Source organism: Bos javanicus, chromosome 22 (genome assembly GCF_032452875.1).
Source record: "Bos javanicus breed banteng chromosome 22, ARS-OSU_banteng_1.0, whole genome shotgun sequence".
NCBI lineage: Eukaryota > Metazoa > Chordata > Mammalia > Artiodactyla > Bovidae > Bos > Bos javanicus.
Window position 1 is genome coordinate 10,602,109 of NC_083889.1, and position 1,051,365 is coordinate 11,653,473.

At 45.6% G+C, this 1,051,365-nt stretch overlaps 10 protein-coding genes, 1 long non-coding RNA gene, 1 other non-coding gene and 2 pseudogenes across 57 annotated transcripts; 10 read left to right on the top strand and 4 right to left on the bottom strand.

Moving 5' to 3' along the window:
* The first annotated feature begins 10,256 nt into the window (after nucleotides 1–10,256).
* On the top strand, nucleotides 10,257–107,418 carry TRANK1 (tetratricopeptide repeat and ankyrin repeat containing 1). 6 transcript variants are annotated; one of them, XM_061395881.1, is made up of 25 exons: nucleotides 10,257–10,547; nucleotides 32,250–32,381; nucleotides 34,681–34,731; nucleotides 36,745–36,871; nucleotides 38,939–39,089; nucleotides 42,084–42,202; nucleotides 46,340–46,423; nucleotides 47,283–47,421; nucleotides 49,587–49,718; nucleotides 54,876–55,046; nucleotides 63,318–63,479; nucleotides 64,340–64,594; nucleotides 66,255–66,431; nucleotides 67,052–69,955; nucleotides 75,825–76,024; nucleotides 76,330–76,467; nucleotides 82,128–82,274; nucleotides 83,737–83,893; nucleotides 87,751–87,839; nucleotides 89,879–89,982; nucleotides 91,120–91,252; nucleotides 97,454–97,599; nucleotides 100,533–103,582; nucleotides 104,838–104,933; nucleotides 105,957–107,418. In XM_061395881.1, the coding sequence occupies exons 2-25, from the start codon at nucleotides 32,251–32,253 to the stop codon at nucleotides 106,052–106,054; spliced, it is 8,961 nt and encodes a 2,986-aa protein (XP_061251865.1). In that variant the 5' UTR covers nucleotides 10,257–10,547; nucleotide 32,250; the 3' UTR covers nucleotides 106,055–107,418. The 6 variants fall into 6 exon arrangements, with proteins under 6 accessions (XP_061251865.1, XP_061251864.1, XP_061251867.1 ...); XM_061395880.1 differs by lacking the exon at nucleotides 10,257–10,547 and adding an exon at nucleotides 10,703–11,151; XM_061395882.1 differs by lacking the exon at nucleotides 10,257–10,547 and adding an exon at nucleotides 11,344–13,838.
* LOC133235049 (uncharacterized) lies at nucleotides 31,357–72,612 on the bottom strand. Its single transcript, XR_009732427.1, has 4 exons — nucleotides 72,392–72,612; nucleotides 48,794–48,937; nucleotides 35,915–35,999; nucleotides 31,357–34,782 (listed from the first exon to the last, which is right to left on the bottom strand). It is a non-coding gene; the product is annotated as an uncharacterized LOC133235049 (long non-coding RNA).
* A 21,985-nt stretch (nucleotides 107,419–129,403) lies between the features above and the next one.
* DCLK3 (doublecortin like kinase 3) lies at nucleotides 129,404–171,779 on the top strand. 2 transcript variants are annotated; one of them, XM_061395886.1, is made up of 5 exons: nucleotides 129,411–129,999; nucleotides 156,200–158,055; nucleotides 168,494–168,626; nucleotides 170,040–170,207; nucleotides 171,157–171,779. In XM_061395886.1, exons 1-5 carry the CDS (start codon nucleotides 129,918–129,920, stop codon nucleotides 171,318–171,320), a joined length of 2,403 nt encoding a protein of 800 aa, XP_061251870.1. In that variant the 5' UTR covers nucleotides 129,411–129,917; the 3' UTR covers nucleotides 171,321–171,779. The 2 variants fall into 2 exon arrangements, with proteins under 2 accessions (XP_061251872.1, XP_061251870.1); XM_061395888.1 differs by lacking the exons at nucleotides 168,494–168,626; nucleotides 170,040–170,207; nucleotides 171,157–171,779 and adding an exon at nucleotides 165,159–165,677 and having other exon boundaries at nucleotides 129,404–129,999.
* A 23,683-nt stretch (nucleotides 171,780–195,462) lies between these two features.
* GOLGA4 (golgin A4) lies at nucleotides 195,463–319,805 on the top strand. Of its 14 annotated transcripts, XM_061395889.1 has the most exons (28): nucleotides 195,531–195,855; nucleotides 199,352–199,435; nucleotides 212,030–212,119; nucleotides 222,521–222,619; nucleotides 226,894–226,959; nucleotides 237,245–237,559; nucleotides 238,314–238,361; nucleotides 239,730–239,786; nucleotides 246,953–247,051; nucleotides 247,395–247,524; nucleotides 249,024–249,211; nucleotides 249,498–249,581; nucleotides 251,768–251,915; nucleotides 262,123–262,301; nucleotides 264,280–264,408; nucleotides 267,082–267,237; nucleotides 268,779–273,019; nucleotides 273,850–273,971; nucleotides 274,382–274,512; nucleotides 280,335–280,448; nucleotides 282,630–282,650; nucleotides 282,830–282,898; nucleotides 285,787–285,862; nucleotides 288,821–288,924; nucleotides 293,767–293,853; nucleotides 304,656–304,801; nucleotides 305,540–305,614; nucleotides 318,100–319,805. In XM_061395889.1, the coding sequence occupies exons 1-28, from the start codon at nucleotides 195,784–195,786 to the stop codon at nucleotides 318,146–318,148; spliced, it is 7,179 nt and encodes a 2,392-aa protein (XP_061251873.1). In that variant the 5' UTR covers nucleotides 195,531–195,783; the 3' UTR covers nucleotides 318,149–319,805. The 14 variants fall into 14 exon arrangements, with proteins under 14 accessions (XP_061251879.1, XP_061251884.1, XP_061251873.1 ...); XM_061395892.1 differs by lacking the exon at nucleotides 249,498–249,581; XM_061395890.1 differs by lacking the exon at nucleotides 239,730–239,786.
* A 6,505-nt stretch (nucleotides 319,806–326,310) lies between these two features.
* Nucleotides 326,311–690,539, top strand: ITGA9 (integrin subunit alpha 9). The gene is made up of 28 exons (XM_061395904.1): nucleotides 326,311–326,786; nucleotides 346,420–346,547; nucleotides 348,671–348,777; nucleotides 358,188–358,311; nucleotides 374,285–374,352; nucleotides 379,889–380,018; nucleotides 383,051–383,136; nucleotides 385,785–385,853; nucleotides 390,785–390,922; nucleotides 393,675–393,780; nucleotides 394,900–394,994; nucleotides 399,113–399,203; nucleotides 402,019–402,064; nucleotides 410,448–410,602; nucleotides 420,341–420,501; nucleotides 500,097–500,246; nucleotides 515,643–515,719; nucleotides 551,244–551,394; nucleotides 601,543–601,629; nucleotides 605,182–605,261; nucleotides 612,471–612,560; nucleotides 614,846–614,954; nucleotides 621,610–621,717; nucleotides 649,023–649,148; nucleotides 651,833–651,952; nucleotides 655,411–655,512; nucleotides 671,777–671,896; nucleotides 685,970–690,539. The coding sequence occupies exons 1-28, from the start codon at nucleotides 326,602–326,604 to the stop codon at nucleotides 686,066–686,068; spliced, it is 3,108 nt and encodes a 1,035-aa protein (XP_061251888.1). The 5' UTR covers nucleotides 326,311–326,601; the 3' UTR covers nucleotides 686,069–690,539.
* LOC133235053 (ATP synthase subunit d, mitochondrial-like) lies at nucleotides 501,305–504,041 on the top strand (annotated as a pseudogene).
* A 34,774-nt stretch (nucleotides 690,540–725,313) lies between the features above and the next one.
* On the top strand, nucleotides 725,314–850,321 carry CTDSPL (CTD small phosphatase like). The gene is made up of 8 exons (XM_061395927.1): nucleotides 725,314–725,441; nucleotides 819,260–819,414; nucleotides 824,216–824,248; nucleotides 831,866–831,967; nucleotides 835,375–835,431; nucleotides 838,796–838,888; nucleotides 842,787–842,972; nucleotides 846,659–850,321. The coding sequence occupies exons 1-8, from the start codon at nucleotides 725,363–725,365 to the stop codon at nucleotides 846,782–846,784; spliced, it is 831 nt and encodes a 276-aa protein (XP_061251911.1). The 5' UTR covers nucleotides 725,314–725,362; the 3' UTR covers nucleotides 846,785–850,321.
* On the top strand, nucleotides 819,423–824,206 carry LOC133235058 (diphthamide biosynthesis protein 3-like; annotated as a pseudogene).
* Nucleotides 850,322–855,442: 5,121 nt separating the features above from the next.
* On the top strand, nucleotides 855,443–876,059 carry VILL (villin like). 19 transcript variants are annotated; one of them, XM_061395907.1, is made up of 23 exons: nucleotides 855,572–855,675; nucleotides 855,992–856,057; nucleotides 856,931–857,209; nucleotides 857,972–858,081; nucleotides 860,285–860,351; nucleotides 860,474–860,548; nucleotides 860,866–861,071; nucleotides 862,297–862,405; nucleotides 863,606–863,716; nucleotides 864,020–864,219; nucleotides 864,578–864,656; nucleotides 864,749–864,847; nucleotides 865,443–865,581; nucleotides 865,732–865,832; nucleotides 867,712–867,849; nucleotides 867,954–868,112; nucleotides 868,649–868,828; nucleotides 869,367–869,512; nucleotides 870,451–870,595; nucleotides 874,424–874,609; nucleotides 874,777–874,848; nucleotides 875,249–875,524; nucleotides 875,768–876,059. In XM_061395907.1, exons 4-23 carry the CDS (start codon nucleotides 858,014–858,016, stop codon nucleotides 875,879–875,881), a joined length of 2,670 nt encoding a protein of 889 aa, XP_061251891.1. In that variant the 5' UTR covers nucleotides 855,572–855,675; nucleotides 855,992–856,057; nucleotides 856,931–857,209; nucleotides 857,972–858,013; the 3' UTR covers nucleotides 875,882–876,059. The 19 variants fall into 19 exon arrangements, 16 of the variants coding, with proteins under 16 accessions (XP_061251894.1, XP_061251891.1, XP_061251896.1 ...); XM_061395909.1 differs by having other exon boundaries at nucleotides 855,651–855,675; nucleotides 855,995–856,057; XM_061395905.1 differs by lacking the exon at nucleotides 855,572–855,675 and adding an exon at nucleotides 855,687–855,814.
* Nucleotides 876,060–876,665: 606 nt separating this feature from the next.
* Nucleotides 876,666–897,742, bottom strand: PLCD1 (phospholipase C delta 1). 3 transcript variants are annotated; one of them, XM_061395924.1, is made up of 15 exons: nucleotides 897,558–897,742; nucleotides 890,498–890,662; nucleotides 887,047–887,275; nucleotides 880,316–880,445; nucleotides 879,986–880,217; nucleotides 879,371–879,572; nucleotides 879,120–879,264; nucleotides 878,893–879,042; nucleotides 878,642–878,800; nucleotides 878,265–878,424; nucleotides 877,960–878,076; nucleotides 877,377–877,555; nucleotides 877,152–877,284; nucleotides 876,926–877,075; nucleotides 876,666–876,777 (listed from the first exon to the last, which is right to left on the bottom strand). In XM_061395924.1, exons 1-15 carry the CDS (start codon nucleotides 897,589–897,591, stop codon nucleotides 876,692–876,694), a joined length of 2,271 nt encoding a protein of 756 aa, XP_061251908.1. In that variant the 5' UTR covers nucleotides 897,592–897,742; the 3' UTR covers nucleotides 876,666–876,691. The 3 variants fall into 3 exon arrangements, with proteins under 3 accessions (XP_061251908.1, XP_061251907.1, XP_061251909.1); XM_061395923.1 differs by lacking the exon at nucleotides 897,558–897,742 and adding an exon at nucleotides 893,796–894,146; XM_061395925.1 differs by lacking the exon at nucleotides 897,558–897,742 and adding an exon at nucleotides 892,033–892,236.
* A 10,281-nt stretch (nucleotides 897,743–908,023) lies between these two features.
* Nucleotides 908,024–999,717, top strand: DLEC1 (DLEC1 cilia and flagella associated protein). 4 transcript variants are annotated; one of them, XM_061395928.1, is made up of 37 exons: nucleotides 908,027–908,663; nucleotides 909,670–909,820; nucleotides 924,085–924,195; nucleotides 925,974–926,167; nucleotides 926,378–926,598; nucleotides 928,297–928,375; nucleotides 957,646–957,733; nucleotides 958,241–958,414; nucleotides 958,869–959,005; nucleotides 960,691–960,783; nucleotides 962,761–962,851; nucleotides 963,480–963,642; nucleotides 964,539–964,731; nucleotides 965,509–965,567; nucleotides 966,141–966,309; nucleotides 966,543–966,636; nucleotides 966,846–966,976; nucleotides 967,087–967,245; nucleotides 970,352–970,491; nucleotides 988,571–988,724; nucleotides 989,174–989,284; nucleotides 990,201–990,331; nucleotides 990,772–990,963; nucleotides 991,882–991,952; nucleotides 992,405–992,556; nucleotides 994,252–994,370; nucleotides 994,905–994,975; nucleotides 995,672–995,874; nucleotides 995,954–996,064; nucleotides 996,160–996,285; nucleotides 996,369–996,463; nucleotides 996,632–996,716; nucleotides 996,822–997,031; nucleotides 998,131–998,292; nucleotides 998,954–999,107; nucleotides 999,336–999,459; nucleotides 999,546–999,717. In XM_061395928.1, exons 1-37 carry the CDS (start codon nucleotides 908,268–908,270, stop codon nucleotides 999,670–999,672), a joined length of 5,241 nt encoding a protein of 1,746 aa, XP_061251912.1. In that variant the 5' UTR covers nucleotides 908,027–908,267; the 3' UTR covers nucleotides 999,673–999,717. The 4 variants fall into 4 exon arrangements, with proteins under 4 accessions (XP_061251914.1, XP_061251913.1, XP_061251915.1 ...); XM_061395929.1 differs by lacking the exons at nucleotides 998,954–999,107; nucleotides 999,336–999,459; nucleotides 999,546–999,717 and having other exon boundaries at nucleotides 908,025–908,663; nucleotides 996,822–996,972; nucleotides 998,131–998,286; XM_061395931.1 differs by lacking the exons at nucleotides 996,632–996,716; nucleotides 996,822–997,031; nucleotides 998,131–998,292; ... (1 more) ...; nucleotides 999,336–999,459; nucleotides 999,546–999,717 and having other exon boundaries at nucleotides 908,025–908,663; nucleotides 996,339–996,451.
* TRNAE-UUC (transfer RNA glutamic acid (anticodon UUC)) lies at nucleotides 986,080–986,152 on the bottom strand. Its single transcript has one exon. It is a non-coding gene; the product is annotated as a tRNA-Glu (tRNA).
* Nucleotides 999,718–999,925: 208 nt separating the features above from the next.
* Nucleotides 999,926–1,024,137, bottom strand: ACAA1 (acetyl-CoA acyltransferase 1). 2 transcript variants are annotated; one of them, XM_061395932.1, is made up of 12 exons: nucleotides 1,023,842–1,024,137; nucleotides 1,023,548–1,023,641; nucleotides 1,022,515–1,022,572; nucleotides 1,005,773–1,005,852; nucleotides 1,005,429–1,005,471; nucleotides 1,003,667–1,003,765; nucleotides 1,002,774–1,002,854; nucleotides 1,001,380–1,001,570; nucleotides 1,001,073–1,001,252; nucleotides 1,000,727–1,000,782; nucleotides 1,000,473–1,000,618; nucleotides 999,926–1,000,227 (listed from the first exon to the last, which is right to left on the bottom strand). In XM_061395932.1, exons 1-12 carry the CDS (start codon nucleotides 1,024,010–1,024,012, stop codon nucleotides 1,000,152–1,000,154), a joined length of 1,275 nt encoding a protein of 424 aa, XP_061251916.1. In that variant the 5' UTR covers nucleotides 1,024,013–1,024,137; the 3' UTR covers nucleotides 999,926–1,000,151. The 2 variants fall into 2 exon arrangements, with proteins under 2 accessions (XP_061251916.1, XP_061251917.1); XM_061395933.1 differs by lacking the exon at nucleotides 1,000,473–1,000,618 and having other exon boundaries at nucleotides 1,023,842–1,024,122.
* Nucleotides 1,024,138–1,026,787: 2,650 nt separating this feature from the next.
* On the top strand, nucleotides 1,026,788–1,031,190 carry MYD88 (MYD88 innate immune signal transduction adaptor). Of its 3 annotated transcripts, none has more exons than XM_061395936.1 (5): nucleotides 1,026,788–1,027,340; nucleotides 1,028,219–1,028,353; nucleotides 1,028,689–1,028,850; nucleotides 1,029,040–1,029,131; nucleotides 1,029,401–1,031,190. In XM_061395936.1, exons 1-5 carry the CDS (start codon nucleotides 1,027,013–1,027,015, stop codon nucleotides 1,029,419–1,029,421), a joined length of 738 nt encoding a protein of 245 aa, XP_061251920.1. In that variant the 5' UTR covers nucleotides 1,026,788–1,027,012; the 3' UTR covers nucleotides 1,029,422–1,031,190. The 3 variants fall into 3 exon arrangements, with proteins under 3 accessions (XP_061251920.1, XP_061251921.1, XP_061251919.1); XM_061395937.1 differs by having other exon boundaries at nucleotides 1,026,791–1,027,340; nucleotides 1,028,689–1,028,878; nucleotides 1,029,089–1,029,131; XM_061395935.1 differs by having other exon boundaries at nucleotides 1,026,945–1,027,340; nucleotides 1,028,689–1,028,869.
* Nucleotides 1,031,191–1,051,365: the final 20,175 nt, after the last annotated feature.

Here is a 1,051,365-nt window from a genome sequence, read left to right on the forward strand (position 1 = left end):
GTTCAGAGTGTCGCTCTGGTCCGTGTCGTGACCACTTTCGCACCAGTTGGGCTCACTGGGAACTGGCCAGTCGGCCATGGCTGCCGTTGCGACAGATGTCTGCCAATCGAGTCCTAGTAGTTGTGTTAGGGGAAGCACACTGATTGAAACCGCCCACCCTGGCCAGGCACCATAGTAACCATTTGCATGAGTTGTTTTATGACAGGAGATCCTGATAAGGAATATGGAACTAATAAGCCACCACCAACCGGAAGAGTTTGGGAAAGGTCAAAAGGAGACACCACGTGTCCATCCACTTCCCAGAATCCTTCTCACTAGCATCCATCTTGGCTGAGCGATGCGTGCGCCCCCAGGAAAGACTCTGAATTAGAGTGGTTGGCCAAAGACCACCCGGAAACTAATCCCATCACCATGAAACCCGACATTGCGAGCCAAGAGGCAGAGCAGTTCTCCTGGGTTTCCTTACCCTACTGCTCTCCACCCGGGTGCCCTTTCCCAATAAAATCTCTTGCTTTGTCAGCACATGTGTCTCCTCGGACAATTCATTTCCGAGTGTTAGACAAGAGCCCACTCTTGGGGCCCTGTAGGGGGGCCTCTCCCTTCCTACAACAGTTGTGTCCAAGGGTGGGATCCTGTGGTACAAACTGTGGCCAGCTGTCACAGAGGAATCAGCCCCAAGTTGCTGAGGCCAGGACAGTTGTCCCCTGATTCTGCAAGGCAAGGTTTCCCAGTCTTGCCCCATGAGGGGCTGACTTGTGCACTGTAGAATGTTTAGCAGGATCCCAGGCTCTACACAGTAGATGCCAGCAGGACCCTTCCCCCCCTCCCTGCCCCCCACTGAGTAATGATAAGCACAACGTCTCTTGGGAGAAAACTCATGCCTGGTTGAGAACCACGGTTCTAAGGGGACGGGAGGCTCCAGGATTGACCCTTCAAGGTCGATGTCATCAGTGGTCAGGAATGTGAGCATGAAGGCTCCAGATTAGATACCGGCCTCTGCAGGGCTGGCTCAGAGGCTGAGAGGGTGGCTCCTGCTGGTCAGGGATTTCAGTGGAGCATTGGTGGGCTCATGTGTGAATGTGTGTATGTGCTCAGTTGTGTCTGACTCTGTGACTCCACAGAGGGAGGCCTGCCAGGCTCCTCTGTCCATGGGATTTTCCAGGCAAGAACACTGGAATGGGTTGCCATTCCCTTCTCCATCAGATGTGACTAGCTGTGCTCAGGATGGGGAAATGAAAACAGAGCGTGTGTGTGTGTGTGGGTGTGTGTAGCTGCATGGACTTAATCGAGCATGTTCTTTGGTTTACTCATTCGTACACATTTCTGAGAATGTGCAATTCTCAGTGTGGGTGTAGGTATCTGTGTGTGGCTATAGATATCTGTGTGTTTCAAGGTTGGACTGTACATAGTCCACACTGCCCCTCCTCCTATGTCAGCAAGATAAATTAGTAACATATATGACACTTAATTGGTACTTTCAGAACACTAAGACTCAGCTCTAGTAAAGCTGAAATGAAAAACAGTTTTAGGAATTTCCTGGTGGTCGAGTGGTTAGGACTCTGCACTTTCACTGCAGAAAACACTGGTTCGATCCCTGGTCAGGGAACTAAGATCTGTAAGCTGTACTGCATGGCCAAAAAAAGACATTACACAGTATGTGTAATGAATGGGTGATAACCCCAATGGTCTTCAATGACATCGTGCTTCAGCACCAGATTCCAGGGTGGACAGAAGTCAGGGTCCAAGAAGCATAGTTAAGTCCATTCTGAGTTCATCTGTGTTCTCTAGTCTTAGCCCTTTGACAAACTGGTTGTCTAATAAACCATTTAACCTCTTATTTCTTTGAAGTGAAGTGAAGTGAAAGTCACTCAGTCATGTCTGACTCTTTGCGACCCCATGGATTCCATGGAATTCTCCAGACCAGAATACTGGAGTGGTTAGCCATTCCCTTCTCCAGGGGATCTTCCCAATCCAAGGATCGAACCAGTGTCTCCCTCATTGCAGGCGGATTCTTTACCAGCTGAGCCACAAGGGAAGCCCAAGAATACTGGAGTGGGTAGCTTATCCCTTCTTCAGAGGATCTTCCTGAGGAATCAAACCAGGTCTCCTGCATTGCAGGCAGATTCTTTACCTACTGAGCCATCAGGAAAGCCCTTTTATTTCTTTGGTTTCTCCTTTGGTAAAATGGAGCTAATAATATCAGACTTAATTAGTGGACTCTCTTGACAACAACTTAATTATCATAAACACTTAAAAAACATAAATGCTGGTAAATGTTGAGTGAAAATAAATTGTACTTCCTCATTAGGTAAGCTCTTCTCTTAAAAGAAAAAAATCAGCTGACATTTATTTGTGTACTCTATGTTCCTGATAATTTATCTAAATATTTGTCTTTCTTGCTTGGTTAGTTATTTGTGTTGGGTCTGTGTCTTCGTTTGGTATAGTGGCCACTGTGGCTCCTAGTCACTCAGTTGTCATTTGTGTTCATATTTTTGACAGTGATGATTCTGGCCTAATCCCCCAGTTTGCCCATCAGTTTTCAGTTTTTCAAGGTCACTGAAGTGAGCTGTTGGACACTTTCAAGAGAAAAGAGCTTATATTCTTTCAATCAACCAACCAATCAAAAAACCAACCAACCACATGGGAAAAGCAGAAAGCTATGTGGCTCAAGGCTCTGGCCCTGAAAACACTGTAATAAAGAACAAACTACAGACTCGGGCAAGAGAGATACACGGATGCTCTTGCCAGGTGACTTTTCTGCGCCTTCAAATTAATATTCTTTTTTTTTTCTCTTCCAACTCTGTTGGGGTACAGTTGGTAGATAAAATTGTTCGTATTTAAAGTGTACATATCATAATGTACATGATATATGTATACTTTGTGACGTGATTACCAGAATGAACACATTCATTACCTTACGTAGCTCCTATGTATATGGGAGTGTGTAGGTGTGTGGTGAAAATGTGTAAGATCTATTCGCTTAGCAAATTTCAAGTGTTTATTGTGGGTTTCTTTTCTGGGTTTTTTTTGGCCATCCTGAACAACTAACAGAATATTAGTTTCTCAACTAAGGATTGAATCTGAGCCCTTGGCAGTGAAAGCTCAGAGTCCTAACCACAGGACCACCACGGAATTCCCTCAAGCATTCGATACAGTATTGTTAGCTCTAGTCACCTTGGTGTGCATTATATCACCAGAACTTATAACTGAAAGATTTGACCAGTATGTCCCCATTTCCTCCTACTAACCACCATTCTACTCTCTATTTCTATGGGTTTGGCTTTTTTTTTTTTCTTTTGATTCCACATATAACTAAGATCATACGGTATCTGCTTTTTTCTGTGCAATTTATTTCACCTAGCATAATGTCGTCTAGGTTCATCTGTGTTTTTTGCAAATGGTAAGATTTCCTTCTTTCTTATGTTGTTGTTGTTCAATTGCTCAGTCATGTCCAACTCTGCGACCCATGGACTGCAGCACGCCAGGCCTCCCTATCCTTCACCATCTCCCAGAGCTTGCTCAAACTCATGTCCATCGAGTCAATGATGCCATCCAACCATCTCATCCTCTGTTGTCCCCTTTTCCTCCTGACTTCAATCTTTCCCAGCATCAGGGTCTTTTCCAATGAGTAGGCTCTTCGCATCAAGTGGCTAAAGTATTGCAGCTTCAGCATCAGTCGTTCCTAAGAATATTCAGGATTGATTTCTCTTAGGATTGACTGGTTTGATCTCCTTGCAGTCCAAAGGACTCTCAAGAGTCTTCTCCAACACCACAGTTTGAAAGCATTGATTTCTCGGCGCTCAGCCTTCTTTATGGACCAACTCTCACATCTATACGTGACTACTGGAAAAACCATAGCTTTGACTATACGGACCTTTGTCAGCAAAGTAATGTCACTGCTTTTTAATATGCTAGACAGGTTTGTCATAGTTTTTCCTCCAAGAAGCAAGTTTCTTTTAATTTCATGGCTGCAGTCACCATCTGCAGTGACCTTTCTTATGGCTGAATAATATTTCATTATACATTATCTATCTATCCGTCACATTTTCTTTATCCATATCCTATGTTGGCTATTGTGAATAATGCTGCAGTGAATATGAGCATACGGATATCTCTACAATGTACTGATTTCATTCCCTTTGGATAAATATCAAGAAGTGGGATTGCTGGATCATACAGTTCTCCTTTTATGTTTTTTGAGGAAGCTACATACTATTTATATTCCCACCAACAGTCCAGAAGTGTTCCCTTTTCTCCACCTCACCAATACTTGTCTCTTGTCTTTCTGATGACAGCTATTCTAACAGAAACCAGTGAGGGGTGATATCTCACTGTAACTTTGATTTGCATTTCCTTCATGATTAGTGATGTTGAGCACATTTTCATGTACCTGCTGCCCAACTGTACATGGCTTTTTTCAATAGTAAGTACTACTACACAATTTGCAGTTGGTTGAATATGTGGAGGCATAATTTCAGATAAAGAGGAACCTTAGATATGAGAGCCAACTTAACTTATATGTGGATTTTTGACTATGTGCTAGGTTGGTGCCCCTAATACCTTCACTGTTCAAGGGTCAACTGTCAGTCAGTCAGTCAGTTCAGTCGCTCAGTTGTGTCCGACTCTGTGACCCCGTGAACCGCAGCACACCAGGCTTCCCTGTCCATCACCAACTCACGGAGTTCACCCAAACCCATGTCCATTGAGTCGGTGATGCCATCCAACCATCTCATCCTCTGTCGTTCCCTTCTCCTCGGGCCCTCAATCTTTCCGTTATTTTTAATACTTTTGTTCTTTAAGCTTTATGAAAATGAAAGTGAAGTCACTCAGTCATGTCCGATTCTTTGTGACACCATGGACTGTAGCCTACCAGGCTTCTCCGTCCATGGGATTTTCCAGGCAAGAGTACTGGTGTGGGTTGCCATTTCCTTCTCCAGGGTATCTTCCCAGCCCAGGGATCAAACCCGGGTCTCCCACATTGCAGGCAGACACTTTACCCTTGGAGCCACAAGGGAAGCCCTTAACCTTTACACTAGAATTAAGTTATTAACACCATCGTGTTACAGTACTAAAGTATTCCGGATTTGATTATATACTTACCTTTATTTTATATTTTCATATTCCTATTTAGCATCATTTCATTTCAGCTTGAGAAACACCATTTGGCATTTCTTGTAAGGCAGCTCTATTGGTAAAGAACTCCCTTGACTTTTGTGTGCCTGGTAAAGGGTTTATCTCTCCTTTGTTGCTGAAGAATAGACAGCTTTGTAGGGTAAAGTGTTCTTGGTTGGCAGTTTCTCTTTCAGCACTTTTAATATATCATCCCACTCTTTCCTGGACTGCAAAGTTTCACTGATAGCCTGTTGAGGGTTCCTTTGTATGTGAGAATTTTTTTTTTATGTTGCTACTCTAAATAATCTCTTTGTCTTTGAGTTTAGATAGTTTTATTTTAATATCTTGGAGAAGATCTCTTTGGACTGAATCTGTTTAGGGACCAATGAGTTTCATAAGCTTGGATATCTAAATCTCTCCCTAGATTTGGGAAGTTCTCAGTCATTATTTAAATAAGCTTTCTGCTCCTTTCTCCATTGATTCTCCTTCAAGGACTCCAATAATGTGTTGTTTTGTTCTTATAATTCGGGTTTCCCTGGTGGCTTGGTGGTAAAAAAATCCACCTGCCAATGCAGGAGACTCATGTTCAACCTCTTTCTGGGAAGATTCCCTGGAGAAGGAATGACAACCCACTCCAGTATTCTTGCCTGGGAAGTCCCATAACAGAGGCACATGGCAGGCTACAGTCCATCGGGTAGCAAAGAGTCAAACAGAATTTAGCAACTAAGCAACAATGATCCTATAATTCACATAGGCTTTCTTCATTTTCATTCTCTTTGATAGCTTCTTTGGTTTGTGGAACAACCAAACATACCAGGTTCAACTTGTACATTTCCTTCCCCGTCCTGGAATCAGTGATTTTCTTTAAAGAGTCCTGGTTCCTTGTAGAAAGAAATGGTGTTTAGAGAGTGCCTCCTGGGTACCAGTTGTTGTTCAGTTGCTAAGTCATCTTTGATTCTTTGTGACCCCATGGGCTGCAGCACACCAGGCTTCCCTGTCCTTCACTGTCTCCCAGAGTTTGCTCAAATTTATGTCCATTGAGTCAGTGATGCTATTTAATCATCTAATTCACTGTTGATCCCTTCTTCTCCTGCCTTCAATCATTTCCAGCATCACAGTCTTTTCCAATAAATCAGCTCTTTGCATCAGGTGATCAAAGTACTGGAACTGCAGTTTCAGCAACAGTCCTCCCAATGAATATTCAGGGTTGATTTCCTTTAGGATTGACTGGTTTGATATCCTTGCAATCTAAGGGAGTAGTCTTCTCCAGCACCACAGTTCAGAAGCATCAGTTCTTTGGTGCTCAGCCTTCTTTACGGTCCAACTCTCACATCCATACATGACTATTGGAAAAACCATAGCTTTGACTATCCCTGTGTGTCAGGGATGCCTGCTATTATTAAACCCAGCAATAATGCATCACATCAAAGATGAAGAGAATCTACAGAGTCAGACAATAAACTGCCAATTCATTCTGATATTTCCATTTTAGTTTTCCGTTTATACAATTTTCCCTAACTTTGATTTTTTTTTTTTACTTCTTTGATTTTGTATTTGTATTTCTTTTCTCTTACACTGAAAATCTTGATTCTGAATGAAATTGATTGTAATTGACTATTTGCTTATCCTAATTTATACACACTACTGGGTAATAAAGATATTTCCAAGTAATGTCTCTAAATAAATGCTTTTAAGAATTTTTGTAAAACATACCAATATTACTTAATAAGGATGTAAGATTACGAAATTCAAGATTTCTCTGCTGGTTCTTTTTTCCCTTAGGGAAAACAAATCTGTTTTAAAGTCCCTTGAAATAATTTTTGTTTGGTGGTGCTACCCACTTGATATACATTTATTTGTTACAGTATGGTTTCAATTTTAGAAACTACTTTTCAGAAATTAGGTTTAAGTTTTCAATGATATTTAAGGTTCCCTTGGTTTCTAAGTCAAAACTATAAAACAAAGTATATTTAAAGAAGCCTAGGTTCCCTATCTTTCCCCTCTACTCTGTTTCCCCTTATAGGTAATCTTTTGTCTTAGTTTTTTATTTTCCTTCCATTGTTTTGAAAATATAAGCACATGCACTAAAATATTGACCTCTCCATATTACTCTTCCCCACTTAGTATTTTCTGCCCACTATCCCATAGTGTTAAATAGTGATCCTCCTGATGACTCAAAAGCATACATAGTTCTCTATGGTGTGAGTATATCATGGTTTATTCAGTTGTTCTCTGTTGATGCACATCTAGTTCCCTCATTCTTAATCCTGAACTGATAACCATCTGAGGAAAATCCATAACAAGGAGAACAAAACAAAAAACAGAAACAGAAAAAGGAACTCAAGCAACAGAGCCTATGTAGAGAAAACAAAAGCTACTATATCTGCAGGGAAATTAGAAAAGGTATGTAATCGTGGAAAAGAGAATGGGGACCACTAAAGGAATGCTTACAGAATAAGAAAGAGCTCTCGGAAAAATCAAAATGTGGTATCAGAAATTAAAAAAACAAAAACCTCATTTAGAAAGATCAGAAGAACTCTCTCAAAGGTCAGAGAAAAAAAAAAAAAAAGAAACCCCAGAAAGATGGAAAATAGAGGAGAAGTGGCTTGAAAATTAGGGGACTTTATGATACAGATCAACTCTGGAAGTCCAATATTTTAATAATAGGGTTCCCAAAAAGAGAGAATAGGGAAAATGAAGGAGAAGAAATAATAAAATTATTTAAGATAATTTCCAAGAATCAAAGAGCCTGAAATACTGAAAGAACTTACTCAGTATTCAGTGGATGGATGAATAGGCCCACATCACAGAATATCAGTGTGCAATTTCAAAGCACTGGGGATAAAAGATTTTGAGTGTTTCTTAAAATTAAAAAAAAGAGGTCACATAAATTGGATAATTGTATGCTTTCAGAATTCCCAACAGCAATAGTGAAAGTTAGTGGTCATTGGAATAATAGCTTCAAAGTCCTGAAGGAAAATGATTTCCAACCTAGAATTCTATACCCAGCCGAACTATATTGAGAGTGAAAGTTTTCAGACAAGTACAATCAGAAAAAAAAATTATTTGATGATGAACAAAATTGGAAAAAAAAGAAAAAACAGACACAAAACAAGAAATAGAGCATTTTTCAGGACATGAATACAGCCATCAAAATGACTGACAGAGGTAAAAGTGGTTTGTGGCCCCTGGGGGGATAGATCAGGTGGAAGGGGGGACTGCTCTTTTAACTGTGAGAATGAATAGTTTTGATAAAGACATAAAAGTAGTAGGGAGAGAATAAACAATTTTTAAAAGGAAGGCAACTCTTGAGAACTAAGTTGATGTGGCTGTTTTGAAGACTATGATAAAAGATACAGAAGAAGAAGTATGATAAAAAGATTCTAAACAAAACAAAACAAAAAAAAGATTCTGAGATGCTATAGAAACTGGTCAAAGCATCAAAATTTAGAGGCATCTTTTAAACTTTCTGCATTCACCAATCTCCTGGCTTGCCTTCCTTGTAAGAACTTGACTAGGCCTTCTGGGAAAAAGTGATTCCTTGCAGTTGGCAAAAAAAAAAAACACACCATAGACAGAGAGACATGCTGGAAGAAGTTGCAAGGGCCTTTTCTAAATGCAGAACTGGGAGATGTTGGGGAAACGAAGAAAGGATATGTCAAGTTTCTTAAAAGTGAAAAGACCAATGATGTCTGGGAAATGGCAAACAGCTTCAATGATTTGGAGACTAACACTGTTTCCCAAATTTGCCCCATGTTGTACTCACCAGGGGGCTTCCCTGGTGGCTCAGGAGTAAAGAATCTACTTGCAATGCAGGAGACTCAAGTTCAATCCCTGGGTCAGGAAGATCCTCTGGATGGAGAAGAAAATGGCAACCCATTCCAGTATTCTTGCCTGGGAAATCCCATGGATAGAGGAGTCTGGCAGGCTACAGTCCACGTGGTCGCAAAAGAGTTGGACAGGACTTGGCGACTAAACCACCACCACCATAGTCACCAGGGGAGCTTTTAAAAATCCTGGGCTCATATCGTACCCTATACCAATTAAAACAGATTAAGTAGGAGAAGGGGCTAGACATCAAACATTTCTTTTATTTTGCCCTCCGTTCACCCCTCCCACTACAGGCCTGAAGGATCATAGCTCTTCAACCCAGGCCCTCTGTAGTGAACGTTCAGAGTCCTATCCACTGGACTGCCAGGGAATTCCCTGATATCAGTATTTTTGAAAGACCCTCAGATGATTCCAGTGTGCAGTCAAGTCATGGAACCACTGGGGTAGAGTGTGTATGAGGAGGCTAAGCCTGGAAGGGTAGGGTAAAATTGTGAAGGTCTCAAGTGCCCAGCTGCTAAAGGGCAATAGAGGTGCCATCAACAGTTTTTGAACTGTATGTGATGCAGTGCGGTATCTGGAGAGATTAATGCACAGAAGAAATGGGAGGAGGTGAGACTGCAGAAGCACAGAGAACACTGGCTAGACTGATAGGCTACTTCTTGACTCAGAAGAAGTACCATAGGCTGTGTGCGTTAGGTGTGGCCAGTTCAGTTCAGTGGCTCAGTTGTGTCCCGCACTTTGTGACCCCGTGACTTCAGCACACCAGGCTTCCCTGTCCATCACCAAATCCCGGAGCCCACTCAAACTCATGTCCATCACGTCGGTGATGCCATCCAGCCATCTCATCCTTTGTCTTCCTCTTCTCCTCCCGCCTTCAATCTTTCCCAGCATCAGGGCCTTTTCCAGTGAGTCAGTTCTTCGCATCAGGTAGCCAAAGCACTGGAGTTTCAGCTTCAGCATCAGTCCTTCCAATGAATATTCAGGACTGATTTCCTTCAGGATTGACAGGTTGGATTTCCATGCAGTCTAAGAGACTTTCAAGAGTCTTCTCCAACACCACAGTTCAAAAGCATCAATTCTTCCGGGCTCTGCTTTCTTTACAGTCGAACTCTCACATCCATAGGTGTGTCCATGGGTCACCAAATCTTCCTTGCCTCATTGAAAACTCTACTATTCCTCTGGTTCAAGCCCCGCGAGATCCCTCGGTTGTAGTGCTCCCCTAGACGGGTGTAAGAACCACCAGGAGGCAGTGTAGGCCCCAGTCGGCCCAAGGGAGAGCTGCAGGCTCCGCTCTCTGATTGGGCCAAATCCCCAGCGTGGAGGAAAGGGATCCCAGTTCCGGAGAAGTTGAGGACCAAGCAGAGGTGGTGGGTAGGAGGCTGTGCAGATTGTTGCGCCAGGGAAATGCAGTCTGAGGTCGTCCTAACCGCCCCCCAACTCCTTCGGGGACCACTGCCCTTCCAGGAGGTTCCTTTCTATTCCCTCCTGCAGTGAGAGGGTCACTCCTCCACCGGCGCCATGAGCATGCCGGTGAGCGTCAAGATGTCGGGGGCCTTGCCGGCTTCTTTCCACCAGCACCCCTAGAATGGAAGGCCGAGCACCCAGTAAGTACTCCATGTCCAAGATAAGACTCAACCGGGGCAGATGGGCACGAGGCGCATCTACCCCGGGCTTGCCCCCCTAGTTTCTTTGTTGGAGGGGACGAGAGGTCCGGGGGCGGGGCTCAAGGCCATTGGCTGACCATTTCCTGTCTCCCGGACAATCGCGGCGGCCTAGCTAGGGTGAGAAGTCATCGTGACCAAAACCTGTCGGAGGGGGCTGTGCGCGCGCCCGGTCCCTCGAGGTGCACGGCTCGAAGCACTCGTTTTTCCAAAGGTGGCCGAGAGCAACCCCATTGGAGCGCTCGCCCGCGAGATGGGAGACATCGAAGCGCCTCTTTAAAACACACGATGACAAACACCCCCTCCCACCCAGCGGCGACGTGCACGTGACAATTTTCGGGCCCTCGCAACTACGTGGAAACTTGGAATAGGTCTGCGGCTGCATACAGCCGGGCGCCGGGGTCTCTGCGCCCCCGCCCCGCTCGTCGCAGCGGAGGGGGCCGAGCTACCGCGAGCAGGCGACCCCGCCCGCTGAGTCCGTCCCCGGGGAAGCGGCTCCCGAGGCGGCAGCGGCGGCGCGGGCCATGTGGGACGCGCGGGTAACTAGGTGCGTAGAGGCGCAGGACGCGCGGGGGGCGCCTCCGGCCTTCAGCCGTGCCTCTTTCCGGCGGGAGGGAGGCGGCCGCGCGCTGGGGCCGGCGTCCCCCGAGGCCGCAGCGGGGCAGGCGGTCCCTGCGCTCATCTAGGTGCAGACGCGGGCCTGTTGCGCGGGGTCCGGCGCGGGGTGGGGGTGGGGGGCTGCTCCGGGATTCCTGGCGCCTGGGGAAGGGGCGCGCGTTGCGACAGGACTGCGGCGGCGCGCGGCCTGCCACGTCCCCAACCCGGCACCAAATCTGCGGCTCCGGGGCCCGCCTCCCGCCTCCTCCGGTAGATCCCAGGGCAGCGAATGTTAAGACCAGCGGACGCGCCCGCGGGGCACGCGTCGGACTGGCCGGCGCCCGGGCGCGGGCCGGGATTTGCCGGGACCTTAGGGGAGTGCTGGCCGCTTCCTAGCTGGAGGAGGTTGGCGAATCCAGCCCCGAGCAGGCCTCTTCCCCAGCCCGCCCGATCGTGAGCTGGGCTTTCCTCAGGCCCACCGTCCTCGGCCAGAAGAGTTGGGAGGAGGGGATAGCACTAAGGGCCCGGGGTTCAGAGGCGGAGTCCCAAAAACCCAGGCTTCTGCTTCCGAGCGTTTGCATATGCGGGCTCGGAGCCTGGAGCCTGGAGCCTGGGAGATGCACTCCGCCCCCTCGCCGCACACCTACTGGGAGCCTGGAGCATTAGCCACCTGGTTGAAACTGCCTTTCTGCAGCCCGATTCCCGGCTAGGGGCGTTTCTAGGAGTCTGCAAGCTTTGATTCATACTAGGCAAAATTTTGTAGAAGGCAATGGCACCCCACTCTAGTACTCTTGCCTGGAAAATCCCATGGACGGCGAAGCCTGGTGGGCTGCAGTACATGGGGTCGCAAAGAGTCGGGCACTACTGAGCGACTTCACTTTCACTTTTCACTTTCATGCATTGGAGAAGGAAATGGCAACCCACTCCAGTATCCCAGGGACAGAGGAGCCTAGTGGGCTGCTGTCTATGGGATCGCACAGAGTCGGACACGACTGAAGTGACTTAGCAGCAGGCAAAATTTATCGGGAGATGTACAATTTGCCAAAAAAAAAATTTTTTTTTAAGAGGACCGAGAAAGGGGTGGGCTCTGAGGTTTCTAGTCCCCAGTCCAGTTGTTGACCTAATCAGTCCTTTACGTGGGAGGAAAGCAGGGAGCCCAGGGCCTTCAGCACCGAGGTTCAGCCCCTGCCTGGCGCTGAGCTTCCCAAGTGCCAGGCACCTTTCTGAGGCAAGACTGTTACCCGGATGGCTTGGTCTTTTGTGGATTATCCTGTTTTGTGCTTTATAGAAAGTACTACCCTGGAGGAGAGTCAGAAATTTCAATTGTTTTGCAGCCATCTCTGTTTTGTACAGTTGCAGGATGGATGCATGAGCTCTGAGTACCCTCTGCCGGCCTTTGTATCCTCCACAGGAGATGGAGGGGGAATGGGTGTATGGGGGCATCTGTCCCCAGGGTCAGATCCCACTGCTTCCAGCCTATAAGCTTCTGTCTTTTCCTGACCGAGATCCACAATAGAGATCCGCACCCAGGCACATGCATATATCAGTGTAAAACTCCAAGAAGAGCGCCGTGAGTGCTAAGTCGATTCACTCATGTGGGAGTTGCTGTGAACCCATGGACTGTAGCCTGCCAGGGTCCTCTGACCATGGGATTTTCCAGGCAAGAACACTGGCTGGAGTAGGTTGCCATGCCCTTCTCCAGAGGAGTTCCCCCACTCAGGGATCCAACGGTGTCTCTTATTTTCTTTACCACTAGTGCCATCTGGGAAGCCCCCAAGAAGAGCCTCACAGGATATTTACACTCTACGGAGTGAGGACAGTGATATTTTCTATTCTATTCCATATTCTGTTTTGTTTTTTTTTTTAACCTAGTCATAATCCGTTAACTTGGTTTGATCACTGACTAATCAGTCCGCAGTGGCAAGTGTAAGCTTCTTTGAGGCACCCCCAGAGAGGTGGAGGAGAGTATCCATATTTCCCTGGGAACTAAGTCTGGAAGGGATGAATTGGTTTAGGAGACATGAAGGAAGCTGAGATTCAAACTTGAGTAAGGAGAGTACTAGAGGTTGTGGCTGCAAAGGCAGGCTGAAGGATGCTTCTGGTTCCTCTGGTTCCATCTGTCTGGCCCCACCAGGCTTTCTGCCTGCCAGGAGCCCAGTGAATGGGTGGGGCCTCCTGTGAGTGCTGGGGAGGTAGCAGAGGAACGGCTTCTTGCCATTGTCTTTTTTTTTTTTTTTTGAGTAAGCAGGAAGGAGAATGCTGAAAGGCTGCCAGGAGCCCTGGATTCATACATTCCAAAAGGGACTCTTTTAAGTCTCTGCACACAATTTCACAGCGGGGTCAGCAGCAGGGCAGTGAACATTTTATAGATGAAGAAGCTGAGGCTCATCACCTGGTAGTCGTTACAGCTAATTAGTAGTAGATCTGGCCTTAGACACCCACTCTCTCAGGGACCGAAAAGAGACTTGATGGAATTCTTCAACGTCTCTTTGTTGATCGGTTCTTTTTTCCTGCACTTGCTACCAAAGGCCCGTTGCTATGCTGTGTACCTTCTTAGTATTTTATTTTTGCTTCTTGGGATGAAGATTCTGTTAGCGGGCAAAATAGAGCGCGTGAGCCTCTGTCTAGGTGGGAAAGGTAAGTGACCTTGAGGATGCTCTTAAAAACTGAAGTGGGGCTGGGTTGTGGGCCTCTGGTCATTGTCCTGGGTGTGGCAGTGCTTTCCTTGGCCTCCAAGAACAATTCCATTGCCTTTCCAGACAGAAAAGTGGAGCTGACCGATTGGCGCCCTGCCTCTGGGTTTCCAGGCACTGACACAGCTGACCGTGTCTCATGACTTTTGTAACAAGTTTCCTTGAAGTGTAGCCTGAGTTTCTTAAGGCCCAGAAATCTTTGTTTGGACACATCTTTATAAGAAGGAAGAACTAGGGGGAAATGGACAGTCTCTTTAGCAAAGATGACTCTTTATGTTACCACTGAGATCTATGGTGGGACAGTGGCAAGGGTGGAGAGAACATTTGGTTTTAAACTTTATTTTTTTTTAATTTTTGGCTTCACTGTGCGACTTGCAGGGTCTTAGTTCCCTGACCAGGGAATGAACCCACACCCTCAGCAGTGAAAGCATGTAGAGTCCTAACCACTGGACCACTGGGGAACTACACACTGCTATATTTAAAATTGGTAACCAACAAGGACCTACCGCATAGCACAAAGAACTCTGCTCAATGTTATGTGGCAGCCTGGATGGGAGGGGAGTTTGGGGGAGAATGGATGTATATCACTGAGTCCCTTTGCTGTTCACCTGAAATACCTCAATACAAAATTTAAAAAAGGCAAAATAAGAAACTTTAAAAAAAGGTATTGAAGCAGGTAAACAGACATCTTTCGAACCCCAAAATGTCGCAATGCCCAAACCAAGATCAGTATTCTTCCCTTCGGTCACTAAGGTTGTCCATTTTGCCTGATCAGACATTTTTCTTTGTCTCAGATTTCCTAAGTAAGCATTGCTTTGTTTCCTTGATTTTATGGAACATCTGAAAGTGTGACTGAGCCTTACCTGTAACCCCCGACCCAGTTTACCTGAATCAACTCCATCTTTTGCCTGGGCGTTCAACATCAGCATCAGTGCCCACCTGCATCCCCATAGCACATTTGTCTTAGCTTCTTTGAACCTGGTGAGCTGGTGGGACCTCCTGTGTGTTTGTCGGAGACAAGCTGAGTCTGGATTTAGCTATTTCTGTTTGAAGTTCTGATGACATCTAGATTGAGATGTTTTTATCTTGTAAGTGCTGAGTCCTCCTGTCAATGAAAAGAAAGATTGCTGACCTTAGAAAACGGTGATGACCTTTTGAAGGTGCAGGGGTAGAAAAGTGTTCCCTTCTTTCCTTTTATGTTCTTTGGCTGGTTCTAATAATTAAAATTGACACAAGGGATTAACAGGAGAAAAGCAAATTTAATTTCCTGCATATGGGTGTGCAATAAAAATATGAGACTCAAAGAAGTCTAACTGATTCAGGAAGCTTTTATGCCTTTTAGGCAAAGAAACAAGGAGCTTTGACAAAGGGGCTTGGGCTTGGGGTAATAAACTGGTGAAAAAATAACAAGGTTTGTTTACACAGCTCTCTCACCCTAAATTCTCTATCTCTGCTGATAAGGATGCCTCCTACCCTTCTGGTACAGAGAGGGTGCCTTTCCCATGGGAAATTTATTTTTCGCTTTCAGAGGGGGAAGGAGGGTCAGAGTGTCCTTTTCGCACCAGCTGTTTCTCAACTACGTTTGATACAAAATAATAATCACTATGCCAGAGTGGCACATTATAGGGTAGCATGTTCAGAGGAAACCAGGCCATTTGGGGGGAAGCTGCACAACAGAAAATATAGAGAATTACCGCACTCTACTGAGTAGTTTGAGTTACTGTGAAAAGTACTTGGATCACAAGTGTCAACTGGGATGAGCTTCGTGTCCAGCCGCGGTCCCTGGGGATCTCGCCTGTGGTCACCCTTGGATCACCTCATCCATTGTCCATCAGGGTCCACTCTACCTCGAGCCTCAAAAATTGGTAACTTCGAAGGCTCACTGGCGTCTGGAGTCTGAACCCACTGTCCAGTTACTAAGGGTCTCTGTAATGTGGACTCAGATTTTGTCTCTAATATACCCTTTGTTCTCCCGTCAGCGTCTTACCTGGTCTTGCCACTTTTTGCTTTCTCGCTTTCCAAGGCAGTTGTGCTCCTCACATACCAGAGGGCCAGTATACCTCATATCCTGGCCGATGGAGGATTTAAGCACGTGAGACCTAGGCACTGCTAACGGGGGCAGAACAGAGTCAGTGCCGGGCAGCCCAGGGAGAAAGGGTGAGTGGACATGCAGACAAGCCTTCCAGAAGGGTTCCCAGCTCCTGAATCCTCCATCCCTGGACGAAGTCTGGGAGGTAAGCTTTGTGCTACGCCCAGACGGATGGAGGGCACTTCCAGCAGGCCGGATTGAGGGGCGCCGGAGAAGAGAGGGTCATTCCAGGTAAAGGGGGCAGCTTATTATGAAGAATAATGACGAGCACCATTTCCTTATATACAAACACGTCACGAGGACGTGTGTAGAGGTTCTACTAGGTGAGCGTAGCCGCTGGTTCACCCCACCTGGAATGGTCCTCTTGGACTGGGCATGCGCAGGAGGCCATGAGGAAGGAGGTGGGCAAATGTCTTTTAACAACTCCCAGATAAATAGGTTTTAGAGATCTAGTTAACTCACAGCATAATGATAATAGCCAACAACATTGTATTATAAACCGCAAAGTTGCCAAGAGACCAGATCTTCATTTTTCCCATTACAAAAAAGAAATGATACTTGTCTGTCATCATAGAGGTATTAGCTAATGCTATGGTGGCAAGCATATTGAAACAGATAAATATAAAATCAACACCTTGGGGACTTCCCTGGTGGTCTGGTGGTTGGGACTCCGGCTTCCAATGCAGGGGATGTGGGTTTGATCCTTGGTTGGGGAGGTAAGAGTCCCACATGCAGCGAGGCTAGGCCAAAAGAGTAAAAAAACTGTAAAAAAAAATCAACTCACTGCACACCTTAAACTTACAAAAGGTTATATATCAATTATATTTAAACAATATTGTTTTATGAAAGAGGAAAAAAGAAAAATGGTGAGCAAAAAGTCTTGTATGCCAAACCAATATAATATGCTACCTTGTATGCTTCCAATATGGGCTTCCCAGGGGGCTCAGTGAGTAAAGAATCTACCTGCAGTGCTGGAGACGCAGGAGACGCGAGTTCAATCCTTGTGTTGGGAAGATCCCTTGGAGGAGGGCATGGTAACCCACTCCAGTATTCTTGCCTGGGGAATCCCAAGGACAGAGGAGCCTGGCGAGCTACAGTCCGTTAGGGTCGCAAAGAGCTGGACACGACTGAAGCGGCTTAGCCCTCGTGCATGCTACCGATAGTTGACTTTGTGCCTGGCTCTGTGTTAAATGCCTTTCATGTATTATTTATTCCTCGGAGAAATACTGTAAGCAATGCCCGTTTTACAGGTCTCTCTGCCCCTGAGTGTGAGCTTCATGAGGGCAGCAGAGACGTGGGTCTCTGCACATGTCCTGGCATCTAGCAGAGGGCCTGGCACACAGAAGGTGCTCAATGCTTGCTGACTGGCTGAGGAAAGAGGAAGTCCAGTCATAGAGGTGACTCCGGCCGTGTTTAGCATTAAAGAAACTGAAGGTGAGGGTTAGGGAATTGGCTGTCTGACCCCAGGCCTGGCATAGCCCCAGTGGGACTGGATCCCAGGGTTGTGGACTTGGTCTTTTGTGAGGAGGAGGCACGCTTGTCCTCCCTGTGGGGCTGGCCCCAGCCTTGTGACTGCAAAGCTGTGTGACTGGGAAGGGGCCAGATGAATTTGGGATCATGTGGTTACAACAGGGAGAAGGCTGGAAAGGTAAGTTGAAGGATGTGTGTGTGTTTAAACAGCTTTGTATTTTATTTAGAAGGCTGGGAAAACGGATGGCTGTCTTTTCAGCCTGGCCAAAGTTCACACTTTTTTCAAGACCAAGGGCAAAACCCTGTGTTTCAGGAACCTGTCAGCTGGTGCTAGAACTTCGGAGGGACTCAGATCTCCCCAGCGTTGCTAAGGTACCTCCCTTTGAGGAGGTGCCTTTCAGGGACCCTGTCTGGGGGAGACTCTTATTTAGGGGAGCTCCTGGGCACCTCTGGACCCTTCCCAGGCCCCAGTGGATGGTGTTTCAGGCTCTCCACTGGTTTGTCTTGCCTTTCAGAGGGGTGGGAAGAGGAACAGAGGCCATTAATCTGCATCTGAAATGTTACAGGGTCTTAGGTAGCTCAGCGGTAAAGAATCCACCTACCACGCAGGAGACGTGGGTTTGATCCTTGGGTCGGGAAATTCCACAGAGAGTAGCATGGAGGGCTACAGTTCAGGGGGTTGCAAAAATTGGACACAACTTAGCAAATGAAGAGCAGCAGCAGCAAAATATTACAGAGGGGCCTGGGAAGGGATGTGGAGCGGAGCCCGCCTGGGCTGACCTTTGTTCTAGGGCTGTCGTGGGGTGGGGGTGGGGCTGTGCCCTCCTTGGGGCTGCTCCCACTTCACAACCATCCGTAGCTCCCAGGTGCTCTGAGGGAGAGTGGGAAGCCCAAATACCGGGACTGTGGCAGTAGCTGGGCCGCCTGGATTTAGCACAGATCCTGAGTCAAGACTTCTGAGCAGCCTGTGCGTGCCCCTGTGGAACACCCTCTTTGGTCTTCAGGCAGAGTCCGGAATGCCAACTTTTCAGGGTCACTGTTTTGGGCATTCGATTTTCATTTTCAAAGCCACCCTTTCTGTTTTCCCCAGTCCCCTGACCCTTTCTTCACTTAACCTCTCAGGGTGTTGTGAACACAGATTTTGGTATCAGACTTAGGTTTGTGCCTTGTTTAGAGACGTCCCTTTTCTTCGATTAAACCCGTTTCCGGACCTGTAAAACTGGGATCATAATTATACCTCCCTCACTGGCACTGTTAGGAACAATTTGATGATAGAATGTCTGAGAAGGGCTTAGCACAGGGCCTGGCGTGGAATAAGTGCTTGGTGAATTTTACCTGTTATCATGCAGCTACCCAGGACTGCCCTCATCCAGATAGTACAGTGCAAACAGGCCAGTCTGTGGCACACACAGGAGAAACTGCCCACCCCTGGCCACCACAGGGAGGGGGGTCTCCTTATGGCCTTCCTCTTTGGGGGTCAAGTGATTAAGACTCCACTTCTGAGCCAGGAGTTGAGATGTATCCTTCTCGGCCCTTCAGCAATATTTCCAGTGCCCTGGTGGTTTTAGAGACTTGGAACATTTGCCTTTCATTTCACCTGCACACTATCCAATACTAAAATGTGCCCAAAAGCTCTTAGCTTGTCCTTCCTTAGAGAATGAACTTCTTTAATCTGAGTTTACATTCTTTCTTGTCTTTTTTTTTTTTTTTGGAGTTAAAAGATTCCATCTCTTGTGAAATTATGCAGACAGCAGATGGCACACATTTATTTATTTTTTAAGATGGTACACTTAAAAAAAAATTCTGATTTGGCAAATCAAGGAGTTGGCAACCTTATTTAGGCTCCCTTTGATTTCTTTCCTGTGTGTGCAAATGTTACTGTTTGTCAAAAAAAAAAAAAAATCTAGGAGTCACTGATTTATAGGATTATTCTTTGCTGTTAGCATTTTTCAGTGCCTGGCACTGTCATATCACAGGTGACATGTGGCCCTGTTTGCTGACTTTTGGATTTTCAACAGGTGCTTATAAATTTGGGTCATCTTTCTCCTTGGTTTTCCCCCAATAACCAACAGCTTTGGCAGTATGATCTTGGTTGTTTTTGATTTGTACTTTGTGTGGTTGGCTTTTCTTAACATTTGTGTCTTGTTGTAAAATTTAGTTTGTGCCTTAAGAGTTCAGTGTATGGGGGAGAGCAGAAAAACAGTGGCTAGCATGGAGCTTTTGAGACCTAGCACAGGGCCTGAAATACTGAGACTGTGGGGGAAATATATTTAATATGTTGAAAACTGGTTAGGTCCTAACTCAGGGCCCTAAGCAGTTTTAAAAGCTACACACACAGGGCCTGGGCAGAAATGTTCACAGCAGCAGGGCTGACTTTAGCTGGGGTGAGCGCGGCAGGTGACAGGTTTGCTGGGGTTCAGAGTGTCAGTGGTGGAGGAGGACCACAGGTCTGAAAGTCCTTTGGAACTTTTATGGAAATTGTGCTTGAGAGGAGGTGGGGGTGGGGCCTCAAGACCCTGGAGGGCTTTTGTAACCAGGGGGCAGCCTGTGATCTGATGGATCCAGGGATGTCTCACTGATGGTGATAAAGAAGTTGAGCAGGAGCTGGGTGACTCTGAGGTGTGCGTGTGTGTGCCTAGTCACTCAGTCGTGTCCAGCTCTTTTGCGACCCCATGGGGTGTAGCCCCCTAGGCTCCTCCGTCCATGGGATTTCCCAGGCAAGAATACTGGAGTGGGTTGCCATTTCCTTCTCTAGGGGATCTTTCTGACCCAGGGATTGAACCTCAGTCTCCTGTGTCTCCTGCATTGGCAAGTGGGTTCTTTACCACTGCTCCACCTGGGAAGCCCCTTAGTCTGGGGCAAGGAGAGCTAATAACAAAGATGGGGAGGATGTGTCCAGAGGGTGTGTGTGAACCCAGCTTGGGGATGGCTGTTCTGGGACCTGCATGCCTCTTAGGGGAGACAGAGCTGAGGGTGAGGTGGGGAACAGGTGACTTGCACTGGGCTGCTATAGGGCACTTTGAGTGTTCATGCTTGGATGCACAGATTCATTCTGGCTCAAGTCTTTGTTATGCAAACAGAATGGCACACAGGACTCATCTGGGGTGTGAATGTGTGGCCACCTAGAAAGAATGATGCCGAAATCATTCTGAAGCCTCATCAGGCCCTGCAGGAAGGAATACTGTGATCAGAGGGCTGGGTGGGTGGGTGGGGGGAGGCAGAACCCCTGATAGGGAGCTGTGTCTAATGTGAAGTTGTAGAGAGGGGGGGAATAGGCACTAGTCAATGAAAGAAAAATTGCCAAGGACTTGGGCAAAAGGTAGAAGGTTCTGGAAGGCTGCTACTGTCTTTGGCAACCAGGGAAGGGGCAAGGAGCTTGTGGGCCTCAGAGGCAGGGAAATGTGGGGTTGTAGGGCCCCAGAAGGCCCTCCTTCTGCCCCTCCTTTCTCTGGGTAAAGGTACCGTTATTTCTCACCGAGAGGGTTTTCTTTTCAGAGTTGGGGTGGGGGATAAGGCTGCGCCCCTCTGGAGCTGCCTACTTGAGTGGGGAACTTTTCCCAAAGTTCCAGTCCAAAACCCCAGGGAAGGGGACTCTCGGGCCTGCAGGTCTGGCACCCAGAGCCCACGTGAGATCCTGGACCCCGCTGCACGCACCTTGGCCTTCCATTCAAAGGAACAATTGCAGGAGAGAAGGATTTGGGTCCATTTTCATACTTGACAGCACTGACCCCTTCCACTCTTCGTTCAAGGCCTTGAATCACAGATTTTTCTCAGCTGCTTAACTGACTGGCAATTTCAGAGAACCCCTGTGAAAACAGATCTGAGGGCTATGGTCTTTTCTTCCCTCCCCTCAGAGCTATGTTTTTTTTTTTTTTTTAATTCTTATTGGCGTATAGTTGATGCACAATATTGTTAGCTTTCGGTGTACAGCATAGTGAATCAGTTATACACATACGTGTATCCACTCTTTTTTTTAGTCTTTTCCCATATCGGTCATTACAGTGTGTTGAGTCGAGTTCCCTGTGCTATACAGAAGGTCATTATTAGTTATCTGTTTTATGTGTGTGCGCGTGCTCAGTCACTTCAGTCGTGTCCAGCTCTTTGTAGACCCTGTGGACTGTAGCCCACCAGGCTCCTCTGTCCATGGGATTCTCCAGGCAAGAATACTGGAGTGTGTTGCCATGCCCTCCTCCAGGAGATCTTCCCAACCCAGGGATCAAACCCAGGTCTCCTGCATCTCCTGCATAGCAGGTGGATTCTTTATCGATAAGCCCCTGGGGAAGCCCCATTTTGTGTATAGTAGTCTGTATATGTTAATCCCTATCTCCCAATTTATCCCTCTCCCTCCTTTCCCCTCTGGTGACCATAAGATTATTCTACATCTGTAACTCTGTTTCTGTTTTGTAAATAAATTCATTTGTACCATTTTTAAAAATTCCACACATAAGCGACACCATACAATATTTGTGCTTCTGTGTCTGACTTACTTCACTCTGTATAACCTCAGGGCTGTGTTTTTTAACAAAATATTTTCTCTTTGCTGGGTAAACAAAACAAAGGTTCTGTAAATGTTACAAGGATCACACAGAAATAATGGAGATCTCCATGGCCTGTACCACTAACCTGAACCTTCCTGGATTTTGGGCAACAGTGGGTTCTAGTCCTGGCTTCCCTGCCCACCCACAGGTGCTATAGACCAGGATGCTGGGTGGAGACAGGTATCAGCCTGGATCTCAGCTCTGATACTCACCCCGGTGTGACTGTGGTCGGGCCCCCCCAATCTCTGAGCCTGGGGAGATTTGGCTTAGAGCATTTCCCTTGCTCTGAAAATTTTAGCCCAACCATCTCACTTTCTGAAATCCTTTCTATTTTAGTAATTCTGAGAACATATTCAGAGAGGTATTACCTTCCTAGGTCTGCAGTAAGAAATTGTATGACCACAAACTGGGTGATTTAACAGAAAGCTATTTTCCCATGGTTGAGGAGCATCCTCTCCATTTTTTCCAGATCTCCCCAGAGATCTCCACTTATTCCTCTCTTAAGTGTCTCTCTAGTGTCTTCTCCCAATAGATCAAATCAAATATATACAAGTACACTAAGCTGTCCTCAGACTCTCCAAGTTGTTCTACAAATTGTTCTCCAAATGGCTTTATTCACCTTCGTTGCGTATTTTGACATCTCTTCATTTGGATCTGCCCTATTTATTCTTCACAATGATAGTGTTCTATTCTGAGTGGTACATTCTTTGTATAAATGTCTCCACTTGTTGGGCTCTTGGATTTGTATCCTTTTTGCTTTGACAGACAATGAGGCAATTAATATCCTCATGTGCTTGAATGAAATATGTCTGTAGAATAAATTCCTAGCAGCTGTGTGAAAAGCTTGTGTATTTCTGTAGAGAGAAGCTGTACTACTTAAGTCTTGTCATCAGCTGTGTGTGAGACTGATTCTCCATCCATAATCTTGCTGCTTAGGGTGTTATTAAACTACTTTCTGAGGTTTCTGATGTACAGAAGTTTTAAACGTTTAATGAATTCATGGCTATCACTGTGTGGTTTCTGCTTTTGGTATCATTAGAATGGCCTTCTTAAATGTGAAGATACTTACAATTTTTTATCGCATTAAAGCCTCTCCAAATTTATGTAATTTGAGAATCAAAAATACAGAAAGGTTACAATGAAAAGGTGGGATTAGGTCTCCCTCCTCCACCCTGTACCCCAATAAAGGTAATTTTATTTCTCATGCATCCTTCCAGAATTTCTTTATTCATATATAAGCAAATGCAGATCTATATATTCTTATTTAGCTCTCCCCTCTGTCTTTTAAAATTTTGCACAAAATGGAGTGTAATGTATACACTATCCTGCATTTGCTTTGTGCAAAAATATTTTGCAAATTATCCCAGATCAGGAAATACAAAGCATCTTCACCTTTTTTTTCATCTTCACCCATTTTTTTTTTCTTTGTTTTTAAAGAAAGTGCATACTTCATTGTGGGGGCAGCTGCACTCTAATTTATTAAACCAGTCCTCTGTTGATGGCCATTCAAGCTCGTCCCAGTCTTTTATTATTATAAACAATTAGACAGTGAATAATGTCATACCATTTCCTGTGTGTGCAGTCGGTTTGCAACATTGATTCCCAGAAGTAGAACTACTGGGGCAAAGGCCCTGTGTGTGTGGCACTTGATTAGATCTGACCAGGTTTCCTCCTAGAGCAGTTGAAGATAATCTGAAACCTGTAGCTGTATTTTCTCTTAGGGCTTTTTTTTTTTTTCCTCAACGCTTTTTAAAAAATGAGAGATTTGCATCTAAGCAAAGGCACAGATTTTAAGGATCCTGTTCAGTGAGCTTTGATGAGTGTACATACCTGTGTGACCCCACCCCAACCACCGAAGAGAACATTCCATCTCGCAGAACGTGCTCTTATCCCCCTTTCCAGTCAGTAACCCTGTCTCCTTCCCTGGGTAACCGCTCTTCTGCTTTCTTAGATTTGCCAGTTCTAGAGCATCAGCCAAATAGAATCCCACAGCCTACAGTCTTCTGAGTCGGGCTTAGCATAATATTCTTGAGGTTCTTCACATTGCTGAGTGTGCCAACCATTGCTTTTCACTGCCCTGGTGTCTTTTTGACACTAGCATTTTTTTTTTCCATCGACTTAGAAGGAATTTTGGTGTATGATGTGTATTCGTTTTCTTTAGCTGCCGTGACAAATGCCCACAAACAGTGGCTTAAAACCATGCAGACGGATAATCTCACAGTCTGTCGGTGAGAAGTCTGGTTCCTGTGGCAGGTTTCACGAGGCTGAAATCAAGATGTTGGCGGCTAGGAGGGTCTGCCCAGAATCCTTTTCTAAGCTCATTCGTGTTGTTGGCAAGATCCAGTTGCTTGCAGCTGTGGGACTGAGGTTCCTGTTACCCGACTATCACCCAGGAGCCTCTCTCTCTTTCCAAGGCCACCTACATCCCTTCCCGTTGCTTCCCCTCCATCTTCGAGGCACAAAGCGATGGGGTTAGTCTTTTTCAGGTTTCACGTCTGCTTCTGCATCTCTCTTGCCTTCCGCTTCTCCAGCATCTTTCTGACTCTAGCCAGATAAGTTTTTCTGCTTTAGAGGGTTAATATAATTAGATTGGGCTCACCTAGATAAGGGCTTCTCTGGAGAAGGAAGTGACAACCCACTCCAGTGTTCTTGCCTGGAAAATCCCATGGACAGAGGAGCCTGATGGGCTACAGTCCATGGGGTCACAAAGAGTCAGACATGACTTAGTGAATGAACACGCACCAGTGTTGTTAGTAGTAAGGAATCTGCCTGCCAATGCAGAAGATGTTAAGAGACGCAGGTTTGATCCCTGCATGGGGAGGATCCCTTGGAGGAGGAAAATACAACCCATAACAGTATTCTTGCCTGGGAAATCCCAATCCATGGAGTCCCAAAAGAGTCAAACACGACTGGGCGACTAAACAATGAGGACAACAAAACAGCCTGGATTCTGTCTATTTACAAAGGCCCTTTAGCCACGTCACGTAATGCATTCACAGGTTCTGGTGGTTGGGGCATGGGCATCTTTGGAGTGTGTGTATGTGTGTCTGTTGTTTGGCCTACCAAATACTATGAATTAGAAATTTAACTTCCAGGACTTCCCTGGCAGTCCAGTGGTTAAGACTCCTCACTGCCATTGCAGAGGGCGCAGGTTCAATTCCTGGCCAGGGAACTAAGATCCTGCATGCCAGGCATTGCAGCCAAAAAGAAAAATTAACATCCTTTCCAGATATTGTGCCAGTTTTACCAACGATTCATTCTTTCCCTGTCTATTTTAAGAGCTACCTTTTTCATACATGGAATTCTTTTATATGTCTACTACTGGATATTTTGTTTTGTTCCACTGATCTGCTTGTTTTCATGTTAATATCATACTTTTAAAACTTAGTTGAGTTTTATAAATACATTTAAAAATGTCAGAAAAGATTTTCTCTTTATACTTCTTTTATTAAGAATATTTTGGCTAGTCTGTCCTGTTTATTCTAAGATGAACTTGAGAATTCTTGCATTAATTTCTTTAAATATCATGTTTTTTAATTGGAATTTTTTTGGAAAGTACATTAATTAATTTAGAGAGGATTTGATATTTTGTAATAGTGAATTTTCCCAAACAGAAACATGTTATGGGGAGAGAGGTGGATTGGGAGTTTGGGATTGACATGCACACACTGCTGTGTTTAAAATAGATAACCAACAAGGACCTACTATATATAGCACAGGGAACTCTGCTCAATATTCTGTAATAACCTAAATGGGAAAAGAATTTGAAAAGGAATAGATACATGTATATGTATAAATGAATCGCTTTGCTATATACCTGAAAGTAACATAACATTGTTAATTAACTACCTGTGCTTAGTCATGTCCGACTTTTTGCAGCCTCATGGACTGTAGCCCACCAGGCTCCTTTGTCCATGGGGATTCTCTAGGCAAGAACAGTGGAGTGGGTTGCCATGCCCTATGCGTCAATATAAAATAAAACTAAAAAAAGAAACATGTTGTGTATTAAAGTTTAAAATTCAAGACTATCTTTTGAGTAAAGTTTTGTTTGTTTTTTCCACATCAGTCTTGCAATTTTACAAGTGCCAGTGGCTGTTTTTAAAGAGATTAAAAAAAAAAAATCCCCCCTGCCCAACCAGGAATTGAAACCTGGCCCTAGCAATAAAAACACCAAATTCTAACCACTGAACTGTCAGAGAATCCCCAAATAAAAGTTTCCATGAGAATTATGTATAGACTTGCATATTTGCTTAATTAAAATTTTTCTTATTACTCTGGTTTTTCTTTGAAAGTCTATGTCTCGTCTCTCAGGTTGGACAGATACAAGGTTGTTGTTTTTAACTGAAGCATAGTTGATTTACATTGTGTTAATTTCTGCTATACAGCAAAGTGACTAAGTTATATATATATGTATATTCTTTTTCTATTCTTTTCCATTATGGTTTATCACAGGGTATTGAATACAATTCCCTGTGCTATACAGTAGGACCCTGTTGTTTAGGGTTTTCTGTCCTGTGTTAATTTTTAGCCCATAAACATCAAATTGTAAAGCAATATGAACATAACTCGGAGAAGGCGATGGCACCCCACTCCAGTACTCTTGCCTGGAAAATCCCATGGATGGAGGAGCCTGGTAGGCTGCAGTCCATGGGATCGTAAAGAGTCAGACACAGCTGAGAGACTTCACTTTCACTTTTCACTTTCATGCATTGGAGAAGGAAATGGCAACCCACTCCAGTGTTCTTGCCTGGAGAATCCCAGGGACAGGGGAGCCTGGTGGGCTGCCGTCTATGGGGTCGCACAGTCAGACACAACTGAAGCGACTTAGCAGCAGCAGCATGAACTTATGACCTTCCCAGGAGTCCTATTTCTGCTTTTCTCCTCACAGAGAAACGTTCCATTAAGAATTTAACAAAAAGCATACTTTGAAGTACTGGTTAGTTGCAGGACAAGAGCGAGTCAATCTGAGATGAGTCCAGTCTTAATATGAGCATCAGGGGAAACAGGACTTTCAGTTGGCTGTATCAGCAATTCTGAACAGCAGGGATCAATTGTGGACTGAAACTTCCCTGTCCCCCTCAGACAGAAACCAAGCTGCTTCATAAAATCACGTCAGAACATTTTCTTCATGCTTGCTTTGCAAGGTCAGGAGCAGTTTTGTACACTTGGGTCTTGCTTTTGTGCGTCTTTGCTCTATTTGTTAAGGGAGTGAGTAGGGTGGAAACTTAAGGTTCTGTATTTATGGGAAGTTATGGAGCCATGAGATCATTTTTTAGTCGTACTCCTGTGGGCACTGAACGGAGGATTTGTGGCAACCTGTAAGCCCATGTTCTATGTCAAGATATTGTGTGGAAGTAATTACATGAGGATTGAGCTCCTGATGGCAGCTACTGCTCATCTGTGTATAGTAGATGTTGGATGGGATAGAAAGACAACACAGTGCTCAGAGGTGGGAATAAGACAGCGCAGGAAGTGTGGAAATTGCACCCTTTCCCCCAAGACAAAAAGAAGGAACAGCAAAGAAAGCAAATCGTAGTCCTCAGAATGAGTCCTGACTTTGCATTCTTATCTCGTGCTGTCTGTGCCCACCTTTCTGTGGGAGCAGGAAGGAGTCGGTTTTAAGAATTGCTGTCTCTGCCCTCTGTTTTTGCAGTTGTCTGTACCCCCAGCTTTCCAGAGTTGATCTTGGATTGTTCACTACTTTGAGGATGTTTTGAAAGGGTTTCAATTAAAAAACAAAAACAAAAAAACCCCACCACCAAGAAACAAAAAAAGTAAACAAATTTGCTGTTAAGTTGTTATGTCGTACCCAGATAAGGGACAGAGGAAAAGCCTCTCTCTCTGCCCCTTTCAGCTGCCTGGAGCCCATCTTGTTTGCAGTCTGGCGCCTGTAAGTCAGTTATAGAACTCTTCATGTGTATACACACAATGCAACTATAATGGAGAAGAATTTTTTTTTTAAAGAATATAGATATGTGCATGTATAACCGAATCACTCTGCAGTATACCCGAAACTAATGCAGCACTGTAACAATCAAATATCCTTCAATAAAAGACAAAACAGAATAAAGACACACACACAAAGTGACAGCAGCCCACGCCTGCTTTGTTTTCAACTTGCTAGTTTCAGAACCTCGCCAGTGCATTTGCATTTTTCTTACTTCTGCTTCCTCTGCCAAGCAGCCCTGGCCACCTCCCAACAACTGGACCTTGAATCCTCCTGGGGATATAGTGAAACTGAGCAAAAGCAGACTCTGCCCCTGTGAAACTGTCTTTACCTTCTGATCGTTTAGCTTCAGCCCCGCTGACAAAGCTGAAAGTGCAGGAGCCTTTCCTGGCAGTCCAGTGGTCAACTTCACCTTCCAGGGTAGGGGTGCTGGTTTGATCCCTGGTCAGGGAGCTAGGGGGTACTAGTGGTAAAGAATCTGCCTGCCAGTGCAGGAGAAATAAGAGGTGCAGGTTCGATCCCTGGTCCGGGAAGATCCCCTGGAGGAGGGAATGGCAACCCACTCCAGTAGTCTCGCTTGGGAAGTCCCATAGACAGAGGAACCTGGAGGTTTATGGTCCATAGGGTAGCAAAGGGTTGGACAGGACTTAGCATGCTTCGCAGCCAAAAACAAAACATAAACCAAAAGCAATATTGTCACAAATTGAATAAAAACTTAAAAAAAACAGTCCACATCAAAACAAACAGAAAAACTGAAAGTGCGGACTGTGATGGATCCAGGTGTGGCCCGCCAGTGCCGCACATGGTGGGGTCTGACTGCCGCTCACTGTTTAGCCTCCGCCTGGTTTCTTCAGAGTGGAGTCTCGCCCCCGAAGCCAGTCCACCTAGGCTTGGATTCCAGCACCACCCCTATCCCTGGGACTATGGCAAGGCCCTGAGTGCTCCTTGCCTCAGTTTGCCTATTTGTCAAATGGGGACACAATCCAGCCTACCTCCTGGGGCTTCTGGTAAGAATGAAATGACGTGATGAGATTCGTTCTCAGGAGTACTGTCATTATGGTAGGTAATTACCACTGTGTTTAACAGTTTCATCCTATAAATAGACTGCTCACTTGTTAAAAAAAAGACTCGACAGCAGAGCTCTAAGCATTCTAAGGCAGCCATGTAAAGCATTCTTCCCTGTAATGAAGGTGTAACTGTCAATAAATCCTGTTGAGAAGCAAAAAACTTTCATTGTGGTTGGCAATCCCCCTTTCCCTTGTCGTGTGACCGTACCAAGAAAAAGCCAAGATGTAAGGGGATGAAAACATTGGATGTCTACTCATAACATTTAGAGCTCACTTAATTTCTAGAGAAAAATCAGATGTGAATCGTTTTTATTGTAAGTACAGTGGAAACATTTTGTGTTTGAATTCTTTAATTAAGCCCTTAAAGAGTCTCATTTTAATAACATTTATGGTCTGATTATGAAGGTGGCACATTTTCTGGCAATTGGAAATTCAGAAGAGCTCAAGGAGGAAAATTAAAACCCTACCTAATTCCAGTGGTGAGGCTGTTAACATTCTGGCATGTCTTCAGTACATTAGATGTGTTTAAAATTTAATTTGGGATTATGTGCCTTTTTATGTAGCCTCTATGTTTCATTTACTAACGTAGCCTATCATTAAATGTTCTTTTACAACATGATTTTAAAAATAACTGTGTGGTATTCTACCATATGGGTGCTTTATAACTGATTCAAATCCGTTACACATTATGGAATATTTACGGTTATTTCTGGTTTTTCACTGTGGTGAACGTCTATGAGGCTAAGTATATCAGTGATCTAGTATATTTCTCCTGTAAGCCGGATGTGACAGCTCCCACCATTGGGGGTCACTCTTTTAAGTATTTCCTAGTGACCCTTTGCTGTTTTAATTTTTCATTCTTTTGCCTACTAGTGATGGTGATCCTGGATATCCACTCACTGTCCATGTATTTAGCAACTACTTGTATCCCTTTGTGAATTTTCTGACTGTGGCCTTACACATTTTGATCAAGTTGATCCTTTCTTGCAGTGAAAAGGTTTTTATAAAAGAGGGGTACCAGAAATTCTCTAGTGGTCCAGTGGCTTAAACCCCTGTGCTTTCACGGCCGTGGGCCTGGGTTCGATCCGTGGTTGAGGAACTAAGATCCCACAAGCTACGTAGTGCAGCCAAAAGGAAAAAAAAAAGGGGGAGGGATATTAACCCTTTGTCAGTTGTTACAGACATTTCCTATTTCTAGCTGTCCAAAAATGGCCACTTTAAAATTATTTATTTGACGCCTGGCTGGCAATATTTGAAGGAGAAACATATGTTTTCATTCTCTAATCAATTGTATAAACTTTTTCTCATGGTCTCCTCTGTCATCTCTGTATAAATGTGAGTCATAGAATCTAGAGATTATTTAATGCAAAGTCTAGGTGGAATTTTTAATTTTGACTTATTTAGCAATAACATGCCTCATTCTGGAATAGCTCTGCGTGGTGAATGCAGGAATGCAGTTCAAAAGTCCAGTTAACTCATGGGCTTAAAATAAGCCACCGGGACTTCCCCTTCCCTGTTGGCCCAGTGGCTAAGACTCGGTGCTCCCAATGCAGCAGGCCCGGTTTCGATCCCTGGTTGGAGATACTAGATCCCACACGACAGAACCAAGACCTAGCACAGACAAATAAATATTTTAAAAGGAAAATAAGCCACCACTTCTGTCTGCTTGGCTTGGCTTCCCTGCCTCCCAAACCCCTTGCCAAGGTTTGAAATGATACAAACAACAGGGATTATCTTTGTACAATGATTGTGCTGGTCAAGAAGGCTTTCGATAGACTGTACTGCCCCCACAGGTGCAGGGCCTATGCAGCCACCTGAAGTGTCCTCATTTTTAAGACTTTCCCCACTGCCTTACCTCTTCTTCTGCTATCTTGAGAGGAGAAAATTCTATGGGACATCTCTTCTGATCCCCACTTTTCTTTTGGCAATAGCGTGTGGCATGCAGGATCGTAGTTCCCTGAACAGGGATCAAACCCATGCCTCCTGCAGTGGAAGCAGTCTTAACCACCAGACCACCAAGGAAGTCCCTGACCCCCACCTTTTCCCTGCCTGCTTGGCAGCTGCTTCTCGAGGCTCTGCGAGGCCTCTTCTGTCCACTACCTTGGTGTAGCAAACACTTCCTGAAGCCCCATCAGGTGGGCAGGGCTCCAGGCCACACCAGAGAGAATCGGTAACAAGCAGCCTCTCTGGGTCTGGCATTCTAATTCATTACACAGCAAATATTTAAGTACCCATTCTGTGCTAGGGCTACCAAATGAATGAAATAGGAGTCATGAAAGAGGTAAGGGCTTCCCAGGGGATGCAGACAGGTAAATGGACAATAGCAATCTCAGGGACAAATACTTCGAGGCTTTTAGGACCTTTGGAGACAGTGGAAGGACTCTAAACTCCTTGAGTGAGTAGGCGATGCAGTACAGGGTCAAGGGCAGAAACTTGGAACTGGGGTCAGAACTGGGGACACCCATTAGCCCATCCTTAAGCAAGTGACTTGAATTTCTTGAGCCTGAGTTTCCTCATCTGAACAGTGAAAATGGTGCCTCCTTCTGAGATGCTGCAATGGGTAAATGAGAGAGAAATGCTTGTGGCGGTTGTGGGAAGAGCTGCCACTTATCTAGTGCACACCACCTGCCAGCTTCATGTCATCTTTTTAAAAAAATTTTTGTTTATTCTTTATTTTGGCTGCCTTTGGTCTTCGTTGCTGCACTGGTCTTCACTGCTGCGCATGCGGGGTAGGGGTGGGGGCGCTACTCTAGTTGCGGTGCACGGGTTCCCCATCGCAAGGGCTTTTTTCGTTGCACAGCACGTGGGCTCTAGGTACTTGGGCTTCAGTAGTTGTGGTGCATAGGCTTAGTTGCCCCACAGCTTGTGGAATCTTCCTGGCCCAGGGATCGAACCCACGTCCCCTGCATTGGCAGGCGGATTCTTAACCACTGGACCACCAGGGAGGTCCTTCAGATCCTCTTGGGCATGGAAGCTGCCTCCTTCCTTACAGCCTACCTGGTCATTAACACAGAATAAATGGAATCGTTCTGGCCGCTGCTCCAGAGGTCAGAAAAGAACTGAGAAAGAAACCGTCTGCGATCAGACACTCAGTCTGGTCCCTGGGTGGGGAGGGGTGTGGGCAGGGTGTGCCTTCAGCTGGTGGGAGGGGCCAGGATGAACAACCTGCCCCTTAAGACTCCGAGCGATGCAGATGGGGAGAGGACGGAAGCCCGTGCGCCAGCCTTCCCTCGTCTCCTCACAGGATGGACCCCACAGCTTACGCCGAGCTGCTGAAAGAATCTGGCAACCAGGGTTTTAAGAGTGGGAACTTCTCTTTGGCCATCAGAAAGTACGATGAAGCCATCCAGATTCTCCTGCAGTTGTACCAGTGGGGGTAAGTGTTTGGATTTTCTCCCTGCCTCACTCTCTTTTGTTTTTTTCTCACTTTTTATCACACCAGCTAGTTTCAGTTTCTTTTCTCCTCCCACTTTCTGTTTATCTTCTCTGCAGAGTCAGTCTCAGTGAAGCTAGAGGAATTCAGGAAACAGAAACTGAAACCCAGGGGGCTGTTGATCAACCTTGCAAAACTTTCCCTTTTGTCTGGTTCCAGCAGAGTTCCTGGAATGACCGACTCTGTCTCCAAGCCTCTGCACTTGCCATTCATTCCATCTTGTTTATCTGTGCTGTTAAGCCACTGGCCTGGCCACAGGGCAAGCCACCAGGAACTAAGGCTCACCTCTTCCCCTGCCTCTTCCGCTTCTAGCAGACCTGTTCCCAAACATTTCAGGATCACAGCCTGCTTACAAATTATGGAGGATCCCAGAGAGCTTTTGTTGGTGTAGTTATCAATAAAGCCTGTATTAGAACTCAAAACTGAGAAACATTTAAAATATGTATTTATTCGTTATTTTAAAATATCAGTAATAAACCCGTGACATGCTGACACAAGTAGTGTTTTTATGAGGAATTACTTTTCAAAACCAAAAATGTAGTGAGAAGAGTTTCACATTTTACATATTTGCAAGTCTCTTTAATGTCTGTCTCAGTGGAAGACATCTGGCTTCTCACATCTGTTTCTGCATTGAGTCTGTTGTGACATCACACTCCAGGTAGCCTTTGGAAAATTCCCCATCCACATTTGAGAGAAGGATTGTGAAAAAGGCACCTAAGTCTCAGTATTATTGTATTAGTTTCCTGTTGCTGCTGTAAGAAATGACCACCAACTTTGTGGATGAAAACAATACACATTTATGATCTTGTGTTTCTGGAGGTCAGGGGTCCAAAATGAGTCTTGTGAGGCTAAAAAGCAAGGTGTTGGCAGGGCTGGTTCCTTGGGGAAAGTGAAAGTGAAGTCGCTCAGTTGTGTCCGACTCTTTGCGACCCCATGGACTGTAGCCTACCAGGCTTCATCCATGGGATTTTCCAGCAAGAATACTCAAGTGGGTTGCCATTTCCTTCTCCAGGAGACCTTCCCGACCCAGGGATTGAACCCCAGTCTCCTGCATTGTAGGCAGACACTTTACCATCTGAGCCACCAGGAAAGCCCGGTTCCTTGGGGAGGAGCCTCTATTTCCTTGTCTCTTTCACCCTTGAGTGGCTGCCTGTGTCCTTGGCTTGTGGTCCCTTCCTGCATCCTCCTTAAAGCACGTCATTCCAGTCGCTGCTTCTGTCATCACATCTCCTCCTCTGCCTGTGGCCGATTCTCTCAGTCTCCCACTTACAAGGACACTTTTGATCGTATCCTCTTCCAGATCCTAATCTCAAGATCCTAAATTAATCCCATCTCCCAAGTTACTTTTGCCATAAAAGAAAACATTATTTGGAACCCATTATTCAGCTAACTGCAATTGTGAAGATAGTTTGACCTTGGGGACTACCTGAAGTGGTCTTGGGGGTCCCCAGAGGTTACCACATCATTCTTTGGGCACAGCTGTAATAGAGGAAGCAGAGGTTGACATTTGTAGGGAGTATACAGCGTAAACTTGTACCTAGAAGTGGCACTGAGTTGAGTTCCTGACACACGGCTCCCACCTCCTCCCTCCTATTTCCTGTGTCTACGCTGGATTGGAATTGACTGTAACTGACCTGGGCTTGTAGTTCTGTCATTCTGCCCCCTCTTAGTTCAGATCAGAGCTGGTAGAGTGCCTCATTCATCGGGAGAAATTTGACTTCCCCTTCTGTCTTGCAAAGAAAAAGGTAGTGTCGGATTGTGGTGGTAGACTGACCACATGGTGAGTACTCACATCTCAACGCCACCACATAGCAGATGCATGACAGCTAAAGGGACACGTGCCTGCACCCTCGTGTCCTGCCTTTCATGGGACCTTCCTGATACAGATCCCAGAGCCCATCACCTGTCACCTGCCTTCCTGCTGCTGCCAGCTGACACAGGGCTTGTGGTCCACGAGCAGGTGTCCTGGGGAGAAGGGGACGGAGGGAAGCAGGATCGGGTAGGGATGGTGTCTCCACTGGAGTCAGCTCTGGACCCTGAGTTGTACTGCAGAACTGTCTCTTTAAGACAAGGAGTCTGACCTTTCTGATACCTGATACCTGTTGCTTCTTCACTCACTAGCTGGTAGGCTGTCTGGCCCCTAGGAATTGTCCAAGAGAGTGGGGTGATTAGTCAGCTCAGGCTGCAATAACTAACTGCCATTGACTGGGTGGAGTAAACAACAGGAATTTGTTCCTCACAGTTCTGGAGACTGGGAAGTCCAAGGTCCGGGTGGCGGCCAGTTCAGTTCCTGGTAAGTGCTCCCTTCCTGGTTTGCAGATGGCCACATTCTCACTGTGTCCTCCTATGGTGGAGAGAACAGGAACACTCTGATGTCTCTGCTTATAAAGGCACTAATTCTATCATGAGGGCCCCGATCTCCTGGCTTCATTTAAACCTAATCACCTTCCTGAAGGCCCCTGCTCCAAATACCATCACTCTAGGGGTTGGGGATTCAACAAATGTATTTGGTGGGAACACAATCCATAACAGGGGTATAACTTCCTGGAGAGAAGGCAGCTCCCATAAGGCTGAGGATAAATGGGGCTCAAGGAGATCCTAGCTGCAGCCCGCACTCATTCCTGCTAGGATTGGCTGCACTGGCCATGGTGTCTGGGCTGGACACTTGGTGTCTACTACACTGTGGTCACAGCTCCCTTGTCAGTTACCCTCTGACAGACTCAGCACCTCTTCTGAGCTTCTGGGCCCTCATACTTCACGGAGAAAAACTAGATACAGAAAGCCCTGCGGGTGGGGACATAGTAGAGGAGATTTTTACTTTGCTTTATTTTTTTGTGGGTATCTGTATTACCTAACTTTCCTGTATTATTTTTACATGAAAGTAGTTCAAAAAAAGGAAGTATAAGCCTTGCTTTTCCATTTTGTGTGTCTTGAATTAAACAGCACTTGGACTTCTGTTGACTTTTTATGGTATATTTTGTGTTTTGCTTCTTCCAACTTGGTTTCAGCAATAACCTTGCAGCAGTATGACCCCTAGACCCAGGCCAGTACTTTGACCCCCTGATGTGAAAAGCTGACTTATTGGGAAAGACCCTGATGTTGGAAAAGATTGAGGGCAAGAGGAGAAGGTGGCAGCAGGGATGAGATGGTTAGATAGCATCACTGCCTCAATGGGCATGAATCTGAGCAAACTCTGAGAGATAGATAGTAAAGGACAAGGGAGTCTGTCATGCTGCAGTTCATGGGGTCACAAAGAGTCAGACATGACTTAGCAACTGAACAACAAAGAACCAGGCAGGAGGGGCCCTGACCTGCTGTGCTTTTGAGGCCCGATTTTGCCTTTCTCCAGCTGTACCCTCCCTTTGGAGGGAGTCTGGGGCAGGGGCTTTACCCACTCAGAGCCTTGCTTCCTTCCACCAGGACCCCAGAACTCCTGTCCACGGTCCCTGTTCCTAGCATCTGCATGGGCCTCTTACCTGCAGGCAGTTTTCAGAGTGCCTTCCAAGGTTAGGGGTGAGGACTGAGCTTGGACATCACATCTCCTGCAATGCAGGATGAAGGCTGAGATGGAAAGAGAAGAGAGAGTGGTGAGGGGCACCGGCCTGGCTCACTGGCCCTGAAAGAGTGCCTGTAGTTCTAAATTTGAAGCTTGCCTTTCTGATTTAATTAAATTTACATGGCTGTATGTGGTCTGTGGCCACTGTATCGGACAGGGAAGATTGGCCACATGGTATGGGTGCCTCTTTTGCACTCTGGCCCTGGGTGCCCTCCCATTTGGGTGGCCCTGCCTATGTTCTAGAACAGTGCTCACCCAGCATCTTTCACAGGCTCCGTGGGGACAGTGTGGTCATGTGTTCTGAGGAGCTCTGGCTCCATTCAGCATGCACGTGTATGTGTGGTGGCTCCCGCGGTGTCTGGACTTTGTGAAGGCTCAGTGAGAACTCCCAACCTCTCCACCCTGAGGACCAGTTGTCCTTTTTACAGCATCTTCACCAGTGGACTCTAAGGGGTAAAAGTCCTGTGGAGGTCAAGAGGAGGTGGACTCGAGGTGCTGAGAACATTTGTCATGAAAAGGTGGGAGGAGAGGATTTGGGAGTGAGGAAGGGCGCCTGGGACATTGCAGATGACCTCACCTTTGTAGGCTGTGAGGGTCAGATGTCATAGGTATAATTAGGACATTTCCTGCTGAAACCCCATCACCATGGCAAAAATAATCAGTATCAGAACTGTGGCCTTCAAGGACTGGGTTCTGTATTTGCAGGACAATACAACTATTTACCGACTACCGGTTGGTCCTTTCCCACAGGGTTCCCCCCAGGGACTTGGCTGTGCTGCTGTGCAACAAATCCAATGCATTTTACAGCCTTGGGAAATGGAACGAGGCCTACGTGGCTGCCAAGGAGTGTCTCCAGTGGGATCCGACCTACGTAAAGGTAGGCTGACTGGACGCCGAAGCTGCTGCCTCCTTCCCTTCCTTGTTGTTTGTTTTGTCTTTACTCTTCCATCTCTCATGTTTATTTTTGTTGTTGTTGGCTGCAAGGTCCATGGGGGACCTTGGTTCCCCGACAAGGGATCAAACCCACACTCCTTGCATTGAGAGCTGGGAGCCCTAAGGTGGATTGCCAGGGAAGTCCCTGTGTCTTTAGGAGTGCTTCTTATTCAGCTCTCTTTGCACTGTAGTCAGATGTGCACAGCATCTGGAGGCGAGTAGGAAGGATGGTGGCCAAGTGTTGAAAGACGTTTGCAGGGGAGAGTGGAGCCAGGCTTATTGGTGGATTCAGTCCAGAGGTGGTCTCGATGGAGCTCATTTTGTTTTGATGTATTTACACCAAAATTCATAGTCTCTGCATGTTCTTTGCTGTTTGCAAGTTTCAGTTTGTCTCCTTCCTGGTCATAAGAATTCCCCGCGAGAGGGGTTTTATGGCGATCCTTCTTGGAGTTTCTGCTTCTAATCAAAGAAGGGAGGCTCCGGGAAGGCTTCTTTCTGCGTCTGTTGAATCTCAGATGCCTTCATCTCAAAAGAATCCTTGTACCAAAGTGTCACATTTTGGGGTGATGTATTCTGATCCCCTTCACCTCCCTCCAAAATAAAAGGCGAAACTTAGACCTGAGAAAGGCAAAGAAATGGGAAATTCTGTACTAGCTTACTTGGCTGCTTGCTTCCTTTTTCTGATTGTCATCTAAGGTTTTAGACTTGTTAAAGTGCAAACAAATCAGTAAATAATGTGAGGTTTGGTGAAGTTGAATTTCACCAAAATTTAAGTTGAATTTCAGGTGCTTGCTTTTTTAAGTGTTTATTTATTTGACTGCCTTGGGTCTTCGTTGTGGCAATTGGGATCATCCTTGCGTCATACAGGATCTTTTGTTGCCGCACACGGACTTCCTAGCTGCAGAGCAAGGGCTTAGTTGCCCTGTGGCATGTGGGATCTTAGTTCCCTGACCAGGGATCGAACCTGCTTCCCCTGCACTGCAAGGCAGGTTCTTAACCAGTGGACCATCAGGGACGTCACAGGCACTTGCTTTTTTTTTTTAATGAACCCAGTTGGTGAACACCTTGTATTATTTTAGACAGAAAATTGTTTTGGTAGCCCCTGATACTGATTCATTTCAGTGGTCAAAGTTGGGGAAGGCAATATGGATCATTTTGTTCCTTCTCAAGAGCTTAACAGTTTGCATACAGGCAAAACTAGACCATTTCCCTCTATTAATCATTGCGATTTTCCTCTCCCTACAGAAACCAAAAGAAATTTTGGCCTCTGGTGTATACTGCTTGTAATATGAGCTGAGTGACCCTCAGTGCTTGCCATTTCCATGGGAAATCGTGTTTACTTCGATTGAAAGGAGCAGGGAACAGCTCCTGTGTTGACATGACAATCTCATTCTTTTCCAGAACACTGTTGTTGTAGGACTACATGGTTTCATTTCTGCCTTCTTGCTCAGGCTGTGTTTTAAGGCACAAATACATAAACCACATACACCATTGGAACCAGGCCCGCTCCTTTCTCTCTGGTTCTTATGTTGTGTGCTCAGCCAGTTAGTCATGTCTGACTGCAACACCATGGACCATAGCCCACCAGGCTCCTCCGTCCATGGGATTTCTCAGGCAAGAATGCTGGAGTGGGTTGCCATTTTCTCCTCCAGAGGATCTTCCCGACCCAGGGATCAAACCTGCGTCTCTTCTGTATCTCCTGCATTGGCAGGCGATTCTTCATCACTGAGTCACCTGGGAACAGAGGACACCAGCTGGCTCCAATGTTAGATGCTGTATGTGTCATGGACTTGAAAGGGATTCTTTTCTTGCCAGTTACCACTTGATAGGAGCATTGTGACATAGAATCCAATATGGAAAGTCTATATCCAGAGCTTGTTAGAAATCTGTGTTTACTTGGAAATCAGTGTTTACTTGTAGTCTGTTGCCTCTGATCCTCAATCTTGCCTTGACTTCAGCAGCAGTTTGGAAGAGATGGGCACGTTAACAATTCTGTTTTTTCTCGTTGCAGGGGTACTACCGAGCTGGTTATTCCTTGCTGGGGTTGTGCCAGCCTTATGAAGCCGCTCGCATGTTTTTTGAGGGTCTGCGGCTCGTGAGGAGCAGCCAGGACAAGACCCAGATTGCTGATTTCTTGGTGGCAGTCTTCACCACGATGGGCAGTAAGTCGGCACTGGGGGAGGCCTGCCCTCTCTTTCTTTTAAAGGCCTTGTGATTGTCTTTGAATGGCTCCTTGGGGACTCAGGTTTCTGGGGAGATAATTACAGGGTGTTTTTCTTTGTGGCTTCTTCATGCAGTTTGAATGAAACTTTACAGTGGAAAACACATGGGAAGCTTTGATGGCCCAGGCCTTTGCGAAAACAACTTCATCTTTTTGCATAAATCACTTAAAGCTGTCCCAGTTTTCCAGTTTTGTTGCAGACCTACGCTTTCTGTGTTGCTATCCATAGGGCTGTCCCTACTTATACTAATGTTTTACGTGATTTTTGCATGTATTTCTCCAGTATGTCAAGAAGTGTTCCTGTTTGCCATGAAAACAATTTGAAGGGACTGAGGGAGGGTCCTATGGAAGCTGACAGTCTGCTAGGAACACACCCGGGTGGGGGTGGGCATGTGGGGGGAGGTGGTGATTTGCATTGGTCATTAGGTTATTAGTCTGACGACCTGGCCTATGATACGGCTTTGTCCGTGTCCTTGAGTTGCCAAAAACAGACAAGTATGAAACATAATATGAAAAATTCCCTGCCAGGGACAAAGGAGTTCTTTCCCTGGGTATCAGCACGGTCTAAAGTTCTACCAACGACCAGGCTGTTGTTTTCCAATACTGTTTTTGATCAAATTTAAGATTGCATTAATTTAAGATGTGCCACTATTTTAAAATTTTATTATTATGATTTTATCTTTTGGCCACACCACACAGCAGGTGGTATCTTAGTTCCCCGACCAGGGATTGAACCTGTGCCCCTTGCAGTGGAGGGGGCGGTTGTGGGGGTTCTTAATCCCTGGATTGCCAGGGACGTCCCTGTGCCACTAATTTATGTTCTGCTGTTGAGACAGCATCAAGAGCAACACACGTCCCGATTCTAGAGATGGTAGAATGTGAGCAATGGCATATGTTAGAATTGCTGGAAAATGGTCCTGGCTTTCAGAAACAGGTGAATTACTGCTGATGATACATCTGACTGACACGGATCCAACCGTTCCTGATTTGATTGTGGAAAAGCAAGTTCTGTGATCTGTGGAGGGGATCCTACAGACTTTTGGCAAGCTTGGCACAGAGAGGGGTTGAGAGCAGTGTCAGGTGGTAGGTGGGAAGTAGTTAGAGGTGGGCTTAGCCGTGTCTCCCAGCAGAGACGTCAGTGTCCAGACAGGTGCTAATGAATCACAGCTCTCCCATCTGCCTTTTGCTGACAGTGACTAAAGCCTGCTTCCCTTTCCTCTGAGCCTGTTGGTTTGTCCCATTCTCTACATGTCCTCATTATTCTCTATGTCTTTATTTAAAACTTAATTTAATTATTTGTTTATTGTGGTTGCGCTGAGTCTTCGATGCTGCATGCGGGCTTTTTCTCGTTTCGCCGAGTTGGGGCTGCTTTTTGTTGCGGGGCTGGGCTTCTCACTGTGGTGGCTTCTCTTGTTGCGGAGCACAGGTTCTAGGTGTGCGGGCTTCAGTAGTTGAAGCACAGGGGCACAGTAATTACGGCATTCGGGCTTAGTTGCTCTGCAGCATTGGAATCTTTCCGGACCAAGAATCAAACCCATGTCCCCTGCATTGGCAGCCAGATTCCCATCCACTGTACCACCAGGGAAGTCCTCCCTTTGTGTCTTTTAAAGGCCACTGTTCTGGGGCTTCTGTGGCAGTCCACTAGTTAAGACTCTGCACTTCCAGCACAGGGGGTGCAGGCTGAATCCCTGGTTGGGGAACTAAGATCCTACATGCCATGTGGCACGGCCAGAAAATAAAAAAGTGTACAATCCAACGGTTAAGAAAAACTAACAGCACTGCTCTGTCAGAAGCCAGACCAGAGTTTGGGAATTCCAGACAACTGACTCTTCGGTGTGGCTGCCCCTCTAAGAAATCTGGATCCTCAGGGGGCAGTTAACAGGACTTCTTAAAACAGTGCAATCCTGACTTTTCTACCTGTTTGGAGGATGACTGTTTGCCCATGGCCCAGTTTCTGAATTTTGAAAAATATATTTATGAAAATTGTGTATCCTGTTTGTACACTGTATGTTTGTTTTGCTATTTGGCTACTCATTTGTGGAAATTGATAACCTTGGAAGAGGGACCCTGTTATACTGGCCCCTAACCTGTCCCACTTGGATAATGTCATCCACAAGTTTGCAGGGTCATGAGACGCAAAATGTTGATGGGCCTCTAGGCTGAAAGAATGCAAACTGACTAAAAGAACTGCTCAATCTGGGTTCCGTCTTGGTTTTGTCATGACCTAGCTGCATGATAAGCCACAATGCTTGACCTCATTTATCACAGCTTCTCACTGTTGGATGAAAATAATATTTGTCACATTTTTCTTAAAGGAAGTGAGTTTAATAACTTCCCTTAAGTGCCCACTTCCTCCTCCATAAATGGAACTAATAGGCACTGCCTTATTGGTTGGTTTGAGGGATTAATACAGCATATATCACTGGGCTCAGCAAATAGAGAAGCTATTATGTAATAGCTCACAATAAACTGCCTTAAGGGACTGACTTTCGCCTGAACTTAAAATGATTGCCACTTCAATTATACAGGACTTTATGCTTTGAAAAGGCCCTTCTTTGTTATTTTAATTTTAAAATTTTTATGCCCTTCTTGGAGGTTACTTTCCATTTAGAGTCATTACCAAATGACTGTATTCCCCATGTTGTACAAAACATCCTTGAGTCTGTCTTATACCCAGTTGTTCATGCCGCCCACTCCCATAATCCTCTATGGCCCCTCTTTTTTTTTTTTTTGGCTGCTTGGGATGGAACCCTTGCCTCCTGCATTGAATGCTCAGAATCTTAACCACTGAACTACCAAGGAAGTTGCTCTCTTTTCTTTTTGATATTTTTAAATTTATCATTTGTCTATGTGTGCTCTTAATTGGAGGACCTTTTCCTAGATGTTCTAGACTTGCCCCAAGTTAAAATTTCTAAACTCTGGAACTTTCTTTCAGGTGACTCCATTGTTTTGCAGAGTTTCTTGCCCTGCTTTGATCGTATTTTCACTACTGGATTCTCCAATGAAGTGTGGCAATCTGTAATAGAAAAGTTGGCAAAGAAAGGATTATGGCATGTAAGTAAAAGGAGATAGCTCTCTTGTGAGGAAAGGCAAATTGAATTTCTTTAATTTGATTAAATTTCTTTCCCTCTGCTAGCACTGGGGAATTATAATTCAGTACTTGTTTATCTTGATGCGAAAGTAACGTTTTCACTGTCATGCCATTAATGAAAAGCCACTGAGATAATATTAGTTCACCAGTTTCCGTTTTTTAAGCTTGGAAAACAGTTTGTGGCAACTCTGTGCTCCCTGTCTCCATTGCCATCAAAGAAGTGTAAAGTCCAGATGCTAATGGTGACATGGAATGAGGAAAATAAGTGATTGTCTATTCATCTTTGTAATTGTCTTTATACGGCAGCATGTGCTAGCTTGGGCCTGATGACCTGCTTGTGCTTCTTGATGTATGACATCAAGAGACTGTACCCTCGGGTAGCAGCGAGACTGCAGGACCTGAACCCACAGCCAGGAATCCACAGGATGAAGGAGCCCAGTGGCTTCCATGCCACACAGGTGCCTCCCTGAATCCGAGTCCTTCACTGTTCTGAGCTAATTCTTTCCTCTCTGGGCCTCACTTCCTCACTTGTAGGTTGCAGGATATAAACCTATTCCCTCCTGGTTGTGGGGGAGGATTAGAAATCAGGGACCAATAGCACCTGATAATAATATCATTATATTATTTTATCCTCATTATCACGGTAAGCCCTTGGTGATAATAATGTTCACTGAGGGCTTGCAGTGTGCCAGACACTGAGCCCCAGGGGTTTTGTAACACCTGGCACCAGTGTGCTCAGTACCCAATGAGCAGTGGCTGTCACTGACCATAATGACAATTATAGGTGGCCTATAATCGCTCCTGAGACTGGGCTGGCCCAGAGAGGGAGTTTGGTTAGAAAAGGCCGGCAGGCTTTTTAAAGCTGTGCAGACCAGAAAAATCTATGTGCAGCCTGAAGGGACTCTGGACCCAGGAAGGCAGGGTGACTTTAGGATACAGGATTCTTCAGTTTTTTAGAAGGTCATGGATGCTTCTGGGAATCTAATGAGATCACTGGGACTCTCTTCTCATGCGTACTCGTGCACACATGCACACACACATACACAATTATGTGTGTAGCTTCAGGGAGTTCATAGGGACTCCCTAAAGTCCAGCCACAGGCTCCCGGAAGCTCACCCCCATATTATAGTCTTGAGGATGAGACAGTGATGGGGAGGAAAGCAAGCTAGACTCTTGGGAAATCAGCAATCAGAAATCCAGGGCCCCGGTAACAAGAGATCTAGGATCTTTTTTCTGATAAGATGGGTAAACTAAGAGCTCTTTCTAGTTTTATTTTTATAAGTTCTGAAATTCAGTAATTTAGGGTAGATCTGTGAGTGGGAAGCTCTTGGCATCATTAGCAGGAAAGTAGTTCTGTCTACTACTCCCCTCTTCCCCATGTGGGATGAACGTGGATAGAGCCCCGGAGCCTGGGTGAGAAAGGAGGGAGTGGGAGCCCAGCAGCTCCTGGCAGGCTGTCACCCAGCCAGCCAAGGAGGCCCAGGAGTCCAGCCCAAGTGGTGGCCCCATATCCTACCAGCAGTGGGGCCCAGGCCACTTCCAAACACTGTAGGGAAAAACATCTTATAAAAACCAAGCCAGCCATCAGGATTGTCAGAGCTCTGAACCGATCATCTGGGTGAGTCTGGGCTGTGGGGCCTGCTTATGGTGAGTAGTTAGGAGTGGGCATCACCCACTGGTGGTCTAGGGGCTAAGACTTGAGCTCCCAATGCAGGGGGCTGGGTTGGATCCCTGGTCAGGGACTAGACCCCACATGCCACAACTAAGGATTTGCATGCCATAACTAAAGATCCTGCATGCGGCAACAAAGATGGAAAACCCCGCACGCCACAGCTAAGACCTGGTGCAGCCAAATAAATAAACTTAAAAAATTAAAAAGAAAATAATAATGTGGGTATCAAACCGAAAGAAGTTGGAAGCAAGATGTAGCCACAGGCTGAGTTCCAGTGGTCCCATGCCCACTTGCAAGAGCATACATGAGGGAAGTGGATCCTGAGTCTGGATCACCAGTCAAGGTCATGCCAAGCCTAGAATTCCTGGACCAGCCAGCGTACCTGGATGATCCCAGTAGGGACCTCTCAGGATGTGCTAACTGTCTGAAAAGGAAAATTTGCTTAACTTCTCTCAGCTTTAGTTTAGGGTCAGTGACTTAACAATAGGGTTTTCGAGGGAAAAAAAAAAATCCTAATTTGTGGCATTTGCCACTTCAAGAAAGGCAATGCCAAAGAATGCTCAAACTACCACACAATTGCACTCATCTCACACGCTAGTAAAGTAATGCTCCAAATTCTCCAAGCCAGGCTTCAGCAATACATGAACCGTGAATTTCCAGATGTTCAAGCTGGTTTTAGAAAAGGCAGAGGAACCAGAGATCAAATTGCCAACATCCGCTGGATCATGGAAAAAGCAAGAGAGTTCCAGAAAAACATCTATTTCTGCTTTATTGATTATGCCAAAGCCTTTGACTGTGTGGATCACAATAAACTGTGGAAAATTCTGAAAGAGATGGGAATACCAGACCACCTGACCTTTCTCTTGAGAAACCTATATGCAGGTCAGGAAGAAACAGTGAGAACTGGACATGGAACAACAGACTGGTTCCAAATAGGAAAAGGAGTACATCAAGGCTGTCTATTGTCACCCTGCTTATTTAACTTATATGTAGTGTACATCATGAGAAATGCTGGGCTGGAAGAAGCACAAGCTGGAATCAAGATTGCCAGGAGAAATATCAATAACCTCAGATATGCAGATGACACCACCCTTATGGTAGAAAGTGAAGAAGAACTAAAGAGCCTCTTGATGAAAGTGAAAGAGGAGAGTGAAAAAGTTGGCTTAAAGCTCAACATTCAGAAAACGAAGATCATGGCATCCGGTCCCATCATTTCATGGGAAATAGATGGGGAAACAGTGGAAACAGTGGCTGACTTTATTTTTCTGGGCTTCAAAATCACTGCAGATGGTGATTGTAGCCATGAAATTAAAAGACACTTACTCCTTGGAAGGAACGTTATGACCAACCTAGACAGCATATTAAAAAGCAGAGACATTACTTTGTCAACAAAGGTCTGTCTAGTTAAGGCTATGGTTTTTCCAGTTGTCATGTATGGATGTGAGAGTTGGACTATAAAGAAAGCTGAGCGCCGAAGAATTGATGCTTTTGAACTGTGGTGTTGGAGAAGACTCTTGAGAGTCCCTTGGACTGCAAGGAGATCCAACCAGTCCATCCTAAAGGAAATCAGTCCTGGGTGTTCATTGCAAGGACTAATGTTGAAGCTGAACCTCCAATATTTTGGCCACCTGATGCGAAGAGCTGACTCATTTGAAAAGACTCTGACGTTGGGAAAGATTGAAGGCGGGAGGAGAAGGGGACGACAGAGGATGAGATGGTTAGATGGCATCACCAACTTAATGGACACAAGTTTGGGTAAACTCCGAGAGTTGGTGATGGACAGGGAGGCCTGACGTGCTGCGGTTCATGGGGTCGCAGAGTCGGACACGACTGAGCCACTGAACTGACTGACTGGTAGTGTAAATGCTCTCGATTTCCATGGCCAGTCTCAAGCTGCTAAGTCAACCGTAGGGCTTGGATTTGGAAGTGACATACGTGCACAGTCAGCTCCCACTCTGATAGGAGCCGCTCCAACACAGCCCCCAATAGGGTCTCATGGACCCCAAATAGCACTAAGGTGCTGAAGAATAAATTGGGATGGGTTATTTCAAAAGGATGTGTTTCTTCTGCTCGCTGAGCTTTAAGAACGTTGCAGGAGATTACTTCTTTACCTCCCTGCCCCTGTGCTCTCCCAGTGCTGCCCGCTGTCAGCTACTCCCGTCTTCAGCAGGCTTTGAGGAAAGGTGGAGAAAACCCATATCTCAGCACAAATAGGAATTTCACCGGACAGAGACACTTGGATTATCCTGGTTAAGGCCAAAGAGTTTGGCTGGTGGCTTAAAAAAAAGAACCAGGGCTGAAAGCTGTCCGGTTTTGTCTTTTGTTTCTGAGTTCCTAAAGTTCCTAAAGCTTAATATTACTTTTGTTTTAATAACCCATGTGGAGAACATAATTGTTCCCGCTTTTTCTGTTTCTCCCCTTTCATCAGTCATTTCTGCTTCTGTCAGTGAAGAAAGACCGGCTTCCGAGAAATCTCCACGTCCCAGATTTATCACTGAAAAGTCTCTTTGAGGTAAGGTAGCTTCTTGTCATGGAGAAGGCAATGGCAACCCACTCCAGTACTCTTGCCTGGAAAATCCCATGGACGGAGGAGCCTCATAGGCTACAGTCCATGGGGTCCTAAGATTCGGACATGACTGAGCGACTTCACTTTCACTTTTCACTTTCATACCTTGGAGAAGGAAATGGCAACCCACTCCAGTGTTCTTGCCTGGAGAATCCCAGGGACAGGGGAGCCTGGTGGGCACAGAGTCGGACACGACTGAAGCGACTTAGCAGCAGCAGCAGCAGCTTCTTCACATGCATGGTTTCAAGTCAGACCTCTCCCCACTTATGGTGACTGGGACTCTCCCCTTCAGCTGCCTCACTGCAGATTTGTTGTTTATGGTGATTGTAGGCTGTGGCCACAGCGAATCAGGGGTTTACTGATTCTGAACTCTTTGGGTGGGGGCTGGGATGAGGGGGAATTGGACGAAGGCAATCAAAAGGCACCAGCTTCCAGTTATATGATAAATAAGTATTAGGGATGATAAATAAGTACAACATGATAAATATAATTTACACTGTGATGTGTTATGTATGAAAGTTGTTAAGAGAGTAAATCCTAAGAGTTATCATCACAAAATTTTTTTTAATTTAATTTTGTGTCTCTATGAGATGAAGGATATTCACTAAACTTGTAATAATCATTTCACAATGTACCTAAGTCAAATTATTATGCTGTACACCTTAAATGTGTACAGCTCTGTATGTCTATTATATCTCAATAAAACTTGAAGGAAAAAACCCCAAACTTTATGGGGAAGGAGAGTCTGAAGTTTCATATTGATGTGGCAGCTGCCATAATTCTTCCTGTGTGTTTTTTCCCCTAGAAATACGTCTGCGCCAGACGTTATGAGAAAGTGGAACAGTTGCCCAGGCTAGTGCAGTGGCTCGTCTGCATGGGTGCAAATGTGGAGAGCATAGGACCGTACCCTCTGCACACCCTCATGCGCCTCTGTATCCAAGCCGGTGAGTTCTTTCCTGGTGGTACGCCCTCCACGCTGCCCTCCAGCTCAGACCTCGGGGTCTGCGAAACCAGAATGTGGCCGTGTAGATGTGGACTATTCAGATGATCTGAATAGTCAATGATTGGATTATTCAAATATATGAAGGCAGCAAGGAAATAGTACCACTTTTCCTTTCTCCTGGGACCTCACAGCTACAGGAGGCCCACACTGAAAGGATTCTGTGTTCTCAGACAGATGCTGGCAGCAGGCTGGGGCCCTGGGATTCAAAAACGGGCCTTGCGACAGACAGCCTTTGCTGGACAGAGCTCTCAGGGGAGCTGTGGAATTTCTTCCTGCTGGCCAAGTCAGCCGTGGTCTTTTTCCGGGTTCATTTTTCCCTCTCAACCAGAGGACCAACTAATGTGTATGTGGGGGGAATCCCAAGGTAAACACTGGCTATTGCTGATGCAGTTGGCTTGTGTGTGTGTGTTTTTTAAGTAATCCTGTTTTCATATATATATATACTTTTTTTGCATTTTTAGCCTTTACCACCTGGCTATAGGATATCAATTTAAAAATATTTTTATCACTAAAACACACACATATACAATATCCACATTTATACCTTAGATAGAAACCTGTTTGTTTTCTTTTTCCAAGCATATGTAGCATCAGTGTTGGATACTGACCCAATCTTAGAGCCAGAAGGAACCAAGAGGGCTTGTCTACACTGTCTTCCCTTTCTAGGCTGTAGCATCTTCTCAGGATAGGAGTGGCATGCCCAGGGGCTTAAAGACCTGAGCCACCATCTTTGCTTCAGCCAGATTTACCCTTTAATTATGCATTTCATGTATTGGAGAATTCATATGAGCATTTACGTATATACATTTTGGTGACTAAATTATTTAAAAGTATAAAGTCTGAATAAAAGCAATCTAATCCAATGCTCCCAGTTTCAAATTAGGAGCATCTCTGGGTATGAAAGTCACAGTCCCTCTCTGTGTCTACTTTTTAAGTTTGTTCCTGTGGTTACAGGCAGGTGTGGATAAGATCAAGTCTTCGCATTTAGGCCTGATTCTCTTCTCAGAGGAAAACTCTGACATGGTGACAAATGGTGTCCACAGAGTTGGCAGAACTGTGCGGCTTTTCAGAACCCACTGGAAGGAGTCTAAGAGAGGAATTTGAAATCTCTGTCCTATCTATAGACATGCAGTGGGGTGCTGTTGGTGCCCTGCGCTGGTCCTCTATGACCAGTGCCCCCGTCTCCTGCTACACCACAGCCGCCTTGTTTGCCAGTGAGCTGCTCTTTGCCAATAGGCACACCCCTCCCTCCCTGGGGGTGGGTCTATAGCTCTGGATTGACTGCCACTGGGGTACAGAAGGAGAGCACCTACCTCAAGGTGGGTCAGTGCTGTGGTGCAGTCCCTGATCCACAAGCTCCCTGTGGGTGGAGGCTGAAGGCCGCTCAGCTGAGGCCACATCTCTGCTTGCTTCCATCCCCTGCCCTGCTTCCGTCCTCTCTTTCTCCCCGGCTCCCTCTGCCAATAAATCACACATACAAGAATCCTTGTCACAGGCTGTGCTTCTAGGAAGTGGGGCTTCCCCAGTAGCTCAGTGGGTAAAAACTTTGCCTGCAGTGTAGGAGACACAGGAGACATGGGTTTGACCCCTGGGTCAGGAAGATTCCCCTGGAGGAGGAATTGGCAACCCACTCCAGTATTCTTGCCTGAGAAGTCCCATGGACATAGGAGCCTGGTGGGCTACAGTCCAAAGGGTCGCAAAGAGTTGGACATGACTGAGCAACTAAGCACAGCTCTGCTTCTAGGGAATTGAACTTAAGTTTTCTATGAATAACTTCCTATGACTTGTGCTTTCAACACACACATTTTGGGACTTCCATGGCAGTCCAGTGATTAAGACTCAGTACTTCCAATGCAGGGGGGCACAGATTTGATCCCTGGTCGGGGAACTAAGATCCCACGTGCTGTGTGGTGTGGCCAAAGGTTTTTAAAAAAATAAAAACAAAAAACACCGACACACAAACTCCGTCTCCACACCTGTGTGTGGCAAGGGACAGTGTATGTTGGATGCCCCATTGGGCTCCCTTGGGCTCCCTTGGTGTGCACAGTGGTTTGCTTTGCTGCTTTCTGGTCTGTTGGAAATAACACCACTCATTGATTCCTTCAGGGGAAAGCCATCTTTTCAGGTGGTTAATGGACTACAAGCCCGAGTTGAAAGGTCGCATCAACCAGAAGGATGAGGATGGCTGCACTGTCCTCCACGTGGTTGCCGCCCACTCGCCAGGGTACCTCACCAAGCGTAAGTGGCAGCACCATTCAGACTCGGGTGTAGGGAACCCAAGCAACTGACCACTTTACCTATTCCATCCCGTGACGGCCTTTAATAATCAAAAATACCAAATTATGCGCCCCCCCTTTTTTTTTTTGTTTTCAGTTTGCTTTTCAGAAAAAAGTTTTTTCTGATACATTTTATGCTTGAAAATCTCACCTAGTTGATAACTCTTCTCGAGAAAAAGAACTTACATAGATTTAAATTAAAAAAAATTCTGTGACTCAAGATTAAGTATTTTTTTCTGGATTTAATTATTACAAAATTATTATTACTACAGAGAACACTAAAACAACCTAAGTATATTAAATTTTCTGTAAGTAGTTATGAAAGATAAAAAAAAAATTGGGGGAAGGAGGTAGGAGGATCATGGGTCGTGGTGCCTTCTCAAAGGGGCTTGCCAGCTACTTAATTTTCCCTTAGGTTGATACTCTGGAAATCAGGCGTTTTTACCACCTTTGGGGCAACTTTGGTAATTGCGTTTGTTCTCTCTACTGTGTAACAAATCATCATAAACTTAGTGACTTAAAATGACACTCATTTATTAGCTCACTATTTTATACGTCACTAGTCCGGTGTGATCTGACTGAGTTTTTTGCTCAGAATCTCTCCCGGCTGAAATCAAGGTATTGACTGGGGCTGCATTCTCATCTGGAGTTCTGGGCCTTCCTGCAGGCTCCCATGATTGTGGCAGAATCAGGTTCCTTGTGTTTGTAGGACTGTTGTTGTTCAGTCACTAAGTCATGTGTGACCCTTTGTGACCCCCTGGACTGCAGCGCGCCAGGCTTCCCTGTCCTTCACTATCTCCCGGAGCTTGCTCAAACTCATGTCCATTGAGTCAGTGATGCCATCCAACCATATCATCCTCTGTCACCCCCTTCTCCTCCTGCCCTCAATCTTTCCAAACATCAGGGTCTTTTCCAATGAGTCAGCTCTTCACATCAGGTGGCCAAAGCATTGGAGCTTTAGCTTCAGCATCAGTCCTTCCAACGAATATTCAGGGTTGTTTCCTTTAGGGTTGACTGGTTGGATCTCCTTGCTGTACTAGGGACTCTCAAGAGTCTTCTCCAACACCACAGATCAAAAGCATGAATCTTTGCTGCTCAGCCTTCTTTATGGTCCAACTCTCACATCCATACATGACCACTGGAAAAACCATAGCTTTGACTAGACAGGCTTTTGTTGGCTAAGTGATGTCTCTGCTTTTTAATATGATGTCTAGGTTTGTCATAGCTTTGCTTCCAAGGAGCAAGCATCTTTTGATTTCATGGCTATAGTCACTGTCCTCAAGTGATTTTGGAGCCCAAGAAAATAAAATCTGTCACTATTTCCACTTTTTCCCCATCAATTTCCCTTGAAGTGATGGGACCAGATGCCATGATCTTTGTTTTTTGATTGTTGAGTTTTAAGCCAACTTTTTCACTCTCCTTCAGCCTCCTCAAGAGGCTCTTTAGTTTCTCTTGTCTCTCTGCAGTTAGAGTTGTATCATCTGCGTATCAGAGATTGTTGATATTTCTCCTGGCCATCTTGATTTCAGCTTGTGATTCATCCAACCCAGCATTTTGTATGATGTACTCTCAGTATAAGTTAAATAAGCAGAGTGACAACATCAGCCTTGTACTCATTTCCCAATTTTGAATCTGTCTGTTGTTTCATGTCTGGTTCTAACTGTTGCTTCTTGACCTACATACAGGTTTCTCAGGAGGCAGGTCAGGTGGTCTCGTATTACGATCTCTTTAAAGATTTTCCAGTTTGTTGTGATCCACACAGTCAAAGGCTTTAGAGTATTCAGTGAAGCGGAAGTAGATGTTTTTTCTGGAATTCCCTTGCTTTTTCTATGATCCAACGAATGTTGGCAATTTGATCTCTGGTTCTTGTGCCTTTTCTAAACCCAGCTTGAACATCTGGAATTTCTTGGTTCACATACTGCTAGAGCCTAACTTGAAGGATTTTGAGCATTACCTTGCTAGCATGTAAAATGAGTGCAGTTGTACAGTAGTTTGAACATTCTTTGGCATTACCCTTCTTTGGGATTGGAATGAAAACTGACGTTTTCCAGTCCTGTGGCCACTGCAGAGTTTTCCAAATTTGCTGGCATATTGAGTGTAGCACTTTCACAGCATCATCTTTTAGGATTTGAAATAGCTCAGCTGGAATTCCATCACTTCTACTAGCTTTGTTCGTAGTAATGCTTCCTAAGGCCCGCTTGACTTAATACTCCAGGATGTCTGGCTCTAGGTGAGTGATCACACCATCATGATTATCTGGGTCATTAAGATCTTTTTTGTATAGTTCTTCAGTGTATTCTTGCCACCTCTTCTTAATCTCTTCTGCTTCAGTTAGGTCCTTACCATTTCTGTCCTTTATCATATCCATCCTTGTATGAAATGTTCTCTTGATATCGCGAGTTTTCTTGAAGAAATCTCTAGTCTTTCCAATTCTGTTGTTTTCCTCTATTTCTTTGCATTCTTTACTTAATAAGGCTTTCTTATCTCTCTGTTCTCTTGAACTCTGTATTCAGTTGGGTGTATCTTTCCCTTTCTCAACTGCCTTTCGCTTCTCTTCTTTTCTCAGCTACTTGTAAAGTCTCCTCAGACAACCACTTTGCCTTCTTGCATTTCTTTTGCTTTGGGATGGTTTTGGTCACTGCCTCCTGTACAATGTTATGAACCTCTGTCCATAGTTCTTCAGGTACTCTGTCTACCAAATCTAACACCTTGAATCTATTCATCAGCTCCACTGTATAATCATAAGAGATTTGACTTAGGTCATACCTGAATGGTCTAGTGGTTTTCCCTACTTTCTTCAATTTAAGCCTGATTTTGCAATAAGGAACTCATGATCTGAGCCACAGTCTTGTTTCTGCTGACCGTATAGGGCTTCTCCATCTTTTGTTGCAAAGAATATAATCAGTCTGATTTTGGTATTGACCATCTAGTGATGTCCATGTGTAGAGTCATCTCTTGTGTTATTGGAAGAGGGTGTTTGCTATGACCAGTGCGTTCTCTTGGCAAAATTCTGTCAGCCTTTGCCCTGTTTCATTTTGTATTCCAGGGCCAAACTTGCCTGTTACTCCAGGTATCTCTTGACTTCCTACTTTGGCATTCCAATTCTCTGTGATGAAAAGGACATCATTTTTTGGTGTTAGTTCTAGAAGGTCTTGTAGGTCTTTATAGAACTGTTCAACTTCAGCTTCTTTGGCATTATTGGTTGGGACCTAGACGTGGATTACTGTGATGTTGAATGGTTTGCCTTGGAAACGGACAGAGATCATTCTGTCATTTTTGAGATTGCACCTAAGTACTGCATTTCGGACTCTTTTGTTGAATATGAGAGTTACTCCATATCTTCAAAGAGATTCATGTCCACAGTAGTAGATACAATGGTCCTCTGAATTAAATTCGCCCATTCCTGTCCATTTTAGTTCACTGATTCCTAAGATAACTGATGTTCACTCTTGCCTTCTCCTGCTTGACCCCTTCCAATTTACCTTGATTCATGGACCTAACATTCCAGGTTCCTATGCAACATTGTTCTTTATAGCATTGGACTTTATTTTCACCACCACGTTTGGGGTGGTGATCTCATCCACAGCTGGGCATCATTTCTGCATTGGTCCAGCCTCTTCATTCTTTCTGGAGCTATTAGTAATTGCCTACCCCACTTCCCTAGTAGCATACTGGACACCTTCTGACCTGGAGGGGCTCATCTTCTGGTATCATATCTTTTTGCCTTTTCACACTGCTCACGAGTTTCTTGTGGCGAAAATAGTGGAGTGGTTTGCCATTCCCTCCTCCCGAGAACCACGTTTTGTCAGAACTCTCCACTGTGACCCATACGTCCTGGGCAGCCCTGCACAGAATGGCTCATAGCTTCACTGAGTTATGCAAGACCATTCGCCATGACAGGGCTGTGATCCATGAAGGGGTTGTAGGACCGAGGTCCCCGATTTCTTTCTGGCTGTTGGCCAGAGGCTGCTGTCAGTTTCCACAGACCACACGTATTCTTTGTCTAATGGCCTCCTCTGTCTTCAAAGCCAGCAGGAGAGAACTTCTTGTGCATCAGATCCCTCATAGTCTGAATCTCTGTGCTCTTCCATCTCTGACCTCTAGACCTTTGACCTTTAGGGCTCATGTGATCAGACCAGGTTAATCTCCCCATCTTAAGGTCAACTGCTTTGGGAAGTTAAATACATTTCCAGAGTCTCATCACAGCAGAGTTTAGATTAGTATTAAATGGATAACTGGGAGAAGGTGTGTGTATACCAGGGGTTGAGAGTCTCAGGGTCTGAGAATTTTGCCTTTCACAGTGCGATACTTGATAGGTGAGAAGTATGACTTTAAATTTTGCCTTATTTTTGTAAGATGAGAGGCGAGCAGTTGTGACTGGGGAGATGGGAAAGGACAGCATCACAAGCAGGATGTTGTCTGGTGTAGAGGTACTCTGTCAACGTGGTGAATTGTCAGAAAGCATGTGTTTGGAAGCTGGGAATTAGGCACTGATTCTTGTAACTCTCGGTGCTCACATAAGTCTTCGTACCTCCAGGAATATACCTGTTACATTCTGAAAACAGTTGCATCTGATCACAGAGACCCCTTGATGCTTGGCAAATAAATGTTAAAGCAGCAGATGGAGCCAGCAGCCAGAGGTGGGGTTAACGAAGGTTCAAACAGGGAAGAAAACCCTGATGCAAAAACAATTGCCACTTTCTTCTCCTGTCCCCAGACTGTTTTTTTTTTTTTTTTTTGGAAGTATGTTCTGTTTCCTCCTAAGGAATAAAGAAATCTGAAGTCACAGCTTGCTGTCATCCTTACAGCTGTAATTGTTGCCTAGTAACAAGAATCCCCCTCTCCTTGCTTGTTGCCAAGGAGATGGGAGAAAGGTAGAGAGGAGTGCACTTCCGAACCTCTTAAAAGCTATTGTCCTTCCCACTCCACATAGGACTCTGGCTCCGGGGACTCGGCTGGATTGCCCAAGGCCAGCAGTTCAGCTTCTGTAAACAGAGGGACTCTGGTCCCTTTGCCCCAGGCCGCTCAGGCTGGGAACCGGGCAGATGTGTGCTCATGGGGACCTCTCCTTATGGAAGAAACCGTGACAACCCCTCCTTCTCACTTTGGCCTGCTCTAGGGCAAACAGAGGATGTACAGATGCTCCTGCGCTTTGGGGCTGACCCCACCCTGGTGGATCGACAGTCCCGGTCTGCTGTGGATGTGCTGAAGAGGAACAAGAACTTCAGAGCCATTGACAAAATCAACAGCCACTTGGAAAAGCTGGCAGCGTGTTCTAAGGACCTCTCAGGTACAGCTTCCAGGGAATTAACTTTTTCGAGGGGGCAAAACTGGTTCTGTGAAATTAGGTACAAATCAGTATATCTTGTCTTAGCACATGAAGATGAAAGTGAGACCTCCCAGTCTTTGGAAAGCTTGCGTGCTTTTTTTGAAAGACAGAATGAGACAACTGTTATTTAAAAAGTGTCTACTACATTCTAGGAACTTGGCCAAGTCTACCCTTGGGCAGTAAGCGTGATTTTTTTTTTTTTTCCACGCATGCACATAGTAAAAAAGAAAAAAATCAGACAGAACAGGAGATAACAAAAATCAAGCCCACTTCTGAGAAACAACCACAGCCAACAATTAAAAGTACATTTGTAACTCTATTTCTTAATCTGTCCGTTTGGATAGCATCTATGGACTGACTGCTATAAAGATAAAACGCAGCAAGTCAGCCCTTGTTGAATTTTGCCTAGTAAAGTGATTTGTGCCATTTACATCTGTTCCTTAATTCACCTATAGACTGAATTTTCTGTGCTTCACCTATAGACTGATTCTAAAAATTGAAAAAACATTAATTGCCTTTATATGGAAGTATGATTTCTACAACTAGTAGCATATTGCACCCAATGAGAAGAATCATCAAATGCCCTCAAAACTTTGCTCTTGAAATATTATACTCTCTAAGCATCCTAGTTTGATGAAGCATACAAACACATCATTGTCCATGTGTGTGTGTACAGGTGTGTAAGTACACACAAATGATTTTAGGTTTGTTTAGACTTTTATTTAGACTGTAGCCCCAGCACACGTATGCTTTTTTCAGTTCTTGCACTCACATGCAGCACTTGTGACTCATGCTGTCTGTCTAGATTTCTTTCTTGCTCTGCTAAGTACCAACTCCAGTAAGTTTTTCAGTGAGGAGATGTGCATAGTAGACTTATAGGGTTTTTGAAATGTCTTTATTCTGTCCTTAGATTGAGAATTGGTCTGCATTTAGGCCTTGTATTTCATCGATCCTCAGTTGCACTTTCCCCCCACATTTTGCCATCTTTGAATTGGATTGCGTTTCATGATCAGTGATGTGTCACAGTTTAACAGCAGCCTTTTCTGGTGTGTGACAGTCTGTGATCTCTTGGGTTTGTGAAATATGCTGTAAAACCTCGTTCCTCACAACTTTGTATTCTCGCCTCCATTACTGATTGGAAGAAATGTCAGTCTTATTTATTGTCCCTTCTAGAATTTCCTGTCCTTAGAGTTCTGGAATTTCCCTGGACTGTATCTTATTCATTCTTCTTGCTTAGCACCTTATGATCCCTTTTAGTCTTAACTTTTTTTAGCTCAGGGAAATGATCTTCTATCACTTCTGTTTCCTTCCACTGTCTCTTTGCCAGCACTTTCACATAGATGAGCTTCTCCTCTGCTTTCCTTAACGCTTTCTATCTCTTTTTCTTTTTTCTTTCCAGATCTTTAACTAGGACTTTAGCTTTTCCTTTTATAATTTAGCTTGTCTATTGCATTTTTAAATTTGAAACTCAGTTTTAATTTCTAAGAACTCTATCTGGTTCTGTTTCTTTTCATTTTTTACTTAAAAAACTTGTGTGCGTATATACGTATCCCAGCCCCCTTCCTTTAAGAAGCAGGAAAATGCGCCTGCTGCTATCTTTGTTGTTGCTGTTGTTATGCTAGAGTCTGTGGTCATAGAGTGGATAGGATTTCTTGGCTGTTTTATGTTCAGGAGGATCATTTCTTTTTCTGCCATTGATTGAAAACTCCGTGGATCCTGTTAGCAGTTATGGATTCAAGGAGTTCAGTACTTCCTAGGCCTCGTCAGGTATTCAGAAGGGGAATCATCATCAAGTGGATAAAATGAGGACTGAGCATCTTTCAGACGTTGAGACAGAAACCAGTGGGGCTCTGCCGGGTGTGGGCTAACAGGCATCCAGGATTCCTTCACCCAGCCCTCCCTCCCTTTGTTATCCTCCTTTGGATTTTTAAGTGGATCTTCCCTATGTTAGATTCACAAGGAAGGAGAAAAGCACAGGCATGTATTTTTTCGAAGTTTGACATGGCACGGCAGGCAAGCCCTCCTAAGAAAACAAAGAAATGGTCAGAGAAGTGGCGAAACCTAGTCTTTTCCTGTTGCTTTGAGCACATAGAGGCCGTCTAGAAGAGCACCTGAACTATTGGGAAGGGGCCCTGAAAGAGGATGTGACTGTTGGCAGTTCTTAGACACAGAAACATAACTTGAATGGGGGACTGTTTCTATCGTTTTCCCCTGGGTCTGGAAGACTATTTTCCTCTTATCTCCTGGGATTTAATTTCCCCGGGAATGATCAGGCACGCTTTCAGGTGCGGGGAAAAAAATCTTTCAGGTGAAAGGAGGGAGAGCAAAGGTCAGAGGAACTTGGATAAGATGAGTGCTAGAGGCCCAGTTCCTCTCTGGGGGCACGAACATCCATGGTGTCTGGACTGTGTCTCAGTCATTTTGGGTGCTTAGGTCATTTTGAATAGGCTGTCTTCCACCTGGCCACACTGGGGTTTGTTTTCCTCACCACCTCCTGAGGGGGAAAATTGACCCCTCCACCCCCAACACATACACACAGACACACACACTCACTCACTCGACATTCAAAAAACTAAGATCATGGCATCCGGTCCCATCACTTCATGGTAAATAGATGGGGAAACAGTGGAAACAGTGACAGACTTTATTTTCTTGGGCTCCAAAGTCACTGCAGATGGTGACTGCAGCCATGAAATTACAAGATGCTTGCTTCTTGGAAGAAAAGCTTTGACAAACCTAGGCAGCATATTAAAAAGCACATTATTTGCCAACAAAGGTCTATCTAGTCAAAGCTATGGTTTTTCCAGTGGTCATGTATGGATGTGAGAGTTGGACCATAAAGAAGGCTGAGCAGCAAAGATTGATGCTTTTGATCTGTGGTGTTGGAGAAGACTCATGAGAGTCCCTAGTACAGCAAAGAAATCAAACCAGTCAATCCTAAAGGAAATCAGTCCTGAATATTCTTTGGAAGGACTGATGCTGAAACTGAAACTCTAATAGTTTGGCCACCTGATGTGAAAGAGCCAGCTCATTGGAAAAGACCATGATGCTGGGAAAGATTGAAGGCAGGAGGAGAAGGGGGCGCGACAGAGGATGAGATGGTTGGATGGCATCACTGACTCAGTGGACATGAGTTTGAGCAAATTCTGGGAGACAGTGAAACACAGGGAAGCCTGGCGTGCTGCAGTCCATGGGGCTGCAAAGAGTCGGACATGGCTGAGCGACTGAGCAACAACAACAAGAAGCAACTGAAGAACTGAAATTTTATTAACTTTATTTTTATGTAATTAAGTTAGTGGGCCTCTGTATTGGACAGTGTCATTTTAGACTTTAACCCAGAATGGTTTTCTGTGCAGAGTAGTAGTTGAGAAGACAGTGGGAGGGAAGGGCAGAAGGAGGGCCTGGGGCCATGGGAATGAAGGTAGATCTTCATAAAAATGAAGATTATATGGATTTTAATCTCTCCCCATTCACACATTAGTGGGCACAATGGAAGCATTATTTTTAGGAAGAGATGCTACCTAGGGGGTTGGTACCCTTGCTCCTGACCTGAGTTTTAACTTGATGGGTTTTTTAAAAACTTCATTTATTTATTTTTAGGGCTTCCCCTGTGGTTCAGTGGTAAAGAACCCACTTGCCAATGCAGGAGATGTGGGTTTGATCCCTGGGTTGGCAAGATCGCCTGGCAACCCACTCCAGTATTCTTGCTTGGGAAATCCCATGGACAGAGGAACCTGGTGGGCTACAGTCCATGGGGTCACAAATGAGTCCGACACAACTTTGCAACTAAACCACAACAACAGTTTGTTTATTTTTGGCTGTGCTGGGGCTTCGTTGCTGTGCACAAGCCTATCGTGCACTTCTCATTATGGTGACTTCTCTTGCTGCAGAGCACAGGCTCTAGGTGAACGGGCTTCAGGAGGTGGTGAGACCTACGGGCTCGCGGGCTCTAGAGCACAGGCTCAGCAGTTGGGGTGCAGGGGCTTTAGTTGCTCTGAGGAATGTGGAATCTTTCTGGACCAGAGATCGAACCCATGTCCGCTGCATTGGCAGGCAGATTCTTGTCCCCTGTACCACCAGGAAGTCCACTTGATGGTTTCGTTTTTCACATCTGTGGTCCTGAGTAAAGCATCATTAGGACACTAGCTTGTGTGCCCAGATGAACAGCTAGGATATAGGCTAGGATAAAAGATGTTCTCACCTTTGGCTCTTTCTGGCGGTTACTGTGCCCCATTCTGATGAAAATGGAGATGGTTATCTTTGGGTGGCTTTTGCATGTAGGTGAGAAAGCCTGAGAAATATAGGGTCTTGGTGAAGATTTCTGCTGTTCTCTAAATAAGAACTTCCATTAACATGCACGTGAATTCTTTGGGAGCCTTTTAAATGCAGATTTTGATTCAGCAGATTCAGGGCAGGGCCTTTCTCACTAGCTGCCGGGGGAAGGCAAGGCCCACAGGGCAGTAGGGAGGTTGGGGGTGGGGTGAACCTGAGAGGTCAGGGTTACCTGTCTTTCCCTGCCTCTCGTGACAACCACTAGATGGCAGCATGTCCACCTTCTCTAGCAGCTGGACTGCCGTCAGGACCAAGGAGACTGGAGCCTCTATTGTTATTGTTCTTGGTCGGTGGTGATTTTTCCTTTGATTCACTGGTGCAGGGCTTTTCAGAGAATAAATCCAGGCATCTGAAGCCTTTCTCTCTGGTCCTCCCCGAGGCACCAGCTGCTTTCTGCTCTGTGAAGGTGCCGCTTGCCCAGGACTAAGAGGACTCTGACCTTCTCTGTGTGTTTCCCCCATAGATGGAGCCCGTGATTCAGAGGCCATGGTGTATCAACCTTGAGTCCCTCAGCACCACAAAATGCCCTCTTTTTCAGTAAATGAAGGCATGCGATATTGATGATACTTTTTCTTTATTATAAAATCAATAGATTCTTTTTTAAAAAAAGAAAATATCCTTCATAAACCCACCTACCTGGAAACATTAATATAGTTGTGATTTGGTCATTTACTCTTATTCCATGCATTTACAGTTATATATTTTAATTTTCTTTTATAAAAATGGGATGGCTACATAAATTTCACTTGATAAAGTGTTTGTAATAAAGCTTGTCAGTTTCATCTTTTTTTACCTCGAAAGGAAGATTTCATACAAAAGCAAAATCTCCTTTTGAAATGATATATTTCTGTTTTTTAACAAGAAGAATCTGCCTATAATGCAGGAGACATAGAAGATGTGGGTTTGATCCCGGAGTCAGGAAGATCCTCTGGAGGAGGAAATGGCACCCACTCCAGTGTTCTTCCCTGGAAAATCCCATGGACAGAAGAGCCTAATGGGCTACAATCTATATGGTCACAAAGAGTCAGACACACCCGAGCAACTAACACACACAACAAGAACTATTACAGCTGAGCACTACTGCAGCTTTAAACGATCTCTTTTAATTTTAATTTTTAATTTTGAATCTGCTTGTATATATTTATTAAATATGACCATTGTAGAAAATTTGTAAAAATATCATTTTGTATAAACACAGAGGGACTTCCCTTCGGCCAGTGGTTAGGATTCCACACTTACATTGCAGGGGCACAGGTTCGATCCCTAGTCGGGGAACTAAGATCCCACATGTCTTGGGAAGCAGCCAAAAAAGAGAAAAATAAATACATTTTTTAAATAAATAAAAATAAAAACAAAACTTTATTGTAATTACACTTTGGCATATTTTTTATCTAGTCTTTGGGTTGTTCATTACTTACATAGTCATCTTTCTAAAAAACCTGTGATTATAATGTATGAATAACCTTATAACCCAAAGTTTCTTCTCTCTCTTAAGCTTATAGAAAATTTAGGAAAAAGCAGACAGGTTCAGAGTAATAAATCACGTGTACCTACCCAGAGATGCCGACCCACAGCTACTACTGTCTGTTTCAGCACATTTCCTTTGATGCTTTTCTGTGTTGCTGATATCACTCTCTAGTTTCTTGCCTGATTTCTGTTCCTTTCTCTGGTCTATAACCACCTTCTTAATTATTCTGAACCACACAGCCACCCATTATTATACAACTGCATCTAACTGTCTCTACTGTCAAGCTTGGTAATCTTTCTGTTCAGTTTCAAATGATTTTATACTAAACTAACTGCCCCGGTGGAAGAATGATGCCGTGAGGCAGGAGGCAGGGGACACGTGGCCAGGTTTCCACCTGCTTGGTGGAGAAGGAAGTTCCTCCTTTAGCAAGGGTTCTATTCCTGTATTGTGCATTATCACTGTTTTTGTGTCTTCAGAGGCGTTCTAGGATGAAGGTGGGATGCCAGGCCCAGGGGTATTGTTCAGTCACTCTTACACTACACAGTTCATGTTCTCTGCCTCAGAGCCGGCTGCTAGCTTAGGTGATGTGGGTCTTCCTGTGCCAAGGGTTTCCACCCTTTTCTCTAGAGGTTAGTGCTAGAGTGGTCTTGCTTCTGTCTGGCACCGGAAAGTCTCTTGATTAGAAGGCAGTGGGGGCTTGCCCGGGAAGTTGGTGTGTGTGTGTGTGTTTCTGGTTCTCTGACCCAGTCTTTTGAAAGGCGAGCCAGGTGTGTATCAGAAGGCACAGCAGGTGACGTCGGAGCTCTGCTTGGGTCCCCTGGGTCCCTTCCCACTGTTGTGTGCTCCCTGATGTGCCTTCACTTTGCAGAGCCCACACCTAAGGCTCGTTCTCAAAGAGAACAACCTAAGGGCTTATGGAGCCTGCTTTGCTCAGGCTCCTTCAAACCAGAAGTGCATGGGAATTTATAGCCTCTAGGGCTTTCCTGATAGCTCAGTTGGTAAAGAATCCACCTGCAATGCAGGAGACCCCGATTCGATTCCTAGGTCGGGAAGATCCGCTGGAGAAGGGATAGGCTACCGACTCCAGTATTCTTGGGCTTCCTTTGTGGCTCAGCTGGTAAAGAATCCGCCTGCGATGCGGGAGACCTGGGTTCGATCTCTGGGTTGGGAAGATCCCCTGGAGAAGGGAAAGGCACTCCAGTATTCTGGCCTGGAGAATTCCATGGACTGTATAGTCTATGGGTTCACAAATAGTCGGACACAACCGAGCGACTTTCACTCACTCACTCAAGGCAGGCTGTGGACAGTGGCAGACAGAGGTGAGAATCTGAAAGCCCATTCCCCTTGCCTTGCCAGCGCAGCTCTGAGTGAGTCACTCCAGATCCCCCAGGGGACCGTGGGGCTGACAGCCTGCCTGCTTCCTCCCCAGCCCTTACCTGTTCCCCCGACCCTCACTGGTCTCTTCTTTCTTGAACTATTTGCACACACATCTTTGGCTTGGGGTCTGCTGTGGGAGACCTGACTGCTGATGGGATGCTTTTATTTTTCCATCTCCTTTAAAGTGTCCCTGCTTCTGTTAGAACATGACATTGAACATGCATTCACCTCTTCACCACATGATAGTACTTAAGCCAGGTGTGAAAAGCCCACATCCGGTTGATCTGTTTAGTAAGATTCCATGTTAACCAGAAGGGCTTTTTGAGTGTATAATCTGATACCAAATAAAGCATTTGCCCCTTTTCAGACTTCCTTTATTGGATGATTTCTAATCATAACTACTTTCTCAGTAAATTGAACCGAGCGGTTAGTGTCTTCCCTCTTGGCTAGAGAGCTGGCTCCTTACTCTTGGCTTTTTCCACTTGCCAATTAGATATGTGGGTGGCTGGTGTGTAGTTAGATGTTGCTGCTGCGGTAAGCTACCCTCCTACTGTTATATCCTTGAACTGTTGTATCACTTATCCATTGCTACTTAACAAACAGCCCTCAAACCTAGTGATTTAAAGCAACAAACACTTTAGTTCATGATCCTGCAGCTCAGCCACTGAGGCTTGGCTATTCTCATAGCTGTAACAGAACTTCTTCAAGTGTCTGCTTCTTGCTGATCTTGACTGGGCTCTTTCATATCTGTGGGGCCTCAGTTTGGACCACTGGGTTGATTCATCTTTGTTTTATGATGAGTCTTATCTAGCCTGGACCTGAATAGAACTAAACAAGGCTTCTTGAGGCTCAGGCTCAGAACTGGCACAAAACTCACAATCACTACATTCTCCTTGTCATAGCAGGTCATGAAGCTAGGCTAGAGTGGTGGAAGGGGAGAACAGGTGCTCTGCAGTTGCCTGGCTACATGGAGGGGTGGAGAGGTGTGATTGTCTTTGCAATCTATGCCTGTGTGATCTCTGCAGTCACAAGAAGCATCTGGGGGTGTTTTGCAGAACTGAGCACTGGTGAGGGACCAGCTAACGAGGGGGACATTTTCCAGAAAGTCTGCGAGCAACTGGCGACATATATGAACTCAGGAAGTCACTTGTTGCAGAAAAACTTTATGAAGCAAGAAGTGGTTCAGAAGTTCTTGCGCATCCTTTCTTCTTTGCAAGGTAAGGTTTCTGACAACCTTCAATTGTGTTCACAGATGCTCTAGGCACCTTAATACTCTTTTTTACTATCCTGTTTAAGAAGTGATTAAAAAATAAATGTCATGATCTACACGGAGAACATTCAAACAACACAGAACATTCTCCAGTGAAAAGTGGATCATCCACCCCTTGAACTTATGTCTTTAAATCTCATCCCTAGGGCAACCTCTGTTATTGGTTTCTCATGCATCCTCCTGGAATTTGCATATATGATCCATTTACATTTTTTATTTCTTCATTTTTTTTAAACTTTAAAATTATTTAAATGAGTGTTAAACAATTAAACATTTATTTGTTTGTGCTGAATTTTCTTTGCTGAACTCAGGCTTTCTCTAGGTGGGGTAAGCAGGGGCTACTCTCTAGTTGGGGTGCACAGCCTTTTTCTTGTGGAGGCTTCTCTTGTGGAACACAATTCTTGGTGCGAGGGCTCAGTAGTTGTAGCAGATGGGCTTAGTTGCCCCATGGCAACATGTGGGTCTTCCTGAACCAGGGATCGAACCCATGTCTCCTGCATTGGCAGATGGACTCTCAACCACCAGACCACCAGGGAAGTCCCTATCCTTTTTAAAATACCACAGATGTTTCTCTTTTCTGTTGGCTAAGACTGTATATTCCTTGGGTATTTCCAACCTTCTCAAGCTCACTGGCGAGTGCTGTCACTGAGGCTCACCTGTGATTGAGTAGCATGGCCGAAATAACTAAGTACTGTTTATGGTCTCCTGTAACTTGGGGCAGTGATGTCCCTCTGTTTAGGGTTGTGGCTGGGGACAGAAATCACAGGAACCTGTTTTTGGAGTGTGATGTGTTCTTGTTTTTGAAAGAAATCCCTCCTGATCTGGTCTATGACATTGACCGCAACTGTGCCAACACCTTCCTCAAGATTTTACTGGAAAAACAGAAATGGCCCGAAGTGCTTTTGCTGCTGACCCGAAAGGTGAGCGGGCAGCCGCCGCTCGGGGACTGTCTCATCAAAGACTGCGACCTCTCGACCCTCGACCTCTGTGCCATCCTCCCCCACCTCAAGGCCTGGGACCAGAGGAGGAGCCTGCTCCTGGACCGACTGATAGACCATGGAGGTGAGTCCCAGATGCTGAGTCAGCATCGGGGTCAAGCCCGGGGAGTCCAGGTGCCGCAGGTTATGGCGCTTTCACTTGATTTCAGAGACTCCTTTTTAATTTTGAAAAAGTGTATTTATTTTTTGGCCTTGCCGTGGGACATTCCCTGACCAGGGATCAAACCCACAGCCCTTGCATTGGGCGCATGGAGTCTTAACTCCTGGACCACTGGGGTAGTCCCTTGGATTCTCCTTCCGCCTCATTCTCTTTCTCCTCCATATCTTCTCACTGGAAGCAGTGATCAGGTCAAGGCACTTTTGTGAATTCTTCCCTTCCCTTTGTGTTTTGTGTGAGAAATGTCAGAATTGTGGAGGGGCGTCAGCCCTGGTGCAGCCACAGTAGTCGTTTCCTCCTGACCTTCGGCTGGACCAGTCCTTGCACTTGATACACTGTGTGGGTCCCAGTCAAACTCTGCGGTGTTCTTTTCTGATCCATGATTGGGATCTGTGATGCTTGTTTTTAAAGAAACGGCCAGATAATGGGTGGGTGGGAACATCTGCCGCTTTCATCAGCACAGTCACACTTGGCTGGGTGTGTGTCTGGAGCGTGCAGACGGCTTGCTGGATCCGGTTTTATTTAAAGCTAATCTGGAAACACCAGCCTCCTCTCCCTACACCCCCACCCCTCCAAAACCCCTTCCTAAGGCCACTACGAACTGGCCTCCATCTCCTCATTTGTAAAACGGGAGTGACAGTAGTCCCTCTTTCTCAGGGCTGTTTTGAATATTCAGTGTGTTCATGGATGCAGGATCTGGGCAGAGTGCCTTGGCTGCATGGTTCTCCACCCGCCTTGCAGGTTAAGGGAAATCACCTTCAGAGGGAGTGATGCCACACTGGTCCCAGCTCCCAGCCTTACAAAGCTTTCCAGTGTTGGCCTTACCCACGGGTCTCAGGAGATAGATGGAAGGTTGCCTATTAATGTCTTCAAACCCATTCCTGACATGGACTCTTACTATCTTTGACCAAAAACCGTGGCAGTTGTGGAATTCCTGTTTTGTTCCTGATGAAGCAAGCTCTTATTGAAGGCCTCCCTGGGGTCAGGTGCCAGGGCCCAAGGATGCAGAGTGAATTCATGGCTGCCAGCAAGCAGCAGTGCAAGAAGGCTGCAGGTCCAAAGAGGGTGGAGGTTGGAGAGCCTGCAGTGCAGAGGGGAAATGTAGACTGAGCTAAAAAGAAAGTGGTGTGCACGTGGGGACATGTCAGGGAATATGATAAATGAGGGCCGACGGGCATTCTCGGGGAAAAGCTTCATAGAAGCAGAGGAAGTGGGAAGCTTGCTCACGTCCTGGCCACTGAGTGTGTGTCATGGAGAGGGTTGGACAGACACTGGGAGTTCAGTCGCTCACACCGTCCCTACTCCAGGGCAGTGCTGATGATGGTCCTGCTGCAGTGTGGGAGAGGGAGCTGGAGAGATGGGAAAGGAGACGAGGCCCAGGGACAGGACACATGGAGGGGGCAAGCTTTCCCCCAAGGGCACTGGGAAGCCCTTGCCTCCCAGAAAGGGCGGTGGCAGGAGGGCCTTGGAAGTGGGGTCAGCACCCTTTCTTGCTTTAGGCTAAAGGGCAGAAATGGTCCCACCCCTGGGACGTGGCTCACTGTATCCTTCTCTCTGCCTCCCCCAGCCTTGCTGGAGGGTCTCCAGAGCAGCCAGGAGACGCCGCTTGCTGTGTGCATGAAGCATGAGGACTTCGACATGGCCTTCGTCCTCTTGACCAAGGGTGCAGACCCCCGAAGTATTTCTCTCACGGAAGGTGACACTCCCTTGCATGCTGCGCTCCACATCTTTCTAGATATCAAAGGTAGGCTTCATTCTGTCAGCAGTCTTTTTCTTGAGGACGAAACTGGATATTAGAAAGGATGCTGTGGTCTTTGGTCTTTCCTACTGGGAAAGCCAGCGGTCTGGAAAAGGCCTATTTCTTGGCCAAGCCCCTATCTCTTGGCCCCTCACCCATAGCTCAATGGGAAGGAGTGACCATCACTGTGAGTGGTCAGAGTGGGCTGATGAAGAAAATTCTTATGTTCCAAAGTCGGCCATCCATAGCTGCACATACTTTTCATTTATTTACATCATTTCAAGGGTCCTGACATAAAAGATCTTATTGGAATATTAAGATGATTTCTGGGTTTTTCTGCCTTGGCACTACCGACAGTTGGGCAGGATAATTCATTGTTTTGGGGCTGTGCCGTGCATTTGTGAGATGTCCACCCACTAGATGCCAGAAGCACCTCCTAAACTGTGACAATCAAAAGTGTCTCCAGACATAGCCACATGTCCATTGGGGAGCAAATTGCCCCCAGTTGAGAACCACTGGGTTATGAAATGCTTGGGGAAGCTCTGTGTTCTAAGGCCCTTCCCCGGCTGGCATCTCTGCTCCCCAGAATAGCTGTCTAGTGCTCACAGGGTTTTTGTGTCTTTCAGCTGACATCGGTTTTAACTTCCTCAGCCACCTGCTGGATCTGTTCTGGTCCAAGCCAGAGGAGTTTTCCTACCTCAACCCCAACATGCAGGATGGCAGCGGGAACACATTGATGCATATCCTTTTCCAGAAAGGCATGCTCAAACGCACGGGAAAGCTGGTAGGTCTGCTGGCGAAGTTTGACATCAACCTCAACCTGAAGAACAAGGAAGGCAAAGACGCGCGGCACCGCGTGAAGAAGAACGACCCACTGCTCTTGGCCTGGAACAAAGCCCTGACGGAGACCAGACGCCGGGGCCGGCAGGACACCACCGCCCACCCTGGGAAGCCCCCACGCCCGGCGGCCCCTGCTCACACTGCTCAGGTCAAGGGCTCCTCCAAGCTGCTGCCGGGTGCTGTGCGAGCCCCACCCAAAGAAGCCAGGGTCCCTGACAGCTGGGAGACCCTCCCTGATGCCCAGGCCCCGAGGCCGGAGCCTGAGGCTGCCAGGCCCTGCTCCCGGAGAGACTGCCTCGTGCAGGACATCACGGCTTTGATTCAGCAGCTGGAATTGAATTCATCCCTCCCGGAGGACTGTCCTCAGGGCCCCGAGACTCTGGAGACAGGAGCTGGCACCGAAGGAGAGAAAGAAGAGCTGCAGGGTGCCCCGGGGGCGGGGGGCTCTGACTGCAGCGGGAACAACCCCGGGGCCCTGGAGGCTGCAGAGGGACATGTGCAGGCAGGCCTCTCGGCCGCACAGCTCCTTCCTGAGGGTAGCAGGGGGACAGAGGGCAGCGACGACCAGGATGACTGGAGCGTGTCAGAGATGGACATCTGCCTCCTGGACTTTGAGAACATGACGTGGGAGATCGAGTGCACTTCAGAAATGCTGAAGAAGCTGTCCAGCAAGGTCATGTCCAAGGTCATGAAGAAGAAAATCATCCTGGCCATCCAGAAGCTGGGCAATGGTGAGTGGACCCCGGGCCTGCGGAAGCGGCTGAGGAACCTGAAAGGAAGCATCCAGCTCTTCGAGGCCAAGCTGGACAAGGCGGCCCGGATGCTGTGGGAGCTGGCGATTGACTTCTCCCCGCGGTGCAGCGAGAACCCCGAGAAGATCATAGCCGCAGAGCGCAGCATGCACCCCACCGAGAAGTCCGGGCGGGTCTACACGGAAATCATACGGATCTGGGACATCGTCTTAGATCACAACAAACTGTCCTACTCCATCCAGGCCATCTGCAGCGCCTACAACCGGGGCTTGTCCTGCATCCTGCGCAAGAAGCTTAAGGGCATCAACAAGGGCCCAGTGTCCGCCAACATGAAAATCCAAAAGCGGATCCCCCGCTGCTACGTGGAGGACACGGAGGCCGAGAAGGGCGGGGCCCGCGCCGAGCCCGAGTACTTCCCCCCAGCCAGCGCGGTGGAGACAGAATATAACATCATGAAGTTCCACAGCTTCAGCACCAACATGGCCTCCAACATCCTCAATGACACCACGGCCACGGTGGAGTACCCGTTTCGGGTGGGCGAGCTCGAGTACGCGGTGATCGGCCTCAACCCCAGGCCGCTGGAACCCATTATCCTCATTGGGCGCAGCGGCACGGGCAAGACCACCTGCTGCCTGTACAGGCTGTGGAAGAAATTCCACGGCTACTGGGAGAAAGCCCAGCAGGCGGGGAGCCCGCTGCTGGCAAAGCAGATCTGGCTGAAGCGAAGGTTGGAACTGGAACCCAGAAAGGAGGGTCAGGGTGGGGAGGAAGAAGAGGAGGAGGAGGAAGAAGGGGAGGAGGAGGAGGAGGAAGGATCCGTGGAGGTGGGAACAGTGGGCTGCCTAGAGGAGGAGCAGGAGAGTGAAGCTTGTGCAGAGGGAGCCGGTGGGGAGCCAGGAGGGCCCGGCCAAGGGGAGGAAGAACCCTCCCCACAAGAGCCCCCTCAGTTGGAGCACTTACATCAGATCTTCGTGACCAAGAACCACGTCCTGTGCCAGGAGGTGCAGAGGAATTTCGTGGAGCTTTCCAAGTCTACCAAGGCCACCAGTCACTACAAACCGCTGGAACCCAATGTCCACAAGCTCCAGGACCTCAGGGATGAGAACTTCCCTCTGTTTGTCACCTCCAAGCAGCTGCTCCTCCTGCTCGATGCTTCTCTGCCCAAACCGTTTTTTCTGAGAAACGAAGATGGCAGCTTGAAAAGATCCATCGTAGGATGGTCCACTCAGGAAGAGTTGACAATCACCAACTGGCAGGAGGAGGACGAGGAGGCTGAGGCTGATGGGGACTACAGTGAGGAGGAAAAAACTGTGGAAACGCGCCCGAGCGACAGCGACCCCCGGGTGTATGTGACATTTGAGGTGTTTGTCAATGAGATATGGCCCAAAATGATCAAAGGGAAAACCTCCTACAACCCTGCCCTGATCTGGAAAGAAATAAAATCTTTTCTGAAGGGGTCTTTTGAGGCCCTCAGCTGCCCCGGGGGGAGACTCACGGAAGAGGCATACAAGCAATTAGGGCGGAAGCGGTGCCCCAATTTCAAGGAAGACCGGAGCGAGATCTATGGGCTGTTCTGCCTGTATCAGCAGATTAGGTCTCAGAAAGGGTACTTTGACGATGAGGATGTTCTGTACAACCTGTCCCGGAGGCTGTCGAAGCTCAAGGTGCTCCCGTGGTCCATCCACGAGCTCTATGGTGATGAGATCCAGGACTTCACCCAAGCCGAGCTGGCGCTGCTGATGAAATGCATCAACGACCCCAACGCCATGTTCCTCACGGGGGACACGGCCCAGAGCATCATGAAGGGCGTGGCCTTCCGCTTCAGCGATCTGCGCTCCCTGTTCCACTACGCCAGCAGGAACGCTGTGGACAAGCAGTGCGCAGTGCGCAAGCCCAAGAAGATCCACCAGCTGTACCAGAACTACAGGTCCCACTCCGGTATGTCCAGGCCTTGGGCTTGCCTTATGGGGGAAGTGCTTGGCACTGACCTTGGGCTGGTTTTAAAGCTGTGACTTAGTTTTGTTGGGCTCTTGTAGCTGAGCCAAGTACAGTATTTTGGCATTTGTTAGTAACTACCCTCATGAACAAGAGATCTTAGGATTTTTGCCACTGCTCATTTTTTTTTTCTGTCTCTTTTATGGGGTGGGGTGGCATGTGGCTTGTGGGATCTTAGTTCCCAGACCAGGAATTGAACTGAGCCCTCCACCCTGAGAGCAGGGAGTCCTAACCACTGGACCGCCAGGGAATCCCCCCTTCTTTCTTTTTTTTTAATGATATAGATGTTAGTTTCAGGTATCTAGCAAAGTGATTCAGTTATATAAAATTTTTCAGATTCTTTTCCCTTACAGATTATTACAAGATATTGAGCAGAGTTCCCTGTGCCTATACAGTATGTCCTTGTTGGTTATCTATTTTATGTATAGTAGTGTGTATATGTTAATCCCAATCTCCTAATTTATTTTCCCTGCTTTCCCCCTTTAGTAACCATAAATTAAATAAATACCACTACTCATTCTTAGGTTGATGATTTAAGCTGTGGTTGAATGGAAATAAACCTCTAAGTAATAACAGTTTAAAGTGTTGGCCATGATGTGGAAACATTTCAGGGGAACATGTAAACAACTGCTTGAGAACTTTGTTAAAGCACTTTGGAAGCACACACTTCTGTACTGTAAAATGATACACGAATTACAAGTCATTAATCCTGAAAGTAGCTTTTCTTTCAGAAGAAGCAAGAAAAGTAGGGTGGTAGGAGGTGGTGGGAGATAATGCTAACTCAGGTGATTTTAATTTGTGCTTCACATGTTCCTCTTCACTGTGCCAGGCATGATGCCAAGCAGTTTGCATAGAGTATCTGCTTTTTTTTTCTTTTGCTGTGCTATGTGGCTTGTGGAATCTCAGTTCTCTGACAAGGGATTGAGCCTGGGCCATGGTGATGTAAGTCCAGAATCCTAACCACTAGACCACCAGGGGAACTCCCATGGGTATCTGTTGTTAATCCTCACAACAACCTTATAAAGAAGGCATGTTTTCCATTTTACAAAGGAGGTAACTGAGGCACAGAGAATACTTCCTATGTGGTTTTTAGACTCCTCACCAACTCACCATCTATGTTCTCCATCTGACCATGGACAACATAGAGTATTATTTTACATGTTTGAACATTTTGTTTAATGGACTCATGTCAGACATACCTTTCTACAACTTTGTTTTTTTTGCTTATAACAATGTTTTGGGATTTCTGCATGTTAATACCATGGAGCTGCAGTTCATGCATTTCTCAGTGCTGTTAGTACCTAGTTTATGACTGTTCCACATCTTGTTTTCCACGTTCCAGACAAAATTATTCTTCTTTTATCCTTCAGCAAAAGTATTTTCATTTTTTATACCTTATTGACAACACATCTCCTACTTGCTTTACATCCTGAAATGCTTCCCTTATCATTTTTATATATTAGAGTTTTTAACTTTTAAAAGATGATAGCAAAACCAAGAAACAAGTAAATGAACTATTATATCAGCATTTTCTGATTTGCAAACTTAACATATTCCATAATCTCTAAAAACATACATTTTTCTCACAGCACATTTTCTCTTTACTGTGGCACAGGATAAGTGTTTAATGAACCCAAATATCTTTTGAAGTTCTACTAATTAATCCAGGGCTGAAATCTCAGGGAATGAGCTCTTATTTCAAGGACTTGATAAGAGTTAACTTCAAGCTTTCTTCTAGGTATATTTTTATTCTCTTGGGGTCAGAATTCTGAAAACAGCATTTTATGAAGCCACCTTTCTCTAACTGAATATTGCAAAAAGAACCAGTTTTAGATTTTCAAAAGGGTTTCATCTTAACCAATTTTCTCTGGAGTGTGAAGAATGCCATTGGCCCCACAGTGTTTAAAAAAAAAAAAAAACTTTCTTTTTTTTTCTTAGAGGTTCATAGCTAAATTTTTCTTAATGAATTGAACCTGAATTTCCCATTTTACAAAAGGCGTCAAGAATACCAATCACACAAATGGAATATAAATGTGTGTGTGTGTATATATATATATATATATACACTCACACATCAGAAGACAGAACGGTCACAGATCCACTGAGAAGATGACCCATATGGAGTCCCAAACAAACACCTCCCCAACATGAATGGTCCTCAGTGGTTGACACATATCAGAACCAAATGACACTCACTGCTCACAAAGGGTCCTCAATATTAGACACAGGTCAGAACCAAGTGGCAAAAATGCCCAAATGACACTCTTGCTTCCAAACAGTCCCCAGTGGCAGACAGACATCAGAACCAACTGACAAAATGCCCAAATAGCGCTTCATGCTCAAAAGAGGAGTTAGCCGGGTGCACACCAAGGGACTTACTGGGTCTTGGAGCGCCTCATCTCGTCCAGATTCACGTTTCCACTCCTCCAAGGGGAAGTATGTTGGCAGCCAGTGCCAAGCAGGGGAGAAACAGGGAGGATCCTCAAAACAAATGGTTTCAGCAGCTGCTAGGATGTCTCCCCAAGCCCTCTTCTCAGGGCCAGCAAGCCACGAGCAGCAGGTTCCTCAAAGCCTTCCGTGCACGGTGTCAGCACTCCAGAAAACCATGGGAGCCAGATATCGCGAGAGTGCGGCCTCCTGTTGTGTGCCTAGACCTTATAGCAAGGGGTCCAGATGCTCTCTGCTCAAAAGCTAGTAAAGAAGCAGGGTTGGTGGAAAGGAAAGTTTGCTTTATTTCTGAGACAGGCAAATGGTTCAAAGGTCGACTTCCCTGCCTCCACTGCCCTATCAGTGGACAAGAGCTTTTATAGACGGGGGGAGGGGGGAAGGGGGCACGTGCAAAAACAGTATAGTCAGCTCTCACCATTATCTTGAAATTCGTTGTGTGGTGGTCTGACAAGTGTCATTCTGATTGTTTTAAGTACAGTCATTCTTCAGCTCCAGGGTCAGTTTGTTCCCGTATTGCTTGAGGCCAGTTCTCAGAATTGTGGCAGCGTGTCATGGCTATAGTCTTTTCATCGTGTAGTTAACGTCTTCCAGCTGGTGGGGGTTTCATTATCTCTTAGACTGCTCAGAGGATATGGTTCAGAATATCTCTGATCCTTGAGGAGGAACTAAAGGTCCTTGACTTTGCTTAATGACTAAACGTTGATTATTTAGTCTTGTTGGATTGCTTTTTTTTGCTTCCACATTTTCTCACTTCTCTGATTAAACTTTTTCTTTGGCTAAAGTTTCTCCACAGAGGGAACTGTTCCTGTGAACAATGTTTGTTTTTTTTTTTAATATACTCAGCAACCCACCCAGATGATCACTGCTTATGCCCCATCTTCCACCTCCTCTCAGGATGGAGGGAAGACTGTGTGTAAATGTTTCTGTGTATAGAACCAGAAAAAGCCCCAATAATATGTATTAGAGTTGAGAGACTTTAGAAAACACATAAAGTATTAAAAAAAATTTTAAGCCGCCTGTAAAGCTGCTCACTACTCATGTTTTATTTCATTTCCTTCTGATCTTTTTTCCATATGCATGTATGCATATATCATATACATTTATTGATTAGGTAGTGAATATATGTTTAGTGAATATTTCTCCCCATCTTTTATTCTTTTTTAAAATTGAGGTCCTTGTTTACATAGCATAACATTCACCTGTTTAAAATGTGCAATTTAGTCATCTTTTAATATATTCATAAGGTTGTGCAATTATTACCACTAATTCCAGGACATTTTAATCACCCCCAAAAGGGTGATTAAAAAACCCCATGAACACTAGCAGATACTCCTCATCCCCCTCCCCGACCCCTGGCCCCCACCACCCCTGTGAACTACCAGTCTACTTTGTGTGTCTGTACGTTTGCCTATTCTGGACATTTCATATTAATGGAATCACATAATATGTGACCTTTTGTGTCTGATATCTTTCATTTAGCACAGTGTTTTCAAGTTTCTTCCATATTGTAGCATGTTTCAGTACCTCACTGCTCTTTATGGTTGAACCGTTGTCTATTCTTTGATTTTTTTGTTTAGTTGCTAGGTTGTGTCTGACTCTTTTGTGACCCCATGGACTGTAGGCCACCAGGTTGCTCTGTCCATGAGATTATCCCGGCAAGAATACTGGAGTGGTTTGCCATTTCCTTTTCCAGGGGATCTTCCCAGCCCAGGGTTTAAACCTCTGTCTCCTGCATCTCCTGCTTTGGCAGGTGGATTCTTTTTTTTTTTTTTTTTGGCAGGTGGATTCTTTACCACTGAGCCATGTGGGAAGCCCATTCTTTGATTATGTTCATATAAAATAGTTTCATCTAAAAAAATGTTCATCTAGTTCCCTAGAAAGGCATTTAAGTGGATTCCAGTTTTTCACTGCAATGAACACTTCCATGCCTTTTTCTGATCCTCTCGTTAATGTACATCTCTGAACCACCATGGCAGCTGATGTGCTTAGATTCAACAGTTTCCACTTGTGTTCTTGATTTCTTTATATTGCATACTTTTAATAATAGAGGCATTGAATAGTAGAATTTACCTTCACTGTTTGGTAATAGTAATGGGGACACCTATGCCCACTTCACAGAATTCTATCTGGTGTCGGGCAAAGAGCGCACAGCCCCTAAGATCAGTAGGAGACCTGGGATGATCTGTATTCAGTCCAGCTCATGACTCTTGAAGCTCTCGGACCTCCGAGTCCCTGGTTGTAAAAGTAGGGTAGTCTGGTCTGTCTTACCAGGCTGCTATGAGGATTAAACAGGATAATTGTTATGAAGGACCCTGTTGTATAGTAAGCCTCACTGTCATTGTTACTTCAGCACTTAGAAATGGGACCCAGGGAGAAAGCTCTTTGGAAAATCCTTTATCTAGCACTGACAATTTTTCTTAGTATAGTGTTCTCTCCCCTGGGTATAAACGTAGTGGAAAAGGGAGATGCAAGCCAAGGTTGCTGTCCCAGCTAACATCCAGCTCTTAGGACTTCCCTGGGGGTACAGTGGTTAAGAATCTGTCTGCCAACGTAGGAGACGCGCGTTCGATCCCTAGTCTGGGAAGATTCCACATGCCGTGGGCCAACTAAGCTCATGCACCACAGCCACTGAAGCTCGCTCGCTTAGAGCATGTGCTCCATAACAAGAGAAGCCCACCCGTGACAACTAGAGAGTAGCCCCCACCCCTGCAACAGGAGGAAGCCCGTGCACAGCAATGAAGACCCGGTACAGTTAAAAAAAAAGAAAAAATCCAGCTCTTAGCCTGTAACCTTGTCTCCAGTGCTCTAAGTGCCAATGACAGAGGACATGATAATTCTTGGGTTTTTTTGCACTATATTAGCCCTTTGTGTTAGCATTCTAACAGCTCTAAGTGTTTAGATTACATTTCTGCCTTGATTCTTCTTCATGAGGTCATTTTCTCTAACATGAACGTAGTCCAGGAATGAGATTCTACAAAACCTTCTTAGGACAGTGAACACATCCCTGCCTTTGTCTGCTGTACCCAGAGTAATACAGCCCAGAGCCAAAGTGACAAAATCTAACTGGACCTGAAAACTGTCCACAATTAGATGTACTCTCAGGACCAATACTGCTTCTCGGGGGAAGAAAGCAACTAAAATAAGAAAACAGAATACTCCACCAGGAGTTCCTTGGTGGCTACTGGTTAGGATTCTGGGCTTTAACTGCCAAGGGCCCGGGTTCAACCCCTGGCTGGGGAACTGAGATCCCACAACCTGCTCAGTGTGACCAAAAAAAATTAAATTAAAAAAAAACCCCAAAAGTCCAGCCATGTTGGTGTATTGTGTAACATCTGACTTTTTTTTTTTTCTTGTCTTATCCCAGGAATCCTCAATCTGGCATCTGGAGTGGTAGATTTACTTCAGTTCTATTTCCCTGAGTCTTTCGACCGCCTTCCAAGGGATTCTGGCCTTTTCGACGGTCCCCGGCCAATTGTCCTGGAATCCTGTAGTGTGAGTGACCTGGCAATATTGCTTCGAGGCAACAAAAGAAAAACCCAGCCCATTGAATTTGGAGCTCACCAGGTGAGTTTCATGAGATTGTATGTTTTAAAACAAAAGGCAGTTTGCAATTGAAAAACGGTTTGAGAAGCTGAGTTCTTCCACAAGGTAGAATTCAGTAGTTCCTGTCCTAGGATGAGGAGGCTTCAAAGATGAGTGAGTGACTATTATTAATATTCCCACCAGCCTGGCTGACCTAGTCCATGCCAGCCACTCCTCTTTGGAGATGTTACCTGCCTCCCAGAAAAATAGACTCAGCTTCATTAGATTTCTGTTTGTACAATTTGAAGTTTTTTTCTCTCCAATCCTTTTTTTTTTTCTCCCCCAAGGTAATTCTTGTAGCTAATGAAATGGCAAAGGAGAAAATTCCAGAAGAGCTGGGATTAGCACTTGTGTTAACAGTTTACGAAGCCAAAGGCTTAGAATTCGATGATGTCCTCCTTTACAACTTTTTTACTGACTCTGAGGTATGCCATACTGAATTCTTTTTTCGCACAGCCTGTGTATGTCTGAACTCCACTTCCAGTCCAGGAAAAAGCATTTGGAGCTGCATAGAAGAGTTTGTCGCAGGTGACCATTTCTGTTTTGGAGCATCATCCACGTGGTGTGAGGTTTTCTGTGTTTGGATGTGTGTTTTGACAGTGGCTGTGGATTGGTTCATAGTGTGTCCTGGGCTGGCTCTCCCCGTGCCCTGCCCTTCCCTGCTCTCTTGGATTCATCTTTTCTGAATGCCTGGTACCCAAGTACCAGCTTCTGTGTTTCACTAGCTGCTGTTATCCTTGACTGCCAAGGATGCTCAAGTTGGAGCAAGGTCTAAGGAGAGCCTGACAAATGAAGGCAAGTTTAGCAGTGTCCACTCTCTGAGGACAGAACTGGGCAAGGTCATTCATAGAGAGACGACTCCGGGAAGACATAGGAGCTTTGGTTCCTGCCACGGGATCAGGTGATGCAGGGGACGAGAACAGCCGCCCTGCCTGAGCGCCCTTCTGGCATGGCTTTGCCACCACTGCTTGCTGCCCTTGCCCACGATGGCAGTGCAAGAGTCCGTGGACTGACCCCCAGTAACCTCTGTGCCGGCCCATTGTTTTGACTTGGCTCCTGAGTCCTTGTGATGGTTTTTCTTCCCGAGCTCAGTACATTATGGATAGAGCCACCGACTCAATGGTTCTCACTTTTGCAGCCACTGCATGCTCTTCACCACCGTCTCTGGTGGGAGCTCAGGCTGGCTGCTGACCATGCTGCTGGGTCTCCTGTGGGGACTTAGCTGGCTGCACCCTGGTCCCCGTGGCAGATTTCCCATCGCACATGGCGCATGCTTTCCGAGGCTGTTTTCATACTCAAATCAAGAGCACTGTTAGCTTCGACTCCTTAAAATCTGCCCCAGAAACAACCCTTTAAAGGGGGTCCTTTGGGTTTTGTTCCTCGTCTTTTTTTTTAAATGTCACATTTGCCTTGACGATAATTATGACTAATATTGCTATGGATGCTTTACGGTTTATAAAGTGCTTTTTGAATACATCATCTCACTTTATCCTCCACCAACCCTCTGAGGGTGTGTGTATTTCTATGACCTTCATTCTACATGTAAGACCAAGGGTCATGGAAGTTAAGTTGCCTGAATTCCTAATATAGGTGGCAGAGCTCGGAGATGAACTCAGATGCTTTGAGTTCCAAATCTCATGATATTTCCATTGTACTCCTTTCCTTTTAATGCCCCGCATGCAAAGCAAGTCAGCTTCCAGAATCTTCCACAATGAACATATCATTACGGTAGCTCAAGTGCATTCCTTTTCTATTGACTTTTGCTAATTAAATCAGATGCACTCTCATTAACCCTAGAACCACTTTTAATCTCTGAGGACTAACTTTTTTCTCTCATAATACATCCATTGGTCATGGTTGGACCGAGGCTCTTCTAAAAGAGGAAGGGGTAAGACTTTGTTGTTCCTGTCCTTTATTAAGTGCCAGTTGTATGCTTGTGCTGGTAAGAAGCTCCACGAGATCTGGACTTATGGCTCATAACTTGTGGTCCACTCTGTGTCTCTCACCTTGATCCTGGAATGACAAAATCCTGGATACCTTAACCCCAAACTCCCATCAGTGGCTCAGTGAGTTGCATGAAATTGAAACAATCACAAATTAAGTCCTATGGTAACACCACTTCATCCCACAATGGAATGAGAATTCTAGAAAGATTTCTGGTATGTGGCTTCCCAAATACCAGAGAATGGAATCATGCACTCCCAGCACAGAGGTTACCTTTAGTTTATCATTTACAACCACGAGACCAAAAGGTGCCGGTCAGCAAACGAGAGGAGATGCTTCAGGCAAAAGGGAGGAAAGACAGAAGTCACCTAAGTCCCCACATGTCCATGGTCTGGCTGCTCACGTGGGGTTTCTTTCAAAGAAAGAAGGCTGCTAAAGGGTATTTGTTGTTTGATACAGGGGAGAACTCCCCTCTCCATCCCTGAAGTGTGTGTCTGGCAGACACCCTGTGTGTGTGTGTGTGTGTGTGTGTGTGTGTGTGTGTGTGTGTATGTGTGAGTGTGTGTGTAGGGGGCTTCTTGTTGCCCTTGCTTGTGATTCTTCTCTTCAGAGAATTCACTGTTACCTGTTCAACCACGTGGACATTAGGGCTGTCTTCTGAGATGAGAAAGGAACCGAGGAATGGTTAGGTCAAGGCCTTCTCTTGTAAGATTGCTGCCTCACTTGGGGGAGGGGCAGTCATCCTCCCAGCCACCCCCGAATTCTCCTCCCGTGGGGACTTTGAGGGGTGCTTGGCATTGACACTCTGCCCCAGCGGGAAGCCCTTTTCCCCCCACTCACGTGTGACGAAGACAGGAGGGACTTTCAAAACCACAACTTTGAAGGGTTGCTGCACCAGCTTAGAGAAAAAGCCCCACAAAGGAAGCCTTGCTGGCAGATTCTAAGCCTTCTTCCTTCACAATTATTAATCCCCAGAGAAGAAGCTGGAAGATTTCTAAATGCTTCTTGTTATTACCAAAATTGCTGCTAGCCTGCATTCTTGCCATCCATACATGTACTCCTTCCTCGGAGGCTCTGTCTTGAGAGTGAGACGTGTTTTATTCATGACAGCAGCTTAGTCGTGTGCTGTATGAGCAGCTTCTGCACCTCCTTCGAGCAGTTTTGAAATACAGGTGCTCCTCTGGCCTTCCCAAGTTCAGCCAGCCTGCACCTCTGCCGGCTGCCAGACCCCCTCAGATGTCAGCACGTGGGTCTTGGCCTGCTTCCTCTGGCAAACAGGTTGGGTAAACAGCTTTACAAAGATGAAAAGATTTCACAGATGTGTCTTGAAGAATTTTTTTCAGCTTCCATTTACTTAAATGATTACATGATTCCCATCTCTTAGAACGTGGTGATTAATTCCCTAGTTGGTGAGTAGCATAACCACTCTTATGTAATAGTGTTTAAAACATTTAACTTAGTATTTATAGAGTTCATTACAGAGGAACTGAAGGGAGGGGATGCACTGTACGCCTCTACCTCCATCATCCTTGAAAAGATGCATAGGTGGCAGGTATCACCATTTTATAAAAAAACTGAAGGATAGGAGAGTTGAGTACCGACTCCCTACAGACACAGTAAAGCAGGAAATCCGAAATTGCATGGGGATTCCTGGCTGTAAATACTGCGAGTAACCCAGTCAGGTTTGCCTCCCGAGGGTCTGCAAACCACGGCCTGGGGGGCCAAACCCAGCTCAGTGAGCTAAAAAAGATTTTTACATTTTTAAATGGTTAAGAAAAAAATGAAAATAATATTCCGTGGCACGTGAAAATTGTGTTAAATTCAATTTTAGTGTCAAGGATAGCATTTTATTGTGTTACATCATGCCTATTCATTTACTATTGAATAGGGCTCCTTTGGGGCTTCCCTGGAAGCTCAGCTGGTAAAGAATCCACCTGCAGTGTAGGAGACCAAGGTTCAATTCCTGGGTTGGGAAGATCCCCTGGAAAAGGGATAGGCTACCCACTCCAGTATTCTTGGGCTTCCCTGGTGGCTCAGATGGTAAAGAATCTGCCTGCAATGTGGGAGACCTGAGTTCAATCCCTGAGTTGGGAAGATCCCCTGGAGGAGGGCACGGCAACCCACTCAAGTATTCTTGCCTGGAGAATCCCCTTGGATAGAGGAGCCTGGCGGGCTACAGTCCATGGTGTCACAAAGAGTCAACACGACTGAGGGACTAAGCACAGCACAGCAGAGTTGAACAGTTGCAAGAGAAGCCATATAGCCCACAAAGCCAAAAATATTTGCAAACTCTAGTCTACAAGTCACCTTGGTTTTGTGCTTTGATTTGGCTAAAATGTGACTCTTTATCACCCACTGTGTAGACACTTGACATTGATTATCTCCTTTTATTTTTCCAACAAAGGTGGGTAGTTCTCTCATCCCCATTTTACAGAACAGGGAAATGAAACCTAGAAGAGCCATTTTTTTCAGGGTCACATAATAAATGGACAAATTGGGATATAAGTTGTTCAGTCTGATTTCAGAGTCCACCTTGCACAGTGTACCCCATGGCTCCTGAATTTTGCTTCATCCTTTTTTTTTGGGTCCCACCGCTTGGCATGTGGGATCTTAGTTCACCAATCAGTGATCGAACCTGGGCCCCCTGCAGTGGAAGCACGGTGTCCTAACCACTGGACTGCCAGGGAATTCCTTTGTTCCATCCTTGATTGAATCACTTGGTTAGGGAATCTTGTCGCATGTGTCTTTTTTTCTCTAAATCATAAGAAAATAATTTTAATTTTTTATTCCTACATTTCCTATCATTCATATTTTTCAGTGAAAATATTTCAAATTATTTACACTTTGGATGCAATTACGTCTCTTAATCCTGGTCATTTACTGAAAAACAATTATGTGAAAAGTCCATTATAACACATGCTAAGTCACTTTAGTCATGTCTGACTCTTTGCGACCCTATGGACTGTAGCCTGCCAGGCTCCTCGGTTCATGAGCTTCTCCAGGCAAGAATACTGGAGTGGGTTGCCGTGCCCTCTTCCAGGAGATCTTCCCAACCCAGGGACCAAACCTGTATCCCTTATGTCTTCTGCACTGGCAGGTGGGTTCTTTACCGCTATTGCCACGTGGGAAGCCATCCCCCCCACCCCAGTTATAACACAACTGGTAATTTTGCTGACATAAAGGCAAGACTATATATTTTATAGAATAGATATAAAAATAATTTATGAATTAATACATTTTTGTTCTGTTACTCGTCTAAACATTGGTAACTATTCACATGTAACAGCAGTAATTAAATTTTTATTAATTTGTTATTTGTGATTAATCTTTGTTATTTGTGATTCTTAGTCATATGAAACCCAGAGCTTAACACAAATTAGTTTGTGTTTATATTTTTAGACATTTTTTATTGAGGCAACATTGGCTTATAAGTTGATTATATGCAAAGTTGTATTTCTACTTCTATTAATACATACTGTACAGCATACTGACCACCAAAAATTTAGTTTCTGGGACTTTCTGGGCACAACTAGTGATTAAAACTCTGTGCCTCCAATGCAGGGGGTGTGGGTTCCATTCCTGGTAGGGGAACTAAGAGCCCACATGCCTTGAGGGCATGGCCAAAAAATGAAAAATAAAATGAACCTTAAAAAAATTAGTTTCCATTTGTCACTATGCAGTTGATAGCTTGCCATTTTTGACAATATGGATGGACCCTGAGGGTACCACGCTAAGCAACACATGTGTCTTAACAACTGAATCTAAGTGGAATTTCTTAAACACATTGTGAATAGAGGTGAGGACGCTGGTTTCCTCTCTCCATTCTGTGTGTGGGCACACTTTCAACAATAGGAAGCTCCGGGCCCTAACATTTCTCCTGGAAGTGAGCACTTGTGTTTGTTTCTTGGCTGTCCGGGCCAAGCATCTTGGGGTCTTTGCGGTAACTGCCCTGGTCCCTGGCTGGGCTACCTGGGCTCGGACCCCAACTGAGGCCATACAATAGTCCTGTCCTCCCAGATGGTACTGAAGGCCTGGCCCCTATGCCAGGCAAAGGGGCTGAGTTCTCCGAGAGGCCCAGGGAGGATGGGTGTATATTACGGAAGCGTTTTCTGCTGGTCTTGCATTTGTCTTCGTTGTTCAGGCTTACAAGGAATGGAAGATCATTTCTTCATTTACTCCTTCATCCTCCGGGTGCAGAGAGGAAAGCCAGCCGATGATTGAGGTGCCCTTGGAAAATTGCAGCTCCTCCCAGGGCCGGGCTGTCACCATGAATCCAGAAATGTACAAGGTGAGTATCAGCCAGGGGTCCACACACTGGTTTGATGGGGAGCCAGTAAGCAGGGCTCGGCTGAGAAGATGGGGTTAGAGGTGGAGTCTGTGCTGCAAATCTTCCTGACTGTCAGCACCAGGGCGTGGAGGACAGGATAGGAATGGAGGCCATCTCAGTGCTGGTGAGCCCTGCTTCTCAACAGACAGCCAGGCTTGATGGGAGGGACCACAGAAGAGTAGTACCTTCTGTTCACCTCTGGAACTCGTCTCTGTTCAGAAATGGGGAACTCAGAAGTGAAGTCCACGACTGTAGTCAGTGGAGACTGCTGTCTTCCAGCCTTGTTGTGAAGGGACCCTGCTTCCCTGAGCATCCCAGTTCCATCACTCAGAAGGAGGCCAGAGATGAGAAGCTCTGCGGAGATCTCGAGAGGCGTCAAGAGTGAGGGCGACACGACAGAAAACCGAACCAGCCAGACTGAAAGCTTTGGGAGAAACTATTGATACTAGCTCAGTTTTATGTCTTCTACAAAGTAGAAAACAAACAGAAGAACAGTTATCCAGCTGTTCCTGTAAATACCTGGAAGGCTCTGCACATGTTGTTAAGTCACCGCCAAGCTTTACAAGCCTCTGGGTGGGCACAAAGCCACTGTTGTTTTAGCAGGACCTTAGTCCTCCAATGAGGGATTGAACACATGGCCCTTGGCACTGAGAGTTCAGAGTCTTAACCCCTAGTTGTTCCATCGCTCAGTTGTGTCCAACTCTGTAGCCGGCCAGGCTCCTCTGTCCATGGGATTTCCCAGGCAAGAATTCTGGAGTAGGTTGCCATTTCCTTCTCCAGGGGATCTTCCTGACCAAGTGATCAAATCCGAGTCTCCTGCATTGGCAGGCAGGTTCTTTACCCCTGAACCACGAGAGAAGCCTCCTAACCACTGGACTACCAGGGAATTCTCACTGCTCCGATTTTTAAGGTAAGTTCCGATAGGAGCTTCCCTGGTGGTCCAATGGCTAAGATTGTGCTCCCAATGCAGGGGGCCCGGGTTTGATCCCTAGTCAGGAACTAGATCTCACATGCTGCCACTAAAGGCACCACGTGCTACAACAAACACCCAGCACAGTCAAATAAAGAAAGAAAAGACATTTTAAAAAGTAAGTTACAGTCATTGGGTGGGATGTGAGCATTCGGGTAAACAGAGTGAAAAATGCATGGGACGTCTCTATAGTATCTTTGTAACTTCTTATGCGTCTGTAATTATTTCAAAATGGACAAGCACAGCAGGCGCAAGGGTGTACTATGGGTACCCCTTGCTAGAGCTTCCCTGTACTGTGGCCTCGGAGAGTTCCCCACATGTGCTCAAGTCTGAGCTGTACTTTGTGAAACTTACTATTTGAATATTTCTCCAAAATGGGAGTAAGCCCGTTGAAGGGAGACACCTGGTACTGTAGCCTGAAGACTCAAGTCTTTGCATCGGTCTTGTCTTTAGCTCCTCAACGGGGAGCTGAAGCAGCTGTACACGGCCATCACCCGGGCTCGGGTCAACCTCTGGATCTTTGATGAAAACCCAGAGAAGCGGGCTCCTGCGTTCAAATATTTCATGAAGAGGAAATTTGTTGAAGTTGTGAAAACGGATGAAAACAAAGGTGAGCGCTCAAAATATTCTGGCTGTTGGCGAGAAAGCATGTTACTGTTCACCTGCTCTATGGCCAGGTGTAAAGGCTATAGTTTTTGGAAAGCACTTTTTTTCCATATTCTTCTGAGAAATGTGTTCCTCTTTATTTTTAAAGTGCATGGGAGAGTGGGGTTGTAATGAGATTGGGAGCGTTGACTCCTTCAGGAAGAACTTTTATTTGTCCTTTAAAGGTGAGAGTCATGGGCAAAGGTTAGAGAAAATAGGCTTTATTGGAAGAAAACAAATTTCTGTGGGCTTTTGGGCAGCTGATTGGCAATATCTATTAAGATAAAGAAAGCATGTACTTTTAAACCTAGTAACTCCACTTCTAGGGATCCATCCAGAGAGACTCTTATATAAAAGCTCCAAGTTAACAATACATGCACCAGAGTGCTCATTACAGCCCCACTGGTAATTGTAAGAAACTAGAAACGACTTAAGTGTCCTTGAAGGTGAAACTGTTCCGAGTGGTTCCTCTGGTGTTGGACTGGTGGGGGTGAGGTTGTTAACTAGATATGGACCTCTTTAACTTTCCACCATTATACCCTTCTGTGCTGTTTGCAGTGTTCGGGTTTTTTTTTTAGACCAACATTATCATGTATTGTTTTCATAATTTACAAAAGCTAGCTAATTAAAAAATGGAATGAAGTTCTCCTGATGGGATAACTAGGAGAGAAATAATCAACTCTCATGAAGAAGAAAACTGTTCTCTTTCTTGGGGGGAGGCTGGCTCCTCCAAGCCAGGGTGAATTCCTCTAAAGATGGGAGGAAAGTCCCAGGCTCCACAACAAACCAGTAAGCCAGTTTTATGGAGACTGTTTCCCGTTCCAGCCAAAGGCTCAGTTGGGAACTGGGGTTAGACACTCTGTTTCTGGGACCTGACTGTGGTGCTGTAAAGGGAAAAGTCGAAGATTTGAGGGTAAGCTGCCTTCTCGTTAGAACTCTCCACCTGAACAGCCACAGGGATTAATTCAGCTCCCACTTTCTCTCCTTGGCCTCCACTTCCTCAACTATTACTAAAAGCAAAATGAGTGGGTTGGCCTACCATGGTGGTTTTTATTCTTTCCGGCAGCTCATATTCACTTTTATTCTCACAATCTGGTGCCCATTATAAGAGATCATCAAGATAGGCCATTTTTAAAATTCTTTTTATTTTATATTGGAGTAGAGGTGTTAAACCGTGTTATGTTTGTTTCAGCTGTACAGCAAAGTGATTCTGTTACACATGTGTCTATTCTTTTTCAACTTCTTTTTTCCATTTAGGTCATTGTGTAATAATACAGTTCCTTGTGATTTACAACAGGTCCTTACTGGTTATCTATCTCAAAGATAGCAATTTTTTATTTTTTAATTTAAAAAATTCAAAATGAAAAAGGATTGCTATTTATCTCTTGGCTGCATGAAGAATACAAGAAATCCAGCCTTCATTGTGAGTTGTGAGCTGCACGTGGTAAAGTCTTTGAGGACATCTGTTTCCACCATGCGGGGAACTGGGGATGAGTGTGGTGACCTTGCAGTTGGGGGGCTTCTTCACTGCGCACCGGCAGAGGTCACCGCCCAGATGCAGAGATACTGCAGGGCTTTGCTGCGGGAATAAGGTGTCACCTGGGCACTCAGTACACGTGGTGTCACAGCTGGATGCTGCACAGTCAGCTTTGCACACGGCGCACGGCACCAGGGAGGGTCAGGCTGCAAGGTTAGCATGTGCTTGTGTACCTTCTGGACAAAGCGGACCTGTCTGCCTGGCTCCTTCAGTTGACAGCCATTGCCCTGGAAGTCTCAGATTTGGCTCCGGCGTTTGCCGGATAGTCAGCCTTTCATGTGTTTCATGAAGCTGTGGCTCGGAAGCCCCAGGGAGTGTCGATCCCTAGCTGACGATGCTCGGAGGTCCTCCAAAGGGGAGGGCCAGTGCAGTCACCACCAGCTGCTGAGGCTCATAGACGGAACCAACATGAGGTGGTTGCAGTCGTCTGTATCCACCAACAAGAATGTGTCAGACTGTGGGAATCCCTGGGTGGTCCGGTGGTTAGGACTCTGCGCTTTCACTGCTGAGGGTCCAGGTTCGGTCCCTGGTCAGGGAATTAAGATCCCACAAGGTACATGGCCAGGAAAAAGAAAAAAACAGTGTGTCAGATTGCTTCCTGTGATGAGGACAAAGTGCACATTTGGAAATCCTGTCACATCCCGTCACCTTATCCCTTACTAAAGCCCAGCATGGGAGTTTGCCAAGAGCAATGTGGCTTTGGGTTTTCAAGGAGGAATTATAAATTACTGTCTGTCTTCTGATTCATGGCCATAGGAAAGGAAGGTAACACAGTTCAAAAAACAAAGAGTATCCTTTCTCACCCCCACCTCCTTCTCCCCAAACCCTCCATGACCTGGCTTGGTAAGCTAAACTCCATGTTACATGACCACTAGACAGACAGCACAGGTGTTCATCTGTTCCAGCTGTCCCAACAAAGTACCGCAGGCTGGGCGGCTTACACAACAGAAATTATTGTCTCGGTTCTGGAGGCTAGAAGTCTAAGATCAATCAAGCTGCTAGTGGTTTGGCTTCTTCTGAGGCCTCTCTTCTTGGCTGTCTACTGTCTTTCCTCTGTGTCAGCTCCTGGTGTCTCTTTGTATGTGTTAATCTCTCTTTTCTTTCCTATTTTTTTGGCCATGCCACGCGGCATGCAGGATCTTAGTTCCCTGACCAGGGATCAGACCCGTGCCCACTGCAGTGGAAGCTGAGAGTCTTCAGCACTAGATTGCCAGGGAAGTTCCTATAAGGATGCCCTTCTTATGCTTAGTCACTTCTGTGATTTCCATGTCACACTTGAGTTTGCGACCCTGTGGACCGTAGCCCTTATTTTCTTGGGCTGCAGCTTGACTGCAGCCATGAAATTAAAAGATGCTTGCTCCTTGGAAGAAAAACTATGACCAACCTAGACAGCATATTCAAAAGCAGAGACATTACTTTGCTGACAAAGGTCCATCTAGTCCAAGCTATGGTTTTTCCAGTAGTCAAGTATGGATGTGAGATTTGGACCATAAAGAAAGCCGAGAACTGAAGAATTGATGCTTTTGACATGTGGTGTTGGAGAAGACTCTTGAGAGTCCCTTGGACTGCAAGGAGATCAAACCAGGCAATACTAAAGGAAATCAGTCCTGAATATCCATGGGAAGGACTAATGCTGGAACTCCAATCCTTTGGCCACCTGATGCGAAGAACTGACTCATTGGAAAAGACCCTGATGCTGGGAAAGATTGAAGGCAGGAGGAGAAGGGGACGACAGAGGATGAGATTGTTGGATGGTATCACCGACTGGATGGACATGAGTTTGAGCAACTTCAGGAGTTGGTGATGGACAGGGAAACCTGGTGTGCTGCAGTCCATGGGGTTGCAAAGAGTCAGACATGACAAAGTGACTGAACTGAGCTGATTGGACCGTAGCATGCCGGGCTCCTCTGTCCATGAGATTCTCCAGGCAAGAATACTGGAGTGGGTTGCCATGTGCTTCTCCAGGGGATCTTTCTGACCCAGGGATGGAACCTGTGCCTCTTACGTCTCCTGCATTGCAGGCAGATTCTTTACCACTGTGCCACCTGGGAAGCCCGCCCTTTTTCTTTTAAGGATGCCCATCAGATTGGATCAGGGCCCGCCCACATGACCTTTTACCTTAACCACCTCTTTAAAGACTCTGTCTCCAAATATAGTCAAACTCCAAGCGACAAAGTTTAGGGCATCAACGCTTGAAATTTGTCACAACAAAATTGAGCCCTTAACAACAGGTTTCAGTGAAGGAATCTGCAGAGAGGCAAACCCACGTTTCTCTTTCCTTTTAGACCTTGATGATAGCATGTTTGTTAAGACCTCGACCCCTGGGGAGTGGATCGCACAAGGAGATTACTACGCTAAACACCAGTGCTGGAAGGTAAGTGGTGAGTCTGCGTGTCCCGGGGCCTCATCGGGCCTCACCAGCCGGTCTCTCATCACTGCATTTGTCACCAGGACAGGGGGATCACAGGTCATGTTTCTGGTGCTGCTCTCGCTTCTGTAACATCAGGTCACCTACCATGCAGAAAGCTCCCTGTCCTCCTCTCCCCCTGTACAGTCAGAACAGCTTTTCATTTTGACCAAGTGCCAGCAGGTGATTATAGGAAGAGGGAGGGTCCCCATCTCTGCCTGCTGAGGATTCCTTCTATCGGGAGGAACGGGGAACAGGCTGCACTCCCCAGGGGAGAAGCTGTAGAGCTGCTCCGTAAGGGGGATGGGAAGGGTGCAAGCCTGTGGCCACCCCTGCCGTCAGGCGTGAGGGAGGAGAAGGCAGGTTGCACTGTTGTGTGTTTGGCTGTGTCAGGATAGGATTTCCATAAACCTGCAGCTGCAGAAGTTGACTGAGCCCCGAACTGTATTCTTTGCCCATCCTTCTTGTAATTGGCAAGGAACATTAAGCACCTGGCTGTTGTTATAAAACCAAGATTATTTTTTTTCAGATAGGGGATATGGAGGGACTGTGTGAGCAGTGGGTAGTGGGTATGAAATAGGAAAACTATATTCACTCTTTCCCTTCCTCCCTGCAGAACACGGCTGGTGTTATACATGTTGCCCATGGATTTCCAATAATTCTTTATCCCTTTGAAAATACCTTCTGAATGTTTGCCTCTAAAATCCTTCAAGGGGAGCGGCACGGATGAGACTGTTATAAAAAGCCTCCTGCTCACCTGAGTTTATTTTGGCTCTGCACAAGGGCTTTGGGACTCAGGAGGCATACTGATTTTGGCTGCATGTCAGCAAGTGTCCCAGAACCACCATACAAATGGAAACCCCTTGCGATTCATTCACTGATCATATTCCTGTTGAGCAGTGAGCCCTGCATTGTGTTTGGGTCGGGGGGATGTGACGGTAGGCATGACAGATGTACAGAAGAGGGCATTGTGCTGGCTGTCCCCTGTGTCATAGATGAATGACCAGCTGCCTTCAGAACCACCTGTTCTGCATGGAGAAGCCAGGGAAGGCTGCTTTGAGGGGAGCCTTGAGCTGGGACCTGTAGGATACATGAAGTTAACCAGGCAGAGGAGGGATGGAAGAGCATTTCGATCAGAGGGAAGAATGTGTGCAAAGGCCCTGTAGCAGAAAGGAGCATAGCACGGGTCAGGAATAAGAGCAGGCCCACAGGACTGGGGAGTCTGGGACAGACTGGGGGACAGTCTGGGGGAGGGTAGCAGGAGAGATGATGTCCTCTCTAGGACATCAGTAAGTTCCACTTAATCCTTCCCTCACCCATCCTGAGACCTAATCTCTACATGCTGGGCAGAATGTGACCTTCTGCCTTGGAGGCACGGTGTCAGCAGCTTTCTGCCGGCAGGACACAGGCCAACTCCCCTGGGACAGAGATCTGCCACTTTCCGTTTGCTCCACCCAGGTCTGCATGTGACAAAGCTCTGGTCAGTCATTTTCTGGGATGTGTGTTGGGACACCAGCTCTGTCCCCATTTCTACCCCCGCTCCTCCCACCCTGCCCACTAGCCCTGGTTGTTACCAACTAGAGGGGACCTGTGTTGAACCCAGAAAAGCTGCTGGGTGATCTTGGGCCAGTTTGTTCATGTCCTTGACCTGAGGATGCTATCAAATACAGTGAGAAGGATGAAACGTCTCCTGCGTGGCTGTTGAAGATTAGATGAGAGTGTTGTTATGGTGACCTGTAAAAACATGTCTGAAGTGCCTTTTCCATGGCTTCTGGGTGTTTCCAAAAAGAAGCTTTGAGTCCGAAGTGTTAACTGCGAACTCTGTTGGGCTTTATCCTCTGTGGCTGTTTTCTTCAACATGTCAGCATCTTCCTGCCCCTCCTCTTGAATTCAGCTGCAGTGAGACCCAGGGCTTTGTGCCAACATGGAACAACTCAGGCTTTAACTGTTATTCCTGTGTCCTCTCCATGACCTTGCTGGGAATAGAAACCTTTGGTCTATTCCAGGTTGCTGCCAAATGTTACCAAAAGGGAGGGGCGCTTGAGAAGGAGAAGCTGGCTCTGGCCCACAACACTGCCCTGAACATGAAATCCAAGAAAGTCAGCCTCAAGTAAGAGTCCTGGGGGGAAGGGGGGACTTCTCTGGCGGTCCAGTGGTTAAGACTCTGCCTTCCAATGCAGGTTGTACAGGTCTGATCCCACATGCCTTGAAGCCAAAAGCCAAAATATAAAACAGAAGCAATACTGTAACAAATTCAATAAAGACTTTAACAATGGTCCCTAGATGTTCATTAACAGGTGAATAGCTAAAGAAGCTGTGGTACGTATATGCTGGATACTACTCAGCCATAAAAAGGAACGCATTTGAGTCAGTTCTAATGAGGTGGATGAAAAGTGAAAGTCACTCAGTCATGTCCAACTCACTGCAACCCCATGGGTATACAGTTCATGGGATTCTCCAGGCCAGAATACTGGAGTGGGTAGCCTTTCCCTTCTCCAGGGAATCTTCCCAACCCAGAGATTGAACCCAGGTATCCCGCATTACAGGCAGATTCTTTGTTGGCTGAGCCATAAGGGAAGCCCAAGAATATTGGAGTGGGTAGCCTATCTCTTCTCCAGGGGATCTTCCCAACCCAGGAATCCAACAGGGGTCTCCTGCACTGCAGGCAGATTTTTTAACCAACTGAGCTGTGAGGGAAGCCCTAATGAGGTGGATGAACCTAGAGCCTGTTATACAGAGTGAAGTAAGTCAGAAAGAGAAAAGCAAATACCATATATTAACACCTATATACAGAATCTAGAAAGATGGTCCTGATGAACCTATTTGCAGGGCAGGAATAGACACGCAGACATAGAGAACAGACTTATGGACAAGGGCAGGGGGAGGAAGGAGAGGGTGAGATGGAGAGAGCAGCATGGAAACATATACACCGCCATATGTAAAACATAGCCAGTGGAAATTTGCTGTATGACTCAGGGAACTCAAACTGGGGGTCTATAACCCAAAGTGATGGGGAAAGGTGGGACGTGGCAGAGAAGCACAAGAGGGAGGAGACATATGCTCATCTATGGCTAATTCATGTTGATGAATTTACCAATATTATAAAGCAATTATCTTTCAGTTAAAAATAAATAAAATTTTAAAACAAAGAGTCTCGGTGTCATTTCAGGTTTGCCCTGATGGGAGCTGCCAGTTCAGTTTATTGGTGTCATAGCCCATGAAACTCTGTTTTGTTTCCCCCTCCCAGGGAAAAGCAGGTGGAGTATTTGGAGCTGGCTAAGACCTATTTGGAGTGCAAGGAGCCAAAGCTGTGCCTTAAGTGTCTGAGTTACGCCAAGGAGTTCCAGCTGTGTGCCCAGCTCTGCGAGCGGCTGGGAAAGGTACGCCCGGCCCGCAGCTGTTCCTGGGAGAACTGGGCTCCACTGGGCAAGTGGAGGGGGGGCCCCAGCCTCCCTCCTCCTGTATCAGGGAGGGCTCCTGTCCTCCCAAGAGAGAGAGGTTGGCTGTGTTGACTCTGTGGGTGGCCCTTCTTTCTCCATTTGCTCAAAGATTAGATGGTTCCAAGGACTGTGTATGTGTGTGTTTGTGTGTCCATGTCTCTACGAGCGTTTGTGACCCGTTATTAACCACAGGGAGGCCACATGTTCACATAAGGGAAAACGGGTTTCAAAGAGTCCTGCCTTCTCTTTCTCTGTGTTCAGTCTGGAGTCAGCCTGGGTGGACAGTCTGGCTCATACATGGTGGTTTCTCTGTGTCCCACAGCCCTTACTCTAGGTCTGCAGGGACCAGTCTGGCAGCTGCTAGCCACAAGTGGCTACCTAATGAAACATTTAAGTTAATTAAAGTGTAATAAAGTCAAAAATTCAGTTCTGAGGTCTCGCAAGCCACATCTCATTGCATGCTGTGATGGAACATGTCCGTCATTCTAGAAGCGCCAGTGGAGAGACCTGGAGGTCCAGGACACAGGACTGTCAGCATGGTCAGCCATGCACAGCACAGACTGCTGTTGTCTGCAATGAGATGAACTCCCAGGGCGAGAGTAGGCACTTAGAGATTTTTATGGCCATTTGGCATTGCTCTGACATCCGAGTGGTGATGATTTTCTTAGAGATTCATCTGTCCTCCTTGTTATTGAGATATAATTGATGTATATCATTATATTGGTTTTAATTGTACAAATGTAACGATTCGACACAAAGATACATTACACATGATCATGGCCGTAAGTTTAGTGAATGTCCGTCACCACACATAGTGACAGTCTGGTTTTCTTACGACGAGAAAACCTAAGATCACCTTCATTTGTATGTGGGAGCTGAAAAATAAACAAACAAATAGAACGAAACAGGAACAGAATCGCAGGTGTGGAGAACAAACCAGTGGTTACCAGAGAGGAGTGGGAAAATAGGTGAAGAGGATTGAGAGGCACAGACTGCTACTGCTGCTGCTAAGTCGCTTCAGTCGTGTCTGACTCTGTGTGACCCCAGAGACGGCAGCCCACCAGGCTCCTCCGTCCATGGGATTTTCCAGGCAAGAGTACTAGAGTAGGGTGCCATTGCCTTCTCCGAAGAGGCACAGACTACCAGGTATAAAATAAGTAAGTTATAATATATAATGTACAGCACAGGGAGTGTAGCCAATACTTTACAGTAGCTCTGTGTGGTGTGTAATCTGTAAAAATATCAAATTCAAGAGTTTACACCTGAAGCTAATATAATATTATAAATAAACTATATTACAATAAAAAAAATTTTTAAAGATCTACTCTGTCATCAACTTTCACATATACAGTACAATATTATTAACTAGTCAAATCCTGTACATGAAGCAGTTCATTTAAAATTAAGAAGTTTTTTATTGACGTATAGCTGAAGTGCAGTAATATTAATGTTAACAATGCACAGTGTAGTGATTCCCAATTTTTAAAGGTTATACTCTATTTATAGTCATTATAAAGTACTAGCTCTATTCCCCATATTGTACAAAATATCCTGTGGCTCATTTTATACCTAATACTTTATACCTCTTAACGCTATTAACACTCTCTTCTCTCTTGCCCCTCCCCCCAGACTGGTAACCACTCTTTTGTTCACCATATCCGTAAGTCGTCTTTTATGTTTTATTCACTGGTTTGTTGTATTTTTTAGATTTCACATGTAAGTGATATCATACAGTATTTTTCTGACTTTTTTTTCACTTACCATAATGTCCCCAAGTCCATCCATGTTTCTGCCAGTGGCAGAGTTTCTTTCTTTTTTGTGGTTGAACAGTATTCCATTGTGTGTAGGGACCATATCTTTGTTCAGTCATCTGTGGATGGACACTTAGGTCGTTCCCGTGTCTTGGCTACTGTGAATAATACGAAGCAGTTCTTTTTACTGTACCTGTTGTGGCGGGTTGGACGTGCGGCCGTCTGGTCCTTACCACGGGTGCTGTGTTTCTGCCTGCATTGAGCATTATTGACCCTCCAGTAGGGAGCGGAGTGTCCGTGTCTGTATGTGAACTGCAGGAACTCCTGAACCAAGGCTTTGGGCGGGGTGGGGATGGTACCTACTGGGAAGTTTGAAGTGTGGCCCCCAGTCAGTGTCAGAAAAGGTAAGACCCTCCCCCCTCCCACGGCTGCCTGCCTCGCCCCATGTGTACTATGGGGTGTGACTCATTAGGATGTGGGAGAAGCGGGGTGCAACGGGGATTTCAGTGTGGGTAGGAAGTTTGGATAGTAAGATTTCAGAGCTAGATGGTTTCCAAACTCTCCATCTTCGTCTCCCAGCCTCCAGCCTCCAAGGCACCAGCGCCTGGGGCCCTAAGCGGTGGCAGCTGCAAGGGAAAGACCTGAACCGGCCGCTTTTCCCTGTTTGCCTGGCAGCGCCCGTGCTGGCTGAGCCAGAGACCCCGTCCTTGTCTGCTCATCTTGCCTTCCCGAGGCTAACGAGCTCCGCCTCTGAAAATGAGATGGGGTCCAGGAGGGCAGATGTCCAGCCTGTGTCCCTTTCTACGACCCCAGTCCCTTCAAGATGTGGAGGCCACCCTGGTCCTGGAAGCACACCTGCCAGCCTTCCTCACGTCCCCAGGGTTGACCACTGGGGCCACCTCCTCCTGCCTTCTCTCCCTAGCACATTCCAGCATCTCTGAGCCCCATCCGGGGAAGAGTCTGGTCCCTTTCTTTGCACAAGCCCCTCCCCGGAAGAATGTTTGTTCAACCCTCAGCCAGCATCAGACCTCTTGTGGTCATCCAGCAAACTAGCCAGCACAATACAAATGGACCACCTTTTGCAAAATCCCTAGGCCAAACGGCCTCTCTGTTCCCTGCCCCCAAACGTGCTGATCCTGGGGAGAGGGTGTGTGAGGAGGGCCATGGGAGCAGAAGGTTTCCTTTTAGGGATTCCTCTGCCTTGCCTGCTTGCTGCATCTCTAAAGAGCAACGCAGTTTCCCTGGCAACTGCTCAGGGCCCTTGCTCTGGGTGGTGGAGCCCAGAGACCCACTTGGGGGCCTGCTTAAAACAGTCAGCCCTCCTCTCTCTCGATCCAGTTGGGTGCACGCTTGCACCTAAGGGGGCCTGTGTTCACCCCAGGGGTTTCCTTCTGAGTAGTCAGCCTTGTTGAGGAGAGGAAAAAGGTGGCTAGAGGTTATGAATATGGAGATTATGAAGATGGGTCTGGGAGTTCCCTGGTCTGTGAGATCTCTGGATGTAGCAAAAATGCACACCTGAATCTTGTTCATATTTTGGCATTTTGTGTCGCTTCTCTTGTTAAATAAAACCCAGTGAGGTTTATTAGAGGGCCTAGCATATTGCATTTTTTGGTCCCATTTTGATTCTGTTTTCTCTTTGGAATTCAAATGCAGCCAGTCAAGTTAGGAAATGAAATATTCAACAAATAAGTAGACCCCCTGTTCCCACCCAGTACTGTGGGTGCTTGGCGACCAGCAGGCAGCAGAGCAGGGGCGTCTGCCTTTGTTGTTTCCCTTTCTGGCGTGGGAGGGAGATGACAGAGCCAGTAGTGCAGAAGATGTCTGCAGGGATGAGGGCTGGCAGAGGGGACAGAGGATGTCAAGTGTTGGTTGGTTTTTTTTTTTTTTAAATGTGGACTGCTTTTAAAATCTTTATTGAATTTGTTACAACATCGTTTCTGTTTTATGTTTGGGTTTTTTGGCTTTGAGGCATGTGGGGTCTTAGCTCCCCAACCAGGGATAGAACCCGCCCTCCCCCCACCACTTGCATTGGAAGGCAAAGTCTTAACCATTGGACCCCCAGAGAAGTCTCATGGTGTTGCTATTTGAGATGGAGGCAGGGTCAGGGAGCTGACTTTTGCACAGAGATCACGATAGCTGGAGGGCGTCGCAGACAAAAGCCCCCAAGGTGGGAGAGTGTGATCGAGTTTGAAAAACAGCAAGGAAGCCAGTTTGACCAGAGCAGAGGGAGTGGGGTCAAAATGGTAAAATGAGCCAGAGACGATGGCTAGAATGAATCAGGTAGGATCCCGTGGTTCATGGTGTGCTGAGTCGCGTCCGGTAACTGTAGCCCTTGAGGCTTCTCTGTGCATGGAATTTCCGAGGCAAGGTTACTGGAGTGGGTTGCCACTTCCTACACCAGGGGGACCTCTCCAACCCAGGGAGCTGCGTCTCTTTCGTGTCCTGCATTGGCATCACATGGGAATCCCCAGTCCATGATATGAATGCTTGCTAAGTCACTTCAATCGTGTCAGTCGTGTCTGACTCCATGCGACCCTATGGACTGTAGCCCACCAGGCTCCTCTGTCCATGGGATCCTCCAGGCAAGAATACTGGAGTAGATTGCAGGTCCATGATAGGGGCTGGATTTGTTCGGGCATGAGGGGAGCCAGTGAAAGTACTGATTGGAGGAATGATGTGAAACAACTTATTGGAATAAGAGAGCTCAGTAGGCAGTGAGAGTAGAAACAGAAAGACCAGTTAGGAGGGTCGAGTAGTGGCTTAGGTTCAGATGTTGCGGCTTCTATTGCCCTCCCGGTGGTGCAGGTGCTAAGAGCTCCTGTCCAGTCCAAGAAATGTTGGGAGAGCCAAGTCAGTGGGATTCAAGGTTCCCCCACTGCAAATTGCCAGTTCACGACCTTTGTCTAGTTTTCCTGAACGTCTTTTTCTTATATTTGCAGGAATCCATCTTATGTTCTAGACCTGCCTACTCTTGTATAGTAACCAGCGGCCACATGTGGCAATTTGTATTAAAATTAACTAAGTGAAACTTAGAAATCCAGCCCCTTGTTTGCACTGTCCACACATTCCCGTGCCCACTGTTCACATGTGTGTGTGTGCTTAGTCGCTCAGTCGTGTCTGACTCTTTGCAACCCCATGGACTGTAGCCTCCTCTGTCTGTGGAATTCTCCAGGCAAGAATACTGGCGTGAGTAACCTTCTCCAGGGGATCTTCCCAACCCAGGAATCGAACCCAGGTCTCCCCCATTGCAGGCGGATTCTTTACCGTCTGAGCCACCAGGGAAGCCTCCACATGTGTCTAGTGGATACAGAATTGGACAGATAGATGGATAAACCGATATAGAACATTTCCACCTTCACAAAAGGCTCCCTGTGACAGTGCTGGTCTAGATATAATGCTTCCATTCTCTCTGTTAACTGCGTTTCACACGCCCTCAGCTGAACAGTTTAGATGTACAGTTGACCCTTAAACAGTGTCGGTGTTGCTCTGACCCTCCACACAGCTGAAAATCCATGTGTGGTTTATACTTGTCCCTCTGTATCTGAGGTTCCTCTGTGTCCTCAGTTCCACAGCAGGAATTCAACCAACTGCAGACCATGTAGGACTGTAGTATTTATTACTGAAAAAAAGAATCTGTGTATAAGTCGACCCATGTAGGTCAAATCTGTATTGTCAACTGTAATCAGATCCATCAATATCTCCCCCGAAGTTTGTGTGGTTTGAGTTTTGTTGAAGACTTTCTTGACCTCAAAGTCAGAGATATTCTCATACATTCTCCTCCAATGTAGCTTTCCTGGTGGGTGAGACAGTTAAGAATCTGACTGCAATGCAGGAGACTTGGGTTCGATCCCTGGGTCAGGAAGATCCCCTGGAGGAGGAACCAGCAACCCACTCCAGTATTCTTGCCTAGAGAATTCCATGGACAGAGAGCCTGGAGGGCTACAGTCTATGGGATAATAAAGAGTTAGATAGGACTTAAATGGCAACCCACTCCAGTGTTCTTGCCTGGAGAATCCCAGGGACGGGGGAGCCTGGTGGGCTGCCGTCTATGGGGTTGCACAGAGTCAGACACGACTGAAGTAACTTGGTAGTAGTAGTATCGACTGAGACACACACACACACACACACACACACTCCTTCAATAGCTTTCTCACTTACACCTTTAACCACCTGGGGCTTCTATTTGTGTATGGTGTGAGGTTGGTATTTCACTTTATTTTTCTTCATGAAAAGAATTAGTTTTCCTAAATTACCTAGGTTTTAGTGTTTTTCACTGGATTCTAACAGATTCCAGACTTACAAACATCCTCTTTATTATTCATGGTTTTGGTTTACTTTTAAGATGAAAAATTGTTATAAATATACTGAATAAAATTTTACTCTGTCCTAGGTAAGAGATGCCGCCTATTTCTATAAGCGAAGTCAGTGTTACAAAGATGCTTCCCGATGCTTTGAGCAGATTCAGGAATTTGATCTAGCCCTCAAAATGTACTGCCAAGAGGAGCTGTTTGAAGAAGCTGCTATGGCAGTAGAAAAGTAGGTGGTTTTATTCTCTTCCTTCCTTTTCCCCATCCCCAAGCCCTACCTTTCCGTTGCTCCTTGGGGAGGTGTTATCTTGCTCTTCTTTTTGTTTTTATCCCTGACCATGAAATTTGTGGGATCTTACTTCCCCGACCAGGGATCAAACCTGTGCCCCCTGTAGTGGAAGCACCAAGTCGTATCCACTGGTCCACCAGGGAAGCCCCTATCTTGCTCTTCTGAAGTGGCTTGACCAGTCACCCTCCTTACACTTGAGTGGTGGCCTTGGTGCTGAGTCAAGAGTTCCTTGAACACAGTGTCATGAGGAGAAGGGGCAGAAGAAGATGAAGGATGTATTATTGCAAGTATGTATATCACATGCCCAGCAATGTCCTGGTTGATGGTTCTGACCTCTCCACCTTTACCAGCTGAGTTGACAGTTTCACTGACGTGGACAGATAGAGGTCAGAGCACTAGTGGGCAGTCAGGGTTGTGGGCACTGATATATGTGTATATGATATGTATGCCCACATGCCCGTAGTCGTATGACACACAAGTTTCATACATGACCTAGAGGAGCCTCCTTGAGCCTTCAGCCTAACTGATGTTCCAAAGATGAAGTGGAAACAGATGGGGTTAACAGCTGATAAGGACTCTAGAAACATCAGACCTCCTGATGCCTCCTGGTAGGAGGTCTTCCAGGTGGAAGGAGACAGCTAGAATTGCAGAGGCTGCTGTTCTGCATTTCTGCTCAGCAGCTCCTGGAAAAGTAGGCTGTGGCTTGGTTCTGTATTTTCTTTGCTTTCTACTAAATTATACATGTGACAAAATGAACAGGATTGACCAGGTGTTCAAGCTTTATATTTTTAAGTTAGCATTTATTAAAGTATATCATATAGTTTTTAAAAGTGCATAATTTTCACAAGATAATACACTTGTATAAAGAAAAGAAAGAAAGTGAAGTCACTCAGTCGTGTCTGACTCTTTGCAACCCCATGGACTGTAGCCTACCAAACTCCTCCATCTATGGGGTTTTCCAGGCAAGAGTACTAGAGTGGGTTGTTGTTTCCTTCTCCAGGGGATCTTCCCGACCCAGGGATCGAACCCGGGTCTCCTGTGTTGTAGGCAGACGCTTTACGGTCTGAGCCACCAGGGAAGCCCACACTTGTATAACCAGCACCTGGATAAAGAAATTGAGTTTTATGTTGAGAAATGGAACAGTAACTGTCTAGTGTCACAGTAAACGAGCATATTTCTTTATCCAGGTCTTTGGTGCTATTATGCATAAGATACACACAGCATGTATATATTAGTCAGCTCAGGCTGCCATAATGAAATGCCATAGATTGGGTGGCTTAAAGAACAGAAATTTATTTTCTCATAGTTTTGGAGGCGAGAAGTTCACCATCAGGGCTCCAGTCAATTGGGCTACTGGTGAAGCTCTCTTCCTTCCCTATCTGCTGTCAGTTCTTATAAGGAATCCTATTAGATCAGGACTCCACCCTTATAACCTCAGATAACCCTAATTACTCCCTTAGAGGCCTCATCTCCAAATACAGTCACACTAGGGGTTAGGATTTCAACATATGAATTGTAGGGGTCACAAACCGTCAGTCTGTAGCAGGATGCCAGCTGTGGCATTGATTGTGTACCCAGTTGTCAGGGTGCTATGTAATTGACCAGGACAGTTTCCTTGTGATGCCATATGATGAAAGCAATTGAGAGGGTTTTGGGGGTTTTTTTGTACTTTCAATTATTTTAATCTTCTGTTCTCACTTTGTCAGGATAGCATTGAATGTTTCCCAGAAACATTTTTTGGGGTCTCTCATTATTTTGTTTATCAGCTTTCCTGAGATATTCAACCAACTCTTTATTGATATGTTGAGTTGAGATCTAAGTGTCGTCAGTACTAATTGGAGCCTAGCACTTGATTTGTCTGAGAGTCTTTTGAATGTTCTACATACTGGATGTAGAATTCAATTGCTAGCTGGCCTGACTTAACATGTAATTAGAACATTTTAGATTTGAAAACCAAATACCTGGTTAGTTCCTTAAACGTGCTATAAATGCCTTCTATTCTATCAGCCAAAGCTTATGAGAGGAACTCATCCTCAGTCACACCTGTTCAGAGAGGTCCTGTTATAAGAGGGGATCTGATGTTTGTAAGATGACCCCAGGGCAGCAGGAGGTTCCTGGGCATCTCTGGTTGTGAGGAAATATGTTTTGTCCCCTGCAAGAGTTCAAAAGTAGGCATGTTTCACTGGATTGGCCCAGTGCCTTAAAAATTGGTATGTGGGATATACTCACTTGGATCAACAGTGTCAAAGGGAACTTGACTTCAAGGCTTCATTCATCTCACACTAAATCAATCACATGCATTCTTGGTAAAAAGAGAAGAGCCGCAAGTTGGATAATAAGAGGAAGACTGATGTAATGGCTGGTGTGTCTGCAGCCCCCATCGCCACACTTTCTCCTTTATCAGGTATCAGCCTCCATAGGCTATATACCCAAAATGATTAGCAAGCTCTTATGCAAATTTAAGGGATTTTTTTCCCCCAAGAATAATTTTGACTATGCATACTTTATGCCCTACAGGTTGACTTCTAACGTAAATGTCACTTGCCTAGGATGAAACTCCATTGTATTCTTTTTTGCAAATTTTTTTTAATATTTATTCTTTTTTGGTTTTGTTTGGGTTTGTTTCTTTTTTCTTTTTGTGAAACTCCACTATATTTCATTAATTAAACATACTAGTGCTGGGTTCCTTTGGGGAATAAAGAATTAATTTTATAGCATAAAATGAAGTCTTGATAAACCTGCTGGCTAACTTCAGGTCCAGTTTGGCAGGTCCTGTCTACAAGTGCCATTTTATACAAGTTGCTCTGTTCTGCACTTTATAAATTTTATATGGGGTGATGCCCAGTTGACATCAGTGTTGTCTGTCTTTGCAGGTATGAAGAAATGCTAAGAGCCAAGGCCCTTCCTGTCTCCAAGCTCACCTATTCTGCCAGCCAGTTTTACTTGGAAGCTGCAGCCAAGTACCTGAGCATGAATAAAACGAAGGAGATGATGGCTGTGCTCTCGAAGCTCGATATTGAAGACCAGCTGGTGTTCCTGAAGTCTTGGAAGCGGCTGACGGAGGCCGCCGACCTGCTCAACAGGGAAGGTCGGAGGGAAGAGGCTGCGCTGCTGATGAAGCAGCACGGTTGCCTCTTGGAGGCTGCCAGGCTCACTGCCGACAAGGACTTCCAGGCCTCGTGTCTGCTAGCGGCCGCCCGTCTCAACGTGGCCAGGGATTCCGACGTTGACCTTACCAAGGCCATCCTCAGAGAAGCCCTGGACCTCTGCCATCAGACCAACCAGGTGTCTGGCATCGCCCAGGCCCACTTCCTGCAGGGGGTGATCATGAGAGATTTCCTGAAGCTCAAGGATGCTTTCCTGAAGTTTGACACCCTCAACCACTCGGCAGGGGCAGTGGAGGCGCTCTACGAAGCCACCAGCCACTGTGAGGTCCAGCCTGAGGATGTCCTAGCTCTGGCTCCAGGGGGTCTCGGGGTCCTCCTCGATCTGGTCAGGGCCCTCAGAAGGGTGACCACCAACGCTGAGAAGGAGATGGTCAAGTCTTGCTTCGAGTTTTTTGGGATCTTACAGGTGGATGCCAAGTACTGTCAGATAGCTCAGAACGACCCCGGACCCATATTACGCATCATTTCTGACCTGGATTTGAACTTGAAAGAGAAGAAAACAAAAGACCATTTCTTGATAATGATGGATCAGGTAAAATTAGCCCTAAACAAACACCTTCTGAGCAGGCTATGTCAGATCACAGAGAGCCTGCTTACAAAGACCTACCCGGGTGTCTGCATGAAGTTTCTCGTGGGCTTAAAATGCGAGGATGGACGCTGTGAAGACTTCCACAGGCCTTTGCGGCGTCACGAGGCCAAGTGTTTGGTCCAGTCAAAAATACACCTGGTGGCCATCAAGGGGTTACTGTTGGAAGCCAAAAGAGTATTCTCGAAAGTCTTAGCTGAAGGACTTGAGGAGATTGATTACATTTTGTCTCTGGACAAGCACGGCCTTTGCAAATCTTTGCTGAATGTCGTCTTCCCTAAGCATTTCCACCAGCGAGTGTTGTCAGAAAACCCCATGGCGTGCAAAGAAGTCCTCAAGCCACATTACAAATCCTTCCGATCCTACAGGTCTGCCCTGAAAGAATACATCCACGTCCTGTTTCAAAACGAACGGGCCCGAAGCCGCCGGGAGTCCACGGACCTGTGGCTGAGCGCCATGCAGGCTTTTCTTCTCTCTTCCAGCTACCCCGATGAGCTCGACAAGCTGCTGTACCAGGAGGAAGACCAGTACAACCGGGAACTCAAAGCCCTGCAGTCTGAACAAGAGAAAAGGGGCAGGGACAGAGGCAGCAGGATGAAAGGAATAGAAGGGAAATTCGGCATGCTGGCGCCCAACAAGGATGACGAGAGTGCGGAGAAGCCCCACCTGTGCTTCATCCGACTGCTGCAGGACTCCATCCACCAGTTCTACGTGTGCAGGAACCCAGAAGACTACAAGAGGCGCTTTTTCCGTTTCATGAATGTCCTGGTCAAGAGGTGCAAAGAGCCACTGATCCCCAGCATCGGGAACACGGTGGCCCTGCTGGAGTTGCAGTTCATCCACTGCGGGGTGGTCCTGGCCCGCCTCTCCAAGAATGCCGTCTTGTGCCTCCCGAAGAGCTACATCGCTCTCTTGCATTACTGGGAGTTCCTGTTTAGCAAGAAGGACCAGGAGCCCGGGGACGTGTTCGCCATCATTCAGGAGTACAGACCCAAGGACCTGACCAGGGCCATTCAGGAGTTCCGGTTCCACCTGTCTTACCTCGTCAAGGTGCTCTGCGGCTGCGAGAACGCCAACTTCAACGTCCTGCTGGACGCTTTCAGCGACATCGACTACGTGGTTTCTGGGGAGGCCGAGCGGACCCTGGTGCTGTGCTTGGTGATGCTGGTGAACACCAAGGGTGTGCTGCAGCCATCCTGCAAGCCTCTCCTGTCCAGCCAGTTCCAGGAGCTCGAAGCCAGGCTGCAGCTGCTGAGCATGGAATGCCCGGGCCGGGTCCCCGAGCGCCTGCTCAGAGTGGTGAAGCAAGTGCAGCTGGCAGTCAACGTGAAGTCCGTGGCGGAGGCGCTGCAGGACCTGCTCTTTGAGCGGGATGAAGAGTTCCTGATGGACTGCCACTGGCAGTGGGACAGTGGGCACGCCAAAGGGACCGCTGTGCGGGGTCTCTACCATGAGGAGGTCAGGCTGAACCGCCTGTTCTCCATGGATCCTGTGGGCTACTTGGCTGAACCCGAATACGAGGTCGGCCAGGACGAGCCGGAGGAGCTGGCCTTGGAGGGGGACCACCTCCTAGACGCTGTCCTCTCGCAGAAGCTGCGGAGGGCTTCCATCCGCCAGAAGATGCGGAGGGTATGCCTGGTGGTGTCTTTGTGCATCAGATGGAGGAGAGGAAGGGCGGGAGGCCAGGCCGAGCACTTCAGGGAGGAGGGCAGGGAGCCCGCGGCTGGGAATTTCAAAAAGGCTGACGTGGACCGGACCCAGTGCGACCTGTGCGGGGTCAAGTTCGCCCGCAGGCCCGAGAACTATTTCACCCCAGATCAGGCATTTGAGGGTGCAGCTCCCGAGGCTGTAGCCCTTTCTGGGACGGAGCTGGAAGATGAGCAAGGTTGGGAGAGGAGCAGTGAGTCCTACGAGCAGCACATCCTCCTGGAAAGCCACCAGAGTCAGCAAGTGGCTTACCAGAGGTACTTGGAGTTTTTCCGCGAGAAGGTGGACCCAGCTATGGAGGAAGGCAAGCTGGTGGTGCAGGACATGGAGCAGAGCGCTTGGGGCCCCAAACACCTGGGCTCCAAAGAGCACAGCCACATACTACAGAGGAAGGTCCAAGAGAACATCAAGAAGGTCTCCGACTCGGTGGAGGACCTCTACAGGCGGAAGGCCTGGGCTGATGGTAAGGGTCCTCGAAAGGCGGGCCCAGATGGTGGCGGAACCCGGGCTTTGAGGACTTGTGTCCAAGTCGAGCCCCTTTGTAGTGAGGTCTGACCTGGGGATGCTGGAATCTTGGCAGCAGCAGAGACACAAGTGAGGACCACGTGTTCTCCAGTCCCAGCAAAGCCCCGTTCTTTGGATCCCCCCTCCCCCAGTTAACCAGTGTGTCATAATCTTAGGGCAGGGTGGTTTCCCCTGGTATGACAGATAAGAAAAGGGTTTGCTAACCAATTCTATGGAGAAGATAGAAGGAGAATGCTTCCAGTCTTGAGAAAATTCTTTAAACCTTCCTTGGCTCATTCATTCAGGGATTTCTTGAGCACCTGCTATGGGCTGAACCCGATCTAGTGGCTCAGATGGTAAAGAATCTGCCTGCAATGCAGGAGACCTGGGTTTGATCCCTGGGTGGGGAATATCCCCTAGAGAAGGGAATACCTACCCACTCCAGTATTCTTGCCTGGAGAATTCCATGGACAGAGGAGTCTGGTGGGCTGCAGTCCATAGTGTCGCAAAGAGTCGGAAACGACTGAGCAACTAACACTTGACTTGACTAAGATCTAGCCTGCATATCTGGTCCTTCCCTTTTAGGAGGGTCCTCACACCACACCCAGTGTGAGCCTCTAAAAAGAATTCTTACATGATCTGTGAATCAGATTTCCTCTGACATCCTTATTAGCTACATCTTAGCAACACTGAGTAGAAATTATGTATGTTGTTGTTTAGTCACTAAGTTATGTCTGACTCTTTTTTACAACGCCATGGACTGTGGCCTGCAGGCTCCTCTGTCCATGGGGTTTCCCAGGCAAGGATACTGGAGTGGGTCCTCATTCCCTTCTCCAGAGGATCTTCCCAACACAGGGATCAAACCGCATCTCCTGCATTGGAAGGTGGATTCTTTACCACTGAGCCACGAGGGAAGAGGGAAATTATGTATAAAATTAGTGAAATTGTGTATGTTTAAATCATTCTAGAATTCAGACAGTCCAGTTGAAGGTAAGAACAGTTTGCAAAGCTTCCTCGAAAGGCTTGCTATTGGCAGTCTCTCCAGACAGGAACATGTAGTTTCTGCTCCTGGGAGCAGACAGCGGCCTTTCACTGCCCTTCTCAGAGGAAGTGGAGACAAGGGCCTGGGAGGTGGGGGCTTTGACGCTAGCACTGAGTGTCCTAATCCCTACAGCCGCCCCTTCACTCAAAGCCCTGGTTCTTTGGTTCTCTAGCGGAGGAGGTCATGGCTCGGCTGGTCAACATCCTGATCCCGTCCATCAGGGATGCACAGGAGTGGCTGAGGAAAACAGAGCTGCACCAGGAGGAAGGTGAGGAATCCTTCATCCCAGGGTGATGCTCTGGGTCTCGTGGCCCTTGGTTCTGCTGACTCCCCGGTCAGTCTGCAGTGGGGCCGCCTGTGTTGTGAGCAGTGGTCACTCACTGTCTAGGAACACCGCCCCCAGCGACTCTGATCAGTAGCAGCAGAGAGACTGGGCTCCCCCATCTGACTGTGAGGACTGTTACTCGGCTTATTGCTTTTCCAAAAATCTTTGCCACTCATGAGCTGCTACCAGTGATGCTCTATTACTACTCGTACTCTGTACAGTGACTCCCAGGATGGGCGGAGTGTGTCCCTTGATAAATGTTTGCCTGTGCAAGCCCTTCATGTGATTCCATGAGTGTATTTATATATTGAATGTCTGGAATGTATTAGCACTGTTGTGGGCTTGGGGATATTAAACAACTTTGTGAACTAAACAAACAAAATCTTTGGGGAACCTTGGCATACGTCTTCCTTCAGAGAATTTAAAGCTGGTATAGAGTGAGCCGGGGTTTCTTTCCTGACAGAATCTTCTTGCCGAATTCTGTATGGTCTGGAGCGCCTCCCCCTCTTGGCAGTATCTTCCTTCTCCAGCCTTTAGTATTTCACTTGTCCCAGATTGCCCGTCAGTGAGTCCTCGTGACCCAGATGCTACTGGAAAACCCAAACCCTGGAGCTGGGGAAAACTGGGAAGGACTTGACACAAAGGTCTCTGCCGATAATCTTTAGATTTTAGTCTCTGATGACACTGATTTTTTGTGGTTGCTTCAAACAGAAGAACATAACTGGGATACCACCTCAAGGTGCGGTTGAATTTGGTTTTTGTTGGACTTATTTTTCATTTAAAGGGCCTCTAAAAGAAGGGCAGAGCAGCTAGTCTGTAAAAGAACGTTCTGGAGAAGGATGTTTACTCTAGCTCTGGCTTTTTTTTCCTTTTTTTCAACATTAGGTGTTACTAGGATGTTATCATATATTACAGTAGAATGAAAAAAATCACCATTCTGCTTTTTCTTTTCTGCTTTTTAAATAGGTGTCGTTCAAGAAGATGTTTATGAAAATGAAGTGGAAGATTTTGGTGAGCTCCGTCCCAGAAGGCGTCCTCGGAAATGTGCAAAGAAGAAGCACTAACATCCACATGGCTGCTGCTTCTTAAACCTTCAGAATGTTCCTTCCTGACTTAGAATCCCAAGTGCTGGGGCAGAAGAGGAAAAGAATATATATTAGCATCGAAAGCGGGATGAGGGGGTCTGACATCACTTTTGCTTTTCATCCTTATCGTTTCTCTCTCTGTGGTGGCTTAGGGTACACTGCTTCCTCAGAGAAGGGGCCTCTTAAGTGCTTTTCCAAGTTCAAGTCCAGCAGGACTGGTTCTCCCTAAAACAAGCTCAGATGACCAGAGTCATAGCCTTGGGACCCACCTTGGGACCCACCCCCTGCCCCCCGAGGCCCCCAGGTTCTCTGGCTCATCATCAGCATGACCCCAGTCAGGGGCAGGTACACCCCTCACCTCAGTGTTACCACTGCCCTGGCCTGAGAACCATGCCTTCCCCAGATCTGCTTATCTCCATTCACACTGCCAGCCACCCCCGACCCCAGGCTGCACTGTGGTCGTCTCCAAGCCCACCTGTGACAGTTCTTCTGTTATATACTTTAGCCTTTTCTCTCCGTGGAAACTTTTCTGCCTGCCTTGCCCCCATTTGTTGAGGTCATTCTCAGCCACCTGTGCAAGTGGCGATTAGACTACCTCAGAATGTAGTCAAGAATTCCCCATCTCCTTGGGGAGCAGCCAGCCTCAGGACCAGCTCCCTAGAAGGAGAGGCTGGGGGATGTTGCCGCGGTGGGTTCCCGGCCTGTCTCTTCAGGGTTGTCTCTACCCTGTCTTGGCTGGTGCAGACATTCCAAACAGTGTTTTGTGTGTAGCCCTGTCTGTCTAGTTTCCTTGGGTCTCTGTGGCAAGTCGCCCTGGCTGACCTTGACATTCCGATGAGTTTCCCCACACTGAGCTCCCCACTGGGGCAAATTCATAGGGATTTGGCCGTGAGTCACTGCCCCATGGCTTGCAGGTCCGGGAAGAGGAGGGGACCGTGGGCCTGTTTGCAGGAGGCCACTGCTGCCCACTGAGCCATTGGTCTGTCCCTTTCTGGAAGCCCACCTGCCTCTCTCATGATCACTGCCCTCCCTGCCCCCAGTCCTGAGCCCACCCTGGTGCCAAAGGTCAGGCTCACGTTAGTCAGTCGCTGTTTCCTTATCCCCCCTGAACCTGCCTTCTTCCCTCTCCCTGTGCCGCTGCCGCTCTGGCTGCTCTTTGTTTTCTCTTCATTGTCTTTCTGAAATAACTCTGTTTCCTTGAAATGTAAGGTTTTTAATTTTTATTAGGTTATGATTCTACTTTTTATTCCAGGTGTTTTTATAAACTTCATTTGCCAGAAGAAAAAGAAAAAAAAAATCTTGCTGTATGATCACATTTTTATAAAGTTAAATCATTTCTCTTACATACATCTGTCCACTTGTTTATTTCTCATCTCTTTACTTAGAGACTCAAGGGGTAAATCTTAAAACTTGGTACATCTTAGGTGGGGGAGGGTTGGGTCAGCTGGTGGCTACTGATGCAGACAGAAGCTTGCTGTGTTTTCTGAAACTGAGAAATCCAGGAGCCCAAAGACCCACAGCTGGTTGCACCATCTCTTGAGGGCCTGCCTGTGTAAATTCTTTCCCTTTGGGTGTTTCCACACAGGCAGGGTTCTGAATAGGTAACAAGAACATTGCCCTGGGAGACAGGAGAGCCAGCCTTGAATCCTGGTCCTGTCCAAGGAGCCATTTAGTCTGGGACTAGTCAGACAGTCCACACGCCCCTAGGGCTGGAATGTGACCTCCTAGAGACTAGGGATCTGGTATGGTAGGTTTTGGGCCCAGTATTTAATAACAACGTAACCTTGTGTTAGGAGAAGGCAATGGCACCCCACTCCAGTACTCTTGCCTGGAAGATTCCATGGATGGAGGAGCCTGGTGGGTTACAGTCCATGGGGTTGCGAAGAGTCGGACACGAATGACACGACTTAGCAGCAGCAGCAGCAGCAGCAACCTTGTGTCAGTAGCTTCCCAGGTGGCGCCATGGTAAAGAATCCACCTGCCAATGCAGTTCAATCCCTGGGTCGGGAAGATCCCTGGAGGAGGAAATGGCAACCCACTCCAGTATTCCTGTTGGGACATCCCATAGACAGAGGAGCCTGGTGGGCTACAGTCCATGGGGCTGCAGAGTCAGACACGACTGACCATGCACGCTGCATTGTGCCGTGTGTACTGGTCATTTCTTGTCATGCATCTGCCTCCTTTGGGGTCTGTGCAGGACGGGAATCTGGGATTCACGGGTTCTCCAGGCATGACACCAGCTTCATCTCGGTGCCTAACCTCCTCCTCTCTCTCTCCCACACACACATACACACGCCCTATCTCCAGCTGACTCAGAGTCTGAGATCCCTTCAACATGTTCCCAGATTGATTCTATGTGATTGTCAGAAATCTGCACTCCTGGATGGTCCTTAAGTTCCTGACTCAAAGGACAGGTAACCCCTCTCCCTCACCCCTTAAGTCTCTTTCCTCGGCACTGAGACTGTCTTTACCCGATTGAGCCTGTCCCTCTAAACATGCTTTAGAGATTGTGCCTGTAGAGTGCAAGGCAGGTGGGGGCCACCAGGAGCCATCCCCCATCCAGCAGCCCCCACAACACCATAGAGGTTTAGAGTTGAACTTGACAGACCCGCATACCTTACAATGGCAGAGACAGCAGGCCTGCCAATGACTACGGAGCTGAGCCACACTCCCACTTGCCACCCAGAAAAATGTGTCTCCTCACTCACTAAGAGGGAGGGAAAGCCATCAGCAAGGTACCAGGCGTTCTTTAGGTGGGTTGTTGTTGAGAAACCTGCCTCCCAGTTCTGCAGGATCCTACCCTACTCAGAGCCTGTGTTCTCTGCTTAAAACACAGCATCTCACCCTCCTCAGTGGGGATGTGACCTGAGTGCCTGATAGAGTCCTTTGGGGTGATGGGCTGCTCAGAAAGGAGTACTGTCACCACAGGATCTTGGAAGCAAGCCCTAAGTTTGAAATCTGGCTACTTATTCTGGCCGTGGGCATTCAGACACGTTATTTAAAATCTGAGCCCGTGCAGGCACTTATAACATGGAAATAATGATACAAGCTTGGAGCTTGGGTGTAACTGCATTATCTTCCCTCCTACCCTGCCTCCCTCCCCTCGAGGGACCAAGAAGGCAAAAAGATGCCAGGCATCTATTTCCAGGGCAGGGAGAGGTGGTCACGGAGGATGATGAGCACCAGGGACAGAGCTGGGTCAGCTTTGTGTGGCCTGGATGGAAGTGGAGATATTTTTCTATGAGGGCTTTGTTCCCTGGGGCCCAACCTTTTTAGAGACTGAGGCTATTTTTAGCCCACGTTTTTGTGATTCTGCAGGACAGCTGTTTCAGGCAAGTATGTAGGCCACTCTGTGATATTTGGAGTCATCATTTTAAGGTTAGGGAGTGGGTTGGGGGAAGACAACGAGAATAACTCCTGAGTTTCCAGATGCATCGTTGGGAGATTTACCCCTACCCTGCAGAATGCTGCAGCCCGCATTTTCTTTGTGGCTACTCTGGAGCTTCTGGAGGGACCAAGCTGATAAACATCCTTTTCTGCGGGGTAGGGGAGGCCTTGCCACTTGGCGTGGGAGATCTTAGTTCCTGGACCAGGGATGGAACCTGCGCCCCCTGCAGTGGAAGTGTGGAGCCCTAACCACTGGACCATCAGTGAAGCCTCCAGATGAACACTTGTTACACTTAAAGTTGAGAGTGTTTGTCCTCTTCCAATTTTTTTTTTTTTTTTTGCCATTCTGCTTGCCAAAACCAAATCACGGTGGAGAAAAGTTTGGTGACACTCCTGCCAATGAGGCTGTGGAAGGTGGGCTTACCCACAGCCGTGGGAACAAAACCAGGACAGCCTTCCTGGAGGGCACGCTGACAGTATTAAGTTTAAAAAAGGACTCACCTTTGGACTCAGCATTTCTACTTTTTGTTTCTTAATTGTCATCATTTTTAATTGTAAAATACACACAACATGCAATTCACCATCTTTATTACTTTTCAGTGTTAAAACACATTCACACTATTGTGCAACCATCTCCAGAACTTTCTTACCTTGCAAAACTGAAACTGTACCTATTGCACAACTCCCCATTTCCCCTCCGCCCAGCCCTTGGAACCCCCCATTCCACTCTGCATCTTTGATTTTGACCACTCTAGGGACCTCGATTAAGTGGACTCCTGCGGCTTTTTTCCTTCTGCGACTGGCTTATTTCACTCAGCATAAGGCTCTCAAGGTTCACCCGTGTAGCATACTGCAGAACTTCGTTCCCTTTTAAGGCGGAAGAATATTTCATTGTATGTATATTATCTGCGTTTCTACTTTCGGGGCTTTCCATTAGAGAAGCATTCCTGTGAAAAAGAAAGTGAAGTCACTCAATCGTGTCCGACTCTTTGCGACCCCATGGACTGTAGCCTATCAGGCTCCTTAGTCCATGGAATTTTCCAGGCAAGAATACTTGAGTGGGCTGCCATTTCCTTTTGCAGAGGATCTTCCCAACCCAGGGATTGAACCCGGGTCTCTGGAGTTGCAGGAAGTCTAGAAACATTCCTAGAAGTACCCAAATAAATGTCCACTTCCAGAGTCTCCAGGAAAGTGCAGAGTTGGAGACAACTCAAATTTCAGATGGATACCTTGAATATAGGTCAGGTTTTAGAAAGATGTAAATACGCTGGCACAGAAATGCAGACATCAATCGTTCCCTGAAAACTCATGCTGAAGAGGAGGCTCTATGGTTCAATCCACATTAGTAAAAACAAACAAAAATAAAATTTAATTCCAAGTTGCTGCTGGTGGTAATCTTGAGTACTCTGTAAAACTTGGGATTTTAAAAATAGTTTGGAGTCTATGTGTGGTCACAAAGAACAGTAAAGATATTTTTGGAGATGAAAACAGGAACAGGAGGGCACACACTTGTTGCTCAAAGAGGTGGTCAGAGAGGAGCATGCTCGGTCCACTCATGTGCTTACAAAGTGATATTAAGAGGTGATGATAGGGATCTCCCTGGCGTTCCAGTGGTTAAGACCTCACCTTCCAGTGCAGGGGGTGTGGGTTCCATCCCTGGTGGAGGAGCTAAGATCCCACATGTCTTGGGGCCAAAACATAAAACGGAAGCAACATTGTAAGAAATTCAATGAAGGTTTTTAAAAAATGGTTCATGTCAAAAAATCTAAAAAAAAAAAGAGGCTATGATAATCCGGTAGGAAAGGATCCTCTTGGAGACACCCCTTGAGGTCCCATAGGTCTAGCTCTGTCCTGGGCTGTTTATCCAGCTAACCCCCATCCAACTGGTGTGCATCTCCAGCCAGAGGGCACCTCAGCTTCTAAGGTCATCCATCAGTTACACCTTGAACTTTATCACCTGACCCTGCTACGGCCTCTTAGTAATCTTGGCGCAGGTATACTTCCCGAGAGCATCCTTACCCTTGAGTCTCCCAACCGATGACATCTTCCTGCTACCTTCCCTGGCTTCTTTCCTGAGCTTCGAAGATGCGCTCATCTAGCTATGAAGCTTGAAAAGTGAAAGTGAAAGTCGCTCAGTCGTGTCCGACTCTTTGCGACCCCAAGGACTATGCAGTACATGGAATTTTCCAGGCCAGAATACTGGAGTGGATAGCCTTTCCCTTCTCCAGGGGATCTTCCCAACCCAAGGGTCGAACCCAGGTCTCCCTCATTGCAGTGGATTCTTTACTAACTGAGCCACAAGGGAAGCCCCACTGGAGCTTGACACGATGCAAACAACCACTGTAACAGCTGTTGTGCAGTGAGTACCTCCCTGCTGTTCATAGGGGCGAGTGAGTACCCACAGCGACCCCGTGAGGCAGGTGTCGGGATCACACCCATTATACAGGTGAAAACTGAGGCTGTGAGAGCTCCATGTAGCCCCGCCCCTCAGGACTCACCTCTCCAGCACTAGCCTGTGGGGATCACAGGTAAGTTTGCTTCAATTGTACAAAGATAGACAGGGTGGTAGTTCTCTTGGGATAAAAAACACTTTTCTTCCATTTTCTATTCCACCAATTTCCTCCCCGTTTCAGTTTTCCTTCACATAGATGTCAGCGTGTTTCCAGTTTTCTGGAATCCTTTGACTATTTTGACTGCTCACTTTGCAGGTGGTTATTTGGCAGTGGGGAGTTGGGGAGCACCTGTTTGTTTTTTTAAATCACTGCTCACAAAGACCCTTTTCCTAGCTGATAGCTTCAGGGCTTCTTTCCCACCATGTCTCTGGTCGCGTTGGCCCAGGAGCGGAACTCCCGGGGACAATACAGGGTCAGTCACAACCGCGGGAGGGAAAGAGCCTCGCACCTGGAATGTTCCTGACTGCACAGAGGAGGAATCTGAACAGACAAGGTTGGTGAGTTTTTCTCTTTTATTCAAAGCTTCTGGGTCAGAGTTTATCTCCACCCCCCCACCCCCTCACCCCCAGCTTCCCTGAGGAGGCTGTGAGATGGCTGAACAGCTGGACCAAAGTGAGAAGATGCCATCTGTCTTCCTGGAGATAGGAAGTCCAAACATCGGAGTCCTCAGACCTAACTGAGAGATGGCTGACCTTGATCGTCAATTCTCTCAGCTCATCAAAAGGAAGAGTTTTCAAGGAGGTTAGAGTTTTCAAGGAGGTCTGGGTTTGTAACAGAAACACTTTCCGGAAGAACTCTAATCTTCCTCCTATCAAGGATTTTCAAATAAATTTTTTAAAGAAGTAGAAATCCTATTTAGAACAAAAGTAGACTCTGGAGATGTTAGTCTGTCAGGCTGACTGCTGGAGGAGGAAACATGGCCTATCCCCAGGCCCAGCTGTGAATAGGCAGGATACACGTGTGTGTGTGTGTGTGTGTGTATGTGTGTGCGTGTGTGTGTGTGCATATGTGTGTGTGTGTGTAGAGGAGTCAGGACATGAAAGAAGGTGCATGTGGCTGAATTTCTTGTTCCTTCTGTTCCTTCTTTGTGTTTAACTCAAAGGAAAAAAAATGCACAGGCTGCTTGGGGGTGTCCAGGTGGAACGAAGCCACCGCAGTTCAGTTCAAGTGAACTGCAATCCGCAAATATATCTGAGAAGCAGTCTTTGCCAAGGGACAAACACTGTTTTGCCTACCCTTTTTATAGGAGATATTTTAAAAAGTCAAGTGAGAGCCTGCAATCTGAAGGGTCCACACCTCCTTTTTTTTCAGCCTGCAGTGATGGGAGTAGGTGAGTGGGATGGGGTCGTCAGGGAGAGGTAGAGGGAGTTCTATGTAGCGGGGAGGGGACAGTATGTTTGGCTTAAGGAGAGGAGAATTAGAGGCCTTCGTGACTAGGGCTGTCTCCCCACTAATGATAACCAGGTCTGCTGAGGGGTGCTTACACAACAGAAGTATATTTTCTTGGTTCTGGTGGCTCTACCGCTGAGATGAAGCTGTTAGCAGTTTGGTCTTTCCTGAGGCCTCGCTTCTTGGCTTGCAGATGGCCGTCTTTTCCCAGTGTCTACACACGATCTTCCCTCTGTGGAACTCTGTGTCCAAATTTCCACTTCCTATAAGGAAACCGATTCTACTGAATTAGGGTCCAACCTAATGACCTCATTTAACCTGATCACCACTTTAAAGACCCTATCTCCAAACACAGTCACATTTTGAGATACTAGGAATTAGGATTTTAACCTATGAATTTAGCAGTGGGGTGATACAATTTAGCCCACAGGACTGGATTGAGGCATTAGCTTTGTGAGAAACTCTTGAAGAAGAGGTAACCCAGGTGGTGCTACTGGTAAAGAATCCACCTGCCAGTTCAAGAAACATGGGTTTGATTCCTGGGCTGAGAAGATCCCCTGGAGGAGGAAATGGCAATCCACCCCAGTATTCTTGCCTGGAAAATCCCGTGGACGGAGGAGCCAGGTGGGCTACAGTCAAAAGGGTTGCAAAGAATCAGATGCAGCTGAGCACACAGCACAAAGGCATCAATATCTTAAGGAAGAAGAAGTTTGGTTGGACCATTTGCCTCAGTTGTCAAGTCACAGAGAGCACAGCCTGGGATAAAAGTTTTGACTGAGCAAAGGGGACCAAAGTCTTTAGTCATCTGGTCAACTAGGATGCTGCTGGTGCTGGAGGAGCTTGGACAACTGGCTGGCGGGGGCAGGGGGTGGATAATAAATGCTGTCCTTTGAGCTCTGCCTTCTGCCTCTCTTTCGTCTTTTCTGCTGTTTCTCACAGAACATCTCCTTCACGCCTGCGGCCTCAGTTTCCCTGGTGTGCTCATCATTTCTCCATCACATCCTCTTGTCTCAACACCTCTTCCAAAGACCTGCTGATCCCCTCTTAAAGTTCAAGGTGTAGGAGGTGCCACCTTTCTGGGAGTCAAGTCTTCTGTCTCTGATTATATGTCATTTGCTTTCATTTTTCAGAGACAGCATTCTTTCAACCATATCTTGACTTTTTCATTACCAGTAATTTCCATTTGTACTTTTCAACTTTTGTTTTCCCAAAGACGAAGATAAATAGTGTCTGTTCCTGCAAGACCTTTGACTGATGTTAACCTTGTTTTGCACCAGAGATCTCTAGCAGTCTGAAGCACCAAGCTCTGCAGACATGAAGGCATCCAATGAATCCCACCCGTTCCTTGAAACAAAAGCCATCCTGCTGCCAAATGCTGTGGAATTATATAATTATCAGTTTTGCTTTGTTAGATAATTGTGCTTTTTAAATGCTTTCCTGAAAATAGCTTTACCAAAATCTACATTTTCTACCTTCTCTGAAACTGAGGGATGATTGGAGGGTTTTGTTTTTTTTTTCTTTCTGATTTTATTGTTGCTAAAATGTTTCACAAATGACATTATTAAAAATGAACCAGAACAAAGTTAAGGACATTTTTTTTTCATCCTTATTCTCGTCTCTGACACAGAAGAGGCTCTTTCACTTCCCTGGGTCTCCTGTTCTCCACCCACTTGCAGTGTAAGTGGGATGGTCTAAAGATTCATGGAACACTTGCAAAATTCTTGAGATTTCAAACTGAGAAGGTTCTGTGTGAGTGTGAAAAACAAAGACCAGAACTCCTCACAGAACAATGGCTCTTCAGACTCGGCCATGACTGCCCTGCCCTGCTTTTGTACTGCAAAAAGAGCTATGTTTCCATCGCTTTTTGTTTGTTTTTAATATGCTTATTTGATAATTTATTCTGTTTTTAAATTTAAACAACCCATGGGAATTTAGATCACACCATTTACCAACTTTAGTTCAAAAAAAATCATCACAACTTTCAAATGTTACAAAGCATGACATTAAAAAGTCAAGATTAATAACAATAGTTTTAGATCACCTAGGAGAAGAGTGTTTTTTTCCACCACCAGGGTATCTGTCAGCTTCAATAATTGGCCATCATAACTCCCTCGTTGTTTTCTTCTCTAACTCTTTGCTTCTACTAAATCATAATTTTAGGAGCAGAGGACACCAGCAGGTGTCTGATAGCTTCATTAGTTGGTTTGGATATTGGAGCAATTTCTTACTGAAGGCTATCTTTCGAGGCTGCTAGGTCAACAGTTTCACTGCCCGGGGAGCCCAGAAGGGTGAATGTTTGAACCTGGAGTGGAACACTGCCTACAGCCCTGTCCTGCCCTTGACTGACTTGGCCTCTGAGACAGTTTCTTCATGGTCTGGTGCAGTGTTTGAATGTGACTTGTCAACCTGACTGATAATATAATGACTTCTTTCTCTGATGAATGAAGAAAACATTGAGAAAAAAATTCCTACTTGATGATTAGAAGCTTTTATACCAGAGTTCAACCTCCTTGTGAAATTCTGATATCTTTTTTTTTTTTGGCCACACCATGTGGCATGTGGGATCTTAGTTCCCCAACCAAGGATAAAACCTGCGCTCCCTGCAGTAGAAGTGCAGAGTGCTAACCACCTGGACCTCCAGGGAATTCCCCTGATATCTTATTTTGGGTATTTATGATTGTGATACATTAGCTTTGAGGCTAGAAGCTCAACCATCTCTAAAATACTGAAAATGTCACTGCCATTTGCCACTTGGAATCATGTGCTAAGTTGCTTCAGTTGTGTCCGACTCTGTGCAACCCTATGGACTGTAGCCTGCCAGGGTCCTCTGTCCGTGGGATTCTCTAGGCAAGAATACTGGAGTGGGTTGCCATGCCCTTCTCCAGGGAATTTTCCTGATACAGGGATCAAATCCAAGTCTCATGCCTCCTACATTAACAGTTTCTTTACCACAAATGCCACTTGGGAAGCCCACTTGGAATGACAGGAGAGGTCTTTCCTTACATATTAGTTACAAGAAAAAAATACATTTTTATAACCTCATCCTCCTCTCCATAATTTAATGGAAACGGACTTCTTGACTGTGATCTTACTTGAATGTGATTCATACAAACCATGCTAAGCAGAGTCTTGTTGCCCATTTCTTCCCACTGCATGCCCAGAGAGTGGAGGTTAAGTCACCGTGAATTGATCATGTTAGTCATTTTCACTGGCTCCCTCCAGATACAGCGACCAGAGGGCATGCTGATGGTCAGTCACTGCCTGTCTTCTACCAATAAAGTTGTGTATGGATTGGCCTGCAGGAACAGGCCCTGAACTATACAGATATACTCTTTTTTTGCTTCATGTGTGGCTGATGTTCCATCAACCCTGGTTCAACACTTGTTTTCCAGTTTATAACAAAGCTGCCCAAACAATCTCTCATCCTGGTACATGAAAGTCATTGAGATCTTTTCTCTTGTGAATGTGCCATGCTTGGGTCAAGAGTGAGATTGTATTTTGCAGTGTTTTGTCCCAATCTAAGTTGAAGAAACTTTTATTATGTGCACACACACATCATATAGACTACTCTTTCCTCTTGTGTGTCTCACTGATTTTACAAGACTTCCTGTACTGTCATTTGGTAATGGCTTTTGGCAATATCCCTCTCTGCTTTGCCTCTAGGCATAATTTTGTCCTGACTACTGTGATTGATATTACAAGATATTTACTTTTGTTTTTGCTGTCAGTTCAGTTAGTTTAGTCGCTGAGTCACATCCAACTCTTTGCAACCCCATGGGCTGCAGCACACCAGGCTTCCCTGTCCATCACCAACTCTGGTTCCTCTGTGTATTCTTACCATCTCTTCTTAATATCTTCTGATTCTGTTAGGTCCATACCACTTCTGTCCTTGGTATAAGGAGTTCAAAATTGAGTCACGCACCAGTGTAAAGTGAAATTTAAGTGTTAGTTGCTTCAGTTGTGTCCGACTCTTTGTGACCCCATGGACTACAGCCCTCCAGGCTCCTCTGTCCATGGGATTCCTAGGCAAGAGGATATTAGAATACTGTATCCAGAATACTGGAGTGGGTTGCCATTTCCCCTCCAGGGGATCTTCCCAATGCAGAGACTGAACCTGAGTCTCCTGCACTGCAGGCAGATTCTTTACAGTCTGAGGCACCAGGGAAGCCCTAGAGCCTTAGTCCTTTTCTTCAACCATTAATTAATAATCAGTTATTTTCACACTGGAACATATGACTTATTCTGGGGCAAGTGGGGAAAATTTGGTTTACCTGTAACTGTGATTCTGTCACTGCTTAGTTTGAGAATCATAAAGGTATAGATGACTTCCTGCCATCTGTTTGAAAATTTCAAAACAGACAATTCTTGAGCATCAGGGGTCAGTAGATTGCTTATGCAGTGATGATCAGATTTCACATCTTCACTGTCAAACCTCCTACCTGTTTTTTTTATTTATTTTTAAAATTTATTTTGCTTATTCATTCTGTTTTTGTTTTTGTTTTGTGGTGGGGGGTGGGGAGCCACGTGTGCAGCTTTCAGGAACTTAGTTCCCCAGCTAGGGATCGAAACTGGTCACTCAGCAGTGAAAGTGCCGAGTACTAAACACTGGACGTCTGGAGAGTTTCCATCCTACTTGCTTTTTGAAAACAAATAAGCAAACGATCTTTCTGACTGTGTGAAATGATACCCTAGTCACTTGTTCCAGCACAGACAGATTCACATTTACTGCTTTTACTAGAATCTTCACTATTTACATTTAAAACATTTAGAGTTGCAATGTATATAATACTGCTTTCTTTACCACTTTTAGGATTCTATGAAAGACTTCATATAGCCATGAAGATTCAAGGGAAAGAAATAATATAATCATCCCTTAAGTAACTAGAACTGCTGTTGGAAACTAAAGATGTTCTATCAAGGTTATAGAATGAACTTTCAACTTTTAAGCATTAAAAAAAAAAAAGTTCAAGACTACATTGAAAGAATAATGACACCGAAGTTAGAGACTAGGAAATAGTGACTTTATATATCATCACAGTCTGGTGAGTTCTACACTAACAGGACTCTAGAATTAGGTCTCATATGGTGGTTAATAGAAAGTCAAAGGTAATCTAGATTTTTAAAGAACTAAATTGGTTTGAGAAATTACTTAAATTCATGAGTCAGATGACTTCTCTGACATGATGTCAACAGTCTGTGTACGCTTATACTTCAGGGTTACGATCTAATTAGTCAATGCTACATCTTTTAGGAAGATACAACCATGGGACTGTCTTTCAGAAGGATATGGTTACTCTTAATTTTTAAACTTAAATTATGAATTGGCGGGATTCTGACCTGGAGGAGGTCACATCAATCTTATCGGAAATGTATTGTACCCTGGTGGCAGTCCCTCTTCATTGTTTTTCATGATCTTTGTGTCCTCAGGCTCTGGTGCAGACTGAACATAGCAAATACCCCCAAAGTGCTCAGTGGTTATTCATTGGATGAATAAATGGATACATTGATCAGGCCAGCAAGGTATGGTGGATGTGTGCTGCAATCAGACAGACCCGGGTTCCAATTCTGCCTCTGCAATTTATTAGGCTATTGTGTGACCTTGGGTCGGAGAAGGCAATGGCACCCCACTCCAGTACTTTTGCCTGGAAAATCCCATGGACGGAGGAGCCTGGTGGGCTGCAGTCCATGGGGTTGCTGAGGGTTGGACACGACTGAGCGACTTCACTTTCACTTTTCACTTTCATGCATTGGAGAAGGAAATGGCAACCCACTCCAGTGTTCTTGCCTGGAGAATCCCAGGGACGGGGAAGCCTGGTGGGCTGCCATCTATGGGGTCGCACAGAGTCGAACACAACTGAAGCGACTTAGCAGCAGCAGCAGCAGTGACCTTGGGTGAGTTTCTTAAGCTCTCCGACTCTCAGCTTGCTCAAGTGTTTAAGAACAGGAGACATCCTCAGAAAAATGGCAAGAATGACCCTACCTCACAGAGTTCTGGGCTTAAAAGCGGTGTCCCTCTACAAAAGCTCCTGACTGATGGTTCAAAAATGTTTGTCTCTCCTCTTGCATTGGGCTTCTCCTCTTTGGTAGAGATTGTTGAGAATATTCAGAGAAGGAGCTAAATCTCCCAAGTGGGTTGGACACCAAAAAAGTATTAGTCACTCAGTCGTGTCTGACTTTTTGTGACCCCATGGATTGTTGCCTGTCTATGGACTCCTCTGTCTATGGGATTCTCCAAGCAAGAATACTAGGATGGGTAGCTATTCCCTTCTCCAGGGCATCTTCCTGAGCCAGAGATTGAACCTGGGTCTCCTGCATTGCAGGCAGATTCTTTACTGTCTGAGCCACTGCTGCTGCTGCTAAGTCACTTCAGTTGTGTCCAACTCTGTGTGATCCCATAGACGGCAGCCCACCAGGCTCCGCCGTCCCTGGGATTCTCCAGGCAAGAACACTGGAGTGGGTTGCCATTTGCTTCTCCAATGCATGAAAGTAAAAAGTGAAAATGAAGTCACTCAGTCGTGTCCGACTCTGAGCGACCACATGGACTGCAGCCCACCAGGCTCCTCCGTCCATGGGATTTTCCAGGCAAGAGTACTGGAGTGGGTTGCCATTGCCTTCTCTAGGGAAACCCAAAGGGTTAAAGTAAAATGTCTATTTCAAACCTGAGAATGAGAAATTTGAATTTTTTTCTAGAAAAGTTCTTTATATATTATTTAACATGTAAAGGAACTAGATCTGAGAAATAGAGTGCCTGATGAACTGTGGAATGAGGTTCGTGACATTGTACAGGAGACAGGGATCAAGACCATCCCCATGGAAAAGAAATGCAAAAAAGCAAAATGTCTGTCTGGGAGGCTTTACAAATAGCTGTGAAAAGAAGAGAAGCGAAAAGCAAAGGAGAAAAGGAAAGATGTAAGCATCTGAATGCAGAGTTCCAAAGAATAGCAAGGAAAGATAAGAAGGCCTTCCTCAGTGATCAATGCAAAAAAATAGAGGAAAACAACAGAATGGGAAAGACTAGAGATCTCTTCAAGAAAATTAGAGATAACAAGGGAACATTTCGTGCAAAGATGGGCTTGATAAAAGACAGAAATGGTATGGACCTAACAGAAGCAGAAGATATTAAGAAGAGGTGGCAAGAATACACAGAAGAACTGTACAAAAAACATCTTCACGACCCAGATAATCACGATGGTGTGATCACTCACTTAGAGCCAGACATCCTGGAATGTGAAGTCAAGTGGGCCTTAGGAAGCATCACTACAAACAAAGCTAATGGAGGTGATGGAATTCCAGTTGAGCTATTTCAAATCCTGAAAGATGATGCTGTGAAAGTGCTGCACTCAATATGCCAGCAAATTTGGAAAACTCAGCACTGGCCACAGGACTGGAAAAGGTCAGTTTTCATTCCAATCCCAAAGAAAGGCAATGCCAAAGAATGCTCAAACTACCGCACAATTGCACTCATCTCACATGCTAGTAAAGTAATGCTCAAAATTCTCCAAGCCAGGCTTCAGCAATACGTGAACCATGAACTTCCAGATGTTCAAGCTGATTTTAGAAAAGGCAGAGGAACCAGAGATCAAATTGTCAACATCCACTGGATCATGGAAAAATGAAGAGAGTTCCAGGAAGACATCTATTTCTGCTTTATTGACTATACCAAAGCCTTTTGACAATGTGGATCACAATAAACTGTGGAAAATTCTGAAAAGAGATGGGAATACCAGACCACCTGACCTGCCTCTTGAGAAACCTATATGCAGGTCAGGAAGAAACAGTTAGAACTGGACATGGAACAACAGACCGGTTCCACATAGGAAAAGGAGTATGTCAAGGCTGTATATTGTCACCCTGCTTATTTAACTTCTATGCAGAGTACATCATGAGAAACGCTGGGCTGGAAGAAGCACAAGCTGGAATCAAGATTGCTGGGAGAAATATCAATAACTTCAGATATGCAGATGACACCACCTTTATGGCAGAAAGTGAAGAGGAACTAAAAAGCCTCTTGATGAGGGTGAAAGAGGAGAGTGCAAAAGTTGGCTTAAAGCTCAACATTCAGAAAACTAACATCATGGCATCTGGTCCCATCACTTCACAGGAAATAGATGAGGAAACAGTGGAAACAGTGTCAGACTTTATTTTTCTGGGCTCCAAAATCACTGCAGATGGTGATTGCAGCCATGAAATTAAAAGACGCTTACTCTTTTGAAGGAAAGTTATGACCAACCTAGATAGTATGTTGAAAAGCAGAGACATTACTTTGCCAACAAAGGTCTGTCTAGTCAAGGCTATGGTTTTTCCCATGGTCATGTATGGATGTGAGAGTTGGACTGTGAAGAAGGCTGAGCGCCGAAGAATTGATGCTTTTGAACTGTGGTGCTGGAGAAGACTCTTGAGAGTCCCTTGGACTGCAAGGAGATCCAACCAGTCCATTCTAAAGATCATTCCTGGGTGTTCATTGGAAGGACTGATGCTAAAGCTGGTGGTACTTTGGCCACCTCATGCGAAGAGTTGACTCGTTGGAAAAGACTCTCATGCTGGGAGGGATTGGGGGCAGGAGGAGAAGGGGACGACAGAGGATGAGATGGCTGGAGGGCATCACTAACTCGATGGATGTGAGTTTGAGTGAACTCCGGGAGTTGGTGATGGACAGGGAGGCCTGGCGTGCTGCGATTCATGGGGTCGTAAAGAGTCGGACACGACTGAGCGACTGAACTGAACTGAACTAGAGAAGGGCAGGGCAACCCACTCCAATATTCTTGAGTGGAGAATCCCATGGACAGAAGGGCCAGGCAGGCTACAGTCCATAGGGCTGCAAAGAGTCGGACAAGATGAAAGTAACTTATTGCACGCACGCGTGCGTGTGTGCGCGCGCACACACACACACACACACACACACATATACTAGTGGTTAGGACTCAGTGCTTTCACTGCTTTCAGCTGCTGGGGCCCAGGGTTCAATCCCTGGTTGGGGAACTAAGATCCCACAAGCCATGCAGTGTGGTATATAAAGTCCAGGAAAAAAAAAAAAAACAACGAAGAATTCAAAACTCTTGCCTAGGATAAAGTGCAGGATTTCCCGTGGAAGATGTTGATGCATATAATCTCTCCACTGTTTCAGCTAACTGTGTCAGCTGTGTGTAGACATGATTTCAGGAATACATCTAAAATGCAACACCCCTTTTCCTGGATACAAGCTCCTGCTTTTTTAAACAAATCCGTTTATTTCCAATGTCTGCTAAACTTGCCATCTGGGCCTTCCCGATGCCCGAGAATATGGCACTTGGTGCAGTGAAAACAAGATGCAGATAACTGTTTCTCTATTGTAGCAATAAAAACAAACTCATTTGCAAAACTACTAAATGATTTTCAAATGTGGAATGGTAATAAAGGGCAAGTCCGAAACATTCCCCTGCCCATACGGTATAGTAGTAGATTCAGGGCAAGATTTCAAGCATCACAGGACATGACATTCTCAAAACACTGCCTATAATTAGGTATAAAAGCTAGAAAACAGAACTGGGCTTAAGTCTGAGAAAGACAGACTGAAACACAAAAATATGTGTAATCTCTCTTGAATTACCAAGCTTGTCCTCAAAAAAAAACAAAAAAAGAAGAGATAATAAGTAAATAGTAGCCAGTGCTAAGATTCCAGGATAAAACACACTGGGTCACAGGGGACTTCCCTGGCAGTCTAGTTCCAGTACAGGGGTTATGGGTTTGATCCCTGGTGGGAGAGATAAGATCCCACATGCCTGGCAGCCAAAACACCAAAACATAAAACAGAAGCAATATTGTAACAAATTCAATAAAAACTTAAAAAAAAAAAAAAAAACACGGAGGCACACAAAGTTAAAGCCATACATATGTACAAGCATATTTGCAAAATGCGATGCATGGTTCATGCCTATGTATGGACCCCGCCAGAACTGAGAATGTGATAAGGAAATTCTGAAGTTAGGGGCTCAGATTCTCTTATATAAAACTTTAAAATAAGCTTATCAGTGATTCAGTTGGCCTCAAATAAATTCTTTCTGTTCATCTTAATATAAAGGACAGAAACTCATCCAAGATATGAACGCTGTCCTCAAAGATAAACAGAGAGAAAGTGGACAGACCTTGCCTGACTCTTGTATTTAACTGAAAGTTGCTGCTCTAAGGCAAGATCTGCAGACTCTATGAATGGCACAGTCAAATCTGGCTCATTGTCAATCTGTATAAATAAAGGTTTGTTGGCATACAACCATGCCTATTAATTTACATATTGCCTATGCTATTTTTGAATAGTTGTAACAGAGACCATAGGGCCTCCCAGGTAGCCCAGCGGTAAAGAATCTGCCTGCCAATGCAGGAGATGTGAGTTTGATTCCTGAATTGGTAAGATGCCGTGGAGAAGAAAATGGTAACCCACTCCAGTATTCTTGCCTGGAGAATTCCATGAACAGAGGAGCCTGGCGGACTACAGTCCATGGGGTCACAAAGAACTGGACACATCTTAGCGACTAAACAACATACCCACAAAGTCAAAAATATTTATTACCTGGTTCTTTACAAAAAAAGTTTACAGATCCCTGCCATAGTGTCAGCACCTTTCTGTGTTCCGTCTTTGGAGGAAATGGAGAAGGTGCGGCAAGGCACCAAATTTTACTTCTTCATATGTTCAGTTCAGTTCAGTTCAGTTCAGTTGCTCAGTCATGTCCGACTCTTTGCGACCCCATGAATCGCAGCACGCCAGCCCTCCCTGTCCATCACCAACTCCCGGAGTTCATTCAAACTCATGTCCATCGAGTCAGTGATGCCATCCAGCCATCTCATCCTCTGTCGTCCCCTTCTCCTCCTGCCCCCAATCCCTTCCAGCATCAGGGTCTTTTCCAACGAGTCAACTCTTCGCATGAGGTGGCCAAAGTACTGCAGTTTCAGCTTTAGCATCAGTCCTTCCAATGAACACCCAGGACTGATCTCCTTTAGAATGGACTGGTTGGATCTCCTTGCAGTCCAAGGGACTCTCAAGAGTCTTCTCCAACACCACAGTTCAAAAGCATCAATTCTTCGGCACTCAGCTTTCTTCACAGTCCAACTTTTACATCCATACATGACCACTGGAAAAACCATAGCCTTGACTAGATGGACCTTTGTTGGCAAAGTAATGTCTCTGCTTTAGGTTGATCATAACTTTCCTTCCAAGGAGTAAGCGTCTTTTAATTTCATGACTGCAATCACCATCTGAAGTGATTTTGGAGCTCAAAAAAATAAAGTCTGACACTGTTTCCACTGTTTCCCCATCTATTTGCCATGAAGTGATGGGTCCAGATGCCATGATGTTAGTTTTCTGAATGTTGAGCTTTAAGCCAACTTTTTCACTCTCCTCTTTCACTTTCATCAAGAGGTTTTTTAGTTCCTCTTCACTTTCTGCCATAAAGGTGGTATCATCTGCATATCTAAAGTTATTGATATTTCTCCCAGCAATCTTGATTCCAGCTTGTGCTTCTTCCAGCCCAGTGTTTCTCATGATGTACTCTGCACAGAAGTTAAATAAGCAGGGTGACAATATACAGCCTTGATGTACACCTTTTCCTATGTGGAACCTGTCTGTTGTTCCATGTCCAGTTCTAACTGTTGCTTCCTGACCTGCATATAGGTTTCTCAAGAGGCAGGTCAGGTGGTCTGGTATTCCCATCTCTTTCAGAAGTTTCCACAGTTTATTGTGATCCACACAGTCAAAGGCTTTGGTATAGTCAATAAAGCAGAAATAGATGTTTTTCTGGAACTCTCTTCATTTTCCCATGATCCAGCGGATGTTGGCAATTTGATCTCTGGTTCCTCTACCTTTTCTAAAACCAGCTGGAACATCTGGAAGTTCATGGTTCACATATTGCTGACGCCTGGCTTGGAGAATTTTGAGCATTACTTTAGTAGCATGTGAGATGAATACAATTGTGCGGTAGTTTGAGCATTCTTTGGCATTGCCTTTCTTTGGGATTGGAATGCAAACTGACCTTTTCCAGTCCTGTGGCCACTGCTGAGTTTTCCAAATTTGCTGGCATATTGAGTGCAGCATTTTCACAGCATCATCTTTCAGGATTTGAAATAGCTCAACTGGAATTCCATCACCTCCACTAGCGGATCTTCCTAACCCAGGGATTGAACCCACTCCTCTTAAGTCTCCTGCATTGGCAGGAAGATTCTTTACCACTAGTGCCACCTGGGAAGCCCCCAACCACTAGACTGCCTGGGAATTCCCTGACTTCTTCCTTGTTGAAAGAAGTCTACCAGAGTGGACTTGAGTCGTACGTGATGAGTCTGCCCAAGCCGACCAAGGCATTTTGGCTGACTTTAAGGTTGATAGGAATCACCAGCTGGATGGAATGTGTCACTAACTGTGCCAGTTGTTATTACTGAAGGGGATCCAGATTGATCACGATGCAGCCATTTTAACACCTTACTTTCCTATCTTCCGCTGGTAGGGAGGACAGAATAGTTAGGACTTGTTAGGTGCATTGCAGTTTACTTAGGGTGAGGAGATGATGCTTGAGTAAGGGCTGCATGGGGCAGATGGAACAGTGGATGGAAAGAGACGGTGGCCAAGACAAAGCAAGGAATTTGCACTAGCGGGAGCCTGTAGCCTCCCTGGGGAACTGGCAGGAGGTGAGGGTTGAGAGGCAGACAGTGAAGCTGTCTGAACTCCCCACTAAGATGGAGTTCACCTGCCAAGTTCCTTTCTGAAGTTTTATTCCCTTTCTTATCCTGCCCCTAGACCTCTCAGGCTGGAGGAGTCTGAAAGAAAAGGTAGGAGAAGGTAATATTGAGCAGGTGCCTGCAGGGCCTTTTGGGGTACAAAAGCCCCTCTGTGCCCCCTGTTCCTTGAAAAAGGCATTAGTCTCCTAGGAGTTTCCTGAGTTCCAAAGAGCAGACTCAAGCAATTACTAATGAGGGAAGTGAGGGCATGCAGAAGCCAAGGCAGTCAAGCAACAACACTAAGGATAGGTTAAGCAGTAGTTCACTACAAAACAGTCCTCATTCCTCCTCAAGGAATATACATAACAATCTGCTGCATATCTTTGCATTGCTCTGCAGAAACCAAGGCCCCCCCCCGCACCCAAATGGAGAATGGTGACCATATGTTGACCACAAGCACACAGATCTCAGATTGGTTGGAACCAGAATGCTGATGATTAAGATTCCTGAAATTTCCTGTTACCTCACCACCAACCAATCAGAAGAAGGGCGATGAGCTGCAACCCTCACCCCAAATGTTGCCTTTAAAAACACTTTGTCTGAAAGACATCAGCAAGTTCAGCCATTGGATAATGAGCAGCCCATTCTCCTTGCTGGTGTCCTGCAATAAACACTGTACTTTCCTTTATCACAACCTGGTATCAGTAGACCGGCTTTGCTGCATAGTAGGCAAGCCGACCACAGTTTGGTACAGTAACAAAGGGAGGCTAGGAAATCTAGTTTTTATTCCAGGCTGCAGTGTGTTCAGCTAAAAATTGGGGTCTGTTACTAAGTCAGAAAGAGAATATGTGTTCAGTGAGCAGGTAACTGTTTCTTCCAGTATTCAATGAGATGTATCATGTTTATCCCTCACTATTGGGAGGTAATCTGATAACTTGAGCTAAGCTGTTCTTTGTATGTGTTTAATGTGTTTATCTAATGAATTTATAAATGATTATGTAGACAGTAATTAAACCTTGCTGGGCTGTTTCTTTTACAAGAAAGAAAAAACAAGTCATCCGAATCCTCTTTCACAAAAGTTAAACCTTTTTCTAAACTCAGTTTTTGTGGGTTTTTTTTTTTTTTGCCTGAGGCTTATGAGGTTTTATTTCCCTGAACAGAGATTGAACCTGGGACCTTGGCAACGAGAGCATGAATCCTAACCACTGGACCTCCAGGGAATTCCCTAAAACTTTGGTTTTGAAACTTTTGTCTACTCCTAAATCATAGAGTCAAGAACAGTGGCTGCAGTGGCTTCTAAAAAGAAAATATTTAAGTAGCCAAGGGGCTACCTACCACCAAGAGAAATTTCAAGATAGTTTCTTCCTTCAGGCTTTTGCTCAAATATCTTGTCAGTGAGGCCCTTCCTGTTTGCCCAACCTAAAACAACACAGTCCCAACCTCCATTCCCTTCTCCTTGTTTGTTTTCTCCTTGCCATTTATCACCATACTTGCTATCTCATTATTTGCTCCTCCCTACTAGAGAGGAGTGACTGGGAGGCAGGTCATTTGTCATTTTGTTCACTATTGTTGCAAATGGTCCCTGATGACCACTTTGTGGCCATCAAACGAGCTGGAAGCCAAATCTCTTTTGTACAGTGGCTTCCAGAGGCTGTTGCAGCCGTTCAGTGACCCTGAGGCAACCATCTGAGTCTGAGGAGAGAAGGTAATATGTTAAAGGATGCTACGGAAAGAGATTTAGTCCTAAGATCACCTCTGAGCTGCTGAACCAATGTAGTAGAGCCTTCTCCTAGAGTGTTTATTATGTGTGAGGAAGAGGAAGACAGACCCTGACATCTGGGAACAGGCTTGGTCCTCAGCCTAGGTGTTGTCAACATGAACAAGTTCACAGAACACCAACACCAGACAAGGCCATTCGGTGACCTGATGGATCAAGGAAAATCGAGACCACTGCTGTAATCATGTCAGTGACCATGTGGAGAGGTAGGTGGTGGTAAGGAAGAAATTTTCCTCTACCTTCTAGGGTCTTCTGGCTGGTCTCAGAATTGACATGAGACAGACTAATTGGAGAAAAATCAAGTCAAGTTTAACAACAGGTATACATGAGAAAGAGCTTCCCAGGTGGCGCAATGGTGGAGAATCCACCTGCCAATGCATTAGCCACAGGAGACGGCGATTTGATCCCTGGGTCCGGAAGGTCCCCTGGAGTAGGAAATGTCAACCCACTCCAGTATTCTTGCCTGGAAATTCCATGGACAGAGGAGCCTAGCAGGCTACAGTGCATGGGATCACAGAGAGTTGGATGCGACTGAGCAAACACACACACATACATGGGAGAGCCCCAGAAAAACTGAGTAACTTTCCAAATGGCTAAAGCCCTCGCCTTACATACCATCCTCAACTGAAGACAAAAGAGGATCTTGAGGGTGTAGAGGTTACCAGGAAAAGCACATTATAAAGGGGGAAGGTTGTGATGCAGATTTGTCATTGCTTTCTCCAATGATTAGAATTTTTAGGGAATTCCCTGGTGACCTAGTGGTTAGGACTCTGTACACTCACGTCAAGTTCCTAGGTTCAACTAAAATCCCACAAACCTCATGAAATAGACAAAAAAAAAAAAAAGAAAAGAAAGAAAGAGAAAATCATCTCTCTTTAAATACCTTTCTCTAGGTCTTGCACATGAGCTGTCATTTATTCTTCATATAGAACCATTTGTTTGTGATATATTAATATAACTATGTGCTCAAATAAGTTTGGAAAATAATATGCTTGCTCTATGTTAGTTCCATTTAAAAATGTGGAGAATAACGATATATGTTTCATATAATAATAAAAAAAGAAAAACTCAGAAATGATGTGACAAGACTCAGTAAAGAATTAGAAATGAAAGGAGGGGAAAAAGGAATTTTTAGAGATTTGGTCCTTCTCTTCCAGGTAAAGGAGACATCTAATAAACGGAGATTTCCTTTACAAATATAAATGTTACACAAGGGTAACTCCTACTTGGTTTTCAGAGTTTTTCCCCTCTCTGCTGTTTGTCAAAAAATAACCAGCTTAAAATAATATTTCTAAGAGAGACCGTTTGGAGTGGCAAATCCTGTTCCCCAACACCGGCATGGTCTTCCCTGCCTTAATCATCTCTCCCGGGAGGGGCCTGGGAGCCGTCTTTGAGGAGACGGGATTGTGACTGCAGACATGGGGGATCTCTGCAAGTGGGGGGGATTATGAGCGTGGTGGGCTTGGAAGGGGTAGAAAAATGCAGGGGGCACTGAGCAGCCGTTGGATGGTACCGGGAAGACATGGGGCTGGAGGGCAGTTTGCAAGCTATATCTTAGAGGTCACTGGTGTGAACAGAGGGGGAGCAGGTCTCTGAGTCTGGGGGGCACGCAGGGGGCGGCTGCGGGGTCCGTATATGACCATAGTGGGGATGGGGTAGGGGAAAGGGATCGATGAGGGAAGCCTGGTCTCTGAACCGCTAGGAGGGATGAGGATTGCCGGGGTCCTGGGAACGCCTTTGGTCCGCCACCCACAGAGGACGTGGGCGAGGCTCAGGTTCAAAGCCCGACCGCTCCTAGCTCAGGGCGCGCCCGGCCAGCGGGGAGAGGCGGGGCTCCAGAGGGGTCCCCGAGGGCCACCTCGGGCGCTCTCTGGAGAAGAAAGGGGTGCGCGAGCAAGTTCAAAGCGGGCCCCACCTGCCTGCAGGGCCGGGCGAGGAGCGGGGCGGGGCGGGGCGAGGCGGGCGCGGGGAGGGAGGCGGGGCGGGCGCGCGGTTGCTAAGCCGGCGCCCCCGGAGACGTTCCCCGTGGCTGTCGCCCGGCGCAGCACAAGGCGGGCGGCGGGAGGGAACGAGCAGAGGAGGCGGCGCGGGTTCCTCGCCGCTAGCGCCGCGCCCGCCCTGCCGTCGAGCCGCTGCCCCGTGTCCGGGCCTCCGAGCCATGCCCGCCGCCACGCCTGCCCCGCGCCCGCCGCCGCCCCCCGCCCGGCCCGCCCCCGGCTGCCCCACTCGGCCCACCCCGGGTAAGTGCTGTGCGCTCGGGCGCCCACCGGGTCGGGGCCGCCGCCGGAATAGGGGGAGCCCTTCTGTCTCCGGGACTGGAGACCCCGCTCCGTGCGCGGCGGGGCCTCAGTGCGGGTCCCGCGGGGGTGCCCGGAGCAACCGCGCAGTGCTTGTACGCGCGTGTATATGCGCGCGCGCGCGTGTGCTTGTGTGTGTGTCCACACCAGCTGCAACTCGCCTCCTCGGGGTTAACGCTATCCCGAGCTGGGTTCCTGTCCCTCGCTGTCCAGAGGGGCCGGCCTGGGAAACGCGGGGACATCCTGCAAGGTGCGGTGGGGCTGCAGGAGAAGGGAGCCGCGAGGGAGCAATCCGGCCTGTATCTGTATTGAGCATCTCGACGTCGCAGGTGCTTTACCTAGAGTTGACCTCATTTCATCCTCTCCACAGACCTATAAGGAAGGTGGATTTATTCCCATTTGTCGGATGAGCAAACGGAGGTTCCCAAGGTCACATGGCTTGATAGCAGCCAAGCTGGGATTTGAACCCAGGTTTCCTGCAGCTCTGTGACCCGTCTAAAGGAAAGGCAGTTCTCCTTAGAAGTAAAGAAACACAGAGAAGAACTAAAGACCGCAGGAGAAAAGGCTCCAGGCAGAGCATTTGGGGCACGAACAGAAAAAAAAAGGAAAGAAAATGAATTCGTGAAATATCCCATCAATGATTTCAAATATAGGACCTCATTTCCACAGCCTTCCCTTGTCTGACTCTGGGGTGAGGTGTTGTGAGACGGGAGAAGGCCGTACAGGGCTGGGCAGAGGTGTCTGGAGACACCTTTTCGGGGTATCTGCCTGCTGGGAGAGGGGAGGGTGAGGAGAAGTTGTGGAGAGAACTCAGTTGTTACTCATTGTCAACAGTTAGTCATCTTTCCATCCCCCTGCACCGCCCCCCACTATGGATTCCATCTCCTTTACTTTCTGTCTTGTCCAAGATGACAGCTGTCAAGTTGAAGCTGGGTCCTTCCATGTCGATTGTCTTGACATGAGGTGATCCTGTGCCTTGATGGCTGGATTAGGAGCCGTGAACTTAGTCCATTTACTGCTTATAGTGGTGATCTGCAAGCTAGTGTTGAGCTAACACAACGAATGGGGCATTTAGAATAGTAGCCAAGCATTGTGCTTATCTTTAAGGGGCAAGGTGGCAAGAAGCAGGGGCCCTAGCAAGCAAAAAACAAAAAAAAAAAAAAAAAAAGGAAAAGGCTATTGGGTTTCCCTGGCAGCCCAACTTCAGGAAAACATTTCAGCTTAATATTTGAATTGCTTTGGGCAATGACAGAAAATGCTTCATGGGAGAAAGAAGAGAGTCAGGAAACAATTCTGAAAGAGGCTCTGTAACTCATTCCATGAAGGTTTGAAAGGTCTTTGAGCCAGGTCCTTTTTGGGTGAGCCAAAAGAAATATGAGAACCCCATGAGGCTGCAGAATAACTGAGTCAGCAGTATCGTGGCCATGCTTTGGGTGAACCTTGGAGAAAGGAATACTGAACCCTGGGCTGTCAGGGACTCTCCACTGTCGCTCAGTGTCCCCTCAGAGCCCTTTCTGCACACTGGGACCCCGGGTGCTTTCATTTCCAGCTGCCAGCCTCTCCTCTTTGTTGGAGGAAGACCCTCTTTGCTGGGGCTTCTGGTATCTGTAGAAATCCACTGTAGAGTGGCATCGCGTTGACCTCCAGGCATCATTGCTGCTCTGGCTTCTCTTTCTGGCTTCACATCTTCACTCCCCTACCAATATTTTTCGTAGGGGTACTTGCTAATGAAACACTTTCCTAGGAAATTCCTATCTCAGGATTTGATGCTAGGGAACCGAGCCAAACATTTCTTGAGTAGGACTATATCATGAGCTCTGGGCAGCCTGTGCTAGCCTGCAGAGTGCCTTGGTAAGAATTTTTCACAAAGTGCCTCCTGATGGATGGAGCTCTGTGCCTAGGCACTAGTTTAACCAACAGGGAGTCAGAGCCCATTAATCACCTCATCTGGGTGCCTTCGGTGAGTGCCCAAAGGGTGGCATGGTGCTCTGGCATAATGCAAAACAAAATGGAGCATTGCTTCATTGTCCACAGGATCTCACTCTTGCCTTCCCTCAACCCTCTTTTAACCAGTTCGAGGGAAATGTCCCTCCCATGTTTTCCTAAATATTTGAATATTTCAGGCAGGTGTCCTGCTTTTCTCTGGTTACATGTGGAGCTGGGTAAATGTCTTAGCTTCTTTCTTTTTAAAAAAATTTTGTGATGTGCACGCTTTTTAATGTTTTTATTGAATTTATTGTAATATCGCTTCTGTTTTATGTTTTGGTTTTTGGGCCGTGAGGCTTATAGGCTCTTAGCTTCCCGAACAGGGATTGAACCCACACTCCCTGCATTGGAAGGCAAAAATCTCAACCACTGGACCACCAGGGAAGTCCCTTTAGCTTCATTCTGAAGACAATAAAGGGAAAGGAAGAGCTGTCTTGACCAGTGGAATCACAGTACCACAGACTCCAGGGACCGGCTGGTGCCTGACCATGGAGGGTGATGGGTCTCCACCAGCCTGGCTTTCCAGGGGCCTCTGCCTGGATTTGGGTTCCTTGTGAGGGGCTTGGATAGGCTTCACTAGTTGAAGGCTCTTGCCTGATAATGTTTTCTTTCCTTGCATCCAGGGGGCTGTTGTGTCTGGTATCCAGAGTTTCCCAGGTTTTTCTGTGGTGGCCTCCTATGAATGTCTAAATCTGGCCCATCTGTCAGTAACACAGAGCCCCTTTTGAAGATGCATATGTTGGGGAGTTCTTTGGGAAGGATGTTTTTAACTTCCTGGTAATGTAGGTCAGAAGAGGGAAATACAGGGAGAGTGGAAGTATGGGGAAGCAGACATCTGTCCTGGGAGTCAGGGAGTTCAGGTCCATTCCCAGAGGTCTGAGGCTTCCTGGTGACCTGGTGCAAGGCATTGGACTTCTCTGGGAACCTCGGAGTCTTCACCTTCTTAGCTTAATAGTCATTGTCCAGCCATCCTCAAAGGGTTGTCTGATGATCAAGGAGAAAATATTTTTATTAATTCATCAACAATTATTGACCAAGCCCATAAAATCATTGCCCAGGGAGAGCTGGCAGTGTCTTGGGGAGAGTGGTATATGTAGAGGCGTAGTGGTGTCAGAGGTGATGGGTACGGCTGGGTGAAGGGAAATGGAGATCTCTGGAAGGCTGGAAGATCTGGAAGGCTGTTCCTGAATGGCAGGGTGTCATGCAGTGTGTGGTGATGGGGATTACAATTCTTGAGTCCAAGAGAGTTGCCTTCAAACCCTGACTCTGACTCTTCAGAGCTGTGTGATGATGGGCAAAGTACTCAACCACTCAGAACCTCAGTTTCCTCATCAGTAAAATGGACGTGAGTGAATTGTTCTGAGAATTCAGTGATATAAAACACTTCACAGATATCATTATGATGAGAAAGTGTTGTGTTTTTTAGTGAATTCTTTTTCATCTTTCAGTCTTATTGTGATATAATTGCATACATCAGTATATAAAAGTATGGTTATTAAAGTTACCTGTCAGGATGGAGAGATTCTGTTTGGGTACCTTGGGTCAGTGCCTCTCAAATGTTGAAAGTATATGAATCAGCTGGGATCTTGCTAAAATGTGGGTTTTGACCCAGGTGTCTGGGGTCTGGTTCCACTTTTCTCACTAGCTACTCAGTTCTTCTTATTTAAAAAAAATTATTTATTTATTTATTTGGCTTCCCTGGGTTATGGCACACAGGATCTTCGATCTTCACTGTGGCATGTGGGATCTAGTTCCCTGAACCCAGGCCCCTGCACTGGGAGCTCAGAGTCTTAGCCACTGGACCACCAGGGAAATCCCATCCCTTAGTTCTTAAGTGTGGACCACACTTTGAGTAACAAAGCCTAGGCTAAGGCCTGCCAGGTAAAGTCTGAGTCCTTAGTGGGGGCTGAAGAGCACTGAGTTTGCAGAGATGATGAGGATGGCTCAGGCTTCTCAGAACCCCGCGTGTCTGGTCTGGAACTGGGGCAGAGACGCCTGGGACTTCCTGGAGCTTTTGCTGTTCGGTAAAGTGTTTTCTCTGGGGGGTGATGGATCTCAACTCAGCTTCCTTGCAGTACCTTAGGACAAGTCCTCTGGAGGAAGCTTTTCCTGGCCAAATTGCCGAATGCTGCCTACTTCTCCTGCGTGGTGGTCTTGACAGTGTGGAGATGAATAAGCCGCTGATCTTGCAACAGTATGTTTGGGGGTAGGGTGGGGACAGGCATGTAAACTTGTAATTATCACATGGCAAGAAAGCATTCTGTAGAGTTCATGGGTAATGCGGGACAGAAGGTTGGAGAAGGGAGGAAAATGTCCTGGTGGTAATTATATCTGAACTAGCTTTTGAAGGATGAATCGAATGGCAGGATGAGGAGGAGGACAGAAGAGTGTGGGGAATGGCATTCTAGGATTAAGTAACAGGATGAGCAAAGGTAAGATGCCAAGAAGCAGTTTGGTGTGTTCAGGTCATTGAACTAAAAGTTCTTTGCAGCCTGGACCATGATGGGAAGGGCTTGTTCAGGGAGGTGGATGGCCATTCGTGAGGTCAGGATAAGCTAAGCTCTGCTGCAGTAACAGATCAAATTCATCCCCTCATAGCTTCACCCAACACCGGTTACTTCTCACTCGCACTGTGTGTTCTTCGTAGGTCAGTGGAAGGCCAAGTTGACAGAGTTCCCCTCTTGCTGCCACACCATTGGGAAAAATTGTCCGCTGTGTGGTCGCCAGTGCTGGATGAGATCACAGGAGGGTTGCTCTCTGGCTCTTCCGTGCTTCAGCCTGGAGCTGATGCATCGCTGCTTGTGTTGCAGCCCATTGGCCAGAACCAATGGTGAGAGGGGTGGGAAATGATGAGGGGTGTGTGGATGGGAAGGTCAGAGAATGTCACTGTCTCTCCCACATATGCTGTGTTTTGTAACTTAAAGCCTCATTCTGAGGGCCTGAGTTTCTCAAATGCGAGTAATATGTGAATTTATTTAAAGGAGGAAAAATGCTAGAGAGTCTAGTGGTGGCTAAAATTATTTTTATTACAGTGCAATTCAAATATGTGATAGCCTTAAATATGTCTAAACTTTTCATATTTAGAGCTTCCTTGTGACCGTAAAACCAAAACAAATGTATGAATAAAATATCAACACAGCTGCAAATTGAATAAATTCAGATTAAGTCCATGAATTTAATGTGATGGATTAAAACTAAAACTAAAACTAAATCACTGTTTCTGGGTGATTTTTCAGGTTCTTATGAGTTTGGGATGCTGTGTGCTGTGCCACACACGTCATGTGATGGCTCACTTCTCAGTTTCCTTTGTCTGATTTAAGTCTGATTTGTTGTTTTCTCACTAGCCTGTGACAATTAAAATAATATTAAAATAATAATTCTATTTCTTGTGACCAGCTACATCATAAATGCCAGAATACACAGAGTGGAATTATGTGGTAGCACTTGGTCATAACATCCTCATTCAGATGACCCAGAATATGTTTCTGTTGATTTTCTAGTAATAATCTTTAAAAAGAGGATCATTCAAGTGAAAGCACAAAGTTAAATAAAAAATACTTTTGGAAAATTGTGAACCCCCTAGAGTATATCTGAGGATTCCCCAGAATTCGAGAAACAGGTGGAAACCCACTGGAGTTGTTCAGCTGAAGCAGGAGAGAGATGACCCACTTTATGATTCAGAGACATCACTTTGTCCATGGGTGTGGGAGGGGACAGGTAGGAAGAAAGGTCAGAGACAGATGGTTCAGGTCCCATGTTATGGGTGGGGGAGAAGGTGCATGTAGGTAGCAAGTAGTTAAGGGAGTGGAGAGGAGGCATCAGATTTGAGAGACATTTAGGAAGTGGAGTTCCTAGGACTTGGATATTGACCAAATGTGGACGGTGAAGGAAAAGATTGGGAGGAGCTGACTCTTGGTTGTGGGGGTTAGAGAATGGGGGAAGTTGAGGGTGCCTCTGTCCCAGGAGAGGACCATATGCATCCACGGGAGGAGCAGAAGAGCTTTAGGGCAGACTGTGTCCAGCCACATCCATCACCCCACTTTTTCTAATTAACCAAAGCCCTCCTGAACCAGTTTCTGAGAAGCTCTCGCATCTTGCAGTGTCCTTTTCTCCCTCTCCAGGACGTTTCATTAGTGTTCATTTGGAGGTTCCGAGTTAACCCATCTCTTGTGCCTGCCACTTCTGACCCGTTGGAGACGGTCAGAATCTGCCAGGATCTGGTAACATTTTGCCTAACTAAACACACGTTTTTTTGTCTTCTGTATGTTGGAGGAAAGTGATAATCGTTTGAGAAAACTGGGGATGGTTTTGAGATTGAAGCTGTCATCCCATATCACGTGAGCTTGGTGATCTGCCTTCAGTTTTGAAGAGCACCAACGATTCACTTTCTGCTCTGTGTTTTTGGACTGCTGCTGCTGCTGCTGCTGCTGCTAAGTCGTGTCTGACTCTGTGCGACCCCATAGATGGCAGCCCACCAGGCTCCCCCATCCCTGGGATTCTCCAGGCAAGAACACTGGAATGGGTTGCCATTTCCTTCTGTTTTTGGACAGAGAAGCTCAAAAAATTCTCTGAGGAGGGAGCAAGCATGGTGCTGGTTAAATGGTCTCTAGGTAATTATGCAATGAGAAGGATGGAAACTGCATTTTGCAGCAGAGGAGGGCAGAGAACATGAGGCCACCCAAACACACATGTGAAAAAGGTCACAAAAAAAATCTCTGGTGGCTAGAGTGAAATCTTGTATTAATGAAAGTTTTTGGCATTAATGAATTAATTTATTTTAAAAGTTGGCTTTATATGTTTTTAAATTTATTATGTTGGCTGCGCTGGGTCTTCACTGAGCAGGAACCTGCTCTAGTTGCAGTGAGCTGGGGCTACTCTGGTTGTGGAGCAAGGGCTTCTCACTGTGGTGGCTTCTCTCGTGCAGGGCACGGGCTCTTGGACTCGTGGACTCAGTAGCTGCGGCTCGAGGGCTCTAGAGATCGGGCTCAGTCGCTGTGGCACGTGGGCTCATTTGTCCCATGGCATGTGGGATCTTCCCAGACCCGGGATCGGACCCCTGTCTCCTGCATTGGCAGGCAGATTCTTAATCACTAGACCACCAGGAAAGTCTCACATTAAGTCATTTGAAAGGTAACTTGGTATTTCCCTTTGGTATCAATTATTAACCTAACCATCAACAAGAGCAAAAAGCTGCCGAAAGTGGCATCCACCCTGTCTGTCCTCACGCCTGACAAATTTCCACTTGTCTCTTGGTCTCTACATAGGCGTCACCTTCATGGCAGCACCTCCCAGGGCCTCCAGGGAGACATGCAGGCTTCCCTTGCTGGTTTTCTTTGGAATCTGTGGTCAGTGGTTTGTAAGCTAGTCCTTACTGGTCAGCCTCAGAGACCACATACTACACGCAAACAGGCTTGGAATCCTCCGGAACTGGTGGGGTATTTTTCCTAACAGCCATCTCCACACCCACAAGCTAGTCCAGGGCATCTTCAGGAAGCATCTTTGCACCTCAGGGATGATTTAGGGAGCAGATCTCCCAGCAATAATAGCCTTGGTTTTAGAAGTGTCTTTCCAGGAGTGAACTGGATGAAGCTGGTCGTTCAGTTTCGTTCAGATGCTCTGTAGGTGTCAGATTGGCTGAAGAATCCTCTGGAGCTTGGGTCTTTACATCTGTGGCAGAGACAGTTGGTGCTCTCCAGATATCTACATCTTCCCTTCTTTAGCAGATGCTGTGAGTCCCCCACAGTGGATGAGATGGTTGCATGGCACCGCCTCAGCCCCTGTCCTGACGCTTTGCCTGCAATGCACTGTAGCCCCGTTGGAAGGCTTTCCCTGGCTGCAAGGGGCATGGTTGGCCCGGAAGTGCTGGGAGGTTAGTGCTCCTGGGAGCAGCCCTGAACCACTGATGGGGGCGACGGGTAGACACATACCACAGTTCCCTGTCCCCCTGGTGGGCAAACCCTTGGACGTCCTCTGCCTCTTCTCCCCAGAGGTTTCCAGCAGGGCTGAGGCCAGGTTGCCCACAGCAGTGACCTGCTCATTCATGTTTGTCTACTGCCTCGTTTCTCCTGCCTCCTCCAGTATGTCCCAGGCTCACCTCCCCTGGTCAACCCAAAGCCTTCCCCCAGGCTCTGCTTTAGGTAGAGTCCCACCCAAGTCGAAGTCTGCTTTGAGGACAGTCCACCCCAACACCCTTTGGGTTGCTTGGGTGGGTGGAAGTGCTGTGTGTCACTTCTCATGAGAGTGACTAAGAGTCAGGGTACTAGCACAGTGTCTCTCCCACCACGGCAGCAACCTGGGAGGATCTGAGATGGAGGAACGTGCTCAGTCCAGTGGGATTTCACAGGGGCAAGAAGCTTGTATTATGGTAGTCACTGAGCTTCTTGGCATTGACCGGTTGAGGCACCTCGCTACCGGATACCCAGCATTGGCCCTGTCCCTGTGGGTAGGGTGGCATCACTAAAGTTCTTTACATAAGAACTCTTGGGATCTTTTACCTGTGATCATCTTTAATGTTTCTGTTTTCCAAACTTGTTCTCTCTTCAGTGGCTTGAAGAGATGGTACTTAATGTTTAAGTACTTAAATACTAAGATGGTACTTAATATTAAAGTACCATTTATTTGTTTTTCTATGACTTGTAATTAATTCACCTTGAATTTATTTTGGTACATGCTTGTCAAATAAAAATCCAAGTGCATTGCATTTCCAGATTATTATCCAGTTGTTCCAGTATTGAATAAAAATCCTTCCCTTCTCAATTACTTTGTAATGATCCTTTATTATACATTAAATTCTCATGTGAGGTAGTATCTATTTTGGGGCTACAGTTTTCTTTTTTGTGAAATTCAGCTCTTTTTGTGTAAGTACCAAGGCATTGTAATTATAGCTCTATAATATATTTTACTATCCTCATTACTCATTTCCCTCTTGTCTGTCTTTAAAAATTGCATTAGTGCTTAAATGGCATCAAACCTACAAATCCCAATTGAAAAGAACTGATATGTTTAACCTATTAGGACTTCACGTTCTGGAACCATTATTTAAACGGATATCCTATTTCCTCTCTCCGTTTTGTGATTTTTCTTATGGGCTTCCCTGATGGCTCAGTTGGTAAAGAATCTGCCTGCAATGCAGGAGACAACTCTGGTTTGATTCCTGGGTTGGGAAGATCCCCTGGAGAAGGGATAGGCTACCCATTCCAGTATTTTTGGGCTTCTCTGGTGACTCAGATGGTAAAGCATCTGCCTACAATGCAGGAGACCTGGGTTTGATCCCTGGGTTGGGAAGATCCCCTGGAGAAAGAAATGGCAACCCACTCCAGTATGCTTGCCTGGAAAATCCCATGGACCAAGGAGCCTGGTAGGCTACAGTCCATGGAGTCACAACGAGTCCGACTGCCTAACACTTATGTTGATCATATGTATTTTTCATTCCTAGGAATTATATGTATGTTAACATTATGTATGTTCTTAGTTTAAAATTGTATTTTCCAACTGATTGTTGTTGTTATATAGGAAAACAATATAATATATGTAATTTTAAAATGTTGGCCTTATAGTTGACCACTAGCTAATTGTATTTTGAAGTGAAAAACACAAAGCTTTCATTAGATTCCCTGTGCCCTAATTGCCTTTCCAAGTGGCTCTGAATAAACAAATGGATATATGCTAGCGTTGAAATGAACTCAAGGAACTTCCCTTGAGCAGTCCAGTGGTTAGGACTCCACGGGTTGGATCCCTGGTTGGGGGACTAAGATCCCACATACTGCAAGGTGTGGTCAAAAAAAAAAAAATAAAGGGAGCGAAGGAGGGATAGAGAGAAAAGGTATACAAAGGAACCGGGCATTTGGTAGGAATCATTGGAGCCTACCCACAGTCTAAGCGCAGAGTTACAGATGCTGTGAGACAAACAGCGTGGGGTCACTGTGTTTTCTCTTTGAGACAGCATCTCTCCAGAATTTGAAACTCGCTTGTAGGTGTTCTCTGACTGGTCCTAGACATCAGTAGCTCCAACATCACAGTCTTCCCTTTGACGACTGCCCCTTGTTGGTAATGACATGTTTGTATTTTGAGTCTGGATAATACAAGACGCCATCAGAGGCCACTGGCAGTGGCAAACAAGACAGAACTGACAGGTCAGACTGGTTAAAGTAAAACAAAATAGAAGGAGTCCTTTTATTTTATGTACTGTGTTTGAGTTAAGAAAACCAAAATCATGGAAATGTTAATTTTAAAAGGAAAAAGGAACTAGATGGAAGCTCCTTTTTCTTTGTAGAACTTGGAGTCAAGCGATGCCCAGGGCTGGCAGACCTCCCCAGTAAACTCATTATGAGGAAGTGCCCAAGTGCAAAGCTATGTGTGCTGTGCTGCGGCTTTTAGAACCTCTACTGCTTTCTCTTTAATGCCACTAATATTAAATTTAGAATTCCCAGGTGTTGCTCATTTTCTACAAGAACAGTATAACTGAGGAGGTTTGCTGGGGTTTTTGTTTGTGTTTTTTTTATTATGGTTTGCTGGTTTCAAAGACTGTCTTTGCCAAAGCAGTCCTGTAGCGTGAAAAGAAAAACAGGAATCCACACTTGGATTAAGGAGAAACGGGGGATAAGTAAAAAGTCGGAGACCCAGTGGAAAGACCCCTGCGGGTTCCGTGTTCTCGGGAAGGTTTGTCAGTTATTGGCTTTTTTTCCAGTTGCTTTGTCTATAGGACGGAGCAAAGACACTGGCGGCTGCCTGGTGCTGTAAGTTGCCTGTGCTTTTTTCATCAGAGGACAAAGTGGGTGTCCTTGCTAAGGGGTTTTTCTAGAAAGGCAAGTGGAGTGTTTGTGTCGAGGTGGGGAAGGGTGGGTTCGGAGGCAGACGGGGCCTCTTTTGTCTCAGCTTGTTCCCTGTGGTCATACACACAATGTGTGGGTGTCAAGTGCTCTTAAGTGAGGATGTTAACGGAGGAAAAAAACATGCATGGTGGATTTTTATCCTCATTGCCTTTTGTTTTTAATGAAACGCACGAGAAGGAATGCCTTCTACTTAGGAATTTGGAAAAATGCCACCAAACGCAAAGCGCTGAGTGCTCATTCTTACTCTCGGGATTGCCCTGGTGGTCCAGTGGTGAGGACTCCACACTTCCACTGCACAGGCTGAGGGTTCAATCCAGGTCGGGGAGCTAAGATCCCACATGCCTTGCAGTGTGGTTCTATCCTCTAAAATAACCAAATGTAAAGAGCTCTCATAATTTGGGGCAGTGGTGGGGGTCTGTGTTCCCTGGATGCGGACCCTGAGGTAGGGATTCCTGTGCGGGTGACTTTGGCGGGAGGGCTGACAGGAGAAGGAGGTGGGGGAATAAGGTGAGCAAGGGATGCAGCTAAGCAAGGATGTGGTCTCAGCTGGGAGTGATGGGGCTTGCACGGCCTCAAGGAACTGGTCTCCCTGTGGGGTAAGGGCCCTGTCTTTGTACCCTTCCCGTCCCCATCAATCAGAAGAGCTGGCAGGTGGCAGCTGCAGCCTGGTAAGGGCGTCTGAGTGGGCACTTGCAGCATCCATGACTGAGGAGCTGTCAGTAGGTTTGGGGGCAGAAACAGATAAAAAAAATTCTGAGTACAGGATTGCCTTGATCACCCGGGCCATTCTGAGAATTGTGAACTTGACTGCAAGGCTGTTTTCCTAAAAATGACTATGGAGTTGTTAGGTTCATTCCTGCAATACCTGTTTATGGACAGTCTGCCACAAGCTTGCCACCAGGGCTGGGTGTTTGGAATCTTGCCAGGCAAGGCCCTTTTACTTAATAGGCTTCATCCCTGCAAATCACGTATTTTTGGGCAAGTGTCAAGAGACGGCATTACAAGGGATCCTGAAGAAGCTTAACCCCAAATGGAGAAGCCAGAGCCGCCAAGGTTTACCCCTATTAAGGCTTGGAAGGAAGCAGCCTTTGTGAAAAGTATTTGTACATGATGCTCTCAAAAGGCCTGGATGTAGCAGTGGGGCTGTTTGAGGGAACCATGTAAGTTTCTACTCACTGAGATTGGCATTTTTACATATATATTTATCTGGCTGCATCGGATCTTAGTTGTGACCTGCAGAATCTTCGTCTTGGTCGTGGCACGCAGGATCTTTAGTTGCGACATGCCAGCTCTTGGTTGCAGTCTGCGGGCTCTCGTTCCCCAATCAGGGCGCAGGGCAAACACGGGCCCCCTGCATTGGGAGCCCAGAGTCTTAGCCACTGGACCAGCACGGAAGTCCCGAGATGGTCTTCTTAATAGGAGAGCTGTTGCCTTGGTGCCGCCGTTGTCAATCTGATCTAACTACAAGGTACTGAGTGCTTCCTCTGTGTAGGTGACCTCCTGCCTGTCCTCTTGTTACCATCTTTACCTCCCGTCTCCTGGGAGGCGGGGCTGGTGCTGGCCGTGCAGACTCCCCTGGCAGTGAGGAACACCTCTGCCAGCAGAGGTGCAGTTGAGGACCCTGTGGCTCTGATACTCAGGTTGGGTATTGGGCTGGAGCTTTATAGTATTAAATACTTATTGGATGCAGTCAGAGTCCCTGCACTGTGACTTCCCTACTTTCCAATGAGAGGAAAACCAAGTCCAGTTTTAATTTCCTAAAGGAAGAAAAGGTTACACCTTAAACTGCTTTCCCCCAGCATCACTCTTCTTTGTTTAGAATCTTAATTCACTTTGGGGAGTTGTTGTTGTTGTTGTTGTTGTTGTTTTAGCTCATCCTGTCTACAGGGATCAAGGACGAGCTCACTTGTTTATTGCCAGCTGCAGGAACACTGGGTGACCTTATTTTGCCCAGTTGGGATGTTGGCTGGCTTAATAATTGGAGCAGAGTTAAACTGAGGCTGCTCTGCTTAGGCATTGTTGCCTGTTGATGAGTCTGAGTCCGGCTTTGTTTCCTCTGGCTAATCCCATGAGTTTTGCTTTATTCCATGGTTACAAATGACTCCCCCAAACCTGTCTGAACTGTTGCTCAGAAAGATTCAGGGTCTGTTTCAGTTCTTAGTAGCTGGCTGTGTGGCTTGGGCTAATTGCTTAACCTCTCTGGTCTACAGTCATATCTAAAAATTGAGGGTGTTGGACTATTGGCCCTTTTAATTCTGATACCCACAGATTTTTCACTGACATGGCCTTTGCCTTCAACACATGGTCCTTCTTAAGATCCTTCTTTGTATCTTTCTTAGATTGATCCATGACATTGCTTTTGTTTACAAAAGATGAATATTTCCATATAAGCAATTTCTGAGAATTTTTTACCAGTAAATCCAACCCATCATGTAATGACCATACCTTAAATATTTATATAAAGTTCTTCCTCAGTCTGGTGTATCTAAACCTCAGGTAGGGACTTCCCTGGCAGTCCAGTGGTTAAGACTCCAAGAATCCAATGCAGGGGACGTGGATTTGATCTTTACTCAAGGAACTAAGATCCCCAATGCAGTGCAGCACAGCCAAGAAAAATAAAATAAACCTCAGGTAAATAGCACAGTGGAACTACTTAGGGTATTTATTTCTTCTTGAGTTAACTTTGGTAACATGTCTCTTTCAGGGAATCCACCCATTTAGTTAAGTTGTCTTATTTATTGGCTCAAAATTATTCATCATATTCCTTTATTATTATTTTACATAAGCAGCCCCAGTGTTTTTCAAATGTCTCATTTCTCCTATACATGAATGAAAACTATATATATTTTTGGAACATTTTCTCTTGAATTGTTTTACTTGCTTGCTATTTAATTATACGTTGCACATGGAGGTTGTCTTACAGAGAAATCAAAATCATTTAAAAACCACTTTCTAAGAATCCACAAGCTCTTTGCTTCCTCTGTGCTTAAAGCAATGGCAGGTCTTTTGTTTTTGTGTTTTGGGCTGTGCCATGCAGCTTGTGGGGCCTTAGTTCCCCTACCTGGGATTGAACCATCGCCCTTGGCAGTGAAAGCACAGAGTTCTAACCATTGGACCACCAGAGCATTCCCAATAACGGATAGTGGAGGTCTGTGCCTGCCCCTCAGATATGCGTCTGATAATGAGGGATGAGAGTCTACAGGGAGGTGCTGGTGGATGGTACAGATATACCAAGTGTCTTTACATCACTCTGAGATCCGTCCAACCAGAGCACAGAGATACAGAAATGAGTAAGCTAGGCTCATCTCTCTAGAAAAAAGACAGTGGAGGAATTGCTTTTAGAATGATTGCCACAGGGACTTCCCTGATGGTCTAGTAGTTAAGACTCTGTGCTTCCAATGCAGGGGGTGCAGGTTCTATCCCCAGTCAGGAACTAAGATCCTACACGCCATGGAGTGTGGCAAAAATAAAGAATGGTTGCTGCGCCTCACCTATAGGGATAGAGCGTGGTAAAGCTCTGTCTAGCCCAGTGTTTGAATGTTGTTCTGACACAGGTGGGTAGAGACCAGTGGGCCGGTGAAGGCTCTGTGGTGTGATAACCAGACAGAAGAAGGAAAATACAAAGTCTGGCAGGATCAAGTCAGCTGGAGACGGGTCCCAAAGTGGGATGTAGTTTAGTGCTCCCTTTCCAAATAAACACACCCCCTTGAACCGCCTTGAACAGTCCTGAGAGAAGCAAAACATCAGCCCCAGTCAAGGTTATTGTGAATCTCTGAGCTCCAACAAGTCAGGATTAAAAATCTAGGTCATAGGAAACCACAGCCCGGCCTGGGAGCTGTGCCCTCTTGTAATTTTACTGAGTGAGCAGTGATACCCCAGACGTGGGTGAGCTGGGGAGTGTTGGAAGAAACATTAAACCCAGGGGTCAGCCTGAAAGAGAAGCTATCCTCAGCGGAAGCGTCGGTCAAAGCCAACTGGCATTGGATATCAGAGAAGGACCGATGTGAGGGACAATGGTGGGACACAGAGCAGTGGGCAAAAAGAGGAGCCTGAAGGCTTCGTGCGATGGAACGAGCAGAGGCGGGAGAAGCGTTCATCTGGACAAACCGCGGGTGGAGAGAAGGTTATCTGTCGTGGTTACTGAGATATCTGAAGCTCACCAGCCTGGGAGCAAACGAGGTCGTGTTAATATTAATGCCCAGCATGGGGTCCCAGCGGCCCCGCCTGTTCTCACAGGACCTCAGTGGGTATCCTCAGGGTCCCCCCTGGGGAGGATGTCGCCTCATCCTCAGGGGCACCAGGATGAGCATCCTCAGGATGCTCAGATGCATCAGGGCTCCCGTTCTTCCTCCATTTGTGATTCACTCCTCACTACCCTCTGCTTTGCTGTCCCCTGGCTGCCAGGGTGTTCCCAGGGCCCTAGGTTGCCCCCTTCTACTGCGCCCCCTACCTGCAGCTTCTCTCTATAGCTTAGGCCTGTAGCTGTGCTTCTCAAAGTGTGGTCCAGGGGCCAGCAGCATTGCATCACCCGGGGACCTTGTTAGAGCTGCAGAATCTCAGCCCCACCCTCCACCCGGACTGACTGTATTAGGATCTGCATTTTAACATGGTCCCTGGGGGTGTCACAGTTAGCATTTGAGAAGCCCTGCCAAGTGGGAGCCGCTGGTTTTCCCACTTTAGCAGGGTGCTCAAAGGAAGCAGGTCAGTGACAACAGGGAAAAGTTCATATGTCAGTCCTGGATCTTTTTTGTCTTGGGATGACCTGGGATGTCTGAGGAGAGAGGAGAATACCTTCTGGCTTGCATAAGCAGGAGGATTCATCAGACAAAATAAAGCTAGCAGAGAAGAAAGTGGGAACCGTGACGTGCTGATGAAATGGGACCAGATCAGGGTGAGCCAGAAAACTGAGCGGGGGAGAATGAGAGATATTGAGGGGGTCAGAGATGAGCTTTAAAATGAGGAAAGACACATACTTTAGAATCCCCTTGTAAACAACAGTGGAGAAGGAAAGGGCAACCCACTCCAGTATTCATGCCTGGAAAATCCCATGGACCGAAGAGCCTGGTGGGCTACAATCCATGGGGTCACAAAGAGTCGGACACAACTGAGCGACTTCTGTGTGTGTGTGTGTGTGTGTGTGTGTGTGTAAACAACAGAGGCACTGCATAAAATGCATCACAATTTCAAGGTAGCTGGGACAGTAAATGTCATCATTAAATCAGCGAGTACCTTGGGAAAAATGTATCAGGCATCTGTTCTAACAAGTACTGGCAAACATCCCTCACCCAGAGACCCTAGAGAGCTTTTGTGTCAACATGCTGGGAGGCACTTGGAACTGGCACAAGAAGGTTAGCAGGTAAGAGAGAACCCCAAACCTGGGACTTTTCTGAGATGAGAGCAGGAGAAAGCCTTTCTAATTACTCTGTTCCTGATGTCCTGTCGGTAATAAAGATTAATTAGTGATGACATTAGAGTGTCATCGGTGATGACAGACAGTAAATAGCAACATTTTATTTTATTACCTTACTCTTGTTAATTTTCCCGGCTTTGATCAATACAGATATTACCCAGTCTTCCTAGTTACGAAACAGTAACTAGGCTTAGTAAAAGGCTGCGTTCCAATTTTTTATTCGTTTAGGAAAACCCTCCTTGGGATGTTTGCATAATCAAATGTAAGTTCGCAAATGTTTCTCCTGCCTCAGATTTGCATATGAGCAAAATGAGTTTGTTCCCAAACAGCCCCTGGAAAACTCCCAGGACAAATGATTACTCAGTGAAAAGGAAAATGATTTCAGCCAATTCCTCTCCCTCTCCCATAGACAAATGGAAGTGAATCGTCTCTTAGCACTGCCTACTGAGGCCACCAGTAATCAGTCTGTTGACACCATCAAGGAATAAGAGGTTGATAAAGGGAAAGAATTTCAAGTGGAGCTTCCCTGTTAGGAAGGAAGATTCCATGTCATTTGATGCATTGCATGGACTTTTTTTTGTTGCATTGCTTATTAACCAGATGTTTTAAAACACCAATTTCCATTTCTTTTAATACTCAGAATTTGTAAATAGTTAAAGAGTGATCATATATTATTTATGTCCTATAGCAACTTGGGTATGATTCTCCTATTTCTTTTTCTAGTGTGTTATTGTAGGAGCCAAGGCGAGAATTCCAAAGTGGATGCTGAGCTTAGGCATAGTTTTTCTTTGTGGTAATTTAGACCTATGGGTATGGTTAAAAATGACTAGGAAGAGACTTCCCTGGTGATCCAGTAGTTAAGACTTGGTGCTTCCAAGGCAGGGGGCTTGGGTTCGATCCTTGGTTGGGGAACTAAGATCCCACGTACCTCAGAAGCAGAGCCAAAAATTAATAAATAAATGCGGTACAGATGTACCGCATTTTTTTTAATGACTAGGAAATGACAACCCACTCCAGTACTCTTGCCTGGAAAATCTCATGGACAGAGGAGGCTGGTAGGCTGCAGTCCATGGGGTCTTGAAGAGTCGGACATGACTGAACGACTTCACTTTCACTTTTCACTTTCATGCATTGGAGAAGGCAATGGCAACCCACTCTAGTACTCTTGCCTGGAGAATCCCAGGGACGGCGGAGCCTGGTGGGCTGCTGTCTATGGGGTCGCACAGAGTTGAACACAACTGACGCGACTTAGCAGCAGCAGGAAATGGTATACACCTTTTGTTTTCATGAAAGAATATAAGTAAAAGATTCATGTTAGCAGTATATTTTCCTTGTGTGTGTGTGTGTGTGTGTTTTCCCCCTTGACCCTAAACTTGATGATTAGCAGCCTGGACAAAATAATGATAAATCATTGGATAGGAAATTGGGTTCATGTGACTTCCAGTCATTTTGGTAGCCTTTTCAGTGTAAAAAGGTGTAGAGCTGACCCTTGTGGAACGAGGTTACATTAATTCATCTGAGTTGTGACAGCAGTGAGGAGGCCACAGTTGATTGGAGCCAAACCCATCAGAGGTAATAACAGAAAATGCTCTTGCAGTTACTGAGTTTATTGGCTCAGACCAGCCAGAGAGTCCTAGGATCAGTGAGCAGGAAGTTTATCTACCCACAGGAGCCGGATGCTTAGATCTGCCTGGGTGTTTCTCTTAATATCCTGTCCCTACTGGTTTTCTGTTTCAGTCGCTACTTAAATGACAATTTCACCCTGCCGAGTCACATTTAGCATCATGTCCTCTTCGCCCTTGACATGTATGTGGATTGGGAGAAAACCGAAGGTTATGAGACCTGTTCTGTTGGAGAGGGAAGAAAACAGACACAGTTGAGTGCCCACTCTATGCCAAACAGCATGCAGAGGCGAGGTGCCAGAGTTAGCCCACGTGGAAGAGGGCTCAGAGAGGTCACATAGTGCTCCCAAGGTCACACAGCTACTCAGCCTGGTAGGACCAGGATTTAAATGAGCGCTTCTGACCCTGTGTTCACATTCTTTGTGCAACTCGGAAAGGAAGCTTCACAAAACTCTGAAGAAATACACTCCCTCCCTGTATCATCTGTCCTTGGCAAATGCTACCTTGTCTCATTTCCTGGTAGTCAGTGGATGTCTGTGACCATATTTTCTTTTATCTCATTTGTTTCATTTAGTTAAGGTCTGTTGTGGGATGTCTAACCAGTGAGGAAACTAGAAACGCTCAATTATTTTGCAAGGAGAACCGGAAGCCTGAGACCTGATATGCATGCTGAAGTTAGTACTGGAAACGGGTTTCCCCAGTCTCACATGCTTATTATATATCCTGGGACAGAGGAAGGGAGTTTGCGTAATCCATGGCCTCTGCTTTTGGTGAGGCTGAGTTTAGTTGAGAGGGGGAATATTTATAAACCTTGGAAGATGAAGTAACAGTGAGCTGAGGTGTACAGAAGGAAGGGTCTCAAGCATTCATGTGAAACGTTGTTTTAATGAATGAACAGAGATTCAGAAGAGGGAGCTGTGACTGTGAACTTGTGAGGTCAGGGAGGGTTTGGTGGTGGATGCGGGTCTTAGGTCTTACGTGATGGTGAGGCTTGGATGGGTGGGAGGAGTGAGGATGCCATCTCAGAGAGACAGCAGTGAACCGTCTGGAAGAGAGATCTTAGTTCCCTGCCCAAGACCTGAACCTGGGTAGCCTGGATGAACAGCCGGAGTCCCAGCCGCTAGTCCATCAGGGGCAAAAGGCTAGAAACAAAATTCCCCTCGCTCTTGCCATGTTTGAAATAGGAATTTCTCAAAGAGGCAAAAACTGTAAAAACAGGTACAAAGCTTATTATCAGAGATACAGTATAACATGTGGGAGAGCACCCAGAGAAACATTGTGTTTGCTTAAGACTGAAGCAAGGCAGAAATACCACCCAGAGAGAAGGGGTATGGGCGCCCTCCCCAGTGAGGAAGAATGCAGTAAAGAGGCAGTTAAATCATATATATCAGGCAGTTCTTCTGGATCTTTGTTTACCTTTGGCTAGTAATTTCATTTCTTTTCCTATACCTGACCTGTTCTAGGACCCACCCTTCCAGCGCGCCCCACCCAATATGTATGAGCAGCTTTTTTGCCAAGATGGATTCCAGCGCAGAGGCCAGTGGGAGGTTTGACGACACTTATTACGGGATGGCACGCCCTCGTTTTTGACCCCTGAGGAGGCTTCCTCAACTGCGTGTGCAGTTGGGGAATTTTCTCTGACCTCATGAGCAGACCTCTTATCTCTTTACTCCAGCAGAGCTCAGCTCCTGCCATTAACTTAGTCCTTGGAGCATCTGCGGAAAACAAAGCTTCAATTCTACTCCATTTGACAAACTCCAGCTGCTCTGCCCAGGGGCCCATCTATCTCCTACCCCAGGTAGAGTGGGGTTGGGATGGGTGAGGTGCTGCTCCATGTCAAGCTGAAGAGTTTGGGTTTGACCCTCAGAGATGATAATAAGGAGCTCCTGTAGGCTCTTAAGGAAACAAGTGGCTCTGTGAACGTTCTGCTGCATGCATGGGCTTGATGGGTGCTGGGAAAACCCTGTAAACATTCATCTGAGGCAAAAGCAGCGGTATTGTCAAGCTGAGGTCAGTTTATGCCGCTGTAGGAAATTAACAGAAAAACGATGCCACAAGGGCATCCTTTCCCGTGCCTTTCCTGGAAACTGCCAACTGGTGGCTGAGGACTGGGAATGAGGACACTTAATTTTTACTATGCCTACTTTGATTAACTATTGTTAGTGTAGAGACAGAGTAGGGGTTATTATCCAAGATAGTGCTAGGTTGAGCCATATGAAATTTCCCTTTTAAGGTAATTGGCAGTTGCTGTTCAGTCGCTAAGTCGTGTCTGACTCTTTGTGGCCTCATGGACTGCAGCGTGCCAGGCTTCCCTGTCCTTCACGATCTCCTGGAGCTTGCTTGAACTCATGTCCATTGAGTCAGTGATGTCATCCAACCATCCTCTGAGATGTAATTGGTAGAACTGCTAGCAATTTTATATGGTTCTACTTAATTGATTTTGTCAGTTGTTGGAGATGCGTGGACATGGTCAGGTTATCTGGGTAGGTCCTGGATAGTGCTGCTTATAGTCAGCCCCAAAGTCCTCAGGGCACTATTTTCCTTGGGTGATGGAGCTGATCCTGGAGATTGAACCCAGGGTCCCAGGGATGTTCTAGGCTCTTCCTCTCCAGGCTGTTTGCTCTTCTTGCCGATGGACCAGACATTCAGAATCTCCTGATTTTTTCTCTTCCCTTTAAAGAAGAAAAATCTGCCCGGGACCAGGAAATTTAAAGGAGGAAGAAGGGCTTATGGAAGAGAAGATAAAAATAATTGCTCTTGAGATTGTGTTTCCCAGGACTACCTCGTAGCATGATACAGACAAAACCAGAAGTGCTACCTTTGTAGATCCTAGTTATGTTGGGGAGGAGGGGTACCAAGTTCTTACTCTGGCTCTAGATCACAGAGGTTTTAAGGGAGTTTGAGAACAACAGACTGGTTCCAAATAGGAAAAGGAGTACGTCAAGGCTGTATATTGTCATCTTGCTTATTTAACTTCTGTGCAGAGTACATCATGAGAAATGCTGGGCTGGAAGAAGCAAAAGCTGGAATCAAGATTGCCAGGAGAAATATCAATAACCTCAGATGTGCAGATGACATCACCCTTATGGCAGAAAGTGAAGCAGAACTAAAAAGCCTCTTGATGAAAGTGAAAGAGGAGAGTGAAAAGTTGGCTTAAAGCTCAACATTCAGAAAACTGAAGATCATGGCATCTGGACCCATTACTTCATGGCAAATAGATGAGGAAACAGTGGAAACAGTGTCAGACTTTATTTTTTGGGCTCCAAAATCACTGCAGATGGTGACTGCAGCCATGAAATTAAAAGACGCTTATTCCTTGAAAGAAATGTTATGACCAACCTAGATAGCATATTCAAAAGCAGAGACATTACTTTGCCAACAAAGGTCCATCTAGTCAAGGCTATGGTTTTTCCAGTGGTCATGTATGGATGTGAAAGTTGGACTGTGAAGAAGGCTGAGCACTGAAGAATTGATGCTTTTGAACTGTGGTGTTGGAGAAGACTCCTGAGAGTCCCTTGGACTGCAAGGAGATCCAACCAGTCCATTCTAAAGGAGATTAGCCCTGGGTGTTCTTTGGAGGGAATGATGCTAAAGCTGAAACTCCAGTACTTTGGCCACCTCATGCGAAGAGTTGACTTGTTGGAAAAGACTCTGATGCTGGGAGGGACTGGGGGCAGGAGGACAAGGGGACGACAAAGGATGAAATGGCTGGATGGCATCACCGACTCAATGGATGTGGATTTGAGTGAACTCTGGGAGTTGGTGATGGACAGGGAGGCCTGGCGTACTGTGATTCATGGGGTCGCAAAGAGTCAGACACGACTGAGCGACTGAACTGAACTGAACTGAGAACACCTGGGCAGTGGGCTGTGCATGAGTGATGGTGGTGTGGCAGAGACTGAGCTATGCTGTCTCCATATCTTTTGTGCCTGTGCCCTGGGATGGGGGCCACCCCCGTGGAGCCTCTCCTGGATTCAGGGATGGAGTAAGCCCAGAGTGCTCTCCTAACCACCAAGAATGAGGATGTGTTCTGAGTTAGGGTCTGCTGGAACCAGCTGGGGCACAGCCATCCCAGGGCATGGCCACCTCTCCCTCATCCCGACTCTGGATACCGCAGGCCAAGTCATCTACCACTACACCTGGACTCTGAAATCTCACTATCTCGGATCTTGAGTTCTCATCCTGACTTGCCTCTGTCATCCTCAGTCACCATTGAATGTGTGACCCACAGTGATTGTCTTGCTCCAAGAGTACTATTGTATGTCTCCTGGGATGGGATCTTCCTGGACTTCCACTGGGCCCCTCCTGAACCCCCTTCCATGCTAAACTCTCCTGCATCCCTCATGTATTCACGGAATGCTCCCTGTCCTCCTGGTTCTGCCCTGAACCTTTCCTAGAATTGTTTAGTAACTCAGTCCCATCCAGCTCTTTTGGATCTCATGGACTCTAGCCTGCCAGGCTCCTCCATCCAGGATTCTCCAGGCAAGAATACTGGAGTGGGTAGCCATTTCCTTCTCCAGGGATCTTCCTGACCCAGGGATCAAATCCGTATCTCCTGCTTGGCAGGCGGATTCTTTAACCACCTGAGCCACAGGCATGTTTTCCCTTTCCTTAGCCTGACAAATGTATTGAGGGTCCCACTCTGTTAGAAGCACCCTGAGGAAAACAAATGAAAAGACTTAGTCCCTCTGTGTCAGAGAAGGCAATGGCACCCCACTCCAGTACTCCTGCCTGGAAAATCCCATGGACAGAGGACCCTGGTAGGCTGCAGTCCATGGGGTCGCTGAGGGTCGGACACGACTGAGTGACTTCACCTTCACTTTTCACTTTCATGCATTGGAGAAGGAAATGGCGGCCCACTCCAGTGTTCTTGCCTGGAGAATCCCAGGGACAGGGGAGCCTGGTGGGCTGCCGTCTATGGGGTCGCACAGGGTCGGACACGACTGAAGTGACTTAGCCGCGGCAGCAGCAGCAGTCCCTCTGTGTACAGGCGTTTGAGGGTCACCTTTCTTAGCATTCTTCCTGTTTCCTGAGGAAACGGGAACTAGTGCAACTCCTGGAGGCCTCTGCTTTTGCTCTCTCAGCTCAACCTTCTCAGCCGAAAATGGAGGCAAATCAGGGAGATTATGAGAAGAAAGGAATGACAGACCTCTGTAAATAAATAGTTTAACTGCAAACGTGACTGGTAAGCTTATAAATTCATGGCATGTGGGAAGAATCAGTGGGGCCACACTTGTCATCTAATCAGACACCTGTGTCTAGATGGAAATCATCTCAGAACAGATTGTATGTTATAATTAAAAACCAAAAAAAAAAAAAAAAAGAAGAACCACAACATTCTGTCAATATGCTGGGCCAAATTGCCCATCCTGGCAAAACTGGAGTGTCTGCTACAATTCATAGGCGCTTAAAAATAATCATTTAAAACTTCTTAAAGGAAGCCTAAACGGCAGGTTCCTGCATGTAGGATATGACATAGGGGTCCTGCGGGGCAACTTTAATAATTTGCAGCCCATCCTTGGGTTTTAACTGAGTTCCATATTCTATCATTTTTATGTTTCCTTTTCTACCCTGGGCGGAAATGAAAATTAAACCACTTTTGTCTCAAGTACAGTTGTACCCTGGAGCTGTCTTGAGTTCAGTTCCCAAGCACTGCAATAAAGTGACTATCCCAATGAAGTGGGTTACACAATGTTTTTGATTTTGCAGTGCATATAAAAGTTATGTTTATGCTCCACTGTAGTCTATTAAGTGTGCCGTAGCATTATGTCTTAATAAATACAGTGTACAGGGACTTCCCTGGTGGCCAGTGGTTAAGACTGTGTTTCCAATGCAGGGGCCCAGGTTTGATCCCTGGTCAGGGAACTAGATCCCACATGTTACAACTAACACCTGGAGCAGGAGCCTATTATACAGAGCGAAGTAAGTCAGAAAGAGAAACACCAGTACAGTATATTAACACATATATATGGAATTTAGAAAGACGGTAACAACGATCCTATATGTAAGATAGCAGAAGAGACACAGATGTAAAGAACAGACTTTTGGACTATGTGGGAGAAGGGGAGGGTGGGATGATATAAGAGAATAGCATTGAAACATGTATATTACCATATGTAAGATAGATGACCAGTGCAAGTTTGATGCGTGAAGCAGGGCACTCAAAGCCAGTGCTCTAGGACAACCCAGAAGGATGGGGTGGGGAGGGAGTGGGGAGAGGGGGTCAGGATGGGGAGACACGTGTGCACCCGTGGTTGATTCATGTTAATGTATGGCAAAAACCACCACGATATTGTAAAGTAATTATCCTACAATTAAATTGATTAATTTAAAAATAAATGCGTTCAGTTCAAGGAAAGAAAAAAAGAGATCTGGAGCAGCCAAAAAAAAGGTACATACCCTAATTTAAAAATACCTTACTGGTGAAAAAAAAAAAAGCTAACTATCATCTGAGCCTTCAGTGAGCCATAGGAGTAACATCTAAGATCCCTGGTCATGGATCACCATCACAAATGTAACAATAATGACCAAATTTGAAATATTGTGCGAGTTACCAAAATATGACACAGAGACATAAAGTGAGCAAATGCCATTTGGTAAAATGGTGTCCATAGACTTGCTTGACCTAGGGTTGCCACAAACCTTCAATTGATAAAAAATGTAATATCTTCAAAGCATAAGAAAATGGAGCACAATAAAATGAGGTAGAGCTGGGTATATCTGACCAGGAAATACAGAGTCTTGTTTTATTCATTTATTCAGTTTATCAGGAAACATCATGAGAATGAGCACATTCTCATTATTAAAGCTCTGAAGAATAAAATGACTCTGATTTCCTTCTTTCCTTTTCTTGATAATGGAGAAGACTACTGTGTCATTTCAGCCCATGAGGTCCTTTGCTACCAGAATGAAATGATCATACGAGAGAGATATTAAGATCACAAGGACAGTATTAATAACTGACCATCACTGTGCACTTACCATGTGTCAAGCTCAAGTGAATCATAATCATTTCCTCATTCACTCTCCCCCAAAATCCTGGAAGGTGTTATCATTCTCACTTAATACATGAAAAAAAAACACAAAAAAAACACAAAAAAACAGATTGTGAGTAATTTGTCCAAGTTCACAAATAGGGTCAGTGGCCACTCTAGGATTCAAATCCAGATCTGTGCTTATAACCTCTTCACATCTTGCCTCACCCTGAAAGTCAAGCTAAGAAAACTGTTCTTGGCAAAGAGGTGGGTAAGATTTGAATTCTTTAGAGGTAAGAGGAAATCTAGACAGGACTAGATACATATATATGTGTGTGTGGCTGGGTCACTCTGCTGTACACCTGAAATTAACACAACATTGTGGATTAACTGTACTTCAATTATTTTTGAATTGAAAAAAAAAATCTTTTGTGACTTAGCAGGAAAAAAAAAAAAAAAGATTTGGGTTTTTTAAGGTTCCAGAAAGTTCTGACCTTTTGTTGGTATTTCCTGGGCAGCAAATTTTGGACCTTTTATCTCAGTTGTAGATTTTTGAAAGTCAGGTCACTTTAGGATAGTGGGAGCTGCCTTCAGGGTCAGGCCTTGCCTAGAAGGGGCTCCCCAGGTGTGGTGCATCCTGGTACCCAGGGGACTTGGAGGAGGCACCTCAGGCCCAGTGCAGACTCCATACTGCATTCCTGGCCGCTCTTGGAGGAGACTGGGCAGGAGATCTCACATGTAACGGCTCCATTGTTTCAAGCAGATCCTCAACAAGCACACGTCTAACCTGTGACAGTATCAGTCATCTTTAGTAATGACTTTGTTTGTTTGTTTGATCACTGAGTTGTGGCTGGCCCTTTTGCAACCACATTGGACTGTAGTCCTCCCAGCTCCTCTGTCCATGTGATTTCCTAGGCAGGAATACTGGAGTGGGTTGCCATTTTCTCCTCCAGGGGATCTTCCCCACCCAGGGATCAAACTCGCGTCTCCTGCATGTGTCTCCTGCTATTGCAGGCAGATTGTTTACACCCGAGCCACTGGGAAAACAAGCTTAGTAAAGGTTTGGTGGTGGTTTAGTTGCTAAGTTGTGTTCAACTCTTGCAGCCCCATGGACTGTAGCCTGTCAGACTCCTCTGTCCATGGGATTCTCCAGGCAAGAATACTGGAGTGGGTTGCCATCTCCTTCTCCAAGGGATCTTCCTGACCCAGGAATCAAACCCAGGTCTCCTGTATTGCAGGCAGATTCTTTACCAACTGAGCTGGTCAAAGGACTCTTTGAACCAACCAGACTAATACTGTATTGTCCTTTTCCCCCCATAGGACATCGAGGTCTCTGTGAACATTCTCTAAAATGTTTAAGCTCGAGAATCACGGAGCGGAAGCTGCAGGGCACCTGGCTGCCTGCTGGCCGAGGGAGCCTGGAGAAACCATTCCTGGGATCACGCAGCTCTGTGGTGCCTGGGTTCAGCCCCCAGGGTGGCCTTCACCCCGTCAACACTGAGAACAGCCCGCTGAAGCCCAGGGTCGTGACCGTGGTCAAGGTGGGCAGCCACCCCCTCCGCAAGATCACCCTGCTCCTCAATAGGCGATCGGTGCAAACCTTTGAGCAGCTCTTGGCCGACGTCTCAGAGGCCCTGGGCTTTCCCAGGTGGAAGAGTGACCGTGTGAGGAAGCTGTTCAACCTCAAAGGCCGGGAAATCAGGAGTGTGTCTGATTTCTTCAGGGAAGGAGATGCCTTCATAGCGGTGGGCAAAGAGCCACTGACGCTGAAGAACATCCAGGTGGCTATAGAGGAACTGTACCCCAGCAAAGCCCGGGCTCTGACTTTGACCCAGCAGCACAGCCAGATCCCCTCTCCAAGGCTGAGAAGCAGACTTTACAGCAAAGCTGGGAAGGGGGGTCACCCCTGCGGGGAGACCGAGACCACCAAGAGCAGCGGTGAGGCTGCTAGGTCCCCGGCGGCCATCAGACCCCAGGGGCAGACCCCCGGGGAGGACAGGGTGAGGACCCCGAAGAAGTGGGGGAAGGGGAAGTGGGAGCCCGAATCTGGCAGTAAGGTGCCCAAGGATGCCGCCCTGGAGAGGCGTGCCAGTGGAGAGAAGCACCTGGCCGTGGAGATCGAAAAGACGTCGGGGGAATTGATCAGGTGTGAAAAGTGTAAGCGGGAGCGAGAGCTCCAGCAGGGCTTGCAGAGGGAGCGACTGTCCCTGGGCACCAGCGAGCTGGACCTGGGCAGGTGCCCCCGCTACGACGTGGAGAGGCTGGTGAGGACCAGGAGCTGCCGGAGGTCCCCGGAGGAGAAGCCCCAGGGTGGGGAGGAAGGCTGGAAGGAGGGTCCCCGGAGCAGTCCTGGGCACCCCCCACAGGAACCGAGGAGACCCAGCAAAAGCGTCGACAAGAAAGAGGACAGAGACCCCGGAGGCCAGGAGGGTCATCCCCCTGCTGCAGCCAAGGCCAAGAGGGACGTTTTTGTTGGGGAAGCACAGCCCCGCCGAGAGGAGAAAGACGGCAGGAACACAGGCAGGAGCAAGCCGGGAGGCTGGCTCCGGAGGGAGCATCACGCTGACCTGGATCCGGAGAAGCTCCCCAGGACCGGAGGGGACGAGCAGGAGGCGGAGAAGGAGAAGAAGCCCGGGGTGTCCGGAGCGAGGAGGATGATGGTTCCCCGCGATGAGCCGCCAGCCAGAATCGAAAAGGAGCCCCAGACGAGGCCGGAGGAGAGCAAGGCGGAGCGGCCCGGCAGGAGGCGGCGGCCTGCGGGCATCCTGGCGGCCGACGTGCGAAAGCAGTACGAGCCGGGCCGGGTGATCGGCGATGGGAACTTTGCGGTGGTGAAGGAGTGCAGGCATCGCGGCACCCGGCAGGCCTACGCCATGAAGATCATCGACAAGTCCAAGCTCAAGGGGAAGGAGGACATGGTGGACAGCGAGATCCTCATCATTCAGAGCCTCTCTCACCCCAACATCGTGAAACTGCACGAAGTGTACGAAACGGACGCCGAGATCTACCTGATCATGGAGTACGTGCAGGGAGGGGACCTGTTCGACGCCATCATCGAAAGTGTGAAGTTCCCCGAGCGCGAGGCCGCCCTCATGCTCATGGACTTGTGCAAGGCGCTGGTGCACTTGCACGACAAGAGGATCGTCCACCGGGACCTCAAGCCGGAGAATCTGCTGGTGAGCCCTGCCCTGGTGGGAGAGGGCAGTTAGGAAAGATGAACAGGGGGACAGGGGCTGTCCACGTGGTCCAGGGGTTAAGATTCCACGCTTCCAATGCAGGGGGTGCCAGGTGCTATCCCTGGTCTGGGCACTAAGATCCCACATTTCCCAAGGTGCAGACAAAAATGATTTTTTAATTAAAAAAAAAAAAAAGAGATACAAAACATAGGAATGGTCACCAATTTTGTTACCCTTGGACTATAGAGCATCCCTGTGCTTGCCCAACGTAAGTCATTCAGTCGTGTCTGACTCTTCACTGACCCCATGGACTGTAGCCCACCAGGCTCCTCTGTCCATGGGGATTCTCCAGGCAAGACTACTGGAGTGGGCTGCCATGCCCTCCTCCAGGGGATCTTTCCAACCCGGGAATCAAACCCAGGTCTCCCGCATTGCAGGCAGATTCTTTACCATCTGAGCCATCTGGGAAGCCTGTAGAACATAACATATATATAATATAATATATATATATGTATGTATATAATTTTTTATGTTGATATGTTATATTTTCATTTTTGTTCAGACTAAGAAATTTTCTCTCCTTTTTTTGGCCATAGAATGTGGCATGCATGATCTTAGTTCCCCAATCAAGGATTGAATCTGTACCTCTTGCAGTAAAAACAGGATGTCTTAACCACTGGACAGCCATGGAAATCCCTGGAACATTACCTTTATGGTCTTTTTTTTTTTTTTAACATACTTGTTCCACTATGTAAAACTTGCTTATAGTTCAAAAATTGTGGAAATAAATGGGTTTTGATTAAGTTATTGAGAAAGTAGCCTTTCAATTTAAACAGAAAGGAAAATGTTTCTTCATCCCTGGGAGAAGAGTATTTTCACTTGGACAGTGATCACATGGACTTCATTTCTTGGTCATTTGCACATCTTCTGGCCTAGGTGTTAAGGGTGTCTGCTGGCAACAGCTTCCCCTGTAGGCTTTGAGCCCATGCTCCCATTGAAAGCCCCCTGGCCCTTTTGAAGAAAAGGTCTTGCCACAGAAATTAAAAAGACTTGGTCCTAAGAATTTTCTGGTGGTCCAGTGGTTAGGACTCAGTGTTGTCACTGCCGAGGGTCAGGGTTCCTCCCTGGTCAGGAAACTATGATTCCATGAGCCTCTAGCATCATGAGCCTCATGATGCCTCTAGAGCCCTTTTGTCTCTCTGGGGCTTTGTCTCTTCATTTATGAAAAAGAAATAGTAATGGTACCTATCTTGTACGGTTGAGGGTGGATTGTTCGCGGGAAAGGGGCAATTAGCCTGAGACCACCAGGAGGTGGCCTTCCACTCACAGCTCAGCTGTTCAGGTTTTGGATTCAAACCATCTCCCCAAACACCCACGTGAAATAAGGTCACTCTGGGACCATGATGTGTGCTCAGTCGTGTCCAGCTCTTTGCGACCCCATGAACTAACTGTAGCCCACCAGACTCCTCTGCCTATGGGATTTCCCAGACAAGAATACTGGAGTGGGTAGCCATTTGATGGATCCAGACAAAAGCAAGACCTCTTCATCATGATGTCCAAATCCAGATAAGAACAGGATAGTCCAGACCACAAGTGTGGCTACATATTCCCTTCCTGGGGACTGACTCACTGCCCCATCTTCTTCTCACCTTCTAGATAAGAATTACCAAGATGCCCAGTCACAGAATTACCCTCACATCCTGACAGTATCCAATTCACTGCAAAATCCTACTTTCTTGAACCCTCTTCCAAATTAGCTGGCACAGCCCAGATCTTACTAGTTCATTGAACACCCTCTTGCTTAGATGCCTGGATCCCCAAGGTGCACCTCCTCGCTTGTTGTGATGAGGCAATCAACTGAACATGTTTCTGAGCTTCAGCTGTGTTCCTAGTGGGCTTCGTTAGGACAGCACGCTTCACATAGTCACTCTCTGGCCCTTTATTCCACCTTCTTATTTGTAACCTCAATCACCACCTGATCTGTTTCATATTTATTTGTCTCTTCTCTCTTTGCTCTTCCTGAAAAGTCCTAGGACAGCAGGAACATTGTTTTATTCAGACTGTACCGTGAAACCTAGACCAGTTCTGTCACATAGTGGATATTCAATAAATATCAGTTGGATGAGTGGATGAATATAGACCCCAGTGTGCTGCCTGGTAAATAGCAAGCCTTCCATCAGCGGCAGCTGGTGTCATTATTAAGATGTTAAGAACAAGTCTGATACTACGGTGCACATCATGAGGAAGACTCCAAAGCCAGATTGCTGCATATGAAGCTGGAGAAGATGGAGACAATGGTCTCTGTAAACCGTACTTTATTTTGCTGGGGCAGGGAATTAGCCTGTTTCCTTTCATTTCATGGTTGTAGAGCCAGCTTGGAAACATCATCCCAGTACATTCATCTGCCTAAATTGCTCCCACAAGCAGAATGAAACTCTGAGTGAGTCAAGCAAATTATCTGGTGAAGTGAGGTCTTGTTGACCCTTCAATCAAACAACTTTGTTTTTGCCTAAATTCATAGAATTGCAGAACACTGACTAACTGCCTGAGTGATCTGAATTACCATTGAGTAAATCTCCCTTTGAAAAATTTCATTTTTGCTTTTTTTTTTTCTGACCACACTGAGAGGCTTGCAGGATCCTAGTTCCCCGACCAGGGATCGAACCTGGGCCCAGAGCAGTGAAAGCGCCAAGTCCTAACCAGTGAACCACCAAGGAAATCTTGAAGAATTCCATGTTTGCATGAGTTGAGTGTCCTCAACCTTTTTTTAGTTTCTTTCTGTTTCTTTGGGGTCTGAGCCCAAGTATTCCCTGTGTGTGAAGTGTGGCACTCTGTTTACAGTGGCCACTTTAAAATCATGATAGAGCAGTGTTCTTTATAGATCCTCTGTTGTTTTCACTGAGTTGTGTAAGCAGGAATGATTCAGATTAGAGGCCTGGGTGTGGGACACTTTGGGCCTGTGCTTAAAAAATCATTAGAACACTGATACATGTTCTTGAGGATGTGGAGTAAGATTGTTTACCCTGTAGGATCGTTTTCTTTAGGGGACAGTCATCTGAGCTTGAGTTTTCTCTGCGAGGTCCCAGAACCAGGTTGTCAAGCTGGCTCATCTCTTGGGCGGGAGAGACTCTCATTTGTGTTAAGCGACTGACTTGTCAATAGTTTTTTAAATGAAGAAAGTCAGCACTTGCAGATAGCATGAAGAGGTTTGCTTCAGGAAATAAAAAAACTTCAAGGAGTGTATTTAGTGTGGACAAGCTAACTGCCTGAGAGAAGTCATTCAGCAACTCTTCAGGGATTTATATCTCAGTTCATATATGTTTTAGTGCCCTTGAAGGCAGTGAAGTGTGTGTGTGTGCGTGTATCTTGAGAGAGAGATGAAAACTGCAGCATAGCTATGTTTTCAAACTAGTACAAGAGTTGTTAACTGGTGTTAATTGTAACATATTTAGACCCTATTTTCTGTTTTTTAAGAAAGCCCACTTTTTTTGTTTTTAAATAAAAAGCTTTTTTTCATGGTGGTGTGGCCCCTTCATAAGCTGTACAAAGCCACAGATCTGAGCCAAATTTAGTGGCATAGGGGAATATCTCTTATATCCTGTGGATAATCTGTCAGCTGGCATTTTTCTGAATGAATGGGCCTATCACATTTCTAAACTGTGTTTGTCCTTTTCTGGGTGAGTAAAGTTCAACATGAGCTTCCCGGGTGGCTCAGTGGTAAAGAAACTGCTTGCCAATGTGGGAGATGCAGGAGACATGGGTTCGATCTCTGAGTCGGGAAGGAGGAGGGCATGGCAACCAACTCCAGTATTTTTGCCTGGAGAATCCCATGGACAGAGGAGCCTGGTGGGCTACAGTCCATGGGGTTGCAAACAGTCAGACATGACTAAGCATACATTCACTCAAAGTTCAACATACTATGTCAGAATTTCAATGCTACTTAGCATCGGTGCATTGTGGTTTTTCAGAAAGAGATCTGGGGAGTGTTGGATTTGACAATAAGCTCATTATCTGGGTTTAGAAAGGTGTCATCTCTAAATTTCCTGATATAATTATGTTGCTAATTTGGCTGGTCTTTTGAGAGTTAATATTAGCAAATATCACCATGGTGACTGCTGTCCATCAATTAATGCTCTTGGGTCGTCTTTAATTTTGTATTCTGCTTTGTATTATCAAAGTGATTGTTTCTTCCTTTAATGGATGGCTACTGTCTGTATCAATACGTGTCTCTGCCAAATGGGAGAGTGATGATGTCAGAACTAACCTTTGATTACATGGCTGATTGTGGCTGCCTTTAGAGACTTCCAGAATGTGCCAAGAACTCTTAATGGATCCAACAAGCTTATCATGTTGTTTTCACCAGCAGAAATATTTATATCTGGTAATTGGGCCCTAGAGTAAAATTTTAGGGCTGTGTTACTGAGCTTACTTTATTTCTAGTGATCATATTTCTTGATAAGATGCTAGTTTCCTTCTTCCTTTAGGGCTATGTAGACTCCTGAGAGCTTGCAAAAGAAGTTTTAATTATGAGAATTTCCAGCTTGCAGAAATATCAGTGTTAATTGCTTCTCTGTCAGCCTGTGTTCCCTTGGCGGGGTTGGAATGCGCTGTGTGGTGTTGACTAGGCCCTGGGAGAAGCAAACAGGAGCCGGAGAAGTGATGATGTGTAGACACCAGAGGCGTGTCATAGGCTGGTCATGTGACAGGTCCCAGGGACAATTTCATCCCCATTGATTGTTTCAGTCATGCTTTTTTTTTGCTGTTTTTTTGCTGTTGACATGTAAGTTGATTTTAGACATTGGCGTTTCCATGTGAATTGGTTTTTAAGGTCATTCCAGTCCTCATGGACAGTTAGAAGTGGAAACTTGGAGGGAGAAGGCCAGAGGAAGCATGAAGGATCAAGTAAGAAGTTGAAGATAAAGAAGCTTTTTATCCCTTTTCTTAGGGCAGCCGCTTGCTGTTTGGTCTGTACTGTGCTGCCACCTGCTGTTCAGAGATGATCCTTGCAAGATCTCATTTAAATTGTGCCTTCATAGCCAAAAATTAATTAAAAAAAACCAGACTGCTGTGCCTTGAAGGAGAGGAAGTTGTTAATGGCTCAGAAAAAGAATGATTCCTCTTGAATCTTTGAGACAGTCTGGATGTGACTGGGCTGCTAATGTAAATAATATAGATTGCCTGGATTCAAAGAAGGGGAGTTTGGTGTGGCTGGGAAAAGGGACTTTGGACCTAGATGGATCAACCGTCCTTGAAGTAACATATAAAGTAATCTCTAACACTCTGTCTTGGAGGGCAATTGAAAACAAGCCCCAGAAGGAATGTGACCTAGAGAAGTGAGTTTAGATAGTCCTGTAGGCAGAGAAATGGAGATTTGGGCTGAGGGCAAGGTCAGATGTGGGCACAGGGGCTGTGGGCGGGCCCTCAGCCAAGCATGGGCCAGGAAGGTACCACCTGGGAGCCTGTTAGAGAAGCCAGAGGTGACCTGGGGGGAGGGTCCTGGTACTTGTTTCCCATCTTTGGAAGTGGTGTGTCCTTCCCAGAGGGCAGATTTTAGAAAACAGGGGTGAGGATGAAATTCTGAATCAGCATGGGGTGAACCTCCTCACATGTTAAGCTGATTATAATCAGTATGGTCTGCCACGTGAAGCTGTGGGATCTTTTCATCATGAGATTTCAGCCAAAGTGAATGATAGCCCGGTGGGAGGATGTTTTAGATGAGTTGCCCATTTGGGTGGAGAATTTGATGGTTTCAGAAGTTCTGCACAATGTACATTGTCTGTGGCCACCATGGAGAATTGTATAAAGGTTCCTTAAAAATTAAGAATAGAGTTACCTATGATCCAGCAATCCCATTCATGCACAAAGGATCTGGGAAAGGCGAAAGCTCTAATTTGAAAAGATCCATGCACCCCAATGTTCATAGTGACACTGTTTACAATAGACAAGAAGCTGCCTAAATGTCCATAGACAGATGAATGGATAAAGAAGATGTGGTACATATATACAATGGAATATTATTCAGCCATAGAAAGGAATGAAATTGGGGCATTTGTAGAGATGTGGATGAACCTAGAGTCTGTCATGCAGAATGAAGTGAGTCAAAAAGGGGAAAATAAATATGGAATATTAACCCATATATATGGATCTAGAAAAATGGTACTAATGAACCTCTTCGCAGGGCAGGAAGAGAGAGTCAGACATAGAGAATGAACTTGTGGACACAGAAAAAGGGAGAAGGAAAGAGTGGGATGAGCGAGAGAGCAGCATGGACATAGATACTCTATCATGTGTGATATAGACAGCTAGAAGAAAGTTGCTGTAAGGCACAGGAAGCTTGGCAGGGCGCTCTGTGATGACCTAGAGGGGTGCGATGGGGGAGATGACAGGGAGGTTCGAGGAGGGGATATATGTATACATACAGCTGATTCATGTTGGACAGCAGAGACTAACACAACATTATAAAGCAATTATACTCTAATTAAAAAGTTAAAAATATTTTTAAAAAAGATGAATCTAGAGATTATCATACTAAATGAAGTAAGTCAGAGAAAGACAAATACGATATCACTTATATGTGGACTTGGAAATATGATGCAAATGGATTTAGTTACAAAAGAGAAACAGACTCAGAAAACAAACATGGTCACCAAAGGGGAAAGGGTAGAGAGGGATAAATTAGGAGTTTGAGATTAGCAGGTACACACTACTATGTATAAAATAGCTAACCAAGAAGGTCCTACTGTATAGCACAAGGGACTATAGTCAGTATCTTATAAGTAACTATATTGGAAAAGAATATGAAAAAATATATATATATGTAACTGAATCACTTTGCTGGATACCAGAATCTAACACAACATTGTCAATCAACTTTGTGTGTGTGCTCAGGCATGTCCAACTCTGCGACCCTTTGGACTCTGTCCATGGGATTTTCTTTTTAGGCAAAAGTACTGGAGTGGGTTGCCATTTCCTCCTCTAGGGGATCTGCCCAACTCAAGGATCGAATCTCTGTCTCCTGCATGGGCAGGCAGACTCTTCTGCTGAGCCAGTCGGGGCAGTCAATCTATACTTCAATTAAAAAAATTTTTTTCCACAAATTCTAGGAGGAAGAGTTATTCCAGAAGGATGTCACTCATATGAATTTAAGGATTAAGATAAGAACGGTTCCAAAGCCAAGACTGTGAAGTGCCTGTTGGAAAACAAAAAGCCCAAAACAAAATTCACACTGTCAGGGTGTGAGCTTAAATGTAGTTAGGCTGGTCTTGTAGGTGAAGTAAACAAGAAGTCTCAAGCCACCCTGACAGCTCTGAGAAATGTTACATAACTTATGACAGCAGAGGCTGGAGACAGAAGAATTAGAAACACGATGCATCTCACTTTCTGGAAGGAACAAACAGCCCTGCAGATCTTACCCACCCCTCAGCTTCTGCTGTGGGTCTCATCATTTGGAGGCTTGAAGAGAAAAGCAAGGGAGATAAGAAGCAATATATTATTTTAGAAAAGCCATAAAATATTTTCTTTAAGAAAACAGATTTGGTATTTGAAAAATATGTCTATCAGCACATGGACATTTTAACATAATGCATTTTCAGAATAAATCTCATGAAAATTTTAAAAATGAACGACTGAGTCTCCTTCATGTTTCATCTGCTTCTTCTGTTATGCAGCCAGGTTTTAGAATCAGGGGGTTTCTTTGAGGAAGGGGAGGGTGTCTTTGTTATTTTGCAAAGGTGTACATGGTTTATTTTGGTGTATTCAATCAGCCACATGCTTTTACTGCTGATCATTTGGTTGGGAATATTTACATATGTTTGCAAGGCACAGATTTTTTTCATTAGTCACCCAGCAAATGGGATTCATGAAGATGGCCCATCTGGAAACTTAAGTCAGCATGTGGTTTTTTGTCCCTCCCTTCCAAACTAGATTTTCTATTGTAAATTATTCTCATAATTACCTCCCCAGTCCTCTTCAGGGCTGTTGTCTGTCTCCACACACAGACCAAAGCAGAAGAGTGTTTTAGCTCTGCATCTATGATTTCCATTCAGTTCAGTTCAGTCGCTCAGTGGTGTCTGACTCTTTGCAACCCCATGAATCGCAGCACACCAGGCCTCCCTGTCCATCACCAACTCCCGGAGCTCACTCAAACTCACGTCCATTGAGTCGGTGATGCCATCCAGCTATCTCATCCTCTGTCGTCCCCTTCTCCTCCTGCCCCCAATCCCTCTCAGCATCAGAGTCTGTTCCAATGAGTCAACTCTTCACATGAGGTGGCCAAAGTACTGGAGTTTCAGCTTCAGCATCATTCGTTCCAAAGAACACTCAGGAGCCATCTCCTTTAGAATGAACTGGTTGGATCTCCTTGCGGTCCAAGGGACTCTCAAGAGTCTTCTCCAACACCACAGTTCAAAAGCATCAATTCTTCGGCACTCAGCTTTCTTCACAGTCCAACTCTCACATCCATACATGACCACTGGAAAAACCACAGCCTTGACTAGATGGACCTTTGTTGGCAAAGTAATGTCTCTGCTTTTGAATATGCTATCTAGGTTGGACATAACTTTCCTTCCAAGGAGTAAGCGTCTTTTAATTTCATGGCTGCAATCACCATCTGCAGTGATTTTGGAGCCCAGAAAAATAGTCTGACACTGTTTCCACTGTTTCCCCATCTATTTGCCATAAAGTGATGGGACCAGATGCCATGATCTTCAGTTTTCTGAATGTTGAGCTTTAAGCCAACCTCTTCACTCTCCTCTTTCACTTTCATCAAGAGGCTTTTTAGTTCCTCTTCACTTTCTGCCATAAGGGTGGTGTCATCTGCATATCTGAGGTTATTGATATTTCTCTGGGCAATCTTGATACCATTAGGTCAGGTTAATTATGGAGACATTGATTAGCCTGCGCAATAGTGACTCGGGCTCAGTGATTAAGACATATTCTGCTTACAGAGATGTAAGCTCTCTGGCAGGAACCAAAGCATATTTGGAGCACTTACCCTTGTCTGGGGAGATCGGGGGTGGGGGTGGGGGGGCAGGGCTGCCCGCCCTGCATTCTTGGTGTCACTGTGCCGTGGGACTGATGGGGCCCAGGGAGAACCAGAGCCCTGCCTAATGCCCTCCAGCCCCAATAAGTGCTGCTTCCTGCAACAGAAATAACCCTTTGCTGGAAGATCTGGGGTCATACACAAGTTATAAGCACAGACTGTAAAGCCCAAGTGTTTGGGGTTCAAACTGCAGCTCACCATTTACTGTGTCACCGTGCCTCCATATCCTCATCTGTAAAATGGGGATGTGAGCGCCTCACAAGACTGCAATGAGGATTATGTGACAATGGCACCCCACTCCAGTACTCTTGCCTGGAAAATCCCATGGATGGAGGAGCCTGGTAGGCTGCAGTCCATGGGGTCGCTAAGAGTCAGACATGACTGAGCGACTTCACTCTCATTTTTCACTTTCATGCGTTGGAGAAGCAAATGGCAACCCACTCCAGTGTTCTTGCCTGGAGAATCCCAGGGACGGGGGAGCCTAGTGGGCTGCCGTCTATGGGGTCACACAGAGTCGGACACGACTGAAGTGACTTAGCAGCAGCAATATGTTATAAACAACGCCTGGCCCTGAAGAAACGTGACAGAGGTGTTTGTTAGGTAAACCATATAATTTTAGCCTCCACTGCTTATTTGTCTACTTTTTCATTCCATTTCCTACTTCTCTTCCTTTCCTTTTTTTCCCTCTGCTCAGATTTTGCCTTACCCACAGCACTTTTTCTAGCTCTCGTTAAAGCTAGTCTGTGTTCAGAAAATGGGGTTCCCAGGTGGTTCAGTTGATAAAGAATCCACCTGCAGTTTTTGGGTTCGATCCCTCAGTTGGGAAGACCCCCTGGAGGAGGTCATGGCAACCCTCTCCAGTATTCTTGCCTGGAGAATCCCATGGACAGAGGAGCCTGTCTGGCTACAGTCCATGGGGTCACAGAGTTGGACATGACTGAAGCAACTGAGCAGGCATGCACACACTTGCTCAAAACATCACTGATCCTTGTTCTAACTCAGTGCTGCCCAATGGAGCTTTCTGTCATGATGGTAATGTAGATTTTCGTGGTCCTATGGTAGCCCTTAGCCACAGACGGCATTTGAACACTTGAAACGTGGCTAGTGCGTCTGAGAAACTGAATTTTTAATTTAATTCGATTTAAATTGATTTAATTTTAAATAAATAGCCATCTGTGACAGTATGGTACTACCACATTGGACAGCAGAGAAAATCTAACTCATTGGTTCTTTAGTAAGCAAGTGTCACTGAGATCAAGTTGAATTTGTCAGTGTCAGGTTAATCTATAAGCACCTGTGTTTTCTTGTTTGCTTGTCCTGAATTTTTATGTTCGTTGTTCTATTCCTTCTTTGTTCTCATCACAATTTTGGTGGTTTGGGGATTTTGGTTTCTTACAGGTTCAGCGAAATGAGGACAAATCTACCACCTTGAAACTGGCTGACTTTGGTCTTGCAAAGCATGTGGTGAGGCCTATATTTACTGTGTGTGGGACTCCAACTTATGTAGCTCCTGAAATCCTCTCTGAGAAAGGTAAAAGTTACACGTGGCTCGAGTTACACTCGCTTACTAACCAGTGTTTACTTTTTCATATTTAAATTTCACATTTTTCAACATGAAGCAGTTAAAAATCTCAGAGATTGGCTCTGCATTTGCACTTGTATATTAAATATTTGAAGTAGGTCTCCTTGACCAAAGCATGAGAACTTTTTCCTCATCAGGGCTGCTCTTATTACAGAGAAGAGATTGCATGTGTGTGTGTGTGTGTGTATGTGTGTTGGTGGGACAGTGAGATGAGAGATGGTGGAGAATTGAATGGGAAACTCAAGCAAGCAAGGTCATTTAGCCACTCACCCAAAGCTACCTCTAAGGGAGAGATATGGAGCAGTTCTTATGGTAATTGGCTTTAAAACTCCTTTTCTAACCTCGCAATTAAACGAAAAGGAGGTCCCAATTCAAACCCCATGAATAATATATGTATATTGCATATTGTTTACAGATCCAATGGACTATTTAAGTGATAGACTCTGTAAAGGATATATGAGGAAATCATCTTCATCATTATTATATGGCTCCAAGTATGTGAATAATTATAATTAGCCATCCTTGTACTCCAGGAGAAATCAGTTAAACCACCTATGATGGCTAAAGATGGGAAAGCTCTAGATGGGTTATAAGCTTGGGGGTGGGGAGAAGAGAGAGTTTTATCCCAGCAGCAAATACATCAGGGAAGCCAAGATACAGAGATTAGCCTATGCATGGAAGTTGGGTGGTAGAGACTTTGAAAACCCAGCCTCAGTAGAGCAGAGGGAAGTGCAATTGGATGGGGAGGGTTAGCCTGGGTTCCCCACAAACGAGTGTGAACTCAGTGTGGCCAGCAGAGTTGCTGTGGTAATGTGGTGGCAGTGTGACAGGAGAGTAGTGAGTGACTGTGGACATTTTAATGGAGGCATTACTCTCTTGGGTCAGAGAGGAAAGAAAGCAAATAAGCTAGGGACTTCCCTAGTGGTCCAGTGACTGAGACTCTGCACTCTCAATGCAGGGGACTTAGGTTCGATCCCTGGTCAGGGAACTAGATTCCTGCATGCTGCAACAAAAGGTTCCCGTGCCACAGTGAAGACTGAAGATCCACGCCGGAGCTAAGACCTGGCACAGCCAAATAAATATATAAGTAAATAAATATTTGAAAAAAGAAAACAAGTAAGGCTACATGAATTCTGGGAAGCCAGGGCAGTAGGGCTCACGCCAGCTAACACAGGGTGTTGGAAAAGAAAGCTCTTTGGGAGATGGGAACGGGGTGAGTTAAATTTTGAACTCACTGACTCAGTAGAGACATCAGGATGGATACACACAGAGTTGTCTGGTTGGCTGAATGTGTGGTTTTGAGACCCGCTCCATACCAAGATGGCAGCTAAGAGATGATGTGTGTCTGCCTCCACTGCACAGGTTACGGGCTGGAGGTGGACATGTGGGCCGCAGGCGTGATCCTCTACATCCTCTTGTGTGGCTTCCCCCCATTCCGCAGCCCAGAGAGGGACCAGGAGGAGCTCTTTAACATCATCCAGCTCGGCCGCTTTGAGTTCCTGGCTCCTTACTGGAACAATATCTCTGATGGTGAGACTTTGGGCTTCCCAGGCAGGAGCGGGGTGGGGGTGGGGAGCTGGAGCCCCTTCTGGGATCTGAATGCAGAGCCTGTTTTCAGGTCAGACGTGTGAAACGATACCCAGAGAACTGGCTACGGTACCCGGGCTGTCCACATCCTCTGCTTTCCTTTATTTCCTGCTAGCTTTGTGTAGATCTCCATAGCATCCCAAACACACGACTTGCTTTGAGATGTAAGTCTCACCACCAGTTGGAGTGACCAGATACTTTTCTCAAAGCCAGTTGAAGAACCTGAGAACTGGAAAAATATCAGAAACGTGGAATCCTCATTTGGAAAGATCAAAGCCATCTCACATACAGAAGTGTCTATGAGTCAGACAGACTAGAGATGCTTATTTTACCTGTGAATAGTCAGGTCTCTAGGGCGTCCTCGGGGCACAGGAGCTCTGGAAGGTCAGAGGGTGAAGGTCAGAGGTACTTTTAGTGGAGCAGAAGCTTGTGTGGTTCTCCTCCCTTTTGGCCCTTTCAGGTGAAATCTTTCCCTTGATTTACACATTTAAAATATGCTTAAGTGTGGTTCATGGCCTCTGTGTGTCCTGTTGGGCTGGACGGCGCCGTGGGTGGTAGTGGTGGGCCTGACCTCACGATTCCACGTCTAACATGGTAGCCGTGTAGCTGCATGGGGCTATTTGAATTTAAGTGTCAGTGAATTAAAAGGAAATGCAAGAAGAATTCAGTGCGTCAGTTGCACCAGATGAATTTCAAATGCTCAGCAGTCCTAGGAGGGTAGTGCAGATGTGGAAAGTTTCCATCATGACAGATAGTTCTGAGGGCCAGTGGTGCTCTGGTCCAGCGCTTGTTGCTAACACAGATGTTTGTGTCCTTATTTCCTGTACGGAAAAGGAAAACTCCGAACCATCTGCATCCATCTCATTTTTCCATCCTTCTATCATTCCAACAGCTGCCAAAGATCTGGTGAGCCGGTTGCTGGTGGTAAACCCCAAAAAGCGCTACACGGCCCACCAGGTCCTTCAGCATCCCTGGCTTGAAGCTGCCGGAAAGACCAGCAGGGCAAACCTACAAAAGGAGGTGCCCCCCAGCAGCGAGGACCACTTCCGGAGCTAGCACACGCGGGCTGCAGAGCAGATGTCACAGTCACAACCTCAGCATCTACTCAGTCCTCCTTGGTCCTGTTCGGAGACAGAGAAGATGATAGACATGGAGGAGAAAAACAATGAAAAAGGCTTCTTCACATAAGTGGAGAATCAAGGGAAGGAGAGAAGACACTCAGTGTATTTTAAAGCATATTTAAAAAGATCAACTTCAGTCTTAATGTTAAATGTTGTAACATATGTTTAGGTTTTTAGATTTGAAGTCTTTACTACGTCGTGGGAGGTGGGGAGACTTATTCTCAGTGAGGGATTTTTTGGGTATTAATGATTTGTGTTTTGCTTCTTCCTTGTAATCAAGTTCATAGTACATATTACACGAGTGGTGCTTACCAGGGTTTAAACTCCCCCTGTGAAATTAATCATCTGAATCATAGTCCTTCCTCATTAATAAACTGTGCTCTGGATAACTGAAGCGAACTGTATTCTGACTGCTTCTTAATGCTGGTGATGAAAACCAGCGAATTATAGTTCAGATGTGTCTCCTGAAACCCCTGTGTCTACACGTAAATGTGCTGATGGATCCTTGATGAACTGACCAGAGCTGTTGGTTTAGGATATGCTGGTCTGGGTCTCTTGCATTTTAGTTCTACTGAAAACCAGATTTGGTGCAGCCTGAAATGGAGAGAAGAAACCATCGATTCATTCCTATTCCTTTCAGATCAGATCAGATCAGTTGCTCAGTCGTGTCCAACTCTTTGCGACCCCATGAATCACAGCACGCCAGGCCTCCCCGTCCATCACCAACTCCCGGAGTTCACTCAGACTCACATCCATCGAGTCAGTGATGCCATCCAGCCATCTCATCCCCTGTCGTCCCCTTCTCCTCCTGCCCCCAATCCCTCCCAGCATCAGGGTCTTTTCCAATGAATCAACTCTTCACCTACCCCTTTAGGACCCATTTAGACCATGTTTCAGTCACTGAGCCTCAGGCCCGAGTCCTTTCTACGTGAAGTTAGGCTTCTGCTCAGGTTGTGACTGTGTTAATGTTTTCAGATCAGGAGGGAGCCATTTAGTGCACTAGTAGGTCAGAAATGCAGTTACTGGGTTACACTGGAAGGGGCTCCGAGGGTTCAGATGTGTTCCTACCTGCGGGGCATACGCTCAGAGGGCACAGGATGTGGGGTCACTGGTTATTTCACTCCAGATTGCTGTACCAGTAGGTGACTCTGGGAGTACCAATGAGCTGAAAGTAAAACATCATCCTGATGTTTCCCAACCTGACCTTTCAGGGTTATATGCAACCTGGTCGAAAGGGCACATAATCAGTCCAAAAGTGGGGGTTTCTCACCCTGCCTGTTCCTTCCTGACAGCATAGGCGTCACTTTGGTGGAAGAAGTGCATCCGTCAGCAACAGGAACAGGAGGAGAGGCTCTAGTATGAGGAATTGCTGAGACAGGTGTTGGAGAATGCAGAAAGCAGACAGGAGGTAATCCAGAGATGTTAACACCTAGGTGAGAAGCCAAGGGAAGAGGTTGGGGTGATTGAATGTAGAGGCTTGGAAGAGAAACCCTTGCAGTGAATTCTGATTGTGCCACCTAGATCCCCACTCAAGACTGAAGGGAATAACCTGCAGGGTGGTGCTGGCTGACAGCCCTCAGCTATGAATGGGAATTGCCGTTATCTGGGAGGAGTCCCCTCACCCGGGATCACACCCCTCTCCTAAGAATGCCCTGCCTCTATTTAGGGCTCGAGCAGACGACAATGAAGGGCCATGCCCTTTCACAGCTGTCCGTGGGGGTGGCTGAGCCTTGGTGGAGCCTGCATCACAGCCCAATTCTCCCTCATCTGGTCCTGATGCTTTCCCTTCTCTTCCAGAGGTCGATGGTCCTGAGATCACTCCCTGATGAAGCTTCAGCACTCTAATCTCCGTCTCGGGGTTGGCTTCCCAGGGAACAGAGCCTGGGACATGCCCTAGGGACTTAGAATGACTGCAAATAGGTACCAGCTGGTGCTTTGACTTCAGGAGCTCTGAGGAGGGCCGCCCTGGAGCTGGGACCCAGACACCTAGCGAAAGGGCACTGCCAAGCAGGCAGTACAGTGGGACTCACTCTCGAAATGTGGAAAGAGACTGGAAGCTGGAACCAATTTCTACTCGAGGATCTTTTGGTAAAGTCACCCCCAGGCACTAAATCCAAAGGAGGATGTTCAGACCTCATACAGCATCATTTGATCCTGTTGGCCACTCTCTGAGTCACTTCTCCACTTGGCTTCCATAAGTGATGCATGTTCCTGGTTTTCTTCCTATTTCTGTATTTACTTCTTTGAGTCTCCAAGCAGGTTTAGTCTTCTATGTGCTGTCGTAGCTCCATTACTAAGTCACTCAGTCAGTGAGTTCAGTTGCTCAGTTGTATACAACTCTTTGCAACCCCATGAATCGCAGCACGCCGGGCCTCCCTGTCCATCACCAACTCCCGGAGCTCACTCAAACTCATGTCCATTGAGTCGGTGATGCCATCCAGCCATCTCATCCTCTGGCGTCCCCTTCTCCTCCTGCCCCCAATCCCTCCCAGCATCAGAGTCTTTTCCAATGAGTCAACTCTTTGCATGAGGTGGCCAAAGTACTGGAGTTTCAGCTTTAGCATCATTCCTTCCAAAGAAATCCCAGGGCTGATCTCCTTCAGGATGGACTGGTTGGATCTCCTTGCAGTCCAAGGGACTCTCAAGAGTCTTCTCCAACACCACAGTTCAAAAGCATCAATTCTTCGGCGCTCAGCCTTCTTTATAGTCCAACCCTCACATCCATATATGACTACTGGAAAAACCATAGCTTTGACTAGACGGACCTTTGTTGGCAAAGTAATGTCTCTGCTTTTGAATAAGCTATCTATGTTGGTCATAACTATTCTTCCAAGGAGCAAGCGTCTTTTAATTTCATGGCTGCAGTTACCATCCACAGTGATTTTGGAGCCCAGAAAAATAAAGTATGACACTGTTTCCACTGTTTCCCCATCTATTTGCCCTGAAGTGATGGGTCCAGATGCCATGATCTTAGTTTTCTGAATGTTGAGTTTTAACCCAACTTTTTCACTCTCCTCTTGCACTTTCATCAAGAGGCTCTTTAGTTCTTCTTCGCTTTCTGCCATAAGGGTGATGTCATCTGCATATTTGAGGTTATTGATATTTCTCATGGCAATCTTGATTCCATCTTGTGCTTCCTCCAGCCCAGCATTTCTCATGATGTACTCTGTATATAAGTTAAATAAGCAGGGTGACAATATATAGCCCTGATGTACTCCTTTCCCAATTTGGAACCAGTCTGTTGGTCCATGTCCAGTTCTAACTGCTGCTTCCTGACTTCATACAGATTTCTCAAGAGGTAGGTCAGGTGGTCTGGTATTCCCATCACTTTAAGAATTTTCTACAGTCTGTTGTGATCCACACAATCAAAGGCTTTGGCATAGTCACTAAAGCAGAAATAGATGTTTTTCTGGAACTCTCTTGCTTTTTCAATTATCCAGTGGATGTTGGCAATTTGATCTCTGGTTCCTCTGGCTTTGAACAACTGGAATTTCATGGTTCACATACTGTTGAAGCCTGGTTTGGAGAATTTTGAGCATTACTTTACTAGCATGTGAGATGAGTGCAATTGTGGGGTAGTTTGAGCATTCTTTGGCATTGCCTTTCTTTGGGATTGGAATGAAAACTGATCTTTTCCTGTGGCCACTGCTGAGTTTTCCAAATTTGTTGGCATATTGAGTGCAGCACTTTCACAGCATCATCTTTCAGGATTTGAAATAGCTCAACTGGAATTCCATCACCTCCACTAGCTTTGTTTGTAGTGATGCTTTCTAAGGCCCACTTGATTTCACACTCCAGGATATCTTGCTCTAGGTGAGTGATCACATCATCATGATTATCTGGGTCATGAAGATCTTTTTGATATAGTTCTTCTGTGTATTCTTGCCACCTCTTCTTAATATCTTCTGCTTCTGTTAGGTCCATACCATTTCTGTCCTTTATTATGCCCATCTTTGCATGATATAGTTCTTCTGTGTATTCTTGCCACCTCTTCTTAATATCTTCTGCTTCTGTTAGGTCCATACCATTTCTGTCCTTTATTATGCCCATCTTTGCATGAAATGTTCTGTTGGTATCTCTAATTTTCTTGAAGAGATCTCTAGTCTTTCCCATTCTGTTGTTTTCCTCTATTCTTTGCATTGATAGTTGAGGGAGGCTTTCTTATCTCTCCTTGCTCTTCTTTGGAACTCTGCATTCAGATGTTTACATCTTTCCTTTTCCCCTTTGCCTTTCATGTCTCTTCTTTTCTCAGCTATTTCTAAGGCCTCCTCAGACAACAATTTTGCCCCTTTGCATTGCTTTTTCTTGGGGATGGTCTTGATCCCTGCCTCCTGTACAATGTCACAAACCTCTGTCCATAGTTCTTCAGGCACTCTGTCTATCAGATTTAATCCCTTGAATCTATTTGTCACTTCCATTGTATAATCATAAGGGATTTGATTTAGATCACACTTGAATGGTCTAGTGGTTTTCCCTACTTTCTTCAATTTAAGTCTGAATTTGGCAATAAGGAGTTCATGATCTGAGCCACAGTCAGTTCCCTGTCTTGTTTTTGCTGCCTGTATAGAGTTTCTCCATCTTTGGCTGCAAAGAATATAATCAGTCTGATTTTGGTGTTGATCATCTGGTGATGTCCATGTGTAGAGTCTTCTCTTGTGTTGTTGGAAGAAGGTGTTTGCTATGACCAGTGCGTTCTCTTGGTAAAACTCTATTAGCCTTTTCCCTGCTTCATTTTGTACTCCAAGGCCAAATTTGCCTGTTACTCCAGGTGTTTCTTGACTTCCTACTTTTGCATTCCATTCCCCTATAATGAAAAAGACATCTTTTTTGGGTGTTAGTTCTAGAAGGTCTTTTAGGTCTTCATAGAGCCATTCAACTTCACCTTTTTCAGCATTACTGCTCAAGGCATAGACTTGGATTACTATGATACTGAATGGTTTGGTTTGCCTTGGAAACAAACAGAGATCATTCTGTCGTTTTTGAGATTGCATCCAAGTACTGTATTTTGGACTCTTTTGTTGATTATGATGGCTACTCCATTTTTTTCTAAGGGATTCTTGCCTATAGTAGATATAATGGTCATCTGAGTTAAATCACCCATTCCAGTCCATTTTAATTCACTGATTCCTAAAATGTCGATGTTCATTCACTCTTGCCATCTCCTATTTGACCACTCCCAATTTGCCTTGATTCATGGACCTAGCATTCCAGGTTTCTATGCAATATTGTTCTTTACAGCATCGGACTTGACTTCCATTGCCAGTCACATCCACAACTGAGTGTTGTTTTTGCTTTGGCTCCATCTCTTCATTGTTTCTGGAGTTATTTCTCCACTGATCTCCAGTAGCATATTGGACACCTACCGACCTGGGGAGTTCATCTTTCAGTGTACAATCTTTTTGCCTTTTCATACTGTTCATGGGGTTCTCAAGGCAAGGATACTGAAGTGGTTTGCCATTCCCTTCTGCAGTAGACCACGTTTTGTCAGAATTCTCCACCATGACCCGTCTGTCTTGCGTGGCCCTACACGACATGGCTCATAGTTTCTTTGAGTTAGACAAGGCTGTGGTCCATTGATCAGATTGTTTAGTTTTCTGTGATTGTGATTTCCACTCTATCTGCCCTCTGCTGGAGAAGGATAAGAGGCTTATGGAAGCTTCCTGATGGGAGAGACTGAGGGGGAAACTGGGTCTTGTTCTGATGGGCAAGGCCATGCTCAGTAAATCTTTAATCCAATTTTCTGTTGATGGGTGTTCCTTCCCTGTTTATTTACCTGGGGCCAGACTATCGTGGAGGTAGTGAAGATAGTGGCGACCTCATTCAAAAGGTCCCATGCACACACTGCTACACTCAGTGTCCGCAACCCTGCAGCAGGCCACTGCCGACCCACGCCTCCACCTGAGACTCCTGGACACTCACAGGCAAGTCTGGGTCAGTCTTTTGTGGGATCACTGCTCCTTTCTCCTGGGTCCTGGTGCACACAGGGTTCTGTTTGTGCCCTCCAACAGTCTGTTTCCCAGTCCATTAAGTCACTGCTAAGTCACTTCAGTCGTGTCCAACTCTGTGCGACTCCATAGATGGCAGCCCACGGGCTCCCCCATCCCTGGGATTCTCCAGGCAAGAACACTGGAGTGGGTTGCCATTTCCTTCTCCAATGCATGAAAGTGAAAAGTGAAAGGGAAGTCACTCAGTCGTGTCTGACTCTTTTCGACCCCATGGACTGCAGCCCACCAGGCTCCTCCGTGCATGGGATTTTCCAGGCAAGAGTACTGGAGTGGGGTGCCATTGCCTTTTCCCATTAAGTCACGGCTGCTGCTAAGTTGCTTCAGTCCAACTCTGTGTGACCCCAGAGACGGCAGCCCACCAGGCTCCCCTGTCCCTGGGATTCTCCAGGCAAGAACACTGGAGTGGGTTGCCATTTCGTTCTCCACATTAAGTCACTAGGGAAGTGTAAATCAAACCCATGATGAAATAGTATACAGCTATTAGAGTGGCTAAAATTAATTGGCCAAATAAGTGAAAAGACCGACACGTCCCTGTATTTTTCGAGAATGTGTAGACTTGAGGTTGGTCCCCTAGCAATGTGGAGAATGTTTTCTGTGAACACCACAAGCAAGCATAGACTTAAGCCCAACATATAGGCCCTTGGTTAAGTCTGTTTCAAACAGAGTCCCCTTTTGGAAGGTACACAATGGCTGGAAGTAGAAATCTGCAGGTCAAGATCATCAGTATCAGATTCAACAAAATGTGTTTACCCTGATTCAGTGTAATCTTTGTGATCGGGTTTACCCGTTTCTACCATTTTTTCCAGTAGTAAAGTATATGATTTAGGAGAAATGCTTTGACTTTGCAAGTTTGTGTGTCATGAGTGTACAAGGGCTTATAATGGTGTACACAATGCCTCCTAGAATATCTGAAGATCCGAATCAAATCTGTGAAAAGAACCAGAATTTTCTATTCCATCGCCTTTGGAGTGAGTTCTCTGCTGCCATCTTGTGGCCCTTAGAATAATAACATCTAGAGCCTTGCCTTCGGTCCAGTGACTCACCCACCCAGGTCCAGGGTTCCTCCTCCTTTGTCCCACTCAGTGGTCCCCTGGATTCTGGGTGAATACTTTCCACGCAGGATGCCAAACTGCAAAGCAGTCTATGCCTATGCTGGGAAGCTTTGAGTATGAGAAAGTTCTTTCTAATGCTCATCCAAATTCTGCCTTGGCCCAATTTCTATCCGAACTGTCCTTGTTTTACTATTTAAATTTTAAATATTTGAAGGTATCTGCTATTCCCATTTCCACACATTTCCCCAGAGACTGAGTGTTTCAGCTCCTTCATCATCTTCTCATGTGATAAATTTTCTAGAGCCCTCATCATCCTGTACTCCTCTCTCAGGTCAGGTTCCCCGGTAGCAGAGCCTGACACAGAGCTTCGACTCCAAGGGTTTACCGAGGGGAGTGTCCTCAGTGTGCACTTGTAGGGGCTGGAAGCAGGATGGGGGAAGGATGGAGCTGAGCAGGGATGGACTTTATAATTTGCGGAGGATTATTCTTGATAGTTGTCCTGACCCATCCTCTGGGATAATGTTTTGCATGAAAAAAAGAAAGGGAAGATATTACCAGCTCACTCCCAGTTATCAGTGTCTCATGAGTCTTTAATCATGGCTGCCCTTCCAAGTATATGTCAATTGTACTTTCTGCACAATATTCATAATTTCTTTGAAATAATGATCTAGTAATATCTTAAGAACTCTTTGTTCCTTTTATGTCACCTGCCTTAGTTTGGGTTTCCTCAAAAAGCAAGGACTGAGGAGCAAACAGTCTTTTAGGGAGGTGATCAGGGAGCAGAAGTGAAGGAGTGGAGACAAGGAGAAAAACTTAAGTCAAGAAGAACACAATGGACTACTACTCAGCCATAAAAAAGAAGGAAATTTTACCATTTGCCACAACATGGATGGACTTGGAAGGCTTATGCCAAGAGAAATAAGTCAGAAAGACAAACACTGTATAATATTACCTGTACGTGGAATGTAAAAACTGAAACTGATGAATATAACAAAAAAACAAGACTCACAGACATGGAGAACAAACTAGTGGTTACCAGTGGGAAGTGGAGAGGGGCACACAGGGATAGGAGATTAACAGGTGCAAACTATTAGGTATAAAATAGGGACTTCTCTGGTGGTCCAGCAGTTAAGACTCCAAGCTTCTGCTGAGGGGACGAGGGTTTAATTCCCGACTAGGGAACTAAGATCCCACATGCCATGAGGTGTGGCAAAAAAAAAAAAAAAAAGTATAAAATAAGCTACAAGGATATATTGTACAACATAGGGCATGTATTGATTTATTTTATTTTTGGTTGCACTGTGTCTTCATTGGTGTGCTCTGGCTCTCTCTAGTTGGTACTCTTCTGGTGGTGTGCCAGCTTCTCATTGCAATGGCTTCTTTTGTTGCTGAGCACTGGCTCTAGGCGCGCCGGAATTGTGACTCGTGGGCTCTGAAGCACTGGCTCAGTAGTTGTGGGCCACGGGGTTAGCTGCCTCAGGACATGTGGGATCTTCCTAGAGCAGGGATTGAACCCTTGACCCCTGCATTGGCAGGTGAATTCTTAACCACTGGACCACCGAGAAACCCTAGCCAGTATTTTATAATAACTATAAATTGAGTATAACCTTTAGAAGTTGTGAATCACTCCGTTATACACTTGTTGCTTATAAAATACTGTACATCAACTATACTTTAAAATTCTAAAAACTAAGAAGGTACATCAGCAGTGAAGGTATAATCAAGAATTTTATTTTGGTTACACTAAATTGGAAATAATTATTTAGACATCCAATGAAGAAATTAAGTGGGCACTTGACAAAAAAGAAAAAAAAAATCAGGTTATTCACAACCAATAAAATGGAGCTGATCACTGCTTAGTTTCTCCAGCAACAAGTCCCTTCTCTGACATAATGTCTGTCACCTCCCAGGTTTTCTTTTCTTTGGCGATCGATGTTAGTTAACTGGAGACTGAGCATTATGTCAGCCTCTAATTAGAGTTATTCTAAAGATAAATAGCTAGCCTTTACTGTTGGTGGCAGCTGCTTTCCAGATGCCAGAAATCACCCCTGAGATCTTTTCTTACATTAAAAAATGGTCCCAGATGCTGCTTTTCACAAGCTCCATACTTAGGTCTTTTTGGATATTTTCAATGTGTTAGTTCACAGGGTTGAAGCCATTACCATGCTCATTTATTTTTCATGGAGTGTTGTAATAGGAATCCTGGATTCAGCAAGTGAAGCGGGGAGCTGTATTAATAATGTATGTTAAGTGCAGCTGGTTGGCACTCCTGTCATCTTAACATCACTGAGAGTGTCAGAGAGGGTGAGCTTTTCAAAGAGATACTCATCGAGCCCGGGGGTGGCCATCCTGCAGAGGTTAGTTGGGGGTCACCCATCTCCCTGACAGCTTCACCTCCTCATCTAGAACATGGCTCTCCAGCAAGTCACAGAGATGGGGTTTGCACAGGCAGAAGCCGGGGCATGCAGATCCAAAAAGGCCTGATTTTCCAGGACCATGGTGGCTTCCATGGTTTCACTCAACTCATCTTGGGATGGCTTCTCACATTCTGGAAGAAGATGCTGCCGCTGCACTAATTTTGTATCTTCCAGGATGCTGGGCACCCTCAAGCTTCTCCTCGACCAACCTGAGAAGGAAATGGTCCATGCCCCCCCAAGAGCTGCATCATTGCGGTTGAACTGGAAAGCCAAGGAGAGGTAGGTGTAACACGTCTGAAGATGCAGATTCCACCCTCCACCTGGGTGGAATAATTCTAAGGAACCTGAGAGTTTCTGATTGGTCAGTAAGAACCTAAGCACACACACACACACACACACACACACACACACAAAAGGCGTTGGCTATTCCCCGGGTGCAGAGGACAGCTGAGAAGACAGTCCCAGAGGTTGTGGGTGGAAAAGAGGTTGATGGATGGCCAGAGGCCAGAAGGAGGGGCGTCCCTGGGTCTCTTCTGTCCAAACTCTGGAAGCAAGAGACAAATCCTTGGGACTAGCAGGCGCACTGCCTCTTCTATCGTCTTTATCTCTTTCGGGATCAAAACTTTCTCCTTCATGGATCATCCCAGTCAGTATTTCCACAGATTCAAGGGTCTCCCTGATGTTCCCAGGTGGCCCTAGCGGTAAAGAAACCTGCCTGCCAATGCAGGAGACATAAGAGACATAGGAGTTCGATCCCTGGGTTGGGAAATCCTCTGGAGGAGGGCATGGCAACCCACTCCAGTATTCTTGCTGGAGAATCCCATGGACAGAGGAACCTGGTGGGCTACAGTCCACGGGGTCACAAAGAGTCGGACATGACTGAAGCAACTTAGCACACATGCACGCCAAGAGTCTCCCTAAATCTTTGCTTTCAGTGTGTTCAATGGACCAGCCTTATCAACATCACCTAGGAGCCTACTAGAAATGCAGAATCTCAGGCCCCACCCCACCTGCTGAATGGTCCCTGGGTGATGTGTATGTACAATAAAGCTTGAGAAAGTGAAAGTGAAGTCGCTCAGTCGTGTCCGACTCTTTGCGATCTGTAGACTGTAGCCCACCAAGCTCCTCCGTCCATGGGATTCTCCAGGCAAGAATACAGGAGTGGGTTGCCATTTCCTTCTCCAAGCTTGAGAAGCCCTGTCCTAAGCCCCAACCAGGTTCCTCTCATAAAAATGCAAATCAGATCTTACCTAATCTCCCCTACAAAATCCTGTTTCTCCAGATTCTTTCCCTCCTTCCTGCTCTTCTGCAACTGCTGACCTTGCCTGACCTCCTTTAGTAAACACCAGGTAAAGTCTTTGCTCCCACTTCGGTGATAATGCCTGACTCCCTTTCTCTGTGCATTTTGCCCTGGGCAAGGCAGTCTGATCATAGTGTAGAGTCTGCTTGTAGAGGACTCTGAGCTCTTATGGTTGCACAAGTAACCTTTTCAGAATGTGCAGGTCATTTTTTCAGCTTGTCCTCAGCTCCACACTCCACGCTTGGTATTGGGAAGCACACTAACTGAAACCCCCCACCCCGGCCAGGCACCATTTGTGTGAGTTATTTTACGACAGGAAGTCCTAGTGAGGAACACGGAACTAATAAGCCACCACCAATCAGAAGAGTTTGGGAAAGGTCAAAAGAACACCATGTGTCTGACTACCTCCCAGAATCCTTCTCGCTGCCATCCATCTTGGCTGAGAAATGTATGCGCCACCAGGAAGAACTCTGAGTCAGAATGACTGGCTGAAGACAACCCAGAAACTAATAAGACAACCCAGAAACTAATCCCATCACCATAAAACCTGAGACCACGAGCCATGTGGCAGAGCAGTCCTGCTGGGCTCCCTTACCCTGCTGTCCTCTGCCTGGGAAATCCCCTCCCAATAAAATCTCGTGCTTTGTCAGCTCATGTGTCTCCTCAGACAATTTACCTCCCAGTGTTAATAAGAGCCCACTCTTGGGCCCTGGAAGGGTTCTCCCTTCCGGCAACAGCTGACCTACAGCTACGTTTCTCAGGCTCCCTTGCCAACTGGGTGCTGCCAGGGGGAAGCGTTGGCAGAAAACTGAGAGTGGGAGGAGGGGCATGAAGCAGTAAGATGGCACCAACTTTGAAGTTCTGAACCTACTCCTGGACTCTGTCAGCACTGCCTCTTGCCCCGGTTCCTCCAACCCCGGGGGATGGTGGTATCTTCCTGCTCTTGCTAATCTCCAGGTTGCCTTCCTTGTTTGGTTTTTTTTTTTTTTCCAATACCTACATAACTAGTTACCCATGCTGCTGCTGCTGCCGCTAAGTCAGTTTAGTCGTGTCCAACTCTGTGCGACCCGATACACAGCAGCCCACCAGGCTCCGCAGTTCCTGGGATTCTCCAAGCAAGATACTGGAGTGGGTTGCCATTTCCTTCTCCACTGCATGAAAGTGAAAAGTGAAAGTGAAGTCGCTCAGCCTTGTCTGACTCTTTGCGACTCCATGGACTGCAGCCTACCAGGCTCCTCCGTCCATGGGATTTTTCCAGGCAAGAGTACTGGAGTGGGGTGCCATTGCCTTCTCCGAGTTCCCCATAGCTAGTGTCAAATACAAAATTGGCACTTACCAAGAGCATTGCCAATGACTGAACAACAAAGGCATTTGCCATCTGCCTCTACGGAGATGGAACCCCATGCTGCTATAGCTGTTGACCTTCCGCAACCTCTGAGGGAGTTCAGGGTGGAGGGAGGCACTCTGTGCGCCCCCTTCACCAAAACCTTATATATTGACTCTCCCCTACTGCCACTTTGGAGCAGTCTCTCAGAGCTATCTGAGATGCTGCCTCCCAGGCTGCAGTCCTCATTTTACCCCCAATAAAACTTAACTCACAACTCTCAAGTTGTACATCTTTTTTTTTTTTTTTTTAGTCGACAGTAGTATAGACTATGCTTTCCTGAATAGACCTTGACTGATACAGAAGGTATCAGAAAATGGGGTTGAGGGAGGAAGAATGTTTGAGAACTTTTGTTTTCCCATTCCAAGCCAACAGATATCAAGAGTAGTGAATAGTTAGGTAAGATGGACTACCTAGTTCTCCTTGGACTGCAAGAAGATCCAACCAGTCCATCCTAAAGAAAATCAGTCCTTAATATTCATTGGAAGGACTGATGCTGAAGCTGCAATACTTTGGCCACCTGATCTGAAGAGCCGACTCATTAGAAAGAATACATTTGAATCAGTTCTAATGAGGTGGATGAAACTGGAGCCTATTATACAGAGTGAAGTAAGCCAGAAAGAAAAACACCAATACAGTATACTAACGCATATATATGGAATTTAGAAAGATGGTAACGATAACCCTATAAGCGAGACAGCAAAAGAGACACAGATGTATAGAACAGTTTTTTGGACTCTGTGGGAGTGGGGGTGGGATGATTTGGGAGAATGGCACTGAAACATGTATAATATCATATATGAAACGAATTGCCAGTCCAGGTTCAATGCATGATACTGGATGCTTGGGGCTGGTGCACTGGGATGACCCAGAGGGATGGTACAGGGAAGGTGGAGGGAGTGGGGGTTCAGGATGGGGAACATGTGTATACCTGTGGCGGATTCATGTTGATGTATGGCAAAACCAATACAATACTGTAAAGTGATTAACTTCCAATTAAAACAAATAAATTTATATTAAAAAAAAAAAGAAAAGAGCCTAATGCTGGGAAAGATCAAAGGTAGGAGGAGAAGGAGATGACAGAGGATGAGATGGTTGGATGGCATCACTGACTCAATGCACATGAGTTTGAGTACACTCTGGGAGTTGGTGATGGACAGGGAAGCCTGGCGTGCTGCAGTCTATGGGGTCTCAAAGAGTCGGACATGACTGAGTGACTGAACAACAACAGCAGGTAGGGTGGGGCCAGTGTCTCCCCTCTGCCGCCAAACCTCAAGCTCTATCAGTTCAGTTCAGTTGCTCTAGTCTTTCTCATTCTATTTTTTCCTGTATTTCTTTTCATTGGTCACTAAGGAAGGCTTTCTTATCTCTCCTTGCTATTCTTTGGAACTCTGCATTCAAATGGGTATATCTTTCCTTTTCTCCTTTGCCTTTCACTTCTCTTCTTTTCACAGCTATTTGTAAGGCCTCCCCAGACAGCCATTTTGCTTTTTTACATTTCTTTTCCATGGGGATGGTCTTGATCCCTGTCTCCTGTACAATGTCACGAACCTCATTCCATAGTTCATCAGGCACTCTATGTATCAGATCTAGGCCCTTAAATCTATTTCTCACTTCCACTGTATAATCATAAGGGATTTTCTTTAGGTCATACCGAATGGTCTAGTGGTTTTCCCTACCTTCTTCCATTTGGCAATGGAATTTGCTAAATTTCATTTGGAATTTGGCAATGAGTTCATGATCTGAGCCAGTCTGCTCCTGGTCTTGTATATGCTGCCTGTATAGAGCTTCTCCATCTTTGGCTGCAAAGAATATAATCAATCTAATTTTGGTGTTGACCATCTGGTGATGTCCATGTGTAGAGTCTTCTCTTGTGTTGTTGGAAGAGGGAGTTTGGTATGACCAATGTGTTCTCTTGGCAAAACTCTATTAGCTTTTGCCCTGCTTCATTTTGTACTCCAAGGCCAAATTTGCCTGCTACTCCAGGTATTTCTTGACTTCCTACTTTTGCATTCCATTCCCCTATAATGAAAAGGACATCTTTTTGGGGTGTTAGTTCTAGAAGGTCTTGTAGGTCTTCATAGAACCATTCAACTTCAGCATCTTCAGCATTACTGGTTCAACTTCAGCTTCTGAGCGTTACAGACTCTATAGCTGTATGGAATGTACAGGGATATGGCTGGAGGAGGGGAGTCCACCATGCAGGATGGCACCCTGGCCTCAGCCAAATTCTACTTGACTTGGCCAAGGTGCATCTGAGAATGTACTGCAGACCAGGAGTCAATGGCAGCCTATTGGTGTTATGCGTGCATGCGTGTGTGCATGGTCACTTTGTCGTGTCTGACTCTTTTCGACCCCAATGACCCCTAGGCTCCTCTGTCCATGGGATTTTCCAGGCAAGAATGCCAGAGAGAATTCCTATTTCCTTCTCTGGGGTATCTTCCCAACCCAGGGATTGAACTCTCATCTTCTACATTGGCAGGTAGATTCTTCACCTCTGAGCCACCTGGGAAGTCATTTGGTGTCATGAACCCTTAACAACCATCTCTTCGATTGTGTGTTCCTTTGTAATTCAATGTCCTCCTTCCTAGGTATGGTGGGAAAGTTATAGCAATAGAGAGGAAGATCTGTTCCGTAAGTTACAAATAAGTTGATGCTGGGGACTTTCTGGTGGTCTAGTGATTAAGACTCCACCTTCTAATGCAGGGGGCGTGGGTTCAATCCCTTGTCCAGGAACTAAGATCTCACATTGTTTAGTCACTAAGTTGTGTCCAACTCTTTTACTCCATGAACTGTTGCCCATCAGGCTCCTCTGTCCATGGAAATATCCAGGCAAGAATACTGGCATGGGTTGCCATTTCATCTTCTCCAGAGGATCTTCCCAAGCCAGGGATCAAACCCACAGCTCCTGCCAGGTCTCCTGCATTTAGGGGGATTCTTTACCACTGAGCCACGGAGGGGGAAGCCCTAAGATCCCACACGGATGTGGCTGAAAAAGAAAAACAAACAAGTCAGTGTTATTGTGCGGTTGCTGAGGTAGGGGTCAGAGGCGTTGTACCCAACAGATAATCTGTCTGAGTTAAACCAGCTGCTGAGTTGTCACAGTTGGTGGTTGGGGCCTGTTGTCAAAAGTCAATATTTTCATAGCCATTGCACACTGCTAGGCTACATCTCAGCCTGGCATCTGTCCCTTGGCCCTGGGAGCACAGGCAATTCTTTCATACAAAATGGAAAAAGATACAAGAGAGGCTGGTCTTTTTCTCTCAAAGACTGTTCAAGTAGCAGCCACTGCACTCTGAATAATGCCCTTTCAAGGGGAAAAGGGGGCTTCCCTGGTGGCTCAGATGGTAAAGAATCTGTCTGTCCCTGGAGAAGGGAATGGTTACCCACCCCAGTATTCTTGCCTGGAGAACTCTATGGACAGAGGAGAATAGTGGGCACAGTCCACGGGGTCGCAAAGAGTCAGACACAACTAAGCAACTAACACTTCACTTTAAAGGGAGAAAGAATCAGATTCTAGAATCACACATTTCAGGAACATTGAGAGAGGGCAGTTTATTAAGTATGATCCTTGTGAGATGATTCTGTAATGACATGGAAGCCTCAAAGTTTGAGAGAAAGAAAATGTATTTATTCAGAATATTGCATGAGCGTTTGTATGTTGAATCCCATCACCCTTCAAGTGTCCTACGCTCAAGACAGGAGATTAGAATTCTACTGTGCCTGGCAATGCAAACGACACTGAGGCCAAGTGTGCAGGGAGGTGGGGACTCCACACAGGTGCACGCCCATCAACCAAAGTGTCTCAGTCCTTCTGGAGGCTGAATCTGGGTGCTGGTCCCTGGGTGTGCCCCTGGGGAGCTGTGGAACTGGTGTGCCAGGAGTGATCTGAGGTGAGAGCTCTCCCTGGGAAGGAATGCTGCTCTGCTTTTCAACCTTTCACAAGCTGAAGACGAAGCTTGGCCTGGAGGTGGGATGGGTGGAGCTTTTGACCGAGACTAGAAGCCTCAGGTGTCTGCCCAGTGTGAGGGGAGGATGACACAGCACCTCCTGGGTGCCATGGGAGCCACGGAGCAGCTGGTTGGTAATGACCCCTGGTAGACGGTGGACACACATGCTCTTTCTTCTCTGAAGGTCTAAAAGGTGCAGCCACGAGCATCCCAGACCGTCACGCGTGTTCCACCTCTTGTTTTGTCCCTGGGTTGAAAAGTCAAGTCTGCTTCTTTTAATTATGCCTCATTCGATTTCATTTTCTTTTCATCTATTTCATCTATTCCTGTAGGAGCCTAGTGTCTGGTTAAGCTAAAGAACCTTAGCTTACGTGTTGATAACAAATCTCCGTGGTTAAGAAGATACCAGTAAAAAGTCTTATTTTTTTAACTCTAATTTTTGTTTTCTTTTTGACTGCATGGTTTGCAGGATCTTAGTTCCCTGATTAGGGGTTGAATCCAGGCTCTCAATGGTGAAAGTGTGGAGTCCCAAACACTAGACCACCAGGGAATCCCCTCTAACTTTCTTAAATTGCAAGTATCATCCTTTCAAGATTTTCAGTGACAGAAGAAGACTTCAGTTCAGTTCAGTCGCTCAGTCGTGTCCGACTCTTTGCGACCCCATGAATCGCAGCATGCCAGGCCTCCCTGTCCATCACCAACTCCCGGAGTTCACTCAGACTCACGTCCATCGAGTCAGTGATGCCATCCAGCCATCTCATCCTCTGTCGTCCCCTTCTCCTCCTGCCCCCAATCCCTCCCAGCATCAGAGTCTTTTCCAATGAGTCAGCTCTTCGCATGAGGTGGCCAAAGTACTGGAGCTTCAGCTTCAGCATCATTGCCTCCAAAAAAATCCCAGGGCTGATCTCCTTCAGAATGGACTGGTTGGATCTCCTTGCAGCCCCAGGGACTCTCAAGAGTCTTCTCCAACACCACAGTTCAAAAGCATCAATTCTTCGGCACTCAGCCTTCTTCATAGTCCAACTCTCACGTCCATACGTGACCACAGGAAAAACCATAGCCTTGACTAGACAAACCTTTGTTGGCAAAGTAATGTCTCTGCTTTTGAATATGCTATCTAGGTTGGTCATAGCTTTCCTTCCAAGGAGTAAGCGTCTTTTAATTTCATGGCTGCAGTCACCATCTGCAGTGATTTTGGAGCCCCCCAAAATAAAGTCTGACACTGTTTCCACAGTTTCCCCATCTATTTCCCATGAAGTGATGGGACCGGATGGCATGATCTTCATTTTCTGAATGTTGAGCTTTAAGCCAACTTTTTCACTCTTCACTTTCACTTTCATCAAGAGGCTTTTTAGTTCCTCTTCACTTTCTGCCATGCTTAGGATTTCCTCTCTTTCTCTTACAGTGCCTAGTAACTAGAGGATCTTTTTTTGGCTAAGTGCAAAATCGACTTCCTGTAACAATTGCCTCTCCTGTCCAGGGTAGACTTCCATCCTGGGGGTGGAAGATTGGGGAGGTGGGGCAGAGGAGGCTCTGTTTGAGGAAAGGAGAGACGAAATGCCTAGAGATCTTGGAGATGGTGGAGGACAATGAGCCAGACAAGGCTGAGATCTGCATGGGGAGATTACTACCACAGGGCAGCAGGTAGGGTGGTTTGAGGAGAAAAGATATATTTAATAAGATGATTTGGAGCGAAATACTGTGCACTAAACAATGTAAACCATGACTTTTGTTCTCCTTAGAAAATCTAGACTAGAAATTCTAGATTCTGGAGTGAAATATCCACATCTCACTATTATTTAGTGAGCCTGTTTTCCTTTGCAAATTCAGTTAATGTAGTGTCCTGTTCTGAGACAGATGCAAGAAGGGTACAGTGCCTACTCTTGGGGCTTAGCTACACCTTTGGTTTTATGTCTTAGATATACATCTTAAATATTCAAAGCATAAAGAAACACACAGAGTGAAAAGCAAAATTTGTATTCCCCATTTTAATTAGTTACATTGTTCAGAGTTAACGTATCCAAAGCTAATAATTTGATGTGTAGCCTTCAGTATTTTTCCTAAGCATTTATGGACACATACATGACTGATTAATTATTTGACTCAAAGAGAATTTGAGACTGAAAACAATTTCTCTTTAAAATTTTGAAAGTATTGCTCATTGCCTACTTTTTTTGCATATTAGAATTAATTTTTGAATGAATAGTTAATCCATCCTTGGGTGATGAATTCAAGGGATAAAAAGGGATACAACTACAACTGATACTTCCAACTGCCTTGTTTCCTTCACTGGTGGCAATCACGGTCATTGGTTTCTTATGTGTCTTTACAGATATATTCTATAATACCTATTGTTTACAAATATACATACATACATATGTTGAACTATATGACGGTTATTTTTGAAGTTAAAACTCAGTAACTTCATGCAATTTAACCTCACACATATAAATGAATATAATTGTTAATCACACTAATGATAGTCTGCTGTGTACACCACAATGCACTTTGGTTTCTGACTTAACAAAATGTCTTGCAATCTTCCCATAATCTGTATACATAAGCTGCCTCATTCTTTTTTTTTTTTAATTTTATGCCTATTTGTTTTCATGGCCAACTGTTATTATTTTAAAATTTACATCGGGTAAAATTGAATTTTAATTTTGATTTATGCTTTTGTGAGTTTTAACATGGATACCCACCACAATAATCAGGAAACAAAAATATCTCAAACACATCTGTATAATTACCAATGACAAAGAATGCAACTGGCAAGAACCCCAGAATCTCCCCTCAAATCTCCTTCCTTATTGCTATGGCTTTCTTACACCCCAAGACAGTATTTCCCTTGACTTCTAACACCATAGGTTAGTTTTGCCTACATGAAATAATGTGGTATATATTCTTTTCTTTGTTTTCTTTGGCTCAATATTATGTAAGGTTCATCCATGTTATACCATATATTTATCCGTATAGTTATATCACTACTATAGAGCAATTACACAATATTTCATTATTTTAAAGCATTAAAACTTTTTATAGCATTTTTGACATGCAGAATAAGAAAATTACCTTTCATGTAAATAAACCTTTTTTGTAATGGTTTCTGGATTTTGTGTTATATTTAGAAAGGCCTTTAGCACTCCAGGGTTATAAAATAAATCCTCCCATGTTTTCTTCTACTACTTTAATAATTTCATTTTTCAGATGTGAGGAATAAATCTGACTTTTTTCCCCAAGATACTAACTTGTTATCCAAGTACTCATTTAATCTTCATGGGAAGTTTATGATGGATACAATGATGCACGTTCATTTTACAGATAAAGAAGCTGACACGTGAAGACATTCAGTCATTTTCTCCCCATCACAGAACTGTTAATAATGAGTGGCAAAGCTGTAATTTGACTATGAGCTTACTTATTACACTGTCCAGCCCTTTCTTCCACACAGTATCTTAAATATGAGGTAAGGATTCAAAGGTTTGCAAGACTGAATTTGTTTACTTAGGAGTCTGATTATCACACAGTTGTTCAGTAGGAGCAGGGAATCTGACACTTCACCTTTATTCTCTCAGCCCTTCTCTGTTACCAAGAGGCCTCGTTCTTAGAATAAGGTTTTTTTTTACTCAGCCTTCTGTTGGGTTTTCCCTGCCAAGGACTCTTCTCATTAAACTGTTATCAGCTGTGTGAACAGTCCTAGGACATTTGTAAACAATTACAAAAGTGTTAAAAATTAAATTGAAGTACTTTAAAAAATTGAGCAGGGTGTGTCTCAGAAGAGAAGGGAATGTGAAACAGGTTATAGCTGGAGGCCAGGATAAAGGGCAAGAGGCCTGAGATAGGTTTCCAGTTCTGTCTCTGAGATCATATGACCCTGGGAAAGTTACTTTTTGTCTCTTCATTATGCAATAGCAATAATATGCAGCCCTTCAGTTTTCTTTAGTGTCCTTGCTTCTGCCTACAATGGGAATTAAATTAAAAACAAAGATACCAAAAAAAGAAAAATTCTTTAAGGACAGGCCTCAGGCTGGAGAGTAAGCTAAATTCCTGGAAGAGTCATAGTCTAAGTTTAGATACTGATGTGCAGACCTTTCTTTCATGGGAGGTCTTCCAACTGTTTTATAACTTTAATTAAAAAAAATTTTTTGGCCATGCCACATGGCTTGTGGGATGTTAGTTCCCCAACCAGGGACTGAACCTATGCCCTATGTATTGTAAGTATGGAGTCTTAACCACTAGACTGCCAGGGCAGTGCCTATATAACTTCAATTAATGTAGCCAAAAGATATTCTTTTGAAAGTAAACATTAAAAACATATTTCAAAGTGCTCCTGTGAAGTTCATTAAAACAGTATAAGAATATAAGTACTTCAGTCCACTCCAGATCTCTCACTTGCTACAGCCAAAATGTGTATGCATATATATGATATACGGGGTTCCCTGGTGGCTCAGACAGTAAAGAATCTGCTGGCAATGCAGGAGACCTGGGTTCAGTCCCTGGGTTGGGAAGATCCCCTGCAGAAGGGGATGGCTACCCATTTCAGTATCCTTGCCTGGAGAACCCCATGGACAGAGGAGCCTGGTGGGCTACAGTCCATGGGGTCACAAAGGGTCTGACACGACTGAGTGACTAACACTTTCACTTTCATATGCGTTATACATATATATCCCCTACATATGTATCCCATATATACACATATACCCGCTACCCCTTACAAATGTTGACACATCTGGTATGTGAAGAACAACACGGCTGTAGCACTTTCACATTTGTGGATAAGTGCTCTCAATGTACAAAATAAAATTTTTTTATTTTGAAAGAACATATGTTGTTGAGGACACTTGGATATCAATCAGTTGATCATTTTGGAGCAAAGTATTGGAGAACATTGAAAAATCAGTGTCGGTGGGAGTGTATGTCTCTGTGGTAAGGGATCCAGAGGCAGTGTGGGGTGGCAGTGTGGGCGTGGGCTTTAGAGCCATGAAAACTATGGGTTCAGATGCTGCCTCTACCACATCCAAACTGTGTTACTTTCGGTGAAATTCAGAGCCTCAGGCTTTTTTAATTAGAACATTTCATGCACTGAAGTTGAGTGTTTGTGGTATATAGCTTTCTGGGTTTTGACAAATGCATGCAAAGTTGTACATCTACCACTATAGTTGTGTTACAAACTGTTTCATCATCCCAAAGATTCCCTTGTCCTGCCCCTTTGTAGTTAATACCACTTCCATCCCATCCCAGTCCTGCCCTACTAAACTCCTAGAACCACAGATCCCTTCTCCCTCCCTATAGCTTTGCCTTTTCAGAATGTCATAAATGGAATCTGTTGGGCTGCATCTCACAGGCCTGCAAGCCTTCTACCTGCCCACTCTCAAGACCAAAGAAAGAGTCTGGAGTCAGCAAAACAGAGACACCATAGGTTTAATTCAAGGGGGATTTTATGTGGCTGAAGTAAGCTCTGGGATCGACACCGCGCAATGAGCGGCAGGACATGGCACTAGTCTTTGCTATTGGGGTGGTGGGGAGTAGAGGGAGGTTACCAGTCATAGGGGGAATTGACCTCCAGTTGGTTCATAGTTATCAGGGAAACCAGTAGAGGAGCATGTCCATCATCTTCCCTTTGATAAACTATCTTAGCGGTGAGGTTCTGATCTAGAGATGAGAACAATCGCTAGCTGGGCCCTGGGACAAGTATGCAGGTATTTACTGATCAAATCAATGATTAAGAGGGGAGGTCAGTCATGTGAGTAGGGTGTAGGTGTGATAGAGACCGGTCGAGCAGGGGATGTACTGTACAGACAGCAAGAGAACAACCATCTTGGTTGTCATGTATCTCATGTATGTGTATGACTTCTGGGTCTCATTTATTTCCCTCAGTGAAACTTTAAGGAAAACCATTCAGGTTGTTTCGAGTGTCAGTGCTCTGTCCTTTAGATGTCAGAGTAGTATTCCACGGTAAAAAGGTACTACAGTTTGTTTATCCATTCATTGACTGAAGGACATCTATGTTTTGATCATTTGTCGGGTATTCTCTTATCATATCTATAGAATCTGTGGTGATAAGCACTCATTAACTCCTTATATTGATAACTAGTATTTTCCTTTCTCTTCATGAGTCTTACTAGGGGCTTACCAATTAATCATTTTTAAGAACCAAATTTTAGTTTTGTTGTTTTCTTCTTTATTGTTTTATATTTCATTAACGTTTTGCTCAGTATCTTTTATTTCATTCCTTCTACTCACTTTTAATTTTTTCTTTTACAAACTTCTTAAGGTGGAAGTGTAGATTATTGATTTCCAATCTTTTTTTCTTTCTAATAAAAGCACCTCATACTGTTATTTTTCTTTTAAGCACTGTGTTAGCTGAACCTCACAAATTTTGGTAAGCTTTGTTCTCATTTTCATTCTTCTAAAATATTTTTTAATTTCCCTGGTGGTTTATTCTTTGGCCCATCAACTATTTTGATGTGCACAGCATAATTTCCAAACATTTGGGGATTTTTCTAGATATCTCTGCTACTGATTTCTAATTTAATTACTTTGTGATCCGAGAACACAGTATATGATATTTGAAACTGAAAGCTGTATTATGAATTAGCACATCGTCTATCTTGGTGACTGGTCCATGTGTATCCAAAAAGAACATGTGTTTTGCAGTTTTCTCGTCTTATCAAAAAAAAAGATAAGGCAAAGTTAGCTGACTCAACTTTTCTACATTGTTACCAATTTTTTTGTCTACTTGTTCTGTCAAGGACTGAAAGGTCACCAAGGACCTGGCACTTAGAATGATAAAGATTTTTGAAGGAATATGTGAAAATACACCAATTTCAGGAATTTATATATTTTAATACATACATTTGTTTTTCATTTGCTAAGTCGTGTCCGACTCTTAGCAACCTCATGGACGGAAGCATGCCAGGCTCCTCTCCCTCCACTATCTCCTGGTGTTCGCTCAAATTCACGATATATATTACATATGTATGTATGTATGTATGTATGTATGTGGGGGCTTCCCGGGTAGCTCAGCTGGTAAAGAATCCATCTGCAATGTAGGAGACCCTAGTTCGATTCCTGGGTCGGGAAGTTCCCCTGGGGAAGGGATAGGCTACCCACTCCAGTATTCTTGGGCTTTCCTGGTGGCTCAGCTAGTGAAGAATTCTTCTGCAATGCGGGAGACCTGGCGGCTCTGTCCATGGGGTCGCAGAGGGTCGGACACGACTTACCCAACGAACGAAGCACAACATTTGTGCGTGCATACGCTAAGTCACTCCAGCCGTGATTCTTTGCGACCCTATGGACTAGCCTGCCAGGCTCCTCTGTCCACGGGATTCTTAAGAATACTGGAGTGGGTTGTCATGTCCCCCACCAGGGAATCTCCCCGACCCAGGAACGGAAGCATTTCTCTTAGTCTCCTGCGTTGGCAGCGGGATTCTATTATCAGTAGCCTATATATATATATAGGCTGGGAAGCCTATATATATACAGGCAAAGTCCAAACTATATCAGCCTGAAACATCTGAACCCTGGGAGCTTCCTATCAGGCACTTCTTGACCCCTGGAAGTGCCCAGCATAGGGAAAAGGGCCACTCTGGGAAGCAGTAGGAATACGAGATACTGAAGACAAAAAATCCAAATCACAAATACTGAACAAAAGCACACTGTCAATCACAGTCCCCGGCAGGTCCCCCGGATCCCCTCTTCTCACACCCACACAACAGGTTTTTTTGCGGCGGGACAGTCAGCTTTGCGGTCCTTGAGAGAAGCAGCACCCTCCCCACCTGACTTCGCAGCACCGCAGCCCGGGTGTGTGTCAGTGTAGGGCTCAGACCACCCCACTCCTGGGCTCCGAGGGCATGTCTACGCGCAATGAAGGTAGGCAGCGCCGAGTCCCGCACCTTCCGGGAGCGACCCTGCAGCGCGCATGCGCGGGCTGGACTTCCAGCTTGTCCCCTCCGGCGCTCGGTAGTGCTCCCTCGCCGAACTCCACGTAGGCCGCGCAGGCGCCTTGTTCTCACTGCTCACCTGCTGCCGTTGTCGCCGCCGCCGCCGCCGCCGGGGCTGGATGGGGGGCCGAGGCCAACCGGTGGCATCCAGAACAGAGAGACGCGGCGGCGGCGACGCCGACACCCGCAGGACGAGTGTCCCGACCGGCCCGCGAGCCCAAGGAGGAGGCGGCGAGGCCCGGCCCCCGCGGTCTGTGGTGTAGAGAAGCCTCCGCCGCCGCCGCGGCCGGGTCTCTCTGAGCACTCGCCCCCCAGGTCTCATCCACCTCAGGACCCCGCGTTGCGCGATGTTCAAGAAACTGAAGCAAAAGATCAGCGAGGAGCAGCAGCAGCTCCAGCAGGCGCTGGCCTCTACTCAGGTACTATGGCCTCCGTGCTCCCCTGGTTCCCGACAACCCTTGACACCGGCTCGTCGGCAAAGGGGAGCGGAAGTTCTGTCCTGACCCTTGACTTCCAACCAGAGGCTTCCCCCAGATCTTTCCCTGGGAATGAGCTCAGGGCGGTCCAGGTCCTCCGTGAGTCCTGACCCCGGCCCCCCATCCCAGAACTCAGTTCTGGAGAAGTAGGTTGTGAGTGGCTGGGTTTGTGACACCTGACCTCTTAATTTACCCCTGATGCCCAACCAGGTCTGAGAATGAGAGGAGCTCTGATCTTGCAAGATTTTTGACCCATACAGAAGGTTTCCCCCAGGCATCCGAGACCCCCAACTCAAGAGTGAGGGCGGAATGGGAAAACCAGGATCCCTTGTAATATCTGACCTTTGGACGGAAGTCCCCCTCTCTCATCCCCGACCCGAGACTGATTAACGGAGGGGCCCCTGGCCCGTGACGGAGTCTTAATTCCAAACCCTGGTCCAGTCGTGAGGGCCAGGGGTTGAGCCATTCCTGGCCGGGCTGCTTGCAGAAGCGCTGGACCCGAGAGAGGTGGCGGCGTGGCCGGCGTCCAGTGCCCGAGGCTGTCACGAGTTCGTCACTTCGCATAACTGGGTTGATCCGGGACGGGCGGAGGGGCGGGCCACTGTGGGGCCCGCAGGGCTTGCGCGCGTCCGCAGCTCTGCTTCTTCAGGAGTCTTGTTAATCTTTGTTTTTCACGAATGCTGTTGCTTCAGGAAATGACAATTTCCAGGAAAAAGGAGGCGCGTTAGTAGTGTTAATTTAAAGAAGCAGAAACAGTCTCCTAAGCAGCTGTGAATGTGTGTTTTGGTTGCCGGCAGCACGTGGTTCTTTCAGCAATGAGGAGGGCTTCTGCTAAATTGCTTCCCAGCTTTTCTGAGTCTCAACAGATTTAGTGTCTACACGAAAAGCTGGGTTTTGACTACTTGACAGGCATTTCTAAAACATTTTAAACAGAACATTTATCTTACATAACTTTTAAAAAACTAACGACCAATAACTACTAAATCAAGAATCTATTGCATTGAATTTATTCTGAAACTGTAAATTGAAGTTTAAAGCTTCTGTAGAGTGAAACAGTGGTTGAGGTATATTATGGTACTGAAAACTTGTTCATTCTCCCAAGGGAATTGTAAATAGTGATTAAGATTTGGATACTAAATATATTACTTTCAATACTAAATATATTACATTTACCGTGAGCTTTTAAAATTTTACAAAACACTGTTAATTTAAGAAAGAAAGAAAAAATAAAATGAAGTGAGAAATGTGGGGAAACAGGCACAGCAGTGAATGTAAGGGACTGTATACGTATCACTGATCCAGGATGCCACCTCTAAAAATTCTAAAAGAGAACTCAGGATGTGTTACGGAGTTAGCCACATGGAATTTCACTTCAGTGTTGTTTTTAATAGGTAAAATGTGGCCAAAAATATTCAGCAGTAGAGAATTGGTTAGATAAGTTTTGTCATATGGTTGGTTATTCTGCAGCCTTAGAAAAACGCCAATATTTACTAGGTTTTTACTGTGCTAGGTATTTTGCTTGGGTAATTTGTTTCATTGTCACATAAATCTACAAGGTAGAATCTTTCACACCTGGAATGGGATTCAGAGAAATTAAGTAACTTGGCTGATGTCAGACAGCTAGAGTTAGAGCCCACAGAGAAGTAGGCTCTAACTGGTATTAAAAGACAGATTGGAGAACAGCATGTAAAGCGTGATCCCAGTTTTGTGGGGAAAGTATGACATAGTGAAAATAGTTTAAGAAGGACATGCTCCAAGCTGCTGGCGCTTTATTTGTCCATGTTATCTTTTTTTCATGAAAAAGAATTACTATCGATCTTTAACAAAGGGAGGTTGTCTTTGTTGTTGTTCAGTCGCTAAGTCCTGTCCCACTTGTTTGCGTCCCCATGGACTGTAGCTTGCCAGGCTCCTCTGTCCACGGGATTTTTCAGGCAAGAATACTGGAGTGGGTTGTCTTTTCCTTCTCCAGGGGATCTTCCCAACCCAGGTATTGAATCTGTGTCTCCTGTTTTGGCAGGCGGATTCTTTACCTTCTGAACCACTTGGGAAACCTGAGGTTGTCTTTAGAATCATGGTAAAAGGGCTAGTTACAGGTAATGCATTAGGGCTCCCAGTTCGTATGTCTTACTCTGGTAAGACAGTGCGTGTGGAGCAAGAAATGGCACTTTGTGTACAGATTTAAAACGATCCTTTTTGATGACTGTATATATATAGTAACTATATGTGTGTGTATATATAGTGGATATATATATGTATATATATAGTGGGTATATATATGTGTGTATATATATAGTGAGTATATATGTGTGTGTATATATAGTAGATATATATATATATTTATCCAGAATGCAAAAGTAAATTGTTAGTGATCAATTGCTGATAGAAACTTGATTCTGTTCCTTGTCTTGATCCTTAACTATTCAGAACCCTTCAAGTTGAGAAATTCTGAATTATTATTTTTAGAGTTAAGGATTTCTTTCAAGTGTGAATTAAGCAAAACAAATATTTTTGGATGGGATAATCTTTTTGTAACAGATAAAACATGTCCTTGTTTTCTCATGCAAAGGATCCTGAATTTTTATAATATTATGTCTTGTTTTTTGACTATAAATTATTTTGTGTTGAGGGTGCCATACCCTCAGGAATTTAATGGGGTGTGAAAGACAATTTGCTTTTACCTGCTCAGGAGGATTTATGTGTTTGTTCTTGGTCTAGTTTTCCTGATTACTTTGTAGCCTCCCTTGCTATCTGCCCAATGTCTGTCTTCTCCCAGGTTTTAAGTTGCTTTGGGCTTTAAATCAAGACAAGACCCTGAATTTCTAAAATTTTGTGTAAAATAAGGGCAAGTACCTAAGAGATTCTTTAATGCATTTTAGTGCATTAATACAAATTGAGACATTTGATTTGAGATTTTGGAGGCCCTTGTGTACATCTTTCCTGGTTCTTAGCTTGATTTCCAGAGGTGATATTGCTTGACAGGTATGTTTCAAATAGAGTGAGTCGTCAGGTGTTGATAATTCTGGGATAAATGAACCGTTTACATCACAATACTTGCAAAACTTTTCAGTAATAGTAATAACGATAGTGTTTGTGATATTAATACTTTGGGCTTCCTTCAGTTTTTGAAAGTATTCAATAAATGCAAGACACCGTTTTGTAGTCCCCAGTCACTTCTCTTTGGAGCTGAGATTATTTCAACCCTTCTTTGGCAAATATTATTTTAAGTAAACATTTGGTCAACTCTGACTTTAAAAATAAAATTAAACAGTTTCAAATCAAGTTTCACTTAATTTTTTAACAACAAATATCTATACTTAGATTTTTAAAATCCTTAGAATAAATTTGATAAAAATTAATAAAGAGTAATATAGGATACTTCCTAATTTGTTAGGATGTATATAGTGCCGTGAATAAAAGAATATTGTTTTAACATTTGCAGCCCTTTTCATATATTACTTGGAGAAGGAAATGGCAACCCACTCCAGTATTCTTGCCTGGAGAATCCCATGGACGGAGGAGCCTGGTAGGTTACAGTCCAAGGGGTCGCAAAGAGTCGAACACGACTGAGCGACTTCACTCACTCATTCACTCAGATATTACTAAAACTTAATTATAAAAAGCAGCGGCACAAACGGACTATTTTGCGATTCCACTTGTGTGAGTTACCTCGATTAGTCAAGATCAGAGAGGCAAAAAATAGAACGGTGGTTATGGCTGAAGAGAGGAGGGGGAAACGAGGCATTGTTGTTTAATGAGGATAGAGTTTCAATTTGGGAGGATGAAGAAGTTCTGGAGATGGATAGTGCTGATGGTTGCCCAACAATGTGAGTATAATTAATACCACTGAACTGTCCACTTATAAATGTTTAAAATGATAATTTTTATGTTGTGTATACTTTACCACAATAAAAAACAAAACAATGTGGGCTCGCCCCAAACTTGCAGGATTATAATTTTTTAGAGTGGGGTCTCAAAATAATAGTTTGTGTAATAGGAATAAAAAAAAATTTCACAAGCAGGGAAAAGAGTCCCTTTCTGAAGGAACGTAGTCTTTTTTATAATGTCGCTTGGCAAAATAATTATCCTCAATCTAAAAAGCATAGCTCCCAGAGAGAAACATTTAGATCAGAAGAATCAGAGTGTCTTGAGTGTTAAATCTGTATTTTGATCAGGGAGCATATAGTGGCTATTTCTATTGCTTTGTATAGAATATACATTAAGTTCTTATATTTTAAGTAATAGAACAGTTCTTGTTTATGTAATTTAAAAAATCAGTGTGAAACTTGAATAGGGTAAGGGCCGTACAAAGTTCTTTCATCTGCCTCTTAGTTTGATAGGAAAAACTGGAGGAAAAACTTCTGAGAGAAGCTTTGTCTCTTGAGCTTATTGTGATATTCAAAGACCTTAAGACATAGATGCAAATTATATATAACTTTACATCCCACTGAAGCTGTGAGCAAATTCAGAAGCATCCTCCTGGGCCCAGGTGAGAAAGCAAGACTGGAAACTTTGATGTAGAACTTCAGTTAATGTGTTGTTAAAAATACAGGATTTTAACTAACCATTTAGTTTCTTTACCTCCTAAATCACAAAATATTAGGAAGATGTTTTCATTTACGTAAACATTTACTTGACTAGCTATAAAATTCTAGGTTGAAAAATTTCCCTCAGGCTGTTGGCTTTATTTCTCCCTTATGCTCTGGCAGCCCATTCCAGTGTTCTTGCCTGGAGAATCCCAGGGACGGGGGAGCCTGGTGGGCTGCCGTCTATGGGGTCGCACAGAGTTGGACACGACTGAAGTGACTTAGCATAGCATAGCATAGCATAGCATAGCATATGCTCTAGCATCCTGTGTGCAAATGAAAAGTCTAATTCAAACTTGTTTTTTTCTGTATTGGTGGCTAACTTGATCTTTGAATCTTTTTTCTTTTTCTTTGATGCTAAAAAATGTCTAGTTTTCTTCTTTGCTTTTTTTTTTAGTCTCCCCCTTTTCTTTATTTTTAAAATCTTATTAATCTTTCTAAATAAATTCTCTGTATATCCTTTTCCCCTCTTTTGAAATATTCCTTTTTTCCTTTTTATTCTATTGCTTTGATAGATTTCAGATTTTTATTTCAGCTGCTTCTATTGAATTTATTCTGGTCATCACATTTAATTTCCACAAATTAACACTAGTCAACTTGGGTAGTTATTATTACCTAGGTGTTTTCTTGGTGCATTGCATGTATTATCTAAATTAATACATGAACTAATAAAAGGTATGGATTTTTATTATCCTCATTTTACAGATAAGAAATTGAGGCCAAGGGAGGTAAGTAACTTGTCTGTGTAGACAGCTAGTACCACACAACTCAGTGATAAAGCTGAGATATGAACCCAGGCAGTCTTGCTCTAAAGCCCATTCTCTTAACCACAGTACTTTTAGTTTTTTGTTTTTTTTTTTTTTAGCAGCAGCAGCAGCAGAGCTTCTCAAAACTCTCCCAGGATGTTATGTGTTATGTATACATGCATATTTAAAGTCTGTTCCTTGATCTATCAATTGTTCTAGGTTGTTATAGTTGTATGTATTCATACTGGTCATATTGTTTTTCTTTTTTTGAGAAAAATGTCTTGTTTTTATTAGTTGTTGGTTTATATTTATGAAGACCAGGTGGGTGATTTATTATCCAAACATTCTTAATGAATGGGGACACTGGTAATTATCTTGAAACTTAAACTGACGTGGACTGGGCAGGGCTGGGATTGCTGTGGTGAAGCTGGGGTGTGTTGTTACCCTGCTGCTGTATGGTGCCAGCCTCTGCAATTGGAGCGCTAACTCCTCCAAGGTGTTACTCATTGTATTTGGCTGTTTCTTTTGTCTGGTGAAGTGTTTGGGTTGAAGGAGGCTGACCCCGTGTAGCTGTTTGTTTCACAGACGTGAGACACGTTCCTGAGAGTAGTGATATCCCGTTCTAGTGTATAAAGCTGATTTCCCCCGCCCCCCTGTTGCAATAAGTATCTTTTGCCTCTCCCAGAGCTGCCTTCTGTGTATGTTTGGAGTTATGGCTTCATTGCCCTGACTTCCCCACCAATTAGAATCCTTTTGCCTTTATTCTTCAAAATTTTGTTCTTTTTACTTATGATTTTCCCTCTCTTGTTCTAGAGTTTTAGTTAATCTGCTTTTCTACTTTTTTTTTTTCAATCCTTCATTTCAGTGGGTTTTTGGGAGGAAGAGAAGTAAACAGTGTTCAGTCTGCATTCTTGTACTGGAAACCTAATACCACTCTGCATAAACATGCATTTATCTTAAATATTTGTCTTTTAAATTATGAATTCTTAACAAATGCATATTTCTTAGATTAGTAAAGATGTCTGATTTTTCTATTTTATTTATTTTATAGAGTTATTTGGCTAAGTTAGCATGGATGATGTTAACAGTATCTAGTGTCTGAAATGTTGGGAATAAGATCAGTTCACTTATGATTTGTTATCAACTGTTGGATGAGATTTAGGATGAGAAATAGATCATCTTTTAATCTGTGTATTATGCTTTTAAATCATATGGGGTACCTTTTACTGGATATATTAGATACTCATGATTTTTAAATAAACATTTAAAATGAAATTTTGCTTTTATTTTTATCAAAGTAATACATTCTGTAGTTTTAAAAGATAAAGTCCTGCTAAAAGACTGTTACGCTAAAACAAAACAAAACACACTGTCTCCTCCAGCCTCCCAGCTCTGTCCTCTGTGTTCTTTCTGGAGACTTTAGGATCTTCTCTTGTTTTCTGAAATTTTATGGTGAACATGCCTTTGTGTAGATTTATTTTTGCATTGTGCTTCACTAAGTATGGTGACTCCTGTGCTTAAATTCTTGGAGAATTTTAGATATTATTTCATTGATAATTCCCTCTCCTTTGTTTTTTCTCTTCTATTCTGGAAGACCAGTTAGTTTTTGTACCTTCAGGATAGAGTCTCTTATTTATTATTTTTTACTCTTCATGGTCTATTTTAATTTATTTATTTGTTTTTTGTTTTATTTGCAGTGGAAGTGTGGGGTCTTACCACTGGACCACAGGGAAGTTCCTTTTTTTGTCCTATTTTTGAGAGTTTGCTTCAATTTATCTAACTGTTCAATGAGTTTTTTGTTTTCTTTATTTTTTGAAGTATGGTTAATTTACAATGTTAGTTTTCAGTTGAATTTTTAATTTTTCCTACTCTGTTTTTAAATTTTCCAAAGGCTATTTTTGTCTTTTGCTTTTTCATAGCATTGCTCTTGCTATACTGATATATCTTTAACATTAAAAAAAAATTATTTATTTTGGCTGCACCAGGTCTTACTTGTGGCATGTGGGATCTTTATTTGCAGCATGTGGGATCCAGCTCTCTGACCAGGGATCAGACTTGGGTCCCTTTGATTGGGAGTGTGGCGTCCTAGCCACTGGACCACCAGAGAAGTCCGCTGATATATCTTTTATAGCTCTGATTTTTTTCTTTTGTTTTGAAGTTTTCTTTTAATTTTTTTTTTTGGTGGATTTTGTTGTTGTTGGCTCTTACATTGGAAATTTTCTTTACTGACTGCTCTGGGGTATCCATATTTAAAGGCAGGACACTAAAAATCTGATGCTATCTAGAAGTATCATGTGGTCAACACTGGGATTCCCTGCTGGGTGATAGGCTGCAATTGGCTTTATTATCGGGAGAAATATCTACCTGTTGATAACCTGAGATCTTTAAGGTGTCATTTGATTTCTCCAGTGAAGCCTTTTGTTTTTTGGGCAGGGGGTGCCAGGTTATAAGCCGAGCTGCTTCGGAAGCATTGTGCTGGAGGTTCCACTGTTCACTGTGCAGAATATCACCTAATTAGTCCCTCTAGCTTTAGTCACACACTTTGCCCTTCACTCCTGTCTTACTGTGCTTGGTTTCATCCAGGTTGGAGCTGAAATGGCTCCAGAAGAATAAACCTTTGGTTTTTCAGAGGCTATGTAAGGTGGGACCAGGGACATGGGGATCTTTCAACCAATTTTTCTGATTTTGGTCCTGCCTCTGAACTTCTTCATTATAACTTACATTGTAACTTTGAAGTCTTAAATCTTTTTAGGGCTCTGGAGATGAAAATAGGCTTGCTTCTTATCAGTGTTCCCTTCTCCATGGGATTGTAGTATCCTCAGCTGTATTATCGGAGAAGGCAATGACACCCCACTCCAGTACTCTTGCCTGGAAAATCCCATGGGTGGAGGAGCCTGGTGGGCTGCAGTCCATGGGGTCGCTGGGAATCGGACATGACTGAGCGACTTCACTCTCACTTTTCACTTTCATGCATTGGAGAGGGAAATGGCAACCCACTCCAGTGTTCTTGCCTGGGGAATCCCAGGGATGGGGGAGCCTGGTGGGCTGCTGTCTATGGGATCGCACGGAGTCGGACACGACTGAAGCGACTTAGCAGCAGCAGCAGTAGCAGCAGCTGTATTATCACTTTAGTATTCTTTCGTCCACACCCATTCTTCTGAAAACTGGTTGAAATTTAACTCTTTGGGTGGTGTTTTAGTTGCTAAGTCATGTCCAACTCTTGCAACTCCATGGACTGTAGCCCTCCAGGCTCTTCTCTTCTGTCCATGGGATTTCCCATGGCAAGCATACTGGAGTGGGCTGCCATTTCCTTCTTCAGGGAATCTTCCTGACCCAGGGATTGAATCCAGGTCTCCCGCATCGTAGGCTGTCTCCTGCATTGCAGGTGGATTCTTTACCCACTGGGCCACCAGGGAAGCCCCAATTCTTTTCAGGGGAGAGAAAAATAAGAAACTTTGGTTCACCTACCATATTTTTAACCAGAAGTCTCCTTAAATTACTTTTGAATGAGTGGACTTCACTATATTAAAGGGCTGTTTTTGAGAGGTGAACATTTATAACATAAGCAGTAATATTTGATTTCTGGCACTACTGTTTGGACATCAGGATGTAGAAGGTACTTTACTAAAGACATGATGGAAAGTTCTAATAATTTTGTAACTGGTGGATAAAAGCTTATGTGACATATTAACTCCAGGTTACTTTGGCATTCCTTTATAGCTGGGGTGTCAGGTAGATTGGCAGAGACTTTCAGGAGTACATGGTGAGGAGGAGTCTGTGACTGTGTCCTTGCTGTGATTTGGTTACTCGTGGGTCTGGCGGGGAGAAATGAAGCCAGATGTTAGGCTTGTGTAAGAATGCCATTCGTCTACTTGGGCTATAATTTGAGAAGTAAGTAATGTCAAAAGGCTTCTGGGCAGCCAAAATTTTAATGTCACTAACTTAATAATCCATAATTAATGTAAGTTATTAATAAAGACAGTTTAAAAAAATCCCTCATTTAGAATTTCCTTATGTTTATTTTGTCTGCAATTCTATTAGATGTAGTTATCTAGTTTCTAAACTAGTAACAGGCTGAAACAGATGGAGGTATGGAGGACAGTTATCCCCAATTTCCTGACAAGAAAGTGAAAAGCTGAGAATGCTTATGTGGCTGGATCAGGGTGCACGCTGCAAGATCTGGGCTAGCGTGCAGTTCTTCTGAGTCCCTCATCTGCTTCCCCGGTACTCTCTGGATCACTGTTTCTCAAATTTTTTTCACTGGGACCAGCAGTTAAACAACAATACCATTCTTTTTGCACAGACACTTCTAAGACAAAAGTTTTATAGAATCTTCATCTTTACGACATAAGATGCCATATTTTGACCCAAAATATTTCCTTCATTTAAAAAAAAAAAAGTTGATCCCCACCCTCTAACTGATTCCACAACCCAGCCGAAGTGCTTTCACCATACCATGCTGTCTGTATAAGATAATGTTAATAAACGTAGCTGCTAACTCTTAAATCTCTATTACATCAAATGTATCTAATATATTTTAACTATACCAAAAAAATTAGACATTGAAAAGCATTAATCTTAGGCTGAACAGCACACTCTAAAGATAACAACACAAATTTTAGATATTTGTATTACTGAGAAATTCTATGTTAGTCAAAACTATGTTAATCAAAGTTTATTCCATTTGGGCTCTATTATCTGAGAGTTTTCCTATAAAGAGCTACCATATTCAAGACAGCTGAATTGTCAGATAGATACAGATATCTAAAGTTATAAATTCAAGATGGTTAAATCTTAAGGCTACTGTTCTTAAAGGTGACTGCGTTAGTTTCCTGATGTTGAGTAACAACACATCACCACAACCTTACTGCCTAATAACCCAGTTACTGTTTCACAGCCTGTGTGTCAGAAGTCTGGCATGGCATGACTGGCTTCTGTGCTTGGGCCTCCCAAGACTAAGATCAAGTTGCTGTCCACATTGTGTTCTCACTGGTGATGAGGATCCTGGTCCATGCTCATGCAGTTGTGGCTGTGGGACACAGGTCCTTATTTCTCACTGTCTTTTGCAGCTAGTGCTGCCCACAGTTCCTCACCGCTTGACCCTCACAGGCCTTGGCTTTCCTTCAGGGTTGCAGGAGTACCTCTTTGCTTGCTGCCTCACGGCTGGACTCTGGACTCTGGACTCAGGACTCATTTGAAGGGCTTGTGTGATTAGGTTGATCCCATTCAGATAGTCTCCTTTCTCTGAGTTAACTTAGAGTCAACTGAGTAGTAATCTTAAATATACCTGCAAAATCCTTTTTGCTCTGAAAGGTAAGATCATCAGGGCAATGATACCACATATTTGCAAGGTGAGGGTGATTTTGGGTCATCTTCGAATTCTGAGTACCACGGTGACTAAAATTTTTTTTTTATAATGAAGTTGAGGGCTATGGTCAATTAATATTCAGTTGGCAATAAAAATATTGTGAGCCTGGATATAACCATCAGGTTTCTTGAAAAACAGCTTAGACATCTGTCTTCAGATTTCTCATGGCTGTGAGGATTAATTAGAACAAATTTAGTTTGAAGGAATGTAAATTCTTACATATTTTAAAGTGAGGATAGCTGTTAAAGATGCAAGACTTTGGGATAAATACTCAAATACAGTTAGTTGGTTTTTTTTGCATATTTTCATACTTTGCAGTCACATCTATTCCCTCATTTGATTCCTACTTTTGCAACTCCAGAGGAAGACCTACAAACCATCAGGCCAAGCTTGGCCATGTGGTACTACTTTCCTGAGGGCAGTGTGTGTTAGAATCTATACTTTAACTTCATAAACCCCAACATTTGATTTTGCTGATTTTTCCAGAGCTGATGAGGCTCCAGTTAAAGATTAGGCTCATATGAGAAATCATTGTGCCAATTAAGAAGTTTCACAGTAGAGGTGTACTTTTCAAGTGATTTGGAGATCCTTGTCTGGAGTAGCCCTTTCTTGGCATCTGACTATTTGGAAAGCTGAATTATTAACCCCCAAATTTTTTGGAGATGTTGGAATCACGGCAGAGAGGGTTGGCTATGAGTTACTTCCTGTGGCCTAATAAAACTAAATACTTTCCTAACTTTTGCCCTCTCAATAGCCGTTTTATTAAAGGAGATACTACATATAACCATATAAAAGGAGATACAAATGGAGCTTCTCCCAGTCTTATTGGTAGTGTTTGAAACATCTAGAGTCTTTGAAGCTGGTGTGAGTTGAAATTCATGGCTGTGGGTGGGAAGGGTTATTACGTTTCCCTCAACCTCAGTGAGAATTATTTCTGAAGTGCTCTGAATATTTGTGATTTAGTTTTAGTCCTGGGTAAACACTGTCCAGTGACTGCTTTCCTTTCGCATTTTCTAAACACAGTGTTGGCTTCTAGTCATACAATTTTGGGGGGCTTCCCAGGTGGTGCTGGTGGTAAAGAATCTACCTGCCAGTGCTGGAAACACAAGAAATATGGGTTGGATCCCTGGTTCAGGAAGATCCCTTGGAGAAGGAGATGGCAACCCATTCCAGTATTCTTTACTTGAAAATTCCATGGACAGAGGAGCTGGGCAGGGCTACAGTCCGTGGGCCGCAGAGAGTCGGACACGACTGAGTGACTAAGCACACAGAAGCACATGTAAGTTTTCTCAGTTCAGTTCAGTCGCTCAGTTGTGTCTGACTCTTTGTGACCCCATGATTCGCAGCACGTCAGGCCTCCCTGTCCATCACTAGCTCCCAGAGTTCATTCAAACTCAAATCCATTGAGTCAGTGATGCCATCCAGCCATCTCATCTTCTGTTGTCCCCTTCTCCTCCTGCCTTCACTCTTTCCCACCATCAGGGTCTTTTCAAATGAGTCAGTTCTTCGCATAAGGTGGCCAAAGTATTGGAGTTTCAGCTTCAGCATCAGTCCTTCCAGTGAATATTCAGGACTGGTTTCCTTTAGGATGGACTGGTTGGATCTCCTTGCAATGCAAGGGACTCTCAAGAGTCTTCTCAAACACCACAGTTCAAAAGCATCAATTCTCCATCACTCAGCTTTCTTCACAGTCCAACTCTCACATCCGTACATGACCACTGGAGAAACCATAGCTTTGACTAGACGGACCTTTGTTGGCAAAATAATGTCTCTGCTTTTCAATATGCTATCTAGGTTGGTCATAACTTTCCTTCCAAAGAGCAAGCATCTTGTAATTTCATGGCTGCAATAACCATCTGCAGTGATTTTGGAGCCCAAGAAAATAAAGTCTGTCACTATTCCCACTGTTCTCCCATCTATTTGCCATGAAGTGATGGGACCAGATGCCATGATCTTAGATTTCTGAATGTTGAGTTTTAAGCCAACTTTTTCACTCTCCTCTTTCACTTTCATCAAGAGGCTCTTTAGTTCTTCTTTCTGCCATAAGGGTAGTGTCATCTGCGTATCCGAGGTTATTGATATTTCTCCTGGCAGTCTTGATTCCAGCTTGTGCTTCATCCAGTCCAGCGTTTCTCATGATGTACTCTGTGTATAACTCAAATAAGCAGAGTGACAATATCCAGCCTTGACACACTCCTTCCCCAATTTCTAACCAGTCTGCTGTTCCATGTCCAGTTCTAACTGTTGCTTCTTGACCTGCATACAGATTTCTCAAAAGGCAGGTCAGGTGGTCTGGTATTTCCAACTCTAAGAATTTTCCAGAGTTTGTTGTGGTCCATACAGTAAGGCTTTGGCATAGTCAATAAAGCAGAAGTAGATATTTTTCTGAAGCTCTCTTGCTTTTTTGAAGATCCGGCAGATGTTGGCAATTTGATCTCTGGTTACTCTCCCTTATCTAAGCCCTCTTCCAATTTCTAAATCCCTTGAACATCTGGAAGTTCACGGTTCATGTACTGTTGAAGCCTGGCTTGGAGAATTTTGAGCATTACTTTGCCAGTGTGTGAGATGAGTGCAATTGTGCGGTAGTTTGAGCATTCTTTGGCATTGCCTTTCTTTGGGATTAGAATGAAAACTGACCTTTTCCAGTCCTGTGGCCACTGCTGAGTTTTCCAAATTTGCTGGCATACTGAGGGCAGCACTTTCACAGCATCATCTTTCAGGATTTGAAATAGCTCAACTGGAATTCCATCACTTCCACTAGCTTTGTTCATAGTGACGCTTCCTAAGGCCCGCTTGACTTCGCATTCCAGGATGTCTGGCTCTAGGTTGGTGATCACACCATCGTTATCATCTGGGTGGTGAAGATCTTTTTTGTATAGTTCTTCTGTGTATTCTTGCCACCTCTTCTTAATATCTTCTGCTTCTGTTAGGTCCATACCATTTCTGTCCTTTATTGTGCCCATCTTTGCATGAAATGTTCTGTTGGTATCTCTAATTTTCTTGAAGAGATCTCTAGACTTTCCCATTCTATTGTTTTCCTTTATTTCTTTGCATTGATCACTGAGGAAGGCTTTCTTATCTCTCTTTGCTGTTCTTTGGAACTCTGCATTCAGATGTGTATATCTTTCCTTTTCTCCTTTGCCTTCTAAGCTTTCTAAGCTCTAAGCCTTCTAAGGCTGATAAGGCTTCAACTTTATTTCACATTCAACTATTTTGTTGTTTAAAATTTTGAGGCCTCACTCTTCCTGTTTTTTGCCTTGGTTGAGTCCCTTAAGGTACCCTCTGCACATTCCTTTTATCATGTGTTGATTTTTCTGGTTCATCTTTTAGAAGGTATGTGTGTGTTGGAATTCTGAGTTGTAAGCAACAGAACTCAGCCCAGCTAGTTAAGCAGAAAAGGGATCTGTTGATGAATAAATAGTTGGTGACTTACAGAATTTTAAGGAGGGCCTGAAAGTCTGGGCTGATGGCTTTGCTCAGCCAAGCTGGGGGACAGCACTAAGAATGTTGCAGCCGCCTCAGTCTGGCGCACTGCTTCTCGCATGCACAGCTCTTGTGTGTGACTGCAGGAAGCTCTGCGTCTCCCTGCTCACCAGCTGACGAGCTTTATTAATTTTGCATGTCTGTTTTCTCATACCGTCCATATATGACTCAGAGTCTCATGTGGGTGTGTTCACCGGGCGAGCTCAGGTCACCTGCCCTAGATGAAAAGAAGACTAGGTTGGTGAGTTTTTGGAGTTCAGACTTAAGTACTTATAAGAGCTTTTTAGAAAAAGAGTTTATTTAACTTTTGTCACATTTTGTTGATGTTTTCTCCTCCTCCCAATTAAACTGTTCCTTTTGATTTCTGCTTCTGACATAAAAATATGTTTTATTCAGCTCTTAGTTCCCCAATCAGAGGACTGCGGGATTTGCAGTTCCCTGCAGTGGAAGTGAGGAATTTTAACCTCTGGACCACCAGGGAAGTCCAGAAATCATTTAAATCTTTAATATAGCTTAAGTATAAACTAAAGGTCTGAGTGATTTTGTTCCCCCATATGGATGGCCATTTGTCCCAGCACCATTTACTGAACGTTTGTGTTGATTAGAAATGTTAAACTTAATTGTACACTGAATATGTACATATGTGTGTGTGTATGTGTGTACACAGTTTCTTGTGACCTCTCTGTTCCAGCATAGACACAGCAGCACACGCTGACTTGACAGATGGATGTTCCATTTGTTCATTTATTTTAACAAATATTTACTAAGTACTTTTTTAGAAAAAGAGTTTATTTAACTTTTGTCACATTTTGTTGATGTTTTCTCCTCCTCCCAATTAAACTGTTCCTTTTGATTTCTGCTTCTGACATAAAAATATGTTTTATTCAGCTCTTAGTTCCCCAATCAGAGGATTGCGGGATTTGCAGTTTGTTGTACCACTTGAGAACGTCCATTGTTATGAAATATTAATCTTTCTGCCCTTAATGACTGAGTATAGAATCAGTAAAACTAGAATGATTAGCCAAAAAGCAGTGTCAAATAAGAATTTCAGTACATCCACATTTTTTCTAATGAAACTTCTATCAGAAGTTAATTAATTTGTTGTAATAAAGTCCAGTATGTAATAAAATGTACAGTGTATAAATCTCAAAAAAAAAAAAAATACAGACTACAAAAGGGTAAGACATCAAGACGTTATTTTTTGTGTAGATGGGTTAAGGCCTATCTTGTTATGGATGAGAGGGCATCTTGAAATGTTGGTTTTATATTTTTAGGACTGTTTTTAGCTCACCTTAGAGTGGACCTCAGGCTCTAGTTTCAATTTGGAGCTTCTTGTTTACCTTTATCCTACGCGTTTTTGTACTAAGGATTGTAGGAGTCTTGAAGTGCTTCACAGAACTAATGGACTGGCATCTCAGTACCGGGCTGTGGTGTGCACAGTATTCTCAAAGTAAGACCTTTGACTAGAGACATATTTACCTCCACAGGTCATTATAATTGAATATTAGAGCTGGAAGGCACTTTCACAATTGAATTGACAAACTTGCTTTTAATGAACTTGGAATAATTTTGATTTATAGGAAAGCTGCAAAGATAGTATAGAAAGTTTTCATATACTTCTCACCTGGTTTCAGTCTCCCCTAATAAAATAATTTTATCATCACAACCTTATTTTGAGGTTTATTTTAGCATTCAGAAAGTTAATTTAGTGAAGGTCATAGTTCAAGTTGGTAGCAGAATCAGACCAAGGACCCAGTGGGTAGCCTGGGTCTGCTAGTTGATGACGTTTCACTTACCTTTTTTCATTTTCCATGTATTTGCTCTTTTCCTTCCTTTTACTGGGTTCTTTGGGCATGTACTGTGAGAAAGGACTATATAGTATGTCGTGTGCTCACGAGTGCAGTCTTTCTAATTTGTGCAATAATCTTTTAATCTAGGCTTCCTCCAGTTCTTCAACACCAACAAGAACCAGGAGCAGGACGTCTTCATTTACAGAGTCACTGGATGAGGGTACACCCAACAGAGAGGTAAGTTTAGAATTTCTTCCTTAATAAACTTACAAGAAGCTTATTATGCTTCTGTTTATAAGAAAAATGTAATTCCTAGATCTTTTTTTAGTAACTTTTTTTTTGCTAATAGTAATTTTGCTTTTATAAAGTGTGTTTTCTTTATATATCTTAATTTGAGAGGATAATGTACTTTGCCTTTAATATTTGAAATTTTCAGAATGATGTGCTAACAATTTGTTCAGCATTATGCGGGGAGAAGTCCCATATTTTCAGATTATGATTGGAAGCACTGAAGTAACTACTGATTCCAAGTGACATGCAGCTGGCACCATAGCTCAGATTAGATTTTTTCCAATATTTTTTCTTTCTGTGAAGGATTGTAAGAGTCCCAGAAGTACAGAAAATAGGGTAAAACAAAGTGCGCACATCAGTGAATTTTTATGAAGTGAATCCCCGTGTGGCCACCATCAGGTCAAGAAGAGGCAAACTGCTGGCACTGTAATGCTTCCTCCCTCCCCTACAGAAGAGTACCGTCGTCCTGCCCTTTTGATATATGCTGCTGCTGCTGCTGCTTTTTCTAAATAGTACCTCTTAAGTATGCTTTCTGTCGTAAACATTATAGTTAAACTGTGGGTTGCCTAATTTTTGGCTATGTCAAATTGTGCTGCTGTGAAGAGTCTTGTGCACTTCTCTCGCTGCCCACTTACAGGAAGAGAGCCACCGGGTTAAAGTGTATATGTAGGTTAACAGTTTGGAAGCTGATGCCTGTGGTCCTTTTCAGGATAGTTGTAGAACTGTACCTTCCTACCAGGAGTTTATGAAAGTTGTCTTTCATTTCTGCTATTCTGGTGGCTGTAATGTTCTCTTGTTGTGGTTCTAATTTGCATTTCTCTGATGACTGATAAGATTGAGCATTTTTCATCTGTGTATTTCATCTAATGGGACTGAGCATTTTTCATCTGTGTATTGATACCTTCTTTTGTGAAGTGCTTATTTCAGGCTCTTGCTCATTTTTCTGTTGGTTTATCTTTGTTTTATTGATTTGTAGGAGTTCTTTTTTGTACAGTATGGATAGGAGTTTTTTTAATTGGATATATGCCTTGTAGATATCTACTTCCTTTCTGTCTCTTGCCTTTTATTCTCTTAATGGTGTCCTTTGAACAGAAGTTCTTAGTTGTAATGTAGTCCAATTTATCAATATTTTATTTTATGTCTAGTGTTTTTCATTTCTTATTACAGTATTCTTTTCTTATCCTTGAGAGTATTTGCCTGTGTTATCCTGTTTTACCTTTCACATTTGAATCTATACTCTGCTTGGAAATGAGTTTTTTCAATATGGTATGAGGTAGGGATCAAGTTTCACTACCACCCTTCTCCCCCTGTAGCTATCCAGTTGTTTGATTCTTTCCACACTGCTCTACTGTGCTACCAGAAATTGTGTCCATATTTGAGTGGATTTGTTTCTGGACTCTATTTTCTCTTCTCCTGTTTGCTTTGTCTTTGACTTGTTCCCATATTGTCTTCATAACTATTTTATATTAAATCTTGCCTTCAGTGTAGAGCAAGTCTTCCCTGTCTTGGTTTTAAAACCAAAATTTTGTAGATTGCTGGCTTAAACAACAGACATCTATTTCTCAGAATTCTGGAGGCTGGGCAGCCCAAGATCAAGGTGCCAACAGATTCAGTATCTGGTGAGGACCCTCTTCCTGAGATGCACACAGCTATCTTCTCATTATGTCCCAGCATAACTTTTCGTTGTTGCATGCACCTAGGGAGAAATGGAGGAGTAGGGAGCCCGCTGTCTTTGTCTTTCACTTTTTGTAAGGGCAGTAATCTCATCATAGAGGTCCCACTCTTTTTACCTCATCTAACTCTAATTACCTCCCAAAGTCTTTGCCTCCAAGTACCATCACCAGATATCACTGGGGTTTAGGGCCCAAACATTCAGTCCATAGCACTGCCTTGTTCTTCTGGAATGTCTTAGTTATTCCTATACCTTCCCATATAAATTTCATGTAAATTTTAGAATCAGATTTTCAAGTCTTAAAAAAACAAACTCAAAACACAACACTGACAACAACAACAAAAAGCACATGTACAGAGAATTGAATTGGGATTGCACTGATTCTATAGATTAGTTTGGAAAAAGTTTCAGTATTATGAATCCAATTTTATAACCTTTCAATATTTTAAGTAGTATTGGACTGAGAATTGTATGTAATGCATAATTGGCAATGCTGTTATTCTGTAAGATAGATTTCTAAGAATGGGATTGCTAGGTCATAGGGTGTATTTTTGAAAACCATTATTTAGTAGATGTTGATAGCAAAATAAAAACTTCATAGTAGTTTTTGCATTGAAAGTTAATAGTATACTGTGTCCTTAGTGTATATATTTAAATAATCTGACAAAGTTATATACGAGTATAGAGTATATGCATACTTTCTTTGCAATCTTATTTTCTTATGCATTATTTACAATATTGCATTTTTTTAACTTTAAGATTTCAAGTTAATGTTGTTGAATTTAGTTTATATGTGAAAGCAGTTTGAATGAAAGCTAGAATATTGAGCAGCAAAAACACTTTTTGCAGTCGGTGTTAATGGCATCATTCCTACACTTAGTATATTGGTTGATATTATGGTATATTGGCTTACATACAGTTGAAACAATGAAAATAACTGTTGATTGCTACTATTGGTTTTTTTTTTTTTTTAAGATTTGTTTTTTCTAGGATACTTTAAGACCTTTAAATTGAATGTATCTTTACAAAGTAATCCTTTCTGAAAGGGATGGTTTCAGCATTCTTTTACAGCAGGCTAAGTAAGCTAAAGGTTATTTTTAATTTTTCCCCATATTCCAGCACTAAAGCTCCTGTGCTTCTAGGTATAGCTTAGGAAATGGTTTCTGGTTGACAGCCAAAGCAATATCATCACTTCGTCCAAAGCATTTTTAAACAACTCTAAAAAATATTTTTGATCACAAAGTGAAATGTAAACCTTGGGTCAACTTATTTTGAAATAAATAAGGGACTTTTAAATTTCATGATCAAGTTACTGATTAAAAGGACATTACATAAAATTATCTTTTTAAGTCATCAGCTCTCTCTCAAACTCCCTGGGTTTTTCATTTTGTTAAACTTTTGAGGTGAAAGATACTCTGTCAGTGATGGGATCCTCACTTTTAGTTTTAAGTTTCTTTTTAGCAAAATGTGGAAGTTTAATTCAAAATACAAATATTTATTTGTCTGTCTCTCCAGGAGGTACATAAAGTCTGTGTTATCTAGAAAGCTTGAGAAGTAGAATGATTTCATTACATTGATTTTCTGGTCAATTTAATGTTTTGCCTGTTCTCAGATATTGGGGAAAATCCTAATATGTCTGGTTTCCCGTGTTAGTAAGTATTTTATATAAATATAAATAAGTCTGTCTTTGGTAGCAGTGCCTCAGGCTTCCTTGTTGTTGTTTTGTCACTAAGTCGTGTATGACTCTTTGCGACCCCATGGAGTGTAGGTAGCCTGCCAGGCTCCGCTGTCCATGGGATTTCCCAGGCAAGAATACTGAAGTCCTGACCCAGGGTTTGAACCTGTGTCTCTTGCATTGGTAGGCAGATTCTTTATCAGTGAGCCACCTGGGAAGCCCCAGGCTTCCTTACTGCTACTGCTTCTGCTAAGTCGCTTCAGTCGTGTCCAGCTCTGTGTGACCCTATAGATGGCAGCCCACTAGGCTCCTCTGTCCCTGGGATTCTCCAGGCAAGAACACTGGAGTGGGTTGCCATTTCCTTCTCCGATGCATGAAAGTGAAAAGTGAAAGTAAAGTCGCTCAGTCATGCCCTTAGCAACCCCATGGACTGCAGCCTACCAGGCTCATCCGTCCATGGGATTTCCCAGGCGAGAGTACTGGAGTGGGTTGCCATTGCCTTCTCTGAGGCTTCCTTATAGGGATGTAAAAAATCATCTGTATGATTGTAGACATTGAAGGCCAAGGGGAGTAGGTTGATGTGCCCTGACACAGAGGTCTGTGGGGCTCTGGGATCTCATCCTGCACAGACGGTGAATCTGTCCAGTTGGGCTGATACTCTCTCCTGGGCTCCTAGGCCCAGCCTCAGTACCTCAGCACAGGCTTCCTTCCCCTTTGTGTTGCTTGAGTTGAATCTTTGCCTCTGGAGCTGCGTGCCTTTGAGCAGTATGGAGTGTAGGATCAGGTAAAGGGCTAACTAGGCAAATGAACTACCTGCCCTCTGCTCCACTCTGATTTTTCTTTTTACTGAGATAAAATTCCTATAACATAAAATTTACCGTTTTAAAGTGAACTAAAGGTGGCTTTTATTACATTCACAGTGTTGTGCATCCATCACATCTGTCTAGTTCCACGACTTTTCATTATGCTAAAGGAAACTGCTTACTCATTAAGCAGTCATTCTCCCCTTCTCCCAGCCCCAGGTGACCGCTGATGTGGATTAGCTCTTCTGGATATTTCGCGCAAGTGGATGCACACAATATGTGACTTTTTGCATTTGGTTTCTTTCACTTGGCATCATGTTTTCAAGGTATATCTGTATTGCAACAGGTGTAACTCCTGCATTCCTTTTATGGCTCAGTCTGAAGACTTTTCTGAGAAAATGAGAACATGTTTGTTTGTTTGGAGTAATACCTGGAATAGATGAGTGAGAAGGGGGTGGTTTTTGGAACTGTCTGGCTTTGCTGGCTGAAGGATCTTTGAAAGTTAACTTTTCAGTGACTTAGATTTTCTCATGTGTAGGATGGGAACCGGAGAAGGCAATGGCATCCCACTCTAGTACTCTTGCCTGGAAAATCCCATGGACGGATGAGCCTGGAAGGCTGCAGTCCATGGGGTCGCTGAGGATCAGACACGACTGAGCGACTTCACTTTCACTTTTCACTTTCATGCATTGGAGAAGGAAATGGCAACCCACTCCAGTGTTCTTGCCTGGAGAATCCCAGGGACGGGGGAGCCTGGTGGGCTGCCGACTATGGGGTCGCACAGAGTCGGACATGACTGAAGCGACTTAGCAGCAGCAGCAGCAGCAGGATGGGAACAGCAGTGCCTTCCTCCTGGGATTGTGGGGATAGGCAGTCGCACAGCATGTCCCTCTCCTCACATGCTGCCGGGCACGTGGTGGGCGCTTCCTGCGCTGTTATTGGGGGCAGCCTGGGAAGACAGGGTGGCCTGCTTCACTGTCTCTGCTTAGGTCCCATCCAGAGGGGAGGGAAGCAGATGGAGCCTTACGTGGATTAGGGCCCCATGGGGGTTACCTCTCTCTCTGTCTTTGCCTGCTGAACTTTAGTATTTGAGTTGTTTGACGGATTCTGTTCTGTGAGTAGATGTCTGTGCACATGTCCTGTATGTTCTTTTGCTTCCCTACATGCAGCACAAGCCTGGAGTAGAAAAGGATTCTAGGATTCCATCCCTACATGCTGTGTGGCTTTAGGCAGCTTCCTTTAACTTCTCAGAGCCTCAGCTTTAAACTGTGGTAAAATGAGTATCCATTCTCACAGGGTTCTTGTGAAGGGCAAGTGAATTCAGAAGTATGAAAATACTTGTAATTTGTATATCATATACAAAAGATCATTATTGTACAGAAAAGAGAAAGCTTTATCTATACTCACCATCTGTTGAACAGCACAGACAGGACATTTTATATTAAGAGTGACACTGTAGGGAAGGAAATAATGAAGCATCAGGCTGCTTTGGACTAGATGCTTTCCCAAGCTTCAAGAAAGATATCCCCTTTTCTTTCTTATTCTCTTGATATAAGCTATTTTTCAGAAACAAAATGCCGTCTCTTACCTCAGTAGTTGTCTTTGTATTTCCAGAAAATTTTCACTGTTTCATGTGATGACCCCTAACAGGGATTCCTGATACTCTCAGCTTTTGACAGGTCCTAAGCATTTTTTTGAAATTTATTCTTTGTTTCGGGGCTTCTGAAGGTGTTGTTCTTTAAGAATTATTAAGAATTATCTTCCAAAGTGATGGGTGAGAAATATTTTTTCATAAGTTTGGAATTAATTTTGCCCCTAAATGGATTGACTTTCAAAGCTGGATATGCTTTTTTCTTTGTTAGACTGTTAGATTATAACCTACCTACCCTCTGTCAGTTAATCAAAATAGAAGATAAGCCTGTTAGATTGCCTTTGATATCTATTCAGTTCTCATATTTTTTCTTTTGCTCTAATGATAAAACATGAATTAAATCAATAGGTTTCCTGATATTAAGCCAGTTGGTCATTCCTTGAATCAATTCTACTAGTCAGAGTGCATTATTAATATCCTGTTGTTGTCTGATACTTATTTTATTTACATTTCCTCTGTTTGTAAAGAGAGATTTATACTTTTCTTTTTGTGCCATCCTTATCAGAGCTTCCCTGGTGACTCAGATGGTAAAGCGTCTGCCTGCAATGCGGGAGACCCAGGTTTGATTCCTGGGTCGGAAGATCCCCTGGAGAAGGACATGGCAATCCACTCCAGCACTCTTGCCTAGAAAATCCCATGGATGGAGGAGCCTGATAGGCTACAGTCCATGGGGTCACAAAGAGTTGGACACGACTGAGCGACTTCACTTTCACTTTCACTTATCAGATTTAAATAATTGGAAACTTACTATTTCCTCTTTCTTTTCCCTCTACTCCTTCATGTATTTAGATCTTCTTTATTTTTTTCAAAAAATTTCATAGTTTTCACAGCTTAAATTTTATACTACTTTTGTTAAAATTTATTCACAAATATTCTTTTTAATGTTAATATACATTGAATTGTTTTCTTAATATCATTTTAGTTTTCTTGTTCTTCTACAGAAAAAATAGGATTTTTATAAATTATTACTAATCTTGTTATCCTATAACCTTGCTGATACTTATTAGTTGGAATTAATTTTGCCCCTAAATGGATTGACTTTCAAAGCTAACCTTATTAGTTCTATGATTCCTTTAGTGGATTACTTAGTATTTTCTTTGTAGAAGATCACGTCATCTGGAGGTAGAGGCAGTTTTATATCTTCCCTTAATCTGCTGTCTTTTATTACATTTTCTTGCCTAATTCCCTGGCTAGAACCTTCAGTTGAGCAGTAGTGAAAGCAGACCTACTTGGCTCTCAGAGGGAAGGCGTTCAGTCTTAAAGGGAAGGGGGAAGGCGTTAGTCTTTGTGTCGTTGGGTATGATGCTAACATGGTGTTTAGTATATTCCCTTTCTCATGTTGAGGAAATTCCCTGCCGTTCCTAGTTGGTTGAATGTTCTTCCCGTCAAGCAGTGCTGGATTTTTTCAGATGCCTTCTTTGCATCTTGAGATTGACCTGTGACCTTGTCCTTTACTCTGTTTGATGTACTGTATTAACTGGTTTTGGGTGTTAAACCAACCCTGTATAGGATAAGTTCCACTTGTTCATGGTGTTTAATTTTATATTGCTGGGTTTGCTAGGTTTTTTTTTAAGGATTTTTTTTTGTCTGTATTCATAAGAGATATTTGGAGAAGGCAATGACACCAAAAAATCCCATGGATGGAGGACCCCGGTAGGCTGCAGTCCATGGGGTCGCGAAGACGAGAAGAGTCAGACACAGCTGAGCGACTTCACTTTCACTTTTCACTTTCATGCATTGGAGAAGGAAATGGCAACCCACTCCAGTGTTCTTGCCTGGAAAATCCCAGGGATGGGGGAGCCTGGTGGGCTGCCATCTATGGGGTCGTACAGAGTCGGACACGACTGAAGCGACTTAGCACCAGTAGCAGCAGCATAAGAGATATTGGTCTGTTGGTCTTCAGTATTTTGGTGTCAGGAAAATATTGGTCTCATAAAATGCATTGAGAAGTGTTCCCTCATATATATATATATATACACACACACACATATATATACACATATACATATATATGTATATGTGTATATATATATATATTTTTAAGCTTAGTATTAATTCTTTAAATAGTTGGTATAATTTACTAATGATGCCATCTGATCTGGGCTTTTCTTTATGAGAAATGTTTCGATTACTAATTCAGTCTCTTCACTTTTTACAGTTCTGTTAATAGTTTGTGTTTCTTCCTGCATCAGTTTTGGTACTTTATGCCACCCATGTTGTTTGTTGGCATGCAGTTATTGCCTTGTAATCTTTTTTATTTTGTAAACACAGTAGTAATTTTCCCTCTTTCATCCCTGGTATTAGTAATACGAGTCTTCTGTCTGTATTTTTCTCTGTTCAACAAATGATGAACCAGTTGGTTCCATTCTCTTGCTGAGTGTACTGAGCATCCTCAGGATTGCAGTGGCAAGCTGATCTTTTTTTTTTTTTTTAACTGGGGTAGCAGGCTGATCTTTGATGACTTATTTTTTTAAGTCTCAGGTACCCTGAGACTTTACCAGAAATTCCTTGAATCTGTGTTGCTACTTTCCCAGTTTTCTGGCTTGATATGTGGGTTTGTTTTTTCTTTTAGTTTTTACCATCTTTATATACCCTTGGTCTTTTCAGTGCTAATTAGAGCTAGGGAACATTAGACACCTTGTCCTTTTTTTGCTGTCTTTTCTGTTTAAAGACTGTATGTTTTTATGTTTAGTAAAATTACCCATATAGACAAAATAGGGCTATAATTTATGATCTTGGATTTAATCAAAATGATTTAACCTCAGTCTGTACTGCGTATTTTCTCATATACTGCTATAGTGGTTTTTTTTTTTCTTGTATTTTCTAAGTGTATTATGTACCTAATGTATACGTTACTGCAAATAAGAATGAAATAAATTTGACTCAAAAAAGTAAGTTGTTGCTACAACAGCTATATATAACAGAGTTTGGGAAGATAGAAACAGGGCCTCTTCTCATTACAGTAGAGCTACTAGAAGATTCTAAACTTTTTGGAAGTTCCCTGGCTGTCCAGTGGTTAGGACTCTCCACTTTCAGTGCTGGGGCCCAGGTTCAGTCCCTGGTCGGGAAACTAAAATCCCACAAGCCATGCGGTGTGACAAAAAAATAAAACCCCAAAGCTTTTTAGGGTCTCTTTCCTAAAAGAGGATAGAGTAGTACATAGGGGATATACTAATTCATGACATATAACAGTGGATGCTAGCTAGCAGATGCCTCAGGTCTGGCATTAGGACTTAATTTTCTCTTTGAACGCTGGTTGAGAAGGACCGGGAGGGTTCTGTGCTGCCAGAATTTGTTTTAGTGCTACAGGCCAGAGGCTAAAGTGGGGCTCACGGCACGCATGAAAGGCAGCTGAGAAGAGCTTTTCCCAGCTTTTGCCTAGAGCTCTCTGTGGCCCATTGTGAGAAGCTGCTGTCTCTAGGGAGGCTTTGTGACCAAGAACTGAACCATACCTCCCTCACATGGGCTTAGTGACTGGATCTGTGATAACCTCTGTGTTGCTGTGGGGCTGGAAACCCAGACTGGGCCCCAGGGAGTCAGACTGACTGGATAAGGAGGGATGAGCACAGAAGGAAGGGGAAGGATAATGCTTTCCTGAAAAGGAGCCTGTAAACGAAAATGATAAAAGAAATGCTGAGAAGACAACCAATAAAAACAGAAATTGGGCTGTAACAATTTATTCCAGGTGAAATTAAAATAATTAAAAGGTCAGTCTGGACAAGACTTTGAAAAACAAGTATCTTCAGTAAGGTAAATGAAGTAATAATAATTTCCTGAAAAAGAACAGAAAATTGTGGGCAGGAAAAAAAAAAAAAAAAAAAAAGCAGGCCCCAAAATGGGCTAGGTAGGGAAAAATAATTAGAAATGTAATTTTTTACTTGTGTGTTTGTGTAACCCCCACCATCAAAAAGTTCATTTTAATTATAATTTCTTACACATCTAAATCATGATAGTATTTTGGTATATAGTATACAGTTTATGAAAGAAAATTATGCAGATAAGAATGTATATCAAAAGAGCTATCAGTAGTATAATAGAATTTATCCTTAAAACTTACTATAAATTTGTTTTAAAAATTTCTGCTGTATGTATTGGAGAAGACTATTTGTATATAAGTACAAATAAATGATTAAAGTGTTGTTTGTTTATCTGCCCCATAAATTTCCATGCTGTCTTTTTCTGTCTATAGAAATGAGCAGCTCAGTATTTAAGACTTTGTGTTCTTTACCATGAATTGTTCTTATTGGTGTAGACTTTAATGCTGAATTGCCAGACGTGGTGTGTGCTAGGGTGCCTGTTGCATACATCATTTGTCTGTCAATAAGCAAGCTGTTTAAAGTTGAGTTTTGAGGTCCAGAACAGCTCAGCTCATCTCCCTGAACTTTCCCAGGAACTTACTGTTTCTGTGGGTGGAGTGGTGCTAGTGCAAGGCCACTGGAGTGTTGTGCGTGCTTGTGGGATGAGAACTTTGCAACATGCCCTTATGATTTGTTTTTCATCCTTTATTTTATGTTTATGCCTCTGCTCATTACCCTGAATGAGACAGCTCCTAGCCGGGATGATAGCAGAGCCTGCTTTTCTCTCTGAGTATACTATCTTTGCTTTGGATTCCTCCAAGCAGCCTAAAACCCAGACTGAAAGTGTGGTGAGTCCTTCCACCGCTTTCTGCACTCCCTGTGTGGGGAAACAGAGTAATTTGGTCATTCTAGAAGCATATCTCATGTTGCTTGTCACTGACCACCTCTCAAAGCATCTTCAGTGCTGTGCTGCTAACCTTGCTCTAAAAAAATCAGAGCGTAAACTGCTGAGTTCTGATGGCTGGTGTGTGTTTGCTAGCTTTTTAACAGCAACAAAATTTAACACTGTTTTCATTAACATAGCGAAGAATACTTTCACTTGGTATGAACTCTTAAGTTTTCCTCCCTAGGGAATGTTTGCTCATTAACTAAGAGAGGTACGTATTGCTAGGAATCTCTGTTCTACTCATGGTAGGAGGCCAAGAATATTTTGAGATGTGACTCACATTTTTAGGAATGAAAAAATCATTGTATATAAATCCGTAATTAAGCAATATTGAGTAGGCAGGTGGAGTCTACTGTAACAAGTTAGTTGCATCTTATTTTGGGAGACTACCAGTTTTCTGTGTATAAAACATTTGAAAGGAAAAAATTACTCTTTATCTTTCAGCTGACCGAATTCATACAATTTTGAATCTTGTGTGTAATTCCACTTTGGAAAATTTGCTAAATTAATAAATTTAGCAAATTAAAAGTTAGAAGTTTGATTGCCAAGTAAGGTTAGCTTTTGGTGTTAGAATGAACACCAGCTGAACTGGGACTGAGGTTTTTTTTTAAACAATAAGAGTTGGTTTAATTTATTAAGCAGCTGGTGATGAAATTAGAACATTTCTGTACTTAATCATGGGGCTTCCAACTTGGCTTAGTGATAAAGAATATGCGTGCCAGTGCAGGAGATGCAAGAGACACAGGTTTGATCCCTGGGTTGGAAAGATCCTTGGAGGAAATGGCAACCCACTTCAGTATTCTTGCCTGGAAAATTTCACGGACGGAGGAGCCTGGCGGTCTGTAGTCCATGGGGTCTCAAAGAGTCAAACACAACTGAACAACTAAGCACGCACTCACATACTTATTCATGCAGCCAGCAAAGACTTGGTCTGCATGTGGCCAGTAGCAATCCTGTATTACCTTCCTTCTCAACTGGGTTTTAGGAAAGAAAGCAGCTGAGAGTTCTTGTGATGCCTTAGGTTGGCTCTCAGGAATAGAGGTCTCTTCTTGGTTCTGGGCTACCAGTTATACCTCACTGTTTTCAGTCCTGAGAGGGAGACAGGAGTCCCAGTTAGAGATAACTTACCAGCTTATTTTAAAAATATAAAATGATGTTCCACTTCATGTAGTAGTAATGGAGGCGTGACAAAAAAAAATAGAACTTCTTCTAGGTCCACTTCCATAAGTACACAAAAACAATTCATATTGAATACCTATCCTATTACAAAAAAATGCTAATAATTTTAAAATGAAGCCTTTAGAACTATTTAAAATATGGTAAGTAGGCTAAAAGTCTGTGATAATCTTATTTAAATTTTGTTTGTTTGTTTGTTTATTCTGGTAATAACATTTCTCCTCACATAAAACCATGGTATAACCTTACAGCAGTTAAAAGTGATTGTTGAAAGATGTAACAAATAATTGAAGACAAATCTGGCAGGGAACCTGTGTGTACTTTTAAATTAAATGCACTTCAGAAACATTTTTTTGTTATCTCACAGTTGCCTCCAGGAGACAGTGTTGGTGACCATTGAGTATTGACGTGTGTTGAGCTAGTTCTCTGGGCTTCTGTTGCCGGGAGGCATTCAGAAGTCTTCTTGCACTGAAAGATGGGCTGCATAAGGGGTTAAGAAGCAATTCCTGAGCCTCTGCTATCAGTCAGGCAAATGTAGGGTTCTTGCTCTCTAAGCATTTGTAGTTAGTACTGAGACAAAAATGTCAAAATACGCTTAGCAATTCAAAAGAAGTAAGGCTTTGTAGAAGAAAATACAAGCATAGGAAATGTGTTAGTCCCTCAGGCCAGCCATAGGAGGCTTCACAAAATAAGAGGTGTTTGAAAGTTGAAAGATGAGAAAGAATTTGCAGGGCAGAAATGAAGAAGGCATTATATGTAGTGACAATATCTGTAATTTTTGTTTCTAGAGATTCCTAACTTACATTTTCATGGTAACATAGTTCAGTACTTTCTTTAGTTGTCTTGCATTTATTCAGATATATAGTATTTTTTGCACTTAGTCATGTCTGACTCTTTGCGACCCCATGAACTGGGGCTTTCCAGGCACCTCTGTCCATGGGATTCTCCAGGCAAGAATACTGGAGTGGGTAGCCAGTCTCTTCACCAGGGGATCTTCCTAACCCAGGGGTCGAACGTGGGTCTCCCGCAAGAATCTTGTGGACAGATTCTTTACCGTCTGAGCTACCAGGGGAGCCTGATATATAGTATAGCAAGTAAATTAAAATATAGGTACAGGAAAGAAAAGTTTTTAAATATTATGCTGTTTGTTTGGTAGAGTGGTATTTCAAACAGTTGTAGAATAGCTGTTTTTGTATGGATCACAATAATGTACCAGGTTTTTTTACTACATAAAATAGAATATCTTATGGAGCCCTCTTGTTTGCTTTCTCCATAATTTAAAGGTCAGTTACTTTTCTTTTTTTCCTTGATAAATAAAATTCATTTAATTTAATTTTATTTATTAAAGTTTTAGTCTTGAGTAAACATCTTTTTAATATTCTATGCAACTGAATATGAAGTATATATAAAGCATTTTTACTGCACATAGACAATTACTTTTCAATTGCCTGGCAGAGAGACTTGCTGATCTCTGTGAAATATATGTCTTTTATTTTAGAGTGTGTAGTGCAGGATATTTTTAGGGCTGGAAAGCATTAATTGCAATGTTGTACAAATGTATGCCGTGTATCCAGCTTCTAATTCTTTGAAATGGCAGAGAAGAGGAAGATAAAAGTTAATTCCTATATTCCCCTAACCGTTCTCCCCTGTGTAAGTTTAAGGAGGTGTCTTGGACTGATAAAATTTTATAGCTCTTTTTATGTTAGAGGGGCAAGGTATTTAAACTTTTATAAGGAAAAAATTTAAACATATAGCAAGAGTGGAAATAGCAATAAAAATTGCATAAGATTACTTGTCCTTCCCCCAATATCCATTGTCCGGTGTCAGCAAATAATAACTCATGGCTATCTTATACCATCCCCTCACACCTCCCTAACCATACCCCTCCCGCCCTCATCACACATGCAGATACCCCTCTCCCCCATCCCCATGGGATTATTTGAAGCAAATTTCAGAAATCTTACCTACCTATTTTGGTATATATTTCTAAAAGATGAAGACTAAAGCTACAAAATCATAGTACATTTATCACAGCGAAAATTAATAATTTCATAGTATCAGATACCTAATGAGAGTTCAAAAATTTGAGAACACTTTTGCAAAGTTGCATGCTTTCCCCACTTGTATTTAAGAATAAGAAGAGTCATATATTTGACCTTTTCTTGGTTAGCCCTAAGAGGTTGTAGGGGAAAACTTGGTACTTTTTAAGCACCAAGTTACTGAAACATAGTGACTAGTATTTGGTTGAATGCTTTTGTTTAAAACATGGATGTTACTTTATCATGAGCTGCTTCTGTAGGTTTAATTTTAGTTAGACACTTAGTGTATTATGAATAGTGTAGAATTTTGAATCTTGAAGAATATCAAACCTTACGGAACTAACACAGGTTTGATGTAATAAGTAGAATGCTGTGTAACTTAGAACATTTGCCATACCAACAGAACAGAACAAAAAACTTTCATTTGCGGAAGAAATTATTTTTAATTTTAAGTTTTTCTGAAAACTGTCCTACCAATTTCATTTAGACTGGTGGCTTTAAATGAATGAGGCATTTCCATTTCTTATTAGGAAGATATTTTTCAGAGCTTAGCCCGAATAACTTTAAATAGTATTTAATTGTAAGGAACGGTTGACATTACTTCCTCTGGATAGTTTTCTACTTGAATGAGTTTTGCTGACTGAATTCCTGATGTTAATTTTGTATTGAGGGAAAAAACTGGGGTGATGGTAATGGGGGGAGGCATGGGATTAGTTTGTAAATTTCGCTACATACTAATCCTTGCTATTTAGTTACAGATAAAATAGCAAAATGAATTTTCTAAAATACTTACCATACTAGTTTTGCCTTGCATGAAAACATTCTAATAAGTGAGCAGTTACTAATTTTGTTTAATAGATACGTGTGTCTAATAGGTTTTGGTACTTGGCCTTTGTTCTTAACGGTTTTAAAACTTTAGTTTTCTGATCCTCTCTTTACAGTGTTTCTTTGTTTTTCTTAGAATGCGTCTTTCCAAGCCACAAAATCTCCCGACAGTGTTAATGGAAGTGAACCCACAACTCCTCAGGTTTGTTTTAAATGTTATTTAAAAGAAAGAGCAAGTCATTTCAGTGTCAGTCAATCTATATTATTAGCATTTGACTTTACAATGAAACAGTGATGTCCAAACACTTGATACAGTATGTATGATAAATCCAAGTTTGTTGATGGTTTCTTGGAAAAAGTTTAAAGTGAAGTAATACATGTGTATATGTGTGTGTGTGTGTATATATATATACACACCAGTCTTGTAAGTTTCCATTATTGCTCATTTAAAAACTTAATGGCACCGAAGATAAAACTTTGAAAAACAGACTGACTTTATAGTTGTAAAAGATTAGGAGTAAGCCATACTGAAAGACATGTTGAGTTACATATTCTAGAATGGGGATGTGAAGAAAATGGCATTTTCTTTTAAAGTTTGTTCTAATGCAGAATATCTTATTACTAGCGAGTTAAGTTTATCTTTGACTTTAAAAAGTTATTTGGAGAGTGGGACTCATGTAACCTTCTTTTGACTCCTTCCAAAAAAGAAAGAAATTCATTAAAAAAAAATCTTAATGATAGCAGTGTCTGAGATGAACATTTATTATTTTTGGCTTTACTGATGATTATTCATCATTAACCTGGCTATTCTCAACAGTGTCTAGTGTAGGGCAGTAACATTGCTGATTCTGTGGACCTGGAGCACGAACATGGGCAGTTTCTCAACAGTCTGATTTATGAACTAAATCATGCAGACTAAACATTCTAAAGTATTGTCTAGCTTCCCAAACTCCATGAACAGCTTACCTGTGAGCTGAGAACCTCATTCTTTTCAGGGAGGCCAGTCAGATTCTGGGCCAAGTCCCTGGGCCTTGAAACATCCCCAGTTAATCCCAAATCCTTTTCAGTTCAGTTCAGTTCAGTTCAGTCGCTCAGTCATGTCCGACTCTTTGCGACCCCATGAATCGCAGCACGCCAGGCCTTCCTGTCCATCACCAACTCCCGGAGTTCACTCAGACTCATGTCCATCGAGTCAGTGATGCCATCCAGCCATCTCATCCTCTGTCGTCCCCTTCTCCTCCTGCCCCCAGTCCCTCCCAGCATCAGAGTCTTTTCCAATGAGTCAACTCTTCACATGAGGTGGCCAAAGTACTGCAGTTTCAGCTTTAGCATCATTCCTTCCAAGGAAATCCCGGAGCTAATTTCCTTCAGAATGGACTGGTTGGATCTCCTTGCAGTCCAAGGGACTCTCAAGAGTCTTCTCCAACACCACAGTTCAAAAGCATCAATTCTTCGGTGCTCAGCCTTCTTCACAGTCCAACTCTCACATCCATACATGACCACAGGAAAAACCATAGCCTTGACTAGACGGACCTTTGTTGGCAAAGTAACATCTCTGCTTTTGAATATGCTATCTAGGTTGGTCATAACTTTCTTCCAAGGAGTAAGCGTCTTTTAATTTCATGGCTGCAGTCACCATCTGCAGTGATTTTGGAGCCCCCCCAAAAAAACTGTTTGCACTGTTCCTCATCTATTTCCCATAAAGTGATGGGACCGGATGCCATGATCTTTGTTTTCTGAATGTTGAGCTTTAAGCCAACTTTTTTACTCTCCTTTTACAAATACATAATTTCTTGCAAGTGCCTTGAAGGAGGGGTAAAATATTGGGAGGCATCAGTCTAAATGTTACTGGACAGATCCAGTGATCTTTGAGGAATATTTATCAGAAAATATTATTTAGAATGCTTATTCTATTGTAGAATAGTCCAAACATATTGAATATAATTGTGAATGCAAAAACTAGAGTGAATAACAACCAATGTTTTGATCAAATTCAGGAGAGACTTAAGTTTTGATTAAGGTGAGGAATGAACTTGTGTGATATTCAGAAAGTTAGTTGTGTTTATTGCGTTTACTGTGTCTCAGGTGTTGTTGATCATTTTATGTACATGATCTCATTTAATTCTTGTTACAAGGAGACACCTCCACTCAGAGTCTGTTTGCTTTTATACAAAATTCTGACAGGTTGGTTGTTGGTTGCTGTTAGCAAATTAGGAACAATGGATATCCCTGAAGCAGGTAGAATGCTTACTGTAATTGGGAGCAGGAAATCAGAGTTAACACCAAGGTAGAAGAGATGGTGAAAAGCAAGCTCAAGAGTTTATAAAGTGTAGCTGCTTGTGACCCCCTTACTACTGGGTAGATCATCTTCTGTAAATCAGTAGATTTTGGCACACAGTTTGTGGCAGAGATGTCATTAAAAAGGGTTACTCACTGTCTTTATCTAAAAAAGCAGAAAAGTGTAGTATACCCTTTTCAAAAAAATGTCTGTTATACTTAACAGTAGTTAACTCTTCAGTTTAATTTGGTACACAAAATTCAGGTAATCAGTACATAACATTCAGCTAATCAAAATGACTCTTCATTCATAGGTTGACATTTTACTTTGCTGCTGCTGCTGCTAAGTCGCTTCAGTCATGTCCGACTCTGTGCGACCCCACAGACAGCAGCCTACCAGGCTCCACTGTCCTTGGGATTCTCCAGGCAAGAACACTGGAGTGGGTTGCCATTTCCTTCTCCAATGCATGAAAGTAAAAAGTGAAAGTGAAGTCGCTCAGTCGTGTCCGACTCTAGCAACCCCATGGACTGCAGCCCACCAGGCTCCTCTGTCCATGGGATTTGCCAGGCAAAAGTACTGGAGTGGGATGCCATTGCCTTCTCTGGACATTTTACCTTAGACAGACTTAAAAAAAACTCAGACATTTGAAAATAATCAGTGTATGCCACCATGTAATAGAGAAAAATATAGTTTGTAAAACAAGTATATATGAGCATTCATCCTTATCTGAGAAGCTGTGAAATGGTTTGATTATAGTTTTAGTGTTGTGGCAGTTTAGGATAACTATAGGGTCTAGTATTACTCTCTTATTGTGTAGATAAGATATTAGGCATGAAACCTTAAATTACTTGCCCAGAGACTAGTGATTAGTTATTGATAGTGGAATTATCATAGATTGACAAAAACATCACTCTCCCCAGCTATAATTTTTTTTTTTTTTTGCCATGCATTGCCTCATTTAAATTTATATGTTGTTAAAATGAGATATGGAGAGCAGAGTAGTGGTTGCCAGAGGCGAGGAGGGTGGTGGCACGGCGAAATGGGCAAAGGGATAGAGAGCTACAGACTTCCAGCTATAAAATAAATAAGTCATAGGGATGTGTAATGTACTGCACTGGAAATAGAGTCAGTAATATTGTAATAACTTTGGTGCATAATCTGTAAAAATATCTAATCAGTATGTTTCATGCCTGAAATGAACATATCATTGTATGTTCTAAACTTCAGCAAAAACAACAAAAAATAACAACTGAGTTTCACTAAATTCAATAGAGCAAAACATAGGAATTTAAATGGCCATTTTCATATGCTGTTTTTTTTTTTTAGGTTGTGGGAAAAAGTCTGGTTTTGAAAATCATTAATTTTTTTAAAAAGAAATTATAGTAGTAAAATTAAATTTTGAAATTTTCGTTGCTGTTTTTGAATACTGCCAGAAGTGAAAGACTGCTTTTAATTTTATTTTCAATAGTTATGAAACATTTCCAACATACAGAAAAGTTGAAAGAACTTTATAAAGTGAACATATGTGTACCTAACGCGTCAGTTCTGTCACTGATGCATTCATTACCATACTCTTTTTTCTGTCCGTATATTCATTCCTCTATTTGTACCTCAATCTATTTTATTTTTTTGATGCCTTTCAAAGTTGTAGGCCACAGTACTAATGTTTTAGTATGCATATCGTTATCTAGAGATCAGTGTTTATAATTTCTTTTTTGAAGTGAATTTTACATAAAATGAAATGTACAAGCCTCAAATGTGCACTGACTGAGTTTTGACAGTTGTATGTGCCAAACCCAGCCACAGGTTATGGAAGATTATCATCACCCCAGAAAGTTCCCTTGTGGTACTCCTCTCAGAGGCAACCTGGTTTAATTTTTTTCAACCATGCGACAGATTAGTTTTGCTTATTTTAGATTTTCATGTAAGTGGCCTCATAGAGTGCACTGTTGTGTGCAAGGCTTCTTTCACTCAGCACAGTATTTTTGGAATCTCATCCTTGCTGTACTTATCAGTAGTTTGTTCCTACCTGTTGTTGTGTAGTTTTTCTATATGAATATTCTGTAGATACTCACCTATTGATGGACACCTGGGCTGCTTGAAGTTTTCTATTATGAATAAAGCTTATGAACGTTATTATAGAGTGTTACTGGTGTCGTATTAATGCTTTCCCATGATTTCTAGAATAAGATATACTATATAAAAAATGATATGTATCATTTTGATCAATCATTGAGTATTTCAAGTTTTCCCATTAGATCATCATTATCATATTGCCAGGTTAGGGTTCAGCTGAACAAATGTGTCCTAAGCACCTCCTGTGGAAAGCACTGAGGCGAGACTACAGAAATAGAGAATATGGATCCTGTCCTAAAAGAGTATAAAGTTTGGGGTGAGGGTGTGTGTGCAGTGGATACAATGTAGGAAAACATATTTAGTGCTTCCTATACGAGACATTATTTTAAGTGTTTTTGGCCATTTAATCCTCATAACAATCTACTAATTTTTTTTTTTTTAAATAAATGAGGAAATTGAAACAGAGGTCTTAAAGTTAGTAAGTAGTAAAGCTGGAATTCAAATCAGGAAGTCTGTTCTTAACCACTGTGCTGTATTATCTCTGTAGTTGTTTTAAGGCATAAACAGTTAGTTGTTATATCAGCGAGTAAGTAATGTTGAGTCAGAAGGCAGTATGTGCTCCAGGAGTGGTCCTGGTAAAGTGCTTAGCGATTAAGAAAGGCAGTTTCTGATGGGAGAAATCCTAGAAATTTGAACTCACTTTTGAAGGATGTCTGGGTTTCCATATGCATGGAAACTTTGGGCGATAGCACAGAGGCACACAGACAACGCATTTGCTCAGGAAACAGGAAGTTCCCTAGTAGAACTTAAGTTTCTGTTACGTGGAGGGGTGATTTTACAAAGAAATGGGTCTTGGGAACTGGGAATCTTGAACATAAGTGAAGGATTTTGATCCTTCTATTAAGTGAGAGTTCAAATTAAGAACTGGAATGAAATGAACCGAATTATATTTTAGGAAGAAATCCTAAAAATCCTAGTGACTGTGTGACACAGCAGCAGACCGGTGGGTAAGAGATCTGAGGCAGGAGAACAGAAGGCTGCTACAGATATCCAGCTGGCAGAGGATAAAAGTCTGAACAATAACACTGTTGGGGAAATAGGAAGGAGGAGTGAAAACAGGGTCAAGCGGGTGAGACAGAAAGGCGTTAAAAAGTAACTCTGTGTTCATTTATTCTTCCTTATACATTTCTCCTCTAATCCCCATCAGCTTTTTAAACAGTGAGTTACAAATCAGGGAATGTCTTTGGTGCCAGAAGCCTGGCAGTGGTTGGAGCCCGTGGGAGCTGAGTTTCTCATGTAGCAGAAGCGCTGGAGACAGTTGTTAGAGACCCTTTCCCTTTGGCTTCCTGTCCTGCCCTCCATTTTTCCTCTCATTCTCATCACTGCCTTTCATCCTCACAGTTCCAAGTTTGGCCTCCAGGAAATACATCTCCATTCGCAATAGGACAAAAGACACATTCCTTATCAGGAAAATAATATTTCTTCTAGAAGGTTCCATCGTGGTTTTTGGCTGCACTGTGTGGCTTGTGGGCTCTTAATTCTCTGACCAGGAACTGAACCCAGGCCCCCACAGTGAAAGTGTGGAGTCCTAACCACTGGACTGCCAGAAAACTGAGGAAGGTCCCATCCTTTAGAGTCCCACTCAGTAGTATCCATTATTGGCTGAGCTTTAGCACACAGCCCACTCGTGGCTGAACCAGAGTCTGGGAAAAGCTAATTTTATTATTATTTTACATTTATATTTTTAATAATTTTGTTAGTTCTTTTATTTGTAGCTGTGCTGGGTCTTTGTTGCTGTGTGGGCTTTGCTCCAGTTGCGGTGAGCGGGGCTGCCCTCTAGTTGTGATGTGTGGCTTCTCATTGCCCCGCCTTCTGTTGCACAGCGCCTTCTAGTTGTGGTGTGCGGCCTCTCATTGCCCTGCCTTCTCCTGTTGCACAGCGCCCTCTAGTTGTGGTGTGTGGCCTCTCATCACCGTGCCTTCTCCTGTTGCACAGCTCCCTCTAGTTGTGGTGTGCGGCTTCTCATCGCCCTGCCTTCTGTTGCACAGCGCCCTCTAGTTGTGGTGTGCGGCCTCTCATTGCCCTGCCTTCTGTTGCACAGCGCCCTCTAGTTGTGGTGTGTGGCCTCTCATTGCCCTGCCTTCTCCTGTTGCACAGTGCCCTCTAGTTGTGGTGTGCGGCTTCTTATCGCTCCACCTTCTCCTGTTGCACAGCGCCCTCTAGTTGTGGTGTGCGGCCTCATCGCCGTGCCTTCTCTTGTTGCACAGCACGGGCTCCAGGGCAGCCAAGCTCAGCAGTTGCAGCTCCCGGACTCCAGAGCACAGGCTTCATAGGGGCGCAGCTTAGTTGCTGGGAGGCGTGTGGATCCTCCTGGATCAGGGAACGAACCAGTGTCTCCTGCATTGGCAGGTGGATTCTTTATCACTGAACCAGCAGGGAAGCCCAGAGCTAATTTTAAAAATCCTTTAATTGAAATGTAATGTATCACACTATAATATCTACATACAGAAAAGTATCATGTATTCCATATACAGTTTTCTGAATTTTCACAAACTAAACACAGCTTTCTAACCAGCACCCAAAATCAAGAAACAGAAATTACCAGCTTCCCAGAAACTGTTGTGTTCCTTTCTGTTCTCCTCTCGCACTGGGGGCAGGGGTAACTACTGTTGTGGCTTCTAACACTATAGATTAATTTTGCCTGTTTCTGAGTTTATGTAAATAGAATCAGAAGTGGATATTTTGTGTCTGGCTTCTTTTGTTTAATATTGTTAGTGTTAGGTTCATGTATATTTTTGTTTGTGGCTATTAATCTTTCATTCTTGTTGCTATCTGCTGCTGCTGCTGCTGCTGCTAAGTCACTTCAGTCGTGTCTGACTCTGTATGACCCCATAGATGGCAGCCCACGAGGCTTCCCCGTCCCTGGGATTCTCCAGGCAAGAACACTGGAGTGGGTTGCCATTTCCTTCTCCAGTGCATGAAAGTGAAAAGTGAAAGTGAAGTTACTCAGTCGTGTCTGACTCTTAGCGACCCCATGGACTGCGGCCCACCAGGCTCCTCCGTCCATGGGATTTTCCAGGCAGGAGTGCTGGAGTGGGGTGCCATTGCCTTCTCCGTGTTGCTGTCTAGTATTCCGTTGATGATCAGACAACAGTTGATTTTTCCTGTCTGTTATTGATGAGCATCAACAGTAGTTTCAGGTTTGGCACTGTTTTGAACAGTGCTGCTGTAAGATTCTAGTGCATGTCTTTTGTTGAACATAATTATACATTTGTACTGGATATACAGTGAAGTGAAAGTTGCTCAGTCATGTCCAACTCTTTGTGACCCCTGTGGACTATACAGTCCATGGAATTCTCCAGGCCAGACTACTGGAGTGGGTAGCCTTTCTCTTCTGCAGGGGATCTTCCCAGCTGAGGGATTGAACCCAGGTTTCCCGCATTGCAGGCGGATTCTTTCCTAGCTGAGCCACAAGGGAAGCCCAAGAATACTGGAGTGGGTAGCCTATCCCTTCTCCAGCAGATCAAACTGCTGGTCCACAGAGTACATATGTGTTTAGTTTTAATGTTAATAAATGCTAGTAGTTTTCCAAAATGGATGGCTTTATATCCTCACCAATACTTGGAGTTTTCCATAGTTGTATTTTAGCCGTTCCACTGGATATGTGGTAGTGTCTCATTGTGGTTTTAGTTCATATTTGAGAAGGTGAATGTTTAACCTGGCTGTATTGTTAGCCTGAACGAAACTGGCGTCTGGTGGAAAGGAAGAAGGGAGGATTAGATATCTCTTGATAGATAGTGTTGGATATCTGGTGATGACAGCTCAAGCCAGTCATGGTGCGAAGTGCTTCACATGTCCTCGTGTAGTACTCCTCATGGGCACCCTGGGAGGTGAGTGCTGTTTTCCTCAGTTTACTTATGAAGAAACAGAGGCATAGAGGGGCAGTGTAACTTGCCTAAGGTCATATTGCTGGTCAGTGGTGGAAGGAAGACTTGAACCTATGAAGTCTGGCTGCAGAGCCTGTGCTCTAAGCTACTGCATCGTAGAGCCAGAAGAGTCTGCCACATAAGCTTGAGTATGGTTCTTAAGTAAAGTTTGTCTTTTAGTCTTCTTTCTCTAATACTGATAATCAATGTTTATTGCATATTTGCTACATTATAAGCAATTTGCGTGTACATGTTAACAAATTCAGTCTTTGTGGCATCCTTATGAGGTAGGTAGTATTACTATTACCATCATTATTATTTTTATCATCCCTATTTTAGAGAGGTGGAAACAAAACTCATGAGGTTAAGTAACTTGACTCATGTCTTGAACATTGATTGTGGTGGAACCAGGATTTAAACTTAGGCAGCTTTGCTCGGCAGCCCAACAGGCTAAATCGTGACACTCAGTCACCTTCCTGCCAAGCAGAGTAGATGTGACAGTTACCCAGCTTACGAGCTTCTGCACATAATGTCCTTGACATTGTTCATTAGTCCTGGCTCACCTAAAATAACAGTTATTTCTAGTGCTAGTCAGATTTCTCACTTGTTTGCCCTAGGCAGTTTACAAGGAGATTGTCTGTAGGAGCTGAAAAGCACTTTTTGTGTGGGTCAGAAGTGGCTGGTAATGGAGTAGGCGTAAAGTGGGTCTTCAGGGTTTTGAGCATGAGGGTCCCTCCTGTCCCTTAAGACTTTCTCCACCCTGTCCCAGAAGAGAGGTAAAACTTGCACATTAGGAAAGAATAAATTGCAAAGTACACGAAAATAGAAAAATGAAAGTAAAAACCACCTAAAATCTAACCACTCAGACCCACTGTCTGTTAACTTTTTGTGTTGGTCCTTTAACAGCCTGGTTCTCAAGGTGTTTGTGGACACGTACATACTGATTCAAAACTATACGTAACTACTTTAATCAAAACAACCTCACAGTGTATGTGTCATTTTATAACCTGAGTTTTCCCGTTTAATAATAGTATGTCTTGAACCTTCGTACATACACCATAGTTGATATATCCTCCAGTGGTGAATATTTGGGTTGTTTTCAGTTTTTACTGTTACTAATCTGTGGTAAATCTCTGTGCTGATGAAGAGGGTGAGCCCCTGCTAACTCACACCCTGCCAACTACTATTATTAAATCTCTAAAATCTATAAAGTATTCCTGGTCTGATTTTTTTTTATTGTGTATTAAAGAGACTGTTTCTGTTGTCTTGTAATCTTTGCCTGCACATGGCCTCAGTCTCCTCTGAGCATTTCGTTCCTAGCATCTTTGAGATCTTGCAGTGACCCTGTTGCACTAATGAGAATGAGTTTCTAGGAAACACCTAAAGTACTGACTGCTGTCATGTGAACAAAACAATGCTGCTTTAAATAATGCAAGTTATTGAATTATAGTATTTTCCATGGCTGTTTTACAAAATAATGCATTATCATTAATATGCTAATTAAGAGAATAGCTCTTGCTGATGACTGTTTCTGACATGAGGCTTACTGATCCACGCAGAGGGGCTTGAGCTCAGACTCTGACTGCCCTTCATGATTTTGTAATGCTTATGTTTATTCCCCGAAGACAGTGGTAAGTAGAGCAGAGCCGAATGTCGCCAGTCAGCTCTGCCTTTTGTTCTCTTACTGAACAAAATGGGTTCACTCTGCGTTACCTACCCTCTGCCTGAGAAGAGTGTTAAGGACTGCGCCTCCAGGCAGACTCCAGATTCAGCCACACACTTCACACCTCACAGTACATATCCCCATTTGCGGTCCTGGGTATACACTGTGGTATTGTTGGCCCCTGCCTCCAAGGATCTTAGTTTAGTGGATGAATCTTACAGCGCACAGGTGAGGTCTGCTGGGAAAGCATGGCTTCCTTCTTTTTTACAAATGGGCAAACCGAAGGGAGGTGACTCAGTGAAGGTCATTCCACTGCTCAGTGACAGACCTGGGACCTATAACCCAGTCCTCAGACTCAAGGTCCAGAGCCTTTTCAGAAATAACCGGGCGTCTCTTGTTTTTCAGCAAACAATGTATTGTGTAAAATGTCAGGAATGAAGTTAAATGTGCTAGAGCTTTTAACAGATTCTTGCTGGTGATTAGGGAATAATAGAAGTCTAAATGTGTATTTTAACTCCCATGTTCTGTTGTGTTTTGGTTGTAGTCAAGTGACACGCAGTCTTTTGCACAGAAGCTCCAACTCCGGGTGCCATCTGTGGAGTCTTTGTTTCGGAGTCCAGTAAAGGAATCTCTAGTCCGATCTTCCTCTAAAGAATCTTTGGTACGCACGTCTTCTAGAGAATCCCTGAATCGGTTCGACCTGGACTCGTCTGCTGCCTTCTTTGATCCACCCTCTGATATGGAGAGTGAGACTGAAGACTCACTTGGGAATTTAGACAGTCTCAGCAAAGAGCAGTTGATCCAGTGGTTGCGGAGGACGGAACGAAGGTTGAATGGCTACAAAGGGAAATGTTGTGAGGTAAGGGCATGATTTTTTTTTGCTAGTGTGAAAATTTCCTCCTCATGTTCTCTAATTCATGTTACGGCCTGGTCTTTACGCCTGTCGTTGGCTGAACTGTTGATTCCCTAGCTCCGCTGGATCCTGGTGGTGAGTAGTGTGTGGCAGTATCTAGTTAAAGACGTTCACCGGTGCTGAGGCCCTTTGGCCAGGACTCTTAGTAAAATTTTGGAGCAGATTGTTGCCTGTAGCCTTCTGATTCTCACATTGCTCTTTCTCCACCCTCCCTCTGCTTCTCATTCAGTTGGTGTGAGGTGGGGCCTAAGAACTTCTATTTCTATTAATAGCAGGCTCCAGGTGATGCTTTTGTTTGTGAGACTGATCTGTGACCGTAGTTTAAGTAGTCTTTAGGCGATGGGCTCTAATCCCATTTTATGAATTAGGTATGTGAGGTATGTGTTTAGGTGAGATCCCATTTTATGTGTCTAGGTGAAATCCTATTCTGTGAATTAGGTATGTGAGGTATGTGTCTAGGTGAAATCAAATGTAATATAGTATTTTTATAGTCAAGTTACACTTTATTTTTTAAAAATATATTACCTATATTATTTAGTTTCAACTGCATATGCATCTAATTAGCTTGAATTGTCTATTAAAGGGTTCTTTTGACTTATTTTTTGACTTTCATAATGAGATGTTTTAGCAGAGCTTAGAACAATTAACTGCATTTATGTGGGAATGACTGATGTTATTAATGACTTTTTCTTTATTTTAGCTTGTTACAGCTTATCAGACTCTTCATAGAGAGAAGAAAAAGCTACAAGTAAGTGATTTATTGGCTATTTATATTGATTCATATGTAATTTTAAAATTAGAAAGGATATTGTAATAAGACCCTGGCTTTTAATAATTTTTCATATGACCAAAGTATTTAACCTGTTTTACTATTAGGAATTTTGATGCAGAGAATGAGAGAAGTCTCAAATGTTTTTGCCTCTGGTAGGGATGGGCTTTCTCAAGTATGCAGTATATAAGAAGTTTGGATTTAATTTGCTTGCCTCTCTCAAGTATGTTTCCTGGTGGGTCAGTCTGTAGGCTGCATGTTTGTTTTACTGGTAGATAAATATACAACTTGAAGGAGATGGCAACCCACTCCAGTACTCTTGCCTGGAAAATCCCATGGATGGAGGAGCCTGGTAGGCTACAGTCCAGGGAATCGCAAAGAGTCAGTGGGACACGACTGAGCGACTTCACTTTCAAATACCTGAAGACATCTGTTTCTTATCCTTGTATCAGGGTCCAAAAATAAGCATCCTCTCTTCTGTTTGCTGAGGTTGCTGCTTATAAAGCCCTTGGTTAAGTGTGTAGAGAGCAGGAATGATGATAGTTCTCCTGGTGACTTACTTCTGCCCTGTTCTGTCATCCTCTTCATGGCCAGAAATCTCCCAGCAGGTGTCCCAGGTGATAATTCACATGTCAGAGCTAAGGGGAAGTAGCACTCCAGTTCAGATGGTGCTGTTATTTATAAAATGCAGATGGTCTTCGTTCTTACTGTAGAAGTTATTTAAAACAGTTTAATGTCTTGTCCCATTTAGAGACATTAATTGTATAACCAAAAAATTATTTGTAAAGTGAGTTTTGGTAAACTTTATTTCCCCATGTATATTATTTTCAAATATTTAATTTACCATTAATAATAGTCTGCTTTGAGTACAACATTAAATTATATGACTTTGGTTTGGAATATAACCAGTTGAGAATAGTAACATCAGTTATTTGTTGCTGATTTCACTATTCTAATTGTCCATAACAAGTGTGGAAATTAGATTATTACACATAAAGTATTTAATTTGATAATTTTTTAAACATGTGGTCTATAGAAGTGGGGGAATAGTTCTGATTTAATGCATTGTATTATTAATAATCCATAAACTCATTCTCAAAAGGTCATCTTATTCCTAAGTTCTGTGAGTACCTTGCTTGTGTTTCTTTGATTTGTCTGGTTTTTTGTTTCTAGATGTACATAAATCTACCACTAAGTGGCAGGAGAGAGTTGTGATTGCATAGTTGCAGAAGTAAAGGATGTTGGAAATAAAATTCAGTGATTTGTGATCTTTTTAACTTGATTGTCATTGATATGTCATGTGATTGTTTGAACCAGCTTTTTTTTTTTTTTCCTTTTAAATTAAAGGGTATATTAAGTCAGAGTCAGGATAAAGCACTTCGGAGGATTGGAGAGTTAAGAGAGGTAAGTTGAGAATAGTACTTTGAGAATAGTGACTAAATTTCTCATATTTATCAGGACTGTTTTATGTTTTGGGATAGTTTCATATGTACCCCATTATAGTGAAAACTAGCCAGATCAGCCTACAAGACCAGGAGTCAGTTCTTTTAGTTTTTATTTGTGTGGTTTCCCTAAGATACATGTTGGTGAAATTACAGGCAGACCTTATTTTATTGTACTTTACTGTGCTTCAGAGATCTTGCATTTTTACAGATTGAAGGCTTGTGGCAACCCTTTGTTATCAGATGATGGTATCTTTTAGTAATAAAATATTTTTTGAATTAAGGTATGTGCTTTTTTAATGCTGTTGCACACTAAATAGTTATTTAGTGTAAATAGTGTAAACATGACTTTTACATGCTCTGGGAAACCAAAAGTATTGTTTTATTGCAATACTTATTTTATTGTGTTGGTCTGAAATGAATCCATTATATCTCCAAGATGTTCCTGTAATGACTTAAGAATGGCTTATTTAACAATAGAGTATAATTTGCCTGCATAGACAGTCAGTGACAACTTCTAAGGCTAACCTGTCTCTTAGGTAGTTCAGGCTTCTTCTTGTTTTTTCCTAATCAGCAACCTTTTTACCTTTTTGGTGAAGTAAAACAAGAATTATGTTTCTTGTAATTTGGGAGGAAGGGTGTAATTTTTACAATAAACTATCATATCCAGGCAAATATTTATCATTTGGAGTCATGCTTTGCTAATTTCTGTTTCTGGTCCTACCTTAAGAAGATTCGAAAATATTGGCTTAAATTGGTTAGCGAACAGCATTTTAGGTCTCTGCTATATCATTTATCATAATCATTTTACCATCTTTTAATCATAAACTATAATAGATGTAGAAAATCATGACAAAAATATAGCTTCCACATATGTAGTGACCACTGTGTAGCCATCACCAAGGTCAAGAATGTTGCTGGCCATCCAAAAGCTCCTCTGTGCTTCCCAGCCCATTCACAGCACCTTCTCTTTCTCCAAAAGTAACTGCCATGCTAACTTAAATGTATTTCCTTGTATTTCTTTTAAGGTTTTATCACCTAAGTGCATACCTTGAGATGTTATAGTCTTGCCTATGTAAAAAACTTTTTGATGTATCTTTTAAGTCTCTCTAAGTCTACTTGTCTTCTTCATCCCTCTCTTTTCCTTACACTTAATTTGTGGAAGAACCTGATGATAATTGAGAAGATCCAAAATTGCTCATTGGCCATAATCCCAACATTATAAACCTCGTAGACTTGAAATAACATCATGAACCCCTTATTGTGAAATTCAGACTTAAATTAAAGAAAGTAGAGAAAACCACTAGACCATTCAGGTATGACCTAAATCAAATCCCTTACAGTTATACAGTGGAAGTGACAAATAGATTCATAGGTTTAGATCTGATAGACTGCCTGATGATCTACGGATGGAGGTTCGTGGCATTGTACAGGAGGCAGTGATCAATATCATCCCCAAGAAAAAGAAATGCAAAAAGGCAAAATGGTTGTCTGAGTAGGCCTTGCAAATAGCTGAGAAGAGAAGAGAAGTGAAAGGCAAAGGAGAAAAGGAAAGATATACCCATTTGAATGCAGAGTTCCACAGAATAATAAGGAGAGATAAGAAAGCCTTCCTCCATGATCAGTTTAAAGAAAAAGAGGAAGGCAATAGAATGGGAAAGACTAGAGATCTCTTCAAGAAAATTAGAGATACCAAGGGAACATTTCATGCAAAGATGGGCTCGATAAAGGACAGAAATGATATGGACCTAACGGAAGTAGAAGGTATTAAGAAGTGGTGGCAAGAATACGTATAAGAACTATACGAAAAAGATCTTCATGGCCCAGATAACCATGATGGTGTGATCACTCACCTAGAGCCAGACATCCTGGAACGTGAAGTCAAGAGGGCCTTAGGAACCATCAGTACAAACAAAGCTAGTGAAGGGGATGGAATTCCAGTTGAGCTATTTCAAATCCTAAAAGATGATGCTGTGAAAGTACTGCACTCAATATGCCAGCAAATCTGGAAAACTCAGCAGTGGCCACAGGACTAGAAAAGGTCAGTTTTCATTCCAATGCCAAAGAGTGTTCAAACTACGACACAGTTAACACTTATCTCACACACTAGCAAAGTAATGCTCAAAATTCTCCAAGCCAGGGTTCAACAATAGCATGTGAACCATGAAATTCCAGATGTTCAAGCTGGATTTAGAAAAGCCAAAGGAACCAGACATCAAATTGCCAGCATCCACTGGATCATCGAAAAAGCAAAGAAATTTCAGAAAAACATCTGCTTTTGCTTTATTGACTACGCCAAAGCCTTTGACTGTGTGGATCACAACAAACTGTGGAAAATTCTTCAAGAGATGGGAATACCAGATTTCCTGACCTGCCTCCTGAGAAATCTGTATATAGGTCAAGAAGCAACAGTTATTACTAGACATGGAGCAACAGACTGGTTCCAAATTGGGAAAGGAGTACATCAAGGCTGTATATTGTCACCCTGCTTATTTAACTTATATGCAGAGTATATCATATGAAACGCCAGCATGGATGAATCACAGCTGGAATCAAGATTGCCAGGAGAAATATCAATAACCTCAAATACGCAGATGACACCACCCTTATGGCAGAAAGCAAAGAACTAAAGAGCCTCTTGATGAAAGTGAAAGAGGAGAGTGAAAAAGTTGGCTTAAAGCTCAACAATCAGAAAACTAAGATCATGGCATCCAGTGGAAACAGTGTCAGACTTTATTTTTGGGCTCCAAAATCACTGCAGATGGTGACTGCAGCCATGAAATTAAAAGACGCTTATTCCTTGAAAGAAATGTTATGACCAACCTAGATAGCGTATTCAAAAGCAGAGACATTACTTTGCCAACAAAGGTCCATCTAGTCAAAGCTATGGTTTTTCCAGTGTGATGTGAGAGTTGGACTGTGAAGAAGGCTGAGCGCCGAAGAATTGATGCTTTTGAACTGTGATGTTGGAGAAGGCTCTTGAGAGTCCCTAGGACTGCAAGGAGATCCAGCCAGTCCGTTCTAAAGAAGATCAGTCCTGGGTGTTCTTTGGAAGGAATGATGCTGAAGCTGAAACTCCAATACTTTGGCCACCTCATGCGAAGAACCAACTCATTGGTAAAGACCCTGATGCTGGGAAAGATTGAAGGTGGGAGGAGAAGGGGATGACAGAGAATGAGATGGTTGGATGGCATCACCGATGCGACGGACATGAGTTTGAGTAGGCTCCAGAAGTTGTGGATGGACACGGAAGCCTGACGTGCTGCAGTCCATGGGGTCGCAAAGGTCGGATATGACTGAATGACTGAACTGAATACTATCATCATCAATTATGATTACTGAAATTAGTTAAATGCACTTTTATATGCTATTGCAATCCTTCCAACATTTAAAAATCCTTTTCCATATCTATGCTGTTAGATCATAAAGCATAATATATACATTCTTTTTTTTAAACTCTTGTGGTGTATTTGTTCTACAAGTATAGTTAACGTTCACCAGAAAGAAAAGATGCCCAGCTGTTATACTCGCACCTCCTCCAGCCTCTCCACTGCATGGCCCCTGACCCCTATGCATGGTTTTCTGAATATTAACACTTCTGTGACATGTCTTAGAGGTCAAACTAGAAATGTGGAGTCTTGGGCTGAGTAGGAGTTCAGGTGTTGTTTCTTCTCAGTCACACTTTCTATTATTACTAGAAAAGAGGGTACATTTAGCACTTTGTTGAGGGACAAATAATATGGCACTTTTACCCAAAAGTTTTTTTTAAGTTAAAGATATTTGATACATTCCACTCATCAGAATACCTGGGGAAATAATCAGAAAGATCTTATAAAACTTCTGCATAAAAATGTTAATTCCAGGATTTGCCCGAATTTGCAGACAGTCCAAATGGCCCAACAATAGGACAATTATTGAATTGGTTGTTATGTTTAGTAATGGTACAGAGCCATTTATTATTGTGCTAAAAAGTTCAAATAGTGTAGCTTTACATCAAAGGTCAGTTTCCTAGATACCAAATATATAAGGATGGATAAGACAAAGTCTTTGACCAAATGAAGCTCGTTTTCTAGTGGGTAAGACATAGACACACATACGTATATGCATACATATACAACACACTGTTAGGTAGTAAACAGTTCTATTAGGGGAAATGAAGCAGCATAAAGGATTGAAAGTTGAGTGAGGCCTTTAGAGGGTGGTCACACACTGGTTACTCTCTGAAGAATTCATTATAGGGAATCAAGAATGGAAGTGAGAGCCCTTTAACAGGTCTTACAGCTGTAGTGCTGGTAGGAGTGGTGGCAGGGATAGAAGTGGTGGGAAATGGCCAGACTTGCTATTACTTTGAGCGTTTGCTGATGATTGAGAGGAAAAGAGAGGAGTCAAGATTGACCCCAACACTTTTGGCTTGGGTGACAGTGAATTGCAGCATCATTTGTTGAGTTAGGGGATAGTGAAGAGGAGATTTATTGGGAGAGAAATCAGGCTTCAGAGTCTGGAAGTAGTGTCACATGGAAGAAGGATTAGGGTTGTTCTTAGTGACCCCAAGGATCTAATCAGAAGAACTTTCTGAAAGTGGAAAGTAACCCCTGGTGCTGGGTCCAGTTCTAGAGCTGGTGGGACCCTGTTACAGTGGTGGTGGACAGCTGGCTAGCCACCCTGTAGGCTGTAGTCAGGATGTAAGTAGACAGTTCCTTTATAACCATGGTCTCTATTATTTGTGAAGTTTTTAGTGGTAGAATAAGGTAGCAAGAGGAAGGAGGAGGGGACATGATTAAAAATTCTTTCCATTGTATGCAAGGACTTCTTAAGATGAGATGAAAACATTCAGAACCTGAAAACTGTCATATTAATATAAATCACAGAAGTTTTTGTGGGCTGGGATCTAGTATGGTAGAAAGTAGAAAATTATTTCGGAGAAGGCAATGGCACCCCACTCCAGTACTCTTGCCTGGAAAATCCCATGGACGGAGGAGCCTGGTAGGCTCCAGTCCATGGGGTCGCTAAGAGTCGGGCATGACTGAGTGACTTCACTTTCACTTTTCACTTCCATGCATTGGAGAAGGAAATGGCAACCCACTCCAGTATTCTTGCCTGGAGAATCCCAGGGACAGAGGAGCCTAGTGGGCTGCCATCTATGGGGTTGCACAGAGTTGGACACGACTGAAGCGACTTAGCAGCAGCAGCAGCAGAAAATTATTTGAAAGAAATGAATTTTAAAGAAAGTAAAGGACTGCATTGCTATTAAGGAGATGCACAGCTGTTCCATACTAAAGAATTGTCCTGTGCAGGTTCGTGGGGGACAGTGGCTTTCCAGACTTTGGGATTTCATGGACTGAGAAATTACCTTTGATTTCCTTCCAGAAATGGGGGACCAGAGACTTGTCATAGGGCTACTTTTATTTTTTTCAAGTGAGGACATTGGGAATGAGGAACTAGGTTCTTTTATTGTCATTATTTCATGAAAGAAAATTTTTTTTTAATAACAATTAGGAAGGACATAGTCTCAGGATAAGATACAGTTGTTTAGATGAAAGATCTTTAGGTCTAAGAAAAACCTGTCTTGATCCTAAGACCAGCATTTGGAGACTCCGGCTGTGGGGGAAGGTCAGACCAGTAGTGAGAGGAGCAGACCCTGTGCTGGGAGACCTTGAGGCTGTGTGGGTGTTGGGAAGAGAGGACAGTTAGTACCTCAGCATTTTGAGAATTAGTAAATTTGAAACGATTCAAGAAGAGGGTGTTGCTTATGAGTCCTTGAAAATATTGTTTGAAGAAAAGTTTCTAGAGTTGTGTGAGGGATGGATTAAATCAGATGAAAACTTGAGGTAAGAATTCTCTCTGAAAGCCTACTGAAGGAAATTAATCTTCAAAATTATTAGAGATTGGGATTATGGTTATGTATGGGGAAAAAGGACCTAAACATTGTGGAGAAAGTAACGAAAGAATTTGGTTATATGCAGAGATCGGCAAAGAAAAATAAAATATGACTTTGACTATTTTGAGCTTAGAGAATGAGAAAAGTACAAATCCTAGAAAAAGAGAGGGGTTTGGATGGAATATCCACTGTGTTCCAGGTGTTAATCTCCAGCATTCTAATGAAGCACGTGTCAGGGAGAAGCCCTGAGGACTTGAAACTGAGCCCAGAGGGATAGCTGCCGATAGAATCAATGAAGGACATGGTGGAAACTCTAAAAGACAGGACTATAGGGAGGAGCTCTGCACCTGCAGAAAGCAGGTACCTCACTTAAGGAAGTAATTATTAGAGACTGAGTGGAGAGGTAAAGACCATTGGATTTAGTTAGGGATGCTTATTAATGCAGAGAAGGCAATGGCACCCCACTCCAGTACTCTTGCCTAGAAAATCCCATGGATGGAGGAGCTTGGTAAGCTGCAGTCCATGGGGTCGCTAAGAGTTGGACACGACTGAGTGACTTCACTTTCACTTTTCACTTTCATGCACTGGAGAAGGAAATGGCAACCCACTCCAGTGTTCTTGCCTGGAGAATCCCAGGGACGGGGGAGCCTGGTGGGCTGCTGTCTATGGGGTCACACAGAGTCGGACATGACTGAAGCGACTTAGCAGCAGCAGCAGCTTATTAATGACCTGAGAAAAGCAGTGTTTTAAGTAATGTCGAGAACTTGAAATATCACTGTTTGGTGATCCAGTAGGTCAACCTTTTCATTTGAGGAAGCTTCTGATTTTGGCAATTCATGTATTGGAAAAAGGAAGGCTCTGTTGATTATCTAGTTACTTACTGTATAACCATTCAGTTTTAGATCAAGTGAGTTTAAGATAGCACAGGCAGTAAGATGTCTTAAAGTAGGATAAAGTTTTACCTTTATCTTAAGTAACATTTTTTAAATCCTTTCTACAGAATTGTTAATTCAGCAATGATTAAGGTCTAGAAGTATGTTTTCTCTTCTTGGATCTTTATACTGTTTAAAGAACAGAATTATTTGTTGAGGTAAATACTACTGTTTTAAATGCTAATTATTCTCTAATTATTGTTGCTTATACCTTAAGAGTAATACAGTCTGGGTTGATCAGTTTTTAAGTTTTGAAAACTTCAGGTTCATATTTTTTGTTTTATACTGAAAACTGCCTGTGAATCCTTTATGTTTTAGGAGCTTCAAATGGACCAACAAGCAAAAAAACATCTTCAGGAGGAGTTTGATGCATCTTTAGAGGAAAAAGATCAGTATATCAGTGTTCTCCAGACTCAGGTAAAAAAAAAAAAGTGTGGAATTTTTGGATAAAGGAAAATAAAGGGATTTTGATGGAATATCTGATAGGCTCTAGATTTTTTTTTAAAAGGCCTATTTTAAAAACTCTCTGCTTTTCAACTGAGTTTTAAGGATAATTTTTGATTTATTGTGTTTTCTGGCTAAGATATCACTGAAAATAGCAAATACCAAAATTGGTTGCACTGGAAGTAAATTTGTACTTTTATTGTTTTCCCTCCATTATAGCAAAAATGATACCTTTTACTCTTCCCTTCTCTGTTTTAAAGAAAGTACTACTGCCATAATTTTTTTTTCCCCCTAATGAAAACCTTTTTGTTTTTAGGTTTCTTTGCTGAAGCAACGGTTACGAAATGGCCCAGTGAATGCTGATCTACCAAAACCACTGCCTCAAATGGAACCAGAGGCTGAAGGCGTCACTAAAGAGAACACAGACAGTGATGTAGAGCCAGTAGGTAAGCTTCAGCTTGTCAGGAGGTTGAGTTAAAAACTAGAGGAGGATGTTGAGAGATTCTAGGGCGGGAACTAATAGCCATGGACTGAGGTAGAAGTAAAATGTCCCTGACCCTCATATTTCTAGAAAGATGCGTTAAAAAACAAAATTTAACTGAGTCCATTTAGAAGATCTTATTGGCATAATTCAGTGATTCATGAATTGGGCAGCATCTCCTCTAGCAGATTCAAAAGAGCTCCTGGGAGCTGTACAAAATGAAGGAATGAAAGACTTTTATAGACAGAAGAGAGTGGAACAAGGAAGTTAGAGTAGCAAAGAGTGGATTGGTTGTGACAAGGTCCCTTTCCTTTGGAGGATGCAGGGGTGTGTCAGGCATGTGACCTCTCTAGTGTTGATCAGGTGATTCCTGCTGAACTGGCTTAAGATTCCATTTCTGGGAGAGGTCAAAACTGTAATTAAGTCTCAGTTTGGTGGCTTGGGGCTTAACATATCCCTCCATCTTGGACCTGTTGTCTTGTTTTTAACAGATGCAAGAGTTTTGATGGTTTTGGGGCTTTTTATTTATTGTTATTCGGGAGAAAGTAAGTAAGTGTTTTACTACTTGAAAGTCCATGAGTAGCATACATTTGCATTGTCATTGAAATTCATTACATTATACTGTTTTATTGAGAGTGGTAGCTAGACTTCATATAAAAGGTCAGGTCTGCTCAAGATTAAGGAATATGCTCTTTGTCATATTTGTCGTCTTTTGTTTTTGAGTAATACTGCTTACATATTTCTACTTTAAAAGATCCCAGTATTTGCCCTATTATTTGCTTTCTAACTGAAAAGAAAGAATAGTTAAATTCTGTTTTAAAATCCAGTTGTAGTCCATCCTAGTCTTAGAGACTTTGAGCTATCTATTCAGTAAAATTCCCAGTTTTTGTTTACTAGCTTCCTTGCAAAGAAATTGATGATAAACTTTTGGTCTAGCCAGCACCAGAGCAAAGAGCTGAACAGCCATCTATCTGAGCAGCCAGCCTGTAAGGGCTCTTGAAAAACTCTCTGGCCTGTTTCGTTAATGTAAGGAGGTGGAGAAAGTTTACATGCCAGGACTCCTTTCTGGACAAGATGAGAATGCTTTGGAAGGAATGCTTTACAGATCACTTTGTTACAGGCACTGAGACGTAGGGGGCACTGGCAAAGAGTGAAAGATGGCCATGAGACTGTCTTTTAAGGAGGGTGGATTCAGTTAACTAATGTTAACTCAAGAGTGCTGTGTGTCATTTGGGCTGGGGTGCAACCACGGAAGAGGTGAATGTACTGCTCAGCTCCTTCAGCTACAGATCACACAAACAGCTGCAAAGTAGAAGTTGGGAAGGGCATCCCTCTCTTCTCTGAGTGGCTCAGAGTATAGCAAAGCGTTGGGATGACCATACATTCCTGTGCACTAACAGAATCCAGGGGAGTCCTCAGGTTCTTTACTGACAGCCCCTGTTTATGCTGCTTTACTGTTGACAGTGGGAGATGGAGCTTCTGCTAAAGCAGTGGAAGCACTTCAGCAGAGAGTTAAGCGTCAGGAGAACCTGCTGCAGCGCTGCAAGGAGACCATTCGGTCACATAAGGAACAGTGTGCGCAGTTAACTAGTGAGAAAGAAGCCCTGCAGGAGCAACTGGATGAAAGACTTCAAGAACTAGAAAAGATGAAGGTAAAGAGCGAGTGAGTGTGGCTTACCGTAGCCCAGTGACGGTAGATCCACAGGCCCCAGCGCGGCCTGCACCTCCTCTGGAAGGCCTGCCCCTTCCTCCGTAGACAGCGTGGAGAGGGCCCCCTAGTGCCCCGGGAGTCTACCATTTACCGTCCTTTTGACACATCCTGTGTTCTCTTCTCCTACTAGACTTGTAGGAGTATTCAAATTTAGATAAAATGTTTAGAGTTCGCATATAAGAAGAAACTTTATTAGAGATGGAAATGAATTTTTAAAATTTTTTTAGGAGCTTCATATGGCTGAGAAGACTAAACTTATCACTCAGTTGCGTGATGCAAAGAACTTAATTGAACAGCTTGAACAAGATAAGGTAAAACAACAAAACTTACGATACTAAAATTTGTTGAAGGCCCCCCGCCCCAGTTCATTTTTGGAAGCAATTGGAAGCATTCAGACTTCTGCTTTCCAAAAGTATTATGCCTGCTTCCATGAAAAAAACCTCTTTGTTTTCATTTCTAGATTTATATAACTATTAGTTTTGTATCATGTGAAGCTGAATCTGTGATTTCTTGATCCAGTCAGCATTTTGATTTCTAGGTTAGAATGCTGTTGCAAAAGAAATTTGTTTATAGTACATAACTACTTTTTAGAGAAAAGTTAAATTAGTTACAGTTAAGGCATTACTAAATGTGAATGATGTAAGTATTGTCTTTCAAATATAATGGAAACAGATTGCCCAAAAAGTACAGCAGTGGTAATATATACATTAGCATAAATAAAAATTTCTGAAAATAAACTTTACAGTGTATAGGTGAGATTGGCAGTTTAGAGTTGGGACAGTAGCTTCAGCTATGACAGCAAAGACAACTAAAAAAATTCATAAACAAACAGTTTTGACTAAAGTTTTTCAGCGCCAAGTTCATGGGTCCTTTTTTTTTTTTTTTCAAAGTAGCTTCCAATTAGTTCTATACCATCCACCATGTTTTTTAGTTTGGTACTTAAAGCTACAGATTTTAAGTGACCATATGATTAAGAAAGTATCAGAGCTGTTCTGCTGTTGAAATGTATTGTCAGTCTTTTCATTCTGTCCACTTTACTAGATTATATTCCATTAACTTCATTAAAAAAAAAAACATGAAAAAAAAATATTCCATTAACTTCGTAAAGACTTTGCTTAAAAAAATTTTTGAGAAAATTATTATAGGAAATACGGAGATTAATAAAAGGAATTCCTGTGAATCTATCACCCAACTTCAATGCTTAACATCTCATGGCTAATTTTGTTTCATGTGTATATTCCCAGCTGCCAGTATCCTCATCCTAGGATTGTTTTAGAGCAAATCTAAGAAATCTTTATCATTTCTTCTATAAGTATTTTAATATGTCTTTTAAAATAAAGGACTATTTTTATTTTTATAAAAATATAATGACATTATTATAATCACATCTAAAAATTTAATAGCAATTCCTTGATAACAGTCAACTATCTCAGCAGTTTCAGATTTTCCCTTTTGTCTCATACACTTTTGCTCTTTTTTGTGATGCAGAATCCAAATGAGGTTCTTTTATTGCAGTTTGATGTTGTGACTCTTAAGGCTTTTTTAAATCTATAGGTTCCACTGCTCTCTCTTTCTATCTCTTTTTTTCCACTGTGAGTTGGTTTTTGAGGAAACTGAAGGCTCACAATTTTGTTTTGAAATTTGTGTAATAATTCCCCTCTTACCTGGTTTTTAATCTGTTCATTAATATTAGCTGTCTGGAAGAGTCAGACCCTAAAGCAAGAGTTGACAAACTCTAGAAGTAAGGTTAATATCATAAACTAGCTGTCACAGAGTCTTAGTTTTCAAGAGACAAGTTGAACTACACTTTTTTTTTTTGTTAGTTGCAAATGACTGATTTAACATCTACTCTTTGATTATATTTCCCCCTAGCAACCTTCATTTCTTGTGTAGATTATCCAGAAAGTGGGAAGACAGTTAGCAAATTGGAGGAATGGGATTGCCCCACTGACAGTAATAAGGAGTGGTGTTGGGACCAGAGATTGTCACAAGAGGAAAGAGAAAAACCAGGTAGATCTATACCACAGTCTTGGTCCATCCAGTATGGCAGCGGTGACCTTATACTCTTGGCAGCCTTTGGGTCTTCCCCCATATTAGAGCACAGTTCAGTAATCATGGTTGGTTGTGAGCCAAGTACAAAAGGCTGTATTTTGTTGATTTATTGTAAACTGTTTACTAAGACAGGGAAAATTATAGTAAGCATTTATGAAAAGATGATAAATCTTTTAACTAAAATGTGTTTTTAGCAGTTTCAACTATTATTAAAACAATTTTTATATTAAAAATACCCTGATATGCCAGGTAACTGAAGTTACTGTAGTACATAGTGTAGTGTATACTCAGGACACAGACTTCAGTTTGTGAAATACTGAAATAATTCTTATGCTCTACTTAGTAAGAAACATTATGTTTTCTGCCCTTGAAAGTAAGTTTGTTGTGTGCTCTTAATAATGCAGTTTTGTTATGCAAATGCTTTAGAGTCTGCACTTCTATTTAGGGAATGGTAATAGCAGAGACAAAACGTCAGATGCATGAAACCCTGGAAATGAAAGAAGAAGAAATTGCCCAACTTCGCAGTCGCATCAAACAGATGACTACCCAGGGAGAGGAGTTACGGGAACAGAAAGAAAAGTCTGAAAGAGCTGGTAAGAAATCAGGGGTTACTTGTTTTATATTGGAACTCAGAAGTCATGTGAAGTGCTTGACTAACCAACATTTAGAAAAATTAGTTAAATATGGATAAAAACGTTCAACTCTAGAGCCTCTTTATAAAGATACAGTAGACTGTTCCTTAGAAGAGGCAGGGCTTGGTAAACTATGGCCTGTGCTGGTAATGCAGCTCATGCTTGGCCTAGAACCCTGCAAAGCCTACAGTATTTATTATCTGGCTCTTTGTGGAAAATGTTTGGTGACCACTGCCTTGGACTATCAAAATTTAGGTGTACATTTTGGAACAGCCCAGGTAGGCACAGTGTGGTACATACTAAATAACTGCTACCTTATGGATGCTTGGGGATAAACAAAAAGTATAAGATACAGTTTGCTTTTTTTAAGAGAATGATGGAATAATTCAGCATTGTACATAGCAGCATTATGTTCTGACCCAACAAATGCTAGGCTGTGAAGTGTTGAGACCAGCACAGTGTTCAGCAGGGTATGATACTAAGTAATGCAAGACAAGAAAGGAGAGGTGCGTGATAGAGGTGAGAGTAAGTGAATGGGACCTTCAGGTTTGTGAGGATGGGAGTTTTGAGTTGGGCCTCAGACAGTGAATAGAGTGGGCCTACACAGACAGGCGGGGGCAACACGCATTTCAGGTTCTAGATCATAAGCAGGCACAGTGACCACAGGTGGTGTGTGTCAGCTGGAAATCATTCTTGCTGAAGTGGAAAATGAAGTTGGATGTGAAGGAACTGACTGTTAAAGTCTGTAAAGATACTGAGTAGCTGAGTTTAGACTTTGGTGTGTTTTCCATGTTAGGAACCAGTAATAGGAAAGTATAAATGTGATGGAAACCAGTTTTGTATGTAGAAAAGAAATGAAGTACAAAGTTGAACTTAAGAGCAAAGGTAGAAACCCAGGTTTTGGGAACTGAGAGCTTTGGCCGCCTTGTCTAGGATGGTGGGTTTGGGAAGAAGAGGAGGGGTTGATTCTGCAGAATTTGGTATCCAGCCAGCTTGAAGGGGCAGAAGAAAAGTAGGAGTCTAAGAAGACATCAGCGATTTAAGGTTTGAAGACTGAATGAATCACATGACGCCAGAATAAAGGAAGTCTAAATGGGGACACTGAGGAATGGAGTGAAATGATGAGTTTGCTTAGATTCTCTGAATTTAAGCCAATTATGAGCTTTCCAAATGGAATTGACTTGTAGAAATTTGGAAATAAGAAATTGGAGCATCTTTCTGGAGTCATTAGCCTAAGGTTGAAGGCTATGGTTCAATTTACAAAAGAGGCTGATTTCCCTGAAAGACTGCTTTCCTGGCAGCAGCAGCAGCGGTGGCGCCTGCTGCGGATGGCCGGCAGTTACTTTATGCGAGGCTCTGTCATGAATGCCTTGCTTGTAGTCACTCATGTATGTATTTGTATTTAATCCTTAAAATTTCTATGACATGTGTATTACTTTTATTCTTATTTTACAAATAAGGAATGAGACAAGAAAACTTAAGAAGGTAGAAGTTAAGTAACTTGCTTAGATTCACCCACAGAAACTAAATGGGTAGTCAGGATTTGAATCTGGGGCATTTTGCATCCGGTGTCTGGGCTGTTAACATAGAGATCTTGCATTTGGTGAAGAGAAGTAAATGAGAAGAAAAAAATTAACTTGGGACATCATAGGAGTTGTGGAAACTTAGGCTTCTGGGGAATATAGGAGGCATTTCCAAAAATGCAGAAGGTGGGATGAAGATTTTTTAAAATTTCTTTTAATTTGCATGAGGATTCAATTCCTAGAATGCAATTTCAGAAATGATTTTAGAAACCAGATTGTAAGGTTTAAGGAGAGGAATGGGTCTGAATGGGAGGGGTAGTTGGTTCACACTAGATGTGCTCCAAAATATCTTCTTGAAGTTGTTTTAAACCTAAGAAGATTTCCCTTTAGAGAACATTAGTAGAAAAATCTCTCAGGTTATAATCTCTAACAACTTCCTGGAAGCAGTTGGAGACTTGTGAGATGCTGTTAAACACTGGTTTCTGTGAACGGAAGAACCTACTGCAAAGTCTCAGCTTCTCATGTCAAGCCTTTTCATTTTTAGGATTGCTTTTGTTGACTGTTGTAGCCAGCTGAGAGAAAATAATGCTGGTGAAGGGTTTCATTTCCTTTTTAAATTGAGGTATATCTTGATGAGGGGATAGAAATCCATGAATAACAAATAAATTGGGGTGAATGATGAAAAGGCAGGTGAAACATACAGTTAATTCATATGTAGGATAACAATTTCCCAGGCTGCTGTTGCAGTCAACGGTTTTGTAATATAGTCCTCCTCCTCTTACTTCTCTGAAACGCAGGTATATTTTGTCTTGACTTGTTTATTTTTTAGTTGAGGTTTAGTTGATATATACGTTTCAGGTATATAACATAGTGATTCACAATTTTAAATGTTGTATTCCATTTATACGCAAAATATTGGCTGTATTCCTTGTGCTTATACATGGTAGTTTGTACCTTTTATGTATTTTGTCTTTAAATATGATTTTCATAAAACTGTTTATAAATATTTCATAGCCTATAAGTTTAAAAACTTATCTGTTTATAGTACTGTCAAAGTATTTAAAATTAATAAATACTTAAAGAGAGAATTAACATTTATAGTTATTTAATAGAAATATTTACTTTGGAAAGTCTTTGGATAACGAGTGCTTTTATAGATATTTTTGAAATTATATTTGTAGTCATAATTATTGGGCTTATGATAGAAAATTGTAGCATACTGATTCCATATGAGGATGTTGTCCTTTAAAATCTATAATGAAACTTGGTTTTGTGCATCAACTGAATTTCATCTAATGGTTTTAGTTTAGTCTGAACAGAATTGTTCAAATATAATATGGTTCTTGGTTCACCTATAAGTGATTATTCCAATTAACAGAAAAGTCCAAATTTAGTACTAAAAGTAAGAAAATGTCTTTGTAAAGGAAGTAGAGTTTCTGTAGTAGCATATGAATATCATCTGGCACTTGGAGAATTTAGTTTCTCTGTTAAATGTTTGTCTTTCTCTTAGATTTAAAATTCAGAGGCTAAACAAATGGTTAAGATTTTTAGAAGTAAATGTGTAGATAAAATAATGATCAAAGAATCTGAACTAATGCATTTTTTTTCTAATGCATTTTTTATTGTAAAAAATTAATTTATATATTTAGCAGTTCTTGACATGTGGGTATTTGCAGACAAATAACTAATTTTGGGGGCACACTTATTCTGGAGGTCAAATCAGCTCAAATACATTCCTCACTACTTTTCTTGGAAAACAGTCTATTGCACTGCTTCTCACAGTTTTTCTCAACAAACTGTGATGCTTCTCATATGTTGGAGGACAAAGGAAATCTGAGTGTCTCTGATTTTAAAAAGAATAATACTATCATAAAATACTTAGACTGTGGGTGCATGGTAACACACCTGCTTGATGTTGTATCAGCCTGTAGTACTTACTCAGTTCAGCCCTACAGTGGAACTGCTGGGCGTGTTTTCTGAAGCACAGTACTGTAGCACTTTTGTGTTGTTAAAATTACTTATTTCAGTGGATAAAGAAAGCCAAAAAAGAAATATTTTTGTTACAAGTGTTGTACAACACTGTTGATAGTATTCCTTTCTAGGTGTTATTTTAAAATAGATGGTCATATCATCAAGTAACCAGATTTTAAATTTGGAGAATTCTCAGCTTAAATATGTAATGGTGTTTTTTCAAGTGCTGGGTATTACTACTAATTGTCTAGAATATTATCTCTTCAGTTCAGCACCTGTAGAGAATGTTAAGTTCACACTAAGTCTTGGCTATTTTGTATGTGCGTATGTTTTTAACTGCAATAGGAGGTAGAGTAGCTGGCTAATCATTAATGTAGTATATTACAAAAAACAAATTGGGAAATAGAGAAAATGAAAGCACATCACTGTTGTTGCAATACACTTCCATTTAGTCTTTCCATAATCCTTATTTTATATAGTTGTGATCATAATTGTCCATATAATTTTGTATGCTCCCTTTTCTTTATTTAGCATTATATTAGGAGAACTTTTCCATGTTGCTAATGTACTAACATATTTTAATGGCTTTATCAGAATGCATGTACATCGTTAACCATCTCCCTGTTGATCAGCACTTAGATTATTTTCTATTTTCATTATTATGAATAATACTATAACAACTTTATAATATAGCTTATTCCATCTTTGAATTTTTTTTCAGGATAAAGTCTGACCCATAAATTTCTACTCTTTTTTGTTAGTTATTTTTAAATTATTTAAATATAGCCATTATAAAAGAAAACCCGCATCGTAGTATTAACACCTTCCCCCCATTGTTTTTGCCTACAATTCTGCAAAATGAGTAAAATATTCTGCTTGGATTAGGAAAGTTTCCAGAGTGAATTAACTTTCATAAACCCTGTGTCCTTTTCATGTACCCTGTTTTTGCTGAAGTTCTGTGTTTTATATGATTGGCTGCACTTTAAAATGTAGATTAACTCATAACATTGTCTGCTTTTTTATTGTCATGTTGTGTGTGTTCAGGAAATAAGTTGTGTTTTTTTTTTTCCTTCATTTGTATAGGATAGGCCTAATAATGCCAAAGGCATTCAGTGGAACATATTTATTTGAAGAACCCTTTAAAATAGTTTCTTTTTAAACAATGTGTAAGATTTATGCATATTTATATAACAAACAAAAATCACATGTGTATTTAAGTGTTTTGTTAGTTGCTGATAATTTGTCACAGAGTTTTCTTGGAGTCTTAAGTCTCACGAAACATCTTATTTTTGTGCATCCACACATGCCAATAAGTGAATCATGGTGCCTTTCCCAAGCCTTGTATGAACAGGACTGGGGTAAGGGCTGTTTTTTTTCCTTATCATGGGTACTTAGTATAAGCTTTACAAAGAAAATTCCATGTTTCTCAGGCAAAAAATTAGGAATTAAAGTAGAATTTAAGAGTGCCATTTTAGGCAAATAGTAAGTACACATTTTGGCACTGAATGAATACCTGATGGAAAACTTTATTATTTTAAATGGGATTAGATTTTAATATGGGTTGTTTATTTAACAACCGTATATTTGTAGGTGCTTGGTGCCTTTCTGCAGTGGTAGCTGTGCGTCCATATCTTTGGAAAGTCATTGTCACCCTGCACTAATTTCTGTTCCTGGCAATTGTCACTGTTACTGGAAAGCATCAGCAACTAGAGGAACACATTTATTACAGAATCATATTTTCAATTTAATTAAATTTACTTAGCTTTAGCCTAAGATTTTTCAAGGTCATCCTGAAGTTTTCAAAATATTTGATAGATAAATTCGCATGATTAATGTAAGGAGTATGTGAAAATCTGGATAGATCTGTAAAAACTTGAAAGGTCAAAGCATAGTTAACCTGTTAGAGTGAATTTTGTTATGTATTTTGGGAAGTGGCTTGAAAGTAGATTTCCGTTGCAAAATGTGATTATTTATTAGATTTCTGAAGGCCCCAGCTTACAAGTATTGGCACTAGCTGGTTTATGCCGCTGGGTGGTAGTATCGTTTTATTTTCATTTATGTAAACTCTAGACCAGTGGTTTCCAAACTTTGTAGACACAAGGATCTCCTTGTACTCTTAAAGATTGTTGAGGATTCCAAAGAGTTTTTATTATGTGGGTAATATGGATTGGTATTTATTATATTAGAAATTAAAGCTAAGAAATTTAAAAAATAGTTCATTTAAAAATAACAGTTAAAAACTTGTTACATGTAAGTATTAATGCTTTAATGAAAACTACCTGTATTTCCCAAAACACAATTTAGTGTGAAGAAAAACCTTATTTTACATCTTTGCTTATCTATTGTTTAACTTAATAGAAGATAACTGGATCTTCATGCCTGTTTCTACATTCAGTCTGTTGTGATATGTTAATTTGGTTGAAATAGATCAAGAACATCTGCCCTCATGCAGATAAGTATTTGGAAAAAAGAGGATCTCATAGCTCCTCAGAGAGTCTCAGGACTCTAGGATTTTGAGATCAGACTTTGAAAACTGCTGCTCTAGACTTTTGCTTTTATTCACAAAAGAGGCTTGATGATTGGGTGGGAATTCTGATAAGAACTTTTTGTTGTTTTTTTCTGTTAATTTGCATTTTATTCATTTCGTAGTACTAGCTTTTTTTTTTTTTTTTTAATACCTCATGCATTTCTGGCAGCTTTTTGCTGGAATAAAGAAATAGGCACTGGCTTACTTACTCATTATTGGTGTTATTATTCATCTTCTTAGTTAATGTAGAGGTTGCCAGCCTCTCCACTTTTCTGCCTCTTTCCTTATTCTCCGCAGGGGGAGTAGAGTGGGTCTTGTTATTTTTGTCATAAAGTGTCTTCCAGGACAGTGCTACAAAATAGTAACACTGCCTAGAATCTCAGAATTCTGGCATTTGCTATTATTAATATGACTGGTTAGGACTTTGAGGATGGTGCGGGGAAGGATGCTGAAGTGACAAAAGCAAATGCCACAATTGTCCTAGCTTAGCCTGCGCCTTAGTTCTTTTATACTTGCACCCCCCGCCCCTGACACACACACACCTTATAACTTCAACTGTCTTTGTGAAATACTTTCTTGATATCACCCAGTGCCTAGCATATGCTTGACAAATGGCAAACATCTAATAAATATATGATGAATGAATGGTTGGATTACTGAGCTCATGTAACTTGTATAGTGAGCATTTGTTCATTTTTATACCTCCCACGGATGTAAGAGAACCTTGTCTAAGGGGAAGGTAAGGAGCTGGCAGTAAAAGGTCTGACCTGTGTTTGTAACTGATAGAGGACTATTCCTCAGGTATATTACATTTTTCGTAGAAATGTTTTCACAGGTTTTTGTTTGAAAACGAAAATTGCCTGAGATACATTGAATTTTGCTTTGGAAGAACACCATGTGTTCTTGCAACATTTGGCGGCAGCTGGTGCTTAGCCTTCCCGTTGATGTGTGCTGTGGCCACGGTTTCCCCGCGCACTCCTGCATGTTGGCAGAAGGCTCGTCAGCTGGGGCTGATGCACGCTTTCTTTCTCCCCACTCACTCATGTTGTTTGGAATTGGAAGGTAAATTACGTAGGCCTTCAGAACATACCTCTTTAGTACTCAATGTTAAAATCCTAGTGTAGATTCCTTTTGGAAAGGGGAGGGGGAATTCACGTTTAGAATATTACAGGCCATGGACTCCACTTACTGTATCTGGTGGTCGCAGGATCAGAAGGTGAGATGTTTCTGGTTAGTAAGTAGGCTCTCAGCATATCCTCCTTCAGCATTGAAATGGGACTCGTTTTTGGAGGCAGACTTCCTGTAAGGAAGTGGCTTCATTTGTGGTGCAGTGTAGAATGTGTTTGAAATAAGTTTTCTGTACATGGATATAGAAACGTGTTTTGCTGCCTCTTTAAAATTTTGTTTTGGGGGGACTTAACATTTTCATAAAGCACGATGGAGATGGAAAGCAGTGAGTTTTTGTAAGTCTATCAGAGGTATAACATGGTGAATTTTGTTGAGAGTTAGAAGCCATCAGTAACTGGTTCAAAAAAATTCTGGTTCAGTAAGGTATGTTACTGCTCAGCTGAGCCTGATCAATGCCAGCATTCTTAGTTTTAGAAAATAATGCAAGGTAAGGATTGTTCCTCCAACCTTGTATAGTTAAGTTGATTTATCATCCAAAGGAAAAGTTGGAGGACTCAGTTCTTACATTTCAATGAAGATGTTGAATTAAAAGTCTCAAAGATGTCCTTTTAGGTATAAAATTACATGGCTTTTTGACAAGGTGGCAGAGCATGGGAAGAAAGGATTAAATTTAGATGAGAACTTTGGAACCAGATCTGTCCTACATTAATCATTATATGATGGATAATCAAGGGATTTAACTGTTTTGGAGTATTAAAACACTAAAATTACAATGCCATATAGAATGTACTAAAATTTACTGAGTATGGTTAGGAAGATTAACTTTTGGAAAATTATATCCAAAAGGAACTTTGTGGCATTGATTTTTGTTGTTATTGATTAAGAAAGTGAGAGCCCTGTATCTGTTTTTATACTGTATTGGATTCTGGAATTTAAAAAACGGAAGTTTCACTTGGTATTGACTATGTACAGCTTTGTTTTGCTTAATTGATAGAAGCTTTTCATTTAAAACTGGGTCTTGCTGGAAGAATATCATAACTATCTTCAGGTTCTCTAGAGCCTGATTTAAGATATTTCTGTGAAGTGCTTAGAAATGCTAAGATACAATGTTATATGCCGAATATTAGCTGTAATGAAAAGACTGTGATGACATCCAAACATTAAAAAATACCATCATTCCTTTTTCCATGTTTTTCTTTCCCAGATGTAAGCCTTCAGCTCAAACTTAAGCAGTACGCACCCTGTTACAAGATTTCTTTCCTGTAATTGATCACCTCACTTGACTGGTTTTTGAGAAACAAGGAAACTAATTTCTTATTACGAGCAAGAGATGTTTATTTATGCTGTACACTAGAATTTATAGTAAAAGAATATCTAAAACAAATATATCATATTCCTTTAAATATTTTATTTACCAGAATATTTATGTCTAAGGATTATCATCTTGGTGTTTGCAGGCAAATATCACTGAAGTTGGAGTAGGCAATCTTTAAAAATAATTAAACTTAATCAATATTTCTTTAAAATTTAGACCTTATTTGAGCTATGGTTTTATACTTTGGGCATATAAAATGAATAAGTTGGATAGGTTTTTTTTTTTAATATCAAATGCATGATTGCCAGAGAAGTTTTTTTTTTAAGGTAGTAAGCAAAGTAAGTTGTGTTTCCCAATTGTTAGCAGAATTCCACCTTTCTGTTGCCTTTTTCTATACCTACTATACTTCACCATTAAGAAAATGCTTTAGAATACAAGTTTGTCTTTAGTATGCAGTTTGTTTGTGAAAACCACTATCTGTTAAGTGAAATTGTAGTTAATGAAGGGGCTTTTTTATGGGATACCACCAGTTGAAGTTCCACATTTGTTACACCACTGAAAGTGAAAATACTGCATGTGTCAATGAATTGTCACCCTGAATATTTATTTCTTAAAAGGATTAAAACCCATCTTGAAAATTGGTGTTTTATTTATAGTTCTTCTCTTTGGTAAAGGGGAGTCTTCTATTCTTTGAGGACTGAAGAAAATAGTTGAGGATGTAATAGCACTAGGATTTTCACAGGATATTGTTCTGTCAGTAGAGAGAGAAGGGGGGAGGAGAGAGAACGTGTGTGTTTACACACATACAGCACACACATGCATACACACACATGCACGTATACACAAATATACATAAACACACATACTCATGTATTTTTGGTGTCTAGTTACTCAGCTCTTGTACCCATGCTGTCAGATTCTGTTTGATGCTGGGTGAGCTGTCCTTAAAGATCTTACTGTTGTAGCCCAGGTGACTGTTTTTGCAGAGCTGTATTCTTACTTATTTCACCCCCAAAACTCCCTGCTAGTAGTGCCTTTTTGTACACTTTTGAAACAGGAAAAGATTTCTTACTAGTTAGCTACATTAATTTGAAACTTACATAAGTAGTAGGTTTCATATCAAAATACATTGGTTAAATATGTGATTCAGTCAGTAAATGTTTAGGGAGAAAACCCTGGTTTTATTATATGGTTAAGAGGTTTGTTTTTTTTTTTTGAAAATACGATTAGTCAAAGAATAATTTTTTCATTCTTAAAAATATCCCAGTGAGTATACAATAGTGTTACCTAGTTATTGATAATAGACAAGAACTTGCATAGCAGACAAAGAAGCAATTGCAATTATATGCTACAGAAGTAGGTACAAGTAATTTCTATGAATTTGCTATCCATAATGACACTTGTAGGGAGAGTGGGGCAAATCTTTAGTCATTTAATATTTTTTCCAACTTTGAGCCTAAGTTCATACAGTATAAGCTATCTTAACATCTGAATCCAGAACTCAATGACAAATTGCTTTCAGTGACTGGACCTTTCTTGTGGCTTTGTTAAACTACCAGTCAAATACGTCTTGGCTTTAAACAGTGATGAGTTTTTTAACACGTCCTGCTACTGCTGCTCTTAGTTCCCATCAATTGAATTTAAACACTTTAGCTCAATAATAGTATTTCTTGAGATACTTGTTTTCTGCTGTTTTCATTATAGCTTTTGAGGAACTTGAGAAAGCCCTGAGTACAGCCCAAAAAACAGAAGAAGCACGGAGAAAAATGAAAGCAGAAATGGATGAGCAAATAAAAGCCATTGAAAAAGCAAGTGAGGAGGAACGTGTCAGACTTCAACAGGAATTAAGTTGCGTGAAGCAGGAGGTTGTTGATGTCATGAAAGTAAGAATAATTCTAGATTGCAGTGGGTTATAGCAATTTTGAAACTTAAGTCTTATGCTCTTCCTACACTGTCTGCAGTAAAGAAGAGTAATTTATATTTTAGACCATGTCCATTTCATGATGTTCAAGATATAGGAAAAAATCATTCTGATAAAGAAATGAATGTGTTATCTTTTTGAGTATACTTCTCAGAGATAATCTCTGTATAATTTCTCTTGTTTGCTTTCTAACCCTGTCTTTAATTTTTTTTTTTAAATAAAAGATGGCATGTTATTTTTAATGTTCTGTATTTTGCTTTTCCAAATTAATAATCTGTCTTGGTTATTGAGTTAATAACGATGCCCCTTTTGTTTTAAAGACAGCTCAGGACTTCATTTTATGAATAGCTCATACTTTTATCAGTCTTATGCTGATGGATAGATATTTAGACTTTCAGTTTTTATTGTTGGAAATTGTGAATATCCTTATCATATTCACTAACATCTGTTTCTTTAGAATAGATTCCTAGAAGTGAAATACTACTCAGGCAAAAGTTATGTGTATTTTTAATTATTGCCTAGTTGCTACAAGCTTGATGGAGGACCATTTATATTCAAGTATTAGAATATGTTCCCACCCCGACAAAGATGTTGTTACCTGACTTTTTAAAAGTCTTTATGAGCTAAGTTAAAAATGACATCATTGTAGTTTTAATATACATATCTCTTACCAGTATGACAAACATGTTTTTGTATGTTTACATGGAATTTATAGTTTTCTGTTTTGAGTTGCCTGATCAAATCCTGATTCCTTTTCCTCTTGGACTGTTGGACTTTTTCTTACTGATTTCTCACAGAAGTTTTTTATTTGTAGTAAAAATTAGCCCTTGGAGATAGATATTTTTATCCAAATAATTTTCAATTTGTTGTCTTTATCATTTTTTGTTGTTTTTTGGGGGGGGGGCGTGATATGCAGAAAAGTTTTCTTTTCCTTAAATGTTAGCAAATTTTTCTTCTGCTTTAAGACATTCTCAATTGAGTAAAAAAAAAAAAAGTGTTTTTCTCATGTGACACTTTAATGCTTTCATTTTTTATGGTTAAATTTTTGATCCAACTAAAATTTATTTAGTGTGAGGAGTGAGGTAGGGATCCAACCTAAATTTTTTCCAGATGACTACTTAGTAGTCTTCAAATCATTTCTTTTGTAACCTGTGTTTTCCCTTCTGACATGCCATACTACCTTTATTACATACTAAATTATTGTAGTGCTGTGTATGGGTCTTCTGGATTCTCTGTGCTCTTCCACTGCTTTGTCTGATCATATGCTGGTATTACACTAATACTAGTTTTACAATATGTTCTAGTTTTATATTGTTCTACTGCTTGATAGCCCCTCCTCATTACTCTTATGTTAAGAAGAGATTGGCTATTATTCCATGTTTATTTTGTCCAGTGGGACTTCCCTCATTTGCTTGGTAGTTTTATTTGATTTTATTAAATTTTTGAATTTATTTAGGGTGGTTTGACATGTTTATAAGATTTGAGTCTTCCTATTCAAAAAAGAACAAGACCAATACTTAAACTTTTTAGTAGGTAGTAGTACATGCCTGGAAAGGTAGGCATAATTAGATGGGTGCAGCCAGGGCACCTTGCCCATGATGGAGTGCCCTCTCTCAACACATCCGTATTCCCCTTGCTACGCTTCTCCATCTTGTTTGGTGGGAACATATTTGTAACATGTGGAATTGGAGCTTCAGCCCCATAGGATTGACTGTTGAAGCTGTAGCCCTTCATGTCCTAAATGAGGAGCAACACTTTACTGGTTTTTCTTTAAACTCTCAAGAATTTGGTGAATTTTGATTTATGTGGGAAATATGTTCTGATTTTTCCTCTTAGGAATCTGTTAGCTTGATGATTGAACTATAATAAAGTATTATTTTGTTGTAGAGTGACATGTTTTATCTGGATGTTTCACTTTTAACTATTTGGCTGCTTTTTAGAAATCCTCAGAACAAATTGCTAAATTACAGAAGCTTCATGAAGAGGAGTTGGCTAGCAAAGAGCAGGAACTGACGAAGAAGCTTCAGACCCAAGAAACAGAATTTCAGGAGCAAATGAGAATAGCTCTTGTAAGTACCTACAGTATTTTGTTTTCCCCTTATTATAAAGTTGTCACGCCCTCATCCCTGCCTTCTAGGTTGAGATCACACTACTCTCAGCCTTGGCCTTTGAGGATGCAGAGAGACTGACTGTAGGCAGGAATGAGGCTGTCAGAATTTGTTAATTTATTATTGTCTGAAAATTAAATTTGCTCATCTAACAAGCTTTCATTAATCAGTTTGTTTGTAGATCATTCCTCTCACCCTGGCTGTAGGCTATGATTGGGGGAAATAAAGGGGAGGATAGGTTAATTGAAGCAATTGGCCAGCAACTGCATAATTTAGCAAGAATGTCTTGATAGATATCAGATACCAGACTGAATGTATCAGAGCTTAAGGCTCAGAAAGTTTGCTTGAATGCATTTTAAAGAGGACAAAATGAAAATGACCAAATTCACAAATGGCACAGTGGTAAAGAATCTGCCTGCCAATGCAGGGGACACAGGAGATTTGGGTTTGATCCCTGGGTTGGGAACATTCCTTGGAGGAACAAGTATTCTTGCCTGGAAAATCCCATGTACAGAAGAGCCTGGTGGGCTGCAGTCCATGGGATCACAAACAGTTGGACACGACTGAGCACATATGCAGTTTTCCTTTTATGTAGAATGATATCAGTAATTTTCAGTCTATATGATGTTAAAAAAAAAAAAGTAAAATAAGAAAAAATTGGCTGAACTAACTAAAACAATAACCAAAAAAGCAAAGATAAGAAAGAGTTGTTGGCATGGTATAATTTGAAAGTTTGAAACAAAAAATATTTTACTTAAATAGTGAAAAGCCTATTTAGATAAGTTACCTTAAGAAGTATTAATGCCAAAAATGTAGATTATTGTTTTTACATGAAGTTATTATCCATAAGATAATAGGTATAATTAAAAAATACTTTTAGTGTGAAAGGATGAGAAATAGTTTTTATAATTTTCATCTCCTTTCTTTTCCACATTTCTGTTTTCACTCTGCTTTGGACCTGGGGCTCTGAGGCTTTCCAGCAGCTGTGATCCTTGAACTGAGTCAGGGAGTTCTGTAATCTCTGTGGGGCCAAGAGACACATGGATTTACAGTACTGTTGGCTGAGGTTAGGGGTTTAGTTCATGGTTGTGAAATATACATCTGTATGGGCACATATTTGTATTCTTTGTTGGTCCAAAAAGGATTTGAAGTTGTTTACAAGAGTACTTAAAAATTACAACAGGACAGCATAAATTTAAAATAGTAGCGTGGAAATTAAAGGAACAAAGCGAGACACTAGGGACATAAATACAGCAGGGGATGGTGCTAAAAATTCTTGTCGTTAAAACCTGCTGTGGGTTTTCATGCTGGAGTAATTGGGGCACTGTAATTGGAGAAGGAAATGGCAACCTACTCCAGTATTCTTGTCTGAAGAATCCGATGGACCAAGGAGCCTGGCAGGCTACAGTCCAGGGGGTCGCAAAAGAGTCGAACATGACTGAGCAAGTAGCACACAATTGGGGCACTGCACTCTGAACATTGACCTTGTTAGTACTGTGTTTTGGGAATCGATAGTTTCAGACATACTCAGCCTAGTGATCGAAGGACACTAATAACACATGAAGCACACATACCTGCACACGTGCTCGTCCCCTTCCTACCTAGTTTTTCAAAGAAGTTAGTTTGGCATTGAGAGTCAATTCTGCAGACTATTAGCATTTCCTCTTTTGTATTTATGGGCATAGATGGCAATGCATTTAAATTATAGTTCATGTTAAACAGTTTAGTATGTTTAAAATGATGTTTCAAAATTGATGTTATAGAAACTAATTTTTAAAAAACCAATCTGCTTACAGTATGGTACATAATCTTTCCTTAAAGCAATATACTTCACAGAGTGAAATGGGCCAGATCTTAGGAGCTGTATAGGTTTTTAGAGTTCCTTGATCTAATCCATGTATTCACATGTAATCTCATTTTGATTAGCTTTTCCATGTGGTATTCCCTATTATAGTAAGGTATTTCTCACAAATTATATAAATTTACAGCCTAAATTTATATAAATTATGTCTGTGGCCTAGAGTAGAAATATCAAACTCTAGAGAAGTGGTAGTGGTAATGCTGAAGATCTACATGGGTCTAAGGTGGTATGATTGTTTTTGGCACAGAATTATGTGACCCTGCACATTCAGTGATATTTTGCAAAGCATTTTAAGTAGTGAGTACATAGTAGACACACTTTCCAGGTAGTGCTCGTGGTAAACAGTCCACCTGCCAGTGCTGAAGACGTAAGAGACACAGGTTTGATCCCTGGAAAAGAGCATGACAACCCACTCCAGTATTCTTGTCTGGAGAGTCCCATGGACAGAGGACCCTGGTGGGCTGCAGTCCATGGGGTTGCGGAGAGTTGGACATGACTGAAGTGACTTACTTAGCACGCACTCGCACAGTAGGGTTACTGGAAACAAAATTTTTCATATTAGTTTTAATTGTGGCAAAGACTGGCCAGACCATACTGGAAAAGCCACTATGCCCTGTTTCTGCAGACCAGAGTGTGAGAAGAGAGAGGTACGATGCTGCCTACCTTGCAGGTCTGGTGTGCAGATCAAATGAAATGAATGATTTCTGTGGCAGTGCTTTGAGAATGCTGAAGATCTACATGGGTCTAAGGTGGTATGATTGTTTTTGGCACAGGAAAAAAGTCAGTCAGAGTATTTGAAGATCACTCAAGAAAAAGATCAGCAAGAATCGTTGGCCTTGGAAGAGTTAGAGTTGCAGAAGAAAGCAATCCTCACAGAGAGTGAAAATAAACTTCGGGACCTTAAACAAGAAGCAGAGACATACAGAACTGTAAGTTTAAACACTATTCAGGGCCCTGGGCTGTGGGGTTATTTGTATTAATACATGAAAACTCTTACTATCTCTATAGTCAATATAAAGTTGTAGCAAAGACTTTGTTTAGATACACATATACGTGTGCTCCTGGAAATGGCAACCCGCTCCAGTATTCTTGCTGGGGAATCCCGTGGGCAGAGGAGCTTGGTGGGCTAGAGTCCATGGGGTCGCAGAGTCAGGACGCAGCTGAGCACGCACACATACGTACGCTCCATTTTAGATAGTCAGAGCTATTTGTGGGAGTGGTTTGGTGTCTGCCTATGGTGCTCCTGACTCTCTGCCTTTGGTTGACTGTATTTGTCAGGCACTCACTCCGATTCTGTGCCCTCAGTAAGCAGTGCAGCATCCTTGCTCCACTGCTTACTCACCTTCATCCTTAGAAAGAGGCCTCCTTTTGTAGGCAGCACTTGCCCTGACACCTTCTTACCTCTTCACCTTCATCTCATGCCATGTCTGGACATAATTCATTTTCTGTTTGTATCAGTTTAGTTACCCTGTTGCTCTACTTTTAGACTTCATTTTTCTCCCGTTTTCCCATATTAAAAAATCATCCTGTGATGAGCAGGTAAGTATGTCTATCTCAGTGTTCACATTTTTAAGGCCCTCTGTTCTTTCCCTTAACAGTGCATGAAATATTTGACCTATTAGAAGTGAATTAATACTACTTAGACTTTTTAAGCCTTTTTGCTCTGATTTAGACAGTGAAACAGTCTCAGTTCTTATGCGTATTTCTAAACTGTGTCTTACTAGCCCACTTCCAACATTTTGTAAGGTGGCATAGTCAAAGGGAATGGGTACTCAGGAGGCCTGCATCTTTCACTTGTTAGCTTTATAAATTAATTATACCTTAATTTCCTTACATGTCACATGAAGAGGTTGGATCTGATAATTTCTTAATACCATTCCAGTTCTGATATTCCTTGGCTCTGCCTTAATTAGCTCTTTTTCCTTCAATCAAGATTGATATTTTCATGAGATAATAATATTTTACTATTAACTTTTTCTAAACTGCTTTGGTAAAATTTGGTAAATTACTTTGATGTAAGTTCCTTCTTTTTGAAAAACATCTTCTAAGTAATAATTTTTTGTGTAAAAGCCAGATACATTGTTTTTCTTTCAAAATTAAGTTACAAAAGTAATAGAATACTATAATAGGGCTTTTTAAAAACAGAAAAAAACACTCATCTTTCAACCAACAATTACTGTTATCTAGTTTATCATTTCCCCCCGCCACTATCCGTTCAGAATGATTTTGAAAAGTAGATAGTTGAAATAGTTACCCAAATAGAATCTGGAATTATGAGCTGTGTAAAAAATAGAATTTTTTTTTCATTACATGATTCCTTTAGGAACCGAGCACAGATTCTTTGCCCTTTCTGGTGTTTGATATGACACGCAAAATTGTTTATCTAAATTGTAATTTTTAAGGAGGTGTGGACATCGTGTTGTGTATATCATTGCTAATAAATTAAAAACACATCTGTTTTCATTAACAGAGAATTCTCGAATTAGAAAGTTCTTTGGAAAAAAGCTTGCAAGAAAATAAAAATCAATCAGAAGATTTAACTAGTCATTTGGAAGCTGAAAAAAATAAGCACAATAAAGAAATTACTATCATGGTTGAAAAACACAAGACAGAATTGGAAAGTCTGCAGCATCAGCAAGATAACATTTGGACTGAAAAGCTCCAAGTCTTAAAGCAGCAGCATCAGACTGAAATGGAAGAACTTAGAGAAAAGTACGAGCAAGAGAAAGAAACATTGGTGAAAGACAGAGAGACACTCTTTCAGGCCCACATAGAAGAAATGAATGAAAAGACTTTAGAAAAGCTTGATGTGAAGCAAACAGAATTGGAATCATTATCGTCTGAACTGTCGGAAGTATTAAAAACGCGTGACAAGCTAGAAGAAGAACTTTCTGTACTAAAGGATCAAGCTGATCGAGTGAAGCAGGAATTAGAGGCCAAGCTGGATGAACAGAAAAATCATCACCAACAACAGGTTGACAATATCATTAAAGAACAAGAGATTTCTATCCAGAGAACTGAAAAGGCCTTAAAAGATGAAATTAACCAACTTGGGCTTCTTCTGAAGGAAAAGGACAGGCATTTAAAAGAACATCAGGCCCGTGTGGAAAGTTTAGAGGCAGACATCAAAAGGTCTGAAGGGGAACTCCAGCAGGCATCGACTAAGCTGGAGCTTTTCCAGTCACTGCAGAACACAACACATGAGCAGGCTAAAGTCCATGAGGAGCAGCTGGCCCAGTTGCAGCAGCAGTTGTTGGATTTGGAAACAGAAAGAATTCTTCTTACTAAACAGGTAGCTGAAGTTGAAGCTCAAAAGAAGGATGTTTGTGCTGAGTTAGACGCTCACAAAATCCAGGTGCAGGATCTACTGCAGAAGCTTGAAAAACAGAATCGTGAAATGGAAGAAAAAGTGAAATCTTTAACCCAGCTCTATGAATCCCAACTTAAAGATAACAACACAGAGCAGGAACAGAGAAAGCAACTCTTAATGGAAAAGGAAAATGTTATTTTACAAATGAGAGAAGCCCAGAGCAAAGAAATAGAAATACTCAAACAGAAATTATCAGCCAAGGAGGACAGTATTCGTGTTTTGCAAGAGGAATATGAAGCCAAATTTAAAAATCAAGAGAAAAAGATGGAAAAAATTAAGCAGAAAGCAAAGGAGATGCAAGAAATATTAAAGAAGAAATTGTTGGATCAGGAAGCCAAACTTAAAAAAGAGCTTGAAAATACTGCTCTGGAGCTCAGTCAGAAAGAAAAACAGTTCAATGCCAAAATTTTGGAAATGGCACAGGCTAACTCAGCTGGAATCAATGATGCAGTATCAAGACTGGAGACAAACCAAAAGGAGCAAATAGAAAGTCTCACTGAGGCACACAGGCGAGAGCTCGATGATTTCATAGCAGTCTGGGAGCGGAAACTTAGTCAGCAAGCTGAAGAACTTCAGGAAAAACATGATATCCAGTTACAGGAGAAAGAACAAGAGGTAGCAGAACTGAAGCAAAAGATGCTCCTGTTTGGGTGTGAAAAGGAAGAGATGAACAAGGAAATGGCATGGCTGAAGGAAGAGGGTGCTAGGCAGGATACCGCGTTAAAGGAATTACAGGGACAGTTGAAGCAGAATGCTGCTCTCATGGATTCTCTCACACAGAATGAGGCTAAACTAAAAGCTGAACTTGAAAAGCTGGAGGTTGACTTGAATGGCTCTCTGAAGGAAAACATTTTTCTTCAAGAGCAAGTAGCTGAACTGAAGGTGCTGGCAGAAAAAGACAGGCTCAAGGTTTTGGAGTTTACTGAGAAGCTGAAAACCACAGATGAAGAATTCCAGAGTCTGAAATCTTCACACGACAGCAGTAAGAAAAGCCTAGAGGACAAAAGCCTGGAATTCAAAAAACTGTCCGAGGAGCTAGCAGTTCAGCTAGACATTTACTCTAAGAAAACCGAAGCCTTACTACAGGCTAAAACAAGTGAGCTCATCGACATCAGCAGTAGTAAAATCAGTGCCATTCTCTCTAGAATCTCCCATTGTCAACAGCACACAGCTAAAGTGAAGGAGGCACTACTAAGCAAAACTTGCCAGGTTTCTGAATTAGAAGCACAACTTAGACAGCTAACAGAAGAGCAGAATATACTAAATAGTTCTTTTCAACATGCTGCACATCAGTTGGAAGAAAAAGAAAGTCAGATTCAGAGCATGAAGGCTGATATCGAAGGTCTTGTTACAGAAAAGGAAGCCTTACAGAAGGAAGGAGGAAATCAGCAACAGGCAGCTTCAGAAAAGGAATCTTGTATCACACAGTTGAAGAAAGAGTTGTCAGAAAACATCAATGCTGTCACCATGATGAAAGAAGAGCTTAAAGAAAAAAAAGCTGAGATCAGCAGTCTTAGTAAACAGCTAGCTGATTTGAATGCTCAGCTTCAGAATAGCATCAGCCTAGCTGAAAAAGAAGCAGCCATCTCATCACTAAGTAAGCGACATGATGAAGCACAGCAGGAATTGCTGGATCAAGTGCGAGATTTATCTTTGAAAGTTGAAACTCTGAGTAAAGAGAAAACGTCTGCTCTGGAACAGGCAGATCACTTGTCCATTAAATTCTCAGAGTGGAAGAAGAAAGCACAATCAAGATTTACACAGTACCAAAATACTAGTAAAGAATTGCAGATGCAGCTTGAGTTAAAAACAAAGGAAACCAGTGAAAAGGAAGAGCAGTTAACTTTATTGAAGGAGGACCTTGATCAGCAAAAGAAAAGATTGGAATATTTAAAGAGTGAGATGGAAGATAAGAAGAGTGAGATGGAGAAAAGGGATTTTAATTTAGAGACTGAGTTAAAAACTCAAACAGGGAGAATTGTGGAATTAGAGGAGCATGTTGCTCAGAAAACAATTGAAATTGAGTCCTTAAATGAAGTTCTTAAAAATTACCATCAACAAAAGGATAGTGAACAGAAAGAAATGATTCAGAAACTCCAACACATCCAAGAGTTAGGAGAAGAGAAGGACAACAGGGTTAAAGAGGCTGAAGAAAAAGTCTTAAGACTTGAAGAGCAAGCATCTTCCATGAAATCTGAACTTGAATCTGTGAAGAAAGAATTGGACCATGTGAATTCAATTGTGAAAGGCAAAGAAGAAGAGTTAAAAGCATTGGAAGATAGACTTGAATTAGAAGGTGCTGCGAAATTAGCAGAATTGAAGAAAAAAGCTGAACAAAAGATTGCTGCCATCAAGAAGCAGTTGTTATCACAAATGGAAGAGAAAGAACAGCAATACAGAAAAGACAAAGAAAGCCATCTGAGTGAGCTAACTACAAAACTGCAGGAAAGAGACAGAGAAATTCACATCTTGGAAGAAAAACTGAAGTCCGCGGAAAGTTCACCACAATCTGAAACGTCAGTTGTACCCAGATTGTCAGAAAATGTGGCAGTGTGTACTGAGCAAGAAGAAGCAGATTCCCAAGGCTGTGTGCATAATGCATGTGAAGAAAAACTCGGTGTCTTACAAAGAAATTTAATTGAAAAGGAAATGCTAGTGCAGAGGCTGGAGCAGGAAAAAGAAGAAATAATTTCCTCTCATTCTGAAATACAGTGCAAATACCAGGAGCTCTTAATAAAGATAGAACAGGCCGAAGCAAAACAACATGAGGATCGAGTGATGATAAATCAGCTTCAAGAAGAACTTGAAGGAAAAAACAAGAAACACTCCTTGGTTTCTTCCCAGCATTTGGAAGCAGAAGGAGACAAAAATAACGCAGGGGCAAAGCAGAACTTGGAAAATGTGGTTGACAATGTCCAGAAAACGCTCCAGGGGGAGGACTTGACCTGTCAGATCTTGGAGCAAAAAATGAAAGAGCTGGATTCCTGCTTATTGAAAGAGAGGGAAGGACACAGAATTGAAATCGAAGAGCTGACCTCAAAACTTGAAAGTTTACAGGCTCTACAACAGATGAATGGAAAAAGTAAACCCACAGAAGTTTTGGAAGAAGGTGCTGAAGGAAAGTCCACATCACACGTGGTTCAGCCCAGCTCGCTTAGTAACATGGAGGCGGATCACAATGACCTGGAGTTTAAATTAGCAGGGGCGGAGCAGGAGAAGCGGAAGCTGAGCCAGGAGGTGGTTAAACTACAGAAAGATATTCGAATGCTGCGGAAGGAGCATCAGCAAGAACTGGATATAATAAAGAAAGAGTATGAAAAAGAAATGGAAGAGAAAATCAAGTAAGCTTTTATTTATTTTATTTATTGACTGTGCTGGGTCTTTGTTGCTGTGTGCAGGCTTTCTCTAGTTGCCGTGAGCAGAGGCTACTCTTCGCTCGCTCCTCACTGTGGTGGCTTCTGTTGTGGTGCACGGGATCTGGGCAGGTGGGCTCAGTGGTTAGTAGTGCATGGGCTGAGTTGCTCCGAGGCATGTGGGTTCTTCCTGGACCAGGGATCAAACCTGTGTCCCGTGCATTGGCAGGGGGGGTCTTAACCACTGGACCACCAGAGAAGCCCCAAGTAAGTTTTTTTTTTTTTTTCCCCAGTATGATTATTTTTAAGGTAATCTTCCCTAATGAAATCTTTTTTGTGTCTTAATACAGTTAAATTTCATAACCTAAATTTGTTAGTATCAAGCATAAATATAGTAAGTTAAATACTGAAGAGAAATAAAAGCAATTAAATGCAAGAAGCAGTGTTTTTCCATGTCTACTTAAGGGGAAAAAACCCTTTCCTTGCATATGAGATGATGATTATTAGGTACATAACCCAGTAATTATTTTTTGTTTTATTATTTTTAGTATTAATGTTATATAGATGTATATGATATATATGGTATATGATGTATATGGTAATTTTAAGTGGAAAATGAAAATTCTCAAATCCTCAGGACCATTCCCTAGAGTTAATCATAGTTTACTTAGCCTTCCAGAAGTTTTCTGTGCCTGGAGACACACACATGCGTGCTCACACACACACACCCTTAAATATGGTTGATACCAGTGAGATCAGACTATATGCACTGCTTTTTTTGTATAACAACAATTAGCTCTTCATATTTTGGTACTCAGACAGGAGCAGGAAGATCTTGAGTTGAAGCACAATTCCACATTAAAACAGCTGATGAGAGAGTTTCATACACAGCTGGCACAAAAGGAACAGGAACTGGAAATGACCATAAAGGAGACCATCGGTAAGTACACTTTTGAATTCAATAAAAACCAAATCAGAATCAGTCAGCAGTGGCTATTTATAATTTAAGCTTATTCTTTTCACACTGTGCTAAGTGCTTTATGTAATTACAAACAGTAGAAACAAAATGATTCTTGCCCAAGGAAGTTCACTGATGGAAACTGTGCTGCCTGAAAGTGACTTGCCTTTCAGAGGGAAGGAGCAGGTGGAGGAACCTGAAAGCATTAGCTGATTATTACCTGATGAAGGCACTGCTGCTCCCTGAGCAGGATACATTTGATCAATTTGATCAGTTGATTTTAATCAAGTTTATTGATAATTTGGAACAGGGATTCTTACAGATACTGGGATATAGATATTAATTCTTACCTAATATATTTTCTTGTATGTGTCCATTTTTTTATTGATTAGATAAAGCCCAGGAAGTGGAGGCTGAACTTTTAGAAAGCCATCAAGAAGAGACAAATCAGTTATATAAAAAAATTGCAGAGAAAGAAGATGATCTAAAGAGAACGGCGAAAAGATATGAAGAAATCCTTGATGTACCTTATTTTCTCTCTCTCTCTTGAAATTTAGGTGAAATAGATTTCATGGTAAAGAAGACTGGGCTGTCAGATTTCCTGTTTTTCTAATGTAGAGGGGTTTTTTTGGGGAGGGGAGTTCAATGTTATTCAAATTAGTATTTTTCCATTGTTTGTAGATTTATGAGGAGTCTATTTGATTTCTGCTAGGTTTGTAGTTTTCTGATCAATGTCTGCTTACCAGGCATACTTGAAGCAACAGCGTGTTAGTAAGGGGAAGAATGGACTTTCTTCTCTGTCTCCCAGATTCAGATCAAATTGTGAGATCAGCAGACTAAGAATTGAGAGCTTGTGTTTAAGACAGTTAGTGTGTGTATGAGCTTAACTGGGATCTTTCTGGGAGGGCTAGTTAACTTTATTTCATCCCTACCCAATTTGCATAGTTTTGTTGATCTCAAGGGAAGAGATAGATGAAAAAAAAGAATACATCAGCCAAATCTTATATGCAGTTGAAAGATAAATTCAGTATACTATTTATTCTACTAGTGGTGGATTAGTGTTGTCATTTTTATGTATAAAGATAAGCCACGAATGCTAGTGAGTATTCAGACTCCAGAATATTTTTGAATATAAAACAATGTAAATTATTCTTTCTTGGAGTGCAGATTCTTAGTTACTGCAAGCCTTAGTTCACAATGTACTGAGAACCATTTGATGATTAGGAATAGGTAAACCAGAGAATCCTGCCTTAGTCTGGCTGTGGCAGCAGTAGAGGTCTGAGCCAGGAACAGATTCTAATCATAATTATTTTAAGTATAATTGAAAAAGCTGAAATTCTGGGATATGTTACATGAATATAAATGTTCAGTTCAGTCACTTAGTCGTGTTTAACTCCTTGTGACCCCATGGACTGCATGCAGCACTCCAGGCTTCCCTGTCCCATCACCAACTCCCAGAACTTACTCAGACTGATGTCCATAGAGTCAGTGATGCCATCCAACCATCTCATCCTCTGTCGTCCCCTTCTCCTCCTGCCTTCAGTCTTTCCCAGCATCAGGGTCTTTTCCAGTGTGTCAGCTCTTTGCATCAGATGGCCAAAGGATTGGAGCTTCAGCTTCAGCATCAGTCCTTTCAATGAATATTCAGGACTGATTTCCTTTAGGTTGGACTTGTTGGATCTCCTTGCAGTCCAAGGGATTCTCAAGAGTCTTCTCCAACACCACAGTTCAAAAGAATCAATTCTTTGGCGATTTTTTAAATATAGTTTTTGAGCTATAGATTTCAGTATGAAACAAAATTTGAATAATTTCACATTTTCTTATACTTCCCTAGAGTATATGTGTGCAGAGCTTTCAAAAATATCATTGTTTCTTGAATGTTTAGAGAATGTTGGGATTGGAAGATACGTTGAAGCTAGTTTTAGGTTTACTTTCTGTTTGTTTTTTTTTGTTTGTTTGTTTATTTAATTTTTTTGCAGAAGGAGAATGAGTTCAGTATAGTTAAATGATTTCCTTAAAACTACAAAGTGAGCAGTAGAGCGCTGACTGTTAGTTTCATGTATTTTATAAAGGCTTCTCTTTAAGAAAGGAACTTGGGGAAGGGAACAGTTATATATCATGGGCAGTTAAGTCAGGGAGCTTCATGTGCAGGGGACAGACTGTGCCAGAGCTGTACTGTTCCCTTTTGTGAACTCTCTCTCTGTCTCTCAATGTGTGTGTCAGGGGACCAGTAGCACAAGGTAGACTTTGCAGGTCACAACACACCTCTGTAGGTAGGGAGGTCAGTGAACAGGGAGACAGGTGACAGTTGACCTCTGTATGGTTCCTTCTGGAAGATGTGGTGTTTACTAGAAGATAAATGGTCCCCCCAGCTTCAGGCTTGGAGCAGTAGAGCAGTAGAGAAAGGAAGTAGAGGATGGGCCAGAGGAGTTGGGTGGACTCTTCCGCAGACCCCTTCTTGTACCTTAGACCAGCACTGTCCACTAGAAATACAATGCAAGCCACAAATGGGATTTAAAATTTCCTGGTATCCACATTAGAAAGAAAAGAATCAGGTGAATTTAATTTTAATAATATGGCAACTGACCCATTATATCCAAGGCATTGTCATTTCAAAATACAGTTAGTATAAAAATGATATATATATTATATTTAACATATTATATATATATATTAATTCTTTGAGAGTCAGTGTATTTTTGCATGTATAGCCTGTCTCAGCTTGGATTAGCCACATTTCAAGTGCTCATACCTACTATACAGGGTGGCCAGCGGCTACTGTGTTAGACGGTGTGGCCTCAGAGCTGGTCCAATGCCAGCTCCAGGACTGACTTGGTAATTAAATCAACACTCCCCATCTAAACACCCAGATACATACTCTGTCTTGAAGATTTATTTTTTAAAGAGTAAATATAACTAAAAGGTATTAGTATTACCAATACTGAGCACACACCATATTGCTTTGGTTTTGAGACATATTCTGTTACCATTCTCCCACTTAAAAATTTCCAGAATTGGAGTTTTATATGAGATTTGTATGTATTATGTAGTAGTGTTTTTTCCCTCTAAAAAAGCTATTATCGGATCGATGATTTGTTTTAATGATGACATTGTGGAATGGTGTGTTTTTGTCATCCATTAAAGTTATTGTGGGATTTGTTACTAGCAAAGTGGAACACAGAGACAGTTTCACTTTCCTGCCTTTACTGTCTTAGCTCACGTTCTTAGAGTTGCTTCCCCACTGGAGAAAGCTGAGAACTTTGTCATCCTTGATTCATGCCTCCTGTCTTTCTCAGCGCCTAACACATCCGCGTCCACATCCACACACCTTTTAGGACATGAAATCTGTTTATTTTCCCTGACTTCCTAAGGAGAGAGCAGGTTTCTACCTTTAACTGTGTTATCTCCAGCATGGTCTCCAACATGTAATAGACTTTCAGCTGTAGTGTTTCACTGAATCACATTGAACATTCCCCTCCTCTTAATTCTACCACTTCTTCCACTGTCCTGGCTACTGTATTGCATCTGGTCTGGTCTGCTGTATTAATTTCCCGGTTGGCCTCTTTGCTCTTGGTTTTTCCTCTCTTCCTGTCAGAGTGTCTGGAAATGAAGGTGGGGTCGTATCCCCTGCCCTGAGCACTTGTAGTGTCCTCCCTCTGTCCTGGTGCCCCTCTTCTGGGTCAGTCTGTGGTGCAGCCGAGCTCAGCTTTAACTCCTTCCTCCTCGTATTTCACCTCTGCTCCTGCTTTTCCTGGCGCCATAAGAGCTCATTCTCACACTTCATGAGTTAGTACTGCTGGCTGTCATCTCTCTTTGGACAGTTTTTTAAGTTTTAAATTCAACTTGTATTTAGAAAAAAAAAAATTGAGTCAAATATGTTCCATGGTTTAAAGATCAAAATAATATAAAAAGTATACTTGGAGGATTGTGCCTAATGAAAATTGCACCCACACTGTTCTCTGTATTCTCTGACCTGTTCCCTTTCTCCCTCCACAGGTGACCGTTAGTCTCTTATGTCATAGTCCTGTGTTTCCTTATGCAGACTGGGAAAAAAAAATTCTTATTCTTATTAAATTCTTATTAATTCTTATTAAAAAAATTGTTATAAAAAGCTACCCAAAGTTAGCTTTTTGAATGTGCTTTTCTGCAGCATATTGTTTTCAGTTAGGTTTTTTGCAACCCTTTAAAACAGAATGAATTGCACCTGTCTTCCTTTGATATTCTATATTTATTTATATTTATTACTTCCTTTCTACATGTCATTTTTATCATACATACATATGTGTGTAGGAATGTATTAATGTATCTGTCCTCTCCCCTAGACTCTTAGTATCTTGTGGCCAGGTATCTTGCTATCCATGTTGAGTCTTAAGGACATAGCCAAATGCCTGGCACATACTAGACACTTGGTGAATTTGAAGGCAGTGACACCTGGTAGGCAAGGGAGCATTCATTTGGGAAAAGATGGTGGTGACATCTGAAAGGAATTGAGTTTGACAAGTAAGGGAGCTGACTGCCTTCTCAACCTCAGAGCAGCCTCACTGGGAGGGAGGCGCTCTTACAGCTATGTTAGATACAAGACTGATTTCTTCTTGACATTTAGCACATTTTAGTGATTTGGCTTTGGCATAATAGTCTTTAAAACATAATTTCCATGTATGTGCATAAATACTTAGTTTAGTTTTTCTTACCATTTTTACTTAAGAGTAAGCAATATTGCTGCCCCTCCTCTCTCGAAGAAGACAAAAAACTTTTACAAAGGAAACCACAGAGCTGTTTCTTCAATTAGAAATGACACATCAAGGATTCTTTTCTAATTCTTAGTGGGCTTGCTCCAGATTGGTTTCTCCCAGCTGTCAAAGGAAATGTCAGATGTAGCTAATTGTCATAGCAGAACTGGAGCCTAACCAAATTCGTAGCTGTAGAGGTGATCTTTCAGACAAAGCTGGGCCACATCAACAAGACATTCACACAGTATATGTGATGGTGGAATAAAAATGGTAAATAAGCCAGAACTGCAGGCAGTTATAGATTTACAGTAGTTTCTGGTCAGTAATGTGTGAGGGGTGGAGGCTATGTTTGAGTGCCTCTGTGGCAGATGTCGGAGGCTAGTTACGAGAGACCTCTGCTTCGCTTATGTTTTGAGAAGGGCTTCATTCTTTTTTTATTTGTTTGAATTTTCATGACAAATTATAAGTTATGACAAGTTATTTAGACTTTTGAGGTGTCTCATGGTTCGTTTCTTTATTTTGTGCCTCTGGACCTGTTCTTGAGAATGATGACATTTCTTGGTTCTGACAAGTCAGCTTCTGTTAAATCAAGATACCTGCTTATGGCTGTTGTCCTGTTTAGCCTCTTACTCAGCAAATACTTGTCTTGTCTTCATTACTCAAATCTGATCAATATTCCAACGCCAAATGTCCTTTTAGCACAAAGGTTATTGCAAGATTTATAAGAGCAAGGAGTGGTCCAGACTGCTTTATACAACAAATGATGGCAATTATCAAGACAAATGAAAAAATGTTAAGATGGGCAGGCCTTTTAGCAGGGCAGTCAGAACAGAAGAGAGAATGATTTGTCTGCCAAATTTTGTAAGAAGAGTTTTCAACCAATAAGTGACATATTATTTTTGCAGCCTTGTCTGTGTTCTGCCAAGGTCAAGGCAAATGGATACCTTACATTAGTTAGTTACGGATATATTGGACAGTTTTTTTTCCCTTCAGAAATGGATTATAGTTGAATACTTTACTCCAAAGAAGAACTGGTATGGTTTTCAGTCTGATATGTAGGAGACGTGCAGGTTTGCTAACTAGGACAGAGAACCATCTTGACTTGAGCAGCCCATCCCAAGGAGCTGGGGGAGGGAAAAACCCATACTTCTTTTGATTAGTAAGCGTCTAGCTAGTTGAGTTGTGCTGTGCATAAAGCTAGTTTATATTGGATATTTTCTGGAAATTAAATCCTAGTATGGAAGTCTTAAAACACAGATTGTGTATTATAGTTCAGTCACAATGCTGTCACACACCTGTATGTTGCTTAAACCTGGGAACCCGAGTTTAAGGGTCAGGTTGACGAGCTTTATGGGGTGGGGATAAGAGGACTAAAGGTGGGAAAAGTGATCCTAGGAATAATGAGCAGCTTTAAAAAGGGCTTGGAGTTAAAAGTGAGGCATGAATGGAAGTTTTCAGAGCACAGAAATGAATGACAATAAAATAGTGGTTTATATTTCAGAAAATATGTAGGTGTTTGCTTCTCCCCCAGAGGTAGTTTGCAATATCATGTTGCTTCTTTACTGCATTCTTTTTGAGATGTTTGTTAACATATATATCTTTTTTTATTCCAAAGGCTCGTGAAGAAGAAATGACTGCAAAAGTAATGGACTTGCAGACTCAATTTGAGGACCTGCAGAAGAAATACCAGCAAAGGCTAGAGCAGGAGGAGACTCCCGGCAGCGATAAAGTGAGGGGACCTGGACTGGGCTTTACTCAGTCCTTGAAAACATTGTCGTTTTTGTTGACTCGCCTCCTACTATGCACACCTACCTCATCTAACCCTAACAAAAATCTTTGAAGAGAGAAGTTGTAGCCTCTCTTTATAGAGTATGAAACTAAATTTCAAAGAGATTAAATAAAATGTTGGCGCTCACACAGTAAATGTTGTATTGGGAATATAAATCCTCTCTGCCAGACTTCAAACCTAGGTGTTTCTGTGATACCAAAGCTTCTCAGGCTTCCCTGTGGAAAGGACAGCAGAGGACAGTTAACCTCGTAGCCCTGGGGCAGAGCCAAAAACAGTCCATAGAATGTATCTCAGTTTTAGATTTTTATATTTTGTGTTAAAAATTCATACACATTTTATATTCTACTCTATAATATATCCTTATTTGTAGTCACATAAAAATGGTTTTCGTTATATACCTTTGAGAAAAACAGTGTTTTCTCCTTGGTTGTAGATGCAAGGGGATTATTTTGGAAAATTGGGTTCAATTCAAAGAGATCTGGCACTACATACCTAGGCTTTTTTATAATCCCAGTCTTTAAGTAAAAATGATGCTATGAAAGATGGACCATGTTTACCCTGTGGCTTCTTGACCTGCTGTGCACCCCAACAAATGCATATCCTCAGGGCTTGTGAGCCCTCATTCGAGAGGCCAGGGCAATGTGCCGTCCTCCTTCTGATATGTTCTAACTCATCTAGTGTGATCTTCATAGCACTGTCAAGAGGGCCATGGGAGAGGTGGACACTGTTCATGGGTTCATCCTCCAGAGTTATAGAGGATTCACCACAGAAGTCAGTGACCAGATAGTAATTTTCTAGATAACCAGTTGCATGGATCAGTTTTCCAAAATGGAGAGAAAAGGACTTTATAAACAGCTCTGGAGAAGGAACTGGCAAACCACTCCAGTATTCTTGCCTGGGAAATCCCATGGACAGAGGAGCCTGACGGGCTACAGTCCATGGGGTCAAAAAGAGCTGGATGTGACTGAGTGACTAAATAACAACAGCAAGACCACTGGGCCACTTGGTGCACAGATTCTGGGTTTTAGCAATGAGCCAGTTTCCTTTCTTTCTTCAATAGCTACTAGTTACATTTAATATTTACTTTTTTTTATTTTTAAAATTTTTTGCCACTTGGTCACTATTTGAATATACTTGGTACTGTGAAATGTTGCTTCCTATGAGATGGATACATGTATTGTACTCTCTAAGGTGTTCTCCTCAGTATCAAATTAAGTACTGATGTTGTATAAAGTGGCCTTGAGACCTGTGTCAAGATGCCAGAGTATTGAAACGTTGTGAAATTAATATTCAGGAGGTCTTTTGAGTCCTTTAACTTGTAGCATAAGAAAGGAGAGAATATCCTTAATTTTTATTCCTGCTCTAAAAAAATGTTTTTCTATTTTATTCTTTTTGAATTTTTATTATTTTCCTTCTTGAACATCTTTGGTGCTTCTGAGAGGTCTTGAACTATATATCAGTGTTGAGTTGGGTGAGAAATAATTTGTGATTATTGCATACAGTGGATTCCCAGAAATGGTCCTTTAGAATTTTCCCTAAAGAGCCCATCTGTTATAAATAGATGTTAATGTGTTTAGTTTTTAAAATTGTACAAATAATAGATAAATATATTCTATTTATATTCTAAATATATTCTAAAAAAAAAGTTAGATAATACAGATGTATATAGATAAACCGTTCCTGGTGGGTGCCTTCTTTTCCCAAGTGGTCATCATTCTTAGGAGTTTCACAAGTGACCTTCTAGTCATTTTTCTTGGTGTTTACCTGTGTTTATGTATATTTACCTCTGGAGGAGGAAATGGAAACACCCCTCAGTATGCTTGCCTGGAAAATTCCGTGGACAGGAGTCTGTCAGGCTACAGTCCATGGGGTCACAGAGTGGGATACAGCTGAGCAACTGAGCGCACACATGTATATTTACATTGTAATAGTTTATATAGCAAAAGAGACCAGGTTTAAAAGCAAGTAGTTAAAGTTGCCTCATGTCAAATCTGACCACTCTCTTAAGACTGTAACACTGAATTTTTGTTTCCTTGTGATTTCATATTGTTCCATTTTATTGTTTCTTGTAGATTTTAGTGTATGGACTTATTTCTTTTTTTTTTTTTTTTCCATTTTTAGGTAACAATTATGGAGTTACAGGTAAGACTAGTTTTTCATTGAATTTGAGTGAAGGTAATCCATTTTCAGGAGCATTCTGTATTTTAAGTTAAAATATGAAGAGACTTGTTTTAACAAGGAAAAACTTACCAGGCAGTATAGAAATGTGTCCAAGTGATGATGAAACCCACAGTCTCAGATCTGACCTTTTGTTCTTTCAGACACAACTAGCACAGAAGACTACTCTAATCAGTGACTCAAAGTTGAAAGAGCAGGAGTTCAGAGAACAGGTACAGGTCTATTTGGTGCTTTTAATTTTGAAATGACTTCCTTGATTTATATAAGTATATTCTTGGAACTCATTTAGCTAATTTTTTAAAAAGAACTGATTTAATACTCATTTAATAGTTGGTTTTCCAATCTTGTCTCACAGGAAATTTTATTTTTAAATCTGAAAGTGCTGGAGGATATCTTTATAAATTTGTGATCACGTATATTTAAACAGGAACATTTGCATCCTGTTATTCTAGTGCTTAACATGTTGGATAACAATTTGTAATGACTTAAGTTCTATAGAAGAAGCTTTTATCAGAGGGAAAATACATTAACATCAGTCTTTACTGCTTTTTCCTAGTGGTTATAGTGTCTTGGTTTAATATTATTTGTCCGTAAGTTATCTAGTGATTAAGTAGGATCGTGTGTGCACACCTAGAAGGATGCACAGGCATGCAGACACCAGTATATGTATACCTGTGGTGCATGATACTTAGTCTTTTTCCAAACTCTGGAGGAAGAGTGACCTAAGTCAACTGGCTGAGTTTGAAGACTAAGTCTTTAGGAGTTTTCCAGTTTTTTACAATTCATATGTACATATAAATGTTGATAATTGTTGAAACTAGGTGACGGGCATTAACTGTAGTATACTTTCTGTATTTGAGTATGTTTGAAACTTTTCATAATATTTTTTAAAAAATTCCCAAAGATAGATACTAAGTCCCAGTGTTACCTTATTATTTTTTTTCCTAGTGTTTTTGCCTTTCTCATCTATCTCAAGTTTACTGCTTTAAAATTCTCTTCTCTTAGCACACGCAAGTCTTCAAACTGTCCTAGCATAACAATTTTTGTACTGATTATTTTTATAGTAGTAAACACATAAAATTGACCATTTTAATCATTTTAAAGTACACAATTAATTGACATTTAGTTCATTCACAGTGTTCTGAAACCATCGTGATTATCGAGTTCCAGATCATTTCATGACCCTCAAAAGAAAAAACCCTGTACCCATTAAGCATTCATTCCCCATTACCTTCTCCCCAGTATCTCACAACCACTAATCTGTTTTTTAAGTCTGTGGATTTACCTGTTCTGAGTATTTTATATAAATGTGCTTACTCGTTCAGTTGTGTCTGACTCTTTCCGAGCTCATGAACTATAGCCCACCAGATTCCTCTGTCTGTGGGGATTCCCCAAGCAAGAATACTAGAGTGGGTTGCCATGCCCTCCTCCAGGGCATGCTCAACTAATCAAAATACCTATTTTGAGTATTTTATATAAATAGAATCATATAATACATGACCTTTCTAACCTAGCCTCTTTCACTTAGCATAGTGTTTTTAGGGTTCATCTATGTTGTAATATTCGTTAGTACTTCACTCCTTTTTCTGATGAGTAATAATATTTCATTGTATGGATGATACTACAGTGTGGTCATCAGTTGATGTGTGTTTGGATTGTTTCTTGTTGCTATTCAGTCACTAAGTCATGTCTGACTCTCTTACTCCATGGACTGCAGCATGCCAGGCTTCCCTGTCCTCTCTATCTCCTGGACTTTGCTCAAATTTGTATCCATAAAGTCAGTGATGCTATCTAACCAGCTCATCCTCTGCCACCACCTTCTCCTTTTGCCTTCAGTCTTTCCTAGCATCAGGGTCTTTTCCAGTGAGCTGGCTCTTCACATCAGGTGGCCAAAGTATTGAAGCTTCAGCATCAGTCCTTCCAGTGAATAGTCAGGGTTGATTTCCTTTAGGATTGACTGGTTTTATCTCCTTGCAGTCCAAGGGACTCTCGGGAGTCTTTTCCAGTACCACAATTCAAAAGCATCAGTTCTTCAGTACTCAGCCTTCTTTATGGTCAGCTCTCACACCTGTGCATGACAACTGGAAAAACCATAGGTTTGACTATACGGACTTTTGTTGGCAAAGTGACGCCTCTGCTTCTTATTACGCTGGATTGTTCTCCCTTTTGCCGATTGTGCATAGTGCTGCTAGGAACACTGTTTACAAGTTTTAGTTTGAACACTTCTTTCCTTCTTTTGAGTTACGTACTCATTAATGGGATTGCTAGAGCATATGGAAGTTACTTGTTTAGCTCTTTGAAGAGCCTTCAAATGGTTTTACATTGTGGATACTATTTTACATTCTGATCAGTAAAGTATAAGAATTTCAATTTCTTCACATCCTCCCCAGCAGGTGTTTTGATTATAGCTATCCTAGGTGGTATGAAGTGCTATCTCATTATGGTTATAATTTGTATTTCCCTAATGAGAGTCCCTTGGACTGCAAGGAGATCCAACCAGTCCATTCTGAAGGAGATCAGCCCTGGGATTTCTTTGGAAGGAATGATGCTAAAGCTGAAACTCCAGTACTTTGGCCACCTCATGCGAAGAGTTGACTCATTGGAAAAGACTCTGATGCTGGGAGGGATTGGGGGCAGGAGGAGAAGGGGACGCCAGAGGATGAGATGGCTGGATGGCATCACTGACTCGATGGACGTGAGTCTGAGTGAACTCTGGGAGTTGGTGATGGACAGGGAGGCCTGGCGTGCTGCGATTCATGGGGTCGCAAAGAGTCGGACACGACTGAGCGACTGATCTGATCTGATCTGATCTGATTGTTTTTTGTTGTTGCTGAGAATCTTAATAGATATATGATTTGCAAATATTTCCTCCCATTCTGTGGGTTGTCTTCAATTTCTTGATAATGCACTTTGAGGCACAGAAATTTGATGTTTTTCCTTTTGTTGTCTCTGCCTTTGGTGTCATATCTAAGAAACCATATGTATTAATTTCTTTTTGTCTATATTCTGTATTGCACATTATAAAAATCTAGTGGCTATAGCAGTCTTTTTTTAAACATTTCCATATGAATCTTGTGATTGAAATATTTGTTATTTTTAGATTCACAATTTAGAAGATCGTTTGAAGAAATACGAGAAGAATGTATACCCAACAACTGTAGGGACACCTTACAGAGGTAGGAGTGATCTCTCGTCATGTTATCCATGCATATCTTGTGTTGGGGGACTTCTGGATGATTTTTATTTTTGTCTTTGCTAATCTCATTCTTTAGAAGGAATGTATGTAAATTCATCAATAACAGCTAGTTTTATGGAAAGAAGAATAGTAATCTAAAGCAAAATTAATGTCTATTTGTTGTTTGGGAAAAAATCAGTGTTGCCATGTAGAAGTGAAATTGCAGGTTCCCAGTTTGTTCTCCACTTTCCAAATGGACCTAGTTTATGATTTGTGTATATTTTTCCAGACTGTTCTGTGTATATGCAAACATTCATAATTTCTACTGCATGTACCCATATAAACACAGAGTTATATATTTTAAGTGCTTCTGGTTTGGTTTTGTTTTTACTAATTACAGTAATACTAATTGCTATATTTAAACCAGGATTTAAGGATAAAAGAATTTCATAAAAATAACTTATTTCAAAGTGGCAAAGGATGATTTAGAAGTATTCTTGACTTAAATTATATATGCTGCTTACAAAGAATTCTGAAGACAAGCTTGAGTCTTTATGTAGTTGTTCCCTTGAGATGGTCATGACTTTGAATAATCTTGTAACAATTTCCCATTCTCAGTTGCACAGCCTCGCTGTATTACGAATAGTTTTATTTTGCTAAATGTTTTGTAAAGCTTTCTGCTTTTTCCTGTAAGGCAGTCAGGCATGAATCTAAGCCATTTCACATTCTTTTGTGTTTTTGAAAGCTCTTACTTATTGTTATGAAATAGCATAAGTTATTATACAGTTTTTAATTAAACAAGGACTTGCTTTAGATTCTTTCCAAAACACACTTCAAAAAGAAGAGAAAACCAACATGGATGTTTCCTATGGCTCATTGCAGAGAAGACTCTTGCTTCAAAGACTGTTTTCCATAGCTAAGTCAACATGTGTGATTCTTAGCATAGAACTGCTAAACTGGTGCCCAGCAATACATAAAGAATATAGTATTGATTCTTTTTTTTTTTTAGTTTCAACTTAAGGATTTTATACTTTCATTTTTTTTCTGTTTTAAATTGTAAAATGAACACACATGTAGTTTTTTAATAACTGACACACATATAGTACTAGGTGTTAGGCACTGTTATAAAACAGTTTGTCTATCAGTTCACTTATTCCTGTCCACAGTCCTAGCAATATGGTTGAGTCTGCACATTAATCTCTTTGCTATGCTTTTAGATAGTTCTTAGTGCAGAAGGCTTTTCAGATTGCCTAGTGTGCCATTGTACTGGAAGTGAATGCGAGTTTAGACTTCACATAACACAGAATTATGAATTTATTCAGATGAAAGTTTTTCATATTACGATTTCATATACTTGAACTGTATTTATTCTTTATTTTTAAATTGAAATGGAGCTTGATCTAATAGATGAACTATATATTTTGTGACAGTCTTTAAGATATTGAATCAAAGTATTTGAAAACCACTAAAATGGCATTACTACTTAATGCATTCAAGTTATTTTATCTACCTTATGTTTCGAAACAGTTTAGAAAACTTGATATAAACCAGTGCTTTTAGGTTTCAGTTCAGTTCAGTTGCTCAGTCGTGTCCGACTCTTTGTGACCCCATGAATTGCAGCACGCCAGGCCTCCCTGTCCATCACCAACTCCCAGAGTTCACTCAGACTCACGTCCATCGAGTCAGTGATGCCATCCAGCCATCTCATCCTCTGTCGTCCCCTTCTCCTGCCCCCAATCCCTCCCAGCATCAGAGTCTTTTCCAATGAGTCAACTCTTCGCATGAGGTGGCCAAAGTACTGGAGTTTCAGCTTCAGCATCATTCCTTCCAAAGAAATCCCAGGGCTGATCTCCTTCAGAATGGACTGGTTGGATGTCCTTGCAGTCCAAGGGACTCTCAATAGTCTTCTCCAACACCACAGTTCAAAAGCATCAATTCTTCGGCGCTCAGCTTTCTTCACAGTCCAACTCTCACATCCATACATGACCACAAGAAAAACCATAGCCTTGAAGATGGACCTTTGTTGGCAAAGGAATGTCTCTGCTTTTGAATATGCTATCTAGGTTGGTCATAACTTTCCTTCCAAGGAGTAAGCGTCTTTTAATTTCATGGCTGCAGTCACCGTCTACAGTGATTTTGGAGCCCAGAAAAATAAAGTCTGACACTATTTCCACTGTTTCCCCATCTATTTCTCATGAAGTGATGGGACCAGATGCCATGATCTTCGTTTTCTGAATGTTGAGCTTTAAGCCAACTTTTTCACTCTCCATTTTCACTTTCATCAAGAGGCTTTTGAGTTCCTCTTCACTTTCTGCCATAAGGGTGGTGTCATCTGCATATCTGAGGTTATTGATATTTCTCCCAGCAATCTTGATTCCAGCTTGTGTTTCTTCCAGTCCAGCATTTCTCATGATGTACTCTGCATATAAGTTAAATAAGCAGGGAGACAATATACAGCCTTGACGAACTCCTTTTCCTATTTGGAACCAATCTGTTGTTCCATGTCCAGTTCTGACGAGCTACTGAACTCCTTAACAAAGTAAAAATAATTGTTCATTTTAGTCACCATAGACTATCTGAAGCCAACCACATAGTATTTGGGAGAGAAATACTGGTTTTAAGAAATCTTCGTCTTCCCTAGGCCTTGTCTTTTTAAATTGTTATGCCAGAAAGATGAAGCAGAAGAAGGTCAAGGCTTGGAGGAGGGGGAAGATGTGAGAAATAAAACTGCTGCAATAATACTTGTTTTCTCTTCTAAAGGAAAAATACCAGTTGGAATGCTATATACATTATAGTATACAATGTATATACATATCGTAGTGCAATCTAATATAATACAGTTGATACAAGAGTAAAGCCTCTCTCTTTGTTACTTTGTGTTTTAGTTTATCTTTTTCTAAGTGCTAAGTAGCTTATCTGTTTTTCTCTTTACAGTTTAATCTGTTTGTTTGTTTGACAGGTGGCAATTTGTACCATACTGATGTCTCACTCTTTGGAGAACCTACGGAGTTTGAGTATTTGCGCAAAGTGCTTTTTGAGTATATGATGGGTCGTGAGACTAAGGTATAAATTGTGTCTGGTGATTTGTCATATGGTTAAATTTAGAAGGAAATGTATCCCATTTTTAATAAACATATTGATGTTGTGTGTTTACTGCTAGCAGACCATATATGCTGATAGTAGGCAGTAGGTAATTGTGTTATTGCTCTGAGTTTGCAAAAGTGAGTTAGCAAATCTTGCTTATATTTGTTACATTTATAAAATATTAATTTAAAAATACTGATTGTTGATGCTAAATAATAAAGATAAAAATTTCTTTGACTTAATACTTTGTGAAGCATGTGGCTATTTTTGACTTCAGATCTTAAGATTAGGAGATGAAATTTCATTTTCATGGAGACTTAAGGGTAGTGTGGATAGTATTGGAAATGGTCCTAATTAAGAATGACTATGTAGGGGTATTTAGAAATATTGTACTTTGGTCAGTGTAAGAAAGTTATTCTTGTACATATAGAGTATTGATCATTTAAAAATGACCCCACTGCATAGGTAATAATGCTTGGTTAATTTGTTTTCTAGGATGTTAAATTTGCTATAAGGTCCCTTATAGAGTGGAGTCTAGTCTTATTGTTATTTGTATCCCTGCAGTGTTTTTAAAAGCCTTATAGTGGGCATTTTGTAAATACATCTTTAATTAAATATACTTAGGAAAATTCATGAGCATTTCTTAAAACAAAATTTTTCATTTGAAGCAGTTTCTGTTTTTGATACTGTTTCAAATTTTTACCTTCATGAATTTTTACATTGTCCTTATATGTTTGCTGAGAATGGGATAATGCATTTTCTAAGAAACAGTCAGTCAGTGTTTTAATTCAGTGGTTTGTGGGAGTTACTAAGTGCTAAATTCAGGAATTAAGACAGTTCAGGGGTTGTTTTGGCAAATAAGACCTAAAAATAAGGGCATTAAAAAATCTCTTAAGAGAATATTAAGAATTTATAGGTTTTAGATTCTGCTAAACATCAGGAATTACAGGGCTAGAGATCATTTGAATCCTTGATACAACAGAAATGTAATTTCAGTGTATGAAATAGTTCAAGTTAAAGAAATATCCAGTGTGATCCTCAATGTGCATCATAAGATGGATGTATTAATTCACAGTAATTCAGTGCCTTTTTTTCTTAAAAACTTTTTTTTTTTAATTCAAAGGATAGCTAAAACTGAATTTTCTCCTTATCTTTAAAAAACAAAGCTAATGAATTGTAACTTTCTATTACTATGCCCTTGTTGGATAGCAGCCTATATTTGAGGTGGCTTAGGTAAAGTTACCTTGTTATTGCAGGGAAGGGAGAAAAGCATTTCTTTAAGAAAAATAGCCTCTCAGAAGTTTAGCTCCTTTGGTTATATTTGTGAGTCTAAAGCTATGATCCCAGAGTTGTTGCTAAATCAGCTATTTAGCCTTTTCTCAATCTATGAAATGAGAGTGTGACTGCCTCAGCCTGTGTGTCCTGGAGGTTGCAATCATGTATGGGGTGAGATCCTTTCAGAGTCTGATTCCTAAAGAAAGGCCCAGCCCAGCAGCAGTTACCTTCTGGGGTGGGGCCAGTTCAGCCAGGTCTCAGCCTGTGCTTTCGGAGCTCTGCAGTTATCCTGGGCTGTGACTCGGGAGACAGCTTATATTATAAGGAATGTTTTTGAGGCCCAGGCAGCTAGGCATCTCTGCTGAGGAGCCTCTGTGTGAGCTGTATCTTCAGCATTCAGTGTGCTTTCCTGGTTACTAAGAATGAGTAGTCTTTCATTCTGCCATCACATTTTATAAGTCAATATTGAAATAGATACTCAGTTTAATTTATTGCATATTTATTGAACACTTACTGTATGTGGCCTGATGTTTATCTCCATTTAGAATCTGGAGATGAAAATGGATATCATCCCTACTTTTAAGCTGTTTACCATATAGTGGGAAGGTGGAGCTGTTCTCACTAGGCACAGTGTGATACAGAGTGTAGCAAGGGCTCTGAAAAGCAGCACCCCCATATTTACTTGTGGGGAGGTCAAGGGCATCATGGAGAAGGAGGTGTGTATACAGGCCTTTACCAGGGGGCATAAATTTTGATAGATGAGCTCAGAGAGGAGGAAAGCCCAGACAGAAAGTCCTAGACAGGAAAGTAAGTGTGGGCTTTCGAATGACAGGGAGACTGCTCCAACTAAAGCACTGCCTCTGTGATGTGGAAGTGACTCTGCTTAGGGCTGCAGGGTGTAGACGGCCTGGAGTGTTTCAGAATTCTACCTGTAGGTTATTGGAGGGTGGCCCTGAAAATTTTCAAGCAAGAGTCGACGCACTCAAGGGTAGACATGATGTCTGTTTTTAGACATTTCTTTTGTTGATTTGCCCAGTTCCTGTATATTAACAAAGAATTTGAAATGGAGACCAGGCTGTGGTTTTAGGATGAGCCAGAATACATTAATGGCCTTTGTGATTTGGTCATCATCTGCCGTTGTTTCTTGTCCAGCAGGATCTGTATGTCATCCCACCTGTCTTTCTTCATCTTGCTTTTGCACACGTTGTTCCTTACTTTATGAGGCAGATGATTTTTTAGACCACATGTGTGATACACATTCTTACAGTATGAAGTTAAGTAAACTCCGGTCTTTCTTCTGTCCTGGCACTTTTTTCCCTTGGATTTTGATCCTTCATGCTATTTTTGGTACTTAAATTCAGCCTGTTCTCCATTTCAATAGAAACTGTTTCTCATTCTATCCTTTACTGAATTCTCTTAAGGAAAACCTGGTAGGAGAGGCCACTTCTAAACCAGGTGGCTCATTTGAACTTTTCCTTACTTCCCAGGGCCTGAGGATATTGTATGTAGAGTAGACAGGCTGATTTCTTTCCCATGGTATGGCAGAGAACCTGGGCTTTCCATTAAAGCCAGGGAAGAGCTGTAAGTCTTTACTGGGTAACAAGCTGCAAATTCAGCATCGCTGATGAGTTTAGAGGTGGGTTTCCCATTTAATGTTTTTAGAAGTGTGATGAGGCAACTAGCCACAGTTCTTTTTTTTTTTTTTTTTTACATGTTTGTGCCTAAGTGTATAATATATATGGTTTCATAATGGGTATAAGTGGACTTTCGGGTTATTCGAACTTGATAAGCTAAATTTACAGAGTGTTAATAAAAAGAATATTGAAACAGTTACTACTGCTTATTTCTCTTGCCATTTCATGCCACATATATGCTTGGTTTCTAGACTTCAGTTTAGCACCGAAGATTCTATTCTGTCTAGGCAATACAGTTTAAAGGGTGAGGATTTTTGTAAAATGCCTTTGGTATTCTCCAGGAACTAAGTTGTATTAAAGGTTTTTTTTGATCATCAGGCTGGCAGCTGCTGCTGCTGCTAAGTCACTTCAGTCGAGTCTGACTCTGTGCGACCCCATAGATGGCAGCCCACCAGGCTCCCCTGTCCCTGGGATTCTCCAGGCAAGAACACTGGAGTGGGTTGCCATTTCCTTCTCCAATGCATGAAAGTGAAAAGTGAAAGGGAAGTCGCTCAGTCGTGTCCAACTCTTGGCGACCTCATGGACTGCAGCCCACCAGGCTCCTCTGTCCATGGGATTTTCCAGGCAAGAGTACTGGAGTGGGGTGCCATTGCTTTCTCCCAAGCTGGCAGAGGCAAAGATAAAGGAAGGAGAGTCAGACTCTAAAATCTTGCTCTTTGTGGTTTGGGGTTTGGGGTTGAAGAATAGTGTTAGTTGACCTGTTAGTTGAAATAAGTATTAGAAATACATGAAGTGCCTTGCCTAGGTTTAACACATAATAGGAATTTAAAAAATGTTAGTTCTTTTCTAACATCTCCATTCTTCCTGGAAATAATTATGCTTTTCTCCTAATGCTGTGTGTTCCTAAAATTTTGATTAACTATATTATGTCATCTTTTGCTCCGTGACCTTCTGCAGTCACACTTCCCTCCCTCCCTGCAGTCTGCCCAGAACACATGCACAGTCACGTAACTGTGAACACAGAATGTTAAGAGTCAGTTTCCTGGGTGAGCCTCCCCGTCCTCTGTAGCCCTACAGTAAGGAGCACTGCTCCTCGTCCTCAACAGAGCACTAGTACCTGAATTTGTATGTGAGCGCTGACCTTGTTATCCTTCTTATTTCATAAGTGGTATCTTCTTTCCTCTCTGTCTCCCTCAAACCATCTCATCTTGATACAAAATAGGGAATTTCAGCCTTTGAGGAGAATTTTCCACGAACTTATGGGTGACAGTCTGGCTTACGGTATATTTATTTAGATCTGCACAGTTTATGATCTTGTTTTGCAAGCCACCATGTGTAATGTTTTGATTCATCCTGTTTTCTACCAAACAAAACATCTTGTGTTTATTTAAAATGTAATTTGTATTTCTATTAGGCTGATGTGCTGCATGTCTTAAAAAAATACCTATAAGCATGTTCATGTTCATGCAGTAGCCCATGTTTATGAGATATATGATGTGATTTAGTTCAAGCGGAACTTGGGAGTATCTAATTCTGATTATTTAGAGCATATGTTTTGGCAATACATCACTTATTAGATAGATTTCTACAAATAAAAAGCCTTATAAAATGAATGAGTAATAAAGTTTCATTTTAATAAGACAAAGGGCCAAGAACATTAGAACGTTATATGGCTTCATGCTATTGTGAATACATCTTCTTAAAATAATATCAACCCAGGCATTGTGAGGGGTCCTTTCAAATTGAAATTCTGTAATTGACTGTTATTTCCTTGACTGATACCTTCACATCATACTTCTTTGGTCGTGGCTTCCATTGAGAGCACTAAAGAATCCCGCTGGCAGGACATGTCAGAATGGGGTGAGAGCCATCTGCCCTGCTGCCTGGTGACTGTCTCCTGTCTTTCTTGTAGACCATGGCAAAGGTTATAACCACTGTACTGAAGTTCCCTGATGATCAGACCCAGAAAATTTTGGAACGAGAAGATGCTCGACTCATGGTAAGCTTTAAGTATAGGCTACAGATAGAAGACAACTTTATCTTGTCTGTTTACATTCTGTCTCATTTACAAAGACTGAGTTGGTAAGAGAAGTTTAAAAGTTTTCATCTTTATTGTAGTATAGCCTGAAAAGTGAAACTACATTATGAATATTAAACTGAGGGCAAATCTGAATGGATGCCCTCAAGGAAAGAACAATCTTATTTAATAATATATATGAGGTTGATACTTACATGAGCTGTATGAAATTTCTGGAACTTGGGCTCTTTCTGGGAAGGACAGAAAAGGCATTTGTTCTGGTATGTTGAGTAATAGTTTTTTTAAACCAAATTATATCATGATGTAGGTGTTTGGTAGATTATAGTTCCTAAATCTATTTCAATTGATTTCCAAATATAATAATTCTGAGTGAAAGAAAAGCATTTTTTAGCTTTTGGCCTTTACCCTACAAGGGAAAATATCAATAGATAACTGAATTATTGGGAAATTTTTGTGTGAAGTCAGCTATGATTGAAATGAAACAAGTACACACCTCATAAATTATACAAAATTGCCCTTGCCTAACTTCTTTTTGTCCTGCACCAATACCAGAATAAGATCCATTCTAAGCAGAGTATGAACTCTGTGATGTTTCCTGTCTGACCCCAAACTTTCTCTTTCTTCTGTCTTTTCTTGTCTTACTAGTAGCCTGCAGGACTTGCACATCTTCCCCTGCAATCTCTTTACCTATTGTGTGATGACAGTACTGCTCTTCTTTTACTCTCCTATTTAAAGCAAACAAAGATCTGCTCTTTAGTGATGGGTTAGCCTACATCTGAATGTCTCCAGTAAGAAAGACTAAGTCAATAAGTAGTTACATCTCAAAGAATACCATCTTATCTCTACTGACTGTGTGTGTTTCTTAAACAAATTCTGGCTTATCATGAGCCCAAATAGCCCTTTCTGTTGGGGTCGCAAGTCTGTTCTGGTTCTAACCTGTGGAACTCAACCAAAAACCCTGAGATGGCCTGGATGGAAGGCTTTTATCCTACAGGCTAACCCCCCTGGCACTTATCAGCCCCCTGTGATGCTCCTTTTCTTTGACCCAATGCGTACTCTGACATCTTCCTGGCGTCCTTTAAAGTCATCCAGCATCCCTGACTTTAGGCCCAACTCCATTGTATATTGTGTTATCTGTATATATTTTCTGGGACAACTGCAGCTATTCTGGCTAGCCTTTAATTATGTGGGTTTTTTTTTTTCCTTAAAACATTTCTCCCTGGTATCTAGTAGTCTGAAAAATATTGTCATACCTCTGTAGTTAGCTCTGGTTATAGGTATTTTTGATAGAGAAGTAGGTAACTATAATGTATGCCCTTCATCACTAGAGAGAATGTTGTTTTAAATTCTAGCAAACATCCAATTCTGTAACCTGTAGTTCACTCAGAGTGGTTTTCCTCTTCACTGAGTAAAACAATTGTCTTTATGAAAACAAAATCTCCAATGCAGTTTGAGCCTGTTGACATGATTCTGTCATTATGGTCCAGATATTTAAGAAAATATTTTAAAATGAAGTAAATAGAAAGTTTTTTTTTTTTTTTTTTAAATCTTCATTCATTCTCCTGTAGCTGCTACTTGATGATGAGGTATGGCCAACCTCTCCTCTTACTGTTAGGCTGCAGTTTGTCAGGATTTGGAATATAGTATAGGCTCGTCCTAAGTCACTGCTTTGGCAATGTGGTAGGACATTTGCCCTCATCCTGTACCAGTACCCCTGGCCCCCCTGCCCCGGCCGGTCCCCCACATGCAGCCTTAGATTGTTTTGCCTTGAAAGAGAAACTATTCGAATAGATTACATGTAAATAGTGAATCATGTAAAATGGGAACACATGTACACCCATGGCTGATTCATGTCAATGTGTGGCAAAAACCACTACAATATTGTAAAGTAATTAGCCTCCAATTAAAATAAATAAATAAAATTAAAAAAAAACACACAAAAAACCTTTGAAGACAGATGGAAAAGTTTCTTTCTTTCTTTCTTGAGTTTAACTGAAAAGCAATCTTTGCAAAACATTACATTGTTTATTCATGAATAAAGTGGTATTCATTCTAGATAGGGATGAATTGGTGACTGATCCTTCCTAATTACTTATCCCAGAGGCTGACCTGCTCAGAAAGAAAGCCCCAGACTTCCACTACTATTTTAAGCAGTCTCATCCATCATTCAGTTCAGTTCAGTTGCTCAGTCGTGTCTGACTCTTTGCGACCCCATGAATTGCAGCACGCCAGGCCTCCCTGTCTATCACCAGCTCCCAGAGTTCACTCAGACTCAAGTCCATCGAGTCAGTGATGCATCCAGCCATCTCATCCTCTGTCGTCCCCCTTCTCCTCCTGCCCCCAATCCCTCCCAGCATCAGAGTCTTTTCCAGTGAGTCAACTCTTCGCATGAAGTGGCCAAAGTACTGGAGTTTCCAAGGAAATCCCAGGGCTGATCTCCTTCAGAATGGACTGGTTGGATGTCCTTGCAGTCCAAGGGACTCTCAAGAGTCTTCTCCAACACCACAGTTCAGAAGCATCAATTCTTCCCGCGCTCAGCCTTCTTCATAGTCCAACTCTCACATCCATACATGACCACAGGAAAAACCATAGCCTTGACTAGACGAACCTTTGTTGACAAAGTAATGTCTCTGCTTTTGAATATGCTGTCTAGGTTGGTCATAACTTTCCTTCCAAGGAGTAAGCGTCTTTTAATTTCATGGCTGCAGTCACCATCTACAGTGATTTTGGAGCCCCCAAAAATAAAGTCTGACACTGTTTCCACTGTTTCCCTATCTATTTCTCATGAAGTGATGGGACCGGATGCCATGATCTTCGTTTTCTGAATGTTGAGTTTTAAGCCAACTTTTTCACTCTCCTCTTCCACTTTCATCAAGAGGCTTTTGAGTTCCTCTTCACTTTCTGCCATAAGGGTGGTGTCATCTGCATATCTGAGGTTATTGATATTTCTCCTGGCAATCTTGATTCCAGCTTGTGCTTCTTATAGCCCAGTGTTTCTCTTGATGTACTCTGCATATAAGTTAAATCTTTTGCTTAATAAATGAGTTCAGTTGACTCTTCTATTGATGCTTGTTATGGCGAATATAGGAAAATTGAAGATTTGGAAGGTATGGTTGTTGACCTTTTGGAATCTTTCATTTTAGGCAGAGGGAAAAGCATCCATTCATTCATATATGAATAAAAGACATGGTTATGTAATATAATTCAAGTTATAAAAGCAGATGCTTAGGAAATTTGAAATGTTATAGTAAGCATGAAGTGAGGGAGATCTCAGAGATAACGTATACATTGATTTGATTAAACTTTTGTCAATATAAAGAGATTTTTGGTACTTGATAGAGTCATTCATGATTGTTCCTTATTTGATGGAAAATTAAGATTATATGGAGAAAGTGGAAGCCTAAGTCACATTGGCTTTAAGGTCATTGTCATTCATAAATGAATGATGGGAATCATTGTTTTTGAACAAACCTCTTAAAGAAATCACAACTAACTTCGTACACTGATGAGCTGTACCTGATGAGAGTGAAACACTGCTAAGAGTGATGACTGCTCATTCTCTGTAGAAGTATCCAGTAGAAAGACGTCTAAATGTGTAGAAAGCAAAGCTTTTTAGAAGGTTTTTAAATAATCATTTTAAAGTTACTTAGTCACCTTAGCTTTAATTTAAATGTATGTTCCAGATGGGCCATTTATGCAAGTTGTTGTAACCACAGCTACAGTTTCCTCTCTATTAAAATCAGCAGTGTTGACTGCTTTGTTATTTTAAATTTCAGGGCTGCAAAGCTGGTATAAGTAAGCCAAGCAAACCCCACCGCATTGCAGAGCTCCCTCCTCTGTCTGTTAGTAATTGGGGCGCTTGAGAGATGGTGCATTGCACTTTGTGCTGACAATGTGGGCCATATCAGCGTTGGCATTATTTAACAGATACTAGAGGAGGGATACTGTCTAAAACCTTTGCTTTATAATCCTAATGATTATAAGTTTGCTTTCTGGCATGGATCAAAAACTGTCCCTGACTGCTCATAAGGTATTTTTCAGTATAGCACCTCTGTACCATATGTATCTCCCTTCCCCTCAGTGAGTTTTATAGTCTTTGAGAAACCCCACTACAGAATTCAACAGTTATTATTTAATAAGTGGTTTCAGAGTTTAACCTAATTTCGAGAACATACTTTGTAGATGAGAAACCATTATCTGTTAAGTAAGATTACATTGCTGAGCCTAATTAAAGTCTGTTTACTTAAGGATCACAATGTGGAGAGAAGGAATTCTAATCCTTCATTTGACAAGTCTCAGAATCTCTGAGACTTGTTTCTTCACAGAGTCTTTGTTTCTTCACAAAACTACATTATCTTGCTAGGATTGTTGAAGAACCAAAGTATGTTTACTGCCCCAGCTGGAGTTTTGTGATGATGGGGTGACTGGTGGGGCTGGTGGGGCTGGTTCCTTAGCCACCATGTAGCAATGGATAGGACTAGTCTTTCCTAGAAAATGAGATTTGGAAAGGTAATCTAATAATGTTCAAGATAAATCATGAGAGACCTCACTGAGTACGACAGTCAAGTCATTTTATGGGAAGGATACCTGCTCCAGCCGTGTCCCATCTCCAGTCCCTGCACCTTCGAGTGTCAGCAGCTTTGTTGTGGGGAGAACTAGTTAGTGCTCAACAGCTCAGCCCCTGGATGACTTTGAGCAAACAAACACTTTTCATATTTCTGGCCTTGCTTGGCAAAATGAGTATGTTGGATTATTCTATCTGCAAGGTTTCTTTTCCTCTGAAGTATTAAGTCAGTTGTAAATTTTGAAGTTCTTTCAAGTGAGAAAAAAAGGTCTTATATGCAGGAGTCAGAAGTTAAAGACACATGCCAGATGCACATAGCTTTGTGTTCCCTAAGGCAGCCTTTTTACTCCTCTCAGTTTTTAGCATCTTGTGCCTGATACTTGATTTTGTGATGGTTTAGGTAATTTAAATGGCCAGAGTAGTTTGAGTTTCAGGATGGGAGCAATAGTGAATACGCACGTGTTTAGCTCATCTCATTGTCTAATTGAGTAAGACTGCCCTTACACCATCAGATTTATTTTTTTTTTTTAAAGAAAGTCTTATTTATTTAGGATAATTACAGTAAGAAAGTTTATTTTAAAATGAGGTGCTAAATGATCTCTTGGGATTGAGAAGTTCTTTTGTTATTTAAAAAGTGGTTCTTTTAGGGTGCTAGCAAACTTAATGACTATTTCCTTTGACTCTGTTAAAAGAAAATTTTTCTATTCTATTGAATAAGGTTTGGCTTGTTTTCATTTCCCGTCTAATCTGGTCGGTTTTAAAGACCGACCTTCTGTTGACCTTGTTATTGCCTTGTTTTCTTGCTGATCCTTTGTGTTGTGTCACATCCTCGATCAGTCTGAATTAATAAAACCATCAGAACTTTTCAGTATCAATAGGTATAAACATTCTCCATTCTAGTGGACATTTCCGTTTTCCTTTGCATGGTCTCTGTAGCTGCATGCAAGGTGGGTTCAAGAAACAGATGCACGTAAAACCGATGCATAGTGAAAAATACGGCCCCTGTAGACCATGTATTTGTTTTCTTAAAAGTGGTTTTGCCTCTTAATTTTGTTCAGAATACATAGTGTGTGATCATTGCAAAGAAACACTGCAGACAATGCAGAAACATTGCTTAGAAAGGGAGACCTCGATGATCTTCAGCCTCCCAGCTCTTTCCACCCTGACAAGATCATGTTTGCTGTTGGTGTTGGGAACATTCCCAGCTTTATAATTACATAATTATATTTATTCCTCTATCATTTAGGTATTTGACTTTATAAAAATGAGAGTGTGCAACAGCTTGCTTTTTTCACTTATTTTTATATTCCACCTCATTACAAACTGATTTACCTTCTTCTTTTGATTGGTTGATATATGGATGTCCTGCAGTTGAGTTCATCAATTTCCTATCCATAGACATGTAGGTTATTTTAGTTTTTCAATACTTAACATTCATAGACACAGGGAACATACATATATATATTTTTTGCATACTCCCACAAGTTTTCCAATAGGATGTTAGCCTTATTGTGTTGTGTGTGTTGCAAATATTATTTTCTAGTTTGTCTTTTGATTTTGTTGCTTCTTACTAACTGCACATTAAATATAAATGATAAATAAAATGATGCTTCCAAGGTTGGTCACACTAAGAGTAGGCTCAGATCTTATAAACAATTCCTGTCTTTGCTGATACTGTTTTAAAGCAAACTAGGAAGTCAGTTAATAATCTTGGATTATGACCATGTTAAATAGGACATTGAATTTATTGCAAAAGGTTGCTACAGTAAAACTGTGTTTGCAGAGGTTGGGTCCCTTTGAAGGCAAACTTTGGTTTGGGTCATCATTCCTGAAACCATTTTCTAATATGGTGTTGAATTACAAGAGAGTTGTTCGTTGATAAAATTAACATATTTTAGGAGGAAATTCAATGTATGGATGCACTGTATTCACGTTCATCAACATTTCCCCCCAAATTGTTGGTGGTAAAATGAAATTACGTAAATCAAATTGTAATGTATGCTTGAATGGAATTATGAAGCAAATCCTTTTATAAACTGAATAATCATGACTTAATTATATCTAGCATATAAATATGTAATTAAGTATAAAGTACATCTATAATTGTGTTCTTTAAGTTCCGAGTAAAATCTCCACTGTGTAGTGTTATAGTTATTTAGGATGGGAGGGAGTGATTATAGATTCCTTGGTTTGGGGATATGTGAGAAATTTAAGTACATTCAGTTTAATCCTTTGAAGTTCATAAACACATATAATCTCTGTGTTATGTTAAGTCTTAAAACTAACCCAATAAGCTTTTTTTCTTCCTGGCTTTGTAGTATACTTCACCTCGCAGTGGTATCTTCTGAGTAAACCATCAGTCTGTGCTTAGTTAGCATGTGGTGAGTGAAGAATAATATGTCTTGTGTCTTTTGTGCAAAAAATCAAATGTATTGCATGATACTAACCATTTTGCTGGAATTCTTTTTTCTTTTGTTTAATGAAAATATGATTATGCTATGGGTTAATACAGGGATTTTCTGTTAATTTTGCTTTAATATGTAGATTAATAATCACCACCACCAATGTTATATAATTCTAGGAAATTTTAGTTCTTTAAATAGCAATTGAAAGTTTCAAAATTGCTGTTTGAAATTTTGCCCCAAAATCCCCCCAAAAATGTTTATGTATTTTATATTCCTATTTGTGTTTTATTTCTTGAGAATGGTCTTCAAAGTTAATAAAGATTATGAGAGAGAAATGAAAAATCATTTTCTAGATAAGAGTGATATATTTCACAAATCCAGAATGTAAAATATTACACAGCTTGCTTAGAGTCAGGCTAGTCTGAAATAATGAGCACTGCTGCTGCTGCTGCTGCTGCTAACTCGCTTCAGTTGTGTCCGACTCTGTGCGACCCCAGAGATGGCAGCCCACTAGGCTCCTCTGTCCCTGGGATTCTCCAGGCAAGAATACTGGAGTGGGTTGCCATTTCCTTCTCCAATGCATGAAAGTGAAAAGTGAAAGTGAAGTCGCTCAGTCGTGTCTGACTCTTAGCGACCCCGTGGACTACAGCCCACCAGGCTTCTCCGTCCATGGGATTTTCCAGGCAAGAGTACTAGAGTGGGTTGCCATTTCCTGCTCCAGGGGAGCATACAGTATAGCAAAATAACACATTTGTCCTGAGGAGACCCTTAGGCAGCTGCTTTAATTGAATGTGGCTGTTTCTAATTAATGTGTTAGTACAATGAGGTGGAGGCATCTAAAATGTTTGGATACACTTGATTGTCCTCACATTTAAACACCCCTCCCATCACCTCTACATATTATCCATGTTATTAGCATGATTTAGTACTCCCTAAATTTTTAGGGAGTACTAAACAAACTTTGCATGAATTTTCACAAGTGACAAGCTGAATCACGGTCAATAGAGTTTACTTATAATTAAAGATTCTCTGTGATTATTAATTGAACTAACATGCAACTAACAGTATCAAGTTTTAAATGTTAATATACAGCATTTTTTTAACTTTCTAAGTTCAAATATCCTTTCTGCCTACATTTGAATCTCATTTTTATTTTTAATGTGTATCAGTTAACTTGTTTTGGTGATTGTCTAAAGCTATCATTAGTCATGTAAATTCCATATCTAACTCAGTAAGTCCTCACCTTTACCTTTGTTTATAATATTATAAATACTGTATCATGCTCCTTACTGCATTTAAATAGCATCATTTATCACTTAAAATGCTACCATGTAGCATTTCTGTTGATTGGTAACTTGATTGTCTTCTCAACTTTCAGTTAGAACAATTTCAAGCAAGATTTGTAAAATTTAAGTAAACACTCATACACCCTTCACCTATATTTACCAGTTATTAACGTTTTGCCAGATTTTCTCACTCTCACTCTTGATTTCTCTCCATATATATTTTTTCTCCTCTATGACATTTGACAGTTGCTTGCAAACATTGTGCTTGTAAGTATTTGACAGTTACTTGCCAAACATAAATCAAATATCTTACTAAGTATCTTCAAAAATAAGGACCCTTTTCCTATATACTCACAATACAGTTGCCACTGTATGGAAATTTAATATTAACACAATGCTGTTATCTAATATATAGTAAACACATTTCCCAGTTTTCCAAATAATGTCTCATAATTTTTAAAATTCCAGGATCCATTGGGAGATTGCATTTTGTCGTCATATTCTTCAGGTCTCTTTTGAACTAGAAAAGTCCTCCCAGCCTTTTTTTGGTGTCTCATGACATTGACATTGTGCAACATTATTGAATCACACATGAACTTCTCTTCCTGCAACAGTGCAAGCTCACGTTTGAAAATAATAACTGAAAAACGGTTTTAAATATCACAGGAGATCTTTTTCTTATCTTCTCTAGATTTTTAGGACTAACGTGTGTTGAATGAGTTTTATATTAATAAATTGTAAACTCTTGGAAATACGTCCTGAGTGGTGGATTATAATAAAGTCGGGACGACTGTAGTACTTTCTCTAGAACTGAAAGACTCTCTCTGTTACTTAATCTTCTTTGGTGGTTTATTTTTATGCATTTTTAACTTCATACTTGATTTGACCACTGGCTATTAGAATCTTATCTAGAGAAATCTTATTAGGAAGGTTTAACATCATGTCTTCTAAACATATTAAGGTTTTAAAATTAAGTTTGTTAATTTCAGATGAGGCATACATAATTTTTTTAAACCAATAGGTAGTTGTCCCTTGCTGCTATGCCTAGCATCCTAGGAGAACTGTAATATATAGAAACATCAATAGAGAAGAAGGAAAAGCCTTTTCTCCTCTTAAATCTAGCCTGCATCCTTGAAGGCTTCTCCCATGCTAGCACGCTTTCTCCTGGCTTTTTCTAATCGTGACCTGGCAGCCTTCGGTACGTGCTGCAAGGCTGCAGTTTCTGATTTCATATACAAATACTGCTTTCAGGACTGCTGACTAAAAAGATCATTCTAAGGACTGTAGTGTTTAGAAGATTCCTTCAGGATTTAATATTTAGAATATTTGTACTTCAGTCTTCAGACTATATAATTTTAATATAATTTAACTTGAAAAAATAAATCTCCCAAAAAGTTAGCTTTAAAAGTTTTTTTGTTTTTTCGTTTCTTTTTTCTCCTCATCCTTTTTCTTTTCCAGTCATGGCTGCGGCCTTCATCTTAAAGAAGTTGGGAGAGTGATGCTGGACAGACCTGGAAAACTGTGCACATTTGCTGTTGGTAGTACGAAGCTGTATTCAGGGCCCCTCATGTAGCCCGAAGACCAAGAAAAATCTGACATTGGCCCTCGGAAAGATTGCAGACTGCCTTTAAAATAGATTATTATATCAGTGGAGAAACAATAATAGTTTTGGGGGTTATCAATTTTTTGTTGTTGTTGTTGTTGGGAAGAGTTTTGTGTTGTTTAAAAGATATTTTGAATAACTTAACCTGATTTATGGGCTCACTTCATGTTCCTTTCTTCCATTCTTTTTGTCCCTCTTTTTAAAGAACTGCTTGACTTTCCTATTTATTTCTAGGGTGATTTTTTTTTTTTTTTTAAAGACTTGTGCAATACATTTTGAGGTGAAATTTAGTGGATTTTTTTCTGATAAATTAGAGCATTTAATTGACTATTTTATCCAGATTGATTTGTTGAATATTTGCTGAAGACTAGTTCTTTAAGCTCTGACATATGATAAATCCAAATGGCAGTACCTCATTGTTTACTTAGCTTTTGTACTTATATTTTTCAGAGGAAAAAATACTACTGTAAATTGTAAATAGCCAATACATAACTGTATCGTATGCAAATCTGTGACTGTTGGCAATATCATCTCAGAACAGAAAAATAAAGTTTATTTACTGTATGAAATGTGCTTACTGTGTTTTTTCCTAAATTGAAATCTCTTCAAAGTAGTTTAGAATTTATGTTCTGTCTGGGCGAATTATAATGAGGAACTGTTTGTCAAGAGACCTGAATTGCTAAGTATTTGGAAAGATTCTTAATGCATTTAATCATGGAGTATTTTTCTAATGTGTCAGAGCTTGTATGGGAGAATAGGCTCTGTGTGTGTGTGTGTATACATGCTTACAATGATAAGTCTATTTATATTAAGGCCCATTAAAATTCCTGTGATTTTAATTGCATGATATTTTATCCTCAGGATACTATCATTTAACACCATGTTCTCTACTGTTGAACATCTAGGATGGTCATTTTGATTCAGTACTCCATGATGATCGGCCTGTCCATATTGTAAGCACACTGGAAAGAACAGTCCAGGACCAACCCGTCTTTCTCTCAACAACCTTTGATTGCCAAACACGGACACACTTCAGAAGACCGTGTGCCAGGTTTGTCTGGCACTCTTTCCCCAAACATTCCAAAGATGTGATGTGTGGGCGAGCATTCGGAATCAGTATACTCTTAAGAGCACTGCTTCAAAACTGAGCTTCACTCAGATCTGAAGTGTCAAAGATGCATTGAAATAGCAGTGCCTGCAGCGGTGCTACAGGGGTGTGCAGGTGGGGGTGTGGGCGAAGCAGAGGCCTTCCTTCCACACTCCAGCCATTGTTTCTGTAGTAATAACAGTTCCCTTGTGCCTTCCTTTAAAATCCTCTTCAATCAGGTTTTGTTGTCAAGTTCTTCAGAAGTGTCCAAACACCAAATATATATGAATATACGACACTCAGTAAACAATACGGCCATTTAAAATTTTACTCTGAAGAGTTAAATTGTGGGTATGGGTACATCTCTTACAATTTTTCCATTGCTTACTCCCCTGCTGCAGGAAGGCTGCTTCTTGCTTACCACACACCTGGATTGGGCCACCCTTCCCTATATTTTATTTTTTGGAAAATGTTTATTTATTTGACTGTGCCAGCATGTGGGATCAAGGTCCCTGACCAGGGATTGAACCTGGGTCCCCTGCATTGGGAGCTCTGAGTCTTAGCCACTAGACCACCAGGGAAGTCCCATGCCCTGCTGTTTTAAATGGGGAATTTGTAGTGTGTTTCCCTGCCCCTTTTTATCATCCCACCACTGAATGTTAGGGGTGGGTAGGACAGATAATTCATATTTCTCATTCACAGGTTTCCAAGAAAAGTTAACTCAAGATCTGGGGTGGCTCACGAGATCCTGGATATAATGTTTGATGCTACAATTGGGTGAGACTTTGGGGAAATTTTGGGAAGATGATGAATGTATTTGACGGGCAGTCAGGAAGGAAATGAATATCTATGACCCAGTGAGCAGATTGTGGTGGACTAGATTGTTGCTTCCTGTTCTTCTCCCCCTCCCTGTATTTGGATCATGCATCCACATACTTTGTTATCTGGGTTCACAGTACCTACTGTTAGAGCAGGTGGAGTACATTTCTTTACCTAAACACTGAGATTGGCTGTATGACTTTGGTCAATGAGTTTTGAGTGGACATGACTTTGCCACATCTGAGCGGCAGTTTTAAGAGCCCTTGCATAGTTCAGCCATTGCCTTTTTATCTCTGTCATGAGACTATGATAAAGACATGAGACAGAGTTCTGCCTTAGCTTGGGCCCTGGGATAAGTGATACATTGACCAGATGTGTAACAAGAGTAAGAAATAAGTAGTTATTATTATAAGCCACTGAGATTTGGGGGTCATTTGTTACTATAGCATGCGAGTGCGTGCTAAGTTGCTAAGTTCCTTCAGTCGTATCCGACTCTTTGCAGCCCCATGGACTGTAACCTGCCAGGCTTCTCTGTCCATGGAGATTCTCCAGGCAAGAATACTGGAGGGGGTTGCCTGCCCTCCTCCAGGGGATCTTCCCAACCCAAGGATCGAACCCAGGTCTCTTGCACCGCAGGTGGATTCTTTACCATCTGAGCCACCGGGGAAGCCCTACTCTAGCATAACATAGTGAAAACTGACACACTGTGCAAAAAAAGAAAAAGTTGTTGCAGGATAGTGTGATGTCATCAGTGTTTAGAAGTTTGACTGTGATATCTTGGTGTGGATTTCTTTAGGTCTGTCTTTGCCCAGCTTCTTAAACCTGCAGGTTTATGTCTTTTACCAAATGTGGGAACTTTCCAGCCATTATTTGAGTATTTTGTTTAGCCCTTCCTTCTTCCTTTCCTGCTCTCTTTCTGGGACCCCAATGACAGGTTAGATGCTTTGTTATAGTCCCACGAGTCCCAGAGGCCCTGTTCCCCACCTCCCTTTTTTTTTCCCAAGCTTGGTTTCTGTTGTTCAGATTGAGTAATTTCTCTTGTTCTATTTATAAGTTCATTGACTTTTTCCTCTGTCCCTTCCTTTCTGCTGTTGAACCCATTCACTGAGTTTTTATTACTATGATTATTTATTTTTTTGATGTGGGCCATTTTAGAAGTCTTTACTGAATCTGTTGCAATATTGCTTCTGTTTTATGTTTTGGTTTTTTGTCTGTGAGGCATGCAGGATCATAGCTCCGTAATCAGGGGTTGAACCCACACCCCTGCATTGAAAGGCAAAGTCTTAACCACTGGACCACCAGGGAAGTCCCCCATCCATTGAGCTTTTAATTTGAATGATTGTATTCTTTAGTTCTAAAATTCCCACTCAGGTCTTCATATCTTCCATTTCTTTGCAGAGACGTTCTGTTTCTTTGCTTTAAGCGTGTTTGTAATTGCTCATTGAAGCACATGTCTGATGGCTGCCTTAGAATCTTTGTCAGGTAAAGAATGGGATAGAAGTCCAGATGTTTACTAGGCCTTCATTGACGCCAAAGGTGGGGAGGTCCTCCTCATCACTGCTGGGTGGGGGTATTGAGTTAATAGTTGCCCACTAGACCTCTACTGACCGCACAGGAGGGTGATCTCTTCACCTTTTTTTTTACCTTTGAGTAGCAGTGAAAGTCCACTCTCCATTGAGCCTCCTCTTCTTCTACCCCTGCTTGCTGCTCAGCCTCCTCTGACATCACCCTGCATGAGTTTTGGGTGCCTCCTTACAGCCTGGAGGAAGTTAGAGCCCCAAGCTCCCCACTATGCCTTTGCTAGCAGGGGTTGGAGGCAGGTCACATTGTTTCTTGCTGGAAGTTTTTTATGTGTATGGCTGGAGTAGAGCGGTGGTTGTCTAAAAGCTTTCTGTCTTGCCAGGCTGCCCTTTGCTGGTCCTTCGCTTGAGCATCCAGTGTTTCCAGTTAGCCAGTTTCTTCAGTTCCATGTCTGACGTATACGAGGCAGAGGAAGCTCATGGCATGTGATGCCTCAGGACCCAAGTGCCCTGACCAGTTTGCCTCTTCCACTCCACTTTGCAAGTCTTCCTAGGTTTGTTTTATATATTAATACAGTGCCCAGGGTTTTCAGCTGTACTTAGTAGGAGGCTTAGGGAGAAATATGTCTGCTCTATCCTCCCTGAAGCTGATCTCTTACACAATGTGATTGTAGTTAGTATATATTTAGTGTGTATTATTTAGTGATTTGAAGAATTCTATATATTGTTCCAGATATATGCACTTTTAAAAAATATTTTTTAAAAATTATTTTTAATTGAAGGATAATTGCTTTATAATATTGTGTTGCTTTCTGCCACACATCAGCGTGAACAGCTATAGGTGTACATATGTCCCCTCCCTCTTGAACTTCCCACCCCTTCTAGGGTGTTGGAGATGAATGGTTAAAGAAGTTGTGCTACATATATACAATGGAATATTACTCAGCCATAAAAGGAATGCATTCGAGTCAGTTCTGATGAGGGATGAACCTAGAGTCTATTATAGAGAGTGAAGTAAGTCAGAAAGACAAAAACTGATGCCATATATTAATGCATACGTATGGAATCTAGGAAAATGGTACTGATGAACCTATTTGCAGGGCAGGAATAGAGAGGCAGACAGAACAGACTTGCAGACACAGGGCGGGAAGGAGAGGGTGGGATGAATGGAGAGAGCAGCATGGAAGCGTATACATTACCGTATGTAAAGTAGATAGCCAGTGGGAATTTGCTGTGTGATGCAGGGAGCGCAACCTGGTGCTCTGTGACAGAGAACATTCACTTTTTAATAGATGTAAACTAGAAGCATTAGCAGCTAATTCATAATAGTGGTTATAACTGGTCTTCCCTGGTCACTTCCATGGAATCTTTATTTCCTCATCCTTCCTTAGTTTTTTTCAGGGCATCAAGTATTGCCTGCCCGCAGTAAAAATTATTGTTTTCTTTGTACTAGAATGAGAACTCCAAGAGGCCAGGCTCATTATCTGTCTTGTCTACAGTTGTATCCTTACGACCTGGAATATATAATAAGCACAAAATAAATGTGTATTGAATATAAATGAATGAATGGATGAACAAGTGAATTAAGAAAGAAGATAAAAAGTACCAGTACTTTTTCTGTAATTAAAAACAAAAAAAAACATTTTAAGACTGGGAAAAATTTTAAAGACCTCTTTCTCTCTTAAGACATGGGAACACAAGGGACCAATAAGAATACAGTTATGAGCAGAACTAGGGCTTTGTTTTCACTTGTTTTATAAGTGAGTTCATCACAAATATTAATATTTTAAGGAACCAGTTACTTGTCACACACATCACAGTAGATCAGGACACACCAGGAGAAATGAGTACAGCTAGAGAGGGTCTCTCCCCTGTTTTCATTCCTACTTTCCTAGATTTTTTGGGGGGGAGGGGATTAAGCCACCTTAGATTTGAAGGTTAGGTTAGGCCCAGGGAAAGAACCTGGGAAAGCTCCAAAGAGCTTAAATTTCCCTAATGTCTTGGAGAGGCAACATAGCATGCTGGCTAAGAACGCAGACTGTGGGGCCAGCCTGCCAGGCTTCCAGGTCTGGCTTGGCCATTTACTCACTAGCCAAGGGATCTGAGACAGGGTGGGATCGCGGGCCCTTTGCTGCAGTATTTGCACCTGGACAAACTCTCCCTGAGCAACAGAATACGGGAAACTATAAGGAACTAAGGAAACTGTGTGTATTTGCAGTTGGGACAAATTATGAACAATAAGACACAAACTTGTCAGGTACTGGGAGCAAAGCAGGGCCCCACACATGGTCCCTGCACACAGCACCACCAAGGGGGTAGGCAGACCACCTAAGCCACCCCTCCAGCCTGACCCACCAATCTGAACCACCATCCCCCACCCCACCGCATCTAAGAGACTAGCCAGCCACTGGGAGCAAGGGAACCTGTTACTTCTGCTCCTTGTGCTGCAGCAGGGGTCCCAGTAAAGCCTTGCCTGAAATTCTCATCTAGCCTCTTAACAGTTTCTACTGACGGTAACAAAGGTTTAGATACAGGAGCAGAAATGGCAACCTGCAAACCCTTTTGGAAGCTTCCGCTTAGATCACAACCTGGGCCAAACTCAGAATTCAGGGGTGGGGAAATTCACACCATCTCTCAAGAGGAGGATTCAGAAAGGATTTGTAAGGGTGTGAATGCAGTGAGCAGGTGACGATTTGGGGAGCTGAATGCAAGCAGTTTGTCAAAACACTTCTCAGCTCAGTACAGTCACTATCAGTCAGCTGAGCTCATACAGGGCGTCCAGCCTGCCTGCTGGCACAAGTGTAAGTGTATTTCCCCGAAGGACATGCTTCAGGGAACCCTGCAGAGCCAGGGGCAGGACGAAAGGATGAGGTTCTGGGCCTCCTCTCAGGGCTGCTCCACTTTTACTTGTTTCGTATATTGAGGTTCTCCATGAGGTTTTGTTTGAAAAAATTCTGCCATCCACAAACCTTAACAAATTTTCTCTTTGGATGTATTCAGACCAACAGGAAGAACACCCTTAACCCATGTTTCCTCGGTCCCTGTATAAGTGCTTTTGCTCATCAGTTTCAGTCCGTACCTTGGGTGATACTCAAAGGCCTCCGTAAGGAAGAACTCAAGGGAATCAATGATTATGTGTTCTTTACAACTATGGGTCACCAATAGGTAAGAAGTTTACTTACAGACAAGTGCCAGGGAAAGTGTCAATGTATTTTCTCTTCTGGCCAATGAGAACTCTTTTATGTATCACATGACATGTTTCTCTTTTCCCTTTGGCCACATGGAAGCCTGGTGCCAAATTTAGGTCCCACATTTCATAACTCTTAAAATTAGAATGGGCCCACTGAAATTCTAAAATACAGATTGCAAGGCTGTAGCCAGAGAGATTCTGTTTCAGTGTGAACCCCTGGGCTGCCCCTGCTGGCTTGATTCTCTCTATTCTCCTGTCCTGGACTTGCCTTCTGATTCTAATATGCGTTTCCTCTAGCCCTGATTGTTCTTTCATACAGTAAGTCAGTTATTCCTCAGTCCAGGCCAGCCGTGAGCAGGGGGCTGCTCCCAGGGCCAGTGAAGGCACTGGGCTGCTGCTGGCGCGTCTAGGGGCCTAGCCTGGGGTACTCAGCTGAGGAGGGTAGGAGGCACCCATCTGTGGGTTTGAGAATCCAGGTGTCCTCCCCAGTGAGCAACCCTGGGGGAGGCCTAATCTGGGGGGCGAGGGCAGGGCTGGGCCTGAGGGTTGGAAGACAACACCCTGGGCTCTCAGGGAAGCAGGACTCCGGCCCAGAAAGAGCGCAGACCACCAAGTCTCCTGTAACTTCTGAACATCTGATCACACAGGGTCAACGGGGATCTTCACTCCAGTGGGCACCTCCAAATTTAGGTGGAGTAAACCAAGGTTCCCAGAGTTTAATCCAACATTCAGGCTTGGCCCAGAGTTGTTGGAAAGAACACGATCATCCTCTAGGATGATTCTGAATTTAGAATCGAATGTAAATGTTGAAATAAATCCATGGTCCTAATCTTTTGGGGTTATTTGTATTTTTAAGATAATTGGCATATTAAGTGAGCTAATAAATTAGCCTTGGATTCATTTTAAAACGTATGATTGAAGAATTGATTTAGATTTGTGATTTTAAGCTGAAACTTTATTAAGCTTATAAATAATATTGGAATATTTAAGATACCAAGATAGATATTAAGTTTTATCCGTTAGATTTATCAACCTTGGTCAAATAATGAATTATTTAAGTACTTGGGAGCTTTTAGAGTTCTGTGAATCCTGAAATGCTTATGTATGTGAAAGTCACTCAGTCATGTCCAACTCTTTATGACCCCATGGACTATACAGTCCATGGAGTTCTCCAGGCCAGAATACTGGAGTGGGTAGCCTTTCCCTTCTCCAGGGAATCTTCTCAATGCAGGGATCAAACCCAAGTCTCCTACATTGCAGGCAGATTCTTTACCAGTTAAGCCACAAGGGAAGCCGAATGAAATGCTTATAAAGGAAATCAAATGTAATACATTTATTAATATAGTAATTTCAAGCAAAGGGTATTTAATGAAGTTACAAAAACCTCCTGAAAATAATTGCTTGAAATTTGGTAGATTCATAATTAATGAAATTAAAGCTGAACTTAAGGTTCTATATTTGTGATGTTAATAATTTCAATATTAATTTTTTTAAACTGAAGTAGTCTTCTAATGGGGGCTTCCCTGGTGGCTGATGGTAAAGCGTCTGCCTACAATGTGGGAGACCTGGGTTCAATCCCTGGGTCGGGAAGATCTCCTGGAGAAGGAAATGGCAACTCACTCCAGTACTCTTGCCTGGAAAATCCCGTGGACGGAGGAGCCTGGTAGGGCTACAGTCCATGGGGTCACAAAGAGTGGGACACGACTCAGCGACTTCACTTTCACTTTCTAGTCTTCTAATGAAAACTTTCTCTTAAATCTCTTTGAAAATACTAATTGGAATTACATTTTTCCCCCTCCTTTATCCTACAGCTCTTATTTTCTCTGCAGATAGTTCTGTTTGTGAATTTTTCTTTTCCTGTTGTTGGGGTTCCCAGTGGCTGGCAGTCCCTCAGTGACTGTCAAAGGACAAGGTGGATCACCCTCATGGCCTGAATGAGTTTCCCTTTGTGTTTTAGATCTGTTTGCTCAACAGCTGTGTCCCTGAATGAAAGGGCCATCTCTGCACCCTGTGGAAGTGGGCAGGGCTAGTGTCTTACCCTTGGATTCTTTCTCTCTGTTTTGTTCTCTCCTCCTCTCCCTCCTTCTACTCTTACAAGACTATTTGCCTTCTGCTCTTTTACACAGCCTAATATTAGATTCACTCCAGGGCAGCCGCAGAGCTCACTGCTCCTGTTTAAGTGGGAAGATGGAGGAGGAAGGAACGTTCATGGAGTATCTTCTCCTCCTCACAGCATTCAAGCCCTCCTAGAGGGTGTAGGCATTGTTGTCCCATTTGACTCATTAGGGTTCACCTTTAGTGGTTTTTCCTGTAGTCATGTTTGGATACAAGAGTCAGACCATAACGAAAGCTGAGTGCCAAAAAATTGATGCTTTTGAACTGTGGGGTTGGAGAAGACTCTTGGACTGCAAGGATATAAACCAGTCAATCCTAAAGGAAATCACTCCTGAATGTTCTTTGAAAGGACTGATGCTGAGGCTGAAGCTCTAATACTTTGGCCACCTGATGCAAAGAGCTGACTTATTAGAAAGGACCCTTATGCTGGGAAGGATTGAACGCAGGAGGAGAAGGGGATGACCCAGGATGAGATGGTTGGATGGCATCACCGACTGTAGGATGTGAGTTTGAGCAAGCTCTGGGAGTTGGTGATGGACAGGATAGCCTGGTGTACTGCAGTCCATGGGGTCAGAAAGAGTCAGACACAACTGAACGACTGAACTGACTGACTTAGTTGTTTTAAAAGTTGAAGCTTTATTGAGCCATGACAAAGATAGCTTAAACAATAAAATGCCGCAAGGATCAGAAAATGTCAGATGCCTGCCTCGTGGTCTTGTGATGGATGATATACAGTTGGGTTCTTTCCTTGGGAGTGATGGAATATGCTAGAATTGCATAACTAGAGATGGAGTGGGGAGGGCAGGGGGAGAGAGCGCCCTCAGCAGACAGAGCAGATATGATGGTCGTTGAAACATGTTTGCTCATCAGAAGCGGTGGTTGAGAGTTCAGGTTTCAGAACCATAGGATGGAGATGAATTGGCCCTGGCTGACTCACTGTACATGTGTGCATGCCTTATTTCCTTTAACTTTCATAACAGCCAGAAGTGAGGAAACTGGGTCACCGTGGATGTCAGAAAGCTGCAGGCCAGTAATCTAGAAGGCAGGATTTGAACCTTGGACTCAATGATTTCAAACCTTCCAAACCTGGGCCTTTTCAAATTCAGGCTGAATCACTAACACAATCCTCAGTATCCTCCGTCTCAGGTCTGAAGTCTCATTCTGCCTTCTTTTTTTCCCCAAATACTTATGTATGTCTGTACTGGGTCTTCATTGCTGCTCTAGGGCTTTCTCTAGTTGCAGCGAACAGGGAGTTGCGGTGCTCAGGCTTTAGGATGTGAAGGCTCATTAGCTGTGGCTTGAGGGCTCCAGAGAGCAGTCACAGTCGTTGTGGTGCTGGGACTTAGTTGCCCAAGGCATGTGGGATCTTACCCCACCAGGGATTGAACCAGTGTCCCTTGTATTGCAAGGAGTATTCTTAACCACTGGGTGACCAAGGAAGCCCTCCTTTTGCCTTCTTGATTTAAGTGAAACCCTTTTTCTCCTCTGTGATTCTCCTGCAGCTTTTTTCAGCTTGTGTTGGCAGCAGGGTGCCCCTTGGATGACTGGCTTGAAGGTCTACCTTGTTCCTCCTCAGAGCTTCTACACTGCAGGAGAATTCTGGCCAGACTGTGGTGGACAGGGACCTATGACCTCTTGAGGAGGGGTGATCTGGGGTTGTACTGGTCATGTGAGCTCCAGGAATCTACCTCCTTGAGGCCTGTGTGTGTCAGGCTGGTGGGCAGAGGTGTGGGGTCACAGGTCGGATCTAGGGCTGCCCAGCTGTGCCATCCTGTGCTGTGCACTTTCGGGGCCCACCCTACTCATGCTGGTCCTTCCCTCAGGCCTTTGCCTTCCATTCCCACGCCTGGCCTCAGCCCACACTCTGTTGTGCCCAGAGGTTTAAAGTCTCATTGAATAATTCTTCACCAAAGATGTGCTGTAAACAGCAGTGACTGAATTCTTCTTGGTCACCAGTGGACATCAGTTGGATGTGTCAATTGATGCTTGTGGATTGGCCCTTTGGGCTGTGTCTGGCGGATGTTCTTCCCATCTCAGCTGGGCTCACACGTGCATCTGGAGTCAGCTCTGTGCCTGCTGAGATGTGCTGGTCCAGGGGCCAGGCTGTCTGGTCTCTGCTGTGTGGTCACCCCGAGTCCAGCAGGGAGCACGTGCTTGTTCACGGGCAGCGCAGCAGGGGGCTGGGGGCAGTGGGAGCCCACAGACCTCCATAAGGCCCAGCTCCCTTCCTGCATGCTGTTGCTTCCACTACCTTCTGTTGGTTCAAGCAAGTCACCGGGTCAGGCCAGCATGCAGATGGCACAGCTGTGAAGAAAGAGGGAGAGAGACTTCTTCATCCCGGGCCTTCCCATCTCTAGTTTTGTCTGGGCCCTGGGTGTGGTGCTCTGGCTGCCAGCGGCGATGGCTTCTGTGGGGTCCCCTGTCCTCTGACCCTGGACGGCTGTGTGAGCAATGTGACTGCTTGCAGAGAGGCTTGTCGGAAGCTCTGAGAGTCACACGGGGGCTCAAGAGCCTCCTAGATCTTCCCAGGAAGCTCTGAGAGCTGGAGCGGTTGGCGAGGCTTCCGCCGTTCATATCTAATCCGGGTGCTGATTGATGGAGGCAGTTTCACTTTGATTGTCCCTTGGAGACAGGAGCCACTCACAGGTCTGTGGCCATTTACGGGCAGAACCAGAGGCTGGTCCTCCTTGTGGAGCACTTCCCTCCTGGTAGAGGTTATATTATTACACCCTCTCTCTGGCCATCGTGTTGTCCCCTCACTGCTGAACCCTCACCAGCCGCTCCCAAATAGGCTGTCCCGCTCCTGCCTCAAAAGGCAAAGCTCTGGGATTCCACGTCTTCCCCCCACCTATCACCCCATTGCTCCCTGCCTCTTTAGAGAAAAGACTTTAAAAAGAGAGAACTACGCTCACCGTCCCTGACCTGTTTGCCTCCATTCCCGTTAAGCTCCTCCCTGGAAACTGCCCTCGGCCAGGACCCTTGCGCAGGCAGGTGGTCTCGCTGGCTCTCATCTGAGTCGAACACGTGGCCCCTTTCTCTTCCAGGAAACCCTCCCCTCACTTGGAATCCACTCCGCCTCCCGATTCGCTGGCCGGGACATCCTCATCTTCCCTGACCGCTGACAACCTAGGGCCCTGGGGTTCAGGCTCCAGGCTTTTCCTCTCTCTTATCTGCATCCCCTCGGTGATCTCATCCTGTCTCCTGGCTTTAAACACCCGCTGCGTGCCAGTGGCGCTCACTTATATCTCCTCCCTGGTCTCCAGACTCTCGCAACTGCGCGCGCAACGTCTCTGCTTGGTTGTGTAATTGCAGCTCGACCTTAGCCTGGCCCAGGCTGAATCCTGATCCCCCAGACCTGCTCCTGGTACGTCACCCCCATATCAGTTAAAGGCTTCCGTGTCTCCTCACCAACTCCTAACGGTCACTGGATCCTTAGATCTCTCCCTTCGGTTTGGGGGTTTGCATTTTTTCCTTTCTGATGTAACTTTATTTTTGGATATATTAAACGTTTGTGCAGTTCAAAGTCAAAACAGTATTAAGAGGCATCCTTAGAGAAATCTCATTTCCCTTACGACACTTGACCCCATATTTCAGTGTTTCTTCTGGCAAAAATAGGCACATATATGTATTTCCCCCCTTTTCCTTACACCAAAGTTGGCATACTATATGCATTGTTGTATATCTTGTGTATTTTTTTTTTTCCACTGAACAATATATCGTGGAGATCACTCCAGTGCACAGAAAACTTCCTCATTCTTTTTACAGCTACATCAGAATTTCATTGCATGGATGTAATTTATTCAACCAGACCCCTACTGACAAACATGTGAGTTCTTTCCAGTTGAGTTGCTATTGCAAATAGGGCTGCAGTGAATGACCTTATGTATATGCTTTGTGTTTTGATCTTGTGTTTTGTGATTTGGAAGGATGTTTTCAGGGTGGATTCCTAGAACTGTGGGTGAAGGACGTCATCAAGAGAGTCTCGGAGGTGGCACAGGGTTTGTGACCTGGTGCAGCCCTAGAGAGGGCAGAGCCTCCAGTGGCCAAGGACAACACAGAAGGAACCTCCCCCAGAGTGTGGGGCATAGGCCCAGGAAACAGTGTTGAGGCAGCCTCTCCCAGGGGGCAGACCCGGGGCCCACTCGTGGAACATTCTGCCTGCTCTGGGTCTCCTGCTGTGCGGGTCTCCCTTTCGGGATTGGCTCTTGGTGCTGTGGAGTTCAGCCACGTCCTTACTGGTTGTCTGCTGAGTCTGTCTGTTTCTGATGGAGGGGTGCTAAAGTCTCCAACTCTGATAGTGGACTCATCTATTTCGTTAACATTAAGTTTTCTGCAGTTCGAATACGATACGTCTGGATGTGGGGAGGGCTTCCCAGGTGGCGCTAGTGGTAAAGAACCTGCTTAACAATGCAGGAGACACAAAGAGACACAGGTTAGATCCCTGGGTTGGGAAGATCCCCTGGAGAAGGATCCCCTGGAGGAGGATCCCCTGGAGGAGGACCTGGCAACCCACTCCAGTATTCTTGCCTGGAGAATCCCACGGACAGAGGAGCCTGGTGGACTGTGGTCCATAGGGTCGCCAAGAGTCAGACATGACTGAAGCGACTGAGCAGGCACAGATGTGTAGGGTTTGTCTTTTTTCTTTCTTTCTTTTTTTTCTTTAAGGTGTACACTTTCTTGAACTGATCTCAAGTCAGTGTGTAGGTAAGCCCTGGCTGTCTGTGCACCTCAGCCTGCTCCCAGGGGCCTCTTTCTCTTTCTCCTTCCTTCTTCCCTCCCTCCCTCCTGTCTTCTCTCCCTTTCTTTCTCTCTTTTGGCATTTTCCCTTCTTGGTGCTCTCTGATCTTCCTGGATCTGTGGTTTGCTGTCTGACATTAATTTGGGGGCAGTTTCATTATTACCTTAAATTTTTCTTCTGCTCCTTTCTCCTTCTTTCAATACTTCCATACTATGTATGTGACACATTTTATAGTCGTCTCACAGTTCCAGTTGTTCTGTTCCCTTTTTTCCTCCAGTTTTTTTTTTTCCCGTTTTGAATTTTCAATTTGAGAAGTTTCTATTGACATATCATCCAGCGCAGAGGATCTCTCCTCAGTCATGTCCAGTCTACTAACTGCTCTCATCAGAGGGATTCTTCATTTCTGTCACAGGATTTTTGATCTCTCATTTTGCCATCTTGGGAAATACTGGAATTTCTGGGTTGACTGCACGAATTCCAAAGAGAAAGCCAATAAGAAAAGGCAGGGAGGAAAAGGAGAAATCTGCAGCCTTGGGGATATCCTTTGCAGTTGCTGAATCAAGTCTCACTTGATGCCGGAACTAAATCAGGATTTTTAACTGACATACCCAGTAACTATCCGTTTATATTATGAGTCAGCTTGAGGTGAATTTTCTATCACTTGTGCCTCAGAGTCCTCACAAGTTCTGTACCTAACTCATAGGCTTATTGTGAGGTTTAAATAGCACTTAAGTGAACGAAGCGTGGCCCACAAATAATACTCAGTGAGTGGTCCCCAGTATTGTTATTGTGTTATACATATTTTTACATAGTTATGTGTGCTTTTTTATTCCGTATCCTAACATTGGCATGTCTCTGTTTCTCTTTTGGTATTATTCAGTTTCACCCCCAAAGGAGAGAGGCTGAGGGAGGGGGCTGATCAGCCGTAGACTTCTGACCACGCGCTTCAGCCCCGGGTCTTCCTTGCAAGACGACAGCTGAGGAACAACACAGAGACCACGTGGTGTGGTTGTAACTCCTCTGACATCTCGTTTTCATTCTTCGACGAGATTTGTCTGCATCCAGCTTACACAGAAGGGTTTCCAGTAAAGTGTTCCAAGTGCCTTTTTTCAGAAACCCAAATCCACATGAAAACAATGGCAACAAGAAAAGGTGTAAACTTTCCAGGACAGGCCCAGATTTTGAAAATGTGATAAAGAGGTTATTGTGCGTCCGAACTTTTCACACAAGAATTGGAGGAGATTTAACACCAGGAATAACAAACATAGGAAAAGCAGCTAATGCAGAGCAGATGGGCCTGCAGGGCAGTCAGTGCTGAGCACTTCCATGTCTCTCCTCTTGGACCTTTGAACTCCAGATGACTGAATGCTAGTTTCTCTAATTCCAAATAAAGTCAGTGCATTTGGGGAAACTATCAATATGATGGGTTTAATTTCTGGGATGATTAATGGATTAAAGTGTTTTTGGGGGAGTGGGGTGTTTCCCTGGTGGCTCAGATGGTAAAGAATCTGCCTGCAGTGCAGGAGACGTGGGTTCAGTCTCTGGGTTGGGAAAGGTTTTTACGACCGTATATGTGGTGGGTGTTTGACACTTGCTACTTTAGTCCTGACCCCAGCTCCATTTTGCAGATGAGAAAATTGAGGTTTTAAAAGTGCAAATCACTTTACTGAAGGGCACACAGCTAGTGTGAGAGCTGAGCTAGGATGGGTCCTAGGTCGGTCTCATTGCATATGCTGTGGTTCTGCAAGCTGGGTAATAGGTGAGGAGGCAGAAGGAGTCATGCGCACATAAATCTGAGAAACACTGTGTGTGTGTGTGTGTGTGTGTGTGTATACATACAGTGATTACATTTGTGGTCAAGTCTTTGTATGACATAAGCTTTATTTTCTCTTGGATAAATACCTCTGAGTGGAAGGGCTAGGTCATAGGGTAGGTATAGGTTTAATTCTAAAGAAACTGTTGAACTGTTTCTCAGGTTGGTTGCACTGTTTTGCATTTCCAGAAGCAGTATATGAGAGTTCTGGTTCTTCCTCGTCAGCACTTGGTATACTCAGTCTTTGAAATGTTTGCCATCTTAATAGGCATGTCATGATAACAGATTTTCTTACGGTTTTAATTTGCCTTTCCTTAATGACTAATAATACTGAATATGTTTTCATGTGCTTGTTTACAGTCTGTATATCCTTTTTAGTTAAGTCTTCAAATGATTTGCATATTTTTGAGTTGTTTCATATCACTGAGTTTTGAGAGTTCTTTAATACTTATTGATACAAGTCTTTTACTAGTTACCTGCTTTGCAGAGATTTTCTTCAAGTCTGGGCTTGTATTTTCATTCTCCTAATAATGTCTTTTGAAGAACAGAAGTTTTTAACTCTGGTGAAGTTCAATTTTATTTATTTTAAAATTTATTATATTGAAGTTGATATACAATGTTGCATTAATTTCTGCTCTACATACAAAAAAGTGACTGAGTTATGCATTCTTTTTCATATTCTTTGCCATCGTGGTTTATTACGGGATACTGGGTGTAGTTCCCTGTGCTCTACGGTAGGACCTTGTTTATCCATTAGAGTCCAATTTATATTCCACATTTCTTAACTTCTGTTTCATATTTTAAAACCTTAGGTACCTTCTAGAGGAATTCTTGGTTTGATTTTACAACTCACAGATTTACTCTTTGGCAACCTATTCTACTATTGAATTTTTTCAATAGTTGAATTTTTTTTCAATGATCAAATATTTAAAATAAAAATCAAATCAGTCATCATTTTTATTGACTATGCCAAAGCCTTTGACTGTGTGGATCACAGTAAACTGTGGAAAATTCTTCAAGAGATGGGAATATCAGACCACCTGACCTGCCTTTTGAGAAACTTGTATGCAGGTCAGGAAGCAATAGTTAGAACTGGACATGGAACAACAGACTGGTTCCAAATAGGAAAAGGAGTACGTCAAGGCTGTATATTGTTACCCTGCTTATTTAACTTTTATGCAGAGTACATCATGAGAAACGCTGGGCTGGAAGAAGCACAAGCTGGAATCAAGATTGTGGGAGAAATATCAATAACCTCAGATATACAGATGACACCACCCTTATGGCAGAAAGTGAAGAGGAACTAAAAAGCCCCTTGATGAAAGTGAAAGAGGAGACTGAAAAAGTTGGCTTAAAGCTCAGCATTCAGGAAATGAAGATCATGGCATCTGGTCCCATCACTTAATGGGAAATAGATGGGGAAACAGTGGAAACAGTGTCAGACTTTATTTTGGGGGGCTCCAAAATCACTGTAGATGGTGTCTGCAGCCATGAAATTAAAAGACGCTTAATCCTTGGAAGGAAAGTTATGACCAACCTAGATAGCATATTCAAAAGCAGAGACATTACTTTGCCAGCAAAGGTCTGTCTAGTCAAGGCTGTGATTTTTCCAGTGGTCATGTATGGATGTAAGAGTTGGACTGTGAAGAAAGCTGAGTGCCGAAGAATTGATGCTTTTGAACTGTGGTGTTGGAGAAGACTCTTGAGAGTCCCTTGGACTGCAAGGAGATCCAACCAGTCCATTCTAAAGGAGATCAGCCCTGGGATTTCTTTGGAAGGACTGATGCTAAAGCTGAAACTGCAATACTTTGGCCACCTCATGCGAAGAGTTGACTCATTGGAAAAGACCCTGATGCTGGGAGGGATTGGGGGCAGGAGGAGAAGGGGACGACAGAGGATGAGATGGTTGGATGGTATCACCGACTGGATGGACATGAGTTTGAGTAAACTCCAGGAGTTGGTGATGGACAGGGAGGCCTGGCGTGCTGCGATTCCTGGGGTCGCAAAGCGTCGGACACGAATGAGTGACTGAACTGAACTGAATCTTGCATCTCCTTGAGAAGAGCAATTATTCAGTTCAGCTCAGTCTGTGAGCTTTGTTTCCTCCGCATAATTGTTACAGTAAGAGGGTGGTGGTGTTCTTGCTTTTGGTACTTAGCTGAGAAGTCATATTTGAGGACCCTGGTTGATTGGTCTTTTGCCTTGTCGTGCCCCACTCCAGGATGAGGGGTGAGAGTCAACACAGTGCCACCAGAGGGCGCTCTCTTGGGGGCAGGAAGTCCTCACGCGTCCCTGGTGTATCCATCCCCTGGGACACTGTCTAAAGACTCATTCTTCGTGGTCCCACATGGAAGCAGATAGCTCTACTGCTGCTGCCTGGTCCCAGGGGCAGTGAGGACAGGACAGGGCATGCTGCCTGGCAGTTCCTACTCTGGTGTCCCTGCTCATGCCCCATTTGGAGCTCCAAGCTGCTATTTCCTGCTCTCCGGTACCTTCAGATTTTGAGCATCATTGGAACCACTGCCCAATCTCCTCTTCTAAGCAAGAATCCTCTCCCATGTGTGCCTAAGCGTAGGATTCCTTTCAAAATCTGATTAGACTGACTTCCATGTTTCAGGGATTTTCAAGATTTCTTATCTAAAAGGAAACTCCCTTCTGCTCTTCCAACTTTATTATGGATCAAAACCACATTTGTCTCATTCCTGGAGACCTGTGTTGAGAGGAGAGACTGTAACTGATGCATTATTGTCCAACTTGAATGAAACCTGTGGGCAACATTCGTGTCTGTAGAAGAATCTCAGTATTTGAAAGGCCACCAGTACAGACCACATATGCCAATTGTTGTCAGGACACTTTGGTTTGCATCTTTGCTGCTTGCATGTTGGGGAAGGTTCACCAGGTCCCACCATCAGAAGGGAACACGTGACCATTTTTTTAGAAATGAAACTTTGGACAGTTCTGTCCATGTTGGAGAGGCCGTGTGTCTGTGTCACTGCTGACGTCCCAGCCAAGCTCAGACTTTCAGTCGTTCCCGGCAGAGCACCAGCCACGTGCGTGAAGGTGTGCTGGGTCCTTCGGAGAAGCTCTGCCACCCGGTGAGTACCCCCGAGACCCTCAGGTGATGCCACATGATACAGAAAGAGGAAGTGCCCCTCCAAGCTCGAATGCCTTAGCAGGCTGCTGAGTGTTTGAGCTGAACCAGTGAAGCCAGCCCTTCCAGAAAGCACTCCAGTGAGGGAAGCAGTTAATAACAATATGAAAGGGATTGAAATGGCAGGGTGGGGGTGGTCTGGATTGCAGACAGATTTTTTTTTTTTTTTTACCAACTGAGCTATCAGGGAAGGCTTTTAGGAGCACAGAGGAAAGGTAGTGCGCGCGCACACACACGCACACACACACACACACAGAGGCATTGCACACACTGCATTTAAAGCCTCAGAACAGTGGGTAGCAGCTGCAGGAAATCACTAAGGAGGATATTTCAGGAGCGTCCACTAGTGGCTCACATCTGGAAAGCTGATTTGACAATTTGTCAAATCTGGAGGCAGATTTGACAATTTACAAAAGTGACTGTAGAGAAGGAAGCCCAGCTGGGGTGGGCCACCGACAGGAGGATGAGGTTATAGCTGCCAGGCCATGGGAAGCCAAGGTCTTGAACTTTTAAGTCAAAGAAGGTTCTAAAATTGCCCACTTAACCATGAAGCTGCATTAAGAACAGTGTTTTGAATTTTTTCTCTTTTACTCCAAATACAGACAGCTATTTCTAACAGTAAAATAAATTGCATCATCATCATAATAATATTAAATTGCTAACATTTATCACTTGCTTCCTATGTGCCAAACACAGTACAGTGTGCTTTCCAAGGCATATGTCACTGAAGCCCACAACAACCTCCGTGATCCTCTCTTTACAAATAGAGGCTTGGAGAGTTTAGTAACTTCTCTAGGTGACCTATATGATGTTACTACAGCTGAAGGTATGTGTCCCCCCAGAATTTGTGTGTGCTAACCCCCAAGTGTGACTGTACTCCAAGTAAGGAAGTAACTGAAGTTAAAAGAGGTCATAAGACTGGAGCCCCTCCCCGATAGGATTAGTGCCCTTATAAGAAGACCCATCAGAGAGCTGGCTTTCTCTCCATGCATTTACATGAGGAAGAGGTTGAATGACACACAGCAAGAAGGTGGCTGGCTGCAGCGCAAGGGGAGAGCTCCCACCAGTCACCAGCCCTGCTGGCAACTTGATGTTGGTTGGACTTTCAGCCTTCAGAACTGTTAGAAAATTAATTGCTGTTGTTTAAGCCACCCAGTCTGTGGGGCTTTTGTCCTGGCACCCTCCACAGGCTATCCATCCGACAACCCACCACACTGGGATTATAAGCACCAGAGCTCCTTACTCATTGCCCTAAACCACAACCTAGAAATACCATTCAAAAATTTTTATCTTTTGACAAGTGCCATGATAGTCTTAATATTTAGATTGAGGTAAGACATGTTTAAAGAAAACTGAGTGCCAAAGAATAGATACTTTTGAACTGTGGTGTTGGAGAAGACTCGAGAGTCCCTTGGACTGCAAGGAGATCCAACCAGTCCATCCTAAAGGAGATCAGTCCTGGGTGTTCATTGGAAGGACTGATGCTGAAGCTGAAACTCCAATACTTTGGCCATCTGATGCAAAGAGCTGACTCATTGGAAAAGACCTTGATGCTGGGAAAGATTGAGGGCAGGAGGAGAAGGGGACGACAGAGGATGAGATGGCTGGATGGCATCACTGATTCAATGGACATGAGTTTGGGTGAACTCTGGGAGTTGGTGATGGACAGGGAGGCCTGGTGTGCTGCAGTCCATGGGGTCGCAAAGAGTTGGACACAACTGAGAGACTGAACTGAACTGAAGACATGTTTTAAAAATGTGGCATTACCTATTCTAACACTGATGGTTGTTACTTAAAGCAGTTTCACTAAATTTGGATCTCTGGAAAAAAACATTTGTTTTGAGCATGGAAGCAGGTTGGAAATATTGCACTCGATAATAACAGTGGGAGTTTTTGGCATATGAAATAATTCAATGGTAAAGTATTTGTTTAAATCTCTGCCTGCTATTATAGTTGAAGGTTTGGTGATAGTACTTGCCCTTCCTATGAACTTTCTGGATTTCAAAACCATGTGGAAATGTAGTTTGTCTTACATAAAAAAATAAAGTCGGCAACTTCTGAAGAATTAACATCAACAAGCATATTAAGCCATGTATCAATCATTTAGAGTGATTATCAGGTTGTGAATGATCTTGGCCCTTTTGCTTTCTCTCCCTTCTTTGACAATATGGTAAGGATAACTTTCTTCCATAGGTTGGCTGGTCTCCTTAACCTATGCTGGGAGTGCAAGTGAGTTTCGGCCCCTCAACAGAGGCCAGGCTATTCTAACAGGATTTCACTTTGATGAATGCTTTGGCTTTATGGATAGAGCATCTTCTACATCCCATTGGTGGCTCTCTGTAGACAACTTAGGCAGTACAAAAGGATAGATAGATGGTGGATAGGTAAGTAGGAAGATAGATGGATAGATGATGTGTAAGTCAGCAAGAATAGCCCACAATCTCAACTGTAACCATAACTAATGTTTCAGGTAAACATCCAGACCTCTTTTTTGGGGGGGGGCATTATTAATTTTATTTATTGCTTACTTGTTTTATATTTTATCAATTTTTTTGATTATGTCCATTCTTTTAAAAATTCTAAAAATATAATTTCAAAAGGTTACACTCCAATTATTATAAAATATTGACTGTGTTCCCCATGTTGCAAAATACATCCTTAAGCATATTTTACATCTAATAGTTTGTATCTCCCACTCCTCCACCCCCATATTATCCCTGCCCTCTCCCCACTCAGACCTCTCTTTGAATCCTTGCTGTTCATCCTGGGACACTCAGATAAATCACTTAGCCTCAGTGCCTTAGTTTCCTCATCTCTATTATTATTATTATTTTGTCAGGGGGACATGATCTGTGGCTCACTGGATCTCAGTTCCCTGACTGGGGACTGAACCTGGGCAATGGTAGTGAAAGCGCAGAATCCTAACCACTAGGCTACCAGGGAACTCCCTCATACCTTTTTTTTAATGCGCATGTGGACAGAGGAGCCTGGAAGGCTACAGTCCATGGGATGGCAAAGAGTCATACAGGACTTAGTGACTGAACAACAACAAAAGCCTACATTTGTCATCATATTTTCAACATGTTAGAACTTGTGGAATTACAGCTCAAACAGTGCTCACAGGGAAATTTAGTGTGTGTGTGTACACGTGTATCATCAGTTCAGTTGCTCAGTCGTGTCTGACTCTTTGAGACCCATGGAGTGCAGCACACCAGGCTTCTCTGTCCACACCAACTCCCAGAGCTTACTCAAACTCATGTCCATTGAGTCAGTGATGCCATCCAAGCATCTCATCCTCTGTCGTCCCCTTCTCCTCCTGCCTTCAATGTTTCCCAGCATCAGGGTCAGCTCTTCGCATCAGGTGGCCAAAGTATTGGAGTTTCAGCTTCAGCATCAGTCCTTCCAATGAACACCCAGGACTGATCTCCTTTAGGATGGACTGGTTGGATCTCCTTGCTGTCCAAGGGATTCTCAGGAGTCTTCTCCAACACCACAGTTCGAAAGCATCAATTCTTTGGCGCTCACCTTTCTTTATGGTCTAACTCTCATATCCATACATGACTACTGGAAAAACCATAGCTTTGACTAGACAGACCTTTGTTGGCAAAGTAAGTACTCTGTATTTTAATATGCTGTCTAGGTTGGTCATAGCTTTTCTTCCAAGGAGCAGTATAATATTTATATATAATGCATATTACAAATAATATATATTAGAAAAAGAAAAATCGTAAGGCTAAAAATCTAAGCGTTCATCTCATGGTACTAGAGAAAAATGTTGCAAATCTAGAGAAAGTAGAAGAAAAGAAAGGTAAAAAACATTGATAAAATTTTAAAATTGGAAAGTAAATGCGTTACAGAAATAAAATCATTAACGTTAAAAGTGGGTTCTTTAAAAAAATTAATAAAATTAATGGTTCCTACAAAGACATATCAAGAAATAAAGAGTAAAAACACAAAATACAAGTAGGGTGGGCTCAGGACCCGGCGCCCAGGGCTCGCCGGGGACACTGGGCGCTGGGGCGGGTCTCTGGGCTCCTCCGCGGCCGCGGGAGGTGGTGCCGGGCTCGCGGCCCGCAGGGAGCGCTGCTGCGCCGTTCCGCCGCCGGCCACTCAGGCCGCCCACCCCGCGGGCGCGCCTCTCCGCAGTCCAGCGCCGCCCGGCCCGGGACCCACTCGCTCCGAGCGCGCACACTTCTCGGCTGGACAGAGGACGCCGGCCGCTCCGGGCCGCCCCTGTGCTGTCCTACGGCTCCCGCTCGGCCCACCGCCCCCAGCCCGGCACCGCGTCCCTCCTGAGCCCGAGCGCAGAGTTCCGGCCCCCAGGAGACTCTCGGCCGTCGGCGGACCCCTCGGCCCCTCCGCCGGCGCGCTCGGCACCCTGCTCGCGGGGCTCAGGGGAGGGCGGCGGCCAGCTGGGGATGGGCGGCTCGGCGGCGCAGAGGGGCGCCGGGGGGCTCCGCGCGCTGCTCCTGGCGTTGGTGGCTGCAGGGACCCCTGCGGGCGCCTACAACCTGGACCCGCAGCGCCCAGTGCGCTTCCAAGGTCCTGCCGGGTCCTTCTTCGGCTACGCGGTGCTGGAGCACTTCCACGACAACACGCGCTGGTGAGTGCCCTCCCGGCCCGGACCCCGACCGCAGCCCGGCCCGGCCCGGCCCGGTCCCGCTGCAGCCCCGAGGCCGCCGCCGCCTTTCCGGCCTCTCCATGCCGCCGTCCCGAGGGGGCGATTTAAATGTCTCCGTTGCGTGCAGCCCGGCCGCCTAGGAAAAGAAGGGACGAGGGAAGACACGGTCTCCGCTCCCGGACGACCCGGTGGGCTCCCCAGGAGGAGGGGGCCGGGCGCCTCTCCGGGTGGGAGAACCGCCGGGATTGCCCCTCGGCCTCCCAGGCAGTCTCGGCTTAACTCAGGGGCGCGAAGTAACTTGGTTCCTCTGCCTCCACGGGGCTCGGGAGGCCGGGCCAGCACCTCGAACGTCCCTCTCCGGGGTGACCGGCAGACTTCTCAGTTTCGAGAACTCTTGGTGACACCCCCCGACCCCCCAACTCTCCCGGTTTAAGCGTCTCCTGCCGGCTTTGCAGCTGGAAGCGGTGTAACCGCGAAATGCGAGGGGGAGTGGGCTCGGTGTTCCTGGGGGAGATGCCAACTGAGTGGTCCTCAGGCTCATCAGGCCCTCTGGGGAAGCGAGCCGAGAGGGTCGGGAAGGCAGGGAAGGGGGACAATCCAGGACACTCAGTGACAAGGCCGGTAGGGCTGGCTAGTGAGTGATTTCTGGGGCGGCCTGGGTCTCACCACACATGGAGGCGGCTGCCCTGGAGACAAGCACTGTATAGAGGTCGAGGAGGACAGCTGCCCCCTGAAAGTCCCCCTGAGAGCTCTCCTCATTAGGCACCATCTGCAAAGGGGCACAGAGCTTGAGTGGCCAACCCCAGAGGAGAAGCACCAGGGAGGTTGGTCTCTCCTTGGCCCTTTCCTCCCGTCTAAGGGCAAATGAAACAACCCCAGGAGGGGTCAGGCACTCCTCAAAGAGTTAGAGGGTGGATAGTTCCCCAGTGGGGCCTAGGCGGCAGCTAGTCCTGGACTGGTTTTATTGTGAGCATCCTTAGGGATTGCAGGCTGGAAGGGCAAAGACCTCCTCTGTGCTCAGCTTGCAGTTCCGCCTGGAATTGGACAGAGACTGATGGAACTGGGAGGGTTGGTAGATTCGTCTTGAGCATTCCTGGAAAATCGGGAACTTTGTGACCTGCCAGCCCTTTAACAATCATGACGTTTAGGAGAGCTGCCTCCAGGAGAACCAGCTTTGAAGGTCTTTGTGTAGCTCCTGCCCAGTTCCCTGTCTCCCTCCCTACTGTTTACCCCAGTTCCTGAGTTAAAGGCCAACTGTCATTTCCTGCAATTGCCAAATCCCCCCTTGACAGCAAAGCAGGCTGACACCTTTTCTGTGTCCTCCCGTGTACTCAGTGTGCCCTGTGGACTTTGAATTTGGTAGAGAAGGTGGCCTGGGCAGGAGCAGGTAGAGAACACATCCCAGGATCCGAGGCTAGGCTCCGGGACCGTGTGACCTTGGCACAAAGCATGTGGGGAGGGCTGTCAAAAATAGGACTAGTCGGGGCAGGGGGCTGCTGAGGAGGGGCAGGCGGGGAAGCTGAAGCATCACTGATGCGGGAGGACCTTTACCGTACAGAGAGCTGCCAGGACCTACCTCCTGGACTTGGACGGGCCGCAGGTGGAAGCTGCCCTAGCTCAGAGCAAGTAGGGGGAGTCAAGACCTGGAAAAAGAGTTCAGTCTGCTTTTTTTGTTTTTAAAGTCTTTTGGCCAAGCCGCACTGCATGTAGGATCTTTAGGTCCCCAACCAGAGATCAAACCTGGGCCCCCTGCAGTGGAAGCACAGTCTTAACTATTGGACCACCAGGGATGTTCCCAGTCTGCTTTGTTTTAAAAAAGGGGATGAGGAAAGCCTGTGTGATGTGAATAAATTTGGCAAGTGCAGGGAAAGACCCAGGGTATGTGGCAGAGAGGGGTTGAGGATGGAGGGTCATGCTGGTTAGTGGCCGTGGTGTCACGGGAGATGTGGGGCAGATATTTCAGGGATTCAGAGGAGCCCCTCATCACAGCCAGGCTGCTGGTCTCAAAAGCTTTCTCTCTGCTTCTTATACTGAGTGGGCTGCTCTTTTTTTTCTTATTCTTTTTTTATATTATTATTGAGATATAATTCACACATAACATTAATTCCAGGTGTACAGCATAATGACTTGATATACATATATATTATAAAATGGTCACCACAATAAGTTCATCCTAACATCGGTCATCAGACACAGTTACAATTTGGTGTGCCATGAGAACTTTGAAGACTTACTACTCTCTTAGCAACTTTTAAATATGCAATACAATATTGTTAACTATAGTCACCGTGCTGCATATTACATCTCCACGACTTATTTTTATTAAATTCTCTTGGAGTATAGTTGCTTTACAGTGTCATGTTAGTTTCCACTGTACAAGGTGAATCAGTGATACATGTATGTATATCCCCTCTTGCTTGGATTTCCTTCCCCTTTCTATCACCACAGAGTATTATGTAGGGTTCCCTATGCTCTACAGTAGGTTCTCATTAATTTCCTATTTTACACATAGTAGAATCCCAATCTCCCAACAGCCTGCTCTTTTTATCTGACTTCTTGTCCCTATAAATTTTCAAGTACCAACTAATCCCTCCTGTGATCTATTTAAAGCAGTTTTTCCTTTGCCTCTCCCCTACTCCACACTGCCTTGATTTTGTACTAGTTCTTGCTTATCTCCTTGACTTGTATCCTTCTGCTGTTTCTTCCAAGCATCTTGGGCTTTCATCATAGCTTAGTCAGTAAAGAATCTGCCTGCAATGCAGGAGACCCAGGTTTGATTCCTGCATCAGGAAGATCCTCTGGAGAAGGGAATGGCAACCCACTCCAGTATTCTTGCCTGGAGAATCCCATGGACAGAGGGGCCTGGCGGGCTACAGCCCATGGGCTCAGACATGACTGAGCGACTCAACCAGCGCCAAGCATCTTGTCTCCCTTCTCTCGCTTCTTGGTCTTAGACCTTGAACATTATTCTCTGCTGACTGGGTTGCCCAGTCTTGGTATACCATGGCCTTTGAAGGAAGAGACTTCCAGCATCTCCTATTTTCTTCTTTCTTTTCCTTCTATCTTTAGAGGCTAGACTTACTGTGATAATCATGAAACTTCCTCCAAAGGCCTCCCACTTGCATAGGCCTCTACCCAGGCCCTGTGCTTAATTCTGTACTCATAATTTTGTATTCATTTTCTTAAGGGTAGTTGTCCTGTATTTGTAGGATTCAGGCCCTGTGGAATCTGGAACTGCTACTCGGTCTCTACCTTAACTTTCAGCTCTGGGGTTTGTTGATTGACTTAGTGACTGATGGTTGGGCTCTACCTACCAGGCAGTTCTTGGGTCCTGGATCTTTTAGCTTTGCTTGAGGGACAGGCAAGTTGTTTCCAATGATTCACGATTATAAACAGCAGCAGGGTAAACATCCTTCTAACAAAAGCCTTGCGGACATCCTTAATTATTTCCTTTGCATAAGTTCCTGGGCTTAGAATCACTCTGTCAGAGAGGGAGGGAGGCTTTCAGGCGTTTTCTCTGAGTTTCCATAGTGCCAATGAAGCTGAAATGTGAACTTTAGGGGGAGGTATTAATTGTGGAGTAATGTACCAAAGGGCTGCTCCAGTCCAATGGGGGAGCAGAGCCACCTACATGAAGGAGACTTCAAAAAGATGACAGAGTCGGGTTGGGTGTAAGTGGTAGACTTGACGAGGAAAAGTCATGTATTGAAACTCTGAATGGAACAGAAGGCAGTGTTCACTAAACCTCATGTCTTTCGTCTTTCTTCTTGAGCAGAGATTATTCTGTAGCTTCTTCATTCAGTCTTTCATGGTTTAATAGTTTTGCCTCATGCTAATTAAACACCTTTTTACAGGTGGGAGGATTTGTCTTGTGTAAGGTAAGGAGGGAGGGGAGTGCTGCGTGGCGGGGAGAGTGGGGGCTCTGCAGGGGTCAGAGAGGAGGGGTCCCCGGACCGAGGGCCCCCCAGGCACACATCACAGAGCACCCGCATGTGCTCTGTCAGCAGAACTAGTTATGGGGACTAGTCTGTGTCTTCTCGAACCCCATAACTGAGCATTCCAAGCATTTCGTTTTTAAACCAGAATTGTCACTGACCTGAGGTCCTAGCTCTCCGTGTGTGGGGTGGTGGTGGGGGGCTTGCCTTCTGAGCCGCGGACCCTCATCCTGCACTTGCAGTCATGCTGCGTTGAGAACGGAGCACGACCCCACCTCTCTCCGAGGGTGTGGCTTGAGTGGCCTCTGCCGCATGCTCTGGGCAGTGAGCGTTGTCCCCCTGGCCAGATGGACTGCAGTACCCCAGGGAGTGTGATAGACGTCGCTGGTATCGGTTTGGATGCAAACAGCAAGGGACTCGGTTTCTGTTTTTTCCCAGTGATCCCTGTCTGCCTGCCCTGAGCTAGCGTCCTCTCCCAAACCTGCCACCCCCAGCTCTTCTTGCCCCATTTGAACAACAAGCAAGAGGTACCAGGGAACACGGACAGAGCAGATTTCTGTCCCCTTCCTGTAGACATGGACAGTCCCTCAGCTGCAGGGCAGACAACTGTGACACCCTGTGAGATAAATACATGCAGCCCGGCAGGCGTCCAGGCCCCGGAACGGGGTTCTTTCACACCCTCCCCTCCCCTCCTTCCTCTGGGCCCCAGACGCCCCGGAGTCTGAGGCGGTTGGGTGCCCTGGCTTCCTTTCTGGAGACGTGCTTCCTGCCCCATCTCCCGGGACACATCAAGACGGCTGTGCTCCGGCCCAGAGCAAGTGCTCGGAAATGGAAGAGGCGCCGGCATTCGCTTTGTTAAGGTTGTCTGAGCATCACTCAGTGAGGAACAGGAGGCGATTCAGAGCCGAGGGGAACATGGCATCCTCTCATTTGCATGAAGCTTGAGAATTAAGAGAACAAGCTAGCTGGTTCTGCACTGCCAGTGCAGTGGCCACGAGCCAGCTGTATTGCCATTTGAATTAATTACTACCAGGGATTTCCCAGGTGGTCCAGTGGTTAAGACTGTGCTTTCACTGCTGAGGGCATGGGTTTGATCCCTGGTTGGGGAGCTAAGATCCTGCATCCCATACAGTGTAGCCAAAAAAAAAAAAAAAAATTGCAGCCAAATAAAATGAAGAATTCAGACCTGCAGTCACACCACCACATTTCAACTTGTCAGTAGCCACAGGTGCCTTATGGGTGCTGTTTTCAACAGCACACAGAACATTTTCACCATTGTGGAGAGTTCCAGTGCTTGTTTGAAGCAATGACTTGTGTCTTTTTTTTTTTTTTTTAAGTTACTATTGAATTTGTTACAATATCACTTCTGTATTATGTTTTGATTTTTTGGCCATGAGGCATGTGGTATCTTAGTTCCCTGATCAGGGATCAAACTGGCACCCCCTGCATTGGAAGGTGAAGTCTTAACCACCAGACTGCCAGGGAAGTCCCTGACTTGTGTCTTAAACAGCTCAATAGAGATCCAAAGGCAATGTAACCAAGAAAAAAAAGTCAGCCTCTGCATATCTGAGTATTAAAACTGAAATGAGGGAGCTTACATTTAATTAAAACTTAATAGCTGTCAGCCTCTTTTCATCCATCAAACATTGGAGTGCCTGCTCTATGCTGAGGGCTAGCGATTCAAGAATGAAAAATCCACTCAGCCTGATGGATGAGAAGACTGTGGGCTTCTCGCCTTGTACGTCAGGCAGAAATAAGATGTGGGCTCCGATGTGGGAGGGCAGGTCCTCAGGCAGGCAGGGGGAGTTCTGATAGGCAGAAAAGAGCCCCATGAAAATAGAACCTTTGGAAGGGGGATGCTGGGACCATGGGCCCTGTTCCCCACCCCGACCTGGCTTTGTGCAGAGGCACCCAGAGATGCTGGTGGCAGCCAGGCTGTCTCATAACCCCTGTGGCGAGGTCTTTGCCCAGCTCTCAGGCTGGGCTGTAACCCCACTTCCCCATCTGGGTTTTCTGGAAGTAGCTTTTTCAGATCTTGTTCCAGGTTCTTACTAGCCCTGCAGTGCCTGCTTTTTGAAAGTGCTCAAGAAGAGATGACACGCGTATGAGGCCCCAGTTCTAAGGGGCCCTGGACAGCATCCCTTGAGGGTTTCCGTGACATTTCCCTGAAGATCTCAAGAAACTGGCAAGGGTGCTGTTTCCTGAGCTAGTGCTGAACACTGGCCGGGGCAGAGGCAGCTGTCACACTCCGGAGAGAACCTTCCAAGGCAAGAAGACAGACTCTCTCCAGCCAGTCTCTAACAGCCCAGAGTGTGAGAGTGTGAAGGGCCGGGCCCCGGCCAGCTCTGAGTCCCCAGCGAGCTGCTGCTGGTCAGGAAACGGTCTCCTTCTGATAACTCCCATTGTGATCTGTCTGCGGAGGATGCTGTTGTCACATTTATTAAAAGCAGCCATGGTGTTCTCAGAAACCACTTGCTTTCAAGGGTTTAACTTGAAACTTTAAGAAGTGTAACTTTAAGAAATCAAAACAAATGACCCCATCAGATAGGACTTGCTGGGCATCTGCAAGAGGTCCAATCTTTCACAAGTATGATAGTCTCTAGGGGAATCTTCAGGACCACATGGTGACTGGTGTCTAGTTTGCCAGATGGAGAAGTAAGGCTCACGGAGTTACATGCCTTGACCAGGGTCCATTCCAGCCTTGGCTAATCAGTGTGCACTGGGGCCCTCGGTCAGTCTGGGTCCTCTGGGAAGCAGATGCTAAGACAGAGATAGGAGTTGAAAAGAATTATGGGTACGGGGAGTAAGGCGGATGAAAGAACAGGGGAGATGAAATAGAATTGGGCAGGGAAAGCCTCAGACGGTGATGCGGGCCTGATAAAAGTCTCAGTCAACTTAGGGGGAAGCTGCTGTATAGAATAGGGAACTCAGCCTGGTGCTCCGTGATGACCTAGATGGGTGCGATGAGGGGGTGGGAGGGAGAGTCAAGAGGAATAAGATATAAGTATACTTAACAGCTGATTCACATTGCTGTACAGCAGAAACTAACACAACATTGTAAAGTAACTGTCCTCCAATTTAAAAAATATCCTATGATAAGCCATAGTGGAAAAGAATATTTAAAAAGAATGTGTATATATATATAATATATATATATACACACAACTGAATCACTTTGCTCTATAGTAGGAATTAACAACGTTGTAATTCAACTATACTTCAATAAACATCAGTAAGAAGAAGTCTTAGCTAACTCAACAGGGGCATCCCCAATCCCCAGCACCCCATATGATCATAGTCAGCTCCCGTGGTTGCCTGGGGAAGGCCTGGCCTCAGCTTGATTGCCTGAAAGGGGCGGCAGCTGGCGGCTGTCAGCTCACTGTCCCCTTGCAGCCCGATGGACGAGGTGCTGGGCTCAGTGGTAGACACGGAGCCCGTCATGTGTGAAGGGTCGTGTGAGGTGTGTCCCTCGGCCTGTGGCGTGGCAGGGATAATCTGTGCTCCTGCTCATCCTGCTGTATCAGCCCAGGCAGTGCTGGGATTCTGGGCTGTTAGGATAAGCCCCGAAGCAGACTTGCAGGGTGACTCTTCCTGACCTCGGGGAAATCACAGGCGAGGGGCGGAGGAGGAAGAGAGCTCCCACCTTATCCTGAGCCTCTGACCAGAGCTGCAACCCTGGTATCTTGTGACCCACAAAGCCTTAAGCCGTGTGGATTTGGAGGGACAGAGTAGTTGAACTGAGGCCGAAGCAGAGAAAAGTGTTTGATCATCACCTTTTTTTTTTTTTGCTAGAGGGAGCCTTAGGAAGTGAAAGCGAATCCAAGATTGGTGAGAATCCAGTCTTTGAAACCACAGGGTCACTTGGTCCCCAGTTTCTGCTTTTCTGGGACTCTTGTTACGAGTTTAAATTTGTAGCAGCAGCAGCCACAGCACTGCTGATTGCTTAGCCCATGTTGAGTACCGTTCTACCTGCTTCATGTGTATTGACTCAACATTCCCTACAATTGCTTCAGCTAGTCGTCATTGTAGCCTCATTCACAAGGGGGAAACTGAGGCATGGAGGGACAGAGTAGTTGAACTGAGGCCTGCACCTTTGCCTCTCAAGAAGAGTTTAGGGCCTCAAGGCACCCAGACATCTGTGTTGTGAGACTCTGTCCTGCTTTCCTGAGAAGGTTCTGGAAGCTTACCAATGACACCCTTTGCAGATGTTTATTCAGGACCCACTGGCTACCTGTGTGGAGATACTGGGGTTTTGCTTTCCAGAGATGCTCAGTCCCTCAGGAAAGAGGGACCAGTCATCCTGCCAGGGATGTTTGTAGGGTCTTCGCTCACCCTAGGTCACAGTTAGGACAGATATGTCCTAGGAAATATGGAACGTTCTGGAATTCCCTGTATCCATCCTAACCTCTCTGGGTTTCCCTCCCTCCATCTGCTCCCTTGAGTGCTCCTGGCTCCCACGGCTTACTGAAAAAGTTTCCTTTGGAGAGTAGATGGGGAAGGATGCCACCTCTGCTGGTGTTCAGGATTCACCCCTGGATTTGTAATATTGTTAAAGAAACCCACTCAGACTCAGAATTTCTGTATAAATGGCCAGAAGTATGAGAGCAAAGATGATTTAGGTCTGCCCCCCGCCCCCTGCAAAGCTCAGCATCAAAAAGGCATGGGATGAATTTCTTCCATCTCAGTTCATCTGTTGGTATGTTGAACCTCTCCCAGCCCTTCTGGACTGTCTAGCCTGGAAATGCTGCAACACGCACACACCCCAGAGCAAAGTTGGCTGTGTGCAGGCCCCTCGAAGGGCAGCAGTATGCAGGGTCCTGGCACCACCTCTCCACCAGCTCGGGTCCTGAAGTGGATGTTCTACACTCAGGGGAGTGGGGTCCTTCCTGACTCTGCCTTCCTTAGGGCCCCTGGTTCCCTGCTGCTGCTGCTAAGTCACTTCAGTCATGTCCGACTCTGTGCGACCCTATAGACAGCAGCCCACCAGGCTCCCCGTCCCTGGGATTCTCCAGGCAAGAACACTGGAGTGGGTTGCCACCTGGTTCCCTAGCAACAACCAAATCTGTGGTCTGAGCCATAGCAGGTGCGCTGCCGAGATGTACAGTGGCCCTGCCAGCCTGCCTTCGCCCCCATTTAGAAGCTGTGTGTTCTTAGCAAGTTGCTTTAGGTGTTTGAGCCTCAGTCTCTCCTCTGTGAAAGAGGAACAAGGAGAGTTTGTACTGCATGACATTGTGGGGGGAATTAAATGAGATTATGTCTGCAAAGCCTGAAACATAACGTGTACCACGTAGTAGAACCTGGATAAATCTGAGTAGCTGTTTCTTCCTGTTTCTTTGAGCCAGCATTCCAAGCTAATGATCTTCATCCTGACTTCAGATGCTAAAATTTTGCTTTCAGAGCATTTGTTGATTCATTCATTTATCAAAATTTGAGTGTCAGCACTCCATACAGAAATGAATGAGACGCTCTTTATTATGTGTCGTCTGTAAAATTTTGGTCATGCCCAGCATCAGTCTGCATTTTTGTTTATTTATTCATACGTCTGTTTCCAAAGATCTGAGTTGGCTACTTTCATAGGAGACTTGTGGGACTGTAAAGCCTGAAGTTTTTAAAAATCTTTTTAAAATCCAAGTATAATTGGTTTACAATATTATGTGTTTCAAGTGTACAACATAGTGATTCAATATTTTTATAGATTATACTTCTTATAAAGTAATTATAAAATATTGACTACATTCCCTGTGCTGTTCAATGTATGCTTGTAGCTTATTTATTTTATGTACAGTAATTTGTACCTCTTTAGGGCTTCCCTGGTAGCTCAGGCAGTAAAGAATCTGCCTGCAATGCGGAGACCTGGGTTCAATCCCTAGGTCAGGAAAATCCCGTGGAAACTGGAATGGCAACCCACTCCAGTATTCTTGCTTGGAGAATTCTGTGGACAGAGGAGCCTGGTGGGCTACAGTCCATGGGGTCGCAAGAGTCAGACACGATCGAGTGACTAACACACGCACAATTTCCTACCACTGTCTTGCTCCTCCCTGCTTCCCTCTCCCCTTTGGCGAGCACTAGTTCCCTGTATCTGAGTCTGTTTCTGTTTTGTTATGTTCATTTTTTTGTTTTATGGTTTAGGTTCCACACATGAGTGATTGCATATAGTATGTGTCTTTCTCTGACTTATTTCACCAAGCATAACACCGTCCAAGTCCACCCATGTTCTTGAAATTTTGCCATTTGCTTGCTTTCTTGTGGCTGAGTAATATCACATTGTATATATACCACATCTTTATCCATTCATCTGTCGCTGGACACTTAGGTTGCTTCCAAGTCTTGGCTATTGTAAATAATACTGCTGTGAATATTGGGATGCATGTATCTTTTCGAATTAGTGTTTTTGTTTTCTAGGAATGGAATTGTGGATCGTATGGGGATTCTATTTTCAGGTTTTTAAGGAACCTCCATGGTGGCTGCCCCAGTTTCCATTCCCACCAACAGTGTGGGAGGGTTCCCTTTTCTCTACATTTGTTATCTGCAGTCTTTTTTGATGATGGCCATTCTGACAAGGGTGCGATAAAACCTGTCATTTCGCATGGCTCTTCCTTCTCTCAGAGAGCAGATTGGAAGCCATTCCTATTCTGGGGAGCCCTGTCCTTCATGCCAGCATCCAGATAAGTCTGGGAGCTAAATCCACACTTCCAAGGAGCTGGTGAGGATCTTAGCCAAAAAAAAAAAAAAAAAAGTAAATGTAAAAGTATTGACCTGTTTTTCTTAGAGAAGAAAAATTTTTTCAAGAAACCAATAGGAAGACCTCAAGACCCAGGTTTCCGGAGTTCTGCAACGTGCTCTGGCTCTCAGATTTTAATGTCTACCTAATGCTCTCAGGTGGGGAAGGAAAACCTCAGCTCTTTGCCATGTTTCCGTCTCTGGGTGTATCTATCAGGGCCTGAGCCCCTGGCCGGGGCAGCAGCCTCTGAGGACCCTTTATTCCCATCCAGGGCGGCCAAGGGGGTTTAATTCCTCTCCGAGGCGGGCCCTTCCCTGTGACTCTGTTCTTTCCCCGTTGGTCGTGGAATTCCACCAGTTTCCTTCTCAGGGAGTGCAGGATTTGGCATGGTCGGGTAACTTTCCTGGCTCCGGCTCATCCAGTCCTGGCTGTGTTTTGCCTAGGAATGGACATGGAGTGATTCCTGGGGTTTCCCTGAGGTGCGGTGGACATGCAGCGATTGAATTCCACTCCTGTAACTAAAACATGGGTCCCCGGGGAAGTTTTGGTTTGGGGATCAAATGCCTGAAAGCAGACCTAATGGGTTTAAGGTTTTTAATCCCCACTTGCTGTCCTTGATCTGGCTGTAGTTTCGGCCTCCGAATCACTGCTGCGGTATTTGTGGGAGAGAGGAAACCTTGGGGACAGTGTCCGTTCCAAGCCTTCCCGAGGAGGCAGCTGTGGTTCAACCCTTTCCTACTACCTGTGTCCCTGGGGAACTGACCCGTGGTTTGCTCTCAGAGGGTGAGGGGTAGGTTCAGAGCTGGATGGGTGGCTGGATGGGAGCCCTGGTGACCAGCTTCCCCCGACACGGGTCAACCAAGGAAGTGGCTGTGTTGGAAAAATGGAGCGCACTTAACCTGCCACATAGGAGGGAGTTCACAGGGACTGGAAAGAGCATGCCCTTGGACGTGGGCCCCTGGGTTCAGACCCCAGCCCTGCCACTTACGAGCAGTGTGCCCATCGTCTCAGTAAAAACACGAAACGCTGCCTGGCAGGATTGCCTCGGACGGGAAATCAGACAATCCATGAGCATGGCTGGGGCCGGCAGATGAACAGATGGGCCCACATTTCCAGATAGGTGCGTGAACTGCTCATTTAGAGAGGCGGCACCTTATTGTAGTTTTGATTTGCATTTCTCTAATCCCATGGACGGAGAAGCCTGGTAGGCTGCAGTCCATGGGGTCGCACAGAGTCGGACACGACTGAAGCGACTTAGCAGCAGCAGCCGCAGTCATTATCGATATTGAGCATCTTTTCATGTGCCTATTGGCCCTCTGTACGTCTTCTTTGGAGAAATGTCTATTTAGGTCTTCTGCCCGTTTTTTGTTTGGGTTGCTTGTTTTTTTTGTTGTTGTTGAGTTGTATAAGATGTTCACATATTTTAGAAATTAATCCCTTGTCAGTTGCATTGTTTGCAAATATCTTCTCTCATTCTGTAGGTTGTTTTTGCATTTTGTCTAGGTTTCCTTGTTGCAAAAGCTTGTAAATTTGATCAGGTCCCATTTGTTTATTTTTGCTTTTGTTTCTAATGCCTTGGGAGACTGACCTAAGACTACACTGGTACAATTTATACCAGAGAATGTTTTGCTTTTATTCTCTCCTAAACATCAAGGTCATATTGTATAGCACAGGGAACTGTATATTCAATATCCTGTGACAAGCCATAATGGAAAAGAATATGAAAAGGATTATATATGAATCGGAGAAGGCAATGGCAAGCCACTCCAGTACTCTTGCCTAGAAAATCCCATGGATGGAGGAGCCTGGTAGGCTGCAGTCCATGGGTTCGGTTCGAGTCGGACACGACTGAGTGACTTCACTTTCACTTTTCACTTTCACACAATGGAGAAGGCAGTGGCAACCCACTCCAGTGTTCTTGCCTGGAGAATCCCAGGGATGGCAGAGCCTGGTGGGCTGCCGTCTATGGGGTCGCACGGAGTCGGACACGACTGAAGCGACTTAGCAGCAGCAGCAGCAGCAGCATATATGAATAGCTCAGTCGCTTTGCTGTAGAGCAGAAATTAACAGAACATTTTAAATCAACTGTAAATAATGGCTTCTCCGGTGGGTCAGCTGGTACTTGCCTGCCAATGCAGGAGACACAGGACGAGGGTTTGATCCCTGGGTGGGGAAGATCCCCTGGAGAAGGAAATGGCACCCCACTCCACTATTCTGGTCTGGAGAACCCAGGGCTACAGATTGTGGGGGTTACAGTCCATGGGGCTACAGTCCATTGAGGTTGCAAAGAGTCGGATACGACTGAGCCCACATGCACACATTACTTCAATACAATTTCAGAGTGGCGGGGCGGGGTGGGGCGAGGGGGTGGGGGTGGCTAACCTCTGGGCAGCACTTTTGCACCAGCAAAGTGAATATTCTGGGAAAGTGGGAAGGCGAGTGAAGTTCAGCCTTATGGGGAGGAGAAAGGCTTCCTCTCATCCTTTGGGGACAGAGCCTCCAATCCAGAGTTTAAGCGCAGGGTCACCTGCAGAGCATGAGGCACCTTTTCCAGACAAGGTCACACCTGTGAGCGGCTGGCACCTGTCGGCTCCCTTTTCCTCCTTTCTGGCTGATGTGGGGAGGGCAGAGTAGGGGAGTGGGCACTGCACCCGACTGCCAGGGTGCGTGCTGCACTTGGCATCTCTGTGGGCTCAGGTGAGTGCCATGACCTCGTGTGGCCACCTGCTTCTCCATCTGTAAAGGAGGAATAATATCAGTGCCTCCCGCAGGCTTGTGGTGAAGATGAAATGCAGTTCAGCCCAGAGGGAGCCTAGCCCAACACCTGCATACTCCCCGTGCCCAATACAGGCTGGTGGTCCTTGTAATTAGGAACCCGAGTTCTGAGTTAAGGAGGAGACTGGGAAGGGCCTGGGCAGTTTCTGTGCATCTTTAACTGGGAGTGGGATAGAGGAGAGCTTGATTCTCAGGGGTCATCTGTTCATACTGGCCCCAGGTGAGAGTGATTGTTTGTAATCAGTGTAGGTGGTTCTAGAACCCTTCTTAGAAGTCACCTGGAGAGTCTGTAAAAAATGCATGTTCTTTTTAAAACAGATTTGTTTTATTTTTATTTATTTGGCTGGCTGTGCCAGGTCTTATTTGTTATGTGCGGGATCTTTGATCTTCGTGGCAGCACGAGGGATCTTTAGTTGTGGCATTTGAACTCTCAGTTGCGACATGTGGGGATCTGGTTCCCTGACCAGGGATCGAATCCTGCCCTCTTGCATTGGGACCTCAGAGTCTTAGCCGCTGGGCCACCAGGGAAGACCCAGAAAACACGTTCTGATCTAGTGGAAAGGGGATGGAGCCTGAGATTCTGCCTTCCCCTTATGCTCCCAGTGGTTCTCCGTGCTGCTGCTCTGAGGACTGCAACTTGAAGTCAAGCAAAGGTCTGAAGCAGCCAGATGATTTTTCATGAGGAGCCTGTTGGCGGGGACGCTCGGCTCCTTGAGATGGTAACTGTACAGAAGGAAGAAGCATCTTATTGTCTTATCAAGAGTGCCAGGAAAGATTTGAGGGGGAGGGTATGTCTGTGTAACTCAGAGTGAGAGAAAAAGCCAATGTCATCTTTTCAGTGGCATGCCCTGAACTCGGTCCTCTCTCTCAGGATCAGCCCGGCCAAGAGCAGGGCTTCAGAAGAGGCAAACTCATTAGCTGGCCTGTGGAGCAGCCTTACTGGCCTGCAGCCTAGGTAAAGAGCAGCGCCAGGCTGTGGAGGAAGCCATGATGTTCTGTAAACACAGAGATACAGGCTCGTCCTCCCTCGAGCCACCCTGTGAATGTCAGGCATATGTATGCACACATGCCCCCTTATCTCTTGCTTCATTTCCTGTCACACAGGAATTGGGGGGGAAGAAACTTCCTCCTCCAAGCAGCTGATTAAGAGTTTGAACCAGACGGTGGTAATCGGGTACTTCATCAGCTGTTGTTGTTGGAACCATTGAGTACCTTGGGCTTCGAAGGAAAGTATGATTCAGCAAGTCCTTTCTCCAACATTTTTTTTTCTCTATTTTTGGGCTGTGCCACATGGCATGTGAGATCCCAGTACGCTGACCAGGGATCAAACCTGTGCCCCCTGCAGTGCAAGTGTGGTGACCCAACCCCTGGGCCACCAGGGAAGTCTCCCTTCTCCAACTTTAGATTTTGAAATAAATTTTTGCTTCTCTGTCTCAGCTCTCAGCTGGGAGAGTCCATCCTGGGATTTAAGCTTTCCAGGTTGGATACCCAGTAGAGGAATAGACCACTGTTTCTTTCTTTTTTATTTTAAATGTAGATCTATTTTTTGGCTGTGCTGTATGGAATGTGGGATCTTAGTTCCCTAACCAGGGATGGAACCTGTGACCCCTGCATTGGGAATGCTGTCTTAATCACTACACCGCCAGGAAAGTCCCCTGCCATTGTTTCTTGCAGCCATTTCCCTTCCTTTGTACACAGTGAATTCTCCCCCTCATTTAGTTCTTGCGTTTTTTTTTTTTGTTTTTTTTTAGCAGCATCTATTTCAGTTAGCAAATTGCCAACATCCGCTGGATCATAGAAAAAGCAAGAGAGTTCCAGAAAAACATCTATTTCTGCTTTATTGACTATGCCAAAGCCTTTGACTGTGTGGATCACAATAAACTGTGGAAAATTCTGAAAGAGATGGGAATACCAGACCACCTGAATCTGCCTCTTGAGAAATTTGTATGCAGGTCAGGAAGCAACAGTTAGAACTGGACATGGAACAACAGACTGGTTCCAAATAGGAAAAGGAGTTCGTCAAGGCTGTATATTGTCACCCTGTTTATTTAACTTATATGCAGAGTACCTCATGAGAAACGCTGGACTGGAAGAAACACCAGCTGGAATCAAGATTGCCGGGAGAAATATCAATAACCTCAGATATGCAGATGACACCACCCTTTTGGCAGAAAGTGAAGAGGAACTTAAAAGCCTCTTGATGAAAGTGAAAGCAGAGAGTGAAAAAGTTGGCTTAAAGCTCAACATTCAGAAAACGAAGATCATGGCATCTGGTCCCATCACTTCATGGGGAATAGATGGGGAAACAGTGGAAACAGTGTCAGACTTTATTTTTCTGGGCTCCAAAATCACTACAGATGGTGACTGCAGCCATGAAATTAAAAGACGCTTACTCCTTGGAAGGAAAGTGATGACCAACCTAGATAGCATATTCAAAAGCAGAGACATTACTTTGCCAACAAAGGTTTGTCTAGTCAAGGCTATTGGTTTTTCCTGTGGTCATGTATGGATGTGAGAGTTGGACTGTGAAGAAGGCTGAGCGCGGGAAGAATTGATGCTTTTGAACTGTGGTGTTGGAGAAGACTCTTGAGAGTCCCTTGGACTGCAAGGAGATTCAACCAGTCCATTCTGAAGGAGATCAGCCCTGGGATTTCTTTGGAAGGAATGATGCTAAAGCTCAAACTCCAGTACTTTGGCCACCTCATGCGAAGAGCTGACTCATTGGAAAAGACTCTGATGCTGGGAGGGATTGGGGGCAGGAGGAGAAGGGGACGCCAGAGGATGAGATGGCTGGATGGCATCACTGACTCGATGGACGTGAGTCTGAGTGAACTCCGGGAGTTGGTGATGGACAGGGAGGCCTGGCGTGCTGCGATTCATGGGGTCGCAAAGAGTTGGACACGACTGAGCGACTGATCTGATCTGATTTCAGTTAGCATTTATTCACTGTGCTGATATAAATTTGGAGTTGGTGGGAATTTCTGGACCCAGCCCTGTCCCATGGGGCTTTTGGAGTGAAGGAGGAATTTGACATTCCCCAGCTCCTGGAAAATCCCATGGATGGAGGAGCCTGGTAGGCTGCAGTCCGTGGGATCGCAAAGAGTCAGACACGACTGAGCGGCTTCACTTTCCCTTTTCTCTTTCATACATTGGAGAAGGAAATGGCAACCCACTCCAGTGTTCTTGCCTGGAGAATCCCAGGGACGGGGAAGCCTGGTGGGGTGCCGTCTATGGGGTCACACAGAGTTGGACACGACTGAAGCGACTTAGTAGCAGCAGCAGCAGCAGCTCCTGCAGTCTGCCTTGTGGAAGGGTGGTGGGTGTTTCAGCATAGACATGGCAAACTACTAATTTCTCTCACCTGTGCAAACACAACGAGCATCGGAGAGAGCCGGCTCCAGTGACTCCAAAGCTCAGCCCCCAAAGCCAGGGGGGAAATTGATCCCTTAATGTGGCTTTCTTCTCACTGGAGTTTCCTTCAGAGGATCATTCTGCGTTTGACTGAGAGCAGCCACAGACTGGCCCGACTGCCCTCGTGTGGGTGATGGAGGTGTCGTGGCATGCTCGGGAAAGTGCTTGCTAAGATTTCCAGAGGCAGTGGGTTCCAGCCCCGCTTCTGCTTGGGATTCTGCAGCCGTGGCCCCTCGTGGTGAGACTGAGGCTGGGAGTTGCCCTGGGAGCCCTGGGTGCGGGGTCAGGGGGGCACAGATCCTGGGGTGTTACTGAGCAGCAGCAGGCAGCTTATAGGAACCCCCACTGTTGGGGGCCCGGCTCCTCTCACACCCAGTGTGGTGTGATTCGATTCCTCACAGGATCAGATATACAGACTCTAAGACTGAGCTGGAAAGAAAGGCTCCAGTAAGGAGACCCTTCCTGTTCCCTGGGGGTTGAAGGATTGAGCACAGGGACCCATGTGGCTCCTTATGAACCTGACACCATGTCTCTGAACAGATTAGGGTGGTGTCCCTCGTGGGCTCTGCCAGCCTTTGCTGAATGACTGTCTGAGGGTCTCAGTCCTCCATGGTCTGATCTGAGGGTCTACACCTCTTTGCTCAGCCGGAATGTCCGAGGGGAGCAGTGTCATTCTGAGACCAGGGTTGGGGTGAACATTTGAGATCCCAAGATGAAGGAGGCTTTCAGAAACGAGTTAGAGGAGCCTGCTTCAGCTTTCTGCTGCCCTAGGGAGGCTGTATAAGGTCCTTCTAACCTGTGCTATTAGTCACCTTGTCCAGAGATGCATAAAGGAGAATGCATTCCGTTCCCAGGCCAGGGGGCCATGAGCTTTTTCATAACATGCCTGATACTCTTGGGAGGGGAACTGCACTTCCTTTCTGGGCTGCGTGAGATATGGGCAACTCACAGAATCAGATATAGGCCCTTGTTCCGCTGAGCGAGTGGCGTGGCACTGTCTGCTCTTTAAGCATGAGCATGGATTCTGTTTAAAGTTTCATTGTACAGGTCCTTGTAGCTCAGTGCCAGCCGTGCCTGACCAAGGGTGCTTGGTATTCTCTGATACAGCTCTTCCATTGACTACTTTGCAGAAACTAGGGACAAAACTCTAGGTCAGAACTGTTTTTGTAACATGTTCTATACCCAAATGTGTCTCTCTGTCGTCTTGGCACATCTTGCTCTTCTCCTCTGGGGAGTAGGGTCCTGCTGGGGACGATGGTTCATCTCCAGGGCAGACTTGCCTTGTGGCTCAGTGGTAAAGAACCCATCTGCCAAAGTAGGAGATGCAGGTTCAGTTCCTGGGTTGGGAAGATCCCCCAGAGAAGGAAATGGCAACCCACTCCAGTATTCTTGCCTGGAGAATCCCATGGGCTAGGAGGAGCCTGGCGGGCTACAGTCTGTGGGGTTGCAAACAGTCGGACATGACTTAGCAACTCAGCAGCAGCAACATCCTCAGGGCAGCTTTTTGGTTCAAGATGAAGGACGTAGAGCCACGTTCTTGCCCTGTTGTAGGCAAACTCATCTAGCTCTGGTGTGCCTTGGGCTAGAGGTTGTGGTTTATAATTTCACTCTGTTGTTACTTCTTTCCTGTCACCCTAAAGGTACATATCATGGGGTGGGGAGCAAGAGTGGGACACAGTAGAAATGGCATTTCTAAACTTCTCATTTTTTGTTTATTCATAAATTTTTAATGAAATTTCACAATTTTAAATTATTCACAAATTTGTATAAACACAACTCAGTTTGAAAAAGAGAACATTTTCAAGCACCTTCCTCCAGAAACCCTTCTTCCTGGTTATACCCTGCCTTCTTCTCCCGAGAGGTCAGTGTGTTCCTGACCTCTAACACCACCCTGAAATTTCACCTGCTTTTAAATGTCAGATAAACGGACTCAGGCACTGAGTACACTACTGTCCCCTGTATTTTTTGCTCAGTGTCTGTGAGATTTGTCCATGAGGTTGCAGTCGACTGTTCATTGATTTTTCGTTGCTGTATAGAATTCTGTTTCTACACCACAGTTTAGTTTTTCTAGCATTGATGGCTCTTAGGGTTTCTTCTAGTTTGGGGCCATTACAGACCCAATATTTTGTGCGTGTCTCCTGTAGACGTATGTGTGCGTTTCTGCTGTGTATGTTCCTAGAAAGCGGATTGCTGGGTCTGAGGGCAGACACCTGTATAGCTTTCTATAGCTGTATAGTTGATTTGTTTTGCGAAGTGGTTGTGATCGTTCACACTGTGCCCAGGAAGGGTGAGGGTCCCATGTGCTCTGTATCCTTGCTAGCACTTGGTGTTTTCAGTCTTTCTGGTTTTAGTCTTCTACAGGATGTGAAGTGGTGTCTCATTTGGATTTCTCTGGTGACAGAGTTGAGCATCTTTTCACCTGTTTATTGGCTGCTTTTCCTTCGTCAAGCATCTGTTCAAGTCTTTGGTCTATTATTCATTGTTGATTTGGGGGAATTCTTTATACATTCTGGATAGGAACCCTTTGGTGGTATGTGTTCCCAAGCAAACTCAGATGTTCTCTAGGCACGTTAAAATCATGACGGGTTCACAGTAGGAGGCCCTTCCTTCTGCCTCTCCCCCCGCCACCACCACCCTCAGCACTGTATAATTCTGGGGAACATCTCCCAGAGAGCATTCAGACAACACACTCACGGCTGGGTGAGGATTTAGCATTGGCTGCACTTGCCTGGTACTGGATTGTGACCGAATGCCCTTTATTCTTGATGTGCAGGGTCCTTGTGGGTGCACCAAAGGCGGATTCCAAGTACAGCACTTCAGTGAAGTCCCCTGGGGCTGTGTTTAAGTGCCGAGTCCACACCAACCCTGACCGGAGATGCACCGAACTGGACATGGCTCGAGGTGGGTAGATTTTTCACTGCCAAGATGGGGATGGGTTCTGCACCCTCATGCTATCCTCTTTTTCTTCCTAACTATTCACTCACTTTTCCATCTCTCTTTCATTCCCTCCTTCTCTCCCTTCCTTCCTTCCTTCCTTCCATCCATCTACCCATCCATTCATCTGTGCTCAGTACCTATTACTTCTACGCACTGGGATATACCAAACAAAGATCCTACTATCCTGGGCCTTACCAGTTAGTAGGTAAAAGAGACATTAAAACAAATAAAGATCAGAGAAGAGGGGAGGTGAGTATTTGATCTGATCTAGATTGGAGGGTCTGGGGAAGTGACTTTGACACTGGAAAGATGCACAGCGTTTAGCTGGGCAGGTGCTAGAGGCAGAATCTCCAATGGGAGGAAAGTTTGTGGCATTTTAAAATCCAGAGCAAGCCCCAGCATCCCTGGAGTGGTAAGCAGGGGACCATGGAAGCAGGGGAGGATGGCATGGTGAACTGGGGTAAGGTGTTAGGATTCCGTTCCACGTACCATTAAAAGTGATGTTAGGTTTTATGATTTAAGTAGGCAAAGATATGATTGATAGGTGTTTTTAAAAGCCCCCTTGGTCTGGTGGAAAGTTCATCATCTTTGGACGTCAGATCTGCCTGGGTTCGGAGCCCAGCTCTGCCTGTTACTTGTTGGGACTCACTGGATGTCTCACTGGATGTCTCCGAGGCTCTTTGGCCTCAGTTTCCTCACCTGTAAAATCAGAAGGATGATAGCCACCTCACAGGGATTACTGTGAGAGGACTGATGGGATAATAGAAGTGAATACACAGAACTGTGCTTGGCACAGAGTCGGTTCTCAAAGTAGCAGTTATTTTACGGAAGTCATCACTTCGAGTCCTCGATTTCGCCAAAGTCCTTTCTCCTCAAGATCTTCTATTATTTTCATTAAATGAGGAATTGTCATGCCTCTCTTTAGCAGAATAGGAGAGGTGTCCGTGGCATTCTCCATGACTGGTTTGTGGGCTGTTACTGGTCCATAACAAATTAAGGAGCTTACTTTGTAATATACATCAGCAATTTGCTTCCTTGGTGAAAAGTCTTGCTATGAAAAAAAGTCGGATGAATTAAACAACATAAATGGTGGTGGAGTCAATTTACATCTTGTTGCAAGTTCCTCATTTAAGGGCTGGTGATGTGGTAGGCGCGGGCGTGCAGCTGTTCCCCGAGACCCTTAGCGCGAAGGTTAGAGGTCACGCTCCGCCAATGGTCGGCAGGGCGGTGTTCTTCTCGGCGGAGAGTGTGGTGAGAGGTGGACGTCGGCCTTCTCCCCGGCCCTCCAGGCCTTCAGGCTCAGGCAGCAGGGGAGGCGGGGCCCCGGGGACAGGCCGAGGGCTGTGTCCTCCTGAGCCGTCGTCACGGCGGCCCACCGGCCCTGGCCCAGGCCTGGAGGAGGCGGGGAATCTCGCCTGACCTCTGCAGCGCGATGGCAGCAGGCATCTCCCTGGGTTGACGTCTGAGGAACCCAGCCCCCATTTGGCGGCCTAGGGGCCGCTGGGTGCTGGGTGCCTGGCTCCCTCAGCAGTGATGGTCCCTGACCCTGAGGGTACTTGGGGCTGAGAGCCGCCTCTCAGCTGGGCTGAACACTGGCAGGAGGACCCAGGCTGGGGGCTGGACCAGCCCTTGGGCAGGGGGATGGGCCTGCTCGGGGACCCCTCCTCATAGCCAGGCCTGGACCTCGGAGAATGAGAGTTGAGTCTTGGGACTTGAGTCCTGTCTTGTCAGAACAGAGAATAACATTGGTTTGGGTAGAGGTTTATGGGAACATTGTGACCTGACCTCAGGAACAAAGGATCTGACACCAAGAAGTTTGTCACAGCCCCTCCCTCACCTTTCCTAGGAAAGGCCTTTGCTGAGAGCTTTCTGGGAGTTTGGGGTTTTAAGGCACGAGCCACCTGTCTCCTTGCAGGGCCCTGCACTTAACCTTTCTCTTCTCCACCCCTGACTTGTATTGTCTGGCCTCACTGGGCTCAGGGATTTGCTTTCACTGACAGTAACAAATGCGTGGGTTGTAGACTGCCCTTTGGAAGGTAGACAACAGCGTTCCTCAGGCCAGGTCTGACTTTCCTGTCTTTCCTCAGGGAAGAATCGGGGCATGCCCTGTGGAAAGACCTGCCGGGAAGACCGAGATGATGAATGGATGGGGGTCAGCCTGGCGCGGCAGCCCAAGGCCGATGGCCGTGTGCTGGTAAGGCCTCCTGGGGGAGCCATGGGGAGGGGGTGGCAGCCTGGAAATGAATGACTTTGACCCCTTTGCAAAGCTGGATGGTATGGCGATAAGGGCATGGCTTTGAGATTGCCTCTTCTGGAAGACTGCTTGGACAAATGATACATCTTTTTATTTTCTTTGTCTGTCAAATGTTAATCATGTCTATTCCAGGGTATTGAGATGTGGCTATTGAAAAAGGGCAAATGAAATGTATGTGGAAAGTGCTTTGTATAAATAAATTTCGATCATTACATAAGCATTTTCCTGTGGGTATCTTTTTAAATTGAGTTACAATTTACATAAAATTGTTGTTGTTTAGTTGCTGAGTCGTGTCTGACACTTTTGCAATCCCATGAACTATAGCCCCACCCTCCCCAGCCTCCTCTGTCCATGGGGTTTCCCAGGCAAGAATACTGGAGTGGGTTGCTGTTTCCTTCTCTAGGGAATCTTCCCAACCTAGGTATCCAACCTGAGCCTCCTGCACTGGCAGGCGGATTCTTTACTACTGTGCCACCAGGGAAGCCCTTCCATAAACTGCACAGATCTTAAGATTACAGTTTGGGTTTTGGCATTTATACACACTTGTGTGACCACCCACCCATCAAGATACAGAACATTTGTCGTCCCAGTCATTTTCTTATGTTCCTTACTGGCCAGAAAAACAAAATGTAAAACAGAAGTAATGCTGTATCAAATTCAGTAAAGACTTTTAAAACTGGTCCACGTGAAAAAAAAATATCCAGTCACTCTGGCCACATTGCAAGTGCTCAGTAGTCACAGATGTCCACTGGCTGCTGCGTCGGCTGGCACAGAGGAAACGTGGTCTCAACAGAATCTGTAACTGACCCAGAGGTCTTGTTTTGTCCACTTTTGTCCTTCACACTTTTCTCTTAAGGTATAACACTCAAGTTCTTAACGTGCCCAGTTTCATTGAAGAGCCTGGCACATGTGTTCATGTATACATGTATTTATGTTTCTGACTTCATAGGCCTTTTATTGAAAGCTATATAAATGTTTTTGAGAAGGGAAAATAATATTAGCTGCCATTTCTGGAGGGCTTCCTTTGGGCCACAGGCTGTAAAGCTGGGGGTTTCACATATATTTAATCCACAGGGAAAACCAGATTTTCCTTAAGGATCTAGGCAGAGTGTTTCTGAGCCCTCTCTGAGGAGCCCGTTTTGCGTTCAGCTTCTCAGTGGTAAGGGCTATTGGTCTGAATTCTGCCTGCCTCTCAGCACAAATCAGGCGTTTCCCCGTTGGGCCCCTCTGGGGAGAGAGGAAGCAGCTGGATGCTGTCGCCAGCATCACAGGGCCTCCCTACTAGACACCGTGGGTCATGCTGAGCCCCCCAGCCCAGCATTTGCCTTGGTTTCCAGCCCTTTAATCACTGTCACCCACTGCCCTGGACCTTCTCCAACATCTGCCTTCCCCCAGACATGGTGGCCTGACCCTGACTGCATGACCAGGCCCAGGAGGCTTGTCTGTCATCCTGTGGGAAGGAAGACAAGAAGCTGATCCATCCGTAAATCAAAGTGGCCTGAGGTCAGTATTCAGAACAAAGGAGATGGGGGTCTAGTGGCAGCACAGTACACAGTCCCGAGAGCTCCGAACCTCGACGCAGAGGCTGCTCCCGTGAAAACGCTTCCCCTCCCCATGGAAGGATGACCTCCAGGTGGCCGAGAGCTTCTTCCTGGAGGGTTCTGCATCATTGCAAAAGAGTACCCGGAGGGGCTGTCTCTGTGGACGTGAAGAGCGGTGAGGATCAGGGGGACCATTGAGCCAAGGAAGCTGGAAAAGACCAGCTGGAGTGTGATGCTCCTGTTCTAATTCATTGTATGCAGAGTTAATTTTTTCATGTTTTATGCAATTACTGTAGCGTCTATTCTGGCAGCTACTCTGTGGGGGGTGGGGAAGGAGAGGCATCCAGCAGCATCTGCTTTCCTCGTGGCTTTTTTGTATTGTGGTCAAAAACAACCCGAGGGCTTCCCTGGTGGTCCAGTGGTTAAGAATCTGCCTTGCAATGCAAAGGACACAGGTTCGATCCTTGGTCTGGGAAGATCCCATGTGCAGTGGCGCAACTAAGCCCATGCGGCAGAACCACTGAGCCATGTGCTACAGTTACTGACGCCTGTGCGCCTGGAGCCCATGCTTTGCAACTGGAGAAGCCACTGCAATGAGGAGCCCATGCACCTTAACGAAGAATAGCTCCTGCTCACGGCAGCTAGAGAAGGCCTTCTAGAAGCAATGAAGACCCAGCACAGCCAAAAACCAAAGTAAATCTTTAAAAGAAAAAAACCCTATGAAGTTGGGACTTCCCTGCCAGTCCAGTGGTTAAGACTTTCCTTCCAGTATAGGGGGTACAGGTTTGGTCTCTGGTTGGAGAGCTAAGATCCCACATGCCTCAGGGTCAAAAAACCAAAACAGAAAGCAAAAGCAGTGTTGTAACAGATTCAATAGAGACTTTAAAAATGATCTGCATCAAAAAAGATCTTAAAAACCAACACGAAATTTACCATGGTATCCATTGTTATGTGTATAGTATAGTGAGCTATATGTACATTGTTTTACAGCAGACTTCTAGAACTTTTACATCTTGCAAAATAAACTCTAAACTTATTCAGCCTCACTCTTCCCCCCAGTCCCAGGCAACTTTCTTTCCTTAGGAGTTCGGCTACTGTACATACTGTATGATCCCATTTGCATGATTCATTTGTCTTTTTTGTGACCAGCTTATTTCACTTGGCATAGTGTCCTCAAGTTTCATCCATATTGAAGTATAGGGCAAGATTTCCTCATTTTTTAAGGCTGAATAATATTCACTGTATATATATACCACATTTGCTTTATCCATTCATCTATTGATATTTGGGTTGCTTCCACATCTTTTTTTACAAATTTTTTTGCCATGCTGCGTGGCATGTAGGATCTTATTTTCATGACCAGGGATCGAACCTGTGCCCCCTGCAGTGGAAGTATGGAGTCCTGTGCCATTCATTGCACCGCCAGGGAAGTCCTACTTCCGTGTCTTGGTTATTGTGCATAATGCTGCTGTAAATATTGGTGTGCAACTCTCTCTCGGAGATCCTGCTTTCAGTTGTTTTGAATATAAACCCAGAAGTGGCATTGCTAGATCTTATTGTGATTTTATTTTGGATTTTTTGAGGACCGCCCCCTACTGTTTTCCACAGTGGTTGTACCATTTTACATGCTTCCCAGCAGTGCACAAGGGGAGGGTTCCAATTTCTCCATGTCTTTGCCAACACTTTATTTTTTGTGTGTGGGAACTGCCCTAATGTGTATGAGGTGGTATCTCACTGTGATTTGTATTGTCCTAACGATTAGTGGTGTTGAGCATCTTCTCATGGGCTTGTTGGCCATTTGTCTGTCTTCTCTGAAGAAATGTCTGTTCAGGTCCTTTGCTTATTTTTTAAAATGGGTTGTTTTTTGTTGAGTTCTTCTCATGGCTTTTTGCACGTATGCCTTCTTGTCAGGAAAGGCCTATCCCAGGTCCAGTCTGTCCTCCCTGGTTTAGACTCTGCCACCTCCATGAAGCCTGTTACCATGATGGTGTTGTCAGGAAAAAGCTGAGCATCTTTGGGTCATCAGAAGTTCAGCGTTATGTTATTATCTTATGTGCATGACTTGTTTTGTGCGTATATGTCCTTTTTAATGGGAGCCACTTGGGGATAGAGACCAAATTTTTGACCCTTTCCACTCTCAGCTCTAGGAGAAGGTCTCTCTAAGGAGTGGCTTCTGAAAGTATGTTTGAATAATGTAAAGAAGGTGAAAGTGTTAGTCGCTCAATCATGTCTGACTCTTTGCGACCACATGGACTGTAGCCTGCCAGGCTCTTCTGACCATGGAATTCTCCAGGTAGGAATACTGGAGTGAGTAGCCATTCCCTTCTCCAGGGGATATTCCAGACCCAGGGATTAAACTCAGGTCTCCTGCATTGCAGGCAGATTCTTTACTGTCTGAGCCACCAGGGAAGCCCTAATGTAGGGACTGAGTGTCAGTACTAAAGCAATTAGAAACCGAATCAATTGCCATCTTTTTGGTGGCTGACTCTAAGCAGCTGAGGATGCATGAGACAAAGGCTGTAAAATGCCCCTTGGAACTGACAGGTGACATTAGGAGACAAGGAGGGTGACCCAGTCCATATTTTTGTTTTGGAGGTTTCATATCCATTTGAATTTTCTTTCATGTCTTATTTATGTCAAAACTTTCTGGCAGGCAAGTGTTTATCTTAAAATTAAGAACAGGAAGATACGTTTCGTTCAATCGCATTTTGAGAACTCTGTAGTTGTCTGGGGGTGTTGGCCTCATACCTATATCCCCAAGAAGCATAATACTGGATTCCAAGGTTGGGTTTGAAATGGGAGAGGTGGGATAGCTCTTTTTGAAAGTAGCATCTGATGCTGATTTTAAAGTAAAGAACGGATAGAGAGTTTGAAAGCTGTGATGGAGAGTTAAATACCTTGATAATGAATGGCATTTTCTGGTCCACAGACCCACCAGCCAGCTCTGGCAAGATCCAGGATGTTGGGCCTGTCTGGCAGGCTGCCCTCAGCTCAGTGCCTGCCAGTCTCGCATCCACCACCTTGTGGTTCTTCCGGCACCCCAGGGACCAAGTGATAACACACATGGACACAGCATCGGGATTAGAGGCCCCTTCCCCTTGTACTTTCACCCCACACCCCCAGTGTGCAGGTGACAGTTCAAGAAACAGGGGGAAAGTCACTTCTGGTAATAACTACCCAACAAACCCGGCATGGGCACTGAGCCGTCTCTTCAGCCTAGGAGCGCAGCTCACAGTGTTCAAGTCTGACCTTTCTGTTTTTCAGCAGAGTCTGCAAGGCTCAGGCAACAACTAAAGACAGCAACTAGCTGACTTCTGGGAGGAAGCGGTGTTCTCCAGCTCTGTCTCTTGGCTGTTTCCTTTCCAAGGGTCAGGGCTGTTGCTGTCTTTCTATTCACCACTTCTCATCTTGGCCATTTTTTCAAAGCCACAGGATATACTTTGCATTTACTTCTGTTGCTTTGTTTCCTGATTTTTTTTTTAAGTAAACTTTTTGTTGAGCAGTAACAGCCATGCAGAAAAATGCCCCAAATCATCTGTATGCATCTCTTTTTATAGTTTTTTTTTTTTTATAAAAGTTTATTCTTAAATGAACAATGGTTTCCAAGACAACACTTCATTCTAGCTATAGGTGGCAACAGATATTGTGGCAGGGGATCCAGATGTTTAAACAGGAATGCAGCTAAGAGTCATCATTGCCGCAGGCATAAGGAACAACTTGCTTTTTGCCAGATTTCTTAATTCCATCTGTGGCCAGGAGGCCTCTCCCCACAGCCTTCACTTTTAGCTCGGCGAGTTTCTTCTGCTTCTCCTTGGATGCCTTATCTTCCTCTTCCATCTCCTTGGCTTGCTTCTTAGACTGCTTCAAGGGCTGCTTCTTGCCCCTTCACGGCCCGACGTGGCTCCTGCCGCCCCTTCCCCAGCTGTATATATATTAATGAATTTTCAGGAGGTGAACATTCTCAGAATGACTTTCCCAGAACCCCAGTAGTCGCCGTCCCTGGGCCTCCCAGGCCACCCCCTCCTCCGTTTAAAGGGGAGCTGCTTTGGGGGGTGGAATCTGTGGTATCAGGGCCCTGATCTCCTGCACCCCGTCTTCTCAGTGGCTGACGGCCTGTCTGCTCCTGACTGTGCTGGGTAGACCTGAGGCATGGGAAAAGCTCTGGTCATCTGTGCATGGTGAGGGTGGGTGGGGTGGCGGGAGAGCCATCTGGAGGGGCCCAGTACCTGCCCCCCTAATCCAGGAAGGACATTGTCATACCACAAAAAGGCCTTCAAAATAAATTGCTTCTTTATTTCCTTCTTATTCTTTTGGTAGCAAAAACAACCCTTGTAACTTGAAATATGTCAGATGCTGAGATGTGGGGTGGTCCTAGACCTTTCCCCCTTTTGTTATACTTTTCTGGAATCTGAGTTGGAGTAAGTCTTGCTGTTTCCAGAGGGTGCTCTCTTTTTCCTGTTGGAGGTCCCTGTCTCCTCCCTGCCCCCCACCCTTCTCTCTCACAGCAGAATTCATTTGGAAAGATTGATAGAGATTTTAATGCTTTGGAGACAGTCCCTAGGAATTTTTCTTAATGTTGGAGTCAGATTGACATGTGTGTATGTAGAAGGATAATCAGGGCTAAACAGTCTTTTCTTTCTGTAATTTATGTTCAGAGACACTTTTTCTTGTTTTCTTACATGCAAACTGCCTTTGACACTTTGATCTCTGACCTCACAGAATGCCTTAATTTTAGTTTAGTTTGCTGTGAATGCAATCTTTGGCTCTTCTAGGAATTCCCCAAGATCACTCCTTAAATAGTTTATGACACTTAAAAAAAAAAAAAAGGCAATAAGCTGGACATGAAATACAGAAGGTCCATCCTCATAAGAGTAGTGTGCACCATGACAGATACCCGCCTCCCTTTACAGTCCCTCTAACCCGTACATACAGTAAAACACGGAAAGCCCTGGGGCTTTGCCAAATCCATAAACTAAAAGATAACTGATTTACCAGCTAATTGGATGGTAAGCGATTCAAGTTTGGAAGCTATCAGAATGTAGTTGGAAATAAAAATAAAAACTTAGTGGAATGGAGTGATTATCCACTGAATGATAGCTTTGTTTAGCTTCTTGCTTGACATGATTTTAGTCTATCGAGATGTGCTAGAAGCACAGAACAGCACAGAATGGGGAGGAATGGAGGTGGTTTGCAGTATAAGGAATAACAAGAGATTGTTTTTCACGTTCATTGTCGTAGGGCAAGAGGCAGAGTGTGGGCAAGCTGAGATTTCCTGCCGCTCTGAGTTCCCTTGCTTTCTCATGGGTAGGGAGTGGCTTTGTCGGTGGCCCTTGGGTGGTTTGCTTGGAGGGATGAAGATCAGAGAGGTTGGCAGGCAGTGATTTTTTTCATCAAGTGACTTCGGGGATACCTAGGCCCTGGAGAGCCCCACTCCCTTCGTCCAGTGGCCTTGGCATCCCGTTCAACCTCAGAGAGGTCGTTTCTGGGGTCCTAAGACCTTTGGGGAGGCTGTAAGGATAATAGCTACCTGACCTGCCCCAAAGGGTGGGTTTTGATGGCTTCTTAGGTGGGAATTGGGAGTTATAAGTTGGAGATGTTTCCGAGTGAGATAAGGAGGATTCTGAAGTCTGGGTTTCCATGTTGTTTGCAGCCCTTACCAGCTCTGGAACTTGAGCAAAACACAGTCTAAAACGCAGGGTTCCCATATACAAAATGGGAATTCTAAGACATCTTCCCACCTTTCAGGGTTGCAGAAGAGGTCAGATGTGGGCCATGTAAATTCTGAATGTTGCTTGCCTGTGTGCTCAGTCGTGGCTGACTCTTTGCTATCCTGTGGACTGTAGCCTGCCAGGCAACTCTGTCCATGGGATTTTCTAAGCAAGAATACTGGAGTGGGTCACTATTTCCTACTCCAGGGGAGTGGATTGCCATTTACTTCCCCACCCAAGGATCAAACCCAGGTCTCCTGTATCTCCTACATTGGCAGGTGGATTCTCTACCACTGTGCCACCTGGGAAAATCAAATGCTGAATGTTACAGCCTATAGAAACAGTGTGTTTGATACGAACAAATAAGTTAAAAACTGATTACTTTAAAATGCAGTCTTTTAAGAAAATGAATCTGTTGGCTAGAGTGAAGCAACCTGACAACCGTACTGAGTGTGAATGTCCACGAGCAATGGGGAGGGCTGGGCAGGGTAAACAACTTTGCAGGAAGCAGTCTGGCTTCTCACCAGCCTTGCGGGTGCATCTGAACATGAGGCTGGGTGTGTCCAGGGCTGGTGGGAATGGATCTGTATTCTCGCTTCTGGCTCCCAGGACTGTCTTCCCTCCTGGCGTCTCCTGGCACGTGCTACCCCAGTGCCGGGAGACTGCCCTCTAGAGATGACCAGAGGGTCGGTCTCAGCTCCTCACCCATGCCAAGCTCTTACCCATCTCAGGGCCCCTCGCAGCTGCTCCCTCACTTTCTTCAGGTATCTACTTAGATGTCACCTCTTTGGGGGGTGCTCAGGCCACTTCTTGGCCCAAGGGACCATCCTGGTGAGATGGAAATGCTCTCTGTCTTGCTAAGGGTTTGGTTACAGGAATGTAGGTGTTTGACCACACTCATTAGATGGCTTTGACAGACATGCACACTTGAGATCTGTGCACAGTACACTTGAGATTTTTGCGTTTTTATGTATGTAAATTCACTTCAAAAGACCATCAACAAACCTTTACTTCTGATTAATGATATAAAACAGTTACACATCAGCAGTTTCTTATGGTTCAACCGAATTCTTTGCCCTGAACCTGACAACGAACTTCTGAAGATGCTCCAGAGATCAGTGGCCTCGGCTCACTCGGGAGCTTGTTTAAAATGCAGATTCTCAGGGTCCTGCAGATTGGCCAAGCCAGCTCTCAGGGTGGGGCCTAGTGCTGTGTGATTTAGTGAGACTTCCAGGTGACTCTGAAGGGCCTCAAGTTTGATGGAGGCCAGCGACTGCTCTAGCGGGAAAGCAGGTGGTGCCGTGAAGATCAGGGTCTGTTGTGGGCAGAGCAACACCTCTTGTCTCTAGCTTTTTCTCAGCCTGTCCTTTGGTCCTCAGGCCCATTAGCTCCACCTCTGCATCCTGAGGTCACCCCCTTCTCCGCTCTCCACTGCCCCCATCCTGGTCCAGGCAGCAGCATCTCTCACCTGGATGCTCACCTCTACCCTCGCCTACCTACAATCACCACTCGGCAGCCCAGTTATCTTTCCAAGCTGTGAGTTAGACCACACCACTCACCTGTGTAAGACCCTCCATTGGCACATCCACTAAAGTCACAGTCATCCTGGAGGTCTGCAAGATCCCCAGGGACTGCCCCTGTCCTCTCTCTGACCTTAGCTTGCCCCAGAGCAGCCCCACAGGCCGCCTTTCTTTCTCTTGGCCCTGCAAGCCTTCTTCCCCATTGCCCCTGATATTCCCTCTGTGCCCAGGGTGTTTGGCTCTTTCTCATCCTTTCGACCGCCCCTGGCCTCCAGGTGAAAACCGTCCTCCCTACTGCTAGATCCTTAGCCCATCACCCTGTGTCCTTTCTCCCTAGCATTTGTTATGCTCCTCGTTTGTTTATATGTTTGTTGATTGTCTGCCGCCTCCCAGGGGCACCCCCGACCAAGCTCCCACGGTCTGCTGATGCCTAGCATGGCGCCGGGGCTGGGTGGGAGAGAATGTGGCTTCCCAGCCAGTCTGTGCCGCTCTGCTCCCACAGAACTGCCTGGTACTGCTGGGCTCTGCTTTGTGACCTCCTGGCCTGACTGTCCTGCTCTGAACCTCTCTCTGTCCCGTAGGCCTGTGCCCACCGCTGGAAGAACATCTACTATGAAACAGACCACATCCTGCCCCACGGCTTCTGTTACATCATCCCGTCCAACCTCCAGGCCAAAGGCAGGACGCTAATCCCTTGCTATGAAGGTGAGTGCCGGTTGATCCGCCCTTGCCCCCAACCCATATCACATCTCAGACAACCCCCACCCATTTCCATACCACCATCCAAACACTCCTCGCTGCTTTCCACACTCCAACAGGAGGGCTGCACCGTGTCGCCGGGTGGCCCTTTGGTGTCTGAGGATCAGGTGGTGAGGAAGGTGGGAAGGGACAGCATTTCCAGGCCTTTCCCAGCCTTGCCCATCTGTGCCACAGAGCCCATGGTACTCCCCAAGCTTTATGAAGTCTCAGACTGAAATTCACCAGCCTCTCGGTTTCCTGACACTGCCAGATGGTGTGCAGCCTTGGGAAACTTGCTTTCCCTCTCTGGGCCTGTTTCCTTCCCCTGAAAATTCAGAGATTGGCTCAGATGGTCTCCATAGTCCTGTGCAGCTCCCAGATGGTCATAAGACTCCTGAGGTAGCTCCTGGCCACACCCGTGGACAGTTGCCCTGAGACAGAGGGAAGAGAAGGCCCAGGGTTAAGTCACTGTCACATCTCAAGTCTGGTTTTCCTTCTCATGCAGTGCACGCACCCTGCAGATGCCGGAGAGTTGGGTGCACCCTCAGCGTAGTCTTGAGAGCTCCTCACCAAGGGGTGCTTAGAGTCTGGGAAGGAAAATGTTTTCTCAGTCTCCCTGCTTAGAAATTTCTAATGCCTGGGCTTGGGACCATTGAACATCATGACTTAGCTCAGCTGAATTTGAGCTTTAAGGATTCATTGTCACTTATTGCAGTTTTATAACTTGTGCTCTCAGGGTTTTCTTAGCCTAATTTTAAGTGAGCTAAGTGCTTGGCTGTTTATGTTTTAATTCCCTCCCTAATTTATTTGTTGGGACAGAAATCTCCACTAGCCCTTTCCCCTGGGCCTCCCTGGCTTTTCCCATGTTTCCGATTTTGTGGCCATTGAAGAGGGGCCCTGGGAAAGGCCGGGTCCCTGCAGGAGGCACAGACCCTCTACTCCACGAGGGGGACCCTTTCTTTGATCCCACGTGAGCATCTGATCAGCTCTGGCAGGAACATGCCAGGCAGCTGAACTCTGGCCCTGTTTATCTCAGAACTGCCACAGTCATAAGGGAAACCTCACCTGAAAAATGGATGATGATGTGATCAGTCAAGAGAGGGAGGGATAGGTCAGATATAGATAAGGGGCCAGGACTGTGTCCTGACCGCCCCAGATTGTTGCCGACTGGGTACCTCGTAAGTTTGGGGAATAGTGAGAGAGTTGGTAGGACTGATGGAGGTGGTGGGGATTGAAGTCAGCTAGTTTTGCAATAGAACCAGGACTCTGGTTTTCCCAGAAGGTATGTTGTGAAATAGGGCCACGTTGCCACCCCTGGCGACTCCTCTGTACACCCCCACGGGTGTCAGAAAGCAGGAGGACAGCCCTTAGGCAAGGGAGCTGGGGTCGCATGTCCATGTATGCATGTAGCTGCTGTGGCTCACTCTTTCAGAGCATCTGTTATCTGGCAGTTGGTGTGGGTGAGTCAAGAGTAGAATGTGGTTGGCCTGGGCACTTTTATATATTCTCTCATTTCATGCAAACTTGGTATCTTTCTTCACTTGGGTTAGTTGCTTTTGAAAGTTATTCCAGAACACCAGTGGGGAGCAGGAAAGTGAGAACGGGGAAAGCAGCACATGTGTGGAAGTTGCCCATGAGTTACCAGGCTGGGCCACTGGGATGCAATCTCAGGGCCAGTGCAGGACACACACTTCCCAATTCTCCTGCCTGAGGGAGGAGGAGCTGGGTCTGTATCCACTGGGCATCCTGCCCTGCCACATATGTGGGCAGGGCAAGTCCCCAGGCAGAGAGGTGCGGGTGCTGGCTGGCAGGTGGAAGTCAGGCCGTGTGATAGAAGTGTTGAGGGGGCCTGGGGGGCTCCTGTGAGTGGGCTTCTGTGTTGCCTTTCTCCTGGTACCGGTGAGGATGCATTTAATTGCCAAAGGTCACTCAAACAGCAAATGGTGCATAGACCTGGGTTTTGAGTTTTGCATCTGTCTGATCTCAGCAAATCATTTTGTCCCCCAGAGGTTGGAGGGTGGGGGGGATTTCTGTTTGTGTTTTGGTGTTTCTGGTTTAAATGAGCTTTAAATAGGAGCCAGTGATTAACCCTCTCAAAAGAAGAGAGGGTGACTGAACTGTCCCAAGGGTCCAGTCACCAGCGGAGGGGAACATGAATGTTTTGGGTGTCGGTGTTCTCAAGAGCACCTGCCTGTCTCCTTTGCGGGAGGCTCTGGGCTGACCTTGGCAGGAGCGTGAAAGCCTGTGTGAGCCGAGGAGTGCGGGACGGGGCCAGGTGGCAGGGTGTCACGTCTGCTGCACTTGTCCATCATTCACAGAAGAGTGTGAGCTCCAAGCCCAGGCCTAAAGAGGCCTCATGTATTTCCACCGACTCCTCCAGGTACTTCAGACCATCACCCTGAACATGTTCTCCATCATTCACTGGTCCCAGAAGGGAGACATGTGTAACAGACTGAACCCCAGACATGCAGCCAGAGGCCAGCCAAGTAATCCAAACCCTAGCAGACCTGTAGATGTGCTTGTGAGAAATAAATGCTTGTCATTGTTTGTAAGGAGATTTCCTGGTTTTTGCACGTCGATGGTTGACTGGCACAGGCTCGTCTCAGGAACCCACATTCCTTGTGCAACAGTGGCTGAGTGATGGGCTCCAGTCTCCAGAATCACTCTTTTCTGTGCTTGATCCTTGACTTAATGACGACCAGCTGGAACCAGCAAGGGAAGTAGCAAAGTGGTCATGCCCTCTGCCCGAGCTTCTTCCCCCGCTGGGCACACACACATCAGGATCCTGAGTCTTTCAGTGCCCAGAGCGGGGAGTATGGGATGGGACCAGGTGGGGACCACTGGGGTTCAAGCAGCCCCTTAGAACAATGGGGGACTGAACAGAACGTCTCTGTAGTTTTTGGTCCTGTAAGAGGTGAGGGGTGGCAGATGCTCAGATTTCTCTTGAAGAGGGATGGCAGGTGTGGGGTTGCAGGCCACACTTAGGGCCCTTGCCTGTGCGCCAGCTTTGGGATCTCCATCTCCCTGTTTTGTGGTCTAAACTTAAGGCAACCATCATTTTCTCTTAATGTGGAAAAACTCAAGTAATGCGAGCTGTCTATTCCAGGTAGGGGATCATGTGGTGGTGAAGTGCAAGGGAAGTATTTTGGAGTTTGACAGAACCTTTCAGATATCACCCAGCCTGGCCTCTTTGTTTTTACTGATGCCCAGAGATGTGGGGTGGCTTGCTCAGGCCCAGTTTTCATTACATGCTGCACAAGGAGGAGGCCAAGCAGTGTAGTGGCTAAGAGCACAAGACTCTGGGCCCAGAGCCCCAGTCCTGGCTCTGCCGCTCACGAATGCCATGACTTCAGATGAGTGACAGCCTCGTGTGCTTAACCTACCTCATGAGGCTGTGGAGAGGATTAAGTTAAAGCTCACAAGGTCTTAGAGCAATGGCTGGCATACGCAGATTAGACAGACAGATAGGAGGGTAGGTAGGCAGGTAGTAAGGACTACAGTTGACCCTCTGCACCCAGGGCTGCGAGGGGCCAGCTGTGCTGTGCCATTTTATAGACGGGACTTGAGCACCTTCTGTTGGTGGTATCTGCATGGGTTCTGGAACCAGTCCCTCATGGATACTGAGGGAAGATTGTATGTACTAAGCACATATATGCTAATATAACATATCTGCTAATGGAAAGACCGATAACTAAAGCTGAAGCTCCAGTACTTTGGCCACCTGATGTGAAGAGCCAACTCATTGGAAAAGACCCTGATGCTGGGAAAGATAGAGGGCAGAGGAGAAGAGGGAAACAGGATGAGATGGTTGGATGGCATCACTGGCTCATGGACATGAGTTTGAGCAAACTCTGTGAGGTAGTGAAGGACAGGAAAGCCTGGCCCGCTGGAGGGTTACAAAGAGGCGGACATGACTGAATGACTGAACAACAGCTACAACAGTTTGCTAATATACTATCTGCCAAGCAAGCATTTGTTAATTACTGTAGGATGACTAATTTTTCTACCAGGGATAGAGTCCACGCAGTTTTATTAAGTACCGAATACCTTTTATGCCCTGTGATAAGTACCTGATGGATAAAACCCAAGAAGTTCCCCATCTATAGGGGAAAACAGAGTTGGAACATGATGTCTCCAAAGTGGCAGAGCTGAGTGAGGAGACTATTCTGTGCCCGTGTAGATGGCTAGGGACCTCTCTCCAAGGGCCCAGGCTGCATCCACGTTCAAGGTTGCATTAAGGCAGGATTATTTCATTTTGCAACTAAAAAGACAGAGCCCTGCCTAGAGTTGGCAGCCTGTTGGGGCCCATGGAAAAGAGGAATGGTGGGTGCTGGGCAGGGCAGAAGAGTGGAAAGACCCAAGGGTGGGGCTGGGCGTGGCGCCATCTCCCAGGCTTCTGCCTCTGTGGCCTCACACTCTAGGGGGACCCTCGATGGGAATGGACGCGGTAATGCCTCCATTGCATTTACCTCTGAGGGTTATTGTGGGAAGCCCCTGCGAAAATGCAGGGGGAAGTGTTCAGAAAGACTGCACACTGTTCTCTAATCATGGCCCGACTGTGGGTCTCGGTGAGGGTCAGCTGTGTTCTCTCCAGAAGGTCAGAAGGCTGATTTAATTTGGAGAGCCTCTAAGAATGTGGGCACCTGTCTACAATGTCTCAAACATTTTAATTCTTAAAAAGTTGGTCTTTGGTTTGGCACAGATTCGTTTTTCTCCTGGCTCTTCAGGTGCTTCCTGTTTCTCATTAGGTGGGAAATGCTATCAGAATATTCTGTTTGGAACCAGGAAATGTAGAGAGAATTGGAAACAAAAATGAATTTAGGACGCAAAAAATGTGGATGGGGCATATCCCTAAGTCAAACCGTTCATTTGGTATGAGAACGTCATTACTACCATATGGGGTTTGGTTTTATCAACATGTGTGAGAAAATGAGAAGTTTAGTGGGATGACAGACAGGGACAACTCTTTGTAAATTACAGGGCACACACTAAAACATTAGTGTTAACTGAGTCATGGGATTTTAGTACCCCCCAGAGTGAAGTCAGTGCATTGATAAAATCAAGTGCAGGGATTTCTTTCATCCTTTGCCCTCGAGTCCATGGAGGCAAGAAGCCAGAGCTTGGCAGGAGAGGTGTGTAAACAAGTTATCATTTTATTCTCACTGATATGAAATAATCTGGGAGCAGCTCACCTAACTTAACAAAACATATTCCAAGTCAAACACTGATGAATGCAGTTGGGTACCACTGTATATTAGATCTAGTTTCAGAATCTGACTTTACCACTCACTCATTCCTACGACTGAACCCATAGCTCCTACTTTCTGATTGGGTGACTTTGGGTAGACCACGCCACCCCCCGCCCTCCCTGAACCTCAGTGTCCTCCTCTGTAAAATGGAGAGATTAATCCCTATTACTAACACACACACACACACACACGCACACACACACACACACACACACACACAAGAGGTATTTGGGATTTCCCTGGCAGTCCAGTGGTTAGAACTCTGCTTTCTCTGTGGTTATCTGGTCTGGTAACTAAGATCCCACAAGCTGCACGGTGTGGCCAAAAAAAAAATAAAAAAGAGATATTTGAAGTATATAATATGCCTAACAAGGCTATGGTTTTTCCAGTAGTCATGTATGGATGTGAGAGTTGGACTATAAAGAAAGCTGAGCACAGAAGAATTGATGCTTTTGAACTGTGGTGTTGGAGAAGACTCTTGAGACTACCTTGGACTGCAAGGAGATCCAATCAGTCTATTCTAAAGGAGATCAGTCCTAGGTGTTCATTGGAAGGACTGATGGATGTTGAAGCTGAAACTCCAATATTTTGGCCACCTGATGTGAAGAGCTGACTCATTTGAAAAGACCCTGATGTTGGGAAAGATTGAAGGCAGGAGGAGAAGGGGACGACAGAGGATGAGATGGTTAGATGGCATCACCAACTCAATGCACATGAGTTTGGGTAAACTCTGGGAGTTGGTGATGGACAGGGGGGCCTGGCGTGCTGCGGTTCATGGGGTCGCAAAGAGTCGGACACGACTGAGCGACTGAACTGAACTGAACACAGTTTTTAGCTCACAGTGATCATTCAGTAAAAGGGAATTTTCTAATTAACTTTTTAAGTACTATTTTTGTCTCCTTTCGTCTTCACAGAAGATATCCAGCGATCCTGCTTTAATGAATAATGGAGGGTAGAAAGCTGGGTATTGCTAAAAAGATTTTAGGATTCCTTGAAAATATTATATTTTTAAAAATATCTTTGAAAATCCTATTTGCAAAATTTATTTGCTTGGTAAGCGCTCCTCTTTTATGTAGAGGATGTAAAATTTAAATTACGCCATATTTAAATGTTCTCAAGTTTGGAATGATTGGGGTCTTAATCTGTCTAATTTTACTGTCCCTTAAAATGGTCCCATGGATTCCCAAGATTTCTGTACCATTTTCTTTGTATCAGGGGGTGGCCAGGCCTTTAATTCCTAATTTCTTCTGCATCTCTCACGACAGAGATCATTTCTAGAGAAGGAAATAAATAGATCCCCTATTTAGATGCGAAGATTCTTCTTCTAATGTTGTGGCCTGTGGCTCCACAGGGGATACAAATCAATCAAGGTCCATTTACAAATGAAAAGCAGTTGAGGTTTTGTTTTGTTGTGTTTTTGTTTTGAGGAGAACCATAAAAGGCTAAGTTAATCCATTTAAAAATTCAAGAACAAGACCCATACATTTTTATTAAATAAAGAGCTCTACATTTACATAGGATTTTATGGTTTCCAAAGAGCTTTAATAAACATTATCTCATTTAAGTAAATACAGCAAATTAAAAAAAAGCACATGCAGCCCCATATTAAGGGCCGTTAATGCAGAGAAGGACCCTTCGAGGGGAAGCTGGAGGGTGACCAGAGGGGACAGCTAGAGCCAGACGAGGGGCCAGATCTCTTGCAGTGACTCTTGGGCTCAAGGAGCCCCATCAAGCTTTTCCTTTTGTGTGAAGAATTCTTATTTTGGGCACAAAAATATTCTACACTTCAAACATGTTTCCATACATTGTGTGGAATTGTTGACCACTTAAACTTTGTCATCTAACCGTTTCCTTATAGATATTCAAATGTTATGAATCTCCTCTTCTAATATTGCTTATCTATGTGACGGATATCTTCAGCTTTATTCCTTTTAGAGACACTGACAGATTGAGAGTTACCAAATATTTTTCAAGCAGACGCTTTCTGGGTTCCAGGTATTCTGCTTGGTACTTAACATTTATGATTTTACTGGATAATCACATCATAGGGGAGTAACTTATGTCCATTGTACAGACAAGAAAACTGAGGCTTTTTGGTTTCTTCCCTTAAAGATTACTACAAAACATTGAGTATAGTTCCTTGTTTGTATAGTAGGTCCTTGTTGCTTCTTATCTATTTTATGTATGGTATATGTGTGTGTGTATATATATATATATATATGTATGTATAATAAGTAGTGAAAGTGAAAGTGAAGTCGCTCAGTCGTGTCCGACTCTTAGCGACCCCATGGATTGCAGCCTGACAGGCTCCTCCGTCCATGGGATTTTCCAGGCAAGAGTGCTGGAGTGGGGTGCCATCGCCTTTTCCGATAATAAGTAATATGTATGTGTTAATACTAAACTCCTAATTTAGGCTTCCCCCCTTCCCCTTAGGTAGCTGTAGTTTGGTTTCTATGTCTGTAAGTCTATTTCTGTATTTCTGTTTTGTGCGTGCTTAGTTGCTTCAGTTCAGTTCAGTTGCTCAGTCGTGTCCAACTCTTTGTGACCCCATCGACTGTGGCACACCAGGCTTCCCTGTTCCGGAGTTTACCCAAACTCATGTCGATTGAGTTGGTGATGCCATCCAACTCTCTCATCCTCTGTCATCCCCTTCTCCTCCCACCTTCAGTCTTTCCTAGCATCAGGGTCTTTTCAAATGAGTCAGCTCCTCGCATCAGGTGGCCAGAGTATTGGCGTTTCAGTTGCAACATCAGTCCTTCCAATGAATATTTAGGACTGATCTCCGTTAGGATGGTCTGGTTGGATCTCCTTGCAGTCCAAGGGACTCTCAAGAGTCTTCTCCAACATCACAGTTCAAAAACATCAATTTTTCGGCTCTCAGCTTTCTTTATAGTTCAACTCTCACATCCATACATGACTACTGGAAAAACCATAGCTTTGACTAGATGGACCTTTGTTGGCAAAGTAATGTCTCTGCTTTTGAATATGCTGTCTAGGTTGGTCATAACTTTCCTTCCAAGGAGCAAGCATCTTTTAATTTCATGGCTGCAGTCACCATCTGCAGTGATTTTGGAGCCCCTCCAAATAAAGTCTGTCGTTATTTCCATTGTTTCCCCATCTATTTGCCATAAAGTAATGGGACCAGATGCCATGATCTTAGTTTTATGAATGTTGAGTTTTAAGCCAACTTTTTCACTCTCCTCTTTCAATTTCATCAAGAGACTCTTTAGTTCTTCTTCGCTTTCTGCCATAAGGGTGGTATCATCTGCATATCTGAAGTTATTGATATTTCTCCTGGCAATCTGGATTCCAGCTTGTGCTTCATCCAGTCCAGCATTTCTCATGATGCACTCTGCATAAATTAAATAAGCAGGGTGACAACATACAGCCTTGACATACTTCTTTTCCTATTTGGAACCAGTCTGTTGTTCCATGTCCAGTTCTAACTGTTGCTTCCTGACCTGAATACAGATTTCTCAGGAGGCAGGTCTGGTGATCTGTTATTCCCATCACTTTAAGAATTTCCCACAGTTTGTTGTGATCCACACAGTCAAAGGCTTTAGCATAGGCAATAAAGTAGAAGTAGATGTTTTTCTGGAACTCTCTTGCTTTTTCGATGATCCAGTGGATGTTGGCAATTTGGTCTCTGGTTCCTCTGGCTTTTCTAAATCCAGCTTTAACATCTGGAAGTTCATGGTTCACATGCTGTTGAAGCCTGGCTTGGAGAATTTTGAGCATTACTTTACTAGCGTGTGAGATGAGTGCAATTGTGCAGTAGTTCGAGCATTCTTTGGCATTGCCTTTCTTTGGGATTGGAATGAAAACTGACCTTTTCAGTCCTGTGGCCACTACTGAGTTTTCTAGATTCTCTGACATATTGAGTGTAGTACTTTCCACAGCATCATCTTTCAGGATTTGAAATAGCTCAACTGGAATTCCATTAACTCCACTAGCTTTGTCTGTAGTGATGCTTCCTAAGGCCCACTTGACTTCACATTCCAGGATGTCTAGCTCTAGGTGAGTGATCATACCATCGTGGTGATCTGGGTTGTGAAGGTCTTTTTTTGTACACTTCTTCTGTGTATTCTTGCCACCTCTTCTCCATATCTTCTGCTTCTGTTAGGTCCATACCAGTTCTGTCCTTTGTTGTGCCCATCTTTGCATGAAATGTTCCCTTGGCATCTCTAATTTTCATGAAGAGATCTCTAGTCTTTCCCATTCTGTTGTTTTCTTCTACTTCTTTGCATTTATCACTGAGGAAGGCTTTCTTATCTCTCCTTGCTATTCTTTGGAACTCTGCATTTAGATGGATATATCTTTCCTTTTCTCCTTTGCCTTTCGCTTCTCTTCTTTTCACTGCTATTTATAAGGCCTCCTCAGACAACCATTTTGCTTGTTTGCATTCTTTTTCTTGGTCTTGATCACTGCTTCCTAGAATATCATGAACCTCTGTCCATAGTTTCAGGCACCCTGTCTATCAGATCTAATGCCTTGAAGCTATGTGTCACTTTCACTGTATAATCGTAAGGGATTTGGTTTAGGTCCTACCCGAATGGTCTAGTGGTTTTCCCTACTTTCTTCAATTTAAGTTTGAATTTGGCAATAAGGAGTTCATGATCTGAGCCACAGTCACCTCCTGGTCTTGTTTTTGCTGACTGTATAGAACTTCTCTATCTTTGGCTGCAAAGAATATATTCAGCCTGATTTCGGTGTTGACCATCTGGTGATGTCTTAGTCATGCCCAGCTCTCTGCGACCCTATGGACTGTATGGATCCTGCTAGGCTTCTCTGTATATATGTAGCCTGCTAGGCTTCTCTGACTGTGGCATTTTTCAGGCAAGAATACTGGGGTGGGTTGCATTTTGTCCTCCAGGGGATCTTCCCCACCCAGGTATCAGACCTGTGTCTCTAGCATCTCCTTCATTGCAGGTGGATTCTTTTCCCACTGAGCCGTTGGGAAGCCCCATTTCTGTTTTGTGTATAAGTTCATTTGTATAATCAAATTGTTTTATTATCATTTGGTTAGTATTCACTCAGAAATTGAGCAAAAATTTAGACATGAAGAGTGGAAAGCAGTTTTTTCCATCTGGTATTTTATTTCATGGCTAAGCTAAGAAACTATGGAAAGATAGCTTTTAAATTGATGTGTTAAAAAGACTTGCTTTAAGATGAAACTTTCTCGAATGGATAAAAGGAAGAGTTCAGTAGGAAGAATATATGTTACACTGTATAGTGCATCTTGATCTTTCAGTGGATTGGTTTTATCCCACCAGTGTTTTGGGAAGAGTGCAGGAAGCGACCCCACCCAGGCTAATTCTTGAATGAATTAAATTCATTAGTGTAAACTCCATGCATCAAGTTGTGGGTTGTGAACGTTTGGAAACCAGTATTTTTTTCCTCTCTGAATTGCCTGCTGTTTAGACAGGGTTTAGTGAAACCAGCAGCTCAACCAAGGGAAAATACTACCATTTTTAGGCTGAAGGAGCCATACATCTTACTGAATCAAAGTGTATGACGCAGGCCACGTAATTCAGACCCACCCACATCAGAAAGAGCTTTCCAGCCTGTTCCCAGCTCCTCCGAGGGATGCCTAGGCCACCATGCCTTGCTTCCCTGATTGAGTTCCCCTCGTTTAACAGTCAGGTTTGTTATAGCATCTGTGTGCTGCTGTCCTGCCAAGCCCGATTCTCTTTTGCTGCTTCAAGGTGGACACACGTTTTGTTCTATAGCGGAGAGGAAGGAAACTGGCAGGTTGTGGTCCTCTCTGCCCGGCCACATCCTGAGGGCATTTGGAGACTTGAGTGGGTGGAGACTGAGGGGCCCACTGCCTTTGTGTGTGCAGGGGCAGTTCTTCCTGGCAACGCAGGAGACTGGCGGTCCTGTCCCAGCCCTCCACCCTGTGCTTCCTGACCTATCCACAGAGCAAGGCTGTGTGACCTGGCTGTGTTGTGGTGGGGCAGCCCCTTGTCTCCACACCCACCCCTTCTCATAGAGGCTCTCCTGCTTCTCAGGTGTCGACAAGCAAAAGCAAGCTTTCTAGCATATAGGTATGATAGATTGCCCTACATATATATATAAGTATATATATACTTTTTTTTTTTTTTAAGAAAGGCCTATGTTTTAGAACTGGTTTAGAAACTTCAACCTGCCCTTTATATATACATATATATATAATATATATAATATTTAAATGTATTATATAATATAAACAAGATATACAAAATATTAAAATATATATTTATGTATTATATATATGTTTTTATGTATTGTGTATTTGTATATATTTATATATATTATCAATTCAGTTCATTTGCTCAGTCATGTCTGACTCCTTGCGACCCCATGGACTGCAGCACGCCAGCCTTCCCTGTCCATCACCAACTCCCAGAATGTGCTCAAACTCATGTCCATTGAGTCGGTGATGCCATCCAAACACCTCATCCTCTCTTGTCCCCTTTTCTTCCTGCCTTCAATCTTTTCCAGCATCAGGGTGCTTTCTAATGAGTCAGCTCTTCATATCAGGTGGCCAGAGTAGTGGAGCTTCAGCTTTAGCATCAGCATCAGTCCTTCCAGTGAGTATTCAGGATTGATTTTCCTTTAGGATTGACTGGTTTGATCTCCTTGCAGTCCAAGGGACTCTCAGGAGTCTTCTCCAGCACCACAGTTCAAAAGCATCAATTCTTTGGCGCTCAGCTTTCTTTATGGCCCAACTCTCACATCTATATATGACTACTGGAAAAATCATAGCTTTGACTATATGGACTTTTGTCAGTAAAGTAACGTCTCTGCTTTTTAATATGCTCTCTAGGTTGGTCATAGCTTTTCTTCCGAGGAGCAAGCATCTTTTAATATCATGGCTGCAGTCACCATCTGCAGTGGTTTTGAAGCCCAAGAAAATAAAGTCTCTCACTGTTTCAATTGTTTCCCCATCTATTTGCCATGAAGTGATGGAACTGGATGCCATATCTTATTTTATATATATATATATATTTTTTTTTTTTTTTTTCTTGCAGAAGGAATCAGGTTAAAGTAACAGTAGTATCCTTAACTCATGGAAATAACACTCAAAAGAGTGGAAACAACTGGAGCATGCTGTGGCCCAGGACTCAGTGCCTGCTGGGAAGGCCCCCGTAGCCCGAGCCCAGGCCCCAGGAGCCACCACTGCACCCTGAGGCGCTAGTTTATCTGTTGTGTGGCCTTGCTCACTTGACAGATAATTTCTTAGAGCACGTCTTTCTGAATCAGGATTTTTGAATATCTGGTAGGCCAGCACAGTGTGGGTGTTTGATTTTTACTGAAAAGGGGCAGGCCAGGCACAGAACTTGACTTGGGGTTTGGGTGGCCGTGTTTGCACAATGGTAGCTAGTCTCAAGATTCAGTTGGTCAGGAATAACTTTGAAGTGTTGTGTAAGGGCTGCTCACGTCACTTCTTCACAGGAGTTTGACTTTTAGAAGAAGAGCACTTTGTCGCAGGAGTGCTGGGCGTGGCCATCCCATCTGTGTTCTCAGAGCTTTGAGGACTGTGCATGGAGGATCATGCCAAGGGGGTAGGCAGGGATTGAAGAGCTGGTTCTGAGTATTCTTTCCAGTTCCTCCTGCAGCCTTAGAGGGAGATGGTATTGCCTAAGGTAGAATCAACCAACCTAGGTTTGGAAAGCCCAGAAAAATCCATGCTGTGCATCCTTGACCTGCTCTAGTCATTCCCACCATCATCCTCAGGGCTCCAGGTCAGTGACGGCACTCATTGGAGAAGCAGGGTTCCTGGCACCCAGGACACAGCTCCTCTTCAAGCAAGGCTGGGGTGGAGGTCAGAGGGCAGGGCTGGGAGGTCAGAGGGCACAGAGGTCCAAGGTGAGCAGATTGGAGAGTCCAGGTACTCAGCGTCTGGAGGAATGTGCTGGGCCCTTTGCGTCTCTGCTCAGGGCCTTGTGTCGGCACAGACAACAGCGTCCACCCCTTTCCTTGGCAAAGCCTCACCTGCACACACCATACCTTGTACAGGGCTGTATTAGAGGCACTGAGATCAGTGAACTTGTCTTGGTGTTGAATAAACTATGTGATGAATACATTTTGAAGTGGAGAGAGGGGATCACTTTACCTGCAAGGTCACCTGGGCAGAGAAGCTTGAGGAGGGGTTTTGGAAGGTTCTGGAAAGCTGTGAAATGTGAAATGTCAGCTACACATCCCAGTGGAGCCTTGCTAGATTGGAGTTGCCACAATTGCCTGCTGAAGAGTGTGGTGCAGTAGGGAGGGGCCCTGAAGTGTGGAAGCATAGGACTGGATCCTGTTCCAGGTTGAAGGGGTTAACCAGAGTACAGACATTTCTGGACAGTCAGAACATGGCCTGTCCTCTCATCAGGAGTCTTGGGTACCAGTCAGGAGCCCCATGTGGTTGATTCCTTGCTCTAGAGCATCCCAAGGAGGCAGGTATAGACCCTGGGGTTTTAGGACCATCGGAGCCTGTGTGATGGTGCCTGCTGCCTGTGTGTCTCTGGTCCACAGACCTTGGAAGAGGCTGTCCCAGCTCAGGGAGCCGGGCTGGCCTCTGAATGATGCCAAGATACTGGCTGAGGCAAGGGTGCTGGTCAAAGGGCTTCCCCTGCTGGCCTTTGGTCTGGGGTGGGGTTGGGACCTTCCCAGATCCCAGAATGGTTGTGGTCTACCTCAGGAACCCTGGGGTCTGCTCCTGGCTCAGAGCTCACCAGCGGAGTTTGGGGATGTAGAGAAAGACAAGTTTTTCCGTCTGTTTTTGGAGCCCCTGTCACAAAAGAGACCTTGAGACTTCTTTCTTTAAAGCATGAAAGATTCCTACATAATTCCTACTCATGTGCTAAATTTATGAGGCTGAACTCCTGTGTCCTGCACCGGAGTTTCCTTCGGCTCATGTGAATTTCCTTTGTACGTTTCATTTGTCTAAGACTTAGGATTGGGTGTTTAACCCTAGAGTCGGTGGGTGGATGTGCTTTTTGCCAGACCTTCCACATTTAATATGACTGTTTGTTCCAGTTGGGGCATTCCGATCCTTCTTGCCATTGTGCTATTTGATATAAGATTTATTATTAATTTCTGTGATTTCTTGCCATCATACAGTTTGATGCAGGATCTGTTTATGACTTTGCATCAAGCCTTGCTCCCGGCCCTGGGTGCAAGATGTTGCTGAGAAGTTGCATTGCATCGTCACTGGGTTGCTTTCTGTCAGGGCTGTGAGTTCTCTTTGTAATAACAGGACAAGGCAGAAGGAACTGATTTAGCCCTCGCCTGGAAGAGGAGTAACTCCATTGACATTCCGTTGTAATTTAGCAGTTGGTTAATGGCCACTTACTGGAAAATGTTACCAGGCTCTGCGGTGAGTGTTGTTAGAAACTGAATTACTCTGTGTATTTCCCCTGAGCCCGTCCCCCGCTTCTCTTCCAGGACACACTCTGGGCCGCAGGAAGTGGCACTGTGTTGCAATCACAGCCTCATTGTTCCTTTGTATTATTTACTTTGTGTTTCAGAATGAACTATATTGCTTTTAATGGAAGCAGAGACTTGTCAGGAGCCTGGGGAGGCAGGGAGTGACATGGGGAAGGGGGTCACTGGGTTGTTTTACAGGGTAGCTTAGACCTGAAGGTGCCCGGGGGCCGCCCTGAGTCTATGTCCAGCCAAGTCAGTTTCACAGGTAATTAATCACTTAAGCTGGACATCATTCCATTTCCATGTCTTTACCCCTGTCATTATTTCAAATGGCTAGTCACCTTCTGGGTTTGGTATAACCACTCACTTTGCAAAACCTTTGATCAGTCATAGAGGTGAAAGAATGAGGGATTTCCCAGTCTGCCAAACTTGGGTAGAATCTGGCTTTGCCATTTACTAGCTGTGTGCCCTCGGAGGAGTCACTTAACCGCTCTGAGCCTCTGGGGCTTTCACTTGTTTACAAATGGCCCTATGCGTTCCCAGGGATGAGGGATTGATGAAATGATATGTGAGTACAGCTGGTACAGTGCCCAGAACCTGCTAAACTTAAAATGCCAAGGGAAATATGAAACAGTAGCAACAGAGTTCCCGTTTGTTGGGTTGGAGTATTGGGAGTTGAGGAAATGGCGGAGGAAGAGAACCCATTCGTGTGTTTTCTTCTGGCCTGGAGAGGTCTCCCCTTTTCCTTCCACACGAGGAGTTCAGAGTGATGCTGTCACCGTGCGCTGGGGCCGGTCCAGCAGGATGCCCTCTTCCTGCAGCGCCTGGGCTCTGAGGGCGGGAAGGCGTGGTGCCTCCAGCTGGAAGTAGTGTCTTTTTGGGAGGCTTCGTTGTCTCCCAGGGGACTCCACACTGCGATGGCCACATCATTCTGTTTCTGGGTCATGTTTTCAGCTCTTCCTTCCTCCTGGGGCTCCCCATCCTTTCTGGGCTGAATGAAGTAATTGTCACCAGCCTCCCACTTAATTACGGTGGCTGCCACTCCTCCTTTCCCACATACAAAGGAAGTCCGTCGGGGCACTTGGCAGCCTCACTACCTGATGGCCCCGGAGCCTGGATTTTTGAGGTCTGGTGGATTCCTGAGACTTTCCTTCTGCGCCCCAGTCTGCACGGCGTCCCTAGGCCCTGCCCACAGCCGCACGCGGGGCCGTGGCCAGCGCGCCGGGCTGCTCCACACACGCCTGGCACACACTGACGAGGCTGTGGTCTGCTTCTCTCCCTCCCCGCCCCTCTAGAGTACAAGAAGAAGTACGGAGAGGAGCACGGCTCCTGCCAGGCCGGGATAGCGGGCTTCTTCACCGAGGTGGGTATTGCTGTTTGGGCCGCTCTTCTCTCATGGGTGTTCATTTCTTGGCTAATGGGGGTTTCAGGGGCCCTTTGAGGTGAGTCTTCTGATCCCCCTGCACCCCCTGGTCCCATCCTTGATCTCTGTGTGAATTCTGGTCCTCACATCCAGGGAAGGATGTTGCCACTGGTGGGGGCACCTCCTGGCCAGAGGCCACGGGGCAGAGGGGGTGAGCTGGCCCATTTGGACCCCCGTTCGGATGGTTTCTCCAGGAGTCAGTTTGACTCTGAGACCTATGGAAGGAATTGATTCAAGGGGGTGGGAGAGAGACAACGCCCAGTTAAGTTTATGTCTTCTTGCCAGCAGGTGTGAGGCTACATTAAGCATCCAGACATCACCTCCTAGCAATCCTTCTCCTTAGAGGAGAGACTCAGTTTTTCTGCACAGCCCCAACCACCCCCTTTCCCAGTTTCTGAAGGACCATGACTTCGGATTCTTATGATCTGTTCTGTCGGACCATGACCTTTGGCTGGTGGCCCCTGTTTAGGGGACTATTTTCTCATGTGATTCTCACCCACTGTCTGTCTACTCTTCACATCAGCTCCTCATTTCTCGTTTTTATGGTGGTCTGCCACGGGAAAAGTTCTATGCCAGGCTCTGTAAGTGGCCCCATCATCCAGCTAGCTGCTCAGGCCAAAAAAAAAATGTACTTTTTACTTTACTTCTAATCATACACAGTCTTATTGTTTTAACCTCCAGAGTACATCCCAGATATGACAGCTTTAATCACCACTGTCATCACCCTTCAGAAGAGCCATGGTCATTGGCTGGAGATACACTGGCCCCGAATTTGTCTCCTTGTATCCATGCTTTTTTTTTTTTTTGGTAGTAAAATACACATCACAGCTTCCCAGATAGCGCTAGTGGTAAAGAACCTGCCTGCCAACACAGGAGATATTAGAGATGCAGGTTTGATCCCTGGGTTGGGAAGATCCCCTGGAGGAGGGCAAGGCAACCCACTCCAGTATTCTTGCCTGGAGAATCCTATGGACAGAGGAGCCTGGTGGGCTACAGTGGGGTCACAAAGAGTCGGACTCAGCTGAAGAGACTTAACAGACACATGGTTCCTTTACAGACAGTGAACATTCATCTTTGGTCAGATCTAACAATCTTTTTCTTTCTGGATTCTAGACCTCTCTGTTAGGAAGGTCATCCCCATCTTAAGAGTGTGAAATGGTCACCTGTAGTTTGTTATGCCACTTTTATAGATTAAAAAATATATCTTTAATCCATCTTGGATTTATGTTTGCAAATATTATATGAGGGAAATGAACATTGTTTTCTTAAGTGTGTGGTTGGTTGTTCTGATACTGGTTTGTTAAATAGTTTCTTTATCCTCGTTGGTTTGAAATACCATCCTGCTGTAGGCCAAGGTCACCGTCTTCCATCTCAGTGAGCATTTAGGTGGTGCAATTTCTGTGGCTGTTATTCCTCCAGTGAGATCTAGTGAGAACGACTCAACCCAATCGGCAACAGGGAACTGCTGTAAATTTGCAAGCAGGTGACAGACACGGTAGTGGCCGTGCTGTAAGAAAGGCTGTTTGGGCAGGTCTTGTGCCCAGGAGTCTGGAAGTGGGGCAGCCTGGAGGGAGGCCAGGTTGAAGGCTGTGATGTGGTCCTGCCACAAAATGACAGGGCAGCTTGGGGAGGGGGATGCTTCAGGAATCAAAAGGATGACAGCAGTCAGAGAATGTGAAGGCAGTGTCAGTGGGCTGGGCAAGAAGAGGACTGTGGGGTGGAGGAAGGAGGTTTTATGCCAGGATTCTGGGGAATGGTGGTACCAGTGGAAAGAGGGCTGCCCAAGAAAGAACCCACTGGAAGAGGCAAACCACGGGGTCTGCCTTAGACATGTGCCATGTGAGGTAATGGCATGGGATGGCCACACGAATGTTTTTAGAACGTAGCCTCAATGTGACCAATCCTAGTATGTTTCTGAGGGGACTAGATATGCTTCCCTGGTGGCTCAGATGATAAAGAATCTTCCTGTAGTGCAGGAGACCTGGGTTTGATCCCTGGATTGGGATGACCCCCTGGAGGAGGGCATGGCAACCCACTCGAGGATTCTTGCCTGGAGAATTCCACAGACACAGGAACCTGGTGGGCTACAGTCCATGGAGTGACAAAGACTCAGACACAATTGAATGACTAAGCACAGCACACAGGTGTGCTTAGCATGGGTCTGGGGTTGGGGGGCTCTGGGTGTATGTGTGTATGTGTGTATGTGTGTAGAATACCTCCTTTAGACAGTGGGAAGAGAAAGTCAAGTCATTGCAGAAATGAGAATTCATCAGAGATGGTGGTGGGGAGCTAGGGGGGAGGAGGAGTCCTGGGGAGCAGGTATCTCCAGCTGGAGAGTAAAGAAGGATGAGGACACTGGGGCTGGGGGGTGAAGAGGAGGAAGTTCAGGGGTGCAGAGGGTAAGCAGGGGGCCGTGCCAGCCCGGGTTCCCAGAGGAACCAGAGGACCTGTTGGGATCCCAGGCCCTGGGCTCCAGAGCCCAAGGGAAGCGTGGTTGGGGAGCAGTGGCGCTGGTGTGTGGAGCGCTGCAGGCGGGCAGGGTCTGGAGGGCTCAGTCCTGACCTGGCCACGCCATCTCTAGCCACAGGGGCCCTTGGCCTTTGGTTCAGTTCCCAGGCTTTTGCACTCCCTAAACAGGAGGTCTTTGAACTCCCGGACTCTCTTGTTTCTGGAACTTCGGCTGTTGGAGGCCAGGCAGGAAATGCGGTTGAAGGGGTCAGGCAGCCCTGCACCCCTCTCCTGCCCTCCCGCTGACCTTGTCACTTGGGTTTGCCTTCACTGGGAGCTGGGCCTTCCCTGCACAGGATGGGCAGCTGCCTCCCAAGCTGGATGTGCTTCTGTGGCCTTCCGGTCATGGCCCTGTTGTCCCAAACTTCTTGGGCCCAAGGCGACTGCTTGTCTTGAAGATCAGTGACCCTGGTTATCAAAGCTGTTTGAGCTGTGGACACATAAATTTTAGCCCAGCGTTGAGGACAAGAAGAGAACTTTCAGGAACATGTTTATTTTTGCAGCCTAGGATAACAGAGATAGATACTTCTAAGCAGTGTGAGAAGACAGCCCAGCCCCGCCAGCGTTGGGACACCACCATGAGAACCTGGGGACATTTGGGTAGAAATTAGTTCGACATAGACTTTTGTCACAGATCCTGAGGACTCTTTTGCCTCCCTGCCTGTGCCGATCTGCAGGGCACCGAGAAATGCCCGCAGCTTAAATCTTGGGTAGCTCCAGGTACCTGGGAAGTTCTGCCCTTTGTGGAAAGGCCCATGCTGATTATTGATGGGATTTTGGCAGGGGTGACCTTGGACTTTTGGAGGAGCGCATACTTCTGTGTGTTACATTTGTGCTGGCTATTTCCTGGGTGGTGAGGAGCCAAGCATTGATCACATTTTCCTGGCACTTGTGGGCAGGGGCAAAAGGGCCCAGGCTGCACCCACGGCGGATGGAAAAAGCCAAATAGGAGGGAGTCCCACAGAGACACTGTTTTCCTACCCCCAGCCCTGAGGGTCTCAGGCTGGGCCTCAGTTTATCTATTAATAATTTGAACTGCAGAGAGAAGGGGGGCATGAACACTAAGAGGAAAGGGGGAAAAAACACAAACGCTTTTCGTTTTAAATGTTTTTGAGGGGAGAGATGGCTTTGTCTTATCCTCTTTATAATGTTTGAAAGAGAGGATGCAGTTCAATGTACATTTCTTAACTTTTTCCCTGGATTGATCTGAATTATCAGAAAGCAGCACCTCCACTGCCTGGTGCCTGAAGAGCCTTTCAGATCTCTGGTGATGCTCAGAGCTTTGGTCCAGGAAAGGCTGCCGGTGGGGAAAGCTCTACACTGTGTGTGCAGCTGGCACTGGGGATACTGCTCATTATGACCCTCTGTGCTCCCGGTGTTTGGGCACTGATTACGGATTTCTTCCTGAGCTCAAGGCCAAGGAGAAAGTCTCTCTGCTCTGATGATCATTTGTCTTTCTCATGTCCCTGCTAGTACTTGGGCAGTCCCTTACAGAGAACAGATAAGTAAAAGGAGAATGAACGAATGAGTGAGTGCACTGCTTGTGTTTTCCTAGAGATGTATCCTAAGTGCAGAAAGTGATATATTTTTATAAAACAGTGAGATACCCTGAAAGTGAAAGTGTGAAAGTGTTAGTCACTCAGTTGTGTCCGACTCTTTGTGACCCCATGGACAATGGCCCTCCAGGCTCCTCTGTCCATGGGATTTCCCAGGCAAGAATACCGGAATGGGTTGCCATTCCCTTCTCCAGGGGATCTTCCTGACCCAGGGATCAAACCCAGGTCTCTCGCATTGCAGGCAGATTCTTTACCATCTCAGCCACCAGGGTAGCCCAGATAGGATCTTAGAACCTTAAAATGAAGTGCTTCTCAATGGTCATTCTTAGTCAACACCTTCCTGAATTATCAAGAGCAAACCGTTCAGGCTGGAGTCTAGTGGCCTTCTTTCCAGTGATGCTCACATGCTGCTTTGTTAAAGCTGTTACCCAAATTGACCACGAAACACGTGTTGCTTAAAATATTGTCCTGCTGCTGCTGCCACACACATGCTCTTCTTTCTGCCTTCTCTGTCCTCCTCTCTCTGCTGTTCTATTTAGATGGCTCTGGCTTTTTTCAGACATTTACTCTTGGAATTCAGTGTCACTTTATGAATTGCCATCAGAAACTCAGACCTCTTTGGGCAGGATCTAGCCTCTGAGAACTCGTTGGAAACCAGCAGCTTCAGCTCTGCAGGGAAGGGTCAGCCAGGAATGATGTTTCTGAAGCATAAGAGTGTAAGAGGGTGGGTGGGTGCGTGTTAGCCACGAGCGGTGTGACCTGTGCAGCGTCTGGCGTCTCCATGAGCCTGGAAGGCCCATACCTGTCTTTATTGTAATCCTTTAGGACAGAGTATTTTCTAAAGTATTTTGTACATTTCCATGTTGTCTTACCCAGGGAATGTTGTGGAAAGGGACTTGAATGATATTTGGACCTGGTATAAGCTTTCTTACCTAGTAAAAGATGCTTAATAAATATTGTTGAATGAAAAGTCAATGATTTGGTTTGAAGAATAATTTTTATTATTTCTTATTATGGTGTAGATACTTTAGAAAATATAATAAAAGAGAAAGGATTTCCTATAGGGGAAGGAAAGACTTAATGATGTCTTTCTCTGTCAGACTTATCTCATTAGCATAATGGCCTCTGTTGCAACCAATGGCAAAATTTTGTCCTTTTTTATGACTATATTCCATTGTCTGTATGTACCACATCTTCTTTACCCATTCATCTGTTGATAGACATTTAGGTTGCTTCCATATCTTAGCAGTTGTCAATAATATAAATGTGAATTTTTTGTGTTGCTCATAAAGAAAGTTCTGGTGGGGCATCTTTAGTTTATTATGAGTTCCTTGTGATTGTGGATCTCACCACACTCCTCTATCCCCTCTTCAGTTTCCTTCCCTTTTCACCTTTGGGTTTCTCTTTCGTAGGAGCTGGTGGTGATGGGCGCCCCAGGCTCATTTTATTGGTCTGGGACAGTCAAAGTGCTGAACCTCACGGACAACACCTATTTCAAACTGAATGATGAAGTGATCATGAACAGGAGGTACACCTACCTGGGTGAGTAGCTCAGGGGGATGACAGGTAGGAAAGGGGAAGTGGGAGAGACTGCCACCAAGCTTGCCAGTGACCGCTTTCCTGGTGGGAAGCAGAGTTCCTTGGCTTTTGCATCTATTGTTCTAGTTAGTTGCACTTTTAACCAGGATACCTCAACATTGAGCCACACACACAGAAGGCAGATAGGAGAACAAAAGAGGGGATTGAATTTAAACTGTGTGATTTCATTACAAAGCTGACAGTTGAACCTCCAAAGAAGCAAACATTTTCTTTTCTTATTGTAGCAAATGCTTGGGTTCAGATGATTAGATACAAGATGAATGCAAGAGAATTCTGGTTTTCTAGGACTTTCCTGTAGTGAGGTCTCTGCTTCCTGGTCATAAGACTGGTTGCAGATAGAAATAATAAGAACCAGACATGAGCATGACAGATGGCACCCCAATCCTAAAGTTTAATTAAAGGCTCAGAAAAACTTTTCTTGTTTCTCAATCCTTTTAATCCTCTGGAAAGAAAATATACACAACTTACGTGAGCAGCCACCAAGCCAGAATGACCTGGGACAAGCCCATGCTTATTAGAGAACAGAGAGGGGCTGTCTTTGCTTGTGTATTAGACAATTTGACATGCCTGTTTTCTTTAATTCAGGCCCTAAATGTTGCAATTCTGGGCTGAAAATGAAGCTAAATTTAGCAAGACCTAATGATGAGAAAACAACATTCTTTCACTTATTACACTTATTTCAAATCTGGGGGAGCCCCTTACCGCCGTTTGCATAGAGATTCACTTGTGAGTTGACAGGAGGAACTCGCTGACTTGCCTTTTCCCCTTCTAACTACAAGTTTTTTAGCCAGTAACACAGGCTCTGAGACCTTTACTCAGAGTCTCTGAGACGTTGATTGTTCTATGCTCCCAGCTCGTTAATGCTCTCATTTATTGAAGACTTACTCCATGTCATGTCAGGCTCTGCATATTATTTCTTTTAATTCCTGGAACAATCTTATGAGGCAGACGTTATTTATAGGAAAAGAAGCCGAGGTGAAGAAGTCATATAATCTGCCGAGGTCCCATGGTTCATCAGTAGTAGAGCGGGGGTTGAGCCTGTACTTTCTGAGCCCAGAGTCTGGGCGCTCAGCAGACAGCACAGTCCAGTGGTGTGGCCTCTCCCTGGGACTGGGAGCTCCTTGAGGAGGGGAGTTGGCTGACATTTCCAGGTCTTGGTGTAGTGCCTGGGGCAGCGCACGTTTATTAGATGAGAGAATGACGAGAAAGCAGGAGGGAGCCCAGTTTGGACATGGCCTTCGGGTCAAGGTTAGCCCCTCTGAGCCCTGGGGCCTGTGGCTCTTCCCTGTGTGTCCGTCAGAGGCCCTCATGCTTCAGAAGCTCGTGCACACAGGGTCACATGAAGCTCTGCGGGCACTCATCATGCTGTTAGGGAATATGAACCTCCAGCCTGAGAGAAATCAGTCACCTGGCGAGTGAGAATTGATCATAATATGACATTACACAAAATGCAAGCATCTTATGATCATAGCACTAGGGTTTGCGGCTAAGGAAAAGGTTTGGAGAATACGTGGCAACCTGTACAGGGTTTCTGCTGCAACAGGGCTCTCAGAAAACAGGAGACGCTAAGACCAAGCCCAGACAACTTTTACCTTTACTTCTAGATTCCTTTTGCCTCCAGATTCTTTGCTCAGCTATCCGTCTATCCACCCTCCAACTGTAAGCGTTTTTCTCCCTTTTCTTAGGAAGGGATGTGTGTAACGGCTCATGACAGGAGCTTGGGAGACACACAGATTGGATCTGAATCTTGCTGAGTAATCTCGGACACGTTGCTTACCCACGTTTAGTCTCCGTGCCCATATCTGTGAAATGAAAGAAATAATCATATCTTCCTCATAGAGTTGGGAGATTAGAGGCAGTGGCATCTGAAGACCTGTGTAAGAATTTCACAACAGTTTTATTCACAATAAAGTTGAAATAACAGGAAGCAACTCAAGTGCCCAGCTTTAGGAGAATAAAGACGTTATGACATAGTCATACAAGAGAACATACTCAACCATAAAAAGAAACTGCCACTGTACTCAGCAGCATGTGCTAAACCTCACAGATGTTATGGGTTTTTTAAAAAAATAATTATTTTTATTTATTTGGCTGTGCTTGGTCTTAGTTGTGTGCAAACTCTTCACTGTGGCCTGCGAATCTTAGTTGCGGCATGTGGGGTCTAGTTCCCTGACCGGGGTTCGAGCCTGGGCCCCCTGCATTGGGAATGTGGCATCTCAGCCAACAGGCCATCAGGGAAGTCTGCAGATGTTATATTGAGTGATGTTTAGAACAGGCACAGTAATGCATGGTGATGGAAATCAGAATGGGGTAGTGATTGGGAGAAGGAAAGAGGGAACCTTCTGGGCTTATGATTCTGTGGTTATAGTCACTCTGGGTGGTGACTGCATGGTTATGTCCATGTGTCCACACTTATTAAATTCTACACGTCAGATGTGTGTAATTTACTGTATGAGGATTATATTTCAGAAAGGAGCAACGACAACAAAAAAACAGATGTAGAATGTTTGGCATAGCACCTGTTCAAAAGAGGACACTCAGAAAACACTCTTTCCTGCCCTGGGTCCTTGTGAATGTGTCTTTTTGTGAGATGAGCCATTCCACAGTGAGAAGGCTGACAGCTGCCATTTGTTCCGGGGGCTTCCCGGCTCAGTGGTAAAGAATCTTCCTGCCAGTACAGGAGACACAGGAGACTCAGATTTGATCCTTGGGTCAGGAAGACCCCTTGGAGGAGAAATGGCAACCCAGCCCAGTATTCTTGCCTGGAGAATCCCATGGACAGAGGAACCTGGCGGGCTACAGTCCATGGGGTCACAAAGAGTCAGACATGACTTAGCGACTGAGCACATGTGCAATTTATGTTCCAAGAATAACTGGATCATAATTGTCCAGATAAAAGATGCTTGAGAGACACTGTCTTCTGATGGGTCTTTTTCTTCTTTCTCAAGCTCATCCTTGGTTTCTGTCCTTTGCAGGCTATGCAGTTACTGCCGGCCACTTTTCTCACGTGTCCTCCACTGATGTGGTAGGAGGTGCCCCGCAGGATGAAGGCATCGGGAAGGTGAGGAGGAAAGTGTGTGAACTAGCATGGGGTCAGGAGGGGAAGCGCACTGCCTCTTTTCAGAGATTTGTCAGCTCATGTTGATGTGAACATGCTGCTGGATAATGATGAAATATTGAATCACCTGTCTTCACTCAGCCTCTTTTGAGAATTTAATTTGAAAGCTTCTTCAGAGTGTTCTTCTAGACCTCTGTGTCTTCTACACGTTGTCATCTGAGAATGTTTTACATGACTGACTCTGTATTATTTGAGGAATGATTAAGATTGACCCCTGGCATCATGGCATCCTCCAAAGTAATGGTACCTAGCGCTGCCCAACCCCAAACCCTCCCCTTCCCCAAACCCTTTCCAAATTTGACTTAATGGAGCCACATCTAGTCCCAGATATCTTTGGGGATTTCTTTATTTTTAGGCCTAGATTCTCATATTTTTTGTTTCTCTCCAATGTTTTAGAACAAGATTGGTTCAGCCCAGAAGGTAGAGTGGGAATATATGGGTGTGTTTCCCTAAATTGTCTGTCCAGAGTGTAGACAAGACTCCACAAATATAGGGCAGTCAGAATCCCTTTGGGAATCATGGCATCTGTGGGGCCTGGGATATGGAGAACTGTGCTTGTTGGATCTTTAGCTCCAGGCTTAAGGAAATCCAGTTGAGTCTGTCTAGAATGAGTCAGGAATCTGCATTTTAACGAGCTCTGTAGTTGTCCTATAGGTAAGACTGAACAGAGGAATGGTCTTTAGTCTGAATCCGTAGGGGTGGACACATGATAGAATCTGATTGTATCTCCATGGACTTGGAAAAGTGGATTCTGGAGAGGCCCAGGTGGACTGAGACCACTGTTAACTGGAGCCTTCAGCTAGGATGTCAGTCTGATCAGCAGATGAGGCGTGACTGCTGGTCTTGAGGGTTATTTTCCGGATCCTCCTTGGCAGGAGTTAGAAGTTGCCGCTCATGTTTCTGGGGCATGTGCCCCAGTCCCTGTTGACACAGATGTCATTTTCCTTGCAAATGAAGTCAGATAAAAATCCAGGGCCTGAGTACAGGGGAGGTGGACAAATGAGCTCTGATAACTTCAAGCAAGGCGTAGGTCTTTCTGAGCCACATGAATTTCTCTACATGGTAGAGGAACAGAGCCAAGAGCTGTCCTCATATGGATAATCTCTTCTGGGAGGAGCTGCGTGTGACCAGGCATCTCTGTAGCATTGGCAAACGTGCCTGCCTCCCAGTTCACAGTGATGTGGATGCCTTAGTGCTGACAACCTCTTTTTTTTTTAATCACCAATTGATTTTAAATCACCAGTTGGTTTTAAATCACCAGTCAAGAAAACGTGATCTGATTGTATTGTCTTTTCTTCAGATGGCTGGGAAAACTGTGTAGTCCCTGTCAAGTCTTAGGATGAGAGTGGTACTTTAAACTGATAGAACCAGACAGAGGGCATCGTGGATCTAGTTAACAAAGACAAACATGAAGCTGCTGCTTTCAGCCAGAGCACATGAGAGGCACTGGGAAACTGTCATAGTTAGCAAAGCTGGTGATCGTTCCATATTCCCAGGCATGGGAACTGGTACACACTTGCTTCCTGAGGACCCCAAGATGGATCTCTGGCCTCCAGGATCTTGCTGGTCATCATTTCTGGTGTCAGGGCAAGAAAGCATTTGCAGTAAGATGGTGATTCCTTACCCCACGGGAGGCTCCCCAACACTGATTCTCATGGGACATTTGCTCTTCCTTTAAGATGCCACTTGGAGAAAAACTTACATACTCATGTCATTTAGGAAGTTCTGTGCAAATAGTCCCCGCTGTGGTGGAGATTTACGGTGTACATGCTGATGCTAAAGGCTCTGAAAGGTCCCCAGTAAAGGAATTTGTTTAATTCTGTCATTTTCCAAACCAAACTCATATTTATCCAAGCAGATCTCATGAAACTAATGTTCTGTGGAACTACTTTGGAAAACTGCTTTGTCTAAAATTCTCCCATCTACCCCTCTGTCTTACAAAATTGGCCCTCCGTATCTGTATTTCCACACCTGTGGTTTCAACCAACCGTGAATGAAAATAGGAAAAAAAAAAATCTAGGAATTTCCAAAAAGCAAAACTTGAATTTGCTGTACAAATGTATTTATACATTGTATTTGCAACTATTTACATAGTATTTATATTGTATTAGATACTCTAGGTAATGTAGAGATGACTACATGGTTATATGCGAACACTATGCTGTTTTACATACAAGGCTTGAGCATCTATGGATTTTGGTATCCCAGGGGTTCTGGACCCCATTTACTGCAGACACCAAGGGCTGACTTTATTGTGACACCTGCTAAGGCCCTAACTAACTGGAGTGAAGGAAATGTTTCAAGGAAGAAAATATTTCTCCCAGGAGTTGATTTTTTGGTAGCAATTTGGAAGCTCCTCGGGTCTTACTAGGCACAGCCTCCGTAGATGATGTGGTTCAGGAGGCATGGGGGTGATTTCTGCCTCAGGATTAAAGGATACTTTCTTTGTAAAGTTGGTAAAATAACTTGTCATCAGCTAGTGTAGGCAAACTTGTGTGTCTGTTCAGGCATTTAAGTAGGACCCCCAGGAGAATGCTGATAAATACCTGGTCATTGCTCACTTCTTACCTGGATTCTTTTTCCTTCCATAGGTTTATATTTTTAGAGCTGACCGAAGATCAGGCACCTTAATTAAGATTTTTCAAGCTTCAGGTAAAAAGGTGAGATCCTTGGGATTAGTGTCTTTTTGTTTGTTTATGAGGTGTCATCATGTCGGAATCAGTTCTTATTTAGAAAGTTGGCTTAAAGGCCTGTTTGTGCCCTGCGTTTACATGTTGGTTCTACTGCATGTTGGAGCCTTGACTTTCTCGGTATCGTGTGTGACCTGCAGAATCCTGGATTCATGCGTGTTGTAGAGACAGGTAGCAGGATGAGTTTGTACATGACCAAGTTATAGCACAGAAGTCTTAAAGGTTGTCCATGGTTCAGATACTCCTCAGAAAGACTGTGTGCCCTGTTTCTCTCTGCCTTTATCTCTCTGCCTCTCTGTCCCTCTCTGTCTGCCTTTCTCCCAACTCCAGAAAGATCAGGCATTGTTGAGTACAGATATATGACCGATTATCTTCAGAGGAGGCCTGCACACAAGTGGTTCTCCCTCTCCCTTATCTCATCAACCCAAAGCTGCCCCTCCTTCTCACATCCCGAGCCCTCTGCCCTCATTGCCATAGGGACCGTTGCCCCACAAAAACCAAGCAAAGATCACTCGGTTCCTTTTAGGACTTTGAAATAGAAATAGCTGGGGAAGGCTGCCCTGAAATTAGTTCTGGCAAGGTTTATCTGCCTGTGTCATCATGTTATCCTTACCCTCTTGCTAATTCCCTCCCCATTTCCAGTAAGTTTCCATTATATTGTACCATGTTCTGAAATTAAGCCAGGTAGAGATTCCTTTGATCAACAAGTACCATTTTTCATGGGCTTATCAGTGGTGCACACCTTAGCCTGGCTTCGGCTGGCAGGATTGTTTGGTGAGACCGGCTGCACTAAGAGGAGGCAAGTTCAGGCAGGGAGTGAAGGGGGTGATTTGGAGGCTTGTCTTGGTGGAGGCCTTAGTGAGCTCTGGGAAGAAGCACAGAATACCTGGGACTTGGGAGGGAGATTCGAGGAGATAGGTAGAATCACCCTTTGACATTCCTATCATTACCCTAAGAAAAGTCGGGGGTGGGGGGCGGCACGTGGAAAATGATTGTTTCCTTCCTGGGTGGGCCGCGTGCCCCAGTTCCGGTCCTGCTGTGTCACACCTGCCTCCTGCCAGCCTGGCACCATCGTGTATTGTTCTGCTGGGGAATCACATTCTGAGTTCCAAAAGTCCCACTCACAAGTAGAGCTTTTTTTTTTTATTTGCAGTTTTAACAGCCTTCATGTGTATTCTTAGTATATAACTGTCATAACCTTTTCAATAAAACGTACATCACCCGACCCAGTTCTGCGAGCTTTTCCCTGAGAGCAGCACTGCCTTCCCCCGGGAACTATGCTGGCCTGTGTTATTTTAACATTTCCAAAACCCCAAAGCAACAACACTGGAAAAAGTCTGTGAGTGATTCTGCAAAAAAAAAAAAAAGGATTTCCAAGCACCTCTAAAGTTAGAAAAGAAATAACCCCCATGCCGTTTCTGAGAAAAAGAGTTCCAAAGAGCAAGTAGGGGTAAATGTAGCCTAACATTTTAGTTCTTTCTCCAAAAAAAATCAGTGGGTGAGTTTTCCTGTGGAAAACCCTCCCTCCCTTTCCTCCCCTTCCAGTATGCTGGGCTTGAAAGCATGAAATTAAGGATTCCTTCTCCCCCCACACCCTGCCCCAGCTTTATTGAATGTAATTGATATATACACTTTAAAGGTGTACAGCATGACTTGATACACATATATATTGTGAAATGATGATCACATTGAGATTTGTTAGCACGTCTGTCACCTTACATAACTACTATCTTTTAAGGACTCTTTAAAGTGAATTGTGGGCCTTGAACCCCCTGTCACCCCATTTTTAGAGTGTCTTCAGATTCAGCGGTCACTGTGCCTCCCCTCTGCTCCCTGTGTCCCCACCTCCGCTGCCTGCCTCCAGGACAGACCCAGCTGATGCTGGTCGTCCTGGTGGAACCAGCCGTCCATAATTGTGCCCTTTCTCTTTCTCAGAACCCTCCTGGTTTGCATGATAGCTGTCATGGCCGCCCATCTCTGCCTGAGTTGTGGGCAGGTTTTGGGGAGCAGATTTGAGAGTGGTGGCATGACAGGGAATCTTCCTGAGGATGTGATGATTTGGGTTCCAGCACAGACCAGCCTGCAGATCAGCTCGAGTGTCCTCATTCTGACACAGCGGGGCTTCCTGAGGAGGGGACCAAGGGCCAGCTGTCTCCCCTCCCAGCTTCAGAGCTGCTGTTCATTTTCTTCCAGGCTCTTCTCGCCCTCTCCTTGAATTGTGGTGGCATCCGTCTTTCATTGTGCCCTCTTGTTTCACCATCTTCCAGCTTTACCCCCGTCATCATCTTGCTGATTTTGAAATAGACCATTACTCCCTTTAGATGTCTTATTCTGCTTTTGTCAAAAGAAATGAGAAATTCTTGTCCCTCTGACTTCTCCATTATTACAGCGGGAAAGGACATGACCCCAGACTTTCAAAGGATGTCTTTGCTTTACCCCTGTGTCTGGAGCCACACTTAAAGGAAGGTTCTGACTCAGGAAACCCCCAGTGCACTTCCGCTTTTGTGTGACCAGAATCTGGTCAGAGTCCTGTCTCCTGGCCTCACTGTATGAGAGACAAAACCCCAAAGGGTTGTGGTCTTCACTGGTTGGCATCCTTTGTCAGGTGCATGTACGAAATCACCAATACACGTGCAGTTCTGTTGCTAGTAGAGACATGTGCGTGCACGCTCAGTCACTGAAGTTGTGTCCGACTCTTTGTGAGCCCATGGACTGTAGCCCGTTGGGCTCCTCTGTCCATGGAATTGTCCAGACAAGAATACAGGTGTGGATTGCCATGCTCTTCTCCAGGGGATCTTCCCCAACCGGGGATTGCACCCGCGTCTCTTACGTCTGCTGCATCGGCAGGCGGGTTCCTTACCACTAGCACCACGTGTATCCCCACATTTCCAGGTTGTTGGGAGAGCTCTGATCTGGGAACACGCACCCCAAAGCGTGTCATTGCCCTATCCAAGTTTTATTGTGTTAACTGAGCATGTGAAGTGTTTATATGTCAAAACTTAGATAGGAAACTTCACGTACGGGGATTTCTGATTGAACACTGATGAAGATGCCAAGTTAAATAGTCCATTGGAATGAAACAAATAGTTCCCCTGGGACTCAGCCAGAGAGAACAGCCAGGAACTTCGGTCTTCATGGCCTTGCCTGGGTCTTAGCGGTTTCTCTTATGAAAGTCAAGATAGGGATATTGGCAAGGCCACTGAATTGGTGACCATCAGCTGGTTTCTGCCCCCACCTCCATGATTCTGAAACTTCCCCATGCTCTTCTCCCTTGGGAAGGGGCCAGTGGGAGTGGGTGGAAGTGGCATTGACACGTGACTGAGGAGGGACTTCTGAGTCCTGTCCCAGGCCGAGTTGCAGGAAATGGACCAAAGTACCCTCCACCTCTCTCAAACTCCCCTGGGTTAATTGCCAAAAAACAGCAAAAGAAAATGCTTGTTCATGTCTGTAAAACCAGAGCCCTTTTACTTGAAAACATTTATTTTAAAAGGATAGCTTTTTTTTTTAAATTAAAAACAGAGGTCACAGCCCTTGGAAAGGACACAGCCTACAAAAATTTTCATTTGGTCTGCATGGTATGTTTATTTATTATTTTTTAATATGAATTAGTTGTCAGCATTTTAAAAATAGGCAATTCAAATAAAATTTTAGAGCTTCAGTTTCTCTTAAAGGATGAGACAGGTGGCCTTTTCTGGGTCAGTCAGGAGTTGACTTCCCCTGGGTGGAAGTTGCTCCTTTCACTGGGCCCAGGGACTCTGATCTGCTGCAGTCCCCACCACTCTCTGTTGTTTCTTAGACAAATGGGCTGAGCGTCACTTGTCACCCGCCAGCATGCCTGTGCTGTCATTTGCTTTTCTCTTTACTCCTATTATATCACCTGTCTGGATCCCATCGGCTTTTGCGTTTGAGACCCCTGATTTAAAATAACAGGTCCTGAGTCAGAGAAAGACAGATATCGCATTATATCATGTATAGGTGGAGTCTAAAAGAAGTGATGCAAATGAACTTATTTACAAAGTAGAAACAGACTCACAGACTTAGAAAACAAACTTACGGTTCCTGGAGGGGGAGGCGGAGGGGGGTAAATTAGGAGTTTGAGATTAACATATGCACACCACTATATATCAAATAGATAATCGACAAGGACCTGCGGTATATACAGCACAGAGAACTGTATTCAGTGTCTTGTAATGCCCTGTAATGGGAAAGAATCTGAATAATCCATCACTGAGTCACTTTGCGGTCCACCTGAAACTAAACACTGTATGTCAACTATAACCTCGATTTAAAAAATGGTAAAAAAATAAATAAATAACAGGTACTGGATAGAGCTATGGTTAAGCCAGTATAACCTGGCTGTATTCCCTCATTCATCACATAATCTTATGAGTTGTACGTTCTTCTGTTACTTCAGCTCACACCTTCCTAGCCAGTCTTCAGTTCTGCCCAGGACTGGGTGAGCGTAATCTGTTTCTCATGTAACAGTTTATTTTCATGCCTGCCTTCTGTTGTGAAATTCCATATTCCTAACTTGCTTGGCCTTGTCAAATGTCTGATATATGAGGCACTTTTATTATGGCTATTACCTATGTCTGCAGGCTTAGCTTGCATTTGTAAAAGCAGAGCCTCATGCTCCAGGGATTGGTTCATTTGTTTCCCCTTTGGTGGGGCTCCAAGTCGGTGGCATGGGTCTCCCATTGACTGGGGTCCCCACACGGCTGCCGGGAGGGGTTGGGATCCACTGTTGCCCGGGCGTTCTTGCTTCCCGGGCAGCACAACTGGTGCAGCCTCTGTGGGGCTCAGGAGCAGATGCTTGTCAGGCTGAGGGGCTGGAGGGAGGGGGGGGCCCCGTGTGTGAGGGCGGACACTGAACGCTTTGTCGCAACTCGACTTGGTTGCAGATGGGCTCTTACTTCGGCTCCTCCTTATGCGCAGTTGACCTGAACACTGACGGCCTCTCCGACCTGTTGGTGGGGGCCCCCATGTTTTCTGAGATCAGGGACGAAGGGCAGGTCACCGTCTACATCAACAAAGGAAATGTGAGTACAGAGCTGGGCAACGTGTGGACGGGGTGAGGGAAAGAGACATTGGCCTGAGGAGTAGTGACTGAGACCCATCACCCAGAGGAGGTGAACAGACCTGCTTCCTACCTTCAGAAAGCTCCGTGTTTCATCTATGGCAAGTTATATGCAGTGTGATGACTGCAGACATACAGGGGCCCAGAAATATCCAGATGCTAGCACTGAGTGCTCCTCGTGTACCAGGAGCTGTTTCTCTTGCTTCCTGTGAATGATCTCAATGACATATGCACATGGTATCACGGGGTCCCCATTTTTCAGGTGAAAAACTGAGGCTCAGATAGGTTAAGTCACCTGCCCCAAATCACACAGGTAAAAAGCAGTGGGGCTGAGATTTGAAATGTAGGCAAACTGACTTTGGGGTTAGCATGTCTCATCTCTAGGTTATGCCACCTCCCTGGGAGTATGTACACAGAGAAACCTTCTCAGGGGACATGATGGCTGGAAGGAACCTTGAAGAAGAATAGGAGTTAGACAGACAGGTGGGAGTGGGCTGGGAGCTGGGCCACGTAGATTGAGGTGTCAGGCAGTGGGACCACAGTTCAGCATGGTGGGACTTGGAGGGGGGCTTAGGTGAGGACCAGCACTGGCCACAGGCTGTAGTCACGACGTCCCTTAATCTGCAGAACTGGGAAAAGAACATGGGTGGGTCAGAAAGATGTCTCTGCAGCACAGGGGAGGCTGGGTGGGGGCAGAAGCTGAGGGACTACAGTGTACCCGTGGGAGCAAGAAACCAAAGAGAAAGCAGAATCTTTTCAGGATCTAGAAGAAAGAGTATTCAACACGAGGGAAATGGTTCAATGAACAAATCCTGTGACCACCAGCCTTTTCGCTAACTTGAGAAAATGCTTACGAGATAATCAGTGGCAAAGCAGAATAAAAACCGCATATACAATCAACCTTTAAAAATATACAAAATACATAAAGTTAGTAACAGATCTCTCTGGGTGGTGATGCTTGGGTATTTAGTTTTATCTTTATACAAATAGTGAGAATGTAATTCTTTCATAATCAAAAAAGTTAGTAAAAGTGTACTTATAAGCTGTGACTAAGATGTTAAGTTAGTTAAGTAATCCTCATTGGGAGGGGGTGGTGGTATTTAGCTATAGCTAGGTGGGCAGATGCCAGAAAGAAAGGGAAGTGATTTAGAGAGGAGCCAGGGGATGTTAGAGCCTTGGACTTTCTTGGATGTTTGCAAGCTCTTTGGAGAGATGCCTCCTGGTACCTGTTGCAATGGCACCTGCTTCTATACTGACCTTCCAGGAAGGGAGACGGGGCAGGAAGGGGAGAAGGGAGGCAGTCATTATGGAGATGAGAGCAGTCAGCATTCAGTGGCTGCCAGCCACCGTGTTTGCAGGAGACTGACTCAGTGTTTGCACGGGTGTGAACTTGTCAGACCATAAGGTGGCCAGCCCAACAGCCCCAGGGCATGGGATCTATGAGCAGGATCACTGCCCAGACCTTCTGCAGGCACATGGCACCCACACAACCTATGGTCAACCAATGTTCCTTAATGCCTTGGGATTACCAGAGTACCAGGGTATGCTTATTTCTGTTGAACTTCATCCTATGTGATGAAAGGTTTCAGGCAGTGTGGAGCAGTGGGAAAAAATGGTGACTTGCCCTTGAATGTTGGTGTTCCCACTTACACACACAGCCTGTGTGATGGGGACAAATAGCTTGAAATCAGTGGCTCAGTTTGCTCATCTATGAGCAGTCATAAGGTCTTCCATATACAGTCACTGTGTGATTTAAATGAGGATGGGAAGATACAGTGCCTGGTACATGCCAGAAATCAGTGTTTCTCCTCTTTACCATGCTGATGGGAGGAAATCAGCGCATTGTGTTGTGGGGTGGGGGTTTCACTGGCTTAAGAAATCATCACATATTTATTTTTTGAAAGGTGTTTGTATATAATGGAAAAAAAGATTTAGTCATAATGAAAGCTTTGGGATGGCTTGTGGGTGTACCGTGGCTCTGAGTGCCTCTATGCAGGAGCAGGGTTAGACGTTCTTGTGCCTCAAAACGTTAGATTGTGTGTTAACACGCTGATGGTCACATGTCAACGATTTGGGGGCAGAGTGGGTGTGGCCCTGACTGCCACCATCACCACTGACCCTGCCCTCCGTTGGTTGGTGTTTGCTCAAGAAACACAAACCAGATATGAAAATGGGCATGGTTTTGTGTCCTGTTACCACCGTTTTCACCCCTTAACCAAGAACTACTGGCTGTCAGTTTTTCTGAACCACAAGTCCCTCTGTCAAGATCACTAATACATGCATCCTGCAAAACAGCTTTATAAATTTGTAGCAAAGGCACAGGAGATCAGAAATGAAAATATGTATTCGTTTAAAACAACTTTGGGGATACTTTGGGGAGAGGAGACCGTGAGGACAGGCAGGTAGGCAGGTAAATAGGTTGGTGGAGAGTGTTAGGACAGGGAGAGGTTTAGTCACTGGCCAACAGTGTGTCTCCTTCCCTCTAAAATGTGTCTCAAGTGATCAGAGACCCCGATGGTGCCCACGTGGAAGGGGCTCCTTTCACCCGTGGGTCGGGGGGACGTTTGGGTTCCTGGGATTCTGCCCAGGTGTTTCCTGTCCATGGGTGTGCGACGGGGGAGGGCAGCATTCCCAGCTCTGTTTTTTCATTCTTTTTTTGGTTGTTCGGTTTGTTTTTGTTTTGTTTTCCGTTTTCCCTCCATCCTGTTTCCCAGGGAGTCCTGGAGGAGCAGCTGACCCTGAGCGGAGACGGTGCCTACAATGCACACTTTGGGGAGAGCATCGCCAGCCTGGGCGACCTGGATGATGATGGGTTCCCAGGTCAGTGAGCTGGCTTCGGTCCTCTTACTTGCCCTGGTGTGGGCGCTCCAGGCCTACCCGCCCGAGGGAAGGCCTGTCCACACACTCGAGGCAGAAAATACCTGTGAGACCATGTTTTCCATGTAGACACAGGGCTAAGCCCTGACTCTGATGGAGTTTTGCTTCTGTGAAATCCCTCCTCGTCAGCTCAGTGCATAGGGGCTTCTGTGGCGGCCAAGTCTGAACCAGCTTCCTCTCGCCACAAACCCTTCTTGCTTCTGAGCTTCTGATGCTCCATGATGCTCTGAGAGCACGCCGGACTGACTGAAGGTGTGAGTTTTGGGAGGGGTGGAGGTGTGTATGCACGACCTCTGGTTCTGTTTGGCCTGAAGTTCTGTTTTGGTCTGTTCAGTATGTCCTCCCATCGCTGTATGTGCCGGGTTCAGACACCAGGACTGGTGGCGGCCACGTCACTGGTGGGGAGGGCTGAGGTGGAAGGTGGAACATGGGCCTCAGGCTGGGCATCCAGGCTCCTTTGAATCCGTAATTCCACTGGCCGTAGAGGGCTCCATTCAGATATTGGGGACCTCTGCTTGAGGTTGGGTGGGTGATGCCCCTCACCCTTGACTTCCCGTCTACAGGCACATGACTTTTGTTAGAAGCAAATTGAAGAAAGGGAGAAAGATCTCAGCCTTGTCCCAGGAGTTGTCAGTTTGTGAGAGTAACACAGAGTTTTTTTGTTCTTTTTTTTTTTTTATAAAATGAATACTGTTTTATATAATTCCTTTACCCAAGGATAGAGTTGACTTTCTCAGCTATGCAGTAACCATTGTCTATGGAACTCTCTTCTCTGATGGACAGAGATTAGGGTGGGTGGTTGATATTCACATTCTTTTATTGCACAAGTTAATAATTTATCCTGTGAAGATGAGGTAGAAATTTTTCTGGTACTAAACTCTTCTCAGCTTCTATAATTTTCTTTCTACTTTTTTTTTTCTGCTGCTAAGAGATTGTGTGCCTAGTTAATGCCTGAACAAGTAACAATCAAGAACTCTCTAGACATCCTGTGGGAATTAGAGAATCCATTCTAACATTATTCCACATGGTTTTTCTAACCTAGAACTGCTTTTCTTCCCCCAGATGTGGCCATTGGCGCACCCAAGGAGGATGACTTTTCGGGAGCAGTGTACATCTATCACGGTGATGCCAGGGGGATGGTCCCTCAGTATTCCATGGTAATTGGCGTGAGAATGTCTTGGTCGCTGTTCATACATTCATTCTACAGATGCACACAACATCCAGCATTGCTCCTGCCTTCACCTTCACCCCCTCCAGTGAAGGATGCAAACCACTGATACTGCTTCTTAAATCTGAACATATTTATAGACTCCCACATTTGCTCATATCTAGGGAGGCATTCTGCCTATAGAAGATAATATCCAAATTCTTAGCCAGAGTTAGAGTGGTTTATGGAATAAGAGGAGGCTTGCCTTTTCTGGTTACTGTTTTGTCAACCATCTATGCTGAGCCAACGGATTATCCTGTAAAATATGACCTAGAATGACAATGGTCTGTGGAGGAGGGACCTGAAAGCTGTTCACGGGGCTGTTGCCACAAAACTGGCATTAAAACTATCAAAGCCCTGGCCTCGTTCCCCTGGACTTGGGAACGTGGAAGTGGTGAGTTCTGTTTTTTTGCTTGAAGTTCAATCTTGCTGATCGTGTCAAGCCTAGCTCCTGGGAAAAAAGGAAGTCCCTTTCTGGACAGAAGCATGATCAGGATGTTTGTGGATGTCTGTGTGTGGAGTGGCACAGGCCTGGGTTCTTCTAGCGAGTCAGCAACAGAAAGGGACTGAGTGCACGTCAAGAAACTTCCAATCAGCCCATACTGATTTACTGAACGTTTATTACTGTCTCGCCCTCTTCTACTCAAGCTGACACTTCTCGTCACCAAGAAACTTGCCTCATATCTTGAATATCAGGAAGGAAACCAAACTCTGAACTGAGTCCTCTTCTTATAAAGTGTTCTATACAATGAAATAGGAAGTATTGAAACCTGTCCATGTATGGAAGTCTCTAGGTAGGAAAAGACTTTACAAGTTGATTTTAAGGGGTAGTACCTACATGTTAAGTTCAGTGTATACATTCCTAATTGTGCTTCCTGCAGCAGATAAGAGTCAGCTGATTGAGGGTCAAGGGCTGGTTGGTTGGCTGCCAGTTGAGCCCAGGTTCCCTCTTCTGGGCCCCCTGCTTGGTTCTGTGATTCCAGCAGGAGGCAGGTGCCGAGGGAGGTGCTGGTGAGAGCAGGGATGCTTCCTGAGTGTCTGCTCTGCTGTCTTACCTTCAGTCCTCATCACAGCCGTGTGACATGGGCACCTTTGTCATCCACCTTTCCTATATGAGGTGACTCTAGCCCAGGGAGGGGAATTGACCTGCCCATCGTCACCAGCTAGGAAGTAGCAACTTGGCCACTGAGACTTTGCCAGTTTAACTCCCAACCCTCTTATTGCAACCACTACCCTCAACTCCACATCAGAAAAAGGAACACTGAGGGGAGCTCCGTTGGAAAACAGAATTAGGGAAGCTTATTTTGCTGGGAGGCATATTTACTCCGAGGGGCCTTCATCTACATGGACCATGCTCCGTGCATTAGAAACAAGTAAGTCTGAGTCTTTGTGACCCCATGGACTGTAGCGTACCAGGCTCCTCTGTCCATGGAATTTTCCAGGCAAGCATACTGGAGTGGGTTGCCATTTCCTTCTCCAGGGGATCTTCCTGACCCAGGGATCGAACCAGGGTCTCCTGCGTTGCAGGCAGATGCTTTACCGTCTGAGCCAGCAATGATTAGGGTGAGAAATGAGTAATAGTGGGAATAAACTCCTAGGGGATTCAGCCGATGCAGCAGGAGGCAGAGGGCTCCGGGGGAAATGTGGGGGCCACATCCGTCCCCAGGGGCTGCTCTACTGTGGGTCAGGGGGCTCTGTTCCCACTGTCACAAGCTGAAAGTCATCCAGGGAGTAGGCATCCTTGGGCAACCATTGAGGTCACTCTCCACGCTTCCTCCTGGAAGCTTGTTGCCGGACCTGGGAAGCTAATTGCACAGAGAGGCGATTACAAGTTGAGAGACCCCGCTTCCCCTCCTCCTGCGGCCCTCCTGTGTTTTGTGGTGTTGCTGGGAGGGATCCCTGCAGACAACTGAAGTATACATTTTGTGGTCAGCGCGGATTGTCTTTATAGGAAGCAGGGATCAGCAGCTGGATCCGTCCTGCCTTTGTCAGCACGCAGCCTGGCTCGTTAGCTCTAACAAAGAGAAGTGGTTTGGGGCTCTTTAAAAAAAAAAAAGAAAAGGAGCAACCAGTGATTACACGTTTCCAAGCTCCTAATGTATATGTGATAAGTTTCGTGATTTTAAAAGAAGAAAAAAAAATCCTTTAATGCCAGATTGTCCAGGGCCCAGGCTTGGACAGAGCGGGCATTGTGTGGGTGAACTAGAGGAGGAAATCAGAAACAAGTCTGGGCAAGGGGATTGCTTTTCTTTGGCCCAGATTGGTATTATTTCTGCTGGATACATTGTAAGATCAGGGTCTGAAGTTCTTCCATATTACTCTGTAACTCATTCCTCTTCCTTGAGTTTACCATGAAAAGTGTTGATTTTAAGATCCTCCCGTGCCTTTCTCAACTTGAGAGCCCCCCGGGCATGTCCCCGCGGCCCCTGTGATCTCTGTCCTGCCATCAGGACACCGCATGTAAAGCTGATGAAGCGGAGGTTTCCCAAGGCTCCTGGTTTTCATTTAGAGTTATTAGCACCAAGCGGACTTATCTTCCTGGCTTTATGGCATAATGGCCTGCAGATGTCTGTGGGATAACTTAAGCCTGCATCGCCACCCCCAAAAGGACCACCCCTTCACTCTTCCCCACTTGTCCCAGCCACAGCATATCTCAGAAATGCAAACTCAGGGCAAGCTGCTGCTCACATCTTTGGACCTCAGAGCAAGATGCTCCACTTCAAAATGTGGCTTTTAGGAAACACACAGACGCACATCCATGTTTGTTTAGACAGAGCCACAGGGGAACGTAGGGCTCTGTCTGTTAGCGAGATATTTTTCTTCAGTGTTTCCTGCAGTGCTCTGATTTTTACTTTAAGGCTTGCACACTTCCTGTTGGATGGTTTCACTGAGGTGGCAGGAGGAGGGTTATTTGCAATTATTGGCTGCTGGGGAAGTCCCTGCTATCTCATATGTAGGTCCTTTAGAAACCCGCACCCCCACCATACTTGTGACTTCTTTGCAGGCAAGAAAGTCCCACGTGAGCCCTGGGTATGTATATACCTGGGTTTGACATGGAGGCTGCTGTGTGGCATGAATACAAAGCATTTCTCTTACCATCCACAATGAGGGCCTTGGGAGGGAAGCCTCACCAGGGAGACTGTTTAGAGAAAGGGAAGAAGTAACAGGTCAGATCCCAGAACATGGCACTTTCGTGATTCGAAAAGTTTGGCATCTTTGTGTGGAGCTGTGCCACACGAGTGTGGGTGTATGACAAAGGCTGGGTGTACAATAAATATTCTTGAACCAATACAGCACGTGCTATGTTAGCACAGGTTGGGCTTGACGACGAAGAAGAGATAAGTACAGATGCTGCTATGGCCTGCTGGCAGAAGAGCTGTCAGTGCTGAATGGTTGGTTGAAGGCTGCCTTTCAGGGCAGCTTCAGCTGATTTTTTTTTTTTTTTTTTCCGAATTTCCTTCAGTTTACAAAAGATTCGGGACCATGGAATTTTAGATGTACTAGGTAGAGCTGTTTCGTCCTGCCTGTGATTCTCAGGAGCCTGCACATCCTCTGGTTGGCTTGATGGAGAGGTGGTTTCCACGTGGTCGTCTTTTCTAGGTGGATGTGTTGGGACTGGGCTCGCGTGTATACCTTAGGAGTGTTCCATGTTTAGTACATGTTTAGGTAGAGAGATGTGAGGAGAATGGGTTCTGAGGATTCCAGCCAGCTAGACCTGTATAAAAACAAAACAGAACTTCCCGTAGAAACGGCAGTTGACCTTAATCCATTTGGAGCTTCATTCAATACGTCAAAACACTAACACATTCACCTAGGCAGTTTGTTCACTAGCACCGAGCTGAGAAAAAGTTGTAAATGGTGACATTTGACTCAGGCAAGTACTAATAAAGGAGTGTGAGGTCTTCAACTGCCTGCTAAAGCCCCCGATCAAATTCAGACAACAATTTTTTTTTTCTTTGACCAACTTCAAGACCAAGTGACCGAGAGAAGCTGGGCTAAAGCAGTCACGGGTTCTCATTTGTGACCGTGCTCCTTCCGGTGGCTCAAGCTCCCTATTATCTGTTGCAGAAGTTGTCGGGGCGGAAGATAAGTCCGGTGCTGCGGATGTTTGGTCAGTCCATATCGGGAGGCATTGACATGGATGGAAATAGTTATCCTGGTAAGCTATTTTTCTTGAAAGACACATGAGATAAGCCAAGATAACCAGTCTGGTAAGTGTGGTCCCATCTATTTAGGCTTAGAAAAATTCACACAAGTACAACAGCGTGTTTTGCTTGGTGTTTGCTTTTTAAGATGAAAGTAGTGTTAAAATTAATTTTTTTTTTTCAGTTTTAAAATGATCTGCTCTGAAGGGTTTAAGCACCAGGAGGGTGGATTTTTGTAGTGATTTCCGTGGCAGCAAGTCTTTCTCATGAAGACAAAAAGCCCTCTCCACATTTAGAATATAAGGAGTGAAACCTCATGTTTTCCGTAATATTTGAGCATATTTTGAGGTGTCTTCCTCTTGACAGGGGAGAAGGAGCAACCCCCACCCCACCCCCCAAACACACACACAAGACAAGTATTGAAAGAAACACTTGGAGCAGGAAGAAAACCATGTTCTTTCCCTGACACAGAAAACAGACCTTTGCCGTTCAAGGCTGGCTGGCTTGTCTTCGGGGTTAATTAATGCCTTGTGGTGGTTGAGGCTAATTGAGTTAAAACGTACGATTTCACACCCCAGTCCTCAGTCATATCTGGTTTAGGTGAAATTGACTGGGCAATGGAATAGTGGACCCTTTGCTGTTTGAAGGGGATGAAGTAGGCAGGGTGAGGAAGCAAAGAGAAGACATGAAAAAAAATCCCAAATCATCGTGGAATTCAGAAAAAAAGTCCCTGAAACTGTAGGTCATCGTGCTAGCTTGAGAAAATGTTTCTTTCCATTTAAAATGCCTCAGAAGGATCTGTGGAAATGAATGAAGTTCTGTACAGAGTACTGAATTTCAGAGTTTCCCATAGACAGGAGTTTTGATCATCCTTGTAAATCTGCAGAGCCAGAAGGAGTGGGAACAGAAAAGGGTCAGTTTTGAGGTCTGTTTCCCTCATAGCTTACTTGGTAAAGAATCCACCTGCAATGCAGGAGACCTGAGTTTGATCTCTGGGTTGGAAAGATCCCCTGGAGAAGGGAAAGGCTATCCACTCCAGTATTCTGGCCTGGAGAATTCCATGGACTGTATAGTCCTGGGGTCTCAAAGGGTCAGACACGACTGAGCGCCTTTCACTTTCACTTCTTCACTTTTCCCTGTAGACCATCCTAAGTCTTTACGTTTGAGAAAGCAGTTCTTATTCTGGGCAATTTGGGCTGTCCCTAAACAATACTGTCCATTGGTTTAGCAGTACTGTCCATTGCTTCCCTGTGCGATGTGCATTATAAAGTTACCCCCATAGGTAGTTAGAGATACAGGTGTCTCCCCCTTTTACAGACAAGGATGCTGAGCCTCAGAAAACTTAGGGTGCCAGAGACCACATTGTAGTGCAAATGAGGGCTCAGGCTGCTCCTCTATATTTGCACAGTGAGCAGGTGTGGTCACACTTCACAACACACGTGGATTTCTTACCTTGCAGTTTTTCATAAGAGAAATGGCAAGTGCATCAGATTCTTTTATGTTCAAATATCCAGGCAATTAAAAAAAGACTGTTAGAAAATAGCAAAATTAACATGCACACCCAAGGGCAGGGATTTTAGCAGTCCTGCAGTCCATGGATACGCTCTTTGTTTTTCCTAATTGAGGGCATTTGTAGATGGAGGGATTCAGACGCTTTTGGGTTAAGATGCTTGGTTTTGTAAGTGGTCATGGGGAGCAGGGCTGAAGGGTTTTATTATACTTGAGGGGAGAAAAGGCAGAGAACTGTTGCATAAATGAACAGTTCCTAAATTAAAATTATTTAGGAATAAACATTACCAACTAACACTTGTCTTGATTTATAGTTGGCCAAGTATTTTCATGAGTTTTCTTATTTTCATGTCTGATGTAATGAGTTTAATAACTATTATATTGAGCAAGTATGTAATAAATGTGCTCTGATTTAAATATTGTGAAATGCTGTCAGCTTTGGAAGAAGACATTTGGGATCATTATCTCCATTGTGCAGACAAGGACACAGAGAGTCTCTGTGGTCACGTAGAGTGAGGGGTGGAATGGAGACAGTTCTCATGTTCTGCAGAACCTAGAGCTTCTTCCAGGAGTCATTTGATTCCAAGTGTCCCCCCTCTGAATCCCTAATGTCCAAAAGAAATAATGTGAGCCACTTATGTAATTTAAATCATTCTAGTAGCCACATAAAAATGATATAAAAAGAAACAGATGAAGTTAATTTTAATAATGTTTTATTTAGCCCCATGTATCAACATATTGGCACCCCACTCCAGTACTCTTGCCTGGAAAATCCCATGGATGGAGGAGCCTGGAAGGCTGCAGTCCACTGGGTTGCTGAGGGTCGGACAGGACTGAGCGACTTCACTTTCACTTTTCACTTTCATGCATTGGAGAAGGCAGTGGCAACCCACTCCAGTGTTCTTGCCTGGAGAATCCCAGGGACGGCGGGGCCTGGTGGGCTGCCATCTATGGGGTCGCACAAAGTCGGACACGACTGAAGTGACTTAGCAGCTTAGCAGCATCAACATATTATCATGTCAGCATACAATCGATACAAACATTTTTTATGAGTAAAATAGTTAATATTTTTTAGTACCAAGTCTTTGAAATCAGTTTCTGTTTTACATGTACATCTCAGTGCAGACCAGAACCCTTTGGGGTCTCAGCCGCCACACCTGGCGATGGGCTGCCATACACGACAGCGTGGCTCTAGCTCCTGCAAAGCCATTGCAAGCCCCTGACCTTGAGACTGGCCTCCATCATGTTGGAGCACCTCGACAGTGGGTGGGTGAAATGGGCTTCAGGAAGATTCTAAATTTGTAAACTTGTTGTTTTCAGATATAACTGTTGGAGCCTTCATGTCGGACAGTGTGGTTCTCCTAAGGTGAGATGCTTCCCTCTTTCCTCTCGGTTCTCTGTGGGTGAGGGATGGAATTGGGTGGGGTGGGGGGCGGTGCAGGGGATTTATTTATCATCCGTCAGCAATCACTCTGCCCTGTTCCTTGCATGTGGAGGTGCTCGGTAATTGTGAATGCTACCTTTGTTTCCCTATTCTTGTTATCCTGTATCCCAGGGTTTCCAGCTGGTGGGCCTTGAGTGGCTTACATGTGTAAGGATAGCATCCTTGGAGCTTCTAGGCAGAGGTTTCTGCCTTTTTCCGTGAACAGCCCTTTCCGTGGATGTGCTGTACACAAGCTGTCATTTCCCGGGGGTGCCATGACACTGCCCTGTCCCATCTGTTCATCCCTACCTACAGCCTTCATCTCCACTTCCCCACCTCCTGGTCCCCAGCTCCCCAGGGACTGGGAGCCTCCTGCCCCCTCACTCTTTGCTGACAGCAGAGGGTGAGGGACTTGAGTTCACTGTGAAGCCCATGCCGTCTGGATCCCTCCTGCAAAGGCCAGTAGGCTGCCGTCCCACCCACGAACCCTCTCCAAGTATTTCTGTCTGTATGAGTCAGAGGAGGCAGAATTACACTTTGGAGTGGGAGCCAACTCTTAGGTTTTGTTAACAACCTGATTGCAGAACTTTCTAAAATAGGCTAGTAGGATCTTAGAGCTGGAAGGGATCCCAGAGGCCATGGAGTTCCACACCCTGGATTCCTCTCATTCAGCAGGGCCTTTCTCTTGAGTCTCTACCTCAGGGCTACACAGCCTCCTCTGGAAGGAGGGACCACCTCAGATAGGGGCTTAGGAACTTCTAAGGGAACCAGTTAACTCTAGGTGATGAAAAACATCAAGTTGTTCAAGTTACTTGCCTTGCGCACACTTACCCACAAAGCCTATTTGCAGTTTTTGTCAAATTGGCAGTAGCCAGAACTATCTTTCAGAAAATCCATGGATAATTTACATTTTCAAGATTGAGTGCAAAGTTCCTGAGCCAGAAGTGACTCTGTTACTCCAGAGATTCTGCTACTTTTAAAATCCACTACTTCTTTATTGAGCACTGCAATGGGCAGAAAATTGTGGGGAAACATAATATTTAAGGCATTCTGAATCAAGGGGATTAGTTAGACCAAGCTATAAATACATCACAAAACATCATCAATATAATACAGTATGTAATAGGTGCTATGTGAGCAGTATAGATAATACGTATTCTAAAGATTTAGAAAAGATGATAACTACTCTAAGAATGGTCTAAACAGAGACTGGATTATATTTTCTTATCAGATACCTAGCCTTAAGGGCCTTTAGCTTTCAAGTTTTTTCTTTTTCATTCTTTCCTTCTTTAATTCCTGAGAGTTAATTTAAGATGGCCAATCAGGTTGGAAAGAAATGAATAAATTTAATATGGCGTTCCCCCCTCCCCCAAATATTACATTGTTGAAGAGGCAGAATAGTCTTGAGGTTGAGAGTGGAAACTCTGGGGCCAGGAGGCCTGGGTTCAGCCCTAACTCTGCCCTTACGAGATGAGTTTCCTGAGCAAGGCTGGTAACCTCTGTTTCAGGATGGTCACCTGTTAAAAAGGCGGCAGTGCTCACCTCACTGAATATCCTAAGTTTTTATGAGAGCTCAGTGAGCTAGAACAGTGCCTGGTTTAAGTGTTCAATTTTATGCTTCTGCTCAGTCATGTCTTATTCTTTGTAACCCTTGGAGCAGGCTGGGCTCTTCTGTCCATGGGATTCTCCAGGCAAGAATACTGGAGTGGATTGCCATTTCCTCCTCCAGGGGGATGGATCCTTTACTTTCCATAGGTTTGGATTTCTCCTTTATCACCCCACTCTCTGCATTGGTGTTTTCTCAGGTGGAACAGCTTTCATGGCTACAGATGGTTGTGGTTGGACTTGAGAGACCAAAGCTCCAGCTGGTGGCCTCACAAAGTCCTTCTGCTCACTCTCACGCACAGTGTGCTCTGGCTTCTCAGGATTCCCCTTGAATAAAACACATTCCCCGGCTACTGTTAGTGGAAACCAGGCCCTCCCCAAACCAGGAGCTTCTGGCTTAAGGCATATCTTATGGGTTCTGCTTTTTCATCATCCTTGTATTTTATAAGCTTGCAGCTGTGAGCTCCAACCCAGAGGGGCTTGTCGTCTTCTGTCCTCTTTTGTGAGGGACAATGCTCTCCAGGGATTTCCTCACACGTAGGTGTAAATGTAAAGCAAGGCAGTTACCCATGGATGGGAGACCCCAGACCCTAGCCTGGCATGGAGGGTAGAATCGGATGAGGTGGATGAACTCTAACAGGCACGGATGTAGAGTCCACAGAGGAGAACAGCTGGGAGCATTTGGAGAGAGCAGACTTTAGGACCAGAGCCAGGATCACCGGCATGGACGAGGAGGTCCGTGACGGCTGAGACAACCATGGCAGGGGTGCCTGGGGGTCCCGAGCTCACGGTAACCCATTCCCTCATTCATCTGCCCCTGTGCATTGACCTGCTGAGATGCAGCTGGGCGTCAGGTTTGGGTGTACTTCATTGTTGTTCAGTGGCCAAGTCGTGTCTAACTCTTCACGATCCCATAGACTGCAGCACGCCAGGCTTCCCTGTCCTTCGCTATCTCCCGGACAGAGTTCATGTCCATTGAATCAGTGATGCCATCCAACCATCTCATCCTCTGTTGCCACCTTCTCCTCTTGCCCTCAATCTTTCCCAGCATCCGGGTCTTTTCCAGTGAGTTGACTGTTTGCATCAGGTGACCGAAAGTATGGGAGCTTCAGCATCAGTCCTTCCAATGAGTATTCAGGGTTGGTTTCCTTTAAGATTGACTGGTTTGATCTTTTTGGATCGAACCTATGCCTCCTGCACTGGCAGGCAGACTCTCTGCCACTGAGCCACTAGGGAAGCCCTGGCTGTACTGTGGAGAGCAACCAACACAGTTAATAATAAGACAGCTGTCGTTTGATAAGCGCCTACCTGTGCCAGGCACTGTCTAAGCCCTGCTGTGTAGTAACTCCTCGCTCTTGTTGCTTTGCGCGTTGCGGTATAATCTGCATACAATTTAGGCAGGTGCTTGATGAGTCTTGCCCAGTGTGCACACCCGTGTGACTTCTACCCCATCCAGATGAAGAGCATTTCTGTCACTCCAAGAAGTGTCCTCTTGCCTCTCTCTAGTCATACCCCTCTCCTGACAGACGACTGCTCTTCTGATTTCTGTCCCCCTGGATCAGTTCTAGAATTTCATATAAATGGAGCTAGAGCGTATGCACCCTTTGGTTTCTGGCTGTTTGCACTCGGTGTGATGTTTTTGAGACTCAGCTGTATTGTGTGCTGTGCAGTGTTTTTTTCCTGGTACTGAGTGGTGTTCCATTGACTGAATAGACTGCAATTGTTCGTCTGTTTTTGGAAGAATATATTTGAACTCTTTTTTTAAAAATTTCATTTTTGGCCACACTTTCTCGGCTTCTGGGATTTTAGTTCTTCAACTAGGGATCGAACCCGTGTCCTTGGCAGTGAGAGTGTGAAGTACTAACAACTGGACCACCAGGGATTCCCCTGCATTTTAACCTTTAGTCTTAACAACTGCATGACAGAGATATGGTGATTAGGAGCCTCATTCTAGGGGTGAGGAAACCAAATGACCTGGAGGTTTTATCAGTTTAAAAAAGGAGGCGATTCTAGGTTGTGTTAAATGCCGTGAGGACAACAGAGCAGGGTTGCCTGTCAGAGGGTGTGCGTGCCACACTCAGCAGAGTCAGGGGAGGGTGAGGTCCGAGTGGGGTTGCAGCTGGCGGTAAGAGGGCAGTGGCGCCCTTGCTGTGGCAAGTCTGCAGAAGTCAGCGGCCGAAACCAGATGGCCATGGGTGGGTGAGAGGAGGAAAAGCAGGAAAACAGTACCTTACCTTCTTTCCAGAAGCTTGACTGCAGAGGGGGAAGTGGGAATGGCGGTGGTTCAGAGCGGGTGTTTGGAGGGCGGGACCAAAGTGACCCTCAGCTTCACCCTCATCTGTCTGAACCTCACCCTGACCCCCTTCCTTTCTTGGGGCCTGGAGAGGTTGAAGAGGTGGAGGGAGGAGGGGAGGAAGAGGGACTAGGGAGGTGAGGAAGGGAGTGTCTGGTGTCTGGACTGTGGGTGGGGACTGGGCTCAGTGTAGGATTCAGTTTGCGATGTGGATGAGGGTGACCACCTCAGGTCTTTTCCAGGAGTGTGAGGGGCTCAGGGTGAGCAGGGAAGCTTCCAGAGACGAAGTGGGGCCCCTCAGAGAGGGAGGAGCAGGCAGGAAGGATCGCCCAGGGAGTCCAGGGGACCGGGCAGGTTGGCACCCTTTGATAAGGTGCTGCATGTGGCTGAGCAGCAGTGAGCCAAAAGTCTGGAAACTCTGGCTGATGAAGCTAAGGGGGCATCCCAGGCATGACTTTGCTGACAGGAACGTAGGGATAGACTTGGAGTCACCTTAGGGTCTTAGACCAGAAAATGGAGGAGAGCCAGGAAACCATGCCTGTGCGTGCATGTACCACACACACACACACACACCATACATACACATACACACACACCCTACACTTAAACACACCACACACATCACATACACACCACACACACACACACACCATACACAGCATGCCTGTTCTGCTCTAAGGGGGAGAGTCAAGAGCCGTGTAGGTTAGGAACGCTTTGGGCTGCAGTTAAGAGAAACCTTTCTGAGGTTGGTTTTCAACTAGGTCGATGTGAATTGGGCCTCCCTTGTGGTTCAGCTGGTAATGAATCTGCCTGCAATGCAAGAGTCCTGAGTGCGATCCCTGGGTTGGGAAGATCCTCTGGAGAAGGAAAGGCTACCCACTCCAGTATTCTGGCCTGGAGAATTCCACGGACTGTATAGTCTACGAGGTGGCAAAGAGCCGGACACGACTGAGTGACTTTCACTTTAAGACGTGAATTAGCTCCCTGGAGTAATGGATTACATCAGGTATGGTTAGTGGTCTAACACCTTCACCAAGGGTGTAGGCTCTTTATCTCTCCTCCTGTCTCTGCCATGCAGGCAGCACTGACTCTACAAAAGGCCAGGGTCACTGGAGTAACATCATGTCCCAGGGTGTCCTGACTGGGTTTATTATCTACCTGGAAGTGAAATACCATGATCAAATTAGATATCAGAATTTAAACTGAGAACCATCAGAAAGAAGTATTCTATGGATTAATGATGTGGAGTGTGTACACACACATTATGGCATATTACTCAACTATAGGAATGAGTGAAGTAATGCCATTTCCACAATAAGGATGGACCTAGAGATGATCATCGGAGAAGGCAATGGCACCCCACTCCAGTACTCTTGCCTGGAAAATCCCACTGACAGAGGAGCCTGGAAGACTGCAGTCCATAGGGTCGCTGAAGGTTGGACACGACTGAGCGACTTCACCTTCACTTTTCACTTTTCATTTTCATGCATTGGAGAAGGAAATGGCAACCCACTCCAGTGTTCTTGCCTGGAGAATCCCAGGGACGGAGGAGCCTGGTGGACTGCCGTCTATGGAGTCGCACAGAGTCAGACACGACTGAAGCGACTTAGCAGTAGCAGCAGAGATGATCATACTCAGTGATCAGACTCAGATCATACCCAGATAGAAAAAGACAAATCTTATATGATATCACTTATACGTGGAAGCTGTAAAATGATACAAATGAATTTATTTACAAAACAGAAATAGAAAACAAACTTATAATTACCAACGGGGAAAGGTGGGGGAAGGGATAAATTAGGAGTTTGGGGTTAACATATACACACTGGTAGATATGAAATAGAAAACAATGAAGACCTACTGTGTAGCACTGGGAACTCTAGTCAATATCTTATAATAATCTATAAGGGAAAAGAAGCTGAAAAAGAATAGACACATATGTGTATATATTTAACTGAATCACTATCCCTGAAACCAACCTAACGTAAATCAACTATACTTCAATTAAAAAAAAAGCATTGCAGCCACCAGCTTCTTTTAAAGTCTCCATGCATTTGCAGCGTTGCCCTTGGGTGCCCCTCTGCTTTCATCTCAGCCCATGAAACCCAGTCTCCCGCCCCCACCAGGGTGTGGGCTGGCCCAACTCTGGCCTCAGGAAGTTTGTTCTCTGGGATTAGCTCAAGAGGGCAGGTCCGGTGTTAGGGTGACAGGCTCCTGGTGTTATGCCATAGAAGGTCTGAGGAAGTGATCAGAGAGGCTTATGAAAGATTTCTGGGCTTTTCCTGGTCCTGAAACAATACTTGGAGTTGAAACAAAAAGGTTTGGGGGAACTGATCTGACGGATGTTGGAGGGAGAGGTGCTTGTGAAGGTCTCAGCCTGTTATTTCAAAGGATTCTGTTTTTTTTTTTTTTTCTTTTAACAACCCTCATCGAAGTCCTTTTGTCTGTACTGCTCACTTCTGCTTCCTGCTCACCTCATCTTCCTCTGCCAGGCTCTATCCCGGGAGGAGGAAGCAGGCATTTCCCCCAATGAGGGGCCCTGGGATAGTGGGAGGGCTGGGCCGCTTCTGCACAGTGGCCTGGCAGGACATGTGCTAGGCAGGTGAAGTCTCACAGAGTGGACTCTGGCTCTGCTGGTGCCCCTGTCTGTTTGATGAAACTTTGGCCCTTCCTGTAGTTTTCGATTCCTTGGACTAGAGAGATTTCATTTAACAAGAGTGGTTGTTGTTTTAAATTTTTATTGGAATATAGTTGATTCACAATGTTATGTTAGTTTCAGGAATACAGCAAAGTGAATCAGTGATACATATACATTTATCTACTCTTTTTAAAATTTTTTTTCCCATATAACTCATTACAGAGTACTGAGTAAAATTTCCCTGTGCAATGTAGTTAAGTCCTTAGTAGTTATCTGTTTTTTTATATAGTAGTATGTTTGTGTCAATTTCAATCTCCCAATTTGTCTTTTTACCCTCTTATCCCCTGGTAACCATAAGTTTGTTTTCTATGTCTGTGACTCTGTTTTGTAAATGAGTTCATTTAACAAGAGTTTTTGAACACCTACTCACTAGGCAATATCAGGATGAATTCAGCAGGATCCCAGCCCTTGGAGGGCCTGTAGGCTGATGGGATGAATTTGGACATGGACAGTGGCCTTAGTTAGTAGGTGAGGTGAGGTGTGGACACAGAGAGGGAAGAAACCCAAGTGCTGGGGTGCTAAGGAACACTTGAGCGTCTTCTAAGGATGAACCCAGAAGGAAGTTGGAAACCAGATATTGGATTTCCAGGGACTGCCGTTGTCTGACTTCGTTAGACTTGCAGCTGGGTCTGCCCGTAATTCCTTTCTACTTGTCACAATTGTTCTCTTAAGCCGCATCTCAAGGCAGTGCTGGCAGTAGTGAAATCCCCTAACTCCATCTGGGCCACGAAGTTCCTTGCTTGCTTTTTTCTTCGAGGTTTTCCTTAATGCTTTCTTTTCTCCAAGTTGGTGTTGGTCCTGGCTCCCATCTGTCTTGTCCCCCTGGGTGCTCTTTGCTGGATCATTGAACACAAGTGAGGTCATTGTTCTCAAGCTGCTAAAGCCCCTTAATCTTGTTATATCACCCCAGCGGCGTGAAGGCTGGGGCTCCTTGGGGGTAAAAGGGTCTCTTTGTGAGGCCTGGAGGGGAGAAGGTTAAGCCACAGTTTAGGTGAATCTTCCCTCAGCAGATGTTTGCAACCAGAGCAGAATGGTGTGATTCACTCCCTGCTTCTAATAGGGGGCCCCTGGGGAGTCCCCGGAAGGCCAGCAATGATGTCGTCCATCCATCAAGCACTGGAGGGTGGTCCTTGTCGGTGATAGGAGTGTGCATGTTTATTGGGTTTCACTTGGTCCAGTTATTAGGAAGGGTGATTTCTTCAGCTCTGAAATGCTTTGCTGTTACCAGCTGGGACCCCATTCATCAAGGTCTTTTGGAAAAAGTGCTTAATTAATTGATGGGAGTAAACGAAGAGGGAAGGTTTCTGGATGGGACTTTGCAGTTCATGGCAGTAATGGCAGTAAATGCGTTGGGGAATTCCTGCTTGTGCATCTGTTTCTTGAGTCATGGCATCCCCCTGTAGGGATACCTCTTAAATCTGTTCCTATCTTCCTAATAAAATGGAAATCAAAAGTTAATTGGTGAAATTTTAAAATAATCTCCCAACATCTGGTGGTTCATTTATGGCTTCAACCAGATGTGTTTTATTAACAACTAGCTGGCCTTTATTATTGGGAAGATAACTGTTCTTTATTGGGAAATAAGCTGAGACACCAGAGAATAGGATTCACAGAGCACCCTGGCCATTTTCTCTCACTCAGGCTGTTTCATACTTTACTCAGATGCTGGGCTGAAGCCCTAGGATTTGTCCTGTTGGCTTAGTTATCGTTTGGTTCCTCCTGACCTGTAGGGCGAGACCCGTCATCACAGTGGATGTCTCCATCTTCCTCCCTGCCTCCATCAACATCACGGCGCCTCAGTGTCATGACGGCCAGCAGCCTGTGAACTGCCTCAACGTCACCGCCTGCTTTAGCTTCCACGGCAAACACGTTCCGGGAGAAATAGGTAACACACAAGACCAAGTCAGGGCTCCGCATAGCCATCCTAACTGGAGTGGGATTGTGGGATCATGGGCAACCAGGGGCTGTTCTGGAGTTCCTTCCTGAAGTGCCAGCTGGCTGGGTTTACAGGCAGCGGGTCCACGGGCTAGATGCCCTTTTCCCTGAGGTTCCCCCTCTGCTCTTCTTACCATTATTTTCCCAATTCAGTGCAACCTCCAGCTCTCAGAAAAATAATATTTGACTCTAAGCATCCTTTATCCAAATGTCCCTGGACCATACTGAAACCTCACTGGGCCACAGGCAGGACAGGTGGTGGGTCTTGTGGACATGCAGTGGGTAGCCTGGCCCTTTCGAAACATTTTGTGTAGTTAGGAAAAAAAGTAGTGGGTCTTTGGAGGCTCTCCCTTGAGCTTGCAGCACCAGCCAGATGTTGAGGGCTCATGCTCCTTACTGTGGAATCGGAGACAGGATGAGTGGTGAGATTAGCATGCTGAGTTTTACAAAGGTTCAGGCTTCCAAAAGGCAGGGAGCTGCCTTTGCTAGCTTCGGATGATGGAGGAGAGGCAGGAAAACCCTGGCCACTGGCAGCCGTCCCTGCCATTTCTCTGACAAACGGAGGTCGACTTGCTGGCTTAGTTCCGAGACTGGATCAAGCCCTGGAACAAGATGGGATCAATGTGGCTTAGCAGTCAGAGTGTGTGATCACCTGAAGGAAGTGAATCTGGAGCAGTTGTGCAGATTAAGAAGTCTTTTGTTTTTACTTGAAAGGCTGATGGAATAAAAGAAAGGAGAGCTCCAAGGAAATGAAAAACAAAAAAAATTTTAAAAAGCCCACAGCACCACCATTAAGGACCTGGATTCTTTGACTTTCTTAGACATTTTTAATGTCATGAGTGTCTCCTCTCCCTCCTTACATGTAGTCCTTGGACAAACAGTGTCAGCATCCCCTAGGAGTTTGTTAGTTGCGCAGAATCACAGGCCCTGTTCTAGACGCTGAACCAGAACCTGCATTCAGTAAGATCCCCACAGGATGCTGGTACACATTGAAGTTTGAGATGCCCTGCTCCGGAGTGCAGACACACAGACACACAGACACACAGAACACACGTGCCTGCACTGGTCAGTTTCCCAGCTGCATCTTGAATGCTCTGCCTTAGATGACAACGTGCTAGTCCTTCTAGGCCAGGAGTCCCCAAACTCTGGGATCTAATGCCTGATGATCTGATGTGGAGCTGATGTAATAATAATAGAAATAAACTGCACAAAAAATGTAATTCTCTTCAATCATCCCCAAACCATTTCCCCTACCCCAGTTCATAGAAAAATTGTCTTCAATGACATCGATCCCTGATGCCAAAAGGTTGGAGACTGCTGTTCTGGCTTGTTTCATCGACATTTCTCTTGATCTTCAGGTGGATTGAATAAACTCATGAAATTCTGTATTTTTTTTAATGGATTTTTGAAAAAGAACTCAGAAATTTCAAAACTGAATATGAATTTACTGTGAACTTGGAACTTGGGTAGTGAGAGAGAGCTAACAAACTTTTTGTGTGCAAATCCAATGAGAGAAAGATACTTGGTCCAGATCATACAGCTCTTGGTGAAGCCAAAGTTGAATTCTGGTCTGATGATACTGTTGCTTTCCAAAAACAATTTCCTACCACCTCCCTAATTGTTTAAGGCACCACAGTCTCTAGGAAAAAAAAATGGTCTGATGGTCTTGGGACTCATATATCCTCTGCCTAATTAGATGGTATGTCCTTTATCAAATATCAACTCGTGATATAGTTGGACTCCATTAAAAAGCATTTTAAAAGAATTGTTGAGTTGAAGATTACTTCTGGTGTATTTAAAAATAAGCAGAATTATTCTATTCTAGAACTCTTAAGAAAAGCAAGCAGTTAAGAGTTCATGCGTGTGTTCATTTGTCAAATATTTATTGTGTGCCTGCATGAGCCAGCCATGTCCTCATGGAGCTTTTAAGGGGAATTAGAAAGAGTTTCTATTTTGATCCTGAAGCTGCATACACAGTTGTCAGACTCATTAACCACATCACTGTGGTGGTGACGATGGAGGTAAGTTGGTAGAGCAGGAACAGAGGAGAAGAAACCAAAATGCAAGTTTGGATCAAGAGTGATTTCAGAGCATATGACATAAGTGCGAGAGCAAACTCTAATTCGTAGATTCAAGGGCTGAGCCAGGAGGAGATGTGGGTGTTTTCTCATGCTGCCCCCAGCAAGTGTCTCCTTCTGGGGCTCTAGTCAGAGACCTCAGTCAGGGGCTCCTTTCATAGACCCTGGTCACCTGAGCCCCTTTCAGCGACCCTGGTCATCAGGGCCTCTTTCAGTGATCTCCAAGCAGAATTATAATGTAGGTCTGGGCTAGTCATGGCCCTTCAGTGGTGGAGGATGATGGAAGAGACAGGCTGTTGGATGACATCCAGTAGTGCCCCCAGGGGCAGAAACCTGGCTAAGGTCTGCTTTAGGGTGTGGAGCACTGAGCAGGCGCTCCTCCCCAGTACTACATGTCACTTCCTTACTCTCCATCTGCCACATGGGGTCGTTGATGAAATCCAATATCTCTTGACAGTCTAAGGGGATGTTTGTACACATTTATTTAAGAGTCAGGCTTAAAGAGGATGGTAACTGGAGAATTTGGGTATTTGCAGAGCAATGCAGGAAGTTATCTATCCTTGGCATTTTCTGGCCCTTTCCCTGGCATTCAGGGAAATGAGCGATAGCTTAGTTTTTGCAGTAAAGGGAGAAATGTAGAAATCTGCCCCTAAATGAGCTGGCAGTGAAATGTAGGTTTGAGGAGGGAACCATGGGAAGCTGTGATGGTGGCGCTGAAGTAGCCCTGTGGATACAGATGTGGGTAGAGTTCTCCATAGAAGCTTCCCCAGGGTTCTGCACCATCAGGAAGATCAGGTCCCCAGTTTCCAGATGCAGGAAAGATGGGGATACCTTCAGTGCACAGACGTCCTCTGCTCTCCTCCCGGCCCAGTAGCTGGTGCTGGCCAGCTCAGTGTCATCGCCCAGGCCTCTGCATTGGGAGCCCAGGGCTGGAGCTCCGGTTACAAGCCTTCCTCACTCTCATTGCTGGAGGAAGATGCAAGAACATGTTAGTGGTGGTTTTGGCCATGGTGTGCTTGGCAAGAGGGCATCTTCCAGTCACGTCTGAATCTCTGCATATCCAGAGCAGAGTTTGTCAGCAGAATGGCTGTGTTTGGACAGGACAGCCTGGGCAGTGCAATAAGGAGGTGCCCAGTGGAGTACTCGGTACTTCTGAACAGTTGTCAGAAGTGGTATATGTCTGCTGGCATCTTCAGCTGTGGACCACCCCGAGAATGTTTTGGGGAGACTGTAAGCAGTTGACTTATAGTCATCTCTTTAGCTTTTTCTCTCCCTTGGGACCTGGTGGAGCTCAGGCATACACACAGAGAAGGGACTCCGTTTGCCTCTTCATTTTCTGTGTTGTAATGGAAAATCCATGGCTCCCGCTTGGGCACAGGACATTCAGGGCCAGCTGGTGACCCAAGCCACTAGAGGGGCCACTGTGGCTTCTGGTGGTACTATGGAAGCGTTTCTCTATGGGGGCGACTCTGCCTTGGCCCCCATGACAGCCTAGCAAAGTCCATCCAGGAGGATGGAAACCACACCAGTTATTTTAACAAAGAGAATTTAACGCTGGGAATCAGTTAAGCAGGTCATGGAGGCCCTTGTAGTAACCACAGGAAGCTGCTTATAAGCCTGTATGAGGGATCTTAAAGGTGGTTCCTGACCAGCCACAACAACAGCGCATGAAACCTTGTCAGAAATGTGAATTCTGCATGATTCAGAAACTCTGAGAGTAAGGCCCAGCAACCTAGGTTTTAACAAACCTGCAGCTGGCTAGGATGTGAGAACCTCTGGTCAAGGACAACAAAGGGAAAATGTTATATGTAGGGTGGACCACTTGCTTGGGGTCATCAGAACCTGTAAGCTTGGAGAAGGGACCTTGCCGACCTGGCATCTAAACCTCGGAGGTGGGGACACTGGTTGGTGCCATTGGGATATCTCAGGGTTGCAGTGAGGCCGGCTCTAGGGCTCGCGGGGGGGTGGGTGGGGGAAGAAATGAGAATTAACTGCTGTTGGAAGCAGCTGCATGGAAAACGGTCTCTGGGTTAAGCTGATGAGAAGTCCCTTCCCCTCCTGCAACCTTGCAGCCTCCCTCGAGCTCTCCGTCTTGGCAGGGTCTCCCAGAGAGCCACAGGCAAGGCAGAAATGAGGTCTGCAGAGTCCTTGCCCCAGCCGAGCAGAGCAACAGCTTCCTAAACCCATCACAGGGAGTCACTGAAACTCCTGTGTGGCTCATTCAGTCAACAGATAGTTACTAAGTTCTAAGAAGTGCCAGACTGTGTGCTTGGGCGGAATGGACCAGGCAGGGTCTTTGCCCTCATGGAGCATGTGTGGCTGCTCCAGTGCAGTCCTGCGTTGCAGACAACATGCCCAATTTAGGCAGCCCCCAGAACACATTTATAACGTTTCATCAAGCCATTTAATACAAGAGTTCAGCCCATCTCGGGTCTTACTAATCTTCATTCTTGGACTGGGGAGCAGTGTGAGGCTCCTGGGAGCCTCCTGGCTGCCATAGGCAAGGCAGGTGATGGCTGTGCCTAAGAGGCCTCTGCTCCTTACTTGCAGACCAAGCCTGTACCTAACTTGCTGGCCAGGCTGAAGCCTAAACGCACTTGTCAGTCCTCAGAGGCTGAGACTCAAGCAGGCAATTCTGGACTATCTCCGGAAAGCTAGGTGGAAACCAGGCAGGGCTGAGCCCTAAGTGGTTGTGTTCTGTGCTCTGACCTGGCACCCGCATATTTCAGTGGCTCTCATGCAGTGTGGTGAGGCTGAGAGTGAGCAGGGAGCTTGTCCTGCCCCCAGACAGGCAGTACAGCCAGATCCTGAGAAATGGCACCAAGGTCATGCAAGCCAGTGGCAGAAATGGGGTTGACACCAGGCAGCTTGTACCCAGACCCTTCCTCTGGTCCTCGGGGTGCATTTTTACTCCGGAGAGCTTTTGCACATGGAGAACATTTTCTGAGCTCCTTCTGGTCTCTCAGGCAGCATGGAGATGGGATAATGAGGCAAGTCCATGTTCTGTGAGGAGAGGGGAACCTACTGTAATTGCCACCTCATTGCTTGGGGGGAGGGTAAGAAAAGTTAGGAAAGTAGAAACAGTCTCTTTCTCTCCTCTCTCCTGGAAAACTTGAAGGGAAGCTCAGAATAAGTCTGGAAGGAGGATTTATTGGTAGAATTTCATAGCTGAAATCATGTTCTAATGGAGAATGGGAATGAATCAAAACTCGCCGGGAGCGACCAGAGCCACGTTGATGCGAGACAGCTGGCTTGCTGCTGGCCCGGGCCGGTGTGGGGGGCCCTGGGGAACTAGCTGGGGGGTAGGGAAAGGAGGAGGCTGGAAGCATGACTCCAGGCAGATCAGCTTTTCCATCAAGATGACATCATTCGACATGGCAGGGACACAGACTGCCAGAAGGAGAGCTGAGGCTGTGATGTGCACTGTTGGAGCAGGCCCTAATCAGAACCAGCGCCTCCCTGGGCCCGGCTGACTGAGCTGGGGAGGCCATTGGCAACTCTGCCAGCCCAATGCTCCCATCTTCCCACAACGCGGGCTGCTGAGCCAAGCAAGCTGCCCAGCTGTTTCTCCAGCATCTCCTCTGCTGCCTGGGTCGGTGGGGGGTGGGGGGGCTTCCTTTTAGACACACCTTGGGTGGGGGCTGTTTAAAAACCACCGGTCGAGCTCAGAGTCAGGATGATCTGCCCTTCTTCCCACTCCAGCAGCTGCCTCCTCCCTCAGGCTGGGTTTCCCATGATGTGTCTCTTGGTTTTGTTCTAAAAGAGAGATTTGATAAGGTGCTAACTTCTTATTGTATAATTTAAAATACCAAAGTACATTTTAAATCAGGGAGAAGCTCTGAGTAGGCAGTTCAAAAGATGAAATGTTTCCCAAATGATTGTACTTGGTGAATCAGATGAATCTGGTCTGATTGTACACATTCACACTTTAGAAATATCTGATAGGTGAGCTTGTTGGCATGAGTACACTCTGCCCAGAGCAGAACAGCGGTTGTCGTCCTCAGGTCAGGGTTAGTGACTCAGAGCTGTTTCTCCTCTCGCTTGAGTTGCAAGAGAAATATATTGGGCCAGTAATTCTGCAGTTAGACAGGGTTTTGGGGGACTAATCTTGATGTTTGTAAAATATCTGCACAGTTCTTGGCACATATGGAGGGTCAAATTCATTCTGTTTTCTGGACTTGCCCCATTTTAATTCAAATTCTTGCAGAAGTAAAGCCTGTGGCAAAGATTTGAATGCACACTGTTGATTCAGGAGGGGATCCCAGGAAATACCAATAGGAAAGCAGCACCATGAGACAGGAAGGGAAGGCAGCTGCAGTAGTCGGGGTTCACCAGAGAAACAGAATCATGAGGATATTGGATACTGTATATGTAAGTATAAGATATTGTAGCTCAGAGGCAGTCTGGAAGCAGCATTCATTCTTCTGGGGGGCACCCCTGGTCTTTTTCTCTTAAGGCCATCAACTAATTAGGTGAGGCCCACCCACATCCTGGATGGTAATCTGCTTTATTCGAAGGTGGCTCAGACGATAAAGAATCCACCTGCAATGAGGGAGACCTAGCTTCGATCCCTGGGTTGGGAAGATCCCCTGGAGCGGGGCATGGCAACCCACTGCAGTATTCTTGCCAGGAGAATCCACATGGACAGAGGAGCCTGGCAGGCTACAGTCCATGGGGTCACAAAGAGTCAGACATGACTGAGCAACTAAGCACTAACTGATGTAAACGCCAACCTCATCTAAAAAGTACTTTCACTGTGACGTTCAGATAGGTGTTTGACCAAATACCGTGGCTTAGTCAAGTTGACCAGAAACCATCACGGCAGCAGAATAGAGCATGTGTTACTGAACCTGTTACCTCTGTTAACAGGACTGCCAGAGCAGAAGCCTGCTGGGGAAGCCTGGGAGCCAGAGTAGACACACCTCACAGTTACCCGACCCAGGGGACCGGGGAACTGGGGTCACGCTTTCTTGAGGGCTGTCCCAGGGGCTTTAGTCCTTGGTGCTCCTGGCTGTTCCAATGGGTGGGGCCACCAAAGCCCTTGGGAAAAGGGGTTGCAGGTACCAGCAGTTTAGAAGTTGGGTTGGACAGCAGAGGAATGGTAAAAGCCAAGAGGATGTGGGTGGGGCACTGATGCTATCTGCACTGTCTTCCTGTGCTGGTCTCCACCCGGTTTTCTCTGGGCTTGGCCATTCATTGCTAACAAGATGGTTCAAACATGCTGTTCTCTCCATGGTCACCCTTCACGCCCAACCGTGGAAGGGCAGCTATGGCTCCCTCACCTGGCGGGATGGCCAGATGGGGACTGCAGAAGGGGCTCCATTTAGCAAGGTCTTCTGGCTCATCTTCAGCAATGCCCATCTCCTGTCCCGACCTTGCTAAATGGAGCTTGGAAACTCACTTCATTTCTACTTATTCTTTCTTACTGTTTGGCTGTTGCTCAGGGAAATTGTGATCAAGAGAAAGTCAATTGGCTAACGTTCAGTTCCAGATCTCTATACTTGTTTGATTCTGCTGTCTGTGCATTCAAAGAATGTGAGTTTTTGATCCAATAATGTAAAAACGTACCAAGAACCACTGTGATAGGAGTAGCCCAACACTGGGGATTGAGGAGAGCTCCAGATTCCGCTCTCTGGCCAGGAGCAAGTCTTGTTCCCTCTTTTCTTAAAAAAATTATTTATTTTTAATTGGAGGATAATTGCTTTACTTGTTCCCTCTTGGGGCATCAGTTCCTCATCTGAAAAAATGAAGGTCTTGATCGAGTTGGTCCCTAGGCTTGCCTGAAACCTTTCACATTCTACGAGCCTACCTCCTTTCCTGCCCCACTGCTGTCAGAGCGCTGTGTAAGTCTTGTGTAGGCTCCTGTGCTGTCTCTGTTGAAGTACTTTCCTGTATGCATTCTTCTCTTTTCAATAATACCACCATCCAGATCTCAGGTACCTCTTGGTGACCCAGCTTCACATTGGAAATCAGCTATTTGCTGAAATAAACAAGCTGGGGCAGACCTGCCCTTGCTGACCAGGAATCTGCTGGCGTAGCCCGGCAAAGTCCCTGAGATGGCAGAGACCCAAGAAAACCATTAAATGCATTAAAAATATGCCCTGTGGCAGCTGCCGAATGCCTATCCAGGTCACTTTCCCCCTTCATACCTTCCCTAGTGGCTGATCCCTTTGATGTTATTAAAAGGCAGAGCCATCCCCTCGGCCCCAGCTCATATAGTTAAATGTTGGCAGGCGTGAGGCTACTTTTTTGGGGTACAAGAGCCCAGCTACTAGGAGGCTTGTGTGTGGAGCCAGGGCAGGGGCTGGGTCATCCATTTTCCCACTGCTCAGCAGTCTCATCTGGTCATGAATCTACAAAGCAGCTAAGACATAGTATTATGTAAAAAAGTGTTATGTGGTACAGAAGAGCAGTGAAATGGTTCTGTTGATACTAAAGCCATACTTACCTAATAAAACACATTGTCACATACTTGCTGACAAACTCTGAAATAATGGAGCTGAAAACTTTGGGGTTTATCCAATGTGTGTTCTGTATTGTGACCATGTTTTAAAGTCCCACATTTTGTCACAATAGGTTCTGCCACCCTGGCATGACACCTTGAGGCACAGGTGATGAGGTTTTCTTTTTAGGGGTGCACCTCAATACAGACCTCACAGCGGTCATGATTTTGTTGAACCAGTAGGCACCATTAAACCCTGTGGTCCCACCCCATGGCGGCCCGGGAATGGAGTCAGCTTCAGCCTCCTCTGTGTTTCCCTGCATGAAAGCTCTATGAGGGCAGGGGGTTTGCCCATGTTGTTCTTTGATGTGTCTCGTATGCCTACACAGTGCCCAGCTTAGTGGGCCACGGATGGCCACAGTCCAATAGACGCAGCAGTTACACAGCCCTGCTCGACATCTGTGCGATGAGTCAGTTGTTGCGGGGGAGCGATAGCTCCCTGTTTTGGCATATGCCCCATTTCATTATAGGAGTCAGTATTCCACATAACCTTGGTAGTTTCAGTGAAAGTGAAGTCGCTCAGTCGTATCCGACTCTTTGTGACCCTGTGGACTGTAGCCCACCAGGCCCCTCCGTCCATGGGATTCTCCAGGCAAGAATACTGGAGTGGGTTGCCATTTCCCTCTCCAGGGGATCTTCCCAATCCAGGGATTGAACCCAGGCCTCCCGCATTGCAGGCAGACGCCGTAACCTCTGAGTCACCAGGGAAGCCCAGGAGTTTCAGTAGCTTCTCTTAATATTCTGTGGGTTTGCTGTGATGGCCGCCTTTTATGACACTAACTGTGTTGGATACAGCTAACCACTGATGTGTATATTGGCGGCTCAGTTGATAACTCATGAGGTTTAAATCAGGGGGAGCTGTGATGTGTGGAACCCAGAGAATCCCCAGGAAGACTGGCTAGCCTGGTCTCTCTGGATTCTGGGGGGGGCCCTGGCTGCATACGTCTCTGTGAGATGGAACTGATCAGGGCTGCCTGACGTCAGTCCTCTGCGCAGCGGAGGGCCGCGTGTCATCTGAAGTGAGTGTGCGGCCCTCTAAGGGTGTCTGGAGGAAGCCTTGCGACTGTGTGTGTGTCCTCACTCACATTTTGACCTTATTCGTTGGCAGGCCTGAATTATGTTCTGACGGCTGATGTGGCCAAAAAAGAGAAGAGCCAGCTGCCCCGGGTCTACTTGGTGTTGCTGGGAGAGTCCGTGGGCCAGGTCTCCGAGAAGCTGCGGCTGGTGCACTTGGAGGAGACGTGCCATCACTATGTGGCCCACGTGAAGGTCAGTTGCTTTCCCTCAGACTTTGATCTCTGCAGATGTTCATTTGGAACTGGTGGAAACTTTTATTCTGCATTATGTACGCTCTTTCAAAATTTTATTTTACAAGGAGGAGAACATTTGTTTCTTTTTTTAAAGCGGAGTCGGGCAGCTCTTTATTGATCTTCCTGTGTTGGTCTTCGCCTCTGAGAATGGTGCTTTCTGGCCTTGCCTTCTTCTTTTGGGAGGTTTCTTGTCCTCCCCGCTCAGTGAGGCTCAGTAATCTTTTCAGAGGAGAGCCACAAAAGCACATGCCTTTGGATCAGCAGTGGTGCTGCATCACACTGTACCTGATGCCTTTATCAGCGATTCATTACCTATTACCTCGTAGTCATGGTTAAGGTGTTTTATAGCTGGTTTGATTTTTCTCTCTTGATTACTTTCTATTTATTTTAGGGCTGCATTTTATGGCCCCTTTCCCCCTCACTCTACATAATCTTTCAAAGTGTTTTTCTCCTCTTGAAATTATTTGTTAAGTATACTTTGCTTCTAGTTTCCAGCAGCCAGGCTTTGATTACTTACAGAGAGGCCTGTGTGCAGACAGGTACTATCAGGTTGGGAGTCTGGTGCCCAGTGCTGCAGGAACGTCCAGCCACTGACTCCCTAGGCAAAGACAGACAGCGTATAGGAGGTGGAAGGACCCCCATGACCCAACCACATGGTCAATAAGATGAATGTGGTTTTGGAGTCACACAGATCTGGTGTGTGTCCTGGTTTGACACATGTGTGTCTCAGTTTCTGCTTCTCCTACCTTGAAAGGTAGTCACAGAATTAAGATTAAGTATTATATGATGAAATATTCTTAAAGGGCCTTGCACAGAGTCTGCCACACAGCAGGCACTCAGCATTATTATTATTTGGTTGGATCATATGTAATTGCCAATTTCTAACATTCTTGACTTACAAAAATGGCAGTTACATGTAGTTCAACATGTTATTATTAGCCACTGGCTTTCTGGATGATAGCAAAAATAGTCTATGGATTGGAGATGAAGTGTCCCTCTATTATTATGTTGTTAGTGCCAGAACAGGAGAATTAACAGCTGCTTCTACATGCTTCTGGCTTGTAGATAGAGAATGCCGCACACATCCATGGCACTTTGGCCCAGAGCCTGAGTCCTTGCCCCTGAGATGCTTTTCAGTGGGGCTGGGCTCTGTCTCCTGCCAGGACTCGTGCTGGGGCCTGCCCAGACCAGCTGCCCTTGGCCTGAAGGGTGAGGGCCTTTTATAAAGCAGTTCATGCTCTTGTTAATCCAAGGGGCCACCCAGCCTTCTGGGTCTAAGATGCTGTTGGCTCGTGCACACTTGGGTATGAGGCTGTCGTGCCAGACACTGCCAGGCCTTCAAGGGCTCGCACTTGGTGTCTTCACACCCCCTGGAGGTGGGGTGTCTTCTCTTGGGCTCCTTATTTTTGAATGTTTTAAACATTTGTTTATTTGTGACTGCTCTGGGTCTTCACTGCTGCAGTCTTGTCTCTAGCTGCGACGAGCGGGGGTCGCTGTCTAGTTGCTATGTATGAGCTTATCGTTGTGGTGGCTTCTCTCGTTGTGGAGCATGGGCTGTGTACAGGGCTCGAGGGCTTCAGAAGTTGTGGCTCCCAGGCTCTAGAGCACAGGTTCCACAGCTGTGGCACAGGGCTTAGTTTGTGGCATGTGGGATCTTCTCGGATCAGGGACCGAACATGTGTCTTTTGCATTGGCAGGTGGATTCTTTACCTCTGAGCTGCCAGGGATGTCCCCCTGGGCTTCTTTATGCTGGTCTCTTCTACAGATACTTTCCTTCCGGAATCTTGTGACTTTTTGCTTTGACTGAGAGGTTAGCCCTTCCTGTGTAGCTACTGGGGTCTTGGCTGCAAGACAGAGCCTCTCAAAGCCTGCAGGACCTTTGCAGAGAGCGCTCAGAAAATAGCAATAAAGAGGTGCAGGCCAGAGGCAGGACTATTTCTGTGGTGGCTTCTGAGGATTAAATAGGGAAGAACAGAGTTGCCCAAGGCTGTTTATCCTTGTGCCTGATGATATCTAGGGTTGCTAGACCTGGCAAATAAATATATAAGATTTCCAGTTGAACTGAATTTTCAGATAAACAACAAATCTAATTGTTAGTATGAAAGTATATCCCAAATAGTGCATGGGATATACTTATCCATAAAATTTTAAAAAACTTATTTGATAGGTTATCTGAAATTCAGATTTAACTGGGCATCGAGTTGGAAGAGTCAGTCTGACTGATATCCTTCCGTCCCATGAGTGGTACTTAATTCATCCATCAAAACATGACTAACAAGAAGAGAGATTGCGATGGTGGTCAGAAGAGTTTGGAGGATGAGGGCAGGGCTCAGAAGTGCAGAGCAGGCATGTACCTCTATGGGATTATTTGGGTCATTTTAGGGAAGAGCAAGAGAGCAGGGCTTCAGTGAACTTGGCATCTAGAAAATTTGGAACATAGCTGTTGCCTGGTCATTTTGTCATGCAAGGAGACAGAGGTGGTGTGAGCAATCAGGAAGGCACAAGCTTATGATGCCTTTGTGGCTCAGGAGATGCTCGAGGTGGCTTGATAATTTATAGCCATGTGGGAAGTTTCCTCCTACCAGGCATTGTCTGGGCCATAGCAGAGGACCCTGGGGACTGGCAGAGGGAACAGCGAAGGTGAAAGCTACTGGGCTGGCAGGCTGCTTGTGCTGTGGCTCGGCTGGCCTGGCCTGTGGTTTCTCCAGTTTTGGGAAAACAGCTGGGAAGGCAGTGGCCCTTGTGGGGCCTAGGCGGGCTGCGGTGCTGGGGGCAGGGAATGGTAGCCTGGCCACCTCCTGGAGCGGGGCTGGGGGCTGGGAGCGGCTCCTCAGGGCAGCAGGGCCTGAGAGCACCATGCAGCCTTCTCCATGGGGCTGATGCTGGGCTTTATAGAAGTGAAGGAAGAGAGATAAAAGCATTCTCGCTTATCACACGCCATATGGCACGCAGACAGGGAGGCAGGCACGAGGGGCTGGGTGTGTTTTGTTTAGGCTATCTTTAGGTTTTTTTTTTTCCTTTTCTTTCTTTAAGCCTATTCCAATCTTTTTTCCCCCTGTTCGTTCTTTTCGCCCTGAAGTTTTCAGTCCATATATGGTGATAAGTATCTGGATCACAGAAAGCTGCTTTGGCGGACACCTGCCTCCCAGGCTCGCCATGCTGTCCCGTGTTTTGTTCCGTTCACAGCCCTTGTGGGGCCTCCGTGTGCGTGTGCTCAGTCACTTCAGGCACGTCCAACTCTTTGCGACCCGTGGGATTCTCTAGGCAACAGTATTGCTGTAGGTTGCCATGCCCTCCTCCAGGGGAACTTCCCGACCCAGCAATTGAACTCAACGTCTCTTCCGTCTCCTGCACTGGCAGGCAGGTTCTTTACCACTGAGCCACCGGGGAAGGAAGTACCTAATTCTGTGATAAGCTGCATCCTCCTGGGGGTGTGGGTCCATTCTCAGGGCCTCACTCAGTCAGCAGAGCCAAGGCAGTTCTAGCCCCATCTCTCCCTCAGAGTCCACAAGCCCCAGTGTGTCTCCACTCCTCCCTGAAACTAGCCCAGTTTGGGGGATGGCCCCCTTCTACTAGTGAAATGGTCTAGAGACCTCTGTGAGTCCACATGGCCACCAGTGAAGATCCACACAGCTCCTCTCAGCCTCAGGGCTCTCCATGACTTGGCCTCAGTTTACCTGTCCAGCACATTTCCACATCACTTCACATGTGCCCTGGGCTCTTGTCGAGGTGAACTGACCCCCTTTCTTCTGGAACATGCCCCTCACACCTACCAGCCTTAGTTATTGTGTTCACCCAGCGTTTCTGGCGCTCGAGTTACCACAGGCCCTGGTTTTATCTCCATGTGTCACCATGTACCTACTACCTGTGTGGTTTTTGCATTTTTTTGGTCTTGAACATGTACCTCCTGTGGTATTGTATTTCCTATTTTTTTCCCATCGGCTTTTTGACTCAGATAAAATAATTTGTACACTCCTGTAAGTAGAACATTGATTATTGCCTGCCAAAAGAGAGAGAAGCTGTAAACATAAATACATTGAGGATGTAACAATGTCGTTGAATTCTAAGTGGACTCCATTATTTGCTGAAGCACTTCTCTGAAGAAGTGACCCGTTCTTCCTGTGTGTTCACAGGGGAAGCTATAGAGTGCTGGGGAGGTATTCAAGACATGCTGGCACCAGGCTGAACTTCTCTTTGATGCAGTCAGAAGGACTAAAGGAAGATTGACTGCAAAGTAACTTTCCAACTATGTGGGTCCTTTTTTAGAGCCTGGCCAATACGCCATGGGAAACCATGCCATGAGCCCTACCTTGGAAGCCCTAAACCCTGGTTATGCCCTGCTTTGATTAGCAGTGACTCCCTGCTCTTCCCTGCTGAAGGGTTGTCTGCGTTTGAGGGCTCAGTAAGTCATGATGTCTTAAACATCCTCAGCCAAACGGTGTCCTGGGCTCCAGGGAGATTGCCATCGGCTTCCTGTCTACTCAGAGCTTGTTCCATGTTGTCTGACTCCTGCTTTGGGAATGAGCAGCATGAAATAGATGCTTGTCAGACCCAGCCGTGCTGAAGTGGCCATTTGGGTCGGCTGGAGTCTGTGGTCACAAGGAACTTCTCTGCAGGGTGGGGCTTCTCACCTCTCTTGCACCTCAGGCTGGGAGATGATGGCGTGAGATGATGAAGTGGACAGTTTTGGAAGCATGGCTATATTCCTGCATCACTCCATGGTTTTCTGGTCTCTATATTTACCTGGATGGTAACTGTGCTGCTTTATCTTCAAGTCCTGCATGAACCCTTTAGAGAGCCAGCCCTTATGAGGTCAGGTAGTCATGTCTGACCATCAGACCAGAGCCTTTTCAGGAGCGGGGAAAACAGGGTGATAGTTTTGAGTCTATACAAGGGCAGTGCAGAAGCCCAGGCAAGGCTGAACAAGGGGTCAGCTGTCTCACTCCCAACTGTGGGGATCCAAGACCCCCTCTAAAGGCCTCCAGAAGACCTTTGGTGAGCAAAATCACATGTCAGACACTGTCAAGGGAGCCAACAACAGGATTAATGTAAAAAAAAAGAAACAAAAAACAAAAAAAAACACTCCACACTGGACAAGGGAATATAAAAGCACATTGGCTTCTCTGAGTAGCTGCAGATGTTCAGGAGGCTGTTCTCTTGTGTTGCTGGAGAACAAGGGAGTCAGGACCTTAAACTGCCGCAGGTCCTGGCCTGGCAGAGGTGGGGCAGCACAGCAGCCAGCAGGCAGTCTCGGAGGTCACTCCTTGGGGTCTGCCCAGGTGTCATAGTTGTTTTCCATGTTCACATCCAAAAAAATGCCTTCGGGCCAGCTTCAGTCACAGGATAGACTGTGAGTTTGCAGAGTGTTTGGATCCATTGGATGTCAATCTTCAGTGCTGTTGGAGGCTTTTATTTTCTTGTTTAAGAAACAGTTAAGGAAGACATCCTGGAAAAGGGCATGGCAACCCACCCCAGTATTCATGCCTGGAGAGTTCCCAGGGACAGAGGAGCCTTGCAGAGCACAGTCTATAGGATTGCAGAGTGACCTAAAGCGACTTGGCTTGCACAAGGAAGGATTAAGTTGGAGTAAAGAAAACCTCTGTGTGAGGAAGAGGAGAAAGAAAAACCACAAGATTTTCTTCTTTATCTGGAAAAAAATACTTAAATCTCTTGATAAAATCTCTTATTAATCATCCTGATAAGTCAAAGAAATAGCCCCCCAAAAGTTGTACGTTTTGGGGAAAAGGATACAGACCTTAGATGGAGAAGGTCATTTTGAAACTTTTTTTTTTAATCAGTAATGTATGCACATAGTTACTCATTTTTAAAGCTGTACATAAAGTTATAGAAAGAAAGGATGTCTCTCGGCACCCCCATTTCTCTCCCAAAGTTCCAATTTCTCGTACATGTCTTCCAAGAACTTGTCAGTGAATACACAAAGCTGTGTTTTACACAAACAGAAGCATACTGTGGCACACTGCTGCACAGCTTGCTTTTTCCTTATAAAATGCCCAACAGCAGAATAGGGAAGAAGCGGTTACCATTTGAAAGGCTGTACAGTGGAATACTACTCAGCAATAACGAAGAATGAAGTGCTTGATATGATATGATATATGTATTTTTATGATATGAATGATATGCACAGATCCCTAAAGTATTATGCTAAGTGAAGGAAACCAGACTCAAAAGGCTACTACTGTGATTCTGGGGAAAAGACCAGCGCAAAAGGCAGAAAGCAGATCAGAGTTTCTGGGGTGGGAGGTGGCATCCATGCTTGGCTGCAGAGTCAGGAGGGAAGTTTGGAAGTGATAAAAATATTCTAATGGGATTGTGCTTGTGGTTATATGACTGAATACATTGATTAAAGCTGAGCATAAAGGTTACGGGTGGACCAGGCTTTAAGGGGAGGATCCGGAGTTCAGTTTTAGACACACTGAGTTTGAGGGACCTATTAGATGGTGAAGTGGAGATATGTGTATAAGAGCCTACAGTTGAAGTAGTGGTCTGGGTTATAAGTGTAAATTTGAGAGTCATCAGAAAATAGTTGTTTACAGCCACGAAATTTGATGAGATGAGCTAGGTAGAGAGAGAGAGAGAGAGAGAGAGAGAGAGGAAAGGGAAGGGAAGTGTGAGTGCTCAGTACAGTACACCTTTCCTCTTGGTCCTAAGATGGCTGCTGAGTTCTAGCCGCTGTGTCTTCTTTCCATGCAGAAAGAAGGGGGAAGGGCAACGTGCTCTTGCCATCTGATTCTGAGGCCCTTTTCAAGGGCTCCCAATGACTTCTAGGCTTCCCAGGTGGTGCAGTGGTAAAGAATCCACCTGCCAATGCAGGAGATTCAGGAGATGCAGGTTCGATCCCTAAGTTGGGCAGATCCCCTGGAGGAGGAAATGGTAACTCTCTCCAGTATTCTTTCCTGGAAAGTCCTATGGACAGAGGAGCCGGGGGGTAGGGGGGGCGGGCGCTACAGTTCATGACATCACAAAAAGTTGAACGTGACTGAGTGAGCACAGAGCACTGTGATTTCTACTAACAACTCGTTTAGTGTCCATATCTTAAGGGAGGTTGGGAAATGTCAGTTTCCACTGTGTAGAGCTTCGCTCTCTTGTAGCACTTTCTGTGAAGTTGGACATGTGCCATATCTACGCTGCCCAATGTGGCGGCCACTACCACATATGACTGTTGAGAACTTGAACTGGAGTGAGTGCCACTGAGAAATTTCTACTTTTAATTGTAAAGTTTAAATGTAAACCAACCACTTGTGGCTAGGAGCTACTATATCGGACAGTGCAGATTTCTGTTACAGTAGAATATAGAGTCTTCCCAGGACACAGTCATTTACAGATCAAATATCATGAGCCAAGTAGAAACATAAATAACTGGGTTAAAGTCAAAATGACTGTTTCACTTTGCACTTACATTGATTAAAACCTGAGTTTTAAGAGGGCCATGGAACCTGGTCTTTCTCTCCAGAGTTCCATAGGCCATAATCGTGGGAGGAGGGAAGCAGAATTAGAAATGAGAAAATTGGGTGGCTTACCCTGAGTTGATCATTTCAGGAGCGTCACAGTCTTGCATCTGATATTTTCTGTTTTCTTCTCTGTGGCATAAAACTATGTAAAAAGTGGCAGTGTCGAGGATGGAGGTCTATACAATTGGTGGGTCGGGAGGGAAGTCATTTTAAGGTTTGAGGCATATCAGAGAATTGCCTTCTAGGATGTAAGAGCCACCTGGATCCTGATGCTCTTGCTAGTACTGGATGGAGAGATTCCTTTTCAACTTCCTTTTGTGAAGCACATGAAGTATACTCTTCCCGCTTGGATGGAGGGTGCCGGGCTGGGCTGATCTGATCTGTGCTCAGCCATGGGGAGGTCTCAGGTGAGTGTCTCAGCTGGGTCTCTGTACTTCCTCAGATGACAGTGGGAAGAAAACAGACTTCCTAGTAGGGATCTGGTGAGCACTGGGCCCCCTTTCCCTTCTTAACCCGGAAATCAATTACTCTTCCTGGCTGCTTCTGTGTTTGAAATGGATCAAGACTCTTTACATAGGTGTTTGGGGGATTTTTAAAAAATGATTAGAAACAGATGGTGAAGAGAAAATAAAAAGTATGGAGCAAACAAGAAATAAATGTGGGAAGAGAACAACTCTCTTAGCTGACCTCCTCCTCCACCTGGAACAGAGCGTGTCAGAGCTGCTGAATCGGTTTACAAAGAGTCCTTCAAGTGCAGTTTGCACACCAGTCACTCACATGCGTGTGTGCTAAGTCACTTCAGTCATGTCCAACTCTTTGCAGCTCCATGGACTGTACCCCGCCAGGCTCCTCTGTCAGGTGGGTTGCCGTGCCCTCCTCCAGGAGATCTTCCCAACCCAGGGACTGAACCCACGTCTTTTACGTCTCCTGTGTTGGCAGGCGGGTACCACTAGCGCCACTGTGGACCTCTTTCAGTCCTGACGTGGCAGGTCTGGGGTGAATTTCTAACCAGCTCCCCAGTGATACCGATGCTGCCGGTCCATGGACCACACTCTCAGAACCAAGGAGCTAGAAAACATAGGTTCTGGTGGTTATGCTCTGGCTTTCTTTTGATCTTGTGCGATTCTGGGGCTCATGCTGATGCTTTAGTAACAGAGAGCACATCTCTCATGGGAGGGCTGGTGCAGGCTGTGATTTCTTCCATGTTCCCTCACTGCCTGTTATTTGCAGGACAGTGTTGTCAGCAGTCAGTTTACTGAGCCCAAGTCTTTCAGCATTTCTGTTTAACTTCACTGGAGTGTTTTGGGCATGACCATGTCAGAAATCTTTCTCTTTCACAAAGACTAGGAGTTTCTTGAAGTACATGCTTTTATTAAGCAGAATGTGCTGTGCTGTGCTGTGCTTAGTCGCTCAGTTGTGTCCGACTCTTAGCAACCCCATGGACTGTAGCCAACCAGGCTCCTCTGTCCATAGGGATTCTCCAGGCGTGAATACTGGAGTGGGTTGCCATGCCCTCCTCTAGGGGATGTTCTGAACTCAGGAATCGAACCCAGGTCTCCTGAGGATTCTTTACCATCTGAGCCACCAGGGAAGCCCATGAATACTGGAGTGGGTAGCCTATCCCTTCTCCAGAGGATCTTCTGGACCCAGGAATTGAACCAGGGTCTCCTGCATTGCAGGTGGATTCTTTACCAGCTGAGCCACAAGGGAAGTCCATTAAGCAGAATAATTATGATTTTTTTTTTGGCACCATCTCTTGGGGGCAAACAGAGAATGAGACATCATCTGAGTTCTTCCTAGGAGCAAATTGGTGGTCACATGCGTTTTTTCCCCAGGCAGGTTATAGCAGGCACCATCTCAGTCCTCAGCTTTGCCCTTCATGCCACGTGTCTCTATTTTCAGTTCAGTTCTGCACGCATCACTGCTGTGCTGACCTCTGCCCGGGTGTGCACCTGTTGTCTCACATGGTCATTATTGGTTACACTTTCCCTCTCATTTTGGATGAGAAGTTATGTATGCCACTGCATTTATGGAGCACCCACTGTGTGCCAGACACTGAAGAGATGGAGAGCCCTGGGGAGATGGAGAAGGCGGGACTCGGCCCTGCCTTCAAGTAACCCTTGGTCTGCTGGGGCATCTGTTCTGGACGCTGTGACTTGGCCAGTCAGGCAGCCCCGGGCCTTCCAGGCTTTTTGCTTTTCCTCTTGTTACCCTCCCCCACCTTCGCTGGTGCAGACCTTACCTCCCCCTCTAGGTCCAGCTTTAGTGAGGCTCCCTCTACAGAACGGCTGCCCACTGCCACCTGATACCCCCAACTGCCCTTCTCTCTTCCCGTCCGCGTGCTCGGATGTGGGCCTTTTCCCCACCGGTGTTACTCGGTGTCTTAGTCTGCTCGGGCCATCATAAGAAAGACCACAGACGAGGTGGCTTAAACAACAGAGTTTACTTGTCATGCTTCTGGAGGCTGGAAGTATGAGGTCGAGGGGTCAGCAGGGCTGGTTTCTCCCAAGGCCTCTCTCTCTCCGTGGCCTTAGATGGCTGCCTTCTCGGGGGTCCTCCTGCTGATTTCTCTCTGTACTCGTCTGTGTCCTAATCTCCTCTTCATATAAAAATAGCAGTCCTACTGGATTCGGGCCCACCCTAAAGACCCCATTTAACTTAATTACCCTCTCTCCAAATCTGGTCCCATTCTGAGGTACAAGAGGTTGCGGACTCAACATATGAATTTGAGGGAACACAGTTCAGCCCATGACACTTTCGTACTAGTTTTTAGCCTTCCCTGTTAGATTACTGGCTCTTTTGGGTCAGGGATATTTGGCGTAGTATGAACTAGGCTCCCCAAATGCTCATCAAGTGACTGATTAGGTTCTTCTTTTTTTTTTCAACTTGAAGACTTTTTAAAAAATTGAGGTATAGGTAATTTATAATGTGTGATTAGGTTCTTAATGTCATTTCTTCCTTATAGTCCATTTCAAGGGTTGAGTGGAATTAATGGATCAAACTTCAAAGGAGCGATTATTTTTTTGTCTGATGTAATGAATCAGACTTTTCTGATCCTGGAAAGAATTTGGTGGATGAGACTTTATGAACATACACACACACACATATGCATACACACACACATACAGAGCATAACCATTTTGGCATCATTTATTTAAAAACAAACAAGGAATTGCTTTCTGGACAAGCTCTGTCCTTGGGTGTAAGTCTAATACAGGGCCCAGATGTTTACTCCACAGAGATGGTGTGAGGCTATAACAAGACCTTGCTTATGAAGTGCTAAGCTCTGTACAGTGGAAAATATGCAGACACAGATGTAAGAGTCTTCAGTCAATGCCCTGAGCAGGAATTTCCGGACAGGTGTCCTCCCTGCCTCTTTTTAGTCCTTTGTGAGTTAGCTTCTTATGTACCACAGAGACCCAGCAGATGGTGATTGTGGAGCGACATGTATGCGCTGTACCATGCGCTTCCCAGACCACTGGGCCTGCCTTGGAAGGAGTGAGGGAGGGGCCCGGGCAATTTCAGGAAGTGGGTCAAGGCTATGTCATCTGTAACCAGACCGCACAGAGCAGTTGCGCTGTCTCAGAAGTCAGCCTTGCGGCTCCCTGGGCTGCTCCTGGCTTGGGTGCTAGAACTTGGCTAGGTGGAGGGGTGCTCAGGCCCCAAGGCAGAGGTGCCTCCTTGACTTCTGTCCCAAAGAAGGAATTTTCCCAGAGAGGAAACTCTAGAGCAAGTCTGTTCGATAGAAAGGGACTGCGGGCCACATTTGCAATGGTACATTTTTCTAGTTGCTATGTTGAAGAAGTTAAAGCAAGTAAGATTAATTTTAATAGCGCTGAACCCAGTATATCAAAATATTATCAACTTCTAATCAATGCAAGTATTATCAGTGAGTTATTTACATTCTTTTTGGTGCTGGGTCTTGAAACCCACTGTGTGTCTTGGCTGCACTTTATGTCCTCGTGAGAGAAGTGGGCGCAGTGGTTAGAGCCAAACCTGATTCCTTTGGGGACATTGGGGGTGGCTGCAGGGGCCTGAGTGTAAATTCAAATACGTGAACACATGTCCTTCATCAACTAATAGGAAAAGTACAGCTTCTGTCACCTGTGGTTCTGAGAAACATATTAATATCATAAAGGATGCTTTCATATTTGGACTGGAAAGCCTGCTTCTGAATGTCTTAAACTGGGGTTCCTGAAGCCCATGCGCCCGTAGTGTGGTGATGAAGGTCTGTGGAATCTTTCCAGCATTTCAGAGCCTGTGGGAGTCACAGTGCTCACCATCCCACTGCTGACAATGTCTGCACCGTGGCTCTCAGCTGAGGTGTCAGTGCTGGTGAGCCCACGCTGATCAGACTCTGTGTTAGGGATTCCAGGGTCATGATGGCGGTGGGGAGTTAATTGACGAGTGAGGAAATCCTAGGGGTGGCAGAGGCCCACGTTTCTCGTGTCTGTGGTCCTTGCCCATGGGCACAAGTGCAGACCTCCAGAGACTCATTTGTCAGGCCTGTTAACACTCAGAGGGCTTGGAGGGGACAAAAGGTGCGTGAAGTCAGCGAGCGCTATTACTGGTTCAGTGCTTCCTGGGTTGAAGTCAGTATGTAAGCATTTCCTGTGAGCCACGAATCCTGCTCCCCACCTGTGTGGAGCGCCTGGGAAAGGCGGCTTTGGCCTGCCTTCAGATCCTCTGCCTTCAGCTGCTCCGCTGGTGGTGTTCTCCCTATTCCCAGAGCGGGGAGCCGTGAAGAGTGCATGGGGGCCGCTCCAGGTGTCCCGTGGCTCTGGCCACCCGGCTTGTAGGAGGAGGATCCCACCGTGCTTGGCAGCCCACCCAGCACTGGGAGGTGCAGATCACTCAAAAGCCCGTCCATGTGCTGAACCAGAGCCCACCTCATGTGATGGCACCCCTTCCTTGTCCTGCCCTGGGCAGCCATAGGCATCTGTCTGTCTGTCCCAGCACCCCCCGCTCCTTCCTGTTTCCTCCAGGGCTCAGCATCCTCAGTTCCTTTGGGTCTCCAGTTTTTTATTCCATCAGTGAAATATCCATCCTTTGTTTTTCTTCCTTTTTCCCTCTGTGTCTGACCTTTTAACCATCCCCCTACCAGAGGTCAGAGAGAGGAAAGGAGAAGAAATTCAAGGCAGCCAATTTTGCTCCTTCCCGTCAACAGTGCAGGGAAGATGCCTGTATCAAGGAGGTCAGATGGATGGCAGTCCTTGAAACTGGCTGGTCTCACCCTCTCACCTGGTACGACCGCTGCCTTGACTCTTCGACCGTGAGGCAGTACTTGTTGGTCTGGTTTGCACACTGACATTTATCCATGCAGCCCTCTTGAATCTGACATCTGCTCCTCTTTCATCCTATGCTCTCCTGGGCTTGATGTTTCACTTCCCATCCGCTTGGTGAGAAACATGTTAACTTATAGCACATGGTGCCCTTTGTGTTGTTTGGTCGCCAATTCATGTCTGACTTCTCGTGACCCCATGGACTGCTGCATGACAGGCCTCCCTGTCTTTCACCATCTCCCAGAGTTTGCCCTAGTTCCTGTCCAACTATCTCATCCTCTGTCACCCTCTTCTCCTTCTGCCTTCAGTCTTTCCCAGCATCAGGGTCTTTTACCTACCTATCAATTAATGAACCAAAAGGATTCCTAAACTTAGGTTACAGCCAAGGCAGTATGAGTGAGAAAGAGAAATGGATTCAGAGAGGTTTGGGATAATTTTATTAATGACAGATCCCTGAAGAGCTCCTGAAAGCTTGTAAGATTTGACATCAAGGACTGTCTCATTTCTTGCTGTATTGCCATCATCAGGCAGGGAAATTGACATTGACTAATTGCTCAGTAAAATGTTCCTTGACTGTTAGAAGAAGCTGGACTAGGTCCAGGGTGAACATATGCCCAAGATACTTGACTGCTAAGTTTACCATGAAGCTGGTGATTCATTTTGAGTTGATTTCTGTGTGTGTTGTCCAAGATACTGTGGAACAGATGTGAGTTAAAATATTTTGTGGGATTGTAATTAAAAGTAGATGAATACCTGTCAGACCACGTGGCCTGATTGCTTGTAAAGTCGTCACGCGAGAGCTTCTCCATTTGCCTTCAGAGAGTTGCCAGCAACTCCCTGCTGAAGTTTGGGGTAACCAGATCCAGGTTGAATCAGCGCACTTTCAACCAGCCCTTCCTGGGGCCTGTGGTACAGGTGGCGCTCAGCCCACACTGCTTGCCTCGGAACTGAGGGGTCTGTGGTAGAGTCCCACTTCCCCATTCTGGATGTGCCCACACTTTTTCTGCTCACCCCCTGCCATCCCCTGTTGCTGTCGTGTTGCGGTGAGTGTCTTTCAGCATCTGGCTGTCAGGTTCAGGAGGATGAATTCCTATCCGGGGCTTTGCTGGGTCAGTGTTACAGCTGCTTGTGTTCCATCTGATGTTGGCTTTGGTCACAAGGCCATCACACTCATCTGAAAGTCCTGCTTGTACCCAGGACACTGGGCTTGACTTGGTTTCTCCCATCTTTCCTGACAGTTCCCAGTGCTGTTGGTCGTTCTGCATGGCGGCAGCAGCGCACAAACTGATCATTTTTACGCAACAGTATTTGATGACACCCAGGGGCCTATTTTATTTACTTTTTACTTTTTATAGTTGCTTTGCAATTTTTAAAAACTTTTTATTCTATACTGGAGTATAGCCGATTAATAATGTTGTGATAGTTCCAGTTGGACAGCAAGGGAGCTCATTTTACATATACATGTATCCATTCTCCCCCAAATTCCCCTCTCATCCAGGCTGCTAAGGGCCTGTTTAATTACATCGACTACATAAAGTATATTCATCCCTTATGGGAGCATTCTCAAAGCATTACCCACCCACCCCCACAGGATGGTAACAGGTTTTACATTCAAGAAGAAAACAAAGGCCTGTACTCAAATAGATTATGGAAAAAACTGTGTTTAATGTTGGATATGTTTCTTTATTGGAGGACCTCCCAGAATTTTTCGAAGTCAGTGTTCACAAGAGGGATACACTTTCCCTCTTTTGCATGTTCAGTGTTTCCCACGTGTGCTTGACCATGTTTTTTTTGTCCTGAAGCTTAGGAAATATTGCTACTATGTAGATGAGTTTTCTCCCAATAATTTGGATTCACCCGTTCCTCTTTCTTTTTTCCCTACTCACACAGATACTCTTCTTCAGCTTTACCTTTTCATAATGGAAGAGCTTAGTGATGACCTCTAGAGACTTTTCTCTAGGTCTTTCTCATCGATAAGACCTGTTTAAAGGTACAGCAGGTCCAAGTACCAATCTCTAGGGTTCCCACCATTTATAGACCTCTATTCAACCTCTGGTGACTTCATTGTTTTGTTATATTTTTAGTGGCCGCCCACACTGTAGAGGACTTTCTGAAAGCCCATATCTCATGCTAAATTTAGCTGGACTGTTAGCAGGCTTGATTGATTGCTGGTCTTAATGGAAGAAAATGTGACCCACACTCCTCTTCCCCATCATTAAATTATTGCTGATTTATGACAAGAGGAAACAGCCACTGGATAAGTGGGTGTCTTTTTAAAAATTGTGATGCTTCACCAAGTCGGGTATACTTGCCCATTTTCTTCACCAGCATCTCTTAGATGCCAACCACACAAACACTGTGCTGCTGGGGGGCCCCGGTGCTTTCGCTGAAGGACCTTGAGCTCCAAACAAAATTCCAGGGCCTGGTTCTCCAGCTACACCCATCCCCACCTAGATTTAACAAGGAGACAGGAACTAAAAGAAGCCCCTGGACTTAACAGATGTTCAAAAACACCATCTCTAGAGATGGGTAGAAACGAGTGTTGGTCTTTAAGGCATCTGTGAAGTTAACAGGTGTGTACAAAACAGGATGGATATTGGGCTTCTGAAAACCCACCCAGCATCCTTGCTGACCCTCGGTCAGGGGTTCTCCTGTCGTGAGCCAGCGCTGAGTGTGTACCCAGCTGGGGTCTGACTTCCATCTCTGCACTCGCCAGCCTGATGACCTGAGGCACATTCCTCCCTCCTGGGTGCCTCAGTTTTTCTCTCCTGTGGAATGGGCACAATATAGGATTGCAGTGAGAATTAAAGGAGAGAACTGGTGCAGAGCACCCCAGGGAGGGCTTAGCACGTGGGGGGTGCTCCTTGTGGCTTTGCTTACTTCCCACTTCGTGGTCTCCTAGGGATCTTGGAGTGTTACCTTGGCTGCTGGTTAAAGGCTGAGTTGATTCATATGTGGGAACCTGCCTCATACTCTGTCTGGGGTGTGTGGATGTGGGGTGGGGTTAGGGGGACTGGCAGATGAACTGGTCGGACTTCACTGGTCTCAGGATGTATAAAAGAATGGGTGAGAGGGCATGACCATGAGGTAATGGCATTAGTCACATCTTTTATGATTCTTATAGATGGTAAAGGCCACAGAAAAATCTTGTGTCCATGTCCGAAGCAGTCCTGTATGGGCACGTAGCCCAGGGCAGTGACCCTGGCTCCCATCTCTCCCTGTCTCTTTCTTTGTGTCTGCCTGTCTGTCTCTATATACACATACAAATAATTATTAAAAGTATATTCTATATATACATAAATACATGGGTATATGTATATACACATGTGTACATATATGATCTATTTTAAACAACCTTTTATTTTGAAATCATTTGACTCATAAGAAGTTGTTGAAATGGTATGGAAACTGCTCATGTAGCCTTTACCCAGTGATCACACCTCACCAGTCTATAGTATACAATCAAAATTAGGAAACTGACATTGGTATAATGCCATACGTTCTTTTAAAGAGTGCTCAGCTCAAAACTGGAGAAGGCAATGGCACCCCACTCCAGTACTCTTGCCTGGAAAATCGTATGGATGGAGGAACGTGGTGGGCTGCAGTCCATAGTCAGACACGACTGAGCGACTTCACTTTCACTTTTCACCTTCATGCATTGGAGAAGGAAATGGCAACCCACTCCAGTATTCTTGCCTGGAGAATCCCAGGGACGGGGGAGCCTGATGGGCTGCCGTCTATGGGGTCGCACAGAGTCGGACACGACTGAAGCGACTTAGCAGCAGCAGCAGCAGTAGCAGCAGCTCAAAACTAATGATCTATTTTCAGCACAATTACTTGAGTCACCTACTTTAGCTCCACTTTGGTGAGATAAGTGCTGGGGATTTTAAGGTGGATTAGCCATGGTCCTCAGCAGAGCTAAGGGCTTCCTTGGTGACTCAGACGGTGAAGAATCTGCCTGCAATGTGGGAGACCCAGGTTCAATCCCTGTCTTGGGAATCCCCTGGAGAAGGTCATGGAAACCCACTCTAGTATTTTTGCCTGGAGAATCCCATGGACAGAGGAGCCTGGCAGGCTAGAGTCCATTGAGTCGCAAAGAGTTGGACACGACTGAGCGACTAACACTTTCACTTTGAGCAGAGCTTGGTCACAGAGGACAGAGATCTGAACGGGATGGGTTTCGTGTGTTCATCATCTGTGGTTTATGGTGTTCTTTAGAATTGATGATCTCATGAGGTAGTGAGTTTCTCATCACTAGAGGTGTTTAGGCATGAGCCTTAGGCTCCCTGGCCCAGCACCAAGAGGGAGCTTAGCCCAGATGCTCCCTCAGTGTCTTATTCTTTGAAAATCTTGTGATTCTCTCACTTGCTTTGGCAGAGTTAGCAGGTAACATTGGTTATGCGGTGAGTCAGGTGATACTCTATGCTGATGCAGTTGCCCAAATGATCACCTTCCTGGGCTCTGGTCTAACGAGCTCATATGAGTTAAATCCTGGTGCTCTGTACTGGAGGCATTGTTCTGTGCCTTGAAGTACAGAGATGAATGAGACATCATGAACACAAGCCAGCATCTGGTGGGGAAGATGTTACAAACACACACCTAGAATGTAAGTAAGCGACATAATACATACAAGATTTGGAGTGCTGAGAGACCCAGGGGGAAGTGGTTAGTTTTGTTAATAGCTACAAGACCAGGATTAAAAAGCAGAGACATCAGTTTGCCAGCGAAGGTTCGTATAGTCAAAGCTGTGGTGTTTCCAGTAGTCATGTATGGTTGTGATAAAGAAGTTAGACCATAAATAAGGCTGAGTGCTGAAGAACTCATGCTTTTAAACTGTGGTGCTGGAGAAGACTCTTGAGAGTCCCTTGGACTGCATGCAAGCAGGTTAAACCAGTCAATCCTAAAGGAAATCAACCCTGAATATTCATTGGAAAGACTGATGCTGAAGCTGAAGCTCCAATACTTTGGCCACCTGATGCAAAGAGCTGACTCACTGGAAAAGACCCTGATGCTAGGAAAAACTGAGAGCAGGAGGAGAAGGGGTGGCAGAGGATGGGATGGTTGGATGGCATCAATCAACTCAAAGGACGTGAGTCTGAGCAAACTGTGGGAGATAGTGAAGGACAGGGAAGTCTGGCATGCTGCAGTCCACGGGGTCACAAAGAGTCAGACACCGAGCGACTAAACAACAATAAGGCCAGGAGGCCAGAAGGATGCAAGTTTGAGAGAGGAACTGAGTCACTGGAGATGGGGTGGTGTTTGCTGGGGGTGGGGGCACAGCATGAGCAAAGGCCCTGTGGCATGGTGTTTGTATGCATGGGGGAAACCTCAGTGTGACAGACTGTGGGCTCCGGGGGACCAAGTACTTGCTGAGCATGAAGCCAGGTTGGGCCTCTAACTTATGATATTGACAAAATGTTGGTGCTGCTAAGGGTTTCTTGGAGAATGTGTATCTGTGAGTCATGCCTGTGAGAGGTTTTCAACTCTCTGAGGATCATGCAGTTATGAATGAAGGAAATGGCAACCCACTCCAGTGTTCTTGCCTGGAGAATCCCAGGGACAGAGGGGCCTGGTAGGAGGCCGTCTATGGGGTTGCACAGAGTCAGACACGACTGAAGCGACTTAGCAGCAGCAGCTCCCTGGAAGTGGGGTTGGCCAGCGACTTTGCCATGTCCCAAAGCCACTGCCTTGACCCGCACCCCCCCAACCAGAGTCTTAGCATTTCTTCCCTGGGCTTGGCCACTCTTGGCCTTGGTTGAGCACCTCTGGGAGGTCCAGCAAAGACCAAACAGGATGCACCTCTCAAGTGCTTGGCAGCTTTTGCTGGACAGCTCTGGAGTTCTGTGTGCTATTCTGGCTGTTGCTGTTCTTACATGTTGAGTGTCCAGAAGATTCACACACTGGATCTCTTACTGGGAGGGACCCTTTGGGACAGGAGTGGCAGTATGATATTGCTGTGAATTGCAGCGAACAGTTTGGGGACCCGCTTGTTTTGCAGGTTGCTTTGGAACCACACAGAAACTATGTTTCTGGAAGTGGCTAGATCTGGGTTGCTGGTGTCTAGCAGGTAGCTCCCTTCCCCTTTCTGTCACCCTTTGGTATTATCTGTCAGACTGGTTTTAGGAATCAGGGGACATGGTAGATTCCTCAGGGAGAAAGATCTACCTCTGTTACTGACCTCGGTGAGGACCACTGAGAACATCTGACCTTTTCACCAAAGCAAACTTTGACCTTTGAGGGCTTCCTTCAGTTTCTGAAGAGACAGACTGTTATTTTGGTCCTTTCTCTTTTTAATTGCAAAAGGGAAATGAGAATGAAATGGAATACTTTTGGAGAGTAGAGAGATGAGATGATGTTAGGAAAGAATATCCCCAAAGTAGTGCTCGGTGAGAATCAAGTTATGAGACTCCCGTGGTGAGAGGTGGACAGAACCAGAAAGCCCTGAGTCAGGAGTCAAATTAGGGCTCAGCTGTTTTCGTTGGATGCTAGGACGGTATGCAGCAGCAGTGGGCCTCTTGCGTAGTAGGTTCATCGTGCTCTCCTATTTCCTAACAAACAGGTTCTGGACAGAGACATGGCCCACTTTTTCTGAGAAGGAAATATCAATTTGAGAGTGATAATTTTTTAAGTTTTTATTTTATATTTTCTATAAAGTATAAGTGTTTTCCTTAACTTGAAAATCGGACCACTGTAGACAGTGATCACTTCATCAGAGTTGATTTATAAAATAATCTGTCAGTTTGGTGGTAAGAATTGATTGAACCTTTGTCAAACAAATCAACTACTCATATAGATGTGATAATTAAAGCAGAAGAACAGGCCCAGTGGGTGGACCCTGGGAGGACTGGCTGGTGGAAGACATCTCATCAAAGGCACTTGCTAAGGGCAGAAGCGGGTACACAGCAGCACAGAGTGTCCAGAGCAGCTGCTGTCTGGCCAGGGGTCAGCCCTGGGCAGGGTGGTCACCTGGACGCAGCATGTCACAGCATGAGTTGTCTACAAGCTTGGGGGAGCATGCAAGATCTGAGCTGTGCTTGGGGGTCTCACAAGACCATACCTGTGTTGCCTGGAGCTTGGGTTCGATGATTGAAATGATTGATCAAGACAATTGGACAAGAAGGCCGAGTCCATCCCACGAAACCACCTGGAAACCTCAGAAGGGTCCTGAGTGTGATCTCATTCAAGGGACTGGGAGTACTGTGTAAACATTAGTCAGAGAGGGGACCAGGACTCAGCCAAAGTGAACCAGAGCCCTTATGTGGCTGTGAGATTCACATCTGTGGCTCTCACTTGAGGTGAATGGTTCTTATATTTTAGTGGGTAGCCGAATCACCTGCAGGACTTGTTAAACACGGTTTCTGGTTCATTGGGTTGGGGAGGGAGCTGGAAGGTGCATTTCGGACTGCTTCCTGGGATGGCGATGCCACTGGTCCTTTGATCTGGACTGCAAAGGAGGTCCGGATCGTGAGGAGGGGATCTGCGTACTACTTCCGTAGGCATGAGGCAGCCAAGCAGATCCCGCAGCTGGAAGACGACAGGGGAGCGTCCTGTCCCATTCACAGCTCACCATCCAAGGACCCGTCATTCTTTATTTCATTCATTTCTTCTGCTTGTCCTTCAGTCTCAAACATTCAAAAGGGCATCTGATGACACAGCATTTCTTGTTAGAGAAGAGAACCAAATGCCTGCCACATGGCTTCTGAGCTGGAGAGACTTCTGGGGTTTTATAAGTTATTTGGGTAACCTGTTGAGTGCTGCCTCAGAATATCACTCGGATCTGAGCTGTACAAGGTGGCCCATGAATGACCATCGGGAAGCTGCTGGGTCCTGAGGTGTAAACATGTCCGGGGACTCTGAACACATGAACAGGCACTTCAGACATGGAGTCCAGGTGGAAGAGAAAACATGTATTTGCTGCGTTTTTGTTGAAAGTCCTTTTTGTCATTTCCTTGTATTTCTTTAAAGCGGTTTGAGTGGTAGAATATTATTAAGAGGACTTTGTAGTATAAGTTCCCAGTGACTAGATAGGAAGTGAACTGAGTGGGAGTTCACGTTTTACCCTCAAGAAGACTGCCTTGAGGAAGCCTTGCCATGCAGTGGTCAGTGTGGGCCCTGCTTCACAATGCCTGTTGTTTGAATTAAGGTTTTGCTACCTCGTCACTGCGTGATATGATCTCCCTGTACTTTAGGTTCCTCACCTATAAAATTGGGCTAATATTAGAACCTATTTAATACGATTGCTAGGAGGTCTGAATAAGGTAATACATGTCATGCAATTAGAATTGCACTTATAGAAAAAAGTCAACACCTTTTATTGTCACTCTAAACCTGGAGCCATGGAAATACCAGTAAAGCATGCTGTTTGTATATGCACACTTTCAGGAATAGAATTTGTAGTTTTCCTGCTGCTGCTGCTGCTAAGTCGCTCCAGTCGTGTCCGACTCTGTGCGACCCCATAGACGACAGCCCACCAGGCTCTGCCGTCACTGGGATTCTCCAGACAAGAACACTGGAGTGGGTTGCCATTTCCTTCTCCTACCTACCCATTTTAGAGGCTACCAGTCTACTGGAGAAGAGTCAGCTAGAAGGAGGAAAAATGGTACAGTTAGGAAATTTGTTAAGCCTCATCTGAGCTTTTACCTGCTGCTGCTTTCATCACCACATCTCATTCTACGTTTTCAACAGACCTTTCCAGGTTTTGTGGAATCATGGGATTCATATATCTAAAAGGAAGATATATGAGATATTGAAAGGACCTCACATGTGATGTTAATAATGCCTCACGCATCAAAGAGCCTTTGTGTGCTGGGTCTCATGTGATCCCTACAAGGTCTTATTAGGTTCTGTTAGTTCCATTTTATCGGAGAAGGCAATGGCAACCCACTCCAGTGTTCTTGCCTGGCAAATCCCATGGACGGAAGAGCCTGGTGGGCTGCTGGCTCTGGGGTCACACAGAGTCGGACATGACTGAAGTGACTTAGCAGCAGCAGCAGCAGCAGCAGCAGAAGTTCCATTTTATAGTTCATACACTGAAGACTTCAGAGGAGTGACTGGCCCAGGCTCTTGGGAGGTTAAACCACTGGTGGGATTGTAAACTCCTCTCCTCCTCTGGTACTAGCCTTTTCCCATGTGTGTGACACCTGGCTTGATTGTGACTTGGGCTTCACATTCAAATTTGTGATTCTCTTCACAAAGATGTGGTAGCCTGGTTACTCTTGCTGCATAACAAACTGCTCCAAACCCTCAGGGTCTGAAACAACTATTTTATTTTGCTCTTGGATTCTGTGGGTTGTTCAGATTGAGCAGAGGGGGAGGGCTTGTTAAAGCCTCAGTGGGGAGATGCCCAGGTCCAGGACCTTCCCTCACATGTCTGGCCGGCACCTGGCAGGGGCAGGACCCTCGGGTGGACTACCAGCCAGGACACCTGCCTGTGGCCTCTCAAGGTGCTGGGCTTCCTCCCATCCTGGCAGCCTTGTTCCTAGAGAGAGTCTCAACAGAGCTGAGTGGAAGCACATGCATTTTTATTATCTAGTCTTATGGTCACAGAACATCACTTCTGCTGTTCAAGGCAGTCACAGCTGCTCAAATTCAAGGGGAAGGAACACAGAGCTGACCACTCAGTGGGAGGCATATCAAGGCTGCACTATAAAAAGTAGATGACTGTTTACAGTGACAGTAGAGAATGTGATGTGTTCTCAGAATAGGGGGTCATAGGTGAGGCTCCTGAGTAGACGGTCAGGTCAGTTTGAACACGGTGGAAGTGGGGGAAGAAAGTGATGCTGGGGGAAGAAAGGGATTCTGGGTCACCATGCGTGCTGTCACTTCAGTCGTGTCTGACTCTGTGCGTCCCTATCTATGGATTGTAGCCTGCCAGGCTCCTCTGTCCATGGGATTCTCCAGGCAAGAATACTGGAGTCGGTAGCCATGCCCTCCTCCAGGGGATCTTCCCAACCCAGGAATTGAACCTAGGTCTCCTGCATTGTGGGTGGATTCTTTACCATCTGAGCCACCAGGGAAGCCCAGCCACCCCACAAATATTTGTTCAGATGGCCTTTGGAGTGAGGCAGACTGAGCAGGCCTTCTGCACACTTCGCATGAGAAGCCTCGGACTCTGCATATAGTCAGTCTCATCCTGTTGAGAATTTGACCTTATTGAAGACCATTTTAAGATTTATTTATATTTAGCACAGGACCTACAACATTCCATTTACTATCTAAAAGTGAAAAGTTCACCTCAGTCAACATCCTGCCTGGCTTGTATTTAAGTCAGATGGGAAGAAAAAAAAAATATCAGCACCCGGAGAAGATTGCTCGTAAAAGTTTATTTTACATTTATGTGAAGTTTATTTTCGGTGCTGGGATTCTTCATAGGGTAGGTATTTCTTTTAAGGCTGTTAACAGTGTATTTCCTTTTTGTTTGCCACTCCCCTCCAGAGTAAGTGCTCTCTGATTTTTGAATCCTCTTCATATCCTCAGAACGACCTAACTTCGAATAATACTTGGAGAAGCTCCAGGTTAAGTAAAGAGTAAAATCCTATTGCTTTTTGACCTTTGCGTTAGGATCAAGCGTGGTGCAATAAAATATCAGTCCCAAGAGTCACCTTTGCTGATTTTTTCCTTATTATTCTTTACTGTTTTTCCATATTCATCCAGTTCTTGCAGCCAAGGATTGCTCCATTAAGATCCAATCTGAAATTAAAACTCAGGATTTCAACCAATAAGCTATAAAGCTGTTGAACTCTCCCTGGGATGTAGTTACCTTTTCTTAAACTTCCTAAGTTGTCTCTTCTTAGCCCCAGAGTGGATTCCTTATGAAGCCTTTGGAAGGATCTCTGATGTTTTACGGCCATTGCCCATCAGAGTGGGGACAGTTAACTGTGCAGACCACTTAAGGTCACAGCCTTCACAGCTACATCCCTTCAGTGCACAGGGAAGGTTTCCCAGGGGTGGAGATCCACTCCCCTCTCCTGGAAGCGCAGGTCTGAGGTCACAGTGGAGAGTGGGTCTACATAGGCATCAGGACCCCAGCCGAATGGAAGCCACTATTCCAGACTTACAATAATGTGCTGGAGCACATTCTCAGAACCTTCCAGAGGACCTCGCCCTGGACTTGCCTTCAAGGGTCTTTTTGCACAGCAACTGTGTCCTTGGATTCAGCTCCTCTGAAGGGACATTGAGTCAAGGCTAGGGAGTCAGACTGCTGGACACAGTTGCTTTTGGACATTTGGTAAAAGGATTTCCATTGGCGAGGCTCTTTCTGGAGAGGAAGTCGATGCCACTGGAGGCTGCTGTCACTCCAGCCCTAGACCCTCACCATGTGTCTTTGGTGTAGCTCACGCTCCTACACTCCTATCTGTCAGTAGCAGATTCTAGCATATCCTGTTCCTGGGCATAGAGGTGGCTCAGAGCACTGTGAGGAGTAGGGGTCCACAGGCGGCCAGCAGGCCTTCAGCAAGTGTGTGACAGCGTGGTCCACAGACCCACATCTGCTGGTGTGTTGCTCAGGCTCCTGTTTCCTTCGACATTCTCTGCTGTCTCCTATTTATGGGTAACTGAAGGTATTGTGCGTGCATGCATGCTCAGTTGCTCAGTCGTGTCTGGCTCTTTGCAACCCCATGAACGGTAGCCACTAGGCTCCTCTGTCCATGGAATTTCCCAGGCAAGAATACTGGGTGGGTAGCCATTTCCTTCTCCAGGGAATCTTCCCAACCGAGGGACTGAACCTGTGTCTCCTGCATTGGCAGGCGGGTTCTTTACTGAGTCACCTGAGAAGCCCACTGAAAGCAATGAGAGTCACAGAAATAACATTGATGATGATATCTAATAGCTGCTGAATGCTCGCCCCATCCAGGCACCCCTAGAAACTCTTTACCCAGCTCTCTGCTAGTCCTTGCTGCAGCCCCGTGAAGGACTGGCTGTCATCACCCCCTTTATTCACGGGGAAACTGGGGCCCAGACAGACAAGTGACTTTGCCTAAGCTCTTATGAGTAGAAAGCAGCGAAGCAGGCCCCAAACCCAGTTTGACCCCAGAGCCTGGCTGCCTACCCTGGGAGCTGTGCTGTTTTGTTGAATTTCTGGGGCTCTCCAGGCCTGGGTGACAAAGCACAGCTGCAGAAGAGCCCTGTGTGGACCATCCCAACCAGTGAGCGTCTGCTTCTCAGAGTGGGTGGGGGCTGTCTGGAAAGTGCTTTCAGCACCATGGAAGCAAGTTATTTTTTATTCTGATAAAAGATCAAGGTGGTCATAATTAAGTATAGGGTGAGGGGGATGGGTGCAATTTTTTTTGTTTCTTTGGCCTTGCAATTTAGCATGTGGGATCTTAGTTTCCTGACAAAGGATGGAACCTGTGCCCCTTACAGTGAAAGCAAGGGGTCTTAACCACTGGACCTCCAGGAAAGTTCTCTAGTTTTTTTTTTTTTTTTTTTTTACTATCTGAAAATAATATGCCCCACCCCCAAAAACCTAGAGTCCAAAGAAGAGAGAGGAGCATTAACCGTGCCCAGGGAAGGCTCACTGCCTGGCAGTCCAGAGCCAGTGGGCCCTCTGGGGCCTTTAATTCTGCTTCTGTTTGTGCAGTACCTACTGGTCCCCAGGGCAGAGTCAGAGAAGCAAACAGGCCACATCTTTGTCTCAAGGACCTCTCCTCCAGGAAGCACAAAAGGTGATGAAGCCCTTCTCTGGCAGGACACAATGTTGAGGAAGCAGGGGGCAGAAAAGTTTGAATGTGACTTGATCTAGGGCAACCTCTTAATGTCTTTTGATAGGAATACGCATAGCCTTCCTGCTATGCACTTCCTGTGGATGGGGACTCCCGATTGTTTTTTCCCTTTACTGAGGGAAAGTGGGCGTGTGTTGGAAGTTATGCCTACATGTTGAGCTCTCCATTTGGTTATGAGGGATCTCAGTTCAACGTGACAGGAAAAGGACAGGAAAAGTCCCACTCACGGTCACTGTCTATCAGAAGTCCTGTTGGAGAAGTTGAGGTGGGGACTGAAGAAGGGGCCAGGCTTCATGGGGCAGGAGTGCCCATGAGAGCCAGGCACGTGGCCCCAGCCACAGTTCTTGCTTGAAAAGAAGTTTGAAGCATATAAGCGATATCACATGGTGTCTTTCTCTGTCTGACTCACTTCACTCAGTATGATAATCTCTAGGTCCATCCATGTTGCTGCCAGTGGCATCGCTTCATTCTTTTTTATGGCTGAGTAATATTCCACTGTCTATATGTACCACATCTTCTTTATCCATTCCACTGTTGATGGACATTTCGTTTCCATGTCTTGGCTATTGTGAGTAGTGCTGCAATGAATTTTGGAAAGCGTGGATCTTTTCCAATTATGTTTTATTTTCCCCCCAGATATATGCCCAGGAGTGGGATTGCTGGATCATGCAGTAGTTCTATGTTTAGCCTTTTTGTAGTATTTATTTTATTTATTTTTGGCTGCATCAGGTCTTAGCTGCGGCATGCAGGGTCTTTCATTGCAGTGTGTGGACTCTTCACTGTGGCATGTGGTCTCAGTAGTTGTGGTATACTGGGCTTAGTTGCCCCGCAGCATGTGGGATCTTAGTTCCTTGACCAGGGATCAAACCCACATCCCCTGCATTGGCAAGGCAGATTCTTAACCACTGGGCCACCAGGGAAGTCCCTGCATTTAGTTTTTTAAGTAACCTTCATGCTGTTCTCCAGAGAAGGCAATGGCACCCTACTCCAGTACTCTTGCCTGGAAAGTCCCATGGATGGAGGAGCCTGGTGGGCTGCAGTCCAGGGGGTTGCTAGGAGTTGGACACAACTGAGTGACTTCACTTTCACTTTTCACTTGCATGCATTGGAGAAGGAAATGGCAACCCCCTCCAGTGTTCTAGCCTGGAGAATCCCAAGGACGGCGGAGCCTGGTGGGCTGCCGTCTGTGGGGTTGCGCAGAGTCGGACGTGACTGAGCGACTTAGCAGCAGCAGCATGCTGTTCTCTATAGTGGCTGTACCAATTTACGTTCCCACCAACAAAGTAGGTGGATTCCCTTTTCTCCACACCCTGTCCAGCATTTGTTGTTTATAGATTTTTTGACGATGACCATTCTGATCAGTGTGAGGTAGGGATAAGTTGGAAGATTGGGATTGACATATACACACTACTATATGTAAAGCAGTTAACTAATTAATTACCTAGTGTATAGCCCAGGGGATTCTACTCAATACTCTTTAATGACCTATTTGGGAAAAGAATCTTAAAAAGAGTAGATATATGTATATGCATAACTGATTTGCTTTGCTGTACACCTGAAAATAACACAACATTGTAAATAACTGTTCTCCAAGAAAACTTGTGAAAGAAAAAAATAGTATGAGGAAGAAATTACAGAATGAAGTTGGCTCAGGAGCACAGGAACACAGGTCGGCTGGGATTTCCTCGTGTCTGGATGACAGAGGTTGGTCCCTGACCCTCAGGACCTCATCCTGGGAGCAGTCTGGGCCCGGGGTGATGTTCCTCTGACCCAGTGCAGCTGGGCAGTGGGGGTGGGAAGAGCAGAGAGGTGAGAACCACATCCAGTAAGGTCACTGGCTTCCCAAGGTGCCCCCCATCCCACTGCCCGGTGGGTGAGGTGGGCAGTCCCTTGCCCAGTGGTCGCATGTGGCTGAGCTTCACAGCCTCACTGCCCTGGTTTCCCTTTTCTTCTTTGGGTAGAGATGCCTCCAGCTTCAGTTTATTGTTTTCATTTTCTTGAGTGTAAAAGGAATCCTGGTTGGACACTGAGTGACTATGCTCATAAAAACCAAGTGATGATTTTGGCTTCATCTGAGCCAGAGGGTGTTCATGCTCTCATAGCTGACGGTTTTGAGAGCTGCAGGTCTCTTTGTGTCCTTTGGAGGCAAAGGGGGTGGCCTTGGGCTCCCCAGAGACCCACAGAACATGACCGTACAAAGCCCCAGGACTAATGATAGAACCAGCTTTGTCTGCCTTGAGCGTATCATCCAGTCAGGCTTTTGCAGTCCTTTCTACCATTTCATTTCTAATGTATCCTTAAAAGGCATGAATAAATGGCATGCGTGATGGCCGGAAAGGTTACTTTTTTTCCCAGTGACCTCTTTAATCTTGGAATAACCAGCCTTTTTCCTGAAGCTTCTTCTGAATTGTCTTTTTCGGTTCTGTTTTTAATTAGGTTGTAATTCAAGAGGAACAATTAATAAAACCTTCCATTTCCACATCTACCGTGCAGCTTTGTAACTTCTTCCTGTGAGGTGATGGCTAAGTGAACAGAAGATGAGAAATCTAACTAGATTTGTGGGAACACAAACGCTTTTTTGTTTAGTCATGAGTGTCACTTGGAGTATAAATAGGGCTCCAGATGACTCTCATATTGGTCTTTCCTCCCGCAGGCCTTCAGTATTATCTTGAGCTGTCATCTTTATGTTGTATTGGAAAAATCTGGAATTCTCTATCCCTTGGTCATTATTTACTTTTAAAAAATAATATCATTTGAAAGAATTCTTGCTATTTAATCTTAGGCCCAATATGTTTAATAAAGTTGGGTATTTTTAGTTCAAGAAAAAAATTGAGGGTGGGGGAGTGGGGAAGATGGGCTACATCTCCATGTAGAAGAAATGTTTAGTGGGAGGACACTCTGACTCCTGTTCCTTTGCTCTTTAAAAACTTGTGTTTCCTGTTGGGGGCGGGGGGGTGTTTGATTTTGGAACTTTTTATGTGTCCTGCTTGGTGGTCCTAGATTTTAATTCATCACTGGGAAATTCTGGATGAGCTCATTCTGTGAGGATTTATGTGTCTTAAGAGCTGGCAGGGCGGGGAAGCTTACCTCCTTCAGAAGGGTCTGTCTTCTTGGATGTTGCTGCTTTTTGGGGGAACGAGTAGAGGCTGGTCTACTTTGGATGACTTCTCAAAGAGGGTGGCGGCTGCCCCCTCTTCAGTCTTGGCTTGGTGTGCCCTTAGGAGAGCTTCCTTATCACACATCCTTGCCCAGAGTGGCCCCTTGTCCTTCTCGTTTGCTTGCATCTGCCAGTTCAGACAAGAGAGACTGGTCTCCCAGGCTTGAGCCCACCACTCCAATTTGGATTAAAATGTGATCAGGAATTTTGTTTGGCATCCTTTTGTCTTAAAAAAAAAAGGATTGATAATCCATAATCTCAAGCCTATTTCTTTCTGGTATGTCCCTGTCTATTTCTGTGCCCAGGTCCCTGAGGGCTGCAGGGACTCATCGCACTGTCCCACTCATCGCAGTGGGAGGGGAAAGGAAAGTAAGAAGGAAGGTCCTAGGATGTTTCCCCCCCCGTTCTTGGGGTTCAGTTGTATGTAGCCAAGGATCCATCACCTGGGGCTGAGGAGGAGGAGCAAGCAGAGATGGGGGAGGAAGAGGGAGGCCGTTTGGTGGTGGCTTGTAACTGGTGAGTGAAAGTCAGGTCCTGTAAGAGCAGAGTACTCATGCCTGCCCACTGTCCCTCATTGTTTAGTATCCCATCCCTACCCCAGGGGAAGTTCTGAGAACTTGTGCTCTGATATCTGGGCAGTGACCTCCCCAGCGGCCCTGTCACCCTCGGGAAGCACCCCCATCAGCCTGCCTTTCTCCTAATTCCTCTTGTACAAAGGAAGTTCAGGGCTGGTGGCTTCATGGTCATCCAGGATCCAGGAGCCTTCTCTCTTTCTGGCTTATCATCCTCAGACCATATCATTCAACCTCAAAGCCACCTTATGACCCAACATGCCTGTTGGAGCTCTAGCCGTCACATCCGAATTCCAGATGGAAGACAGGTGGAAGAGAAAAAAGTACAAAGGAATGTGTGTCTCAGCTAAGTGGTCTCCCTTTGAGGAGCTTTCCCAGAAGACTCTCATGATGATTTCTGCTTGCATCCCATGACCACCTCTTCCTCCAAGGGAGGTTGGAAAATGATGCCTGTTACTCGGCACATGGCAGTCTCTGCTGTGTTCCAGCATATGTGAAAGTACCTTGTGTGTGGACCTCGGCGTGCTCTGCCAAGCTTTCTAGCAACCTATGTAGTATCTAACCCTCCTATCAGACCCAGTTCTCTGGGAGCCCTGAGCTTATCCACCTCCTCTTTGTAATATTTATAGGTACCATTCCAGGGGCATGCATGGTGGGCTCCCAGCCTGTCTTTGCTGAGTTGAATTAAATTTAGTCCCTTCCCCTCCCAACCTCCCATCTCCCTATGGGTCTGCATTTATAAATGATTTCTTGTCAAGCATTTTTCAAAAATTAACCTCTTTGCAGAGGGCTTTTACATAATTATCAGTTTAATATGTGATAATGATAGAGGTGCTGATAATTATTAATAAAATTGGAAAAATCTGGGTCATGAAAATTGGCACTGTTAGTAAACATGTGTTTGTACTTTCTGATTCCAGATGTTACAGTACAGAGACAGGAGAGAAGCTTTTCACCACTAGTCAGCGATCGTAGAAAGTCAGGGAGAAGTCTTTATGGAAAATATCCCTTTTGACTCTTTTGCTTGAGTTTGAACTCACAAGTATAGGAAGATCAGAGTTGGCAGAGAAACCTTGTGTCAGTACTTCATATCTGTAAAAGGGCAGGGAATCCTGAAAATCTAGTTACGTCAATTTATGTTCCACCACGTTAAAAAAAGAATTAAGTGGATGGGAAAAATCAGAAAGGTTGAAAGGAAGGGCTTTCCCTTTTGCTCTCAGAGGGAAGGAAACTTTGACTGAACCGGACATCTCAGCTGGACAGTGTCTTTGGTGAGCTCTCACCATGTGACTGGCTGATTCACTTTGTCTGCTAGGTCTCTGGAGAGGTGATGTCAGTAGGGCCTGGAGCTTCTAGGGAGTGGAGGAAAATCAGTACTGGCCCCACCCTCTGGCCTTGGAAACTTACAGCACACAGGCCAAAAGCAGATGGAGGTTTGCAGCTATGTTTTGTGATTCTGTTTCAGATGTTGGTCATATCATCTGCTGTTTCATCTTCCTTGTTTTCCCTTCCCTTCCTTTTCTCTCTCTCTTTCTTCCCTTTTTTTCCTTCATTTTTTCCAGTTGTGCTCCTGTGGGCAGCCATTCTACTCTCCCAAAATCAACTCAGGTCTGATCTTTGGAAATATGTGAACAAGGAGCCATGGGCTGCTGCCGTGGTTCCAGTTTTGAACCTGGTGAATCTGCACTTCAGGGTACGATAGAAAGAGCCTGGGCTTCGGTGTTTCCAAGACAAGTGTTAATTCCAGTTCCACCATCACTGGCTGTAGACTTGGGGCCAGTGACTTCACCTCCCTGAATCTCCCAAGTCTCATCTGTAAACTGGCGTTCATTCCTACTTCAGAGGGTCATTGGGAGGATTGAATGAACTATGAAGAAAAGCCCAGAGAGGCAGATGAAGACCAGATTGGGTTGGGCTATATAAGTCATGCTGAGAGGTCGGATTTGATGTCAGTGCTCTGGAAGGCAGGGCAGTGACATGATAAATGTTCCCATAAGATCACTCTGGCCTCAGGAGAGAGTGGATTGAGGTGAGGGCAGGTGAGAGTGGAAGCAGATGGGCCAGCTAGGAGGAGAGCACTGGAGAAGGGGGATGGACCTTTGCGAAGTGATGATAGTAGGAATAGCTGAGGTCTTAGATGTGGAAGAGGGAAGGAAAGGGCGTGATCAAGCAGGAGTCCTAGGATGAGGGGTAAAGGTGCCCATCCCAGAGCCTGGCAGGGGACTGCACACGTGGACAGAAGCTGCAGAGTGCTAACTGGCTATCCTCTGAGTACCTGGAAGAAAGAAGGGGCTCATGTGTGTTGGATGAGAGAATACCCTGGGGCTGGCCAAGGTCCTCCTCAGCTCTTTCTTTGAAGCTGGTGTGCTCTGACCCTCTACCCATTTAGACAGCAACTCCTGGAAGCAAGTTGAGCAGAATCAAGCAAGGCCTGGAATGTGGTGGTCTCCTCACTGGATAGTCACCATGATATTATCTTAGATGATACTGGTCCCCTCATTGGTGCTGTCTGCTTGAACAGAGTCAGAACAAAATGAAAGCTACCCCACAGCTGGATTTGGGGTGGCCTTGGGAATCTAAGGGGCTTCCCTGATACCTCAGATGGTAAAGAATCCGCCTGCAATGTAGGAGACCTGGGTTTGATCCCTGGGTCAGGAAGATCCCCTGGAGAAAGAAATGGCAACCCTCTCCAGTATTCTTGCCTAGAGAATTCCATGGACAGAGGAGCTTGGTGGGCTCTGAGAATCTGAGCAGCATTCCTCAAATCTGGGCACACTGGTGGCAAGACTATTAGAGGGGAGTCAGGACCCCACCCCAGAGCATCTACCTGGAAGATCTCAGGGGGTGAGGGCACCTGGAAATATGAGTTTTGAATCATTTCAAGAGACACTGTCCTGGGTTGGGGGGAGGTTTCCACGTGACTCCTTCCCTGGTTCTTTCCTTCTCACTTCTTAGTTTTTCATTGAAGGAAATCAATTTGGTGGTAGTATTTCCTCTTCCTGTTCATAATCTAGACCCTGGGGGCAGTTAGGGTCAGGCAACCTTCCCTCCGAGGAAGAAACCTTGTACGTGTTTTATGAGTATGAGTATATTCCTAAAATAATGACAATAACAGCAAACAAACGTGTAACGAGGACTTCGTACTTGTGAAATGATCGTTATGCATTGCAGCCCATTAAAAGTCTTTGGCAAATCTGTAAAGAATATTTCAGAGAGAAAAAGAACAGAATTTATAGGGTCTAAAAATAGCAGCTGAAGTGCCGCTGTGTTTAACTTGTCAGGAAACCTGTTGCGTCGAGACAGGCAGGGGATTTTATTTCTTTGGCCTTGAGGTCACTTGTCTTGTTTAAGACAAGGCAGCAAACATTTCCAAATAGGGGTTGGTTTTTAAAGGGAGGAAGATGGCTGAATACATACGGTATTTCTCGTTTTCTCCTCTCCCTCTTACTGTCTCCTGCATCACTCCAGTCTTCCCCCTAAGGAAAGGAAGGAGGGTCTAGTTTTCTCAGTAGAGTAAGTGGGGGCTACCTGGGTGGCAGTTTGAATACATTGGCCATGATGCTGGCTGGTGCCACTATTGGTGACAACTGGTCTGAGGAAGGGTGGTGACAGTCTGATCATTTCATCTTTAGGTTACACACAACCCCACCATGTATGGAAATCAGCCCGTAGTTGAAGAAATAATGGTGTGATGGCCATTATCTTGAAGGCTGAAAGAATGCTTTCTGGACCTTCTTTGTCCCATTTCTGGGCAAGGGTGGTGTCTTCATCCTTCTCTACAACCCACAGAAGAGATATCTGCCCCACCCCTGGCCTAGGCAGTTCTCAAGCTTCTATACTTGACAATATACGGAGTGTCAGCATTCCCAAAATCTGTCCATCAGTAAGACTTCACACTCCTTGCCTTTCAGCATTTACCAGTTATAATATATTAATTACGTCTATGGTGGAGGTCCTGAAGGTTACGCTATTCATCCATTTCAAGGCCAGACATTGAAAACTGGTGGCCTGGAGGCCAGATTTTGCTGTTTCTTGCCCTGCACAGTGTAGACTTTGGCAGTTGCCAGTATTTAGAAGTGGAATATTTAATTTACAAATCTCATTTCTCATTACAAATCCCACGCAGTGCTCTAAGCTACATCCTTGGTTTAGACTTCCACCGCTGATACTGGAGTCCTTATACTTCTGGGCAAAGATCCCTGTTTCCCTAAAAGAAGCTCTCCTATGGATCATGATGAGCGACAGCCACTTAGAGGGTAGTAAGCAAAGGGGGTCAGTCAGTCGTATGTGGAGCATCTAGAAAACATCTGCTCATGCACGACGAGTGCTCTGAGCACTAGCTGTTGTTGCCACTATTATTGTCATTGTCAACATGGCATTCTGTGTTTCCTGTGAGGGCTCTGATGAAGACGTTCTTCACTACATATCCCAGGGTCTTTTCCCCCCGCCCTGCCCCAGGAAGATATGTATATTAGATCTCAGTTCCAGAAAATAATTGTCCTCCATCTGAGTTCCTGGCTTATCTGTACCTTCTTCATGCTGTAAATCATGTTTCTAATTTTTCCTTCACTACTGGGAAGCTCAGAGGCAACTTTGCTGCTCATTTCTAGCAGAAGGATGACTTTATGGCGTATATTTGCTTGCACAGGCCATCATTTCTCACTTGTCTATTTTATGGTGGACATTTTTGTAAGCATCCTTAAATACTCTTTGGAGCAAGGCTAGGTGTAAATTTAAAAAGCAACAAAATGTTTGTTCCCCTGGGAGAAGCGTTTATAGTATCACTGCAGATAGGCTCCAATGTCAGGATAGCCCCATCTAAGCTTTGGAATGTCACATGGTCTTTCTGCCTACTGGACACTGCTGACCTTTAAACCCATGTTGAACCTGGCTCTGTCAGTTGGGCTCAACCTTTCCCTTTACCCTGGTAGCTTCTGTTCCTGAATTGAAATGGCTCATTCACCTGGGTGTACAGATTTATCGGTCAGCTATCACTGTGTAACAAATGACCTCACAATTCAGGGCACACAAGGAGAAGGCGTTATCAGTCTCATAGGTCTGAGGGATGTCTGGATAGTTCTGCTTCAAGCTGAAAGTCTGAAGGCTAGCTGGGGAAGCTGTTCTCCATGCCTCTCAGTTTTCCAGAAGCAGAGGGCTACCAGGGTAGGGTAGGCTCTTCTCATGGTGAAGGCAGAAGTACAGGAGTGTTGGGCAGAAACACATGAGAGGTAAGCTCAGCATGGGTGTTATCACTTCTTATCTGTTCACTGGCCAAACATCAGGGCAGCAGGGAAACAGTTTGCATTTAGTGAGAGGAATTTCTGAGTCAATGGCGAAAGTGTGTGAGCACCAGGTGGGGATGGGGGACACCGTCTACCATAGGCAGTATGGCTGCTGAAGACCATCAGGGTCGGCTTACTACAACGTCTGGCCCTTCGTGGGTATGTTGGATAGTCTCCACTTCTCCCCTCCTCACTCACGCTCCATCATTCTTCCTGCTTAGTGCCCTTGGAGGCTGACCTTCCCACTGCCTTTTAGTTGGGCTCATTCTGAAGGGAGCATTGGAAGAAGAGGGTGGAATCGTGCCCACCCACAGGTTGGTATGACCATGACCCTCTGTAGAAGGCCCTCATTTCTGCCAGGTGGCTAGTTCTAATAACTGTGAGGCTCTAGTAACCTTCAGACCTGGGGGTGCAAGAGCTCCTTGCAGTCGCTAGCCCTCATGTACTTTACCACGGAGTGGAGGGTGTGTGTGTGGATGGGGTGACTCCTTTTAAACCTGCCTGAACTCATTCTCCCTGTTTGTAAGAGCCATCTGTCCCTGGCCAGGACCCTCGCAGATACATTAGTTGCTCATTAAGTACATGGTTGAGTATCAGGGCTCCTGATTTTTCCTCTCTCCTTAACACTGGTCACTTCTTCTACCTGAGAACCCCATGGGATTTCAGACCAGGAAGCTCTCCCTCTCTCCCCTTTACTTGTCCAGCAAAGGTTCATTGCTTCTCACAAGAACCTGCAGTGTCCATTCGTCAGAGAGAATCCTTGTAGAGAGGTTTTATTTTTTTCTCTGAGTTTTTTTGGTATGCCCTTGGAATAATTAGGGATTCTTTCAAGAGCAACATTTTCTCCATGGGGGATTTATTTCCCAGATATGATTTATGCCCATCGCGTTCCTAGAAGGGAACGTAGTGAGTGTTTGTGGCTAGAAAAAGTCTCAACACAAGGAGACTAAATGTAAATCCCACCAGGAATGATTGCCTTCATTAGTTTGAAAAGGGTTGCTGAACACCATTATGCCTCATTCAACAGAGCAATGCATTTGGTTTCTTTAAGCAGGAAGAAAAAAAGGGGTTCTATATTTCAGTTTCCCAAATGAGTTGGAAAATCACTAAAGTATTTCCTAAACTTCCCTAATCAAGATAATGTTTTGTTAAAAATTCAGATGCCCAGTGATTCAGGTTCAGTGGACCTGGAATGGGGCCTAGAAATCTGTTTTCAAGCTGCAATCCTGGGCAAGTCGTTTTATTCCCACCCACTACACTTGGCTGATGATTCCCACACATTTTGGTCTGTTGACTAAGAAGAAATCTAATGATGACAATAATGGTAAGGATAGTATTCAAAAATATGTGACACATTTATTTTTTTAAAGATGTGTTTATTTATATCTGTCTGTGCTGGGTCTTCATTGCTGGGTGTGGGCTTTCTCTAGTTGGCGGCGAGCAGAGGCCTCTCTAGTTGTGGAGCGTGGGCTCTAGAAGCACAGGCTCAGTAGTTGTGGCACACAGGCTTGTTTGCCTTGCAGCTTGTGGGATCTTCCTGGACCAGGGGTTGAACCCATGTTTCCTGCATTGGCAGGTGGATTCTTAACCACTGGACCACTAGGGAAGCCCCTATTTTTTTCTTAAATTATTTATTCGGCTGCACCAGATCTTAGTTGGGGCACACCAGATCATCGATCTTCATTTCTGCATGTGAAATTAGTTCTATGACCAGGGATTGAACCTGTGCCCCCTGCGCTGGGAGTGCAGGGCCTTAGCCACTGGCCCACCAGGGAAGTCTCAGAATATGTGACATTTAGAAAGTACTGTACAGTCTGCCAAGATATTCCAGATTTTGCCTTGTTATCCACATTGGCCGTTTCAGGACTCGTTCTTGTCTCGTATTGCCTATGCCGAGATTATTTGATCAGAATCGAAGGGAAAGAATGGCACCAGCAGGTTTTTGTTAAATATCCTAATTGGTACCAGAAGCAGAGATACAGCAGTTGTCATGTTATACACATGAAGGCTACAAGCAAGCAGCCTTTAGTCCATGCTTTGAGAACCACTGCATGACGTCAGGGTAAGATTCTTTCAACCTCACCCCATCCCTGGATTGTGCAATAAGAGTTTCTAGGAAGCTCTGCGGCGGGCTTCCTTACAGACAGACGTCTCTAGGCAACTGACTGCTCTCTGGAGGGGGAGCACAGATGTTCCCTCCTAAAATGGACACGCTGGGTTGATTCTTCCTTGCTGGTTAGGAAGTCTCCCTTTCAAAATGCTGTTTCAAGTTTCTGCGGCAGTTCTGCAGGAAGCCATGCCTGGAAAACAGAACCATTCTGATACTAGATGACTTTGCAGCTTTTGGTATCAAATACATTGATTGTGCGCTGAGTTTGGGGAGGGGGATTTTTAAATGTTATTAATTAACACATTTTGGGGGGCCATTGTGTTGTTCATTTTTTATCAGAGATCCTGGACTGCCTGTTAATTTATAACTCCTTTGGTTATTGCTTCTGTGACGCGCTCAGGAACAAAATGCCTTGCAGGCTAAGCTGAATTCTCTCCGTACCCAGTCCACACCCTTACTTCTGCCTTTTGCAAAATCTCTGACACCAGTGAATGAAAATACAAGCCCAGGGGCATAGAGGGCTGGGGAGCTGTGCTGCCCATGTGTTTTAGTGTTAGCACATTTTTCTCAGCCACTGTGAAACCTTGGATTTAAGCTGATTTATCAGCAACCCTGATTTAGCATATATTTCATTGTCTATCAGGGAAAATAGAGTGGAATCTGTTTTCTCATTCTGCATTAAAATAGTATTGGCTGTGATTTGAGCTTCAATTCATTGAAACAACAATAGTGGTATTAAAAAAGTTCTCCATGTCCAAGGGCAGAGATGAGGCCATGGTGGGTAATGAGACCCATGTGGCATGAACCCTGAAATATGCACCTTTTTAGAGCTGAGCTTGTGACTGTTTGCACATGATCTTATAGCACATGCTTTGGGAGAATACATTTAAACTCAAGTCCTAAATCCGGTGATGAATTCCAAGCTTTCTGCTATTGTTTTTCTTTCTGAAGACAAATGGAGTTTTATGCCCTGGTATTTGAGGTTCAGTTTAAGGGCAATGTTGGGTAAACCATTATTCGATGGGGAGTTTTGTGTGCTGGATAGTTTATAATATCGTTTAGAGATTCCAACCAAGAATCTACCTACCCATCCGCTGACTGTCCATCTGTCCGTCCATTTACCTGTCCATGCATATGAGCACATACTAATTCCTACAAGATGCCCGGCATTGTGTTTACATGCTAGGGTTACAATGATAAAACATAGTACTAACCATCATTTATTGAGAGTTTATTATTTATTATCAGACAGTTTCCAATGTTCAAAGCATCCTTGCGAGGTAAGAAGTGTATCCTCTATAAGAGAATGGAAGCTAATGCACCTTTCCCCTGATAGCCCGGTCAGTCACGTGGAGCAAGCCTTGGGCAGCCTTGTGACATCAGGGCCAGAGCAGCATTTCCTTGTTTTAAAACATGAAACAGACTTTTCTGCCTGCCTGGACACAGACCCATGTTGGAGCATACAGTGAGCATTCAGTGGCAGGGTCAGAGCGTGCCCCTCATCTGTCACTTCTTGGGGTATCTCTCTTTTATTAGTGATACAGAGAGGAATGTTCACAGGACAGATAATCCCTGGAAACTGATAAGTGCTATGAGAGAAAAATCGATAAGGGAACAGGATTTGTTCTTGCCAAGGTGGGCTATCATTTTAAATAAGATGGACAGGGTACATGAGAACAACAATTTAAGAAGGTGAAGGAGGGAGAGATGTGAGAGAAGAGCATTCCAAGCAGAGGGAACAGCCAGTGCAAAGGCCCCGTGGCAGAAGTGCCTGTTTCTCCTGGAGTGTCCAGGAGGGTGTGTGTGTAGATCACAGATGAAGTCAGAGAAGTGACGGGCCAGATCACATAGGGCCTTAGAGACAGACAGACCACTGACAGAACTTGACTTTTATCCTGAATGAGACGGGGCAGTTGCGAGGTATTGGGGTGGTGTGACATGACCCTCGCTGCCTTCTTCCTAGGGCTTGGTGCAGAGCGTGGGCTCGCAGGGGGCCTCTATGTTATCAGTCTGGGCCCCCAGACCTCCCCCACCTCCTGTTCCAGGCTCACTGCTCCCATCCAGTCACGTGACCCTCCCCACCCCCAGCCACCAAGCTCTGTCCCATTCTCTCAAGTCCCTGAAGTCCTGCCTCTAGCCCATGATCAAATGCACTATATTCTGAATCCCCTTTTTAAAAAAAAGAGTGACGTTGCTGGTGGGAATTCTGCATGGAGAAGGTTGTGGGTGCTCTTTTCTTCTTAAGCCAGTTCCCCGTGGATCTCAGGGCCCATGCCAGGCCACCATGGGGCCCTGGTCTCCTGGCTGGCTTTGTTCTGGTGAGTGGGGCCAGGGGACAGGAAGACAGGAAGGAGGGCTGGGCGGAGGGCAGGGTGGAGGCCATGGAGTGAGGGGGTGTGTTGGAGCCAACAGGAAGCAGGGCTGGGTTGTGTTCTCTAACTAGTTCCCAGTCCTGGCTCCTGTGGGGTTTCAGGGCTTGGTCTGGAGCTACACTGTTCCTGTGGACGCTGCAGTCAAGCCCAAACATTGAGCTGCGACCACACCAGCCCTGGTTCTGCTTGTGACCCTGGACACCCTCCAGGAGATACCTGACCTGCCCTTGGTGTCAGCTGGGCAGCCTTCCTCAGGGCAAGAGGCTCTCGGGAGTCCTGTGCTAAGGTGGGCATATGCCCCTTTGCAGCTCTGCCATGGGCCCTCCGGGGGCGGAGGAAGGGGGAGAAGCAGGGCCTGCCTAACCCACTGCTCCCAGGGTTAGAGGGCCTCCTCGGTAAGTCTGGGCCAGCCCCTGAAAGGCTCGCCCCCTCACCCCCTCCCACCCCTGGTCCTAGTAAAGGCAGTTTCTGGAAGAGTCCACCAGTGAAAACACTCGCTCCCTTTGTGCAGCCCTGGGTTATCAGCATGGCTCAGACTGAGGAAGTCCTCACCCTTCTGCCCATCCTCCCATTCTGTGCTGTCCCACCCTGCCCTGCAGAGGGGAGGCCCTGCCTGTGGGAGAGTCTGGCAGCCCCTCCCACCCCCCACTTCAGAAGGACCCTGGGTTCTGCCGAGGATTGACTCTGTGATCAGGGAAGGATCCATTCTTCATTTTCTCCCCCACCTCCTTTTCATCATGTCTGTGTGAAAAATGAAAGTTATTGTTGATTTAAAAGGGCCATTTGCCTAATGCCCCTGGAATTTATTTGCTGGAGCCTTTTCCATTTTCAGATTTCAGTTCAGACCTTGGCGGCTGCTGAGAGGTTATGTAACCTGGGGTGGAGTGGATCCCATTGGCATCTGGGGGCCCCAGTGCACCCTGCCCTTAGCCACTCCTGTGAGGAGTGAGCACCTCCTTGAGCTGCTGGGGATGGGGAGCTGGGGAGAAGAAGGGGTTGACAGGGGAGACTTGGCAGCTGTTAGAACGGAGTCAGGCGGACGATTTCTTTGGGGACTGAATTTGTAGTTCTTTTCCAAGCGTGCCTCCCCTTCCTCAACTGTATACCCTCCTCACGTGCAAAACCCTGGCCTGTCCATCGGGCTGTCCCTGGAACTTAACAAAAAGCCTGGGCATCCTTTCCTGAGCCCGGGTGGGATTTGGGACCTTCTTCTGGCATGTTCTTCCCTGCTGAGCCTTTGGAATCTGTCTCTACGCTCTGTCCATCTCAGCAGTACTGGCCTCGAGGGCCTGCCCTGGCTGAGGGCTGCACTTCAGCCCTGAATTCCAGCCCAAGAGCCCTTGATTTCTCCTCCTAAACCTGGTCTGGGTTGACATGGAGTGATTTTGACGGGAACAGGGGAGAGGTGTTGTCCTGGGTTAGGAGGGGCTAAACGTTTAACCTACCTCTAGATTTTAAAGGGCAATGAAGACCTAGAGTGAGTGGGTTTGGGGACCCTGAATTTAGTCATTTTGGTCATGGAGAGGCTCCAGCAGGGTGGATGGCAGTGGGAGGGGAAAAGGAAGGGTACGGGTCGTGACTCCCTCCTACACCCCCCATCTTGGGAGATGGTAGCAAACCCATTCTCTCCAACCCCTTTCTCTCCTCCCTCTGTAGCCTGAAACATCTGTCTTCACACTATTTCTCTGCTTAAATATGCTTGTTAGCCCCGCTTAAGATCCAGATCACCCTGTGTATGCCTTTGTTCAGTTCAATTCAGTTCAGTCTCTTAGTCGTGTCTGACTCTTTGTGACCCCATGGACTGCAGCACACCAGGCCTGCCTGTCCATCACCAGCTCCTGGAGTTTACCTAAACCCATGTCCATTGAGTCAGTGATGCCATCCAACCATCTCATCCTCTGTCATGCCCTTCTCCTCCTGCCTTCAATCTTTCCTAGCAGCAGGGTCTTTTCCAGTGAGTCAGTTCTTCGCATCAGGTGGCCAGAGTATTGGAGTTTCAGCTTCAACATCAGTCCTTCCAGTGAACACTCAGGACTGATCTCCTTTAGGATGGACTGGTTGGATCTCCTTGCAGTCCAAAGGACTCTCAAGAGTCTTTTCCAACACCACAGTTCAAAAGCATCAATTCTTCGGCGCTCAGCTTTCTTTATAGTCCAACTCTCACATCCATACATGACCACTGGAAAAACCATAGCCTTGATTAGATGGACCTTTGTTGGCAAAGTAATGTCTCTGCCTTTTAATATGCTGTCTAGATTGGTCTTGCCTTTGGTAACACAGTGCTAACTGCTGTTACTAGTAAACCCTCAATTCTCACTGACTTAATCCACTAGAAGTGTGTTCATTGAGCATATGTCAGTCAAGTAAGTTTCTTCTTCAGTGGTTGTAGCCTTGGCCACATGGTGGTCCTAAGATCCCAGTTCCTTCCGTCGCTCGCTCTGCCCTCCACTAGGGCCACAGAGTCTTCTGTGTCCTGGGGGCAAGAGGAGGAAGAGCAGCGGGGGAATGCATAGCCTCTTCCTAACATCCCAGCCCAGAGATGACCACGTCCCTTCCATCACCTGCTGTTGGTGAGAGCTAGTCAGATGGCCACAGCGGTGGCCCCAGGTTTGGTGGCACCCCTGTGATAACTCCATGTAACACTGGTGGGAGAAGATGAAGAGAAGGAGTGGGCGTCGTAGGAGGTGGTGAGGAGGTGATGTCAGGGGAGCTGGGTGAGTGAATGTCCGTGCGGCTGTGAAGGGGAGCTGGCAGTCTGAGGTCCTCACCCCGGGGTTTCCAGTTTGGAGAACAGCGTGAATAGTCTGCGGGAAGTCTGCGGGAAGGGGAGCGGATGTCAAGACAGAGGGCTCCCCTTTGTCACATGTGCAGCAGGGCTGGGTGCTGCGGGGCTGCTTGGTGAATGCGGGGATGAGGAGAGACAGTAGTGAAGGAACATGGGTCCCTTCTGCCCACACTGTGGAGATGCACTTGAGAAAAGCTGGAAGCGGTTTTCCCCTCACATCCTGAAACCACAGTACCTGATAGGATAAGACCGAGGAGTTTGCAAGCACAGAGTTAATAATAATCAGGGGAAATAAAGCATCCTCAGTAACCCAGGAGAGGATGCCTCCCCAGACATCGCACCCCCTCGAGTGTCTGGTTACTGTCCCCGTGAGCCTGGGGGGAGCAAGGAGGCAACTGCCTGACGCAGGTGAGGAGGGGTTCCTGCCTTCTCTGGGCCAGCACAGCTTCCTCTCCTTTGCTTGGCCCTAGGCTCATCGCTTTGGGAGCGGGTGATGCCAAGAAGAGCTGGGAGCAGGCATTACTTGGATGTCTGATCCAAGACAAGCAGGCTACCCCCTTCTCCTCTCATCAGAAGAAAAAGGAGAGCCAGCTGAAGGCCAAGTCCTGGGCTGCAGCCACAGGCTGCTTTGCCACTGGGCTGTTCCAGGCTGTGCCACAGGTGGGATGAAGGCTGCCAGGAAACCTGGGCCAAATGGGCTCTGAGTCAGTAATGGGTTCCTAGAGCAGGGGCTTGGGGAAGCTCTGCAGGTGAGGGTTAGCCCCATTCTAGTCTCCAAGGTCAAACGTGGTAGACTTCTCTTAAGCCTTTATGCCAGGAGCCAGGAGAGAGGGTACCATGTGAGAGGGCATCTGGGGGAGGGGTTCACACCCTTGTCTGTAGGGAAGCCTGGGCAGATGGAGACAGTCCATGGCCTAAGTTCTTGGCTGACATCTCCCACTGCTCTCTGTAAACTCGATTGAAGCCTCAGGGGGAGATTCAACAGCGAGGGGTACTTAGCATGTTTTAGACCAGAGAGACCACTCTTGGGGAAATTTGTTTTGTTTTTCTTTACTTCTACATAAAGCATGAAATGAAGTATTTGAGCCCGCATCGCTATAATTAAGGGCACAGATTCGGGAGCCAGACAGCCCAGGTTGGGATCTAAATTCTACCACTTACTACCTTGGCTAAGCCACTTAATTGCTGAGGGCCTCAGTTTCCCCACATGTAAAATGGTTATCACAGTTGAAGGACTAACTGAGTGAGTATTTACAGAGTGCTTAGGATATTGCCTGGCACATAACAAGGGCCATCAAGTGTGTGTAAATTTTTTTTAATTAAATTTAGTTGAGGAATAGGTATAGGCCAGAGGGTGGGGTGATTCCTAGTTTTCGCCAGTCTTCTCCCTCAAGACTCTCTCCATCCCTCCTCTAGAAGGATCTGCTTCCTTTTAACCCCTCGGAAGCTATGGAGGAGTGATAGCCCTCTCTATTACTGTTTCTGGATTCTGTATGAGGCAGCACAACTGCCGGGGAAATGGACAGGAAATCCAAACAGCTCACAGATGCCATGCTAGGCAGTTTGCATAAATTGCCTTTAATCCTAAAACAGAAAAAACAACAACAACAAAATACTCAATCCTGAAAGTTAGGGACATTATTATGTCTCTTACAGATGAGGAAACCTAGCCTGACAGTGAGTCTGTAAGTTGATCCCAGGTTCAGGACTCAAAGCCTAGTTTGCCTGAGACCTTGCTCTCTCCTCAATGCCAGGCTTGTCCTCTCCCTGCAAACGTGGCTGTTTCAACTGTCATTTGATCATGTGTCATCCTTCCACTTGAATACAAATGACCGATAGTGGTTTTTATTGAACACCTGCTGAATGTGGAGCACTATAGGAAAACAAAAGAGCAGACTAAGTGGTGATTGAGATGCAAGAGGGGTGAACCAGTTGAGGAGTGATCTGAAGCACTGTGTGACTGAGTGTGGGGTTCCAGCTGGGTGTCCACACGGGAGAACACACTGGGGCCTACAGGCATTGGAGGAGCTTCCCCAGTAGGAGGTGAGGTGCAGGCTGTGTCCTGAAGGTTAGCAAGGTTTTAGGAAGTGGGGGAACCTTGGGAACACACACAGAGCAGCTGAGGAGCAGGTGGTCTATATAGTCAGAGGGAGAAAGCATGCTGGAATGAGTTTGCACAGTTAGAACTGGTTAATGTCATGCAAGGCAATAAAACAGAAACTTTTGGGTTTATCTTTCCACCAGACAGACCATTCTGGGATTGTCAGTGTTCCACAAATTAGCATTTAATTTTGAATAGTTTGGGCCCTGTTTAAGAATTAATAGTAACAAAAGATATCTTTTCCTAGAGAGTCACATGATCCTAGGCTGTCTTTCCAGGGTTCTGGTATGACATTGAAAGGCCACCAATAATATCTCTGGTTTATTTCAAATTTGGAAGATGTTTGCCATCAGGAAGAGCAGCAGCAGTATCATGTGTAAGAGAAAGCCAAGTTGGAAGAAGAAGGCAAGCGGTTTCCAGACATGTCTGGGAGGCTGGTAGGAGCTGGGAGCTTCTGAGGCCTGAGTTTGGGGTGAAGTTTGGGCTAATGGAGGGACAGTAGCCCGTAGAGGGCCCCAGGCTGTGCAAGAGGACAGGCCCGTCTGCCCCAGAGCAAGTCAGCAGCCCTCCTGTTCCAGTCCCACCACTAGGCCAGACGATGTCCCCGGCAGCCCACGTGCCAGGCTAAGGGAGACAGCACAGAAAACGTCACAGACTCAAGAAGTGCAGATGTCAGAGAATTCTGGTGGTGTGGGAGCAGGTTGGAGTCCAAAAACTGCATAGAAAAAAACAACCAAAATTGAAAGCAACTTTCTGAGTTGGGAAAATGTTTCTCCTTGTCCAGAATGCATACTTCAGAGAATGACAGAACAGCACAAACACTGCAAAACAAATGCAGCTACTTAATCTCTGTATTTTAGTCATTGGAGGTGGCACTGGGAATGCTGGTAGGAGCGAACTTTGACTCAGATCCCCTTGGCCTCACTTGGCTTTTTCCTCTGTTTGAGCAAACTTGTTGAGTCTGCATCCCCACTGCATGCCTTTCCTGGCCTGGTGTTTGGGTTGTCAGCCTGATGGCTGTGTGTGCATGGAGAAAGCCATGGGGCGGTTTCCTTGGTCCCCATGCATGGTGCTGGGAGGCCATCTGGCCCTCAGTCAGTATTCTTGCCCTGTGGGGTGCATTGGACCCAAGAGGCAGTCCACAGCTTCATCCACTTGTGCCATTGTGGCAGGAAAGTTCAAGCACCATTTCCTGGTTGCAGATGGTTTCTTTCTTCCTTCCTTCCTTAATTAGCTTGGTTAGTCAACAGGTATTTAATAAGCACCCATCATGGGCCAGCTTTATAGAGATGAAAAAGAGCTCAGAGGGAGGAAAGGAAATTCTAGGCTGAAGAAATAGCAGGTAGAAAGGCACAGGAGTTAAATGGTACACTGCCTCTGTGAAGTAGGAGGTGGAGTGTGAAAAGTGGGGCTGAAGTCTCCCTGTGTTCTCGGGATGTGGTGCCAGAGAATTCTGATCTTCCTTCGCTGGCAGTGGGAGCTGTGGAAGATTCTGTAGGAGGGGAGTGTTTCGTTTCATTCAACAAACATTTTTTTGTCACCTACCATGTACAAGATACTCTTTTAGGTGCTGGGGATATGACAGTGATTAATTAAAGTCTACTGGGAAAGTTCGACAAGGTGGGCAGAGAATGAGCTCAGAAATGCTGGTTGGCGACAAGGAGTACCAGCCTTGACATCTGCTTCTACTGGGTGGGGTTTTGTACCCCCTACCCCCACCACAATCCATAAGCAGTGAGCCTGATCTTAGATCCCAACGGTGTGAAGTCCCCTCTGCTTATGATACTTTATTTTTTCATGGCCAAAACCATCTCAAAACAGGGGCTGAGGAAGAAACAGTTGAAGGGAGGGACGCTCACAAATCTCTGATGGTCCTTCGTACCAGGAATCCCTCCACGAAACTGAGGGTTAGGGCACCTTTTGGTGGGTATGTTTTATGGCATCCCTGGGTTTGTGGAGAAGGCTGCACCAGTGACCTCTTAAGCTCAGTGAGTGATGCCCTCCCTTTGTTACTGCTTATGCAGACTTCTGGGTAGAATTTGTAAACAATTATAACCAAGAAGGGAAATGAAAGCCATTATGATGAACAGGCAAAGGTGAGTTGAGACCAGTAGGGCCAGCAGAAATGGTGACTGCTGAGAACCTCGTTCTTGCAGGATGGATTCAGTTCTTTCTCCGGCAGAAGTGTGTGTGTAATGGTTAGGTTTTGCTGAGTAACGAAACTCCCGCACATTTAATGGCTTACAACAACAGCCATTTATTATTGTCTGTGAATCTCTATGTCAGCTGGGCAGTTCTGCTGACCTGTGCCACACTTGGCTGATCTCAGCTAGGCTCACTGATGTGTTAGGGCTGAGCTTTCAGGCTTGCTGGAGGCTGGCTCACTCCAGTGTCATTTACTTCCCCAGGGTCACAAAGGTCTCTCTGCATTCCCTGGACTAGCCTGGCCTTTTTACATGGTGGCTGGGAAAGGTTCTCAGAGAGTGGAAGTGCAGCACAAAGAAGTTGTCCAGTATCATTTTTGATGCATTCTGTTGGCCAAAGTAAATTCAAAGGATGGGGAAATAGATTTACCTCTTTATAGGAGGAGTGACCATGTCATATTTTCAGGACACACCTATGGGGAGGGGTAGAAAATTGGGTCCTTATGCGGTGGGCAGAGCATGTGGGCCCTGGAGTCACTTGGGACTGTCCATCCAGGATTCTCCACTTAGCCACAACCTCTTCCGTGATATGGGAACACTAATAGTATCCATCTCAAAGGGTCATTTGAGGATTAGATAATGCATACGTGCCTAACGTAAATACTCAGCACAGAGAGATTCTATGAAATGAAGCTTCCAGGTGAATAGAAGAAGAGCATTTCATTTATTCTCATTACTCTGCCTTCCTCAACACTTCTTAACGTCCTAACTTTATAAATACAGCAATTCATTTTTAAAATATTTATTTTTGGCTGTGCTATGTCTTTGTTGCTGTGCATGGGCTTTCTTTAGTTGCAGACGGTGGGGGGCTACTCTCTAGTTGCAGTGCAGGGGCTTCTTGTTGCCTTGGCATCTCTTGTCGCGAAGCATGGGCTCTGGAGCGTGCGAGCTTCAGTAGTTGTGGTGTACAGGCTTAGTTGCCCTGTGGCATGTGGGATATTAACCACTGGACCACCAGGGAAGCCCAATACAGTAATTCTAATCACTTACTTAGTCAATGAAAACCAGTGCTTATCATATACTAGACTGTGCTAGGAACCAGAGACACAAGGGAATGAGGCACTAAAGCATTCCCTCTGTATTAAAGGGTGTCAGTGTCTTATCTGCTCAGAAAATTCTGAGAACTGTAAGCTGGATGTTTAAGACCCTTCACAATTTGGTCTCAGTTTGTGCTGCCTTCCTGTGCTTACTCAAGTCAAAGTGAATTCTTCCCTGTGTTCCAGATATGCCCTGTGTCTTTGCATCCTTCCAAATAGACCCTGGACAGGAACGGACTCCACACTGCAGCATCAGTGGTAGGGCACAGCCAGGCTGGGCTGGATATAGGGATCCTGAACCAGCACAGGGCTGGGGTCTGTGTGGTTCAGAGTCCACAGATATGACACAGTTATCTCCATCTTGAGAGGCCTTTTCTGAGGCTCCTCTAAACTTTAAGACTTGCTATAACCTGTCACTCCTTGGAATCTGCCTTAAAGTGATCTGTGGACCAGTCTGGCCCCCTGTAGAAGCTCCATAGGCAGAAACCCTCTGTTTCTCTTCTGCCTGCAATATCCTCTCAATGACAGTGTGCCCCTTCCTAGGACTTCCACAGGTGATTACAAAAACCCTCTATCCCAACAGCCAAATACACACTCCATTACTTCTAGAGTGTATATGAAGGAATGGGAGGCTGCATGGCCTGCCCCATCCTCTTTTCCCTTAATGTGAAATTATCAGATGAAAAGAGTAGGATATAGCACAACACAAATGCTAGTTCAGTAAATGGTACAAAGAAGTTGACATTGTCCATGGACACTAATCACATGGCTATGGAAATTGACCTTGAGTGTGACCTTCCCATGGACCCAAGATGGGGCTCAGGGGTCCCTCTCTTCCTCATCACCAGCCCTTCTAAGACCCTTCAGCCCCCTTTTGAGATGCCAGACTCTTTTCCTGCACAACTTCTAACCTTATTGGAGGGAAAAGGGGAATTGTGGTTTCTTTCTTTCTGCTGTGCCTCCACTTTCTCTTGGAGATTTTCAATTCCCCTCCATGGCATTTTTGCTTGAGTAGAATGGCTCTTACCCAGACATTAACTGTTCCATGGAGGTTGGGTTGAGAGGAGGATGAGAAAGGGAAGGTGCAATGTGAGCAGAAACAGAACAGCTCTCTGGAAAAGAGCTCAGCCTGTAAGAACACAGAGGTCAAGAATACAGATGATGAGCAGTAAGAGAGCAGAGGGTCCTTTGTCACCTATTCAGGTGCTACTCCCAGAAAACAATAAGGAAAATGGAGATAAGATTTTAACATTGGAATTCGCTCTTTAAAGCTTCATTAACATGAGTTTAGATGCTGGTATTTCCCCAGAAGCAGCATATTCCTGGGGTAGCTTCATATGATCTCCAGAAGCTACTTATATTTTTCTAAGGATTCCAGATAGAATATCAATAATTTCCAGACATCATGAGTTCTGCTAACCATCAACATAAGCAATATTAAGCATTAACTCTGATAGTAACGTGACTTGAAATCCATCAGCACAGGCTTTAACAAAATTCTCACATACCAGAACTCCCATTAATCAAATCCAAATTGATAGCTTTGTTTTCCTAAAAATGGAAAATATCCCCAATGTACTGTTCTAAAACAAAACATTGAAAGACATCTTTGTTCATTTATTCCATCAATTTTTATTCAACTAACATTAATTGTGGATCTCTTATAAACCTATGGACTTCCCTGGTGGCTCAGATGGGAAAGCATCTGCCTATTATGCACAAGATCCGGGTTCAATCCCTGGGTCGGGAAGATCTCCTGGAGAAGGAAATGGCAACCCCATTCCAGTATTCTTGCATAGAAAATCCCATGGATGGAGGAGCCTGATAGGCTACAGTCCATGGAGTTGGAAAGAGTCAGACTTGACTGAGTGACTTCACTCACTTTATAAACCTGTACTGTTTTAGGAATAGGATATACAAAACCAAATAACACAATGAGGTCCCTGTGCCTTATTATTGCAGTAATAGAGGCATATATACCATAGAGCCAAAATACAGGTATCAAACTCCAGGGACTAAAGTAAATTATTTAATAAAGTGTATCAACCAGAAACCTATAACAAGCATCATATTTAGTGGTGAAATATAGAAATACTTTGCATCATAGTAGGAACTATAGGCAAGAAGGCTTGCTATTGTTGCTACTGCCTATTGAAGGTTCTTGCCAATGTAATAAGCCAAGAAAAGTAAATTAGGTATAAGTAGTGAAAATTGAAAGATAATGTCGTCATTTACAGATGATACTATCTAGCTAGAAAAATCTAACAGAATAGTAGATGAGCTGTTAGATTAATAGATTTCATACACAAAATAGATCCATACACAAAAACCAGTAGCTTTCCTATATACCAGTACTTAGTAAGAACTTATCATTTTAAAAAATCATATTAGCATGGTTCTTCAGACAGCTACTTGTGCATCTTTGTAGAGATAGATAGATAGGTAGATATATATATATGTGAATATATATGTTTGTGTATATATTGGGGTTCCCTTGTGGCTCAGATGGTAAAGAATCTGCCCACAAGGCAGGGGTTTGATCCCTGGGTTAGGAAGATCCCCTGGAGAAGGGTATGGCTACCCACTCCTAGTATTCTGGCCTGGAGAATTCCATGCACAGAGGAGCCTGGCAGGCTACAGTCCATGGGGTCACAAAGAGGCAGATACGACTGAGCAACTAACACACACACACACACACGTATGTATTGTTGTTGTTGTTGAGTCACTCAGCTGCGTCTGACTCTTTGCCATCCCGTGGACTGCAGCATGCCAGGCTTCCCTGTCCTTCACTATCTCCTGGAGTTTGCTCGAATTATATATGTATTTTATTAGTTGATTTACAGTGTTGTGTTAGTGTCATGTGTACAACAAAGTGATTTAGTTATGTGTGTGTTTTTTCAGATCCTTTTCCCTTATAGGTTATTACAAGATATTGAATATAGTTTCCTGTGCTATACAGTAAGTTCTTGTGTTTTTCTGCTTCATATATAGCAGTGTATATCTGTTAATCCCAAACTCCTAATTTATTCCTCCCCACTTTTTGGTAACCATAAGATTGTTTTCTATGTCTGTGAATATGTTTCTGTTTTTAAATAAGTTCATTTGTATCATTTTTTTAATGTTCCACATGTAAGTAATATGATATTTGTCTTTCTCTGTCTGACATAGAAATGTATTTTTATATCTTCTGCTCTTTGTGTGTTATGCAGGTGAGATTGTATTGTACCCACGATTTTACCCATCATTCTTGTTGATTTCTGTGTAGTATTCCTTAGTAAAGCTGCACTGTGGTTCATTTTAAAAAATCACATTAGCAATAAATGTGTAGTAAGCATGAACCTTCTGAATGGCACATCACCTCTTGCCAACCTTGTCCAAGGTCGTATCCCCTTCCTGGAGCAGCCTGCATCCATTGCTAATCCTCATGGAGCTGTAAAGGTCTGGGCCTCTTGGGCCTCTTGGGCTAACTCTGAACAACCCTGAAAGGTCATTTCATCTTTATAATTAAAAAAGAATAATAATAATAAAAAATAATTATTATCAATTATTTCTTGAGTAATTAATAGGTTCGGCTGAGGCTTTCACGTTACAGCTTAACTTCTCCATCTGCCTAGCCAGCTTCTGAAGTCCCTTCTCCTCCACAAGTGTTGATCCCAAGGGAACTCCCTAATAATCCTCATGCATACTAATCACCATCTGGACTGGCTTCCCCAGAACCCAGCCTGTGAGGATGAAGTCACAGAACCATTGATGTAGTTGATATCATTAAGACAATTCCCACAGTGCTATATATTTCTATTTATTGTGTGTATATATATATATATATATATATATCAAATACATTTTTAAAGTTCAGAGTAAGTTCCTGGCTCTCTTGAAATGCTATTCTCCTTTATTAGATGATGGATTTTGTGTTAAGATTTAGATTCTCTCTCTCTCTTTTTGTTTTTCTGAATGTGCCATGAAGCATGTAGGATCTTAGTTCCTCTGTTCTCTGCTGTGCTCAGTTGCTTCAGTTGTGTCCGACTCTGTGCGATCATTTGGACCATAGCCCGCCAGGCTCCTCTGTCCATGGGGCTCTCCAGGCAAGAATACTGGAATGTGTTGTCATGCCTTCCTCCAGGGGATCTTCCCGACTCAGGGATCGAACCTGCGTCTCCTGCGTCTCCAGCATTGCAGGTGGAGTCTTTACCGCTGACCCACCGGGGAAGCCCCTTAGTTCCCCTACTAGGAATCAAACCCACATCCCTTGCACTGGAAGCTTGGAGTCTTAGTCACTGGACTGCCTAGATTCTCTTTTTTAAGTAATTTGAATCCTTTCACTTATTAAATCGGCATGTTTTCTAGTTCTTGGCCTTTTCCAAGTGAGATCAGTTACAAAGTCAATGGACTCAAACAGTTGTTATAAATAACAGTTTCTCTTTTAACCATGGCATTTTGTATTTCCTGAGGCCTTGCTTGGTGTTGCATGTTTTCTGGGCATTATCTCATTTAATCAGAACCACCATTCTGGGTCATGGTTACTATCATTACTGTAGTTTTGCCCAGGAGGAAACAGATTTCGAGAGGGTGAATAAGCTGTCCAAGGCCACACAGCCATTACTTGGCAGAACTGAAGGTGCAGTAGCTCAGTCGTGTCCGATTCTTTGTGACCCCATGGACTGTAGCCCGCCAGGCTCCTCTGTCCATGGGATTTCCCAGGCAAGAATACTGGAGTGGATTGTCATGCCGTCCTCCAGGGGATCTTCCCAACCCAGGGATAGAACCCTAGTCTTCTGTGGTTCCTGCATTAGCAGATGGATTCTTTACCACTGAGTCATCTGAAAAGCCCAACTTAAAGCCATCTTTAATGGTTTACCTCAAAGGCTGTGATTTTCGTCGTTATTCTCTAATGCCCCTGTGTGAGGGTGTAACACCCATCCTAGAATTTTCTCTGTTGGTCGTCCACTCTCGGGATGGTGTGTTTTGCTCTGGACCTGTGATGTGATGACCTGGATGCAGCTGAAGTTGCTAAAACGTTCTCCAACTTGACCCAGACTTTCAGTTCCCTTATTACTTCATGGAGCATCATATATTCTAGCCATTCAAATATCGTTGAGGTTCTGGGCCTTGTTAAGTGGGGTTTATGTTGCTCAGCAGTTCCCCCACCTAATGCCAAGTTCCAGTCACGTGGTTATAAGAGGGAAGTGCCATGTAGTGTTTCTTGAGAATTAAGGGCTGTTGTGAAACTTTAAATGGAGCATCTCTAAGTTTCCTTGTTGGATAATCTTGTGATTCTCCATGGGCCACATGACGGGATTTTGCTTCACCAAACTCATTATGATGGTTCCCCCACCCAGTGTGCCTGACACCCTCAGATGCATGTTTGTTGTGGTGTCTCTTGGTTTGCCAGATGGAGGATCTGAGCTCAGAGAGACTGAATTCTTTACCCAAGCCATCACGGATGCAAGGATTCAAACTCAGGGTTTCAGACCCCAGGGCCCTGCTCTTTCTGCCACACCATGCTGCTGTGTTTTATTTTGTTGAGATGCGGAAGGACACTGAGAGAGCCCAGAGCTGGATGAAAGAATTGGGTACATATCAGATTCAAAGTGTGCCCGAGCTGTGTTCTAACTGCTTGGGTGTCCTTCAGTCTCTGCAGGCTACCTGTTCAGCCAAGAAATGGGCAAAGGGAACAACAGATGGGGCAAACGTTTCCATCAGAAAGGAAACCAGTTCATTTTTAAGAAATGTTCAAGGTTCTTCTCCTGCGCCTCCTCTCCCAGATCACACTCTTTCTCAGCTCTTCAGCAGAGGCAGGTAGAAGTAAGCAGCACTTTTTTTTTTTTTTTCCTGAGACATCTAGAGTCACAGAAATATCTGAGATTTATTTAAATGGAGAAAGGAGTGCATTGAGAAACTGACAACTGGGTGTAGGTAAGACTTAGTCGTAGAGCAATGCTCACTGAATAGTGAGGAGGTGAATTTCCCCTTAGCCAGGCAATCTTTTCCTAACCAAGTTGTGTTAAACTTGGTTAAAGAGAAAGTTCCAACCATCGGGTGAGTTCTAGAAGCAGATGCATTGTAAGTGAAGCCTTACCTTTTGGTGTTTTTAAAACCAGTTCAGAGGCTTCCCTTGTGGTCCAGTAGTTAAGAATTCGCCTTGCAGTGCAGGGGACAGTGGTATCAGCCCTGGTCCAGGAAGATCCCACATGCTGCTGGGCAACTCAGCCCACGTGCTGCAGCTACTGAAGCCCATATGCCCTGGAGCTGGTGCTCCACAACACGAGAAGCCATCGTCACGAGGAGCCCCCGATCCCCACAGCTAGAGAAAGCCCTCACACAGCAACGAAGACCCAGTGCAGCCCAAAATAAAAAATAATTAGTTCTAAAAAAGCAGTTCATGGAAATCTGTAGAATTTCCCTATCGTGTATGCCTGGAGGGGAGCAGAAAATGGGTTCCTTGTGAGAATCAGAAGCACCAAGTGGACATTTAGGAAAACCTTACTTTCAAAAGTAAATGTTTATCAGGGGGTCCCCACACTGAGGGCTTTGTGTGGCTTTCGGGAAGAGTGTGGAGACCACGTGCGGAGCTTGTTCTGCTCAGCCTTTAATTATGCGTCACCTTTGCTCAATGCCCCTTCTCTTTCCTTCGCCCACTGTGGAACAGAAACCCGAAAGATGTCGTTTTTGGCAGGTGTCCTTGGTAGAGTTCCGTGTCTCTCACCCCACCCCCTTTTAAAACCATGAAAGGCGTGTGTTTCAGAAAGTCGAGGGAAATCACGCAGAGGTTCTTGGATGTTCAGAGGGGGCCCCTCCCATCCATGAAGGTGCTAAGATGGGTTGGCAAGGCCTGAGAAGGCCTTCAGTCATCCTCCAGTTCGCACATTTATTCAGCAAGCTTACTGAGCCTTTTTACGGGCTGGATATTGAAAGGCCGATGAAATAGATGTGGCTACTCTTCGCCAGGATACCCTGTGCTAGGGATGCTAGGAAGTAAACATGTGATGATTAAATGAGTAGAAGTGATTGTCACAGGTATGAGGGAAACAGCAGGGGGAAGTGTTTGAGAGGGTTAGTCACGCTGAGTGTAGAGGGAAGAGCATTGGAGGCAGAGGGCACAGCAAATGCAACGGCCTGGAGGCAGGAGCAGGTGTTCAGAGGGGTGGCTGGGAAGCCGGTGTGGCCGGAGCGTGGTGGGCACAGGGGAGAAGAGAAGGAGGTGATGGAAGAGCCTGCAGAGCCTGGTCCCAAGGGGCCGAGTGGGCCAGGCTCAGTGAGTGGGTTTAATGAGGTGAGCGGTGAGGGGCAGCTGAAGTGTTTTCAGTGGTATGTGGTTTTACTTGCATTTCAGGAAAATTATCCTAGCTCTTGAGTGGAGAATGGACAGGACAGGAGCAGAAGACTGAGAAGGGAGCCAGAAAGGAGATAGCCAGTGTCGGCCAAAGGAAAAGGTTAAATTAGGAGCATGGAATTCACAGATACACAGTACTAATACTATATATAAAATAGATAACCAACAAGGACCGACTGTGCAGCACAGGCAACTCTACTCAATATTTTGTAACTGTAAGGAAACTAACACCTGAAACTAGCATAACACTGTAAATATGCTATATTTCAATTAAAAAAGTAATTAAAAAAAAAAGAAGTTGCCATGCTTCCCAGTGGACGGGAGTGAATCTAATTCAGCCCCTGCCACTTCGTTACCGTGCAGCTTTGGGCAGGTCTCCTAATCCCTCTAGCATGCAACTGTTCACCCCTAATAAAACAGGGACAAGTATTTTCTCATGTGGTTTCTGGAAGGAATAAGTATTCACAAAGTCCTCTATAAACCTGGACCATATGCTCATCTGAGCTATAATGTGATTCATATTGAAAGAAGTGGGGGTTCCTGCAGTGTTGGAAAAATCACCCAGCAGGCCCTACATGAGCAACGTTTTATTACTGCCTGAGGCTAAAAAGATGCTTTTGTTCCCTTTCTGCCGTCCGTGTATCTCCAAGGGAGGCTGGTTAAAAATCACATGGTGTGGTCATTTATATGTAGTCATTTACCGCAGCGATAACTTGAAATGGCTGAGGTTTTTGTTGTTGTTGTTGAGCTTTATGTCTCTGGTCACCACCTGTGGGTGACATGTGAGTGTGATAAGTGTGTAGGTGTGACATGCTGCCCTGAATGGGAGGAATGCGTGATGGAGGACCATTCAACCCTACACCCCCTCTCCACTGACACGAGACCACAGCTCTTAGTGCCCAATTACTGCTGCTAGGCCACCAGGGTCCCCCAGTCCAGGGGAGAGCTATATTCTCATCCCCCAAGTCCCTCAGTGTCTTAGGGTAAAGTCACAGAACACTGATTTTGGCTTTGAACAAAGCAGGTCAATCTTTCATCGTGAGTTTGGACCATTTGGAATCCTTATGTTACAAGGAAATATCCTGTTTCAAATGCAATTTTCTGTTATGACTCCAAGCAGATGCTAAGATTTGCTCCTCTGTCATCCAAGAGGGTCTCCAGGTTCCCAGAGAGACCAATTTAAATTGGCAAGACCAGAATGTTTGCTGGACAGGGGATGTGATGGTAACAATGTTCTCAGAACGTCCTCTTCAGCACAGCAGCCCCTAGCTCCACATGGCTTCCGAGCACCGGAAGTGTGGTTAGGACAAGGGGAGAACTGAATTTTAAATTGTATTGCATCTTAACGAGGTTAAATTTAAATAGGCACATGCAGCTAACAGCGACTATACAGGACGGTGCAGTTCTAGAGGAATGTTTCTTCTCGTGGGAAACTGCTCCTCTGAGCCCCAAGGGTTCTGTGAATTCATGAACTTGCAGACTACCCTGACTCCCTCCAAGATCCTCATCAGGGTTCGTGCCTCCCATGTTGGGGCAGTGCTGTAACTCATACTTATTTGGGGGCAGTTGCAGGGGGATCACTTTGCCATCTCAGCGTTTCACCGCTGTTCCTGTGGTGAGATTAACAAAGTGATGCTGAGAATGGCTCATCGAGAAGGCTGTCCATGGAGAGGCATGTACCACTCACACTCTGTGCCATCCCAAGCCCCAGCCTCTCTGTTCTCTCCATGGGACACAGCAGATCCCAGGGAGGGTGCTTGTCATCTCCAACCCTCGGTGTTTAATACTGTCACCTCTGGCCTAGACCCTTGAAATTCAGTGGTTTCTTGGTGCACGCCCACTTTTTGGCCTGTGTGAGAAATTTCTGGAGGATGGTGATCCACAGTGTAGGGCCCCTGACTCCGCAAGGGCAGATGCGCTCTGTGTGTGCCCACTTCCTAAGCATACACGTGTAATCAGGAGGCCTTGGCTGAGTGGCATGTGGATGGGTGGCTGAGCTCACAGTGTTCTCCAGAACCAGGATGCTTGAGGATTAAAGGTCAGGAATTGGGTGGCTCATTTGCCCAAAGAGGAAGAAGTTGAAGGTTATACTCATACAGATGGGGAAATAGTATCAGGGAAAAATACTTGGCAACATAATTTTTTCCAGGCTGTAGGTGAGGAAAGGAAGATTGAAAATTTGCTCAAGCTTGATGGCAGAATGAGTGTTCATTGTGAATGGCATCTAATTCACTCCCATTCTAGAATTTGATGTCGGGGTGAGTCCTGCCCTTCAAATTACAGTATCAGCAGTCAGTACATTAGAGAGTAGTTTATACTCTACACAGCAAAAAACACTCAAAAGATAAAAGATGGATGCCGAATGGAGAACTACTTAATTTTTTACATGTCCTAGGTTTCAGTTCAGTTCAGTTCAGTCACTCTTTCATGTCTGACTCTTCACGAACCCATGGACCACAATGCTCCAGGCCTCCCTGTCTATCACCAACTCCCGGAGTTTACCCAAACTCATCTTCATTGAGTCGGTGATGCCATTCAACCATCTCATCCTCTGTCATCCCCTTCTCCTCCTGCCTTCAATCTTTCCCAGCATCAGGGTCTTTTCCAATGAGTGAGCTCTTCACATCAGGTGGCCAAAGTATTGGAGTTTCAGCTTCAGCATCAGTCCTTCCAATGAACACTCAGGACTGATCTCCTTTAGGATGGACTGGTTGGATCTCCTTGCAGTCCAAGGGACTATCAAGAGTCTCCTCCAACACCACAGTTCAAAAGCATCAATTCTTTGGCGCTCAGCCTTCTTCACAGTCCAACTCTCACATCCATACATGATTACTGGAAAAACCATAGCCTTGACAAGACGGACCTTTGTTGGCAAAGTAATGTCTCTGCTTTTGAATATGCTGTCTAGGTTGGTCATAACTTTCCTTCCAAGGAGTAAGCATCTTTTAATTTCATGGCTGCAGTCACTATCTGCAGTGATTTTGGAGCCCCCAAAATAAACTCAGCCACTGTTTCTACTGTTTCCCCATCTATTTGCCATGCTAGGCTTAGGGTATAACTTTTCTAGAGAAGAAAGGGGTTAAAATGTCAGATGCTGTCTCTCATAGTAATGAGGTGTGCAAAGTCCATCGACTCTGGTAGAAACAACATCACTTCCCAGGAGCAGCCCAGACCTGGGAGTGATGTCAGAGAGCCCATGGCCCCAGCAGATGTGGTGCTATGAAAGACAGCTGGTTCTTTTTTAAAAAGTCAAGTATAACAGGAACCATCTTTAATTTGGGGGTAGCCCTGTTTTCACCAGTGGTGGTCATCCCTCAAAGCTATTTTTATTCCTGCCAGGATGGCCAGGCAAAAGAAAGCCAAGCAGGGATTTTCAATTATAGGTAATTATCTGAATTGCAGCCTTGGCTTTTTCTCCTTGGCACATCTTTGTTCACACCCTGGGTGTGAGCTAATCTGCTTATAAACACGTGGTTTGGGTGTGTGTGGGGATATCTGTGGGCTCTTTATAGCTGTAGTTCCAGAATACGCGTTTAAAGATTATGGTCAAATTTACTCTGATTGAGGAGGGTAACATCATAAAAGCCTCAGTCATTTATGTTTCCCTTTCCAATATAAGAAGTCTTATTAACTTACCCACTGAAAAGGTTAGGATCAAAGAAATCATAAATGCTGCACAAATACTATTTCAGGAACGTAAAATTCAGCTGTTTCTATTAACTGAAAAGAGTTGGGACAATCTCTTTGAAGGGAAACACCAAAAAGTGCTAACAATTTTTTTCTTTTTCTTTCTTTCCTTTTTTTTTCTCTCCTAAGTGACTATATGGAATACCAATGCAAAAATGCAAACAGGCAAATGCAACCAATTAAGACTTACAAAATAAGCAAAAATTTTTTCATCATCTTTGGCTCTAGTTGTCTGAAGAATGCTGGTTCATGGACTCCAGATAATTCATGAGAACCATGTGAATCATTTCAGACAGGTTCGTCCTTGGGGCTCCCCTGAGGCCATTGGCACTTATGAATCATTGTAGATGAGCTTGTCCTTGGTACAAATTGTGCTGCATTTAAAGTTGCTGGAGACACTTCCCTCATACAATAAAAGGCCTTTACTGGACTTTTCAGTGGCCTGAAGTTGAAGACACAAATGCTGTTTTATATAGTGAGCGGGACCACTCTTTTATGATGTGTTTTACAAGTCTAGAGGATTTTTTGTTTCTTTGAGGTTTTCTTTGAAACTTCGGATTAGGGTAGTTCTTGAAGTAGAGGCTCTAAGTCCCCATGTCATCTGTCCCCGGGGGAGGAAGGGGAGCTGGTGCGAGAGATGGACCACAGACTTCCAGGTTCCCAGGACCAGAGGCTGGCATTTTCTGTGAGAGGGGCTCTGCCCTCTATGTCATGCGGCACTAAAATATAAATTTGCAGCTCCCCTAAAGTAAATTGCGGAGAAGGCAATGGCACCCCACTCCAGTACTCTTGCCTGGAAAATCCCATGGACGGAGGAGCCTGGTGGGCTGCAGCCTATGGGGTCGCTAAGAGTCGGATACGACTGAGCGACTTCACTTTCACTTTCATGCACTGGAGAAGGAAATGGCAACCCACTCCAGTGTTCTTGCCTGGAGAATCCCAGGGACAGGGGAGCCTGGTGGGCTGCCGCCTGTGGAGTCGCACAGAGTCGGACATGACTGAAGTGACTTAGCATAGCAAAGTAAATTGCATCCTTACTTTTCATCCACTGAGCAAAACTGTCTCAACTGGAATCACACGCTTGGTTCTTTTCCTGTCCTTGCTGAAATACGGGACCTGCTCTGTGCTTCTCTGCCTCTGTTCCGTCCAGAACGTCCACACAGTCACTGCCGCTCGTGCACCCCATTCTCACCTTCTGCCTGCCCATGCACTTTCTCCTGCCCGATACCCCATCCATCCTTCAATTTGATCCTTCTTCCTATAAATTTTCGTAGCACTTGTGTCTTATTAGGTTCATGTTAGAATTATATGTAAACAGGTCTTGTCTCCATGTAAAGAAAAGTTGTTTTCCCTACAAGGTAAATGATATTTTATTCATCTTTGTAAACGCCACTGCACTCTGGTATGCTAAATAAGTGCTTGTCAAATGACTGCGAGTTGTTCATTCCTGTGCCCGGTGCAGTGGAAGATTTATCAAGAGTGACATGGTCTTCACTCATGACACTTGTCAGTCACTATGCATCACAAAATATGGGGTGTTTTCAGTTACCTGCTGCTGTGTAGCAAACCACCCTAAAGTTAACGGTGTAAAACAAGACCCATTTTCTTGTGCTCAAAGCTTCTGCGGTCAAGGAATTTGGACTGGGCACATTGGGTGTAGCTCACCTCGGCTCCACAATACTAGAACCTCAACTGGGGGAGACTTGTGTGGCTCAGGACTAGGACAGCTGAGCCTGGAGGATGTGCATCCAGCTTCTTCATTCACACATCTGGCCCCTTGGTAAGGATGGCTGGAAGGCTGGGATCGGTTGGCCCTGGCACCTCCAGCATGGTAGCCTGGGGGCTTGTGAGGGGCATGCTTTGTGCATGGCCATTGGTTTCTTCCAGAGCCAGTACCCTGAGAGCACTAGGTGGCAGCCACAGCGTTTATTCTGACCTGGCCTAGAAGTCATAGCATCACTGTGCATCACTCCCATTGTGTTCTAATGGTGACTAGTAAGTCCTGGGGCTTCCTAGGTGGCTCAGTGGTAAAGAATCCTCCTATCAGTGCAGGAAATTCAATACCTGGGTCAGGAAGATCCTCTGGAGAAGGAAATGGCAACCCATTGCAGTATTCTTGCCTGGAAATCCCACGGACAGAGGAGCCTGGTGGGATATAGTCCATGTGGTCACAAAAGACTCAGACATGACTTAGCAACTAAACAACAAGTCCTGAGACCTACCCAGATTCAAAGGGAGAAGAATCAGACTCCAACTCTTGACAGAGGAAGCAGTGCACATATCTCCAACTCTTGACAAGGTCACATTGTAAAAGAGCGTGTTGAGTGAGGGATATTTTGTAACCATCTTTGAGAAATACAACCTGTGACAATAAGTGAAAGCCCAAGTAAGTGGCACCCATGGTGGTTGTTACTGGGTGACAGGCACTTGAGCAAAATGTCTTGGCAGATAAGATACCGGGATCCACCTTGAACTCTGGCTGGGGAAAGAGGAAGAGCAAGGGGTCCAAGGCAAAGTTCATCCGCAGTGATGAAGAGTCTTGTTCATGAGTGAGGATGGACAGTTATAGAATGGCTGGCTGGGTTGCATGGCTTCTTATATCTCTTCAATTAGATTTCAAAAATTTATCCAGCCTCATTGAGATATAAGTGACATACCCTGTTGTGTAAGTTTAAGGTGTACAGCATGATGACACATATATAGAGTGAAGTGATTATCACATTAAGGTTAATTAGCACACTTGTCACCTTACATAGTTCCATTTTGTGTGTGTGTGTGTAGAGAGAACATTTAAGAGCTACTCTCTCAGCAGCTTCCTAGTATAGATTATATAAATGTTAACAGTGTTCACCATGCTGTTCATTAGATCCCCAGAACTTACTCATCTTGCAACTGGAAGTTTGCATTCTTTGATCACCCTTACCTCTTCCCCACCCCACCCCACCTTGGAAACCACCAGTCTACTCTTCACATATAAGTGAGATCATGCAGTATATGTCTCTCTCTGTCTGACTTACTCCACTTAGCATGATGTTCTATTGCAAATGGCAGGATTCCTTCCTTTTTTATGGCTGAATAACATTCCTCTGTGTGTGTGTGTGTGTGTGTGTGTGTGTGTGAGGGACATCTTTATTATTCATCTGTTGACAGACACAGAGGTTGCTTCCATTTTTTTGACTACTGTAAACAATGCAACAGTGAACACGGCAGTGCACACATCTCTTTGAGACAGTGATTTCATTCCCTCGAATATATATTCAGAAGTAGGTTTGCTGAATCATATTGTAGTTTTAAAACAAGTTTCTGAGGAATGTCCACAGTGTTTTCCATAGTATCTGTGGCAATTTGCATTCCCATCAAGATGGTAGCAAAGTTCCCTTCTCCACATCCTCACTGCTACTTGTTATCCCTTGTCGTTTTGATAATAGCCATTCTGACAGCTTTGAGGTGATATCTCATTGTAGTTTTGATTTAAGTTTCCATGATTAGTAATTTTGAACACCTTTTGTGTACCTATTGGCTATTTATGTATCTTCTTTGGAAAAGTGTCTTTTAAGGTCCTTTGCTCATTTTAAAATCAGATTATCTGTTTTTATTCTCTTGAGTTGTATGAGTTCCTTATATATTTTGGATTTTAACCCCTTACTAGATATATGATTTGCAAGTATTTTTTCCCACTCAGTAGATTCTTTTTTCACTTTGCTGATAATTTCTTTTGATGGACAGGAGCTTTTTAGCTTGATATAGTACTGCTTGTTTATTTTTACTTTTGTTTCTTCTACTTTTAGTGTCATATCCAAAAAAAATTGCCAAGACCAATGCTGAAAAGCTTTTCAGAATTTTGTGTTTTCAAGTAAGTCTTGTGGTATTTAAGTCTTCAATCCATTTTGAGTTAATTTTTTTGTGTGTGTGGTATAAGGATCCAACTTCATTCTTTTGTGTGTAGATATCTAGTCTTCCCCGGAGAAGGCAATGGCACCCCACTCCAGTATTTTTGCCTGGAAAATCCCATGGATGGAGGAGCCTGTTAGGCTGCAGTCCATGGGGTCGCTAAAAGTCAGATATGACTGAGCGTCTTCACTTTCAGTTTTCACTTTCATGCATTGGAGAAGGAAATGGCAACCCACTCCAGTGTTCTTGCCTGGAGAATCCCAGGGACGGGGAGCCTGGTGGGCTGCCGTCTATGGGGTCGCACAGAGTCGGACACGACTGAGGTGACTTAGCAGCATCTAGTGCTCCCAGAACATTTACTGAAGAGACTCTTCTTCCCATTGAGTATTCTTGACTTTTTGTCAAGTATCAGATAACCATATGGGCACGGTTTTATTTCTGGGCAGTTGATTCTGTTTCATTGGTCTGTGTGTCTGTTGTCGTGCTAGTGCCAGACTTCTTTGATTACTGTAGCTCTGTAGTATAGTTGAAATCAGAAAATGTGATGCCTCTAGCTTTGTTCTTTCTCAGGATTGCTTTGGCTATTTGGGTTTGTGTGTGTGTATTTCCATATGAATTTTAGTATTTTTTTTCTATTTCTTGTAGACTAGAATTAAAAATGCCATACCATCATTGATAGGGATTATGTTGAACCTGTAGATCTCTTTGGGTAGTGTGGACAGTTTAACAATGCTAATTCTTCCAATCCATGAACACAGGATATCTTTATTTATGTCATCTTCAATTTCTTTCATCAGTGTCTTATAAATCTTTTACCTGCTTGGTCAAATTTGTTCCTAAGTATTCTGTTGTTTTTTATGCTATTGTTAATGGAATTGTTTTATCTATTTCTTTTTTAAGATAGATTTTAAACTTTTTAGGGCAGGGCTGTTTAGTAGTATATTTGCTGGAGAGGAAGGTGAGATTTTTGTTTTCTTTCTCTAAATTGTTTAATTAAAGCACATAGGTCATGTTAAATTTGTACAGTTTCCATCTAATGGCCAGGTGGGAAAGAAAATAAATCTTACCCAAATAGAAATGAGAAGCTGCTGCTACTGCTGCTAAGTCGCTTCAGTCGTGTCTGACTCTATGCGATCCCATAGACGGCAGCCCACCAGTCTCCCCCATCCCTGGAATTCTCCACGCAAGAACACTGGAGTGGGTTGCCATTTCCTTCTCCAATGCATGAAAGTGAAAAGTGAAAGTGAAGTCGCTCAGTCGTGTCCGACTCTTCGAGACCCCATGGACTATAGCCCACCAGGCTCCTCCATCCATGGGATTTTCCAGGCAAGAGTACTGGAGTGGAGTGCCATTGCCTTGAGAAGAGGGCATGATAAATTAGTTCTGCTCTTTTATTATCTGTTTGCAAAGATTTCAGAAATGTAATGGTTCAAAGTATTCTGCTGTGATTCCTGGTCACTGTAATCGTCTCTTGGGATCATATTTTGTTGTTTAGTCACTAAGTCATATGCAACTCTTGGCAACCCCATGGACTATAGCCTGCCAGGCTCCTCTGTCTGTTGGATTTCCTAGGCAAGAATACTAGAGTGGGTTGCTATTTCCTTCTCCAAGGGATCTTCCTGACCCAAGAATCAAACCCTGGTCTCATGCATTGGCAGTCAGATTCTCTACCACTGAACCACCAGGGAAGCCTAACAAAATGATACATAGACAGACTTAATTTGTTTAAGCCTGAGTTTTACCATTTGTGGAAAAATTACCTATTCTGAGACTGTACCAGATAACTTATAAAAACTTATAAAAGTGGCCCAGTCCTGGTCACTGGTGATTGATTGATCAATGTCAGTTGAATTCAAACATGACAGGTGCCAATGCTAGAGAAACCAAGAGGAAAGGAGACCTCACCCAGATGTTTGCCCATGTTCCAGGCCCTTCCCACAAATAAGAACCCAGTGTCTGTCTCTTTTATTGCTGGATTAAGATCCCATAGTATCCATTAAAACCAAAAGCTCTAGCTCAGAGGTATAATAAATGATATCTATCAAGTGGTTTAATAAGGCTTTTGTGGATAGGTACGACACTGCTTCTTTTGAGCTTAAAGATGTTTAAAAGAGCCAAGGTTAAGAAGGAGGGAAGATTTGAAAAGAAAAGCAGTAAAGAAGTGTGAGATCTAAACACTGAAAGGAAGTAATGGTAGAGCAAACAAATAAAGGTTCAGGGAAATGTTTAGTAAGGTAGATATTATATTGGATTTACTGTAGGTATAGGATTGGTCTGTGGAATAATGGTGCCTTTCTTTGGGGGGGTGCTTTCTTTTTGGGGTGAATGTTCATTTCAATTCACATACATCTCAGGAAATGTTTACTGAGTGTCTCTTCTGGCTCATGCCCTGGGACATGCTGAAATGAAGGTAACATGGCTCCTACTTTCAAAGAATTCAGTCTAGTTTGGGGGTAGGAGAGGATCCGTTCAGTTCAGTCACTCAGTCGTGCCCGACTCTTTGTGACCCCACGAATCACAGCATGCCAGGCCTCCCTGTCCATCACCAACTCCCAGAGTTCACTCAGACTCACGTCCATCAAGTCAGTGATGCCATCCAGCCATCTCATCCTCTGTCGTCCCCTTCTCCTCCTGCCCCCAATCCCTCCCAGCATCAGAGTCTTTTCCAATGAGTCAGCTCTTCGCATGAGGTGGCCAAAATACTGGAGTTTCAGCTTTAGCATCATTCCTTCCAAAGAACACCCAGGGCTGATCTCCTTTAGAATGGACTGGTTGGATCTCCTTGCAGTCCAAGGGACTCTCAAGAGTCTTCTCCAACACCACAGTTCCAAAGCATCAATTCTTTGGCACTTAGCCTTCTTCACAGTCCAAATCTCACATCCATACATGACCACTGGAAAGGATAGGTTAAGCAATAAATGCTACGTGTTACTTTATATATCATCTCAGCAGGACAAAGAGCAGTGGGGACTGGAGAACTGAGCCATCCTCTGTAGGAGTCAGGGCAAAATGAGCTTCAGGGAGAAGAGATTCAGGACTTCCCTGGTGGACCAGTGGTTAACACCGTGGCCACCACTGAAGGGAGTGCAGGTCCCATCTCTGATTGGGGAATGAAGGTCCCGCATGCCATGTGGTGAGACCAAAAAATAGTAAAAGTTATTTTTCAAAAAAAGAAGAGATTCAACCACATGGAATACCTGTGAGTGGGGCAGATCCGGAGAGATGAGGATAGAGCAAGGGTATCCATTGGATCATGCCACTTGACAGCTGTTTGTGATCTTTGCCAAAACCAGTGGAAACAGCGTGGCAAGGAGAATGGAATAGACCAAAGGGTCAATGAGTTTTGATGAAATTCACTGGAATTTAATGACCTGGTTTTATTACAGGTTTGAGGGGAGCTGCTTTCTTCTCTTGCTAATGAAGTGAAGCTAAGCTGCAAATCATTCAAAGCAACTGTGCTGGCTCAGTTGGCCCCCAAGCTGAGCAGATAGGCCCACTGTGACTTGAGGAGCTTGGAAATCCTGTGCGGTCGATATTTTGACTCTCTTCTTCATCTCAGTCACGGTTCAGGCTTTTCACACACCACGAAGGTCTGGGGCAGGCTTCTCAGCTTTCTCGGTACCCTCTCGGGGCTCATGAAGCAGCAGGCCTGCCCCAGAGAGGTCAGGATTCTTTTTGTAAAGGCAGTGAACGCTACATGCAGCCCAGAGAACCCACTCTCGCTACCCTCCCCCTCCGATGGGCTCACACAGGGAAACAGATGCTTTCATATAACTCTCAGCATCGTAGTGGCTCTGCTGTACCCTAGCCTGAAATACCTATCCAGGACCAAATTCTTAAAACCCCAGGAGCCCTGGGGTGATTTTGAGCTCAGGCCTTGAACCTGTCATAAAATGTAATGGACGGTATATTTTTAACTGCTGAGACCAGGGAGTTCATATACCCTGTGAAGACTGAAACAACACAGCATTTCTTTCTGCAGCTTTGGAAGCATACTTTGAAGCATTTCAGAAACCACAGGATGGTGCCTCTCACTGTGTAGTTTCCCGTTAAGACAAAGTCCTTGATTGTTCGTTTCTGTGCATGGACCTCTTTGGTAGTTGGGGGAAGCCTATGGTCCCCTTCTCAGAATAATGCTTTTAAAGTGCATAGATAAAACAGACCAAATTTTAAAGAAGCCAATTATGTTGAAATTCACATATCAAAATATTTTAAAGAAAACCTGCTTTTATGGTATAATAATATACCTACTTTTTATTAATGCATTAACTAATGCGCTTTTTTGAAATTTTGAAGTACTAAGGAACATAGGCAATATTTCAAGGGCTCTACCATTTGTAAATGATGTGCAGATACCTCAGATTTCTATTGATGATGGAGTTGGAAGTCTGTTTAATGCTTCTGTGCTTTGCTGTTTACATTTATTTGCTTATTGAAGTATAGTTAATTTCCAGTGCTGTGTTAATTTCTGGTGTATAGCAAAGTGATTCAGTTATACACATATATATTCTTTTTCATGTTATTTTCCATTAGAGTTTATTATAAGATATTGGATATGATTCCCTGTGCTATATATAAATAGCACTATATATAAAACACACAAGTAGGACCTTGTGTGTTTTATATATAGTACTGCGTATATGTTAATCCCGGACTTCCTAATTTATCCCTCCCCTAGCTTTCCCTTTGGTACCATAAGTTTGTTTTCTATGCCTGTGAATCTGCTTCTGTTTTGTCAGTTAGTTCATTTGTATCATTTTTTTAGATTCGACGTATAAGTGATACCATGTGCTATTTATCCGACTTCACTTAGTATGATCATCTCTAGTTGCATCCATGTTGCTGCAAATGGCATTGTTTCATTCATTTTTATTTTTTTTTTTGGCTGAGTAATATTCTATTATCCATGTACCGTGCCTTCTTTATCCATTTTCCCATCCATGGACATTTAGGTTGCTTCCATGTCTTGGCTGTGTACCCTTATAATGAAAGGAAATGCTAAATTTTAGTGAGAGGTTAATAAAAATAAAAATGTACATATTTTTCTCCAAATTCACAGACCCCCTGAATTCTCTTCTAGGTTAAGAACCTCTGCTTTATGATATAATTTTGGTTGAAAGTATAAAACCAACAAAAATCTATGATTTATGTAACATGCAGTAATAAATCATCAGCTGTTCAGGGCCAGTTCCCAGCCCTCTTCTTTGGGCACTGTGCCTTCTATAAAACATGATGCCTCATGTACAGGAGACAAAGATGCTTCACGGACAGCTCTAAAAAAGAAACAAAAAAAACAGATTTGCCTTGAGGAGGCCTAGTGCTGATCTGTGTCTTTAATTCATGGAGTGCTAGCTCTTGTTTTTCTGAGAATGAATAAAAGAAGGGCAAAGTAAAACCCCAAGCTGCAAGTAATGGAGAATAATGGTCAACATGATAGTCTGCGTGTAGTTCCCCCTCTTGTCCCCTGATGACTCAGATCTGCTTGTGTTTTGGTCACACATGAGCTCTAGGTCATCCCTCGCACTTTATTCAGCTTTTCTCACCTCTTTAACGAGATTGTAACCAACAAATTCTGTGTGGAATTGATTACAAGGTCTCCTGCATCTGGTTCCCCAGAAGCAGAAGCCAAAATGGGAATTTCTGCCAGAGATGTACTGGAAGCATGAGTGCATGCTCAGCTGTGTCCAGCTCTCTGTGGCCCCTTGGACTGTCCCTGGGATCCTCCAGGCAAGAATAATGGAATGGGTTGCCATTTCCTTCTGCATGGTGTCTTCCTGACCCAGGGATTGAACTCACATCTCCCACGTCTTCTGTATTGACAGGCAGGTTCTTAACCACTGAGGCACCTGTGCTGGAAGAGTGCTCCCAGAAGTGAGGGACACAGGATGGGGCAGGGAAAAAAGTGAGTTAAGGATGTGGTCTCACAAGAAGTCCAGCCTCAGCCTGGTCCCATGAGAGAGCTCTGGAGCATGAATCACTACTTCCAGAGCTTATCCACCCGTAGGCCAGCTGTCAGACCACTGCGCCAGCCAGCCAGTGGAATGGGGCACATAGTAGTTTTCTATGCTACAGAAAATGTTGCAAATTCAGTAGTTTAACACAAAATCCATTTATTATTTCTCAGTTTCCATAAGTAGTCTGAGCATGGTCCAGCTGGTGCCCGGTCAGCCCCTCAGGTGTCAGTCAGGTCACATCTGAGGTTGGAGTCTTCTTCTAGGCGTATGTGGCTGGTGCCAGAATTCATGCCCTTGCAGCTGTGGAACCCACAGCTGCGTGCTTCTTCAAGGTCTGCAGAAAGAGCATCTCTTCTGCCTCCAGTCTCTTCTTAGCTCAGGGAAGAACTAAGCCCTCCATTAAAGGAGGCCCATCCAGGTCATCTCCTTTTTGATCAACTCACATTCAACTGACTGGAGACCTTCTTTACATCCGCATAATCCCTACACTGTTGCCATAGAATGTAACATAGTCATGGGAGTGACCTGTGTCCTGTTTATCTTTCCCACACTGGAGGGGTGGGGCGTGGGTCATTGGGGGTCATCTTAGGATTCTGCCTATCCCAGGGCATCCCCTGAAGGCATCTCTGGAGGAGGAGGGTCCCATCAGTCAAGGACAGTCCTCCCAAGAAGACTGTAGGTGCGAGCCAATGCCTGTATAGCAGCTGCGGGAGGGGGTGCACCAGCTGATAGAGGGCATCTGGGCATGGCACTGAGGGCATCTGCTCTGTATGGGAATCTCCTGACGTCTGTAGTGGATGGAATGGAAACTCCTTGGTAGAAACCACTTGCCTCAATTGTAGTCCACGCTCCATGGTGGACATGTCTTAACATAAGAAGATGCAGAATGCTTTATGGCGTGATGCTTTAAAACAGTGATTTTTTTTTTTTTTAACACTATCAGGCCCAACTAAACACATACCCTTTTTTATAATAAATACTTTATAACATCACTACAGTCATTAAAAGATAGGGAGCAGTCAAGGCTGATATGGAATGAGCTACCTTGGGAGTCTTATTTCCCCTCCTTGTCTTGTTTGATGTCACATTTTTGCTGGCAAGATAGGCCTGAGGACACAGAGTCTGAACAAGGAGGATTTGTGACCTGCTGACCACCATCTCCTGGGAGCGCTCAGGGCCTGATCGGTCACTATCGAGACCTTTTGCAATGACCACAATCTGCCTTCTCTGCCCCATTTTTCTCCCGGGAAGAGGCTTGGATTCACAGGACCCGCAGGGCTGTGGGCATCAGAGACTTCCCTGGCCACAGCCTCCTCTCTGATCCCTGCCGCATTTGTGCCTCTTCACAGAGTCTGGCGGTGCAGGATGAAGAGGGATGCTGGCACTGTGATCTGGCTCTGCCAAGTGGTTGAGGGTGAGATGTTGAGTGAGCAGGGACTCTTGTCTCTCCCTCCCTTCAAGTCCATATTTTATCTTTATATTGTGCACATATATATATAAGTATGTATTTCTGCTGCCACAAGTTTTTGTAACCCTAGTTACTGTGTGAGGTCAGGTTCCCTGGATGCAGAGCTTGAGAGAGGGATTTCCTTGGGGAAATTGGGGAGCAGGATGAGGCTGGAGAAGTACATCAAGCTTGTGACCTCAGCTGGAGAGCAGCCTCAGCCTGATCGCATGGGGAGCTCTGGGCCATGAAATGCACCACAGAGTTGTCCTGCCTTGAGGCAAGAGATAACCTCTTTTACCCCCATGCCAGTCAGTCATTTCCAGTGAGGCTGGGAAGGGGGCATAAGAACTCCTGAGTGAAGTGGCTCTCATTTAACCAAGGATGTTTCTCCATAAGAGGAAGTTGGGAGCTGATGGCAACCAACTTACAGCTCGGGGTGGGGGCACTGGCCCCACTGAAGTCCCATCCTCCTCCCTTTCCATCCTGTTGGTCCTTCAGATCACCTCTGGGCTTCTTACCTTAAAACTGGCTTTAAAAACTGTTAACAGTCCCCACTGTGCATGGAGTGATGGACCTTCACCTCATTTCTGAGGTCCTGCCAACCGGTTCCCTGCTGCCTTCCCTCCCTGCCCTTCACCCCGTGGTCTTGCCCCACACCCCTTTGCCAAGTGGTGATGGTGATGGTGATGATGCCGTAGATACAGTGAGCTCTTCCTGTTACCGGGAGCTCTCCATGGTGCTTGGCATCTGTAGTCTCTTGTCTTCTCAACAGTCATGCAAAGTTTTCCTGCCCAAGCTATTCACATCTCAGAAAACAGGTTTGGAAGGATTAAGTGAGGTGAGCAGTGTCACACAGTTTGTAAGAGATGGAGCTGGGACTCCTCCCTGAGACCCAGGACTGTCGATGTCAAAGTCCTTGCTCTCCACCTTGTCTGCGGCCTCTGTTCTTCAACACATAGTCGTCTGCTAGACCTCCACATCATCCCCACCAACTGATTCCCATTCCCCCATCAGCCTGCTGAACATCTCATCACCTTCTCTCTGAGGATTCTTGACACTCCCGCTGCTGCACCTTTCGGGGCTGGAGGCAGTTCCCTCTCATGAGATTCCCACACTTCCTGTCCAGGCATCTTTTTGCTCACACAGTCCTGCCTGCCTCCTCTCTGCTGCCCCACGCCTCACTGGTACCTGGGGCAGGTACACAGCAGCCAGGTGTGGGCTGCAAGCAACCTAGTTGATGTTTTTTCCGCTAGAGAGACACTACAACGTCAGTCCGCTCACCCCTCCCTCTTGCCCGCACACGCCTATCGTCCCAACCTTGACCTAAGTGTCCTGTCCTGGCTGCTGCCTCAGCACAGTATTGTCAAGAGACCCAGGGAGTTCAAGGCAGAGCTGAAATCTGGTTTCTGCAGCTGCGGTTACCACTGTGAGCCAGCCCCACATCACCTCCCTCCGCACATGGCTTCCACTGTAATGACAGCTTTCCAGGTAGGGGCTGAAGAGGAATAATATTCTCAACAAATCTATTATTCGATGCTGTTAATAAGATGCATCCCCACTTTAGAAACTTTAAATAAGAGGCTGAGGGAAGGCCTTTGATTTAGGGAAAGACAGCAGTAGAAGACAGAAAGTAATTAACTGCCAAACTGCATCCTCAGGACCCTGGAGGACTGAGGTCAGAGGGCTGGTGTCCTCAAGAAAGTCCCATGGAAGTGGCAGCCGTGAGCTGGGCCGTGGAGGGTGGAGCCTGTTCCCCGGGGATAAGAGCGCTGCAGACGTGGAGTCAGCAGAGCTGAGGCATAGGTGGGGACTGCAGTCGGCCTGAGCAGATGCACAGTTGTGTCCTGTTCCCCGAAAGCTTGCTTTATCAGGTCAAGGTGCAAAGAGAGGAGACTCCAGGATTTTCAGCTGCTTGCTGAGCCAAGTCAGTACTCCCTCCCCCTTCCCACTTCTCCTTCACTATTGACTCCAGGGGGTCTCAGGGCATTTCTGTCCCAGCGTGAGGATTGGGGCTGACATGCCAGCTGGATGAAGGGCTTGTGGCTGAGGGTTGTGGAGCAGCAAGGCCTGCCTGGAGACTCCGGCCGTATTTCTTTTGCTGGTGACACTGGGAGCCTTTTCTTCTGTGTTATTTTCATAGTTAGTTAGTATTTGTTGCTCAGTTGTGTCTGGCTCTTTGAGACCACATGGACTGTAGCCCACCAGGCTTCTCTGTCCATGGACTTCTCATATTCACCTCCAGATATCTTTATCAAAGCCACCTTGGAGGTTTGAAGATGGGTGATAGGAAGAGAAAATTAAAACAAGAAGGGAGGAGCGTTAGATTCTAAGACAGCATTCCGTTTCCTCTGGAGGACACAAAAGCTGGATCATCTCCAGGCTGGGCCAGTTCCACGTGGTATCACTTAGCTGTCAAGTGATACATGGCGTTATCTATGGTATAATTAACATGTCTCTTTGCAAAGAACATTCTACAAGGATGTGTCATGCTCTTAGGAAATCGTTTCCAAAGTCAAAAGTTCTAATCTCCCATTAGCATGTTTTGGGAATGAGTGCAGAAAAAAAAAATCCCAAAACATATAAACATATAAGTTGACTAAATAAGCAACCCCCCCTTTTGCACACATACTCTCAAATATAAAAACAAACCTTTTCAAGTATCCAAGGAGATATTGTTTTATCTTTGAAGAGGAAAAAGCATCAATGGGGTTATGTGATTTTCATAGATAAACAGAGTAATTTATGCAAATATGTTACTTAAAGAGTAATGTATGCTTTCATGCCCTTCCTGGGCACTGATGCTTACCAGGGGATCATACATTTCAGGCTGATGATGATATCCATTTCCTTATGATATTACCTATAAAGTAGTATGGCATGTGTGCTCAGTTGCTTTAGTCATGCTTTTCTGACCCTATGGACTGTAGCGTGCCAGGCTCCTCTGTCCAGGCAATTCTGCAGGCAAGAATACTGGAATTCTTTGCCAAGCCCTCCTCCAGGGGATCTTCCTGCCTTAGGGACTGGACCCTCGTCTCCTGCGTCTCCTGCATTGTCAGGAGGGTTCTTCACCACTAGCACCCCCTGGGAAGACCAAAGTTGTATGTAGTCAGAATTAAAGTCTCTAATCTTGTTGAGAAACTTACAGAATTTTATCCCTTGGTGTTAATTTAAATTTTCATTTGTTTATTTTTTAATTTCTAGAACTCTAAATGAAACCACATGTGGCCTTAGCTTGTTCCCTAGTGAAATGGGTCCTTGCGACATGCACTGTTCATTTTGCAGCAGGGTGGTTTTCACAGATTTTTATATCAAAATTGCCATTTTAAAGGTTATGGTAAAAATAACAGTAGCCAGTATTTATTGCCCACCTTTGCTACGCTAGGTGTTGGGTTGGATGTTTCATATAATTATAGAGACGACTAAATCACTCTGAGTATGTCATGCCTTTCACTGTGGCCGTTTCTGAATTTCATTTCTGAATTTTCTGTCCTCTTTCTTCCCCATGCTTCATTCTGCATATTTTCTGTTGACTTGCCTTCTGAGTCACTGGTCTTCGCTGCTGTGTCTAGTCTGCAGTTAACTGCAGCTTCTCTTGTCTTCTCAGCACCTTGGCCCCTGCCTTCTTGGTTTCTTAGTCATATAACCCTGCGCATTGTGGAATCCACCAATGTCCTGAGAACAAACGTGGTGTCAAATATCAGGTTCATCTCCACATGCTTCTCTTCTCTTTAGAATCACGATCCTCAAGTCCTGGCTGCCTTTAGTAGCTCTAAGCTTTTAAGTTTGTCTTCACAGACTTATAAGACTGCCAGGGACTCAGAACTCCAGAACTCAACCTTTTAGCAACCAGTTCACAGACAGATTCTCAGCCTCTTATTCCAGACTTCTTACAGACAAGGAAAGAGTTCCCTGCATCACCAGTCCCCAAGCTTTTTGGTGGCAGGGACCAGTTCCACGGAAGACAGTTTTTCCACAGACCAGGGGTGGGGGGGATGGTTTGGGGATGGTTCAGGCACATTACATTTATCAGTAATATGCCCTTCCTGTGAGTGAGGGGGAGCAGCTATAAATACAGATAAATACAGAGGCTGTGTCCACCCTCACCTGCTCTGTGGTCTGATTGAGGACCCCTACCCTAGATAGTTCCCTGACACCTTTAGACAGGTTTATGTGTGTATGTGTGTGTTGTCTGGCTTTTCTGGTTGTTCTCAGTGGGATGGTAGATCTTCGACAAGTCCCTCTATTAGTATTATCACTAATAATAAATGCAAAATACTAACAAATGCAAAAATCCTCAGTTACTTTTAGAGGAATCTTTAAGCTTGTGACAGTTCTAGGCTGTCCTCTAACACTTTAACTACCATTCTCATAGTTATGATTATTGAGAGAACAGAAAAGGCCTCCACCTCCAAGACTTCTCATTTCTCGGACTGCCTGCAAGGTAATCATAGACAGTAGAGTTGGGTGTGCAGTAGTAGAGTTGGATGTAGAGAGCAGAGGAATTCTGAGAAAGAATACAGGAGGGAGTGGACAAAGAGATCATGTTTGGAAAAAGAAAAGTACTGAGGCCTTTAAAAAAAACAAAAACCCATAGGGGGTTTTTCCCAAACCAAATATCTGGCTTAATGCTAGCTGCTTATTTGTTGGCCTTCTCTGTTATTTGCAAATTGAAAGTAAAACCAACCCTTCCTATTTTCATTTAGTTTACTACTATAGCTGCTAGTTAGCTAAGGAGGATAAAAACCCTTTATTTCTTGGAGAAAAGCAGTGTGAGGTCGGTTTCTAGTTCACCTGGCTGGTCAAGAGGTGTGTGCTGCTCGAGTCCTACTCGTGTTGGGTCATGGCATGGCTTGCAATAGAGTCCCCCAGACAGTGGTGCGGATCTTCCATCAGCCAGGTAAACGGGAGCTTTGACACTCCTTATACTCACCAGGGAAAATTACCTGGTTCCACGAGTAAAGGAGACAGAAGACTTTGGGACTTCTGACTCTCACAATAGCCTAGATGCCCTAGGATAACAGGGCAGAGGGTCCTCTCCTCTGGTGGGATCTTTGTGTGGCTGGCCCCTACCAGTCACAAGTATACCCTGGTGGGGTATACTTCGATTTCTTCTGAGTTAGTTCGATTTCATTTTCAGAGCAAGGTCATGAATGACAAGGAAAAGCTTGAACAACAAAGAAGAGCTCCCCATGAAGGAATGGGGGTCCTCAGTTACGTTTCCTTAAGAGTCTCTCTTGCTGTTGTCAGCAGACTCTCCTGGGCCCTGTGGTCCTTTCTCAGGGCCCCAACACAGCAGCTCTGTGTGTGAGGTGCGCCAAGGGAGGAGGAAGGTGTAATTCAAAGGAAAGCAAAGCCCATCCCTGGGAGGATAAATGGACAAGCTCACAGTGTAGACAGAGGGTCTGTAGTGAGTTTGGATGGGCCATTGATGGGGAGGCTGGAACAGGGGACCAAGTTTGTGGAAGAGAAAGGAAGCCAGGGGTTCTAGGCCCAAATCAATGTATTCTGGGAGATGCTTTGTGGAGTTGGCATCTGGAGGTGAGAAGAGGATTTCTGTATTGTAACAAAACTCAGTAGGTTCACTGCTGAATGACTTAGACACCCATTCCCTCTCCTGGTTCCCCGTGGTGATGAGAGGCTACCAGGTCCACCGGGGGGCATCTTCCATGGGTTCTCTCTCATCCCCCACCTCTCCTCACCAAACTCCAGTCATGTATGGGTGTGTGCTAAGTCGCTTCAGTCACATCCGACTCTTTGCAACCCTGTGGACCATAGCCCACCGGGCTCCTCTGTCCATGGGATTCTCCAGGCAAGAATACTGGAGTGGGTTGCCATGCCCTCCTCCAGGGAGTCTTCCCAACCCAGGGATGGAACCCAGGTCTTTTCTGTCTCCTGCATTGGCAGGCAGGTTGTTTACCACTAGCGCCACTTGGGAAGCCCTCCAAGGTGGTACTTACTAGTGGGAAAGAATCCGCCTGCCAGTGCAGGTGTCGAGAAGTAAAGAGATGCGGGTTTGATCACTGGGTCAGGAATATGCCCTGGATTAGGAAATAGCAGCCCACTCCAGTATTCTTGTCTGGAAATTCCATGGACAGAGGAGCCTGGCAGGATACCGTCCATGGGGTCATGAAGAGTCAGATGCAACGCTGGTGACTTAGCATACACATTTTCCCCCGGGGCCCCTGTTTATACTGAACCCAGCAGACCTGCACCCATCAGTCCACTTCCATGCTACAGCCTGAGGGATCTTTCTGTAACAGTGTCCTTGCTGGCCTCCCTACCTCCAGTCTCACCCCTCCATCCGAGAAACCAGAGGGATTTTTCTGTAACACAGCCTCTTACATCACCTTACCTGCCTGCCAGCTCTGCCTAGAGTTTAGATCGAAATCAACACACGCTGTAAGTCCCCCTGAAACCTGATCCCTGCTTTAGCGTCTCTCCTCCCACCTGCCCACAAGCCTGATCTTCCCACCTTTGCAGAACACATGTAATCCACTGGATGGCTGTGGCCTCTCCCCCTGCTGTGTGTACCGGCCATGCCTGCTCTCTGGCTGACGTCTGTCTGTCTGCTGAGTCCAGGAGCACCTCCTCTGAGAAGCCCGACAGCCCTTAGTCCAGCTCGGGTACCCTGCTTGTGCTCCCAAAGCCGCCTCTATCCTATGCGACTAGGTCATCACTGCCTGCCTGTTGCCTTCAAGGGCTGTCTCCCTGGGGCCCAGCCCGTTGCCTGGCGTAAAGTAAGCACCCAATAAATTTCGAATTGCACGCATGTCAAGTTCCCTATAAAACCTCAGCCGCTGCAAAATCTGCCACCAGTCTGAGGTTTCTTTTCTGTGCAGCCTCCTTCAGTTTTCAGAACAGGAGACTACAGTAGATTTTTCCCAGAAAAGAGGTGGATTGTTGGCTTTTGGTCTGTCAGAATAGGTGTGTATTCAGCTTGGGAAGTTTTAGTGTGTCGTGGTGAATATTTTCAAGCAGTAAAAAAATTTCAGTGATGAGGGTCTGCGCCTAAACCGTAAACCTCCGTCTAAGGGGTCCCTTCACTTCAATGCAGTGCTGAGCTGAGGGAAGCTGTGCTTCCGGAAATGCAAAGGAAGCCATGAAAATGGTGCTGCCACCTTTCCTTTGCAGCTCGGATAAAACCAAGCACAGTGTGGGCAAGAAGGGCTGTTCTTTGGGGAGTGCCGGCTCATTTCTATTTGCCATGCCCTCCCCTGCCTCCACCCGCAGCTCAGTGTGGGGTAGGACCCTTCTGCACAGAGCTTTTGGGACATGTCATAAGAAGGTGTTTCTCAGACATCTTAGTTAAAACTGACTCATGCAGTTAGTGCCAGAGCACAGCATCTGCACCCCTAGATGTCATAGTTCATCACTCACCCCAAATAGCTGTTCCTCAACTAGGACTTCTCTCCACATCGGTCATGGCTTGAATGGCTGCACATTTAGAAATAGCCCTCATGCAAAGTCCCTGTTAATTAGTTATTTGTCATTTATTCACATTCTTCCCGGAATGAGGGACATTTCTTTCTTGGCCTGTGTCCCCCTAAGTAGTTAAGTAATATTTCAAGGTGAGGTCAGAACAATTGGGATGTTTTTTAAACAGCACGTGACGACTTCAAGGAAAGCAATTTTGCTTCTGGTTCTAAGAATGAGTCCAATTCTGTCACTTACTGGTTTGAGGGTGAAGCACAGTTTATTTGAGCTCTGGGGCCTCTGTTTATCTCATCTGTAAAATGGGAGCAACGCAGACCACCAGCTCAGGTATTGTGTGGATTAAGTAAAAGGATGTCTGGGGGAGAGGTTGGCCCAGTTTCTAGAATACATGTGGTAGCCAGGAAACATTCAGTGACTTCTGCCTCCCCCAGCCCCATCCTCCGTTCCTCCCACAAGAATAGCATCGTGTAATAACTGACTTCTTTTGACATGAAGGATTTAAATGCAGAACCTTAAGGCAGTCATTCTTAAAGAAACACTGGAGCATTTATCTGTGAGAACATTAAGACTGCACTCATTCACTGTTCTCTGCACCCAGACTTTAAATTCTGTTTTGGAGAGTCAGTCAGTAGGCACCTGGATCCCAGGTAGGTGTTTTCCTCCTGGAAAGGACATGAGTGTTAAAGATCTGCTCCTAAAATCTGAAATTGGAGAGAATTTTCTGGAAGTATCTTACCCAAAGGCTCACCTGTCACTCCCCTGTGAAGTCCTGTGTTTTATTTATGCAAATGATTGAATCTCTTCTCAGCTGATTGCTTTTCTGAGCACAGAGATAAGCCACCTCCTGGTCACTCAGACTCCCATCCCTAGAGTGATTTGTCCCCCATGCCCCACATTCAGCAGCCCCATCTGCTTCCTCTCCCATGCCACTCTGGCTCGGATGCCATCTCGTCTCCTGGGCTGCTGTGGGAGATTTTCTATGTCTCTGAACATGCTCTGTTCCACATACATACCCCCATGGAACTCCCAGGAAACACAGGGTTCTGTGCCCCAGTAAACCTGGGGTCACCCTACTCTTTCTGGGAGGCAGTTGCTGTAAAAACATACAATAAACAAAAGACACAAACCCCTCTATTTAACCTGGTGCCCCTGCCCCCCAGCTTGTTCGATCACAGACCCTTTCATTTACTCCCTTCCCGGGGAACTGAGGCTCACAGACCCATCTTGGAGAATGCTGCTACCAAATGGTCAGATGGGCTGCCATTCATTCACTTATTTAAGCAGCTCTGAGTCCAAATGCTGGTGGGTAAGGACCTCTGTGAAAAAAAAAAAAAAAAAAACAACTCTGTGTTAAAAAAGGGTTGGGGTGGGTAGCTCTATGTGCTAACCTGGAACCACCTCCAGGATGCATGCTGAGTAAGGAAAGCAAAGTGCAGCCATCATTTACCTAAATGTGCTTAGACTGGACAGATGCCCTGAAACCGATAGGCATGTCTGCCTCTGGGGTGGCACTGGGTATCCAGGCGGGTGGGGTGGGGTATGAGCCAGCTCCTCACTGTGTGCCTCTTGGGAACTTTAAAACTTTCTACTATTTTGAACACTGCACTCGCCTGCTTCCAACTCCACCAGACTTTACACAGAGTGTAGTTTGAAGTCCTTGGCTCTGCTTGAGGCTTTGGGGTTGGGTGGCCTCTGCCCGCCCACCTAGCGCCTCTCACTCCTGCTTGCCTGCCGGCTCCTGCCGTCTCTCCTTGACAGATGCAGGCAATGGAGACGTGGCTCATTGGTGCTACTTCTCAGATTTGCCCTGCTCCCCTTGGAAGCCCACCTTCCATAGTGTGTGCTGGCCAGGGATGCAGGGAAACTAATGCTTTATTCCTGCCTCGCTCTCTAACTTGTGAGCCTGGGGGAGCCGGAGTCCCGGGGAGGCAGTGGAGCAGACTGAAGCAGAAAGGCCAGGAACTGAGCTGATGTGACTCAGAATCCTTATTAGCCTTGTGGCCTGGGGAACTTGTGCCTTCATCTTCCCTTTATTATACAATGGAGGGGAGTAAGCCCAGCTCTCATGCTCTGGGTGTGTGGTAAGCCACACACCTTACCTCTCAAGAACACCTTGCACAGTGCCTGGCATCTTGTCGGTGCTCACTGGGACTATCAGCCTATCACTCCCTTGGCTCTTGAAGTCCTAGGGTCTGAAGGAAAGAACACAGGCCTGAAGCCTGACTTCACCCCTGGCTCCAAGGAGCCCAGCGCTGGTAAGCCATCAGGCCCCAGTGTCTACAGGTCCCCTGCCCTAACACAGAATCTGTATTTATCTCAACTCAGAAGAGCTTTGATGATCAAAACCCCATGGATTGGAAGGGTTAGTGCTGCACTGTGAGTACAGATGCTCGCCAGCCCGCCAACTAGCTTATAAGAATATTTGGAAGATGACTAAGGTAATGTCTTCCACATGCTAAAGAGACCATGATTTCGCACCATGCAAGGTAGAGTGGGAAAACCCCCACTTATTAGCGGAGTGACCTTGGACAAGACAGTCACTGCCCTTGGCCTCATTACCTCATCTTAAAATATGAAAGCAATAAAATCCAGTCTCACAAGGGTGGTTTGTGAGGCTCACACGGGGCGGTCCGTGTGGAAGGTCTTTGTAAACTGTTGAAATGCTCTGCACGTGTCAGCAGTGCCCGCCGTTCACGTGCCTTGTGTTTATTGTTTCAGCGGAGAGTACAGGACGTCATCAGCCCCATCGTGTTCGAGGCCGCCTACAGCCTGGGCGAGCATGTGACGGGAGAGGAGGAGAAGGAGCTGCCAGCCCTGACCCCCGTGCTCCGCTGGAAAAAGGGACAAAAGATTGCCCAGAAGAATCAGGTACCTGAAAACTCATGGTTGGGACCCCAGGTGGCAGGTGCACATGTACAAGTAATGGCCCCGGTGGCATGGGAGCCCAAGGCTGGGCACACCCCCTCCTGGGCCTCCCTTTCCTGATCTGCAAAATGCTGAAATGTATGATTTGGAGGGTTATGTCTAATAACCATGTGATTTAAACTCATTGATTCCCAAACAATTAGAAAATGATGATCCCTTTGAGGTCATGAACTGGCAGCTTGGTCTCCGCACTTGCATCCTTTTCCTGCAGCATTTCTAGAGCTCAGATCAGTACCTAGTGAGTGCTCTACATACAGGTTTTATTGATGGGACTGTGAGTGGGTGATGAAGCAAGAACTTCCTCTTGTTAGAATTGGTGGTTGAGTTGAGAAAGCTCAGCTCAGTTGTCTTTGGAAGGCAAAGCACCATGAGTGCAGGCTGTCACCATCCTCCCCGAGCTCAGCAGATTCTCGGCTGTGCTGCTGTGTGGAGGAGCTATATGGGATGCAGCCTGTACAAGACCATATGGAGTAGGAGTGAGCCATGAGCTAACACCACGTCGCAGCACTGGCCTGTCTGCCCCAAGCAATCTGGAAGATGTGCGGTGCTGACTCTGTTGCAGGAAATATGCACGAAATCTGTGATCCCAGGTCTGAGTCTAAATCTTTCTCTAACACCCAAGATCATCACAGATCCAGGACCTGGGGAAGGTCAGACCAAACTGTTTTTTGGCTAAACCAGACTCCTGGGTGGGGTGGGGACAAAGCTGTGGAACCTCTCACCAGCCCCACCCTCCATAGTTCTGACTGCTCTGAACTTGTGGGAAAACTAGCAGATCATGACCCACGCCTTGCAGATGAGACTTGTAAATAGAACCACAGAGAAGAGTTTGGAGTTCGAGATATAAGATTTTTACCAAGATGTCCCCATTTTCTCCCAAAGTCTGTCTCATGTGGTTTTGGGTCAGGTTCCCCAGAAGCAGTGCCTGAAACAGGGGTTTGGGAGCACTTGGTCTAATGAGTCGGTGTTCTTAGAGAAATCTGTAAGGAAAGGGAGGAGGGTGGGCAAGGATGTGCTCTTGGGCAAAGTCTAGCTTTGGCCTGAGGCTGGGAGCTCTGGAGCATAAATTACACCGAAGAGCCATCCTCTCCTTGAGGGGAAGGGGCTGACCCTTTGTACCCTTATTAGTCAGCTGTTGGCTGACTGTGGGGGGTGGAACTATGGGGGATTGTATGACTGACTATGGGGGATTGTAACCATCCTTGAAGGAGACTCTCTCTAGCTGTGGACAGTTCTCCCAAAATTAGAGAGACTTTTTTTTTAAGGACCCACCAGCTTGCAAGCAGGATAAACCCAAAGTATCCTAGGTACATCATTTTGAAATGTCACTACGCCTAAGACATAAGGAAAATTCTTAATGCTTCCATGACAGAGTACAGGATGGTGATAGTGGGGAATATATGTCCTCTCCCAACATAATTAGAGTCACGCTAAGTAATCCATTAGACTTCTTGTTAGTAAGATTGGAAACTAGCATATGTGAAATAAGGGCTTCAAAGCTCTGAGAAAAGGTGATTTTGAAACTAGGGTTTTATACGTAGCCTAAAAGTCAAGTATGAAATAAAATCAAGTTGAAATAAAGTCATTATTCAGACAAGCAACTACCCAGAAAGCTTATATCCCTGGTAACCTTTCCAAGGAAGTTACCTAAGATGCACTCCAAGAAAAAAGGGTGACAGCTAGAAGGAGCAAAAAGTTGAATGTGAGAACAAACTCTTAGAAGTCCAATGATAAGAAATTCCAGGATTACAGTTGTGCAGCATGTCTAAAAAACAGTTGATCAGTTTAGAGCAAAGGATTAATGAACTTTGAGAAGAATGAAGCCAGCCATAGACAGAATAATAAGAAAGCAGCAAATAATCAGGACACAGTGTAGGTAGAATGTATGTTTTCTATGGATACAAAAAATGAAGGCAATCAAAAACTCCCAGAAAAGTAAAAATATGGCTAATATGTCATGGTTCAATATAAAACAAAGCATGGTAGGATGTGAAGCCAGTAGAACAGCATATGGAAGAGAAGGATCTTAATACTAGAAACATTGCCCCTTAAGTAAAAGTTGAGTTTTCTGGTCGTTTAACTTTGTACCTGTGTAGAGGAGGATTTGTAATCATGACATTTGTCTTGGCTCTGCTGTGAACAGCAATCATGAGGCCATAATACTAGCACTGTTCATTGGTGTTCAGTATTTAGAGTTTAATATAGGACAACAGAAATTGTTTTAATATCTTAATTTTTTAAATTAGTGAGCCAAAGATATTGTAAAACCTGATGAAACTGTAAAAAGCTGTTTATTACTTAAAATTTCAAAGGGTACCCAGGTCGGTAAAGGATCTCAAGATGGCTGGACGGAAACTTGCTCTAAAAACCATTGACTGGGTAGCTTTCGGGGAGATCACCCCCCCAAACCGGAAGGCCGTGACTAACTCCTTCAAGTCCTGGAATGAGATGCTCACCTCCAGGTTGGCTACTCTGCCTGAGAAGCCATCTGCCATCGACTGGGTTTACTCCAAGGCCAACATGGCAAAGGCTGGCTTGATGGATGACTTTGAGAAGAAGTTTAATGCCCTGAACGTTCCTATACCAGAGGATACATATACTGCCCAGGTGGACGCTGAAGAAAAAGAAGATGTAAAAAGTTGTGCTGAGTTTTTGTCTCTTTCAAAGACCAGGATTTAGGAATATGAGAAAGAGCTGGAGAAGATGAGGAACATAATTCCATTTGATTAGATGACTATTGAGAACTTGAATTGAAGTCTTCCCAGAAACCAAATTAGACAAGAAGAAGTACCCCTACTGGCCTCACAAGCCAATTGAGAGCTTATAAGCTCAAGTCCATGGGGTCACTAAGAGTCGGGCACGACTGAGCAACTTTACTTTCACTTTTCACTTTCATGCATTGGAGAAGGAAATGGCAACCCACTCCAGTATTCTTGCCTGGAGAATCCCAGGGACAGAGGAGCCTAGTGGGCTGCTGTCTGTGGGGTCGCACAGAGTGGGACACGAATGAAGTGACTTAGCAGCAGTAGCAAGCTCAAGTCTGGGAGAAAGCTCTGGCCCTTGAATTACAAACTCTGGACATTAAAAATGATTACATAGCAAAAAAGAATTGCAAAGGTTACCAGTAAAGCAGTGCTTCATAAAGTGTGGCCACCCAGCCAGCAGTATCAGCCTCCCTTGGGATAATGTCAGAAAAGAAAATTCTTGGGTCCCACTCCTGACCCTTTGAATTAGAAACTCATGGGGTGGATCCCAGAAACCTCGGTTTTAACAAACTGATTAGGTGAGTCTGATGCAGTTAACAACTGAGACAGTAGAAGAGCTAAGAGTAACTACCTACCTATCAAAACTAGGAAGGTGAATGGTGGGAGGGGACCTTTATGTAGGTGAGTTCAATTTTTATCTATCATGGAAGGAATTCAGTGAAATAATGTCTAAATCTGATAAATCAAGAAGAAATAGGATTGATACTACTAATTTTCTAGGAATTTTCTAGGGACATGGAAATAACCATCCAAAGAAACATAAAGGGACATAACCACAATGGGTAATAGTGGTTCCTCCTGAGAGGAGGACCCAGTAGAGAGAGGTGTGGGGTAGAAGGTTATTATTTTAACCATGTGATTCTTTGGTTGAAAATGAAAGAAAAATATTGTCCTTAGATTGAGAAGATTGTCTAGGAGCCTGAGAAAAAAATTGGGGAGAGTGATCTTTGCTTTACTCCTTTTCCTGATTAAATATATATATATATATATATATATAAGATAATTTAATGATCTTCCTCCATGTGTCTTCCAGATGTTGGCTCAGTTTAAGGGGAAGAAACATTCTGAGAGCTAGGCCCACTGTGGGAAGCAGAGCTGTTTTTTGACTTGTGTGTATGTGAGAGGTCCACAAAGAGCATCTGACCTCTTTCACAGGAAGGAGTAAGCTCACTGGAGCTCTTCATTTTGCCAGATAACATTAAAATGTAAGTGCCATAGTCCCTTCAGCGAAAAGGCACCAAACCCATGCTGGTGCACAGGATTGCACAATGGAGCAGGTTAAATTATGGCGATCCTTTAGAGTCAAGAGTCTTCCCCCACTGATGGTCTAGTTCAGGTGGAATAACTGCACAGACAGTGCATATAACATGTAGTCAGTGACTAAAGCATGTTAAGTGCAGGCTTACTGATGGATCCCAGGCTTTTGGCAGAGAGTAGGAGTGAGTAAGGCAGGCAGGAGGCCAGACCTTCCCTCTGCAGGGTGAAGAACAGCCTTGGGAGAAAATGGCCTCCAGGGTAGGTACTAGGCTGTCTGAGTGAACAGTGGGGTTGCCACCAATGCTGAGGATGGATTGGGATTCTGGGCACTCGGGATATGGGCACCTTACCCTGAAAACCTCTGTAGGACGTACAGTCTGTTGAGTGTATTTTTCCACCTTAAAATTATAAGGAAAGCAGAGACCTGCCTGTCTGTCTCCTCAAGAAATATTTGATATAAAAGTAACAACAAGTGTTTTATCCATTAGTCAGAAGGGTATTTAAAAGAACTATAAATCTAAGAGCAGTTCAGTTAACTGAATGTCTGCTACATGTAAGACCTGGATAAAAAGATAAATGAAACTTTGCTGTACTAGTAGACTTAGAGACTATAAGAATAACATATATAGAACAGAAAGCCAGATTCAGACTAATGTGTGTGAATTTCACTCCGAGACCTCTTCCAACTGAAGATGCTCCAACTCAATGGACATAAATTTGAGCAAACTCCCAGAGATAGTGGAGAACAGAGGAGCCTGGCATGCTACTGTCTATGGGGTCACAAAGAGTTGGACATGACTAAGAAACTGAACAACAACAACTCTGCAGAAGGGAGAATTGGAGAGAGATTCATGGAGGAAGTAGGATTTGGATACTTGGGACTGGAGAGGTTTGACGAACAGAGAAGGGACTGATGGATGCTAATAGTCTTCCATGTGGCTGAAGTGAGGGGAACGAGATGGGCCTTCAGGGCTGGAGGTATAGTCAGACAATCTAAGGCTATCTGGTTACTGACCAGGGAGTTGGACTTGATTGGTCTTGTAGGGAACAGGAGATGATCACATCTTCTTGAGACAGTCTGCCTGGGCCAGGGGTGGAGTGGGGGGCCGGTAGAGGTGACGGGGCACTAAGGAGCTCTCGTAGCAGCCCCAGGAAGTTCTTGCAGGTCAGTTCATGAAGGTCCTGTCTGATATACTCATAGTTGCTAGAGGGTCTCAGCTGCTGAAAGAAGGTGGAACAGTCCTGGGAAGCCTGCTGGCCTGTGTGCTGGGAAAGAAGCAAGACTATCATGGGGGCCCTTATGTCCCCCTTCCAGATGAGCATACTAGTGGCAATGACAGAGGCCCTCGTTTCCCACCTGTACACAGAGTAGAGCTTTGGAAATGATAACTGCTCTCAGGTTTCCTCAGGAGGACCCCAAAGGGACCTAGTTGGAGCTGGGCTTCCAGGCCACCCACTGCAGTAGACAGAATGGACCCTAAAGATGTCCACACCCTCATTCCTGGAATCTGTGAATATGATGCATTACATGGCAAAGGGACTTTGCAGGTATAACTAAGGTTATGGGCTTTACACTAGGGAGGGTATTCTGGAATATCCAGCCAGGCCTGATCTTTCTCCACTTGGAGGAAGGAGGAAGGTGGTAGAACAGAAGGTCAGAGAGATCTTCAGCTTGAGAAGAACTTAGCCTGTCATTGTTGGCTTTGAAGATGGAGGTGCAACTTGACAAGGAATGCAGACAGCCTTGAGAGGCCGGGAGAGGCTCCCTGATGAGTGTCAGCAAGGAAATGGGGACCTCAGTCCTACAACCACAGGGAAATGAATTCTTCCAATAACCTGAATAAGCCTGGAAGCAGATTCTCCCCCAGAGCCTCCAGATTAGGACCCAGATTAGGTAACACTTTGATTTTGGTTATTGATCCCCAATACCTAGCACTGCCTGACTCACAGAGGTTGAGTAAACCTATCTCAGTGAAGAGAGCCCTTCTGAGGGAGCACAAGGCTGGGTCCTCCTGTGGAGTGTGGACGTCATATCAGAATGTCTCCACTACAGATTCAGCAAAGCTCTGTATATGCTCCGTGAACTCTCTAAGAATTCCTCCCAGGCAAGAGAGCCTGGTGTGCGATTTAGGACGATCTTCCTACACCACAACACATTTGTGCGTGTGTGAGTATATTTTTTTTCAAAGACTACAATGAAGGAGATATGGCTGGTGAAACCAAAAGCATTGGCTGTGTTAGGAATACTCACTTTGTCATCTTTCAAGGGAAAGGTGAGCTGTTTTACTCTAATATTAACATTTTGCTACGTCAAAGCCATGAACTCTGAACCTCCATTGTGCTGGAAACCATCACCATCTGGACCTCCCACCCCAGCCCCTCAATGCCAGGATGTATTGGGTGCCAGCACTGTGCCCGTGAAAACTCACTGTTTGTTCAGCCTGGACATTAGGTAATGCTTTCCTGGCTGAGGTGCCTAACTGGCTTCAAATGCCGTTACTTGCAGCTAGAAGGACTATTTTCATTATCATATACAAAGTCTGTGCAGAAGAAAGGAAAGTTGAGAGGTTGGCAGGGAGGAGAGAACAGAGGAACTTCCAGACATCAGAGCTGGACAGGTATCAGAGACCATCCAGCCTGGGGTGTGCCCACACCTGGATTCAGGGGAGCAGGCTGGCCCAGTGGAGGAGGAGGAGGTGTGTTAGAGGAGGAGGTGTCCACCTTCCTCCCTGTTTCAGCCAGATCAGTCCTACTTTTATAGGCATCATCTGTTTGGCATCAGCTTCTGGCTAATCTTTTCAGAAACAGCACCATGATGAAATGTATGGGAAAACCATCTAGTTTCGGGTACATGTGAGGAGAACAAGTGTGTAGTTCAGCGTCTGATCAGGATGTCTGGCTGTCTGCAGCTCAGGCTTCCCGTCAGGGTTAATCCAAAGAGCAGAGGAGAGGACATGCGTACTGTCAGAGGCCAGGCTGTATGTTCAGTCACCAGTTGAATTTAGTGGAAAATAAAGTGAATAAAATAATGGCTTCCCCCAAATCTTTAGCCTGTAAAGATTTCTTCTGTTCTGTCCTGCCTTATTGAAAACCTCCCCCACAAGCACATGGAGTGCATGTGTAAACAAGCGAGGGTGCATGTCCAGTGGACAGTCTCTAACTGGGGAAGAAATCCTAGCCCCTTTCTCATTATCTTCTGAGATGACTCAGGGAATCAAAGGCCAGACTCTTGCTACTTGAACTGATGCCTGGGGCCCATTCAGGTGAGTTTCTTGCAGAGAGGGGAGGAATCTTCTCCAGCTTGAAGCCATCTTTCTCGTTCCTAAATGCCTGACTACCTCTGACTCAGTGGCTTTTAGAACCTGGCTAGCATAGTCTTCTGGAGAAGGCAATGGCACCCCACTCCAGTACTCTTGCCTGGAAAATCCCATGGATGGAGGAGCCTGGTAGGCTGCAGTCCATGGGGTCTCGAAGAGTCGGACACGACTGAGCGACTTCACTTTCACTTTTCACTTTCATGCATTGGAGAAGGAAATGGCAACCCAGTCCAGTGTTCTTGCCTGGAGAATCCCAGGGACGGGGGAGCCTGGTGGGCTGCTGTCTCTGGGGTCGCACAGAGTCGGACACGACTGAAGCGACTTAGCAGCAGCAGCAACAGCATAGTCTTCCTTTCCTCTGACAGCACCAGCCCTTTTCCTTGAAATCATTGGTTCTGTTTTCTGCATCTTGTGACTAATTAACAGTAACTTTCTTTAAAAAAATAAAAAAAGAAAAAGAAAGAAACATAGAACTCAAAATGATTCCAAGATAAAAATTCAGGCAAAGAAATTACGGCCCTTCAAAAAGAGAAGGCGGCTTCCCAGGTGGCACTAGTGGTAAAGAACGCACCTGCCAATGCGGGAGATGCAGGTTCGATCCCTGGGTTGGGAAGATTCCCTAGAGAAGGGCACAGCAACCCACTTTAGTGTTCTTGCCTGGAGAATCCCAGGGGCTACAGTCCACGGAGCTGCAAAGAGTCGGACGTGACTGAAGTGACTTAGTGCATGCGTGCACGCACAGAAGAAGAGGAAAAGAAAGAAATTCTGGTCCTGGGGAAGGGGGGAGTAGGAGATCCCTAGAGAAGAGTTGACACTGAGGTTGTAGAGGGACATGAAATGTGATGTGGAAAAGGCCTCCCAGTCCCAGGTGGACCTGGAAAGGGCACTGGGAAGGTCCAGAGGCCAGATGCAGGCCCAGGTGGGCAGGACCTCCCTGAGCAGCTCCACTGCCCACTCAGTTATCACAGGGTTTGAACTAGATCATCAAAATGTTGCCCTCAGGCAGCAGGGGGTTTTCTTCCAACCATAGGGCCATGATGTAAACCAAAGGGTTCCCAAAGAGAGAAACATTTATTCCGTCCAGGTTTTCCACAGAGTAGGGGGTATGGAGGTAGGCAGGGCATGAAGCAAAATCTGTACCATGTGAGTTGTTTAGAAGGAGACCAACAAGACTCCTCCCATGATTTCAAAATCTGAAAGGACAATTTATATAGACCCTGAGATAGAAAGAGTTTCTCAACTTTAATTTTATAAAGTATTTGTCTTTATTTTTGTGGACATGCTATTCTTTGGAAAGCAAGTCTGTCTACATGACCTGCTTTTAAATACCAAGCTAAGTTATTTGGGTACAGGAATCAATAGAGCTGAAATTCCTGGGACCACCCTGAGCTCTTTAATGTGCCACATTAAGGACAACTTTCCCTGGAGGAGGAAATGGCAACCCACGCCAGTGTTCTTGCCTGGAGAATCCCATGGAGAGAGGAGCCTAATGGGCTACAGTCCATGGGGTTACCAAGAGGCAGACATGACTGAGCAACTAACACTTTCTTTCACTTTCAAGGATGACTTTGGATTCTGGAAAAAGCATTAAAACAGAATTGGGAAAGAGAAACCTTTTACACTCAGGTCATGGCGTTTACATATACACGCATGTTTAATACTGTGCTAGGTGCTGGGGGCTGCAGCTGTGAGTTACGTATAGCTGGGACCTCTGGGAACTTATGTGGGACAATGAGAGGAACTACAGTTCAGAAATGTCCCTCCTGTTGTCCAGGCAGAGATCCTCTACAAAGTCAGATTTTCATCAGGAAATGTCTCACTCATTTTAGCTTACAAATAGCCTTGGGGTGGGATTTGAAAAGCATTAATTCCCACGCAATCCAATTGTCCTGTTTTCTCAGGTCTCAGCATGGGACTTGGTTGCCATAACAACCCTATAAACAGTGTCTAACCTATGTCAGTGATCGTATATATTTTAAAGCTAATATCACCAACTCCAAGAAACTGATCCTCCTCTGAACGTGACAGCTGGGATAGACTAAGAATCTTACTTCCTGCTAGATCATTAGGGAACATTTTTTTTTTTTTTTCCAGTGCAGATTTTGGTGAGAGAAAAGGGGCCCTACAAGGCTTAAGCAGCTGGGAGACCTGCTACTTTGAAGTCAGTCTTGACCAGGGCAGCCATTGAGCCATCACACGCATCCAAGGTTCTTTAGGCCTTGGTGGCCACAGCTTTGTGAGAAAAACACAGCTAGCTCCAGCCTCTGTGCTCTGGTTCAGAGCAAGATGTAACCTGAACTGAATTCATTGTGTTCAACCCCCACCTCCTCCATGACCTAAAGGGAACGAAGAAATAAGTATCCAAATGTTCTAGAACAAGAATGGACAAGCTACACTCTGCTGGCCAAATCCAGCCTGTTTTTATAAATAAAGTTTTATTGAGACACAACCATGGCCATTTCTTTAAATATGTCTGCTTTTGCTTTAGCAACACAACTGAACAGTTGTAGCTGAGACCACATGGCTCACTGCTGCTGCTGTTGCTGCTAAGTCGCTTCAGTCGTGTCCGACTCTATGCGACCCCATAGATGGCAGCTCACCAGACTCCCCCGTCCCTGGGATTCTCCAGGCAAGAACACTGGAGTGGGTTGCCATTTCCTTCTCCAATGCATGAAAGTGAAAAGTGAAAGTGAAGTCGCTCAGTCGTGTCTGACTCTCAGCGACCCCATGGACTGTAGCCCTCCAGGCTCCTCCATCCGTGGGATTCTCCAGGCAAGAGTACTGGAGTGGGGTGCCATTGCCTTCTCCAACATGGCTCACTAGGTTGAAAATATTCACTATCTGGCCCATTACAGAAAAATCTGGCAACCTTCCTCTAAAAGAAGAACAGTAAGGACTGGGGGAGAAGCTGGAGAAAGGATTTTAAAAAGAAAAGTATATTCTCCAGAAAAAGCTGAGGTGAAGCTCAGGGTGAGGAAGGAGCCAGCATGGAGATCTAGTCCGTGAGGCTGAGGAGGCTTCTGGGTGTCCAGAGCACAAAGTCAGAGGAAACGGTCATCTCTTGAGAGAAGGGATTTAACCTCCTGTAACCAGAGAGGAGTCAGAGATGATGGCTTCTTAGCTCTGTTTCCATTTTCCAGAAAGGCTGCTTCCAGGTTAAAAAAAAAATTGACAAGTCTTTCCTGAGCAGAGTTGAGGCTGGAGGGAGTGGAGAGGCTGCTTCTAACTGGATTGGGATTGCCTGATTTAGGCAGCAGAGCTTGTGTTTGCCCAGAAGATTAGGGAAACACGTAGAAGCAGGCATAAGAGAGGCTGAAAATTTGGTAGTTTGGCCTACTGGCTTCAGGGAGAACGTGCACTCCTTCCACTTTGAACAGGAGAAATTGTTTATACTTGCTCCTGGGAGCTATGCCATCAGCTAGCATTCTGAGGCTTCACTCTGCCCATGCTTCTGCCCCAGAGAGATGTGTCTCAGTTCTTTGGGAAACAAAACTGTCCCTTGCCTAGGGAGACTCAAGCGCAGGATCTCTGAGTTTCCACTTAAGTCTACAAGATGCATGATGTGAGTCTCTTGATTTGCTGCTGTCTTCATATTTTACCTATAAGACAACTTCATTCCCAGCCTGGGGAGGGTCTTGCCTAAGCCAAGGCTTTACCAGTGCTTGGAATGCATGGCCCACTTTTGTTCACACCATTCCCTGAAGTAGGGGAGGCTATAGGTTGAGGAGTATTCCATTAATCTCTTGCTGTATAACAAACTATCCCAAAACATAGTGGCCTAAGATAACAGCAGTCATTCACTTTATTTATGAATTTGAAATTTGTCAGGGCTTGGGCAGGGCAGCTCACTTCTGTTCCATGTCATGTCAGCTGGGGCAGCTCAGTGGGGCTGGGAGACCCACTTCAATGCTGGCTGACTCCTGCGGCCTTGAGTTGATACTGCTGGTCAATTTCTGTCCATGTGGGCCTCTCCATGGGAAGCTTGGGCTTTCTTGCAAAGTAGTAGCTACATTGTAAGAGCAAAGGCCCCAGGAGAACTCAGAGGAAGCCCAAGTACTTGTGATGACTAAGCCTGGAAATTGTAAAGCACTGCTTTCTCTGCAGCCACAAATCCACCTAGATTCAAGGGGTGGAGCGTCAATCCCACCTGTGTATGGAAGGAGGTCAGGGTCACATTGTATAGAGTGCAACAGGAGACATTGTACATTGATTTTGAGAATGTATAGTTGTCTACACACAAACACACACACACGGAGTCAACTTCAACTCTGTCTCTGTGGTCTTCTCACTGCACCGTTAACTCAGGAAACTTCATGCCGCTCACTCTTACAAAGCGTCATTGTCACTCACCTTTGCTGGTGTAGGCAGTGATGCACAGCGATGTCTAAAACAAGAACAACGTGATAGCCACAAGCTCCCACACTGAGAGCTAAATGCTAATCTGGATTCACAAGAGTCACTGATGCTGTTATTTTTTTAATTTTGTAAATGTGCAGATTAAGTCCTGGATTAACTTCTGAGCTTGAGCTTATCTTCTCACTAGAGTTTGTGCTTAATTTTAGCTGATCAGTGTAAACACTCACCTAATGTGTGTGTGTGTGTGTGTGTGTGTGTGTGTGTGTGTGTGAGTGTGCATATGGCAGACTCAGTGCTTGCCTTTGTTGGATGGAAGTTCAACAGCATTGGAGGACTTAACGGCCAGAGAAGTTAGTTTGCAGGACAGGAAATAGGAGAGTACAAGGGAAAGTCCGACCAGGGCAACCAGTTCCTCATGGGGAGGCTCTGCACTTGCCTGTAGCTGAGGGACAGGGCTTTGCTGGGAGGCTACAGGTTTGTGTTGATGAGCAGGTTATTTGCATTGGCTCACATTCCAGGGGTTACCCCATCTCTCAGAGCATGTGGGGTCCTCCACTGTTGACTGGGCACATTCTACACAGCAGGCTCTGAGGGCATGCATGGGGGTGAAGAATACCAATACAATCCCCCATCTTCATGGAGCATCATTTCAGCAGGGGAGAGAAACAGGAAACACCTAATGATAAATTAGTTACAGTCAAGATGAGCAGTCAGAGGAAAAGTGCATGAACTACTAGAACTTGTGACCGAGCCCCAGCTCTCTGAGGGCTCAGGGATGTGGTTTTGGTTTGCTGACTGAAGGATGAGAGGACACACACCAGATGAACCTGGTGGAGGCCTTTGGGATCAGCCTATGGGGAGGCCCTGAGTTGTGAAGGTATAAGGGCAGACTGAGGGGCGGTGGGCATGAGAGAGCCAGGGTGACAGAGCTGAGGAGGGCAGGGACCAGGTCTTGCCAGATTGTGTGCCATGGGGTGGCTGTAGGTCACTTCTGCCTTGTCAGTTTTCACCTGCTACCCATCCCACCTCCAAAGGCGGGAAGTCAGACCATCTCTTGCCTGTAAAATGGGAGAAATACTTGCAAAGAGAAGCCTGTGACCAGGGGCAGAGCTGGGTTTAGGGGAGTCTAAAGCTTATTAGGATTTGGGAGGAGAGTTTCTCTTGGGGAAAGTCAAGTAACATTGTGAATAGAAAGTAAGATGCAAGACTGCAGTGGGAGCGTGTCAGTGAGGGCCCTTCAGCCCAAAGTTTCATTGTCTTGGTGGTGAAGCCACTTTTTATGTTTCTCCTCATTTCTAACCTCAGAAAGCCTTCTACTCTCACATGAGATATTCGTATAGACCTCACATCCACTTCTTGTTTTCTCCTCAATTGAGATGGCAAATAAAGCACAAATGCCTTCTCTCAAAATCTTGGAAATTTGGCTCTCTTCTTGCCCCCAGTATTGTCCAAAAGAATGTGGGAATGTCCTCTTACTGCCCGAGACTTTCATGAGTTTTTTTTCCCCCACACTCAAGGCAGAGAATGTTGGCTGGGACACATTATTCTCTTGGAAATGTGACACAGAAATATGAATTTCCATAAGCAAAATTACTCTGTCTGGTTGGGTCTAGACTGTTCTTTGGCCGGCACATTTGCTGGAGTGCATATGGATGCTCTGAGAAGCCGCCCGGACTTGTCCTTGGGGAGGAAAGCAGGTCACCTGGAGCTGTGTTCTCTGTGTGTGTTGGAGGGGGATCCACACATATGAGGAGTGATGATGGGGAAGTTGAGTAGTGAATGTAGATGACAACTGAAAAGCAACCACAGGCTTTTCTCTCCAGAATCCTACTGAAGCGGTTAGAGCAATGAACAATAATGAAGAGTCTCTGTCAGCGTGGACGCAGGCAGCTAAAACATCAGAGTGGCTGAGAGCAGATGGAGGGAGGGATGGACAAGCCCACCAGGTCCCACAGAAAGAAGAAAACTCTTAACTCCTCCCCAGAGCCACTCCTGATTCCTGGCTACTCTCCACAGAGAAGCCCAGTTCAGGCACACACCGCAAGCCCCCTGGAAAGATGTCCAGTTTGGCACAGTGAGCATTGGGTCCCAGAACTAGGTGAGGTTTGGCCCTCAAGGCCCAGCCCTGTTAGAGAAAGGACACTCTGTCTGGATAACTACCAGCTGCCCCACCGAGACAGAATCCCTTCAGCCTGTTGTGGTGCCCTCAGCCTCAGCATCTAATAATTGCCTTTGACTTTCCTGTTTGGAATTAAAATTATACCATGATCTCCTCACTCTGGCAGAACCCATCTCAAATACAGACTATCTGCTTCCCCAGGAGAGCAGAGGGAAATGTCTGGACAGTAATCTAAGAGTTCGTTGTCTTGACTGGGTTATTATTTACTCCTATCTGAGAGCATTTGAAGATCTTCTCAAAGATGGGAAGAATACCTGTCGGATACCGTTCTTGAAAAAACTGCTTGAAGTAGCACTTGAATCGCCTGAGAAATGAATCAGATAAAGGGTGCGCTCTGTGGTCAAAGGCACCCCTGACTTGGATTTCCGGGTTAACTGCTGAGGACCCCTCATTGTGGAGACAGCTGGCTCCCTGGAGGCGGAGGGCTTGTGGGAACTGTAGTAGGGGTGGGATGGGGGCACAGCCATTCCCGCGAGACCACTAGCACATTAACGTGAGACCGGAGAGGGTGACGGTTAGAGGTCGCTCTCCGCCAACGGTCAGCAGGACTGTGGTCCTCTAGGTGGAGAGCGCAGTAAGAGGTGGCCCTCAGCCTCCTAGGCCTCCAGCCCTCTGAACTCAGGCAGCAGGTGAGCTGGACCCTGGGGACAGGCCGAGGGTCGTGTCCTGCAGGCTACAGAGCCATTGCCATGGCCACCCACTGGCCTTGGTCCAGGCCTGGAGGAGGCGGTGAGCCTCTCCCCACCCCCACCTCGCAGTCTAACGGTGGCGGGCATCTCCATGGGTCAAGGTCTGAGGAATCTGGCCCCCATTTGGGTGGCCTGAGGACTCTGAGGGCTGCCCGGTGCTGGGCGCCTGGCTCCCTCAGGGATGATGGCCAGGTGGGGTCTGGGGAACCATCCGTGAGGGTGTCTTGGGCTGAGATCCACCTCCTCAGCTGGGCTGGGCACTGCTGGACGACCTGGGCTGGGGGCTGGACCAGTGCTCCAGGCAGGGGGACAGGCCTGCTCCGGGACCCCTCTTCATAGTCAGGCCTGGCCCCCGGAGGTTAGACTTGGAAGTTGAGCCTTGGGACCTTGACAGAGAATAACACTGATTCCGGTGGAGGTTTATGAGAAATGGTGAGCTGACCTCAGGAAGAAGTTTGTGACAGCTAACCTCACCCCTCCTTCACCTTTCCACTAAAACAGCTTTGCTGAGAACTTTTGGGGACCTCAAGAGATTTTAAGGTGTGAGCCACCTCTCCCCTTGCTTGGCTCTGTATTAAGCCTTTCTCTGCTCCAAACTCCAATATTTCAGTATTGTATGGGCTCAGTGCCAGTGCCCAAGTCTGGGCACACAGACGTGTGTTTGGTTACAGGCTCACGGGAAGAATTCCCGCTGTTTTGGAAGGAAGTAATTAGTTGTTATTTACTCATTTGCCGCTAACTCCAGTTCCACCCTTCCTCTCGTGTCTCCCTCACAGACCGTGTTTGAAAGGAATTGCCGATCTGAGGACTGTGCCGCCGACCTGCAGCTGCAGGGTCACCTGTTACTCTCCAGGTGAGCTGGTGCCCCCTTCTCCACCTTGTTCTAAGAAGTTCTGGCTCCAGGCTCAAAGTCTATATGTGTAGAGTTCCCCACTGAAGAGGGTAAATGCAGTTGGTGGGTTTAAAATGAATAGTTGTAGTATAAGAAAACGTATATTATACTGTAATTTTAACAACAGCTATTATTTTGGGGGGGGGATGGTTTGGGTTTGGTTTTGTTTACAGTCTCAGAAATCTCACAATTGGATTTTTATATGTCTAATTTTCCTGAGTATTTTTGATGTGTGTATGTTGGGAGGTATATTTTAGGTTTACTCATTGTATTAAGTTGAACCATATGAAATGGCCAATATTTAACTGTTTGAGACAACCCATATGATCCAGTTTATTACTGTATAAAGGTTCTTTTTATTTTTCTCACTTAAAGCATCTGCTTTAACAATAAGTAATGGTTCTGTGACAGGAGGGGGTGGAGGAGAGGGGCAGCTGTCCTGATGAGGGGACAGATGGCCCCTCTCCTGGAGCAGGGCTTCCTTCCACAGGATGTGAGCCCCCTGCTAAAGGTGAACCTTCTGTAAAGGCCTTCCTGTTTTCTCTCTGTCAGCCTTTTATTTCAGTCATCTTTTAGGATGAAGACGCTGGTCCTGAGTCATTTAGCCACATCAGAGAATGTGTTCCTTTTGAGACAATTCGTTCTCAGAGAATTTTAACTTCCGTACTAATTATTACCATTTCTCAACAATAGTCATTGGTGTTGATAGGTATCCTTTGAAATCCATACTGTATGCCTCAACTGTGAGAGTTAAGTTTGGGGGGAGTGAAAGAAATATCCCATCATGAACCAGTAACTGCACTAGACACTTTTACTTCTGTTGACAAATAATCTACAATTCATCAAAGGAAAGTAATACTAAGATAATTCTTCATTTGTTTGCATTTATCAGGGGAAAGGTGTAAACCACCTCCCCAAACACACACACACACACACACACACACACACACACACACACTCCTCCAAACCTCTTAAATATTAATTGACATTACTTTTACTTAGAACTTAGTGTAGTACATTAAAGTAGTACATGTTTTGCCAAGCTTAGAAAATTATTTCAATCTGATAAGTGGATATTGGAATTTTTTTTAACATTAGTAAGAAGGACCTTCTGGAACCTATGAGAGAAACCAATTTTAAGGAAGCTTCATAAGTTATTAGATCACAACTTTTAGTTTTAGAAAAGTCTTCCAAAAAGTATTTTAGGGGAAAAGGAACATGAAACAAAAATATATGGATTTGTTTTTTATTTTGAGGCAGATTATATATAGTGGACATTTATTTTAGATCACTGAAAACTTCATGGGATGGGAAAATATTCACTTGCTCTCAGGTTAAATACTAGAAAAGTTCTGATGTTCTTGCTCCCTGTCAGGGCACGGTCAAATCCATCTCTGTTACATTGTGCTCTTCATATGTGAAGAAGTAAAACCCAGGGCTCGTGGTCATTATCCTTAAAGCTGGCTCTGTTGCCCAACCCTGGCCTCCCAAGAGTATTGGTCAGAATTGGATCTGCTCTCTGGGCCCAGTTACCAATAATACTAGAACAACTGGTGTGGTTGGCCAGGGCCCAGACTCCCATATATATCAGCTAGATAGAACCACAGAAAAGTACTGTGTAACAAACCAGTCAAAACTCAGTGGCTTAAAATCATTTTTTTCCTCCTGAATCTGTTGGTCGACTGAGGGTTGGCTGGTCCTGGCTTGATTCAGCTGCATCCTGGTTGACTTGCTTATGAATCTGGGGTTCAACAGAGGGGAGGTGGATCTCCACTAGGCTCGAGTGACTCAGTTCAGCTCTACTTCATGTGTCTTTGACCATCCTGCTGGAACCAATGGCCTGGACTCAATATATTCTTCTCATGGCATGGCACCAGTATAAAAGGGCAAGCAGAAACATGCAATAACTCTCAAGGCATAGGCTTACAACTGGTGTATTCTTAACTTCAGCCTTATTCTAATGGTCACAGAAAGTCATGTGCCCAAACTCAAAATCAAGGGACTAGAAGCTATGCTTTGCCTTTTCAGTGAGAACTACAGTCACATAGCAAAGGATACAAATTTAGAGAGGGGTGAAAAATTGGAACCATAATGCAATCTATTCTGCTACATAAAGAGCAGGATCGCCCTGTTGCTTTCCTGGTACCTTATAGTTTTGGGTACTATTTCAGCCTTTCTTGTAGTTCCATCTTCCTACAACTCATACACAAGACCTAGAGATCGGGGGAGGAGATTTTTCAAATCTCCGAATCAATATCTTTGGACCAAATCGCTGAGCCTCTCCCTCGGGTGAGTTATTTCCCAAGAGGCCCCTTGGTTTCTCAAAATAGCCTGTTGGCTGGATCCCCCATTAAACAAACCTTCATTATGCTCTTGGGCCCATCGTTGCCCCCAAGGGAGCCATCAGAGAAACATTAACTGGTAATTGGATAAGTAGAGATACAAAACCAAGCCCAGGGTTTCAGTTACTTTGAATTTCACCAGATCTTTGTGCAGAGCCAGGCACAGAGAGAGAGAAGGTACAATCAGTAAACTGCGTACGGAAGCCAAGGTCTGAATTTGGTTGACAAAGACTCGGTGGCTTGAACTAGAAGTGAGCTGATTTGGTTATCGTTATTGATTTGTTATTGCCTGGGATGGGGTGTACATTCCTTCATTGTTCAAATCAGGGAAGAAATGTGGGCCCTGCTCTCACAGGGTGCCCAGTGTGGGTGGGAGAGGACAGCTGGGTGCTGTCAGTGCCTGGTTAGTCCCGGGAGAGGGATAGATGGGTCATCATGGAGCCCTGGAGCAGCTTCCAAGAGAAGGAATCAAGGGGAATGCCTCCAGGCGTCCTGAGCAGAGGGAAAAGATGAGCAGAGGCACAGAGGCTGGAAGGCAGACTTGCCATGCAGATCTGCAGGCATCTGGGGTGAAGGAGGTGGTCAGGAGATATTTTTGGCATGAGCTCCTCTGCTGTAAACATCTTTGCTACAAGCGTTTTTGCTGCAAATGTTTTCAGCATGTAACTGATTGTAAGGCAATTCTCCTGTAAAAGAGAAAAAGTAAGAGCATCATTAAATAGGACATAGTGGAACATTGAAAATGAATAATGCAAATTAAAAGACTATTGCAAAATACATAATATTTGAATACATTTAAAATGTATTCATTTTCCTGTTCAGCATTGCACTTTTTCTTTTCTGTTAAGATTTCTTTCTCCATTTAGAGAGGCCTCAGTTTCCAAATACTCAGATGCACATTTGTAACTGAGCTTTGTATTGTGTTGTGGAAGCCTCTACACTGTTGTGTGTTCCTGGCATCTTGTCACATGTTCAGTGATAGACGTTCCAAAGTTCTATGGGGAATGTGGGTTCAACTCTGTGCCTTCAAATCATCGAAGATTTGCAAACTGATACGTTTTCATTTTCTAGTATAATGTGCAATCCAGCTTTACCCTTTCTTGTTTCACACTTCCAGTAAGTTTTATCGCCATGTTTCCTATCAAGTCAATTTATATAGTTGTTAATCATCTACCACATTAAGACTGCCCGTATCCTTGTCACTTTATAGAGCAGTGTAAGTGCTAAGGTTTATGTGATGTAAATCAACCAATTCTTTTATCTTTTATGGAAAAATTGCCTTGTGACAAGTTAGTTATCTGGCAGAAAAATATTTGCCGCAAAAATGGTTGTGATAAAGGTGTCTGTGGCCTGAACACAGATCAGGAGGACACAGGAAGATGTAAGAGACAGAGAGAGAGAGAAGCAGCAGATTGTGATACACCTATGAGTTTAGGCTTCGTCCTGCAGCCAGTGGGCGTATAGCAGAATGGTAGCATAACTGCATTTAGCCTAATAGGAATGCAGGTGGGCACACCAGAGGGGTGGGGAGAGAGGGATAGGGGCAGAGAAAGGGGACTGAGGGCCCGTGGGTCACTGGGTTCTCTGTTCCACTGAGAGAAAGTGTGTCCAGCTTGACTTTTGAGTCAGCTACTCTCCCGTGCAAAGAGCCAACTCATTGGAAAAGACTCTGATGCTGGGAAAGATTGAAGGCAGAAAGAGAAGAGGGCAGCCAAGGATGAGACAGTTAGATAGCATCACCAATTCAGTGGACCTGAATTTGAGAAAACTCCAGGAGATATTGAAGGACGGGGGAGCCTGGGATGCTGCAGTTCAGAGAGTCACAAAGAGTCAGACACAACTTAGTGACTGAACAACAACAACTCTCCCATCATCTCAGTCATCCTGGCTCAGGTCCCTGGACATCACCTTGGTCTCAGTACAGGAGCACCTAGACAGGGTTAGGCTTATGAGAGATGTTTATCTCCATCATGGTGCCTCCCCAAGGGTTTCCAGGGGCCAGTTTCAACAAAAATTTTTGCCTTTGTGCTGTCTTTAGAGCCTAGCTCTCCTGTTAGCTGTGATCCACTGTATTATAAGGTTGAAACCAAGGGATAACAGAGAAAAGTTCCTCCGATGACTGGGTAGGCAGCACAGTGCAAGGTGTTGTGGGAAGCAGCCAAAACCCATAGACTGAGGAGCCTTTGTTTTGAAAAAAAGAGAGAAAGACATCTGGGAGTGATTGGGTCACCCTGAGTGGTCAGGGATCAAGCCAGGAAATGCAATCTGTAACCGGGACTCATGGATGTTTTTATTTTTCTCTCCAGAGAGCATGAATTCTGGCAGGCCTGTTGTCTCTTAAAACGATTCAACTCTTCAATTAAGTCTACAATCTTTAATGGTCTTGAGCCTTGTTCTAAAACACGCCACTTCCAAAATGTCCAGGCATAAGGAGGAAGCTGTTTAATTTCTTCAAATAGGACTGAAAATTCCATTTGTAAAGTGATGCAACTATGTTTCATTTCTTTTGTCTGAATACTTATAGTACCTAGGAGTATATCACATGTGATTAAGGTAAAGAAGAGAGAAATATACACTATGGCAGCTAAGTTAAAAGAACTTTTTTTTTATGTATCCCATATGAGACCAGTGGAAATGTCAGTGCCTTCCAGCTAGGCAACTCCTATAATGAAAGAACTCTCAAGGGAAGTAAAAAGGCACAATGAGAATATTTAGAAGTTGGAAGAACCATCTCGTGACCCCATATAATGGTCCTATGACTGACTGTAGCCTTCAGTTCAGTTCAGTTCAGTCGCTCATTGTGTCCAACTCTTTGCGACCCCATGAATCGCAGCACACCAGGCCTCCCTGTCCATCACCAATTCCCGGAGTTCACTCAGACTTACGTCCATCCAGTCAGTGATGCCATCCAGCCATCTCATCCTCTGTCGTCCCCTTCTCCTCCTGCCCCCAATCCCTCCCAGCATCAGAGTCTTTTCCAATGAGTCAACTCTTTGCATGAGGTGGCCGAAGTACTGGAGTTTCAGCTTTAGCATCATTCCTTCCAAAGAAATCCCAGGGCTGATTTCCTTCAGAATGGACTGACTGGATCTCCTTGCAGTCCAAGGGACTCTCAAGAGTCTTCTCCAACACCACAGTTCAAAAGCATCAATTCTTCGGCGCTCAGCCTTCTTCACAGTCCAACTCTCACATCTGTACATGACCACTGGAAAAACCATAGCCTTGACTAGACGGACCCTTGTTGGCAAAGTAATGTCTCTGCTTTTGAATATGCTCTCTAGGTTGGTCATAACTTTCCTTCCAAGGAGTAAGCGTCTGTTAATTTCATGGCTGCAGTCACCATCTGCATTACTGTAGCCTTAGTAATGCAATTATCTTGGTGGAGATGGGGGACCAAGTGCATTTCCCTAAACCCTTGGCTGGGAGATTTTCATGGGTATCTCAGGTTTTCATGGGCATTTTCATGTCCATGGAAAACCAGTCTTCAAGAGGAGGATCAATATACCCAGGATCACAGTGAAGGATGGGGTGGCCATTTAGAGTTTGAAGTAAATTGTTTACTTTTTTTAAAATGGCAAAAAGACCAGAAACATCAACTGCATAGCATAGGGTAGAAGTAGCATTGTCTTCTTATATGAAGGGGAAGACACTCCTGTTTATTGTGTTCCTACCATGCACTAGCTTCCCTATAGTGTCCTCTGTAGTATCTTACCAGCTACACAACCTCAGGAAAGTTGCTTCACACCTCTGTGCCTCTGTTTTCTCATCTGTAAAATGGGAGTATAATAGCACCATCTTGCAAAGTTGTTTTGAGTAGTTAGTGAGCTAAAACATATTTAATTGCTTCTGAAAGCTTGGCAGTATAGCAGACACTCAGTCAATGAGAGCTATCGTTATTATTTCATTTAATCTGGTCAGTGACAATGAGAAGTAAATATTATTACACTCTTTTTTGGTGGGAGGATGCAGAGGCTTGGGGAGGCAGGTTACTTATTCAAGGGCTCACAGTGGTCAGGGTGGAGGTGATCAAAGCTGGAAATGTCCAATTCTTCATCCTGCTCTCTTCCTGTGCACTGGCCTCAGTTGCTGTTGGGTGTCACAATCAGCTGATTCTGGACAAGAAGGACCAAAACTGGGGAGCTGGGAATAAAGCTTCCTTTGTGTAGAAAGCCCCAATCAGAAAGGAGGTGGATGGGTGAAAAAAAATGCATCCTCAAAGATCCCTCCTATCCATCCAGTCATGCTCCCCCCGTGATGTCTGACATGTGAGGTGCTGTTCAAAAGCTTTTCTCCCCAGAGACCACAGACACCAGTTCTGCTGGGTCCAAATGATGGTTTAAGCCTCAAGTCAGGATATTTATAATATGTGTAGGCTGGATTTTTCTCTCATTATTGTTACTACTTTGTAAAGGAAGATGAATAGGACTGATCAGAATCCTGGAAAACTTTTGCCCTTGCCAGAATATTAGCCTTGTGATTCAATATTTTTTTCCCTTCACCGTCTGCCCAAGATGGGGGAACAAAAAAGTGCAGAAGAAGTTTGTTGATTGAGAGCAGCTGGCTTTTGTAGTGGCTGTTTCTGGAATCTCTGGAAACAGGAATGGTTTTTTTCAGTGGTATGTTCTTGAAAGAAAGGTGAAATGCTCTCTTTTGAATGAGAATTTAAGGATTCCTCATCTGCACTCTTCTCTTCTCCCTCCTCTGATAGGGGTTCTCTGAGGAGGCAGTAGATGTCTCCCCCACATTTCAGGACCACATCAAGATGAATAGGCTTGTGGGTGGTCCTTCTGTTATAGTTACCTAGGCAAAGGGCAAGATGTAACCCCCTAGGAAGGTGACGAACAGAGTAAGGCAAACAAAGAGACACATTCACACACTGGAAGAGGTAGTGAAGGGTGCAGTACTTTTGCAGAATACATCTACTCACCTGATGAGAAGTGATAAACTGCTGATGCCTTCACCTACATGGCAAATATCAATGGAGTACTTATCATGGATGTACCAGGCTTGGTGGAAACGAATATAAACCACTGCATCATGATGCTCTTGATCTAGAAGGGGAAACACACATGAAAACAATAATTGTAATTCACTGTGGTTGTTATAATCATGAGAACATGAGGGAATTCCCTGGAAGCACAAGGAAAGAGGCCCTCCACCCTATCTGAGTTTGAGTCCTCTGTGAAGCAGACCCTCAGGCAAGGATTTGGGTGTAAATAATTTGAGAAGTGCAGGGAACAAAGGTAGAGGAGTAAAGAAACTTAGAGGGAAGCCTACTGTTAAGGGTGCACTGTACACCAGTGTATCGGTTAGTTACTGCTGTGTAACAAATCACCCCAAACTTCATGCCTTGGGAAAAACACCATTTATTCAGCTCCAGATTCTGTGACTCAGCTGTTTAGGTCTTCTGGTCTCATGAGCTTCCATTTGGACCTGTAGCCAACTTCAGGTTGGCTAGGTGTTGCTATTGGGGGCAGGGAAGGGGTCCAAAAACTAGAACACAGTCCACAAGATTTCATGAGGCCTGTCACAAAACTGGTCTCTTCTCACTTTTTGCCACATTCTGTTAGCTGGAGCAAAGTCACACACAGGGCCAGCCAGATTCAAGGGATGGGGAAATAAACTCTGCTTCCTGATGGGAGGATCTGTGTGTCAGAAGACAAAGGATGTGAATAAAGAGGCTATCAGTTAGCCCATCATACCAAGGTGGCACAGGGGATATTGGATCTTCATCCTGCAGGGAAACACTGGGGAATGATAGGAAATGCACAGCTTAAAATGATTGCCTCTGAGGGGTAAAGGGGATGGGTTGTTTGTACATCAGCTAAGGAGAGTCGTTGGTTAAAAGCTTCTCTAGGCTTGGGTGGGCCCTTCTAGCCTGTGACAGACAGCAGCCGTGTTCTCATCCAGCAAGGTTCAGACCCTGGCACCTGGAAATCAGCAGGAACATTTGAAAAAGTCTCATGGGGGTGATAGGGGCATGGACGATATCTGTTGCACCCACTTTCTCAAAGAATCTCAGTTGATGAATTCATTCTGGAAATTTCCAGGGAGAGGATCAAAAACCACCTTTTGACACCGAAGCTTCTTTCCACTATCTTCCTGTGAATGCTTTCTTTCCACGTTTCCACACTCCTAACTCTTGGTTACCGTGGTAACTTGGTTTCCTGTTGTGTTTGTCCGCATCTTAGTCTGTTGTCCCTTCTCCCCCAAGCATCACCATGCTTTGCCCACCTGCTGAAGGGAATTTGGCTGTAGGGAATACCCATAAGTCAAGTACAGGGCTGGGAGCTTTGTCCCCCATTTTCCTGAGGACAGCAGAAACGGCAGGTGAGGGAAGTGTCCACAGCACATGTTGTGCAGAGAGGATCTGACCTCTGCCCGGTCCGTTATCCGGGAGGGACCTGGGTGGAGCTAGGCCACACAGCTGCGCAGTTTTGCAGCCCTGACTGCAGCCCAACTCGGGAGAAGCACAGACGGCTGGCAACTCCACTGTCCTACAAAGTAACTCGGACAGGGTGGAAACAAGCCCAGCTCGCTGTTTATTTGTGGTTAGTGATTCTCATGGATAGAACAGTATTTCAGCAGCAGAACAAGAAGCTGGTGGACAGGGATTTGAGTCACTTTTCTGGGGTTAGAAAGAAAGTTCAATGGAGTAGCAAGAAAAGGAAAAAAAAAAAAAACCCCGTTGGGAGGTTCCTGAGGCCAAGACCAGTGTTCTGTGGTCTCTGACTTTAAATAGCCGTGGCAGCTTGGGGAACCTGGCCTGTCTCTTGCTCTCACAGTGACATGCTGCTAACCAGGTGGGAAATACCTTCCTATCTCCAGGCGGATCTGATTTGTAGCTTCCTAAAGAGTGGACCAGCTTTGGTGTGAGGCCCTACCACACTTAAGCAGCAGCAATCTATTCCAACGAGTATCGGGTTTCAGGGACAGCCCTCCCCCTGCTGCGCAGACACCGACTGAGATTTTCCATCTGGATGGTAAGAGGATGGGGAATCCATAGAGGAGCCTTGAAGACAGAGCTTAGGGGTAACCATGGCAACTATAGAAGAGGCTGGGACCAGGCTCATCGCTCCCTCTCCAGCCACCTGGGAAGGCTGGACCTGTCTCACAGGCGTACCTAATAAAATATTATTTTTTATTTTTTAATTATTTTTAGTTTTGCTAATATTTTCCTTGGCTTCCAAGTAGGGCCAACCACCAGAGGTTTTATGTGTAAGCATCTTTCCAGCAGGGCCAAAATCATATGGCTGTCATTTTCCTTCTCACCGGACACTCAGCCTAAGAAAAAGATTTATCAAAAGAATGTAGCAACTGTATTCCTCACTTCTGTCAGATCAAGAGAGAACGGGGAGCCATGTGCTTTTTTTGTTGTTGTTGTTAAGATTTTACAGCTTATTCTGTGTGACTGTGCTATTGGTCTCTTGCCACACTCACTAGACTCACCCATCCCGGGGCAGACTTAGCTACTGGAAGAAAAGCCAAATTCCGAAGACGCACAGTTGTTTTGTTTTCTGAAGTAAACCTACCCCTGCACATATTTTCTTGCACACGCCCTCTTATTAACATCTCTCCAGCGTTCGTTGGGTCCGACTGAGTGACTGAGCATGCACACAAGTTTGTTCTGAGCCACCTGATACAACCTTCGGCGGATCAGAAAGTGACCCTGCTTCTTTTGGCAGAAGGAAGACAAAGGCCACTTTAGCTTTCTTCCTAAGAGTAACCTCCCTCCAGAGCCAAGGTGACAGACAGGCTTGGGTAGATCATGAGCTGCCTGTACATTACAGGTAAAGACCTTTTAGATTTTATGAGTATTTCTCCTTGACTCCATTCCAGGTTATCTTGACCCGAAAATGACAAGGCTGGGAAAAGGCTGTCACCTTTAAGAGTGCCGGTGCCCTGTTCCCAGCTGCCATTAAATGTTGGCTGCCAAGGGCTCACAGCTGCCCCTCCTCTGATCTGGAGAAGGGCCCTTGCTTCATGGGAGTCACCTTGCCTGGGAGGTTACACCCATCCTGGGCAACCCTAGCCATTGACTGGCTGATTTAGGGTACAAAAGGCCAGCCTCTTGCCTCAAGTACTGGTGTTTCTAGGCTGTGTTTTGTGCTCCAGAGCTCCCCATGAATAAGGGTCATGGCTAGACTGTACCCAAGACCACCTGCTTCCAGTGGCATCCCCCACAACAACCTGAATTCTTGCTGCCAGAAAACCCCACCTAAGATGCTGGAGAACTCAGACCTCACAGTTTGTTCCTTCTTAGATCTGGCCAGGAAGGCTCAATCCTTTTCAGAACTGTGGGTTTCAAAAGGAAGCCAAGTTCAATGTTTATCAGATATGAGCAGGGGAAAACAGTTGCTGGTGGGCTTTTATCTGCCTTATTGGAATTGGAGGGTTTCTGAATTTTTAAAAACCAAGCCTGTGGGGTGATGGATAGAAGGTCCCCGCAGGGGGTGAGTGGGACTTTGTGTCTTTTAGGATTACTTCTGGTTGTTTCTTCCCCAGGACTTTGTTTTTAAAGAGAACTATCCAGACACTGGGATAAAGGAGAGGGGCCCCCTGTGAGAGATGGCTTTCACTGCAAAATACCCTCCCAGTGGGAGCCAAGGGCAGATACAGTCCTCAGGGCATGAAAGATGCATGATATTCAGGTGGTGTGAGCAGCCTTTTTCCCTAGGAGCACTGGCTCTTTTTTAAGAGTGTTTTCTGTGATAATGAGATTTGAACAAGAGTGAATGCCATTGTTTCAGTCCACAATTGTATTCCTTCAAGAAAAAAAAAAACTTTTTTTTAAGTTTTCATATTTTTTTTCTGGGAGAAAATTATCATTTGTGTGAAAGAACACAATCTATTTGACTTCCTGAGCCAAGAAGGAGAAAATTCTCATTTACGCACCTCTCCGTCCAGCCTCCCCAGGTTTGTCAGTTTTAAAAATGGCTCATGGTTAGTCCCCGGAGAAGGCGATGGCACCCCACTCCAGTACGCTTGCCTGGAAAATTCCATGGATGGAAGAGCCTGGTAGGCTGCAGTCCATGGGATCACTCAGAGTCAGACACGACTGAGCGACTTCACTTTTACTTTTCACTTTCATGCATTGGAGAAGGAAATGGCAACCCACTCCAGTGTTCTTGCCTGGAGAATCCCAGGGACGGGGAAGCCTGGTGGGCTGCCGTCTCTGGGGTCGCACAGAGTCGGACACGACTGAAGCGACTTAGCAGCAGCAGCAGCAGCAGCAGTGTGTATACTGGCAACCCACTCCAGTGTTCTTGCCTGGAGAATCCCAAGGACGGGGGAGCCTGGTGGGCTGCTGTCTCTGGGGTTGCACAGAGTCGGACACGACTGAAGCAACTTAGCAGTAGCAGCATGGTTAGTCCCAGGACAGAAGGATTAAGGTGAAGCAAACCAACAGCAGTTACAAGTCTCTTATCCTACACTTTTCAGAAATGCACTTCTTTTCCTCCCTGCGTCGGAGGCTGAGCATGCTGTCCATCTCTCCCTCCACCTGACCTTTCATCATCACTGGTGACTCCTCAGCACTGAGTCAGTCCCTCCCTCTCACCTGCCATAGGACAGAGGTTCCTAACCTGGTCCAAATCCCTTGGTGGTCTGTGCATAGAATTCATGGGGTCTGTGAACTTAGATAGGAAAACAGTCACAGCTTAATTTTCACTAACTTCAGAGTAAAATTTAGCATCATGGTGAAGTTTAGCATCATAGTCAATTATGAATGTAGACAACAAAGCAGAGTCATATTAGCAGGACTTGTGGCTGTCACATATAGAAATCACTGATGTTGAAGGTATTTCAATGTATCATTCACATCCATCCCCATGTCAAATTTGTGGAATCAGTATGATCCACCCCAAACCTTATTATTCAGTGTTATCTTTAAAAGAACACATATTCATAAACCGCATATTTTTAACAAAATTCTCACTGTATTTTTATATAGCTGATTTCTTTGTAACTCTTTTTCCCTTTATGCATTTAAAACCATTTTGAGAAGGCGTCTATTCAATTCACTACACTGCCAAGAGTATCTGGTGACACAAAAACAGTTTAAAAACCCCAAGTCTAGAAGTTTTCCCTGATTTGGGGGAAAGATACATGCTGGAGAAACAAACATTTTGCTCTGCTTACTGGAATAGACAAAAAATTTTTATTATAATATCCAGGACTGAGACTTTATTATAAGGCTGGTGTCATGTTACACTTTTCTGTTTTTCTAATGTGAGACCGAACTTAGATGCCACTGGAGAAACTGTTTGCCTGACCCTGTATCCCCCAGCATCTATAATACCCTGGTGATGAAGTAAATTCCCTGACGCATTCATTCCTTGTTTGAGTTTGTTAAAGACACAGCTGACTGTCTCTTATAGCTTAGGTGAGCTCTAGAAAACCAACACTTCAGGTCCAAAGCAGAAAACCTGGGCATTGTGGTGAACGTGGCAGCCACTTTGTGGACGCATGGGCATTTGTGGTTGTTCGAAGTGCTGTACCTGGTGTGTCTATTCTTGTTTCTACCTTTGGGGACCCAGGTGGAAAGAGCCACTTTCCTCTGGTCCCTGAGACTGCTGACCTCACAGGAAGAAGGTTCCAAATCCAAGTAGACTTGTAATTTCAATACGCTTTATCATCTGTGACCATTTACATCCTCTATTTGGTTCTTGAGCCAGAAACAGGGAAAAATGATGGCCATTAAGAATTACTCATGGAGGGACTATGGTAGCCCTGCTGACTTGGGCTGTCTGGAGTTGTCTGGCCTGCCAGCGACCGTGACATGTAGGTCCACGGTTTGCATTTTGAATGTGTGGTGGCCGGGTTTGACAGGCGGCGTGTGTGGCACAGGGTGGCACCGGGCCACTGCTGGTCAGGTCATCCATCACCGCACACCATCCCCACCATGACATCAGACCTCTGGGCAGCCCGCAAATTTGGGGAATTCCTCTGCCCCCCAAAGTATTCTTTGTCTTTAATCCAGTTGTTACAGTGAGTGAACCTGATTTGTTCCAGATGTTGTAAGATTTAGTGATTCCGGAAACTACTCCTCAAGTCAAGGCTGATGAGGATTTGAATTCCTCTGTTCGCTGGGAACCAGCAGTTCTTTTCACAGTTAAGCAGATGGGGCAGGAGGAGGGAGCCTAAGCTGCTTGAAGGGACAAGGCGGGCCCTTGGGCTTCTCATGTTTGCCTCGTTAATAAGAAAGTAGCCTTTGAAGCAAATACTGATTCTATAACTAAATGAGTTATAGAAAAACAAGACTGGGAGCTGACTGTGGCTCAGATCATGAACTTCTTATTACCAAATTCAGACTTAAATTGAAGAAAGTAGGGAAAACCACTAGACCATTCAGGTATGACCTAAATCAAATCCCTTATGATTATACAGTGGAAGTGAGAAATAGATTTAAGGGACTAGATCTGATAGATAGAGTGCCTGATGAACTATGGAATGAGGTTTGTGACATTGTACAGGAGACAGGGATCAAGACCATCCCCAAGGAAAAGAAATGCAAAAAAGCAAAATGGCTGTCTGGGGAGGCCTTACAAATAGCTGTGAAAAGAAGAGAAGCGAAAAGCAAAGGAGAAAAGGAAAGATATAAGCATCTGAATGCAGAGTTCCAAAGAATAGCAAGAAGAGATAAGAAAGCCTTCCTCAGCGATCAATGCAAAGAAATAGAGGAAAACAACAGAATGGGAAAGACTAGAGATGTCTTCAAGAAAATTAGAGATACCAAGGGAACATTTCATGCAAAGATGGGCTCGATAAAGGACAGAAATGGTATGGACCTAACAGAAGCAGAAGATAGTAAGAAGAGGTGGCAAGAATACACAGAAGAACTGTACAAAAAAGATCTTCACGACCCAGATAATCACGATGATGTGATCACTGACCTAGAGCCAGACATCCTGGAATGTGAAGTCAAGTGGGCCTTAGAAAGCATCACTACGAACAAAGCTAGTGGGGATGATGGAATTCCAGTTGAGCTATTTCAAATCCTGAAAGATGATGCTGTGAAAGTGCTGCACTCAATATGCCAGCAAATTTGGAAAACTCAGCAGTGGCCACAGGACTGGAAAAGGTCAGTTTTCATTCCGATCCCAAAGAAAGGCAATGTCAAAGAATGCTCAAACTACCACACAATTGCACTCATCTCACACACTAGTAAAGTAATGCTCAAAATTCTCCAAGCCAGGCTTCAGCAATATGTGAACCGTGAACTTCCTGACGTTCAATCGGGTTTTAGAAAAGGCAGAGGAACCAGAGATCAAATTGCCAACATCCGCTGGATCATGGAAAAAGCAAAAGAGTTCCAGAAAAACATCTATTTCTGCTTTATTGACTATGCCAAAGCCTTTGACTGTGTGGATCACAATAAACTGTGGAAAATTCTTCAAGAGATGGGAATACCAGACCACCTGATCTGCCTCTTGAGAAATCTGTATGCAGGTCAGGAAGCAACAGTTAAAACTGGACATGGAACAACAGACTGGTTCCAAATGGGAAAAGGAGTACGTCAAGGCTGTATATTGTCACCCTGTTTATTTAACTTCTATGCAGAGTACATCATGAGAAACACTGGACTGGAAGAAACACAACCTGGAATCAAGATTGCCAGGAGAAGTATCAATAGCCTCAGATATGCAGATGACACCACCCTTATGGCAGGAAGTGAAGAGGAACTCAAAAGCCTCTTGATGAAAGTGAAAGTGGAGAGTGAAAAAGTTGGCTTAAAGCTCAACATTCAGAAAACAAAGATCATGGCATCCGGTCCCATCACTTCATGGGAAATAGATGGAGAAACAGTGGAAACAGTGTCAGACTTTATTTTGGGGGGCTCCAAAATCACTGCAGATGGTGACTGCAGCCATGAAATTAAAAGACGCTTACTCCTTGGAAGGAAAGTTATGACCAACCTAGATAGCATATTCAAAAGCAGAGACATTACTTTGCCAACAAGGGTCCGTCTAGTCAAGGCTATGGTTTTTCCTGTGGCCATGTATGGATGTGAGAGTTGGACTGTGAAGAAGGCTGAGCGCCAAAGAATTGATGCTTTTGAACTGTGGTGTTGGAGAAGACTCTTGAGAGTCCCTTGGACTGCCAGGAGATCCAGCCAGTCCATTCTAAAGGAGATCAGCCCTGGGATTTCTTTGGAAGGAATGATGCTAAAGCTGAAACTCCAGTACTTTGGCCACCTCATGTAAAGAGTTGACTCACTGGAAAAGACTCTGATGCTAGGAGGAATTGGGGGCAGGAGGAGAAGGGGACGACAGAGGATGAGATGGCTGGATGGCATCACTGACTGGATGGACGTGAGTCTCAGTGAACTCCTGGAATTGGTGATGGACAGGGAGGCCTGGTGTGCTGCGATTCATGGGGTCTCAAAGAGTCGGACACAACTGAGCGGCTGAACTGAACTGAACTAAATGAGTTATTAAATGAGCCAAAGTTGAGGCCACATTGATGCTAGCAAAGTCAGTGAAGACATAGATGTATTATTTATTTTTTAAAGTAACACATATTTACATGGATGATCTGAATGTTGCTAGGGAAACCATTGATTTAGCTCAGCTCACCTTAGTAAATACTTTTCGCTTACTTTAATGAGCATAAAACCATCCTAAGGGGGTATGTATGCGAGACATACAGACATTTCTAGTTTCATATAAATGGTTTTCAAAGCAGAAACTTACTGCTAGCAGTCACTTCCCTGACCCACTGTAAGCTTTAGTTGACATGCCTTACAGAGGTGCCCCGTGATCTCTGGAGTTAATAGCCATGCGGGCCTGTTTTGCGTGATTAGAAGGGATTCATAAGGCATGGCAAGACATGAAGCACATCTCGAACTCTATGCATAGTAGCCCACTCTTGGAGAATGTTACAACCTACACCCTTAGAGATAGCGTATTCTGTTTAAAAGAGTATTATTATTGGTTTATGCAGATTTTAAGGACACAAGCAATATAAATATTAAAGCTTCTTAAAGTTATGGATTTAAAACAAAAGCTTTGTTGTTATTGTTCAGTCTGTAAGTCATCTCCAACTGTTCATGACCTCAGGGACTGCAGCACAGCAGGCTCCTTTGTCCTCCACTGTCTCCTGGATTTTGCTTAAATTCATGTCCATTGAGTCAGTGATGCTATCTAGCCACCTCATCCTCTGTCGCCCCCTTCTCCTCTTGCTGTCAATCTTTCCCAGCATCAGAGGTTTTTTCAGTGAGTCAGCTCTTCGCATCAGATGGCCAAAGTATTAGAGCTTCAGCAACAGTCCTTCCAGTGAACATTCAGGGTTAATTTCCTTAGGATTGGCTGGTTTGATATCCTTACAGTCCAAGTTGTTTTATTTTTTAATTAATTATTTTTATTGAAGGATAATTGCTTTACAGAATTTTGTTGTTTTCTGTCAAACCTCAACATGAATCAGCCATAGGTATACATATATTCCCTCCCTTTTGAACCTCCCTCCCATCTCCCCCCATCCCACCCCTCTAGGTTGATACAGAGCCCCTTTTTGAGTTTCCTGAGCCATATAGCAAATTCCCCGTTGGCTATCTATTTTACATATGGTAATGTAAGTTTCCACGTTACTCTCTGCATACATCTCACCCTCTCCTCCCCTCTCCCTGTGTCCATAAGTCTATTCTCTATGTCTGTTTCTCCATTGCTGCCCTGTAAATAAATTCTTAAGTACCATTTTTCTAGATTCTGTATAGATGAATTAGACTATGATATTTATCTTTCTCTTTCTGACTCACTTCAATTTGTATAATAGATTCTAGTTTCATCCACCTCATCAGAACTGACTCAAATGCATTCCTTTTTATGGCTGAGTAATATCCTATTGTGTGAATGTACCACAGCTTCTTTATCCATTCATCTATCGATGGACATCTAGTTTGCTTCCATGTTCTAGCTATTGTAAATAGTGCTGCAATGAACAGTGGGATGCATGTGTCTTTTTCAATTTTGGTTTCTTTGGGGCATATGCCTAGGAGTGGGATTGCTGGGTCATATGGTAGTTTTAATCCTAGTTTCTTAAGGAATCTCCATACCATCTTCCATAGTGGCTGTATCAATTTACATTCCCACCATCAGTACAAGAGCGTTCCCTTTTCTCCACACCTTCTCCAGCATTTATTGTTTGTAGACTTTTTGATGATGGCCATTCCGACCAGTGTGACGTGTTATCACTGTAGTTTTGAATTGCATTTTTCTAATAATGAGCAATGTTGAGCATCTTTTCATGTGTTTGTTAGCCATCTGTATGTCTTTTTTGAAGAAATGTCTGTTTAAGTCTTTTTCCCACTTTTTGATTGGGTTGTTTGTTTTTCTGGCATTGAATTGCATGAGCTGTTTGTATATTTTGCAAATTAACCCTTTGTCAGTTGTTTCATTTGCTTTTATTTTCTCCCATTCTGACGGTTGTCTTTTCACCTTGCTTATAGTTTCCTTTGCTGTTCAAAAGCTTTTAAGTTTAATCAGGTCCCACTTGTTTCCTTTTGTTTTTATTTCCATTACTCTAGGAGGTGGGTCATAGAGGATCTTGCTTTGATTTATGTCATCAAGTGTTCTGCCTGTGTTTTTCTCTAAGGATTTTTATAGTTTCTGGTCATACATTTAGGTCTTTAATCCAAGGGACTCTTAAAGAGTATTGAAAGGAAACAAATGCCCAGATAGGTGCTAGTTAGGGGTCTGGAACAAGCTGTGTAAGTGACCCAGGGATTCAGCTGAAGCCTGGCCCAGATGACTGGGGTATGTATCCAGGGAAACCAAGGTCAGGAGGAGAAGCTGAGTGGTGGCAGAGGCATGTGGATTGGGCACCTGAGAAGCAGGTGGGTCCAGATGTGGCACTGAGTTTTGAACACAGTGAAACATGTTGCAGGGTGTAAATAAGGGGACCCTGAGGTGCTCAGTATGAGGATCATCAAACCAGCTGTAGCAGGTGATTCCGGGGTGACGCTGTAAACGACAGGAGGTTGCCCACGTCCTGGGCTTATGTGGGGCCAGCCGTAGGATAACCACAGGACAAGACAAATAATTGGGCATAAGTAACAGCTCTTATAACTCAAGAGTATATTAAAATATAAAACAAGATTAGATTTGATTTCTTAAATCTAGCCAAAATTGTACCTTTTAGGTAGTATCTTTTTTGGGTGTTTCTTGGTGATATATATATATGTTTTTTTGACTAAAAGAATGTTTTTATGAAAAAAAAAAGAAGTGATATCTTTCTTAATGGCCTTGGTTAATAAAATAAATTCCTAAATTCTTGCCACAATAGCTATAACCTTCAAATCAGGAAACTTTAATGATTTTTCACGACAGTGACAATTGATATTTGGATTTGTATTTTCATGTTTCAGTGAGAGGTACTGGAATAGGGAGTAAAACTAATTAAACTAAGTAGCAAACAAAGTAAACTAACTAAAATAAGCCATCAAGACAAAAACAATTCCATCCCTGTAGGAAAGAGGGATTTTTGACTGACTGCTTTGTAGTCCCTTGCTGGAACTCAAGGTTTCCTTGTCCAGAATCCACCATGAGAAAACTGGGGAAAGGATAGCTTCCCCAACTTGTTACAAGCCAAGAAAGAGTAAGGGACTAAGAATCTAAAACCATCGTGCATTAATCCATTCACCACCTTTCTTTGCCCTGCTCCTAGGGGGCCTAACTCTGGAAAACTACATGTCCCAGGCTCCTTTGCCAACAAACTTCCTGTTAAATTTGGCCAGTGAGAGGTTAGAGGGAAAAAGGAGAAAAGTCAAGATATTTCTCCTTAATGCCACCCACTTCATGCAGTATCTCTGGCAATACCTGTATCCCCTCTGTGGTCTCATCCCCTTCTGGGCAGTCCCAGCTCTGGTCACAACCCGCACCCACTGTCCCTCTATCTTCTAACAGTTGCTCTTAATCCCTGGTTTTCCTCATCTCTCCTTGTTTTCTCTTTCAGTTCTTCTAGCACCTTTGTACCCAATTCCTCATTTTAATCCCTTTCAGAGAACTACCTGACAGAGACTCTGTTTTTTTTTTTTTTAGTTTAATTAATATAATTTTTCAATATAAATTTATTTATTTTAATTGGAGGCTAATTACTTTACAATATTTTATCGGTTTTGTCATACATCAGCATGAATCTGCCATGGGTGTACACGTGCTCCCCATCCTGAACCCCTCTCCCACCTCCCTCCCCGTACCATCCCTCTGGGTCATCCCAGTGCACCAGCCCCAAGCATCCTGTATCCTGCATCAAACCTGGACTGGCGATTCATTTCATATATGATATTATACATGTTTCAATGCCATTCTCCCAAGTCATCCCACCCTCTCCCTCTCTCACAGAGTCCAAAAGACTGTTCTGTACATCTGTGTCTCTTTTGCTGTCTTGCATACAGGGTCATCGTTACCATCTTTCTAAATTCCATATATATGCGTTAGTATACTGCATTGGTGTTTTTCTTTCTGGCTTACTTCACTCTGTATAATAGGCTCCAGTTTCATCTACCTCATTAGAACTGATTCAAAGATACTCTTTTGAATGGCTGAGTAATACTCCATCGTGTATATGTACCACATCTTTCTTATCCATTCGTCTGCTGATGGACATCTAGGTTGCTTCCATGTCCTGGCTATTATAAACAGTGCTATGATGAACATTGGGGTACATGTGTCTCTTTCAATTCTGGTTTCCTCAGTGTGTATGCCCAGTAGTGGGATTGCTGAGTCATAAGGCAGTTCTATTTCCAGTTTTTTAAGGAATCTCCACACTGTTCTCCATAGTGGCTGTACTAGTTTGCATTCCCACCAACAGTGTGAGAGGGTTCCCTTTTCTCCACACCCTCTCCCGCATTTATTGCTTGTAGACTTTTGGATCGCAGCCATTCTGACTGGCGTGAAATGGTACCTCATTGTGGTTTTCATTTGCATTTCTCTGATAATGAGTGATGTTGAGCATCTTTTCTTGTGTTTGTTAGCCATCTGTATGTCTTCTTTGGAGAAATGTCTGTTTAGTTCTTTGGCCCATTTTTTGATTGGGTCATTTATTTTTCTGGAATTGAGCTGCAGGAATTGCTTGTATATTTTTGAGATTAGTTGTTTGTCAGTTGCTTCATTTGCTATTATTTTCTCCCATTCTGAAGGGTGTCTTTTCACCTTGCTTATAGTTTCCTTTGTTGTGCAGAAGCTTTTAATTTTAATTAGGCCCAATTTGTTTATATTTGGTTTTCTTTCCAATATTCTGGGAGGTGGGTCATAGAGGATCCTGCTGTGATGTATGTCGGAGAGTGTTTTGCCTATGTTCTCCTCTAGGAGTTTTATAGTTTCTGGTCTTACGTTTAGATATTTAATCCATTTTGAGTTTATTTTTGTGTTTGGTGTTAGAAAGTATTCTAGTTTCATTCTTTTACAAGTGGTTGACCAGTTTTCCCAGCACCACTTGTTAAAGAGATTATCTTTTCTCCATTGTATAGTCTTGTGTCTTTTGTCAAAGATAAGGTTGAACTCTGTTTTCTAAGCTAGACCTTTACTGGTGCAGTGGGTTTGAATCCTGGCGTGGCCACTAGGTAGAATGATACTACCACAAGTCACGCAATAGGTTCTTAAGCCACGTACATTATTTTGTACTCAATGTCTTTGTCTGCAAAATAGGGAGGAGATTGCTCTATAATCAATTCTGGAGTCCATTTCAGCTTTAAAAGACCATGCATCTCTAAACTTTGACCTTATAAAAATGGGTGTTATTGCATCTCTCTTGGAGACGTTTTTATCATTTACTCCCCAGGACATAGCTTATTCTTCATAATCCTCTGTGTGTACAGAATGTGGTGAGGGCATTTCCACTAGCATCTTACTTCTAAAGGCTGATGTTGGCAGCTTTGTTCTTTGAAGATATAAAAATGTTGGGATTTTCAGATATGAAAATGAGTTTTTATATGGTTTAGTTTAGATTGCTAAGGAGTTGCCTGTGTTACAGAGGAGCGGCCTCCGATCTGGCTCTTTGAATGCAAGTGCTTCTGTAATGAAGACTCTCAGGGGCTTTGGACCAACTCTCATATACAGCAGTAGACTTAACTATAAAAGTGTTCAGTCTGTGGGGTGAACAGAGGCTGAAGAGTAATAACCATGATGACATTCCAGGACAAAGTGGTGTCAACACTTGTGCCTTGGAGGTATTGGCAATTGCGTTCTTGGGTTGGGAAGCTAAGGACAGTGTTAGGAGTGCATGCCTTGCAGAAATGGGCTCATAAACTTGTGCTTGCTGCCATCTGTATTTTCTCATATTGGTCCCTGGTTATTCTTCTCAAAGTGAATGGCACTGAGGAAGCTCAGAAATTCAGATACCACCCTCAGATTCAGCAAGGGTGGTACCCTGTCTGTCTTAAGGTGCACTAGATTGGGGCTGGGACAGCCCTAGTCTTCTATTAAGAGTGATTTCCAGTCATAGACAACCAGAACAGCACCCTTGGTGCCAGCCATCAGTAGCCAGCTCTGGGGAAGGGGTGTGTTCGGTCACCCATACCTATGTTTCCTAGGTCCGTGGGAAGAAATGGAGACTGTGGCATCTGAGTTGGATCCTTGTGACAGTTGCACAAGAAGGCAAGTGAACAGAATGTGGATCACAAGGGTTGGAGAGGGGTTTCTCCACAGCCTTGAGCCCCTTCCAGTTGGTCAAAGATAACAGGATTAGCTGATGTGACCTGCCAGCAACAGACCTCAAGGCCTCATTCACTGGGTCATAAAGTTGGTATAGGGCCTCCATCAGCAGGCACTGTTAGTGATGTCAAATCTCTTTACTCTTGTGTGCTGGCCTGGTGTCTGGCTCCAGAAACTGCATCTATCTGCCTGCTCTGCCCACTGGGTAGTGGGCCAGAGGTGCTGAAAGAGATGCCCTCTCTCTCCCACATCAGCCATCAACCAGTAACTGGAGTCAGCATGTAAATTCTTCCTCCACTGCACAGATGGGACAGTTGAAGGCATTCCTTATGGCCTAGATCTGTGTGGCTTCCTTCCTTTCTCCTACCATGTCACATGCAACCCATGAGGTTCACTTGCCCAGAGCACAACTTGGGGCATCAGGTTTTGGTAAAACTCAAAAATTACTTTCTGAAGAAGAAAAGTACATATGCGGGGTACCTTTCCTTTTAAAAAATATATATATATATATCTTACAATATGTATTACAGCCTTTTACAACTGAGTGAGTTTCAAGAAGCTAATATCAATTTTATGTCTTTAAATACTCAATTTTGTTTTTACCCCAGTTTATTTATCCTAGACCTCTGCTTCATATGAGCAAAACTATACCACTGAAAACTAGTCACAAATCAGCAATATATTAAAAATAAAATATGTAGAATTTACTGAGAGGCTAGAACAGTTCTGGCAAATAGAAATATAATGTAAGCCACATAGGCAATTTTGAACTTTCTGACTGCTTTCTGGTAGTCACACTGAAAAATTAAAGTGGAACTTATGTGACAAATTTTATTTAGAATATCAAAAATCACTTAAACATGTCATTAATGCAAAAGCAATGTTTGAGATTTTTAAATCCTTGTTTGCCTTATTGCACCGAGTCTTTGGAACCTTTTATACTAATTCAGATCTGCCGCATTGTCAGTGCTCAAAAGGTACATGTGTCCTGTGGCTACAGTATCTGACAGCACAGATCTGGAACTTGCACTTCAGGGTTGACCCACTCACTCAACGAGGAAGCTGGGGTAATTACATGCCAGTTCCCATCAGTCATTGGTTGAGGGCTGCTACAGAGAATATCAGTGGCTTAATTCTTAGGCACTTAACTGACCTGCAGCAAAAAAAAAGTCCTCCAGTAAAAGATGGGGATGGTAGCAGATAGAATTGCAGCCTTGGAGGCTGTAGTGAAAAGGCCCCTAGGAACAGGAGCAGAACCACCCATAACCTACTGTGTTTTACAATACCTTTACTTTGGTGACTTATTGTATATTATCAAATGACTTGCAACACACTTGGGATTAGTGACCCAAAATGACTGTAAAGTTTACTGGCCTACAAGGATAAAGTCAGAACTCTGACATTCAAGGTCCATGGGAATCTGGGCACATCCTACATATTCTATTTGCCTTCTAGCCATCATTTTGCTAAGAATATCCTGCCTCTTTTCTTATTATTTCTGAGTCATTTCTATCCCTATATCTGTTGGGTTTTTTTCTCTGCCTGGAATGTCCTTCCTTTTTATCCACCCCTCATGCCCCTTATCCTTGAAAGATGTGACTCATTTCTACATCTCTTACGGAACTTCTTATGATAACTTCAGTCTACAGTGATTTCTTCACTATGTATTTCTCTTTCATCTTATCCAGCACCTGTTCCTTTGGCGTGACTTCTCTTATCCACTTCATGGTGCAGCTCCTTCACGTAGTACTCAGTTTATTTGGTGCTTTTTGCTCATATTTCTTATAGGAAGACATCAGATGAGGAACTGTGGTTTTATGGATTTTTTTTTCATGTTTGTAATTTTAAGCACTAATTGTTAAAAGGCTCTGATAGTTGTCAACAAAGTGCCAAGAAGGAGATTGCCCAACAGAGCTGCTGAAGGCATCTGGAATCATCCTGATTGCCTCCACCAATTTCAAGGAAAATTGTCAAGAGGAAAATAAGCACCCCCAATAGCTTTCGTAAAGAGGTGGCACCACTCAGTGTTCTAAATATTTGAAGTGGTAAGAAAGCAACTACAATTTCCTTTCTCATCTTATACCCAAATAAGTTTTATGTAAATTTTATACCATTTAGTTGTATTTTTATGTACTTCAGGAGTAATGGGCATAGAAGGAGGATCGCTGTACCAGAAATTAGGATGGCTGCCTGGCTCTGGCACTGTCTGCTGTGTGGCTGCAGGAAAGTGGTTAATTCTGGCCTTTATCTGCAAAATGATAATGCAAATGAGTTCCCATTCAGCTGTCAAATTCCATTTCTGATTTTATGATGTCTGCTCATTTTTAAGAATAGGCATCATTCTTTATGATTTTCAATTGCAGTGGCTATAATTTATGTCATTGCTTTTATGGCACATTGTTGAGGATATCTGTGATTTGTTGGATGCTGAATCCTTACTCAGGAATGCAGCCCCAATTTTGACATTTCTTCTATGGGAGAATATGTTCTGCTTCACAGTGTCCTTTTTAATATGATTTCCATGAATGGAAGAACTAGGGTGTGTGCGTGTATGTGTGTGAATAGTCAGTCAGCCACATTTTTGTTGACAGGGCTATCATCCCATTAATTGTAGGATTCATGGTTCACTTCCTTGATAATACCTTGCCTAATATCCCCCATGGCCCTCTCCTAACCTCACTGTCCCTGCAGAATCCCTTCTTTGTACTCTCATCACATAAAGGATCTCATAAGGATGTTTCCTTATCTCTTAGCACACATTGACATCAGATTATATCTCACATGTTTGTTTCCTTCACTGGACTGTGAACTTCCTGAGGGATGGAATTTGTATCCGTGGTGCCTCAGTTGAGCAGGTAGTCTTAAAAAGTGATGGCTAGATAAATGATTAGAAAGAGGAAGGCAGGGACGATAGGCAGGAGGGTGGAAGGAGGAAGGCAGGGCAGGAAGAATAGATGGATTTGACTGCCCTACACTGTTATCCTGGGCTTTGCAGATGTTGTTCAGTTTCCAGTTGTGTCTGACTCTGCCACCCCATGGACTGAAGCATGCCAGGCCTCCCTGTCCCTCCCCATCTCCTGGAGTCTGCCCACGTTCATGTCTATTGCATCGGTGATACTATCCAGCCATCTCATCCTCTGACTCCCTCTTCTCCCTCTGCCCTCAGTCTTTCCCAGCATCAGGGACTTTTCCAGTGGGTTGGCTGTTTGTATCAGGTGACCAAAATACTGGAGCTACAGCTTCATCATCAGTCCTTCCAATGAGTATTCAGGGTTGGTTTCCCCTAAGATTGACTGGTTTGATCTCCCTGCTGTCCAAGGGACTTTCAGGAGTCATCAATTCTTTGGTGCTCTGCCTTCTTTACGGTCCAGCTCTCATAACCATACATGACCACTGGGAAGACCATAGCCTTGACTATATGGACCTTTCTTAGCGGAGTGATGTCTCTCTCTGCTTTTCAACACGCTTGTTTGCTTTCCTGCCAAGAAGCAATCATCTTCTGATTTCATGGCTGCAGTCACCATCTGCAGTGATTTTAGAGCCCAAGAAGAGGAAATCTGTCACTGCTTCCACCTTTTCGCCTTCTATTTACCATGAACTAATGGGGCTTGATGCCATGATCTTATTTTTTTTTTTTTAATGTTTAGTTTCAAGCCAGCCTTTTCAGTCTCCTCCTTCACCTTCATCTTTAGTTCTTTAGTTACTTTTTGCTTTCTGCCATTAGAGTGGTATCATCTGCATATCTGAGATTGTTGATGTTTCTCCCACCTATCTTAATCCCAGTTTATAACTCATCCAGCCTGGCATTTCTCATGATGCACTTAGCATATAAGTTAAACAAACAGGTTGACAGCAGACAGCCCTGTTGTATTCCTTTCTCAATTTTGAACCAATCAGTTGTTCCAATTGGGTTCTAACTGTTGCTTCTTGACCCACATACAGGTTTCTCAGGAGACAGATAAGATGGTCTGGTATTCCCATCTCTTTAAGAGCTTTCCACAGTTTGTTATGATCTACACAGTAAAAGGCTTTAGTCGACGAAACAGATGTACATGTTTTTCTGGAATTCCCTTGCTTTCTCTGTGATCCTGCAAATGTTGGCAATTTGATTTCTGGTTCCTCTGCCTTTTCTAAAACCCAGCTTGGGTATCTGAAAGTTCTTGGTTCACATAATACTGAAGCCTAGCATGCAAGATTTTAAGCATGACCTTATTAGCATGGGAGATGAGTGCAATTGTCCGATAGTTTAAACATTTTTTAGTACTCTCTTCTTGGGAATTGGGATGAGGATTGACATTTTCCAGTCCTGTGGCCACTGCTATGTCCTCCAGATTTGCTGACATATTGAGTGCAACACTTTTATAGCATCATCTTTTAGAGTTTTGAATAGCTCTACTGGAATTCCATTACATCCTCTAGTTTTATTGACAGCAGTGCTTCCTAAGGCCCACCTGACTTTGCACTCCAGGATGTCTGGCTCTTGGTGACTGACCACAACATCATGGTTATCAGGTTTATTAAGATCTTTTTTGTACAGTTCTTCCATGTATTCTTCCCATCTCTTCTTGATTGCTTCAGCTTCTCCTAGGTCTCTACCATTTCTGTCCTTTACTGTGCTCGTCTTTGGGCAAAATATTCCCTTGATATTTCCAGTTTTCCTGAAGAGATCTCTAGTCTTTCCCCTTCTGTTGTTTTCCTCTATTTTTAAACATTATTCATTGAAGAAGGCCTTCTTGTCTCTCCTTGTTATTCTTTGGAACTCTGCATTTATTTGGGTGTACCTTTCCCTTTCTTCCTTGCTTTTTGCTTCTCTTCTTTCTTCAGCTATTTGTAAAGCCTCCTCAGATAACCAGTTTGCCTTCTTGCTTTTCTTTTTCTTTGGGATGGTTTTGTTCGATGCCTTCTGTACAGTATTACGGAACTCTGTCCACATTCTTCAGGCACACTGTTATCTAGATCTAATCCCTTGACTCTATTCATCACCTCTGCTGCATATTCATAGGGGATTTGATTTAAGTCCTACCTGGATGGCCTAGTGGTTTTCCCCACTTTCTTCATTTTAAGCCCAAATTTTGCTATGAGAAACTGATTATCTGAGCCACAGTCAGCTCCAGGTCTTGTTTTTGATGACTGTACACAGCTTCTCCATCTTCGGCTACAAAGAATGTAATCAATTTGATTTGGGTATTGACCATTTGGCGATAGCCAGGTGTAAAGTAGTCTTTTGTGTTGTTGAAAAAGGGAGCTTGCTATGACCAGTGCATTCTCTTGGCAGAATTCAGATAGCCTTTGCTCTGCTTCATTTTGTACTCCAAGGCCAAACTTACCTGTTACTCCAGGTATCTCTTGACTTCCTGCTTTTGCATTACAATCCCCAATGATGAATAGAACATATTTCTTTAGTGTTAGTTCTAGGAGGTCTTCTAGGTCTTCAAAGAACTGATCAACTTCAACTTCTTCGGCATTGGTGGTAGGGCCATAGACTTGGATTACTGTGATGTTGAATGACTTGCCTTGGAAATGAACCAAGATCATTCTGTCATTTTTGAGGCTGCACCCAAGTACAGCATTTTGGACTGTTTTGTTGATTATGAGGGCTACTCCATTTCTTCTATGGGATTCTTGTCCGCAGTAGTAGATATAATGGTCATCTGAATTAAATCTGCCCATTCCTGTCCATTTTAGTTCATAGATTCCTAAGATGTCAATGTTTATTCCTACCATCTCCTGCTTCATCATGTTCAATTTACCTTGATTCTTGGACCTAACATTCCAGATTCCCATGCAGTACTTTGCAGCATCAGATTTTATTTCCATCACCAGACACATCCACAGCTGAGCGTTGATTGTACTTTGGCCCAGCAGCTTCATTCTTTCTGGGGCTATTAGTAGTTTTCCTCTACTCTTCCCTAACAGCATATTGGAAACCTTCTGACCTTGGTCAGATCTTTTTGTCTTTTTAAACAGTTGATGAGGTTCTCACAGCAAGTATCTGGGGTGGTTTCCATTCCCTCCTACAGTGGATCTTGTTTTGTCAGAACTCTCCACTATGACCCATCTGTCTTGGGTGGCCCTACCTGGCATGGCTCATAGGTTCTTTGAGTTACACAAGCCTCTTCACTCCACAACAAGGCCGTTATCTGTGAAGGGGTTTCCAGATGACTCAGTGGTAAGGAATCTGCCCATCAATGCAGGAGACTGGGGTTCTGTCCCTGGGTCAGGAAGATCCCCTGGAGGAAGAAATGGCAACCCACTTCAATATTCTTGTCTGAAAAATCCCATGGACAGAGGAGCCTGGAGGGCTACAGCCCATGGGGTCTCAAAGAGTTAGGCACAATTTAGTAGCACATTGAGCACACTATTATTATAGTTGTCATTATCAAATATAGCTGTGGGTCACAAATATAACGTCAGTCCTAATAACAGTATAAGAAGTTTTGCAAACTCAAACACAGTTGATTGGAATACACTCAATTGGATTAGTATGTCTTAGTATACTTTACTCAGGCCCCTTTTCCCAAAGAAAGGCAGTGCCAAAGAATGTTCAAACTACTGCACAGTTGGACTCATCTCACACACTAGTAAAGTAATAATTCTCCAAGCCAGGCTACAGCAGTATGTGAACTGTGAACTTCCAGATATTCAAGCTGGTTTTAGAAAAGGCAGAGGAACCAGAGATCAAGTTCCAACATGCACTAGATCATCGAAAAAGCAAGAGAGTTCCAGAAAAACATCTATTTCTGCTTTATTGACTACACCAAAGCCTTTGACTGTGTGGCTCACAATAAACTGTGGGAAATTCTCCAAGAAATGGGAATACCAGGCCTCCTGACCTGCCTCTTGAGAAATCTATATGCAGATCACGAAGCAACAGTTAGAACTGGACATGGAACAACAGACTAATTCCAAATAGGAAAAGGAGTACATCAAGGCTGTACATTGTCACCCTGCTTATTTAACTTATATGTAGAGTACATCATGAGAAATGCTAGGCTGGATGAAACACAAGCTGGAATCAAGATTGCCAGAAGAAATATCAATAACCTCAGATATATAGATGACACCACCCCTATGGCAGAAAACAAAGAAGAATAAAGAGCCTCTTGATGAAAGTGAAAGAGAAGAGTGAAAAATTTGGCTTAAAACTCAGCATTCAGAAAACTAAGATCATGGCATCTGGTCCCATCATTTCATGCAAATAGATGGGGAAACAGTGGAAACAGTGAGAGACTTTATTTTTGGGGGCTCCAAAATCACTGCAGATGGTGATTGCAGCCATGAAATTAAAAGATGCTTACTCCTTGGAAGGAAAGTTATGACCAAGCCAGACAGCATATTAGAAAGCAGAGGCATTACTTTGCCAACAAAGGTCCATCTAGTCAAGGCTATGGTTTTTCCAGTAGTCAATGTATGGATGTGAGAGTTGGACTATAAAGAAAGCTGAGTGCCAAAGAATTAATGACTTTGAACTGTGGTGTTGGAGAAGACTCTTGAGAGTCCCTTGGACTGCATGGAGATCCAACCAGTCCATCCTAAAGGAGATTAGTCCTGGGTGTTCATTGGAAGGACTGATGCTAAAGCTGAAACACCAATACATTGGCCACCTCATGCGAAGAGTTGACTCATTGGAAAAGACTCTGATGCTGGGAGGGATTGGGGGCAAGAGGAGAAGGGGACGACAGAAGATGAGATGGCTGGATGGCATCACTGGCTCAATGGAGATCAGTTTAAGTGAACTCCAAGAGTTGGTGATGGACAGGGAGGCCTGGCGTGCTGCAATTCATGGGGTCGCAAAGAGTCGAACACAACTGAGTGTTCAAAGGCATTAATTCTTCAGCAGTCTACTTTCTTTATGGTCTAACTCTCACATTCATACATGACTACTGGAAAAACCTTAGCTTTAACTAGATGGACCATTGTTGGCAAAGTAATGTCTCTGCTTTTTAATATGCTGTCTAGGTTGATCATAACTTTCCTTCCAAGGAGCAAGTGTCTTTTAATTTCATGGCTGTAATCACCATCTGCAGTGATTTTGGAGCCCCCAAAAATAAAGTCTCTCACTGTTTCCACTTTTAAATTCATGGCTGCAGTCACCATCTGCAGTGATTTTGGAGCCCCCAAAATTAAGTCTGTCACTATTTCCATTATTTCCCCATCTATTTGCTGTGAAGCGATGGGACTGGCTGCCATGATCTTAGTTTTATGAATGTTGAGTTTTAAGCCAGTTTTTCACTCTTCTCTTTCACTTTCATCAAGAGGCTCTTCAGTTCCGCTTCGCTTTCTTCCCTAAGGGTGGTGTCACGTGCATATCTGATATTGATATTTCTTTCGGCAGTCTTGATTCCAGCTTGTGCTTCATCCAGCCCGGCATTTCGCATGATGTACTCTGCATATGTTAAATCAGCAGGGTGACAATATACAGCCTTGTGCACTCCTTTCTGATAGCTCAGATATCTGCTGTAAGATAAGCTTTATAGAAACTGTACAGTTTGTACCTTATGTTAATGACTAATCATGATTTTCATATAAAAGTACACGAGTCATTGGTGTACATAGAAGTCTGACCCACTTAAAAGACTGTGAAAGCAAATTAGAATTAATGGGAAAATTTCTCGGGGACTAAAATACCTTGAACATTAGAAAGATGGTTCTTCAGCAAGTCAGAAAGCACCTGTGGAATGTTTGGCACAAAAACGCTGTGTCCCACCAGTTTATTCTTTCAGCAGTCCTGTCTGAGGGGTTGGTCTTTGTGGAATCTTGTTTTTCTCAGATGTCATTAAAAGACATTTCTTGCCAAAGCCCTTTCTGACTGAGGTGGAGTTTATATAAGAGCTACAGCTCAGGCAGCCTTTGTGACGAAGGCAGTTTGGCACTAGTTCCAGCTCAGTGCCTTTGTGCCCAGGTGACCTTGATCAAAGTGGGCTCCCCTGTGGGGTTCTCAGCATCTTCACCTGTAAATGTGAAGGTTGAACCGACAATCTCTTGTGGGATGTTGTCCATGCCATTCATTCATTCATTCAACAGGAGTTTGTTGAACACCTACTAAATTAGGCACCGTTTATCCCTGAGGGTTCAGTGACAGGCAAAACCAGAAATAGGTTCCTGCCTGCTGGTGCCTAGATCCTAGTAGGGGGGAAGAGATCATCCTTAATCAAATAGCCTGGAAATAAATATGTCAACCCAGCCTTGGGAAATGCCATGAAGAGCTGGTGGAGTCCTGGGACTGAAGAAGCTCCTAATCGGGAGATTTATTTCACTCAGAAGGGAGACCAAAGAGGACCTCCTAGAGGAGTGAGAGGGGCTGGAGAACATGGGCTTTGGTGGAGAGGCACGGGAGGCACTGAATTCTAAGCCCAGCAACTTGGCCACCTTATCTCACGGCATCTCGATTTCCTCATCTCTAAAAATGGAACTGACACCAGGAGCTCTTCATGCTGTTGTAGGTTTCAGGACAACTTGTTTGAAAATACCCAGCACCAGGCAAATTACACTGCATTGCATTTCTAAGAATAGCTTTGGAAACAGAGATGTACTGTTTTGTACATGGATTTTTAGATGTGGGGAAAGAGTGAAAACAGCTTGGAAGATTCTTTTGTTACAACGTCTGAGTTCGCTTTCGGCCCTGGAAGGTCCCTGGCTTTCCTTAATCATAGAGCCAAGTTTGCATCACTTGACTTTGAAATCCTGGGAATGACCTTGCTGCATGATTCAGTGATAGAGGCCTGAGCTTTGGGGGCTAGCAAAAGGTTAGATATCCCTTGCCATATATACACGAGGGGAGGAGGCTGATCACATGAACAACAGCACTGGTGTGAGGAGGCAGCCCCTGCCCCATTGTCCTCAGCTTTTCTCTCTTGTCTGTATGCTTAATATTTCATTTGGAAACAGTGGACACTTTCTGCAGCTACTTGTGGGTGCTTATGCAATTCCTTCTTGAGATAAAGTGAGGCTAACACTCTCATAATTCTTCAAGGCCTGAGGATTACTCCTTTAATCTTACAAAAGCAAACAGGAGGACAGAAATAACCCATCAATTGTTTCAAATGAAAATGGCCAACAATAATAAATAATTGCCACAATAACTTGAGGTTAAGGTCTTCATCTGTTGGAGGCCTTTCAAGAATTTGAAGCTTTTCTCCAAGTTAATTTTTCACATCTTGTTTGTTTCCTCAGAGTGTTGCTTCCAAAAGCAAGGCCATTAAATCTCTCGTTACATATGTTATTCTTGTTGACGTGCCAGGCATGCAGGAAAGTGAGGTCCTCTCTTCATAGATGGGTAATGCTGATTCCTCCCTGCAAAAATCCATATTTCAAAGTATTACAGCTTGCTGAGATTTTGGAGAGTTTTCTTCTCTTTCATGCTATATTAATGGTTGCAAACAGCAATGAACATGTTAATTTAAGTGGAAAAGGAATTTGTTGGAAGGATATGGTTCAGAGCCTAGGCAGGAAGAAGTGGCAAGGCTTAGCCCAAAATGCCAGCTCTGGGCTCTCAACTCCTCTGCAACTGCCTTAGATGATCTCAGAGAGCCCTAGTGTCTTTGGGCAGCCCTTAGAATTCATGGCCCCAGTTGGCAGCATCCACCACCCACACTGAGGCCACTTGACTACCCTTAGTTACATGACTGCATTTACTTAAGTGCCCACACTTGAATGACCAAAAGGAGAGCAAAGGCAGGGTCTGCCCCCTCTACTGCTTATCTTCCTCTCCTACCAATCTTGAGATTCCCTCCAAACAGGAAGGTTTCAGGATCCTGAGTGGCCAAAAATAGCAACTATCCATCATTCAGGGTTTCTCAGGTGGCGCTTGTGGTAAAGAAGCTGCTTGCCAATGCAGGAGACGCGGGTTCAATTTCCTGGACTCTGGAAGATCCCTTGGAGAAGGGAATGGCCACCCAGTCCCCTGTTGTTGCCTGGAAAATCCCATGGACAGAGGAGCCTGGCGGGCTACATCCATAAGGTCACAAATACTCAGACACGACTGAAGCAACTTAGCATGCACACATGCACATCCATCACTCAAACCCTCGTAGGCTTGATCACATCTGCTACCAACTGGTTGGCCAATCAGAGACTGTTCTCCAGTGTGATTTTTGTCTGAAGCTCACGTCACCTAATAGTTGTCAGTCTCATGTGCGTCTTCATCCTTGTCCCCACCACCATCCTCATCTCATTGAAGGTCTGTTTACCCCACTCTCCTGGGCTGCCATTTCCCTCCATCTCCTCCCTCTTCAAACGTTCCTCCCTCCTCCTCTCCCTTCCCGGTCTTGGACTCTGCTTTTATTTTACTGCAAAGGAGAGGCATTCCCAGGGGAACTTTCATTTCTTCCTACCACACTTCTACCAATGCATCTGGGCCCTGTGCCCCATTTTCTCACTTCATACTGTCTGAGGCCAGCCCCTCTGTTTGTTTACCAGGCCACCCAGCAACTGTGCCTTGTCATATCTTCATTACTTGCCCTCTGTCTAGTAGATCCTTCCCAGTATCATGTAAATATGCCATGTTAATTCCTTTCTGAAAATAAAAAAGCAATTTCTTTGAGCCATTTCCCCTACCAGCTGTCATCCTATGTCTCTGCTTTCCTTTACTGAAAAACTCCTCCAAAGAATTGGCTATGCCCACTGTTTTCATTTCTTCTACCCCTACCTCTCTTAGACCAACTCCAGACAAGCTTTATCCCTGACACTGCACTTCAGAAGTTCTTATCAAGATCACCAATGACCCCCAGATGGCTAATTCCAAAGGCCAGTTCTAATTTTTCATGTTACTTTGCCACATTTGATGAAATTGATTACTCCTTTCTTGAAGCATGTGGCTGCTTGGAGACTGTCTTAATTTTCTCCTGTCTCCTTATTCACTCTTTTTCTGTCTCCTTTGCTGGCTTATCATCATCTTTAATTGCTAAGTGTGAGCCCCCCTTCTCTATTTACATGTATTCCCTAGTGGTCACTTCTAATCCACCCCAAATGCGTATCTCTGGCCCTGACCCCCTGCTTCCACTCCAGACCGCTACATCCAACTCTCTCAGCGTCTCTTCTTAAAAATCCAGTAGGCATTTGAATGTTCTTTGCTGACCTTCTATACCTTTGGTCTTTCGCATCTTGATAAGTGACACCTCTTTCCTTCCAGTTGTTGAATCTAAAATTCTTGCAGCTATCCTTGACTCTTCTCTTTCCTGAACACCCTTCTTCCAATCTGTGAGCAAAATATATTGGCACAATTTTTGAAACATCTAGAATATAACCTCAGCTTCTACCCCCGTGGTTTGAGCTGCCATTTTCTTATACCTGAATTCTTATAAGAACCTTCTCACCAGGCTCTCTTTCCCTCTGACTGAGTATACTCACCATGTACATCACAGCCAGTGTGAGCCTTTAAATATGGAAGTCAGACCATATCATCCCCTGTTCAGAGCCCTGCAGGATCTCCTGTCTCAGAGGCAAACTAAGGTCCTTGTGATGACTCCATCCCTTCACCACTAAACCCATTCCCCTCCCCACTCTGCACCTCACTCATTCTTCTCCAGCCACACTAGTCTCCTAGCTATCCTTGAACACACCAGGCATGACTTCTCCTTTGCTAGTTCCCAAATTCTGTGCATCTTGCTGTCTTTCTTCCTTCTGGTTTCTACTGAGAGGCCACCTCAGTGCAGCTTCCCTGAACCTGCTTATTTAAAATTGCACCCTACTCTCCCTCCAACTATGGTGCCTTCTATCCTTCTTACCCTTTGTAAGTTTTCTCCATTGCTCTTACCCAATCTGACCTGTATATTTGATTCTTTGTGTATATGTTTTTTGTCTCCTTAAAGCTACAGGAAGGCAAGAACTCTCTTTTGTTCACTGCTTTCTCTAGCCTATAAAGTAGTGATTGGCATGTCGTAGGTGCTTAGAAATAGTTGAGTGAATTATCCTATAACCAAAATCCATGATTAGGTTATTGAAAGAAGGTGAAAGTGAAGTCTCTCAGTCATGTCCTACTCTTTGCAACCCCATGGACTATGGCCTACCGGGCTCTTCTGTCCATGGGATTTTCCAGGGAAGAATACTGGAGTGGGTTGCCATTTCCTCCTCCAGGAGATCTTCCTGACCTAGGGATTGAACCCGGGTCTCCCGATTGTAGGCAGACGCTTTACCATCTGAGCCACCAGGGAAGTCGATTAGGTTATTAAATGTGTTATAATTTTCCAAGTTGGATACACTAGATTTCACATGAGCCATAGGATGGCCTAGTGAGTGAGTTAGGCTGCACACCACAGAACCCCACCCCACCACCGCCCCCGCCCCGTGCTTAGATGTGGAAGCTGAGGTCCATGAGGGCTGACTGGGTATCCCAGAACACATGGCTAATTAGTGGGTTCCTGGGATTTGTAGTCCTGATCCAGAGGAGTTTCTCCCACCTGCCCCCCCCTGCTCTCAGCTACCCACTACATTCCATGTTACTAATATATTAGTGAAAGTTTCAGCACACTTATTGCTGTTCGTTTTTCCTTTTAGCGTTGATGAGAAAACCCCGTATCTAGCTCTGGGGGCTGTGAAGAACATCTCCCTAAACATCTCCATCTCCAACCTCGGGGATGATGCCTATGATGCCAACGTGTCGTTCAACGTTTCTCGGGAGCTCTTCTTCATCAACATGTGGCAGAAGGTAAGAAGGCCCTGTGTCTAGTGCATTTGCTGACTTTCATCATAGCCTGGACTATGCAGTGATTATGCAAATACTGTTACTTTGTGTGGAGGCTCATTTGGAATTATTACAATGATTTCCTCCTGGACTTAGAAAGCATTGTTGGTAAAGCCAAAGAAGAAACTGAATACCCACTGTGCATTGGAGCCATATCTGTATTTGACACCACCTCCCGTCCCTTCTATCTTGTGAAACCCTCTCCACACAGTTGTATTCTGGCCCCTTCTCTGAGATGATACAGTCATCATCTCTGGCTCACGCATGTTCTACAGGATTCATGCTTTAGGTCAGCAGTGGTTGTGAAAGACCAGATAAGAAATGAAAGCAAATCACTGCTTATCACATGAGTTATCACCAGCGATGCCTTTGATGTTTTCCATTCAAGGGTCATGAACATCAGCCTTGGCTTTGCCATATTGACTTATTCCTGAAATATTTTAGTGAATTGAGGAAATTAAATTACTTCTATGAATTGAGTGCGTTTTTAAGAGCAATTTAATTTATTTGAATGATGTTTAAATATCATGACTCAGAAAGGAAAAAGGACCTGGTTTTCTCTCCTGTTCCATAATCCCCCTCAGTGAACCACTTTGGGGAAGAAAGAGTAACAGACCTCATCCACAGGCAAGCAGGAGGAATGACTGGACTCAGACATCCTTCCATGGAGGTTGTCTACCTGTGGTTAGACGGGTTATCTACCTGTGGGCAGCTCTTCTGATGGGAACTTCTGCAGCTTTTCAAAATGTTCACAGCAGTGAACTGCAGTGCCTTGATGTCTGTGTAGAAACGGAGCCAAAATCACTTTCTGAGATAAACCTTGGCCCTGCCCACACGTGAGCTCTAGGCCAACCTTCAGGCTGTGGGCAGCCTTTGTCCAGGCACAGATCCTGTCAGGCTCAATAGTTCGACCAGGACGTGCCAACCCTGCCCAGCTTACAGGGCAGCTGAAGTATATAGACATCTAGAATGGCATTCCAAGAACTTCCCAAGAGATATCTCAGACTCCCTGATGCTACGTAGCTTCTGGAGCTCCAGGATAGTGGAGGCCACAGAAGCATTGAATGCAAGAAGAGCATACTTTCCAGCTCCTCTAAACCCCCAAAATTGTCCCTGATTTAATCTCAGTCCAGAGGGAACCAAGTATCCATAGACTTCTGTTACTTGGCTATGGACAGAATCTCTTTTACAGAATGTCATGTGCCACGATGCCATCTTCCTGTTCAGGGTAGGAGGATGGGTAGGGGGAGAGGGGTTCACTCAGGGACCAGACCTGTGGAACCCATCTTTATGATAACTGGTGGCTGGGTCATCACTATCCCACACTCAAGCCCATGGAAGAACTTTCTCTCTGCCTCTAAATTAGGAATGGCTGTACTTTTCCAGAGCATTTCAGCTTGTTTGTATCTGTGGACAGAGTCATCCTTATAACCAACTAAGCTTCATTATCTCTGTTCTAGAAAGCTCAGAGTTGGCCTCACTGTTAGTATAAAGACTTTGTGGTATTATTTTGTAAACAAAGTAGGCTCCTGCTTCTTACTTTACTTCCTTTCACCATGTTTTTCTTTTCGGCTTGGAGACTGTATAATATTCTATCGTAGGATATAGTATGGATTGCCTATGAATTCATGCTATTGGATGTTTAGATTAGTTCCAGTTTTATTATCTTTTGAATAATATTGTGATGACTATCTTTTGGAGCAATTAGTATGAGCAAATGATTATATCCTTCAGTTCAGTTCAGTTCAGTCGCTCAGTCGTGTCTGACTCTTTGCAACCCCATGAATCGCAGCACGCCAGGCATCCCTGTCCATCACCAACTCCAGGAGTTCACCCAGACTCACGTCCATCGAGTCAGTGATGCCATCCAGCCATCTCATCTTCTGTCGTCCCCTTCTCCTCCTGCCCCCAATCCCTCCCAGCATCAGAGTCTTTTCCAATGAGTCAGCTCTTCGCATGAGGTGGCCAAAGTACTGGAGTTTCAGCTTTAGCATCAAGCCTTCCAAAGAACACCCAGGACTGATCTCCTTTAGAATGGACTGGTTGGATCTCCTTGCAGTCCAAGGGACTCTCAAGAGTCTTCTCCAACACCACAGTTCAAAAGCATCAATTCTTCGGCGCTCAGCCGTCTTCACAATCCAACTCTCACATCCATACATGACCACTGAAAAAACCATAGCCTTGACTAGACGGACCTTTGTTGGCAAAGTAATGTCTCTGCTTTTGAATATGCTGTCTAGGTTGGTCGTAACTTTCCTTCCAAGGAGTAAGCATCTTTTAATTTCATGGCTGCAATCACCATCTATTTCCCATGAAGTGATGGGACCGGATGCCATGATCTTCGTTTTCTGAATGTTGAGCTTTAAGCCAACTTTTTCACTCTCCTCTTTCACTTTCATCAAGAGGTTTTTGAGTTCCTCTTCACTTTCTGCCATAAGGGTGGTGTCATCTGCATATCTGAGGTTACTGATATTTCTCCCAGCAATCTTGATTCCAGCTGTGCTTCTTCCAGCCCAGCGTTTCTCATGATGTACTCTGCATATAAGTTAAAATCCTATAATTATTTGGAGAATGGGAAGTCACATTTATTGATTACCTACTATACAACCTGGGTTTTTCATACATTTCCCCATTCCCTCCTTACTGCATGTAATCTGGGCACACCTGATCTATTGGAGGAATGTTCTCAGGAGAAAAGAAGTGAGGGAAGCCGAATGGGGCGGAAAGGTCCGAGGAAGGGTACAAAATCCCAAACCAGCCCTGGTCTATCTGTGGGGTAAAAAGAGATGGAGGGTGCCCTAGAGCATAAATTAATCAGCAGAATTGTCCCTGTTGAAGTGGAAGGGGAGCACCATTTCCACCCATCATTATTAACCACTGGGGAGACATCCTAGATAAGGGGACTCAGTCAGTCAAGGGTGACGCACCTGAGCAGGACGCAGGTGTGCCATTGGCTCCTGTAGCTGATCACGGGGCCAACGAGAGCACATGTTATCTCTTCGCCATTGAGTCCCAGTGACCTTTAAAACCTTTGGCACAGGGGACACTGGTTTCAATTTGGCAGAAAGTTGGCAAGGTATCGGGCTCTTTGGGCTCTGGTGGGCATTAGTCCAAGAAAGGTGTCAAGGCACAGAGACATCATATCATGTAGTGGCTACAGAGGCAGGGCCAGCTAGAAAAGCATATGGCTGACACGCCCTTCAGTGCAGTAGGAGAAGGAGTAACAAAGAAAAAAACCCCTTCCTGTGACTATAACCACAACTGCAAAGTTAATCAATTGGGGAATATAAGTGGCATCATTCAGCCCAGAGCAAGTTTTCAACAATACGTAGGTGGGTAATGAGTGAGGCAGGAAGGGGCCCACCCACACTGATAGAACTACCAGAACCAGCGTGGGCCCTACAAAAAGGTCCCAACGTGTTAAACAAGAAAAGTGTAACTCCAAAAACAGAGGGGAAGCATACCTTTTAAAAGACTATTAATAGAAAGCCAAAGTAAATTGTACAGAACATCTGTTTTCTTAGTAAAATTCAAGAAAAAAAAAAAAAGTGAACCCAGCAAATGATCAGATAGTAGAACAATGGACTGAGAGGAAAATGGAAAGGGCTGAGAGAGAAGCAAAAAAAAAAAAAAGTTTGTGGGTGGGATTAGGAAGTATTATAATGAAACCAAGAGAGCAATGACAGAATTAAAATATTTGTTATGATCAGAAAGGAGCAGAATTAGCAGTACAGGAAACTGATTCATTGTTGTGGAGGGCGTATTTGAGAAGATCTCTGAGAATTTATAGAGAAAAACAACAGAGCAGTGGAGAAGGATGGAAGTGAAGACTAGATATGGAAGGTAGAGGCTGGAGAATCAGCAAATGGAAATCATTCCAGAATCACTGGAATAGAAGACCTGCTGCTGCTGCTAAGTCGCTTCAGTCGTGTCCGACTCTGTGCGACCCCATAGACAGCAGCCCACCAGGCTCCCCTGTCCCTGGGATTCTCCAGGCAAGAACACTGGGGTGGGTTGCCATTTCCTTCTCCAATGCATGAAAGTGAAAAGTGAAAGTGAAGTCGCTCAGTCGTGTCCAACTCTTAGCGACCCCATGGACTGCAGCCGACCAGGCCCCTCCATCCATGGGATTTTCCAGGCAAGAGTACTGGAGTCAGGTGCCATTGCCTTCTCCGATAGAAGACCTGAGTAGACAGCAAAAAAGAATCCCCATTTTTGTGAATGATGCTGCAGACATCAGGAAAAAGTGTTAAAAATGGTTTAATGCTTACATACAGCTTCATCATATTTCAGTTTTTGCAGTGTAAAAATGATGCTACCCGTATCTATCAGAAAACAAAGAAACTCATTCTTTTCCAGCTTTTGTAACATTAATAGCAATAATTAGATTGTGTTCCATAGTGAAGTAAGAATTCTATACCCAGCCAACTTGCCCTGCATGGTGAAAACAAAATAAGGATAGCTTTGGATATATAAGAATTTGTGAAGTCTGCTAACTCTTCTAGTTTGGACTCCCCCCCAAAGCAGACCTGGACACAATGACTGTGGTACAGGTAGTTGGAGAATGAGGTGAGGGGAGGCACAGTGTGGGAGTAATGAGTTTTGATGCAAAGGGACAAGACGGGAAAGTGTGCACAGAAGGGCAGGTTGTGCTGTGTGCAGTTTGTGCTCTGTCCTGCTGCAGCTCCTCTGAGAGACAGACTCTAGAACACCCCTCAGAATCATTGCTGTGCGGGGTAAGGAAGCTGCTGGAGGGTCTATCTACCAACTCCTGTTTCTCATCCATGAAGAATCGCTCCAAAGGCATTAACTGTCTGTCCAGCCTTTGCAGCCTTCCCTGGCTCTGGGCCACATTTCCTTTCCTGGGGCCAGGAAACAACTCAGGCAGAGAGATGGGGGAGCTTCAAGCCTGGAAGGAGACTGGCCTCAAGTGACCAGCCCTTGGGATGGTTCTGGGGAACATGAGCAAGGCACTGGCAGCATGTAAGCAAAAGCCATGAGAGCTTAAATAACCATGAAACTCTTCCTGAGAAACGGCTACTTACATATGTAGTGTATTGTGGGTTAAAAAGTGTATTAAAGCCAAATAAACAAAAAAGTAAGCAAAAGCAACTTTTACAAATATTTACAATAGGAAGCAAATGTGAAACAATAATTATTGCCTCAGTAAATAATAATTTTGAATAGTAATATAAAATAAGTCTATAATCTCAGTTTTACCATAAAAATTTGAGAAGAAATTTAATCTCATTACTCCTCCTGCTTCACATTCTTTAGGATGGATCTCAGGCTCCTCAGCTGTTCATGAGAGGCCCTTCCCAGCCTGGTCTTTCCTGCCTCCCCTCCTCCCAGCCTCACAGTCACCATCCCCCACATACACCCTTGAATCCACTCATAATTTCTTGCTTAAGCTGCCTTTACTCAGGAATACTTCAACCCCAGTTTGTTTAATGAACTGTTCCAACCTCGCATCTCAGCTCAAGGGTCACCTGTGTAGGCCCCTCACCTGAACAGGTGATGTGGGTGGATAGATCTGTGTGTGATGGCTAGCTATCCCTTTTTTCCAGAGTCACAGAGCAACTCGGGGCGCAGACTCTGCCTCCAAGGTCTCCAGTCTTTTCTGTCAGCACACAATTAACAATGTCTCAGTTTCTGAGACTGAGCAAAAAATATGACCTAAGATGGATTTTTCTCTCTCATGCAAGGCTCCTTTTAGATTTGTTCAGATTCCTTCCTTTAAGGGGAGACTGCTTATAAAAATGTGGGCTGTACATGCGTGCTGCTGCTGCTGCAAAGTCGCTCAGTCGTGTCCGACTCTGTGCGACCCCAGAGACGGCAGCCCACCAGGCTCCCCCGCCCCTGGGATTCTCCAGGCAAGAACACTGGAGTGGGTTGCCAGTATACACACTGCTGCTGCTGCTGCTGCTGCTGCTAAGTCGATTCAGTCGTGTCCGACTCTGTGCGACCCCATAGACGGCAGCCCACCAGGCTCCCCCGTCCCCCGGATTCTCCAGGCAAGAACACTGGAGTGGGCCGCCATTTCCTTCTCCAGTGCATGAAAGTGAAAAGTGAAAGTGAAGTCGCTCAGTCGTGTCCGACTCCTAGCAACCCCATGGACTGCAGCCGACCAGGCTCCTCCGCCCATGGGATTTTCCAGGCAAGAGTACTGGAGTGGGTTGCCATTGCGTTCTCCGGTTACACGGGTGACCATCTGCTAACTGTCCTCTCACCTATGTAAAGCTAAAAGAGAGAATGAGGAAGAATGGGGAAAACATGGTTCGGAACAGGACTGCATCTCACAACTTTAGGATCACATTCACCTTCGGCTATAGGTGAGCAACACCCTAGAGCACAGTTCCACAGAATATAATGTCAACAGTGCCCTCTGGAGTCATATATTCATGTGGCACCGGAGTCAAGATAAAGTCGAGTTGTCATTTCTTGCCTTGGTGCCACTTGGCACATGGGGACTTAGCCCTTCTTGCATCAGTGGAACAGGAATGGAGTTGTTTGGACAGCAGTGATTAAGTACCTGCGAAGTGTCAGGGACTGTACTAGCTGCTAGGAGACACAAGGAAGAATAAGCACTGGTCCCTGCTCCTGGGAGCACACAGCCTAATAGGGAGAAAGGCATGTCAGCCAGCAATTAAAGTGCCAAGTGCTGTACAGAGGTACTGAGAAGTTGCTCTGAAGCACAGAGATGACAAGATGAAGCAAGTTGTTACTGTACCAGCTGGTCTCAGGTTGCACAGAATCCCTAGATAAATGCTGGGGGGTAGGTGGATGGGCCTCTGAAGAGTTGATGTCAGCCAGGGCCGACATTGCAGAGCTAGGGTCGGTGAGTGGGGTGGGTGGGCCAGTTTATTTGGGAGGCCCAAATAAGTCCAGAGCTGGACTGAAGCAAAGGTGAGACGGCAGAGGAGAACAGAGGAGGAGGAACAAAAGGAATCTCACCAGGTGGAAAGAAGCTGCCCATGTGGGACAAAGGAGCAATAAGTGGCAGGGTGACGTCGGGACATTTTAGAAATGCTGTTTTGTGCTGAAGTTGCTTGTCACCTGGGACTCCTGCTGTCATGAAAGCCTCACATAAGTGAGAGAGAGAAACTGAAAAAAAGGGACTGGATTCATGAGTACATCTTTGTGGTATTGACTACCACGCATACACGGAAACGGACAGGGATGTGGACAGTGTAGGCTTCAAGCGGATGTGAGAGAGCGCCCAGCTGATTTTGGGGTACAAAGGGGACACCGCGTCTTGCCGTGGAGTCATGGGAGAGGGAGAAGGGCAGGCTCCTGGCCCCGCCTCTTCTCTACAAAGTGGAGTCTTGGTTTGGGTCTCCCAGATGCTGACCTTCAAACAAGGAATCGAGGGTTATTCATACATTTGGGAGATGCAGGAAACAGTGGAGAGGAAGCGGAGTCATACAGGCAGGTGAGGGCAGCTGATGAAGAGAGTACCTTTACACCAGCCATCACAGGGGTGGTGGGGCTTTATCCCTCAAAGCAGCTACAGGAAAAGTACAAGATACAAGCCTCAGGGGCTAGAGAGCTGGGGATTCACACACCACACCCCCCCAAAGAGTCAGTGGCCTAGGCCTTCTCAGGGTGTTCATTCCCCATGACTAGTGTCTTACAAGGTGCATGGCCAGAACAACCTACACAATTCTGAACACTGTCCTCAGGCACAGAGATGCAGATGCTGGCAGCTGGAAGTGGGCTGCAGCAGCCCAAAGGGTGCAAGGCATCTGAGCAGGGCTCACCAGCATCTCCAGCCTGAGCACCTCACTTTCTGGGCCTCCTCCAGAAGTTGTAGGTTGCACATACATAGCACATCCCTGGGTTTCTGAAGGAGCACACCTCACAGTCTATAGGCATGGGGCAAGGCAGGTATTGTAAACGGGTGAAGGAGGCCGAGTATGGGACAGGAGGAAGCAGTGGAGACTGTGAAGAATGGAGGATTCCAGCCTTGTCCACAGAAGGCCGCCCACGCCCGGCAGCAGTCACTGATTGCCAGGTGGGAGTGAGCGCCAGTTTGTCAGACTTCCTATTTTTCAGCAAAAGCCAGAAATCCACATTTTTATGTGAAATCTCATGGCTTTGGCAGCTAATTAAAATATTCTCTGAACGTTGTATGGGCCAAACAAAACATGTCCGCTGACCATATCCAGCCTGTAGGCCACCAGTGGTGACCTCCCGCTTAGCTGTTTCCCGCATGTTCTGGTCCCATTGTCTTGCCTGCCTGTTTGGCTCATGGATCTGGATTCTGGTAGATCCCAGTCTGTCTGCAGCCTTGATAACATTTCATGTCCACCCCTGGGCATCAGATCAGCTAGTCAGAGACTAGAGTGTGAGTGTATGTTGAGAGGAAGGAGGGAATTGGAGACGGTCAACTCAAATCTGGTGTTCATAGAATTTTTTTTTCCTTTCTTTTTATTAAAAAAAATTTTTTGGACATGCCGTGTTGTCTGTGGGATCTTAGTTCCCCGACCAGGGATCAAACCCATGCCCCTTATATTGGAAACACAGTCTTAACCCTGGACCACTGGTAAAGTCCCTTACTGCTTTTTTTTTTTTTTAATTGAAGTATATAGTTAATTTGCAGTGTCATGTTTTTCTTTTTTAGATGTTCATCAACTTGATTAAGTTATACATAGACACATATCTCTTCTTTTTTAGATTCTTTTTCCATACATGTTAGTAAAGAATGTTGAGTAGAGTTCCCTGTGCTACACCTTGTCATTGTTTATTTTATATGTAGTAGACTGTGTATATGTTAATCTCAAGCTCCTCACTTTTCTCACCCCTTCTCCCCCAACTCTCCCCTTTGGTAACCATAAGTTTGTTTTCCATGTCTGTGAGTCTGTTTCTGTTTGGCAAATATTTTTTTGGATTTCACGTACAAGGGATATCGTAGGGTATTTGTCTTTACTTCACTTAATAGGATAATCTGGAAGAGGAAGGCAGGTGAGGAGGACCAGTGATCATGAATCCAGTGGGGAGAACGTATACCCTCCCCTGTGATACTTTTGAGCAGTTCAGAGCACTTCCTGTTGTAAGACATGTAGTTACTGCTCATTACCCGTTGGTTGTAAGTCACTGAACTCAGTTGATAAGTCTGGAGGGACTGCGATGGAGGGAAGGGGCCTTGCCCTTTTATTTTCTCCATGACAGGGTCTTACATGGGAGATGTAACAACGGTGTAGGAAGTTGCCAGAAGGAAAGCCCAGTTTTGCTCTTTCTAATGAGTGAGTGCTTTGAGTTCTGAATTAAACTCTGTTTTGGGAGTGGAGAGCCAGCAGGGCAGCTTCCATAACTTTTAGGGGCTTATTCTTTAAGGCAAGATGCATAGAGAGCTCGTAAGTTTGCTTCTCTTGTAAAGTGATTCTTCCAGCTTCTGTCTGCCTTTACCGGAGAAAAGAGAGAAGGCAACCCCTTTTCATATTTAAGGCAGACCGCTCAAGATGGCGCCAGGAGATAAGACTGATTCTGTTTCTAACCCAGGTAGAGCAGAAGAGGCCAAGCGCGGCTGTGTTTGTGTACCTTTGAGTTTGAGGAAGTGCCCTGGCCTGTTCTCAGATAGAAGGTTCCACAGAGAAGTCACATCTGTACACAGGGATGAAATGAAATGTATTAAGTGGAGCCAGGTAGCCCAGCATCACACTGCGGAAGGGTTTGCGGACGGAAATGTGTGCACCTCATCCTTCAGAGGGTAAACAGATTTCAAGCAGCCTTCCTGCACTCTGCCACCACCACACCCGCCTCGCCATTCAGGGCAGGAACTGATTTTCATTGTGTTCTGCTTTCTCCGGTGTCTCTTGTCAACTTAATAGTAGCCTCGAGTAAAATGCAACCCTTAGATGTTTATAGTCATCTTGGCCGGGCCATTAAGATGATGAATGAACTTGGTGCTTGCCCTTGTAAGAGAGCCCTGAGGGTGGATATTGATACTCAGAAAATAATAAGCCTTTTCTGTCCCTTTCCTGTTTTTAATCCAGTGCCCTAAGCCCCCTGGTGCTTTACCTCGTACTCCTGCTTAGCGCCAGGGAGAAAAACCTTACCTGGCTCCCAGCCCATTTGAGGCTCTAATACAGAGCAAGCTCTTTCTCTCACACTGTTGGTCTTTGCCATCCTGCTTGTCAGAGGCAAATCCCTAGAGCCTCTTGGTGTTTCTGACTTGTTTCTGCTGGCCCTGAACTTCCTCTTGGAAAGGATGAGCATGGGTGGTGGGGAGCAGGGACCAAGCCAGGTTTGCAAGTTGTCTTTCCTGTGGCCATTGCACTAGCATTTTTCTGGCCCTGCCACCAGAGCCATCCTAACCTAGAGTGAAGCTGTGCCTGGGAGGAAGGCTGGGCCTTTTCTGTCACAGCTGGCAGTGAGGAAGCAGGGGAGAAACTCGGACGCCTATTTTAAATCACACTGTGGCCTCAGTGTTCCATGGTAGGGCTCAGCTTTCACATATGTGAAAAGCTACATTTGTGTATTCACTGCATTGGGAAGGAAGGCTACGTTTTGCTTGAGAAATGTCAACAGAGCTGTAGCTACGACAAGGATCTTTCACGAAAGACGTTTTCCAGAGCTGCAGACTTGGGCAGACCTGGTGGGAGTGGGTATGGGCGGGGGTGGGGGGGGTAGTTTAGAAAACATATGTTAAACCTCTGTAATTTTTTTTTTCTTAATGAACTGCACAACGGCAATTTAATAATTTCCTCTTTTAAGAGGAAAGGGGGAGTCTTGGATTTTAAATCTTTTTTTATAAAGGAGCACAGCACCTCTTAAAAAGAAAGCCATGAAATTAATCCATCTGCTAAATCCAACGAAAGAAAACTATTTAAAAACAAAAATCAAGAAGAACTTAGGTGTTTCAGCCTGGGTTTCCCTGAAGCAGATCCCGAGGTAAGGATTGTATCAAGTGGCTTAAGAGGGATGTGCTACTCAGGGAGCGCGTGAGGAGTGGGGGGTGGAGGCCAGGGAAGGGTGCCATCTCGGACAACGTCCTAGAGAGGCTGGCCTGGCCTGAGCTCTGAAATGGGGGTTACACCTCAGCACTGCCCCATCTCAAGGCTGGGAAGCTGGCCACAAGTGCCAGTCTTCGGTGAAGGGCCTCTTATGGAGGAAATGAAATCCCAAGCACTTTTCCCCACTCTGAGAGTGCAGACAGAACAGCTCCAGAAGCCAAAGAACAGGCCTTGAAGAAGACCCATGGGTACGGGCTCATGGAAGTAAATGCACAATGAAACCAGAGAGTGCGCCAACCAAGGGGAGCCAGGGGACGGGTTATACCACTAAAAGCGCTGGCTGCAGCAGGATCGGGCTTTCCTGCTGGCTCTAATGGTGAAGAACTCGTGTGCCAGTGCAAGAGGTGTAAGAGATGAGGGTTCAACCCCTGGGTCAGAAAGATCCTCTGAAGGAGGTCACAGCGACCCATTCCAGTATTCTTGCCTGGAGAATCGCATGGACAGAAGAGCCTGGTGGTGTCACAAAGAGTCACACGTGACTGAAGCAGCTTAGCACACACGCACGCACAGCAGGATTACCCCAACGGGTACACTTTGTGATTTGAAAGTATATTACAAGCATATGGACAAAGATCTTTGAGCTCTTGAGGTACTTGTGTGATGTTCTCAGTATCAGTGACACACAGGATGTTTCTGCCAATTCCTGAATCAGAGAACTGGCACCTGTGGAGGCACTTGGAATTTAAGAGAGAACGTGAACGCCCAGCTGTGGTCCCGTTGCAGTCCAGTTTTTCAGAGCTGTCATTTTGTCCTTTTGAAGCCAGCCTTACAAGGAGTGTCTCTGCTCTCTGATGGCCACCAGCGTCATTTGGAAGAATGAATATAACCAGCATATGAATATAACCAAGAACATGAATATAACTAGCCAGCTGGTCCTGTTCTCCTAAGCTAGTAGATTCAGTTCAGTTCAGTTGCTCAGTCGTGTCTGACTCTTTGTGACCCCATGGACTGCAGCACACCAGGCTTCCCTGTCCATCACCAGCTCCCAGAGCTTACTCAAACTCATGTCCATCGAGTCGGTGATACCATCCAACCATCTCATCCTCTGCTGTCCCCTTCTCCTCCTGCCTTCAATCCTTCCCAGCATCAGGGTCTTTTCCAATGAGTCAGTTCTTCCTATCAGGTGGACAGAGTATTGGAGTTTCAGCTTCAGCATCAGTCCTTCCAATGAATATTCAGAACTGATTTCCTTTTGGATTGACTGGTTGGATCTCCTTGCAGTCCAAGGGACTCTCAAGAGTCTTCTCCAACACCACAGTTCAAAAGCATCAATTCTTCAGTGCTCAGCTTTCTTTATAGTCCAACTCACACACCCATACATGACTACTGGAAAAGCTATAGCTTTGATTAGACTGACCTTTGTCAGCTGATTTTAAAATCAGTGAGAAAAAAAAAATGACAACAGAAATTCATGCATTCTGATCATCCTGACCCAGAACATCCTGAACGGAAGGAATTTTAAACCAGAAATGCCCATTTTACAAGTAAGGAAATAGTCCCCAAATAAATTGGTGGAAGAAATTTTTTAAAAACCAATTAGGAATGTGTTTGGCTGCATGTAACACAAAGGGCAGCTTTTAGTAGCTGATCCTAATGAGGCTTTGAGTTTTCTTTTCTAATAACAAATCTCGAAGTGGACATTCCAGAACAGCTAAGTAACTACACAGTGCCCAGAAACCCAGTTCCTTCTGTCTTTCTACTCAACACATTGCTTCTTGGTTTCCACTTCCAACACTGTAGCTGCATACCAGGCAGTAAGAAGAAGAAAGATAACAGGCCTGACCGTCTTTTAAAGTGCTCTTCTGAAGCTCCATTCAGCATTTTCCTTATACATCTTGTTAACCAGAACCATGTCACGTGGCCACCCCAGTCACAGGGGCGGCTGGGAGATGAGTTTTCTGTGCTGGGCACATGGCCACCCCAAGCACAGCCAGGTTCTGTGTATGGGGAGGAAGGGAAGAGGGGCACTTGGAGGCATCAGCAGAGTCAGCCCCAGCAGGAACCTGGAAGGGGACATTTGCAAGTGTGTGTCTCTGAGATACAAGCGGAAAGGGGGAAGGACAGGGAATGAATCATGGACAAACAGGCAAGTGACCAGCACAATCACTGTCTTGTTTTCCTCCTGCCAAAGTTCTTTCAGGCTCTGTGTTACTGCATTTAGAATTTTCTGTTTAAAGTCAGCCTCGAGAATACCTTGTTGGGAAGGCCCAGTTTGGCTGTAGTCAGGCGCAGCAGAGGCCCTGGTGAGAACCAGCAGGTAATGTGACCTGGCTCTGTCTGATTAAGTGGTGCCCAGGGGCATCTGCTCCTTCAGTAGATGTTAGGCCCCGATAAAGCATAAGATGATCTCGGTCTGTCCACCGAATCTGTCATCATTGATGCCTACATCTCCTATTTTCACAAGATGAAGCCATCTCAATGAAAATGTGACTGTATTTGTATCCGGGCCTCCAGCAGAGGTGCTGTAGCTCTCCATCCAGGCCAGTCTGTGCCAGAAAGGTCCAGGTTCAGAGCCCCTGGCCTTCTGGTTGGTATATGTATCGCCAGCCTTCTCTTCACTCTTCTATTTATGTTTCTGTACTGTGTGTAGTTTGGCATCTTCCTTCTTAAAATATAAAGCCTCGGCCTGCACTGTTATCCAAGGAGCCCAGCATAGTTATTACTGCCCCAGGTTTCAGCAGGCTGCCCAGTGGCACTAGTGGTAAAGAACCTGCCTGCCAGTGCAGGAGACGTAAGAGACACAGTTTTGATCCCTGGGTCGGGAAGATCCCCTGGAGGAGGGCATGACAACCCACTCCAGTATTCTTGCCTGGAGAATCCCTATGGACAGAGGAGCCTGGTGGGCTACAGTCCATAGATTCTCACAGAGCTGGACACAACTGAAGGTACTGAACACGCACGCACACAGGTTTAAACATATTTCTGTGAATGTGGCAGCCACAGCACACTTGTATGTGTTTGTAATGCATTTACTCTTAATTGCTTTTAGTCTCTTTATGCTATTTGGAAGCTGCATCATTTATGTCCTTGCTACTCAAAATACAGTCATGGACCCGCAGCACAGCCTGACCTAGGAGCCTGTTAGAAGCAGAATCTCAGACCTGACCACCCAGATGTGCTGAATCAGTATCTGCATGTTAACAAGATCCCTGGATATTTGCCTGCATAGCAAAATTTGAGAGAAGTCAGAGTTCCTGACTTTAGGTCATCTAACTTGGTAACTTACTAAGACATTGATGAACACCCTACATGCACTCAGAGCAGGAGTCTGGTGGTGCTTTGGGTGTGATGCCCTCTGGGCAGACGTGGAGCTGCTCACAAAGTGTCTGGGAGGGAAGGAGGAGGCTTTTATGGAGCATCTTTTAAGCACGGGGCTGGGGGCTTTATCCCATTGAATCCTCACCACAGTCCTTTGTGATATAGGCTCTTATTCCCAACATGTAGATGAAGGAGTCAAGATTCCCAAGGTTAAGAGAATACAATCCTTTTATGTTCAAGACTCATAAAGATTAATGAGACTTGAGGTCACACAGCCAGTAAGTGGCTGAGCTGGTGCTAACGTCACCTTTTTGGCCCAGCTTCCCTTGTCTGAGCTGCCAAGAAGTCTCTCAAAGGCTTTGCTGAGAATCGGGTTGGCCGACTAGGGAAATTGGCCCCTGTCTCTGTGGCTTGAGAAGATGCTGCTTCTCCCTAGTGTTAAATTTTAAAGTGGTGGCCATTCCACCTGCAGGAAGCAACAAGGTAAGCTCTTCCGTAAAGGAAAGGAAGGTAACTAGAACATGAAAACAGAGAAGTTCACAACCAAGGAGGTGTCCTAAGGACTCCAGAGGAAAGTCTCAGGACAGTGTTTGTCAGGGGTCCCTTCCCAGAGATGAGAGGGTCACTGAATCCTGAGTACAACTGTCTAGCACTGAGTGAAATAAAGAGAATGTGTGCCCAACTAAAGAAAAGGGAACTGTCCTCTGAGCCAGAGGCTGTGCTTGAGACCCACTGTACAACTGCCAAGTAATGTGCAGACAAGCATCCCCTCCGCCTGGCTGAATCCAGTGCTCATGTCTCAGTCCTCTTTTTCTTCTGGACCCATCGCCAACTATCAGTACAGTTCAATACTTCACTGGGTGGTTTTCTTTTTAATCTTTAATAGCATTTCCCACTTGACTTACAATTTACTTAGGGTAAACTGCATACATCTTAAGTACGCACATCAGTAATTTTTGAATATGTCTGTACCCACATCAAACTCTGTGAGTTGGTGATGGACAGGGAGGCCTGGTGTGCTGCAATTCATGGGGTTGCAAAGAGTCGGACACGACTGAGCGACTGAACTGAGCTGAACTGAACTGTACCCACATCATGAATGAAAACATTTCTAAAAGGAGAGAAGGATGGTCGAAATGGGATCAAGTCAAAATCCTGATCCCCTAGACTGGTTCCATTTGCAGGAAACAGCACCTCCATTCTTAGCTCCCTCTTTCTCTCTCACCCCTCAGCTGTCCAACCACAGCCTGTTGACTGGACCTGCCAAGTCCATCCCTAAGGCCACGGTGTTTCGCCATTACCGCTGCTTCCTTCCTGCCCCAGGTCACCATCTTCTTCGCCTGTAATTGACTACAGGGGGTTCCTTCCTAATTGGTCTCTCTGCTTCCACCCTTGTCCTGTTATGCTCCTTTGCATACAACCCTCCAATGGCTTCCCAAGTCATCGTAAAGCTTCCTTCCCTTCAGGACCCATCCGACTCCATAAGACCCAATCGCCACCTCTGTGAACACATCTACCGCTCTTCTCCTCACTCTCTCCAGTGTAGCCACAGTGGCCTCCTTGCTGTTCCTTGAAACACACCAAGCTTGTTTCTGCCTCAGGGCCTTTGCACTGCCTCTTCCTTCAGGTGTGCACATGGCCCATTCCCTCAATTCCTTGTTGTCTCCACTCAGATGGCACTTAATTAGAAATATCCTACTGTTACAGACATCCCTATCTCATTCCTTTACCCTGATTTTCTTCATCAAACCTATCAACTGACTGGCTTTTTAGTCACTGATTCATCCCTGACACCCTCAATGCCTGGGATGTAGTCAGATCTCAGTATTGTTGAATGACCGACTGAATGAATGAGTGACTGACTGAATGAGTCGTGGATTGCCTATATAGACAGATGAAGGATGTTTCTATCTTTCTACCTACTTTATGGTTACTGTGTTAGTTCCATTGGGCTTTGCATTGCACTAGTGGTTTTTATGTACTAAATGCTCTTTTTAAACAACAAGTAGTTTGTAGAGAGATGCTAATGTCTTATCTCCCTTCAAAGGGAAAGCACCAGGAATCAGAGAAATGGAGAAATGCTACCCCCACCTGGTGATAGATTCTTGCTGTGTAAGATCAGGCCTTTGTGCTGAAACTCATCATTGAGGGGCAGCTTTGTGTCTGTGCCTGTTGAGGGGTGACAGGCAATGGACGAAGGCTATGCCTACAGATTTTTCTGCACACCCTCCTCATTTCAAGCCAGCAGCTATTTTCAGCAGAGCTGTCTTCTGTCTACGTGGATTTCTATAGTGGCCCCAGGTTTATAGACCTCTGGTAGGGTTGGGAATGTGAGCTACAGTCTCAAGGACTTAAAAAGTGTCTGTGCTATGGTGCTTTAAAAGAACCAAAAATGACACCCATGTCTTGGTTAGGTTTCCCCAGAAGTAAACCCTGAGAGAATTCAAACACAAGTAATTTGTTTGGGAGGTGAAGATAGGGGAATGGGGAGGTAAAGTAGAGGAAAGAAAGCAGCTGAAAATGGTCGGGTTATGTAGCTAGGTGCTCTTGTGGACAACTGAGTTACTCCCATTGGGGAACTCAGGGTCCATAGCACAAGCATCTCAGAGTTACACTGCCCAAGTGGTGAGGAGCCGAGGTTTTACCCACCCTCCTCAACAGGCACTGGTTGAGGGCTGCTTCCCAGGGCATTAATATCCTGATGCTTCTGGCCTGCCTTGTGGAGGGGACAGAGGAAATTTGCCTCTAGCAAAAGCTCTAGGGTGAAAAAATGCAGATGGTGGCAGCTGGAAAGTTAGGGAGGGGATGTGGACCAACAGGATCAGCTATGACACCTCCATTCCCTTCCTCATATCAACCTCACAGGCCAGGACAGCCTCCCTCATCACACCTCGCTCAGTCACCAGCCACAGTTCTTCCTTTTTCACTGGCTTCTTTCTGGTCCTCACTAAGATAGAGTGGAGGATACAGAACAGCAGTCCACAGGCTATAGGATTTAAGGAGATTAGAGTAGTTACAGCTTTCAAACCACATGGGCCATCTGGAAACTTTGGCTTCAGGGAGGCCACCTCTGCGCTCAGGGAGCTTTCTGAGTCTCTGGAATAAGTCATGTTGTCTCATATGTGCACATGGCCCACCAGCGGCCTGGCTCAGGGTCCAGGTGGGATTGTAGGGTATGAATGTGTGAATTATTTGGTGATCATGGGACCTATTTTTAGCAAAGACAGGGAACATGCAAGAGAGGGCCGATAGGGCATATGTGAGAGAGCAGACCCACTTATGAAACTCGGAATAATAGTAATTATAACCACCCATTATATTAATATTTTTAAGTTCAATTTTTAAAGGAGGAAACTGAGGCTCCAAGAGGCTCAGGTGGTTCCAGGATGATACATCTAGGAAACAGCAAAGCTGTAATCTGAGCCTGGTCTGTCTGGAGGCCAAGCCTGTGTTTTGTCCACGGTGTACACTTCTCCCAAATGAAGGTTTGCCTTGACCCAGACATGTGTCTGTGTGACATAGCAATGGCAGTGGGTTCCTACGGGTGGTTAGAGTTGTATACTAAGAGGTCTCCACTGAGGTCTTGGTTTTCCTCTAGAAGAGTTAAAGGAGGTCCCTGCAGAGCCCACAACCTTTGGGGAGAGAGCTCTGTCCTGTTTTCCAGATAAAATGCATCTCTCTATAGCTTTATGAGAGCAGAAGAAAGAAAGCTGGGCTATTGGTATCTGGGGTGGAGCAGAGAACTGCCTTGGACGGAGAGGTGGGTACGTATGTGGAGCGGGTGGGGGTTGTGCAGGAGCCCTTGCCAGGTAGCCAGCTGCAGGAGAGCCATCTAACACTCCTTCTAAGAATGCCGCTCTCCTTGGATGGCACTATTGGGAGAGGTGTCGGGGCGGGGGGTGCCCCCTCAAGCCAAGCATTCTCTCATTATGCAAGCTCAGCCTTTCCAGATGCAGCCAGCCAGCCTCTAAAATGAGAAGTGAGAATTCACAGATATCCCGTGAGCACCTACATTGTATGACAAAAGACCCAGGGACCCAACGATGGGTCAGTTGTTGGCCCTGCCCTGGAGGAGTGCCCCGCAGAGCTTCACCTCCCAGAAGGCTCCGGGTGTGGGGATAAGAAGAGGTTCTGTTGCTCCCCGAGCCTGGGACGGGTGTCAGTTCTGCTGTGCGGAAAGATCTATGACCCCACGGCCCAGCCCTGATCACTAGGAGTTGCTGGCATGTGTTTGTCTCAAATTTCTTTTTGTCATTTTTATACACTTACTTATATGTTTGAATATTATGTGAAAGGACATGCAGAGTGTTTTAGAAGCAGCAACCCTTTGCCCATGGCGTTTGTCCCCAATGTGTCTTTCGTCTTTTAATTTAGTCATAATTTGCCCAACAGAAATCTTTTAATTCTTATATAGCATCCATCTTTTCCTTCATGCATACCTTCTAACTTTGGTGTTGGCTTAGAAATTCCTCCCCATCTCCAGATATCTTATCAAATATTTATTAGTGCTTCATAGTTTTTTTTTTTTCCTACACTTATATTTTCAATCCATTTTGGTGGAATTTACCTTGGTGTAAGAAGAGAAATGTAGAGATCCAACTTTACTTCTTCCAAATAGTTACAAATCATCAGATGCTTCCAGAAGATCAGTTAAACCCTCCACTACTTACCCACACTACTCATTGCTGACTCAGTTACTCAGTCTTCCTGTTCTGAATTCCCATTTACATTTGGATCTGTTTCTGGATTTCTCTGTTGTGTCCTCTGATCTCCGTACCTCATGGTCATACTGTGAACCATAATTGCTGAAGCTTTATGTGACAGTTTTATATCTGGAAGGAGAATTTTCTGCCTTAGCACTCAACTTTTTCTGCCTAATATCACATGCTTATTCTTTCAAATGCTAAGCTGTCCTTTTAAGTTCAGAAAAATTCTGTAGCAGTGTGATTGGAATTATTTTAAATATGTAACTTTGGAAGAATATATATATCTTTTTCTGTTTGGGGGTTCTCCTCCAAGAACCTGCTGTGTCTGTCCATCTATGTTTTTTTTTTTTTTCTTTTCTCTTTCTCAAAAGAGCATCATCATTTTCTCCACTTAAGTTCTACATCTTCTTGTTATTCCTGGATATTTGCTGCTGCAAATGGGGTCCTTTTCTGTTATATTTTATAGCTGGTTTTTACATGTATGTGTGTGGGGGGGAAGCTTTCAAGTTTGGCATAAATTTAACTGGTGACTTTACTAAACATATGCTAGTTTTTCAGTTTCATTAATCTAGACCTTTTTAAGGTAGAATTCACATCATACAAATAGTGATTTTAGTCCCTTGCTTTTTCTTTTTTAAAGACTACATGCTTTTTTATATAATTTTATTTACGTATTTATTTTTGGCTGTGCTGGGTCTTTGTTGCTGCACAGGCTTTCCTCTAGTTGCGGCTAGTGGGGGCTCTTCTCCAGTTGCAGTGCCTGGGCTTCTCATTGTGGTGGCTTCTCTTGTTGCAGAGCCTGGGCTCTCAGGCTCATGGGCTTCAGTAGTTGCAGCTCCAGGACTCTAGAGCACAGGCTCAGTAGTTGTGACCAGTGGGCTTAGTTGCTCTGAGGGATGTGGGAATTTCCTGAATCAGGGATCAAGCCCGTGTCTCCTACACTGGCAGGCAGATTCTTTACCGCTGAGCCTCCAGGGAAGAAATCCCTTGTTTCTGATAGTAAACTTCACTTCTTCTGGAGCAGTGCTCCACCACTCATTTCAAGGCAGTGGAGAACAATGGAAGGCATAGTGAACATCCTTCTCACTCTCAGCTTTAATGGGTCACTATGCTGGTTGGATGGCAACCCACTCCAGTATTCTTGCCTGGAAAATCCCATGGATGGAGGAGCCTAGTAGGCTGCAGTCCAGGGGGTCGCTAGGAGTCAGACACGACTGAGCAACTTCACTTCCACTTTTCACTTTCATGCATTGGAGAAGGAAATGGCAACCCACTCCAGTGTTCTTGCCTGGAGAATCCCAGGGGTGGGGGAGCCTGGTGGGCTGCTGTCTATCAGGTTGCACAGAGTCGGACACGACTGAAGTGACTTAGCAGCATGCTGGTTGTAGACCTGAGTTCTACATTTTATTAATCATATTAAGGAAGTACATTAACACGAATGGATGCTGACATCTTGTCAAATATGCTTTCAAGCTATTTGTAAGATCCTTTCAGATCTGAAGAGCTTTTATTACGTCTATTAATCTTATATCTAATATCCAACTCATGTATTTTGAAACAACCATTTTATAGATATTCATATAATACTTGTATAACTTATAAATTAAAACATGAACTTAAGAGGTTTACATTGAACCATATGAAATTGGTATTGTTTTAGGTCAAAGATAGCCAAATATTGGCAATTTCGAATGGTTCAACCTATTAGATTTTTCCCATTGAGCTTCAAATGCAAGATAAGTCAATTGAATTTTTTCATAAGTCTGTCTAAATGGTTTCAATACCTTAAGAAGCAAATCATGATTCATCGATCAGTAGGCTAACACTAAAAACCAATTAACAGGAATGCTGCTACCAGAGATTTAAATTTCTTTATTTTCTCTAATCTAAGTCTAATTTTGACTGTGGTTCTGATTTCTTCCTAGAGCTACACTTGTACTGACTTTCCCAGAAGAGTCAGGGTTCCCATCTCAAGCCTGCAGCATGACCCAGGGACATGATGGTTCTACACCAGGCCATTGTCCAGTTGCCCCACAGAGCCAGCAGTTTGGCAGGCGTTCCACCTGGATCGTCTCCAATCTTCCGTGCCATTTTTGCCCCTTTACCTGCATACACATCCCACTTTGGTTTGCTTTTAACACTCAGCACAGATGATCCCTTGTTTTCCTTTTTTGGAGGACTGACCTCAGAATATTGGAGCCATTCTACCTATAGTCATGAAAAGCCACAGTGTCCCAACATGGACAGCCCTTGACCAAAGATTCTCTGGGCCAGATTATGAAACCTCCACACCCTAGTTCAGGACAGCTCTGAGGTGTGACTCACACCAGAGGTCCCCATGGGATCAGGTGAAGCCCCCTACCCCACACAGCCTTGCCTGATTTCCTCCCTGGCCACTTCCTCCCCCACTCCTTCACTCCTCTCCCTGGGAGTACGTTTTAAACATTTTTATGGGTTTATTTGGCTGCACCAGTCTTAGTTATGGCATGCAGAATCTTTAGTCTTAGAATGTCAACTCTTAGTTGTGGCATGGGGGATCTTGTTCCCTGACCAGGGATCGAATCCAGGCCCCTGTATTGAGAGTGCAGAGCCTTAGCTGCTGAACCACCAGGAAAGTCCTGGAAGTACTTTTTTATGCAAAGGACTTCCCTGGTGGCTCAGATGGTAAAGTGTCTGCCTACAATGTGGGAGACCCGGGTTCAATCCCTGGGTCAGTAAGATCTCCTAGAGAAGGAAATGGCAACCCACTCCAGTATTCTTGCCTGGAAAATCCCATGGACGGAGGAACCTGGTAGGCTACAGTCCATGGGGTCACAAAGAGTTGGACATGACTGAGCGACTCCACTTTCACTTTTGACTGTGAATCCTCATCTTAGGGTCTGCTTCCGGGTACCCAGACCTAAAACAGGCAGGCCCTCTTTTTCATAACAGATTTTGTTTGTTACAGCAGAAACTTTCCAATTTAGTGATCTAACCAATCAGATATGTTTTGATTTGTTGTTGTTGTAACCACAATCTTTTCTCTCAAGTGACCCTGTTTGGGGTAGTTTATCTTTGTAACACAACGTAATATAAATCTGTTTTGTGAGTGTTTATTCTCAGTGATTATTTTTTCTGAACACAGCCCAATCTAATTCACTTAAATCTAAAGTTTTTGATCAATTGGGTGACTACAATGATAACTTTTTTCATTAACTATTAACACTTAAAATAGTGGCATATTAAGCCATTCATATTGCTTCCCTTTTTTGATACTTGAGTAAGATCAATTATATTTTTAAAGTTCTACCTTCTTGATCATCATGTGCCATTCTTTTCCTATGTTGCTGGATCCAGGATGCTAATATTTTATTCAGCATTGCTGTATCTATTTTTATTAATGAGATTTGTCTGTAGTTTTATTCCTTGTATCTGTCCATGTCAGGCTTTTGCTGATTTTTGCAAAATTAACCAGGAAGCTTACAGTCTTTCTCTGTACTTGCAATGTACAAGGTATAATCCAACAGCGGGAGCTAGCCCTTTTTGGAGCACTAATTTATGTGCCAGGCACTCTGCTCAGGACTTAACTTTTACTAACACATTTAACCCTCACAACTACCTAACGCAACATGTCCAATTATGATCTCAGTTTTCCTGGTGAGGAAACCGAGGTTTAGCAAGGTTAAGAAGGGGCAGAGCAGGGATTCAGGTGCAGACAGGCTGACTCCAGGGTGCTGGAATGCATCTTTTGCATAGAGAGGCTTATTTATACGTCTGATGTGGTATGCTGGCTGCTCATAGGGCTTTGTGGCTCTTACCCTCCGGAGTGCCAGGTGCTTCATGAATTAGATCTTTCTCATTACATCACCAGTTTTGTTTTTTTTTTTTTTTTTTAATGCAAGAGGCGATAGGCAAGGAAGCATTGATGAATTTTCAGAGACAGCTGCAGTTTGTTTGAACAAGGCTCTCTTCAGTATCCCAAGGATATTGGCACACAGGCCCAGCTCCCAACCAGTTCCTCCTGGTGCAGGCTTTCCTGTGGTGCCTGCGTGTCTCTACTCTGGATCCTGCAGAGCTGGCAGTAACTGCATCCTTGAGTTTTCCTCTCTGGAATTAATTTGTCCCCAAGTGAACTCTGAATAAAAGGAAGATCACACATGAAAGCTTTGTCCTTAAGTGGGGTTAGGAAGGTAGAAATAGCACAGTCCTTCCTGTTTTAGCATATACCTGATGAACGTTGGGCATATGGAAGAAGAGACGCTGGTGGACACAGTAAGTCTGAAGCTCTTTTAGGCCCCCAAAGCTCAGTAGTTTAGATTGTATCATATAACAGCTGGAATCCTGTGACATGTTCTGATTTCCTGGTATACAATGGGGTGATGCTGTGATTTTCATGGGATAAAAACCCTTATTTTTGTTTTGTTTTGCCCTAAATAAGTCAAAGACAAGTTCTACCATAAGAACCTGAATGAATCATATAGACTCCCTTGTTTGCATGATTTAGAACTAGATCTTGGGGAGATAACCACAAATGTGCACCCTAAAGCTGTGAAAGTGAAGTGAAAGTTGCTCAGTTTTGTCCCACCCTTTGTGACCCCATGGACTATACAGTCCGTGGAATTCTCTAGGCCAGAATACTGGAGTGGGTAGCCTTTCCCTTCTCCAGGGAGCTTCCCAACCCAGGGATCGAACCCAGGTCTCCCGCATTGTGGGCAGATTCTTTACCAACTGAGCTATCAGGGAAGCCCTAAAGGTGTAAGGGAACTAAATTTACATAGCGGAAAATAGGTTCTTAGAACATGTAAATGGCAGCTGGCTCAATCATGAGTAGGGTGAGGGTGCCATTTGTTCATTCAGCAGATATAAATTATGTTATTAACACGTATTAGGCACAGGAGATACATGAGCCAAACAGACATAGGCCCTGCCCTCAGTCTGCTTCCAGGGCTTTGGGACTAGATGTCTGCTGAACTCTTCATGAAGTTGATTGTAACTGTGGTGAGTGGAACACACTGGGTGCCGTGGGAGATTTCCCAGAGGCACTGTGGACAGCTTTCAGGGAGAGCAAGCATGCTGGGACCAGAAGGAGCACGGGTCACTGCAGGAAAGTTCTGTGTGCCTGCATGCAGTGAGTACGTGAGATGAGAGGCAGAGGCAAGATGGAAGCGCCAGGCAGGCCCACAGGAGGATGTCCGCTCTCAAATGCAGGGAGGGCTGTTGTGCAAGTATTTCAGCCTCTGATTTGCCTTAATGCTGGAGCCTCCAAATTTGTTTATAAAATGCCATAAAATGTTTATGCACTTATTTATTATAAAGCTTTAGTCTAATAAATCTGAGAAATAGAGGGTATACATTTATTATTTCTCCTTACCTTAGAAGGGAAGCCATAAAAAAAACTGTCCTTAATGAAAACAGACATTTTTTTTCCAAAAAAAAGTAATCAGAATTGTCATCTAAAAGAACCAGTTACACATTTGGTCACTGCTGTTGGTCATTAGCTAGTTGATGGTTCCAAGCTTTAAATCTGAACTTGTTATAGGAGGATGGAAGCTCGGGCTATTAAAGTCCAGAAAGGTTACCTTTCACAGATGGGACAAGCCCTTGGAGAAGGAGATGGCCTTCTGAAAATCACAGAACCAAAGAGCATATGGATTTTTTGGTCCTTGTTTAAGAAAACCAAGTCTAAATTCAGCATAATTCCTTCTTTCTTCAGCTTCTCTGAAAGTATACCTGGTTCATAAGAACCCTGACCCCCAGCCCTGTTTCCCAGGCCAAGGTTATGCTGTGTGTTTCATGAACCCCTCTACCTGCGCTTGGCATCAACTTTCAGCCAGTTTCCGCATGCAGTATTAGTTTTGGCTTTGGAAAATGAGATTTCTTTTACTTGGCTGGAAGCATACAGCAACCATTTTCTTTTGCTTATGCCTCATGAGTTAATCAGGCAGTGAGAGGAAAGAGCCTGCCTGGTGAGCATCTGGACTCTTTTAAAGCCACAGTTCACCCAGGTTTCGTGTGAACTGGCTTGCTCTTCAGAAAGGATGGCGTGATCTAGCAGCACCAGGGCCTGTGGGGTATTTTCCTTTTCCAAAGTCATTTGTTTATTCTCTTCCAAATGGGGCCTTAAAGATGGAGGCAACAGAAAATGAAAAGACTGGCCGATGGTCCCACAATTTCCATGGAATGGGCTAGCCATCAGAGTGGAAACGTAGGCTGGAGATTAAGATTGGAGGAAGTTTGGGTTTGTAGAGCAAGAACCCAGGCGGGTTAGTGTCTTACATCGTGCTCTCTTTCCCCCTGCACACATACTGGCCTGTACCAGAAAGGCCATTTGTCCTTGACAACTTTGCCTGCTAGCCCTTCAAGATGTCAGCAGGCCTCTTTCCCATCAGCTGCCTCTGGAAATCTCCCTCTCAGCTTCAGTTGGACTGTTGGGCCTTTAGATTCAGATTTTTCCCAAGTGCTGTTTTTCAGACCACTCCTTTCCCTAAGATTACTAGCCACAGGCCACTGTCACCTGCCACTTGCAGGTGGTTTATTGAAGCAGGAGCCCAGGAACCAGGAAGGACGAAAGAAGAGTGTGTGTGGTTTTAGGTCACTGCTGGAGGTGCCTGGGCCTTTTGAGAAGTATAAAGTCACCCACAGATATCCATTGACAGATGAATGGATACAGAAGTTTGGGTACATATATATATAATGGAATATTACTCAGCTATAAAAGGGAACAAATTTGAGTCAGTTCTAGTGAGGTGGATGAACCTAAAGCCTGTTAAACGGAGTGAAGTCAGAAAGAGAAAAAACAAATATACATTAGTGCATATGTATGGAATCTAGAAAAATGGTCCTGATGAACCTATTTGCAGGGCAGGAATAGAGAGGCAGACAGAGAGAACAGACTTGTGGACACAGTGGGGGAAGGAGAGGGTGAAACGAATTGATAGAATAACATTGAAACATACATATTACCATGTGTAAAGCAGATAGCTAGTGGGAAGTTGCTATATAACACAGGAAGCTCAACCCAGTGCTCTGTGACAACTTAGAAGGGTGGGAGGCAGGAGGGAGGTTCAAGAGGGAAGGGATGTATGTATACTTATGGTTGATTCACAGAAACCAACATAATTTGTAAAGCAATTATTCTCCAATTAAAAATAAATTTTAAAAAGTCACCCAGAAATGTTAGCTGGAAGACAGGAGACTGGAACCTCTATTCATAGGCTCCTGTTGCCAGCCAGTTGAGGCTTGCCTATGAAGAAATGGGCTATCCTGTCCTGGCAAGGTGTGTAGTTGAGAATGAGGGCCATGAAACTGACGCCCACACCAGAGCTGGAATCAGAGTTGGGTCAGGAAGAAACAACATGGGGCATATCAAACATTTGCAAAACCCATTTCTGCCTGAATCCCAGCCCAGGCTCCCATAGCCTGAGTTCAGCCCCTAATTGCTTTCTGCCATTTGAACAAAAGCATCGGTCATTTCTTCTCTTGGCCATAATCAGTTGCCTGAGATTGTCCGTGAGCCAAAAGGGAAGACATTTCAGTATTCTAAGTAGAAGTGAACCATTAAGAGTTTGTGTTTTGGAGAGAAGAGAGTGGACGTTTGAATGTAAACCTTTGCTCTCCCTGACCCATTCTTGACACTGGGTATACATTAAGAAAAATAAAGTATGAAAAAGTCTGGAAAATTATGACATTTAAACTATACTGTACAAGATACTTTATTTGGACCTAAACAAATAAAATACAGACTTCAAGAAAGGTAAATAAGGAACTTCCTTGTTTACAAAAGCATTACTACAGATAATTTTAAAACCATCTTAATGTAGGTCACTGCAGTTCAGGTACAGAGCTCAATGTGCTCCAACAATTTACAGATATTTAGTTCAGGAACAATCCTACAAATGAGTTATTTTCTGTTTAGGTGGAGTCTCTGGGAGTGGCTGCACCATCAGCAGATGAGGGGAACAATTTCTTTGAAGGAATTTATGAAACACCTCTCTTGTTTTTATTACATCTGTGTTCTTATATTTCTTTCTGTTTGCAATGCCCTCGAGTGCTTTAAAAGTTCAGGGACAATAAATAAAATTGATGGCCATTTTTGGTCCTCTGTCTTCTGAGTTGATAATGTTTTTCTATGTTCAGAGGTTCATTCCTCAGCCCCCAGGGGACACAAGTACAGAGTGAAACAAGGTGATGCCAGGGCTTCTTGTGCACATTCCACGCCTCCCAGAGTCACAAGTGTTCCCTCCTCACTGGTCAATGGGCTCAAATGTGCAATCCCGCCACTCACAGCCTGGTGAAATCCATGCTGTCATTACGCAATTATTTTCTTACTCCTTTTCTCTCTAATCTTTCTGTTTTCACCTTTGGACTTTTTTTTTTAATTTTATTTTATTTTTAAACTTTACATAATTGTATTAGTTTTGCCAAATATCAAAATGAATCCATCACAGGTATACATGTGCTCCCCATCCTGAACCCTCCTCCCTCCTCCCTCCCCATACCATCCCTCTGGGTCGTCCCAGTGCACTAGCCCCAAGCATCCAGTATCATGCATTGAACCTGGACTGGCATCTTGTTTCATACATGATATTTTACATGTTTCAATGCCATTCTCCCAAATCTTCCCACCCTCTCCCTCTCCCACAGAGTCCATAAGACTGTTCCATACATCAGTGTCTCTTTTGCTGTCTCGTACACAGGGTTATTGTTATCATCTTTCTAAATTCCATATATATGCGTTAGTATACTGTATTGGTGTTTTTCCTTCTGGCTTACTTCACTCTGTATAATAGGCTCCAGTTTCATCCACCTCATTAGAACTGATTCAAATGTATTCTTTTTAATGGCTGAGTAATACTCCATCGTGTATATGTACCACAGCTTTCTTATCCATTCATCTGCTGATGGACATCAAGGTTGCTTCCATGTCCTGGCTATTATAAACAGTGCTGCGATGAACATTGGGGTACACGTGTCTCTTTCCCTTCTGGTTTCCTCAGTGTGTATGCCCAGCAGTGGGATTGCTGGATCATAAGGCAGTTCTATTTCCAGTTTTTTAAGGAATCTCCACACTGTTCTCCATAGTGGCTGTACTAGTTTGCATTCCCACCAACAGTGTAAGAGGGTTCCCTTTTCTCCACACCCTCTCCAGCATTTATTACTTGTAGACTTTTGGATCGCAGCCATTCTGACTGGTGTGAAATGGTACCTCATAGTGGTTTTGATTTGCATTTCTCTGATAATGAGTGATGTTGAGCATCTTTTCATGTGTTTGTTAGCCATCTGTATGTCTTCTTTGGAGAAATGTCTATTTAGTTCTTTGGCCCATTTTTTGATTGGGTCATTTATTTTTCTGGAGTTGAGCTATAGGAGTTGCTTGTATATTTTTGAGATTAGTTGTTTGTCAGTTGCTTCATTTGCTATTATTTTCTCCCATTCTGAAGGCTGTCTTTTAACCTTGGAACAAAATAGAAAGCCCAGAGATAAATCCACGCACATATGGACACCTTATCTTTGACAAAGGAGGCAAGAATATACAATGGATTAAAGACAATCTCTTTAACAAGTGGTGCTGGGAAAACTGGTCAACCACTTGTAAAAGAATGAAACTAGAACACTTTCTAACACCATACACAAAAATAAACTCAAAATGGATTAAAGATCTAAACATAAGACCAGAAACTATAAAACTCCTAGAGGAGAACATAGGCAAAACACTCTGACATACATCACAGCAGGATCCTCTATGACCCACCTCCCAGAATATCGGAAATAAAGGCAAAAATAAACAAATGGGACCTAATTAACCTTAAAAGCTTCTGCACATCAAAGGAAACTATCACCTTTGGATTTTGTTTCACCTTTGGTTCTTCCTCTTTTTAGAGTTTAACCAACAAAGAAGGGTAAACCTTAGCTTCTTACAAAGTGGAGTGTGGACAAGCGGGGCCCTTCTTTGGCTCCCTGGCATGGGCTCTGCATGGGTGACCACCCTGTCATGACTATCCCTTCCTGAGCACTTCCCTGTTGGCTCCACTGGGTCTGGGTCACTTGCAGGTGCCCTCATTTACTCTGCAGAGTGACTCTGCACCCATCACTGTAACAAACCACCCCAAAATGTAGCAGCTTCACACAGCTACTATTTCATATTTCTTGTGACTCTCAGAGCAGTTATTCAGCTCTTGGCCTGGCTTGGCTGACCTTGGCTGACCTCCCTCAGGCATCTGCAGTGAGCTGGTGGGTCACCTGTTGTTTGGGCCAGTGGGAGCAGTGGAGCTCAGAGGCTACCATCGTCCAGAAGGTGAGCTCGGGCTCCTGTGGCTTCAGCAAGGGTTCAAGAGAATGGATAGAAATTCCAAGGCCTCTTGAGATGAGAGTCAGAACAGGCATGGTATCTCTTCTGCAGCATTTAGTGGGCCAAAGCAAGTCATCTGGGAGATCATGGGAGATCTTGTCATCTTCACGTTTCACCTTACTCTGAGCATCCAGTAGCGTGGAGCTAGAGCAAGGTTTCGGCAAACCTGGGGTGGAGAGCGAGAATACAATGTTTCTAAAGAATGGCCCTGCTCCCTTGAGAGAACTTCCATTCTAACAGAGGGAGGAGAAAAGGATTCCATCTTTTTTTGTGAGAGAGAAAACCACTATAGGGTTGTACCTACTGTTCTGGGTTGATTCTCACAGATGTTCAGCTCCAGACAGTGATGGGGAGGGCAGGAACCCCCTCCCCACTCCCTGCTGTGTGCAGGAGCTACAGGAGGCATCATCATTGGCACCATCTCAGGGACACTCATGCTGACCCAGCAGAGGTGCAATGACCCTCTTCATTTTACAGAGGCAGAAATGTAGCAGGAAGATTGTGATTTACTTCAAGTCACAAAGCTAGTGAGTGGCAGGTCTGGGACCAGACGCCCCCCTCACCATATGTCTTGTGGCAGTTACCATCCTAACTCGTAGATAAGGACAGAGCTTGATCCCGACATCCATGAACTGGCAGTCCTGTCAAGAAATAAATGTCCTCCCCACCCCCACGAAAGTAGTTTACAATAAAGGGTAGTGTTGGTGGCTTAGCTCATGAGTGTAGTTCATGTGGGAGGGAGTCTGGGTGAGTAGACCTTTCACCTGGACAATGGGAGGAGATGGTTCCCCAGAGGAAACTTGGGGCAGAGAGTCATCAGAAACCTGGATGGATATAGGTGGCAGGAAACAGATGTCTTCTCCAGTGTCGTTACCCAACTTACCAAAGTAGAAAATGGGCTCAGGCAAGTAACTTGGACTGAGTCTCCCAGCTGGAAGTATCTGATGGATCCTAATCCTTCAGCCTTGCTCAGGCTGATGGAGGAAGAGATCTCTCCACCCGAGTCCTGATGCCCCAGTGCTCTGTGGCCATCTTAAGTGTTTACTTTGAACTCTGAGACATGACCAAGGGCTCTAGAAGTGACTGGGACAAAAGGCCGTTGGTTGGAGATTGTAGCGTGGGATGATGACCCCCCCACACATTCAATGGAGTAGAAAGAATTTCTAGTTAGGAAAACCTCTTCTCAGAAACCCATGAGAGACCTCAGCCCCTTGGACAACAACATTGGAATCTTTTGTCGTCTCCAAGTTCATGTGACTTTCCCTTTCACCCTTTAGAGCTGCTTGGTCATAAGATTTAAAGCCAGAATTCTTTTCCCACGTGTCATTCTCCATCAGAGTTTCATCTGCTGAGGAGATGCAGAGCTGGTGCTCACGACACAGGGCCTCCCTCTTCCATGGCTCCTTATCTAGAAGGTTCTAGCTGAAGGGGCTGCCTGTTGTCTCCAAACACAGAGGAGGGCAGTGGATTGAGCCTCAGATGGAGGAGGGAGAAGGGTCTCAAATTCAGAAGATGAGAAGCAAGCTCTCTCCCCAAACAAGCAGGAAGCCTGAGCTGTGAGTTGAGATTGTTGGCACTGGGGAGGGGTCTGGGGGTGCTTCCACACGCTTTCATGAGGTCACTGGAACAGGGCAGGAAATCTGAACCTTGTGCCAAAGAAAACTCTCTTTGCTCTTTATAAAAAGCCCGTTGAGCTTTGCTCACAAGGATTGGGACTCTCAGATGGGCACACTGGCTTCCAGCAAGGGGTCTCGCAGTCATTTCTGAAGGCCTGGGGCCACTCCACTTGCGGTCACACTGCTGTTTCTGTTCTGGGCTAAGGATGGGCCTTGGATCCTGGAGCCGATGAGACAACATCTGACCTTTTTATTTCTGGTTGGGAAACCCCACACAGACCAGAGTCTGTTTCATGGCTTAAACTGCTGCCTGTGAAACGCTTCACTCTTCGGCAGGAACTCTGCATGGGGTCACAGGCTTTGTGCAGCCTGCTCAGCGCCAGCTGTGCCCAGGGCAGGGTGGCCACCATCCAGACAGTCACAGGGACACAGCCTGGGGCAGAGGAAATGCAGGGGCTGTAGGGCTGAGCTGACCTAGGTTTGAATCCCACTTCAGCTGTCTACTAGCTGCACACATTTTGACAAGTTAGCTCAGCTTCTCAAAGCTTCATTTTCCTCCTCTGTGAAGTGGAGAGTACGAGATGTACTTACAGTGTCAGAATTAAATAAGATGGTACTTCAAAGGCCAGTCATGGAGAAGGCAATCTGTAAATGCTTGTCCATTCCCTCCTCCCATTTTACTTCCTCTTTAGCATTTCCTCACCATAGCATCACTAGGAAGTTCATTTTCTAGCCCCATTTTGCAGGATGGAAGTTGGGGGCAGCCTGGAGAAAGATGACATCTGGGTGACACAGTGACAATTGGTGGCTGTGAAGGGTTCCCATACACCAGTGGCAGGGGCCCTGCAGACCTCACAGCATCCGCAGAGGGGACCACTTGGGTGTCCCCTGGATCAGCAGACTGAGCCCCACTCTTACTTGTTATATTGTCCTCCATGGTAGGTGCTGCCCGGGCCCAGCGTTTCTAAAGATCTGCATCAGTGCTCTCCAAGTGTGGTCCCCTGACATCAGCATCCATGTCATCTGGGACTTGATTAGAAAAGCACATTCATGGGCCCTTCCCCAGACCTGCTGAATCAGAAAGTCTAGGGGTGAATCCCCGCAGAGTGCCTCTAAACATACCTGCAGGTGTCTCTGATGCATGACAGACTCTGAGACCTAGTCAAGTTACGGCAAAGCAAAGGAAACACTGTCAACAGGCACCCTCAGGCTTCTCTGCAGACTGGCCTCTGTGAGGCAGTACAGGTTCTGCTTAGACTGCCAGCGTGAGTTCCAGCTCTACCGTGTGGCTGCTCTGTGACCTTGAACAAGTTACTTCACCTGCTTGGGCCTCCGAATCCCAATCTACAAAGTGGATGAAATAATGCTTACCTTGTAGGGTGGCTTAGAAGCGTGAATTAGTTTATTGTCACAAAGTGCTCGAAGCAGTGTCTGCCATGTGGTCCAAGTTCAATACATATTAGCTCTGTCTTCTTAGTTTTCAAGCAGCCCAGCCAGGCTGAGGGTCTTATTCTGGAGGTGGTTTATGGCCTAAAGGTTTGCCAGCAACTGTAGGTGGCTGAACATAGAAAACTTGAAAAGTCCCTCTCTGGAGCCTAATAGCATCAACAACCACTGTGGTGGCAGCCAATATAGTAACTCATTCAATCCTTATAGTGAGAGTATGAGGTGAGGAATTGCCATCTGTATTTTCGTGGGCAGGGAGGGTGCAGAATAACTTAAGGCACCACTTGGTAGGTGGCAGAACTAAGAGTTGAACCTAATGGTTTGGGGAAAAAAAAAATCATGACCACAAATATAGACATTTCCAGGGCCCCCATTCCTTCCCCTGAGAAACTCTGTAAAGAAGAAAGCAGCTTTCACTCACCATTCAGGGCCCCTGCCTGCAGCCTGGCATGAACAGCACGGGAGGCATCCTTCCCAGATGGACCACGAGAAAACGCTGAGGAGTAATAATTAAATGAATCTATGTTTAAGAGGCACTTAAGTGAATTAAAACCAATATGTGAGTCATGGGAGTCTGCACAGACATCTTCACTGGCATCCTTAATATTTGGCGGCTGAAATTCTTTGTTTTAAAAGATCCTGGGTTACTTGGAACTGGCAGTCCCAGGGAAACACTGCCCTGCGGCGTGCATTAGAGAAGGTGAGAGGTTTCCAAGACCCGGGAGGCCATTTGCTCGAAGCCTGAAATGCTCCCTGACGCCAGGTTGGCGAGCCCCTACCTGAGGCCCCAACCAAAGAGGGGAGCTGGATGTTTCTGTGATGGTTTTGTCCTACTATCTCAGTCTCAGTCTCCTAGAGTGAAATCCTGAGACGAGACATCATTTTAAAGTAATTTACTAGCATATGTTCCCAGAAGAGCCCACGGAGGGGATGGGGAAGGAAGGCAAGCAAAGGTATGATATCGAAGTCCTCAGGGGTGAGAAAGAAGGTGGGTAACTTGGGCCCTCTCCACAGTAGAGGTCATACCTCAGAGGGTTCAGGGACAAGGGAGTTTGGTTGAGGGTCCCTAGAAAGGGATGTGAATTCCCATGCCCTCCCCTCTCTTCAGGTTCACAGGCAAAGGGGGTCCTGTTGGGGAGAGACACAGAAAATGCTGCTCTATCATTTACTTCTTCAGGCTCACAGCCCCGGAAGCAAGACATAAACCAGTCCTTTCTTCTCCCCGCTCAAAAACAAGCCCACTTCGGACACAATCCTAAATTTAGTTCATTCCAACAAGTTCAGAACACACATACCAGGGCTCAGTCAGTCTTATGAACCTGCAGCTCATCCTTTTTTTTTAAAAAGAACCAGGAAAAATCATAAATTTTTCATAAACAACTCTAGAGAGTCTGAATTTAAAATCTTACCATTAAAATAGCCAAAAGCTGGAGAGGATGTGGAGAAAAGGGAACCCTCTTACACTGTTGGTGGGAATACAAACTAGTACAGCCACTGTGGAGAACAGTGTGGAGATTCCTTAAAAAACTGGAAATAGTACTGCCTTATGACTCAGCAATCCCACTGCTGGGCATACACATTGAGGAAACCAGAATTGAAAGAGACACGTGTACCCCAATGTTCATCGCAGCACTGTTTATAATAGCCAGGACATGGAAGCAACCTAGATGTCCATCAGCAGATGAATGGATAAGAAAGCTGTGGTACATATACACAATGGAGTATTACTCAGCCATTAAAAAGAATACATTTGAATCAGTTCTAATGAGGTGGATGAAACTGGAGCCTATTATACAGAGTGAAGTAAGCCAGAAGGAAAAACACCAATACAGTATACTAACGCATATATATGGAATTTAGAAAGATGGTAACAGTAACCCTGTGTACGAGACAGCAAAAGAGACACTGATGTATAGAACAGTCTTTTGGACTCTGTTGGAGAGGGAGAGGGTGGGAAGATTTGGGAGAATGGCATTGAAACATGTATAATATCATGTATGAAATGAGTTGCCAGTCCAGGTTCGATGAACGATACTGGATGCTTGGGGCTGGTGCACTGGGACAATCCAGAGGGATGGTATAGGGAGGGAGGAGGGTTCAGGATGGGGAACACATGTATGCCTGTGGCGGATTCATTTCAATATTTGGCAAAACTAATACAATTATGTAAAGTTTAAAAATAAAATAAAAAAAAAGAAAAAAAATAGCCAAAAGCAACTCCTTCTCTTTGCAAGTCATTTTAAACAGCTAACCAACTAATTGAAAATGTTCAGACCAAATACAGAGAAAACGAAGTATCACCCTAGAAAACAAAGACTGTCTCTCTCTTCTGTTCTTGACAATATGAAGAGGAAGCATGACTTTAACATTTATTTAAATTGCCAACATCCATTGGATCATTGGAAAAGCAAGAGAGTTCCAGAAAAACATCTACTTCTGCTTTATTGATGACACCAAAGCCTTTGACTAAGTGGATCACAAGTGGAAAATTCTTCAAGAAATGGGAATACCAGACCACCTTACCTGCCTCCTGAGAAATCTGTATGCAGATCGAGAAGCAACAGTTAGAACTGGACATGGAACAATGGACTGGTTCCAAATAGGAAAAGGAGTACATCAAGGTTGCATATTGTCACTCTGCTTATTTAACTTATATGCAGAGTACATCATGAGAAATGCTGGGCTGGATGAAGCACAGGCTGAAATCAAGATTACTGGGGGATATATCAGTAATCTCAGATATGCAGATGACACCACCCTTATGGCAGAAAACTAAGAACTAAAGAGCCTCTTGATGAAAGTGAAAGAGGAGAGCAAAAAGTTGGCTTAAAACTCAACATTTAGAAAACTAAGATATTGCATCCGGTCCCATCACTTCATGGCAAATAGATGGGGAAACAATGGAAACAGTGAGAGACTTTATTTTGGGGGGGCTTCAAAATCACTGCAGATGATGACTGTATCCATGAAATAAAACTTGCTTGCTCCTGGAAAGAAAAGCTATGACCAACCTAGATAGCATATTAAAAAGGAGAGACATTACTTTGCCGACAAAGGTCCATCTAGTCTCAGCTATGGTTTTTCCATTAGTCATGTATAGATGTGAGAGTTGGACAATGAAGAAAGCTTAGCGCTGAAGAATTGATGCTTTTGAACTGTGGTGTTGGAGAAGACTCTTGAGAGTCCCTTGGACTGCAAGGAGATCCAACCAGTCAATTCTAAAGGAAATCAGTCCTGAATATTCATTGGAAGGACTGATGCTGAAGCTAAAACTCCAATACTTTGGCCACCTGATAGGAAGAACTGACTCATTGGAAAAGACCCTAATGCTGGGAAGAATTGAAGGCAGGAGGAGAAAGTGATGACAGAGGATGAGATGGTTGGATGGCATCACTGACTTAATGGACGTGAGTTTGAGCAAGCTCCAGGAGTTGGTGATGGACAGGGAAGCATGGAGTGCTGCAGTCCATGGGGTTGCAAAGAGTCAGACACCACTGAGCGACTGAACTGAACTGAACTGATGTTAGTGGGTCCTTCTTAATTCAGTGTTGGTAATTGTTGTAGTTGTGTATTGACCCTGGAGGTTCTTGGGATCAGGCTTTTTTTTTAATGTACAGTGTCTGAGTGAGTGAGTGATAGTCACTCAGTCGTGTCTGACTCTTTGTGACCCCATGGACCTTATCCCCCCAGGTCCCTCTATCCATGGAATTCTCTAGGCAAGAATACTGGGGTGGGTTACCATTCACTTCTCCAGGGGATCTTCCTGACCCAGGGATTGAACCCAGGTCTCCTACACTGTAGGCAGATTCTTTACCACCTGAGCCACTAGGAAAGCCCACATAGCATGAATACCTAAGATGCAGATTGTGCTCCTGACTCTGCCCTTTTCTTGTAGGCATTCCCTAAAGCTCGAACTCTCAGCTGGCATATGTTTCTTAGTTAGATCAGTTGCCAAGGCAGTTATTCTGTGTCTGGTATTTAAAAGTAAAGCTTGTATAGGATAGGGATATGCCTGTGAACCTCCATGCCTGACACGAGGTTAGTCTAAGAGTATCTGTTGAATAAATTAACAGAACACAGATCCTGTACCCACTGCAAGGACCTGTTCTCAGGCTTTTAGTATGCTAAAAGCAGCGGTTCTCGGTTTTCTATGTATATTAATAGTATCACATCCTCTGTATATAATGACAATTTTATGTCTTCTAATTTGAATACCTATTATTTCTTTTTCTTATCTGATTGCTGTGGCTAAGACTTCCAATACTATGTTGAAGAGAAATGGTGAGAGTGGGCATCCTTGTCTCATTCCATATTTTAACAGAAAGGCTTTCCGTTTTTCACTGTTGAGTATTATATTGGCTTTGAGTTTGTCATGAATAGTTTTTATTATGATATGTCCCTTCTATATCCACTTTCATAAGAGTTTTTATCATGAATGGATGTTGAATTTTATCAAATGTTTTTTCTGCTTCTATTGAGATGATCGTGTGGATTTTGCCTTTTCTTTGATTGATGTGGTGTATCCTATTGGTTTGCCTATAATGAATCATTCTTGTGACCCTTGGATGAATCCAACTTGATCATGGTGTATGAGCTTTTTAATGTGTTGTTGGATTCAGCTTGCTAACATTTTGTTAAGAGTTTTGCATCTATATTTGTCAAAAGTATTGGCCTATAATTTTCTTTTTTTGGTTGTGTCTTTGTCTGGTTTTCATATTGGTGATGGTGGTTTCATAGGATTTAGGCAACAGTTCTGAACAAGAAGACCCTCGGCTAGCTTTTGCTGTTTTATGAATGGTATTTTGGGCTATTGTCATAATAACTTTTGACCTGTACCTGTGTGTTCACATAATGAACTGAGTTTTCCTATGAAGTTAACATTGATGAGACTTGTGAGAGATAACTCTGTTGGGTTTTGGATTTCATAATTTAAAGAACTTGTGGAAAAATAAGAACGTATATGTGTATAAAACTGAATCACTTTGCTGTACAGAAGAGACTGGCACAACATTGTAAATTAACTGAACTTCAATGTTTTAAAAAATAAAGAATTTGTAGATGTTTTTAGATAAATGAAAAGGAAAGGTAGGGACTTTCCTGGCAGTCCAGTGGTTAAGACTCTGCTTCTACCTCAAGGGGTGCAGGTTCAACCCCTGGTCAGGAAACTAAGAGTCCCCCATTCTGTGTGGTGTGTCAAATACTAAAAAACAAATTTTTAAAGGGACAGCTAACAAGCTGGTTTTAGAAAAGGCAGAGGAACCAGAGATCAAATTGCCAACATCCACTGGATCATTGAAAAAGCAAGAGAGTTCCAGGAAAACATCTATTTCTGCTTTATTGACTATACCAAAGCCTTTGACTGTGTGGATCACAATAAACTGTGGAAAATTCAAGAGATGGGAATACCAGACCACCTGACCTGCCTCTTGAGAAACCTATATGCAGGTCAGGAAGCAACAGTTAGAACTGGACATGGAACAACAGACTGGTTCCAAATAGGAAAAGGAGTACGTCAAGGCTGTATATTGTCACCTTGCTCATTTAACTTCTATGCTGAGTACATCATGAGAAACGCTGGGCTGGAAGAAGCACAGCTGGAATCAAGATTGCCGGGAGAAATATCAATAACCTCAGATATGCAGATGACACCACCCTTATGGCAGAAAGTGAAGAGGAACTAAAGAGCCTCTTGATGAAAGTGAAAGAGAAGAGTGAAAAAGTTGGCTTAAAGCTCAACATTCAGGAAACGAAAATTATGGCATCTGGTCTCATCACTTCATGGGAAATAGATGGGGAAACAGTGGACACAGTGGCTGACTTTATTTTTGGGGGCTCCAAAATCACTGCAGATGGTGATTGCAGCCATGAAATTAAAAGACACTTACTCCTTGGAAGGAAAGTTATGACCAACCTAGATAGCATATTAAAAAGCAGAGACATTATTTTGCCAACAAAGGTCCATCTAGTCAAGGCTATGGTTTTTCCTGTGGTCATGTATGGATGTGAGTTGGACTATGAAGAAAGCTGAGCACCAAAGAATTGATGATTTTGAACTGTGGTGTTGGAGAAGACTCTTGAGAGTCCCTTGGACTGCAAGGATATCCAACCAGTTCATCCTAAAGGAGATCAGTGCTGGGTGTTCTTTGGAAGGCCTGATGCTAAAGCTGAAACTGCAATACTTTGGCCACCTCATGTGAAGAGTTGACTCATTGGAAAAGACTCTGATGCTGGGAGGGATTGGGGGCAGGAGGAGAAGGGGACGACAGAGGATAATATGGCTGGATGGTATCACCGACTTGATGGACATGAGTTTGAGTTAACTCTGGGAGATGGTGCTGGACAGGGAGGCCTGGCGTGCTGCAATTCATGGGGTCGCAAAGAGTCGGACACGACTGAGCGACTGAACTGGACTGAACTGAAGGCAATAGTAGTAATAATGAAAGTATATAATATTACATAATAATAATGAAATAAGACTAATGGCAGTGCGGTTGGAGGAAATGAAGATGCTCTTATTGAGAGAGATTGATTTTAGCCGTGAGTGCAGTTATTCCTCGAACAGCTTGGTCCTTCTCCCCACCTCCCAGGCTGGGAGATCCCCTGAAGACAGCAAGGACTATATTATAAAGGCATGTGACCCAATGCGGGACATGGAGACTGCTTGATAAATAATTATTAAGTGGGGGGCGTGAACAAAGGAATGTAAGACGTAACAGAAAACATACGTGCCTCATGCATAAGAATTATTCTACAGAAGCTGTTTCCCATTCAAGACAAAATAAGAAACACTTGTTGAGTGGATGGATGGGCTTCCTCCAGGGCAGCAGGGGGCGGGCACCCGTGTGGGAGCTGGCCTCTGCCTGTGGAGATAGAGTCCATCTTCTCTGAGTCAGTGCTCTGGGTGCATGGTGGGCAGGGCTCCAGTCTGAGGACTAGTAGACAAGGAGGACCATAATAAAAGATATTCTGACTTCACCAGCATTAGAACCCCAGGGAAAGCACTTTTTCCCCTTCTAACTGGGTCTTCATCTCTTAACCTCCAAAATGGCAGTGACCGTGCCAGCCCTCAGGGCTGGTGTTCCAGAGGCTGATATAGAATGTTTGCCTGAGCATCAAAATCCAGATTTCCTGACCCTACTTCTGCTCTAAAGAATCCCACTCTGGAGGTGGGTCCTGCAATCTGGACCCACATTAAAATTACAACAAATCTTCAAGAAGGATTTTAATGTAATTTCTGAGGGTTCTTGGCTTGGGTGCGTATTGGAACTTCCCAGGGAGCTTTCAGCAAACGCTGGCCCATGCTGTGTGCTGTGATTCAGTGGGTCCACAGCTGGGCTTCCAAGGGGGCTTTTTTTTTGTTTTACAAAGTTTTCCACAAAATCATCACAGTCTGTCCAGCACCGTTACACGATTGCAGAGAAGTGCCCCCTCTGGTGGTCCGTAGCCTCTTGCCAGGAGGCAGGACTTGGGGAAAGCAGCATGGGCTGGATTTCAACCCCCCAACCCTCAGGCAGGTCTCTTGTGCAGTAAGTAGCCTGCATCGCTGGCACTGCTGTGCCCGGTGTCTGTGGCTCTCAGGTGGTTCCAGTGCACACCCCAGTTATGAAGCAGTGACAGGTGTAGGCTATTAATAACCTTTGAAGGCTTTTGCACAGAAATGAAATAGTGTGTTAAGATCCATATGGGACAGCTTGTAAACCAGACTCGGGACAGCTGAGAACAGGGCATCCACAAAGAAGCTGTTTTACACTGGCCTAGATAGGAAGAGGTTGGAGCTGATCTGCCATGGTAGCAAGGAAACAGAAAGGAGGGCGGAATCATCCTAAAAGAGGAGGCCAGTCCTTGAAGGAGAGTCCTGAGATGTGTCCAGAGGCAGCAAAGTGCATGTGCCAACCAGAGGGGAGAGATTAGTTAGCAGCTGCTCCCTGGAACAGGACTGCGTGTGCCCACAACACGCTGCAGGGCTGCTGCACTGGGGGAGGATCCGCTCAGGCCTCGTCTCTTCTGTGGCCACGGGGAGTTCAGTATCCCTAGAACGACTCTCAACCAAGGAGAGGCGGGTGTTGGCAGAGACATGTCCAGCATTTTCACCCATTAGGGGTGCGTGTCCCCACTCCTTCAGGGAGCACTTGAGGTCACCTCACAACCTACTTGAACCCCAGCCCTTGCTCCAGAATCTGCTTTGGGGGGACCCAGACAAGGGACATGTCAATAGGTGGGTCTCCAGCTCCAGAAAAGTGTGTCCTTGCTCAGACAGTAGCCCTTAAATGGCAGCAGCTGAGTCCACCTTTCTCTGGCAGGTAGAAAGCACAGGAAGGCGGGCTACATGGGCTGACATTATGTCCTCTGAGTGGATGGGTCCGTGATGTAGAGCAAAGCGTCTCAAATGGTCACATGCACAGAGGTTACCTGGAGATCTGCTTAAAATATGGATTCTAACTCAGCAGGTCTGGTGGGACCTGAGAAACTTCATTTCTTTTATTTATTTTTTTTTACTTATTAACATAATTAACATTTTATTTATTTTTTTAAATTTTTTTATTATTTTTTTTTTACTTTACAATATTGTATTGGTTTTGCCATACATCAACATGCATCCGCTGCGGGTGTACACATATTCCCAATCCTGAACCCCCCTCCCACCTCCCTCCCCATACCATCCCTCTGGGTCATCCCAGTGCACCAGCCCCAAGCTTCCTGTATCCTGCATCGAACCTGGACTGGCGATCCATTTCTTATATGATATTATACATGTTTCAATTCCATTCTCCCAAATAATCCCCTGCCTCCCACTCCCACAGAGTCCAAAAGACTGTTCTATACATCTGTGTCTCTTTTGCTGTCTCACATATAAGGTTGTCGTTACCATCTTTCTAAATTCCATATATATGCATTAGTATACTGTATTGGTGTTTTTCTTTCTGGTTTACTTCGCTCTGTATAATCAGCTCCAGTTTCATCCACCTCATTAGAACTGATTCAAATGTATTCTTTTTAATGGCTGAGTAATACTCCATTGTGTATATGTACCACAGCTTTCTTATCCATTCATCTGCTGATGGACATCTAGGTTGCTTCCATGACCCACCTCCCAGAATATTGGAAATAAAAGCAAAAATAAACAAATGGGATGTAATTAAAATTAAAAGCTTCTGCACAACAAAGGAAACTATAAGCAAGGTAAAAAGACAGCCTTCTGAATGGGAGAAAATAATAGCAAATGAAGCAACTGACAAACAACTAATCTCAAAAATATACAAGCAACTCCTGCAGCTCAATTCCACAAAAATAAACGACCCAATCAAAAAATGGGCCAAAGAACTAAACAGACATTTCTCCAAAGAAGACATACAGATGGCTATCAAACACATGAAAAGATGCTCAACATCACTCATTATCAGAGAAATGCAAATGAAAACCACAATGAGGTACCATTTCATGCCAGTCAGAATGGCTGCAATCCAAAAGTCTACAAGCAATAAATGCTGGAGAGGATGTGGAGAAAAGGGAACCGTCTTACACTGTTGGTGGGAATGAATGCAAACTAATACAGCCACTATGGAGAACAGTGTGGAGATTCCTTAAAAAACTGGAAATAGAACTGCCTTATGACCCAGCAATCCCACTGCTGGGCATACACACCAAGGAAACCAGAATTGAAAGAGACACGTGTACCCCAATGTTCATCGAAACTTCATTTCTAACAAGCACCCATGTAATGCTGATGCTGCAGGTCCAAGGACCACATTTTGAATAGCAAGGCCCTTGGAGGTCCTTCTCAAATGAGTTCTGAGCCCACAGGAGTGTAGGCGCACTGGTAGGTGGGATGGAACTCTCCACTGTAAGTATGTCCCTAATACCAAGATTCCTGGCCGGGCTTTCAATAAGTACCCACCATACATTTGACTCCTACAAAACCTTTTCACGCAAATACCACTCATAAATTGTTTTTATGCCATGATGTTCAACCCTTCCCCATCATTTCAGGAGAGGTTGCCACCTTGTAGAGTTTTCAACCAGCCTGTGGGGCAAAGGAAAAGATTGATAGAAAATCAAAATAATTTGATTTATGAGATGGAATTGAACTTTGAATTCTTAGTATGTTGATCAAGAATTTGTAGGCTCTGGGAAATACCTTTTTAAAAAATCTAGGAATAGAAACAAATTTTTGAAACTCTTAAGAAAAAGTTACTTGTCTCTGTTTAACAGAAAGAAAAACTTCCTGGATGAAAATCAAATACTTTGATTACTTCTTAAACCTTAGAAGACACATATTTCTGGTCTGTTCACTTTGGGCTTTTCAATTAGAGCTGTTAGATTTATCTATTTGTTTGTTTAGATTCTTGTTTGTTTTCCCGTCATCCCCAAAAGGGGAAGGCATCAGCATTTGGGAAGGTGTTCTGGTTTGTCGTTATCTTGGAAAATAAAAAGATTTGCTCTTCAGAGTTAGTGTAATGCACAGGAGGGGCATGTTACAGGAATAAGATAGCTTATTCAAGTCATTTCTAATTTGTATTCTTTTAAAAAAAGAATATGCAAGAATATTTTTACTTGTTTTAAAGCATCCTAAGAGCCAAGAGGACTGTTTGGGAGGAGCCTCTTCTGTCTCCACTTTGATCAGAAAATTGCTCCTCCTGGGACAGCTGACTTCCCACCGCCTGTGATGGGGACGGGGTTTATTCAAAGTGCGCGCTCCAAATTCAATACTCCTTAGCTTCCCAGGGGCATTTGGCTTTAACAGTTATGTGGTTCATCTGTCTCAAACATTTGTTTTGACTTTAGCTCCTGCTTGCTTCAATTTTTTTAAGCTTGGAAAGAACAAACCCAGGATAGTCTGGGCCGTCGCTTCCAAACAGGGGTTTAGACAAATTTTTAAAACGGACTTGCTTTGTAGTAGTTGCCTTGGCCTGTTCCTCCAAAACCCCCACGTGTGTGGGTAATCACCTCTGTTCTCTCAGGCTGTTAGTTGCCAAACCCCATCCGGCAGGAGGCCTGTAACCACTGCCCCAGCCTTGCCAGGCCATCAGCCATGACTGGCATATGTCCTGGCATCCTGTGTGCTTCAGGTTCCCTAAAGGCCACGCTTGGCTTATTGCGTTTGTACTCCCCACCTGCTCAGGCTTAGCTTCTGTGGGTTCTTCAGGGGAAGGAGGAGAGGGCCCTTGTCTGTGCCTTGCTTGGTATCCCCCACCTAGGGTCCCCTCTGGCCCATTCTTACATTGGCAGCTAGGAAAGCCTGGGCACGCGCTGTAACTTCTCTGTGTTCCAGTTTCCTCCTTGTAACATGGGCATAAGAGGAGCTGCCTGGCATGTAACAAGCTAGTTCTGAGGTGGGCCGTCTGTGAACTCCGTCTTCACGACCATCAGCACTGGCAGGCCAGCACCAGTCCCATAGCCTAGGCCACAGTGAAGTCGCTTGGTCGTGTCCAACTCTCTGCAACCCCATGGACTCCAGGAGGAAGCCCACCGGGCTCCTCCGTCCATGGGATTTCCCAGGCAAGAATACTGGAGTGGGTTCCATTTCCTTCTCCAGATGATCTTCCTGACCCAGGGATCGAACCCGGGTCTCCTGCATTGCAGGCAGACGCTTTACCATCTGAGCCCCCAGTCCTACAAGGCCTGTGCTAAGGCTTCACTTCACAGGTGAGAAAGTAGAGGCTTGTAGAAAAGCTAGCTCATTTACCTGACAACACACAGCTGTTACGTATCTGAGCCAGTCATCAAAATTGGGACACTGATGCCAAAGCCTGTGCATTTTCTATGCTGCAAGTCCAGGTGCTGTATGGGAGGAATTCCATGGGCCCTGTCCCAGAGGATTTCCCTCTGGGAATAGCACTGTTTTTTCTGGTGAGGCTCAGGCTGACTCATCTTTGAGTTGAGCCAATAGAGTATTTCCTGGGAATAAACTCTTTCTATTAACTCACTGGGCCAGGTTATTGAGAACCCCTTCTCACCTTCGAATTCTCAGAGAATTTGGGATCAAGTGCTTTCAAAATTCACCTGAATTCTCTATTAACTGAGTTAACACAGAGCTTACCAGCTCACATGGAGTCACACCTCATGTGTCTGGAAGAAAGGAAAGAGGTCTCAGAAGAACACCAAACTTCAGTCATAGAACAGGAAGGGTCATCTCAGTTTGACAATCCCACAAGAAAGTGGCAAATGGGAAGTTAAACTTCACACCCGCCCTGGCGCCCAGCATAAGCCCTGACCAGATTTGCGGATTTACTACTCGCACAGGGCACCGTGTTGGTGGTCAGAGAAAACTGAGGCTCCAGAATAAAGTCAAATCCTGTGTGATTGGGAAAAAGGAGCCTGAAGGCCAAGGAGGCTCACTAACTTCATGATCTGATTCTTCCTGCCAACCACCCCGCACATTACAAGCAGGGCTGGAGCCTGGCTCCACTGGCCAAGCTCCCGGGGGCCAGGGCGGCCGAGGTATGTCTGGAAAAGAGAGGGTTTTTGCCAAGACAAGCATCTCCCATGCCAGGCAGACCAGCAAATAAGCTACCTCTTGCAGCCCCTTCATCTGAATCCCTGAGGAGCCAAGGCCTGTTCACGTATTAAGTGCAAACTCAGAAACTGCGGAGTGCCCAGTCCTGAGAACACAGAAACAAACGTTCACAAACTGAGTATGCATTTATCTCCTGTTCTAAAAAAATACTAATTGATGTTTCTCTGACCCTGAGAGTAATGGGTCTTATTAAAAAAGAAAAAGGAAAATGTAAACTGAATCGATCTCCAGGGAGAAACCTTGATAGCATTTTATGGGATTGGCTGTCCCTGCAAGCCAACGAAAAGTGGGGACTAGGAAAAAGACTAGTTTTGTGAATCTTCTTAAAATAGGGTCCAAAACTTGATAGTAAAAATTTTTAAGTTTTGATTGAGATTTTCCTTGAAAGATAAAACTGAAGATTGTGAAAATAAGTTTATGTTATTCTACACTTAACAGCTCTTGTAACAGGGTTAATTACAATGGTCAAAGAGTTCTTAGACCCAAGGCAAAGGCTTATTTGCTTTATTAGCATCTTTAAAATAGAAGTGCATTAATTTCTGAAACAGAAGAAGTAACTGAGTGCTGGGTAGGCAGCTTTTGTTTTTTGTTTTAAAATATTTATTTGGCTGTGCCACGTCTTAGTTGTGGCATGTGGGATCTAGTTCTCTGACCAGGGGTTGAACCCAGGCCCCTGCATTGGGAGCGTGGGGTCTTTTAGCCACTGGACCACCAGGGGAGTCCCTAGATAGGCAGCTTTTGGATATAACTATTCCTGTTATATCATACGGTAACATTCTTTACTTCCTGTTTTGCCATTTTTTTGTTTTTTTGAGGACAATCACAAAAAGGTGGTTTTTATGATAGTATATTTTCCCCAAAGGCTTCTCTTGATCTTTTCATTTTAAATCCTTATCTTCTGAAGTATCTTAAAGTGTTATCATCCAAGGATAATTTTGACTTATTTAGCTGTTAAGTAACTCCATCAGATCCAGATAGATCCGAGACTTTTAAGTGGTTTGAGCAGTTTCTGTGCATCACTTTAGTTGATTTCATGAAAGCCTGCAGCGTTGCAACAGGGGTTCAGTAGATTTCAGTGCATTTGAATTGAGTAATCAGATTCTACACTGTCTGGCAATCAGGGACAAAGGGTAGACAGTTCCCTGGTCCACATTCCCCATTAGCTGAGAGCTCTTCATCATAAGTCTTGCAATAGTGCTGAAGGTGAAGTTCTCAAATGTGAGCAATGGTTGGGGCATGAAAGGAGTCAGAGCCAAGGAGAAGTGTGGTCCCTAGAATCTCATCATGTACCTCCTGGGCAGAGGTAATAAGCATTCTCTCCCCAACTAGATCACTATTCCTGATGCTGTCTGAAACCAGGCTTAGTTTAGCCATATCACCCCAAATACATTTTTTAAATTTCCCTGAGACTTCTTGTGCCTGCAGGGTACCTGCCTGACTACAGGTAAGGGGCTGGGGGTTGGGGGGGGCGGACAGGTCTGGTACCTGGCTCCATGATGACCCTGTTTTTTAAGTTCATGGCCCAGCCTGCTCTGGATAAAACCAGAGCAAAGGAGGTGCTGATGGGCTTTGAAGTGAAATGCTTCCCTAATGGGGGCAGCTATATAACCTGCAGTTAGAAAGTCTTCCTTTGGTTGGTATGAATTTGAACAACATTCAATAGTATGTGGGGGTTCCCCTTCTGTTGCCTCTCCCCACCTGGGAACAGATGCCCGGCACTTTCCAGAAGCTTTTGGTACCAGCAGCCTCATCTGTAAAGAGTATTGTTTGAGGTCAGGTTCGCTGAAGCAGAATCTGAGATGGGGATTCCTGTGCAAGTGATTTAGTACAGAAATGCTCTTGGGAGAAGAGGAATAAGGGAGCAGCCTAGGGCAGAGGACACGGCAAACAGGGATGTGCTCTCAGCCTGTTCCAGCAGGGCTCTGGAATATGAATCTCACAGCACAGCTGGTCTCACCTTGAGGCAAAGGGGTAGCCTTCTGCACCCCTGTCCATCATAGGCTGCAGAGGAAGGATATTATAACCTCTCAGACAAAGCAGTTCCCATTCAACCAGGGACTGGAAGCCATCCAGTAAAGGGGTTCTGGGTGCAGTACCTGCACCATCTACATGCAGAAGCCCATACTCTGAGGGTGGGAGGGGGAAGAGGAGGCTCTTTCCCTAATTGCTGCAGTGGAGAGTGGAGAATAGAATTAAAACCTTTCAGTCAAGAGGACTTACATAGCCATGGGAGGGCTGGGCTGGTGCTGGCAGGCACAGAAGGGTGATCCATGACATTCCTCCCTGTGACACCATCCAAGAGTGTTTGAGTCATGACTATATGCTGAGCACTCTCCTTCCTACAGAAGTCTTTGGTTTTCGCTCTTTTGCTTATTCTCCACCTCAGTATCCAACTGGAATTTTCATTTCTGTTAGGCTGAGTAGGTGGAAGAGAGACTTGGAATAAGGCAATAAATGCTGGACTAATGTTATTTTCTTGCATCTTTGGAATTAACAAAAATAAGGTAGTTCAGCAACTCTCAGGTAATCAGAAGCAGTCTTAGATCAAAGCCAAGTAAATGGAGGGCTCCTCTGTTCCAGAGTAATTCAGAGCTGTATCCTCAGTGCTGATCATGGGAGTCCATGCTTGGGGTCCATTCCAAATCCTGTTCCATGTCCATATTATATATGCCAACTTATCACCCATTAGTGTTGGGGCAAGATGGGAGAAGAAAACCATGGAGGAATAGCTGAGGAAAGGTGTTCCTGATAGTGGAAACACCTGAGACAAAAGGTGTGGAAATGATTCCAAGAAAAGGGTATTTGTAGAACAGTGATGTATGTACTCAGAAAGGTAGGGGCCAAATGGAGGCCAGAGTTCAGATTTTGAGCTTTATTCTGTTCACAATAGAGAAAGGCATTTTAAGAAGATTCCTTAAGCAGCCTGTAGAATGGACCAGAGAACGGGGAACTCATAGCAATGGCTGCCAAATCATTGTGGAGCAGAACGCTTACTGTATCACCTAACCTGTATTGAAAGTGCTTATCTCAGGCCCCACAGTCTCAGAGTCTACTCAGTTATCTACTCAGACCACTGGGTGTGGCCCACAAATCTGTATTTTTAAAGAATGCTCCCAAACCAGTTCTAATGCAGGAGGGCCCAAGCCCACTGCATGAGAGATGCTGACTTAGGACACGGAGAACCATCAGAAAACTTTAAAATCACTGAGGTCAGTTATCCCCATTGGATATCTAGACCGGATACTGAAAGATAAGCTGTAGTTTCCTTTTACATTTATATATCTCCCATCTTTTGCTTCCTTTTACTTTGGGTTATTTTGTTGCTATTTTATAAATAAAAGTTTTATTAATATTTAGAAAATGGACAAAAGTATATAAATCATGAAGCGAATTTTCATAATGAACAAACCCCAGCACCTCAAGAACTCCCTTCCACTTAGTGTTAGTCACTCAGTCATGCCCAACTCTTTGCGACCCCATGGATTGCAGCCCACCAGGCTCCTCTGTCCATGAGGTTTTCCAGGCAAGGATACTGGAGTGGGTTGCCATTTCCTTCCTCAGGGGATCTTCCCAACCCAGGGATCGAACCCGGGTCTCCTGCACTGCAGGCAGATTCTTTACTGACTGAGCTACAAGGGGAGCACTTATTACCTTCCACTTACTGCCTCCCAATTGCTATCTTGACTTCTAACCTCACAGATGAGTTATTTTTTTTTCATTTCCACTTTTTTGTTTGATAATCTTCGTAATACATTAGTATAATCATATGCTGTGTAACCTGTAACTAAGTAGGTATTTTATGGTAAGTGCTCACATTTTTTTTTTCCTCACTGGACATACAGTGAAAATTTTTATTGCACCCATCTGCCTGGGAATCTTGGTCTGAGCTGAAAGGTGCTGTTCTTGGCAATGGGAGGAGGAAGCATGGGTGGCATTTCAGAGCAAGAGTCCACACAAGTTGGTTCCTTTTGGTGCCATTGTGGTGTTGGCTGTGCTCATTCCTTCTAGAAACTCAGGGCTTTCAAAGGGGAAGGAGACAGGTTTTAGAGTCAGCCTAAATGACCTTGGGGAAGTCACATAGCCTCATTGAACTCCAGTGCCCCAGTTTCTAGACATTCAGCCAGTGCTAGTTTTATGCTGTGCCTTCTCCTTTTCCAAAATCTGCAAACATTCTGTGTCCCCTCAGAAGTCTTGATTAGGCCTTAGTGACTCAGAGAGGCCCTATGGGTTATGAAGAGCCTCCTGCTTTCCTTTGACCTTGGTTGTAAACCATGCGTCCAGATGGAAAGATGGCAGCTCTCCACAGCGCCTCTCCGGTTTCCTCGTGCCTCAGTCTGTGGAGTCCAGCCCAGGCTGGCTACTCTTCGAACTCCCTCCTTGCCCTTGAACCCAGCCCCAACTCTGGCAAGGCTTGCTGGGGAGGCAGCTCAGCCCTCACTGATTCACTGTGAAAAGAATCCCTGTGTTTTCCCTGGTGTGATTTTCTTAGCATTTGTCTTTCCTCAGCTAAGATCTTGAGAGGCAGGATTAGGGTGTGGGTATAGGAGAAAGGGGTCAGGAAGGTGACTTGGATGCCTTTTAATCCAAACCTAAGGAGACATCCCAGAGAAGGCAATGGCACCCCACTCCAGTACTTTTGCCTGGAAAATCCCGTGGATGGAGGAGCCTGGTAGGCTGCAGTCCATGGGGTTGCTAGAGTCGGACACGACTGAGCGACTTCACTTTCACTTTTCACTTTCATGCATTGGAGAAGGAAATGGCAACCCACTCCAGTGTTCTTGCCTGGAGAATCCCAGGGACGGGGAAGCCTGGTGGGCTGCCGTCTCTGGGGTCGCACAGAGTCGGACATGACTGAAGCGGCTTAGCAGCAGCAGCAGCAGCAGCAAGGAGACATCCAGCTCACAAATGGCCTGGCCCATTTCACTGGGAGAACATCAGGGTTCAGAACCAAAGGGTTGGTTAAGAATGAAGAGTGGTTTTGTCCTCTGCACTTGTCTTCCCAGGGAACCTCTGGCAAAGGAGTGGGGAGGTGTGCAGTCAGAGGAGGACCAGGGACTTGGCCTGGCAGGGGTTCCTCATTCCAGTGCAGCCAACCGACAGTGACCGTTGTCTGAGAACTTTCCAAAAGAAGAACCGTGTCTGCTACAGTCTGGATTTGCCTCCCTGGGGCTCCTTCCACACACCTGTCTTGATGCATCCAGCCCATCTGTTGATGCTTTTTGTCTTTCAGGAGGAAATGGGCATTTCCTGTGAACTGCTAGAATTGGACTTCCTCAAATGCAGTGTGGGATTTCCTTTCATGAGGTCAAAGTCAAAGGTAAGGGACAGGGACCGGACACTTCCTTGGCAGCAGTCTCCAGCCCATCCCATCAGCCACTGACTCTGCCAACTGCCTCCCTGAGGTTTCCTCCACGACCCCTGCCTCCCACAGCAACCGGAGTGGCCAGCCAAGTCCTGCCTGGGCACAGCCAGCCACATCAATGACCATCGCTAAGTCTACTCCAGGTTAGCCGTGGACATGTGGTCTTTCCCCTTGGTCCACATGACGTACCTCAAATGTGAGACACACACAATGGCCTTTGTATGTTGTCGAGCACCATCTGGTTGGCCTGACATATTTTTTCTGGGACATCGCATGCCACTTTGAGTTCCTGAGACCACTTAGGAGAAGATGTGGTCCTGGCTAGTGATCTATAGTCCGGGCTGCCACTCCTCTGGGCACTCACAAATTTTTTTGAAGAGACCTCTTAAAATTCTTAAAACATACACAAGAATTCAAGAAATTACAGTCATTTTGGCATTTATAAGGAGCTAAATTTTCTAAGCTCAAACAATAATATGGTTTAGCTGATTTGGAGATTCATGGAGCATTCTAGTATGTGGCATCATTTTAAAAAGGTGCAAACATGTAGAAGATGCGATTTTTGGAGGCAAAACTAGACCCTAAAAGACCAGGCAGATCTGCCTTTTAAAATGGAGGCTGTTTTCCCTGCTATGATTTGAAGGAAATTTTGTGTTCCTTTGTCCACCTTTTTCCTCCACTTAAAAAAGAAAATTTAATCCTTTTCTCCTGCCTATATCATGAAATTGGGTCATTTTAATATCTAAGGCTTTTCGTTCCTAATGTATACTAGCTGTTTTACAAACCAGTTGTTAGAACATTCTCGTAGGAAGGTTTGCTCATTTCTTAGCAAATCTCTTGAACCCCTCAGTCTCGTTGAATGTACCCACTCCAATCTACAGTGGTTGTTAGCTCTGTGATTCCTCAGCCCTTTTCTGGCTCTGATCCTCATTCTGTTCACATTCATCCCAGGAGAAGGGAAACCTCAAGAGGTGGCTTAGAAACACCTGGCAGAATTCGGGTCAAGTCCCATGAGATCCCAGGTAGGGTTAAGATGTAGGAGAAGGACCCTGAGCCCTAGGCATCATTGTCTATAGTAAAATATATGCCCCCCCACACACAAAAATGTAATTGAAATCTTTTGAGCAACAGGAAACAGACTTAATTGAAACACTTTAAAAGTAGCCATCTTGTTGTAAAATTCAGCCTCCATCCCAAACCTAGGGTGCATCTTGCTAGTTTTAAAGATACTTTGAAAGGATATTGCAGATGCTTCCCTGGTGGCTCAGTGGTACAGAATCTGCCTGCCAATGCAGGAGACACAGGATGTGTGGATTTGATCCCTGGGTTGGGAAGATCCCCTGGAGAAGGAAATGGCAAACCACTCTAGTATTCTTTCCTAGAGAATTCCATGGACAAAAGAGCCTGGTGGGCTACAGTCTGTGGGGTCTCAAAAGAGTTGAACACAACTTAGCCACTAAGCAATAACAATATCATAGATGGATCCAGGATCGATCACTTCCCATGAAAAAAAAAAAAGGTGAATAAATGAATACAATAAAAGGCCCCTGACTTCTGGGGCCTAAATTTCATTAGAATTCAATAGCTCTCAAAATAGTCATTGAGCCAACAGAAGAATGGATGTTGAATGTTGGACTTTTTTTTCCAACTTGGTAATGTCACTACCTTCCTCCCATATATAGAAGTGAACACCTGTAGCAAGGCTGAACCTGGAGGCAGGAGGTCTGGGGGTGAGTCCTTGGAGAAAGCCCAAGAAGCAACCCAGCAGGGATGGGGCTCCCTCTATCCACAGCTTGGCTTGTCCTTCCCTTTCCCTTAGACCTGTGAGTTGTCTGACTTCCGACCATCTGCTAAGCCTCATGACCACATTATCTGCTTACTTTGCTGGCCATATATTTCAGTCTCTCACGACCAGCCTGCCTGGTTCCTGACTTTCTGCTCTCTCAGGCTGCTGGCTCTCGTTGGCCTCATGCCCAAATCTTTTGCTTTTCACCTTACTTTGACCGTTAGAGCGTTTAATTCAGATCTCCTGCTGGGTCAAACTCTTTGCTGAGACAAGACCCCTGACTTTCCCATCATTTGTGTTTTCCAGCTCTGTTTCCTGTTCTGTCTCCACTCCCCACCCTCACTGTAAGCTGACAGGTCTCACCACAACAGAAAGTCTAGAAAGGATGTCCAGTGTCCACTCTAGTTGTGGTCCAACATTCATTACTTTCAGGTAGCGGTCAGTTCAGTAGAATCTAGTGTTGCAGATTTAGACCATTGCCTAGAATTCTTCATAAAGGAACCCAAATATTTATATATTAAATAAGTCATGCTGAAGCTGAAACTCCAATACTTTGGCCACCTCATGCGAAGAGTTGACTCATTGGAAAAGACCCTGATGCTGGGAGGGATTGGGGGCAGGAGGAGAAGGGAACAACAGAGGATGAGATGGCTGGATGGCATCACCGACTCGATGGACGTGAGTTTGAGTGAACTCCAGGAGTTGGTAATGGACAGGGAGGCCTGGCGTGCTATGTGCGATTCATGGGGTTGCAAAGAGTCGGACACGGCTGAGTGACTGAACTGAACTGAGACTCCCAAAACTTGATGGAATTTAAGGATCATTTTGTCCACCCTCTTCTTTTTTATTGAAATGCAGAGATCAAGTATCTGGCCAAGGTCACACAGTCAGTTTGTGGTGGAGCCTGGCTCTATAAGCCCCACCCAAGCAGTCCTCCCCCATTCCCACACCTGCCCGATGTGAACACAGTGAAAACCATTTGCTTGAGAAGGTGCTCCCCAAATCAGAGGATGGTCACTACTGGCAGCACCTGAGATGCTTTTAGGTGATGCGTGGACACAGCACTAAACAGCATTGACTGACAGTGAGAAAGCTACTACCTGTTCAATGCTCTTTCTATCCTAACCTTTTGCAGGTGGAAGTCTCCAGTAGCGCTGCAATGTCTCTATCGCTTGTTTATCTCCCTTTTATCAAAACAGAGCAGACCTGAGGCTCAGAGCCTTCAGCAGGCAACAGAATTCAACATCACTTTGTTTTCATTATTTCTTTTTATGATGACCTCCTCTTTATGGCAAGTGATCCTGGATTCCCATCTGTGATAGTGATATACATTCTTCTCTTTAAAATAGTCTTTAAATAGAAAGAGTGAGGCAGTAAAAATACAAAGTACTTATCACAGGTAATATGATAAGCAGATGTGGCAAAAATTGGGATGATGGTGTGTGAGTGAAATTTAGGAAGTCCTGGTTTAAGAGTTCAAGCATATTGCTTCCTAACGAGAACCTCAGTTGCTAAAAAAGACAACATGCCTCTCGCCAGAGTGGGCTCTGGGCTGAGTTTTATTGCTAAAGTTGTATCTCTGGCCCAACCATCAGAAAGAGATGCATAAACCATAAAGCTTATCGTGCAAATGAGCATCCAGAGGTCATAAACTGCAGAAGACTGTAGCATTTAAGTTTGGAATGCTGGCTAGCGCCAAATGTCACTTTCTTTTCCCATAGTATGAATTCAGCGTGATCTTTGATACAAGCCACCTGTCTGGGGAAGAGGAAGTTCTTAGCTTCATCGTTACAGCTCAGAGGTAAGAGGGATTTAAAATTTTTTTCTAAGATGAGAGATTTATGGGACCAAGCAAGGTCATGCCCTGGTCATGCTTTGATGATTTTGCCTGAATAGACTCTGAGGAGGAAGGAACAGCTCAGTGATAAAGCCCCAAATGACTGCATGGAATTGGGTCTCTTAGGGATGGTGCTTGTCTCCTTCTGCTTGTGCAGACACCAGGTCAGACGGAGCTGGGAAAAACTGGGGATCATCCAGTCAGAGGTAACAGTTTTACAACTGAGGAGAGACTGGCCCGGAGAGGTCAGGATTCCAGCCCAAACTCATGTGTTTGGAACCATTCACGGATGTCCTCTGTGGGTGCGCTGTGGTCAGTCACTTCTCGTGGTATGTGGTCATTGTGCTCTAGCATCCCTTGATGCAGGGACAGGGCACCTGCAGCCTGAGGTCCCGGCCAAGCCTGTTGGTGGAGTCCCCAAAAGATGGTCCTCAAGAGAGAGCTTGTCGTAGGAACCAAGTGGACAGATAGAGAAGGGGACTGTGCAGTAGTGATGTCTTCCCTCGGGGCTGCACTCCTGCCTCTCTCACACACACACCAGTGTGGCCAGGGGTGCCTGGGAGGGGCTTTAGGCTAATAAACTGCCCACACAAGCCAGAGTCCACACTTGCCTCGAAGCACCTACCGTCTGAGTAGGGCTTGACTGGGATGGAAGGAGAAGTATTTAGGTGGATGAATAGGGAGACACAAGCTTTGATTGTATAGATTGGATAGGCAACCTTTTTACTTGAATTTTAATTTAGAAATGATTTTAAACTTAACATAAATGTTGTGAAGGATAGTACAAGGAATTCCCATACAGATTCACTTTCTACAGATTCACTCAGGCTTGACACTCTGCCTCTTTTATTTTGTTATTCTCTTTCTGTGTATGGTTTTTTTCCCCTTAATCATCTGAAAGTAAGTTGCAGACATCATGCCCCTTTACCCATGAGTACTTTCACGTGTACTTCCTAAGAATGAGGCCATTCTCTTAAATAACCCTGGTAGAGTTATTAAATTCAGGAGCTGTAACTCTGATGCAAGGCTGTTGTCTAATCTCTAGCCCACTTTCTAATTATCCCAAGAATGACTGTGTAGCCATTATTATACTGGTCCAGAGTCTGAATAAGGATCAGGCATTCAATTATCATGTTTTTTCTCTAGTTGCCTTAATCTTCAAGCCAAAATGTCATGCCAAGAGGCCTAGGTCCATCCCAGAGGTGGTCTGGAGATCTGAACCAAACACTCAGAAGGGCAAGATCAGGCAAAATGCACAGAAAAGAAAGGTGGTGAGATAACAAGATCAGGAATCTCACGACTAAGGGAGGCCGGGAAAATGGAAGGCCAGACACTGGTGAGCAGACCACAAAACCAGTGGCTACAAGTCAACCAGGCCAAGGCAGTCACGCAGCCACAGGTTAGCATGCAGCCGGGCCTGGAGGCCCACAGGATCTGGGGTGCAGAGCAAGGCAATGGACTGAGCTTTGTGAAACTCAGGCTCCTCCCCCAACCACACGGTCATCTCTGAAATGAAGGTGCGCAACCCGGGCCTTCCTCCAAGGAGGACAGCACCCTCGAGCACCGAGAAGGAGCTCCTGGTCCCACATTCTGACTTAAGAGAGAAGGTCATCTCCCAGACTCTGTACACGAGCCCCGTCATGCAGGATAACAGGCACCAGCTCAGCTGGGCATCTGACCCCCATACGCCGTGCCTGGTTATTAAGCAAGGAGTCCAGCTCTGGACCACTCCTCTCAACCCTGTGCGTGTCCATCAAGTTTAAAGCACCAAGTGGGAGCTGAAAAGGGAGTAGGGATGAGTGAGAGAGAGTCTTCCATCTCAAACCACGTCAAGAAGGGGTTGGTCCAGAGATGGAAGCAGATGCAGAACAGCCCAGGGCAGGCAACACCCCTCATTCTACAAAACCTTCGAGTACTTACTCCAACTAGCCACTGTGTCAGACAAGGGGAGATACAGCAGGGACCAAAGTTGGTAAAAATCCCTGCTCTTGGGGAGCAGTGTGCTGGCTGCAGGGGTTGGATCATGAACAAATGAACATAAATTTCAGAGGGAGACGGCAGCATTATGATTCATCCATCGAGTACGGTGCACTCGTTGGCAAGCGTAAAGCAACTTCATTTTCATCCCTACTCTCTTTAAGCCCACTTGGCAAGGGTTGTTCATTTCTGGTTCTCGGAGACAGTCTAGGACAGTCCCATGGGTTCACAGCTCACTCTTGGTTAATAGTCCTATAGTCACTTCAAGCCTCAAAATAATTCATTAATCCATAATCAAAGTGTCTTGTCCCATGAAGTAATCAAAACTTGATTGCAACTTAAGGCTTCCTCCCCTCCCCAAGGCAAGGCTGGAGGAGGGTAGCCTTTCTGTGGGTTGTCTAGCTTTCCTCCAGTGGTGCTTCTGCTGGCCCTCCTGCTTTTCCTGAGAGCCCTCCAGGCTCACAGCCAGGGTTGTGAGAGGTCAAAGGGAAACAAGAAAGGTTTTACTAAACAGGCAGTGCTGTGAGCAGTCAGTCTGGGTGTCTTGAGTTGACTCTTCTCCTTTGGAGACCCTCCCCTTGTCCACCCCCCAACTGGGGACGCTCACCTGTGCTTCCCCCCTCATTACATCCTCCAACCTCAGCCTCTAGGCAGCTGGAGATGCCTTCAGCTCCTGCTGCCAAGACTGTACCCAGGGCCAGGACCAAAGGTGACCTCACACTGACTCTCACATTCAGATCCCACTCAGGAGTCTCACCCCTGACAGTCCCTAGAAAGGCAGGCGATCTTGTGGGGTCAGGAGAGGAGAGCCAGCAGCCCCTTCCCCTTATGTTTCTGGGGCCTGCGTCTGACTGTCCTGAAGAGGGTCCCTAAAACTTGACTTAAAAGGCAGTCACCCTCCTGACTATGGACCGTTTTCTCCAAAATCTGTCTCTAAGAATCCTCCTCTCCCAACTCCGTTACATCCGTGATGTTACAGCTTGGATTTTTGCCACCAGACGTAGTAAATCTTGAGTTAGTGCTTTCCTCTGAATTTTGGCATCTATTGTACCTCAGCCAAAACTTGAACTTTAACATGCTGTCATACTCACCCCAGCATGAGTGGTTCTTGAATTTTCACTAAAACATCAATTACCCAAAGATTAGACTAATATTCTTCCCGAGTGCTGAATCTTTCAACGTCACCCACAGTTCTGTCTTGCCTCTTTCTATTAATGGCTTTGCCCCCAAAGCCTGAAGTCTCTGTGCGTTTGGGAAGCTTAGGTCAGGCCCCAGCAAATACTGTATAAGCCAACAGCAGACAGCAAAGGCACTGGTAGGGCTTTGTTTTTTCGCTGGAGGTCTTGCTAGTCTCAATGTTATTTAAAACTCACAGAATTAAGGTTAATTTTCCCTTTGGAACAACTGTGAAGCATACATTTTCAGAGCCCCTCAATCTCCCACCACACTAGCATATTTTTGCTTTTAATGCCACTTTCCCAATTTTGGGAGGCGGGGGGGCATTTTCTTTAATATTTTAGAGAATGTTCTTTCATCTAAAAATGAGAGCACAGCACATCACAGTGGTTGTTTGACCCTCCTTACCGTGTAGTGTCATACCCAGCATTCACTCCAGAGGTGATGACTTTCTGGCCTTTAGTTCAGCACTAGTGGGACAAACGCTAATTATATTCTATATATTGTAATAGGCTATGCAGAGCAGATGGAAATGAGAACCAAAGTGGATGTTAAAATATACCCCAGCAATCACCCAAATCCTACACAACTTTCCAGTGCAGTTTGTCAGGGTATTACTGCCACAGGAGTAGTATAGCATTTCTAATTACAATTGGCTGGGCTTGCAAGCTTTGAAATTATGCAAGACACGATCATTTTTTATTCACACTATTTTCATGGTCACGTCGTTCATGGTTGTGATCTAACAGAGATACATGAAAAGCACAGAGGAGGTAGACTTTGTTCCCATTGCTAGAATCCAGAAGGGCTTCACTGGGGTGGAGGCATTTGAACAGAGGACTCTGTTTTCAGGCTGAAGAAGCCAAAGTGAGGATGTGCATGGCACAGCCTGCTCTGTCACACCCATGTGGCGGGTGGGCACTGGACTGTGGTGGAGATTCCTGACCGTCTTAGAGGAAGGGCAGAGAATATACATGGGCAGTAAAAGGAAGGTGGCGCTGAAAGAGGAGATTGGGCTGGGCCACACAGGGCCCGGGAAGTCTCAACTGCTTTCCTCCAGCAGTGGGGAGAAAATGATAGTTTTGGAGGAAGGGAATGATACAGTGCAACAGCTTGCCCAGAGTGAGAGAGTGCAAGATGGATTTAGTAAAGGGGAGCAGATGCCTGTTCAAACCTGAAAATTGTCATTTTCCTGCTGTTTCTGGGATCCACAGAAAACTCTCCCATCAATGTGCTGTCTGGGTCTCTCAACAGCTCAGGCAGCTGATATTCCTGAGAAGGAACATTTGGGCAGGAAATATGACATGAAAGAGACTTTCCTTGTCAAAAAGAGGAAACTCCAGCTACCTCCCAGTCCCACTCAGGGTTAATCTAAGGTATCAAAGGAGGGACGCAACAACACCAGGGTGAAAACTTCATCTCCTGGTCTCATGTCCATAGACCAGTGGTGCTCTAATCCTAGGTGCCCACTGGGATCACCTGGGAGCCTCCCTACAGGGATCCTCATCTAATTTGTCTGGGATGAGATCTGGGCATTGAATTTTTTTTTAAGTCTCATCAAGTGATTACTCTGTGTAGTCCCTAACTCTGTACTGGGCACAGTTTCACTCAACACACATCTATTAAGCACCTGTTATTTACAGATGCAGTACTGGGCACGTAAGAAAACCGTTATAATTTACAAATTCAAGAACACCCTTTTATGTACATTAATATTTCTATATAGCATTACTGAACACCTAGCCAAGCTAGTATTGGTAGCTTAAGTAATTAAATAATCAGAATCTTCTAATTATTTGAATTGCAGTTGTTAAAGAAACTATATTGCCTATTAAACCTGCAGCTGAATGTCTCAGGCACCAATTACACTCCAGACTTTGGTGAAAATCTGATCTTACTGTCCCAGAGGGCAGCCACAGCACCGGACTCCCTGCTGTGACAGAACAATCCTTAAAGCTCCTTATCTTGAAAGCCACAGTTAAAATACCAATCATCGTTTTCTTCCCATCACCACTCTTTGAAGCTCTCTTGCCTACTTGTGGATTTAGGAGGACAGAAAGTTGAGACTAAACAGTTTCTCAAGAGCTTCTGTCTGGCAGCCTGGCTCTGCAGACTTTGGGAAGCATCCTAAGTCACGAGCTTGCAGAATAACTGGGGGCCTTTTGATGTTAAGCCTCTTTATCTCAACTTTGCAACCTCACTCAGTCTGGAGCGGTCCCCCGATGACAGATGAGACTGTTGGGCCAGAGCTGCCAGCAGCCACAGGTGGCTGGACAAATGGCAGGGCACAGGGTGGCGCTTCCATCAGGAACTGATTGCTCAGACTTGGCAGGACACTGGGTCGGGGCAGGGAGCAGGCCCCAGGTGTTGCCATCCCCCCACCCATTCAGGAGTTGCCTCTGGTCCTTCCTGTGCAGAGATTGCACAGCGTTTATTGTGCCCCTGGGAAAGGAAGGGCAGGGAAGTGGGGCTGCATGGGCACCTGATCCTGCTGCTTCTGCAAACCGTGATGGATGTCACCTCATCTGCGGAAGACAGAAGAGAAGTCAGGGGTCAGAGTCACAGAGCACCATTGTTTCAGAACAATAGGAGAGAGGAGGAGAGGGGCTGTGAGTCTGTTGAAAAACGGTTACATTCAGCACTTGCTGGTGGGGAGAGGAACTCTGCACAAGTTTGGGGGATGATGTGGTGGGAAGTGGTCCGGATGAGCTGTGTCCAAACTTCAGCAGCAGGTCCTGCCTTCCACCCCTGGAGGGTGAACTTAGCTTTCAGCTGGGACCCCGTGTTCATTCCGTGAGGTGGAACCAAGTGTAGGTGCCAGGTTCAGCACTGTGTTCCCAATAGCCATGCTTTTTTCCAAGGCGATTGCTTTTCTGCAATAATAATCACAGTTCATATTTGAAATCTCATAAAGCTATGAAGGGAAACTGGGCCTTCTCTCTTGTCCTCTTCTCCCCTCGCCCAAACCCCCAAATCTGGCATCAGGAAAAGGCATCACAGTGGAAAAGCAGTTGCTGTGGGTCCTTGGGGCAAATTACCTAATCTGTCTGAGCTGCTCCTTACCTGTCAGCAGTGGGTGAGCCCCTCTCTCTGGGGTTACTCTGAATACCCAGCTCCATCATGGCTGGGGGTGTGCCTGGCACATGGTAGCCCTCAACACCATCACCCACCTTGTGGTCACCTTTCCAGAATGACCCTGCAAGCCTCCCCCTTCTGTTTTTCCTCACCCCGAGGAGGAGGCCTGTATGTGAACCTGTTTGAGCCAGAAGTCCTATAGCAGGAGCTCCTGTGGTATTTATCGAGATGGTGCTACCCAGGGCCTCTCTCCTGGGCTTGGTTGTCCGTGGATGATGGATGATGCCATTAGATGGGAAATAGCTGCTAAATGCAAGCAAACGTCTTCCCAGCTGCAGTGCCCTAACCTTGGTTGTCCATTATTCATGGAATAAGCCCTGCAGAAGCAGCACACGCTGTTGGTGCCCACCCATAACCTCTCAGAGCTCGCCTCTACCACACACACACTGGACAGTTCCCATTCCCAGCACCTGTCCTTCTGCCTGAGGCTTTCTCTAGCCAGACCTCACTCACCGTGCACATAGGTCACATGCCAGGGAATTAATCCCCCACCCCCACCCCCCAGCAGGTCTCAGGAGTCATTGATCAGCTCCCATGGCCTCAGCTGGAAGATGAGGGTGGGTACTCCACACTGCCTCCTGGAGTTCCCTGGTCAGATGGAGCCCGGCTGACCTGGATCACATGCCCTGCTTGTCTGCCTGCCTTCCTGTCTACCCCCTGCTGTCTCCTGGGGTCACCTTCCCTGTACACTACTGGCCCTCACATCTTTATGGGGTGGGGAACACAACTGAAACCATAGAGTGCCCACGGTGATGCCATACAGGGACCAGAAACAGAGTTGAGGGTAAAAAGGTACGGAACAGAGAGCTGTCCCTCTTTGGGAGGGGAGAGGCCCATCGCGGGCAGGCTGTGCTGACTGGCATCCCGTCCTCTCTCCCTGCACAGCGGCAACGTGGAGCGCTCAGAGTCCCTTCACAACAACGTCCTCACACTGACGGTGCCACTGATGCACGAGGTGGACACGTCCATCACGGGGTGAGTAGCCAGGACACAGTGCTGCCTGGGGCGGAACCCTGTGCTTCTCTGGGGTTTGCTTGTATGGCCAGGAGCCGGTGGCCCTGCCACTTCCACTTCTGCCTGGCTTGGAAATGCAAGATGAAGCTTTAGCTACAGTGACTCACGCCCTCCTCCCTCCCTGTTTTCTCCTCTTTCCCAGCTGCCCACACACTTGGTAGATTATACAAGAAGTGTGATGACAGGTGTAAGCCGCAATTCCTTCGAACATTCTGTACACCTTTACATGCATCTCTTCCCAGCGCCCACCGCTCCGGAGTGCCACAAGGTAGCAGGCAGCTCCATTCTTGGGATTAAAATCTCAGCCAAAGGCTGCTGGGCCAGAGGTTACAGCCAATGCGTCCCAGGGAAGGCGGGCCTGCTTTCTGAGTAGCCTCTAGTCAGCTTTGGTTTTGCATGTTTCCCATCCTCCTGCAGAGCAGGTGGGCAGGGCCAGTCACAGTGGGCACACTGTCTGGCTGAAGCCCACAACTGCTCAGTGCCTCTGGCTTTGTTGGAAATCAGGGCTGCAGGCAGCAGGGACCCAAAACAAGCCTGGGTGGTTTTCAGCCAAAACACAGGCCTGGAAAAATGAGAAGTCAGTTCCTGTTTCCGGCTTCAGAAACAGAGCACGATAGAGGAAAAAGGATTTGCACAATTAGTTTAGATCAAATGAGGACCTGTTGAACCTTTGCCCCACAGGCAAGCTGAACTTTCTAGAGGTTCAAAGTCTCTCATTTTTCAGTATTCAAGTGCTCCTGGGTCCTGGCCTTAGCCGCAAGTAGAAAAGTTAATACGCTGCAGAAGGAGCCATGCCTGCAAAGGTCCCAGCTCTGCTGGGTGTCAGGAATGAGTCTCCGGTGGGCGTTCCTGCCTCTTGGCGTTTTTCATCACGTTCTTTAGACATGAGGCATTGGTGGAATATATTTGCAAACCAACACAGATTTGCCTCTGTTCATGGCTCTGTTTTTAACCATGTAGTTTATTTACTTTTTCCTCAGACGCACAGTGAGAACGTCCATGGACCAAGCCCTGTCCTAGGGGATGAAAGAGAAAACAGGGCTCTCTTGATCCTGTTGTCAGACCCTGGAGGCCTCCTTGTGAGGTGTTAACAGCCCCCAACGAAGCCCTGAGTTAAACAAATGAGTCAACCTCTGATCTTTCCAGGAACATAAAATAGCACTCATTTAAATGAACCCACTCTTGACCTGGGTGGCAGCTCACTACATTTATAAACTAATTTCTACACTTAAGCTGAAAATAGGTTAATTGCTATCTATTTAGACTTGGTACCAAAAATCTTACAATATTGTGTTTAGGCAAGCGAGCGACTTCTAGAATCTCATCTAGAATCCATTATTTTTCTGGGAATTTAAATGAGCCTGGGGTTTATTGACACAGACAAAGTTGAAAACATCACTACACACTGAGCTGGAATTCTTCATCACGTCTTACACAGCCATTTGAAATCTAAAGAAAAAGGCTATTAGTGTAAGGACTCAATTTTTAATACCTAATTTCTAGTAATTTTGGTAGTCTGAAAAATCTTTATTTTTTTAATTTGTTACAGAGTGGGGCGTAGAATGCCAAACATATAATTCACTTATATTGTCATAATCTTTTTCAATTCACAAAATGTTTTTCAAATGACAAAATAAAACGTGTAATTTTATAATCCTAGGACTGCCCTTGTGGCTCAGACGGTAAAGCGTCTGCCTACAATGCAGGAGACCCGGGTTCAATCCCTGGGTCAGGAAGGTCCTCTGGAGAAGGAAATGGCAATCCACTCCAGTACTCTTGCCTGGAAAATCCCATGGATGGAGGAGCGTGGTAGGCTACAGTCCATGGGTTCGCAGAGTCGGACACGACTGAGCGACTTCACTGATTTTATAATCCAGTTTAAAAACTGAAATCGAAGCTACCATGGTCTTCCTTCTCATTTTAGAAGTATAATCCTAGTACATTGTATACATAACTTACTGATTTGACCTAAGATGACCAGACATTACTGGGAATGTCTGCTTAAAAAGTACAGATCTGGCTGTGTCCATTTACAAGAGAGAGAAAGAGCAGTTCCAGAAGCGAAGCATTTGGTGGGGGACCCTGAGGGGAGCCAGGTTCTAGATCCAATAGAGACAGATGTCTGAGCTGTATATTCAATAGAGACAGATGTTTGAGCTCTAGATTCAATAGAGACAAATGTTTGAGCTCCTAGGATAGCGGTGACCCTGCATTGGGATGACAGATTTCATGCTTTCCTCTTTCAGAATCATGTCTCCAACCTCCTTTGTGTACGGCGAGTCTGTGGACGCATCCAACTTCATTCAACTGGATGACCTGGAGTGTCATTTCCAACCCCTCAACGTCACCCTTCAGGTACCCACCCATGGAGACCTTCTCTATCACTGGGTACCAAGGGACGGGCCCATGGGATGTGCCTTCTATGAAAAGCAACCAAAGGGCCAGGCTTTTTCTAAGAGAAACTCTTCCCAGCCTGAGTGTGTATGTGTTTTCTGTAACCACACACAGAAACAATCCCTTTGCTGCCTGGTACTCTGCTGTGTAGCCCCCTCTGCTTTTCAGTATTTGGAGGGAAAAAGGCATGATGAATGCCAGCCTTCCCCAGCAGACCTTTGGACCCAGCATGCATCCTCAGCCAGATGGTCCACAGAGGACCCCTTCTGGTTCTCCATCATTCTTCATATTGTGGGCAGGGCAGCCTCGAGGATTTGTCGTGTCCTCTTAATCCTGGGGGCTTCCCCAGTGGCTCAGTGGTAAAGAATCCACCTGTGATGCAGAAGATGCAGGAGACATGAGTTCAATCCCTGGGTCAGGAAGATCCCCTGGAGGAGGGCATGACAACCCACTCCAGTCCTCTTGCCTGGAGAATCCCGTGGACAGAGGAGCCTGGTGGGCTGCAGTCCATGTGGTCGCAGAGTCAGACATGACTTAAGTGACTGAGCACACACGCACGCTTAATCCTGGGTTTCTCCTTGCTGACCTAGCTAGGTACCCACACCTCCCACAAAGGAACAGCCTTTCAAAGTGGGGTTTTACAAGAGCACAGCAATGTGAGTGAAGGGAACTTCCCTGGGGGAAACACGCTGCTCCCCAAAGAGCAGGGCTGGCTCTCCTTATCATATAAGCACTGTGTCCAGCAGGTATACTCGGTATGGACTGTGGACACTGAAGGACATTGTCCTTTTCTAAACCAAGGGTGGAAAAACTTCTTCTGCAAAGGGCCAGAGGGTAACTATTTAGGCTGTGTAGGCCATCCAGTCTCCACAGCAGCTATACAACTAGGCTCCTGTAGCGCAGAAGTAGCCAGGAACCATGCACAGGACAAAACTGTGGCTGTGGACACTGACATTTGAGTTTCATTCATTTTCACATGATATAAAATTGCTTCCCTGGTAGCTCAGGTGGTAAAGAATCTGCCTGCAATGCAGGAGGCCCTGGTTCGATTCCTGGGTCAGGAACATCCCCTGGAGAAGGGATACGCTATCCAGTCCAGTATTCTTGGGCTTCTCTGGTGGCACAGACAGTAAAGAATCCGCCTGCAATGTGGGAAACCTGGGTTCAATCCCTGAGTTGGGAAGATCCCCTGGAGGAGGGCATGGCAACCCACTCCAGTATTATTGGGCTTTCTTCGTTGCTCAGATGGTAAAGAATCTGTCTACAATGCAGGAGACCTGGGTTCGATCCCTGGTTCAGGAAGATCTCCTGAAGGAGGGCAGGGCATTCTTGCTTGGAGAATCCCCTGGACAGAGGAGCCTGGTGGGCTACAGTCCATGGGGTCGCGAAGAGTCAGACATGACTGAGCAACTAAGCACAGCACGGCACACATCATTTTCACATATTATGACATATTCATCTTCTGTTTTTTCCCCAAACATTTAAAAGTATAAAACCATCTTAGCTCACAGGATATACAAAAGCAGGTGGTGGACCAGGTCTGGCGTGCGAGCCATCATTTGCTGATTCCTTCTCTGAAAACAGACCCCAAGGCCAGCACTGTTCAACAGGAGGGTCTTTGAACATAAAACTGGGGGGACAGAGCATCGTCCAGACATTCTCCTTAATTGACAAATGTGGGAAATGTAGGCCCAAGAGGAGAGGACATGCTGCAGGGTAGAGAGCTGGGAGCTGCTGGGCTGGGGCCAAGATTAGGTGGGTGTTACCTGGGACACCCCTGTGTAGCTCAGCAGGTGCTAGGAGCTGGGGGTGAAGTGATGGAGCCAGTGTACTGTAATCCACATCCCACGTCTTTCTAGCTCTAGCTCCAGCTCCCAGAGCTTGCTCCTGCCTTCCCTCCATCCTTCCCTATGGAGAAGATGGTTTCTTGGTCTGGCATCCACTGCTATGGCCAAATAATTATTATTTTCTTTCCCTGTGGCCTCTCCTAGGTGGACCAAGGGGATGACAAATAATGACAGGGGGAGGGTCCAGAGAAAGACAGTAACATATTTGCGGTCTCTTGCAAACAATGGTCTCCCTCTCGCCAAAGCTTTCTCCCAGGCAAGAGACCTCCAAAGTCATGATGGATAACACACATCCCAGCTCAGAGAGGAGGCACCTCCCAGCCAGCTAAGCCCCTGCTGTCACACCCTATGCTTGATTTACAGGGGAAAAGAGAAAGATGGGGTCACTCTTGCTTTCAAGACCTTTAGAGTGATTGCTGGGAATAGGACCTCTGTGGTTTTGAATTCCTTCTCACAGTTAGTTTCTTTTTCTCCATTGCTTTTTGCAGTTGGACAGAAAACAGATAAAGGCCAGATGAAGTTATTTCATTTTACTTATTCATGTGTGCTCAGTCATGTCCAACTCTTTGCGACCCTATTGATTGGAACGCGGTGACCCTATGGACTGGAACCCCCTCGGCTCCTCTGTCCGTGGGATTTTCCAGGCAAGAATACTGGAGTAGGTTGCCATTTTCTCCACCAGGGTATCTTCCCAACCCAAGGATTGAATCCCCATCTCCTGTGTCTCCTACACTGCAGGTACAATCTTTACCACTTGAGCCATCAGGGAAACCACTTTAGTTTCAATTGCTTACCTATAGTTTTGCAGGTGTCTTACAATAAAAGATACGTCAGGTAAATTATTTAGACGGGTTCAAATGACACACATCATGTAATGAAGAGGGTATTTGCAGAAATTAATGCAACGTTGTAAATAACTATACTTCAATAAAATAAAATTTTTATTATTTTTTATTAGAGTATAGTTGCTTTACAATGTTCTATTAGTTTTTACTATGCAACAATGTGAATCAGCTATACGCATACATACATCCCCTCTCTTTTGGATTTCCTTCGCATTTAGGTCACCAAAGAGCATTCAGTAGAGTTCCCTGTGCCATACAGTTGGTTCTTATTAGCTGTCTTTTTTATGCTAGTATCAGTAGCGTATATATGTCCATCCCAATCTCCCAGTTCCTCCCACCCCCCAACACCCCCCCCTTTCCCCCCTTGATATCCATACATTTTTTCTCTGTGTCTGTGTCTCTACTTCTGCTTTGCAAATAAGATCATCTATACCATTTTTCTAGATCCCATATATATATGTGCTTTAATATATGATATTTGTTTTTGTTTCTGACTTACTTCATTCTGTATGACAGTCTCTAGGTCCATCCACGTCTCTACAAATAGTGTTGATAGGAGAAGGCAAAAAAGAACAGAAGTTATATGAAAAGATATTTTAAAAATATACAAAATGTTCTCTTCTTCCTATTTAAAAAAAAAAAAAGAAATCTGAGAGCCTGTGGTTACATCATGTTTCTCTGAAGGCACTTTTACAGGGAGCTTGAATTTTCGTATTCAGACAAAGAGCTTTCTTCTGACCTGACATAGGATACAGGCTAGGGAATCAGGGCCCTGGGAGTGAGTGACTGGCATGACCCTAAGATTCCCCTCCTGATTATCAGTTGCCTGAGGAAGTACATAGCATTCTGTTCAGGATTAAGGAAGTTGGCTGAGTCTGAAAGATGGATAGTGTGTGTTACTGATGGAAAGGAAATCTTCTTGGGTTAGCAAAGCTGACAGTTTCCTTACAATTCTCTGACAACTTGTTTTCTGGTATAATTGTCATGATTCTGACCGTCCTGCAGGAAAGCCACTGACCAGCTTAATGGTGATAGTCATCCAAAAAAAGGTGGAGATAGTAGAGGAGAATAAGGTCAGGAAAATGAATAGAAAGTGTTAGTCGTTCAGTTTTGTCCAACTCTTTGCTACCCCATGGACTGTAGCCTCTTTCTGTGGAATTCTCCCGGCAGGAATACTGGAGTGGGTTGCCATTCCCTTCTCCAGGGGATTGTCCCAACCCAGAGATGAAAGCCAGTTCTCCTTCATTGCAGGCAGATTCTTTACTGTCTGAACCATCAGAGAAGCGTTATTCTGGCAACATCTCTCCTGAAAAAAGGCACGAGACTTTCCATACAAAGAGATTTTTTTTCTGGGTCTTTTCAAAGCTAATATTCAACAAGCTATGTCATTGTTTAAAGATTGTTCTGCAAGTGCTGATGGGAGAAAGGCAGAGACACTGGTCTTAGAATTGGTTTCAAAGTTTCATCAGAGTTTTTTTCTTCACAGACGTAAAAATTTATTGACCATCAATAGTTGTTTTTTTTTTTAAATCAAATCAATAATTTCCCTCATTTGAAAAATGATGATGAAAAATAATGCAGATGTTACACGGGAACGTCTGCAGAGAGTCAAACATTAAGACATTTGTTAAAAATATGGTAATACAAGCTCTCCATCTGTCCGGTTCTGGTGGATGAACTAATGCAAAACAAAATCAACTTCTTTTTCCTCACTCATGCTTTAATTGTGATTTCCCAGACAGGTCAATAGGTTTTCCTTTCAATGCTGTGCTCTCACATTTCACTTCAAATTAATGATTTCCATTGTGGTTGGATAGTCCTTCGTTTTCTTGTGCCTTAGGGTTGTTGTTATGGGTGAATTGTGTTCTTTTTGAATCAAGAGTTGGCAGCAACTACTCATCCACTCGATGATTTTTTGTGTCTGTTCTCTGAAGCAAAACCCACTATTGCAAAAAAAAAAAAAAAAAAACAAAGACAAGTTTTCTAGGGAAGAGCTGGCTGGAGCTAGACCCTTGTATATTCTGCCAAGTGTGAAGATCTGCTAACTTGTCCAACCCATCGCCGGGCTCTGCCCTGCTGACCTCAGCTTCAGAGATGCCCTGAATCCTCTCTCTAGTCCCCAGGCCACTCCTCTCTTTTGCCCCTACCCATCTTTTTAAAAATAAGCTAACATCTTTATCAAGTTACCACTTACATACCTTAGAGTTCACTTGTTTAAAGTGTACAATGCAGTGACTTTCCCCACTGTGCAACTTTCTCTATAATCTAATTTTAAAACATTTTTTTCACCTGCAAAAAGAAACTCCATGCCTGTTAGCAGTCACTCCTTATATTAGTCTCCTATTGCTGCTATAACAAATTACTACAGACTTTGTGTCAAGTTTATTTTATCTTACAATTTTGGAGGACAGAAGTCTGCAAGGGTTTCACTGGTCTATAAAAGCAAGGTGTCAGCAGGGCTGTGTTCCTTTCTGGGGAAGAATCTGTTTCTTTCTTCTGTGATGATTCTCCTCCTTCTGGAAGCTGCTGCATTCTTTAGCTCATGGCCCCCTTCATCTTCAAAGCCAGCAGTGACTGGTTGCATCTTTTTGACAGTACATTTCCCTGTTTCTGACTCTGTCTCCCACTTCCCTATATAAGGACCCTTGTCATTACATTGCACCCACCTGGATAATCCAAGATCATCTCTTGGTTTTAAAGTCAGCTTCTTAGCAACCTGAAATCCCCCTGGCCATGTAATATAACATACAGTTTCCACGGATTAGGACGGGGACATCTTTGGGAAGCCATTCTTCCTCCTGCCACACTCCTCATTCCTCCTACGCCCCGGCCCTAACAGCCACTCATCTACTGTCTGTCTTTATACATGTGCCCATCTTTTTTACTCTCCTTCATCTTCCACTTCTTCCTTGAGTTTCATGTCAGTCTCTGCTCCATCTCCTTTCTCTCATGGGTCTTTTAGTGGCTGCCATCTTTTCTCTCACTTCTCAAGAGATGATGGGCTGCTGGAGACAAAAAAATGGGGAGGACTGTGTGTGGGATGAGAGGGGTAAAGATTGTAGGACCAAATGCTGCGACAGAAAAGATGTGCACAGATGTCATCCAACAGTATTAGTAAGTGGTAAGATGAAAGTTACGGAGAAACCAAATCAGCTAGATAGTGTAGTAAAAAAGAGCCCTTTCTGTAAGTGAGATCATTTGGTTTGGGGATAACCCACTCTGTCTTTGAGAGTCTCAGTTACCTCCAACTATAAAAGGAACGGAGTTGGACCAGATCAGTGGTTCTCAAAGTATGTTTTCTGGGCCAGCAACATCAGCATCTCCTGAGAACTTTAGAAAGGCAAGACTTCCCTGGCCGTCCAGTGGTTAGGACTCTGAGCTTCTAACTGCCAGGGGCCCGGGTTTGATCCCTGATTGGGGAACTAAGATCCCACATGCCATGTGGCATGGCCAAAATAAAAAAGATATTCAAACCCTTCAGCCCCCACCCCACCCTAACCAGAAACTCTGGGTGTGACCTTACTCCAGTCTAGGTTTTAAGAAAACCATTTGATTATTCTGATATGTGTTAAAAGTTTGAGAACTACTAATCTAGATTATTTCTAAACTCCCACCCGTGTAACAGTCTATGAGTAAATTTCCAGGTCAAAATAAGTATAATTGTTAGCAGCAGAAGATAAGAAATTGCTAACAGGGGGAATAAGGTAACTTGAAAGTTTGTGGGTTTTTAATGCACATTAGAAAGATTTCTATGTCATTGAAATCTCCCGTCATTTGATATTTCATTTCAAGTCATGACCTTCTAGATCCTAAACCCTAGTATCTCTGCGTATCACTTCAAAGGATTTTAGAATATATAATGTAGACATGAAATGAAGATCTCTATTTCTATTAAACCATGCCGTGTGTGTCTCACACCCACAGATCTATAACACTGGGCCAAGCACCCTTCCTGGGTCATCTGTCAGCATGTCCTTCCCCAATCGACTGTCACCTGGTGGAGCAGAGATGTTTCACGTGCAGGAGATGGTGGTGAGTTCTCATTTGTTTTCACGCTTGCTTTGAGACTTGAGCCAGCCCATTCACATTTTGTGTTCAACCCAAGAGCCCAGAAAGGTCAACTCATTCTAACCTATGGAAACATACCTGGAAAAGCTGGGAAACCTGCAAGTTCTGAACTTCTACATTGAGAAGATTGGTTCATACCATGAGAAGACCTCTTTGGGGATGGCCAAGGGCTGTTTATGAACCTGACTTCTGGGATGGACTTTACCGGCTCCTGGAACCTCCACACTTGTTTGCAGTCTTGTATGTATCTGAATGTGTGTTTCTAAGGGGAAGATTCACCAGCACTCATAAAGATTCTCGTAGGGCCACTGATGCCTGGAGGGTGAAGGATTCATGCATAAGACATAAGTGTAGGTGGAAACTCAAGTTCATATGCAGAATATGCAATTCTGCTTGATCCTAAGTCAACTGTAGATGATTTTTGTCTCAACAATGATCATTCCTCCCACTTCCTTGGTTTCTAGGACATCACATTTCACTTGGTGTCTCCCTTCTCACTGGCTTTCTCCTCATCTTCCCCGTTCCTACAGGGCCCAAGGGCCTTTTTTCCCTACACTCAGTCTCATAAATCTCCCCAAGACCCCTGGTTTTGTATTCAGTCTGTGCTGATGACACTAGTTGTTTTTCTCCAGCCCACGTATCTCCCATGAATCAGAGACTTTGATAGTTAGCTACCTTCAGGCCATCCCTACCTGGGTGCCTAACAGGAATCTGTCTTAACCAAACTGAACTCTCAATGGTACCCCTCCAAACCTGCTTCCCTCCATGACCTTCTGCATGTCACAAATGGCTGCTCAATCCTTCCAGTGGCGTGGGTCACCCTTAACCCCTTTTCCCACACTTCAGATCTGAGCCATCACCAAACCTGATGTTTCTACCTTCCCCCCAAATCACAATGTTACAATTTTTGACCCCTCTACCATCAGCACCCTGGTCCAAGGCACTGTCATCTGTCACCTGGTTTATTGCAGTGGCCTCTTCACTTAGGCCACTTCCCCTGGCCAGCCCCCCTGCTGTCTGTCTGTGCCCCAGCAGCAGAGCTGGGCTTCCAAAATGTAAGTCAGGTCACGTTACTCCTCTGCTCAAAACCCTCCGATAGCTCGCCTATGCTCCACATTCTTCCAGCACCTCAGCCAGCTTCACATTCTGTCTCTTGCCCCTCTCTGACCTCTCCCCCTCTTCCTCCTCTCTCTTCCCCAGTCGTCCTGCCTCCATGCTGGTCCTAGAGCATAGAAGACACTCTCCCACCTCCTGAACTTTGCATGGATCTTCTGCTACCCAGCACACCCTTCCCCAGAGAGTCACATGACCTCTGCCCTCACCTCCTTCTCGTACTTGCTCAAATATCACATCCTTGGAGAGGCCCTCCCTGACCAACCTGTGTCCCAGAACCTCTCACCCACCCTTCCACCATCACCCTCATCACCAGCTGGCACACCATATATTTCCATGTTTGATCAGTTTATCTTCCTCCTGGCCCCTACAGTATAAGGACAGGACTTTTATCTGCTCGCTACTCTTATCTCTAGGGACTCCAATACACAATACTTAGAGTATAATATGTATTCAGTAAATATTTGATATTTGTGGACTGAAAAAAGTTCATGCTATAAAACATCATTTACTCTTTCCACATGAATTCAGGAAAAGTTTCATGCTGATAAAAAATCACCTCAGTGCTCCTAAGAGTCTGGAGCGGCTGGACGAGAGGGTGACCCCTTGTGGGAAGGAGGGAGCATGATGCCCGGGAGAGTCACTGCACAGGGAGAGGGCATGTGGTCCACATTGAGGGCGTTGTTGAATCATTGCTCTTACATGGGAATGTGAGGGCCAGCTAGCCAGAAAGATGGATGGTCTCTCTGTGGACAGCTTGAAAGTGGGGCAGCAAGGCCCATGGCGTGTGACACACCTGAGCCCACAGGAGGCCCATGATGTGATAGAGATGGCGGTTCCCACATTGCTGTCCTCTTGGGTCACGTGGGCTGAAACCCTGGGCCACAGGAAATGCTGAATGCAGGATAGGTGCCCCTCCTGGCCTGCCTGCTCAGCCATCTCCACCCCTCACAGTTTTCCACTCCTGCTCCATGAAGTGCCTGTGCCTTGGAGCACCGCTGAAACGGTGGAAGAAGAGCCCCAGTGTCTTGCACCTACTGCAACCACGGTGTGAACTTAGCATGAGGTTCCCACTGCCCACGTGCTCCCGTCTGCTCCCTGACATGCTGTTTACCTCTCCAACCACTCCACCTTTCCCCATGTCTGGGGGATACTCTCCTCACAGAGCATTGCTGTGAGCTGTTCATATGAACATCAGTAAAGCTGTAGAGAACATTGCTCCCTCGTGGACGAAATTATTTATTGAAAGAAACAGGAAATGTAATTCACTGTGATTCTGAAAGTATCTCAGAACCAAGTACATACCCTTTTCTCTCTTTTTTTTTTTTTTAAGAATTTTCCCTCTTTTAGAATTTGTGTATTTATTATTTTTGTCTGTACTGGGTCTTCATTGCTGCATGGGCTTTTCTTTAGTTGTGGTGAATGGAGGCCACTCTCTGATTGCAATGCGCAGGCTTCTCATTGTGGTGACTTCTCTTGTTGCAGAGCGTGGACTCTAGGGCACGGGCTTCAGTACCTGCGACTCCCAGGCTCTAGAGCACAGGCTCAGTAGATGTGGCACTTGGGTTTAGTTGCTCTGTGGCATGTGGAATCTTCCTGGATCAGGGATTGAACCCTTATCTCCTGCATTGGCAGGCAGATTCTTTACCACTGAGCCACCAGGGAAGCCCCGTTTTTCTCTTTACTAATCATCTGACCAAACAAGAGCTACTCCAATTTGGAAGCATTTATAAATAGTTGGCTTGGCAGGAAGGCATGAGAAGTGGTTTTTCTGAAGATTTGCAGAACTGCCTGACTGATCATCCCGCTGAATGGGCTCTCAAAAACCCCAAGTCCTATGAGCTCCCTGCATTCCGTTCTCTGAGTTCTCAGAAGTAGATGCTTTCGATTTTCAAAACCGTACTGAGAATTTTCAGAAGTATGTAGCAGAATTCTCAAGGACAGCCAAGCCATTGGTTGGATACATCAGCCTGTGTTCAGAGGTGTTTGTGTGGTGTGGAAAATCAGGCTCGCCAGCAGATCTCACTAAGCAAGTAGTGAAGCACTGTGTTCGCGTGGATAGTCATTACTGGAGACCAGTGTGATGATGAGAGTAGAAAATGTAAAAGCTGGTGCATGACGGATGCAGTGAAGAGGCAGGAGTCCCAAGTACTGTTTCAGAGGCCACTGGGCAGCACACTTTCTGCCGTAAAGCCTAAAGGGCCAAGAACAAGGGCATCCTGCAGCTCAGCCAGCTTCCCAGCCTTGGCCCTGCCCCTGCTCAGCAGAGCCCAGAATGGAGTAGGTGAGGTTCACACAGCTCATGACGCCCTCCACTCTGGCCCTGCAGGACTTTGGATAGAGCAGGCTTCTCATTCTGGGAATTTGGGTGGCTTGGTACAAGTCAGACTCACTCCTATTAGGAGAAACCAGTACTTGTTTCCTGTGTTCTCCAAGAAGTACCCCTAAGGCCTGGGGGCATTCCCTCCAGATCCCACCCTCAGCCACCAGCAGTCCCTAGCCTTGGACAGGCCCCTGGGCAGCCAGGAGCCAGTTACCTCTTCAGCCAACTGAAGCCGAGGGACAGACAGCTGGCATTGAGGGAGGGTGTATCTGCCGTCCCTCCCCACACTGCAGGGGACGCTCAGATTGTTTCTCTCCCTTCAGCAGCACGCTTGGTATCCATCTTCCTGCTGAGGGTGGGCATGCTGGCTGACCCCAAGGGCCTGGGCTATCACCCCACCTATGGCCCTGTCTGGGACACAGTTTCCTTTTTTCAAAATTTTATGTATTTATTTTATTTTTGGCTGTTCTGGGTCTTTGTTGCTGCGTGGACTTTTCTCTAGTTGTGGTGAGCAGGGCTACCCTTCCTTGTGGGGCCTGGGCTTCTCATTTCAGTGGCTTCTCTTGTGTGCAGAGCAGGGGCTCTCGGGCGCAGGGCTTCAGTATCTGTGGCTCCTGGGCTCTAGAGCATGGGCTCAGTAGTTGTGATGCTCAGGCTTAGTTGCTCCACGGCATATGGGATCTTCCTGGATCAGGGATCGAACCCTTGTCTCCTTCCTTGGTGGGTGGATTCTTTACCAGCCTGGGACACAGTTTTCTAACTATTGGTTCAGAATTCATTTGGAAGTGTCTGGGGTTTCTGGACAGGACAGAACTGCCTCTAGGTTTCACCATAGAGTCTTTTGTTCTCCCAAAGGATTCTTGAGGTCCAGATGGCTGTGAATGGAAAATGACTTTTGGAGAATGCTTGTGTGGGAAAGATTTGTATAAGGATCGCAGTGAAGTGGGACCCCTTCATACACCCACCCAAGCCGTGGTTCCTGATCTTCTTTTCTTGGAGCAATTGTCCTGAGCCCCTCCACCTTGCTTGCATTTTATTTAGAAACTGCCTTGGTGGTGGTCTGAGGAATGACTTGGCATTTCCACTGCTCCCACCCACTGGGGTTGTGCCAAGTCCTGTGGGGATCCTGACTCCCCACACCATAGCCAAAGCATAGTCAGGGCACTGTGACCATGGAGACCATCAGGAGTCCAAGTGGGAAGGACCATGAAAATAATAGAGTGAGAAAGGGGAAGAATGACGGTCCATCTGAACTAAAAATCATGGCAAGTGCTGAATCATTCTTGATGTATTCTGCAAACACTGGCAGAGAAAGCACCAATGATGTGCCAGGCTCTGATAAGAGGAATAAATCTCACAACACAGGTGGAAATTCAGTCTAGCAGAAGACAGATCTATGAAATACAATTGCAGCTCTGTGTACCAAATGCAGTCATGGAGGCATGGCCAGACCCAGGGATGTCCAGAGGTACAGAGCCCACCATGGAGAGGGGATAGAACGTGCGTCACAAAACAGGCTTTTGGAGCCAGGGCTTAGGGGATGTGTAGGTGCTCACCAGGAGAGCATGTGGGACAAGAACATTGCAGACAGAGGCAGTGTCAGCGTGTGAAGGAGTACAGTGGAGGTGGCACCCGGTTCTCCATGCTCTCTGCCCACCTCTTATGTGCATGTGTGCTAAGTCACTTCAGTCGTGTCCACCTCTTTGAAATGCTATGGACCACGGCCCACCAGGCTCCTCTGTCCATGGGATTCTCCAGGCAAGAGCAATGGAGTGGGTTGCTGTGCCCTCCTCCAGGGGATCTTCCTGACTCGGGGGTTGAACTTGAGTCTTTTATGGCTCCTGCATTGGTAGGCAGGCTCTTTACCACTAGTGCCACCTGGGAAGCCCACCCACCTCTTATACGTACACCCGAAGGTTACTGCTCTCTACGTCTTCTGTGGGGCATACAGCAGATGGCTGTCTTGGCAGTGTGACAGTGAGTACTAAACCCTGGCATTTCCTGTGACAGTTGGCGAGGTTCTAAGGTGCATCACTCCTTCTAGGATGCATCGTGTGTATGTGCTCGTGTGCCCACCCCGGGCTGCTGCCGGGGGCAGTGGTTTCTGGGCCCGACTGCCCATGTGAGGCAAGCCATAGGCAGTCACTCCTGCAAGAAGGTTCCTGTGTAGACGGAGGATACAGCTGCTCTCACACAGCTAGATGGGACCTGGCCTGGAAAATGTAACAGCCTCTCCTTGTTGTGGGCCTCCTGCAAGGATGAGCCTTTTAGCAGAGCCCCTGAGTACAGGCCTAAGACAGGGCCAAGGTGGCACATGTGCCACAAGCTTTATGGCTCATGAAGGCAAGACCATTGGAACTTGAGTGGAATCCTGCTCCAAAGTTAAATTTATTCACGTGGCACGAAGGTTCAAGGGAAGGGATAGAAGGTTGTCTCAGGACTCAAACATCAAGTTGTTGAAGTTGAAAACCTGTCTGTAAGCAACTTTATAACCCTGGAGGAGAAGGCTTTAGCATTTGGCTCTTAATATGTAGGAAGAAAAATGTCATAAATGATGGCTTGCAGAGTGCAAAGGTGGAACTTTATTCCTTATTTATTTATTCCTTATCTTAGTAAATTATAACCACCCTTCCAATGCATGTACACCAGACAAGGCTGCCCATGATCTAATTTTTGCCAAAATGAGTCAGTTGATACCAGAACTTTAATTGTTTTGTGATGAGGATGTCCATATCCCTCTGAAGAAAAGATACACCTGATATATCACTGACCATACAGTAGCTTAAATTTAGAAATGGAGGACTGAATTGTTTTCCCCCAGGATGATCTGAGGAAAACATACCTGCTTAATGACAGTGGTGTGAGACCATCAAACCTATCACATTTAATCAAAGGCTGAAGAGTAAAAAAAATTTCTGAATAACTGATGAAAGATGAACTCAACTTACTGCTGTCCCGAGGCTTTAGTAGTATTTTTATGTGCTGTTAAATTTAATCTACACAGCAGCTCCATAAGGTAAGGTCATTATCCCAAGTTAAGAAACCAAGATTCAAAGATTTGCCCAACATTGCACAGCTAGTAAGTAACACAGCTGGATTTGTAGCCAGGTCTACCTGACTTCAAACCTCATGTGCTTCCCCCTATACTATTCTGTACCTCTCCTGGGAGTACTGCCCGCTACCCAGTCACCACAGGCAGACTCAATCAACAGAAAAGACAGAAGATGAGCAGACCACCAAGAAACACCCACTTAATGAGCAGCAGACATGCAGATGACACCACCTTTATTGAAGAAAGCAAAGAAGAACTAAAGAGCCTCTTGTTAAAAGTAAAAGAGGAGAGTGAAAAAGTTGGCTTAAAACTTAACATTCAGAAAACTGAGATCATGGCATCCAGTCCCATCACTTCATGGCAAATAGATGGGGAAACAGTGGAAACAGTGAGAGACTTTATTTTGGGGGTCTCCAAAATCACTGTAGATGGTGACTGCAGCCATGAAATTAAAATATGCTTGCTCCTTAGAAGAAAAACTTTGACCAATCTAGACAGCATATTGAAAAGCAGAGACACTACTTTGCCAACAAAGGTCCGTTTAGTCAAAGCTATGGTTTTTCCAATAGTCATGTATGGATGTGAGAGTTGGACTATAAAGAAAGCTGAGCACTGAAGAGTTGATGCTTTTGAACTGTGGTGTTGGAGAAGACTCTTGAGAGTCCCTTAGACTGCAAGGAGATCAAACCAGTCAATCCTAAAGGAAATCAGTCCTAAATATTCATTGGAAGGACTGATGCTGAAGCTGAAATTCCAATACTCTGGCCACCTGATGCGAAGAACTGACTCATTTGAAAAGACCCTGATGCTGGGAAAGATTGAAGGTGGGAGGAGAAGAGGAAAACAGGATGAGGTGGTTGGACGGCATCACCGACTCGATGGACATGAGTTTGAGCAAGCTCCAGGAGTCAGTGATGGACAGGGGAGCCTGGCATGCTGCTGTCCATGGTTTCGCAAGGAGTTGGACATGAAACCAACTCTCAGTGACTGAACTGAAATGAACAGAATGAGCAGCATTCACCCCAGGACAGTGAGTGAGCCACCAACTGCTATCAAAAAAAGAACTAACACCAGAAGGTGTATTAACTAGGCAGACAGATTAAGATTTTACAATGAGCAAGATTGATGCTTTCAGAGAGATACAAAAGACAGTATTCCCATGAAATAGAGTAAGCTAGAGTTTTGTAAATTTAAAATTTTGACCATTCAAATAAAACCCTCAGTATATGAGCTGCGTAGTAGAATGGGTATAAAAGAATAAAGTAGTGGATCGGAAACTTGAATGATTTCAAGAATGTAGTACAAAAAGGACCGAAAAAAAGCCCGTTAAGCTTTTTAAACTACCTAGTATGAAGATCCAAATGCTCTCTATATGAGAGTGAGGAGGCTGGAAAGATGGAAGTGAAAACAAGCAAAGATTCTTTGTCTTGTTTGGGGAAAAGTTTGTGTACCAGTTAGCTCAAGACTTTGATAGAAATAAAGCTTAAATGTGCAAAAAAAAGTTTTATCTTTTTTAAAATCAGTTTATTTATTTTAACTGGAGGCTAATTACTTTACAACAGGGTGGTGGTTTTTGCCATACATTGACATGAATAATTTTAATGGCAACTTAGAAGAATAAAAACAATGTGGGACATCCAAACCACTAAAGAATAAGAAGCATTTAGAAGGAAAGAATTCATGAATAAGAAGGCAAAGGAAAAAATTTTATATGTTTATATATGTATATATATATACACATATGAGATGGCAAGAATAAATCCAAACATATCAATAATCAGAATAACTGAGAATGAATTAAACGCCCTAGTGAAATTCACAGACTCCCAGATTGGTATTTTTTAAACCCAAGCATAAGTTACTTATAAGAGACACACTTTTTAAAATGACTGTAAGGCATCCAAATAAAGATAAGGCAAATACTAACAAAAAGAAAGCAAATATAACAATAGTAATAGCTAACAAAATAGAATTGAAGCAAAAACAATATTAAATGGCCAAAAAAATGTATTTTAGAATGATTAAAAATACAGTCCAATGAGAATTTGTAATTTAAGTGAATTTTTACATAACCAGTCACACAGCTATAGAAAACATGTAGTTTTGTTTCTCCTGATGGAAAAACAAGGAGACATTTACACATTCACAGTTACTTCAGGAAAATTTATTACCGTTTCCTCAAAAAATCATATGTTTGAATAATGCAGCTAACAATTGTGATCTCTTAGAGAGAGAAAGACCAAGACAAAATGAGTCATAATGTCTGGGTTTCATTAGTACTTGCTTGCTTACCAGCTTTTTTGGTAACCTTGAGGAAAGCCCCTAAATTCTCCAAGCTTATTTTCCTCCTCTGTGAATAGACTGTCTACCTCTCATGGTGAGGATGGGACAAGTTAACATACTTGGAGCACTTAGTAGAGTTCCTAGTACATAAATAAGGGAATGCATGTCTTTTCAAACATATGTGAACATTCACAAATTACCCATGTATTACACCACAAAAACAAATCCCAATAGAATTTCTAAAGTCAAAGTAATAGAAGCCACATACTCAGACCACAATGCAATAAACTTGGAAGTTAACCACAATAGTTTAGCCCAGCAGCCAACCAAAAGCAGAACTACTTGGGAATTTTTAAACACCATCCTAATTAACTTCTTAGATAAAAAAAGAAATCGTAGAGGAAGGGATAAACAAATTAGAAATGAAAGACAGTGAAAGCTTGTTCGTATCAAAACTCATGGATGTAGACAAAACCCACACAGAAGAAAATGTTACTATTTACATGTAGAAAACAGGAAAGACTGAAAATAAATGACCTATAATTGATGATAAGAGCTAGAAAAAGGACAATAAAATAATTTCACTTCTAAGCAAGAAAAATGAAGATACTGTTGAAGATAAAGTGAAAGTCACAAAATGGCAGGGCGAGTATCATACATCAATAAAACTGAAAGCTGGGGATTCTTTTGTCAAATAAAATAGACAGACCTACAGCAAATTTGATCAAGAAAGGAAAAAGAGTAATAAGGCCAAAAAACAACCAACCCTAGAGATGATAAAAGAACTACACTCACATGAAGAAGATTTTTAAATTATTCAAAATATAATTTCCACAAATATAAAAAGTCCAAAAGAAGTATATGAGGTAAAATAATATAGCTAGACCAATTACCTTAGAAAAAAATGGGAAAGTAGTATATAGATGTTAAATTATAATGTTGTACACCTGAAACTTATATAATTAAAGACAAATGAAACATAGCTGAAGACCTGTGCCCTAAAAAAGCACCAGATCCAGATAGCTGCATAAGTAAGTTCTACCAAGCCTTCAAGGAACAGGTAATTTCTATGTTATATAAGCTGTTCCAGAGAGTAGAAGATAAAGGAACAGCCTGTTCTAGAAAACTAATATAACCCTGATTCAGAAACCAGAAATGAAGAATGGGCACTCACACAAAAAAGGAAACCACAAGCCAAACTCACTTTGAAAACAGATACAAAAATTCTAAATAAGTGTTTCCGAATCAATTCCCTTTAGAAGAATATATCCTGAATAAAGTAGGACATAATCCAGGAACGCTGAGTTGATTCTCCATGAAGAACTTAATAACTATTAAGCGTTATTCACTCTTAATAGTAAAGGGAGTAAAGGTGGTACAGCCAGATGATTATCTTGATGAGGGCTTCTAAAAAGTCAAAAATTAAATACCTCATCCACTTGTTAGGTTTTTTTTTTTTTTTTTTTTTAATTTCCAGCAAGGCAAGCCTGGAAGGGAACTTCCTCTTCTTGACTAAAGTCCCCTGTCAGAGCCTATAGAAAACTTCAACCTGATGCTGGAACATTGGGAGCCCTGCCACCTAAGCACGGAGTGGAGGCATGAGTTCCTCCTCTTGTCTCTCCAGTTTAGTCATGTTGAGGTCATAACAATAAAAGAAATGAATAACCTTTACTGTCAGGAAAGAAAACAAAGTATCCCTATTGCAAATGATATTATTGTTTCCCTAGAAAATCCAAGATAATCAACCAACTGAATATGAGGCTTTGTGAATGCACAAAGGAAAAGCTCGGGCACACTTATAAACTGCCTAACCTTTGAAGGCATTCCCTAAGCCACACGTCCATCCGCCAAGGGTGGAGATCTAGGTATTTATGTAAAACATCTGCCAGTCATTGACTGACCACTAAGCTGTGTTGATCCAGGACAGCCTCTAGGAAACCAGGTTTAAAAGTAAAAACAAGTGTAAAAAAAATTAGCAGAGACATCAGAGGCTACACACTTCATGAGAAACAAGCTCTACAGAATTAGTCCAGGCAAGCCACTAAACAAAGAAGCAAAACCAAAAAAGTAGCAGCTACCACCCCCAAAAAGAGTTGCTGCAATACTTATGTATGAAAATGTTCAGATTTTTTTTAAAAATTCCAAAACATGCAAAGAAATAGGTCTAGAGAAAGCATTGCACAGAATGGGGAAAGGAATCAATAGAAGCTATCTCTGAGGAGCCCAGATGTTAGACTTAGCAGTCAAAGACTTTAAAGCAGTTCTTATAAATATGTCTAAGGAACTAAAAGAAACCATGTTTAAAGAATTAAAGGAAAGTATGATAACAATGATTCCTCAAATAGAGAATATTAATGAAGAGGTGGAAATTATATATATATTAAAAAAAGAACCAAGTAGAAATTCTGGAAAGTGAAATGAAAAATTACTTGGGGAATTCAGTAGCAGAGCTGAGCCAACAGAGAGTCAGCAAACTTGAAGATAGATCCGTAGAAACTATTCGGTCTGAAGAACTAACAGCAAAGAGAATACAGTCATCCCTCAGTATCCGTGGGGCATTGATTCCAGGACTCCCCCATGGATCCCAAATTCCATGGGTGTCCAAGTCCCCTGTATAAAATGGCATAGTGTTTGCATAGAGTCTACACACCTCCTGTTGTTGTTTAGTCAGTAAGACCTGTCTGACTCTTTGAGACCCCATGGACTATAGCCCACCAGGCTCCTCTATCCATGGGATTTCCCAGACAAGAATGCTGGAGTGGGTTGCCATTTCTTCTCCAGGGAATCTTCCTGACTCACGGATCAAATCCATATCTCCTGCATTGGCAGGTGGATTCTTTACCACTGAGCCACCAGGGAAGCCCATACATACATCCTACCATATTCTTTAAATAATCTCTAGGTTACTTATAATAACTAATGCAATGTAAACAGAATTTAAAATAGCTGCAATTACAATGTAAATACTATATAAATAGTTGTTGGCATGTGACAAATCCAAGTTTTACTTTTTGAAACTTTCTGGAATTTTTTTCCCAAATGTTTTAAACCTGTGGTTGATCGGATCCACAGATGTGGAACCTGTGGATAAGGAAGGCCAACTGTAAAGAAAAACAAGTAAAGCCTCAAAGACCTGTGGGACACCATAAAGCTTACTGAAATACACATAATTAAAGTTCCAGAGGAGAGGATAGAGAGGAGGGGGAAGAAAAAATATCTGATGAAATAATCATCCCAAACAATAGAAGTATTATATATAGACTCCTTCATAATAAATGATATGAAGAAAATTGTCTATCCATTTGGGAAGAAATTTTAGAAAACCTGTAACTGACTGAAAAAAAAAATAGATGGATTAAAAAGTTGTATGTAAAAAAAATATATCAGTAAAAAGTACTGAATATTTTTATAATCTTTGTATAGGAAAGCTCTTCTTCCTAGGCGAGTTATAAATTCTAGAGCCCATAAGAGAAGATCAGCAAGTTTAAATCTATGAAAATATCGATGTCTTTTGTGATCAAGATGCATCATAAACAAAACTAAAATATATTTGAGAGAATATACTGGCAACATAGTCCACATACAAATAATATGTAAGGACGTACACATATAAAGATGAAAAGGCCCAAAATTATAAAAATGGGTGGAGCAATATGAACAGGAAATTCACAAAAGAAGAAACTTTAATGACAAACATATAAAAAAGACATTTAAATGGCAAATAAACATTAACCTTACCAGTAATCAGAGCAATGTAAATGCAAATGAAAATGAAGTGTCCCCCCCCCGCATTAAACTTGCAAAAATCTAAAAGATTGTTAATATCCACTGTTGGTTAAAGCGAGGGAAAATGGGCACTCTCAATTACTGTTGGTGTGAAGGACAATTTGACAGTAACTATCAGAATTAAAAGTACAAATACCAGCAATTCCACTTTTCAGACCGTGCTTCAGAGTTCTCACATAATATATTCAGTAGAAGTTTCTAATGTTGTGATAGTAGATGTGAGTCATCATCATTCTCAGTTTAAATGTAGACTTTTCCTATCTTAGTAAAGTAGACTATAACTTTTTGTTGTTGTTCAGTCACTAACTCGTGTCCAACTCTATGTGACCCTGTGGCACTCCAATCTCCCGTCTTCCGCTCTCTCTCAAAGTTTGCTCAAATTCATGTCCACTGAGTCAGTGATGCTATCTAACCACCTTATCCTCAGCTGCCCCCTTCTCCTTTTGCCTTCAGTCTTTCCCAACATCAGGGTCTTTTCTAATAAGTCGACTCTTTGCATCAGGTGGCTAAAGTATTGGAGCTTCAGCGTCAGCAACAGAGGCTAAAAAAGTAGTAGTAATATTATTGTCATTAATAATGATAATAATAAACTTATTAAGAACTTACTATAGATGAGAAATTATACCAAATACTTTACCTGGACACATTCTTTTAATCTTCATGATAATTTGGTGAGGAAACAGAGGCACAAGCGAAAGGATAGCCTAAGGTCACAAGAGTTAATAAATGATTAGGTTGATGTCTGCTCTTAACTACTAGGCTGTACAGCTGCTACAAGGCTCGTAATACCATTTTGTCTGGACATGTAGCTGTCCAGCAGCCATAGCATTACCTGGAAGTTAGAAGTGTAGAGAGACAGACTGTCATGCACCACCCAGACTTTCTAAATTAGAATCTGTGTTTTATTAAACACGGTGATTCCTTTGCATGTTAATATTTGAGACGCCATGATCTAAAGCATGTTACTTAACTCTTTCCGAGCTTCCCTTTCCTTATCTATAAAATGGTGATGACAGTCCTTGCCACAAAAGGGTGTTGTGGGGATTTTTAAATCCACATTTCCATTCATTCAGCAAATACTTTGCATGCACCCTATGGCAAGCACTATTACTATGGGGAACAAAACAGACAAAAAATAATAATTTCCAGCCCTCATGTAGCTTACATTCTGGTAGAGGCAAGTAATAAGTAAGTAAAATGTGTAATACATGACATGATGGGAGATGCTTTGGGGAAGAATAAAGGAGGAAAGGGGGTGAGAGTGGGGAAATTTGTGGTTTTAAATAGAGTGTTCAGGGCAGGTCTTGCTGAGATCTTCATGGTGGCGGCAGGAGGGGGAGCGGGGTGGTTGGGGGGTGGTGGGAACCCAAGCTGTTGCAGGAGTTTGTGAGGTGATCTTCTTTGCTCATAAGGTCTCGCCAAGTCTGTGTTTGCTGATAATTCTCTTAGCTTGATTTTAGTGCCGGTTGGTTCCTCTCCTTTAAAATCCCAGCCCCGTGGCGCCCCTGCATGCTGGTGTCCAAACTGGACATCAAGAGTCTGCGTGTGTCCCTGTTGGCGCTCACTATGGGGGAGATCTCTGCCCCAAAGTGAATCACTTCTCTGGCCGCAGCAGTTGACAGTAACACTGATTTTTGAAGCTGGCTGGTTGTTAACACACATTTTGCACTGATTTAGTTATGCTTGGAGGATATTTGGAACAAGAAATCTCCCTGCAGCAGGCTTGCTAGAGGCCAAGACGTAACTTGTACATAAGCCAGGCCTGGTACTTTAAAGCAACCCAGCAAATAACCCAAAGCAGAATTAAACAACTCACTTTTTTTTTTTTTCAGTGTCTACTATTTTCCCCCTTTTTGAAGCAGAGTTGATTTATAATATCATGTAAGTTTCAGGTGCTTAGCCAGGGATTCAACCATGTGTATATATTCTTTTCCAGATTCTTTTCCCTTACAGGTTATCACAGAATATTGAGTTATTACAGTAGGTCTTTGATGATTATCTGTTTTATACATAGTAAGGTGTATATGTGTATGTATATGTTCATCCCACCCTTCTAATTTATCCCTCACCCCACCTCCCCTTTTCCCCTTTGGTAATAATAAGTTTGTCTCTGGAAACAGTGCTTCTTTTTTCCCCTCCTTTACTCTCAGTTTCTTCTATAGAAATTCAAGGACTCACCCAAAACCAAATTAGTTAACTATTAGTAATGCAGCTTATGTTATATGATAAGAAGGTAAGAGAGGGAAGCGGGGGTGGAAAGAAGAAACCCTTTCCAGCAGAAGCAGATGGATTTCCAGCCCTTATATGGGTTTTGGGGGAGGTCATATGATCCACCCCTTAGCCTTTGAACAGAATACAATCGAGACCTCTCTCCAGAACCACAGAACTGTGTTTCAGCGAGTTCTCCTGGTTGAGGCAGTCTGATATCCCTTGAATCCCATGTTGTATGACTATCTTCAATTCATCATGCTCTAATTTCCCCATGTTTTCTAACCTAAAATGGAAAACAGTTGCCTAGTTCCCTCTGTGGAGAAGTTGAGCTGTTTCTTAGTCATTCTTCCCACTTCACTTCCCGAAAAAGTTCACAGTTCCTTTAGTTCTCTTTTTCCCATTCTAAGCCATTCTCTTTGTTCTCTTCATATCCCCAAATAAATAAAAATTGAAAACTGAGCCCCAAGTACTATACATCTTTATCCAGCCTCTCCTTATCACAAGTGATTATTTCTTTGGTAGGGATGACCTGGTGTACCATTTGAAAATGTATTTCTACTCCTAATAATTTCCCTTATAGCTCCCCGAGACAACCTGAGGTTCTCTGTAAAAAGATCAACAAGTAGATCTTAATGGACAAAACCATGAGGTCCAAAACCCTGCATGACCTTCCACTCACCTCTCCAGGCTATGTGCTACAACCTCCTCTGCTCCCAGCCTCAACCCTGACTTTGTCTTCCAGCCACTCTGGACCATGAAGGCTGCTGACCCACCCACCATGCACTTCTCTGGGCCGCATGACCTTGCTAATGCTTCTCCCTTCCCTCTGGCTCTGGGAAGCCCGCTTATTCCTCAAGAGCCAGTTCATACATCCTCTGTTCCACCAAGCCCTCCCAGATGCCGTCCCAGAATGTCCTGCCTCAGGACCTTTGCACCTGCCTTTGCTGAGAACACTCTCCCCCCAAATCTTCGCATGGCTAGTTCCTTCTCATAATGTAGATCTGAGCCCAAAGTTCACCTTTTGGGGAAGGTCTTCCCTGACTACTTTAGCTAAAGTTGCGAACCTGTCAACTTCCTGCCCCATTTCCCTGTGTGTTAGTTTCTTCATAGCACTCACCACTATCTGAAATTGCAGTTTTTGTCTGTCTCTCTTCTTCCACAAGATTAAAACCACTGTTTAAGTACAGGTCACGGCCACCTTGTTTTCTGTGCATCCCTAGCACTTGGTGCCCCGACCACAGTGTGCGCTCAGATAAATGAAAGCGATGACTGCCCCCACTCTGTTAGTGTCAACATCACATCTCTCAGTGCTAGGGCAGGGTGTGTGTCCTTAGACACCTTCACACCCTGCTGCACATCTGACGAGCACCTCATGCTCTCCAGGAACTCAGAAAACGTGCACTGAACTGGAATCTCTGGGTAGAGATGTTTTGACTGTTTCCCATCACCCACAACAGAAGTTGCTTTAATTTCAATGTGGGGAAAAGTTAAAATGTAAAACTTTAAAATAAGGGGCTGAATCACTTATCAAAAATGAAGGCCTCTAAGAGCAAACTTAAACTCCACAATTTTGGGGCTGGAGATATGAAAACATATTTTCTGCCTCTGTCTCTCTTGCTCTCTCTCTCTCTCTCTCCGTCTCTCTGTCTCTCTCTCACACACACACACACACACACACATACATACACACACATACACATAAGTCCTCTGATTTCAACAATGGCCTCAAACCGTTTTCTTTTTCCTTCTTTCTGCACATGTCTGAACATGAGCTGAATAATCAGGTCCTGAAATGTCGGGATTAGGTTGGCCTTTAATTTTTTTTCTCAACAGAAACCAAAAGAGAGGGGATGGCTGATGGAATTCTGGAGTGAGAATTACGTTCCTGGGCTCTTGGGTCAATTTTAGTCTTGGCTACAGGGAGAAAGCGTGTGTGTTTCTGGGCACAGCTTACACTCAACCCACAGTCTCTGAAAGGTTGGGGAAGCGCGGCAGCCAGGTGCGCATGCGCAGTGTGGTGCCGAGGCTGCCCTTTGGCCCTTGTAGATAAAGGGAGTGAGTCAGGGCAGCCGGGCCGGCTACTGGCTAAACTGAGGACCCTGCAGTTATCAGAGGTTGCAGGGTTTGGGCGCAGGGCTTCTGAGACATCTGGAAGCATTAACACTTCATGGTAGCATGTGTGTGATGATGCTGAGGTGCCTGTATTCTCTGGTCTTCAAAACAAATCAGCCTTAAAAGTTGATGGTTATGCAGTTTACTTTCCTCCTTCCTTTTTTCATTCCTCAAAAGCAACATAGCCCTGTCACTGCAGGCGTGGCAGGTTGTTAGCAAAGTTGATAACAGGAAATCTCACTGAGGATAAACAGCACATCAGTCATTGCCCAGAAACACATGGTTCTCATTGAACCTGCCGAGGACTAACTGAGTGTGCATCAGAGGCACGGAAGCAGGCAAACTCATTTCTGATAGACCCACCAGGTATGTTCTGACCACAGGGAACTTCCTCAACGTCGTTAGACACTGAGAAGTCATTATCTCCCCAGCCGTCAGGGTGCCAACTCCATTTACGTCTCCTAAACATATGCCCAAATGCATATTTCAGGCCTCTCATGAAGTCTTGAAGCTTTAGATTCAATGAATGACATCTAGGTTTCTCTTTTCATGGCTTTTGTGTGTACTCCCTCAGAAAGGCAGCGTAAGAGGTTAGACAGGTGTTTATACCTGAAATACAGCATCCAGAAAATGATTATGATTTACCTTTTGGTAAAAGAGCGATAGCAAAGTTATACGTCTAATACATGGAGAGATAACTCAGTGAGTCCATAGGTGCGCTGCTTTATCCTTTAACATAAGATAGGAATGAGCTTTGTTCTTTACCATAAAATCAGTCCAAGAACTAGAGCTGGAGTTTAAATAAGCCAGTACAATTCCAGGGACTATGTTATGTCCCACATGGAGGCTACTGACTCATTTATTATCCAAATCAACAGACCATTCTGCTTCCAAAATGTTTCATTATCTGTGGAAGGAAAATATTTTTGGCATGCACATCAAGTGCTCAGATAGCATACTTAAGTTTTTTGCTAAAGAGAATCTGACCACATCTGGAAATTCTTTGGTGTCACTGCTTCTCTGAAACTACATGCCATCTGCAGCACTTTAAGTCGAGTAAAAGGCCATCCCGAAGCTTTGAAATGGGCCTCATGGGGGGTGAAGGGGGACTTGTCTTTCTCCGATTAAATGTAAGTGAACCCTGTCTCACAGGGCAGCCTTAGTGGTGGCCTGCACTCTTGACTTTTCAGCATGTTGGCCTGTGACACCAGGGGAAATTGGCGCAGGGGATGGTGAAAAATACCATTGTTTTAGCCAAACCCTAGAGCTGGTGGGGAAAAATTCATTGCCTTTTATCATAAGAAGTGGTATCTTTTATGAAATAATGGCAGATTCATACAGAGGTCAGAATTATACAGCAGAACGTGCTCTTTCTTTCCTCTGGAATGTTGGTTTTGAGGCTTTGCCTCTTTATTTTCTGTTTTAGTTTTGGTCTCAGTAACATGCTGACCTTTCAGATCAAATACCACTTTTCACAGTGGCCTTAAGGGACGGGGAGGGGGTCGGGGAGGCAAGTCTTTTATTTAGAAGATAATTTTCAACTAGAAAGAGAGGAGACATCTGGACTTGAAGTTACGATCTTTCCAGGCTTTTTAGAGTCTCTGCTTTTCCCCTTCTAGAAATTACTAATAAAAGGCGCTAGGTCATTGTTACATTTTTTGCTCCTTCTGTTTCAGCTCTTCAGGTCTGTCAACCAGCTATTACTTATGGGCGGCTGTTCTGTATTCTCGTTTACCCATTTCATTTTGAAACCAGAACATAGCTCTTCACCTGAGTGGGGCTAGCAGGGCCCGTCCAAAGCTAGAACCTCAGGTTAACTTACCTTGTACTGTTGTGACCATCAAGGTGCTGTTGCTTTTCATCTATTTGTAGGAACACATTGGAGTCTGTAGCTACCCACAGAGGTAAATATCAGAAAATCATAAGTTACCGAACTGATAAGCAAGGGGACCCTTTCACAAAGCAAAAGAATGCATAACTCTTGAGAAAAGTCTACCAAAGGATGCCTTTGACAACTCCTACCTTTAAATGATGCACACAAACACACACACACACACAAATTGTGTTCATAATCTTTCAAATACATTAGTAACATAGAACTGGGCATAACCATTATAAGGAACTACACAAGATGGTTATCACTGTTTTTCTGCTCCTGTTGTAAAAAGTCATTGCAGTTGGAGAAACCAGAGTGAATAAATGGGGATTTTGAGCATCTACCCCTGCTAGGTTATTCTGGGTCTACATTATACAGAGTCTTGAAATGAAGGGTGATACATAAAAGTATCTGTCTTAGGATTTATTATTAAATTGTTGTCATCTTTCACTGTTCTTTGGTGAATATCAAGACACTTAATAGAAAATCATAGCAATGTGATTAACATAAGGGATAATATTAAGGGCTGTTGCTGCTGCTGCTGCTAAGTCGCTTCAGTCGTGTCCGACTCTGTGTGACCCCATAGATGGCAGCCCACCAGGCTCCCCGTCCCTGGGATTCTCCAGGCAAGAACACTAGAGTGGGTTGCCATTTCCTTCTCCAATGCATGAAAGTGAAAAAATAAAGTGAAGTCGCTCAGTCGTGTCCGACTCCTAGCGACCCCATGGACTGAAGCCCTCCAGGCCCCTCTCCATCCATGGGATTTTCTAGGCAAGAGTACTGGAGTGGGGTGCCATTGCCTTCTCCGAATATTAAGGGCACTTTCAGACTATAGAAAACTATCATAGTTTACATTTTGCTGAATGGAAGTGTAGCTTTTATTTATCTTTCTAGTAGTAAACATCTTAGATCTGCTAAATTAGCCAGTTAACCAGTTATCATTTCTCAATCCTTTTATGAGGACTATTTTTATTTTGAACATTGAAATAATGTTTCAATTTAAAATTTATATTACCAAAGCCATTGTGGCCAGTGTTCAGCCTCTATGACAGAGAAGGGACTTGTTATCTTCTGATATCTTTGTTCCAAGAGTAGGCAGTAGGTAATTGAATTAGCAGAGTAGGCATTCAAAACATTCTCTGGGTTTTTAAGCTCAAGGGGCGTGTGAATTTAGAAGAGCAGGTGGTAAGTCAGGGGATGGGTCATGTTTACCCAGTTGCCATCAGCTGTGATCAGTGTCACACGATACGGAAAACCGGCCCTGGGATGTAGCAGAGAACAGAAAGTCAGTGATTAACAGATAAATGTGAGTTAACGTGAAACACATGTTATTTTGAAAAATGAACCTATGGGCCCCTTTAATCCAAGTCATCTCAACAAACATAGTTTCTAGACCAGACTTCACCTGAGACCCACACTGGTGAAGACACCAAGCGTGGCTCCTGGGAAGAACTGTTTCCACTGGATTTATTCCTCCATTAATTTAACCTTCCGTTTCTCTCTTACTTCCTGTGTACTATGTCCGGGGTTGGGGGGAGGGCATCAAGCTGGGGACACTCTGGTGACCCTTCCCATTCCTAGAACCCAGTCATTTGGAATATGGTTAAGGAATGAGGCTGATACCAGTTGAAAGAGGAAATCCATTCATTAGCCTGCTAAAGATATACCAATAATACCACATATCTGAGATTAAAAATTGTCCTTAATTTTGAGACCTGTTAATCCACCTTCCTGATCACTCTCCGCCTCTGTGACTTGCCTACAAGTCTTCCTTTGTGTCCATGCCCACCTCTCCTGCCTCATTTCTGATCACTACTCCCAAGCACCGTTCATCCAATGCTTGACCATGTTGAACTCCCTGGCCCTCTAGACCCAAGCTTCCTGTTTGTACCTCCACGCCTTTGCACGTGCGGTTCCCCTCTCCCCTGTCCCCTTTACTCTCTAGAAGTTTCTTTACCCTCTAAAATCTACCTGCAGGGCCACCTTCTCTGAGTCAGGAGTGCAGTTCATGACAGGGCCTAACGTGCTGGTTGAAAAAGAGACGTAGGCAAGATTGACAGTCACAATAGGAGCCCGGCTCTGAGGGCTAATGAAAGATAAGCCATGATACAGTGGGACAGAGGGTGTGCAGTCTGGATGCAAGGAAGGTGAAGCTGGAGAGGGAGCATCCTGGTGGGGACTTTGATCTACGGCCATACCACCCTGAAAGCGCCCAATCTTGCCTGGTGGGGACTTTGGAGATGGTGCTCCTTCCACAGTCAGAGCTGATAGGCACATGACAGTTTCCTTAACCTCTCTGGGCCTCAGTTTTCTCACCTGTAAATAACATAGAGTGAAACTTAAGGAGACCAGATGTCCCAGGTTGCCTGGTGCATCCCTGATACAGGTCTTTCTTGCTGTTCTGACTGGTTGACTCCCCCACTTCATTCTCAAAAATATCCCCATTTAGACAATAAATCATATGGTCACCTACTGACAATAGCACCCTCTGTGAGTGGGTGTTGCAAGGATTAAATCTACCCCATAGCTTTGCTTCCCTCTTGGCTCAGATGGTAAAGAATCCACCTGCGATGCGGGAGACCTGGGTTCAATCCCTGGGTTGGGAAGATAGCCTGGAGAAAGGAACGGCTACCTACTCCAGTATTATGGCCTGGAGAATTCCATGGACTGTATGGTCCATGGCATTGCAAAGAGTCAGACATGACTGATCAACTTTCACTTTCATAACTGTAGACTAGCACCCAATGTTAGCTAGTATTATTCCCATTTATACCTGAACTCAGCATGGAGAAGGGGCCTTAAGCAGCTAAAATCAGTTTCCAAGGTGATGTGCCTGGAGCAGGAAGACTTAGAAAACAGGTTGAAGGGCTTCCCTGTCCCTCCAGGCCCAGGGACAGGGACTCTGTTAAGGCCGTTGTGTTCTGGGCACCTGGGAGACACCTGTGTCCTCTCTCTCACTCTTAAGTCAGCCACCTACTGTTAGCACCTTGTACAGGCTGCTCTTTTGAGGCTACAACATGGACACGCCCTGTTTCTTCCAGCCCTTTTATCAGATCACCACACTCTAGGGAGTCTAGATGTCCTTTTACACCTGGTGACAGAGAGTTAATTCCCTTTTTCAATATTTTACCCATGCTGCTAAGCTGCTAAGTCACTTCAGTCATGTCCGACTCTGTGCGACCCCATAGATGGCAGCCCACCAGGCTCCCCCATCCCTGGGATTCTCCAGGCAAGAACACTGGAGTGGGTTGCCATTTCCTTCTCCAATGCAGGAAAGTGAAAAGTGAAAGGGAAGTCGCTCAGTCGTGTCTGACTCTTCGCGACCCCATGGACTGCAGCCCACCAGGCTCCTCCGTCCATGTTTTACCCATGAGTCAGGCTCAATTCATACTTCAAACCCAGTATCTTGAATGAGGTTTTGCCCAGCTACCTAGAGTACACTGAGGATACTTCATCCTTGGACAGGCCTGTGCCCTTGGAGGCTTCTGACCACGAAGGTTCCCCTGACTGAGGCTGACCGAAACTCTGCCACTAAATGATGTCCACGTTCTCTTGGGCTCCTCACAGTTTCCCAAATCACAACCAGTGTTTGGTTTCAACTTGCACAATGTTTTCTTTGGGGTCAGGACCAGGCGAGAGGTGGAGGCCAGATGGCAACGGCAAACCCTCAATAGTCGCCTTGGCCAAATTCAGCCTTGACACTGTGTCCCACGTCCTCTTGTCCTTTTTTCTGTGTTGGTAAAGTTCTTTTATTCACATTCCAGTAGATATGGCCTGTTTCAGCTCCCTGAGGACATGAGCGGCCGTGTCATGAGAAGTGTTTGGAGTCAGATAGTCTGGAAAATAGATGAGAAGTGGGTGGGCAGGGCTGAGCAGGGGGCAATGGCCGCAGAGTCCTTGGTCAGCCACAGAAATGAAGCCATTGGAAAATGAGTGCCATGGTGCTTGGATTGTCTGCAAGAAGAAAACCTTGCTTGCCCTTGAAGACTTCACCACCAGTGAGAGTGGTTAGAACCCAGTTGTGGGGGCTGGGTGCTGAGTAATTGCTTATCTATGTAGCAGGAGGCTAGCTGATTCCATGTGCTAATGAAAAGGCAGGAGAATCCTCAAGGGGCATAATTAACAACTGGGGACAACCTCAGTGACCATGTAGACCACCATCCTAATTTCACACATGAGGAAACTAAGGCCCAGGACATCTGTGCCAGAGGATTCCTTCACTGGGTGCCGCTTGCTGCCACCAACCAATCAGGTGACCTTGGACGAGTCACGGAACTCGGGACCTCTGGTTCCTTATCTGTCAGCCAAGGCCACGGGACCACATGATCTTAGAGCTGCCTTCCAGAAACAACATTCCGGGATGTTCTGTTCCCCTTCCAGCCTGAGATAGTACGGAGTGGCCTGGCCCCCCAGCCAGCAGGCACTTTATCTCCCATGGAGCAGAAGTGGGTCAGATGGAGGACTCTGAAATTTCTGGGCTTTTGGGTTCATGGTTCCTTCCCTTTGACCTGGGTAAGAACAGGAAGGGATAGCTTCCCTCCCCCTCCATCTCCACCCCTAATCCCTCCGTGACCCCCAACCCAGCCCCACCCTCAGCCTCTGGACCTAAGAGGCAGGAAAGTTTGCAAGAAGGTCTCTGGAGCTAGATGACCTGTGCTCTAGCCCAGCTCTGCTGCCTGCCCTCTGGGAGACATGGCCTCCCCTTGCCTGTCAACTTCCTCATCTGTAAAATGCTAACAGTAACTGCACTCAGCTCACAGGGGTGTGCAGTAAGGGCTGCACAAGTGTCGAGTGCCGTTATGTCTGTCACACCTGTCCTATCCATGCACACGGAACAGTCCCTCACCCTCAAGACCCTAGCCAGGGCCTGAGTTGCTCATTTTAGCTGAGGGAGTGTCTACAAGCGGATTAGCTGGCCTGAACCAGACTTGTGCAGCACGGAGCAACCTTTATTCTCCTTTGAGAGAGACCACCCTGAACCTCTCCCAAAATTGTCATTTTGCCCAGTTGAAGTGATTCCCATGTAACCACAGTCAGAGTACGACTGGCTGAGATTTTCATTCACCAGAAATTCAACTTCTGCTTCCCTTCTCCAGATTCCCCTAGGGCAGATCAGATGTCACATCAGATCACATCACATCCCCATCATCACCCTTTTCACAGGCCCTCCGAGACTCCAATGGGACAAAGGAAGGTAGAGCTCTGAGCTGTGTCTCTGCCCCATTCGTTGGAGCCAAAGTTGGTCCTCCTTCCTCCTGCTGTGGTTCCCTGCGCCTTGCCCCAAGGTGCTGGTGTCCTGTGGGAATGACAGTGAATCTGGCTGAGTTGGGGCTCTGCTCCACCACTTCCCCTCCCTGCCTAGAAACCTGAATCACCCACTGTGGAGCCAGGAGGAACTCTGCCCCAACCCTGATTTTAATTAGGAACGGGTGCATCCTGCAAGACTCAGAGTTCCGTCACTCTCAATCCAGACGAAATGTGTTTTGAGGAGCCCAGCCTGGTCAGCTCCACAGGGGAACGTGAATGCTACAGGGCTACAGAAGGACAGTCCCTCCAACAGCCTTTTAGCAAATGGCCACTGAAGACAAACAGGAAAATAGGGACCCACATGCTTCCGAGTGAAATATGATTGGAATTAACATGAGCACACATTCAAGTTCTCAAATGGTCGAACAAAATGTTTTCCATCTGCGAGGTGCTGTGTATACCCAAAAAGAGAGCAACCCCCAAAGAACACAATCCCCCACTTTTCCAAAGAGGTGAATTTAGCAAAGTTTTTTGGCCAACTTAACAGGAATCAGAACTGTGATTGCCTTTGAGGTGGGGGATGGGAATTGACTGGAAAAGAGTCAGGGAATCTTTCTGGAGTAATGGATGTTCTGTCCCTTCCCTGGCATGGTGGTTATATGCATGACTTCATTTGTCAAAATTCATCAAACTATATCCTTAAAATCTGTGCATTTTTAGGGAATGTAAATTTTACCTTAATTTTTTAAAAAAGTTATAAAAGTAAGTACCTACTTATAATACTTAACCTAATCAGGTATTGCACACTGAAAATTATAAAAGAATACTAGATTAATTTATATTGTTCTTTTCATTCACACATTTCACAAAATGATTTCATGCAGATGTACGTCTTCTGAGATCAATGGATTGCATTATTAAAGCCACTGTTTAAGTTGACAGTATTCCAAAGCATATCATCTTCAATTCATCTAATTTATTTGAAATGCAGAACATTTTGAATTCGTGTTTGATGCTAAAATGCTATTGCTAGACACAAAGACTCATTTGCATAATGTTACAACAGTTGTTTTTCTCATTTGTCTTGAAAATGATATTCACAATTCTCACAACGTAAGCAACTAATGTTTTGCTTTCTAAAAATGAACTTTAAAATACTTATCACAACTTAAAAAAGTTGCACCCCAGAATAATGTCCACATCTATGTTAAATCTCATTGCCTCCTTCCCATTAATTGCCTCTAGTAACCTCAAAAAGCATCCAGAACCAACTCTGATTGAGACCATTTCAGGCTGGTATATCTTCCCAGATTTCAATTGAGAGAGTATCAAATTACAAAATACTTTTTTTAAAGAGCGACATGAGTTTGATGGACAGGGAGGCCTGGCGTGCTGCAATTCATGGGGTCCCAGAGTCGGACACGACTGAGCGACTGAACTGAACTGAACTGAACTGAAGTCCCTTTCGTTCCCTGGAAGTCCGTGGTTAGGACTTGGGGCTTTCACTGTCATGGCCCCAGGTTCAATTCTTGGTTGGGGAACTAATATCCCTGCAAGCTGCAGAACAGGGCCAAAACCAAGCAAAATGCAATGTATTATAAAGAAGGGTAAGTCCCAAAAGTATGAGCAACTTTTAAAGGCAACACTATTCTCTGAAAGTTAATTTGAGAAAATAAACCTTCATCTTAATTATCTTCAGGCATGTATAGCAAAGGGCTTGCCTGGTAGCTCAGCTAGTAAAGAATCCACCTGCAGTGCAGGAGACCTGGGTTTGATCCCTGGGTTAGGAAGATCCCCTGGAGAAGGGATTAGTTACCCACTCCAGTATTCTTGGGCTTCCTTGGTGGCTCAACTGGTAAAGAATCCACCTGCAATGCAGGAGACCTGGGTTCGATCCCTGGGTTGGGAAAATCTCCTGGAGAAGGGAAAGGCTACCAATGTATTATAAAGAACAGTGAGTCCCCAAAGTATAAGAAAGTTTTAAAGGTAACACTATTTTCTAAGAGTTAATTTGAGGAAATAAACCTTCATCTTATTTATCTTCAGGCATATATAGTAAATCCAGGCATACATGTTCAAAGATAAAATAGAGATTTATTTAGCACATTTGGAGATTTTATAGTTCTTTGTCCAAAGATTAGTATTGTTAGCTGAACTTAGAAGTTTCCATGTTAAAAATTTAAACCTTACCACAAATGAGAAGCTGAAGCATTCTTGAATCAATGTAAACACACTATATTTTACTCAAAGGCATTAAAGATAGAAGCGTGTAGTTTAAATAGATGATTCTGGCTAAAATCAATTGTAAACATAATCCTAAATTATGAATTACTATTAATTTTGTGACTTGACCTTAAGTCATGTCAAGGCTTCAAATACAAACAACTTGATATGATAATATATAAAGGCGGCTTCTTTTTTTTTCAATATTTCCCCAGTTGAGGCACCAAAAATAGAGTTGTTTTTAAAGAAACCAACATGGAAGACTGTACTATTGTTTTGATTTTTTTTTTAACATCACTGTTGCTCAGCATTGTTTTTCCACTAGCCTCTCAAAAGCTCTCAGAAGCAAAATCAGGTAATTCAACAAGAGCTCCTTGGGCATATAAGCTCCTGTATGACCCAATGCAATGGTTGCCCAATTTTTATTTTATTTTTTGGTAGCAGAATCCTGGTTTTAAATGACATTATAGGTGGTTGATGCTCTAGTTGGAATAGAGATGGGGGCCCATAGCAGTCCTGCTTGGTGCCCCCTTCTCCTCGCTAGGAAATCCACTAAGGGGTTTCACAGCACCCTATGGGTCCCATGGGGCATAGTTTGAAAACCTCTGGCCATGGACCATGCCTGAAGGCTGGACCTCAGAAGATCTAGGTCCAAAACCTGAGTTCTGGTCTGTGTGATTGTTGGCAAATGACTTAACCTGAGTCTCATTTTCCATATCCAGACAAAGAACTCATCTCAGAGTTGCTGTAAGGCTGGTTTTAAAGTTCCTTAAGTCTTACTCTTTCCTAGTCACATCTCACTTGCGTGTTGTGTGCCATTGCCTCTCAGTCATTTCATGACTCAGCATCCACTTTTCTTTAGTATTTGGCCTTGTTGATGCTACTACGTCTGCCTTTCAGATTTTCTGCCATTATTGTCTCCTAGAGAATGGACCAGGGTAACAGTTGGCTTTGGGCTACACCGTGACCACCTCTGAAGGGAGTCCAGGCTCATGATCTTTTCTTGGGATGGACCACTCATCCAGATTTCTTTTCATTTTCAGGTGGGCCAAGAGAAGGGAAACTGTTCTTTCCAGAAAAATCCAACCCCCTGCATCATCCCTCAAGAACAAGAAAATATCTTCCATACAATATTTGCTTTTTTCACAAAGTCGGGAAGAAAAGTCTTGGTAAGAATTTGCTTACTCGTTGGGTTCACGTGGGTGGTCCTCACTAGGAAGGCAAGTCTGAGATGAGAAGCCAGTTTTCTATTTGGCATTATTTCTCAAATATGGTTTGAATCAATTGGCTTAGAAAGTCACAAGGACTGTAGTCAACTCCTATTTTTTCAGCCTGAGGTTTCTATCAAAGTGTTAAATTTACATTTCAGATTCCATTGGCTGGCAAAGGGAAAACCTTTGCAACCCACCAAGTACAAAGTTATACATTTCTCCCAGTAGTATGAGTCTAATCAAGAGTGATGGTTCTCGTCCAACCACTCTATATACCACTGTTGGTCAGTATATACTAAAACTAAACATATCTATGACCTAGTAGTTCCACTCCCAGCTATGTCCCAAAGAGAAGTGAGTACCTGTATCCCCCAAAGACATGGACAGGTATGTTCACAGTAATCTGGGAACGATCCAAATGTCCATCGCCAGGAGAAAGTGTAAACAGTTGCAGTGTACCCATATACTGAATTATTACAAGCAATAAAAACTGCCACCCCAACAACATGAATAAATCTCATGGATATAATATTGAGTGAAAGGAGCTAGAGATAAAAGACAGATGGTGTTTTACTTACATGAAGTTCAGAAATAGCACCTCTGTCAATGGCAGTGGAGGTCAGGACAGCAGTTAATTTTGGAGGAATATTGATAGGCAGGAGCATGAGGGACTCTGCTTAGGTGCAGGACATGGTCTTCATCTTGATCTGTTATGAATGTGTATAAAGATATGTCAAGATGGATCCTTTGGATTTATTCTGTTTACTCTATGTAAGCTATACCTTAACTTTTTTAAAAGTGTAGGTGTTAAAGGTGGAATCAGATGCTTTTCCAAAGCCTCCTTTCTCCACATCTTTGGTTATATCTCTTCAGTTCCTTATTACAGCCATGGCACATCTCACTAACATTTCCCTCCTCTTTTTTTTGGCGGTAGAATTAGTAGGACTAGTGGCCTTTTGGAAGTTTGGGATATTTTTACTTACATAATGCTGATGATCAACTGTTATTTAACAGCTTTCAGAACTGTTAGATGTATTGATATCTAGTAGTTTGACAAATGCAGCTCTGTATCTGGCTGAAATTTTTACCCCATATGTGAAACATCATGAATGTATATTCACACATTTTGAATCCTATAACACAAAAGAATTCTTCCTTTGTAACTTTGGAATTTAGGTTCCTAGCTGTAATTCATATGTTTTCTTGGTCAAACATGTTTTTCTTTACTCCTGTGGTTTCTTGAGTCTTGTGACTTTGTAGCCCTCCAATTTGCCCAATATAAACAATGGGTATAAAATTACATTTTTCACTTCCAGGCAAAAACCGCATAATCTAGGAAATACACCTTGTGTTCAAAACTCTTAAGAGGGATGTTCCCAAAATATTAAGTGTGTCTCTTTAAAAACAAAACAAAGAAGTTGTAGAACATACATGCAATGGAATATTACTTAGCCATAAAAAGGGGCGAATTTGAGTCAGTTGTGAGGAGGAACCTAGAGCCTGTTATACAGAGTGAAGTTAAGTCAGAAAGAGAAAAATAAATATCATATATTAATGCATATATTTGAAATCTTATGGTACTGATGAACCTATCTGCAGGGCAGAAATTGAGATGCAGACATAGACAACAGACTTGTGGACACAGAGGGGAAGGAGACGGTGGGGCAGAGAGTCGCACGACATATGTGCACATTGCTGCTACTGCGCTAAGTCGCTTCAGTCGTGTCGGACTCTGTGCGACCCCATAGACGGCAGCCCACCAGGCTCCCCGGTCCCTGGGATTCTCCAGGCAAGAACACTGGAGCGGGTTGCCAGTATACACACTACCAAGTGTAAAATAGCTAGCTAGTGGGAAGTGCTGTATAGTGCAAGAAGCTCAGCTCTGTGTTCTCTGATGGCCTAAGGGGTGGGATGGGGAGGATGGGAGGGACACTCAAGAGGGAGGGTGTATGTGAATACACACAGCTGATACACATTGTTGTGCAGAAACCATCATAACATCGTAAAGCATTATCCTCCAATTAAAAATAAATTTAAAAAATAAATAAAAACAAACAAAATCCACTGCTTTCTTCTTGCAAAATCCAGTTTTGAGGTAAGGTACACCAGTGAGCTTTGACTTGAAGGCGTGTTCTGGTGCCCACTGGACAGGAAGTCCTTTGATTGCCCTCTGGCGGCAAGAAGGAATGATTGCATCTTCCTATGGATTTCATCTGCCTAGAAAGGCCTCGGGAGAAGGCAATGGCACCCACTCCAGTACTCTTGCCTGAAAAATCCCATGGACGAAGGAGCCTGGTAGGCTGCAGTCCGTGGGGTCACTAGGAGTTGGACATGACTGAAAGACTTCACTTTCACTTTTCCCTTTCATGCATTGGAGAAGGAAATGGCAACCCACTCCAGTGTTCTTGCCTGGAGAATCCCAGGGACGGGGGAGCCTGGTGTGCTGCCATCTATGGGGTCGCACAGAGTTGGACACGACTAAAGTGACTTAGCAGCAGCAGCAGCAGCAGAAAGGCCTCAGTTCTATAAATGCTGTGTTCTATAAATACCTGTTCTGTATCTATAAATGCCTATTCTGTAAATGTTGTGCTCTTGTCTTTGTTCTTAATACAGTTTGACCATTCTCTGGTTATTCTTCTCAGGACTGTGAAAAAACAGGAATTTCTTGCCTAACAATGCACTGTAACCTTAGTGCACTCGCTAAAGAAGAAAGTCGTACTATAGACATTTATATGCTGCTGAACACAGAAATACTGAAGAAGGTAAGTCCTGAAGAACTGTACTCTCAGAGTTCATTTTAAAACATTTGAATTGGTTTCCTCAGGAAAAGCTCTACCTGCCCCTTTTAAAACTGTCCTGGCCAGCACCACGGGTAATTCTGCTTCAGAAGAATGCCAGGGAAACATGCCAGACCCTTGTTATTCAAAGTGTGGTCCAAGGACCAGCAGTGTGAGCATCACCTGGGAGCTTCTGAGACCTGAGAATCCTGAACTCCACTCAGGCCTTACCAAATCAGCATCTCTTTTTAAGCAAGAACCCCAGATGTTTTGTTTGTGCAGTTGTTTCTTAGACTTTTTTTTTAAATATTTACTTTTTATTTATTTGCTTGTGCCAGGTCTTAGTTGCGGCATGTGGGAGCTAGTTCCCCAGCCAGGGATCAAACCCGAGTCCCCTGCATTGGGAACTCGGAGTCTTAGCTTCTGGACCATCAGAAAAGTCGCTGTCAGACTTTAACTTGCACATTTTAGATCAAAGGTTTTCTGTAAAGGGTCAACAGTAAGTTTTTTAGGCCCTATGGGCTATACAGTGTCTTGCCATTGCTCAACCCCGCCATCGTGTTGTGAAAACAGCCATAAACCATACTCAAATGAATGGGCGTGACTGTGTTTCAATAGAAGTTTATTTACAAAAACCAGCAAAGGGGTGGATTTGACCCATGAAACATAGATTGCCAACCCCTTGTTTAAATGACATCTTGTTTCACAGAATCCACCTATTGAGTCTTAGATCACTTGGCTCTTATGCGTTTATAAAAGTGGTTAAAAAAATAATACAAATTCACTGTAATTTATTTTCTCATAAGCACTTCTTAGTATGAAAGGCTGCATCCAACAAATTGATTTTAAAACAATCATGTGGAGATAAAATAGGCATGTTATCCACAGAGATTCTCTTTATTTTCCTTTGGAAAAACTGTGTGTCAGTCCGTATAAAACTGTCAGTGTATAAGTGAATATCCTTAGAATAGTCATTCCAGCCTTATTTTTTAAATTAGGCATGGCAGCAACACGTTGGCCTGATAAGCCACAGGCACGGGGGATATGGGATGTTTTACCCCCTTTCCGTCTCTGGCTGGTGGAGAGCTGTGAACAGTTCTGCTCTCCCTGGGTGCTTTGAAGGGAAACTGATGAGGGGCAAATTGGACACACACGGCACTGCTTCCCTGTTGTAGCTCTCTCTCCTTTTAAAAAGGGTGGAGCTGGGAGAGGGCCCAACATGAACCACCCCTGGTCACCCTTTGATTCCAGAATATTACATCACAGGAAGTGCCTTCCTGGCCTGGGTCCCCAGCTCAGGTTGAGGGATTATGATTCTGTACACTTACCCATCCAGTTCCTCTTCTTGACAAGTGGCCCTGGTGACAGTTTTATTGCCTGTGCCACACTTGCCACTGTTGACAGAGCCCTGACATGGCTCTGATGGTGGCAAGCCACTCTCGTTTCTTCTTCACCCTCGGCCCAGATGGCTGCTGCTTGCACGTCAGTCATATGTACTGAATCACAAAGCCTCAAGCCTTTCTTGTCCCCAGCTCTGGCCTGGTGTCTGCATCTCTCTCCTTGTGATCAGTGGCAACCCTTTACCATGGAATATATCCCACTGACTGCTGTCCCCAGCCCAGTCTATACCCCAAGACAGCAGGAAGCCATGGGGTGTCGTATGTGGGTGTTGGAGGACCATTTTCCTTGCAGATATTCTACGGAAACGAGCAGAAATCTCAGGGATGGAGTTAAGCCTCTGTCAGGCCCAAAGCCAGCCACACCTCCCTGGGGGCTCCAGGGGCTCCTCGCCTCCCTAAGGACACGGAGCAGCATCAGCCTTGTGGTTCACCTGGGCTGCCGCTTCTGTTTATTTCCCTTTGATCTGAAGGTCAGGCCCCAGACAAGGGAATTTGCAGTTTAATTGCTTTGACCTTAACAAGTTTTTATTTGAAATGTAAGATCTGATTTTTTTAAATTATCTGAGGATTCCGATTTCTTTCAAAGTGTTTGTTTTCTACAACTGCAGGAGATCTGTTCCATGCCTCCTAATCTGCTCAGCCTTTAACTTTGACAGTCATCATTATTATTATTGTAATTAGCAATAATCAAGATGATGATAATGATGATCCAAGATTGAAGAGATAGTATATCCAGACCCATAAAACCATAAATCTACAGAACTGGTAAAAGATTGCTGCATAGAAAATTACTTACTGCTCAATATGAGCTCACTGAAGCAGTTTTTGTTTTTTTGTTTTTGAGTGACAAGCTTCTAAGAAGCATTTCAAATGTGTTTTATTGGTGTTTTTAAAAGGACAATAATTAGTGTGTAACTCCCAGGGAAATTCCACAGGTGTCCTCCCTAGAAGGTCTTCGTGGTTTCTCTGGAAGTGATGAGCTGAGCCCCTTGAAACTGTTTTCCGCAGAGACAGTTATCTTCTTTCCTTTTGCAGGGGTAGATTTAACCGGACATGGGCCAAAGCTAGCATCAATATGTGCCTCCTTGTGTGGCAGGCAACCTGAGTAAATATAGAAGGACACCTTTCTGGCAGAGCCCAGCTGCCTCCACATGTGGGGTGCAGAGTGCTCGGCCGTCTGTCCTGTTTCCACAGTGGGAGCCAGCCTGCCTCTCCCTCAATAGTCAGTGCAGCCCCATCTAGACCACTGGCTCGATGTTCTGGCCCTTCCCTGAGTCATAGTTTTGCCAGCCCCTCTCTTCTTCCTTCTCCATCCCTGCCTTGGAGCCATTCTCTCTTTATCTGGATTGTTGGCTTTAAATCTGAGCCCAACACTAAGGCTTCTACCCACAGTGGCTGATGGGCTCTGCCCGAGTCTTACCTGGGACAAACCTCCTCCCCCCACCACCCCCATCCCCTTTCTCGTCAGACCATTGACTTATTACAAGTCAGATGCTTTCTCCTTCTCATCTCTCTGTCTGGTACCCTCTTTCCCGCTTAAAGGGCTTTGACCTCCCCCCCCACCCCCCCTCCCACCCCCCACCACAAAAGCTTCATTGAAGAGCAAAGAAGGAATTAAAAGGAACTCATGTGGAGAGTTTGAGGGTTGTGGTCAAGGCAGGAAGATGCTTGGGAAATGTAAATCAGATGCCTTCTGTGGAAGGCCAGACCTAGATTTATCGTACACAATTCAACGGTTTTATTTATTCTCTACTCTTTGGGGAATATGTCAATACCAAGATCCAAATATCTGGCTCCTGCTGCTTGGAAACCACAGCACACAAGCCTGCATGTGTTGACTCAGCAAAACTCCAGAGCTTTTCAGCATCCACTATGATATGAAAGAATCTTCAGGAGAGAGACTGGAAATCTCTGCTTCATTCAGTGATAGAAATTTCTGTCTGATCTACATGGAATCTTAGAATTTCAGTTCCACCTAGGATCTCAGGGCCCTGTCACTGTGACTGAAAAGTCTTACAGCGAGTTACACTGTTTCATCCTCAGGACAGTTCATCTGTCATCCAGTTCATGACCCACGCCAAGGTGAAGGTGGACCCTTCCCTGAGAGTGGTGGAGGTAGCCAGTGGGAACCCGGAGGAGATGACGGTGAGTACAACGCCCCCCTTCGGCCCCCCACCACCACACACAGCGCTCTTCCAAGGGTGAAGGAATCTGGGTGACTTGGGAGACTTAATGCTAGAATTTGAGGATAATGACAGCCTCTAAGCCAAGATGTCAGCTTTGTGGTAGACCCATGACCTTGCCTGCCTTGGCTTCCAGGCCCCGCAAGGGGAACTGCGGTCTGCTCTTATTGTGATAGCCTTTTTCTCCAGGATGCTGTTATGTGAAAGCTCCTGGCCATGACTAGCCAAAAGAGAAATTGTCTGGAAGTACCCTTGACAGCGCTTGTTGCATTTCCATTCTAGAACCAAGACTATTTTTTATCTTTCTCACACCTTTTCCTGAAACCTCATCTGCCTTCCCAATCCCATTGCTCCATGGATAAACAGTGTTTAAACACGAGTTGGTTGAGTAACATTCTCTACCTAGCCCCCATATCCTCTATGAAGTGTAGCTGGCAAGCAGCCTCAAGATGGGAGTTGTCACAGCTGGGAATTCAGATAGGGGAGAGAAAGGGGTGGCCTTGGACTTTTGCTGCATTATTATTTTCAGGGGTGGGAGGGGAGGTGCATCCTTTGACACCCAGACTCAGGTCCTAGGGACATAGAAAGGGAAAACAGCAGCCTCTGAACTGATTTTGCCAATAAGCTATGTGGTGATGCTAGCTTTTTGCATCTCCTTTTCCTGGAATTTACTTCTCTCCAGGAAGACTTTACCCTTTCTTGAAAGAGTCAATATTGCTGTGACAAATTTACAGAAGTGAAAAATTCACAAAGATTATTTGCTTGCAAAGAAAAACATGTTAATTTATTTTCTAGTAACAAGGGAGACACCACATGTCTAAATGTTAGGATGGGGATCACAGCAAAGAGACTCTTATAAAACGGTGGCTAGGAAGGGTACACATAGAAAATAAATCCCTGGGACCTCCATGAACCCTCAGTCCTGAGCAGAAGACAAGAGCATCAGCTGGCACAGAAGAAATAAGAATCTGTGAGGACGTTAAAGCTACCCCAAAGCGTGGGTATTCCATGCCCAGTTCAGGGAAGAACTGTCAGAGGCAGATTTAAATTCCTTGACTCACATCGAGAAATTGTCCACCTGGTCATTTTAAATAGCAGGAAATGAATGGGATGGAGTGGAATGATGCTGAAGTCCTTCACTCCTAGAGTCACTGTTTCTGGAGATCAAAATATCTGGAGTTGGCTTTTGTCTTTTCCTCCCTGCCATTTGGGCATTTAACTGCCAATCCAGACCTTCACCTGGGGAGTGAAAAAGAATGCAGAGTCACTGCGCATTGTCACAGCTCCAGTTAAAAAGCTTATAGGATGAGATACGTGGCCAATAGGAGAGGTTTGGAATGTTCTGGTAGACCACACTGTTCCCAATTAAGAGCTAACGGAAGTAATTAACAGGTTTCCTACAGGTGGAATCCCCTGGGTAAATGAAAAAACTATCACGGGCGCATTGCCTTTGATTAAAACATAGAGCTGTGGGATCCAGAAAGACATTGCCTGACATCCCATTGTTGGATTCTGAGTCATCTGTGCGCCCCCAAAATACTGCTTCCATTAACTACTCTTCCATTTTGAGCACTGTGGTGATATTTTCATTATCAAGAGTTCTTTGGAAGGAGATCTCATTTTCAACTGATTTTTTTCTCGTACTCCCAAGAAAAAAGGAACACCCTTCAGAATTCCACAGTGCCCCCATCTTTCTCCTTTCCATGACTTTGCCTTTCAATACATGAGCCAAGATGAAGCACTACAATCTGTTCTCAACTTTCCTGGCAGGAAAAAATAAATCCTTTCTGAGTAGAAAGGATTGCCTTTTTAGAACAAACATGTTCCTCCCTGCGTGATTCTTCTGAATGCCTGGCACTCTGTCAATCATCGATCGGAAGGGAACTTTCCATAGAGGCTAGCCACCAAATTTAAATCGGGCAAAATTTCACAAGATTTGAGATCAGGCACCACATTTGTATGGCCTTGGAATGAACAGGAAGTGTATTTGCAGCTGGTAGCGAGCAGGGTGTGGGTGAGAAAAGGAAAGCAATCGGTTTTTAACCACATAAAGTGTACATGGTGATAAATTCAACTGACAGGGAATACAGATAATTTTCTTGGGACTCATTGTGTCTTTTATTTTCATTCCATGGTATGGGGAGTGCTTTACAGATCGTACGGGTGAATAGCTAGAAGTATGTCCTGGATGTTTGAGGCATTTTCCTTTTTTATTAATAATACATTTGAGGTGCCCTTCCTGGGCGGAGTGTTAGCCATGTGTCCAAGACCAACCACACCAGCTTACCTGGCTTTGTACAGACTCAAACCTGAGAATTCTGGATGAGGTCTGAGTGACCATGTTCAGTGCTGACGGTGCCAATATAATACACTGAATTTCCTATTATGTCCAACCCAACCCTTTCTACTTTTCTGGGAGAGCTGCCAACAGCTGAGGCTAGAAACTCCCTGGGGGCAAACCAAGAATCTACAGCACACCAGCTGTGCTACTGAGAGCTGCCATCCCAGACACCCTTCTCTGGCCATATGGGAGGCTTGTGTGAGTTACAGAGCAAATCTATTTTGTCGATACTTTGAAATAGCAACATATGTGATGATCATGGAAATCCACAAATGGATAAATAAGTCATTGCCATGTGGAGTGGGCACCAGGTTGAGATTCTAGGTGCCAGCAGGAGAGACTGATTCTGTCTCCTTTTAGCAGAAGCAGAATGGATTAGAATGGTATCAGGTAGCTCTCAGAATCGCCAGCAAGGTGGGAGAGCCTGACTGGGGATGTGAGAAACCTGCAGGGCCAGGACCACAGGTTGGGGCAGGCCCCAGGGAGAGCCTGGCATGGTACCCTGGGCACTACTTCCCTGGCTTCTCTCAGCCTCGTGCTCTAGAGTCATGTGGGAGCCTCTCCCTAGCTGGTTAGGCCCCTGTCCCTGGAGAACCAGGCACCCCAGGAAGAGCAAGTGGCTGGCATTTTTGGCTATTGTAGTACAGCCTCCCCCTCACCCTGAGACTCACCCATAGGAGGATTCCCCAGCACTGGAAGGATGCTAAAAAGTGAGGAGCATCCCCTCCCACGTGCTTCTCTAACACTCCAGGCAACATGGGGCCATCTAATCCCTGGCTCATTGAGGACTCTCTTCTGAGCTAGTCTCTGTTCAGTCATTTAGACCATTTTGTCAGCTCCATTGATAAGAGAACATGCAAATTTTTGTCCATAGGCGGTTGAGGAGTGTTTGTGCTTTGGGCTTTAAGAATTAACGTGCTTGAATGAGCTACTTCTGATTCAATAGGACAAATTTCTGGGGCCTTCTCCTGCTGCCACGGGAACCAAATGTCCAAAGAGCTGGTCACCTCCCTCCCACAGTCCTCTGACATCACCATCCCTTACCCTACAGGTGGGGAGACAGGTCATAATTTTTACAAGTCCCCAGAGACTCCACTGTGCCCTCCCTGAGTTAGAACCACAAAACTTTTTCCTCAAGTGAACAAAGAGCCTATGATGCTTAGGAAAAAGAGGCGACTTGCCCTGGATCTCACATCGCTGAGCCGAGGATAGGGTCCGGAACTTTTGATTCCCATCCAGATGCTCCTTTCTCTGCTCTGCAGCCACTCAGTCATACAAGAGGGCACTGGGCCATCTTGGATAAAAGGTCCTTGACAAGTACAAGTGTTCACCCTGGAACGGACACTGACTGGTTTTAAAGTCTCTCTGTTAAAATTGCCAGGTTCCCTTGGGGCCCAGCCAGCGCCTCCTGACTGGACCCGGCTCTCCTCACCCCAGTGGGGGCTTTCCCTGCTCAGTCTCAACCAGACTCTAGAACGGAGCCTCCTGGCTCCAGCCTTGCTTTCATTTCTGAATAAACCTGCCTCTCATGAACAAACTGATCAGGCCAGCAAGTTCCAGCTTCATTTTCTCTGAATCTGGTCAAGTTCATTTCCCAGTCTTGACCCTTCTGGGAAGTCAGTCCTTCTAGTTTGGGCTTTTCTTTGTGAACAGGAAACACTGCATTTCCCCCTTTGGAATTAGAAGAGCCTGCCCTCAAATCCCGTCCCCCTCACGGCCCAGTGGTGTGACTGCAGGCTTCAGGTGAGCTCTGTGAGCCTCTCTTTTCACATCTATAACATGGGAAAGCTAGTGTCTTCTCCCTGGAGATCTCCCCTCCACTGTGCTTCCTGCCACTACCCCCACCAAGCCAAATGCACACCAGCGCATCTCAACCAGAGGCGTCAGCTGAGGGGTAGACGAGATGCTCCAGAAGGCTCCGCCTGTAGTTCCTTTGTTGTTCACTGCATCTTGAACCAAGCTGACAGTTTTCTGTCACCAAATAGACTGTGCTTGTACTTTACTATTTACATGCCAAAGTATAGTTTAAATTACATTATACCCAGCGAGAGAGTTCTCCTTGTTACATCAAGAAGTAGGAGGAAGAAGAGAGACACCTCCATTCTCTGTCATCATCAGAAGATGGTAGGCAGTCTCTCCCTTCACCCACCACCCCATGTGAGAATTAAGCTCTAATCATAAGGAATTTAGAAAAACCCCAGTGTCGTTTGCTGTTTGTCACTATTTGAAGTTTCACTTGATGAATACTCTACTGGGGGCTTGCTATGGGCCAGGCGATGTACGAGGCACTGGGGATGCAATGGGGAACCAAACAGCCACAGTCCAGGCCCTCCCAGAGCTAACGAGGGGGCAACAGACAGTAAAAAGAGAAGCAAACAGCGTGTTTGTTTGTTTGTTTTCAAACTGAGGTGAGTTCCATGGGAGTAACCTGCTCTAGATTGAGGGAAATCTAAAGAATGTTTCTCCAAAGAAGCGGAAATCTAGAGAGTGAGGAGGAATTAGCTTGCCAAGCACAGGGAAGAGTGTCCCAGAGAGGAGGGAGAGCTGTGTGAAGACCCAAACAGCTTGGCGTGCTCAAGGCTGCAACAGCAGGGCACAGCACCTGGTGGGTGGTGAAGACATCCATAACAGAGACACAGGGAGACATCCATGACGGGAGACACAGGCAGGGTCATACCATACAACTCCAGGGGGCAGTTATAAAGGGAAACTGTTGCAGGCATTTGTTTTGAGCAGGGAATGGCATGATCCAATGTATATTTTTTAAAAATCACAGGCTACTGTGTGGACAGTAGATTGTAGGGGGCTACAGGAAAGTTGTGATCATCACTTGCTAGAAATGATGGTGGCCAAGGAGATAGAACTGGACAGGTAGATTTATATCGGTAGAGGTCTAGCAATCTGTGCCAGTCACATGTAGAGTATCTGTCCTAAGAGGTTGCTGCTGCTGCTGCTAAGTCACTTCAGTCGTGTCCGACTCTGTGCGACCCCATAGATGGCAGCACACCAGGCTCCCCTGTCCCTGGGATTCTCCAGGCAAGAACACTGGAGTGGGTTGCCATTTCCTTCTCCAATGCGTGAAAAGTGAAAGTGAAGTCGTTCAGTCGTGTCCCACTCTTAGCGACCCCATGGACTGCAGCCTACCAGGCTCCTCTGTCCATGGGATTTTCCAGGCAAGAGTACTGGACCTAAGGAGTTTGAAGGGATCAAATGACATCTTGATGCAAAGCCCCTCGCCTGGTACATCCACATGGGCAGTCAGTTAATAGTGGCTCCCGTTGCCTAAGGCTTCCCTGATGGGGAAGCCAGTAAAGAATCCACCTGCAATGCAGGAGACATGGGTTCAATCCCTAGGTCAGGAAGATCCACTAGAGGAGGAAAATTGCAACCCACTGCAGTATTCTTGGGAGAAGGCAATGGCACCCCACTCCAGTACTGTTGCCTGGAAAATCCCATGGACGGAGGAGCCTGGTGGGCTGCAGTCCATGGGGTCGCTAAGAGTTGGACACGACCGAGTGACTTCACTTTCACTTTCGTGCATTGGAGAAGGAAATGGCAACTCACTCCAGTGTTCTTGCCTGGAGAATCCCATGGACGGAGTAGCCTGGTAGGCTGCAGTCCATGGGGTTGCACAGAGTCAGACACAACTGAAGCGACTTAGCAGCAGCAGCAGTATTCTTGCCTGAAAAATCCCATGGACAGAGGAGCCTGATGGGCTACAGTCCAAGGGGTTGCAAAGAGTCAGACACGACTGAGAGACTAAACACACACGCCTACTGCATAAAGAGATGGTCAAGGATGGGAGGAACCAAATGAAGAATAGCTTCTCCCTCCCTCAAAACCCCAAGAGTCATGGTCAGTTTACTCTCAACCGGTGGTTTCCAGCTGTCGTCATGCTTATCATTATCATTTCTGCAAGCAACAGAACCCATTTCTAACTTGAAATGTGCTTTGGTTGAGTCAGAGGTGGGGTGCCTGTAACTCACCCCATTTGTATCTCTTTTCTCTGAGGGGCCTCTGCATGTCCTCATCAAACCCCTGGGCTCTATGGAGCTAGGAAACCACTGCTATGGAAGTCTGTATTTTAGGGCAAGGCTGCTATCCCATCCTTCAGATTCTTTAACTAGACACAAACTGGACCTCCAATAAACATGAATGAGAAAAAAAAAATTAGCCTCAAGACTTCCATAGCACAAACAGGTAAACACTGTACACACATGTGTGCAGACGCACATGCTTGAGCACACACACATACATACACACACCACAGTGTGGTTTTGTGTTGGGAAAGCCTCAGTTGAAGAGGTTAGGACAAGCTGCATGGAAGGAGTGACCCCTGAACAAATAGGGAAGGCATTTTCTAAGTGGACGGGGGAAGGTCAGCCTGCAGGTGGAGTCAGATGGTGTCTTAGGATAGAGTTTCAAGAAGCAGACCCTCAGGTGAGGATGTGGGTACAAGATTTTTTTTAAAGGAAGTGTTCCCAGTGAGATGTGGAAAGAAGTGAGGAGACAGGATAGGGAAAGAGAACGAGGGAAACAAAAGTGGGATTCCAGGGGCCTCAGGCTCAGCAGAGCTCTGGAGCTCAAGCACTACTTCAGAGTTCTCTTACTGTGAAGCAAGGGAGCTAGGCTTTCTCCCTCCTGTTGTATGTCAGCCACTGGACAGAGGCTGCCCAGGAGATACTGAGCACCAAGATCCTCCCCCTCTCCCCATGCCCTGAGGGAATGCAGTAGCTAGAGGTGAATGCATGATTGGGTGTAGGGAACGGATTGAGGGACCTGAGAGATGTGAGCAGAGAGCCAGCAGCCGTGAGCACAGGTGGCACTGGTCTCCACCCAGACCCTGGGGGCTCGGCTCGGCTTGCCTTTCTGTGCCCCATTTTGCTTAATGATTTCATTTTCGTTCATTTATGCTCAGTTCTTGTGATGTGCTGGCATTTGATGTGATTATCGCCTGACACGCTCACGTCGCCCTGTGAGCGAAATATTATTGCATCTACTCTCTGATGAGGAAACTGAGGCCCCCAGATGACAGCCTGAGACGCCGAAGCTTATCAGTGAAAGAGCCAGGTCTGGCATAAGGCCGACTGTTTGCAAGCCCAAGGCTCCTTTCATCCTCTGCTCCCGAGGCCCAAGCTGTCCTGTTGTCTGGCCCACACACAGTGGAGCACCACTCCTGGCAGATTGGTAGGAAACACAGCCATGGGTGGTGAACAGCTGGCCTGTCGTCTTAGGAGAGACCCTTGGCTCCAGTGACCTCAGAAGCACATCATGTTCTAACTTAGTGGTCTGTTGATTCTGGAACTCTTCCTGTTGTGGCCTGGTCCCTAACCAGATGCACAGCTACTCATCAGGAGAATTAGCACTCATCGAGGGCCCTCCTTAGCCTATGGCAAAGGAGCTGTGTTTCCCCCTCCACCCTGCCCCCCCGCCCCGCCCTTTAAAGAGGGGTCATGAGGTTTCTCAGGAGTAATAGATATAAAACCTCTCACCATCATGTCTGGCACACAGTAATTTCTCAACAAATGTGACCCATTCTTAACAACTAAGGAATTAGCACCAGTCTAGCTCATCTCTCTGCAAATTCTAACAGAGCAAGGAATTCCTGAAACTCCGCAGCCAGGGGCAAGTTTGACATCTTTGTTTATCACAGCTTGCAACAACCAGCTTGCCAAATGCAATTTATTTTCTGTTCATTGATGTCATCTCCATAAGCCTGAGTCTTCAGACTCCCTTGAGCTGGGCTGCTTTCTGAAGGCTCTATTCTGAGAGCGATTTAAGATGTGGTTCCGCTAAGAACATTTCCTCCAGCTCCCACAGCCCTTTCTCCCTGCCCCCTCCCCCACTGTTAGATGTAATTAGAAGCAGGTGAAAATGGCATTTCCTTGTTCCAGATGTTCTTCTTTCCCCACTTTTTGTTTTACATACATTCCTTCCCTCTGTGAGACCTGTGTGTGATGTTGATTATGGAAAGCATCTTGCCCTTGTAATTGACCTTCAGCCAGAGGGGCCTGGAGCTGAGTCTCCCCTCGGGTGTTGCTGATGCTGAGCTGTCCCCTCAGCCTTAGAAGCCCCCTGTCCAGCCAGGCCTGGGCCAGCTGTACTCTATTTTGGTCATGTTCTCAGGCCTTTTGGAGACCTGAGCATTTCCAGCTATGACATTAAGCGTATTTACAGTGGTCAGAACATAAAAGTTTCCAGAAACCTGCAAGTGAATCAGTGCTGTGGTTTGGGCTTGCCAGCTGCCCCAGACTGAAAGTTGGTTCCCTGATGCCAGCTTGCTAGCCTCAGGTGCGTTCAAGTTTATAGCAGTAGGCAGGATGCCCAGCCTGTGGGCCTGCCATTGCCCCCGCCCCATGGCTGTCTTCCTCTAGGAATCTGTTGAGCCAGACAGATCCTCAGGCTCCTCACTTATGTTTTATTGGTTAACGCCTGACACACAAGCCCCCCAGCCTCAGTCTGCTACTGTGCGATCATTTGCTGCTGCTGCTGCTGCTGCTAAGTCACTTCAGTCGTGTCCGACTCTGTGCGACCCCAAAGACAGCAGCCCACCAGGCTCCCCCGTCCCTGGGATTCTCCAGGCAAGAACACTGGAGTGGGTTGCCATTTCCTTCTCCAATGCGTGAAAAGTGAAAGTGAAGTCGTTCAGTCGTGTCCCACTCTTAGCGACCCCATGGACTGCAGCCTACCAGGCTCCTCCGTCCATGGGGTTTTCCAGGCAAGAGTACTGAAGTGGGGTGCCATCGCCTTCTCCGGTGCGATCATTTATCCCTTTGCGAATCAGAACTTCTGCTGCCCCGTCTCTCAGCCGCCTTCCCTCCACCCTCTGAAACCTGCAGGCTCCCCCTCAGCCTCAGTCTTTTTCCTCCTTTCTCATTCCTTCCTGTTATGTTGGGAGTGTGGATCTCCCCTGGCGATACCACTTCCTCTACAGCCTTCGTACTGGGCCTGTTCCTTGAACCCCCACACAAAGTTCTCCTTGCTAACCTATACTCATTTTGCAGCCACAGTGCTCTTTGCAAAATGCAAACTATGTCACTCCCTAGTTAAAAACTTTCATTGGCTTCCTATGCTTCTTAAGATAAAGCATATAATTCTCTCTGGTTTTTTAGGTTTAATTCCACAGTATCTGTAATGCAGTATTTAAAGCATCCCTTACTCCTCCTATACTTATTAACAATTTTCTCAGATAGTTTTATGAATGAATCTGATGATTCTTAAGGGTTATTTATAAGGAATTCTCAAAGCCATGCCTCAGGAAGACAAAAGAGGCTCTATATTGCTTTTTGGAGCAATTCTATAAGTGAATAAAAGAGAATCAGAAGCTTGAATTTCAGTGTTTTATGAAAAGAAAAATAACCTATTAAACCAAGTTATTTAGGAATTAGAAATTATGATCAAAATAACTGCAGGTTTGGCTTGATTTAGTGCAGCCATCGAGAAGCTATATGGGGCCAGTTTTCAGATGGAAGTCACATGCTTCTTTAATGTAAAGCATATAATTCTTAACACAGTCTCTAGCCCTTCCTTGTCGCTCCAGCTTCATCTTGATCATCTTCCCTTGGCTTCTTACTCCTTCCATTCGCTCCAACTGTGCTGTCTGCTGGCAGTTTCTCACCCCTGCTAAGCTGTCTCCTGCCATAGAGGTTTTTCACATGCTGTTCCTTTTTGGAATGTTGTTCCTATCCCTCTTTGCCTAGCTCACTTCTGCTTATCCTTTAACTCTCAGCTCAGGCAGTCCCTCAGAAATTTCTTACTGACTGCCATGCTTATCTTAGAGTCTTTTCTAACCATGAACCTCTCCTTGGGGGCAGTTTCTAAATTATAATTTTGCATTTATGTGTCTAAACTGGCAAGTATTCTCTGTAAGCTGGAAGTTCCATGAGGGCAAAGACTGCCTGTTTTATTGATCTGAGGATCCCCACAGTGCCTGGTACATACTAGGTCCTATATATACTTTATACATATATATATAGGACATTGTTGAATGGATGGACAGAGAGACAAATGGATGGATGGGATGGATGGATGGCCAGGATTCTCGAAAAAAATGACATTGGCCGATTTATTCTTGAAGTAGAAAAAAGAAAAACACACTCAGAAACTCCAGCTTCAAATCTTTCCCTCTCTTTTGTTGCAGAGTGAATCATAGTCATACTTCATCTAATGTTATGGCAGAAAGGACATTGAATTTATTAGTTTGCACATTCATGAATCACATAATGGATCACTACCTTGGGCTAGGTGACAGGAGAACATGCATTCAAATCCTTGTTCTGTAAGAATTCAGTTTACTGGAGTCCACAGAAAGGAAGATACATCATTACGTTACAGAGTGAGGAGACTTAGAACTGGGATGATGAAGTGCTCCACAGTGGTTTCAAAACTAACCCTTGTGGAGGGTGGGTTCCCTTAAGTTGGTTCAGGGGCTAGGGTAAAAGGGACTGGCTTGGGAAGGGAGGCTGATCAGGCAGGACTCTTAACTGCCCACCTTCTTTAGATACAGAAAATCTCCACGTTTTTTCTGTTTTACAAATTGGGGTGCTATCTCAGGTTTTCTCTGTTAAGAAAGGTTGACAATTGTTGTTTCCAAAAGCTCAGAGAATGATTAATCCTGCTGAGAAAAGCAGAGTAAGTCAGTCTTCTTGGAACAGAAGATGTTGGAGCAGATCCTCTCCTTTTAATTTTTTTTTTTTTAACTTGGCTTCCAGATGCTGAAACTCTTAAAAAATAGTTAAAGTAAGAAAAAGGAAAAAATAACCACGGTATTAAAAAACACCTATTTACTTTAAAAACTTCCTGCTTTTTCTGCAAAGCTTAAGTTTTATATATGTTAAATTGATAATGATTTTTTCATATAACTTTATGGCATGTATCATTTTTCCCATTTATTATCATGTTAGACTTGGGAGTCAGGCAAAAGATGATTTCATGTCCTTTCTACAGCATCCTGGAGTATTCTCTATCCCCTTTCTACTCAAAATGTGGTTCATCAGTATCACCAGTGAGTATAACCAAAATGTGGATTCTCAGGCCCCAATCCAGACCCATTCGTTCATAATCTGCATTTTAAGTAGATTCCTCATGTGATTCTTACACAATTAAAATTTGAGAAAAGCACTGTTTTAACAGGTCTGCCTAACTCCCTAGTGGGAGCTTCCCAGGTAGCTCAGTGGTAAAGAATCTGCCTGCCTTTTTAAGGAATCTCCACACTGTTCTCCATAGTGGCTTTACTAGTTTGCATTCCCACCAACAGTGTAAGAGGGTTCCCTTTTCTCCACATCCTCTCCCGCATTTATTGCTTGTAGACTTTTGGATCGCAGCCATTCTGACTGGCGTGAAATGGTACCTCATTGTGGTTTTGATTTGCATTTCTCTGATAATGAGTGATGTTGAGCATCTTTTCATGTGTTTGTTAGCCATCTATCTGTCTTCTTTGGAGAAATGTCTGTTTAGTTCTTTGGCCCATTTTTTGATTGGGTCGTTTATTTTTCTGGATGAGCTGCAGGAGTTGCTTGTATATTTTTGAGATTAGTTGTCCCACTGCTGGGCATACACACCGAGGAAACCAGAATTGAAAGAGACACGTGTACCCCAATGTTCATCACAGCACTGTTTATAATAGCCAGGACATGAAAGCAACCTAGATGTCCATCAGCAGATGAATGGATAAGAAAGCTGTAGTACATATACACGATGGAGTATTACTCAGCCATTAAAAAGAATACATTTGAATCAGTTCTAATGAGGTGGATGAAACTGGAGCCTATTATACAGAGTGAAGTAAACCAGAAAGAAAAACACCAATACAGTATACTAACGCATATATATGGAATTTAGAAAGATGGTAACGATAACTATGTATGCAAGATAGCAAAAGAGACACAGATGCATAGAACAGTCTTTTGGACTCTGTGGGAGAGGGAGAGGGTGTGATGATTTGGGAAAATGGCATTGAAACATGTATAATATCATATAAGAAATGGATCGCCAGTCCAGGTTCGATGCAGGATACAGGAAGCTTGGGGCTGGTGCACTGGGATGACCCAGAGGGATGGTATGGGGAGGGAGGTGGGAGGGGGGTTCAGGATTGGGAACACGTGTACACCCGTGGCGATTGCATGTTGATGTATGGCAAAACCAATACAATATTGTAAGTAATTAGCCTCTAAGTAAAATAAGTGAAGTCACTCAGTCATGCCAACTCTTTGCAACCCCATGGACTGCAGCCTACCAGGCTCCTCCATCCATGGGATTCTTCAGGCAAGAATACTGGAGTGGGTTGCCAAAGTAAAATAAATAAATTTAAATTAAAGAAGAAAAAAAAGAATCTGCCTGCCAACACAGGAGACACGGGTTTGATCCTTGGGTCAGGAAGATCCCCTGGAGAAGGAAATGGCAACCCACTCCAGTAATCTTGCCTGGAAAATCTCATGGACAGAGGAGCCTGGTAGGCTATAGTCCATGGGGTCAAAAAGAGTCAGACACGACTGAGCACACTCACATAACACATACTCTGAATTGTATATTCAGTATAAAGGGAAACCATATATAGTATAAACTGAGAAGTGATGTGATGAGACCTGTGCTTTAGGAAAGCAACTCTAACAGCAAAGAGGCTCCTCCAAGGCTCCTGAAATAATACTGGTGAGAGAAGCTCAGGCTTGACCCTAAGCAATAACGGGGGATGGGGAGCAGAGATATTTAAAGAGGTACCAGGGATGAGATTAGGAAACAACTATGTATAAAATAGATAAGCAGTATGGATATATTGTGCAGCACAAGTAATTATAGACATTATCTTTTAATAAGTTTTAATGGCATATCATTTGTAAAAATACTGAATCACCATGCTGTATACCTGAAACAAATATAATATTTTAAATTGACTGTGCTTTCATTTTAAGAAATACCATGGACTGATTCAACACTTTTTCTTTTGATTAAAATAAAGGATTTTAGCAGGAACATCCTGCTTATTAATGGTGGCAACTAACTGGACTGTCAGTGCTTCCTGCCTCTCTCTGTGGTCCATTCTGCTATTCCTTTGGCTTTTATCTAAGATGTGGCTTCTTAGAACTGCCGGCTGCTCAGACCCTCCCCCACAATGAGTTTATTAGAGTTGAGATGTGTAGGAACCAGCTCTGCCAAAGCATAAAGCACACGTCCAAGATGATGAACGGCATCACTAAAAATAATAAAAGATTAAGCACACATTCCAGGGAAGTGACAGGGCATTCTTGTGGAATTTGCCAGACTAAACTGTAGTGGATTCTCTCCACTGTCTCTGTATCCACAAAACCAGACCTCCAGAGTGGCTTTGCCGAGATACGGATTTTGGACACCGCCAGCAGGCAGCATCTCCGTGCAGCCACAGGGCTGATCCAAGGGGCGGGGCTTACAGCTGACCTCACGGAGCCCGCAGCCTGTCTCGGCAGTTCAACAAAAAAGTTCAGCAGCCTTTCACTATGCGCCCAGAGACCAGGAACCGTCTGAGACTATCCTGCTTCCCCATCGCACAGAGGAGGAAACTGGAAAGATGACCTTGGTTGCCCAAGGGCGCATCTCTTGGCTGCGGTGCCTCACCGTCCCCCTGTGCCTGATACCACGAGAGAGTCTGAGTACAGGAGATGATGTGATCCACAGCTTTTTAGAGGCAGTGACTCAAAGACATGAGTCTGTCTTTAAGCACAGGAATCTCTAATCTGAACCAAATAGAAAAGAGTAGGATTAAGATGACAGACTTTACAGTCCATTTCTATCCCACCTCCCCTCACCCCCATGTATTCTTTCTTCAGGGTTCCCCCATATCTGAAAATCTCTCTTTCACATTCAGTTCATGAAAATGCATTCAACTGCATACATAGGTTACTTACACTGTTCTCTATGTATACTGACTTCAATAAATCATTTTTTTTTTAATTAAGAAGTGTGCCAACCATGCACAACCTCAAAAAAAAAAAAAAAACCTTCCTGCCAGCACTGCTAGTGATACTGATGGGAGCACCCAGCACGTGTCGGGGTGGACTCTGCCAGGTGTGGTGTGTGCGTTAGCCCCTTGAATTCTCTGGGGAGGGGCTGTTCTACCCCTGTTTTACAGATGAGAGAACTGAGGCTCAGAGAGGTCAAGTACCTTGTCCAAGGGCACACAGCCAATGAGTATATGCTACAAAGAAACCTCATTTTCATTCCCCAAAGTGACCGCTATGTTCTGTAGGCTGTTTTCTTTGACTTGTCCCAACATAGAAAAGAATGGTTTCTCTTCTGCCTGATTTCCCTTGAGATAATATTTTGGATTCAGGATCTGTCTCATGGATGTCCTCTCCCCCAGCACACCCCCCCTTCCTATCCTGCCTGTAGGAAAGGAGACAGTGAGACAAAGAGGATTGCGTTTGGTCTCCTTTTCACCAAGGGAGAAACAGTGAATGATTCATTTAGTTGACAGAGTGTCTTTAAAGAGCCACCATCAGCCACACACTCTATGATGTGCTAGTGACCAGCTTAGATTGGGCCTTCGAGGGTGGCTAGACCTGAGTTCAAATCTTGACTCCACTTGAGCTAAATGGCCCAGAGCAGGACGGTGCTTAATACCTCCTGGAGTGATTGTGTGGGTTGGACAGAGATTGCAAGGAAAGCACAGAGCCTACAAGAAATGTTAGAGAGAGGGAAGCCAGGCCCTAAATAGAGAGCATAAATGGTGCTAGGCTGTGTCAGCTCAGTCATGGGCCCCATCACCACTGAGGCTTGAGCAGGAGAGCAGGACCCCTGGGCTTCCTGCCAGGCAAAACATCAACTGGCTTCCAGGGTTGACCAGGGTTTAGGTAGGCTTCTCCAAGAAGGGGCTAGACATTCCAAGGACGCGGACCAGGTTGGACAAAGCCCTGTGGCCGGGCCAGCCTGTCTGCCAAGGGAGACAACGGCTGCCCAGAGCGGAGATTTCCGTCTCTTCAGCAAAGAGCAGCTTGAATGGGACTGTGGGGTGTTAGGAGGATTGGCCGCAGAGGACACGATGGATGCTTTGAATTATGCAAAAATAAACTCCACTGGGACCAGTGGGGCAAAAACAGAGCCAAGGGATGCAGTCAGTGTTGAGCTGATACATGTTAAACAATGGCAGGAGGCTGTGGGAGCCCTGATTCGTGCGTCAGTTTCAGTGGTGTAAATACTCTCATGACGGAGCATTTCAGAATACCACCGTAATGTCCTTAGATGTGGAGCTGGCAAGAGAGGCACACCATTGGCATCACTGGAATGAGCCAGCACAGCACCGTGGTTAATAAAAGCTGGAACAGCTTGCCTCACCACGACATGGGTTCTGAAGACCCTATGGCTCCCTTTGGGGACCAGGGCTTAGCTCCTCAAGTGAATGCCTTCCGTGTCCTAAGCATCACCATGTGACCCAAAGCAGACTGTGCCTAGCCCTTGAGATCTACAGTCTCCTAGGGAAACTGGCATTAATCCAGTAATTACAGTAAGTTACACAGTGCGCTGAACACTCAGAAGTCCTGTCTTATCTGGAGGGCACACCCATGTCCTTTGTTTTTAAAACCCATAATAAAACAGAGACTGTTATTGTCTTTTCTGAATCAAGAACATAGTACCTCGTCAAAGTTTTTTGCCACGCTTACATTCACTTCGTGGTATTTAAATCAAGATTGTTGTCTTTACAAGCCCTTCAAGAATTGAGACTTCAAGTGCCTTTTCAGATCCTAGTGAAAAACCCATCAGAATACAACCAGGAAAGCATTCAACAGAGTCCGTTTTATAGCAACAGCAGTCTGGACACATCTCTCCGGTTCAGCCTCAATGTCAAGCCCAGGTTGGACCCCCTCGCATGGTGGGTGCTTCTTTGTGGGGACCAGCTGACTCTTGCTTTGCCTCCCAGGTGGTCTTCGAGGCGTTGCACAATCTGGAGCCGCGAGGCTACGTCGTGGGGTGGATCATTGCCATCAGTTTGCTGGTGGGAATCCTCATCTTCCTGCTCCTGGCTGTGCTACTCTGGAAGGTGAGTGGAGATCGTGGGTCCCCAGGGAGTCTCCATCCGGACGCCCAGCTCTCCTGCCTTGCTGGGGTAGAGCTCCTCGAAAGAGGTTTCATGTTGGAACTTCCTTCCTGGAGCAAGGTCCCCTCCAGGCAGTGAATGGAGTCTTGACTCCTCATGAGGTCATTCACACCTGAGGACTGGCGCACTTCTGAAGGAACCCCAGAATTTCACCCTCTTCTTCTTGGGGCTTCCCTAGCAGAGTTGCCACCAGTCCTAACACAATATGGTGGAAGCCTCACTCCAAACCAGAAGCTTGGTGAGTAACAGCTGGGACTGGGATGTGGATGGTTGGCTTGTTTACTTGTCATAAACATAAGAAAGGAAGCTACAGAGCCACTCTCTGTTCTTCTCCCATGTGGAATATGGGAAAGATTTCCACCCAGAGGACTCTACTAATGGAAATAGGCTATGTGTCCAGAGTGCTGCCCAGGTGGCTCCATCAGAAGTTCTCCCAACCCCATGGGGGTTCATTTGTAGGTGCCCCAGGTGGCAGACTTTCCCTGCCTCCTTCAACAGGGAGCACCTGCTCATCCTTCACATCTTGCTTCTTGTCACTTTCTCCAGAAAGAGGGGTGTTCTCACCCTCAAGTCTAGGATAGTTTCTTTGCTCTGCACTTTGCTCTCAGAGACCTGGGGTCCTTGACTTCAGAGCCTCTGTATTCATCAGTAATGGTTTCAGAGTCATCATCTGAGGAAGGTCTGCCTCTTCCACTGGAAGGTAATGTGCCAGCTGAGTGGGGTCCTGTCTCTTCTTGTTTCAGCTGAGTTCCCAGCTCCTAGAGGAGCACAGGGACTGCAACTGGAACTTCCTGACACCAAGTTCCTGCTTTTCTAGTGTTCTGGGTTTCAGAGGCAAGTGGAGACAGCCTTTTACATGATTTTGGATGGATGCTTTAAACTAAAATGATTAGTTTCTTTGGGATTCCAAAATAACTTGTATTTCTTGATCAATCATAGAAATATATCAGTAAGAAAAAAGTTGTCAAGTACTCAGGCACTCTTAGCCTTTTGACCTTTTTCTCTACATAATAGAGACCAGGCATTCTCGTGGCACCTACTTATTTTAGTGTATTAAGTTATCCGGTAAAATACCTAATATGTTTCAAGTGCAGAACGTCTAAAGTGAAAGCAATAGATTCAATTATCAATCTGAAAATATATATACTTCAGAGTATCTAAGAAGTCTAGAAACAGGAAAAATAGTGTCTTGTGGTACATTTTTTCAAATTGACATTTGGACTGATTGCTTTAAATTCAGAGATTCTTCACCTAAAAAGTGTTTCAGGCTTGAAGAAAGATACATTGAACTTATCACTTGAAAGTAAGTTTACCTCGGGTTCCCATGCTTTGAAGGCACCCCATGTACTGTTTCATAGCCTAGCTTTCTCTGAACACAGAGTTGTGAACATCTTTGCCTGTTTTTAAAAACTTGTGTCCAGTGCTGTCCTTGGGCTGCAGTTGTCGGCAGGTCCCCATCCTCAGATGTTGGGCTTCAGGTGGTTCCTGGCTTCACACTTCTTGTAACTGCACCAGTGGATATGCTTAGAGCCAAATATTTGCACAAATCTTTTATTATGTTCTTAAAAGGAAACTTTAAAAACAGAATTACTGAGTCAGAAGAAATACGCATTTTAAGCCTTTTATTACATGTTGCCAATTGCCCTCTTTAAAGGTTACACACGCAGTGTATCAAAAGTGCCTATTTTCCCGTATGTTTGCCAGGAGCGGATATTACCTTTTTGAAAAAAAAACCTGTCCATTTGTTGTTTGTTTAATCTGCGTGGCCAGATAGATTCTTAATTCTCCCTTTTCTCCAACTCCAACTCCTTCCTGCCAAGGCGTCTGGTCTGTGGGTAGAGAACAAAGCCAGCTCAGTGCTTGAGATCTGAAGACAACAAGGGCTTTGGTGTGTGTGTGTGTGTGTGTGTGTGTGTGTGTGTGTGTGTGTGTATGTGTATGTGTGTGTGAAAGAGAGAGAGAGAGAGACTTCCTCTGTCTTTGTACGAGCATTTTATTTATTCATTTTTAAAAATTACATCACACTGTTGCTTTAATTTGTATTCCAAAAATTTCAAGTAAGTTTAGACATCCTTTTTATATCTTTGTATTTTCTTGCTTTTCTCTCTCTCTCTCTTTTTTTTTTTTTTTTTTGGTTACTTTTTGACCACAAACTGTGGCATATGGGATTTTGGTTCCCCAACAGGGATCTAACCTGCGCCCCCTATATTATAAAAGTGCAGTCTTAACCACTAGACTGCCAGTGAAGTCCCTGTATGGACATTTCAGAAGAGAGGAAACACTGTCCTCCATGGCTGGGTGCATGGGCCCAGACAGGGACATGGAGTGGGGAGTGTGTGGTTGTGCCCACCCCCTCCTGTGATGGGAAGGCCCTCCCTCTGGCCCCCACTTTGCTCTGCTGCTTAAGAGCACCCTCTGTCCTGAGCACACGCTCCCACCTCCTTCCAGTTGTCATCTGCTTCGCTTTGTTTCTGTTGTGTTTGTTTAAAGGATGTAGTTGCAGGAGAGGGTGTCATGGGATGGCCAGCACCCTGAGGTCACCCAGTTGTGTGTGATTCAAAGAGCCCAGGTCCAAGAAGGCAGATAGCACTCTCTGCCTTGGACTAGCCATGAAGTGGTGGCAGTCAAGGGGCCTTCACCAGACAAGGTCACCATTAAGTGGGGGTGGGAGGAAGGGTCTAGAACAGTTCTGAGGAAGCTGGCAAGTGATGACGTGTAGGTCAAACAGCTTTGCTCACCGTCCAAGAGCAGTATTTGATTTCAACTCATATTTATTGAATACTTGCTTTGAACCAAACACTGGGCTAGGTGCCTGCATGCCGCAGTGATTGTGACTTGCCTTGAATGCGTCTCCATCGAGCATACAGACTGTAAATGCAGTTGAGGGTGGTGAGTGCTGGGTAATGAGTGTTCTGGAAACTGAAGAACACCATTAATTCCCCTGTCCCCACTCCAGGGGAATGAAAAGGCAGAAGAGTGCAGCATGGTAGATGAGGGCGCAGGCTTTGCAGGCTGACAGCTGTGAACTGGAACCCTGGCTCTTGCCCTTGCCAGCCGTGTGACCTTGGGAGAGCTGCTTACCCTCTCTGATCCTCAGCTTCCTCCTCTATAAAACAGAGACCCTAATATCCAGCTCGAGGTATAGAAGTAACTTAGACCAAATGCTTAGCACTTAATACTTAGCACTTAATAGAAACCTCTGGTTATAGTCAGAGGACATTTCCCAAATGAGGTATCATTCAAGTCTGACCTTGGATTCAGTTTGAGTTTTCCAGGCGGGGAAGGACAGATGGATATTCCATGCAGAGAGGAGAGAGATCTGGGGACAGGGTGGGGGTGAGCACAGTCACCGTAGAGATGGCTGGGCGACTGGACTCCGCCAGGCCCCTTCCCTCCCCGTGTAGACTCAGGGCCTCTCCATGTGGCCCTTCCAGCAGACTGTGCTGACATTTTATGTGGAGGCTCTGCTCTGGGAGAGCATAGTGAGAGCTGCCAGTTCTCTGAAAGGCTGGCCCAGAACTGGGAAGGCATCATTCTACTGTACTCTGTCGGAGCAGCCACATGCCGCCCTAGAGTCAAGGGACAGGAAATAGACCCTGCCTCCCGAGGCGGAAAGCAGCAAAGGGTGAGTGGTATCTTTTGTCTACCATATGCATGCTGTTCCGAAAAGTGGGTGAAACCTTAATCTTTTCTTTAAAACTTACTATGACACAGGACAATTCACCTAACTGGAAGTTTTGCTGTTTTAAAGTAGATGAAACCTCATTTCTCTTCCGGTGTCATAGATAAAATTGTGATTGTACTCCTTAGAAGGAAAAAGAAGTAAAGCTCGGTGCAAGGTTCATGAACACACTTGCCATTCAGAGTGGGTTGTCTGTTTAGGCAAAGTGACAGTGCAGTAAGGAGCTTGGCAGAGGAGCTCTTTAAGAAAAATATTTTTCTCTTAAAGCACTAACTAAATGTAATGACTTTATAGGACACTGACAAGGGCAAATGAAATGTAGGATTATTGTGAAGACCTATATAATGAAGCAGGGCAAAGGCTAACAGAGTTCTGCCAAGAGAAAGCACTGGTCATAGCAAACACCCTCTTTCAACAACACAAGAGAAGACTCTACACATGGACATCACCAGATGACCAACACCGAAATCAGATTGATTATATCCTTTGCAGCCAAAGATGGAGAAGCTCTATACAGTCAGCAAAAACAAGACCAGGAGCGGACTGTGGCTCAGATCATGAACTCCTTATTGCCAAATTCAGACTTAAATTGAAGAAAGTAGGGAAAACCACTAGACCATTCAGGTATGACCTAAATCAAATCCCTTATGATTATACAGTGGAAGTGACAAATAGATTTAAGGGCCTAGATCTGATAGATAGGGTGCTGGATGAACTATGGACGGAGGTTCGTGACATTGTTTAGGAAACAGGGAGCAAGACCACCGCCAAGAAAAAGAAATGCAAAAAAGCAAAATGCCTGTCTGGGGAGGCCTTACAAATAGCTGTGAAAAGAAGAGAAGCAAAAAGCAAAGGAGAAAAGGAAAGATATACGCATTTGAATGCAGAGTTCCCAAGAAGAGCAAGGAGAGATAAGAAAGCCTTCCTCGGCGATCAATGCAAAGAAATAGAGGAAAACAACAGAATGGGAAAGACTAGAGATCTCTTCAAGAAAATTAGAGATACCAAAGGAACATTTCATGCAAAGATGGGCTCGATAAAGGGCAGAAATGGTATGGACCTAACAGAAGCAGAAGATATTAAGAAGAGGTGGCAAGAATACACAGAAGAACTGTAAAAAAAAGATCTTCACAACCCAGATAATCACAGAGGTGTGATCACTGACCTAGAGCCAGACATCCGGGAATGTGAAGTCAAGTGGGCCTTAGGAAGCATCTCTACGAACAAAGCTAGTAGAGGTGATGGAATTCCAGTTGAGCTATTTCAAATCCTAAAAGATGATGCTGTGAAAGTGCTGCACTCAATATGCCAGCAGATTTGGAAAACTCAGCAGTGTCCACAGGACTGGAAAAGGTCAATTTTCTTTCTAGTCCCAAAGAAAGGCAGTGCCAAAGAATGCTCAAACTACCACATAATTGCACTCATCTCACACGCTAGTAAAGTAATGCTCAAAATTCTCCAAGCCAGGCTTCAGCAATATGTGAACCGTGAACTTCCTGATGTTCAAGCTGGTTTTATAAAAGGCAGAGGAACCAGAGATGATTCGCTGGATCATGGAAAAAGCAAGAGAGTTCCAGAAAAACATCTATTTCTGCTTTATTGACTATGCCAAAGCATTTGACTGTGTGGATCACAATAAGCTATGGAAAATTCTGAAAAAGATGGGAATACCAGACCACCTGACCTGCCTTTTGAGAAACCTGTATGCAGGTCAGGAAGCAACAGTTAGAACTGGACATGGAACAACAGACTGGTTCCAAATAGGGAAAGGAGTATGTCAAGGCTGTATATTGTCACCCTGCTTATTTAACTTCTATGCAGAGTACATCATGAGAAATGCTGGGCTGGAGGAATCACAAGCTGGAATCAAGATTGCTGGGAGAAATATCAATAACCTCAGATATGCAGATGACACCACCCTTATGGCAGAAAATGAAGAAGAGCAAAAGAGCCTCTTGATGAAAGTGAAAGAGAAGAGTGAAAAAGTTGGCTTAAAGCTCAGCATTCAGAAAACAAAGATCATGGCATCTGGTCCCATCACTTCATGGCAAATAGATGGGGAAACAGTGGACACAGTGGCTGACTTTATTTTTCTGGGCTCCAAAATCACTGCAGATGGTGATTGGAGCCATGAAATTAAAAGATACTTACTCCTTGGAAGGAAAATTATGACCAACCTAGACAGCATATTCAAAGGCAGAGACATTACTTTGCCAACAAAGGTCCATCTAGTCAAGGCTATGGTTTTTCCAGTGGTCATGTATGAATGTGAGAGTTGGACTGTGAAGAAAGCTGAGCACCAAAGAATTGATGCTTTTGAACTGAGGTGTTGGAGAAGACTCTTGAGAGTCCCTTGGACTGCAAGCAGATCCAACCAGTCCATCCTAAAGGAGATCAGTCCTGGGTGTTCTTTGGAGGGACTGATGTTGAAGCTGAAACTCCAATACTTTGGCCAACTGATGCGGAGAGCTGACTCATTTGAAAAGACCCTGATGCTGGGAAAGATTGAGGGCCGGAGGAGAAGGGGACGACAGAACATGAAATGGTTGGATGGCCTCACCAACACAATGGACATGGATTTGGGTGGACTCCGAGAGTTGGTGATGGACAGGGAGACCTGGATTGCTGCAGTTCATGGGGTTGCAAAGAGTCGGACACGACTGAGCGACTGAACTGAAACTGAAATATATTCCTAAAACTTCAACTACAGACCTCTTTTTTAAAATTTATTTTCTTGAAGTGCAGCTAATTTACAATGTTTACAGTTATTTACAGTGACTTACAATTTGCATTTCTGCCATACAGTAAAGTGATTCATTTATTTATGTATACATATACTTTTTCATATTCTTTTCCATTATGGTTTATCACAGGATCTTGAGTATAGTTCCCTGTGATATACAGTAGGACCTTGTTGTTTATCCATCCTCTGTATAATAGTTTACATCTACTAATCCCAAACCCCCAGTCCGTCCTTCCCCCATCCCCCCTCCCCTTGGCAACAAGAAGTCTATTCTCTATCTCTTTGAGTGAACTACAGATCTCTTGTCAACTTGGATTTCTATGTCTATAACCTAAGAAAAATTCATTGTGTATAGAGATCTAATATTACATTGACCATCCAGAAATCTGTTGACTAATGGACCTAATATTGGGGTTAGATGGGAGGGCTAAATGATTCTGGCTTATTACCATATTTCACATATCATTCCCTCCAGTCCTCTCAAGGGGAGAGTCACCTAGTTGTCACTGTGAACCAGGAAACACTTCACTGGGACCTTTAAAGGCAAATGAGCAATATTCAAGTCCTCTTCCCTTTCTCGAGTGACATCTCTTAAAGTTCCCTTTGCTGTAGCTCCTGACACTGCTGCATATGGTTGCTTGCCAGTGCCTTGAGTTCATGAGCCCCAAATATTGTTCCCCAAAATGTACGCGGATGGTGACTTGGTACTGGAAGTGTACAAGGCAGCTGGCCAGGTGTGGATGGACTTTTTATGCCACACAGGCCTACAGGTCGGCATGCTCTATACTTGCGAGCTGGCCAGTGCCTTCACTCAGCAAACAGTATTGGATCCCTGCTAGGTAGCCAGCTCAGGATGAAATGACAGAGGTAATAAGTAACAGAGCCCTCTGTCTATCTTGAAGAGTCTGGGAAAAGCAGTTAAGTGACCAGAGATGGTGACCGAGCCCAGCATGAGCAGCACTGGGCCAGGTAAAGAGCCTGTGCTACCAGCTCCTGGCTCCGCCTACAGGTCACCATGGTGCCACCAACATACCCATCATCGCCTGTTTGTCTGAAACAGAAGCCCCTTCTAGGGTCAGCAAATGCCTTCTCCAGAGCCGAACTCCAGGCTCCCTGCCTCGTGCTCGCCCCCTTCTCTGCCTCTGGGCCTTCTGGAAGGCTGGCCGCTGGCATGTCAGGCACTCTCTCCTGCTCGGCAGCGGCAGATCCTGGCTCTGACACAAAATCCACAACAAGGGGCCCCCAGCTAACCAGATCCTTCTTCAAATTCTGAAATGGATCCTAATCAGCTTTCCCAGAGCCAGGCTGTTAGCAGACATTGGGAGCCATAATTTAAACTTTCTGTGCGAGGATTACAGTAGCCTGCCAAACCACCATGCAGGAAGAAAACTTTGAAATAGGAAACTCTTTTAGGGGAGAAAAATTCAAATGAGTCCCCTCTCCTTTCCTTTGGCTCCTGATTGGTTTTGAAATGGCCTGGCCCTGGGGCCTCTTCAAGATAGTCATAAAGGCCTGTTTATAGGAGGAAGTTTCATTGTTGTTCAGATGGTATATGGGACTTGCACCTTTAAGGAGTGCCTTCAGTTCATCAAGCCAGCCTTTGAGTCAAGTGGTGAGAGAGTAGAGATGCTGGGATGTTTTTACTTCAAGAGGAAAAGCCTCATTGAGGGCCCCAGTCTTCTCTCTCCTCTTCTGCCTGCTCCCTTGTACAATTCGCCAAAACAAACAGGCCACCACTCAGTGAAGGAGAAAACTGCATCCTTCTCTACTGCTTCCAACCCAGGAACTGTTCCCCTCCCTCCTCTTGGCCCCTTTTGCCAATGAGATGCCCTGGAGCAAAGGGCAGTGCCATTGCCTGGTCAGAACCATGGCCAGCCTCTTCCCAAAAGGCCCAGGACCTGCCAGCTTTGTCTACTCTCAGGTGTTGTAGAGCTGGGCCGTGCAGCGGGTTTGCCACCCTCTTCAGAAAGACCAACTCGAACCCTCCGTCAGCCGAACCTGTTCTCAGAGCCTGCTGCTCTGGAGCTGGCTTTGGGTGCCTGGTTTTCACTTGAGACCATTGCTGGCTTTGGGTGGCTGGTTTTCACTTGAGACCACTTCAAGCAGAAGCACTTAGAAAAAGAAATCTGTGAAAAGGCTCAGAGGCTGTGTAGGTTTGGCAGCCCCTCCGGAAGTCATTGGGGGGTTATCACCTTCCCTCCAGCTGGACTAGGAGAGCCCTTCCTTGCTTCTCCTGCAGAGAAAGAAAATGCACAGGCACACACACACACACACCCCCTTTGCACTGTCTCAATTGAAACCATGTGCCAGAGACACTCGGTGGAGACTTATTTATGTTTGGAAGTAAATATTGGATTGATGTTGCACTGTTGACATCTCGAGACAGAGACGTGCTATGTAAATAGTCAAGGAACTTGAAAGGGCTGATAAACATGAGGCTCTGAGTTAGTCCAAAGAAGGAGTATGTCTGAGGCCCTTAGAATAGCTCCCCAGGAGGCATCCCGAAGGCCAGGGAGGAGTAGGTGGAGGGTTTCCCTGAAGACCAAGCACCATGGGGTTGTTCAGCTGTCCCTCACTCACCCCAGACTGGGCTGGGAAGGAGTAACCTGATGCTGCAAGCTGTGGACCCCAGAACCCAGTGATTCTCACTTCTTCCTTGGCCCCAGGCCTCTCACAGCGTCTTCCTAATTAGGGCTATTCAAGGGGAAACCGGCTGTTTCCCTAGGAATTTTCTGGCAGGTTTTTGATACACGTTTGCATCAGAAAGTTGTGTGAATCTGTCAGAAGGTCTGAGGGAGCCGCCCTGTGGTACTACAGGCCCCCTCTGGAGCAACACAGACAAGAAGCCAGAAAAGCCCCTGCTCCCTCAGCTTCCAGCGGAGCCAAGTTTGGCTGGAGTCTCTCTTCCTGTAGAGTTTCCATGAGTGTTTCCTCTGCTACAGACAAATCAATTATAAACAGAATCTTTTGCCCCTCAAGTGCAAAGCAAGCCCTTGAAGGTTCCAGGAAAAGTGTAGGAAAACGCAGACTCCACTGGCTTGGCATTGAATGAGGGGCTACTTAGGGTCTGGTTTAACTCATCATGGTTCATTTCCCAGCACCCTCAGCATGGGCCCAACTGGCCCTGAAAATCTAAGTTTGTCCAGAATCTCTTCAAGATTTTCCCCAAAGTAACCATGAGCACTAGTGGGGGTGAAAGTGAAGGCCTGCTGCAGGGGAGAAGTGTCTTTAAAGTCTTGGTTTATCTTTGTGTTTAGGAGTTTTAGACTTCTTTATACTTTATAATATATCCATACTTTAATATAAAAATTCAAAATTTAATGTTCCCGAAAGCTCTTTGTGAAAAATTGATACCGGGTAAGGACTTTGTGCCCTGAGCCTTCTGTGTGTGAGGGCTGGGTACACAGCTGTGTGCTTCACAAGCTGCAGCGCTGAGTTTGCTTTGGGAACCAACATAAAAAGCCTTCATTATGTTTCAGGGCTGGAAGAGCTCTGAGAATGCCATCCGTCTCTTGGGCAGAGACAAAGACACTGGGGCTTAGAGCCAGAAGATGACCTGCTCTGGGGTCCCAGCATGAGCAGTAATTAGAACTCCAGGCTCCCCATGCACTACCTCTCCTGTCCAGCCCTTCTGAGTCGGTCCTTTGGCACTGGGCAGGCCTGGCATGTCACAGTTGTTTGGGGGACCATGGCTTGGTAAACTCAGAGCCTAAGCTTTGGGCTGTCTATCAAAAGCCAAAATCAGGCTGTAAACCACAGCATGAAGGTGACGGTCTCTTCTTCTGAAATGGAGTTCGTTTGATCACATAAGAAACGTTAGTCTGACGGATCCAGCTCTGGACTATACGGTACCTTGGTGCATGCGTGCGTGCTGAGTCGCTTCAGTCGTGTCCGACTCTTTGTAGCCCTGTGGGTGTAGCCCACCAGGTTTCTCCGTCCGTGGGATTCTCTAGGCAAGAATACTAGAGTGGGTTGCCATGCCCTCCTCCAAAGGGTCTTCCCATCCCAGGGATCAAACTCGTGTCTGCGTGCGTTGTCTGCGTTGCAGGCAAATTCTTTATCCACTAAGCCACCTGGGAAGCCTGTGGCACCCTGGTGCAAATGAGTAAACAGCACCCTGTCCTCCAGAAGCTTTACTTCCATCTGTCAGAAAATTCAGAAAACCTGATTTTGTTAGAAAAAGACACTTGACTGCCATCTGCTGGAAAGTGGTTGTAATAAATTTCACGTCTCTGATCGCTGTGACCTGAGCGGTACCCCCTGACGACTTACATGCAGTGCACAGCCTGAGCAACTGTACCAGCACTCCCTAGTCATCAGAGTGGACCGTGTTTTACGAAATTGTCTTTGGGCTCCAGAGAAAAAGGACAAACATCAGTGGCAGCTCCAGCCTTCCATCTAAGAGACTACGCACAGGTTGTGTTGGGAACAGGGCTCTGGAGACCTGCTGCACTGGAGTGGGGAGGAGAGTTTGCAAGGCTGTTTCTAAGAGAAGCTTTACAGTTAACTGCCAGTGGGTGCAGAGTTTTCAAGACTAATAGTGACTGCACTCCACTTGAGAAAAAATAATTCCTACAGGATATGACGCCGTCACTTTGTTGGTAACAAGTGTGGCACACATAAACTTGAACTCAGAAGAGCCACCTGCGAGAGTCAGTGCAGACGCTCTAAATCCTCGCTAGACTGCACACTCCGCATCAAAGCTGCGTGCCAGCATAACAGCTATGAAGAAGCATGCTGACTTTTTGTCCCCTTTAGAGGAACAAGACAAGTCTGTTCAGCAGGACCGGACACAGTGATGCTCTTTCCATCTGGAACCCTGTCAGCTGCTCCCCCGCCACTCTTCCCATGAGTGTTGATCCATTCATTCATAAATCAGACAAAAATATGGAATTCTGTATCAGTTAACTCCTGCTGTGTAACAAACTGAAGTTTAGGAGCCAAAAAAACAACCACCATCTACATAGCTCACAATTCTGTGGGTTACACTGAGCTTGACAAAGCAGTCCTCCCATCTTTGTGGGGCTCACACCCACAGCTTCAGGCAGCTGGGTGCTGTCTGGTTCAGGAGGACCTCAGCTGGGTGGACTCGTCTTTCAGCAGCAAGACCAAACTCGTTCATATGGAAGCCAGGCAGGGATCTGAGAAAGCAAGCGGGAGTGTGCATGGCTGAAGTGTGGAACGGACAGGGCATCACTTCCCTTGTATTCAGCCATCAAAACAAGTCACAGTGCAGATTTGGGAAGCAAAAAATAGCCTCAGTCTCCTGATAGTGTTTGTTGCAGAGCCACGGTACAGGGCATTTTTACATTTATCATTGACACTAAGTAGAAGTGAGATGCTAAGCTCTGAAGATAAAAAGCACAAATCCTTAGGAATCCTAAATGTGGAAGATAATAAGAGAGGAGAAGACAGTTAAAGGTCTGCTTGATTGGTGCCATGGTGGAGATATGTTACATCTTTGGAGTTAAAGTGAGTAACCTAAGATCACTGAAACATCATGCTATCTGCAGGCAGAATCCTGTGCTAAAAAATCTTATTCTGATGTAACATCCAGCCTTCTTTCTACCATTATGTTCTCCTCAGTTCAGAAAGTGTGCATGACATACTTGCTCTGTTAACCACATCTTTCTCTTTCAAGAATGAGATATCAAGCAGTAACTTCTTGATAGACATTTCCACAAAGTCTTTGGTTGCTTTGCTGGCCTCCTGTGGGTATGCTTAGAGGACGGCAACAACAATCTTTTTCTGATTCTCCAGAACATTCAGGCCAAGCCTCCTTTCTACATTCCCTTGTAGAAGGAAGAAGGTGGTAGAGATTTGAGGAGAGAAAAGTGTATGTATGAGGGTGTCAGGAAGTGGGGTTCTGACAGATGTGGTCTGATGCTGGGAAGATAAGGGAACTCAATATCTGTCTGCAGAATGGACCTTGAGGATCAAAACTCAGCACACAGGACCCTTGCCAGCTGTTCTGTGGAAGCTTCCACTCCCTCCTGGCCATCAGTCTGCACCACTTTGCCGGCTGCTCTCTAAAAGGGAGCTCTCAGGACTTCCTTGGCCATGCGGGTGGAGGTGACCGGTGCTGTCTTGGCAGCTCTCTTAACAGTCTTCATCTTCAGCAGGGCCATAAGCCTCTTTCAAGGGGTAAGAGGAAGATGCAGGGAGTCAGTGGATGCTGGGTTCACAGTCAAGAAGTGTGAAGACAGATGCACAAAGGAGTTAGATGTGCTCGCGAGCCTGGGTTTGCTTAGCAGTTTGTTGAGGGCAAGTTTGGTGCGTACATCCCCCACTGGCAGCAGACTGCGGAGCTCACTGGTCTCAAAGGTCTTCAGATATGACTGTGAGGGTTATGTGCCAGTGACAGCGTGGTACCAAAACCTGCAGAGCAGCCTCCCCGCAGTGAGCCAGGAGTGCACGTCTGTTTCACTTCCCCTGCTCAAGGAGATCAAAGTGGGGATTTGGGGCAGTTATTTATTTGGAAGACAATCTCAGGAAACACAGACGCGGGACCAGGAGAGGGAGAGGGCAGGGAAGGAAGCTAATAAAGGATGTTATCAAGCTGGTTACCCCTGCAGGCAACTTCCATGGAGCACATACTCAGGGTTTCGCACCCAAGGAGAGAGGGAGCTGGGGTATTTGTACACCCACTCCCAGACGTCTGACCTCAGAAACAGAGGCCACTAACACAGGGGAGCACAGCACAAGAGATGCCGGGTATTCCTGAGCGTGGGGCAAAGGTCAGCTTTGGACGACAAAAGGTTGCTTTTCTGTGGCAACAGTGCCTACACTGTCGGTGCGAGAACTGGAAATCCGTCTTACCACATATGAAAAGCCATACATTAGAAGGAAAGATCTTTTCAGAATTAAGCGAAGGAAACTACCATCACGGTTCAGGAGGAGTTGCCAGTTCTAGGGAGATACACAGTGCCAGCTGTGTGCACAGCAGCTCACTAGGGTCACAGATTTGAGAGAAGGATCTAGAAGACAGCAAGGTAGGATGCAGACCTGAAGACACTTTTAAATGCCTACTTTATGACAGCAGTATTGATCAAATTGTTCCACAATGGCTAATATCTCACAGGATATTAACAGATTTATCAAAAGTTAAATAAGCTTGAGAAATAGCAAGTCCTTGACTTTCTCAATCCTTTCCTAAAAGGGTTAATTTGATCCTGTACTGTTCTCCTGTACATCACAAATCTCTTAAAGAATACATCGCCAAACTCCACTTAAAAAAAAAAAAAGAATACATTGTCTCCAAATTTATTTGACCACGGAACCTCTTGACTACCAAACAACCTATCAATAGCTCAATAACTAGTGTTCCCCAGCACAGTGTTTGGGAAACACTCCACCAGAAGTGCATTGCAAGGAACAAACAGCTTATCATAAGAAAGCCTGGGGGAGTCCATGCATTTTGAAGAGTGGCTCCATGTAACATTTCTTCTAAATCAGCCTAGTCTGAGGAGTTTTCCAGGCCTTCCCAGCACTGTAAGTAGATCATGCCTCCTCCCAGGCCAGGCAGCTTTGGAACCAAAACAGTTGATTCTCCAGCACGTCTAACCCAGCCTCTCCTCTTTCTGCCTTTCAGATGGGCTTCTTTCGCAGAAGGTACAAAGAAATTATTGAAGCTGAGAAGAACCGGAAAGAGAATGAAGACAGTTGGGACTGGGTCCAGAAAAACCAGTGACCCGCTACCCCACCCCGTGACGTGGCCCAGTCGTTCACCTGTCGTCCCGATCTTTGTATCTTCCATATTTGGAAGAAAGAATCTTCTCCAGATTTTTCGGAGGCCCCACGATGCTGTTCTTGTCGTCATTCTCTCAAGCCCAGGTGGCAACCTGAGGCAGCCACTTCGGCCAGGTCGCCTGACTGGAACCACCACCACCTCCTTTTCCAGTTGAACTCCGAACTTTGGAAAGCCGGCTGCAGAGCTGGGGGATATTTATGGATGCAACAAGTGTGGTCAACCCTCAGGGGAAAACTGTTAACCTAAAAGTATTTTTATAAATATAAGCCTTTTATACTGATTATGTCTTTATATTTGTATCGATGTTTTATTATTTCTATTAAATGATTATATAGTTCACTCAAGCACTGATATCTGGCCTGAAATCTTGGAAATACATGTACATTCATACAAATGTTAAAGGAAAAAAGATCTTATTGTACTTTGGAATGGAACTTGCCGTTAAAAAAAGGACTTGCAGATGAAATCATCTGAAGAAACCTCGTGTGAAGAATCCATCAAGCAGGCGGTGCTATATATCAACTGCAGTTGGGGTTGACCGCGAAGACATTTTGCATCTTTGTTGCCTGGAGTCAAGTGTGAAGTCATGTGCTAAAGAACCAAGAGTGTTTTTTCATCTGTACCTTTCATTGGAAGATTCCCAGCAGGAATTTGGATGGAAAAACCTGATTCCTGCGGCCTGCTCTGCATCACCTTATAGAGCAGGCATTCCACCCTCCTTTCACTTGGATTAAGACATGAAAGATTGGAGCAATGCCAGTTGGTTATCTGGTAAACCTCAGAATGGCATCTCATCCTGGACAAAGTGCATCAGAGTCCACACACCACCAGGACTAAATCAGTGGCCGTCAGGCAGAGACTTGTGTCTGAATGCTGTGATATGTTGCCTTTTCACGGTAATTTGAGTCAGAGGTCTCCATTGTCCCCAGCACTCTTGCTGTCCCAGCTAATGGTAATTGCAGAGTCCTTCCCGGAGATGACCATTCAACCTGTCTTTTTTTAAAAATTGTATCTTAGGTGGGATTCTTAAGAAGTGGACCCTGAGACAAGGATTTTCACACAGTAACTTATGAAGGAAGTTTCCCCAGGGCACACCAGTAAAGACATGAGGGAAGCAGGACAGGAAAGGGGAGGAGGCCACGTAAGGAAGTCACTTCAGGGCACATGTAAACATGTTTTCACTTCATGCCAGCAAAAGAGCCCCCATAGCTCAGGAGCAGTCCTCAAAAAGAGAGCTGCACCCCAAGCTGGGAGGCACACAGAAACGATGTAAAGGGCTCTGGGCACAGCGCTGACGTCATCACCTCCCCTGCGGGGCTGAAGGCCGAGTATGGCCTTCACCGTGCAAGCTCTCTGTTTGACCGTGTTAGTCACCAGATGCACAGTGCTATCCAGGTTTGAGTGCGGTGTGATTCTCTGAAAGGCAAGGAGAGGGTGGAGGTAGCGTGTTGAGCGCTGCACCTGGCCTGGGGTGAACACTTAGTAACGGGGAGCAGCCCTGGCTGCTGTTGCCGCTGCTGGAAAGCCATCTGGTATGAAGGAAGATGTGTCTGAGAACAGGGTCTGACAGAGTCCTCAGAGACTTATCACAGCCTGCTCAAGCCGCAGGCACAAACAGACGGCATCAGATGCGAATGAAACAAGAAACAAGACCATCTCTCTCCTAGGGCCTTGTTGACTGGAGGCTAACATGTAAGGGGCCTGTGAGTGTTGTTGAAAAGACACAGAACTCAACTGCAGGGGAGACAGGTTTTTCTATACACATACTTGGCCTGTCCATGCAAAGATACCTAAAGTTTTGGCAAATCATGAGAGTGCTGGCGCTTGCGAACCTGGCATGGAGCACGCGTGTCTTTGTTTTTTTTGCAGTTGACTCTGATACAGGCAAATGCGGAATGCATCATGCTTCCCTTCCCAGTGACCATGGGAGTAGACAGAAGCCAGAGGGTCAAGGGTATGAACTAGGCTGGTCTTAGAAGGAAGTTAAAGATAGAGCCTCTCACTGAGGGGTGGAGGCCCTGAGGTAACAACAGGCAGATGCAGGCAAAGGAACCAGCTCTCCCTGAGAGTTCAGCTAGGACAGATGTGTACAGACCCCAGCTGTGCCTGAGGCACTGTGCTGAGTGCTGCTGGCTCCCCTCGGAATACCAGCGCACACTTTGCCCGGGGGAGACAGATCTTCCCACAGCAGAGCCTAGAGCATGGATTCCTTTACGAAACCTCATTTGCAGCTCTCCTTGGACATTCTCTTGCTTGTTTCATGGTGTCCTTTAATAAATCATTTAGGACTTCCCTGGTGGCTCAGCGGGTAAAGAATCTGCCTGCAATGCAGGAGACCTCGGCTTGATCCCTGGGTTGGGAAGATCTCCTGGAGAAGGGAACGTCTAACCCACTCCAGTATTCTGGCCTGGAGAATTCCACGGACTGTATAGTACATGGGGTTGCAAAGAGTCAGACACGACTGAATGACTTTCACTTTGACCTTTTGGGATTCTTAGGTGGTAGACCTGGACAGCTCCATCCGCAACTTTGACTAAATGCAGTAATGGGCGCTCACCAGCCTCCTGCAAGGAGTGCAGATGCACTGGTGAGAGTGTCACAGGATAGCTGGCAGGCCCACAGTTCTGCAGCCTCAATGGGGAAAGGGCAGACTCCATAACCAGTGTCAGAGCTAGGATCCATGTGCTTCTGAATGGTAGACACTCAGGTGTGAGCACATACCCTGGAGGTTACTAAGACTAGATAGGGCAGTTTTTAAGAAAACCATGCTTGGCATCTGCTGGAGCAAATACTGGCAGCCAGTTTGGGGCAGGGGGTACCTCTACTTATTTCCTGATGCTTAGTAGCAGGCAGGCTGCAGGGAGTGGAGAGCTGACCAGTTATCACAGACAGAGAAAGGGAAGTCTAGCAGATTGTCAGGGCTCTCAGCTTGGCCAGTTCACCAGCTCCATCCAATTCAGAAGCCATCTGTAGGCTCTTGAGGAAAGCAGACAGAATGGGTTGGTGTGTCTTTGATCCTTCTCCAGAAGGTTCTTTTAAGATTCCACAGCACCTTCCCATTTCCATCTTTCCTGCCTCTGTGGGTTCGCTGTGGAACACTATCTGGTATTCTCTTGCACAGCATTGTCAGCTTCAGCTTTTGACTGTGTGTTCACTAGGGTTGTCATCAACTCTCACAAGGATTGAGATGCTTTTTAAATACGAAAAAAGGACCCTTGTAGAAATTGAGAGAATGCCCCCTTTTCAAGAATGATTCACTTATGCTCAGTTTACATGGACTAAGGAGTTTGGAACACCCCCTAAGTGAGCCTTGAACCCATCACAAAGAGGCCTTGAGGTTCAGGAATGAAGGGACACTGGCAGGAGTGAGTGGGTCCAGTGGTTTTATGGTGACTGACAGGCATGTGTCCAGAATCACTTGCTACTGAGGTCACTGAGGCATTGTCAGTCAATTCTTCAGAAAAATTCCATCAACATCACTAAGCCCTCAGCATTCTGAAGTTGGTTAAGCTTTGTAGAAAATCCAGTAGAAAATTCTCCTTTACCAAGTCATATGTAGCCTTCAGCCCTGGAGCCAGAGGCAAGGAGATTCCAAACAAAACCAGCAAGCCTCCTAGAAACATCTGGGACTCGTTTTTGTTGTGAACATGTAGCAGATCCCTTGGGTGGTTGATATGGGTGCTGATACACAAACTGTGGAACCATAGCAGTCATTTTAGAAAGCTTATTCTACTTTTATTTTTGGGTAAGTCATCATGGCAGGGGAATGCAGTTGTGCATAGGTTACATGTAAAGCTACACCTGATTCAGACTTCCAAATGTAGAGGCAGAATAAAGGATTGGCATTTGGGGGAAATGGCCCTTTAGCAGATTAAAGGCAGAAAACCACTGTCCCTTAGAAACGTTCCAAGTATGCAGCGTTTTAGTCCATGAATTGTTTAGCTATGTAGAGCAAGAAGATACACAGCGGAGAATGTGTTTTCAAGCAAACAATGGCTGAAGTGGCAGTAGGGTCAAAATGAATCTTCTAGAATGTCTTCTGATTTTCAGCATGTGAGGGGGGATAATGACCAAATATCCTATGTGATGCAGTGCTTTATAGCACAATGATCTAGGTTTCAGCCTGTGTTAAGGTTTTTTTCCCAAATTGTAATGTGTGACTGGCAGAGTGAGTTTAAAAGCTTTAAGAGTGATTAATTGCATGGCAGGCACCCACGCTAGTTCACTTCCAGAACTTGACTGATGATGCATCCATGTTTCTGTTGAGGAATTTTTGTGGGAGGGATGTTCCTCTTCACAAAGTCACATGTATTCAAGTCTGTGCAGTCACTTCTAATTCACTTGCACTGTTTGGGAAATGCAGGTTTACAAAAATACATGTTTGGAATAAAAAAAAAATGGCTGCAAATGATTCAGGAGTTCAGTCTGTAATTTCTTTTGCTAATTTCTTTTGCCTTTTTAGGTTATTGAAGATGGGGTTTCAATGTAATACTGCATGAGCATTTAAAGAGCCTGTGCAGGTCCATCTAATTAATTGCACATAAAGAACACACTCTATGTGGTGGAACTGTCCCTGATCTTTGACCTTCCTTCCATGGTCCTCACCTTCTCTGTGCGTCACTCAGCCACCCAGGGCAACACCTGGAACCTTGGCCTTAGGATTTTGTTGTTGTTCTGTCACTCGGTCATGTCTAACTCTTTGTGACCCCATGGATTATGGCATGCTTGGCTTCCCTGTCCTTCACCATCTCCTGGAGTTTGCTCAAACTCTTGTCCATTCAGTTGGTGATGCCATCCAACCATCTCGTCCTCTGTCGCCCCCTTCTCCTCCTGCCCTCAGTCTTTCCCAGCATCAGGGTCTTTTCCAATGAGCCAGCTCTTAGGTCTTAGGATGGATGGTCTTAGGATGAATGTGACCAAATTGAATGGGACAGGTTCCTAACTGTTGTTAGTAGACTGAGTCCTCCTATATCTACCAGTTAGCAAGTATTTTCCCAGGAGCCTTTGGGTAGCATCCTGACACATTTACAAACATCGTGTTCTCTTAAATTTTTAATCTTCTCCATCTGTCTAGTTATCTTCCTGTTCTTATCTCAAATGGTGTTCATTTGTGTGTTTTTCTCTTTTTTCCCTAGAAGAGGCCAACAAAGATCTATTTTAATGATCTTTTCAAAAATAAGTCTTGATAAATCTTTGGCTATACCAGTGAAATCTACTGGGTTTTCCTTTCTATTTCATTAATTACTGCTTTATACTTATTAAGATTTATTTTATTGCCCCATGGTTAAAAATCATACACACACACCACAATATAGAAGAGGACCTGAAAAGATACATACCAAGGGGTTAAAAATTGTTGTCTTTAGGTAGATGGGATTGTCAGTGGTTTTGCTTTGCATTTTGTTTTTACTTGTCTGAAATTTCATTTTCTATAGTGAGCATATAACAATGAAACATATACAAATTATTTTTAAAATAATTACATCTGAGAGAGTATGAATTGCTAAGCCAAAAGAGATCTCAAATGCTAAGTCTGGAAAGAAAGAGATTTGTTTACAGCAAAGATCACTGATGATCCCGACACACTTAGGACAATGGTCTAGTGAGAAATTCCAACCAAACTTTTTAACTCTGAATGCTTTCTGACTTAACAAGACCAGTCAGATCACTAGTGCTGATTAAATATGCTTCTCTCCTGTTGCCTTAATCCAGGAAAAGGCCTTGACTGACTCAAAGGAATCGAAGATACAATAGGAAGAGGAAGAAAAATGGCCAATTAGTAAAGTGTGCCTCCTGTTCAATCAGGAGTTGTATAATCCACTGCATTACCTCTGGTCCTTAAAGTCTGTCTATTCATCAAGATACTGTGCTCAGTAATAGAATTCATGGGAGTGCTAAATCAGAGCTCTGTCTGCACTATCAAATCATTGGCAGCTATCCACCAGCAAAGTCCCCTAACCCTGAGGTCATGTCCATTCATTCTATGTAACATCCAACTAACGTGGATATAACAAAATATCTCCGGCTCTACACTGAAATCTGAGGCTGTGCTGTCTGGGCCTGCTGCCAAACCTCTGCTTCACCTCAAAGTCTAGTCCAGATCATTGTGTACTTTATTTAATATGATTCTTCTATAATTGAAAAAATACCTAAAAATTAAAACATCTCAATAGATGTATAAAAACTACACTCTGAAGTCACAAAACCACCAAATAAATGAATAAGCAGGGGGCATTTTTAAAAGAATTTTCAGGAAAACTTTCTTCTAAGAAATAGCAGATTTGGAAAAAATGAAATCCTCTCCAATATGACATCTATTTGGAACCTACTTTATCAGTTAGAACAGTATTTGCTCCATGTAATAGAAAAATCCAAAATAGCAATGGTTTAAGCATTGCTGAAAGTATGTTCCTCTCTCACATAAAAGAAGACTGGACATGGGGCATCAAGTATTGTATGATCAGGATCATCATCAAGCTTCATGGATGATCAGGATACCAGCTTCTCTCTTTCTATGCATGTGGCTTAAAGTTACCTCATGATCCCATATGGCTACCAGGGTACCAGCCATTGTGTCCGCATTCCTAGTCAGCAATAGAGGGGGAGGATAAAATGGCATATGCCCCTTCCCTTCTCACTAGCCTTCTCAGAAGTCCCATACAACACTGACCGGAAAGTAGTCATATACATGCATTCACTTGTAAAGGAGGCTGGGGAATGGATCATTAATGAATAAGAGGAGAATACATGTTAAAGACAACTAACAGTTGCCATACCCACTGGTGTAAGACACTCAGAATATAGCTGCCTTAAGCCCTAACATGTATCCTTCAAATTCTTGAGTCTGACTGAATTTGAGCAAGAGGAATACCTTTATTTACACAACTCTGGGGTACGCAGAGTAGGTTAATCATATTCATTTTTTATGTTGTGTTGCTTTTCTCATTTAGCCCCCGCCATCTCCATTCACATTCTTCTCTCTTCTAGAGGCACCAAGTCTAATGAACTGAATATATGTCCTTAGGAGTATATGTACATGGTATTATTTCATGCTTCTCTTAAATGGTATTAAGCCTGAAAGGCTGTGTTTTTATTTGTTTAAGGATGTATTCATGTTGCTTTGTTTACATCTAGTCTGTTGTGTCCAGCTGCAGCACTCCATCGTACGTTGTTTTCACCACAGTTTATTTGTCCAGTCTCTCTGGAGGAGACCTTTGACTGCTTCCACCCTCCTGCTGCACTGAACACCCTCCCCCATGTCCCCTGAAGGGACTGGGTAGAATGTCTCCTGGGACATATTACATACATAACATCTTAACATGGTTACAGTCTCATTCTCCAGATTCCGAAATGACCGCACAGTGGATGCTCTCAGCAGAGTGCCTGTCCCTGAATCCTTGCCCAACGTGGAATTCTCTCTCTTGCCAATCTCCTTTGTGGTATGGAGTTAGCTTTGAATGTGCTTGACAGCCATGCACATGCATCTCTTCATATTCTTATTGGCCATCTGGGTTTCCTCTCCTGGAATCAGGTTCACTTCCTCGAACAGTCTCTCCATTAGATTTCCAGACTAGCACACCCACCACCTCCCTGGCCACTCTGTCTCCTTTGCTAGTTCCCACTCTTCTTCCCAGCTTCTAGATGTTGGCAGAGATCAGAGCTGTGACCTGGGAACTCCTTCCATCTGTACTCCTTGGAGACCCCAATCCAAACTCCTGGCATTCCATGTCTCCTACAGGACCCCGGTGCCTCCTGCCTGGTCCTGTCCCCTGAATTCTAGGCTTGTAATATTCAGCTAGATCATAAGCCTTTCAAACAGCATGTGCGGAGCTGGACTGCTGCTGCCCCATCTCAGGAAATGACAGCTTTATTCTGCTTGCTCTGGCCAAAATCGTTGCAGTCACCCTTGACTCAGTCTTCTCCCATGCGACAACCAATCAGAGTTCAGTTCAGTTCAGTCACTAAGTCATGTCCAACTCTTTGTGACCCCATGGACTGCAGCCCACCAGGCTTCCTTGTCCTTCACCATCTCCTGAAGTTTGCTCAAAGTCATGTCCATTGAGAGGGTGATGCCATCCAACCATCTCATCCTCTGTCATCCCCTTCTCCTCCTGCCTTCAATCTTTCCCAGCATCAGGGTCCCTGCTAAATACTCTTTAAAAAAGAAAAACACTAATTCAAAAAGATGCACCACAATGTTAATAGCAGTATTTTTACAATAGCCGAGATATGGAAGCAACCTAAATGTCTGTCCGCAGATGAATGGGTAAAGGAAATGTGATATATATATATAGAATACTACTAGGCCATAAAAAAGAATGAAAATTTTACCATTCACAGCAACATGGATGAACTTTGGAAGACATTATGCCCAGTGAGATAAGCCAGATGAATAAAAACAATTGCTGTGTGTTATATCATGTGTGGAATCTAAAAAATGCAACAAACTAGTGAATAAAGCAAAACGGGCAGACTTACAGATACAGCGAAAAAACTAGTGGTTACCAATGGAGGGAGGGTGCGATATAGGAATAGAGGGAAAAGGGGTTATTATGGGATTATATGAAATCATCTGTGTGAATATTTGGAAGGTTGTAAGGCATTCATTGCCAGGCAAGCTTGAGAACTTTCAGGATCGCTCAGAAACCACCCTGTTTCTCTCTCCATACCCGTGACGGCTGTGGGTTTTTCTTTATTTCTTTTTAGTTTTGTCCATCTTTACCTTTTATTTAGGACTGAGGCTATTTTATTAAGTACCTAAAAGTTTAAATTATGTCTTTTCCAGATGCAATTGGACATTCTATCATTATGCAGTGATCTTCTTCTGTAGTAATACTTTCTTGTCTTCAGGTCTATGTTGGTTAGTTAGTAGTTACACAGCATATCATTTCTCGTTCGCTTATTTATAGCCTTCCTCTATCCGTATATTTTGTATGTGTCATCTGTAAACAGAATATAGTTGGGTTTTTAAAATCCATTCTAACAATGTTTGTCATTTTACTGGAATGTTTAGTTTACCTGTACTTATTGTTATTAATGAAATAATTGAATTTATTTCTCCCATCTTATTTTGTGGGGCCTTTTTTGCCCATCTTGTTTCTTTTTCTTTCTTATTTTTCACATTCCATCCTTCCCCCATTAGTCTTTCTTCTTATGTTAAGTGGATACACAGATACCCTAGAACTTTAAGACTTACCATAGTTTACTTGCCTAAACTACCACACTCTAAAGTTGATAGCTCTTCTGAAGCATTTTAATGTTTTACTTCAGCCTCCTAAGTCTTTGCTTTTGTTGTTTTTTGTGGTGACTTTCTGTAGTCAAAATATTGCTCATGTATATCCCACTTCCTCTGTTCCTCATTGTTTCTTTTATCTTAGATCTTTACTCCTAGGCTCATTTTTCCTTCTGCCTAGTATATCCTTTAGAATTTTTTTTTTTTTTAGTGAAAGTCTGTTGGTGGCCAGTATTTCAGTTTTGTTTTATTTGAACAGAATAAAATCTTTAATCTGCCAAATTCTTGACTTCTTGCTGGTATAGAACTCAGCTGTTATTTTCTCTTGGTGATAAATATGTCATTTCATCTTCTGACTCCTGTTGATACCATTAAGAAGTCAGCAGTCAATCGATTTGCCATCTCGTTTTTAAAATGTATTTTAAATGTGTTAGTTTGGGGCTTATCTGGTGGCTGCAACATGGAAGACCCAGGTTCGGTCCCTGGGTCAGGAAGATCCCCTGGAGAAGGGAATGGCTACCCACTCCAGTATTCTCACCTGGAGAATTCCATGGGCAGAGGAGGCTGGCGGGCTACAGTCCATGGGGTCACAAACAGTTGTACATTTTTGACTGAGTGACTAACACTTTTACTTTTGTCATACTAGATATTTCAATGTTGTGTTAATTTCTGCTATACAGCAAAGTTATCCAGTTATTTACACATACACACACACACACAGATTCTTTTCCAGTATGGTTTATCATAGGATATTGAATATATACCCTGTGCTGTATGGTAGGACCTTATTTTTTATCCACATTTGTCCGTTCTTTAATAGGGGTCTGTTTGGGGTGATTCCCTGGCAGTCCAGTGGTTAGGACTTGGCATTTTCACTGCTGTGGTCCAGGTTCAACCCCTGGTCCAGGAACTAGGATGCCGTAAGCTACACGGCAAAAAAACAAACAAAAGAGGGATCTGTTTTTCTGCCAGGATTCCTTTAAAGACTGTTCTCTCGGTTTTTGTGAGCTGTAGTTTCACTCTGATATGCAGGTGGAATTTCTTTGTTTATTCTGCTTGGGATTTGCTGGGCTTCGGTGGTTGGATGTCTTTTTCATCTGTTCTCTTCATCTCTTTCAATATTCTCCACACTCCATTTTCACTTTCTTCTCCTTTCAGAACTCTGATTGTGAGACCGTCTCCCTCTGTCCTTCTTAGCTTTTTGTTCACCTTTCCTGTTTTCCTCTCATTGTCTCTCTGTGCAGCATCCTGGGCTATGATTCAGTATCTTTTCAGCCTGTGTCAAATCTGTTTATAGAACTGTTTATTGGGAATTTTGTTTCAATTATATTCTTACACCCGAAAGTCCTATTTTGTTCTCCTTCAGATATGATTGGTAGTTCTTTGTATTCTCTTATTCAGGGTCTGTGTTTTCAAGTTTCTTTTATATCGTTACACATGATAATCATAGTTTCTATTTTTATCCAATAAATGCAGTTTTCTGCTTTGTAGGGTTTTTTCCCTGATCATACTTACACATAGTACTTTGTTTCCTTCTGTAACTGGTGGTTTTTTGTTACTTGATTGCTTGCTTTTTGTTCCTCTGTGTGTGTTTGTGTGTGTCACACATACATACATATATATAACAGTTAGTTGCTTATTTTTCTTGAAAAATTATTTGTGGTAGTTCTTTGAGAGATAGGATGAAAGTATATTCCTACAGAGAGCATTTGCTTCTGCTGCTGCCAGGAGCCAGTCTGAGACCATATGTTGAGGTCTTACAGGCCACCCATGTAATACGAATTTAAACAAATCCGTGTTAAGGCCAACTTGTGGTTGTTACTTGCCCACCCTGGGCCATACTCAGCACTGAGGCAGCACTCCTCAGTTGAGTACTGGTAGGAATGAAGTTTCTGTTTCTTTTACAATGAGGTTTTTGCCCTTTGAGCGCCACCTTTCTGGGCCCCTGAAGCCTGCAAGGCCATGAAAAGCAACCTCAACCTTGTTAGGCTGACATGTGCTCAGGACTAGTGACCACAGCCCTCCTTTTATCTCCGCATTGCCACTTTCACTCAGATTTGGCTTCATAATTTCACACATTTGCCATCTCTTCAGTGCTTTAAAATAAGAGCATGTTATTTTAAATATTTTATTTCATTTAAAAAATATTTGTGTTGTTGTTTGAAGGCTTAGTCTTCCTTTATTCATGGATTAAAAGTCTTGATATTTATTTTCTAAGTATCTAATCTTCTCATCAGTTTGTGTGTATGTGCATATGGTTGTGTGTGTGACATTATTATAAAAATTCTCAAGCACACAGAAAAGTTAAAAGAGTTTTAAGGTAAATGCCTGTGTGCTCAGCATCTAAATTCTGTCCATTAACATTTTCCTATACTTAGTTCATCACAAATTCGTCCATTCCTCTCTCCATCCATTCATGTCTGATTTTTATGTATTTCAAAGTAGGTGGCAGGTCTCCGTACATTTTCCCCTGAATGTCAGTTGTTTTCATATGTTTGAGTTGTTAATTCAATTATATTTTTCATTTCCATAAGTTCTGTTTGATTCTTTTGTCATCTATAAAGTCTCTTATCCCTGCACATATGTTTAAGTTTTTATTTTTTAAGTGTGTTAAGCTTAATTATTCTATGGTGTGTATGTTATTCCCAATAGCTGATGTCTCTTGCTATCATGGTCTGTTTCTCAGTCTTGGTGCCTTGCTGCCTGTGTGTTTTGCTATCATTTTTCCTGTCAATTGCTTGTTTTCCTTAGGGCGTATCTGTGGGAATTTGAAGTAGTTTCCTCCAGGGAAGATTTTCATTTGCTTCTGCAAAGTAGATGAGAGAATTAATAATCCAGGACTGTTTTAAACTAAATTTTTGCCTTGACTCTTTTCAGACCACCCAGGGAGTGTGGAGGCAGGCTGCAAATTGATGTCAGAGCAGGAGCAAGGTTATAAGTTCTCTGGGGAGATATTTTTTCCTCCTCTATTCAACACCAGGGTTCCAGTCTGGCCATTTGCTTTTATACCTTGGGTTGGGACTCAGCAAGTTTACCTCTCATTTAGCCTTACGCTGATGGTACAGCCCTTTGGTGTCTCAGGCTCAGGAAGACAGAGATCCCTTTAGGATGGCTCTCCTTGAAGGATTCTTAGACTGTGTCTCCAGTGCCCCCTTCCCTGTGAGCCATAAAAAGTCCGAGCCCAGTTTGCCCAGTTCAGCTAATGTCTCCAAGGCACAAGTCAGCTTCAGCCTTCTGCCCACCACCCCTACCTGGCTTCCCCCTGAACTCAGTGCTTCACCTAGATTGCCTTATTTTCTTGCCATATTGTCAATCATTTAAGAAAAGCATCTGTAATATTTTCGTCCTGTACTTTTAGAAGATTTCAGCAGAAAAGTCAATCATGCTATCAGAAAGAGAAGTCTGTATTTTTCTATATACTCCAAATATGTCATAATTTACAATAATCTTATAAAAGGGAAAATCTGGGAATTTCTTCTACTCTCAAGTAATTCTCATGTGCTCTATCAAGAATTTACTCAGACTCTAACATATGTGAATACTGATATATGAGATACTGAAAGCAAGATGAAGAGCTCTATACCACACGTTTATGAGTTATTTATTCCCTCTGAGTTTTTCATTTTAGTTGCTCTACCTTTGAGTTGAAGGTTTTATTAATGATACTGCTGTTAATGTAGCTATTGGCAATAACTGTGCATAGTAAAACTTATTTTATATACTTTTGACTGCATGTTGAAACTTGTACGAACATATGAGCTGATGGAAATATGTATACATTAGACTCCTACATGTCAGTGCTTAATATCAGCAGCAATAATTATTAGGATTTATTTTTATGGTACTTGTGTGTCCATAGCAAATTCTATAAACCCAGACTTACTAGAATGTCTAAGAAGGTTGGAATCTGAAGAGATATATAACTTCAGACAAATACATGGTCTTTCTCTACACCCGGCTGAGAAGGTACACCCTAACAGAAGCCAAATGATTTTCTTGAGTGCTCCTTGAAGCCTTTTGAGACAAAAACAATAATACTTATACAGGCCGGTGAGGACTGGGTGGCTCTGGGCCTCTGAGAATGAGACTGTGTCTTAGGACACCTGTGCCCTCGGGTGTGATTTTCCTTCTGTGTGAAATTGTTCTCCAGCTAGGGGGCTGAGGCTCAGATCTCGAGAGGCTGGGCAAGGCCGAGCACAGGTGATTTTCAGGGTTGGGTTTTTATCCTCAGATCTTCTCTCTGAACTTCCTTCATCTCTGCTAAGTTAGCCACTTAATGGAGGGGCTTGAAACATGGTAATAACAGCATATATTGCATAACCCAGCTATAGCGAATGATAGCTGGGTTATGCAGAATAGGAGGTAGTTCTAAGACACTATACAGTAATCATTAGAATATTTACTAATTCCTCACACAAGTAAAGATTACTTACCAACCTCTTCTGAGAAATGACGACCATCCATGGACTCTCCGTGTAAGATTCTTCCAGGATATCCCTAATATCAAATGTCTCTCATGGTCTCCTGATGTGTCCAAACCTTTTGGTAGATGGTGTGTGACGTACGGTATAGGAGTGCGGCTGAGAGGGCGAGCTCTTGATTTAGGCAGACCATAGGGAGAACTGCCAGCAGGAAGGAAGAACCCAGAACAGCAGAGAGACGTCCCACGAGGCTCTGAGGAGCCAGGAAGGAGTGCTGGTCGCTGGAGAGACAACCCCACTATCGGCACCCTCTGTGATCTCCCCTAAAGGATGGGCCGGCAGAGGAGGAGCCCTGGTCAATGATGAGACAATGCCCACCAGCACCACGGCCCACCATGTCCCAGAACCTCGCTTATGGGGCCTTAGAAGGGAAATGAGCTCACCTAAGACACACACACACACCCTGCCAGTCATGCACAGAGGGAATAATGCAGCTGCCTATAACCACAAGCATACCGAGGAGGGGACTCAGGAATATTTGATTGCATGGTTTTGGCCGAAGTATAAATTCTTGGGTATTATATGATTATGGCTCCTCTAAGCTTTTGTAACAGCACAGTCTAGCATATATCAGTTACACCTAGAATCTGAATCTTGGAGTTGTCACCTACTCTGGAGATCACTCACTACAGGAATATTTGGCATCCCTGAAATTGCATTCTTTGAATCTCTGCTCAAACATTCTTATTGATGGGGCATCCACTGTACTTCTCTGCACCACCAGGTCAGTGCCGCCCGAACCCTGGAGCTCCCTCTGTCTCCCCAGCCATCTCCCTGTGTCAAGTCTGCTCTTATTTTTTTTTAATTCTGTTAGAATATACAAATCGTAAAATTTGCCATCTTAACCATTTTTAAGTGTCCGGCGCAGCGGCATCGAGTGCCTTCTCACTGTTGTGCAGCTGTCACCACCACTCATCCCCATGCCTCTTTCATCTTCTAAAACCAAGATTCAATTCCTGCTAAACAGTAATTCCCCCTCCTCCAGCCCCTGGAAACCACCATTCCGCTTTCTGTCTCTGTGTTCTGACTGCTCTAGGTATCTCATATAAATGGAATCACGCAGTATTGTCCTTTGGTGGCTGGCCTGTTTCACTCAGCTAACATCCTTATGGATCACTTGTATTGTAGCATATGTCAGAATATTGTTCCTTTTTAAGGATGAATGATTTTCCACTGTATCAATATACCACACTTTGCTCATCCATTCTCCAGTTGATGGGCACCTGCCTTGCTTCCGTGTTTTGGTTATTGTAAATAATGCTGCTATGACCATGGGTGTACTCGCATCACTTTGAGACCCTGATTTCAGTTCTTTTGGGAGATAGATATCTCCACATGTGAAATTGCTGTATCCTATGGTAATTCTATTTTTTAATTTTTTGAGGAACCACCATACTCTTTTCCACAGTGGCTATACCATTTCACATTCCCACTAAGAGTGTACAAAGAGTCCAATTTCTCCACATGCTAGCCAGCACTTGTCTTCTGCTTGTTGACAGTAGCCATCCTAATGAGGTGTGACGTAGTATCTCCTTGTAGTTTCGCTCTGCATTTACCTAATGATTAGTTATATCGAGCATCCTGTTGCTGTTGTTCAGTCGCTCAGTCTTGTCCAACTCTTTGCGACCCCATGGACTGCAGCACGCCAAGCTTCCCTGTCTTTCACCATCTCCCAGAGCTTGCGCAAACTCATGTCCATCGAGTCGGTGATGCCATCCAGCCATCTCATCCTCGGTCATCCCCTTCTCCTCCTGCCTTCTATCTTTCCCAGCATCAGCTCTTTGCATGTGTCAGCTCTTCGCATCAGGTGGCCAAAGGATTGGAGCTTCAGCATCAGTCCTTCCAATGAACACCCAGGACTGATCTCCTTTAGGATGGACTGGTTTGATCTCCTTGCAGTCCAAGGGACTCTCAAGAGTCTTCTCCAACACCACAGTTCAAAAGCATCAATTCTTCGGCGCTCAGCCTTCTTTATGGTCCAACTCTCACATCAATACATGACTCATGGGCTAATTATCATTTGTATATCTCTTTTGGAGAAATGTCTAATCCTTTGCCCATTTTTTTTTAAATTTTTTTTTAAACTTTTTATTGACATATAGTTGATTTACAATGTTTCCGTTGTTTAGTCGCTAAGTCATGTCCCACTCTTTTGTGACCCCATCAACTGTAGCCTACTAGGCTCCTCTGTCCATGGGATTTTCCAGGCAAGAGTACTGGAGTGGGTTGCCGTTTCCTTCTCCATCTTTGCCCATTTTTAATGTATTTTTTGTTGTCATTGAGTTTTGGAAGTTCTCAATAGATTCTGAGTATTAAACTCTTACCAACCACATACGTGATTCACAATTTTTTTCTCCCATTCTGTGGTTGTCTTTTTAGTCTGGGTCATGTCTTTTGATGTGCAAATTTTTTAATTTTCATGAAGTCCAATTTGTCTATTTTTTCTTTTGTTGTCTCTGCCTTCGGTGTCGTATCCAATAAATCACTGTCAAATCCAAAGTTGGGAAATTCTGTCCTGTGTTTTCTTCTAAGAGTTTTATTGTTTTAGGTCTTACATTTAGGTTTTTGATCCATTTTGAGTTTATATATATATATATATATATATATATATATATATATGTATATGGTGTTAGGTAAGGGTTCAACCTCATTGTTTGAATCTGGATATCCAGTTTCCTAATACCATTGATTGAAAACTGTTCTCCCCATTAAATGTTCTCCCCATCGACCCTTATCAAGAATTGTTGTTGTTGTTCAGTCGCTAAGTCACATCTGATTCTTTGCAAACCTATGGACTGTAGCAGGCCAGGTTCCTCTGTCCTCCACTATCTCCCAGAGTTTGCTCAAATTCATGTCCATTGAGTCTGTGAGCTATCTAACCATCTCATCCTCTGCTGCCCAAATGGGTGATCCTTTTGCCTTCAGTCTTTCCCAGCATCAAGATCTTTTCCAATGAGTCCGCTCTTCACATCAGGTGGCCAAAGTATTGAAGCTTCAGCATTAATTCTTCCAATGAATGTCCAGGGTTGATTTCCTTTAGGATTGACTGATTTGATCTCCTTGCTATCTAAGGGACTCTCAAGAGTCTTCTCCAGCACCATAATTTGAAAGCAGCAATTCTTCAGTGCTCAGCCTTCTTCATGGACCAACTCTCAAATCCATATATGTCTACTGGAAAAACCAGAGCTTTGACTATACAGACCTTTGTCGGCAAAATGATGTCTCTGCTTTTTAATATGCTCTCTAGGTTTGTCATAGTTTTCCTTCCAAGGAGCAAGAGTCTTTTAATTTCATGGCTGTAATCACTGTCCACAGTGATTTTGGAGCCCAAGAAAAGAAAATCTGTTGCTGCTTCCATTTTTTCCCTTTCTATTTGCCATGAAATGATGGGACCAGATGCCATGATCTTAGTTTTTTGAATGTTGAGTTTTAAGCCAGCTTTTTCACTCTCCTCTTTCACCCTCATCAAGAGGCTCTTTAGTTCCTCTTCACTTTCTGCCATTAGAGTAGTATCATCTGTGTATCTGAGGTTGTTGATATTTCTCCTGGCAATCTTGATTCCAGCTTACAATTCATCCAGCCTGGCATTTCACATAATGTACTCTGCATAGAAGTTAGATAAGCAGGGTGACAATATACAGCCTTATCATACTCTTTTCCCAATTTTAAACCAGTCCATTGTTCCATGTCCGGTTCTAACTATTCTTTCTTGACCCACATACAAGTTTCTCAGGAGACAGGTAAAGTGGTCTGGTATTCCCATCTCTTGAAGAATTTTCCACAGTTTGTTGTGATCCACACAGTCAAAGGCTTTAACATAGTCAATAAGCAGAAGTAGATGTTTTTCTGGAACTCCCTTGATTTCTCCATGATCCCACAAATGTTGGCAGTTTGGTCTTTAGTTCCTCTGCTTCTTTGAAACCCAGCTTGTACATCTGGAAGTTCTTGCTTGAAGGATTTTGAGGATAACCTTGCTAGCATGTGAAATGAGCACAGTTGTACAGTACTTTGAATATTTGGCATTCCCCTTCTTTGGGACTGGAATGAAAACTGACCTTTTCCAGTCCTGTGGCCACTGCTGAGTTTTCCAAATTTGCTGGCATATTAAGTGCAGCACTTTAACAGCATCATCTTTTAGGACTTTAAATAATAGCTCAGCTGGAATTCAATCACCACCACTAGCTTTGTTAGTAGTAATGCTTCCTAAGGCCCACTTGACTTCACATTCCAGGATGTCTGGCTCTAGGTGAGCAACCACACCACTGTGGTTATCTGGGTCTTTAAGACCATATTTGTATAGTTCTTCTGTGTATTCTTGCCACCTCTTCTTAATCTCTTCTGCCTCTGTTAAGTCCTTACTGTTTCTGTCCTTTATCATGCCCATCTTTGCATGAAATGTTCCCTTGATATCTCTAATTTTCTTGAAGAGCTCTCAAGTCTTTCCCTTTCTATTGTTTTCCTTTATTACATGACTGGATATGTGAGAGTTTATTGGTCTATATTTCTATTCTTCCCTCTATCTCCCCAACCCTCCCAGCCATCTGTCCCAAGTTTCCCTTTAAAATTAAAATACCTACTTTGTCTCCATGACAGCACCAAAACATAAGAAAAGAGATACTATATAACCTACAAAATTTCTCTTTCCTACATAATGAAATTTCTAGTTCCTAAAACTATTTTTATGACAGCTTCCACATCCTGTACCATCTCTGACATAAAGAAGAAAATAACTGTCACCCTATAACAAAGCTACCCCTCAAATCTCTACTCCCTGCTTGGAGCTGTCAGCATAGAACTAAATTCAGTAATGAGAATTTTCATCTGTGTCTTGTTGGCAGCTTTGCTACCATGTTGACTCATGTTAAGGTTGTGGGCAACTTCCAGGTATTTTAAAATTCACTTCTATAAGACAAAAAAGAAATGACCTTCCTGATGCCATTTGTTTTAATTCTGAAAAATATTTCAGAAAGTGCAAACAGTGTTATAATGAATGCCTGGGAACCTACCACCACTTTGTCACACTTGCTTCAAGTATTTCACTGCATTTTTAAAAAATGTTTTTGGAAATAATTATAACCCCACAGGCAGTTGAAAAATAAGAAGTCCCATGTACCCTTCACCTAGCCTTCCCCAATGGCAACATCTAACATGATTATAATACATACTATGTTTAAAAGGGGGAATTAATATTGGTACAATCTATAGATCTTATCAGATTTCATCAGTTTATATATATATATACTCACTCATTTATGTGTACATGTGTAATCTATAGTTCTATGCAATTTGATCACATGTAGAGATTCCGTTAACCATGACCACAATCAAGATTAATTACCACATTATCTTGTACACCTGAAAATAATATAATATGTCAATTATATCTTCATTTAAAATTTTTTTAAGATTAATAGCCACAAAGGGACTCCCATATGCTGCCCTTCCACCCCACCTCTGACCCTTAGCAATCATTAGTCTCCATCTCTGTAATTTTGCCTTTTAGAGAATATTTTATAATTGGAATCATAGATTATATAAACTTGTTTCTCCATTTGTAGATTCTAGTCAGATTTATTTCTACTCCCAGAAATTGTCCTTTTTTTCTCTGCAGGTAGTCCCCACTTCCCATATGTGTCTTCCATACAAATGGCCGTGTGTGGAAAGTCCTCTTCAGCCAGGTGGGGAGAGTGGGAGGAGGGAGATTCTCACATCCACGGAGAAAATTGAATTCATTTTCTCTGAGAAAATGCATTGGGTATTAAGTTTACATAGGAGTAAGCACTAGAATTCTAGGATTATCCTACAAATACATTATGGACTGTATAGGTTTTGTGACTAAACAAAGTACTATTCATAACATTTCTCCTGTGAAAAAATATATTCCCAAGTCCAAACTGGATAACAACCTGTTTGTTGGTGTTTGCCAATGTTGTTTTGTAATTGTGTGCCCAAACCTTGCCAAACATTGTGTGGACTTGGAGTAACTTTTATCTGATTGGGGTCAGAGATACAAAAATATTTGAATTTCTTTTAATTGTGGTATATGTATACATACATATATAATATATGGTATATATTTTGTATGTGGTATATATAAAATATATATGTGATATATATATATATATATATATATATATATATATATAAAACCTTTGAAGTTGGCTTTTTCACTCAGTATAATTCCCTTCAGATCTGTCCAGGTTGTTACAGGTATCAATCATTTGTTCCTTTTTATTTCTATAGTAATTCATGGTATGAATGTACCATAATTTGACCACTGACGTGTGGAAGGGTGTTTTTCAGTTTTTGGCTACTACAAAAAATGATGTATTATGACATTTGTATTTCAGGATTCTGTGGCACATAAATTTCCATTTCTCTATGATAATTGCCTAAAAGTGAGATTACTGAGTTATAAGGTAAGTATATATTTAGTTGTATAAGAAACTGCCAAATTATTTTCCAGGGGCTATAACATTTTACATTCCCATCAGCAATGTATGAAAGGTGTTAGTAATTTCTCTACATTCTCACCAGTATTTGATATCACTTTTTTATTTGAGCTATCTAATAGACGGAATGAAAGGGTTTGCCCATTCTGCTAGATCAGGGAGGGCTTCCTTAAGGAAGTGATGGTTGAGACGGAGAAATAATTAGGTGAAGAAGGAAGGGAACACGGAAGGTAGACAGGGCAGCGTGTGCAAAGACCTCGTGACGAGAGAACCTGAACTGTTCAAGAAACAGAAAACTCCACTGGCCAGGATGCAAGCCAAAAGCCATGGGTGTGAGGTGAGGTATGAGAGGCAGAGCTGGAAACTTTGCTAGCAGGTGGCTGGAAGAACAGTAGCCTTCTCCTCCTTTAAAAAACTAGAAGGGAAGGCGTCAAAAACGAATTAACTGGGAGGAAAGCATAATCTGGCTCCCAGCTGCCCCCTGGTGGTCAGGACCCATCAGGGCAGCCTTAACAACTGCTCAGAAGGTATGTGGATATTTTTGTTATTTATGGGAACAGAACACTTAACTTCCTAAAAGGCCAGTGAGAAAGGGCTAAGAGGCAACAATAAAGAACAGACTTTTGGACTATGTGGGAGAAGGTGAGGGTGGGATGATATGAGAGAATAGCATTGAAACATGTATATTACCATATGTAAAATAGATGACCAGTGCAAGTTCGATACATGAAGCAGGGTGCTCTGAGACAACCCGGAGGGATGCGGTGGGGAAGGAGGTGGGAGAGGGGTTCAGGATGGTGGGACACATGTACACCCATGGCTGATTCATGTTGGTGTATGGCAAAAACCACCACAATATTGTAAAGTACTTAGCCTCCAATCAAAATAAATAAACTAATTTTTTTAAAAAAGAAGGAAATTAAGTGATACAATTAGTGGAAAAATGAGGAAAGTAAAGCAAACAAGCTTTTTTTTTTTTTTTTTTAAAGAACAGCAAGGGATTTCCGTGGTGGTCCAGGTGCTTTCACTGCTGAGGGCCCAGGTTCAATCCTTGGTCAGAGAACTAAGATCCCACAAGCCACAAAGTGTGGCTTCAAAAAACAAATAAAAGAACAACAAAAATACTTCAACCATAAACGTATAAAGGCAATTTTTGAGTTCAACATTCGTTTAGAGTTGCAGAATTACTGAGAAATTGAGAATCATGATGAAGCGTAGCACATGATCCTCACCCAACAGAGGCTGTTCTCTGGGGACTGTTTTGTAACCTATAGTCCCCATTCCCTGACCAGGAACGGAACTTGCGCCCCTTGCAGTGGAAAGCATGGAACCACCAGGGAAGTCCCAAGGCTGTTCACTCCTAATCCCTTTGTATAGTCAGTGAAATGCCACTAAATCAATGGGTGTCTCTTGGCAACATTTTCTCTGCAGTGTCATTGCCATTGCTAGAAAAATCTTAATTTTAAATACATCTTATAAAGATAACAGAGACAAGATTTGATTCTAAGCTGTTTATGTTCTTCTTGCAGTGTTTAATGCAGATCCTTTTCCATGTTTGTATCTGTGTATGTGTGTGTGAATGCTTCAGTGTAAACTCTGAGCCCCTGAGTTGAAAACACTTTTCACTGTACATAAGTATCTTTACTCTCAGGGGGTTTAATGCTAAGGGTTTTTTTTTTTTAATTTAATTAGTGTTCTTTCATTTTGAATATATGATCTTGAGTTATGGCATACTGAATTAAAATATCAGCATTTTGCCTATCAAAAATGTTAAAATTTATTTTTGGATATATGCAAAAGTATAAAACAGACTAGCTTGCCATTTGAGAATTTTTTTTTTTAAGGAAGGTAATTGCTCCATAGAAAAATTCGATCTATAAACCAAAAAAAAAAGGACAAAAGAAATATTATTGTGATATACATCCTTCTAAAATATTGTCTGTACAGTGTTAGTTCTAATTATTCTCTTGGCTGCCCAGTTTAAAATATTTTTATAAATGCTATGACAGATACAGATCAGTCATTTAATTTATTTGAGTAACAGCACTCAGCTTAATGCATTTTCTTTTTTAAAATTCATTTCACATTGATCATATGCCATGTAACAAAACCTGTATAAGATCTCTATTATTCTCTGATGATTTCCTGACTTTGCATTTTCATATTGTAGAAGATCTTCCTTTCTATCATGCTAGAACTATAGTGGATAAATTCTTTCTCTGCTAAGTTCCCAATTTCACTAGCTGAAATATTTCACTTTGTTCTCATGAAGCATTAGCAGGGGAAGGGGACTGTCTTCTGTGGCTTCAATATCACTATTCCATCTGGGAATTTGCTCTGTTTCTCCACTGGGTGAAGTGGTTTATTGACTGTCAATTTGTAAAGTGCACTCTGGGATTATCTGATTGCGAGATAGTAGGAGAGGAAACATATTTCATTGCCTTTTCTGTCAAATGGAATTAACATGCACCGTATATCATCCTCTAGCAAGAATAGATGAAATTCCAGTGAGTGGCCTAGAGCCTCCATTGCATGGTTGTCCAGAGTCCTGGCTGGACTTCAGGGTCTAAGGGCTTCCTCTGTTGTCCTTTTAGCTTAGTAGTTGTTTTTATACATGTTTATCGGTATATATCTGGAGAAGGAAATGGCAACCCACTCCGATACTCTTGCCTAGAAAATATGGATACATTTTGTGTGCATATAGAAGTATTTGATTTAAAGTCTACTCCTCAGGGTCAGGGGAGCAAGAGAGAGAATTTCCCTCCCACTCTGTCCCCACCTGCCCAGCTTCTTTACCGTTTTTCCCCCACCCCTCAACTAATCAGTATTATTTGTTTCTTATGAGTGCATCCAGATTTTCTTCAAATGCTTATAAACAAGTATGCACATGGATCTTTGGGGTTTTTTTCCTTTTATACCTAAAAGGTAGTCTGCTATATACACTTCTTGGCACGTTGTGTTTTTCTCAGCTCACAGAAAGCATTCTTATTCTTTTTTATTACTGTATATTATTCTGTTGTTCTAATGTATGGGTAAACCATAATTTCCATAATCTGTCCCTTTTTAAAGGAAATGTAAATTTCTTTTGAACCTTTTATTATTACTGCAGTAAGTAACCTGGAAAATCATCATTTCGCCTGTGTGCAAATATACTTAGGGTAAATTTTCACAAGTAGAACTGTGAGGAAAACCAATCTATACATTTGTAATTTTTTAGAGATATTGCCAAATTGCTCTCTGTAAGCACTTACTCCCACCCATAATGGTTCTACTTGATGTGTTTTGAATGGATTTTTGAAAAGAGAACACGTTTTTATCATTTCTTGTTTCTTATCTATAAACACTATTAGATAAATAATTACTAAGTGCCAACTATGCCTTAAACCTTCTCTTTAGGCCCTGGAGGCATAGCAGTAAACAAAACAGACACAACCCTTTCATAACATCTTATTATGAGACAGAGAAATAGATGACTCAGTGTGGACATGATATATAACTTTCCTGATCATTTAAAGCCTGAGTCACCAACTTAGATGCCACACAAGGAATTTAAATGTGTGAAGGTGAGGGCTCAGAGGGCAGAGGGCATAGTGGGCCACATCCAGTCCTGGAAACTACATGGCTGTGTAAAGGCTTCAGTGCTGTCTGCTCTGTTCTGTTGGATATGTGAAAAGGAAAGGTCCTTGTTGATAGGATCCCTAATTTTCAAGAAAAACCAGAATCCATATTTTCATGTGATATCTCCCCATTTTAAATGTTGGAAACATTTTGAGGACAATTTTTTTTTTAATGGGGCTAGATAAGTTGTCAGGAATATCTAGGGAAACACTGAAGGGAAAAAAAAACTATTGTGAGTCTCAGGGACTGGCTTTATTAGATTTTAAAATATACTCTAAAGCCTCTATAATTAAAACAGTGTGGTATTTGTGCATACACAGTCCAGTAGAACAGAATAAAAAGCTCAGAAATCAACTTCATCATGTATGGAAAATTAATATACAATAAAGATGGCATCTCAAACCACTGTGCAAAGATTAACTTTTTAATAAACAGTGCTGGGACAACAGGGTAGCCATGAAACAAAGAAAAAAATTAATTCTTATCTCACACCCTATGAGAGAATAAGCTCCAAATTGATTAGAGATCTATTTGTAAAAGATGAAAGCATATAAGTACTAAAAGAAAATTTAGATGAGTTCCTTCATAATCTGGTGTTAGGAAAGGCTTTCTAACTATGACTCAAAATTCAGTGACAGTAAAGAACACATTGATACATTTGACCACATAAAAATGTTCTCTTTGCAAACAAAACAAAACAAAACAAAAAACCATAAGCAAAATCAAATGACAAAATGAGAGAAAATATTTGCAATCTACATTACAGATAAAAGGCCAAAAAGGAAACATTTGCAATGTATGTAGTGGATAAAAGGGATGGATTTTTGCTGTGGAATGAGTGAGCAATTCTGCAGCTACTCTCTGGGTATTCTAAGATTGAACATACAACTATATGATGAATGAATTAAAAGAGGCAAGTTTCTCACTGCCAGAGATGGGAGTTACAAATATGGGAAGAGAGGAGGCTATAATGAAATTTGTGGTGTTAGATCGGAATTGGAGGTATCGCTATAAACTCATGGTTTTTGCAGATTGAATATAGAAAATAACTGGTAAAGAGACTGATATAGATGTAGATAGAGAAATTGATACAGATGATAGATAAACAGATAAATTTATATAAGGAGGTGCACTGAGTAAGCCTAGAATCAACAATACCCCAGACGGGGGAGCCTGGTGGGCTGCCATCTATGGGATCGCACAGAATTGGACACGACTGAAGTGACTTAGCAGCAGCAGCAGCAATGAACACACATCCAGGCCCCAGATCTTGGTCTCTAAATATCCTTCTCCAGTAAAAAGAATTGAGACTCAGACAGATGACTGACTCCAGGTCTAGTGCCAGGAAAGGACAAGGTGAGCCTGGAACACCTCACTGGACCAGAAAGTAAGGAAGAGCTCAAATGATGGGGGCTAGGGGCAGTACTTCCCTGGTGGCCCAGTGAATAAAACTCTGACTACTAACACAGAGTCACAGGTTCAGTTCTTGGTCTGGGAGGATTCCACATGCTGTGCAGCAACTGAGCCAGCACTCGAGGGCCCTCGAGCCGCAACTGCTGAACCTGTGTGCTGCAGTTACTGAAGGCCACGTGCCCTAGAGCTTGTGCTCTGCAACAAGAGAAGCCACAGTGAGAAGCTCACACTCTGCAACAAAGAGCAGCCCCTGCTGGCCGCACCAGAGAAAGCCCAGCAGAAAGCAACGGAGATGCAGCACAGCCAAAAAAACAAGGAATAATGGGAGATGTCACACACACACAAACCAACTTCAATGGACTCTCACTGATGAATTGGGGAGAATCCTGATAGCAGTAACCAATTCAGGGAAGAATCAACAGATGCTAAAAGGAGAGGCTAAATGTTTGATGAAAGTAAGAATATTTGCATGGTTTCGAAGCACCTCCCCACAAAAAGCTTTTAAATTAGAAAGGCGAAAAATACAAAGGGACAACATTTACAGTGAACAAACCTTAAAGTTGCTGCCGTTACTGTTTACCAAAAATGTTACTAATCATGCCACAGTAAAGCAACCTGATATGCCTTTCATATGATGTCCTGGTAAGGACACAATGTCATTTCTGAAGCATTCCTGCCAAAAATGAATAACCTGAGTACTCTTGCCCGGAAAATCCCATAGGCAGAGGAGCCTGGTAGGCTGCAGTCCATGGGGTCGCGAAGAGTCGGACACGACTGAGCGACTTCACTTTCACTTTTCACTTTCATGCATTGGAGAAGGAAATGGCAACCCACCCCAGTGTTCTTGCTTGGAGAATCCCAGGGACAGGGGAGCCTGGTGGGCTGCCGTCTATGGGGTCGCACAGAGTCGGACATGACTGAAGTGACTTAGCAGCAGCAGCAGTCTTTTTTTAATATTTGCTGTAGTTATTTATTTGACTGCACCAGATCTTAGTTGTGGTATGCGGGATCTTTTTTCAGTTGTGGCATGAGGGATCTAGTTCCCTGACCAGGGATCAAACCCAGGCCCCCTGCATTAGGAGCGCAGAGTCTTAGCCACTGGACCACCAGGGAAGTCTCAACCTGAGTCTGATCTTGAAGAAACAACAGGCAAACCTCTGTTAAGGGATATCCTATAAAATAACTGACTTGTGCTTTTTGCAACTGGCAAAGTCATGAAAGACAGACCAAGTAACTGTTTCAGACTGAGTGAGTGAAAGTCGCTCAGTCATGTCTGACTCTTTGTGACCCCATGGACTATACAGCCCATGAAATTCTCCAGGCCAGAATTCTAGAGTGGGAGCCTCCAGAATACTGGAGCCTTTCCCTTCTCCAGGGGATCTTCCCAAACCAGGGATCGAACCCAGGTCTCCTGCATTGCAGGCGGATTCTTTACCAGCTGAGCCACAAGGAAAGCCCAAAAATAAAATCCTCGGCTGATATAGGCTGTATGTAGCCACTTAGGGAGGTTACAGGCCCTCCTGTGAGGGAGAGGATAACTGCAAAATTTGCTCATAGCAACTTATTAAACCTTTCGTTAAAATACAGACATAAAGGAGACACAGAAATCCATGCCATCACCAAAGTGCTGATCCCCAGCCTTGGAGAATCTGTAGCAAGCTGGGGGTGGCGGGCAAGAGAAACCTAACATCATAAACCTAAATTCACTTCTGAACTAGAAAAAAATTTTCGTTTTTGCTATAAAGGGCAGAATGGGTCAGTTGATGAAAGGTGAATAAGGTCTCCAGGTGATGAAGGTCTCCTGTAATGATGTTAATTTCCTGATGGGTAACTTTACTTGGCTATTAAGAGACTATTCTTGTTTTTAGGAAATATTCACTAAACTGTTTGGGAGTAAGCCTGCAGCTTATTCTCAAATGGTCTACATAATAATAATACAGGGGATTAAAGTTAACATTTGGGAATCTAGTTGAAGAGTATATGGAATTCTTTATTCTTGCAAAGTTTCCATAAGTCTATAATTACAAAAAAAAGATTATGAGAGACTGCAGTATATAAGCAAAAACAAAACAACGATGACAAACCGTGTTTGCTACAAGCCTGGGCCTGTGGGCTGATGTCACCCCTGGGTTGCCAGTTTGCAGTCTCCAGTTTAAAGCTGTTTTCTTGAGTTGATTTTGAGTGAAGTCTGATAACAACCATGACCAGAGCTGGAGAGTGCTTTGCTGCATCTGGAACTTTTAAAGCAGCTTAGCACCAATGAGGAAGCTGCAGAGACAGCCCTTATATAAATAATCGATTTGCTAATAAAGGAGTTTCCATCTGAAGGCAGCCCCAGTCCTCAGAGACAAGGAAGAGTGGTTGTGGTCCAGACAGTCTTCCCCTGCGGAAGTCCTGCATTTCATCAGCTGTCTTTGGAGAGGTGCAAGCAGCCTTGCCCCCCAGTTCCTGGTCTCAGCCATACACAGCACTGGGGGGTGGTATCTAAGAATCTTTCAGAACTCCACTGTTGAGGAAAATTTATTTATATCAATAAAAGAGGAAAAGAAACTTTAAAGTTGAATTAAGTTAGAAAGGAAGAAAAATGTGTTTCGGTATCGGAAAGGGAAATGTTGTTCTTGGCACATCAAGCTTTTCTGAGTAGCAGCAGGGCCTCCTTCAGGGGCCCCGTGCAGCACATGGGATGGTCTCATTTGAAGGTGCAGCCCCGTCTGCCAGAGCCAGGATACGTTTAAGCAGTTTGCAGACTGACCCAGGGGACCTTCCTTCCACCTCTCCCTTCTCATTCTGCAATTGTACTTTCCTGGTTAATAGGTCTGCAGGCCAAGGGGAGCACGGGCCAGGAATACTAAAGTCAGAGGAGGCTCCCTGCTGATTGGGCCTTGGAAAGGCCAAAGATGATTGCTGATGAAAAGACAGTTTGTTATTCTCAGTTTCCAAGAGAAGGGTTTGCACTATGCCGCGGGGAAGTGGGGAGTAGCACACACGAGGAAGAACCAGATTGGGTCAGGAGGCACAGCAAGAAAGGGAAACTGGGGCAGGAGATTTTACTGTGGTGTCAATGGAAAGGAACAAGTGAGACAGGTTAGCCAGTTTAGGATTGGCTAGTTAGAATAGTTTCAGTGGGCTCTAGGATACAAGGACTATCTGTAGTCTGGTACCTGGTCCTAAGGGGATTAGGGCAGTAGCGGCCTGGGGTATAATAGCTCCATCAAGGAGGTGGCTCTGGATTGACTGATTTGCATGAAAGACATGCTGGTTTTGTTTTTTTAATTTTTGGCTGTGCTGTCTTCGTTGCTCTGCGGGCTTTTTCTCTAGTTGCAGAGAGCAGGGGCTGCCCTCCAGTTTGGGTACGAGGGCTGCTTCTTGTGGTGGCTTCCCTTATCGTGGAGCACAGGCTCTCGGGTGCGTGAGTTTCAGTAGTTGTGGCTCCCGGGTTCTAGAGCAGAGGCTCAGTAGTTGTGGCGCACGGACAGGCCCAGTTGCTTCATACAAGTGGGATCTTCCCGGACCAGGGGTCAAACTCACGCCTCCTGCATTGGTAAGCAGACTCTACCACTGAGCCACCAGGGAAACCTGGAAGACATGTTTTTAACAAGTTATTTGCTTTCTCCAGGAATGAGGTAGCCCTGGGATGGGCAGGGACTCCAGAGTCAGCAGGGCCCCAGGATGTCGGAACATCAGAGCAGGCATGGCTGATACAACCATTCGTAGGTTTTCCAGCCAAGAGCCCAAAGGTCTCAGCCTACAGCCGACAACTGGCATCAGCCACAATGTAAGAACGTGAGCCTCCAGACGATTCCCGCCCCAGCCTTCAAGAAGCACCGGTGACACCACGTAAAGCAGAGCCGAGCTATGCCTGTCAAGTCCTGCCCAAATTGTAAGCTGTATGCATAGAAATATTTTTTTAAGTGTTCGAGTGATTTTTATACAACTATAGTAACTTGAGCTAAGCTGAACAAATTCTCTATTTTGAATTTAAACCGGGGTTTATGGAAATAGGCTTCCCTGGTGGCTCAGATGGTAAAGAATCTGCCCGCAGTAGAGGAGACCTGGCTTTGATTCCTGGAGAAGGGAATGGCAACCCACTCCAGTATTCTTGCCTGGAAATCCCTATGGACAGACAGAGGAGCCTGGCAGGCTACATACAGTCCATGGGTCGCAAAGAGTCAGATATGACTGAGCAACTTAAACTTTCACTTTCACTTTTTATGAAAACGAGTGAGTCAGGAGTTCCCTGATGGTCTCGGGGTTAGGAGTCTGGGCTTTCACTGCCCTGGACTAGGTTCAGTCCCTGGTTGGGGAACTGAGATCCGGCAAGCCACGCAGCATGGCCCCCCAAAATGAAAATGAGTGAGTTGCTAGCAGGAGACAAGTGCTTAGACCCTAAGTGAGTCTCATTCGTGACAAATGACTTATTCTGGAATAACAGGTGCTCTGGGCTGGAGTGGCCCTGATCCTGAATGATCCAGCTCCTCATGTCAGTAGTGGGACCTCAGCATCCCTGGGACCTTCAGGTGGTGGGCTTCTCCAGGATCTGAGTTAGTTAGGCTCCTGTGAGGCCTTGGGTGGGGCAGAGAGCCCTGCTGTGAGCCCCCCATGCTGGCCCTTCCCTAAGAGAGTCTCATTCCTTGCAGCCAAGTGGGCCTCTCATCACTGGGGCCACGTGGTACCCAGCCAGAGCCTGGCATACAGTAAGCAAGCAAGATGAGGGGCACTCACCCACCTTCATCACAGGGCTCACGGAGACAGAAAACATTGAAGAGTTTTGTGAACACTCAAGGTCTGGCCACATTCATATGGGTGACTAGTGTCTTCTTCGTTTTTCCAAAGTATTTTACTTTTACTGTTTTAAAAATAATTTTTAATCATCCAAAGATGTCCAGAAACTTCACTTCCTTGGTCCCGTCTCCAAGCTCAGACTGCGAGGGGTGCCCTCTTCTGGTTTGCACTCATTCCAGAGCCTTCTGGAACCAGACCGTCATCTGCCTGCTCCTGCCTGCAAAGGGGAGGCTCAGAGAGAGGGAGCACTTGCCCCGGGGCCTCTTTCAGCAGAGACAGGCCCGCATGCCCACCCACCCACCGCAGCCCAGCACTCAAGTGTAGAGCACAGGGAATGCAGCCACGGCCATGAGACCGTGTAGTCAGCTGAGTACGGTGGTGGTTCCCTGGGGTGAAGCTTTAGGGGTGTTGGGGGGCAGCAGTGCAGGGAGATCAAGTGTGGCAGAGGCCCATTGACACAGTGTGGGGGTGGGGAACTAGGGAGGGGGAGACTGGAGGAGGAAAGGAAGAGGGAGGGAAGGAGAGTGGAATCAAGAAGTGGGCTGATTTATTGAGATCATTTTTTTTTCTCCCTGTGTTCTCCATTCCTCCACTTCCAAAAGAGATAGGCTGGGCCTCTCTCCCTCTAGACCTCTGGGGACATTTGAGGGAAAAATAGAAATTGCCGACAGATGCTCCCTTGCCCTCACTTGTGTTCGTGTACATGAAGGAGTGTTTGGGACCAGGAGTGTTCAGGACCACGAGGGCAGGAGACCAGGGTTCCAGGGAGGGCTGGAGAGCGAGGAGGGGGCAGTGCCAAGGTGGGAGAAACCAGCCTAGGCAGAGACGGCCCTGTCAAGGGTGTGCCCTGTGTCCTGGCATGAGTGTGAGCCTGTGCACACAATGTTCTTGTGTGTGCCAAGCTGTGTGTCCGTGACCAGACTTGCCCAGCAAACAGGTCATGCCACAGACCGCGGGCAGGTCTGGGTCTGTCCCTGTTGGGTTACGCAGCCTCAGCAAGCACAGGTCAGGGAGCAAAGGGGGCACCCGTGCCTGGGCCAGAGCCAGGCGCTGAGGAATGTAGGTGGGAGAGGCCAGCTGCCAGCCACCAGGCCAGAGCAGCCTCCACCAGCCTGGCCAGGTGACACTGAGGACCCGACACGGGGCAGGTGTTGAAGGGGCAATCCATGTATAGGCCCACCTCACGGGGCTTCATTGGCTCCAGAGTCACCAAACCAACCTAGGACTTGGTGACTCGGCCCCTTTAAGCAGCAAAGCCACTGCTGCCATGGACGAAGTGACAGGTCTGCCCTGCCACTCTGCCTCTGTAGCGGTTGCTTTGTAACAGGGTTTCAGGGTGAGACCATGTCCTCCCCATACTCAGGGCTCCAGGGAAGACCGAAACACAGGGCTGCGTCCCCTCAGTCCACTCAAGTTCTCTGGGCAGGGCGGATCTAGAATTTTGGAAGTAGAGGGGAAGTGGCTAGGGTATCCTCTTCCAGGGAGGCTTCTTGGATCTGGGTACCCCAAGGATGCAACATCTCAGCCCCAAGGCTCCGGAGTCTATCTGAGCTCCAGCTGAGTCTTGCTCTCAAAAATCTCCAAACGCATCCTGACCACCACCTTTACTCCACGTGTCCTTTTGTGTCTGTGCTTGGGACTGCTGGCTGACTGCCCTTTTCTCCTTCACCAGCAGCCAGCATTCACTCTGCCATTTCAGCTCCTACTCCAGCACCGGCTGCCAAGTGGAACACATCACTCTAATTCCCTTGCTCTCCACCCCTGCAGACAGGCACCCCAGCCCTCACATTCCTGAGGGATTTTCTGTTAATACTCGGGGAAAGGCTGGGCAGATGTGCACATCACAACAGCCAGATGAAGTTGGGGGACACAACTGAGCTGTATCCTATCTAGCTAGGATACCAGCCCCCCGGGGAGCTGGCAGGGAGAGAGGCCAGCTTCCGTATCCAACTGGGCACATGAAAAGGACCTCAGAACATGGGGGCCACCAGAGGGCAGGCTACACCTGCTGGACCACTGGCCCAGTAGCGGGCATTATTCTTGGGAGTGAAGTCTGGAGTAGACTTCACTATTGGCAGCAGTGCGTCTGCCATTTCCTGGAGAAGTATTTTCAGTATCCCACTCCAGTATTTCTTGCATGGGAAATCCTATGGACAGAGGGGCCTGGTGGGCTACAGTCCATGGGGTTGCAAAGAGTTGCACACGACTGAGTGACTAAGCACGCGCCTGCACACACGCACACTCACACACACACTCACACTCACACACACACTCACACACACACACACACTCATCCTTGGGAGTGAACTATCTCTAGGTGGGAAGGATCCTGTGTACAGATCCCACCTGGATACAGATGGAAGGCATCTCTGGGGACAAGGCAAAGGGAAAAGATGATTGAGAGGCCCCAGCTGGCAGTGGACACAGGCGTTTAGTTGAGGGACCCGTGTGTGATGGGGGGAGGAGGGGTTCTTGAAAAGCAAGAATCGGGATGTGGGGAAGCATGGGTATTAAGGGTTAAAAATTGAGCTGCTGAGGAGCCCTTAAGAATGGTATCCTGGGGCAACCTGAGTGAGGAACAGACAGGGTGTCTTGGGGCATAAGCAAGCCTGGGGGCTCCCCAGTTCCTTGATCCTCCAGGTGATGGGAGGGGCAGCAAGAGCTCACATCCTCCCCCTAGGGACCTCCAGCTCCTCCATTCCGGGGATCTGCTCCAGACCATTCTAGCCCCGGCATGTACTGTGGTTTAGTTCTGTGAGCCAGTAGAGTCCCCCTCCCATTGTTGCTTAAGCTGGCTTGAGTTGTTTTTCACTTCAACCTACAGATCTGAACTAGTTTCTTAAATGATGCCTCTGCCTTGCCCAACAAGTATCAATGGCTTCAGATCACTAGCAGGTTAAAGCCCAAACTCAACCTGGCCTTCAAGACCATAATCTCTTCCTTCATCATTATGTCCTCCTGGTCCTCAATGCAGCCTTCTCTGTGGACACTATGGATGGAAAAGTCCTGTTGCCCAGAATCTGAAGGCTTCAAAAATGACGTTGTTAGCATCATCTCCTCTGAGGAGACCCCCTGGACTGCTGCCAGTCTCTGATTAGTTCTCTACCTCTTCCATTAGGCTGCAAGCTCCTTGAGGATGCTTTGTCTACTGCATTTGGCCCAAGCCTGGCTCACTGAAGGCACCCAATATACACCTGGAGGATATACAAAAGGACCTCTGTGGGTGTAGCTTGTCCTGCCTAAGCTAAAGCAGGCCTTTGGGGAACTGACTTCAAACTCTGAGCCTGGTTCACAGTATGAGAGAAGGAATGTAGCCTGGATAAACCTCATTCAGTCCCAAGGTGACCCCAAGAGAGAGATCGTGGGTGGGCTCAGGTTCACAGCCACTGGACTGACCATCAGGAATCTTTGCCCAGATCCCACTCCCACTTCTTTCCCAACAGAAGACTTGGCACCCTCAGGCTCTGCTCCGAAAAGGAACCAGGAAGATAGAGCCAGAAGCAGAAACAGTTGGAATCAGAGAAAGACAGAGACACAGAAAAACAGGTACAGAAACTAACAGACAGACAGAATATGAGACTGAGATGCCCACAGAGAAGAGAGAAAAGCAGAGGGAGAGGAGAGCCTGGAGGGAAGAGGTTCAAAACCACAAAGCAGAGTAGGGGCAGGCTGGGAATGGCAGATCCAGAGCACACCGCCCTCCTCTCCTTTCTGGGTTAATGCAGCATCATCCGTGGGTTTCCCTGCCTCCTGCCCTGCCCCAACCCTGTTGGTCAATAGGAACTTTCTAAACACATATCTGAACCTGTCATGCCCACAGTCCCCAGAGTAAAGCACAGGTGCCTCTCCTGGGTTATGACTGCTTTACACATCACCAGAGCTGAAAACTCCAGCCACTGCAGACTTTTCCCCACGTGTGCTCTCCACCACCACTAAGCCTGGCAACATGCTGCTGTTCTCTCTGCTGGGGACACTCCTTCTGTATCTTTCCCCAGTCCCCCTGTCTTCAAATCACCATGTTGATCTCAATACCCAGTGTTCCTCTGACAAGGGCAGCCTCAGAGCAGTGTCACCCCATCCCTCACCTCCTGGTCCAACTGCCCCCTCCCACCCTGGGGTTCTCCCCAGGAATGTCTGGGAGACTCCAGGCCAGGCCGCCCCCACCAACACTCCCACCTTCCCTCCTGCTCTTTCTTTGCACCTCAGGGCCAAAGCTCACCAGGCCTGGACTCTTGCCCATCCCCCCAAATCCTTGGTATCTATCTCTGCCCCTCAGTCTGTGCAACTCTTTCTTTTTAGGGCTGTGGTGGTCCTTCCTACATTTTATATTTGTCTCTCAAAAAATCTTATCCACCAATTTTTTCTGTTGAAAGAATCCTATTTAAATCAAGTGAATTGAAAAATATTAAATAGTGCAAGGACACTGCATGAGAGGAGTTTGGAAAATGTGACTGACCCAAGATTTTGGTGCACTGTCCTCTTAGAGCCCTTTTACTGTTTGTTTACTGCCTTCCTCTCTGGGGCTGGATGTGCTTTGCCTCTGATAACTGACACCTGTCCTTGGGTCACTGGGGCTGCTCTCTGCCATTCCCGGAGAGCCCAAAGTGCTGGGGGCTTAAGGCCCCCAGGACAGCTGCTAGATAGCACTGATGTGTGAGTATCATAATCCAGCTCCCCAGCCCTCATTTTGTGTTACTCTGAGATCTTGTGTCTAGAACAGAACCCAGCAGCACATAGTGGGTACTCAATATAATATTCATTGAATGAACAAATGATGCCAAGTGTATCGATCTGATCCTTTGTAATTTCTGGACTTTTTGTTTCTCTTAGGTCTTTACCATCCAAGATTTTTTAAAAAGCTTCCCCCATTATTTGTTCTGGTATATTTACATATGAATTTTCTATGTTTAATTCACTGATCAATCTTGGTATCTTATAAGGTACCAAGGTCAATATGTTGTTTCCCTCATGGCTAATCAGTTGTCCCAGTAGCAATTCTGAAATCTTTCCTTCATCTGAAAAACCAAGATATTATGTAAGACTCATTCACTGAGGTATTATGCAATCATGTAGAATGGTAGTTATGATGATTATGTCACCACATAGAAAAATGCTCACCTTATAATTTTAACCATGGTTTTTTTATAGCTACATAAAAATTATGTCAACATATGGGCAAGGACAGGGAAAAGAGGCTGACCTAAAGAGGATGATAGTGCTTTGGGTGAACTTGTCCTTTGATTTTTATTCATACTATGAAATAAATAATATATTGAAACTTTAAATGAATAGAATATAGAGAAGAAGGAGTGAAAGCAAGTTATTTTCTTGCTTGAACCTGAGATAAAGAAGGGAAAGATAGGTTTTTTATTCTATTTTTCAGGTGGTCTCAGGAAGCTGAGGAAGGTGGAGGATGCAGGTATGGGAAAATTGTTACTGGAGGGTCCTGGGGAAAATCTATAGGACAGGAAAGGCCAGACTGAAGATAGTCTGTGTATAAAAATTACTTCCTTTGGCTCTGAGCTGTTTCCCAGCCTCAGCTAAGTAGCAGAACCTCTGACAGTCCCCCAACCAAAAGGAATCCAGACCTTACCTCACGTGAGTGCACATGCTCACATCACCTTGCCCTGGATAATGGGATGCTTCACTAACTGGGCAGCAGGGATGCTGATCTCTGTGTTTATATACCAAGAACTGTAGAACTGTATCACCTTGCACAGCTATCTCTGGCAGATCCCTCTCTGACCTCTTGGAATTTAATGGTTTTTAAAAATTCAATTCAGAGAACATTTGTGTGTATATATTATATATATATTCTGTTCTTTTAAAGTTTCAACTTGTTCTATTCCATAAGTATTACTAGAAATCAAAGGACAGGTCCACCCAAAGCCCTATCATCTTCCTTGGGTTATATATATACACACATATACATATATATGAATGCATGTCTATGTATATATATTATTGAAATACAGTTGATTTACAATGTTGTGTCAGTACATCAGGGTGATTCAGTCATACATATGTATATATACTCATTCGTGTTCTTTTCCATTATGGTTTATTACAGGATATTGACTATAGTTTCTTGTTCTATACAATAGGACCTTATTGTTTATCTGTCCTATGTGTAATAGCTTGCATCTGCTAGTCCCAAACTCCAATCCGTCCCTCCCCTGCCCGCACTCCCTCTTGGCAACCACAAATCTGTTCTCTATAAATGTGAGTCTGTTTCTGTTTCATAGGTAAGTTCACTTGTATCATGTTTTAGATTCCACGTGTAAGTGGTATCATATGGTATTTGTCTTTCTCTGCCTGACTTACTTCACTTAGTATGGTAATGTCTAGGTCCATCCAAGCAGCTGCAAATGGCATTTCATTCTTTTTATGGCTGTGTAATATTTCATTGTGTGTGTGTGTGTATATATATATGTAGCACATCTTCATCTATTCATCTGTCTATGGGCATTTAGATTTGTTTCCTTGTCTTGACTATTGTAAACAGTGCTGCTGTGAACATAGGGGGTGCAAGTTTTATTGGAATATGGGCCCAGGGTTGGGACTTGTGGATCATACATCAACTCTGTTTTGGGGGAGGTTGCGCCAGGTCTTAGTTGCAGCACGTGGGATCTTTAGTTGTGGTATGCGAACTCTTGGTTGCATCATGTGGCATCTACTTCCCAAACCAGGGATCAAAAGCAGGCACCCTGCATTGAGAGTGTGGAGTCTTAGCCACTGGACCACCAGGGAAATCTCAACCCTGGTTTTTGCAGGGAACCTGCATACTGTTCTCCATAGTGGCTCTACCAATTTACATTACCACCAACAGTGTAGGAGGGTTCCCTTTTCTGCATTCAGAGAGCATCTTAACTTGCCAGCCCCTGGGCCAGCCATAATCTCAGAACAAAGAGAAAAGCATTATAAGTGGGGACAAGGGAAGTTCTCAGTGCCATGGGGCCCTAAGTTGCTCTGCACTAGGGAGGGTTAGGCCAGGCATGTGCTGGAGACTGGGTTACTCACACTAAGACTTGCCTTCCTAACCAGAAGGGCACTTTGCTTCAACCTTCATGGTTCAGCTGCCCCAGGCAATTCACTGCAGTCCCAAAGGAGCCGACATAAGAGCAGCTTACTCACACGGGAGCACACGCGAGGCAGCCGGCTCCTGGCCCTACTCACAAGCTCAAAACCCAGATGTAACTTGAGGTCCTGGATTTGGGGGCAAATTCACCGCCCCCCACTACCTTATTAGGTAGCTCCTCTGAAATGTTTCTTACCTGCCTCGGCTACAGGGCCCCTGTCCCAGGACTGTCTCCCACACTGGAACCCTATCTGCTCCACCTGATGAAGAGACCCGCTAGGTCTGCTGGCTGCCCTTTGCCAGAAGCGCTTCGGGAAGTGTACTTGAAAACTTAGAGGTTAGTTGCTTCCCCTGGTGAGCACGCGACCTGGCTCCAGGGGTTCCAGGGGTCGTGGAGTGAGAAAACGTCCCACCAACCTGGCTTCCTCTAAGCCACGACGAGGATGGACGTGAAATGCGCGCGCAGGGCGCTCCACGCCGCAGTTCGCCCACTCAGCCGTGCCCACCTACGTCACGCACCGCGGGCCCTCCCAAATCCTCCTGATTGGTGGAGAGCAAGCACGAGCGCTCCCGCCCCGCTCCCGGGCCCGCCCTCCTGCGGCACTGCCCCGCCCCCTGGCATACTGGTCTTCCAGCGAGCGCCCCTTCCAAGTTGCAAGGCGAAGGCGCGGGAGCGAGACGGCCCCCGGGCCCTCCAAGTGTGAGGGGGCACTTTGCCTTCATGCCAGCGCTCTGGCCCTCGCCCCAGGTTTGACAGTGGCTGCCTGCTCTTCAGAAGTACAGTCCCTGCTCAGCTCGGCAGCCACAGGCCCCTTACTCTCCTCAGCCTTCCACTCGCTCCCCAGGCTGGGCCCCTTATTGCAGAGCACCCGGAAATGCCCATTTTCCAGGTCCCGCTTGACGCCACGTGCCAGGAGGTTGGTCCCCGAAGACCCACAGTCCAGCACGCGGGCTCTCGAGGCCGATGCTGAAGTGCGTTCCTCAGGCATTCCGTGCCTGGAGCCTCCAGCCCTGTCCGCGGACCCTTCCCCCACCCAACTCCTACTCTCTCCGGACCCTTCGGAATTCCCCACACTCTGGGACCTTCACCCCCGCCCCGCGCACCCTTGCGTCCCCCTGAACCTTCCTCACACTCCCGAGTACTCACTCCCTCGCACCAGCGCCCCGAACCTCTCCGCGGGGTCGCTTCGCGGTAAGGGACCACTCTTAGCAGCCTCTATTCGCAAACCGCTGCCCTCCACGCCATGTGACTGAGCCATCGCTTCCCGTGCCGGGATGTTCCTCACGCAGCACCTCCCCCAAGACACCCTCACGGGACCCTTCTCCCCATCCCTCGCCTCTACCTCCTATTCTTCCTTCCTTCTCCCGGTAAATATCCTTCCAAGGGCCCTCCTCACTCTCCCATCCGTGCGATCTCGCCTCGGACCCCGGGGCCCTACCCGCACCCCCGCGGGCCTCTGCCTAGCCCCCGACACCCCTCAGCGCACTCATCTGCCAGACTCCTCACGGCCTTCGCACCCCAGGCCGCTCACCTCACTCATCTTCCCAGGCCTCCTGACGCCCCCACACACCTCGGCCCTCACATCTACCGCCAGGACCCCTCTGGAATCCCCTACACCCCAAGCCCGTCCCCCCCACCCCGCGTCTGCCCAAGAACCCCTCCCGCCCTCCACCCAGCGCTTCGGTCTCACCCCGCACCCCTCTCCCCCCGGGGCTGGCGGGCAGCGCCGGCGGCGGCGGCGGCGGCGGAGGCCGGTCCCCCGGCCGGGACACACCCACCCGCCCGCCCTCCCGCTTTCCCTCGTTCCCTCCCTCATTCCCTCCCTCTCTCCCGCCCGCCCTCGCTCCTCGCTTGCTCCTTCCCCCTCGCCCGCTCCCGCTTCCCGCGGCGCCCGGCCTCCCGCTCCGCCTCTCCTTGCGCGGCTCTCCCGGGCGCGGCTCCGGGGTTCATGGTGACGAGGCGGCGGCCGCTCCAGCCCAGAGGCGGCGGCGGCGGCGGGAGCGGGGGCGCGAGCCCGGGCCGCCTCTCACAGAGCGCGGGGCCGGGCGGCGGGCGCGCCCAGGCGGCGGCGGCGAGCGCCCCCCCGGCCCGCGGCCCCGCGCGCCCCCCGCGCCGCGCGCCCGTGCGCCTGGCTGCCGGGGGGCCGGGCCGGCGGGCGGCCGCCGCGCCGCGCACCCATGGACGGCCCGGCCATCATCACCCAGGTGACCAACCCCAAGGAGGACGAGGGCCGGGCCCCGGGCGCCGGCGAGAAAGGTAAGGAGGGGCGCGGGCCGGGCGCAGGCCGGGGGCGTGGGCACTCCCCGCGCGACCGGAGTTGGCTGCCGGGCGCTGGCGCGGGCTGGGGGAGGGGTGCGTGGGTGCGGGGTGCGCAGCAGGGAGGCGAGCGGGCGGGAGGGGGAGTGTGCCCGCGCCGCTCGGGGCGCGGGAGGGGGCGTGCGCCTTTCTCCGGGTGGCGGCGATGTGGGGGTGACCCTGCGGGCCAGGAGTTTGTGTGTGCGCTCACGCGACGGAGAAGTTGTGAGCCCGCGTGTGTTTCTGGCAGGTTGGAAGTGTGTGTGTCGTGTGTATGCAGTGGGCAGAGGTTGGAAGGCTATGTGTGCACCTAACGGATAGGTTGTGAGTGTGTGTGTCTATCGGATTACGTGTGTGTGCACTTGTGTGTGTACACTTGCATGCTGTGGGTATGCACAGGCCAACTGAGAGATGGTAAAGGTGTGTGAGCACCGGTTTTCCTGACAGGCTGTGAGTGTGCTTGTGTACATTATGTATGTTTGTGTGTACCTGACTAGGAGGTTGTGGAGTTGTGTGTGTGTGTGTGCCTGCATGAGCCCGAGCCTGCAGAGTTTGTATGTGTTCATTCCCTACAGAGTTTGTGTATGAACATGACTGTGAGCTCACAGCACTGAACTGGCAGGTTGAGTATGTTGTGCCCATGGACTGGCAGGGTGGTGTGTGTGTGTGTGTGTGTGCAGTTACACCTAGGAAGACTGCGTGTGTGCTGTGCCTGACCATGAGCCTGTGTGTTCACCCGACAGTGAGGCTGTGTGCTTGGGTGTGTTTAGTTGGTTGCGCAAGTGGGGTGGGGGGAGCATTGCTGAGCTAGCCCCCTGCTTGACTCTGCTGTCTCAGTGGCACCTGTTGGGTGCATCTACAGGGTTTGGTGGCCCCTTTAGGGCCCAGCTCTAACGGACCCTCGGAGGAGCCCTTGGGTGCCAGGTGTGTCCCTCCCGGGAGAGCCGGCACGGTGCTGAAGGACCTGGTTTGATTCCAGCACATTTTGGCCCCATCACCCACCCCTCATTGCTCTTTTCCTTTGTGTCCCTGCCCCTCTTGGAGGCCTGTTGTCCCCCTCTCTCATGAGCCCTGGTTACTGTCCCTCTAGTAAGCTGGCCTGAGCTTTGGACAGTTTTGAAGGGCCAAGGAATCTGGCTTGTTTTGTTCTGTGACTAAATCTTCCTGCTGTGTGCCTGGCAAACACCTGCACTGAGGTCAGGAGCAGCCCACTGGGATGCTCCCCCCTCCCCTCTCCAAGCCTGGCCTTTGACTTTGGCAGAGAGTCAGATTTCTTAACATGTGTTACTAACCTTGCTGTGCCAGTTGGGTGAGGTGTGCAGCTCTGCTGAGGAGTGGCATGGGGGTGGGGGAAACACTCCATTACCTCTCCCCAGGCAGGAATCCCTGGGCAAGCCCACCAGAGTCACCCCTCAGATTGGCGATTTGTCAACTCATTTGCAGATTCCATAGACCATAAACACTGTGTGTCTGCAGACTTGTTTTCTTTTGTGTAAAATTAGAAATCAGACTCCCCCCAGGCATGTTTCTGTGCCTTACAGAGGGGCTGAAGCACTGGAGGAGGCTGCTCCAGATGGATCTCCATGTCTCTCTGGGGCCCAAGTGGGCAGCGCCTTGCTTGGTCTGGCCTTCCTGTTGCTGGGGCTGTTGGTTCCTAGGGCCCGGGCCTGCTGTCCCTGGGCTGGGCATGTCCCCTCAGGGACAGTTTGCTCGGAGGCATCGAGGAGATTTGATGCCTCTGCTTCTCCTCCAGTGTGGATTGAGTGCTTTGTGTGATGCTGTGCCAGAGAGAATCCACAGCTCTTGTGATGAGAGGTGTGGCAGAAAGCAGGAAAATGTTTGTCAGGACTTCAGCCTTCCTACTGCTCCCCACCTGATTGCAGGAGCAGGCGCCTCCCCAACTTTCTCTTTTCCTCTAGCTCCTAAACTTTTAAAAGTGGAGACAGTTATCCAAAATTCAAACCATGTACAAATATTCAAGGATAGTGCTTGTTCTATTCAAGGATGGTGCCTGTTCTATTCAACTTGTTTATGTTTCTTTTCATGACAATCTTGTATTATCTTTAACTGCTTATTTTGTTTGTTTTCTAGCGTCAGATTGGTTGGTTGATAACTGATGAGAGGAATTCCTTACCTGCCTCTCTGGGGTGGGGTCGGTGGCTTCTTGTAGTCAGTGCTTCTTGTTGAAGCATTAAAATCTTACTCAGTTTAGTTTCTCACTTTAAAACAAAATAATTTGGGTTAACTATAGTGTGGCAATAAACTGTAGAACCTAGCTTTGGAATACTTTGCTCAGATTCATAAACCACTAAACATGTTTAACAATGTTTCTTGCTTAATTAAGCATGTTGATATATTTAGACAGGCACAATGGATTTTGTTATCACTCAAGTTTTAGGTGAACTCTTAATCGTTTTGATTTTAGTTATGCAGCCTGAAATGTAAGATTTTGTGATAGGAAAGAAACTCTTGGTTTTAAAAGTTTACTTTTATTTTTTGTTCTTAAAATAGGATTAATAATGACTGCCTTTTGGGTTTGATTTGGATTAAATGAGATGAAGTCTGTTAAAGACTCTGCCTAGTTCACCAGTGTGTCACTGTTGCATATACCTTTCTTTAGGTGGAGGTTTGCAGAGGAAGTAGTAAGTGTGGGCTGGGGCCCGGGTTGTTTGCACAAGTTGAATTACTTTTTGACACTTTGCCACGTGGTAGTGAGCACTCAGACATGATTGTCCCTGTCGGAGGTGTGGCCTGTCACCGAAGATTTATTTTGTAATCGTGTTTGACTTGACTGATAGTATAAAGATACAGAGGCAGTTTTCGGTGTGAGTTTAGCCCAGGCTGCTTTACTATCTGGAAATTTACAAATCAATAAGAAAAAGTCTAACAATACAGTAGAAAAGTGGTCAAGAGATATGAACAAGAAAAATTGTAGAAGAGGAAATTTGAATGTCCAATAAATGTATGAAATGATGCTTTACTTCCTGTGAAATTTTTCTTCTGTGTCAGCTTGTTTAAACATTGAAATGACTGACAACATTCAAAGTAAACAAAAGTTTTGGGAAAGGAATACTGTTATAAACCTTTGTGGGAGAATGAAGTGAGTACAGACTTTTTAGAGAATATTTGAGTACTGAATCTCTTAGAAACATTTGGCTGCAAGTAATAGAAAACCAGACTTAACACTGTAGCTTAACCTGGCAGAGGTTTATTCTTGTCACATAGCAAGCAGTCTGGAGGTACCTGTCGATAGCTTTAGTTTGGCAACTCATTAGTATCACAGCTGACATCACTGTGATTCCCTTAACTTTACTACATGTTGTAATGTGGCTGCCACCCCTCCAAACACCATAGCCACCTTCAGGGAAGGAAAAAGGTCCAGCTATTTTTAACTGGAAAGCACAAATATAGCTAGGGACCACCCAGCAAACTTTTGGTGATGTTTAATCGGCCAGAACTGGGTCACATAGTCACTCCAACCTTTGGTTTGGACGCAGGAAAGAAGATAATTGGGAATAGGTGGGAACGGGTATAATCTCAGCCAATCAACAATATTGGTGATACCTGTGAAGCCAGGTCTACTTCTGGGTTTCTGTCCTAGAGAAAAAGCCTTATATATGCTACAGGAAACACATACAAGGATTTTCACCAATGTCTACATTGCTTGCAATATAAAAAATCGGGAACATCCTAAGTGCCAAAGGATTAGACTGTAGTACGTCAATACCACAAAATACTATAAGGCACTTAGAAAGAATGAATTAAATTAGATCTAAGGATACTAACATGCACATTTCCAAGAGATTTTAAAGCAGGGTGGGGGTAAAGTAATTGAATAATATAAACAGTGTGATCCTGTCTGTATTTTAAAAAATATCAGACACACAGACAGAAAACTGTACATATGTCTAGAGACACACAAAAAATAATCTGAAAAAATACTTCAAACAAACAACAGTGATTTTCCCTGGGGAATAGACTGAGCTGGAAAGTGAGGGAACTTTGCCTTTTTGTTTAAATATTAATGAAAATGTCCTTGTGTTTTACAGATGAATTTTTTTAACGAAAGGAAATTTCCCATAGCTATTTGGAGGAAAATAAGTAATTAAAGGGAGTTGAATAATAATAAAACAAAAGCCTCTCAATTAATATGCAACATTATCAAGCACATATCAGTTCTTGCTGAACAGTTAATTATTCTGTAAGCTAATGCATGTCCCTTGATGAGATTTCTGTAGACAAGTTTGTTTTGGCAGATTTTTGGCCCAGGATACTAGGTATATTTCCTCCACATGTTTGCGACACTTCAGCTTAACTCAGAAACCTTTAACCTTTGGGCTGCTAACAAAATTACATCAAGGAGAAGATTCTTGGAAGCAATAGTTATTTCAGATGGTGGAACAAATTTGAAGTAGATTCAATTTGATTAACTTTTTAATATTAAACTTTTTATTCAGAAATGACTCTTAAGTTTACATGCAGCTGTAAGCAGTCACACTGACCCCCCTACCTAGTTCCCACTAATGTTAGCATCTTGCCAAACCTTTGTACAAAATCATTGGTGTGGTCAGGACACAGAATTCCATCAGCTCAAAGATCCCTCATGGTGCCGTTTTATAACTACACCTAGTTCTCTTCCATTCCCACTCCTTCTCAGCCTGTTGGAAACCACTCGTCTGTTCTTCATTTCTGAAATTTTGTCATTTTAGGAATGTGTATACATGGAATCAAACAGTGTGATCTTTTGGAGTTGACTTTTTTCATTCAGCTTAATTCTCTGGATTTTCAGTCAGGTTGTTGCCTATATCAGTATTTTCTTCTTTTTTATTGCAGAATAGTATTCCATGACATGAATATACCACAGTTTAACCAATCACTCTTTGAAGAACATCTAATCGTTTCTGAATTTGGGCTATTACACATAAAACTGCTATAAACGTTAGTGGACAGGTTTTTGAGTAAAGAGAAGTCATCATTTCTCCAGGAAAAGTACCCAGGCATGCAATTGCTGGATCATATGGTAGTTGCATATTTGCTTTTTAAAGAAACTGCCAAACTGTTTTCCAAATTAAATGTACCAGTTTATAATCTCACCAGCAGTTCATGAAAGATCTAATTTCTCCACGTCCTCACCAGTGTTCGATATCACCTTTTTGTATTAATCATTCTGATATGTGTGTAGTGCTATCTCATTGTGGTTTTAATTTGGATTTCTCTGATGGCTAATGATGTTGAACTTCTCTCCATGTGCTTTTTCCTTCTGTATATCTTCTTTGATGAGATGTTCCTTCTTGTCTTTTGTTCATGTTCTAATTGGATATTTCTTTCACTGTTGGGTTTTGAGAATTCTTTTCAATTCTCGATGTTAGTCCTTCATCAGGTATGTGGTTTGCAAATATTTCCTCCTTATCTGTAGCTTGTCTATTCATCCTCCTTACACAGTATTTTGCAGAACAAAAGTTTTTAATATATCAATTTTTCCTTCAATTGGTTGTGCTTTTGAGGTCAAGTCTAAGAACCCTTTATCTCACACTAGACCTGAGTGTTTTGTCATATGCTCTTCCCAAAAGTTTTGTAGTTTTATGTTTTACATTTAATACCATTATCTGTTGTGATTTCATTTTTGTAAGGTGAAAGTGAAAGTGTTAGTTGCTCAATTGTGTCTGACTCTTTTGACCACATAGACCATAGCTTACCAGGCTCCTCTGTTCGTGGAATTCTCCAGGCAGGAATACTTGGAGATCCCCCTTCTCCGGGGGATCTTCCCGACACAGGGATTGAACCTGAGTCTCCTGCACTGCAAGCAGATTCTTTATCATCTGAGCCGTCAGGGAACCACAACTAGATTAAGTTTTTTGTCTCTGACTGTCTAATCACTTTAGCCACATTTGTTGAAAAGGCTTTCCTTCCTCTTTTGAGTTTCTTTTGCATTTCAAATCAGTGTATCAGTCAAAAACCAGCGCGTCGTATTTGTGTAGGTCTCTGAGTTTTCTATTTTATTCCACTGATTTATGTGTCTGTCCCCTCTGCCTATACCACTGTCTTGGTTATTGTAGCTGTATATTAAGTCTTGAGATAGAATAGCCTGATTCCTCCAAATTTTGTCTTTTGTTTTAGCAGTTCTAGTTCCTTTCTCTATATATTCTATATATACATATATATTACAATAATCTTGTCTCTATCTACAGAAAGCTTGCTGAGATTTGATAGGAATCAAATTAAGCCTGTGTGTCAGTTTGGGGAGAATTAACATCTTCACTATATTGAATCTTCCAGTTCATGACCGTGGTCTTTCCATTTATTGAGATATGGTATTCTTTGATTCTTTCATCAGGGTTGTATAGGTTTTCAGCATACAAGTCCTATTAATGTTTTTATTAGATACGTATCTAAGTGGTTGCTGCTGCTGCTGCTGCTGCTAAGTCGCTTCAGTCGTGTCCGACTCTGTGTGACCCCATAGACGGCAGCCCACCAGGCTCCCCCATCCCTCGGATTCTCCAGGCAAGAACACTGGAGTGGGTTGCCATTTCCTTCTCCAGTGCATAAAAGTGAAAAGTGAAAGTGAAGTCACTCAGTCGTGTCCGACTCCTAGCGACCCCATGGACTGCGGCCCATCAGGGTCCTCCGTCCATGGGATTTTCCAGGCAAGAGTACTGGAGTGGGCTGCCATTGCCTTCTCCAATCTAAGTGGTTACATGTTTCTTTTTTTTTTTTTTTTGAGTGATTTTAGTTATGTTTTTAATTTTGGTATTCACACGTTCGGTACTAGTATATAGGAATGCAGTTAATTTTGTATGTCTTTGTTATGTCCTCTATACTGAACTCACTTATTAGTTATAAGAGACTTTGTATGTTTTTTGAGGCTTTTAACATAGAAGGCTTTTAAGATGTCATCACATAAGAACATTTCTATTTCTTCCTTTCTGATTTGTATGCCTTTTATTTCTTTTTCTTTATTGTGTCGATGAAAACTTAGAGAAGTATGCTGAATAAGAGTTGTGAGAATGGACATCCTTACCTTGTTCCCATTTCAGTCTTTTACTGTTGTAAAAGTATATTGTTGGCTATTGTTGGCTGTTTGTGTATGTATGTGTGTGTATGTCTTTATTAAATGGTTAAGGAAGTTCTCCTGTATTCCAGTTTTTCTGAGAGTTTTTATCAGAGATGGATGTTGAATTTTGTCATATGTTTTTCCTGTATCAATTGATATGATCATGTGAGTTTTCATCTTTGGTCTATTAATCTGGTAGATTACACTGATAGATTTTAAAATATTGAACCATCCTGTATGCCTAGAATAAGCCTCATGATTTTGTATGTAATTCTTTTTGTGTATTAATGAATTCTCATTGCCACCATTTTGTTAAGGATTTTTGCATCTGTATTCATGAGTGATATTGGTCTATGCTTTTCATTTTGGGTATGGTCTTTATCTAATTTGGTGCCAACTTTGTAAAGTAAATTGGAAAGTATTCTGTTCTCTTTTCTGGAAGAGATTGTGTAATACTGGTATTCATTCCCAGTGAAATCGTCTGGACCTGGAGATTTCTTTGGGTGGAATTTTTAAATGACAAATTCAGTTTCTCTAATAGTTATAGAGCTATTCAGATCATCTCTTTTATATGGGATAAGTTGTGTCATTTTTGTTTTTTGAGATTTGATGCATTTCATCGAAGTTGTCATATTTGTGTGTAGAGTTGTTCATAGTATTATTCCCTCATTATCTATTCGATGCTTGCAGGGTCTGAAGAGACAGCCCCTGTTTCTAACATCCCCACTTTCATTTGTAATATTGGTAATTTGTGTCTTCCATCTTATTTTTTGGTGAGACTTGATAGAGGTTTCTCAATTTTCTTGATCTTTAAAAAAAAAAAGACCCATTTTGTATTTCACTGATTTTTCTCTACCACTTTTAATGTTTTCAAGTCAACTGATAATCTTTTCTGTTCTTTATTATTTTCCTTCCTTATGCTTGATTTGGGTTTATTTTGCTCTTTTTCTAGGTTCTTGGAAGGGAACTTAGATTATTGATTTGAGACGCTTCCTTTTCCTAACATATGCATACTGTGCCACACGTTTTTCTCTTAGTATTATTTTTGCAATATCTCGCAAATTCTGATGTTATATTTTCATCTTCATTCAGTTCAATGTATTATTTTATAGAAAACTTCTTTTTTAATTTAGCTATTTTATTTAATTTTGTCTGTGCTGGGTCTTGGTTTCTGCGAGCCGGGGCTACTCTGCAGTTGCGGTGCGCAGGCTTCCGATTGCGGCATGCAGGCTTTGCGGCATGCGGGCTTCAGTAGCCGCGGCTCCCCAGCTCTAGTGCACAGGCTCACTAGTTGTGATGCACAGGCTTGGTTGCCCCAGAGCATGTGGAATCTTCCTGGACCAGGGACTGAACTCATGTCCTCTACACCGGCAGGCTGATTCTTAACCACTCGACCACCAGGGAAGTCCTCGATGTTTGTTGTTGTTGTTTTTTAATATGGGCTTTATTTTTTAGGATGGTTTTAAGTTCATAGCGAAACTGAGCAGAAAGTGTTCCCGTGTAACACTGACCCCACACGGTTTCAGCTCATCTGGGTGAATGCTGAGGAGCACCGTTGCTGTACTGTATGGTGAGAAGGCTTTTTGTTTCATGAGAAACTGTCAAACTGTCTTCCAAAGTATCTGTATCATCTTTAGTTTTCAGAAGTTTAGTTATGATATGTCTCAGTGTGGATTTCTTCAGGTTTATTCTATTGGGGATTCACTTAGCTTCTTGAATTTGTAAGGTTGTCTCTTACAAAATTTGGGACGTTTTCAGCCTTTATTTTCTGAAGTACTTTTTTAGCCCTGCTCTTTTCTCCTCTTCTCCTGGGACTCTGATGACACAAATATGAGGTCCTTTGTTACAGGCCCACAGGTTTATCAATACCAACTACTCTTTAAAAAAAAAAAAAACTCTTCTGTCTGTTGATTCAGATTGGGTAATTTTGTCCTATCTCTGAGTTCAGTGATTTGCTCCTAGTCCCCTCCATTCTGCTATTGAGCCTATCCACAAGTTTTTTATTTCAACTTTTGTTTCACTTAAAATTTGCCATTCAGTTTTTCTTTATGTCTTGTTTTCCTTTGCTAAGACTTGCTGTGTCTTTGCTGAGGCTTTCTATTTCCATTTGTTTTCAATATCTTCCTAATTGCTTTTACCATAGCTGCTTGAAAATTTTTGTCAGGTAATTGTAATAGCTTTCTTGGTGTTGGCCGCGATTGTCTTTTTTTCGTTGAGTTTGAGATCTTCTGGCTCTTGGTGTAACAAGTGAATTGCAGTTGAAATTTGGACTTTTTCTTATCATGTTATGAGAGTCTGTGTCTTATTTAAAGCTTCAGTTTTAGTTGGTTTTCTCTGACACTGCTCCAGCAGAGAAGGGGAAACACTGCCCCATTATTGCCAGGGAGAGGTAGAAGTCCAGGATCTCCACTTGACCTCTCCTGACAAACTGATGGGCAGGAAGGGAGTTTCAGCTCCCACATGATCTCTGTAGTGGGAGTGGGTGAGGCTAAAAACCCTGAATCTTCTTGTGCCTCCTCTGACACCTTGGTAGGAATGGAAGTCCAGGCTAGCCACATGGTCTTCACTAGCACCACTGGGAGAGGGAGGGACCCATTACCAGCAGTTAGGAGTGAAGGTCTCTTCTCCCCACATGGCTTTCTCAGCCACTGCCCCAGCAGGGTGGGGGGTGCCTCCTTATACCCTGGTGGGGGTGGAGATCTACATGCCCTTTGGGGTTTGCTGACCTCGGTGGGGTTGGGGCCACAGTGTGTGCGTGTGTGGTGTTCTCTGCAGCAGAGCAGTTTTATTATCTGAAAGTTTCCTGTCTTGATAGACTGTCCCTTTTCTGGTCCTTTGGTTACAAAGAATAGGCTTCTGAAAGGACTTTTTTTTTTTTTTTTTTGTCAGTAGCTGTTGATTTTTGCCCATATCTAGCTCCTTTGGCTCTGAGTTTGGGTTATATGAGGCAAAAGAAAACCCAGGGGTCACCAGCCTTGGTTTAAGTTCTCAGCTCCCTCCCTGCTCTGCCTTCTTCCCCCCACCTTTCAGTCAGCTTGTGTTTGCTCTATAAACTGGGCTTTTAGTTGTACTAGTGGACAGATTAGGAAGAATTATACTCCATCTTCTTGGAAGTAGAAGTCCCCTGATTAATTTTTAGACCTATCCAAATTGTTTTAAGGAAGACTAGAATTGCAGAGTTGTCCCTTTAAAGGTTTATTTCAGCAAAGTGCTAGTGACTGATGTAAAAGTCAAATTGGGTTAGTACTTTGAGAATCTTGATTGTCCCTGAAAAAGAGAAATGATAATGAATTCAGTGTGAAATCAAGTCTAGATCAGTGGGGCTTCAGTGACAACTGTTGTTGAGCCAGCCTTCAAAGGATGCATTCTTAAGCTTTCGTCTTAACACCAGAATTTAGATCAGCATTCTCGAATATCCTGAGTTAGATGTATTTTTGATCTAATATTCTGTTTGATTGGCAAGCAGGTTTAAACCTGTATCTTATCTTTCATTTTGTTTCTCAATTGAGAAAGCATCCATTTAAGTAGATAGAAATGTCTTCCTGGGGTAAACACAAAGGAGCTTATCTCTGGTTTTAGCGCTGCTGGTTACTACTAGACAGAGCTCTCTGGCCAGTGACTGGAAAACTCTTCTTCTGTCTGTGCTGCCCTGAACGTAGGTCTGGGGGCTTCCAAAATTTGCCCCAGACTGCACTTGACTGGAGTGGCCCACGTCACAGGGGAAGTCCATATGCAAACATAGGACTACACAGCCTCAAGTTTAACTCTGGAGCATTTGTTTATTTTCAGCCCAGTTTTATTGAGATGCAGTTGACATGTGACACTATTGAAGTTTAAGGTATACAGCATAATGACGTGACATACATACATATACACACATATAGTGAAATGATTACTACAGTGAGTTTGAACATCCATGACCTCATAGTTACCAGTTTTTTTTCTTATGATTATAATTTTTAAGATTCACTTTCTTCAGTTCAGTTTCAGCTCAGTTGCTCAGTCGTGTCCAACTCTTTGCGACCCCATGAATCGCAGCACGCCAGGCCTCCCTGTCCATCACCAACTCCCGGAGTTCACCCAGACTCACGTCCATTGAGTCAGTGATGCCATTCAGCCATCTCATCCTCTGTCGTCCCCTTCTCCTCCTGCCCCTAATCCCTCCCAGCATCAGAGTCTTTTCCAGTGAGTCAACTCTTCACATGAGGTGGCCAAAGTACTGGAGTTTCAGCTTTAGCATCATTCCTTCCAAAGAAATCCCGGGGCTTATCTCCTTCAGAATGGACTGGTTGGATCTCCTTGCAGTCCAAGGGACTCTCAAGAGTCTTCTCCAACACCACAGTTCAAAAGCATCAATTCTTCCGTGCTCAGCCTTCTTCACAGTCCAACTCTCACATCCATACATGACCACTGGAAAAACCATAGCCTTGACTAGATGGACCTTTGTTGGCAAAGTAATGTCTCTGCTTTTGAATATGCTATCTAGGTTGGTCATAACTTTCCTTTGAAGGAGGAAGCGTCTTTTCATTTCATGGCTGCAGTCACCATCTGCAGTGATTTTGGAGCCCCCCAAAATAAAGTCTGACACTGTTTCCACTGTTTCCCCATCTATTTGCCATGAAGTGATGGGACCGGATGCCATGATCTTCGTTTTCTGAATGTTGAGCTTTAAGCCAACTTTTTCACTCTCCACTTTCACTTTCGTCAAGAGGCTTTTGAGTTCCTCTTCACTTTCTGCCATAAGGGTGGTGTCATCTGCATATCTGAGGTTATTGATATTTCTCCCAGCAATCTTGATTCCAGCTTGTGTTCTTCCAGTCCAGCATTTCTCATGATGTACTCTGCATATAAGTTAAATAAGCAGGGTGACAATATACAGCCTTGACGAACTCCTTTTCCTATTTGGAACCAGTCTGTTGTTCCATGTCCAGTTCTAACTGTTGCTTCCTGACCTGCATACAAATTTCTCAAGAGGCAGATCAGGTGGTCTGGTATTCCCATCTCTTTCAGAATTTTCCACAGTTTATTGTGATCCACACAGTCAAAGGCTTTGGCGTAGTCAATAAAACAGAAATAGATGTTTTTCTGAAACCCTCTTGCTTCTTCCTTGATCCAGCAGATGTTGGCAATTTGATCTCTGGTTCCTCTGCCTTTTCTAAAACCAGCTTGAACATCAGGAAGTTCACGGTTCACATATTGCTGAAGCCTGGCTTGGAGAATTTTGAGCATTACTTTACTAGCATGTGCGATGAGTGCAATTGTGCGGTAGTTTGAGCATTCTTTGGCATTACGTTTCTTTGGGATTGGAATGAAAACTGCCCTTTTCCAGTCCTGTGGCCACTGCTGAGTTTTCCAAATTTGCTGGCATATTGAGTGCAGCACTTTCACAGCATCATCTTTCAGGATTTGGAATAGCTCAACTGGAAAAAAGCTCACCTCCACTGGCTTTGTTCGTAGTGATGCTTTCTAAGGCCTACTTGACTTCACATTCCAGGATGTCTGGCTCTAGGTGAGTGATCACACCATTGTGATTATCTGGGTCGTGAAGATCTTTTTTGTATAGTTCTTCTGTGTACTCTTGCCATCTCTTCTTAATATCTTCTGCTTCTTTTAGGTCCATACCATTTCTGTCCTTTATCGAGCCCATCTTTGCATGAAATGTTCCCTTGGTATCTCTAATTTTCTTGAAGAGATCTCTAGTCTTTCCCATTCTGTTGTTTTCCTCTATTTCTTTGCATTGATCACTTTCTTAGCGACTTATGAATATACCACCCAGCATTGTGAACTCTAGTGATCATGTTGCTCATTAGATGCCTGTTGCTTGTTATCTTATAATTGGAGCTTTGTACCTTATGACCACCTTCACCCAATTCCTTTGCCCCTCACCCTCTGCCAACCTCAAATCTGATCTCTTTTTCTGTGACTTTGGTTTTGTTTTGGAATCCACATATAAATGAGATCATAAAGTTTTTGTCCGTCTCTGACTTATTTCATTTAGCATGTCTTGCCCCCAAGGTCCATCCATGTTGTTACAACTTCTGTTTATGATAGAATAATATTCCTTTATATAATATATATGTGAATATATATATATATGTGTGTGTGTGTGTGTGTATATATAAAAAGAGTCTTCTTTATCCATTCATCTGACAGTGGACACTTAGGTTATTTCCATGTCTTGACTATTATAAATAATGTTGTAATGAGTGTGGGAGTACAGACACCTCTTTGGGATAGTGATTTTGCTTTCTTTGGATATATACCCAGAAGTGAAGCCAGTGGCTTTTTCTCTTTCAGTGAAATTCAGTGACTTTTTCTCTTTCGGCAGTGGAGGAAGGGGAATACATGATAGGGCCAATGGGTTCACTGAGTCCTTTCAGCCAGGAATTGGCAGAAGTCAAGAAACACTCTGGCCACAAACAGTTCTAGATTTACATATACGTATATAATATGTTTTTCACTTGCTTTGGCAGTAATATATGATGCTAAGGTCAAGGGAAATGTCAGGATTCTGTTGGGAAATGTTGAGGTATAATATTTACCTTGGAACTTATTTTCCAGATTTTAAATCATGATTTATCAGACATTTGAAGTTCAATATTTTTAATGACCCAGCTTTCTTTTTAAAAATCTACTTTCATTAAATAGTATCTTTCCCTTTACTCTTTTAACATTTATTTTACTATTTTTAAAATGAGAATGTATAGTCAGTGCTTTATTTAAAATTAAATTAGGCAAATATTTACACTTATGACTTTGAAATAGCACATAATGGAGCAAAGGCTTAGGAACCGCCTGTAGCACTGGGTTAGGATGTGGGCATTTTTGTATTTGGGGTCAGCATGGAAAACACTGGTGGCACAGTTCTCTGAAACCAGGGCCTAATAAACAGTGGTCTGTATGGACGCTAAGGATTATGTAATCACCTAAGTAATCACTCATTTTGATTCTGAGTTAAAAACTGCTTTGAGTTAAAAACTGAAAGATTTCTTTGTAATTATAACTTGTATTAAGGCTACTTGCCAAAAATGTTTTAAAATCCTGGTACTCAAAGCGCTTTAAAAAGTGAAGAGAAGTGGCTTAGTGTGTGATGGCTGATGCTATTCTTACCTTTCATAATTAGTGTTTAACCTAAGCTTTCAGTGTTTCAGGGTATCTGGAAGAACAAACCACACTCCTTTGTCAACACAGCTTGAATAAATGTAGCCTTTCGGTGTCAAAGTGAAGTCAGTGTTCCAGTAAACATGCATCCTGTAGTCAGCGTTATGTGTGATGTCTCCCTCTGCGTCCTGTCCAGGAGCCAGCTTCCATGCTCAGCATACCATAAATCTGTTCTGAGTATTTGACTCAGTCATGTCCAGATCAGAAACCAATGACTTTAATTCCATAGACCTCCATCAGAGCCGTATTTTCTTACCCCATTTTTGAGGCAACAGTTTAACAGATTTAATTTTTGCTTTGGTTAGAACAAACACATTTCATGTTAGTCATCCACCAGGCATATACAGTTGGAGGAGCTGTTAACTCTGTCAAGGGTATGAGTACTTACTGGTGAGCATGAATTTTTCTATCCCATAGGATACTCTGTTTCACTGCACAGGCTTGACTTCTTGATTTTTTTTTGTTTTTTAATAAGGTAAACTTACATATAATAAAAATCGTTCTTTTTGATGTAACCCAAAATTAGAAAGCTTCCTAGGTGGCACAGTGATAAAGAATCCACTGTCAGTGCAGGAGATGGAGGTTCAATCCTTGGGTCAGGAAGATCCCCTGGAGAAGGGAATGGCTACCCACTCCACTATCCTTACATGGGAAGTCGCATGGACAGAGGAGCCTGGTGGGCTTACAGTCCATGAGGTTGCAAAAGAGCTTGACTCGAAGAGCGACTTAGCAATAACGACAAAAGTTGGAAAGTTCTGTGAGCTTTGCCAAACTCATACAGCTATGTAACCACCTCCGTAATCAAGATAGAGAACATTTCCGTGATTCACAGAGTAACCCCTGTGCCCCTTCGCCGTTACCTGCCTTCCACACTCAGCCCAGAACAGCTCTCTCTTCTCTCCGCTTCCTTCCATTTTCTGAAACTTCATCTAAACAGAATCATGCCGTCTGGAGCCTTGGGCGTTTGGTTTCTTTCACTTAGCAAAATGCTTTTGAAGCGCCTCCAGGTGGTTTCCTGTATCAGTTCTTTGTTGGTATTTCTTGCTGAATAGTATTTGATTGTATGCGTGTGCCAGTTTGAAAGTATATATTTAACTTTATTGTTAAAAAAACTACCAAACAGTTCTCCAGAGTAGCGGTGCTGTTTTGCATCTCCACCGGTCGTGTATGACTCTTCTAGTGGCTCGTTATCAGCACCTACTTAGCATTGTCAGTTTTTAAATTTTAGCCATTCTGACAGACAACTAGTGGTATTTTGTTGGGGTTTTAATTTCTATTCTCTTAACAACTGATAATGCTGATATTCTTTTTATGTGCCATTCACCTTTTGGCGAGGTGTCTGTTCGTACTGTTACCAATTTAAAAAAACAGTAGATTATTTGATTTATTATTATTGAGTTTGAAAGCTTTTTTTATATATATTCTGGATACAAGTACTTTGCTGAATATGTGTTTTGCAAATATTTTATCCTAGTCTGTGACCTGTCTTTTCATCCTCTAAGCAATGTCTTTGACTTTCCAATTTTTTTGTGGTTAAACACACTTTACATTAAATTTACTGTCTTACAATTTACTTAATAATTGTATATTCTAAATTGTATACAATTCAGTGATAATGACTACATCTGTGTTGTTGTGAGTGTATCACCACCATCCGTCTCCAGAACTCTTTTCACCTTGAAACTCTGAAGCGCTGTACCTGTTAAATAACTGCCCATTGTCCCTCTCCCCAGCCACTGGCAGCCGTCTGTCTGCTTTCTGTCTCTTGTTTTGACTACCCTACTCACGTAAGTGGAATCAGGCAGTATTTGTCTTTACATGACTGACATTTCACTTAGTATAAAGTCCTCAAGGTGGATCCGTTTGTAGCATGCCAGAATCCATTTGTAGCATTTCTTTTTAAGGTTATATTGAGAGAGAAAGAGGGAGAGAAAAATACATATGTATTAGATATCTTTTTACAGACGTGGTATGTAAAAGATACCACATTTTGTGTATTTATTCGTATGTCAGTGGACACTTGGACGGCTTCCATGTAGTAGCCATTGTGAATACTGCTGCTGTGGACGTGGATATGCAATTACTTGTTTCAGTCCCTGCTGTCAGTACTTAGGGATGTATATTCAGGAGTGGAATTGTGGCATCGCATGGTAATTGTATATTTAAATTTTTGAGCAACCACCATACCTGCTGTCCCACAACAGCTGTACCATTTTGTGTTGAAGCCCAGTACAACAAGGATGCCAGTCTCTCCACATCTTCACCAGGACTGTTACTTTCTTTACTGATAGTAGCTGTCCTAATGGGTTCAAGGTGTTGATGATGTCATTTGAAGAGCAGAAATTGAAGTTTGTTTGCATGTGAATGTTCAGTTGTTTCCACATCAGCTGTTGAAGAAACCATGCTTTTTCTATTGTATTGCCTTTGAATCTTTATCAAAAAATCAGATGACTGTATGTGTGTAGGTCTATTTCTGGCCTCTGTTCTCTCCTTAAATTTTGATCAGCCTCCTTAATGTGAAGCAGTGTGAAGCTTAATATAGTACCAGCCCTCCCTCAGAAGTAAATTTTTGGTCATGATTTAAGCAGAAGAGAAGACCAAGACATTTTACAATCTGGCCGGGCAGATTTACTCTGCATTTTGCAGTGAAGGGTGTTCTGAAAGACAAAACCTATGACTTTCTCCACGCTTTTTTAGGAACTTACCCAAACAGACTTTGTACATTATATCTTTTTCCAGGTTTAAAATTGGAGCTGAGAATTTCTTCTATCTTGAGTATCCTTCTGCAGAAAGCTAATACAAAAGTACAAGATAAGATAAACAAGCATTTGAGTTTAAAATATAATCTCCCATAGTTATACAATAGTGTAAAAATAGTGACTATCTTGATGGAATCCAGGAAACAGAAGCATAGAATGTCACCAGAACAGAAACAAATGTGCTAAGCCTCAGCTCTGCCGAGAGTACCTAGGCTCCAGAGAACATGGGGGACACCTTTCAGGCTGTGCACAGGTAGCTGACCACCCCCCAACACACAAAATAAGGAAGTGTTTCTATTACCTAAACAAAAGAGAAGAGCCTGGCAGTCACTGGGTAGCTTGAGTTCTTTTGCCACCAGGTAAATAAACCAGGTGAAACCTACCTGAGAGCAAAATCTTCATCCAGGTGGTATGACCCAGTTTGTATAGAGACCACCATCTGTTTGCCACTGATGTTAAGACATCGCTTAAAAAATGATGTTGAGATGATCAGCATCTCAGAGGTGGAAGACCAGTTCACTTCAGTTCAGCCGTTCAGTTGTGTCCAACTCTTTGCGACCCCATGGACTACAGCATGGCAGGCTTCCTTGTCCATCACCAACTCTCAGAGCTTGCTGAAACTCATGTCCATTGAGTCGGTGATGCCATCCAACTATCTTATCCTCTGTCGTCCCCTTCTCCTCCTGCCTTCAGTCTTTTGAAGCATTAGGGTCTTTCCCAACAAGTCAGTTCTTCACAGCAGGTGGCCAGAGTATTGGAGCTCAGCATCAGTCCTTCCAATGGATATTCAGGACTGATTTCCTTTAGGATTGACTGGTTGGATCTCCTTGCAGTCCAAGGGACTCTCAAGAGTCTTCTCTAACACCACAGTTCAAAAGCACCAATTCTTCGGCGCTCAGCATTCTTTATGGTCCAACTCTCACATCCATACATGATGACTAGAAAAACCATAGCTTTGACTAGATGGACTTTTGTCAGCAAAGTAATGTCTCTGCTTTTTAATATGCTGTCTAGGTTGGTCATAACTTTCCTTCCAAGGAGGAAGCGTCTTTTAATTTCATGGCTGCAGTCACCATCTGCAGTGATTTTGGAGCCCACGAAAATTAAGTCTGTCCCTATTTCCATTGTTTCCCCTCTATTTTCCATGAAGTGATGGGACTGGATGCCATGATCTTAGTTTTTTGAATGTTGACTTTTAAGCCAGCTTTTTCACTTTCCTCTTTCACTTTCATCAAGGGGCTCTTTAGTTCTTCTTTGCTTTCTGCCATAAGGGTGGTATCATCTGCATATCTGAGGTTATTGATATTTCTCCTGGCAATCTTGATTCCACCTTGTGCTTCCTCCAGCCCAGCATTTCTCATGATGTACTGTGCATATAAGTTAAATAAGCAGGGTGACAATATACAGCCTTGACATACTTCTTTCGCAGTTTGGAACCAGTCTGTTGTTCCATGTCTGGTTCTAACTGTTGCTTCTTGACCTGCATACAGATTTCTCAGGAGGCAGGTAAGGTGGTCTGGCATTCCTGTGTCTTGAAGAATTTTCCAGTTTGTTGTGATCCACACAGTCAAATGCTTTGGCATAGTCAATAAAGCAGAAATAGATGTTTTTCTGGAACTCTTTTGCTTTTTTGATGATCCAACAGATGGCAATTTGATCTCTGGTTCCTCTGCCTTTTCTAAATCCAGCTTGAATGTCGGGAAGTTCACGATTCGTGTACTGTTGAAGCCTGGCTTGGAGAATTTTGAGCATTATTTTGCTAGCATGTGAGATGAGTGCAGTTGTGTGGTAGTTTGAAGACCAAGTCAGTGGCTAAACTTCTTTTCTGTCTTCCTGTCTTCTTTATCCACAAGCCTGCTGGATGTAAATTACCAAAGGACAGCTCTGATCATGCTCAAAGGTGTTTCTCACTGGCCTTAAGATAAAAACATGGTGTTTCATAGCCTGTAGTCCTTCACAGACTGGGCCACCTTTATAGACTCCTGTCCAGGGATCCCCTTCCACGTGGTGATGATCTGAACCCAAACGTGCTGTGCATTTCACTCCATTGTGCACGTGCTGGTTTCTCTTATCAGATGCCTTTTCCTTTATATGCCTGATGGATTCTTCTTATCCTCCCAGATCCATCTCAAACGTCACCTTCTCCTGTCACCTTCCTGCACTGTCTGAGCAGGGTGCAGGAAACACAGGATAATGTTCAAGAACACAGGCTTGGGTTTGAATTCCAGCTCTATCACTTTTGAGTTGTGTGAACAAGTTGTTAACCTCTCCACTCCTTCATTTCATAGTGGTACATACCTAATGGGTGTATGAGGATTATATATTAACAATATGTATGTGTGTGTATATAGTACATATCAAAATGCATAAGTATTTAATAAACATGTCATTGTTATTATTATCTCCAGTTCATTTAGTCAGCAAACATTTATTTAACACCCATTGTATGCTATTCACCTGTACCAGGGACTTGGGATGCACAGATAAGTGAGCCCTGGCTGTGCTTTAAGAGGAGGATATTCAGAGTGCCATGCAAGCTGCCACTTATTTTATGGTGACTGTCAAGTACTGTACATGTGGATCTCAGTTCATCCTCCAACAGCCTTAAGATACAGATATTGTAATCCCCAATGAGGCTTAGAGAAGTTAATAAGTAGCTTGCCTGTATGATCTAGAACATGTAGATATGTCCCTGCCAAACAGTGGCGCCAAGCCTTAAACCACTGACTGACTCTGTTCAAAGGAAATTTAGGAAATATTTGGAGAATATCATAAGTCCTTTGAGATTTACATCTTGAAAGACAGCAACCATATTTTTCTGAAAGATGCTTCTTTCTGCTTCTGCCAGAGGCAGCATATTTAACAGGATAAATTCTAGAGCTCACCCAAGTTGACAGGCCACATTTTCTTACAATTCATTTTCTGTTATTTACATAATAAATTCTGTTTCCTTGAGTCTCGCTATTAACTCTTAAATCTCATCAACACTCTTCATATTCAGTTGTGAACTGTGAATAGTAGAAATGAGAGGAGCTAAAGTTTATAGTGGAGGTTAAGAGTCCCATCCATGGGGTTCTTGGGGTAAGAATAGCTTCTATCTCTTAAAATTCTGGCAGAAGTGATAGGCTTCACTATTAATACTTATACACCATGTCTAAGTGTGTAATTAAAAGTGGAATGTTGAGATATTTTAGAAGGATGGGATGCTAAGAAGGCTCTTAAAGATTCTTGAATCCCATTGTATTGGTCAGACTTCTAAATGGCAAAACGCAGAATCCACCTAAACTATTCTAGGCAGAAAGGAATTAGTCAAAAGAGTTTAGTGGCTTGTAGACCCTCTGGTAAGGCCACAGAACTAGATTTGGCTGTTTCACAGCCAGAAAAGACATTGAACTATATCTTAGAACTACCTTGCCCTCACTTGTTGCTGGTTCAGCTCAGAAGCATCACCACAAGCGTGCTTGTTCTCCCTTAAACTTGGTGATCATTTTCTAAGAATTATTAGAAATAAAAGGAAGCCAGTGCCTGTAGGGCCACTTGATTCTCTTGAGGTATATGCTCGTTTGAGGAGCTGGGCTGAGATCTAGTTAGAGAAGATCTTATAAAAACAAAATCCTAGATAAATAAATTGAGTCATGTTCAGACAATGAAATAATATACAGCAATTAAAGGGGATGTGCCGAGCCACATCTTTTCACAAGGCTCAGATTTTAAAATGTGATGTTGAACAAAAACACATAGAGGGTGATAGCGAACCAGGAAAATTTGAGAGCATGCAAAAATAGCCTCTATAGGGTGTGCATGTATGTAAAACTACAAAAACATCCCCAATGGTTGTTTCTGGAGATGGGGAACAGGGAGTGGGACCAGGAAAGGCTACACAGGTAGCTTCCATTGTATCTTTAATGTTTTGTTTCCTATGGACTATTTTCTTGAGAGAGATACAAGCAAAATGTTAAGCAATCCAAGATCTGAGTAGTTGGCTAGCCCAATATATAGCTGTCTGTTATATTTATTCTCTCTACTTCTCTGTATATCCAAGGGTTTCATAATTTAAAATGTTAATCCCGGGCTTTAGTTGTGTATTGAGGTAAATTTAAAAAAAAATATCGCCTCCTCTCCATAGAGATAAATTCAACAGAAGCAGTAAAACTGCAGTTATTGAATTTAGCTGGTTCTCTTCCTGAAAGAAGGGAGTTGAGGAAGGTATCCGAAACGCTTGGTCACTGAGCTTTCCAGAGGGAGTGTGAGCGGCCCTCAGTTGCAGCTCCGGCTGTGCCGGTCGCACCCCAGTCCTGCCACGTTTCTCTCAGGTGGCCTTCTGCTGGGTGTCATGAGTGCTGGGCCTGGAGCCAAGCTGGCTTTGTGCAGCATGCTGGCCACAAAAGTCCATGTTGGTTTAAAATGCTCTATTTACAAATGCGTTGTCAGATAGCCTGGGTGTCATCAGAGGAATCGTTTGCTTGACTCGCCAGCTCTACCCTGTTTCTGTGGCAGTTTATTTTGAGGATAAAGGAGGTGAAATGTTGAGTCAAGTCCTTCATATTAACCAAAGGAAAATCGTATTGGAGAACAAAGAAATGTGTGAAATGCAAAATCAGAAGGAGTCATCTTAAATCATTTGAAAAAGTGTTTGAAGACCCACGCCATCCCTGGCACACAGAGGCCCTCACGAAGGCTCTGAACTGGTGGGATTTCGTTTGGATGGAGTGCATGGTCAGGCTGCTTCCAACACTGGTTTTTTAGTGCAGAGATTTCTCCCTGAGTGGTCCATGAGTAGAATTGAGGGAGTCCATCAACTTGATTAGGAAAAAATATTACATCTTAATTTTCATTGACCTCTAACCAAAATTTACCATTCTCTTAGTTATGAAATAACTGGCAGCAAACCTGTTAATATTAACAGTGCCTGTAACTTTATCATCATACCCCAAACAGATTGACTTGTGATTTTTTTCTCCTTAAATGTCCTTGTGAGGTTTTGATATCAAGGTTATGCTGGCCTCAAAAAACAAATTGGAGAATTTTATTCTCTGGAAGAAATTGTGTAAGGTTAGTGTTATTTCTTCCTTAAATATTTAGTAGATTACAGTAGTGAAGCCTTTTGAGGTCTGAAATTTCTTGTTGGGAAGCTTTTTAAATATAGATTTAATTTACTTAATATATACCAGACTATTCAGATAGTCTGTTTCTTCTCATGTAAGTTTTGGGAAGCTTCTTTTTCTTAGGAATTTGTATATTTCCTATGCTTTCGAAATACTAGGTGAAAGTTGTACAAAATATCCTTGTATGTTTTTAACATCAGCAGGTCATGCTCTCCTCTCTTTCATCCTTTATATTAGGAAAAAATTTTCAAACATTAACACAACTCAGAGTTCTTAAGCATTTAGGGAAATGACAACCATTGATGTTTAAATTAGTACACCCTTTCTGGAAGACTGGTTTGTAGAATAGTATATTTGATATATGAAATTTGAGTGTATTTTATCCAACTACCTGTTTTAAAATTTTTTCCATAAATAAATAATTTCACAAGTGCAAAAATACTCACCACAGCATTATCTATAGCAGCCAAAAAAAAAAAAAAAAGGAAACAGATCAATAAGGGTCAGGGAAGTAATTGTGTTATTTACAGATGGCACCCCATTCCAGTACTCTTGCCTGGAAAATCCCATGGATGGAGGAGCCCAGTAGGCTGCAGTCCATGGGGTCGCTCAGAGTCGGACAGAACTCAGCGACTTCACGTTCACTTTTTGCCTTCATGCATTGGAGAAGGAAATGGCAACCCACTCCAGTATTCTTGCCTGGAGAATCCCAGGGACAGGGGAGCCTGGTGGGCTGCCGTCTATGGGGTCGCACAGAGTTGGACACGACTGAAGCGACTTAACAGCAAACAGCAACAGAGTACATTTATTTTATCTTATTATTTTTTTTTTAATTTGATGGCACCACACAGCGTGTGGAATCTTAGTTCCTCAATTAGGGATTGAACTCATATACCCTGCATTGGAAGCTGAGTCTTAACCACTGGACCACCCTAGAGTACCTTTTGTAGTTACAAAACATATGACGTGGACATGGGAATGTGCTAGGGAGATATTGTTAGTTACAAAAAGCAGTCACAGAAGAATGTGTACAACATAACCTCTTCTGTGTTAAATACATAATTCTTTTTTTAAATACATACTTCTATATATGAATGAGTATGTAGAAAATAATTTGGAGGCATGGTCACCAGGTTTCTAACAATGATATCTGTGTGTGGTAGGATGTTGGATAACAGTTATTTTCTTTTTTGCTCTTCAGTGTTGTTTAAAATGTTTGTATGGACATGCATCACTTCTACAAAAATAGCAAAACTTTCTGAAGAGCTTGGCTGTAAGAAGATGAGAGGGTGGTAGGGGAGGGGAATGTCAAAGCATTTTTCTTGACTGATGGAGAACAGCCAGAGAAGAAAGAGAGCTTAAAGCTACAATAAAGAAGCAATAGTCAATTGAAAGACAGGAGGGCCTGGACTCAGACACAGAAGTCAGCCCTCAAGGGGCAGTACAACATTCCTTCCAGAAAGAAGGGAAAGACAAGAGAAGATATGGGAGAGTTCCGAGCCAAAAGAAAGGGAAAATAATGTTCATAATTAACTCACAGCTGCCAATTTCTTAGTGAAATCGGAGGTGAAACTATTTGAGTGGAGCCAGGGTCTTGAGGATAGTGGTGAGGGTCTCCAGTAGGATTGACAGTAGAAGAGAGTCACTGGGCTGTGGGCAGTTGAGCCCCCCGGGGGCCTTAATAAAACTCTGGCTTAAGGGAACCCAGTGGTGTGGCTGGGCAGCTCTCCTCTAGGAGAAAAGTGCACTAGGTACCAGGCTAGGGGGTGGCTCGGGAGGCGTCGTAGCACTTCAGAGGATGAGAAAATCCAGCATACTGATTGACCTTAATCCAGGATGCCTGGGAGGAGAGTGAATTACGAAGAGTACCAAGGGCTGGGGATTTATTTGGAATTTGGACATCCAAGAAGCCAGAAGACAGGTGCTCAGGGTCAGGGTGGGTTTTCAGAACTTGACATCTTATGGAAGATCTGCTCAGTGGCCGTGGGAGGACAGGAATGGTCCCAGCAGTTGGGAGGGTCGAGGGTTGTGAAACTGGGAGGTCCAGTGGTCTTGCTCATGGATGCGAGCATTTCCCAGGATGATGACAGAAATTCTTTCGGAGAAGATTTTGAGACAGGTGCTGAGAGATTGGGTTCATGGACAGAAAGACTCCTCAGAGCAGGCTTGAGGGAGGGAGCTGGTAGACCCCTGGTCTGGAGCAGCTGTGGGCCCACAGGGAGCTGATTGACCTGCTCTCCTAAGACCAGGAGCCTGAACCCCAAGAGCAGCCTCCCTTCATGACCATGGGGCTTTACAGTCCAAAAATGGCAGAAGGAATGCTCCAGAAAAGAAGGAATGCTCTGCAGACGTTTCTTAGTGAAGGGACAAGACTGTGTGGTACGGGTAAATGGGTAAAAATATGAGAATTAGGGTTCTAATGAGAACGGGGTCAAAAGAGAAGCAGGCTAGAAAGAGGAAGGCTGAGCTGCAAAGGGGTGGCGATTTGTTTGCTGGTTTCCCAAAGGAAATGCTGAACTATATGTTTCTTTTTCTTATCACAAAGCAATATCTGCTCACTGCTGAGAGAACAAAAACTACAGATAAGCAAGAAGTAAAAACGAGTAAGAGCCACTCACAATCCCTGGGTCCTGGAGCTTTTCCCATTGACATGTTCTCCCCTCCTGCTCCTGCTGCTGCAGATCCAGGTCAAGGCCTCACAGGCTCTAGAACAAGCTTGTCCTCAGGGTCACAGGTTTCTCCTCCTAGCAGAGCTCCCAGGCCGGCCTCCTCCCTACTCCCAGCCCCCGCATCCTGCCTCCATAGCCATCTTCCCCAAACACCCCGTTCCTGCTTCCCTTTTCGGGTTCTGTCATATACCACGCCCCTCTCTGGCTTTCCAGAGCTTCTGTAACCTGGAGCCATCTTACCTCCCAGAGTTATTTCCAAACCCTTCCCTTTACTTAGACCTGCTTTGTTTCCCTCCCAGCTCCCTTCCCCAGCCTCCTCAACACTCGGGTCTTCATGATGCCCGCCCTGTTGGGCTGGCCGCCCCCACATTCTCCCAGTTGTCACGGCCCAGTGCCCTGCTCCAGCCCAGACTGACTGATCTTTGCCTTCCGGGTGCTTGACTGACCGCTCCTCCTAGGGCCTCATCAGTTCTGTGTCAGTTCACACTCAAGTATGACAAGTACACTCTGATATACTTAGAAGGAAGCACAGGATTTAGAGCTGGGAGGAACCTTGGTTCCTGATCTTATTAAGAGTCAAGGGAGGCCAAGAGACAAGCCCCCGAAAGTCAACCAGCAAGTTGTTCATGGAGCTGAGACTGGAACCCTGATTCTCAGACCTGAACACTCCTCACTGAATTAAATACTGCTTTCTAAATAAAGCTTTTCTCTGATGCCTGGACATGAAGCCCCAGAGACGCAAAGCAGTGGTTATCAGTGATGAGAATATATCAGACTGCTCAGAATCCAGACTGCTATGCCTGATAGGGGGAGACCCTGATTCAGTAGGTACAGGATAGGCTCGGAGTATCTGCATTAAAACCAAATAAACAAAATCAGGATCTACATCAGGATCTCTGGCTGATCCTAATGTAGAGAGCCCTCAGCGCACCCTTTGAGAAACAGAGCTCTTTCTTGTCTTTGGTTTTGCTTTCTTTGTTAAGTTCTCTGACATTTCCCTGTGGACACTGTTAAGCTCTCCCGAAGCTTCCCATCTCGGGAGTAGGCTTGGGTAGCCACCCTGTCTAGAACGTGACAGCAGCAGTCTGGTGCTGTGACCCGTTCACCTTCTCAGGCCCCAAACTGGCCTGGGCCCAAGCGCCTGTCTTCCTGATGTGCACAGCCATTTGGCCTCAGGAGCCAAGTTATTTTTCAAAGTCCTTGGAGGCAATACCTTGGCAAAATGTTGAGTGTAGTGGAATTCTTTGGGAAGCATCCCCCTGGCCCAGGGTGTTTCTGAGCACCTTCTGTAGCGTGGATGCCCGGGCTCTGGGGCCTGCCAACTGTCTGTGTCACAAGGCATCCATGTAAACCAAACCCAAGCGTATGCCCAGGCTCTCCAAGCCCTGGCACATGCAGCCGGGCCAGGCTGGCAGGAGGAGGAGCCGTCTGCGCGGTGATGAGGGCCAGGCTCTGGGCACGCCGCCTGCCTGGGTCTGTGCCTTGTATCTACAATTTCTAGCCACGTGACCTTTGACATCCCTTTGCTGCTGTTTCCTCAGCTATAGAGTGAGAGTATAAATTACTATAAAGTTAATTATAATTGTATTACAAAAAAATAAAAAGAATTCCTACCCCACAGGATAGGTGATGAAGGTAACAAATTAATGCATGAAAAGCTCTTGAAACAGCATTTGGCACATAGTAAGTGTTCAGTAAGGGACTGCGGTTATTATAATTATCTCACGAAAACTGTGATGAAATAATGAGACTCACTGCTCTCCACCGTTATCAGTCCAAGAGTTATCAGTTGCCCCTTGTTGCATGAGCATAGATTAGAGGAATGACTAAGAATGTAGTAATTGCTCTTCAAAATGCTGCCTGGGCCCTCCAAGACAATTAAAATATGCTAGGTATTTCCTAGCAATAAGGTCAAGCCTTGCATAATTTAACAGCTCTACAGCAGTTCAGCATTTTGGTGCTTTGGTAAGGTGGCAGTTATATAACAGGCTGCAACCACGCACATGAGCAGAGCCCGAGGTGGGGGAGAGGGTGCTTTGAAAAGATGTGCTAAGCACAGGAATGAAGGGTGTGATGGACGAAGGACCTGGCCACAGCTGCAGGCTTCAGAAAGTTTGGGTCTGGGCGATGGCATATACGCCCTGTGCCATTTTGGCATGTGTTGGCTTGAAAAACATCTCCCGGTGTTAACTGTCAACCTGCTGCCACTCAGAGGTATGAGATTTTGTCTTGTATTAGCCATGTTGCAGGTGTTTCCTCAATCCTTGGTAATATTTTAAGCTAAAAGTTGGATTGCATCAATCTCTAAAATGACACAAAGCTGAGTCAATCTCCGAAATCATGTCTTTATCAAATTTTTATGTAAAAACTCAACTTCTATTGTTGCCAAAGTATCCCCTTCCTGTATCCGATTGCCATTCTGTCCTTCCTTGGTGCTTCAGACGTAGTGGTTTCATCCTTCAGATTCTAAGTACAGGAGAGCCTAGGAGGGTGTTAGAAAGCGGATGCCAGGGGCTTATTTCTGTTTTGGGGTGAGAGATGCTAGTCTTATGAGTCCTTCGCAAGTGATCTCATGTGCTAACCACTAAAATACTTTTTAGACTGCCCTGTTTGAGTTGTGCAGTATTTCTTTAAAAGAAGACTGACATTTAAATAGACTACTTGATGTTTGTCATGACATAAGGCTCAGAACCTCTAGAGACTAGTAAGTCAGTTTGTTTCTGGAACCGTCTTTAGACAAGGATCATCCTCATCTCCTCTGAGGACCCAGAGTAGTTCATTGGTTGCCCACACTTTTCAGAGATAATGCTCAAACCAAGGTCTTTAGAGTCATGGATGGGGAGAGAGTTATGGGGACTGCTGTCAGCCAGGCCAGGCTAAAAGCTTGCCTTAGTAGGGCTCACTGGAGAGCCTGCTATTTGCCTTAGTAAGAAGCTGCTGTAGAGTAGGTTCCTGGGAATGAGTGAGGCCCAGGAAAGCCTTGTTGGATGGCAGTCTGTAACTTTACCTTAAGTCTTTTAAAATAAATGATTTTTAACATTTACAAATGAGAGCAAAATTTTAGATGAATATGTTCTTTTTTATTGCTTCCTGTCCGAGCACTGTGGGAGGTCAGAGTGCTAGCTTGATGGCCAGGTGGCTGGCAGTAGCTTGGAGGCCTTAGCCAGCTCTAATTTTCATTTATTCACTGAATGCCAGCTTAGTGCAGGCCCTGGACTACACTGTGCTGTAGAGGAAGGATGATGGCTAGAAAGTCACTGAGCATGTATATGTAAGGCATTATTTTGAATTCCAAACTGTTTGATATTTTTCATAATAAAGTTTTTTAAAGGTGAGCTAGCATATTTGATAATAAGGAAACTTTGAAAAATGAAAACTATAACTAGCTTAAATGTTTTTAAAATATAATAGAAAGGCTAGAAAATAAAATCAGGCGCTTCCAAAAGGCAAAGTGAAAAGATGAAGAGAGAGAAAATAGGGGAGAAATAGTAAATTAAAAATTTTTGTGAAGCATCCAGGAGTTTGAATATCTGAATAGGAGTTGTGAGGCGAGAGAAGGAAATTATCAAAGAAGTAATACAAGAAAAATTTCAGAACTGAAGGTCAAGGAACTTTCAGTCCAGAGCCCAGCACAATGAATGAAAAAAATTACCCTTCTCTGGACACACTGTCATCAACATTCACAACTCCAGAAACAACGAATTGTATAACAGCTTTGGGGGGCAAATGAATCACAAACAAAAGAAGGAAAATCAGAATGCCATCAGAGCTCTTAACAGCACTGAAAGCTACGCTACAAGACAAAAGAACAAAGCCACCAAAATACTGTGGGAAAATTATTTTGCATCTAGAAGGTTATGCTCAGCCGAATTTTCAATAAAGTGTGGGGACAGAACAAAGACATTTTTAAATCTGCAAGGACTTTAAGTTTGGCTTCCTGTGGATCCTTTTTTAGGAAACAACCAGAATACTTCAGCAAAATGAGAAAACGAAAAAGAAAGAGAACTAGAACCCAGAAGGCAGGGAACCGACACAGGAAAACAATCCAGGGGGGTCCAATATATATGAAATAGGCCCAGCTACTTTGAAATTCACAGATTGTCTGATGGACTTGACTGTGTGGAAAATGATATTTGTATATATATTGATAGTTCAGTTAGAGTGTCTGGAAAAGCCTGAATGTAAATGCATAGAAAATTAAGCAAACGAAACAAAGAGGGAAGTGTTAACTCCAAGGAAAAAAAATTTTACAAGGGGAAAAAAAAATAAACTCCTTGACTTTTCAGTAAGCAGTTCCTTGTCGTAATAATGTAAAGGAAGGAGAACTGTGGTAGGTGGTACAGAAGAGCTAAGACATAGGCAATTATAACAGGAAGTTAATCGGTGAAGCGTAAATAGATAAACCAAGAAATGGCCGTGTTAACGTATTACTTGAGTTTTTAAAAAAGCTAAAAGCATTGAAAGTGTTTGCCTCAAGGTACTGTGTTTTGGTTTCAGTGTTTTGAGCAGTTTGATTTAAACCATGTGTTTTTGTTTGCTCTGAGAAAAATGAAAATTAGTGAAAAGGAGAAAAAAGTTGAAAGTTTGCTCATCAGTGGGAAATTTCAAGCCTGTGCCATCCAAGCGTTTGTCAGCACAGGCATCAGTGGCATGGTGGATGGGGGCACAGACAGTCTCTTTCGGATCCAGGCTCTCTGTCTCCAGGCTTCTTAGCATGGGACAACCTTCCTGTCTGTTGGCAGGTGACTGGAGCATCTCCTGCCAGAGTCATACCAAGTTTCAGATGAGGTTATGAGGCTGAGCAGGAGGGTACGCATCATAACAGGAAGGGAGGAAAGAGGAAGGAAGGAAGGAGAAAATCCCCTTCATAGATGGATTTAGAAAACGATTTGCCACTTTACTATTCAGCCAGCTTCAGGGAAATTCTATCTGAAATGCACCAACCAGCTGAATACAGCATCAGATGACAATTCCACTTCTTGACCATGTGAAGCTGCTGGTGTGACTCAACATGTGTCTGTCGGCCAGCCCCAGGGAGCAGGGGGTACACCTGGGTATCCCATTCCCACCCCGTATCCAGGTTGGAGTTGGAGTGTGGTGCTAAGGGTTCTTTACGGCCTGACCCAGTGATCTGTCCAGAGAATATAGAATGGACCAAGTTCCCCCCAGCCCACACCCCTCATCCAGGGGGAGCCTCTCCATCCATCATCACTGCTGCCCAGAGGTAGCTTATCGTAAGTCTGAGGCCTGTCCCAGTCCAGACTAATCCATATCTGGGCTCTCTGCCTGAGTCTCGTTAGAACTGGACCACTGAGACTCTAGTGATGTTAGTGATAATCAGGCAGCTGTCCGCTTCTTACACCCTACTCCTCCTGTTGAGCAGCCCTGTCTGAAAGAAGTGATTGCTTTTTCCACTCCTACACACAGGTGTGCAGGGCAGCAGGCCAGCCGTAAGCGAGGACACAGCTGTCTGTGTTGACTGGTCTGCATCGAAACCCAGTGCGTCCTCTTCTGCTCCAGGCCTGGAGGCCATTTCACAGGGGAGCCATTGCACCCGAGTCCCAGCTGGGAGGACCCCTTGCACTCTGAGTTAGTTGTGGTTTAACCTGTTTGTGGAAGCGTTTTCCTTTGAACAAGAAGAACATCTTTCTTTTACCTTCCAGGTAGTGAGCCATTTTTTAAAATCTTGATTGTTTATTATAGAAGTAATGCATGCTTGTAATAAGATTGAATCAGTATCAAACTATGTTAGGAAAAGGATGATACATATGTATGTACAACTTTGTACAGCATATATACATGTATGTATGCATACATGTATGTTCATAGACAACTATGATTGCACATGTATGGTTATGCAGTAAAAATGAGATCTTATGCAATGCAACTTGTTACTGTGGCATAACTTATAGACACCTTTTTAAAAAAAGTTTATTTATTTTAATTGAAGGATAATTGCTTTACAGAATTTTGTTATTTTCTGCCAGATACCAACATGAATCAGCCATAGGTATACGTATGTCCCCTCCCTCTTGCATCTCCCTCCCATCTCCCTCCCCATCCCACCCCTGTTGGTTGTCACAGAGCCCTTGTTTGAGTTCCCTGAGCCATACAGCAAATTCTCACTGGCTGTCTATTTTACACGTGGTATTGTAAGTTTCCATGTTACTGTCTCCATACATCTCACCCTCTCCTTCCTCCCCCACCCCTGTCCAGTGTCCATAAGTCTGTTCTCTATGTAGATACCTTTTTATGTCCTATAATTCTGCCTCTTTCTCAGAAATATTCTTTATACTGATGTACCCTGGTTTGTCCAAGTCCCCTATTGATGAACATTTATTTAAACCCCCCCAGACTCTTGATGTTAGTATTAGTGTTGCAATAGCAGCCTTAACCCTGAAGTCAGACCGCCTTATTTGCATCCTAGATACTCCATTTACTTACTTTATAATCTTTAGCAAGTTATTTAAACTCTTTAAGTCTCAGTTTCCTAATCTGTAAAATGGGAATAGTTATCCTTGCAATGTCCCTACCCTTAAAAAAAAAAAAAAGCTAAGTGAGATAATATGTATAAAACTACTTAGCATATCATAATAATGATAACTAACATTTATTGAGCACTTACTGTCAGCCAAGCATTGTGTAGGTAAACAAATACTATACTATTTCACACATGAGCCTTATAACAAGTATTTTAATATCTGCAAAGGCAAGTCCTTCATCATTATTATTAAAATGACATTAACTATTCCTCTGCATTTACTCCTCCAGGTAAATTTTTTAAATCAACTTTCCACCTACCTGCCATCAATATGACAAGCTTTTTTTTTTTTTTTAATCCAGTTGGAATTTTGAAGGGTATCTCTACTTTTGAAGGTTACTGGAGTAGAAAGACCCCGGGCTATGTCAGAAGGAACTGGGTGGTCTTGTGGTGACCCTCCAAAGCCACATGGGCTTTGGGCAGTTCATTTAAATGCTCAGCTTCCCTACCTATAAAATGGGAGGGATGATCCTTACAGGGTGAAGGGGGAGGATATTGTAAGAAAGTGCTGGAACAGGGCCTGACACTTCATAAATATGTAACAAATGTACGTGCGGCTGAGGTGGGTATTTGTACTTTATCTTCTGGCCCTTTGTCATCAGCACCATTTTCAGCAGCAGCTCGAAGATGATCTGCAGTGAAAAGAGTTTGTGTGAGAACAAGAGCAGCAGTGAGCAAGCAGGATGAAGTCTCAGGCCCCCGCTTCCTGTGCAGGGCGAGCTGAACATTTACGACCCGTTGAAGATTAGCCAAAAGGGAGGAAAGGGAATTGGGACAAACATAGACTGTTCCGCCGTGCCGGCATGTGCCACCAACCGTGGAGTGGACTTCCTGCTGCAGGACACATCTGACCTTTGGAGAGGCACTGTCTGGGTGAGGCTGCCCTTTAGCGGGACAGAACACAGCTGTTGTTTAGATATCAGAGGCTAGTTAATAACTGTGTTTGGCAGTCAGCTTGGGAGGTTAACAGTTTGAGAAACAGTCCGGTTCTAGGTTTAAGTATGGCCTGCATAAGGGAATCTTTGTGTTACCAACAGATTGTTTGGTAACCCTTTGAACAAAAATGAACACTTAGCAGCTTTAAAAAGTATGAAGGGAACTCATAAAAGCCAGAGCAGATGTGCAGGCAAGGGTCACACTTCCAGTGCTCTCTGGGGAACGGTTTCTGAACTAACACGTCCAACAAATGTGTTAATTCAGGTTGAGATTTCTAAGGCAAATATTGACTCAGTCACAGCATTTGCAGTTAATTCTCAACTTGAATGTGTCCTTTCAGAATACCTTTGCCTGGCTGTTTTCTTTCCTCGTGTGTGTTAGTTTGCCCACCCTTCACTTTGAACCTTAGCAGGTGAGTTTTTAATGACCAGCTCTGCATTCTTTCTCTAGGCTTTGAATAATGTGTAGAGGAATCAAAATAACTATTTCTTCATTTCCCTAGTGGCATAACTGTGGGGAAAGAGGGAAGAGAAGAGACGGTTTAGACCAGGAGATCCTGGCAGAAAGTAAATGATTCCCAGTCTTGGGTCAGATTACATAAAAATAACTTCTTACCCACCATTCGATATTAAAGGAAAAACTGAGGTGGTTTTGTTTTTTTTCCCTCCTCTCAGTTCACTTGATACTTTAATTCCTATTAATTTAGAAACATGTGTCTTACAGTTTCTTTGAATTGATGTGCAAACTGCTGCCTGGTTAACCAACTTCTAGTGTAAAATAGAAAGTGTTGACTAAAAGATACAACAAACATACCATATACTTATTTTACCTTAGTGTTGAAAGATACTTTCACTGGATATAGAATTCCAGGTTGAAGGTTTTTTCCCCAGATGCTGCTATACCATCTTTTGGCTTCCTTGGTTTCTGATAAAAATCCAGTGGTTCCCGGAATCATTGTTACCTTTATATAATGTAGCATCTTTCTCTGGCTGCAGTCAAGATGTTTTCTTTATCGTTTGTTTTCTTTTCATTTATCCTGCTTGGTGTTCATGGAGCTTTTTGGATCTGTAAATTTAGGTTTTATAACAAATTTGGAGAATTTTCAGCCATTATTTCTTCAAATATTTCCCTATCCTATTCTTATCTTTCCTTCTGAAACTGCAGTTACACATGTGCCAGACTTTTTCATGTTGTCCTACAGGTTTGATGTTGTGTTCATTTTCTTGTTCAGTCTCTTTTTCTCTTCTTCAGGTTGGGTCATTTCTGTCAGTGTGTCTTCAGATTCATTGACTCTTTAATTTTCTCCATTCTGTAAGCTCATCCAATGATTTTTTTTGAAATATTTATATATTATATTCTTTAGTTCTAGAGCTTCCAGCTTTTTCTCTTTTGTTGTTTCTTTTTCTCTGCCACAGTTTCCTATATATTTTCATTTATTCTTTTAGGCCATTGAGCATAATTATGAAGTGCTTAAAAATCCTTATCTGTTCATTGTAACATCTGGGTTATCTTGGGACCACTATTGATTGTCTTTTTTCTTGAGGTCAGGTTGCGTCTTGCTTTATTTTTGTATACATGATAATTTTAGAGTGTGTTTTGAACACTGTACTAGTATGAATACTGTGGCTTCCCCTAAATTCTGTAGAAGTTTATGGGGTGGGGAGATTGTTGTTTATTTTGGGTTTTGCGTTAGCTCTCAATTAATTGGTTGAACTAAAGGCAAGAACTCTGCCTCTTGGCTCATAACTGAGGAGCACCTCAGTTCTTGGCTCAATTATTTTATCTTTAACCAAGTTGCTTAGAGTCTGCTCTATACATGCCAGGCTCGGGAGTCAGCCAGAAATGGGGCAGAGTTTTAACACTGAATTTGAGTCTCTCTTTGGCTCTATACTTCCTGTGATTTTCTCTTTACTTTCCAGTATCTGTAGTTCTCTCGAAATCTCTCCCCACAAGGACTACATGCTTTCTGTTGGAGTCTAGCCATCTAGCATGGCATTGACTGCAGCCTGCCACCAGGCTCAGAGCCGTAAAACTGAGAAACACATGTAAATCTTTCCCCTTCTTCCAGGTGTTAGCCTTCTTCTAGAATACGCCTGCTTTTTTGTCTTTGCACAGTGCCTTCAGGTAGTTGTTTTTTGTATATTTTTCTCTAGAGTTTGTAGTTATTTTCTCTAGGGAAACTAGTCCAGTAGGCGCTTACTTGGCCATACCAGAAGTAGAACCAAAAATATACTTTTTAAAGAACATTTAAATGCAAGCTGCTCCATCCCATAATTAGTTCAGATTAGCAAGTTTGAAAAATATAAGTAGAGAAAAACATGGAACTGGAAAACTTCTAGAGGAAACTGTTATTCATAGGGTCTTGGTAAACAGCAAACTACTATTAATACACAAAGCAACATAGTTCATTGTAGACTTCAACATATTAGTGAGCTACCAAAAGCTGCTTTGTAAATCTTTTCATCAGAACTTTTTATTTCATTCTGGTGAAGTAAAAGTTGCCATGCAGTAACTTATTGTACATACCAAATCCATTTTTAAAGGAAGAAACAAATTTCTCTATCAGAGTTGGAGATTTGTCCACTGTCAGAAAATGATAGAACAATCATACAAAAAAAAATCAGTAAAGGTATAGATGAATGCATAAACAAAATTGGTATAGAATACTACATCCAACAGCAGCAAAACGCACATTCTTTTAAAATGCACGTGGTGTGTTTACCAAGTCGGTAGTTTACGAAGCTGTGGGCCGTAAAGTAAGTCTCAATAAATTTTAAAAGTTTGAAATATGTAGAGAATATAGGATATCCTCTGACCACAATGGAATTAAACTAGAAATCTATAACAGAAATTTATCTAGGGAAATGCCCAAATACTTGGAAATTCAACAACACACTGTATATATAATCCATGGTTTTTATTTCAAAGAAGAAATCACAAGGTATTAGAAACTGTTTGTAACTAAATGATAATGAAAATACAGCACATCAGAATTTGTAGGATGCAGCTAATGGAGCATATAGAGGGAATTTTATAGTTTTAAATATTTGTATCAGAAAAAAGAAAGATCTTAAATGTGCTGTCTGATAGCACTTTGTGTGAGGATGGAAATGTTCTGTATGTTGTCTAATCTGGTAGCCACTCACCATGTGTGACTATTAAGTACCTGAAATGAAATTAGTATAACTAGGGAGTTAAATTTTTAATGTATTAGTTTAAGTTAGATTTAGATACCCATATGTGGTTATTGGCTACCATATTGGACAACACTGGCTTAAAAATCAGTAACTGAAGGTTTCCTCTTAAGAAAAGTACACAATATAAGTAATAAGAAGGATACAATAAAGATAAGCACACATGAATCAGTGAAGTAGAAAGTAGATCAAGAATAAATAGAGAAAATCCATAAATCCAAATATTTGGTCTTATAAAAGATCAATAAAATTCGCTAGGTATAGAGAAAACACAGATTACCAATATCCAGGATAATAGAGGGACTACAAACATTGGAAAAATAATGGGCTATTATGAACAACTGTGTGCTGAAACATTAAACAATTTAGATGAGCTATACAAATTCTTTAAAAAATACAGCTCACCAAAACTAACACAAGATGACACAGAAAGTCTGAATAATCCTGTGTCTATTTTTAAATAAAAGTCTAATTTGACATCAAAAACCTTCCCACAACAATTTTGAACTCTCAGACAATGTTGGTAGGAATATAAAATGGTACAGTCACTTTGGAAGAAAGTCTGGCATTTCTTATAAAACTAAATATATACCTCTTTGACTCAGTAATACTATTCATAGCTATGTCTGCAAGGGAAATTGAAATATATATTAACAAACACAAGTAAAGCCTAGATATCCCCATCAATTGGAAAATGAATAAGCAAACAATAGGATATTTAAACAATAGAATACAATTTAGCAATATTAAGGAGAAAAGTACATTCATAAGATGCAAGAACAGTTATGAAACTAAAAAAATGCTGAGTGAAATTATTAAACAGGCAGAACTAATCCATGATGGAAAAAAAGTCAAAACAGTGATTCTTTATGGAAGAGTAAGGGGATTTCAGTCAGGTTTATATATTTGTCTAAACTCAGTGAATGTATGCCTCCCACTTGGTTACATCACTGAATGTAAATTTTACCTCAAAAAAGTTATATTGAACTGAATTTTTTAGGGAAAGTCTGACATCTGTAGTTTACTTTGAAATACATCAGAAAGATTAGATGGATTGATGGATGGACAACAGAATGAATGTATACATAGATATATGATAAAGCAAGTATAGGAAAATGTTAAGTGGTAGAATCTAGGTGGCCGACCATATTTATTTATAAGTATTTAAGTATTTATTTAAACATACTTCACTGTCTATATGAAATTTTTCCTAATGTTAAGGAGAAAAAGTACAGGAAAAGTATGCTTTTAATTCCATGTTCACATAGTAGGGCTTCCCTTGTGGCTCAGCTGGTAAAGAATCTGCCTGTGGTGCGGGAGACCTGGGTTCAGTCCCTTGGTTGGGAAGATCCCCTGGAGAAGGGAAAGGCTACCCACTCCAGTATTCTGGCCTGGAGAAATGCCATGGACTGTGTAGTCCGTGGGGTCTCAAAGAGTCGGACACGACTGAGAGACTCTCACTTCACTTCAACACAGAATTACTGAAATGCAGTGAGTTGAACCTTCACCGGGATCTGCTTTTTTTTTTAATGTTTATTTATTTATTTGGCTGTGCCAGGTCTTAGTTGCAGTATGTGGGATCTTTCATTGTGGTATTTGGGATCTAGTTTCCTGACCAGGGATTGAAGCCAGGCCCCCTACATTGGGAGCTCAGAGTCTTAGCCGCTGGACCACCAGGGAAATCCCAGGATCTGCTTTTATAGACAAGAAAAATGTGTTGTGAACACATTTTTTTCTGAATTTCTTGAGAGCTACTATGAACAAAGGACCATGGAATAATTAATTAATATGAATCAGGTGTTTTCCCTGTCCTCTGGAAACTTGCAATCTAACAAAGCATGTAAAACAAACATACAAATAGTAGCATACAGAAGGCCATACCTTCTGTAAAGAAGGTAAGGACAGGCTTGGTGTGGTTGTTCAGCAGAGTGAGAGTGAATTAGGTTGGAGAAGCCAGGAGGCTGCATGGAGAAGGGGATGTTTTACATACTAAGAGGACAGACGACTTCAGTAGGGAGGACAGTATCCCAGATACAGAAAGGAGCCTGTGCAGATGTTTGGAAGAATGTGAAATAAAGCTGGAAAGATGGGACCAGGGCCTTGAAAACCAGGGTTGGGTTTTTTTCAGTAGCTAGAAAGGAGACATACATAGGTAGCATGTTCGGGTGAGGGAGAGAGGTGAATACTATAATGTAAATGTTCTATACCGGTACCCAGATATGCAGGAAGTCCAGATGAGAACCCCTCCCCGACCTCCCACTGTAAGGTTTTATTCCAGTCACACCCCCTAGAGGGGTGCCACCAAGGCCCCTGCTTCAACTTGAAGGAGTTAGAGGATCTCCAGGGTCCGTCACATTTTGTGATCTAATGACTGGAAAAAATTGTTGCACGAACAGATTAAACATTTCCTCTTGCCATGTTATATTGCTGTGTTAGCCAACTCTTTCTTTATAAAGTCTGGATTGTACTGTTACATAACTCTCTTATATTACAGCGCCCATATTCTGGGTGTCAGAACTGTGAGCTGTTGCTGTGTGGTAATGTTGCTTTTCACAGACCGGTAACATTTCAGGCTCTTAAACTTTAATGTTGTGGGAAGAAAAATGATTGAGTCTTTAAACTGGATGGAAGTTACAGGGGAAACCTTCTGCATGTGTCACAGATGGGTCTGAGTAATCCAGACGTGCTTGCCTCATTCTGATAATTCCCAAATGCAAGAAAACAAAATCTTAAAATTTTATGTGTGTCTGCATGTGTACTAAGTCGCTTCAGTTGTGTGTCCCACTCTTTGAGATTCCATGGACTGTAGCCCGCCAGGCTCCTCTGTCCATGGGATTCCCCAGGCAAGAATACTGGAGTGGGTTGTCATGCCCTCCTCCAGGGGATCTCCCTGACCCAAGGGTTGAACCCGCATCGCTTATGTCTCCTGCATTGGCAGACGGGTTCTTTACCACTAGCGCCACCTGGGAAGCCCAGTTTCTTGTGTTGAAAGAAAGTCTACTGCTGCATGAGTTTTTAATAATGGCTTTCTGGTCGTCTCTTATATGTTTTGATCTTTTGGCTTAGGGGAAATAAATGTCCCAAATATATCGAACCATTGGGTAGGTGATAAGAAACTCATCTCTAAGCATCCAGGTCTGGATGGATATCTGTTTGTGTCGAGAATGAAGGAAAGATGCTGAAAACAGTAACTTTCCGACCACTGGGTTCTCACATTTGATATGAGGAAAGACATGATATGCTGAAAAAGTGTGAGATGGGAACATAGACTCTTTGGTAGGAAAAACAGGAAGGTAGCTCAGAGCCCTCTCCTTGGTATGTTCGCCTTTGCTGGCTTGATGACTGGCTTAGACCCCGTTCCAGAAACACAAGTTTGATCTTTGATGGAGTGCTAGTTACACTGAGAGCTCTGTTGCAGAGACAGCATGCTTATCGTTCATTCACTTTTCCTCTTATTAGGGAGAGAAACCATGCCCTGACCCCAAATGCTTCAAAACCATTTGAACACCACTCCACACTTCTCCAAAGGTCTTGTATATTTGTGCTGTGTGAACAGGGCAGAGATAGTCAGTATTCCTATTTATTGATGGAATCAGTCCAGAGAATTCCCAAGGTCTTTTAGATACAGGGTGTTCTCTCTGGGGACCCAGTGAGCAGCAGGGTCTCAGTTCAGAGCTGCTTCAAAGACTTATGGACTGTGGCTTCAGACCCGGCCCCAACTTAAGGGGAGGAAGCTGTTTTTCCTCTGCTGGGAACTAGAGACTACCACATCGGGACTCTTCCATTTTTAAACACTGCACTGAAATGTGTGCTGTTTGTTAGCAAACGGCGTGTTTTGAGGCCAGATATCCTGTCCAAGTAATAATAATGCCACAGCTTCTGTCATTAACATGCTTTCCCTTCCTCAGCTTATAAGGATTTTTCATCCAGTTGTAAAACGAACTGTTGAAACTTTTGAAAATACAGAGGAATGCAAGCCATTAAAGTCATCCATAATGCCACAACTGAAAGGTGTTAATCATTGTTAACATTTTAAGATTCTTCTTCCTTTAAACTTTCTCTTACATATGAATCTACATAAATGTCATAAGGAGATCATGGGAAATATGCCAGCTGTTTTTCACATACATGAGAATTTTTCTCATGTTATAAAAAATCCCTAGAGAATATACTTAATGACTACAGAATATTCATTCCATTTTGTGAACACAGCATCGTTTTAATAGAGCCTCACTATTAGACATCAGACCACCAGGGAAGAGGCTTCCCTGGTGGCTCAGACGGTAAAACGTGTGCCTGCAATGTGGGAAACCCGGGTTTGATTCCTGGATCGGGAAGATCCTCTGGAGAAGGAAATGGCAACCCACTCCAGCACTCTTGCCTGGAAAATCCCATGGATGGAGAAGCCTGATAGGCTACAGTCCATGGGGTCGCAAAGAGTCGGACACGACTGAGTGACTTCACTTTCCTTTCCTTGTTAGACACTTAGATTGTTTGTAATGTTCCTTTGGAAAAGTGACAATATCCTTGGTTTCTTCTTCTGGGGAAGGAGGAGAAATATGTGAGTTTGCCTAAGTGCCTGGAGCCACAGACTAAACCTGTTTGGACCCCTTCTTGGGGCCCTGTCTGGCTTTCTCTGCATGCAGATTGAAGGACCCGGGAGAGTGTCCTCAGAGCCGCTGATCGTGGCCAGGGTCACTCTGTATTTGTGCTCTTCCTGGGGACAAGCAGGCTTTGGGCATGGGAGTCCATCCCAGTGGACAACTCCTCTGCTTCCAGTAGCCCTGGGAGGCCAGAGGGCCCACCCCTTCCACGCTGTGTCTTCCTCAGGAGAGACGCCAGTCTGAGTCCCACAGGGCTGTGGTCTTAGATCTAAAACAGAGAAGCCGTACGTGGCTTGGAGCCCGCTGGGCCTAGTAACAGTGGTACTAACCGCGGCTAGTATTTAGTGGACATTTGCTATGATGTTTCAGGTGCTCTGCACACAGCAGCTTGTTCATTTGCAGACCTCCTGTTCTGAGAGCAGGCGGTAGTGTCTCCCAGTGAAAATAAGTAGGGTGAGCTCAGAGCCACACAAACCTGCTTGGGGTCCTGGCCCCCTCCGTTGACCAGGAGCTCTGTGACTCGGGCAGGTGCAGTTGTTAGGCACGTATTCAGCTACAGAGATCAGAAAACTTTACCAAGGGTGACTTAGACAGGCAGGTAGTTATTTTTCTGGAGGGATCCAGCCCAGGGCTCATGCAGTATCTTCAGGGATCCAGCCTCTTCTCTTCCCACCTCCGCTATCTCCGGCTGGTGGCTTTCGCCCTTGTGCTTATGACACGGCTGCATCTGAGGCAGGAAGAAGCAGAGAAGGAGAAAGCGAGGCAAGCCCTGGATCAGGAAAGCGGAAGCTTTCTGGGAAACGTTCAGCTTTATGTCTCAGTGGCCAGGACGCTATCACATGGCCACCTGGCTGTAAGGGACTCTGTGGGGGAAGGTTCAGCCAGGCATACTGCTGTCCTAAAGAAACCAGGGTTCGGTTAGAAAGGGAGACGAATATTTGATGGGTCAGCAGCCATCCGTGTCTGTGTCAGCAAGTCACTCCATCTCTCTGGCACTCACTGCTTCCTCCTCCCTGGTCTGGTCAGACTCTCTCAACTGACAGGAGGTGTGCCCAGTTTGCCTTGGGCTTTGGGAGATCCCCAGAGATGGGGAGACCCGGGCATGGGTTCCAGCAGCACACTGTCCATTCCCTGGGGGTCTCTGCGCTTCCCAGCAGGCCCGCAGGCACCTTGTTCAGGAGGTCTGGCTTGCTCTGTCCTGCCATCACTTCAGAATCCGGCGTCTGTGACTCTGCACCACACCCCAGGATTCTTCGTGGTGTGGAAAGCGGACCTTTCTGCCCTCTGCTTTCTCTTGCTCTCCTCCGCCCTCCACTGACTCAAGCCAGCTGCCTCCTCTGCTCCCGTGGCTGCATCTTACATTCAAACCCCCAGAGAGACAGCGTCCGGGGTGAGGAGCATCACGGTCAGGCGGAAGCTTCCTGCCCAGTGGTCCCCCCATCAGCCTTTAACCACCTGACACACTGTGGCTTCTTTCCTCACCAGAGAGAGCCCTGTGGCTGGGGCACGTGCTGGGGGAGCCCTGGCCTCACCCCAGCCCGCTGCCTTGGGGAATCTCAGGGCAGAGCTGCATAGTTCTTAGGTTGCCATGCACATTGAATCTGCAGGAGTTGTGCTCCAGGAAACACCGTCCCCTGGGTGGGCCTCAGTTGTTGTTTGAGACTGTTTGAGATAGGGGTAAACTTCCTGTCGTCTGGCTGTTGGAGAGACTCCAGGGCACAGTGGAGAGCTTGGGTTTCGTGAAAAAGGTGGAGGAGAGAATCAGGGTAAGGGGCTGATCTGACTGCAGGCGTCCCCAGGGAGGCCCTTGTGGTCCACGAGGAAGACGCCATCAGCCAGGCCCCTCGTCCCAGGCTGCTGAGGGGTGAGGGCCAGTGGTCAGCACAAAAGAGGGAATGTGTGTGCACATTCTTTGAAGCCGTGACTCACTCCAGAGGCTCCTTGTGGCTGTTATTACAGCTGCTGCCGCTGCAAAACAGCTTTGAACCCTAAGGTGTGAGACCGCCTTTGGAGGTGGGGGCAGAGAGCGGGGAGGGTTGTTTGGCAACACAGGAGGCGAGCGACGCGTTCCGTGATCCAGGGACGGGAGGAGCGTGGGTGAGTAAGGCTCCTCTGTCTCTTGAATAGCACTTTTAGGTGCTCTGTGTGATTCTGGATGCAAGGAGAGTGCACACGCCTGGGCCCTGAGGGTCAAAGGCAAAAGCCAGGCCAGGAGGCCCTGTTAGCATGAGTTATCACGAGGCTGTCCAGGTGCACAGGGGGCAAAAGTGTGCCACACCCCCACCAGCCTGCGCTCAACCGGGGCTCTGAGCCGGCCTAGTGGCATCAGCATGGGGGCCCCCGACAGAAGCCCAGGAGCCCCGCGCTCATGCTCTGGCCCAGAGATGCTCTGGCGGGTCGGGTGCTGGGCCAGCACTCGCCCAGTTCACATATGATTGGTTCTGACAGCCCCCAAGCTGGCCCATCACTGCCGCTGCCACTCGGGAGCTGGTTTATTCAAGCAGCACCCACCTGGACTCTAATGGTTGAAACAGAAAATCACTGGACAGCACTGCCTTCCTCCCCAGATCCCCAGCACACACTCTCGTGGCCTGAGGAGCTCCCCTCCAGACCATCTGGGGCCGGAGGGCCATGGAGTCAACCTTCTCAACCTGAAGAATTCTGTAGAATAAGAGTTGGCTGCGTGGGTTGGCCACCTGTTGGACTGCCAGCGGAACAGCCCTTCGCTGAAACTTTGAACTTGGTCCTGTGACATTTGCATTTTAATCTTAAAAGAAAGCCAGATTGCAGAGCAGAGCCAAACTGGTTATGTTTCTTCATTTTTTTTTTTTTTTGGCCATTGAGCAAATTCTTTTGGGGGAGGGTCCTCACTTGGTTCCCTTCAGACACCTCTGTCAGAATTCAGAGGAAAGGACCCACATTAGTGAGTGGAGGAGCCCAGGTCCTGACCTCACCTGAGCTGAGAGAGCACCTCACAGCCTGATGAGCTGTGCGGAGGGAGAACCCGCTCACAAGGAGCGGTGACTCCTGGGAACAGGGCTGGGAGCCGGCAGCCCATCAACGGCAGGAGGAATCCTTCCAGCTCCCCAGCCAGAGCACTGCTGCACCCCAGGCTCCCGAGAGTCAGCACCTAGGGAACCCCAGGCTCCAAGACTGGGCCCCAGGGATGGCCCTGCTCACCCTCATCTGGGCGCTCAGCCTGTAGCTCTGCACACCGCCGCCTCGTGCAGAAAGCATGTGCGTGGTCCTGAGTCCCCTTCCATCCCTCTCATCTAGGACACACCTTCCTGCTGTATCACGTGGGACTGGTCCCAGTCTCTGCTGCTTTCTTCCCCACATCTCTAGTCTGGAGAAGCGGTTTTCTGCCCACCCTCCCATCCTGCCTGCAGTGTAACAGCAGCCTCCTACCTCTGGGGCTCATTCAGCAACATCCTGTGCATCTTTCTGGCACAGCTTCCCAAAACACAATGCACTCTAATTAGGCCCCTGTGTGGACGCTTTCAGCACCTCCTCACAGCCTACCAGAAGTAGGAGAACCTTGCTTTGTGATTTGGTCACCCTCTGCCTCCCTGAGTCTTCTTAGACTTTGTTCTGCCCACAGCTCCAAACATAGGCACTCAGGAAACATTTAGAGATGGAATGACTGAATATAAAAATTTGGAAGCCAAACAAATTCTCTGATGTTTTTTATTTCATAGTTACAGAATTGCCATGTTCGTATCTGCAGGAGATATTAAAAGAGTATCATTGTGATAGTCTTTTCCTGGTTTTCTTTAAATAAGTCTGTTATCCAAAGACTTGAGAAGCCGGTCTTATTTCATAAAGGGGGGTGAGGTTTGTAGAATATGTAAGGAAACTTGAGAGTCAAATGACATTTTGATCTCTTGTTTTGAATTTGTAGCTCAGATAATGCCTACCAGAAGCATCTCAATAATTCACTCTTTTTTTAGCCAGCCAGTTCTTCAGTCAAGTTTAAAAAGGCTTGGAAGAACATGTGATTTTTAAAATATCCTGGAGGATTTTTCCAGGCCTGGGCAGCTCTCATGGGTCAATGCACAGCTATTTCTGTGTGTGTGTAGAGTGGGCGGTGCTCTGCCTGTGCACAGAGGGGCCGGGGCCCGGCTGTCTGGCCCCTGGGGGGAGAGGGGGAGGGGGTTGGATGCAGGTCTCTCTTCTTGCCTCCTCATACCACAGCTGGGCTCCACTGCAGACCCACAGGCCTGCCCTCCCACCCCTGGTGTTTGTGTGCCGGCACCTGCTGAAAGGTGTTTATTCTTATTATCTGGTCCCTTTATTCATTTTTTTAAATTATTTATTTATGTACTTGGCTGTGCTGGGTCTTAGTTGCAATACTCGGGATCTGCCGTCTTCGTTGCGGCATGTGGGATCTAGTTCCCTGACCAGGGACTGAACCCGATCCCCGCACATTGGGAGCATGGAGTCTTAGCCACTGGACCACGACGGAAGTCCCTGAGCTGGTCCCTTTAAACTGTAGGAACCCCAACTCTGGGTCAGGCATAGCACCCAGGTATGGGCCAGGTAAGTGTTGTGAGGACTCACTTGGGGCAAGTATAGACTGTCCCACATAGGGGTGGCTTTGGAGTACACCATCCATACGTGTGAAACAAACATTTCCCAGCTGCTTTGAAGACCTGTTATTTTTCAAGATTTGAGTCATGCTTAAAGGAAGAGGAGTCCTCAAGTCAAATGGGGAGCAAAGGAGTGTGGCCCAGCACCCAGGGATGGAGTGCCCAGCCCAGCCCTGAAACTCAACCTTTGATTTTCTGGGCCAGGCCATTCCTCCAGGGGCACACCACCTCTCCAGCTGGGAGGCTGGGTTAGCCCTGTCTCGTGCTGGATTTGCCCCTCGGATCCACTCTTCACCCTCCTCCGCCCTGCCCTGTGCTCTGAAAGCTGATTGTGGGGACTGTATGGACGGGCCCCTGGCTTCCTGGCCCCTATTGTGCTCTTTACCCAGTGGGGAGCACCCACGAGAGATTTGAGGGGTGGGTGGAGGGGGCTGGGGGAAAGGCAGGTAGTGAGGCCAAAGTATTGACTCTCCCGACTCCTCCTTGAGGCGTCACCAGGTCTGGGCCCCTGGTAGGCAGCGCTCTACACAGGGCACTTCGTCTCAGGTTCCAGTAGCCTCTCCTCCCTCACCCCTGTGGTCCCAGCGTGTAGCTGTGGCGCTGTTCCTGGTCCCAGAACACTGGCCTGTGGTTCCCCTACCCCCTGCCCGCCCCTCTGTAAATGGTCCCTTTATTAAACTCTCCTCAGATTACCCAGCTTGAGAGTGCCATCTGTTTCCTGCCAGAGCCCTGGCGGATATGGTTCCTAAGATCTTTTCCAGCTCTGAAAAAAGATGCCTGCAAGCAAGGGAGAGCTGGCCCTTTGGGGTTCCCATTTTTCACTGGTCCCTCCCTGCCTGGTTCCCTGGGATCATGGGAGAGAAGGCCTGGCAGGAATGTGATCCCTAGAACACAGAGTCACTAGGACAAGGATCACAGGGGCCCTGGCAGACACAGACTGTAGGAACCCCGATTTCCAAAGAGTGGGCAAGTGTGCCGTCCACTGTGTGGAGGGGAGAGGGCAAGGGGTAGTCAGACCAACTGAGGCTGGACCGTCACTCCCACTCCTCTCTGCCACTGTGACTCTGGGCAGGTAGCCTCACACTCAGAGCCTTGGCTCCTTCCCTGCCAGCCCCGTGCGGACTGCACCAGCCGGGCCCACACATGATGGTTGTGTGGTACAGAGGAAGGAGTCTGTGTGGACTAACGAGCTGCTGTCATAAACAGCTTTTATTGTGACAGGGTCACAGACAGGGCACAGAGCCCCGTGGGGACATCCCCACTGCTCATGTCCCAGCTAAACTCGCTTCATTTCATACTTTCCTGTTGCACGCGCTTGTGAAGATGTACGTGGCTCCCAGAGTGTCAATTTCAGGATCAAAGCTTGACCTCAGAGATACCAGGTTACAGAATCATGCCATCAAAGAGCCGTGGCAGACTCCAAGCATCTCTGGAATTCAGATCTAGACCTCGAGAGGTCTTAGGCAGCCCCCTGTGGCCTTTCTCAGAGCAGCTGCTTCAAAGTAGGTCTGAGAGAGGATAAGGGAAATTAAGAATATACTTTTTAAAATATGCTGCTGTTTATGCTCAGTCACTTCAGTTGTGTCTGACTCTTTATGACCCCATGGACCACAGCCTTCCAGGCTCCTCTGTCCATGGGATTCTCCAGGCAAGAATGTTGGAGTGCATTGTCATGCCCTCTTCTGGGGGATCTTCCCGACCCAGGGATTGAGCCCATGTCTTTTGCATTGCAGGCGGATTCACCACTGAGCCACTGGGGAAGCCTACTTTTTAAATATATCTATTCTTAATTATTAAAGTTACCGCAGAGTTCTTGACATACAGGAAAAATACATTCTTTTTGAAATATTTATTTGTTTTTGGCTGCGCTCGGTCTTTGTGGCTACATGCGGGCTTCTCCTTGCAGCGTCTTCTCTTACTGCAGAGCACGTCCTCTAGGGGGCGCTGGCTCAGTAGCCGTGGCACATGGGCTTAGTTGCTCCACAGCAGGTGGGGTCTTCCTGGACCAGGGATGGAACTCATGTCCCCAGCATGGGTGGCAGGCAGATTCCCAGCCACTGGACCACCAGGGAAGTCTGAAAGATACCTTCTTAAAAACTACAAATGTCAAGTACAGTTTTCTCTTAAGAAAAAAATAAAGACCCTTTAGAAAATGCCGTCAAGCTCACTTGGCACTGTGGACATTGTGCCGTGCCGTGTGCCGACCAGAGGGGAGCCAAAGAAGAAGAAAAGGGGCTGAGGAATGAAGGGCCGAGGGAGGGCCGAAAACTGCATGCCCTACTGTGTGGGTGATACCACCGCTGGGAACTGTGCACACAGCAGGGTGGGTGATCTTAGGAACATAGTGCTCAGTGGAAAATCAAAATGAGATACGCAAACCAATATTTCCATGAGTTAAAAATAAGCACACAAGAAAACCCATCCCGCATGCACAGTTTGTGAGCACACGTAGATACACCTCACGCACATTAAAGAATTTGACTCTGGGGCAAGGGGCATGGAAAGCCAGGCACAGAGAGAAACGCACGTACAGAAACCCAACACTTCTGCCTTGCTGTTGTTCAGTTGCTGAGTTGTGTCTGACTCTTTGCAACCCCATGGACTATAGCCCCCACCCCCCACCCCGCCGCCCCAGGCTCCTCTGACCATGGGACTCTCCAGGCAAGAATACTGCAGTAAGTTGCCATTTCCTTCTCCGGGGGATCTTCCCAACCCGGGGATCAAACCCATGTCTCCTGCATTGGCAAGTGGATCCTTTACCACTGAGCCGCCTGAAAGCCCCAGAGCTTCCGCCTGATGCAAGGAAAGCCTGTGCTCCTGAGGTGCAAGGCAAACAGAAAGACAACCCCCGGTTTTTCTTTTTAAGGTTGGAAAGAAACTTTAAAAAGCTTTTACTATTCGATTTGCCTACTCTTCCCCACTCTAGCCCTCAGTGTAACCCCTAAACCACAACTGGTTAATGGATCAAAAGTGACCTTTGTAGGGTCAGAACGCAAACACCACACAGATGCAGCCCAGAAACCACTTGAAAGAAGGGATGCTGTGAGCCGCCCTTCAGGCTCCCTTCTGGAAACTCAGCCCCCTGCAGTGCCCGCCAGGCAGATGAGTGTCCATCACAGCAGGCGAGAGTACCACCCTACCTGTGGTCTCTCTTGTTTAAGAAGCGCCTCCTGGAAGGTAGGTAAGTGTGTGTGAAAGATAGGTGAATGCATGTGAGCCTATCAGAAGAGCCTGCTTAATATACTTTGAACTTTACACCTGCTTTTCTCTTGTTGGTATGTTTCCTTTGTCATGTCATGGGTAATTTTTTTGCCAAAGTCACGATCACAAATCTCCATAATCACGTGTTACATAAATTGCATTTTTACATCTTTATTCCAGTTATTCTGTCCTCAATGTTTGCATTTGGCAGTATTTTTCCATTTTGCTACACAGACTCTGTTACATCATTTTTAATGGCTAATATTTTATTAACTAAATATCCCAACACTTATCAGAATGACATTTAGGGTGCATTCCACTTCCACTTCTGAGTGATGCTGAAGAGAAGGTATCTATACTGCATATAACTTCCTCATATTTTAGAAGAATCCCTTAGGATAGACTCAGGAAATGAAATTATTGGATGAAGGAGTGAACAAAGGCATCTATGACTCTTGGTACAAATTACTAAATTGCTTTCCAGAAGAATAGTAGCAATTTGTACCTCCATAGCAAAGAGTTGGACACGACTGAGCGACTGAACTGAACTGAATTGAGCATGTTCTTGTGCCAACATTATGCTTCATAAATTCTTAATTGCTGATTTAATAGCTTATATATGTTGATTGCATTTATTTGATTAATAGTGAAGTGAAAGTCTCTCAGTTGTGTCCGACTCTTTGCAACCCCATGAACTATACAGTCCATGGAATTCTCCAGGCCAGAATACTGAAATGGGTGGCCTTTCTCTTCTTAGGGGATCTTCCAAACCCAGGGATCAGACCCAGGTCTCCCACATTACAGGTGGATTCTTTACCAGCTGAGCCACAAGGGAAGCTCTATTTGATTAATACAGTGGTTGAAATTTTTCCAAATTTGTGTTTCTGTTTATATATTATTATACTATTGAGGGGTGATTTTTTGTTTTTTTAAAAATTTTATTGGAGTATAGTTGATTTACAATGTTGTGTGTAGTTTTGGGTGTACAGCAAAGTAATTCAGTGACACATATACGTATATTCATTCTTTTTCATATTGTTTACCCATGTAAGTTATTACAGAATATTGAGCACGGTTCCCTGTGCTATACAGCAGGTTCTTGTGATTCAATTCAGTTCAGTCGCTCAGTCGTGTCTGACACTTTGCGACCCCATGAACCGCAGCACACCAGGCCTCCCTGTCCATCACAAACTCCCAGAATCCACCCAAACGCATGTATATCGAGTCGGTGATACCATCCAACCATCTCATCCTCTGTCGTCCCTTTCTCCTCCTGCCTTCAATCTTTCCCAGCATCAGGATCTTTTCAAATGAGTCAGTTGTTCGCATCAGGTGGCCAAAGTATTGGAGTTTCAGCTTCAACATCAGTCCTTCCAATGAACACTCAGGACTGATCTCCTTTAGAATGGACTGATTGGATCTGCTTGCAGTCCAAGGGACTCTCAAGAGTCTTCTCCAACATCACAGTTCAAAAGCATCAATTCTTTGGTGCTCAGTTTTCTTTATAGTCCAACTCTCACATCCATACATGACCACTGGAAAAACCATAGCCTTGACTAGACGGACCTTTGTTGGCCAAGTAATATCTCTGCTTTTGAATATGCTATCTAGGTTGGTCATAACTTTCCTTCCAAGGAGTAAACGTCTTTTAATTTCATGGCTGAAGTCACCATCTGCAGTGATTTTGGAGCCCAAAAAAATAAAGTCTGACACTGTTTCCACTGTTTCCCCATCTATTTCCCATGAAGTGATGGGAACGGATGCCATGATCTTGGTTTTCTGAATGTTGAGCTTTAAGCCAACTTTTTCACTCTCTTTCACTTTCATCAAGAGGCTCTTTAGTTCTTCTTCACTTTCTGCCATAAGGGTGATATTATCTGCATATCTGAGGTTATTGATATTTCTCCTGGCAATCTTGATTCCAGCTTGTTCTTCCTCCAGCCCAGCGTTTCTCATGATGTACTCTGCATATAAGTTAAATAAGCAGGGTGACAATAGACAGCCTTGATGTACTCCATTTCCTATTTGGAACCAGTCTGTTGTTCCAAGTCCAGTTCTAACTGTTGCTTCCTGACCTGCATACAGGTTTCTCAGTAGGCAGGTCAGGTGGTCTGGTATTCCCATCTCTTTCAGAATTTTCCACAGTTTATTGTGATCCACCCAGTCAAAGGCTTTGGCATAGTCAATAAAGCAGAAAAAAGATGTTTTTCTGGAACTCTCTTGCTTTTTCCATGATGCAGTGGATGTTGGCAATTTGATCTCTGGTTCCTCTGCCTTTTCTAAAACCAGCTTGAACATCAGGAAGTTCACGGTTCATGTATTGCTAAAGCCTGGCTTGGAGAATTTTGAGCATGACTTTACTAGTGTGGTAGTTTGAGCATTCTTTGGCATTGCCTTTCTTTGGGATTGGAATGAAAACCGACCTTTTCCAGTCCTGTGGCCACTGCTGAGTTTTCCAAATCTGCTGGCATACTGAGTGCAGCACTTTCACAGCATCATCTTTCAGGATTTGAAAGAGCTCAACTGGAATTCCATCACCTCCACTAGCTTTGACTTCACATTCCAGGATGTCTGGCTCTAGGTGAGTGATCACACCATCGTGATTATCTGGGTCATGAAGATCTTTTTTGTACAGTTCTTCTGTGTATTCTTGCCACCTCTTCTTAATATCTTCTGCTTCTGTTAGGTCCCTACCTAACAGAGCCCATCTTTGCATGAAATGTTTTTATCGAAATGTTCGATATCGAAATGTTTTATCGAACATTTCATTTGCATGAAATGTTTCCTTGGTATCCCTGATTTTCTTGAAGAGATCTCTAGTCTTTCACATTCTATTGTTTTCCTCTATTTCTCTACATTGATCGCTGAGGAAGGCTTTCTTACCTCTCCTTGCTATTCTTGGAAACTCTGCATTCAAATGGGTATATCTTTCCTGTTCTCCTTTGCTTTTCACTTCCCTTCTTTTCACAGCTATTTGTAAGGCCTCCTCAGACAGCCATTTTGCTTTTTTGCACTTCTTTTTCTTGGGGATGGTCTTGATTCCTGTCTCCTGTACAATGTCACGAACCTCCATCCATAGTTCATCAGACACTCTATCAGATCTAGTCCCTTAAATCTATTTCTCACTTCCACTGTATAGTCATAGGGATTTGATTTAGGTCATACCAGAATGGTCTAGTGATTTTCTCCACTTTTTTCAATTTCAGTCTGAATTTGGCAATAAGGGGTTCATGATCTGAGCCACAGTCAGCTCCTGGCCTTGTTTTTGCTGACTGTATAGAGCTTGTGATTAAGTATTTTATATATAGTAGGATATGGATTGAGGGTGATCTTGGGCTGTTCTTATTAATTTGCATGTAGCCTGTGTGTGTGTGTGTGTGTGTGGTAAGTCGCTTCAGTAGTTTCCAACTCTGCAACCGTATGGACCGTAGCCCACCAGGCTCCTCTGCCCATGGGATTCTGCAGGCAAGAATACTGGAGTGGGTTGCCATGCCCTCCTCCTGGGGATCTTCCCAACCCAGGGATCAAACCCGAGTCTCTTATGTCTCCGGCATTGGCAGGCAGGTTCTTTACCACTTGTGCCACCCAGGAAGCCTGTATGTAGCCTTTACCCAATATTTAATCTTTTTCACAATTGTACAACTGTTTGTAGAATTTGTTTGCCCTTTAAAACTTTTTGAAATTTTACATTAAAAATTTTTAAAGAAACTGATACTGATTCACTGGTGTTTTTATTTTGTTGACTAAATAAAACTCAGGATACCCTGTTGGATAAATTTGAGAAAGAATTTTTACAATATGGAAGGATGAAAAGTACATCCAGTTGAGGCCTTGGAAGGTAGACAAAGCCGGGTTCCGGTCCCTGCCTATGATGTCCCAGCTGAGGAAACCAATCAAGCTCTGTGAGCCTTACTGCCTTCCTTCATTGATGCCAGGAAGTGACCAGACCCACCTTGCAGGTGTGGACCGGGGTCACGAACAAACACTGGCACAGAGGAAGCCCAGTAAACGTGGAACCCTTTCCTCCCCTTGCCCTGCAAAGGCAAGTGCTTTAGGAGGACCGTGCCGCAGGTCTCACCCAGCACTGTCCCTGGCCACTCTTCTTGCCCGTTGCTGGGAACAGTGGACTTGTTGTTCTGGCGTATCTGCTCACCAGCTTCCTGTTTTTCCTGGTGTGGTTGTGTTCTTCTAGTCAGCAGCAGGACAGAGAGAACTAGGCTGGGGTGGGTAACCTCAGTTCTCGAATTCCTCTCACAGCGAGAAAGTCTGGTCCTTTCCACCATGGATTCTGTGATGGTGATTGTGGGGCTGTGTGAACTTCAGCAGGGCTGTGATGCTGCGCCCCCAGTGTGGGGAACTGAAAAAAAGGATGATAAGTCACCCTTGCTGGGAATTCAGGACCCATGAACTAACGCTAATGGATTTTAAACGTAAGCTGATTAAACTTTAAACTTTTATTTCCCACAAAGTGAACGTCTCACCCATTCCCATTCTCTTCACATTCTGGGAAGAGCGGTTAAGACGTGGGCACTGGGGCCAGACTGCCTGGATTCAGATCCCATCTCTGCCACGTGTTAGCTCTGTATGTGGTGTTTGGCCCATGACTTCACCTCTCTGTACTGCAGCTTCCTCATGCGAGGAGAACTTGTAGTAACTGCATCGTAGCGTTGTTGTAAGGCTCGAATGAGGTAACGTGAGTGAAGTATTAACAGAATTCGGTAGCCCGTGGCAACCTTACAGTAGTTAGCATAAGGTCCTAAGATTTTACTTGCTTAACTCCATTTGAATCTCTGATTCTCACAGGCTAGGCTGGATGCTTTTAGTTAAAGATCTGGAAGTTCAATTGAAAGGTAATTTTGTGAAATTTCTCAGCCCATTAGGAGTAGATAGTATTTATGAAGAATATGCATCAACAGTATAGCAGACATTCAAAAAAATTAGTTGTAAAATATTATATTCTTATTGGCTTTGATTTTTTTTTTTTTTTTGTTAATTCAGGACTATCTTCCTATGGAAGAAGTTTGCTTGCTGCTGAAATAGATGTCCCTTTGTCCCAGGAAAACACACTAAGACTGAATTCCGGGACCAGGGGCTGATGGAAGAGGTCTGAGCTCACTATGGGTGAATGTGGGCCTCGATGTCTGGGGGAGGCGAGGCGGGCGGGTTGCAGCCCTTCTCAAGCCCCAGTGATTCCAAGCACAAGGTTCCTGCTGCGTGTGCCAGGTCCAGGCCTCTGCCCTGTGTTACGGCTGTACATAAAGGGGTTTGCTAGATGAGGTTCTGTATCCCTCAAGGTGCTAGGGCAGTGCAGAAGTTACAGTGAGCATATGGGTCATTTCAATCACTTAATACTCCTGCTTCTTTCAAAACAGTTGACCATAGAAGACTGACTTGGTTAATTGCTGTACTCAGGAAATCTCAGCAAAGGTTGAGCTCCAGAGGGGTTTACACAGCTGCCACCTTCACTTTTCCACATTATGCTCTGTTGAGATGACAGAATATTAAGTCAGAGTGTAATATTCCCTGGGCTTTACAAGTCGGGGAGATCACAACCTTTGGTAGCAATTTTGAGGGTATTTGGAACTTCAGGACCGAGTCAACGATGCAGAATGACGAGTTCCCTCTTGTTGCTCAGCAAGATCTGGGAGGGAAGACCTTGGAGGGAAGTACTGCTGTGTGGCTAGAGCACAGCTTGGGGGTGGAGGAACGATGAGCTCTTCTTTACCTGCGGTGCAGGTGGGCTCTTGCTAGTTGCGCTGAATACCCAGCCAGAAGAACCTTTAAGGAGCAACAGGGATTTCACCAGAGAAAAAATTTTTTAATGTTTTAGTGGATTTCCAAGATAGGTTTCAGACTCTTTTCTTGGAAGGGTCGCAGCATAGGTTTCAGACTCTCTTCTTGGAAGGGTCGGAGCAGGAGTCGGGATACTGTTCAGATCCCTGGGTGGCAGGTGGACCCCTCTCTACAGAGAGGGAGGAGCAGGAGTCTGATATACTTATAAGTCAAAAACTGTCCTTAGAGAAACCTCTTCAGTTCATTGCAGTTCAGGGTATTCACCTGTGGCTTTCAGAGCGCCTTGCTTTATGGTATCTTGGGAATGAGGTGCAGCGGTGATGTAGCTGTTCCAGCAGGAAAGGACAAGAGGGCTGCAGCCACCCCTGCAGTCAGCACACTCGGTGTCTCCCTTAGAGGCAAATGTTTTCAGGCCAGAGTCTTAAGTTCTAGAATAGGGTTTTGTAATCCCCAGCTTCTTGTTGGTTTTGAAATATTTCCTTTATAGGGAATTTTGCATTAGTAGTCTCTGAGTAAGGTGGACCCTCAGTAAATCAACTAGTTGTTAGCCAGGCTTCAGGCTACTCAGGTACGAGTTGACTACACAAGGCAGAGGAGCCCTCATATACTCAGGATAGGAAGAAAGGAAAAGATCTTCACTGAGGCTAGGGGTGTGTGTGTGTGTGTGTGTGTGTGTGTGTTGGGGACATGGGAGCAAGCCTAGTCTTCAGGAGTAATGAAAGGCAGAAATGTATTAGGCAGATTATCTGGTTATCATTTCAGAGGGAGTCTGACACTTTAAACAGGAGTTTATGAGAGCCCAGGAATTTCATAACTTTCCCATACCACACATATTTATTGAATACTAGCCATAGTTTAGGCACTGAATGATTTGTAGTTGCTGTTCTGTTGCTGAGTCTTGTCCAGTTCATTGTAACCCCATGGACTGTAGCCCACTGGACTCCTCTGTTCATGCAGTTTTCTGGACAAGAATACTAGAGTGGGTTGTCATTTCTGTCATCCTGTCTTCATCATCACCACAGCCCCAGCACCCAGCCCCAGTATATTTTCAACAAAAACTTCCACTTAATTAATTGCTTCCTATGTACTGGACACCTTCCTAAGTACTTTATGGGCATTATTCAATTTAATCTTCACCATAATTGTCCTTTCACCGATGAGGATAACTGAGGATCAGAGGAGAGTTTAAGTAGTTTAATTAGAAACTTTGACAGGTATATAAGTGAAAAATCAGCATTTTTAAACCAAGATCTGCCCATTTATCCACTACCTTGTACACCTTTGAAATGAGTAAACAGTGAAAGACTCAGTGGGCTGTATTCTTTATATTCAACTGCCTGGAATCTTCTGGACTAAAATCTGTAGGTGGCAGGACACTGAGCTTAAGTCACTTCTTTTGCTTTTTTCCCCAGAAAGCAGAGAGAGAATGGCTTCATGGCATACTGTCTTGCTTTCAGATGGAAGTAAGGACTGAGGACATCCTGCTACCTGGACATGCTTATTCCATCTGTTTATTTCAACAGAATTTTGTGATCTTGTCCAAAGAGATGTTATAGATGAAGAAACTGAGGTCCAGAGAGGGGAAGAGTCTTGCCCAGGAGCAGAGCTGTTGGCCCAGGAGTCTAGCAGCTTTGGTCTCTCTGAGTGTGACCATGTATGTACATCTGAGACTGTTTCAGCGCTTTCTATTCTGTTGTATTGGTTTTTTTGTCTATTGCCAAAATTACCTTTTCTTACTTACTGTTGCTCAGTAATGTTTCAGTATCCAGTCAACAAGTCTGTTATCAGACTTTTGCATTTCCACATAAATCTTAGGATGGTCTGTTTCTGTTTTCACAAAAATGCACAAACAAGAACTGCTGTGGTTTTCATTCATATTGCATGGAATCTATAGACCAGTTTGGGGAGAATTGACATCTTTACAATACTGAATCTTCAAAACCATGAACATGGTATGTCCCTCATTTTCTATGGACTTGAAAATTTTCTTCAAATCACATTTTAAAATTTTCTAAATACAGGTCTTGCCTATTTTTCTCCTTATTTCTAAATATTTTATTTGGATGTAGTGTAAATCATACCTTAAATTTTTTTTTCCTTTGCTAAAGGTTTATTTTTAGTGTTATGAAATACAAGAAATATTTTCAGACCAACCTTCTTCCTTCCAACTAATTGTTGATGGTAGAAATGTGTCTGAAGATTCTTTTGGATTATTTCTGCACACAATCACAACATCGGTGAATAAGGTATTTTCCCTATTTCTTTACCTCTCTTTTTCCAGTGTGATGTTGAACAGAGGTGGTGATTCAAGCCTCTTTGTCTTGTCCTTGATCTCAGCAGGAAGCTTTCAGCATTTCACCGTCAAGTATGATGAGCGCTAGAGTTATTTATAAATACCACTTATCAGATTCAGGAAGTCTCTATCTTGTCCTAGTTTGCAGGGAGTTTTATCATAAACAGATGTTGGATTTCATCAAATTATTTTTCTTAATCTATTGATAGGATTTTCCCCTTTGTTCTGTTAATGTGATGAGTTGCATTCCTACATTATTAAGCTCATTTGCTTGTGACGTACTGTTACCATTTTTATTCATTGCTAGCTTCATTTTGCTAATATTCTGTTGAGGATTTTTATATCTATGCTCACAACAAGGATTCCCAAAGTTTTGCTCTGTTATAATGTCTTTTCCAGATGTTTATGTCATGGTTTAATGAGTCTCATAAAGTGAATCGGGACATGCCATCATTTTTGTTCTCTGAAATAACTTGTGTAAGACTTGTATTATTTCTGTGTTGAGTTTGTTTAAGATTGGTTATTTGTTCTTTAAACATGTGGATATTTTCCTTTAGTACTTTGACAATATTCCAGAGTCTTTTGGATTTCGATATTTTCATTAAGAAATTAAAATTCCATCTCATGGCTTCTCCTTTGATAATAACATTTTCTCTCTCTGTCTGCTTTTAAGATTTTTCACAGCAGTGTACTATGATATGCCTAAATATAATTTTCTTTTTATTTATCTTGTACATGGCTCATTTAAGATCTTATATCTGTGCTTGTTGTCTTTCTTCAGTTTTAAAAGTTCTTGGCTGTTATTTCTTCTGCCCAATCCTCTCTCTTCTCTCCTGTGACTCTTAATTGCATATCTTTCAGTCCTTCTTGTTGCTTCCCCATGTATCTCTTACCCTCTCATCTTTCTTTTCTATCCTTTTGTCTTGGAGTTTCAAACTAGGTATTTTCTTCGGCCCTATCATTTAATTCACTAATTGTCTCTTCAAGCTGTGTTTAAGCTGCTGTTAGACCCACTTATTGAATTCTTAAATTTAGTTATTTTTAAGTTACAGGATTTCAATGTGTTCTTTTTATTTTGTTTCTAATTCTCAGAGAAACTGTTCAATTTTATCTTTCAACTCTTTGAACAGATTAAGCATAGTATTTTTTAAAATTCCACTTCTGATAACACCTTTTTTTTTTTTTTCAGCACTTGTGAATTTGTTTCTATAGTGTGGTGGGTTTTTTAACTTGGAATCCATTCATATTGCCTTATATTTTCATATACCTGGTTAGTTTTGATTGAGTGCCAGACATCAAAGACAGAAACTTACAGAAATAACTGGAGGATGTCCTCGTCCTGTGGGGAAAGTTTCTCTTTCCTCTGGCAGGCCCTGGGGCAGCTGTGGTCTGTTGTAACTGTGACCCAGTTCCAAGGACTGAGAGGGCTCTGTCCCCACGAGGACCCATCTGCATTCATCTTTCCTCTTAGGGTGGAACACTTTGGGGATGAGACTCCAATTTTACTGTCTCTGGTTCCACAAAGTGTCCAGAGAGACACTGAGCGTTTCAGCCTCTTAACTAACGCTTCCAAAAGGGGCAAGCATTCTTAGAGGAAACTCATCCCACAGTGCTGGGATCACCTCTCAGAATTTCTCTCTTCTCTGAAATCTTGGCTGTCTTCTTCACTGCTTGCTAATCCTCTGTAACTTCAGGCAGAATGTTTAAAATGTTTTTCCAGCTTTTCTTGTTCTCAGCAGGCACATTAGTCCAAATTACCTAGTCTAACATTGTTTCAGTGGCTGTTAAATGTGGTGCTTTTATTCACATGATGTTTGTTGTGGATTAAATTGTGTCCCGCCAAAAAATATGTTGCAGTCCTAACCCCAGGTTTCTCAGAATGTGACCTTATTTGGAAATGTAGTTGTTGTTTAGTCGCTCAATCGTGTCCAACTCTTTTGTGACCGCATAGATGTAGCCCGCCAGGCTCCTCTGTCCATGGTGTTTCCCAGGCAAAAATACTGGAGTGGGTTGCCATTTCCTCCTCCAGGGGATCTTCCCAGTGGTTGAACCCACATCTCCTGCTTGGCCGTCAGACGCTTTACCTCTGAGCCACCTGGGAACCCCTTATTTGGTAATAGGGTCACTGCAAATATAATTAGTTAAGATGAAGTCATACTGGAGTAGAGTGGGCCTTTGAGACAGTGTGACTTATATCCTTATAAGAAGAGGAGAAGAAACACAGAGACAGAGATGCACAGGAAGAAAATGGCTGTGTGATGGTTGGGGGCAGAGATTGAGTGATTCACCTACACGCCAAGAAGAGCCAAGGATTACCAGCAAACCCCCAGAAGTAGCAAAGAATTCTGCCTGCAGGTTTCAGAGGGCACATGGCTCTGCCACCACCTTGAATTCAGACTCCAAAACTGTGAGACAGTACATTTCTGTTGTGATCAGCCACCCAGGTTGCTGTACTTTGATATGATAGCCCTAAGGAAACTAATACAGTGCCTTATAGTGTACAGAGTACTTTCCCATAAATATCTTGTTTGTTCCGATGGGAAGGCGGAGGAACAGGTGACGTTGAACAAGGTCAGAGTCAGAGAAGCCAAGGCCCAGAGAGGAAGCATCAACATTCTGGGTACCACAAGTCACAGGTGAAGTCTGGATGTACCTGGGCATCCTGCTTCTTTCTGTCCCATTGGAGATGCCATGAGTCTCCAGCTTCATCACATCTTTCCAGGGTCCTGGGTATGGAGAGGTTCCCATGTGACCATGCGCCGATGCCCATTTCCTTGTGTGAAAAGGACAGGCACGCACTTGACTGGGCAGCACACACATTTATTTGTCCATTCACTTCTTCAGTTCAGTCACTCAGTCGTGTCCAACTCTTTGCGACCCAATGAACCGCAGCACACCAGGTCTCCCTGTCCATCACCAACTCCCAGAGTCCACCCAAACCCATGTCCGCTGAGTCGGTGATGCCATCCAACCATCTCATCCCCTGTCATCCCCTTCTCCTCCTGCCTTCAGTCTTTCCCAGCATCAGGGTCTTTTCAAATGAGTCAGCTCTTAACATCAGGTGGCCAAAGTATTGGAGTTTCAGCTTCAACATCAGTCCCTCCAACGAATACCCAGGACTGATCTCTTTTAGGATGGAGTGGTTGGATTGCCTTGCAGTCCAAGGGACTCTCAAGAGTCTTCTCCAACACCTCAGTTCAAAAGCATCGTCAGTTCTTCAGCGCTCAGCTTTCTTTATAGTCCAACTCTCACATCCATACATGACCACTGGAAAAACAATAGCCTTGACTAAATGGACCTTTGTTGGCAGAGTAATGTCTCTGCTTTTTAATATGCTGTCTAGGTTGGTCATAACTTTCCTTCCAAGGAGCAAGTGTCATTTAATTTCATGGCTGCAGTCACCATCTGCAGTGATTTTGGAGCCCAGAAAAATAAAGTCAGCCACTCTGTCCACTGTTTCCCCATCTATTTGCCATGAAGTGATGGGACCAGATGCCATGATCTTGGTTTTCTGAATGTTGAGCTTTAAGCCAACTTTTGCACTCTCCTCTTTCACTTTCATTTGTTCAGCATGCACTTAACCAAGTTATCGCCTGGTCCTATTGAGTGAAGAGTAGGGACGTACAGTACAGGGAAAGACAAACTGGAGAGGGACAGGACAAGCGCTCAGTCCCTTTCCCGAGGAGCTCACAGTCCAATGGCAGAGAAGTTTCACACTTAGACTGTTGTAGCTTTTCTGATAGGACTTGGCAGAATGTGAATTGTCTTACAGGTGTAAAATGAATTTACCACTGTGCTTTATATCAAGTGAAACAGAAGAAAGTATTTGTATAGCCTGTTTAATATTTATGACACATCTTTTGCCCTAAAGTGTTAGACACTCTTATCGTAATTATTTAGAAAATTATATGCTGATAAATTGTCCTAAATTGTATCCCAATATAGCTGAATAAATTTAGACCTTATTAGGTAGATGTCATCCAGTTGAAAATGTGGCCTGACAGCAAATGCCAGACCACAGTGTACTAGATACAGTTTTACTGTTAAATGTTTCTGTTTGGTACACCCTGTAACTCAGCCATCAGAGTTTTATGTAGAACTTTGAAAGGCACTTACAGGAAGCATCAGGCAGTTCCTGTCCTCAGCCAGAGACAAACTGTTAAGTGATGAAACCTTCATTCTTCCATTCGTTCATCCTTATTAGTACGAGCGTCGAGGCACTGGGGATATGGTGTTGAATACGACGTGAACAAACCAGGTATAACATTGAGTGCTGTTGTGCTTGACAGTGGAAATTCCAGAAAAGAGCTGGATAAGCCAAGAGCCCCACAGGCATAGTTGGAATTAGAACAGAGGAGTGTGAGTTGGAGTTTTTAGGGAAGAATTTCATAAAGTTTTTCGGAACTGGCCTTTTTAGTATGAAAGAGGAGGAGCTAGAGGAAAGCCTGGGAGTCATCCCAGGTGAGGGGAGATGGGAGCAGAGGTGGGGCAGGGAAGACACCAGAAGCTCCAGGAGAGGCCTGTGCTCCACAGACTCACTCACATGCACACTTGCTTTGTGGAATAAGAGAACAACCCTCAGGGCCCTGGGGTTCGGGAGAGCCTCTCGCCTCTAACAAACTGACTTTGTGCAGGTCACTTCATTCCCCTGTGCATGTATTAAGGAACCCAAAAGTCCACCAGGTATGGAGTACGTTCCTCCATGTCTGGTTTGTTAGAGTCCCTTCCGTCCTTGCCAACCTGGCCCTGCTGCTTGCCTTGTCAGGCTTTGGAAGGCCCTGTCTGATTGGGCCACCCAGGTCCTTGTGGTCCTCCCTCCCCTCCTCCCATCACATGCTTGCTCTTCTCTCAGCTCCCTGTCCCTGCTCCAGATTGGCTCAGTACCTTCAGGGACACACGGGGAACATTCCAAGCCTTCTGGCATTTGATGCACTTCTTGGAGCCCTCCAGCATGTGAACATGGTCCATCTTTCTGTAGGAATGTCATCCAGGTTCACATTTCTACATTCCCTGCCCTTCTAGTCAAATGCTGTTTCCGTATCAGTCGATCCTCTTGATAGTTCCCCGTCACACATTCTCTTGATTTAATGTGATCACAGTCTAGGTAGAGCAAAGCTTGCATTGCCTTATAATGACACTAAGGGCATTCTTTCATTGTGATCCCGTTGGGTTTTTTTTTTTTTTTTTGCATCTCATTGATAGAATCTTAAATAAAGGACAGTGCCTGGAGCTTGGAAACAGTTCAATTCATTCACCCAACAGACTTAGCTGGTTAGAATCATAAAGAAAACACTGTTTCCTTCCCCCAAGGAGCTCCCAACTCGAAGGGGAATGAGCCCTAAAGAATGACGAGAATAGAACAATAGTAGAGCATCTTTTATTATAGTAGGATTTGTGTCAGTGGAAATGTTTATTATTAAAAGGAGTATATGTAATATAAACAGTAGATTGTAACATTAGTGATTTTTCAGGTGGCCCTAAAACTCCTCTTGGGTTGAGTGGATCAGATACAGTTTTTCCTGCTTCCCTCCCTCTTCATCCCCCTTTTTTCTTTCTCTCTCCCACTTCGACCCTATCCCTCCCCCTCCTCCTCCCCCCTCCCCTCCTCCTCCCCCTCCTTCTGCCCCTCCTCCCCCCTCTCCTCCTCCCTTCCTCCCCCTAGAGCAGCTCCTCTCAGCTTTTAGTGTTTTAGATTAGGGGTCCTTGTAAAAGTTACGATTTTTCACTGAATATCTATTGATATTTGAAAGTTTGAAAACTACGCTTCTTTCTATAAGTCACTTCACCATGGACTCCTGGACTCTTGGGAAAGTACATGCTAACGGATCTTGAGAGCAGAGGATCCTTGAACCTCGGCTGCTCCAAGATAAGACTGCTCACCTTAGGACATGCCAAACAGTACCCTCAGTATAGAATTTAAAGCTTTTCCCTTTTCTGGGAAAACAGCATTGGAATTTTGCCTCATGTTGATAATTAACACAGCATGACAGGGCAGATTCTCTGAATATATTTTCACCTCCATCTTTATTTTAAAAAGTGAAGTGTGAGGTAGAGACTGGAATAGGAAATAGATGGGACAGATGTTGAGGACCTCTTCCAGGAGGGGTTATTTAATGACAATAGGTATTTTTCTAATTCAAAACCAGGTCCTGGAGAAGTTGAGGAATTGCTGGGTGGCTGCAGTTTCAGGAGCTGGAGAGTGAGTTAGTAACTAGGAAGGAGGAGCCTGCAGCTAGGGAGGGGTCAGCAAGGACGGAATAGGAGGGGGGCCAAAGGACCTCACGACAATGGGGTCTCCATCACCATCTGCCCCAGGTCCCCTCCTGGGTTCCTGGAGCTGTGTTTGTCTGGGCCCCAGAGGAGAGCGAGAAGGAAGCTGGGTTTGCAGTGCCTTCTGCTCGGTGAGGAAGCCAAGGGAGATGCCCACAGTATGGTTGGAGAGGGAGGCTGGTGGAGTGATCAAGGGGCCAGGGAGCTAAGTTAAGAAGATGGAGAGTCATGGAAGCCCTGAGGGTGCCACCGTCTCTGTTGGGGGCTGTATTGGTTTCCTGGGGCTGCTGTAACAAATAACCACAAAATTGTGGCTTGAACACACACATGTGTTCTCCTACAGTTTCTGGAGGTCAGAAATCAGTTTCACCAGGGGTAAAGTCAAGGTCTGGGCAGGGTGGGTTCCTTCTGGAGGCTCTGGGGGAGAATTGGCTTCCTTACCTTTTCTGGCTTCTAGAGGCGCCTGCGTTCTTTGTCTTGTGACTCCTTCCTCATAACCTCTCACTTTCATCTCACACCTCCTACTTCCTACTTGGCCTTCTTGCATCCTCCAACAGCCCTGGGATTGGATTACATGCAAGGCCCATCTGGATAATCTAGGCTCTTCCCACTCCAGACCCTAACTTAATCAAATTGACATGTTCCCTTTGCCATGGATGGTAACGTTCATGGGTCCAGGGATGGGTATGTGGCTCCCTTGGGGGAGGAGCATTATTCAGCCCTCCATAGGGCAGAGGGATTTAGCTAAAGAGTGAGGAACAATTTCTGGAATTCATGATCTGTGCTTGAGCTCTTTGAAGAAGTACCACAGTATCCTGTGTTGGGGGCAGGACTGGCCTAGCTGCCAGAATTGAGCTCCCTCCACCTTCCTTCCAGCCAATGGAATGCACAGGTCTTGGCGAGGCTGAGGACCACGGGGGCAGCTGTCTCCAGAAACAACTCATCTGGTGCTGGAGCTGCTTAAGGAGGGAGAAGCTGCTTCTCCTTTTAATTGGCAGCTTGCCTTGTTCCATAGCCCTGCTCCCTCTCAGAGCTGCTGTGTTTCCCAGGCTGTGGAGCATCTGCCCTGCAGGGTAACATCAGAGGAGGGGGCCGGAGCAGCCCTGGCAGGAGGGGTGGGTGGCCCCAGCTCTTCTGGTCCCCAGCTGGGTGGCCCCAGTTCTTCTGGGTGGTGAAGGGCCAGGCCCTGGTGGCCATCTCGGTTTGGAAAAGTCCTCAGTAGTGACATTTTCCAAACAGTGACCTTTCGTGGGGGAAAAACAGCATCTGGTTTAAGATCCCACATACTTTTCGACCCCAGGACTGCAGGACTTTCGGTAACCCCAGGGGATTTACTGAGGGTGCGTTGCACTTGCTGTGTGGAATGGAGCAGATGTTTGGGCTTGAGTGCTCGCTTGGGTTGAAGAGGACCTAGTCATTCAGGGTCTTCTGATCTCTCTCCACTCCCAGCCCTCCTGACCCCCGTGGGCCTTCTGCACTTCCTCTGCCCTGTGGGCCTGGGTCCAGCCTGTCCTGAGTCCTCTCCTCCACCCATGGCTTTTGATCAGTGCCCATTGGGCCTCTTTGAGCCAAGGAGCCAGAGCCCTCCCACCCAGACAAAGAGAGGGGTGAGAAAGTGGAGGGGCCAAGGACCATCCTCCCTGCCTGTGCCTCATACACTTGTCCCAGGACTTTGTTACCTGTTGTGTCATTTTTTCTCACAGCATCTTCTGGACGTGGCCAGCACAGGACCACATTTTTTTTTTTTTTTCAGATACAGGGTTTAACTTCTGATCGGCTAAATGCCTTGCCTGAGACAGAGGCTCTGGAGACTGGCTGCAGTCCAGGATTCTTTCCATCACTCCCGTGCCCAGGGTGGCACCCTGTCTGTGCCAGGCTGACCGTCACACCAGGGGACCCTTTCGCACTGTCTTCTCCACAGTCAAGGCAGAGGATATGAGGGACCAGAGTCTGCTCTGCAGGCATGTTTGACCTGTGTCCTTCTCAGTACCCTCCAGGTCAGAGATACTGTGACAGGCATTGGATGTGTGCCTTTCTCCTCCCACTGGTTTAGGAGTTTCTCAAGGACAGAAACATTCTCTTATTTAGCTGTTTTTAATCTCTCAGTGTCTAATCAATACCTGGTACATAGCTGGTATGAGAAGGCACTCCCAAGCACCACCACTTACACACACACACACACACACACACACCCCTGCACACACATGGAGTGTTTGTAGATTTCATGCTGATGTAGACTTATGACTTTCTGAGGCCTGTGCAGTCTCACGATGGTAAGGGGATATACCCCTCTACGAGAATGGTCATTACAACCTCTGGTCATTCCAGAACATCCTGTGTCTTTCCTCCGTGCCCTTGTCTCGGGCCTTTCCTCTGGAGAATTTAGATGTGCTTGAGAACTTTTCCCAGGTGGTGGAGAAGGCAGGCCTCTGCCTGGGGGAGCAGAGGCAGCCGGGGGCCCGCGGGGAGGAGCCTGAGGGCGGCCATCTCTAGCAGCCCCTGGAAGTTACTGAGTTTGGCTCTTGAACGTTGTCCTCAGACTGAGGGCTTGCGGCACTGGCAGCATGAAGGCCTGGGTCTGTCCCCAGGCTGGGCCATGTGGTGCGGAAAGCAGTATCTTGAGGCTCCTGAAGCAGGGGCAGCGGTGGCCAGCCGGATCCCCAAAGTGAAAGTGGATCTCAGGATGAGCATTAGTTCGTGGGGAGGTTCTCCCTCCTCCGCCCAGCCTGAGAGGATTGGGGTATTATTTTATTAAAGGAGCTAACAGGCTTCCTTACATTCAGTGTCAGATAAATCTCTCCTAAATACATCGCTCCTGTTTTTCCTTGCAAATGTGGCCATGTTGAGTTATGGGTTAAATCAGTCCTTCTGGACTAGCTTGGGCAGCTTATCTCCTTATTACCTAGTATTTATGGGAAATGGTCTGCCAGGTTCCAGACAAGTAATTGGCAAGTGAGTCTTGTGAACAGGACCAGCTCAGTAGCTGGGGCCTTGCCACCTCCTGGCCTGAAGCACTGAAGCCTGTGTGTGTGTTTCTGCATCAGGGCCATCTTCAAGGCTGGAGCCCAGCCCAGGCTCAGAGCCCACTGGCCAGGCAGCACTGTTCTAGTGTGTGGGTGTTTGACAAGCCAGGGTAGTGTGACCCCCATGGACAGTGAAGTGTGAGTTCACCAGGCATCCTTGCTTCCCTGTGTCACCTTGTCTCATCTCACATTGCAGCAACCCAGCGCGAGCCACCCAGGCTGCCGAGGGGCTGCCCTGGAGAAAAGATGACTCTGAAGAGTGGGTGGGGAGAGACCTGTCATCATCAGACTTTGCAGAGATCCCAGGGAGAGGGCTGATGGCATGGTCCAGGGTGACATCCCAGGGAGAGGGGTGATGGTGTGGGCCAGGGTGATGACTCTACTGATGGGGAGAGAGCCCTTGCCTGGTGGCTGACTGACTGTGGGGGATGCAGGAGGAAAGCTGAGCTTGGCGTCCACCTCTCTGGTGTTCTTGAAGTGACATAGAAGTGGGCCCTTGGAGGAAGGAGCCCTGAGCTCTTTTGTGGGGGAACCTTAAAGATGAGGTGAAGATTCCAGGGGAGGCTGCCAGCCTAACTGATAGTTCAAGTGGATTCTTAAAATATCCCATCTTGGCAGAGTGGAACTCTGTGTAGGAAGAATCACATGGTACTTCTTATTCCGTGTGCAGTCCCAAAAATGTGGTGTTTATTTAGAAATATGTGGTTTATGCTTTTTTATCTAGAAAGGTTACTTGGGATCATTTGTTACTATTTTTCCATTTGTAAAGTTTCATACCCTAGAAAATTCCTGGTTAAGGAACAAATAACCAAAAACACTTCTTACAGAGTCATGCTTTTATGGGAATTCAGATTGTACAGTTGAAAACTCTAGGCTGTCAGCAGTGATTAGAATGTGCATATTTCCATCTGAATTATTAAACTGGTAGCTAGTTGATACTAACAAGTCTTCTAAGTATTCCTTGATTTTCTCAGTTTTTTAAAAATGAAGCAACACACTTGCAAACCAATTCAAAACCCAGACAATATTAAATCAGTCACTCAGGCTGTCAGAAAAGTACAATCATAGGAAAGAAACAACATAAACACGTGATTTGATAGAATTTTCAAAATTAACATGAAAACATCTGTCCGTATCTGTGAGAAATGTTGTATGGATAAAATCTCGTAGTTCACTCTTGTTAAAAGGGAAGAGTTTCTGTGTTTAAAAACCAGGGACGAGAACGTGCCTCTTGCCATACAGTCCAGGGTGAGATTTTCTTTGCCTTAAAATCCTTGAGGTAAGAATTTTCCAAGTTCATTTGGATTCAAATGAAAGCTGTTTCCATGCTGTGGCCTAAAGAGAGAGAAGGAGCTCTGTGTGTCCTGTTTATATGATGGAAATAAATATTGCTAGTTGCTCTCTTGCCCCTTTTGGTTGCTGTCCCAGGATTGGAAAGCTTGTTTATCCATGTGAGAAAGGAATTCAAAAGGGTTGTTAAGTCCAGAGTTGACATTTGAGAGGCTGAAAACAGAGAGGAAGGACCCAGTGCAGCAACTTTTCCTTGTCCTTGAAGACCCCCAGGACTATGACTGCCAGCTTTTCCAACAAGGCTGTCCTGCTGGGCAACGTGTCGAATGTCCCAAGGCTCTCACTGATCCTCCTGCCTCCACAATTGCAAAATAACGACAAAAGTAAATATTTGGGGCCAGGTTTATTTTGGTCAGACAAGTTCCAGTCTGGTTTCTAAAATTAGGACTTCTGCGGGATGCACGTGGTTTGGGCATCCGGCCAGAGAACTCAGTCTCAGGGATGTGCTGTGCTCTTATTTGTTGTTGCTTGCTTGGAAATGAGCATCCGAACCCTCTCTCGTGTCTGTCCATCTGTGCAGACCCACTGTCCATGCTAGGAACGCTCTGTCCCGCTCATGTGGATAGGCGCCCACCCCCCTGCCCTGGCTGGCAGGATTCCCACTTACGTGAGGCTCAGACCCCGCTGTCTGTCCCTCACAGACTGCCAGCCAAGCCTTCTAAGAGCCCAGCTCTCATTCTGTCCTTCTCCTTCTTCAGAACATTCTCTTAATCCCCGCCTCCACTGCCTTCAGGGTAAAGCCCTCCCGGCTCTGGTCCCACCTCATGGTACCTCCTCAGCCACCAGCCACACTGGCCTCCTCACTGCCCCTCAAGCACACTGGCTGCTTGCTTGCCTTTGTAACTTTCCATTTCCCCCATATAAACATCCCTACCCCTGCCTTCTGTCCGTCCTTCTGGACTCAGCTGCAGACCCACCTCCCCAGGTAGACTGCCCAGCCCAGAGGAAGCCTTGGCCAATCACCGAGCATATTTGCCAGCATCATCTGGCATGGTTTCTTTGCCTCAAAGAGCAAAGGAGGCACTCAGGAAACATCTCTGTTCAGCCTTGGCTCGTAGTGTCGCCTCCTGGAAGCTTTCCTTACCCTGGAGGAGGCTGCCCTCCCTACAGTGGCTCCTGGGATTGTCTTTCTCCTCCTCTCAGACTCGTGGAGCTCTCTCTAGAATGTAGCAAAGGCTGCTGTCCCCATACACCTCTGGCTGGCGCTGGGGTGGAGTGGCTGGGGCCTGCATTCCCTGGGCCCTCTTTGCCTTCATTTGCCCTCTTGGGTCGAATAGGAATAAGCAGGGCCAGCTTCACAGGCACGCAGCCTGTGTCCCAGAAAGGACCCACACTTGGTTAAATGCTCTGCTGTTACTGTCTTGAAATTCTTACTTTTTTGAACAAGGGGCCCTGCATTTGCATTTTACACCAGCTCTTGCAAAGTATATATCTGGTCCTGGGCACAGGCCAGGTGTTAACACGCAAGTCAAGGTGGGGCCACAGTCCAAGAGGAATGCTGGCTGAGGTCTGCATGGAGGCCAATGGAGGGTAGCAGGAGACTGGAGGAGATACTCAGCTCTTTCCTTGGAGGAGTGGCAGTTCTTCAAGGCAGGAGTGTTCCGCGGAGCTACTGACTTCACAGGACCTCACTTTGGCCCTAAATAGCCTTATTCAGGTCCTGTCATAAGCCTGCCATTTTTATAGTGCTGCTCCAACAACTTTCACATCTCAATCAGAGGAAAAGCCAAGTCCTTCCAGTGGCTTTCAGGCCCCCTGACCTAGTCCTTCATCATTGACCTTCTCCCCTATCACTGTCTCCTCAACTCTGTTTCAGCCACACTGACCCCCTTGCTGTCAGGCCATTTGCACCTGCTGTGCTCTGAGCCCAGAAGGCTCACCCTCACCTCCTTCAGGCCTTTGCTCATAGTCACTTAATCAGTATAGTCTTCCCCAAATATCCTATTTAAAATAAAACACACACACACACACACACACAAACACACACACACCACTATTTAACCTCTTTCTTCCTTTACTTTGATCTACAGTACTTATCACCAGCTTACTTTGTGTTTTACACGTTTATTGATTTATGGTCTGTCTCTTCCCCTGGAATGTAAGTTCAGGGAGGGCAGGGATTTTTGTAAGCTTTGTTCGCTGCTCTCTTCCTGGAACACTACCTGACGCATAGCAGGCGCTCAATAGACATGTGCTGGGCAGATTCACTGCCCTAGGTGGCTGACAGTCCTACTTGACCCCAGAAGGATGACCACTGACACATAGCAGGCACACAATAGACATGTGCTGGGCGGATTCGCTGCCCTAGGCGGCTGACAGTCCTACTTGACCCCAGAAGGATGACCAGCAATGGCTGGGGAGAGGTTGGTGAGGCCACAGGAAGTCAGAGAGGTGATGTCAGGCTGGCTGGCAAAAAGGAAGTTAAAATGTACCACACAAATAAGTAGAGATAAAGCTTAGAAAAGCCAAAGTGAGCAGAGCAGCAGGAGCTAGGAAGAGACCCTCATTGAAGCTATTAAGGAATTAATTTTTGTTCTCATTTGTTAATAGAGACATAGATAGATGCCCTTCGACACTGTAAATAAGAAACAGCCACTGACTGTCACCACCACATGGGCCTGCATCTTCTCAGCAGCTACAGAACTGGCGTCTCCGTGTGAGTCCATGCAGCCGTGTCACTGCCTGGATTCCCTGAGACACCGACCCATAACTTACATCCTGACCCTCACTTAGGAACTACCCACTTCAGTGTCTTTGGAGAGCCCTCCAGCTCCAAAAACCAGATCATCACAGGAGATCCCTCAGTGATGTCCCTGGGCAGGTGAAGGCCCAGGTATGTCAGTGGGACCGACTTAGAATTGTCAGTTCCTGTCGTCAGATGCACGGGCCTGACGTGCAAGTGTGCGAGGGACCTCTGATCAAGGGAAACCCTCTTGTCAGAATAACCAGACATCCCAGTCTTGCCTCACAGCGAACAGAGACTCTGGCAACAAATGACATATGTACAGAGTTGATCATTAGCAAAACTGAGGTCAGGATTGAAAACTGACTGACTGGCGGACTTGAGCTTTATTGTCTGATTTTTTGGCCTCGGAAATGTCTGTGCTGTAGGAGGGTAATTGAGGAGTCCTGAGGCATTATTTGAGGTGATTATCCCTTTTCTTGGGCTTCCGTGATAGGTCAGTTGGTAAAGAATCTGCCTGCAATGTAGGAGACCCTGGTTCAATTCCTGGGTCAGGAAGATCTGCTGGAGAAGGGATAGGCTACCCACTCTAGTATCTTTGGGCTTTCCTTGTGGCTCAGCTGGTGAAGAATCCTCCTACAATGCAGGAGACCTAGGTTTGATCCCTGGGTTGGAAAGTCAGTTCAGTTTATTCACTCAGTCATGTCCGACTCTTTGCAAGCCCATGGACTGCAGCACGCCAGGCCTCCTGTCCATCCCCCAAACCCGGAGCCTACTCAAACTCATGTCCATTGTGTTGGTGATGCCATATAACCATCTCATCCTCTGTTGTCCCCTTCTCCTCCCACCTTCAATCTTTCCCAGCATCAGGATCTTTTACAACGAGTCAGTTCTTTGCATCATGCCAAAGAATTGGAGTTTCAGCTTCAGCATCAGTCTTTCCAATGAATATTCAGGACTGATTTCCTTTAGGACTGACTGATTGGATCTCCTTGCAGTCCAAGGGACTCTGAAGAGTCTTCTCCAATACCACAGTTCAAAAGCATCAATTCTTCGGCGCTCAGCTTTCTTTATAGTCCAACTCTCACATCCATACATGACTATTGGAAAAACCATAGCTTTGACTAGACAGACCTTTGTTGGTAAAGTAATGTCTCTGCTTTTTAATATACTGTCTAGGTTGGTCTTAGCTTTTCTTCCAAGGAGCAAGCATCTTTTAATTTTATGGCTGCAGTTATCATCTGTAGTGATTTTGGGCCCCCCAAAAATAAAGTCTGCCACTGTTTCCATTGTTTGCGCATCTCTTTGCCATGAAGTGATGGGACTGGATGCCATGATGTTAGTTTTCTGAATGTTGAGCTTTAAGCCAAATTTTTCACTCTCCTCTTTCACTTTCATCAAGAGGCTCTTTAGTTCTTCTTCACTTTCTGCCATAAGAGTGGTATCATCTTTGTATCTGAGGTTATTGATATTTCTCTCAGCAATCTTGATTCCAGCTTGTACGTCATCCAGCCTGACATTTTGCATGATGTACTCTGCATATAAGTCAAATAAGCAGGGTGACAAGATACAGCCTTGATGTACTCCTTTGCCAGTTTGGAACCAATCTGTTGTTCCATGTCTGGTTCTAACTGTTGCTTCTTAACCTGCATACAGATTTCTCAGGAGACAGGTCAGGTGGTCTGGCATTCCCATCTCTTTCAGAATTTCCCACAGTTTGTTGTGATCCACACAGTCAAAGGCTTTGGCATAGTCAATAAAGCAAAAGTAGATGTTTTTCTGGAACCCTCTTGCTTTTTTGATGAACTAGCAGATGTTGGCAATTTGATTTCTGTTTCCTCTGCCTTTTCTAAATCCAACTTGAACATCTGGTAGTTTGTGGTTCACGTACTGTTGAAGCCTGGCTTGGAGAATTTTGAGCATTACTTTGCTAGTGTGTGACTTCCCTGGTGGCTTAGATAGTAAAGTGTCTGTCAACAGTGCGGGAGACCTGGGTTCAATCCCTGGGGCAGGAAGATTCCCTGGAGAAGGAAGTGGCAACCCACTCCAGTACTCTTGCCTGGAAAATCCCATTGACGGAGGAGCTTGGTGCAGGCTACTGTCCATGGGGTCGCAAAGAGTCAGGGCACGACTGAGCGACTTCACTTTCACTTTTCACTTTTGCTAGTGTGTGAGATGAGTGCAGTTGTACGGTAGTTTGAACATTCTTTGGCATTGCCTTTCTTTAGGATTGGAATGAAGACTGACCATTTCCAGTCCTGTGGCCACTGCTGAGTTTTCCAAATTTGCTGGCATATTGAGTGCAGCAATTTCACAGCATCATCTTTTAGTATTTGAAATAGCTCAACTGGAATTCCATTACCTTATCTAAGATGGCAGAGGAATAGGACGGGGAGACCACTTTATCCCCCACAAATTCATCAACAGGTCATTTGAATGCTGAGCCGCTTCGCAAAACAATTTCTGAACACTGGTGGAGGACACCAGGCACCCAGAAAGGCAGCCCACTCTCTTTGAAAGGAAGTAGGACAAAGTATAAAAGACAAAAAGAGAGACAAAAGAGTTAGGGACGGAGACCTGTCCAGGGGAGGGAGTCGTGAAGGAGAAGAAGTTTCCACACAGTAGGAAACCTTCTCACAGGTGGGTCTTCAGGGAGTTTTGGAATCTAACCGGGAGAGGAAAAAAACCCACAGAAGACATGCCTAACTGCAACTGCAGAAAACAGAACTTTCCCGTGAAAGGCTGTAACCTAACAGCCTAATGCGCAGCCTGGCACTCTCACAGAACAAAGGATTGAGTGAATACCAAAGGAGAGCCAGCCTGCTGCTGGAACTGGCCCCTCCCTGCCCAGAGGTAAAGAGGCAGACTTGAAGGCAAGAGGCTGCTGCAATCTCAGCCCCAGAGACGGCATCTTCCACCAAACTGTGGGCAGGCTTCCAGCTGCTAACCCCATCTTCCTGAGATCATCTCTCCAGAGGAGACACACGGCACACCTCAGATGGTGCACAGCCAGAAAACCAAGCGGCCAGGACGGGGAGGTGATTAAGACACATGGTCCACCTGGGACAGTGCACTCGCTAAGCACCTGGTCGCCTGAGCTGCTCAGACCTGGGAAGGGCACAAAACACACACCCAACCCACAGAGACTGAGCCAGAACCAGGTCTGAGCATCTCCTGTGAAGGTTTGGGTCAACAGTGGCCTGCCGCAGGGGCTCTGGGTGCAGCAGACCTGGGTATGGCATAGGCCCTCTTGGAGGAGGTCACTATTAACCCCACCATAGAACCACCAGAACTTAAACAGGACTGGGGAAACAGACTCTTGGAGGGCACAAACAAAACCTTGTGCACACCAGGACCCAGGAGAAAGGAGCAGTGACCCCACAAGAAACTGACCCAGACTTGCCCGTGAGTGTCCAGGAGTCTCCAGCGGAGGCATGGGTCGGCAGGGGCCTGCTGCAGGGTCAGCAGCACCAAGTGCAGCAGTGCATGCATGGGACCTTTTGAAGGTGGTTGCCATTATCTTCGTTACCTCCACCAGTTTGGCCTTAGGTCAAATGAGGCCAAACTCAATAAAACTATGAGCCATGCCATGTAGGGCCATCCAAGATGGAAGGTTCATGGTGGAGAGTTCTGACAAAATGTGGTCCACCAGAAAAGGGAATGGCAAACCACTTCAGTATTCCTGCCTTGAGAACCCCATGAACAGTATGAACAGGCAAGAAGATAGGACACTGAAAGAGGAGCTCCCCAGGTCGGTAGGTGCCCAATATGCCACTGGAGCTCAGTGGAGAAATAACTCCAGAAAGAATGAAGATACAGAGACAAAGCAGAAGCAACACCCAGTTGTGGATGTGACTGGTGATGCAAGCAAAGTCCGATGCTGTAAAGAGTAATATTGCGTAGGAACCTGGAACATTAGGTCCATGAATCAAGGCAAATTGGAAGTGGTCAAACAGGAGATGGCAAGAGTGAACATTGACATTCTAGGAATCAATGGACTAAAATGGACTGGAATGGGTGAATTTAACTCACATGACCATTATATCTACTACTGTGGGCAGGAATCCCTTAGAAGAAATGGAGTGGCCATCATGGTCAACAAAAGAGTCCGAAATGCAGTACTTGGATGCAATCTCAAAAATGACAGAATGATCTCTGTTTGTTTCCAAGGCAAACCATTCAATATCACAGTAATCCAAGTCTATGCCCCAACCAGTAATGCTGAAGAAGCTGAAGTTGAATGGTTCTATGAAGACCTCCAAGACATTTTAGAACTAACACCCAAAAAAAGATGTCCTTTTCATTATAGGGGACTGGAATGCAAAAGTAGAAAGTCAAGAAACATCTGGAGTAACAGGCAAATTTGGCCTTGGAGTACAGAATGAAGCAGGGCAAAGGCTAATAGAGTTCTGCCAAGAGAACGCACTGATCATAGCAAGCACCCTCTTCCAGCAACATAAGAGAAGACTCTACACATGGACATCACCAGATGGTCAACACCGAAATCAGATTGATTATATTCTTTGCAGCCAAAGATGGAGAAGCTCTATAGAGTCAGCAAAAACAAGACCAGGAGTGGACTGTAGCTCAGATCATGAACTCCTTATTGCCAAATTCAGACTTAAATTGAAGAAACATAGATAGCATATTCAAAAGCAGAGACATTACTTTGCCAACAAAGGTCCGTCTAGTCAAGGCTATGGTTTTTCCTGTGGTCATGTATGGATGTGAGAGTTGGACTGTGAAGAAGGCTGAGCGCCGAAGAATTGATGCTTTTGAACTGTGGTGTTGGAGAGACTCTTGAGAGTCCCTTGGACTGCAAGGAGATCCAACCAGTCCATTCTGAAGGAGATCAGCCCCAGGATTTCTTTGGAAAGAATGATGCTAAAGCTGAAACTCCAGTACTTCGGCCCCCTCATGCAAAGAGTTGACTCATTGGAAAAGACTCTGATGCTGGGAGGGATTGGGGGCAGGAGGAGAAGGGGACGACAGAGGATGAGATGGCTGGATGGCATCACTGACTCGATGGACGTGAGTCTGAGTGAACTCTGGGAGTTATTGATGGACAGGGAGGCCTGGCGTGCTGTGATTCATAGGGTCGCAAAGAGTCGGACACAACTGAGTGACTGAACTGAACTGAACTGAACTGAGGGAAAACCACTAGACCATTCAGGTATGACCTAAATCAAATCCCTAATGATTATACAGTGGAAGTGAGAAATAGATTTAAGGGACTAGATCTGATAGACAGAGTGCCTGATGAACTATGGTTGGAGATTCCTGACATTGTACAGGAGACAGGGATCAAGACCATCCTCAAGAAAAAGAAATGCAAAAAAGCAAAATGGCCGTCTGAGGAGGCCTTACAAATAGCTGTGAAAAGAAGAGAGGACGGGGAGGCCTGGCATGCTCAGTTCATGGGGTTGCAAAGAGTCGGACACAACTGAGTGACTGAACTGAACTGAACAAGCAACAGGGAGGGAACACAGCCCCACCCATCAACAGAAAATTGGATTAAACATTTACTGAACATGGCCCTGCCCATCAGAACAAGACCCAATTTCCCCCTCAGTCAGTCTCTCCCATCAGGAAGCTTCCATAAGCCTCTTATCCTTCTCCATCAGAGGGCAGACAGAATGAAAACCACACTCACAGAAAACTAACCAACCTGATCACATGGACATGACTAGCTCAATGAAACTATGAACGATGCTGTGTAGGACTACCCACGACAGACAGGTCATGGCGGAGCTGCTGCTGCTAAGTCACGTCAGTCATGTCTGACTCTGTGCAACCCCACAGACGGGAGCCCACCAGGCTCCTCTGTCCCTGGGATTCTCCAGGCAAGAATATTGGAGTGGGTTGCCATTTCCTTCTCCATCATGGCGGAGAGTTCTGACAAAATGTGGTCCACTGAAGAAGGGAATGGCAAACCACTTCAGTATTCTTGCCTTGAGAACCGCATGAATATAAAAAGGGTTGGGAAGATCCCCTGGGAAAGAGAAAGGCTACCCACTCCAGTTTTCTGGCCTGGAGAATTCCATGGACTGTATAGTCCATAGGGTTTCAAAGAGTCGGACATGACTGAGAGACTTTCACTTTCCTCCCTTTTCTCAGGTGTGAACCACTATCTAGTGTGACTGGATAGAGATCAAATGTAGATACAATTACATTGTAATTGTAGAACCAACATAGAAGAAGCACATTCCCAGTGAACTGGTTTGCTCCTTTGACTAGTAATGCTTCTGTCCCAATAATAGCAGTTTTTAGTGGAATTTTATCAATGTATTGTGTCTCTTGTCCACAAGAAGAAGCAAATGCATCCATTACCTAGAAGACACTTGCACTGTTAGGCTGTGGTGGTGATGAGCCAGGAGTGGACAGGCCCCACCACTGCACGTGGGTCACTCACAGGCCCGAGGGAACGAGAGAGAGAGCCCATGGTATGCTGGTCATAATGACAGTGAGCAGAAAGGGGTAGGCTTTGCAGTCTAACAAGCTGAGTGTAAATTACGCTTCTACTTGGTACCTACCTGTGCATCCTTGGGCCAAGCCTAGGTGCCTGGCTTCTAGGCCATTCAGATGAGGGTGGTGATACCTATGTGAGGGGAAGATTGTGTCAGGTGAGCATGTGAAGCGCTCACACAGTACAGGAGGTGTTCCTTCCAGCAGTGGGAGCTGTGGCTTCCTCCCAAGCCCACTGTTTTTTTTTTTTTTTAATGTGGTTAGAAGAAAAAACACATGACATGAAATCTACTCTTTAATGAATTTTAAAGTATACAGTTCAGTACTATTAACCATATGAACGTTGTTGTACATCACGTCTCTGGAACTTTTTCATCTTGCCTGATGATCTCAAGGAACAGTCATGTATAGCATATGACAGTATTTTCTTCTTTTTTTAACACTGAGTAGTATCCAGAGAAGGCAATGGCACCCCACTCCAGTACTCTTGCCTGGAAAATCCCATGGATGGAGGAGCCTGGAAGGCTGCAGTCCATGGGGTCTCTGAGGGTCAGACACAACTGAGCGACTTCACTTTCACTTGCATGCATTGGAGAAGGAAATGGCAACCCACTCCAGTGTTCTTGGCTGGAGAATCCCAGGGATGGGGGAGCCTGGTGGGCTGCCGTCTGTGGGATCACACAGAGTCGGACACGACTGAAGTGACTTAGCAATAGCAGCAGCAGTATTCCATTACACACATGCACACACACTGCAGTTTCTTTATCCATTCATCCACTGATGGACGTTTTAGTTGCTGCTGCTGCTGCTGCTAAGTTGCTTCAGTCGTGTCCGACTCTGTGCGATCCCATGGACGGCCTCCCACCAGGCTCCCCCGTCCCTGGGATTCTCCAGGCAAGAACACTGGAGTGGGTTGCCATTTCCTTCTCCAATGCATGAAAGTGAAAAGTGAAAATGAAGTCGCTCAGTCGTGTCCGACTCTTCGCGACCCCATGGACTGCAGCCTACCAGGCTCCTCCGTCCATGGGATTTTCAAGGCAAGAGGACTGGAGTGGGGTGCCATCGCCTTCTCTACTTCTTCGCTAGTTTGAATAATGCTGCAGTGACCATGAGAGTGCAAATATCTGTTTAAGACCCTGTTTTCAGTTCGTTTGGATGAATACCTGGAAGTGAGATTATTGTATCACATGGTGGTGATACTTTTAATATTAAAAATGCGGGATTTTTCATTTTTGAGGGACCTCCACGTTGTTTTCCACAGCAGCCACCACATTTTAAATTCCCACCAACAGGGCACAAACGTTCCACTTTTCTCCACACCCTCGCCAGCACTTGTTATTTTGTTCTGATGATAATCATCCTTACAGGTATGAGGTGATACCTCATTGTAGTTTTAATTTGCATTTCCCTGGTAATTAGTGACATTGAACATCTTTTCATATACTTGTTGGCTGTAGTGTGTATTCTTTAAGAGAAATGTCAGTTTATTAATCTGATTGTTTGGGGTTTCTTGCTGTTGAGTTAGAGTGCTTTATGTATTTTGGATATTAACCTCTTACTAAAAATATGATTTGCAGATATTCCCTCCCATTCTGTTGGTTGCCTCTTTATTCTGTTGATTGTTTCCTTTGCTGTGCAGAAGCTTTTTAATTTCATGTTACCTATTTTTGCTTTCATTACCTATGTTTTTGGTTTCATAGCTAAAACATCATTGCCGAGAGCAGTGTTATGAAGCTTTCCCCTTTGTTTTCTTCTAGTTTTATAATTTTAGGTCTTAACATTTAAAATCTGTAATCCATTTTGAGTTGATTTTTGTCTATGGTATAATATAAAGGTCCGATCATATTGCTGGTATGTGGATGTCTGGTTTTCAGAAATACCGTTTGTTAAAGAGACTGTGCTTTCTCCACTGTGTAGTCTTGGCTGACTCCCATGTTGAAGATCATTTGACTGTGTATGCATGGGTTTATTTCTGGGCTTTCTGTTTTGTTCGTTTGGTCTGTATATCTGTCTTTATGCCAGTACAACACTTTTGTAATCTCTAATCTGTTGTGAAGTCAGGAAATATGAGGCCTCCAGTTTTGTTCTTCTTTCTCAAAATTGTTTTAACTATTTGGCATCCTCTGTGATTCCTTATGAATTCTGGGATTGTGTTTTCTAATATTTCTGCCAAAAAAAAAAAAAAAAGCCTTTGGGAGTTTGATAGGGATTATTGACGCTGTAGATTGCTTTGGGTAGTGTGGACATTTTAACAGTATTGTCTTCTAATCCATGCATACAGACTATCTTACCTTTTGTTCTGTCTAATTTATTTCACCAGTCTTTGTAGTTTTCAATGTAGAAGTTTTTTGCCTCCTTGGTTAAGTTTATTCCTAAGTATTTAGGCTTTCATTATATGCTATTATAAATCCAATTGTTTTCTTAATTTCCCTTTTGTATTGTTCATTATAAGTGGATAGAAAAGCAACTGTTTTTTTGTGTGTGTTTTTTTTAGTATATGTGCTGCCGAAGCGAGCACGCAACTGATTTTTATACATTGCTTTTGTGTCCAACAAGTTTGCCGAATTCATTTATTAATTCTAATAGTTCTTTTGTGGAATCCTTAGAGTTTTCTATTATACTGTAAAATCACGTCATCTGTGAGCTGAGATAATCTTACTTCTTCCTTTCTGATTTGGATCCTTTTATGTCTTTTTCTTACCCAGTTGCTCCCACTTCCAGTACTATATTGAATAGAAGTGGTCAGAGTGGGCATCTTTGCCTGGTCCACATCTTAAAGGAAGAGCTTGCTGTTGTTTACCTTTAGTATGATGTCAACTGTGAGATATTTCATATCGCCTTTATTATGTTATTTTTCTTTTAATCCTAGTTTTTAAATTATTTTTGTCATGATTCAGTGTTGAATTTTGTCAAATGTCTTTTCTGTATCTGTTGATGATCATGTGATCTTTATATTTCACTCTGTTATGGTGTATCACATTGATTCGCTCTTGTGTGTTGAACCATCCTTGCATCCCAGAGACACATCCCACTTGGTCATGGCATGTGATTCTTTTAATGTGCTATTAAATTTGATTTGCTAGTATTTTGTTGAGGACTTTTACATCTATATTCATCAGGGCTGTTGGCCTGAGGTTTTCTTTTCTTGTGGTGTCTTTGTCTGGCTTTGGTATTAGGATAATGCTGGCCTCATAAAATGAGTTTCAAGTATTATTGTCCTTCTGTTTACCTTTCTGAAAAAGTTTGAAAAGGACTGGCATTAGTAATTTCTTAAATGTTTGGTAGAATTCTCCAGTGTAGCCATCTGGCCCTGGGATTTTCATTATTGAGAGATTTTTAATAATTGATTCAGTCTCCTAATCGTTATTGGATTGTTCATATTTCCTATTTCTTCTTAACTCATTCTTGGTAGGTTGTATGTTTCTAGGAGTCTTATCTGTTTCTTCTAGATTTCCAACTTGTTGGCATATAATTGTTTATTTTTTAATTTATTTTGGCTGTGCTGGGTCTTCATTGCTGTGCATGAGCTTTCTATAGCTTCAGCAAGCAGGGGCTACTCTTTGTTGTGGTGTGTGAGCTTCTCACTGAGGTGGTTTCTCAGTGTGGAGCACAAGCTCCCGGTTCGTCGGCTTCTGTAGTTGCAGAGCGTGGGCTCAGTCGTTGTGGCACGTGGGCTTGGTTGCTCCGCAGCGTGCAGGATCTTCCCAGACCAGGGAAGGGACCCCTGCATTGGCAGGTGGATTCTTAACCACTGGACCACCAGGGAAGTCTTGGCATATAATTGTTCACAGTTGTCTCTTATAATCCTGTTTATTTCTGTGACATCAGTTGTAATGTCTCCTGTTTCATTACAGATTTTACTTATTTCAGTCTTCTCTCTTTTTCTGTTAGTCTGGCTAAACATTTGTCAATTTTGTTGGTTTTATTAAAAAACCAGCTCAGTTTCATTAATTTTTAAAATTGTTTTTCTGTTCTCTATTTTGTTTATTTCTACTCTAATTGAGTCAGCATCACCAACTCGATGGACTTGAGTTTGCGCAAACTCTGGGAGGTGGTGAAGAACAGGGAAGCCTGGTGTGCTGCAGTCCATGGGGTTGCAGAGAGTCAGACACAACTGAACAGCTGAACAACAGCAACTCTAATCTTTATCGTCTCCTTTCTTCTTTTAACTCTGGACTTTATTTGTTCTTCTTTTTCTAATTTCTTGAAGTGTAAAGTTAGGTTATTTACTTGAGACCTTTCTTCTTTTTTAATGTAGGTATTTACTACTATAAAATCCCCTCTTCATACTTTTTCTACATCCCATAAGTTTGGGTATGTTGTGTTTTCATTTTTATTTGCCTCAAGATATTTTCTAATTCCTTTTAATTTCTTCTCTGACTTGTTGATCATTCAAGAGTATGCTGTTTAACTTCCACATAATTGTGAATTTTCCAGTTTTTCTTCTGCTCTTGATTTCCAGTTTAATTCCGTTGTGCTAAGAAAAGATACTAGGTATGATTTTAGCCTTCTTAAATTTGTTTAAGGCTTGTTTTGTGACTTAATCCATGATCTGTCCTAGTGCATGTTCCATGTGCATTTGAGAAGTATATATGTTATTCTCTTGCTGGGTGGGATGTTCTGAATATGTCTGCTAGGTCCATTTGAAATAAAGTGTTGTTCAAGCCCTCTGTTTCTTTATTTGTCTTCTCTAGATGTTATCCATTACTGGTGGGTTATTGAAACCTCATACTGTTACCATGTTGCTGTCTATTTCTCCCTTAAGTTCTGTCCATTTTTTCGTGCTCTGATGTTTTTGCATGTATATTTATAATTGTTGTGTCTTCCTGGTGAGTTGACCCTTTTACCATTAGATAATGTTCTTTTTTGTCTCTTATGACAGTTTTTGACTTAAAGTCTACTTTGTCTGTATAAGTAAAACTCTCCTTTATCTTGGTTACCATTTGCAAAGATTATCTTTTTCTAGTCTTTCACTTTCAGCCTATTTTTTTAATCCACTCCATCAATCTGTGTCTTTTGATTGGGGAGTTTAATCTGTTTATGTTTATAGTAATTACTGATGGGGAAGGTCTTACATTTTGTTAATTGTTTTCTGTCAGTCTTGTTACATTTTTGGCTCTCTTTTTCCTGGCTTTCTTCTTTGTGTTTTGCTGGGTTTTTTTTAATAGTGACATGAACTTATTCCTTCTCATTTGTGTGTATGCATGTGTCTCTTCCATAGGTGTTTTCTTTGTTATTGTTGTTAATCCCATAGGTTGTTACCAGGGGACTTTACATAAAACATAGTTTTAACAACCTATTTTTAAGCTAATAGGCAAAGCTACTTTTAATCTTGGCACAGTTTTTATGACTAAGGTACAATAAATGGATTTTTTTAACTTTTAAATTTTAACCTTCCTTTAATTACTTAATGGAATTAACTAAAATTAGTGCATGTGTATTTTATGAGCCTGATGTGAGTAAATCCCAGTTGTATCTTTTTTAGAACTTGATAAAGTGATTCTGACATTCATCTGGAAGCATAAAGGATTAGACTATCCAAGAAGTTTTTGAAAAAATAATAAATGGGGACTGATAGTATTAAATATAAAACAATAAATCTGCAGTAGCAAGGCTATATATTACTGGCACAAGTAAAGGAGTGGAGTGGGATCAGATGGAATGGAATAGGGTAGAACAGAATCCCCAAATCATTGTATAAGGATGAATTATTCAGTAAATATTATTAGTATATTTTACTAGTCTTTTGAGGGGAAGGTAGGTTCATATAGCCTATTGTATACCAGAATAAACTCCAAACAGATAAAATACTTAAAGAAGAACTAGAAGAAAATATAAGTGAATAGTATATAATAGGCTGGGAAGGAATCAGTTGAAAAATATTAAGATTTGATTTCCTTAAAACTTCTGCACATATGTAACTGCTATTTTAAAAAAGTAGGAGACTGAAAGCAGAGACAGTTTCCAGCGTACAGATTAGTCCAAGGATTATGTTTCTGATATATATCAAAGAAACTTTTGTAAGTCAAAATATAAAAGGCAAAACAATGTACAACCAGTTTTCAAAAGAAGAAATAGAAATGACCAGAAAGTATACGGAAGATTGTAGAACTCAGATGGCAGCCCGAGAAATGCAAATTAAAGCAGCAGCACGTTGCCGTCTTCACCTTTCAGCTTGGCAGAGGCCCTTTCAAGTCTCTGTGTTTGCACAGCCTAAGTGGAGCACCCCGTAAGGGGGTGGGTGCACATCAACACCGCCTCTCTAGGCGGCAGATTGTCCACAGTTATCTAGAGGCTTGACATTTTTTTTTTCTCAAAGACTTTGGCCTTTGAAAAGCAATTATACTTCTAGGAATTTCTTCTAAGGGGATAAGTCAGACGTGCACATAAAATTATGTACGCTATGCTCCCTGCAGTATTATTTTTGATGGTTTAGTTTTTTACTTATTATAATGCATGATGCAGAGTATGCCATTATTATTTTAATACGTGATGCAAAATCCAAAGGATACTAAAGTAATTTTTCCTCCTTTCTGGTGTGTTCTACATTCCTCTCCCATGGGGCAAGCAATTACTTACATTAGTAAATCCTTCTAGAGACACTCTTTCCATCGATAAGAATATGCACATGCTTGTGCTTTTTATTTTGTTAATTTATTTGATTTTGTATTTGAAGGTTGATGGTAGCACACTGTATGTTTCAGTGTACCCTGCTTCTCTTATTTACTGTATCTCAGAATGTGCTCCATTATCAGGCTGTATAGTACGGAGGTTAAGAGCCCAGACCAGTAGGGTTTGAATAAAGCCTAGTACTTACTAGCTATGTCATCTTGAGCAAGTTTCTTAACTTCTCTGGGCCTCGTCTAGAAAACGAGTGTAATAATAGTCCTTACCTCATAAGATTACTGAAAGGATTGAGTGAGTCAAGATATATATAAAGTGCATGGAACACCGCCTGGTGCATCTTACATAAGATAAGTGTTAGCTGTTATCAGTGCACATGGAACTGCAGCCTTCTCCTTGACAACTGTGTAATGTTGCACATCTGGGATGTATTATATTTTGTCCCACATTGATAAACAGCTAGACTGTTCCCAGCATTGCTGTTGCAAACAAACTGCAGCATTTAATGACACATTTTTAAAGGAAACAACACAAATATGCAAAGTTAGTTTAATTGTGGCACAGTGCACATCCATTCAGTGGAATCCAATACAACCAATCAAACTAAGGTTGTAGAAGGGTATCTCATGAAATGTAAAAACATTCATATATATTTTTTTAAGTAGCAATAAGCATTTTAAATATTTACTCAGTTTTTTCCACTATACATATGAGTAGATTATAGAAATTGAGAAGTGATACAAAAATATAAAGAAAAATTGTAATTAACCTAGTCCTAGTATCCAGAGATTGCTGTGCTTACTTAGAGTGAAGTCACTCAGTTGTGTCCAACTCTTTGTAACCCCGTGGACTGTAGCCCACCAGGCTCCTCTGTCCATGGAATTTTCCAGGCAAGAGTACTGAAGTGGGTTGCCATTTCCTTCTCCACTGGCGAATTTCATATAATCTCTCTGATTTCAGAAAACGTGCACTGTTTATTTTATAGAAAGCAGGAGTTGTGACCTTTACTAAACGCAGCCAGGAGCTGTGCGTTGGCTTCTTTGGCCATGTGTGCGTGGCATAGATTGAAACTGCTTGGAGGAGGGAGGCTTGTTGTGGGCAAGAGCACTTCCCAAGAAAGGCGTGCTGCGGGGCTGAGTGTGCTCCTAAAGAATCTCAGAAGCTGTTGCTTAACAGATCAGTCGTTTTCATTGTTCTGAGTTACCTTTCACACATCTGCTTGTTCAGTAAACATCCATTACAACAGGCCTGTTTTGCACCAATGTATTTCTAGGCTTAGGAACTCAGACATGAACAACATGTGTTCCAAGGAGGTAGCTGCTTGGAACCTTCTGGAAGCTGCCTTCCCCAGCTTGTCCAGAGCAGAAGACAAAGTCACAAGCGCTGAACAGCGCAGCGTCTGAGTTGCCCTGCCTGACATTGACCACATATGCCTCCCCACGTGTCTTCACGATGGTCATTTCTTGTGGCTGCACAATATTCGCTCCAGTTGCTGTGCGCTGATTTAATTAAGCATCCCTGCTCTGCTGGATGCTCAGACCGCTGGTGTGAGTGCAGCAAGGTCTTTGACACATCACTCACCTGTTTTTCATATGGCTTGTTCCAGATAATGGAGTTACCAGCAACATGTGAGAAAATGGGCCCAGGCCATCAAAACATTACCACCATTGGCTGTCTGTTTTTATTTTTATCATTTCTGCTCATTTATTAGATCCACAATTGGGCCTTGTTGTTTAAACATTTCGTTAATTTGATTACTGTTAAATGTCAACCTTTGCTTCCTCAAGATAAGTCTGTTGTCTGTTTAAATCCTTTGTTCCGCTACTGATTTTGGCTTTCAGTATGAAAAACAGACTCTGTACAGTGATGGTTAAGAGTTCATATTCTAGACCCACACAGACCCGGTGTATCTCCAGCCCTGCAACAGGAGCTGCGTCACGTGGGCACAGGGGTTTGCAGGAGCACTGAGGCCAGGAAAGGCATTCCCAGCTGAGGGGCCTTCCTGGGATGCTGTCACAGAGTTTGGTGGCCCAGAGACATTCAGGGGTCAGGCACATCCTCTGTGTCTGGCTGCATCTCATAGGGCTGCTGGGAGTGTTATAGGTTCATTTTGGGCTTTTCAGAGTACAGTGTTTGGAGTGAAGGCAGGTGGTCCAAGGCCTCATATTCAGAGCTTCTCCCTGGAAATAAAACCCAAATCCATCAAGTGCTGGGGAGAGACAGGGAAATGGGTTGGGAGGCCAGGAGCCCTACAGCCGGCTGCTGTGGCTTTGAACCCCAGAACCCTCCCTGCATACTCGTATGGACTCTGAGCCTTGATTTTCTCATTGGAAAATGGGGTGATGGTATGGGGAACTGCACATGGTGAAGGCCACGGGTGAGCTGTGTCAGGGCTAACACAAACAAGGCGCTCAGCTGATGCGGGCTCTTAGGAGCCAGCCGTGAACCGAGGAAGCACATCCTCCCACCTCTGGAGGATGAGATCAGGGCTTTTCCTGCCCAGTTCTTAGCCATCAGCCCTTGCCGGCCCCCCACCTTTATTTCTCACTGCTAGAGGAACCACTGCCAGTTCCAGGCTGCAGCAGGAAAAAGAGCTTCCAAAGGCACGTTTCTTTCAGAGAGTGGCGGATGTAATTCCCTGGGCAAATCGATCCTTTGCAAATAGAGTCGGGACTGATGGAACATCTCAAAAAGTGACTTAAGTCCTTTTTCTAGGAGCGAGAGGTGTTTGAAATCTCAGCAGCCACATCTGCTTTTGAACCCTGCGCGGTCTGTGCCCTGGCCTCTCCCCACACCCACACCTCCCATTTTATTCCAACAGAGGAAAGTTGTGTTTGTTGACGACTCTTTCAGGGTGGGAAAGGAATGTAATGTATGCACAGACTGCCCAGAATTTCCTGTTAGACAGTCATTCCAAACCATGGCCCTGGGATGCATTCCAGAGATTGCAGCCCAATTCTGGAAGAGAAGAAATGGTGCATTCATTTAAAAGCCGACCCTTGAGAGGAACTCCCCCTCTTTCCTTAAAAAAGTGTGTTTAGCTTTTTCCGTGGTAATGTGGTTGTAAATGCAGTCGTATGGCCTCTTCAGGGTTGTACTGTGCTCTGACATCCACAGGGGTAGAGAAATAGTCTTTCTTTGGGAAACTCTGGTGTCCAGTTTTGCAGCTCTGATAACATTGGTATCTGCGTATTTTTAATATTCTGCTGTAAATAACGTGGATGATGCGAATCTACCGTGTAGTACCTTTCTCGGTTCTGCTCGAGACATGAAAGAAACTGGTTCTGAGGGCAGGTTTCAGTGCTTTGACACCTTAGCCGTAGACTTTGTGTGTTAAGTCAGTTTTCTCCTAGAAATTCTGTTACACTGGGTCTTTGGCAGTCTGGACCCCGTGCCAGCACTCAGGCTGGCTTGGCACTGTGGGAATGAAAGGTGAACCTTGACCTCTGTAGCTGCCAAGGTGCAGTTTCTTCTCTTGGGGAGACACTTGAATGATTGGGGATGAATTCACAGGCATTGGAGAAGGAAATGGCAACCCACTCCAGTGTTTTTGCCTGGAGAATCCCAGGGACAGAGGAGCCTGGTGGGCTGCCGTTTCTGGGGTTGCAGAGAGTCAGACACAACTGAAATGACTTAGCAGCAGCAGCAGCAGCAGCAAACATTCCCACCCACATGTCAGCTACTTTCGTCTTGACCCTGAATCACTCTTTTGATCATATAGAGATGGGGGTGGCGGGGCGACGCTGGGAGTTATAGACCAGATCAGAGACAAGGATGGTTGTGCGATGCTCACAGAGGATGGTGTGCAAAACCCTGATCCTGGGTAAACTCCAGATATTCTGGTTCTGCAGCCTGGGGTTCGGGATGGTTCCTAAGCCTCTCTACATCTGGAATTGAAACCAGGTCAGAACGTAAGAATTGTCAAAGGGCAGTGGTGGTGCGGCGTGGGCAACTACCACAGTAACTAGGAAACGCTGGCCTTGGGGTCTGGATCCAGAAGGAAGCCAGTCAGGTCAGGAAGTAGAAGAGGATGACCAGAAGACACGCCCTTCTCGGCCTCTTATGCCCACTGGTTGTGGGTTCAGTGGTGCCTTCTGCCTCTCGTCCCAGTGACAGACCAAACCCCACCATCAGTCTCGGTGGACTTTCCCCATGGCATTCCATGCTTTTAACTACAAAACTTTATTTCTGATCATATTTCAAGTAAGACTTCCTTGAAAAGGCCTGAATTCTAGGGCTTACTTTAAGTTTCACATGTGGACCTGGTTCTTACTTGTTTACTTTCTAACATTATTATTATTATACAAAGAAGCCTTCACTAGATAGGAGGTAGAGTTCTAAAGAGCTTCTTCACGTTCTAAGTTTAGAATTCACATAACCAAAAACAAAATGGGTCTGCCTACGTGTTTTCTCCTAAAGCCAGGCTGTTTTTGTGAGTACTGTCGTCTGGGTACAAGCTAACTTCTGTTCATAGTGCAGCAGTGCACTGGGCTTAGACGGAAAGTTTTTGTTGCTGTATCTTAAGGCACTGGTAGACTTTCTCTCGTACACAAACATATCCTGTTTCCACTGCATCCATGCAACAACCCTGGGAGGGTGGGTACGCCCATGTTACTGGTGTGGGTTAGGTAGATGAATTCACACTGACAGACAAAATGCAGGGCTGAGACTTGAACCCAAATGTCCCTCTAAAGCCCATTTTATTTCCATGTAACTTGTATTTAAAGTCGATTTTTAAATAAGAAGTTCCATTCTAGGTGCTTTACATAGAAAGAGTCCACATCTGTGATTTTTAAATATCCTGGAAATCTTTTATATAATAGCCTACATTAGCCATAATCTAAAATTTAAACTCAGTAGTTCCAATTACGGAAGTCAAAGCCATGACACGTGTGGTACAAATCTGATCACACCACTCTCCATGTTCATAGAATCAAATCCAGACTCATCACCATGGTTTACAAAGGCCTTGCTGACTTCACCCCCGTCTCATACTCTTCACCACTTTGATTTCTCAGATTTCATGCTCCTCTCACTTCAGGGCCTTGACACACTGCTGTTTCCCTACTTCCCTGCCCCCTCCAACAATGTTTTGAAGCTGTCAGCCCAGTTCTCAGACTTCTTTCTAAGAAATCACTCCTACCCTCCATGCCCCAAATCTAGACCATGAGCCCTTCTCCAGGCCCCAGCCATGCCCTGGGCTACCCCACTGTAACAAGGGTTGTTCTGTATCAGAATTGCTTATTCCCGTGTCTCCTCCTGGGCATGCGTATCGTGAGGTTAGGACGGTGCCTGTGTGATTCATCAGTGTCTCTACATTGCCATGCCTAGGAGCCCACATCTTCAGGGGATAATCCTTTCCATTCCAAGTAACATAAACCCCAATCCATACTGGCTTAAAAGAAAAAGAGAATCTATTCTTTCATATAGCTTAAAATGCCAAAAAGTTCTGGTGTATTGAAACCAGGTCCACAGATGGTGTTGTCTGAGGCCTGTCCCTCTCCACAGCCCAGTTACTTTCTCCGCAGTGTTGGCTCATGTGATCAGGTAGGTGCTTCTCACTTGGTGGCCAAGATGGCCCTAGTGGCTCCAGGCTTATATCCTGCCAGTTTTGCAAACCAACAAAGAAAGAACATCTTCAATAGCTGTAGCATTGAGTCCCCAGGCTAATGTTCCTTGGCCCAGCTTGGGTCACATGCCTGTCCCTAAGCTCTGATTGGCTGGGCTGTGGCTATGCACTGAGAGTTGGTTGGGCGGACAGTGGTGGAACTTTAACCAGAAGGACAGGTGATGGATCCTGATAAGCAAAAATGTTGTATTTCTACTACACTCCCCATCGGCAGCTGATGCTTTGAAGATATTGGTTCTTGCTGCTGGGCCAGCACTCTGCCCAGAGGGATTGGGAAGGTATTTGGGATGATTCCTGTCTTACCCTGAGGACTGAAGACTCAAAGAAGGCAGCCATCTCTGCTCTCATGTCAGCTGCCCCATCTGTAGGCACTCTCAAAGCCCCTCGTCTGCTGTGCTGGAGGGTGGAAGCTCCCAAGCCCTTGGCGGAGAAAGAGTGGGAAGCAGGGTCTTCATCTTCTCGGCTGCAGTGACATCAAGTCCAGCGGTGGAGAGGGAAGCGTTTGCTCTCAGAATGTGTCCCGGAAAACAGAGCCCCGTGCCTGTTTGTCCTCAAGGTCACACACTCCCCACATGGTCAGAGGGCACTGGGAACATGGATGAGGCCCGTGCCCAACATCTCCAGCTCTTTACAGCCTTTCTCAGGATTTCTCAGAGAAGGATTTCCTACCTAAGGCTGCTCAGAGAAATGGAGACATCTTAGGATCACCCCATCTGGCCCTGCCAGGGATCTCCCAGTCCTACCCTATGGGAGTCCATGTTCAGGGGCCAAACACCTGTATGGAGAGAAGGACAGCTGCTGGGAGCAACCATGAGCACATCTTCCTTAGCAGAACTAAGAGAGGAAGCAGGGCGGTCCTTCTGACGGACCTGCACGCCCAGGGCCTGAGGGAGATGGCAGAACAGAATGGCCCAGGAGGGGAGCCTGCAGGAGAGACTTGTTGGGTCTGTTGGCCTCCTCACCTGGGAGGGTGCTCCTTTTGATGCACAGTGAGGGGCAAGGAGCTCCCGGGTGAGAAGCAGATGGGCAGGCGCAGAGCCCAGCAGAGGAGAGCTGAGCCAGTGGATGCTCCATCACCTCAGCTTGAAAGCACTGTTCTTTTCCTAAGGGAAAGCAGGTGAACAGCCCCCAGCAGCATTCATCTGGACACCTCACCCTTCCTTTACTTCCTTCTTCTTTTCTCATCTCTGCCTCTCCAGTTGACTAAACTCACTTCTGAGATTTTTCTATTTTTGCATTTCTAAATTACGGTGTAAGTGACCAAGATCTGTCATAGTAAGTTGGGCCTCTTAATTGTCAGGTGCCAGGGAACAAACGTGTACCCACGGAATCCAGCCTGTGATCCAAGGTTTACCTGCAGAACCCCTACTCCTGTATGAAGCAAAAGCTTTTAGGAGACTCATGGTAGTGATAAGAGCTAACATTTATGAAGCGCTTACCGTGTGATAGGCATCATTCCGAGTGCTTGGTAAGAACTCATTTAACTCTCACAATAAGCCTAAGTCATATAACTTGGGTCCCATACATACATTTGCTGGTCGAGGCAGTACCTGGGAAGCTGACTGCAGAGGCCACACTTAGGACCACCAAACCATCTCCTCGCTTGTCGGGCTACATCTCGGTGGGTCCTGTCAGTAGTTATTAGGGGACTCAGAATCGGCAGCAGTGAAACAAGCTTCACAGCTGTCATAGTGGTCCGGAGACAGAAGCTGAGGGCCTCAGCTGGGATATGACAGAGCCAGGGCATTGTTGCGGACAGGTTTAAGAGCTGCTAAGAATATCAAAACCAGAGATTTAATGAGAGGGAGAAGCATGGATGTTTATACCAGGAGATTGGTGCCCCAGCTGAAGAGGGGACCTGCTGGGTGAGGGGTTCCTAGGAGGCATCCAGAGACCACATCTGTCTGGCGGGCAGGTGGATAAAGTGGCCTGGAAATTGGGAGAGAGGAATGGGCTGACGATGTAGCCTAGACATACACATGTTTATTGGGGAGCTCAGTGGCTGAGGAATAAACCCTTTCCACTGGAACAGGCTTCTTCCAAGAGGTGGGCTTTGAACCAGCCCCTGACAAACAGGGATGTTCTAGAAGTGGGGAATGCGGAGAGGAGGAGCAGGAGGTAGGCTGTGAGTGTGATGAAGAGTCTGCCTTAGAGAAACCAGAAGTCAGGTGCACATGTGGGCATGGAGAGGAGCAGGAAGATGATCCAGGGGAAAGCAAGAGAAAGCTTTAGAATGATTTTTTGATGATGTTTGCCTTCTAAATCTGATAAAACATGGGTATCTTTATGAAATGTTTGAGACTGATGTTTGAAGTTCCTATCCCTTTACTCCTCCAAAATATTCTTAAACTCAGTGTAACCAGGAGGTGTGTGTATTAAACTGTCTTTTTTTAATATCTTACTGTTAACAATTCTGATACAGACCATCTTCTGGCCCCCTGGGCTACCATGAGACCGCTCGTGTTATCAGTAGGGACATTCAAAGGGGCGAATGAAGACAGGTGGTGAGAGGCTGAGTCAAGACTAAGCAAAGAGAAGGAGCAGGGCCGCCTGTGTGTCCAGGGACAGTGAGAGGCCAGGTGGGCTGCCAGGTGAGAAAGCCAGTGGAAAGCACTCTGCTGGGGAAGACCACGGACTTGGCGCCTTCTTTTCACACAGGCCTCATCTGGTCTGGTTTGGTAGGTGTGTTCCATGCTGGCGATCTTGCCATCTGGGGGTGAGCGTGGGCCACCACAGCCAGGCCATTTGCCTCCTGCAGGGCTTACAGTGTTGCCCTCTCCTGCTTTTCCCTTCAAACCTCCCAGAATGGAAAGCAGAGGAATAAGTCTAAAGGGTTAAGCTTAGGAGTAGGATGTGGTTTCTCCTGAGCTTTACAAAGTTGCTGAAAGAAAGCTTAACAAGACGATTTTCTTTCTGCATTGTTAGAGTAAAATATAATGACCACCAAGCATTTAGAAAATACAGAAGAAAGATATAAATACTCGTATCTGACAATTTCCATTAACATTGATATATATATTTTGCCAGGCGTTTCTCTATTGTAATCTCTTTTCCTTTGTTTTGCACAATTATGATCAAGTCAGATATACATTTATCTCACTTTTTCAACCTAATGTTATAAACATTTTTCCATGGCAACATAGATTTTGATTTCATACATCAACTGTGAAACCCTTTTAGCAGAGGCTTATGAGTAAATCAAGGGCCTCTGGATTGTAGCCAGTGGAGAGGTGGCCACTGGGGTGGAAGGCAGCAGGGTCAGGAGACCCACCCAGCCCTACCTTGACCTTTTCAGGGAAGCGAGGGTCTCGGGCGGGGTGAGGCTCATACTGGTCCTCAGGAAATCCATCCATTTCCCCTGCTAGCCTGCTTTTGAGAGGCCCAGCCCAGCCCAAGAGTGATTAGACGATTCAGAACCCCCAGCTTCCAGGTGGTTCCTGCAGGCCCTGATGTTGACCGTATTTAGCAGGAAGATGCCCGGACCCTCCCACAGCCCTGGCCGTGAGACCAGTTGAGCTGCTTCACCTCTTCCTATACCGATCAGGGAGCAGAGTGAGCTGCCATTTCCCCACTCGGGGCAATGGTTTGCCAAGTGACCCGAGCAAATAGTAACCCCGCAGCCCTGTTTGTGGCTGCCAAACAGGCAAGTAATCATATGGTAGAAGTTATAAGTAGCTCATGATCTCCAGAGTCAGGAATTTTTTTAATATATAGGTTAGTTTGTTAGTTATGGGGAAGATTTATGTGATCTGTTGATGAAAACACGACCCAGGAAAGTGGGTTTTGCAGAGCTATTTACTGCCCGGCCTGGGTGTTAACAGCTCATTGTCTGCAAGACATGAACAAACAGCTTGTTTACTTGTAGAGAAATGTACTGTCAACCAGAGAAGAGACAGTTTTTTCTCCCTCTGACTAAGTTATTTGAGTGAGCCATAAAAACTAAAACACCCATAGTAACAGCAGAACAGCTTAAGCAATCATTTATATTAAATATGAGTTTATGGCCATGCTTTTCTCCCCATTTGGCATGTTCCCTCCATCTTAATCTGACCCGAGCTGTTTCAGGAATGTCTTCGGTGTGGTGCGTGGGGAAAGCACGTGCTCTGGAAACAGGCCCACTTGTGTTTGAGTCCTGGCACAAGCACTTCCTAGCTGCATTTTCTCGGCAATGAGGTAGAAGCAATCACCTGTCTCCTTGGGTGGCTGGGAGGGTGGTTTGAGATGAGAATTGTGAAGTGCTCCACCCAGAGGGCCAGCCCTGGGGAATAGTGGTCACTGTCACTGCCACCACTGCTGTGCAGGAGGTCTCTGTGCCTGGTGGTCCTCGTGGCCTGGTCTAGTCAGGCCAGGCGTGTGGAGCCTGAAATGAGAAAATGGATGCCCTTTGACATATACCTAAGGGTTCATAAGAAAAAAAATAGCCAGCTTTTCTGAAGATTCATGGTTCTCAAGTTCATCTTGAGTGAATGAAAATCTTTTTTTTTTTTTTTTCCCAGCCACACCTTGTGGCTTGCAGAATCTTGGTTCCCGGACCAGGGATTGAGCCCAGGCGCCCGCAATGAAAGCTCCCAAGTCCTGACCCCTGGACCACCAGGGAATTCCCACTGAGGATCTTAAGTTCACACTTCCTAGGCCAAATGCCCAACCCCTGGCTAGAAACCATCCAGGCCTGTCTGTCGAGCTGCTGGCAAAACAGCCTTTCTGTCCTTTTTCAGAATTTCCACCTGAATGCGTTTGGTTTTACTGCTGGTAGAAGGGAGCCTGTAGACTTCCAGCAAAGATTTTGTGATCTCTTGAGAGGGTGGGTACTATACAAATCCCTCGGTGTACAAAGAGGAATCATGCCAGAATCCCTTTGTGGGAGAGCTGGACACCCAGTCACAATAGCACGCGTTCTGAACAGTTCCCTGTGGTGGTGATTTTCCCGCCAGCCCCTAGCATGGGCCCTGTGCCGGTAGCCCGTGTGCAGCGCTGCTGACCCACCCAGACGTGGCATGTGGTGGGACTGCATTCCCAGGCAAAACGCTCCTGCACCTCCAAGTTGTCAGCGTCCCCCCGGAGGCGTGTTTCTCATCAGCACTAATTTTTGCCTTTTATTTCTGACTTGTGGCAGCTTGTCTTGTGAGCCCTAGATAACATAAAGGACCCATCCCTCCCTCTGGAGCCTCAGTCCATTGCGGGCCAGGGACTGAGTGGGTGACACAGTGTTGCCCTGTGTTTCATGAAGATGGGCTCTGTCCTGGCCAACCTTCGCATTCTGTCCCATCTCTCCTGCAGTTTCTGTTTTAAGTGTGACGGAAGCGTCCGCCCCTAGGCTCTCTAGGTCCAGGCTCTTATCAGCTCCTTGACAAGTGGCAGAATTTAAGAAGAGGGCTACTTTGTGCCCTCACACATCTTATTTTTTTACCCATGAAGTTAGTCTTATGTCTGTGGTGAGCAGGGAGCATCCAGGAACCCACTTTCCAAGTGAGTCTTTCTTCACACTTCAAAGAGAACTGCTTCTCAGCGAGGGCCAGGTCTGATTTGTACCTACAAGGATCTGTGTTTTGAAGTAGAACTTGTGCGGGGTTGAAGGACTTTATCTGCTGGGCTCAGGAATGCAGATGGCACCTGACCCCGGGGATGGGTCGGCTAATGAGCACACAGCCCCCACTGGGCCAAGGTCAGGGGAATTCTATCCAGCCAGCAGGACTGGACTTCATCAGCCATCCGGCCCTCTAGGAGTCACACAGCAGTCTCTCAGAGGGACGTCCTGGTACCTTTCATCTTCCGGTTGTGACTTGGTCTCGGGTATCATCGAATTACAGTTGACCACACTAGGCCCTGTTTCTCTTCGCAGCCTCCCAGTGCAACGTTAGTCTGAAGAAGCAGAGGAGCCGCAGCATCCTCAGCTCTTTCTTCTGCTGCTTCCGTGATTACAATGTGGATGCCCCCCCAGGCAGCAGCCCCGGTGTGCTTCCGCCGCTGGTGGAGGAGAACGGTGGGCTCCAGAAGGTCAGTGCAAATGCTCGACTGCTGCCGCGGGCTCTCTGTCCCATCCTTGACGAACATCCTTAGGAAGACTCTCTGACAGTATGTGTACAGCCATTAACTTAAAGATTTGAAATTGCCAAAAAAGTTCATCATTTTGTTACAGGATATGTCAGTCATTCCCATTTCACAACGAAAGAACATATTTGATGCGAGTTAGAAGAGTCACTTCACATTTTTATCACATTCTGTTGTGGGAGGTTGAATGTATGAAATAGAGAGTTAAAGAACCAGGAACAGACAAAGAAATGGAAAGTCCAGAGGAGAAACAGAAGCTTGGAAAAAAGCAGATAATAAATACAAGTGGATTTAACTACCTTGTTTAGTCATAAACATTTGTTATATATTCTTTTATACATATCAAATAAAAAATTTTATGTCAGATCATCACAATAGGTAAAAACAAGTTCTACCCACGTGCTGTCTAACAGACATCATATTCAAAACCAAATGATTCAGAACAGTTCATGGTAAGAGAATGAGTAAAAAAAAAAAAAAATTACAGAAGTATAAGCCAAGAGGAAGCAGGGATAACAATAGTAATCTCATGTCACGTCAGGGAAAAAAAGGAATATGTAAATTACACTGGCTGTTAAAGTTTTCACTCGGAGGTAACAAGACTCATTTCAGCTTACTTTTTATTGGCCAAAGCTATTCCCATGATTATACTTAACTTCAAAGAGCATGAAAGTATAATCCTACCATGTGCCCAGAAAGAGAGCTGGATTTGGTAAACAGTGCTAATGACTTACAGCAGGTGGCTACTAGTTTCTGACCCAGCATCCAACATACAGTAATACCAAAAAAAAAAAGGTAGAAAATTAAGAGATGGGCAAAGTGTACAAAGCAAATCAAATAAATAGAAAGCAAAAGTGGCAATGTTAAAATCAGACAAACAGAATTCAAGGCCAAAAGCATTAAACAGGAGAAAGAGGGACATTTTATGTTACAGCATCTAATACATGACGTATATAGTAGCCATACACCTTTACATACCAATCAACAGTACAGCCAGATACATAGTAGAATATCATTTGAGCATCATAAAAAGCTGACTTCTAAAAATAAACAGCCAACAACATAGGAAAATCATTGGCAGTTCTGGCTAATATATGTAATAAGATAAAAAAATGAAATGATTGATATAAATATGGAAAAGATAGGAAGCCAATTTTATTTGCAGATGGTGTGATTATTTGCATTGAAAACCCAAAATACTACCAAAAAATGAGAGTTCACTAAAAGCTTTTGGTATGGTGGCTCTTATTTATTACGAAATGTGCTGTGTTTCTGAATAGGAAGACTTAAAATTGACATAGAAGAAAAGCTATCTAAGAATAGCTGAGAAATTTTTGGAAAAATATAATGAAAGATAACTTGCCTTAAGAGATATTAAACCTTACCCTCAGTTGATGTGGAAAAATACGTCGGTAGAATTTGTATAATGAAATTTGCCTGTAAACCCTGTCAGAGCCCTGTATTCTGATATCTCCCCTCAGTGTACTTTCCTTAAACTATCAACTTTTACAGTTTGAAAATCATTGCTGTAGAGAGTCCCTATTAATGAAGGGACCATAGTTTGTATCCTAGGCCTGTAGAGGATTGAAAAAAAAAGGAGAAGAATTACCCAAACTGGGCCAGCGCCCTTGAGGTTGGACCTGCCCCGGCCTGGGTCAGGTCGCGGAAGTGACAGACCTCTGCTGTCCCAGTGACAATGGCCGTGTTTCATGACAAGGTGGAGATTGAGCACTTCAACATGACAAGGACTCCGGGACATGTTTCTACTCCTGCCCATGTAGGGGTAATTTCTGCATCATCAAGGAAGGTTTGAAGAACAGGGAAGACGTGGCAACGTGCCCTAGCTGCTCTCTCCTTGTGAAAGTGATTTATGACAAAGATCAGTTCATGTGTGGAGAGACAGTCCCAGCCACTTCTACTGACAAAGAACTAGTTAAACGCTGAAGAAGACATGTTAGATTCCAAAGCCTGAACTTTGGGAAATGAGCCAAGCTGGAAAAATCAAATGCAAAGTCAATAGCTTCTTCATGGGTACAATCATTTTGGAGAGAGAGAGAGAGGAGTCACTGCTGTCATAGTAAAAGTTTTGTTTAATGAATACCTGCCTAGATGAATGGCTTGAGAAGGTGGTGTTGAAGAACCTTCCTCCTGGAAGGTTTCCTGGAACCCTTAGCTGTATCTACCAGAGAATAAAGGTCTTTGAAGGCATCTCCTGCAGCAGAGCTGGACTTACCTGGACCTGGTGTTCGTTCGTGGAAATGTCCTTCGGTTAACACTTGTCAGAGTGGCTTTTTAAAGCATTAACCCTGAATAGTGCATTATTTGCATAATCTGTGACCCTTCAGTGTGTGAGACCAGACCCTGTAGAAAGAGCCCATGTCAAAGCGGGGCAACTCTGCCCTTTGCAGTTGCCTAATCAGGACACTGGAACGTAAAACCCAGGCTCAGTAGATGTGGAAGCCAGTTGCAGGCCTGTCTCTACCACTGCCTCCCAGGCCCTCTCTGCCTCTTTGAACTTAGCCTGCTGGAGGAGGAGAGAACGATGTGGACAGAATGATTCCATGCATCGTGTGTATTTACTATGTCCTAGAGAAAAGCTTCTGAGCAGTGGCCTGGTGTGACAGCCATCGTGACTGTCCCAATTACAGCCTGGACTGAAGACCAGTTGCCCCAAAATGAAAGTATGGAAGTGTGTGCAGCCCTTGCCAGAGGCGAGGAGGAGTTGGCACTCTGAAGACTCCAGTGGCAGAGACATGGAGGACTACTGAGAGTGAGGCAGAGTGAATGCCATTGCTAGATGCTTACTCATCCATGCACGCCCCATGTTCACACACACACGTAAACCTCTGGGGTCATTTTCAAGCTCAGATACCTGTCTAAGGTAGCAGCTTTGGTTGTGGTCTGTGTTTCCTCAAGCCCTTCCAAAGTAACCATTTAGTGGTGTTACCTCTCACCTCACTGAGCATTCACTTAGTCTAAAGATGCACTTGTGTTCGGGGGCTGTTTGCCATCTCCCCGCTAGCACTTTGGTTCTCAACTGGAGACGACTGTTTCCCCTAGTAAACATTTGACAGTGTCTGGTGACATTGTGGGTCTTCCCTGGTGAGTCAGTGGTAAAGAATCCATCTGCCAGTATAGGAGATGGCAGGTTCGATCCCTGAGTTTGGAAGATCCCCAGGAGGAGGAAATGGCAAGCCACTCCAGTACTCTTGCCTGGAGAATCCCCATGGACACAGGAGCCTGGTGGGTGACCATCCATGTGATCACAAAGCGTCGGGCGCAACTTCAAGACTGAGCGCGCGCACACACATGCGCTCAGACACATTTCTGTTGACGCTCCAGGGTTTCTACTGGCATCTAGTGCCTGGAAGCCAGGGATACTGTTGGGCAGCCCCCGCAGCAGAGTCCACAGGCCCCGAGTGTCAGTAATGCAGGGCTGAGAGGGTCCACAGTGACCCAGTGGGCTTGTGAGCCTCTGGTTAAAATCTGTCCCACCAATCTCCAGATGTTAGGAACCATAGTATTTAAAAGCTTCTGAAATGCACTTCTCTGCATAAGTTCTTGAAAACTGAGATTTTATTTCATTGTGCTGTTATGTTGGAGAATAGCATGCCTCCGCCTTTAATGATGACAAAGGCAGTTGTGAATCCTTAAGACAAGCCCCCAGTGTCCTGAGGAAGGAAAGAGCCGTCAAGAGTATGTCAGGAGGAAACGAGCAACTGTCACACTGCAGAGGTGATGACGAGGGGCTGGAGATAATCTAGAAGTTGCTAAATGGTTCTTGGAGCAGAGATCAGAAATCAGCAGAGATCAGCCTCTGTGTCAGTCAGGTTTAACTTCTTCTCATGAGACCCCTGTCCCCAGTGACCCCCCTGAATAAAGAAGGATACACTTTCACAAATCCTTCCACGTGGAAGACCGCGAACCATGCATCTCCTTATCAGGGACCGTGATGCTGTGACCCATTGCCTCCCATCCATCAGCTGAAAAAGAATAAGAAACACAGAAACTGGAAATTCTCAGTGGAGATAAATTTGCTTTTTTATTAGCTTTTCTCAATGATGTTAACATGAAGTGTTTCCATGGACCAAGTCTGGAGTGACTGGCATTCTGGGGATAAGGAATGGTTGAGGCCCTTTCTTGGGACCTGAATTTTCTGAACACTCCCCACCAACACAGGTTCTGTTCGCTTTCATGGGAAAGCTGTCCTTTGCCTGTGTCCTTGGCGGGTATTCCTTGCACCTTGCCTGTCCCGTTTGCCCAGTCCTCCCCTAGAAGAGGGCCAGAAGTGGCCAGGGGATCCTCAGAATCTGGTTAAACTGTCTCCATTTCCCTGCGTATCATATTGACTTAAGGCTTTAGTCTTTGGAGAAAAACTTACAAGAAGCAACAAGCGAGTTGTTAGAGAGATTCATGGATCAAAGTAAAGTATGGGTTTTCCTTTCTCCTTTTCAATTAAGGATTAAATTCCTGGGAGTAAAGGAGGTGCTATTTAAATAAACAGGATGATTTATGAGCCTCAGGAACCTGGCCTGGTTTGTCAGGGGAAGGAGTGGCTAGGAGGCAGAGGGGAGCCCAGTAACTGAAGACTATTCTTGGGTTCCTCCTGCTCATTAAATCCCACCAAGGTACAGAGAACAGGAGGTCATATGGCTGCAGTACTCAAGAGTGCTTTGAAGTTTCTTTTGAGAATATGATCTATTTCTCTTTAAATCTGACAATGATTGTGTTTTTTCTTTCTCCTTAGGGTGACCAGAGGCAGATCATTCCCATACCAAGTGTATGTATATTTATCCAATTTTATTTAAACACTCATAGAATCTTGTAGCTTTGGGCCTACTAATATAAAAGACTTTTTTTAATATTTGGCTTATATTGAGCTTTTTAATCATGGTATAAAGAACTCTGTTGTGTTTAGGGGGGCGGTGGCGGGGGAGTGAAGCTACATTTTAAACTGTTAGCAGGAAGTTCTGAGAACTTTCTCAAGAACAGCAAGGCAACCAGCATCTATTAACCAAACTCTGACCTTTCTCTCTGAGAAGGACCTCCTGAATAAGTTTAAGGCAGCACTTCCTTCTCCCCGTCCCCACCCCATAGACTGGGAGACCATACTTTTGTCCCAAAGAGGTTCTTTGCAACAGGTTCTGTTTCAGTGGTACCAGGTTCCCAAGATGCCCCTCCCAAGGGAGCAGGCCATTTCTGATTGTTCAAGTGTCAGTAGCTTGGCTATGGCTCCATCAGAAAAATCAGCCCAATCATATTTACAGACCTTGCAGGACCACCCCCGTCCCATTCCCTGCTTCCGCCCTGACTCTCCCAGGCTGGCTGTACTGCAGCTCTGCCACAACTGGGTATCCCCTTGAGCCGCCAACTTCTGTCCTGGAGTTCGGGAGACTGACCAGAGTCTGAGCCTAGCACAGGCTGTCCCCACCGCTCCTCCTCTTCCTTCTGCTCTGCCAGCCGAGCCAGGTAGCCTGAGGCCAGCCAGCAGGAAGCATTGATCTTCGGTCAATGATCAACTCCCAAAAGAAACCTGCAGTTGAGATGCCTATATCAAACAAGATCTTTCAAACAGTCTGTGTCCTTAGAGAAGGACTTAGGTTTTTTTTTTTTTTTTTTTTTCAGATGGCCTGAAATTGGTATTCTAATCCATAAAGATTCTGATTCAGATTGTCTGCTTGAAGTCTGTTCATCTGTCTTTCCTTGGGCTTTTTAACGTTATTTTCTGGGAGCATCCAAGAGACACTGATCTTACATTGAAAGAAACGATTTCATTAGTTCAGTCAGTCAGTCAGTCAGTCACTCAGTCGTGTCCAACTCTTTGCGACCCCATGAATCGCAGCACACCAGGCCTCCCTGTCCATCACCAACTCCCAGAGTTCACTCAAACTCACATCCATTGAGTTGGTGATGCCATCCAGCCATCTCATCCTCTGTTGTCCCCTTTTCCTCCTGCCCCCTATCCCTCCCAGCATCAGGGTCTTTTCCAATGAGTCAACTCTTCACATGAGGTGGCCAAAGTACTGGAGTTTCAGCTTTAGCATCATTCCTTCCAAAGAACACTCAGGATTGATCTCCTTTAGAATGGACTGGTTGGATCGCCTTGCAGTCCAAGGGACTCTCAAGAGTCTTCTCCAACACCACAGTTCATAAGCATCAATTCTTTGGTGCTCAGCTTTCTTCACAGTCCAACTCTCACATCCATACATGACCACTGGAAAAACCATAGCCTTGACTAGATGGACCTTTGTTGGCAAAGTAACAGGTTGACTCCAAATTTGGTAGTGGATATCACTTGTGAATTTTTTCCCTGAACTTTAACTCTGCATTGATTTGCAGCTTGCATGAGTTTGTGGAATGATTCTGAATTTGCCAGCGTGCCTAGGGTTTAGGCTTTGTTGGGAACTGACTTGGATCAAAAAGATGGATCAATCCATCTTCTAATCCAGTGTTTGAGTAGGGTACCCAGTGAAATTGCTACCAGGGTCTCTTTTTAATCTTTATAACAAAGTAGTTTTGTGTATTTTTCCTGCAAGCATGTCTACATTCAACAGATGACAACAGGTGGCATCTCTCCCCCTACCTCTGGTACTCTGATAGCTCTGGTTTTTTTCCAGAGTTAATTCACAGCTATCTATAAAGTTAAGTGTTGAATCAACGTATTTGTCAGGGCAAACACTCTACTGAGACAAATGACCCTTTCTCCACAAATCTCTTTTTAGAATCCCAGAATAAAATAGCCATGAGGGAAAAGACGCCTTTTGTAATTTAGCTCAGTGTTATGTCGGTAAACTGCAGACCTTCCCTACATGTGAGACACTGGGTCAGGCTTTACGCATCTGAAATACTTTGCAGGAAAACAAAGCCTACCCAAAGTAACTCACATCTTTGAATGATCACCTCCAGAAAAGCAGGTCCACTGATGGATACCATGTGACCTCTGCTGGCTGTTTAGCAGGCAAGGCTGAACCCAAGCCCAACTGGAGGCCAGCTTTGCCAAAGGATTCGAGCCTTGGGGTCCCCTGCAAAATCTGCACCTACCTGTCAAAGTTGCAGGTTCCATAAACAGTAACACTGCCCTGTGGCCCAGAAAGGGCAGTGGTTAGTACTGAGAGCCCTGAGAGCTTGGAGCACTGCCCCACAGGATCAGAAGTCAGGTTTGTACTGAGCCTCCAAACCAAGTCCTCATGCCCTGTAAAAGCTTTGTCCAGCCCATGAAGACAAAGGTGCCCCTGAGCCTGTAGGTGCCCAGAGGAGGTCCAACTGGAGGCCCATCGCTGCTGCTCACTTCACAAGTCCTCCTTTTGTTATTCACATGCTGTAGTTTATATGTGCAGGTTGGATCTTTTGATTTTGTTTTTGTTTTTTACTCAGCTCATTTTTTCATTATTCAGTTTTTCATTCATGCTTTTTAATTTTTATTTATTTGTGCAGACTTCTCTCTACTTGCAGCAAGCAGTGCTGCTCTCTGTTTTCAGTGTGCCGGCTTCTCATTGCTGTGGCTTCTCTTGTTTCAGAGCACGGGCGCTGGAACACAGGCTCAGAAGTTGTGGTAGACAGGCTTAGTTGCTCCACAGCATGTGGGGTCATCCCAGATCAGGCATCAAACCCGTGTCTCCCGCGTTGGCAAACAGATTCTTTACCACTGAGCCCCCAGGGAAGCCCTCATTCATATTTTTTCATTATTCAAAGTCATGGTTTAAAAAAAATACTGAAAGATTAAAATAGAAAAGAAAATCCCCCAACTTGATCTCACTCCTTAGAATACCCTTCTAGTATTTGTTGTATATTAGAAACTAGTATACTAGTATTTTCTGTATACCAAACTTTCTAAATCAACACAAGCATCTTTAAACAAGCGAGAGTATTACAAATTGTTTTCGCTTTTAGCAGGATACCTTGAATATCTTTCCAGATATTAGTCCATAGCAAGCTGCCTCGTTGTTTTACATGTAGTTGATGGCATTTACTTGGTTTCCACTTCTGTGCTCTTAAAAATAAATATTCTTGTGCTTGTGTGTTTGTGCACCTGAGTGATAGTATCTAGGCGATCAGTTCCTAGTTGTGGAAATACTAGGTCAAAGGGTATACTGTATATTTTTGGTAGATTAAAGGCAATTTATCCTCTAAAAACCTAGTTTAAATTCCCACCAAGAGTCCATTCCCTTATCAAAAATGGTAGTTAGGAAATACTTTAATCTTTGCTGATCTAAAAGTAAAGAATGGTATCGATTTATTGCTTTAATTGGTATTTCTTCCTGAATGAATATGAACATCTTTTCACAAGTTTATTGTACATGTGTATTTCTCCTTCCCTATTCATTTATACTGTTATCTTTTCAAATTTCAGGGAAATTAGCACTCTCCTCTAAATTTATGATATATCTTTCGGCCTTGTCCATAATCATTTTGGCCACAAAGAAGTTTAATTTTGTATAGGGAAATCTTTTATGGCTTCTGAACTTTACATCATGCTTAGAAAGATCTCCCCACTCTATGACTGTGACCCACATCTTCTCCTAGTGTTTTAACAATTTCATTATCACACTTAAATCTTCGATCCATCTGGATTATGTTGATGTAAGGTGTGAAGTCGAAATTCACCCTTGTTTGCTTTTCCACGTAACCCAGGTCCAGCTTTATTTGCTTTTCCAAATGGCAAGTCAGTTGTCCCCGCATCATGTCCTGAGTAACCCATCTTTTGTACACCTACTGGAAGTGATATCTCTGTCTGGACTTGGTTTTCAACGTGCCGCTTAGTAACATTTGACTCCCAATTGGGAGCTGGGGTTTGAGGCCCTCATGGTCTGTCCGGTAAAGGTCAGGTACCGAAGCGTAAGGAAAAAAGCAGAGAACAGTTTGGGAAACAGTAAAGTTTGGTGGTAAGGCTGAACGTGAGCACTCAATGCTTTGGCCCCAGTGTAGACCTGACCCCATAGTTCCACGCTCTTGCTGGAATAACAGACCAACCGCACCAGCGAGACAGTGCAGCTGAGCCATAAAAATGTTGAAAGAGAAGAGGAGAAAGTTGTTTTCTAACAGTTAAGTTTCTATGCTGTTGGCTTAAGAAGCCTTTAATAAACAGCAAACCTTGTGAAAAGCATATAAGCAGAGCAGTTCCTCTCATTAGAGGTGGTGTCGAGTCCCCTTTGCCCACAGCCCTGAGACTCTGCCCTTAGCTTGGAGGCGTGGGGATGGTGGGGGACAGTGTGCAGACTTAGCGCCTGAAACCTCAAATGCACAGACCACCATCCGTGTCCCAAGAAGAGGCACTGCATTTGTAAGGTTTGTGAGAGTGTGCTATGGGGTGAGTACCTTAGATCAGCTATTCCTGCTGCCAGTCCATGACCAAGACAGGACTTTCACTTCCACTCCCAGGAAGATCACTGGTGTGAGTGCCCTCCCCAGACCTAGCCTCTGCCTCACCTCCCATGATTTCTTGCCCCTATTCCCACCCCCTGGCCATGCCCACCCATGCTTTGGAACAAATCATCGTGTTCAGAAAAAGCTCCTTTTTTATATGCTTGGTGTTTCTCCTATTCTTCTGCTTTATGATGGTCTGAGGGAAAATTTGCCTCAGGACATTTTTTAGTTAATGATTCAAGCATCACCTGAGCAGGTCACTGAAGTCACAGAACACTCCTGCAGGTATCTAGCGTCCTTGCACGTTCCGAGGACACAGCAGCTGTCCAGGAGAATTCTTACCCATGGTCTGAAGAATTGGCATTAATCTAAAGCCGAGCTTTCTGGGAAGCTGCGTGCATTTAGGAACCAGGCTGAGGATTAACGAAACTCCACCCCCCACCCGCCCCGCACAGTGCATGGCCCCAGCCTGGCCTTGTTCTCTGCAGCACAAATGATAAATCAATAGCTTGCTTATTATGCCTCTCACCCCACTCACTCTTTTCTCTCTTAAAATAATATGGGGAGGCTTTTTCCTTACTGGTAATTCAAAGAATGCTTGTAAAGTGTGGGTTAAATCTGCAAAGAAAGTAATTTTTATTCTTGAGCTTGGAAAATAACTGAGCCACTTTTGGCAGATCTTTGATGTTTTCAGATATGCTCGGGATAGAAGTTCTAGATCTTTATTTTCCAGGCTGGCAATTACATAAAGTTAAAATGTTGTTTTAGTCTATAAATGCATAGAAAAAGGTCTAGGCAGATACACACCAAACTAAGAAGGGGGACACCTGGGGAAAGGAATGGGGGATATGGAAGAGGGAATACTTGTGTTTTATGTGTCTATATTCTTTACAATCAGAATGTGTTTTTATTACATAATTATGAAATAGAAAATTTAAAAAAAAATTTTTATTTTCGTTGCAAGTATGTTTTCTGCTATGGTCCACACAACAGAAATAACCCCAGTTCTCTATATTACGTTCATTTATTGGGCTCATTACACCATACCTTTTTAAATCTCTTTTTGATACAGAACTTCTTGCAAGTTTTGCAGGGGGGTTTTTTGTTTGTTTGTTTGTTTTGACCATGCCACACAACATACAGGGTCTTAGTTCCCTGACCGGGGATTGAACCCAGGCCCCAGCAGTGAAAGCACTGAGTCTTAACCACTGGACTTCCAAGAAATTCCCATGGTTTATTTTCATTTTTTAAAATATAAAAGTCGCTTGCTGATTTGAAATGAAGGGCAGAGTCCTTTCCATGACCCTGGATCCCACACCCAAGGTCTAAGACACGTCTTTCCCAGAGCCACGCCGTCGAGGATTCTGCCTGTGAGCATTCGTTAGCGCCAAAGGAGTTGGGAGGCCATAAGGGCCTTTTCTCCTGGGTGATGTTGGAGAGAATGAAGCGCACACACTCAAAGAGAGAGCCCCTGGCGTTAGAAACGCTCCTGTCTCCACACAGGGCTCATCCTGCTCAACCCCACAAGCCCTCCAGCCAAGATAATCACTGCATTTGCAAATTTACCTAACCTGTTGACCGCCTGTGTTACATTCACTATTGAACCAGCTGAAGTCCAAAATTAAAACAAATTCCTTGACTAATGTTCAACTTGAACCAAAAAGAGAGAAAGAAAGAAAGCCATTTGAAAGGAAATACTTCTAGATTACTTTTCTTTCTTCTTGTTTTATTTGATAAGCTAATTTGTCCATTCTTCAGTGGCTTGGGGCAGATAGAGATTTTCTGGTTGTTTTGTTTTACATTAACTCCAGAACAGAGTCTGACCTTCCTCCAGGACAGAAAATTAGCTAGTTAATATTGGGTAGTGAATATGCCAGAGAGTAAACTGAAATGCTTAAAATTGTTTCTAAACTGAAGCAAGGCCCAAGAAATAAATACTCTAAGTCAAAAATTGAGATTGGCTAAAGATATCCAGCATTTTCTTAACTCTTATGACCTCTTTACCGTAAGATTGTCAGCTACTACAAAGACATATCAGTGGGTTTTCTGGTTAACACACAGCATGTGAATTCAAGTGTGACTGCCAGGGACAGACTAAAGGGATGGAGCGCCACCTTCACCCCGTGTTGTACCACAGCGGGGCACGCACAGCACAGGGCACTGCGTGTGGGCCAGTCTTAGTTCTGTTTCCTGTTACTGGAGGTCACTGTGGATTGCTGGGCTTCCCTGGTGGCTCAGCTGGTAAAGAATCTGCCTACAATGCGGGAGACCTGGGTTTGATCCCTGGGTTGGGAAGTTCTCCTGGAGAAGGGAACGGCTACCCACTCCAGCATTCTGGCCTGGAGAGTTCCATGGATTGTATAGGCCATGGGTGGGCTCACAAAGAGTTGGACACAACTGAGCGACTTTCAGTTTTCACTTTGGATTGCATTTTGCTGGTGGTTCTATAGTTCCTCTTAAAGGTTTTTCAGAATTTCAGTCACTTAAAAAAATACTATGGTCCAGTATAGCTCTAAAATATACTTACATACCATAGTGAGTTTAAAATGAAATAGGACCCCAGAACATGGGGTGCATGGTTAGAATAGCTGTTATAATTGAACATTCATTTTCATATTGTCCGTTTTAATAATAGCAATAGCTACCACACATGTGCCAGGCAGAATGCTGGATGTTTTAGTTCAATTATAGCTGATAACAACCTTTTATGGTAAGTATTATTCTCCCAACTCAGAGCCAAGAAACAGAGCTGATGAAAGAGAGCGGATATTCCAGCCAAGCTTTGTCTGGTTCCAAAGCCCAGGCCCTCATCATAGCTGTTCAGACAGTGGCACAGTATTTGTTTGGTAAAACTTCAGTTGTAAGCTACTTCTTCCTATTGTTTTTAATAAAATTCCATGATGCACCTAACCAGACATTTAAATGTTTGGTTTCATTTCTAACCTCACTGTCATAGTGTAACACAATAATAAGGGAATTGGTTGATCTTTTATATAAAGGTAATAATATTGATTTTTTTTTCCCCCGACTTTAGCCACCAGCTAAATACCTCCTTCCAGAGGTAACGGTGCTTGACTATGGAAAGAAATGTGTGGTCATCGATTTAGATGAAACATTGGTGCACAGTTCATTTAAGGTAAATCAACATAAAAAACGATCAGTGATCTTTGTGATTTGGCTACAATTGTATTGGAAAATGGAAAACTAAAAAGATGTAAGCTTGTGGTTTGTTGGCATATGACTTCACTGTTCATAAAATCCCAGTAACAGTTGGTTATTAACTCAGGTGAACATTAACTCGAGTAGTTGAATATTAACATAATTAGTTTGGGAGGAAAAAAATCCACTGGGCTGCCAATATCCCTGAGACCTCATTCTTATGCAGTTTAAGTTTTCCAGCACTCTGCCCCCCGCAGAAATACTTTCCAGGTGGCACGAGGCAGGCAGTGCCCCAGGACACCGCTGTGTGTTTGTCTGAGTAACTGAGCACTGTGCGAGCTGCAGGTTATATGGGGAATGACAAGGGGAGACACAGTTGAAAACTAGCAAGCAACTGACTATCCTGGAAATTTTCCCAGACCAAGTTTTGGAAGATGCCCAGCTCTGAAGAAGACTTTCAGAGTTACGGCATCTGAACAGATTCAGTCATTTATCTTAATGGTTTTCATGACAAGAGTTTGCTGGAGTTTTTCCTTAGCTTCATGGCTAAGTGTGTATCCACCTGCATGCCCTCCCTCCTGAAGGCCAGGGGCTGCAGTACGCTCAGCGTGAGCATCACAGTCTGACTTCCGTCACCTCCCTCACGCCTCCCTCTCCATCTCCCCACCAGAATAGCAGCCAAAATTACAAACTACCCAAGGGCCTCCATGTATGTGTGTATGTGCTCAGTCATGTCTCTTTGCAGCCACAGGAACTGTAGCCCTCCAGACTCTTCTGTCCGTGGAATTCTCCAGGCAAGAATACTGGAGTGGGTTGCCATTTCCTCCTCCAGGGGATCTTCCTGACCCAGGGATCGAACCAGTGTCTCTTAGGCCTCCTGCATTTCAGGCAGATTCTTTACTACTGTGCCACCTGGGAAGCTTGGGCCTCCAGGGAGGAACAGCAATGGCTGTACTCCTAAGAAATGAGTTAATTAATCATTTTTCCAATTTTTAAAGTTGTTTGAAATGAGCAAATGATGAAAAAGTTTGAGAATAGGGGATTGGTGCGTTGGGGGAGAAGCAGAAAGCGTATGGGGTCCTGGTCCTGTTTTCCTTGGGATGTTTCCGGTAATGGAACTGCCCTCCTGTTGCTGGCCAGTTAGACCATTTTCCTCTGTCTACCACCGGCCCATGACCCTGCTGACTTTGCTGGAAGACCTGAAAGCACCACCTGAGATGAAGGGTGTGTCTGACACCAGCCAGTCACTCCTTGATGGCGGTATGGGAAGTGCAAGAGAGCTATCAAATTTTCCTGCAGACCTTTCTGCCAGAAACATCCCTCTTTGGGCCTGCTTCTCACTAAACAGAATCCTCCTTGACAGGTCAGGGCCAGGCAGTTGTCCTGGAGTCCTTGGGAGTGTGGAGGAGGGGCCACACACCCTCCTGGCAGTGAGAAATGGCCTGGCTGACCACTGGAGCATATGGGTACCACTCATTCCACAGCCTCACATGGGCCTTCCCAGGATTGATCCCAAGGATTCAGTGACCTTATATCCCAACTCAACTGTGAACTGCATTGGAAGCTTTTCCTCCCCTGTGGGCAGGATGCTCAGGACTTTCTCACGTCCCTGAGGAGCAAAGGCCTTTAGGGCAAGGGTCAGTTGTCATCACAGCATAGCCAGCTTCCTTGCAAGCAGCTCTGGGAGCATGGGCATCACCAGCCAGACTGCCCAAGGTTACTGAGGGCTCGTGGCTCCAGAGAGGGAGCCTTGGGAGGCCCTGGTGTTTCCAGGGCCTGCTCAGAGGGCATTGATACACAGGTGATGTGAATAACATGTCTTCATTTCTTCCCTCCCTGAGCTGCCTGCATCTTCAAGCAGAATATTGTATGATTTTTAAGGTTCTGGGCATCCCAAAGCCCTTTGAGAACCTGAAAGCTAAGAACTTCTCTCCTTGAAACTATAGAGCACACAGACCCAGAGACACATGTTCACAGCCCTGGCTTTGGCCCCCTTGTTACATATACTTTGTGGAATAGACCTTATGAGAACTTCTTCCTTCAGCTTTTTGTTTTCTCGGCTCATTCTGTATTTTAGTTGTGAAATTATAAAATACCAAGCTCATCCGTGACCTTCCAACCAAAGCAGTGAAGAAACTGTAAGCTTAAGGCTCAAGTGCTCTACTTAGTACTGGTTCTGTGACCCAGTATTTTCCACAGTTTTTCAGTGTATATCTTAAAGAACAATGTGTGGGTACAGTAATGGACTTAAAGGCAGACTTTAGTTCACATTCTCACCAGAGACTCTCTACCCCCTGCCCCTGCCCAGGGACCATCACACCCAGTCTCCCTCCTTCTAGTCCTCTCTTCCTTATCCCAAGGGTTTGTGATCTCATGATTCTCTTGGGCCTGTTCATTTCCACTTGATTTGTGGAATTCCATTTAGAACTGTATGCAAGTCGGTCGTTGAGAATATAGTGACTGCTGAAGAATCACATTTGAGTTTCAAGTGTCACTGAGTGTGGGGTTACTTTAAATATGCAGATGTTTGTGACTGTGCTAGGTATTGTATCACACAGTGCAGAACAGTCTAAGGTGTGGTGGCTCTCCCACCCACTCCACCCCCCCCACCTCCAGGGCAGGAGACGGCCAGGCAAGGCTGGAAATCACTGACGCGCAGGGCTGGATGGAGCCATGGGCACTCATTAGACCCATTGCTCTAACTGTGGAAGACAGGAGAAACCAAGGTCCAGAGGATAAAGAGCCTGCCCAAGGTCGTGGTCTGTGGCCTCTGACCTCACCCCATATATCCAGTGGCCCCACTTTGGGCCCATGTGTTGAGCATGTCTGTATTTGTGCAACTTACCAGATGGCTCCGTGGTAAAGGATCTGCCCGCAATGCAGGAGATGCAGGTTCTATCCCTGAGTCGAGAAGATCCCCTAAAGAAGGAAATGGCAACCCACTCCAGTATTCTTGCCTGGGGAATCCATGGACAGAGGAGCCTACAACCACAGAGAGTCTGACACGCCATAGCAACTAAACAAGCACTGTCCTCTAGGGCTGTCAGGCGCTCGCCTCCTCCCCCTGGTGGCCAGCAGTGGTTCCTGCCACTCTAGGCAAGAGCCCAGGGTTGGAGAAGCCTCGTTTCCAAGCTGGGTGCAGCACTCTGTGGTTGGGGCCAGGCAGGTAATAAAGATGCTGAAAATGTAACAATATTCAGAACAGAAAATAATATTCTTTCCTGCTTATGTTTATTTTGAGGAACCGAAGCATGCTCCAATGTCCCCCTGAACTGTTTTGTCCCATAATAAAAACATTAGTCCAGGCAAGCTTTTTTGGTGCTAAAGTTTCCAGTTTTATTTTGTTCTTTCAGACATATTAATTATAGTTTCTTCTTTCTCCAGCCTATTAGTAATGCTGATTTTATTGTTCCTGTTGAAATTGATGGAACTATACATCAGGTAAGAAATCAAAGCTAAATCTGAGTTTCAGTTAGCATTTTTTTTAGTAATTACATTTTCTATGAACTGTATTTCTAAATTCCCCTTTCAGTAATCATTTTGTTCCTGAATCAGTAGGAGGCAGACTTTATTAAAAATTCAGTGATTTTCTGCTTTTTTTTTTTCACTTGGATGAATTTTATGCTTCGTTTATAAGGGAAGCTATAATCTATTTGTAAATATTAGATGTGGTTGCAGGTTCAAATAGTTCTTTGATTTGATGCAGACTTTTAGAAGCTTCCATATCCCCCACTGGCCTAGCTTGATGGTCTAATTAACTTCGCTATGTAATTGCTTTAGCTACTCTCCTAGCAGGCAACAGGGAAATGTCACAAGTCACTGACTTTACAGTAGATTCTCAGCAAAGACTGTCAAAGATTGCCAGCCACTCCAGACTGACCTTGTCACTCCTGAATCATGTTCTGTTAATATTTAGGAAAGCCCAACCCAAAAGGGAAAGGAGGAAGGGTGTGCATTTTTGGATCAGCAGGAAGCTTTGAATAAAGATGCCCTAGTCAGTTGGCATGCATCTTTGTTCCAATATTTTATTTCCCCTTATTCCTTTTTATTGCATGAAGCTCCTCTAGGAATAGTTTCACTTATGAAATATTGGAAACACTATGGGAAGACATTGTAGGTTTTCCACAGAAATGCCCCAGTCATCTTCTTTGTCAACCCCAAGATCTAAAGGGAGAGCCTGTGGCCTGGTGTGTTTATATCCCAGGAGGAAAACTCACCCTTGGTGCTTGAGTCATAACAGGGTCAAGGGTCTTTCCTTGGAGATGTCGGTAGTCTCTTTGGCCCTTGAATGCAGGGTGTCAGAGCTGGTGGGGCCTTGGGAGTCAACGGGTCCAGCTACCTCACTGTCCACATGGGGAAAGTGAGGCTCAGCCACAGAGAGGGTTGGATCAAGGTCATACAATAGGACGAGTCGAAATGAGAGCTCCAGTCTCCTGTTCCTGACACAGGGCTCTTTGCCGGGTACTCAAGTCCCTCCCTCCCCCCCTGCCAGGAGGTCCTGCCAGCAGCCCGTCCCTGGTGTTTCCACACTTCATGCTTTGGAAAGCCATCAGGGAGCCAGAATGGCAGGCACTTGGGCATTTAACATTTGCCGAAGCATCCACAGAATTAACTCTGCATCTGAGAAGCAGTTAAGGCTTCCACGTTTATTATCTTGGCTCGTGTGACAAGATAATGGGATGAAGGAGAAGCTGTCCACTGGCATGACAGAAATTAGGAGAGAAATGAATCCCTTAATTCCTCATGACTGTGAGCATGGCCCTCAGGACCTGACTTGCTGTGGCCAGCCCATTCTCAAAGAAGCTGCCCAGCTCCTCCAGCCCTCCAGACTGTGCTATGATTCACCTGGTGGTAGACACTCCAGAGCTGGGATCAAAAACTCATTCTCCTGAGGGAATGAAGCCACAGGCGCCCAGAGGAGGACCAAGGCCCTGGCGAAGGCCGTGGCCTCGTTCAAGTAATCCAGGATAGGCTGTGCAGGTCCCAAGGGGCCTATTCTCGGTTACTTGCACGCGGACGCGGGCCTGGACGCCAGCCTCTGGGCCCAGGACCCTCCTCTCTGTCAGAGGCACCAACGCCATAGTCCCCAGACCATTCTCCTGCCTTTTGCATGTAGCAACACTTGCTTTCCAAGCAGCATCCCGAAGGAGACTGCAGATCACAGGCCGCACCCATTCCTAGCACCTAGCAGCCTCCTGGGCAGAGGGTAGGCCTGGAGCTACTGCAGCCACACCCTACCCACAGGCCTCTCCACTCCGCAGAGCACCCATCCTGGCCATCCTGCTCCTCTGGCCCCTCCCTCCACATGCCCTTTCCCTCAGCCACAAGCTTCCCACCAAGACCTCCACCTGTGTAAACTCCTCTGTCAGCAGCTCTTCCTCTGTATGGAGCAGAACCCCGTTCCCCTCTGCCCCTCCTCCTGTAGGGTATCCAGCCTGCTCCATCTGCCGTTCACAACCCATGCATACTCACCTCGACCTGCCTTTTACACTACATCTTCAACCTTTTCTATCCCCATCTCCCCCTCTTTTATCTCTGCCTCTGAAGGGCTGGTCAGCAGAGCTCTGGCCATTCTCCAATACCCCAAGTGTTTTCAGGCAAGGTCTCATGCTCAAACTAATTTCTCTGCCTGGAAGCTCACTTCTCATCCTTATCAGCCTGGTGAACTCCTATTCATCCTTCAAGGTCCAGGCCAAATGTTCCCTTTTGTGATTCCCTCCCCTTGAGAGGGAAGTTTATCATCACTAATTTATCCTTATGCTGCAGCTTTCATTATGCATGTTTATTTTGATCTGTTTTTCTGAATGTCTGCTCTAGACTGTGAGCTCTTCAAGGGCAAGGCCTGTGTTTTCCCTCACGTTTGTAACCACTTCAGGCTGAGGCCAGAGCTGGAACTGAAGGAATATGAGTCGAACTGAATTTTAACAAGTTTGAATTATTTTAGGGAAATGGCTAATTTCAAGTGAAATTTATTCAAGTTTTAATTAGTTCTTCCCTCCTCCCACCTTCTCTGCCTCCTCTCGCCAGCTCTGCCTTCTTTCCCCGCTCCCATGTTTCCTCAGATCTCTTCAGGCTTCCAGCTGGGGGCAGAGCCCAGCCACTCTAGCAAAGGTGGTCCTTTGCCCCGCTGTGCTTGGCGGCTGCTTCTGATGCCTGATTGCTGGGGCTAAGAGTAGGCTGGCCTCACATCCCCTGAAGCATCTGTTTCTGGAGCAGACTGAAGCAGAGTTAATGTTGTGTGTCAAGTAGACGGTTCCCACACCGACAAGGAATCCCTTCACGCAGTCCTACTGCTCCTGTGCGTCCAGCCCAGGCCTTCTGGCAGGAGAAGGGTTCCAATCAAGTAGGCAACCACCGGAGCAATCCCAGACCTGCTGGGCAGTGGGCCACGCCCCGACCTCCACCAGAAGCACCACCCAAGACCACGGCCTCTGTCTAGAAGCGGCCTGACCCAGAGCATGTCCCATGAAACATATGTGAAATGAAGGCTCTGGGTCACCCGAACGTGGCCCAACGTTTCCACTCACTGGTTCTGAAAATCCCCAGAAGCCTCCACACCATTTCAGCTTCTCTTTCCCCCCTGGGCGGGGAGTCCGCTCCAAACTCTGACTTGGAGTGCACCGTGAGGGGTATCTGGTCCTCAATGCCATGTTATTATTACACAGCCCCTCGTTCAGTCCTCCTGGGGGCAGGAGACAGGAACCAGGAACCGGCTTAGGAATTCTTCCTCCCCAGGGCTCTCGGGGCCCCAGGCCTTCCTCGGCGGCGGCTGTGACTGACCTGCATGCTGTCCCTGCCGTTGCAGGTGTATGTGCTGAAGCGGCCACACGTGGACGAGTTCCTCCAGAGAATGGGACAGCTGTTTGAATGTGTGCTCTTTACTGCCAGCCTGGCCAAGGTGGGTCGCGCCCCCAGCCCTCAGAGCCCAGGCCCTCCAGCCCTGCCCCCTGTCTGTCAACCGGCCCTTTGTTAAGGTGGGGGAAGCAGTTTCCATGGTGACAGGTTTCCACCCCAGATGGGGTAGATGCAGGCCATGTGCACAGCACCAGCCTGAAAGGCTTTGGGGTTACCATAGCGACAGGAGCACTGGGAACAAACGCTCCATAAAGTTGCTGCGTGCTGCTGCTGAGGCTGCTTGTCCACAGACCAGGAAACCACAGGCGTGTCCCGTGTGACCGAGACAGGCGTCTGCATCTCATCTGGTGACTGGCTGAGGCCTCTGTGCACTTGGCTTAGCAGCTCACCCAGGTTTCAGGGAAGGATAAGCATCAAAGGTTCATCCACCCACGGAGGCCTCATGAGTGTTCTGACTGCCCTAAAGAGCCCCAGGACCTCAGGCCAGTCACTTCAGTTCCCTCGCCTCAGTTTCTTCTATGAGATAGGGATGATCCCATCTACTTCGTGGGGTGGATCAAATGAAATAATGCCGAGAAGGAGCTTAGCACAGGGCCCGACTCCTATTCAGCAAGGGCCTGCGGAGCCCCTGCTGAGTCTCCCATGTGCCGTGCTGGGCACTGTCACACGGTCACTGCTCTTGGTATTCATTCTTTATTCTAATCATTCATGATGATAAAGTAAGCCACGCATGTTTTGCTCCCGTAGTTTGGTTGAGTCTCTGACCCAGCATCTACAATGGCCCTGACCAAACACAGTGGTTTCTTTGCCTTTACCCACTGTTTGAGGGACCTGGCAGGTTCACAGCACTGCCTCCCGCCACGTGGGTGAGTTTGTCCTTTCGCAGGTGAACTGAGGTGCCTGCACTGTGTGGAAGGCCGGCCCTGCTCCTCGAAAGAGCTCTTTGCCATGTCCGTGTCTCCAACCCTGGCCCTGACAGGGCCAATGCCATCCATTTGTTGGTGGCACCAAGAGTGTCTCCATGGGCACCTCAGGGACCCTCAGTGGGCCCAGGATGAGCTCTGCAGAGTCCAGGTTAGACGTCTGCCTGTCTGCAGACCTGCTCCAAGGACGCACAGGCAGCTTCCTCCCCCGTGTTCCATCTCTATGCAGGCTCCCTCCTCTGAATGTTGGGGACTCTTACCCTGAGTTCCCAGATGTGCTATGCTGCTTTGCTGGGCTGGGCATTTCTGGTTTTGGCCATCTCTCTGCCATTCTGCCAGGCTCATCACCAGGCCATAAAGCTTGAGCCAGTGGGGAGGGAATCAAGAGCCCCAGGCTGTCTTCTTTATGCTGAAAATAGAATGCGGCCTCAGGAAGAACATCATCTTCCCCAGTGGGTACCCTTTCGGATGAATGGTACCCACTACTGCTGTGGTGCCGATGGCTCTTCTGACAGTGCTCTCGGCCGCTGAGGCGCCTGAAGTGATAACCAAAGAAATAACAAACAGGAAGGTTGCACTGTGCTGGGGGATTGAGAGCTGTTTTTTTCTTTTGGCAAAATTGAAAGCACTCTTTCTTGGCATCATCCCCAGCACTTGCTTAAACATCCTTGTTCGGTCTCTCTTCCTGGACGGCTCCCACCTGCCCCTCCATCTGTCTCTCCAGCCCTTCTCTCGCTGCTACCCCAGGCTGCCTTTGCTGAATCAGCCCCCACGTGCTTCCTTCCAGGGACTTCAGTGGTGGTCCAGTGGATTGGACTCCACGCTTCCACCGCAGGGGGCACAGGTTCCATCCCTTGTCAGGGAAGTTCTGCATGCCATGCAGTGCATGTGGCAGAAAAAAAAAAAAAAATGTGCAGCCTTCCAGCTTCTCTCCTCCCTAGTGCACAGCTCTGCTGACGGGGAGCCACTCCCCAGGGCCTGGCCCTGAACTCAGCCCCCAGCCAGCACCGTTGGTGTGCAGGACCTCCTGGCCTGCTTCCCTGGGGCCTGAGCAACCTCTGCTGACAGTCAGAGCCCCACAGGGTCTACTTCCCCGTCTCGTGTCTTTCCTTCATTCACTCACCCACCAAGTATGTCCTTTATACCTGCTGTGTGTCAGGCACTGTCCTAGGCATTAGGCATACTGCAGAGAACACGAAATGGTCCCTGCCCACGTGAAGCTTACATCCCCACGGCCAAGAGCCCCAGACTAGGACACTCCCTTGAAAGATGTATGCCACCGCCGTTGTTAATGATTATGAAGAAATTAGCTACAGTCAGCTGCTTAAAAATGACCCACATGGCACTTCGCTACCCTCACCTGGAGCCCTGAGCTCACCTCCCTTGGTCAACAGGAAACCCAGCCTCCTCCTGCACTCTGCTCCATCAGGATGTCTCTGAAGAGAGGACTCACCCATGGAGCCAGGATGCTGCTTGTAGCCCTGCATCCTGCAGCCATGACAGCCTTTGCTCTGCACTCGGGGTGCTATGTGTTCCACCACTGGCCTTCCCAACACCACCAGCCTCGGGTGCTTCCCACTTCTCCAGCAGAGCCTCTGGGCCCCTAAGGACCTCTGACTGTGCCCCTCACTTGGGTCTTGGTGCTGAGGCCTGGCCTCACGTGGCCTGGAGCTGCCACTCTTGCCTCCAGCCCCAGCTACTCAGTCTGTATGAAGATTTTCCCTCAGACACAACCCCTTTATTTCTTCATCCCTTTCAGTGTTCTTTGGGGAAAATTCCCCAGGCCATGGGAGATGGCCAAGCAGGATGAACCCCAGCTGTGACTGGGGCTCTAATTCCCTCCCTTAAAACTCCTGGGCTCCAAGTCAGTGGCTGTGCTGTCTGGGCACATCCTGTGACAGTCAGGGGCTGGGCTGGCGGTACTGCTCAGAGCTCCTCAAGGGGGCAGTGTGGCCCCGTGCGCACCAGCCAGATCCCAAGTCCACACTTCGCTTTGCGGATGCAACTAGTATTTACTGAGCCCTACCAAGAGGTGGCGCTAGTGCTGAAGAGCCCATCTGCCAAGACATAAACTGGGTTGGGAAGATCCCCTGGAGAAGAGAATGCCTACCCACTCCAGTATTCTTGCCTGGAGAATCCCATGGACAGGGGAGCCTGGCAGGCTGCAGTCCATACGGTCGCAGAGAGTCAGACCAGACTGAAGCGACTTAGCACATGCACCAAGAGGTAGGCACCCCAAGGTGCTGGTGATGTCATAGGGAACACGGCAGGCAAGGCCGGGGGCCCTGACGGATGACGGAACCATAACGTGGTCCCGGGTAGTGGTGAGCTCTGTGGAGGCGATCGCAGCTGTGAGGCCAGAGAGTTTCTGCAGAGGAAGGTCCAGAAGGGCTGGGAAGGTTGTGAGGAAAGCCAAGCGCCGAAAACTGAGGAGATGGAAGAAGTGTGTGCAGAGAGTGGGGAAGAGCGTGTTACAGCAGAGGGGACGAGGGGACACTGATGCACAGGTCCCGACCATGTGCAAAGCCAGCGTGGCTCAAGTGACTTGAGGTGGAGCTGAGAGGCAGCTGCAGCCATGTGGGATCTGGCAGGGACGTGGGGCTTCATTCCAAGTGTGGCAGGAAGCCAGCGCAGGGTCTGACGGGTGTTTTCCAGCGGCCATTCTGACAGCTGCAAGGTGAGTGAGTGAGTGGAAAGGAGGCCCCAGGGGAAAAGGGAGGCTCCTCTGCAGGCCAGAGATTACAGAGGCCCGGACAAGGGAGTGACAGTATAAACAGAGAGATATGGGTGGATTCGAGATATTTTTGGAGAGGGAACTGACAGGAATTTCTGATGGATTCGATATGAGAAGTGAGAGAAATGGAAGAATCCAGGGTGTCAGGGAAATACCCAGGATCTTGAAACATCTGCAGTTCTATAAGTCCCTTTTCAGAAGAGTAGTGTGGCTCTGGCTGCAGGAGGTCGGGGCTCCTGAGCTCTTCCAGGCCCCCAGCCTTCACCATGACACCCGCTTCCCAGTACGCAGACCCTGTGGCCGACCTGCTGGACCGCTGGGGTGTGTTCCGGGCCCGGCTCTTCCGGGAATCGTGTGTTTTCCATCGTGGGAACTATGTGAAAGACCTGAGTCGCCTTGGGCGGGAGCTGAGCAAAGTGATCATCGTGGACAATTCTCCTGCCTCCTACATCTTCCATCCTGAGAATGCAGTAAGTAGCCCCAGACCAAAGGGACTCAGGGCTCCAGCTAAGCTCTCTTGCCAGGTAGAGCAGCTCTCTTGCCACTTCTGTACCTTCAAGCACCTGTGCAGGGGTTTCGTGGCCTTTTCCTTAGTGAAATCCCAGCTTTGCATTGAGCAGTTACATGACATTGACTGTTATTTATGCTCACTGAGCCTCTCTGCCAAAGTTGCCCTCTCTGTCAAATGGGCATTCTAGGCATGCTGATTCATGGGATTGTTGGAGGATCAAGTGTGGCAGTGCTTGTGTTGGGTAAGTGCTCAGTGAGCCTGTATCTTCTCAGCATCTTTGGGATCATGACTGAGAAGGTTTTTGTCTGTCATCGGCCTCCTGGATCTGGCTATTGCCCAGGACTTCGTGACCCCTGTAAATTCAGAAGGTCTGGGTGACCTCTTCAACAGAAGTATTAAGAATCAATAAAACACTTTAGTGAGGTTTTCAAATGAGACTACCAGGCTTTACCACCTCCTAATGATGTTTAAAAAGTAGACAATGGGAACATTTCCTACATAAAACTCCCCGGAGCGTGGCAGCTCCCAGTGCCAAGTCTCTGGGTGCAGCACATCTCAGAACAGGAGAGGCGCCCTCCTGCCGCTGGCCCTTCATTTCCAGGAGGCAAGGTCAGCCCTACTGGAGACTGCTCACCCTGCCACAGTGGCCGCCACACCAGACTTCAGCTCAGGCCCTGGAGAGGATGCTTCTCCCAAGCCCAGGCTTCCCAGTCTCAGTGAAAGCCCATACAGCATCTTCTCCTTGAGACCATAACTATGTTGCTCCTCTTATAACCAAAAACCGAGTTCAAACTAGGTTCACTTAGTGTATAATCATTAACTGAACAAACATTCAAAATATATTAAAGTATGCTCCTTTTGATGAGTTAAATTCAACATAATGCATTTTCTAATGTGTCTAACAGATAAGGATTCTTTTTATCATCTCAATTCCAGGCACTTCCCTGGCGGTCCAGTGGTTAGGACTCTGTGCTTCCATTGTACGGGGCATGAGTTCAATCCCTGGTCAGGGAACTAAGATCCCACAGGCCGTGCAGCACAGCCCCTCCTACCACCACCAAAAAAATAAATCCTATCCCATTATCACGTCTGATAATACTAGCAGTTTCTTGATATTATCACTAATATCCAGTCTGTATTCATCTTTTCCCTATCATCTAGAAATATTTTCTTTTATTTGGATTGTTTGAATCAGAATCCAAACAAGGTAGGTACATCCATTGCTTCGGTATTGTGTTCTTACTGTGACGTCACATCAGGAGGCATATAACATCAGATTGTCCCACTTTTAAGATTTTTAATTGCCCTTTGGATTCAGGTGTTATCAGCCTGATCCATCCATTTTCAATTTTTGAATTGACTTTTCACCTAAAAACGTGAGCAGTTGTTGATGATCTTTGCCTACATCCACTGTTTTATTAGAAATTACAAAATGGTAATTTCTAAACTCTATCATTCTTTCTGCATCTATTGGCTAGAATTCTTTTTTTTTTTAATTGAATTTACTCTCATTGATTACTTGATTACCCTACAATTCAGTTTGAATAGGGAAATCGGAGTAAAGTCTTGGTTCTTTTTCTTTATTTTTTCTGTTTTGAGAGTTATGAGATGGTGCTCTAGCAATCTCTAGAAGTAACCAATTTTTTTAGGTACCATTATGAAGCTATGGATTTTTTTATGTTATAGTTTAATCTGTTATCCTTTTTATGCTCAAATGTTCACCTATAGCCAGTGGATGCTCCTTCAAATAACAATAGTCTTTGATCACTTCCTGCTTTCTGGCCCAACAAGATACTCCAAGCTCATCTTGTGCATTTCTTGCTCCAGCCCTGTAATCAGCCATTTTTCTATGCAACCTGGTTCCTGTGAGTGAAAATGGTATTTAGAGACCACAGTTTGGGTGGATTCTCATTGTTACTAGGATGTCCTTTTCTTCCAGTCCTTTCTACTGGACAGAGCTAAAATACACTTATTTTTATTTATAGAATGAGGACAAAATCATAAATTCACAATGGTTTTTCCAATTCAATTGTAACAGTTTTTATTTAATTTCCTTTTGTTTTTGTATTTATGTCTCCTCTTACACTGAAACTCATGATTCCTTATTAACATCATTACAGATTTGATTCATCCTATAGTATAGTTTTAACAGTTTCAAAATTGCATTGTTTTAATATTATTACTAACAATAAAACAATTGAATGCATTTAGGAATTTTTTTGAGCAATTCTACAAACAGAAAACTATGTTTCAAAATCACCTGAAATAATCCTTTCTATGGTTATGTCACCAAACTTATATACATGAAGGTTCATTTTTTTGTTGCTTTTTTTCCTGACTGATTTAATTTCATTTCAGTCATGGAACACATTTACATGGTTTAGCATCAAAACTGTCACCAAAGGTTCTCCCTTGGCAGGCTAGTGGCTAGGACTCACAAGCGCTTGCACCATAGGAAGGTTTGGATTTGATCCGTGCTCGGTGAATGAAGATTCTGCACGACTCGCTGTGCGGCCAAAATTTTTTTAAAAATTAAAAACAAAACTGTCAACAAAGATACATTCAGAGAAATCTTGTGTCCATTCCTGCCCTCTCCCCTATTCCCACCCCTTCCCCTAGGAGTAGTCATTTTTTGCTTACTCCTTAGCTTGTTGATTTTTTTTTTTTTTAATTACATAATGAACTGTTGGCTTCCCTGGTGGCTCAGTTGGTAAAGAATCCACCAGCAATGCAAGAGATGCAGATTCGATCCCTAGGTCGGGCAGATCCCCTAGAAAAGGAAATAGCAACCCGCTCCAGTATTCTTGCCTGGAGAATCGCGTGGGCAGAGGAGTCTGGAGGGCTACAGTCCATGGGGTCGCAAAGAATTGGACGCAACTTACCGACTAAACCACAACCACCAATGAACTATTACATTTCTAAACAGTCTTTAGATTTGTAAAAAGGTCAAAAATCTTAGTTTTAAAAACATTTTTGGCTTCCCCGAATTTGTTTTTATGTCTCTTCTTTGCACCTCTTGCTACCACCTTCTAGCAGCCCTCCCCACCTCTCTATCTAAAACTGAAGGAGACTCTCTTTTTCTGTGGCTCAGAATGTCCTGAGATGTTATACTTGCCCTTTTAACTGAACTCTGCGAAGCATGGGAGGCAATAATCCACGTCTCCGTGCTGTGCAGTGACACTAAGTAGAAGCCCTCGGCTACTCTCTTCAAAGATGTCAGTGGCTGATCGGTGACCTCTGACTGCAAGTGCTCTGAGGTGCAAGGAGTGGTTTGATGCAATAGAAGGAGTGTTTGATGGACAGAGGAACCTGGCAGGCTACAGTCCATAGGGTCGCAAAGAGTCGGGAAGACTGAAGCAACTTAGTATGCACACACGCAAGGTAGTTATATATTCTGCGTTCTGGCTACCTTTTATGCAGCAGGAAAACAAAACAGGAAAGTGCATGCCAACTGGATACACTTAACTTTGCCTTCCTGAACCACCTCCCGAACCAGATAGATTCAGGTTGATTTTAGCTGGGACGGGAGAAGAAAGAAGATAGTGCTGGTGATCTTGAAACACTGAAGTGTGGGGACCAGTCAGGCTGGACGCGGCACCCAGGCCTAAGTCAGCTCTGCTGCCCACTGCACGCACTGTCTTCCAGGTGCCTGTGCAGTCCTGGTTCGACGACATGACGGACACGGAACTGCTGGACCTCATCCCCTTCTTCGAGGGCCTGAGCCAGGAGGACGACGTGTACAGCATGCTGCACAGACTCTGCAGTAGGTAGCCCCGGCCTCTGCCCGCCTCCTGCCTGCGCACCCTGGAACCTCAGCCTCGGGACCCGCCTGGCCTCCGCTCCCCTGGGAGCTGAGAGTGAGGACACGCCGTGCTCCAGGCCACGGGGCGAATGTGGCCATACCTACCTGGTTTCTTTTTTAAGAACAGAAACAACTATTTTAAAATGAACTCTTTTAATGAATTTCATAAAGGGACATGCATTTTACTGGATTTGCTTTTCTTAAAACATACCAAAAAGGAAAAAAATGGGAAAAAAAAAAAAAGCTTGATATCTATCAGACTTCCTTTTACAACTGTCCTCCCCTCCAAGCAGACAGCCTGTCCCCTTCTACCCCAGCTCAGAGGAGCTGACCCAACTCAGAATCTTTTCCTACAGGATGAAGTGCCTTTTTGAATGTTATTTTAAGCTGAGAGTTAATTTTTCTATGCGACATATTTCCAGACATCTTTTAGTCTTTTATTGTCTTAGATTCTCTAAGAAGATGAATATGACAATTTTCTAAAACCTGGGAGGTGGGAGGGGGGCGGGTGGCAGGGGATGGGGTGAGTCACAGGAGCCTGTCTCCCAACAGGCGCGCTGCCCTGACCACCTGTGGCATGCCTCAGGGCCAGGCTCCCACGAGGAGATCCTGTGACTGTATCAGTGTGTTTCTTCATTTCTGACCCAGTTTGGAATGTATCCACAATCGTGTGGCTCAACGCTTTAGGCAATGATAGATCCTTTTGTATTCTCCGTATTATTTCTGATGGTGACAGATTTGTCTTGAGGTCACATTTTTCCCCTTGAAAAGTGGCATCATGTCACTTCTGCTTCCACACGACTGCCATACTTCTGTATGTTTTTGGTTTGGTTATTGTTGTCGTTGGGGGTAGAGCAGTTACAGAAAACTCTAAAACCCTTGGATAGTTAAAAAAGGAATTCTGTTCATTGGTTTATTTTAAATCTGTCCTTTTCAAAAGCTGGATACCCATGGAGCTGTTCGGGAATTTTCTTTGCTGCTACCGCGCTGCCACCAAATGGAATTGACCAGCGGCTGTTACACTGTTCTTTGCCACTGTGCCTACGCTCAGAATTTGCTCACTGCTAAGCTGCAGACTTGGACAGGGTCAGAAACCTAGGTGTCCCACCCCACTGAGGACTGCGGACTTCGTTCCTTCTCTGGTGCCCACCGCACAGGTTCAGAAGGGAACAAAGACCAAAGGGCCGGCGCACCTCATCGGTGTGGCGTCCTTTTCAAACTGCAGGCAGCCTCAGAGCTTGTGCTAAGCTGAGTGTTCTCTCAGGAGAACCTGTGGCCTCAAGCCGCCACCACGCTGATGCAGCCCAAGTCCATTTCTTGGGCTTCTCTTTTGAAGCACAGCCTGTTTCTGAGCTGAGGGTGGGGGAGACGCATCTGGATGTGGGACCCATTACCCAGAGCCAGGGAAAGAAAGGGCCCCCTCCCTGAGCTGGGGCTCCTTTTGCAGCCTTTTCCAGTGAGATCTCTTAAGCAGTGCCATGATCCTCGTTTGATAGTAAGATGGTCTATATAAAGTATTGCTCTTAAAGATAATTAAAAAGAACCCTTTCATGCTGGCACCGTTGCCTTAGTCCTTTATGGGTCAGGCTGGAGTTCTGGTGGGAGCCACTGGCACCATGAAGATTGGAAAACAGTCGGGGTTGGGGGGGGGGCGGTGTCAAAGTAAAATTTCTTTTCTGCTTTCATTCACAAAATAGTGAAGCCAGCTGCCAATCACGTCCTCCCAACAGCACTTTGGTCTGCGGACTGCCGTGCTTTCAGGAGAGAAGTAAGTATTTAGGGGAAACCAGGTCTCCCCACACTCTGAGCGTTCCAGTCATCCACACGCCAGTTAACACAGAAACAGCCCCTTGCTCAGTGTGACCACAGAAAATGACAGTTATATGGCAGGTCTGCACATGCCATACACCTTGATTCAGAAAACTAGTCATTAAATGAACCCACTGCCTTAAATGTCTTGAATGTTGCAGTCAAGTGTCTGTCACGTGTTGACATCCACCCAGAAGTCGGTCCTGATGAGAGCCTTAGGCCCCTCACCTGTGCTCCCTGCTTTGTTGGCATCGCAAGGTCTTACTTGGACTAGCGGGCAGCGAGGAAATTCTAGAATATTACAGGGGCATCAAACCTAGGAATCGTGCCCCACTTCTGATGGAGTGAAGACACTTGGCAGGCTTGAGCCAGATCCTTCACCTGGTCATTCCCGAGGCCGTGAGTGCCATAGCACTGGGCCAGTGCAGAGCTGGCGGGGGTGGAGCCCAGTTCCTGCCAGCACAGACACAGAATGTCTCGGGAGGGCAGCAGGCCCTCCGGGGAGTTCTGGATTCTGTGCACCTTATTCGACCCCACTCCAAAATTCCGTTCTTATTTTAACCCTTGATTCTGCTTTATGTATATAATCAAAATATCTATATTGATATATATATATTTTTAATCATCTACATGTAAATGAAGCAATAGAATTCTAACATAAGGCCAAGAAATGAGATGAATGTTTGGGGTTTATGTTTTTAAGGTAAATACGGGTATTGTTTTTACTTATTACCTTTTATGAGATTGTGGGCTTTAAAACCTAAGGAAACCTATCTCTGTGCCATATACTTCCCATGTTACCAAAACACCCCCAACTCTTTAGCCAAATGAAAAATCTGACCTCCTGAGTTTCCATGGTCCTTTTGGTACCAGGTTAAAATAGAGTCTCCTGGACAATTATTTTTCACTTTAATATCTGGAACAGGATACTATGGGTCATGGACTCTGGCTGGGCCTCGAGTGGAGGCGCCCAGGCACAGTGGAGGTTGTTACTGCTCTGTCTTCCATTGCTCTGGAATCCCACATGTTGGTCCATGGTCTCACTCATTAGCTGTAAGCAATGCATCTGTATCCTAAAAAGAAACACCACCCGTCGTAGCTGACGGCTGGTGGGGAAGCTCCTCTGACGTGGTGCCATCTTGCTGAGATGATCTTGGAGACAGGAGGATGCCATAGTGACACTGACTTGTCATGGTTGCAGTGTGTGAACGCATGGGATGAAAAGGAAGTCTGTAAGTCTAGAACCTGGCAACATTCTACAGCCCTGTGCATTCAAGATGGCTTTCTCATGAAACCCAGAACCACACAGCCCTATGGTCAAACACTAGTACGTTTGTGCCTCTGCCTTTAAAGGTGCTGTGATGGACAGCTGGCCCGCCAGGGTTCGAGAAGAATGGATGGTTTGAAGTGCTGGCCTTTACCTGTGCACAGTCCACTGGCTGCCTCTGTTCCTATTTTACTGTAAATCTGATGGTGTCTGCTGCTGTTCATTCTCCAGAGAGCTTCTAACAGCCCTGCTCAAGGGGTGGAGATGCTGGTGTCTGGGTAGTCATGGATTTCTGTTGGACATTTGAATGTGATAAACATCACTGGGGAAATACTACATGTGGAATGTGCACGTTTCCAGGGGCGAGCGTTGTCAGTGAAGAGGTTTGCAATGATTTCCTTCCTGCCAAAAATAAATACGTGAAACCGCACTCTCCTGTGGGTGGACTGCTTCTTAGAGCCTCTCCTCACTGTGTTATCTGTTCTCTCCCAGCTGCACAGCCTCACACCAGCTCCTTGGGTCTCTGAAGAGCAGGGGCCAATGAGAGCAGGACAGCCAAGATCTCAAGAGCTGTGGACCTTGACTCCAAGGGAGCTAGATAACCACTCTGCCCAGGGTTACGACCAGACAAGCAATCTGGCCCACCATCCTCCCCCAAGGATTCCAAGTTCAGCCTGAGGAAACCACAGCCCCCACCCCGCCCCCTCAGAGCCACAGGCATTGTGGTACCTAAACCCACAGCCCTTGCGTACCCTAGCTGAGATGCTCTGGTGACCAGGTGAAGCACGGCAAAGGACCAGGAAGAGAATAAGGATACCCAAGACAGTTTCTCTCACTGGGACATCCAGGAAACACGGCCGTCAACCCAGCCCCTCTATGCAGGAAGGTAAGGGGCTGCAAGGGTGCCCCCTCACTCCCTCCACACACACACTAGGAAGTACAGGCAGAGCCCTGGGCAGAGCCTCGCCACTCTCAGGACTGTCTCTTCATAAAGATAGCTAATTCAGATAGCAAAAAAACACTAGGGTCAACAGTCTCAGCAGACAGGCCTTATCCTCATTCTGTGGATGAGAAAACCGAGGCCTGGGAGACAATGCTTTGAAGTCCTGTCACAGGAATACAGGGTTCTACCAGGCATGTCTGTTCATCTAAACCCAGGGCACAGTGTGTGTGTCAGCCCAGGGAACTTCGTGTTTACTCAGAGACAAGCCCATACCCCCCACAGATAGTCTGTGCCAGGCCCCTAGGTGCCCTCCCCACTGTAGAGCACCTAGCCAGCCAGGACAGCCCAGCTGCCTCCCTGGTTCTGGATTCCTAGGCTGTGTCCCCTTGCCTTCTCTGGCATTGTCCCCACGCCCCCACCTTTGCACCCACCTTTGCATACAGGCAAACAAAAGGTTGAGAACTGCGGCTGCCCCTGAAGCCGGGGTGTCCCAGGGAGTGTCCACAGGTCCCCTGAATAGGCAAGAAGGGAACAGGTCATCATGAGGTCACTCGCTTGGGACCTGGCATACTGAGCCTTGACCTGCTGATGTTTTCTTATTTGAGCACCTATCACCTCTCTATCGTAAGACCAGGGCAAGAAGCCGAAGAGGGTGGGGGAGGAGTGGCTGGGAAAGAAGACAGTCGCTGGGCTTACCGACTGTCTAGCCACTGGGTTGCATAGGAGGCTAGCCACACAGTCTGTGTAACCTGAGATGTTGGAATGGCACACATCTGTGCCAGAGCTGCCTGGGGATCAACAGGCTGCTCAAGGCCCATGAGCCACCAACTGGCATGGCCACCAGCCTGATTTGCAAGGGGAACACGCTGGACCCTCAGGCCTTCAGGAGCAGGCTACGTGGGCTCTGGGTGTTCCACTCCACACCTTTCTTTTCCCAGTGCCCTCTCCTTGCTCAGTGATCCTGTTCTGGCTGCCCATTAGAATCACCTGAGGGCCCTTAAAAATACAGATCCTTAAGTCCACCCCAGACCATTTAAACCTCGGTCTCTGAGGGTGGACATTCTGTTTTTAAGTGCCTAGATGACTCAAAGGTCATCTACCAGAACTGAGAACCCCCACTCCAACTAGTTGTGGAGGAAAAGTCACCCCAAACTGTTCCAGGCCTGACACCCAGGTACGGCAGACGAGCTATGGGCAGGGCTTAGGAGGAATGCATTGTTCTATCTGAAAGATAAAGCATGTGTTCATTGCCAAAAAAAAAAAATTCAGGAAACCAAGAAAAGTACACAGAAAACACGATACATTGGGAGCCTTTCCCAAGGCAGGGATGAGGAAGGAGCCCCAGTAAGAGCCCCACCTAGTTGATAGCTCCCTGCTTTTATACTGAGGTGGGGAGCAGAGTGGCTACCCCACTTCACGTCGGAGCAGTGGGCCAGGCAGGTCACCAGCAACACCTCACCTGGCCAGAGGAGTGGTGAGGGATGGCGCCTTCCGGCCCCTCATATGTCTAACTGGCGTGGGTGCTCCCACAGGGCAGGGCCAGACTTCCCCCACCGCTGAGACGCAAGACAGCAGCCCTTCTGGTTCTCAGGAACCTAGGCCTGTTCTCTGGGCTGCCATCAGGCTTGGACACTCCTCCACACGGCCCGATGGAGTGATGGCCCCGCGGGCACAGGGCTAGCTCCATCTCCTCCGGCCCTGGAGGTTCCCATGGCGCCCGCGGGGAGTCGCGCTCCGACCATGCGCGCCCCCGTGGCCGGGGACCCTGTCACTGCTCTTCCGTGGCCTGCAGCCAGGTTGGGGGGGCGGGGATCAGGAGGAGGGGCCCCACGCGGACCCAAGGCTGCTCTCCTCAAGGGCGTGGGACCGGACATGTCCAGACCGTGGGACCCAGGACCCGAGTTAGGCCGCCGCATCCTGGGTGTAGGTACCGTACGCTCTCGGGGGGGCGCACCGCCCCCGTGGGACTTAGTCCACGGAAGAGGTGACATCTTGCATCTGTGTGGGAGGGACTCAGATGAGGCCTGGGGCCCCAGGACCAGGAGCGGGGAACCAGAGAGCAGGTAACCTAGGGGGGCGAACCTGGAGCGGGCCGGCCTCCATCGCCGCCTTCCCCGCCCACTAGGACTAAGTCAACATTGAAGCAGAGCTGGCGGGCTGGGCCTTCCGAGATAAGCTCAGGGAGAGGGGCGGGAGCACCGCGTACGGCTGAGAACCCTCGGACCCTGCAGGGCGAGAGCGGAGGCAGTCAAGGCCAGAGCGGTGCTGGCCAAGGCAAACCAGGCTCAGTGTCCTTCAGACTGCAAGCCCAGGTGCGTGGGAGGGTGGCCGAACAGGAGGAGAGGGTGGCAGAGACCCCTCCTTGAGCAGGAGGAAGAGAGAGGCCGGTACCGCCTCCTTGTAGCATACTAGCTGCCTGTGAGCACTGCTCAGGGCCTCGGTGTTCTCTCTGTGTGTCAAGGGCCTGATCCCATGGAGCTTGTCCACCCCAGACACAAAACAGTGCTGCTCATCTAGGCCCCAGCCAGGCCCTGGGCCCACTGCCATCTCTCTGGGCCCAGGCTCACAGGTTACAGGGGAGGCTGTACTGGAGTAGGGCAGTTATGCCCACCCAAGTTCTTCTAGGTCCCAGAGACCCAGAGATTTCTAAAGGGAGGGGTCTTGGAGAGGTCCTTGTGCCTCCCCCAACTAAGCCGCTGAGGCTGCATGGTGCCAGGTTGGGTGTCCTACCCTGCCTACAACAGGCGTGGAAGGAGGTGTCATATTGGTTGAGTCCAGAATGTGGAAAAGGAACCACGGGCAGATCAAGGAGAAAGGCCTATAGGCGAAAGAAACAAGTGCAAAGATCCAGAGCCTAGAATGAGGTTCGCATCTTAAGAGACACAGCAATTCTGTTTGGAACATAGAACTGGGGCGAGAGATAGGAGATGCAGCCAAAGGGACAGGCAACCGGGGATATTATTTTAGGGATGCCAGTGGAAGATCTGAAGCAGGGGAGTGGCATAATCTGATGTATGGCTGAACCATCTCTCTGGCTATGGTGGGAAGATGGACATAGGGGCCAGACAGACTGATGCAGGAGCTCATGGTACCAACTAGTGTGAGAGGCTGCCTTCCAGAGCGGGCTAGCCAGGCCCAGGAGCCCAGATGAACCAACCACTGGCCAGCCTGGTGGGTGTGAGGGAAGAAAAGGAACTTGGGATGGCTCCCAGGTTTGGGGCCTGGAGCAACCAGCTAGATGTTTGTGCCCTTTTCAGAGGCTGTGAGGAGGTAGATCTGAACAAGGCCTGACATGGATGTCAAGCGTGAAGGCAGACATGCCAGAAGAAACGTGACCAGATGAAGGAGATGGATGGAGGCTGAGGGAGGTTGGGAATAGTGGGAGTCGGGGTCAGAAGGGACACTGGCGTTTCCATGGTGTTTAAAGCCTGGGGACTGGAACTTGGGAAGAAACTAGAAAGATGACAAGAGCGGAGGCCTGAGCTCTGCGCCTGCTGACACTGAAAGGCCCCAAAGGAGACTGTGGAGCAGCCAGTGCAGTGGGGAAAAAACTTGGGCTGGGGGCTGATTCAAGGGGAAGGGGTCGTCAGCAAGTCTCTGGCTGTAGCGGGCGGTGGTAAGGTGAAGACAGAGTCAACCCCCAGCTTTCGGACTCTGGCACCTAGGAAAGAAACATTTCCAGGGAATGAGGAACAAAGACCAAACAGAATGAACAGAGAAGTTGAGATGAGATGGGGAGAAGTGAGTGCACAGCATTTCGCTGGACACCAGTCAAAAGGAGCCAGGAAACAGGTGCTCAGGTAGGCAAAGCCACACTCACACAGGCATGAACTGTGCAGGCGCAGGTCCCAGAAGGGAACGGAGGCTCAAAAAGGCATTCTCCCACACACAGGTCAGACACGCACAGGTACTGGCCAAGTGCCCTGTGACACAGGCCTCCATTCATACACAGGGGCCCAGTAACTCTATCTGTTAAACAGTCACGCACTGGCAGTATGTCCTCCCAGGCACAGTTGGACCTAGATTTCCTGGAGTTGCCTCAACTTGTGACAGGGAGCAGTGGCAGTGAGCGCTGAATGTGGAGAAAGGGTCTTGGGGTCAGTGGCAGCTTTCAGCAGTGTTTCTGCATTGGAAGGGGAGTCCACACTGGCTGCACCGTGGCTGGGACTGAGGCCATGGTGACCCTGGAGTTTCTGGAAGGCTCTATTTCCAGCTCCTCCCCCATCCCACAATCAGGAAGGAAAGGAAGGGGCAGCCCTAGCAAGGGCTGGACTGGCCTCTCCCACGATGGGTATCAGGGCTCCCTGGGGAAGGCTGTGCCGGGCAGTGAGCCCAACTTAGGCTGTGAAGGATAGTGGAGGTGCAGGAGGGAGCCCTGGCCCCCTTCCTCCACCTTCTGAAGTGGCCTGGGTCTCACAGAGCCAGATTGCCAACCCATCCCGCAATAAATAGCTTTGGTCTTGCTTCCTCCTAAAGTTTCCTGGGGTGGCCTGGCCTCCTGGAGGTCAGGGATCAAGGTCTGTCAGAAGGGAAGTCACAGTGGCTTCCACAGCCTACATCTCAGCACAGCCCAGGCCTCCACCCCCTGCTTTCTCTGCCCACCAGTCCAGCTGTGGCCCTGGGGACAGGGCTGGCCCCTCTCAGAGAGCTGGGTCAATATTTGTTGACTGACTAAGTGACTGACTCAGCGTAAATGCCAGCGCCTGCCAAGCGCTGAGGTATGTTCTGCTGGGCCAGGCGGGGACAGGGATTGAGTTACAGTGGCAATGGGCAGAGCCGGGCCCCATGCCAAGCCCAGCACTGCCCACAGGCAGGGTGAAGGCAGGAGCAGTTTCCAGCAGGTAGGCTGGGTGGGGAAGAGACTCCCAGGGCCAGGGTGGGAGGGCTGCTCCGAATCAGGAGCGTACCACGTGGGGTCACTGGGCCCAGGGTTGCCCAGGGGCCCGACAGAGCTGGGGAGGCAGCGGAGCCGGCCAGCAGGTGAGAACACTGGCAGGGGCGGGGAGGCTGCAACCAGAGCAGCTCTGGGTGGAGCGGGGTCGGGGCGGGGGTGGGGGTGGGGAGAGAAAGTGGCAGATTTTCTACGGGATAGGGGTGTCTGTCTCCCAGAGTCCATACCCTGGGGGCCCCGGGCCATCCCCCCTCCTCCCACTCCAGCAGGCAGCGCCCCTCCTCGCTTCCTGGAAGTCAGGCAAAGTGACCTCGGAGTCCGCCCCTTCACAGGTACCTCAGGAGAAGGAAGTTTACACCCAGGGAAGACAAGGGGCAGCAGAGCCAGAGGAGGCTCTAGGTAAAGACAGGGGGGCGGCGGGGGGGGTGGGCAGGAGTAAGCGGGGGATGAGGAGACCCCGGGAAGGGAGGGGGCCCCGGGGAGAGAAGGGGGCACCTGAACCGGAGGAGAACCCAGGGGACCGATAGGGGCGTCTGGAGGGAGAAGCATGCCCAGTGGGGCGGAGGAGTCACGAGAGAAGGGGCGCGGGGGAGAGAGGATGCGTGGGGGATGGTGGGGGCACTCAGGGAAGGAGGGGGCAGCAGGAGAGAAGAGCAAGTCAGAGGAGGAACTGGGCATCTGAGAGAGAAAGGGGGCTGTGGGGGGACAGAGTGAGCCCCCAGGGAAGAGAAAGGGGCTTCCAGCAGGAGAGGGCACCGAGTGGGGGGATGTGTCCCCACTCAGGGCGGGTGACGGAAGGGGAAGAGGGGACATGCTTGGGTGCAAGAGCCTGTGGATCAGAAGGGGCACTCTAGGGAGGAAGGGACCGCCTGGGGGAAGAAGAGGAGGGTGCTGGCGGGGGGAGGGCCCCACCCTTTGTGCACCCTTTCTCCACCCCCAGCACCCCTTCCCCACCCCCAGCACCCCTTCCCCACCCCCAGCACCCCTTCTCCACCCCCCAGCACCCCTTCTCCACCCCCCAGCACCCCTTCCCCACCCCCCAGCACGTGGAAGACAGGTGACATGGGATGAGGCCTCAGGCCCCGGGAGCCTGAGAGTGTGACTCCCCAGGCTAGCACTGGATATCAGAGCACCCTGCGAGCCCCTCGGGGGTGATGCTGTCCCTCCGCGGTAAAGCCAGCCCAGTCCCCACTTTCTCCCCACAGGGAGCCCTGGTGACCCCTCTGCTGAGCCAGCCAGGCTTCCTGTCCCTCTGTCACTGCTTCCCAGCTGCAGCTCCTGGCAGCACCTCTCGTCACTGCCTGCCGGTGCCCTGGTCGCTGTCAGTAGTCACTGCTGCCGCCCGTCACCGCCGAACGTCACTATGCCTGTCCCTTGACCTCACTGCGTGTTTCCCTTTGCCTGAGACCACCATCACACGGTCACCACGTCTGCCGTCGCTCATGGCACTGCCACAGCAGTTCCGGGTGCAGTGAGAGAGCACGGTGACTCCATCCACTTTCCCCTCCGCAGTCACGGGCCAGCGGACCTTTAGGGTGTCAGGCAGTGGGAGCCAGCAGTAAATAAGAAGAGAAGCCCCTGGCCCCGGAACCCTGTACTCTAGTGAGGGAGACCAGGCCATGAGCACTCGGGGACTCCAACTCGAGTTGAGGAGGCAGCTCTAACCCCACGGGAACCCCCTCCCCCCCCCCCCCGCCCCCGCTTCCCCTGGGTAGCTCCCTCCCCCACCCCTCCCCACCCCACACACATCCATAGCTGCCTTGGCCCTCTTTGAGAGGGTTGGGTGTTTCCCGGTGTGAGTTCACCAGGGCCTGGGCCCGGCCTGGATAAAGACCTAAGGAATGTGGGCTGCTCTCGGTGGCCCCCATCACACTATGCCTCTGATTCTGTAACTCTGTATCCCCTGCCACTTCCTTTCCCCTGGTCATGCAGAGTCAAGGCTGTTCCTCCTGGGATATAACACGCTGGAGGTGAGCAGGGAGAGGAAGGGAGAGGAGTGAACACCACACCAGGACCACTAGAGGGGAGAAGTTCAGAAAGAAGGGACTTCTGGATCTATGAGGCAAAGCAGCAGCAAGGAGGAAAAGTTGCAGGTGGTGGGATTTACAGGTCAAAAGAACTTCCACCAGTGAAGCAATGACCAAATCTCAGGCAGGGGCTTCTGAAGGAGGGGTGCAGGGAAGCCCGGGGTCGTTGAGAGTCACCTGCAGACAGGCAACAAAATCCAGAGCTCCCTTCATCCCCAGATCCTTCTCATTCCACTCCTCTCTCCTGTGCCACTTGGAACCATGGAGCACAACAAAGATGCTGTTTGGAGAGCCAATGGCTGTCTGCAGTCTGTTTGCATCGCTTGTTTGTAAGCGTTCAGCTGTGTATCAAGAATGTGAGAGTGTTTTGGCCTGATTTACCCAAGCTGCTTGTGTTGGCTAAGCCTATTACTTGCCGCAGTGTCTGTCACCTTCTTCACAGTCAGGCTGTATGTTCAGAGTCTGTCCTGGGTTTGCAGAATCTTCATCTACCCTGCCAAACCTCTTTCTGTCCTAAGCCTGTTTGGAGAATCTGAGTCTTTTTAAACAGTCTGTCCCTCTTTCCTCATGGGTAAGATACTTTTTTTTTTTTTTTTTAATTGCAAAAGCTGCCCTGCATGCAAACCTCTCTGTCTACAGAGCTGGTCTTACATGCTTGGCTGGGACATTTCTTTCTGCCTAAAGACACTATCCTTGTTTTCAAAGATTTGTCTGTTTTCCGCACCTGTCTGAGTCAGCAGAACCTGTTCCCTTGGCAGGAAGTATCTCTGTCTCTAGACTGTGTCCTGCTCACAGAGTCTTTTCCTCTTTCAGAGCCAGGTTCTGTCTGCAGAACCTGAGCCCTGTTTGTACAGTCTGGGGTGTTTTTCAGGGCCTTTGCCTATTTGCACGGCCTATCTGAACTTGCCTGGATAGAAACTCTGTCTGCAGGCTTTACTCCTACAAAGAGTTCTCACCACCAGGGGTCGCTGTGTCTGTGAGCACCTCTGTCTTTCTGTAGAGCCTATCCCTGTTGGCAGAGCCCATGTCAGTCTGCACGGTCTATTCCTAATAATTGCATGTGTACTTTTTAACAGGACCTGTTCCTATTCATGGAGTCTTTATCTGTTTCTAGAACTCACCCTTTTCTAAAGCCTGACCCTGTTTGCAGAACCTGGGCTCTCTACAGAACCCAGCCCTGTTTCAATATCTTGTCCCCGTCTGGAGCATCTGTGCTGGCCCACAGAGCTGATTTCCCAGCTGGCTCCTTTCAGCATATCCTGCCCTTTCTAAAGATGTCACTGTTAACAGAGGCCGTCTGTTTGCAGAGCCTGTGTGGGCTTACAAGACCTCTCCTGTTTGCCAAGACTCTGTCTCTAGGGGCCTTGTCTACAGAGCCTGTGTCTTTTCACAGAACCTAAGTCTCTCAGCAGAGCTCATGACTGCTTGCCCAGCCTGTTTCCATCTCCCTGTGTGCAGGATTTGAGGCTGTTTCCCGTGGCTGTCCCTGCATACTAAGCCTGACCACGCCTAGAGAACTTTGGCCTGTTTCAGAGTTGCCTCTGTCTGAGAAGCACATCTCTGACTGGTAACTCTGTGCCTGCTTGCAGAGCCTTGCCTATCTGTGTGCCTGTTCATATCTGCAGAGTCTGTCCGTTCTGCAAAAAGTCCCTGTCTTAAGAGTTCATCCCCACCCACAAAGATTTGCAGAGCCTTTCCCATTTCTGAAAAGCTCCTCCATACCAGCAGAACCCAGGACTGTTCGCAGAGCCTTTCTCAGCATTCACAGCCTTTGCTTGTTTGCCCAGCCTGTCTGAATTTCCCCAGGTACTGTCTGTGTCTCTTCACACAGGTCGTCCTTTCAAAGGTGGTGTCTGTCGACAGAACTCATCTTTGTCAGGAGAACCTGTGCCTGTTCCATCCCTTTCTTGGGTCTCAGGAAGCTGTCCCTGTTTGCAGAGCCTGTGCTTGTACCCAGAGCCTTTTCTCTGCAGCTGCTGTGTCTCTGCACGGCCACCTTGCAGCAGTCTGAAAGACTTTCGCTTATTTGCCTTGTGTGCAGAGCCTATCTTGCCTACAGGATTCTGTCTTACTTCAAGAGCCGTGTCCTGTTGGCAGAGCCTGTCCCTGCCTGCAGCACCTGTTGTTACTGAGCAGAGCCCTCGCCCTCTGCAAGCCTATCACCATCCACAGTGCCTGTCTCTGGCTGCAGATCCTACATCTGTCCGTTTTGAACTCTGTCTGGCAAAGGTGGTCCATAGACTCAAAGCCTACTGTTGTCTACCAAGCTCAGCCTTTTTTCAAGAGCACAAACGCAGACCACAAGCTAGGTCCCTGTTTGCAAAGCCTCTGTGCTGACATCTGCAGTACCTGTCCTGGTTTTCTGGCACTTGTGTTTATGCAGCCCTCGTCATAAGGGGCACAGGCCATGACGAAGGGGCTTTGGAGAGCTGTCGGTGAGGAGAGCTCCTGCTTGGAGCCCAGAGGACCGGGGGGCAACCTGAGCCTAAGGACTCCGGCTTGTGTTTCCTCTCTCCCTCCCTCCTGATCTAGGATGGACACCAGGAGGGGCCTCCCTGACATTGAGAGTCACAGGGACCTCCACATATGGATCATTGAGGTGAGCAGTACGACCAAACAGAAGAACTGGGAGAGTGTTCGGGTCTCTGAGACTAGGCTTCTCCCACCCCAGAGGGTCACGGTTGCTCTCCTGAGTCCTCACGAGGCACCCTCCTCTCCCAGAACCTGCAGATGGTGCCGGTCCCTGAGCCGGCTTATGGGAACTTCTTCGAGAAGCACTGCTATGTCGTTCTGCACGTGAGCACTTGAGGAGCCTTTTGGGGGACTGGGCGGGGGGAGGGGCACAGCCCACTGGGGGCTCTGATGATGCAGATTAAGCTCCACCCTGGGAAGAGGCAGGCTGGGAGCCCAAGAATCGCATCCCACAAGGAGGCTGCTGCTGCCCTTGAGGCTTTTTTACCCTCCCCTCCGCATTCTCCCTCTCTTAGTTGCGGAAGCACCTGACCAGTCTCCCCAAAGCCCTTGCTACCTCCTCCACCTTGGGCCCCAGCCCACCCCACCCACCCCTGGGACCCCAGCCCCCTACCACACACACACAAACTCTTGGGCCCTAGGTCCCCCAGAGCCTGAAGGCCACACCGGGCGTGCCCAAAGACCTGCACTACTGGGTCGGCAAGATGGCGGCACCGGGGGCGCAGGGCGCGCCGGGCTCCTTCCTGCAGCATCTGAAGGAGGCGCTGGGCGGCGCCACCGTGCAGCACCGCGAGGTGCAAGGCCACGAGTCCGCCTGTTTTCGAAGCTACTTCCGCTCGGGAATCACGTGAGTGAGACCGGCAGGGGGCTGATAGGGCCAGAAGCTGAGCGGTGGCTGGCAGCTGGGGCAACTGGCTTCCTCATCACAGCGTGTGGGGTGTGTTGGGGTTGTTTTGTGTTTTTTTTTTAATATATAGAAATCATACCATACAACCTACCCATATAAAATACACAATTCAGTATTTATAGTATATCCACAGACTTATGTGATCCATCACTACAGTTTTAGAACGTTTTCGTCACCCCCCAGAGAATACCCCTACCCTTTAGCACCATCCCCACTTCCTCCCATACTCCCTTCCCTCCATCCGTTTAGATTTCTCTCTTCTGGACATTTTATTTAAATAGAATTAGACAATGCCGTGTGTGCTTATACCACATTTTATTTGTTTTCACCACTTAATGGATATTTGGCTTGTTTCTACTTTTTAGCTGTTACAGGTAATACTGTTGTGAACATTGGCATACAGGTTTGGGCTAGTTTTTGCCCCCATTTTTACTGAGATATACAGGACTGTATCAGTGTAAGGCGTACAGCACAATGGTTTTACTTGCAGGTATCGTGAAGTGATTACTGCAGTAAGTTTACTCACATCCAGTACTGTACATAAATCTTTGTGTGGACATTTGTTTTTCATTTCTCTTGGGTGTATACCCAGGAGTGGATCCCAGTTTTGTTTTGAGTTCGCTTTTGTGTTACCATGCCCAGTATAAATATGTCTTTTGTTGTAAATTGCTTCAAACATGTTTTTAATTACCAAATGCATTGAACCATAGGAAACTGCCAGTATTCGATCATTCTGTTGAATCAAATACATGTAAATAGTGTGTACATAAATGCATGCACACACGTATACATGCACATGCAGAAAACATACCAGCCCATATATGTCCACCTACCGGTGGGCACACATCAGTGAGTATTCATGTCCACCTACACACATACACAGTTACGTGAATTCCATGCATACACATCTATACTCACATGGATATAGATACACATACCCACATACATACATGGATATGCACATGCGTGTGTCCACATATCTACACACGGATAAGCACATGCACAGTCCTGCCCCCGTATGCTTGCACATGCGTGTTCATATCTACTTGCACATACATGTTAGGCACATGTGTGTCCCCACATGTGCGCGTGCCCATGTTTGTGTCTGCACTCACTGCCCAAATGGCAGTCTGTGGTCTCACGTGGGACCCTGTGCTCTCCTCAGCTACAGGAAGGGAGGCCTGGCCTCTGCCCTCAAGCATGTGGAGACCAACGTGTACAATATCCAGCGACTGCTGCGCATCCGAGGGGGGAAGCACGTGTCGGCCACCGAGGTGAGGGCTGCGAGGGATGCCACCTGACCTTGCACTCAGCTGGACTGCATGTCCTGGAGTGTCGGGAGGTGTGGAGGGTGGTGGGGACAGTGAGGGGAATGTGGGCGGTGGCCTATCCTGATGAGGAGAGAAAAGGCAGAGCCCAGCTTCCAGCCCCACCTCTGCCGTGTCTCCTCTGACCCTTGGTTTCCTCGTCTGTCCCGGAGCACATTAAGACCTAGGACAGGGAGGCGGACGAGATGATGCACCTGGGTGGCCCTGGTAAGCAGCACCATGAGAGAGAGGATGATCTGGGGAGGTGCACGGCCCCACACTCTCATACACATATTCATTGCCACCCATAGGCACACACAGCCTCTCCCACTGCTACCCCAGAGCCACTGGGCCTATTGAGAGCCTTTGTGCAAATTAGACCTGAGTGCTCCTTACTCCTGTCAGGATATTGATGGAAAATACTGATCTTGTGAGAACAAGATGGTCTCCTGCCATCCAGTGTAGTGAACAGTCAGGAGTCTGACAACTGCAGTATGAACGGTGCCCCCGAATTGTGCACATTACTGTCGACACAGTTCTGGGACGCACACACAGTCCCGCCCAGCTCATGCAGTGTCACCCGTTGATTCAGTGACCGAACATCTGGCTCATGCAGGGCCACCATGCAGCCCGAGGTTTTGCCTGTTAGCCTGCCATAATTATTCAGAGCCCCCACTTTTCCTCTCAAAAGTGCCTCTGTTGGGGTGATAATTGCCCTCAGCCCCAGATCACACACTGTCTCCTACACAGGCACACGTGCACTGTCACCCAGGAGCACACACAGCTACACACATGGAGAAGCAGATGCGTGAGCCCCACTTGTATCCATGTGTCCACGTACACGCACTGCTGTGGACACGCGCCAAGAAGTGCCAGATTCAGTCACGGACACCCTGTGAAAGGAAGCATATTGGAGTCACAGACACCCAGAGATGCACCCAGCCACACCCACACAGTGACCCTTGAGGTCTCATGTGCTTATACCGATGCGTGCCTACACACAGCTCACACATACACCGAACACACCACACCACACTCATACATGCAGCTCGCTGCACACAAGTGACACACCTGAGCTATGCTCACGTGGGCAGGGACTGGCTGTGGGCCTTCCCGGGGTCCAGGTAGTATGACCCCCCGTCTCCTCCCTGACCCTGGCCCTTCCAGGTGGAGCTCTCCTGGCACAGCTTCAACAATAGTGATGTCTTCCTGCTGGACCTGGGGAGGATGATGATCCAGTGGAATGGGCCCAAGGCCAGCGCGGCCAGGAAGGCGCGGGTCAGTGTCTGCCCCAGGAACAAAGGGCTGCAGGGCTTGGGAGGAGGGATGGTCCTCCATGGGCCCATCCTCCAGCCACCCCAAGAAGTGGGCATGGCTCTCCGCCCAAGAAGCTGAGCAGTACCTACAAGCTGAGTCCAGATTCCACACTGGGGGTACCCCTGGATACCAGGATCAGGAGGTACCTCCCCAGGCCCCCCACCTCTGGGAGCTGAGCAATAACAGGAAGGGTCTGGGCTGGAATGTCTGAGAGGTGAAGAGGGCATGCTGGGGAGGCCCTGACTTCCAGCTCTGGTCCCGCAGGGCCTGTTCCTGACCCACAGCCTCCGGGACAGGGAGCGTGGCGGTCGTGCACAGGTCAGCGTGGTGGATGATGAGGCTGAAGCCACTGACCTCATGGAGGTCATGGAAGCTGTGCTGGGCCGCAGAGTGGGCAGCCTGCACGCCGCCATGCCCAGCAAGAGGATGAATCAGCTGCAGAAGGCCAATGTCCACCTCTACCAGTGAGCAGGCCTTGGGAGTGGGCGTGTCCCAAGGGTGGGTGTGTCCATCATTACCGCAGTCACGTGGTGCCTCTAGGAAGGCCTCTAGGAAAGGCTCCTGGCTGTCTGGAGCAGGCCATAAGGCACCTTGGCCTCAGCCTGTACTCTAGCATGGCTGCCTTCCTGAGAAACTCATTGTACAGACAAGGCGACTGGGGCCCTGAAAAGGCCAGGGCACTGCCCAAGACTTCATAGCAAGGCTGCGAAGAACCCAGCCCCCAAGCCTTCTGCTTCTGGAGGCAGGAGGGGCGGTGGCAGCTGGAGTGGAACCAGGCCAGGAAGGGGCTGAACTACCCACATCTGCATGCCTGTCCCCTAGAGTCTGCCAGAAGAGCAAGGATCTGGTGGTCCAAGAGTTGTCGATCTGCCCATTGACCCAAGACCTACTTCAGGAGGAGGTGAGGCAGGCTTGGTCCCAGCCATCCCCATCCACTCCATAACTCCAGCCCACTCCGGACCACATACTGACCAGCCCCACTTCTGATCCCAGAACTGCTACATCCTGGATCAGGGTGGCTTCAAGATCTACGTGTGGCAGGGACGCCGGGCCAGCCTCCAGGAGAGAGGGGCTGCCTTCAGGAGGGCTCTGGTGAGGCTGGGGCCCTGTCTCAGAGGGTCGTTGTGCCACCCTGGGGTCTGAGGATGGGGGACATCTGTGTTCTGGGGTCTAAAGGGAGGGGTAGTCCTGCCCTGGGGCCAGGAGGGGGATACCTCGTGCCCTTGGAGCCCTGTCTGATGGAGGAGAATATAACCCGGTCCTGGGGTCCGAGCCTGGAGACCCACTGCCCTATCTGAGGGAGGAGACACACTCTGACCACAGATCCCAGGGGAACACACGGCCCCTCTCTAGGGTACCACAGGCTTGTGGTACCCTGGGGGACCTACCTTGAGGTCTGAGGATTTTCCAGCACTGGGCCCACCTTCCTTTTCCAGGAAGGGAGGCAGGGTTCTGCCTGGGGTCTGAGGGGTGGTCATAGCCCGCCCTTCCGGAGGCCCGGAGTAAGGGGAACCTGCGTGTCCTTGGGGACCTCGGAGAAATCGGTAGTGTCAGAGCCAGCTCCTTATACGGGTCACGAGCTCAGTTAATTAATGCTGCTCAGTGCACAGCTGGCCCCGCAGCTCCCGCGGGGTAGAGTGGAGCAGTGGGCCCCTGGGCCACACGCCTCACCCAACTCCCGCCCCAGAACTTCATCCAGGCCAAGGGCTACCCAAGCTACACCAGCGTGGAGGTGATGGACTACGGCGCCGAGTCGGCCGGGTTCAAGCAGCTCTTCCGATCGTGGTCTGGGCAGCAGCGCAAGAACAAGAACCTTGGTGGGATGGGTGAGAGGGCGTGGCCAGAGAGCGGGGCGGGGCTCCGAGCTGCAGTGGGCGGGGCAGGGCCCAGAATATCCCCGAGAAGAGTGAGGGGTGTGGCTGGAGGGGGCTTTTTGTGTGATGGGCGGGGCAAGACACCCTCTGTCCCACCCTCAGGTAAACTGCTTCAGGTGAAGCTAGACGTGGGCAAGCTGCACAGCCAGCCTGAGCTAGCCGCCCAGCTCAGGATGGTGGACGACGCTTCTGGGAGCGTGCAGGTGAGGGGCACTGGCTTGGCTGGGTGAAGATGTCTTCAGGTGAACCATGTGGCTGCTAAAGTGTCGCAGGTATGCCCTGGTGCACATCTGCACACAATCAGGGACCCTCGGGGGCATGTGTACACGTACCCACACCGCCCCTGAGCCAGCTCATACTGTGTGTGATAGTATTGTCTCACACAGTGGCCACTTGCTGGTAACATGGCACTCAGCACAGTAACATCTGGACAATTAATTGTGCCTTTTTGTCGTATGTTTGACACAACCATACCTATTATATTATAGACACATACACCTTTGTCACTGTACTTATTCACAGCTAGGTACACAGTTGCAAACATGTAGCTGTACAAACTCTACATCACACATGATCACACCCCCACACCCAACCTTCAACACAGTCACACCCTGTCAGCTCCCTGTCTGGGCTCAGACAGACGTCCTGGGAGATGCAGGGTTTGGGGGCTACTTCCAGGCTCTGTATAGGGCAGGGTTGCCTCTTGACTTACTGGGTCACCCCTGGTCAGGGCCCTTAATGTCTTCAGGACTCAGTTGTTTAGAAGGCTCATTTTTTAAAGTCTTTAAAATGGGGCTAAATCTGTGGTCACCTGGCCCCCAGGCTGGTGTGCGGGTGCTGTGGGATGATGGGAACAGGACAGTGGGCCTGTTTGAGGGGTGCTAGTTCTCAAGGTCGGCCAAGGTCAGAGAAAATACGGTTTCTCCAAGGTTCCCTCCAACTTTTGCCCTGATATGGACAGACAGTGGCAATGAGCGGGGAGGAGGGAGAGAGGATGAGAGGTTGGAGGACAGGGAGAGACTGAGGGAGGGGGGAGAAGACAGAGGGAGAAGACAGAAGCTAGAGGGAGGAGAGGGTAGGGCAGGGCAGGAGGGCTGAAGGCCCAGGAGAGGAGAAAGGGAGTCAGGGAGAGGTGGGGTAATCAGGCAGAGACCGGCGGAAAATGAAGATAAGGGCAAGGAAGGCAGGAGGGAGGGGTCTGTAGCCCAGACCCCAAGTACCAAGGCAGGGATGGGACCCACCCACCCCAGCAGTCGGGGGACAGGCAGCCAAGGGGAGGGCTCAAGCCAGGAGGCCTGGCTGCCGGGTGAGTGTGGCTCCTGGAGGCATGGGACGGGAGTCAGCCTCTTCTGCAGGAAGCAGGATGCTGGGTGCTCTGGTCTTTTCCAGAGACTGCTGTCAGGCCTCAGGATGCCCCGATATTGTTTCTTACTACATCAAAGTGAGCACTGTTACCCCCACTTTACAGGTGGAAAAAGATTTACACTTTACAGATTCACTTTACAGGTGAATCTCAGCGTGGACTCACTGCCCATGTGGGTGACCAGGATTCGACCGGGATCTCCCTGGCTTGGCTCCCCACAGGAAAAAGAAATCATGCTAAGTGTGACAGACTGTTTCCTTTTCAGTCTTTGAACAGGCTTTGCTTTTCTAAATGACACTTGAGAAAAGGAAAATTTTCCAAGAACCCCTGGGCCTTGCTTCCACCCAGCTTCTGCTCCCCTGGCCTGAGCAGCGATCAGCAGTGCAGAACCTGTCTGGCCCTTGCTCGGCTGTGGCTGGTGGGCTCAGGCTGGGGTGGCCTGAAGCAGCCAGGGCAGCCTCTGGAGTCCTCCCTACTTGTTTGTTGCAGGCGCTCCACACCAACTCAGAGTCCTGGCTGCGAGCAGCCTGGTGCAAATGTAGGCCCCAGGGGTCTGTGGGGGGAGCACAGAGCCTGGGGTGGGTGCACACCTCGGGGGGAGCCCCTTGCCTGCACAGGTGCGGCCGGCCTCTGGCTGCGGAGAGCTTCCTGGCTGGACAGGTGGGTGGGCTGGTTTAGGTGGAGGCACCACCCGTGCCTGTCGGTCCCCTGTTCCCCAGATATGGTGCATCCAGGATTCACGCAGGCAGCCTGTGGACCCCAAGCGCCACGGACAGTTGTGCGCTGACAGCTGCTACCTTGTCCTGTACACCTACCGGAGGATGGGCCTCGTCCAGCACGTCCTGTACCTGTGGCAGGTGCGCTGGCCTGAGTCGGGTGGCGGGCACCCTCAAGCCCTGAAGCTGAGGAGCCAAGGACGGGGCCTGTGACCTGCGCGGGCCCTCACCGCTCCCGCCCACAGGGCCTCCAGGCCACGGCACATGAGGTCAGCGCCCTGAGGGGCAACGCCGAGGAGCTGGACCTGTGGTACCGTGGAGCCCTGGTGCAGGAGCACGTGACCATGGGCAGCGAGCCCCCCCACTTCCTCGCCATCTTCCAGGGCCAGCTCGTGATCTTCCAGGTAGGGCTCACCTCGCTGCCGCCGCCACGGCCTCCCCAGTCCTCTGTGTGCCTGTGGCCTTTCCATGCCCAGGCTAAGCACCTTCTCTGCAGGCCAGGGGCCAGCCTACCGCCCCTCAGCTTCCTGGTGTTTCTCTGAGGCCCAGGCGTTCCGAGGGTGACCCCGGCCTGCCCTAGTTTCCTCCCCCATCCCCAGAGCCAACCACAGAACAGGGGCGCAGTGAGGAAGCTGAACAGAAGGGGAGCCGGGGCCTTGTCTGGGGTCACACACAGACCCAGCTGCTCCCCACTCTCCACCTTTAAAGCCTGGGCGACCCTTGCTCTGACCCCTCCGAGATGGGGTAAGGGATCCATTTAGAAAGGGCCTAGTGCCCTATTCCAGATTGAGGGGCTTTTCCCACTACACACTCACAGAGAACAGAAAATAGAGGTAGCTTTAAGAGGGGGCCCTGGGTGCTGATGCAGTGCAGCCCCCGCCCTGGGAGAGGGGGCAGCCCAGGACCCCTTACCTCAGCCTGAGGCCCAGTCCTCTCATAGGGGCACCTCAGGCACAGCAGGAAGGGGCAGCCAGCACCCGCCGTGAGCCTCTTCCACATCCAAGGCACCGACAGCTACAACACCCGGACCATGGAGGTGCCAGCCCGCGCCTCAGCCCTCAACTCCAGCGACATCTTCCTGCTGGTGACAGCCAACCTCTGCTACCTCTGGTTTGGAAAGGTAGCCCACGCCCGGGGCAGGGGCACCAGGCCAGGGAAGTCCACTCCTCAGCGGAGGCTGACTGCAAGCCCAGCCTCAGACAGGCCAGGAGGGAGGCTGCGGAGAGCCACCTGTGCTTTCTGGAACCTGGGGGAAGTTATAACGTGACAGGTGGACAGGGGCGTCCACAGGTCAGAGCCAGGCCAGGCCGGGGCCACCTCCCCTCCTTCCGGCCTCGTTCAGGGACCACGTCCCTCCCCAAGTGTCTTGGGGATCTTCAGCTGATCTTCAGCGTAAAACCTGAATGATCTGCAAGTCTAGAGGTCTCCATCCTGTGCTCCGACCTGGAGAGGGTCCCTGTGACCTTGATCGCCTGAGGAGACAGAAGCCGGGGGCGGGCGGGGGCGGGGCAGGGAGGAAGGGAGACGCTTGTTCACGCTGGGCCGCGAGCCCAGGCCCCACGTGACTCCCGCTCCCAGGCCCCCATTAGCGGGGGCTGAGGGGCTAGAGGTGAGGCGCTCTCCCGCTGCAGGGCCTGACCCAGCTTCCTGCCTTGCAGGGCTGCAGCGGTGACCAGCGTGAGATGGCGCGGACGGTGGTCACCATCATCTCCAGGAAGGATATGGAGATAGTGCTGGAGGGTCAGGAGCCTCCCAACTTCTGGGAGGCTCTGGGGGGCCGGGCGCCCTACCCCAGCAACAAGAGGTGACAAGGCTGGGAAGAGGGGAGGAAACTGAGGCCCAAGAGGGTGGGTGATTAGTTACGAATCACACAGGGAACTAGACAGAGCCCAGGAGCCCACCCCTCCCTTCTCCCCATCACTGACTTGTAGCGGGAAGATGCTGGGGAGAGCGATGCAGTGGCGCCCTCTGCTGGAGAAATGTACTCCCTGCACGGTCCCATCCCGGACCATTCCGTCCGCAGAGGGCCCGAGGGCAAAAGCGCCGTCCCCCAACCCCGCACTTCCCAGAGGTGGTGTCCCCAGGGTAATGGGACATGTGGGGAAACAGCGTGTGTGCAGTGTGCCAGAATAGTGTGCATGTCGTGTGTAAATGGATAAGGAAAGGCAGAGGTCTCTCGGGGCTCTGGAAGCAGAGTGCTGGTCTCTGTGTGTCTGCGGGACCTGGCTATTCCCCCCACTGTCTCCTGAGCGCCTACATTCTGCGGTCCCTTCTCTTAGTCTGGCTTCCCTCCTCCTACTCCTCCCACCTTCGGCCTGAGGCGCAGCTCCTGAGCTCCCAGCCCGGGGTGGGGCCAGCGGCTTCTCCCTCCGTGGGCAGCAGGACTTCCCCTGGGCCCTCCCTGCCCTCCCTACCTCCATACTCAGCCGGCTCCCCCCTCCTTCCCGGTGCTCCTTCCCTGGGAAGTTCACGGGGCAGCTTGTGCTTCGGCTGCCTATGGGTAGACAGATCACCTAGCTTTCTCCACTGACACATGGAGGCCTGGAGAAGGGCAGGCGTTTTGGGAGTGGACCCTGGGACGGGGGAGCTCAGAGGAGGGCCAGCGCGTCCTGCCCTAGGAGGTGTTGTGTCCCAGCCCCGGAGGAGTGGTGGAGGGGTGCTGTGCGGAGGGCTGGCTTGGCCCAGGCTGCCAGAGGCCCAGGGCTCTCTGCGCCCCTCACAGCCTTGTGCCATGCTGGCCAGGCCCCCCGAGGATGTGTGCGACTTTCAGCCACGACTGTTTGAGTGCTCCTGCCAGGCGGGCCCCCTGGTCCTCACAGAAGTAGTGTTCTTCAGCCAAGAGGACCTGGACAAGTATGACGTCATGCTGCTGGACGCCTGGCAGGAGGTGCGGTCACCTGGTGCCCGGGTGGGGTGTGAATGGGATGGGCCTGCGCCTGTCGAACTGGGGAGAGTGTGTGTGGCTTCGTGTTTCTAGCCACGTGACTGCATATAAGGCTGCGGGTGAGTGACTGCCTGTGACCCTGAGACCCTGAGGACTGTGATCCTGTGGCTGTGGATGAGACGCCAGGGACGACAGTCCGAGGAGCCCGTGGGAGGCTGTGGCTGTGTGTCTAGGGCTCACATGCGCTAGAGTTGGGTGCAGTGTACCTGTGTGCCTTCTGACCGCGGAAGCCCAGGCGACCAAGCGCCTGTGGCTGACGTGTCAGTGCTGAGTGGGTATCTGTAAAGTGACTGCGTGTGTGTATACATATGTGTGTGTAGTGGCCATAAAGTGATTGTGTGTGTGTATATGTGTGTATGTGTATGTGTGTGTAGTGGCCATAAAGGGATTGTGTGTGTTTATGTATGTGTGTATGGTGTCCATAAAGTGACTGCGTGTGTGTATACATATGTGTGTATAGTGGCCATAAAGTGATTGTCTTTGTGTATATGTATATGTGTGTGGTGTCCATAAAGTGATTATGTGTGTGTAGTGGCCATAAGTGATTGTCTATGTGTATATGAAGAGATGGCAAGAATACACAGAAGAACTGTACAAAAAAGAGCTTCACGACCCAGATAATCACGATGGTGTGATCACTCACCTAGAGCCAGACATCCTGGAATGTGAAGTCAAGTGGGCCTTAGAAAGCATCACTACAAACAAAGCTAGTGGAGGTGATGGAATTCCAGTTGAGCTCTTTCAAATCCTGAAAGATGATGCTATGAAAATGCTGCACTCAATATGCTAGCAAATTTGGAAAACGCAGCAGTGGCCACAGGACTGGAAAAGGTCAGTTTTCATTCCAATCCCAAAGAAAGGCAATGCCAAAGAATGCTCAAACTACTGCACAATTGCACTCATCTCACACGCTAGTAAAGTCATGCTCAAAATTCTCCAAGCCAGGCTTCAGCAATACGTGAACTGTGAACTTCCTGATGTTCAAGCTGGTTTTAGAAAAGGCAGAGGAACCAGAGATCAAATTGCCAACATCTGCTGGATCATCGAAAAAGCAAGAGAGTTCCAGAAAAACATCTATTTCTGCTTTATTGACTATGCCAAAGCCTTTGACTGTGTGGATCACAATAAACTGTGGAAAATTCTGAAAGAGATGGGAATATCAGACCACCTGACCTGCCTCTTGAGAAACCTATATGCAGATCAGGAAGCAACAGTTAGAACTGGACATGGAACAACAGACTGGTTCCAAATAGGAAAAGGAGTTCGTCAAGGCTGTATATTGTCACTCTGCTTATTTAACTTATATGCAGAGTACATCATGAGAAACGCTGGGCTGGAAGAAGCACAAGCTGGAATCAAGATTACTGGGAGAAATATCAATGCTGCTGCTGCTAAGTCGCTTCAGTCATGTCCGACTCTGTGCGACCCCATAGATGGCAGCCCACCAGGCTCCCCCGTCCCTGGGATTCTCCAGGCAAGAACACTGGAGTGGGTTGCCATTTCCTTCTCCAATGCATGAAAGTGAAAAGTGAAAGTGAAGTCGCTCAGTCATGTCCAACTCTAGGGAAATATCAACCTCAGATATGCAGATGACACCACCCTTATGGCAGAAAGTGAAGAGGAACTAAAAAGCCTCTTGATGAAAGTGAAAGAGGAGAGTGAAAAAGTTGGCTTAAAACTCAACATTCAGAAAACTAAGATGGCATCTGGTCCCATTACTTCATGGGAAATAGATGGGGAAACAGTGGAAACAGTGTCTGACTTTATTTTGGGGGGCTCCAAAATCACTGAAGATGTTGATTGCAGCCATGAAATTAAAAGACGCTTACTCCTTGGAAGGAAAGTTATGACCAACCTAGAGAGCATATTGAAAAGCAGAGATATTACTTTGCCAACAAAGGTCCGTCTAGTCAAGGCTATGATTTTTCCAGTAATCATGTATGGATATGAGAGTTGGACTGTGAAGAAGGCTAAGCGCCGAAGAATTGATGCTTTTGAACTGTGGTGTTGGAGAAGACTCTTGAGAGTCCCTTGGACTGCAAGGAGATCCAACTAGTCCATCCTAAAGGAGATCAGTCCTAGGTGTTCATTGGAAGGACTGATGCTGAAGCTGAAACTCCAATACTTTGGCCACTCATTGGAAAAGACTCTGATGCTGGGAGGGATTGTGGGCAGGAGAAGGGGACGAGAGAGGATGAGATGGCTGGATGGCATCATGGACTCGATGGACGTGAGTTTGAATGAACTCCGGGCGTTGGTGATGGACAGGGAGGCCTGGCGTGCTGTGATTCATGGGGTCACAAAGAGTCGGACACAACTGAGCAGCTGAACTGAACTGATGTGTATATGTGTGTGGTGTCCATAAAGTGATTGTGTGTGTGTGTGTGTGTAGTGTCCATAAAGTGATTGTATGTGTGTATATGTATGTGTGTGTAGTGGTCATAAAGTGATGGCTTGTGTGTATATATGTGTGTGTGTGGTGTCTTCGTGTACCTGCATTTGATCTCCATTTATTTCCTCTCTGATCTTCATTATTTCCTTGCTGGTGCTGACTTTAGATTTTGTTCTTTTTACCTAATTTTGTTCTCTTTACCTAATATTTGTAGGTAATAGGTTGTTTATTCGAGATTTTCCTAGTTTTCTTGAGGCTGGCCTGTATCACCATGAATTTCCCCCCAAGGGCTGCTTTGGCTGCACCCCATAGATTTTTGTATGGCTGTGTTTTCATCGTCATCTGTCGGTGTGCGTGCATTTGCCTGTGTTCATGCAGCTGTGTGTGATGGCTGTGTGGTCAAGGAACTGGCTGTAAGTGGCCAGACCAGCCAGGAGCAATGATGCTGTGCAAGAGGCTGTGACACTGGCTGATGGTATGGGTGCCTGAGTGAATGTATTCATGCGACTGTGCGATCACGTTTCAGTGTGGCCGGATGCAGTGGCGTTTCAAGATAATGTTTTCCAGGCTGTGCGATCCAGTGTGACTGTGGATCAGCTGAGTCTGTGTCTGTGTGTGGGTGATTGTGTGTGGCCGTGATTTGCCTTCTGGCTGAGTGGTGAGGGACAGTTGTGTCTGTGTAGCTGTGGCTGTTTGTGTGTGTGTCTGGGACGCCATGTGAGTGTGACAGGGAGGCCTTTGGGCTCCCATCCCACTCAGAGCACAAGCAAAGCCCTGTGCTCAGCAGCCCTGGTTCTGCCTCTCTCTCACTCTGCTCCAGCCCCCACGCCCTCCTGGCTGCTCCTTGAGCACGCCGGCACACTCAGGGCCTTTGCGCTGCGTGTCTCCTCTGCTCAGAGCATCCCCCAGCCCCACTCCCTCAGATCTTGACTCAAATGTCGTCTTTTCAGTAAGGCTTTCCCTGACTCAAATGACGGTATCTACCACTTCACCACCACGACCACCACTCTTCTTTCCCTGCCTTGTTTTTCTCCATCTGATATTCTACATAATTTACTTATTTTTGTGCTTCCCCCAGCAAACGAAAGCTCTGCAAGGGCAGGGATTATGTCTATGTGTTTTCCATGGTTGAGTCCCTCATCCCGAGATAGTGCCTGGCACACCATTGGTACTCAGTAAATATGTGTGGATTGACTACACACATGCATGCCTGCGAACCTCCTGGCATGTTTCCGGGTGTGCGGGTGCGTGGCCAGCCTGCTGGGTGGGTCTGGTTGGCTGGGATGTGTGTGGGGGGCTCTGAGACCACCTGTTGGACAGGGCTGGGAGGGAAGAGGTCAGCTCCACCCATCCAAGGCCAGGCCCCCTCTGTGGCCCAGATCTTCCTGTGGTTGGGGGCAGCTGCCAGCGAGTGGAAGCAGGAGGCTGTGGCCTGGGGCCAGGAGTACCTGAAGACCCACCCGGCAGGGAGGAGCCTGGCCACACCCATTGTGCTGGTCAAGCAGGGCCACGAGCCTCCCACCTTCATTGGATGGTTCTGCACCTGGGACCCCTACAAATGGAGTGTGAGTGACACCTGGACTCCCCCATCCCCACCCTAATCCACAGGAGGGGGCCGCCCTGGTATACTGAGGGGGAGCCATCACCCTGCCCAGGGACCTCCGGTCTGTGGAGGGAACCTGATCCCTTTGTTGCCCCTCCATCAAGCTCCCATCCTGATTCTTGCCCCTAGAACACCCAGTCCTACGAGGAGGTGGTGGCGGGTGACCCGGGAGCAGTTTCTACCATCTCTGAGATAACAGCCGTGAGTATTAGGGGCCCCCTTCCCTGGTGGCTCAGATAGTGAAGAATCTGCCTGCAATGCAGGAGACCTGGGTTCAATCCCTGGGTTGGGAAGATGCCCTGGAGGAGGGCATGGCAACCCACTCCAGTAATCTTGCCTGGAGAATCCCCATGGACAGAGGAGCCTGGTGGGCTACAGTCCATGGGGTCACAAAAGAGTTGGACCCAGCTGAGCAACTAACGCACACACACACTCATGGGTCTGGGCTGGCATGGCCCAGAGGCCAGAATGAGCAGGGAAGGAGCCAGGCGCCGGAAGGGGCAGGAGTGGCATTGGGGGCAAGAGGACCAGGGGGCTCAGTGCAGCCTCCTGAGGGAGCCCATCCCCCAGCTTCCAGAGCCTGAGGCCCCTCTCCTGGCAGGAGATCGTCAACTTCCGGCTGTCCAGATGGCCAGGCAATGACAGGGCAGGCCCGTTGGCCCTGCGGGCCCTCAAGAGCTCCGAGGACATCTCAGAGAGTGAGCTGGAGCTGGGCCCCCGCGCAGGCACCGGCAGCCGGAGCACCGTCAGCAGCGCCAGCAGCAGCAGCTACCAGAGCAGCCCCCAATCCCTGGGCAGTGGGGGCCTGCCCCGGGAACAGCTGAGGCACCAGGCTGCCGAGGACCTGCCGGAGGGCGTGGACCCGGCCCACAAGGAGGTGGGTGCTCAGAACCCCTGCCGCTCCCAGTCCCCACACTCGTGCAGGGAAAGCTGAGCTGCAGGCACCCAGGGCGTGACCCACAGGTGGTGGGCCATGGGCAGCTGCCCTGGGAGACGAGTGTTCCAGATGGGGTGATGGGCAGAGAGACGTGGGAGAGGATGGCACCTCTGGGTGGGTGGGACAGGGTTGTGGGACACCCTGCCTCTGCACCCACTCTCTCCTGCCCCCACCCTGCCTCAGGCCTATCTCTCAGACTCTGATTTCCAAGATATCTTTGGGAAGTCCAAGGAGGAGTTCTACAGCATGGCCAAGTGGAGGCAGCAGCAGGAGAAGCAGCAGCTTGGCTTCTTCTGAACCCAGGCCCTGCCCTGCCAGTGCCACCCAGATGGCCCAGGCGTGGGCACCCGCCTGCAGGCACCTCCGTACAAATACCAGAGCCTGAGGAGGCCCTCCTGGCACTCCCTCCTTGGAGACTCCTGGTCCCTAAAATAAAAGCCAGTGGCTCTGACAAGGTGTGGTGAGTCAGCTTTCAGGGTTGGGTCACTCAGGTCCACCTCTTAGGAGAGTGGGCCTCTGGGACTGGGGGGGCAAGGGGGGCTGTGACATTCCAAAGCCTGAGCCCTCCATGCCCTCCACCTTGAGTGGGTGTGTCCCGTGCTGGTCCGTCCTGCCCCGGGGAACAGACACCCCCGACCCCCACCTTGCTCCACTGTGAAGATGGAGAGGAATAGAGAATGAGCTGCTGGGGCTCCAGGGCTCTGGGACACACATGCACACACATGTACACACACACACGTACACACACACACAACACACATACATTCATGTACACACACGCACGTGTGCTTTACAGGGATTTTTCTGGTATCCAGGTAGAGAGACCACAGTACTTACTTTGACGATTTTTATAAAAACCCTCAGCCCAGGGCCCAGCCGGAGGATGGAGAGAGGGCTGCAGTGTGGCTCCTAACGGAAGTGAGGGCAGCACCAGGCACTGGGCCAGCACCTGGGCTGCCGAGAGGCAGCAGCAGACAGGAGGCTGGAGCCGAAGGCGGCGCGGGGCTGCCAGCTCTGAGCGAGGGGCTGGGACAGCCCCCATCGGGCCCCCAGACGTGGACAGAGGGTCCAGTCTGCTCAGAGCAGCCCTCACCAGAACCCCCGAGCCTAGTCCTGGAGGGCCACCTTCACAAAGAGGGTGGCAGACGGGTGCTGGTCCCCGTTCTTGGAGAGGAGGTGGATGTGTCGGTATCCTGGCAGGCGAATGGGTGGGGAGGGATGCACCAGGAGAGTTCTGTTCACTCCAGGAGGATACTTCGAGGGACAGCCAGCCCCCACCCAAGAAATGCCTCCCATCCCACCCGGCCGCCCGAGTCGTTCCCCTTCCTCACAGACACTCACCCTGCTTGAGGCTTTTCAAGGGGATGGTGCTCTGGCCAATGAAGTCGTTCTTGGAGGAGGCATCGTAGTCCTCCACCACAAAGCGCACAAGGGCAAGCTCAGGCACAGCCACCTCAAATTCCAACTCCGTGTCCCACCATGGATTGAAACCTAGCAGGTGCAAGCACTGTGTCAACAGCACAGACATCAGCCCTGGAGCCAGGCTCAGCCCAGGCCCAGCACGTACCGTTATTGGTGACCACAGCGGTCTGGCGGCTGGCCACGTCCCGGCTCATGCCATGGATCTCCACTGTCACCTTGGGGTCCACGATTGAATTCTTATTCTTGTTGACTTTTGGCAGCTGCTGCCCTGAGATGACCTGAGGAGAGGCAAGGGATAATTAAGCGTTCAGGATGGTAGCGAGGGGGAAGGGAGTCCCGGGGCACCTGTCCCCCCTGTGGCTGGCCATACCCTGACATTGAGTCGTTTCGGAGTCCACCAGGGCCCGTGGGCCAGGGCACGGGAGTTGAAGGTAGAGTTGGGGTCTCGCAGGAAGGCAGGCTTCAGCACGTACCCACAGGCCCCATTGTCCAGGAAGCGGCCCTGGTACACATCCATCTCTGACCCAGGAGTCTGGAAGTTCAGGGCCACTGCAGGCAGGACAGAGTAGTCACAGGCTGTGTGTGTGTGTGTGCCGGGGGTGTCTCAGGGGTCCCAGAGCCCAGCTGGCTTGGGGTACACTGGGGCCCAGAGTCACATAGTGAGATAGAATCAGGGTCCAGGATCACTCCAATGCCTACTGCCCTCCTGCTGCCCTAACTGACCCACTACACCAACCTTACATTCCATTTCTGGGGCCAGAATTCAAAGGACAAGTGCGCTAATGATGAAATTTCAGAGGCTGTATTTGCTCACGGGAGATTATATCCAAACTGTGATTACCAGCTCTGAAGCCAAATCTGTGAATCTGGCTCTGCCTGGGTCCCCAGAGTCCCCTGGCCCTCCAGACAGAAACCCTCACCCAGGGCTCCTCCAAGCCCCAGCCAGCCCATACCGATCTGGCAGCCCCCATTCCACATCTCCACGGGGCTGTAGTTGGAAGAGTCCGTTCTCCACCCAGCGGGGTAGATCCTGCTCAGGTGATTCACGTTGTGGCGGACAAAGCTGTTTCCTGAGGAAGGGTATGAGTTGGTCAGAAGCAGAGGCCTTCTGGGTGAGCCCAAGCACCTCACTAACATCATGGAGTGCCGGCTCTGGGAGATGTCTGGAGGGGTGGGAGCTAGTCCTGGCCCTGGCCAGCTCAGATGGTCAGACAGATGGGCAGCAATCTAGGGGGTGGGGAGGCAGGGCCAGGTTCACCTGATTCTTGGAGCAGTCGGAGGGCGCGGTTCTCAGAGAAGGATGACATCTCATAGAAAGCCTGTCCAGAGGTGCCAGAGCTGGGGAAGCCCCGAAAGTGGACGCTCTTGCAGTAAATGACCATGTCGGAGAGTTCCTTCGCTAGCCTGAGCTTGTCCTCCTGGGGGCCATGGGGAGGCCCAGGTTAGATTCAGAGATTGGGGCAGGTGGGCACTGAGAGAGCCAGAAACCCAGACAGAGACAGAGAGAGGGGGCAGAGGGTCTGAGTGACAGCCACAGAGCACTCAGACAAGGCGAACATCCCACAAGGCGATGGAGGGTGATGATGGAGGAAGGCCCCAGGGCTGCTCCCGCACCCCCACAGCTCCCCCTCGAACCTTGGACTTGTGCTGCACTTGGCTCCTCACCGCCTCGTCCTCCATCTCAGCAGCCTCATCCTCGTCTGACACCACAGTGGCCTCTGGGCCACCTTCTCCTCCAGGCGGGAAGAGCCCCCCAAGCTTCTTCCCCTTCAGCAAGATCTTCCCCCTCAGTTGCTAAGGATGGAGGGGGCAGCTGATCAAGATCCAGCTGGCCTCCCGGCCAGTCCCCTGCCCTCTCCTCTGGGCACCGGGTCCCCGTGGGGCACCTCAGGGGAAGGCAGGCTGGTGACGACCCCGTCCAATGGCCGATCCAACAGCATGGGCCCCAGGAGGGTGCGCAGGTGTCGCGCCATCACGCGCTGCTGCTCCAGACTGCAGTGGTTCTCCAAGGACAGGATGACAGGGTAAGGGGATGCCTGGAGGCCCAGGGGTAGATTAAGAGGGGTGGGTGGCCCCAGAGTATCTTCCTCCTCACCCCCAGGGGCGCGCCCACCTTGAAGGCGTAGTCCCGGATGGCCCTGACCACGTCGCAGAAGAGGATCTTGGAGGTGAAGGTGTAGCCATGATAGATGATCGGCTCCTGGTTGGGCCCATCCCAGCAGTCGAGCTCCAGGCAGCGGCAGCCTTTGCACAGCGCCCTGCAGGTGGGGTGTGGGCTAGGCCCTTGGTCCCGCCCCGGTCAAGCCCGGCCCCGCCACGCCACGCCCCACCCCGCCCCGTCACGCCCAAGTTGCCCTGCCCCACCGGATGTAGGCTTCTGTGCTGCTGGGACCCGTGAGCTGGTCTTCCAGCAGGTAGGTGTTGTGCGAGGACGACACCAGGTAGTGGCTGAGCGGCTGGTCCATGTCCTGGTAGACGCGCCGGTGCGCCAGGTCGAAGGCGCTGCCGTCAGCCGAGAGCAGGTACATAAGAAAGCCGTCCTTGGTCATCTGACGCTGCGCCTTGGCTGGAAGGCGGGAGGCGGGAGGGCGACTGCAGGTCAGAGCGCCCTGGGAGCAGGGCCCCCACAGCCCCGCCTCCCATCCTGAGTTGGTGCTCGCGTATCTCTTGGAAAGGGGGTAAGTTTGAGTCTCTTGACCAGACCTTTACTATACCCCAGCATGGGGCTCTGTCTCCTTCTCTTCTGTCCCAGACTCGGTGAGGCCCCCCGAGGGCAGGACTTCATCACCTCCTTCTCCAGGACTGGGCCCCCATCTGACGTCTTAAAGCGTTGTGCCCAGCATGGGCTGGGAAATATCGCCCAGGGGCCCTGGAAATGGCTGAGGCGTCCCCTGCCCTCCAGCTCCCTACTCGGGCTGCCGTCTCCCCAGGGGTCTTCCCGCCGTGTGGGGCCCAGAACTGCAGTTCACAGGCCCTCACCCGTCTCGCTGGGTTCATAGCGCTCAATGAGGGAGAGAGCCAGTGCAGGCCCCGCCTCCTCCTCCCGCTGCTGGTGCTGCAAGAAGGTCACCAACTGATCCACCGACAGGGTCTCCCTGGAGCCCGTGGCCTCCTCGAAGGTGCGGTCGATCTCCTTCCTCTGGGTCAGTATCTTGTAGAAGGTCTCTATCTCCTCATCCTCCAGGGAGTCTGTCTGAGAGTGGTCACATTCCTGCAGAGCCAGGACGCCAGGTAGGCAGGGCTCAGAGCAGGTCCCAAGCTGTGTTCCAGACACTGCCAGGCAGACCCAGCCCTCGCTTCCTGCCTCACCTTGAAGATCTTTCGGGCATAGCTGTCGTCCACCTGGATGTTGAGCTCCTTCAGAAAGTTTTGTAGCTCTTTGAAGCTCATCTTGTTGTCCTTGTTTTTGTCAGCTTTTCGCAAGCAGGAATGAATCCAGCTGGGCAAGAAGTAAGGAAAGAACCCCAGGAGCCGTGGTACCCCCCAGGTCCCAGCCAGAGGCATGGTTCAAGCTCACGGTCAACTCCCAGGCCCAGGTGGACTGAGGGCCCCTATAGACACTGCTCCCCACAGGCCTGGCTGTTGGCACATCTGCATTTCAGGGGTAAGACCTGGTAGCCTCTTTGGAGGAAATATGACATCCAATGAAAGAGTCTTTTTCCTACTTTCTGGCTTTGAACCCAGAAAAATTTGAAATTTGAAAATTTGAAATTTTAAAAAATGTTAATTTTCTCACTCTAAAAGGTTCATTACAGACAGCTGAGAAAATGAAGAAAAGTAAACAAAGGCCCCACAGTTCTATCAGCCAGGGGTACCTACTGTTAACATTTCAAGGTATGTCCTTTTGCTTTTCAACATACAATTATTACTCAACTTGACTAAAGCCTTTAAGGCTTCTTTATTAGGAAACAGCAGATTTCAAGCCACTGATCAAAGGTGGGGACATCACATGCAAAAACAAAGCCTGGATCATGGTGTCATGATTGCGGTGCTTTGGTCCCCACTTCTTTCCCTCTATCTCTCCCATCAGCCTTGAACTTGAGAACTAGAGAAGGAGAGGCTCCATACTACATTCCACAGAAAACAGAGAGCTCATTATAGAACAAGAAAATGGGAACTCATGAGCACAACGAAAACATGATAGCAGGTTTTAGGAAGAAATCAGAAAAGAAACCACAAGATAAATCACGCCATATCAACATTTTTAAAATTCTGAGGATCAAATAAAGAAAAAACAAAGTCATCTATCTGACAGACTGGAGGAAGCATTTGCAGCAAAGTTTTTGAATTAATTAAAAAGAAAAGAGTATGATGACCCTAAAAACTAAATGAGAAAGGGATGTAAACCAAACTTTTACAAACATTGATAGTAATCAAAGATACTAACAGTTTGGAAATAAGATGCAATTTCTTAGATGATAAAATCAGCAACTTAAAGGTATATTCCCAGTGCAAGTAAGGGTGAGGTGAAATGGACACTCTCATCCATCAGCTGGACAAAGTAAACTGGTACAACCCTTAGGAAGGTAATGTAGAGATATCAACCTGTTACACCAGTTGACTCAGTAATTCCACTTCTAGCAGTCCATTGGTAAGGAAGTACTTCTGAATACTGAAAGGTTTTATGAACACAGTCCTTTGCAGTGTTATTTATAGAGGTAAAAGAATAAAAATAAATGAAACGTCTGACAGTAAAAGAATGGATCCCTAATTTATAGTACATCCACTCAGTGGAACAGTACGCAATCATTAAAGCCGAGACTTTTCGCTTCCATGCATTGGAGAAGGAAATGGCAACCCACTCCAGTGTTCTTGCCTGGAGAATCCCAAGGACGGGGGAGCCTGGTGGGCTGCCGTCTATGGGGTCGCACAGAGTCGGACATGACTGAAGCGACTTAGCAGCAGCATACTAACACAGGGAACTAATTATGACATAATGGTACATAAAAAATGATACAAATATATTAATCTTCATTATTTTTGGCAAATGCACCACTAGACAAAATGAAATGCATCAAGAAAAGATTAAAGGGAGAACTCAAATGTCAGTAGTTTCTGGAGGAGGCAGGTTTTCTGGGCCTTAAAGCTTCATTCTAACATACCCATATAGTTAAATTTGTATTTATATATATAAGTATGTTTTATGTAAATATATGTGTACATTTACATAAAAAAAAATACGGTAGAATTCCAGGTTAAAAAAAATACAAGTTCACAGTGGTCCACCCAAGCATAAGGTCCCAGTGCTGATTGCTCTTCAGCAGGCTGGAATGGCTTTAAGACCTCAAGATTTAGGCAGCAGAAGCCTGCAGAGGGCATGAGATTGTCCAAGCACAAGCCTGTGCAAAAGGAGTGACTGTCAGAAAAGTGCCATAGAACTGAGCTGTTAGGAAAGCTCAAAATTGGGCTTCTCTGTGCCTCAGTGGTGAAGAATCTGCCTGCCAATGCAGGAGACACAGGTTCAATCCCTGGTCTGGGAAGATCCCACATGCCTCAGAGCAACTCAGCCTGTGTGCCCCAATTATTGAGCCTGTGCTCTAGAGCCCAGGAACCACAACTATTGAGTCTGGAAACCTAGGGCCTGTGCTCAGCAACAAGAGAAGCCACTGCAATGAGAACCTGCACATTGCAACTAGAGAAAAGCCCAGGCAGCAATAAAGACCCAGCACAACCAAAAATAAATACATAGATAAAATTATTTATTAAAAAAAAAAAGTTCAAAGTCAGGCAGACAAAGCCTTGAGAAAAACACTTAAAAGCCCCTGAAATGCTGAAAAGCATACAATAAAGGGAATCTACAGAGTTCAAAATGTGTCCCCCAAAGGAGCTGGATATACACTAGCAATGAGTAAAGTAATCAGAAAATGAGATTAAGAAAATAATTCCTTACAGTAGCATCAAAATGAATAAAAATACAAATTCTTTTAACGCATACCGTATACTCTGAAAGTCACAAAACACTGTTGATAGAAATTAAAGATCTAAATAAATGGAAAGATACCCCATATTTGCAGATCAGAAAGAAGACTTGATACTGTTAAATGAGGAATACTCTCCAAATTAATCTACGGATTCAACACAATACCTGTCACAGTCATGCTGGCTACTTTGCAGAAACTTACAACCCCATCCTCAAATTCGTATGGAAATTCAAGGGGCCTAAAACAGTCAAAGCATTCTTGAAAAAAATAAATTTGGAAGACTCACACTTCAGGATTTCAAGGGTTCCTACAAAGTTACAGTAACTAAAACGTTGTGGTGTTGGTGCAAGAATAGACATTTAGATAAATGGAATTTAGGTAAATGGAACAGAGGACTTCCCCAGTGGCCCAGTGGTTAGAACTCCACGCTTCCGCAGGGGTTACGGATTCAGATCCCTGGTTGTCCCCCTGTGTGGCGTGGCCAAAAAAAAAAGGACAAATGGAATAGAGAGTCAAGCAGTAAACTCTCATATTTATGGTCAATTGATATTTGACAGGGGTATAAAGATAATTCAATGAGGAAAGAATAGTCTTTTCAACAACTGTATGTCTACATGCAAAAGAAATATGAAGTTGGATCTCTCATATCACACCATACACAGAATTTACAGAAACGAACTCAGAGTGCACCAGAGACCTAAATGCAAGTGCTAAAACTATAAGAAAAAATATGAGTAAATGTTTGTGTCTTTGAGTTAGGCTAAGCCTTCTTGCTGTAAGTTGCTTCAGTCATGTCGGACTCTATGCAACCCCATAGACGGCAGCCCACCAGGCTCCCCGTCCCTGGGATTCTCCAGGCAAGAACACTGGAGTGGGTTGCCATTTCCTTCTCCAATGCATGAAAGTGAAAAGTGAAAGTGAAGTCGCTCAGTCGTGTCCGACTCTTCGCGACCCCATGGACTGCAGCCCACCAGGCTCCTCTGCCCATGGGATTATGACAACAAAAAACACAGGCAACAAAAGCAAAAGGCAAATGTGTTAGAGCTCACCGAAACAAAAAATTCTGTGCTTCAGAGAAACCCACCAAAATAAGAACAGAACCCACAGAATGGGAGAAATTAATTGCAAAGCATATATCTGGTAAGAGACTTGTGTTTATAATATTAAGAAAAAACTCTCACAACTAAATAATAGGAAGGTAACGCAATTAAACAATGGGCCAGAGATCTGAATAAACATATCTCCAGAGGAGATGTACAAAAGCACATAAAAATGGTCGATATCATTAATTATAAGGGAAATGCAAATCAAAACCACAGTAAGATACTTATTTTAAAAAGAAGATAACCCGAGTTGGTAAGGATGTGGAGAAATCGGAAGCCTCGAGCGCTGTTGGTAGAGACGTAAAGTGGTGCTCGCTATGGCAAACAGTAGAGTGGTTCCTCAAAAAGCTGAAAATAGGATTACCAGATGATGTCACAGTTCCACTTCTGGGTATGTACCCCAAAGAATTGAAAACAAGGTCTCAGATACTTGTACACTCATGTTCATAGCAGCATTATTCACAATAGACAAAAAGTGGAAGCAACCCAAGTGTCCAGTAGTGGGCGAATGAATGAAGTGTGGTGCATACATACAATGGAATATTGTTCATATTAAAAGGATGGAAATTCTAACATATGTGACAACATGGAAGAAACTTGAAGACATTGTGCTAAGTGAAATAAGCCAATGGCAAAATGACAAATACGGTATGAGTCCACTTATATGAGGAACCTAGAGTAAGCAAGTTCATAGAGACAGAAAGTACAGTAGCAGTTGCCAAAGGCCGGGGGAGGCTGGAATGCGGAGCTACTGTTCAATGGGTACAGAGTTTCAGTTTTACAAGATGAAGAGTTCTGGAGGTGGCTGAACTACAGTGTGAATGTACTTAACACTACTGAACTGTTCACCTAAAAATGCTTAAAACAGCGAATTTTATGCATATATTACCATAATTTAAAATTAAATAGGCCCATTAAAAAGAACAACAAATGGGCAAAGGATCTGTTGAATAGCTATTTCTCCAAAGAGATATACAAATGTCCAGTAACCACATGTAAAGATGTTCAACCCATTAGCTATCAAGGAAATGCAAATCTAAACCACAGTGAAATGCTACTTCAAACCCACAGGATAGCTGTCATAAAAAAGGGCAGATAACAAGGATTAGTGAAGACGTGAAAAGTCAGAACCCTCATACGCTGCTGGTGGGAGTATAAATTTCCTCTCTGGAAAATAGGTAGTTGTTCAGAAGTCTAAATATATAGTTACCACAAGACTCAGAAATTCTAGGTATGTATCCAAGAGAAAGGAGAACGTATGTCCACACAAAAACTTACACATGAATGTTCAGAGCAGCATTATTCAGAGAAGCAGAAACCCAAATGGCCATCACCTGCCAGTTGGATAAATAAAATGTGGTATAGCCAGAAAATGGAATATTATTAGGCACACAGAATAAAGTACCGATACAGGCTATGACGCGGACAAACCCTGTTGTTTAGCCGCTAAGTTGTGTCCGACTCTTGGCAACCCCATGGACTATATAAGCCCACTAGGCTCCTCTGTCCATGGGATTTTCCAGGCAAGAATACTGGAGTGGGTTGCCATTTTCTCCTCCAGAGGATCTAAATTCCCGACCCAGTGACTGAACCCATGTCTCCCGCGTTGGCAGGCAGATTTTTTTTACCGCTGAGCCACTAGTGTGTCTCCATAACATTATGCTAAGTGAAAGAAGCCTTCACAAAAGACTGTAGAATTCCATTTATATAATAAGTCCAGAAAGACAAAGTATCAATAGATTGGTGAGACAGGAAGTAGATTAGTGGTTGTCTAGGCCTTGGGGGCTGTGGGGAAATGGGAACTGCTAAAGAGTATGGGTTTCTTTTTAGAATGATGAGGATATTCTAAAATTCATTGGCTGATGGGTTGCATAACTGTGAATATACTAAAAAGCATGGATTTGTACACTTCTGGTGGATGATTTACGTGGTAAGTGAATTATATCTCAATAAAGCTGTCATAAAAAAAAGAGTTGGTACTGGTTCCACCCTAATCCTATATACCAGAAGCCTGACCTCTTTGAACCATAGACTAGGGCATTGTTGTGCACCTAGATTTTGAACTGAATTTGTTTCTAGCCCCCTGGCTGGCCTGCATATCAGGCCTGGGAGAACTTGATCACTCCCCAAAGAATGGCACAGGGGATAGAGGTAAGTGGGAGTGGACCATGGCCTCCCGAACTCCCAGAGAGAAAAAAAAAAAAATGCAGTAACTCTAGGAAACATTAAAATGTCTAAGTCTAGGGGACTTCCCTGGTGGTTCAGTGGTTAAGAGTCAGCCTCCAATGCAGGGGGTTCAGGTTCCATCCCTGGTCAGGGAACTGCCCACATGCTGAACAGTATGGCCAAAAAAAAAAATCTTTAATAGATAAAAAAGAAAAAGAAAACTAAGACTTTTTAAAAAAGATACATAATATTTTTTTTAAGTCTAAGATTAGGTCTCCCATTGAAGCAGGCAGCTCCCCTCAGCCTCCCCAGTCTCCCAGCTCTATGCTGGTTATAGTGAGGGGACGAGGGACATCACGGAGCTGCACTGCTGTCTGGCCCTTGGGTCAGAGTAGACAAAAGAGGGCCCAAGTACCTTCCCTGCTTCCCCCAATTGTGTTCTCTCAATGTGATGTATTTGGAGACAGAGCCTTGAGAGACTTAGGTAAGACCATGAGTGGGGCCCTTGTGATGGGATTAGTGCCCACGTAAGAAGAGACACCAGAGATCTTGCTCACTCTCTCTTCCCGCCTTCCCCCCACATCCCGCCCCCCGCCCCCAACATTTTAAGACAGAAGATAGCCATCTACAAGCCAGGAAGAGAGCTCCCACCAGAACCCGACCCTGCTTGGCCCCTGATCTTGGATTTCCAGCCTCTAGAACTGTGAGCAAATTAATTTCTGTTGTTTAAGCCACCCAGTCTATGGTATGTTGGCCCAAGCCAGGTGTCTTCCATACTGAGGCTGCCCTGGGGATAAGCATAGCCAGTAGCCGCAGGCTGGGTCTGGGTCCACTGCCCCCAAAAGGATACTGTCGCAGCTTCTGCTGCTGGTCCATGGAGCCCGAGTGGTGGATGATCTTGCCCAGGCCCTGCACCCAGTGCTGGGCATCGGCTGGTGATGGGGCAATGAGGTCTAGAGTATTGCGCTGGTCCTTGAAGACTATGGAGAAGCAGCGATTCTCAGGCACATCCCGAGCAAACTTCTCCAGGCCCTCTGTGCGGTGCCCCATCCGCACCTCCTGGATGTCCTCGATGGAGACTGCGGGAAGGGGGTGGGGGCAGAGAGAGAGCTGTGAGGGGCAGGAGGATGGTCAGAGTGGGGACAGAAAGAGGCTGACATGGAGGAGGAAAGGGGGACACAGCTGCAGCAGGCAGAGTGGAAATGCCCAGGGAGAGGGAGGTTGACTTTAGGGCGGGAAGGGCTCCTATGGTCCCAGGCCCCCTGTTTCTGTGCTGGGAGGAAGTGGGGCCCCTGGGAGAGGATCGGGGCAGGGCAGGGCTCTCAGTGACTGGAAGAGGCCACTCTGGAGCTTGGGGCCTGTGACGGAGGTGTGGCCACATGCTTTCCTGGTGTACTTGACTTTGGGCCCTTTCCCTCCCTCCAAGACAGCCATGAGAGCCTCCAGGCTCTTCTGACCACTCAGGAGCCTGGAGCCACCCTCAGTCAGCCCTGGCCCTGGGGTTTGGAGACAGAGGTCCACTGACAGGGAAAAGTGCTTGTGTCGGGAGCAGCCAGGGCCTTGCCTGCATGCATCTATGGGTCCTGATCTCAGGGAGCCCCTTGGGAGGGCTGGTGCTCCAGGATCCCAAGAGGTAGACTGGAGGGTGCCCCTGGGGGTCTGAGACCATGTCATTCTATCCTTGGGGACAGCAGGGGGCCCTCCTGGGGCAGCCCAGCTTTCCTAGCTTCCAGGAGCAGCGAGGCCCTGCTTGCCCCACTTCAACCCCAGGGTGCCTCCTGACCTGGCTGTGAGCCACTCCCTACAGCTGGGCTCGTGCTGGGCCTCCCATCATCTGGAGCCAGGTTCTGCCCCTGCCCCAACCCCATCCCAAGCCATCCACATCCACCTTCCCTGGGTCGAGACCAGCTCTGGCCAACAGCCTGCCTGTCCTTCCTGGTGAGTGCCCAAGGGCCTCCAGGTCACCTGCAGGCCCCATGTGTGAGGCATATGCCATACCAGGCAGCAGGCTCTGAGGTGTGAGACACGCAGACCCTGGGCTGTCTGGGGTGCAGGGGATATTCCTGTTTAATCCCTCCCTGCACCTTCCCCAGCCCTGCCAGGCCCCACACTGGCTGCAGCTGCCCCAGACTGGGAGTGAAAACAGGAAGCCAGGGTGGTGGGGGCCAGCTCCCCACCCACTCCAGAGAGAAAGTCCAGATGCCTTCCTGACTGATAACCCTCGTCTGTCTGCGGTAACCAAAGCGGAGGGAGGCTAGTGGGGTCGGGATCAGGGAGGCAGTGGAGACTTGGGGAGCAGGAAGCAGAGACACAGCACTGGGAGACTACCCCCCGTCCGCTGCTCCTGGCCTCAGTTTCCCCAGGGGTGGAGCGCAGGCTCACTGCTCACCAGGAGGAGGGAAGCAGATGACAGGCATGCCCAGCCCAGAGCTGTCTCTGTGTCTTGGACACTCCTCACCTGAGCACTCCTGATGCCCAACCCCCAGGCTATCGCCCCTGTGGCCCTCCCTGTCAGGATTAAGGCCCTTCACTCACAGCCCTTCTGCGTTCGTATCCCTGCACCTCTGCTCATGCTGGGTCTCTGGGCTGGGAGCTCCCTTCTGCCCTTCTGCCCATAGCTGTCCTGGTACAAGGTCCCCATCTCACCGGCCCACGTCTAGCAAGGCCCAGATCTCCTACTCCTCCATCTGGCCCCTGCCCACCCCCGCCAAGTGCTTGGCACACACTGGGAACCATGCACACGTCCTGGCTGGTGGATGGGCTTCCGGGAGTCCCCAGGGCTCGAACAGTACGATGCCCCGTTCCCACGGTGCCGCCGACTCCCAGCATCTAACAGGAAAGCCTGTATCAGGGCTGAGGTCTGTGAAGGAGCCTGGCTGGAGCCACAGACAGAGGCAAGGGCTGGGTCACTCCTGTCTTATGTGACCGACATGTGTGCAGTGTCATTTTCTGAGAGCCCTTCTGGCTCCATCCCCTCCGACCCTGCCCTCCCCTGCTCAGACCTCCCACGGCCCACAGCTCCCAGGACCCAGCCAGGCTCCCTCCATCGGACCCTGCTGCGGGCCTGCAGGCCACACCTTCTCAGGATTCTGTCCAGTGTCCTGGGGCCTGGCAGACCCTCCCTTTCCTCCTCCCACCTGAGCCTCTGTCTGGTCTCATTCCCCAGAGACCTGCTTAGTGGGCTCACCCAGCCTGCATCCCCTCCACAGCCAAGGGCAGGTGATTGGGTGATGAATTTCCAGGGACTTGGACTGCGAGAGAACAACAGCTGCAGTGATCTTTCCATACTACCAGCCACATATGGCTATTCACATATAAATTAGTTCAAATTCAGTGAAATTAGGGATTCAGCTCCTTAAGCACAGTAGCCATGGTTCAAGTGCTCGAGGGCCACAGGTGGCTAGTAGCTGACATATTGGACAGCACAGCTATAGAACATGTCCATTATCATAGAAAGTTCTTTTGGATAGCTTTGGTCTAAACTTTTCCCACCAAGTAAAGGTGCAGAGGGAACCTCTCATTTTGCAAAATGTTTGGGGCGTTCTGTGTTGGCAGAGCTGCAGAGCTTGCTTCCTAAGACCTTGCAGGAGGCACTCTCCATCTTCAGGCTTGAGCTCTGAATTCCTAGACCTTTTCTGAAGCTTCCAGAAAGCCCTCAGGCCCACAGCCTCACCAACCAAGGCCTCTCTATGCAAGTCCCAGCCTGCTCCACCCCAACCTGCCTGTCCTGGCTCCAGCCCAGGGAGGAGCTGCCTCCTGTGGCCCCACCTCTCATCCTGTCCACCAATACCCGGAAGGGCCTTATCTGCCCTTGGACTTTGGGCCTTACCACACCTGAGTCCTGATCCATCCGCCCAACTTCCCTCCTTTCCACAAATGTCTGGGTGGATACCTGTGCGCGCTGGTAACACTGTTCGTTCCCTCCTTACTTGGGAGCCTGACTTTTCCCGTCTGTGGCCATGGCTGTGTATCCCCACTTAGAAAAAGCGTGAGCATCTCCATCTGTGGTCCACGACTGCCCTCTCTAGCCCAGACTAGGCCTCAGTTTCCCTATCAGTGATCTAACTGACTCCATTCTCCAAGCCTGGCCGCCTCAGATCCCCCATACCTGATATCCTGGTTGCATGACTGACCGCTGCCCCGCCAGGCCAGGCCTCAGTTTCCCTACCTTTGGTTGTGGTTCACGATTGACCTTCAGCCCCACCCCTCCCCCAGCCAGTGTCAGTTTCCCCATCAGAGCGCAGGAGCAGCACCCTGCCCCTCCCCACTCATGATACTCATGGTGCTCTGGGAGCACTCACACAGCTGGGATTCCGGGGTCCTCATGACCTTGCGGGACTCCTGCCAGATGGTCTTGCAGTCCTCCTGCAGCTTGTAGAAGCGTTCTCTCCGCCATGAGTTGGACTTCACCTTCAAGAGTTGGCCGCCCTTCAGCAGTGCCTGTAGGTCCTTGTCATCCTGTAGGCCTGGGGGGCAGAGCTGGTAAGATGCCACCTCCTCTAGGGTACCTGCTGCTCCAGCCCCATGCTGGCTCCTTTTTCACCAGCCTCATCCTCAGCGCTCTATTCACTTCTTCCACCACCCTTGCTCCAAGCTGATTCAGGAGCCCCGCCTTCAGGCATCTCTGACTCCAGCTGAGGCTGTGCAAACCTTAGGATACCCACCTGTTCAAGGCCACACTTTATATGTAATGCCCTGCAACCCACAGCTGAATGGACAAAGAACACCTGGGGGACCAGACCCCTAGAAAATGGCCTGGCTCCAAAAGACTTGGTAGGCTCCTCACTATCACACCTAGGGGTCAGAGTGACCTGAAGGAAGCTAGGACCAAAGATCAGGCAGAGCAGAAAAGAAGAGGGGTAAACACAGGCGGAAATGGATCCCAGAGCACCATGAGTATCATGAGCCCAACAGCCTCCCTAGTCTAATGGCTCTGGAATCGTGTATTGGGTCCAGGCGAGGCCTGCTGAGATGCCTCATCCCTCCCTGTCCACCCCATCTCTGAGTGGCCTGGGTCTGGGACCTCTCAGGGTAGAGTAGCCCAAAGGCATAGTGCAGGCCTTTCCGAGGCTGAGGCAGCACCTGGCCCAAGGCCCCGAAGTAGAGGAACCCTAACTGCCTGGCCCCCTCCCACCCGGCTCCTTTCAGAGATGCAGGCTGGCCTGGGGGGTGGGCTCCCACAGAGACAGTGTCCTTCGTCCCACCAGACCCAAGCAGGAGACACCAAAGGGGCACCAGGCCTGGTTTCATAGCATCCCTCATCCCAAGCAGACCCTGTGCCAACTGTGATCAAAGAGGGACCCCACACCACCATAATGACCCATCAGTGTAACTAACGGTGAAATGCACATCTCAAGCCTATCACCCAAGCCACATGGAGCCCAGCAGCCAGCACTGTTCAGAGCCAAGAGACCACCTCACCTCCCTTCTGTCCCCCAAGTGAAAACTCTGTGGCTTTTCAGCAGTCTTTATCCTGCTCGAGCAGAGTGGAGGCTTCAGAAGCCGTGCGTGTCTAGTGTGAGGGGCCTGTGCCTAGGCCTACAGGCTTTTCTTGTCTCAACCCAGATCCCCAGCCCCAGATAGGTTCTCCCACTTTATCCATGACCCCACTTCCTACACCCCAGCCAGCCTGCTCCAGATGCACACAGGACCTACAGAATCTTCTGGACCACTTCCCCAGGCCTCAGCCTCTATCCCTCCCTAGTCACCCTCCTCCAGTGGGAACATAGCCCCATGCTAACACTTCCCCCTCCACGATTTTAGGCAACTTCCTTCCCTCTCTGAACCTCTATTCCGCCATCAGCACTGGGTGATGTCTGATGTGACCTTCCCTCACCTTTGTTCCAAGTCTCTCCACCCCCCGCCTTAGTGTCAGCAGTTCCCCTTCAGCCCCAGGGGAGACCCAGTGGAGGAGAAGGCTCCTACAGAATGTCCTCAACTGGTGGCTATGTCTCGGGGGGGCTCAAGAGAGAGAACAGAGACAAGGTTGTTTCCACTGCCTTCCAGAGGAAAGAGCTGCCTCAGCCTCAGCTCAGCTGGGGGATCCCACTGTCCCTCCTGAGGCTGAGGTCAGCTGAGAGGGACATCCCCTTGCCCTCTGCTTGCACTCCCCTCCCCCCACTCCCACCCAACTGGGGCATCTGGGGGTGCACACACATAGCACAGATGGGAGTGGGGGCACAGGGTCGGAAGCCTGTGGGAGCTCCACCCTCCAGTTCTGGAAAACACCGTGAGCAGACGACACATTCATCCTGTCCTGGAGCCAGACTGTGGCCCTGTCGGCGGTCAGGCAGAGATAAGTCCCTTGGCTGCCTACATGGCTTCCGGAACACAGACCTTGGTCCCAAAGGGGGTCTTGATAATAGTGACCCTCCAGGCTGCTGGGAAACCTAAGCAGATACCTCCTTCTCTGAGCTTCATTTGAGGCCCTTTTGTTTCTGAGGCCTTTGGTCTGCCCCCGGCCCTTGCTCCCGTAGCAGCCAGAAGGTCCATAGGCACCCCTTCATCCAGCCCCACTCACTCAGCTATACAGCATCTTCTCCTGTGGGAAGGTGGCAAAGAGGGGCCTCTGAGCTCAGGGACTCCTGGGTTGACCTTGCAGCCTCATCAGTCTGCCCAGGCTAGTGGCACACAATGAGGTGGCTGTATGGGGAGTGCAGAGAGGCTGCAGTGCTCATAGGGGTGTATGATGCCAAGAGCCCTGCCCATGTACCTAGGGTGATGCCTGATGAAGACAGACTGAGTCTGGGATGCAAAGCAGCGCACAGCTACACAGATATAGCCACACACACAGTCACACAGTCCACCATACTCATCATACACTGCCATACACAACCAGGAAGAGACAATGGGCCACACACAGTGACACACATTGTTACATGGAGTCACACACAGCCAAACAAGGTACCGTGCCGGAACATCATCATTGTCATAATAACAGTAGCCACCGTAATAATAGTTCACATTTCAATAAGATCCTGTTCTTAGCACATGTATTTAATCACCCCAACAACCCTATGAGGAAGGCAATACTGTTCCCATTTTACAGATGATGAAACTGAGGGTCAAGGAAGTTACACGGTGGAGTTGGGACTCAGAAGCCTGCCCACAGCATCAGTGCTAGGAAACGTTACCTTATGCAGCCACCACCTGTGCACGCTGCCACAAAGAGCAACAGCAGAAAATCTATAGAACACACACCCCATAACACAGATGACAGAATCACCCAGTTGTCTGGGTCACCCACTGTCACATCTGTCTCCCACAGTCAAACATGGTGTGCAGCATCACACATCACACACTGTCACACTGGTGCCATTTGATTACACAGCATTGCATATCCTCATTGCTGCACAGTGGTCCCAAGTACCATAGAAGTGACAGAATTACCACTAGGCGTGTAAGCAAGATGGTTTGAGAGTGGCAAGGGGCAGGGTAACCATTCCCCCCAGTACATGGCAACCCTGCAAAAACAGCCCCACTGCGAGTCATACACTCACAGAAGTACTAAACAGGTCCAGGCTCCAAGACACACAGTCTGCGTCCTGCCCCAGCTGCCTTTCCAGCCTCCCCTGATCTCGGGGCCCCTGAATCCCTTACCCAGCCTCTGCCCATTGAGCGCTGCCACCTTGCGGCTCTGTTCCTGCAAGTAGAGCTCTCTGGAGCGGCTCAGTCTCCGGCTCGGCCTCCGGACCCCAAAGCACTGCATGACGTTCCGACGTGACCCTGCCGCCCAGCAAACCTGGCCCAGGACAGTGTGGCGTCCAGAAGGCAGCCGCGGCCCTAGGGTGGGAACCACCTCCTCGGAGGGGAGCGGGGTCGGAGACCTGGAGTAGGTGCAGAGACCGGGAGTAGGTAGGCGGGGCTAGAACCAGTGGGGGCGGGGTCTGGAAGGATGGGTGGGGCCTTGAGTCTAGAGGCGGAGCGATACAGAAATCAGCACTGACGGGGCGGAGCCATATCCTAGAAGGCAGGGCCAGTTCCAGAGGGGTAGAACCGCGGAGCCATATCCTAGAAGGCAGGGCCAGTTCCAGAGGGGTAGAACGGATGCCTCCGGGAGATGAAGGGAGAGTGGAATCAAGACGGGGAGCGAAGGGGCCGGAGCTCAGAAGGCGGGACGCTCCGAAGGAGGAGCCGGGGCCAGGAGGCGGAGTGGAACAAATCCATAACCCAGGAAGCAGATCAGTGGCGAAAGTCGAGGCCAGAAAGCGGATTGGGGCGTTTGGGGGCAGGGAGGGCGGTACCTCGACTTTGGAGGCAGTGTTGGGGCGGAGTCCGACCAGGGGGCGGAGACTGAGCCGGGAATCTTAAACACTCAGCGGGAGACCTGGCGGAGAACCAGAGGGCTGGGCGAGATTGAGCCGAGGAGGGAAGCCTGGCCCGGCGGCGGCCTGGGCTGCAGGGTCTAGCGGACAGCCGGGTGGGGCCAGGCCAGGCAGAGTTGAGGATGGAGCTCGGCCGGACACCGGAGCCCGCCAAATATTTTACCTCAGTCACTCAACGAATCCATTGTGACTGAGTGGGCCGTTGCTTCACATGTGAATCTCCAAGATGCCAAATGCGAATGGAATTCTTGAAAAAATGCCGATCTTAAAAATGAATCCATTAACACAGGTTTGCTTTGATAAATAGGTGAGGACTCCAACTCTATATGAAACTGTGCTGCCAGTGTGCTCGGTACAGTGTGATCTTTCATGTAAGTTACCACCCCACTTTCATTCACCCAGCAATTATTTATTGAGCCCCTCCTGTGTGCCAAGGTCAGGACATCACCCAGAGGCCTGACTCACTCCTCTCTTTTACTCGCTGCCTCTGAATAGTTCCTTCATTTGCCTCACTGCAGCTCCAGTCACCAGCACTGACAGTGAGTCACTCGCAAAGCCAGTTATTAGTACAGACAAGCATGGCAATAATAATGATAAACTGAAGTGCAGAGTGACTTGCCTAAGGTCTCACCTTGGAGAATAATAAAGCATGGGAACGTGTGTTAGTGAAGGTGAGCTGGAATACGGGCACAGACAAGTTGTTCTTCATTTGCAGTGAAGGGAGCTGAGGGTAAGGGGAAGCCTCTGTTTTAGAGAAACCACACAATGGTTTTTAACCAGAGGGCCAAGGACTCCTCGAGGACCTATGGATAGAACCACATCTCAATATAAATTGCTTCCTTCGAATTCTTATGTATTTTACTTTATACATTTAAAAACTTGATCCTGAAAAGGGGTCCACAGGCTTCATCTGACTGCTAAAGTGGTCCATGGCACAAAAAAGTTAAAATCAGTGTGGATCAGTGTGTGTCTGTGTTGTGTGGGCCTGGAATCCCAGGACAGACAAGCTGGAAACAATCAAGGTGGGTAGGGGGTTGCATAGGGGACAAAGGCAGTTAAGGGAGGTAATTTGGGGTGATGAGCTAGAAGCAGCAGGGCCTCCAGGGGAGCAGCTTTGGATTGCAGGGTTTGTGCCAGCTCCGCAGGAAGGGCTGGGCAGTCAGGCACTTGAGAGGCAGGTCTCAGACAGGATGGGCCAGGGCTGCCAAGCCCATGCCACAAGACTGAGAGGTGCTGACTGAGACTCCGCACAGTTCCCTCTCCAGGCAAGATACTAGGGCTGCCTAGAAACAGACTCCTGGAGAAGGGAATGGGAACCCACTCCAGTATTCTTGCCTGGAGAATTCCATGGACAGAGGAGCCTGGTGGGCTACAGTCCATGGGGTCACAAAGAGTTGGACAGGACTGAGTGACTAAGCACACACACACACACACACACACACACACACACACACAGCGAAAGAGACTGGACAAAGGCACAGAGGCCACAGAGGCTGGAGGCTGGAGCCCATCCCAACATGATCTGAAGCTGCAGCTGTGTCAGAAGCCACCAGAGGGCTTACAGGATGCCTGAGTGTGAAGCAGGCATGGAGGAGGTGGCAGTCTGCAGGATAGACAGCACCAGCTAAGGGACGATTAGAGAGAAAGAGATGTCTCTACTGTGATCCTCTGAGCTGCCCAGCCTCCCTGCCAGTCTGGAGGAGCACTAAGGATACCTCTGTCCTGAGGGGAGAAGAGGGGGCACTGGAAAAAGCAGGGAACCCATGACCCAGCTGGAAGAGTTTGCCTTGAGAGGGTAACAGCTCTGGGCACTGAGCAAGGTCTCTCTGGGCCATGGGGCCCAGGTCTGAGCCAACCAGGAAACGTGAGACAGACTGGGCAGTGGCTGAAAGGAACATCTGAGTCTTCCCTGAGTTCCAGGGGGTCTCTAGTGGACAGCTGGAGGGCTCTGCCTTTCCCCTTCCCATCTATTACCTCCACTGCCAGCACAGAAATCATGGTCTAGATGGATAGTTTAGACTATCCATGATTTAGATGGGTAGGTGGTGGGCACTAACGTCTCAGACTCCAGGGGTACTAGAAAACAGAGGGAGATGGACTTAAGCAGTGATTGGAGTGAGAGAGGCAGGTTTGCTGAGCTGGCACATGACCTAGGGGGCTGGAGTGCAAAGCCCTCTAAGAGTGGGTAAGCCCCCAGGCTGGCGCAAAGAGATGCCAGGTGCAGGTTGGGGACCCCTTCAGCTAGGAGACCCCCTCAGTCCCTGCAGTCCGGAGCCCACGGCTGCTCTCTCTCCTGGAGAGACTGCGATAGGACAAGGAGCTGGTCCAAACTGTTCCCCGGTCTTTCGGAAGAGACAGAGCTCGGCTGGACAAAGCTGAGAGCCACAGGCAGTTAGAGTGGAGACACGAGCCTGTCTGGCCAGGAGGGTGCGCAAATGGGGGCGATTGGGCTGCTCCTCCCAGCCCGGGCATCGCTGACCCTGATTTCTGCGCTGGGCAGTTACTGCGGCACGGCCACATCTCACTTCGCACACCTCCTCGCCCTACTCCTCCCAGCCCGCAACACTCACGCGCCCGGACGCGGTCCAGGCACGCCTGTGCTCTGGGGAGCCTCTCCGGGCGGCCCGGACAGGGCGGAGAGAACTTGATTATTCGTGGATGCCGGTTCCTTCCCTACTCGGCCCCTGCGAGTGCAGCAGACCCTGGAGCCTAGCCTTCCGTGACCAGGATAAGGGAAGGGGGTCGACCCCAAGGCGGCGGGGCCGGGGGTCGTCTTTAGGGAAGTCTTCAGACTCGCACACCCGTTTTCTCCCCACCGGCCGAGTCTGCGGGACAAGCCTGGAAACGCCCAGGGTCGCGCCCGGCAGTCGGGTCGAGATTTCCTCAATGCGACAAAAGGGCCGAGGGGCGGGCCCGGGGCGGGGCGGAGGGCGGCCGAAGGAGCAGGGGGTCCCCCGCCCTGGGCCGGGGACGGGTTTTCGCAGGGTCGGCCCAGGAGGGGACGCCCCCCCTCCCCGCGAGAAGGCCGAGCACTCACCGTGCAGGGTCAGGAAGTCCCGGCCCGAGTCCATGCCCGACGGACGGCGTGGCGGGAGGGGTGCGCCGCGGGACACTCGTCCGCGGCGACAGCGCGGCGGCCTCGGGTCCGAGCGGAGTGTGGTGGAGGGACCCGAATGGACTGCAGGGGGCAGGAGGCCGGAGGTGGGCCTGGGACTCCGCTCCGCCCCCCGCCCGCCCGCGCCCCCGCCCCCTGGGCCCTCCAACCCGCGCCTCTCCCCGCCCCTCCTGGGGTTTGGCTGGGAGGACAGAGGTGGGGGCCTGGAAGCCCGGCCATCCCTGGCCCAGGCCTGTGGGCGCGTCCCGGACAGAAATAGCCAGATCCCTCTGGCTTCCTCCGCCGCCGCCACCCACAGGCCGCGGGCCCTGTCATTAGCTCGGGCGGCCGGGCCCCACGCCCTGCCTGTGGGCGCTTCGCCGGGTTACAGTGATGCGCCAAAGAATCTGCGTCCTCCTGGGCCCGGGACCGCGTAACATTCGACGCCCAGCCAGGCTGGTGCAGAAGGCAGCCTTGGAGTCCAGGCGTCCAGCCGCGGCTCCCCGGATGTCTGCTTTCTCTTCTGCAGAATGAGAAGTTAGAAGGTCCTCAGAGTTAGAAGGTCCTCAGAGAGGCATGCCTGGATCTAGTCTGGAGAAGGGTCCCCTTCCCTCTCTCTGGGAAGTTTCTAACCCTAGAAGTGCCTTTGGCGGGGGCTGGGGCAGAAGCCACAAAACTTAGAGTAGTTGCAGAAAACTCTCCTTTGAGCCCCTCACACCCCAAACGCCTGGCGATCTGTACAACAAAGTGGGGGACAGAATCTAGGACATCTCCAAGGTTCCTTTTTTGGGTGGCATCCCAAGAGACTGTCTGGACAAGTGGTTCCCTTGCCCCTACTCCCACAGTCAACTCTTGCAGTCCTGACACACTTTTATAAGTACCCAGAGACCCCCAGAAGTCCCAGAATCCTGCTGCCCACCAACTTTTGGGAAAGGCCTTGAGAGAGCCCTCAGAAGACCTTTCAGGATGGGGGCGGTGATGGTGCTGAGCCCACCAGTGAATCCCCCAGGCTTCCTGGGCTGATGAAGCCAACAGTGAGAGTCTGGCAGAACCAGTTGGACCCCAGCCCCTCCCACTCCCAGCAGAGGCAGGTCTGGGTGGCCTTGAATACCTCAAAAATGGATGTAAGCCAGCGAGAGGCCAAGTCTTCCCATCCTGATGACTGAGGCTGGGTCAGGACTTTGGAGAGCCCCCTCTGTCTTCCCGCCTCTCCTGCACGGAGAAGGCTAGCCCTTAATCCAGCCCTCTCCCCAAGTGGCCTGCCCTCAGGCCTGTCCAAGCCCTCCTTGCTTTCCCTTCTGCTCAACAACAAGCAAGTCCACACAAGACCTCCCTTTGGAGCTCCAGCCTGGGGTCAGGGAGGCTGAGGGGTCCTTCTCTGTCCTCACTCTCTCCTCCAGGCCAGGATGCCTGCCTCCGGACCTGCCCTCTGGGGGTCTCCACTGGCCCTGGGGCGAGTCCTGGGACCTCTGACATCCCCAGAGGCCTGCAAGCCCCTCTGCTCAGCATTGGGCCTCCCCCAAGCCCTGCTCTTCCCAGGTAGCCACACCACGAAACTTAACACCAGCAGTTGGCTCGGCTTCATCTTAAGCATCATTCCTATTTATTCATGTCACTTCCCAGCTCTGAGCCCCAAGCCTGAAACCAGGGCATGACCTGTCACCTCTCCCTCTGATGCCCCTGGTGGGGGCTGCAGCCTGGCTTTTCCTTTGCACACAGCAAACCTGTCGCACACAGGCCCTCTTCTGGCCTCTGGCTCAGGCCAGAGAAGCTGAGGCCTCCTCTGGAGCCTGGAGTTGCTGGGCCGGATGGGCATGGCTGACTCAGAGTTGGCCCATGCAGCCAGGTTCAGTCAGAAAAGAGGGCTGGACCACACCCTGTTCAGAGAAGCCAGGCTGCTGCTCTAACCTGTAGGTCAGCAGCTCCCCAAGACTCTCCTCTCTTCTTCTCTCCTGTCTGTCCCTCCCTTCTACTGGGTGGGAGGCACTCTACTTGATTACTTCTGCTGTGTGTAAGCGTGTTCAGTGTGGGGACTGTGTGTCTGTGTGTGGAGGGGCTGGGGGAGCCAAGCAAGAGGCTTTGCACTGAATTGCAGTTGCTGGAATCTGTTCCCTCTGCCCTAAACAACCAGGGACCTCTGTGGGCCCAGCCCTGGCCAGGTGCCCAAATTACTCCCCTAAAATCCAGCTCTCAGTTAGTTACCTCTGCAGGATGCCCCTGAGATCCAGGGGCCATGCCTGCCCAGAGACGAGTTGTCTAATGGTGGACTTTCAGGCGTCTCACACCCCCAGCTGACCTTCCTGTCCCCGAAGTGTGAGTGAGGGTGGGTGTAAGGGGAAGTTTCTGGGATGACTTGGAGACAGGCCAGACCTACCGTCAGAGCTGGTGCCTACCTTAAGTCACTTCCCTTGGCCCCTCCCTCCACCACTACCCTGGGGAGGCAAGAGATTAACCCAAGAATGCCAGCTTTCCAGACATGCTTCGGATTCAGCCCTGCCCAATCCCTCCCGCAGAAACACAAACTTGGGTGGGTGAGGTGTGGCGGCAGCAGAGAGAGGCGGGGAGAGAGGAGTGAGACAGGCCAGAGAAGTAGTGGGAACCAAGTTCCGACGGGCCTGCTAAGGGCTGCCATTTTTACTCTGGGGAACATGGGACATTTTCAAGTCAAAAAGGGACGTGTTGTGATTCATATTTTTTTATTTGTATTTAAAAAATTTTTAAATATTTTATTGGAGTATAGTTGATTTACAATGTTGTATTAGTTTCAGGTATTCAGCACAAGTCAATCAATATTACATATACTCTTTGAGTCTTTTCCCATAGAAGTCATTACAGAGTGCTAAATAGAGTTCCTTGTGTTATACAGTGGGTCCTTATTAAGTTATCTATTTTATATATATGTTATTTATATATATATATATGTAGTGTGTATATGTTAGTCCCAATCTTTCAATTTACCCTGCCCCCGCCCCACCTTTCCCCCTGGTAAGCATGTTTGTTTTTTACACCTGTGATTCTGTTTTGTAAATAAGACATTTGTACTATTTTTTAGATTAATTTTTTTTAATTTTCCTTTCTCTCCACCCCACAGCTTGTAGGATCCTAGTTTGCTGACCGGGGATTGAATCCCGGTCCCCTGCAGCAGAAGGGTGGACTCCTAATCACTGGAACTCCAGGGAGGTCCCTGATTCATATTTTAAAAGAATCACTCTGGCTGCTGGTCGGGGAATATCATGGAGGAACAGGGCTGAAGCATGGAGGCCAGGGAAGGGGCTCTTGCAATAATTCAGGTGAGAGTGAATGGTGGGTCAGCTGCCAGTGGTGGGGGCGGAGGTCATGAGAAGTGGGAGGAGTCTGGATACATTTTGATGGGAGAGCCAGCAGGACTGAACAGTAGGGGCTGTGAAAAGAAGAGAAGAGTCAGGGAAGACTCTAGGTTTTTGGCCTGGACCGTTGGAAGCAGTTGGTTCCCAGAAGCTGAAATGGGGAAGGCTGAGGACGAGCAAGTGCTCTGTTGTGGACGCATTACATTTGAGGTAGCTGCAGACAGCCAAGGTGAGATGTCAGGTACAAGATGGATGTACAAGTCTGGAGTTTTAGAGGGGGAGGTGGGCTGGAGCTAAACTCTGGGCTATGGTTCAAAGCATGTTGAAAATGCCGATAAGCCTTCACATAGTTCTAATGGGAGTCTACTCAGGCTAATCTTTCTGAGAGGCAATTTGACAATACCTCAAATATTAAAAAATATATATGCTTTGGCCAAGAAATTTTATTTTTATAATTTTTTTAAGGTTTGTGGTTTCTTTTTTTTAAAAAAAAAATTTATTTATTTGGCTGCTCTGGGTCTTAATTGTGGCACGCAGACTCTTAGTTGTAGCCTGTGGGATCCAGTTCCCTGACCAGGGATCGAATCTGGGCCCCCTGCCTTGGAGCATGGAGCCTTAGCCACTGGACCACCAGGGAAGTCCTTGGCCAAGAAATTTTGATTCTGTATCATCTGTATATTATGTATATAAACATTATATAAGGTAAAGTTCACTAGCAGGGACCTGGTTAAATATAACTTGATATTTCCATTACAGTGTGTTCCCCTGCATCTTTTAAACATAAAACAAAACAAAACAAAAACATTATCTTTGAGTTGCAGTGGAAAAAAGCAAATTGTAGGACAATATACATAATGTCTAATATCATTGGTGCTTTTTAAAAATTAAAAAAATCTTTATAAATATTTCATTTGTATAGGGAGAAACAATAGCTAGAATGATATAGAAATAACCCAAGTAAAGAGATTGAGAGGAAGATACTTTTTATTTTTTATGTATTATTTGAATTTTTACCATACTGATATATACTTTTTGAAATTTAAAAGTAAAAACAGTATTTTTATTGACATATAGTTGATTTACAATGTTAAATTCTGCTGTTTAGCAGATTGACTCAGTTATACACACATATACATTTTTTTGTATTCTTTTCCATTATGGTTTTACAGAATATTGACTATAATTCCCTATGCAATACAGTAGGACCTTGTTATTTATCCATTCTGTATATAATAGTTTGCATCTGCTTACGCTAAACTTGCAGTCCATCACTCTCTGACCCCCTCCCCTGCCCCACCTTGGCAACCACAGGTCTTTTCTCTACATCTATGAGTCTGTTTCTTTTTTGTAGATAAGTTCATTTGCGTCATATTTTAGACTCCACATACAAGTGATAATCATATGGTATTTGTCTTTCTCTTTCTGACTTTAAAGGTAAAAAATATGTAAAAGGTCAAAGACGCGTGGGAACCCAGAGATAAACAAACACAAATTCTGGTTGGCAGAACAGGTTGTAAAGTGAAGAAGGGAGCTCAGGAAGTTCCCTTTGTGCTGGCCAAGTTCTCATAGGTGAGGGGCTGGCGCCCTTTACTACTGGTGCAGGGTTGGGACCATTCAGTTAGTCACAGAGCAAACAGAAAGTGGTTGCTGGGCACAGCGAAGTCAGGAATGAATCCGGCTTATCAGGCAGGGAGATTCAAGTAGAAGAGCGAGAAGAGGGTGGAGATGGGGAAGCACAAGAAAGTGGGGAGTGAGGGAACAGGGTGTTTTATTGAGAGGGACCAGGCAGCAAAATACTGCTGAAAAGTCAAGGACGATGAGCACAGAGGAATAACTGGAGCTTTCCTGGAGATCTTGGCCTGGAAAGAGCTGAGGGGGGCTGAAGCCAGAAAAAGGGGAGGCCTCTCTCAGGCTGGGCCAGACTGTCTGTGACTTTCTCTGAGGTTCTTTGGAGGCAGGTCAAAGGTAATGGCGAGAATCCATTGTCCTGTCATTCCCAGGGCAGGGAAGGGGGCTGGGGAGACCACCCTGTTTGGGCAGGCCCACTTCTAACACTAGAACAACAGAGTCCCCACCACCACCCGGATGGTTCTATGAGCTCCTTACTGCACAGTGGGGGCAGGGGGAGGCTCACATGTTTATGAACAATTGGACAAACCAACCCATTTGCCTGCGCTCTCTCCACTTCCACCCCTCCCAGCATTGCCACTTACTGTAGCCACTAGTCAGCCAGGAGAGGAAGGCCTTAAAGAAACAGGCTGCACAGGCCCTGCTGGTGGGCTCACAACGTTTGCACAGGCATGGGGCACATCATGTTGACTTCGTGGCCTCCTCACTCGGGCGAGGGTGCAGCTCCCGGAGAGTGAGAGCAGGATACTCTCAAGTACACAGTCTAGAACAGGGGCCCTGGCTTCCCAGCTCTGAGGATGGAAGCGCTACCAGAAATTAGAGGTGAGAGAGGCAGGCCCAACCACGAGAACAGGAAGTAGCCCAGGTACGTGGGCAAGCATTCTGGGCCTCAACTCAGGAAGTGGGTTTCAGGCTGTAGGACACACAGACACACCCCAGTAGTAAGAAGAGGACGGCTGTACCACCTCTGAGCAGCCGTCGTGCCATGGCAAGGATGAGTCACTGTGATGTCAACGCTGCTGCCCTGACAAGTGCAGGTCTCTCCCCACCTCAGTGGATGATCTCATAACCCACCTGATCGCACACACACGATGGGTGGGAGTCGTCCTTGGCCCCTCTTCTCTGTCACTCCCTTTACACCCATCCGTGAGTCTTCTCAAGTCCATCTTTTAGCTCCATCTCCAATCTGTTCCTCTCACCTGAATCCCAGCATCCTTCCCCTCTTTCCTGACCCCAGTGGAAGTTTCCTGATTGAGCTCCCTGATGCCTCCTGTTTCCACCAGTCTTTGTTTCATAGCAACTTGAGTGATCTCAGTACAATATACAGCTGACCACCAAACACCCAGCTTCAGACCCTTGATGGCCTCCTTCTGTCCTCAGAATAAAGTTTAAATTCCCTAATGTTGCCTGCAAACCCATTTATGATCTGGCCTTTGCCTAGGAGTTTTCCTCCACTCTCTGAGTTCCACCCCTGAACTTCTTTCCTTTCCAGCCATACGTGTGGCCCTCTCCTGGCTTTAGCTCAACGGGGTCCTTCTACATGGTGTGACCCTTTCCCTTCTCTCCTGGCTTACTCCTACTTGTCTACTTTTTTGCTGAAGAAATTTAAATATAACTTACATACAGTAAAATTTACTCGTTTTGGTGAATAGTTCCATCCCCCCAAGAAATTCCCTCATTCTCCTTAAAGCCAATGTTAGCTCCCATCACCAACTCTTGATAACCACTGATGTGTTTTCTGGCTTGCATTTTTTATAAGTGGGTATCCTATAAATGCACTCATTCAGTATATATGTGTAGCCTTTTTGAGAATGGTTTCTTTTACTCAGCATAATGAATTTGACATTCTTCTATGCTGTCGTGTGTATCTCTAGTCTGTTTCATATTTGTTGTTGAGAGTATTCCATTGCATAGATGTACAATTTATTTTTTTTTTTCACCAGTAGAAAGAACATTTGGTTTTTTCCCACTTTTTGGAGATCATGAATATTGTTGCTATAAACATCTTCGTACAGGGTTTTGTAGGCACAAACTTTCTCACTTCACTTGGAAAAACACCTAGTTGTGTGGGACTGTTGTGTTACTTTATAAGAAACTGCCAAACTGTTTTTCAAAGTTGCTATACTAGTTTATAGGCTTCCTGGTAGCTCAGCTGGTAAAGAATCCTCCTACAATGCAGGAGACCCCAGTTTGATTTCTGGGTTGGGGAGAGCCCCTGGAGAAGGGATAGGCTACCCACTCCAGTATTCTTGGGCTTCCTTGGTGGCTCAGATGGTAAAGAATCAGGCTGCAATACGGGAAACTTGGGTTCAATCCCTAGGTGGGGAAGATCTCCTGGAGGAGGGCAGGGCAACCCATTCCAGTATTCTTGCCAGGAGAATCCCCATGAACAGAGGGCCTGGTGGGCTACAGTCCTTGGAGTTGCAAAAAGTCAGACATGCCCGAGCGACCATGCACAGCACAGCATACTAGTTTATATTCCTGTCACAATATATGACATTGAGTTGCCTCACCAACACTCAGTTGGTTTGTTCACCTGTTTGTCCATTCAATTTCTTAACATTCTACTAAGCACGTGGAGGTACTGCACTGGAGACTTTTTTTTTTAAGTTCTTTATTGAATTTGTTACAGTATTGTTTCTGTTTTGATTTCTTTTGGCCGCCAGGCATGGGAGATCTTAGCTCCCAGACCAGGGATCCAATCTGCACACCCAGCATTAGAAGGCGAAGTCTTAACCACTGGACTGCCAGGGAAGTCCCTGCATTGTGGTTTTAATTTACACGTTCTTGATCACTAATAATGGTGAGTCTACTCATTCTTCTAAATCTCTGCTTGTTGTTCACTTCTACCCACAACCCGCTACTATACTTGCTTTCTCTGTAGACTGATTACTTTCCTGTCCTTTGTGGTTCCATGACAACAAACATTTTCTCCACCTTGACCACAACCCACTAAATGCAATTGTTTACCTGTTTCCACCTACCCAACACCCTGGAGAAACACACACACGCTTCCCCATACCTCACAAACCTACACACCCACTTCCCCACACTTCACACACGCATTCAGGCCACCAACTTCCCCACCCTGCCTGCAACCCCTGAGCTCTGCGAATGCAGAAGCAGCATCTTCCTTTGGTATCTCCAGCTCCCAGCACAGACCTGAAACAGAATCCTTACACAATAAATGTTAAATGAATGAATGAATAAATGCTGAACAAATTTGAGAATGGGCAGATGAAATAGAGAGACGCTTTGCAACCAGAAGGACCTGGCTGTGCCAATTAACCCTTTCTCTGTTGGTCCTCACCCTAAGCTCATCTTCAGTTCAGTTCAGTGGCTCAGTTCAGTTCAGTTCAGTCGCTCAGTCGTGTCCAACTCTTTGCGACCCCATGAATCGCAGCACGCCAGGCCTCCCTGCCCATCACCAACTCTCAGAGTTTACCCAAACTCATGTCCACTGAGTCGGTGATGCCATCCAGCCATCTCATCCTCTGTCGTCCCCTTCTCCTTCTGCCCCCAATCCCTCCCAGCATCAGGGTCTTTTCCAATGAGTCAACTCTTCCCGTGAGGCGGCCAAAATATTGGAGTTTCAGCTTTAGCATCAGTCCTTCCAAAGAACACCCAGGACTGATCTCCTTTAGAATGGACTGGTTGGATCTCCTTGCAGTCCAAGGGGCTCTCAAGAGTCTTCTCCAGCACCACAGTTCAAAAGCAGCAATTCTTCAGCACTCAGCTTTCTTCACAGTCCAACTCTCACATCCATACATGATTACTGGAAAAACCATAGCCTTGACTAGATAGACCTTTGTTGGCAAGGTAATATCTCTGCTTTTTAATATGCTATTTAGGTTGGTCATAACTTTCCTTCCAAGGAGTAAGCATCTTTTAATTTCATGGCTGCAGTCACCATCTGCAGTGATTTTGGAGCCCCCAAAATAAAGTCTGACACTGTTTCCACTGTTTCCCCATCTATTTGCCATGAAGTGATGGGACCAGATGCCATGATCTTAGTTTTCTGAATGTTGAGCTTTAAGCCAACTTTTTCACTCTCCTCTTTCATCAAGAGGCTTTTTAGTTCCTCTTCACTTTCTGCCGTAAGGGTGGTGTCATCTGCATATCTGAGGTTATTGATATTTCTCCCGGCAATCTTGAGTCCAGCTTGTGCTTCTTCCAGCCCAGCGTTTCTCATGATGTACTCTGCAACATGAGAGAAAACTCTACACATGGACATCACCAGATGGTCAACACCGAAATTAGATTGATTATATTCTTTTCAGCCAAAGATGGAGAAGCTCTATACAGTCAGCAAAAACAAGACCAGGAGTGGACTGTGGCTCAGATCATGAACTCCTTATTGCCAAATTCAGACTTAAATTGAAGAAAGTAGGGAAAACCACTAGACCATTCAGGTATGACCTAAATCAAATCCCTTATGATTATACAGTGGAAATGAGAAATAGGTTTAAGGGACTAGATCTGATAGACAGAGTCCCTGATGAACTATGGACAGAGGTTCATGACATTGTACAGGAGACAGGGATCAAGACCATCCCCATGGAAAAGAAATGCAAAAAAGCAAAATGGCTGTCTGAGGAGGCCCTACAAATAGCTGTGAAAAGAAGAGAAGCGAAAAGCAAAGGAGAAAAGGAAAGATGTAAGCATCTGAATGCAGAGTTCCAAAGAACAGCAAGGAGAGATAAGAAAGCCTTCCTCAGCAATCAATGCAAAGAAATAGAGGAAAACAACAGAATGGGAAAGACTGGAGATCTCTTCAAGAAAATTAGAGATACCAAGGGAACATTTCATGCAAAAATGGGCTCGATAAAGGCCAGAAATGGTATGGACCTAACAGAAGCAGAAGATATTAAGAAGAGGCGGCAAGAATACACAGAAGAACTGTACAAAAAAGATCTTTATGACCCAGATAATCACGATGGTGTGATCTCTCACCTAGAGCCAGACATCCTGGAATGTGAAGTCAAGTGGGCCTTGAAAGCATCACTACAAACAAAGCTAGTGGAGGTGATGGAATTCCAGTTGAGCTATTTCAAATCCTGAAAGATGCTGCTGTGAAAGTGCTACACTCAATACGCCAGCAAATTTGGAAAACGCAGCAGTGGCCACAGGACTGGAAAAGGTCAGTTTTCATTCCAATCCCAAAGAAAGGCAATGCCAAAGAGTGCTCAAACTACCGCACAATTGGACTCATCTCACATGCTAGTAAAGTCATGCTCAAAATTCTCCAAGCCAGGCTACAGCAATATGTGAACCGTGAACTTCCTGATGTTCAAGCTGGTTTTAGAAAAGGCAGAGGAACCAGAGATCAAATTGCGAACATCCGCTGGATCATGGAAAAAGCAAGAGTGTTCCAGAAAAACGTCTATTTCTGCTTTATTGACTATGCCAAAGCCTTTGACTGTGTGGATCACAATAAACTGTGGAAAATTCTGAAAGAGATGGGAATACCACACCACCTGACCAGCCTCTTGAGAAACCTGTATGCAGGTCAGGAAGCAACAGTTAGAACTGGACATGGAACAACAGACTGGTTCCAAATAGGAAAAGCTCATCTTAGTAAAGGCGATACCGCTGTGCGCGTATTTGAGGATGACGGCTTCAAGGCACCCTCCTACGGACGGAAGGCGGAAGAGGCAGGCCGGAAGTGCGGCAGGGAGTTAGCGGCGTCTCAGTTGCCATGGAGACTGGAAAGCGAGAGCGGCAGTCGGCTGAATCTGGATCCTACGCTTTCGCTGGGGCAACGTGGACGCCCAGCCCGCGTCTGGCCCGGATTCGCAGCCCTAGCCAGTCCACCTGGCTCTCCTCCCTCGCCTACTCCGAGTCCTTCCACCATGGCTTCGGGGGTCGGCGCCGCTTCGTCGCGCAGGTTTCCCTCCCGCCGCTCCCCGAGCCGCAACTGCTGCGCTTGCGCCCCACCTCTCTGCGCACCCAAGACATCTCGTACTTGCTCACCGGCGTCTTCCGCAACTTGTACACCGCCGAGGTGATAGGGGAGGAGGTGAGCTCGAATTTGATCAAGGCTCGCGGCAGCGAGGATGCGCGGCACGAGGAGTTCGTGGACCAGCTGCAGCAGGTAACAGGGTACCGCGCCCCGCTCGCTTCTCCTTGTGCTCACCCAGGGGATGGCGGGGTCGCGTCTGCGGCTGTGCGGGGGACCCAGGGCGCGACTCAGCCACTCGGCAAATGTCAGCCCCTGTCGGGTGCAGCCGCTGTTCCAGGCACGGGGTACGCAGCTGGGAAAGAGCAGACCAAGTCCGTTCCGCCGTATATCCTACGTTGTAGTGGAAGGACACTATATGCGCTCTTAAGCAAATACACACTCTCTACACACATAAGGTGTATATCTGCAGCACCTATCTCTTTACATCTCTACACAGACAATGCATATATAAGTGAAACGACAGAAAGCAGAATAGTTGTTTTCCTGGCGATGATAAAGCTAAACGTCACGTCCGCTCTGGGGTGCCTGCCTTTGTGTCACAAACCACAATCTTAACCATTGAGAGGCATCCGTGCCCAGATTTTAGGAAGCATGCCCAGTCTCTGGAACACCAGCTCTGCTTCCTGAGCTGTATAAGGACAGCAGCTGTCCTGAGTCCTCTCTGATAAGGCCTCTCTGACTGCTGGCCACGCTGCCCACGACTTTCTTAAAGGAGTCTCAGCTGAATGCTTTCAAGCAGCTGAGGTGAATTCTGAAGGGGTCGACACCTGGAGGCTTTCAGTTCACTATGCTCTCTGCAGCTAGGTAGCAAGTCCTTCTATCCTGAGTGACACAACCCTTTGTCTACCACAGGTGGTGTGTTAACTCGCATTTGGTATTTCAGAGTTTGGATGACAGAACTCTTTACTGAGAACCCAGTAGTCAGGAGACAGGGTTTGAGACTTGGCACTGTTCCTGACTTTACTGTAAAAGCTTTATGCCATTTCCCTCCGTGGGTCTTAGAGTTCAGCTCTGTCTGGTTAGACCAGGTGGTCTCTGCAGTTCTGTGACTGTTCTGAGCTTCATGGGAAACAATGCTGCTCAGGTGAGGTTGAGTCATCTCACCATATTTCTGTGCATCTGATCACCCACCTGCCAGATTCGGGAGCTCTATAAGCAGCGGCTGGATGAAGTTGAAATGTTGGAGAGACACATCATTCAGGCCCGTGCACGGGCCCTTGCGGAGAAAGAGCGGGCCATGCACCAGGCCAAAGTACAGTTCCTTGAGCCCTTTATCAAGATGCCTCCAGGTGTGTATGATGAGCTGCTCTATGCCTTTCACCCTAACCCCCCAGTTGTTAATATATTATTGTATTACCTCATTGAAAGAAAGTGAAGTCGCTCAGTCATGTCCGGCTCTTTGCGACCCCATGGACAGTAGCCTACCAGGATCCTCTGTCCATGGGATTTTCCAGGCAGGAGTACTGGAGTGGGTTGCTGTTTCCTTCTCCAGGGGATCTTCCCGACGCAAGGATCAAACCCGGGTCTCCCGCATTGTAGGCAGACTCTTAACTGTCTGAGCCACCAGGTAATGGACGTCATGAAAATGAAAAATTGTGCATCAAAAGACTTACCAACAGAGTAAAAATGCAACCCACAGAACCGCTCTAGTCTTTTTTAAAATGTCTGGAGAGTGAGTTGCACCAGTGTTGTTCCATTATCACCGAACACTCCAGTGTGCATGTCTCCAGAGCAGAGTCTCACCTACATAACCAGCACACAACCCCCTAAGCCAGGGAGTCAGCATGGAGGCAGTGTTATCCTCCAGCTCACAGATGGCCTGCAGGTTTTACCTGCTACTCCACAGCGTCCACTTCTCCTCTGTGGTCTAGCATCCTGTCTAGGAAGCCGTGCTGCATGGCACTGTCATGTCTCACTTTTAGACTTTTCATTTGGGACCCTTCTTTGAACTTTTCCTGTCTTTTATGTTCTTGACCATTGAGTTTTCCCCCAGGTTTTAAAAATTGTGGTAAAATGCACGTAACATAAATTTACCCTCAACTATTTTTAAGAGTACAGTTCAGTGGTATTAAATACATTCATTATTTTATACAAACATCATCACCATCCATCTCCATAACTCTTTTCATCTCACACAACTGATATGTGCATTAAAAATACCTTCACAGTCCCTCTGTCCCTCCAGCCCCTGGCGACCACCATTCTACTTTCTGTCTCTGTAATTCTGACTGCTCTAAGTAGTATTCACATAAGTGGAATCATGCAGTGTTTGTCTTTTTGTGGCTAGCGTGTTTCACTTAGTGTAATGCCCTCAAGGTTCATCGATACTGTAGCCTGTGTCAGAATTTCCTTCCTTCATATGTTAAATAATATTGTGTTTGTATATTACATTTTGCTTATCCATTCATCAGCTGATGAAAGCTTGGGTTGCTTCCAGGTGTTAGCTGTTGTGAATAATGCTGCTCTGAACACGGACGTACAAATACCTCTTTGGTTTTGTGTCTAGAAGGGGAATTGTTAGATCATATAGTAGTACTATTTTAATTTTTTGAGGAACCACCATACTGTGCCACAGTGCCTGCACCATTTTTACTTTCCCACCAACAGTATACAGGATTCCCATTTCTCCATACCCTCACCAACACTTATTTTCTGGTTTTTTGATGGGGGTGGGTGTGGGGGGGTGTGTGTGGGGAGGGGTGGGTGTGGGGGGAGGGGTGTGTAGCCATCCTGATGGGTGTGAGGGGGTACCTCATTGTGGTTTTAATTTTGCATTTCCCTGATGATGAGTGATTTTGAGTACCTTTTCATGTGTTTATTTACCATTTGTGTATCTTCTTTGGAGAAATGTCTTTTCAAGCCCATTTTTTTGGGGGGGGGTCACATTTCACATATTTATTAGGAGCCGTCAGGGAGGGGACCTCTCCCTGTCGATGGAGGAGCTCACAGTTTCTTCAGCCACTCCAGGCTTGGGCCCCGGGGGTCCTGAGGGTAGCTGGGCATGTTGCCATCGTCTTAGAGGGGCACTGGGAACTTCTAGGGTATGATGGCCCATTGATCATGACCGAGTACTTGGTGTTGCGGCTGAGTGTGGGCAGAATGACAGGGAGACCCCCACTGGTGAAGGACGCCACCAGCACCAGTTCCTTGGCACAGACATTGTTGAGGGAGGCTGCGATTCTCTCGGCCAGCCTGATCTTAGCGGCAGTGAGGGCACGCACAGCACTCCTCAAGCCTGTTCTTAATCCATCGGATTGTTGGTGAGTTTTAGGAATTCTCTGTATATCCTGGTTATTAATCCCTTACCAGATACATGATTTGAAAATATTTCTCTCGTTCTGTGTTTTTCCTCTGATGCACAATTTTTAATTTTCAGGAAGTCCAATTTGTTGATTTTTCTTTTGTCCTCTGTGCCTTTGGTGTAGCTAAGAGATCATTGCTAAATGCGGTGTTGTGAAGTTTTGGCCCTGTGTTTTCTCCTAGAGTTTATTAGGTGTTGGTCTTGGATTTTAGGTCTTGGATTTAAGGTCTTTGATTAATTTTGAGTTACATAGTGCTACAGAAGGATCCAACTTCATTCTTATACATAAAAATGTCCAGATTTCCTGGCATCATTTGTTGAAAAGACTGTCCTTTCCCTATTGATTGGCCTTGACGCCATTGTCAAAAATCATTTGACCATATGTATGAGGGTTTATTCCTGGGCTTTCTATTCTGTTCTGTTGGTTTCTGTGTCCACTTATGCTAGTACTATGTTCTTATTACTGTAGCTTTCTTGTAAGTTTTGAAATCAGCAAGTGTGGGTCCTCCAGCTTTGTTTGTTCAAGATTGTTTTGACTATTGGATATTCCTTGAGATTCCATAATGGATTTTAGGATGGGTTTTACTATTTCTCGGAGAAGGCAATAGCACCCCACTCCAGTACTCTTGCTTGGAAAATCCCATAGATGGAGGAGCCTGTTAGGCTGCAATCCATGGGGTCGCTAAGAGTCGGACACGACTGAGCGACTTCACTTTCACTTTTCACTGTCATGCATTGGAGAAGGAAATGGCAACCCACTCCCGTGTTCTTGCCTAGAGAATCCCAGGGACGGGGGAGCCTGGTGGGCTGCCATCTATGGGGTCGCACAGAGTCGGACACGACTGAAGTGACTTAGCATAGCATAGCGTTACTATTTCTGTCATAAAAAATGTCATTGGGATTTTGATAGAGATTTCATTGAATCCATATTTTGCTTTGGGTAGTATTGACACTTTTAAAAGAATATTTTGGCTATGCTGGGTCTTTGTCCTGGCACTCAGGCTCTTCATTGCTGTGCACCTACTTTTTCTAGCTGCAGCGAACAGAGGCTGCTCTCTAATTGTAGAGAGGTTTCTGGCATGGGCTTCTCCTTGCAGTGGCTTCTCGTTGCGAGCACAGGAACTCTAGAGCGCCGGCTCAGCAGTTGTGACGCATGGGCTTAGTTGCCCTGTGGCGTGTGGAATCTTCCCGGAGCAAGAGTCAAACCCGTGTCCCCTGCATTGGCAGGTGGATTCTCAAGCACTAGGGAAGTCCCAGTGTTGGCATTTTTAACCATATGAAGTCTTCTAATCCATGAACATGGGATGTATTTCCATTTATGTCCTCTTTCATTTTTTTTCAGCAACGTTTTGTATTTTTTATTATATAAGTCTTCAATCACCATGGTTAATTCTCAACTATCGTATCCTTTCTGATGCTCTTGGGAATGGAATTGTTTTCATAATTTCCTTTTCAGAGTGTTCATTTTAGTGTATAAAAATGCATCAGATTTTTGTGTGCTCACTTTATGTCCTGCTACTTTGCTGAGTTCACTTATTAGTTCTAAAAGAGGTTTTTTTGTGTATGAAATCTTTAGTGTTTTCTGGTGTGTGCATGCTCAGTCACTCGATCATGTCTGACTCTTTGCGACCCTGTGGACTGTAGCCCACCAGGCTCCTCTGTCTTTGGGATTCTCCAGGCAGGAATACTGGAGTGGGGGACTTCCTTGGTGGTCCAGCGGTTAAGACTCCAGGCTTGCAATGCCGGGGGCCCTGGGTTCGATCCCTGGTCAGAGAACTGGATCCCACATGATGCAAGTACTATATGCTGCAGTGAAGATTGAAGATCAGACCTGGCACAGCCAAACAAACAAAAGTGAATTTAAAAAACAGAGTACTGGAGTGGCTTGCCTGCCCTCCTCCAGGGGATCTTCCTGACCCAGGGATCAAACTTGTGTTTCTTGCATTATAGGCAGATTCTTTACTTCTGAGCCACTGGAGAATCCCGCTGTTTTCAACTGATAAGATCATATCATCCACAAACAGTAATAATTTTACTTCTTCCTTTCCAGTTTGGATGCCTTTTAATTCTCACCTAGTTGTTCTGATTAGAACTTCTAGTATTATGTTTACTACAGATGGTGAAAGCAGGCATTCCTGCCTTGTTCCTGATCTTAGAGGAAAAGCTTTTAAGTCTTTCAGCACGGAGTATGACATTCGCTATGGGTTTTCACCCATGATTTTCACTATGTTGAAATAGTGAAACTATTTTCAAACTATGTTGAAACAGTTTCTGGTTGTCCCTAGTCCTTTGTGTTTATTTTTTTTAATCATTAAAGGATGCTGACGTTTTTCAAACAATTTTCTGTATCAGTTGAGGTGATCATGGGACTCTTTCCCCCTTCATTCTGTTACTGTGGTGTATTACATTGATCGAGTTTTGTATGTTGAACCATCCTTGCATCACAGGAACAGATCACAGTTGATAATGCTGAATCTGTGAGGATTTTTGCGTCCGTGTTCATAATGGATGTAGTCTTCTTGTAGTGTCTTGATCTGGCTTTATATCAGGATAATGCTGGCCGCTTGAATGAGATAAGAACTGTTCCCTCCTCTTCCATTTTTTTGTGAAAAATTTGAGGATTGATATTAATTCTTTAAATGCACTTGAGAAGAATGTGTATGCCATTATTGTTCGATAGAGTGTTCTATATGTCTGTTAGATCTAGTTAATCTATTGGGCTGTTTGAATCCTCTGTTTCATTACTTGTCTTTTGCCTGGTTCTTCTTTCTATTACTATAAATGGTTACAGAAGTGTCCAACTAGTATTATCGTAGAACTATCTATTTCTCCCATCAGATCTGTCATTTTCTGCTTCATTATTTTGATGATCTGTCATGAGATGTGTAAATGTTTATGCTTATTGTATCTTCTTGCTCTATTGAATCTTTTATTGGTATGTAATGTCTTTCTTTGCTTTATTTGCTTCTTGTAACCTTTTTTGATTAAAAAGTCTTTTTTTCCTCTATTAGTATAGCTACTTCCTCTCCTGACTACTATTTGCATGGAAATCTTTTTTCACCTTTTCGTTTCCAATCTATTTGAGTCATTGGATCTAAAGTGAGTCTCCTGTAGACAGCAATCTAGTTGGATCATGTATTTTTATCTATTCTGCCAATTTTTGTCTTTTGACTGGAGAGTTGAATCCATGTACATTTAAAGTGAAAGAGATAGTCGCTCAGTCATGTCCAACTCTTTGCAACCCCATGAACTGTAGCCCACCAGGCTCCTCTGTCCATGGAATTCTCCAGGCAAGAATACTGGAATGGGTTGCCATTTTCTCCTCCAGGGATCTTCTTGAACCAGGGATCGAACCCAGGTCTCCTGCACTGCCTGCATATTCTTTACCATCTGAGCCACCAGGGAAGCCCAAATTACATTTAAAGTAATTACTCATAAGGAGGAACTTCTGTCACTTTGCTATTTTTTTGTCTTGTATCTCTTTTGTCCCTCATCTCCTACATTAGTTCAGTTCAGTTCAGTCGCTCAGTCACGTCCGACTCTGCGACCCCATGGACGGCAGGCCTCCCTGTCCATCACCAACTCTCAGAGTTTACCCAAACTCATGTCCATTGAGTCAGTGATGCTATCCAACCATCTCATCCTCTGTCGTCCCCTTCTCCCCCTGCCTTCAATCTTTCCCAGCATCAGGGTCTTTTCAAATGAGTTAGCTCTTTGCAAGCAGGTAGCCAAAGTACTGGAGTTTCAGCTTCAGCATCAGTCCTTCCAAAGAACACCCAGGACAGGTCTCCTTTAGGATGGACTGGTTGGATCTCCTTGAAGTCCAAGGGACTCTCAAGAGTCTTCTCCAACACCACAGTTCAAAAGCATCAGTTCTTCAGTGTTACTGTCTTATTTTGTATTTAGTCAGTTTTTGTAGTGAAATGTTTAAATTTCCTTTTTTTAAATTTTCTTTTGAGTATATTCTACAGCTATTCTCTTTGTGGTTGCCCTAGGGATTACATTTAAAAGCCCAAAATTATAACATTCTCACTTGAATGTATACCAGCTTAACTTGAATAAATACAAAATTCTTTGTTTCTTTACATCTCCATCCCCACCCCTTTTGGTTGTTGATGTCACAGAATTACATCTTTATACATTGTGTGCCCAGAAATACCAACTAATCCGTTAGTCTTGTAAATTATGTAGAAAATAAAGACTTGGAGTTACAAACCAAAGTCACTATAATACTAACATTTATGATAATACTAGCTTAATATAATACTAACTTTTCATACTACCGTATATTTTGGGGGCTTCCCAAGTGGCACTAGAGGTAAAGAACCTGCCTGCCAGTGCAGGAGACATAGGAGACTCAGCTTTAATCCCTGGGTTGGGAAGATACCTGGAGGATAGAGGGCATGGCAGCATGCTCCAATATTCTTGCCTGGAGAATCCCATGGACAGAGGAGCCTGTCAGGTTGCCGTCCGTGGGCTATAGTCACGAAGAGTCATGACTGAAGCAACTTAGCACATAACTTTGAACTTGTTTTTTTGTTTTAGCTTTAATAGTTTTTTTTTCCTTTAAATGTATTAGTCTGTTAAATCATGTAGAAAATTTTCATGATTTCCCATGTATTTACCCTTACTGACATCTTTATTTCTTCGTGTGGCTTGGAGTTAATGTCTAGCGTCCTTTCACTGCACGTTACAGAGCTCCTTTGAGCGTTGCCGGTCAGGTCTAGTGGTAACAGACGCCCTCAGCTTCTGTTTATCAGGAAATGTCTTAATTTCTCTCTCCCTTTGAAGGACAGTTTTTACTGGATATAGGATTCTTGGTTAACAGTTTTTCCTTTTAGCACTTTGACTATATTGATCCACTGCCTTCTGGCTTCCAAAATTTCTGATGAAAAGTCTACTGACAACTTTATTGAGGATCTTTGGATGTGATGAGTCACTACTGTCTTGGTACTTTCAAGATTCTCTCTTTGTCTTTCAAATGTTTAATTATAACGTGTCAATGAGTCTTTGAGTTCATCTTATAATTCATGAGCTTCTTGGATCTTTATATTCATGTATTTCATTAAATCCAGGCCGTTTTCAGCCATTCTTTCCTTAGATATATCCTCTCTGCCCCCTTTTCCCTTTCTTTTCCTTCTAGGACTCCCACAATGTGTATGTTAGTTACTTGCTGGTGTCCCACAGGCCTCTTAGGCTCTCTTTACTTTTCTTCAATCTTTTTTCCTTTTCGTTTGACTCAATAATTTCCTGTTTTTGTATCTTCAAGTTCACTGATTCTCTCTTATGCCTGCTCAGATATGCTTTTGAATCCCTTTAATAATGAGATTTTCATTTCAGTTAGTGTTCTTTTCAGTTCCAACATGTCTTTTTAGCTTCCTTATAGGTTTTCTGCCTGTTGATATTTATGTTTTTTTGTACATCATTTTCTTGATATTCTCCACATGTTTTTTTATTAATAGCTCTATGAACATCTTCAAGACAGTTGTTCTAAGCCTTTGCCTAGTATAACTGCTGTCAGGTTTTTTCAAGGACAGTTGTTGATTTAATTTTTTCCTTTGAATGGGCCATACTTTCTCATTTCTTTATATGTTTTCAATTTTTTTTTTTTTGTTAGAAACTGGACATTTGAATCTAATAATTATGTGTCTTTAGAAATCAGATTCTCCCCTTTCCACAGAGCTTGCTGGTTATTTTGTAATTGTTTTTTGGTTTTGTTTGTTAGTTATTGTTGGCTGTCTATGCTGAGGTTCAGCCTGAGCTTAATCTTAAGGTTCTTTTCCAAACCCTTCCCTGAGTGTATGTGGTCATGTTCTGATTTCTCCCTAATCTGCAGTTGTTTTTGAATGTCTTAGTCTTTAATATCTGGCTTTCAAAAGAGGAAAAAGAGAAAGATGAAGGAGGGGAGTGCTAGCCATTTGAATTCCCTAGAAGTCACTTCCACCTGGAGGAGACGGGGCATGCCACAATGTGGGAAGTGCTTCTTTGCCTGCACCTCTGTGGTCATCAGCAGTCAGAGCACAGATCCCAGGCATTTGGAGGACAGCCTCTTTTTGGGTCACCCACGCTGTCACGGGTTGTGTGTAGGTTGCCCCTGCCCTGGGACTGAGAGTGAGGGCCGGGTAGCTGCTCCTGTGCTAAGTTCGCTGCAATTGCCTGTCCAGGTTTCCCCCTGGAAGTACAAGTCAAACAGATGCCATAGTTACAGAGTTGTCCAATTTGACTGATTCTACTAGTGCAACTTGCACCTAGGTGGAGAGACAGAGTCCTTGTGCTTTGTACGCCCATCTCCCCAGGATCCTCTCTTTTGACAGTTGTTTTTTTTAATTAGTTATTTTGGCTGTACCTGGTCTTAGTTGCAGCATGTGGGATCTAATTCCCTGACCAGGGATTGAATGCTGGCCCCTTGCGTTGGGCGCTCAGAGTGTTAGCCATTGGACCACCAGGGAAGCCCCTCCTGACAGTTCTTGAGAAGCCTCTCACTCTATAAGGTGGTTCTAATGTTTCCTCGTGACCAAACTCCAATTCATGCTTGGCAGCAGCACCATACAGATGATGCTGGTTGCGCCAGCCCTCCAGCACTTGGCTCCTCTCACTGCCACACATCAGGAGGCACAAGTGATGTTAGCCCTGGTCACCTGGTCACCTTCGTGTCTCCACGTTAAATTCTCCACATTAGATTGTAACTGACTAGTATTTTGTAGAAAGGTATTCTCAGACTTGACCAGTATGTTTTTTCCTCATCAAATCCCCACACCAGCAGTGAGCCAGCGGTGCTAAGAGCTCTTTTCAGTCTACCATCTCTATGATGATACTTGGTAAATTTTTTTGTCAAAGAAACTGGGTCATTTTTTCTATACATTTGTCTACAGTTTGGATTTTGCTGATTTCACCATTGTGGTATCATTTAACCTGTTCTTATCCCTGTATTCCTTGCAGTTCACTAGTTACTTCTAGAGACTTTATGAGATTTAAGTTCAACTTTTTAGAGGAGAAGGGGAGAGACCAGTTCATAGATGGTGCTGTGTGCTCCCTTCAGGGGATGCATGGTGTTTGATATCTCTTGTTTTCATGATGCTGCCAGTTTTTGCCTAGATATATTGTTTCATTAGGGGTTACAAACTATAATGCTAATGGTACTGAAATACTTCTGTAAAGAGAAACTTTTCTGTGATGACTCTGATTACCCCGAGATAGGAGCAGAATTCATTCTTTCCCTTTATCTGCCAGTTTTTAAAATAATGAGTTGGTTTCCCTCACATCTTCCAAAGATGAGTAAAAAGGTTTGGCTGGTTGGTTTTTCCTATCATTATGAACTCATGGATTTCATAACTAATTATGTTTATTGTCCTGTTGATGCTCAGACTGTCCCATCTTTAGCCACTTGGATCCTTTTCAAGTTGATGCCTGACTCTGTTGGCATAGCACTGGTTGCCTGTGGTAAACTTCCTTACTTTCTGGAATGATCGGAAGTTCCAGGTTCGTCTTGTGTGTCTATTGCTCCAGACCTGGAATCGGCCATTTCTCCAATAAGTCCTGGTACCTTATAGTCCCCTCAAAGACTTTGATCTGTCATCCTGCATCCCTGAAAATCGTCCTTTTCCAGGGCAGCAGAAACAGTGCTTTTAGGGTGAGGAGACCTGGCGTGTCTGTGGCCTGCAGGGAGGGAGAAGTAGAAGATACAGTGGCTTCAGAAAGCTCTACACTTATGGGGTGCTGCTGGGGACCAGATGATGGGTAAGATGCTTCACAAATGTTATTCCATGGAATCCTTCCAACAACCCTGCGAGACAGGTTTTCTCTCCATTTACAGGTGTAAGAATTGAGACAGGACCTCAGATCATTCCCTAAATTCCCACAGCTCAAAAGGGCTGGGACCCAGCTTTGAACTTGTGTCTATCGTGAAAGCCCATGTCTGTCTCTGTCAGGAGGAGGGGGAAGGCCTGTTTTCCACGCACAGTGTCACATGGTTGCAGATGGCTTCCCCTAGGGTGTGTGGGACCCTGTCCCCGTCAGGTCTGCCCTCGCTGAAGCTCAGCCCTGTGAGACAGTGAACACCCCGTGCAGATTCTGTGTCTCCTCCTGTCCCCACTTCTCCGCAGCAGTCGTGTAGCTGCCAGACCCCCTCCCTCAGTCGTGGATTCAGGCAGAGATGACTGGTAGTGGATGCTTGGGAGGATTTGTTGGTTGCCTGCTATCTGGCAAGTCCCCAGAGTCAGATACTGTCCCTGTCTTTGGTAGGATTCTTCTGGCTAGAGATCAGGGGAGATTACGTAATTATTTGTTTGTTTGCTTTTAAGGAAAGTGGAATAAAACATTGAGAATGAAGTGAAGTCGCATCCGACTCTTTGCGACCCCATGGACTGTAGCCTATCAGGCTCCTCCGTCCATGGGATTTTCTAGGCATGAGTGCTGGAGTGGATTGCCATTTCTTTCTCCAGGGGATCTTCCCGACCCAGGAATCAAACCTGGGTCTCCCGCATTGCAGGCAGACGCTTTACTGTCTGAGCCACCAGGGAAATTCTCAAACATTGAGAACTGGGAAACAAACATCAGCCAAGAGCATTTCCCAATGACCTTCATTTTATTTTTTTACCCAAGATAATATTAAGTTATGGGCTTCTTAGATGGTGCTAGTGGTAAAGAACCGCCCTGCCAATACAGGAGATTTTAAGAGACATGGGTTTGATCCCTGGGTTAGGAAAATCCCCTGGGTTAGGAAATTCCCCAGTGGGAAATGGCAGCCCACTCCAGTATTCTTGCGTAGAGAATCTCCATGGACAGAGGAGCCTGGCAGGCTGCAGTCCATGGGATCGCAGAGTCGGACACGACTGAGTGACGTAGCACGCAATATTAGGTTATAAGCGGACATTATCCACCTTGGTTTCTCAGCCTTCTGCTGACAAGGTTTCTCTTTTTTATTTCAGAAATAGCAGAAGTAGAGACCTTAATCCAGTTCCCTGGACACCTTTCTGGTTCTGCTTCTCAGGGTAGAGAGTGGTGTCCCAAGAACCTCTTTTGTAACTTGGATGATTGATCGTGAAGATGATTGTTATTTGAGGCACTGAAGTAACCTTTCTCTCTTTGCTAATACAAAGGTCACAAGGTGGAAAATGTGTGTAAATTCTCCAGACAGAGGGAGAAAGATCAGAAGTCTGCAGAATGTTCTGTTTTTTGTTTGTTCCCTTTCCTTGCTGGTGTCTTATCTGCATTATCTTTTGGGAAAGGGAGCAGCCAGTGCCTTGCAGTCCCATGCTCAGGGGCAGGGTCCGTGTAGGAAGCCCACCCTTCCTACAAGAGGTCACAAGGCCAGTGCAGGGTGCCCAAGGCTTACCTGGTCCACCATCCGTGCCTGAGGTGGAGAGAGACTTCCCAAAGCCCTGATAACAAGCTGCACCCCACCAGCCTGCTCCTGCAGACACAGACCTGCCCGTGGCCTAGGGGAGGACCTTGGAGGGAATGGTATCAGAACAGAGAGGATACATCTCCTTGCCACATGGCCTTTGCCATTTTTCTGGAAGCTTTATCTTATCTTTTACTATTTCAAATAGGCCATTGCCAGGTCCTTGGGAACTGGGCTGGACTGTGTCAGTTTGGCATTGCTGCCACTCCCTGCTGAGGGCTCTGTATTGCAGAGGAGAGGCCTGGGATCCACATTTGCCCAGAATGACCCTTTCAGCTGTGGTTCTGGGATGGATCAGTGAGAGGCTCTTGGTGAATTTTGGAAGGAAACCTCTGTTCTCCAGAAACAGGTGCGGGCAGATGACTGAGGAGTTTTGAGTTTCACAGCAAGAGTCCAGATCATGTCCTGAGAGCCCCTTGCTTCAGCGCTGTGGGCTGAAGTTCTTCATGATGAGTTAATTCCCTGACCTCTCTCCCACTCCGTAATCCCCTACATTCAAACAACCTCCCCTTTATTTGGCTGCAGCACAGCTTGTGCGATCCTAGTTCCCCAGTAAGGGATTGAACCTGCCTCCCCTGCAGTGGAAGCATAACCTGTGCCCCCTGCAGTCCACATAACCCCTGGACCATCAGGGAAATCCCAGAAAGTCCTCTTAAAGCACCATGTTTGTTAATGGAACAAGCAACAAAGCTTGAAAACTTTCGAGTCTTCCATTCACCCTATTTTTTCCTTAATTTTTATCAAAGTAGTAGTGCACATGATTCTTTTCTTTTCTTTTTGGGTTTTTTTTTTTTTTCTTTTTTGGCTGTTCAGTTCAGTTGCCCAGTCATGTCCGACTCTTGGCAACCCCATGGACTGCAGCACGCCAGGCCTCCCTGTCCATCACCAACTCCTGGAGCTTGCTCAAACTCATATCCATTGAGTCGGTGATGCCATCCAACCATCTCATCCTCTGTCGTCCCCTTCTCCTCCCACCTTCAGTCTTTCCCAGCATCAGGGTCTTTTCAAATGAGTCAGTTCTTCGCATCAGGTGGCCAAAGTATTGGAGTTTCAGCTTCAGCATCAGTCCCTCTAATGAATATTCAGGACGGATTTCCTTTAGGATTGACTGGTTGGATCTCCTTGTAGTCCAAGAGACTCAAGAGTCTTCTCCAACACCACAGTTCACAAGCATCAGTTCTGTGCTCAGCTTTCTTTATGTTCCAACTCTCACATCCATACATGACTACTGGAAAAACCAAAGCTTTGACTAGATGGACCTTTGTTGCCAAAGTAATGTCCCTGCTTTTTAATATGCTGTCTAGGTTGGTCATGACTTTTCTTCCAAGGAGCAAGCGTCTTTTAATTTCATGGCTGCAGTCACCATCTGCAGTGACTTTGGGAACCCAAGAAAATACAGTCTGTCACTGTTTCCACTGTTCCCCCATCTGTTTGCTGGGGGGTTTGGCTGTGCTGAGTCTTTATTGGTGCACTCGGACTTTCTCTAGTTGGAGTGAGCAGCGACTGCTCTCTAGTTGCAGCGCGTGGGCTTCTCAGTGTCATGCGTTCTGTTGCACAGCACAAGCTCTAGGCATGCAGGCTTCAGTGGTTGTGGCTCGTGGGCTCTATAGTGCAGGCTAAGTAGTTCTGGTGCACTGGCTTAGTTGCCTAATCGTCTGTGGAATCTTGCCAGACCAGGGATTGAACTCATGTCCCCTGCATCGGCAGGCAGAGTCTTAACCACTGGACCACCAGGGAAGTCCTGTGTACATGGTTTTAAAAAATCAAATAGTTTAGAAAAACTTCTAATAAAATAGAAAAAAATCCTCACCTACATATGTCATTACACATTTGTCCAAATCCATAGACTGTAGAATACCAAGAGTGAATCCTAATAGAAACTTCAGGGTTCGTGTGATAGTGGTGTGTCAGTGTCGGGATCTTCAGTTGTAAGAGATGTTGATAAAGGGGGAGACTGTGCATGTGTGGGGGCAGAGAGTACATGGGAAGCCTCTGTACCTTCTTCTCAATTTTGCTACAAATCTAACACTGCTCAAAAAGTCTGTTGGAAAAAATCCTCTACCTCACCTTTCCCAACTTCAGTCCACCTGCCAGACATGGCCATTTTTAGCTCTAATTCTTCTCGAAGCCTCTCAATAACATACCTTTTCTACTGTTTCCGTGCTCATCAACCCAAGATGTTATTTATCAACTTCCCCTTCTATTAAATGAGATCTCCTCTCCTGAGTCTGCTGGTCGGTTGGTGGTTGGCTGATCTAGCTGGGCTTAATTGGCTAGACCAACATCCAGCTGTGCGTCCAGCTGACCATGGTTCCCTCTGCATGTTGGGTTCAAGTCTGCTCCACGTGGATTCCTGCTGGGGTCTAGGGTGAAGAGCCAGGAGCTCTTCTCATGACGATGGCAAAGACACAAGAGGGAATGCTCAGCTGCACAAGCACCTTTCAAAATCTTGCCATCATCCTGATATCATAGGGCCAACATCAAGGGTGAAGAGGTGGGCTCTGTCTCTAGTAATAGGAACTGCACACTCACATGGCAGGGGGTGTGGATACAGAGAAGAGTGAAAAATTGGGGCCACTCATCAATCTATTTCTCCTAACTCTTTTTTATTGATCTCTCTGCGAGTAACCAGATTTTGGCTTAAATAATACCACAACACAGCCTTGCCTAATGGTTAGCCTCTTGCAAGTGACCAACTAAAATACTCACTGATAAGTTTCTTAAATCTAAAAATCACCACTGAGGAATTCTGTTAGGTGGTTTAGGCTGGGAGGATGAAGAAAGCTTGAGTGTAGTTTCTTTGACATCAATCTGCTTCGAAACACCTTTTCTCATTCCCTTCTGTGTAGTGAAGACCATCTTCAGATGGTGTGTGGACAACGAGTTGCTGCGGAAGCATCATTTGATCTGCCCGAATGATTACTACAGCGATACGGTGCCATTTTGCTCTGCACCTAAAGGTAAGGCATCTGTACTGCCTTCAAGCCTCTGACACCATTCCAGGGAAGTTCTTTAGTAGCAGGACCACAGCAGCCACCTTTGTGCCATTTCTTTGTTCATAGATCTTTTGATCGTGGCTATTGGGAGGGCCAGCTCTGAGCATGCCACTTCCTCACTAGCTTACTAACTCCTACGAGATAAAAGTCTCAGCTTCTCAAAGTGATGATATCCTAGTCAGTTGCCCAACAACAAGATGCGAAATTATTTTAAAATGTAGTTGAATGAATCACAAGAGGGTGGATCTGCAGACAGACGAGCAAGGGAGCAAGTGTCTCATGGGCTCAGAACCCAGACCTAAGGGTTCTGCATACCCCTTACAGGCCAGGAGCCACTTTTGAGTGTGGAGAGAAGCTTGGGAGCAGCGAAGGCTATGTGTGTGTGACTGTGATACTGGGCCAGTTTCCTGCGCTGTGGGAGGCAAGATCCTTTGAGAATGAGTGGGTGGGAAGCTGTCTTGTGGGTTTAAGCAGGAAGGTAGTTTTGGAAGTGTATCCGTGTAGATCCTGTGACCAGACATCTGGATGGCAGCCTGCCGGTGCCAGGCTCCAAAGATAAGCTCGTCAGCAGCCCCAGTCAATGGAACTCTGATGATCTCCTGGGGGTTTGGAGCTGAAGAAAGCATTTGGGGTAGGAGGATGGGGGTCCAGAGAATTGAGGATGTAGATGAAGAGAGAGTTTAAGTGACAGCCTGGGCCATGCTGACAGGTGAGGCCAGGAAGTGGAAGCAGAACCAAGTGCCTGAGATACTCAGCCACTTATTCCAACCAACTTTCAAATACTATCTTAGGCAGGTAAATAAGGATGGAGTTGACATGTACTGAGGATTTTTTTTTCCCCTGTGGGATCTAGTTCTATTTCTTTTTCAAATCAGTTTTATTGGAGTATAGTTGATTGACAGTGTTGGGTTATTTTTAGGCATATGGTAAGGTGAGTCAGCAGAGAAGGCAATGGCACCCCACTCCAGTACTCTTGCCTGGAAAATCCCATGGATGGAGGAGCCTGGTAGTCTGCAGTCCATGGGGTCGCTGAGAGTCAGGCATGACTGAGCGACTTCACTTTCACTTTTCACTTTCATGCATTGGAGAAGGAAATGGCAATCCACTCCAGTGTTCTTGCCTGGAGAATCCCAGGGACGGGGGAGCCTGGTGGGCTGCCGTCTATGGGGTCGCAGAGAGTCGGACATGACTGAAGCGACTTAGCAGCAGCAGCAGCAAGGTGAGTCAGTATACAATACATATAGTCCACTCTTTTTTAGATTCTGTTCCCATATAGGTCACTGCAGAGTACTGAGTAGGTGTTACTGAGCATTCACCTGGCACTGTGCTCGGAGATGTGATGGTACCAGTTTCACTGCTGGCAACGTTGAATATCCTCATTTAACCTTTTGGAGATGATTTTACAGTCTACAAAGCTAATACAGACTTTGATTTCTCATGTGAGCCTTTTAAAAAGCATGTTCACGTATGCGGTATGTGTGACAGTGGTCCTCTCCTGTTCCCGGCCATGTTTGACAAGTGAACAGATAATACAACATGAGCACTAGAGTCTCAAGGATGTAGAGTAAGTTCCAGGAGTACCTGAGATGCTGAAGGGCAATTATTTAATACATCTGGTGTAGGAAATATAAACATTTAGAAAAAAGAAGCTAGCGCTGCCTTTGGTAATTTCATTTAGTCATCTTGGATGGGTCACCTCTTCCCCTGGGTCTGGTAACTTCATGTTTTTCCTGGTGCCACAGGTGTCTCTGTCCCTGGATATTCAAAACCGACGTTTAGTTCTGAGAAACGTTCCATCCCAAAGAAGGAGCTGACCAAGAAGCCCGCGTGCAGGAAGATGTCCTCTCAGTCTGCGGAGGAGACAGACTATACTATGGACAGCCTCACGTGGGACTCGTCTTTTAAGGCCAAGCTCAGATCCAGAGCAGCCATCAAGGTGAGTTTAAAGCCAGTTTGTGGTGATGGGGGAGGCGGGGGAGGGTCATGATGAAGGGGAAGGGGTTCCAGGTGACAAACATCGTCATAATGAAGCCACAGCAAAACAGGAGGGTGTCCTTGGCCGTCTGGGGTCGCGGGATCAGCAAGATGTCAACGCACACGCCCCCTCAGCCTCTCATTGACTCTATCCTTTTCTCGCATTTCAAAGAAAACAGGTTTACCGAAAAATAAAAACTGGATGAACCATTTACGGGTGCCCCAGAGGCAGTTGGAGCGGCTTCAGCTTGCCAGGATGGAGAGTCGGAACCGCTTCCTGAGAAACCCTCGCTTTTTCCCTCCTAACACTCCGTTGGGGGGCAAGTCTCTTCTCTTTCCTCCCAAGAAGCCAGCACGGGTAGGAGCCTTCCAGGACGGAGAGCTGGAGGAGAGGTGCGTCTTCTCCTGACTTGTATTCTCAGAGACTCGGACCCTGCAGAGGAAAGCACAGAAAGCAGGTCGTGGGTCTGCTTTGGCTTCTGGAGGGTCCCCGAGGTTTGGGGCCCAGGGCTCAGGATCCGAGTTGAGCAGGGCTTCGGGGCTGCCCGCAGGTGTGGCCTTGGGACATCCCCAGAGTCCTGGCTTTGTGCTTTTCTGACTTTTTCTTGAGGAATAGGGGTTAGTGTTGGCCCTTGGCTTATATCTGAACAGCCTGGGTCAAATGGGAGGCATCTCTATAGCCGTGTGCTCCTGCCGTTACGTTCATGTGTCTTAGATAATAAAAATGTTCAAAATTTGCTTAATGACAAGTAACTACTACAGATAGTGATTTTTCTTTAAAAGAGTGTGTGCATTCAGTCATTCAGTCGTGTCCCACTCTTTGGAACCCCGTGGACTATAGCCCACCAGGTTCCTCTGCCCATGGAATTTTCCAGGCAAGTATACTAGAGTGGGTTGCCATTTCCTACTCCAGGGGATCTTCCTGTCCCAGAGGATCGAACCTGCATCTCCTTACCCACTGAGCCACCTGGGCAGCCATTTGGCTGTATTTCAATAAGTGTCCATACAAAGGGAATGATTTGCTTCACGGGTTCATAATTTTAATGGACTTAAAATGATTAGTGTGGGACTTCCCTAATGATCAGTTGAATAGGACTCTGTGCTCCCCAATTCAGGGACTCAGGTTCAATCCCTTGTCCGGGACCTAAATCCCACATGCCACAAGTAAAGATCCTGCCTGCCACAACAAAGACCTGGTACAGCCAAATAAATTGAAAAAAAAAAAAACCAAAACTATTAATGTTTAGAAGGCAATGGCACCCCACTCCAGTACTCTTGGCTGGAAAATCCCATGGACGGAGGAGCCTATTAGGCTGCAGTCCATTGGGTCGCTAAGAGTCGGACACGACTGAGCAACTTCACTTTCACTTTTCACTTTCCTGCATTGGAGAAGGAAATGGCAACCCATTCCAGTGTTCTTGCCTAGAGAATCCCAGGGATGGTGGAGCCTGATGGGCTGCCATCTATGGGGTCTCACAGAGTTGGACACGACTGAAGCGACTTAGCAGCAGCAGCATTAGAGAAATAATATGTTTTTATTAAAAAAAAAAAACAAAATATTTGCTTAGACTTCATTGGTGGTCCAGTAAGACTCTGTGCTCCTAATTCAGGGGGCCTGTATTTGATCCCTATTTGAGGAACTAAGATCCCAGAGGCTACTTGGTGCAGCCAAAAAGAAAAAAGAAAAACCAAAAATGAAAAGATTTGCTGAGAAAAAAATAGCACCTATATAAAACATGCAATTAACATATTGGTGTTCGGGATTTTGTATGTAGCAGAGCAGCTCCTCGCTGAGATCTATTGAAAGTCAGCCCTCAACACAAGGGTTTGTAAAAGTAAAATAAATTAAAAAAAAAAAACATATTGGTGTTTAAGCTTCCAGAGTTTTCCCTATGCTATGTGTAGCTATATATATCTTCACAAAGATTCAATCTTGCTGTAAAATTGTTTTGTGACCTGCTTTGCCAACAATAAAACCCAAAGGATGATGCATTGCCAATCTCTTTAATGGCTTGAATGTATTTATTTTCCATGAATCACTTTCAGGGATGAAACTAACAGCCTCTCTCGCCCTCCCTTCCCCTCCCACAGTTGTGCTGATACTCCAGTGTTTCTAGCTAAGCCCTCCATCGGATTTTTCACAGATTATGAAATTGGACCAGTTTATGAGGTAGGAATCTGGTTTCTTTACATATCCCACTCTGCTTCCTTATTTTTAAAAAGTCTTTGCTTGGAAATTTAAAAACATGCGTGCACACACACAGGCCATACACAAAACTAGGGAAGAGACTGTCGCGTTCCCCTGTGAGCCCATCACCCAGCTTCAGTAGTCACCTGCATCCAGCAAATCTGGTTTCATCTGTTGCCCCCACAGTGTCACGTGTGTGTATCTGTGTGCACATGTGTATACGGGAGTATTCTAAGGGAAGCTGAGCCAGCGTGTCATTCTTCAGTTACTGCTTTAGTGAGTATCTCCTAATAGGTAAGGACTTTCAAAGAATAACCATCATCACACCCAGCAATATTAACAGTGATTCCTTAATATCAGCTAATATCCACTCATGTCTGATTTTTATCCATTTATTTTTTAAAAGTCAGTTTATAATTGGTTTCTTTAAATCAGAATTGAAACATTGCATTTGGTTAGAGTATCTCTTATTTCTCCCACATTTTTTAAAAATAATTCCTCCATCCTTTTATTTTTTAAAATGCTGTTTGTTTGTAGAAGAAACTGTAAATTTGGCTCGTTGCTTTATTTATTTATTTTTGGCTGTGCTGGTCTTCGTTGCTGCGCAGACTTGTCTAACTGGAGAGTGGAGGCAACGCTCTCGTTGCGGTGCCTGGCTTCCTGTTGTGATGGCGTCTCTGGTGGAGCAGACTCTTGGGCGCCAGGGTTTCAGTAGTTGCAGCGGGCGGGCTAGGTAGTCGTGGCTCTCAAGCTGTGGAGCACAGGCCCCATAGCTGTGGCCCGCAGGCTTAGTTGCTCCATGGCATGTGGGAGCTTCCTCAATCAGGGATTGAACCCGTGTCTCCCGCGTTGGCAGGTGGATTCTTTCCCACTGAGCCACCAGGGAAGCCCCGGTTGTACTTTTTGTTTTTAATGTAATTTTTATTTTATATTAGAGTACAGTGGTTTTCCAATGTTGTGTTCATTTCAGGTGTATAGCAAAGTGATTCAGCTATACGTATACATGTATCCTTTTTCAAATTCTTTTCCTATTTAGGTTATTATAGAATATTGAGTAGAGTCCACTGTGCTATACAGTAGGTCCATATTGATTATCTTTTTTATATAAATGTGTATATGTTATTGCCAAATCCCTAATTTATCCCTCCCCCACCTTTTTCTTTTGATAACTGTAAGTTTGTTTTTGAAGTCTGAGTCTTTCTGTTTTGCAAATAAGTTCATCTCTATAATCGTTTAGAAATCCTCCTATAAATGATACGCTATTTGTCATATTTGTCTGACTTCACTTAAGATAATAATCTCTAGGTCCGTCCAAGTTGCTGAAGTGGCATTATTTCATTCTTTTTTTCTGGTTGAGTCATATTCCATTCTATTAATGTATAGGTATCATATCTTCTTTATCTATTCATCTATGATGGACATTTAGGTTGCTTTCATATCTTGGCTATTGTAAGTTAATGCTGCAGTAAACACTGGGGTGCATGTATCTTTTTGAATTACATTTTTTCTAGATACATGCCCTGCAGGGGGATTGCTGGATCATATGGTAGTTCTATATTTAGTTTTATGGAACCTCAATACTCTTCTCCATAATGGTGTTCCCAGGTTACATTCCCACCAATGGCGTAGGAGGGCTCTGTTTTCTCTGCACTCTCTCAAGCATTTATTGTTTGTAGAGGTTTTCTGTTTTCTTTATTTATGGCTGCTCTAGGTCTTATTTGTTGTGTGCAGGCTTTCTCTAGTTGCGGCCAGTGGGGGCTGCTCTTTCTTTGCCATGTGTGCGTTTCCCATTGAGGTGGCTTCTCTCTTGTTCAGAAGCATGGGCTTTAGGGCATGGAGGCTTCTGTAGTTGCAGCTTGTGGGCTCAATAGTTTGGGGCTCCAGCTCTAGAGTACAGGCTTGGTAGCTGTGGCACACAGGCTTAGATTCTCTGTGGCATGTGGGATCTTCCAGAACCAGAGATTGAACCAGTGTCCCCTGCATTGGCAGGCATATTCTTAACCATTGGACCACCAGGGACGTCCCATTTGTAGAGTTTTTTTTATTTATGGCTGTTCTGGGTCTTCATTCCTATGGTGGGGAGTTTCTCTAGTTTGGGCAAGTGTGGACTGTTCTCTATTTGCAGTATGCAACATTGCAACAGCTTCTCATCGTGGAGCATGGACTGTAGGTGTGTGGGCTTCAGTAGGTGCAGCACACGGGCTTCGCACTTATGGTGCAGGGGTTTAGTTGCTTCGTGGCATGTGGGATCTTCCCCGGCCAGGGATCAAACCTGTATCCCCTGCATTGGCAGGCCGACTCTTAACCGCTGGACCACCAGGGCAGTCCTTGTAGAGTTTTCGATGAAGGCCATTCTGACTGGTGAGGTGATACCTTCTGGTAATTTTGTTTTGCATTTCCCTAATTAGTGATGTTGAATATCGTTTCATGTGCTTGTTGGCCATCTGTGTGTCTTCTTTGGGAAAATGTCTATTTAGATCATCCACCCATTTTTTCATTTGGTTGTTTCTTTGACATTGAGCTGAATGAGCTATTTGTATATTTTGGGGATTAACCTCTTATCCGTTGTTTCATTAGCAAATTTTTCTCCCATTTTGTAGGGTGTCTTTTTCTTATGGTTTCCTTTGTTCTGCAAAAGCTTTTAAATTTAATTAGATCCCATTTGCTTATTTTTGTTTTTACTTTCATTACTGTAGGAGGTGGATTGAAAAAGATATTGCTGCAATTTATGTCAAAGAGTGTTCTGCCTATGTTTTCCTCTAAGAGATTTATAGTATCTAACCTCAAATTTAGATCTGTAATCCATTTTGAGTTTATTTTTGTGTATGGTGTTAGAGATTGTTCTAATTTCATTCTTTTACATGTAGGTGTTCAGTTTTCCCAGCATCACTTATTGAAGAGACTGTTTTTTCTCTGTTGTATATTCTATTTTTTAAAAATTTATTTGACTGCACTGGGTCTTAGTTATGGTGTGAGGGCTCTAGTTTCCTGACTAGGGGTTGAACCCAGCCCCCCTGCCTTGGGATCATAGAGTCTTAACCACTGGACCACCGGGGAAGTCCCTCTGTTGTGTATTCTTGCCTCCTTTGTCATAGAGTAATTGACCATAGGTGCATGAGCTTATTTCTGGGCTTTGTATCCCGTTCAATTGATTATTTCAGTTTTTGTTCCAGTACCATATTATTTTGATTACTGTAGCTTTGTATTCTAGTCTGAAGTCAGGGAGCCTGATTCCTCCAGCTCTGTTTTTCTTTGTCAGAATTGCTTTAACTGTTCAGTCTTTTTGTGTTTCCATACACATTTAAAAAACTTCTGTTCTAATTCTGTGAACAATTCCATTGGTAATTTAATAAGAATTGCATTGACTCTGTAGATTGCCTTGAGTAATACAGTCATTTTGATCGTATTGATTCTTCCAATTCAAGGATATACATGGTGTATTTTTCCATCTGTGTCATCTGCAGTTTCTTTCGTTAGCATCCTATAGTTTTCAAAGTACAGGTCTTTTGCTCCCTTAGGTAGGTTTATTCCTAGGTATTTATTCTTTTGGATGCTATGGTAAATGGGGTTGTTTTCCTTAGTTTTTCTTTCTCATCTTTCATTGTTAATATATAGAAATGCAAGAGATTTCTGTGTATTAATTTTGTATCCTACAACCTTACTGTATTCATTGATAAGCTCTAGTAGTTTTCTGGTAGAGTCTTTAGGATTTTGTATGTATAGTATCATGTCATCTGCAAACAGTGATAGTTTTACTTCTTTTCCAATTTGGATTCCTTTTATTTCTTTTTCTTCTCTGATTGCCAGGGGGTTAGGACTTCTAAAACTCTGTTGAATAAAAGTGATGAATGTGGGTATCCTTATCTCGTTCCTGATCTTGGAGGAAATCCTTTCAGTTTTTTCCTTTCAGTAGTTTCCCCTCTGTGTCCACTTAATGGAAACTCTTTCATAAATGGGTGATCAGTTTTGTCAGAAGCTTTTCTGCATCGATTGTGATGAGCATATGTTTTTTATTCTTCAGTTTGTTTATGTGATATATCACACTGCCTGGTTTGTGGATATTGAAAAATCCCTGCATGCTTGGGATAAAGCCTCCTTGATCATGATGCATGATCCTTTTAATGTATTGTTGGATTTGGTTTGCTAGTATTTTGTTGAGGATGTTTGCATCTATGATCATCAATTATATTGGCCTGGACTTTGTGGTATCTTTGTCTGGTTTTGGTACCAGAGTGATGGTGGCCTCATAGAATGAGTTTAGGCGGGTTTGTTCCTCTGCAACTTTTTGAAAGAGTTTCGGAAGGACAGGCATTTGACTCTTCTCTAAATGTTTGATAGAATTTGCCTGTGAAGTCATCTAGTCCTGGACCTTGGTTTGCTGGAAGTTTTAAAATCACAGTTTCCATTTCAGTACATATGATTTGTCTGTCCATATTTTCTATTTCTCCCTGGTTCGGTCTTGGAAGGTTATATACTTCTAAGAATTTGTCCATTTCTTATAGGTTGCCCAGTTTCTTGGCTTAGAGTTGCTTGTGGCAGTTGCTGTGTTTCTCTGCCATCTCATTTTGTCTAACTTTCTGTGTTTCCGGTCTCTGTTGCTCAAGCTGCAGGGTTCCAGCTCTTCTTACCTCTGGTGTCTGTCCCCTGGCGTGTGAGGTTGGTCCACAGGCTTGGGCAGGCCTCCTGGGGGGAGGGACTGGTGCCTACCCTCCGGTGGGCGCAGCTGGGTCCCATCCCTCTGACGGCAGGCCTGTGTCAGGAGCTGTGTTTAAGGCAGCCGTGGGGTCCGGACGTCTTCCGGCAGCCTGTCTTCTGGTGGGCGGGGCCATCCTGCTGTTGTTGAGGAGTCCCAGCACTGGGGTCTACAGCCTGTTGAGTGGTGTCAGGCTCAGTGCCAAAGTGCCACCTTCCAGGAGAGATCTCACCAACGGGTGTTCCCTGGGGTGTCCTCCGCCACTGTCCTTGCCCCTATAGTGAGCCACCGCTGACCCCAACCTCCCCGGGGGACCCTCCGAGACACACAGGTAGGTCTGGCCCAGGCTCCTAGGAGCTGTTGCCTTGTTCTGAGTTCCAGTGCATGTGTCACATCGTTTTGTGCCCTCCGGCAGTCCTGTGTGGCTTCTGCTCTCGAGCCCTGCTGGCCTTCAAAGCCAGGTGCTCTGGGAGCTATTCCTCTAGATCTCAGACCCCTAGGCTGGGGAGTCTGATGAGGGGCGGGCGTCAGAACTCTCACTCAGTTGCAATGGAATGATTTTCCAGTTTGTGGTCACCCACTCAGCGGGTATAGGATTTGATTATTATGGTGGAAGTGCCCCTCCTCCCGTCTTGTCGTGGCTTCCTCTTCGTCTTTGGGTGGTAGAACATCTTTTTTGTAGGTTCAGATCTTTTTTGTCGATGGTTGTTCGTGGTTAGTTGTGATTCTGGTGTTTTTGTAAGACGAGTTGACCTCAAGTCCTTCTTTGCTTTCTGTCTCAGTTTGACTCCTGCTGATTGCTTTATTGTGGTGATGTTCAACATATTCTTTTATCCTCCATATTTTCTGTAAACATGTTAGATGCTTGATTAAATTCATGTTCAAGATTTTTTTTTTTCATTTTTTGGCAAGAATACTTCTTTGGTGGGAGTGTATATTTCCTACTGTATCCCATCAGGAAGAGTGTGATACATGGTTTCCTCGTTATCAGTGATGAATGGCTTCAGGTGTTATGAGCTTAATTTACCCTTTATAAAGGTCTTACCAACCTCTCATTTAATGCTTTAGTAGCATTAGATGGCTATTACCTAGATCAATTTTTTAAAAAAATTAAGGGTTATAAAATGGTGACTTCAAATTCTACTATTCTTTCTACTTTTATTATCTGTGATTTTCTGTTTTTTTAAAAAACCTTCCCTCAAACTTCCATTTATTTCCCCTCTTCCTTTTACTCTCCTTACTCCTAGAGATAACTGTTCTATTAGTTTGGGTTCTTCCATTGTTTCTTTTTGAAACCACAGGCAAATATGTAGGTATGTTTGAACGCTGTCTCCTACTTCCTGTCCTCAGTTCAGTTCAGTCACTCAGTCATGTCTGACTCTTTGCGACCCCGTGGACTGCAGCACACCAGGCCTTCCTGTCCATCACCAACTCCCAGAGTTTGAGTTCATGTCCATCGAGTCGGTGATGCCATCCAACCATCTCATCCTCTGTCGTCCCCTTCTCCTCCTGCCCTCAATCTTTCCCAGAATCAGGGTCTTTTCAAACAAGTCAGCTCTTCGCATCAGGTGGCCAAAGTATTGGAGTTTCAGCTTCAGCATCAGTCCTTACTCTCCTCTGCACCTTGCTTTTTTCACTTAACAGTATATCCAGTGAGCTTCAAGAGCTGTGTGTAGAGACTTTCCTTGTTCCTTTTCCCAGCTTCACTCTTGATGCTTGCCTTCCTCTATCCTGGAGAATCAGGTCAAGACCAAGCTTGGGAGTCACCAGTTCTGTTCATTAGGTATAAATGTAGCTATGTTTAATGGTGACAATCCCTTCACACACATATGCATTGTACTTTGCAGTTTAAAGAGCACTTACAAATCCATGATTCTTTAGGAGCTCTTATCCACTCTCATCCAGTGTGCAAAAGCACACTGATATGTCAGTCGTTTAGGCTAAATGTTAAAGAAAGCATTTGTCTACTTGAACATAACAGTTACTCTCTTTTGGACTTGTGTGTTTGGGACTTCTGTGTTTGGTCATCACATTCCAAAGATGGTGAGGTTGGCAGACTCAGAGAAAGAGAGCTAAAATTATTTCACTCTGGGCATGGAATGGGCAAAGGGAGAGCTGCTGGGAGACAGACAAAAGACATTTCTGTAGGACCTGCAGGTGCCCGCTGTGGAGCCTGGAGATGAAGCGAGCACCGGCTGTGTAGGACCGTCTTCCCCTCCTGTCTTTATTCTTTCATAGCACACTTTTATTTATCTTCTCCACCAGGTTGAAACCCACATGGGCAGGGGTTAATTCTAGGAATGTTTAAACCATTTTGGTATCAGTACTCACAGATGGTAGGTCTGTTGACCGAATTACCTGACTACTGGTCTACCACTTAGCCTTGCTTACTCCTAGTACAGAGTAAATCAAGAATAAATGAAAGGAGCCCCATTTTTCTGTATAAAAACATAATGTGTGTATATGTGTGTGTGTACCTCCCAAGGGCTTTGTTTGTGGGTCGCCCACCCAGCAGGTATGGGACTTAATTTTATCATGATTGCATTCCTCCTCCCGTCTCATTGCGGCTTTTCCTTGTCTTTGGATACCTTTTTTGGTAGGTTCTAGCTTTTTCTGCCGATAATTGTTGAGCAGTTAGTTATGATTTGGGTGTTTTTGTGAGAGGGGCTGAGCTTGCATCCTTCTCTTCCCTTTCGTCTGCCATCTTCCCCAGGGGTTTGGACAAGGTGGTGAGTGACAGCTTACAAGTGGTTTTAAAGATATCTGTTCCTTCAAAAGGTTGCTAAATATGCAGACTTTTAAATATATAGGCAAGTATATGTAAAAGAAGGTTAAAATTAAAGTACAGTATGATGATTATGAGTAGCATCTTTGAATCCATACGGTTGGAAGAAACCACTCATTGCACAGAGAATCATACATAATTAGCACATTTCAGGGAAGGACATACAGTATCATTTTTTCATAAACTTTTGTTGACAGTCATGAAACCTTTTATTTATTTTGTAATTTGGGGGATTTTTAGAATTGAATCTAGTTGACTTACAGTGTTGCGTTGATGTCTGCTGTATAGCAAGGTGGTTCAGTTAAACATATGTACACGTTCTTCTTTTTAAATACTCTTTAGCATTAAGGTTTATCATAGGATCATTCCCTGTGCTCTACAGTAGGACCTGTTGTCTGTATGTAATAGCTTACATCTACTAACCCCAATCTCCATCTCCATCCTCCCCCAACCCCCTTGGCAACCACGAGTCTGTTATTTATGTTCATGACTCTGTTTCATAGACAGGTTCATTTCTGGTATATTTTAGATTTCACGTGTAAGTTACATCATATGGTATTTGTCTTTCTCTTTCTGACTTACTTCACTTAGTATGATAATCCCTAGTTGCATCCACGCTGCTGCAGATGGCGTTATTTTGTTCCTTTTTAATTGCTGAGTGGTACTTCATTGTATATAAGCACCACAGCTTCTTTACTGATTCCTTGTCGATGGACATTTGGGTCGTTTCCCTGTGTTGGCTGTTGTGAATAGCGCTGCTGTGAACACAGGGGTGTATTCATCTTTTTGGATTAGAGTTTTATTTGGCTATGTGCCCAGGAGTTGGGTTGCTGGTAATTCTGTTTTTAGTTTTCTGGGGAACATTCCATACTGTTTTCCACAGTGGCTGTACCAACTTACATTCCCGCCCACCAACGACGTAGGAGAGTTCTCTTTTCTGCCAGTGGCAGAGAGTTGTCCACGTCCTCTCCAGCATTTGTTATTTGTAGAGTTTTTAATGATAGCCATTCGGACTGCTGTGAGGTGGTACCTCATTGTAGTTTTGATTTGCATTTTTCTGATAATTAGTGATGTTGAGCCTATTGACCATTTGCATTTCTTCCTTGGAGAGATGTCTGTTTAGGTCTTCTACTCATTTTCGATTGGGTTCCTTGTTTTTTTATTGTTGAGTTGTTTGAGCTCTTTGTATATTTTGGAAATTAAGTCCTTAATGGTCCTATGGTTTGCAAATATTTTCTCCCATTCTGTGGGTTGTCTATTAAAAAAAAATTTTTTTAAGTTTTCCTTTGCTGTGCAAAAGCTTGCAAGTTTGATTAGGTCCCACTCGTTTATGTTTGGTCTTATTTAGGTTGCCTTGGAAGACTTACCTTAGAAAACGGTGATATGGTTTATGTCAGAGAATGTTTTGCCTATAAGCTTTTCTAGGAGTTTTATGTTTGTTAATGCTTGTTTTATGTATTTGAGTACTCCTGTATTAAGTGCATTTATGTTGATGAGTATAAAATCCTCCTCCTGTCTTTTTTCATCATATGGTATCTTTCTTTATGGCTTTGTTTTAAAGTCTGTTTTGTCTGAAATACCTTTTCTGTCCCTTACTTTCAATCTATGTGTTTCCTTTGCTCTAAAGTGGGTCTCCTACAGGCAGCATATTGTAGGCTCTTGTCTTTTTGTTTTTTTTAAATCCACTCTGCCACTCCATGTCTTTTGACTGGAGCATTTAGTCCATTGACGTTTAAGGTAATAACTGATAGATATGTATATTGCCATTTTAAACCTTATTTTCCAGTTGATTTTATGTTTCTTCTTTGTCCCTTTCTTTTTCTCTTGTAGTTTGATTGTCTTTTGGATTATACTTATGTTCTCTTCTTTTTATTTTTGTTAACCTATTTTATGTTTCTGATTTGTGATTACCTGTCTTTCAAGTCTGTTAAGCCCATTCTATATCTCCTTACCTTAGACTGGGAGTCATGCAAGCTCAAACACATCCTAGGAAAGGGAAAAAAATCTACATTTTCTTACTGCCCCCCCCCACATTTTATGATTCTGATGTCCTCTTTTACATCTTCATGTTCATCCTTTTGCTTGCTGTTCATTGTGGTTTCATCACTTTCACCAAAATATTTTTATTTTTTAAAAAAAATCTGTGTTTTGGGCTTCCAGGTGGTGCTGGTGGTAAAGAACCCACCTGCCAATGCAGGAGACAGACATAACGGGCACAGATTTCATCCCTGGGTCTGAAGTTCCCCTGGAGGAGGGCATGACAACCCACTCCAGTCCTTGCCTGGAGGATCCCATGCACAGAGGAGCCTGGAGGGCTAGAGTCCATGGGTCACAAACAGCTGGACTCAGCTGAAGTGATTTAGCGTGCATGTACTGGTTTATTTAGGTGATTTGCTTTCCAGATGTGACTTTCTCTTTCCTATAGATTCTTTCTTCTTTTTTTTTAGGGAAGACCTTTCAATATTTCCTTTAGGATAGGTTTGGTACTGCTGTATTCTTTTAATTTTTGCTTGTCTGAGAAATTCTCTCTCCCCTCCTATTCTAAATGATAATCTTGCTGGGTAGAGTATCCTAGGTTGCAGATTTTTCCCTTTCAGGACTTTGAATATATCTTGCCATTCCCTTCTGTCCTGCAGCTTTTCTGTAGAGGAATGAGCTGATAGCCTAACAGGGGTTCCCTTGTAATTAGCTCTTTGCTTTTCTCTTGCTACCTTTATAACCCTCCTTATCTTTTACTTTTGCCATTTTTATTATATGTCTTGGTGTAGGTCTGTTTGGGTTTACCTTGTTTGGGACTCTTTTTTTTTTTTTTCCCTTGTTTGGGACTCTGTGCTTCCTGTACCTGGGTATCTGTTTCCTTCTTTAGATTTGGGAAGTTTTCAGCCCTAGTTCCTTCAAATACTTTTTCGATCCCCTTTTCTCTTTCTTGCTCTTCTGAAACCCCAATTATGCATAGATTGGCACGCTTTCAGTTCAGTTCAGTTCAATTGCTCAGTCATGTCCAACTCTTTGTGACCCCATGAACCACATCATGCCAGGCCTCCCTGTCCATTACCAACTCCGGGAGTTTACCCAAACTCGTATCCATTGAGTCAGTGATGCATCTAACTATCTCATCTCTGTCGTCCCCTGCTTCTCCTGCCCTCAATCTTTCCCAACATCAGGGTCTTTTCAAATGAGTCAGCTCTTTGCCTCAGGTGGCCAAAATATTGGAGTTTCAGCTTCAACATCAGTCCTTCCAATGATCATCCAGTACTGATTTCCTTTAGGATGGACTGGTTGGATCTCCTTGCAGTCCAAGGGACTTGCAAGAGTCTTCTCCAACTCTACAGTTCAAAAGGATCAATTCTTCTGCACTCAGCTTTCTTTATGGTCCAGCGCTCACATCCATACATGACTACTGGAAAAACCATAGCTTTGACTAGGTGGACATTTGATGGCAACGTAAAGTCTCTGCTTTTTAATATGCTGTCTAGGTTGGTCTTAACTTTTCTTCCAAGGAGCAAGCGTCTTTTAATTTCATGGCTGCAGTCACCATCTGCAGTGATTTTGGAGTCCAAAAAATTAAAGTCAGCCTCTGTTTCCCCATCTATTTGCCGTGAAGTGATGGGACCGGATGCCATGATCTTAGTTTTCTGAATGTTGAGCTTTAAGCCAACTTTTTCACTCTCCACTTTCACTTTCATCAAGAGACTCTTTAGTTCTTCACTTTCTGCCATAAGGGTGGTGTCATCTGCATATCTGAGGTTATTGATATTTCTCCTGGCAATCTTGATTCCAGCTTGTGCTTCTTCCAGCCCAGCGTTTCTCATGATGTACTCTGCATATAAGTTAAATAAGCAGGGTGACAATATACAGCCTTGACGTACTGCTTTTCCTATTTGGAACCAGTCTGTTGTTCCATGTCCAGTTCTAACTGTTGCTTCCTGACCTGCATACTGGTTTCTCAAGAGGCAGGTCTGGTATTCCCATCTCTTTCAGAATTTTCCACAGTTTATTGCGATCCACACAGTCAAAGGCTTTGGCATAGTCAATAAAACAGAAATAGATGGCATGCTTTAGATTATCATATAGAGCTTCTGTTTTCATTTTTTTTCATTTGGCTTTCTGTCTGCTGTCCTGATTGGGTGATTTCCCTTATTCTAGCCTCAAGATCACTTATTCGTTCTTCTGCATTATTTGTTCTGCTGTTCATTGCCGTTAGTTCAGTTTTAGTCTCGGAAATGAGTTTTATAATTTTTCTTGGTTCCTCTTTATAGTTTCTAGTTCCTCTTCACAATATACTCTGCATTTCTGTTGATACCCTGTCTTAATTTGTTCAGTATTTTCATTATTTCCTTTTTGAAATTGGTGTCTGTTGGACTGAAGAGGTCTGTTTCATTGCTTATTCTTTCAGGGGAATTCTCTTGGTCTTATAACTGGGAGTGGTTCCCCTGCTTCTTCATTTTACTTATATTTCTCTTGCTCTCTGAGTTTATGAAAAGCAGTTATTTACTGTGGTCTGGGAGGGCCATTTGTCTGTGGGAGCAGTCCTGTGTGGCTTGTGTGGGTTTAGTATTTTTTTGGTGCAAGGACTGTTTTCAGTATGGATGCCTGTCACCTCTTCTCAGCCTGTGTTGGCCATCATGATGCCGCAGCTGGTGCCTGGGCCTGGAGCTCTCAGACGCAGTGGCTCCCCACATGTGCCCCCAGAACACACAGTGGGAGTGGACTCACAAACACTCCTGGAGTTTGCAAGGGCTGTGGCGGCAGTTAGTGGCTGCTCCCAGAGTCTGGGACTGATGGAGTGGGCAGCTCAAGACCACTCCTGAAGCCCAGGGGCAGCAGCGGGGAGGGGGAGGCTCAGGACCGCACTCCTGTTCTGCTGCCTGAGAACTCCTGCAGGGGAAAAGGCTGCAGCGATGGGTTCCGCCCCTCCCCTCACAGTGGTGCCCGGCTTCTGATGCTGCCCAGGCTTCCTTCTCTGAGGTGCAGTTGCATCGGATGCCAGCCTCTTCAGCCTGTTTCCACAGAGCCCACCCCTAGCCGCATCTCTGGGTCTGATCTCTGAAACCCAAGCTTCCCCACCCAGCCCCCACCCGTCCCAAGCAGACGTGCATCTAAGACTGGGGAGTGTGGGCAGAGGCACTGACTGTCTATGCAGGTCTCTCTACATTCTAGCTGCTGCAAGCAAGTTGTGTTCTCATCCAAGGCCCTAAAGCGCCCCCTCTGTCCAGACTGATCTCCCTGCCAGCAGGCGGACTTCCCAGCAGGCAGGAAGCTTTCCTCTTTCACAGCTCCCTCCCATGGCCACAGGTTCCATTCCGATTCCTTTCTCTCTCTCTCTCTCTTTCTTTTTTTTTCTTGCTTTTTCTTTTGTCATACCCAGTTCCATGGAGATTTTCTTGCCCTTTCAGAGGTCTGAGGTCTTCTGCCAGTGTTCCGTAGATATTCTGTGAGAATCCTTGCACATGTAGATGTATTTTGATGTACCTGAAAGGAGGTGAGCTTCATATCCTTCTACTCTGCTGTCTTGATCCTGGACCTAATGAAACCTTTTAAATTAAAATATAAACGTGAATGAGAATTAGGTTTGTCACTGTGGCAAAAAGAAGTTACAAATAAGGAAAGGAGGAATGCTAGAATGAACTCTATGCTGCTAAATTGTATTTGGAAGTATAAATATGAATTTGTGATTTGAAAATATGGGTGTGTATGTGTGGGGAGGGTAACACACACATAATTGGATAAATACAAGAGTAAATAGAGATGTATGTGAATGTGTTGGTTAGTACACATGATATATTTCCTTGCTGTATCCATTGAGGGATAGAAATAATGACACCCTAGTAACATTTAGCATGCCTGCTGTATCCAGATCTTGGTTTCTAAGTACTGTTCTCCCAAAACAAAAGAACACCGGGCTCCTTGGGAAACCGATTCCAGGGTTGAGGTAGAGGAAATAGGAGATGAATGCAGAGCATCTTTTGGTGCCAGAAAGTAAGGAAATCTTAGAGGGAGAGAAAAAGTAGGGGAGAGGGCATGTCAAAAGGGCGCAGAGCTCCCACTGGCCAGAAGAGAAACAATTCAAGCAACTAAACACATAATAATGGTATTAGATTATAACTCGAAGAATTAAATAAATATCCATGAATACATACTGATATAAGTAAATATCGGAATAAAAAAATGGAAGAAAAGGGGCAACTTTTTGTTCTGAAAGGATTATAATTAATGTAGAAAGAATGATAATTTAAAAATTACCAGTAATTATCACACTATAAAATCTGTAGGCAAGACATACTAATAAATGCTAAAATTACTAGGTAGAAGTGTGAGCAGAAACAGATAATTCCATAGTCTCTGCCCAAATATTTAGTAGTTACAAAGGAAAAATAATAACTGTACAGTAGAGAACCCTGGAAGACACCACTCTAAGCAAGTGGTTATGTTTAATATCACCACTAATGGAACGCACCAATAGCATATAACCTTGATATGATGGACTGGGAAGGACACATCAGCTCTGTGATATTCCTGTAAGTAAAGCATAATCTCAGTCCGGTCAGGAGTAATCATCAAAGAACTCAAACTGAAGGACATTCTAGAAAAACATTCTACAAAATAACTGACCTGTACTCTTTAAAAGGTTGAAGGTCATGGAAGGTTATGGATAACAAGGAAATATTGAGAAACTGTCACAGGTTGGAGATGACTAACAAGATATGACAGTCTGATGCAACTCGAGTTCCTGGGTTAGATCCAGGAACAGAGAAAGGATCTTGGTGGACAGACTGGAGATATCCACATAAATTGTGTGGTTTCATTAATATATTGTACCAAGCTTAATTTCTGAATAGTCTTGGTCATTGTTCTGTTATCTAAGATGGCCATGTAAGAGGAAGCTGGGTGAAGAGTGTATGGGAGCTCCCTGGATTGTTTTCGCAACTCTTATAAGTCTAATGTCCCAAAATAAAGCATTAACAACTATATGTGTTCTGGGGTGATGCTGTTAAAGTGCTGCACTCAGTATGCCAGCAAATTTGAAAACTCAGCAGTGGCCACAGGACTGGAAAAGGTCAGTTTTCATTCCAATCCCAAAGAAAGGCAATGCCAAAGAATGTTAAGACTACCACACAATTGCACTCATCTCACACACTAGCAAAGTAATGCTCAAAATTCTCCAAGCCAGGCTTCAACAGGACATGAACCGTTAACTTTCAGATGTTCAAGCTGGATTGAGAAAAGGCAGAGGAACCAGAGATCAAATTGCCAACATTCGTTGGATCATAGAAAAAGCAAGAGAGTTCCAGAAAAACATCTGCTTTATTGACTATGCCAAAGCCTTTGACTGTGTGGATCACAACAAACTGTGGAAAATTCTTAAAGAGATGGGAATACTAGACCACCTGACCTGCCTCCTGAGAAATCTGTATGCAGGTCAAAAAGCAACAGCTAGAACTGGACATGGAACAACAGATTGGTTCCAAATTGGGAAAGGAGTACATCAAGGCTGTATATTGTCACCCTACTTATTTAACTTATATGCAGAGTACATCATGAGAAACGCTGGGCTGAATGGAGCACAAGCTGGAATCAAGATTGCCAGGAGAAATATCAATAACTTCAGATATGCAGATGATACCACCCTAATGGCAGAAAGCGAAGAACTAAAAAGCCTCTTGATGAAAGTGAAAGAAGAGAGTGAAAAAGTTGGCTTAAAACTCAACATTCAAAAAACTAATAAGATTGTGGCCTCTGGTCCCATCACCTCATGGCAAATAGATGGGGAAACAATGGAAACAGTGACAGACTTTATTTTCTTGGGCTCTAAAATCACTGCAGATGGTGACTGCAGCCATGAAATTAAAAGACACTTGCTCCTTGGAAGAAAAGTTAAGACCAACCTGCTACTACTGCTGCTAAGTCGCTTCAGTCGTGTCCAACTCTGTGCAACCCCAGAGACAGCAACCCACCAGGCTCCCTGTCCCTGGGATTCTCCAGGCAAGAACACTGGAGTGGGTTGCCATTTCCTTCTCCAATGCATGAAAGTGAAAAGTGAAAGTGAAGTCGCTCAGTCGTATCCGACTCTTAGCGACCCCATGGACTGCAGCCCACCAAGCTCCTCCGTCCATGGGATTTTCCAGGCAAGAGTACTGGAGTGGGGTGCCATTGCCTTCTCCAAAGACCAACCTAGACAGCATATTAAAAAACAGAGACATGACATTGCCATCGAAGTTCTGTCTAGTCAAAGCTATGGTTTTTCCAGTAGTCATGTTTGGATGTGAGAGCGAGACCATAAAGAAAGCTGAGCACAGAAGAATTGATGCTTTTGAACTGTGGTGTTGGAGAAGACTCTTGAGAGTCCCTTGGAAAGCAAGGAGGTCAAATCAGTCCATTTTAAAGAAAATCAGTCCTGAATATTCATTGGAAGGACTGATGCAGAAGCCAAAACTCCAATACTTTGGATGTAAAGTATTGGATGTGAAGATGTGAAGAACTGACTCATTGGAAAAGACTCTGATGCTGGGAAAGATTGAGGGCAGGAGGAGAAGGGGACGACAGAGGATGAGATGTTTGGATGGCATCACCGACTTTATGGACATGAGTTTGAGCAAGCTCTGGGGGTTGATGATGGATAGGGAAGCCTGGCATGCTGAAGTCCGTGAAGTCTCAAAAAGTTGGACATGACTGAGCAACTGAACTGAACTGTGTTCTGGGGTGACTTCCAGTTATGGTAATATTGCAATTAGATAGCCTGAGTAAAGAAAAAAAAAAAAAGAACATTCTAGAACTGAAATTACTCAAGAGAAAGACTTAATAGCAAATTAGACACAGACAAAGGGAAGACTTGCAGATACGTCAGTGGAAATGATTAGACTGAAGCAGAAAGAAAATGAAGGAATATAGAAAATCGCATTAAAAAAAATGGACATAGTAAACAGGTCTGTTACATAATTGAAGCTCCAGAAAAAGAGGAGAGATGTGACAGGAGCAGTATTTGAAGAAATAATAGATGAGAATGATCTAAAAGTAATGAAGACTTTAAGTCATAGAGTAAAGCACTAACAACCCTAAGCAGGATAAAACAAAACTGTACCTTGCACCTGTACTTATATATTTACACATTATAATAAAGTTCTGCTCTAAGCTAAAGACAGGGTTTGGGGGGAACTTAAAAGACGCTTACTCCTTGGAAGGAAAGTTATGACCAACCTAGATAGCATATTCAAAAGCAGAGACATTACTTTGCCAACAAAGGTCCGTCTAGTCAAGGCTATGGTTTTTCCAGAGGTCATGTATGGATGTGACAGTTGGACTGTGAAGAAGGCTGAGCGCCGAAGAATTGATGCTTTTGAACTGTGGTGTTGGAGAAGACTCTTGAGAGTCCCTTGGACTGCAAGGAGATCCAACCAGTCCATTCTGAAGGAGATCAGCCCTGGGATTTCTTTGGAAGGAATGATGCTAAAGCTGAAACTCCGGTACTTTGGCCACCTCATGCGAAGAGTTGACTCATTGGAAAAGACCCTGATGCTGGGAGGGATTGGAGGCAGGAGGAGAAGGGGACGACAGAGGATGAGATGGCTGGATGGCATCACTGACTCAATGGACGTGAGTCTGAGTGAACTCCGGGAGTTGGTGATGGACAGGGAGGCCTGGCGTGCTGTGATTCATGGGGTCACAAAGAGTCGGACATGACTGAGCAACTGAACTGAACTAAAAGCATCTAGAGGGAAAAGACTCACTGCCTTCTAACAGAAATGATAGAAGCTAGAAAGTATTGGAATGGAAGCTTCAAAGCAATGAAAGACAGTAACTTGCAATCTAGAATTCTAAACCTAGTACAAATATTCTTTAAAGATGAAGATAGGGACTTCCCTGGCCATCCAGTGGTTAGGATCCCAGACTTTCACTGCCAAGGGCCTGGGTTCAATCCCTGGTAGGGGAACTAAGAGCTTGCAAGCTGCATAGCATTGCCAAAACAAACAAACAAACAAAAAAAAAACATGAAGTCTTTATCAGACAAATAAAAACTGATACTTCATTATCAGCAGTAATAATTCATCACCAGAAAACCTGAATCAAAAGAATTCTCCAGTCAGAAGAAAATTATACCACATGGGTATAGGGAAATGCAAGAAGAAATGCAACAGTAAGGGTAAATTTGTGGAGACATCTAAATTAATATTAAATGTAATATAACCATAATAATATAATTATTATTAATAATATGTGTTGTTTTAAATGTATGTAGGGACTTCTAATGAAAACTCAGAGGGGTAAGTGTGTTCCAAGACCCTTGGATTGTCTTACAAATGTGTAAGTGATAATTAATATGGAAACCTCAGTAATTCAAGGCTGCTTATTGTAGTCTCTGGACTAACCATTATTCAAATAGTAAAATGATATAAAAGTAACAAGGTAATAGAAGGAGAAATGGAAAATTTTTTTTTTAACTTTCGATTAATAGGAGACAAGAAAGAAAAAAGGAGCATGGTGGATAGTGTTGTTCAAGTTAAAAATAAAAACATGGTAGATTTAAACTTAAATTTGTTGACAATTGCATGAAGTAATTAAATGGACCAAGTACTTCAATTAAAAGAGAAAGATCAGGGAGTTCCCTGGCAGTTCAGTGGTTAGGATTCCGTGCTTTTACTACGAGGGGCATGGTTTTAGTCTCCGGTTAGGCAACTAAGATCTCGCAAGCTTCATGGCATGGCCCCCCTCCCCAAAAAAGAAAAGGTAGAGAAGGATCGTCAGACTGGATAGAAAAATCAAAACCAACTAAATGCTGCTGATACGAGCTAACCTTTAGAACTACGAATATGAATCTCCACTGTGATGTCTGTTACACACAAACTGTTAGGAGTTCCTGCCAGGCTTGAAGAAAATGTTCTGAATTTCTTCCCCCTGCAAAATGAAAAAGATACTAAAGTATTGAAAATATAAGAATGGAAAAAGATATTAGAAAGACTTCAACCAAAATAAAAGAAGAAAAACTGATGTGGCTATGCTAATATTAGAGAAAGCAGATGTTAAGGCAAGAAGTATTAGTAGAAATAAAAGGGACATTTCATACTGATCAAAGGTTAAAAAAAAACTTTCTCCAAAAGATACAGCTATTTAAAATCTATATATATTAATAACTCAGCCTCAAAATATATAAGCAAAATTTTATAAGTCTAGAAGAAAAACAGAACCAATAACAAACATGAGGAGATTTAACATTTTCTCAGAAACTTAAAGGGCAAATAGACAAAAATAACAGTAAGGACATAGAAGAATTGAACAATATAGTTAACAAACTATATCTAATTGTGTTATATATCACACTGCAACCAGCAATTGCAGTGTAGAGTTTCTTTAAAAGTATGCTTGGAACATGTTACCAAAATTGTCTTATGTGCTGGATCATAAAGGAAATAATAAATTTCAAAGGACTGAAAATATACAGTGTTTGGACCAAGTAGACTGAATAATAAAAATATAACTAGAAACTTCCCTACATATTTGAAGATTAAGCAATTTATTACTAGACTATGAGTCAAAGAAGTTTTAATAGAAATTAGAAAATAATGATCATTTTTAAATGGAACACCAAAGCTTATGGGATGTAGCTAAAGGTATTCTTAGAAAAAAATGCATAGACTTATGTTCATATATTAGAAAAGAGACAGTCTGAAAATCAGTGATCAATGTACATGTCTCAAAAATTAGGAAAAAATAGCAGATTTAGCCCAAAGAAGCTGGAAGGGAGGAAATAATTAAAATAAGAAAGCATTTTAATTAAATAGAAGACAAATATAGTGAGGATCAACAAAGCCAAAAGTTAATTCTTTGAAAAGATTAATAAAACTGATAAGTTCCTGGCAAAACTGATCAAAATGAGAGAAGGTACAAATTAACCAGTATTGGGGAAATGAAGACATCATTATGGATCCTACAGACATTATAAAGGTAATGAGGTTTATGAACAATTTTATGCCTAGAAATTTGAAAATATATTTGAAATAGTCATAATTTTGAAAATTTTGTGAAAGTGATGATAACTACAATGAACAGCAGAAAGATAAAAATGAAGATGTAAAAGAAGACATCAACAAAACTTGAAGAGGGAAGTAAGAAAATGTAGAACTAATAGCACCATGTCTCTGATATGTGCCTGTTCCCCGTGGTGTGCTGGAGCAAGGTCATACTAGCTCATGGGCGCTGACCGTGCACATCTCTTCCCAGCTCCCTGTTCAGTGATGTCACACTGGTCTTGAAATTGACCATACTGGGAGTTTTTACACCACTGAAATCAGCAAACACTACCAAATCAGAGCTCTCCCCACCCTAAGAACTGGCTATTAAGCATTTGCCAGCACACTACAGAGTATACTATACTCATAAATTGAAAACTCCTTGACAGAGGAATTCATGGTCTGCACACTTATTTGACAAATAATGGCCCATACATTGTTGTTAGTGAACAAAGGCAAAGAGAGCGCTTATAACTGAGAGGGGAGAGAAAAAGACTATAGTCTGAGAACAGTGAATCTTTCTTAAAACTTTTGTTTATTTCTCTGTCTACTTATTTTTTTATGCTTGGCTGTGCTGGGTCTCCGATGCTGCACGCGGGCTTTCTCTAGTTGCAGCGCGCAGGCTTCCCGTTGTGGTGGCTTCTCCCGTTGCAGACCTTGCGCTCTAGGGTGCATGGGTTCAGTAGTTGCAGCGCATGGGCTTCGTTGCCCTGCAGCTTGTGGGGTCATAATTCTCAGGCCAAGGATAGAACTGGTGTTCCCTGCATTGGCAGGCAAATTCTTAACCTGGACCATGAGGGAAGTCCTGGGAACAGTGAATCTTGTCTGCATATTTTGGTGGTAAGAGAAAGGCCAGTTGGACAGTCTGTTCTTAAGTAGTCTGAATGATGGTATCAAAACAGTTTCAAAATTTTTAAAGTGAATTTCCCAGAAAACCTTGTGGGATTTATGTGACAGGCTGTCCTTTACTGGTGTCTTTATCTTAGGTCAGGTCTGCACCGTTTTCCTCATTAAGAGGATTAACCCTGAGGTTCATTAGTCTCTGATGCAGAATCATTACTGAATGTCAGTTTGATCTTGAGGGTACAGCAGCAGCACTTAAACACCCAGCGTCAAATACAATGTAAATCTTACAAGAGACATTTGGAACCTATTCTTTATCCAGTTTTTGGGTCAGTGTAGGTCCAATCAAGAGAATAAGATTGGTCAGTTTTAGTTAAGTAATTGGTTCCCCCGCCCCATGATTAATCATTTCATTTTTTTTCCAAAGTACGTAGCCATACTGTAAAGCATGTTGGCTGTTGTATTGTGTTAATTTTGTCGGTGCAGGCACATCTATTTAGAGTCATTGAAATTAACGAAGCTTATGTTAATCTAGCCAAAAATGAATCATTTCATTTAAAGTGAGTATCCATCTTGCCTCTGAAAGAATCCCAGATTTGTCCAGTGGGAGCCTTGTAAGTTGTCTCTGTGTTCTTCTAATATGACCTAGCAGTTTCTTGAGCACTTCCTTGCGTTCTGAAACAAGATGTTCCAGGCTGATTTTGTACTCTGTCCCAGTTCTGGCATCAATTCCAGAAGCTCTGGTTGCTTTCAGTGGAGAATGGTATTTAGAAACCAAGATCTAAGCACTAGATCTGCTATTTGCTACTGGGGTGTCATTGCTTCTAAGTCCTCTAAATGTTTAGAGGTGAAAATACAGCAATTTCATAGGCCTAACTACACACACACACACATACATATGTATGAGAGAGAGGTGTATGTATATATATGCATATATACATGCATATTTCTATATCTGCATGCTTATATATTTAAAATCATGACTTCATGATGATACCTCTAATTACAGTCTAATTCCATCGTGCCTCCTCTCGCTCCACGCCTGTAGCTCCCTCCACCAACAGTCATCTGAAGAATCTTGCAATAACGTTCTACTTGTGAAAGTTTCTGCATCTAATAGTTGACTGAGCCTCCAGTTCAGATCACCACAGTGACTGTATGTCCAGCTGCAGGATTCTGAGTATTTATACAGTCGGCATACAGCTCAGATGTATTACATTCTGGGGCTTCAGAACAGCATTTGTGGTTAAAAGTACTTGATAAAAGAAAGCAGAGAAAAGGAGTACTTGAAGTGGTCTCTTCTGACATGATTTTAAAGGACAACTTTCATTGGAGTCTCTCATAATATGTCCAGCATTCCACTTTCTGTGACCATGCAACAAATTGCCCTGACTTCACAGTGTGAAATAGCAGTTTGCTCTCTGATCAGGGGGACACAGAGAGGAGAGTTTATCTCTTCTCTGCTATGTCTGGGGACTCAGCCAAGAGACCGGAGCCAAAGTCTCCTTTACTCACACGTGTGGTGGTTAATGCTGGCTTTTGGCTGAGACCTCAGCTCTTCTCCCTGAGGCTTCTCCACATCAGCTAGATTCTTTACTTTCTCTTCCCTTCTTCAGAGTGCAGTGGCCAGTTTCCCTGGAGCATGCCTCCCAAAAAGAGAGACACAGTCCTCCACAGTCTGCTTATAAATGGAATTATATCTGGTGACATCTCTTAGAAATTTGCACCTTGCATCTCTTGGGCAGTATGACTGTGTACATAAGTTGTTTACCTTGCTTAACTATACAGTTTAAGGATACAAACATTTTCAAATTTTTCGAGTCTTTAAAAATATGTGTCCCATGCACCCTTTCTCAGGAAACTTGAGGGGAGCGTGCTTCCCTATATAGCTGAGTAAACCAAAGAAGAGGAAGGCTTGGTATGTGGGAAACGAGAGATCCAACATAGGAGGCCGGTGAAGGAAAGGCCCAGCTTAGTAATGGTTAAAGGGCTTTTCTGTTAACTGCTGTTGCAAAACTTAACAACTTTTCTTTTCTTTAATATTTATCTATTTGCATGCAGAGTCTTCTCTTTTTTTAAAGTTGTAGCATGTGGAGTCTTGAGTTGCAGCAGACGAGATCTTTTAGTTGTGACACGTGAGATCTAGTTCCCTAACCCGGGATTGAACCCAGGCCCCTTGCTTTGGGAGTGCAAGGTCTTAGCCACTGGGCCACCAGAGAAGTCCCAACGCTTAACAACTTAAAACAACCATTTTTATCATGCCTGTAGATTTTTTTTTTTTGGATCAGAAATTCTGACAGGGCCCAATGGGAAAGGCTTGTTCCATGGTGTTTGAGGCCTTAGCTAGAAAAAGTTAGTGCCTGGGGGTAACCTGAAAGGTGGGACTGGAACCACCTGAGACATTTTCAGTCACAGAGTAGTTGACGTTGGTTGTCAGCTGAGTCTGTGCGTGAATTCTCCGTGTGGCCTGGGCTTCCGCCTCAGGGTAATCAGGCAGCTCAAAGTGAGTGATCAGAGCTTTGAAGTGAGTTCCCTACCAGCAAGAGGGAGGTTGCATCACTTTTTATAACCTAACCTTGGAGGTAGCCTTGCAATAGGAGAGGAAGTCATTGCATCCTCTGCATTGCTATAGGGTACAAGTGAGTCCCTAATGTTACCCAGATTTGAGGGGAAGCTACATAGACCTCACCTCTCAATGGGAGGAGTGTCAAAGAACTCGTAGACGTGTCTGAAACCTGCTCCAGGGGTTGACCTGTCCTGGGTGACAGCAGTAGGTGTAACAGGTGACCGGTCCAGATTAGAAGAGGCCAGAAAAGCTCTTGTGGAGTTGACCTGTGGGGATGACACTGATCAGAGTCCCTGATACATCCAGGACATCTTGAGAAGAGCCTTGTAGGGTAGTGGAAAGAGATTAAATTATTGATAAGGGAGACTTTCCAGTGGTTAAGACTCTGCCTTCCAATTCAGTAGGCATGGGTTTGATCCCTGGTTGGGGCACTAAGATCCCACATGCAGTGTGGCCAAAAAAATTAAAATAAAATTTTAAAAATTATTGATAAGTACATAGCAAACAAAATAATTGGTTGATTAACTCCAGAAGAAACAAAAATTGTTCAAGGGAGAATTTCATGCTCAGCTGTGACTATTTTTTACATAGCAACCAACAACGTAAACATTAATGACTGATCTAACCATGAAAGAAAGTGAAAGTCGCTCAGTCGTGTCCGACTCTTTGGGATCCCAAGGACTATACAGTCCATGGAATTCTCCAGGCCAGAATACTGGAGTGGGTAGCCTTTCCCTTCTCCAGGGGATCTTCCTAACCCAGGGATCGAACCCAGGTCTCCCGCATTGCAGGCAGATTCTTTACCAGCTGAGCCACAAGGGAAGCCCAGGAATACTGGAGTGGGTAGCCTGTCCATTCTCCAGGGGATCTTCCTGACCCAGGGATTAGGTCTGAGTCTCCCACATTGGAGGCAGATTCTTTACCATCTGAGCCACCAGAAAAGCCGATTTAACTATGAGTATGACATAATTTGCATCAGGAAGATGAGGGTAGGAAGGATAGATAGGATGGCATACGGTAAGCTGGTTATGGGCGAGGAAAGAGAATATCCATATCATCCATCCATAATTAATACCTAAAACCAAAAAAAAAAAAAATTAGCACACCATCTGGAGACATGAAAGTAATTTCCAAAATAATCAGCTAAAGGAGGAAAAAGTGTTTTCATCTGGTTGTGGGAAATGGTGGGTGTGGAGGCAGGGGAAGAGGGCAGGATTTCTATTTTCAGAACTTTGTAGAACCCTTTGACTCTATAACTATGTGGCTGTCCAATTTGATGAAAATACCTTAAAAAGAAAACCTACCAAAAGAAACACCATGCCCAGATCATTTTACAGGTATATACCACCAAACATTCAAGCTAATCCCTATCTTATATAAACTTTTAGAGACTAGAAAAAGGACCATACCCTCATCCTGAGGTAATGAGCCTGCTATGGTCTAAATGTTTGTGTCCCTCCAGGATTCATTTGTTGAAGTTCTATCTGTCAAAGATGATGGTATTGGAAGGTGGGGTCTTGGGGAGGTGCTAGAATGGGACTAGGGCCTTTCTGAAGAGGCTCTGGAGAGATCCCTTGCCCCTCCCACCCCTTGAGGGCACAGTGAGAAGTTGCCAGCTATGACTGGAAGAGGGCCTTCATCAAAACACATCCATGCTGGCCACTTGATCTCGTATTTCCCAGCCTCCAGAATTGTGAGAAGTACATTCCTGTCGTTCATAAGCCACCCAGTTTATGATATTTTAGACTAAGACAGAGCCTAGTACTACCTTGAACCAAAGCCAAATAAGGAAGTATGACAGTGAGAGCCATAACCAGTCTTGCTTAAGAACATAGACGCAGGCACTTCTCTGGCGGTCCAGTGGTTAGGGCTCCATGCTCTCACTGCTGAGGGTGTGGGTTCAGTCCTTGGTTGGGAAACTAAGATCCCACAAGCTGCATGGCATAAATAAACAAATAATGTATTATTTGGGCGGTGGGGAGAGAACACGGGCCATCCCATCCTCTGTCCTTTGGAGCTGTGAGAGGATTTATCTGTCCTGAGTTAAGGAGCAGACTGGGATGTGGGCTGCAAGTGCTGGAGACTGAGGAGTTGTGGTAGGAATGGAGATCTATATACCTTGTAAGCCAGGAGCTTATTATGTTTCACATACTTTCTCTTTTGTTTTCTTTCCATATTTTGGTAACTTTAAAAGACATTTGAAAGAAAAAAAAAAAGAACATAGGCTCAGAAATACTAAATAAAAAACTAAGTAAGAACACACACACGCACACACACACACGCACACACACACGCACACACACGCACGCACGCACACACAGGAACAAACTGTACCCCAGGAACAAATTGCGTGTAGCCCAGGAATGCAAGGAATGTCTTCATGGTGGCCCTTGAATTGGCTGCCCTAAGCCTATCATTTTTTTTCCTCTATGGCTTCCAGTGCATTTAAGGAAAGCCAGCCCCTTTCACAATCCTTATAATTACTGTTTGCGCAGACCTTGCAACCATGCTGTAGCTACCACAGTTCAGTGCCTGACCTCCCTCCGCCTGCACCTCCTCATTTCAGTTGACCACGGGGAGGAAACCTTAGTAATTATGATGCATCCCAGGGGTCATCGCACCCTACTTCCCAGCAGCTAGAGTTCTGCTCGCTGTCAGACAAGAGAACATCAACTCCAGAGTCACATCCTCAGAATCTGCTGTTTTCAGACTCTTCTGATGGCAAGTGTCACAGCCCAGATTCCCCATAAGGTAGAATCTGAGGTGGTGAGAGTATGTGCTTTTGTTTACAGTTCCAGGGAGGATGGAGGAAAGGGGGTGGAAGGAGGCAGAGCCAACACGAGAACATGTTACTACACTGAACTCTGGTCAGTGCAATTGATTATTTTGTCCCATGGGACACCCCTTCATAAACTGCTGGATCCTGCCTCTCATTTGGTCAGGGGTTTGGCTGGGAGCAAGGCTCTGTAGAGATGTGCCTCCATGGACACGAAGGGCAGCTGCTGTCATGAACACCTCGATTCGTGGTGACACCTGCAAGCTAGCCCTGTATTTGGGAAAATAGCAGATTGAGGGAACAGTTCCCAGGGCTGTCTTTGCACCTGTGCAAATCTGAAAAGGCAAAATGGAATTAGTGTCCTTGCCATACGGAAAATAATTTAATCCCTACCTCACTCCCTAGCCTCAACAAAATGCTTTCCAGCAAAGATCTCAAGCAAAAAGGTAGGAAGGAAATATAGGAGATATGAGGTTTCTTGACACTAAAGTATAAACTTTGAACCAAAAGGTTGATAAATGTTACGTTGAAATTTTAAAGCTGATACAAGACTCCACTTTTTGGGGAACCTGGGCTGTGACATGTGGGATCAGAAGGGCCTGAAAACAGCAGACCCTTAGGATGTGATTCTGGAGTTGACTCTCCCTCCACTAAATCTGATAGTACTCAGAGCTCTAGGAGGTGGGAAATAGGGTGTGATGACCCCTGGTATACTAAAATTTTAAAGATAATACATCAAAAGATAATACAAATTATAAACTTGGGGATGTTTATAACATATACTTTGTAAAATGTTAGTGCCCAGAAAATATAAAGAATTTCTGCAAGTCAATTTAAAAAAAGTACACAATGGCAAATGGACACTGTGATCAGACATAGTACACAAGAGGACACCTAAATAACAAACAAACTTATGAAAAGATGCTCATCATCATTAATATTGGAGAAATAAAAATTATAATGTGGGTCTCTCCGATTTGGATCTGGTTCACAGGTGGATTGAGGCAGTATGTTGTGCTGGCCAAAAATGGACTTAAATGTTGATTTAGGAAAAGTAAAGTGAAGTCGCTCAGTCGTGACCAAGTCTTTGGGACCCCACGGACTGCAGCCTACCAGGCTCCTCCGTCCGTGGAATTTTCCAGGCAACAGTACTGGAGTGGGTTGCCATTTCCTTCTCCAGAGGATCTTCCCAATCCAGGGATTGAACCCAGGTCTCCCGCATTGCAGGCAGACGCTTTAACCTCTGAGCCAGCAGGGAAGTCAGACTTAGGAAAGCACCCCTTTGAGTAAAAGTATGAAGACATGCTTTGAATTTATGGAGCTGTTTGCTGGTGTGGGGCTGGGGCCAGGCTTCATCTGTGTTTTTCATGTTTTACTTTTTAAGCTGGAAGAATGGCTTGTCGTGTTATAATTCATACGTTTTTCCCAGTGTAATCTTTCACAAAATAGGAGCCAACGGTGTGTGCATGTGTGGAGTTCTTCTTCCATGCTGGGCATTGTGCTGAGTGCTGTTGGGGGTCAGCACTCTGTGAGTTCAGTTCTAGGTGCTGAGACCTCAGGGGTCTCCCGATCTGAGGGAGGGGGAACAGAAGGCAGGGTTTGATGACGGGGATGGGCTGAGTGATGGAGAGAGGCCCAGTTACAACCCTGAATACAGCTAGTACCCCTGGCTGGGCCCTTGAGAAGAAGTGGCTCAAAGGGTTATGTCAGGGGACTTCCCTGGTGGTCTAGTGGTTAAGATGCCTAGCTTCCTCTGCAAGGGGTGCAGGTTCGATCCCTGGTTGTTGGAGAACTGAGATCCTGCATGCTACGTGGTGTGGTCCAAAAAAAAAAGAAAATGGATTATGTGGAGAAAGAGCAGTGAGTGAGAGGCGAGGAGGCAGAGCTTCAGGGTCCCGGGCTCAGTCTCGCCATTGTTACTTTCCGGTGAAGGAGGCTCTTTGAACTTCAGTTTATTTGCCCTAAAATAGAGGTAGTTCCCACCTTCCAAAAGAGTCACACACAACTGAGCAACTTTCACTTCACTTCTTCACTTCACTTCCCTGGTCATTGGGAAGTCAAGAAACTCAATAAACAATAGCTGTGATTTTGGGGACTTGCCTAGTGGTCCAGTGGCTGGGACCCAGCACACCCAGTGTGGGGGGCCCGCATCCAATCCTTGGTCAGAAAGCTAAGATCCCACATGCCGCAATGGAGACCCGGCTCAGCCAAATAAATAAAAATAAACGTTAAAAAAACCAAACATTGCTGTGGTTTTAAACAGGCCAGTTCAGTTCAGTTCAGTCGCTCAGTCGTGTCCAACTCTGCGACCCCGTGAATCGCAGCACGCCAGGCCTCCCTGTCTATCACCAAATCCCGGAGTTCACCCAGACTCAAGTCCATCAAGTCAGTGATGCCATCCAGCCATCTCATCCTCTGTCGTCCCCTTCTCCTCCTGCCCCCAATCCCTCCCAGCATCAGAGTCTTTTCCAATGAGTCAACTCTTCACATGAGGTGGCCAAAGTACTGGAGTTTCAGCTTTAGCATCATTCCTTCCAAAGAAATCCCAGGGCTGATCTCCTTCAGAATGGACTGGTTGGATCTCCTTGCAGTCCAAGGGACTCTCAAGAGTCTTCTCCAACACCACAGTTCAAAGGCATCGATTCTTCTGCGCTCAGCCTTCTTCACAGTCCAACTCTCACATCCATACATGACCACAGGAAAAACCATAGCCTTGACTAGACGGACCCTTGTTGGCAAAGTAATGTCTCTGCTTTTCAATATGCTCTCTAGGTTGGTCATAACTTTCCTTCCAAGGAGTAAGCGTCTTTTAATTTCATGGCTGCAGTCACCATCTGCAGTGATTTTGGAGCCCCGAAAATAAAGTCTGACACTGTTTCCACTGTTTCCCCATCTATTTCCCATGAAGTGATGGGACCAGATGCCATGATCTTCGTTTTCTGAATGTTGAGCTTTAAGCCAACTTTTTCACTCTCCACTTGCACTTTCATCAAGAGGCTTTTGAGTTCCTCTTCACTTTCTGCCATAAGGGTGGTGTCATCTGCATATCTGAGGTTATTGATATTTCTCCTGGCAATCTTGATTCCAGCTTGTGTTTCTTCCAGTCCAGTGTTTCTCATGATGTACTCTGCATATAAGTTAAATAAGCGGGGTGACAATATACAGCCTTGACGTACTCCTTTTCCTATTTGGAACCAGTCTGTTGTTCCATGTCCAGTTCTAACTGTTGCTTCCTGACCTGCATACAAATTTCTCAAGAGGCAGATCAGGTGATCTGGTATTCCCATCTCTTTCAGAATTTTCCACAGTTTATTGTGATCCACACAGTCAAAGGCTTTGGCATAGTCAGGCCAGAGGCCAGGTCAGATCTACTCCCACCTCTGTTTACCTTGTAGTTCTTTTTTTCTAAAAACAAACAAAAGTGGGTAGAACAATCACCTGAAATCCCATGGCCCCCTCACCAGCTCGACAGTTACCGACACGGGGCCAAGCTCATTCCATTCATCCCCTGACCCCATTCCCATATTACTATGCGAGTCCCAGGTTTCACAGCCTGTGTCCACATGTGTCGCTTTGTCTCTGCACAGATGGTGATCTCCCTGCAGAACACCACATCCACCAGCCGCCACCTTCGAGTCCTCCCTCCGTCCACGCCCTACTTCGCCCTGGGACTGGGTGAGCTCAGGGTGGCAGTGGCCTGCCCGTCCTCGAAATTGTATCTGGCCTTGCCCGAGGTTGCGTCCCCACGGGGCTCCGGGTGGCTCCTGAGCCTGCACCCTTCGTGCTCCAAGGCGGCCTCCCCCCTGCCCCCCAGCAGAGCCCCCCCCCGCCCCCAGCCTGACAGTTCCTCCTTGGATCGCACCCCCAAGATCAGTTCAGCCCTCTCCTTGCTCTGCCCAGCGTCACTGCACCCTGGTTCCTCACTTAGGCCGTGGCACTGGCCTCCCAGCCAGCCTTCCTGCTCCCGTGACTCTGTGTTCTCCTTAAGAACAGCTCTGATCGTGTCCCTCTGCTCCCTAGAAATCTCGAGTGTTTATCTGCTGCCCACAAAGTGACTGCTAAGCCACAGGGCCCGGCGTGGCCCGCCCTGACGTCCCAGGGGGCCCCGTCACTGCCCCCCAGCCCGGGCCCTGGAATCTTGCCCTGGTCTCCAGAATCTCATTGTCACTTCTGCACCCACAGGGATGTTCCCAGGAGAAGGTGGAATGGTGGCTCCTGGAATGACCTGCCAGTATATTGTCCAGTTTTTTCCCGACTGCCTTGGGGATTTTGATGACTTTATTCTAGTGGAGACCCAGTCAGCGCACACGCTCCTGATCCCCCTGCAGGCCCGGAGGCCGCCCCCGGTGCTGACGTGTAAGTGCCTACTGCCCTCCGGGGGTCGGGGAAGGCTGGTGCCCCTCTAAAGGACCACCTGCCCACAGGGCCCCTGGGTGGCAGCACACAGCCTGACCCCTTGGGCAGGGGCTTCTGAGTCCTGAGGAGGGACCTGCCGGAAGCTCCCGCATTCCTCCAGAGTTAGGCCCTGACTGTCCTACTTCCCTGGGGGGAGGCGGACTCTGAGCGACACGTATCAGGAAAGAAGGCCGCGGCCCAGGTGACCCCAGCCTCTGCGGCACTGGCTCGGGGCACTCTGAGGCCCACGCACGTGGTGTCTTGGGGCACCAACCACTGCCAGGCGGAAGCAGGGGCGGGGCTTGTCCCCGTCCATCCCTCCCCTGCCCCGGCCGCCAACAGCCACCCTCAGCTTGGGCCGCGCCTCAGGAGGACCCAGGCTGTTTCTCTTGCCCATCTTCCCCTGTGGCTGCAGTGTCGCCTGTGCTGGACTGCGGCTACTGCCTCATTGGGGGCATGAAGATAACCAGATTCATCTGCAAAAACGTGGGCTTCAGCGTGGGCAAGTTCTGTATCATGCCTAAGAAGAGCTGGCCACCGCCCAGCTTCAGGGTGAGTGCTCACAGTGCTTCCTGGGAAAAAAGCAAGTCCATCGAATGCAGTAACTCCTGTGAGGGACTTGCTTGAGTGCCCCTGGGGCTGGAAACGCAGTGGATAGAATTGTAGAGCCACAGTCCCTTAAGAATCAAGAGGTAAAGAGTATAGCACTGTAGTTCCTATTATACTCCTAATACTTGTGTGACCCTGGGCAGGTCCCATCACCTCTCCTATCCTTCAAGGCCTGGACAGGTCCCATCACCTCTCCCGTCCTTCAAGGCCTGTCTTGGATGTCACTATACCCATTCATTCGTTCACTGAGTCAATCAGTCAGTCATTATCGTGGCAAATGTTTGACTATAGCAGAGGTCACAAATCGGAAGCTCTTTGGTTGAATTTTGTGGTCATGTTTATTTGGCACAGGGCCTCAAAACATGTTTGAGCTAACGTTGCTTGAAACTGAAAGTGTTAGTCGCTCAGTCATGTCTGACTCTTTGCGACCCCATGGACTGTAGCTCATGAGCTCTTCTATCCATGGGATTCTCCAGGCAAGAATACTGGAGTAGGTTGCCATGCCCTCCTCCAGGGGATCTTCCTGTCCCAGGGATTGAACCCGGGTCTCCCACGTTGCAGACAGATTCTTCACCATCTGAGTCAGTAGAGAAATCCAGCATTGCTTAAAAACATATATTGAATCAACATTTAAAGATACAGAGATTTCAGGAAGCTTCCTGGCTATCCAGTGGGTAGGGCTCTACACTTCCACTGCAGGGGGCTCGGGTTCAATCCCTGGTTGGTGAATCAAGATCGCGCGTGCTATGCTGAAAAAAAAAATAGATATCATATAAAAATGTACATTTCCACTTTCTCTGAAACATTGGAAGATGTGCAGCCCTGGGCCAGGATCCACTGTGGCCCTGTCAGCTGGAGTTGAGAAGCAGGGTGTGTGCACATGCCCGCCCGCACCCCACCGCCCCACCGTTTGCCCAGGCTCCCTCCCACCCTGCACTCCCCATGGCAGCCAAGTGCTGACAACACTGATCGTCACGCTCGTGCACACCATTGTCTTTCTCAGAGGAGAGATACCTTGCTTTCTGTGCATCTCTGGAAACAAGCGATAAATCCAGGAGACCACATGTTCCCCGAGACATTTCACTCATAGCTGTCACGTGCCAGGGACCTGGAGGCATGGGCTTGTGTCCCTGCGTGCTGGTGGCTTCCTGTGTAGGCATCGAGGCTGCAGGTCTGCTGACAAGTCGGCAGCTTCCTTCAGGAGCTCATGACCAGGGCTGGGTTGGGAATGGAGGCAGATACGGAAGCTGGCATGAGCCTCACAGGGTGCTGCAGCAGGGAAGGGACTGTGTTAGGGAGCCCACGTCCTGGGGAGACCTTCCCACACACCTCCTGCTTTGTGTCTGAAACCCTTGTCAGTGGTATTCTTGTGCCTCCAACCAATAGGCAGCTCTTTGCAGATGCTCCGTGATGTACTCGTCTTTAAACGTCAGAACCCCATCTGGTGCAGACTGAGTAAGTGCTTGCTGAATGGATGCATCTCAGTTTCTTCATGAACAGGGGACTGGATGATCCATAAGAGCCTTCAGATCACAACATGGATGTTTGGAGGAGAGACATGGGTCATCTGAGCAAGAGACTTTACAGTTTCTTTCATACTGTTGAGTCATCTTCTGCTTTTCTTTAAGGCCGTTGTCACCATCGGCTTTGTTGAGCAGCCTCCCTTTGGGATCCTGCCGTCGGTGTTTGAGCTGGTTCCAGGGCAGGCCGTATTCGTGGAGGTAGGTGATGAGACAGTAGCAGGTACTTCCACCTCTTTAGGATCGGTTGCTGCTTCCTCATTTGCTTGCTTGATTTCCTTTGCCTCTGTGGGGTTTTTTGTTTTGTTTTGTTTTGTTGGACTGTGCTGCATGGCTTATGAGATCTTAGTTCCCCGACCATGGATTGAACCCAGGCTCTTGGCAGTCAGAGTGCTGAGTCCTAACCACTGGACCGCCAGGGAATTCTCACCTTTGTGTTTTCATGACCCAGATATCCACTCCCAGGTCCAAGCCTTGGTGGTTTCTATAAATTTTGTTTACTGATTGGGATGTTGTTTGTTAGAAAACTTATTTATACTGCTGCTACTGCTAAGTCACTTCAGTCGTGTCCGACTCTGTGCGACTCCATAGACGGCAGCCCACCAGGCTCCCCGTCCCTGGGATTCTCCAGGCAAGAACACTGGAGTGGGTTGCCATTTCCTTCTCCAATGCATGAAAGTGAAAAGTGAAAGTGAAGTCACTCAGTCGTATCTGACTCTTAGCGACCCCATGGACTGCAGCCTATAAGGCTCCTCCGTCCATGGGATTTTCCAGGCAAGAGTTCTGGAGTGGGGTGCCATTGCTTTCTCCATACTTCCAAATAAATAGATTCACATGATTAAAAATTCAAAATATGCAAATAGATGCATGGTGAAATGCTGCCTCTCCCCCCACCTCCTTGGCCACCCAGAGGCCACAGTCTTACCAGGTCTGGGTGCCTTTGTAGGCGTATATGATGACTACATAAAGACGTTTCTTTCTTTCCTATGTTTCCATTCTTCTTCACACAAATTGTTGCCCACTCTATGTTCTGCACCATGTACTTCCCACACCTCATTTTTTCTAGCTGCATAGTATTCCACTGTGTGTATGAACTGTAATTTAGGTCAGCCATCTCCTGCTGATGGATATGAAGATTATTTCTGATCTCTGGCCATCTCAGGGAATAGCTTATACATGCGTCACTCTGTCCTACCTGCAGGATACAGTCCTTGTTGTGTATTTGCTGACTTAGGGCCTCTACCCTTCTAATTATGGTACATGTTGCCAAAATCCTCACCATTTGGATTATATTATTTTATACTTCCAACAAAGTATATGAAGGTGCTGCCTGTTTTCTCATATCTTTGCCATTACAATATGTTATCAAACTTTTAAAAAATCTGTTATCATGGACATTTTAAAACATATACAGGGAATTCCTTGGGGGTCCAGTAGTTAGGAGGCTGTGCTTACCTTGCAGGGAGCATGGCTTTGATCCCTGGTCGGGAAACTTAAGATTCCACCAGCTTTGTGGCTCAGTCAAAATAATAATCATCATAATACTAATAATCTGAAAATGAATAGATATATACGTGTGTATGTGTGTGTATATATGTACACATAGACACACATATAACAGAATTACCTTGCCATACACTTGAAACTAACCTAACATTGTAAGTCAACTATACTTAAAAGGACAGAAGTCCAACTGGCCAAGCCCCACCTCCAAAAAAACCCATATTAAAAAAATAGAATGGTTTAAGGATCACCCAGGTGCTCATTACCCAGCTTCAACTTTTCTCAACTCTTGGCCAACCTCATTGGCTTTATATTCCTCCGTCTCTTCCCACCAAACCCTACCCCACCCCTTTAGAGTAGTTTGAAGAAAATTAAGACATCCTGTCACTGCGTTCATGATTGCTAACTTTCTGCTCTTCGCCAGTAGGAGGCGTGAAACTTTTTCTGGCTGGTTTGCATTTCCATTTTTGATCATGAATGAGGTTAAACCTGTTGTTTAAGAGCCATTTTTATTTCCGTCTCTGTGAATTTTCTCTCCATATCCTGGAGCCTGGGCTGGACCCCAGGGAGACGGCCAGGAGGGGAGGCCCGAGGCAGGGGGTGCGGCCGAGAGGAGGAGGTGATGGGGAAGAAGCCCCTTCACGGGAGGCTGCAGGACAACCCTTTCCTCCCCAGGTCCTGTTCCTCCCAACCAGCCTGGGAAAGGCAGAGCAGACCTTCGTCATCGTGTGTGACAACTGCCAGATAAAGGAGCTGGTGACCACAGGTGGGCGTGGTGCGCTCCCAGGGCGGGGTCCGGTCCACAGCTGTGGGGAGGGGAGCGGTGGTGCAGCGAAATGCTGCAGCCTCTGGGCACTGGGCTCCGGTTTGGGGCCACTTGCTCTGGCCAGACCATAGAGACCCATGCCAGGGTGGCCCTCAGGCCTGTCCCAAGGGGCCCTCTAGTGTGACAGAGATGGAAACCTGGAGGACAGTCTTTCATCACGTCACTTTGAAACTCACCTAGACCTTTGGGGACCTGCCAGTGACTCACACAGAAACAGCCAGGGCACCCCTAGGTTTTTGCAGTTAGAAGGGGCGGCCTCCTGCGTTTCCTCGGGCGCCCCGTTCCTTCCCGGCGCCTGTCTGTCTACCATCCACCCTGTTCACCCAGCAGGCATTAATTGAGTGCCCATTATGTGCTAGGTTAGCAGAGTCACCTCCTGTTGGTCTGTGACAGTGTGACAACATGAGTCTGTATGCTGTTGGCGCCCTGTTCCCCTGTGTGTGCTCTTCCTGGGGTCACGATCGTGGCCAGTTGGTTGCATGTGGATGGTGACCTGGGTCCTGTGACAGCCTTCGGCCAGAGTCCTGACTTCAGCCCTCATGAGACTTTGCTCCCCCAACCTTGTCAGGAGTTGGGCAGCTGGTTGCTCTGGATCTGATCTATATTTCTGGTGAGAAAAGTCAGCCGGAGCCTGGAGAGCTCACAGACTTAACAGCCCAGTACTTCATACGCTTTGAACCTGAAAACCTTCAGTCCACGGCCAGCAAACTGCTGATTATTAGAAACGCCACGTGAGTGATGCCTGTGCGGGACCCCAGCACACTCCCCACTCCCTCCTCACCTGGCCTGACATCCTGAATCTGAGCACAGGATGGGAGGATCCGGATGTGCACTGTTCATCATGGTACTTGCTAGCCACATGTGACCATTTAAATGGAAAGGAACTAAAATAAAATGAAAAACTCGCTTCTTCAGTGGTGCCAGGCACATGTGAAGCGCTCAGTGCCTGGGTAGCTAGGGGTTCTCATATTGGACAGAACAGATCTGCAACATGTCCAGCACTGCAGGGAGTCATACTGAGCAGTGTTGCTCTCAGTCCTCTGCATGTTAGTCACTTCAGTCATGTCCAACTCTTTGCAGCCCTAGGGACTGTAGCCCACCAGGTTGCTGCGTCCATGGGCCTCTCTAGGCAAGAATAGTGGGGTGGGTTGCCATGCCCTCCTCCAGGAAATCTTCCCAAGCCAGGGGTGGAGCCCATGTCTCTTATGTCTCCTGCATGGGCAGCCGGGTTCTTTCCCACTAGCACCACATGGGAAGCCCCTCTGGTCCATCCTTAACCAGGAATGGTTTTCCAGAGAATTCCTGCCTGGCCCATGAGGGGAACTCTCTCACGTTCCAGGGTCAGACAGCTGAAGGTCTGTGGGTTCAGCTGTCAGTGCCATTTATTCTCTGAGCACCCTCTGAGCCTCGCCATTATGCCGGGGCAGACCGCAGGGTGCCTCCTGGCTTACTGTCCCCATGACCCAGGCCTTACACAGGCTCTGTTACCTGGCACAAGGAGCAGTTCTCGCCTGCCGTCTCCAGCCCCACCCACACCTGCCATCAGCAGCAGGGAGTGGGAGGCCTGGTCTGCAGAATTGGGCCGCGGCCTTGGCTCCACTGCCTACTGTCAGGGGCGCCCCCGCAGGCACGTGGAGCTGGCCTTCCACTGGCAGATCATGAAGCCCAACCTGCAGTCCCTGATGCCCGGAGAAACCTACAGCACAGACAGCATCAAGTATCACCCAGACAAGGAGACGGCCTTCTGCATCACCCCCAAGATGGGCGTTCTCAGCCCCCACACGGACCACGAGTTCATCCTGAGCTTCTCCCCGCAAGAGGTTCAAATGGGGCCATCTTGGTGGCTGCACACGATTGGGTCATGCAGGTTTCACCCTCCGTCCCTGTTCTTTGGTGACATCGAAGCCACAGCTGACCCTGTGGAGACCCCCGGTGTCCTGCCAAGGCCAGCGCTTAGCCAAGAGTGGGGCTAGTGGGCGGGCTTGGTGCGTGCAGGACGAAGCAGCTCGTCTTGCCTGGTCCCCATCCCACACACCCTGTCCTGAGCAAGTCTGGCCTCACTTCGACTCTAGTGTCTTCCATGTTTCTGCTCCATCAAAGGTGTTACCATTCTTGCCCAGCTCACAGCAGCTTCCAGACAGTGAGGTCCCCCAGGGCAAGGCTCACACAGCCCTTGATTCCCAAAGTGAAGCCCTGTATCTACAGGCGAGGGTGGAGCAGGAGGGGGGTTCCCAGCGGCCCTTGTTGGTAAGACAGCAGGTCTGCCTCTCAGCCTGTCATTCAGCCCCTGATACTGTCTGTCCCAGGAAGGCTTGATGCTTCAGACGCATTGAGGGCACTGCTAAGGGCCTTCCCATCCCCCAGGCCCAGCTGAGGTGGGCATGCCAGTCTTGAGACTGCAGTGGCCCCCAGTCCCTGAGTCAAGGCTCATGTCCTGGCAGCCCTGTTTCCCCCAGTGTGGGGAGAGGCTGCACGGAAGCAGTGTTGTGTCTCAGGAAGGCGTCTGTGGTGGCTGGGCCACGGGGAGGATTGCTGCTGTGACTCGAGCCTTCCCTGGGGCAGGCTTTCTTATTCAGGGTGCTGTGTTTGTCTTGCAGCCAAGGGATTTTCACAGTGTGCTCCAGATGGTGCTGGAGGAAGTCCCAGAGCCCGTGAGGTGAGCAGGACCCAGGCCCTTGGCTGAGGGGTGGGCACCAGGCCTGCCCTCCCATGGAGGATGCTGGAGGGGGAGGCACCAGAACTGAGTGGATGAGCCCCTGACCCCCAGCAGGCTTTGGCAGGTGAGAGTTCCTGACCTTGCCATGGCACCAGGCTTGGAGCGGGCTCTGCATGCAGGGAACAGCTCTCTGACTGTGCACCCGGGAACCTGGAAACAGTGCTCACGGTTGCTACCAGTGGCCCCTGGGGGGTGGTGCTAATGGAGGAAGGAGTTGGTCACACCTCTACCAACTCTTCCCTAAGCAGGCTGTTGCTGGGGGGTCCCCGGTCAGCTGCTGGGGAGTTCCAGGCTGGTGTGGCTGCACTGTGGTCCTTGGAAACAGAACGAGGGAACTTGGTCCTGGCCTGCAGTTGAGCTGCCAGCGCGGCTGCAGGCATTCGCTTGTTTCAGGGCATTGCTGACACCTCCAATTTCGGGGGGCTCAGTAGCTGTGGGCAGGGCGTGCTTTCCTTTCACAGGACCAGAGATGGGGATACAATGACTCTTAGCTTATGGTGGGTTTGTGTTCAGTTTGGACTTGGAAAACTCCAAGGACCCCTCGTACTGCATGGATGACGTGATCGTCCTGGAAATCGAGGTGAAGGGCTCAGTGGAACCTTTCCAGGTTCTCCTAGAACCATATGCTCTCATCATCCCTGGGGAGAACTATATTGGCATAAACGTGAAGAAGAATTTTAAGGTAGGTGGTTGTCTCTCCCCAGCCTGGACTGGTTGAGATGATGCTGAACTCGGCACAAGTTCCTGGGCTCAGAGGTCTTTGGCCTGATACGTTACCCACAAACCCTTTGGTGCTGTCGAGTGGCCAGGAATTAGCTGGGAGGGTTTGGAGGGGACCTTTTGTGAGCCCCAAACCCCTCGATCCTTTAGCAAGTACAGTCTCCCAGGGAGCCCGGGTCGGGATGTGTCTTTCAGATGTGGAACAACAGCAAGTCCACCATCAGGTACACGTGGGGGAAGATCAGCGACTGTCACATCATTGAGGTGGAGCCCTGCACGGGGACCATTGGTACTTCGGGGACCGCGGGAGGGGCTGGCAGGGGAGGGAGAGCTTGTGGTCACAGGAGCCTGGGCAGGAGTTCGAGGCCCCATGATCAGCTCCAGCCACAGCCCAGCCCTGGCCACGACATGAGGAGGGGCCCGAAATCTGGGCCAGCCATAGAGGGAGCCTGCCGCCCCTGCACATCTCGCTGCCTCATCTCACCCTTCTTCTCCCAGAACCCAGCGAGGTTGAGGATTTTGAGTTGAACTTTACCGGGGGTGTCCCTGGGCCGACGAGCCAGAACCTGCTGTGTGAGATCAAAGATTCTCCCACGCCCGTGGTTTTGCACATCGAGGCGGCCTTTAAGGTGCCTGTGATGGGGCCGGGTGGCTAGGCGGGCTGGAAAGGCGGGGGCCGGGGTAGGGCACCAAACCCACACCCGGGTGGCCCAGTGACCGGCCCCTCTGGGTGCCTCAGGGGCCGGCCCTGGTCATTGACGTCTCAGCCCTTCAGTTTGGTTTGCTGCGCCTGGGACAGAAAGCCACCAAGTTTATCCAGATCCGGAACCTCAGCCAGCTCCCGGCCACATGGGCCATGAAGGAGAGCCAGGTCTCCCTGCAAGAAAGGCAAGAGGGCGTAAGTCCTGCCCACCACCTCCTGTGGTGCTACCCTGCCCCCAGGCGCAGATTAACCCGTGTGATGTGTGAGCCGTGACACCATGACACCGAAGCTGGCGCGTTCAGGCTGGGAGAGGAAAAGCCTGCCTGGTGACCTTTGCCTGGCAGTGTCCCCCCATTCCCCATCCTCTCTACAGCAGAGCAGAACCCCGGAGACTGGATTTTCCTGTTCCTCTCTCTGCCTTCTGACACAGAAATAGGACAAGGGTTTCTCCCTCTGTCAGAGTAGCCGGCGTCAGGAAGAAATTGGGCAGCTGAGTTGGGAGGGAAGCTTCCAGGGACTGGGGGAAAGGGCGGGCGCACTGCTGGAGTCCTAGCGTCCCAAGGATCGTGCTTGCAGTTTTGAGGACCTGCCACCAGGTGGTGAGCGTGTGACCCAAACCAAAAAGTTCTCCGAAAGGAAAATCACGGCCACTCAAATGGCACTTGCTTCCTTTTTCTCTAAAAATAGAAAATATTAAAAGTGGCTAAGTATTTACCGTCAACGTCTAAATTAGGGCATCGTGTCTAAATACCATGTTCAATCCTGAACAGGCCCAAGCCACAACACCAGCAGGCCCAGGAAGTCACTGACTCACCACACCCACTCTTCACACGTGGGTGCGGTCGCGGCACGTGAGAGACTCTGGCCAGGTCAAGAGGGTCTGACCCTCCCGCTAGCGGCAGCTCACCCAGGTTCCCCTGCTGCCCACTTCCTTTCCCCTTGAAAGCTATCCCTCTTCCCCTGGTAGCCTCGCTTCTCCCCTGGGCACTCTGAAACTGAGAAGTGAAGACAGTTTTGTATCGAGTGACCAAAACCACTGCCACGGGATCTGTTGCACAGGCTTGGAGTTAATGCTGGATACCCCCAGGGCTCACTGGTCACCCTGCCTGGCTCACGGAGCCAGACACTGAGACTGGGATGGGGGCAGGCGTTCTCAGTAACCTTCTATTCAATGAGACCTTCAACAGAAACCCAAGGTCTAGAGTCGAGTGTGAACCAGAGGCCCCCTGATCAAGCACCCTGCCTCTCCCCACATCCCACCCCCCGCTCTCGGACTTTCGGGGAGTCCCTGGGATTTCCCAGAGCACAGCTGGAAACTTACGGACCTCAGCCAGCCTCCTCATTGGATAGATGATATAGAGAGGGTTGGGGGCTTCCCCAGGGCCACGCCGCTACAAGGTGGCAGAATCATATCAGATCCCATCTCCCTGATTCCCAGTCTGTGTTTTTCCTCCCACTGTGAAGAATAACTAGTGACAGATAGTGAAGTTGCTCAATTGTGTCCGACTCTTTGTAACCCCATGGACAGTAGCCCACCAGCCTCCTCCGTCCATGGGATTTTCCAGGCAAGAATACTGGAATGGGTTGCCATTTCCTTCTCCAGGGGATCTTCCCGACCCAGGGATCGAACCCAGGTCTCCCGCATTGTAGGCAGACGCTTTACCATCTGAGCCACCAGGAAAGTCCAAATATATTTTATAATTGAAGTAATTATCAATCTCATGGTGTATTAAGATTTATGTCCAAATTGAAGTTGGTAGCAATCTCTATAGTTCTCTGTACTGTATTCTTGTGAGCTGTCCAAATATTGAGAATTGGGGTTTGTTGGATGTGCCCAAGTCGGGATCCAGAAACCCAGCCCCAGACCAAAGCCTGCCCCCGCATCACATACACACGTGCCTTGGGCTCCATGTGAAATGGAGTGCATGTGGAAAACAATGAGCGAAGAACGCAAAGGAGCTCTTCCCTTCCCAGCTCAGCTTGGACCCAATGCTCAGGAGAGAGAGCTACTTTTCCTAAGGTGTAGGCCAGCCCTACTCCCCAACCCCCCAGTGCCTGGGCAGTAAAACCTCTGCAGCAAGAAAGCACAGGGCCCAAGACAGCACAGCACCGCTGCCAGGGCGGGAGGCGGGGTGGGTCAGGGCAGGGGCAGCCAGGTCACCCTGCAGGCAGGTGCCTTGCACTCATTCATGGTCTTGGTCTCAAGGAAGAAGGAGACGAGACAGGAGTTATGTTGTTCCTGGTTGTGATCTTTCAATGCCCAGTGACACCCTGCTAGTCAGTGTGACCCATCCAGGGTCCTGGGGCATACACTCAAGGGCACTGTAGTCTCCGAGCCTTCTCCCTTCCCTTTTAGTGCCTGGTACGGGGCAGGAGGTGGACACGTCAGGTAAATGTGAACTAACTGCAGGGGGGATTAGGTGAGGGGGTGACCATGTGGGGAAGGGATCACATGGGTGTTACCAAAACCAAACTTGGGCCCTGATCATCCCCATGCAGGAAAGCCAATCTACTGACACTCGGTTGTGGTGAAGGAAAGTGTAGCGTTTATTGTAAGGTGCCAGACAAGGAGAACGTGTGGCTCACACTCAAAAAGCCCCGAACTCCCGAAGGGTTTCAGCCAAACGTTTTTAAAGACCAGGTGACAGGTTACAGAGTATATGGGCAGCTCGTGCACAGTTCTCTGATTGGTTGATGACAAGGTAGTGTCACAGCGATTAACATTATCAATCCTCAGGCTCCAGTACATCGAGGGACTATGCGCTCATGGTCATCAAGTAGTTAACTTCTTCCATTTGGTGGTGGTTTAAGCATCTGTAAAACAACTTAGGAAACGTGCACCAGTTACTATTTTCTAGGTGTTTCAGAGAGGAACTAAAGCAGAGGATATGAGGGAGGGGTCTGTCCCGAGAAGATGCAGTTATAAGTGCAAGGATACATCTGTGGCCACACAGAAGCTTGGGCCCTGCCGCAGTCTGGGAGCTTGTCCTTCCTTCCTTGGAGCCGCAGCTCCTGACCCGCACCTGCCCAGTGGGGCGGGCAGACCGCTCAGAGCCACCACGCCGAAGGCGCCTCCCTCTGCCTTCCACCTCCATTCCTTGGAGACTCACTTTTCATCATCTTCTCCTCTTCATCCTGAGCACTTGCTCATCTGTGCTCCCCCATCCACTTGTCTTCTTCTGCATCCTGGAAGTGCTCAGGGGTCTAGGGGGCGCAGCTTGGGGGTGACCCTGGTTGGTCATGGCCAGCCCCCAATTCTGCAGTTCCAAGTGTCCCCACTGCTCACCCTTCTCCCCATCAGGTGTCTCCCTTTGACATCGAGCCATCAAGTGGCCAAGTTCAGCCACTGGGGGAGTGCAGAGTGAGCATCACCTTGGAGGCCCGGCACTGCCAGCGTCTGCAGACCGTCCTGGAGCTGGAGGTGGTAGATGGGGCCTGGAGGTAAGGGGATGCAGGGAGCCTGTACAAACCACGCTGCATATTCACGGCATATTTATTTATATCATATGTAATTACGTGTTTGTAGATGTTTTGGAATTTAAAGGTATTGATAAGATGTTTATATTATAAAATTTAGAAATTACAAAAAAAGAAAATGAAAATGATCCATAATCTGTTACCTGGAGATCATTCACTAGTAATATTATGGGGTATATGTATCCTTCTAGTGTACGTGTGCTAAAGGAACGTACAATAATGCAACCACTTGGGACAACGTTTTGTTACCTGGTGGAAGGGTGACCGTACTCTTGATCCAGCGTTAGTCCTTCTGGATATAGTTGCAGAGAAACTTACACGTGTGCAGTGGGAGCCCTGTGCTCATCCTGGAAGGCTCATAGCTGGACTGTTAATGGTAGTGAAAAGCTGGAAACAGCCAGTGTTCATCAGCAGGAGAATGGATGCAAAATAACTGGCAGACTTTTTCTTTTGTTGAGATTCAGTTGACTCGTTACATTGTGTAAGCTTAAGGTGTACAATGTACTGACCTGAGGCTTCCCTGAGGGTCCAGTGGTTAAGACTCCGCACTTGCACTGCCTGGGGCACGAGTTCCATCCCTGGTTGGGGAACTGAGATGTCCCACAAGCTGCACAGTGCAGCCAAAAAAAAGAAAATACTGACCTGATCCATTTATATGTTTCAGCATGATTGCCGTTGAAGTATTAGCTTACACTTCCATCATTTTATGTAATTATATTTTCCTTTTTGTGGTGAGAATAATCAAGTCTCCCAGCAGGTTTGATGTATATAATACAGTATTGTACATAATCACCATACTTCACATTAGGTCCCCAGGACTTGTTCACATATTAGTTGGAAATTTGTACCCTTAAACAGCATCTCTCCTATTGGCCCAGCCCCAGCTGCTGGAAACCACCGTGCTACTCTCTATTTCTTTTGGCTTTTTTAGATTCTAGATGTAAGTGAGATCATAGAGAATTTGTCTTTCTCTGACTTACCTCACTTAGCACAATGTCCTCAGGGTCCATCCATGTTGTTGCAAATGGCAGAATTTCCTTCTTTCTCATGGCTGAATAATATTCCATTGTATGCAAAAACCACCTCATCTTTATCTCTTCATCTGTTGACAGACACTTAGGTGCCTCTATACCTTGGCTATTGTGAATAATGCTGCAGTAAACATGGGGATGCAAATACCTCTGTGATATCCTGTTTTCATTCGCTTTGGATATATACTCAAAAGTGCAATTGCTGGGTCAGATGGTAGTTTTACTTTTAATACTTTGAGGATCCTTCATACCTTTTCTGTTGTGACTGAACCAATTTACATTCCTACCAGTGGTGAACAAGGGTTCCCTTTTCCCCACTTCCTCAGCAACATTTGTTACCTTTGTCTTACTAAAGATAGCGGTTCTAACAGGGGTGAAGTCATATCTCATTGTGATTTTGATTTGCATTTCCTTGATGTGTAGTGGTACTGAGCATCTCTTCAGGTACCTGTTGGCTACTTGGGTGCCTTCTTTCTGAAAATGTCTAGTTCCTCTGCCCATTTTAAAATTTGAGTTCTTTACCACTGTGCTACCTGGGAATGGGAAGACACAAGGGTCTAGGCTTATCGGAACAATTTCTTTGCTATGTATCTTAATGAATTCAGGAATTCTGTCCCGAATTCCACTCAGGGTGCACTGTCGGGAACAGGTCCAGTGTCTGCTGGCTTGATGGTTGCAGCATCCTTTGTTTACTGAAATGGCAGGCTGCATTCTTTGTCATCCACAGCGTGCAAATGCTTCTCTCACTTGGTAGGTTGCGCTTTCATTTTGTTCACTGTTTCTTTTGCTGTGCAGGAGCTTTTTAGTTTGATGTAGTCTCACTTGTATATTATTTTTTATAGGCTTTCCATGTGATTTATTTTGGTGGGATGCACAGCACGGCCTCTGGTGTGCAGGAGCTTTGATCCCAAACAGAGGTCACACCTGTGCCCCTTGCAGTGGAAGCACAGAGTCTTAACCACTGGACCGCTAGGGAAGCCCCTCACTTGTTCATTTCTGCTCTTGCTGTTTTTTGGTACTTTCAGTGTCAGATCCAAAAAAACATTCCTCAAGAGCTTGAGGAACTTCTCTGTGTTTTCATCTAGATGTTTTATAGTATCAGGTCTTATGTTTAAGTCTTCAGTCCATTTCAAGTTAGTTTTTGTGAGTGGTATAAGATGAGGGTTCAATTTCATTTTTCTACATGTGGTTATCCACTTTTCGCAATACCATTTGTTGAAGAGAGTGTCCTTTCCCCATTAGGTGTTTTTTTAAATTGAAGTAATAGTTAATTTACAATGTTGTGTTAATTTCAAGTGTATAGCAAAGTGACTCGGTTATATATATACATATATGTGTGTGTATATATATTCTTTTTTATATATTTATATTATTTTTCAGATTCTTTCCCATTATAGTTTACTATAGAATATTGAGTATAGTTCCTTGTGCTGTATAGTAGCTCCTTGCTGTTTACCTGTTTAATATATAGGACTGTGTATATGTTAATCCCAAACTCCTAATTTATTCTCCCCCCCCCACTCCACCCCTACTATCATCTTTGATAACCATAAATTTGTTTCCTATCTCTGTAAGTCTATTTCTGATTTTATAAGTTCATTTGTATTTTTTTTTTTAGATTTTACGTATAAGTGATATAATATGATATTTGTCTTATCATATGACTGACTTCTTTTAGTGTAATCATCTCTGGGTCCATCCATGTTGTTACAAATGGCATGATTTCATTCTTTTATGGCTGAGTAATAGCCCACTGCATGTATGTAGCACATCTTCTTTGTCCATTCATCTGTCGATGGACATTTAGCTTGCTTATTGTAAACAGGGCTGCAGTGGATGTTGGGATGGCTGCATGTAACTTTTCACGTAAGACTTTTCTCAAGATACATGTCCAGGAGTGGGATTGCTGAATCATATGGTAGCCCTATTTTTATTCTTTAAAAACCTTCGTAATATTTTCCATTGTGGCTGCAGCAATTCACATTTCCACCAACAGTGTAGGAAGGTTCCCTTTTCTCTACACGCTCCACAGTACTTACTGTTTGTAGACTTTTTGATGATAGCCGTTCTGATGTGAGGTAATACCTCATTGTGGTTTTGATTAGCATTTATCTAATAATTAGCAACGTTGAGCAGCTTTTCACGTACCAGTTGGCCATCTCTATGTCTTTGGAGAAATGTCTGTTTAGGTGTTCTTGGCTTTCTTGTCAAATAGTAGTTGAGTGTATATGTGGTCCCCTTCATGGATCACAGCCTTGTCACGCCAAAGGGGCTTGCATAACTCAGTGAAGCTATGAGCCATGCCGTGCAGGGCCACCCAAGACAAAATGTGGTCCCCTGGAGGAGGGAATGGCAAACCACTGCAGTATTGGAGACACAAGAACCCCATGAGCAGATGAAAAGACAAAAAGATACGACACTGAAAGATGAGCCCCTGAGGTTGGAAGGTGTCCAGTATGCTACTGGGGAAGATCAGACAACAATTACTAATAACTTCAGAAAGAATGCAGCAGCTGGGCCAAAGTGGAAACGACGCTCAGTTGTGAATGTGTCTGGTAGTGAAAGTGAAGTCCAATGCTGTAGAGAACAGTGTTGCACAGGAACTTGGAATGTTAGGTCCATAAATCAAGGTAAACTAGATGTGGTCAAGCAGGAGATGGCAAGAGTGAACATCGATATCTTAGGCATCAGTGAACTAAAATGTGCAGTAATGGGCGAATTTAATTCAGATGAACATTTTATCTACTATTGTGGGCAAGAATCCCATAGGAGAAGTGAAGTAGCCCTCATAGTCAACAAGAGAGTCCTAAATGCAGTACTTGGGTGCAGTCTCAGAAAGGACAGAATGATCTTGCTTCCTTTCCAAGGCAAATCATTCAGTATCACAGTAATCCAAGTCTGTGCTCCAACCACTAATGCCAAAGAAGCTGAAGTTGAACAGTTCCCTGAAGACCTCCTAGAACTAACACCAAAAAAAGGATATCCTCTTCATCATAGGGGATTGAAATGCAAAAGTAGGAAGTCAAGAGAAGATACCTGGAGTAACATTTGGCCTTGGAGTACAAAGTGAAGCAGGTTAAAGGCTAATGGAGTTTTGTCAAGAGAACATGCTGGTCATAGCAAACACCCTCTTCCAACAACACAAGAGATGACTCTACACATGGACATCATCAGATGGTCAATACCAAAATCAGATTGATTTTATTCTTTGCAGTTGAAGATGGAGACACCCTATACAGTCAGTGAAAAGAAGACCTGGAGCTTCAGATCCAGGTGGCTCAGATCATGTGGCTCAGATCATGAACTCTTTATTGCAAAATTCAGGCTTAAATTGAAGCATGTAGGGAAAACCACCAGGCCATTCAGATATGACCTAAATCAGATTACAGTGGAGGTGACGGATAAATTCAAGGAATTAGATCTGGTAGACAGAGTGCCTGAAGAACTATGGATGAAGATGCATACAAGAGGCAGTGACCAAAACCATCCCCAAGAAAAAGAAATGCAAGAAGCCAAAGTGATTGTCTGAGGAGGCTTTACAAATTGATAAGGAAAGAAGAGAAGCAAAAGGCAAGGGAGAAAGGGAAAGATAAATGAAATTGAATGCAGAGTTCCAGAGAATAGCAAGGAGAGATGAGAAGTCCTTTTTAAATGAACAATGCAGAAAAAAAAAAAAAATAGAGGTAAACAATAGAACAGAAGGGAAAGACTAGCGATCTCGTCAAGAAAATCGGAGAGGTCAAGGGAACATTTCACATGAGCATGGGCACCATGAAGGATAGAAATGGTAAGGATCTAACAGAAGCAGAAGAGGTTAAGAAGAGGTGGCAAGAATATATAGAAGAACTATATAACGGTAACCCTGTATGCGAGACAGCAAGAGACACAGATGTATAGAACAGTCTTCTGGACTCTGTGGTAGAGGGCGAGGGTGGGATGATTTGGGAAAATGGCATTGAAACATGTATAATATCATATGTGAAATGAATCGCCAGTCCAGGTTCAATACATGAGACAGGGTGCTCAGGGCTGGTGCACTGGGATGACCCAGAGGGATGGTATGGGGAGGGAGGTGGGAGAGGGGTTCAGTATGAGGAACATGTACACCCGTGGCGGATTCATGTCAATGTGTGGCAAAACAAATACAATATTGTAAAATAAAAAATAAAAGCAACTCAATATATATATATATATATATATATATATATATATATATATATATATATATAAAAGGTCTTAATGACCCAAATAACCACAGTGATGTAATCACTCACCTAGAGCTATACATCCTGGAGTATGAAGTTAAGTGGGCTTTAGGAAGCATTACTACAGACAAAGCTAACGGAGGGGATGCAATTCCAGCTGAGCTATTTAAAATCCTAAAAAATGGTGCTGTTAAAGTGCTGCACTCAATATGCCAGCAAATTTGGAAAACTCAGCAGTGACCACAAGACTGGAAAAGATCAGTTTTCTTTCCATTCCCAAAGAAGGGCAATGCCAAAGAATGTTCAGGCTACCATACAAGTGTGCTCATTTCACATGCTAGTAAGGTTATGCTCAAAATCCTTCAAGCTAGGCATCAGCAGTACATGAACTGAGAACTTCCAGATGTTCACGCTGGATTTAGAAAAGGCAGAGGAACCAGAGATCCAATTGCCAACATTCATCGGATCATAGAGAAAACAAGGGAATTCCAGAAAAACGTCTATTTCTGCTTCACTGACTATATGGAAGCCTTTGACTGTGTGGGTCACAACAAACTGTGGAAGATTTTTAGAGATGGAAATACCTTACTTGGAAATGCCACCTTACTTGTCTCCTGAGAAACCTGTATGCAGGTCAAGAAGCAGCAGTTAGAACTGGACTTGGAACAACAGAGTGGTTCAAAATTGGGAAAGGAGTATGCCAAGGCTGTATATTGCCACCCTGGCTATTTAACTTCTATGCAGAGTACATCATGTGAAATGCTGGGCTGGATGAAGCACAAGCTGGAATCAAGATTTCCAAGCAGAATATCAACAACCTCAGATATGCAGATGATACTACTCTAATGGTAGAAAGTGAAGAGGAACTAAAGAGCCTCTTGATGAGGGTGAAAGAGTAGAGTGAAAAAGCTGGCTTGAAACTCAACAAAATCTAAGATCATGGTATCCAGTCTCACCACTTCATGGCAAAAAGAAGAGGAAATAGTGGAAGGAGTAACAGGTTTTATTTTCTTGGTGTCCAAAATCACTGTGGATGGTGACTGCAGCCATGAAATTAAAAGACATTTTCTCCTTGGAAGGAAAACTATGACAAACCCAGACATCATATTAAAAAGCAGAGACATCACTTTGCCGACAAACGTCCATATAGTCAAAGCTATGGTTTTTCCAGTAGTCGTGTACCCATATGAAAGTTGGACTATAAAGAAGGGTAAGCGCTGAAGAATTGCTGCTTTCCAATTGTGGTGCTGGAGAAGACTCTTGAGAGTCCTTTCAACTGCAGGGAGAGCAAACCAGTCAATCCTAAGGGGAGTCAACCCTCAGTGTTCATTGGAAGGATTGATGCTGAAGCTCCAGTACTTTGGCTGCCTGATGCAATGAGCCGACTCATTGAAAAAGACCCTGATGCTGGGAAAGATTGAGGGCAAAAGGAGAAGCAGGTGACAAAGGATGAGATGGTTAGATAGCATCATTGACTCAGTGGACATGAATTTGAGCAAACTTCTGGAGATAGTGAAGTACAGGAGAGCCTGGCATGCTACAGTACATGGGGTTGCAAAGAGTTGGACACGACTTAGCAACTGAACAACAGCAACAAAAATAGGTGGCATTTTTAAATGAACGAAATACCACAGTATTCTGGGTGGAACACACAGGGGGTTTTGAAGGCTATTAATGATACTCCCTCCCTCATGCTCTTCTTCCTTCCCTCCTTCCTTCTTTTCTGATGGAAAATTTCTTAAATATATAAAAATATTAATAGGATTGAACACTGGTGACTTTGGTCTGGAACAAGTTGGAACGAGGGCTTGGGTTCCCAGCCAGAGATTGAGCCTGGGTTGCATCAGTGAAAGCCCCAGATCCTAAGCCACTAGAGTGACAAGGGCCCTGGTCCTTCATCTTTGAGAAAAGAATTTCCCCGAAGATGGAAGGTAGTGAAACAAGTAAAGTATTTAGTAAAAGAGTACAGTAAGTGTGGATAGACACAAGGGCAGACTCAGAGGGAGAGTCCCGAGTTGCTGAGTCGTGCCCTCATGACGATTTGAGTTACTTTTATGGGGCGTTTCTTCCAGGTTTCCTGGGGCCGATCATTCTTATGTGCCTGGCTCACGTGTGGCGTATCTCAGGATCTTTCCATGTGCCTGCACGCATCTCTTTGACCTTCAAGGAGCCTTTCTGCGCATGTGTGGTCAGGGAGGTCTCCTGACTTTAGGAATGAGAAATATGTGCTCTGGGCAGCGCTCAATGGTAGCTTAGCATCATTCCCCTTTGACCTTCAAGGAGCCTTTCTGCGCATGTGTGGTCAGGGAGATCTCCTGACTTCAGGAATGAAAAGTATGTGGTCTGGGCAGAGCCCAGCCTCCTCCCTTACTTGTCCTGCTAGTCTCGTCTTGGAGTTTCAGTCCATAGGGAATAAATCTCCAGTTGCCTTACCTTCAGGGGGGCCTATCTACCTACCTCCTGTCGGATAATGAGCCCCGGTGTATCCATCATCTACCTTCAACAATTATCAAATCATTGCAAATACCGTATCATCCACATGCTTCACCAACTTCTTCCCACCCCTTCTCAAACTATTTTGAAGCATAACATTTATTTTCTTAAGTTGACTGGCGATAATATTTTGCTTCTTAAGCTGGACGAGGGTGGAACACAGATGTTCTTTTCACTATTGTTTTAATCCTATATATATTTAAACTGTGTGTTTGTTTTGTTCTTGTTTCGCCGTATATTTTGTTATAAAAACACCTAACTGCTTGTTTTAGATCCTCATGAGTACTTGATGTATCCTCCGAAGAGAATGTGCCAGTTTATACGTTCACCTCCAGGCAATGAGACTACCCATCACCCCAGACCCTCACAGGCACAGATATTTTCAGACTGTACTTGAACCAGCAACAGGGGGAAAGTCCCAGCAGAGTCTCGTTCAAACGTGCTTTCCCACAACTACTGTCATGGGTCTCAGGATGAGTCTCTTCACACTCAACTGTAACCTCATGGTTCCTCCTAGTCCTTATACAAGATTAAGTCTGTTTTCTCCCAAGTGAGAGTCAATGCCTTTTATTCAGTCTCTGCTTATTTCCTTTCTTATCTGTATTCTTTCTTCTTAAAGGACATTGTATTAGTCAGAATATTTACAGTTGCAAGTGACGGAAATATATCAGTTTAGGCAGGAAAGGAGAACCATTGGCTCACATACCTGGGCATTCCTGCCCTGCCAAATCCAGGGGCTCCAGCCTCTTGTCTGGGCTTCTACTTCTTGCTCCTTCTCCACCCTCCTTCCCTCTCCCTGCATCCATCCTTCCACACAGCTTCTCTCTCTTGGTTGGCCTTTCTCTCCCCTATTGTCAGGGACCCTTGGCCACAATGCCCCAGAGAAGGGGGCTACTTAGAGCTCCAGGCTCATGCACTCCCATCTTAATAACCTCCATGAAGAATGAAAACGCTTTCTCCAGAGATATAATCTGATTGGATCTCTTTGGTCCCTGCCCCCTCCATACACCACAGTGGGGAGAACCTGGCTCCAAAAGAAGCACTGGGAAAGCTTTCCGGACAGTAAAAACAGGAGCTACCATAGTCCAGCACAAATCTGCTGGATCTATAGTGCATGGATTTAAGCATTTTCCTTGTATACTCTTATCTCTTGGGGTTTTTCTCCTCGCAGGGATAGGTCCTTGGCCCTGCAGATCACTAACTCGATCTCTGATGGATGCCCCTGTTCCAAGTTCTTTTGTTTGGGAAGTGTTCCTTTTCTGTAGCTATCTGTTCAGTTCAGTTCAATTGCTTAGTCATATCCAACTCTTTGTGACTCCATGGACTACAGCACACAGGCTTCCCTGTCCATCACCAACTCTAGGGGCTTACTCAAACTCATGTCCACTAAGTCGGTGGTGCCATCCAACCATCTCATCCTCTGTTGTCCCCTTCTCCTCCCGCCTTCAATTCATTACCAGCATCAGGGTCTTTTCAAATGAGTCAGTTCTTCACATCAGGTGGCCAAAGTATTGGAGCTTCAGCCTCAACATCAGTCCCTCCAATGAACACCCAGCACTGATCTCCTTTAGGATTGACTGGCTGGATCTCCTTGCAGTCCAAGGGACTTTCGAGAGTCTTCTCCAACACCACAGTTCAAAAGCATCAATTCTTCGGCACTCAGCTTTCTTTATAGTCCAACTCTCACATCCATACATGACCACTGGAAAAACCAAAGCTTTGACTAGACAGACCTTTGTTGACAAAGTAATATCTCTGCTTTTTAATATGCTGTCTAGGTTGGCCATAACTTTTCTTCCAAGGAGCAAGCATCTTTTAATTTCATGGCTGCAATCACCATCTGCAGTGATTTTGGAGCCCCCAAAATAAAGTCAGCCGCTGTTTCCACTGTTTCCCCATCTATTTCCCATGAAGTGATGGGACCAGATGCCATGATCTTCGTTTTCTGAATGTTGAGTTTTAAGCCAACTTTTTCACTCTCCACTTTCACATTCATCAAGAGGCTCTTTAGTTCTTCTTTGCTTTCTGCCATAAGGGTGGTGTCATCTGCATATCTGTTATTGATATTTCTCCCCGCAATCTTGATTCCAGTTTGTGCTTCATCCAGCCCAATGTTTCTCATGATGTACTCTGCATGTAAGGTAAATAACTAGGGTGACAATATACATCCTTGACGTACTCCTTTCCTGATTTGGAACCAGTCTGTTGTTCAAAGTCCAGTTCTAGCTGTTGCTTCTTGACCTGCATACAAATTTCTCAGGAGGCAGATCAGGTGGTCTAGGTGATGGGAATACAAGAATACTCTTTCAGAATTTTCCACAGTTTGTTGTGATCCACACAATCAAAGGCTTTGGCATGGTCAATAAAGCAGATGTAGATGTTTTTCTGGAACTCTCGCTTTTTCGGTGATCCAATGGATGTTGGCAATTTGATTTCTGGTTCCTTTGCCTTTTCTAAATCCATCTTGAACATCTGGAAGTTCACAGTTCACGTACTGTTGAAGCTTGGTTTGGAAAATTTTGAGCATTACTTTGCTAGCATGTGAGATGAGTGCAATTGTGTGGTAGTTTGAGCATTCTTTCTTTGGCATTGCCTTTCTTTGTGGTTGGAATGAAAACTGACCTTTTTCAGTCCTGTGGCCACTGTTGAGTTTTCCAAATTTGCTGGCATGTTGAGTGCGGCACTTTCACAGCATCATCTTTTAGGATTTGAAGTAGCTCAACTAGAATTACATCACCTCCACTAGCTTTGTTCATAATGATGCTTCCTAAGGTCCACTTCACTTTGTATTCCAGGATGTCTGGCTCTAGGTGAGTGATCACACCATCATGGTTATCTGGGTCATGAAGATCTTTTTTTGTGTAGTTCTTCTGTGTATTCTTGCCACCTCTTAATATCTTCTGCTTCTGTTAGGTCCGTACCATTTCTGTCCTTTATTGTGCCCATCTTTGCATGAAATGTTACCTTGGTATCTCTAATTTTCTTGAAGAGATCTCTAGTCTTTCCCATTCTGTTGTTTTCCTCTATTTCTTTGCATTGATCACTGAGGAAGGCTTTCTTATCTCTCCTTGCTATTCTTTGGAACTCTTTATTCAAGTGGATATATCTCTGTCTGTTACTGTCTTACAAAGCCCTCTTCTTTGTGTTTCCTCACATTTTGGTTTGGAATCCTTTGGTTTGGGGTTTTTCTTCTACATCTGAGAATCCTTGGCTGCCCACTCCTGCCTTTCTGGAGGAGGAAGTTGGTTTGCATAAGGAGCTGGTGGTATCAGATTCCTCTGGGTAAGTGGGTATAGGAGTGGAAGGCATCCTCCTCCCAGGACTGAAGTGTGTGTGAGTAGCCTCAGGGCTTCTGGAATAACCTTAGAGGAAGGGGCCTTTGTGAAAGACAACGCAGGACAAGCAGTCAAGGAAACCCACACTGGCCAGCTTCACAAGTCAGTCCCTTCCTTTCTTCATAACAAGATCTTTTTTGGTGGTTTTCTGTCTAAAACAGGTTGGAAGCCCAGTATTACCGCAGGATCTGCAGTGACCTCTCTCCAGGGCCACATCTACATTCTTCATCGAGGGTGGGGGTGAGGGAAATCCTGCTACAGGATTTACCAGTCTTCCACAGCATAACGCCTGAACTCTGGGAGCTAACCTAGCTGAACCAGCTGCGCTAATCTCCCCGCACTCCTTTAGTTATACCTCCCGGCTCTCTCCCCTCAGCCCACCCTGCCCTGCGTACTGCATCAAGGGATCTCTGCTTGGCCTTCTCTAGGGGTCTTAAGTAATAGTTTTGTTCTCTGTTTTATCACTTAACCTTTCTTTTAGTTTTTTTTCTCATTGGAATAGCATGATATTTGCTTCCTTGTTCTTTGTTCAAAATCTTCCACACTAGGTCATGATGTTAACATTATAATATATCTCATTATAATAATGGTTCAGTTCAGTTCAGTCACTCAGTCGTGTCTGACTTTGCGACCCCATGAATCGCAGCACGCCAGGCCTCCCTGTCCATCACCAACTCCCGGAGTTCACTCAGACCCACGCCCATCGAGTCAGTGATGCCATCCAGCCATCTCATCCTCTGTCGTCCCCTTCTCCTCCTGCACCCAACCCCTCTCAGCACCAGAGTCTTTTCCAATGAGTCAACTCTTCGCATGAGGTGGCCAAAGTGCTGGAGTTTCAGCTTTAGCATCATTCCCTCCAAAGAAATCCCAGGGCTGATCTCCTTCAGAATGGACTGGTTGGATCTCCTTGCAGTCCAAGGGACTCTCAAGAGTCTTCTCCAACACCACAGTTCAAAAGCATCAATTCTTTGGAGCTCAGCCTTCTTCACAGTCCAACTCTCACATGACCATACATGGTCCACTGGAAAAACATACATGACCACAGGAAAAACCATAGCCTTGACTAGACGGACCTTTGTTGGCAAAGTAATGTCTCTGGTTTTGAATATGCTATCTAGGTTGGTCATAATTTTCCTTCCAAGGAGTAAGTGTCTTTTAATTTCATGGCTGCAATCACCATCTGCAGTGATTTTGGAGCCCCAAAAAATAAAGTCTGACACTGTTTCCACTGTTTCCCCATCTATTTCCCATGAAGTGATGGGACCAGATGCCATGATCTCCGTTTTCTGAATGTTGAGCTTTAAGCCAACTTTTTCACTCTCCACTTTCACTTTCATCAAGAGGCTTTTTAGTTCCTCTTCACTTTCTGCCATAAGGGTGGTGTCATCTGCATATCTGAGGTTATTGATATTTCTCCCAGCAATTTTTTTTAAGGTTAAAAAATGACTAATCTTTATTTTTTTTTCCAGTTCACAGGTGTTCATTTTATTGATATGTATAAAGCTTACATGATATAAATATCCTCTTGATTCATAGCACAAATTAAATTTCAATCTTTTAATTTTAAAAAGTCCTTCTACTCCTGCTGTACAGTTCATTCAGTTTACTTCCCACCAGTAAACCAACATTATCAGTTTCTTATATATCCTTCCAAAGAAATACATATCCATATAAGCACACACTTTGGAGAAGGCGATGGCAACCCACTCCAGGACTCTTGCCTGGAAAATCCCATGGATGGAGGAGCCTGGTAGGCTGCAGTCCATGGGGTCGCTAAGAGTCAGACACGACTGAGTGACTTCACTTTCACTTTTCACTTTCCTGCATTGGAGGAGGAAATGGCAACCCACTCCAGTGTTCTTGCCTGGAGAATCCCAGGGACGGCAGGGCCTGGTGGGCTGCCGTCTATGGGGTCGCACAGAGTTGGACACGACTGAAGTGACTTAGCAGCAGCAGCAGCAAGCACACACTTTCACTTTTCCTTCCCACTTTTACATGAATGATATTCTACTACATACATAGTAGAGTTTCACAACTCTACCGGCAATTTTGATTCCAGCTTGTGCTTCTTCCAGCCCAGCATTTCTCATGATGTACTCTGCATATAAGTTAAATAAGCAGGGTGACAATATACAGCCTTGACATACTCCTTTTCCTATTTGGAACCAGTCTGTTGTTCCATGTCCAGTTCCAACTGTTGCTTCCTGACCTGCATACAGATTTCTCCAGAGGCAAGTCAGGTCGTCTGGCATTCACATCTCTTTCAGAATTTTCCACAGTTTATTGTGATCCACACAGTCAAAGGCTTTGGCATAGTCATAATAATGATACATGGGGCAAATATGATAGCTACCAATTCCACCACACTGTCCATCCTTCTCCACCCTGCTGTCCTACTTCTTCTCTTCCTCAGCCATACTTGTGACCATCTCTCCTTTAATGGTGGACTGCCCTGGTGGCTCAGTGGTAAAGAATCCGCCTGCCAATGTAGGAGACATGGGTTCGATTCCTGGGTCAGGAGGATCCCCTGGAGAAAGAAATGTCAATCCACCGTAGTATTCTAGCCTGGAAAATCTCATGGACAGAGGAGTGTGGTGAGCTACAGTCCTTGGGGTTGCAAAAGACACAGCGACTAAACAGCAGCAGTTCTTTAATGGTACTCATCCTGTGTGTGAAGTGATATTTCACTGAGGATTTGATTTGAATTTCCCTTATGGCACATAATGCTTAGCATCTTTCAGGAGCTTACTGGCCACTTGTAGATCCTCTTTGGAGAACTATCTCTTGAGTTCTTTGCTCATTTTTTAAAAATAGGGTTATTTGTCTTTTTGTTATTGAGATAAAGGTATTTTTTCTCTTTTTTAGGTTAAGTGTTCTTTTTATATACCTGTCTCTTATTAGATACATGATTTTCAAATGTTTTCTCCCGTTCTGAGAACTGTCTTTTCACTTGTTTTGTGTGTGTGTGTGTGATTTATTAATTCATTTTCGACTGCACTGGGTCTCCGCTGCTGTGCATGGGTTTTCTCTAGTTGCAGCGAGCGGGGGGCTCTCTCTTGCAGTGCTCAGGCTTCTTACAGCACTGGCTTCTCTTGCTGGAGCACAGGCTCTGGGCACATGGGCTCGCAGGGGCTTGGTTGCCCCACGGCATGTGGGATTTTCCAGACCAGAGACCGAACCCATGTCCCCTACATCAGCAGGCAGATTCTTAACCAGTAGACCACCAGGGATGTCCCTCTTTTCACTTTCTTGAGGGTGTACTTTGAAGCATAGACGTTTTTAATTTTGGTGAATTCCCGATTTATGTATTTTTATCTTTTGTTGCTTGTGCTTTTGATGTTATACCTGTGAAACCATCGCCTAATGTCAGAAAGACTTACTCACATGTTTTCTTCGAAGAGTTTTATAGTTTTAGCTCTTATTTTTAGGTCTCTGATCCATTTTGAGTTAGTTTTGAAATCAAGAAGTATGGATTCTCCAACTTCATTTCTCTTTCTCAAGATTGTTTTGGCTGTTCTGGGTCCTTTGAATTTCTGTGTGAATTTTAGAACCAGTTTATCAATGTCTACAAAGACCTAGCTGGGATTTTAACAGGGAGTATATTGAATCTGCATGTCTGGTCTGGGGAGTATTACCCTCCTAACAATACTAAGTCTTCCCATCCTTTAACAGGAAAATGTCTTTCCATTTATTTCAGTCGTTTTTCATTTCTTTCAGTGATGTTTCGTCATTTTCAGTGTATAAGCCTTATACTTTTTTGTTAAAATTATTTCTGAGGATTGTGTCATTTTTGATGCTTTTGGAAATGGATTCTTCTTAATCACTTCTTCTGATTATTCATTACTAGTGTATAGAAATACAAATAGATTTTTGTGTTTTGACCTTGTACCCTACAACCTTGCTTATATGTCACTTCTAATGGTTCTCTAAATAGAAGATTGTGTCATCTGCATTTAGAGGTAATTTTACATCTGTCTTTTCTTTTTCCTGCCTAATGGACCTAATAATACTCCAGTTCAGTGCTGAATGGAAGAGGCAAGAGTGGGAATCCTCACCCTAGTTCTAAAATATATACAGATGAAGTCAGTGTCTGCATTAAGCAAAATGTTATATTTTTTAAAAAGTGGACATCCTTACCTTGTTCCTGATCTTAAAAGGAAAACAGTCTCTACCTTTAAGTCCAATATTAACTGTAGGCTTTTTGTAGCTGTCCTTTATCAGGTTGAGGAAGTTTCCTTCTGTTCCTAGTTTGCTGGTTTTCTCATGAAAGAATGTTAGATTTCATTGAATGTTTTTTCTGCGTTGTTTGAAAGGACCATGTCCTTTGTCCTTTTTTTAAATTCATGTGGTATTTTGCACTGATTTTTGTATTTTAAACCCAAAGTTTATTTATTTGACTTCTTGCTTATTTGGGAGTGTGTTTAATTTACACATATTTTCATTTATTTATTTATTGTTGGCCACACCGTGCAGTTTGTGGGATCTTAGTTCCCCAACCAGGGATTGAACCTGAGCCCTCAGCAGTGAAAGCACAGAGTCCTAACCACTGGACCACCAAGGAGCTCCCTGTTCTGTCCACTATTTAAAATGACGCATTGAAATCTCTAGTCTTTATTTTTTTGAAATTTTATTGGAATATTTACATTTACCGTGTTGTGTTAATTTCAGGTATCCAGCAAAGTGAATGAGTTACGCGTGTATCCACCCTTTCTGCTTTAGGTTCCTTTCCCGCGTAGGCCATTACGGAGTGTTGAGTAGAGCTCCCTGTGCTCTACAGCAGGTCTTACTAGTCACCTATTTTATAGATAGTAGTCGCAGTCGCCCACTTGTCCCCCACCCCTATCCCTGCTAACCTTGTTTTCTACGTTTGTGACTATACTTTTGTTTTGTAAATAAATTCATTTGTAGTCTTTTTTTTTTAGCTTTCACATGTAAGCAATACCATATATTTTTCCTTCACTGTCTGACTTACTTCACTCAGTGGGACAATCTCTGGCATCCCTGTTGCTGCAGATGGCATGACTTCATTCTTTTCTATGCCTGAGAGCTATTCTCTTGTCTACGTGTGCCGCCTCGTCATCCCCTTCTCTTGATGGACATTTTGTTCACGTCCATGTCCTTTCTATTGCATGTACTTTTTGAATTACGGTTTTCTCCAGCCCTAGTGGGACTGCAGGATCATGTGGTAGTTCTGTTTTTAGTTTCTTAAGTAGCCTCCATAGTGGCTCTACCAGTCTCCATTCCTATCAACAGTATAGGGTGGTGGTCCCTTTTCTCCATACCCTCTCTAGCAATTTACTGTTTGTAAACTTTTTGACCTTTCTGACTGGTGATACCTCATTGTAGTTTTGATTTGCATTTCCCTAATAATTAGTAAATTATTTTGCATGTGCTTTTTGCCTGGCCATCTAATCATTATTTCTGAATGGTTGATTTCTTTTGCTTCGTGTATTTTGGGACTCTGTAGTTAGATATTTGTATTTATAACTGCAGTTAAACCTCGTTTTCAAAGATATTTTACAGCTTTTACAGGGACAAGTTTTTTCTTATTTTATATTTTTTTTCCGATTTTTTTTTTTTTTTTACTTTTTGGCTGCACCTTGCATGTAGGATCTTACCCAACGAGGATTGAACCTGAGCCCTCTGGACTGGAAATGTGGGGTCTTAACCAGTGGCATACCAGGGAAGTCCATTCTTATTTGATACTCTTGAAGATTGCCAGGGTGACTTAGATGGCAGAGGTTTTTTTGTCCTTAATTATTGAACAAAGTGAACGAAACTCAGAAATTTATGGCAAAAAAATGGATCCGGGGAGAAAGTTAAAAAAAGAAAAGATAGCATGAAGACATCCTTGGGACGGAACTGTTCTGTGTCTCGACTGTGGTGGTGTCATGGGTATCTACATGTGATAAAATTGTGTAGAAGTAAATACAGATTAGCGCATGTCCGCTTCATGGGGCCTGAATGGGACTGCTGGACTGCATCCAGCTTGGTCTCCTTGTGACATGGTGCTGTCGTTGTGCAAGCTGTGACTGTTGGGAAATTGGTGAAGAGTGTACTTGGATTCCTTTGTATTTTTGTTGTTGTTGTTACAGCTGCATGCGAATATACAGTTATTTCAAAATAAAAAATTAAAATACATGTTCTCCCCATTCCTTACATAAGGAAAAAAATACCCTCAGACATATTTGGGTGGGTCTGCTTCTAGGTTTTTTTACATTGTTCCATTGATTTGCTGTGTATCTCCCTACTAGTAACACGCTCCCTTGATTGATATAGCTGTCTAGGAAGTCTTAATATCCAGTAGAGTAATTTCCCACTTTATTAATCTTCAGTCTGTGTCCTTTATCTTTCTATATAAATTTTCAAATAAACTTGTCTGTATCTACAAAAATCATGGCCAGGAGTTTGGTAAGAATTGTGTTAAGCCTAACAGATCATTTTTGGGAGAACTGACAATATGTTGAATGTGTTAATTTCTGATTGTGATTTATGCCTATTTATTGTTATCTTCGGATTCTTTCATCAGTGTTTTGTGGTTTTCAGCACACAAGTTCTGTATGTGTTTAATTAGAGATTTGCCTGTTTCACTTTTTTGAGTAATTGTCAGTGGGATTATACTTTTAACTTCTGTTTCTACATCTTCCTTGTTAGCCTGTAAACATGTGATCGAGTTTGGAATTCCCTGTGGTCTGATAGTTAAAACTCAACACTGTTTCACTGCTGGGGGCTCAGCAGGTTCGACCCCTGGTCGGGGAACTACAGAATCTCACAAGCCACCTGGGGCAGCCAAAAAAAATGTGATTGATTTTTATGTGTTGATTTTTAGCCTGTCACTTTGCTGACTCACTCATTAGTTCTAAGAGTTTTTAACATTATAGATTCTTAGGGATTTTCTACAAAGGTGGTCATGTCTTATGCATATGGGTAGGTTTGACTTCTTTTCTGATGAGTATGCCTTTTACCCACCGTATTCCAGCCACCTTCCCGTGTATGCTGAGGTGCAGGAGCCCTATGTGTACCTGCAGAGCAGCCAGGTGGAGGTCCCCAACCTCTACCTGGGCGTGCCCACCAAGATGGCCAACACACTCATCAATGGCACGCTCCTGCCAACCCGCTTCCACTGGGGCAAGGTACGTGAGCCCACTCCATCGGGCCCCACCTTTGCAGATCTCAACCCCAGAGGCCCATGTTGAGGGGCACCCTGCCCTTGACACCACCCAGAACAGATCACTGCCTCTGGGGGCTGACTCTGTAGCCTGCCCCGTGTGCCAGGGGAGATGAGGCCACGTCTCCATGCATCAAAACCAGCTACCCACTGTTCCCCATCACCCTGGGCCTCCCAGGGCAGCCTTTTGTTAAGTCCAGGGAACCCCCTGACAGGTGTGAGGTCCATCTAGCATGGGCAAGGAGACGAGAAGGGACCTGTGGTTTATCCCCACCTGAGAGCACCGTGCCCTGCTGGTCTCACTGAGGGCCCCCAGTCAGCAGCCTCCCCAAAGCATGCAGCGGTCCTGATCCCTCTGTCAGGACCCAGGTCATCCTGGAAGCCCAGCCCCTGACCTGCCCATGTGTCTGCCAGCTCCTGGGGCTCCAAGCAGATGTCTGCACAGTGAAAGTCTCCCCGAGACGTGGCACGCTGGGCCCCAGCGAGGAGCGCCAGCTCAGCCTGGAGTTGACTGCGCATACCCTGGTGAGTGTGGAACCAGGGGCTGCATTGCCTGGGGAGGCCCCCGGCTGTCTGCATCCATGCCAGCCGGGAGGTCTGCCTCAGACCCCTGTCCTGGGCCAAGCAGGGAACAGGTTTCTTGCACTGGGGTCTGGGGCTCCATTCCTCCTGGGCCTGCTCTCTAGGGACACAGGGTCAGGAGGGCTGGAGCAGGCTGGGATAGGCCCTGAAACTCCTGAGCACCACCCTTAGCCCTCGCCAGCCATCCTCTGTGGCACAGGTGGGCCCACCTTTCCACCTGCCCAGAGATGCCCCTGTACTGGGTCCCCCAGTGGCGTCTGAGCAGTGCCCCGGTTCCTCAGAAGAAGGACACAGCTTCTCCTGGGTTCAGCCCACAGGAAGGCCATCGGACAGAACATGCTCAGTCCTTGGGGGGTTACCAGCTATCCATTTGTAGTCTTGTGGAAAAAGAAGCTTCTTCCTCACAAGGACTTGCAGACCCAGGTCCCAGTACCTCTCTGGGGAGCATGGGGACGTGGGCTTTCTTGGACAGCTGAGCCTGAGCAAATGAGTGGGCCCTGGGCTGGCCTAGAGCAGACCTCACGCAGGAAGGGTTTGACTTCTTCGTGATAGCAGCTTCATTGGAATAAATGTGCAGCTTCTCCTGAGATCTGCTTGGCAGGGGTCTCCTTCAGGCGGGCATGCCCAGATGTTGGGAGCCAAGTCACAGCCAGGAGCTCTGAGGAAGGGGCCAGGCCTCCTGAGGGTCTGGGGATGGTGGCCCATTGGAGGGGCTGGGAGCCCTTCCACAGAAATGAGCCTGGACAAGGCCTTTAGTTGAGCCCTCCCTGCTGCCCCCTGTGCCGCAGAAGGCTATCTGAGGCCCCTCTGCCAAGGCCCACCCTGGGTCTTACCCAAGGTGAGAACCCCTTTCCTACAGGAAGCGGTGACCGACCTGGCCCTCCCTTGTGACGTGTCAGGCATGAGGGAGCCACTGGTTCTGGGCATCTCCGGGAAACCCCGGGGACTGCAGGTAGCCATCGGCGTCTCTAAGGAGGACAGTGACGACAGGTGAGCCCAGGGCTGGGCCTGGGGGCTGGGGCGGCCGTTCAGAGGAGCGGCCTCGCTGTGGAGCCAGCCTCTTCCAGTTGATTCCCACGGCCAGGAGAAGACCCCTCACAAACTCTGTGGGGAGAGACACCCCTCCCGCCCCGCCCCATCCCTACCCTCTGGGTGGTGGTTCTCCATACGCTAGAGGCCTGGTGTCCAGGTGCGGGGACAGCAGGGGACAGGGCCGTGGGCAGCTGGGAGACATGCCGGCCTGCCCCTGGCCTGGGAGAGCCGGTGGCGGGGGACACCCATCTTGGCATAGAGGGTGCATCTGTGGGACGGCTTGCTTTTCGAGGAGGGCTTAAAGCCTGGTTTCTGGGCAGCTGGGCACCTCCAGCCCAAGGTGGCTGGCCGGGCAGGGCTGAGGGTGGCACATAACTGGTGCCCATGGGCTTGGGCAGTGCCCCCAGCACAGAGCTGTGGCCGGGCCACCCCGAGACGCTCCACCTGGACTTCGGCTCGGCAGTGCCACTGTGGACCCGTGTGAACCGCCGGCTCTTCCTGACCAACTGCTCCCCGATACAGACCCCTTTCACCCTCGAGTTTGAGTACTTTGGGAGCCCCGTGAACAGCCTGAGCCAGAAACCCAGCCCGTAAGTCCAGCTGTTTTCAGCGACTGTTCCCAGGGAGGACGCAGCCACGGGTTGCCCCGCTGGGCCTCCGTGTGGCTTCGGCGGGTGTGAGTCGCCGGAGGAGGGTATCCGCAGGTAGACGTGGACAAATGCAAGAAGTAGGGGGCCCTGCCTGCCCGCCTCCCAGGCCTTGAGAGGAAAGCGGGGCGTGTGGCCCCTTCTGGTCAGCCTGGGCTGCCAAGGCGAGGGCTTTGCATAGACCAGGCGGTCCTGGGGCCCTCAGATGAGGAAGAAGTTACTGTAGGTGGAGGCAACAGTGGGCAGAGGTGGAGTGAGGCATGTTGCAAAGCTGTAGCTTGAAATCAATCACATTGGAAGTATGTATATCCCAGAAGTTAGCTCAGCTTGCCAGCACCCCACTGCAGACACCTCCCCTCAGGTCTCCTAAGGTAGGGGCAGTGGGGGGCAACTTCTGACTGCTGGGGGTGGGGGCTGCCACGAACAGTTCCTTAGCCATGAATTTGTCAACTGCAGAAAGTTAGCATGTGAAATGGTGGGATAGATGTCCGCAGGAGACTAGAGACGGCCTATTGCAGAAGGCTGGGTAAAGGCTGGGAGTCTGGACTGGGTCTGCATCCTGGGGTCACCAGGGCACAGAGCCTGCGGGTCAGGGGTCCCTGCCCTGGAGCACTCCTGATTTTGTTAAGACTGGCAGGCAGCCTGCCGCTGAGATGCTTCAGGTGGTAGGGTGCCGAGGGAGCGAAGACCACAGGTGGAGGTGAAGAGGAGCCCTGACCGGCTCTTGCGGGAGGAGAAGCAGGGCCACCTTCCTCTGCTGGAAAGCTGGGGGGAGGGGGATGCTGGTTGCCTGGGGAGATGGCTGAGGTCTGGGCAAGGGCCTGGATGGCTTGATGCGATTTCTGTACCCTTCTTGTCAAGCCCCGACATGCCTCCTGCCCTGCTGAAGATGGCACGGATGCGGGAGCTCTTGGCCAAGCGCGAGCAGTGGGGTAAGAGCCCAGGCCCAGCCAGAGCAGGGTTTTGTGGGGTCTTTGAGGATGTGGGCCACCTGCTGCAGGAAGGGGACCCTGGCCAGAGAGAGTCACTCCTCAGTGTCCTTTCTAGTCAGGTTCCTGAGATGGCCATGGCTTCCACCGAACAGCACCCCCTCTTTAGAACACCGCCACCTTCTTGCTAAGGAAGAGGGCCTGTGCACAGGGTCTGGCTTTGATTTGGGATGGGTGGTGGCTGGTGGCTTAGGAGTGAGGGCTCCCACTTGGCCTCGTGGCGGGTGAGAGAGCTGGACCCTGGACCCCAGGCTTGCAGGAGGAGAGTCTCTTTAGGCGGAGTAGGGAGAGACTGCAGGGTGGCTTGTCTGGTTCAGTGCTTTGCTGACACTTGAGGGTTGGGACCTCTTTCCTCCCCGGGGGTGCTGCATCCCCATTCCTGGGTCTCACTGCAGAGTTTATGGAAAGCATGCTGTCCCATGGGAAAGGAGCAGCCTTCTTCCCCCACCTCTCCCAGGGCGTGCTGGGCGCCCACCAGAAGCTCAGCATCGACCTCACTGCCTGTGCCAACATGTGGGGGGAGTACTGGGATAGTCTCATCTGCACGGTAAGCACGGGCGGGCGGGCGGGTGGCCTGGGGCACAGGGACCCCCACCCTGGCCCCCACCTGCAGGCTCACTCTCCTCCAACACCCAGCCCTCAGCCTCACAGGCCTCACCAAGTAGAAAGGTGATGCCCGCTGAGCTCGGGATGGGCCTTTGCGCTGGGCAGCAGCCCTGGGATTCCTGCAGGAGGGGTCCCGTGAGCAGAAGCACCAACATCTTTGCCCATGAGGTCCCCTTGAGGCTGGGACCATACTTAGGAGGGCTGAGGAGTCAGATGGGCTGCCTGCCCTGGCCAGAATCTGAGATCCAGAGTGGGCAGTAAGCGTGGAAACGGCATGGCCTCCCAGAGCCACAGCCTCACCCAGGCCTTGGTGAGGCGGTCGTTCATTCCGTCAGCCCATTCATTGACTCCGCCATTCAGCATGAACTGAGACCTTATATGTACAGGTTCCTGTGTGGTCCCCTGGACTGTGGGGGTACCGGGGTGAATAACACAGCAGACCACCCCAGTAGGGAGCTCCTAGTTTAGGATGAAGGGGTGAAACGTGTTCCAAGTCCCATGTCATTTAATTATTGCACAGATTTTCTTGAACTGTTTAGTAAACTGGACAGGTGAGTTATGGTAGTTATTTGCTTTAAATTGTGCTCTATCCAATGACCAAGTGGTGATCACCTTAATATACAGAGTTCTTAACAATAAGAGGGGGTGGCACAAGCATCTCAAGGGGCAAAGGGTCATAATAGGCAGTTCAAGAATGACAGCTAGAGATGGCCAGTGAACATGAAAAGTACTTCATCAGCACTGCTAAAGGGGAAGACCCTGGTGGTCCTGTGGTTAGGACTCGGCATTTCCATGGCAGGGGGCCCGAGTTCAGTCCCTGGTCTGGGAACTAAGATCCATAAGCTGCATGACGTGGCCAAGAAAAAAGAAGCGAGAATGAAAGGCACCCTGAAATACTGGTTTTGTGAGATGAGCAAGGTTTAAAATTGTCAATGGAGGTGCAGGGAAGGGTGCCCATGGGCAAGGGGGGCTGCTGGGAAGTGTGTGCCCTTCAGAGGCACCTGTGCAGGGCGCTGGGGACGCACATTTAAAGTCGCCCCAAGGAAAGAAGTGGATACACGAACAAACAAGTTTCATACCAGGCTTCTTTTTCTTCTCGGCATTGTTTATAATAGAAGGGGAAGAAAGGAGACAGTGTAGACATGTGTCCACCAGGAGAAGATCAGATAAAACGTCAGGCTACATCTATACACTGGGATTCCCACAGCCAGTTAAACAATGCCGTAAACCTTCATTAGTAAAATTATCGTATGTGGTTAAAAGAAAAAGATTACCAAAACGAAAGCATGCCCCCAATGCCCCTCATTTATATGTGTTTTATGCACACAAGTCTAGACAGTTCTAACTGAAATACTCACAGCGAGTCATGCTGTGGGGTGGGATAGGATTATGGGTGAAATATAGTCTATGTTAAATTTTTAAAAATAAGTGATTTTGATTAGCAGAGAAGATAATCATTATTTCCATTTAAAAGATGAAGAAATTTCATCCAAAGGGCCATCAGAGGCCAAAGGCCATCAGGGTGGGAGGCAGTGGTCCCGCATGCAGACCCTGGGCTGGCTGGAGGAGGGGATGCGGTGCCTCGGGGACGCGGCGGCAGCGGGGGATGAGGGAGAGGACTGGTGTGCGTCTGCAGGTGGGAGGCCTGCCTCCAGCAGTCATCCCAGTGCGCATGGCAGTGGTGGGCTGCCCCATCAGCTCCCAGAGGACCACCTACTACACCACTGACAAGACCCAGAGGGAGCCCATCATCAGGTACCGCTCCTTCCCCACCTCCCCTCCGCTAACCCCGGAACCCTTTGGCCTCCATCCCGGCTGTCCACACCGACTCATTGCTGCCCAGCTGGCCCAGTGCCACCCAGCCCGAAAGCCCCTGGCCAGGGCTGCCCCAAAGGAGACAGGCCTCAGGGGCATGGCCGTGATCTGCATGTCTCAGAGGGCTCTGGGGGGACAGGAGTGAGCAGTCGGTGTCATCCGAGGTCAGGGCCGCACTCAGGGCCCCTCACTGGGGTTTCTGTGGTTGGCAGGGCGGTTGGAGAGTGGGAAGGGGGGTGACTGGGTCAGTGAGCAGCCCTGGGTCACGGTTCACTGAGGAGCGGTGACTGGGCCAGTGAGCAGCCCTGGGTCACGGTTCACTGGGGGGTGGTGTTGGGGTGGGCCTCCAGCCCTGGGGCTCTGTGACTCCAGGGTGAAGACAGGGTGAGGCTCCTCCCTGCCCAAGCCCCGGCCCTCCTCTCTGAGGTGAATCGGCCTGCGAGGTGTGCGCTGATCCTGGTCCCCTGCCTCCAGGTTCGGCACCCGGGTCTCTGGAGGAGACCCAGTCACCCGGATCCTTCGCCTGAATAATTCCAGCCCCTGTGGTGAGACGCTCATGAGAGAAATTGGGGCTCTTGCTACAGGCTGTGCCAGGTGGGGGCCAGGATGGGAGGGCAGCTAATGGCCCACAGCCTGGACCCTGGAGTCCAGTGGGCCTGAGGTACGGAGAGAGGACCTCAAGGGCTAAGGTGGGGAGTGGCCAAGCCGGTCAGGGGTCGTCAGAGCCACTTCCACCTTGAGGCCAGGACTTGCCTTTGCCTGTGGGACCTGGTGTCTTCCACTGTGCCTGGGCCAGACGCCCGCCCTGGCCACATTCACTTGGTGTTGGACAGAACTTGCAGAGGACACCTTTTCCTTTCAGCCAGCAGCCCCTGTGCCGCTTGCTGGGAGCTAAAGGATGGAGGGGGAGAAGGCAGGGGCTGCACGGGTGGGAGGAGCCAGGAAGTCAGCAAATAGGCCAGAAGGAAAAGCGGCTGTAGGGAGAGCACAGGGAGGCCTGGATTTGTGCATTTGGACATGAAAGCTGGTCTTGGGACCCGGAGGACAAGGGGTGATGGAGCCAACGGCATAAGCCTGTAGACTTGAAACAAGAATTGCCTGGAAGCGACATGGGGAAACGAGGCCCCCACCAGTCTGTCCAGGAGAACTGGTGGCCTCTGGGGCCTGCAGGGAGTGAGGCCCAGGCAGGAGTCGTCTTCTCTTTCCTTACTCCTCACCCCTTTCCCCTGCATCTGCCCCAGACATCCGCCTGGACTGGGAGACCTACACTCCAGAGGACAGGGAGGACCGGCTGCTGGAGCTGCTGGTGTTCTATGGGCCGCCCTTCCCGCTACGTGACCACGCTGGGAATGACCTCCTGTACCCCGAGACCCCGGAGAGCAGCGGCTCCTTCTGGTCCCCAAGTCCCTCCGAGTCTGAGTCCAGCCGTGAAGCCACCCCATCTGTGAGCAGGGGTGGCAGGTGGGCTGCTGGGCCAGGTCAGTGGGTCTCAAGCTGAGCCTCAGCGACTCCCTTGACCATAGGCCGAGGGCAGCTCCAGTGCTGGCGCCCCCCAGAAGATCATCTCAGTCATCCTGCGAAGGCATGAGGGGGTGCCCTCTGACCACCTGTTTTCCATCAGCCCCAAGCAGGTGGTGAGTGGGTGGGGCTGGGAGCTTCGGGGAGCATCCCCCAAGCAAGGCTGGGGAGGGGGGCGGTTGTGCAGCGCTGAGGCCGCTGTGTCTGCCAGGTGGTCCCTGCGGGGGGCAGCAGCACCATCCACATCTCCTTCACACCCGTGGTGCTGGGCCCTGGCGTCCTGCACAAGGTGCAGTGTGTTGGCTATGCCCTGGGCTTCTTGAGCTTGGACGATGAGGTGAGCACTCTGGGCCTGGGGAGGGCTTCCCCCCACCCCACCTCACCTCTCAGGACTCCAGTGATGGGGCCTGGGCTTGGTAGGTGGAGAGGGAGCTTCCGGGCCGGAGGCGCCGCCTGCAGGACTTTGCCGTGGGACCCATGAGACTGGACCTGCATGGCTACGTCAGGCCGGCGCAGTGAGTCCGCAGGGCCGCCTAGCCCGCCTCCTGCCCCTGGTGGGGAGCAGCCTCCTTGGGCGCTGCTGGGGACCAACCCAGGCCTTGGGAACAAGAGGTGGGCACGGGAGGGCGGGGCCGGCCAGGGGCAGGTGAGGCCCAGAGGCCCGTCCCGGCTGTCGCCGGCAGGCTGAGCGTGGACTGGGACTACGGTGGCAGCATGGTGTTCCGGCAGCAGGCCAGCGACCTCATCCCTGAGCAGCCCTGCGCCGGGGTGAGTGTGCAGCCGCCCTGCCCTCCCGCGTCACCCGGGTGCCCCCCACCAGCCCTCTGGGGGCAGAGCCTCACAGTCTGAGTGCCCCCTTCCTGCGGTTGCCAGGTGCTGAGTGAGCTGGTGACCACCCGCCACCTGAAGCTGACCAACACCACGGAAATCCCTCACTACTTCTGGCTCCTGGTCTCCAAGCCCTTCTCCATTTCTCAAGATGGGGCGAGCCGCAGCCACCGGGCCCTTGGCTGGAAGCAGGAGGGTGAGGAGATGGCAGCAAGGGGCAAGCAGCTGGTGCTCCACCCACAGGAGAACATGCTGGTCAGTGGCAGCATCTGCGGTCCCCGCCTGGGGGGGCACACACTCCTGGGCTGGGAGTCACCTTCCTCTCACGTTCCCGCACGTGTATGTACAGACAGCATGGCAACAGAGTACCCTCCTAGGGCTGTACTCAGACACAGACATCGGTAGTATCCAGGCCCCGCCACGCCCTACACACTCAGGGGCCAACTCCCCAGACAGACAGACAAGACTCCATCCAGCGCACGCGCGTGCACACACCCACACCCACTGTCCCACACACCCACAGTCCCACCCCCCACCCCCGTCTCACACACACACCCCACCATCCCACACCCACCATCACACACCCACCATCACACACACACCATTCAGCACATATACACCATCCCACACACAGCCACCATTCCATACACCATCCCACACACACCCACCGTCCAGCACACCTTCTGCACAGGGCTCTCCGCACGTAGATATGCCCAGACCTATCAGAGCACACACTCAGGAGCCCTGGATGCACCAGTCTGCCATCTCCTCTGCCCGCGTCCTGGTCCTCAGAGCACCACGTAGCACAGACCCTCCCCGTCACCTGCCCTCTTGCAGGGTTTCATCACTGTCTTTCCATAAACATAAGGCACACTGTTCCCAGGAACCCCCCTCCAGAGATGAGAAGGCGGCCAGGGAGTAAACTTGTGGAGCTAGGTCCACAGACCTGGGTTTGGGAGCCACGTGTCCAAGGCCCTTCCCGTGAGGCCTGTGATACCTCAGCCCTCTCCCCACAGTCACCAGGGTGACCCCTGAGCAAGGCTAAGCTGACTTCGTGTCCCACGCTTGAAACTCAGCTGGGGCCCCTTACTGCCCTCAGGACAGACACAGGCTTGCCCTGGGCCTGCGGGCTTGCACACAGCCCTGGTCACCCCAGGGGAGGACAGCTCCATTCCTCTGGCCCCTCAGCTCCTGACAGCTGCTGGGCATGGAGCAGGGCCTGCAGGCCATTCTGGGTCACAGGCTGAGAGGGGACCAGGCCGGGCCTGCAGGAGGGAAGGGTGGAGCCCCAGGTGGGCAAGCTGTTGCCCGCCTCCAGCAGCCTGAGGTGACAGCTCGCTCACAATCTGCTCAGGTGAACGTGTCCTTCTCGCTCTCCCTGGAGCTGCTGTCCTATCAGAAGCTCCCGGCTGACCAGATGCTGCCCGGAGTGGACATTCAGCAGAGCCCAAGTGGAGAGAAGCAGATGGTGTTCACACAGAACCTGCTGCTGGAATACAGCAACCAGACCTCACAGGTGAGTCCCCAGCCTGGCTCACATGTTAAAGAGGGGCACCGGGCTGAGCTCTGCTCAGGTGGAGTCAGCGGAGGACCGACCCTGATTGTCTGGCACGTGGAGAGATGGGGTCATCTCCATCCTTACCGGCCTCGGGAGCTCAGAGCCAGGTGGGGTGCTGGAGGGTGCAAAATCAGGGAAGGCTTCCTGGAGGAAGAGGCAGCACGTGAAGCCTGCACATTGTTTAATGGAGAAAGCAGGGGACCAGGCCAAGGGAGTGGCCTGACGATGCTGACAGCAGCTGAGGGACGCCTCTGGGGCTTGTCTGGGACTCTGTGCACCAGGTGAGAAAGCCATGGGCCTTGTCCTGTGGGCTGTGACAAGCTCCACACTCCAGCCCCACAAGCTTCTGAGGGGAGAGGCCAGGGGGAAAGGCGAGAGGGCCCAGAGCCCAGGAGGAGCAGAAGGCTGGATAAGGGGGGCGGGTAGGCAGTGAGGTGACCCGGGCAGGGAGTGGAAACCACAGCGCTGGATCAGGGGAGGAGGGAGCAGACAGCGCCTCCCTGGCCGCTTTCCTCCCACCAGGCGGTGCTGCCTGTGGGCTCCTCAGAAGCTGCTGGGCGGAGGGCTGGCAGGGTCCCGCGTCCCTGCTGCTCCCCCGGGTGGCCGGCTCTGTCCCCAGGTGGTGCCCCTGCGGGCCGTGGTGGCCGTGCCCGAGCTGCAGCTCTCCACCAGCTGGGTGGACTTCGGCCCCTGCTTCGTGAACCGGGGCCGGGCCCGGGAGGTCTACCTCATGAACCTGAGTGGCTGCCGAAGCTATTGGGCTGTGCTGACAGGTGTGTTAGGCCCTCCTCCCCAACTCCGCTAGACTGAGACCCCCAGGAAGGGGCCTGTGGCCCTGTGCTGATAGGCCAGACCCCCTGGGAGTTGCTGCGCTGACTGCCACTTCCCCCATCGGAAGTGGTCCCCCCCGGGGTGGTGGGCAGCAGCAGAAGCACCAGGAGGTGGGGGTCAGTGCCGCAGGTGGTGCGTGGAGCTGCCTGCGCGTCCTCCCCATCCTGCAGGCCAGCAGGAGCCAGACAGGGACCCCGTGGCCTTCAAGGTGTCCCCAAGCAGTGGGCTGCTGGAAGCACGACCAGTCAACGCACCCCCCACCTCTGTCACCCTCCAGGTTTCCTTCACTGCCAGGTATGGCCCCCCAACGGCCTGGCTGGCGCTGCCCCCCAGAGCCCTGGGCCAGCACCCTTCCTGATTTGAGCCCCGGCTTCCCACAGGAGCTGTGAGCTGTACGAGTCCACGCTGGTGGTGGAAGGCGTGCTCGGGGAGAAGCCGTGCACCCTGCGGCTCCGGGGCCGCGGCTCATATGACGAGAGACATGCTTCACCCCAGCACCAGCTCTGAGGCTCTGCCCTCAGCCCCCAGTCCCGGAAATAAACGTGGCCCGGAGCTCTGGAGCGGTTACTGGGCATGGGCCTCTGCTGGGGGACCTCTGAACGGCTCCTGGGATGGAGGGACCCCTCCAGGCCTGCGCCTTGTCCTCAGGGCTCATCCGAGGGTGGGTCCACCAGGCGGAGACCAGGGCACTTAGTGTTCAGATGGAGCAGAGGCAGGACCAGCCTAGTGAGAACTGGCCCTGCGGAAGAACCACAGGCACTGAGGTGAGACCGCGCGTTTACTGTGTCTGCGGCACTCCCCCTCCACAGCGTCTGCCCCCAGGGACCACACGGCGGCCTTGTGGGCTGGGTGTGTCTCCGCACCCGCCCCTGTGCTGGGGCATCTGTTCGTGTTTTGTGTGCTCACAGCAGCTCGGGTGTCTTGACTTGCTATCCCTCCTGTGGTGTGGCACTGCTGCGGGAGCCGCACCTCTGCCCTGGCCGCCGTCAGTTTCCGGGGTATTCAAAGACAGCGGCGGCTCCCATGCCAGTCCCGATGCACATGGACACCACCCCGTAGGCCCTGGGGAAGGAGACACACAGGTGGGGTGGAGGCTCGGCCACCAAGCTCTCGCCGGGAAGGCTGAGCTGGGTGCACCAGGGCCCAGAGGACGCCAGACCTCAGGCCGTGTGGGCCCCAGCCTGCCCCCCAGGCGCGCACACAGGGTGACAGATGCCTACAGCAGGCCAGGATCCCCCGTCTCCTCAGCTTGGAGCATGTGGGGGTACGTACACCTCCCCCTGACGCCCCCACGGGGCCAGCCTCACCTCTTCCCGCGGCGCTTCAGCTCGTTGAGCAGCGTGATGACCTGTCGAGCCCCCGTGCAGCCCAGCGGGTGGCCCAAGGCCACTGCACCCCCCAGAGGGTTCACCTTCTCAAGGGGGAGTTTCAGCTTCTCCACACAGTACACAGCCTGTGGGGAGGTGCAGCATCAGCTGTGGACCCCTCTCTGGTCCCCTTTGCCCCTCGCCCCCTGGCTCCAACTGGGGGCCCCAGGCCACACTGCAAAACAAAGGCTCACCTGACTAGCAAAGGCCTCGTTGATCTCAAAGATGTCCACGTCATCCACGGTCAGCCCTGCAGGCCCGGGGGAAAGACCTGAGCTGACCCAGCGGCCCCCTTAGTGGGATCCTCAGTCTCCCCAGGGGCCCTGCCCCATCCATGGCCTGTAGGCTGCCTGCTATGTCTGCCTTTCTTCAAGATGGGTGCGTGGAACCTGGCTGGGGGTCGGGGTGCTGGTCTTCACCCCTCTTCACTCTGCAGCACCCACAGGACCACCAGGCTCCTGTCCCCCACCTGCCTCAGGCAGCAACAGCACGAGAAGCAGGAGTTGGATCTCAATCTTGGGGGTGAAGGAGCTGTCTTACCTGCTTTCTGCAAAGCCACAGGGATGGCGTAGGCAGGACCAATGCCCATGATGTCAGGTGGAACCCCGACCACTGCATAGGACCTCAGGACCCCAAGGATGGGAAGGCCCAACTCTTCTGCCTTAGACCTCCTGGCCAGCAGGATGGCAGCAGCCCCATCACTCACCTGGCTAGAGTTTCCTGGAGGCAAAGCACAGGGTTAGGGGGGCCTGGGGGCCATGCTGAGGTGGTCCACACCTTCCCCATCCACCCTGCCTGGTGGCTCCAGCACCCAGAGAACACCCAGTGTGGAGCAGCCCCGTCTCACCAGCCGTGGTAGAGCCCCCATCCTTAAAGGCGGGCTTCAGCTTGGCCAGGCCCTCCATGGTGGTGTTGGGGCGGATGCCCTCGTCCTGGGCCACGGTGATGCTTTGCTCTGTGCCCTTGTTGTCACGGACCGTGGTGGTGACAGGCACGATCTCGGCCTGGAAACAGCCCTGTCTCTGGGCTCTGGCTGCCCTGCCAGCACCGTGGACAGCCAGGCTCAGGCTCACATGGGGTTACTTTCCTTCCTGGGGTCCCTCCCTGACGCCCCCACCCGCTGCCCTTTGGGACAGATGTGCAAGCTCAGGCTGCTAAGTGCAGGAACACACTTGCCTAGGGGAGCATGGAGAGGGCCTGGTGTGGCCCCCTACTACCCAAGGAGGGGGAGCCCAGGCGTCACAGGCCTTTCTGGCCATCAGCCTTACCAGATCCTCCAAGGGGGAGGTTTGAGCAGGGGGCTCCCCTCTGAGCCCTTCACCCAAGAGGGATTAAGCCAACCTGAGGCTGGAGTCCCAGGAATATTCGTGCTGGCTTCCGTGGACTTTCCATTCCCTCCCACCAGCCCAATCCCATCTGTTTCCTGTTTCCACATATTTATAACGACATAGGACTTCCCTGTGGTCCAGCTGCTACAACTCCGTGCTCCCACTGCAGGGGGCCCAGGTTCGATCCCTGGTCAGTACATCCCACACACCACAACTGAAAGCCAGCACAGCCAAATAAATATTTTAAAAATAATAAAAATGACATACACTAAACTACTGGAGGAACCTTAGAATTTAAACAGTGTAAAAGCATAAGGCATTTTAGGGTGATTGTTGCAATCATATGCAAAGGCCCAGCGGCATTCCCAGGGGAAGAAGCCACAGCTTTTACCCGACTCTCTAGTGAGAGTTTGAACCCAAGTGGCTAAGAACCACTGCCTCAGAGAGGCCCACCTGGCTGGAGACCACTCCCTCCACAGCCACGTACAGGCGGAAAGACACTAAGACTGTAATGGGACGTAGCGCTAAGTGCGCGGTGGCGCCATCCCTGGCCCACCTCCCTGCCTGGGGGGGAGGCTTAGAAACCACTTGCTGCCCAGCAGTAGCCTAGGGCGGCTCCATCTGACACCACCTGTGTGCTAAGTTGCTTCAGTCGTGTCTGACTCTGCAAGCGCACGGACTGTAGCCTGCTGGGCTCCTCTGTCCATAGAATTCTCTAGGCAGGAATACTGGAGAAGGTTGCCATTTTCTCCTCCAGGGGATCTTCCTGACCCAGGGATCGAACCGGTGTCTCATGTCTCCTGCATTGGCAGGCAGGTCCTTTACCACTAGCGCCACCTGGGAAGCCCACTTAGAACAGCCTCAAAAGCTCTTTCTCCAGCCCTTTCAGCATCTCACCCCAGACAGCACTCACTTTTGCTGGGAAGCCAGTGCAAAGGTATCCTGCTTCTCCCGCGAAATGCCAAACTGCTCAGCCACATTCTCTGAGGTTATCCTAGAACACAGACGGGGAACACTGAGTCTGTGTGGGGCCCGGGGCTGCAGACGGGGCGGGGAGACCTGTGTCTCAGTGACACCAGGCGCACAGGCAGGAGTCACCGTAGTTGGGACTTTAAGCGTGTACACCAGAGACCAGCACACAGGAGGGCCTGGGTGTGGCGCCAACTGGCCTGGCCAGCTTCTCCTGCACCTCAAGGGAAACTGCTTTCCTGTGAGGAGACGAGGACTCCCAGGTCCCCATGGGAGGCCACAGCCAGCTTTCTGCTCCCCGGAGCTGCAGCCTCCCCCCACAGGCCAGCGCCACAGCAGGGCCTCTGGCCCAGGCTTCTGGCTTTCCAGGCTTCCCTCAGAGAGGCTTCCCTCAGAGATGGTCCCCGGCTGTGGAGGCAGCCGCGCATCCCCTCACACGTCCTGTGGAGCCAGGACTCCCTGCCCACGGCCGCAGGGTGGCACTGGCTGCAGTGCTCAGCGGCTCTGCAACTATGGCGCCTCTGACGCCACCCTGTCAGGGCCCAATGCCCTCACCGGCATGGCTGGTGTGCAAATGCCTCCCGATTCCTCAACCTGAGGCCAAGGTTTTGAGGTGCAGCTGCCATCAGGCCTTGTGTGACTGAGCCCCTTAGAGTGGGGGTGATAGTCTGGGCCATGCTTGGAAACCCAGGGGCACAGATGCACTGGGGGCTTCAGGAAGTCCCATCCCCAGAGGCCCTTCAGAGCAAGCCAGGCCAGAGGCTGGGGGGCCACAAGGGGATCCAAGCTCCTGAAGCCCTGCTCCAGGCCAGGCAGGGAGCTGAGGCAGGTACTCACCCCATAGGAATCAGGCAGTCTCTAGCCTTCTCCTTCTCCACCAGGCGTGAAGTAATATTTCCAGGGTTCCCTCTGTCAGCTAGGGACATGGACTCCACCCTGAGGAGGAGGAGGTGATTAGCAGGCTCCCCACAGACAGCTGGGTGCCGGCAAGCACTGGGAAATAGCCAGGGAGCCCCGGGCCAGCCAGGCAGAGCTGGGGGTGCAGGGCTGCTGAGCCCCGCCTCCACCCCGACCCCCAGACCACCGCACAGTCCACGTGCCTGGGCAGGGCCTCACTTCCCTAAGACAATTGCTCCGTCAGCCAGGGGCAGTTCCCAAGGAAAGCGGCCTAGCGTTGGCCACAGTGGGGAAAACATGTCTAACGAGCCCAGGCCCTGACCTCAGGGGCCACAGATCCAGAAGAGAGAAGAGACCAATATTCTAAAAGCCGCATGTCAAAGAGCAAGCTGACTTGTGTGGACGAGGAGGTGCCAGGAGCCGAGGGGAAGGCTGAGATCTCAAGTTAGTGTGGTCACAAAGGGCTTCCAGGAGGTGGCAGAATATAAGGCTTCAAAGGGTGGTAACATATAACTTTGCATGGTTTTCATGCGCCCAGCACTATTTGAAAAATCCTCCCAAGTATTAAGAGCGCTGTGAGCAATGCCAGGCCCAGAGAAGCTGAGTTAACTTGTCAGTGGGGACCAAATTTAGGTAGTCGGGCTCCAGAGCCCACTGCCACTTACAATATCCTGAGCCACTCGTCATGAGCAAAGTCTGAGGACCAGTCAACCTGTGACACGGGGGACTGTCCTGGCCCAAACCCTCAAACACTGTAATTTGGTCTTTCACGTGCTTGGGGACTCAAACTCCCCGTCAAACCCATGAAGGCTCCAACCTTCTCCTCAGTCCACACACACCCCCATCCATCGTCCAGTGGGAGAGCGAGAAGCCCGGGGACAGCCTGGTCAGTGGCCTTTGCCCCACCAAAGTCCCCGAGATGTGGTCTCTAGGTTTGCTGACACGGGCAGTACAGCCAGTGCCAACTGGCACAGCTCCAAGATGGCCCAGCAGGGCTCCGATGAAGAAATGCTCTGGAGAGGAACTCAGAGGCAGAGGGAGCAGGTCAGTATCCTGGGGCTGCTGGCCCCTCAAGCCTGCCGAAGCCCTGAAGGGGCCTGTGCTCCCAGCACCAGATGCCACCCCAGCCTCCCCTCCCTGGAGTGCCGCCCAGTACACGTGGGGCTCCGTGGGCTGCAGCTGAAGGAGTCACAGCTGACAGGGACCAAAGCACCACAGATCTGACCGTGTCCCTCAGAGCCCAGGAGGCGGTGGGAGTTTCCACCTTGGACAGGGCGAGGGGGCAGACAGCCTGTTAAATGAACAAACTAGTTCTAGAGCAGGCAGCTGTCCTGGGCTTTTGGGAACCAAAACTGCTTTTTCCATTCTCAGCAACCATCATGAATCAACAAGGGTTGCCACAGATGGGAACCCAGTACTGTGTCTTCTCAAAATGCTTGCCCACATCTCCAGCCTGACAGATTTCCAAGAAAAGAAGGCTCTTCAAAGCCAGTTTCCCCTGGTGTTGAGAGGTGTGAGCGGTTCCCAAACAGCCAGAGCTGGGGCTGATTCTAAGCAGAATTTGTAGGAACCAACTGGCAGCCAGCTGCCTGAAAGGGCTGGAGGGAGAAGCTTGAACTCATAGCCTCTGAGAATTCAGGAGAGAACATTAGTTTCATTGTTGCAAGTTAGTTTATAAGCTCCCGCAGAAAGAAATTCTTACCCACAAGCCATGCCAATGTCATAAGACCCATTTCTGATGCCACCTGCAACAAAAGCATTTTATAAACATCTTTCCCCAGAGTCCATCTGTCTTGGGAACGGGGGAGCCTCTTCCCCACCTGGTCTCTAAGGGGGACTCAGCCCCAGCCTCCGAGATGGAGAGCCAGGAATGCTCAGAAAAGGCTTGGGGGCTGCAGTGGGGGGCTCTCTTCCATGCTTTCTGTGGGTACAGTCCTCTCAGAAATTACTACTTGCCCTGCAGGCAAGGACTCTGCTGACCCAAACCCATGGAGCCAGGACTAAGGCCAGGTCGTAGCCACGGGTGCCTACCCAGTCACAACTTACCAGCTATGCTGGCCACCGCCTGGAGCCCCGACGAACACTGCCTATTGACAGCTGACAAAGGCACAGTCTCCGGGATGTCACTGAAACAGGAAGCAAGAAAGTCAGCCCCCCTCTCTCTGCCCAGCGCTCAGGGAAAGCAGGCCCGGGCTCCTGGCCAGCCTGACTGCCCCTTTGTAGGGGAGTTGGGGGGAGGTCGGACAGAAAGACCAGGGGAACAAACAGGCAGCCCTGCCCGCACTCCAGGCGATTCACACTGGGCAAACCCATCTCTGCAGGCACTTGCGCCCCAGGCCCCACAAGCACATGCCCTTCCATCCAGTGATTCTCCTCAGCCAAGGCCAAGCTCAGCCCAAAGGCAAGAGAAGGCTGGCTGGGTCTTGTCTTGGCTTTGAAGGTTCAAAAGAGAAACTGTACAACCCTCTTTCTTCTAGAGCCAGGGTCTCCAGCCCTCAGACCATGGGTGAGTACCGGTCCTTGGCCTGTTAGGAATTGGGCACCGCAGGAGGCGGGTGGCAGCTGGTGGCCATGCCCATCGCCTGCACTACTGCCTGAGCTCCGCCTCCTGCCAGATCAGCCGCAGCCTTAGATTCTCATAGGAGCTCAAACCCTTCTGTGCATGAGCATTCAAGGGATCTAGGCTATGCGCGCCTTCTAAGAATCTAATGGCTGACAATCTGAGGTGGAGCAAGTCAGTGAGGTTAGGGTGGGGAGTGGCTGCAAATACACATCTGTCATTAGCAGAGAGGTCTGACCACACACGGACCATAACAAATCAGCTGCAGATTCATATCAGAGCCCTATCAGTGAGTGGCAAGCGACAGTTAAGCCATATCTGGTGGCAGGCTTTAAGTCAGAATCTGACACTTCAGTCCACCTGTGGCTCGCCCATTATTTTATTGACCACTTCCGTCTGGGCCTCTTTCCCACACTATGCACCTGTCTCAGTTTTCATAAGCCCACAAGCTAACCCTAGCCAAAATGAGTAGAAAGCAAACGTCGCTGGAGAGCTTCTTAAAAGGAGAGAAGACCCAATGATGAGAGAGCAGAAGATGCTTAAGACTGCCGACAAAAATGAAAGCTGCACTTAAAAGAAAATACCAAGAGCCCTAATTAAATTATGGGTTCATTACAACAAGTGACTCACAGTTTCCAAGCATGCTTTGTAACTGTGGTGACCAGCCATCCAACAAAGCTAAAAAACCTTCAAAACTGCTTTTCCACATGGAGACCAAGCACCCTGCATTAAAAGCCAAGCCTTTGGGACTCCCCTGGTGGTACAGTGGGTAGGAATCCGCCTGACAATGCAGGGCACACAGGTTTGATCCCTGGTCCAGCAATATTCCACATGCCTCAGAGCAGCGAAGCCCGTGCGCCACAACTACTGAAGCCCATGTGCCCGGAGCCCCTGTTCCACGACAGAGTAGACCCCGTTCCCCACAACTTGCGAAAGCCTGGGTGCAACAACGAAGATCCAGCGCAACCAACATTACAGACAGACAGGCAAGCCTTTGGCATTTTTACAAAGAAAAAAAACATGAAGAACAGAAGCAATTGCTGAAGGCTACCACTCACTTCATCAAACGGACCTATACTGAGAGCATCATTCATAGTGGCTAACCTTACAGCTAAAGTTAAGAAGCCCTGCTCTACTGGTAGAGTTGATCCTGCCTGACATCTGTTGTGAACTTTTAGAGGAGAGGCTGCAGTTTAAATGGTGGCACGTGTTCCTCTTTCAGACAGCACCATAACTAGACAAACTGATGAGAAGATTAATAGCAGCAGATGTTGTGCTGTGTGCCGTGCTTAGTCGCTCAGTCGTGTCTGCCTCTTTGCAAACCCACGGACTGCAGCCCGCCAGGCTCCTCTATCCATGGGATTCTCCAGGCAAGAATACTAGAGTGGGTTGCCATGCCCTCCTGCAGGGGACTCTTCCCAACCCAGGGATCAAACCCAGGTCTCCCACATTGCAGGTGGATTCTGTACCATCTGAGCCACCAGGAGAGCCCAACACAGTTGTTAAAGAGGATAAATGACTCCCCGAGGTACACAGACCAGGTTGGTGAGTCTATTGACTTTGACCACAAGGCAACAGAGCTTGTCTGTGCAATCTGTTTTTTAGGAGGATGTGTATGCGGATATGTTATGTGCCCTTTCGTTGCCAACCACACTACAGTTGCAGAACGATTCAAATCTTTGATTACATACCAGGAAAACTGAACTGGTCTTTTTGTGTCATGCATGAATGGAGCAGCTGCCATGACTGGATGGCTTTCTGGTTTCACTACTCAAGTCAAAGAGGTAGCTTCTGAATGTGAGTCTACACACCACATCCTCCATAGGGAAATGCTGGCTATGTGAAAAAGTCACCTGAACTTAGCAGTGTTCTGAGACGGGATTACAGTTATCAGCCACATTAAAGCGCTTGCCACAACTCATGTCTGTGCACAGAACTCTCTGAGGAGATGGACTCGGAGCACACACGTCTTACACACAAGATCCCTGGCCAGAGTTACAAGAGCCGCTCCAGAGATTTCTTTTAGGAAAAGTCACCACATTTCAGTGACGCAGAGTGGATCACAAAACTTGCCTACTTTGAGTGACATACTTAACCTACTCAACGAATTCAATCTGTCATTTTAGGGTAGAATGACAACTGTGTTCAAGTTGGCAGATAAAGTGGCTGCATTCACAGCCAAACTGGAGTTACGTGGGCAATGGGTGAACATTGGGATTTTTCAACCATTAGCAGAAATTTTGAAACAGACTGAGCCAGCACCTTCCTTCTCCCAGCTGTTGCAGGATCACCTATCTCAGCTTTCAAGAGAGTCTGAGCATTACTTCCCAACCACAAAAGACCCCCGAACTGGGAAGGAATGGATCCACAACCCATTTGTGAATAAGCCAGGGAAATTGACTTTGGCTGTGCTAGAAGAGGATCAACTGCTTTAGACTGAAAATGATGGTGGCCTTAAAAGTCATGTTTCAGACAATTTCAAATCTCCACACTTTCTGGATTCAAATCGAGGCAGAATATCCTGAGATTTCCACCAAAGCGCTGAAAAACCTGCTTCCATTTCCAATATCTAATCTTTATGAGGCAGGGTTTTCTGCAGTGACAGCAACCTACATGAGATTATGGAGTAGACCGGACAGAAGCAACACACGCTTTTCACACCACCCCCAGATGGGACTGTCTAGCTGTAAGAAAACAAGCTCAGGGCTCCCACTGACTCTGCATTATGGTGAGTTGTATAATGGTCTCATTATACATCACAGTGTAATGATAATAGAAATAGTGTGTACTGTAAATTTAATGTGCTTGAATGATCCTGAAACCATCCCCCCATACACCAGTTCGTGGAAAAACTGGCCTCCACAAAACTGATCCCTGGTGCCAAAAGGATTGGAGACTGCTGCCCTAAAGAACAGAGAATACGCCTGTGGCCAGGACAGAGAACCAGTGCAAAAGAAATGTCTACAGTATGACAGAGGCCTCACAGTCCCAGGAAAAGAGGCTCCACATCGCTAATTATTAGAGAAATGCAAGTCAGAAGTATAACGAGGTATCACTTCACATACCACAGAGGGTGGACAGAAAAGGAACCCTCCTACAATGTTGGTGGGAATGTAAGCTGGTGTAGCTACTATGGAAAACAGTATGGACGTGCCTCAAAAAGCTAAAAATAGAGTTGCCATCTGATCCAAGAATCCCGCTCCTTGGTGCACATCCAGACAAAACTCGAATTCAAAAAGACACGTGGATGAGAGGCAAGATAGATCCACCACATACCCAGGTAGGAAAAAAGAAAGAAGGGAAAAGGAAGAGGAAGTGGGATGGAACCTACACCCCTGAGGGTGAAGCTGAAGAAGAGAAGGTTCCTGCATGTGGGGAAGCCCCCTCAATGGCAGGGAGATCAGCTGGGCAGAAGGGGATCTTCGGAAACTCGGAGGAGAACACAGCAACCGGCAGGCAGGACGGAGAGACCTGCACAGATGGTCTGACCCAGCCCTCTGCGCCCCAGCCTGAGACACGTGTCCACTGGTGCACACGGGCTGGGTGTGGAAAGCAGACCTAGGGAGAGGACTGCCGTTGGCTGCCATGAGACAGCCTGAGGTGGTGGGAGTGAGGAGCTCTGCAACTGAGAACGCTCACGGAGGAAGCCGGGATCACTATACAAGCGAAGCCCCACTGCTGAGTGATGTGCAAAGGGTGGGGCCACCATTGAGCCTTTCTCCCAAGTGGCGACCCTACCTTCCTAGACACCTGGAAGGGCTCCAGCCAGGACAGGCTCTCAGGCCCCTCCCTGCCGGAGTGGGCTCACGTGCTCTGGGGCAGACTTGGGAGCAGGGACCAGAGGGTGACCCACATGCAGAGGTGGGGCTGAAACCACAGCTGAGCCTCAGAGGCTGTGCAACTAAGGAAGAAGAGCTGCAATCTCTCCTCCCAGCGGCATGAACAGCAGATTTACACCCCACGATGGGATTATTTAACTTATATGCAGAATACATCATGTGAAATGCCAGGCTAGACGAAGCTCAAGCTGGAATCAAGACTGCCAGGAGAAATATCAATAACTTCAGATACACAGACAACACCACCCTTATTGCAGAAAGCAAAGAGGAACTAAAGAGCCTCGTGATGAAGGTGAAAGAGGACAGTGAAAAAGCTGGCCTAAAACTCAACATTTAAAAAAATAAGATCATGGCATTCAAACCCATCACTTCATGGCAAATAGGGGAAAAAATGGAAACAGTGACAGACTTTATTTTCTTGGGCTCCGATATCACTACAGACAGTGACGGCAGCCGTGAAATTAAAAGACACCTGTTGTTCCTTGGAAGCAAAGCCTAGACAACATATTAAAAAGCAGAGACATCACTCTGTTGACAAAGATCCGTATAATCAAAGCTATAGTTTTCCCAGCAGTCATGTACAGATGTGAGAACTGGACTATAAAGAAGGCTGGGGACCAAAGAATTGATGCTTGTAAACTGTGGTACTGGAGATGACTCTTGAGAGAGTCTCTTGGACAACAAAGAGATTAAACCAGTCAATCCTAAAGGAAATCAACCCTGAATATTCATTAGAAGGACTGATGCTGAAGATGAAGCTCCAATACTTTGGCCACCTGATGGGAAGAGCAGACTCATTGGAAAAGACCGTGATGCTGGGAAAGATTGAAGGCAGGAGGAGAAGAGGGTGACAGAGGATGAGATGGCATCACCAAGTCAATGGACATGAGTTTGAGCAAACTCCGGGAGATAGCGGAGGACAGGAAAGCCTGGTGTGGTGCAGTCCATGGGGTCACAGAGCTGGACACGACTGAGAGACTGAACAACAATGGGCTTTGTGAACTCAGTGCCTGCAGAACATCTCCTGCAGCCCAGACAGGTCTAGCTTTTGCAGCTGAGAACTTTGTGGACACGCACACGCTGAGGTGGGGCCAGGGCAGAGTCTGAGCTGCTCCATAGCACCCCCAGGCAGTCCAGATCCATAATTACTGCAACCTGGGCCCTGACTTCAGTGGATGGATGCTGGTGGCCTGGTGAAAACAACACTGGAGAGACACCAGGGCCAACTGTGGCATTCCCACACTTACGATGGGGCTGAGAGACGTGCCAATGGCGTCATCTGAGAGCTCGCGCACGGGTGAAAGGTGACAGCAGAGCACACCCACGGTGAACAGCTCCGGAACGGGATACCCAGTGGTTTCTCTCTGAGGGGGGTGCTCCAACCCCGCTGCCTCATACCGCATATCACACACACAGTTAAGGAAGGGGTCTGAGGGCCTCTACTCCAACACCTAGGGAGCAGACCGCGCCCTGAGAGGCCGGTGCAACCACAGAGCAGAGAGGAGGCCCTGATCAATACCCAGCACAGGCTCTGCTCCCTGCATCAGTCACACCCCCTGTCAGAGGGGACAGCACCAGCACACACTGAGGAAAGAGGTGGCAGACATACTATAAAGAGAGTTCTCGCACCAACAAATATTAAACACATGCAGACTACACAGGATGTTCCCACATAAAAAGAGCCCTCCAAGACAGTCTGCGGGGCTGGCCTTGGAAGAACCCCCAGATCATTTAGCCTTGAAGGCCAGCAGGGCTTGAGGGCAGGAGCTCCACAGGGCTGGGGGAACAGAGACCCCCTCTCTGAGGGCACACAGCCGGTTTCATGCGCACTGGGCCCAGCTTAAAGCAGCACCTTTACAGGAACCTGGGCGAGGCCCACCTAGTGACCTTAGAGGGTCTCCTGGGGAGGCAAAGGGTGGCTGCAGCTCACTGGCTGAGGTTCAGGACAAGCACAACGACAGTGGAACCTCCAGGGAATATGATTGGTGTGAGCTCTCCTGGAGGCCCCCATTTTGGCACCAAGACCAGGGCCCAGCCAACAACCTGCAGGCTCCACTGCTGGAAAGCCTCAGGCCCAACAACCAACTCTGCAGGAACACAGCCCCACCCAGCCATCAGAAGACAGGCTGCCTGGGCTTCCTGGGGGAGCCAGTGATTGGGAGTCCGCCTGCCAATGCAGGGGACACGGGTTCCCATCCCTGGTCTGGGAAGATCTCACATGCTGCGGAGCAACTAGAGCTGTGTGCCACAACTACTGAAGCCTGGAGCCTGAGCCGTGCTCCACAGCGAGAGACGCCTGCGCATGCAACTGGAGAGCAGCCCCACTTGCTGAGGACAGAGAAAGCCCACACGCATCAAGGAAGACTCAGCACCCAACACAGCAAAAAATAAAAGAGCAACAAATAACATACAAGGAATCCCCGTAAGGTTATCAGCAGCAACAATGCAGATCAGAAGACAGCAATATATTTAAAGTGATGAAAAGGAAAAACCCACAACCAAGAACACCCAGCAAGGTTTTCATTCAGATCCAACGGAGAAATCAAAAGCTTTACAGACAAGCAAAAGCTAAGAGAAGTCAGCACCACAAAACCAGCTAATTCCCTAACAAGAAAATAAAAAAATGGGAAAGCTCTCCAATAAAAGCAAACAAAGAAACAGGAAATCATCCACACACAAATAGGATGGCAAAACCAGCACCCATGACGGTCCAGTGGCTGGAGATCCGCCTTGCAGTGCAGGGGATGTGAGTGCGATCTGTGGTCCACATGCCATGGCGTGACTAGGCCCACGCACCCCAGCTATGGAGCCTGAGCACCACGACAAAAAATCCCACTGCCACAACAGGGACCGACACTGCCGAATAAATAAGTTTTAAAAAAAGCAGCAATCATGAGAAGAAGAGAGTACAACTGAAGGAAATGGGAAGTACATTTGAAATTAAGAACCAGCAACTTAACCTTGTACATATATAGATCGCTGCTGTATCGAAGCCTCATGGGAACTGCAAACCAAAACTACAACAGATTCACACACACAGAAAAAGCAACGCAAACACAACACTAAAGATAGTCATCCAACCACCAGAGAAGAGAACAGAAGAAAGGAAGACCAACAAAACCAAATCCAAAACAATTACAAAAACGGCAATAAGGTGGGGGCGTGGAACTTCCCTGGGGTCCAGGGCTTGAGAATTCACCTTCCAACGCAGGGGATGGGGTGTGATCCCTGATCAGGGAACTGAGATCCCACAGGGCAACTGAGCCCATGCACCACAACCAGAGAGAAGCCCTCGTGTGACAATGAAGATGCCATGTGCCAAGACGAAGACCTAATATAGCCAAAAATAAATAAAAAATATTTAAAAAAGAAAACGGCAATAGGAACACACATATGGATAATCACCTCAAATGTAAATGATTCAAATGCTCCAACCAAAAGACACAGACTGGCTGAATGGATATAAAAACGAGACCCACATACATGCTATCTATAAGAGACCCATTTCAGACCTAGGGACACATACAGCCTGAAAGTGAGGGAGTGGAAAAAGATATTCCATGCAAATGGAAATCAAAAGAAAGCTGGAGTAGCAATACTCATATCAGATAAACTAGATTTTTAAGAAAAGACTGTTACAAGAGACAAGGAAAGACAGTATATAATAATCGAGGGATCAATCCAAGAAGACATAACGACAATGTAAATATATATGCACTCAACACAGGAAGACGTCAATGTTTAAAGCAAATGCTAACAGCCATAAAAGTGAAAACTGAGCATGAAAACATGCTCACCTCGGTCACGGCCGCTGTGGGAGGCGGGAGGGGCCTGCCAGGGGCTGGGCAGCCTCAGCCGGACCCGACCCTGTGGACAGTCCATCACCAGACTGCACGCTGGCACAGAGCTTACCACCTCTCACAGGAGGACAAATCCTCCCTATGATTCCTGAGGGTCCTCTTGACCCGCTTGTGAGAGGCACCATGGTATAGGCACCGTACCAGAGAGTCTCAGGTTCGAACCTCACCTCCATCAGTGCCACTACTGTGAAGCCCTGGCCAAGTCACTTAACCTCTCTGAGCCTCATCTGCAGGCTTTCAGGAAACAGAAACTGCTACGGTAGGTCAAGTCGGCCAAAGCACTTCCACCCTCACCCTCCTCCCCATATGGCCCATCCCAAGGCCAGACAGGATATGGAGGGTGCCCTTCCACTCTCGACCCTCAGGACATCACAGCCAGGTTCTCCATTTTACAGCCACGCAGCTGAGGCCCAGAGAGGCAAAGGGACTTGCTGCAAGTCACACAGCCAGTGAATGTGGGATGGAATCAGGACTGACCCCAGATTGGGCAATAATTCTTACATGAAGCCGCAAACAGTTCTTCCACAGAGATTGGTGACACCGCAAGAACAGAATCCTACGTGCAAATCAGAGAGCACTGGGACAGGATGACCAAGGCTGATACAATTCACTGCTAGAGATTCCACAACACTGGTTCCAGCGAGGAGTCTCCTGGCATACGACTGCTAAATAATGGCTTCAAACAAACCAATGGGAGCCACAGACCAGACACTGCGATAAGACAAGATCACCTTTCTCCAGTTGTGGAATGTGGGTTCAGTAACCCTGCACACTCAAAGGCCTTTTTTTACGAAATGTCCTGACGCACGCAGAGATAGAGAGAATACTATAATGAACTCCCACATACGAATCACCCAGCTTCCTCTATTGTCAACACTGGTTAACAGTGCTTCCTTTCTCCCCCTCCCACATCTTTCCCAAGGCTGGAGTGCTTAAAGCAAATCCCAGATGCAGTGTCCTCTCACTAGTAACCCGTTCAACCTGCCAAGCCAACGAACGACATTGTTTTTATATAACTGGCATGCCAGTGTCACACCTAACAAAAAATAACAATAACCCTTAAATAATCTAATATTTAGTCCATGTTCAAGTTTCCCAGATTGTGTCAAAGATGTCTGTTTGCAATTAGAAGAGCGTTCACAAAATTCATTTTGCTCCAAATTCTACAACTATGGCATTTCACATGTTCTACTTCCAAGAAGGGCTGTAGGAGGCACAGAGATAGGAAATGCATCAATACCGCCTCTGAAAAGCTCCAGCTGTGTGCTGAACACAAACTAGCTCACAGTAGGCCCTCAAGATGAGGCCAGGTTCCCTCTTAACCTCTGTACCCAGTCCAGCAGCCCTGGGGAGGGTGGGCCCTACCTGTGTACCATGGAATATTACTCAGCAATGAAAAGGAACAGGCTGCTGACACAACAATCTGAATGAAATCTACAAAGAATTATTCTGAGTGAAAAAAGCCAATTCCAAAAGGTTACAATCGGTGTGGTTCCCTTTATATACCTTTCTTGAAATAAAATTACAGAAATAGAGATTAGTGGTTGCCAGGGATCAGGGAGCAGAGGAGTGAGAAGGAAAGTGGGTGTGGCTATAAGACAGGCCTTGTGGTAGTGGAAATGTTCTGTAATTTGATGGTATCAATGTCAATATCATGGTTGGGAAATTGTACAATAGTTTTTCAAGATGTTCCCTCTGGGTGAAACTGGGGAAAAAGTACGCGAGGGTCTCTGTATTCTTTCTTAAAACTGCATGTGATTATCTAAATATACTGTCTCAAAATAAAAAGTTTAATTTTAAGAAAAAAAGGGAAATCGACAGTAATACAATAACAGTAGGGGACTTTAACACCCACTTACACCAATGGGACAGATGACCCCGATAGAAAATCAGTAAGGAAACATATTAAACCAGATGGACTTAATTGATATTTATAGAGCATTCCATCCAAAAACAGCAGAATATACTTTATTCTCCAGTGCACATGGAACATTCTCTAAGGCAGATCACATCTGGGGCCACGAATCACGCCTTGGTAAATTTAAGAAAACTGAAAACATATCAAGCATCTTTTCCAGCCAAAGGCTATGATATTAGAAATCAATTACAGGGAAAAACTGTGAAAAACACAAACACATGCAGGCTAAACAACATGTTACTAAACAACCAACAGATAACTAAGGAGATCAAGGAGCAAATTTAAAAAGTACCTAGAAACAAAGGACAAAACAGCAATCCAAAACCCATGCAGTGCAGCAAAGGCACTCAAAAGAGGAAACTTTACAGTGATTATCTCAGAAAACAAGAAAAATCCCCAATAAACAACCTAACCTTATGCCTAAAGCACCCAGAGAAAGAAAAGCAAATAAAACACAAACTTAGTAGAAGTAAAGAAATCATAAACATCAGAGGAGAAATAGAGACGAAGAAAACAATACGAAAGATCAATGAGAGTAGCAGCTGGTTCTTTAAAGATAAACAAAATTGACAAAATTGATAAATCTTTAGCTAGACTCATCAGAAAAAAGGAGCGGGCTCAAATCAATAAAATGAGAAATGAAAAAAGTTACAACTGATGTCAAAGAAATACAAAAGATCATAAGAGACTACTACAAGCAATTATATACCAATAAAATGGACAACCTAGAAGAAATGGACAAATTCTTAGAAAGGTACTACCTTCCAGTTGAACCAGGGAGAAATGAGAAATTCAAACAGACCAATTACAAGTACTGAAATTGAAACTGTGATTTAAAAACTTCCAACAAACAGAAGTGAATTCTTCACAGGTGAATTCTATCAAACATTAAGAGCTAGCACCGATCCTTCTGAAACTCTTACAAAAAACTACAGAGGAAGGAACACTCCCAAGTTTATTCTATGAGACCACCATCACCCTGATACTAAAACCAGACAAATACCAACAAAAAAAAAGAAAATTACAGGAATTCCCTGGTGGTCCAGTGGTTAAAAATCAATCCACCTGCCAATGCAGGGGACACGGGCTCGATCCCTGGTTCGGAAAGATTCTGCATGCAGTGGGGCAACTAAGCCCGTGGGCCACACCTACTGAGCCCTCTCTCTGGAATCTCCAAGTCACAACCACTGAAGCCACCACAGTGAGAAGCCCACGCACCGTGATGAAGAGCAGCTCCTGCTCACTACAACCACGGACAATCCTGCACGCAGCAATGAAGGCACAGCGCAGCCAAAACTAAAACTCTTTAAAAATGAATTATTTATCTTTAAATTTCTTAATTAATTTATTTTTGGCTGTGCTGGGTCTCTGTTGCTGCGCGGGGGCTTTTTCTGGCTGCAGCACGCAGCTTCTCACTGCCATGGCTTCTCTTGTTGCAGAGCACTGGCTCTAGACACGTGGGCTCAGCACTTGCAGCATTCAGCTTAGTTCCTCCGCAGCATATGGAATCCTCCCAAATCAGGGATTGAACCTGTGTCCCCTACACTGGTGGCAGATTCTTAACCACTGGACCAGCAGGTAAGTCCAATAATAAATAAATTTTTTTAAAAAGAATAAACTGGAGAGAGAGACTATTTAAAGAAAAAAGGAAAGAAAATTACACGCTAACATCACTGATGAACACAAAATCCTCAACAAAAAAATCCTCAACAAAATACTAGCAAACCGAATCCACCAACACATTAAAAGGATCATAAATTCATGATCAAATGGAACTTATCCCAGGGATGCAAAGGATTCTTCAATACATGCAAACCAATGTGATACACCACATTAACAATCTAAAGAATAAAAACCATTATGATCATCTTGATAGATCCAAAAAAAGCTTTTGAGAAAATTTAACATCCATTTATGATAATAACTCTCCAAAAAGTAGGCTTGGGGGAACCTACTTCAACATAATAAAGGCCATATACGACAAACCCACAGCTAACATCATTCTCAACAGTGAAAAACTGAATGAATTTTCTCTAACATCAGGAACAAAATAAGTAGCTCACTCTTGCCACTTTTATTCAACATAGTTTTGGAAGTTCTAGCCACGTAATCACAGAAGAAAAAGAAATAAAAGAATCCAAGTTGGAAAAGAAGAAGTAAAACTATCACTGTTTGCAGATGACTTGATACTATACACAGAAAATCCTGAATACTCTACCGGAAAACTACTAGAGCTCATCAATGAATCAGTAATTATGCAGGATACATAATTAATACACAGAAATCTCTTGCATTCCTATACACTAACAATGAAAAATCAGAAAGAGAAATTAAGGAAATAATCCCATATACCATCACATCAAAAAGAATAAAATACCTAGGATTAAAATTACCGAAGAAGGCAAAAGACCTAAACTGTACTTACAAAACTATGAGATGCTGATGAAAGAAATTAAAGATAGCACAGACAGAAGAGAGATATACTATGTTTTTGGATTAGAAAACTCAATATTATCAAAATGACTATACTACCCAAAGCAATCTACATATTCAATGCAATCTCTGTCAAATTACCAATGGCATTTTTCACAAATTAGGGAAAAAAAAATGACGATTTGCATGAAAATACAAAAGATCCTGAATAGCCAAAGCAATCTTGAGGAAGAGAAACGAACCTGGGCCCAGTGCTGGGGTCCTCGGTGCGATTCCTGGCCAGGGAACTAGATTCCACCTGCCGTGACTGAGAGGTCACGTGCGGCAACTGAAGACCCCACAGGCCACAGCCAAGACCCAGTGCAGCCACACACACAAGCGTGCAGTGGAGCACCGCTACAAATGGTGTTTTTAAAAAACAAGAGAAATGGAGCTGGGGAATCAGGCTCCCTGACTTCAGACTACACTACTAAACTATATTAATCAAAACAGTTCTGGTACTGGCACAAAAACAGAAATACACATCAATGGCACAGGATAGAAAACCCAGAGATAAGCCCACACACCTATGGTCACCTCATCTATGACAAAGGAGGCAAGGACACAGAATGGAGAAAAGACACTCTTCAACACATGGTTCTTGGAAAACTGAACAGCTCCATGTATTAATAAAAAATGAAATTAGAACTCCCTTTAACACCATACACAAAAATAAATACAAATGGAATAAAGACCTAATTGGCCAGATGCTACAGAACTCTTAGAGGAAAATATAGCCAGAACACTCTCTGACACAGATCGCAGCAATATCTTTCTTTGATTCACTTCCCAGAGTAGTAAAAATAGAAAAAAAAAAAAAAAAGAGAGAGACCAAATTAAACTTAAAAAGCTTTTGCACAGCAAAGGAAACCATAAACAAAATGAAAGACAACCCACAGAATGGCTGAAAATATTTGCAAAGTGACGAATAAGAAATTTATCTTCAAAATACAAAAACAGCTCCATGCAGTTCAATATTAAAAAAAAAAAAAAAACCTAATCAAAGAATGGGCAAAAGATCTAAATAAACATTTCTCCAGAGAAGACATACAGATAGCCAAGAGGCACATGAAAGGCGGCTCAACCTCACTACTTATTATAGAGTAATGTAAATCAAAACTACAATGAGGCATCATTTCACACTGGTCACAATGGCCATCATCAAAAAGTCTACACAGTAAATGCTGGAGAGGGCATGGAGCAAAGCAAACCCTCCTGCACTGCTGATGGGAATGTAAACTGGTGCAACCACCATGGAAAACCGTATAGTGGTGTCTTTATAAAGCTAACAGTGATCTGGCAATCCCACTCCTGGGCATATATTTGGAGCAAGCCATAACTCAAAAAGATACATGTACTCCAACCTTGACTGCAGCACTGTTTACATTTAGCCAAGACACGGAGGCTGCCAAAATGTCCATCATCAGAGGAGTGAGTGAAGAGGTGGTACGTATATACGATGCAATACTGTTCAGCCACGAAAAAGAAAAAATAATCCCATTTGCAGCAGCATGGGCAGACCTAGAGATGATCACACTACGTCAGACAGAGAAAGACAAATGTGTGACATCACTTGTATGTGGGACCTAAAAAAGGATACAAATGAACCTACTTACAAAATAGAAACACACTTGGAAAACAACTTTATGGCTACCAAAGGGGAAAGGTGGGGGGAGGGATAAATTAGGGGTTTGGGATTAACATATACACACTACTATATATAAAATAGATACATCATCAAGGCCCTACTATATAGCACAGGGAACTTGACTCAATAATCTGTAATAACCTATATGGGAAAAGAATGAATATATTTATATGTATAACTGCATAATTTTGCTGTACACCTGAAACGAGCACAACATTGTAAATCAACTGTACTCCAATATAAAACAAAAAATTAAAATTTAAGAGTCTGTATATAACAAATCCTGGCTAGGGCGTGCAGAGAACCCTCCTACATTGCTTGTGGGAATGTAAATTGGAGCAGCCACCAGGGCAAACAGTATGGAGGGCACTCAAAAAGCTAAAATTAGCCTTGCCGTGTGATTGGGCGATCCAACTCCTGGGCCCACATCCATTCAAAACTATAATTCAAAAAGATACATGCATCCCAGTGTTCACTGCAGCACCATTTACAAGAGCCAAGACATGGGAGCAACGCAAACGTCCATCAGCAGAGGACTGGATAAAGAAAATGCGATAGGTGTATACAGTGGAATATTACTCAGTCATAAAAAGAATGGAATAACGCCACATGCAGCAACACAGATGGACCTGAAGAGAGACTGTCACACTGAGGGAAGTCAGTCAGACAAAGAAGGCCACATACATGATATCGCTTCCACGTGGAATCTAAGATACGACACAAATGAGCTTATCTTCAAAACAGAAATGGACGCCCAGAAAACAGACTTGTGGTGGGGGCGGTGATTAGGGCAAGGATGGCATGGGAGTTCGGGGCTGACAGACCCAAACAATTACATAAAGGTGGATAAACAACAAGGTCCTCCTGTGCAGCACTGGGAACTACAGTCACTATCCCATGATGAACCGTAACGGAGAAGGATATTTTTTTAAAAAGAATGTATATAAACATATGTGTACCTGAATCATTTCGCTATACAGTAGAAGTACAACATTGTAAATCAACTATGCTTCAATTAAAAAAAAAAAAGAATGTCTAAAATATGAGGTCAGAAACCATCCCTACTCTCAGCCTGTATGCTCCCACCATTCTCTATGGAAAGGCTGTCCCCAGCTGGACAAAGAACCCTGACATGTACTAGGTATTCTAACATCCCTCCTTCGGGTGGGTTCCCCCAGGCTTTCACACGGGTTTCAGCCCTAGAAGCTGGTGGAGCCACCTCTGCCAATGTAATCTGAGCTGGGAACGGGCACAAAGTCCTGCGCAAATCCCGAGACCCATGGACTCAGAACCTCGGGGTGAAACCTGCTGATTCTAGCATGTGACCAGAGTTGGGAACCTTTCGACTAGAGGCCAGGCCAGGCTTTGCTGAGACCTTCTTGGGTGGAGAATGTCCTAGGCACCTGTAGCCTGTTTACCCTTCCCAGGTCCCCTAACACCCTACTGCTTAGGTACTGCCCCTTCACCCAATCCACCCAGTGACCGGTAAACACTGACTCAGTGTGAGGGATGCTGACATGCTTATAATACAGCGCCCGAGAGGACACCCAACCACACACACAAAGTGAATTAACTAGCCACATCTACAGCAACAGAGCAAGACAGCAAAGCACATCAAAAGGAAGCGCGTAGCCAGCGACTGGAAAAGAAGCCCTCTTGCTAAGCTTTGGGTGCTCAGGGAAGTCTGGTGAAAACGGTGACACTGTTTGGGCAGAGTCTAACTAGCGAGGAGAAGGGCGGCAGGGACAGTACTGCATGGCAGACAGGGTGGCTTAAAGCAGCAGCGGCAGGTAGATAAGACTGGAAGGCAAATCTGGAGGCAGATCGAGGAATCTTTTGAAGTCTAGGCTAAGCACTCTGAATGTCTCCTAGTCTCCACATTCTTTGTCATTTTCCTGTTCCTTCACTAGTTCATGTTCCTATTGTTGCTTATCCATGCAACTGGGATTATAGACCTAAGGGGTTCTTAAATCTACACAGGAAAATAATTTAAAGCTCCTCCCCTATCTTAGGACAAGAGGTAAAGGGCAATTCACCAGGGTACCTTCTGGGTGACCCTTGGGTTCTGGCCCATTCCTAAGTTTCTGTGGATGAGCTCTGCTTTGGAGGCGCCAGCTTGCCCAACTAGCATTTAAAAAGCTCTCTTCAGTGTGCCAACCTGGATATTTACCTGTAAATATCCAGGCAAAGTTCACACTTACAAAAGCCAAAGCAACAAGTTGACTTCAACTTAAGAAAGACTGGGCCACAGTGAACTTTCTGCTCCAGGCCCAAAGGCTGTTTGTCCTGGCTCCGCACTAGTAAACACACTCTCCTTTCAAAGTGGGGGAAAGGTGGCATCCAGAAAAACAGGGTGCTGAGCACCCTGGCTGTGTTCGGGTCTGGAGTCCACCAGACCCTGATCTTCTCCCACCAGCAGGCTGAGTTCTCTGGGGCCGGAGCCCAAGCAAGTCTGAATAGTCAACCCAGAGCAAGAACCAGAAAAGTTTACCTCAGAAACTGGGCGATTCGGGCCATGATCGCTCCGGCCCCAGGCTGAAGCACGTTTCCTGTGGACAGCAAACCTCCAGTCAGTGCCAGGTGGTGCTCTGGGCACTAAGGCACGGCTGTGACGACCAGAGCGAGGGCATTCCAAATCCTCCTTCAGAACCACTGGAATGTCAAGGTCTGGAGCGGCGTGAGCCAGCTACACAGCAGCGTGTGCTGGTCAGACACTAGATCCAGTCCTGAGAGGCCCCCGGTGCCCTGCCCAAGCACCCTGCTTTTCCAAATCAGCACACTCTGGGCAGGTCGCCTGCCTTTAAAGGTAACACGGAAAGAAGAATGTAGTGCAAAGCTTGAAGTCGGAGGAGGCAGTCCTGTCAGTTAGGAAAGTGTTTCTGAAAATGCACACCTCCTTGAGTGTCCTCCACCTACTCACACTCCAGGGGTTGCACAGTGATCCCCCACCTAGGGGTAGCACCTCTGTGATGAGACTCTTACCATACAATGTTAGGTTCCAGGCTAAGGTGGGAAGCAGAGGTGGGGGGAAAGATTATACTAAAGGTCAAGAGGCCCTAGATTCAAGTCCAAGCTCTGCTGCAAATCCCCCAGGCAGTTTCTCAATTATTAACTGCAAAGCTGGACTTTGATGGTTTTTCGATGCTCTCTCTGTTCTACCCTGGCATAGACAGTACATCAGGATGGGTAGAGAAACCCAGTCTCCTGTCCCTTAGGGTGTTCTCAAACCCTGGCACCAAAACTCTGGCGTGAAAATGTTTGTCCCTTGCTATTCCTACTTCCTATCATACTTAATATGAAGAATGTGCTTGGAGCCGGCACAAAAAGTGCCTGGAAGCAGGGGTGGGAGGGGTGGTGGAGTCTGTAGCCCTAAGGAGACCATTACACTTATCTGCGTGCAGTCCGTCGCCGTTCCCCTCACTGAAGACGCCTGGAAAGCGCCTGAATGGAGGGAGGTGTTTGAGGAGCGCTTTGACGGGATGGGAAGGCGAGGATCGAGCGCAGGGCCAGGGTAGTGCACTCACCCACGCAGATATCTCCCAGCTGGGCCGGGCTCAGCTTGACGTCCTGGAGAACCGCGGTCATGACGGCGGAGAGAAGCTCGTCGGGGGTGGTGTCCTACAGCCGAAAGAGCGACCGCTAGGATCCCGAGTCGGGACCCCAGCTACCAAAGCCTCGCCCTCCCCCAAAGGGGCAGAGCGGTCACAGCTCGAGCGCAAAGCCACCACCGACGCCGAAAGGAAACGAACGGAGGAGCCAGACCCCAGCCCACCCCGGGCCTCCATCTCACACCTGGCTCTCGAGCCCAGGTGCCTCACCTTGAAGCCGCCGCGGCCCGACCGGCCAATGGCCGTGCGCCGCCCGTGCACCACCACGACATCCTCTGCGGACGCCCGCCGCGCGCCGCTCCAACACGGGGTGGCCTGCGGCTCCGGGTCCGAAGCGGGCCGGCCCTTCAGGTGACCCAGCACCACCTGCAGCCTCCGCATTGCGCAGCTCGGCGGGGTAAACTCTCAACCAGCCAGGAAGAGAGGGCAGCAACCAACAGACCGTGGCTCACGCAGGCGCGGGACCTTACTTCTGACCCACGGATATCTAAGTCCCACCCACAGACCTACTGGTCTGACTGGCCTTTCCCTCTAAAAGTCCCGCCCATCTCCCCGCCTCAGCCAACCTCTGGTTGGCGAGCCTGCCTGAGGTCCCGCTCCAATCCGCAAACCGAGCTTCCCAAAGTTAGATCTCAGAGGGTCTTTTCACTCAAAGCCCCGCCCACAGTATCCTACGCCTGCCTACCGGGAGGTGGACTTTTCTGAAGCCTAACGCAGAAACGCAGACAGGAATCCTTTCCACTTGCAGCCCCACCTACTGCCAAACCGCAGGCGGGTTTGCAGGAGCACCTTTGGTTTCTTGAAGAAAATTTCACCATTGCCGGGGGTCCCTTTCCCTACAACCTTGCCCACTGCCCGCCCACCAAACAGATGGCGAATTGTCAGGAGCGGTGCCTACAGTTTCTTAGCCGGGAAAGAGGCGCCGGGGCCTCTCGTTCCTCTTCTCCCTTCCTAACCTTCTCTGCTGTCTCCCCCAGGCTGGGAGACCGAGATAATTCCGAGATGCCACAGAGCCTACCTTGACGTGTTTGGGCTCTCCTGGGAAGTCTTTCGAGAAGACTGAGGGAATCTGGGATTCTGGGGTGGCAGGAGAACGGATTGTACAAAGATGTGACGGGACTCCGTATCTGGAGAAAGAGCCATATACATACATCAGTCCAGTTCAGTTCAGTTCAGTCGCTCAGTCGTGTCCGACTCTGCGACCCCATGAATCGCAGCACGCCAGGCCTCCCTGTCCATCACCATCTCCTGGAGTTCACTCAAACTCACGTCCATCGAGTTGGTGATGCCATCCAGCCATCTCATCCTCTGGCGTCCCCTTTTCCTCCTGCCCCCAATCCCTCCCAGCATCAGAGGCTTTTCCAACGGGTCAACTCTTCACATGAGGTAACCAAAGTATTGGAGTTTCAGCTTTAGCATCATTCCTTCCAAAGAACACCCAGGGCTGATCTCCTTTAGAATGGACTGGTTGGATCTCCTTGCAGTCCAAGGGACTCTCAAGAGTCTTCTCCAACACCACACTTCAAATGCATCAATTCTTCGGCGCTCAGCTTTCTTCACAGTCCAACTCTCACATCCATACATGACCACTGGAAAAACCATAGCCTTGACTAGACAGACCTTTGTTGGTAAATCTAGGTTGGTCATAACTTTTCTTCCAAGGAGTAAGTTTTAATTTCATGGCTGCAATCACCATCTGCAGTGATTTTGGAGCCCCCCAAAATAAAGTCTGACACTGTTTCCCCATCTATTTCCCATGAAGTGATGGTACCAGTTGCCATGATCTTCGTTTTCTGAATGTTGAGCTTTAAGCCAACTTTTTCACTCTCCTCTTTCACTTTCATCAAGAGGCTTTTTAGTTCCTCTTCACTTTCTGCCGTAAGGGTGGTATCATCTGCATATCTGAGGTTATTGATATTTCTCCTGGCAATCTTGATTCCAGCTTGTGCTTCTTCCAGCCCAGCGTTTCTCATGATGTACCCTGCATATAAGTTAAATAAGCAGGGTGACAATATACAGCCTTGACATACTCCTTTTCCTATTTGGAACCAGTCTGTTGTTCCATGTCCAGTTCTAACTGTTGCTTCCTGACCTGCATATAGGTTTCTCAAGAGGCAGGTCAGGTGGTCTGATATTCCCATCTCTTGAAGAATTTTCCACAGTTTATTGTGATCCACACAGTCAAAGGCTTTGGCATAGTCAATAAAGCAGAAATAGATGTTTTTCTGGAACTCTTTTGCTTTTTCGATGATCCAGCAGATGTTGGCAATTTGATCTCTGGTTCCTCTGCCTTTTCTAAAACCAGCTTGAACATCTGGAAGTTCATGGTTCACGTATTGCTGAAGCCTGGCTTGGAGAATTTTGAACATGACTTTACTAGCGTGTGAGATGAGTGCAATTGTGCAGTAGTTTGAGCATTCTTTGGGATTGCCTTTCATACACACATTTTTTAAAAACAAATTTTACAGTCAATTTGGGATTAGTGCCCACCTACCCCACTAGGTTGGGGTATCCACCAAGGCAGGGAAAGACTTTGTATCCGGGGTGCTTGAAATATACTTGACATTTAATAGGTGATCAATAAATACCTATTGAATGAGTGAATGAACCAAAGCTCTCCAGGTCCTGAGCTGTCCCCTGCCCCCTAAAGAGCGAAGCCAGGTGCCCACTTGACTCCCAGTGTCAGTGTTTCCCCCTAGACCCCAGAGGGTAGTACTGGGATTCTCTCAGACACCTAAGGCTGGGGTGTCCTGTTACCCTCAAACACGCAGGGAGCGGTTGTGCTCCCCACTTTTGAAGGGCATGGCCGTGGCATGCCTCTGGCGCCACAAGGCAGTATGCCCTTTCCCTCCTCCATGTCGGAGTGTACAGCCAGGGAGTCCCCAAAGTCCTACGGGCAGGAGTGCTCCCCCAAATTGCGGGGGGTGGGGGGAGGCAGAACCGAGGCCTGTCCCTGTGCCCCCTCCCCGTGATCCTCGAGCGCAGCACCACCTGAATCCCTCAGATCCCCAGTGGAAAGAAGGTAACTCCCCCACTTCCCAAAGATTAAGTCCCGTCTTTCCTGTAAACGCGGAAGTAAAGTCATCGTCCCACCGCCGCGCCAGACTCTAGTGGACTGATGGGTGGAGCTCAGAACACCTCAAAAGGCGGATTCCGGATCCCCACATCCCCAGCCCCCCGCCCCGAGATCTCGAAGGCAGTGATGGGGGGCCCCCCGCCTCCGCACATCTACTGGGGCTCCAGATTGTAGGGCAGGGCGGTGCTTCTCGGAAAGAGAGACCGGCGGGGCGGGACCAGGTGGGCGGGGCGGCCGAAGGGGAAGGAGGAAGCACAGGCCCACGACGCGACTCGACTGCGCGGCGGCTCCCGCGGCAGCCCGCCATGGCTGAAGGAGTACCCCGCGCGGGGTCCGCGCTCCCCGCGGCTTCCATGTCCTCCCTGCCCCTGGCAGCGCTCAACGTACGAGTGCGGCGCCGCCTGTCGCTCTTCCTAAACGTGCGGGCGCCGGTGGCGGCCGACTGGACGGTGCTGGCGGAGGCGATGGACTTCGAGTACTTGGAGATCCAGCAGCTGGAGAAGTACGCCGACCCCACGAGCAGGCTCCTGGACGACTGGCAGCGACGTCCGGGAGCCTCAGTGGGCCGCCTGCTCGAGCTGCTCGCCAAGCTCGGCCGCGACGACGTGCTGATGGAACTGGGACCCAGCATCGGTGAGGAAGCCCCCTTTCCGGCCTCACATCCGATGTGGGAGCGGGAGATGAAGGACCTGACCTTCACTGGTCCCTCCTCGGAGAGACCCATCGCTCCTCGGAGGCGGCGGGGTGGCGTGGTACTTTGCGGGTAGCAAGGGAGACATTGGAGACAGCCCGCAGAGGAGAAACCGTGCAAGACTAGTTCCCTCTTTCAATACCGGGGATGACAGGGGCTGGAGAAAGGAGGCGAAGGCCCGGAAAGGCGCAAGGAAACCGCTAAGGCCAAAGCTTTCACATAGGACCAGGAGTCAGAATCCGGGTCCTCTGTTGGGGTGCTAGGGACTGCTTCAAGTAAAACAATAAGCAGGGAAGGGGCTGAAAGCTGACAGTCTTGGAAATCTCAGGTCCCTAGAAAATGCACCCCTTCCTGCCACTTTCTGACGCACAATATACTTGCACAGGTGTGGGGACAGTGGCCCACAGACAGGCATACCGTGTTTGGTTGGGGTGCTGCCCTTGCTGCATATAAACACCAGGTCTCCTGAGCGCTTCTTTCATGCTCTGCTCGCATCAGCAGTGGATCCTAGAGGAGACCTTGGGTTTAATTCTCAGGAGCCTTAAGAGGCAGGGGTGGGGGGAGGAAAGGGGCAGAGGCACAAGCCTGACCCTGATGGCTTCTCTCATAGCCAGAACACCACTGATATCCTTTTAGGATGGCCAGAGCCAGGTGGGAGCTCTCCTTTTCAGAGCTGTTGAACTGTGGATGGCACCAGTGGGCTGGAGAAGCCCTGGGGCACAACACAGCCAGGAAGATGGGGCCGGGGCTGGATCCTGACTGTGGGTAAAGGCATGGGGTACCCTTGGGGAGCTGGCCACACCTTGTCTCTTCCCTACAGAGGAGGACTGCCAAAAGTATATTCTGAAGCAGCAGCAGGAGGCATCTGAGAAGCCTTTACAGGTGGACTCTATAGACAGCAGCATAACTCGGATAAATGACATGGCAGGCATCACCATTCGCGACGACCCCCTAGGTAAGGGCCCAGTCCTGCCCCTCTGGGCCATAGGACATTGTGGTGTTAAGAGCATGAGTGTTGGAAGCAGATGGGTTGTGCTTGGGCAAGTCACTTAATCTCTCTGAGCTTCAGTTTCCTAAGAAACGGGAATAATAATAGTCCAACCTCTAGTTTCGCATATGAGAAGTGATGCGTCTAGCTCACGGCTACTAGGGCTTGTCTCGGGTGGAGAGGAGGTACGTATTCGATTGGGTAGGATCCAGGACCAGGGTCGCTTAGGCTGGGGGCACCTGGCTGGGCTCATCCCCAGCCTTCCTGGAGGGCTCTGACCATCCCATTGTGCTCGCACCCAGGGCAAAAGCCCGAGTGTTTTGATGCCTTCATCTGCTACTGCCCCAGCGATATTGAGTTTGTCCACGAGATGATCCGGCAGCTGGAACAGACAAACTATCGGCTGAAGTTGTGCGTGTCTGACCGTGACGTCCTGCCTGGCACCTGTGTCTGGTCCATCGCCAGTGAACTCATTGAGAAGAGGTTGGCTACGTGGCCGCAGGGCAAGTGGGTGGGTGTGCAAAGCCCTGCCAGGGATCCCCATGCTGGGGTCCTCCTGGCCGGCCCCTGTCTAGCCTGGCACAGTGGGATCCTCCCAAGGCTGTCCCCTGGTGGGTCACCACGGTGCCTGTAGCCTGCCCACTCTCCCCTAGGTGCCGTCGGATGGTGGTGGTGGTCTCTGACGAATACCTGCAAAGCAAGGAATGTGATTTCCAGACTAAGTTTGCACTCAGCCTCTCTCCAGGTGAGCTCAGCCCTGCCCTGCCACAGAGCAGTGGGCAGGGCCTCGAGATGCCAGCCATCCCTCCTTAAGGGCCATGAATGTAGCATCAGGGAACTCAGGCAGGTCTCTACACACCTAAGTGTGTGTGCATAGGAGTGCCTTTTGTGTGGGTGAATAGGCACCAGGGGTTCTTATTGGGAAAGGGCTATTGTTAACCCCTGACTGGAGGACTGGTCCAGCCCCGTGATGGCAGAGAGCCTGGAGCAAGCTCTGCCCCCTCTGGCTTGCAGGTGCCCATCAGAAGCGACTGATCCCCATCAAGTACAAGCCAATGAAGAAAGAGTTCCCCAGCATCCTGCGCTTCATCACTGTCTGTGACTACACCAACCCCTGCACCCAGAACTGGTTCTGGACTCGCCTCGCCAAGGCCCTGTCCATGCCCTGAACTGCCCAAGCCCCTGGGAGTGCGTGCCTCTGTGTGCCTGTACATCTCCTTCTACCCCTGCTTCCACCCGCAGTTGTAGGGGGATCTTTGCTCCGCTGGCCTCTCGATCGCTGGACATGCCTGCTCCATGGACACAGCTGCAGCCATGGTCCATATCTGGACAGCACCTCTCATGTCCTGCATAGAACACGTGGCACGCCCGCTTGCTGAGTTATCAGCCAGGATGGTGGAAACCACAGGGGGCTGGGACTAAGCAGAAGACCAGAAGAGCCAGCTCTGACCCCTCCATCCGTCTTGGGCCTCAGTTTCTCTGCCTGAGAACTAAGCGGGGTGGGGAGAACAGGCAGTCGCTGTGTTTGAATCATTGTGGGAAACGGTGAAGCACTGTTTTGAGTCTCCTGGTTGAGAGCCATCTGGCCGCTGCTGGGACCAGGGCGCTGCTGTGCAGCTGCCTCCACAGTGCTTCGGGGCCCCACACCTCACACCCCACTTCCCCCTGCACCAGGGGACAGAGGGCGAAGCAGGCTGCACTGAGCCTGATCCCCCACGGGCGCACCTCTCATCTGCCTTTTTGACTCCTCCCAGCCTCTGCTCACCTTCAGCGTGGTAAGTCCCCAAGAGTCTGGCCTGCGCTCCTGGGGCTGCCTTTCACTTCCACCTGTCGAGGGCCTGTGGTTCTCTCAGCTCTGCCCTGCACGATACAGGAGCCCGACTTCTGGCCTCTCCATCAAGTTTGGTTTCCGGGGCTAGGTCATCATGGTGGTGTGGGCAGGAAGTCTTTCTTTCTGGGGCCCACTCACAGAGAGAACTTTCCCACCAGTCTTCTGTTGCGTAACTGCCTTACCACGTTGTTTGCTGGAACTAGTTTACAGGGACCACATAAGAGCCTCCTGCCCCGAAGCTTGTGGGCACATGGACACATACAAGCTCACACGCCGAGACACAGGGACACATACACTGGCACCCTCACTCACAGACATACAGGCATCTTCATGCACACATTTCCCTGGGCACAGCTCCCAGAAACAGCTGGTGGGATAGTCCCACCCCAAGGGGATCCTAACTCTGGACAACATGGGACCCTCTTGTCTTCTTTTTCTGTTTTCCTTTTTCACTGGGACCAGATTCTGGAAAGGACCCACTGTACCAGCATTTACACCTTCAGTGAAGCGCAGAGCAAGGAAAAGAGCTGTTGAACTCACACAACAGGTTAGCTGCGACAGCTGTTTTTCTCTCCTTGGGAGAGTTGTATGTTCTTTTCTCTTCACCTCTCCTTCAAGGAGGAATGGTCATGGTCTTAGGTCTCTGTCCCAGGATGGAGCCCAGGACCCTCAATCTAAAAGCAAGTGTATGTCTTCTCTGCTGTGCCTTCAGTGAGGGCTGGGGGCAAAGCACCTTCCCTCGGGGTCTCAGGAGGGTCAGAGGCCCCACTCTGCCTGATTCTCATGGAGCACTTAGCTACCAGGTGCCTATCCCCTTTGATACTGGGGAATATTTTACAACAATTTCAAAAAGGTATCTTTCAAACCTGTTTCTATCCATTGTGAGAAGGTCAAAGAGAGCTGAGAAAGGCCTCTGTTTGTAATTGCCCCCTTCTGTATCCTAGGTTTATAATAAAGAGTCTCTACTTTGGGAGCAGCAGTTTTCATTTCTGTCTGGAAAGAGTATGGAAGCAGTAACCTAGGATAAGGCTCTGCTGGGTGTGAAAAACTGGCCCCTTGGGGAGGTTGAAGTGGGTCTGGCAGGGGCTTCCTGAAGGCTGGGGCTCCACCACAGGCCTCACCAGGGCTGCAGACAAAGTTAGAAACAGCAGCTCAGCTCCCGACGCTGGGGACACTGCTTTCCTCTGCCAAGCCGGGTCTGCCGGGCAATCAGCCACATGCTGGGTGGGACAGGGCTGCTCTTCCAGGCTCCAAGAAGAGTTTGGATAAGATCCCCATTCTAGATCACAGATCCCTGGAGAACTCAGTTGTTAAGAATGGCCATCCTGGGGCATGTCTTTGTTAATCCTAAAGGAGTTGATCTGTTTTTAAATAGAATGCACTACGTTTTTACTGTTCCCTTGACAAAAATTGGAAAATACAAAGGAAGAAAAACCACCCATAATCCTAATCCCGGAGACGAGTCTGGTGATCTTTTAGAGTGCCCAGAGATTATCAGCGACCTCTGTTACCATGTCCTGGCTCCTGAGCCTTGTGGATGCTGGAGGCATCCCAGCCCTGCCCCTAGCACTCCTGGAAAACCCCCTGTGTTCAGAGCAGCCCCGAGGCCAGACCTTCCTCTCTAGTGGCCCCTTGGGAACACAGCCTCAGTGTGGTCCCAGCAGGGCCCCTGGGATCTGCCTAGTACCCCCAGGGCTGTGGGCGGGGACAATCTTTGGGTCTGCTCCTGGTCATGGTGAGGGGTTTCTGGGTAACACGTTACATCATAGGAAAAGCCCCCGTTCTCTCAGGTCATGATGGTGACCCGAACGTGCTCACCTCACTCCCGTCTGATCCTCACACCCCTCCACCTTCCTCCAGTGCCCACCTCCCCACAGGCAGGTTCCCAGATACTAAGAAAGCTTCCTCTTCCCACTTTTGGTTTAGTCCTCTAAGAAATTTTGACAGAGCAATCCTCTTTTTTCAAGAGAAACTTCACTGCCGCAATTATCCAAGGCAAGTTTTGGAGGGCAGCAGAAGAGATTAAATACAAGATTACAAATCTACATGACAACGGACCTGGATTCCAACAGAATCAAGAGCGAGAGAAAGAGACGGAGAGGGATCTCCTCCAGACTGGACAATAAACTATACCGATACGGTGTGACTTTGTTCAATCCTAGTTCAAACACATTAATTATAAAGAGATGTTCTGGAGGACTTCCCAGAGGCTGAGACTCCATACTCCCAATGCAGGGAGCCCCAGGTTTGATTCCTGGTCAGGGAACTGTTAATAGATCCCACATGCCACACATCATTATCTCACATGATGCAACTAAAAAAGATCCTGCGAACCGCACCAAGACCTGGCACAGCAGCCAAATAAATAAATACTTAAAAAAAAATGTTTTGGGGTGATAGAGGACAATATATAGAATATATGAGAACTCTTAACAACAAAAAAACAACCCAATTAAAACATGAGCACACCATCCCTGGTGGTGCAGTGGTTGGGAGTCCACCTGCCGATGAAGGGGGACATAGGTTCGAGCCCTGGTCTGGGAAGATCCCTCATGCCACAAGGCAGCTAGGCCTGTGCGCCACAGCTACCGAGCCTGCATGCCCGAGTCCACGAGCTGTAACTACTGAAGCCTGGGCGCCTAGAGCTTCCACTCTGCAACAAGAGAAGCCACCGCAGTGAGAAGCCCGAGCACTGCTGCTAGAGAGGAGCCCCTGCTCCCTGCAACTGGGGAATAGCCTACGCACAGCAACGAAGACTCAGCACAGCCAAAAATGAATTTTAAAAAATAGTTTAAAAAGCTGCAACAAAACTATCACGTTTAAAAAAAAAAGAAAATGACCAGGGGTCTTGAATAGACATCTCTCCAAAGAAGATACACAAGTGACTAAGAAAATACATGAAAAGATGCTATCATTAGGGAAATGCAATTCAAAACCACAATGAAATACCATTTCATTCCCATTAGGATGGCTACTATCAAAAAACTCAGAAAATAACAAGTGTTGATGAGGATGTAGAGAAATTAGAACCTTTGTGCAGTGTTGGCAGGAATGTAAAATGGTACAGTTGCTGTGGTATGCCAATTTCCAAAAAAATTAGAAATACCATATGATTCAGCAATTCCACTTCTGTGTATAAACCCCAATGAATGGAAAGCAGGGTGCTAATATCAGAGACATGTGTACACCCAAATTCATAGGAGCATTATTCACAACAGCTAAAATGAGTAAGCAAGTCAGGTATCCCCTGACAGATGAGTAAACAAAAGGTGTTATATACATATAACAGAATAGTATTCATCCTTAAAAGGAATGACATTCTGACACATGCTGCAATATGAGGACATTATGCTAAGTGAAATGAGCCAGTTGCAAAAAGACAAATGCTATATAATTCCACCTATATAAGGTATCTAGACCAGCCAAGTTCTTAGAGACAGAAAATAGAATGGTGGTTTCCAGGGCCTGTGGGAAGGAGAGAATGAAGGGTTGTTGTTTAAAGAATGGTAAAACAATACATACACACATAAAACAGAATCACCTCACTATACTTGAAACTAATACAACATTGTAAATTAACTTTACTTCAATTTTCTTAAAAGGCAATTTCAAATATTATTTGAAAAAAAGAGTTGTTTAATGGGTACAGAGTTTCAATTTTGCACAATGAAGTGTTCTGGAGATGGTTGTACAAATATATGACAACCTCCCCCCCCGCCAAAAAAAACCCAACATACTGAACAGTATACTTAAAAATTGGTTACTATGGTAAATTTTATGTTATAGATATTTTATCACTAAAAAAAGAGACAACTGGGGAAATCTGGGTATTAGATGATGCTGAAGAATTATCACTATTTGTTTCAGATGTGATATAGCATTGTGGTTACATAAAGGAAATGAACACTTTGTTAAAGACTAATTCTGAAGCACATTGTTATGAAATGGGTAATGTCTTAGATTCGCCTTTAAATAATTAAGAGAGAAAAAATAACAAAGGCTATATGAAGCAAATGTGACTAATAGCAGTTATTAAACTGGAGGAGCATTTCTTCTCTCTGCTCATGTGTCTAAAATTTTTCATAATTAAAAAATGTTTTAAGTTAAAAAGTACAAGCATTGCTGCTACTCCGCTTGCACAAAAGTCTCTCTTCCTGTATCTCCCTAAGGTGGGTATTTCAAAATCATTCATTAGGAATGACGGAAACATAAAAGAAAATAATTGTTTCCTGCCTCGTTGGGAAAGTGGAGGAAAAGTTTGATAATATATTCCCAGACATCTGAAAATCTCATCTTGGATAGTTGGCTTTTTAAAAATTACTAATTTTGAGTCTTACTAGAAATATACTGAAAATATTTTCTTCAACTCAAAAATATTTTTCCTTAAGTTAAAAGAGATTCTCAGGAACTCCATGACATTTGAGACAGAAGGACCAGATTACTGATCCTGTAAGAAGGGAGACGCAACGTGGCTGCTCAGCAGTCGCCCTGCAAGCCTTGCTCTGTAGCAAAGGGGACAATGTCTCCAGCCTGGGAGGCACGGATAGATTTCTTGCCCTCAAGACACCAGAAGCAGCCTTTGTAGGCTTCTGGCTGACAGGGAATTCTGAGTGGTTGGGCCAGGAACTGGCAAGTGGTAGAAAACTGGAGAATGCCTGTTCAAACCAGGCTGGAAGGATCCCAAATTCCAGAGGGTGAACTCAGAATCACAGAGTAGACCACAGGCAGAGCCACTGAGCCGGTAGGGAGGTGCGGGAGGAGGGAGTCACCATCATTTCAGGTGAACATTGTCCCCACCGTCTGCTGTTCGCCAGGTGAGACAGAAGAGATGGTCCATAAGTCCTTGGGGACTCCTGGTACCGGGGAAGTACCAGATATGGAATAAACACACCTCTCCCCAGGCCCTCTACAAAGTACAGCTTAACCGGCCCTGGGAGATATAGATAGATAACTAGAAAGAAAGTGGAAGTGTTAGTTACTCAGTCAAGTCCAGCTCTTTGCAACTCCATGGACTATAGCCCGCCAGGCTCCTCTGTCCACATGGAATTCTCCAGGCAAGAATACTGGAGTGGGTTGCCATTTTTTCCCCTAAGATAGAGATATATAAATAAATAAAGACTTCAAAGGACAGAGAGGAAGATAAACAGGCTAGTGGTCTTGGGACTCAGAGAAAGACATGGCAATGATTCCCAGGTTTTTCTTTTTGTTTCGAATATCTCAGACTGAGCACTGGAGAAGCTAGTAACCTACAAACATGGGTACAGACAAAGAAAAAAAAAAAAAAAGTCCTGCTCTTTCTAGCCAGGAAGGGGCAGCCTAATAAGAAAGAATACTTTAAGACAATCTACTCCAGCCTAACCACAGGAACACTGTGCAGGTAATACTACCCACACCCTGCCAGCCCAGGCACACCAGGAGCCTGGGCCCCACTCCTGTCTGCAGGGAGCTGTCAGGAGGTCTAGCAGTCAGGGCTGTCATCACCACCAGCAGCAATGGCCTCCTCCGCTGTCGGTGCAAGCCATCAGGCAGCAGTTAGCAAGGCATCCTGCCCCCCACCGGGGTGGCCTACTCACAGGCTTAGTGGACAGCCTGAACTCCTGCACTAGCCCAGCAGTAATTAGGCACCAACTCCACCTCCCCACGGGCTTCCCAGGTGGCTCAGTGCTAACAAGATCACCTGCCAAGGCAGGAGACTTGGGTTCAGTTCCTGGGTTGGGAAGATCCCCTGGAGAAGGAAATGGCAACCCACTCCAATATTCTTGCCTGGAGAATCCCATGGACAGAGGAGCCTGGCGGGCTACAGATCACAGGGTTGCACAGAGTAAGACACAACTGAGAGATTAAGCACACACGTGTACCTCCCTACTTCCTAGGCCGGCAACAGAGGCTGAGCTGGGAACCCGAACTTTGACCTCTTTCTGACAGCATCGGTGTGGTGACAGAGTGAGCCTGCTAAAACAGAAGATTCTTTTTTTTCTCTCTGAGATACTGATTTTAATTTTGGGGGTAAGTAAACAGAAGTGGAATTGCTGCATTTTGCTTTTAATTTTTTTTTGTAGCTATATTCTGCTATTATTTTATTTTTTTGTATTGGTTTTGCCATACATTGACATGAATCAGCCACAGGTATACATGTGTTCCCCATCATGAACCCCCCTCCCACTTCCCTCCCCATCCCATCCCTCTGGGTCATCCCAGTGCACCAGCCCCGAACACCCAGTATCATGCATTGAACCTGGACTGGCGATTCGTTTCACATGTGATAATTTACATGTTTCAATGCCATTCTCCCAAATCATCCCACCCTTGCCCTCTCCCACAGAGTCCAAAAGACTGTTCTATACATCTGTGTCTCTTTTGCTGTCTCGCATACAGGGTTATCGTTACCATCTTTCTAAATTCCATATATATGCGTTAGTATACTGTATTGGTGTTTTTCTTTCTGGCTTACTTCACTCTGTATAATAGGCTCCAGTTTCATCTGCCTCATTAGAACTGATTCAAATGTATGTAGCACTGTTCATAATAGCCAGGACATGGAAGCAACCTAGATGTCCATCAGCAGATGAATGGATAAGAAAGCTATGGTACATATACACAATGGAGTATTACTCAGCCATTAAAAACAGAAGATTTAAATATCTATCCAGAGTCTCATAATACTCTACATGTCCAGGACTGAAAGTCACTCTTTATACTGAGAACCAGGAAAATCTCAACTTAAGCAAGAAAGGATAACCAACAGTTGTTAACCCCAAGATGACACAGATGTTAAAATTATCTGACAATGATTTTTAAGCAGCCAGTGTAAAAATGCTTCAGTAAGGTATTACAGATGTACTTCAAACAAATGAAAAGCATCTCAGCAAAGAAACAAAACAGATTAAGAACTAAATTGAAATTTTAAAACTGAAAAAAAACCCACTGAAATAAAAATCTTACTAGATGAGTTCCATAATAAAATGAACTATGGCTCAGCATGAACTGTTTCATGTTGAGGTTTGACAGAAAACAACAAAATTCTGTAAAGGAATTATCCTTCAATTAAAAAATAAATAAATTTTAAAAAAGAATAATAGAAATCACCTAATCTGAACAAGAGATGACAGAAAAAAATTCACATTCCCAGGAATCTGTGGAACTGTAAGAAAATATCTAGTATTTATGTTCTTTGGGGTCTCAAAAGTAGAGGAGGAAGAAAGTGGAGCTTAAAAAAATACTCAAATAAATATGGCTAAAATTTTACAAATATGGCAAAGACATAAACATATAGATTCAAGAAGGTTATAAAATCCCAAATAGGATAACCCAAAGAAATCCATGTCAAGATACACATAGTTAAACTTCTGAAAACTAAAGACAAAGAAAAGATCTTGAAAGTAGCTAGAGAAATGACAACTTCCCTATGATGAAAAAAAAAAATTGAATGAGGTCAAATTTCCTATCAGAAACCAAGGAAGTCAGGGGAAGTGGCACAAGATTTTCCGAGTGCTGAAAGAAAAGAACTGTCAACTCAAAATCCCATATGCAGAGAAAATCAGAAATGAAGAGGAAATTAAGACATGCTGAGATGAAGAAAAACTGCGAGAATGTGTCATCAGCAGTTGTACTCTTAAAAAATAGCTAACAGAAGTTTATGAAGCAAAAAATAAATGATCGGAAAAGGAATCTTGGACTACCAAGAAGGAAGAACAAAAGAGTAAAAATATTTTAATACAATGTTTTCCATTTCCTCTTCAGCTTTCTAAATCGTATCTGATGGTTTAAGCAAAAGGTTAGTAGTTGTGTGCAGGGCAGATTACAGAAGGTGATAAGCACTGCGGTAATCTCTATTTCGAGTATTTACATCTGCTCAAACCTGGGAGGAGGGACTCTGTGGTCCCTTCTGTTTCCTCTTTCCTAAAAAGATCAAAGCGCATGAGGTCCGGTCCAGCATCCTCTATCTTGAGTACTCACATATCATCCGATGTGATTCTCAATCTTTTATTTTTTTTTTCCTTTTTTGTCACTCTGCATGGTATGTGGAACCTCCCCAACCAGGGATGAAATCCATGCCCTCTGCAGTGGAAGCGCAAAGTCTTAACCATGGACCACCATGGAAGACCTCAATTTGTATACAGAAAATATTTGAGACAGTTATAAACTGGGGCGAGTAAAGGGGCTTAAAGAAGGGTTCCTATCCCTCACTGAAACTGGTCAGGTCAACACAAGCAGAACCGAGCTAAGTTATGTATATACAGTGCCACACCTAAATATCTACACAAAGAGAGACGCTCCAAAAACTATCAATAAATCAAAATGAAATGGAAATGAATGAGATGGAGAACTGATTAGTGGTTCTCAGGAGTCAGGGGTAGTTGCAGGGGAAGGGGATGGGTGTGCTATAAAGAAGTAGCAGAGGGTGGTTTTAAGGTCTTGTAATAGTTCTATGTCTTGATTGTGGTGGTGGTTACACAGACCTGCACATAGTAAAAATGGCAAAGTTCTGCACATACACACATTATACCAATGTCTAGTTCCTGGTTTTGACACTGTACTCTAGTTACATAAGATGTATTCACTGGGGGAAATTGTGTGAAGGGTTCAGAAACTTCTCTGTGCTATTCTTGCAACTTCCTGTGAGTCTATAATTATCTTGATAAAAAACTTTAAAAATTTTAACATAAAAATGAAGTAAAAAAAACAAAAGCTCCCGGGTGCTTATGCAATGCCTAAAGCTTAACTTTCCATCTTGTCCCCCCTCCCAGTTTTATGAAGATATGACTGACATACAGCACTATGTAAGTTTAAGGTGCACAATCTGACCTGCTTATATTTTGTGAAATGATTACCACAGTAACTTTAGTTAACATCCATCATTTTGTATAGATCAAAAGAGGAATGTTTTTCTCTTTGTGATGAGAACTCTTAGCATACACTCTCTTTTAACTTTTCCGTATATCACACATCACTGTTAACTACAGTCATCATGCTATATATTATAACCCCAATAGCTATTTATCTTATAACTGGAAGCCTGTTCATTCTAACCACTTTAATTCCCCCTCCCCTCAACATTCACCTCTAGTAACCACAAATCTGATCTCTCTGAGTCTGGTTTTTGTTTGTTTAGATTCCACATATAATTGAGATCATAAATTGTCTTTTTCTGTCTGACTTATTTCCCTTAGCATAATGCCCTCAAGGTCCATTCATGTTGTCCCAAATGGCAGAATTTCCTTCTTTTTTAATGCATGACAGTGTTAGTCACTCAGTTGTATCTGACTCGTTGCAACCCCCTGTAGCCCACCAGGCTCCTCTGTCCCTGGAATTCTCCAGGCAAGAATACTGGAGTGGGTAGCCATCCCCTTCTCCAGGGGATCTTCCCAATCCAGGGATCAAAACCAGATCTCCTGCATTGCAGGCAGATTCTTTACCGTCTGAGCCACCACAGATGAAGCATGTGTATACACACACACACACACACACACCACACATAAACACACTCATATAGCCATTGATGGACACTTAGGTTGTTCCCACATCTTGGTTATTGCAAATAATGTTGCTATAAGCATGGGGGTGCAGGTATCTCTCTGACAGAGTGTTTTCATTTGCTTTGGACATATACCCAGAAGTGGAACTGCTGGACCATATGGCAGTTCTATTTTAATCTTTTGCGGAACCTCCATACTGTTCTCCGTAGTGGCTGTACCAGTTTACTTTTCTGGCATTGCACAAGTTTTCTTTTTCCACATCCTCTTCAGCATCTAGCTGCCATCCTGCTTTTTCAAAAGAACTATTTTAAATATAAAAATGATCACTGGAAACATATATTCATGCATATGTAAAAATCTGTGCATTTTCAATCAGCATTCTATGTTGAGAAAATGAACCAAATTTTGTTTTTGAGGACCTGCTTATTATCTTGGTCCAGGTCAAAAGCAGAATATAAACAGAAACTACCCAGGGCTCTTGCCTCAAGGAACGTAAAGCCCAGGCAATGAATCAAGACAAAAATGCAGGAAAACCCAAATAACTCAAGAATTAGACCACACAGCCTTCCATAGCATGTATGCTGATTTGTGCCAAAGGCAATGTGTCCTGTAAGACCTGAAGACAGGCCTCTATAAGAGGCAGATAACCTTGAAGTTGGCTTTGAAAGGCGGCGAAACTGGTGGAGTAGAGACCTGGCAGCGGAGGAGATTCAAGCAGTAAGGGAATGATACAAATGGGAAAAGTGAGGGGCACATCTAGGGGCGAGCAGACAGATAGGTGAGATCCCTCCAGGCTCAGTACAGAGGCCCTGAAATGCAGGCTGCAACAGGGTACCTGTGTCTGGGCAGGAAAGGACTGGTGAACCCAGAGGGTAGAGAAGATTAGCTTAGTGGCTCCAGCGCAGGATAGATTTGAGAAACTGATAAGCATGCTGAAAATTTCTGCTTTACGCAAGTGCACAAACAAGATTGAGAAAAGAAGTAACTGCTGGCTACAGGAGAGATTCTGGGATCCTCAGAATTTCCTGTTTCCTCAGATCAAACCCTGCCTGGCCCATTCTAGTGTCCCGTGTCCTAAGCACTTATGCATCAGTTGAGTCTGTGAATTCCTAACCCTGAGGTCACGAGATCCTGAGGGTGCACCAAGTCCAAGGACCCATGAGGTTAACTCTCATGAGCTCTCTGCTTTATGAGGCTCTTCTGACTTGAGTATCATCAGTGAGAATGTTTTAAGGACCCCAACTTCATGTACTTTTGAGAATTACAGCCTTCAGGAGTTGGATAACGAACACAGTGTTATGCAACAGAACTAGGTGAACCACATATGTATTTTTATATTTTCTAGTAGCCATGCTAAAAAAGTAAAAAAGAAACAGGTGACATTAATTTTAACATTTTATTTAACCCAATCTATCTAAAATATCATTTCAACATGTAATCTGTATAAAGACTATTGATGACATTTTAGGTGGGTTTTTTTCTCATATTAAGTCTTTAAAATCCAGTGTGTATTTCACACTTAGAGCACATCTCAAATTAGACTAGCCGCATTTATAGTGCTCCTGAGAGGGCAATGGCACCCCACTCCAGTACTCTTGCCTGGAAGGTCCCATGGACAGAGGAGCCTGGAAGGCTGCAGTCCATGGGGTCGCTGAGGGTCGGACATGACTGAGCAACTTCACTTTCACTTTTCACTTTCATGCATTGGAGAAGGAAATGGCGGCCCACTCCAGCGTTCTTGCCTGGAGAATCCCAGGGACGGGGAGCCTGGTGGGCTGCCGTCTGTGGGGTCGCACAGAGTCGGACACGACTGAAGCGACTTAGCAGCAGCAGCATTTATAGCACTCAACAGCTACGTGGGGACAGTGGCTACCCCATCAGACAGTGCAGCTGTAGAATCTTGCCACTTAAACTGTGGTCCCTGGACTGGCAGCATCATACCATCTGCTAGAAATAAGGAATCTCAGGCCCCACTGCAGGCCTAATTCATAAAATTCTACAGGTGACTCATAGGTACATCTGGGAAGAGAGATATAGGGTACTCAGTGTTTTCACTACCTAACATCAACATTGCTTCTCTTCATTCAGGCTCCATGCCGTGCTTTTGCTTCGTGATTTTCAACACCATTTCCAGACACAGATCTAAACCAAGCAACACCTCTCCTTGATGCTGAGCATCACAATGGGTTCAGGCATGCCAAATGTTTCAACCAGATTCAATGAGATCCAGTGAATTCTTTGATAAATCCCACTGCCCTTGAATGAAAAAGGTAAGTTTTAGAGCCATCGTGGAGCATGATGGGAGATCCTGCCTTTATATGAAGCCTGTGAATGGAGGGAAAAAACTGATGGCCTCATTTGAACCCCTGCTCTAAGTCTTACAGCTTGACTTTTCAGATATGTTGTTGTTGTTCAGTCACTAAGTCGTGTCCGACTCTTTTGTAAGCCCATGGACTACAGCATGCCAGGCTCCTCTGCCCTTCACAATCTCCTGGAGTTTGCTTAAATATGAGTCCGTTGAGTCAGTGATGTTATCTAACCATCTCATCCTCTGCCGCCCACTTCTCCTTATGCCTTCAATCTTTCCCAGCATCAGTGTCTTTTCCAATGAGTCGGCTCTTCAAATCAGGTAGCCAAAGTATTGGAGCTTGAGCATCAGTCCTTCCAGTGAATATTCAGGATTTATCTCCTTTAGCATTGACTGGCTTGATCTTCTTGCAGTTCTATGAGCCAGTAAATTGTTTGTTTAAACTAGTTTGGGTTATGTTCTAGATAGTTATTATCTGTTTTCTCCTCCCCTTGTTCTCTGCAAGGCTCTGTGTCCCTGGATACTGATCTTCAAGAATTATATCAATAGGCTCCCCTTACCTTCTGGGTTTCTGTTGGGATTGGCTAACTGTCAGCACAAGTAGAAGGTGGAAGCACAGGAAGTAATAAGGTCGGGATATTTACTCCCTTGCCTCCTTTCTTGTGGGGCTGCTGAGGGCTGACTTCTTTCTACTATAGGCCACAGCTATTTTCAGGTAGATCTCTCCTTTACCTACCCTCTCATTCCAGCAGTCCTCTGTGTCCTTGCTCCTTCAGGCCTCGGGATGGTTGGTTTCCTGAGGCTGACAACACAGGACTATTGCACATTCCTTTTGGTTTCTCAGTCCATGCCTTAGCAAACAGCTCCTTTATTAAACTCTCCTCAAATAATCCACTTTGAGCATCCCCCTTACTTCCTTTGGGGACCTGATTAGTACCATAATTGGTATCGGCAATGGCCTTAAAATAGGATTCTGGCATTGAGTTGCTCACATATATAAGGAAGGCATTGAGTTTGGGATTAGCAGATGCAAACTATTATATACAGGACCGATAAACAACCAGGTCCTATTGTATAACACAAGGAACTATATTCAATATCCTGTAATAAACCGTAACAGAAAAATATATGAAAAAGTATATGCATATATATATAACTGAATCACTTTGCATATACATATATAAACTGAATCACTTAGCCATACATCAGAAACTAACACACTGAAAATCAACTATACTTCAATATTTTAAAAAAGAGAAAGTGATATATGCAACTTATAGTTCATGACCTTAACAAAATTGTGTGCCCTCTACTTTCCCTCCCCTTCAGGCTGCAGGAATGTGGGTACAGTGGTGGAAGTTAGCAGCTCTGTTTTGTTTTTAAATATTTGGCTGCACCGGGTCTTAGTTGAGGCATGTAGGATCTAGTTCCCTGACCACAGATGGAACCCGGGCCCCCGGAACTGGGAGCTCAGTCTCAACCACTGGACCACCAGGGAAGTCCCCTAGAAGCTCCATGTTGAGGATAGCAGACACAGCGTAGGAAGGGCCTGGGATCTTGATTACTGGGTTGAACTATCAGCTCAAAATTGTCTATACTCAACTTTTAGGTACAGGAGAAAGAGATTTCTACTTTGGCTACTGTTACAGCAGGAATGCTAGCATCCTTAATGCAGTTTGGGTTTTCTGACACCAGCAACCAAGAGGTCCTAAGTGACGAAACAGGTTTGTTACAAGCCTACTGCCGCACTCAGCCAACCACAGTCCCATCAGGTCCACTGATGGTCTCCTCCTTGCTCTGCTGTGGGTCCTGCCCACTCTTCAGATGAACACTGGCCCATGCGCTGATTCAAATCACTACTGCTCCTGAACAAAGGCTCCCCTTTCCTGCCCCCATGCTGGCTGTGAGGATCTGTGTGCTCCACCAAAAGGCTGGCCTTAACTGGACACTTCCTATGCAGGGATGCGTATTAACTCACACTCTGAGAGGTCCAAAGACAATGTTGTTTGTTTTCTGTAGTCTAATCTTTCCTATAAGCCCCTGTCCTCCTAGGTGGCAAGGGGAGATTTAGGCTTGCTGGTAAATATTAGATGATTTGGTTCAAACAGTATGTTTCAGAGTAACTTGGTCTCTCTGAAGTAAATGCTGCTTCTCGGGTCTCTTTCTCTCCCCTGCCCCCCTCACCTTACCAAGAAGGTCTGGGAGACAAAGGAGAACTATCATATGATATCCCTTATATGTGAAATCTAAAAAGAAAGTATACAAATGAACCTATTTACAAACAAAAACAGACTCACAGACTTAGAGAATGAACTTACGGTTGCCAGCGGGGAAGAGGGAGGGAGTTTGGGATCGACATGTACACACAGCTGTATTTAAAATGGATAACCAACAAGGACCTACCGTATAGCTCAGGGAACTTTGCTCAATGTTACGTGGCAGCCTGGATGGCAGTCGGGTTTGGGAGAGAATGGATACACGTAGATGTATGGCTGGGTTCCTTTGCTGTTTTACCTGAAACTATCACAACATTGCTAATTGGCTATGCTCTGATATAAAATAAATAGCTTTTTAAAAAAACAGCTAAGGTCTTGGAGCTCAGGAAATCAGAGGTTCAAATGTGAACTCACAGCAGAGGCAAAGTGTTGCTTTGGATTCCTGTGAGGTCTTCTAGCTCTGCCATGAAACACCTGGCTTCCTTTCTGAACTTCCAGAATTACCTGGACGCAGTGGACCTCATCTGGCTTCTAGAGTGAGATGCCAGCCCTCAGAGCTGAAGTCCATGGCCCCAACCGCTTGCCTTTTGCTATAAAATTCCCCCTCCGCAGGCCTTTTCACAGCCAGTCTCTACACCAGCCTCTACGGCACTTCCAAGTGCTGTCATGGGGCACAGGGAAGCTTCTGATTTCCTGTGGACCGAGCACAAGCTGTGAGGAACTGGATATGGTATGCTGGATTCACGGCTTAGGCTCTGCCCTCTGTCACACTGTTCAGTATACTGGACATGATGCAAAGCCAAGTGGAAGGCTTCTCTTGGCAGCTTGCAGTCTCTCCCAAGCCTTACCTGGGGAAGCAACCCACAAGCCTCTGACATTCTGAATTCCTCATAGTTGCCCTGTCTGTCTTAGATGTTTCTAGTTTCCCCTATTCAAGATTGGGGGTGGGGGTGCTGGGGAGAATAGATGGCGGAGACGAGGACCCTGGAGCATGCCTGCCTGCTTATTCCTCCTTTTCCATTTCTCTGCTCACATACCTGCAGGCAGTGCTACTTTTATTTCCTCTTCCTTTTTCCCCTCATGGTCTAGACATCACAGGTAAGTTTTCACCCCTACAGTATACAAGGAACACCACGATCTGAGCAAGTAAGAACCAGCTTTTGACATAAGGGCTGCAGGAAAACCGTGAATTTGGGCCCCTCCAGGGACAATTATATTAACAATCCATCCCTCAAATTTTATGTTAAAAAAAAAAATTGTTGTTTTAAGTTTTGGCCACACCACACGGCATGTGGGATCTTAGTTCTCTGACAAGGGATCAGACCCGCACCCCCTGCTGTGAGGTGCAGAGTCTTTACCACTGGACAGCCAGCCAAGTCCCTCTGCTGAAAAATGAAGACCCCTTTTCCTGGGATGCTTTGTACCAACGTGCCAGTTGCAGGTTCTACTCTGTGGCCTTCAAGTCTGCCCACCTCTCTAAAACTTCAGTGCAAATTCCTTCCCTAGCCTTTCTATATCCAGGGGTCATGGTCCTAAGATCCATTCCTTTTCCCTACGCAGTTTGAGGGCACATTCCCCTCCTGGTCATATATCTCCTACAGACTGGTAACTTATACTTAATGTAGAATGCCATGTTTGAATATGCCCATACACACGCACAAGCTTTTCCAGGACCTTCCAAGGAGTTCTTGACACTCCAAATTTGCTTCTTTCCTGGGTCTCCCTGCCAGGTGAAACGTGAGTAACACACCATGCGTGCATACGTTACCAGGTGAAATTACCCAACTCCATATTGAGAAAGGCTTTTCTTCCCAGATGCAACAGCTTTTCATTCTGACGACAAACTTGGTGCTTGTGCAACATGCAGTTAGTTCTCCTTTGTTTTCCTGCTTTCAGGCTGTCCCGAGGTTTGTCAAGCGCACAAGAAGGCCCATTACAGCACCAACTATTCTACAATGCTTACCACAAAGCAACCAAATCTTTAAAATTATTTTTTTTCTCTCGGATTTGGGTGAGTTACAACTAAGCAAGAACAAGTCACCTCCCCCAAAAGACTGAAGCAGAAGAATCTGAGTTAACAGAAGAATCTGATAAAACTTTCTGTCTGCTGGATGGGGTGGATAGAGCTTAGATTCTGCTCAAAGAGCATGGAGAGCCCTCCCTTTGTCACTGTCTGCTGCCACTCACTAGGAAAGTAACATCAGTTTTGGGGCCCAGGCCCCTTTGGATGACAGAAGACAGTCCCATTTTCTGGCAGACTGCTCACAGCTGAGCACGTGCAGAACCATCCGTAAATGTATGCGCACTACGCCTGACAGGGTGCTTTTGTCCCCATTCCTTGATGTCCTGAAATTTCCAACTCAACGTTCAGTCCAGCAGAACTCCACTTTTGGTACGCCTGAACCCCAAACTCTCTCATTCAGGTTGGATGCTAAAGGCAAACAAGGCTTCACAATCCACCGAGAATCAAAGAGAAAGTCTTTATTTCCTTCCCCAGACATTGCAATAAGGAATTAGGTAGGGCTGGGGCTTCCCTGGTGGCTCAGTGGCAAAGAATCCAACTGTTATTGCAGGGGACACGGGTTCAATCCTTGACGCGGGAAGATCCCCCATGCCGTGGGGTAACTAAGCCTGTGCGCCACAACTACTGGGCCTGTGCTCGAGCCTGGGAGCTCCTGAGTCTGCGAGCCCGAGAGCTTGTGCTCCACAAGAGAAGCCACTGCAATGAGAAGCCCACGCACGGCCACTAGGAGTAGCCCCGATCACCACAACCAAAGTCCACGCAGCAGCGAGGACCCAGCACAGCCAAAAGTAAGTGAACAAAATGCATTTCTTAAAAGATTAAAAAAATAAATCAGGTGACGCTATGATATGAATGACATCACACGATGGTGGCTGAAACCTGTTTTTCCTGAGCAAGCAGACCTGAGTCAAGACACACGGCTGGAACTGTTGCTCAACCCCACGTTCCATAAAGCTTTCTCACTCTAGTCCCACCAACTGAGGAGCAACAGCTATTACTTACTGAGCATTTACAAGCCAGGTTCTGTGCTAAGCATTTCCAGGAATATCTGGAGGCAAGTTTCTTAGGCTTTTTGAGTTTGTTTCCTCATCTGTAAACTTGGCATAGACACCTCACAAAGCTCTATTACTGACTACACGAAGTATATATTTATAATCCTTTAGCGCACTACCCGGCACATTACAGGCACTTTAACTGTTGTGATGAATATTCTCTTAGGCTTTTTATCTGAATTTGTATTACTTTGATGAACCATGCTGTCCAAATCTACCCTAAGTTCAGAGAGCATGGGACACCAAATTATCAGAAGATAAATCTGATTATTCAGTTCCTGAGCTTAGTGAGAGATACTTATATTTTTCAATGTTGTAACTACAGCTGTGACTCAGAGATTCTGAAACTCCTGCCTAAGGTGGAGTACTGAATGGCACATATATTTTTGAAAAATTTCCTAAAAAGGCAAGAAGTGCAGCTCTTTATACATTTCTAGATTGTCACCATGCTGGCAAGGCTTAAGGTGGGCAATCCACCACCACCAAGATCCAAACTCCACACAAATCCTTTACTTCTATTGGCAAGACAGGGTATCCCCCACTCCTCATGGGTGATCTACAACCCAATTTGAAATACAGAATATTCACAAAAAGAGAAGTCTATGGTTACCTGGCAGTGCAGGCTAAGTGCCCAGAAATGGTCTGGGTGAGGTAATAAGTGCACATGACTTCCCTCAGGCCTGGAACAACCTCAGAAAAAGCGGTCCGAGTAGGGGGGAAGGGAGGGCTGACTGTCAGCTGAACCTGGCAGACCAGTAAGACCTGGATGGGTGGAGCAGAAGAAGGGTGGCATTCCTGGAAGGAGGAAGGGCCTGAACAAAGGGAGGTACAGAGAAACCAGGCTGAAAAGAGTGCCGGACGTTCCCTTCAGCTCAGAAGGGATAGGCAGATCGAGTAGCACGTATATTATTATCTGAGCCATGAGAAACCAAACTTTGAAATTATGAAATATACTCTAAAAGGACACTATCTGGGGATAGCTGATGAGCACTACTGATGAGCACGTCTGTCCGCATCACCAAGTTAAGAAACAGCACACTAAACGAATCCTGGAAGTCTTGGGTACCCTATCTTACGTGCATCCCTTTCCTTTTCCCCAGCCACCAAACTGAATTGTTTTGTTTCCCTGAAACTGAATTGTTTTGTATTCAATCGCGCCTACTTTTGCCCTCTTTGTGAGTGTAATCACTCTGGTATGTACACTTCTGTTACTTTGTCTCTATCATCAAATATGTACTGCTTTGTGTATATTGTTTGAACTGTAAGGAGAAAACAATATAATATTGTGTAACACTAGCAATGTAATTCTCTAAAGCAATTCATTAAGGTCTGTTTCACGAAAAGTATTCTGGAGACCCGTGAACATAGCGCCCAGCTTTGTTAATAATTAAGAAAATGCAAATTAAAACTAAAATGAGATGATCATTTCACTCTCACCAGATAGGTAAAATTTTAAAGCCAAATTTGAATTTGAGGGTGACACAAACATTCAGTCTATAACTTACATGCATCTTCCAGACCTTATTCCATATATTTATATACATGTAAATTACAGACTGAATGTTTGTCTGCCCCAAATTCATATGTTGAAATCCTAACCCTCAATGTGATAATATTAGGAGGTGGAGCTTTGGGGAGGTAAATAGGTCACAAAGGTGGAATGCTTATGAATGAGATTAGTGCCCTCCTAAGTGGAGACCAGAGCTTGCTCCTGCCTTTGCCATATGCAATACAATGAGGAGATGGTGGTCTACAAACCAGGAAGCAGAGCTTTGCTAGACATCAGATCTGCCAGCAGCCTCATCTTTGATTTCCCAGACCCCAGAACTGTGAGAAAAGAATTTTATTTAAGTCACCCATTCTGAGGTAATTTGGTATCCTAGCTCAAACTAAGTCAATGCAGAAATTTATCTACAACTTGTTTACCTTGATTATAGATCATTCCACTCCAGGATGTGTGAAAGTGAAAGTGAAGTTGCTGAGTTGTGTTCGACTCTTTGCGACCCCATGGACACCAGGCTTCTCCGTCCATGGGGTTTTCTAGGCAAGAGTACTGGAGTGGGTTGCCATTTCCTTCTCCAGGGAACTTCCCACCCCAGGGATCGAACCCAGGTCTCCCACATTGTAGACAGACGCTTTACCATCTGAGCCACCAGGGCTTAAGTATGTATAGACCTACTTCATTCTCTCTAACTGCTATGTAATATTTCACAGCATGGATGAATCATAGTTTTACCAGTCCTCCCTTAACTTCTTTTGAACCATTGAAATATTTGGATTTACAAATATTTGAAATATTTGTATTTATAAAATTCAAAATATGCAGAAGAGAACATCCCTTGTACATGTCAGTAGCTCTGGTCTGGCGGCAACCAAAGTTACCAGTTGTAGCAGAGAGTGGCTAGATGCCAACTAATTAGTTGTGGTTAGTCAACTGGCTGTGTTTGACCAACACAACCTGGGAAGAAGTAACAAACACAATTTCCAGAGTTGGCCAGCTTCTGTAGTGTTCTCCCTCTCAGATAACCAGCTGGCTGAATGCAGAGGGTCCAGAGGAAGAGTCTATGCAGACGCTAGAAGACGGTGGTGCCACAAGACTGAAGGAGGCAAACTTTAACTGTCAACTTGGGCCAAAGGGACCAAGGACATACGTACTGGACTACATGTGTGTCAGAAATAAGCTTTTGCATTAGACCAGCCGGTTTAGTTTAGTGTGGGGTTGTTACTTCAGCTAGCATTAACACATGAGCTTCTTATTTATCTGAGATGTTCCACATATGTGCTCAGTCACTAAGTTGTGTCTGACTCTTTGTGACCCCATGGACTGCAGCCCACCAGGCTCCTCTGTCCATGGATTTCCCAGGCAAGAATTATTAGAGCAGGTTGCCATTTCCTACTCCAGGTGATCTTCCCAACCCAAGGATTGAACCCATGTTTCTGGCATCTCCTGCATTGGCAGGTGGATTCTTTACCACTGTGGCACCTGAGAAGCTCTTCACATAATATACACAAGCAATTACTATTACTCTATCAATAGATATCTTCATTCAAGTTTGTTTCCAGTTTCTTCCTATTACAATAACACTACAATAAACATTCTAATGAAGGCGTCTGGACATACTCCACCTTTAAGAGATCATGTTACAAAAGTAGTAAGTACCTAGGAACCTGCTCCAGCTCAGTCAACTACTTCCCATCTTTTGCTGAATGCAGCTTGAGTTCATAAGTTGGCATGGTGCCAGCCTGGGCAAACGTGAAGTTACTCTCTGGCTCAGAATTCAGTTTGATGTTGAGACTCTACTTTCTGCATGGGCCGACTGATTCCCCTCCCCCACAATAACGTCTTACTTACCTATTTTTTCCCACGCTCTGAAACTCTGTCACCACAGTCCAGTATGTGTGCCCTTGGCCCCTTTCCTGGATTTGCCAAGATGTCAGATTCTCCCCATGTGCCAGACTCCTAGCTTGTGCATGTCTTCCCTACTCACGAACTCCATTGATTTAATCAACACCATGCCTGAATTTGTGTCTGTGCAGGCACCATTCCAAGTGCAGAGGTGGGAAGCACTTCCATGGGAGGAATGGGTGAAACGCCCTCTCACAAGAGATGACTTTATACTACATGTGAGGTGTGATAATGGAGAGGGGTAAGGCGGAGAGAAAGACTACAGGACTTTAATAGTTGGTCCTGGCACTGACATGGAACTGCTGAGAAAATCAACTTAGGAGACCTAAATTTGTGCTTTTCTTTACATTCGGGTTTTTCACATACGGTATACATTCATTTATAGATTTCAACTCTCTCTCATTTAAGAAGTCTGTAAAACTTGATTAAAGCTGTAATTACCACTTCAGGGCATCACTAGTCTTGAAATTAGTCCTTTTTCCTCTACCCTGCAGGTGCTAAAAGCAAAGCACAATGCAGGTAAGCTGCTTAAAGGCAACAGAGAAAGAAGAGGAAGTATGAACATAATTTCTCTCCCAGCTTCTCAGCCCAGACAGTGATTTTCATTTTCTGATTTTACACACTGTACTTGATGCTGTCTACAGGGCTTCCCTGGTGGCTCAGTGGT

Bases quoted from the DNA above. Each gene is read 5' to 3' on its own strand.
- TRANK1 (XM_061395880.1), top strand. From the start codon at position 11,129: ATGTGGGACGCGCGGGTAACTAG. The intron at 89,983-91,119 runs GTAAGAGTCCTG...TCCCCCTCCCAG, and splicing joins TCCAAGAAAGTCAGCCTCAA to GGAAAAGCAGGTGGAGTATT. The intron at 91,253-97,453 runs GTACGCCCGGCC...ACTCTGTCCTAG, and splicing joins TCTGCGAGCGGCTGGGAAAG to GTAAGAGATGCCGCCTATTT.
- DCLK3 (XM_061395886.1), top strand. From the start codon at position 129,918: ATGCCCGCCGCCACGCCTGCCCCGCGCCCGCCGCCGCCCCCCGCCCGG. The intron at 168,627-170,039 runs GTAAAAGTTACA...TCCACTGCACAG, and splicing joins TGAAATCCTCTCTGAGAAAG to GTTACGGGCTGGAGGTGGAC. The intron at 170,208-171,156 runs GTGAGACTTTGG...TCATTCCAACAG, and splicing joins CTGGAACAATATCTCTGATG to CTGCCAAAGATCTGGTGAGC.
- GOLGA4 (XM_061395889.1), top strand. From the start codon at position 195,784: ATGTTCAAGAAACTGAAGCAAAAGATCAGCGAGGAGCAGCAGCAGCTC. The intron at 237,560-238,313 runs GTAAGGGCATGA...TCTTTATTTTAG, and splicing joins ACAAAGGGAAATGTTGTGAG to CTTGTTACAGCTTATCAGAC. The intron at 247,052-247,394 runs GTAAAAAAAAAA...TTTTGTTTTTAG, and splicing joins TCAGTGTTCTCCAGACTCAG to GTTTCTTTGCTGAAGCAACG.
- ITGA9 (XM_061395904.1), top strand. From the start codon at position 326,602: ATGGGCGGCTCGGCGGCGCAGAGGGGCGCCGGGGGGCTCCGCGCGCTG. The intron at 551,395-601,542 runs GTAAGAAGGCCC...TTTGTCTTTCAG, and splicing joins TCATCAACATGTGGCAGAAG to GAGGAAATGGGCATTTCCTG. The intron at 601,630-605,181 runs GTAAGGGACAGG...CTTTTCCCATAG, and splicing joins TCATGAGGTCAAAGTCAAAG to TATGAATTCAGCGTGATCTT.
- CTDSPL (XM_061395927.1), top strand. From the start codon at position 725,363: ATGGACGGCCCGGCCATCATCACCCAGGTGACCAACCCCAAGGAGGAC. The intron at 831,968-835,374 runs GTAAATCAACAT...TTCTTTCTCCAG, and splicing joins TGGTGCACAGTTCATTTAAG to CCTATTAGTAATGCTGATTT. The intron at 835,432-838,795 runs GTAAGAAATCAA...CTGCCGTTGCAG, and splicing joins TTGATGGAACTATACATCAG to GTGTATGTGCTGAAGCGGCC.
- VILL (XM_061395907.1), top strand. From the start codon at position 858,014: ATGGAGCACAACAAAGATGCTGTTTGGAGAGCCAATGGCTGTCTGCAG. The intron at 863,717-864,019 runs GTCAGTGTCTGC...CTGGTCCCGCAG, and splicing joins GCGCGGCCAGGAAGGCGCGG to GGCCTGTTCCTGACCCACAG. The intron at 865,833-867,711 runs GTGAGGGGCACT...CCTGTTCCCCAG, and splicing joins ACGCTTCTGGGAGCGTGCAG to ATATGGTGCATCCAGGATTC.
- PLCD1 (XM_061395923.1), bottom strand. From the start codon at position 893,904: ATGCAGTGCTTTGGGGTCCGGAGGCCGAGCCGGAGACTGAGCCGCTCC. The intron at 890,663-893,795 runs GTAAGGGATTCA...TCTGCCCCCCAG, and splicing joins GCTCAATGGGCAGAGGCTGG to GCCTACAGGATGACAAGGAC. The intron at 877,076-877,151 runs GTACGTGCTGGG...TGCACCTGCTAG, and splicing joins CGCTGTGGTCACCAATAACG to GTTTCAATCCATGGTGGGAC.
- DLEC1 (XM_061395928.1), top strand. From the start codon at position 908,268: ATGGAGACTGGAAAGCGAGAGCGGCAGTCGGCTGAATCTGGATCCTAC. The intron at 966,637-966,845 runs GTACTTCGGGGA...TTCTTCTCCCAG, and splicing joins GCCCTGCACGGGGACCATTG to AACCCAGCGAGGTTGAGGAT. The intron at 998,293-998,953 runs GTGAGTCCCCAG...CTCTGTCCCCAG, and splicing joins ACAGCAACCAGACCTCACAG to GTGGTGCCCCTGCGGGCCGT.
- ACAA1 (XM_061395932.1), bottom strand. From the start codon at position 1,024,012: ATGCGGAGGCTGCAGGTGGTGCTGGGTCACCTGAAGGGCCGGCCCGCT. The intron at 1,003,766-1,005,428 runs GTAAGAATTTCT...CCTCCTCCTCAG, and splicing joins GACATTGGCATGGCTTGTGG to GGTGGAGTCCATGTCCCTAG. The intron at 1,000,783-1,001,072 runs GTAAGACAGCTC...CCGGGCCTGCAG, and splicing joins TGTGGCTTTGCAGAAAGCAG to GGCTGACCGTGGATGACGTG.
- MYD88 (XM_061395935.1), top strand. From the start codon at position 1,027,013: ATGGCTGAAGGAGTACCCCGCGCGGGGTCCGCGCTCCCCGCGGCTTCC. The intron at 1,027,341-1,028,218 runs GTGAGGAAGCCC...TCTTCCCTACAG, and splicing joins GGAACTGGGACCCAGCATCG to AGGAGGACTGCCAAAAGTAT. The intron at 1,028,870-1,029,039 runs GTTGGCTACGTG...ACTCTCCCCTAG, and splicing joins AGTGAACTCATTGAGAAGAG to GTGCCGTCGGATGGTGGTGG.